The sequence below is a fragment of the Lissotriton helveticus genome, chromosome 8, assembly GCF_964261635.1.
Source record: "Lissotriton helveticus chromosome 8, aLisHel1.1, whole genome shotgun sequence".
Lineage (NCBI taxonomy): Eukaryota > Metazoa > Chordata > Amphibia > Caudata > Salamandridae > Lissotriton > Lissotriton helveticus.
In genome coordinates this window covers 831,117,521-832,270,953 of record NC_136069.1, presented here as the reverse complement: position 1 = coordinate 832,270,953, position 1,153,433 = coordinate 831,117,521, and the positions used below count along the sequence as shown (strand labels likewise).

The 1,153,433-nt window shown below is 44.0% G+C and overlaps 1 protein-coding gene across 1 annotated transcript; it reads left to right on the top strand.

Moving 5' to 3' along the window:
• Nucleotides 1–259,829: 259,829 nt before the first annotated feature.
• GLRA2 (glycine receptor alpha 2) lies at nucleotides 259,830–1,079,656 on the top strand. Its single transcript, XM_078657642.1, has 9 exons — nucleotides 259,830–260,260; nucleotides 264,554–264,687; nucleotides 351,508–351,575; nucleotides 389,629–389,852; nucleotides 662,031–662,113; nucleotides 676,653–676,790; nucleotides 734,634–734,848; nucleotides 928,655–928,804; nucleotides 1,074,283–1,079,656. The coding sequence occupies exons 1-9, from the start codon at nucleotides 260,193–260,195 to the stop codon at nucleotides 1,074,562–1,074,564; spliced, it is 1,362 nt and encodes a 453-aa protein (XP_078513768.1). The 5' UTR covers nucleotides 259,830–260,192; the 3' UTR covers nucleotides 1,074,565–1,079,656.
• The last annotated feature ends 73,777 nt before the right edge of the window (nucleotides 1,079,657–1,153,433 follow it).

Below are 1,153,433 nucleotides of genomic sequence, written 5' to 3'. Positions count from 1 at the left end.
TGAAATTTTCAGGAAAATGGCACATTTTGTTTCTGAGCAGCCCTTGAAAATTTGGGGGGGGTTCGTCCAGTGGGGGCCGAGAAAAAAGGGGGGTCCCAAAACGTGTTTTTAACATTGAGTTTTCCATAGGGCGGTTGGCCTCACTTTTAGCCCGAACGGCTGAATGGATTTGCACGAAACTTGGCAAAATTGTAGGGACTGGTAGCCCGATGTGCCTTTTGTAGGTCTCAATATATGTGCTCCAGTGGATTTTGAGAAATTAACGTTTAAAAAAAGATATATATCTGTAACAGCGGACCGGGCAGCGTCCCAGGACGCGTACTTTTCGCGCAACGGAGCTTTGTGAAGCGAAGCTGATTGGTTCTCCGGCGTCTGTCAACATTCCAAACAGTCCGTAGCGGCCGCCATCTTGTCTCTCGGTAGGATCGAGAGACAAGAGGAGGTCAAAACAAAGGGGGAAATAACTATAAGGGGGCATAGTAGATCCTCGCTGACCCCCTAGGTTTGATGTGGAGGTTTTAAAAGGGCCCCGCGGGGCAAAAAAAAATAATAATAATAATAATCGAACGGCTGAATGGATTTGCACGAAACTTGGCAAAATTGTAGGGACTGGTAGCCCGATGTGCCTTTGCTAGGTCTCAATATATGTGCTTCAGTGGATTTTGAGAAATTAACGTTCAAAAAAAGATATATATCTGTAACAGCGCACCGCTTCGCGTACTTTTCGCGTTACGGAGCTTTGCGAAGCGAAGCTGATTGGCTCTCCGGTGTCTGTAAACATTCCAAACAGTACGTAGCGGCCGCCATCTTGTCTCTCGGTAGGATCGAGAGACAAGAGGAGGCCAAAGCGAAGGGGCAAATGACCATAAGGGGGCATAGTAGATCCTCGCTGACCCCCTAGGTTTGATGTGGAGGTTTTAAAAGGGCCCCGCGGGGCAAAAAAAATAATAATAATAATAATCGAACGGCTGATGACCATAAGGGGGCATAGTAGATCCTCGCTGACCCCCTAGGTTTGATGTGGAGGTTTTAAAAGGGCCCCGCGGGGCAAAAAAAAATAATAATAATAATAATCGAACGGCTGAATGGATTTGCACGAAACTTGGTAAAATATTAGGGACTGGTAGCCCGATGTGCCTTTGCTATGTCTCAATATATGTGCTTCAGTGCATTTTGAGAAATTAACGTTCAAAAACAAGATATATATCTGTAACAGCGCTCCGCTTCGCGGAGATAAAATTATATGTGTATTACCTAGCTGTTGCTAACACCAGTTAGCGACGGCTAGTAGGAGATAGCGACCATCTTGGGTCCCACTTTGCATGTGAGTGATATTTATCACTAATGACATGCAAAGTGGGCATGCCAAGATGTTAGCGACTGGAAACAGTCGCTAACATCGCTATCTCCTATTATCAACTTTTGGAAATATTCGAGATAAGCGCGAATATCTCCAAAAAGTAACAGCTGCCCTGAGCAGTTCTTAGCCATGTTATCCAATGGGAGGTGGATAACATGGCTAAGAGCATTAGCTCGGTAATGCATGAATATCGCGGAGTTTTCAGCGACATTAATGCATTGCGCTCGTTTTTTATCGTATTTGCGATAAACCTTGATAATAGCAAGGTTTATCTGCGATAATTTCTGACGGTAAAAAAATCGTTGCTAAGCATCGTTAGGGATAAATATCGCTTAACCTTGGTAATATGCCCCAACGTCTGTTAACGTTCGATTCGAAGGAAATCAGGAATTGTTGAAAAACATTGTGTGCGCCATCTTGTCTTTTTTCAAATGCCACACTTTTGTCGTGCACGGCAGCCATTTTAGATGCCTTGACCAGATCCACTCTGTGAACGCTGTCGATCCTTAGCATGGCTCCCCACCCTCGCAAGCATCTCCCCCAGGCAGTGGTCACCCCCGCTCTCTGTTTTATGCATGGGTAATAAACCTCCCCCCATCTGCGCTGTTCTTCCCTGAGAATCACACCCTGTGCCCGCCCGACACCTCCCTTTCGCCCTATTCACTACCGCACCCTCTGACACTCCTTTTCCTCTGTGTCCGATTGTCCAGGCCGGTCCTAGGCTATCAGCTAGCCCTGCAGATGTAGTTTATGGCCACAGCTGTAAAGAATCACCCGTCTTCAAAGGAGTTATAGTAGATCAAGGCCCACACTCGATGAGATCCGTCACAGCAGAAGCGTTGCTATTATCTGAAAACCATTCTGTATTGTGATTGGGGAGGGGACCGAGCGTGAAGCGGAAGATTCCAGGGATGACTCTTTGTACATCAAAGTTTTTACAATTATGTGTCACATTAAAAATATATAGCACTCCGACAAAGTAGTAAGATTATAAAACTTTAATAATTTATAAATATATACAAGAAAACAAAAATAGTAATAACATATAAACATTTTTAGAGAAAAACAACGAAGTAGCGGTCGGCTGTGCGAATAGTCCCAACGCAGCACAACGTCCAGATTTCCGGCGTGGGGCGTCGCGGGGGGTGGGTGATCAGTAGCAAACTGTTGTGCGAATAGTTCCAAGGCAGCAGAACGCGCCGAAATCTAGATGACACAAAAGTGATGTCTAGTAAGTTGCCACCCAGCAAATAACGGCGTGGGGCGTCGCGGGGGGTGGGTCATCAGTAGCAAACTGTTGTGCGAATAGTTCCAAGGCAGCAGAACGATGGCACCAAGGTGATGTCCAGTAAGTTGCCGCACTGGTTTTGGTATCCTACAATGCTGCTCCGAATAACGGCGTGGGGCGCCCCGGGGGAGGCGGCGTGAACGGGCCTCTCCAGGTGGAGTCTCGTCTGTTGTAGTGGGGCGCCCCTTTACCGTTTCAGTTGCCATTCCGTCCGCTTTTGGTCCACTGTGTCAAAATCCGCCATTCAGCTGAGTTGCGCCCACTCTTGCGGTGCAGCGATAGGCGGCTGTCACAGGACTCTCAAAATGGCGGCAGGCTGTTTCCTTTTTGGGCCTGGTCCACTGAAATGGCCCTGGGACACCTTGGAAATCGGACGCTTGTCTGCTAGGTCTTGGACCCCATTCTCGAAAGCGTCCCCTCCGCCTTGAGAATTCATCAAAAGTTTTGCGGGCTCCGACTCCTGCAGGCTTCTGGTGGGGAGCGGCTGCCATGATTGCTCGCGGAATGACCACGACGGAGCTACGAGATGGTGGTGCTCTCATGGTGACGCCAGCTTCAGTCTGAAACATCCAGAAACAAGGTGGGGCTTTCATCGTTTGGGGGAAAAAAAAAGTTTTCATCCAATGAAAAGTGTTGTTTTTAGGTCATATGATCAAGCCTTCCATCATTAGGAAACCAAAAGTAAAATGAACCAATGAAAAGTTTTATAAACAAGTCACATGACCTGTTATGCGGCATAGGGTATAAAATGCGGAGAAAATACGTTGGCACGTGAGGCGGCGTCAGTAGCGGACCGATGTGCGAATAGGCCGAAGGCAATACAACGCGCCAAGATCCGGATGGCATCGAGGTGGTGTCATAGTTGAGAGTTCTGAGCAGCGGTTGTAACACTGTCTGAAGCTTATTTGCAGCTGCTGCAGCTTCACTACGCGCCAAGATCCGGATGGCACCGAGGTGGTGTGTAGGAAGTTGCCGCACTGGTGTGGCCATCCTACAATGCTGAAAGTCGGCGTGGGGCGCCCCGTTGGCCTGTGAGTTTGCGTCAGTAGCGGACCGATGTGCGAATAGGCCGAAGAGCACAACGCGCCAAGATCCGGATGGCACCGAGGTGGTGTCTAGTAAGTTGTCGCACTTCTGTGGCCATCCTACAATGTTGAAAGTCGGCGTGGGGCGCCCCGTTGGCCTGTGAGATGGTGTCAGTAGCGGACTGATGTGTGAATGGGGCCAAAGGCAGCGCAACAATATTTTCTACTATATTTCCGGTGTAGAAGAGACCACAAGGCGCTGAGATGCCAAGATCCGGATGGCACCGAGGTGGTGTCTTGCAAGTTGTGGTACTGGTGTGGCCATCCTACAATGCTGAAAGTCGGCGTGGGGCGCCCCGTTGGCCTGTGAGATGGCGTCAGTAGCGGACCGATGTGCGAATAGGCCGAAGGCAGCACAACAATATTTTCTGACTGACACCACAAGGCGCTGAGATGCCAAGATCCGGATGGCACCGAGGTGATGTCTAAGTTGCGGACTGATGTGCGAATGGGGCCAAAGGCAGCGTAACAATATTTTTTGTATGGAAGATACCACTAGGCGTTGAGATGCCAAGATTCGGATGGCACTGAGGTGATGTCTAGCAAGTTGGTGTGGTCATCCTACAATGCTGAAACTCGGCGTGGGTCACCCCATTAGCCTGTGAGATGGCGTCAGTAGCGGACCGATGTGCGAATAGGCCGAAGGCAGCACAACGCGCCAAGATCCGGATGTCACCGTGGTGGTTTCATAGTTGAGAGGCACTTCATCTGCAGTGGGGCGCCGAGATCCGGATGGCACCGAGGTGATGTCTAGCAAGTTGCTGTACTGGTGTGGTCATCCTACAATGCTGAAACTCGGCGTGGGTCGCCCCATTAGCCTGTGAGATGGCGTCAGTAGCGGACCGATGTGCGAATAGGCCGAAGGCAGCACAACGCGCCAAGATCCGGATGTCACCGTGGTGGTTTCATAGTTGAGAGGCACTTCATCTGCAGTGGGGCGCCGAGATCCGGATGGCACCGAGGTGATGTCTAGCAAGTTGCTGTACTTGTGTGGTCATCCTACAATGCTGAAACTCGGCGTGGGTCGCCCCATTAGCCTGTGAGATAGCAGTTCTTTGGATTTGGGCCTGGCTCGTCTGCTGTAGTGGGGCGCCCCTTTACCGTTTCAGTTGCCATTCAGCTGAGTTTCGGCTGCTCTTGATGCTACAGCGACAGGCGGCTGCAACAGGACTCTCAAAATGGCGGCCTGTTCTTTGGATTTGGGCCTGGTCCACTAAAATGGCCCTGGGACACCTTAGAACTCGGACGCTCGATTTTTTTTTCCTTTCCTGTACATGCAAAAAAAGGTAAATGCCCGGTACGTTACACGCTTCATCTGCCACGATGAACTCTCTAGAGGAACCGAAAAAAAATATAGTTGTGGTAACTATACCATGCATTGTCATATGGAGAGGTGGCACCAATTAATTATAGTGCTGCATAAAAGAGATTTGGAGGAGAACCCCTGACCTGCTAGTACATTCATCAAAGAAGTGGCACTGAGAGCTTCAGAGGCAAGGGAAACGGTCCCAAATATTTAGAAGAACTTTGGAAAGATTAAAATGACATGTTTAGATTGTGGCAAATTTATTTCATGTGGACATCTGAGTGTTACTCTAATAAATACAGTATATGAACATCATCATAGTCGATGGTTGGTAGAGACATTTTGACTATATCCTGGACCTGCCCGTCCTCGCCCAAAATGGCGCCAGAATAAATGGGACTCGTAACTCCTTGTTGTGTACTGGTTGCAGAACCTTGAAATCACGAGATACGTATGCAGTTTTGAAGCACATGGCGGGCGGGGACGAGAATTGATTGAATATTTCGACATCCCTATTGATATTAAGTTCTGATGTGTTATTGATTACTGTACTGTTGAAAGTTCGAATTAACGTCACCCATGGTACTTGCCCGCAAATGTATATCTAGATAATTTTATTGTAACTGGCCCTGTCGTATTTTAATTATAAAATGTACGTCCACCGATTCCGTAACTGTTAGACACCTTAGTTCTTGCAACCTAATGGCCCGCCCGTTACGTTCCTCTACAGTGTAAATGTCTATTTATCATATACGATTACAGTTTGCTCCGTGGCCGGCCCACGTGGTTATAGGCTCGTATTTGTATAATGAAATTTTCACAATAAAGGTTTTTAAAAGAAAACATGGTAGTAGTATATACATTGGTAAAGTTTTTAATAATAGTCACTGTTTTAGAATCATTAAAAGGCAAGTGAAATAAAGCAGACCAATTACATGAAGGGTAAAAGGTATAATACGAAGGAACGCAGTAAAGATAAATGGTCAAGGGCTGTTGTGTTTTCTATTCCTGCAACATAAAGTGATCGATAAGAATCTCATATTCAGGCGTATCGGCGACTAAGACAGCAGGTCGACCCTCTTTTGCTCAACGGCTCCGTCATGGGACGAAGAAACGCTCTTTTTCTCGAAAAAAGAATATATTTTACTTGCAGGACAGTTGTAAAATTTCCGGGAAAGTACATTAGCCTGGAACATTATAACATATATTTAAGAAAAAATAATGTTCGGAAGTAATGAAAAGCGTAATTTTTAGGTCATATGACCAAGCCTTTCATCATTACAATAAGAAAAGTAAAATGAACCAATGAAAAGTTTTATTAACAAGTCACATGACTTGTTATGCTTACGTTACGCGCTGCGCGCCCCGGATGACTTCCGGATGCGCTAACGCGGCGCGTCATATGACGCATTACGCGACAACGCAGGTACAGAATATAGTCAAAATGTCTCCACCAACCAGCGGTCGGAACACAACCCCTTTCAGCAGGCTAAATAGTTCTGTTAAATGACAACAGAAGGGACAGGCAACAAGAACCATCAGTCAAAGAGGGGAGGGCTAGTTCTTCTCTACCGGGTTACATTGGGGCGCTACCGGAACTGATCGAATTGGTAGTCTACAGTGTTTCTGGATGTTTCAGACTGAAGCTGGGGTTAGCATGAGAGCAGCACCATTTCGTAGCTCCGTCGTGGTCATTCCGCAACCAATCATGGCAGCCGTTCTTTATCGTTATTTTGGGCGGGGTGGGTGGCGGAGCAGAGCTGTTTTGCAGCCATCATTGTGTGGAGTTCAGTTCATCTCACTAGTTTTGTATTTGTCATGAGGGGTTGTTCCTAATGTTTCTATTTTAGCGAGGTCAAAAAGAGATCCCATTAGTGGCCTACTGATTTTGCTCGATTCCTTTTCTTTTTTTTTACACGATTTTTCGTTATCTGCAAAGACTAAACAGAGTATTGCGACTCTGTGTTTGTTTGTAAATAGAGAATGAACCAAAGAGAACTAATTCTAAAACAGTAAATACTTGGATAACAATGAATCAAATGGAGAGAGAAGCAGGCACGACGGATTACAATGGGGGCAAAGACCTGCGTTAACTACCTTTCACTATCTGCAAAGAGAGAGTACTCCTAATAGAAATGAGGGGGGGGGGCACCATTCAAAGCAGATCAGTGTGCATAAACACGAAAATGTTTTCACTTACCACGTACTTGACATTCGACAGCTTATGATATTTGCTATTAAAAAACCATTGAAATTCACTGAAAAAACCATAGGTTATAGACCATATATAGTTAGGAATTAGCATTTACAAAACCTTGAAAATTCACTGAAAAAACCATAGGTTATAGACCATATATAGTTAGGAATTAGCATTTAAAAAACCTTATTTTACTCACACAAAACCATTGAAATTCCATATATAGTTAGTTGCACTAACTATATATCGCGCACCTGCAATCCACTGCTGATGATGTCACATATTACATCATTCATGACATGGTCAGTGACATCACTGATGACATCACTGATGACATCTCAAATGACATCACTGATGACATCACTGATGACAACATCCAGTGACTGTATGTTTCTGTAAAGTTAAAATGTGTCTTACATATTGAAGAATGAGTGGAAGTATAAGTGTCTGGACAAAGGATTTAGTAGGTGCATGACTGAATGCATGAGTGAGTGATTAAATGTGTCTCACTGAGTGCATGGGTTAGTGACTAAAGTGTCTTAATTTGTGCATCATTATGTCTGTTGTTCTGTAAACTGCTGCATGTTTTGATCAGTAGCTATATGATTAACTATATGGGTTACTGATTGATTGTCCAAGTATTTGTATGGGAGACTGAGTGTGTGTGTGGCTGGCTGGGAGGTGTGTGACTCTGTGCAGATCAATGTGTACTTGTATCAATGATTGTATAACAAGGTAAGTATGTGTTAGTATATGTTTGAAAATGTAAGGTGCTCTATGTTTAACTGTATAGACAAGAAAATGGAAGTGTCATTGATTCTTTACAGGACTGACTAGGTGTGTGAGTAACTCCATGGATGAGTGGCAGACTGTGAGTGTCTGTATAGGTGTATGAGTGCATATGATAGTGTTGTAAAGATGAGTGATTGTATGTATGAATGATAGTATGGGTGAATGAGTGAAGGTGTGTGTAGACGTAGGAATCAGTGAGTGCGTATGTAGTAACTAGTATTGGTGTGTCAATGGTTTCAAAAATTATATTCTGTATTTAACACTGGGTGAAACAGAGGTTATATTAAAATGTGAGGAGATGCATTGTATTGTCACATGAATGATATCATCAGTGATGTGGTCATTGATGTCAAATGAGATGTCATCAGTGATGTCATCAGTGATGTCATTTGAGATGTCATCAGTGATGTCATCAGTGATGTCACTGACCATGTCATGAATGATGTAATATGTGACATCATCAGCAGTGGATTGCAGGTGCGCGATATATAGTTAGTGCAACTAACTATATATGGAATTTCAATGGTTTTGTGTGAGTAAAATAAGGTTTTTTAAATGCTAATTCCTAACTATATATGGTCTATAACCTATGGTTTTTTCAGTGAATATATATATATATATATATATATATATATATATATATATATAACATTTCTATGGCAAAATGAAACCCCTCATTTTGTTCCTTTTCAAATTAAATGTATTAAGTGTTACCACTTTATTCCAATCAAGATGACTTCAGGTGTGCCATACTTTTGTCATAAGTAAGACTGTTAGCGTTCTAGTTGTTCTTTAGAACACTCTGGGACATTCTGTCATTGGGCTATAGTTGGGCTACATCTGGCTGATATTTGGGCTACATTTGGGCTCTTTTGTCTCTGGTGGCCATCTTGGGAGACTGCATATCAGAATTTTTTTAATGAAATATAAGAGGATTTGAGAAGTCACTCAAAATGTGCCCTAATTTTTCTTTCTTCAGCACTAATCATAATTTATATGGCAAAATGAACCCCCTCATTTTGTTCCTTTGCAAATTAAATGTTTTAAGTGTTAACACTTTATTCCAATCAAGATGACTTCAGGTGTGCCATACTTTTGTCATAAGTAAGACTGTTAGCGCTCTAGTTGTTCTTTAGAACACTCTGGGACATTCTGTCACTGGGCTATAGTTGGGCTACATCTGGCTGATATTTGGGCTACATTTGTTTTTTTTTGTCTCTGGTGGCCATCTTTGGGCTACATTGGGCTACATTGGGCTACATTGAGCTACATTTGGGCTCTAACATATATATAGCCCAATGGAGCCCAATATATATTTTTCAAAGTTAATTTTCGTAAAAACCACTGGAGCATATATCTTGAGACATAGCAAAGGCACATCGGGATACCAGTCCCTACAATTTTGCCAAGTTTTGTGGAAATCCATTCAGCCGTTCGAGCTAAAAGTGAGTCCAACCGCCCTATGGAAAACTCAATGTAAAAAACACGTTTTGGGACCCCCCTTTTTTCTCGGCCCCCGCTTGACGAACCCCCCCAAACTTTCAGGGGACGCTCAGAAACAAAATGTGCCATTTTCCTGAAAATTTCAGCCAATTCCGTCCATCAACGCCAAAGTTATTCAACATAGAATTTTCAGAAATCCCTATTCAAAAAAATCCTACGTTTTACAGAAACATACAGTCACTGGATGTTGTCATCAGTGATGTCATCAGTGATGTCATTTGAGATGTCATCAGTGATGTCACTGACCATGTCATGAATGATGTAATATGTGACATGATCAGCAGTGGATTGCGGGTGCGCGATATATAGTTAGTGCAACTAACTATATATGCGAATTTCAATGGTTTTGTGTGAGTAAAATAAGGTTTTGTAAATGCTAATTCCTAACTATATATGGTCTATAACCTATGGTTTTTTTAGTGAATTTTCAAGGTTTTGTAAATGCTAATTCCTAACTATATATGGTCTATAACCTATGGTTTTTTCAGTGAATATATATATATATATATACACACACGTTTGTGTGTGAACCCAATCTGTTAGCGTTAAGGAAATTAGCAGTCCTCAAGGAGTACCTGGACATGAGGCATGAGATCTAGTACTTTAATAAGGCCACAGAATTACAAAGTGAGTTGTAATAATCTTTTTATGTAGCGTGGAGGACACTTAATTCTTTATGTTATACATAGCATGCCCAACCAGTACAATAAGTTTCACCTGCATGCATGAAGAAATGGTATATCCAAAAATTGCTGTCAGAAGTAGTACCTGTAATTTCCTGAATTCCATTGGAGCGGACAGCTAGAGCTTCGTCGAAGATATTTACCCAACTCCCAAACACCCCTAGCCCCGGAGGACTCAGAGCCCAGGAATGAGGGGGAAAGGGGAAGTGGATAACAAGAGAGACTGCCACACAGGTGTCTTCTTCTTCTCTTCGCTTTTTCTAGTTGGAAGTATGCACCTGAAACAGTAAGCACAGGATTACTAAGTTCTCTAAATTACTGACTTGGTCTAAAGTACTTTTTCTCTGCCTACTACCACTATACCTGCACATGTGTGGAATGTGCCTCTCTCTGATGATGAAAGCTGACCAAAGATTGAAGCAAACTGTCTTTAGTCAAAAACTGGAAGCAGTTCAAAGGAGACTTCTATGCTGGCTTGTTGAACAGTTGTGGTGGTAAATACAAGTATACTATATATGCATACATAAGGATACTCCTATATACTTGAAGGTTGAAGTCCTTCTCTGCACCCAGAATTGTGCTGAATTAGAAAGTTCTACCCTGGATTTCTGACTCTCAGACAAACTATTCTGAATGTCCTTGCTGGAATTTGCCAGTGATAGTCTTACTGAAGATTACTTTTACTCAGCCTTTTACTTTAATGTCCATTCAAAAATGCGTCATGTAAAAGGAAAGAAATGGCTTACCCACATTCCCAGTACTGCCTCAGAAAAGCAGGACACAGGAAATACAGCCCAAGAGGATAGGGCCGTCGTAGACGTGCTCTCTTATCCCAGCTCCTCTGTACTCCTCAGGAATGAGAGCTAAAGGCAACAGCACCGCTGCGGGGAAATACCTGACGAGCGAAAAACTAACTGGATACTCAAGGTCAGGCACAGGTTGAAAAGGGGACTAGACTAAACTGTAACCCCAAAACGAAACTAGGACTTTGGAATGCAGGTTTTAGCCGAGCACTCTGGAACACGTCTAACCGCCGAAAATATTCAGTTGAAGTGCGCCGCGTATTGACCGCGAGCGCACGAAATGGCGGACAGAGCAAAAGACTAGAGCGCTTACCAGCTTCAAAGTTCAGGCACACAGGAGGAACAATTCACGATCTCCTGCTTGAGCAAAAAACGTGTCAGTCTCCGTCTCCAACTCCAAATCGAGGACTGCTGATTAGATGCTTGACGGACCTTGAAAAAGGGGGCTGAGGTTGAAATCGGACCAGCACCAGAGAGGGTCCTGACAGTACCCCCCACCAAAACCCCCTCTCTCGGCTTCTGTGGATATGTCTTGTGAAATTCTGATACCAATCTTGGTGCATGAACATGGCTGCTAGGCTCCCAAGACCGTTCCTCTCGACCGAAACCCTTCCAGTCCACAAGATAAAACAATTTTCTTTTTTTCCATTTTGAATCTAAAATTCTTTTGACCTCAAATTCCTCAGTGGATTGGACTTGAATTGGAGCTGGTGGAAGTTCCTGTCTAAGATTAGGTGGGTTCCGTTTAATCAGAGAGACATGAAAGGTGGGATGGATCTTTAAGGACCTAGGAAGGGCTACCCTGACACTGACAGGATTTACCATCCGAATCACTGGATATGGACCCACAAATCTTGGCTGAAATTTTCAATTCCCACTCATTGTCATGTGGCGCGTGGAAATCCAAACTTGGTCCCCAGGCTCAAAAATCGGACTCACTCTACGTTTCTTGTCAGCCTGCCTTTTATAAGCCAACTTGGCCTTGGAGAGATTTGAAGAAGCTAACTGATATGTCTTTTGCAGATTTCTAATCACCTCTTCTGCCGCTGGAACGTCCATCTCCTCTTTTCCTACTAGCATATTGGGGTGACGACCAGAATTTAAAAAGAATGGTGAGAAACCTGTAGCTGGATGGACTGAATTGTTATAAGCAAACTCCGCAGTACTCAATAAAGAAGGCCACTCACCTTCTTGATCCATCAAATACATGCGGAGATATTGCTCCAGGTCCTGATTCACTCTTTCAGTCTGTCCATTCGGGATGGTAACTGGTGGACAAACGAGAGTCTACACCTAGTCCCTTTAAAAATGGTTTCCAAAATCGAGACACAAACTGTGGACCTCGATCTGAAATGATCACTTTAGGTATTCCATGCAATTTTACAATGTGTTGGATAAACAATGTGGCCAATTGGGAAGCATTGGGTAAAGACTTTAATGGAATGAAATGCCTCATCTTAGTAAACTGATCTAAAACCACCCAAATCACTGAATAACCCTGACTAGATGGTAGGTCTACTATGAAATCCATGGAAAGGGTGAGCCATGGGAAGGGGCCACTGGCAGGGGCATAAGGAGACCTTGCGGGGACTGTCTTGCACTTTTGCCCTTAACACACTGTTCACAAGTGGCGACATGCTGCCTCACCTGAGCGTCCATGCCTGGCCAAAAAAAAGTTCTTTTTACCAGATCCAAAGTCTAAATGGCTCCATTGTGCCCTACCAATTGGTGATCATGAAACTGATGGATGAGCTCAATCCGAAGATCTTCGCTCGGAACAAACATCTTCCCTTGAAGGAATGGTTTCCCATCTATCACTTCTCGATCTGGGCCCTCCATTTTCCAATTAGTGAATTCTTCTTTCGCAAATTCTTCTCTGATTCTGTTTCCCAAATCATCCTCCACTACGGTGGCAACAATCTTCTCTTGCGAAATGATATGACCTTCCACCTTAGCTTCAGATTCTGCGCCCAAACCTAAACGAGAAAGCGCATCAGCCTTTCCATTTGCGGATCCTGGTTTATAAGTCAGTACAAAATCGTAGTCTGCAAAAAAGAGTGACCACCTCAGTTGCCATGGAGTAAGTGTTCTGGCAGATTTAAAAAATTGCCAATTACGATGATCCGTGAAGACTGTGATCACATGTCTCACTCCAAACAAATAGTGTCTCCAAACTTTGAAAGCCTCTTTCACCGCCAAAAGCTCCTTGTCGGCATTGGAATAATTCACCTCAGCAGGTGACAATTTCCGAGAATGATAGGCCACTGGATGTAACTGACCTGTATTTTTCTGACATTGGGAAAGGATTCCCCCAATGGCCAAATTGGACGCATCAGCTTTAATGAAAAAGGGTTCTCTCAAATCGGGATGCTGCAAAACTGGAGCTGAAATGAAGGCGTCCTTTAACAACTGAAAGGCCTCTTTGGTTTCTTTTCCCCAGGCAAACCGCACATCTTTCTTTAGTAAGCGAGTGATCGGACTCACCTTTTCAGAATAATTCTGGATAAATCGCCTATAAAAATCGGCAAATCCCAAAAAACTTTGTATCTCTTTCACTGATCTTGGGGCTGGCCAAGACTTCATTGCCTGCAACTTGGAATTATCCATGGAGACTCCTTCCGGGGAGAGTATGAAGCCCAGAAATTCCACCCTCGAGGAGTGGAAAACACATTTCTCCAATTTCACAAATAATTGGTGCTCCAACAATCGCTCCAAGATGGCTCGTACATGGTGCACATGTTCCTCAAGGCCGTTGGAATAGATGAGAATATCGTCGATGTACACGACTGCGAATGGATCTATGAACTCCCGTAGAACGTCATTTACAAAATGCTGAAAGGCAGCTGGGGCGTTGCACAATCCAAAAGGCATTACTTGATATTCAAACAACGCCAGCCGCGTTCGAAAAGCAGTTTTCCATTCCTCCCCTTGAGCCATGCGAACCAAATGGTATGTCCCTCTTAAATCCAATTTGGTATAGATGCAAGCATCCTTGACCTGATCTAAGAGTTCTGATATGAGGGGTAACGGGTAGCGATTCTTCTTGGTGACCTGATTTATCGCTCGATAATCAATGCATGGCCTCAAAGATCCATCCTTCTTAGGTATAAAAAATAGAGGGGAGGACACTGGAGATTGGGAAGGCCGAATGAACCCGCTGGCAAGATTTTGATCAATATACTTCTTCAAGTGTAGATTCTCGGGTTCGGATTAAGCATAAATGCGACTACAAGGCAGGGAGGCTCCTGGCTCTAACTCAATCCTGCAGTCGTACTCCCGATGAGGAGGTAGTCTTTGTGCTTCCTTTTCATTGAAAATTTCCTTCAAATCTTGATACTCATCTGGAATCTCTGGAACTTCCACTGTACAGATCATCTGAGTTTGATTTGCCAAACTTGATGACATGGTTGACCTCAGAGCTACTGGCAAAGATTGAAAGCAATGTTCTTGACAGAAAGTTGAACTCATTTCCACAGTCTGTTTTGCCCAATCTATTCGTGGGTTGTGCTCTGTGAGCCAGGGCAAACCTAAAATCAACTGAAACTGCGGAGCATCAATTAGATTAAAATTTATGTAAATCCGATGTTCTCCTGGACCCAGCACCATAATGACTTAAGTATCGTATACTATGGGTCCAGAGGATAAATTGGTGCCATCCACAGCACGAACCGGTTCCGGTCTCAATTACTTTTCAAACTGAATTCCCAATTATTTGGCAAACTGGAAGTCACAAAAGTTCCCTGTTGCCCCAGAGTCTACCATGACCGAGACTTCTTCAAATCTAGTCTCTCCGAAGGAAATTTTACAAGATAGAATCAAATGCGGAGCAGCAGATTGTAGGGTATTGGCCAAAAGTTGAGGTTTGGGAGTTGTCTCTTCACTCGCTCCCACCAGAGCAACTCCGTCTACTGGTGGAGCTTGCCTTTTACCCATGGATTTGTCTTCGGTTTCTTCAGACATTCCTTCACAAAATGACCTGGGAGACCGCAATACATACAAAGCTTGCCCAAACGCCTTTTTTCTCTCTCTTCCTGGGTGAGAGGACCTCGAACCGTACCAATCTGCATTGGGTCTTCACTGGAATTCCCTTCTTGGTTCTTAACTGGTTCAGACCTAACTCGATCAAATCGAGGCGGATAGATCTTAATATCCTTCCGTCGCTCACTACGTCTTTCAGATTGCCGCTGGTCAATTTGAAGTACAAGATCTATGAACTCAGAAACATCCGTTGGCCTTTTCGGAATTTGAGCTAGACCATCCTTTAGCTCATCTTTCAATCCTCTGTAGAAAATTGCTGCCCTCTTCGCCTCTGGCCAGCTGGTCTCAACAATCAATTTATTAAATTGCGCCAAATAGGCCACCAGTTCCTTATTACCCAGTTTCAAATCCAATAACTCATTATCTGTCGTCTGAGAGACCGTTCTTCGATCAAAGATGCGCAAAAATTCTGCCTTGAAGTCTTCAAACGTATACAATACTGGATCATTTGAAGCGACCAGGGGCAACGACCACACCGCAGCATCGCCACTCAGGTAGGACAGCACAAACGCCACTTTAGACTGATCCTCCTTGAACAAGATGGGTTTACAAAGAAAATGCAAAGAGCACTGTGTGAGAAAGATTTGTGCTTTATGGGGATCACCCTGGAATATTTCGGGGGGGGCCAAAGGAATTGTAGGGGACATAGCATGCACGACTTGAGTAGTCAATGCAGAAGAGGAAGAAGGTGAAGGGGCAAAGGTTGGAGACTTAATTCCCCCACAATTGGGACTGGGACTCACTGTCAGCTCATCTAATCTCTGACGCAAATTATTTGCTTCTTGGTTGGACTTCCTAACCTCCTCCCTAGTTTCACTTAACTGCTTCTGTAGCCCCTCTAAAATGGACGCTAAAGCCTTTACGTCAAAACCCTTGGCCATCTCGCCCAGACGGAAGGTAATTGGAGGCACTTCAATCTGTCAGAAGTAGTACCTGTAATTTCCTGAATTCCGTGGGAGCGGACAGCAAGAGCTTCGTCGAAGATATTTACCCAACTCCCAAACACCCCTAGCCCCGGAGGACTCCGAGCCCAGGAATGAGGGGGAAAGGGGAAGTGGATAACAAGAGAGACTGCCACACAGGTGTCTTCTTCTTCTCTTCGCTTTTTCTAGTTGGAAGTATGCACCTGAAACAGTAAGCACAGGATTACTAAGCTCTCTAAATTACCGACTTGGTCTAAGGTACTTTTTCTCTGCCTACTACCACTATACCTGCACATGTGTGGAATGCGCCTCTCTCTGATGATGAAAGCTGACCAAAGATTGAAGCAAACTGTCTTTAGTCAAAAACTGGAAGGAGTTCAAAGGAGACTTCTATGCTGGCTTGTTGAACAGTTGTGGTGGTAAATACAAGTATACTATATATGCATACATAAGGATACTCCTATATACTTGAAGGTTGAAGTCCTTCTCTGCACCCAGAATTGCGCTGAATTAGAAAGTTCTATCCTGGATTTCTGACTCTCAGGCAAACTATTCTGAATGTCCTTGCTGGAATTTGCCAGTGATAGTCTTACTGAAGATTACTTTTACTCAGCCTTTTACTTTAATGTCCATTCAAAAATGCGTCATGTAAAAGGAAAGAAACGGCTTACCCGCACTCTCAGTACTGCCTCAGAAAAGTGGGACACAGGAAATACAGCCCAAGAGGATAGGGCCGTCGTATACGTGCTCTCTTACCCCAGCTCCTCTGTACTCCTCAGGAATGAGAGCTAAAGGCAACAGCACCTCTGCGGGAAAATACCTGACGAGCGAAAAACTAACTGGATACTCAAGGTCAGGCACAGGTTGAAAAGGGGACTAGACTAAACTGTAACCCCAAAACGAAACTAGGACTTTGGATTGCAGGTTTCAGCCGAGCGCTCTGGAGCACGTCTAACCGCCAAAAATATTCAGTTGAAGTGCGCCGCATATTGACCACGAGCGCACGAAATGGCGGACAGAGCAAAAGACTAGAGCACTAACCAGCTTCAAAGTTCAGGCACACAGGAGGAACGATTCACGATCTCCTGCTTGAGCAAAAAATGTGCTAGTCTCCGTCTCCAACTCCAAATGGAGGACTGCTGATTAGATGCTTGACGGACCTTGAAAAAGGGGCCTGAGGTTGAAATCGGACCAGCACCAGAGAGGGTCCTGACAATGGCACTACATTTTGTGGAATTTTAATATCCTTAAATAGGCTTAAATCTTCTACAGTACCTTTCTATGGATGCCTTTAAACACAGACAACCTCAATAGGTATATACCCATTTGAACTGTAGTGGCTTAGGTTTAATATTGTGGCATTAGAGAAGCGTGTCGGCAATTGGCTTCAAATTGGTATGTTGAAAGTGCACCCTTTGAAAAGGTTTGTTCGTGCTCACTAAAAGTGATTTTTTCTATAAAAACAGTTATGTTACATAAAGCAATGAATTAGCACATACTTTGTTCAAACTTTGCCTGCTTTTCTCTTTTTTGTAGTGACTACAAAATTAGTTTGTACTACATATTACAGGTCATGGAAGGCTTTGGACATCTGGCCAGTTAAGACCCTTTACTTGTGCATATCCTTAGCCATCATGTTTGAAGTAGGCTTGGATGGAACTCATGTCATTTTACTTTGTAGAATTCTGCGAGTTTCAGCCGAATTCTGAGAATGGGCAGAAATAGACATGCCATGCTGCTCATGCTGTGATTTAGCATCAGGGGCTCATTCTGGGCTGAAAAATCAGCATGAACGAAACCACACAGGACGCCAGAGCGCCAGCTTCTCGCATAAATTTGTAAAAATCTCAACGGATGGCCTTTTAGCGACCGAAAATCATGCTGGTTGATGCAAAATCTCTCTCGCACTCCCCAACATACTATTTTTGAGCGGCACAAGAGAAAAACATGGCTGTTGGTTGATTTTCAACGTAACTCTGCATTACAAGCGTAACGGGGAGTGGCCGAAATTCTGTCAATTCTGCCAGCAGAGCAGAATTTATCGCCCATTCCTAATTTAGAGGAGTAATTGACTCAGTGCATGACTTATGTTGTTATTGCTATGTGGTCCTGAGCTCTAAATTATAACTCTAAATGCACCAAAGAAGCCAGGCAATGGCTTCCCTAATTTTATTTCAAGCTAGATTCCCCATTTAAGCATGGGCATTGATTCACCAAAATACCAGAGTTAGTGTAAGTAATACCCCGTCCCCTTTTACACAGGTGATAATACAGGAATTGACATCATGTGTCTGTAGGACTTAATGATGTCTCACAGTGATGTCATGTATCCTGGTGGCAGTCCAGGAAGAAGCAAAAAACAACAATACATGATAATGAAAATATTAAAACATATTAAAAAAGTGCCTTCACATATTAACCAGGCTGTTGTATTGAGATAGCATTTGTACAACAACAAGAAGAAAGGAGTGCAAAATCATAGGCGGGGTACTGCCATCATATTCTCAAACTCTAGGCTTGATTAAGTATATGGTGGTCCTTACTCTTGTCATCAAGGTGGCCAGAGGACATTATGTCAACCACTGTGATGGACAGATTACCGCCATATTTAAAGGTCATCACTAGCTCAGCAGTGATCTTTGTGTGTTCAGAGGAGCAGCCATGACCGCAGCTGCTGTGAAGGGACTGAAAGCTTGGTGCACAGTGTTCAACTTGGACTTTTCTGCAGGGTCATGACCAAAGTTTTTGCCTTCACACTCCTGTTTTCTGAACCCAGTTTGTTGGCTTCTTGGACTCTGTGCACTCTACCACTGCTAACCAGTGCTAATGTGTTTGTGTACTTTCCTTAAAACATGGCAGAATTGGCTTATACCCAATTGGCATATTAAAATTCACTTGTAAGTCCCTAGTAAAGTGGCACCACCAGTGCCCAGGGCCTGTAAAGTAAACACTTCTAGTGGGACTGCAGCACTGATTTTGCTATCCAATTAAGTAGCACTTTAAGCATGCCTGAGGTCTGCCATTGCAACCTGTATGTGCCGTTTTAAGCTGCCATTTCGACCTGGCAAAATCAAACATTTGTCAGGCCCAAATCTTCCTTTTTAATACACATAAAACACCCCTAGGGTAGGCCCTGGACAGCCCAGAGGGCAGGGTGACATTTGTTTAAAAAGCAGGACATGTACTTTTAAGTTTTGCATGTCCTGGTAGTGAACAACTCTTACATTTGTTTTCAAGGCCTACCTCTCCTATAGCATAATATTAGAGTTACATTTTTACATTTAATAAGCTGTAATTTCTCAATGGGAATGGGTAGCTTATTCATGTTTGGTGTATTTGGAATTATAATGAAAACTCCTAACATTGTGAAAATTACACTTTTAGAGAGTTGGAATTGTCATACTTTAACTATTTGTTGTCTGCAGCGTGCCTCTGGGTCACATGAATAGGTGTAATTGACAGTTGGGCTTTGTGTATTCCTCCTAGACAGCCAAACATAATAGGGGGCTTAGGTAAGCCTGGATGGGCTATGATTAGCAGGAGCTGGGCATAGCCCCACTTTCCCTTGAATAGGCTGTCTCCTGTCCCCACACTAAGGGCTGTATGCCCCCTGTAGTTAGTCTGAAGCCAGGGTCAGGAAGGCAGGGCACCTGTCACTTTAAAGGCCTGCCTCTAAAAGCTTCTCCCCATTCAAAGGCACAACTGGGCATTAATATTGGACCTCAGATACTCATTCTTCAGTGCACTTTTGGACCTGCGAATACACTCCTTGTGTTTGGTTTTTTCACCCTAGGTTGGCAGGGTATGCCCAGACGTAGGTCCCTTGCTTACTTTGCCACTGAATTCAAGCTAGCCTGGCTGATGAAGGGTGTTACCCTGAAACTGGTCCCGGGATACTTGTTTCCAGTCTTGGGAAGTACCGGCTTGGCAGTTCGAGCTGGACTGTTCCTATGCGGAACAGGGTCAAGACTGATTTGTATTTGGCTGGGTCTGAACTGGGATGGCGAAGTGAGCTAAAGAACGATGATGAGTTCAACCCAGATCTAATAGTGACCGGGGTGTCTGAAACATTTCAGCGATCTGTCCTTCATCTCCTTGCATTTGAACTGTGCATACTCTGCCAGTAAGAAGGACTGATGTGCTGCTGAAAGGACTGCCACTCTGCTAGACTGCTGCCCTGCTGTGCTGTGCTGATTTCTGCCTACTACTCTCTTGTCTGGGTGGAAATGACTGGCCCTGCATCTCTTGAACCCAGAACGCCAGAGTGACTCCAATGGCTAGTTAGCGGGCTCCTGATTTGAAGCTTCAGGGACATAACAGGAATCCAACAACCCTGTACCTGCCCTCTACTATCCGTGAGTCTAGTGTGCAAAGTGGTGTCACTCCAGTACTGGACTCTTGGAGCATCTCCTCTGCTGCAAGCCACAACCCTGAGCTTCCCAGCTGCTGCATGGATTGGACCCATTGCAAAGACCTGCATCATCGCCACAGCTTACAACTTGTTCAGAACCGCTGCTGAATGAAGCATCCTCAGCACATGCTACATCCCTCAATGACGCAAACCTCAACAATGATGCCAGACTCCGCATCGGAGCTCTGTGGCTCCTCGGAACTGAAGCATTGCCTTGACTTTGTGGTGCATCCGTGCAGCCGGACTTCGCATCGCAAGGTCCCATCAATGGGATCCTCGAGGATGATCTAGGACCTTGCATCGCTGCCTTGCCGCACCTCGGAACCGACGCATCATTCCAGCTGTGCAGTGCATCTTTGTTACAGATCCGCAAACCAGGATTTAAGTTACTTTGTTCAGCAGGCCTCACTGGGTCCCTGTAGCTGGTCCATGCTTCCTCGCGGTCAGCCTGAATTTGTGACTTTGTCCCAGTCCTGCGTAACCAGGTGTCCACAGTTGGTGCTTTATGCTTTTGGGCACCATTTTCACACAAAAATGTAATTGCATATCTCTGGTTTTACTGATTACATTTTTGTCATTTTCATCTTGTTTAATTTATTGAACAGTACTCTATTTTCTAACTTGGTATGGGATCCCTTTTCTGTGATGTTTGTCACTTTATTACTGTTTGAAGTGTTGCACAAATGCATATTGCCTTTAAGAAAAGCCTGACTGCTCTGTGCCAAGCAACCAGAGGGTTGAGCAAAGGGTCATTTAGGTGTGTGCCTCACCCTGACAAAGATTGTGGTGGGTGCTGAAACAGGGCTCACACCCTAGTAAACCAACAACCTAATTTCTTACACACAGCCACCATCTTTCAGGCAGCTGCACACCAAACCTTTTTTAATTTTTCAGAAACAAACTACCAAAGCAGAAGTTTGTTTCTGAAAAACAAGGCACTATAACCCCCACACCATGGAAGTTTTCTTCAAGGGTTTGGGGTCATTGAGTCTTTTATTTCTGTCTCAATAGAAAAAATAAATAAACTGTCTGTTTTAAATAGGACATTTGGTTCAAATGCCCTTACTCCAGTGGCCCCTACTTGGACAGGCCGCTGGAGTATGTTTTCATATGGTGTACCCACAGCAGGTAATGCCAGTGGAAAACTGACAACCTGCCCGACTGACAATTGAGTGTGCTGACTGACTGTTTGGCAATCAGGATATGGATTTTATCAAAAGCGGACCTCCAATTGAGAACCCCGTTCTGTGGGAATAATTGCTGGGCTTCCATTACATGTTCAGAACCTACTTCTTGGGCCTATACTCTAAATATGGCCATCAAATTATTCACTGCAAATTACTCCCATAGTGTGCATCTAGGGAAACCAAGACAGGTTCCCTACCTAAGTAAGTACCTTAATTTTCCTCATACTGGTTGGTGTAGTACACAGGGTGATTCCCATTGTGGATTTTCATTACAGTTGTAACTATGGCCACTTAATAAGGATGTCTCCATATCAATTGGTCCTGATGAGACCCTTCATCTAATACAGGGTCAAAACATCATTGACATCACGTAAAAAAACAAACCTAGAAAGGCCTATCTTAGGAATGGGCTCAGGCTTATTATACCTAGAGAGTTGAGCATTTAATGTTGTTGTATGTTGTCAGGGGAACACACTTGTTTTGTTTTGTATTGTTGAAGATTTGTTTCTCTTTTAGTGTGGTTCATTTTTACATAGGACACATTGCACTTGTCTTCCTGTTTTTAGTCTGTATATTGCATCCATTGGATAATACTATTACATTTGCAATTGGAGTGTTGGTAACATCATTTGTTCAGTACATTAAGTGTCTACAGCCATTGTTGCTGTCTAAATTGATATTTCAATGAAAAATGATGCCAGCGAGAACCGCTATTTTCTGAAGCTGTTGGAGAACTGACGTCCTGTCTGACTGATAAATGAGTGTGCAGAACCAGGGTTTGGCAGACAGGATACTCAGTCACATTTGTAATGGTGTACTCTGTCCACCAAACTCTAAATCAAACCTTTATTATCATAGGTTGAGGCACCCCCCAAATCCCAAGCACTACCATTGTTTTCTAACCACAGTCATCTTTGCCTAGTCACAGCTATAACATGCCTAGCCATAGCCTCAAACACCCAAACAACCTCACATGTCCACGTTTAATTTTTACATGCCAAGCAAAATCAATTCCTTCTTCAGGCATTACCTTATGTTCTTATTACTGTTTCTTAATAGCATAATCAATAATTGGACACTGAGTATGGGTGGTAAAATTGTATGGGTTCTCCTTATCACAGTAAATACGCACACAGACTGTACATACCCTCCCCTCAGAATCAGCGTGTCCACTTCAAAACACAGACAGTAGGTTCACCCAATTTCAAATCCTTTATGCTTGCACCATCACAAATTACTTCATGGACACAAAACTCGAGGAGTGCTTTAGTTAAATTATTGACTATTGCAGCATATACTTACCTACAATTGTTCAAAATTATACTTGCACAGTCTTCTCAACACCAGAGTCCTTTCACATGGGGCAAGCCTCATGTGAAAGGGCCTGCGTCAGTCTTACACCTGCCATGAGGCAGGCCTAAGATATTGACGCATTTGCGTCCTAGAAGTGGTGCAGTGAAATCTCATAGATTTCACTGCGTCACTTCCAGGACCCTTTCTTGGGTCAATACGCCCCCCTTGCATACATTATACCCGGCGTAGGTGTAATGTTGCGCAGGGGTTTACAAAGTGAAGCATCTACCTAGATGCATCACTTTGTAAATATGGTGCAACAAGGCACATTTTTTACGTCACTGGTGCGTCACAAAAAGTGACGCACCGGCGGCGTAAAAGTGACGCACAGCCTCATAAATGAGGCCCTAAGTTTGTTAGCCATGAATGCAGCACACGTCACAAACTGAATTGTCTTTTGGTACTTTATTAGGAGGTGGTACCCAACAGACCCCGTTAGCCAACTTCTGATGAATGAAAGGCTGATTCACAACTGCAAATAATTATGAACTGTGACCACCATGCTACATTCATATCTCGGATTCATGCAATGAACAGATCCCAACTTTCTCAAAGTTCTTTATGTCTTTTGGTTTATGAACATTTAAAAGCAAAGTGACATTTTATCAAGACTTTGCGTGGCTACAAATGTGGCACAAAGACTTGATAAAACATTTACTTTATAGCAGAAACCTTTTCTGTACAGGAGAGTTGCCATTAACGTAGCGCAAATACCGTTTTGTGCTACTTTGCATGAAGTGGGTATTCATTTTAGGCGTTCCAACCCTACCACCCACATTTTTGATGCAAAGCCAGAGCTGCAAAGATTGTCACATCTGGATTTGTTGAAAAAAAAAACACCTCATTGAGGCAGGCGGAAAGTCAGAGAAATTATTTAATTTTCCTAACAATTCACTCATTCACTGTTTGCTGTACTGCACAGCACACATTCAAAGTATGACCTTTTAAGAAAAATTGTTAAAACATAGGCTTTGGTTCTGGAAAGTATTCTTCAGTACAAAATATGTGCTGGACAACATGTGGTCCCATTTACATCATAGTGCAAATGTGTTTTCATCGTGCTATGCAGACATTTTGTGCACCAGTACAGGGAAAGAGACAAACAGGAGGCCATATTTAGTAATTGAGTGTCATATTTATGACCTTAGTGATGCAGGACAGCACAGCAAGTCACCTTGCTGCGCTGCCCTGCGTCACATGGAAAGGGTAGGAAAGAGCTGTATTTATCCAATTTGGCGCATTCCAGTCCTTTTCCCTTGCTGGTTCCGTTTTGGCAGCCTACCGCCACTATGGTGTAAGGATGCCTGTGTTGTAGGCAGGATTGGTTTTGTGCAGGAAGGAGCACCTATCTGCACAAAAACAATCCTCAGATGCTTTTTCCTCTAGGAAGAAACGAGAAGTAATAAACATATTTCTCTCCGCAATGCCCCCCCACCCCCCCCCCCACTGGGGAGGTGTTTCTTTTTTGTGCATTACACGATTTTTATGGTCTTGTAAATCTGGCAATGTCCATGGAACACCTACCCAGGGCGGAGTAATGCAACATAGCGATTTGTGCTGCGTTGCGTTACTCCCTATTTTTGGAGGGACTTAAAGTCCCGCAAAGTGGCTTTGCGTGGCTTCAACGAAATTACTTAAGGTTTGCGTCACTCTTGCACCACATTGCGTGATGCAAGAGTGACACGACCGGGTCATAAATATGGCCGTATGTCTCTGCACTTCTCTCTTTCCTTAGAAAATGCTACGCACCAACTTGGGATTCTGCACTGCGTTGCACTATTATTTAAATAAATCTGCCCCATGAACAAAGAGTGCTTATTTTATAGGGTTACAAAAATGCCCCCGTAAGAATGGAACCTGACATCGGGTTCAGGTTATACGCAGGTTTCCATTTGCATTTATTACCAGTATCATTATAAAATATACCTTGACATTGTGCTCTGGCCTGTATCTTTTCTGCATGACGTGTTGCGCATGCAATACCATGTAAAGGAAATTCTCATTGGCTATTATGATGCTATTAGTAAGCAGGAATGAACATATGCTGCTAATTGAGGATATCTCTGAAAATCTGTACTGACAAAGAACCAGCATATGATGCTGGGTTTTACATTGTTTCAGCAACTTCTAAAACCTGAAAAGAGCCATTAAGATCCTTGAATTTGTCAAGACTTCTTAAGTTAGCCCAAGTCAGGTCCAGTAGTTCACCTGGTTCTTAATTAATTTTTTCTTAGTATTTTGGCACTTGCAGTCTTGGCTGTATTATGACAAAAGGAAACCACAAGCAGTATATAATAATGTATAAAAAGTCCATGGTAGCGGTAGAGTAGATTATATAGGATGGTTTATTAAGATTTAGTACAAGTCAAGGTGATAAGTTTCAGGTAAGTAACTAAGTATATGGAAGATAGGAGGTTTTGCAGACTAGCTCCACCAGGAGCAGCCTCACTGCTTCTCACCCTGCACACTCCAACTGACACTCAGTACATCGCCCATTCTATGACATCACCTGGAATTCAGCATTCCACTCATCACCAAGCACTCCAGCACTCACCCTGGTTGAGCAGTAGGGAAAGTGAGCTAAAGAAAAGGTATGGCAACACCAAAGTCACAACACAGTAGAATGATATGGAAGTGAAGAAGAAAGTAATAATGAACAAAGTATTTGTGTCAGGGAAAGGACAACTTTACTTTACAGAATTGGTAACTACATTTTTAAAGCACTCTTAAATGGCAGTCATCAGTCGATAGATGTTATTATCAATTGAAAAATGAACAGGAGATATCTTCTCTGATGTCATATTTTGAAGCAGCGTATGATGTACTGAATAAAATGTGTCCACATTTTGTTCAAACCATTTTTCACTTCAAACACAATTGTAATAATAATGAAGGATGCCTTCTACATTCAGTCGTTCCTTGTTCGGCAGCTTTCTTACCAACCTGCTTTGACATAATCAAATAAATATGAGGCTGTTGAAGTTAAGTATGCAAACCGACCCAGTTCTGTGTTTGTACTGAATGACCATAATCACTGAAGAAAATCAAACTGCAGTTTTTCTTGGTTTGTGGGAGGGCTGATTCCAGAGTAGGGAAGAAGGCACAGTTATTCTGTTGGGCCTATTTATATTTGCTGTTTCGATAATGACTCAGTTACTTACCGGTAATCTTTATTACTCCTTGTCATGGTCTTCCTTGTCATAGTCACCATTGAGCACCATGTGTCTGGACACAGCATTCACTCACAGAACAAAAATCCTAGCCCAACATGGTGGTTTGTCAGGAAGTACCTGGCACCTGGCCTATAAGGGTGGAGCAAAACCATACAACTTATTCTAATACCCAAGATAGCAGAAAGACCAAAAAACAAACCAATCAAACAAGAAAAACACAAAAGAGACCAATCAACCCTCCTAGAAACTGGTAAGGATATCCATGTTAGCAAGTTTGGTCGTCACCAAACATCCCACAGCTGGAGTGAGGGATACTGGACTGTGAAGAGGAAGACTATGACTCAGAGTAATGAATATTACCTGTAAGTAACCAAGTCATTACCTTCCTCCTCCATCTTCATTGTCGAAGTCACTATTGAGCGTATAGGAAAGCGGGGACAAATCAAAAAAGAAACATACACATATAAAGATGCCAAGAAGTAAAACGGCTTTGGAACAGGAAACAAGGAACCATTGGACGAACAGCAAAACCAAAATGTGCTGGACAACATGTGCCAACAAAACCTCCCCTCAGCCTCAAACCACAATGGGAGAGGAGGGTACGAGGGGGAAGACCATAGCACCACCACACAAACATGCTGCAATGAGGCACCCAAAAGAAGTCAAGGAAGAAGCAACACCCCAGGCAGAATGTCCCTGAAGCACAGGAGACTGAGAAACCCCAAAGGCAGATACACCTTGGAAACAGTAGACCAAACCTAATGATAGAGAGTCGCATTTGCAGGGCGAGGACCTAGGAAGCACACCTGAAGAGTCAGAAACACCAGAAGAACTGAAGGGAGCGACCCAAACTGGGCCTGCAGCAAAGCAGGAAGGAACAGAGGGTTATCCCATGGGGGGACAGGAGAGGAAACCACCAGACTACCAAGAACGAAGCTCCAAAGAAGGTGAAAGCCAAGGACACAAAGTGGAAAGATGCACCCCTGACAGCCATGATGGCTCACTGGCTACGGAGAGGAGAAACAGATGGGCTCATCAAAAGCCCATCCTGAAGGAACCCCAGTACAGAATCACCCTCACAAGAGTGGGTGACAATCACCCACGAGGAACATCAGCACAGAAAAAGCCACCAGTGCCACATATAAACCCGAAGGGCAACTGACCTTCCTAGAATGCAGAAAGGAAAGAGCTCGGAGGAGCAAATCAAGGGACTACCACTCCCATGCAATCAACAAACCTCCATGCCAGCTGCCTGAGAGAAAGTGGGACAGATGAAGAAAGACTGAGCAGAGAAGGGGACAACAGAACCCCCCATAGAGGAGCAATGGCCGACCAGTGAACAGAGACAGCCACAAAATGGGACAACCAGCAGCACCACCACCCATTCCCTCCAGATCTTTCCCAATACCCTTCTGTAAAGGAGAAGGGAGAAATGTAAAGAGAAGACTCCTAGGGCACGGGAAACTCAGTGCATCCCAAAGCCACCCACAGGGAAAGAGGGTGCAAAACCTCAGCAGAAAAGCATCCTCCAGGGAAGCAAAATATCCAACCAAAACCCCGCACCACCCCAAGATTTCAAGGGAACCCAGAGGGGACCGGACCAAAGACACCAAGGAAGGGAGTAGGCAATTCATTTGAATAGCATGCCCAATCATCCTCCCCGGAAGACAAAAATTGCAGCCAGACCCATCAGGCGGGACTCTGCCCAAGCACCAAACAGACATGCCAGTAGAGTCAAAAGAAGAGAATGAGTTCCCCCCAATAAATAGCGGCCCAGGCCACTTGATAATTATGCCTAACCTGAGCCAACGTGATGGAGAATAGAGCTGCAAAGTGCAGAACAGCTCTGAAAACTGCAGCCAGAGCTGTCCATTTCGAAATCATCCAGCACCCTGTGGCCTAAATAAATCCCAGAGAAGAAAAAGGCCCAAGGGGAGTTCAACTCCAAGGGCTCCCAGCTGCATGAAGGGAACAGGGCACCAGAGTGTCCAGGAGCACTGCACCATCAGAATATCTGGCTGCAACCACCATTCCAACTGCTGAGAAAGCGTGGCTGACACTGGCACCAAGGAGTCAGAAACCTGGGAAATTAAGAGCCAGTTTGCTAGCAAGCGGTACATGAGATGGGACAGACACCTATTAACGCAAGGAACCAGAACCGGGAGGCCAACACGCACCCCTGAATCCACAACCAGACCCGTAGCGAAGCAGACTTAGCAGAAAGGAGATGCTTCAAGGGAGACCTAAGTAATTGGTGACGAGCCAGTGCAAGAAACACTATCCACAAAAGCGTATCGAAGAGTGCCCCCATGAACATGAGCTCCTGAGATGGGACCAGCAGATATTCACAAGGAACCCATGGTCCATTGATTGCTGGAGGAAGGGAAGAGCCACAGGCTCCTCCCAATGGAACAGAGAGACCAAACTCGTTCTTCAGAGTAACCGCAATAGGAAAGGCCAAAAGTCCTTCCAGTGGGACAAAAGCCTCTACAAAGCTCCCCACTGTCCCTTAATCGACGAGCAGGGACAGGGACAGGAGGAGTGGCATTAGGGATCTTAGTCACAGGGCTTACTCGTGTGCCACAAAAGCAGCATCCGGAGTCAAACGGTACATGGCATGAAGAACACCAAGAAACACGGCAACAGGTAGATGCAAAGAAGCTAACTCTGACAATCCACCAGAGAAAGAAGAATCATGCCTGCGCTACCAGACCATTAACGAACCATACCTGCAAACATACGGCAAGCGCCAACATATAAAAAAGAGTAACACCTCAAAAACTGCATTGTGGCACTGTCACCAGGCAATTGGCATGGACTCCATGATGTGATGCACTATTGTTGTTTTTGCATTTGTCACCCCGAGTGGGATGGGTATGCTCAGACGTGAGTCCCATGCTCTCCACACCACTGGAGTTAAGCTATCCAGGCTGATGATGGCTGATAGCCAGAAACCGGTCCTTGGATGCTTGATTCTGGTCCAGGAAAGACATGGCTTGGCAGTTCGGGCTGGACTGTTCCCATGAGGCACAGGGTCAAGGCTGATTTGCATATGGCCATGTCTGACCTGGGGTGGTGTGGAGTGTAAACAAACGATGGATTTAGGCCCAGATCTCTGTACTGGGGTGAATGTATGACATTGTTCTGCATTCTGTCCATCATTTGTTTTTTTTGCGTGATGCACTGCCAGACAACAGACTGAGTCCAGAGCACCACATGTGGTACATAAACAGAAGGGTCCCCGCAAGGACAGCGTATTGTACACTACATACACTGAAGACTAAACACAATACAAAAAGATACTGTAAAAATATATATAAGTATTGGCATTTATTTGTCAACACCACGTAATTGCCAAATAGCAATCAAAATTTACAATCAATTGATGGCCCCATAGAAAGGCAAAGGGACAGAGGGAGAGGAAGGTAGGTGCTCGTGAAGCGAGTGAGGAAAAAGTGAACACAGTTCAAAGACAAATTCAATTGCAACTTTATCGATCAATCACAATACATAAAGTACACAAGCCCTAAATCAGGGCGGTCAGTGAGACTAAATAAACAAATGACAATCAACGGTCACATACAAATTTTGAAAACAGTCTGGGGCATGTGCCGGAAGTCCAAGGAAAAACAGTCGACGTTTCGACCCCTGTCTATAGGCTATCTTGAGTCCTTTTACGGGGTCTTCATCAGGACATAGAACCGGGAATTGGGGAGGGAAGATTGGGGCGATGGTCTCATGGAGTAAAGGCCCGCAAAGGCTCCGAACATGGAAACGAAGATGATGCCACGCAATATGTCGTGATCAATCTCATCAATAAGAATCCGCAAACATGACTCAAAAGATATTGCCGTGATGGACGGTGAATGAGTCAATTTTGATTTCTAAGCCTACCCGGCCCGCAAAAGCACCAGCGTTGCTTTAGCGTTCAACCACACATGTGTCTTGTGGAAGTTTAAAGGATTTTCAAACTGTGGCAGATATTACTCTCAAAAAAAGGAAGAAACAGCGAGGTGCTTTGAACGTAGTTATTGTCAAGATTGACGGACCATTTGCTCATGGGTGAATTCACTCGTGGGTGAAAATCGAAATTAACACTCTGAGTTTAGACGGGCTGTCTAAAAGCTACCTCGAATAACGGCACCAATGGCGCGATGTGGGGAAAACAGGGTTGGGCGGCAATCTGTCCAAACGCCTTAACAGAGTCAATCATGTATCCGGAGGGATACTGCCTGGTGAGACACTCGCGCGAAAGTCAGCCGGACCGGCTCATGGGTGAATTCACTCGTGGGTGAAAATCGAAATTAACACTCTGAGTTTAGACGGGCTGTCTATAAGCTACCTCGAATAACGGCACCAATGGCGCGATGTGGGGAAAACAGGGTTGGGCGGCAATCTGTCCAAACGCCTTAACAGAGTCAATCATGTATCCGGAGGGATACTGCCTGGTGAGACACTCGCGCGAAAGTCAGCCGGACCGGCTGACTTTCGCGCGAGTGTCTCACCAGGCAGTATCCCTCCGGATACATGATTGACTCTGTTAAGGCGTTTGGACAGATTGCCGCCCAACCCTGTTTTCCCCACATCGCGCCATTGGTGCCGTTATTCGAGGTAGCTTTTAGACAGCCCGTCTAAACTCAGAGTGTTAATTTCGATTTTCACCCACGAGTGAATTCACCCATGAGCAAATGGTCCGTCAATCTTGACAATAACTACGTTCAAAGCACCTCGCTGTTTCTTCCTTTTTTTGAGAGTAATATCTGCCACAGTTTGAAAATCCTTTAAACTTCCACAAGACACATGTGTGGTTGAACGCTTAGGCAACGCTGGTGCTTTTGCGGGCCGGGTAGGCTTAGAAATCAAAATTGACTCATTCACCGTCCATCATGGCAATATCTTTTGAGTCATGTTTGCAGATTCTTATTGATGAGATTGATCACGACATATTGCGTGGCATCATCTTCGTTTCCATGTTCGGAGCCTTTGCGGGCCTTTACTCCATGAGACCATCGCCCCAATCTTCCCTCCCCAATTCCCGGTTCTATGTCCTGATGAAGACCCCGTAAAAGGACTCAAGATAGCCTATAGACAGGGGTCGAAACGTCGACTGTTTTTCCTTGGACTTCCGGCACATGCCCCAGACTGTTTTCAAAATTTGTATGTGACCGTTGATTGTCATTTGTTTATTTAGTCTCACTGACCGCCCTGATTTAGGGCTTGTGTACTTTATGTATTGTGATTGATCGATAAAGTTGCAATTGAATTTGTCTTTGAACTGTGTTCACTTTTTCCTCACTCGCTTCACGAGCACCTACCTTCCTCTCCCTCTGTCCCTTTGCCTTTCTATGGGGCCATCAATGGATTGTAAATTTTGATTGCTATTTGGCAATTACGTGGTGTTGACAAATAAATGCCAATACTTATATATATTTTTACAGTATCTTTTTGTATTGTGTTTAGTCTTCAGTGTATGTAGTGTACAATACGCTGTCCTTGCGGGGACCCTTCTGTTTATGTACCACATAGCGCCCAGGTCCCCGCGACTGCATGGGTTCAACCCCCCTTTTTGTAACGCAGAGCACCACATGAACAGCCCAGTGCAGCAGCAGAGGGATGCTCACTCCCCAAGATCACACCGGTATCAGCCACAGCAGCATGCCCGGGGCAGAAGGGGCAGCGGAATGCAAAACATGTGAGATATGTACAAGACGCCACTGCTCCACAGCACTCAGTGCCAGAGCAGCAGCATCCATCACAACAATAGGGCAACGGCTGCCCCGGACCCCTATACCACAGGAGCGGTGCCAATATCATTAGCGGGAATTAGGGAGACAAAGAACATTGCCACCCGTAATTGCTTAACGCAGGAGCAGTGGTGATTTACCAAAAATGTCAAAAGAAAACTGCGCTCCCAATCGCCCAGCGCAGTAGCAGTGGCACACAGGAAACAAAGGTGCGGACCCTATAGCAGTACCGACCACAGCAAAAATAAACAAAAACATGCTCAATGCTGCTTCTAAGTGCATTGCGCTGGCAGTGCGCATTCCATGGGTGTTCCTTGCTGGAACACAGAGAAAAAAACAATATGGCCAGGTACTACTGAACATCCCCCTCCCCGCCTTGTGTTTAACCAACATTTATTAAAGATGGACATGAGAGGGATTTCTTTGGAGGCGGGGGTCGTACACCCCCAGCCGTATTTATTAAAACATAAAATCAAATAAAAATTGAAATAAACAATAGTTACAAATTTTTTACGCAGAAAACGTAGCATGACATTTGATTACAATTAATATACACAAATATCAGATGGCTAACCTTAACATACTTCTAGTACAAGGTATTTCCTATCCAAATCTAACATCTGAATCATAATCATACATTAATTACTTTGCCTGCGTATCCTATTGGGGCCTATGGCAAGGTCTCTAACTGATCCTTATCAATTAGCCACGCCTTCCGGTAGGAGTGGGCATGCGCAGAGGGCCAGTTTACCATGAGGGTACTTCCCCCCCCCTGGTTACCCCTGTATGCCCTATTAACTCCATTAAAGGGGGCCCTTGCACTGTTTAGTGACTTCATTGTGCCCGCACGGGGTGGCCGACCAGCCTAAAGAAATTGTGACTCCCCCATACAGCCAACCGGCTGTACCGCCCCTGGAGTTCTAGGAGAGACCACTTGTCTCTCCCCTTGGGTGACCCCATTCAAGAATGGCGCCGCCTTCTAAGGACCTTAAATTTACTGCTCACCAATCATGACCTTACCGCCACAGGCCAGCGTAGTTGACCGACTATCTGCCCCCCCACCCTCCTACACTGAAAGGTCATGCCTTGCCCTTAAAACTAACTAGCCACGCCATTATATTTTCCAACATGATTTCGTTACCTAACCTAGGCAGGTGGACCCCGTCTTTTAAGAAGCACAGTTCCCCCCTGACACACCCATGTGCTATGTTTTGGAGCTGAGTAGACCTGAACAATTTCCCTATTTTATTGTTGATCCTCCTTACCGAGTGATTCAACGCTTTCACAGAGTCTCCCCCCCCTCCATTTAAATCTGGGTACCATCGGTGACCAAACTATGGTGCAGCCCCGGCATGTCTTAGCTAACCAGCCGACTTCAGAGATTATGTCCTCCATCTGGCCCCTTCTACCCAGATTCACCAGATCGTTCCTACCCAAATGCAGGATAACTATCGTGGGTGGAGGACTGTGTCTACTCAACAGCTCTGTCACGAAAACCCTAAACTGACTAAGGCAGAGACCCCCTTTACCATGAAAAGAAACCTTGAAACCATCCTACTCAGCTCTTTGTCTGTAATTACCTGAAAGTAAAACAGATTTCATACGCCGTACTTAGGAATGACCAATGACCCAAACAACATGTGCTCCCTTGTCCTGTGGATGTGCCTGTCATTGTGAAGTATCTTGCTGGTGTTGCGCTGACGGCAGTTTCCCCCCTGCATGACAGGTTTGAGAAACTGAAATGTAAGCATATAAATAGGACAGGCATCAGGACAAAATGCATTGCCACCCTCACAACATGTGTAACCAGACATAGCGTTTGTAACAATTGGAGGATAATCTCCCAATTCTCTTCACACTGTTGCTGTCCAACCCTCTAGCTGTTGCTTCTGTGGCAGCCCCTATTCTGAATAAATGAGTCCCAAAGTCCTTTGGATCCAAACCTGTCCTGTCTATTGTCATGGCCAGTATCCTTTTAAATTGGAACCTGGTAGGAGGGGTACTGTCAGCATGCATTAATAATGCCCCCCTATTGCACTATTCCTCTGTCGGAGGAAGGCTTCTAGGTGCATCACTGGGCAGCATGGATTATCCAGTGCCCGTTGGAGCACTATCCCTTCGTCACGGGCTTCCTGATCAGTTTTGGATTTTTTAAACGTTATTAGCAAAGTGTCGCCCTGTAGCCTTGTAAGCTCCAGCTGGAGCCCACCTTGCACATCCTGTTTATTGCGCGCCACTGGTTCCCCAACCCTACATGCTCCATAAAAGGCCAGTGAAAAGGGGAAACGTCGTTTACAACGCGGTCGTTACATCGAGATGCCATTACATCGCGGTTTTTAGAACGCAAGCCGTTACAACGACTTGCGCTGGATGGCGCTCTAGGACAAGGAATAGTATAATTTGCTATCCAACACCTTCCCTACTGTATGTAGACTGGAGTTGGAATAGTAAATTATACTACTCCAAAGTCCAGCGTCCTCCAACGCAAGTCGTTGTAACGACTTGCGTTGTAAAAACCGCGATGTAATGGCATGCGATGTATTAGCATGCGTTGTAATGTCATACAACCGTGAAAAGGCGGCTCTGAATAGCAATGCCTCGCCTGTTGAAATGCAGATGCCACCCAGGGCTGCTAGCAGTGATGACAGCCGCTCCAAGCCAATCAGGCGTCTCGTGCCTGGAGTAGCCCCCTGGAGACGCCGCCACCCCTTCAGTGCCTTCCTCACAATGAAACTATTTGTGGGGTCCCTGGTGTCCTTGATTTGCACGAAGAAAGACACAGCTGCCACATGTCGCCTGGTTGTTGCCGCAGAGCGCCCTTCCTTATTTAAAGTGTCTAAATAACGGAGGAATGCCCCTGACTCCTGCCAGCTATCCTCCCAATCCTGCCCCAGAAAAGCGCAGTAAGACCAAAACGCTCCTTCATAAGCCTGCCTGGTCCTGGGTGCTAGGCTAGCAGCCACGAGGTTCTGTAGCTGGGGGCACCAATCTGCCAGAGTACTTCCAGGAAGAGTGTTGGTGTCGCCTCTGCAGAGGGTAGGTGTTCCCTGAAAACCTGCATCTTGAAACGAAAGAGTGCATCAGCAGCATTATTCAGCACCCCCGGCACATGTTTAGCCTTAAACTGTATGTTCAGCTTCATACACAACAGCACTATCTCTTTCAACAGGCGGAGGATCATTTTGCACAGTGCCGCCTGCTGATTAATGCATTCAACCACTGTCATGTTGTCTGACCAGAAAATCACAGATTGGTTACGCAAATGATGAGGCCAAACAGTCAGTGCAACCCAGATGGGAAAGAGTTTCAGAAAACCTATATTGGCTGTCACACCTCTCTCCACCCACCAACCCGACCAATGTTGTGCCACCCATTTGTTCCCAAGTATGGCACCAAAACCCACAATGCCCGCAGCATCAGTCCATAAACCTAACTCCGCGGAAGTAGTGGGGGGACCGAGCCACACTACCCTGCCGTTGGAACCCTCCAGAAATGCGATCCAAATCTGCATGTCCTGGCGAACCTCAGACGACAGTCTGGTGTGATGGTATTTTTCCTGGAGGCCTGTCATGGCCTGAGTGATGGAGCGGGAGAGCGGCCGAGCCATAGGTATTACCCTAAGCGCAAAGTTCAACTGACCAACTGTCTGTTTTATCTGATGTAAGGTTACCTTATCTTTTGCCAAACATTGTTGAAGTGCTGCTCTAAATTTCAAAAAAAATTCTTTAGGTAACCGGAAACACCCCAGTACAGAGTCCAATTCAATGCCTAAAACTTCTATTGTGGTTGTTGGACCCACCGTCTTCCCCGGCGCCAGAGGAACCCCGAAAGCACGCAAAATTCTGCAATGCCCAAGCGCATTCCCGGGAGCCCGCCGACCCCAGAAAGAGAAAGTCATCCAGATAATGCATGACATATTGGTGCCAAGTTGCCTGTCTCAAAACCCATTCCAGAAATGAAATGAATTTTTCAAAGTAAGCGCAGGAAACAGAACAACCCATGGGCATGCACATATCCATGTAGAATTTGTCCTGGAATGAAAAGCCTAGAAGGTAGTGATCTAGAGGATGTACAGGCAGCAGCTGGAAGGCGGACTCAATATCTGATTTGGCTAGCAAGGCCCCGGGTCCCAGAACCCTTAGCATATCTACTGCCTGGACAAAAGAGGCATATTTCATGCTACAGATTTCTTCGTTGATGGTGTCATTTAATGAATTGCCTCTAGGGGCAGACAGATTATGAATCAACCTGAACTCCCCTTCCTCTTTCTTCGGGACCACCCCCAGGGGCGAGCAGACAAAGTTGTGCACAACTTTATTTCCTGTTTTTTTTAGGCATTTTGATTCTGGGTGAGAAGGGTGATTACATAGGGAGCATGCATGCCTGAATTTACAAGTGCCTTGGGCCCTGGTGCATGCCCGTCTATTAAAATCCCAGCATGCCCCTTTCCGTCCCCCACCGCTCCCTGGATTAGGGGCCGTGCCCGCTGTTTGTGGTGGCCGAAAGGGCTGAGGCGCCTCGGAAGTGTGACCCTTGTACCGGTTTTGAACTGCATTGCCCGGCTGTCAAACCACGAGATTGAGTCAACCCGGTCCCGGGCAAGTGATGGCTGAAATTCCTTAGCCTTCCTGAAATTCATGTCATATTCCTTCCACCCTATGCCCCCATATTTATCATGAGTCATAGTAACCCTGCTCTGGTGACAAGCCATTTTTGATTGCAGATTAAGCGAACGTTCAGCTATTATAGCCATAAATACAGAGAAAGCCCTAATCCAGTTGCTCAAAGTCTCCTCCACCCTGAATCTCAACTTTTCAACACGCCATTCACTAGGAAGCATCCAATCCTTCTGCTTCTTGGCATGTTTCTGTGTTAATCAGCACTGTCATTCTGTGACACTCAGCTGATGTAAAATGATAGTCCTTTTCTATTTTGACTAAATATCCCGATTTGTGGTTTTCAAAATCTGGCCACCCTTCCTTTTAGTGCAGAAAGGTCTGCTTGCTGCCACCTGCCATTCAATTTTCCCATGTCGGACATCCATAGGAAAAGAAAACAGTATGTGAACGTGAGCTGAACGGGCATTTAGGGAACAGTTCGGTGACTGCCTGACTGCAGCACAGGAAATGATGCACAGAACTGGAAGAGCACCCACCCTTCATTCCCAGCACTAGTAAATTGTCACACCTTATATATAGGTGATGAGTGACTTCATATCATTTGAAAGGGATGGAGCAATGTACAACCGTCTCCCTTGCATAGGATAAAGAAAGAGAAACAATCTGTTCAGGTGTTCCTCGGCTACATATCTAAACTAATAGCAGCCATTTTTTATCTGTGCAGACACAAGCCACACCAGCCCGGGTAAGCTGTAAAGAGGAATCCGAGTGCCCGCGCTGCTCAGTGGTGCTGAAACAATTTTCAGAATGGGGATGCTGCCATGAAATTTACATTACTCGAGTAATAGGGATTACCTCCTCATCTCGTCTCGTCCTATTGCTTACTTGATGAGGGAATGTGCCCATTCCCTAACTCTGCTCACCAATTCCTTAGGCTGTTTTCTATTTCTATCCCAAATATATGGATCTCCCCATAACTCCCTTTCTTCCTCCTCGTACTGCCGTCTCTTTTTTTGTTCCCTCCTCGCTTCCTGAGGGCTGTTGGGAGTTTGCATTCGCACTGACATGAAATTTCACTAATGCATAGAATGCACAGGTGAAACTGTGTTTCAGCAAATATTTATCATTTTTCCTTGACCAAGAAAAATATCTTGATTTGTTTTGATTTAGTTAAAATCTTTGTTTCCATCATACTTCAAAATTAGAAAAAATGTGCTTCATTTATGCTTTCCTAACTACTGATATAATTTCAAATATTTTACAGTTGATTTAGAGGTATTTCAATTATATTGAGTGTTATAAAAAACAGACACCATACCAACTTTCCTTTCAGACGCCCAATCCCCAGCAAGATTGTCAAATTGTTCACTTTACAAAATTCTTTCAATTTGCAGTCAGATAAAGAAAAGTAAACATCAATCTCACTGTTAAAATAATAACCAGCAATTTTCAAAAGATACAGCCTCACATTTGACAGTTCTCGGAACCTCAGCAAGTGAAAAGATAAACACAAAATGTAAAGGCATCTTTATTACTCATTCACTTTCTGAACTACACCATGCCTATTTTGGGGTTTCTGCAGAAACCACAACTCCCCTACTCAAGTGACCTATGGTGCTGCTCCATTCAGTTACATCCCAGAGATCACCAACCAAACTCCAGGGGGTACATCTGGCCACCTCTAATGAAATTCATGTGTTTAAATAAGATAACAAATTCTTTGTAGGGCAAATTTTCTTATTGAATTATATTATTGGCTTGCAACCAAGGATCTCTGGAACCTGTCCATGCTTTCTAACTGTACTGTCGTTTAAAAAGTATATTTAAAATGAGAGGAGGAGCTTGGCCATTTTGTGAGGTAGATGACGCAGCTAAAGGGCCCCATAGCTTTACATTCTATTGCCACTGATAATCCATGATAGTGAATGAATGAAATAGCATTTATAAAGCGCACTGTTACTCGGGAGAGTATACGGGTGCTCTGCACTTCTGAAATCACTGTACCGTGGACCAAAGCAAACTTAAACTAGTTTAAAAATCCAGGTATTAAGTTTCTTTCTCAACACAGAGGTATGGGAGATAGTTTGAAGTTCAGGAGACTGACTCTAGAAAGGAGAAGGATCTGCCTCTGGCCCTAGAGTTGCAAAAAACACAGTTGATGGACAGAATGTAGAACAATGTCATACATTCACCCCAGTACAAGGACCTGGGCCTAAATCCATCGTTTTTTTTTGCACTCCACACACCCTGGGTTAGACACTGGCTATATGCAAATCAGCTCTGACCCTGTGCCTCATGGGAACAGTCCAGTCTGAACTACCAAGCCATGTCTTTCCCAGACCGGAATCAAGCATCCAAGGACCGGTTTCTGGCTATCAGCCTTCATCAGCCTGGATAGCTTGACTCCAGTGGTGTGGAGAGCCTGGGACTCACGTCTGAGCATACCCAGCCCACTTGGGGTGAAAATTGCAAAAAACACAGTTGATGGACAGAATGTAGAACAATGTCATACACTCACCCCAGTACAAGGATCTGGGCCTAAATCCATCGGTTTTTTTGCACTCCACACACCCTGGGTTAGACACTGGCTATATGCAAATCAGCTCTGACCCTGTGCCTCCTGGGAACAGTCCAGTCCGAACTACCAAGCCATGTCTTTCCCAGACCGGAATCAAGCATCCAAGGACTGGTTTCTGGCTATCAGCCTTCATCAGCCTGGATAGCTTGACTCCAGTGGTGTGGAGAGCCTGGGACTCACGTCTGAGCATACCCAGCCCACTTGGGGTGAAAATTGCAAAAAACACAGTTGATGGACAGAATGTAGAACAATGTCATACATTCACCCCAGTACAAGGATCTGGGCCTAAATCCATCGTTTTTTTTGCACTCCACACACCCTGGGTTAGACACTGGCTATATGCAAATCAGCTCTGACCCTGTGCCTCCTGGGAACAGTCCAGTCCAAACTACCAAGCCATGTCTTTCCCAGACCGGAATCAAGCATCCAAGGACTGGTTTCTGGCTATCAGCCTTCATCAGCCTGGATAGCTTGACTCCAGTGGTGTGGAGAGCCTGGGACTCACGTCTGAGCATACCCAGCCCACTTGGGGTGAAAATTGCAAAAACACAGTTGATGGACAGAATGTAGAACAATGTCATACATTCACCTAGAGTGACAGATCCTGGGAATTTTGGCCAGAAAAGCATTGGCAGAGCAAAGGTATCTGGCGGGAACATAGAAACTAGTTTTTGACCTGAGATATCCAACACCAGTCTGGTTAAGGGTCTTAAACAGAAGTCTCTTTTTTATGGGAAGCAAGTGCAGAACCCGCAAATGAGCGGACACAGAGGATCTCAAAGACAATCCCAAGAGAGTGCAAGCAGCTGCATTCTGGACCACCTGAAGGTGGTTTATGAGATAATCCAGAAGCGTGTACCACCTGTTTCCTGGCAGTAAAGAATAGGAAGTGCAAAAACTTTCTTAGAATGCGCTGGAACCCAAAACAAGTACCTACAACAGCATTGATCTGAGGTAAAAAAGGAGAGATGATCATCAAATTTGATACCTAAATTCTTTACAGAATTCGCATGGTACTCTGGGGGAGGAGCGTCTGCTGACCAAAAAGACTGCCAAGTTTCTAGGGCTTTCATTATGAAAAAACAGAAGGTCCTTTTTTCCTGCATTGCATTTAAGCCCAGGAGAACAACATCTGGGTGTTATCATGATAAGAGATTATTTTTGCTCCTAACCTCAGCGAGTAGGGCAAGAAGAGTAACCTAGATATTACATTAATTGCGGCTTGATGCAGAGCCCTGAGGCACTCCCACTTGCAATTCTGTGACCCAGATGAGAAAGGAGGAATGCAGACCTTCTTGACCTCTATCCTCAAGAAAAGAGGCAAGTCAATCAAAAGCTTTACTGCAATTCTGATAGATTGAAGACAGGCTAGAAGAGCGACATGGGTACCGTATCGAAGGCACCTGAAAGATCTGACATTATCATCAGTGCCTTCCCAACCGGCATCTAATGTACTTCTGATGTAATTAGCCACTTCCAAAAGTGCCTTCTCCATGCTAAAACAATGGTGGAAGTCTGACTGGCTCAGATAAAGAAGATTATTGCTGTAGGAAAGTAGGATCTGCTTCTTATGGTTACCCCACTTTTTGCTTCATGTGATACTGTTTTTGACTACTCTGATTGGGAACCTGCTAATCAGGACCACAGTCTATCTGATTTCTCCCTAAACTGTTATGCCAGGTATACTCTAGATTGGATACTGGGGCACCCTCTTCAGTCCTTAGTATATGGTAACCATGTACACCAGGGGCCTCCCATGGGCTGAAGCATGTATTATGCCACCCATGAGAGGTCATGCAAAATGGAACTACAGGCCTGCCAGTGTACCCTGTGTAAGATGGTGCATGCACCTCTTACTTTAGATATAGATTTCCTATACCTATGGGTCACTGCACTTAAAAACTATGAGTCATCCCTATAGCAGGCCTTATCAATCCTGAAGGCAGAGTGATTGGTTCTAAGTGAGAAGGTGCCCCTGCATGAGCAGGTTACCCCTGCAGCCTACAGAGCTCATTCGCCCGGGTTGTCAGTGTATCAGTCATTTACGACATATAGAGTGGAAATATGCAACCATGTACTTACCAACTCTAAAACGGCTGAAAGTAACCCTTTCATGTTTGGTATCAAACATTGTGGAATCATACCCCCACACCACTAACCGGTGTGGGAGGTATGATTCCACCCCTCAGAAACAAGCTTTGTGAGGTCCCCGGTGTTCCCGGTACCAGCCTTCGAGTCCTGGGCAGCCCAAAAGGGTTGCTGCCGACCAGAGACACATTTCTGCCTCCCTGCTGCTGAGCCAATCTTGAGCAGAGGAAGGCAGAGCAATAGACATCCTGTCACAGGGAGTTGTGACCACCTCACAGACAGGATTTAGTGTATTAGGCCTGGGTGGGCCTGGGTGGGTGTGCTTGCCAGTGACCGAAAGTCTGCATGCGGCACACATTAGGTGTCCCTGTGCATAGTCTAGTTCAAACCAGTCCTTGGAGCCGTTGGCTCCTGCTCTTGCGCGGAACTGGACTAAGGACATGGGAGTAACCTCCTCACTGTCCAGACCCTCCCCTGGGAGGGTCCCCTGAATCTGTCCAACCCTCACCCGTGGGTACAAAAGGGCTTGCCTGGCTGTAGGACCCTTGATTCAACGTGGAAAAGATTCTGAACCAGAAACCACTGAACTTCGACTGTCTGGACACTCTGGACCTCGCTGGACTTCGTTTGGGCCCAACTTTGTCTCCCTCTCAGTGTGAAGCATTCTCTGTGCCTGTGCACCATACAGGCTCTGTGCAGGACCTGTGCAGTTTCAAAGACAACTGAATATATCTCCCTTAGAGTGAAGGAGTCACTCCCCTGCAACCGCAGGCACCACATTGCAATTGAACGGTCTGCTGCTCCTGAGCTCTTACAGACTCTGAAGGCTCCAGCAACACAGGAGGTAGGTTTTCAAGTCCCTCAAGGTCTGAACTGCCCTCTCACCAAGTTTTGAGGTCATAATCCCTCGTGGGTGCTACAATACCTGTACCTCTGTGCACCACATACTTTTGCAAGTGCATATGTTTGTTGGTGTTTCCAGAACAAGTGAACTGGGCTTCAAGTAGCCCTGACCTCTGGCACCATTTCCACCAAAGAACTCCGCCCTCCTTGCATTAAGTGCTTCGTGGGTTGCTGCTTTGTGAAACTGCTCGATGTCCTCCTGTGTCTCCGGCCTGTGGGTCCTCTTGTGGGTCAACACACTTTTCTTGGGCTCCCCTGGTTTCTCTAGGCTTGCCCTGACTCCACTGTGTTTGGTGAGTCTCCTGGCCTTTGCTGGTATGAACCGTAACCTTTCTTGATCTTTTTCGTGGGGTGCCGCTGCCAAGGCTTGTTGGTACTCCAGCCGGACACTGACCCCTCAGCACTTGACATCTTTCATGGGACAGCTCATATCCGGCTCCTGGTTGTCCTCAACATCTCCTGGTCCCTGTGGCTGCAGAATCAGGAATCCCCTCTTCGCACCTGAAGCATCTGACATCGGTGGGCATTCGTCTACTGAACTCCTGAGTGACCCAGACTCTGTCTGCTTTCAGTAGGTCCTACCCCATGCCATAGCTCAACCTTTTAACATGTCTCATATTGGACTTCCCATGCTTCCCCTCTGTCACCCTACAGGTCGGTTGGTGTCCCGAGTGGTGTCCTATAACTAGCAGTGCATCAAACCTGCTTGATACTGAAGTGCCCCATCATTGGGCCATTGTTCAAGGTCTATTTACTTTCAGACCTTGACCTTTCACCTAATCAGGTAGTGTAACATCCCAATAATAAGACCATTTTTGGTATCTTACCATAGTGGCTTTTGTGAAATTTATATATTTGAATCTCTGCTTTCCAATAGATCTTACAAATGGAAATTGTGATCCAAACCCGTATTAACTGAAGTCGCCATCTACCATTGGCCTCCTCAATGAATTGTTCATTTGTAGGTAAATAGACCAATCACGACTTACCATCTGCTTTTGCACCTAGGTGCATTACTCGCTACTACTTTAACAAAGCATCCCTTATATATTTCCTCTCCAGTTTCGAGTCCTATCCACACCTAAGAATAACCTCCCTTGCGTTATTTTGCGCCCAATTTTAACTGTTCCTTAGGTAAGGACTCATAGTCATCTTTCTTCACCTTTAAACATGTTCACTGAAGGTTCTTGTCACATTGGGATGCCTAAGTGGATCTATATCTTATGCTGCTTCATCCTTCCATCTTTCCCTCTTTCTTTTTCTCTGCACAAATTTATTCCTTGCATGGCATTTTCGCCTGGTGGTTTGATTATGTATTTCACCTTTAATAAATATATTTTCATCTCTTGAACTTAAGCCAGCTTTTTTCATTTAATGCCTCCACCTACAAGTAGTTTTTTCCATCAGTTACAGTGTAGTGGAGTGTGCAATATGTTTTGTGTAATTGAAATGTTTAATTGTTCTTTTTTAGAATCTTCAAGTGGTTCTCCAGAAGAAGGCGCGTGTTACGCCAAAACACGCATAGAGATTACCATTTAACCCACTGTTTTGTTCATTTAATTAAATTTTGCATTGATTGTCTATTGTATATGTATTGTATTCACATTATCATATGCCCTATATTATTTGGCATAACTGTTATTTACTGTATTATTGCCACCTCACGTGGTTTTTATCTTTAATGTGTATTCTTGTTTTTTTAAATAAATGAATAATATACTTTTTAATTTTATTTGCTATTATTTGTTCAGTACACTGTAGCATTTGTTATACATGTGTTGATGTACATGATAACCTTCAGGACCCTCAAGTTGCCTAGGATTCGTTTTATTTGAAATATGCTTTCAGATACTCTCCATCAAGAATCCACCTTTGGATTCCAACTGACATTTTCCCTCTTGCCTGCAGTGGCTCTTCTTCGAAGTCCTCCATTGAGTTTGACTGCGGTTTCCGACACCACTCCAACCCTATGCACCCGGCTTCCCTGGGATAGGTAACTCTGGTACTATGGTATCCACGTGTGAGGTGGCTCTCCAACCTCCTAAGTTCCGTGGGGTTTCTTCAAAGCCCACTCAGAAGGGTCCTTAAACTTTAAAACTGCAACCGCGACTCTCCGATAGAACTGTACAGAACACGCGGTCATGTTCCCACACTGCGTCCGTCCTCCGTGGGGTCCAAATTACTTACCTTGAGTAGCTCCTTGAGGTCCCAGTAATTCTACATCCTCTAGACACTGTCTTGACTCGAGTCGTGGTTCTTATACCACTATTTTAGTATATGATTTGGTCTCCCCCTGGAGCCCACTGTGTATTAGTGCTACTTACAATTATTTCTGTGCTATAGTATTGTGTGATTTCTGTTTATCTGTGTGTAGCAGATACTGTGAAGTATTTATAGTGTGTTATAATAATAAATTAATATTTTCATAACTACTGTGTGGTTCTCCTTTCATTTAACCAATACAATAAGGTTGCATTCTGGTAAAACCAGCTGCTTAACATTCCTTGAAGACTAAGTCTTAAGGCTGCTCTCCACAGCTACCACTTTGATAGCTTTCTAAGGTTATCTTTCACCATAAGGGTTGTTTGGACTGATACAAGGTGTCCACTTTAATTAGTAGACAGCATATACAAGGCCAACTTCTCACAATTGCTTTTCAGGTGATGAGAGAGTTGCAAATTAGCATGTTTCTCCAGTACTTTAGAGAATGTTGGAAGCAAAGAAATAGGTCTTTAGTTAGCAGGTTCTCCTGGGCTAGCTTGGGCTTTTTCCACAAGGGTCAACAGTTGCTGATGTGAGTAACTCATTCAGGAGTTGGTTGGCTAGGGGATAAATGACACTTGCCCCAAGTGCCAGCACATTAGTGGGGTAAGGATCCACCAGTGAGCCGGGCTGGAGGCCACAGGTAGCAGTTAAGGAGTCGTTCAGGGAGATGGAGTTAAATCTGGTAAGGGCCGCTGGGGAATTCTGCTCAAGGCCAGAAGACATTCTAACCTCTTCAACCTTCTCGGACTGGGTGTTAAAAGCAAGGCTTGCCTGAATATTCAGGATCCTATCGTGAAAATAGAATGCCAGCTGTTCACACCACTCAGTCAAGGGTACTTGGCATCTGGAGATAGCCATGAGGGGCACAAAGTTTTGCACAATTTTGAAAATTTCTCTCGATTTATTACGAGCCATTTCAATTCTGCTCTCCGGGTAGGCTTTTCTTCACTAATTTATCCTCCCTGTAATATTCTTTTAGGGCTAACCTATACTGATCTTTGGAGTTAGGATTGTAAAATGGCCTCCACTGCCTTTTGAGGAACTTACACGGTCTCTTGCCCTGGCCCTCTTTAAGAGCAACTGTATACCAGGGGCACGATTGCTTGACTCTGTTGGATTGCAGGCACCAGCTTCAGGGCAGTGCCACCAAACCACTTATCAAGGAGACCTGTGTCAATGTTTACATCACTCAAGAAAGAAGGAATTCTCGCCTCAAGTGCTCTCAGTAGGACTTTTGGCTGAATTTTATGAAAGGCTGTACAAATGCAAGAGGCTGCTAAGGCACTGGTTGAGCTTTTCCTTCCATCGTCCAGTAAAATTTGATCAGGAAGTGATCAGACCAGACTTTCGGGATGGGTGTATCCACTTTCAGAACTTTTTTAGAGAAAATCTGGTTTAGAACAGGTCCTGCTTGATGCGTGGGGCTGGACACAAATTGACATAGGTCCATAGACAAGGTATTATCATTTAAGGAGACCACCTCATTGTTCTCAGTTTTATCCATGTGGAGGTTAAAGTCTCCTAATAATATAAAATGGGCATAGCGCAAGGCCAGGTGTGTCGCAGTGCTGAATAAAGAGTTGTGAAATAGACCGGCATGGCCCTGGGATCTGTACATTAAGACTCCAGCTATAGATTGATGAGAGGATAGTGAGCGGCAGATACCAAGTGCCTTAGATCATTCTAAGTCTGTTGTGGGGATAGAGACACAGTCAAACAGGACTCTATATATCAGTGCAACACTCCCTCCTCTACCTTCTCTACAATCCTTACTAAGCATTTATAGCCTCCAGGTATCTGATAAGTGTGGCTCAAATCCACCCGACTGACTTACCGCACTCACCTATAATCGCCAAATAATAAGTCAGCCGGACAGTGGAGAAGAATAAGCAAAGTAATTTATTAGGCCAGAAACTCCCATATAAGAGGGCCCTGTCCGACCTCAGCCCTAAGAGTGCGCCGAGAGGACTGACTCATCTAATCACAGCAATACATTATAACATGGTACTGTGGAGTAAAACACGCCCATACTGGAAAAGTACTGGACCCCGGAGAGGGTGAACAATGGCCTCACACAAGAGGCATCTGCACCTGCAATAGCAACATTTTGTTATCTTTGTCCAAGGCCGCGGAGCCGGGCCTCAGCATCTCCAGCGCATGATAACAGTACTGATTAGAAGTTTTGCTATTAGTTTCGATCACAGTTAGCCAAGAAACGAAAACTGCTGCGTTCAGGGTTTTTCCTATTCTTACGGGAGGGGGTGAGCAAGTGCGACTCACACGCAGGGAGAAGCACTCCAAAATGATGGCACACAAGCTAAGCTAAGAGAACTGAATAATATCACACGCATAAATGAATAACGAAGTGGAGAATATAAACGTAAATGCATAAATTAATATATCATTAGTTAGACACATTATGCTAACTCATAAGCGTAAGTGTAAGTGGGCGGGGCATCGGAAAATGAAACCTATCAGACCCTCCTTTTAGTATTATGTGGCTAACATGGGCGCAGCCTTTATTAGCCAAAAGGTAGGGTCTTTACACAGCAGACTAAGGGCGGGGCAACATATCAATCAAAAATATTATCATCAATGAGCATTAACCAGTGAACATCATGGAGCTTGTTGTATTCTCCTGCTTCTCCTGCCTCTCACCATGGAATGTGGAATCTGGAATCATGCATTGCATGCAGTGGATTCCAGATTCCCTTCATTCCGACCTGGCGGTTGCTGAGGCAGGAGGCTCTGTACTTAACTCCTACTCTGAATAAACCCTGCCTTCTTCACCTACCTGATCTCCGGTGTGTCATTCATCTACGACAATTTGGCGACGATCCTGCGAGACCCACGGCTTCCTGCTGCCTGCTGACTGCTGACGGCCTGCCATCAGTCACCGCGTCTTGTGCTGACTTTAGACGCTGCCGGAGCACCTTCTACAATTTGATGCACATCCTGGAGCTTCTCCCCTCTTCCCGAGGTTGCCGTGAGTTGTGCTTTTCTGCCATTTCGCTTCGAAAGAAACCATTAATTGCCATTCAACGGCCTTCCCCGAACACACGTTGAGCTCTACATCCTTAGAAACAGGATACTGGCCTGTTGGTCTTTTAGGAGCTCGCAAATTACTGGCACACATGGAGCAACAAGGGGGGAGTCAATAAACACATAGGCAACAGTTCAGTAATATACCAACAACTCCTACAACATCCATCAAAATCTTCCAGCCCCAAGAGGAGAAGACACCCCACAACCATGTCTGTAGTGACCAAGTACCAGTGTCCTGATGAAGTTCAGTCACCAATCTATGGAGTTTCTGTACCGCTAATTTAACAGTCGGGCCGAGTCGGGAATATACACACAACAAGACGTCCCGATGACGCAACAAGCTCCACCCCTATCAGCAAGGATGACGTCAAGCACCATCCTATTCTGGATCGTAAATAATCTCATAGCCTGCATCTCAACAGACATATTAGCTGCAATGTCTGCCTCACTAATCACCACTTTCTCCATCACCCTTGACAGTCTCCTAATAGCCCTACTATTAAATATGGGACCCCAGAACGGCAGTAAACCCTTAGAAAAATCCGTCCATTGCTGCAAAGAAGTATCAGTCTGATCTACATCCTCAACTTGGAGTGCCCTCCTTTCACGCTGTCCAGGCATTATAGCACACCGACGATGGGTCTTATGATAGTCTGAGGGTGCTACATATACAGGAGGAAGCAAATAAGCCAGATAGCAGACCCCACCCCAACCCTCGGGCAACCACAGGTATCCATTGTCTCCACAAACAAAGTAAATATTCGGGGGAGTGAATAAAGAAGGACTAAGGAATAGACGAATCGAAGCAGTCACATTGAAGGAGCTGTTCCCAACCTTTATAGGACCCCTACCTAGGATACAGAAAAATGGTGAGGGCCCAACAACTGCCAGGGGTACCAAAGAATGACCACTACTATTTGTCGAAGGAGGGTGTCTATAAGCTAGAGAAGAGTTCAACTGTAGAAAACTCTCCCTCACTTTGTCAGTGTCGTTAGGGGTCACAAATCGTCCTACTTTCCTCGAGCATGTTTCCAAAAATGTTTGATCAAAACGTCCGTCAGTAAACAACCGTCCAAGGGAAGAGGTGGGCATAGGGCGTACTCGCATCGTCGAAGTCGATCCTTTGCTAGGCAATCGAGTGTCCAGAAAATCAGGTTGTTGAAAGAATTTCAGCATGCCAATTAGGGTGTACCAACCCACACAACTATTCACAGGTGTTAAAGGAAGTGCCAGCAATCTATCCTTTTTATATGCAGCAGAAGTGAGCAACCCACAAACCTAATCTGTCACATTATACACGGCATGGGCATGATGTAGAGTCTTGATAAAAACATTATAACGGTAGCCTTTTCGCAAACATTGTTCGCCATAATCAACAGTAACCATATTATGCTCGGGAAGGGCAGAAGGGGTAGGGATAAACTTATGAACAGGATAGGCTTTATCTAGGAAAAACAGTATTCCAAGAATTATAAGAAATACAACGATGAATATCACAATGACCACAATTTTTCCTTTTCGTGACAGAGCGAGCCATGGAGAATCGGGTTCTGGTCTACGAGGAGCTGAAAAAGGCTGCTCCTCCTCAGGAATGGGACGGCCAAAGGGGTACATATTTCCTAACTAAAAGTCCAAAACTAAACTAAAAAGGTATGCAAACAGTCACAGTCACTCCGAAGCCGGCCAGAGGGGTTCTTCACCCTCAAAAGGGATCTTCTCCCTGTGTCCGTTAAAGCCTCACAGGCAGGCTTCTATTGTTCGTTCCCTAATCCCACGACGGGGTCGCACAGCTTTTGCAACTCAGGAGCACTGAATCCGGGCCCAGGCGCAATCCTAGTGACCCATTTGACAAAGTCTCGACAGTGCACCAGGGCTCTTACCAGCAGTCCATCCCTAACACTTAACTATTCTTCAGCACTGTTCTCATCTAATCCCTATCTCAGCTCTTCTTCCAGTGCTCAGTTCTCCTTCTTCTCCTTTCTGGGCCGCAGATTATAACGAGTGCTCCCTCACACCTCTGGATCTGTGAACAGAATGGGGGGCTCAATGGCAGGGGACTTATCCGCTGATGCTTGCTCACTGTGATCAGGAGAGGCCTCACCACTTGCAATCGGAGCTGGCCTCTTTGATCCGGCTCCTCACCCCTCAACGAAGCATCCGAGAAGGGTATATACCGAGGAACCACTTCACATTCGTGATCAGCGACGCCGTTTCTCACCCATTTGTCATATGGCAGTGGCAGTGGGATGCGCTTCACGTGGGATGCATGCGTCCATGCTTTGCGGCCCTGGATCCGAGGTGCAGTGCGGGTGGTGAGGAGCACTTGCCTCGGCTCCGACCACCTGGGTTCCAAGCAGGACTTCCGTTGGTACTTCTTCACGACAACCCAATCCCCGGGTTGTATGGTGTGGCCTGGCCCCTCCGGCAGCGGCTTCAGGGTGTCTGCTACCTGCTGATGAACAGAACGGAGATCTTTAGTCAAAGCATACAGGTAATCTATCAACAAAGGATATTCTATTTCCGAGAAACATTTAGGTCTAGGGACACCCCACACGTTGGCCGGACGGCCGAAAATGACCTCGTGGGGTGAGAGACCTGTCTTGGAATTGACTGTCACTCTAGTGGAAAGCAAAGCCAGGGGGAGTGCATCTGGCCAATGTAACCCTGTACTCTCTTGTATCTTGGCCATTTTTAGCTTTAAGGTCCCGTTGAACCTCTCTACCAAACCCGCAGCCTGGGGGTGTTGTGCTGCATGAAACTTTTGTGATATCTGCAGTCCCTTCCATATCTGTTTCATTAATTCAGAATTAAAAGATGTGCCGTTATCACTCCCGATCACCCGGGGCAAGCCATAATGGGAAAAATACTCCTTTATCAACATCTTAGCTGTTGAGATAGCCGTACAATCCTTAGTTGGGAAAGCCTCCACCCACATACTAAAGGAGCATACCACCACCAGGACATACTTAAGGTTGTTGACCCTCTCCATTTCAATATAATCCATTTGGATCACTTCAAAAGGGAAAGAAGGAGGAGCAAAATTGCCAACCGGAACAGGTGTTCCCTTTCCAGGATTATGTCTTAAACAAACCATGCACTGCTGCACTAAATGGGTTGCCACGTTGGAAATGTTCTTGTTACTCCACACTGGGTCTAGTAATTTACATATTCCCTTCGCACTAATATGAGCTGGCCCATGAGCCATTGTCACCACTGGGAGGACATATGCATCCGGGAGTAACCACCGTCTTTTGTCTGACACATTCGTCCAACACTCATCCGAGTCCAACCGTCCCCCACCATCCTTCCATGTCCTCAACTCATCCTCAGTTGGTTTTTCTTGTATGTTCCGCACCCTTTGTACAGTATTCGCGAACATGTTAACATCCGGTACCCACCTAGCTGGTCCTGCAACAAACATTCGTGGGAGTTTTGTCCTAGCCGTCTCCTTAGCTGTCTGATCTGCAAATGCATTTCCCCGTCCTACATCATCCACCACCGCTTTGTGTGCACTACATTTGATCACAGTCAGTCATCTGGGGGGCGTCAATGCTGTCAATAGTCATAATATCAATGGACCATTCTGAATCCTTTGTCCGTGTGATGTCAAAATAACCCTTTCTGCCCACAGTCGCCCATAGCTATGAGCCACGCCGAAGGCGTATTGGCTGTCAGTGTAAATATTCACGTCCAGTCCTTCACTCAATTCACACGCTCGCATCAATGCTATTATTTCTGCAGCTTGGGCAGAGTGGTACGGGACCCCAGAAGTCTCCACCACTGTTTACAATGTTGTGACTGCATATGCTGCAGTTGAGGTACCATCCGCAAGTTTAAAACAGGAACCATCAACTTACAGCTCCCCGTCGGGATCATCGAGGGGGGTGTCCGTTAAATCTATCCTTCCCTTCGTCTCCTCCTCTGTCTGAAACAAACAATCATGGACTTCATCGTCCTTTTCATCTGAAGGGATGGGTAGCAACGTGGCCGGGTTCAGAGTGGCACATCTTTTAATCGTAACATGAGGTGCGAATAATGTCATCTCATAACCAGTAAGACGAGCACTAGTTAAATGCTGCGTCTGCGTCCTGTTCAGTAAAATATCCATAGCATGCGGTACCATTACTGTGAGATCCGAACCCAGCATGAGCCCCGCCGATTGTCTAATTGAGACTGCAGCAGCCGCTGTAGCCCTTAGACAGCTCGGCAACGCTCTCGCCACATTGTCAAGCATAGCAGAAAAATAAGCACAAGGTCTCTGTTTCCCTCCAAAACATTGAGTGAGAACAGACAACGTGCAACTTTCCGCCTCATGTACATAAAGCACAAAAGGCTTCTGGTAATCAGGAGTTCCCAAAACAGGTGCAGAACACAAAGCAGTTTTTAGTGACTCAAAAGCTTCTTGACATGCTAGAGTCCAGGGTAGGGGTTCGTGCACCTCCTTAGTAGTCAGATACAGAAGGGGTTTAGTTAGTAAGGCATAATTAGGTATCCACTGGCGACAATACGATGTTATGCCCAGAAATGCGTGCACCTCTCGCTGCGTGTTAGGTACAGCCATGTTAGTTATCGCCTTGATGCGCTCCGGTGTCAACCTCCTTCGATAGGCGATGACCTAAGTAGGTAACCTCCTGTCGACAGTATTGGAATTTAGGAAGGGACACTTTGTGTCCCTTGCGAGCCAAATGGTGCAACAATTTGACTGTGGAATCTCGACACCCCTCTTCGGTGTCAGATGCTATGAGAATGTCATCTACATATTGCAATAAAACATTGCCCTTGGGGAGTTCCAAATCATCCAATTGAACCTTCAGAGCCTGACTATAAATGCTGGGGCTCTCGGTATAGCCTTGAGGAATTCTACAAAATCTGAAGCTTCGGCCAGCCAATGAGAATCCGAAAAGGTAACGGCTATCAGGGTGTACAGGGATACTAAAGAAAGCATTTTTTAAATCTAGAACAGAGAAATATTTGGCTGTGGGAGGGATCATTGTCAAAATCGTGGTAATGTCAGAGACCACCGGATATTGGGGCTCAACCACCTTATTAATGTGGCGCAAATCAATCACAAATCGATAGACATCAGGTGCACCATCACTTGCAGAGGGTCTTTTAAGGATCGGGAGAATGGGGCTATTACAAATGTTAGAGTCTGTCTCTTCCACTACACCTGACCGTATCAAATCCTGTATTATTTGTAGCAAAGCCTTCTCACCATCCCTAGATATCTTGTAATGCGGTATTCGTGGCAATCGGGCTCCCACCTTAACCTTGATGGACACGGAGGCAATATCCATCTTTCCCACATCAGTATTACTACTGGCCCACAAAGTCTCTGGGATCCCCACAAACTCAGCCAGAAGAGGCTTGTCCTTCGAGAAACACTATTGCGCATGTGCGACAGTAGGACCCAAAGTGACGTACACACCGTCCGGGGAACAGTAAATGGTAGCATTCAATCTCTTCAACAAATCCAAACCCAGCAAATTTTCCCCACATTGCGAAGTCAAAAGGAAAGGAGAGTCAACAGTGAAAGGACCAATCGTAAGCGTAAGAGGCTTAGAAATGGGGCTAATTACCGGAGTACCTGAGAACCCTACGGAAACATTATTCTTGCCAGACAGAGCCGCCCCTGGGACCTGAGAACGGGCTACAGAGCTTTTCATAGCACCCGTGTCCACCAAAAATTTCTGAGGAGACTCCAACAAATCTGCAGTCACATAGGGTCCTCGTTGATCAACATCCACAGAAACCGGTCCCATGCTCTGTCCTACGCTGTCCTAGTTATGGGAGAAAATTATTTACAACAAAGGGTGGTGAGGGACAGAGTCTCTGAATTAAGCAGAATACTCTCACCCAGTCAAGAGATCAGGGCTAGATCCAACACCGTTTTTTAGCTCATTGCACCATCCCAGTTTCAGAACCTGGCTATATGCAAATTAGTCTGTTCCTGTCCCAGTGCATGATGGGAACAGGGCAAACCAAACTACAAAAGCCAATTCTTACACTGGGAAGGAAACAAGCTTCCGGGGACCGGTTTCTGGCATTACAGCCGTCTTCGGCCCGGCTTGCTTGAATCCTGATGGTGCAATGAGCAAGGGACTCATGTCTGAGTATACCCTTCCACGCTTAGGGTGGACAAAATTATTTACAACAAGGGGTGGTGAGGGACAGAGTCTCTGAATTAAGCAGAATACTCTCACCCAGTCAAGAGAACAGGGCTAGATCCAACACCGTTTTTTAGCTCATTGCACCATCCCAGTTTCAGAACCTGGCTGTATGCAAATTAGTCTGTTCCTGTCCCAGTGCATGATGGGAACAGGGCAAACCAAACTACAAAAGCCAATTCTTACACTGGGAAGGAAACAAGCTTCCGGGGACCGGTTTCTGGCATTACAGCCGTCTTCGGCCCGGCTTGCTTGAATCCTGATGGTGCAATGAGCAAGGGACTCATGTCTGAGTATACCCTTCCACGCTTAGGGTGGACAAAATTATTTACAACAAGGGGTGGTGAGGGACAGAGTCTCTGAATTAAGCAGAATACTCTCACCCAATCAAGAGATCAGGGCTAGATCCAACACCGTTTTTTAGCTCATTGCACCATCCCAGTTTCAGAACCTGGCTGTATGCAAATTAGTCTGTTCCTGTCCCAGTGCATGATGGGAACAGGGCAAACCAAACTACAAAAGCCAATTCTTACACTGGGAAGGAAACAAGCTTCCAGGGACCGGTTTCTGGCATTACAGCCGTCTTCGGCCCGGCTTGCTTGAATCCTGATGGTGCAATGAGCAAGGGACTCATGTCTGAGTATACCCTTCCACGCTTAGGGTGGACAAAATTATTTACAACAAGGGGTGGTGAGGGACAGAGTCTCTGAATTAAGCAGAATACTCTCACCCAGTCAAGAGATCAGGGCTAGATCCAACACCGTTTTTTAGCTAATTGCACCATCCCAGTTTCAGAACCTGGCTGTATGCAAATTAGTCTGTTCCTGTCCCAGTGCATGATGGGAACAGGGCAAACCAAACTACAAAAGCCAATTCTTACACTGGGAAGGAAACAAGCTTCCGGGGACCGGTTTCTGGCATTACAGCCGTCTTCGGCCCGGCTTGCTTGAATCCTGATGGTGCAATGAGCAAGGGACTCATGTCTGAGTATACCCTTCCACGCTTAGGGTGGACAAAATTATTTACAACAAGGGGTGGTGAGGGACAGAGTCTCTGAATTAAGCAGAATACTCTCACCCAGTCAAGAGATCAGGGCTAGATCCAACACCGTTCTAGCCCTGATCTCTTGACTGGGTGAGAGTACTCTGCTTAATTCAGAGACTCTGTCCATCACCACCCCTTGTTGTAAATAATTTTGTCCACCCTAAGCGTGGAAGGGTATACTCAGATGTGAGTCCCTTGCTCATTGCACCATCAGGATTCAAGCAAGCCGGGCCGAAGACGGCTGTAATGCCAGAAACCGGTCCCCGGAAGCTTGTTTCCTTCCCAGTGTAAGAATTGGCTTTTGTAGTCTGGTCTGCCCTGTTCCCATGATGCACTGGGCCAGGGACAGACTAATTTGCATACAGCCAGGTTCTGAAACTGGGATGGTGCAATGAGCTAAAAAACGGTGTTGGATCTAGCCCTGATCTCTTGACTGGGTGAGAGTACTCTGCTTAATTCAGAGACTCTGTCCATCACCACCCCTTGTTGTAAATACTAGTTATGGGAGAAGCCAGTGAAGTCGTCCAAAGCGTATGCATCGTTGTAGTACTGTCTGTCTCTCCCATGGTCACCCTCAGTTTGAAAATATTGTCGGTCCCTCTCTCCATCAAAGTAATTTCTTCCCGGTCGCCTTCCTTCATCAAACTGTCTGTCATCCCTACGAAATTCACCACGACCTCTACCTCTGCCTGGTCCAGCATTGGACCGAAGCTCCGGACAATCTTTCCACCAGTGCCCCTCCTTTCTGTAGTTCGCGCACTGATTTGGCCCCAGACGCTCTCTCTTCTCTCCCCTTCCGTAACTACTTCCACCTCAACCCGCTATCATAGGTGGGGCTCCACGTCCCCAACCCTTCGACACCTGTTGCAGCAGCACCCTTGTCTTCAAATCTTTGGCTTTCTTTTCCTGTCTGTCTTTGTTCTCGTTCTCTCTATGTTCATAATAGGGGGTCCTTGTTACCTCACCATAATACTGAGCCATACTCAGAATACCAGAGGGGGTGGATGTCGTCCACGTACTCTCCGATGCCTGCAATCTAGCCGATATCTCTGGTAACAAATTTGTAACGAACCTATTAACGAAAAGTCGTAAGCCCCCATCCTGAGAGAGATCCTGACCACTAAAATCCATAAAGGCTTCCTCGAAACGAGTGAAGAAATCTGAAACCGCTTCATCCTTTTTCTGCCTACATGCAGTCAACTTATCCCAATCCACCTTCTTTGGAGGAATAAGGGAGTGCATATATTTTATTATTCGCCCTGGTAATGCTAAAATCTCAGCTTTCGGCTTCTCCCCTGGCTCCCGCTCCTTGTCCCAATCCTTAATTTCCTCCTAAGTACCACCCAATTCCTCCGCATGATCTATACCCTTTACCTGTCTCCACACATCCACCAGAACCAGTAATCCAAAGAACAATTCTATGTCAGCTAAAGTCATGACTGTCGAGGAAGCTGCTTCGTCAATTCTTTGTAATAAGCAGTCGGATTTTTTCTAGAATCAGGCAACTGCGCCTTCAGCGCAATACCTCGCTCTGCTTCCAAGGCGTGTATACCCACTGTTCCTGGAATTGAGCCGCTACACGAGCTCTAGTCACATTATGGGTTACTGGGTCTACCACTTCAGGTACTTCAGGATGGAAATTAGGATGGACTTCACGCATTGGATGCACTCCAGGAAAATGGGGCCCTCCTGCTGGCGGCAACTCATTTCTATATTCCAACAAAGTCCGCAAATCCTGTAACACATCCCTCATCCAAGTATTAGCCCTATAGGCACTATCCTTAATGTCATAAAGAACCTGGGGTGCCGTTCCGCCATAGCCCTGCTCCCACAACGCTATTAGTGTCGTTGACATATGCCATAAAGCATGCTGCTGCATCAGGGGTTCATAATCCTTCATTGTGGACCAGATGTCTTCCAGTGCATAAATATTACACCTAGCCCACTGACAATCCTGATTAGCCACTATCGTTTTTTCGTCCAGCCCAACAGCAGAACGTGTAAGCAATTTTCGTACCTGGGTAAATAGCCCACTTCCCGCACCTCGAGTCGGGGTCGGCAACTCACCTTGGGGAGTAGCGCTAGCAGAAACAGTGGGAAGTGCAGAAGAGATCTCAGAGGAGGCAGGAGGGCTCGTCGCAAAGAAAGAAAGCAAGGACGCGGTCAAAGAAGAGGTGACAGAAGATAGCGTTTGTTCAACATCTCTCAACAAAGTAGGGGCTGAAACAGAGGAAGTGAGGGTGCCGATCAAGGGAGGAGTAACCGTTTGTGGAACTGAAACCACCGTAGGGGAAGCAGAACCAGTCAACATGGGGTACAATGATTGCGGAGCATACGGGGGAGGGGGCCGGACATTCAAAATGTCCTCCATCTCATCTTGCTCTTCCTCTCTTACTACATAGCTTTTATCCGTCTGTAACCTATGAAGTCTATCTGCGTGCTCAATCTGTTTCTCATGCTCTTTCTTAGTATGTTCTCTCGCTTTTTGTGCCATCGTCTGCGCTGCTCTCTTCTGAGCCACCTTCTCTTCTCTTATCTGTCGTTCCCATACTTCTTTCTGCCACATCCTCAAGGAATCGAACATACTCTAGCGACTGTGCCTAGCAAATAATCTGTCCTGTAAATAATCTAGTTTTGCCACATCGAAAGAACCAGTCAAGGGCCACTGTAAATCTACGTTTCCCTTGGTATATCTATGCCACAAGGTATTAAACAAAATTGGAGTCAATCCATGTTTAACATACATCTCAAAATTAGGTGAGCCCTCCACTGGGGCGGGTTGGCTCTCAGCTAATCTAGTGTCTGAGGCGCCGCAGCAGCACCCGAGGCACCGTAGCTTACCGAAACACGGCATCTTCACTCACTCAATCACGCATCAACACAAAATTTACACTCACCCTCTCACCAACTCCCAGACCGCACAATCACTACTAAGTACACACACATATATTCACGCTTCCTATGCGTCAAATCCCTGCCAAACACGTGTTACCAAAATGGGACAAGGCCTGTCGACCAAGTCCTGGGGAAACTGGATTCCTACCGCAGACCGAACAGTACACACACTGTTCCGAGATTGGGGAACACATCCGCCTCCCGGGCGGCACTAAAAACCACTGCGCGCTTTACCACGTGAGACCCGGAACCTGTTCCCAGCGAACCACACACACTAGGGGTTCAGGTGAGTCCCAGAATCCGCCCGCAATGAGCCACGCCTCGACCGCAGTACCACCCGGTCGGATGACCACAAACAAACGTCCACCCAATCCCCACCAAGTCTGTCAGAGCACCACTCGCACACTAGCCCCAGGAGCACACCGGCTCGTCCAACCACTAGAGACGCACCGGTCTCGGAGACACACCAGTCTCTTGGAACATCCCAGCTCCCTCAATCAACAGTCGGACCACTCACCTTCTATACGTGGTACCGACCTCTACCGTTCTCCACCGCCGGCTGCTGGGACCAACACGGTCAGCTCCAAAGTTCCGCCTTCCGTACCCCGGTGCAGGATCATGAACCGGGACCTCTCCCGATCAGCAGGGTGGGGCAGCACTGCGAGAACCAAGTTCGGCATCAAATGGGTACCCACACCCACCGTGCCGACCAAAGAGTCCCCGGCCTTCTGCTACCCACTTACGGGTGAGAAAGATCCTTATCGTGGGGTCCCTATTTGGGCGCCATCTGATAAGCGGGCTCAAATCCACCCGAGTGACTTACCGCACTCACCTATAATCACCAAATAATAAGTCAGCCGGCCAGTGGAGAAGAATAAGCAAAGTGATTTATTAGGCCAGAAACTCCCATATGAGAAGGCCCTGTCCGACCTCACCCCTAAGAGTGCGCCGAGAGGACTGACTCATCTCATCACAGCAATAGATTATAACATGGTACAGTGGAGTAAAACACGCCCATACTGGAAAAGTACTGGACCCCGGAGAGGGTGAACAATGGCCTCACACAAGAGGCATCTGCACCTGCAATAGCAACATCTTGTTATCTTTGTCGAAGGCCGCGGAGCCGGGCCTCAGCATCTCCAGCGCATGAGAACAGTACTGATTAGAAGTTTTGCTATTAGTTTCGATCACAGTTAGCCAAGAAACGAAAACTGCTGCATTCAGGGTTTTTCCTATTCCTATGGGAGGGGGTGAGCAAGTGCGACTCGCACGCAGAGAGAAGCACTCCAAAATGGTGGCACACAAGCTAAGCTAAGAGAACTGAATAATATCACACGCATAAATGAATAACGAAGTGGAGAATATAAACGTAAATGCATAAATGAATATATCATTAGTTAGACACATTATGCTAACTCATAAGCGTAAGTGTAAGTGGGCGGGGCATCGGAAAATGAAACCTATCATATAGCCAAAGTAATAGCAGGGTTAGAGTGTTCGGATAGCCAAGTTTCGATCAGAAAGAGAGCATCCATATTCTCTCGCATAAGAGATCAAAGATATTGTTAGCGTGTTTAGGCAAAGATGCACTTTAATTAATGCTGCAGAAAATCTAAAACTAGGTTCAAGCCTATGTGGGAGAGTAATTACATAAGGCTGCAGAAAATCTAGAATTAGTACCTGGCTCAAGCTTACGTGGTAGAGTAATTGTGGGAGCAAGGATTGACATAAAACCACACTGCATACATGAAAGGTCCTTTAGATTAGTAGGAACAAGGGACTTTGTAGTGCATTTGTGAGTAGGAGCAAAGCTAATCAGTTGTTCAGAGCTATAGCATATATGAGTGGTACCTTTCAAGGTTCTCCGAACATAATAGCAGGCGCTGGCCACTTACGGGTTGTTGAAAGGAGAACAGAGGCTTGCCTTTGGCATGCCAATATCTTACCTGTTGTGGCATCCACTGTGCTTTTGTGCTGTGTGCAGGCTTAAATACCAAATTCTAGTAGGAAGCTAGAGCACGCACTGCTCAAGCTGTCCCAGTTAAAAAATGAGGAAGTGAATTCTAGCTGCTCTCTCTTCACCAGCCACCAAGGTCATTGCTTCTTCTTGACAATGGTCATTGGTCTTCCTAGAACAGGCAGGTTAATCGCTGCCTGATGTGTTGTCAGACTGTACTGTTTAACCCGTTGCGTGCTCATGACAAGCTCAGCTCAGCTCGTCATGAGGCAAGGTTGAGCTGCACTCATGACGAGCTGAGCTCATCATGACCGTTGGAACGTTCACATGCGGGGATAATTTCCCAGCTGTGCTGAATGTTCCAAAATGGGTGTGGTTGTGACGAGCTCAGCTCCACTGTGCCTCATGAGCTCGTCACAAGCCCTGCAGCGCCGTGCGCGGCCCCCCTTCCCCCCCGCACAGCAGGTGAAAACGCCCCGCAGCCAATGGGTTAAGCAATACATACCATACATACCCTGCAGCACTCATTGATGTATTCATCCTCACCACCATGCAATAACCTAGATTGCCATGGATGCTGCTTCTCTTGGGTCAGATGTATGTGCGATCACACGGTGCAGTGATATGCCCCCCACGCCCTATAGCGGAGGGCCAGAGGTGTACGGGGCCCTGCTATGGGCCACACCGTCACTTTTCGACAGCCTTTCCATGTCAGAAAGTCCGACATCGTAATCCTGATGGCGGAGCCGAGGCTTGCTTTTCTGCCATTCAAGGGATTACAATTCCGCTCCTCTTCCATGATCTCTGTGAGCCCATCAGAAGATGAGCGGAATACCTCCTCAAGTTTACCTCTGACTGCCATTATCATAAACCCTCCCTTCTTACGCCACTGTAAAGGACCTCTAGAGTTCTTGGTCAGCATCTCTATCTTCTGGCTCTTCTGAGAGAGGTGGTTTAGTTTTGCTACCTGATGTCATTCCCCAAATCCTTTTCGCAGTTTAAGGTAGAGCTGTGTGTTCTCCACACACATGTGGTAGTCACAGTAGGGTGCTTCGATAATGCTGTTTAATGGTGCCATATAGGTACTAAAGAGTGTCAGCAATGTGACTGAAATCTTGCTCCTATTTCAAAAAACAGGGGTCCCTAGTAGTTCAGGGATCTTAGCAAAAAATGATAGACATACGCTCAGTAGTAGGTATGACCTTTGTCCAGCCGGACAGGATTTTTAATTAAAGTGATTTGCAAGGATAGAGAGGATTTTTTACACAGTGGGTACAGCCAGTAACCCACAGGGGACAAGACAAAACAAGGGGGTAGGGTTAAAGCGAACAAGGCGGTCTGTATACTAGTAGTTCAGTGGACAGACGAGAATACATTTGAAAGCATCATTGTATACAATTTATACTTTTCATTATACATATGACGCTAATATGTCGACGACGTTTCGATGCCTATTTTAAAATAATTGGCACAGGACAGAGAATTAGTATGCTTGTCTTGAAAATCTTTTGGCAATTTATGGCCAGATTTGGGTCCAAACATTGTATAATTCCAGGGGGCGGTGCCCAGTATCAAGGGGCGTAGAGAGGGGTTCTCAATTATCTGAGCATATTGCTCGATTATTTTCCAAGCCAGGGCAAGAAAGCCTCTTCATAGGAGACCGGACCGATCGTGTCTCATTCCTGGTTGGGTTGCTCGATGGCAATTCAGGGTTCAGATGGGCGGGGATCGCATGTCAAATCTTGCTCCTGGCATATACTCCAACTTGGTTCAAAATGTGCACTTTTTAAGGGACAATGTCAACCATGTAAAAGCAATTTCACCCTTCCCCACCGAGGTCAAGAGAGGTGGATGGTGTCACTGTATCGAATACAATATATCCCATGGCAAAAATATCACATCCACTATATCGACCATTGCTTTATCACCAGGGTAATTTGAAACTGGTTTGAGCATAATAAATCCAGTTACCTATATGTACTTAGCTTGATGATATGCTGGTAGGCAATGCCGTGAATTTCATCTTTTAGGTCGCTCTTGCTGACCTCGATACTGTGACATCTAACCTAGTTATCAAGGTTTGTCCAACAGACGCATAATTACTACCCGTTCTAAACATTGATCCGTTTAAGGTCATGGCTAAAAGCAAATTAACACCTTCATTGTTTCAAAAAGGCGTCAGCGCTTGATCAATCCTTGCAAAGTCCCTTGGGCGCCATTTGCTTCCGCATCTAGACGCGAGAAGGTTTGGCATTTCACTGCTGGGACGACGTGACATGCGCGTGCGCGACCGTAATGGATTCTGAACCGATTGTGTAATGAAACATTTCTAGAATGTTAAAAGTACAGTAGAGCCCTGAGACAAATGTGTTTTTGCTGCTTTTCTTGGTCCCAAACAGAAGGTTAAAATACCCTTGGGTGTAGGTGCTGGAATTTACTGTTGGCAGGAATGACAGTAGTGCTCAGTGTCAGGAAATGGATGCCACTGCATTCAAGACGATCTTTACGACTGGATGACTTTCAAAAAAATGCGCAATTTCACCAGCATTGCTTCTCCTTCCATAGGGCAGACAAATCTGTACACCGAGCGGGGAAAATTCATGTAATCCATTTATAAACAAATTAAGCTTTGCTAGCCTATCCTGTCTGGAAATACGATTATGCAGCTCTGGGTTCCCTGGATGTATTAGACACAAGAATAGACACTTGCATAGCAAAATAAAATAGAAAGAAAGTAATTATTTCATCTAAGCCAATTGCAAACGATAAGAGCTCACCTTGAGTTAATACTGCTGTGAGTGTTCCAATATACTGTACCAGTGACAGAGATTAGTAGCTCCCGAGCTGAATAACAATGTCCAAAAACTCTCTCACTTTATTTGCACACAATGTAATAGTGTTGACTATGACATTGTCTTGACTGCGTTATATTTAGCAAGTGTCATTTTCAATATAGGCCCTGCAAATACATTGCAAAGTTCGTAATTACCTTCTGATTTTGTTTAATTTGATTTGAAACGATTAAAAAAGTTCTTAGTGCTCAAAGCTTAGTAACGCTGTACCAAAAATGATAATGAAGCCACCAACCCAAAGGTAAATCTATGAGATGGAATACCAAATTTCACAGATTTCATAAATTAAAAGAAAGCACATTTGAGTACCATTGAGTGTTCGTAATTGTAGCACCAATTGTTAAGTCTCAGTTACAGACATCTTTAGACGTTTCGAGGTAGGCCTAGGGTTTTTAACACATAAAATATACTGAATAAGCCCCTTGCTCATGATTGGATGACTTTGTGGTTTATCTCAGATGCCTACTTTTGTTTTGTGTACTTTTCTCCCTATTCTTATGTTTGTCTCAAACAGTAGCATTTCCCCTCTCACAGTGTTCTGATTGAATTAAGTTAGATAATTCCACTGCATTATCGAGAGGGCTATTTAGGTCGAGCATATCGGCAGTGGGCATGCGCTGCTCGCTCTGCGAGACTGCAGTAGTAGAGAATGGGAGAGAAGCCTTGCCCACTCTCCTCCCATATTTTTCATTGGCTTGTGTCATTGTCTTTCTTAAATGCTGCTTTTGACTTAGTTAATAGGCTTGTTAATCCCTCCTTCATTTGTACCTTCCCGTGGCGACTGGCCCTATTACATCAGTTGTTACACAGGACCTATTATTTAGTCTGTAAACACTATTTACTTTGTTGAGTTTCTCTTACTGCAGGCTGGACATGCGCTGCTTCAGCCGAAACCGCTTGTGCTTTTTTTAAGCTGCACTGCCGCCCCCGTAACCCAGGCTCCTGCTTTCAATCACTTTTACCCTGGCATTATCTTGTGTCTGTTTCAACACCCCAAGTAAAATGAATTTAGAAATGATTAGAGAATTAAGTCATGTGAATTCCAGGTAGCACATAATCCTGTGCAAATGGGCTGAAGATGACAACAGCACATGTGTTACATGTCATCTGTCTTAAAGCCACCGGACAGCTTGTTTTCAAAAGCCTGTTTTATTTACACCACCACCACCAATACCATCACCACCAATACCACCACCACCAATACCACCACCTCCACCAATGCCACCAATACCAATACCACCATTACCACCACCAATATTACCACCACCGCCAATACCACCACCAATGCATCCAATACCACCACCGCCAATATCAGCACCACCAATACCACTACCACCACCACCACCAATACCACTACCACTGTTGTAGGGCGTTTTAGGAACCGAGTGAAACTTTCATGATTCATGCCCTTATATCGGTACAATTCACATTGCCCTTATATAGGCATAGAATTCATAATCATATTTAGACAAAGCCCATGCAGTCCAAATACAGGCATGGCTACTTCCACCCGTTCCAAAAAGCCACAACGATATCTTGGAAAATCGGCTTAAGCAGTCAGGGTATTTCCCCTTGCTTGAATATTGATTTGCCCAAGATCTCATGGAGTTTACAAAGAACTACCAATCCCTTGGGGTTCTTTATTGATGTTATTATGCCCAACTTACCTTGCATCTTACCTGTTCTATGATGCCTGTTATGTGGAGAAGAATGCGTGTTGCACATCTGTCTAACACTCCCATCAGCACTGCCAACGGATGTTGATACTTTGCTTGGTTGGGTAATGGCTCATGCATTGTGTTGTCCCCAGCGGCTACCAATCCTGATGACGGCATTCATTGAGGTCTCACAGACGCAACATGCTGACGGTGAGATACGTGGATCGACAGGCACACAGGTACCATTTCCATCTCCTACGAACATTGCTCATGCGGCTAACACTGACGGCGATGCTTCACATTTTTGTGCTTTCAATTTACTTAACGAAGTGGTCCAATTTTCACCTACTGTGGTAGACGAATTTTTTACCAGCTTAGAAGATCTGATGTTTTCTCCAAACAATGAGACTGATTTTTTAAATTAGCACACAGTGTTCTATGGACCCTGTATTCGACCTTCATTTTTCAAAACAAGACTTCTAACTTTAGAACTCTATTTTTCTATGATTTGCCTTTTTCCAAAATTAAACTTTTTTTGGCACAAAGTAATCTGTTTAAAGTAGAACTATTCATAGAGAACAAGAATTCTTTGAATACTCTCAAGAGACAATATTTGACCTTGTCCACTACCTAAAAATGTTTCATTCTGCCATGGAATGGTCTCAACTTTTTCTTCTGTATTTAAGAGCCATTTCATAAATGTATTTTAGTAATTCATTTGGATAGCATTACCAATGTCATACTATATGCATTGAATGTTAACATTACTTTTAAAATGCGTACAGCACAAATGCTCATTTTCGTGTACAAACTAATTCAAATGCATTTTTATGTATTTTGGTTGGGGTTTTAACACACCATGCAACTGCCCATATGAAACTCAGAATGATCAGGAAAATACTACCTTACCTACCTGACACTGCTGGGAGAACTCTGGTCAGCGCATTAGTCTTGTCCGCACTGGACTATTGTAATGCTCTATTCCTAAATGCACAATCCCGGGTGACTAATAAGATGCAGTCAATTCAAAATGCTGCCGCCCGGATGCTGGCGGGACTTCCCAAGTTTGCATCGGTTTCAAACACTATCAGGGAACTCCACTGGCTGCCGATACGCAGCCGCATCAAATTTAAATCATTGTGCATTCTTTACAAAGCTCTCAATAACCAAGGCCCCCACTTTCTTAAACACAATCTTTGTCACTATATCCCAACCCGTTCCCTTCGTTCCGCTCATCACAATCACCTAGTTGTGCCTCGTACTAGAACAGTCACTTGGGGTGACAGGCGATTTCTGGTTGCCGCCCCCAAACTCTGGAACACCCTTCCTCTTCACATTAGGACTAGCCCTTCCCTCTTTATATTTCGCAAACAACTTAAGACTTGGTTATTTGACCAATAGTTCTACTCCTGTAAGGTTTTTTAAATACTGATCCATCCCCTAAGTCAGCGCCGAGACGCCTACGGGTATTCGCCGCGCTCAACAAATGTCAATAAATAAATAAATAAAATAAATAAGATGTTTTAGGTGCTTAGAACTTAGTAATGTCTTACATAATAAAGTGGAGTGGGTGTTGTATGGCGTTTTAGGATCCGAGTGAAACGTTCCCGATTCATGCCCTTTTATAGGTACAATCCACATTGTCCTTATATAGGCATAGAATTCATAACCATATTTAGACATAGTCCATACACTCAAAATGCAGGCATGGCTACTTCCACCTGTTCCAAAAAGCCACAACGATTTCTTGGAAAATCGGCTTAAGCAGTCAGGGAAATTCCCCTTGCTTGAATATTGATTTGTCCAAGAACTCATGGAGTTTACAAAGAACTACCATTCCCTTGGGGTTCTTTACTGATGTTATTATGCCCAACTTTACGTCAAACCAGGCACCTTCAAGGTGTAAATATGCCTTCACTTGCCCTAACAAACACACAGTGGTTTAGAGCAGCTCGACTATCTACTTGCCCGACGCAGCTCGCTACAGCAAGTGCCGAAAGAATCCGACCCTCCAGCTGACGCACTGACCAAGAGGCTGCGTTTCTCTCACTGAGAATCCAGCTCCAGTATTTCCAAGCTCCCCTTGCGGGGTGTTGGGAAATCGAGCCACGAGACAGAGATACCAGACCTCCTTCATTCTAAAACTAATGTATGGAGCTGATTAGACCCTAAGAGAAATCTTGGATAGATTCTTGGCAAAGAAAACTAAACCTATGCTACACCACACTTAATTCTTCCTGCGTACTATACTTAGGCTAGGTACATTGGGGTAGGCGTATTTTAGAAGCACCAGTTGACTAGCCATTGTTATTTAGTATGTATTTTCATGACTTAGAAACCACACAATGCTTTTACAGTATTATTTCATAATACTATTCTCGCTGTACGCATTATAATTTGAAACCTGCATTACGATTGTAGCAGTTCACTTTATTTGCATGAGAAAGAAACTATACAATAAATCCTTTTATTGAAAACGCCCGTCTCTCTATTTCTCTGCAACTCTGCTGAAATGAAGCATGCACGATTGACTGAGTAAAATATCTATCTATTGTTTCCGCGACTCTGAAGATACGTTTATTCTTGGGGAAACAAAGTTGTCATGTTTATGCGGTTGTCAGAAACAAATCCCTTCTTGTTCATTTGAGAAAGTCTCTAGTGACCTCTGAGCTAGCTGGCACTCACAATTAAGTTTAGTATATTCGATAGAGACCTAGTAGACTAAGTCCTACGTCAAATCTAAAGGATATATTATTCCAATGTGCAAAGCCTATTGGGAATATAGGAACTGCACTACACCACCAATACCACCATCTCCACCAATGCCACCACCACCAATATCACCAATACCACCACCATCAATACCACCACCAATATGTACAATACCACCACCAATACCATCACCACCAATGTCAACACCACCAACATCACCAATATCACTACTACACCCACCACCAACAACAATATCACCACCACCAATACCACCACCACCACTACCAATTCCACCACCACAAACACCAATACCACCACCACCACCAACACCACCAATACAACCACTAATACCAACACCACCAATACCACCACCAATACCACCACCAATACCACCACCAATACCACTAATACTACCCCCAACAAAACCACCAGCAATACCACCACAACCAATACCACCACCAATACTACCACCAATACCACCACCACCAATACCACCACCATCAATACCACCACCTCCACCACCACCAATGCCAACATCACCAATGCCACCACCAGCAATACCACCACCACCACCACCAATACCACCATGAACAAATGCCACCACAAACAATGCCAATACCACCACCACCATAAATACCACCACCTCCACCACCAACAATACCACCACCATGAATACCACCACCACCACCACAATACCACCACCACCAATATCACCATCGCCACCAATACCACCATCACCACCAAAACCACCACCACCAACACCACCACCATCAATACCACCACCATCAATACCACCAACAATACCACCACCACCAATACCACCAATACTACCCCCAACAATACCACCAGCAATACCACCAATACCACCATCAATACCTCCACCAATACTACTACCAATAACACCACCACCAATACCACCACCATCAATACCCCCACCTCCACCACCACCAATACCACCACCACCAATGCCAACATCACCAATGCCACCACCAGCAATACCACCACCACCACCACCAATACCACCATGAACAAATGCCACCACCAACAATGCCAATACCACCACCACCATAAATATCACCACCTCCACCACCAACAATACCACCACCATGAATACCACCACCACCACCACAATACCACCACCATCAATATCACCATCGCCACCAATACCACCATCACCACCAAAACCACCACCACCAACACCACCACCATCAATACCACCACCATCAATACCACCAACAATACCACCACCACCAATACCACCAATACTACCCCCAACAATACCACCAGCAATACCACCAATACCACCATCAATACCTCCACCAATACTACTACCAACAACACCACCACCAATACCACCACCATCAATACCCCCACCTCCACCACCACCAATACCACCACCCCCACCTCCACCACCACCAATACCACCACCACCAATGCCAACATCACCAATGCCACCACCAGCAATACCACCACCACCACCACCAATACCACCATGAACAAATGCCACCACCAACAATGCCAATACCACCACCACCATAAATACCACCACCTCCACCACCAACAATACCACCACCATGAATACCACCACCACCACCACAATACCACCACCACCAATATCACCATCGCCACCAATACCACCATCACCACCAAAACCACCACCACCAACACCACCACCATCAATACCACCACCATCAATACCACCAACAATACCACCACCACCAATACCACCAATACTACCCCCAACAATACCACCAGCAATACCACCAATACCACCATCAATACCTCCACCAATACTACTACCAATAACACCACCACCAATACCACCACCATCAATACCCCCACCTCCACCACCACCAATACCACCACCACCAATGCCAACACCACCAATGCCACCACCACCAATACCACTAACCTACAATACCACCATGAACAAATGCCACCACCAATGCCACCACCACCACCACCAATACCACCACCATCACCATCAATACCACCACCTCCACCACCACCAATGCCACCACCACGAATACCACCACCACAATACCACCAGCAATACCACCATCACCACCCATACCACCAATACCACCCACACCAATACCACCACCACCCATACCAATACCCCCACCACCACCAATACCACCATCACCACCAATACCACCACCACCATCACCAATACCACCACCACCAATATCACCACCACCACTAATACCACCACCACAAACACCACCAATGCCACCACTAATACCAAATCCACCGCCAATACAACCCACTGATTCCACCACCACAACCAATATCACCACCACCAATATCACCACCACCACTGCCAATACCACCAATACCAATACCACCATCAATACTACCACCAACAATACCAGTACCAGTACCACCACTACCAATGCCAATACCACCACCAATACCAATACCACCACCTCCAATACCAATACCATCACCAACAATACCACCACCACCACCAAAACTAGTATCACCACCACCAATACCAATACCACCACAAATGCCAATACCACTACCACCAATACCACCACCACCACCACCACCAATACCAGTATCACCACCACCAATGCCAATACTCAGTGCCTCTTGCTCACTAGTAATAGCAGGGACACTGTATGAGGCCGGAGTTGCAGTCAAGACCATCCTGTCATTAAGCACAGCCCGCCCTGCATCAAGAGGTGCAGCCAGGGCTCTACAACAGCTGGAGTGTTTTTTATTGGGCCAAAGAAAGCAATGACATTATGCAATGCTACAGTGCACATTCAAATCACGGAGAGGGCAGGTACTAGCCACCCTCCCGCGCTTCCTCCTGAGCCACGACAGAGTAATCACAGAGCGAAAGCTGTTGGAGCGTTTTGTTAGTGTTTATAGCTCGAATCATATGTAACTTTCACTTCACACTTTGTGTTTGTGTAATTTATAACACTTACACATCTTCTTCACTGCACTATTTATCTCTACTTTGAAGACGTCGCAGGCCGGTCTCGCTCTCTGATATTTACAATCTAACAAGCGGTCGAGAAGGCCCTTTATTGCAATGCAATAGGTCTCCCATCAGCGAGAGTTTAAGCTATTAGTAATGTAAATGACAATGCCTTTTATTTATGTTTTAAAACCCAAAACATAAATATAAAGCATTGTTATTTACAATGCCAATAGCTCAAACATGTGTGAATGCGAGAACTATTGCATAGCAAATGCTTGTTTTTTGTAGCATACACCTTCAGTGGGTAGCCTTTCGTGCAAATAAGTGGATCGGAATCTGGTTACTTACTGGAGTAATGTCCCAACAGTGATGAACCAAAGTGGTTTATCACTGTTGGGACATTACTCCAGGAAGCGTTGGCTACCTAGAAATTACACCAGGAACCCAACGCTTCCTCAGGTGACACCACTTGAGGAAGTGTTGGCAGTGGCGGCTGCTGCCAATCTGATGTGGGGGGGGCATCAGGGGAACAAACAAAAAAAATCAAAATATAGACTTAGCTTTCTGGTTGGCTATTGCAATCTTCTTCTCTAGCGCTGTGCTGCTCCTCTGCTCCTGTCCAGGCACTGCAATTCTCATAAGCACAGGTTTCCAGACCCCATGCTACTACAGTGCTTCTATAATGCTATTACTCCCAACCTGAGTGAAGCGCTGGGATTGGGCAGAGTGGGTTAGTTTGGAGCTCCAGCAGGGACTGGGAGCCTGTGCCCTGAGCACTGCAGATATCTCCAAAGAACAGCATGGAGTTATCCAAGTGAGCCAACCTGACATGCACACTTTCACTGTCTGCAGCACTTCCTCCTCCTGCTGATGACGCTATGAACATTGCCCCACCTTAGACTTGGACGCTGGAAGAGAAAAATAAACTGACAATAAAATAGTTTTATTGTCAGTTTATTTTTCTTCTGTCTGCTGCATTTCAGCAGTGGGCCATAGAGGAGGAGCCGCCCTTGAGTGTTGGCTTACCCTTTTGTTCCACCACCTCACTTGTGGTTCTGCTGGCATCATAGACAACTGGAGCACTCATAATCTGTTTGCTTTGTTGCACAGAACCCCTTGACAAATAATATCCCTGTAATTTGTACTTATCCATCTATAATTCTACACAGCATTGAGCACTCAAATTTGAGTACCTGTGTTTAACTTGCTCTATCCCTACTTTTTTCTTGATCCTCCACATGCTCTCTTTCACTCCCCTGCTCCCAGCCCCTCTTTCATTCTGCTTTCAATTATTTATTTATTTATTTATGTTTTTTAGTACCTAGAAGCTGCATACTGCTGCTTGACCGAATGCTTCCTTTTTTGTGCTTCGCCTGCACTTCTGTTGACCTTTTCTTTAAAAAAATGTAATTACCATTCTAATATCTCAGTCAACCATGTTAGAATGATAAATTAGAAATGATGACCATGCATCACGATGCATGACCCAAGCACACATTACAACAATCGTTAAAATAGCAAACAATGGGTTTAAAGTGCTTGCGCGTCAGGGAAAGCTGGGCTAGCGGTAGCTTTCCGAGTTAAACAGCCATCCTTGTACATTCTATTAAAGTGCATGTTTTTGCGCATACGACCATCATTGGGTTTAAAGTGCATGTGCGATTGTAAGGTGCTGTTATTAGGTTTTTTGAGTCTGGCTTGAAGGGGTGCCCGGTTCAGCTGTATTTGTTTGACCAATGTCCACTTGCGGAGCGTGTTTGGGTTTCCTAGTTACTGAGTCGAAAAAAGTTTCTGTGCCTGCAGTTTAGCTGTACCTCGGCTGGATTGAAGCACAGCTTTACTGCCTACCTACAGGTCCTGGTGCTGTGCTGCTTGAATAATGGTTGTATTAAAGTGCTTCTTATGTCCTTTAAGTCGGGCTGATACAGATGGCGTGGACAAGATCGTTATTGCCTCTTCCGCATAGGCGACAGGACTGCGAACCTTCTCTTCTATCCCATGGTGGAAGATGTGGGATGATCAGAATGACACCTAGCCTTAACTTTAGGAATGTTTTCTTTGTCCGTGTTTTTTACTCCCATTTTCAAATAAAATTGTGTGTTGTTTCCTTGTCTTCTAAGTGAGATACCATTTGTGTTGCCTTTGTCACAATCTTTTTGAAGGATAGATGATATCTTGGAGTTCCTCAAAGGTCCGTTAATCCCAGTAGCTTAAGGGAGTCAATCAAATATTGCCTGGCTAGTGATTTTCCGTGCCGAAACAACTCGATCCAAAGATGGGAGTTTAGGGATCCTGCCTTGGCGCTTCAGATCTTCTGCCAACTTTTTATGTACGTGCCTCTTCTTTCCACCGATTGTTTTTGGAGCCCAAATTCTAACCGTATTTGGGCCAGTGAAACATAATTTGGTAGGCGGCTCTGTAGGAATTAGCTATTACTATGTCCAGAGCTGCAGCATCTTTCCCTTTGAGAGATTCCCTCCCGTATGTTAATGTCGGCTGCAGTTTTGCACGCAGTACCTGTAGCAAAGGATTGAGTGTTAGATCGGGCAACATTTTCTTCAGGGGCTTAATTGCTAGATAGGCATGATTTCCTTTCTCTACAGGGACTCCAGCTGGGGTTTGAATGAGCTTTTGTGATCCAGCAGTATTCCGAGATGTTTGTAGCTGGTTGTCTGGTCCAGGCATTGGCTGTCTAAGTACCAGTTGATTGTTTTCTTTTTACAATAATTTACTGCTGTGATTTTAGTTTTCTTAACATTTACTTTTAGGGCATTCCGTTGTGAGAAGCCGTTTGTCGAGTTCTAGAGATGTTGAAGACCCATGGGGGTCCAACTTATCAACACTGTGTTAGTTGTTTATAACAGATTTGACAAAGAGATTTTTCCCAGTTTCAGAGCATGTGATGTGCTCTTGCCCAGTTCCCCTGGGAGATCAGCTAGGAAAAGGTTGAAGAGTAGAAGCGCTAGGACGCACCCTTGCTTTAGCCCTTTGGAGGTGGGGATTCGCTTTGAGAGTTGTGTCCCTGCACCAAGTTTGATCCTGATCCAAGTGACAGTTTAAGGCGGTCTAAGAGGGGTTTTGGTATCCCCCAGTTTTCCAGTTTTTGCCATAGTTTGGATCAGTCAATGTGGTAGAAGGCTGCAGTGTGGTCTATAAAGCAAAGAAAATGGAAATGTTTTGCCTCTTTAGCTGCATCCATCAACAGGGCTAATGCCATGATGTTGGTTGTGGTTCCTTGTCCCCGGCAAAACCCAGTTTTGTTTATTGGGATTATAGAGTTTTCTGATGCCCAAAATGTTAATTTGTCCAAAATTGTTCCTGCGTAGTACTTTGCCTTTATGTCTATGAGAGAGATTAGATGGTAGTTGTTTGGAGCTTTCCCACCATCCTTTTTAAAAATTGGGCTGATGAATTATCCTTCCCAGGACTCTGGGATTGTTGTTGCACAATTTATGTCTTCGAAAACCGGAGCTAGTGCTTTACTCCAGTATTCCACGTCATGTTTGTACAGCATTGGGGGATACCATTGGGGCCTGGGGTGTCTGCGAGTCTGCCCCTGGCTATTTGTGTCTTTATCTGCATCGCAGTTAGACCGCAGCGCTCCTCTTTGGTGAACGATGAAAGGTCTGAGCCTGCTGCTGGTTCAATCCCTGATGTTGTTGCATTTTCCTCTGGGAGTCATTGTGTTTTGCTTGAGTAAAGTTGTGCGTCATTTCTTCCCTATTAGTGTCACCTCTGTCCTTTCTTGCAGTCCCCAGTTCTTTGTTTGCTTCGTCTTCCTTTTGCACTTTGCTATTACAATGGTTGAAGAGGTAATCTACCTAGACAGCCTCTGTTATGTTAGAGTTTATTCAGGGTGATTTGGTCACTGGATTCAGAACTTGGCGCTGATCTTTTGTTTGGCATCATGAAGTAACTTGGCCCATAGTTCATCGTTCTTTGATCTTTTTTTATCCAATTTCTTTCTTTTTATTAGTGCCTTCAGTTTCTGGAGGTCACGTTGCAGGTCCTGATTTTGCGGAGTTTTGCGAAGCCGCCTTAGTGTTCAATTTATGGTACGTTTGATATTTTTTTATTCTGGGCTGGCTGCCGTCCTTGTTGGGGTGGTCGCCATTTGTCTCAATTTTGTCCTTGTCCCCGATGCGAGTTTCCCTCCAAGAGTCGTAATGAAGCTTTCCCATGCATTCACTGGTTGGGTTGGTTTATCTTTCCCTTGGTTGTCTATTGTTTTGGCAGTGGTTGATATGGCCTTGATGTTACTGGGTTTACACCTTATTCATTTTAGATTTGAGGTCCCTTCTGTGCAGATGGTTTTGTGTGCCTCTAGTGTAAGGGCTGTGTTTGCTTTTAGTATCACTTCCTGGGGTAGGTGATCGCTGAGTTTGTTGTCGCCTATTCTAAAGGAGGCGATTTTATTGAGCATGGATAGGGTTGTGAAGGTAAAATCTAGGTAAGAGGAGGTTTTTGGTGAATGGAATGTGGTCACCGGTGTATTATCCTCCTCAAATCTGCCATTCAGTGCACCATGACTAGTGGTACTGCTTATGGCTATCCCTGAACCTCAGGTGCTATTTCTCAGGGATCAGTTAAACTTTGTGATAAGAGATTATCTCATGGGGTCATTTCTCATTTGGCCAGCTGCCCAAGGTCAACAATATATCTCTCGAGAGAAGAAAGAATGACCATGTGTTTCCTCAGACTGCTCACCAGTCCTCCTCTGGGACTCTATACATATGCAGGGTCACCTTATACACTGTAAGCCGCTTATCAATGTCATCCCCAACCAGATAGCTAGGCACAAGGTCTTTGGGAATGTAGACCGTTTTACCTCCCCTAGGCACTTTACTGTCACAGCTCCCATCATCACCGGACTGAGAGGAAGAGCCCCTCTTGTCCTTCAGGTCCAGTTGTCTCTGGTCCCTTTTCCTGTGCATCACAGTCTTCTTTTCCATTAAGGCCAATGCTATTCTCCTCTCCTTCAGTACCATGTTCTTTTCCTCCATGGCAAAGTTAACTAGCTGTAATTTGAGGTTGCTTCCTGCTTGTCTAGGGATTTTCATCACTCCGGACCCGAAACTATTCTATGAACATAACCTAAAAGCTCCACTACAAAGACTACATGATGACATCTCCCATTGGAGATCATTGCCACTGTCCCTCCCTGGTAGGGCCGCCCTGTTCAAAATGTTAGCCCTCCCGCGCTTTTTATATGCTTTCCAGAACTGCCCCTTTCCCATCATGGAATCATTTTTTATCGCGCTGGAGGGAGACATGCGCCTGCTATTGTGGGACGGAAAGGCTTCTCGCATTGCTCTCCGTAAACTCACCAAGGGATGGTATGACGGTGGCATTGCCCTACCCGATATGCGCTTGTATTATTGGGCATCACAGCTAGTGGCTGTCAATTCTTGGATTCATGGACCACCCACAAACCCAGCTTTTCATCTGGAGAGATATCAGACGGGACGTAAAGGCTACTTGGGGGCCCTGTACAGTAAATCCGTTCGTAACCGTTATGTCGGTCCGATGCGTCAGACGACGGCCTTATGGCACCGGGCCACAAAAAGTCGGGAATGGTCAGATAGGTTTACCAAAGCCACTCCCCTCTGGTCCTCTCAGGCCCTAGGCTCCCTGTGCTTCCACCTGGGTTTTGATAAGTGGGACACCATAGACAAATCCACCCTAGGGGACATGTTACACAAAGGGATGCTCCTCTCCTTTCCTGAGCTTCAGAAGAAACATGCACTTACACAAGGGGAGGCCTTTCGGTATCTTCAGATTAAACACGTCATTCTCACGACCATACCCAGCCTCCCTTCCCTTCCTGAGGCCTCACCCCTCGAGGATAGGTTACTCTCTGAACCCCTCCTGGCGAAGGCTATCTCCTGCACTTACCGTAAGCTCTGTAATAACTTACCTGGCTCTTTCCAGGCCCTGCGTGACAAATGGGAGGGGGATGTGGAACGTCTAGAGGAGGAAGACTGGCGAGCGGTGCTGATATCCCTGCGGGAGTCAGCCATTAGTCACGGTTTCCGCCTGATACAACTTAAAATCCTTCATAGGGCATACATGTCCGGTCTCCTACTGGCGAAACTCGGCAGGTGCCCAAACAACTTATGTCTGCGAGGATGCGGCTTAACCAGTACTTTATATCACACCCTGTGGGACTGCCCCTTGGTTCAGCTCCTGTGGACTAGGGCAATCAAGAAAATGGCAGAGGCACTGGGGAAGCCGATCCCACTGACACCTAAGGGAGGGCTCCTTAATGTCTGGGAGGCGACGGATCTGACAGGGATGGAACATCAGTGGTCGGCCCTCGGTTGTCTCCTTATCAAACGGTCCATAGCAATGAAGTGGGGTTCTCCTGATTGTCCTCTGGTGGTGGGTTGGACCGCAGAAATGGATAGGGCTATGATCGCTGAAAAAACAGTCTACAAACTCAGAGGGTGCCCCAAGAAGTGGGATAAAAAGTGGGGTAAATGGAATGCATACAGGGGAGAAATCTGTAGTTCTCCCACAGCGGATATGGCCATGGACAGGTCGAGAATTGTGCATGACGACCCAAATTGATCAGTATTGATTGCCGTATTAGTGTATGTATTGTTTTATGTTATCCTTTACAGTTTTGTATGGCTGCAAGTGGACTGTCTTCAATCGCTTCCGTGATTATTCTGCATTGTTTTGATTTGTCATATTATGATTATTTTTCATTAATTGTGCTTGTATTGCTGAATGTGCTTTGCTTTTGTGTTTTAATAAAAATGTAATTTAAAAAATGTTAACTTAAATCATTGAGTGGTGCTGCAATTCACAAGTCCTGAACACCAATGAAAGAAAGTTGTGAGTACCCACATCAAGTGAAAACCACAACTTGTGTCAGTGTGAACCGCTTAAGTCACTAAATAAACTTGAGATCACCCCCTGGCAACTATGGTACAAAGCAGTCAGGCTTTACTTAGAGGCACTGTGTAAAGTACTTGGGCATCACTAAAACAGTATCAAAGTCAGAACATAACATAAGAAAAATCCAAACCAATTTAGAGTAAATGTAGGTAAATCAAAATACATCAAAACAACAAACCTTCAATAAGGGAAACCAGAGTTACAGATTTTTAAAGTTTAATTTTAAAATAACCCCAAAAAGCATTATGTGCCAAAAGCTTTCATCTGGTTGGACTTGACTGACACCTAAGCATAGGTTAAGGCCCATGCGAGTGAGGTCAGTTGTGTATAGAAACCAACCTCCATCCTGTCAGTAGTTTCACTTTTTTACTTAGTATCTGAAATGGAAGGCAAAATTCTTCATCAGGGCAAGGCAGGAGGCTATAGCTGAAGAGGGCTCGCTGATGTTGGCTAGCCGCTGGACGAGGTCCGGGTGTGCAGTCGACTTTTTGTGTGAAAGCTCAGAATGGGTGCCTTTGCCCAGTGAAGATTCCTACCTTTGACTTAACCACTTTTTTGGAGCCTGGATTCTTCCAGTGGAGCAAAGCTGCAGGCATACATTTCTCTGTGGGATCTGTTAAATCAGATTTGCTGCTATGGAAAAACTCCAAGGGGGAGCAACCTGAATCCTTGGCCCAGGAGCGACACACCTTGATCTGAACAGCTTAACATGTCGATCCTGGTCCTCTGCAGGTTCTTGAAACCAAAACGTTTCTATGTTCCAGGTTTCAAGAGACAATAAGAGGACTATGCAGTCGGGTCAGTTATCTCCACACTGTAAAGGAAAAATAAAAATGTTTATTTAATATTTAAGTATCAGTCAGTCAGTCATTATCACTTTATTTCGCCAATAGAAAGACAACGGCATAAAAAGTATACTAAATACCTACAAGTTAAATATACCTATCATAAAATTACTTAAAAATATAAGTTGTATATAAAATAGTGCAAGTAAGAATTTCATAATAAGATACATATATATTTTAAATCAGATAGTAAAACATAGAAGATTTTATTAATTTTGATACACAATGCAAATTCTTTTTCCGTCTTCATGAAGCTCGCTGAAAAAAAGAGGCCAGGCAATAACAGGTGAAAGGATTAGATAGCAGTTTTAAAAGGATGTATGACGTTACAACGCATACCATTACAACGCCTACCTTTACAACGCGGTTTTTACCACGCATACCATTACAACGCATAGCGTTTTGGGGTGCTGGATAGTGAATAGTTTAATTTACTATTCCAACTCCAGTCCCCGTGGATAGTAGGGAAGGTTATTGGATAGTAAATTAACCTATTCCCTATCCTAGAGCGCCCCCCAGAGCAATGCGTTGTAATAGTTTGCGTTGTAAAAGTTGCGTTGTAATGGTAGGTCGTTGTAAAAGTTTCGTTGTAAAGGTTGTATACCGTTTTAAAAAGTATAGGGGTGGGCCACATTGTCTGAATTGAAGACTACGCAATAGTGGAGAAATATACATCTTCCTTTCCTCTCTGTACAAAGTGCAAAAGAATTGGAGGTGTAGATCACATTGGGAGAAGCAGGAATTGCATGGACAAACAGTGAGGGCCTCCATAAAATTTGTATTACAATTTGTATTAGATGGATAACCCAGCATAAGGGGAATATAATTCAGCCGAAACCTGCTCAATAAGTATCTGTGTTTAAGATTTGTCACAAAGGTCAGATACAAATTGTCAATTGAGTTCAAGCTCAGTGCTAATAGATATAATTTAACCCTGGAATTTGAACAATTTGACTCCCATCTTACCCTCCTCTCCCTCCCCAGCAATAATTACTTCAATTCAGATCTTGAAATGGATCTACACGAGGACGGATCATCAAGTAGATTAGCATGACCGATGGTGTAAAAACTATTCTTGACAAATTGGGAACCACTTTGCTTTAGATACACGCTCGACATTTAGAGAGTATCATTATGTTATATTAATGTAAATTCATTTTATGTATTTGCATTAAATGTAGCACAAAGTAAAAAAAAATGCTAGATCACTTTGAAATCAATTTGCACTATCATTATTAGAAATATATTACATTTAAATTCTTCTTCTGAAGTTAAAACTTCTAACTAAAGAAAAAAATATTGGGCCTAATTCACAAAGGTAAAAGGAAAAAAAGTCTATCTTTACGACTTTCGGTATTCACAAAGGGCATTTACTACTCTTAAATGCCCTTTGTGAATACTAAAAGTCGTAAAGTTCAGCGTTTGATATTCACAAAGGGCATGTACGAGTAGTAAATGCCCTTTGTGAATACCAAAAGTCATAAAGTTTGACTTTCGTCTCAGTTTACCTTTGTGAATTGGGCCCATTGTTCAATGTGCATTAATAAAGATTAAAATAATGTCATTATTCTTTTCATGCACTCTATTGTTACATTACTTTTTATATTCAAATGTTTATTAAAATATTTTGTAATTAAATAACAAATATGTAGTATTTATATGTATTTTTTTAACATGAATTTATATTTATTTATATTTGTAACTATTTAAAATAAGTTAATTTAGCATGTTTTCTATGGGTTTCTTCTGAAGTCTCTACTTTCATTATTTTCTATACCATGGTGTTGCAGTACCAATATTTTGCACTGTTTTAGTGCTGAATTTAGAGCTGTAAAAAAAAATTACACTCAGAGTTTGTTTATACTGAAAAGTAGTAAACTTACTCAAAAGAGCAAACTTACTTAAAATGTAAGTTACCTTTGTGAATCAGGCCCATAGTGTTTGATTAATTACTGGCTAATTCCTATGGTCTTATTCTTGGAGTAGGTTCCGTTCTCACTTATCTGTGAATGTTTTTTTTTAATGATAACTTTTTATTGAGGACAAGATTATACATACTAGACATCGTACAATCATGTACATTTGGAGTTTTATACTGGCAAAAGCTAAAAAGCAAATCTGAGATCACATGCTAGATACACACTGTTTGCATTAGATACACTTATGGCAGGCTATCTAGATCAGTATCTCATCTGAATTGTGGGGGATCACAGAGTCCTTCTACATAGTCATTCCATTTTCCCCAGATATGCGTCCATTTAGTGGGACATCCCCTGCATTCGTATTTTGTCCTCTCTGTCACCATGCACCAGTCCATGTCTTTCCCCTACTCATCCAGTGTCTGCCTCCATTTTCTTGCAATATTTCTTTTAGCCACCATCCTTCCATGCTTCACCCATATTTTTCCTTTAGTAGTCAAATCTGTTCGGCCCCAGATATTCAGGAGACATAGTTTGACGTTACAATAGATTTTGTTGCCCAATACTTGTTGCATACACAACGGTACCGCAGACCAGTATCTCTGAATAACAGTACACTCCCAGAGTATGTGCATAAAAGTGCCCTCTGTCCCCATCTCCTAAGGCATCTGGCCTCAGTGCCATACCCCATCCATACCATCTTTGGTCCAGCTAGATGTACTCTAATGGAGTATCTTCACTTGCAGAAGCCTGAGTCTAGCGGATATGACAGCCTCCCTGGGAGAGGCCAAAACCTCGTCCTCCAACCCAGCAACGTCGTATTCCCATTTTGCTTGAAGTCAAAGTAGGGGGTCCATCATATTAGCAGGGAAGATTCTGGGAGTGTCTCTCTCTTTTTTATCACCGAAAGTAAAGCGGGCCGGATCTGCAGGTGCCTGAAATATTCAGTGGGAGCCAGTTCATATTCCATGCAATTGGGTGAAGGGGATCACTCCACCCACCTTCCATAAATCTCCCACTTTAGAGATGCCTATTAAATATTAAAGGTCAAATCCACGGGTATGTCTTAAATTGTCAAGGAAGTCGGGTTCCCAAATTGGGGTGGCTAATGTGATCTTACCCTCCCAACCCAGGCTTCTCGTGCCTACCCGCCACACTTGGACCGCGTGCCCCGTGGGTCCTGACAGTTTCAGCTTAACTGGATTAGTGTATGGTGCCCCTACGAAAGCTCCCCCGGGAGGAGTCATCTATCCATGTGAAATCCAGGGTATCCCTGTGACCTGTATGTACAGTGATTTATCGTGGTGAGTTGTGGCATCCAGTAATATTTCTTAATGTTGGGGAGACCGATTCCTCCATCATACCACCCAATTGTAAGCTTCTGAGTGGCAATCCTGGGTGGTTTCCCGACCCACAAAAGCTCTCTCAGTGCACCGTTTATGGCTTTGAAGTAGTGCAATCCTACCGGATGCTGCGTGTTCTGTAAGACATAAAAAAAACGTGGGAGGGACATCATTTTGTATAAGGCTGCATGTCCCAATAGGGATAGTGGGAGCGTCTTCCAATGGAGGACATCATTCCTCAGTCGCTCTAAGGGGGGGCAGAAGATTGTGTTCATAAAAGTGAGCTGGATCTTTAGAGACCCGAATTCCCAAGTATTTAAAACCCATATCCGCTTCTGTGATAATGAAACCTTTAGGCAATAAAGGCATTCCCCTACTAAAGAGATAGATGACTGTCTTAGACCAATTAATCGTGTATCTGGAAAATCTGCAAAATACTATGAAAATGTGCAATATCCTATTCAGGCAGGCCTCCGGAGAAGCCAAGTATAATAGAATATCAATGGCATACAATGAAATATGGTCTTCCCAGTCTTCAGCCCACCTAATCCCCCTGATAACTGGATCTTTCCGTATCCACATTGCCAGTGATTCGAGTGTCAAAACAAAAAGCAGTGGGTAAGGGGGCAGCCTTGTCTGGTACCCCTACTGAGTTTGATGGGTGAGAATTTTTATTGTTGACTACTATTTGGACAAGCGGTTCCATATAAAGGAGGCAGACCCACCACATGAAGCCAGGGCCAAATCCCAGTTTCTTTAACACTGAGAACATAGAGGGCCATTCGATCGTATTGAACGCCATGGCTGCATCTAGGGACACGGTCATGGCATCCTCGCTAATCGTATTGGCTCGGTCTAGCACTCCTTGCAATCTCCGCAATTAGGGGAGGTATTTCTGGCAGGCATGAAGCCCGATTGATCCAGGTGTACTAATTTAGTGATTACACGTATTAAGTGAGTAGCTAGTATTTTCGCCAATATCTTGGCTTCTGCATTAGGCAGTGATATTGGCCTATACGAGGGACATTTGTTCTTGGGTTTCCCCGTCTTATGAATGACTAGTACTACTATCATTGCCAACCTCTGATCGGATCACTGACATAATATCGAGAGTCAAAATATCGACTTACCAAAATATCGAGGTAAAAATATAGAATGCCAAAATATCGACTTCCTATCTACAAACAGGTAAGTACAAAAATATAGACTCCAAAATATCGATAGGAAAAAATATAGACAGTCAAAATATCGATTTATTTAAATATCTTAAAAGTAATTTTAAAGTACTATAATAATAATTATAATTAATTTAAACATACTTAAAATACTTAAATAAACTTAACATTAATAAATAATTTTTGTAACTTCAAAAAATATATTTTTTTTTAAATATATATATATATATATATATATATATATATATATATATACATATTATTAACAAAACATATACAATATTTTTTCCGTAGGATAGCGATACGTTTAAATTTACTATTCCCACTCCATTGAGTGCAACAGTAGGGAAAGCGTTGGATAGCGTAGGGGTTAAAAATAACTATTCCTACTCCAGAGAGTGCAACAGTAGGGAAAGCTTTGGATAGCGTAGGGGTAAAAATTCCTATTCCCACTCCACAGAGTGCAACAGTAGGGAAAGCGTTGGATAGCGTAGGGGTAAAAATTACTATTTCCACTCCAAAGAGTGCAACAGTAGGGAAAGCGTTGGATAGCGTAGGGGTAAAAATTACTATTCCCACTCCAAAGAGTGCAACAGTAGGGAAAGCGTTGGATAGCGTAGGGGTAAAAATTACTATTCCAACTCCAGCGAGTGCAACAGTAGGGAAAGCGTTGGATAGCGCAGGGGTAAAAATTACTATTCCCACTCCAGTGAGTGCAACAGTAGGGAAAGCGCTGGATCCCGTAGGGGTAAAAATTCCTATTCCAACTCCAGCAAGTGCAACAGTAGGGAAAGCGTTGGATAGCGTAAGGGTAAAAATTACTATTCCCACTCCAGGAAGTGCAACACTAGGGAAAGTGTTGGATACCGTAGGGGTACAAATTACTATTCCCACTCCAGCGAGTGCAACAGTAGGGAAAGCGTTGGATAGCGTAGGGGTAAAAATTACTATTCCATCTCCAGCGAGTGCAACAGTAGGGAAAACGTTGGACAGTGTAGGGGTAAAAATTACCATTCCCACTCCAAAGAGTGCAACAGTAGGGAAAGCGTTGGATAGCGTAGGGGTAAAAATTACTATTCCAACTCCAGCGAGTGCAATAGTAGGGAAAGCATTGGATAGCGTAGGGGTACAATTTACTATTCCCACTCCAGAGAGTGCAACAGTAGGGAAAGCGTTGGATGGCGTAGGGGTAAAAATTACTATTCCAACTCCAGCGAGTGCAACAGTAGGGAAAGGGTTGGATAGCGTATGGATAAAAATTACTATTCCCACTCCAGCGAGTGCATCAGTAGGGAAAGCGTTGGATAGCGTAGGGGTAAAAATTACTATTCCCACTCCAGAGAGTGCAACAGTAGGGAAGGCGTTGGATAGCATAGGGGTAAAAATTACTATTCCCACTCCAGTAAGTGCAACAGTAGGGAAAGCGTTGGATAGCGTAGGGATAAAAATTACTATTATCACTCCAGAGAGTGCAACAGTAGGGAAAGCGTTGGATAGCGTAGGGGTAAAAAATTACTATTCCCACTCCAGCAAGTGCAACAGTAGGGAAAGCGTTGGATAGCATAGGGTTAAAAATTACTATTCCCACTCCAGCGAATGCAACAGTAGGGAAACCGTTGGATAGCGTAAGGGTAAATTTTAATATCCCCACTCTAGTGAAAGTAAATTAATATAAATCACATAATTATAAATTAATCAATTAATACATTTTAATTACCAATTAAGAATTAATTAATTACCAATAAAAAATTATTTAACAATTTATTTTAAATAAATACCAATTAATGAATTATCATGTTTAATTAATTATATTAAATTACTTCCCACCCTATTAACCTAAATATAAAATAATATCATTCACATAATTATCAATTAATCAATTAATACAAATTAAATATGAATTAACAAATAATTAATTACCAATTAAAAATTAATTGTCAATTTATTCAAAATAAATACCAATCACTTAATTAATTAACATATTTAATTAATTATAATTAAATTACTTCCCACCCTATTCCCCTATAAACCCACAGCCCACTACAGAAAAAAAATATTATTCACATAATTGTCAATTAAACAATTAATTAAAATTAATTATCAACTAACAATTAATTAATTATCAATAAAAAATTAATTTGCAATTAATTAAAAATAATTACCAATTAATTTACATATTTAATTAATTATAATTAAATTACTTCCCACCCTATTCCCTTATAAATCCACAACCCGCTACAGAATTATATTACTCAAAAAATAGAAATTAATATTAACTTACCTAAAAATCGATATTTTTGTTGTCTATATTATGTCTAGTCGATATTATGTCCATTCTATATTTTTGATTCGATATTATGTCTATTCTATTCGATAATAACATTTTCGAGTCGATATTTTGGTAGTCTATATTATGTCTAGTCGATATTATGTCTATTCTATATTTTTGACTCGATATTATGTCTAGTCGAAATTAAAAACTCGATATTTTGACTGGTTACCCTCTGATCGATGGGGCGCAAGCCCACTTCCTTACTCTCCTGAAACATTTTGATTAGATAAGGTGTGACCTTACTCGGGGCAAGTTTATATAGTTCAATAAGCAAGCCATTTGGACCCGTTGCTTTACCCATGCGCAAGTCTTGTATGACCTTTTCTGCCTCAGCGCTGGTCAGTTCCAGTCCCAGGTCCGACTGCTCTCCGTCCGTAAGCGTAGGCAGTGTAATGTCTTTCAAAAAGGAGTGTGCTTCCGCTTCTGTGTGTGGGGTCTGGGATGCTTAGATATCTTGATAATATTGACCAAATGCATCTTCAATTGCCAGCGGTTCAGTGAGTCTCTTACCGACTCTACCACAAGTTCCACAAGAACTCTATTTGGCTGTGGCTGTTCCCTACAGTCTAGCCAGGCCAGTAGTTTCCCAGCCTTGTCTCCGACTTAATAAATTCTGCTGAGTGTTGCCCAGTATTGTGTCTTGGCCGCATCAGTGGCCAAGTCGGTGTACTATTAATTTTTAACTTTAAAACATTTCTCGCCTTGTCTGAATTCTCGTCTCTAAGATTTTCTTCCAACTGCAATATATCTTTTTCTAGACACACTAAATCTGCCTGCTTTTCTTTTTTGGTCCACACGATTTGAGATATAGCAGTACCGCGAATGACGGCCTTATACACCCCCCACAATTTGAGGGCTGAGTCCACCTACCCTTTGTTTTCTTGAAAATAGAGTTCTGTGTCATGTATAATTCTCTCTTTTATCTGTGGGATCTTAAGATACCATGGATTGACAGAGGCTGTCCTACTGATTTTGGGTTCCCCCACCTTCATCCTGCACCAGACAGGGAAGAGATCTGATATACCTCTGGCAAGGTGGTTGACCTCTCTAATGCTTTCCATCTGATCCACCGGCGTTACAATGCTGTCTATCCTAGACAGGCTTCGATGAGCACCCGAGAAGAATGTATACTGTTGCTCCAATGGATGGAGTATCCTCCACGTGTCGACTAGACCCATTGCTGCCAGAAAGCTATGAATTTGTGTACGGGCAGGCGGTATATCCCTGGGGGGCCACCGATCGAAAGAATCAGAGACAAGTGAGTTAAAATCACCCCCAATCACTGTCCTACCCTCCAGTAGGGCAAGAAAAAAGTTGCCAAAATCTCTAAATGCCGGGGGCCTGAAGACCTGGTGGTATGTATGCTGTAACTAAATTTTGCGTTTGTCCCTCCCACATCCCCGAGGTTGCCAAAAATCTGCCCAGGTTATCTGTCCATGTGTGGTTGGTCATCATCTGAAAAGTCATTATACACACACCCCGTGATCCGGAGCCAAATGCTGAGTGTGCCACTAGTTTAAACCTCCACCTCGTCAGTGTGTTATATGCATTTCCTTGTAATTAGGGCTCCCAGTTTTATGGTATTTTTTTTTGTGCTATTTCCGTCTGTATTTATCCATATTTATTTTTTGGGCATTTTTTCTGTATTTATCCACATTTATTTTTGCCACAAGCAAAATACGACGCTACAGCTAGTATTTTTCCACATTTATTTTAATTGACAATGCACACATGCTCTCAGTTGTTATTGGTCAACACAATACATTCATCTGAAAACGTTGCCATTGTAGTACAAGCACATGTGCATTTCAAGAGACTTTGAGGACATTGAGGCTCTTTCTGGTTTGTGAATGAAATGAAGACCATTGAAAACCCGTTCAATATTTGCAGGAGGTTTAAGTCTGGGGGGAAGGGCAAGGAGTGTGAGGGATGCCAGGTCAAGCAAGGGAGAGTCAGATACCTATAACCACAACCCAACACGCAGAGGCTGATACACACAGACAAAGTACAGACAGGCATGAACTCAGTCTCACCCTATGCAAAAACAATCAGACAGTGCACACTCAGGCACGTAGAGAGGAACAGGGAGATACACCGACAGAAAGGACGATGTATGAATGCAGGTTTCATGTCCACCTAATATTTAATCATTTGAAGATGAACTTGGGCGGGCACAGAAGATCCTGGGCAGAGAGGGGGGAAGTGGCGATGCTGACAGGCACACACACAGTTTTTGAGCTGCCAGCTGCACCCGAGTACTTCACAGGTCTTTAAAAGGCCATTCACTTGTTAATTAGGCTGGGGGGGGGGGGTCACTGCACCGCTGGGGCTTAATTGGGAGTTGTATATAGTGCTGGCTAGAACCTAGGGTATCATTGCACTTTACAAGACATAGCATTGCTAGAAGAATTCAACAAAGTATAACAGGAAGTAATAACAACAATGCAACAACGTAAATAAATCTCAATGAGAAACAGACAATTCAACATTATCCATCATTTCCCCTCAACTTTCCAGAGGAGTGTACAGTGGTAACCCTCCATTATTGTCCAATCTTTTTTATAGCGCCAGCTAAAACTGAATGCTTCTGTGATCTTCACATGAAATGTATAATTGGAGTAACTGGAAGAAAACGATCAAGCAGTTGGGGCATTCTGTACACCCGAGGGCAGGCACCGAGCACACAAGCACGGATAAGCTTCATGCACGTGGGGAGGGTGGGACAGTCTATCCTGGATCCTGTCAGGCAGCCAGGACAGCCTCAAGGGCCATAGCATACTTTGGAGAAAACTCCTCTTCTCTTTAACAAGGGATGATTACATGAAATACGACATTAGAAAGTAATAAAGAGAAGGGTTTGATGAATATTTACTCCCCAAATCCACCTTTGAGAGTGTTGACCAGAAGTGATTTCTGAGTGAGATGGGGCAGGTCCCAGGGCAATATGAAATGTTTAACTGAGGAGATGGAATGTGGCAATGACACGAGTCTACACTTCGAGGGTGCATGGGCAGGTTTGTTCCATGGTGCCAACTCCCAGACTAATATTCAGGGCACACTGCAAAAACACATGCTGGCGAATGTCAAATTACATCGTGGACTCTACAACTCCCACATTAAGCATCTTAACACTACAGAAAAATAACAAAAAAAAGAAACCTATGAGACATCACAACACAAGCACCTTCCACCTTCCAGGGGTCATCAGTGGCCTCTGCCAACCCCAGCGCCTGGTGACCCGGACAGCCACACTCTCTAAACAAACCTCTGTCACACCAACGACGGGAACTGAATGTGGAGGGAGCTTCACAGTCAGGCAGGCCCATTGGAATCAAAGGGCTTCAGCCCCCATGCCCCCTCCTCGTGTGTGGAAGCCCGGGATGAGACAGCATCCTGGGCACACACCCCGCTGCACCCGAGCACTTCACAGGTTTACAGGTCTTTAAAAGACCATTTTCATGTTAATAAGGCTTTGTTATTGTTTCAACCCCTCTAAGAGCCCCTGCAGCGCCACTCTACCTATTGCCTAAACTTTCAGCCCACCCCCCCTGACACCCCAAAATTTGCCTCTAGTTGCGCCTCTGCAGTCAGGCATAAGAATTTCCTAACTTCAGAGTTAGTGGGGCCGAGGATGGGGGCCTTCGCAGAGGAAAACTGTATTATTCAAAAAGATGCCAGGAACTGGTGTGTAAATGAGCCTTGATGTTTTGGCCCCAGATTACGGGTTTTGCAACAACACGAAAAGCCACAACCCCGCAGTGAATAGGAAGTCTAAATGAACACACACACGTTCAATGAATATGCATACGATGTGGGGCTTCTGTGACAAGCTGAGGCAGGCGCACTAAGTGGTCGAGTTCCTGGAAATTTTCCCTCTGCCTCTTTCTGCCACTCGGAGCCTGTTAACCCTTTGAGTCCCTCTTACCCCTGGGTTGTTCAATCAGCCTGGGTTCACCTTCGCTGCTCTCTGCTTGTGCTCAGCCTCTGGGGGCTAATGTTACACCATTGCAGTGGGGAGGACAAGTGGTTTGAACAGGATGAGTGAGGTGACTCACGCATGTGTAGTGAGTCGGACAACTGGGACGAAAGTGGTGCAGGTGAGAGAGTTTACTGCTGATTAGATGGTTAAGCGGCTGCGAGAGGGATAAACAGTTAGTGGCAAGGAAACTGAACTGGAGCTCGGCAGCGCGGCAAAATGTGTTAGTATTTTGCCGTTTCTACATATAAATACAGACAAAGGAAATATAGTTTTCCGTCTGTATTTATATGTAAAAACCCGTAAAAACGGAAAACCAGGAGTCCTACTTGTAATTGCATCTCTTGTAGCAAAATCACGTCGGGGGAATGCCGTTTTATGAATTGGAGGCTGCCGCTAGTTTAAGCAGACTAAGACCAAACTATCTAATAAGATGGTCAACATTGTTTATTAATTCATGATTGTTCATCATTCTTCATATTTTCATGTGTATTTAAAAATGACAGAAAGCAAAACACTTCAAAAAATGATATAACATTAAAGAAAATTTAAAGCAACAATCAATTTGCAAACAGTTATGCTGATTATACCAGTCAGTAGAAAACAAGCAATAATGTGAGTAGCAAAAGGGGCTGAATTTTAGTTTAAAAATGTGCTTACAATAGGAAAAATAATGTACTAAAAATGTATATCCTCTGTTGTTTGGAATGTTCATTCTCCTTCGGTCAGTAATCCGCAGTTGCTATTCTGAAATTTTTAGGACGGATTACCTTTCACATTATTGCTTGTTTGCTACTGACTGGTATAATCAGCATAACTGTTTGTAAATTGATTGTTGCTTTAAATTTGCTTTGATGTTATATCATTTTTTTTAAGTGTTTTGCTTTCTGTCATTTTTAAATACACATGAAAATATGAAGAATAATGAACAATCATGAATTGATAAACAATGTTGACAATCTTATTACTGAGTGTAGTATCGCCAGTTTTTCGTCTGTTGTCAATCCTGTCCAAACTGTTCTTAAATTGAACAAAATTTCTCCTATCCCCTTCCTGTCACCAGAGAGTATTATCTGTTCTTCAGTGCTTTTGTTATTGAGAATGTCTTAGATTCTCAGTGACTGGAGTCCAACCCCCGATGTTGCAGTCAACTTCAACACCCTCCCTGCCTCCCTGCATGGCGGTATCAGAACCTCCCGCCACCCCAAACTTGCAGAGTGCCTATCGCCCACTCTTTTAACTTGTGGTGCATGTGCCAACCCCACACCTGTTCAACAGCTACTTTAGAGAAATACTGGAAATACTGGATCAACGTCCAATGTTCCCCTCATCATTAAATGGCATTAGTCAGTCTCGCATCTATAATAAAGTTTTGTACTTCACACATCACACTCACTTGTTTCTTATCAGGAGGGTCGAGCCCGCACCAGGCCCATGGAAAGAGTTTCTCTGGGACATTTGCAATTACAGCGATGCATACAGACCAGTCCTCATTTGCCACCTTCAACTGCTGTGTTCTCGCTCGATGGGGATCTCGCCCCGTGTTCCCCTCGAAGTTTCCCTTAACTGTCACGTTGGCTTTGGTGAATCTTCTTCCCGGCCAGTCACCAGCCATCGAGCCAATCCCAGGTCTTTTCAGGGGTAACAAAGAACCAAACCTTCCCCTATGATTCCACTCTCAACTTGGCCGGGAAGAGCATTGCATATTTAATGTCCTTCTCCCGCAGTGCTCTTTTGATTTTGAGGAAGCTGCACCACTGACGCTGTAGCCTAAGTGTAAAGTTGGGAAAGAAAGTTATTTTACTGTTTTCAAATTCAATTGGAGGTCTTGTACGAGCAATTTGCAATATGATAGCTCTGTCTCTATAATTGAAAACTTTCGCCACTATAGGCCTTGGGGGGGCACTAGGCTTTGAATAGCCTCTGGGCATTCTATGTGCCCTCTTGACCATAATGAATTTCGAGAGTCTTGAGGGCTTTAGGTTGGTCATGGCCAGTTCCTCCACAAAAAAGTCCGTTGCCTCCCCCTCCACGTGTTCTGGAACCCCAAGTATTCGCACGTTGTTGCTCCTTGAGTGCCCTTCGCATTCATATAGCTGGGCCTCCATCCTTTCACTGCGGGCCTGAAGGTCGTCTACCCTCTGTTGGAGGGCGATGTGTCTTTGACCAGGGAACCTGCGGTCGACTCAATGTCCTTGAGTCTAGTATTCATTGAACGCTTATCTGCTCTTATTAAGGAAACTTCTGAGGACACAGAGTCAATCCTGGACTCCAGTGACGTTCTCACCATTGTGATGGCCATCAATATGTCTTGAAGACTCAGCTCTGGTACAACAGAAACTTCCTGTTGTTTCTCCGGCAGGTCTTCTGTATCCCCATCTTTGGGGACCGCGCCCTTACCCCAAACATCCTTATCCAATTTGGCCTGCATACAGGACTTAGTATTTCGACCTCTGGCCATGTTGGATCGGTGCAGACCTCAGGTCAAGGAAGCAAGACTTGCCGGATAGTTCCTTTATTACACTGAATCAGTGTTTTTCGAGATTTAGTCCTCCCATTGGGGCGACTCAGGTGGTTCCTCTAGCCCCCACCCACTTTCTGCGTTAGGCAATTTGAACGAGTCAACTAACACTCTGTGTGTCATTTCCCTTAATGTTGTAAAGGCTCTTCTGTGGACGGCAGGCCTTTGGATTAGCTCAGAGTCTCTCACAACCACCTGGTTCCCTCCTCAGAGCAGCAAGTCGCCTCCCAGGCCCACCAGCCGCCATTGCAGCCTGAAGACAAGAGAGCCCTCAGATCAACACCACCACTTTGCTCCCTTCTAATGTGGGAGTAAGATTAGTTTTTCATCCAAGCTGCTGAGCAATCCCAAATATGCATGACGCCGGAAGGACAGAGCAAATGAAGCCAGTTAACAAGAAACATCCACACCGGTGTCTTCAATCAAAGTTCCACTTGACTGCGTGTTAGAAAGCGTCTTCGCCCAGGCTACCAAGACCGGGCATCAAAAAGGCCTCTCTTCCCACTACGCCCTCCGGCAGCAATTTATTTTTACTACTTCTTCATCGACATATAGCGCTTGCCAGGGCACCCTTGCTACAATCGGGGGAGCTGAACTTTTGTCTCCTCTGTGAGTATATAAAATGGAATTCAATTAGTGTGCTTCCAGATCAGCTGATTGGTTTGCAGCTACTCCCTCAGAGTTCTAGGGTATATACAAACATTCTTATGGCCCCTGTCACTCCCCCTTCTCCTCTAAGACGCTAGCGGTAGGGGTAACAGAGCGTTAGCCTCAATCTGGCAGTTCGTGCCACAGTCAAACCCCCTCAGAGCCGCTCACCCTATCGGCACCACGCTCACCGGTTTCAAGGTGCCTTCAGGTGCCGACGGGACTCAGGCACCTGCTTTTGCTGACCACATTATAGGGCACTCTGGGTTCATACGTGTATCCGATCTTTCAGCTCGTAATGACGCTGGAGGCCGATGATCACCATGTGCGCCGGGGCCAGAGCGCCCCTCCACCACAGTCTATACTGCGTCTCTGGGCCAGCCATGTCTTTGAGCCGATCTCAGCCATCTCTGACTCAATCTGCCCAGTTCTCAGCTCTAATTACTCCTGCTGGGTTCCATTGCTTGAAGCCACTACTTCGTCATCAGTATTCTCGGATATCTGGATGGAATTTTTCCCAAACGGGTGTGCCCAGACGGAGCCGCCTCAAGATGCGGCCATTTTACTCGGCGGTTGGCCAGATTCCCCACTTACCTGTGAATGTTAATGAGGTAGATCACAAATTGTGGCTTACTCTGATTGAATGCCACCACAGGGATGGTATTTAAAAAAGGGGGGATTACCTGGCCTCCAAATCACAATACTGCTTTTTCATTCAGCAGGTATGTACCCGTAGAGATAACGAAAATATTAATTTCCCCGTAGTTAGTCTGCTTTCCTTAAAAAACACAAAGTCCAAATAACTTTGGTACATGCAGGCTGATTGTTAATAATATTGACTGGTGTAACCATTTGAAAGTGTATATGAGTTGTAATATATTGACATGTTTTAATTATTTGTTATATTTAGCACAAATTTGTTTCACATTATTGATGAATTATTTTTCGAAAAATTAAATATGTATTTTTTTTGCATCAAAGAAAAATAATGTTGCTTGAAGATGATTTAAAATGATTACAATTAATAAAGTAAAGTACAACAACTGAATGCGTTGCATCTGAAACCTGCTGAATGAAAAAGCAGTATTGTGACTTGGAGGCCAGGTAATCTCCCCCTTTTTTAAATTCAATTTCATCCTACCAGGCCCCCATAATGGATGTGACCCCTATTTTTTGAAACCACAGGGATGGTGGCATGCTGGGGTCAGTAGACCACTATTTCTGTAATCACATTTAAATAAAATAAACAGTTTTTTAAATGCACCCAATTTTCATCAAAAGACAGGTCTGCATTTAAGGAAACAAGTTTGCTTTCTACAAAAAGGTTGTTTGAGAGTTGGGGGTGGTCCCCTCAACCACTTCCTGCTCACCAAAAACATTGTTTCATCGTTCACAGATTGGGTAACAACCTCCTTTGAGGAGTTTTAACTTTTCACTAATTTGCAGCTGCCATTTTTGGTTGTGAATCAGTGATACATTGCTTTGCAAATCACAATTTGGAAGGGGCGCCCTAAATCCGACACTTCAAAATTATGATTAACTAGCTGTACCCTGCTACGCGTTGCTGTGGCTCAGTCTGGTTAAATGGAAGAGAAACAAAAGAGGAAGCGCACATTTCTAATATGTTTAATTTCACAATGCTTGTGGGCACACAATATGTTTTTGTGACTATTGTGTATATATAAACACGCGCTAATGTTGCAAAGTGAACCAACTCCTCCCTCCTCCCTCCACCCACTTCCCGGTCTGCGATCCTGACATCAACTGTCCATCCTAATATATGTAGACTATTGTCTCTATGCGTCCTTTCTTAATGTTGCACAGTAACCCAACTCCTCCCCCCTCCCTCCACCCACTTTCCATCCTAATATATGTAGACTATTGTCTCTATACGTCCCTTGTAGTTTTTGCGCAGCAACCAAATCAATAAGGTCTGTTCGGCCTTTCGAATAAAAACACCCGAGTATTGGACACACGCGTATTCGAATCCAACGTTGTGTATATAAAACACCCCCCTATTCGAATCCAACGTTGTGTCAAAATTTCAAAGCAATCAGTGAAGAACTTTTGGAGATTTGCAATTTTGAACAAACGAACATTTACATTTTTATTTATATATAGATAGATTATGCATTTCTAGACCCATTTCACAATTTGGTAACCATTTACAAACTCACAAAAAGAGTTTAGTACATACTAAAAAGCTGTATAGTGGTTGCAACCTGTTGGACATGACACTCTCTGCAAGGTCTCCCCCAAAAGCTTTGCCTTCCCAACTCCTCTGAATTTTGTTTTTCGTGGCATTAGGACTCTGTGAACTTTGCCACTGCAAACCAGTTCTACAGGACATGTGCTCTCTCCTTAAAACATGCTCACATTGGCACATAACTGATTTGCACATTTAATTTACTTGAAAAACCCTAGTAAATGATTCTACATGCACACAGGGCTTGTAAATTAAATGCTACTAGTGGGCCTGCAGTCTTCATTGTGCCACCCACTAAAATAGCATTTTAAAACATGTTTCAAGTCTGTCGCTGCAGCTTGTGTGTATCGTTTTTAAACTGCCATTTACAAATACAAACTTTTTGCAAGGCCTACATTTTCCTTTTTAATTCATAAGTCACCCCTAAGGAAAGCTATAAAGGCCGAAAGACCAGGGTGTATTGTATTTAAAAAGTAGGACATGTGGGTTTAAGATAATCATGTCCTGGTTGTGAAAAACTTCTAAAGTTGTTTTTCACTATTACAAGGCCAATCTCCCACATTGGGTTACCTTATTACACTTAATAAGTAATAAATTATGTTTAGGATCAGATCATAAACTGATGATTACACTCAAATTAATTGTAATTTAAAACCATCTTTAATGCTAAAGTTGGATTTTAAGTCACAATTCTGAAAATGCCACTTTGAGAGTATTGGTATTTTCCTGTCCTAAACATTTACGCCTTTTGCCAGTATTGTAGGTCACATGGCTGGGAATATTTTCGCTGTTGGCCTTTGTTTATTCCTTCCAGGCAGTAAGACAAACTGGAACAAGTTGTTGGCAGGATGTCCCATCATGCCAGGATGGGTGGTCAGAGCAGTTCCAACTGCAGGATACGGACGTGAGCCACGGGATCACTCTTCGTTCTAGTACTCCAAATTGCAAATTTCATGACACACACCCGTGTCTTTCCCGTGGTTTCCGCTGTTCAAACTACTCAGGTTTTATGGAATAGAGCCATGGGACTCAGTATGAGTGCATATTAATCATCGTTTTCTCCTTCCACACTCCTGTGTACCTTCCCGTGGCTTCTCATTGTACACATGAACAATTTACAAGATTTGTTTGTACTCGGTTACATTTCACTCTACTTGCGTTCCAGACCAGCCGGGTTGGAATTATCACCAGCTTGTCAAATATATTGATCCGTTCACCACAAAGTCAGAACATTTTCACTGTATATACTTCGTCGGATTCACAACTTTACTTTCTAGCCGGGTTGGAATTATCACCGGTGCTGGGATTTACAGATTTCCTGTACTTTTCACATAGCCCTGTAGAAGTAATGGCAGTATCCTCCTAGAAAAAACACGTATCGGCTGGTTGCTTTTGCTGGTTATTTTTCTTACGTGATACAAATTAAAAAGAGACAGGAAACAACTCTTCTGCGAACTTGAATGATATTTAATCTTGAATGGGCTTATGCTAATTTTATCATATGTATACACTAATGCAAGTGTGCCCAGGATTTGGATGTACTATTTGGAGGTAGGACGTTTTTCCTACAAGCATTTAGGGGTTTCAAGGGTCTCCCCTACCTGGTTAGCACCGTATTTATTTGAGTTTTTCTTTGCACTTTTGCAAATTTTAGCTGAGCGCCACTACTTCCTACTTACTTAAATCCCTCCCTTTTGATTGTACCAAGTGGAGCTGTTTCCTGCCCTAGCGTCATGTGTTAGGCCCAATATTAATTAGTATAATTCTAGCATATACACAAGTCCTTTTTCCTAAAGTTGCCTTCTCTTTGCCACATTAAAGTTTGACACATATATTGCGTTCTTGGTGCTTGGACTGGTTTCCCAGAAACATGACCTTGCTGACACAGAATACTTTATGAGAATACTACTCACACTGCCTTGGCATTAGTGCATGGCCTCTCAAGTGCGTAATAAAAATTTGTTTATTATTACATCCATATGGTGACACAGCTATCTGTAAAACACAAACAATGGTTACCCGATCACGATCTTGGCCCAAGGTAAGGATGCCATTTTCCATATATAAAGCAAACAGAAGGAGAAGATGTATGGAGCTCTGAAACTTTTCAGACACTCACCCCGTCACATATCTGGGTTGAACCCATTATTGTTCTTTAGCTCACTTTGTCACCCCAGTTCAGACCTAGCCATATGCAAATCAGTCTTGACCCTGTTCCTCATAAGAACAGTCCAGCCTGAACTGCCACGCCTTTGTGTATTCTTTGTATATTTCTCTGAGCTAAAGAAAGCACGAGGGACTGAGCTAAAGTTTGAAGCCTGTCAACATAGTTCCTGAGAGAACAGAGTTGTCATGGTTAGTGGTTGCCAGTTTTAGGTTTAGGGGGGAAACGGTTGCACTGAGAGCTAGCTGGTTCGAGGGACAACATATCGTAGGAGGGTGCATGGAATCTGTCTGATATCAGCCTAAGTGTATGTCATTTGCAAATGCGCAGTTCCTACTGAATGGTGGAAACTACATGACATGGTGCAGCAAACGTTGGCTGGTTTCTTATTTTGTATAGATCAACTGATTAGCTCAATTGTGGTTCCCCAGAGATCCCCACACACCTTTTTATACAGGATACATCATTGGTGGTAGGGAACATCCTCCTCAGCTCAGTAGGTATATCCTATGTGTTGGCTGTTGGTAAATTCAAGCTTGAAATAATGTTGTGCCTACTGGGCTTGTCAAATTCTGTAAAGTTATTTTTATACAACATGCTCAAAACTATTCTGAGAACTGCAGACATGCTGTCACTCAAAAATGACTTCAACATATCCTGACACTAGAAAATGGGACTGTTACCTGGGCCCACTCAGCAATGAGGGGGCGACATAGCCAGTCCTAGCCAGATACAAACCGCATCCCAATGTGGATTTCCTGACCGCAGGCCAGATACAGGGATGATATAATAATCTAATAACGCTATTCAGAAGTCTTACACAATTAATAATGCAAATGTTATTGCTTGCTCCTGTGTGGACTGTTCGAGCTGTAGCACCACAGTTAGCTACACCAGGCATTAGCCCTCAGAACACTGAGTGCGGTAATGGGAAAAATACCCACCAAAAGGGAAGAAATTCAGTTTTGGATTGCACAAATAACAAATCAACTTGAAGCAGTATTTCCCCATACAGGAAGCAGAAAAGGCATAGAATAGTAACAATTGGCTCCTGTGGTAGAAGATTGTGCCACTTGGGATACAGTCTTTGCTGCAGTTTATACTAGAACACATGGTACACCTTCAGTGTCGGTCTTAGCTGAAGTTTTAAAACAGGTACAGAACGAGCACGGGACAGCACTGGCCCTGGATTTAGGAATGAAACTAATGGGCAATTCTACTGCACTATCTGCCATAATGTTGAGCAGCATAAAAGTGGAAGCAGCCAAGTTAGCTGTACGGCAACACCTGAGGGATTTGGCTCCTGCACAACAGGAGCGCAAATTTCCTAAAATTAACAAAGAGACCTATGCTGCACTGGGTAGAGATAATTTGGGAACCAGACCAGGAAAACCACAGGTGAAGAGTAATTCTGAAAAAGATAACTCTCAGGGGCATAATGTCAAGAACGGCGATAAAAATTATCGCCGGTTTAGCAGCAGAAAACTGCTGCTAAAATGGTGATAATGTGCTTGATAATATACCCTGGAGAATTCCAATAGAAGTTCATGTTCTGGTGTGAACATGGGCTTCTATTGTAATTCTCCAGGGCATATTATCAAGCCCATTATCGCCGCTGCAGCTGTAGTTTTCTGCCGCTAAACCGGCGATAATTTCAACGCCATTCTTGATAATACGCCCCTAAGTAAGTCCCCAACCCATCCACAAAGTGGGATAACCAGAAAATGTAAGAAAAAACTAAATCACAAGATGGGTCACCTACACAGGAATCTATAGAAAAACATTACCACTGACATAGTCGTGATAATGTGAAACCACCTGACAGGTATCAGGACACTGCTACATGTTCCTCGCGTCCCTTTCAGGATACATCCTACAGAAGCTCAGAGAGAGGAGGATGGTCAGAAAGAAGACCAGAAGAGCATGTGAAACACAGAAAGGACTCACAATTATCATCTGAATGCATAATTAAATAGGAAGATAAACCCAAAATATAAAAACCTCAATTTAAAAAGAAGAAGGTAGCAGGACTAAAAGTCAGGCATGCCCTGGATTTTGAGGACACTACATCTGAACAGGGAGTGAGAATTGACAATGCTGGACAGCGTGGCAGAAGTCACAAATGGTTTGCTAGTACCTGACGTACTGTCGGGTGGGATTAGCACTGATTGAGTAAATCATGGAAACATGGTTGGAAAAGTATGTACCATGATTTATAAATGTTCTCTTTTAGGGTTAATTCATTCAAGCTTATGGCATTTCTTTATAGAGTTTTAAATAGCGCAAACTTGACCAGAATCGGGTATCAGAGCGCTTTACATAGCACCAGTTGCATTACATGAGAACACATTCATTTTTTTGTTAGGCACGGGGAGATTAAGTGATTTGCCCAGAATCACATGATGTTCAGCGTTGTTGCCAAGACTCGCACCCAGTTCCCTAGATTCGAGGTCGACTTCCCTAGCCGTTAGGCCAACTTCTCTCCCCATCTCCCCATTTTGCTGACCAAAAGAAGATTGGCCACCTGATTTACTAATGGATTGCCCAAAAGAGGAAATGGTGATTGTTAGAACTGGGGGGGTCTCTAATTGGCAGAGGTAAGTGCCTTTGACCAAGTAGGGACCCTTACTTCTAGTCAGGGTGAAGGGATACACACTGTAGATAACCTCTGCTCACCCCCTAGGTAGCTTGGCACGAGCAGACAGGCTTATCCCCAAGACAATGTGTATAATATTTGCACTTAACACACACAGTGACTCTAAAACACACCACAAACTGAGACCACACAGGTAGGTATATAAAAAATATATATCTTTATCTAGTTTAGCAGTTTAACCGTTGGCAGTGTAGTTACACGATGTATTTACTCTCTCTTAATTGTTTGCACGCTATTCTAGGAATGTAAGTTCAGTCTCAGTCTCAAGAAAATATCACAGGAATGAAGGTTACAGGCTGCACGATCTCAAAATCAGCCCCTCGCTGTACCTCGCGCTGTGAGCAGAAGCGCTTCCAGCGTGTTTCACCAGCGCATCAACGGACCCCCCACTCAGCCCCTGTCGGTCCCGCTAGCTCTCCGCCCGCTCTTGACAATCCAACGAGCGGCGGGGAGTTACAATACCTTCTGGCGTGAGGAAGGCAGGCTGGGGATCGTTTGCGCAGCTCTCTTGATGCTTCACTTTCTCATACGCGGGGACCGGTGTCTTACTCTTCTACGGGTGCCCGGCAGCTGCACAGACGAACCCTCGCAGTCACGGGCAAGCAGCCAATCGATGCGCAGCTTTGGAGACGAGCCCCTGGAGATGATGAGGTTGCAGCCACTCACAGTGCGGCTCCCTTGGTGACGCGGCAGCCCTGGGACCAATCCCAGCGCGGCGTTGCTGAGGGGGCTCGTCCTTCTCAACCAATGAGAAGGCAGCTTTTCCGATCTTGTTCTCCGCTGTCCCGGTGAGGTTCTCAGGCAATTTCAGGCCCCGGGCAGCGGCGGTGATCAGCGACACAGCAGTTTTGAGGTCGTAGGAGGCGGCAGGGCGCTCGGGGTGTCACAAGGACCTTTTGGACATTACCTCACGAAGAGGAGCACCACGAGCCTCCGGTCTGCAGCCAGAGTGTGCCGATGAGCACACCGATCTCCTACACGGCCACCAGTCAGTAATCACGCACCAAGCAGCGGTGGAGCACGGTCTTTACAGTGTTTCTTGGTAGTTTCAAGGGAACCATTTGACCCTGGGTTCCAGGACAGGAGGCCAGCTCTACTCAGGCCCTTGGAGATTCTTTGGCGGACACAACACACAGCAAAGTCTTGAGGTCAAGCAGGCAGGGTTCACAGCACACAGCAAAGTCCCCTTCTTCTCTCCTTTAGATGAACAGCAAAAACAGGTCAGCCCCCAGAGCACACAGAAAGGGCAGTCTTCCTCAGTTTCTTCAGCGGCCCTTCTTCCGGCAGTGGTTCCTCTTGATTGTAGAATCTGAAAATCTGTTGTCAGGGGTCCTTCTCTTATACCCCTAAAAGTCTTTGAAGTCTTTGTGCAAGTGGGCCATGAGCCCGGTCTAAACCAGTTCTGGGTGTTGCTGGAGTACTTTGGTTTCCTGGCTTCTTCCTTCCTTTCAGAGTGAGGGGCAGGGTCGTCCGCCGCCCAGCAGGAGGTGGAGCCAGCATTGTGGCAGGCAGGCACAGCCCTATTCACTCCGAGGTGCTATCTCCTCCCACCACTCTAGTTGCAGATGCAGTCATTCAACCAAGGGCTGACTCAGACAACCTCCTGTGGGCTCCCCAGCCCCTGTCACCCTCAAACCACACAGTTGATCCACAAGCAGGCCCAGGCACACAGAAAGGTTAGACAAGAGAACAGCCACTTTCTAAAAGTACTGTTCTCAAACACAGAATTTAAAAACAACCTTTCCTAAAAGATGTGTTATTAAATTCTGAGTTCAGGGATATCAATCACTTATGTCCTATCTTGTTCCTGTGGGAAGATAGGCTGGTATCCATTGAGACCAGCCTCCCCCATGTTAGTCTATGGAGCAAGATAACCTTGCAGCAGTGATCATACAAAATGGCTGCTGTTCACTACCAGAGCATGTTACCTGCACTAGTACATGCTCTACCTTTCATATACACTGCACCCTGCCCAAGGGGGTACCTTGAGCCTTCCGTAGGGGCGACCAATGTGCATAGAAAGGGAAGGGTTAGGCCTAGCCAGTGGGGACACTGACCAGGAGGACATGGCAGTTCACAGACTGCACACAGGCACTGCGGTGGCAGGCCTGAGACACCATTTTAGGGCTACTCATGTGAGTGGCACAATCAGCGCTGCAGGCCCACTAGTAGCATCTGTCATCACCAGCCCTGGCACACCCAGTGCACTTTACTAGGGACTTCTTGGTGATACACATATGCCAATCATGTATATCCAATCAATATCACAATTCCCATAGGGAGCACTTACACTCTGGCACTGATCAGCAGTGGCAGAGTGTCCAAAGCATCTAAACCAGCAAAAACGAAATCCAGCACAGCATCAAAACTACAGGAGGCAGAGCAAAAAGATAGGGGAAAACCACGCCAAGGGTGTCAGGTCTAACAGTGATTTTACCAACCTTTTCTGACCTACCTCCAGAATCAATTAACACTCATACGCCAGGGAGCGGGCTTTAGCACTAGCACCTGCATTAGACTGCAGCCAGTACAATCATACTGTCTAGTATTATATTATAGACATTTGAACACAGTTACTCTCACATTTGCAGTCCAAAATGCATATAGTGCTTCACTAATGAAAAACGTTGTACAGAAAAAATGCAAAACAACACTTGATATATGAATTGATTCTTATGCCAAAATATAGCACCTGGAAACAGATATTTGAAAGCACAGGGCTAGGCTCTCAGATACAATTCTATTGTTTACCACAGGTGTATAAGAATAGCCCTGGGCTGTTCTCAGCCAGAGTCACAGAATTACTTAAGAATTTTGATGATCAGACGTGATCATATGTCAATGAGATATATTAAACAGATGGTGACCTGATGTAGCACTTGGCCAGGATGTACCGTATAATCTTGGGGTTTGCTCACATGGGCTACAGATTGAATAAAAAAAATATATAAAATCAAAAATTGCTCTCTTCAGTGTCTGTGTCTCGGATACGAGTTGTCTAGTGATGGCAAGAGCTCTGCGATGCATTTTTTTTACAAAAATGTGCATTGCTCCAACCACTAATTACTCTGAAAAGACCACAATACATATTAGGATTTCTACATTTTGGCAGAACATACATTCTGATTACTTAGAATGGTTAAAACCATTCTATGACCTCATATGTCCAGAGATTTTGAGTACATATTGGACACAACACATGTAAATGTTACGTTCCCTAAAGGCTAATATTATAGTTTCCAAGCACTTAAACACATGTGAATACTATAAAACTGGTGATCCACGTAATCATGGGTACATCAGGAGATGTGACGTTCAATGAAGGTGAAACAGTACTGATTGCATATAAATCACATCTCTATACAAATGCTCGAATGTATTTTGCCCGACTAAACATATTCTGACTGCAGTTCAGACTGCTGTAGAGAGAGAGCGTGCCCTGGCTCAAGGGAAACAAATTATTGCCTTGACCCCAGTACCGACCTTAGAAGCAGTTACCAGAGCTAGTGTTGCAAATGCAAAAGCTCTACATCCAAGATGGATACAATGGGCAAACTCTCTCACTGCAACAGAAGTAAACTATAGATTTGACTCTACATTACAAACATAAGCATTTCTCCAGTATGAGCAAGAATATCCCCAATTAATTAAATAGTGCCTCTAGAACGCTATGACTACATCATTTACACAGATGGTTCTGCACAACCTGCCGTAGAGACAATAATCCCACTGTGGCACTCACTCCCTAAATACAAAATGGAGAGACCCTTTTCCCCTTGTGCAGAACCTTTGCACCCACCCAGAGATGTGACCATGGCAGTGAGCAACCCCTCCTTTGTGGTCATTTTAAACCAGTTATGGGGGCATCTCACTTCAGACTGGAACTGGAGCCTGTCGGACAGGAGGCATCAAAGAATGGTGCATATCTAGTTGGTATCTGACATCTGCACTGCCCTAATGAACATCCTTGCTGAGGAACAGAAGCACCACCCCGCCCCTAGCCTATTGTCTGTGCTCTAAGAGCAGTTTTAACACCTCATTCAGGGCAAATGGTTCAGCTACTGGGGGCAAATTAGCCTCCAGAGGCTTCAGGAAAGGAAGAAGCAACCTTCTAAACATTCCTTTTTCTGAATATATATTAAATATTCAACTTCACAACTGATTTGAGCTTTTAATAATTATTACAAATAGTCTGAAAATTGAATTTTTTAGGTATTTCCTAGGCAAATATAACCTTATTAAATGTAGTAGTACATCCCTGTATTTTCAATGCCTTGCTTCAGTGAGAAAGGCTTTTAGGTGCTAGTCACTGTAGGGACATGTCCAACATTGGAGTTCTACATAAACTACTTTTAAATACTATGTACCCTGCTTTATGGATTACAAGGCCTTCATGGCAGTGACTTTGTGTTAAAAGAAGGGCTTGGGCCTGTTGGGGGATAAGGGTAATTTTGACAGGTTGAAATACAGCTTTCAAACTGCCACACTTAGGTTACAATTGTAGGCCTGAATCTATTTATGTTGTCACTGGAGATGGTGGTGCATTCCACTAGCGACATTTAGCATATCGACCATGGGTACAATCTGTACCATATATTAGGGACTCTGAGGTCAAATAAATATGGTAACTTAGGAGGATAAAGAATTCTGTCATGTTTTAGAAGACAGAGCACATGGACTGGGGCCTGGTTAGCAGTATCCTAGCACCCAGAGTCGCAAAACAGAAGCGTCAGTCTGCAAAAAATGGGAAGGATCACGCAAAAAAAATACATTTCCTACCATCTTGTAGATAAGATTACATATCACATTGCCCATGCCACTTTGAAAGAGGGGATTTAGCTGCTTGCAGAGGGTATAACACAGAGCATGGTCAATAATCTTGCAGTGCAGGGACCTCACATTTTTCTACTAACATATAACACCCAAAAGCAATGTATACTTAAATAAGACATACAAAAACCAATTAATGATGCTACATTACTAAACGTCTCTGTAAAAATGGTAAGGCAAATGTGATAAGTGACCTTATCTGTACAATGGGTTAAAGCATTTGTAATTGACACTGTTTCATTAAGGATGTGGTCATGAGCATTACATTTGCTGTGTAAGTTATGGTTTGCATGGTTGTGAATTATTGATTGTTAGAAATAGGGCTTCTGGTTGGCAGAGGTATGCACCCTGTCCAAGTAGAAACCACAATCCTAGTCTGGGTAAGTCACAAACACACCCTAAATTAACCTGTGCTCACGCCCTTGAAGCTTGGCACAGAGCAGACAGCCTTAACTTAAGAGGCAATGCATAAAGTATTTGTTCAACATTCCTAACAGTAAAACAGTGAAAACACCCAACAAAAAGAAATGACACTTTTTAGAATAGTTTAATGAAGAAAACAAGACCAAAATAACAAAAATCTATTAAGTCGAACTGGAGTTATGAATGTTTAAAGAATGAACTGAAATGTACTGCTTTAGCATGACGCATCAACCAGCGTTATCAGGTCGCGCTAGACCGAGTCAAATCCAAATGTTCAGGCCAACTACGATGGAGCACAGGTCGGATACAGGGATTAGCCTTGGCCCACTGAAAAGTTCCTCGGTTACGTTGAAGATGAGATGCGAGGTGCAGGTGAGGCGATGCGTCGTCCATCCACCAAGGAAGGTCATGCATCAATCCTGAGCCGCACAATGGCGAGGATGAGTGGGGAATGGAGTCGAAGCACAGTGCAGTTGGTGACTCATCGGAGTCGATCCTCACAACTGTGGTGATACGCCCACTGTGGTGGAGATGCGCCGGTTCCGAGTCCTTTGCATCGACGTTGATGCATGGATTTTGCTGGAGTTGTACTTTCAACCCACTTCCAAGGGCCCAGGACTGGATTGCCACCATTTTTTCAGGGCAGACCTACAGATGGCAGAGTCCCAGTGCTGAGGTAGTCGAGTTGGAAGTCTTTTATGTCTGTGAGACTTCAATCAGGAGACAAGCCACCAAGTGCGTGGAGTCACCCTGGCTCTGTGTTTTAGTGATGTGGATCCAGTCCTTCTCACCCAGGCAAGGAAGAAAACAGGCAGCAGGTGAGCAAAGCAAGAAAGCAGTTCTTCTAGTGCATCAGTCCAGCACAGTGGCAGTCCTTCAGCAGCACAGCAGTCCTTCCTGGCAGAGTATTCACAGGTTCAGACGTGTACTGAAGAGGTTGGGCTAGAATCCCAGTTCGTATATCCAATGGTGCCTTTGAAGTGGGGGAGACTTCAAAGCAGAGCTTCAAAGTACACAATGGTCCTCTCTTCCTGCCCTGACCCCAGACTTACTATAGGGGTTTAAGCACTCTTTTGTGTGGGGACAGGACAAAGCCTATTCAGTGGTAAGTGTGAGTGTGTGTCCAGGTCCTCCATCCCATCCTGCCCAGGATGGCCCATCCTGCCCAGGATGGCCCATCAGGATGGGGATGGTCCATCAAGTCACACCTAAGCACCCTTTTTGTGTGGCTGCCTGGGGGAATGCACAAGGCCCAGCTGTCAATCGCCCCAGATGTGTATTGGAGACAAGCTGCAGGCACACAGGGCTAAGAACAGAACAATATCATCTTTTTAATAGTGACATTTGTAAAATTGTAATGACAAATTAGGCTTTACCATTAAAGAGGATTTATCATTGCAATTCCATAGTTACTAAACATGGAGCTCTACCTCCTTCCAATTGGGAATCTCAACTTATTAAATGTAACAAGAAATTCCCAATGTTAACCTATAGGAGAGGGAGGCCTTGCAGTAGTGAAAAACGAATTTTGGAGTTTTTCACTACTAGGAAATATAAAACTTAAAAGTAAATGTCCTACCTTTTACTTACATAGCACCCTGCTCTATGGCCTACGTTGGGCCTACCTTAGGGGTGACTTGAATGTAATAAAAGAGGAGTTTAAGGCTTGGCATGAGATTTTAAATGCCAAGTCGACATTGCAGTATAGACTGCACACACAGGCGCTGCAGTGGCAAGCCTAAGACATGTTTTAATAAGCTACTTGAGTAAGTGGCACAATCATTGCTGTGGACCCACAAACAGTAAGGCAGCCATCAAACATAGAAGAACTTGGGAGCTTCCCAACCAGGATCAAGTTCGAGAGCCAAAAATGGGAATGGATGCTTAATGGAGCTAGGGCCATTAAATATCCAAAACAAGGACTCCCCTGCGGACCCCAGACTGAACTGTCTTCTCACTTTCTAGTTATGCAGTTATTGAAACAAATGAGTTCCAGTTATTGAAACAAATGAGTCCGGTGAAGTCAATAATAGAGCTCCACAGGAATTATTCTGCACATTGAATATCCCTTTAAGTGCCTACAAAATCCTAATGTGGAACCCTCTGGATGTTTCTGCATGTGTCCCACACATGTATACAACCTGCCCTGAGGAAGAACTTTGTTAACATTTTCTCAGGCCCATCGCAAAGGTTCAAACAAGTCGGCATTAAAAATTGAGCAGAAGACACCAGTTCTCAAAGACAAGTAAAGACACAGGAAGGTCCAGGGGAGGATTGATACCTCCACATTACCAAATGATTTCACTCCGACCACAAGGGCCATATGAGTATGACCTGAATGCGGAGGGCAACTAGAGGTCTCTAGAACTTCAAACTGATTAGCATTTGGTGATTACTGTTGGACACTACTTTACAAAGGCTACTTCATGTGAATATATGTTGGAAATCTGAAGAAGTAAAAAATACTTCAGTGTGCTTTATTATGTAGTATTGCTACAATTTTTTTTTGTATTGCCTCACATTGTTCTAGTGATTTGTGGTGGGTTCTGAAGTAAAGATACCCTAAGAAAGTTACATGAGTAACTATCACTTTTGTGTGTTTGGGGTACATGCAAGGCTTTTCCTTTGCACATGTAGGGTGAATAACTATTGTTTTCTGTTACAGATTTTTTTTGTTATAGGTATGTGAGGGTTAGTAGGTAAAAGTATACTAAATAACAAGCAGAGGAATGAGACACTAAGTAATAATGTGATCTCTGTATCTTAAAAGAAGATGAATGTATGGTGTAGGGGTTACAAGCGTTTCTAAGACAGTGGCCCCACTATTAGCAATCAATTCACAGGTCCTGCGCACAGGTAGTGCAATTTGCTAGGTACTTATAGGTAAATTAAATATGCCAATTGTGGATAAGTCAATCAGACCATGTTTAGGGATGTGATCAAAAGCACTAGTTAGCAGTAGTATAGCGCATAGCGGCCCAAGACCAACAAAAAACATGATCAACAAAATTGTAGGCAAGCAGCCAAAACATTTTGGGGAAGACCACCCTAAGGCTGGCAGGTCTAACATGTGTCCCTCCTAGCTGAAAGTGGGGAGAACTACCCAACCTCTTGAGAATTTTTATCACTAGTTAAAAAGAAACTAGAGAGACCATCAGCATTGGCATGGTCTGACTGACCATGACGGTGACTTGGCCTGGAGGGGCTGCACATTATCACCACCCACCAGGTGTCCCAAGTACACCACAGATCCTTGCCCTATCTGGCACTTACTGGCCTTGATAGTCAGGCCTGCATTTCACAGGGTCTGCAGCACTTCATTCAGTTGAAATAGGTGGTCCTTCCAGCTGCTACTGAAAACAGCTATGTTATCCAGGTAAATGGCACTGAAGGCCCACCTCCATACAAGTCAATACCAGGTTCACCAGGCTCTGGAAGGTAGCAGGGACATTCTTTAGTCCAAAAGGTTTCACTTTAAACTGGTAGTGAGTGGCCCTACAGAGTGAAGAAGGCTAAAATCAACGTTGCTGCTTTAGTTAGAGCAATCTGACACTACCCTGAATTAAGGTCAAAAGTACTAAGGAACTGGGAAGCCCCTAACTCGTCAATCAGCACATTAACACAGGGGATAAGACGAGCATCAGACTTGCTGACTGAATTGAGCTCGTTGTAATGTTATGTTATGCCATGTTATGCTATGTTAGGTTATAAGGTACTTGTAAAGTGTGGTTTTCACTCCGAGGAGCATCATGGTGCTGTGCTGATCCCTAAAGGACACAACAACTAGAACTGAGAGAGTTAGATAAGTGATCTGCATAAAGCGTCAGGGACCACAAAGATCCACGTTTTCAGAGCTTTTGTAAAGAGGGTTTCTGTTTGAATGAAACGTAGGTTGTTAGGGAACTGGTTCCAGGCTTTTGTCCCAAGTACTGCAATAGATTACTCCCCTTTGTGACACATCTGAAATCAGGAGGCTTCACAGAACCTGTATTCAGGTGTGGGGCCTGGTGGGACAGCGTTTTGTACCAGCACCACAGGGATGGACCAAGGGCTACAGGAGGGTTCAATCACCCCTAACTTTAACATATTGGATGCTTCATCCTTCATGCTGTCTTTCACTTTGTCAGAAACACTGTAGATTTTATTCTTGACAGGAGATTGTCTCCTGTGTCAATGTCATGGGTACACAAATATGTAGCCCCAGGACTGAGGGAAAATAGAGGAGAACTGCCCCAGCAGTCAGTCTACCCAACTGGACTGGCTAAGGTCTCTAAAATCAACACACATCCTGAACTCGGTTCCATTGTCCCCTAGAGACACTCTGAGACTTCAATCTCCTCAATCACACCCATACAATATGATTTAGCCAACTCACCTTGTAGCGGTTTCAAAAATAAGATTAGCCCCTCTTCTCACTTTATACACTACAAGTTTGGCATGTACTTTTAATACAACACTGTTCTTGAATGCTTTCAAGAAATCCAAATCCACTTTAAACACTTCCTGAAACTCCTCAACAACATCTGTATCCTCACTGACATGCAACACCAAAAGGACTTGATATGGGGAACTGGGAATTAAAGTAATACCAAGATCCCTTTAGTGGCACCACCCCAAAAGATTGTTCCTGCGTTTAGCCACATAGACTTTACCAAATGTCTTTCTTCTTTTGAAACTGATTATCTTAACCTTATAGACAATAATAACAGTCTTTTTCTGTCCTCCCATAACCTACACTCGGCCACTGAGTGTGACCTTTGGCTTCTAGCGTGTTGCATGGACCATGGACATATGGTTACATGGTCACGTGGTTACCGGCTGTACACTCCACAAAAATGATGGAGCACTCGCTCTAAGGGTTATCGCATGTAAAGATTCCAAGCACCAATGTAAACGTTTTTTCATTTACCACCAGTAATTGCTTATTGTAGAGCTTCCAAAATGGCAGTTTAAAACTGCACTACAAGTGGTAGAGGCATGCCTTAAGCATGTTTTAAAAGGCCTCCTTAGGGGGTGGCCCTAGGAGTACTGCAGGCCTACTTGTAGCATTTAATTTACAGCCCTGGGTGTAGGTAGTACAATTTACTATGCTCCGACAAGTAAATTAAATGTGCCAATAAGGTGTAGGCCATATTTTGGGAGAGAGTACAAGCCCTTTTAAGGCTGTTTTGCAGTTATAAGGTGCCCAGAGTCCTAAAGCCAACTAAAAAAAATCCTGCAAACAGGAGGAGTGAAGGCAACAGAATTTGGGGAATACCATGCTAAGGCAGTCAGGTCTAACACATGGTCCCCAGAGGTGGAAATGTTTTGTAAATCCTTCTTGCCATGCTCAGCATCTCCCCTGCAGTGGTCTATGTACATATCTCAAGAAATTGAAAACAACAATCATATTGTTAATTTAGCTACACAATTTTGAAAAATAAAACAGTTTGAACCAAAAAAAACACATGTAGATTGTTTTTTACTTATCCCAGGAAATAAAGGATGTAACTAAAAATATACTTCAGCAATGTAAAAAAACATATGAAACATTTCTTAGGTCACTGGAGTACATAATGACACACTCTATTAGTATGTAAGATAACAATCTATTCAGTCATGGTATAAGTTAGGAACACATTTTCTTGTTCTTGAGAGAAGGTGTATTGCAGAAACCTCACACTTCTTCTAGTCCCTGGGCATGGCTATGACTAGGGGTTCTCTTATTACCAACCATCTATGCCATAGGTGATCACATAATGTTATAGCTAAACTATTCCTGAAGTTGGTGTACTATCAATAAGACAGACAGAGTACAGCATGCAGAGCTGAAGGAAGCTGGGGATATTAAGTTTGCAGTTTAGTGGTTATTTTATCACAGGCTTACTGAATAATCACAAGCATGTAAGAGTTCAGGTTCAGGAAGACAGGCCAGTGTTTAGCTATTATCGTTTGTGGGTGATATTGCATCTCCACTGCTGAAGGTCAAAGTTTTGCTTAGAAGCCCACGGCTGGCACTTTTGATGGTCAGGGTGCCGAAAACCAATGAGGATCAGTTGTAACTCTGCCTCACACCTCTAAATCCACTTATTGACCTTCCCTGCCTCATTATATCACTCTTGCAGGTTCTTTCTCATCCCTGGTTTCTCCCTTTGTCACAGTTTGTCTTATTTTCTCTTTTCTCTTTCTATTCCTCCTTGAATGTTTGTTTCTCTCTCACTCTGAATCAAAGTTTATTGAGGAAAGATGAGTGTCTGTGGACCCAACCAACAACCATCAGCTTAAACACTGCTGTCTTGCCTGATCTTAACAACAGTTTGGAAAAATGTGATACATTTTGACAAGGCTGGGCCTAAATCTTTAAACCGACAGACAACATGTGTTACCCATAATAAAAATCTCCAACAATGTCGACAGTACAAATAGACAAATTAATTAATTTGCACAAACAAAAGATACAAAAGAAATCATAAGCAAAAATTAATCAGTGTTTTCTCCACTGCTGTCTCAGCAGATCTTACTAACAATCGCTTTTTAGGGGAGGAGCCAAGATGGCGATCGGAACAGTCGCATAAACGCCTCGCTCCGAGATCCCTTCCTCCCCGCCGCATATCCTGTCTTTAATCCTGATCGGGGTGTTCCGAATTTGGTTACCTGGGAAGAGCCTTCACTTACCGTCTTTTTCCGGGGCTCTGGCGTGCAGTGGTTTCTGCGTTCTGCCCTTGTAACCTTGCTGGCCTTCCCGGCCCTGACGCCGGGGCCTCGAGTGCTGTGTCTGCCCGGAGGTGTTCGGAGTGCCGGCGGCCCGGAACCGCTGAAGAGACCCGATGGTGGGAGCCTGAGAGCCGCGAGCCGGAAGCGCCGGAGCGGACCCACCCCCGATGGTGGGCCACCCCGCATGCCTGATTGTCTGCCGGCCCGAAGAAGAGAAGCCGCGTTGTCCGGCATCCCTCGGGTGAGAAGCCCACTCCTGTTGATTGTCCCGCCTGGGATCCGGTGCAGGGCTCCCCCGAGTGTTGTGGGGAGCACGCCCGTTCTTCTGGTGACTCTCCTTTCTCCGCCGAGCGCCATCCGCCGTGGATCGGCTGTGTATCCTGGGGCCTCCGGCACTCCTGGTGGGCTTGGCGGCGGATGCGACAATGGCGGCGGGCGATATGCACAAGATGGCTGATGGCCCCTCGGAGTGTCTTCCTCCTGGAGACAGAGACGTTGCTGCATTTGCTCTCCCCGGACCTCGTTTGATTCGGGCGGCCCCTACGCGGAGTACTGTCTTGTTCGCCCTGGGTGCTCTGCGGATCGACCTGTCCTTGCACTGCCGGGACTTGGAGTTGCGGATCGCCGCCATGTTTGTTCAGCCATTTTGTGACGCGGTGTCGTCTCCCCGAGTTGGTCTTGTTGAGACTTCTCCAGCTGCTGTACTGGGTTATCCGGCTGGGTGTTCGATTCCATGGGGTCAAGTGGACCCGGTGCCGATGCAGCAGTGTTTCCTACATCCTGATTTCTTTGCTTTGTGCTGGACAGCCCGGACTTTGTGCTTGGCCACGTGGATCTTTGGGTTACTTTTGCATTCTAACTGCTGCCGAGTTTTCCTGGCTGCTTTTTGTTCGCCGAGCCGGTGTTCCGTGAAGATCCCACTTGCTTTCCCTGACTGGTATGGACCCACTGTATCATGCGGTTTCCTGGCCGTGGCGGGATCTGGCAGCTCTGCTTTTCATAGAAGTGGACAGGGGTGATCGTGCCTGGGTGCCTGCGGGACTTTTGTTTTGTTAATTGCCATCTCCGTGCCTCATCATTTGGACAGTTCCTGTCTTCATCCTTTATGTAGGCTTTTCTCAGTATCCCTTTTTTGACCTCGACTAGTGATTCGTTATTGCGGGTGGGGTGGTGTTCTGTATTTCGATCGCTGGCTCCCCTCCTCTCTTCTCTCCTCTCCTTCTCTTCCCTCTTTTCCTCTCCTTTTATCCCTTTCTCTTTTTTCCCTTCGTTATTATTCCCTTTCTCTTTCTTCTATATTTCAGGTGACTCTGGGCGACAGGCACGCTGTTTAGTGGGATAGGCCATAGCCATTTCAGTGATGTAGGGTGGGGGGGTGTTTGTTATTTTAGTTTGTTTTCTTCTATGGTCCCTTTTTTGCTTTCTTTCTAGGGGGTGGGCTATGTCCCTTTGTTCTCTCTCCTTCGTTTCGTAAGTGTCTGCACTTTCTCCTTTTTCGGGGCGGGAGGGCGGTCTATGCGGTGACCCATTTACTTGTTTGATACGATTTGTCCTTTATTTTTGAACCCTTGATGGGCATTGGATGTATCTGGGCTTTGCTCTACTGTGGTTATTTGATTGCGTAGGGGGCTGCATCCCTCTCGTCCCCCCCCTCTTTTTCTGAGTATGTTGCATGACACATGGGTAGATATGGCTTCTGCCTCCTCTATATATCATAAAATGAAACCTTTCTTATCCTGGCGCTTACTATGTAACGATTTCATTACTCGTCTATCCTGTATTCATCCTACCGTACACATTGATGTTGTTCTCTTTTGACTCTCCTGATTTTGCGGCCGGCCCTTGTGGTTGTAGGCCTGCGCTTGTACTTATACCTGTTTCTCAATAAAGGTTTTTAAAAAAAAAAAAAAAAAAAAATCGCTTTTTAGGAACAGTTTAACACTTGTTGACAGGTTTGGCCCTAAAATGTTCAGATTGACAGGTAACATGAGTAAACAATTTAAGCAGTACTAACAGACACATTCATTAGTTTGCACGAACAAAATATATTAGAAAAGAAATTAGAAGCAAAAACAGATCTGTATTTTCTCCACAGTTGACTAGTGATAAATATCAAAAGTTATTGTAAAATGGAAGACAGCACAAATAATCTAGAACAGGGTTCTCCAAAGTCAGTCCTGAAGGGCCGGATCCATGCCAGATTATTAGCATATTAGCATATCCCCATTTAGATAAATGTAGTCATCTTAAAAATTACATGGATCCGGCCCTCCAGGAGCGACTTTGGGGAACCCAGACCTGTAAAATGAAAAAGAAACATTTCACCTGGGGCCGGTTTGCACACACTGCTCAGGAGAAACTAATTTGTACCAATATATTTGCTTAACATTATATTGAATATTGCAGATCAATGCAGTTTTGTGGCTTCACAAATCAAAGTTTACATTTTGACTCCATGTACAAAACATGAACATTGATTTTTGCTACCTGAAAGCAGTAGGTAAGGTCTTCCTTCTCTTACTGCGTTGCCCTTAAGTTTGTGTTTTCTGGTGTAGCCATTTCCCTGGGTCAAATATATGTTGTCCATCCAGCTCAGAGGGTTGGCCTGGCCTGTTCAAATTGGGAGCAGGGTCAAGACTGATTTGCATTTGTCTGGGTCCAAACTTGGTTGCATGGTGAGCAAAATATCGAAGGATTTAACCCATTCTGTGACCCGGGATGAATGTTTTGACAATGTTTTTGTGTTGCTCTAGTTGCCTTAAGTGGGAATAGTATGCCCAGGCGTGGGTCCTTTGCTCTCCATGCCACTGGATTCAGGCAGGCCTGGCTGATGAGGGGTGATATCCCGAAACTGGTCCCAGGATGCTTGTTGTCTGGTCCAGGGAGGACCTGGCCTGACAGTTCAGACTGGAATGTTCCCATGAGGAGCAGGGTGAAGACTGATTTGCGTATGGCTGGATCCAAACTGGGGTGGCACAATAAACAAAAGAATGATGGATTTAACCCAGATCTATGACTGGGGCGAATGTTTGACAATGTTCAGCATTCCATTCATCATCATTTTGTATTGATATAGCAATAATGAAGTGCCAAAGTGTAACAATAGTCAGTAAGAAAACCACACTCTTATTCTATTTCACCTCTTTCACCACTTCACCCCATACATTTCAACTGCTTTTGCCTTCCATGCAACCCTCCCGGCATCAGAAGGTAATGTGGATGCTGGGAACTATTCTATTCTACTTCCAGTCCTAGAATATTCGGGCAAAGTGCATATTTTCCCAAAACAGTCCAGAAGGCTCATTTAGAATTACAACTCCAGTCCTGAGTCCTTGAAAGCCTTTGTTGCTAAACTCATCTGGGCTTGTTAATTCCTGTTGCGCTGTTAACAGTCAGTTGCCTGCTCGCTCTGTTTGAATCTGATGTTTATTCTAATTGTTTCCAATGTGTAATAAAGCGTTCTGACACCTTTCAGGTATGATGACACCATATCAAGATATTCTACAAATAAAAATACGAAAAAATAAATGCATAAATAAATAAAGAGACTGACAGCCTGGATAACAAACGGCAGGAAGGGAGTTACTTAAACAATAGTGTTTAACAACAGTCCCTTAGCGAGCCTAAAATCCTCTGAATTTCCAGGCTAACAACCAGATGATGAATATTCATTTGCCTGTCCTAAACATTTGACCTGCGCGTGACCCTGATTGATCATAAGTACACCACGCCGTAAAGCAACACAAGCGGTATTGTCTAACATGAGCTTTTAATTATGCTTATGGTGTTTGGAAAATCCCCCAGGCTGTGAAAGGAGAAAGCAGGGAACCTTCATTTAGTATTCCAATCAATGAATGCGGCCGTGATAGATGGCTCTCGTGACTGTTGAGCGACATAATCCTCCAACGAACACGCAAGGCGGTCATTCTCTAAGGAGTCATTTCACAAGTAGCCATGTGCGTCCTGATTCTCTTATCAACGTTCTGTCGGAAATGGTATGTGTAGAGGTGACCCATGCTAATAATCCCCTGGCTGTGGAGGCTCAACAGTATTTTCAACGCCGCGGCTGTATCAACGACACCTAAACATCGAACGCGTCTTTGTTTGCAACGCAGGGTAGGTGTAGGTTTTTGGGTGGAAAGGGAATGTTTGGGGCAGGAGGGTGACCAACTACCATGGGTGAAAATTCAGGACGGTGAGTATAATAATGCAATACATAGGGTCCAAATTCAGGACAAAGATTCAGGGCTGAAGGTCAAAATTCAGGAGAAAAATCCGGGACAAAAGTTAAGGTGAACTGAAACATTAGAGGAGGTTGCGCAATATTACATAAGTAAACTGACAACAAACACAAGTTCAAATACAAGTCAAAATAAGTTTATATTAGGCTGAGACAATCGTGCACTTCATGGTTTTTTGGTATGCATGCAGCTTTGAACAACTGTGCAGGGCTTTTTGAGCAATTTCATATAATCATAATCCATTTATATGGTTACTGTTCTGGGTTTTCCAGTCTGATATTTTGTTTACAGTTCATCGTCCTGCGGAGGCATGTTTGGTAAGAGAAGTGGTCTGGAAGATATGCTGGGATGAACTTTATTAGCATCTCATATCTGAGTGACATTGTGAGATGTAAAGCAGAATGCATCGCAGCACCATTTCGGTGAGCGCTCTAGTCTTTAGGCGGGCTGAACGCGGCCCTATTTAAACCTGCCATAGTTGACGCGCAGCGGTTACGCGCAGCGGGCACGCCGGACTCACGCCGGAGTCCAGCCAAAGTCCTGCCCGTCTGCGCTCGTCCGCGCTTGAACGGGCTCAGGGGCCATGACTCTAACATCTAGTTTCAGTATTAGCCCCCTTCCATCAGCAGCCTACTCATATACTGGTGAGGTTTTAAAATCCTTACGGCCTAATCCACATCTTGACTGTGATCCTTGTTCTCTACCAATTCATAATTTTAAATGTAATCGATGTAATTTCCATACTGGCAAAATGTCTAATTGTAAGGCAATGCGTCAGGTCCGCACACGAGGTAGGCGGGCGAGAACCACTACAAAATCTCCTAACTGCTCCAAACTTCAGTTTTGGAGTATTAATTGTAGATCCCTTTCAAAGCACAAACAAAATATCTATGATTTTCTTGTTGACGAGCAGCCAGACGCCTTGTTTCTTACCGAGACCTGGCTTCATGAAAGCTCCGGTCCTGACATTGCCACTGCAATTCCTGCAAATTATGTCATAGCGAGGTTGGACAGATCTTCCGGAAAAGGGGGAGGTATTGCGATAATCTTTAAGTCTACTTATACTTGTAGGCTCGAACCCTTTCTCCTGCCCGGAAGTGAAACTGCTTTTTTCAAATTAATAATTAATCCCCAGTTCACCTTATCGGGCCTCTTGGTCTATCGCCCCCCTGGTAATTCTCTCACTTGGATATCTTCATTTGCTGAGATCATAGCTCCCCTGCTTCTTAGGGCAGCAAATGTCACCATTCTTGGTGATCCCAATTTGCATCTAGAAGATCCCTTGTGTACTACCAGCAAGCGTTTTCTATCGGATCTGGAGACTCTCAACCTTTCGTTGTGTAATTCTGGACCCACTCACTCTGCTGGACATCAACTGGATCCCATTTTTTCCAACCTTCCGTTTGATTGTGCACAGAGTGCCCGCCCGCTGGAATGGTCCGACCATTTTGCTGTCCACTTCTCCTTATTCCACACTAAGAATTTGGTCACGAGTGGCTGTGGTAAGGGCGAATTAATCCACCGGTGGGGTAAACTTGATATTACAAAGTTGAACCAGCACCTTTTGAATACCAGTCCCGAAGACAGTGATGCTTCTGTCACAGAATTTAATATGGTTGTGTCTCATTGGCTTACCAATGCTGTAACCACCCTCCTCCCTTTAACCCCGAAACATTCTAGGTCACATCGTTTACCGGCTCCTTGGTTTTCTCCTGACTTGAAGATCTTACGAATTGAATGTAAGGCCCTAGAAAGGAAATGGAGGCACTCTTACTCGGATACACAGAAGACTATCTATAAAGAGGCCCTAAAGCGATATCACTCACAATGCAGAAATGCGAAAGCTGCCTACACTGTGAACTCGGTGACGCAAGCTCAGAATTGCCCTCGCACTCTCTTTTCCGTTGTTAAAAAACTGACAGGAGTGGATACTGTTCCGACACCCCCAGCTTTGGACGTAGTTCAATGCAATTCTATTGCGGAATTTTTTATTGCCAAGGTCGAGCGCATATACGATTCTATGAGCACTCCCTTGACTGTTAACGAACATCAGTCGGTACCGGCAGAAGGGATGGAACAAGCACTCCCAAAGTCGAAGGTTACTAATTCGCAATTGTTTGACGATATTTCGTTCCTCTCTTGTCTGAACAGTATAAGATCGGGTTCTCCTCGTGATCCTGTACCTGCTAAAATCTTAAAGTTACTGGATCCTGAACCCCGTCGGGTTCTTATGAGACTTTTAAATGCATCCCTAACAGAGTCCCTTATGCCTCAGGACTGGAAGCACGCAATGGTCGTCCCTCTTCAAAAAAAGTCCAGAGCCGATACGTCCTACCTTGCAAACTTTCGACCCATATCTTTGCTGCCTGTTCTCTCAAAAGTGCTGGAAAGACACATTATTACTCAGCTAAACCATCTTGTGGAAAGTTCAGGATTCTTACATTCCTCCCAGTCTGGCTTTCGTGCGCACTATTCTACCGAGACGGCCCTACTGGGGGTGACGGAGAGTTTGCAGCACGGTATCGACCGCGGGGAAACATCAGCACTCATCCTTTTGGATCTGAGCGCGGCGTTCGATACCGTGTCCCATTCTATTCTTTTGAACTCTCTCCGGTCCCTGGGAGTGGATGGTCCTGCGCTAGCCTGGATTGCCTCCTTTTTAAGTGAGCGCACTTTCCAGGTCTTTTCTACAAAAGCCATATCTGACATCTGTCTATCGGCGTATGGTGTCCCGCAGGGGTCCATACTCAGCCCTCTATTGTTCAACATCTATGTTAGACCCCTGGCAACCATCGCGGAGGATGCTGGGCTGACTATTTTTTCATACGCCGATGACACCCAAGTGGTTTTCTCCCTTTCCAGCAGTGAGAGAAACAGTGTATCGACCCTGAAGTCCGGATTGTCTCGTATGGCTGAGTGGATGCAGAGGCATTTGCTTAAGCTAAACGGTGACAAAACCGAGGTCGTTATCCTGGGGAAGCATAAAGATCTTTGGGGCCCACAACACTGGCCCAGTGATATGGGACCCCTTCCCCAGCCAACATCTGTGGTTCGAAACCTCGGATTTCTCATAGATGATAAACTCTCCATGAGGCAGCAGGCCACTAAAGTGGCCGCCATCTGCTTTGCAACCTTGCGTTGGCTCCAGAAAATTCTATGGATGCTGCCCCATGCCACCAGGAGAACCGTGGTCCAGGCGTTAGTAACCTCTCGCCTGGACTATGGAAATGTCCTCTATCTCGGTGCAGACGTAGCAACCATTAATAAGCTTCAGGTTGTGCAAAACTCGTCGACCCGACTTCTTCTTAACATCCCGAGGAAAACATCTGCCTTTCAGGCTCTCCGAGATTTACACTGGCTTAGGGTCTCTAGCTGTATAAAATTTAAAGCCCTGTGCTATCTTTTTAAAATCAAACAGGGCACGGCCCCAAAATACTTACAGAGTCTTGTTCAACCCTACCAGCCTAGTCGCACATTAAGATCTTCCGCAATTTGCGACTTTGTTGTTCCAAGATTCAAACTTGCAAGGATGGGGGGTCGAGCCTTTTCCCATCTAGGTCCTAAATATTGGAACGCGCTTCCAATTGCCCTGAAATCTGAAACCAACCTATTTTGTTTTCGGAAAAAATTGAAAACTATGCTTTTTCAATAAATATATAAGCTGCTGCATTTGTCCTATGGTACTGCTGCGTTGTCCTTTTCTTCTTCAGTCTTTCCCTTGCGCCGGGGAACCCACTGAGGGTAGCTGTTGCGCATTATAAATTGAAATAAATAATAGAAAATAGCTAATTGGGGCCTGCAGTGCTGGAATACAGTGCAGTTCTACAAGAGGAAACTGTAGCTGTAGGAAACTGGGTTTCTGTGGCAGTACCCTCACATTTTGCCCGGCTTTTGATACAGGTGCACTGGGTCCCTGCTGTCCAGGTTCCCAGTACCTGTGTTCTTTCCCTAAAACAATACCACAATGGCACCACTTTAGCTTACATATAAGTCCTTGGTGAATGGCACCCCTGGTACCAAGGGCCTTGTGGCTAAAGAGGGTCCCTAAGGGCTACAGCACAAATAGTGCCTCCTAAGGGACCCCTCACCAAGCACATGCACACTGCCACTGCAGCCTACGTGGCTTGGTGCAGACAAAACCGAAGAGTCAACATGGTACACATTCCTCGGTGCCATGCCCACAGACGCTGCATGGGATATGTGTAAGTCACCCCTATAGCAGGCCTTGTAGCCATAAGGCAGGGTGCACTGTATCTCCTGTGAGGGCATATCTGCATGAGTATATATGCTCCTGCAATATCTTTGTTGATTCCTGTTTGTTGCAAGTGACCAGGGAAGCCATAGTAAGTACATGGGCCAGACACTTGTCATTAGAGGTCCCCAGCTCCATGACAGCTTCACTGAAGTATGGGACATTTGGTCCCAAACATTTCAGCATCATAAACCTGCAATGATTCCAGTGTCAGATTTATCACAAATTGCACAAAGAGAACCCATACAAGGGTTCCCTCAACCAGCCCTTAGTGTGGTCACTGACTGGCCCAAGTCTGCCTGCTAACACCACACAGTGTTCTGACCTAAGACGGAGAGTGCCTGCATGCTCTGAGGTCTAGAACAATGCCTTTGCTGGGAGGAGGTGTTCACACCTCTCCCTGGTCAGGAAGAGCCATCTGTGGCAGGGATCTTCAAAGGCCTTTCTGCCTTCGTAATGCAAACCCAGCCTTTTCTGTTAGAAGGAGCAAGCCCCCCTTCCTGCACTCACCCCCTTATTGGAGGGAGTACAGGCGGCAAACCTTAAAGAGAATAGGAGGTGTCCCCCCCCTTTGCCAACTGCACCCCTCAGGTGCTGGAGGCAAGGTGAAGAACACTTTTCAGTCCCCACCATCTCAAAGATTGTGGGCCTTATTCAATCAGGGCTAGGGATGTGTCCTCCTCCCACAGGAGGTGGGCCTGATAGAGGGTTTAGGCACCTCAAGTAAGGGAACCACAGGCCACTACCTGTCACTCCATTGTAATGCTTCTAAATCTAGTATTTAGGTGGCATCTCCAGACCCTGAACTTCAGTTACTGTCAACCTATGAAGAGCCAGATACCACAGACTTGCACCATCTGAGAAGACTGCAGAAACGTACTGACTTGGCCCCAGTTCTGCCTGCCTGTCTGTCGCCCTTGATGGTCCTGTACCAAAAGCTGACTCGTCCTGCAGCCCAGCAACCTCAAAGACCTTGGGAGGACTGCCAACTTTTGACAAAGATCAAGATGTCCCGAGAACAGAGGACCTATTCACAAAGAATCCATCTTCAAATAAAAGACTTTGTGATCTGAAGAACTGCAAAGCCTGTCCCCAGTTCCATCTCTTCACCTGATGCCTCCGGCCCGAGTCCAAGTGGCCCACCTGTTCCAGCAAGGCTCCCTAGTGCTCCAGAGCTCGAGTCCACCATGAGCTGACCTCTCCCTGACTTCTCAATGTCACCTGCAGCCTCTGGATGAAGCCAAAAGACACCCCTGCACCTGTCAGCCCTGGACCTTGGTGAATAATACCAAAGGTGTCTCTACATTCCTGAGCATCACAACTTACCCCTGCAGCTGTTAGTTCCCTTTGACCGGCCTCCTGGCCTAAGCCTGCAGCCTGTTACCGATTTTGGCTGTCTCCATTTGGCTGTTTTACATTGGGCACCCGGTGCTAGGATGGCACCCTGCACCCAGTTGCCCCTCTGCCACTGGTAGTGTAGTGTAGGTGCTGCTTTGGGCCCCATCCAGTTTTTGCTTCAACCCCTGGAGACTGCCCCCCCCCAAGTTGCTGCTACTTACCTGTACGAAGCCTCTGTCCAATTGCCCCAATCCCTATTGATTTGTATTGGGTGCCTGGTATTGAACTTGCACTCTGCTCCCGGCCGCCCCTGTGCCGCTGGTGGTGCTGAGCTGAACGTTGCCCAATACTGACATTAAGTTCAGAAGACTGGTCTTTTAAGTCGATCACATCCCTATGTATGTGGAATGTTTTCTTACTCCCATAGTTTAACTTCGCAAAGACTCAAAATTGGACTGTATCCATTTTTAAAAATGATACGTTTTTTTATTGAAAAACGAATTTACCTATGCAGAAGTTCTGTGGTTCTGCAAAATAAATATAGCCAAGTATAATTTTTATAAATTGGTCTTGGATTTATTCATTCAATCAATCAAACATTTGTAAAGTGCAGGCTACTCAACCGGAATGGGTCTCAAGGTGCTGAGGGAGAGGGGGGGTTGAGGGTGGTTCCTCCGGGCTGGCAGGTTCACTGCGCACTATCGAAGAGCCAGGTCTTCAGGTCCTTTAGGAACTTGGGGAGAGGTGTAGTCTGTCGGAGGTGGAGAGGGAGAGAGTTCCATGGCTTGGCAATGAGGAGGGAGAAAGAGCGCCTCCTCTGTTCTGCTTTTCTTGATAGGAGGTACAGTTGCGGAGGGAGCACTCGGTGCATGGAACACGAGGCGGTTGTTCAGGTTGGCGGGTCCGGCGTTGTGTAGGGCCTTGCATGCGTGGGTAAGGAGTTTGATGGTGATTCTCTTCTGTACAGGGAGCCAGTGCAGGGTTTGTAGGTGGTGGCTGATGTGGCAGTGGAGTGGTAGGTTGGGGACTAGTCTGGCGGTGGTATTCTGTACGTTCTGGAGTTTACAGATGATGTTCTTCTTGATCCTGGTGTGGAGTGTGTTGCCTTAGTCCAGTCTGCTGCAGATGAGGGCATGCATGACCATTTTTCTGTTTTCAGGGGGTCCACTTAAAGGTCTTGCGGAGTAGGCGGAGGGTGTGGTAGCAGGAGGAGGTGATGGCGTTGACCTGGCGGTCAATTTTGAGTTCGGAGCCCAGGATGAACCTGAGGTTGCGTGCATGGTCAGTGGGGGCGGGGGGTCTCCGAGGGCAGGGGACCACCAGGTGTCATTCATTGTGTGTGTGTCTCATTTATTGCCACTGTGTGTACAACAAATGCTTAACAGTGCCATCTTATAAGTCTAACTGCATGATCACACTACCACAAAAGAGAGCATTAATATTATCTACTTTAGCGTCTGGGGATCCACAAGATTCTCTGCACACTATACCTCTTTTTGGTACGGTATATTGAGAGCCATTTTCCTATACCAGCTCTATGTGTCCTATCACTTCAGGTATTCCATGTCTGTTCAGTTGGTGATGACTGGTTGTGGCGTAATGGCCTGAGCTGCCAACTTTTGATCCGGTGAGACCCAGGTATAAGTTTTGTCATCAGCTTCAGCATCCTGTGGTCCTTGGCAAATCACTTAATCTCCCCCGCCTACTACTCAGCGCCTTGAGACCCTCGCAGGTGATTTGCTGTGCTTTACAAATCCTGGATATAGGAGCTGGTACAGTATTGAGTGATGGATAAAATCCATAGTGTACACGTCTTGTGTGAGGGTAAAAGCCTTAAGCAGGAATGGGGAGTTATTAACCAGCCTGCATGAGTTATAAATGACTGCAAACTGCTGAGTGTTATGCTATTATTGTGGGCCAGATGGTTAGATAGGAGGTGACATTACTATATAATTCCCTGGCTAGCCATATATCATCCCACCTTATTTGACCTGTATATGGGAAATAGTTTACTGATTGGGCTGTTTCATTTCTGTGAGCTGTAAACTGCAGATTCTCATTGATGCACAGACGTGTGCTACAATCTAGAAATTGTATACATTGTTGTCCAGACTTACATTTTGTCTTGGACCTTGTACAGTGCCTTATGGCTCGGGACCCGCCAGAGAAAAGACATATGCATCTACACAGACAGATAGAAAATCACTATTTGGTAAGAAAATCCTATTTTTCAGAGAATGGGGGAGAAATCCTCCAAGGTTCCAGCCCGGAGGTGTTGCCTGGCAGTTCACAGTGTGGCACTAGAAGATTCTGGAAGAAGAGCAAATCGCATTTCCACTTGTGCTCTTTGTTTTCCATTAAATGGAAATGTTGAAATACTAATTTTTATAGAAACACTGATTACAACAAAATGAAATCTCTCCGTTCATAGACTGTACCTTCCTACCATCCGTCACGCAATCAACTGCAGAAGTGTTTTTGCCACAGGGCCTCGGGCACTGCACAGGCTGCAGGAGTTATAGCTATGCCCCAGGCAAGGCTGAATTTAGTGCTGGTGCCAGATGGTGTGAGAATATTTGTTTTGCCCCATCCCCCCAAAGACCTCCTTCTCCAAGGATTCAATCAGTACCACCCTCAAATGGTGCCTTTATCTCTACATAGACGAACTCTGATGCTTGTTAATTTTTTTTACACTGCTACTCATTACAATTATGTAGGGAAGAGTAAGGTGTTGGAGTGTGTTATATCACACACATATTATACAGACACAATGGTTAGTATAAGTGTGTAAGCCAATGTATAGGACATTTTACTTGAGACCAGGGTCACTGGAACTATTCAATTGTTCAGTTGCAATTTTTGCATGATTAGATTTGCTGCACTTGCCACATAATCCATCATCTGCTGCATAGTCTGCTTATTTTAGCTCAAATGATTCAAAAGTTTCTAAAAACTAACCAACACATTTCAATGCATTGGAAGGCCCTTTACAAAGAGTGACTAGTTGCCTTTCTGTGGCTTATTGTTATATTCAAGTGTTGAACTGCTACTAATGAGGTGCAATGCAAGCTATACCCAGACACTGTTAGCAAGTTGAAAAATGTGAAAATGATTAAGTAATACTATTACAAAATGTGCTGTATTTAGCCACATAATTTGTCTTTTCTTGCTGCATAGTTTACTCAACCCTGCCACAGTATTATTATCCGAAGACACCCTATTTATCAACCTTAGAATAATGGAAAATTTGAGAAAAACAGTAAGGTTTTATATTGGTGCCTTGCAGTTTCCATGATACTATTTTATATTTGTTCATAGCTCACAGTGCTATATAAGGATTGTATTTTATGAACCACAATTAACAAAGGAGTCCCTGTGACAAAAATAGTAACCCACTGAGCTGTCTACATAAAAAAAACAATTATTTGATCTGCATGTAACACATTGTGCTTCGCTCAAGGCACACTAGCCCTCTGCACTACTTCCAAACAAAGGTGGCATGATGTGCAAAATATCAATGAACTGGGATGCAGCCTGAGTAATTACCAGTGACTGAGATTAATTCAAGCACTCCATTCATCACTTTACTATACAATTCAGCATTGTGATAGTAGAACACCTTGGAAACTAGGAAGTATAAATGATTCAAAAACCTTTATCAGGTAATTTCATATCCTTCAAACAGTTAGAGATTTACCTTTGTCAAGTTTTGGAATAAATCTATTTTAAGAGCAGGAAAAGTGTGGGGCCTCCCAAAAATAGGTGAGGGTTAATGGGGATAGGTTTCTCCACAGGGAAATATGTTTTCCCTCGAGAGAAAAACTGTTAGCAAGTGCCGATGCACTTCTGCATTATATTTGACCTTTCTAATCAAAATATACTCAAGCTGCATTTCTGAACATATAAATGTTTGCAGAGGGGAGACCTCCTTTGATGCTGAGACTGCCGCAGCTTTCTAAGAGTTCTCTTGAAATTATTTCCTGATCAGTCACAAATGTGTAACAATTATAGGACTGACCCTACACGTCCAAATTTTCAATTGTGTGAGTGAATCGCCTTGTAAATCTCGATTTATATACAGAAGGCAAGAGGGGATTTTGCTCAAAAATAGTGTACTCTAATATCAAATAGCTTGTGAGGTCCTCTAGTACATCCTCTAAGGGCGAGATACAACTCTTGCCAGCAGTTGTAACCACAGACACTCAACGTATGTCTGTTTAAACAAATATAGAAATTATCCACCTGAGCAATTCTAGGTAAATATCGTGAGGATCAATCAACAAAAGAATACTTTTCAATCAAATAACAATAAATATCAATAGAGGTATTTAAAAAAAAAAAAAATCTTTATTTCTTCATGTTCTTTCAGTCACTCAGTACTAATCTTCCAATCTTTTTATAATATATCGTTAATTACCAATGCCAACACGTGTGTCGTCCGGATTTACAGCCTAAGGACTCGTCAGGGCAATCTCTCTTTATACGATCTGTAGATTGGTAAAACGAAAAGGTGTTTAAAATATTATGACCTTAAATCATCAAGAGTTCTGAAGTTCCAATATTAATGTGCTTCTGTATACTAGTGCCTTCGTATGGTAATTAAACGCGTCCTCCGCTTTGATTATAGTTCGCCGGAGCGGACGCTTCCACGCGTAAGACTGGGGATATTACCTCTGCGTATATCCGAAAAGTAGTAAAGAGTTTGACATCAGAAAGTCTTCTTATCTCGGCGTTTAGAGCACCGACAGAAACAATATGTTGCACTTTTCTAGTTTCCATGAACCCAGCCTGAAAAAACATCTTCCTTTCTCGCAGATGATGAGAGTGAAAAGAATAACTTCAGAAAAAAATCAAATGGAATTAAGAATTGAAGAGATGGCCACAAAGTTCAGAAAAAGAGGTTATCCTGACCATATCATTGATGAAGCTAGGAAAAAAGTTAACTCTATTGAAAGAAGTGAATTATTAAAAACCACGACTAAGAAGGAACAAACCAGAATGGTAGTAGTTTCCAAATTTTCTACATCGAGTGTAAAGTTTAGGAAAACCATCACAAAACACTGGGCGATACTGAATTTGGAACCAGACTTCAATAAATCATTTGAAAATTTACCTATGTTCGCTTATTCAAGAGCTAGAAATACAGGAGAGATACTGAAACACAAACCACCCAAGACGGAAACATTTAAAGGTACCAGAGCTTGCCTTAACTGTGGCAATTGTAACAGCATAATCAAAGGAAACACAATCAACCATCCAATAAAAGGACATGAAATTAAATTAAGAGTGAATGCCACTTGTGATACAGCCAATGTAATATACGCATTGAAATGTCCCTGCGGAAAACTCTACATTGGTAAAACTGAAAGACGCATTAAAATCAGACTCACAGAACACAAATCAAACATACTTATGAATAATATGAAATCAGCGATTGCCGTTCACTTCATGGAAGAGAAACATAATATATCGCAGCTCAAATTCACAATATTGGAGACTGTCAAAAAAGTGGAAGGGAGGGATAACACTAAACACCTCCTACAGAGGGAGAACTTTTGGATTAAAAAATTATCATCACAGAAACCCCATGGTCTCAATGACCGAATTGAACTATCATGTTATCTTTGAGAATTATGAATGTTCCTTGGCCAATAATTGTAGAGTCTGAGATATGGTACCTCTCTTTATTGTAACGTTTTAATCACTGATAATGTTGTGAAGTTTCATTTAATATTCTTTGTTGTACATTTCACCACACCCATCTAGTAGTTTCATGGACTAAGACAGATGAATACCACAGTTTCCCTTATGACACGGGTTCTAGTCCAACCTATTGCTTCACGTCTGAATATATATTTTTTTAATTATCCTGGATTCGCCGACACTTCTCCTGTTATTATATTTTCGGATATGCTAACATAAGCATATTTTACTTAAATTGCCATAAGAGAGTTCCCTCACTATATGGTTTTTGTTCTGAGTTAATATGGTCATAGTAATGGACTAACACGAATGGATACATAATCTTTTTTCTAACTTCATTGAACCACGTGATCGGAACTCTTTTGGAGTTAAACGGCGGGTATTAGGAAATGGTGGATACGCGTTGAAGGCGTCCTGAGAGGCGGATTTGTGCCGAGGTTGTAAAGAGGATTTACCCACACAACTAATAAGGTTGGTTTGGAGAGAGTAATATTGATGAGTGTAGAACCGCGGTTTATCTTGGGTTTTCAAATAATCTTGATAGTAACGTTTGGTTGTTCACATTTTTACTTATAGCTCATCGTATCGACAAATAGACTACGATCTGGTAGAACAGGCATGTAAGTGAAACGCAAATAGCAACACGCTTTTACCGTCACTGGGTATAAGGTTAAAGAGGTGTCCCCATCTAGTAGCTTCATGGACTAAGACAGATGAATACCACAGTTTCCCTTATGACACGGGCTCTAGTCCAACCCATTGATTCACATCTGAATATATTTTTTTTTAATTATGCTGGATTCGCCGACACTTCTCCTGTTATTATATTTTCGGATATGCTAACATAAGCATATTTTACTTAAATTGCCATAAGAGAGTTCCCTCACTATATGGTTATTGTTTCGAGTTAATATGGTCATAGTAACGGACTAACACGAATGGATACATAGTCTTTTTTCTAACTTCATTGAACCACATGATCGGAACTCTTTTGGAGTTAAACGGCGGGTATTAGGAAATGGTGGATACGCGTTGAAGGCGTCCTGAGAGGCTGATTTGTGCCGAGGTCGTAAAGAGGATTTACCCACACAACTAATAAGGTTGGTTTGGAGAGAGAAATATTGATGAGTGTAGAACCACGGTTTATCTTGGGTTTTCAAATAATCTTGATAGTAACGTTTGGTTGTTCACATTTTTACTTATAGCTCATCGTATCGACAAATAGACTACGATCTGGTAGAACAGGCATGTAAGTGAAACGCAATTAGCAACACGCTTTTACCGTCACTGGGTATAAGGTTAAAGAGGTGTCCCCTAACATCTCAAGTTGTCACTCTCGACATCACCTTTGCGCAAATATGGAGCGCATGTCATCTCTGTTACTGTAACAATAAGAGGAAGGGTCACCACAAGCACTTAACACCCTGTAGGCAGGAAACTCAAACAATCTATAAAAAAATGTATATATTTATTTTCACATAAATTGTTTATATTGTTTTCTCTATCATTGGTCTAGTGTTATTCCCTGATGAAGGGCTGAGATAAATGCCCGAAATGCATTGGATCTGACTTTAATAATGCCTCATGTACAAAAATGACGTAAAAAAGAACAGATGACCTTGCAATGAATGATAATTGCTAAAACCGTATGAAATAAAAACCAAAAGAATTGGAACAAGAAAACTGTGTTGAAGCCCTCATTTCGCGCCGAGGGGAAACAGAGTGCCCAGAGGGATGGGTCTAGTGGTTCACGAGGAACACATATATTCTTGAATTTTTGACGTCCGGGGACGCTGGACGTCACCTGTGGAGCACCTATAATTTTCTAAACATAATAAAGAGGAAACCATTACAAATGAGCTGTGCACTTGACTCTGCATACTAGTTTCACTGTCCTTTCGTCCCACGAGACAAGTAGCACGCAAACACTACGAAAATGAGTAACTATGAGGAAATTTCCAAAAGCACAGAGGCCAGAGCAGACACTTTTGCATTTCAGACAGATGAAGCGGATCGAATATACGCTTTAATCAGGGAAGAACTGTCTCAAGAATCTACAAAACGCACCAAGGAGCAAAACATAAGACAATTGATATATCTCACAAAAAGACAAATCAACCAGAGACTCCATGCCAGTACTTTAATCAGATATCACCAAAATCGACGTATACCACGTGGCCTCAGGATTGCCCTAAAACCCTCTCTCTGCAAAAACTCCAAAAGTTTTCAGGATAAATGGTTCGCGATACTAAATAAGTGCTCGCTTGATCTCATTCTTTTAATTATAAAGGAATTGTCAGGAATACTTGAGGAACTGACCAAAGAGATCTCAGAAGTATCCACAGAACTAGAAAACATGATGACAGAAGATGAACTTAATAAAACCTTGGATGAAATAAAAGAACAAATGGAGAAGCACACACGAGACATCAATGAGCGCAAGGTACGAAATTTTAAAAGGGACACCCTCGATTACAAACTTGGGGAAGTATACACAAGGGCCGAAGTGTATGCTCAAAAGAGAAGAAACCGACCATATACATCAAACACGGAAACTTCATCATCTGGCAGTGATACTTCACACAAAACACAAAGAACACAACAAAATGTCAGAATACCGGACACCTCACAACTTGAGCAACCAACTACAAGCGTCTTAATTGAACCAAGTCCTTTTTTAGATCAGGGCCAGGCCCAAAAAGGAGACCCAGGAGAGGACAAAACAAAGGAAAAGGAAAAAGAACATCCCAACACGAGAAGCACGGCAGTGCCAATCAAAGAAAAGAAAGGGAAGAAGACGCACGTGCAGAACAACTAGTCATAAACATTAGTGACTATGAATTGAACTCACATGAGATCGATTTACTACAGAGAGGAACATCATTCGTACCAACGACGGAGACTAATACTTTAGAGCTAGAAGTTAGCTTTTTCAAACTGATGCGAAAGTTGCGGTTACGCCATTTTTTTGATAATGTACTCCCGAAACAAGACACGGACAAGATAGATCAACTACAAGGACTAAGATCACCTAGCTCCTTTCAGGCACCAGTCGGCCATAAAACATTAGATTTATTCGAGAAGTTGGTGAAACAGGACCTACTGCAAATCAAACATAACACTCGGAGTAAAAAGAACATCACCCAAAAGGATTTAGACACTTTAAGAAAACTGGCCGCTCAAACGGATATTATTTGTACACAAGCCGACAAGGGTGGAGCATTAGTCATTATGAATTATTCCATGTATAAAGAAAAAGTTATGGAACACATAATGGATACCAAAACATATATGAAACTGGAAGGCAATCCCACCATGGAATATATGAAACTCTTGAGATGTATCGTTGAGAGAGCTTATGAGATGGGAACCATGAATGAAAAAAACAAAAACTTCTTAATCAAAACCAACCCAAAGAGTCCGGTATTACACATGATACCAAAAATCCATAAAAATCTCAGGAATCCTCCTCTACGGCCCATTGTTTCAACATCTGGCAGTCTACATGAACCAATCGGCCAGTTATTGGATAAATATCTCCAACCAACAGTTAGGAATATGAGAACCTATGTGAAGGACACTACTGACTTTTTACTCAAATTAGATGCAATAACCACAGATCCAGAAGAAAACCTAATCTTATGCACGGCTGATGTCCGTTCATTATACACATCAATACCGCACTCTCTAGGCATAGAAGCAGTGGAAAAAGCGCTACTCAACACTGATCTGGAACTTCCTTTTCAGATGTTCTTAATGGAATTTATGTTGTTCACATTATATCAGAGTTATTTTCGATACAATGACACTTGGTATCAACAGCTAGTGGGAACAGCTATGGGCAATTCGGCGGCGCCGGTATACGCCAATATCTTTATGCTATGAAGAGACCAATATCTTTGGGAAACCGGAATGGCAAGACATTCTAAAACTACTAATAAGGTACATAGATGACATATTTATCATCTGGAAAAATTCCAAGGACAGTTTACACGCAATGCTCACCAGTTTCAACAATATAGATGACCGTATACAACTGACTTGGGACATTTCAGAAATATCAGTTACCTTTTTGGATGTTAAAGTATCAATCACAGACAAAGGATTCGAAACAGATCTACACACAAAAAGCACCGACAGAAGCAATATGTTGCACTTTTCTAGTTTCCATGAAATCAGCCTGAAAAAACATCTTCCTTTCTTGCAGATGATGAGAGTGAAAAGAATAACTTCAGAAAAAAATCAAATGGAATTAAGAATTGAAGAGATGGCCACAAGGTTCAGAAAAAGAGGTTATCCTGACCATATCATTGATGAAGCTAGGAAAAAAGTTAACTCTATTGAAAGAAGTGAATTATTAAAAACCACGACTAAGAAGGAACAAACCAGAATGGTAGTAGTTTTCAAATTTTCTACATCGAGTGTAAAGTTTAGGAAAATCATTACAAAACACTGGGCGATACTGAATTTGGAACCAGACTTGTATAAATCATTTGAAAATTTACCTTTGTTCGCTTATTCAAGAGCTTGCAATATAGGAGAGATACTGAAACACAAACCACCCAAGACGGAAACATTTAAAGGTACCAGAGCTTGCCTTAACTGTGGCAATTGTAACAGCATAATCAAAGGAAACACAATCAACCATCCAATGAAAGGACATGAAATTAAATTAAGAGTGAATGCCACTTGTGATACAGCCAATGTAATATACGCATTGAAATGTCCCTGCGCAAAACTCTACATTGGTAAAACTGAAAGACGCATTAAAATCAGAATCACAGAACACAAATCAAATATACGTCTGAATAATATGAAATCAGCGATTGCCGTTCACTTCATGGAAGAGAAACATAATATATCGCAGCTCAAATTCACAATATTGGAGACTGTCAATAAAGTGGAAGGGAGGGATAACACTAAACACCTCCTACAGAGGGAGAACTTTTGGATTAAAAAATTATCATCACAGAAACCCCATGGTCTCAATGACCGAATTGAACTATCATGTTATCTTTGAGAATTATGAATGTTCCTTGGCCAATAATTGTAGAGTCTGAGATATGGTACCTCTCTTTATTGTAACGTTTTAATCACTGATAATGTTTTGAAGTTTCATTTAATATTCTTTGTTGTACATTTCACCACACCCATCTAGTAGCTTCATGGACTAAGACAGATGAATACCACAGTTTCCCTTATGACACGGGTTCTAGTCCAACCCATTGCTTCACGTCTGAATATTTTTTTTTTAATTATCCTGGATTCGCCGACACTTCTCTTGTTATTATATTTTCGGATATGCTAACATAAGCATATTTTACTTAAATTGCCATAAGAGAGTTCCCTCACTATATGGTTATTGTTTCTAGTTAATATGGTCATAGTAACGGACTAACATGAATGGATACATAGTTTTTTTCTAACTTCATTGAACCACGTGATTGGAACTCTTTTGGAGTTAAACGGCGGGTATTAGGAAATGGTGGATACGCGTTGAAGGCGTCCTGAGAGGCGGATTTGTGCCGAGGTCGTAAAGAGGATTTACCCACACAACTAATAAGGTTGGTTTGGAGAGAGGAATATTGATGAGTGTAGAACCGCGGTTTATCTTTGGGTTTTCAAATAATCTTGATAGTAACGTTTGGTTGTTCACATTTTTACTTATAGCTCATCGTATCGACAAATAGACTACGATCTGGTAGAACAGGCATGTAAGTGAAACGCAAATAGCAACACGCTTTTACCGTCACTGGGTATAAGGTTAAAGAGGTGTCCCAATCTAGTAGCTTCATGGACTAAGACAGATGAATACCAAAGTTTCCCTTATGACACGGGCTCTAGTCCAACCCACTGATTCACGTCTGAATATATATTTTTTTAATTATGCTGGATTCGCCGACACTTCTCCTGTTATTATATTTTCGGATATGCTAACATAAGCATATTTTACTTAAATTGCCATAAGAGAGTTCCCTCACTATATGGTTATTGTTTCGAGTTAATATGGTCATAGTAACGGACTAACACGAATGGATACATAGTCTTTTTTCTAACTTCATTGAATCACATGATCGGAACTCTTTTGGAGTTAAACGGGGGGTATTAGGAAATGGTGGATACGCGTTGAAGGTGTCCTGAGAGGCGGATTTGTGCCGAGGTCGTAAAGAGGATTTACCCACACAACTAATAAGGTTGGTTTGGAGAGAGGAATATTGATGAGTGTAGAACCACGGTTTATCTTGGGTTTTCAAATAATCTTGATAGTAACGTTTGGTTGTTCACATTTTTACTTATAGCTCATCGTATCGACAAATAGACTACGATCTGGTAGAACAGGCATGTAAGTGAAACGCAAATAGCAACACGCTTTTACCGTCACTGGGTATAAGGTTAAAGAGGTGTCCCCTAACATCTCAAGTTGTCACTCTCGACATCACCTTTGCGCAAATATGGAGCGCATGTCATCTCTGTTACTGTAACAATAAGAGGAAGGGTCACCACAAGCACTTAACACCCTGTAGGCAGGAAACGCAAACAATCTATAAAAATGTATATATTTTTTTTCACATAAATTGTTTATATTGTTTTCTCTATCATTGTTCTAGTGTTATTCCCTGATGAAGGGCTGAGATAAATGCCCGAAATGCATTGGATCTGACTTTAATAATGCCTCATGTACAAAAATGATGTAAAAAAGAACAGATGACCTTGCAATGAATGATAATTGCTAAAACCGTATGAAATAAAAACCAAAAGAATTGGAACAAGAAAACTGTGTTGAAACCCTCATTTCGCGCCGAGGGGAAACAGAGTGCCCAGAGGGATGGGTCTAGTGGTTCACGAGGAACACATATATTCTTGAATTTTTGACGTCCGGGGACGCTGGACGTCACCTGTGGAGCACCTATAATTTTCTAAACATAATAAAGAGGAAACCATTACAAATGAGCTGTGCACTTGACTCTGCATACTAGTTTCACTGTCCTTTCGTCCCACGAGACAAGTAGCACGCAAACACTACGAAAATGAGTAACTATGAGGAAATTTCCAAAAGCACAGAGGCCAGAGCAGACACTTTTGCGTTTAAGACAGATGAAGCGGATCGAATATACGCTTTAATCAGGGATGAACTGTCTCAAGAATCTACAAAACGCACCAAGGAGCAAAACATAAGACAATTGATATATCTCACAAAAAGACAAATCAACCAGAGACTCCATGCCAGTACTTTAATCAGATATCACCAAAATCGACGTATACCACGTGGCCTCAGGATTGCCCTAAAACCCTCTCTCTGCAAAAACTCCAAAAGTTTTCAGGATAAATGGTTCGCGATACTAAATAAGTGCTCGCTTGATCTCATTCTTTTAATTATAGAGGAATTGTCAGGAATACTTGAGGAACTGACCAAAGAGATCTCAGAAGTATCCACAGAACTAGAAAACATGATGACAGAAGATGAACTTAATAAAACCTTGGATGAAATAAAAGAACAAATGGAGAAGCACACACGAGACATCAATGAGCGCAAGGTACGAAATTTTAAAAGGGACACCCTCGATTACAAACTTGGGGAAGTATACACAAGGGCCGAAGTGTATGCTCAAAAGAGAAGAAACCGACCATATACATCAAACACGGAAACTTCATCATCTGGCAGTGATACTTCACACAAAACACAAAGAACACAACAAAATGTCAGAATACCGGACACCTCACAACTTGAGCAACCAACTACAAGCGTCTTAATTGAACCAAGTCCTTTTTTAGATCAGGGCCAGGCCCAAAAAGGAGACCCAGGAGAGGACAAAACAAAGGAAAAGGAAAAAGAACATCCCAACACGAGAAGCACGGCAGTGCCAATCAAAGAAAAGAAAGGGAAGAAGACGCAAGTGCAGAACAACTAGTCATAAACATTAGTGACTATGAATTGAACTCACATGAGATCGATTTACTACAGAGAGGAACATCATTCGTACCAACGACGGAGACTAATACTTTAGAGCTAGAAGTTAGCTTTTTCAAACTGATGCGAAAGTTGCGGTTACGCCATTTTTTTGATAATGTACTCCCGAAACAAGACACGGACAAGATAGATCAACTACAAGGACTAAGATCACCTAGCTCCTTTCAGGCACCAGTCAGCAATAAAACATTAGATTTATTCGAGAGGTTGGTGAAACAGGACCTACTGCAAATCAAACATAACACTCGGAGTAAAAAGAACATCACCCAAAAGGATTTAGACACTTTAAGAAAACTGGCCGCTCAAACGGATATTATTTGTACACAAGCCGACAAGGGTGGAGCATTAGTCATTATGAATTATTCCATGTATAAAGAAAAAGTTATGGAACACATAATGGATACCAAAACATATATGAAACTGGAAGGCAATCCCACCATGGAATATATGAAACTCTTGAGATGTATCGTTGAGAGAGCTTATGAGATGGGAACCATCAATGAAAAAAACTAAAACTTCTTAATCAAATCCAACCCAAAGAGTCCGGTATTACACATGATACCAAAAATCCATAGAAATCTCAGGAATCCTCCTCTACGGCCCATTGTTTCAACATCTGGCAGTCTACATGAACCAATCGGCCAGTTATTGGATAAATATCTCCAACCAACAGTTAGGAATATGAGAACCTATGTGAAGGACACTACTGACTTTTTACTCAAATTAGATGCAATAACCACAGATCCAGAAGAAAACCTAATCTTATGCACGGCTGATGTCCGTTCATTATACACATCAATACCGCACTCTCTAGGCATAGAAGCAGTGGAAAAAGCGCTACTCAACACTGATCTGGAACTTCCTTTTCAGATGTTCTTAATGGAATTTATGTTGTTCACATTATATCAGAGTTATTTTCGATACAATGACACTTGGTATCAACAGCTAGTGGGAACAGCTATGGGCAATTCAGCGGCGCCGGTATACGCCAATATCTTTATGCTATGAAGAGACCAATATCTTTGGGAAACCGGAATGGCAAGACAATCTAAAACTACTAATAAGGTACATAGATGACATATTTATCATCTGGAAAAATTCCAAGGACAGTTTACAAGCAATGCTCACCAGTTTCAACAATATAGATGACCGTATACAACTGACATGGGACATTTCAGAAATATCAGTTACCTTTTTGGATGTTAAAGTATCAATCACAGACAAAGGATTCGAAACAGATCTACACACAAAAAGCACCGACAGAAGCAATATGTTGCACTTTTCTAGTTTCCATGAAATCAGCCTGAAAAAACATCTTCCTTTCTTGCAGATGATGAGAGTGAAAAGAATAACTTCAGAAAAAAATCAAATGGAATTAAGAATTGAAGAGATGGCCACAAGGTTCAGAAAAAGAGGTTATCCTGACCATATCATTGATGAAGCTAGGAAAAAAGTTAACTCTATTGAAAGAAGTGAATTACTAAAAACCACGACTAAGAAGGAACAAACCAGAATGGTAGTAGTTTCCAAATTTTCTACATCGAGTGTAAAGTTTAGGAAAATCATCACAAAACACTGGGCGATACTGAATTTGGAACCAGACTTCAATAAATCATTTGAAAATTTACCTTTGTTCGCTTATTCAAGAGCTTGCAATATAGGAGAGATACTGAAACACAAACCACCCAAGACGGAAACATTTAAAGGTACCAGAGCTTGCCTTAACTGTGGCAATTGTAACAGCATAATCAAAGGAAACACAATCAACCATCCAATGAAAGGACATGAAATTAAATTAAGAGTGAATGCCACTTGTGATACAGCCAATGTAATATACGCATTGAAATGTCCCTGCGGAAAACTCTACATTGGTAAAACTGAAAGACGCATTAAAATCAGACTCACAGAACACAAATCAAACATACGTCTGAATAATATGAAATCAGCGATTGCCGTTCACTTCATGGAAGAGCAACATAATATATCGCAGCTCAAATTCACAATATTGGAGACTGTCAATAAAGTGGAAGGGATGGATAACACTAAACACCTCCTACAGAGGGTGAACTTTTGGATTAAAAAATTATCATCACAGAAACCCCATGGTCTCAATGACCGAATTGAACTATCATGTTATCTTTGAGAATTATGAATGTTCCTTGGCCAATAATTGTAGAGTCTGAGATATGGTACCTCTCTTTATTGTAACGTTTTAATCACTGATAATGTTTTGAAGTTTCATTTAATATTCTTTGTTGTACATTTCACCACACCCATGTAGTAGCTTCATGGACTAAGACAGATGAATACCACAGTTTCCCTTATGACACGGGTTCTAGTCCAACCCATTGCTTCACGTCTGAATATATATTTTTTAATTATCCTGGATTCGCCGACACTTCTCCTGTTATTATATTTTGGATATGCTAACATAAGCATATTTTACTTAAATTGCCATAAGAGAGTTCCCTCACTATATGGTTATTGTTTCGAGTTAATATGGTCATAGTAACGGACTAACATGAATGGATACATTGTTTTTTTCTAACTTCATTGAACCACGTGATCGGAACTCTTTTGGAGTTAAACGGCGGGTATTAGGAAATGGTGGATACGCGTTGAAGGTGTCCTGAGAGCCGGATTTGTGCCAAGGTCGTAAATAGGATTTACCCACACAACTAATAAGGTTGGTTTGGAGAGAGGAATATTGATGAGTGTAGAACCGCGGTTTATCTTTGGGTTTTCAAATAATCTTGATAGTAACGTTTGGTTGTTCACATTTTTACTTATAGCTCATCGCATCGACAAATAGACTACGATCTGGTAGAACAGGCATGAAAGTGAAACGCAAATAGCAACACGCTTTTACCATCACTGGGTATAAGGTTAAAGAAGTGTCCCCTAACAGCTCACGTTGTCACTCTCAACATCACCTTTGCGCAAATATGGAGCGCATGTCATCTCTGTTACTGTAACCATAAGAGGAAGGGTCACCACAAGCACTTAACACCCTGTAGGCAGAAAACTCAAACAATCTATAAAAATGTATATATTTTTTTCACATAAATTGTTTATATGGTTTTCTCTATCATTGTTCTAGTGTTATTCCCTGATGAAGGGCTGAGATAAATGCCCGAAATGCATTGGATTTGACTTTAATAATGCCTCATGTACAAAAATTATGGAAAAGAACAGATGACCTTGCAATGAATGATAATTGCTAAAACCGTATGAAATAAAAACCAAAAGAATTGGAACAAGAAAACTGTGTTGAAACCCTCATTTCGCGCCGAGGGGAAACAGAGTGCCCACAGGGATGGGTCTAGTGGTTCACTAGGAACACATATATTCTTCACCTTAGTTATGCCGCACGTCAATCCACCAAGTCAATGAGCTGGACCACTACTTTATCAGGGGCCCTCCTCACTAGAAATGGTTCAGAGCTAATGTTCTGAATGTTTCTGGGCCAATTGGGAGGCGTAGCTCAGCCACACAAGAAGTGTTCAATATACAAAAGCCAAAACTATCTGCTTTGGCAAATGCTCTGAAGTGGTATATATGTTAGGAAAGCTGCAGATGCGGCATGCGATGTACATTATTCTGTGTGGGAGGGAAACTTGTACTACTGGTTACTGTGCTTTATCAAATGTGCTTACATATCAGCAAAGCATGTACTGGCTCTGCACATGCTGAGCTGTTCACAGTGCTAAGGAAACCTGCATGACTGATGCCTTTGGAGCTCGAGTGAACCTTGCATTGCATCTGTTATGTGTGCCAGTGAACCTTAAATACCTGCGTTTGCATATTCAAAAATAAAAAATGAATAAAAAGGTCAAAGCTGACGGCTTCTCAGATCTTACATGCCCCTCCCCCCATTAAAAAAAAACACCTGATCCGATCAATCATCCCAAGGGGATGTGATGTGTAAAAGCTAAGTGGGGTTGGGGCCAGGTCAAACATGAATATAATAACAGCACAAATGAAGAAATGTTGTACTATTGGAGAAAAAGAAATAAATAATAAAGGACAATTGTGTTGGTACCATTGTTGCTGCTTTTGTAACAGTATAAGAGGCAAACAGTTGTTACAGGGACGTTATAGTTATGGTCAGATTTCATACGTAAAAAAACTGCGAAATCCATGTCTGCTAACTGTAGCTCATACCCCCGCAATGTACTGCTTATTACCTCACATATTACTTCACTCATTACATTGTCAGTGACATCACTGATGACATCTCAAATTACATCACTGATGACATCATCCAGTGACTGAATGTTTTAAAAAGGTTTATGAGTGTTAAAGATATATACCAAGGTGTATTGGTAAATCAGTTGGTGTATGAGTGCCAGTATGGATGATTCAATGGGTGTGTGACTAACTGTATAAGTGAGTGACTCGGTGTCTGAGTGAATGTATGGGTGAGTGACTATGTTGTGTGAATGTCTGTATCGGTGTCAGTTGGTGTCTAAGTGGCTGTATGGGTTGTTGATTTGGTACATGAGTGGCTGTATGTCTGATTGATTGGTATGAGTGTCTGTATAGGTGTATGACTGTCTGTGTGGGTGCGTGAGGGGGTGTGTGACTGCCTGCATGGATGCATGAGTGGGTGAGTTAGTGGTTGTATGGGTTAGTGAGTGTGTGTGTGTGTGTGTGTGTGTGTGTGAGGGGCTGTATGGGTGAGTGAGTATGTGTATGGCTCTGTCAGTGAGTTAGTGCATGTGTCATTGGTATACGGGTGAGTAACGGAATATGTGAAAGGCAGTATAGGTGATTGATGGGGTATGTGAATGATTGTATGGTTGAGTGAGTGAATGGGAGAGTGGATGTATGGGTAAGTGGGTGCTTGTGTCTGTGACTGCCTAAGTGAGTGAGTACATGTTAGTATCTGTATGAGTAAGTGAGTGACTGTGAGTGTAAATGTATGGGTGAGTAACTGGCTATGTGATTGGCTGTTTGGGTGAGTGAGAAGGTTTGTGAGTAGCTCTATGGGTGACTGAGTGGATATATTAGTGGCTGTATTTATGAGTGAGTTGGTGTATGCGTAGCTGTATCAGTGAGGGAATGGGTGTGAGTGTTGATCTATAAATCAATGAGTAGCTGTGTAAGTACTGGTATGTGTGTGTGAATGGATTTCAGAATGGTAGTGTGGAAGTTAGAGTGGGTGTATGAAAAGTTATATGGGGTGTGAGTGGGTGCATCAGCTATTCTATGGATAATGTAATCAGGGATGTCATCAGTGATATCATTGAGATGTCATCAGAGATGTTACTGACCATGTCATGAGTGATGTAATATATGAAGTCATAAGGAGTGCATTGCTGGGTTGTGAGTTATAGCTAGCGGCTGCATTTCACTGGTTTTATATGAGTGTAATCTGACCCTAACTGTAACGTCCCTGGGGATGTAGGGAGTGCAAGGCTCCCCCTGCATTATTATAAAATCCCCCAACATGGACGAGAAATCGAATACAAATCAACATTGTCGACTTGGAAGAAAAGATAAGTATGCTCCTGCCCATCTCCCCAGACGGTCTCCCCACAACGGAACTCAAGTTTCACTACAACACAACTATGGCATCCATCCTAGACCAACTAGCCCCCCTGAAACTAAAAAAAACAGGAATATTACTTCCAGATGTTGGTTCAACATGGACATTAACTCTGAAACGAGACCACTTGGAGCTACAGAACAACTATGGAGGAACAACCCCTCTACAAGCCTTCGCGAGCAACTTAAAGCAGCCCGAAGGAATTACATAAACACATCAACAATGAAAAAAACTCCTTTGGCATCAAATTTCCAAGACCTTGGCAACCCAGTCCAGGCCTCCAAAGACCTGTGTGACAACTTCACCAACTTCTTCAACAACATAATTATCAAGGTTGAGCTATCACTAGACATCAACCTCAATCCCTCCTGCAAAAGCCCAACCCCATCAATCGAAACCAACACATGCAAGCTCCTCACGAAAGCCTGGAAATCCTTCAACCCCATCACTGAAGCTGAGATTCTTAAACTGATCTCCTCCTCCAAGCCAACATCCCACGACCTAGATCCTTTACCCACCCAATTGACCAAAACGCTGAAACTCTCCCTTGCCCCACTCTGGTGCGAAATCATAAACAGCTCCCTGAAAACTGGCATCATGCCAGACTGCCTCAAAGTCGGCCAAGTCATGCCACTATTGAAAAAAACAGGTCTAGACACCAACAATCTGAACAACTTCAGACCTGTTTCCAATCTCCCCTTCCTATCAAAAATCGTTGAAAAGTGTGTTCTCCTACAACTAACTCAGCACATGGACAACATCAACCTGCTAGATCCCCACCAATCCGGCTTCAGAAAGGGCTGTGGCACCAAAACCGTGATCCTTAACATCGTGGATGGCATCCACAAGTCACTAGATACTGACCAATGCTGCCTACTCATCCTCCTGGACCTATCGACAGTCTTTGACACAGTTGATCACAATCTACTCATCAAGGCTCTCTACGATAGAGTAGGTGTAGATGAGGTGGTCCTACAATGATTTTACTCCTTCTTACACAGGCGCTCCCAAAGGATAAAAATCAAAACCTTTATGTCCGACCTACACCCCGTCAGCAGAGATGTCCCTCAAGGCTCAGTGCTCTCCCCTCAACTGTTCAACATATACATGAAACCCCTCACCACCTTACTCAAAAACACCAACATCCCCTTCCACCTATATGCAGATGACATTCAGATCTACATGGAAGCCTCCTCCATTAATGAGATTCAAAGACTCAACAACACTCTTGGACACTGGCTGTCAACAAACCACCTTAAACTTAACCAAGACAAAACTGAAATCCTCCTCATCTCCAACAAAGAAGAAAACCCTCAAATTGTAGAATGGCTAAAAGCAATTGATGCTCTCATTGGTAATCTCAGCCTGGCTAGCTTGGTAAAATCACTAGGAATCACCCTAGACCCAAAACTGAACATGACCAAACACATTAAGATCTCTGCGAATAGTGCCTTCCTCAATCTGAAGCTTTTTAACAAAATTAAGCCCTTCATCCCGCCCAAGGACCTCAAACAAGCCACACAATCACTGGTTGTTCAATAGTCACGAGAGTCACTTCTGACGTTTCCCTTTGAAGCCGCAAACTCCCAACTCCCTCAAGGATCAACCAACACAATCAGGATAGAAACTCTGACTATGTCAACTTCTCCCTAAGGGAAAGGGGAAGTGGAGAGAGAAACAAACAACACCAAAACAAACACTGGTTCCAGTTGTTGTCTCTCTGAGAAGTGTTCCAGGCCTTTGTTTTCCTATTACGCAACTCTGGACTCACGTAATCCTGTAGTACAGAGCATTGAGCTTCTTAAAACATTTTAGCCTCCAGAATATTTTTTAACACTTCAATATACCTGACCATTAGAGTTAACAGCCTTTGTTCACACTTTTCTGGGTCTGGAGTCAAGCGCTGCCAATTACTTAATAGGCACCTTAAAATAAAGTTTGGTTATTCAATTCGACATTTTAAATTAAACTTGAGAATTAGTAAGTTAATTTGATTAGACTAAATTAACTTGAGATTTCATGCACATGCTCATACCTGAAAAATCCCAGTTAAACCTCTGTTCAAAAGGAGGGTCTGTAATTAAGAAAGGAAAGGGTAAAACAAACAGCTACCTTCTCCTTTGGTTACATGCTTAAAGAACATCAAACTTAACCCCAGAGTTAAATCACATTTGATTCTAACATTTGACCTTGTGTCAATTAAACTCTTCCAATAAATTACACAGAATTTAACAAGAGTTATTCAGTTGTCTTTACCAAGACTTGTTTTTTAGTTCTAGGCTATCTTGAGTCAATTGACTTCTGTGAAGACACTGCGAGTTGATTTACTCGATCAAATTATTAGTTCAAGCTAAATTGTTAACTATTTTCAAAAGTTCATCAGTTCTCGTATTTATTAAAAGTCTTACTGTCCTTTTCACATTTCAGTTTCAGTTCCGCTGAGAAGACGGGACTCGAACTGACTTTCACTGAAGGGAAAATGTCGTCGTCTCCTCTCGTAGCTCTGAAGAGAAGTCCTCGAGTCTTCTTCCGACGAACGAGAGACGGATTGTCGACAGTCAGGAAGTATTGACAGATTAAATGGCTGGATTAGGTGAGAGACTAAGTGGGTCAAAGTCTCGCTCTTTACGAAGGAAGGAAGGGATTTCAAAAAACGGAATTTAACTCGATCAGCACTGAAAGACTGAAGCGCTCGTCATGACCTCAACTAGAGACGAAGCGCTGACCCGTTGGCGAGGGTTCCTTAAATAGATTCCCCTCACGTGAACCTGCGCATGAAACACTCATTACATGCTCACGCGCTGAAACAAGATCGCTGATACCAGATTGCTTTCAGGCAACTTATCCAACAAGCATTGACAAAAACAAATAAGTATTACTGTAAACTAAATTGGCTTTGATTAACATTCATTCCAGTAACGATTTAAATTCATCAAATAAACGATTAATTGATCTTAGAGACCTACTGGAAACTTGAACAAAGCCAATGTACCACAGGACTACGTGGGAAGACCAGTTGCGTTGGGAACACCCCTAACAGTTCTCCCCCCCAAAGGTCGTCTCACAGGTCTGGGTTTATCTGGATGTAATGCATGAAAAGACCTAATAAGTCTAGGAGCATGAACATTATTTTCAGGTTCCCAAGATCGCTCTGATTGGTCATATCCTTTCCAGTCAATCAAATAGAACAAAGTACCCCGAACCCCTTTTGAGTCTAAAATAGTCTTAACCTCATATTCAAGATGATCACCAATTATCACTGGAGGTGGTGGGTTATCAGGTCGGGTTGTAGGTTCATAGGTTTTCAAAAGGGACACATGAAATACAGGGTGAATGGCATATTCATCAGGCAGAATTACTTTTAGAGACACAGGATTCAGAATTTTCTCAATTTGGAAAGGCCCAATAAATCTTGGTTTCAACTTCCTGGGACCTTCTAACTAAATATTCCTTGTGGAAAGCCAAACTAACTGACCTTTCTTATATAATGGTGAAGGATTTCGATGAGAATCAGCAGTTCTCTTCATTGTTGTCTTACTTTTAATCCACTGTCTTCTAGCCTTTTCCTGAATGTCTAACAATGATGTTAACCCATCAGTAACTGCAGGCATGGTTGGTTGTTCTTCAGGTAAAATAATTGGGAGTGATCTAGGATGTTGCCCTGTAAGAAAATAAAAGGGAGAACAACCTAAGGCTGAATGTGTGGTATTATTATAAGAAAATTCTGCCCAAGGCAAAACTTCATCCCAATGACTTGATAAAGTAGCTAACAGACATCGTAAACCCTGTTCTACATGCTGGTTAACCTTTTCTGTTTGCCCATCTGTCTGCGGGTGGAAAGAAGAAGACAAGGCCAACTCAATTCCAAGCTGTTTACTAAGCTGTGACCAAAACTTTGATATAAATTGAGGGCCTCTATCTGAAATTATCTTAGAAGGGAGACCATGAAGTTTTACAATAGTTGATAAAAACACCGTACTAAATTCTGCTGCTGTTGGAATATTTTGTAACGGAATAAAATGTCCCATCTTAGATAACAAATCCACCACTACCAAGACAGTTGTATAACCATTGGATTTAGGAAGGTCAGTAATAAAACATAGACTGATAGTGTGCCAAGGCTGGGGAGGAATTGTCATAGGATGAAGTAAACCCATTGGAGCTGTGTGTAAGGACTTCTGTCGAGAACAAACAGGACAAGCTTTTACGAATTGCTGAATAGCTGGAATCATTTTATTCCACCAAAAATGGCGCTGGCATAACTTCAAAGTCTTATTAATTCCAGGATGTGCAGCAATTGCCAGATCATGATTCCATTGCATTATCTTGTTTTGTAAATCTCTAGTAGGAATGAACAATTTGTTATTATGAAAGAAAAGACCCTCTCTGATTGAATTATCTTTCTTAGATAACCACTCTTGAATATTGCAAGTCTTTAATTCTTCCTTAATTGAATCTAGGAAACTTTCTGAATGAATTTCAGCAGCTATTCTCTCCTTTGGAAGAATACTTGGCGGTACTTTAACCAGATTGAAATGCTTTTCACATACTAGTCGTGAAAGTGTATCTGACAACAACTGCTTGTTCCCTGGACGGTATGTGATTAAGAAATCAAATTCACTAAAGAATTGCAACCACCTCATCTGTCTGGGAGTGAAAGATTTTACAGTGGAGTAAAATTGCAGATTTTTATGATCAGAGTATACTGTGATGGTATGTTTAGCCCCCAAGAGATGATGCCTCCATTCCTGAAACACATCTTTAATAGCTAAAAGTTCTCGTTCTGCAATTGTGTAATTCTGTTCAGCTAACAATAATTTCCTTGAAAAAAAGGCTATCGGATGTTAATGACCAGTATCAAGATCCTTTTGAAGTAACACTCCACCAATCGCTGTCTGTGAAGCATCTGCCTCTACAAAAAATGGCCTATCAGGATGAACTAAAATTGGAGCGGTGGTAAAAGCCTTTTTCAACAAAGAAAAGGCTTGATCCGCTTCTTCAGTCCAGGAAAAGGTTTTCCCTTTCTTTAACAACTGAGTAATCGGTGTGACGATTTCAGAAAATTTGGATATGAAGCGTCTATAGAAATTGGCAAAACCAAGAATCCTTTGAGTATCCTTAATTGAGGTTGGAATTGGCCAAGTTAAAATTGCTTCTTTTTTCTTGGGATCCATATGAATTCCCTCAGGTGACAAACAATAGCCCAAAAATTCCACCTTGGTGACGTTGAATACACATTTTTCCAATTTAGCAAACAAAGAGTGATCCCTCAACCTCTGTAAAACTGATTGAACATGCTGCACATGTTCTTCTGTATTCTTAGAATAAATCAAAATGTCATCAATATAAACTATGCAACAGACATCCAGCAGATCGTGCAACACTTCGTTGATAAAATATTGAAAACCTGCTGGAGCATTGAAAAGGCCAAACGCCATGACTGTATATTCAAAAAGAACGAATTTCGTGCGAAAAGCGGTCTTCCACTCGTCGTCTTTCTTAACTCGAATCAAATGATACGCTCCCCTTAGATCCAGTTTGGTGTAAATACTGGAGCCTTTAATTTGATTAAGTAGTTCTGGAATTAAAGGTAAAGGATACCTATTTTTAATGGTCGCTTTGTTAACTGCACGATAATCGATACACGCTCTCAAATCCCCCGTTTTCCTAGCAACGAAGAAAAGTGGTGACGAGACCGGTGAAGTTGAGTGTCGAATGAACCCAAGATCTAAGAGTTCATCCAAGTCGTAGTGTAGTTCCTATATTCCCAATAGGCTCTGCGCATTGGAATAATATATTCAGCAGTGTAGACGTAGGACTGAGGTCGACTAGGTCTCTACTGACTATATTAGACTTAAGTTTTTGCCAGCTAGCTCAGAGGTCACTAGAAACTTTCTCGAATAAGCGAGGAGGAGTTTAACCTCCCTGGATAGACAAGAAGGGATTAGCTTCTGACAACCATATAACATGACAACTTTGCTCCCTCAGAATAAGAGTGTATCTCTAGAGTCGAGTGAAAACAATAGACAGCTATTTCACTCAGTCAAGTGTGCATACTTAGTTTCACCAGAGTGCAGAGAAAAGAGAGACGGGCGTTTTCAATAAAAGGTTGTTATTTATTGAGCAGTCTTCTTTCTCATACAAGAGAAATGAATTGCCACAATTGCAATACTCATAGTAAAGTAAAGTGCGTACAGTAAAAAGGAGGATTAAGAAATAATACTGTAAAAGCATTGATATGGTTTCTTAGCCATATGATACTTTAAAATAGATAAAATATATACATACTTGTATACATTGACTAACGTACTCAACTGGTGCTTCTAAATACGCCTACCCCGGTGTACCTGACCTAAGCCTAATACGTGGGAAGGAGTAAGTAAGTAGCAGTTTAAGTTAAGTTGGTTTTTACCAAGAATCTGAGTCAAGAATTCTCTCTAAGGTTTTAGTCAGCTCCTTACCTGGGTTAATAGAAAGCAGGAGGTCTTGTATCTCTCTCTCAGGACTCGATATCCCAGTAACCCGCGAAGGTATCTGGAAACACCGGAGCTGGATTTCTCGGCAGGAGAAAAGACAGCGTCTCTCTCAGTGCGTCAAAGAGGAGGGGCAGCGTCCGTGGGCTCTCGCATCAGCTGGGCTCTCGGGCAAGTAGATAGCTGCTCTGCTCCAAAACCACCACCGTGTGTTTGCTTAAGGCAACGTTGGTATATTTATACCTGAAAGGTGCCGGGTTTGACGTAAGGTTGGACATAAGACGTCAATAAAGATGTCACTAAGAACTGGCCGTTCTTACAGTGCTTCACAGGAGTTCTAGGATGAAATCAAAACAAAAGCAATGGGGATTTCCCAGGTTGCTGGAGGTTTGGTTTGTTTACAGAACTCGTTGTGCTTTCTAGGAGTCCGGGGAAGTAGCCTTGCTTAATGTGACTGCATGGGCTCCGACTAAATATGGATATGATTCTTATGCCTTTATAGGGATATTATTTATTATAACCGTACAAGTGCATAAAATAGGAATATCGATTTAGGTTCCTAGATAAAAACACAATACCCACTCCACGATCTAATGTCCATCATTACTAAAACTAAGCAATAGTAAACATATAAAGGTGCATGTGTATTCCAACCCACCCCAAAATACATTCATTGCATTTGAAATGGTGTATACGAAATACTCGAAAATGAATATTGGTACTGTACGCTATTCAAGTAGTGTAATCATTCAGTAAAAAAAAAAGATGCATATATATATCAGCTGAATGATTTGCGAAATTTACACATGAAATGGCTCTTAATACAGAAAAGAAGGTCGAGACCATTCCATCACATAATAATACAAATGCTTGTACATGTGCTAGAGGCTGAGGTAATATATTGTCTCTAGAGTTCCTAAAAATAGATGCTCTGTTCTCTAAGAATAGTTCTACTTTAAGCAGAGTACATGTGCCAAAAAAGGGTAAATATTTTGGAAGGGGAAAAAATATAATTTTGCTTCAGGGGAAAAAATAGTTGCAAATATTTTCAGTAGCTTTTGTTTATCAAAGCTCAAGGCCAAATTCAGAGTTCACGGAACTCTGTGTGCTTGTTGCTTAAAAAGTTATTCTTTCTGTTCAGTGGAGAACATCATTTCAGACAGACTCTCAAAAAATTGGTCTACGGCTTCAGGTGAAAGTTCGACCAAGTTTGAAAATGCTGCAACAGTGCAGTGGGGAAAATGATTGCTATCATCAATGTCAGGATCAGCAATGCTCACAGAAGGTCGTACCTGGGTGATGCTGCTCTCATCTTGTACTTCACTACCACCTAATCGTAGTGGCAAAGTTTCAATGAATGCCGTCATCAGAATGGGTAGCCGCTGGGGACAACACGATGCATGAGCCGTTACAGAACTTAGCAAAGTATCTGTATCCATTGGTACTGCTGATGGTAGTATAAGACAGACGTCCAACACGCATTCTTCTCCGCAAAGCATACATCGAAGCACAGGTAAGATGCAATTCTGCCAGATGGGTCTGAATGAAAGAAACCAGGTCATATTCAGATCTCTTAGCCGGGCTAATCCAAAGACTTTAGTTATGCGGTCCCGATAGCGTTAAGCTAGGATCGTTTCTTCCATTGTTGCTGGAGTCTTGTCTGCGACTTGGCTTGCCATATCGGAGCAGAAGGATCAAAAATAAAATGCCTGCTACGAGTCCCAACAGAAGTGGTAGGCCGCCAAAGACAGAATGGACAAAATTAGGAAAAATGCCCAGAACTGTTTCGAAGGGTGTTAACAGTCCTGAAAAAATTGTCTTAAATATATGTGGGATACCACTGGTATCTGACATATTTAGAATTTGGCTTAGCATTTCTACGAAATGCACGGGGCAATTTGTTGTTAAAAGGCTTTGTATCTCTGCCGTTTTCCTTGCAACTTGCTGATCATACATTTCTTTTGATGACGTTAAGGGCACAGTTGTCTGTAAAAGTACAGACTTTATTCTACTTAAAGTATCAATTCGAATAGAAGAGATATTCAAAGAAGGCCAAATTGTTGCCTCCGTGTCTGGAGTGCTGTTTGGATACAATACTTGCATACAGCAAGTGACCATGGAACTCACGCTTACGAGATATGCTTTCCCTGGCACCATGCCACAACAGCTGTGGTCCACTTTTAGAATGTAACTCCCGTTAGAAAGCCGTCTAAAGAATGGTTCTATTTGTGTTGCAGGTGTGCCGTGCTGGTGGCATGAAAGGTTATTTGAAGTCCCCTCACAGGCCCCATGCAGGTTAATACCTTGACACAGAAGTATACCGCTTAGTGATTGTTTACAATTTTCTCCACTAAGAAATACATTCTGTTTCTTTTCACTGTAACATGTGTGTGTATAAGGTAATTTCCATGATGACTTAATGTACCCTTTACACAACCTTTCATACTGGCCCGCTGGTATATACTCTTGGCAGTATTTAAATTGGAAAATTGTTATCGGAATTGTGATTATTCCATGTATTATCCATTCAATGACAGGTCTTTCTGACATTGTCAATGGTAATCTCTCAAGTTTTTCAATGCTTAGAATCGTATAGTCTGCTCCTTTTTGTGACAAACTGATTTGTGTATCAGTAAGGTTAAAGATAGAGAATAATGACGTTGTGTTGATTAAACCCCAGGGCACGTAGCCTGAACGCAGATTTTGCAACGTCCAGCCAAGCTGTACAATAGAACGTAATTGGGACTGACCGTGTTGTAACATTAGTAAGTCCTGCTCTATTATATCAATAGCAGAGGATACAATACTGTCCAGTGAATATATTCTGGAGGACAGAGTCATTAACCCATTGTCCACAACAGAAAAGGATTTTTCCAAATGAATACGATCAATTTCTCGTATTTTTTCTGCTGTTTTAATTTGCATCACTTTCCAAGCTTCGTTGTAAGTAGTGTATATACCGGCCGCTATGAAACGTTTTTGACGCTGTTTGCGTGGTCCCATTATGAAACCACGCAAGTCAGCACCGTCTTTAAGTAAAGTCAAGTGTTGCTTAATTTCAACCAGTGTGGATTTCTGTAGCCATTCGAGGCAGAGTTTCCCTACACTGTATGTTGTGACTATCCCTGGATGTTGTCTCTGGGAGTATCTTGGGTCTGGCCTGGTCATTTTTAACCCCTGTGTTTTGTTCAGGAATCTATCTTGACAGTTATTTGTGTCTGTGGGCCAGATCAACCATTTTTTCCAATCAGGATGTGTTCTGTTTTAGTTTAAAATATGGGATACGTCTATCTCAACATCTGTAGTGCTATTACTGTCAGGTGTTGGCTTTGGAATAGACGGTTTGTTTAATTCTTTTATCTTGGCTAGGCCAAGACAAGTAGTCTGTTGAATGGTATCATTCAAGAATATTATTTGTTCTGGGATCATGCAGGCTCTAAATAATGCTTCTAGACCTTGGACCTGCCAATCTTTGGTACCCCAGATGGTTTTTGTTTCAATGTTGTTTTTCCAGAAATCAAAACCAAATGTAATAATTTTTTCATAAAATGTTTCCGAATAGATTAATTTAGTATTTGTCAGCATTGTTTTCACCCCTGTCTTATTTAACAGTTTGAAATAAAAAGTTTCTGCATCACTTGTGTTAAATCCTGAAAAATATGGGAATTTCCCGTAAAATGTTTTTGAACTACCTTTTGCTGGAGTTGCACAATGTTCCCATTGATTATATTTAAAAACATTTCTAGGCTAAGCAGATTTATGCAAATAGTGATGTGCAAAGTGATTATAACAATACATTTCTTCATAATTTGATGAACCCTGTAAGTAATCATGTTCTGTAAATTTTGCTGACATTACTAAATCTGACATCATATCATTAGTACTTTCAAAGTCCCAATCATCAGAGAATGTACTCGGTTTTACAAAGTCACTTAATGAAACCTTGAACTGGTGTGGATATTTCAAGAGCTCGACCGGGCCATAGATTTCGTAATCCGTTTTGTCCCATGCTACCCCACCGGGTATTGGATTGGCTGTGACATTCACTGATGATAGTTCTCTTTTGTATGTATGTATGTATGTATTTTCTGCTTGTTAAGCGCAACTGCCACCCAAAGGGTATCCTGGCGCTGAGACCATTTTCTCGATGTGAGATGACTTGTGAGGCTTTAGGACCAAGTTGATGTTCTGACTTGCTGTGTCCATTGTACTGTATTTTCCTTCAATGAATTTTCCCAAACAAAGAACCATGATGAGCCAAAGCAGGAGGAAAAGTACACCTAACACAATCCAAAATTCAATACATGGAGAAATCAGATAGGTTGCTTTGAGTTGATGTAGAAGTTCAGTTACTTTGTCTTTAAAAGTTTTTGTTGCTGGCGTTTCTTCAGGCTCGCTTGGATCCTCAGAAAAGTCATCGAAATTGATGAAGTAGCCAGATGCAGTTCTGTCAATTGTTGGAATTGCTTTCGGATTTTCAGTTGCTTTTGCATTTTTTGTTTCATTAGCATAGTCTGAGGCTACATCGTTGTAGACAGGTGTTTCTTGACGAACTGTTGCAATTTGGGTTTCAAGAGGCACAAGTTCCATGGCATTGTTGCATAGTCCTTTTTTATTCACTGCAGGTTTATCAAATGTGATTAGTCTCTCAGTTTGAACCTCTTATATTGTAGCAAGTTTTGGTACTCTGCTACTTCTTGGGAGTCCACTGGGCCTATTACTTATTATTGGCCACATGATTGTGGTTTTACCAGGTCGATGGATACAACTCGGTTCTCCTTTTTACCAGTAAGGGGCGGTAGTACAACTGATCTTGTTCCACTGACTGCTAAGACAGGTACTGCTTTTCTGTAAGAAGGCCCAAATTCCTTCTTCACCGCGACCTTCTCTCTGACCAGATCCCCAATCTTTGGAATCCAGACAGGCCTTGCTGGAACAGGTGGTTTATCTTCAGTGTCTGTTGGCTGCTGTTTTAACTTTACGTTGCTCAGGTCTTTTCTTGTTTCATTTAAGTCCTGTAAAATATCCAAACGATCTTTGATATCAAAGCATTTTTCTTCTACCACTGAAGTCTGACTATCGAGGTCCTGAATATGCATTCTAGTCCCGAACAATAGTTCGTACGGACTGAAACCTTTCGGAGAATTTCTTGGCTGATTATTAAGACTACGTTGGACACTTGTTAAATGTTGGACCCACCCATCACCCGAACCTAATACCCTCGCTGTTATAGATTGCTTTATGTCCCGGTTTTTTCTTTCCACAATCCCATTTCCCTCAGGATGGAAGGGACAAGAGTACCGCAATGCCCATGCTGGTCATGGCCTCCTTATAAGCTCGAGAGCTAAAAGCAGGACCCAGGTCAGAATGTAGCATGCCAATTGCGTATGTGCCGATATGGATTCGCAAATCTTTTATAACAGTTCTGGCGTCAGCCGAGCGCTGGTGTCTACATTTTAAGTGAATATAGTCTTGAATGTTATTGGGACGCATTTCTCCTATCGGATTTCTGAATATAGATAACCTTATGCTTTCTAAAAGAAGGGTCCTGGCATTACTTCAGCCAGTTCGCCACTGCGATCTCTGTTGCAGTTTTGACAGCCCATTGCAAATTTGTAATGTTGCAGGCTCATCCCCGGCCACCAGTATTCTGATTGTAATTCTTTCAGAGATTTCTTGATCTCCCGGTGCCCTAGACCTTCACCCATGTGTGCGTCTGCTATTAACAAGACTCTCCTGTTCGTGTTTGGAATTACTCTATCCCCCACTCCAGGGATTCGAGCAAAATGAACGGAGTTTGCATCTATTACGTATGTATAATTGAGTGGATAGTTCACGGGTAGTGCTGCACAGTCGCCTTTTGAAGACGTTTTTACCGCCAGCATGGTTTCCCCGTCTATGTATTTTTCTGAACGCTTTTTTGTGGCTACGGAAGCCGGTTGAGTTGCTTCCGCTGTGGCTGTGTTAGCCAATGAATTCCCTGCAGCGTGAACGCCATCACGCTGATGACTCAGTGTATATATCACGTGAGTCTTTTGTAGTTCCTTCTGCAAAATAACTACTTGTTCCCAAAGCTTTTTATGCTTTATTGTGGCACCTGTGTCATCTTTGTAAGTGTTTTGAACCCAGTTCTGCAAGTCATTATTGTAAGATTGGACGCAGTGATGCGAATCGCACACTATAGTGTCGGGAATTCGCGATCGGCAATATCGAGCGCCATTTTTAAAGCTAGAGGTTCAGTTCGTTGAGCTGAACTGTCTTTTACAGATTGAGACATAGTTACCAATGGTCTCAATTTACCTCCATGCCACCGGTATTTAACAACCGCGCACGCAGCACTGTAAGCTTGCTTACCCCAAACTGTGGGTTGTGCTGATCCGTCTGTATATATTACACAGGCGTAAAGTTGTAGGGGCAGAATTTCGATTGGCAGAGGATTTTCTTTTTCATATGTTAGATGTTTCCGTTTTTTCATGTTCGGGTCAAAATAGTATTTCACGTCTTCTGCAGCAAGAGAATTTTCCCATTTGATCCATTTTGGATCTAATGCCACATTAGTCAAATTGCGTGGGCTTGTTAATGCCTCAAAGGCTGATTCTGCTGTTAAAACAGTTATCCTTTTGCCTTGTGCGTGGGCTCTTTCTTTTGCTACAGCAGTTTGAACTGCATTTACAATGTTTTCCGTAAGACTGAATGTTTTTTCAGCTTGTGTGTACAAGTGTGATTTGTAAGATATTGGTACCTTTTCTCCCTCATTAGAGGCCAGGTACGTGAATCCGCATCTTCCTGGGATGACTCGGATTACAAGGTTGCGTATGTTTTCACGTGTTTGTAATTTTGTTTTAGCTAACATGTCTGTTTGCAATGATCTCAACATTTCTGTGTGTTTTTGAGTCCAATGGATTGGTTTGAAATCAGGTTTTATTAATTCATAGAGAGGTTTAACCCTCTCTGCATAATTTAGAATGTAAGTTCTTCCGAATTTCAGGAAACCTAGTATTGATTGTAAGTTCTTCAGCGTTTTTGGTGCTTGGAGGACAGCGCATTTCTCTAAGAAATTGTCCGCTAGGCTTTTGCCTTCACTTGATAATTCATATCCTAAAAACAGGACTGTTAGATGGGCAATTCGTGACTTTTTAAAGTTGAATTTGTAACCCTCTGCTGCGAACCCAATTATTATGGTGTTCACTCTTTTCAAGTGAGTGTCCAAGTCATCATCTGTGAGATAGATGTCATTGACATAAGATAATGCCTCATCATCATATATTTGTAGTAACTCTGTTACTCTTGCTGAGAATAATCCTGGGCTATTCTTGAATCCCTGTGGGAGTCTACAGAAATTTTTACTGTGACCCCATTATTGAGAAAGCGGTCAAATACCTGCTTTCAGGTGCAATGTTTTGACAAAAGAATCCATTAGAGATATCTAATGTCGTTTTGTATTTTTTGCGCACGATGTTATTCATTAGTGCTGCATTGTGTGAGTTTTGTACTGCAAATGTTTTGCAACATGAGTTAAGATGTCTGTAGTCCAAAACTAGATGATATGAATCGTCTGGCTTGGAGACAGGAAACAAAGGATTGTTCATTTGAGAGGTGCATGTTTCAATCACCCCTTGGTATTCAAATTGATCTAAGATCTCCCTGACTTGCTTTTTAGCTTCTTGTTTAATTGGGTACTGCCTTTGTGCAGTTGGTTGACATTTTAACTGGATTTTGTGAGGAGGAGAGTCCTCATCCCATCCTACATGATTTTTATATAATGCAGGAGCTTGAGCTACTGCCCATTTTCTTGCATATGTATATTTTCTATGCATTGGAATATGATTTGAGAAGGCAGGCATAATCATTTCTTCGCCATGAGGGCACTCCCTGACAAACTCTGGTGGCCAGTCTTTCTCAGCTAAAAGGATATCATAGCCTTTCGAAAGATTATCCCAAAATAGACCCCTTACTTTCCTAGTCTTATCTCCCTCTATACGTAATGTTATTTCGTATATTTTATGAGGTTTGCTAACTCTGGTATCTGCAGTTTCCACCTGAATGTATTCATTCATGTCCACTGTCTCCAGAATATTCATTAGGATCTTGCGAGCTATGGTCACTTCTGCTGCGCTGTCTAGCATTGTCTGGGCCCACTCTCCGTTTTTCAGTTGTGTCCTCAGTATCCTCGGCATGTTTAATTATTTTAATACTGGCTACCTTCTTTCTTGGAAATTGTAATTTTTTACTTTGATGAGCAGATTCCTTGTCTTTGGACTTGACGTGCTCTTCCCTGTGTTCTGACCGTCCACTTCTTTCCGATTTCTGCGAGGAAGTCTGAAAAGATCGAGAGGGACGTGTATCAATATCTTGATATCTATCAGGTTTTTTCAGATTATCCCTATTTCTAAGGTTGTATCTTTTCTCAGAGGGCTCCCTCTGGGGAGACTTGTGTCCTGGGTCCGGAGATCTTTCTCTCCGCCGAGGAGACCTTCCTCTGGACTGGAATCTTTTTTCTTTGGGAGTGGATTGTTTATTTCCATCCCAGTTCTTTTTATGGAGTGTTCAGATTATTTTTAATAAATATCTTTCAGGATTTTCAGTTAGTTGGGGTTTTACTGGTTTCCCACCCAAACTATCTCTTCCTAGTTCTTCATACGATTTTTCTATGATTCTGGCAAGTTCAAATTGTTGTTCTGCTATATCTGTCTCTCTCAATTTCTGGCGGATCGCTACAGATGCTGCTTCTCCTTTTATGTTGGCTAATAATATAGCCGAGACCTGCTTGAAGTCTTTCAGTAATTTCATACACAGAGTTAAAGCAGGTTCTGGACCGTATTCATTTTGAATCTGTCTTAGCACATCTGGTATTACCGCCATGGACGAAACACCATGTGTTTTTGTGTAAATGGAAGCAAAGACTGTGCCCCAAGTGTCACAGTCCTCCACATGTGGTGCGATCCCCATTGGAAGACAGATAGTCAGAATTCTGTGTTTCTCAGTAGGGGTAGTATCTGGAAACACTGCCTCTATTTGAGTGATTTTTTGTGCTAACCAGAATGGAATTTGTTGCCGTTTTGCGGGTGTTTTACCAAGACAGGATAGTATATTCTGTGGTGTTATTTTGTTTGTGTTCCCCTGATGAGGGGTCAGCTGTGGAATGTTAATTGCTGGTTGGACTGTTGTGGTCCGCATTACATATTGGACTAATTGTCAATGTATTTTAATCAGTTGTTTTAGCTGGGCTAAAAGTTCTGGTACTGATATTTTTTCGATGTCTGAATGTGGTGTTTAGCTGGCTAGAACCGGCCACGTTGCTCCTGGTCTACCTAGTGGACCGAGCCTGGTGATGTGATTGTTATGTTTTAGGGCGCCATTAAACCAGAGCAGGTGCTCTTGGTAATTTAGTGGGATTTCCACCTCCTCGAAAGGGGTGTACTCTGCCGGAGGTTCCTCTATTTTGTAATAGTGGAACTTGTGTGTGACAGCATTTGCTGCTGGAAAGTTTATCCATGAATAGAATACCTCTGTCTGCCGATGTTCATGGGCCTCTATCACGAATATGACTATTCCACCTCGTGATGTCAGTCCGTTTTCTATAAGTTTAAGAGTTATAGTTTTTCTTATGTTGACCGGAATGAGTATAACATTCGGGTCATTGTCTCGGAGACTTGTGTCATCCACTAGGAGTTGAGCTGCTATTCTAGCTGCCTCCCTTTCGTCTTCACTTTCTGACATTTTTACTGACAGAAAGGTTTTCGTTGCAGATCATGTTTCAAGGAAACAATGATTAGGTGCACAATATTTTGGATCACTGTATCCTTCAACGTTGACTAAACCAAAAACTATACATAGGAATCTCTTCCTACTAAGTTCCGGCGGATTTTAACCTTTTACCCACTCCAGACGTCTTTTGGAGTATTTACGGGAAAAGGGTCTGTGTGAAAAAGCACGACTGAGTTACTCTAACGTCTTGCGTTAGATTTATCGCCTTACCAAACGTTGGGCGCCATGTAGTGTAGTTCCTATATTCCCAATAGGCTCTGCGCATTGGAATAATATATTCTGCAGTGTAGACATAGGACTGAGGTCGACTAGGTCTCTACTGACTATATTAGACTTAAGTTTTTGCCAGCTAGCTCAGAGGTCACTAGAAACTTTCTCAAATAAGCGAGGAGGAGTTTAACCTCCCTGGATAGACAAGAAGGGATTAGCTTCTGACAACCATATAACATGACAACTTTGCTCCCTCAGAATAAGAGTGTATCTCTAGAGTCGTGTGAAAACAATAGACAGCTATTTCACTCAGTCAAGTGTGCATACTTAGTTTCACCAGAGTGCAGAGAAAAGAGATACGGGCGTTTTCAATAAAAGGTTGTTAGTTATTGAGCAGTCTTCTTTCTCATACAAGAGAAATGAATTGCCACAATTGCAATACTCATAGTAAAGTAAAGTGCGTACAGTAAAAAGGAGGATTAAGAAATAATACTGTAAAAGCATTGATATGGTTTCTTAGCCATATGATACTTTAAAATAGAAAAAATATATACACACTTATATACATTGACTAACGTACTCAACTGGTCCTTCTAAATACGCCTACCCCGGTGTACCTGACCTAAGCCTAATACGTGGGAAGGAGTAAGTAAGTAGCAGTTTAAGTTAAGTTGTTTTTTGCCAAGAATCTGAGTCAAGAATTCTCTCTAAGGTTTTAGTCAGCTCTGTACCTGGGTTAATAGAAAGCAGGAGGTCTTGTATCTCTCTCTCAGGACTCGATATCCCAGTAACCGCGAAGGTATCTGGAAACACCGGAGCTGGATTTCTCGGTAGGAGAAAAGACAGCGTCTCTCTCAGTGCATCAAAGAGGAGGGGCAGCGTCCGTGGGCTCTCGCATCAGCTGGGCTCTCGGGCAGGTAGATAGCTGCTCTGCTCCAAAACCACCACTGTGTGTTTGCTTAAGGCAACGTTGGTATATTTATACCTGAAAGGTGCCGGGTTTGACGTAAGGTTGGACATAAGACGTCAATAAAGATGTCACTAAGAACTGGCCGTTCTTACAGTGCTTCACAGGAGTTCTAGGATGAAATCAAAACAAAAGCAATGGGGATTTCCCAGGTTGCTGGAGGTTTGGTTTGTTTATAGAACTCGTTGTGCTTTCTAGGAGTGCGGGGAAGTAGCCTTGCTTAATGTGACTGCATGGGCTACGACTAAATATGGATATGATTCTTATGCCTTTATAGGGATATTATTTATTATAACCGTACAAGGGCATAAAATAGGAATATCGATTTAGGTTCCTAGATAAAAACACAATAAAGTACTTCCTCAAATATTCATTCTCAGGTTCCGTCAGAGCGTAAACTCTACTGCAAGGTAGAACTGCTCCGGGAACTAAGTCTATCCGGCAATCATAGACTCTATGAGGTGGAAGTTTGGTAGCTTCAACAGGATCAAAAACTTTTGAAAAATTCTGATACTCTACAGGAAAACTATTAGTTTCAGTACTCGAGGTTGCACAAAAAAGAGGCATTACTGGGTCCTTGGTTTCTTGATAGCAATGTAATTTACAATAAGAGGACTCTAAAGTAACAGTTCTTTCAATCCAATCAATCTTTGGGTTATGTAACTCCAGCCAAGGAATTTCCAAAATGACGCCAAAGGTTGGAGCATCAATTAAATCGAAGACCGTATTCTCAGTATGTCCATTGTCAGTTACTATGGTCAATGGCTCAGTGTTAAATCGAATTAAACCAGAAGATACGACTGAACCATCGACGGCTCTCACTGGCTCTGGTTCCTTCTTGGGAATAAATTTCAAATTTAATTTACGAGCTAATTCTAAATCAAAAAAATCCCAGTAGCTCCTGAATCTAAAAGCACAGGAATACTATGTCTTTGTAAAGAAGTTAAGAAAAAAACATCCGAATGGTAAAGTGTTTGGGAATGAGTGAAGTTACATTAGTGGCATACTGAGAGATCTTTGAGTTTGAAGTACTCGAAGAAACGATCTCAACTTTCTTCGAGAATTCTATTTTTCCGACTGAGCTTGAGAAATTGTCTCTATCACTAAAGCCTTCTTTTTAACTGTTTTGATTGTACAATCCTGAGCGAAGTGCCCAGGCTTACCACAATATAAACACAAGTTACCCTCACGTCTACGTTCTTTTTCTTCTGGAGTTAAGGGTCCCCTAATTCCACCTTTTTGAATTGATTCTACTAAAGAATTTTTATCATCTGACTCTTTCTTATCAACTCGATGTTGTTGAGTTCTAAAATCACTCTTCGGTTTCTCATTTCTACGTTCTCCTAATCTGTGATCTAGCTTAACCACGAGATCCTGAAATTCTTTAAAGTCATCAGGCAAATTAACAATATGTGCGAGTGAATCCTTCAGATCGTCTTTAAGATCTCTATAAAACAAAGATATTCTTTTTTCCTCAGGCCAAAGTGTCTCGGTCAGAAGTCTATTGAAAGTAGTTATGTAAGAAATGAGATCCTTGGTACCTTGACGTAGACTCAGCAACTCATTATCTGACGCCAGAATAAATGTATGTTTTGCAAATAATTTGGACATGGCTATTTTGAATTCTTGCAAATTGTGAAGCAATGGATCATTTTTATCTACCAAAGGCATTGCCCAGTTTGAAGCCACCCCCCCCCCCCAGGTATGAAATTATAAAAGCTACCTTTGCTGTATCAGAGGTAAAAATCTGAGGTTTACACATAAAATGCAATTGGCATTGACTAATGAAAGTAGCATACCTACTACTATCTCCAGTAAATCTTTCAGGGTTTGCCAACGGGGCAGGTGCTGGGGTAACTACAGTGACTTGGACTGGTTGACTACCTGACTGATCTCCAAGGGAATGTGACTGATGGGCACTATTAACAAACTTTGTAGAAGTTAAGATAGGCTTCTTATCTTTTCTATCTTCAGTAGGATCTCTCCAAACCAAAAACCCCGCCCTAATTTCATCTAACTCCTGACAAAGCGATCGATTCTCCAATTGCAACCTCTCCATCTCCACATTCAATTTCTGCACTAACTGAGTCAACTGAGGAATATCCATGAGGGTGAATTTACGAACTCAAAAGGAAACGATTTTTTAATATGGCTTTGTCTTCTGTTGAATAGTCACGAGAGTCACTTCTGACGTTTCCCTTTGAAGCCACAAACTCCCAACTCCCTCAAGGATCAACCAACACAATCAGGATAGAAACTCTGACTATGTCAACTTCTCCCTAAGGAAAAGGGGAAGTGGAGAGAGAAACAAACAACACCAAAACAAACACTGGTTCCAGTTGTTGTCTCTCTGAGAAGTGTTCCAGGCCTTTGTTTTCCTATTACGCAACTCTGGACTCACGTAATCCTGTAGTGCAGAGCATTCGAACAATTATTCAGCTTCTTAAAACATTTTAGCCTCCAGAATATTTTTTAACACTTCAATATAACTGACCATTAGAGTTAACAGCCTTTGTTCACACTTTTCTGGGTCTGGAGTCAAGCGCTGCCAATTACTTAATAGGCACCTTAAAATAAAGTTTGGTTATTCAATTCGACATTTTAAATTAAACTTGAGAATTAGTATGTTAATTTGATTAGACTAAATTAACTTGAGATTTCATGCACATGCTCATACCTGAAAAATCCCAGTTAAACCTCTGTTCAAAAGGAGGGTCTGTAATTAAGAAAGGAAAGGGAAAAACAAACAGCTACCTACTACTTTGGTTACAAGCTTAAAGAACATCAAACTTAACCCTAGAGTTAAATCACATTTGATTCTAACATTTGACCTTGTGTCAATTAAACTCTTCCAATAAATTACACAGAATTTAACAAGAGTTATTCAGTTGTCTTTACCAAGACTTGTTTTTTAGTTCTAGGCTATCTTGAGTCAATTGACTTCTGTGAAGACACTGCGAGTTGATTTACTCGATCAAATTATTAGTTCAAGCTAAATTGTTAACTATTTACAAAAGTTCATCAGTTCTCGTATTTATTAAAAGTCTTACTGTCCTTTTCACATTTCAGTTTCAGTTCCGCTGAGAAGACGGGACTCGAACTGACTTTCACTGAAGGGAAAATGTCGTCGTCTCCTCTCGTAGCTCTGAAGAGAAGTCCTCGAGTCTTCTTCCGACGAACGAGAGACGGATTGTCAACAGTCAGGAAGTATTGACAGATTAAATGGCTGGATTAGGTGAGAGACTAAGTGAATAGGTCCAAGATGGCGGATTGACACCGTCAGAGTGGAGGAGTGCTGAACGGATCCGGGCTTAGGAGTATGTTTTTGCCGTGCATACTGAGAATTGAACGACTCTTCATCAGATTTATTACTGCGGGATGCTGGCTCTAGCGGCGTGTGTTTGCGTGCTATTAAAATCTTAAAGTACTGAAAACCGGTGGTCCTGGAAATATTACTGGTATACTACAAACATTCTACGAACGGACTAAACGCTGCGGACTAGAGCTTACCTGGATGCTGCAACTTCGGCTGATTGGGAGCCGTGTGCGGAGCTTGCTCCGTTCCGCTCGATTTCCGCGTCTGACCCCTGAGTCCACGAGGGGCTGGTCGGCGATCAGCTGGTTTGGTCTTCGAGTCTATCGGCGGCTCTCCTTTTCGCCGACAACGGCGATTAGTTACCCTGGGATGGCGATGAAACCTCCAGCGCGGAACACCCGGACCACGACAATAACCGGGAAGCAGACGCCGGTGCCAGTACCAGCGATAGCCACCACGTCCCGCAACCTGGAGAAACTTGCTAATACCACACCGAATAAACAATCTTCCGGTAGGCAAGAAAAGCAGGGGGGAAAAAATGTGGATGACCCTAAAGCTAATGACGGCGATATTATATTATCGAATGATGGAGCCCAGTTAATACTGCTTGAATCAACGTGTAACAATGTTATTGTAGGAAATCAGGACAATACTACAATTTCAGTGGCTGTAGGGGGTAAGGTGATTAATGATCAAATTAATGCTGAGCTTACGTTTAACAATGGTCCTCTGTCAGAAGTAAATGAAGTTGACCTCAATACTGGCTCAGTTCCCAGCTCCCTTGCCCCGATTGTAAACTCAGTAATTAACTCAGTAACTAACATCGGTATAACTCCCACGCAGGCTGAAATTCTTTCTTTGGAAAAACCCTCATCCAATCAAGGGCTATCTACTATCTTAATCACTAATTCTGCTGAGATCGATGTGTTAAGGTCTGAAGGAGGTGATAATATCGATGGAATTGAGACAGATGAGGAGTATGTCGACCTTAATGAGCTGGGAACTAACATACCTTCTGGCTTGACTAAAGATAAAACAAATAATATCAAAAAGCTTAGAGGTCAAACTAAGAATAAAACCAAAAAGACTATAAGCAAATCTAACCCAAACACTATGAAAGCAATTGTAGAAAATAGCCCTATCAAACAATGGGTGCAAGCAAAGGGCGGCGTTAAATCAATGGCTATGAGACTCTCAGGTAATAGTCCCAGTGATCTCAGTACTGTAACCAATGATGCAATTGCCTCAAATTCTATGATAGACGCATCTGGAGCAATGAGGGTTAACAAACAACAATCAATCTCAATACCTACTGCTGTTCTGAATGTAGAAAATTTGATGGCTGTGACGGAAATGGAAAGACAGGAAAGGCAGGAAGTAACTGGCTTTGGTAAAGAAACTTTAGAAGGGTCCAGTGCTTCTTCTTTGTTGACAATTCTGCAACCACCTTCTCTGATTTCAACAACATCTATGGGCGATACCCCTACGCCCTTACTAAATAACAGTACTTTAACACAAGACACAGCTTGTACTGTCAGAATAACTAAGGATGGCATTGAATCGGCTTCAATAACAGAACCTACTAAAGAGATTACTCCCGGAGGATCGGATCACCCTTCTATCTCATCAGCAGATGGGACCCTTCAGGGGGAGGCGTCGGCATCTTTTCAGACGATATTACAGCTACTCAATGAGCAGAAACAAGAAGCCAAGATCCACTACCAACAAATGAGGGAAGACAATAATAAGACTCAAATCTCTCTGCAAGAGATGTCTTCTAAATTGGGCACTGTCTCCCAAGATGTGGAGGAATTACAGCAAAGAGTGGTTCTTACGGAGGAAAAGTCACATCGCTCTGAAATTGCTGTGAATAAACATACCTCTCAATTACTCCAGATGCAAGCAAAGCTGGAGGATTTAGAAAATAGACAACGGAGACAGAACCTACGTGTTTTTGGTATTGTGGAAGGAGCAGAAGGCGCTGATCCTAGGACTTTTATTACCCAATTATTTCAGAAGGCCTTTCCTGACCTTTCAGATTGGGATTGGGACTCCCAGATTCAACGTGCCCATAGGCTACCCTTAGTTCAAAGGAATAAGAGTGTTAATTTTCCTCGCCCAATTTTGATTTGTATAGGTAACTATCTGCTTCGCCAAGCCATTTCAATAAAAGCACGGCCAAATACTCCAGTTACTATTGATTCAGTTATTATTTTTGTTAGATCTGACTTAAGCAAACTTTCCCTGGAACGACGTTGGAAAATTGAAACAGTTTATTGATCCAATAAAGGAGTTGGGATGCCAAGTTTTTCTTCAAGAGCCAGCAAAACTGAAAGTAATTAAAAATGGCCGGTCTTATTTTTTTTGGAAGAGCACGAGATTGAATCTGCCATGGCTACTTGGAGATTGGAAAAATGAACTGGATATCGACTCATGATTAATGCTATGTTTGCTTGACTCTATCCCCCCCTCCTTTTTTTTTTTTTTCTGGTCATACATTCTTACTTACCTATAGATTGGTCTGACCAGTTATGCTGGGTAGTAATAGCTTTCAATAGATGTTTACGACTGTTAAAGCACGGCTATTTTGATTGTTTTTTGAACGCTCGGATCCTAAAAGCGGCTAAAATCCGCTTGCTGGCTGCCAATATAGCGGCAGCCGGATTAAGGGGGGGACCTGCAGGTAACTTTTGGGTGGGGGGAGGGGGGGACAGAGTGCGGGGGGGGAAGGGGAAGATTTAAATTGGGATAAAAAATGCATCAAAGGACACAAAAACTATAAAAACAAGAGGAAATATAATGCTGTTGTTTTGATTTGCTGTTTGGTTTCCTATAGAGGTCATATAGATAGCGATACATATAATTTGAAATGTATCAAATAAAATGTTTAGTTTGGAACGTGTCGGGTTTGAACAATAGAATAAAGCGGAGTCTTGTATATGAGGAGCTTAAGATGTATAACCCTCAAATTGCAGTCATCACTGAAACTCATATAGCTTATAAAGATAAACATTTGCTTAAGCAACTAGGATATGATATTATAGTTTGCACTGAATTTAATGCTTCAATCCGGGGGGTAGCGATTCTAAAACATAAAGGCTTTAAATCTGAGATACTGAAGACGCTAACTGATAAAGCTGGTAGATGGGCCATAGTACAAATTAAAGTGGAAAGTCGAAAATATACAATTTGTGGGGTGTATGCGTCCAATCAAGATGATCCAAAAATTGTTGATCAGATTAATATGGAATTACTTGGATGGGATGGGGAATATATTGTGTTGGGTGATTTTAATTGTATTATGAATTATAATTTGGATACTACTCTGACAAATTCTTTTCATAGAATGAGGAAAACTAGAGCTGCAATTCTGGATTTAGCTGCTATTCATCTCTTAAAGGATGCTTGGAGATGCTTAAATCCTAAATTAGCCGGCTATACATACTATTCTGCCGCTCATAAGTTATATTCGCGTTTAGATATGATTTGGGTCTCAGACTTTATCCTCGGTAACTGTTCTATGTCCATATATCCAAGGGTGACCTCGGATCATAATCCGATTTCCTTAACCTTTGAGTCTGCAAGTGTAGAGTTTTCTCCTCGCCTTTTCTCATTTCCAAGATATTTGTTTACTGATTCTGTGTTTATAAATCAACTTAAAGAGCACATAAAAGAATTCATTGACATAAATATACATTCTAGCTTACCGTTGATAGTTTGGGTTGCTTGTAAAGCAAGCATACGTGGATTTACTCAGCAATATATTTGGCGACAAAATAAAGAACGTCGAAAGCTAAATGAGGAAAGGCTTGGGGAAATACGTGATATTGAACTTCAATTGGCAGAAGCTCTTTCTAATGGGGAATTGAACGTAGATGCACTTAACCTTAAACTAATCGAACTTAAAATTGCTTTAAAAGGTCTTCTTAGGGCCAAGAGCATTGGCAAATTAAAAAAATATCAGCTTGATCAATATGAAAGCGGTGAGAAAATTGGCAAACTTCTGGCCTACAAAGTTGCTGAAGACCGTTCTCAGAATATGGTTAAGGAAATCAAAGGGGATAATCAATTAGTCTGTGATCCTAAATCAATATTACAACAATTTGCTTCTTTTTATCACGCTTTATATACACCAGAAAATGCAATTTTGGATGATAGTATTAAGAATTATTTAGAGTTGAATATGGTTAAAGTCTTAATGCCGGAACAATCTATGCAATTAGCGGTAGATATTACAGCTACAGAAATTAAGGATGCTATTAAGTACCTAGCAACTGGTAAAGCTGTAGGGGAGGATTTTATTCCTTTGGAACTATATAAATGCTGCACTGAGGAACTGATACCATTACTGACTGATGTGATCCGCGCTATAGGCAATGGGCAACAAGCTCCCAAAACATGGAATTTAACTCAAATTATCTTTTTTTTTAAAAAGGGTAAAACACCACAAGAGAGAGGATCATACAGACCAATCTCGCTTATTAACAGTGATGCTAAAATCTTTGCCAAAATATTGGCTAGGAGGCTTGCGCCAGTAATGTCCCAGCTTGTCTCTTTTCAACAACATGGATTTATTCCAAAAAGAGACACTACAGCGCATATTAATACGGCCATCTCTGCTTTTGATGCTGCACGGACTCAATCCGCCCCACTCGGGATGATCCTATTGGATGCAGAAAAAGCATTTGACCGAGTGGGGTGGGATTTTTTGTAGGCGGTCTTACAAGCATTTGGCATCAAAGGCCAACTTTTGAGATGGATACAATCGCTTTATGATACTCCCATGGGCAAGGTATCTTATATGGGCAAATGCTCTCCTATGTTTCAAATTAAGAGGGGGACCAGACAGGGGTGTCCTTTATCACCCCTGCTCTTTGCTTTGGTATAGAACCCTTTTTAATCGCACAGCAACGCCAGGCTTTAATTTGCCCTTTCTTCAACGGCTTAAATAAACTTGATATCACTGTGTATGCGGATGATGTTGCAGTTTTTTCTTCGGATGTTCATCAGTTCTCGTATTTATTAAAAGTCTTACTGTCCTTTTCACATTCCAATTTCAGTTCCACAGAGAAGACGGGACTCGAACTGACTTTCACTGAAGGGAAAATGTTGTTGTCTGCCCTCGTAGCTCCGAAGAGAAGTCCTCGAGTCTTATTCCGACGAACGAGAGACGGATTGTCAACAGTCAGGAAGTATTGACATATTAAATGGCTGGATTAGGTGAGAGACTAAGTGGGTCAAAGTCTCGCTCTTTACGAAGGAAGGAAGGGATTTCAAAAAACGGAATTTAACTCGATCAGCACTGAAAGACTGAAGCGCTCATCATGACCTCAACTAGAGACGAAGCGCTGAGCCGTTGGCGAGGGTTCCTTAAATAGATTCCCCTCACGTGAACCTGCTCGTGATACACTCATTACATGCTCACGCGCTGAAACAAATCGCTGATACCAGATTGCTTTCAGGCAACTTATCCAACAAGCATTGACAAAAACAAATAAGTATTACTGCGAACTAAATTGGCTTTGATTAACATTCATTCCAGTAACGATTTAAATTCAGCAAATAAATGATTAATTGATCTTAGAGTCCTACTGGAAACTTGAACAAAGCCAATGTACCACAGGACTACGTGGGAAGACCAGTTGCGATGGGAACACCCCTAACACTGGTGCTATCCAGACTCGACTATGGGAACGCAGTCCTCACCAGTACAGCACGATCCCACCCAGCTCCCCTCAAAACAACTCTCAATGCAGCTGCCAGAATGGTCACCGGAGTCAAGAAATAGGACCACTTATCACCCGAACTCAGAGAACTAAATTGGCTCCCAGTCAAAATGCGTACCAGTTTTAGAACTGCCTGCCTCACGCACAAAGTCCTGCATACAGGGAATCCGGAATACCTGGCCTCCAAACTCAAGAAAGCCGGCCAGACAAGAACCTCAGGAGCTCCCACACCCTGCTACTCATACCTATGAAAACACGCAAACAAAAAACAGCTGCACGATCCTTCGCTGGAAATGCGCCCAAAATATGGAACTCCATCCCAGTTGATATCAGGACTATCCCTTCCTTTATAGAATTCAAAAGACTCCTAAAAGACCTCTACCTCAACCGTGCCTTCCCAAACCGAGAACCACAGCCGAAACGCACAAACCTGCACTCTGCAGCCCCCTGACAATGTTACACCACAACCTACCTCTTCCTGTACTCTACAGCCCCTTGACAATGTTCGACCACAATCTACCTCTTCCCCGCTCCTTGACCCCCTCCTCGTACCCCCTCTCGGAATGAGGTTTAGCCCAAGATATTGTGCACTCGTTGAGGCTATCTCAGGACTTCCCTTCCTCAATGTTGCATAGCACACTGGGTCTTCCGAACAATTATGTTTACCTATACCTTTTTGTGTGATTTCTGCTTTTAAATTTGTTGTAAAGAGCTCCGATATCCTCGGGTCTGGCCAGCGCAATATAAAACGTCTTAATAAATAAAAATAGTAAATATTTGGCATCTCTTTTTAAAAAATGTTTTTTTTTGGCCCTGGGAGGTCACAGTGGTTTTCCCCCCAAGAGGTCTAGGGGTTCAGGTGGTTTTTACCCTGCTCTCTTTTCTTTTTTTAAATCTTTTTTCTTGAGACTCGGTTCAACCGCATCCCGAGATATACAACTGGGAATTTCTTTACATTACTCAGCATCTACTACAAATTTGGTGTAATTCCATTCAGCAGTTCGGGCTGCAGCTGTGTTTAAACTTTCCTATGGAAATGAACTTGGAGAAAAAGTGTTTTGGATCCCCCTCTTTTACTCAGCCCCAGCTTGAGGGATCACCCCGAAATTTTTAAGACAGCAGCTGAAGACAATGGCGTATTTGTTTTAAAGATTTTGCGAGGATTCGTCAAGCGGCCCCAAAAGTTATTGGCAAAACATGCTTTTACGATTGAAACTAGCTCCTAACTATAACTACCTACCGCCGACAGCCAGTAGGTAATATATATGCAAATTCAATAAATTCTTCAAGCATCCATCGAGGTCTGTGCCTGAATGCGTATTTAAGGAATTGACATTGGTGAAAAGATATATATGCTTGCGGGGACATTGGTAATCCTTTTAATACTTTTTTGCATGTGAATGGCGACGGCGACCCACTTGGGTTCTACTAAACCACCAGTCCCAGAAAGCATTGCTTCAGGTGCTACACCTGCGTATAATTACTGTGGGTATTTACTGGTGCTTGCCGCTTGCCGTCATGTCACATGGTCTGCCACTGAAGAGGGCGTTGGCCCAAAACGCGTCTGGCAGGAAAAGGCCTTTGTTCGCTGCTCGCGCCCTTGCGTTGGCATTAATTCCTACCTGTAAGTGCATCCCACCTAGGGGCAACTCTTTCTTATATATATATATATATATATATATATATATATATATATATATATATTACCTACTGGCGGTCGCCAGTAGGTATATATAGTTAGGATTTTTTCCCTATGGGATTTTTGAAAATTCTATGTCTATTAACTTTGGCGTTTGTGGACGGAATTGGCTGAAATTTTCAGGAAAATGGCACATTTTGTTTCTGAGCAGCCCTTAAAAATTTGGGGGGGGTTCGTCAAGGGGGGGCCGAGAAAAAAGGGGGGTCCCAAAACGTGTTTTTAACATTGAGTTTTCCATAGGGCGTTTGGCCTCACTTTTAGCCCGAAGGGCTGAATGGATTTGCACGAAACTTGGCAAAATTGTAGGGACTGGTAGCCCGATGTGCCTTTTGTAGGTCTCAATATATGTGCTTCAGTGGATTTTGAGAAATTAACGTTAAAAAAAAGATATATATCTGTAACAGCGGACCGGGCAGCGCTCCAGTTCGCGTACTTTTCGCGCAACGGAGCTTTGTGAAGCGAAGCTGATTGGTTCTCCGGCGTCTGTAAACATTCCAAACAGTCCGTAGCGGCCGCCATCTTGTCTCTCGGTAGGATCGAGAGACAAGAGGAGGCCAAAGCGAAGGGGCAAATGACCATAAGGGGGCATAGTAGATCATCCCTGACCCACTAGGTTTGATGTGGAGGCTTTAAAAGGGTCTCGCAGGGCAAAAAAAAAATATATCGTTTTTTTAGTTTTTTTGCGTGGAGTGCGCCCGGTTCGCGAACCGGGAAGCGTTCTGGGGAGCGTACTTTCTTGAAAATTAGTGAAAAAAGTTAGAGTAAAATAATAATTGTGAGTGATCAGATGTAGGGTAGCTCTGAGAAGAGCTTTTGGGTTTATGGTACATTTAGGTACTTATAAGTAGGTACCAATGCACAGTCTTAAATTCAAAATGAAAACTCTGTTGCCCTCATCTGAGAAGTGAACTCCATCTCCTCTGTAGATATCTTGCATGTAGTAACGCAAGTTATTGTTGTACAGGGAGCCCATTCCATGGTCTCTCATGTAAGCTGAAACAGATTTGTTTACATGCTTCCTCGACTTCTCAATTTGTGGACAAAATTGGTTTGACCACCTCCATTTCTGTCTTTGGCATATATTTGAATATACCAAGGCAGTCTGAGGAAAAAGTGCCATCAATTGCTCAAAGGTGTCCTTTAAAAGCATTTCCAGACCTACCCCAGTCAAAGTGCCCAAATCATTACCTCCACAGTGCACAATTAACAGGTCAGGTTTTGGCAAATGCATAAAGGTTTTCACCAATGGTATCAATTGGTGACATTTTAATCCTCTGTGGCCAAACCACTTAATTTCCACATCTTGTAAATTGAGGTTAGGTAAATTCCTGTTCTCAGCATACCTCTGAGCCCAATAGATGTAACTATGTCCAACAATCCAGACAGAAAACATGGTGAGAGAAGGTTCTCCTGCAGTCAGATGAAGTGTGGCAATGAAATGGCAGTTGAAAAAAATAAGAGTTTAAAATGAAAAAAACTGTGGAGTTTCTGTGTTAATGAAGCAGTAACAGTGATTGGTGGATTTTGATTGCTGAAAACAGAAAGTTAGGGTGCATGGATGAGTTGTTTGAAAGATGTATTTTGAGTGGTCAAGAAAAAATCATTAAATGAAAGAATGCACTGGATATGAGGTGCACTGAGAGTTCAGAGTTCAATTGCAACATTGTTGTGTGAACTTGCAAACACCAGAGGTCTTCCAAGACGTGGTTGCCATGCAGAAAAGGCATGAAATGGCAGAGGGGGGAAGGGTTTTCATTTGAAAAAAAGTGAGGGAAGAGTTTTGATTGGGTGACATGAGAGATATGTGTGAAGAATTACAGCATTTCTGTGCTTTTGATAGCTGCAGACTCTGGAGTGCATACCTTTTGCTCTGCTGAAGACAAATTGGTGTGTTTCTGAGACTGTTTTGAAACTCAAAGTATTTGCTAAGGTGAGAAAAGATTTCTTTAATTTAGATAGAAAATAGTGTGCTTTAAGGAGAAAATTATGAAGAAAGTTGTGTTTTTCAAATGTTGCTTTGTCTCAAGTGTTTTACAAATAGATTTTGTTTCTTTGAGAAATTGTAATTGGAGAAAATGTGAAGTATTAGTACTGACAGGGTTTTTATGTGCATAGGAGCTGTGGAGTGTTTTCAAATTATGACTTGTAAATCGTTTTTGAGAAAAAGCAATGGTTTTAATATTGATGACAAGGACATAATGGTGTCTGCTTCTTTATAAGGTAATTGAGAGTCTCTGATGTTATTTTTCCCATTTCAATGTAAGAAGTTTGTCTGTGGAGCAAATTGCTTGTAAATATGCTCCCACCTGTGCATGGCAAATTTAGATTTTGAATGTTTGTGTTACATAGGCATGTTAAAGGTGACTGAAACATGCTGCAAAGGCAATCAAAAAATGCTTTTATGTGTCTTAAGGACATTTTAAGTCATTTCCCCATGTGCAGTGTTTTCAAATTATGAGTTGAAAATCGTTTTTGAGGTAAAGGAATGTTTTCAAAATTTATGTGCGCCATATGCCCCCAAATTTCTTTTTCAGGGGTGCAGCAGGGTGTTCTTGAGACACCCCTGCACCCTCGGAAAAATTCGTAATTTGCGATGAGGTAATTGCTAATCGCAAATTGCACCTTCATTCCTATGGGCCTCCTGCTGCATGGAAATGAATGGGTAATTTGTAATTAGCAAATAGCTCATCGCAAACTAGGAATGGTAAAGAAACGCTATTTATTCCTTAAAGTTCGCTATTTAGGAAATGCAAAAAACTTTGATGATACATATGGCGGTTCATATCTAACAAGATAAGAAGCATAGGGATAGATTTATGATGACTGGCGCATCACCAGGGATGTGTTAGTCATTCTGTGCCGCTGTTCCGTCACCTATGGTGTGCTGCATTTACAATGCGGCGCATCATGGGGCAAAAACAGCACAGATGCGTGACGTATCTGTGCCGTAAAGGTGGCGCATTGCTGGAGTTGTATCGCAAGTGTGATGAAGCTCCAGCAAGGCTCAGGGGTGTCCCTGTCGCAGGGTTTCTGTTCTCACACAGAACTGTGGACAGAGGATTGGAACCTCGGCGAATTAGGGTGCCCCAAAACTCACCTTAGTAATCAAAAACCCCTTAGCAAGCTAGGTACAGTGTCACATTGGATATAACAAACTCTCAATGTTTAGACAATCCAGAATATGAACTTATAGTACCTCAGGATACGTGGAACTCATGAACAGTCGGTCGTTATATATTTCTTAGAAACCAGAACATGGAGTTAAGAAGAACACATGTGTATTTGAAATGTTTATTTACTAATGCCGTCTTCTCAGGCGTAGTATCTTAGATAATAGAAGTACACATATTATCAGTAGCAAAATTACCAGCATAGTTACTAGTACATAAAAAGCGAATGGTGACAGTATGTTAACATGCTGTAAATGAATAAGAGTTAGCAACACTTATAAGCAGCCGCGGGCCGTGGAGGGAGTTACAGTGGGGCAGGGAGGCGGGGAGGGGGAGGGGCAGGGTGGAGAGGGCTCCACCCTGCCCCTCCCCCTCCCCACCTCCCTGCCTCACCGTAACTCCCTCCACGGCCCGCGGCTGCTTATATCTGACCCTCCCTAATACACATATTATATTATTTGCTAAGAAGGTCTCTTTGTGTTGGTTTAGGGCGTGCCCATACTTTAGTGTCTTAGATTTGAAGGAATCACATCAGCATACACCAGCTCTCTCTTCATGTGAACCGCATCAAGTGTTGTGTATGTGTGTTCGGCAAAGCAATATAAAACCCGCCTCATGCCCAGAATTGGCAGAAGCTGCACTTATGTTATGAGTATGAAGTCGTGGAGATCAGACCTCATAACAATTCTGTATCGTGTTGTTCTTGAAACTTCAGCAGTCGCTGTACAGATATAGTTTAACAAGCAAAGCAGATAGTAGAGCAATAACATATTATTCTCATGTAAACCACGATGAACTACTAGGTTGAAAGCTAAAGCAACAACTAAGTGTCGTGTGCAGAAGTTGCAAAAAAGGAAAAATGGCGTTTAAACCGGTAATGAGCCCATGCTAACTTAACACGGTGTAAAGATATCCAGGATCTAGATGACACCTCCCCATGATCCGGAAACGAACTGAATAAGATAATAGAAGTGGCATCTCATGAGAGCAGATTGCAACTTTATATGTGGACGGTCCGCAAGGTAAAACATTAAAAACTAGGAAAATTTAATGCTAAAGAAAAATAAAACAGCCAACTACTTTATCGAGGCTTAAGCCAATAGGCAAGCTAAATAATAAAAACTTGACAAATAAGTCAATGAATTGTCAATGAAATGCTAGTACTCAGCATATCAAACATGAAAAAGGTCTATGGCATAACTGTGTATGCAAAATAAGCTGCAACAGCCTCCAATAGGAAGTCACCGTCTTCATCCGAAAAGAGTTCAGCCATCCAATTTAAAAGCAGAAAAGAACATACGTGCTCTCCCAGCACCGGATCCTCTATCACCATCAGAGGACAGCTCGGTGGGTTTTCAAGAAAGCTCTGTTCCAAGAAAGACTGTGTTGCCGCCAGTAAATTCCAGGGACCAATTAGTCCATGCATCAATGCCACAGCCATAATCCTTTCGCCAGGACAAACCAACTCGTGAGTAATGATAGGAGTCATCAGCTGATTAAAGTCGACGTCAGGAGAAACCGGTCCGCAGAGACACAAATCAATGGCCCAATCGAAATCACAGGTCAGGCAGTGAAATACAGGCTGGACACAGGTGAAGTAGGAGAATCGAAAAGATAATCCATATGCCGTGCTTAATATCGCCAACGGCATTGTGCCATAATATTCAAGCATGCGATTGCGGAACAGCGTCAGCAGCTGCAGGGCGGGAGCTTGCACAGGAGGGACATCTATATTTAAAAATGTAAAAAAGCACAAGAGCGTCCGCTGGTAATGCAAGTAAAAATGGGAATCCACCAAGCACAGTGGAAAAAATAGAATGAAAGAAAGCAGGGATGACTCCAAAGATTTTCTCAAATGAAGTCACGAGACCACTGGTAACAACTTTAAAAAAGTGCGCCAGGCCCTTTGTGGAGGACGCGTTAAAGATAGTCCGAACCATCTTGCTGAAATGGAAAGGCAAATCTGTATTTAAAAGGGTCTGCACCTCTGTACGGGTGTTCGCTATGTGAAGCACGAAAGTTTCACGGGCCGAACTCAAGGCCACCTCTCTCTGAGACAAAAGAGCTCTTATTCTTGCCATGCCGTTGAAATCTGTTCCCAAGGTTGGTATTTGTGGCAAGATTGAAAACTCCCTATGTTCATGTGTGGGAGGAAATAGAACATTTCTGCAGCAAATAACCCGTTCACTTACTGTTACGATAAAAGGAATACTTTTAATTAACCCAGAACAATCTTCATTATTGAGCATCAAATAACTACCATTTTCCAACAACTTGAACGTGGGGATGATAGCAGGAACTGGCGTGCCTTGCAACACGCAAGCCATATTTGGTCGGTGTTTGTTGCATGAACCGTGTAACTGTATGTGCCTACACATTAGTGAATGATGTGGCGTCTCAGTGCATTCCTCTCCATTCAGATAAACTTCTTGATCATCTTTGAAACATCTGTATGTGTATGGAAGCGACCAGACATCATGAAGAAAACCACTACCTAAAGGTGCATAACGACCTATTGGTATATATTTCATACAATTTGAAAACTTATATAAAGCAAAAGGCAGCGTTATTAAACCGTGGATAAGGCACGTTGCCAAAGCAGCCAACCTTTTGGATTTATACTGGAAATGTTAAAGGAAGAATTATGGAGTAGGGCCTGTAAATCTTTAATGGACAACCGAGTAAAATTACTCCAACCATCATATTCCTCTAACTCCGGGATAGTAGGGGTGTTTAATTTTTTAGAAGTAGCCAATCCAAAGCATTTGGTCTGGGAAATTGTTTCATTCACAAACAACATATGATTTGGGATGAGATATGCACGGTGCAAAGCCTCAGTGCCTTTTACCTGCCAGGTTCGTGAACCCCAAACTGATGTAGATCCTGGATATCTTTACACTGTGTTAAGTTAGCATGGGCTCATTATTGGTTTAAACGCCATTTTTCCTTTTTTGCAACTTCTGCACACGACACTTAGTTGTTGCTTTAGCTTTCAGCCTACCTGCGTCAAGATCTATGCCTGCTTCAAGCAGGCGCAGGGTTTTGATGCAGCTTTGTCCTATCTGATTGTAAATGCGGCAGACTGTGGGTGGTAGAGCAGTGGTGCACGTTAACTGGTGCATCTCTGGGGATGTGCTAGTTAATATAAATCTGCCCCTTTCCATACATACTGAGCATGTCATGAATGATGTAATATGTGACATCATCAGCAGTGGATTACGGGTAATAGTATCTCTAGTTTACTCCCCTATAGCTGTCTTTCTTTTAACATAACTGTCTGTTTCCTTCCCTTATACTTACTGTTTTTTTGGTTCGCTTCCGGTTCGCGTACCGGCGAGCGAACTGGGAAGCGAACTAAGAGAAATAGAGGTTGGCACAGTTCCAAATATTGTACCAATTTTTTAATACCGGGGAGGTAGTTCTGAAAAGAACTTTTTTTTTATTGTTTTTGTTGTTTTATATTTTTTATATTATTTTTCTGAACATTTTTTTACTTTTTTTGAATTTTTCTGAACAGTTTTATATTTTTTTTGTTTTTTTTTTGGAGGGGGCAACGAAAACGATTCATTGTAAAGGGCTCAACAGGAGCAACAAAAAAAAAAGAATTTATTGTTTGGGGCGTTTCGGACAAACATGAGCATGATTGTCAATAGCTCTGTTGATCAGAGTGATGCTACTTTCTCCGTAGCAAATGAATCCACTGCAATGTACGCAGACTTGTTTTACTTCACGAAATCTCGTTTGTATATTTGGCACCATCTCCCTGCCCTCTGGTCCCGTTACTTCCGGTACAACAGATCTTCTGGCCATAATAGGGAGATTATCTAGGTCATTACGAAACTGTGCAGCACTGTAGTTGTTAGGATGCCACCTAGTCATATGGCGATGCATTGTGTAGTTTCCGAAACTGTATTTTTTGTCGGTCCCTCTGGACAGTTTATCTTGACATATAAGGCAAGTTACGTATCTTGCATTTACATTTTTCTGACCTTTGGGAATTTTTAAAAATTGCCAAATGAAGTTTTCTTTCCGGTGAGACGTCCTGGGCTCCTCAGGCAAAAAGTGCCTCTCTTCGTGCTCTTCGTCCTGTTCCTCTTCTTCCTCTTCTTGCTGAATTATAACTTCAGCAGGTGGTCCACTCTTCCTTGGATGTGGTGGAGGTGGTGGGGAAGCACCAGCTGAAGCTACTAAAGAAGCCATTGCTCACTGGTAACAAAGGGTCTTTCTCTCACAATGATGAAAGTCAGAGTGAGGAAAGAAGGAGGGATTTTCATCATTTGGGAAAAACAATAGTTCTCAACCAATGAAAAGTGTTCATTTTAGATTATATGACCTAGTCTTACATCATTAGGAAACCAAAAGTGAAATGAACCAATGAAAAGTGTTATTACCAAGTCACATGACCTGCTGTGTTTACGTTACGCGCTTTGCAGGGCCTCCCGGTTTGCTTCCAGAAACCTGCGCTTTGCGCCTCGCTTCGCGTACCAGTTCGCTAACGTAGCACGTCATATGACGTATCACGCGACAACGCGAAACGTCATGTGGACGGGAGGCGTCACGATGTTGTTTTCTAACGCGGCAGTTGCGGTAAAGAAACGTTTACCGGCTCGCGGTCTATTTCGCGGCATCAAGGTCAGCTAACGGGAAGTTTCCCGATTCGCGAAGCGGGAACGAAGAAAAAAAAATATTAAAAAAAAAATTATTAATAAACATATAAAATATATTTTGGGATTTAAAGAAGAATACATTTTACAGCTACAGATATTAGCTGTTAAAAAACCAATGAAATTCACTGAAAAAACCATAGGTTATAGACCATATATAGTTAGGAATTAGCATTTAGAAAACCTTATTTTACTCACACAAAACCATTGAAATTCCATATATAGTTAGTTGCACTAACTATATATCGCGCACCCGCAATCCACTGCTGATGATGTCACATATTACATCATTCATGACATGGTCAGTGACATCACTGATGACATCACTGATGACATCTCAAATGACATCACTGATGATATCTCATTTGACATCAATGGTCACATCAATGATGATATCATTAATGTGACAATACAATGCATCTCCTCACACTTTAATATAACCTCTGTTACACCCAGTGTTAAATACAGAGTATAATTTTTGAAACCATTGACACACCAATACTAGTTACTACATACGCACTCACTGATTCCTACGTCTACACACACATTCACTCATTCACCCATACAATCATTCATACATACAATCACTCATCTTTACAACACTATCATATGCACTCATACACCTATACAGACACTCACACTCTGCCACTCATCCATGGAGTTACTCACACACCTAGTCAGTCCTGTAAAGAATCAATCACACTTCCATTTTCTAATCTACACAGTTAAACATAGAGTACCTTACATTTTCAAACATATACTAACACATACTTACTCTCTTATAGAATCACTGATACAAGTACACATTGATCTGCACAGAGTCACACACCTCCCAGCCAGCCATACACACACTCAGTCTCCCATACAAATAGTTGTGCAACCAATCAATAACCCATATAGCTACTTATATAGCTACTGATCAACACATGCAGCAGCTTGCACAACAACAGACATACTGATGCACACTTTCAGACAGTTTAGTCACTAACCCGTGCATTTAGTAAGACGCATTTAATCACTCACTCATACAGTCAATCACGCACCTACTAAAACCTTCATTCAGACACTTATACATCCACTCATTCTTCAATATGTAAAACATATTTAAACTTTACAGAAACACATAATCACTGGATGTTGTCATCAGTGATGTCATTTGAGATGTCATCAGTGATGTCATCAGTGATGTCACTGACCATGTCATGAATGATGTAATATGTGACATCATCAGCAGTGGATTGCGGGTGCGCGATATATAGTTAGTGCAACTAACTATATATGGAATTTCAATGGTTTTGTGTGAGTAAAATAAGGTTTTCTAAATGCTAATTCCTAACTATATATGGTCTATAACCTATGGTTTTTTCAGTGAATATATATATATATATATATATATATATATATATATATATATATATATATATATATATATCCAAACGAAAATGCTCAAAGCATGAAGACCCCCCACACAACGTGTAAGTATGCCACTTTATTCTTTGGCAGGCAGCAGCTAAATCACAATTGTCTTCACAGCATATCTTTTGCCGTTTAACGCCATACGCGTTTCAGGAGTCATACCCTTGTTCACTGGCTTCGGCAATGACAAAGCCTGAGCCGCGGAGGTCAGCCCTGGGGCTGTTTCAGCCCCCCACGGAGACGCCTAACAACGCCACTGATTTGGGAGCAAGGAGCGTTTGTTGGGGATAATGGACAGCTGCGGAGTTGTGATGTGACTCTGCATACCCCACTGTGGTCTCACCTCTTCATCAACAGTGTGCTCCAAGGCAGACCACTCACTGAAGGAGGACAGAACATTACACTACAGGTACCATGAAGCCCTGCGACCGGCAATGCCCACCTGGGCGGGTACTTGTGCCGTGGTTTTGCCTACATAATGCCTGCCTTGAAGCTCGAGTCAGTGCCTCTGAAGAAGTAGCAATATGAAACGCGTCAGGCTGACTTTTCATTGAATTTGCTGTGTTTGCATCCATTTCGCAAGCTGCGCTCCTGACAAAGAATTAAAAGCTGAAACCTTTACCTTGCTCGTGGGCCCCTCTTTCTTCCAGGCAAACTTAGTTTTGGATATTTCAGCGGTGTGCCTGAGCCGCGGAGGTCAGCCCTGGGGCTGTTTCAGCCCCCATGGAGACGCCTAACAACGCCACTGATTTGGGAGCAAGGAGCGTTCGTTGGGGATAATAGACAGCTGCGGAGTTGTGATGTGACTCTGCATACCCCACTGTGGTCTCACCTCTTCATCAACAGTATGCTCCAAGGCAGACCACTCACTGAAGGAGGACAGGACATTACACTACAGGTACCATGAAACCCTGCGACCGGCAACGCCCACCTGGGCGAGTACTTTTGCAGTGGTTTTGCCTACATAATGCCTTCCTTGAAACTCGAGTCAGTGCCTCTGAAGAAGTAGCAATACGAAACGCGTCAGGCTGACTTTTCATTGAATTTGCTGTTTTTGCATCCATTTCGCAAGCTGCGCTCCTGACAAAGAATTAAAAGCTGAAACCTTTACCTTGCTCGTGGGCCCCTCTTTCTTCTAGGCAAACTTAGTTTTGGATATTTCAGCGGCGTGCCTGAGCCGCGGAGGTCAGCCCTGGGGCTGTTTCAGCCTCCCACAGAGACGCCTAACAACGCCACCGATTTGGGAGCAAGGAGCGTTTGTTGGGGATAATGGACAGCTGCGGAGTTGTGATGTGACTCTGCTTACCCCACTGTGGTCTCACCTCTTCATCAACAGGGTGCTCCAAGGCAGACCACTCACTGAAGGAGGATAGGACATTACACTACAGGTACCATGAATCCCTGTGACCGGCAACTCCCACCTGGGCAGGTACTTGTGCCGTGGTTTTGCCTACATAATGCCTGCCTTGAAGCTCGAGTCAGTGCCTCTGAAGAAGTAGCAATATGAAACGCGTCAGGCTGACTTTTCATTGAGTTTTCTGTTTTTGCATCCATTTCGCAAGCTGCACTCCTGACAAAGAATTAAAAGCTTAAACCTTTACCTTGCTCGTGGGCCCCTCTTTCTTCCAGGCAAACTTAGTTTTGGATATTTCAGCGGCGTGCCTGAGCCGCGGAGGTCCGCCCTGGGGCTGTTTCAGCCCCCCACGGAGACGCCTAACAACGCCACCGATTTGGGAGCAAGGAGCGTTTGTTGGGGATAATGGACAGCTGCGGAGTTGTGATGTGACTCTGCATACCCCACTGTGGTTTCACCTCTTCATCAACAGTGTGCTCCAAGGCAGACCACTCACTGAAGGAGGACAGGACATTACACCCCAGGTACCAAGAAGCCCTGCGACCGGCAACGCCCACCTGGGTGGGTACTTGTGCCGTGGTTTTGCCTACATAATACCTGCCTTGAAGCTCGAGTCAGTGCCTCTAAAGAAGTAGCAATAAGAAACGCGTCAGGCTGACTTTTCATTGAATTTGCTGTTTTTGTATCCATTTCGCAAGCTGCGCTCCTGACAAAGAATTAAAAGCTGAAACCTTTACCTTGCTCGTGGGCCCCTCTTTCTTCCAGGCAAACTTGGTTTTTGGTTTTGGATATATATATATTCACTCAAAAAACTATAAGTTTTAATGGTGTTATAGTTAGCTGGACATTTTACTCATACAAAACCAATGAAATTGCTCCTATATAGTTAGTTGTTCTAACTATATTTCGCGCACCCGCAATCCACTGCTGATGATGTCACATATTAGATCATTCATGACATGGTCAGTGACATCACTGATTACATCTCAAATGACATCACTGATAACATCACTGATGACATCATCCAGTGAATGTGGTTTGCTTCGTTATTTAAATATGCATTATATATATAGAAATTTACATTGAAGAATGAGTGGATATATATAAATAAATATTTGGATGGAGGATTTAGTAGCAGTGTAATTGACTGTTTACTTGACCAATTTATAATGTCTCACTAAGGGCCCGATGTAGGTCGGTCGGTAACGGCCGAAAATCGGTATTTTCGGCCGTTACCGATCGGTATCGAGCCATCGGGATGTAGCAGTCCAAAAACCGCCCAAATCGGTGATAATACCGAATCGGAAAAGTTACCGAATCGTTAGAATACCGAATCTGAAAATACACAGAATCGGTAAATATACCGAATCGTTAACAAACCGAATCGGTAAAAATAGGGATTCGGAAAAATCACCGAATCGGTAGAATACCGAATCGGAAAAAACACAAATTCGGAAAAAAATACCGATTCGTTAACAAACCGAATCATTAAAAATACCGAATCGGTAAAGTCAGCGATTCGGTAAAATTACCGAATCGGTGTAAATCCGATTCTGTGTGAAAAAATGAAGATTGAGATGTAGGAAAGCTCTGAAATACCGAATTAGCTTTAAATTCGGTATTTAAGAGTCTGTAGTTACCATAGATTGGAATCAGGTGGTAACCAGGTGCAACCTATAAAAATGGACCCAAAATGCAATTCTTCTTGCTCCATGGCGGCATTTTATGTCATTGCAAGACGGCTACGGCTACAGCAGGAAGGAGAGAGGGAATGGCTGAGACAGGAGCAGGTGTATAGACAGCGGATCACCCTGTTCATGCTGACAGATGCAGAGATCCTACAGAGGTATAGGCTGGACCCAGAGACCATCTTAGAGCTCATTAGGGACCTCCAACCCCTGTTGCAGCACACCACCCCAAGGGCACACGCAATCCCAGTGCACGTGCAGGTGCTATGCAGCCTATACCTGCTTGCGTCTGGCAGCTATCAAAGTGCAGTAGCTGTGGTAGGAGGGGTGACCCAGAGCTGCCTGTCAAGGTTCTTCCACAAGTTCCTTGACGCCATGATACAAAGGATGGACCAATACATTTCCTTCCCTGCAACCCATGCAGAAATGGTACAGACAAAAGCAGACTTCTACCAGATGGCAAGATTCCCCCACATCATTGGCTGCATAGATGGCATACACATTCCGATTTGCCCCCCTGCTGACACGGAATACGTATACCGCAATCGGAAGTCACGGCACACCATAAATGTGCAGGTGATTTGTAATGCTAAGTGCGTCATCACAGACCTGGTTGCAAAATTCCCAGGGAGTACCCACGACTCCTACGTCTTCCAAAGCAGCGGCATCCATGCACGGCTGACGGCAGGGGAATTTGGTGAAGGGTACCTCCTAGGTGAGACACATTGTCAGACCCCCATAACAAAAATAGCAGTGTGAAGTACATGTATGCATGTGAGTAATGTTACCCCTTTTCCTTCTTGGCGACAGTGCATATGCCCTCCGCTCATTCATTCTCACCCCCTACCTCAACCCCTCAACACCCAGCCAAAGGAGGTATAACCGTGCGCACAAAAGCACAAGGAATGTAGTAGAACGGACCTTCGGCATCTGGAAAAGCAGGTTCAGATGCTTGCACAAGAGCGGAGGTGCAAAGCAATATACCCCCATCACCTGCTGCAAGATGATTGCTGTCTGTGCAATGTTGCACAACCTTGCGGTCAAGAAGGGCACAGAGGTAGAGTTGTCTGACTACGAGGACCCTGACGATGACATTGCTGTGCCACAAACACAACCTGCTGGAGTGTCTACACCAAGTGATGGCAGGTTCAGACGTGAGGAGATAACAGACTATTTCTGAGTGAGTACAGATGCACAGACACGTAATGGATGTAAAGAAATGAAAATTTTAAAATGTTGGTACAACATTACAGCACTGATGTGCAACAAATGAAATGATTAACTACAATGTGGGGACAGGAAATGGGCCGAGTTGCCTCACCCACATTGGCAGTGTCATTTCCTGCTGCGCTTTGCAGACCCACTGGGATGCGGCTCCCCCCTTCTGCATGTCCGGCTGCCTCTGCGGAGCGCCTGGAGCTCCGGCGCGGCTCGGACACTGCGCTGGCCGGACTGCTGCGGCTGCTGCTGTCCCCAGCCTCGGCCACGTCAAGGGCAGGATTCACCACTGCGTTGGATATGATGAGTGTCTCCATGGCACTGGTGATGCGGGCCATGCCCCTGGTCACCTCCGCAGTGTTTTGAGTGAGGCACTGTTCCATATTTGCCCCTCGACGGCATAGCAGGGCAGTTGCTGCGGCAAGCCGGTTAATTGCCCGGTTTTGTACACGGGCATCCCTGCGCCTTGTGTGCTCATTCTGTTCCATCTTGGCACCCAGCTGTGTTATGGCAGTTGTAATGCGACCCATTCCTATTGCAATTTCCCGGTTACTTGCCACAAACTCAGCAAATCCCTTTGTCATTTCCACCATCTGCAGGTTATGTTCACGCAATTGCCGGTGGCAAGCAAGGATGGACTTGTGGAGAAGTGTGGCTCAGGGGTTAGAGGCAGCAGACCCGGAAGCTGAGATCGGTCCTGGACCAGGGTTCAATTCCCCGCCTCGGCGGGTCTTGGGCTAAAAATTCCACGGACTCGATAATTCTCGCCCCGGTGCCTCCTCGACTCACGGGTTCACACTCTGCGACTCTGGGCAATAGCTTGCTTAATCTCCACAATGGCCCCTCGCGGCGGGATGCCTGACTTTCACCTTGTGGATACCCTGCTATCTCACAGGGGAATACCAGGAAGGGTTCCCTAAGCAAGCGCCGGGACACCCACTGCGGGTAGCTGTGCGCTATATAAGCTCAACTACACTTGGCCTGCATCCGCTGGATTCGCACCATGCTCCCCTCAAGCCCTTGGAAGACGGTGCCCTCCCGTGATGGAATTGCACTGCTGGAAGTGCGTGGGCGGTGGCGATTGGTGCTGGTCTGCTGGGTGGCCTGCTGTGCCACAGGTGTCACAGGTGTGGGTGCTGGTGCCTGACCCGCAGCTCCCTCCATGATGGTCAATGGGGCCACAATACTCCTCCTGGCTGGAGCTGTGGCAGGTGCTGGCTGGGACCGTGTGGGTGAGTTCTCTGGTGAGAACTGCAATGGTGGGGATTGTGACAATTGGGGGGAGTGGGGAATTAAGAGGGCATGTCCTGAGTCATCCTCATTGGCCATGGCACTGCTGTCCTCCACCTCCTGCGAGGCATCCATGCTGCTTGGCCCTGCCACCGCACTGTCCGCTGTTGCTGGAGCTGACACTTCTGCAGCTGCTGCTCCACTACCTGATGGCGCCCCTAGGAATAAAGTTGCATTTGTCAACTGAGCGGAAATGTCTTACTGTCACTACAATAAATGCATTGCACATGTCATTTTCATTACTCTTATTCTTTCTTAAAGTGCATTGCAGTTTAATGTGCACTGTAAATTGTTCCTACATTAGCTGTCTACATTCCCCATCATGCATTACTCATGTATTTTGCTAGCAGTACTGGACTGGGGTTTGGCTGTACATTGGGGCCAATGGGGAGGTGTCTGGTAGGGTGTGTCATGCTGTGCATGCTTCTTACCTTTTGCTTTAGCTCTGGCTGAGCTGTCCATGTCCCCAACTCCAACCACACTCTCCGTCTCAATCGTTGTGGACACCAGTTCCTCCAGTTCAGTGAGGGGGGCGCGGGGTTCCTGCCTCCACCGGTCAGTCCTGCCTGCTTGTGGAGCTCCGCCAATTTCCTCTTGGTGAGGCTCCGGATATCATAAAACCTCTTCTTGAGGTCATCCATGCTCCTGGGGGTCACACCAACAGCATTGACCCTCTCACTGATGGCACTCCACAGTTTCCTCTTTGTAGACTCAGGGACTGTGAGGGACAGCCTCCCATACAGCTGCCTGTGGACCCTCACCACCTCCTCCACCAATACTTGCAGCTCCATGCTGCTGAACTTCACCTTGCGCTTTCTCTCAGCCTTCTGGCTCTCAGAGCTGCTTGCCATTTCCACTGTGTTCACAGATCTCCAACCACTCTCTCTGCTGCTCACTCTCACTGCTCAGCTCTGGCTTCCTCTCCAGAAAGTTCTGATGAGTTGCACCTGCCTGGGTTGCCACTCCCTGCTAGGGTGGGGGAGGGTGCTTCCACCTCATTGGCTGCTTTCATTAGTTTCACTTTTACTTGCTTGCCGATTCCGTGTTTACCGAATCGGTATTTACCGAATCGGTATTTATACCGATTCGGGAAATACCGATTCGGTAAAAACCGATTCGGTTTTGCCAATGCATTCCTATGGGCCTTTTGGGCCATACGGTTGTATTGCCATTACCGAATCGGTATCTACAGTAAATATGTAAGTATGATCCATTGTTTGCATAAGTGACTAGGATGACTTCATATGTGAATAGGATGCGTGCTGTTGTTTAATGTCGATATAGATGTATAAGTATTTTTGATAGTGTTCTATTGTTCATTGACAGCATGTATGAGTGAATCCATAGGTAAGTGATTAGATGTGTGTATACATCTATGAATCACTGAGTGGATTTTTAAAAACTTGTATTGTTGTGACAATGGATTTAAATATGATACTCTGTATTTTACAAACAGTGATGAAAAATTGTAATAGTGTATGAAAAGGTGTATGTGATTGTCACGTGGATGATGTGATCAGTGATGTCATCAGTGATGTCATTTGAGATGTCATCAGTGATGCCACTGACCATGTCATGAATGATCTAATATGTGACATCATCAGCAGTGGATTCCGGGTGCACGAAATATAGTTAGTACAACTAACTATATAGGAGCAATTTCATTGGTTTTGTATGAGTAAAATGTCCAGCTAACTATAACACCATTAAAACTTATAGTTTTTTGAGTGAATTTCAAAGGTTTTTTAAAAACTAATTCCTAACTATATAACTCCTGAAACCTATGTTTTTTTCAGTGAATTTCAAAGGTTTTTTAAATGCTAATTCCTAATTATATAAGGCCTGAAACCTATGGTTTTTTCAGTGAATTTCAAAGGTTTTTTAAATGCTGATTCCTAACTATATAAGGCCTGAAACCTATGTTTTTTTCAGTGAATTTCAAAGGTTTTTTAAATGCTAATTCCTAACTATAACTGGTGTGTAACCTATGATTTTTTCAGTGAATATATATATATATATAAAATTTCTATGGCAAAATGAAACCCCTCATTTTGTTCCTTTTCAAATTAAATGTATTAAGTGTTACCACTTTTTTCCAATCAAGATGACTTCAGGTGTGCCATACTTTTGTCATAAGTAAGACTGTTCGCGTTCTAGTTGTTCTTTAGAACACTCTGGGACATTCTGTCATTGGGCTATAGTTGGGCTACATCTGGCTGATATTTGGGCTACATTTGGGCTCTTTTGTCTCTGGTGGCCATCTTGGGAGACTGCATATCAGAATTTTTTTAATGAAATATAAGAGGATTTGAGAAGTCACTCAAAATGTGCCCTAATTTTTCTTTCTTCAGCACTAATCATAATTTCTATGGCAAAATGAACCCCCTCATTTTGTTCCTTTGCAAATTAAATGTTTTAAGTGTTAACACTTTATTCCAATCAAGATGACTTCAGGTGTGCCATACTTTTGTCATAAGTAAGACTGTTAGCGCTCTAGTTGTTCTTTAGAACACTCTGGGACATTCTGTCATTGGGCTATAGTTGGGCTACATCTGGCTGATATTTGGGCTACATTTGTTTTTTTTGTCTCTGGTGGCCATCTTTGGGCTACATTGGGCTACATTGGGCTACATTGGGCTACATTTGGGCTCTAACATATATATAGCCCAATGTAGCCCAATATATATTTTTTCAAAGTTAATTTTCGTAAAAACCACTGGAGCACATATCTTGAGACATAACAAAGGCACATCGGGCTACCAGTCCCTACAATTTTGCCAAGTTTGGTGGAAAACCATTCAGCCATTCGGGCTAAAAGTGAGTCCAACCGCCCTATGAAAATTAACATGGGGAAAACACGTTTTGGGACCCCCCTTTTATCTCGGCCCCCGCTTGACGAATCCCCCCCAAACTTTCAGGGAAGGAGTTGAGCGCCGTGAGGCAAAGTTAAGGAAAATTTCAGGAAGATTCCTCAACCGGCGCCAAAGTAATTGCCAATAGAATGTTGCGATTTCACTATGGAAAACAATCCTAACTATATATACCTACTGGCTATCGCCAGTAGGTAATAAAATTTCTATGGCAAAATGAAACCCCTCATTTTGTTCCTTTTCAAATTAAATGTATTAAATGTTACCACTTTATTCCAATCAAGATGACTTCAGGTGTGCCATACTTTTGTCATAAGTAAGACTGTTAGCGTTCTAGTTGTTCTTTAGAACACTCTGGGACATTCTGTCATTGGGCTATAGTTGGGCTACATCTGGCTGATATTTGGGCTACATTTGGGCTCTTTTGTCTCTGGTGGCCATCTTGGGAGACTGCATATCAGAATTATTTTTCTGAAATATAAGAGGATTTGAGAAGACACTCAAAATGTGCACTAATTTTTGTTTCTTCAGCACTAATCATAATTTCTATGGCAAAATGAACCCCCTCATTTTGTTCCTTTGCAAATTAAATGTTTTAAGTGTTAACACTTTATTCCAATCAAGATGACTTCAGGTGTGCCATACTTTTGTCATAAGTAAGACTGTTAGCGCTCTAGTTGTTCTTTAGAACACTCTGGGACATTCTGTCATTGGGCTATAGTTGGGCTACATCTGGCTGATATTTGGGCTACATTTGTTTTTTTTTGTCTCTGGTGGCCATCTTTGGGCTACATTGGGCTACATTGGGCTACATTGGGCTACATTTGGGCTCTAACATATATATAGCCCAATGTAGCCCAATATATATTTTTTCAAAGTTAATTTTCGTAAAAACCACTGGAGCACATATCTTGAGACATAGCAAAGGCACATCGGGCTACCAGTCCCTAAAATTTTGCCAAGTTTGGTGTGAAACCATTCAGCCGTTCGGGCTATAAGTGAGTCCAACCGCCCTATGGAAATTAACATGGGGAAAACACGTTTTGGGACCCCCTTTTATCTCGGCCCCCTCTTGACGAATCCCCCCAAAACTTTCAGGGAAGGAGCGGAGCGCCGCAAGGCAAAGTTAAGGAACATTTCAGGAAGATTCCTCAACCGGCGCCAAAGTTATTGCCAATAGAATGTTGCGATTTCCCTATGGAAAACAATCCTAACTATATATACCTACTGGCTATCGCCAGTAGGTAATAACATTTCTATGGCAAAATGAAACCCCTCATTTTGTTCCTTTTCAAATTAAATGTATTAAGTGTTACCACTTAATTCCAATCAAGATGACTTCAGGTGTGCCATACTTTTGTCATAAGTAAGACTGTTAGCGTTCTAGTTGTTCTTTAGAACACTCTGGGACATTCTGTCATTGGGCTATAGTTGGGCTACATCTGGCTGATATTTGGGCTACATTTGGGCTCTTTTGTCTCTGCTGGCCATCTTGGGAGACTGCATATCAGAATTTTTTTAATGAAATATAAGAGGATTTGAGAAGTCACTCAAAATGTGCCCTAATTTTTCTTTCTTCAGCACTAATCATAATTTCTATGGCAAAATGAACCCCCTCATTTTGTTCCTTTGCAAATTAAATGTTTTAAGTGTTAACACTTTATTCCAATCAAGATGACTTCAGGTTTGCCATACTTTTGTCATAAGTAAGACTGTTAGCGCTCTAGTTGTTCTTTAGAACACTCTGGGACATTCTGTCATTGGGCTATAGTTGGGCTACATCTGGCTGATATTTGGGCTACATTTGTTTTTTTTTGTCTCTGGTGGCCATCTTTGGGCTACATTGGGCTACATTGGGCTACATTGGGCTACATTTGGGCTCTAACATATATATAGCCCAATGTAGCCCAATATATATTTTTTCAAAGTTAATTTTCGTAAAAACCACTGGAGCACATATCTTGAGACATAGCAAAGGCACATCGGGCTACCAGTCCCTACAATGTTGCCAAGTTTGGTGGAAAACCATTCAGCCGTTCGGGCTAAAAGTGAGTCCAACCGCCCTATGGAAATTAACATGGGGAAAACACGTTTTGGGACCCCCTTTTATCTCAGCCCCCGCTTGACGAATCCCCCCCAAACTTTCAGGGAAGGAGCGGAGCGCCGCGAGGCAAAGTTAAGGAAAATTTCAGGAAGATTCCTCAACCGGTGCCAAAGTTATTGCCAATAGAATGTTGCGATTTCCCTATGGAAAACAATCCTAACTATATATACCTACTGGCTATTGCCAGTAGGTAATAAAATTTCTATGGCAAAATGAAACCCCTCATTTTGTTCCTTTTCAAATTAAATGTATTAAGTGTTACCACTTTATTCCAATCAAGATGACTTCAGGTGTGCCATACTTTTGTCATAAGTAAGACTGTTAGCGTTCTAGTTGTTCTTTAGAACACTCTGGGACATTCTGTCATTGGGCTATAGTTGGGCTATATCTGGCTGATATTTGGGCTACATTTGGGCTCTTTTGTCACTGGTGGCCATCTTGGGAGACTGCATATCAGAATTTTTTTAATGAAATATAAGAGGATTTGAGAAGTCACTCAAAATGTGCCCTAATTTTTCTTTCTTCAGCACTAATCATAATTTCTATGGCAAAATGAACCCCCTCATTTTGTTTCTTTGCAAATTAAATGTTTTAAGTGTTAACACTTTATTCCAATCAAGATGACTTCAGGTGTGCCATACTTTTGTCATAAGTAAGACTGTTAGCGCTCTAGTTGTTCTTTAGAACACTCTGGGACATTCTGTCATTGGGCTATAGTTGGGCTAAATCTGGCTGATATTTGGGCTACATTTGTTTTTTTTTGTCTCTGGTGGCCATCTTTGGGCTACATTGGGCTACATTGGGCTACATTTGGGCTCTAACATATATATAGCCCAATGTAGCCCAATATATATTTTTTCAAAGTTAATTTTTGTAAAAACCACTGGAGCACATATCTTGAGACATAGCAAAGGCACATCGGGCTACCAGTCCCTACAATTTTGCCAAGTTTGATGGAAAACCATTCAGCCATTCGGGCTAAAAGTGAGTCCAACTGCCCTATGAAAATCAACATGGGGAAAACACGTTTTGGGACACCCCCTTTTATCTCGGCCCCCGCTTGACGAATCCCCCCCAAACTTTCAGGGAAGGAGCGAAGCGCTGCGAGGCAAAGTTAAGGAAATTTCAGGAAGATTCCTCAACCGGCGCCAAAGTTATTGCCAATAGAATGTTGCGATTTCACTATGGAAAACAATCCTAACTATATATACCTACTGGCTATCGCCAGTAGGTAATAAAATTTCTATGGCAAAATGAAATCCCTCATTTTGTTCCTTTTCAAATTAAATGTATTAAGTGTTACCACTTTATTCCAATCAAGATGACTTCAGGTGTGCCATACTTTTGTCATAAGTAAGACTGTCAGCGTTCTAGTTGTTCTTTAGAACACTCTGGGACATTCTGTCATTGGGCTATAGTTGGGCTACATCTGGCTGATATTTGGGCTACATTTGGGCTCTTTTGTCTCTGGTGGCCATCTTGGGAGACTGCATATCAGAATTTTTTTTATGAAATATAAGAGGATTTGAGAAGTCACTCAAAATGTGCCCTAATTTTTGTTTCTTCAGCACTAATCATAATTTCGATGGCAAAATGAACCCCCTCATTTTGTTCCTTTGCAAATTAAATGTTTTAAGTGTTAACACTTTATTCCAATCAAGATGACTTCAGGTGTGCCATACTTTTGTCATAAGTAAGACTGTTAGCGCTCTAGTTGTTCTTTAGAACACTCTGGGACATTCTGTCATTGGGCTATAGTTGGGCTACATCTGGCTGCTATTTGGGCTACATTTGTTTTTTTTTGTCTCTGGTGGCCATCTTTGGGCTACATTGGGCTACATTGGGCTACATTTGGGCTCTAACATATATATAGCCCAATGTAGCCCAATATATATTTTTTCAAAGTTAATTTTCGTAAAAACCACTGGAGCACATATCTTGAGACATAGCAAAGGCACATCGGGCTACCAGTCCCTACAATTTTGCCAAGTTTGGTGGAAAACCATTCAGCCGTTCGGGCTAAAAGTGAGTCCAACCGCCCTATGGGAATTAACATGGGGAAAACATGTTTTGGGACCCCCTTTTATCTCGGCCCCCGCTTGACGAATCCCCCCAAAAAGCAAAGTTAAGGACAATTTCAGGAAGATTCCTCAACCGGCGCCAAAGTTATTGCCAATAGAATGTTGCGATTTCCCTATGGAAAACAATCCTAACTATATATACCTACTGGCTATCGCCAGTAGGTAATATATATATATATATATATATATATATTACCTACTGGCGGTCGCCAGTAGGTATATATAGTTAGGATTTTTTCTCTATGGGATTTTTGAAAATTCTATGTCTAATAACTTTGGCGTTTGTTGACGGAATTGGCTGAAATTTTCAGGAAAATGGCACATTTTGTTTCTGAGCAGCCCCTGAAAATTGGGGGGGGTTTCGTCCAGGGGGGGTCGAGAAAAAAGGGGGGTCCCAAAACGTGTTTTTAACATTGAGTTTTCCATAGGGCGGTTGGCCTCACTTTTAGCCCGAACGGCTGAATGGATTTGCACGAAACTTGGCAAAATTGTAGGGACTGGTAGCCCGATGTGCCTTTTGTAGGTCTCAATATATGTGCTCCAGTGGATTTTGAGAAATTAACGTTTAAAAAAAGATATATATCTGTAACAGCGGACCGGGCAGCGTCCCAGGACGCGTACTTTTCGCGCAACGGAGCTTTGTGAAGCGAAGCTGATTGGTTCTCCGGCGTCTGTCAACATTCCAAACAGTCCGTAGCGGCCGCCATCTTGTCTCTCGGTAGGATCGAGAGACAAGAGGAGGCGAAAGCGAAGGGGCAAATGACCATAAGGGGGAATAGTAGATCCTCGCTGACCCCCTAGGTTTGATGTGGAGGTTTTAAAAGGGCCCCGCGGGGCAAAAAAAAATAATAATAATAATAATCGAACGGCTGAATGGATTTGCACGAAACTTGGTAAAATATTAGGGACTGGTAGCCCGATGTGCCTTTGCTAGGTCTCAATATATGTGCTCCAGTGGATTTTGAGAAATTAACGTTCAAAAAAAGATATATATCTGTAACAGCGCTCCGCTTCGCGTACTTTTCGCGTTACGGAGCTTTGCGAAGCTGATTGGTTCTCCGGCGTCTGTCAACATTCCAAACAGTCCGTAGCGGCCGCCATCTTGTCTCTCGGTAGGATTGAGAGACAAGAGGAGGCCAAAGCGAAGGGGGAAATGACCATAAGGGGGCATAGTAGATCCTTCCTGACCTCTTAGGTTTGATGTACCATTTTGCCAAGTTTGGTGTAATTCCGTTCAGCCATTCAGGCTGTAGACGTATGTAAATGTCCTATGGAAAATTGCATGGGGAAAACACATTTGAAAGTGTTGAAATTTAGAACCAATTAAAATGTTACTTTGGTTTTGTATTTGTGTGTGATGAAAGTTAATTGGTTATGTATATATGTCAAATGAGAGGAAACCACAGCCATTTTGTGATACTACTGTCTGAGGTACATTTGTGAGGAATTTTTGGTGGTGAATTTCTGGTGTTTGATTTACACAGTACTAACACTTCTGCTACTTTTAAAAAGGTGAGTTGTTAATTTGTAATGGGAACTATGTTGTACACTTGAAGATAATTTGAAAAATGTTTTCTGTTATTTATTTGCAGTCCTTCTGTTATACTAAATACTTGATAAAGTTAGTTTTATATTATGTATTACTAAAAACGATAAATGAAAGTGATTATTTTTTTCTGCAATTTACAGCAAGCAATTTCAAAATAAAATGGCTCACAATGAAGAGACCGTGGCAATTTCTTTTGAATTGTCCAACACATTGATTGAAATTGAGAGCACCAATAATGAAATATTGTCACAAGGAGGACATGACTTGTATGATTCCATTAGATTGATTGAAATGGACAGCACCAAGAATGAAATATTGTCACAAGGAGATGACTTGAATGATTCCACTACATTGATTGAAATTGAGAGCACCAATAATGAAATATTGTCACAAGGAGGAGATGGCTTGTATGATTCCATTAGATTGATTGAAATGGACAGCACCAATAATGAAATATTGTCACAAGGAGGAGATGACTTGAATGATTCCACTACATTGATTGAAATTGAGAGCACCAATAATGAAATATTGTCACGAGGAGATGACTTGAATGATTCCACTACATTGATTGAAATTGACAGCACCAATAATGAAATATTGTCACAAGGAGGAGATGACTTGAATGATTTTTTTGATCAATCTCTTGATGGCGAATTTATCGAGTGTTTGGAGACCATAGAGTTACAAGAATCATCATTGGAGACTTTTAATGAGGACATTGCTGATGAGGACATGTTACTAGTTCTTTCAAATTTAGAAAATTCTGAAGAATAAATTTATATTTAGAAATCAAAAATTGTTTGAGACATTATTCATTTTTATTTTTAATTTATGAGGTTGTAGCGAAGTGATTGTAGTATAAAATGAGACTTATAGTATAGAGTGCAACATTTTTATGTTACATGGTAAGTTTACTCATATTTACTTCCCTTCTGCCACTATATTATCTCCAATGTGTATTTGACATGTCTTCTTCATCTCCGGCCTCCTTTCTCTCACTGTGTGTCTCCGATGCATCTTATCGCTGGTATTTTGTGTAATTACAGAAGAGAGTAAAATAAAATAGTTCGGAACGTGAAAAGGGGGCAAAGTAGAGTACTCCTCACCCCCTAGGCCTTTTTAGGCGGTCCCAAAAGGATCAGTTTCTGCTTTCCTGAGAGATTATGGTATGAGTTCCATATACCACAATAACTTGCATTACAACATGCAAGATATCTATCTCCTATTACCAACTTTTGGAGATATTCGCGCTAAGCGCGAATATCTCCAAAAAGTAACACCTGCCCTGAGCAGTTCTTAGCCATGTTATCCAATGCGAGGTGGATAACATGGCTAAGAGCATTAGCTCGGTAATGCATGAATATCGCTGAGTTTTTAGCGATATTCATGCATTGCGGCCGTTTATTATCGCATTTGTGATAAACCTTGATAATAGCAAGGTTTATCTTCGATAATTTCTGACGATGCTTAGCGGTAAAAAATTCGTTGGTAAGCATCGTTAGCGATAAATATCGCTTAACTTTGGTAATATGCCCCAACGTCTGTTAACGTTCGATTCGAAGGAAATGAGGAAGTGTTGAAAAACATTGTCTGCGCCATCTTGCCTTTTTTGAAATGCCACACTTTTGTCGTGCACGGCAGCCATTTTAGATGTCTTGACCAGACCCACTCTCTGCACGCTGTCGATTCGTAGCATGGCTCCTCACCCTCGCAAGCATCTTCCCCAGGCACTGGTCACCCCCGCTCTCTGTCTTATGCATGGGCAATAAACCTCCCCCCATCTGCGCTGCTCTTCCCTGAGAATCACACTGTGCCCGCCCGACACCTCCCTTTCGCCCTATTCACTACCGCACCCTCTGACACTCCTCTTCCTCTGTGTCCGATTGTCCAGGCTATCAGCTAGCCCTGCAGATGTAGTTTATGGCCCCAGCTGTAAAGAATCACCCCTCTTCAAAGGAGTTATAGTAGATCAAGGCCCACACCCGATGAGATCCGTCACACCACACGTGTTCCTACTATCTGAAAACTATCCTGTATTGTGATTGGGGAGGGGACCGAGCCTGAAGCGGAAGATTCCAGGAATGACTCTTTGTACATCAAAGTTTTTACAATTATGTGTCACATAAAAAATATATAGCACTCCAACAAAGTAGTAGGAATATAAAACTTTAATAACATATAAATATATACAACAAAACAAAAACAGTAAAAACATTTAAACAACGAAGAGACCGTGGCAATTTCTTTTGAATTATCCAATAGATTTATTGAAATTGACAGCACCAATAATGAAATATTCTTGTCAGTAGCGGTCTGTTGTGCGAATAGTTCCAAGGCAGCAGAACGCGCTGAAATCTAGATGGCACGAAAGTGATGTCTAGCAAGTTGCCGCCCAGCAAATAACGGCGTGGGGCGCCGCGGGGGTGAGTGAGTCCAGTAGGCACCACAGCTATTCTTACCGGCATTGCAGAATTACTGCTGGGGACAATGCCTGTGCTGGAGCAGGGTCACAGCAGAAACAAAAAGGATTCTGTTGAAGATGTTGTTGGTTTTCAATTTGAAAACAGTTCTGGTGTCAACTGCTATGCTAATGTAGTGGTTAATGTTTTGTTTTCTCTAGAAAATGTAAAAGAGGGGGAGGCAGTCCAAAGTTCCGTTAAAAGGGCAAAGGAAAGGATCGGTGGTTTGAACTATCAGTCAAAAAGGGGAGGGGGTGCAACAATTTTTCCTACCGGGTCACCCTGTGCTTTCACCGGAAGTGAGGTCTGCAGGATTCTAGTAATTCAAAGTGAGGCTGGCGCCGACGTCCCACGGATACAGTTTCGTCACTCCACGGGTGATCATGGCAGTCATTCCCCATCGGGGGTCGGAGACTCCCGCGGCTCCTCTAGAATCTTCAAGGTCGTGGAGGACTACGGTGGTGGAGTCAACCAGTGACCGGGCCATTTCTTTATGCTGGGCCCGCTCTTGCCAGGTCGACCGCCATTTTGAGAGTTCGGTAGCTACTGGCGATCGCGGGGTCAAATGAGCGGACGGGCTCCACCCTGCCGGGCGAGACGTTGCAGCATGGCCACAGTGGAAGAACTCTTTTCCGGGCGCCTGGAGCGCTGAGGGTGCAGCTGGGAAGCCTCCACTGGGGAGGCGGGAGAGGCCTGTTCGCACCGTCTCTCCCTCCCAGTGCACCCCACGGCGTCTCGCTTGAGATTTGTTATGGCCGGACCAGGCGATGAGGACGAGGGGGGGGGGTCGGAGGCATGTGCAAGACATCCCCCCCCAGGGTTGTTGCAGCAATTATACAAGAAAGAAGAAGTGTCCCGTCCGTCTTCGGGCCGGGCTTCCGGTAGATGTCGGCCGGACGCCCCTGGCTCTGGCCCCATGAACGGGTTTCTTGGTTTATCGGCTGCAGCCGGATTCCGTCGGCCTCGGCCCCCCGACCGTTGGTGGCCGGACCGGAAGAGCATGTGGCGGGACTACCTGCAACTCTCAAGGGCCACCGCGGCCGGACTGGGAGAGAGAGGGGAGGGTCGAGGAGACATTCCCCCCCCCTGCAACTGTTCAGCGTTGTAAAGGCAATCCCCTGGCCGGGTCCCGTTGGTCTCGGCCTCTCCTCCGGCTACACCCTACGTTAGGATCTCCTGGCCGAGGCGTGGCAGCAGGACCTGCCTTATATGGGCTGCTCCCGGCTGGGCGTAGCCGGAACCCTGCCCCACCTTGGAAGTTTCCAGAGTGGGGGCGGATGTTCTACTGACTTGCATTTTCCCTAGTCTATCGATTTTTTTGGCGTGGCAGGCGGTGGGACAGCGAGGGGTGATTTGGTTTCTCTTACTGTTTTTCTGGTCTCTCACCACTGGCATATTTTAACGTTTTCTTGTTTCTAGGACATTAATAGGTTTTATCATTACGTTATGTTATCGTTTCTTTGTTCGTTGTTTAATAAAAGTTCATGTTCATCAGTGGCCTACTGATTTTCGTTTTCCTATTCTTTTCTTTCCAGGTTGTTTCATGCTAAAGTTTCTGTTAACAGGATACAGTGATCACTTCGTTATTATTGCATATGTCCTTTTCACTAGGGGTGCTCTCTGGTCGGGCCAGATGACGTATGTCTAGTAAATGGTCCGGGTGAAACAGGTGCATCAATCAGTGGGGAGTAGATAGGCATGACAGATTACAACGGGGGAGAAAGGTCCGCATTACGTACCCTTTCACTACTTGCAAAGATTTTCCTACGTTTATTTGCAAACAGGGAATACCTCCAAAAAGAACTAATTCCCAAACAGTCAATGTTCGGACAATCAATCAATCAATGAGGAATGAAATAGGTACGACGTGTTAAAGGCTTGCGTTACCTACCCTTCACTATCTGCAAAGGGAGAGAGAATATTCCTATTCTTCCTCGTTTGCAGGCAGAGAAGATCCTTAAGAGAACCAACTTCGAACAATTCAATGCTCGATTCAAACAATCAACAAGGGGTACTGTGAACACAAATGAACGCCGCTTATGTACATACGCATTGCTATTTTCAACAGGTTGTTCCTAATGTTTCTATTTTAGCGAGGTCAAAAAGAGATCCCATTAGTGGCCTACTGATTTTGCTCGATTCCTTTTGTTTTTTTACACGGTTTTTCGCTATCTGCAAAGACTAAACAGAGTATTTTGACTCTGTGCTTGTTTGTAAATAGAGAATGAACCAAAGAGAACAATCAATCAAATGGAGAGAGAAGCAGGCACGACGGATTACAAAGGGGGCAAAGGGCTGCGTTAACTACCCTTCACTATCTGCAAAGAGAGAGTACTCCTAATAGAAATGAGGGGTGGGGGGCAGCATTCAAAGCAGATCAGTGTGCATAAACACGAAAATGTTTTTACTTACCACGTACTTGACATTCGACAGCTTATGATATTTGCTATTAAAAAACCATTGAAATTCACTGAAAAAACCATAGGTTATAGACCATATATAGTTAGGAATTAGCATTTACAAAACCTTGAAAATTCACTGAAAAAACCATAGGTTATAGACCATATATAGTTAGGAATTAGCATTTAAAAAACCTTATTTTACTCACACAAAACCATTGAAATTCCATATATAGTTAGTTGCACTAACTATATATCGCGCACCCGCAATCCACTGCTGATGATGTCACATATTACATCATTCATGACATGGTCAGTGACATCACTGATGACATCACTGATGACATCTCAAATGACATCACTGATGACATCACTGATGACATCTCATTTGACATCAATGACCACATCACTGATGATATCATTCATGTGACAATACAATGCATCTCCTCACATTTTAATATAACCTCTGTTTCACCCAGTGTTAAAAAGAGTATAATTTTTGAAACCATTGACACACCAATACTAGTTACTACATACGCACTCACTGATTGCTACGTCTACACACACCTTCACTCATTCACCCATATAATCATTCATACATACAATCACTCATCTTTCCAACACTATCATATGCACTCATACACCTATACAGACACTCACAGTCTGCCACTCATCCATGGAGTTACTTACACACCTAGTCAGTCCTGTAAAGAATCAATGAGACTTCCATTTTCTTGTCTATACAGTTAAACATAGAGCACCTTACATTTTCAAACATGTACTAACACATACTTACTTTCTTATACAATCATTGATACAAGTACAGATTGATCTGCACAGAGTCACACACCTCCCAGCTAGCCACACACACACTCAGTCTCCCATACAAATACTTGGGCAATCAATCAATAACCCATATAGTTACTCATATAGCTACTGATCAACACATGCAGCAGTTTACAGAACAACAGACATAATGATGCACAAATTAAGACAGTTTAGTCACTAACCCATGCACTCAGTGAGACACATTTAATCACTCACTCATACATTCAGTCATGCACCTACTAAATCCTTCGTCCAGACACTTATACATCCACTCATTCTTCAATATGTAAGACATATTTTAACTTTACAGAATTATACAGTCTCTGGATGTAGTCATCAGTGATGTCATTTGAGATGTCATCAGTGATGTCATCAGTGATGTCATTTGAGATGTCATCAGTGATGTCATCAGTGATGTCACTGACCATGTCATGAATGATGTAATATGTGACATCATCAGCAGTGGATTGCGGGTGCGCGATATATAGTTAGTGCAACTAACTATATATGGAATTTCAATGGTTTTGTGTGAGTAAAATAAGGTTTTTTAAATGCTAATTCCTAACTATATATGGTCTATAACCTATGGTTTTTTCAGTGAATATATATATATATATATATATCTGATTCTCACTCCTGCTCCACTTCCCTTTCTGATAACAATTCCAGCAAAGAAAGACAGGTACAGACCACTCCATAGCGCATAGATTGTATATTGAGGTGGTTTATTGACCCCTTGTCGCCAGCATGACGCGTTTCGGCTACGTCACAGTAGCCTTGATCACATGACTCGAGGAACCAATACTGGTGTTTAAATACTGTGCACACTTTACATTGGGGGATGTTACCAATCCATAGACATAGAAAAACCACTGAGGAAAATATATATATACAATTAACCCTGAAGAAAATACTAACAGGATGAATCCATAGGGTAATGTTTTCAGTGTTACAAAAAACTATCAAACTTCATTATATACAGTTACTCATGACAAAATTAACCAGCATGTGAATTCAATATTATCATCATATGTCATGAATACTAGGTAATTCATAATTGCGAATAAATCTGTTTGAAACAGTATATGCAACTAGAATGGTAACAAAACGACCAACAGAAAAAAAGTGTAGTGCCCAAATCTTCATAAAGAAAAGTGCTTAAAGTGCAAAGTGCAAAGTGCAAAGACAACCGGGATTCATAAGAGGAAGAGTAACTGACTACCTCCTATAGTTAATGATTACCAGTTGCCAATATCATTGGGGAAGCGACACATGAATGCATGTTAACCCTAATTAAGAAAGATTACATGTATTACACTAAAATTTGAACCATAGAATTAACAGCACACATAATTAATTTAGGAATGACAATAACTCATAATAGTGACAGTTTATAATTGGATACTATTCACAAAAGGAACTTATGGCATAGTGCCCATTACCCTTGTATCCATACGATTTATTGCTAAAGCTCTACTATGATTTGATCAATGCTTTAACATAATGAAAAAGCATACGACACAGTGCGAAATTACATTAACAGGACAAGTTTGTGTTTTAAAAGGGTATCGATCTAGATATAACAGAGATATAGATCACTGTAGGCTTACATTGCTGACCAAAATACCAAACTTACAGAAAACCAAGGTTTCAACTGGACTCCATCGGAAAACAAAGCATGAGGGGAACAAAACTCAGTGCTAGAAGTCTGCCACCCTTCTAAACACCCATAATTATAAAAAAACAATGCAAGTCCTCCCCTGTGTTCAATCCGTTAGGAATCCTAGGGTCTAAAAGCAGAATATATTTGCTATCAAGTTGCCTTAAAATCTTCTCTCTGTTACCTCCCCTGATGTTTTAGGGCACTGCATCAATAATGAAGTATTTGAGATCATTGAGGTTTTTATTATGGACCAAGCCAAAGTGACGGGCAACTGGATAATTATCATCCGAGTTGGCGATCGCCCTTAGATGTTGAAGGATCCGATTGAAAGCCTGTAGTTTGGTGCTCCCAATGTATTTGAGCCCACATGTACACTGAAGCACATAAACCACAATATCAGTGCGGCAAGTGAAATGATCTTTGATCTGAATGGGTAAGGGATCAAATGCAGAGTAGTATTCCTTGGTATTCATACCAAATTTGCACGCTCTGCATGAGATACACTTAAAAAATCCAGATTTGTCAGACAACCAATTTTTCTTCACTATAACTTCAGGGCTAGATTTAACCAATGCATCCCTCATTGAGGGTGCTCTTCTGAAGACTAAAGATGGTTCGTCCGATAACAGAGGTGCCACACTGATATCAGTCTTCAATAGGGGCCAATGCTTTTTCAATATCCCCCTCACCTTCCTTTCTTCCCTATTGAAGGTAGTGATTAAACTAACCTTATCAAGGGCTTCCCCTGTCAACTCTTGCACATCTTGCCTCCTGCTGGTGCTAATGGAAGTGAGATATTCTTCACGATTCAAATTATTCGCCCTATTCATAGCCTCCTCTAACAAGGGTACCTGATAACCTCTCGCACAAAATCTTAGAAAGGCCTCTCTCTGGCATTTTTCCAAATCTGATTTGGAACTGCAGATTCTACGTATCCGCAGAAATTCCCCATAAGGGATGCTTCTAACCAGATGACCTGGATGCGAACTATCGACATGTAAAATGGAATTGCCTGCCGTAGGCTTTCTGTGGAGTCGGGTTTGTAATTTACCATCCAGAATAAAGACTTCAACATCCAAAAATTGAATCATGGTAGTACTAATTTGGGATGTGAATTTTAAATTAAGATGGTTGTCATTAATTTTTTCGACAAACTCAGTGGCCGAAGCCACCGAACCCCTCCAAATCATACAGATGTCATCAATGAAGCGCCAGAAATACGCTATGGTATTGGGGAACAAATTTGCAAGTGGACCCATGAGGACATGCTCCTCCCACCACCCTACATGCAAACATGCATAGGTAGGGGAGAAGCATGCCCCCATCGCCACTCCTCTCAACTGCTGGTAAATTTCCCTATCAAACAGAAAATAATTATTGTTGAGGCATAAATCCAACATTTTCAATAACATTTTACTGTGTTGATTGAACGCAATATTACGTTTCCCCAAATAGAACTTAATAGCATTCAGTCCATCCTCATGGGCTATACTTGTGTATAATGAATCTATGTCTAGGGCTATCAACACAAATTCACTTTCCCAGGCAATGTCATTGATTTTAGAAAGAAAATGACCAGTATCTTTGATGAACGATGGCAAGGCTTCCACATATTCATGAAGAAAATGATCCACATAGCGTGAGATGGATTCCAATAAGCTGCCCTGAGCTGAAATTATAGGACGGCCAGGGACCGGTGTAGTTTGTTTGTGGATTTTGGGGATCAGATAAAAAAAAGGTGTCATTGGAAAATCATTTTTCAGAAATATTGTTTGCTGATTAATCCCTCACGCTTCCATTGATTCAGTTCTTTATGGACTGTGTCCTTCAAACGCGAAATGTCGCTAAAATTGCCTTTTCTATAACAAGCTTCATCACTCAAATGTCTTTCTGCTTTATTCATATATGATGAGCGTGGCCAGATCACAGTGTTGCCTCTTTTGTCGGCCTTGTTTATAATTAGATTGGAGTTGCTCCGTAGTTTTTTCATTAGGGTACTGTATTGTTTCTCCACATATCTAATGCGTTTGACTCTCTGTGAGATAGTATATTGCAATTTCTTCAAATCCTCCACCACTATGTCGCCAAATGCATCTATGTTGTCTTTAGGCATTATGGGAATAAAACGTAGACTGAGGTTTGAATTTGGTGGCACATCGTTGATTGGTTGTGATACCCATGTCTAAGAGATTTTGTTGGGTAGTGCCTGTTACAATGTCTTCTTCGAGAGCCAACTCCTGAGCAACTTGCAAAGCTCTGGTGTCCGATACTTGAAACACACTGGATGGTTGAGTCTTTGCCACTATCTTTGAAGCCTTCTCGTGAGCATTACATAGTTTAAAATGTTTTTTGAGTTTTAGCTTGCGTATGAATTTGAACACGTCAACACGTGTTTGGACGTAATTGAAAGAATTCTCTATATTTATATACAATCCAGTAGGCTGCTCCCAAGCCACTTGTACGGCGGGCACATGGCAGGGGTAGCCACCCCCAAAAATCCCCACTGTAAACCAATATAAATGCTCCTTTCTGAAGAAAACACTGGAGCCCCGGCCACGGATTTCAAGCGTGATTTATTAGCACCACTAGGTCTGATGCGTTTCGGAGTTTCCTCACTCCTTTGTCAGTTTTCGTGCATCATCAGTTTCATTTAAAGCAAAACATGCATAGATTCGTTCAATAGACATAGAAACAAATCTAATTGTTATTTGTCCCAGTCAGTAAAGTTTCAATACATGGATTTCAATGTGAGGAGTTCTGACTGCATACTGTCAGGTCGGCACTCTGCAGGATCCGCTTGCAGTAATAAAGCTCCACCTCCGGACCTCCCAAACACCCTGAATATAAACACAGGGTGTTCAAGCGATACGGTGAGGGAAAAAAAACCAAAAGGGGAAAACCCGGCAAGGGAAAGGAAAGGGACAGCAGGGAAGGGAAGTTGTAAGACAAAATACACCGGAGGTTAGTACACTTCCTTAATCCTACTCTCATTAAATTCTCGCTACAGGATGGGGTGTCACCTGTGCTGTCTACGGTTCTTAGCATCCATGCAATGGTATTCTCTTCTCGCCTTCCTCCCCCCAGAAGTGTTAAGAAACAGATATAATATAATCCTTTAAAGTCAATCGAATCTTGACTAGTATCCAGCTCCCATAATAGATAAACAATAAGGTAATGCAAAGAAAGAGAGAAATCCTGAGGTAGTTCCTATGCAACCGATACAGATTCCATCATCTACACCGATTAAAACAAAGAACACTTTTCCAAGTTCATAGTTAACCAAACACGGTAGGGCGTAGTTCCTATACCACCACCGTCCGCTTTGGTATTTGTATTCTACCAAATAGTAAATCAAAACGTCATGTCTTCATGACGGCAATGCGGAGGACTTGAATCACTTGAAGGCACTCCGCCACTTGAATCACAAATTCGACCCCCCAAAACAAAACGAACCACCAAGTTCACCCTCTCGAATAATGAGAGATTCAACAGATATAGCGATAAACAAGCGAGAACAAAATGCTCGCAAATGTCTTTAGAGCTACCCCCTCTTCTTAAAGCACAGACGAGCCAAAGGAAATGCGCGATAACGAATACCGTTCAGGACGCTTTGTTCCAGCAGACGCCTGAATCTCTTCTGTTACCGCCACCAGGAAACCACCGGAATGAGAGCTAGCCGCTCCCGCCAGAAGCCAAACAAAATCACGTACACTCACCTCCCGGCCAGACCGTGCTATATCCAGCAGCAAGCAGAGGCTCATGGGAGATGTAGTCAAAGGCCTAATGCTCATGGGAATTGTAGTTCAGGTAGGCGCGCAGTCTAAACCCTGACACATACATTGTTCTCATAATTAATGCCTGTCACAATTAAATACTTGTAACATTATTAGTGCACATATGACATATTTCAGCAATGTCCTCGTATTTTACCTCATTGTTTAAGTTCATATTTGAACACATTGTTTTAAACACGCAATACCTCACGTATTATGGCTGTAAGCTCAACCTAATTACAGAAGTAATCATGATTCAAAGTTCTAATGTTAGAGGTTGTTGCCCCAGTGGGCAACAGTTCTCTCGCACCATAAGCGGTAATCAGATAGCGATTGATCGGTTTCCTCACGTGTATATGGCTATTAGCCCAACTTGATTACTGAAGTGATCATGATTCAAAGTCACAATGTTAGAGGTTGCTGCCGCAGTGGGCAAAATTCCCCTCGCACTATAAGCGGTAAATAAATAGTGATAAATCATTCCATAGTGATCAAGTTAATATCAAAATGCAGCCCAGGTGGGCAAAATAAACTATGCCTCATGGCCATCAGTGCACAAAATGGAGGATAAAAATAGTGTAGTGTCCTGCTCAAGTGAGCAACAGTGTATATTGTCGATAAGGGTCAGCACCAGCCAATTAAAGTATAACAATTTTCAGAAACATACTCCTCAGTGCTCTCACTTGATATATGTAAAAGACGAGACAGAATAATCATATTAAAAGTTCATAAAAGGTGCACAAAAGTACAAATCAAACTAAACAGAAAAACTTTAAAAGACAGATCAGGAGAACGTGTAAAAATATATAGCTCAATGACAGTATTACAAATGTACGGACATCTCTTCATCAAGGTTCAACCCTGCAAGAGCTAAAGTGTTGTATTTCACGATCATTCTGGATTCCAAACTCCTGAGTTCAATGGTTCTGTTACCTCCCCTTGGTCTCAGATGTACACAGTCCAGGAAATAAAATCTAAGAAGATTGGCATGCTGGTTATGATATTCACTAAAATGGCAAGCAACAGGATACTGCTTTTCATTTTTCTTAATCGCCTCAGATGTTCAAGCACTCTCTTTTTTCCTTTGTGAATGGTGCTTCCTATATAAAATCTATCGCAAGGGCACCTCAATGCATACACCACGTATTCACTGTTACAGTTGACATGTTTTCTGATGGTAAACGGGGCCTTATCTTTAAAGAGCTTCACAGCTTTACAACTACTGCTAAACTTGAACGATGTACATTGGTTGCATGTAAAAAAAAACTTAATATTGGTGTGTTTCGTTATGCTAGGCAATAGATTTCTGCTTAACACGTCACGTAATGATAGGGTTTCCTAAGCGTGAGTGAAGGATATTCTCCCACCTATGCTCTTGGGTCATCGTCATTTCTCAAGACCTCCCAAAACTTTCGAAAACTTTTTGTGATCTCCCAGGATTGCTCATTGTATTTCGTAATCAACCTAATGGGCTCCTTTTTCTCTGTGCTCTCACTTACTTTGGGAAAATGTATCTCATCCCTTTCAAGTTTGTCAACTTTGGTAGTGGCTTCCTTGACGAGTGTTCGATTGTACCCATGTGTCAGAAACCTATCAGTCATAGTCAACTTTTCTTTTGTAAACTCTCTTCGGTGCTGCAATTCCTTTTGTCTCGTAACAATTCACCAAAAGGAATGCTTTGAATTAGGTTTTTGGGGTGGCAACTGTTTGCGTGAAGCAGACAGTTACCAGCTGTAGTCTTTCTAAACAGCCTACTAGAGATTTTGTTTTCCCTGATCTCAAGTTTGAGATCAAGAAACTCTATAGTGTTCTTGCTGGTTTCACTGGTAAAGTGCAGGTGCAGGTCATTCTAATTAAGTGTATCTACAAACTCATGTACCTGGACATCAGTCCCTCTCCAGACACAAAAAATATCAACAATGTACCTTAACCAGAGGACGACGTGGTCAGCAAATTGTCGGGTGTTATTGACAACCTGCTTCTCCCACCAGCCAAGGTACAGACCTGCAAAGCTGGGGGCAAAGCAGGTTCCCATCGCCGTTCCCTGGATTTGTTTATTCAGCTTATTGTCAAATAAGAAGAAATTATAGGAGCCTTTGTATTTAAAGTTTGCATAAGACAGCTACATATAAGACTGTATGCAGAGTGTCAGGTTGCCTTGAAACATCCTGTTCCCTTCATCTGTAAAGTGTACCCCATTACCTCTATATATTCCATGCTTGTCAAAACCCAGATTCTTGTTGTAGCTATAGCCCATGTTATAGTATCTGAGGAAAGCTGAAACTGTTTTATTAACATGCTTCCTAACTTTGTCAATCTGTGGTCCCGCTTCGCCGTGGGAGCTCCCTGCCACCTGAATTGTTGCTACGGACGGAGAGGCATTACCCCCAGAGGACATTCTGCCTAATTGCTGCTAAGGGGGTCTGACTGAGGAAAAACCACACGCCGCACGGGACTCCAGAGACGAGAAGCCCGTGTGTGTAGTCACCTGTGAGGAGCCCCGCCTCCCTGCACACCGAGGCTTGAAACTGACTCGCCGGACCCGCTGGCGCGGGTTCCGCTTTGCCGAGTGAGCTCCCTGCCACCTGAATTGTTGCTGCGGACGGAGAGGCATTACCCCCAGAGGACATTCTGCCTAATTGCTGCTAAGGGGGTCTGACTGAGGAAAAACCACACGCCGCACGGGACTCCAGCATGAGTATTTGTAAAGCACACGTTCACCACTACGGGCATCTTGGCGCTGAAATAACAGATGTTTGTTGTTACCCAACTCAATGGTACTCATTTTATCGACCCAAATGGATGAAAGGCTGAGTGGACCCGCCGGGATTTGAACCTGTGACCATGAGGTCGAACACAGGCCCCCGCAGTAGACGCATTAGTCCACTGAGCCAGGAGAGACCAGGAGCCCGTGCGTGTAGTCACCTGTGAGGAGCCCCGCCTCCCTACACACCGGCATATATATCCATAACTGATTCACGCAGCGCGGAACGCGCCCGGGACCAAGCCGGACGAAGCCCGGACAAAGGGCGGACAGTCTGTGACAGTCCGAGACAGGCAGGGGCTGGGCTGGCCCACCCCTTTAAGCCATTGTGGACCAGCAGAGGTTAAGTGAGGAAATGTACTGTTATAAGCGGAAAGATCACCGGTTGTTGTAGAGCGGGTCGATAAATTATTCTAGTAAGCTTGGTGTGGTACTAAGGGTGATGGGGAAGAGGAAGTCAACTGAAGGGGGTGCGGATCAGCAGGCTAATGGGAAAAAAGGGAAAAAGGCAAAAAAATCCCTAAATGCTGCATCCAATTGTGTACTGAGTAGTATTGAACTATTGGTTGAAGAATCGAATGTACCAAGTGAGAGCCCAATTGCCCCTCCGCAAGTTAATGTAGTTCAGAAGCGGGGTAAAGTAGTAATCCCGGCAATCTTTCAAAAAAAAGCTCAAAATGTGGTTGACATCCATGTATCTCCAAAAATATCGCAGGTGCCTAAGTTTATAGAATCCGCAGGTGGGGAAATATGACCAAGGAGGGAGATGGCATGGTTCAAACAATAGAGGCTGATGACGGGGATGGGCAGTAGGCGGGAGATGGAGTTGGAATAATTTGTTCTAATAGATATGCTGCATTGGAAGGTGAATCAAGGGAGATAGGTGATGTTTTGGCACAGGGCCTAAGAAAGGATGACCAAAGATTAGAGAGCATACGAAGTTGTCAAAATTGCCAGAACTTTAAAGATATTTTTTGGGAGAAAATAGGCGGTCTGGAGGAGGAAATGATTCAGATAAGGAAACTACTGAAGGACCTAATTAAGCAGAGGGGAAAACATGATCCAGGTAACTCCCATAGTGGTGCCGTCCTTAGTGACAAATGGTCTCAGTAATCATGCAGCTCCAATAGGAGGCACCAAAACGATATTCCAAACAGGTCGAGGCTCCCCAAAGGCCCCGCAAAGGGGTACGGCTCCTAATACAGTAAGTTCTTTCAATATAGGGGCCAAACAACTTAGTGATGTGAATGCAGCAGAGGGGAGGGTAGATAAAACATTAAACCCAATACAGAGTGATGGAAGGTTAGGGGAACGGGTCAGTGGTTGCCCTAGCTCTTATGCAGGCGCAGTAAAACAGACGGGACCTCTGGCAAACTCAGAGCGGGGGAAAGAAAAGCTGCCCCGTGTCCCATTGGTGCTAAATAAAGTCCAAAATGTGAGGGCAAATGTGTGGCCAAATAGGTCCTTTGGCCAACCAATATCTTATAGACCTGCTAACACCATTGTCTACTTGACGGGGGTTCCTAAGTTGAATCGCAATGTGTATGAGAGCAGGGATTCTACCTGTAATAAAGCGATTCACTGGTTACGCCATGAAAGATGATGTAGGTCGATTATTAGGGAAGACCTGATGAAAGTGCAAAGACTAGCTTTGGTTAACTCAATTACTGGCTGTATTGAAATACATCTCAGGGATAAGACATTAGCAGAGAACTTGGTCACCCTGGAGTATAGATCAACCCCGCCTACACACTCGAACATACAAATTAGACAATCGCCTTGTGGTCAAAAGATAATGGTCAAAATGAGTCAGTTCTAAATATGGTGGATTGACTACGGAAAGATAACAAAATCCTTGAGCCGCTTGATACTATCCCAGCCCAAGGGTCAAAGAATAAGAGTCCGCATATTGTAAGTCCCGCCCAGAGGGAGGGGGTAACCAACAAGGGTAATATGCATCCCTGGAGGTTCACAGTACCAACTAGCAACATGCATAACATCAAAAATAGTGTAGATAGGGGACTACTCCCTAACTCCAGTGCTAAAGGTTTAGCCCCAACTCACAATAATATTAATCTCCTCTCATGGAACATAGCAGGGCTACAAAAAAAGTTGGCCATCCCTGAATGGAACGACGTTATAGACAAATTTAATATCTGTATGTTCCAAGAGACGTGGAGCGTGACCCCAATTTATAAAAATGGGTATGCTACATACTTCATTCCAGCAATTACGGAGGGGAGAGGACGCCCTTCGGGTGGCCTACATGTATGAATCAGCGTGTCACTAAATTGGGCTGTAACTGTCCATAACCTACCCTCAGAGGATATATTATATTTATCTCTTAAAGGTTTGAGTGGAGGTAAAACATTAGAATTATTTTGCGTATACGCAAGGGGTATCCAGGGTGGCAAATCTTCACCGACAATAGAGCTATTGGATTTAACATTAGCTGATATTTCGCCTAGGTCACAAGTGATAGTTGGGGGCGATTTTAACTGTACATATGAACCCCTAGCCGATGACGAGGTATTAGGTCTTAGCGCAGATGATTGGAACCAGGCTATTCCTACCTTAACCCTGGAACCTATTAAGAAATGGACGGCTAGAGCAATTCAAATGAACGCTCTAACGTTGGAACGTAATTTAAGGGCACTGAATGGGAGGACTGTTTCTGACCCTAATGGGGCTATGACATTCAATAGAATAGGTAGACAATCCCGAATTGATTACATGATATTGAACACCCAATCATGGAATAACTTAGTGGATATGGAGGTCGTACAATCACAGGATAATGATCATAACCCACTTTGTATGGAAATTAATTGGGGGCCCGAGAAGGGAATTAGGAGCGGACCACTGATGATCACTAAGGAAGTGACCCCTACAAATTGTAACCGGAAGCTGAAATGGAGTAGGGTAAAATGTGAAGAGGGTAAATTAAATAACGTTAAGGAGCTTGTCGTAGCAGGAACTACAGCCCTTTCACTCTGTGAGCTAGTCCAGCCTAATGCTTTAGATCTTACATTGACTGATTCGTATAAGACCATGATGGATAAAATTAGTATGCTTTTCATCATAGGTGATAGTAGGGGACAGATTAGATCTAAACAAAAACCCCCGAATGGAAATCCTTGGTATACGGTTGAGTGTAGGGAAAAAAGGAAATTAATTACAAAATCTATAAAAAGTAAAGACACTGCTGCAGTAAGATTAGCCAGAAAAGAGTATGGCAGGGCTATTAAAGTAGCTAAGAGGGAATGGGAGGAGGAACATTGGCAGCAACTTAAGTTAGCTGCCAATGGAAAAGACTCAACTCTATTCTGGAATCTGATCAAGGAATTAGACAGGAGATGGACAGAGCCAATAACTAATCACATCACTGAATCACAGTGGCACTCCCATTTTATAAAATTGTATTGTGGAGAAGAGGATCTAGGACCATCAAAGAGGTTAGATAATGAATTGAATTTGGATGCTATAAAACAGATGGAAGTCTTCACCCCTTGGGAAGTGCAGGATGCAATCGCAAATATAACACCAGGCAAGGCTGCCTTATAAGTCTGATCGATACAATCCAGAAGGTAGTTGGCAGGGTCATCGTGACTAGAATAGGGACATGGATCAATGACAATAATATCTTGACACACTTTCAGGCGGGATTTAGGCAGAATGTGGGCACGATGGACCAGGTTTTCAGGTTCTGTGCGTTGCACTGGAAGACTGTGTTCATCGCGAAGGGCAGCCTATACTTAGCCTTTATAGATCTCAAAACCGCATTCGATGTCATTCCCCGTGACAAGCTTTGGAAGGTTATGTCGGATATGGGGCTTCCTTATCACCTCTTGCAGATGGTTGTTAGACTCCACGAGGGCAACTATGCCAGAATCCGTTGGGGTAGTCAGGGCCAGTTAACAGAGAGGGTGCCAGTTAGCAGAGGGGTTCGCCAGGGCTGTGTGATGGCCCCGACATTGTTCTCACTCTCTTTATCAATGGGGTGGTAGACCATTTGAGGGAGGACCCTGCCGATGCCCCAGTCCTGGCCGGGGAAAAAACACCTACCCTACTCTTTGCGGACGACACCCTCCTGAAGTCCAAAACCCCATCCGGTCTGCAGAAACCTCTTGACTGCTTTAGTTCATTTTGCAATGAACAAGGGGTAACTGTAAATACTGCAAAAACAAAACTGATGGTTTTATCTTCTAAAAAAAAGCTAGGAAGATTAACCTTACCCTAAACGGGTCAGTTCTAGAGATGGTGGAAGAGTTTGACTACCTGGGAGTCAGGTTGAGTAATAGTATGAAATGGGACTCCCACGTAGCAAAAATGCTTTTAAACCTAAAAAGGGTCTCAGGAATTATCCTGAGGAACCAACGGATGTCCATCAGTAGGCCAATAGCTGCAACCCTTGCGGTCTACGAAGGAAAGGCACTGGCCTCTGCAGTCTATGGCTCAGAACTGTGGAGGTGTGAGAATGTAAGGGATTTGATAATAGCCGAGAATAAGTTTGTGAGAGATTTGGTCTCACTTCCTTTATCAACCCCATTGAAACCCCTGTTTATTGACATGGGCAAGCGATCAATTGTAGACAAAGTACGCCTCCGCCCTTTACTGTTTTGGGTGCGACTGAGAAGGACACCTGAATTATCAAAATATGCCTTGCTATTGGATGAGCTGATTGCCCTGAATGTCTCAAATAAGATAAAATGGCTAAACAATCTGAGACAGTTGGTTGTGAGCTTAGGAATGGTTGAATTCTGGAACTCCCAGTCCCCGCCCAATAAACAAATTGTTAAGAAAATATATTGGGAGTGGGTTGACTCAGAGGAATTAAAAAGCACAAAGTGGGGGCAGTTGATGAACCAATTCCTTGAGCATAAGCCAATGAGGAGGTTAGAGCCCTTTTTGGACTACATACAAATTCCAAGAGACAGATCCCTCTTCTTGAAGATGAGATATGGTATACTCCCCCTTAAAAAGTTCATAGAGGGGTGGAAAGGAGTGAGGGACTACGATCTGAGAAGGACACCTGAATTATCAAAATATGCCTTGGTATTGGATGAGCTGATTGCCCTGAATGTCTCAAATAAGATAAAATGACTAAACAATCTGAGACAGTTGGTTGTGAGCTTAGGAATGGTTGAATTCTGGAACTCCCAGTCCCCGCCCAATAAACAAATTGTTAAGAAAATATATTGGGAGTGGGTTGACTCAGAGGAATTAAAAAGCACAAAGAGGGGGCAGTTGACGAACCAATTCCTTGAGCATAAGCCAATGAGGAGGTTAGAGCCCTTTTTGGACTACATACAAATTCCAAGAGACAGATCCCTCTTCTTGAAGATGAGATATGGTATACTCCCCCTTAAAAAGTTCATAGAGGGGTGGAAAGGAGTGAGGGACTACGATCTCACTTGCCCTTGCTGCCCATGTAAGAAAGAATCCCTGCCAAATTTCCTGTTTGCTTGTAAGGCTTACAATCTTCCTAGAGCAAGATGGTTGAAACCTGTGTGCAGGGAAATGGGCGTCAGAGATTTTAGGGTTGTGCTGCGTATTTTTTTATCTGATACTACATCACTGTATATTGTTTGTGGGATTGCAAAGTACTTGGCCAGTGCTTGGTTCATTCGGTCAAAATTGTTATGTAATATTCAAAACTAAATGCCTACCCTTTGAGATGATTGAAATTTATAGGAATGCACCTTCTCTGTAATCATTTTTTTAATTGTAAATAGTTTTTTAAAGTTTTTTAAGAGATGACGAATGTAATACTTGTAAATTGGTTTTATGTATATCTATGTTCGTACTTTTATGATATGAAATATATTGAATAAAGTATTACAACAACAACAACAACAACAATCTGTGGACAGAATTGATTTGACCTCTTCCATTTCTGACTTTGGCATATATTAGAGTACACCAAGACAGTGTGAGGAAAATCAACACTAGGGGGCAGATTTATGAAGGCCTTGCGCCGCCGGTGCGTCATTTTTAACATGGGAAAAAGTGACGCACCGGCGGCGCAAGGCCTTCATAAATCTGCCCCTAGGCCTGCAAATGTATCCTTTATTAGGATTTCCAGCCCTACCCCAGTCAATGTACGTAGGTCATTGCCACCACAGTGCACAATCATCAGGTGAGGATATTACCTATTCACAATGGTTTTAACCAAAGGCAGCAACTGATGAAACGTTAAGCCTCTTTGACCATACCAAGTAATCTCCACATTTGGTAAACCCAAGTTCCTGCCAATACCTTTTTTTTTGCAGCCTCTTTAGCCCAATAGCCATAGCGGTGACCAAGAATGCATACTCTAAGCATTTTGAAGTGAAGGAGCAATAGCAGTCAGGAGAAGGTTGAAGCTGAATGAGGTAATTTACAAATTAAAAGCCGTTAAAATTGAGTGTTTTAAAAATAAAAAAGAGATATTTCATTGGATGATGTCAGTACGTAATTCAATCAAATTAAGAAGTTTGCTGGACCTTATTAGGAAGAAGTCCTATTATTCGCTGTTGTTTAAAAAAAGAACTGTAATACAGATATGGATATGTTTTTGAAACAGTTGAATAAACCACACCTGCTGTATCTAATTTGGAAGTAGTGTGTTCCTTCTAGAATGTGCTGTGAACGTGTGACCTACTGGTTCCACTGGGTTGCTATAGACACTGAGCTAAGAGTGTTTTGGGCGGGAATTGTGTTAAAGAGACAGAACATTTTTTATAATGTTGAGGAGTTATGACACAATTTAAGTAATGGTAAACTTTAAATTTCAATTGGAGACTATATGATAAACTGTTGTGCAATATGTAAATTAAAAAAAACTGAAGCTAGATATCGGTTTGAGCTCCCATTTTCTTTTCGCAATTACTCTGCTATGATTGCAAAAACATTCTAAACACCCGGAGACAGGAACCTCATTTTGAAAAAGAAGGAAAGGATTAACAGATGCTAACCATTCACAAGTGGAGCTAGAGTAGTCTAACATGAAAGAGATGATTTACTGTACTGCCTTCCTCATGATCATAAAGTGTAAAGTTGAAGAGATTGCCATTTTATAGTTGCTTTGTATAAGAGTACTTAGGTTTTACAAATCTTTACAGTGTCAAAACTATCAAGAAAGAGGTAAAACAACAATATAATATATGAAATGAATTCACTGGTATGCATATAAATTTTAATTATGTATAGGGGAGTTTGACAAAAAACAGTATCACAGTGATTTGAAAAAAAAATCAGATTAACTGTATCTGGCAGAGGGTGTGTGTTTAAGATGTTAGTACTGTTGAAAGTTACCATGAGCAATGCCTTTAAAAATGACAATGATTTAAATGTAAGCATTGTGTCCAGAATGGAAACATCAATGTCATTTGCATTATGGGAATTGTAGTATTTTTAGTCACATTATTAAATAGGAGTTGTGTTGTCATGAATAAAAGATAAGAAAATGTGCTGTGCCTGTATATGAGTTATACATTAGTAACACTTGCTAGGTGTGTATTAAGAAGTGTTTGTCAATGTAGTTTTTAACTTATATGACTGGCTTACATATATTCAAATGTTGAGATATTGTTTTTCCAATTGCAGATAGTTATATGTACAATGAGACTCGAGTTTTCTTAAAAATGTACAGAAGTACATATTTTTAAAAGATGTCCTGAAGGTGTATATCTATTATGGAATCACATATATGTTTACATGGTGATCTATCTTCTGTAAAGCTGTATTTTGTGAGGGTGGTGCATTTCTTAAAACATGCTGTGTTTAAATTTAGGGAGGGTTAATAAATAGTGCAGAATGTCTCTTGGGAGCCAGTCCTGGGCAACCAGTGGTTAAGGGTAATTCTGAAAAGGATAACTCTAAGCAAGCACCCAATTCTTCTAAAAAGAATGGGATATTAAGCAAAAAAATAAACAACAATCACGGAGTGCGTCTTCTCGATATTACAAAGCCTGATAGATATCAGGATTCTGATACACATTCCTCTAATTCCTTTCAGGATCAAGATCGTAGAGAAGCAGACGATCAGATCATAGATCAGAAGAGCAAGTCAAGCTGAAAGGAAAGACACATCGCACTTCAGACTACATCATCAAACCAGAAGACGAACAAAAATCTACAAAACATCAATTCAAAAATAAAAAGGTAGCAGGGATTAAGATGAGAATTGCCCAGGCTGCTGAGGACATTGCTTCTAAACGGGGAATGGGAAGTGACAATGCTGGACAGTGAGGCAGAACTCACAATAACTCACCAGAACCTGATGGATTTTTCTGGTAGTAGTAGCACTGAGTTAGTATATCACGGTAAAAACACCTGATAGAAGAGTAGGGGTCTCACATCCTTTACACAAAATAATGCTCCAAATAGAGGGGAAAATACAAAGACAGGTGAAGGGTCTTTTGGGGAGGATCTGACATACGGTTACGACATTCTTTTGGCTGAAAAGGATTGGCCACCTGAGTTCGTAATAGATTTTCCAATGGGGGAAGAAGTAATTTTACCTGCTTTCTCCAACCTCATATCAGAATCAGTTAAAAATGTATACACGCAGGAGTGGGCACCAACTTTAGCGTCTGCTCTATACTGCAATCATGTTGGGTGGGACAATGAATCCCATCATCACGAGAATATGTTAAAAATGATCCCTCAACCGCAGAGACAGTACCCAAATAAACATGAAGCAAAGAAACAAATCAGGGAGATCTTAGATCAACTTGAGTTCCAGGGTGTAATACAGAATTGCACCTCATCTATGAATAATCCTTTATTTCCCATAATGATACCCAACAATTCATATTGTCTAGTATTAGATTACAAACATTTAACTGCTTCTACATGCACATTTGCAGTACAGCAAGCACATAGCGCTGCACTGATGAATAGCATTGTAAGGAAGAAATACAAAACAACACTAGGCATCTCAAATGTTTTTTTCTGCTAGAATATAATGCCTGGAAGTAGATATTTGACCACATTCTCTGCGCTAGGGTCTCAGCAGCAATGTTGCCATTTACCATAAGGTTATAAGAATAGCCCTGGGCTATTTTTCAGCCAGAGTAATGTAACAGAGTTGCTTTAAAGTTTTGATGAAAAGGCATTGTCCTTTGTAGATGTCATTTATCTGATGGGCAATGAATTAATGGAACATTTGACTAGACTAAACAACATAATAGTGGGGTTTGCTTACCTGGGTTGCAAATTTAATTTCAAGAGATCAAAGATAGCCCACCTCAGTGTCCTGCTTCTGGGATGCGAGTTATCAAGTGAAGAAAAAAGCCAGGCAACACATTTTTTAGAGAAATGTGCATTGCTCCAACCATTCTGAAAAGATTTCAATCCATTTTAGGATTTTGAATTTTGGCAGAACTTACATTTTGGATTACGCAGAAAATGTAAAACCATTCTATGACTTAATTAGACCTGATTTCTCAGTGCAACACGGGACCCAGCTGAGATGCTAGCTTCCAGGAATTTATGCACACGTGTCAACACAACTAACCTGGAGTTGTATCTAGTCGCTGTACCCACCTGGTAAACCTATATCACTTTCAATGAAGATGATAAGGTACCTATAGTATACAAATCACATTTCTGCATGAACGCTGAAATGCGTTTTGCACCCACTGAGAAAGTTCTCACAGCTGTACAGACTACTATAATAAGAGAGTGAGAGCACTGGCTCAGGGAAAACACATAATTGTTGTTACCCCAGTATCGATCCTAGAGGCCATCACAAAAGTAAACATTCCAAATGCTAAGGCTCTACTTTCAAGATGGAATCAATGGGCTAACTCTGTCACTGAAATAGATGTAGACTACAGATTTGACGCTTCATGACAAACACAAGCATTCCTGCAGTACGAACAAGAATATCATCTGCAGCATAAAATTATGCCTCTGGATCAATATGAATGTATCATTTATACCAATGAATCTGCTCAACCTGTCGTAGGATCAAAACAGCAATATTCCGTGGCATGCTCAACAGTAAAGGGGCGCAAGCGAGATGGAAAGTTTCTTCCTGGAAAAAAACACACACTCACTAGGGACAGTACAGTACAGCTGGCAGAACTAAAAGCCTTCATACTGGCACTATAAAATATGGATAGTGAATTCCCCACACTCATCGTATGTGATTCATCTTACTGTGTCCAGTCGTACAATGAATATCTTCACTATTGGAGCCAAAATGGGTTTCAAGATTCAAAGGGTTGTGCAATCAAGCATAATATGCTTTAGGAAGATGTGGCAAAGCAGAAAGAAGGCCTGCCATGGGCTCATGTTATTCATACATTGAGTCATCAGCATGTTGGCGTTCGCGTTAAAGGGTTTTTGATGGCGGATGAAGCCGCCAAGGTAACAGTTCGTACTGCTGCCTTTGCTGAAATCACTTTTTCTAGTACGAGGATAGAGAAACAACCATGACAGCAGTGAATGCCTTGCGCAACAGCTCAGCACCGCCAAAAGGCTTTCCACTCAATACTCCTACAAGTTAGATACACAAAACATTCTGTAGGCTCAGATTCCAGGAGTGGGGGATAGAGTAATACCAAACATTGATCGCAGTTTGGGATTGATACTAGCTGCACATGTTGGTCTGGGTTCAGCTCATCCAGGGATTACAGGTACAGTTTCACTACTTAAGCAGTTGGCACACTACATTCCGACCTGCGCCTGGCGTTTAGCTCTCGGGCTTACAAAGAAGCCATGAGAAGTTTAAGTGTGACCTTGCGGTAGTCCTCACCCTACCATCCTAAGGGAAATTCGGTCCGTGAGAGTAAGAACCAGGACTTAAAGTAATCCTTAACAGCTATGGTACTAAACTTGAGTGGCAGTTGGGTCAATCACCTATACAGGGTCCACAGGGCACTTAAGAACATGCCAAGAACATCCCTGGGGGTCGTACACCCTATGAACTCCTGTTTGGGGTAAGAATGTGGGTACCAGACCTCGATAGTGTTAGCACAGTGGTGGCTGAAACTCCATTTGACATCAATGATCATTTGGATATTTTACAGGACCTGCAGGAATACTGAGATTCACAAAGCAACGTCCAAGTGAAAAGCACTGCACTGGGGAAGTGAACACAGTATCGGCAAGACCTGCCTGGGTCTCGAAGATTGGGGACCTGGTCATTGAAAGAATAGTGGACAGGAAAGCATTTGGGTCATCTTACAGAGCACCTGCACATGTCCTGGCTGTTGAAAGTACCAGAACTGTACTTCATCCGCCTCTTGCCGGTCGCCAAGACAAAAGGTTTGTCTCCATTGATCAGTTCAAACCACACTATGTGGCTGATTTTCACCAGGAGGCCGCATGGGCTCCAGGGTAGCCGCCGATCTCCTCTTGCTATCGTATAGGAAGTTCAGGTGAAAGCTTTAATATCAAATGAAGACTCCATTTTCCAATGAGAAGCTGTATATAACAATGAAATTATACTTCTCCCTATTGAGACAACTACAACTGTACAATCAATTAGCACAGAAATTTCAAATCAACTACATCTATGTGAATACAACACAAATCAAGTCATCTCCTGGTTCTACCAAACCTTCTGAGCTGCCAATAATAGACAGGATGGCGTCTGGCTACTTAGTGCATTATGGCGACTTTTCATCGGATCCAAGTGAACCTGAATTGCCAACACCCCACTCCCTTTCAAGCTACGAGTTTATTCTCTCTATCTGTGGCTAAAAAAGACATGCCATGTTGCTCCCTGGATACATATCTGGGTTACTTTTCCTGGTACTGTAGATTGGTTTGGACACTGTCTTTTGTCTACTTTGGAACGGATATTATCTTTTATCTCCAAGAATACTCTGCAGTCCAACATGTGAACTTGGCACCAAAACCACATGCATCGTCGCACCGTGCCCCAGGTGCACATTACAGCAGTTCCAGTTACTGATGAAATAATTTGGGAGAGGGTATCATATGATGTGTATGGTCCAACTGAACTTTTGCAAATTCTATATTTGTTTAAAATTTCTTTAAATTATATCATCACCCCTAGTACTTTCTCTGATGTTTGGGAGATTGAAACTGTACATAATTTGCTTTCAGATCTAGAGAAATCAGGTGCATTTTCTAATCAAGAATTCTATGATGGTATATTTAATTTTGGCGACATGTTCTGTTATCAACATTATGGCCACCATTTTTTACACAAAACTAGTATCCCATGTGCAGTCTATAATTACACCCAATGAGAACACTGCCCAACACCATCCAAAGGTAGTGCCAAAACATTTGCACACAAATCTGCCTATCTTTCTGGTTTTGACACATGAGTCCCAGCCTCTTATTACCATAGGCTCACAGCTACGACTGCAAAGAATAATGTGCTCACGAACACCAAGCTGATTTACTCTGCTTCCTTTATTTCCCAACTCTCTATACAGGGTTTCAACTTTTGGAAAGACACGATAGACACTAAAACTGTCTAGGAACAAGAGATTGGCAGGTTCAGGCACACAAGGCCTTATTCAGAGCATGCCTCATACCGAATCAAATGATTTTCCCGAATACAACAGTGTAACAGACTTCCTGTCTTGGTTTAGCTAAGGCAAAAGATTTGAACATACCTTGCATTTCCACACTTGCACATTTTCAACATTGGCAACAATACACAAAGTATAGTGAGGATAAGTTAGATGCCATGCTCCACAATGGATCCTGCAATACATCAGCAGGGTTGATTGGTTTGGCCCCTAGACACAAATAAATGGCAGTCTAGATTCCTGGGTAACTCATGAGGTTTTATGATTAACAGGTCTGACCTACCATATGTACAAACAGAAAACACAGGGGTAGTGACATCATATAGTGTCGGAAAGTTATACCTAGATTGGCTAAAGACCTCACCTCAACACTTCCCCAGGTGAAACAAGACCTGTCCCTTCTTTCTAATGGCCTGCATCTCAGGGATTCTTCCTGGGTCCCAGAAGCCCACTTCAAAAGTGCTTTTTGTATGGAATATACAATGAGCTATGGAACATTTCTCTGCAGGAAGCTACAGAGAGATTGCGAGAGATCAACGGGGTTAATATGGAAAAGGCTTTGGCTGTGGTTGATAACGGTATGACCACATTATCATCCAGAATGTATTCACTGGGAAACATGGTGTCTTCAGCAATTGACATAATTTAGCAGGACATGTCTATTTTCGAACATGGACAGAACACAATTATGATCAATCATAATACTGAGCTAAATGTTACAAACACTATGTTCTGGCCACGTGCCATGGCGTTACATCAACATTACCAGCCTGTGTTCTGAATATGATCTGATGGAAAGGCGCATAACTGTAGCATGCAGAGATGTGAAATATACAGTAGGAAAGTAGGATCTGACTGCATGGTTACCCCCACTTTTTGCCTGATGTTTTGCTAGATTTTGACTAGTCTAACTGGGATCCTGCTAATCAGGACCCACGTCTATCTGCTTTCTCCCTAAAACATTATGCATGTACTAGGTAAAATCCAGATTGGATACTGGGTTACCCTTGTCAGTCCCTAGTATATGGTACCCATATACCCAGGGTATAGGCACCCCAGAGGCCTTCCCTGGGCTTAAACATGTATTATGACACCCATGAGAGGCCATGCAAAATGGAACTACAGGTCTGCCATTGCAGCCTGGCTTACTTTAGATATAGGTTTACTATATCTAGATGTCACTACAATTAAAACTTATAAGTCACCCCTATAGCAGGCCATAACAATCCTGAAAGCAGGGTGCTGGGTTTTACGTGAGAAGGTGCCCCTGCAGGAGCAGAGCCCCTCTGCGGCATTGGGAGACAATTCTCCCGGGTTGTCTGTGACTCAGCCAGACATATAGGTAGAGGTGCATTATAACCATGCAGTAAATGCTATCTCGAAAATGGCTGAAACAAAGTATGTTGTGTTTGGTATCAAACACCTTGGAATCATACCTCCACACCAGTAACCGGTGTGGGAGGAATGAGTCCACCCTTCAGAAGTAATGGTCTTTCCGGTGCCAGCCTTGTCGACCCGAGCAACACAAAATGGTCGCTGCCGACCAGAGACACCCTTCTGCTGCTGAGCCAAGCTCGAGCAGGGGAAGGCAGGACAATAAGCACCCTGTCACAGGGACACCACCCAGACAGGATTTAGTGTATTGGAGCTGGGTGGGTGCACTCACAAAGTACCTGAAAGTCTGCACGAGGGGCACACTTGGTGTCCCTGTGGATAGTCCAGATTAAACCAGTTATGAGAGCCGTTGGCTCCTCCTCTAGCGTGAAACTGGACAAAGGACATGGGAGTATCTTCCCCACTGTCGAGACCCTCCCCTAGGAGGTACTCCTGAATCTGTCCAACCCTCTCCCGTGGGTACTTAAGGGTTTACCTGACTACAGGACCTTAGATTTGATGTCGACGATATTCTGCAACCACTGACCTTCGACAATCTGGAAACTATGGACTTTGCTGGACTTCGACTGGGCCCTACTTTGTCTCCCTCTCCGTCCAAAGCCTCATCTGTGCGTGTGCACCATACAAGCTCCATGCAGGACCTGTGGAGCATCAAGGACAACTGAAGAATCTACCTTTGGGTGAAGGAGTCCCTCCCCTGCATTCACAGGCATGGTAATGCAACTAACTGGTCTGCTAATCCTGAGCTCCTGTGGACTCTGAAGGCTCCAGCAACACAAGAGGTGGGTTCTGATGTCCCTTGAGGTTGATCTGCCCTCTCACCGAGTTTGAGGCCAGTATCCCTCATGGGGGCCGCATAACCTGAACCCCTGTGCACTGTGTACTTTTGCAAGTTCATATGCTTGTTGGCAATTGCTGAGCTTGTGCATTGGACTCCATGTGGTCCTGACCCTGAGTAGTACTTGCACCAAAGAACTCCAGCCTCCTCACACTGAGTGCTCTATGGGCAGGTAATTTGTGATCTTGCTTGAGGTCCCCTTGCAACTCCTGCTCTTTCGGCCTGTGGGTCCTCCTGAGGGTCATCTTGAATTATTTTGGGCTTCCCTGTTTGCTCCAGATGTGCCCTGACTCCCCATTGCTTGGTGAGTCCCCTGGACCTTGTTGGTCCACACCGTATCCTGCTTGATCTTCTTGCGTGGTTTGCGGTTGCCAAGGCTTGTTGGTATTCCAGCTAGACACTGACACCTCAGCACTCAACATCCTTCTTGGGACAATTCATGTCTGGCTCCTGGTCATCCTGAACGTCTCCTGGTTCTCGTGGCTGCAGAGTCAAGCATCCCCTCTTCGCACCTGAAACACCCGACATCGTTTGGTATTCATCTACTGAGCCCCTGGTCACCCTGAAGTGACCCAGGCTCTGTTCCCTCTGCTTTCAGTAACCCTGGTGAAAGCACTATGCCACGCTTGCGTAGTTTTTGAAGTTTGCACTACTTTGCACTACGCGAATTGCACGTAACACAGTGCAAACACGCGGAGCGGAGCGTAGTGCAGCAGTCAGTTTTTGCTTGCTCGCGGTCCTCAACGTCAAGTTGGCGACAGCGAGCAAGCAAAATGGCATCCCGGCAAGACTTTTCCTCGTTCGCGATCAGCAACATCAAGTTGTTGATCGCGAGCATGGAAAATAAACCTCCCGGCGAGATTCTCAACGCGGGGAGGTCAGGTTTCTCATTGCGAGTGGTCGCGTATGCTTGCGACCACTTGCGATGAGAAACTACCAGTCCGCGTTGAGAAAGCTGCCGCTCGACTAAAAATCTACTCGAGCGGCAGTAAAAGACAGCTCGCACTGTGCAAGATGCCGTTTTCAATGATTGCACAGTGCAGACAAACATCCGGCACTGTGCAATCATTGCGAACAGCGCACTACGCAGTTCGCATAGTGCTACGCGTAGCTCATGTAGTGCGAAGTGCACTTCGTGTAGCAACACTTAGCGCTACTTCCCGAACTACACCCAGGCTTAGCTTTCAGGTTCCTTTCATTATGAACCCACCCTTGGATTCCTACGGTCACTTTCTTCCTTCCCAGCAGCTTGAAACCCTCCATTGAAAACAATGGTGGTTTCCGACTCCACTTCAGACCTATGCACCTGGCTCTCCTGGGATAGGTAACTCGGGTGTTCCGCTATCCACAGATTAAGTAGCTCTCCAACCTCCTAAGTTCCAAAGGGTTTCCTCAAAGTCCACCTAAAAGGGTCCTTAAAAGTTAAAACTCCAACTACGACTTTTCCATAGAGTTGTACAGAGCACAAGGTTGTGTTTCCGCACTGCACCTGTCCTCCGTGGGGTTCCCGTGTACTCACCTTGGGGTCCAAGCGATTCTACGGGCTCTAGGCACTGTCTCCATCCAAGTGGTTGTTCTTATACCACTATTTTAGTATATGGTTTGGTCTCACCCTGGAGCCCACTGTGTATAGTGCTACTTACGATTGTTTCTTTGATAAAGTATTGTGTGCTTTGTGTTGTATCCTCGTGTGGAGGATACTAGAGTGTTGTATAAATAAATACATATTTTTATAACTACTGTGTGGTAACTGTGCAGTGAACTCCGCTCCACCGGCGGAGTTCACGAAGTTTCCCCTACTCCGTGTTCCGCTTTGATGCAGAGTTCAGAAAAAACTCTGCTATTTCCACGGCGTAGTGGAGTTTACCGGTGCTGCCACTCACCCTTTCAAATCATAAGCAACAAGACTTAACTGCCTAGAGCGCTTCAACCAATACGAGCACCTCAGTCATCAAATCAGACTGGAGAGACTAGAGAATAGTGTTTCGCTCCTGCGCATGACTGTGTGTCTTAACTTAAAGAAGATGCGAGAGTGGAGCTCCAGCGTCAATTGGATTCAGCCCCATGCGAACCGCAAATGTGACCAACTAGTGCACCCCATTTATGTACCGTAAGGCAGGAAAGGAACTCTGCATATCACCAATGCAGCCTGATATAAATAACTGTGTCAGAATTGGGGCCAGGTTCCCGACAGTGCAAGCCTATATAGGTTCCCCGGTGCCTCCCTCCCTGCAGTCAAACAGCAACCGCCGGTCCAACAGAAGAACTTCAGTGAAGTCTTTATTTATGGACTGTAGAGTTAGAGTATAGACTGGCCTCTGTGCCCTCCTGCTATACCGGTGCAGCTGCTTTGCTCACTCAAGCTCTGTGCCTAGCTTGATTGATGGCTTTGAGGGTTTGGGTGGCTTGAATTCACTACTGCAGTGCAACCTATCTGGCCACCATGATGAGAGACGTACCTTGGACACATACCTGCTGCATGTCCACCTTCTATTCATCTAAGGATCGCTGGCTCATAGGTAGCGGGTGACTCTGCACGGCTCTCTCAGGTACTGTGACCGTCAAGGTCTGATTTGCTTAAATTTTGGTGGCAGGGTTTTCTTCATGAGGGGTGTAAGAATGTCTTCAGTTCAACCGTGTAGTATCAGGTATCTTCAAGCATCGTCCCAAAATGATAACATGACCATAATTGCACTTTATCTCCCTTTATATTTTGTGGAGAATGCTGGGGTAACTAATTTTACAGCAGTGCAGATGGAATTTTATAATATTAATTAAACCTATAGTCTGTAAATTGAACGTTTGCACCGACCTACTGGCACAAATTGCACACAATAGAAATGTGACATATATGTTGTTTTTACTTTTTGGAAAATTTATGTAATCCAGGGTCTGCAGGGCTTTGTGGCGAGCGGAGGGCATGTTATTGTTAATAAAGTTAATGTTATTATTTTGTGGTGGCCGTATGGGTGACAGAGTGAAATGAAGAATTAAATTGGTGCCAAAATGTCTTTCTGTAATTTTTTCTTGAAGCGTCACCACTCCTATGTAATGAGAAAGAGAGAGTGCACTCATTATTTTATTTCTCATACATGAACGAGCAGGTGCTGTTTTTGTACACAACGGAATAGTGAGGCCAGTTGGAGCCCAAATTGCTTTCACACCTCATTTTTAGAAGACGCAGTGCTGTACTTCTGGGTCACGGGCTCCTATCCCAGCTGGCAGAAAGAAAGCTCGCCCTCACGAACAGCTAGTGCTTTGGACACAGCGTGTTCCTGTAAAAGCAGCTCTGGTTTACGATGGTGTTCCCTGAGAGACAGGCAATAGCGCAGTTTAGATTCCCTCAGTTAGTAAATTTGTCAGATACACACCACTGATCGGGGCTCCAGAGTGCATAATATATGATTTGTCAATTTGTGTACTTGCTCCGCTTGCTCAGAACATTCTTTGTTTCAGCTGAACAGCGAGTATTTGTCACAAGTAAACTTAGACCTAGCCGAAGTAGAGTCATAAGAGATTACTCAGCCCGAGTGCAGAACTCTATGTAATCTCGGGGAGTGGTTTGGTAACTCTTCGGAATTACGCGAAGTGAAACTCCTCAAGCTCAGTTCTCCTTTCATTTCTTTAATACTAAAGGTGATATTCTGGTAAAACAAGCTGCTTTACATTCCTTCAAGATTAAGTCTGAAGGCTGCTCTCCACAGCTACCACTAAGATAGCTTTCTAAAGGTTATCTTTGACCTCATACATCATGAAGGTCGTTTGGACTGGTGCAAGGTGCCCAATTTAATTAGTGGGCAGCATATACCAGGCCAACTTCTCACATACACCATATTGCACATTCAAAAATTAGACCAATTAGCTTTTATCTTGACAGAGACACAATCCACAGACTGGATAATCCATGGTTCTATCGCCCTACCGGTCAGGACTTTCCAATTCCAATATTGTCTCAAATATCAACAGGTAGACAAATACGAAGTGCTAGTGGAAGGTTATACGCATGAGTATCAGGAATTTCCTTTCAGGTTTAAATGCAGGAAAGGGAACACTGAAGTTTTTCTTAGTGGTTCCCACTGTGGAGATGCCTTAAGTGGGACCTTAGTTTTCAAAATGCTCTTGAATGGGAGCTACTTGATGCTGAATGATCAAGGTTGCTGTGGAATGGAACCGAGCATTACTTATCTGGTGATGGTTAATCCCGGCACTACACTTGCACTTGTCCATTTACCTAGGCACTGCACTTGCACCCATTCAATTATCAAGGCACTGCACTTGTACTCATGTAATTCCTTGACATTACTCAGGTACTTATCCAGTAACCCAGGCGGTAGCCATGAAGTCATCCAAAAACTCAGACACTACCCATGTAGTCATGCAATCGCTGGAGCACCTCACTTGTAATTCAGGCATTGTAGCACACCAGAGGGACACTCGGTCCCTCTGGTGGGAACCCAATCATGAAGCATGTCACCAACTAGGTTGGTGAGTGAGGGTTCTTTTAAATAAAGAGGTTTCTCCTCGTGCTGCCCCGGGAATTTCCCTCTTTTCTCACTCTTTTGTTGTTATTAAGCATCTCACTTGTACTCATTCATTCACCAGGCACTGCACTTGCACTCATGCATTCACCCATGCACTACATTTGGACTCATCCATTCACCCAGGCACTACACTTGCACTTATCCATTCACCCAGGCACTGCACTTTTAGTGAAGCTATCACAAGCCACTGCTCTTGCACTCATACAATCACTCAAGCACTACTCATGCACTCATTAAATCACAGTTTCACCACATGCACTCATCGTATCATGCATGCACTACCCATGTAGTCATTCAATCACCATCGCACTACTTATGCACTCATCCAATCACATATACACTACCCATGCACTAATCAATCACCCAGGCAATACATATGCACTGATCCAATCACATAGGCACTACACATGCACTCATCTAATTGACCAAGCACTCAACATGTACTTACTCAAACATGATGCAATCATTCAATCATGCATGCAGCACTTATGCACTTATTCAGTGTTCCATGTACTGCTCATGCACTCATTCAATCAAACATGCACCATGTAAAGTTAAAAACAATTCTTGCTGGAAAGAAAAATGACAATTGGGAATGCAAAAACTTCAACACACACTCAAAAATGTAGAAAAACTATGAAAGGTCATTAAAAAAAAAAAGCAGTTTTTGAGATTTTTGCAGCATTGTGAATGGCTGTTATGGGCTGCTCTCCAACACTCACTACAACTCCACAATCCATGCAGTTTGATGCCATGCAGGAACATTCTGGAGCCAAATCTTGAAGTTCAGATTGAACCTCTGAAGGGACTCTCTGTCTCAGTATTGTTGGGCTGCAATTGAAGTTGAGAGTCCTTCAGCCTCGCATTGCCTTCTAGACGATTGCCATGGTATGTTTTTAGATGGTAAAGCAAGGACGTAGTCCCTGAAGAATAGTTCTTGTTCGTACCCCTTGACAATGTTGTATTTGATTCTCCCGACAGAATTCTGAAGGTATCCCAGGCAATGCTTGATTTCTTCTGTGGAGGCCCCTCATCTCTAGATTCACCAGAATCCATCCCTTTGACTTCCTGTTACACCTGCTGTTCCACCTAATCTGCCTGTTCTATCTGAGTTGCCGTTTTTACAAAAATATGGAAAAGAAACACTCCAACAAATGCTAGTGAGCTGCTCACAATGAACTCCTCTTAAAGAATGTTCAAGATAGATAAAGTGATGCGTTCTTCCTATTCTTATAGTGGAAAATTGTATCATCCATTCCTATTTCCAGGTCACATGATCTTCGTGATGATCGGTATCCTCGTAAAGACTGGAAATTGAACAGAATAATATTTTATTTGAAAATAACTACTCAAACATAACTGTTATTATTTTATTCATATTAAACCCCAAATGTGCATCATACAATGTAATATGTATAAATATATGTTATGCACTTAACTAAAAAGGAGCGTTCATCACGGATATCGGCGTCATTGCGGCTTCCGCCATTGCCGCTGCCACGCAAAACACTGAGTAAAAGGGGCTTTTAATTGAAAAATTCTTACAAAAGTTAGGTTTAGAGAGTATATCAATAAACAATGTGTGTCAAATATAAATTAAAATAGGTGTAAGTATGTTTTCCCAAGTTTACAAAAAAATACGACTACCAATGATGCAGCGGTCGACAGAGTCACAGCGCATATATAAATATCAACATTGAAGAAGCTTTCTCACTAACCAATCCCACAAACTCAAATATAAAGTCTAGGGGGCATATTATCAAGAAAAGGTGTTACATTATCGCCGCTTTTATCGGCAGGAAACTGCCGATAAAGCGACGATAATGGGCTTGATAATATGCTCTAAGGAATTCCAATCGAAGCCCATGTTAGATGTCTTCACATCTTCACCACCTCCCCGGGCTGAACTTAAAATTATTGCTGGAGGTCAGAAACGAATAGCAACAGGCAGAATGATGGTCAGAAATTAGCTGAAAGAGGCAGAATAAGGTCAGCAACTAGCGGAAACAGGCTAATTAGAGGTCAGAAATGAGTAGCATGAGGTAGAATGAAGGTCAGCAACAAGCAGAAATAAACAAAATAGAGATCAGCTATGAGCAGAAAGATGCAAAATAAAGGTCAGAAACTAACAGAAAGAGGCAAAATAGAGATCAGCAATGAGCAGAAAGAGGCAAAATAAAGGTCAGAAACAAGCAGAAAGAGGCAAAATAGAGATCAGCAATGAGCTGAAAGAGGCAAAATAGAGATCACAAATAAGTAGAAAGAGGCAGAATAAAGCCAAGCAGCAAGAGGCAAAATAGCGATCAGGAAAGAGCAGAAGGAGTCAAAAGACAGGTCAGAAATGAGCAGAAAGAGGCAAATAAAGGTAAGAAACGAGCAGAAAGAGGCAGTATAGAGGTCAGAAACAAGCAGAAAGAGGCACAATAAAGGTCAGCAAAGAGCAGAAAGAGGCAGCAAAGGTGAAAAACAAGCAGAAAGAGGCATGGTAAAGGTGAGAAATGACCAGAAGAGGACAAATAAAGATGCAAAATGAAGGTAAGAAACTAGCAGAAAGTTTCAAAATAAAGGTCAGAAAGAGGCAGACTAAAGGTCAAAAACAAGCAAAAACGGCAAAATAAAGGTCAGAAACAAGCTTGCTGTGCCTTTATTTGAGGCCCCAGACCCTTTCTCAACCACTCTGCACAGGGGCCTCCTGACGCACCAGTGGTTGGGGGATGAAGTCCCCTTGGCTGCTGGGGGTTATTGGAGGCCTAGAATCCCTGTTGCTGCCACAAGTCCCCCACAGCTGGATTGCTGGGATGTCTTCAGAGTCCCCGGCCCCTTCTTCATAACTCTGCACAGACGTCTCCTGGCATATTACTTACTGGTTGGGGGATGAAGTCCCCTTGGCTGCTGAGGGTTGTTGGGGGCCAAGAAACCCTATTGTTGCGACAAGTAAGTCCCCCACAGCGGCGTTGTTGAGACGTGGTCAGAGACTCCGCCCCCTTTCTTAACCACTCTGCACAGGGGCCTCCTGGTACACTACTGGTTGGGGGATGAAGTCCCATTGGTTACTGGGGGTCATTGGGGTTCCAAGATCCCCTATTGTTGCAACAAGGAAGTCTCTCACAGCCAGATTGCTGAGACGTGGTCCAAGGCTCTGCCCCTTTTCTCAAACACTCTGCACAGGGGCCTCCTGTAGCATTACTGGTTGGGGGATGAAGTCTCCTTGGATGCTGAGAGTCGTTGGGGGCCAGGAATCCCTATTGTTGGCAAAAGTAAGTCCCCCACATACAGCTTGATGAGATGCCATCGGATGTCCCCTCCTGTCAGACCTCTTAAATCTCCTGTGGGTTCAGGTAGGAGAATCTGCACTCTGAACCTTTCAGGGACCAAGGTAAACAAGAAGATTGTCGCAGTGAAACAGAGCTGTTGTTCCCTGCTTCACACATGGAATTCCAAGATGGCCGCCAATGTCATTGGCTCGCTAGGAGAGGCGGCGGTCTAGTGTCCGTGATGAAACATTCAGGTGAAGCGCTCGCGATAATGGCAATGCGCACTTCACCAAGATTTCCAGTCAGAGAAGACGTTGTTCCTAGAGTTCCGGTGAAGAGTTCTGAGAGATTACAGATAAGACTTCTGTTAATAATTTAGCACGTTACAGTCAAGAGAACTATTGTTGTGTGACAGGAAAGACAGAGCGTGATAAACTGTCAAAGTATATTTTCGAGAGCGTATCTAAGTATATCTAGGAAATAATAGAATTACCAACTGAGAATGACCCAAAGAGAAATTGCGAGTTCTTTTCTAAACCCTTATCCCTCCTTCCTTTCCCTCTCTCCTTAACCCGTTCATAAAAAAGAGCTTGTGTACAGAAGACTTACCGAGCAGGAAGTTTTCCAGATTCCAGAAGACTCGCCCAGAGTAGTGCGACCTAGAAGAAAGAAAGAAAGATTAACTATTACCTGAGGCCACTTGTTGTACAATCTTGAGAGGTCTTTGCGATACGAAAGACACAGACGTTGTATTGGAAATTGGTGTACGAGTACACAGTGATTAAAGTACTTACCTCGAACCAGGATTAAGACATTTACCTGTGATAAAAGACAACTAATTTTATAATAAGAAGAGGAAGAAGATTAGAAGACTAGAGTTAATTCTAGAGGGTAAGAAGGAAAGGATACATGTAATGAGTATAGAATAAGGAAACAAGCTAGAAAGAATACTAATCAGGAATTGTATTTGCAGGTAAGAAAAAGACACACTAGTGTAGACCAGAAGACAGACAGAATCAGAAAGAAGAGGAGCTAAATCTCTGGACAAGAAGGGTAGGTAGTCAAGGAAAAGAGACAGTTAGTGACACAAAGAGTAGGGAGGTTAATGCGTATTTTCTTAATGTATTATGTGCATTAGATGATCAACCAAGACAAGTAAAGACAAGAAAGAAAGAGAAAAAGACAAGTGAAAGCTGAAGAACAGATCCAGCGCAGTCTCTTCTCATTTATTATTTTATCCAAAATACCCCTTCCCCCCCTAGGGGTGCATAGATTCAGAATTCAGAACTGACCTGTGTAGCCTTGGGGTGGAGTTGGGAACCAGCATCATCTGTTCCTGTGCAAGTCGTGGTAAGAGTTTACTTGTATGTCACTGACAGAATCAAGTGCCCACGTTAAAAAAAACGCACCCGAGCAGAATGGCGGAAGGCTTAGATATACAATCCTTGGGAGTCGTTTTGGATGCCATACAAAAGAATTAATCGCTGTCAAAGAAGAAAATCAGAATTTAAAACAGGAAGTAGTGAGATCTAGCAAAGAGACAGCAGAATTAGCTCTACGAATGGGACACACAAGTAGTGGGAGTAAAGTGAGTACTGAATCCCATGGTGAGACTTCGAGTCGAGTTACCACACAAGTAATTCATTCCTTGTCACCCGTTATTCCGTTGGCCCCCCCAGAACACTTTAGTGGGGATCCACAAAAGGCACAGGTTTTTATCACCCAATGCTCCTTGCAATATATGTGTCGCCCTTCTATATTCCCTGATGCGCAATCAAAGGTAGCATTTGCCTTGTCTTATTTGAGTGGAGATGCAGCGGCATGGTCGATGCCCTTGGTCTCCAGGAACGATCCAATTTTGCACAATTTCGACGAATTTTAAAAAAGAGTTCCTCAGGATTTTTGACCATAGAAGAATATCACAGGCAGTGGATAAGGAATTACTGGAGTTACGTCAAGGGAATCGAGACCTAGTTGCGTATTTGGTGCAGTTTAACAAATTAGTCGTGGAGACGGAGTGGCCAGAAAGCAAGAGAGCGGCAGTTTTTTATCGGGGTTTGCGTGATGAGTTAAAAGATACCTTGGCCCAAATACCTAATAGACCCACTGAAGTATCCGCATTGATAGATCTAGTCCTGGAAATTGACTTCAGACAAGGCGAAAGAAAGGGCGAAAGGAGAAAAGATTTCAAGACACCAATACCTAGGTTTGATAGAGCTCGATCTGAAAACACTAGAATTTCAGAGGGATCAACTTCTTCGGAACCGATGCAGATTGGAACCATTAGAGGACCTTTGACAAAAGAAGAGAAAGAAAAGAGAAGGTCAGGAAACTTGTGTATGTATTGTGGTTCCAATGGGCATTTCGTAAGAAACTGTCCAAAGAAGCCCAAAATTCCCTTCAAGCCGAAGGAAAACTTGCAGCCCCACCAGTGAGAGGAGTTGAACTGGAGGGTGCGAATGTTGAAATAACTCCAAAGAACACCAACTGGCCAACATGCTTCAGTCCTCCTGGGCGCACTTGATATGTATTGTAGAGATCCAGTTCCGACATATCACCTTACCAGGGGTATCAGTAATGGTGGACTTAGGCACAACTGGGAATTTTTGCGACTTGAAATTTGCGACAAAAATCAGATTAGAAGCAATAATGAAGAATCAAAGTGAACCAGTGAGAGCCGTGGATGGAATAAACTTGTCCTCAGGACCAATAGTCAGTCATACAGAACCCATTCGAATGATTTCACAAGATGGGCATGAAGACACAATTCAATTCAACTTAATAGATGCTCCTCAATTCCAATTTATTCTCGCAATACCATGGTTGACCGAGCATAATCCCACCATAGATTGGAGAGCCAGAACGATCACAATGAACTCAGATTATTGTAAGGAGTTTTACAGGGGAACTACGAGTAAGGAATTTCATGACAATCCTGCACGTTCCCTTTGTGAAGTTGGCTTGTCAGTGTGCGTCATTACCTCGCAAGAGATTCCACGAGAATATTATGACTTTGCAGATGTTTTCGATGAAAAAGAGGCTGAACAATTACCACCTCACCGAACCTATGATTGCTCAATTGAATTGGAACCCGGTGCCAACCTTCCATGTAGTCGAGTGTACGCCTTAACCGAGAAAGAAAATCAACACTTGAAGGATTATTTAGAAAAGTACCTAGCTAATGGATTAATTCGACTTTCTAAATCCCCTGTATCATCTCCTTTGTTCTTAGTACCGAAGAAAGAAGGGGACTTGAGAACTTGTATTGATTTTCGCGCCATCAATAAGATAACGAAGAAAAACCGTTACCCACTCCCTCTTATCTCTGTTCTTTTGGACCAGGTTAAGAGAGCGAAAATCTATACTAAATTGGACCTAAGAGGGGCATATCATTTGATCAGAATGAAGGCTGGAGATGAATGGAAAACTGCTTTCCGAACTAGATTCGGATTGTATGAATACCAGGTGATGCCTTATGGCTTGTCCAACGCACCAGCAGCCTTTCAATACTTTATCAATGATGTATTAAGTGAGTTCATTGACCAATGCGTCAAAGTCTATATTGATGATATCTTGATTTATTCAGAGGATACCAGCAGCCATTATGAACAAGTGAGAGGAGTACTACAGAAGCTTAGGGAGAACCGGTTATTTGTTAAATTGGACAAATGTGCTTTTAATGTTTCTGAAGTGGAATTTCTTGGATTCATTCTATCACCCACTGGAGTGAACATGGATCGGTGCAAAATTCAAGCGGTGTTGGAGTGGAAATCTCCTACAAGTGTAAAAGAAGTGCAAAGTTTTATTGGCTTTGCAAATTTTTACCAGAGATTTATTAGTGAGTTCTCCAAAAAACTCCTACCTCTCACTAAATTGTTGAGGAAAGGAATCCGTTTTGAATGGACAGCAGAAGAGGAAGAGGCCTTTAAGGTTCTGAAAGAAAGTTTCACATCAGCGCCTGTGCTTCTGCATCCGGATCCAGCAATTCCTTTTTACGTAGAAACAGATGCATCGGATCAGGCAATTGGAGGAGTGCTCTCGCAGCGACATAAAGAAACTGATTAACTCCATCCTGTGGCGTATAGATCCAGAAAACTGACTCCGGCTGAACAGAATTACACCATTATGGAAAAAGAGTTACTTGCCATTAAAGATGCCTTTAAGGAATGGCGACATTACTTGATGGGAGCCAGGCATCAAGTCACGGTCTTTACCGACCATAGAAATGTGAAATTTTTGAAATCAGCTCAAATCTGACACCAAGGCAGCTTAGATGGTCTCTCTACTTCGCAGACTATGATTTCGTAATCACCTATAGACCAGGCACCCAAAATGGAAAGGCTGATGCTCTATTGAGATTGGACACAGAAGAAAAGAAGAATCCAGAAGAAAGACAGCCCATCATACCAACTACAAAAATTGTGTGTACCACTGAACATGTCACCTTTGGGGAACAGATAGCTCAGGTCATGAGTTCAGAAGAAATGCAGAAATGGGCAAAAGAGGGAGAAGACCGAGAGATCAAAGATCAATTGCCCTACTACAAGGGGTTGCTGTTTATTCCCACTCGAGAACTACAGGAGCAAGTACTCGTTGAGTGTCACGACAACTTATTGGCTGGACATAAAGGAGAAAAGAAAACTGAGGAATTGGTTAAGAGACATTACTGGTGGCCACACATGTCTGCGGACATCCAAAATTATGTAAAATCTTGTGAAGTTTGCACACAGGGAAAATCAGAACGGCAGGCACCTAAAGGGCTTTTACAACCTTTACCGACACCCCCGGGTCCTTGGCATACTGTCACTATGGACCTGATTGTAGTCTTACCTCCTAGCCAGGGTTATAATACAATATGGGTTGTAGTGGACGCCTTCACTAAAATGGCTCATTTTGTAGCTCTAAAAGGAGTTCCCACTTCTAAGCAACTTGCTCACTATTTTAGTACACACGTAGTAAAGACTCATGGGATTCCCAAGATAGTTGTCTCAGATCGTGATTCCCAATTTTTGTCACATTTTTGGAAGGCTTTTCTGGGAGGTTTGGGAATTGAGCCCAGATACTCAACCAGTTTCCACACGCAAACAGATGGCCAGACGGAGAGAGTTAACCAGGAGTTGGAACAGTACCTAAGATTGTTTTTACTAAAGCAAGGTGGGGACTGGTCAGACTATCTATGGGCGGCCGAATTGCTAGGAACGTTTCAACAGGATATTCTCCGTTGTATCTAAATTAAGGTAGACATCCAAATGCCACCATAAAACATACAGAAATTTCTGTGCCAGCAGTTCAGGAAGTGATTACACATTTGGGGCAAGTCCAGCAGAGAGCTTCTCAGAATCTAGTGTTAGCCAAGCAGAGATACAAGAATCAGGCAGATAAAAAGAGGAGAGTAGGACCAGTACTCAAAATAGGTGACAAGGTTTGGCTGAGCACAAAAAATCTGCGATTAAAGGGAAATAGAAAGTTCTTACCAAAGTTCATTGGTCCTTGCCCCATTGAAGGACAGATAAATCCAGTGACCTATCGTTTGAACTTACCAAACAAAATAAAAATTCATCCAGTTTTTCATATTTCTCTACTGAAGAAGGCTTCCACGGAATTACGCAAGACTGCTCCACCGAAACCAATCCAGTTCGAGACCGGAGAAGAATTTGAAGTAAAGGAAATCTTAGATTCCAAGATCAAGGACAGAACTTTATACTATCTGGTGGATTGGAAGGGATATGGCCCTGAGGAACGATCTTGGGAGAAGGCCTCAGATGTTCATGCTCTCAGATTGGTGAGAGTCTTTCATGGACGGTATCGTTCGAAACCAAAGGAGAAGGAATCTACCTTGTTGGGGGGTACTGTCAGACCTCTTAAATCTCCTGTGGGTTCAGGTAGGAGAATCTGCGCTCTGAACCTTTCAGGGACTAAGGTAAACAAGAAGATTGTCGCAGTGAAACAGAGCTGGTTTTCCCTGCTTCACACATGGAATTCCAAGATGGCCGCCAATGTCATCGGCTCGCTAGGAAAGGCGGCGGTCTAGTGTTCGTGATGAAACATTCAGGTGAAGCGCTCGCGCTAATGGCAATGCGCACTTCACCAAGATTTCCAGTCAGAGAAGACGTTCCTAGAGTTCCGGTGAAGAGTTCTGAGAGATTACAGATAAGACTTCTGTTAATAATTTAGCACGTTACAGTGGAGAGAACTATTGTTGTGTGACAGGAAAGACCGAGCGTGATAAACTGTCAAAGAATATTTTCAAGAGCGTATCTAAGTATATCTTGGAAATATTAGAATTGCCAACTGAGAACGACCCAAAGAGAAATTGCGAGTTCTTTTCTAAACCCTTATCCCTCCTTCCTTTCCCTCTCTCCTTAACCCGTACATAAAAAAGAGCTCGTGTACAGAAGACTTACCGAGCAGGAAGTTTTCCAGATTCCAGAAGACTCGCCCAGATTAGTGCGACCTAGAAGAAAGAAAGAAAGATTAACTATTACCTGAGACCACTTGTTGTACAATCTTGAGACGTCTTCGCGATACGAAAGACACAGACGTTGTATTGGAAATTGGTGTACGAGTACACAGTGATTAAAGTACTTACCTCGAACCAGGATTAACACATTTACCTGTGATAAAAGACAACTAGTATTATAATAAGAAGAGGAAGAAGATTAGAAGACTAGAGTTAATTCTAGAGGGTAAGAAGGAAAGGATACATGTAATTAGTATGGAATAAGGAAACAAGCTAGAAAGAATACTAATCCGGAATTGTATTTGCAGATAAGAAAAAGACACACTAGTGTAGACCAGAAGAAAGACAGAATCAGAAAGAAGAGGAGCTAAATCTCTGGACTAGAAGGTTAGGTAGTCAAGGAAAAGAGACAGTTAGTGACACTAAGAGTAGGGAGGTTAATGCGTATTTTCTTAATGTATTGTGTGCATTAGATGATCAACCAAGACAAGTAAAGGCAAGAAAGAAAGAGAAAAAGACAAGTGAAAGCTGAAGAACAGATCCAGAGCAGTCTCTTCTCATTTATTATTTTATCCAAAATCCCCCTTCCCCCCCTAGGGGTGCATAGATTCAGAATTCAGAACTGATCTGTGTAGCCTTGGGGTGGAGTTGGGAACCAGCATCATCTGTTCCTGTGCAAGTCATGGTAAGAGTTCACTTGTATGTCACTGACACCTTCCCCTTTCTCAACCACTCTGCACAAGGGCCTGGGCCTCCTGACACAGTACAGGTTGCAGCCGCGGCCGCTAGCGCTCGATCATGTGACAGACAGTGATACAGGCACTTAAACATTCACTCACACACATACAGCTCTTATATGTCCAGCAGTAATAGAGCCAGTTGAAAACACAGTTAAATACGCCAATACTGCAGCCTACATGCCTTCCATGCAGCTCCTTATATACGGATTGAGAGTCCTATAGAGTAACTAAGAGACCCAGAAATATATCAACATACTTATTTATACTTACTTATATCCTTATAGGCACTGAGATACTCCTTTAGGTATATATTGAATATCTGACAGTAGCAAGTCATTCATGCAGGAAAGTAGGCCTTTAAACATGTCTCGGACCTGCTACAGTAGAGTGTGTATATGCAGTTTTCCTGCTAGGCCAAATCCACATTTAAAACATGTTGCCAAGCCTTAAACTCATCTTCTACTACATATAAGTCACACCTGAGATAAGCTGTAGGTAGGCCATTGGGCACAGAGCTATGAGGTTAAAAGTTAAGACATATTGTTTCAAGTTTGATTGAGCTATATGCGCACTTGCAGACCCATATGTTGAGTTATATATCCAGTCTTCTACCCATACTGGAACTCACATACCTATGTGTAAAAGGATACAGCTACTAATACACCAAATCAAACAGTGACAGAGGTACTTAAACATTCACTCACACACACATACAACTCCCATGTAGCTAGTAGTAATGGAGGGAGTTGTACGCACCCGAAAACTCACTAACACAGTCTGTGAGAAAACCATGCAGCCCCTTAAATACATATTTTGAGAACCATAGAGTTACTCAGAGAGCCAGTCATATAGCAACATACTTCCTTAAATATTGACTTACACACTCAAATAGAGACTGAGGAACTCATTCACATAGGCACTGAGGAACTGACACTAATAACTCACCTATGCAGACAAGAAAGCCTTTAAACATGTTTCCGGGCCTGCTACTGTGCAGTGTGTATAGGTAGTTTTACTGCTAGGCAAAATAGAAATTCAAAACACGTTTACAAGCCCTAAACTCCTCTTATTCTACATATAAGTTACCCCTAAGATGGGCTGTACGTAGGCCGTCGGGAGTGAGCTATGTGCTTAAAAGGTAACTCAGGTACGTTTGAGTTAGTAGCCTGCATAGTTAGAAACCCATATGACCAGTTAAATATCCATTTTTCCACCTATACTGTGACTCAATTACCTATTTACAAAAGCATAGAGCTACTTAAAAACAGTCAGTGACAGAGAAACTTATATATTCACTCACACCCTCACATCACTTTTGTATTCAGCAGTAACAGAGCCAGTTGCACACACAGTTACATACCCCAGTACTCATAACGCAGCCAGTCAGCAATCAGTAGATTCACTCACATACACATTTAGAGACCCATAGAGTTACGAAGAGAGCCATTCATAAAGCAGCCTAGTTACTTAAACATCCAGTGACACATACACAGCGGGAGTGATATACTCACTCAGATATTTACTCAAGGGCTTATGCTCTGAGTCACCGATATAGACAATATACCCTTTCAACATGTGTCAGGCTTGCTGCTTCAGAGACTGCGTGTGCAGTTTTACTGCCCGGTTGACTTAGCATTTAAAATGCTTTACCAAACCTTAAATGTATTTCAGCACTAACAGAGCAAGTTACACACACAGTTACATACCCCAGTACTCACTAACACAGCCAGTAAGCCATCCATAGATCCACTCACATACACATTTAGAGACCCATATAGTTACAAAGAGAGCCATTCATAAAGCAGCATAGTTACTTAAATATCCAGTGACACATACACAGAGGGAGTAATATACTCACTCAGATATTTACTCAAGTGCTTATGCGCTGAGTCACCGATATAGACAATATGCCCTTTAAACATGTGTCAGGCTTGCTGCTTCAGAGACTGTGTGTCTAGTTTTCCTGCCAGGTTGATTTGGCATTTAAAACGCTTTACCAAACCTTAAACTGAACTGCTTCTACTACACATAAGTCACTCCTTAGGAAGCTCATAGGTAAAGATATATTGATGCATACACTCACACATGGAGACACATTCTAATGCATAGAGCAGCAAACCTAGCCAGACACTGATGCATACGTTAACACAGTGAAGCTGACACTCATGCATCGTGTAAGACACAAAGGCACACACTGATGCATATACTGACACACCCACAGACACACTCATGCATACATTAATACACCCCGGCATACACTTATGCATATACTCACACACCCAGACACACACTGGCACCTACACTGACACACCCAAGCATACGTTTATGCAAAACTCACTAACACAGTCTGTGAGAAAACCATGCAGCCCCTTAAATACATATTTTGAGAACCATAGAGTTACTCAGAGAGCCAGTCATATAGCAACATACTTCCTTAAATATTGACTTACACACTCAAATAGAGACTGAGGAACTCATTCACATAGGCACTGAGGAACTGACACTAATAACTCACCTATGCAGACAAGAAAGCCTTTAAACATGTTTCCGGGCCTGCTACTGTGCAGTGTGTATAGGTAGTTTTACTGCTAGGCAAAATAGAAATTCAAAACACGTTTACAAGCCCTAAACTCCTCTTATTCTACATATAAGTTACCCCTAAGATGGGCTGTACGTAGGCCGTCGGGAGTGAGCTATGTGCTTAAAAGGTAACTCAGGTACGTTTGAGTTAGTAGCCTGCATAGTTAGAAACCCATATGACCAGTTAAATATCCATTTTTCCACCTATACTGTGACTCAATTACCTATTTACAAAAGCATAGAGCTACTTAAAAACAGTCAGTGACAGAGAAACTTATATATTCACTCACACCCTCACATCACTTTTGTATTCAGCAGTAACAGAGCCAGTTGCACACACAGTTACATACCCCAGTACTCAATAACGCAGCCAGTCAGCAATCAGTAGATTCACTCACATACACATTTAGAGACCCATAGAGTTACGAAGAGAGCCATTCATAAAGCAGCCTAGTTACTTAAACATCCAGTGACACATACACAGCAGGAGTGATATACTCACTCAGATATTTACTCAAGGGCTTATGCTCTGAGTCACCGATATAGACAATATACCCTTTCAACATGTGTCAGGCTTGCTGCTTCAGAGACTGCGTGTGCAGTTTTACTGCCCGGTTGACTTAGCATTTAAAATGCTTTACCAAACCTTAAATGTATTTCAGCACTAACAGAGCAAGTTACACACACAGTTACATACCCCAGTACTCACTAACACAGCCAGTAAGCCATCCATAGATCCACTCACATACACATTTAGAGACCCATATAGTTACAAAGAGAGCCATTCATAAAGCAGCATAGTTACTTAAATATCCAGTGACACATACACAGAGGGAGTAATATACTCACTCAGATATTTACTCAAGTGCTTATGCGCTGAGTCACCGATATAGACAATATGCCCTTTAAACATGTGTCAGGCTTGCTGCTTCAGAGACTGTGTGTATAGTTTTCCTGCCAGGTTGATTTGGCATTTAAAACGCTTTACCAAACCTTAAACTGAACTGCTTCTACTACACATAAGTCACTCCTTAGGAAGCTCATAGGTAAAGATACATTGATGCATACACTCACACATGGAGACACATTCTAATGCATAGAGCAGCAAACCTAGCCAGACACTGATGCATACGTTAACACAGTGAAGCTGACACTCATGCATCGTGTAAGACACAAAGGCACACACTGATGCATATACTGACACACCCACAGACACACTCATGCATACATTAATACACCCCGGCATACACTTATGCATATACTCACACACCCAGACACACACTGGCACCTACACTGACACACCCAAGCATACGTTTATGCAAACAGTAATCTACCCAGGTACACTCTGATGCAGATAGTGGCACAGCTACAGATACACCAGTGCGTACACTGACACACCCAGGCACACACCAACACACACCCTAACATACCCAGTCACACACTAGCCCACACAATAAGTAATCCAGGCACACTGTGATACATACACTGACATGACCAGATGCACACTTGTGTATAAACTAATACACTCAGATTGTGGACACTTATGCAGACTGTGACACACCCAAAACACAGTGTTGTATATACTGATGCATCCAGGCACACACACAAGCATATGCTAAGACACCCAGGTACATTTTGATGCATGTAGTGACACAACTACAGATACACTAATGCATACATACACCGCGATACTTTTAGACACAATGATGCATAGACCAACAGAACCAGTCAGCCACTAACCTATTTAATTACACATCCAGGATAGTGCTGATACATACACCGACACACCCAGGCAGAAATTGAAACATATCCTGACACACCCATGTACATACTGATGGCTAGAGTAGTACATCCACATATACACAGATATATACATATGCACAACAAGGAAGACACTGAAGAAGATACTGACATGTGCTGGTACACACTTCTCATACAGTATCACACCCAGAGTCATTTGTGTATACTGTGAGACTCTCTAACACATACTGATACATATGCTTAGACACTCAGGATTTCAGTGATGCATACAGTAGTATACCCACGCACATACTGATGGATACATTAAGACAGGCAGACTTATACAGATGTAAATATGAACAAAATAGAGATAAAGTGGCTGGACTATTGAAATATAACTATTTAGATTGTTAGTGAAATGCTTCAAAAACATATTTAATAGTATGTAAAGATCAGCTGCAGTCCATGTATGTAAGTGCGGTGGTGCGCTGGAGCAGGGTTGGGGGGATTTTGACAGCCGACGACGAGGGGAAAATAATTATTTATTTCATTTTCCCTCGTTTTCGTCTGTCGAATCTTCCCCCCAACCAGGCCCACCGCCCCACCACTCTTACATGCACAGGCCGCGACTAGTAAAGATAACATAAGTATGCTCATGCTAGAGAACACATTAGCGCATACAGTTGAAACAACTGGATGATGTTATGAGATGAAGGATGGGACTCCCATTGCAAAAGAGGAGGTGGTACCTAGGAATGTTAAAGAAGTGATAACAGAAGAAGTACAGGGAAGGCATTGACAGACCCCTGTGTACAAAAGGAACTGTAGCAGTATTTGTAGTGTTTCGCAAGAATCAATTGAGATATTGAGAACTTTCTTTTCATATGTTTACATAAAAAAGTCTGAAAAAGAAAATAGGAATATTGCAAGGATTAGATTCATACAAAATAAGGAAGCATGCAAATTTACAGGGGCATTCACTAGCATGTCTCTCGAAGAAAGTGTGGGAAAGGCCATTTCATAATTTTAGAATGTTAGCTGTTCATTACTATATAATGAGAAAGTTAGTTAGGAGGCTTTACTATGTCAATAGTCCTGCTCTATGGTTAGGAGAAATTAATAGAGCTCTTTTGCATGGCACAGTAGCAGAGGTAGAAAATGTTTGTGAAAATGTTCAGTTTTGTTTCGTTGGTCCTGGAGAGGAGTTTGGAGAAAATGAGGAATTGGTATATAGAGGTGTAGAGGAACATGGCATAAGTATTAGTGTTGATGACTTCAAAGAAGAGATTAGGAAGTTTCATTCAGTTTTTTCTGAGAAACCAAACTGTGTCTGTATATGTTGTCAATGCACTCACTACAAAAGCCAAACTTGCAATGTACTTGTATTCTCAAAAACTGAAAAGGGGAAAAGAGATAGGTAGGCAGAATATGCTGTTTATTTATTTTTAGAGGAACAACTTGACTTTTTTACATGGTAAGCAATATGTAAATATTGTTACGATAAGTTAGAAAATAACAAAAGGCCAGATAGAGCAGTATATAACAAGTTTTAATTAGTATATTTCACTAGAACTAGGATATTTAAATGTTTATGAATCTATTCTCATACAAAGTGTTCATCCGTTTCAGGTTATAGTTCATATAAAGCCTAAGACAGGGAAACAGCCAACAACTGACCTTCAGAAAGTTCTTAAAGGAAGAGTTGTCTACTTACCTTTGGAGTTTGAAGAGAATATTGAAACTGTTTGTGTACACAGAGATCATGAACTAGTTGTTATTCTGGTAAATGTTGTTCCCACCAAGAATACAAAAATCTGGCAAGAGTTAATGGATATTAGTAAAGTAAAAAAAGTGACATTATACCTGGTACAAAATAATGCTTATTAAAAAGATGTTGACGTTGTTCAAGATGTAACATGTGCAGAGGATGAAACATTACCATCAAGTGGAGAGATTTAAAAATTGAATTGCTCCAGATCATCAGAGATTTACAAACACTACAGCAATGAACAGCATCCATCCTCTGCATTCTAAAGAAGTAATTGATGATGCTATTGATCTCCTTTAAATGAAGCAAGCAAAAGAAGCTCCAAGGAGTGTCTGGGAGAAAGGTTTAGAAGCTCACTGTTTTCCACAACTGTTTCCAACTGGAGAAGGTGACCACTTAGATGACCGCCTTGTAAAGATACCAGCAGCTGAATACCTCTCAACCAGATTATACTCGATGGATCGAATATTTTGGCAGTGTATACCCTATATATTTCATCTCCGGATTGGGAGTGACTTTCATATGCTGTTAGCCACATCTTAAAGACAGGAGTTAATATTCAAAACCTCTTTGCAAAGGAATTCATTGACAAAGTTCATGGAAAGAATGAAAACGTAGAATACAGCCTAATTAATTTGATAGTGTGGCCATGTGGCACCAAGGAGTATTGGTATCGCTGTATGGCGAGAAATCTAGGTACACCTACTTGGTTTATGACACTCAGCTGTGCTGAGTAAGCCTGGAATGACCTGCTTTATTTGTGGGAGAAGCGAACTCTAACATTAAAGACATCACAGTAAAGTCAGCCGGTGAAATTTTCTCCTTGGATCCTGCTAATGTCTGCTGATATTTTAATCAAGCTATGATGTCTTTCATCTGCAACAAATCCTTCTCTTGGCGAAGTAGCTGATTTCTTTTAGTGAATAGAGTATCAATCAAAAGGTGCTCCTCATATTCAGATGATATGGATAAAGGATGCACGGGAATTTGGAAGAGACTATGGCCCCCATTAGGATGACGGGCGGACTTTGTCCGCCCGCCATCCCATCGGAAAAAGGGACCACCCGCCATAGGGGCGGGGGTACCGATGGTGGCATTAGGATGCGCCCACCACAGTGGCAGGCGCATCCTGTATTTTTACCATTGCAGCGGGTTGTGCTGAAAGCACCGCCCGCCGCAATGGTAAAAATGCACGTTGTGCATTTCAAAGCACAACATGACAGGCACCGCGCGGTGCCTGCCATGTTGCACTTTGAAATGCGGGGGGGTACCATAGGTACCCACATGTGCACCCCCGGAGTCCCTGGGGGCCCGCAATGGGCCCCCACAGGGATTCTCCGCATGCCTTTCCGTGGCGGCATTCAAATTGGCCCATCATAATATGGCTGGCGGTGTCTCATAGACACCGCCACCATATTATACCTTTTCCGCCCCCGTCGCCTTGCGACCAGGGCGGAAAAGCGGCGGACGGTCTTACCGTCCGTCGCGGTCCCCCCCCCCCCCGCCATCCTAATATGGCGGGGGGTTTTCAGAGCAAGGATGGCGGGCGGATCGCCTTTCAAAGTGTTATGAAATGTTATGTTATTTGCACTTCTATCACGCACAGATACTCTGAGGAGTGTCCCAGCGCGAGCCTGGAGAGAGGGAATGTGAGCATGGAATGCATGAAGCTACGTTTAAGTAAAGAGATAAGCCTTGAATTTTTTTGAAATAGACAAAAGTCTTGAATACTTCAGAGAGCCTGAGGGAGTGTGTTACAGGCTGTAGTAGCTCTAACAGCAAGTTAGCTACCCCCGCACTCTAGTGAGCCAGAAGGGGGGAGTATGGGCCAGGTACTGAAAAGATGAACGAAGATATCTGGCAGGGGCAAAGACCTGGAACCTCATCTGTAAGTAGGAGGGGCTGCAGTCATGCAAAGCACGATTTTCAAAACACTTTGTAAATTAAAGATGTCTTCCACATTTCAATTGAGTTTAGTCCTATTTGGTGATGGTCAATTAGTTAGTCTGGTGGTAGGCCACATATGTTTTGCTAAATGTGTGTGTAAGGCATGTATATTAGTAGAACCATCTGTGTACAAAAGTATCAAATTGAAAGCACAGCTAAACACCTATCTCTGTAACGTCAATAGTTGAAATCCAGAAAATTTCATGAAACATACAACATGGAAATGTAGATTGTTTACATTTTATCTGAGAAAATGCAGAAATAAAATGATCATTAACTGTCCATAAGAAAGAAGGAACGGAAATGATATAGGACCGTAAGTCAGATTGGGCAAGGGGACCTGGTTGGGGTTGGACAACATAAATAAAACACGTCAGGAAGCGTCAGGGGAACCACTCTATCTACAATGGGTGAGGAAACAAGCCTCAGGTCAAGACAATGTTTAGTCACTGGGCATCCCTCATCTTCCATGACTACAATGTCCAAGTACTCTGCAGCTGTGGACTCCTCTTCACTGGCCAGTGCAGGACTGGACACTCCACGGGAATGGGCAAAATGAGGGGTATGAGGGGTAGCAGGTGAAACAGAAAGGGTAGATGCACCGGGAGACATAACTACAGAAGGGGGAACGGGTGCAACACAGACAATAGAGCTGCCTCAAGGAAGTGATTGAGGAACTGAGGTGAGCTATATCTTGGGATTGTGCCTCTCGGAGCATACAGACTTCATCTCGGATCTACTGTAAGCTCCGAGTAGATTGTGCCTCTCAGAGCATAGGGAGTTCATCTTGGATTTCTTGTAAAATCCAAGAAGACACATTCCCCCTCAACCTCAGATACTATCACCCGTTCCTTTGATGCAACCGTAGGAATGACAGTACATCGAGGGTTCTGCATTGAACAACAAGGATGTGGGGTGTCGGGGGAAGTACCTTCCTCAGCTCTTTTGGGCAGGAACATAGAGGGGGAATACTGGCAGAGGGTGAAGCTGGAGGCCCCCATGGAATGGGGGCCTCAGGAGTTAGGTAAGAGTTGGTGGCAGGTACAGTTGGTGAATGTGCCTGCCCTGGGGACATCCCATCCAATTGCAGGTCTTCTGGGCTTGAGGAGACCCAATATCTCCCCCCTCCACCTGGGGGAGTCTCTCTCACTGTCCTCCCCTTCTATGTCCACAGCCTCCACCCGGCCTGATGGTGTTGTTGTTCCAGCTTAGGTCCAGGTGGGTGCACTTCCCCTGCCTTGATCTTCATCTACCTCTTCTCCTTGCTGGTGGTATCAAGAGATATTACCCACCTACAAGCTAAGGTTATAACCCCCTGCCCCTGGTCCTGGGTATGTCCCTTGGTCAGTGGAGTCCACTGAAATAAAAGGCAAACAATGATATAGTTTGTGTACTAATCATTAAGAAACTCACCACAAAATGAAGCAAGTGCTGACATTGACATTTTTGATCTCACTAGGCAATGTGAGAATTCAGGTACCTAAAAGTATGAGTATTGTCAGTGTTATGTCCTGATATTACACAGACACTGACAGCTGTATCAAGTCTACTCTGTATCCTCTTCAGTATTTATTGACCCTCGCCTTCTGCATTAGTGTGATGTGAGGTTCTTGAAATTGAAATATGGCTATCTGCCAAAGTAGAAATTTCCATTTGGAGATAGGGCACAGTCAGATGAATATATAATCACACATACAATTGGATCCAGGAATGTCCTGTAATGTGTAGTCTAAACAGACATACACTTACTATCAAAGGACATATGTTATGTAGCATACAGAAGCACTACATACTTGCAAACTAGAGTGTACAGATACAAACAAGGCATATGATATGACCTTGTCAAAGATGTTGCCCTAGAACATGCTTCGCTCTGTCACTGCAGTATTAATATTAAAATATCCCTACAGACCATTAGACAATGTACATGGCAAGAGCAACATTTAGCAGGTGAAGACAGTTTTGGCTATGCTGTGTACTGGTGACCACATGTACATAGTAAGGACTTTGACCTAGTAATTAATAATGACACACATGCCGCTGCATTGAAGATGTGGCTATGTCCTCTTAGATATGTTGGTATCAATTTGAGAAATACAAGTATCACAAAGTCAGCCTTTACCTCATTATCTCAACAGATGGTACTCAGTGTATAAACAAATATGCACCAAGAGCATGAATGAGACAGCATCCAATACCCAAACACCTCACATACCAACACTAGACATTGTGAAATGCCTTCCTTCCACATTGGATTCAACATTTATGAGGTCCATTTGTAGAGTAGTCATGGTTTTGTAAGTGCCTTTCTTGATTAAATTGCAACTGTAAGGGGAAATTAGCAAATTTCGGTTTACTACACTACAAGTCTCAGAAGGCCCACATAAATCAGCCTTAAATTTGCTCAAAGGAGACATGGACTTCATAAATACAGTAACCAATTTGCACACTGGGTGAATTTGACACAAGAAGATGAAGTGATATTTCTTTTACAACTTGCATCATACTACCAGACACATAAAGCAGTTCATGCTCTCACCAGATCTCTGTTGCTCATGCTAGTCCAGATGAGCATGGAGGGTCAGCCAGGCTGTTTTCAGAACCCTCTGGTATAGTGTACTTGGTGGGGCCTATGTACATGTGGCTGGGAGGGCAGGCCCAATAGCTCTTAGGCCTTAATCCAGGTCCAGCATTGCATGTCGTACCAGCGCTTCTCACACATCTTGCCTCAATGGTGGTAAACACCCATTGCACTGCAGCATGCTGCAATGTCTTGCCGTATTCGTTGTGCTGCATTGCTCAGCTGTTTTTCTTCATCCCCATAAGGCTGAGGGTACTTATCAAGCACCCCTCAATTAAGATGGTTAATTCAGAATTGTTGAAAGGGGATGCCTTGTCATCTAGTCCCTCAGCCATGTTGGTGACAGATGTGGTGCACAGAGCAGCAGGATGACTGAGAATCTTGTTATAGATGAGGATGGCTCTGAATGACTGTAAAATGGCTGCCATCCACTTCCTGTTATGGACTTCCTGCTGTTTATTTCCTGATTGTCATATGCTGTATGATGTTGTTGGGTTCTGGGCTGACTTTGGAGTCTCTGCTCCGTATGCGAAATCTCTGCTCCGTTTACGGGGTGAACAAATTCCTGGAAGAGACGCCACAAACAGCCAGAACCAAAGGGCTATAAGCAGAAAGTTCAATGAAGTTGTTTTAAAAAGTCAAACACTTCATTTTGGAAAGGGAAGTGGTTTTGGAGACACAGTACATTGTATTGTATTGTATTGTATTGTATGAACATTTATAAAGTGCATTGTAACCATACGGGTATCCTGGCGCTGTGACACGTAAGTTACTGACTAAGGCTGCTATAGATCATACCTAGGAGATTATACTCTGGGAAAAAGCCAGGTCCTCATTTTTTTACGAAACAGCATCAGGTCCTGTATCTGTCCCCATTCAAGGGGGAGGCTGTTCCAGAGGTGGGCAGCTGCCACTCCAAACGCTCTACCCCCCCAGGGTTACTCTCTTGGTTTTGGGTATGATCACAAGATTGACTGATGAGGAGCAGAGGCTATGTATAGGGGCATACCATCCAAACCTCTTCTGTATAGGTTTGGGTCCAAGTCCATGTAGAGCCTTGAACACGATGCAAAGGGACTTAAACTGTACCCTTTGAGCCACTGGGAGCCTGTGCAACTCTGCCAAAGCATGAGATGAACATGGCCAGTGTGGTCTCATAAGTGCAAGTTTTGTTACTGCCGCATGAATTCTCTGGAGTCTCTCAAGCAGATATTTTGGGGACCTCAGTAGCAAGGCATTGCAATAGTCCAGGCAGCTCATGATGACACTCCTGACCACTGAGGCTCTGGCCTGAGTTGGTAGTACTGGCAGCACCTTCTGCAGTTCTCTGATAAGAGTATAGCAGTTCCCCACCAGCTTGTTGACATGAGATTCTAGGTTCAGCTTATCGTTAAAGCTGACCCCAGGTTTCGCACATTCCCCATGGGTACCAGAGGCACCTCCGTGGGAATAGGCCAGAAGTTGGTAGGAAGAGCTGGCGGCACTCTACCCTCTCCACAGTGCAGGATCTCAGTTTTATCATTATTAAATTGCAGGGAGTTGTCTCTCAACGAGTTTACCATTTCTCGCATACAGGAATGGAAATTTTCTAGAGCCCCATCATGGTCCCCTTCCAAAGACAAAATCAGCTGGGTGTCATCAGCGTAATACACCAACCTAGTGTTAAATGACTTGATGATGCCTATCAGCGGCCGCGGTACATAACATTTAAGCTCAGTCTGCCCCTTTGCATCATGGTACATGCAGTTCACAAAATGCATTTCCATCTAAGTTGACTGTAGTGTTTCACCAAATTTGGGCCTGGAAGTGCTGATTATCCCTAGACACATAGGGCCTGAATCACAAAGGGCCTCCGCATTTGTGATGGAGGCCCTCAGTGGTGGGGATAGTCTTTGTACTTAGGGCAGAATCACCAATATGAGTAGTCCGAATGTAGGGGTCTTTTGTAAATCAGGCCCGTAGAGAACAGCACTCCCATCCCCCTTCAATACAGAGAAGTGCAGGTAGCAATTTTATGTTCATTCAGAGTTGTCCTCACCTCCTAGACCCTCTGCCATCCTGCTACATTGTTGCACCCACGTCCCCCAACATGGCTGATGTGCAGGAGGAGAAGGCACCCACACATTGTGTGATGCTGATATGAACATACTAACTGAGGGGGAGCATGATAGGTACCCTCTGCATTATGTGGGACCAGTGGAACTGATGAGTGGGGCAGCACACCAGGGTGTTGATTCCGATCCGGTAAAATGCGCTCCGAATCGTCGTACGGGGCATTTTTTCCCCGTACGAATCGTATCCGTAGACGTCCCGTACGTACGATGAAGTACGATCCGTACTAGGTGCCGAACTCCGTACGAGTCGTACAGGACTCCGTACGACTCAAATCTCCGTACGAATCTCACTCGGAACCCACTGTACGCGACATCGCGGCTAGTTTTTACGACCCAGCAAGTACGATTCGTATCGGGTACGCACCGTACGACCCTTTTCCTACGGGAGCTGAAAACAGTCGTAAACGCACCGTTCGCGCCGAAACAGGTATGGAACGCCCCCCCCGGGTACGGGACGTACCCCCCATGATCGCAGGGGTATGCGCCGTACCCCTGCGATCATGCGGGGTACGTGCCGTACACCCAGCGTACATGGGGTATGCGCCGTACCCCATGTACGGTGGGTGTACGGCACGTACCCCATGTACGCTGGGTGTACGGCACGTACCCCGCATGATCACAGGGGTACGGCGCATACCCCTGCGATCATGGGGGGTACGCGCCGTACAGTGTGTAGGTGATCATGCGCTTTTCCATACGAATCGACGTGTACCGTACGAATCGCGTCCAGGTCGGCCGATCGGGATCGGAATCGTCCGGTCGTACGGCGTCCGTACGAGTCGTACGGAAACGGCTCCGGATACGAATCGTACGGACGGGGATTTTACCGGATCGGAATCGACCCCCAGATGTGGAGTTAATTTGCCGCATGCTGAGGGTAGTGTGTCTTTTTCCCTGCGATGGGACTAGATGTACCATAAGAGGTGTGGCGCAGGGGCCAGGGTGCTTGACTCCGGACTACGGGATTCAAGGTTCAATCTCCGGTGCCGGCGGCGGGTTAGCCCAGCACCATGTGACTCTGGGCAATAGCTTGCTTAATCATCCCGAGGGCCCCCTGCGCTGGGACACCACTTCGGAGGAAGCTGTGTGCTTTACAAATAATGGTATTTCATTTTCATTTCAAGAGCAGGGTGTGTGTGTTTATACAACATTACCAGCTCACCCTGTGGCATCTACTCCGTGTCATGTATCTTGCAAGGGACATGTTAAGTTAACATTAGTTTGTGACATCTCATAAATGGGGTACATTAGCAGAGCATGTGTGATACATTCTGCTTTACGCACAATACAAAATGCCAAACCATTTTTGAATGGAGGCAATAGGTGTTAGTCGAATTCATGAGGGAGACAGTCACTAAACACATAGCCCTGCATGATTTCCCCGATCCATCCATGATGTGCAGATCCAGGTCAGATGCTCACATTGAATTTTGGGACATTTAGGGCCTCATTTAAAATATTTTGCCATAGGGCAGCCTTCCTGCTGAGCCTCATTATATTTTTCATTCCATAGTGAAACAAGTACACAAGTCCCAGTTTTCCCATATTTTACCTACAGACCTGGAGTGGCACTTCACACATGAAGCAGCCAAACATGGCAGCTATGAGCATGGACTATCCATGTCATCACACAGGTCCACTTGAACCATGGTGCACACATGGCAGATATATGGCCACACTTCCAAATGAGTTGCAGCACACTCAAATACAAGGGGCCTGATTGATAAAGGGCCTCTGTCCTCATGGAGGAGGCCCCCAGTTGTAGTGTATTATTTGCACTCATGGTGGGATCTCTGCAATAAGATGGCACATTATAGCAATTAAACCCTGAGTACGGCCACCCCCTACTACTGTTGAAGCTCTGCACCGAGAGCAGAGTCCCATTGTGAGTTAGGTCCCCATTGTTATACTATCCATGGATTTCTCCCACATGCTCAGACATTTAATACCCTGAAACAATGGAGTCCTTAGTGATGTTGTCTTGACTAGTCGCTGAAATGTGCCCTTAACGTATTACATGGTCAATATTTTGACTCTTGTCAACAGCTGTTATTTACAAACATTATGTATGGCTTACAAAGTAGTCTCATGATGGAACTTATGGACAGAGTATTAAATGTCCAATTATCTTCATTGACAATGGACTTCAAACCACATGTAGGTCATAACCCAACAAGTTGCTCAGGAGAAAAAAGTGTCAAGCAGCTGGTCACGGACCTGCATACCCTGCCTTCTATTCTGTGCAATAGACCGTTTGCCTAAATTCAGACCTAGCTGAGGGTCCAGAGGTATGTGTAAGTCTTGACTTTAAACTATGCTGTGCAAGACACAACAGGGTACTATGATCTTGCACACAACTTCTAGGGAGTAAAGGAGCATTCCCCCTGTACGGTCAAGACATCTGAATCGCGACTTCAGGAGACAAAATGTGTGCTTTATGATAGCTCTAGTATGTATGTGTGCCCTAGTGTACCTCTGCTGAGGTACTGTGGCTGCAGGTCTGTATGATGTGAGGAGATGAGGGGAGAGTGCACAGCCAGCATCACCTGAGAAAAGAGAGAAATATTTGTACATGTCCCTCTTGTATCTGTACAGTACATAATGCATGAGATGGTACATACAGTGTCTGTTGGGGCCATGCATGTGGCATGAGGTTTATTGTTGTAATATGGTTGAGTATGTTACAAAACATTTATACATAGCAGACTTGTGTGGTGCCTGGTACACACCCAGTACGCCACATGTTGCCTAAATCTCCTGTTGCCATCTGCCGGGCAAGAGGTGACCTGCAGAATGCATAGTTGTCATGGGTACTGCCTGGGAACAGTGCATGCACATCAATGAAGCTACTACTATCATCATAGATACCCTGCACATTGATGGGGTGCCAGCTGTGTCTCTTGCAGAAGATGTGTACAACATGGTGAGATGGCTGAAGAGCCACATGGGTGCAATCAATTGCACCAAGCACATGGGGGAAGTGGGAAATGATATAGAAATCCCTAGTTACCCTTAGCATCCTGTCCAGTGTTTGGGGCATTCATATGTGGAGATGAATTCTCCTATTGATGAAGCTCAGTACCTGGTGCAAGCACTGAGATTGGATTGCCTGAGAGATACCGACAAGGTCACCAGAGAGCCTCTTGAAAGACCCTATAACAAAAAACTGGAGAGCTGCTTGGATCTTGACATAGGCTGGGATTGCATGGCACTGGTAGGTCACTGAGTCAAGATCCCACTCCCACTCATAAACCATCTCCAAGATGGCATCTGGGAAAAATGGTATCTGGCCCTGACATCTTGACTGGATATCCAAAATGCGTTTATCCTTTGTCTAAAGATCCTCTCTACTCTCCTCCTCCTTCTCCTCAAATCATTCTGTTGTATGGAAAGGGGCAAACTAACAAACATATTCAGCAACATGTTGAAAGGTCTGAAAGGGTTTGTTTGTGTCAGCTCTGCTTTTATGTTTGCAGCAGGGCTGGGATTGGCTGTTGTACTGAGGAGTTTCAGCTGGAGTGGGGGAAGATGGCAGGCTGAAAGGTCTGAAAGGGTTTTCTTGTGTCAGCTCTGCTTTTATGTTTGCAGCATGGCTGGGATTGGCTGCTGGACTGAGGAGTTTCAGCTGGAGCAGGGGCAGTTGGTAGGCACTGACACAGGTGTGTCAGGATAAAAGCAGACTTCTTACACCCTGAGTATGGAGATTCCACCACAAGTGTGGAAATTTCCCCATAAATGTGGAGAATGTGCTCCTAGTGTGGAGACTCCACCACGAGTGTGGAGATTCTGCCCTGCGTTCAACATAAAGATACTATTTGTAAATGCCTTTGTAAATGCTGAAAGTGGTAAACTTAGGCTTAAGTGTAAGTTTACCTTTGTGAATCGAACCCACTGTGAGTTGATGGGTTTGCCAACTTCTACTGCCAGTTTATGGAAACTTTGCTACAACTAGCAACATTACCCGTATACTGAAAATCAAGAAACGTACCCAAGGTTTCCATTGGGACTCGCACTGAAGAAGCCTTTATAAAGACCTAAAAAGAACTTTCAACCAAGATCCAATTTATGGCACCCAGATCCTAGTAATATGTTAATTGTTGAAACTGATGCCTTAGACACGGCAACCGGAGCCGTTCTCAAATAGGTTGATGCATTGGAACATCTCATTTTTATCTTTCCCACAATCTTATGGATTCAAAAAGGAACTAACCTATCTTTGAGAGAGAGCTTCAAGTGATGAAATTGGCTTGCTATGGACGGAGAATTTGTTTTGGCGCCTGAGAGTCTTTCTAAATATAAACAGACCATCACAACCTGCAATGTCTCAGGAATATGTGATGTTGAAATAGTTGACAGGCCCATTGGGCATGTATATTTAATAATATGATTTTGTCATCACTCATATTACTTGCTCCAAGAATATTTTGGCCACTGCCCTTTCTCAAAGATATTCTGAGGTGTCACTAACCTTTGGTCAGAACATCTTATCCCCTCAAATAATAATTGTAGTAGTACAGTCTTTTCTTGAAAAGATACGGGTAGGATATTCCAAGGTTACCAAGTAGGAATGTGAGAAATTACAAGGGACTGTACATAAACAGAAAAAAACTATTTTGTAAAGGGAAGGCACTATTCATTCCTTCCAAGGAATTGAGAATTAAGGGTTTTAAGATGTGGCATGACGATCACCCCATTGCAAGTCATAGTTGGGTTAAGTCAGCCCTGGAATTCATCCTTCATTCATTTTGGTGCCATCTGTCTAAGAAGACACTGAACTTTATCTCAACCTTTGTCCCGTTTGTGTTCAAGGGAAACTTCCCACTCCCAAATGGCTGGGGTTATTTAACCCTTTCCCATTCCAACTGAGCCTAGGCACACCATTTCCATTGATTTCATTGTAGCTTTACCACTGTCTGAAGGTAACCGGGTTATCATGGTAACCCTGTATTCTTTTTCCAAAATTTCTATTTTCACAGCATTGAAACAGGTGCTTTCTGCTAAATCTTTCAATTTCTTTTTTACGTGAAATATTTTGATTACATGGCTTGCCTACAAACGTAATATCTGACAGAGATCCATTATATATTTCCCATTTTTGGAAAGCCTTTTACAAGTCTCTGGAGATTGAGGTCAAATTATCTTCCAGGTATCACCCACAGATCAATGGTCAAACTGTACGGCTCAACCAAGAACTGAATCAATACCATTGATGGTTTTGAAATTCTACTTAAAGTGATTGGTCTTCATAGTTGCCGTTAGCTGAATTTTCCTAAAAGTCCATCCACAGTTCTACTCAAGCTTCTCCATTTTCCTTTCTTGAACTTTCCCTCTTAGATTATAATGTTCTCACATCTCAGTTGAAACCTTATATTATTGGGCAATTCCGATGTCCTTTTACTCTTCCTCCAGAGGTATTGGTAAATAATATTGAAGTATTTGAAGTTCAATAGATTTGTAATTATTAGATTCTTAGAGAGAAGCTGCAGTTCTCGATCCACTGGAAGGGTTACCTTTTGAGTGTACATTCTTGGGAAGATGCCACCTCTGACAATACCCCAGCTATGACATGTCAGTTTTTATACAATTTCCAGATAAGCCCAGGGCCTCAGGAGGGAGCATACTGTCATGCCACTGTGCTCATTTTGCCCACTGGGCTCCTCTGAGCTCAGAAGAGGTGAGCAGAATGCCCTGATATCAACACATGGGGGCAGCAGAAAAACTCAATGCAGCAAAATCTGGTTGCTCAAGAGAAGAATACAACTTCCTTGGTGGTGGCTGACCCGCTGGTGCTGGTGGAGCACACTAGATTCCTCTCCGTAGGAGGGCCCTCTTATGACACGCTTCAAGCACTTCATGCAGGCTTGGGTTTCTTCTTCCCAGTTTTCCTCTGCAGTGACTCTGGGAGGAAGTTATTAAGCCCAATCCAAAATAGCCTCCTGACAACAGTTTCTTCCCTCAAGTTCCTGATCCAAAAAAGTGGGTAGAAATCATTGCAAAAACAACCTGTTTCTCCTCCTACTTAAGGGGGAGATTCTCAGTTGTTCCTTGTGTCACAACGCCCTGAGTTCTACACTCTTTATCATTTTTAGGGTTGTTTCCTCCTGACCTTATGCCAATTGTTCCAGACTTTTTATTCCTGCCTTTCTGTGCTGTCCCATGTTCACCTAACAATCGACTCCATACCCTCATCAACTTGTCTTTTTAATTGGCTACTCCTGGTGTCAAGCCCCCATCATCTCTGGAGATCCAGCTGTCTTCTGGAGGTATTTTGGCCATGGGCTTTCTCCTCCTTGGGGCTCCTTCTGGAAGGCACTAACTGCTGAGTGCTGCTTGTGTCAACTGTAGGGTCGCTCCCCAAAGAGGCAGACTTTATCTCTCATACACTATGGGGCCGATCATGATGGCGGACGGACCTGAGTCCGTCCGCCACCATAGAGAAGGAGGGACCGTCCGCAGGGGCAGTGGCGGTCCCTCCGTGCAAATTAGGATGTGACCGCCACCCTGGCGGTCACATCCTGTATTTTTATCATTGTGGCGGGTGCTGCTTGAAGCAGCACCCGCCGCAATGATAAAAGAGTAAGTTGTGCATTTGCATGCACAAAGCGGCAGGCACCTCGCGGTGCCTGCCGCTTTGTGCAGGCAAATGCAGGGGGGTACCTATGTGCACCCCCCACCCCCCCCTTCACCCCTGGGGGTCCGCAACGGGCCCCCAAACACAAATCCGTATGCCTTTACACGGCGGAAATGCCGCCGTGTAAAGGCATCTTTCCGCAGTCATCCTAATATGGCTGGCGGTGTCTGATAGACACCGCCAGCCATTCTAATGCTTTTCCGCCGCGGGCGGAATCCGCCCGCGGCGGAAAAGCGGCGGACAGATAGTAATACCCACCAGCCATCCTAATATGGCGGTGGGTCTTGCAAGGCTTCCCGGCGGATTTCCTGCATCCTCCGGGCCGGCGGTGGCTTCCGCCGGCCCGGTGGATGCGGGTAATCCGCTATCGTAATCGGCCCCCAAGTCTGGGAAAATAGGTAATCCAGGTTAAGAAGCAGCAACGGAGATGCACCCAAGTGTTGTGCTACTGACAACTACCTCCTGTTTTCTTTGTTTTTGTCTTCTTCCCCTTTTTCTTTGCTGCATCATTACCTGGTCCCTAACCTCTCTTACATTTCTTCTTGCTATTCCTTTCTCCTTTCTAATCATTGTTTTCCTGATCCTTTCCTAGTTTTTCCTCCATTTTGGTCAATTTTTGACTGTTTGATTATTACCATGTTGAAGTACTCCTTTCAGAGCAATTCTTTAACACTCAATAAATTCAGATTTGTTAGGATACTTTTTTTGCTTGAGCAAATACTGAAGTTAGTAGTGCCATTACTAAATAGGTCTCTTGTTGTTTTGAGCCTCCTGAAGCAGAAACTGGAGATTAGGACAAGGGGGGCCATGAAGAGGAGAAATACCATCAGGAAGAGGAGGAGGAGCAGTGGCTGCTGAGATGAGCAATAAGTCAAGGTCCCACTCTCTTCTCAACAACAACTAAAGAACTTGTAGAGCTGAAACAAGGTGGCAGTGTCTGCCTTTCTATAGAGAAGACAGTGACTGTGGTAGGGATGGCGGTGGTTGCAGCAGGTTTTTGGTTTCTTGAAGCAATGGGAGAAGGTGGTGTTGGTGGTACTACGCCAATCAGAGCAGGTTGAATAGAGGTATTCTGCACTTTATCTGTGCCACTTGCCACATGAACAATCACTGCTTTATCATCTTCCTCACTTTTGATGCATATTGGAATGTTCCTTTTCCCTTGTGCCTCGTGGCAGGTCTTGGTTGTGTCAAATCCATGTCAGGAAGAGGTGTGGTGCAGCGGCCAGGGTGACTGATGCTGGACGCTGGGGTTCATGGTTCGCAGGGGTCTGCCCAGCACCATGTGACTCTGGGCAATAGCTCGCTTAATCTTCCAGACAGCCCCCAGCGCCTTGACACCTTCGGTTAATTGTTTGCGCTTTACAAATACTGGACATTTACATTTACATATACAAGATCATCAGAAGGGGGACTCGGAGAAGATGAGAGCGTTCTTTTTCTTTACTATGCAGGAGATTCTGAAGATGATGAGTCCAGTGGAAGAGCAGTCACAACAACATCTTGTTCAGCAGCAAGTTCGACTCCCTGCTCTTCTCCCACCTCCGGTAGATTAGGTGTAGCAGGCTGTGGTTGTTGTCACGTTTTCTTGTGAAGACTTGCTTTGCTGCTGAGGCAATTGGATTTCAGATTTACTGCTCCCAGCTATGACTGTAATCCCTGTAAGCTTTGAGAGAGACCTACTTCTGGTTTGGTGGGGGTGATGGTGCCATTGTTGATCCAGGGATGATTTTCCTCCCAGTTACTTCCTACTAAGAGGAGGGTGCAGCTGCAGCTGGTATGCCACGTTGTCAGAAAACGGTTGAGGGCTGGCAGCTCTGGTGACAGACTTTGTCTCCTCAATGGCCACTTTCTTGGCAGGAACCTCATACTTTGGGGCCATTTTCGTTACTTATTGAGTGGGACAACAGCACAAGCAGAGGCACTTAGCATAAATTCCTCTGGACTCTGATATCAGCTAAGTCACAAATGTCTCTCCATTTCAGTCAGTATCTTCTCTTGCACCTGCAGGCAATAAACAAATAAGAAGGAAGAGAGTGAGACTTGATAATACTTGTTAATGCAATATATGTAATAAATAATTAGTCATCATCATAACAATAATATAAAAATAGATTTGATTAAAAGAAATGCCTGGTGTTGCTCCAGGGCCAATGGGACTCCAACTGGTGATAGGTAAAATTGAATAACTTAATATAGTACGAGTAGGTGTCCCTACAAGGCTCATGGGGCTCTTATGAAAGGCAGAGGGGCTGACAAAAATTGACCAAAAATAAATAAACAACTATTTACCACAGACTGCTGCCATCAGCCACAAGCAAAAATAAATAATTTGAAAAAAATATATATTAGAAAAAAACATGAACAAAAATGACATAAGCTTCTATTAATGATCCCATATAATGGCTTTAAAAGTTAAATTAAGTGATTTCTAATAATCAAAAACACACTAGCTCCATAAAATATTGATCCCTCAAAACATGGCCAGCAAAGAAGGGAGTATGGAGCACAAAGACAAAATAACCACCACATATCATCATATTGGTGAAAAAACATACATTGACCACACACACCATCACCACATGACCAGCAAAGAAGGAGACATGGAGAACGAAGACAAAATGGCCACTACACACACACACACACACACACACACACACACACACAGACACACACACCTTATCACATGGTCAGCAAAGAACTTGGGGGCATATTATCAAGGGGGTTTATCTCTGCTTTTTTGGCTTTAAAAGCCAAGAAAGCGGAGATAAAATTATCTCCCTATTACCTAGCTGTCGCTAACACCAGTTAGCGACAGCTAGTAGGAGATAGCGACAATCTTGAGCCCCACTTTGCATGTCAGTGATATTTATCACTAATGACATGCAAAGTGGGCGTGCCAAGATGTTAGCGACTGGAAACAGTCGCTAACATCGCTATCTCCTATTACCAACTTTTGGAGATATTCGCGCTAAGCGTGAATATCTCCAAAAGCTAACACCTGCCCTGAGCAGTTCTTAGCCATGTTATCCAATGGGAGGTGGATAACATGGCTAAGAGCATTTGCTCGGTAATGCATGAATATCACTGACTTTTCAGCGATATTCATGCATTGCGGCCGATTTTTATCGCATTTGTGATAAACCTTGGTAATACCAAGGTTTATCTGCGATAAAAATCGCCGCAGCTCACCGGTAAATTTTTGTCTCTAACCAAGCAATAGCGATAATTATTGCTATTACTTAGTAATATGCCCCTTGGAGTCATGGAAAATAAAGACAAAATGACTGTTTAGCACAAACAAAATGGTCCACAAAATAGTTGTTGCCGTGTGGTCAGCAAACAAGGAGGCATGGTACGCAAAGAGATAAGAGAACATTCCTACCCTACACTGGCTGTGGCCCTTCTTTCCCACTTCTCCAATAAAAAACCTGCAGGATTGCAGGGAAGGAATGCACAAATATACATCCAAAATGTAAGTGGGTGTATATGTGGGCCTTATTGCACCACAAGCAAAGCATCAAAAATAATGTAAAAGGAAATCCAACAAAGATAAAAAATAAAATAGCACAGCAAAATAGAAACAGTGAGAAAAGATTAAAATAGACTTTAAAATGTCCCAAACACAAACAGCACAAGACACCAACTACCCCTGCAAAATACTAATAAAAGTTGAAGAAATACAATTGATCAACCAGCTCACAAATACACACACATGCATGCAAGCACACACACACACACACAAAGACCAGCAAGCACGTTGGGGAGGACAGAGCAAAATGCCTAGCTACATGGGCCTGGACTCCTTGCGCAACGCCAACTCTAGCCAGCATGCAGACAAACATAGACTACATATGGCATGAATACAAGGCCATCCACAAGCCCCTTAAGTAATAAAAAATATTTCTAGCAAAAAATCAGAAAGAATGTACAAAATATGTTAAAATATTCATCCATGCCCTATAGCAAACTAGGCCCCACAAGCTAAAACACGCCACAGTATGAAGACAAATCTTGGCAAAAATCACAAAACACAAGGAAAGTAAAGAAATTAGCTTAACCCCATACAAATACACCTATTGTACCTTAACCTCACGTATCTTCCTTTACTCTTTACTCTTGCTTTGTTTTCAGAAAACACTGCAGAAAACCATGCAGACACTGCGGAGTGCCATGAATGAGGTACACATATGATTGAAAATGCATCAAGTTCTGGTTAATTCCAGTTAATACTTGAACATCTCTCAGAGTAGTATTAGCAAGTGATGGAATCTGTCAACCATATATGATGATATAAAGGTCACACGTTTTAATTTCAAAATTCTATTTAAAACAATTCTATTCTAACCATAGCAGCCCAGCGCAGGGCCAATGGCCTAGATTTCTTACAGTTTATGATAACTTTACATGACAGCTCCTAGTCCTAAGGGATGGACACAGCTCTAAAATAGCATTGGCCATTGTAAACCTGCAATTGACAGTGCTTCTAAGGTGCAAGCTTATGGCCGTAGGGACCTTATAAATTCAATGGCAGTGTAATAGTGCCCGTACTTCTTTTGGCAACCAAAATACACAGTGGTAGGGCAGGTGCCGGATACACTTAAAGTGCACAACATACTCCAACTATCACGTTTTGTCTTAAACACAGATCGCGATTTGCAATTTGGAAATACTTGAACTAAAAGGAAAACTTTTAGGGAAGGGCGGTAAAGACAATCCAAATGCAACAGTGTTTCACAGTCCGTAGACTCCCCAAATGGGGGGTAACTATTCTCCTAGACAGGTTGTTATGTTAGGTTGTCTTGTAAAGCGCATGGCTACCTAGGCAATGGGGCGTCCCAGCGCTGTAGACCACTGGGGAACCCTGCCTGGCTTTCCCTGTGAGATGATCCCTGCTGGGTATCTCCAAGGTGAGACCAGGCATCCCCGGTGTATGTGGGGGGCCGTTGTGGAGATGAGACAAGCTAATGCCCAGAGTTGCCGAGTGTGATCCCTGGTTAGAGTAGGCACCGAAGCGAGAATTATCGAGTCCGCTGACCCTGGTCCATGACCCTGCCGCGTCAGGAATTGAACCCTGGTCCCGGTCTGTCCTCTGCTTCCGGGTCTGCCGCCTCTAACCAGTGAGCCACACCACAGGTGTCTCAGCCATGGATGCATGATTAAAGTGAGCCCACCTTATAATTCTTTGGTTCCACCATTTTACATCTTGTCTCCAGTCTCAGCCTAAGCAACAATCTCCCAGCAGAAAACTAGAACAACACCAACAATAGAGTTGATGAAGAAAGTAGCTAGTTGGTGCTGCAGACAACACATGCCTTCAGATTGAGTGAGTTTATTTTCAATCAGAAATTAGCTGCCTTTCCCAAAAATCGAATTTTACAAATCATGCATTCTGAAGCAACTCCATCACAGTGTAGAGACGGGTTAATATTGGATAGTAGTTACTGTGCCAGTCCAATGCCTCAATGTGGAAGAATGGTTCGCTCGTTTTTATCATCCGCCCTCCTTTTCCGTCACACTTCCTGTTGTTGTTGTTAGCCACCTCTCTCTCTCACCCCACATACCCTTGCTTACTTTACCTTCCTCGCCCTCTCCGCAGTTTCTACTTCTTTTCCTTGAGTTTCTCCCCGTTGCACTTCATTCTCTGAGATTTCCCTGTTTCTTGTTCGCAGGAATCCCATACCATCACCCCTCCTCCCCGTTTATCGCCTTCTTCTTGGCTTGATAAATAATGCATCATTTGAATTGCATCTGGAGGATCCCGGGCTCTCCCCGCGCCTTCGCCCGCTGCGAGCTGTAGCGGGCTGGCACTGTGCTGTCCCTGGCTCTCCCGGCCCCCACTGCTCCGACGCGCATGCGCAGAGCGGAGCGCGGAGCTGTCCAAGTGCTGAAATCCAGCGGCTGGGAAACACCTCTCCGCGCGCCTCCATTCCGGCACTGTTAGGAGCCAGCAGCGAGGGAGCCCGCTGTGCACAAAGCACGCTCGCCAACACAATCTTTAAATATCGCCGGCGGACAGGTTTTTTTTTTCACTCAGAGCAATAGAACAAGCAGGTGCATTTTTGGATTTCATGTGCTTTCTCTCCATCATGCTGTTCTTTTAGCCTACGCATCCGATCGCTTTACCCGGAGCTGCACGCCCGTTTCCCGGCCCTGCACCCGTCGGGCGATGAGAAGCCTGGCTCTGACCTGACCATGCGTCGGAGGAGCGGCACTTTTGCCTTCTTGCTCCCGGCCCGCCGCTTTCTCCCAGTGCGTGCGGAGGGAAGCAGCCACCGATGCTGGAGCCCTGCGAAGGAGCCCTCGCTGTGCTTGTGAGAGAGCCCCCCGCCCCGGCTTACTCACCTCGGAGCCGCTTCTGGAACATTTCGCCAACCACCACCGAAAACAGGAGGAATGAACCGGCAGCTGGTCAGCATTTTGACAGCCTTGTGTGCCTTTTTTCTGGAGACCTTTCATTTCAGGTAAGAGCCTGCTTTGGCTAGAGGCGCTTAACTTAACGTTTGTCCATGTTCTAGTCTGCTTACGCAGCCTTTCCAATGTGCGTCTTCTTCAGTGGAAACGGAGATACATCTGTTTCTTGGCAACGGATGTGAGAATCGACAAGTTTCTGAAACTGGCTTGCTCCCCCATCCAGAGGCAGGGTTTTTATCTGGACATCTCCCGTGCACACCGAGGCGCACTTCTACCACACTCGTTGCATTTGCTTCTGTTTGTTTGCCTAAAATTGGGAACCACGTTTGCACGCTAGAGCGTGACCCAGTCATATTTTGGGAAACAAAAGGGAGCATTCTGTTGTCCACCAGGGGTCGCTTTGTAGTTCTGGGCCACAAAGGGGCAATGCCTAACTATACTATGCCCACCCACGATCAAAAGGCTCGGGGTGCACAGAGTGCTTTGGGGGGGCGGGGTTGGATTGCCGGTTCTTTTATCTGGGTTGACACGGGAGAAGGCTGTACCTGCGGGTGCTCCGGCGTGGGCACAGTAACACCTATACCTCCTCCCCCACGATCTCCCACACACTCAGTTCCCTTCTAGATATATCCCAGTCGGGTGTTTGTTATCACAATAAACGTGGACGTTTAAACACACTAACGCAACAGTTCCTACAGCAGCCAAGCCTCCCGTAGTCGCACGCGGTCAATCTGTTGTTGAATACACGGGAGTGGCTTGAGAGAAAGAGTGAGGGGATGCACAGGTGGCGGGGACAGCCAGAGGCTTACAGATGTGTGGAGAGCGAAGCACGCGCATGGGGATGGGGGGCGGGGGGGGGGGGGGGGCACAAAGACACTGAAACGGGAAAAGGTATGTGAGTGAGAGACGGAAATAGCTGAGAATCGGAAAAGAAAAGAAACGAGTCACGGACAGAGAGAGAGAGAACAGTCTCTTTGGAAATGATGAGGGGGCAGGGGGAGAGCGAAATAGCAAGGGGTGAAAGAGAGAGGCATGCACCTCGAAGCGAGGGGTGCGAGGAGTAAATTTGGGAGTAAGATAGCGGGGGAGTTTGGCAGCGCAAGAGACTATCAGCGCGAAACGGAGTGACGAAGAGGGCGAGAGCGATATATAATGTGTAAGACATATATTATAAAAAAGCGTTCATAAATATATTCTTAAGAGGCAATGGCGAGAAAGAAAAAAGAAGAGCTATAATATAAAAGGGAGAAACAGGAACATGAAATAGACACGCAGAAAGGGGAAATGAGCAAGTGAGAGACAGTTGGAGAGAGAGAGTTACAGAGAGAGAGAGAGAGAGAGAGAAATGAGAGCAAAAGAGGGAACCGATGAGAAAGTGAGAGAAAGCGAGAGGGGGACACAAAGAGAAAGTGGGAGACCAAGATAGATGGCAAGAGAGAGAGTTCAATATACTGTGAAAAGAAGGCCTGAATATGACACAGTGACTGCGAGAAAAAGAGAGACAGCGAGAGAGGCAACGGAAGAAAGAAAGAACACTAGAAGAGGGTGTGTTTGGAAAAAAGGGCATGAAAGATAGCAAAAGAAACAGGAAGAGAAACACAGAACAAAAGAAGGAGAGTGTGAATCACAATAGGAAGCAATCAGAAAGGACTAGGAATAGAGGGGTAGCGATTGAGTTAGGGTAACAGAAAGAGGGGGAGAGAGAACTAGAGCTAAGCAGGAGGAGAGCCACTAAATACTGAAAATAAATATGAAAGAGTAGGCGGGAAGAGGAAGGTACAGAGAGGGAGCTATAGAGTGAGAGAGGCAGACACGTCGGAGAGAGTAATGCAGACAGCGGGACAGAAGCAGAAAGAATAAGAAGAGAGAGCACAGGGGCGAACGTGAGGCAGAGAGAGGGAATGAGGGAGACGGGGTGTTCTTGTGTGTGCGTATGAGATTGTGAGAGAAGCAGAAAGTGGAGAACTGAGGCAGAGCAAAATAGAGATAAATAAAGGTAGAGAAAAAAGGAGGCCTATTGATGGGAAAGGCAGAGTGAAAACACAACTATGGGGCATATTTACAATAAGTGGCGCATCCCTGCATATCAGCAGGGATGCGCCACTTATTGTGCGCCATGCCTCCGCCACCATGGATGCGCCGCATTTATAATGCGGCGCACCATGGGGCAAAAAAGTCTCAGATGCGTCTCGCATCTGTGCCGTAAAAGTGGTGCATTGCTGGAGTTCCATTAATGCTCTGGGGGGCCCTATCTTGTTAATGCTGCGTCAATCCTTACGCCTGCACCAGGCAGGCACAGGGTTTTGACGCAGCATGATCCTCAAAGTGACTGAGTGAAATCTTGTAGATTTCACTCAGCCACTTCTAGGAGGCGTTCCTGCGCTGGAACACCGCCCCCCCTGCGCAGGAATGCCTCCTTCTGACGCAGGGCTTTACAACGTGATGCATCTCCCAGATGCGTCACGTTATAAATACCCCGCACCATGGCGCATCTTTTGCTCCGCCGCTACGTCACAAAGTGACGCAATGGTAGCGTAAAAGTTGCGCATGGGGCTTGTAAATCTGCCCCCAAGTGTTCTTGAGAGGAGGCCCAAACCAAAAAACAGGAGCGAGAAACGCAACATTTGCTGATTTCACAGCGGTTTCGTGCCATAGAAAGAGCGTTAGGCAGCAGTAGGGGATAAGTAGAGGAAAGGATGGAGAAGCGGGAGAGAAGGCAGCGAGAGAGGGAGGTGGAGAGAGGTACTCTTCAACTTCCCTCTTCCACCTCGTTGCCCCAACCTACCCCACGATACCGAAACGTGACAGGAAAATGGAGTCCGCTTCACACAGGCAGGCATCAGGCGACCAAGGCCCTCAAACGGGGCCTTTCAATCCCACAGCCAGGGAAGAGGTGCTGGGAGGAAAGGGTCACTTCAGGTCTCAAGGCCTGGCAAAGCACAGAAACCTAACACTTTAGCCCCTAAACTCTTTGCTGTTCTCATTAATCTACAACATCCTCCTTTTCTCCCATTGGTTGACACTTTGAGCAGGCAGTTAATTTAAGGCGAAACAACATTAACGTAGGGCTAGTGAAAGAAATTACAAATTAACTGAAATACTCTGGCTACAGTCTAACATTATTTTTTTTAGAAAGAACTGTCCTCGCTAATGTTCTCTCATCACAAACACACAGACACGACCCGCCCCCACCACACACCCACACACCCAGAGTCCATCTCAGTGACGCTCCTCAACTAAGGCAATCAGTGTGAAAGGGAAAATGAAAACAACTGTTATTATTGTTTTGTTTTCCTTCCTGCTTGGGTGCGAGGCAGGTGGGCCGGACTGGCCGGGGCAGGGACGAGTGTAAAGCATGCTCTAAAGTGCGCATGACGGTTTGACTGGCGCAAATGGGCCGGTCAAACCATCATGCACACTTTGCATCGTCCCCACCAGGCTGCATTCCACAGCCTGGTGAGGAACATGCAAATCCCCCAAGCCTCTCTCTGACGGTCATGGCGGTCAGACCAATCACAACCATTCTTAGGGCAGCATGTGATTGGACAGGGGCTTCTGGGAGGCTGAGAGCTTCCTGTTGAGGCGAGGAGACAGAGCAGAAGCAGCAGCACCCAGCGGCATTAAGGCAAGCCAGCTTAATTTTCATTTTTTTCATTCACCCCTCCGCTCCCTCCACCTGCACCCTCTACCCATGCTTAGTAGCGGCCGCTACTGATCTTACTTACATTGTGTACTTCAACATGGTACTATTTATACACATTGGCACGTGCCCATGTGTTCATACATACATTCCCTTCACTTCATAGTTTTCTGCAAAGAGGGCAATTGCCCAAGGCCCCCCGCTTCCAAGCCCTTTCCCCCCTGCAAGGTAACCTTCTCTCTATTTGACTTCTGTCTATTCTACTTCTCTACCCGAATTTCTCTCTACCCCTAACTCTCACTCTGACTCTCCACCCAATATAATTTTAAGGATTTTGGGGTCCCCAGCAAAATATATTTTCGCTGTTTTTTCTTGATCCTGTTAAAATTTAACATATACAGTGTTGTTGGCATCATGGAGGATTGAATTAGCAGGAAATGTCTGATAAAACTAAAAGCTATTCTATACAGAGACCCCCAAAATATGTTTGACCAAGGGCCCCCCAAATCCTCAAAATTACACTGGTGTTCTGCACACAAAACATACCTGTTAGCAAAGTCCTTGAATAGTTTTTGAAAACAGCAACCTCACTGCCTGAAGTGCATTTTAATTACCGTTCCCTCTCCCCTGAAACAGAGACAATAATTTGCAACCCATGTTCTGCATTTATTTCAAAGCTAACCATGGCTCCTGGTTTCTCTAGGGTGGCCTTCTGTAAAGAACATGATTCCAGGCATGGAAAATCTCCCCCACAGACCATGTCTCCTTCTGACTTTTTGGATAAATTGATGGGGCGAACATCAGGATATGATGCACGAATCAGGCCAAATTTTAAAGGTAAGCTGTGTTCATGTACAATTCTAATAAGGAAGCAGAAGGGGGTTGCCTAAGAACTGTAGGAGGCTTGAAGGAAGGTACCAGACGACTTTCGCTCTAGCCCATCTTTTCTGTCAGCTTACTGCAAAATTAGTACTAACAAATTGAAGAGCCTTTTCGGCTTATTTACAAGCCCGTTGTGCCACACGTATATCACTTTTTCCCATATTAAAAGTAATGCACTGGTGGCTAAGCATTTTGCAAATAAGCTCCTTTGTGTTTACAACATGTTTATAGGAAATCTCAAGCCAGGCATGAAAATGCAGCAGCTGCGAGTTACAGAGTCAATTACCTCCAGGGCATTGACTTTGTTGTAGTCGGCTCCATCATTGTGACAGGTAGGCTCAGGTGTGAGTCCCGTATTCACTGTGCTATGCGACTCAAGCTGCATTCTACTGAGGAGGTCCAAAGAGATCAAAATCTGTCTAGAGTTGCATGTGTTTCCTTCAGGAGGGGCCCTTCCCTGCAGTTCAGGATGGACTGTCCCGACAAGGATTAGGGCCGGTACTGATTTGCAATTGGGAGGCCTCTGTCAAGAGTGGTATGGTGGGTAAAACACAATGGACTGGAATGTGGACATACAGTGATTGCCAGTGGCTGAGATTAATTCAAGCATTCCATCCACTACCTTGTTGTTTGTGGCAGGTTTGTGGGCACAGTACTTGACCTCTTTAGACTTAATCAGTGGTAGAGGCCAAATGAGATTAGAGCCCAAGTTGATTTGCTAGTGGTCTGTTCTTCACTTCAAAGACACCTTGCCTGTTGACTGCCATTGGCAAACTCAGAAAAATAGCCAAGGAGTTGATTCACTAAGGTTTAGTAAAAGGCATATTAATTATGTGTAGTGTACATTACGTTTGCACAGGTTTATTGTTTAGGATTATTTGCAAATTAATATATCTGTATATTAAACTCAGGCAAAAAAATGCATATTTTCTTCATATATAACGTTATTCCAAATTCTTAACTCTACCCCTGATTATTATATGCAATGCATAAAACATACCTTGCTCTTCACTATAGTTAGAAATATTAATCAGTTTGAAAAATTATCAGCCTTTACTGATAATGATTATTTTTCATAAGCATGCAGCCCAGCCTATATTCAACTCGGAAATATTTGCTAGATTGATCCTCTTTACTGCACTTTCTGTACAATCTATATATTTATATTCAGGCTTGATAAAATGTTTTCCTAAATACGTGTGAACATCACAAATGTTAATAATATCTCGGTGTTGGGTACATTTTCTTGCATGTTGATATCCACTGCCCCATCAACGCACCAAACAAGACCACTTTTTAATCCTAGATTGAATTTTCATGCTTATAATTTATTATGGCATACATGTATATTTCATTAACGTGCACACAGTGCACATCTAACTAGGTTTGTAAGTTATTCACAATGGTCAATAAAAATAATATAAAATCATAAATTCGGTAAAAGCTGTTAAAATGAGTCATATTTTCCTGGTCATCTTTCTTAGACAAGAGGTATGTCCATAACTCTTGCAGACTCTGTTGGTCTGTGTGTCTGCCTTCTTTTAATACCATCTCTGCTTACAGTTTAAATGCCCCTCCCTCCACCTGACACGTAATTGCCCAGAAAGCACCCAGCATCCACTAGTTACTAGTCAAGCGGAATAGATTAAATTTTGAAAATTCACCACATCTTTGTGGGTGAACAGGCAGGTAGTAAGGAAGGTGACATGGAACAGTCAGTCTGGTGCAATTAGGTATTACCGCATTCTTGCTCTTCCGTGTACTTTCCTTACACATACCTAAGCCGTGCTCCATTATGGATTTGCAGCAGTGACTTCAAGAATGCAAGCCTAAAAATATTTTTTTAAATACACACTCAGATGTGAGTGTAGATGACAGTGGGATGTGAGTGTTGATGACAGTGGGATGTGAGAGTTGATGACAGTGGGATGTGAGTGTAGACGACAGTGGGATGTGAGTGTAGACGACAGTGCGATGTGAGTGTAGACGACAGTGGGATGTGAGTAGTAGATGACATTGCGATGTGAGTCTAGACGACAGTGGGATGTGAGTGTTGATGACAGTGGGATGTGAGTGTTGATGACAGTGGGATGTGAGTGTTGATGACAGTGGGATGTGAGTGTAGACACAGTGGGATGTGAGTATAGACGACAGTGGGATGTGAGTGTAGACGACAGTGGGATGTGAGTGTAGATGACAGTGCGATGTGAGTGTAGATGGCAGTGCGATGTAAGTGTAGATGACAGTGGGATGTGAGTAGTAGATGACAGTGCAATGTGATTGTAGACGACAGTGCGATGTGAGTGTAGATGACAGTGCGATGTGAGTGTAGACGACAGTGGGATGTGAGTAGTAGATGACAGTGCGATGTGAGTGTAGACGACAGTGGGATGTGAGTAGTAGATGACATTGGGATGTGAGTAGTAGATGACAGTGCGATGTAAAAGTGCATGGAGATGAACAAGCCTCATCTGTGCAGATATAGACCTTAGGCGGAAGACGCAGCTTCACCTTTGGTTGATGAAACCTGCATAAAGAAACATCAGTCAATTACATAACTTTACAATTATTATTATTATCATTCTACTCAATGTGGAGATTGTAGGTGACAATCCTCTTCCTGCCATTCCAAAAATCATGAAAAGGCTTTCACATCTTCAAAAAAACTGTTTATTTAGTATTGGATGATTGCCATGCATCCAATTCCCTTGATTCTTCAGGGTTGGATTTAGAGGCATCTACCCCAACTACATTGACAGCGGCATGCTTTGATCATGATAAAAACCAGAGCACATTTTCAAAGAAATTCTTGACCAGGCTTGAGGGCAAGTGCATGAAGCCAGTCCTGTAACTGAGGGATGTTGCAGTAGAGTCTTTGATGATGTCCAACATTTCTCATTGAGTAACTACAACTAATAAGGGAAATGTGTGAAATATGTAAGGAAAATGAATCAAATGACTCAAACAACCGAGTATTAGCCGAACACCAGTGGCACCAGAATGACCTTTCCTGACTAACAGAGTAAAGGATAAGATTTGCAAAGCTGTATCCCTAGCGGCTCAATTTCTGTCATCATAGCCTCAATGTGAATCAAAGTAGCCTATCTAACCACATGAGAGATATATTCAAGTATTTCATTAGCAAAGAGACAGTCTTAATATCCTGTATGTTGCTGAGAAAAGACCTTCAGAAATAGAATCTAGATCCTCTAGGGTAACAGTGGTACCCTTTAGCACCCATCCTTACCTGGGAATGCATTCTAAGACTTCAAGATTCTCCCCTAGTGCCCTATGTCTCTTGCTCCCTCTCTCCTACTGTGATTTTCCCCCTTCCTTGCTCCTTCTTGGTTCTCCGGCTCTACCTTCCCTTATGAGGACTTTTCTTCTTCTCGTTGTTTCTTTCTGGTATTCTTTACTGCAAATCAAACCTTATTCCACTTACTTCACTGCCTTCCTTAGGCTCTGGTTCTTTGCATTTCTTCTTTCTCTCCTTTCCCTCTCGAATCTCAAAACAACCACCCACCCACCACGCCCACTGTTCAGCACTTTGAAGCAGTTCAGTGGCACTTAATAGTTAACCCTCTCTTAAATAAATGAATGGCACCATCAATACCATTTCACACCTACTCTCCTGAGTTTGGCAATCACCTCGGGAATGAGAGGGACAGAGGCAAACATAAAGGTAACTCCTCTCTAAACCTTCCGCAACGGGCATTACCACTACGGTGGCTATTGCTGTAAATAGGTCAGTTACTAGTCTTCCAATGTGTATGTATTTTGTCTTGAATATCATCCTAAGCGAAAGACATCTGGAAATAGGAGAATGCATATCTTACGTGTTTTGACAGCTGATTTTGAGCTACCTTTTTGTGTACCAGCCACAATGAGATCAGGTTGAACTTTTTCCAATTAATCATTTTGGTAGAAACTTGGCTATAAGATGGTAATTCAAAGCTCATGATTGTATTCTCATCCTCACAGTTATGGTAGATACAGTCAACTTGTCTTGAAATTCTAGTAGGTTTGCCTGAATTTTCCTCAGTTCTTTCTTGTTCAGGATATCTCTAGTGGCTATGTTCTGTGCTCAATCCTAGTGTTGCTTCAGACACTCTCCACTGGCCTTTGCAATCATCATCTTGGGGATGGTACATACATTTGGTATCCCTTCTGCAGTCTGCGTTTCTGTTGATCCCACCTGATTTGACGTGCCTAGACGGGAAACAACCTTTACAACGCAACTTTTACAACGCACTACCATTACAACGAAACTTTTACAACGCAAAAACTTTTACAACGCATACCATTACAACGCATGTTTTTACAACGCAAGTACTTTTACAACGCATACCATTACAACGTAAGTATTGGTAAGTATATAATTATATTTGAAATTTTATATGTTTGGGTTTTTTTAAGGGGTATTTTTAGGGTTCAGGGTCAGTTTTTAGTTTTTGGGTAAAGGGGTATTTTTAGGGTACAGGGTCAGTTTTCAGTTTTTGGGTAAAGGGGTATTTTTAGGGTTCAGGGTCAGTTTTCAGTTTTTGGGTAAAGGGGTATTTTTAGGGTTCAGGGTCAGTTTTCAGTTTTTGGGTAAAGGGGTATTTTTAGGGTTCAGGGTCAGTTTTCAGTTTTTGGGTAAAGGGGTATTTTTAGGGTTCAGGGCCAGTTTTCAGTTTTTGGGTAAAGGGGTATTTTTAGGGCCCAGGGTCAGTTTTGGGTTTTTGGGGTACAGGGGTATTTTTAGGGTTCAGGGACAGTTTGGGGTTTTTGGGGTACAGGGGTATTTTTAGGGTTCAGGGACAGTTTTGGGTTTTTGGGGTACAGGGGTATTTTTAGGGTTCAGGGACAGTTTTGGGTTTTTGGGGTACAGGGGTATTTTTAGGGTTCAGGTTATTTTGGGGGTTTTTGGGGTACAGGGGTACAGGGAAAAAAATTAAATTAATTTAATTAAATTAAATTAAATTATATTAATTACAATTAATTTAAAATAAAAAAAATTATATACTTACCAATACTTACGTTGTAATGGTATGCGTTGTAAAGGTACTTGCGTTGTAAAAACATGCGTTGTAATGGTATGCGTTGTAAAAGTTTTTGCGTTGTAAAAAATTCGTTGTAACGGTATGCGTTGTAAAAGTATGCGTTGTAACGTCATACATCCGCCTAGACCCCCCAGGGTATTAGTGCACTTTAGAAAACTATTTTCATTTCATGCAAAACTGATAGTAGATGGTGTTGGAACTGGCACTTTCTGGTTGGCTGAGGTGGGGCCCTAGCCCAACAGAACCTACCACTCTCCTCAGGGGTAGTTGATTACACTCACTGTATAACCTGCACCCTTGGGTAGCTTGGCACTGAGCAGTCAGGGTTATCACAGAGGAAATGTGTAAAGCATTGACACAGCACTCACAATAAATACACTGAGGATACTTCAAACGTGATGTATGTAAGTAATGTTTGTATTCCACACACACAGTAATCAACACAACATGAACATCATTAATTTCTGGGCATAAATCTCACTTGGAAATATTAAGAGCTGTACTAGGCTCAACTGTGTTGAAAGGACACTTGTAGTATGCACACTTGGGACAGATCCTATTCGGACCTCTCCTCCAGAACACTTATGCGCTGCAACACATTGTCAACCCTAGGCCCACCCTAGCAATTCTTCTAATTCAATACCACACAGTTACAGGTGCACCACAGGTCACAACAATATCAGAAATATGTACATGCAGAGAATTATAACACTTTTTAGTATCACTGCTGGCCAAGGCCTCACAGGTAAAATCAATGCTAAACATGGGTTCTTCTGGCAAGATTCCAATGTGTAAGGCAACACCACCGGCCAGTGTTGTGAATCACAGGAGGTCAGCAGACTGTCACTCCCACACACACATCCTCACTCAGTGCTGATACGTGGTGCAACAGATATCAGGCTGGTCAGTATGGAAAGTGCTCACACACATTTACACCCAGCACCGTAATGCGGTGCAACTGATACCCAGCAGATCAATTGATAGCACACTGCAGACCCCATGGCCCAAGCCTCCCTCCACCCTCCAACTCACCTCGACTACCCTACATCCTCAGATTGGAGATAACCAGCCCTCCCTCCGATTCTAGACCACACGCGGCCAAAGTACCTCTTAATCAGGGTCCCAGAGAAGTAGGTGGGGATTAGGTAGCCGGCCTAATTAGGAGGAAGTCGTCACATGCGGGTGTGGCTGTCACTCAGGAAGTTCACACGCAGGATGTGGAGCAGAAGCAGGCTGGGGGCAATAGTCGCTTGATTCTATGGGGATTAACTGTGGAAGCGTTATTTACCCAGGACATTGCTGCGTGTGTCCTTTTCAGCAAAAAGCTGCTGTACACATCTCCGCAATTACTGGGAGGTGAAATGGTAATGGCACACCTCATGCCACATAACCGCATCCACACCTGATTAGACTATACATTTTGATGGTGCTGAGCAAACAAAAATGGTCATTTTTTCCCCTTCCCAACATTGTCACTCTGTTGTTAAGGAGTGCCAAAGTTTGCGGTCTTCTGCCCATATGGGAATAATCAGTGCACATTTTTGTGTGGAATATCTTGTAAAAATAGAAGATAGTTTTACCACAGCCTCAAGTTTATGAAGTAAAAAGGGAATTTTAATTGTACTTAGTCTCCTCTTATGGAAAGATGAAGTTAACTCAGCTAATCATACGGCTTAAAATGTCGACACTAACACACTCATTACCTGCATTCTTAGCTTTCCTAAACTGAGGTAACATGTGCAATGATATCAAGATTTTGACACATGTCTGAGTGTAAAGGTATGTTAGGAACCTGCCCCGGGTGTTTATAACCATCATCCATCTTCTGAAGGCATTAACTGAGTTGATGTGCTCTTCTCATTTCATTATACAACCCGGCATTGAGCTAACGACATAATAGCAAGAAAGGAAATTAACAGCCATTAACTCCCTAAGCAGAAAACAGTAACATTAAAGTTACATTGAAATCACTCATGGATAAACCAGAATATAACAAAATAAAGATAACCACGTAGCATTTATTTTAATGGAAAATAATTGCAAAGTAAGTTATAGAGCAGATTTCTCTACTTACACGTTGTACCATCACAATCCTCCACAGATTAAAAGAGCGGGTCGGTGAGAGAAATGAAAATAGCCTCACTCGTTTGTTCCATCAAATGAAGAAGCCAGTTTCACATAATTATCATCTCCTTGGAAGCTGGAATGTTGAAATCTTTCCGGGTATAGTAGCTGGAATCTTAAGGTTTTCCTTCTCGAACAGGAAAAGCCTGTATTCTTTCTGCTGGTGGGTGCGGATGATGGCCATCAGCACTCTTTTTGGGGACTGGAACTCATTTTATTTTTCATCATCAGATTTTGAGCAAGAGAGTGAAAGGAAGCAGTGGGAGAAAGTAGGAGTAAAAGAAAAATTGGCGAGGAAAGAAAAAGCAGGGCTATAAAATAACCTGCAAGAGTGAAATAAAGTGACCGGAAGTGCAGGTTGGTATAAGAAAGGGACATGAGGTAGAATCAAGACTGGTCAGACTTGGAGCTCAGTAAACCCGTCCTTCAGCTGTGCCTGTGGCAGGATCCTATGGAATATTTTGAGCCCACATACTTATTTCCTTCCAAATTAAGCATGGGGGGGAGGTAGAAACTGTGGTGACTGCAGCCCTCCTGGAGCAACATTAAACAGAGCCAGCTGTCTCAAAAAATGAATATATACAGTAGCTATCAAGAACCAAACCTATGACCACAAAACTAAGGTCTCTGTAAGCATACTTGGAAGTTGTTGCCTTATTGCCCACCTTTGTTTTCATTGATCCACTGGATTCCCCCTCTATATTCCCACCCACCCAAACAATGGTTTCTCTTTCTTGAAGAAGTTGCCTTCTCGACGTGCAACTCTATTCTGTTGACAACCAGGGGCCACATTCTGAAAACTGATGGCAACTTTGACTCATCTATGGAAGCTTTGCCTTGGCAGCGTGATAATTCCTATAGAAAGCATGTCAGTTGTGCATAATAAACCAACCAACTAATCAACAACACAGTTAAAGAAATATACAACTTAAATGTAAAAATGTTTGAATTGGAAAAGTCTCAACATAATAACATACCACATACAACAAGAAAAATAAACAAGCATTTGCAATGCAATTGGTCTCGCCTTTGGGACCTTATATGTATTTAGCTATGCAGCACATTAGCCTGGGTGCTGAAACATCTACTGTTCTTCAACATGGAGGGAAAGTAAGCACCAAACTGCATTACATGCCAGGCATGGGAACACATGGAGAGAAATATTGCCTTTCCGCGGGAAATGGTACAGTCTAAAGCTCTGTTTTTAAGATAAAAATCAGGGCCTTCGGTTGTCATATCACTGAAAATACAAGATTAAAAAAAATATTATTGTCTATGGGTGCTTGTGGAAGACAATTTCTATGGACTGGAATGTAGAGAATGTTAAAGTGATTCTGGTATTTTACTGACCTCTGCTGGTTGTTTTCTATCAAGAAAGTTGAATAGAGATAGTTGCCAGAAAAATAAAAATAGAAAGTCCCTCAGCAGAAAGCAATTCTGGTCTTTTACTGACCTCTGCTGGTCCTTTTCTATCAAGACAGTTAAATAGAAGCAGTTGAACAGAAAAAAGTCCCTAAGCAGAAGCAGACAAGTCCTAAGGCTGATCTCCAGAGCCCACAAAGTATATACACAAATAAGTATATACTAAAGTATATAAAACATATAAGTATATACTAAAGTATATACAAGAGGTCTTGAATGCTTGACCTAAAAATTGAATAATGGAAACTGGGAAAACACAGCCCTCAGTAGGACAATATAAGTGTCCAAGAGCAAGGCTGCAATGTGTCTGCTATCAAAAGTGGTGCTTTCAGAAGGCATCCGTACATCTAAAATATCACCTTAGGTTTTCAGTCAAAGAATGTTTACTGAGGCTGGTATGAGTGGGAGAATGTCAGTTACCTGCATGTTGCCTGTCTTTGGTCCCATTGCTGTCTTTCAGGCGGTCCCTCTAGCAGAGTAGTTTCCAAATCTTAATGACAAGATCCAATGCAATCAACTTCAGGGTAGATGTAAAGAGGGTCTCTTCTCGGCCGTGTTACAGGACTAGTCCCAATGATCTCAGACTTCTTGGAAGGAATTTTAGGGGTCACTCAACAAGCACACGTTTAAAAAGTCTCACAAGAAGTACATACGTTTGCTACATTTTCTGACTGGTTTGTAGCTTTTGCTAGCTCAAGCCCATCTCACCTACGGGGTTTATATTGAGAGAGGTATAGGGTGAAACATAGGGTAAGAGTAAAGTAATAAATACATAGACATATAATAGCATGGAAGGTATACATGTATACGTAAGGTAATATATCAATATTTAAGTTGTTTTGAATAAACTCAGACTTTCAACTGTTGCTGTACTTTAAGCTAGTTTATTTGTGTTTTTTTCAATAATACAATAGCAAAGCAGTTGTAGATAAATAGTTATGATAACATTTACTAATTGTGATAGACAAATATCTGGTGACTCATTTGCATCTAATCAAATAACTTCCATGGAAACTATAAAGTGACCTATATACATGTTAAGCACAGAATATTATAACCATAAGTAATATGTACATTTGTTGTGCAGACCTACAGAATGTCTATATATTTATAAACATAATTTTATACATATTTATACAAAGAAATACACATATCTACATACACACAAATAACCACATGAAATGCTTATATATACATAGATGTGCTGTATATTTGTTTTTGAGCATTGTGATTGTGTAGGGGAGAGTCAACTCTTGAGTAGTCTTTTGAAGGTAAGTTAGTTATCTGTGGATCTTATGTTTAGAGGTAATGAGTTCCATAGCATGAGTAGAGAAGGATAGGCCAACTATGTATTTTTTGCTTGTATGATGGTATTTTGAGGCACAGTGCCAATCTGGAGAGGAGTTTCCTTTGTTGAATGTATTTGATGAAATTATTCCTGGTGAAAAGCAGACATGTTCCATGTATTGATTTGTTGATGATACAAAGCAGCAGCTTGAATGTGGATCTTCTGGCAAGCAGTTACCAAAGAGTTATGAATCGGCTGTAGTCTTTTCATAGTTGATAAAAAATTATCCGTGATAGAGGTCATTGGCGTAATCAAGGTAGACAATACAAGAGAGATAGAGTTTTGCAGGACCCCTGCTTTTGTGAACTACTGGTTGGATGAGAAAGGTGGAGAATAGATGACATTTGTTCTGATTTGAAGGTAGGATATGATCCAGTTGAGTGCAGTCCCCTCTATGCTGGCTTCATAGAGTATTTGTATTAGAGTGCCATGGGCAACTGTGTCAAAGGCAGTTGAGAGCTCAAAGAGAAGTAGTGCAGTAACCCTGTTCTGGTCTACTGTATTTTAAGGTCATCCCATATATATGTTGAGGGCAAATTGTGTGTCTTTTCCTGGGTAAAATCCTGTTTGGAAGTCAAAATGTATGTAATTATCTTCAGTGATTTGTGACATTTGTACAAATGCTGCCCTTTCTATTTGTTTGCTCAGGAAAGGTCCATTTGTAATTGGTCTGTAGTTGTTGGGGTCGTGTCCAGGTTAGTTTTCTTTAATAATGCCTTTTTTAGGTCTTCAGGAAAGATTCCTGTGGTTAAGGAATTATTGATGATTCTTCTTACTGGTGCTGCAGCAGAGGAATTTAGAAAGATTGTTCTTGAATATATGAAGTGGACAAGGCAAGAAGGGCTGCCAGTAGGCCTGCTTACTTTTACCAGATCCATAAAATTACTTTGTGATATTTGTTTGAAGGAATTAAAAGGGTGGGTTATCCTACTCTTGGATGGGATTTTTGGAAATGGGATGGCGCTTGTTGTTTTCTTTTGTTTTAAAAGGAGTCCAGTGTATCTGCCTTGGTTGTGAAATGATTTGCCAGTTTGTCTGTGAATTCTTGATTAATGTGATGAGTTCCTTCTATACCTTTAAGTTTACAAAATTCAGTGATAAATGTATAATTTTTCTGCACATTTAGCATTTTATAATTCTGTCTGAATACTATGTTATTTTAGTTGTTTTGAATGCTGATTTATATAATCTGTAACGTTTCAGTAGGCGAAATTATGCATGGCACAGGCAGGGGTCTCTACATCTGCAATCCATGAATACTTAGATGATATAGCACTGGCATGGCTATCAGATACACATAGGGAGTATTTCTGCCACCATATCACGAAAGATGAAATCATCGATGCCATAATCTCCCTCCCAAATAACAAAGCGCCGGGACTAGACGAACTCCCAGGGGAGTTTTACAAAGAAATCCGGGATATACTGATACCTCATTTAGCTGAAATGTATGAGGAAGCATACGAGGAGGGCATACTTCTGGAGTCCTTGTGCGAAGCACTTTTGATAGCACTCCAAAGCCAGGAAAGGACTTAACTTAATGGGACTCCTATAGGCCATTATCCCTTATTAATATAGACGCCAAAATATTAGCCAAAATTATAGCGACTAGAATACAACCATTACTGTGTAGTCTGGTGTTGCTGGATCAGGCAGGCTTCATGCCAACATGGTCTACAACACATAACATATGCACCTTATTCGCGCTATACCATTAATTAGATCCGAATACACTGGCAACTGCGGCCCTGTTGGACGCGGCGAAGGCTTTTGATTTGGTGGAGTGGCCATTCATGTTCACAGTTTTAAGACGGATGGGATTTCCGGAGCAATTTCTAAAATGCATATCACTGTTATACATTGCAACTCAAGCAAGGGTCAGAATAAATGGGAACACTTCAGACACAATCAAGGTCACCAGCGGAACCAGACAGGGTTGCCCATTGTCACCAATGCCATTTACACTCACACTAGAACCCCTAGCTTGCAAAATCAGGCAAAAACACTACGAGTCGGCCTTGCAATTTAACCTTCGTCCCATAGGCATATCTTTATATGCGGACGACATGGACCTATACACAAACCACCCTGACACTAACTTAAACCCTCTAATAAGAGAGTATATCGGGTTTGAGCGTCACTCGGGCCTTCGTATAAACTGAGACAAATCAGTGGCAATCTCTCTCACAGTGGAGACCTCAGAACCGACTTTGGAGTACCCTTTGAAATGGCAAACAGACCCGGTGAAATATCTGGGGATCTGGATTCACCGCAATCCAGAAATAGTCATTAGGGAGAACTATGGAAGAGCACTGACAAAACTTAAGGAGCAGGTAGAATAATGGATTAAAATGCCCCTCTCCCTGGCAGATAGGATAGCATTACAGAAAATGATAATACTGCCTAGATTTCTATATCTGTTCTGGAATATACCAATATGCCTAACACAGGCATTTTTCAACAGACTAAGATCAGCCTTACAATGCTTAACGTGGGCTGGTAGACAAGCCAGAACTAACTGGAAAACTCTGACACAGCCATACCATTTGGGGGTTTTTGAGGCGCCGGATCTTCAATTATACTTCTACTGTGCGCAAGCACAACATGACCACTATTGGATGACACCTCATACCACACATCGCAGTGGAACAAGACAGCGTACAACCTCTGCCACTGACGGCTTTTGTAACTGACCCGCTGAGGTATACATCACGGAATAAGATACAAACAGTCCACTGCACCTTCCGAGCGTGGCATACATTGGCATACAGAGCACAAAAACTACTGATATATGCTAAAACGCTGCCAATGGCTAAGCATCCCAAACTCTCAGTTGAACAGGAAAAAAAATGTTCACTCTGCTGGCAGAGATGGGACTAACAACCATGGGTAGCTTGTACCTACCCAACAAATGTATTTCACTGGCGGACCCCTTGCTTAGTGCCCATAAATCCCCTCTGAAGAAGTTTGCATATCTATGGTTGCGAATGGCAATTAGGAACTTATACACTTCATTCCCAGACAAACCCACACAGCTGAATACGTTACATATATGATTAACAGCACCTACATGCCAGAAACTGGTGTCGATACTGTATGCCGCGGCGCAGGAGGAATAGATGGGAATATCTCGCACTGCGGCTAATAGATGGGAAACTACACTAGGCGTATCTATAGATGAACAAGACTGGCAATATAGTTGCACACAACTCACCCTTCCCACGTCCAATTGCAACCTATGTATTATTAATTTCAAGTTATTGCATCAAATTTATTACACACCGGCTAAATTACGCAAATTTGGGTTCCGAGAGACAGATAATTGTCAAAGATGTAATGCACCCAACGCAGATTTTCTACATATGTCATGGGCATGCCCTCAACTCCAGATATATTGGGTAGACATAATGAATACCATCACTGTAATGCTAGCAGAGCAGATAGCGAACACACCATTGGTGTGCATTCTGGGGGTATGGAGACTTGCTTGTCAGACGCAGGAAATTTCTGGCGGTAGCACTACTGCTTGCTAAGAGACGCATAGCTATACGCTGGGGGAGTAAGAGACCCCCAAGACTTAAGGACTGGATTAAGGATATGTCATATTGCAGGGAAACACAAGAGACTTATGTTGAGGAATTACCGCAGGCTTCAAGACCTAGAGACTTTTGGGAACCACTGGTCCAGTACTTGCGGTCGACGCAAGAGACGGACACAACGTGAGGACATAATGGACCTCATAACCCGTAACACAGACACGATGGGAAGTAATTAGATATGGGAAAATGTGGGAACTATACATGTTGGTAGCCCGTGTAATGATGACCATTAATATCCTGCCGTGCTGTGAACTCTTAACTATGTAATGCTGTTACATGATGTATGCTATAAGTATTATCTCTGTAGACAGTACCATACCTACTGTACCAAGATTATGCACAAGGATTCTATGCATATATGTGGTAATGGTGTTGGTTGGATGAAAAAATAAAATAAAAAAGTTTCAGTAGGCGAAGTTTGTCTTGAATGCTGTTTACTTTGAGTTAGGTGCGTTGCTGCTTTCTAGTTGGCTGTTTTATCTCTTTTAGCTCTGCATTTTTTGAAGGTGCCTGTTTTCTTTTGCCTCGTTTTATTGTTCTGAGTAGTATTAGGATATCAAACGTTTTTGAGTGGTATTTATTGTATCTAGATCTGTGGTGGAAGTTTTTTGTATTTCTAAGTATTCAAAATTGAGTTTGTTCCCTGGACAATAGGTGGATGCACCTAAGGTGCTTTTAGGTATGCTGCTTTGTGATGTTTTATGTTGAAAAGCTCACAAATGGTGGTCTGACCATGTGACTGGAGTAATCATTTGAAAGGTTACTTGTTCTGGATTTGTATCAATTACATCTAGGATTTGCCCAGCGATGTTTGTGGGTTTGTGGATGATCTGATGTAGGTTCAGTGTGTTAAGGCCAGTGATGATGGTTTTTGGATGGGGCATATTGGGAAACCAAATGTTTAGGTCACCATGTACGCATAGGTTGGAGTGTAGTGTTATCAAGTTTGAAACTGCATCTAGAAATGCACCTGTGAATGTTGCATTGCTAGGTGGAGGTCTGTAAAGGAGAAGGACGTTTCAGGAGGAAGTTGGTGTAGGGTTGCATCTGGTGAAAATGGCCTCACAACCGTGTATGTAAAGGCTGTCAGCTTTAGTAAGATTTAAAGTTTGCTGGAATATAACAGCTAGTCCACCTCCTCTTTTGCCATCTCCCAACCATGATTCAGTTCTGACGAAAAGTCAGGTTGTATGTCTGTGAGTAGGAGTAGGTCATAGATGCGATGCTTGTTTTTAGAAAGTGATTAGTAGGTAGTTTCGAAATTGTGTTTTGTTGATGGTGTGACTTTGTTTCTAGAAGAGTGAGCAGTATTTTTTTAGCTTGTAGCAGGTGTGTCATTAGTGTTGGTATTAGCTGCGTGAGAGTAGAAATAGTGTTTCTTTTCTACATTGTATTCATCTTCCAGCAAGCTTAAAAGGCATTTTGATGGGTCTGTGTGTGTAGGTGGCGGAGATGGTGGTTGAGAGTCAGTTGGTGAGCTGTGTTGTTTTTGTAGAGTAGTTTTGGAGTGTAATAGACATGGAGATGCAAAGTTGTGAAGATTTGCATCTTGTTTATCTTGTTTGTGTCTGTATAGGGATGGTGGTGCAGCATGTGGGTCATGTTGTAAGGCTCTGAACTGTGCAATGGATGAGTGGCATTTGAATGAGAGTTGTTGTGTTGGGAGTATTTGTATTAGAAGTGAGGGAAGAGAGGAAGCTTGGCAAAAAATATGGATTAGGATGTGTATAATTTGTGTAGTCAGGAGCGTGGGAGTGGGTGTATGTTCCTTGTTTGTATTGGAATGTATTATGCAATAGTGTGTATCTGAGATTTTGTTGTGCTGGTGTGTGTTATCTTTAGTTTTTTGGAGTAGTGTGAAGAGATAATGTGGATTTTTTAGATGGATTTGTATGTAAAGTATTGTCAGTGAGTGGACAGTTAATGGTGAAGGGAGTAGGGATGTGTTTTTGAATTTGAGTGCATGATGTGTGTGAGAGGGGAGACGAGTGTTTGTGTTAGATTTGATAGCTGGAAGAGGTAATGTCTGTGGTGGAGTGGAGTGAAAAAGATTGTTTCAACGTGTTTTGGGTAAAAAGAGGAGTAGGATGCTGGTGGGTAAAATGATGTAGGACAAAGTATAGGTTTGAAGATGACAGCAACTGGTCTGTTAGGCGTTAGTAGAGGGTAGAGCTGGCGCTGGTTATGAACAGGGAGTGGGTGCCTGGATGTATTAAAGATATGTATACTATGGCTTTGTGTTGTGTTGGTGATGTGTGGATTTGTTGGTGATATAGGACAGAGGGATGTTTTGTGTGAAAGTGATTTTGCCAATTTGTGGTAGTTGGGGTAGAAGGGTGTATAGGTGGGGTTTGTGGGGTTTTGTAGGAGTTGCACAGACAATGAAATCTGTTTAGGGGTTGTTTGCAGTAAATGAGCAGAGTGCATTGGCTATGAATGTGTTAATGTTTGTGGATGTGGATAGGTTAAGGTAGGTGCTGGTGAATGAAAACAAGGGCCCGACCAACTGCCCTTGCCCTTACCCTTAGTCTCAATACCCAGGCAGAGATGTCCTGAGCCCTAATCTTAAATATCCCTAGTGATCAGGTAACACCTTTGGTCAATGGGAACCCTAGCCCTAACCCTAACCAATCAAAACACTAGCCCTAAGCCCTAGGACCAATAGGAGATCAGGCCCTTACAGCCATACACAATCCTACTCTTAGCAGCCAATCATACCCCTAAGTCCAATAGAAACCATAGCCCCAGGAACCAATCAGAACCCCAGACCTATTAGCCAACCAGGACTCAACCCTAAGCCCTAAGTCCAATACAAACCCTTGTCCCAGGAACCAACCAGAATCCCAGACCAGAACCCTAACTCTACGTCTAGCCCAATAGGAACCCTAGATATAGGAACCAATCAGAACACAGATGTAATGACCATTTGGTAATTTATATAGGGGGCATGTGACCTTAAGCACAGGCTGATGGCCAAGGGGCAGAGAGCTACTCCTGAAGACCAAAATCTCCTTGGATACAGACAGGTTCAATCCACACTTTGCAGGTCCTGCTTTCACCCTGCAGGTGAGGCCCAAATCTAAGCCACTTTAAATACTGCTTTTCGTGTACTTAAACAAATTATTTTTTCTTGCTAAAACCGAGTGCTATGTACACTTTTCAAACTCTGTTTAAACCATAACGCAGATTAAGCAGTCTCTTCAACACACTCTGAGGCTGTAGTTTGCCTTTTGTAACTTTACAAGGGGGTGAGGGCTGGAGGGTTGCTCCTGCAAACCTAAGCACAGAACAGGGGATATTCAAACAGTCACAGGTAGAAAAACAGCTGTTTTAATAGTACAAACTGCGCAAAACCAAGAGTTCAATGTTAACAGTCACAAGTAGAAAACCAGCATTTTGAAAGTTTCAAAAATACACAGAATAAGTCTGTGCTCTTACACCCTTCTTTATCATTTGTTCAGTGGGCTGTTTAGGGCACAGAGAGGCTGGGGCTACAACATGGTGGTAGTTAATTCCTTGCCCTTCTAGAGTTGAAGGTTTCCTTATTTCTGTATGTTTGTCAAGGTCCCATATCAAATCTTGAAGTGGCAAACACAGGGAGATGATGGACGAAGCGCTGAAACTTTTCAGTCACAGATCTGGGTTGAATCCATCATCGTTCTTTAGCTCACTTTGCCAGCCCAGTTCAGACCCAGCCATATGCAAAGCAGTCCTGATCTTGTCCTTCATGGGAGCAGTCTAGGCCGGATTGCCAAGCCAGGTCTTCCCTGGGCCAGAAACATGCATCCTGGGACCGGTTTCGGGGTAGCACCCCTCATCAGCCAGGCTAGCTTGAATCCAGTGGCAAAGTGAGCAGGGGACCCATGTCTGGGTATACCCCGCCAACTTAGGGCGAACAAAGCAAACACAGGGAGATGATAGATGGAGCACTGAAACCTGTTAGACACTCTCTCCCAGTCACTATTAGATCAGGGTTAAATCCATCATCGTTCTTTATCTTGAATTGGACCAAACATGTTTCATCACTCTTTTAGATCAATGGCGTCCTTTTATGGTTCATGATGTTATCTATTTTAATACATATCTTTCCAAATTATGGACATTTATGGAAATGCTTGCAGTGTGTTTTTTTAGTTACCAGTTCACACATCCTCCCATTGAAACTCACGTAGACATGAATTGAACACTCTAAGAAAAATGTATTTCCTGTATGAATTTTTCTATCAACTTCTAAACTGGCCATTTGCATCCTTGAGATGCATGAGTTCTTCCATAAAATGTTATGCACTACAATCATTGTGTAATGGAATCTGTTAAAAGTGTTTCACTCAATAAGACTTTTGAAAGTAATTCATTTTTCGTTTGCCACAATCATATTGCTTCCTGACATCAAATCTTTTTTAGTAGCAATGAAATAACTTCCAAATTGAACGATGATCACTTCAAAATTCAAGCAACCAATAGTTTCTGCCAAATAATTATTTCTGACATGTGAAAGCACTTTTAATAGTTTTAAAACAATACACTTTTAAATGTCAGTTCAAATTAGTTTGGAACATTTCTGGCCATTGTGCACCTTAAGAAAAATGCACTTCCGGTCTATTCATAGGGCCAGTCCACATTTATGTAGCACATGTCCTATTTATGGTAGTCAAGCACATTTAACTATCAATTCCCACAGGTTCTTTAGCCTGATATATTACTGGGTTCTTGTGGCCCCTGGGGATTTAAACCTCTGCCACAGGGTCACCTTTTTCACACTGTAGAAATCAAATGATTAAAAAGTAGGAAGACAATAACAGGAGAGTACACAAGTACCAGCTAATGTCACAAACACTGATCTTTTCTAACAATGCCCAAGTTTCCTGTAACCACACCCTGGACCCAAAGTCCACTATCTACCTTATTAACATCTTTAATCTTAAAGAGATGTGAGTATCGATTAAACCCTCAGCGTTTCAATCTTAACCTTGTTTTTAAGACATTTACAGTCCAGTAATCCTGATGACAGTTGCCATCATTGGTGAACATTACCCACATTTTGTATAACCTGGGATCTACCTATATATTCTTGCCCCCGCTGTCACTATTCAAAAGTTGTTCATACCTAAAGTACTTCAGTTGCTATACGCAGGGGCGGCTCCTCCATGAGGGCAGAGGAGCATCACCCCACTGCTTTGTCATAGTACGAGAAGCAGAAGCATAAAATGGTAAAACTACCATTTTATGTTTCTGCTTCTCACAATGCGAGAAAGCAGAAGTGTTTGGTTGGGGGTGGGCGGGTCGGGGAGGTGTGGTTGGCCCAGTGTTGCGGGCCCTGACTGGTCGGCCCTCTGGTACCGACCAAACCAGTCATGCGCACTCTCCCTTTTCTCCATGTAGGCTGCATGCAGCCTACATGTAGAAAATGGCCTCCCCATAGAGGCTTGTGTGGTCGGCGTCCCCACCAATCACAATGATGCCATTGCAGCATTGTGATTGGCTTAGGGGAGGGGAGAGATGCTGCCTGCTTCCTGTTCAGTAGAAGAGCAGGAACACAGGAACCCAGCCAGAAGCTGCGATGGCACGGGACATGGGAAGGTAAGTTTCTTTTTTTAATTTTATATACCCACCCCCCCACGCGAATCCCCAAATCGCCCCCACCCACGAATCTTGCCTCTCACAACTGGCTATACGTTGATGTGAAGCACACGTACAAAGTATGCTGTGTGAAGGGCTTTAAGTAGGTCATTTCATCTGGGTCTCAAACCTGGAAGTTATTAAAAACTGACATTAAAACGAGTTCCTATGGGGCCCTATTTTCATGTTGTGTAATGGCAAAACATAGATCAATTTCTAAACATTGAATGTAAAAAATGCAAAAATATTCCATGTCAGAGTGCAGATCCCATTTATATTTCACATGTTTAACATAATCTTGCATTTCCTAAGAGTGTTAACTATATCAAGGGTTGTGTTCTTTTTTATTTGTATTGTGTAGCATATTACTCTTGTATAGTGATTTATGTTAAATAGCTAACAATTATTGATGGAGCCAATTGTCCTGGCTGGTTTTAGGTGTATGTCAGTCGTGCAATATATCTGATACAATAACAGAAAGCTCATAGAGGCATCAAAATACATGGTAAGTGGCACACTATAGGAATCACAATAATTTAGTTTATGTATTTAAGCCACACCCTCAATTATATATACCACACCCCTTTGAGAGACCCTCCACTATTTTCATCCTTCTTAAAGCCCTGCTAGGGTAGTCAGCCCCATGAAAATTATACACAAGATTATGCTTAATACATAATGCCTAATGATCAGGATTTAAGCAAAATTTATTTCACCTAAAACAAAAAAATTACATCACTCTAATATTATCATGTTTATTGTGTATTATTTACAGCACTAATATCTTAGGCATATCTGTCTCATATTTCTTCACAGTATATATAACATAATACTGCACACTGAACCATATCAGTGCTGAGTTAAATAAAATGACCATGGTGTGTGTGCCTCAAGGAGAGTTAGAGTGTTATTCCATTGTAATTAATGATGACATTATCATGGAGGTGCAAGGAGGCTTACAATATTATTGCATTATAACTCTAATAGATATTGTCATCGAAGCACAAGGAGGCCTCCAATGTTATTCCAAAGTAACTCTTGTTGCCATGGAAGCAATCGTGGAAAAAAGTCCAAGGTCTCAAAGTCTGCAGAACTGCAAGTGGCTACAGTCAGAGGTGTGATGCATTTGCCAGTTCTTCTTTCTGTGCAAACCCTTATTCCGAAAAGAGAGACTCTCCCTGCTCGCGAGCAATCAAAAATATACCCAACTTCTGGACGGTAGTCACTAATGGGAAGACGTTTAGGTTGTCCAGCATGTATTATGAATATTAAATTCCTTTTCAGGAAGTAGAACTTTAGTGACTTACCATGCTACATAAATTCAGAGTGATACAAAGCAGACTAACACTCAGGAGAGTTTGCTTGTCCCAGATTTTAATGTATTCATGACATTCATCCTAAATGAAATGGGTGCAAATAGCAAAAGCAATAGATGTGCATGCCTTCCACAGTGTTGGGTGAATGTTTCAGGCACATTAACTTATCTTCCACCAAAATGTACAGTAATGACTGCATGCAATGGCTGGATTCAGTTATAATTCCCCAACCCACTATTCAGACCCAAGATATGACAAATATTCAGAACATAGACCAAAATGATGTTGTTAAGTTCCAGCCTTCATTATCATGTGGCCTTTTTATAATATCAAACTTAAAAGATGACTCTTGTGAATGATATCGCCAGTCACAAATGAAAATCCAATTATGAATAGGATGAAGCCATTGCAGTGGTGACTCATAATTCAAACAATTTCTCAAAGGGAATTTAATTAATATAATGTATTAATGTCATGGATAAATTAAGTGACTACCAGTTAGTGTCTATTTGAATGTCTTTTTCCCTTCATGAAGAAAATTGTGGTCGATGCCACTTATGGCTTTAGTAGAAAGGAAAAAAGTTCCTCTAGTGTGGAGCAAAAGTGGTACACTGAGCTTATAGCCATAATAAGCGGTAAGTTTTTTTGAGTTTTATATAGCGCGAACTAGTTCCAAAGTTATCAGAGCGCTTTACATGAGCACCAGTTGCGTTACAGACGGACACATTCATTTTGTTAGGCATGGAAATATTAAGGGATTTGCCCAGAATCACAGGATGTTGAGTGTCTCTGCCGAGACTTGAACCCAGTTCCGCAGCTTCAAGGTCGACCACTCTAGCCATTAGGCCACATCTTTCAGTGTATGATCTAGATCCAGACACCTCTAATGTCTGGATCCAGACACATCTGTTGACATTACCATGTTTTAAAAAAATCATCTGCCTAAAACCTTGTCTCCTAGGTTCATGATCACGGGAAGTCTTGAGAACTGTAAACTTCCATGGAGTTTATAAATAATGGATTATATTTTTTTACAGTAGAAAGGTGTATAGCATTAATAGAGGCAATAATGTATGTGTAATAAGATGATCCATGCCAACATTTCTAACTGACCAAGATGCAAGTCAGAGGCGTCTCTGCATTAGTTTAAGTCAAACCCACACCAACACCAACACTGAACCTCTTCTTACTGAGTTAATTTTGTTGACTATTCCTGGTTTCCTCAGCATATTCATCCAGTTGTAGTTTATTGAGCAGTTTTGCGCTTGTCAAAGTTTATAAAATCTTACCATGCAAGCATTACCCACCTTGGACATGTTTCTGCCACCACCACTATTGTAAGGAGGGTGTGTCCTTCAGCAACTTTATGCACTGGTATTGCTCATGAATATTGAGCCCAGCATATCCTGAGGCACTAATATCATGAGCTAAATATCAAAAGGTAACTATGATTAGATTTTGTAAAGTTATTTCCATATACACGTACCTTGGCAATATATATATATATATATGTATATATATCTTCAAGGTAAGATTGTGTTACAAAATATATACCCGCAGAATATGGAGGTATAGGAATATCGAGGACAGAATATTGAGGGACAAAATATCAAAAGATAAGTGCATACAGGGAAGTCTAAATTTTCTGCTCCTAACTCCACATCTACATACTCTGGAGATTTATGTACCACACAGGTACATGTATGTGCAGTGCAGTGGCTACTTGACCCTTACCTCATCTGACCCTGGCCCAAAATACTAGACAATTAAACTCAAATTTCGGTTATTAGATGCTAAGCATTAGCAATTCCAAATGTCTTGTATCTCCTCTGCTTGTATCCCAACAAGAGGTGTTTTACTATACTAAAACGTCTCAGTCATACATTAAAGTGCTGTAATGCTTAACTTAGGACATCATGGTAGGCTACAACCAGAGACTCAGTAGCTAAAGCAGCCACAGACTCAGTTGAGGAGGCATGTTATTATCTCAGAGAGAGGCCCTTTTCCGAGAAAGAGTGCAAAAGAGAAAATAAGTTGAGATTTCCAAGAAGAAAAGGGACAGGCACCATATTAAAAAATATATTTGGCTGCACAGAGTCCTACAGAGACTACTTAACAGATAAATGCTTAGTTCCATATACAGGCATTATTATTATATTTGGGTTTGTAAAGCGCACAGATACCCTAGGGTTTCCCGGCGCTGGCAGAGAAAAAGAAGCAGAGAAGACAAAAGAGGGGGGGGAAGGATTAGGCGGAGAACAACCAAGTTTTCACACCTTTCCTGAATTTCAGATGACATGTTTCAAAACGCAAAGGGATGGGAAGGGTGTTCCAGAGTGATGGCGCCAGGTAAGAGAAAGAACGGCCACCAACTCTAGTGCGTTTGAACCGGGGAACTGAAAAGGTACCTAGGGAGGAAGATCTAATAGTGCGTGATGGGCAGTATGGCTGAACCAAGGTGGAAAGGTAGGGGGGGGAATTGCCAATTTTAATCTTATGCATATAACATAAGGCTTTGAATTTAGCCCTAAATTCTATACGCAACCAATGTAGGCTGCGCAGAGAGGCGGTGGCCGAGGCAGTTCTGGGCAAGTTGCATAGTAAACGGGCAGCCATATTTTGCACCACTTGCAGTTTACGTGTCACCTCCTTAAAGGCACCTAGGAGGAGTACGTTGCCGTAATCCAGTCTGGATGTCACTAGGCATGTTGAGTTTATTTATAGGCAGTAGTTGACCACTATCCCTGAGGGCATGTCAGCAGTCCTACATTGTAGGCATGCCAAATCAAGACAGTTAAACCTAAAACTATTTGTGAATTTCTTTTCCCATCTGAGAAAGGCCTGGGTTAGTGCTGACACAGTGTAAAGGATCAAAATCTGGATTTCAAAACAAAAGATACTGTCATCTGTAATAGATTGTTTTTAAATGGGACTCACTTAATGTCAATATTGGCAAGCAGTTGTACATTGTGCCACTATGATGTATTTCAGATTGCCTGAATTGATGGTCCAGTTTGCTATCCCATAGACCAGTGTTCTTCAATCTGTGGGGCGCGCCCCCCTGGGGGGGACGACACCTTCCCAGGGGGGCGCGCACTCCATTTAAATCTAACCTTTGTTCCCTGCGTCCGTCAGTCTGTCCCTGCAAGACTTCCTGTATGTGAAAGGGGGAGGGAGGGGAGATCGATGGGGCAGGAGGTGCCCGTTCTTTTGTCCTGTTAACTCTCCCAGGAGGGTGTTAATTCACAGAGCTGACAGCTCCAGCTGCAGTGGGAGGCAAGGAGTCTCCTCCGCTAAAACCAAAACCAAACAAACAGACACGCTTTCGGTTTTAGCAGAGGAGACCCCTCGCCTCCCACTGCAGCTGAAGCATGTCAGCTCTATTTATTTATTTTTATTTTGAAGGTCTTATATAGCGCGAACAAGGATATCAGAGCACTTTACATTAGGTCAAGATAATTATACAAAAAGACTTCCTACAAAAACCACAAGTGAAATGTCTCTCAAATACACTGTACACGTCCATGGATATCTCCACGTTAACTTTTTAAACATAAACCAAATAAGGGCTTAGCAGCCCAACCTAAATCGTCTTTTTAACCTTGTAATAGGAGACACCAAAGAATAAAATTAATATGCCTTCTTTCATTACACAATGTTAACGGACCAGACACTGTGGATCATTCCCACACTTCACTGTAGCTCCAAAGTGTATACAGGAGGTTTCCTAGGAGCAAGAGTCCTAAGGTAAAATGGACTCAATGAAGAAGCATGCCATATAAATGTGGGCGAGAGTCCAGGGACCTAATGACAAGGGGGCATATTTACAAGTTCTGGCGCATCTCTGCAAATCAGCTGGGATGCGCCAGAACTGATGCGTCACGCAATTCCCTCCTTGCACCACCACAGATGCGCCGCATTTACAATGCGGCGCACTATTGTGCAAGGAAGGGCAGATGCGTGACGCATCTTGTGGCGTACGGGCGGCGCATCCTAGTAAAAACAATTTGCACACATTTTATCTTGGAAAGTGGTGTTTTGAGCTGTGTAATAAGCCTCTGTCATTTCACCACACCCACCCACTCACAAACCTGCAGTTTACTAAACACTCTTATTGTATTGAATGTTATTCACTGAATATGCCCGGAATGTGCGCGTGGCGGTCAAGTCCAGAAATTTCTGTCAGGTGGTGGGGGGGCCCAACATCTAAAAAAATTCAGCTGGGGGGGCTCAACCTACAAAAGTTTGAAGACCTCTGCCATAGATCAAGTACATTGGGGAGAGGATGTGGCCTACCGGCTAGAGCAGTCGGCCTCAAATCTGGAGAACCAGGTTTAAGTCTCAGCAACGATGCTCAACATCCTGTAATTCTGGGCAAATCACTTAATCTCACCTTGCCTAACAAAAATTAATGTGTTCGTCTGTAACAAAACTGGTGCTCATGTAAAGTGCTCTGATACCATTGGGTCAAGTTTATGCTACATAAAACTCCAGAAAAAAATCTATATTGTGTTTAGTTATACTGAACAAACAACACAGGAAAATGTAAATATTGGTATTTCATTGAATCTAACACCTAGACCTGAGACACAGGGCAGGATTCCTGTTATATCAAGTTGGCCTTTATAGATCAATGATTAGGTTGCCTGAAAAATATCATGTGAATATTGATAGTGGTAGATGAAGTTTTAATTCTGACAGGTAAAAATTCATGAAATCCAAGTTTTGTGTTTTCTTACTATAAGAAATTGGGCTACTTTTTGAAGGGGGTGAAAACCTTCTCAAGCAGCAACTACAATTCTTCTCAGGGTGAAGTCACAATCAAACCCTAAATTAACCTGTACTCAACCCTCAGGTAGCTCGGCACAGAGCAGTCAGGCTTAACTCAAAGGCAATGGGTAAAGTATTTGAGCAACACTTCAAACAGTAACACAGTGAAAACATACCAAAAAAGGATCTCACACTGGTTTAGAAAATTAGAACATTTTTAATAAATAAAACAAGACCAAAGCTTCAAAAACACAAGCAGTAAAACCAGAGAGATGCAGGTTTAAACATTTTAGTAAAAATAGCCCCAAAAGGCACACAGAGCCCAACTGTGGGTATCTGGTCATGCCAGACCGGGACAAAGTCACACGGTTAGGCAGACTGCATTGGAGCCAATTAGGTGTAAGCCAATGTTCCCCTGTTTTAAGGAGTGAAAACATGCACTTTAGCACTGGTTAGCAGTGAGAGAGTGTGCACAGTCCTAAGGCAAGTAAAAACGAAATCAGAAAAAAAATGGAGAAGGAAGCTAAAAAGCTTGGGGGAAGACCACCCTAAAGCTGACAGGTCTAAAAAGTACAGTTGTTAAAATTTCGCATTACATGAATTACCATAGTTTTCACTTGTGGGATAGTAACCTATTTTACCTGAGCTATGCCCCATGTAAACAATATCCGGCAAGACACCTAGCAACCCACGTTTCAGGCTAAAATCATATTTTTGAATAATTGTGTCAAATTTTCATGCACATTTACATAAATGTCTGACAAAATATGCAACTTCATGCTCCTATTTCCTAGGTTCAGTTCAGCAGTGTAGGTCCACAGTTATTTATATCTAAGGGAAGGTAATTTTCTGTCCTCTTTGCAGAAGGACACGTTTTATGATTAATCATATCCTTCTCTTCTTATTAACACAAATGATTTATGCAAATGAATTTAAACTTAATATTGATGCCTGGAATTGTTCTCTCTGTGCAAACCGCCTGGCTGCCATGTGTTTTTAACAGCGGCAACAGGGCAGAAAACAAATACCTGGAAGGCACAATAACGTCAAATCAAAAGAACATTTCTTGGTGCAATTGAAGTAGAAAAGTGTTTGGGTGTACGCTAATGATTAAAGGTTCTCGTGACCTTTTTGATCTACAGATAGACAAAGGCATTTGCAACGCAAATCTTTGCTTTTATCATGAAAGACATTTCATAAAAAGCAGGCCTTCGGGTTGCACATATCCACTTTATCTTTGACATTAGGCGTGCACTGTAGTTTAGAGGAGCCCTTAGTTGATTACTTGCATAGCTTTCTTTGAGGTTTTGTGCCCTTCAGCTGTATTTTTCAATAAAATGATCACCTCCCTTGGCCACTCATATTCAAGCTCTCCTAAAACATCTGCTCACCAATAAAAACCTTATCTAGACATGGCTGTATATTCGGTGTAAATATTTTATTTTCAAATTAACCACAGGAGAATAATTTTTAGTCTTCTCAATAGGCCACCCTGGGCACGAATGTATGACGGTACTACAACATACATTACCACGCAGTAGGTTAAAACGCGGACGTTACATCGTCCGCTTTGTTACCATGCATGGCTTTACATCGCAAGTCATTTCTACGACTTGCACTAGATGGCTCGCTGGACTTAGGAATAGTATAAATTACTATTCCTAATCCAGTTAGCACAACAGTAGGGAATGTGTTGGATTTAAAATACAACACATTCCTAAGTGTTGCGCGCCATCTAGCGCAAGTCGTAGAAATTACTTGTGATGTAATGCCAGGCGTGGTAGCAACATGGACGATGTAACGTCCGCGTTGTTACCTACCCGCGTGGTATTGACAGTGTTATAAACGCTGTTTCCCCCTGGGCACAGTATACCATTGTAGTGGTCGAAAAACCTTTGGAAATTGCGCACCACATCTTTGGTACCAATAACTTATTTTGCGAACTGACTAACAGGTCGGTTTGCAAAATAAGGAATCGGAATGTGTCGCAGAAAGACCTAATTAATATTCATAGGAGGAGTCGCAAATTGCACCTTACTCTATTTGGCTAGCTTAACACGAATTCCAGTCATAAACCAGTGATGCAATTTGGAAGGAGCACCTCAAACTCGCCCCTTCCAATTTGTGCATCGGTAATCATTTCTAAACTCCATTGCAATTTGGAAACCTTTTCAGAATCTTTTAATGGGTCTAGTACATTAGAAAAAGATTTCTACTGACCCTATAACTTAGCAAATGAAAGAGTATGTGGCTGGCAAAAAATGTTTGTACATATTGCCCTCTGTTCCTATTTATGTAGAAATGCCTTCCCTCGAGTTGCCAATAATTAACATCCTTAAGCATTCGAAATCTCAGTTTTTGAAAACTCAGTTGCTATGAATAAGGACCAATGGTGCTCTATATCGTGCCATCTTATTGTTTACAAACTGCTCTCAAATGTCTATGAAAATGTTAAACTTTCTCAATGGTACAAAATGAGCATACAACAAGCTTGGTATATACTGCATATTCCATCGGTCCATTTACTATATTTATATGGCTATATAATGAGAGCTGTCTAGAGATGTATTATGGTATGTGATCAATTCCAAGATCACACACCATAATATGTGAATCTACTGATTGGAATATGTCCAATACAGTATAAAAGTTGGTAACCAATACTTCTGGTGCCTTCCTTCCCAAAATGCATGGAATATTGTCTGATGTGATATTTTAAAGAAGTGGATGAGTCATTTCTGCCAAGCAGCTTAAATTGCTCAAAATTAAGCACGTTTTCATGAAATTTTGCAGAATATAAAGAAACATTTGTGAAATTATGCTTTCAAAGCAAAGAAAAGCATTGCCAGATAGACTGGTTCGAGCAGAAACCATATCTCTCATTGAGGTGTATTCTTTCCAAACTATGATCGGAAATTACTTTTCCACAATTTTACATTATATCTCTTACATTACACAAAATTCGTGAATTCCCAAAACTTTGGGGGCATCTTTACCATACTGACCAGGCCAACTTGCAGCTAAACAATACATTTTGGAATAAAAGAATTACGCCATAATGGAACAATATGATTTTAGCACTATGCTGTGCCTCAATGTTCCACCTGTGAAGAAATTTAGAAATAATATGAATTGAACCGTAAGTGCCGTTTAAGTTCAATTCTGAATTGTCTGTTACCTCTTTTGGGAAATGACTAAATCATTTTTGAGTCAATACATAAGGAAGAATTAGGTGCAAACATGCATCTAGAAATATTTAAATCCAGTTCTAGCTAATTTTCCACAGTGTCAGAAAAAAAGGTGATTGGAAAAGTTCATCAAACACTCCTCTTGTGTTGTCGCAGCTGAATCCATGGTTTGAACAGACAGTCTAAGTAGGCAGCATGTAACCCATTTGCATATTATTATTGTAGAGTTCTTCTTTCAAGGAAATTTGCACAATTTCTAACATGGTTCTGGATTCCTGCATCAACCGTCATTTATTTTACTCACTGGCTGAAATGACAACGCATATGGCCTTTCTTCTCCAAATATAAATGAAGACATACAATAGTTTGTATTCAGACTCTGACTGATGTGCCTTAAATTTAATGTCTATTGCCTCCTCTATCAAAAATCTAGGACGCAATTTCTAAATTTAATTTTCTTGTTCAACAGAATATCTATTTTGTTGACCTCACTAAGACACTGAGGCATTTGATAAGTCCAATTTCATGGTTAAATGAAACTAGAAACCTGAAAAAGAAAGGGTTACCAAACTTTCTTTTTAAAAACCATAATTTTAGATTTATTAGACTACATTGGTATGTAAGGTAAGAAGTGGGCCATAATTGATATAGTGCAACTAATAACTGTGCTTATCAAATAAACTTCTAATTTCTCATGCCTGAAGGAGTTGATCATTGATGAACAGTAGTTTGGAGTAGAGATTAAAACCTAGAACGTTCCTTTCAACTAAACCGCAGAACGCTCATTTTTTCTATTCATACCAATGTGGAAATTGTTTACGTCAAATTAGTCGCCCAAAGTATTCCTTTTTACATTCCGATTTCATTGCTACCATTGGTGCCTTGTAATTTAAGTAACATAACACTGACAGGGGCACTTTATCCTGTGAGATATTTTGTGAGCCAATGGCTGACAGTGTATGTGCATACTTCACTGAAGTTGCCTAGTTTCAGTGACAAACATTATTGAGCTTCCTTACCAGACTGAGCCAATTAAACCCAAATGCATGATTCTCTGCCACCATCTAAAATAGCAAGTCGGCTTGAATTGTAGCCACATTATCCCGCTGCCCACTTAAAAGTATATAGAAACACTTCTGATGAACTCCGCTTCTTCACTACCTTCCCTCCAACTACAACGCTTTCTCCTTTCTATATCTATTAAAGTTTGTCTTATCCAACAAATTATAAACTTTATTTTAACTTTTTTATTTTAATTTTTATTGCTTGATTTACACCACAGTGAAACACCAATGATTTTTCAATCAGTCCCTCTTCTTGATGGTGCGATTTCTTTTGCCCTACACTTCCAGTATAATATTTTGTATACATACGGAGTAGGAAATTAGAGTGTTAAGCTGTAGGAGAAAACGAGTCAATGTCTTCATGTGAGCTGTGATTGAGTCCTACAAGACCCAAACACAAGCAGCACGGAGGTCTTCTTCAGAAAAACGCTTGTGGTATTTGGGCAACAATTTCCCAAACATCAATGCAGTTATCATAGAAAGAACTTAAAAGGTACAAGCCATGATTGTTAAAAAGACATATTTTGCTGATACAAAGTGTCACTAAAATCAAGAAAATCAGATACAGGTTTCTAAAATCATAAAAAAGAAAAACATTCCAAAAGAAAGCATTAGTAAAAAGTAATTGAAAGTTATCCAAATGCAACAAAAGTGTAACTCATCCTTTATTTTACTGACCATCTATAAAGAAAAAGGGGGGCCAACCAGCCAGTGAATATGGTCAACCTGAAATTGGTGACTGGTCTCATTGAGAACAGGTCTCACTGAGAATATGTTCCTTCAGATTGAGCAATTTTCCTGAAGGCTGAAGAACTTCAAAAGGGCTAGTCTTCAAGCTGTAGTCAGAGTCAGAAACATCTCCATGGAGTAACTCAGGAAACTGTTCACCTCCAAAATCAAAAAATGTTTTATCTGACAGAATATTGATGTAAAAAATATTGTGTGGGCAGAACATCATATTAAAAATATCGAGGACCACAATATCGAGAAGGATGTGCAAATAAGTAAGTATAGATTTACTATTCTTCACTCTACGTACCTTAGAGATATATGTATCATCAAGGTACATATGTGTAGTTAAGTACAGTGAATCCTTGCTTTCCCACAGAAACTTACCTTCATGATATATTTGTCCTTGATATTATTCGCACAATATTTTGTCCAAATTATATTTTTTCTTCAGTATTTTCCCCAGGCATCTAAAACTCCCTCCAAGCATCTAAAAGTGGAAGAAAATGCCTCAATTAACCCACCAACTATGTCTTTTTCCAGTAGGCTTGACAGGCTGTTCCAGTCCTCCTGGAATTAAATTGTTTCAAAGACCTAACTTTGTGCACAAATTCTTTTAACACTGTTAACCTGAATATAAGTCTTCTCGTCCTCTGGACTGGCTTCCCAAATTCAGTTCCGCTCTTTCAAGTTGTACAAGTGTTCCCAACACTGCTTCTAAAGCCGACATTCTCTTTCTCAGAACCTTCTGTATTCTTCAGCCAAAGGGGTAGGCAAACTTCTTTAGCATAACCTTAAACCTTACTGCTCTTGTAAGTCAGCAGGAGGCTAGTGTCCCTGTTCTAAAGCCAAATGACAGAATAGCATTTCAGACAATATTGGCTGCAACTCATTCCACTTTTAAGGCATACAGTCAGGAGTTCTTCAGTGCCCTCATCTACGTACTAGTTGTATTACATTATTGGAGTTGGTCAAGCAAGATATTTTAAAGAGAAAAACAGTGGTTCATTGTTGATGAGGCATAGCTAATCCTAAATTAAATTCCCAGGTTTCCCATGCTTGTTTGGATGCACAGTGATGCAGTTCCAATCTTGATAGTGTTTTTTTGTGGTATGAAAAATATCCTAATCTGTAGACACCTACAATGCAAAACAGAGAATCCCTGGCTCAGCTGTGTGGACTTCTCGTGTGACTTTAAATTTCTTACTTGGTGCCCCTATCATAGCCGACTACACTTAGGGGCCGATTAAGTTGGCAGTCGGAAAGGCTCCGAATGGCATTCGGTTCATCCAAATCCAATCCGGAACCAATCTTTGTGACCGATTTGGAAAGCTTTCTGTCCAACCAATTACGATAGTTGAAAACCGTTCATTCTTCTGACTCGGTTTTGAATGGCATTCGGAGTAACCAAGTCGTTCGGAGCTGAGTCTTACGGGTGTACGGAGCGCGTTTCCGACCGAAGTGTTAAGATGCCGGATTCAGACAGGCTTTCTGAATCGGTTGAACAGACACGGATCAGCTGTTGGAATCCAACTTTAGGGGCTCTCCAAATGGGGCCCGTGGAGGTACCCATGGGACCCCTTTTCCAACCTTACACAATGTGGCAGGCACCAAGGGGTGCCTGTCACAGGGTGATTGATTGTCCCCACCCCCTCCTTTTTTGAATGGGAGCCTGGGTAGTTGGTCAGAACCCATGCTCCCATTGAAGTCAATTTGAGTCCGACCTAACGATGTTCGGAAGCAACATAATCAGTCGGTCGGACCTGCAGAACCCGATTCAGTCAGAAACCATTCGGAAACCAATTCAGTCAGAAGAGTTTCCGATAGACATCGTAATCGGCCCCTTAATTGGAAAGCTCTCCTGAGTTGCAGTTTGTCTTGGTGTCCTGTGAAGTATAGCGCTATTGATTCTAACAGTTCATTGTTTCCTTATCTTAATGAGAAATGTGCTAAATATTCAGCAGTCACTGGCTTCTTTTTTCCCTTCGATTTTTGGTGGAAATTCTTTGAAGTAACAACTGGCTGGTAGTGGCCCACAAAATCCTGAATGGGTGTTGATCGCAAAAATAAATGTGAATGCCTTTGGCCTGCACTTCAGCTGAACTGAAGCTGAATATATTTCATAAACTAAAACAGCTTCAAATGTAATGGGGAAAAGAAATGTAATTTCACCACTGATCTTGTAATCCTAAATCACCATTTTGCTGCACTTTTTATTTTGACAGAGCTTTCCTATTAAACTGTACCGATATATATGTGTATTGTGTTTTATGAACACTAAATATGTCCTGCAGCTAGGACTGCAAGAAAACAACATTTAGGATAAAGTCACAGGCAACATTTTAAAAGCAGGTGACACTATTTGTAATTTGCTCCTACCTCAATATCTATGCTCTGTGCTACTCCTCCAGCTCTGCAGAGGTCGGTCACACAGTCAGCTTCCTTAATATAGCTACAGTTATCGCAATTTAACAACACAAATGACTATCCTTTACTAAATGTTACTGAACCCTTTCAGTAGGCCATAGCCATCAGAAAGGTCAAAATACTTCCTACTGAGAGCAAACAGACAGGTTTCCTTACAATCGAAACTGCCTCTCAATAGCACTTTTTGTTTTCTTCTCTTCTGTTGTATAAATTAAATTTGTCAATTTGTCATTAGGCATTTGGCATGTCCACCTCAATCCATCTCATTCAATTTGTATTTGCTAGGAATTAATGCTTCTGGCAGTTCTGTCAATCTCCCCAGCTGAATGCTTCTCAGGCTGTTTGTTCTGCTGAAGGCTATTCTACATATTTCTTGGTGAATGATGCTATTTTTAGTCTGTTATACATTATTTCTCAAAAACATTGATCAGTATTTTGTGGATGATATTTCACACCAACATTTTAGAATCTTTATTTTCACCGAGCAAGTCCAAGAATCACAATGCAGAGCCGACATTCAGTATTTTAATACTCCTATTTGTTTTTCTTTTTAATTTTCTTCATCCGCAAAGTATAATTTGCATATGTATGGAGATGTTTTATAAAGCTATAATTTAATATTTTCTACCTTAATAAAAAAAAATCCAAATTTGGAATCCATTATTGTGCTTGGTCAGGAACCTATATGTTCTTTCATTTCAGTAATGCAAGCTCCACCAAAAAAATCAACTTAGCAAGCAGTGGCAATAGATTAACATAGATATTTGTTTGGGGTACTCACATATGTAGGAGTGTTGGAACCGGCATAGTCTGGTTGGCTGAAAGGATGCCCCAGTCAGGCAATACTACCACTCCTGTCAAGGGCAGGTGAGTATACTCACTGTATAACCTGTGCTCACCCTTGGGTAGCTTGGCAATGAGCAGTTCGACTCCCTATAGAAGCAATGAGTAAAGCAAAAGCAAAGCAGCCTCTCACTATGAATACAATGAGCGCCAGAAAAAAGACTTCACACAGGATATATGTAAAAAAAAATTATTCAACACTCATATTCAATCATTTTAACATGACCATCATATACTTTATACTTTTGGGCATAACACACATTTGGAACTATTACTGGCAGTACTTGGCCCACTTGTATTATTATGACATCAATAGTATGCACACCGTGGACAGACCCTAATCTACCTCCTCCCAATTGAGAAAGAGCACCCTTATGCAGTGCACGAAATCAAAATGATGTACAAACACATAGAACACTGTTTAGCAGCACTACGGGTTGAAGCCACACGGGACAACCCAATGTCAAAAGTTATTGTGCTTTTGCCGACAATCAATGTATATGGCGGCCCCACCTGCCAGTGTTGTGAATCACAGGCGGTCTGCACACGATCACTCCTGCTGACACACACTCACTCTGCACCACTGCACGGTGTAACAGGTATCAGCCAGTCTGTACGGCATGCTCTTAAGCACACATACATACATAGCACCATAATGCAGTGTCATTGGTGCCTAGAAGGTCAATGGGTCACCCTCTGCAGACTCCGTGGCCAAGCCACCCTCCACCCTCTGGTTCACCCCAATTGCCCTATACTCCCAGATGGAAGATAACCAGCCCTGCTCATGGACACTGGGCTGCACATGGCTGAAGTCTCACTTAGTCTGTGTCCTTGGTAAGCAGGTGGGAATATATAGCAGTTTTAATTATAAGGAAGACGTAAACAAGGGATAGGAAAGCAGTAGCTTGGGATGTTCACACACAGGTTCAAAACACAAAAGAGTCACACAGTCTCTTGACCCAATTCTGAACTGTCTCAGAAGCATTTCTTCAACCCAATCCGTCTCGCTACTACCTGGCACCATGATGTCTTATGGAGGGGCCAGGTGTGGAGAGGGCATTTGGTCCTCCGCCATGAGGGTCAACAAGGGAGAAACCAATGAATGGAGGGTAATACAGGGAAGCCTCTCAATAGGATGAGGGGCCCTGATCAGTAAGCAATGCACTTCGGATTTCAAACACGATGAGTTGAAAATTCCGCACCTCCCTGGAAATGAGGCACAATGACCGATGCACGGTGAGCTGGGTTTGCGCAAAGCAATGCTGGTCACAGACACTGAAGAATTTTAATTCCCTGGAAATGAGGCACAATAACTGATGCACGATGATATAGGTTTCACCAGACCGGTCCAGTCACACACAAACAGGCGCATGTTTAGGAGAGCCACATGAGGTAGAATGAGGCACTACTTGGATATAGCCCAACTTCCGAGGGTCGCACCCTGTGAATTGAACACTGCACGCAATGAGCATGCAGTTGGTGTATCGCACAAGAGAAATGCAGCAGTAACTACGAAACAGGCCACTGGGGTCCCACAACTGGTGAACCTGCTCACCACCACTAGACGCTTATGAGTGTCGATGTTCTCACATTACGGGAACCACACACCTTAGATGCAGGCATGATTTCTGGAGCTCAACACTAGGCAATCCAGTCTCCAGACACAAGTCTTAGGTCCAGTCTCACACCATGGTACCTGTTTGGATTTAGTAGCCAAGGTGGGCACTTGAGAGGGCACCGATCACCATATGTCACAGGTAGATTATATAGGTCCCTCGGGGAAGGTCTTTGATGTCCCTAAGATCTCCAAGAGAATAGGAGGCCCGCGGTCAGGCCTTGGAGAGCACACTTCAGGGTGCAAGACTTCAGCAGGTCCTTGGCGCATTCAGCCACCAATTGACAGCGGTCTGCCGTTCCAGAGAGATGCCCATGGTTTAATTCTGTTGATTGAGGAATGCACAGATGTGCTCATCCCTATCCCTGATATCCACTGGAGCCAGAAACTACAGTCTCCGAGACTCTTGGAGCATAGAAATGTCTATATCCTATAAGTGGCATTTCTAAGACAGTTATGCCAAAAACCCCTTTACCAATGGAAAGAGCTTAGCAAGGCAAATCCATTGATTTGAAACATCATGAGGCTGCTCCACAGCAATCCACTATTGCAGTCTGAAGTAATGTGAATCACTACCCCATGTTAACCTATTGGAAGAGCAGGCCTCATAGGTAGTGGAAACACACAAAGGTATGCCTCACTACCTGGGTGCATGTGTGCTATTGTGCACACCAACCTGCAATGGCAGAAGGGACACAGAATTCCCAGCACCAGCGTTGCCAGAGCGCCCGCCGAGTCTGCACAGCTCTGGACACAGGTTTAACCAACAGGTGTGTCTATGCGCACACACTAGTCTGCATTGACAGGTGGCACACGCAATCACCCGCACCATAGTTTCAGGTGCGCACTCACAGCAGCCTACAATGACAAGATGGTCATGAGTTCACTCACGATCTATCCCTGTGCAAACCCACCTGTCTGCAGTTACAGATCAGCCCATGATTCAGAACAGTGAATCACTGCCACTTCGCAACACGGATAGGAAGGTTGTGCGCACTTTCACACTGTATTTACAATGGGAAAGTGCCCAAACCCCACAGGCCAGATAAGAGCATCAGCAAAACCCAGGTGGAAAAAGAAAAAAGTTCAGGGAAATGCTACCTGACAAGTATCAGGCCCAACAAGGAGGCAGTGATTTTCAGATTTCAGGTCCTTCTCTGACACAGACCTTTTTAGAGGAACTGCAATTCACAATTGCAGAATTTTCATGTGAACAAATCCTGAAATCCTGTGTATGAGGGTACAATCCCACTATTCCCAATTCTGTAAGTCAGTTGTGGAAACGTAACCTCATACATTTCTGTATTTGCACAAGTTATTTGTCACTTCTCCTAGCATATACCTACAATCAGGATAATTAAATGCTATGATTTAGGGTTCAGGACATGTCAGAAGGAAGTTGGCTTCCACTAGAGTCTTTCTTGCCCACTCCGTATAATACTCCATTGCATGGGCCTTCACTTATGGTATTTATGAGCTAACTTTGGATGCAATTGACCTGGATGAGGGTGCATTTGCATATTGCTAAATTATGCCCAAAACTTCACTTGGTTTGACCCTACAAGGCAATCAACCAGTTTCTGGACTCAAAAGTATGCCTATTCTAATTAGCAGCCCACAGAACTATATCAGTGAATCAAATCTGCCACCAACCCACAGGTAAATTTATGATCAGAAAAATATATATTTTTACAAATCAACTCTGCAATAGTTGGCGGACCCACCCACTTTTAAGAGATAATATAATTGAAAGGTGCAGAGTTATGATCATTTATAATCTTATTCCTAACTCACAAAATTAGGATTAATAGGAATTTGTCATCAAAGGTAAAAATTACTCGCATAGAAATTTTGCCAGTATGGACGTAATTTCACTAGAGCAAATAAGCTAATAGGGGCAGGTTTGTGTGTCCTCCTGTCAAATTTGATAAACATTCACAAACATAAATTTGTGTTACCAATCTTTTTCAGGGTGTCACTCACCCTGGATGAAGTGGTAGACTTACTACTACAGTTTCAAGGAAATAAGGGGACAGGAAACACTCCCACAATTTAAGAGGATTTTATTATAATGGAATTTCATATTAGTTTTCCCTATAGGCTTAGCATGACATTGCTGCATACTGAAATATATACCTGTACATATGCATGGGCATACATACATGGGCATGTGAGATCTCCTGGGAATCTGCGGCAGCCAGTGCTTCTCAATGAAATTCCTGAAATGTTTTGAAAGATTTTGAAAAATACATGAGCCTACTGGGGTACATTTTTTGCTTTTAATGGGGCAACGTTTGTTCCTGGTCCTGACTGCTACAACGTGACCATTCATGCAAGATATGACTGCTTATTTCATAGATAACTGCATCTTCAACAGGGGCCTTAACAGATTGGGTAAACTTGAACCAAAGATATTGATGCAAATTGCTTACTAAATACATGCCAGATGTATCACCCAACCCAAACTTCTTATAAAGTGTGCACCTTTTGACTAAAACATTATTTTTAAAAGGATACATACAATAGTGCTAGAATTAATATTTTAGGGAAATATGTTACCTAAATTGTGAACTTAATTATCAATTGGAATCTTAGACAGATATTGGCCTGCTTTTTAGTGATGTTTCGATCAGACGAAGTAGCATTAATAAACAGGACAGTTCTTCCATTCCAAATGGCATATTACTAGCTGACAATATATCCGTGCAGAGATTTTACCTGATATACGCTTGGCCATTCATATTTTAATCCACAGCTGGCGCATTTATATAATTCATTAGCATGTGTATGAACATTGAGCAATTAGCAATTCACTGCATAAAATTATGCAGTGATCAGCTAATCACTCAAGATGTTTCAATTTGGCCCTCATATACAGAACATAAATCCAAAATGACATTTTAATCGAACGCGCCGTTACAGGCAGGTCAGCCAATGGCAGCAAAAAAAGATTTAAATGATACTAAAAAAAATCATAACATCACAGCAGTTTTGTGAACCTGAGTTAGAACTGTGGTGTTCCTCAGATAAAAGTTGCAGTGTACAAACAGAAAGAATGAATATATATTAAAAACTGCAAAGTCTCTCCGAATTCCACCCCACTCATCCACTGGCCTATGGACACTTGAGGGGGCCCCCCTGCAGGGTACGTGAAGGACCCCGCCCGGACTCATTAAGGCGATCTCCGGGCAGAGTAGTGTACTGAGGGGGCCCCCTGGAACTTGTGGGCCCACCCGCACCGCGGGGGCTGTGGGGGCCTGTGTTACAGCACCGCACTCAGCACAGTCTATAGGTCGGCGTATTGTTGTTGGAATGGAGTGGATACGGAAGGAGTCTGTACTGTTCCCACCACAAAAGAAGCTCATCTCAAAATGGCGCCCACAATATCCCCAATGCACTGGCATTCTGGTGACACGTGGGTCATATATCAGGCCTCGTCATATAGTATACCACGCGACAATGAGGGCCTTTATGAGAGAGGGGTTACATGACACAAATCCACCCTCCATTCCCAAGAGGCGCAATGTTCAATTGAATTGTCTTTGTAAGGGTTTGCAGGATGGGCAGTACTTGCTTGTCAAGTTTTAACACAAACATATATCTGGAGGGTTTCAATTGTCGGTGAGGTCAAAGACTTGGAGTGGAAAAGTGACAAATCTCAAGAACAAATTTAAAGCTAAAATATTATGGGGCTGTGTGTCTATTAAAAAAAACGTAATAGGCTCTAATCCTCTCATACAAAGTCATTGAAGACTTTCTCTTTTTCGCATTACATGTAATCTATTCCTCCTTCTCTCTTGTCTGTTTATTTCGAAACTTCCTATATTTCCCTGCACTGTGAAGTGACCTTGATGGTATGTTAGTGCAGTTCAAATCCACTAACTAAACAAAAACAATTAAATATTTAATAAATACATAGTATGCAAAATATATATTTTTTTTAAATGTGAATATGATCGGCTCCGAACTAATTCTATGTGATTGATAACACAAGAATAAGCTTTCATCATGATTGCAGAATCACAGTAATAAAGTAAAAGAAAAACTAAAAACACATTCCTCTATAGAGATGCCATCCAGGAGCAACTACCAACAGAAGTAGTACGGAACGTCGGTCCCAACACAAATATAAAAACATATACATGAAGTGTGATTTAATATAAACACCTCCTCTTCTTTATCATCTACGAGATAAATATTCAATGTAAGAATATTTTGGTTGGAAAAAAATTGAATACCATCAGCATAGAGGAAATCACAGTAAATAAAAGCAGGGTTAAACTATGTAATACAGTGTGCATGCATTCAGTGGGCGTAAATTCACAAGGCAAAGTACAACGAGCAGAAGTTCAAGATTGTAAAATTAGATTTCCAGTCAAGAATATATTTTGAAAGTTTTTTACAAATAAAGAAATCATACTTCATATCCTCCATATGTTCTTTCCGAATCATTTTTCCCTTTGTAAAGACATCTTACCGACTATATTTTTTATGTCAAAAAAACTACTTTGTGGCAATATGGGAACCTACAAAGCTTCCTGGGTGCCCAGTTAAAGAAAGCCAAGTCAAGCATTTTGGGCCACATGTATCAAGCTTTTTCCGGTCGCAAACGGGCCGATTCACGAAATTGGCCTGTTTACGACTGCAAAAAAGCATTTGGTGTGTATCTAACCTTCAAGACCGTTTCTCATTTCTGAATGTTAAAAATAAAGTTTGTTTATGAGATTGCAGTGGCCCACTGGACCACTGATTCTTCTTAAACAAACAGAATTAAAAAAAAATGTTACTTTTTAAAAGCATCCCGTTTTCCTTTAAGTAAAACAGGTTGTATTTAAAAAATATGCTTCTTTATTGAAAAGCAACCAAAGACTAGGTGGTCTGCTGATCTCAGCAGGCCACCATCCATGTGATGGCTTTGATTCCGAATATGTCGCAAATTGTGACCTACTTTATCAATATTCATGAGGCAGGTCAATTTGCGATCCACTAGGAATCGCTAAATCAACCTCTCTGAGTTTCAAACATTAGGAATAGCGATTACCTAAGTGCGATTGATATGAAATCACAATTAGGTAATTCACTATTTCTAATATTGATACATCTGGCCGTTTATCACTAAGATCACCTCCATATGAACATTGGCACAGGTGTTTCTTGTTTTATTATTATTTCCCACATACTTTACAGGGAATACAGCGTTTAAAATTTCATGATGTTGAATGCACTATTGTAGATCTGTGCCTAGTTTTGGGTCTGCGTCAGGACATAACAGTGATGCTGCTCATGCAATTTCAGTTTAATTGGTGAGTCCACAAATATGTTTGGAAATGGCCCATTGAGAATATACAAGAGCACTTCTAAGTTCAACACAACAAGTTTACCACTCACTGCCACCTCTTATTGTTGCGCTACACCTCAGTGTTGTTTAATGAGTTGGTGCATTCTGTGCAGCCAGCTTTGCTTTGTGTTATACTACTATGCAAAGTTTAAAATCACTATCCTGCCTCAAATAATGAGGGGAATGTTCACACTTTTGCCATTAACTCCACAAAGAGAGATATTCTTCATTAAACCTGGAGTGAGTTGTTGAGTAGTCAAAGATGATCCCACCTGCTATTTGAACTTTTCCAACCTCCTTGACATTGAATTCCACCAAGGTGACAATGCCATCTTTGATAAAATATGTGGCAAGCAGGTGTGCATATGCAGTTCATTACGCACCCGTTCAGTCCACTAGCAGACGGATCACCACCAGGCTGAATTTATATGCAAAACTGCATCAATGCCGCACCCCAATGAGCGTTCAATGAGTATTGAAGCTTCAGCCATTATCATCAATCACAAATTAAAGTTAGTTTGCAAACATTTTTTATTAGTTGCGCCATTCGCCATATGATTCTTTTTACTTTTATTGAAGATTAAAGTTAAGACAGCCTGGAGGGATGCAAAAGGCCACTTAGTGAGGTGAAGCAGTCAGGGAATTTATAAAGTTTCCATTTGACTCCCACCTGTTGATTATCTTCGAGATCCTTGTTTATCAAGAGAAGTGGTTGGTGATATTGCTGTCTGCTGTGACGATGAGTTATTATACAGTTCCATTGTAGTACAAATCAATGCTAAATGGATCAGAATTACACACACATTTAAAACATCTACTTAAGACCCAAATCTTTGACACTAAGGAAGCCCGCCGATTATGTTAACACTTGAATTTCCTGACTGAGCTATTACACCTGTTTAAGTACCTGGTAATCAAAAACTGGTTTGACACACACATAGTCTTCACGTTGTCTATAGCAATTTTGTGTAGTTAACCTTTTTATATAATTTTAATAACTAGCTCAGAATTTACTCTAGAAGACAGTTGCACACTATGAGACTACAGATGGCGATTCTACAGTCACTGATCGACTGTTTCAGGAGCCTTTCTCTAGTAGTTCATTATTTTCCAATTTCATAAATTGGACTGTAATTTATTCTGCCAAAATGCGAAGGAAGGGATTGATGTGCTTCATAATAACACTTCAGTCAAATTGCCCAAAATATGAACTATTTGTAGGCCAATAATACCACTTCCTTGCTTGGGTTTATCAATGTCGCTGCTGAGATAGTGCCCTACAGGCAGCTCACAGCGAGATCTAATGTGTGGAGAGGATCAATAGGGAGCCAATGGTAGATTTTTCAATCTTGACTCATTAATAGCTCATTCATTTCTTACTCTTCCTGTCCTTAAATTCAGCTATGGAGATACTGCTTTGGACATAAACATACTCTAGGGATAAAACTTCTAGCACCAGCATCTGTCATATATAGCTTCAGGTTGCTTCTTGAAAGGTAATAAGCCAGTGGAGAGAGTGGCAGAGCTCAAACCCACCAGAACGTGTAACCTGTCACATGCAGAACAATATATTCTTGGGGCCAGACAGCTTTGCTTCATTCCTTTACAACTGCCCTGCATAAGGAAAGGCTAGTACCTGGGACTTCCTGTCCTCTCGACACCTTTACAAGCATTCAGAGGGCACATGGAATTCTGTGAGTCAAAAAGATATTCAGTTTTAGCTTCAGGCTCCAGGGAGGTGGGTTTGTCAAGTCATTCTCTGTGGGCCTGCAGAGGCATACTACTAGCTACACTGTACATAAGATGGCGAATTTACTGGTGCAGTAATTATGTACATAAAAGTTTGTTTTTCTTTGATTACATTCTTTACCACCAAATATACTAAGAACTTTGGTTTTAAGATTATAAACGGTGGGTTGAGAATATCATCCAACTCTGTAGAATGTTAATATATGCAAAACAAATTCAAATGTTTAAATACTCATTCAATACTAAAAAGTATTAATTACTAAAAAAAAAAAAAGCCCAGTAAACCATTGAGTTTGGGATACATGGTGCATTAGAAAAATTCAACCAAAGTACAGAAACTAGAGGCCAGTTTCACTCCTCTCCAATCCCTAATTTGATTGTTTTGTGAGTGTTCAGTTTGATAAATCAATCAGTTACTCCATTTTGGATGGCTGTCAAGGCAACTGATGTGATATCCATAAATTTCACCGGAGCACCAACCATCCTTAGGTTATTCCCTTATAATTCAAAATGTTTACCCGTTTATATTTTGTTGCAAGAAATGGGAACTCGACAATCGCTCTGTTTTTTTAAATATACCACCACAAACACATACAAGTTGTATCCCGTAACAATTTCCATTTGCTGTTCTTATCAGCTGATATGTTCGAGTCCACCCATCCAAAATTGAATATAGCTCATTGTAAGGCTGTTTGCTTTGTAGTACAACCAGCTGGGGTAGGAATGGCTCTTTTCTTCCCTTTGAAATTTTTCATGTGAGCCAAATTGACCGCTTAATTGACTCAGGAGCCAGTAACCCCCCGGTTGGGTACAATAACTGACTCTCTCATTCAGCTACAAGAAATACCAGTACAATAAATCTCATGTGTACAGATTGTGGCACAGTAATTAGGATACTGTATTTTACTAGATAGTTAATACTGCTGCCAAAGTCTCTTTCCAATGAATTCTTCTGCAATAGATTTTAAACAGACTAATTTTAATGCCAATTTTTCTCACAGTAGTTCTAATGGGAGGCCGTATATACTCATCAGTTCTGCATGTTCTTGATAAGCATAGCAGAGCATAACGTCCATATGCATATTTTGTGATAGCCATTTCCTCCCAGCAGAGTAGCTGGAGATGCACTATTCCCCTGGATACATCATACTTGTTTTTCTGGCACATTGTTTCAGAAGCTCTCAATTCAATTTTTTCTTGATAGATTCTGCTGCTCATCCTATGTTTTAAGGGGTATTTTTCTTGAAGTCCATATGTGGCTGCCCAATTGTGGCTTAAATATAAATATGATCTGGTTTGTATACTGTCTTAGTTCCAGAAATTGTTTTGGGAGTACTCTTGGAAGTACCGAGGACTGTATAAAACGTGCCCATTAGAAATGTTAATAAAGTTTATTTTTTTAGGTTGAACCTAACAGACAGCACAAGCTGCCTGGTTGCGAAGGACGTATTGTGGGCTTACCAAGAACATACAGAGACATCCATGGTTGGCCTCCCTGTTACTTCCATTTGGTTACTTAGTTGTGTTTTTTGTCAATCTGGTGTTTGTCCCCCTCATGGAGCATAGCCTCTTTACTCATTGCCCATCTGGATTCTAAGCTTCTTCTGTTCGCTTTTAGGGAAATACTTTTTCCTTTTTGTTTAACCCCTCCTGTGCTCATGACGAGCTCAGCTCGTCATTAGCCATGGCGCTCCGGTGCTCATGACTAGCTGAGCTCATCATGACCGCACCCGTTTAATGGAACGCTCACACGCTGGGCTGATTCCCCTGCTGTGCTGAGCGTTCCATTACAACGGGCACGGTCACCGGCGCTGTAGCTCATGACGAGCTGAGCTTGTCATGAGCAACGGGGCACTATGCGCGCCCCCGCCCCCCAGCGCAGCGGGGGGAAAGACCCCCGCAGTGAAGGGTTTAAGCACACCACAAGAGTATATGTGTTTTCCAGCTGTCTCCCTCTTGTATTTTTCTGCCGCCCTTTTCTCTCTCTGTCCACGTACTTTTCTTCCTCCACCGGCACTCATATTTCTCTCTCTAGTCCTTGTGCTTCCACCACTCCACGCCCCACATTACTCTCTTTCGTGCATGTTCTCTCCTCCTTGTTGCTTCTCTCCCATCCACCATGTTGCTTCATCCCTGCCCATTCTGTGGCTTCACCTCTCTTCCCAACCTGCTCCCATAACCTGTGTATCCATTATTTTTTTATTCATTATTAATTTCACATTGTTTTAAAACAGTTCTTTCACAATTTTTTTATTTATTTACTGATCAACTTTGAATCAGTAAATAACAAATAAAAAAACCCTGTATCCTTTTGTAAGCATGCACTTGCGTGCTGAAGGCATGCATGCACCTCAAAAGTGATGCAGCATCTGCTTCATTTCGTCTTTATGTTTTTTAGCCATGCTGCACAGTATCGTGATGCTGTACAGCATGACTAAATACATGCTTGTGTCAAACAAAAACCTTGGGGTTTACTTCCGAAGTTCTTTTAGTTTTACCTCTGACATCTTGATGATTTGTAACGTCTATTCAAGCCACGTGTTCTATTACATCATCAAATTACGTAATTGTAATAACATTTGGATGAGATCCCACAGTCCCACATATTTCTGGCTTGTTTGAAAAAGATAACTAGGCAAAGTGTGATTCTTAAAGTGCAGGATTGATCTACTTTAATCAACATTATTTTAACTATAGTTCACAGTCTGCCACTTGCATAAACCTGGAGAATATATTTATAATAAACGTTTTTGTAGAATGCACTGGACGGTACAGATTCTGCGATTTCCTACTCAGTGTTGCTGTAGGTATCTGTACCCATTTTAATGGTACTCAATTTCCAGACGAATTGCAAGCTGAGATGGCCTTGCTGGGATTTGTAGTCAAAGCCTGCAGGATAGTGCACTTCACAAATTCAAATTGAAATATACATTTTATTTGCTTGAATAATTAAAATGTTTGCAAAACAGAATAATTAGAAAACAAAATCAATGATTAAAACTTTCTCCAAAAGCTTATGCTGTCATGGACCCACTGTGAATCACAAAAGTTCATATCATAAAACACTCCAATACATTTTGTGCCGTTGAAAAGTGTGGTAAAGAGCACTCTGTCCAATATAGCAGTTTTCAGGGGTAAAGTGCGTTATCATTTTTTTTAATTCAATTGAGATCGAAGTTTTGCATGAAATTTTGACAGAAATGTTACCAGCGTAATATTCAAAGTGGTATTGTCCGGGCTCAATGTCTCAGTGATGGCCTTCCTGCATGTCCACAACTTAAAGGTTATTGAAAAATATATGCAGAAGCACAGTTCCGGATTACCCAATAGGCAAAGTAGGCGGCGGCCTATGGGCCCCACACTTTTTAGGGGGCCCGCGACAACAGACCAAAATAATATCATTTAATCTTGAAAGAAAATTACTATCAAGCTTTCTTAAATATTGTTTCCAAAAGATAGGAAAAAAATGTATCAGCTCAAAGAAGTGAAAACTTTACGTTAAAGACTCTATAGAGAAAACACTGCATTGATGTAATATTTAAGTACATAAACTAAAATGTTAAATGTACATAAACTAGAGACATCAGATTCACATAACAGTTTGTCTCTTAAAAGCTCATCGTCTGGCAACTGTCAGTTTGTATAACAAATCTGGTGTAATTGGTATTAGGAGCCTATTTACGAGGGGGGGCCTGAAATTTCCACTCCCTAGGATTTAATCCAGCACTAGAAGCAGACTGCGTCCCCTAAGGAGCATGGGACAGGAGCATATGACAGGTATGAAAGTTTCTTTTTAGGTGTTGCGAAGTCTGCTAGTAATGTCTGTAGGCAGCCTGTGCCACTTTGGCAAGAAATCCAGGGTTGGTAGGTCCCCCAATTGGTACATCATGAACTTGTATTTGGCATACTTCAAGTCATTTGTACCCATGTACGCCTGATGACCTTTTGTTTCATATGTATTTATCACCATCTCGGCATGGCGTCACTGCGCTAGCACATTTTTATCCTGTAATCTGCTTAGATTGTGAGCACTGATGGAAATAGACTTTTGGAACACTGCATGAGCGACCTGATTGTTACACAGCTCCCTTGCCTGGAATGTGTCTAAAGTGTTATCCAGGAGGCGATTGTGTGATGAATTACTGGGGCTACTTGCAATTTCTTGCCAATTGAGATTATCCAGGGTACCAGGCATTGAGACTTAGCTTATGTCACAAGATATGGAATGCTTGCTGTCTGGCTATTACTTGATTCAACAGGCCAAACTCTAGGTACACTTGTGCAGGTGATGCTGTTCTTGGTAGGCGAAAGATAGGCGTGTCTATTTTAACCACCAGACCATTCAAGAGTCTTGCAGCCTCTCCCAGCAAGGTTTCACTCCAATAGGTTATTGATGGCATTAACTTCGCCTTCATAACCTGGAGGATTGAATCTACGCTGAAGCCCCAAACATATTTCGTAGTGGTTGTGAATCTGCATTGCAGGGCCTAAACTTTATTTCTGATTGATTTGTTTTGCCGTGCCAGGTTTCCTCTTGTGTCAATCCTAGATACGTATACCCTGTTACTTTGTTGAAGCTTTCATTTCTCAACTTCTAGGCCCCTCTCTTATTTATTTCTTTGCAGTAGATAACTGCTTTTGTTTTTCCCAAATTCCCTTCAAGCTTGTTGGACCTGTTATATTCATCTAGCTTATTAATCAATCACTGAGGCCCACTTTTATTTTGCTTATTATCATCACATCATCAACATATAGTAAGTTCGACAATGATCTTCCTCCCAGTTCCGTTGGGTGCGAGTTGACAAGATCAAGTGCTAGTGTAAGATCCTATATACAAAGCCAAGATGCAACCTTGTTTTAACCATACTGTGTTGTGGATTTCCGTGGATAAATATATTTCCATCACCTCATTTTATCCTTGTCCAAGTGTCTGAGTATATAAGTTATATTGCCCTTTACAGTTTCACAGGGATGGACCATGATTGCAATTTTTCCCACAACAGAATTCTAGGGACCCAGTCAATGCCTGCCATGAAATTGACAAACAAATGTATAATAGTGTGTGAAACAGAGATTGCCAACAAGCATGAGATACAGCCTTGATTTTGTGGGATCCCTTTTGGTTCATAGATATTAACCACTTTTTTTTACCCAGAATTTGATGTCTTCCAACAATAGCCTTGCAAAATATTTTGCTTCCACATCTAAGAGTGATATTAGGCTGCATTTATTTGGTTGGTTCCTCCTCCCTCCCTTGAAAATGGGGTGTATTATTGAAACTCTCCAGGAATCTGGGACTTTTTCTTTGTAAGGGACTTTGCTGTAGATGGGGGATAATTTATCTGCACAAAACATGGGTGTCTTTTTAAAAACTGGTTGTGGAATCCCATTTGGCCCTGGTTCATAGTTAGTGCGCGATTGTGCAATAATTTTCTGTAACTGACTGCTAATCGCTTCTGCCGCTGGCTAGGGGCCAACTTCTTGCTCATCTTCATCATCTTGATTTACCTTTTGCAAAGGAGTATCACTTCCCTGTTTTTCCCTAAGGTTGGCATAGCTATTGAATAGCCTATCTGCATCCTCCTTCTTTTACCTCTATCCGCTGTCTGTTCGTAGTTCGTCCCGCTCATCTGCCAAGTGGCCTGTTAGGTACTTGAACCATTCTAGCTCACAGACCTTTAAGTTATTTTCCCTGTGAAGTCTGCATTCCTTCTGGTTTACCAACTTTGCAGGATTCTTGCACTTGCTAGAATGGACTAACTTTACCCAATATTCTTCAAAGCTGGACTTATTGTATTGCCAGAGCTCACTTTTTAGTTTTTTCCTGCCTGGTTTTACTGCTAGCTTTAGTTCATTATTGTGTGGGCTGACTCGCAATAAATGAAGATGCCTGTTTAACAGCACTTTAGTGTGCTTCATTTCTAAGGGAAGCCTTTTTTGTTTTTTTTCTTCCTGGGGATAGCCAGTGGCACTTCACTTCCATGGGAATTTTGATATTATATACCCAATAAATGTCCCCCACGTGGCAATCTGGTCCCCTCCTTCTGTATTCAATTAAACAAATTCTGTGCTTTGCTTAGTGATTGCTGGAAGACTATTTTCGTACCACTGTAGCATTTGTAGATGTGTTGTTTGTGCCTCTACTGAAAATACCTTAGCTACCTGAGGGAACGGAATTCTTACTATATAGGGTGATAAACTGTGGATGATGATCACTCTCTGCGGTTGTTCAAAACTATATTGCAGAATATGATCAAATCCTGCTGTAGTGCAGAAGGTAAGGAAACTTCTCCCCAGTGTATCCAGTCGTAACTTATTTGGGAGGACCTGGATTGGTACTTGCCAATTATAGCTTGCCTCATATAAGCTGTATTCGTCATCTTGGCTGCAGAATAAATTGGTATTAAATCCCCTCTCATCATAATTTCTGAGTTCCCATGCCCAACTTTAATGTCCATTATTGCCTCTCAAAATCCAATTACCGACCGGTAATTGGATTTTGAGATGTAGGGCATGCATTTACAGAATCGGTATTTTACCGATTCTATGTTTACCGATTCGGTAAAATTACCGAATCGGTAAATACAGACTCGGTAAAATACCGATTCTGTAAATGCAGATGTAGCTGGCACATGTCAGAGTGCCACAGGGCTTTAAGAATCGGTATTTTACCACCCAATCCAATTGGGTGGTAAAATACCGAATCCAGGTCTGCATGCACATCTGTGCATGCACACCTGTGCCATGTGACACACAGACATGCCTTAGGGCATGTCTGTGTGCCACATGGCGCACATGCCTATTTTTGGGGTGCCAGAGGGTGTCAAAGTGACACCCCCTGCACCCTTGCTAAAATCGGTATTTACCGATTCTGTAATTACAGAATCGGTATTGCCCATTGATTCCTATGGGCTGCAAGGCCCATAGAAATCAATGGGCAATACCGAATCGGTATTTACAGAATCAGTAAATACCGAATCTTAACGATTCGGTATTTACCGAATCTGAAATACCTACATCTCCCCCCCTCTATTTTACCACCTCTTAAATACCGATTCGGTATGAATCGGTATTTAAGAGGTGGTAAATTAAAATTACCTACATCTGGCCCTTGGTCTTTCCATTATTACCTTTTTCCTCCTATTGGGGTTGATGTAAATGTTAATGTGTTTCAGTTGGATCACTGGGTCTACAGTCCACTCTTTGATACTTACTGCCAGGATCCTTGGCTCAATTTTCAAAACCGGGGGGAGGGGCAAAGATTTAGTCCACAGCTGATGTATGCTGAAAGTTCTCCTCTTGCGGCTTTTGTTGCCGGGCTTGCAAATCCTGTTAAAGGCACAGTAGCCCATGTCTCCTGCAGCATGATTATGTGAAATGTTTGTCAATAACGTTGTTTATCTTTTGATACAGGCCACCCAGATTCCTTGAGCATATTTTAACAGCATTTCCATTATGTCTTATATTTTCTAAATTTCAGTCAACTGGATCCTTGTTGGAAAGTGATACCAGAAGCCAAATCCAGCCTATTAGGGGCTGATGGGGTTGCATTGTATATCTTTATTTATCCTTGGGTCTGTGTTGATGTTTAGTCTACTTGAGCTGTACGAAATTACTTAGGGTCCTAATGCACCCCTTTGCACTGATAATGATTTGGGCGTCATTCGCAAGAGCTTGTAAGTAAGAGTTAGTGGTGGCGGATAGACATTTACAATATTATATGCCATTTTTATGCCCCAATCTCTTAGCATTGCTTTGTTTGGATAGACAAGATCGGCATATTCTTGTGAGGCAAAGGTTACCAGTGTGGGTCAGGTAATTGTGCTCCATGCCAAGGGAGAAACTCAATGGAGATGATATATTCTGATTGTATCATGCCTAGACCTGGTAGTTCCACAATGATTCTGAGAATGTTACCACTGCTCAAAACATCTTGCCTCCCCTTGGATTGATATTTTTGATGCCTCCGGAGTTTGTTTGAAATGAGACTACTACTCATTTTTGTTTCATCTTTAGGAGGGCTGTTTAACCTTTCCTCACTTCTATGGATATCGGTTGTCTGATATTAGTCACTTGTCGTAGGGCTCCTATTTGTTTCCTTGCGGTATCAGACACCGCCTGTGATCTCTAACCCACCTGTATCATCTTTCCCTCCTTCTGGTTATTGGTCAGGTCTTGGAGCACCCTCTAAACCTTCAGTTGTATTGTCTTTGATGTTGACTGCTGTATGTGACTTTCCTTGGTTGGTTTAGTGTCGGTCCATGCAGTTTTATGCTTTTTCGTCCTGAATAGGTGCAGTTGGGAGTTTCTTTGTTGGGCTGCTTTGTGACTTTTTTGCAATTGTATGATCCCCCACTCCGTTTGTATTGCAAAAGTGGCCATATCTTTTCTGGGGTGTTCATCCTAACCGCTTGTGGTTTGTTGATTTGATAATGCTCCTTGACAATGGTCCTGTGGTTCTTGGTAATTACCAATCTAGGGTTGCTGTTCTTTTGCTTGATCCTCCATAATGTCTTTTTCAGTTTGAGCTATGCTTATTTTACTTGCTCCCCTTCTTTTACTGTTTCCAAGCATCGCTTGCTAAGCCTATATACTAGGCAGATTGCTTTTCTCCTGGCCACTACTTGCTAATAACAAATGGGTCACACCGGATACATCCTTTTGTTGATTATTGATCGCCTCTTTACTGCTTTTAATACTGTTAAAGATTGGATAGAACTTTTTATTATGGTCTGCAATTACTTTAGGTACGCCTTTGTTTTTACCTTTGCGTTGCCTCTTCTTTTCATGTTTTCTGAGACAGGGCTGCTCCTATTTAAGGGCCCGTCTGTTTTTTAAAAGGGAACCCTTTCTTCTTCATTTTGATTATTGATTCTCCGAGACTGATGTATCTCTGCTATCACTACAACCTCCTTCACTCGTGTTTTGGGAGGCCAAGGGAACCCTCCCCAGCAGAAGGTTGGATCTGGGTGATTTTAGTAGTATGTTTTACTTGCTTGCCGGCCTTTTGAGTCAAGGATATTGACTTTACTTCTGTCAGTATGCACTTATAAGTTCAAGTATTTTGCCTAATATCGGTGAATAAGCCCACGGGCAAGTTCCCTAGCACTGTCACATTGCACCCGAAGATTATTCAGTAGATCCACCTGTATATCCAGTTTATCCTCATGATAATCAAGTGCATTGAATTGTATTTGTATTGAATTCAAAAGTGGAGGCCAGCCCAGACCTGCGTGCAGTGGACTGAGCGGCCTGAACTCCAATTCACCCTCTTAGAAAGATGATAAGTTAGGAGGGCCAACAGGGTGTTTCCCAGTGCATCCCATGCATCTGGAATAGTTCTGCTTAAATCCAGTTGTTAAAATCGACTGCGTTATGGTTGACCCAGCCAGTCATTTCAGCATCAACTGCCCGCGTACTGGGCATGCTGTCCTTTGGTATAAAGACAGGGGTCCCTAGACCATGGAAATCAAGCTTTTGAATCAACATACACTAAATAGTCAGTATGTTCTTTGTCCAGCCGGACAGAGTTTTATTTTGACAGGTATAAATAATAACACAAAATTGAGAGGTAATCTCAAGGGGGCACAGCCTGTGACCCAAACAGAACAAGACAAAACAGCAATTTAAGGCAAAAACGGGCAAAGCGGTCTGTTTCCTAGTATTCAGTAGACAGACTTAATTCAATCAAGGTACCATTGTGCAATACATTCTAAATTTTTAAGAGACATATGGTACATAGGGGCCGACGTTTCGATGCCGAAACTTAGATGTGTGGCATCATCGTCAGGACAGTAATATATAGCATGACTGTCTTGAATTCATACAATTTCCTTGCAGTCACACATAACAATGAACATAAAATTATTTACAGAAGGAATTTTTGAAGTGGAGAAAATTGGGAAAAAAAGAAAATGTTATGTTAATATTTATACCTGTCAAAATAAAACTCTGTCTGGTTGGACAAAGATCATACTGACTATTTAGCATATGTTGATTCAAGAGCTTAATTTTCTTGTACTAGGGACCCCTGTCTTTAGTAACAATCAAACGCCCAAGGTCCCTAGTGTATTGCCTTTGGGTTCCCTTGTTTCTTTCAATAGTCCTTTGGTATAAGGCTCAAGGTTAAACTGTACCAAGATGACATCCATCTCAAACTATGATGCGTTTTTACAGTTATTACCGTCCGTTTGCTCTCTCGGGTAGACAACCGGGTCTGATTGCTGAATGCCCCCTCAATTTTTTGTCGAGACATTAGGGCTTACAACTGGCTTTTGACCAAAACTGTAACCTCAGCTCTCACACCATCGTGATCTGTTTTTGGTGGGGTCATGGCCTGGGACACTTTAACTAGTGCTGACAGGGTTGCTGCCGTTGGTGAGACCCTACAGACTTCTGACTTCTCAATTTTACATTTCTGAGGTGAAAGTGTTTTGAAACAAATAAAAAGCTTGGGCATGGATTGGGTTGGTTTTTTGCTCTTTTCTATTAAATATTTTTGAATATTATTAAGTTAATATATATAATAAAAAATACAAATGCATGTTATTTTTATTTTTACATTACATTTATAATTTATACATTTTACGTTTTTTTATTATTTTTAAGTATGTTTTTCTTGATTATATTTCTTATTTAATTAATTTTATATTACTTTTAAGACATTTAAAAACGTTTATATTTTAGCAAACTATATTATTGATAACGATATTTAGGATTCAATATTTTTGTACTTACCTGTTTGAAGTTAGGAATTTGATATGGCGGAAGGAGACATTTTCCCATCAATATTCCGGTAGCTAGATATTCTGCTCCTCGATATTCTGTCTGTGATCCGCTAGGGCCATCTTGTATTTGTAGCAGCCAGTTTTTTTCCACGGGGATTAGGGAATTGGATCCAAAGGTTTCTGGCAGGAGCACCAAGTAGATGGCAAAGAGGAGTGGAAACAGTGGGCAGCCCTGCCTTATCCCCCACCAATATCAAATGGAGATGATGTTATTCCATTAACTCAAACGCTAGCAGTAGGATAAGAGCAGCCACACAGCACCCATTTTTTAAATTTTGAGCTGACACCAAATTGATTGAAGAACCCCCTGAGGAAGGGCCACTGGACAGGATCAAACACCTTCTTAGTGTCAGTGGACAGCAGAAGAGCTGTTTTGTTGATGCTTAAGTGTAAGAAATTGGATTATTATTTGGGATGGACACCTGCCCACTTCAAGGAATAATCAAAGTCCTTGTCACGGGTGAACCCTCCAAGTCAATATATTAACCTGAGCTCGGGACCCCTAGTAGCAATAGCACAGAGCAGACGGGCTTAACTTAGGTCAATATGTAAAGCATTTTTACTGTACCAAAATAGTAATAAACTCAAAACACCAAGCAATAAAAATCCCAAACCCAACTAGAACAAGCATTGGTGATGCGAATAGATCTGGCTTTAAAGGAATGTTGTATGGTAATGTGAAACGTTACATGGAAATAGATTTGTATTTGTGTGGAAGCAAAGAACTGTAAAATAATTTAGAAAAATACTGCTATAGGTTACACTGTCAAGCCAAACCATGTAGGTTAACATCTGCCCTCCTCCAATCTGTGCCGCTGCCAGAGAAAAACAACATGAATTATCTAGCTATCCAAGACACTATAATAGCATTCCAATGGCATGTGTATGCCCCTGAAAGTTCAAGCTTTGGCAGTTGGATAACATAACCAAACTGTTGAGGGCAGTTGTGTTGAGGGCAATCACTCTTGTAAAAGCACACAGCAATTGCCCAATGAAAACAAGTACTCCTGGCTTCCAACATGTGAGCAAAGCCAAAGTCCTACTCTACTGGTGCTCACATAATTGTCTGGTGACAGCTGGGCTGGAAAGCCAAAGACATGACTTTTTAAAGTTTTAAGAAGAAATAGCACCAAGAAAAAAGTAAAGTACCAATGTCAGACAATGGCCATGGTAGACGAGGACCAAGGTTCTATTTCAGGCCAACTACGATGGAGAGTGGGTCACATTCAATAAGTGGATTGGTTCTGGTGAAAGTCTGGATGTCAGAAAGCTCAAAAAAGTTTTCAAATTCCACTGGTCTCGAGGAAGAGTTTTCAAAAGTTTATAAACTCTCTACGGGTGCCCAAACAACCATAGGAATACAATTCTAAAGCTCTCAGGACCTCATGGGAGGCACTTAGAGACTCACAGAGGGTGTCAGGCACAGGCCAAGTCCACGTGCCACAGGTCACCTGGGTACTTCCAGGAAAAAAGTGCCTTTCAGCATGTTATCTCTCTGTAACCACACAGAACATCAGCCCACTGACCTAGTGGTCCACTTTTCAGGTCGAGCATTCAAGATCTCTTGTATATACTTTAATGTATACTTATATACTTTAGTATATACTTATCTGTGTATGTACTTTGTGGGCTCTGGAGATCAGCCCTAGGACTTGTCTGCTTCCGCTTAAGGACTTTTTCTGTTCAACTGCCTCTATTTAACTGTTTGATAGAAAATGGCCAGCAAATTTCAGTAAAATAGCAGAATTGCTTTCTGCTGAGGGACTTTCTTTTTTAATTTTTCTGGCAACTGCCTCTATTTAACTTTCTTGATGGAAAAAGATCAGCAGAGGTCAGTAAAATACCAGCATTCTCTAGACCCCAGTCCATAGAAATGGTCTTCCACAAGCACCCGTAGACTATAATATTTTTTTCAAATCTTGTATTTTCAGTGATATGACCACCGAAGGCCCCAATTTTATATTAAAAACAGAGCTTTGGACTATACCATTTCCTGCTGAAAGGCAATATTTCTCTCCATGTGTTCCCATACCTGGTGTGTCACGCAGTTTGGTGCTTACTTTCCCTCCATGTTAAAGAACAGTTGATGTTTCAGCACCCAGGCTAATGTGCTGCATAGATAAATACATATAAGGTCCCAAAGGTGAGACCGATTGCATTGCAAATGCTTGTTCTAGTTTGTGTGGAAATGTTGTAGGGAAATTACCACGGTCTTCCCACATATAAAACTAAAATCCAGTTTGAAGCAGGCACTGTACTCACAACAAAGTCGAGTAGGACAAAAGAAGGGTCCTACAGCAACCAGACTGGAGATACACAGGGATTGTCTTGCTATCCTGTTCTCTGCCTTTCAGGTGTGCCCCAAGAGTTATGTGTGGGTGAACAGACCTGTCAAGCAGGATGTGACAGTGTGGTATTACAGGATGCCCACAGCTCTCACTCTGAATACTCTGTGTAGCTAAGAGGAGTTATCACTTCCCATTCAAGTCAGTCTATTGTTTGCTCATGGGAGGCATTTCACGTTAGGCTGGAGAGCTAATGCAAATTAACCCCCAGGAATGTTAGGCAGAGGAAATGTGACTTTTTTTAAAGTTACTTTTTCTTAATATGTATTAAACATCTGGCTTCACAGCTGAATTGAATTGAACATAGTTGTTTCATTATTTTTTTCTAGCTGGTCCCATTCCTGAGGAACAGTATTAATATTTTAATCTGTACTTTTATTTTATACCTAGGACAACTAGGCCTGCTACAGTGAAAATAGCTTATTGGGTCTTGTCACTGTAGGCACATGATAACATTAGTTTTCTACATGCTGCCCTTTTAAATACCATCACTCTTCCTTGAGGGCTACAAGGCTTAAATTGGGATGGAATATGCATAACTGAAAAGGAAGTTTTCTCCAGTGAAAAAGGGTTATTTTACCAGGTTGCACTGCAGGTTTAACCCTTCAGCAGTCAGGCTACACAGGGTGGACCTATAGTCATTTTTGCACTGCCACTGTAGTGTAGGTCAAAATAGGTTTTGCAGTCCACACGTGGCTTTTAACTTTCGAGCTTGGCTGCACTTTTTACACAACATACTAGGAACTTACAGGCGAGTTAAATGTGCTGAATAGGAATAATCCAATCTAACCATGTCGAGAGGGGCAGCACAGGCACTCTACTCCCGGTTAGCATGGGTAAAGGGCAGAGAATTAAGCCCATGAAGTAGATAGGGCAAAAATCTGAGGTGACCACTATGAAAAATACATATTTCCAACAAAGTCACATTAAGAATGAATAGCATTTGCTTGGCATTGTCGCTACACAATTTTTCTGGGATGAAACCAGTTTGATCCGGGTCCACCAGCCCCTGCGTGTATGGGTTAAGCCAACAAGCCAGTATGCCTCTAAATATCTTGGCATCTATATTTAGAAGGGATGTGGGTCTTTAGGACATGTGTTGTGTTGGGTTTGTGCCTGGCTTGGGGATCTTGGTAATGGCTGCTCCTTTCATTGTATCAGTGAAGTAATCCATAGATGGGAAAGTGTTTCAGAATCTAGTTAAAATTGGTCCAATGAAAGTACAGAAAGTCTTGAAAGAGAGGGGAGCGTAACCGTCTCTGGGCCAGGGGTTTATTGATTTGCAATTTAGCTCTTCCCGTAATCACTTTTTCTATCAGGATGTCTGTCTTTAGTATTTTAGCCTGTTGCTGTGTTACCACAGGAGTTAGGGTGGGAGCGAAGTTTGACTTTATATTCTCCTCCAGTAGTGAATAAGCATTGTTGAGGTTAGGGTAAAAGTTGCAAATGGTTTGTGCTATGTCTTCATCTGTGTTCAGTAGCTTGCCCCTGGCATTGGTGATTTGTTCAATATTACCATTACAGGTTTTGGCTTGTAGTTTACAGGTAAACAACTTCCCAGCTTTATTTCCTCCCTTATACTACCGCTGAGGCAGAGGTAGCGGTGATTGGTCAGCTTTGTACATATGTAGAGCCTTGAGTTGTTGTGTTGTCAGAAACAGTTGCCGCCATATTTTACATGCCCTAGATTTTTGTCTGTAACTTCCAATGGGTCCCTATATGTGCCATTTTTTTTTGGGTCTGTCAATTGCTTGTCCCTAAGGCCCAGATGCCAAGTTAGATGAGGTGCACCACCCCCTACCCATTTTATGTATAATAAATCAACCACAGTCTGTAATTCAGCTGGGTAGTGGTCACAGTCTCTCAGGATTCTGGCTGCCCTGAGGGTCCTCTGCCCACCCAGGCGGCAGACTTTGCTCTCTCCCTCTGCATTCTCTGTCTATAGTTTATCTGTGACCGTTTTCCTTTCTTTTTCTTTCTGAGAGGGTAGAGAGATGACTTTTTAGGGGGATTGGGATCCACCTTCCTTGTTGGCTGCCAAGAGCGTCACTATCGGACCATAGAGTTGAGGTTAGGAAAGCGAACCCCCCGGGTAGCTCTGGCAGGCCTAGTAGTGGTAAAGCTTCAGAGGGGTGCAAATAGCATGAGTCTCATTTTTGCAAAAGAAAATTAGATGGTAAAAGTGCCCCATGTAAATGTAATTCCTCCCTCCCTCAGGAATGTAGTTGTTTTCTGGAGGAGCTCGTGATTTTGCAAGGTAAAGGGGGTAATACTTGATAGAGCCAAACATTCACTCCTTCAAAGGAGATCAGGCCTGTGGAGCAACTGCCGTCATAAAGACTGGCTTCTGCCTGAAGTGTCGGACGCGGGTGATGATGGCTTGGGGTTTGTCCAGCCTTGGATGTGCATCCCGCGCAATAAGTCCTGTCCAACTGGATATCCGCTTTAGCGAGGTCCTATTGTACCTGGAAGAGTAGTCTCTTGACATAGCCTTCAATGCCCCCTTTGCTTCATGCCCCCCCCTTAATCTGATGTTTGAACATCTAGATCTATTTTCAAGACTTTCATGGTGCCATTGGAGGTCGATATATTACTCCTGGATGTCCAACACTCCTCTTCTGAAGGTTTCTAGCATGTCTTCGCTGCCGTCTGTGGCATCTTATAGCACAAGAATATGTTGTCCAAGCTCCCCCTTTTTATTTTTCATCTCTTTCAGGTCTTTTGAGCTGTGCTCCCGCAGAGTTGTGAAGTAATTCCCGAGTTTGGCAAACAGGTTTTCCATAGAAGAGAGAGTGAGTGGTGCCTCAAAGGTTCCTTGAAAGAGTCTCTGGGGAGCCTCATGTCTGCCCCTCTATGATTTTCCTGGTGTTTGTGTGGCCTGTGTTTCTTAGCGACAGATTTAGTGCAAATGTCCTTCAAGTTGCTTTCCTTTTGTTTTTGTGTGTGCCACTTTGTTGACGAGTAAAGGCCATAGGGGACTTTGAAGCAGTTAGACCCCAACAGTCAGCTGGCACCCTTCTGCTCCCTGGAAAACAGATCCTTGCTAGCTTATCAGTATTTAGAGAACCTATCGACCCGGCCCCATTGTCCCAACAGCTGCTTCTTGGGTTAAGGGGCCTGGTGGGTGCTATTTTCATGAAGGAGGTGGCCAGGATGCAGTGCTAGTTTTTGTAGCATAAATTTGTGGGATCCAAGTATGGCAAGGCAAGTGCTCCACTGCCCCCTCAAAAACTTGGTCGCCCTGCACAAACAGGCTGAGGGGGCATATATCTCAGGTCAATGAGGCACCCTACTTTGCCCCCACTCCACTATGTATGTCACCCTAAGAGGATGTACAAGGTGCTGAGATCTGACACACCATCCGGGTCCCATTAGAGGCCCATGACAAGTTAACAAGAGACCTCCAGCTGAATTAGGCTGATATGGATGAAGGGGGGCCGTCTGACTTGGTAATCGTTACTTCTGGGGGTATCTCGCTTCTGTGGTCTAGTAGGTCACTCTGGCCCTCTGGCACCGACCCCAAGAACCACACACAGGGGCCCTTGCTGCCTATCACTGTCACCACTATATAATCTGTGGTGTGCTCATTCTGTCTTTGGGAAATATTATCGGTTGTGGTTGAAAATTGCTCAATGTTCAGCGAGCGGATGATTCTCGCTTGTTGGGGCTAGCGGGTACATGGGTGCTGCCTGCGAAGCCATGAGGCCTCCTGACTTCTTTGTACGTTGCTACCGGGTGACCTCTCTCCTCCAGTGGTGGAGCTTCTTCCTGGTCTTGCTTCCACTCTGTCCTGCACACCAGGGGTCGTCAGCTCTACGCCAGCCAACTCCTGCATTACCGCTCATAGGGCTCCTCACCTCCTTACTGTTTTAGTCCATGTGTGAACTGGAAAGCGCTTTTCTTGCCATGACGATGATCCTCGCCACGGGCTATAAGATATTCGTCAGTCTGCTAGGGGGTGGTTCTCACTTGCGTGACTCACCATAACTCGTCAGGATTATGTGGGTTGTCCACACAGGGCTTCAGCTACCGCAGCCGCAGATTCCTTGTCCCCAGGGCAACCGCTCTCTGCCCAAGTTGTTTCCTCTGCTGGCTCCGCGCAGCTGTTGGTGGGTGCAGGTGCATGGACCTGTTGCATTGGTGAGTCTCCATGGTGGGACTGACAGGTGGGCAGGGTCATCAACTTTCCAGGCTGGGGGCGAATTGTCAGAGGAGCTCTACTCCATCACCATCTTGGACACACCCAAGAAGAAATCTTTCATTAAAAAATGATGAAGATTTCTACAAATAATGAATATCTCGACATTTCATGTTGGCTACTTAGTTTACAGTAATAGAGCTGCTATTTGCAGGGAGGCAGCACCAATTTGCTTAAAGGAGGATCAGTGTGCTATGATGGCACCAATATGCAGTGAAGCATTATGCACTGAAATTGAAGCACTACTGGGGGGCATGACCTGTGGCGCATAACAATTTCCTTCTTTAAGTTCAAAGTCTGTCACGCCAATGCAACCGTTTTAGAATTTATTTATTTTAAGAGTTTTATATAGCGCTGGCTAGACCCGGAGATATCAGAGCGCTTTACATTAGGTTCCACAAAGTTACAAGATTACATCACTTTCAATTTACATCAGTAGCTAGACAAACAATTACAGGAGCATAGAGAACGAGATAAGTGAAGTGTAGAGGGGAAGGGGGTAAGGGTAAAGGGGAATTCCATAAAGTTTCCATCACTGAGAAGACTATTCAGAATCATTCTTAATATGATCTGCTTTTTATTACAAAATTATAAATAAAATGATTCTGTTCTCTATTACTATCCCACGTAAAGCAAAGGTCAGTTAAGCCAGTCAATCCAAAAAATAAGGTGGCAAGTGGTCTTCAAATGGTTGGAAGAAAGAAATCTCATTAAAATGTGTAAATTCAATCAGTTTGAATTTAGTGTTTGTTTACTAATTTCTCTGCTGACTTTGGCAGTGTGCTTTCCTAGCATGGCGCTCTATAATAAACTGCCTAAAGAAGTCCAATATTACCATATTATCTCTGAATACACCGTCTGCCACGTCACTGCTTTGCAAACATGTGTCTCTGAATCATCATTCACTTTCAAAACGCCTTCCCATGACGCATGCGCCAGTTATATATTCAAGCCATCACAAACGATGGGAAAAGAATGTGCAGTCTCTTCAACGGTTTTATGCAAATTCTCCTCAACCAGGAGCATTAGTGATGCTTATGTTCACGCCCTCAACATGTTAATTTGCCAAGCCTCATTTGAAGCCTAAAATAGCTATTATTTTTAACAAGTGATGCCGCTTCTTCGAAGCAAAAAAATTTAAATTAGTTGATTCCGTGTGCAGCACACCACGGTCTTTAGATGTGATTTGCCTCCAGTATTTCGCCTTAAGTAAATGGTGCGTCATTTCCACCACCGCTGATGGCGACGACCTACGAACCAATATTGCGAAGCGCGGTGAATAGGAGCGAGCGGTGTTTGTGTGGACACCTTCCGAGTCGGCTGCTGTTTCCATGGAACAGGCTTCGGATAAAAACATGAACATACATGGCGATGAAGAAATACCTCTGTTTTATGGGATAACAATAATTAGAATGTCAAAACCTTGGCAATCTATGTTTTTCAGAGTAAACATCACAACAAGCATTAGTCGGAAACGCTTCTATGTGTAAAGCAAGTATGCAGTTTCGTTTGCAAAGCTCAATTAATTTACACACTTCGTCGGTGAGAGAGAGAGCTGAATTAAGAGAAAAGGCATCATGACTCGCACAATGCCCCGAGTAAATCTGTTGGAATGCAGTATTGTGATAAAATGTTAGTCAAATGTATGCACATTAAGCTGCGTCACTGGGCCTCCGTCTGTGGAGCACAGTGCTTCTTGATATTACCGCCTTTTTTTTTCTCTTTCACCTAAGGTCTCATTGTGAATGTCTCCGAACAGGCCCTCTAGCCTCTCCACTCACCTGCAGCATCTCGACGAAGTGGGCATCTTTAACACAGAGTCGGTTGGATTGCCAGGGATTTGGTAACCCTGAACGTGGATTACAAGTGGAACCCTTGGGGTCACTTTAATAATGACTGGTTACTTACTGGTAATATTAATTACTCCGAATCCTAGACCTCCCTGTCACAGTCAATACCGCAAGAGCAACAGCTCCTCTCCCAGAACTTCCAAGCAAAACTCACTTAGCGCATCCCTACCTTCCAGGCCACTCCCACATACTGTGCCTCATAATCTCAGACCCACGTCAGCACATCCTGTACCCCCAAGCACAAGAAGCCAAACAGGGAGGGAGGGATGGGAACCAGGACTGCGACAGGGAGGTCTACGACTCAGAGTAATGAATATTATTAGTAAGTAACCAGTCATTACCTCCTCGTCAGACCTCCCCATCACAGTCAATGCCGCACGAGCAGATACCAAAGCAAGAATTGGCTTCACCATAGAGTAGAAAACAGACTTTTTTAGCACAAGCAGAAAGTCACACCACCTGAACAGAATGCAGCACAGCATTCCCAAGCCCAGCCGACTCTGTCCTACCCACCACCAAACGATAATGGGACATAAAGGTGTGAGGTCCACTCCAAGTAGTAGCCTTGAAGATCTCAGCCACAGACGCCCACTGAAAACAAGCCCAGGGAGCAGCCATACCCCGAATTGATTGCCCTTGCACCGACCCAGGCACCAGCACCCCACTAGCCTCACACACCACCCCCACAGCCCACCTCAGCCCACCTCAGCCACCGGCTGAGTGTAGCACCAGAAGGCTTCAGACCCTGACCCACGAGGCCAAAGGTCACAAAAAGGGAATCCACCTTACAAAAAGGCCAAGTACACACTAAGTACACTTCAAAAGCCCATTTCACATCCTTACAGTGCAGCCGCATGTCATCCTCTGAGGACAGAACACAGGCAGAACCAGATCCTCCGAGCAGTGGAACGAGGAAGGGACCTTGCGAACAAAGGAAGAATCAGGCCGAAGAACGATCCGATCCGGAAAAAAACGCAAAAAGGGCTCAGAACACAGCAACACTCCCCAATCCTTCGGGCCAAGGTAATTGCGACAAGAAAAACCACTGTGATTGTTAGAAAACAAACATAGAGACACCTCCTCCAGAGGTTCAAAGGGAGCAGACTGCAAAGCTCTTAGTACCAACGGAAGATCCCAACCAGGAGTAAAGGACTTTACCATGGGCTTTATGAGGAAAAAACTCCTCAACAACCGGGACACCAAAGGACAACAGAAGCACAGGCCGGACCCCGGAAGGCCCTCACCGCCACCCACTGAGCGGGCAAGGAGAACACAGTCAGACCCAAGTCAAAGTCATCCTTCAGGAAATCCAAGAGACCCACAGGATCCACTTCCATAGCCGACCAGCCCCGATCCAAACACCAACCCTGAAAAGATACCCAATGCCGAGCATTGGATTTAAGAGTCGAAGGGCACTGGGATTGTTGAACAAACAGAGCCAAGTCAGGAGAACACCCCATAGCCACAAGGTTAATCCTCTCAATAGCCAACCTGCCTGATGGAAGTGGACAAGACAATTCTTGGACGGGGAGGATACAACTGGGGACAAGGAACCACTGGCAATGGGCTGCAAGGGTCCACTGCTAACCGCAACAACAGAGGGAACCAAGGACTCCAGCTCCAAGCAGGTGCCACCAGGATCACAGACGCCTGATCCAACTTGACCTTCAGCAGGACCCTCGGAATCAAGGCAATCGGAGGAAAGGTATACATCAAGCCCCTATCCCACCAAAAGGATAACGCATCCACTTTCCAAACCAAGTCCGACCGAACCAGAGAGCAAAATTGCTCCTTCAAGGCTTTGTCCGGGGCAGCAAACAGGTCCACCCCTGAACCCCAAATCTCATCATCAGCTCCCCAAACACCTCCGGCGTCAAGCACATCTCTGACAGGGAGGAAAACAACCTGCTCAAGCAATCTGCCTCCAAGTTCCAAACCCCCAGCAGATGCAAAGCTTTCAGAGACAACAAGTTCAGCTCTGCCCACCGGCAAATCTGTTGAACTAACAAGTTGAGGGAAGCCACTTTGGCACCCCCCTGGTGGTTGACATAACACACCATCACTGTGTTGTCTATCCTCACCAGCACATCCCGCTGTAGGACCCAAGGAAGAGAATTAGTCAATGACAACTGCACCGTCTTCAACTCCCTCCAATTTGAATACATCCCTGCCTCCTTTTCAGACCAGATCCTTGAACCGATTCCTGGGCCAACACTGCCCCCCAACCCAGCTCCCTGGCATCCATAGTTAGCACCAATCGCTCCTGGGACACAAAGGGAAAGCCCTGAAAAAGGATCTGATCCTCCAGCCACCAGGACAATTCCTGGGAAATTTCCACCCCCCCCCGGAATCAACTGTTCGCAATTCTGCGACCCCGGACTCCAATGTCCCAGAACATGATTCACCACAGGGTACAAGTGCAACCGAGCCCAAGGAACAATCAGTACGGTTGCAGACATCAACCCTTGAACCTGAAATCACTGCCGAGCCATGGAAGTTGGGGAGACCAACACCTTCCTCAGCTCGCGCACCAGAGTCAGTCGGCAAGACTCCGACAAAAAAACTTTCCCCAGCTTGAAGACACCCTCCCCCCCCCCCATGAACTGCAGGTCCCGAGTGGGCCACCGATGGGACATCTCCAAGTTCAGAATCCACCCAAACAGCTGCAGGAGCCGGCAGACCTACCTGGTATGTGATTGAGCCTTAATGAAAGAAGAGGAAGAGATCAACCAGTCATACCAGTACGGAAATACCTGGATCCCTTGAGCATGCAACAACCCCACCAAGGGCACTAACACCTTAGTAAACACCCCTAGAGGAGGCAGAGAGACCAAAGGGCAATACCTGGAACTGGTAATGGTTGACACCCACACAGATCCGCAGAAACCTCTGGGAAGCCACACTCACCGGCACATGAAAGTAGGCTTCCCCGAGATCTAGAGAAGCCAGGAAATCACCTACGAACAGGAAGGGCAGAATCATCTGTAGAGACACCATTTTGAAGGATCGATGAAGGATGCACAATTTCACCGCCTTCAGATCCAGAACAGGACGGAAGTCCCCATTGGGTTTTTGTATCGGAAACAGGATGAGCAAACCCCCGACCTTGCTGACTCACAGGCACCCTCACCACAGCCCCTTTGGAAACCAGGTCCTGAGCCCCCTTCAAAAGAGCCTGACATCTAACCGGAGATCTGGGAATACGGGTGTCCTGGAAAACATCCCCTGGCGGAACCCCAAAGGCTATCTGATATCCCAGTATGACGACACGCAGGACCCATTGATCTCAGACGAATTCTTCCCAGACCGGAAAAAAAAAGCCAGAGGCAATCCCCAACCGGAGCCCCTTCCGAACCCCACACATAGTCATGATTTGGAAGGACCCGCAGAACTGGAGGCACCTGACTGACCTCAGGACTTGTGGAAGGAAGGGACACCCTGGCCACGTCCCTGTTTTGCTTGCATTCTATTATCGCTGGAGGCGTATGCACAGTGTGCCCGACGTTTATTCACACAGAGCGCTGGTGGTACTGCATTTTAACACACGTTGGGATTATTGTGTTTCTCAAAACGTGGAAGGGATTTGGACCACGCGCTTCTGATATTCTTGCCGCATTATTAGATTGTACTTGAACTCCAAGGCTGTCAGTGTAAACAACACTGAGTGACCTCTTATAAAGACTTTTTACAGGACCAGCAAGGTCGATAGAGATATTAACAGACTGCCTATAATAAAAGGTTTAGCACTGGAGGTCTCTTCAGCCCCAGGATTTAAGATCATAATATGTTAAAGTGGGAATTAAATATGTTTTCCTGAAGAAGGTGTTGGCTGTAAATCAATTGCCCACCGAAACGCGTTGATGCCCATACGAGTGGATTTAACTTTAAGTCTGTGGAGACAATCATTCTGAATTAAACTCAACATTTAAATCAGAATTCTCTGTTTTGACTACTGTATTCTCCCTCTTCTAATAGGAATACTTTTTCCTTAATGTTTTTCCCATTTTTCATAATTTTATATTGTTTTTGTATATGTTTTTTAATGAAATGTTTCTGTTTTCTCTAATTAATTAGAAATGTATTGATGATGGGGTTAGATTATGTTTTAAATGGTGCTTGACATGTTTTTAATTATTTCTTGAATAAATTGTATATTTTTAATATTTTATTTTTACATTTCCTCTTTGTTCATCCTATTGGTGTGGCACAAGTGTTTTTGACAAAATCTATGTTGGTTGTGTGATATTACCCAAAGGGTATTTCTTTAGAGACACGTCTCCTACCACAAAAGGGCTGAGCAGCCATCTTTGATTGAAATGCTTGTCCAAAAGCCCTCTAATAACCAGCAAACTTTCCTTTCTGTGAAGGGCAGACCGGAGCCAACAACTTTTTGTCCTCTACCGTCTTTTTAATCAAAGTCTTCAGTGATTCCTCAAATAGTTCGGAGCCCGTGAACGGAATTTTCATGAGAGCAGCCTTCTGCGGCGCCTCCGCTTTCCAAAGTTTACGTCATAAACTGCCTCCTAGCAGACACAGAGGCCCCAGCCGCTGCAGCACTAAGGGAATCAAAGGACAAGTCAGCCAGGAAATGCAATGGCTGTTCCAACATTGACAAAGACTCAGAGGGATCCTTGTCCTGTAACATCTGGTTTGAAATACCCTGACAGTCCTTCAGAAGAGACTGCACCAGATAGCTTGTGTAAGCAGCAGTAAAACCGCAAGGTTGGAGGCCACAAAGGACCGTTTTAAAGCCCCTTCAACCCTCTTGTCCCCTGGATCAGAGGGAACGGCATCCTCGGAAACCACCAGGCTCTAAGATGCCAGTCCCGCCAGCAGGGAATACACCTTCACCACGGATGGAACCTCCTCCGAGAAACCCTGCAAAGGATACATTTTAGCCAGAAACCGCGGAAAGGTACGTTTGTCAATATCCATCCATTCCCCTTCCACCACATTACTCTCTGATTTATGATTAGGAAGGCACTCAGACTCCCTTTTCTGATAATTGGCGAAAAAGACCTCCGACTCTTCACCTTACATGGGTTCAGGGAACCTCTTACATTGTCAAGTACATGTCGCAGAATACTGTGAAGGTCTGCCCCTTGGACAAAGCAGCCCTTCACCTCCTCATCTGACTCGTCATCAGGAACAGGGACTGCAGAGGCATCCAACTTCTGCCTTTTAGGCCCCTTGGGCTCCCTGGTCAGAAAAGCCGCAGCCACAGTGGCTTCAATAATTTATTTGCACATCAGACAAGGAAGGAGCAGCAGAAGGCCCAACAAACACCACCTCCTCTTCTCCCTGGAGCCCATTCATCTCTGACCGTCTACCATCCATGATGAACTATGGTCAGAGAAGTACACACCCCTTATATATACACCCAATCAATAAATGGCCCTGTAAAGGCCAATCCGAGGAAGCCCTTTGAGAACCCAGCCAATCTACAACAGGCCAGGAGGCCGACCCAGAACGCAGCCAAGCAGAGTCTGTCAAACCCTATCAAAACCAATGACCAAAACAGGCCCAGGTCCGAAGGGCCTGTGGCAGAGCCCCCGATGAATACCAGCAGGCCAACCAGCAACGCTGGGAAAACATCAAGTAAGTATTTATAAAGAAAGTAAGATAGCCTTTATATTTGACTAAGAACACACAACCTGTGAAACTCCAGGATTTGAACCCATAACCTTTAGGGGGAGAGTGTATAACCTTATCCAGCAGGCCACAGTGACTCTTAGCCACCCGGAGTGTGTAAGAAACCCGACTCCAGCAGAAAAACATGTAACAGGAGCCCTAAAAAGCACCATCCTAGCACAGTTCCAGGCTAGCGGGAAAATTGGCAAGGAGCCTTCCCTCACTCATTCACTTTTTTTGTAGAGACCAGCAGCATACCGAATCAAAAAAAGACTCACCGGTGTTCGCTGTCTCGACGGAGCAGGTGCCAAGCTAACCCTTTATGAGACACCAAGCCCCCAAATAAAAAAGCGTGATCCCGCACCTGACGGGACCCACTCCCTCACCCGTAACGGTTACTGCCCTGCCAAGCGTCCCTCCTCCCCAGAGGAGGAGCCGTCCTACCTCGCCCCAGGCGTGCCGAGAAAGCCACCGCCATAAGCAGCATCGGATTGGTAACGCGGGGCCGGTGTCTTCGTTTCAGCTCTGGGCTGGTTTTTTTGCAGACTGGGGGGCCGATTTGGGTGGCCCAGTGGGTGCCTGAGTGGCTTTTTTGGAAGTATATAGTCATCCATTACCTCCCATTTAGGAACGGGCAGAGGTGTCACTCTCTTTCTCTCCTGGGCCGGTTCATTGGTATTTGCAGATTGGGCGGGGGCATGGGGCCTGAGCAGAAGTGGCCTCACTTGTTTTCAGGTGTGTTTCACCAGTGTAAACTAATCTGTGCTTTTTTTATAACTCCCCTTTTTTTTTTTATAAAACTTCTCTGAAGCAGGGTTTTGTGGACAGACAATATGCAAATGTGGGCCACTTTTTTAGCGCACCCAGGCCGATTTTTATTCCCAATCCAACCCTGGCCATAAGCCTAAAACACACAACCCCCTGAGGTGATCAAGCTACAGCAAGGACCGAACTTGGAAGGGTGGAACTCCCCAAGGAAGCCCCAGTAGGTAATGAGGGTAAAGAGGCAGCACGGCAAAGATCACACATTCCCGCTATAGCAGGGATCCAAAGTTAAACACCCACACAACGGTCGCTCGCGCAGACCGCCACACACTCCCCTGAAAAGGAACAGGAGGCTTCAGGTACCCCATAGAGAGTCTTGCCCAGACTAGTCTGTAGAAAAAAACAACAAGATGTGCAGACGTGGGTCTGAGGTTATGAGCCACAGGATGTGGGAGTGGCCTGGAGGGTAGGGATGGGCTAAGGGAGTTTTGCTTGGAAGTTCTGGGGAGGAGCTATTGCTCTTTCGGTATTGACTGTGACAGGGAGGTCTGACGAGGAGGTAATGCAGAATCTGTGGTCCCAGTCCCTATTTCCCTGGTTACTACTCATTGCTCATTGCTCACTAGTATTTAACCATAATATATCGCCTGCATTCAGGAACTGAACATTTTAGGCTGAAAGGCATGAAATCAACCTATTTATTTTGAATCTCATAATCCTGATAGCACTGATGACCTCTGTTACTGGCCCCATCACGAAAACCTTGGGCCTCATTTATGAGGCCATGCGTGCCTTTTACGCCGCCGGTGCGTCACTTTTTGTGACGCACCAGTGGCGTAAACAATGCGCCTTGTTGCGCCATATTTACAAAGTGACGCATCTACGTAGATGCGTCACTTTCTAAACCCCTGCGCTACATTATACCTGCGTCAGGTATAATGTATGCAGAGGGGGCGTTCACACGCAAAAAGCCTCGTAATAGTGACGCAGTAAAATCTATGAGATTTCACTGCGTCACTTTTAGGACGCTGTTGCGTCAAAATCTTGCGCCTGCCTCACAGCAGGCGTAAGACTGACGCAAGCCCTTTCACATGGGGCTTTCCCCATGTGAAAGGACGCTTTGCTGGAGTTGCGTCACTTTTGTGACACACCCCAGCAATGCGTGACTTTTGCGCTTACAGATACGTCAGAAATACTGACGTATCTGTAACTCCTTGCGACATGATGCGTCATATTATAAATATGACGCATCAATCATGTCGCAGGGAGAGCGCAGTGAAAAGTGACGCATCGCTGTTTTCACGCAGCGATGCGTCACTTTTCATAAATAAGGCCCCTTGTCTCTTGTCATCAGAAAACTCACTAGAAAAACATAGAGGGATGTAAGAGCCTTTTTAATCACAGACATGCTTGTAGAGTGCAGTTTTGGCTAATTTTCGAGAATCTAAAGCAATTCTGAAAGTAGGATTTCCAAGCATAAACATATTTTTGCTCTACTCTGATTCAGGAGTTGCTAAAATAGCGCCGGGTGGACATTTGCCCCACTTCATAACACATTCAAACACATGCAGCACGTTTCGTTTTTTAAAGCCTACACCCAGGCCCCTCAAACGTCTCTATGCAAGGCATAAAACGTAATCTCAAACCAGGCTGCCATTAAAGTATATGATTAAAAAATGCCATGCTGTGGGTAGAAAATAAGTTAAAACACCTTTTATGTGCATTATTGAAATAAGATCAAAAAGCTGTCAGCAGGGGTGACGACTTATGCCTTATAAACAAAAAATCATGTTTTTTTTCTTGTTAGAGGGGAGCCTCTAGGAGAAAGGATTTATGTTTTCATGGCCTTGGCCCCCATCACTCAGATTTACATCCAACTGCGTGTTTCGAGTTCAACAAATTATCCGGTAAGCTATAAATTAGACAACAGAAGTCAAAAGACATTAAGCATAATAATGACTCATGCAACAGCGCCTGAAAGGAAAATGCTGTTTTGTCGAATTACCACAGCTCGCTGCCTCGCGCCGTACCTCACCATTTAAGGCTAAGCAGCCTTGTCCACTTAACCTGACAACCTGGGAAGAAAGCCCGCCTTTAAAGAAGACGCTTGTTTATCAATGTCTGAATCTCCTGTCAGACTCTTAATTCTGCTAGCACCTGCCGTAGGGCATTTCATCTGTCGGGAGGGATTCTGTATCCAGGCTGATCACAGAGATTTTGCAAACCAGACTCCAGGGGCCTTATCACTTAAAGCGAGCACTAGAAGTGTGTACTAAAAGCACTGACTCTGCAACACAACAGTTATGGGAAGAATTGTTTCTTAAATACCTGAAGATCTAGAGAAGTAAGCGGTGTTTTGCGACCTTAGACAGTGGTAAATGTTTGTCATTGGAACTTTAAAGCAATGTAGTGCTTTTGGCTGGAAATATAGCAGCATATGTTGACATCTCTAAAGTAAACAACAAAACCTAAGACAATAACATACACAGAGCAACATAACAACACAAGGCATAACGGAAAAATATTCAGTACAATAACACAACAGCGCAAAAAAACACAACATATCACCACCACAGCAAAATAACACACCACAAACGCATGTGTATGTATCACACATACAGAAATCTGCTTTCAGGATATTGTTGTAAAAGGTGTCTGCGCTAACTACTATCTTACTTATCACCAAGGATATGAAACAGCGTAAGTCAAAAATATTCTGTTGTCTGACATCTCTTTTATTTCATTGCTGCTTCGCTTTAAATAAATATCCCACACACTTGGAATTCAGTGATTAGGTGGGGCAGGTTTTGCCACGATGCTGCAATAGCTACCCCTAGTAACAAAGTCAGCAGTGGTGGGGGCCAGTTGTATTAAGCAGCAGTGCTGCTATGATTACTTTAGGTAACCCCCATTACTCTTAGTCCTACTCGTCCTCGACCCAGTCATCACTCATGAGGTATTCCACAAGACAGGAAACAAAACAGGAAACGCTTTTTAGACTCCACCCACCCTCCAGCCAGGTGCTATAATATACCTCACCACTAGAAGCACAACCTGACATACCAAGCAACAAAGTCCTGGAAAAGGGAGGGTGGACGGGAAGCATGACTGGGTCGAGGACGAGTAGGACTAAGAATAATGGGGATTACCTAAAGTAATCATAGCATTACCTCTACGTCCCTCGTCCTCGACCCAGTCATCACTCATGAGGCATACCAAAGCAACCCCCCATGAAGGCCTTTGTCACACAACACACTGAAACAGACCAGACACCAAGGAGTGCAGCAAGTGAAATGTTTAATAACATACAGACTCAGACAGAGGGGGGAACCCCCACAGCTTGCAACACACCAGAACCAAAATTGGTCCGACCAGACAGAGCGCAATTCAAGCGATAATGCTTCACAAAGGTGGACTCGGATGCCCAAGTCCCCGCCCAACAAATCTCCTCAAGGGGACCCCCATGGAAAGCAGCCCACGAAGCAGACACACCCCTAGTGGACCTCACCTGAATCCCAGAGGGGCATGGCAAAGCAGAGCCCTGATAAGCCAGCGAGATCACAGCCTTAATCCAGCAACCCAAAGTGAGACGGGAGGCAGCCTTACCTCTACCAGCCAAAGCAAACGTCACAAAGAGGGAGTCAGAAGACCGAAACTCAGCAGATCGAGCAACATAAACAGACAAGGCCTGCCTCATGTCCATAGAATGGAGCAAGAGGTTAGAAGGCGAGGAAGGAGAAGGACAGAGAAAAGGAAGAACCAACTCTTGAGAAGAATGGAAGCGAGAACGAATCTTAGGCAGAAACCCGGGATCCAAAGAGAGGACCACCGCGTCGTCCAGAAAATGCAAAAAGGGGGGGAAGCAATGCAAGGCCGTAAGCTCGCCCAACCTCCGCGCAGAAGTAACAGCAACCAAAAACACCACCTTGAAAGACAGGAACTTGAGGTCCACGGACTCCAAAGGCTCAAAAAGAGGGGACTACACAGCACCCAAAACCAAAGAAAGAACCCAAGGAGGAACCGGAGAGCGGACAGAAGGAGCAGAGAGAGAGAAACTCCGAAACAGGCGGGAAACCAACAACCCATCCGAAGGCAGAAGAGAAGCCGGATCCCGAAAAGCCCGAACAGCAGCACACTGACACTTCAAAGTGGACAGAGCATAGTGTTTCTGAAAGCCATCCCAAAAAAATTGCAGAACAGAAGAAATAGCACAAGAGGCAGGAGACAGGCCCAGGGCAGCACACCAAGAAGAAAAAGAAGCCCAGTGCTTGGAATAAGAGGCCAAAGTGGACTTCCGACGAGATGCCTGCATCACAGTGATGAGGTGGTCGGGCAAACCCCGGACCCGAAGAGACAGCCGTTCAACCTCCAGACCGCCAAGGTGAGAGGAACCAGCAGGGACGGAGACGGGAACCCCAGGGGAGATGGGAAGCGGGGCAGAATCCACAGAGGACCCACCGCCAGACCCAGCAGCAGAGGAAACCAGGACCGCTTCGGCCAATAAGGGAGAACAGCCACCATCTGAGCCCCCACCCACTGAACCTTCAGCAAGAAAGCAGGAATCAGAGGAAAAGGAGGGAAGGCATGAAGGAACCAAGGGGGCCATAGGACCGACAAGGCATCTACCTCCCAAGCCCCCCTCTCCGGAGACCGGGAGCATAACAGGGGAAGCAGGGCATTGGGCTGGGAGGCAAACAGGTCCAGCACTGGAGTCCCGAACCTCAGGCAGAGCAACCGGAAAATCCGAGGGGCGAGACACAGGGAGAGAGAGGAGGGGAACCGCCCAACTCGCAATAGCACAGGCCACCAGGTTCAGGGAAAGACAGCGGGTACTGCCCTGGTGGTTGATATAGGCCACTGTCACAGTGTTGTCTGATCTCACCAAGACGTTGCACCCCTGAAGACGATCCAGGAAGAAGCGAAGCGCCATCTCCACGGTGGACAGTTCCTTCCAATTGGACGACCGGTGTGACTTCGACGGAAGCCAACGAGCCTGCACAGCCCAAGGACCCAAAGTCGCACTCCAGACCGACGCGCTGGCATCCGTGGTCACCACCAAAGGGGGCAGGGGACGGATCCACATTCCCTTCGACATATTCGAAGAATCCAACCACCACTGTAGAGCAGCCACCAACTCCAGAGACACAGGCACAGGAACCGTGAAGTCCCGGACAGGAAAGCGGACCCAACATTGAACATGCCACATCAGTGGCCGAATTGAACCCTGGTCCAGGGCACCATGAAGACAGTGGCAGCCATGTGACCTTGAACCACCAGCCACTGCAGGAGAGGAGCCATATCCTGGGAAAACAACCTCCTCAGCAACGACTGAAAATGCAGAATCCTGGACTCCGGGAGAAACACCTTGCCCAGAACGGAGTCGAAAATGGCCCCAATGAAGGCCCTCCGAGTAGCAGGCACCAGATGACACTTTGGCAAATTGATGAGAAATCCATGATCCTCGAGCGTACGCATGGTCAAGGAAAGATGGAGAGACATGGCCTCCGGAGATGGAGCCTGGAGCAGCCAGTCGTCCAGATATGGAAACACAGATACCCCCAGGAGATTGTCGCAACCTGCGCTCTCTATTCCCTCCACGTCATGGCAATGGAATCGCATCTATTACATAATATTTCAGGCAATTTAAGTTGTTGCTATGTACTGCTTTAAAGTGGCGAGCCACTGGGTACGTGGCATCATTGTGTACTATTGCCCTTAAATGTTGCAAGATGCGTACATGTGTTTGCAATTTGGTACTTCCAATGTACCTGATATTGCATGTGCATGTTAGCACATAAATTGCATATTCTGTGCGACAATAAAAGGTGTTTTATGATGGGTTTTGTTCTCACCAAACTTGCAGGCTCTGAACGTAGCACATATATAGAAACCATGTTTTGGTTGGAGCCAAGTTGTATTGGATATAATTTTGGGGCTACTCTTGACCAACTGGTCCCTCATAGATACTGCTCTTCTGAAAGTAAGTGTTGCTTTGGAGGGTAGACTGGGTGCCAACACTGCATCAGTTAATATTATAGTCCAATTCTTATTAAGAATTGCTTTTAGTTGTCTCTGTTGTCTATTGTAAGTTGTGATGAGACAAGGTGTATCACCCGTTTCTTTTTTCACATTTTTGTCTGATGCAAGAACTTGATATTCATTTTCCCTGGCAGTGCCTGGTTCTAATAGAGCTTCCCTAGTTTTTGACTCCGATTTTTTTGTCTTTTTTTTGCTTCTTTCAGGATTCTCTCCTTATACCCTCTTGCTTTGAATCTTGATATGGATTCTTGTGTGCATTTGAGCAGTTCGTCCTTAGTGCTACATATCGTTTTTAATCTGATTAATTCCCCGTAAGAAATGATCCTAATTGAGTTTTTAGGATGTGAGCTTCTGGCGTGCAAAGTGGCACAGCTGTGGGTTTTCTATGCAGGGTAGTTTCTAGTCTGTTACCAGCTACATATACAGTGGTGTCTAAAAAGTCTACTTCCTGCTGGCTAATCTGTGACGTGTATCTTAAATTCATGTTGTTAGAATTGATTTCTTTAATGAAGGTCACTGCACTTAAGCGATCCCCCTTCCATATTATAACCGCATGCGTGCGGCGGCTTTTCCCGCTGTATGCGGCATTTTAAAAATTACCGCGTTACATGACGAGCTCAGCTCGTCATCAGCACACGGCAGGTAACGCTGATGACGAGCTGAGCTCGTCATCAGCATGGAAGGGGTTAAAAACATTGTCAATAAAATGTAGCCAATGCTGTACATGGGTGGTAAACAATCTGGCATAGTTTCCCCTTAGAACCTGCTCCTCCCACCAGCCTACGTGCAGACACTCATAGCTGGGGGAGAAGCAGGCTCCCATTGCTACACCAAGGGGCATATTTATGAGTTCTGGCGCATCTCTGCAAATCAGCAGGTATGCCCCAGAACAAATGCGTCACGCAAAACTACCCTTGCGTCACGGCGGATGCGCCGCATTTACAATGCGGCGCACCGTGGCGCAAGGGTAGGCAGATGCGTGATGCATCTCGTGACGTAAGGGCGGCGCAACGCTGGAATCGTGTCGCAAGCGCAACGCGACTCCAGCAATACTCGGGTGTGCCCTATACTTAACGTGCTGCGTCAGTCCTTACGCCTGCTTCAAGCAGGTGTAAGGAATTGACGTAGCAGCGTCGCACAAGTGCCTGCGTGAAATCTTGTAGATTTCACGCAGGCACTTTTGCGAGGCGCACCTGCCCCGGAACACCCACCCTGCGCCGGAACGCCCACATGTGGCGCAGGGCTTTACAACGTGACGTATCTGCCTAGATGCGTCACGTTGTAAATGGGTCTCAGGGATGCGCCACATTTACGCCGCCGTTGCGTGACGCAACGGCGGCGTAAACGTGGCGCAAGTGCCTTGTAAATCTGCCTCCTAGTTTTTATCTATACATTTCCTTTCCAAACATAAAATAGTTGTTAAAAAGGCACCATTTGATGAGCTCAAGCAACATGATATTGTGGCTGTGAAAATTCAGAGATCTGGTATCCAAATAATATTTTACAGCTGTTAAACTTGTATGATGGTCAATGCTCATATAGAGCGATTCTATGTCGAAAGTTAATAATAGCAAGTCAGCTGACCATTGTATACATTTGATTTTATTTAAGAAATCACTAGTTTTCATTACATACGTAGGGAGTGTTAGGACATGATTCTGGAGAAAATAATCAACATATTTGCTTATGTTCTCCCTTATTCCACCCAAAGCAGATATGATCGGTCTACCTGGTGTTGGTGTCACCCTTTTATGTATTTTCGGTATAAGATACATAGTTGGTATTACAGGGAATTCATTATACAGATATTTGTATTCATGGTTGAATATGAGGCCTTGCCTCTTCCAAGATAGTAAGTCCTTTTTTAATGATTCTTTAGACTTTTGATATTCTGCCATGGTAGCTTTCTCATAGCAGTCCATATTATTCAGCTGCCTTCCTGCCTCTTGGGTGTATTCCTTACGTGGCCAGATGACAATATTACCACCCTTATCGGATTTGTTTATTACAATGACCTGATTGTTTTTCAAATTCTTAATCAAATTGTCATATTGTTTGTCATGATACTTCATTCTCCTATTGTCTCGATTCACTTTGCGATATAAATGTTTCAAATCCTCAGTCACACTATCGTGGAAAATATCGATGGCGTCTTTTGGCATCATAGGATAAAATGTGGTATTGGCCTTGAAGGGGCTGGTTCCAGCGCTAGCTTGAGCTATGTTTATGGTTTCCAATCTGGCTTGTGTCGACCCTTGTTCCAGTTGTTCAGATCGATTTGAATTGCTTGCACCATTCAACTCATGTAGGGTAATTAATAGTTGCGCATCTGAGGCTTGGAGATGACCATGCCTGGTATAATTGTCGATCTGTTGTCTTGTGCTGCTATTGTGGTCTTTGTTTCCTTCTTTGATTGTAAAGAACTTTTTGAATTTTAATTTCCTGTTGTAACTAAATATGTCAATTCGGGTGCGTCCATTATTGAAATTGCTGTCCGAGCAGTAAGAATGCCCAAGAGCTAACAACTGAGGTCCTCATTTATGAAAAGTGACGCATCGCTGCGTTCAAACAGCGATGCATCACTTTTCATTGCATCCTCCTTGCGACACCAATGATGCATCATATTTACAGTATGACGCACCATTGCGCAAAGAGTAACAGATACGTCAGTATTTCTGACGTTTCTGTATGGCGCAAAAATGACGCATTGCTGGAGTGGTTCACAAAAGTGACGCAGCTCCAGCAATGTGTCCTTTCATATGGTGCAAGCCCCATGTGAAAGGGCCTGCGCCAGTCTTACGCCTGCTGTGAGGCAGTCGTAAGAAATTTACTCATTTGCGTCCTTGAAGTGGCGCAGTGAAATCTTATAGATTTCACTGCGTCACTTCTATGACCTTTTCTTGCGTCAGAATGCCCCCCTGCATACATTATACCTGGTGCAGGTATAATGTAGCGCAGGGGTTTACAAAGTGACACATCTACCCAGATGAGTCACTTTGTAAATATGGTGCAACAAGGCACATTTTTTACGCTGCTGGTGCGTCACAAAAAGTGACACACCGGCGGCGTAAAAGTGACGCACGAGTTTCTTCCGTTGATAGTACCTCTGATGGCAGATTCACTACAGTGTTATCATCTAGTTTCATAGCTTTCGCCACTGAGTTTATCTTGGTTTTCCCCTGCCTTAGCTTGCGCCTTGCTCTGTGCCTCCTGATTCTTCATTGTTTTGAGGTTTTTCTGGTTCCGTGGGCGCAACGTTTGTCGGCGGTCTACTAATAAAAAATTCAGCTCTTCTGCAGGACTTAGCTTATTTCTTTCATCAATCTCATTGTATGCATTTGGTCGACCATCTTCTGATTCATTCTCACTAGTTAAGGAACTTACGGCCAGATTCATCAAGCTTTATTGCGCTTGCAAAGGGCCAGATTCTGAGAATCTGGCCCTTTGCGAGTGCAATTTTTGCATTTGGGATTCATCATCCCAAATGCAAAATTCGCTAATAAAGAATTCGCACATTTGCGAGGAATTGCATTTAAGGAATCTTTATTTGAGATTCCTTAAATGCAATTCATGAACCATTTTAAAATAGCGAAATCGCAATTTTGGGTCGCTATTTACCGCGAGGTCAAACCTCGTGGTAAATAGCGAAAACTTAGAAAAATTTATTTAAATGCATTTTTCTAAGTTGCATGTTGCACACACACATGTCCTTTGGACATGTGTGTGTGCAACACCAATGTAGATTACATTTCAGGGGTGCTACAGGGTGTCCTTTGGACAACCCTGGCACCCTTGAAATCGCATCCTTATTTGAGAGTAGCAAATTGCTAATCGCAAATAAGGAATAACTCCCCATTCATTCCCATGGGCCTTTAGGCCCATATTAAGGAATAACTCCCCATTCATTCCTATGGGCCTTTAGGCCCGTAGGAATGAATGGGGAGTTATTCCTTATTTGCGATTAGCAATTTGCTACTCGCAAATAAGGAATGTGTAGGAATCACAATTTATTTAGCGATTCCTACATGAATCCCGTTTTGCAAGTCCTTAATAGCGATTCCTTAATAATCGCTATTAAGGACTCGCAAATCGGGACATTGATGAATCTGGGGGTTAAATCCAAGCCGGACACTTCCACAATGGCTGTGCTTGGGCTCGCTCCCTCATTTACATTCGTGGAGGCTTTAGCAGTGTGGCCAAAACACATTTTCTTGGCTTGATCATACTTTGCAGAGAATGTAAATACCTGCCCCAGTTCATAATCAGCCTTTTCTCTGGCGAATTTGTAGGCTTTTCGTATCTTAATTTTTTCTTCTTGTTTTTTCAATCTGTCCGCTATTTCTTTTCTAGTTCTTGTTATGTAATCAGTTTGTTCTAATTTTCCCAGCTGTTCCTTTATTTTCTCTGTTTCTTCTAAAAGTTTTTCTCGATCGCTCTGCGCATAGTTAATCAATATTTTACCAGATTCCTTGATGCAGCCAAATCAAAGCAATGCAAGAGAATGTGAATTTTGTTTTTGCTGAGTAGAAGAGAAAGATGAGGAGCTATTTGGATGAGAACATTCATCTTTGTAGGATTCTACCTCAAATAAATGATTTTGTTAGGATCAGCTTTACCAAGTATTAATAGAAAACTTATTCCAAGGGGTTGAGGTTCATAATAGTCAGCAGGGTACTCAAAGGGGCCCATGAAGTTGAGGGAAAGATTGTGTAGAAAATCAATAGGGTCTTAGTGCATTGTGAGTAAGAGGGATTTGGAAGTATGCCACCTGAAATGGATGTTGCATCACCCAGGCAATTGGTGGAAGATGGTGCTTTGGGCATTGAGTGTCACAGTGGCTCTGATGAGGTTGGGGTTTTGCGCCAAGACAGAAGTGGTCTGAAGGAGGTTGCTACCAGACACAGCAGTTGAAATAGGAATATTCCTGTCAAGTTCAAAGGTTGTGATATGTCTTAAAGCTGAATGTGTTTCTTTGCAACACATTCAAGCGGACGCTTGAATTGGTAAATGCTGCTGACACTTTAATGTTTTTTGAACTGTTGCCCTGATCTTAAATAAATTGCCGCTCATTTCCAGATTGATTTTACCTTTTGCTTAGCCTCACTGTTTTAGCCTGTGATTATTATTTTTTTTTAAAACACTCGTACCTCTCTAGCTGCACCCTCCGGTACGCCGCGGTTTTCTGTTTGTGCGAGAGGGTGTCAGTAATCCAGATTGCTCGGGGACTCGCGCTGGGATGGCCGCAATCTTGGTGGTGGTTGGCGGTCCAGTGGGGAAACTCCCTCACTTCTGGGGGGGGGGAGCATAAAGCCCAGAGTGCGAGCGTGCAGCGGATGCGCACAGCGGACGTGCGCAGCGGGTGTGCCACTGGCGAGCCAAAGGCAAGCCCGTCTGCGCCCCGTCCACGGCCGGCCGGGGCCAGTGGCCCCAGACTATGCCCATTTTTTTCGCTATTCATCTGCTGTCTTAAAATCTCTTCAGGGAGACTGGGACCTGTACCCTCACACCCAGATTATGTTGAATAATTTGGGGATTCTTGGCTTGAAGGGTGCTCACTGTAAACACTTTATTAAACCTCTCACTCAGGAGCCCCTTAGTAAGCATAGTGAACCCTTAAAGTCTCCAACTGGCCTTGCTTGTAAGGGACACGAGAAACTGTCAATTTGCTATCTAAATACCCGATCGTTGGTGAAACACCAACTTGAGATTTTTTACCTCCTTGACACCGACAAACCAGATATACAACTGCTATCTGAAACTTGCTTGACGGCTGAGTCTAGTCCTGATATTCTAGCAGCAATCCCAGATAATTATTATATCATCCAGTCCAGTAGGCCAGACAACAGAGTTGGAGGAGGGGTGGCAGCGGTAATATCCCAAAGGCACACCTTCACTTCCCTTGTGACAATACAAATCCCACTAGTTGACTACCTCTTGCTCAAGCTCGATTCCAATGACTTTTCTTTTGTCTGTGCCGTATTCTACAGGCCCCCTGTCCCTATGCCAACATTTCCGCAGGTGCTGAGTGGGCCGTTGCTGAATTGGCCATTAATCACGACAAATTGTTGATTGTTGGCGACTTCAACTACTGGACTAACAGCGCACGCGTAAGCCCTCACTCAGCCGAATTCACTGACCTGCTGACAGGTATGAACTACACCCAGCATATCAAAGTAGCCACTCACATTAAGGGACATACCCTAGATCAGGTCTGGTCCGTCAACCTAGTGATAGCTGACCTACGAATATCTCCATGCTCATGGTCGGACCATCATCTTATTACCTTCACCATCCAGAGTATTCCTATCTCCAAAGCTCTGCCCTCAGTCACTACTATGGCCAGGAATTGGAGTCGGGTTGATACCAAAGAATTCGGCACCTTACTAGCTGCATCTAAACCCTCTGGTTTGACTGTATCTCCTCAAACCCAGGCGGATAATATTAATACCTGGTTGGAATCTGTCAGAGACAGTCTCGCTCCATTGAAGACAATAAAAAATAGGAGGCCTCACGCCGCACAGCGCTGGTTCTCTGACGATTTGAAGGTAATTAAATTAGCTTTGCGACAAACTGATCGGAAGTGGGGACAGGAGTACTGCCCTCACAAAAAGACCATTTTTATGGCAGCTCTAACAGATTACAATAGCGCCATGCTCAGGACTAAATCTGAATACTTTTCTTCTAAAATCCTGGAATCCACTAATAAGGCCAGAGACATTTTTACGATAGTAGATGAACTTGTCCAGTCAAGTCAAGTCAAGTTACTTTATTCGTATTTCATTTTGAAAAACATAAAAGCACAGATAAAATTACAATCCCTGGAAAATAAATGAGGCAATACAGTTACTTTACAACCTAATTGTCTTTCTTAATCGAGTCACACATTTTAAATTTGTCAAACCTGATAGCATTACAGCTAAATCCATTACTTCATAATCCCTATGTGACTCTCTCAATACTAATTATTTTTTTTTTAATTGCCAACATCAAATCCAGCATTCCTCAGTCCTCGACACTATTAGATCTCCGAGGCTCACACACTAATCCTTATCATCTGGATCAATTCCCTCTCATCACCCAAGAGGTTTTCGTCTCTTTACTTAAGAAGGTTTGCTCTGGCTCCCCCACGGACAGCTGCCCTCCTCATATCCTTCGGGACGTTTTCCTCCATTGTCCTGAGCCCCCCATGTCACTTCTTAATAATTCCCTTACTAAGGGCATTGTCCCCAACCTCTTCAAGAGTGTGGAAGTTGTACCTATTTTAAAAAAAAAAACAGGCTCTGATCCCTCTATCCCCAGCAACGTTTGTCCTATATCACTGCTGCCCTTCTTGGGAAAAATCTTGGAAGCCCACGTGGCCAACTGTCTCAGCACCTTTGTTGAGCAGTCGCACTATCTTGATCCACACCAAGCCGGTTTTAGCCCCGAACATTCTACTGAGTCTGTTATTTTAGCAGTTCTCGATGAATTACATAGGGGGGCCGACCAGAGTTTCACGCAAACCCTGGTACTCCTGGATCTCTCAGTGGCTTTCGATACGGTCGACCACTGTTTGCTGGTCGACCGGTTCGAGAGCACGGGGATCCGGGGTCTCTCACTGGTATGGATATCTTCCTTTCTCAGTGACCGCTTTCAAGCAGACCTTCTCGCTAGCTTTCTTGCTGAGAAAAGGAGACTGATGTGTAGGGTCCTACAGGGCTCACCGTTTTCCCCCCACCATTTTAACTTGTATATTTTTCCCTTAATTGTGGCCCTTCAAAAGAGAGAGGTGGTTATATTCAACTAAGCAGACGATCTCCAGTTAGTGTTTAATATTGACTCTTCCCCTTCATCCATGGAAAACTTCCAATCTACTATGACATTCATTAGCAACTGGAAGAATAATAACAATCTCAAGTTAAATCCCGAAAAAGCCAAGCTGATCCTCACTGGGGGCCCAGCAAATCCCTGGAACTCCAATTTTTGGCCATATTCACTGGGATGCCCTCCACCTCCTGTCAGCTCGGTTAAAAGTCTGGGAATTGTGATTAGCAACGACCTCACAATCAAGGCACAGATAAATGCTGCGGTCTCTGCTTGTTTCTTTCACCTCCGGAAAATTTGCAAAACAAACAGATATTTAACAATCGAGGCCCGGATTCAAGTTATACTGGCCCTGGTTATGTCACGTATCGATTACGCTAACTCCCTGTATACCGGCATACCAGCCTACCAATTACGTCGGCTCCAACTTGTGCAGAATCAAGCCGCTAGGCTTGTTTATGGTCAACCTAAATCTCACCATGTGAAGCCTCTGCTAAAAAATGTACACTGGCTTCCCGTGACCCAATGCTGTCTCTTTAAATTAGGCTGCATAATCTACAAAGCCCTTTCAGATCGTCGTCCGGCCTTCATCACGTCTAAAGTGCGGCACTATGTCCCTTCCCTCATCTTAAGTTCTGTAAACATGAATTTATTAACCTCTTGTTCATTCAAACATAAAAAACACCAGGGTCTAAGATTCTCGTCTCTGTCACCACATTTGGGGAATTCTCTTCCCCCCCCGAATTGCGTCTGTCCACTTCCTATACTCAGTTTAGGAAGTCAATCAAAAATTGGTTATTTGTTCAGGCATACAACTGAAAGTAAAACATTTTTGTCCCAGCAACTGATTGATCCCGCTTAGCGCCAAGAAACCGCCGGTGAACGTGCGCTTTATAAATTGTTTATAACATAACATTGGAAAAATGTAAATGTAAATGTAGTATACTTGTAAAGCGCACAGCTGCCCCAGCAACGGGGCGTCCCGGCGCTGTATAACTCTGGGGAACCCGTCCTGGCTTTCCCTGTGGGATGGTCCCTTGCTGGGAGTCCCCAAGGTGGAGCCAGGCATCCCCGGAATTGGTGGGGCCGTTGTGGAGATTAGGCAAGCTAATGCCCAGAGTTGCCGAGTGGAAACCCTGATTAGAGTAACCACCGAAGCGAGAATTATCGAGTCCGCTGACCAAGGTCCACGACCCTGCCGCATCGGGAATTGAACCCTGGTCCCGGGCTGACTTCTGCTCTCAGGCCTGCCGCCTCTAACCAGTGAGCCACACTACTCCAGGGAAACGTTTGTTGGAGGAATCGGTAGAGAATGTGATTTGAATGTTCAAGTGTGGTGGATGAGTGCATGTGTGAGCCTTGATGTGATTCTAGAAGAAGAAGGTGGCTCCTCTTACCGTTTCCCTCATAAATACATATATTTTTATAATATATAACTTGTGTGGTGTCCTTTCATTTGATATTACAGGATTGCATATGGTAATACAGCTGGCTTCACATGCCCTCTTGAGTTAAGCCTAAGACTGCTTAGTCCATGCTACCATTAGGATAGCTTGTCTATAAGGTTGACTTATAACCACCACCATAAAAGATTGTTTGGACTGATACAAGGTGCTCACTAGAATAGTGAACATCATACATCAGGTCAACAGAAACAGAAAGGGACATAATCAAACCCTACTTTGTAGCGTGGCAGGCCTACACATCACCATGTTATTTGACAGTATAAATTGCAAAGCAAGATGACATGAGAGCATGTCAAAGGCAATAGTCAGCACTCCCGTTAAGCAAGACAGAGTTAGAAACATGCCTCAACATCTCTATATTAGAGCTAAATATACTGAGATGGTAGTGGGCAAGGGTCAAAATCGGGCCCTTTAACCATAAAAATGGCTCAATCACTACAGGATAATATTTGTAAAGTGCACTATACCCGGAGGTGTCAAGGCGCTGGGCAGACAAAGGCAAGGAGAAAAAGTGCAACAGCAGATTAAGAGGTGAAAAGCCATGTTTTCACGAGTTTCTTGAAAGCAGAGAGAGAGAGCTTGCGTTGGTAATGGCAAAGGGGAGAGAGTTCCAGAGTTTGGCGACTGCATACAGAGAAGGAGCGGCCGCCCCATCTGGATCTGTGAGATCTGGGTGAGACCAGTTTTTTTTGTGTGGATGATCTCAAGGTCCTTCCTGGAATATACCATTTAAACAAAGATTTGAGTTGGGATGAGCCTTTGCTATGCATGGCCTTGTATACTGTGCTTAGGACCTTGAATGAGATGCGCTCCTTGATGGGGAGCCAGTGTAAGGTACGGATCCCTTCTCTAGCAGACTGATGTTTGGGAATTTTAAGAATCAGTCTTGCTGCTGCATTCTGTACCATCTGGAGCTTATTTAGTGATGCAGTGGTAATATTGAGGTAGAGGGCGTTACAGTAATCTAGACGAGAGGTAATCAGTGCAAAGATAGTTCGCCGATGTAGTTCAGAGTTGAAGCGCCTTTCTGAGAGTTCTTAAAATATAGAAACATGTACCAACTGTACGGTTGCCTTGTGCGTCAAAAGTCAGCCCCTCATCAAAAATTACCCCCAGATTTTTAGCTGTTTTCACTGGGGTTGGAAGGGGCCCGCATTCAGTAGGCCACCATGTATTCGACCAGATGGAGTTCTGAGTTCCAAAAACTAATACCTCGGTCTTGTCTGTGTTAATCTTAAGAGAATTGCCCTTCGTCCACCGAATGCTGTTGGACATGCATGTATTGAACTTCTCTGCAACTGAATGTAGGTCGTTGGTGATGGAAACGATAATTTGGGTGCCGTCCGGTAGGAGAGTACCTGAAATCTGTAGGATCTCACCAGTTCAGCCAAAGAGGTCACATATAAATTAAAAAGAGTAGGGCTGAGCGTAGAGCCCTGAGGGACCCCGCATGGGAGAGAAAAAGCTTTAGTTCTGAAGCCTCTATACGTAACTGTGTGCAATCTATCTGTTACAAAAATGAAGAAGCTGCAGGGCTTTTCCCGTTACACTCACTTCCCGCAGACTTTGGACCATGCGCACTGGGGAGGCAGTATCAAATGCTGCTGATAAATCAAGCAGAATCAACACCGCCGAACCCCCTTGGTCTACCTGCAACCGAATGCAGTCAGTGGCTGCAGTAAGGGCAGATTCGGTGCTGTGACCGGCGCGGAATCCATTCGGTGATTGGTCTAAAATTACCTGTTAGTCAATAAACTTCATTAGTTCAGTATTAATGAATTTCACCAGGATTTTTGCCGGGCTGGGAGGAGGGAAATAGAGCGGAAATTCTTTTGCTCCAAGGGATTGGCATTAGTGAGAAATCTGGTTACATCTGTGGCACCGGGAAGAGTGGCTGTGAGATAGGCAGTGGCATAGCTAGACGTTGTGCCACCGATGGCCGTCACTGCGTTTGGCACCCTGCATCCGCATGTTAAAGGGTTGGGGGATGTGCTAGCCCCAAAACTCCTGCCGCCCAGAGTGCATCGCCCCCCGCTGCCCCCAACCCCCGCTTTTCCTACACCACTGGAGGAAGGGCTGAGATTTGAAATGCTGTGATAGGAACATGCACATAGGTCTTGCTTTTGGGATATTCTCACATATTTGCCATGCCTTTGCCACGTGTATGTACTTTGTAGCTTACACCTCACCTGGTTAAGCAGGAGGAAAAAAATCCACGAATAGCTCACATTTTCACATGGGCACGAGGTATAGAGACTCTTCTTAAAATATAAATTTCCATGAAATGTAAAAAGTAAAAAAGGCAGTGTCTATTTTCCTTATCTAATTATGTAAACACTGCCTAGACTTAGATTTAGGGAAATAAAGCTTTTATCAGACATTTCCAAAACGTAATGGCTTCAATTGTGTATGTGTCTCAATTACGTTGTTGTTTATTGCATTAAATAAATAACAATACACATGATTTCTTATTTATCAGATGTGATGAATAATGGAAATTAGGAGGTGTTACTGTTTGCCCTAAAAATAGAGCATGACATAACTAAGCACCAACTCCGCCTGCACATTTATTGAATGGCCCTTCTTTACCCCGGAAGTGTAATCAGTTTCTACATGCCCAATTGTATCTAATGAAAAATGTGTCTGTCTGAAAATCCAACACTTATAATTTCGAGATCCCAGGGCAAGACTGAGAACCAAAACCGGCCCTGGCAAAGTGCTCGGCCGGCCTCCTGTGGGTGCGACCGAGCTCTTTGATCCACTCAAACAGTGCCATAGCGGAATGCTACAAGACACACATAATTAAGATCTATGTTGAGGCGGATGCATAACATCCCGAAATGTATGACTGTATGTGAATCCGGCCATTCATCTGCAGGAAGAGCCAGAGTGGTCATTATTGTAGTATACAATTGTGTTACTATTTAGAGCTGAATTCTGGTTGGTCTTTATATCTATAAATGCGTGTCTGCTTCCCAACAAATTAGTTTACAGAGTACCTCTTCATATGACAGTTAATGGCAGTAATTATCAAAGCACTTTATTTTAACTCTTTCAACGGCAAATGTGGTTGATAAATAAGCCACTTAAAGCGCTTCTTAAGGATATAAAGCAGTTGTGCACTGATCTTGGGTATATTACCTTTTGAGTGAAGGGGTAAATATCTCACGATATTCGTATTAATGTAAACAGCTTATCATACTGGGGAAAACTAAAATATCTCATATATTAAAATATCTTTGAACTTCTTTTTCCCCATGTATGATGCATACATTTTTTGATGATAAACTATCTACAATCAAGTCTTTGAGCCAGTTTCATGTTTTTGTCAAATTGATGTATGACAATGTTTATTAGTGTTTTTATTGTCAATTTAAGAAAAATAATAATACTGTCAAATAGGTTGTATGGTACACTCAGTCTCCACTTAGTTATCTTTCTACTTGTGCCACGTTGCACAGATGCAGGCAGAGCAGCATACTTCTTTTGATGTGTGGTACATCGCAGTGTTCTTGTTGCATTCCACAGCTCCTCCTGTATATGTTACTTGCAATATTTTTATCAACAGTTTTGGATTAGTCACCGAAACTACATTGGTAAGTGCGGCAGCAGCTAATCCCTTTTGCAGAAAAGTGATGTGATGTATGTCATGGACGCTACCTGTCATTCTTTTTTTCTATTTATTGTTCAACTTGCAGGTCCACCTGTAAATGTTACCTGCAACATATTTATCAACAGCTTTGGTTCAATTGCAGAAACTACAATGGTGAGTGGAACCATTGAAGCCATCTTGTGAAGTAGTGTAATATGCTTGAGGCATTTCACAACCACCTGACAAATTCAATTTCATATTGTGTAATGTTTTGTATATTTGACCTGATTAATCATCCAAGGGCAAAAAATGTGACCAAGAGCAGAATGTGCTTCCCTCCAGAATGTGTTCAAAAGTAGAATAGTACAGAAAGAGTTAGAAAAAATATAAAACATCAAATTTGTTACATATAATATTAAACTTGATTAAGATGATTTTTTAAAAAGATGTTTAAGATATATTTAAACCTGGCATAGATGCAATCAAGGATACAACATACAGTTTGGGATTAGACATTCGTTCATAGGTTTCATGTTTTAAAATAGCAGTTCAACAGCAGGTCTATTTTCTCACTAATTACAAAAGCCTTGTATCAATTTAAAGTATAAATCCAGGTGGGAATTTCAGTCTCTATGTATGGTTTCAACTGAGGTAGTATGCTAATATCCAGCACAAAAATATCAAGCCAAAATATAAATAACCAAATATTGTGAAAGTAAGTATAGATCATAAGTATTGATTTACTATTCTTAACGCCAAATCAACACACCTTGTAGGTAAATATATTGTCACGGTACATATGTGTAGAGTTAAGTATAGTGCATTTATACTTCCCTAGATGTGCTTGCCTTCATGATATTTTAATAGTTAATACTCTGACTACAATATTTTTGTTGACCAATATTTCAAACTAGTTATTCTGGTAGTATACTTTGAACTGGATATGGATGCACTTTATGGGTTTTCTGAACATCTAATGAACTTTTTTGAAGAAACTCGCACTTGATTCCTACTGTATCACAGAACTGGTTATTGGTTTCTAGTTAACTCAAACCAACCTCAGTTCTTTCAGTAAATGACTCAATATGCACCTTTTCAATTTCCACCTAGACAAATTTGGCCCTTAAGATCTGCTTGACCTCCCATTCAACTCCTACTTTTAGTCTGCTGGCTTCTCACTACCATAAAAGTATTGTAACTGTTTTCTTGTTGTTTGTTAAGTGCACTAATACCTCTTAGTTGCAGGAGTGAAATAGAAACGTGATAAATAAATACATATGCTGTATTATTCTCATATGATATTTTACTTTAAACACTAGACTAGTTATATCTGCTCTGCATTTATATTTCAGTGTCCAAAAACCCATATGAAACAACTGCATGTAGTAGAAAGAAATTGAACTTTGTTAATTGGAATTACCACCAGTTTGTTGACATTTGAAAATCATTAAGTTAGAAGTGCTGATTGTCAGCTCTAGGTTTGAGTGGGAATCACAGTAGAATCGGAATAGTTAAAAATCGTTTTCAAATGGCGAAACGTGTCACTTTGACTGACTGTGCATGAGTGGCTGCTGTTTTAACTTCTCCCATGAAGACTGGCAAAGTTGGCAACTATGCACTTCGCAAAATTTACAAAATTTACCAAGTTCTTCAACCACATCCAGCTTCTCTTACAGAAGAAGATTCCTGCAAAAAAATGTGCTGGAGACGTTTCTGTCATCAATTTTGCTGTGAGAGAATCCTTTGGTAAAATTGTTTTATTCAACGTTTTTCTCCCTCAAAACTAGAGGTAACAGAGGTTTCCTTTTGCTATTCCTAAAGCTTTGACACTTCAAGATGTTTATAAAAATTGTGAAGTTTCGAAGAAAACGTAACCACTTCCACGCTAGCGGTTTTCCCGCTGTGCGCTGGATTTTCAAAATAAACATGTTGAGCGACGAGTTCACCTTGTCATCTGCACAGGGTAGGTAATGCTGATGACGAGCTGAGCTCATCATCAGCATGAAAGGGGTTAATGATGGTTACAGCAAAAAATATTTGCGCATCTGAGCATGTATGCATTTGTGTTTGTATATGTGTATGTGTGTGTTATTAATGAAGATCTTTGAACATCTCCCAGAGTTTCTATTTTGTCAGGTGGTTTTCAGACATAGGTGCCAAAAAAGCTAAACATTGCATATAATGCTAACTTTTCAAGATGGCTTTCAATGAAATGTTTACACATGCTCTGCTGTGACATTAATTTCATTTCTTCACACTTCAATGAAGTCCACTCATTCCATGTTACTGTTTCCCTTTTACGTAAGTGTTCACATGTGCAACATCCACCAGTTCATCCATCAGGGGAAGATGGCCAATGGGACTCTGAAGTGCAGAACTGCACTCATTAATAGTTTGAAGGGTTCTTTGTTTTACTTTCATTTTACTGTAGTTGTAAGAACTCTGACTGATGGTGTCAGCATAATGGAGATGTTCTCCAGGTCACATTTCCTCCTTGTCACTTCTTCTTTTAATGATTAACTGTGAAATTAATTGTCAGAAGAGATTAACAGTGCTCATATATTTCATTGATTACGTTGTATCCAATGGGATGTTTATTTGTTGTTTGCATGTGTTTTATACATTATTAGGTTGGTTAATATAAGCATTTCTAAGTGTGAATTCCCTGGCATATATCTCTGTATACTTTTTAAAAAAATGTTAAATGTTGTAAGTGTCACTAATGCTGACATCAGTTACGTTCACTCTAGGATGCCCTGCACTAATTTGACACAATCTCCTGCTCACCATGATGCAACAGTTACAGGCCTCATTAATGTTGCAGAACAATTTAACATAGAGTCTGCATATTCTTATAATTCTTTAATGAGTTGTAGAGGAAGCATTGGTGCATACATCAATCAAAGACAACATTTTTGGCAAAGACAAAGCAAACGTACAACATTAACAAGGTGCATAGTCATATGCTGTGAGTTGGTTGTGTCATTGCATCTCAATTGGCAGTGCTTGCTAATGTGTCAAATGTCTGTTCACAAAAGTTGTTTTGAAGCTGATCTATAAAAACACGGAATTTTCAAGTTTTGTAAATGTACCTAGCTAAATGTGTGAGCTCCACTGTCAGCTAGATGTGCACGGGTGCTATGCTTGATTCTCATTGTACCTGTTTACTTTAGCATTGCACAAGATACATGTCTATGCAACAGTTATAAAGTCTTAATTTCCTAAATCATTAATAAGTCAGAATGACTATCACTATTACCTGGCTGTCCTGTGCCAAACAACCCATTTGGGCAAGGGTGTCCTCTAGCAGAACCTGCGTAGGCTCTGTGAGTGGCTACTCTGAGGATCAACCACCTCTGATTGAGGCGGTAGAACTGCAATATGGGCAGCATGGGTAAATCACCAATTCATTGCATTTCTTCCACTCTGCCAAATTCTAAACAAAGGCCAAGGACCCTTATTTTGAAATGGGATGGGGTATCAGGAATATCCCTGTTTCAGAGCTTTATGAGCCATGAAGCCACATTCTGAATTTCTCCAGAAGCAGTAAATTTAACCGGAGACAAATTGCAAAGCAATGTAGTAAAACATGCAACAAATGTCCTGATCATCCAGGGGACAAGGAAGCATTTGAAGCTCTAGTTGCTCACATAGGGGCATATTATCAACAAACGGCGTTAAAATTATCGCCTCTTTAGCGGCAGGAAACTGCCTCTAAAGCGGGGATAATGGGCTTGGTAATATGCCCTTGTGAATTCCCATAGAAGCCCATGTGCTGGTGTGAACATGGGCTTCTATTGGAATTCTCTACAGCATATTATCAAGCCCATTATCGCTGCTTTAGAGCGGCAATAATCTTAACTCAGTTCATGATAATATGCCCCATAGAAGGTTATTACCATCATTTCAGAGTTTACGATTTACAACATGCATTGTCATAAAGTGCTTCAAGGTCGACCGCTCTAGCCCTAAGGCTACATCCTACTCTCTTCCTTTTTCACAATTTCTTGAGATACTTCTCAGGGCCCTTCCTGGTTCAGGTGCTATAACAAATCGGATGATACTTGACATTTTCAATATCCGATGTGAAAACATGCTCTTGGTGTTGGTTCTCAAGTTGCCTGCACATTCCCTGAGTGTTGATCCTTACATTAGTTAGGCACAGGGTGCTATTGTTTCTCCCCACCTCTATTTTTAATCTCCTATGTACCTCTCCTTGCATGCATTTTTCTACTGTAATACTCTGTTGTTCCCTATATGGTCACTTTGGAAGTTTACCCTGCCATTTAAAGTTTGAAATTCTCTTTATGACTTGCTATTAGTGCTCTCTGACGTGTGTCACTACTTTAGATTAAATTGGAATAGTGCGCGCAACCACCTTTTGTTTCAATGAGAAGTTAATTTGTTTTTTGTGGTTTCCGTGTGCTTCAGGGGCAATGTTCCCCGGTCAAGGACGTTCGACGTGATATGTATGGTTGCACATCACCATGGTGATGTGAAAACATACATACTACATAGATTACACATAGACAGTGCTCCCTGGCTTGACCTCCCTGCTGTATACCAGGATTGATCAACTTACATCCTGCTACGAATCCGTCACTGGCTGTGGCTCTTTGTGCACCCTTTTCACCCACTACCTTCTCTCCCTGATTGACATTGCTCCTCCTACACCTAACTTTTTGAAAGTCCCCCAGACCTATCGTACTTATTTTATGTTCTATGTGGTACAGCACCAGCCCCATTTGCATGATCGTGTTAAATGTCAACAGTGTATCAAACTACGCTTAGAGCAAAGTAGGTTTGCACTACTTTAATGCTAAAGGGGCTGACATAGCAATCTGCAGGAAACTTGATTACCAGCTATGGAGGTGGACAGGCTTAAGTGGGTTTTGGCAGACAGCGTGATCAATGGGTATCGAATATGTCCTGACTGTGCTGGTCTGGTGGTGAGCCCTAATCCCTCTAGGAAATGTGAAGCATCAATAATTATTCATAAGACTCTCCTTCATACAATTCTCAACACCTGGCCGGACCCCAAGAGCAGGTATGCTTTTGTGAAAATGAGTACAGCGGGCTAGACACTGGTCATCGGTTCTGTCTATTTTTCCAGTACCAATAAGGTGACATTCTCTGCTAGTCTCAAACCGTACTTGGGGTGATTAGAATTTGACCATAGTCCCATATTGTACAGAACTGGGGCTCTGGAAAAATGTAAAATGGTAGGAGATTACTGTGAATCATCTTGTCTGAACACAATGTAATAGATATATGGTGAATTACCCACCACTCGTACAAGGAGTATGCATTTCACCAGCTCACAATACCTTGTCCCATATTAAGTATTTTCTGAAACAGGGCCTCTTGCTCCTTCTGATACTTTCTGTTGTGATCTTGCCTGGAGGTCGATCTGATCATTCCTCAATCCAGTTAGCCCTTGCTCTGGTCCAGGTGGCCTTTCCCATGGAGTACTGGTTAATGTAGATAGATAAGTACAGGTTGACAGAAGAGAAACGTTTCCGAAGTCCCATATTTGCTTTTACAAGGAAGAGTATGAAAATATGTATCTTCGGCTAAGATAGCATGGCAGCAGGCAAGGTGACATGGGGAGATCAACTAATGCGCAAACCTGTTGTAGCTTAGAGAAAATCCTCCAAAGAACATCTCAGACTAGAGAGCATTATTGCTTCCACCGACCTCTTAATGTGGATCCACTCCCACCCCATCCTTCCCTGCAAGAGGAGAAAGCTGCCCTTGACACTCTTCATACCACTTATGGCTGAAATGCATTGTTGAGAATTAAGCAGAGACATTATGAATGGAGCAAAACGATTGACAGGAAATGTCTTACCTGCTATGGTATTAGAAGACTCAATTGACTGTACTCGTGATTCTCAAGGTTGTCTGCTAACACACCTGTAGGACATCTTGGAGGATTTTGCTTCCTTTTATGAGACCATATGTGACTCCACTAATGGATTCCAAGGACTCGGAAAAGGAGGAGGGGTTCACCTTCAACCTCAAAGCTGGGTATTTAGTTGATCGATTCGAGCAAGAGAACTTAGGACAGGTTCTACCTATGCCAAGGCTTTACCTCAAAAGTCTGATAAGTGCACCCATTCCCCAGGACCCAAATAAACTGTGTTGCCTTACTATCCCTCCTCATATGGATAACATTTAGCATGAGAATGGGTCAGCTCCATCTCCTTTTAGTATTTCTTGCTTCAGAACCATAAGGGTCCATCGGCCTTCTTTAAAGGTGATACTTCCTGCTCAGCCCACATTAAATCTTGCTTTCCTTCTGATGATCTCCCTATGACAGTCGCAGAGACTGGCATCATTGCATCGTATATTTTACTTAATTGGGGAAAATGTGAGAAGTTACAAATATTCCACTCTGCTACCATCACCAGTGTCGTTGGTCTAGCTCTGAAACGAGTCTGAAAAGTTCTACAATACTTTGGTATCCTTTTGAGTAGAGAACAAGAAGGAATGGTAGAGGATAATATACTTACATTGATAGCTAAGACTAAGTCTGATTTCTGGAGTCTAAACTCCAACTCTCCCTTTGGGGCATGGTTCTGGAAATTAAGATGACTTTGCCCTGAGGTATGATTAAGTATTTGGGATGCTATCAATCACAATACATAAACCAAACCTTACATACATCAGTTCAGACAATAATTATTTATTTGAGGAGGTGGAAGACTGAAACTTGAGCCTGGCAAACTGCATGCTCATACTAAATCGGGTGGCTGCACTTGCCACACATGGGCCCCTAATGTCTTGCCTATCATCTTTTCCAGTAGACTTATTTCAAATCAACGACCCCTGATCCGCACTCCTGGACCACCATGGAGTGGGGCATAATAGAATGTGAACACAGCCTTGACGTTCTTCACAACTATAACTCAAAACTGCAAAAAATAGACAATCCAGCAGTATTGAGCATGCTGCTGAATTGGAAGCTTGTGCATAATCACTTTGAGGTAGACTTGTGGTTCCATGCCTTGGTATCTGTTTGGGGCAATGCAGATCTAAGCATAGGAGGAATGTTTGGCACTAGTTCAGTGTCGCACGAGTAGACCTGCATATTGACGGTGATATGCTGAATCCCTTTCATGTTCTACAAACTGAATTTGGCTTAAGTACCAAACAGTGGTGGTGATACAGCCAGATACTCCATTGGGCCAATGGACAAATGTATAGAGAGCCATGTTTGTTCTAACATCTCGTGTGAACATCAATCATAAACAAACTAGAGAGATGCAGGAGATTGGTATCAGGTCTGTATGTGATTCTGATTTATACTCCACCTATATACAAGCTTCTTCTTGGGATTTTTGGCAGATTGCACTACACCTTGATTACCCACTTGAAGACTAGTCTACTTTAAGTACACCCCAGATTAATCTTTTGTGAGAAGCCAGACTAAAATCCTCCATTTTCAAGATTCTTCACAATTAGTACTGGTCCCCCCTCCAATTGCACAACACTTGGCTCCTGGGCAATTATGAATGCTGGGTATGCAGACAGCTTGCCTGAGATGTTGTAAATATCTTCTATAGTTACACTGATATTAAGCGATACCAGCAGAAGGTATGATCTACTCTGTCCTCTGTGGGTGACATCCTCCTAGTTCCTTTTGACTACTTAGATATATGGTGTGACTTGTCCAACAGTGTGGTCCCCTGCACTAATAGGCATAGCTGGTTAGCTGGTTTGTTTTCCCGTTATCTGCCAACACGTTCCTTGAGGTCAGCCACCCTTGGCTTGGTCAAACTCCCTAAGATAAAAAGAGCAAGGTGGGGAGGAAAACGTTTTTCCTTCCTGGCATCTAAGCTTTGGAATTCAATCCCTGGACATCTGAGAATGATACCAAATTGATTGGTTTTCAGAAAGGAAAACAAAACTTGTATTTTTCCCTCAGCTTTAAATCAGTCAGCGTTATGCTCAATTATTTTACTCAGCGCCAAGACGCCTCGGCAGTAGTGCGCTCTACAAATATCCTCAATCAGTCAGTCAGTCAGCAACGACGCTTGCTGTTGCAAAACCTTGCGTCCTGAAAATGCACAACTTCATAAAAGTGGATCCTGCACCACTGAAGAAAATTCACAGCTCCGTTTTCATAATAAATGCTTGGTTGAGTTAGCAAGAGAGGATGCCTCTGCATATATCATTTATAGGGCTACTGACCAGTTATCTTTCTTTGATCAGATCTGCAAACCATTCCTTAGGTCCCCAATCAAAAAATATTATGCACTACCCACACTTCCAGATATTTCTTCCCCAGTCTGTCAAGAGCTGTCTGCTCTGATTTCACTACTTGTAAGGAGTGGGATGATTCTAGGCCTGGGATACCTATATCTGAGTGTTAACTCAAAATGTTCACTGCCTTTTAAATATTGAGTGAGGATGGAAGAACCTTATGGTTCTATGTCTGAAAGTGGGGATCAATGGTTAGATAGATCTGTTCAGTTTGGCTTTGTACCTCACAATATTTTTATGTAAGTGTAACCTTTTACAAAAGTGATTCCACTGTTTATACTGCACCATGGTCTTTGGAGATGTAGGTACCTAATTGTTCTACTTGGAGTTCTTCTTGGAGATTGATATTTTGGAAATGATTCCTTTAAGACTAAGATTCTACTAATATTTTGCTCTCTAAAAAATGCTAATGATTCTTTTAATACCCTGCTCCCTTGAAAGAATGCAAATAAAGAATCATTGCAAAACAAATTGTGTTTCAATGATTCTCTAATGAGGCCCTACTCTACCTATTAGTTTCTAATGTCAGGCTTCAAGTTTTTTTCTGCCTGATGTTTTTGAGGATACAGAAGAGACTTCCAAAGTCCTTGTGCTTCAAGTGATATTTGTTATTTGCATTCCTGCCTGCCTCTGTTGATTGGCTTGATAATAGAGGCGCAGTGACAACATTATAGTTTTACCAGCAGGTACCCGGGAGTAGAATCATGAGGGTATCATGAAGACACTCCAGTCAAACACTTAAGTAATACCACCCCAAAGGAGTGATGTGGTAATGTGGTAATATGCCCCCACCTTCTTGTTTAGTCATTCCCCAATAATCCTTGTGGAGGTGGGACGGAAGCATGCACAGGCACCCACCTGCTTCTTCTACATTCAGCAGAAGGTAAAACTCAAAGAAGCACAAGCATCACTGCTACTTAAAAGAATCAGCTTATAACCCTAGATTTTTCTGTGAAGAAGTCCAGCATCTAAGATACATTTCCATGGTAGACACATTCAAAATTTTGTAAGCTTTCAACTACAGGACCACATCTCAATAATCTCCTGTACCGTTATCTATCTGTATGTAGAATCAAATTTAGTCCAGGAGTCCAAAATAATGCCATCCAGATTCTTCACTACGGTTACATAGTTCTCCTAGCCCTACTTGCCATCTTGGAAGCTGTCAACACAGTCTCCCAAGGGACTCTTTTTTTTCATATCATGACTAGCCACATGGTAAATGGGAAACCTATAAGTAGCTGTTTATTTTTTTCTGAGAAGGAAGAAACCAATGTGTGCAGCTGGAAACAATCCACTCTGCCACATGGAATGTGGAGTACCTCAAGGCTCTACATTATCACCAAGTAGTTGTCAGTCAGTTTGCTGATGCCACTCAATTGTGTCTCAACTGTTCATCCCCAAAAAGACATTTGAAGAGTAAAAACTTCTTCTCTAAGCTTGTAAATTTCAATCCCCACTGTACTGTGAAACTATACCCCAGTAAAACAGAACTAATTTCTAGAATTTAAAAATATTGTCATGTACCCTGGGAAGGTGTACATTTTTGGAGCTGCCTCAGACTTACGATTTCCCAGAAATCTGAGGCAGTTTTAAAACAGTCATGGCTGTTGCTGGGAAGGCCCCCAGCAACACCCATGGAACGTCCCTTTCATGCAGTCTTCTGTGTGAAAGGGACACAGATTTATAATGCCTTGCGCCACCGGAATGTCAAAAAAGTGATGTTCTGGCAGCAGAAAAGTCCCTATAGGGCCTCATCCATGAGGAGCATTTTGAGTTTTTTGTAATGGAGTGAGTAAAAACAACATGGTTTATCTCTCACCTAGGATTACTTGTTGGAGTAAAAAAACAACTATGCATGACAATGCAGAAGCATTGGGAACACTATAGGCAAATCAGTCTTGCTACAGCCACAAATGGCTAGAAACACAAGCAAACACAATTGTGTTTCACTAATGTGAACCTCATAAGTAAGAACCTGTTTAAAGTACTTGTGGCTAGATAACTAACTGATTTGTATTTGAGTGGTTCTTGACTCTAGGAAAAGAGCAAACATTTATGGTATGAAATGCAACTGGAAATGTGGCTCAGATTATTCACACATTTGCATTTGACAACTCTTTGCTGCTTTGGTTGTACAGGGCAGCAGGGAAATGCTTACACATTGGTGATGAGCCTATCCCAGAGGAACTCAAGCTGCACCCACAGACGAGGCACAATGAGACTGAAATGTATGTAAGATTGACTATGCTTCCCTTTAGAGGACTGCGGCCCAACAGCTTAGGCTGGACAGATCCATTTCGAACGTGGGAAAGATTGATTTCCATATGTTTCGTTCCTGTCTACAATGGCACAGATGATTTCCAAAACGATGCACTGGACTGCATCATTAGTAGTTCGCATTGATTTGTGTTTTGATTGACTAGTGATGATGTCAATGGTTATTGACAGAAGTTGTGGAAGGGTTGCATAAATTTTGTGCAAATGAAGCATGTATATTTTGGCATTTATGTTTTAACTTCTTACATATTTACAACTGCAGTTGAGACATATTAAGTTCAACTGTATTTTGGGGTAAACAACCCTGACCACAAAACCGCGACCCCGCATGTTGTTACAACGCGGTTGTTCCAATGACTGCATTGTAACAATGCATACCATTATCCCGCAAGTCGTTTGCGGAGGGGGGAGAATGTGTTGGATTTGAAATCCAACACCTTCCCTACTCCCCGCACGAGGGGAGTTGGAATAGTAAATTATACTATTCCAACATCCAGCGACCCCTCCCCAAGTCTTTGTTAAGACTTGGGGGGTAATGGTATGCGTTGTTACAACGCGGTCATTAGAACAACATGCGGGGTGACAGGCAGCGGGAAAGAGAGGCATTTTTGTATTTTGGTAATGCATTGGAGAGTAAGTGCTTTGCATCTCTTGAAGAAGTTGTATGTGTGATGAATATTTTGTATTTTATTTGGTCCCTGGGCAAAGCTGAGTGCTCCTAAACATAGAGGTGCCCTTGCAAAACAGATAAAGGAGTGGCAGTAGCAGAGGAAAGAAATTTGAACACAACCACATCTGTCAGCCCCACATCATAACATTGGTATAACTCTTAGTACTTAATATGATAATATACTCTTGAGCCAAGACATTCACAGTGAACTGATTTATTACAGAATTCAATTTTTCTATAAAGGGCACTAGGCACCCACTGGGAGATTCATACAGCAAGGACGTATCCAAGATTTCACTGGATATTCGATGTCCTCTAAGGGTGGAATACATTCCAGTTGTATCATTTAAAGCCTAGTGCTCCCCTCGCCCCAAATTAATAGCTGGGGCTCCTTATTGAATTGAGCAATATTGCTGTTGTGAACTGGCATATCTAATAGTAATGCTCTCCAACTATTTTCTGTTCCCTTTTGGCATTCCCAAAATTATGAGAACAGTTTTTTTAACAGGAGAAGAACCTTTTCGAGAGAGATCAGCATCCCCCTGTGATTGCCAGCAAATGTTACAGAGTGATGATATTGGAACAGCTTATGTACAATGCTAACTGCCCAGTTTTCTTACACATAGGTAGCATACCTTCTTCCATGATTTATGTTGAAAGTTCACTAAAATGTGTGTCAGACTTGGCTTCTGTAGTTACATGTGAAAAATAGCACCATTCAAACAGGGCAACAGCATTCTGTCATTTGTGATCAACTCCCAATATGAAAGTCTGCATTCCAAAATCTGTTATTTTGCCTCTTTGCCTAATTTAGTGATTAGCTTCCAATTGTTAAAATGTCCTGTCCCCTGATGCCACTCTAGAAATGATGTGAGGCAAAGGCTGATTGAAGTTTAGTCTAGAAACAGCAGGCAATGGTAAGCACTGGTCAATAGGACTAACTGTGCCAACATTCACCTAGATTGGGTTTAAAAATGTAATTAATATTTTTCTTCATTCTCAAATTGAGCAGTTCATTGGGAACCACCAATTTTTTAAGGTGACACCAAAGGATTATGTTCTACGAGCCTCATGACTTGTCAGAAAGTACAATTCTTACTGATTATGTAATTCAATACCTCTCCTGAGCAGATCTAGTGATACCCACCGCAGGTAGAGTTCTCCAATTTCCGGAACAATCAAACAGAACAAATTCTACACCTTGTCTCTGAATCCCTAAAAAAATCTTTTCCACAATTCTTCACCCATAGCGGTGCAGTGGATAAAAATTTCAGATATTGGTCGGCAATGAAGTGGCCAGCTGCTGTGGTTCCTATTGTTGGGCATCTTCCTGGTAGCATTTAATGAAGTGCAGTAAATAAAGTGTTGCCTGGTAGATGGACAGCCCGAGAATCATTCTGGATATCAATAACAATATTTTTGCATGATTGAGCTTTTGTAAATAATATTAAAGACATAATATTTGTGTCAGATGATATTTCTGTATATTATATAAGAGATAAATTACCCCCTGCCGTCCATGATAAAGATATTACAAGTCCCAGAAGCGTTCCATAACCTTGTAGAGGAACGAAGCCAAAGTCCAAGTTCCTTTATAAGATTATGGAACTTGGAGGTGACTTGCCATATCCATAACATGTATGCCAGGGGGTAATTTATCCTATAAATACATGATACACCATCACCTTTCTCACAAACCACATTAAGCCTTGCTGCATAGCGCTTTCATGGGAAAGAGCAAGCATGTTTGCAAACATGAAACATAAAAATAAGACCTCTAGTGCAAAATTAAAAACTTCAAAAAACTATTTGCGATTTGTTATAAACAGATATTATAAATAGTTCAACAGAAGTTAGTTTTGTTTAAAAAAGATCTGCTCTCACTAGGAATGTGTAGAAACATGTAGTAAGATTCTAGCTTTTCTTTCACTATCTACTGAGAGCAAAAAATAAACATGTTCTCACTGCTTGTCACTGTAAGCTAAATAATAGACCAGAAGAAAGAAAAGCAATGTTTGTTTCTTTAAACAGTTGTTTCAATTAGTCTCCGTGACATGACCTGACCTGCCTTTCACTTTGGCTGCTGGCAGCAGATTTTGTGACATCAGAACTTGACTGTAATAACTTATAACACTCCAGTTCTGCCATCCTTTTTTTTGGGTGCATCACAAGTCACAGAATATAACGAAATTAGAGACCGCCGTTTATACAGGTATTACAGAATACCGTGCATTAAATTTTGATACTCAACGAGGAGTAAGAATCATAAAAGAACAAAAATCAACGTTATCCAGAGCATAAATGTGATGGGCCAGAGAAAAAAGTGGTCAATAGTATAACACCCTAGAGCAGAAGGCCTTCAATAAAACACTCTCAGGTTTCTGATTGATATGCTACTCATAAGACCGGGACCATTTAGCTCCAGTTATGGTCTAGAATTTGACCTGTGAACACTTTCATTATTGGGAAAATTACTGACTTTCTGGACAATAAAATCTGAAAAACACAGATCAATAAGATTCCTAAATTATCAAGAATAATCGAACAACGAACCATAGGACTGAGAACCAACACCACAGGAGCTTCGTAGCTAGATGGTTTAGATTCCAAGTGCTACGCGCAGCTGTAGCTAAGAATGCATACCCTAAGACAGAAAAACAAGTAACTCAGGACCACATGGACAGGTAGCACAACTCATATTGTAGTAGGCCGGTGTAATATCACATAAAACTAGCAACATCTTGTGCTACTAGATGTGTCAGATAAGACAGATCAGTCAGGTTTAGGCCAGTGAGAGACGAAATTTGGTCTGCCCTCCCAAATAGAGCAGCCCAGCTACATCTTTGCTCCACCACACTCACTAACATTTCAGTTGAGTTATCCGGCTTTAAGTGTTACAAACCTGCCCCTCTTCAGTTATTCACGTCTGAATTGGTGCCACTGGTGCCATCTTTTGAGGTAGTGGTGTCTTGTTATTATGTTTCACTAGGTGGTATAGGAGGAGCAGGGCCGGCTTTAGGGCAGTGTGCGGCTGGTGCGGACTCACTGGGCGCTGACCTGTGGAGGGGGGCGCTGACCTCAGGGGGGAGCACTGTGCTCTGCAGTAATTTATGACTGGAGAGATGAGGGGTACTCTTGCCTTGTGGTAGTGAGAGAATCCAAGGAGATGGTCATGGGGGTGGGGCGCCAAAAATTATTGTCGGACAAGGCTTCCCAGCGCTAAAGCGGACCCTGAGTCAGAGGCAGTGTGTTACTGGTTTCTGAGGAGATCCTGAGTGTCCTGCTCCAGGCTGTGTGTGGATGTTCTTGGCTGTGCAAGTCAAGTTCAATGTTCGACTATTACTCTAGGGAATGGCACATCTTCTCAGCATATTTTATGGACTGGTCTATATGCGTGTTGCACTCTATCAATGATATTATGAGCTTCAATGCTCAACCACCTGCAACAGGATCCCTGCTGTTAAACAAAATCTAATCTTACGTTCCCAGCTGCTTTGTGAATTTGCTTACCTCTCACTTTACAATAATCGAAGTACATAAATATAGGAAGGAACATTCGCCCCTTTGTAGTAACTTTCACGAGTCGGCTAGTATTGCACACTGGGCTTCACTTTTGATTAAACATGCTATTTTAAGAGCATATCAGGCAAATTAGGAACAATCTCAAAGGTACACCTTTAATGTTTATGTTTATGTTTATGTTTATGTTTATGTCGGTTTGTATAGCGCCAAATCACCGGCAGGTCTCAGGGCGCTTTTGACCACGACAATGACAATGACAATTTAATAAAATGCTTCATCGTGCAGCCATTGGGTACAAAGTCGTATGACTAATTAAATTAAGCCTTTTGGTTCTTTGCCTTTGATCTTGGCTTTAAATAGTACTGTAGTGTACTTATATTGTTGAAAGAGCAGAAAATCTGTTCCATTTTCTACATTTACTTTGCCTGGAATGCAGTTCACTCTCTTTTCAGCTTTTGTGGAGTTCACATACTGTCTTCCGGAAGTACAACATACATTTAAAGATTGGACGAGCCCCAGAATTAAAAAGTAAGAAGCTTTGATCAGCTAAGATGTGCTCTGACGCACAATGGCAATTCTTGAATCTGATGGGACAAAGCCCTGCTAAATTTAGACTCTTGTTGTTATTTACATCTCGTGCAAGTACCACTCATGAAGCCCTCACGTTCATATCACAGATGACTAATTCATGTGAAGCTGGGCATGACTCCCAGAGATGGCAGTTGCTGCTTTGTATCTAAAGAGCAGCTTCTTTGCTCTGCTTACATCAGGACGCTGCGTTTTCTAAGCCAAGGCAAGGGTTTCTCATTCAATGACTGACAAAGTAATTACTACAACGTTCAGAAACTACTCGGGATAGAAAACACAAAAACGACGCACAGCACTTAACAAACATTTTCCAGTCATGTTTCACTTTAATGCATCACGTGGCAACAGTAGTGCTCCTAAATTGGGCAAAACACCCTTATCTGAAAACTACAGAGATGAAACTGAAGTAATTATTACATGGAATAGAACGCACGAATGCAAATTAACAACCAGAAGGCTGGGGGTTATTGATAACTTTGCTGAAACGTGGGTGGCAACAGCTGGCTCAGGAATACCATTACAGGCAGCCACTACTGCACTATTTAAAAAATGTCTGTTCGTTTTGTAGAGTGTCAAGATGGAGGTAAGATGTTGATCACAGGTGTAGGAAATTGGGTTCCTGGTTTGGGGGCGGGGGGTGAAACCCTACTAAAGCAGCAACCACAATTCTTGTCAGGGTGAAACACAAGCAAACTCCAAATTAACCTGTGCTCAACACTCTGGTAGCTTGGCACAAACGCAATCAGGCTCCACTTAGAGGCAATGAGTAAAGTATTCATTTATGCAGCACTTCAAACACTAATAAAATGAAAACACAGCAAAAGAAAAATCCCTTACCACTTTAGACAAATGGAGCAACATATAACAAATTATTTGACACCAAAATAACAAAAATCCAATTGGCAGAACCCCAGATCTACAATTTTAAAGTTTTTGTAAATGATTGAATATCTTTATTTGATTATAAGTATATAATCCTAAAAGAGCAAACAAACAGTTTGAAAATACATAAAATGCTTGCATCAGGAATTTCATATAAAATGCTTTGAAAGGCAAGATAAAAGCTAACTCAAACTATCAAAATCATGCTACGCATCAGTTCCCCATACAAAACACTCCCACATGAACACTCATTATCACCGTATAGTCAATGACAGACAAATAGCATCTAAGAAGGTACATTCAGAGGGGAATAAATAAACATATGGGGCCTTATTTATGAAGGACTTGCGCCGCCGGTGCGTCACTTTTAACATGGGAAAAAGTGACGCACCGGTGGCGCAAGTCCTTCATAAATAAGGCCCATGCATTGTATCTAAAAGGCAGTGGAGTTACGTCAATAAAGTGCATTTTTCAAGAAAGCTCCCCCAAGTAACACGCATCGTGATTAGGCTGCATTCGAAGATAAGATAGGGCAGGCCTGTATTGAAGAAACTACAGATTCTTAAGAATTGGTAATAAAGAAGGTGCTTTATAAAATTTTAAAATTAAAATATAAAATGATCCAAAGTCTGGGGAGAAGATTCATCATAGGGACAGAGCAGAATGCATTAAGGGGCAAATTGGCCAACAGGGAGACTTAAGTAGCACCTTATGGTTTCTAGGTGAAATTTAATCAACAGTGCTCATTCTCTTATGTAATCAGCATACAAGAGATATGGCTCGCCACCTTTGACTGTTTGCAGACAAATCGATTCTCTTGTATTGGTTTTCATGACCTCTATACCTTCCCCTTAGGACACTGCCATGCTCAAGAATAAATCTTTATTATTGCTTATGTCCCCATTCGAGCTATCATGTGGTTTGGAAAATAGCTCTGGCCATCTCATGGCTACCACTGTTTTCCATATGAAATTCAGCCATGGGATTCTCAAGTGATAATCACAGGACAGACAGGCCTCAATGATTTCACGATTAAAAGAGACCTGATGGTCACTCCAAATGGAGGCTCTGAGAAAAAGTGGGGCTTGCCACACCAAATCAGTCACATAGGCCAGTCCCAATTCTTCATGTGTAAAATACTGTGAGCTGCCTGGACCGAGCCCAAGCAGCTGTCTGCAAAGGCAATTTTGTTCCTTCTGGAGGCTACTGCAATCTCTAAACCCCATTATGCCAGCACCGTAGGTAAGAACTGGTAAGCATTTTAATTTGTACATTTCCAGCAACAGTGTTATGGGTTTGCTGTCCACATTGGTGGATACATTGTCCAAAGCCCCGCCCGCATGGTTGAAACGTTAGCCACGATCAGAAAGGCTTGGCAGAAAACTATTGCTGGCATCAAAGATCAGTCCCAAATAGGAGAATTTTCTGACCTTTGTGATGTTACTTCCCTTGATAGATATGGGTCTAACTTTTCTTCTCTGTGTCCTGCACTCCATATAGTGTGACTCACCAATATTAGTATCTAAGTCCGGGTTATCCGTAAAAGATACAATGTTATCGTCCAGGGCCTGTAGCACATCAGGTGTGTGGTAAAGCAGGACCGCATCATCGGCGTATAGTAAGGCTGGCACCGAGTTACAGTTTATCCTGGGTGGATCATTACAGTTGCTGGTAAGCAAAATATGTCAATCATTGATGTACAAAAAGAAAGAAGATCAATGCCAGGCACACCTTTGGTGAACACCTTACATCCAGGGGAAAAGAGAGCCACATTACTTATATATACAAAACCTTGCAGTAGAGTGCACATGGAAAGTCCGCCAGATTCTCTGGTAATTTTTGTGAAAATCAAGTGCTAAGAAGCATTAACCGTGTTTATCTGGTCACGGTAGACCAGGTCCAAGTCACAGGTTCAGTCCGACTGTGATGGAGTGCGGATAGATATTGAACTGAGTTCAGTCCACTGAGAAAGCACCTTGTGGGCCTGGGTGTTGAGATGCAAAGTCCTTGCATCCAGATGCGTTGGCAGCTGCCAAGGACCTGTTGACAAGGAGCTGCCATGTGAGGTCCTATGTTGAGATGCGACGCGCAGTGGCAGAATCAATGACTGTCAATGAGAAGCTGCGATTCCAGGTCTTTTGTCAAGGTAGACAGTGGGGCTTTCAGAGAATTGAGCTGTGATGAGTCGGTGCAGGGGACGAGAAGCGTCGCACTCAGGTGGTGTCGGAGTCAGACTGTGTCTGCATCAAAGAAGCCACTGGTGCTTGAGAGACTTGTGATGAGATACATCGGCATAGAGGACGAGCTGTGTGGTGATGGGCTGGAGTTGATGGCGGGCTACGTCGTTCTGCATCGAGATACATGGAGATGAGTCAAAGAAGCCTGCTATGTCCTTGTGGCTTTGAACAGTAGGCCAGCCTCTGACCCTTGGAGGTTTATAGGAGTTCTGGGTCCACAAAGAAATGCTGGATTCAGCAGGGCAGCTCACAGCAACAGAAGAATCCTGGTGCAACAACAGAGGGACTTCGCAGCAAAGCAGTCCTTGTTCAGCAATCAGGTCAGCAGGGCAGCCTTCACAGTTGGGCAGTCCTTCTTACTGGCAGAGTCCATAGGTCCAGAAGTGATCTGAAGAGTTGGGTCTAAGGGTCAACTATTTATACCTGGTGCCCACTTTGAAGTGATGAAACATCTGGAGTCTTCATCCTACAGAGGTATCTGGAATGACCTGCCTTCTCGGCCCTGGCCCCAGATTGGCTGGGGGCACAAACGACTAGTGTGAGATCCTTTGTGAGTGTGCTGAGGCTGAGCCTTTGTGATGTGCAAGTCTGGTAGGTAAAAGCTCCACCCCTCTATCAAGTCAGAAATGGCCCATCCTACTAACACCTATTCCCTCACTGACTCACTGTCTGGGTGCAATATACAAAGACCAACTACCAGCTATACCTAGGAGTGTGACCCAGGATAGAGGATGAAGGCACCAAATAGATGGGATAAGAAAATGTCAACTTTTGCCATATTCAGAATTGTGACTTGAAATCCAACTTCACCGTTAAAGAGTGTTTTAAATTGCAATTTTATAAAGACCAAACTCAAAATTCATGCCTGCTCCCAATTGACAGTTATCAATTATCAAATGCAGTAAAGTAACCAAATGTTATCCTATGGGAAAGTTAGGCCTTGCAGTAGTGAAAAACGAATTTTGGAGTTTTTCAATACCAGGACATTTAAAAGTTACAAGTAATTGTCCCACTTTTGAGTTACACTGCACATTGCCCTATGGGCTGTTTAGGGTCTGCCTTCGGGGTGTCTTATATGTATTAAAAAAGGATGGTGTAGCATGACAAAAGGTTTATGTTGACAGGTCGAATCTGCACAAACAGGCTGCAATGGCAGACCTGAGACATGTTTTAAAAAAAGGGCTACTTAAGTGGGTGCACAATTAGAGCTGCAAACCCACAAGAACCATTCAACTTGCAGGCCCTAGGTACAGGTAGTACCACTTTACTAGAGACTTACACTTAAATTAAATGTGCCAATTGGGTGGAACCCAATGTTGCCATGTTTTAGGGAAAGCGCACAACCATTTTAGCCCTGGTTAGCAGTAGTAAAGTGTTCCGACTCCTAAGGCCAGAAAAAACAAAGTCAGCCAAAACAGGAGAACTGAAGGCAAAAGGTTGGGTTAAAACCATGCCTAGGATATTAGGTCCAACAACAGGCAATTGATTGGAGGCAATATGTCTTTTTTCTGGTCGTTTGCATGCATGAGACATGCATGTATTGGTGTCTTTGGCTCATTCATCATGCTGTCTCCACACAATTTCCTTTGATCTGCCCTTTGTTTCCTGCTTCTGTCTCTTTTCCTCTATCAGTCCTTGTCCTCTGATTGGACTTTTCCATAAATGGACACATGTGACTTCCTAATTACCACCACTACATGACAGAAAATAAGTAGCAGTAATATTGTTACTGATATTCATTACCATGACCTCACTCTTGCTGTAATTAGGTGCCAAAAACATGTGCAGACAGGAGAGTCACCACCTAGGCTTTATGTGATAGCAGGGACATCTGACAGCGGATAAATTATTTGAATGGCAGAGTTAGTAGATCATCCATATTAAAAGTAAAGTGCGTTGATTTGTTTGTCAATTGCATTGAGTGGTGTGGCTGCACATTACTCTGAGCGCCTTAAAATATTGAACAGTGGCTCTGGAAACATCCAGGGATACTTATAGTCAGTGGCAGCTGCCATGTACCGAGGGTGGTAGGGCAGGGCGGATGCAAAAAAAACCACACACTTACCTTGAGACGCAATGTCCTCTTCCACCGGTCGTCTCTCTTCCAGGCAGGCTCCAACCCGGGACCCAGCCAGCTCCCCTAACCAATCCTGGTGCTGCTCTCAACAGCATAAAAGCAGCGCCAGGATTGGAGGGAGAGGCCTCACTTCGTGCTCTCATGAGCACTGGAGGCCTGCGCTTTTTCTAACCCAGCTGTCTAAGACAGGTAGGTTAGAGAAGTTTAAAATGTGCATGTCTGGCTGGCCGTCGCAAGATGGCACTCCAAAGAGACAAGCACATTTTAAAGCACACTGCTCCCTGCTGCCACTCAGCAGCACTGGCCCCACCCCATCCTGTCACTCTTTTCAGGACAGGTCAGTTGCTGAGAAATAAAATGGTAATAAATGAACTTTATTACCATTTTATTTTTCAGTTCTGGCCTGGGGCTTTTCTTTGTGGGGGCGACACTCCTCTCAAACGGAGGAGCTGCCCCTAGTTATAGATTTGAAGATACCTTTGCATGAAGTGGCCCATAAAACGTGACCAATGCTCACATTTAATAAACTTTTAATCTCCAAGGGACAGCCAAAAAAGTGCACTCCATTGAGAAGTTGTTTAACAGCCGAAAGAGCTAGTTTATAATCCAACTCAAGGTCAAACAATGACCTCGCCCCATGTGAAATCAGGACCATGAAAGTAAATTAACTGAACACAATGTAAACATATATTCATATCATCAAACTTGATTGCAATTTTGTGCGGTTATGTATGTAGCACAGAGTTTGTAACCTTTGCTCAATCAGCATTGTTTGGCTTGTGCCATTATAACCTAGCAACATGTTCTCTGGATATGGCCTTGGTTCTACTTTAGGGTAGTGTTTGCATCATTTTGCTTTGCCCTATCAGCACTGTCTTCCTACTAAATGCAGTCAGTATTCTTGTAAACATAGAGCTTTATTTAAAGTTTGTTGGATATGGTCACAAATATGAGCAAAGTCCCCGCGACCCCCATATTACAAGGGGCCATTGACTATAATGCCCTAGTAATATGGCGGGTAGAACATTCTTATCTGGCGCAATATCTCATTTGCCAATTTCTGACAATGGCCCTTAGTTTGGTGCTTCATAACCAGGTCACGAGTGGAATCCTGGTATGTAAGTTTAGGCCCACATCAACACAAGAATATGCTCTTACTCTCCCTTTGCTGTTGTTGGCCCCCAAACACAAAGTTTGAATTGGATACAGTGAAAACTGACCTCCATGTTTTCCCGACATATATGGATATGGTGAAAATTTAAATTTACGCACGACCAACAATTAAATATTGAAGAAAAAAGTTAAGCACAGACTTTTCTAGTCACATTTCTCATCACTCAGGTTTTCTTATCGAAGTTTACAGTGTCATAAGAAGTTTCTTGATGAAATTGCAGCTTTTCGATGCTAAATTCGGAAACAGAAATTACACTAAAGAGCATGTGCAAGAGAATTGCAAATGTAATAAATCCAACCATCGTGGCTTTAACTTGTCCATATCAGCCTTGGTTTTTTCAGTTGCATTTATTGGCATTTGATTCTTTCACAAGGTCCCTAAAATACCTACCTGACACTGTGAAAACAGTATCGTCTAAAACAACGGTAACATTTATTGGAAAACATTTAATCTGTTTTGGGTAGTTTGGTAGGATAATGTTGCTCATTGGAAATACAAAAATAAATAAATACCTTTAAAAAAAACATAGTTAAATGTTTGGGGAGAAGACAGTTGAAGAAAGGCAGACTTCTGAACATTCTAGAAAATCGGCGTTCGACATAGGAGAAAGAAGGCAGGATCCATGCGAGGATTTGAGGACCTTCACATATGAAAGATGTGCATAAAATTCATTTAAATTGACTCTCACAGGTTAGGTTTATCGTGGAATCTGGCAAGGCCCGCCGGCCCTATTCGAGGTACATTGGGCGCACTAATGGTATTTTGATTTATTACCTCGCGACGTTGTCTGTCACGTAGGCAGCAAACTTTAAAGTCGCGTTAATCTTCCACGAGGCACCAGCGACAAAAGTTTATGAAAGCAGTAATATGAATATGGCCGTGAGCCAATCTGAAGCTTGGTGCAGCAATGCTTCGAAAGCAGCAATTAAGAACCAGAGAACTGCTGACAGAACCTGGATTTCCCAACGTAATGGAAAGACAACTAGCACGTCGACTACCGTCAGGGGCTTAACGAGGGCCCCTGCAACCCCTGAGGGGGAGGGGGGATGGGTAACCCTCCAGCGGAAACCCACCTCTTCACCGGGGTCCCATCCAGGCCAAGGTAACTGATATCTATGAGATATGGGAGACTGAGGGCCTCCTCATCACATTCTGCAGGGGGGTGTCAGTCGCCATTTTGCGTTACGTCACTGACCATTGTATGCCACTCTTCCTTCCGTAGGGATGGTCTCTTCCTTGTAACCGAGGTATTTGAAGCTACACACTTCAATTCACTGCTGATGGTTCCAGCAGGAGAGTGCGCATCGATTCGTGCAATATTGGATTTAGACTTGAAGTCCCCGAGACGACACCGCTGATTTGGAGCGCACAATGCGAAGTCATCTGCACGCATAACGCAGTTCACTGGAGCCAAAGAAAGCGAGCTTGTTAGTGTCACAGATTTCACAGCACTGCTCTGCCAATTCGGGGATAACAGACTTTGTTTGCAGTACAATGCACAAGGCGAGAACTTTTCTTCGGAAGACAAACTGAATTATTTAAAAAATATATATATATATTTAGTGATAGGACAACATTAAGTTGTATAATCAATTTTAGCAAGAGCATTCAACAGCTACGCAGGTACAAATGGATATTGTAAAAGATTAAGCCTCTTTCAGAGAACATTGTGAACACCAGAAAGACAAAAGAAAAAAAACAGAAGGGACAATGCTCTTCAGGTCTATTTCATAACTCGATGAAAAGTAGTTGTGACAGCTTAAGACTAAAGTTATGCATCATAGGTTTGCTTAATCATAAGCCATCTGGGACTCCATGCTAGGGATAACAACGTGGAGGGCTGCAAATATTTATTTGGATTTATCTTGTGTCTTGGAATGTATTATTCATTTTGATTAAAGCCCTTGCCGATGCAGGTCATGATATCTAAGTTGACCTACATTTTGCGGATCGCAATTGCTCACATGATGCGCTTCAGTGGTCCGCCGCGCAGATAGCAACTCGCGACTCCTCCAAGTCAAAAGCTTATTGCTTCCACTTTCCGACAATCCAGTTGGGAGATTAATATGGGAGGGTTTTGTGCGCTAGTTAGACTTATATCGCTTCAGCGCACCATTCATAACCATTTCTTATCCCTGATGAAACTAGCATTAAGGCCATTAAATCTGCCCAGGACAAATGTAATCAAGACTACACGTCCAGTGAAGGCAGTTTTGATGGGGATAATAAACAGTTGTGCTCTTGTGTGCAGGCCGGGGGAGGGTGGCTGAGTGGTAAATTGAAGAAACAGAAAAGACACAGCCTGGAAGCGTTCATTAAAGTTGCAGTAGCTATTTTTCTTGGCTCGCTTTTTAAAAAAAATAGTTTTTTTTAATGGGTAATTTAAGAGCGGTCTCTGCCACAGTTTTGGGCTGACTGGTGTCTTAAACAGTTAAGGAACTTGAGTGACAAAGGTGAATGGGTGCTTTTCAGAGGAACATGCTCATTTTGGCTGAAAATATAGCAGCCTTTGTTGACATATCTAAGGTAGACAACAGAACATAACACAATAACATGCACAAAACAAAATAGCACAATTAAAACATAACAGGCACAACAGAATAGTCAAAACAGAATGCAAAACATCAACCAAAGCACAACTAAACAGCATCAAATTACAATAATTCTGCACAATTCACAGCAGTACAGAAACAAATAAATCACCACCACTACAAAATGCCACACAACAAATATGCACCAACAGTCTTCCATCATTGCCACCTCCAGAAAGTTGCTTACATAATATGGTGGTAAAAAGTGTTTGCACTAAGAACTACCTTAAGCAGACCCCCAGGATATAGTGATTCAGAAAGGGGGTGGCGATGAACCGAGTGCCTGAATTAAGCAGACCACTCTTACCCAGTCCAAAGATCAGGGCTTGATCCATCACCGTTTTTTAGCTCACTGCACCATCCCAGCTCAGAACTCGGCTATATGCAAATTAGTCTGTTCCTGTCCCAGTGCATGATGGGAGCAGGGCAAACCAAATTACCAAGCCAATTCTTATACTGGGAAGGAAACAAGCTTCCGGGGACCGGTTTCTGCCATTTCAGGCGTCGTCGGCCCGGCTTGCTTGAATCCTGATGGTGCAATGAGCAAGGGACTCACATCTGAGTATACCCTTCCACGCTTATGGTGGACAAAATGATTCAGAAAAGGGGGTGGCGATGAACCGAGTGCCTGAATTAAGCAGACCACTCTTACCCAGTCCAAAGATCAGGGCTTGATCCATCACCGTTTTTTAGCTCACTGCACCATCCCAGCTCAGAACTTGGCTATATGCAAATTAGTCTGTTCCTGTCCCAGTGCATGATGGGAACAGGGCAAACCAAACTACCAAGCCAATTCTTATACTGGGAAGGAAACAAGCTTCCGGGGACCGGTTTCTGCCATTTCAGGCGTCGTCGGCCCGGCTTGCTTGAATCCTGATGGTGCAATGAGCAAGGGACTCACATCTGAGTATACCCTTCCACGCTTATGGTGGACAAAATGATTCAGAAAAGGGGGTGGCGATGAACCGAGTGCCTGAATTAAGCAGACCACTCTTACCCAGTCCAAAGATCAGGGCTTGATCCATCACCGTTTTTTAGCTCACTGCACCATCCCAGCTCAGAACTTGGCTATATGCAAATTAGTCTGTTCCTGTCCCAGTGCATGATGGGAACAGGGCAAACCAAACTACCAAGCCAATTCTTATACTGGGAAGGAAACAAGCTTCCGGGGACCGGTTTCTGCCATTTCAGGCGTCGTCGGCCCGGCTTGCTTGAATCCTGATGGTGCAATGAGCAAGGGACTCACATCTGAGTATACCCTTCCACGCTTATGGTGGACAAAATGATTCAGAAAAGGGGGTGGCGATGAACCGAGTGCCTGAATTAAGCAGACCACTCTTACCCAGTCCAAAGATCAGGGCTTGATCCATCACCGTTTTTTAGCTCACTGCACCATCCCAGCTCAGAACTTGGCTATATGCAAATTAGTCTGTTCCTGTCCCAGTGCATGATGGGAACAGGGCAAACCAAACTACCAAGCCAATTCTTATACTGGGAAGGAAACAAGCTTCCGGGGACCGGTTTCTGCCATTTCAGGCGTCGTCGGCCCGGCTTGCTTGAATCCTGATGGTGCAATGAGCAAGGGACTCACATCTGAGTATACCCTTCCACGCTTATGGTGGACAAAATGATTCAGAAAAGGGGGTGGCGATGAACCGAGTGCCTGAATTAAGCAGACCACTCTTACCCAGTCCAAAGATCAGGGCTTGATCCATCACCGTTTTTTAGCTCACTGCACCATCCCAGCTCAGAACTTGGCTATATGCAAATTAGTCTGTTCCTGTCCCAGTGCATGATGGGAACAGGGCAAACCAAACTACCAAGCCAATTCTTATACTGGGAAGGAAACAAGCTTCCGGGGACCGGTTTCTGCCATTTCAGGCGTCGTCGGCCCGGCTTGCTTGAATCCTGATGGTGCAATGAGCAAGGGACTCACATCTGAGTATACCCTTCCACGCTTATGGTGGACAAAATGATTCAGAAAAGGGGGTGGCGATGAACCGAGTGCCTGAATTAAGCAGACCACTCTTACCCAGTCCAAAGATCAGGGCTTGATCCATCACCGTTTTTTAGCTCACTGCACCATCCCAGCTCAGAACTTGGCTATATGCAAATTAGTCTGTTCCTGTCCCAGTGCATGATGGGAACAGGGCAAACCAAACTACCAAGCCAATTCTTATACTGGGAAGGAAACAAGCTTCCGGGGACCGGTTTCTGCCATTTCAGGCGTCGTCGGCCCGGCTTGCTTGAATCCTGATGGTGCAATGAGCAAGGGACTCACATCTGAGTATACCCTTCCACGCTTATGGTGGACAAAATGATTCAGAAAAGGGGGTGGCGATGAACCGAGTGCATGAATTAAGCAGACCACTCTTACCCAGTCCAAAGATCAGGGCTTGATCCATCACCGTTTTTTAGCTCACTGCACCATCCCAGCTCAGAACTTGGCTATATGCAAATTAGTCTGTTCCTGTCCCAGTGCATGATGGGAACAGGGCAAACCAAACTACCAAGCCAATTCTTATACTGGGAAAGAAACAAGCTTCCGGGGACCGGTTTCTGCCATTTCAGGCGTCGTCGGCCCTGCTTGCTTGAATCCTGATGGTGCAATGAGCAAGGGACTCACATCTGAGTATACCCTTCCACGCTTATGGTGGACAAAATGATTCAGAAAAGGGGGTGGCGATGAACCGAGTGCCTGAATTAAGCAGACCACTCTTACCCAGTCCAAAGATCAGGGCTTGATCCATCACCGTTTTTTAGCTCACTGCACCATCCCAGCTCAGAACTTGGCTATATGCAAATTAGTCTGTTCCTGTCCCAGTGCATGATGGGAACAGGGCAAACCAAACTACCAAGCCAATTCTTATACTGGGAAGGAAACAAGCTTCCGGGGACCGGTTTCTGCCATTTCAGGCGTCGTCGGCCCGGCTTGCTTGAATCCTGATGGTGCAATGAGCAAGGGACTCACATCTGAGTATACCCTTCCATGCTTATGGTGGACAAAATGATTCAGAAAAGGGGGTGGCGATGAACCGAGTGCCTGAATTAAGCAGACCACTCTTACCCAGTCCAAAGATCAGGGCTTGATCCATCACCGTTTTTTAGCTCACTGCACCATCCCAGCTCAGAACTTGGCTATATGCAAATTAGTCTGTTCCTGTCCCAGTGCATGATGGGAACAGGGCAAACCTTTGCTCACTGCTCCATCAGGATTCAAGCAAGCCGGGCCGACGAGGCTGAAATGCCAGAAACCGGTCCCCGGTAGCTTGTATCCTTTCTGGTGAAGAATTGGCTTGGTAGTTTGGTCTGCCCTGTTCCCATGATGCACTGGGCCAGGGACAGACTAATTTGCATATAGCCAGGTTCTGAGCTGGGATGGGGCAGTGAGCTAAATAACGGTGATGGATCAAGCCCTGATCTTTGGACTGGGTAAGAGTGGTCTGCTTAATTCAGACACTCTGTTCATCACCACCCCCTTTTCTGAATCGTTTTTGGCCACTATAGGTGTGGCAGGGTATACTCAGACATGAGTCCCTTGCTCACTGCTCCATCAGGATTCAAGCAAGCCGGGCCGACGAGGCTGAAATGCCAGAAACCGGTCCCTGGTAGCTTGTATCCTTTCTGGTGAAGAATTGGCTTGGTAGTTTGGTCTGCCCTGTTCCCATGATGCACTGGTCCAGGGACAGACTAATTTGCATATAGCCAGGTTCTGAGCTGGGATGGGGCAGTGAGCTAAATAACGGTGATGGATCTAGCCCTGATCTTTGGACTGGGTAAGAGTGGTCTGCTTAATTCAGACACTCTGTTCATCACCACCCCCTTTTCTGAATCGTTTTTGGCCACTATAGGTGTTGCAGGGTATACTCAGACATGAGTCCCTTGCTCACTGCTCCATCAGGATTCAAGCAAGTCGGGCCGACGAGGCTGAAATGCCAGAAACCGGTCCCCGGTAGCTTGTATCCTTTCTGGTGAAGAATTGGCTTGGTAGTTTGGTCTGCCCTGTTCCCATGATGCACTGGGCCAGGGACAGACTAATTTGCATATAGCCAGGTTCTGAGCTGGGATGGGGCAGTGAGCTAAATAACGGTGATGGATCAAGCCCTGATCTTTGGACTGGGTAAGAGAGGTCTGCTTAATTCAGACACTCTGTTCATCACCACCCCCTTTTCTGAATCGTTTTTGGCCACTATAGGTATGGCAGGGTATACTCAGAGGTGAGTCCCTTGCTCACTGCTCCATCAGGATTCAAGCAAGCCGGGCCGACGAGGCTGAAATGCCAGAAACCGGTCCCCGGTAGCTTGTATCCTTTCTGGTGAAGAATTGGCTTGGTAGTTTGGTCTGCCCTGTTCCCATGATGCACTGGGCCAGGGACAGACTAATTTGCATATAGCCAGGTTCTGAGCTGCAATGGGGCAGTGAGCTAAATAACGGTGATGGATCAAGCCCTGATCTTTGGACTGGGTAAGAGTGGTCTGCTTAATTCAGACACTCTGTTCATCACCACCCCCTTTTCTGAATCGTTTTTGGCCACTATAGGTGTGGCAGGGTATATTCAGACATGAGTCCCTTGCTCACTGCTCCATCAGGATTCAAGCAAGCCGGGCCGACGAGGCTGAAATGCCAGAAACCGGTCCCCGGTAGCTTTTATCCTTTCTGGTGAAGAATTGGCTTGGTAGTTTGGTCTGCCCTGTTCCCATGATGCACTGGGCCAGGGACAGACTAATTTGCATATAGCCAGGTTCTGAGCTGGGATGGGGCAGTGAGCTAAATAACGGTGATGGATCAAGCCCTGATCTTTGGACTGGGTAAGAGTGGTCTGCTTAATTCAGACACTCTGTTCATCACCACCCCCTTTTCTGAATCGTTTTTGGCCACTATAGGTGTGGCAGGGTATACTCAGACATGAGTCCCTTGCTCACTGCTCTATCAGGATTCAAGCAAGCCGGGCGGACGAGGCTGAAATGCCAGAAACCGGTCCCCGGTAGCTTGTATCCTTTCTGGTGAAGAATTGGCTTGGTAGTTTGGTCTGCCCTGTTCCCATGATGCACTGGGCCAGGGACAGACTAATTTGCATATAGCCAGGTTCTGAGCTGCAATGGGGCAGTGAGCTAAATAACGGTGATGGATCAAGCCCTGATCTTTGGACTGGGTAAGAGTGGTCTGCTTAATTCAGACACTCTGTTCATCACCACCCCCTTTTCTGAATCGTTTTTGGCCACTATAGGTGTGGCAGGGTATACTCAGACATGAGTCCCTTGCTCACTGCTCCATCAGGATTCAAGCAAGCCGGGCCGACGAGGCTGAAATGCCAGAAACCGGTCCCCGGTAGCTTGTATCCTTTCTGGTGAAGAATTGGCTTGGTAGTTTGGTCTGCCCTGTTCCCATGATGCACTGGGCCAGGGACAGACTAATTTGCATATAGCCAGGTTCTGAGCTGGGATGGGGCAGTGAGCTAAATAACGGTGATGGATCAAGCCCTGATCTTTGGACTGGGTAAGAGTGGTCTGCTTAATTCAGACACTCTGTTCATCACCACCCCCTTTTCTGAATCGTTTTTGGCCACTATAGGTGTGGCAGGGTATACTCAGACATGAGTCCCTTGCTCACTGCTCCATCAGGATTCAAGCAAGCCGGGCCGACGAGGCTGAAATGCCAGAAACCGGTCCCCGGTAGCTTGTATCCTTTCTGGTGAAGAATTGGCTTGGTAGTTTGGTCTGCCCTGTTCCCATGATGCACTGGGCCAGGGACAGACTAATTTGCATATAGCGAGGTTCTGAGCTGGGATGGGGCAGTGAGCTAAATAACGGTGATGGATCGAGCCCTGATCTTTGGACTGGGTAAGAGTGGTCTGCTTAATTCAGACACTCTGTTCATCACCACCCCCTTTTCTGAATCCCCAGGATATAGTGGCATGGATTCGCAAATTTAGCGGCACAAATATGAAAATTTAATGGCACAAATATGGAAAATCAGCAGCATTTTTGCGGCACTTTATATTACTCATAATCATTCATTTTCAGCCTTAAATCAACGGAAACTGTTTTAGCAGATTATTCCACTTTGAATAGGCAACCTGGAATATGGAACAGAGGAAGCAGCCCACAGGTGAAGGCTGTTATCCCTTGGAAATGCAATTCTCCATTTGCTTTAGTATAGGTTGGTAGCAGTTATCACACCTTTTGACACATTGCGGGACCGGTGTTTGACACATCCTTCACGCTTTTCTCGCCTGAGAGTCTGAGGGCGGCTGGACACCACTTTCGTGGACAGGCCATGGCCCATTGAATAGGTCCGAGAAGGCCCACTGTGAGAAAAATAACTGACTTTGTTAGTATGCAAACCTTTTGAAATCCTACCTCTGCCCATTTATTTTAAAGCTCGAAATTATTCTGGTTTCTTCTTTCCGCATCCTAAAGCTAACTTCCTGATTTTCAGAAGGAAAGAATATTTGTAAAAAATCCTCTCACGTTTGCCTCAATTTGTAACAAGCTAATATACAGAATTTAGCACACAATCCCTGGTAACCCCTAGTTTTACGGCAGAATAATTAAATACAAAGGTTATCTCTGCCCAGGAACGATATTTCTATTAAGCAGAGGTGACCCAAAGGGTGTGTACACATACATGCCCCCCATTCTTGGCCAAGGTAGGATCCCATTTTTTGCATTTCTCGGAAATTAGTGATAGCCCACCGAGTCACTGCTTTACATCCTGTGGCATGGAGTCCTGTTTATTCAATGATAAAATCAGGACTACAGGTACCAGCGTCCAGAGCACACCCTGGACTGGATGAGCTCCCCTGACTTTTTTTACACGGAAAACACCAGAGCTCTGCAACAGCCATGCAAGGCCTGCATGTGTGGCTTTTATAATTAAATGTGTTGAGGGAGGTTGCCAGAAACAAAGTAGGGTGAGAGAGGAAGGCTGGTGGGTGTGTGAGGAGGGTGGGAAGCGCAAGGCAAATTAAAGATAGTAGCAGAGTGGAGGACTAACACCGGAGTGAGTGGGGTAGAGGGGACATAGACGAAAAAAAGGCAGAGGTGAAACTGTGTGGTGTGCAGAGGAGAAAGAGAGCAAAGACTAGATCTATCTTGAGCTGTTCTGAAGGGTTGTGACGAGAACAGCAAAAACAGATCTAAAAAGAAAACAATCTGGATAACAAGTCAGCAATGCACAAATACATAAATAAAAAAATATTGGGAATCTTAGAGGGCTGCTGATTAACAGTGCGGGTATCTGGTGGTGTTCCGAGAAGGATGGGGGAGTAAGGTGATTTGTATACACAGGATATTGAGCCGACGCCGAGACTTGAACCTGGAACCTCAGTTTCAAGGTCGACAACTCTGGTCGTTACGCCACATCCGCTCCCTTTCGAGGAGGTAAAATGACTGCAGACCAAAACAAAATTGAACACAACTACTTAAACCTAAGGACGTCTACTAAGACAAGAGGGCAGACACTGTGTAAAGAACAAGTAAACCAACCCGACCTAATGTAATGCATGAACAAACTTGGCCAACCCTTTGGACAGCAAGGAGGAGGAAACCTGATATAACTGAAAACACACAGACAAGCCTAACCATAAATAACTCTGAGCAAACCCAGCTGGCCTGGAGTAAAACACCTAAATTAACCCGGCCGTGGATAAGCAAATCAGCAGGACTCTGCAAAATACCCCCAAAAAGTCACAAACGTGTTTGAACGCACAAACACATTCATTCCACTCATTAGAACTCAGAAATGAACCACTCTGACCCGGTGAAACAGAAGGTCAGCCCACCTTATAGAACACAAAGTACTAGATGGGAGTCCCACAGTAACCATTAACAAATCAAGTAATTAAAATTGAAAAGGCAGCTTCACCATATGATCAGATGATGTTTGGCAAACCAATGAACCACAATAATGCTCACTTACAATCAGTTAAGCTAGCACTGGCGAGCATTGGTGTCAAGCAGCTATGAGTTGATTTCGCAGGCACTTTTGTAAAAATGGTGGCATTTTTACAAAAGTGCCGATTTCGCAGCAAACCGCGAAATCGCGAAATCCTGGAGGGTCTGCTTAAGGGTCCCCATCAAGGGCAAGAAATAAAGCCAGTTAAAAATGTTATGCAGTCGGATCATTAGTCACATAGTGCACACGTTAATAGAAAAGAAAAAGGGATTTAAAAAGGGTGACTTTTTGATATTCATAGAATGTGCCAAGAGAAGGTTTAGTGCTAAAGTAACAAATTGAGAGTTCCAAGCCAAGGTCACCGCAGAAGAGAAGGAGTGTTTCTGTGTGAGAGGTTTTGAAGCAAAGAGCGCCGATCAATAGAGAGTTTTGACTTCTGATCCTTTATATTGCCATAGAAGGTGAGAACTTTGGTTAAAAAAGCATGTTCTACGGGGCGTGGCTAAGCCGCCTAAGATGGCGGACCGGTCTTCCTAAGGCTCCGGCTGCCGGCCCACTTCAAATGCCATCTATGAGACCCTCCGTGGTGCAACAGCAGCTTCGAGGGCAGATCTAGCCAGCGGAACCTCCAATGACGGCCCGGAGGTGCCCACGACCTATGTGAGAGACTCAGAACAAGCCCACGGCGACGCGATGTGTTCCCCGGGAGCGTCCGGGCAAGATGGCGACCGCGGAGTGGGGCCGCGGTGCTAGAGCATCACACACTCCGACAACAGAGCGGCTGGGGAACCCTGGCGAAGCACCAGCTAGTCAGCGACTGGTAACGAGGTGAAGCAGCAGAGACGAGGTACGGGTGCCACTGACGTCCAAATCCAGTGTCGGAAGCGAGGCATACAGAACCCGAGCAGACCGCTCTTTCAAAGGGAGGCCCATCCCTTGCCGAGCGGGCCCTTCGACCCTGCGACCCCGCCTGCCAGAAACGCTGCTAAAAGAGAGGCGCGGGCTGCCCGTTCCGGCGGTGACCCATGTAGCCCCCGGACACGCCACAGAGACTCCAGGGGCTGTACTAACAGGCGGCCCTCCCAACGCCATCAGTGGGCGCTCACGGCCCGGGAGATAGACGCGGGACGTGCCCGTGGCGCCCCACGGTGGTTTTCCCTATGCGGCCAGGCGAGGGGGAGCCTGCCGGGTGAAACAACGGCGCTTGTGTGCAGCAACTCCCTGGGAAAGTGACAGCGGGGGACCCCTTACGGAGCACCCACGAACGTGCAGCAGGTGAGGAGGCGGAGCGGCTCGGGGGCGAGTGGGCACCACATGCCCATATAGACAGAGAGACCTGCGAGGCCTAGACAGTCTGCGCTGCCGGAGGTGACCCATCCCCCACCGAGAAAGCCCCTCATCCCCTACGACCTTGACTGCCGGGGAGGCTGACGGGACGAGGCGCGTGCCACCCCGGAACCAGCGTGAATCCCGCTTACTGCTTTGGAGAGGCGGAGACCGTGGTCCCCCCTCCCTGTGAATACCCCACCTGGGACACGGCCCCCATCGCGACGTTTGCCAGACAGTTGGGCCGACACTGGGGAGTGCCCAGCAGAAGACTGCAAGACACAGGGGGAGCGAGGGGCTAGTGAGCATCAACCACCCCTACTGAGACTCTGGGGCTACCCCATCACTGTCGCCACTGGCCCGCCAGCCGCAACGCCAGGTCATCACCAAACCCTGGCAGCACAAGGCACAGCACGCCCCCAACGCCGGGTGCCCCCATCCGCCGCCTGCAGCGTCCACGTGATCAGAAATCGAGAGCAGCGACAAATATCTGAGGGGATCGCCTGGGCCTAAGCGCCGAAACGATCGGGACACGCAAACTGCTGCCGCCCCTGGGACGCCCTGCGGAGGCCCCCTTCCCCTTCATGATGGACCGCTGAACAGCGGGAGCCATGTCAGGCGCGGACCCACATAAACTCCATGTCCAGAAAACTGGACCAAGTGCTCGCAGCAATAGAACACTCCAGAGTGGTGATGGAACACAAATTTGATTCTTTAGCTACGGACCTCAATTTTCTCCAAGATGACCATAGAAAATTGTCGGATAAAGTATCCCAAGGTGAACAGGAGCTGCGGACATTAAACCAGCAAGTGCAACAACACCACCGCGATATCGCTGACCTCCAATCTAGACTCAAAACCTTGGAGTACAAAACGGACGACTTGGTAGGGCGCTCCCGTAGGAGCAACATCCGCGTCATGAATTTACCAGAGGGGGCTGACCCCATACAATTCATCACGGACTGGATCACAACCTTCACGCTTTCCACAGACCTGACCCCCTTCTTCTCAGTGGAATGAGCACACCGAGTCCCAGCACGCAGGCCAAAACCGGGCCTGCCCCCGAGACCGTTCCTGCTGAAACTCCTCCACTTTAAAGACAGGGACGCGATTCTCCGAGCGGCCAGAACACACGGGCGAATCCAAGTGGAGGACAAGCAAGTCATGCTCTTCCCCGACTACTCCCGGGCCGTGCAACAACAGAGAGCCACCTTCCAGGCGGTGAAGCGAACACTTCGGCAAAAGAATATTCAATATGCCCTCTTATTCCCGGCCAAACTCAAGATAATCCACGAAGGCACCACGCACTTCTTTACTGACCCAAAAGAAGTGGACACCTGGGTGGAGCAGCATACTCAGCGCCACCCGACACCGACGGGCTCACAGAACAATACACCTGAGCGACGACCGCGGGGACAGAGCCGTAGAGTCACCCTGACACAACTCAGCACCTGTTCCATCCCAACGGGGAACGGCTCCCCAGACCTCACCCAGATCATCGCGGAACGCAGGAGAGCGCTCAGGGCCGTGGCCGCACTCGGCCCACCTGAAGAAGCATCGGACATAGACAACGGACCACACTTGTTTAGCTCTGAGGAAGAAACCAGTGACGCTCAGGCCTCCCGTGAGGGGTCCCAAATGCCCCCAAGGGTGACACCCCAGACCTCAGACTTGCTGATGTGAAAATACATGAATATGCGGAGGTCACCTGCCACAGTGGCTCAGCCCACGCTGCTCCGCCCTTCTGGCCTGAGCGGCCCAGGAAAATGTAGGAGAGGTCGGGTCTGTCGGCAGGACCCCGGGCGCGGCTGGAGCGACACCGCACTACTCCGGGCATACCCGGCAGCGCTCGAGACACCAGAGGAACCACTTTCATAGCCACTCAATCTTGATAGTGGAGCCGGCGGCACCTGAGAGGAAACCTGGCCACCACCCCTCAGCAACTGACTAACGAACTTACATGTTCTACTGTTTGGACGTATTGCCCTGTGCGATAGGTCCCCCTAGTTGGGAATGTTTCCCGAAGTTAAGACTTATTCCCCCTGTACGTTATTATTTTCCTAGTCAAAATGCAGCGAGTTGACATGTGAGCGTGGAACCAGAACATGGGTCATTGGGTCGTCGGGAGGCGGGGGACCGGGGGAGGGCTGGGGGGCGGGGACGGGAGCGGGTGGTACACGAGACCCTCATATGACACAGCCGAATTATGACACCCACAAGACCACACTCGGATCTTAAAGTTATAACATTAAATGTCAGAGGGATGCACACAGCCGCAATGATTTTCCATCTACGCCTACATTAAACGACAACAGGCGCAAGTGGCCTTCCTACAGGAGACCCCCCTGACAGACCAAGAGGTAGGCCAACTTCACCGAAAATGGCGGGGAATTATATGTGCCACAAAATACTCCACCTTCGCAAGAGTCGCGTTGGTGTGGATCAAACCTGGATTGCCATTCAGAGAACAAACCCGGCTTGTAGACAGTGGCGGGCGGTATGCCTTTATCAGTGGCCTAATAGAAGGCCAGCCAATACTAATCGGTAGCATCTATGCTCCGAATACAGAGCAGGACCGATGTTGGGATGAGCCGACTTGAGTCCTGGCCCGCTATACTGTGATTCCTTGGCTATTAGGAGGGGACTACAACTGTGTAGATCACACCCCCTCCACGGAGTTCCCTGGCGCACAAAAACAAACGGAGAGTTTCCGTAATTGGGTGGGACGCTGGGCACTGACAGACGCCTGGAGAGCGCGTCACCCGACGACCAGATTATACTCCTTCCACTCCATCCCACACGACCTTAGGGTGCGCCTAGACAGATTCCTATGCTCCTCAATAATCCTACCAACAATACAACACACTGACTATCTCGGACGCACAGTGTCAGACCATGACGCACATATAGGGACCCTGAGCTGGCGGCCGCCCCACCCCCCGGTCCCCACGTGGCGGCTCCCCCAGGAGTGCCTCACCGATCAGGCCTTTTGCCACACACACGGGGACTTCATCAGTGCACACTTTCAGCGCAACGCGGCCTCTGCTTCCACTAGAGGCTTAGAATGGGACGCTTACAAGGTTACTGCACGCGGACACTGTATCCAGCAGGTAGTGGGGGTGCGGAGAACGCTAGAAAGGGCATTAAGTGAAGCGGAGTTGGCACTGGCACTGGATCTTTACCAATGAATACAGATGGAAATTGTTCTGTTCCTTTGTCGGTATTTATCTTAAAAAGTGTAAACAAATGATGCATTAAATTGTTTCATATCATAAAACAGTGCATGGACGGTATACTATCAATCTATATTTATATGGAGCAGTCACAGGTTGACAGCAAGATGATACCTATGGGCAGAGGGCTCAATAAGACAGGGCAAATTTTGGTGAAGCAACATGGGGGCATATGTACAAGCCCCTATTGCCACAGGAACATCACTTAGTGTGACGTTCCCGTGGCGATATGGGCCTTGCCTTATGTACGAGGCAGCGTTAAGCCACTTAACGTGGCTTAACGCTGACATTGTACATAAGGCGCCCTTTCACTCTATGTTTAGCGTGAAAGGAGCGTGTAGTGGGTGTTGTCGTGGACGTTCCACTGCAACACCCATTGTAATTGACGCTGCCACATATGTACAAGGGTGGCCAAAATTAAGACCAAGGAAATCCTAGTCTTAAATTGGCCAAACAAGGAGAAATGCATTATTTCTCCTCGTTTTTGCTTTTTCCATGTGTGCTGCCTTGTGCCGCACACATGGAAAAAGCAAAATGCAATGGTTTGTTCATGTACAGGAAACGGTCCATTCCTGTACATGAACAACCCTTTTGAAAAAAAAACATTTTGTAACTTTTGTGTGTGCTGCATGGAGTAGCACACATGGAAGTTACAAAAGGGCTTTTTAGGATTGGTTATGTGCAGGAAGGGACACCTTCCTACACATAACCAATCCTCCCCTGCACAGAGACACCCTTGCACTCTGATGCAAGTGTGCCTGCGTTGGCGCTAAGTTGTTAAGCGTAATGCTATTGCAGGGGGAAACGAAAGGCTGTACCACATTCTTGTAAATGTGGTGCGGCCTTACGTTTCCGAAGTTGCGGAGCGTGTCGTGAAGCCCAGGAGGCTAACGACACGCTCGCCACTTCATTGTACATATCCCCCATAGTTCCTTAGAATACACAAATGGCTATGTATGTACTTATTGAACTATGTACTTAAGTGCACACTTTTGTATCCATACTGTTCTAATGTTATTATGTGCTACCAATGAAAAGATATGCTTGGATCAGCGTGGCAAGGTCTTAAAATACAAACTATTTGGTCACCTAATAAGGTTTTCAAATTACTATCTTGTTCAGTACCATGAAAGATACAATGGTGATGGCCATGATTGTGCCACAATGACACATTGCTGAGGAAGTTGTCTGGGTGGGTAGGCAAGAGGGCCTTCATTATCATTTCTGTGTACCATACATCACATTCCTTCAATGTGTTCATCAGTCATCTGTTTCTTTGTTTTCCTTTGAAAACTCTGTGTTTGCTCAGGAAATACAAAGATCTCATGATTTCCTTTGGGTCTGATGATGGCCAAGATTCACTGTCTGTGAATATGTATACTGTTAACTAAACCATCCTTTCAATTTTATTAACTAAAAAATTTAAATAAAGCCTTGCCATTTCTTATATGTTAAGTAATCTTTTTGCCTGGTGTTTCCATAGGACTACAGAGTCAACATTTTTTTAAGACAGACGTGGAACGATCCTCGACTAGCATACAGCGAATACCCCGATGACTCTTTGGACCTGGATCCTTCTATGTTGGACTCAATCTGGAAGCCTGATTTGTTCTTTGCTAATGAAAAAGGTGCAAATTTTCATGATGTTACAACAGACAACAAATTGCTAAGGATTTTTAAGAATGGGAACGTGCTCTACAGCATCAGGTGAGATTGTTTAATTGTTTGAATATTTTTACAGCTGTTTTTCTTCACAATCTTCCTGTAGAATGGCAATGTGGATTGTTTATCTCTTTGAGAATTCTACTGCAATTTTTATAAGGAACTGGACTTAGGGTTGTGCAAGATAATTGCTTAGCACACAAAACAGAGGCATCAGGTTTGGTGTATTTTGTATTGATTTTGCAAGAATTGAAGTTCAAGTCTTCATTTATGATTCTTCATCTGAAATGGTCCCTCAAAGCCTACCTAGTTAAGCCTATATTCTAGAATCCTTAACATGAGGGGTGTAAGAATGTCTCTGCTGTTTGCTTTTGCAACTGCAAGCTTTGCCTATTTACAATTTGTTTATACTGTAGTCCTGGTTGTTGGATACTCATTTGATTGTCTTTCTGAGTGGTCTTGGGCTTCCTGAAAGGCTTTATTAGATGTATGCATCACCAACTTATATAGAATGTTATCCTGACTTCCTGAAATGGTAGGCTTTATCGGATGCATGGGTCACCCGCATGTAAAGAATGTTATCTTGTAGTCAAGGTAGTTGATATCATCTGATTGCCTTTTCAAGTGGTTTTGAACTACTTGAAAGGATAAAATGTATCTGATTCATGCGTCTTCTACTTGTAAAGGATGTTATCATGTAGTCTTTTCAAGTGTTTTGAATGCCTTTCTGAAAGGATATGCTTTAAAAGGACATGCTTTCCGACTTCTCTTCAGTAATGTTTGAAAAGTAGGATTATACGATTATCAATTGCAGAGCTATATCATATGATACGATATAGCATCAGTGCTGCTAAAACCAAGTGTAACCTTTTTTGCTCCACTCTATGTCGGCAATGCTGTTATAAGGCACAGTAGAAAATAAGATGTAATCACCATCAAGAAGGTAGTTGCCATTGATGTTATATTAGCCTGCCTGACTATAACTCTAGAAGATATACAGCAAGTAGTTAATGAGCTAAAGAAAGGTTAGACCCCAAAGTATTTTTTTCTTCACAAGTAAAGAAATCAAGTGTAATCCAGAAATGTGGGTGCCATTCTATTCAAGGATCTTTAATCGTATAATTCTGAACTGAAAGATTCCAAAATCATGGAAATTAAATTAAATAGTCCCAGTCTCTATAACAGGATGTAGAGAAAGTCCTGTCTCTTACTAATCTATTTCTCTGTTGAGTGTGCTGACCAAACTATGCGGAACTGTGGCTTTCAAAGGCTGCTAATGTAAAAATAGACATAATTTTGTTTCCAGTCAGCAATTTGAGTTTGAGGCACAAAAAATGTGACAGATCAGATCTTGGACCCTTCACTTCACTTCTATTTAACCACTGTTCCTCTTGATGTCGAGGTTGCTACTTGTTTATGGTCAAAGATTTACTAGGCTTTCATTGATATGCAAATAGTCATTGATGCCACAAATAATCTAATATTTGGGTTACATGTAATTTTTTGGGAATGGAGAAGGGGCTACTCACTTGTTTAATCTTAATGTATATCAACAATAGGGTATATAATAATGGCGAGAAGACTGAGTTGTTTGATATATGCAGGGGAATGACAAAGGTGTAATTTGGGTCCTCTACATTTTATTTTTATTTTTATCTCATTATGTTCAACAGAGACAGATGTTCCTTGGTGTGTGCCTGTAGAATGCCACTATTATTATTTGCTGATATGTGGTCTTGATTGCAGAGTGAATATCCTACTGTTGTATATTTTCAAAGAAAATGCCTATAGTAAAAAACTAATACTTAATGTCTTTAAATCTGAAGTTATGTCCATCTGTAGAAAGCAATATCTCTTAGCTGTGCCCCATGGCAAAAAGTTTCCATTTACAATTATTTATGGGTTAAATTTTCAAAATGCCATGTCTTGAAGGACCATATAGAAAAATGCAGCACCCTGCTAATCCCAATCAAAGGTCTGATCTTGAAATTTACCTGTAAACTGCCTCTTAAAACTCCAATAAGACACCATATTGCCATATAAATTGCTAATGTAACGTATGTAGCTGAAGTATGTTGTCACACTGCATCCAGTTCTCTTCAAGTAGTTAAAAATTGAATTACTGAAAGAATAAATGGATTACCACATTAAGTTGACGATAGTACATTGAGAACAGGATTTGGATTTTCTCTCTGCTGCTTCAGCACTCAATCCTGTGATGTATCATGTTGAAATGTGGTCTATTTCAATGATATGTAACTATATGTATGTAAGAACTCCACTGCTTGTGTTCCATGCCTTCATAATTGCTGTAAAGAAGATTGTCATGTTTTTATAATCAATGTAACATTGCACTCCCACCATGTTAGGTTTCATATATGTGAATATCTGAGCTAAACATGACCCCACTTAAAAGCTCAAATAAAGTTGTTATTGAAGAAATTTGGTCAAACAGGAGACCATATCTGACTTTTCCCTCATTAAATAATTTTTATTTGAAGTAGCGTTGTGGAACCTTGCAAACAAATGATTGATGTAAAGACACTTGGATACTTCTACATGGTGCTGTTACACTTCGTAAGGATATCTTTACCAAATGTAAATGAGATTAAAAAAAGGACCCAATGAAGGGGTCTATTAGGATGGCAGTGCTGAGACCGGCCGCCTGTGGTGCGGCGGTCCCGCACCGCCAATTAGGATGCCACCGTCACGGTGGCATCCTGTATATAGTACATTGTGGTGGGCGGTGCTGTAAGCAGCACCCGCCACAATGCAATTTATGCATGTTGTGCATGCACCGCACAACATGACAGGCACAGTGCGGTGCTGCCACCTTGTGCCTGGTAATGTTGGGGGGTACCATGGGTACCCCCAAGTGCTGCCCCCCACCTCCCTGGGGGGCAGCAACAGGCCCTCAAAGAAAACTCCACATGCCATTCCATGGTGGAATCTCCGCCATGGAAAGGCATTGAAAGTGGTACATCATAATATAGATAGCCACCGTGTATATATATAGTATAATATAGATTTTCCGCCCTGTAGGCAATCAGGACGATTGCCTACCGGCGGAAAAGCGGCGGACAGTCTTTCCATCCGCCGTGGTACCCCCCGCAATGCTAATGTGGCGGGGGTAAAGGGCGGTCCAGCGGGGTGATTTGGCGGGCGGATCGCCACCGCCATCCTAATAGACCCCTAGGTGTTTGATAAATCTTCAGTAGAGAATTATGTCCCATCTTCCTCTCTGGTGATATGGAACCAAATCTTCAATTCTTTCCAAATGCATGTGCTACGAATTTAATCACTAGACTGAGATTAAACTAGTAACCCATGTAAATTGCAGATCAGGCTATGTTTAAGGTTATCTCCATTTTCTCCCATATTGTAAGTGAGACAAGAAGTTAGGAAATGAATTGAATAATTAAGATGAATGATCTTAGACATTGTAAAAATGCTTTGTTGTTATTTGTAACATCTAAGAAGTTGGAAGCTACATACAATGTTGGGAGTTATATGAGATGTGCATGCTAGATTAGAAAAAATAAGATGAACATCACTTGATCCTGAGCAGGAGGATCTATTTTCATTTATAATATAATGATAGAAAGGGCTTCTTCCTTTCGTCATATTATTGTAAAGGATAGACAAAAACGATGTCAATAACTTAGTATAGATGTAAGCCAGAGATATACCACTCTGTGGTCCCTGAAAAGGTGGTAATTTTATGATTTGTTTTACAAACTGAATTGGGTGTACTTTGTTGTTGAACTACCCATCAGTGAAATGTTTTTCTATTATATCTGCGACTAAGCATTGTCTGTATTTACTGTACTGTGATGAATTGTTTTTATTGTGTAGCATCTAATGGTTTTCATTGTAGAAACTGAGGAAACGCTATTGATTGAGTGTTACAATTTGTTGTTGATGTTAAATAATGAGGAAAATGGATACACGTTGGTGATACCAGAATTCATTAACAGTACAAGATGCCAACAGTACTTAGTTTGCTGTTTTTAAATTGTTTAGTTCTTGATATTAGCACTGTCTTACCTCATATACTATATTTTCATTGCTGCCAACTGTCTTTCAATAAATAGCATTTTGCACACAAACTTTAATTCTGACAACAGTTCCTAACTCCAACATATTCTGGTACTGCGGATGCAAATCAGTTTATGTGATCCAGCCGTAGCAGCTGACATATTAAAATGTTGTGAACAAATTAGTTTACACCAAACTATCAGTTCTTTCTGTTGGTGCTGTTTTGCCTCTGTAAAAACGATTGTTTGCAATTTCCTATTCAGATAACATATGCACTTTAATTTTGGGTGTCTCAAGTTGGGTATCCAGAAAAAATGGAAGCTGAGAAACCGAGGCGCTATATGCAGCATTTACATTTTGCAACCCTTTACTAATTTGTTTAATCTCTCTCATGACAGCACTCAGTCAGGTTATATATAAATGACCTAGATTTATAGATTGCCTAAATAGAAATACTGTTGGAATAGCACGTGCAGGATATAAGTATGCACGTTATTTGAATAAATCAATGGGTATTATAGACTTTAATGATACTTGTTATGAATATAATATAACTAAAGTCCTCATTTACAATCCTACCACAAATCAGCAGCACTCCTGCCCCCCCCCAATCCAGTCATTCTCCTGCACCATTTAGAGTTAAAGGAACCACAAATTATACTAGTGGGGAAACCTTTGACCCAGTTCCATATCGCTATAAAGCACAGGTCGGCTACATGGACCCAGTTAGGTCTGCTGAACAAAAATACCTTAAATCCTGAATGAGTAGCGTCGTGAGGTCCAGTGTTGAGGATGTATTGCTTAGATCAGTCGATGCATTGGTTCTGAGGAGTTTTGAAGCTGCAATGCAAAGTCCTTCTCTGTTGTTGAGGATCCCGTCGATGAGGGCTCTATAAAACTTTCAAATAAATAAGAATGCGTCTCGCAGTTGAGGCAATGTGCTCGTTCCAAGGAGCTACAGGGCTTCAATGCAAGAACCTGCATTCTCAGCAAGGCTTCTATAGAAGAGAGATTTGCGAGGCAAGGGCCTGTGTCAGGAAAGCTTCGGACAGTGGCATTTCCGATGCAGGCTGCAAGGTTGATGCTGAGCCCTTCCACTGGAAGAAACCTTGCAGCAGAGGCAATGCATCAGGTCTGCTCAGTATTGTGCCACACAGCAGAAGGGATAGGCCTGCAAAGCACCTTCAGGCTCACCCCCAAGTGTGGTTCTGTCGGGTTTACCAATTATTTCTTATGAGTACCTTTAGTGTCGATATACTATTCTTCATACTTCAAACATTTGTATCTCAGCTATCTTGACATATGGAACACATTGCAAAAAGTAACACACGTGACACAAATTGCTGTCTACTCTCTTGTTTAATATAAATTGAATAATTCATATATATATTTACACATATTTTAAACAAGGCTGACAATACGAGGTGAGGTTCTAAGTGATATGTGATCAAGTGACAATTGTCGTCATTTGTGCTCAGTGCTAGTGTTTAGTGCACAATATGCACAGTGTGGTTAAAATATGTACATGAGAAAAATAGACAAGAATATTAGGGAAAAACACAATGACTCTGCTGCCTTGAATATTAATTAATCTCTTGCACGCAGAGCCTCGGTAAATCTGGACCGTGAGAGGTCGTTGACGTTTCAACCCAAACTATGCTCCATTAAGTAGTCAAGGTGGGTCTTCATCAGGACCAAAACGGGGGTTGAGGGTGACACCCCACATAGAACCAGAGTGATTCCTGGTTAATCATTCATCTTGTGGTGCCTGGTGGTTAGATCATGAATAATCTTGGCCCAGGCGCTGTGGATCAAGTCAAAAGATCATCAGAGTGGTGAGTCTAAATGTCTTGGATGTGGCTGACAGACTGCTGCGATCATACAGGAAACATGCCTGTTTCCGCATTGCACCTCTGAATCCTCCTTTGCTGCCACATCCAAGACAGGATGAATACACAAAGCCCAACTGTCAGCTGCACCCAGTTATGTGACCCAGAAGCAGGCTACAGGCACTAAATTGCTAAGGCAGGAAAACGCCAACTTTCTAAAACTGGCATTTTCAAAATAGTAATTTAAAATCCAACTTTATTATAAAAGAAGATTTTTCATTACAATTCTAAACACACTAAACATGAACTCATACCCGTTCCCATTTGGAAGTTGCAGTCTATAAGAAGTAATGAAACTCCAATGGTGTCCTATGGGAGAAGTATGCAATGCAGTAGTGAAAAAGGAATTTAGGAGTTTTCACTACCAGGACATTTGAAAATTAAAGGTACATGTCCAATCCACTGGAACCCTATGGGCATCCTGCAAACCTACCCTTAGAGGCCTAATTAAAGGATGTATCCGGGGATAGGAGACTCGCCAACTAGCGCAGGTGTCTGACCTGGCATCCCAGATCCTTACATTGGATTGGGAGGCTCATCGTACACCCTCAACAGATCTTGATTGCCAACCGGCATTGGTGAGCTATAAGCTGAACCAGATTTCCTTAGAGGAGGCCAGAAAATGTTGGAGGGCATCGACCCAATGAGCATACGAACATTGAGACAGATCTGGTAAACTCATTTACTGGTTGGCAACCCAGAACCTAATGCCCAGGATCGTACTGTCCATCCGTGATGCTGAGGATAACCTCCATGAGCACAGAACGGAGCTGGTCCAGGTCTTTGCGAACTATTACCAATCACTATATGCGGCAGCACCCATGTCCACATGAGATTTTGACCTCCTAATCCTAGCGGAGATCCCACTGCCCTCTATCCCCCTGTCTTTGGCCCGTGGCCTTGATCAACCAATCATGGCTGAGGAGATCAGCAAGGCCCTGTCAGAGTTGGCCTCAGGTAAGATGTCGGGTTCAGATGGATTCCCAGTCAAATATTTTAAGCACTTACAATAACATTTGGTCCCTGACATTCTACACAGAGGCGGTGGATCGCGGATCATTTCCTCCGGCGTTGGACATTGTAATGATCTACAAGGCTGGTCAACCTCCTGACCGGTGCTCCGCGTATAGACCTATTTCCCTCATAAACGCTGATATTAAGGTGTTTGCAAAGGTGTTGGCAGCTTGGCTGAGCCTGGCCATCCCCAATTAGATCCACTAATATCAATGTGGATTTATGCCAAATAGAAGTACCTACCATTGTATATGCAGTCTTCCTGGCCTTATCACATGGACATCTCCTTAACAGCCCTACAGCATTGCTCCTCATTGACTTTGAAAAGGCATTCATGCTGTCACTTAGACTTCTTTGGAGGCAGTGCTGCAGATGCCTTTCTTCTGCAAATTAGTGGGCCTCATCTACAGTAAACCCAACGCTAAGGTCCAGGTTAACAGAGTCCTCTCTGCACCCTTTCCAATTTGCAAGGGCACCCGCAAGAGCTGTCACCTTTCTTCCCTTCTATTTACCCTGGCAATCAAGACTCTGGCATGCCCCATCAGATGGGACGCTCAAATGCAGGGATGGTCCTGGGGAGGAGGGGGTGCCCTGAGGAGGTTATAGCTCTATAGGCAGGTGATATCCTGCTGTTTATGGAAGACCATTGATGCATGGAGATCCTCTGTCTCTATGAGGGGCCTCTGGCTAACGAGGTTAAGTCTTTGCTCGTGCAGGTTAATGGCAACGCAAATATGCACTCATGGTGTTCCAAGATCCCAGTATGCCGTCTCTCCTTCAAGTATCTGGGAGTCTACATCAACTGCCTAAGAGAGCTGGCGTGGAGCCTCAAATTCCAGCCCCTTATGATCGAACTGACCAGGAACCTGCAGCAATGGGGTTGGTTCCCCTGAATCCCTTAGGATGAGTGGCCCTGTTGACAATGATGTGTCGTCCATGTTTCTAATATGTCCTTGCAAACTTTCCTCACCCAATTCCTAGGGGGTGGTTCCAAACACTGATATCAACAACCACTGCCTTCTTCTTGGCGGGGGGCTGCCAGAGAGTGGCCTTTGTTAACTGCAGACACTCCTTATGATGGAGGGCTGGGAGTTGTAGAGCTCTATGAATCCTACTTAGCTACTCAGATTGCAACAATAAACAACTGGCTTAATTGTGTATGGGATGCTCCCACCTTTCGGGCAGAGCTATACCTCCTAGGCCTGGATGGACTCATAGGCCTCATTAATCGGAAGCCAGTCCCCTAATCACTCCTCAATTGTACCCGAGTAGCATTGCTTTGCTGGAGGGCAGCACTCCAATTTATCAAACAAGACAGCAAACTCACTGGCATGACCCTTATATGGCAGGGAACATTGTTAAAACATGTTGCTGGTTTACAGGGCCTTACAGATTGGGATAAGAGAGTTTAGTTATCTGGGAGATGATTGGTGGGATGATTCCCTGATGTGGTTCCAGGACATGAAGGAACAATACCGACTCTCCAATACATAATTTTACCACTATCTGCAACTATGCCATGCCCTGTCGGAGCACATCACTACAAGCACTTACATCCCAGACTTCAATCCCCTCAAAATTAAGATCCTACTGGGGAGGCTGGGCAAAGAATCCATATCTACGATCTATCGAGCTATAGTTGTCAATGCCCCAAGCGGCTTTCTTGACCTGCACCAGAGATGGGAGGAGTGGGTGGAAGATCTGGACAATGATGATTTGCGTGAGGCTCATCTGGGCCCCAGAGAATTGGCTATCACTGCACGCCTCTGTATGACCCAAATGAATTACTTACATATTGCTTACCTGACTCCCCAATGCTAAAGTCATGATGGCAGGGCCCCCAAGCATATTGTGTACAATGCGCCCTGCCTAGAGCTGATTTCTTCCACTTAGTCTGGATCTGCGCGGCATTGACCCCCTTTAGGGAAGAGGTAGGAAATGAGCTGTCTATAATCCTTGGCTGTCCAATTGCCCATACCCCCATTATTGCACTATTGGTGTTGCTGAATGAACTTAGGGAGTGCAGGTTAGAAAGGACCTTCATTGGGGTGACCACTTTGACCTGCAATTGGAGGCATCAAAAGCCCCCCTCACTAGTGGAGTGGAGGAGGGATGTGGACTGGTGTGCCTGCTAAGATTGACTCAATTATAAAGATCAAGGTTGGCATTATAAACATGATAAGACCTGGGTCAAGTGGTGGGAGTACCATTGGTATGATATCGATTCTTAATATATGCATACCACTTTTGTTCTTGCAGCATGGAAATGAGTAACCAATTAACTGTGTGTTATTACCTCTAAAAATCAATAAAAGGTGGTTATCAAAAAAGAGTACATGTCCAACCTTTTAAATACACTGCGCCCTGCCCCCTGGGCAGTCCAGGACTTACCCTAGGGGTGACCATTATGTATTGAAAAGGAAGGTTTGGACCTGGAAAAAGGTTTCTGTTGACAGGTCAAAATGGCAGTCAAAACTGCACACACAGGCTGCAATGGCAGACCTGAGACATATTTAAAGGACTACCTACGTGGGTGGCACAATCAGTGCTGCAGGCTCACTAGTTACATTTAATTTACAGGTCCCCTAAGTTCGGGCAATCTGCCAGTACTTTGAAGTCAAGTCAGGAAGTTGGCAGCCCTCAACCGATCAATGAGCTCATCAGCACGGTGATTGGGTGAGCATCAGTCTTTGTGACTGAATTGAGCCCCCGGTAGTCCACACAGAGCCAGAGATCTGGTGTGGTGCAAGGTGAGGCAGCCTTTGGAACCAGCATCACTAGTCTGGACAAGGAACTACAGGAGTGCTCAATCACTCCCAACTCTATCATGTTAGAGCCTCTTCCTTGATGCTGGCCCTCATGTTGTCTGACAGTCTGCAGTTCTCGTTTTTGAAACCAGTGTCAATATCGTGGGCATACAAGTGTGTAAGCCCAGGGGTGAGGGAGAACATTGATGAGAACTGTCTCAATAGCTTCTGACAGTCTCTCTGCTGCTCCAGGGTCAGAAGTGGGGAAAGGGTGACACCCTTCACTAGCCCATCTTTCTCCTTGGATGACAAGAGATCAGAGAGAAGGTCATTCTCCTCCTGTACTCCAGCATCCATCAGCAACAATATGGTGATCTCAGACCCCTCATAGTGGGGCTTCAGGAGATTGAGTTGGAGATCTAGCAGATGGTTTCTGGGGGTCTTGAAGTCCACCAGGTAGGTGGCCTCCCCTTTCCTCTCAAGCATCTCTTATTGCCCTGTCCGGTGATCTTGTAGAGCCCTATGCTCACCCTGAACCATCGCCCACACCTTCGTGCCAGGATTAAACTTGGCCAGAGTTTCTTTTTGGTCATAACAATGCTTCTTCACCTCTTGGCTAGCTTCTAAGTTCTCAGAAGCTTTCTACCAGTACTTCTGAATTTGGTTGCAGACGGCTAGCATGTAGCTAACCACACCCTGAAGGGGTTTCTTGAGAGCCTGATCCCAACTGTTCTTCTCCAAACTGAGAGGGCCCCTTACAGGGTGACCATTGAGGCGTTCAGAATAGCTGAACCCTACTCCTTTCTGTGGTACTTCGTTTTATACAAAGAGTAGACTGGGTAAGAAGATGTCTCACTTCCACCTCATGTGCTCTTGTAGGCCCATAATGATACCCTTAATTGTTTTGTTGAACCTCTTTACACACCCATTAGTTTGGGTATGGTAAGGTGTGGAGAACTTGTGGGTTATCACATATTCCTGTCACACGAACTTCATGTACTCAGACATGTGATTGGTGCCTAAGGCTTGCAGGTCTAACATTCAGTACTGCTGGTTTTTAACTATCATAAAATTAGGGCTATGGGCACAGGGCACTCAAAGAGGATAGACTGCCAAATGCAGAAAACACCAGCAAACTTGCTACTTTGTTAGTATTACCAAGTCTTTAGCAGGTAGAGTCTGACCCTTAAGTACATACACATGTCTTCCTCTACGAGGCTGTAATAAGTGCCTTTACTGCCTGGGAAGGGGAAGGGAAAGGGAAAATCCTATTGTTTCCATGTGCACCAATATCAGTTTTGCATTTCTACTTGATTTACTCTTCAATATTTTCCTCGGAGTGGAAAACAGGCTTGGGTACATTTTGCAAAGTATTAGTATTCCTCGAAGCCGTAAACCTAATGTCCAGGAGGTTTTGAAAAAAACTTTTTGGTTCACATAGAGGCATAAATATATTCTAAACATAAGGGAAATCCTAGGGCAGAAGATGTCTGCATTAATGAAGTCTACCTTTGTGAATTGAATGTCCTTATTTCTAAATTGATGTCACATCTACAACATAGGAGAATAAATAATGAATTATGGTTTACATGAGCCCTCAACATGAGGGTGCTCTGAATACCAATTAGCCTGGTAAAGGAAGTCACCAGGCCCATTGCAATTCTGAGATCCACAAAACACTGCCTATCTGTTTAGTTTCACCCAGCGATTTCAACTGCACACAGCAGCTTAAATCGTGAATGAATGTCTCATAGAAAATAACGAATCACCAACAGACTCAGGTCCAAAATTACAGAAACCCTGTGTTGGTTCCACATTTCTCAGGGAGAGCTCTGTGTTCCACATGTATGTTTGTATGTTTGTATGTATTTGGTATTTATTAGGCGTGTGTATCACCCGGAGGTCTCGCAGCACCAGTCCAAGTTAATCCAAGTTAACACCCCTCCACTCTCCATAGTTTTTGGTACCACTATTATTGGTAACATCCATGTGGTGAACTTTACAAAGCATACACCGGTCCATTCATGGTGTTGGGCCTAGAGCTTTTGCACTCCTTTTTATGAACATAAACATTAGCAAAGTGAAGGCAGCACCAAGCCTGTCTTTGAGTAAGGTAGTGTGGTAATTGTTTGTGAGATGAGAATATTTTTTTTCTTTCACATTTTCAAATTGGAGTATGACCTGAAGAAGAATATGTCTGTTAGAAATGGGGTTTCTTGTTGGCGGAGGTATTCATCCTGTCCAAGAAGGAACCACAATCCTAGTCTGGGTAAGTCAGATACACACCCTAAAGTAAACTGTGCTCACCCTCCACTAGCTTGACACAGAACAGTCAGGTTTAACTTAAGATGTAATGTGTACAGTATAGGTGCAACACTTTAAACAGTAAAACAATGAAAAAAACATACAAAGTAATACCACACCTGGTTAGAGAAACAGAGCTTAATTTAATGAACAAAATATGATAAAAGAAATGAAAAATCCAATAAGTAGAACTGGAGTTATGCATTTTTTAAGAATAAACTGAAATGTAGTGCTTAAAAGCATAAAGCACCAACTAGCGCTATCTGGTCACAGTAGATCAGGTCCAGTCCAAAAGTTCAGGTTGACTGTGATGAAGCACTGGTCGGATACAGGGACTAACCTTGTCCCGCTGGAAAACAGTACCCTGGTTCGGGCTTACGTCGACATCGAGGACGAGATGCGTGGAGCAAAGGGGTCAATGCATTGATTTTGGAGATGTAGGTGGTGCATTGGTTCCGAGCCCAGCAAATCGGAGATGCGTCGTTATTGAACTCCTCTGATGTAGGAGCAATATACACTACTGTGTAAGGGAGCCCCCCGGGGAAATAGGGTCTGGGAAGTCGCCAACGCTCTCTTCATAAGGATTACTGTGCATAAAAGAAAAGCGAGAGGTATGAGAGTATGTACAGAAAAGACCAGACACACATAGGTGACCTTTGAATACTTTCAAACACTCAAGTTTAAATGGCAGCAATAAGCACATAGCCAGCAGAGAGCACTATTCTGGGGAAGAGAGAGTCTGACACCATAAGGCTCTCACAACTAACCAGGACTTGTTGTGCTCCACGGAATAACAATCCAAATGAAAGAGAACTAGGTGAATCCCAAATGCACTCAAAGGAAAGTAACGAATAGCGTATCCCTGGCGCTGTTACAATATGCCACAGCGGGGAAAAACAATAGTACTGAAGAAATGTTGGTGCACCCTGCCGCTGTTCAGATACACTGGATGAGGGGGCGCATTACCTGGTACATGGGTTCATGAATAAAGCACTCTAATCGCTGTTCTGTCCACAGCAAGAATGCCTGCACAAAGGTAGTGCTGAAATCACCAGCACGGGGGAGAATAAATCAAGTCTCGGGTGAGGGAGGCGCTATCCTGCGTCTCTCTCTTCTGATCGCTACGAACGATACCTGGAACTTCCAGCACTGGGAGTTGGGGGAGGTGCGAGACAGCAATGCGGCTGGAAGGAGCACGCCGTGCTCCGGTCCTCAGTCTGGCAGCCTTTCGGGACACTGGAGTGGCGTTGAGGTCATCCGGTGAACGGAAACAAAAATCAGCAAATCCGGAGGGGAATACCATCCACCCACAAGGAAAAATGGAAACTGGCAAGATTGTCAAGCACCTCCTCCTGGTAGGGGAGGTTCGTTATAGGGGCGGAGCACAGGGAAATGCCGGTTCTGGTTTCTCCTGCGGTGACCCTGGGGCTTTTGGGTTATGTAGTGCACTGGGCACCTGCTACCTCCAATTTGGGCATCATACACACAGAGAATGGAAGCCTGATGAGTAAGTGCATGTTTGTGCTGTGTAATCTTGACAGAAATCCCTCTTGAAGACCGCCAATTCGGCGGTCATCCTGGTCTACCTGAATGTGTCGCATGAAAGCGTTCTAACAATGTAGGGCAGTGGAGGTTCTGTACTGGCTCCCAGGTCCTGTCCTCCACCCCAAAGCCTTCCCAATCCACTAGATACTGCACCCGCCCCCTCATCAGTCAGGAGTCCAGGAGCTCCCGTACCTCGTACTCTTCTTGACCGTCTACCTCCAGAGGGAGTGGTCGGTCCTGTAACCTCATGCTAGCGGGACAGGGCTGGAGCAGGGGTACATAGAAGACATGGTGTATGTGCCATGAACGGGGCAAAGACAACCTCACGGCCACAGGATATATCACTTCCTCGACACTATAGGGACCTATGTTTCGGGATTTCAGTTTGGCCACCCCTTTGAGATGAAGTTTCTTAGTGGCAAGCCACACCTTGCCCCCCACCTGATAAACAGGTTCAGTGGCTCTTTTTCTATCTGCGAAGTGTTTCTGTGCTGTTTGAGCCGTGGCTAGATGTTGTCGGGCATTGAGCAATACCGCTTTGAGATGTGCATGATGTTCGTGGATGCTCGGAAGCCTGGAAACTATTGGCCATTCAAAGGGGAGCATGTTCGGATGGTGTCCGTAGAGGCAAAAGAAAAGGGAACAGCCTAAGGTAGTATGGTCTGCATTGTTGTAGGCGAATTCTGACATCCAGATCAGCGTGTACCAGTTTGTGCTATTTTGCAGGGTGAAACAACGTAAATACTGCTCCAGAGTTTGATTCAGGCGTTCTGGTTTACCATCCATCTCCGGGTGGTAACTTGTGGAAAGCCTGGCATCCACATTTATGGTTTCACACAATGCCCTCCAAAAACGTGAGGTGAACTGAGTACCCCTATCAGTGATGAGAATGCTGGGTATTCCGTGGGATCTTACCACGTACTGAAGAAAAACAAGGGCCAGCTCGGAAGAGGTGGGTAGCCTTTTCTAAGGGATGAAATGTCCCATCATCGTCAGGTGATCTACTATCACCAGAATGGTGGTGTATCCCTGACAGGGGGACATCTCCAAGATAAAATCCATCGACACAGTGTGCCAAGGCCGAGGAAGAATGGGTACCGGTCGCAGCAATCCTGCGGGTTTAGAGTGGCTGGACTTCCCCTGCGCACACACGGAGCAATTTCTTATGTACTCCTTGGTGTTGTTTCGTAACGTAGGACACCAAAAGGAAAGTTCAATGCAGGATACTGTCTTGAATACCCCCATATGTCCTCCTAACACTGAATCATGAGCCCTAGCCAGCACTAGCAGTTGCAAAGGAGTGTTCGGTACGTACAAAGCATGATAGCGGTACAACTCCTCTCTCTCTGTTCGGTGTTCAGGGTCCTCATGGATCCACGCCCGGACATCCATGTCTGCTGGAGACCCTCTTATGTCCTCTAGGAAGTCTTGCAATGTGATTAGTGCCACGGACTTGTACCGGAAGGCTGAGTCAGAGAGTATTGAAGGTGGTTCTGTGACTTTCTGAGACATGCTCTCCCCTGGATCATCAAGGCGGGACAAGGAATCCGCCTATCTATTCTGTGGTCCGGGACGGTAGTTGATAACAAAATCAAAATCAGAAAAAAAGAGGGTCCATCACAATTGATGTGGCGTAAGTGCTTTGGCGGTGTTCAGAAACAACAAGTTTCAGTGGTCTGTGTATATTTCGATGGTGTGATGCGCTCCCAAGAGATAATGCCTCCACTCCTCACAAGCCCTTTTGATGGCCAGCAATTCTTTGTCTGTGATGGAATAGTTTCTGTCGTGATGTGTCAGCAGCGCAAGATAAGAAAGATGCCACTAACCTCGAGTATCGGCCAGCGGGGATGATGGCTGATGAGGAGACATCCGCCTCCCCTGAGCACAGCCTCCCACAGAGTAATATACACTACTGTGTACGGGAGTACCCCGGGGAAAAGAGAAGTGGATAAAACAAATAACACTGCTGCAAGGACAGCTCCTCATCTCCCTATGTCTGGTCTAGGGTCTGGGAAGTCACCAACACTCACTTCATAAGGATTACTGTGCATAAAAGAAAAGAGAGAGGTATGAGAGTATGTACAGAAAATACCAGACACACACAGGTAACCTTTCAAAACTTTCAAACACCTACAGTTTAAATCGCAGCAATAAGCACATAGCTAGCAGAGAGCACTACTCCGGGGAAGAGAGAGTCTGAAACCATGAGGCTCTCACAACTAACCAGGACTTGTTGTGCTCCACGGAATAACAATTCAAACGAAGGAGAACCAGGTGAATCCCAAATGCGCTCAAAGGAAAGTAATGAATAGCGTATCCCCGGCGCTGTTAAAATATCCCACAGTGGGGAAAAACAATAGTACTGAAGAAATGTTGGTGCACCATGCCACTACCGCTGTTCAGAGACACAGCGTGAGGAGGCGCATTACCAGGTATATGGGCTCGTGAATAAAGCACTCCGATCGCTGTTCTGTCTCCAGCAAGAATGCCTGCACAAAGGTAGTGCTGGAATCACCAGCACAGTGGAGAACAAACCAAGTCTCGAGTGAGGGAGGCGCTATTCGGCATCTCTCTCTCCCAATCTCTACGAACGATACCTGGAACTTCCAGCGCCGGGAGGTGGGGCAGGTTTGAGACAGCAATGTGGCTGGAAGGAGCACGCCATGCTCTGGTCCTCAGTCTAGCAGCGCAGCCTGTCGTGACACCGGAGTGGCGTTGAGGTTATCCGGAGTACGGAAACAAAAATCAGCAAATCCGACGGGGAATACCATCCGCCCAAAAGGAAAAACGGAAACTGGCGAGATTGTCAAGCACCTCCTTATGGAAGAGGAGGTGCTTTATAGGGGCGGAGCACAGGGAAATGCTGGATCCAGTTTCTCCTGCGGCGACCCAGGGGCTTCTGGGTTATGTAGTGCACTGGGCGCCTGCTACCTCCAATTTGAGCATCATGCACACAGAGAATAGAAGCCCGGTGAATGAGTGCATGTTCATGATGTGTAATCGCGACATGCGTCAACATCAAAGGAGATGCACCAGTACAGAGTGATGCATGGGTTTTTGTAGTTGCAGCACTTTAAATCCACTTCCAAGGGCTCAAGACTTGATTGGCACATCTAAGCTTCCTTTGTGTGTGGCTGTATGTAGGCAATGCATAAAACCCAGCTGTCATCCACCCCAGACTATATTCAGAGACAGGCAGAGGGCATCAAGCGGCTAATGGAAGAAAGTGCCAACTTTCTAAAAGTTGTGTTAAAGCAGAACGCACTCCTTCCCTTAAATTGATTCATATTGTAACTCAATAGTTGCATGCAAACTGATCCCATGATCAATCCCAAAGGTCACAGATCTCTGATAAGTAATCCAAAAAGGCACATGTCTAACGTGCCAATCAGTCATGCTGTGACGTGTAGGACACGATCGTCACAGTGAACAAGTTAGCTGGTCTTATTCCAAGTTAAATCCAAATGGTAAACCAATGTTTTATCCAAAACTCATCCAAACATGAATCCAATAAATCATAATCACAACGAGGACAGCGTGATGCCACTTTAGTTCTTTACTTCATATATTGTTTCAACTGCCTTCTGCACGCCCATCCGGGCTTCAACATTGACATGTAGAAGTGAACCATTGATTCTGGATGCCCACATGTAGTTTCACCGAACGCATTTCGGGTGAGTGAACAGGCATGTGCGCGCATAATGTTAGAATCAACTTACTTTTGAATAGACGGTTTAGATGTCTCTGTTATTATCATTTCAGTTACCCCTGACGAAGGGCTAAAATGGCCCAAAATGCATTAAAGGCATCATTATGATGGCGGTCCGCACCGTAGCAGAAGATGGTTTGGCGGTCCCCCTGCCCTAATTACAATGCGACTGCCTTCATGGCGGTCGTAAAGTGTGCATTTTCTATTGTGGCTTGTGCTGTGGGTTGCAGCACAAGTCGCAATAGAAAATATACACTTTAAATACATACCTGCACCTTGTGGCAGGCACCATAGATGCACCCCATGCCCCATAGGTGCCCCCATGCCCCATAGTGGTGGGTCAGAGGGGAAGGGGGGCCCGCTAGGGGCCCCCAAAGTCACTTTCCGCCTGCCTTTTCATGCCGTGCAAGCCACCATGAAAGGACAGGCGTAAAGGGGCATTGTAATCCTACGGCACTGCCTGAAAAGGCACTGCTCCTATTGTAGGGATAACTGCCCCTCAGATGGTCCCTGTCAGAAAGCTTCGGACTGTCCCTCCGCCTGCTGCCTCCAACCGCATGCATTGTAATGCGTCGATTGGACCGCAACAGCAGATGGCGGTTGGACCGCAGCAGCAGATGGTGGCCGGACACACATTTTTTATGCCTTATATCTTTAAAACTACTGAACCAATTTAGATATACTACAAAAAGGACCCTTTCCATTACATATTCTATAGTTCTGCTAAATTCAAAAGTCATTTCCCCGCTACACCTGTTTACATGACACTCTACAACGCAACGTGCTACGCCGCTCCACTCCACTATAAACCATGCCTCTCCACTCTATAATATGTCAATTCACTCTATGACATGCCACTCCATCTACAATAGAGCACTCCACTCTATGACACGCCACTCCACTTGATGACACACCACTCCACTCCATGATACTGCATGCCATTCCACTCTACAACACTTCAAACCACTCTGTGACATGTCACTTCACTCTACCACAACCCACTCCACTATATGACATGCATCTCAACTGTACGGCATCCCAGTTTACTGTACGCCACTCCACTCTACGCCCTCTACTCTAAGACACTGTACTACAGGCCACTATATGACACACCACTACGCTCTATGCCACTCCACTCTACAACAGGCCACTGCACTCTGGCAGTCCGCTCCACTCCAAAATACTCCATGCCACTCTACTCTACGACATTCCACTCCACTCTATGGCATGCCACTCCAATCTACAACACCCCACTTCACTGTACACCACCCCACTTTACTCCACAACACAACACTGTACTCTACCACATGCCACTTCCCTCAATGGCTTGCCACTCCACTCTATGACAAACCAAGCCACTGCACTCTGCCACTCCACTCCACTCTATGACACACCACTCTACTACTTGCAACTTCACTTTATGGCATGGCACTCCACTTTATGCCACTCCACAGCACAACATACCAGTTCACTCAACGACACTCCACTATACACCCCTCCACTCTAAGACATAGTACAACATACCACTCTTTGACAAGCGACTGTACGGCACACCAATATATTTTACGCTACTCCACAACACTCTTCTCCACTCTATGCCACTGTACTTCCTTCAATGCCACTCCACTTTACTCCACTCCACTATATGCCATTCACCTCTAGGCTATTTCACTCTACGTCACTCCACTGTATGCCACTGCCCTCTATGACACTTCACTCTACACCACCCCTCTTAACACCACTCCAAGGTACTCTACAACATGCCACTCCATTGTACTCTACTCCACTCTATGTCACTACACTGCTACACTATAACACTTTATGCCACAACAGTCTATGCCATGACAGTCTGTGCCATGACAGAGAAAGCCACAATACTCTAAGATATGAAACTTCATGACATGACACTGTATGACACTCCACTCCACTCCACTCCACTCCACTCTATGCTGCTCAACTCTTCTCCACTGAACAAAACTCTACTCCACTCTACAACACTCTACGTACCTCCACTCTAACACACTCTATTGCACACCACTGTACAACTCTACTCCAGTATATGTCACTGTATAACACTCTACTCAAGTCTAAACCAATTTATGATATTCCTCTCCACTTTACAACACTCCACACAAGTCCCTGTATGTTGCTTCACCCCACTTTACTCCACTGTGCTCTATGACACATTACTCCACTCTACTCCACTATTCACCACTGCACTCTATGCCACTTGACTCTACAACACTCTATGCCATGGCACTCTACCACAGTCTTCCACTCTCTACTCTATGCCACTCCACTCTACAATACACTACTCCACTATATGCCACTCCACTCTATGACACTTTCTGAAACCTTACAATATGCCACTCCACTATATGACACTTTACTTCACTTTATGCTTCGTCAGTCTACTCTACTCCACTGTACGCAATGCAACTCCTGTCTATGAAAGTTTACTCCACTCTACCCTATGCTACTCAACTCAATTCCACTCCACTCTATTCTACTGCACAACATTTTATCCCACACTGTGCCACTGTATGATACTACAATCTAGGCCGCTCCACTCTATGGAATTCTGCTCCACTCTAAGCAGCTCAATTGTACAACACTCTGCTACTTTCTATTCCACTGTACAAAACTGTACTGCACTCTATGACCCTACACTCCAGTCTACAAGACTCTACTCTACTCTATGCCACTGTACAGCACACTACTCCACTCGACAACACTTTCCTCTATGCAACTCCCTCTATGCTACTCCAACCCACTTTGTTCCCCTCTAATCTATGATACACTACTCCACTCCTCTACCCCTCTCTATGTCACTCCACCCTTCACCACTCTTTGCCACTTGAATCTACGACACTCTATGCCAATCCACTCTACTACAATCTATGACACTTTAGTTTATGCCACTCCACTATACAACACTCTTCTCCACTCTATGACACTCCACCACTCTACAAAATGACAGTTTGCCACAGTCCATTGTATGCCCCTCCACTCTGTGCCCCTCCACTCTATTCCACTCTACTCCTCTCTATGCCCCTCCACTCTACCACACTGTAGTCCAGTGTTTGACACTCAACTGTACAACATTGTACTCCGGATTGTGCTGCTGTATGACCCTCTGCTCTACTGTATGTTACTCTACGACACTCTACCCCACTCTATGGTACTCCTCACAATGCCTTGTATGCCACCCCACCCCACTTTATGCCACTCTACTCTATGACACGCTACATCACTTTGCCCTATTGGCTCCACTACTTCACTCTTCACCACTCCACTCTCCGCCACTTGATACCACTCAACTCTATGACACCCTATGTTACTCCACTCTACTGTACTCTACACCACTCCACTCTGCAACACCCTACTCCACTCCATGCCATTCCACTCCAATCCACTCCACTCTGTGACACTTTATTACATTGTATGACACAACATGATACTCCACTTTACTGTACAACACATCACTCCACAATATGACACTTTATGCAACTCAATTCTATGCCACTCCACTGCATTCCACTCAATGCCAGTCTACTATACGACACACAACTCCACTGAATGACACTTTACTCCATTGTATGTTACGCAACTCCACTCTACGCCACTAAATGACACTTTACCCACTCTATGCCATTGTATGACACTCCACTCTACACACTCCAATCTATGACATTCTACTTCTCGCAATGCGACTCCACTTTACAGCACTCTAATCCACGCAATGTTACTATGCAACACTCTACAACATTATACTCCACTGTATTCCACTTTATGAAAATATACTGCACTCTACAACACTCCACTCCACTGTATAACACTATACGCAACTACCTGTATTCTACTCCACCCCACTTTACTCCACTCTACTCCATGACACACTACTCAATTCTACTCCACTATTCCACTGTAAGCCACTCTGTGCCATGCAACTCTACAACACTCTATGCCACTCCATTCTACCACACTCTAGTGTACGCCACTCCACTCTACAACACTCTACTCAACTCTATGCCACTCCACTCTGCAACACTTTCTGACTCTCTACGGTACACCACTCTACTCCACTGTCCAACACGCCACTCCAATTTATGACTCATTACTCAACTCTATGATATGCCACTCCACCCTACTCCATGCCACTCTACTCTAAGACATGCCACAACACACTCTGACATTCTACTCCACACGATACAACTCCACTCTACAATACTCTACTAAACTCTATGCCACTGTACAACACCCTATGCCACTGTATGCCCTTTCAGTCTATGCCACTCACTACATTGTATGACACTCTGACACACCACTTCACTCCTCTCTATGGCATGCCACTCCACTTTATGAAGCAGCACTTCCCTCTATGACACTCTCATCCACTTCCCTCTATGACACTCCACTTTGTGAAACACTACTCTAACTTTACTCGACTCTACAACACTCAACTCTACTGTATGGCACTCCACTGTTCTCTAGGACAGTCCACTCTATGGCACTCCACTCTTGAACATTCTACTCCACTGCTCCTCCAATCTGTGCCATTCTTCTCCACTATACTCTACTCTATGACACTCCACTAAGTGACAATCTCCTCTACGAAACCTCACAGTATGACACTACACTGTACAACACTCTCCTCCACTTTACGTTATGACACTCCACTCAACGACACTCCACTGCATACAACTCTTCTCCATTCTTCTCCACTCTTTTCCACTTCTCCTTACAACCCTATTCGCCACTTTAAGCCACTCTATGACACTCTACCCGACGAGACACCACTTAACAACACTCCGCGTAATGTCACTCCACTTGATGATACTCCATTCAATAGCATTTCACTCTATGATTTGAAACACATTTTTATAAATATTTTAAAAAATAGAAACCCAAATGAAAAAATAAAAGTTTAAGCTTACCTATAATTAAGAAAACATTTGTTTTTCTTTCCATACAAAACCAACTTAAACAAAATAATCTTTAGAAATTCTAAATTTATAGCTCTACCTCAGTTATAACAACTTGCTGATAGTTCCCAGGGTCAAACGGACGCGTATGGGTGGCCGACGTTTTTCATTTCACGCAGGCAAATTGTGGAATCAGCTCCCAGACTGTATCCGGCTGGAATCCAACCATCTTGCCTTCAGGAAGCGGTTGAAGACCTTTCTTTTTCAGTGAGCGGTGATTCGTGTCTGGTCTAAAGCGCTGGGATGCCCTCGGGTAGCCATGCGCTATACAAGCATGTAATCATTCATTCATTCATAACTTATGCCCTGTACGAAACTTCCTATGCATTGTACCACTTCGGACACAGTATTGTGAACTTGCTAGCCACACTACATTAACAATAATTTGCGCCTTCTCCATGCACTGCTCATACCTTTTCATCCTACATCACTTATAGCATGTTAAATGACAGCTTTCCTAACAAGACTCATGGCATGTCTAATGAAATCATTTATGGCGACACTGTGTATGGTATAGTGCAGAGTTATAGTTAATGTAGTGTGGCTAGTGAATTCACAACACTGTGTACGGAGGTCTAGTGGTTCCATTAATAACACATTAGCTTACAGAGTAAAACATATAATTTTACGCTCTGGTAGTAGCTTCTCCCTTTAACATATTGTTCCTTTACTCTTTCACCAAATGTTCTATTCATTCAGCCACACATGTCTATTATTGAGTATCCAGATCCGGTGCCTCAGTGGACTCTTGAATTCACTAGAATGGTCCGTTTGAACACATGTTCAAATGCTCACATTAAGGTGGTTCACTCAATCATTTTTCCTCCGAGGTCAATAACATGAGTACAATTGATTTGGAGAACAAAAAACATTGGTTATTGGTCAACAAGACCGAATGACATGCAGAGATGAATGTTTGCTTTGCAAGTACGTTGTATTATGTGCTGCAGAGCATAGTGACTGTACCTCTGTTGAGAACTATTAGGACCAATATTAGTGCCCATATACAACCTGTAATATGGCTTCAGTGGGCCATGAGCAACTGAAGGGTCTCGGCTGCTGAATGATGGGGCTTTGTTCCTGCTAACTTTGGGAAGTTTTAAGAGCTTTGGCGTGCACTGTCCCATTGCGAGAGGCTGGTTATCCATTCTTAGTGGCCTGGAGGGGAGGACTGCCTTAATCAGAGTGTCTCAAGACCAGACCTCTTTGTGCTTTTTCTGCAACCCTGTCTGAGCTGTTATTCTCCACCCATCTGACTATATGTGATTGAACAGTTGATTTCCATGGATTTACTTGGATATTTAGGTGTGCCACTGAGTGTATTGTCTATGTGCAGTGAGAGAAATTAGAGCACAAACAATTTAGTTATAATCTGCTTGGCTGTTCTTGGTGTTACCAGAATGTTGAGATTGCCCATGATTATGTGAATTGAAGTTGATCTAGAAACAAAGTTGGTCTTTTGGCCTTTTAGACTCAAAAATAGTTTTTTCACTGAGTGTGTGTTGGTTGGAAGCTGGGTATGGAGTGAGTCTATTTGTTATTACCAGTATTGCTTATTGTGCAAATTAATGTTCATATCATGGTATGTATCATCACAATGAATCGCTATACGTACTACTATAGTTAAGCCTTGGAACAAGTTTTGGCACCTACTTGTTAAGAAATGCAGCTGCAGTCTTTTTACCCAACTGCTGTACTCTTACCAAAGGCCATTATGACTTACTTCACCAGATGTATGATATTGTTCCTCCATTTATTGTGCATGAAAAGCGGCAGTGGAGCTTGTATTGTACCATTATGATAAAAAACTGCTGTATCTCATAGCCAACTTCTGTACTTTATTATTCTTGGCTTACATATCTATGTTGATGTACCTTAGGATACTCATCCTGCCACTACAGAAACTATTTAGGTAGGGTCTATAGAAATTGCATTAATATAAATGCTTTATTCTTTACAATATTTAGGGCTTGATTTATATCTTGGCGGACTGGATATTCCATCACAAAGGAGGCAGAGTATCTTTACAGCCAAGATAAAGGTTGCCTACCCGATTTAAATGCGGGTGAATCATAAGTGTAACCACAGTGGAGACTACTCTGTCTCTCCAAAGGCTGCACCCCTCCGACAGACCGACGGAGAAAGGGCCTTCCGAAGTTTGAATATATCTCTGCCCATCTAATTTATATGCACAGACATAGAGGTCAATTTTCACTGTCTGTCACCATCAGGAAAACCATGGTTTTAAGGGTCAGTGAAAACTGCTCAATTGTCCCCTTGCCATGGGAAAAAACTCCCATGGCGAAGGGAGCAGTTTTTTTTTAAACATTTTTCAGCGGAAAATCTCGAAGCAAGATTGTCTTTTTGATAATAAGAAAAAGGTAAGTTTGACAGACAGTTGCATCAAATAGATGGAGCTGTGCATGAAACCAGGCAGTCATTTCTAAATTTGGCGGGCATAGTACCCTCACTCTGCCAGACTTTAAGTCTTCCGCCAAGCAAAAGAGAATAGTCCCTCCGTCTAAAATGAAACCGGGCCTAGGTTTCTTAATTTTGCACTGAACATGGAAAGTATTTATCAACATCCTTTATCAGTGATGCAAAAGGTGCTTATGTGATGCCACGTTTTTGATGTCATTGGATGGGCGGGGACAAACCTATGATGCCACTTTTTCAACTCCTGGCCTTTTGTTGAATTGAGTTGACGTCTTTGCAGTGACCAAGGAGTCTCATGCCCTGATTATATCCCACTGACTGTATTATCAATACTATTGACCAACCATTTATTTAGGGAACGAATGTGCAGTGCATGAGATGCCATCGCAATTTCATCCTCGATGCTAAATTCAAGCTGGAAGGACCAGATGCGGTCCCAATGGACAAGTATAAGGATAATTTCACATTTTTGGGCCCCCATATTAACAGGCCCGGCTCCAGGAATCTTTATTTGGGTGGGCCAATGGTGTATTTGGGTGGGCCACTGAGTTAGTTGCATCCGGCATGACTCGCGGGGGGAGGGAGAGGGGTCACGCGGGGGGGGGGGGGGCAATTTAATAATATATTTTTTTTAAATGTAGCTTACCAGGTGCCACGGCTTCTCAGCTCCTGCCCAGGATGCAAGCAGCCATGCTCCCTCCCCAATGGTGCATAATTCCAGTGGCCCTGGTTATATCAATACACCCCAGCAGGCAGCAGTTAATGACTGTGCTGTCTGAACAAATAACTATGGCGTAAACATGTTCAGTTTCGCTGGTTTTGATTGAAAGGGCTTTATTTTTTTTTCCAAGGAAGGAGTACATGATCAAACATTTGGTCTCTCAGAAAAACCATAACACTTTCTGTGGTGACCCTCCTTTGACTGAGGTAACTTAAAAGTTACACTGTGGTGGCCCTAGGGCCCAGGAAACTCGCTGCCAAGGGCATCTGATGACAAAGCCTATACATTAAATGCCACATCTCAAAGAGATAGATATGGTGGGGGTTGGTTTCTGGTTAAATCCTGAGTTTGAGATGGGAGGTTGGTAGAGCAGTGAGGATGCCTTGCCTGGCCAGAATGAGTTGGAGTCGGGCCAGCCATCCACTGCGAGGAGGGAGGGAGCAAAACCCTGTTTATTGCCCTCATCACTTCCTGTTCCAAGGGGAGTGAAAACTCTGGCCCGTCGTAGCAGCATCTCCCGTGGTGGGGCCTCACTGTCATACCCTAAGGCAGTGGTCTTCAAACTTTTTTGCATGGGGCCCCCCAAAGCAAAATGTTTTGAAGTTGGGGACCCCTGAAAAACTTTATTCCAAGGATCGTAAAACAGGAGAGGCAGGGCTGAGAGCAAAGGCAGAGCTTTTGAGATCATATCATGGACACTTTTTTGTAGCTTATAATCCACAGTAAATGTGAAACATATGATAGGGAAAATCATCAAGCAATAACAGAAATTGACAAAAAACCTGTTCTCTCAATAAATTGGTTCTTGTGAGCCCCTCGCACTCATGGGCCCCAATGGAATTTTATTTTCTGCACTAATTATAGCTGAGACCCTAATTAGCCCCCTACCTCCTCTGCCTCTTTCACAACTTACCGACCATGGCTATCACTCCAATCTTGAATCAGGTTATCCATCACTTTTTTGGTTTTACGTAAGGAAGACCCGGCCCAAGGGCATTGGGAAACTTTAAATAAGCACCATTTACATTACACAAATACAAGTTCATAAAATTTATTATATATATTTTTTTATTTTAGGCACTGGACTATTAAGTGATTTGAGTTGAGCTGACAGGAGGACCTGAACTAGGTTCCAAAGTAGGAAGCTCTTGCCATTAGGACACAACTCCTCCCTTTTAGAAATAATGAGCTCCAATGTGCTGTCCCCATCTTTTCGCAGTGAAGGTGCTCTCATCTCTCTGTGAAACGCCCTACGCAAAGCTTGACTGGTCACCTTTCTTTTGCTTTTTGCTATATTTGGGTATTAAACCAGCATTAATGAGGTAAAATCAATGCCCAAATAGTTTTTACCAAATGTAAAAATGACAAAGTAGATGCATGACAAAATGTTCTGCATAACCCCACATAATTTTCCTTTTCTTGCCACATAATTTAGTCAACCCTGCCAAATGATTTGGTCCTCCCTGCCGCATGATTCCAGTGACCCTGGCTTTAATCGGCCTCTCATGACACTGGACCCTATGCAACTGATTAAGCAACACACATAAAAGCAGCCGAGGAGCTAATATATTCTTTATGTGATACCATAGTGCTTTTTACCACAGGCATGGAACGTGTAGCTCTATAAATACACTAGTTACTATTTCCCACTGTGAAAACCAGGATTCAAATCGGCGACTCTCTGGTCAGACACAGAAATCTGGGGAAGCACCCCTTACATCGGATACATCGCATCGCGATGACTTTGCATCGCGGCCATTACATTGTTCCCGTCATCACATCGCATGTCATCAGGGCACATGCAAGTACATCGCATTAGCTAATACATCGTAAACGATGACATCGAATTAGGTTCAAATGGGAAGCGCTGAAGCAGCGCATATGACAGTGACAATATGAAGCGCGGGTGAAGAATGTTTATTTAGCGCATATGAACAATGTTTATTTAATGTTTATTTCCGTAATAATATGAATATATGCATATGAAGCGTTTATTTAAGCAACAACTCACATTTGACAAATATGAAGTGCAGATGAACAATGTTTATTTAGCGCATATGAAGCGCATATGTGAACAATGTTTATTTAATGTTTATTTCCGTCACAGTGACACTGCAACTACAGGTGGACTAACGGAAACATAGACAGACTTTGGTGCTGACAGACACGGTTCGCGACGGCAATGATTTTTGTAATGTTTATTTAAGTATTTTATTTTACTTATGACACTGCAACAACAGATTTTATAATGGTGGTGACAATGTTTATTTAGGTTATATTACGAAGAATGCTTCTTTTTTTACAAAACTTTGATGGCAAGTGTATTTAGCACGTACATTTAAGGGGATGGGTGGGTGGGATGGGTGGATGGATGGATGGATGGATGGATGCATGGCTGGATGGTTGGGTGGATGGGTGGGATGGGTCGGTGGGTGGGATGGATGGATGGATGGATGGATGGATGGCTGGGTGAGTGGATGGATGGATGGATGGGTGGGTGGGATGTGTGGATGGATGGATGGATGCATGGCTGGATGGATGGATGGATGGATGGGTGGTATGGGTGGGTGGGATGGGTGGATGGATGGATGGCTGGGTGAGTGGATGGATGGATGGCTGGGTGGGATGGGTGGGTGGATGGATGGATGGATGGATGGGTGGGATGGATGGATGGCTGGGTGAGTGGATGGATGGATGGATGGCTGGGTGAGTGGATGGATGGATGGATGGGTGGGTGGGATGGGTGGATGGATGGATGGATGCATGGCTGGATGGATTGATTGGTTGGGATGGGTGGGTGGGGACGGGTGGATTGATGGGTGCGTGGTGGGATGGGTGGATGGGTGGGTGGGTGGATGGGTGGATGGATGGGTGTGTGAGTGGATGGATGGATGGGTGGGTGAGTGGGATGGGTGGATTGATGGGTGTGTGGTGGGATGGGTGGATGGGTGGGTGGGTGGATGGGTGGGTGAGTGGATGGATGGATGGATGGATGGCTGGGTGAGTGGATGGATGGATGGGTGGGTGGGTGGGATGGGTGGATTGATGGGTGCATGGTGGGATGGTGGATGGATGGATGGATGGATGGATGGATGGATGGGTGGGTGGTTGGATGGGTGGGTGGATGGATGGATGGGTGGATGGATGGATGGGTGGGTGGGTGGTTGGACGGGTGGGTGGATGGATGGGTGGATGGGTGGTTGGATGGGTAGGTGGATGGGTGGGTGGATGGATGGATGGATGGGTGGGATGGGTGGATGGATGGATGGCTGGGTGAATGGATGGATGGATGGATGGCTGGGTGAGTGGATGGATGGATGGGTGGGTGGGATGGCTGGGTGAGTGGATGGATGGGTGGGTGGGATGGGTGGATTGATGGGTGCGTGGTGGGATGGGTGGATGGATGGATGGATGGGTGGGTGGGTGGTTGGATGGGTGGGTGGATGGATGGATGGGTGGGTGGATGGGTGGGTGGGTGGTTGGACGGGTGGGTGGATGGGTGGGTGGAAGGATGGATGGGTGGATGGGTGGTTGGATGGGTAGGTGGATGGGTGGGTGGATGGATGGATGGATGGGTGGGATGGGTGGATGGATGGATGGATGGCTGGGTGAGTGGATGGATGGATGGATGGATGGCTGGGTGAGTGGATGGATGGATGGATGGGTGGGTGGGTGGGATGGATGGATGGGTGGGTGGGTGGGATGGATGGATGGATGGATGGATGGATGGGTGGGTGGGATGGGTGGATGGATGGATGGATGGATGGCTGGGTGAGTGGATGGATGGATGGATGGATGGGTGGGTGGGTGGGATGGGTGGATGGATGGATGGATGCATGGCTGGATGGATGGGTGGGGTGGGTGGGATGGGTGGAACACCCCTTCCCCCGGTGTTTCCGCCGCCCCCTCCCCTTCCCTCTCCCCAGCAGGCCACGGGGGAGTGAACCAGCTAAGAAATGCATCAAACAGAAAAAAATTACAATGTATTTGTATATCTGATATTTTGGGAGGGGGGCTATCTGATTGCCTTGCATTTTAGTACAGCTGTGATTTGAATTGCAAAGTTCTTTCAAGACAATTGGTGATTAAGAAAAATGAAGAACGCATTCTTGAAATTCGTGAAGCCAGACACCCCACACACTTTGTTCTGCCTCCTGGAATTTCCAAAGACTGCTGAATAACCATTTCATATTTTAGTTGATGGAGGGGGCAGTGGGAAGTGTTTTCATATATTGTCCGAAATCACATTGTCACCCCCCCCCCCTTTAGTCCCAGCTAAATAAAAAAAAAGGAACAGAGTAACGATCCCATGCATTTTCCTGTTCTTAAAATATTAAAAACAACCTGCTCATATTAAAGCGTTGCACTAAAAACGTCGAAAAGCATTGTTGTGAGACCCTTTTGTGCCTCGAAACGTTGTATGATAGGCGCTGGGGCTCCTCTGTAGGATAGAAGAGAGAATGTGTGTGTCTAGGGTCCTCATTTAAATGTAACATTTAACCCCTGAAGTGCTTTTGAGAAGCTTTACCGCGTGTTATGTCATAGGTCACGTGTGTAGCGCCTGCGCCGCCTCAATGCGCTGCTGTACAAAAAAAGCACTTCAAAGAGAGGGGCAGGCATGCTTCCCAATGAGGGTGCCAGCTTACCCTGGATGCTATAAACAAAGAGGGCGTTCGATTAAAACACTGCTCCAGCACGATTAATCTAAATTTTTTCAGCGCCATTAAATCTGATTTTCCAGCACTAATCAGGAAACCCCTGATACAGTGGAGGCGGTTTTAATAAAAAAACAAGTAAAAAAAAAAATCAGGAAACCACATTAGAGGATTAAGAAGTTCCCCACAAAATATATATTTAAATGTATGGGGCTGGAGAAAAATGTACATATTAAAAGGAGTATGATCTTTTGCGTCAAATTATGCAAGCAGAAATGCTACAGGGCAGTTTTCTCTGCTTCTGGCCCCCTTTCCTAGTGCCTGCTTTAATCGCTCACACTCATTTGGCGCTGCATAGACATTTGAATTTGGTGGAACCCGCTTTTACCAAAATTAATCTGCATTTGCTTTTTAAATACATACGATAAGTAAGGGTCGTATGCATTCGCCTGTCCTTGAATTATTAATAATGACCTGGCGATAATAAAGTGTCACAATAAAAGTGGTGAAAAGCAATATTGTGAAACCCTTTGTGCCTCGAAGAGTTCTATTATAGGCGCTTGAATGCCTATGATTACTTCGCAAAACAAAAACAAAACAAAGAGTTGGAAAAAAGGCTTATATTTAAAAACACGTTATCAATTGTGTTCTGATATAATACAGAGAGCGATCTAATAAAGCACTGTGTGGCTTGGTGTGATAAATAGAATATCAATTTTAGATGTCATTTCACAACTGGAACACACGTATATTATTGAAATGATCCCAGTCGCAATGCACGTGTCATACGTCTATGTACTGAAATATTTTCCATGTACTAATTCCAGAGCTTATTTTATTGCATGAGCTGAAAATAGTACAGAGTGCATTGCACACGTGTTACTTTAATGGCACGGTCAAACAAAATGTGTACAGGCTATAAAGCTTTCTATGACACCCCTCACCTTCACCCCTTCCATTCAACTGTAAAAAGTCTCTTCCACGTTTTCCACAGGAAATGCCACACCTCCCTATCTTCAAATGTTCCCTATAAACAATTGTCACTCTCTCCTACTAAATCACTCCCATTTGTATGCAAGTTAAATATTTATTATATAAGAAAACTCATTTTCTATGGTTTTTTATAAAAGTAAAGCGCACTTAACACCCATTAGAGGTGAAGCACTAGATACAATAAATAAATCATAATCATGAGGATTGTGCCTTTTTGAGAATGTGGTGTTTCAGGGGTGCGCAGTGGCCACCAAATATGAATTGTTGACTTGCATTACTCTGTGGGGAGTATGTTTTGGTGCCTGGAGGGTTTTTCTTTAGATGAGCTATAAAATTGATTCTAAGACAATTTAGTTTTTTTTTGTCCAGTTGAACAGTGCCCCTATTCTGTGTTCTAACAACTAATCGACGTAAAAAAATAAGATTTCCAAATGCCAGGGGCTCCACAAATGAATCCACGCAAGAGCTCTTCATTAATCATTCATTCATTTCTCCTATTTGGCCTGACAGGTACTACGAGACGGGCAAGGACACGTAAAACAGGGGGGGCAGAGGGCACGAGAAACGAGGGAAAGGCACAACGATTGAAACTCAGGGCAAAAGGCCACAAAAAACGAGGCAGACCGAGGACACCAAAAACGAGGGGAACAGAGAGCAGAAGGACACGAAAAAGAGGGGGAAGAGAGGACAGAAGGGCACGAGAAACGAGTCAAAGGCCCAATAAACATGGGGGGAACGATTTAAACAGAGGGCAGAAGACTTACTTATTCCAAAGTATGTCACAGGGTCACAGGCACAAATAGCTGCAGACGCGGTGGGCAATACTATATATACCCCCACCCCCCCACAAACCCATTGGCCGAATTTTTTTTTTAACTGTAGGCTAACACATCGCGTTGTCATGTCGTGCGATGTTAAATCGCCGATGTGACACGCGATCCAATGAAATTGCCGCATTTGCAGCGCAAATGCTTGCGACGAAATAATGGCCGGTGTAACGGCCGATGCTTTGTAGTGGCCGCGATCTAAAGTGCCGCGATGCCATTGCGCGCGATGGTTCATCATACAACCGAAATCTGCAGTGATTGCTTTAGATAACTGAGGTTTATAACGTAAGAGTATATTTTTGCAAAATTCGTTCCATTTGCTTTGTTTTTTCATTTACTGTGTGTGCGCTTTTTTTTTAAATATGCAATTATATGAAGATGAAAAAATTACATAGTTATTAGCATGTTGTGTTTACCCTCGAGCCCCGTCTCCCTACTCACTGACAGCGCCCCAGGAAACACTCAGGATTACAGGTGCAAACTTTTTATGCTGTTTAACTTCTGCAAATAAAAGAAGACAGCCTGTGAACTCAACAGATACACGTCGACGCTTGCAGGCGATCTTCATTCACAATTCCTTCCTTGCAGACGCAGTTGTGCCCCCCTGGGAATGCAATCACGGACCCCCAGGGGGGTGTGCACCACCGTTTGAAGACCTGTGCCCTAACGCCAGGGCCGGAGCTCCCATCACATGCTGTGCCTGCTGGCTTTGGCCCATTGTCATTCTATATGTGACAATGGGCCGCGATAATCTGTGCTGGGCTGCGCAGAGGCTGCAGCAGCCTCTTGACTTTGAATCAGGAGAGCCAGCCCGAACACTTGATGGGGGAGGAACGGCTCACATCAGGCCTCAGGCCAAGGCTCCTGTTTGGGTGGGCCAGGCTCATGTTTGGGTGGGCCCGGCCCACCCGGCCTACCCTCTAGAACCGGGCCTGCATATTAACTAATGTCTTGCACGCAGCTGCCTACTCTGGAATCTACATATTTTTCAGAAATAAAGCAAGGAGGAACCAATATCTCTTTTTACTTGGTCATAGGGGACATCAAATTACCCTATCGAAGTCCTATTACAATGTATGAGGAACTCATTCAACCGTTACACATACCACGGAGACAGTCTTTGAAAAAATCTATCATTATTTTTGTTTTTCAACATGAAAACATACAGATACATATATATAAGCATTTACATCACGAACATTTATCAAACAAAACACAAATTTTAGTTACCAGTACCCACTTATTTGCATGATAATCAGTGTTCACACACTTAATCTGGGTAATACACTGCAAGGTAGTCCTCAATGCACACGAGGTGACAGCACCTCCATAAACATTTAACAAATGTGCTTAAAAAATACAATAATAATTCTTGTATTCAGAACGGACTCCTCCTGTCAAAATTGTTGATGCAGACTCGTTTCGGCCCTCAATTTCTTCTGGACCTCCTCAGGACAAGGATAAGGAAAGCAACCTAAATTAAGCCATGAATACACATTTGTACACAAACTGACAACTATCCTCTCAATTACACTGGGCATGCTGGGTCTAAATCATACAAGAATCTAGGGGATGATTAAAAAAGTGTGGGGAAAAGCGTGTTAGGAACTACTAAACTTCACTTGATGAGGTGGTACCCCGCCGTGATGGTTGAACATCACATCCTGGCTAGAATGCAGTATACTTTGTGTACCAATAACCAACTCATGTGTACCCCTAAAAAGATCAATAATAATACAGTGCCAGGAAGAATAACGTGTAGGAGCAACAAAAAGAAATATGTGTATGACTGCATGTCATGCGCAATGCACTCACCTGACTTAAGCCCAAAAATAGCTTTTGTCGTACTCAGAGCAGCAGTGCCCCTCATTATGAAGAGTAAAGAGAACCATACACCACGGTTCATTCACCTGTAAAACGACCATTTGTGATGTCAAAGCTTATACAAACAAGATTACGCTTAGTGTCATCATTCTTCATAATCAAGATAAAACAACCCGGTGTTTAACCCCTACATACCTTTCAAAACTGCAATAAACTCTCTATTCGATGTAACAATCCTGCATGCTTCTCTTCATATGGGTGAATCCTTGCTGCAGAGCGAAATAACAGCCTCTATAACTTAACTAGTCTGTTATGTAACTGTCAAGCTACCTTACATATCTCCATGCATACTGTCAGTCTTACCTATAATGCCCGCCACCGTTCGTAAGGCCAAAAACTGCTTGCAACTCAGTGGGTCCACAAATACGGATGTTCCAATGTGCTACTCGCGCGAGGTCTTGGGGTATTTAAACCAGCTAGGGAGTGATTTGTGTCCATGGACACATCTTGCCACGTTATTAAGGACAGAGAGGAAAGACTACGGTAAAAGTTTATACCGGTTGTCATGGGGCCCTCAGCCCACACCAGATACAGGTGCTCCTGCTTGTGCGAGTTCTCGAGATATTTAAACCAACCAGGCCGCAGGATATTTAAACCAACCAGGCTGTAAGTTTCCTCCGTAAACACGTCTAAGCCCCGTTATTAAGAACAGGGAAGAAAGGAAGAACTACCGGAAAGGTTGATACCGGTTGTCATGGGGACCTCAGTCCACACCAATAACGGGAAACAAAAGAAAGACACTTTCGAAGATGGTACTAAATTCAATGCCTCTCAAACCTTCATACCAGATCTAAATCTCCAGAGAGTTTGCAGTATTCACAATAATAAAAGAGAAATCCGCGGTCCAAACCAATATTAATAGGATCACATCCAAAACCATGTTGGAAGGCCCCTACTTACAAATAAATCATAAAACGTATCCCCAGCATGCCCGGTGTAATCTGGATTTACAATCTATTTATTGCTAGGGTGCACAAATGCCACACATAACTAAAGAATAATAATACTAATAATGCACATAAATACAAGAAAATAAATATACAAAATATACACAAAACCAATGTGTGTCACAATTTACAAACGTCACATACCTATGTACAGTTCACCCAATTCCTCCCTTAGGTGGGTCTTTAAACATGCCTTCATAGACTATAGTAAGGCAACCACATGTTTCTGAGAATGCTCTTCAATTAGATCAATGCCCAGATCTCATCACGGTCACTGAGACCATCTGTCGCTGTCTGATATTTTTCAATAATTCAGGCCTCGATTCCATTCAGATTTCTTTGTAAGCTTGCTTTGTTATGAACCTTCACTACCAAGAGCATTGACCAACTTATGTCATTTTCATTGTGGTCACATTGTACAAAATGGTGTACTAGTGGTGTCCCTTGTGTCCTGCAGCGTTTTCTGGATTTATGTTGTAGTACCTGCATTTTTACTGCCTATGTGGTCTGCCCAATGTAGGACTTACCACATGGACATGTGATAGAATACACAACATTTTTGGTGTTGCAATTTGAAAAGCAATGTTGAATATGCTTTTTATTGTTTAACATAATAAATTCAGAATCATTAGTCTGGGGCATGCAGGGCAATTATTGCATCTGAAATACCCCACCAGAGATGGGAGGCCCAACATACTTCTCAGACCCGTCTTAGGTTGTTGTGTATGTAAAGGATTCAATAGATATTGCCTTAAGTTTTTTCCTTTACGGAACGAAAAGAGGGGCTTTAGGATGTTTAAATGCTGTACCAACCTCCAATTACGTAAGATAATTTGCTTAACTTTGTTAGCCTTTGGGTTAAATGTTAGCACACGCATTGGATTAGAGTCATGTTTGGTCCACGGAATCAAAAGGTCTTGTCGTGGCGTAAACCAGGCATGTTTAAGTGCTGCCCGGACCAATTTCGTTAGATAGCCTCTCTCACATAATTTTTGCTGCAAAATGTCTGAATTCTTGAAATAATCTGTTTTATTGGAACAATTCCGCCTAATTCTTAAAAACTGCCCGTAGGGCAAATTGTCTTTCAGGCTTCTGGGGTGTCCACTAGTGTACTGCAGCAACGTATTGCGATCTGGGGGCTTGGTGTAGAGACTCATATTTACAACAAGGGGTGGTGAGGGACAGAGTCTCTGAATTAAGCAGAATACTCTCACCCAGTCAAGAGATCAGGGCTAGATCCAACACCGTTTTTTAGCTCATTGCACCATCCCAGTTTCAGAACCTGGCTGTATGCAAATTAGTCTGTCCCTGGCCCAGTGCATCATGGGAACAGGGCAGACCAGACTACAAAAGCCAATTCTTACACTGGGAAGGAAACAAGCTTCCGGGGACCGGTTTCTGGCATTACAGCTGTCTTCGGCCCGGCTTGCTTGAATCCTGATGGTGCAATGAGCAAGGGACTCATGTCTGAGTATACCCTTCCACGCTTAAGGTGGACAAAAATATTTACAACAAGGGGTGGTGAGGGACAGAGTCTCTGAATTAAGCAGAATACTCTCACCCAGTCAAGAGATCAGGGCTAGATCCAACACCGTTTTTTAGCTCATTGCACCATCCCAGTTTCAGAACCTGGCTGTATGCAAATTAGTCTGTCCCTGGCCCAGTGCATCATGGGAACAGGGCAGACCAGACTACAAAAGCCAATTCTTACACTGGGAAGGAAACAAGCTTCCGGGGACCGGTTTCTGGCATTACAGCCGTCTTCGGCCCGGCTTGCTTGAATCCTGATGGTGCAATGAGCAAGGGACTCATGTCTGAGTATACCCTTCCACGCTTAGGGTGGACAAAAATATTTACAACAAGGGGTGGTGAGGGACAGAGTCTCTGAATTAAGCAGAATACTCTCACCCAGTCAAGAGATCAGGGCTAGATCCAACACCGTTTTTCAGCTCATTGCACCATCCCAGTTTTAGAACCTGGCTGTATGCAAATTAGTCTGTCCCTGGCCCAGTGCATCATGGGAACAGGGCAGACCAGACTACAAAAGCCAATTCTTACACTGGGAAGGAAACAAGCTTCCGGGGACCGGTTTCTGGCATTACAGCCGTCTTCGGCCCGGCTTGCTTGAATCCTGATGGTGCAATGAGCAAGGGACTCATGTCTGAGTATACCCTTCCACGCTTAGGGTGGACAAAAATATTTACAACAAGGGGTGGTGAGGGACAGAGTCTCTGAATTAAGCAGAATACTCTCACCCAGTCAAGAGATCAGGGCTAGATCCAACACCGTTTTTTAGCTCATTGCACCATCCCAGTTTCAGAACCTGGCTGTATGCAAATTAGTCTGTCCCTGGCCCAGTGCATCATGGGAACAGGGCAGACCAGACTACAAAAGCCAATTCTTACACTGGGAAGGAAACAAGCTTCCGGGGACCGGTTTCTGGCATTACAGCCGTCTTTGGCCCGGCTTGCTTGAATCCTGATGGTGCAATGAGCAAGGGACTCATGTCTGAGTATACCCTTCCACGCTTAGGGTGGACAAAAATATTTACAACAAGGGGTGGTGAGGGACAGAGTCTCTGAATTAAGCAGAATACTCTCACCCAGTCAAGAGATCAGGGCTAGATCCAACACCGTTTTTTAATTTTTGCTGCAAAATGTCTGAATTCTTGAAATAATCTGTTTTATTGGAACAATTCCGCCTAATTCTTAAAAACTGCCCGTAGGGCAAATTGTCTTTCAGGCTTCTGGGGTGTCCACTAGTGTACTGCAGCAACGTATTGCGATCTGGGGGCTTGGTGTAGAGACTCACCACTAGTTTCCCATCATTATGGGCTCTCCACACATCTAAAAAATTGAGTTTTTGCTTTGCTAGCTGATTTGGTAAACCGTAGGGCCTGCGTACGTGAGTTTAACCAGAAGTGGCATTAGTCTAAGGACTCCTGATCTCCAGTCCATACCATAAAAATATCATCAATAAATTGCACCCATTGTGCAATGTGCGATTTAAAGGGGGTGGAGTCATGAAAAATGTATTGTGTCTCAAAATAGTCCTTAACCAGACTGACCATTTCTGGGATGAAGAAACAACCCATCGCCACGCCTTTAACTTGTAAGTATAGCTCTTCATTAAAGACAAAAAAATTGTTCTTAAGGCATATCTTGGCTAATGATGTTGTAAATTCCGTAGGTACCTGGTGTGGTCTAGTTCTTCTATCTAAGACCTTACTAAGGACAGCGAGTGCTTCCTCTTGAGGGATGTTTGTGTATAAACTTTCAATGTCGAACGTGACCAACAATTGTTGGTCACCATTAAACAGTGAATTCTCAATTTTAGAGATCAAGTCCATTGTATCCCTGATGTATGCCTTGGTCTGAACAACAAAAGGTTTTAGAAAAAAATCAATATATTTAGCCAAGAGTTCAAAGAGTGAACCACACGCTGAAATAATCGGTCTACCTGGAGGGTGTTGTACATTTTTGTGTACTTTGGGAAGCACATATATATTTGGTGTTTTTGTGTAGTGATATTAAGCTATTAATTTTCTTTTTTAAAGATATAACCCATATCTAACACTTCTGTTGTGAGATGTAAAATTTGAGCTTTTAAGCGAGGGGTGGGATTGTCTGTGATTGGACGGTAATGTTCTTGGTTGTTCAGTTGGTTCTTTATTTCTTTGTCATACTTGTCACTGTCCCGTAAGACAATCCCCCCACCCTTATCAGCAGGTTTGATTACTGTTAGGCTGGCAGGCTGGCTGGCAGACTGCAATCATCGTTCCAATTTACATGAAATGGAGTAGAAAGGACCTCCATTTCTCTGAGCCAATTTCACTGTTGGACTCATGGTCAATGTGGCAGGGCAAATTATCGTCTATAGAATCAAGGAATGGGACATGAACAAAAGTGTGATCAGCCTAGTTCAATATGGTTTCAGGAAGGAACTGGGAACACAACAGTGTTTGAATTTGCAACTTGATATTGATAAGCACGCAGTTGCTAAAAAAATGTCTATTTATCTTTCATTCATGGATCTCAGTAGCTTGTTTGATTAGCTAAATAGATCAAAGATCAAAGCTATGTGGGATTTTGCTCCAGATAGGTGTGCCTGAAACCTTGGTTGATTTTTTTACGTGCCTTACAGTGAGAAACTTAAGCTGTGGTTAGATACTCTTCAGCAGGGGCATGAACTATATCATTTGGATTAGCTCCATCAAGGTTATGTACTTGCCTCGATCTTACTTCTTTTCTATGTTAACAGCTTGAATTCATTTTTGATTGCAAATAGTAATGACTTGCCGAAGGTGAGAACAACACCTGTGCCAGCACTGTAACATGCTGAGGACGCCATTTTGATCTCCCAAACCTCTAATGATCTAAGAGGCCTCATAGGTCATTTCATACAGTTCATGGATGATTTAAACCTCAAGACAATATTGCCAAAAGTCATTTGTGATATGTGGGTGACAACAGTGTAAAGTCAGAACAATTTCCATAAAGGGGAAGATTGTTACAAGTCTTAATTATTTCTCATATTTGGGGATGGACTTTGACTCACCAAGCACCTGGCTACCATGCATCTCTAACAGATGTCTTAGATTTACTCATTTAGTTGGGGCTGTATTTTATCTTGTAGCAAGCCGCCTGTGTGCTCGCTTCTTGAAATTACTAAGCGTAAAAGTCTGTCAGTTATTTTGCTGACAATATTCCACCTAAGCACATTTAAAAGCCAATTATGTTTCCCTTTGGGTCAGTATGATTCTGCTTCTATTTTAATCTGACCCAGTGATGAGATATCAACCTAGTCACTGACCTATTTTATCTTTTTCTGTAAATATTATGAACCTTTTGAACGTAAATATTTATTGTCTATTTTAATACTATGAGTCTTATCAGCACAAACCACAACTTTATTTTTTGAATCTGTTGACTAGCTCTGGAGTCTGCTTTTCAGTGGGGCGTTTCTTAAAAATTGCCATTCACTTGATTAATTCAATGACATTTTAGTTGGTTTATTAGTAATGAATGTACTGACTGGTGTTTATATTTTGCCTTAGAATATATGTTTCTCTTTTTGATCTGTTTTTAATGATTGCTTGAAAGGTCGTTATATTGTGTCCTATCACTAGGGTGGGCGGACATCTCTGTTCCGCCCACGGAATGTGCAGAGATTTGTCCTTGCGCAAAGAAGGCGGAGATTTGAGGCAAATCTCCGCACATTCGGGGCAGAACGGAAGTTGCCCGCCTGCCGGCCGTCCGTGGCCCACCTCCTGCCCGCCTCCTGCCTGCTGTATTAAATCATACTTAAAACAAAAGCCTAAAATGAAACTTAAATAAAACTTACCTTATTACGGCCGCATCCTTCCCCATCGCTGCTTCATCTGGAAACTGCACATGCGCGGGAGCTTGCGCATGCGCAGTCCTGGCGAGGAATGCGCATGTGCAGACTCCTGCGCATGCGCAGTTTCCAGATGAAGCCGCGATGGGGAAGGATGCGACCGCAATAAGGTAAGTTTTATTTGGGTTTCATTTTAGGCTTTTAAATATAATTTATTAAGGCGGGCGGGAGGCGGGCGTCGCGTAACGGAAATATGTAAATGTAAATTGATACTTGTATAGCGCACTACTCACCCGCTAGGGTCTCAAGGCGCTTGTACGAATACTGCTGTGGAACCCATCCTGGCTTTCCCTGTGAGGTGTCCACTCCTGGGCACCCCCAGGGTGGAGGCCAGGCATCCTTAGCGTTGTGGAGATTAAGCAAGCTATTGCCCAGAGTTGCAGAGTGGGACTCCATGATTGGAATAGGCACCGAGGCGAGAATTATCAGGTCCATGGAATTTTGAGCCCAAGACCCGCCGAGGCGGGGAATTGAACCCTGGTCCCGGGTTAGACATCTGCATCAGGGTCTGCTGCTCTAACCATTGAGCCACACTTCTCCACAATATGCGGAGAGGCAGGGAGATTGGTTTAATCTCCGTGCCTCTCTGCGCAAGTCCCTTACGCGACTTCCGCCCACCCCTACCTATAACATATTTTTATGTATGCTTTTATGGTTGCTTGAAAGTAATGGAATAAAGTTTTACATTCATTCATACCGCATGCTAAAACAGCATCCAAAATCTAATTGCAGTTTAGTGCTTTAATATATAAATTGTGAGACATTTGCACGCACCATTTAACCATTAATATATGTGCACTAATATATAATTGAAGTGATATGGGATGAAGAAAAGAAGTCTACTGATCTCCTGACCTGCCCCTTGTTTCTCATGATCAGGTCAAAATTCATCAGACCTTTAAGTCGTGATCAGTTGTGGTGGCACCATACTGTGAGTATCAGTCAAACTGGATATTGAAAGAACATCTCTGGTGTTAGTTCTTTTTTAGGCATTTCTATGGCTGTGCTAACAGATGTATGTGTAATCTGCAATGCACACATGTTTTAATGTCAAAAAAAAAACAAAGAAGGCAGTCATAGGAGCTCTGTTTTAGGAGACTATCAGACCTCCAGAAACGGATGTAGGGCTTAGCTCCCCTAGCGCTATCTTAAACAAACAGGGCACGATTCTCAAAGGGTAATTTAGACATGAAATGTGAGTTAGATCTGAATTTTAAGTTTAGACCTGAAGTTTAAGTTAGACCCGGAATCTAAGGGCCCAATTAACAAAGATAAACTTAAACCTGAAGTCTAAGTTAGACCCAAAGTCTAAGTTAGACCCAAAATCTAAGGGCGCAATTCACAAAGGTAAACTTAAACCTGAAGTCTCAGACCTCAAGTCTAACTTAGACTTCAGGCCTAAATTATACTTCAGGTACAAGTTTAGCGTTGCGAATCAAGCCCACAGTAGTGATCTGTATTTTGACAGGATTTTGATGATCTTATTAGGGTGTATCTAAAGCAGAAAATGTTGACAGTTGTATGTATTTGTTTCGTTTGTTTGATGCTACAGAGTTGGAGTTTTCTGGGATACATGTGCAAAATACATGAGTAAAGAAAAAATTGGAAAGTTACTCATATATGAAAAAGAATGTACAAGTGTCATAAGTGATTGCATTACCATACCCTTTGTTACATGAAACCTTGTTGAAAAGCAATGTGAGATTTCAGATAATACCATATCAGATGTCAATGATCAAAAGCTAAAGAAATGTTGATAGAATCAGTCTTTGGGAAAATGGGCCACTCAGATACAATGATAGAAACATCTTCTAGTGAGAGACAATAGAATGCATTTACTTCTACAACATTTAAAAGTGAAGAACGAAAAAAAAGGTTCATTTAAAAGAAACAAAAGAAACTGGTTTAAGTGCTGGGATGATGTAAATTTGATAGAATCAGAGCTGAGTGTCATTGAGTATTGAGGGCTTGCAAGATAAAGGTTAAAAATAAATTCAATTTAACATGAATTTAGTGTGTATCAAGATATCCTACACCATTGATCCTACAATCCACATGCCATTTATCCTACAATCATTTAGCAGGCATAATTGTATGCCTCTTGTTTCCATCTTTGGAAGCAAATCCATTAATGACGTGTCCGTCAGACTGTGTTGTTAATGACATCACAGACAGCAGTCAGTGTCAGTAATACCTTAGAACATGTATCATAGATGCAAAAAGATTCATGCTTTGAATGTGAACCATTACCCAAAACACGCGAACAACAGAGCAACTAAGAAATCATGAATAATAGTAAAAAGGAAACAAATGCCAAGGATACCTCTGTAATGTAAAACTGCATTACATAAAATCTCTGAGACCATTTTCTTCAAGCAGAATTGCAGAAATTTGGATCCCTGGTTTTCTTATCTAAAATGTAATCTTTGAGCAAGAATATTTCTCTGAGATAATAAAATGTGCCTTCCTTCAGTTGATTGACACCCCAATTGTTAATCATTAAAACTAGACATGTGTGGGATATACGTTGGACATGTATAATCTTAACTCAACCCCTTCTATTTTTAATGTTTGTGCTTGGAGATACTTGTTTTGAGATTGGTCTCATCAATGCACACTAAGCATGAAGGGCATGCACATTTGTAAATTCAGTGTCCTGCATCTACATTTTCAAGGATATAGCATTTTGTTGCACTGTTGTGGCTATAGAAAATGGTCACAACAAATGCAGTTTACAAATGGCTATGTTATATTTGTAGCAGGCTGTTGTAAGTGCTCCTCTGTTTGTCTTTTTTGGTGTACTTTACAGGGTCATCACCTCTAGCAATTATATCCCTGAAGGTGTTTCCTATTTTGTATGCCAAAGTAAGATGGCACTGATTATAGGTGTTATACTAGAGTAACTTGAAACTGTTGACTATGTTTTGTGTATGGTATGCCTGGTAATGTTAGAAAGACAGTCATATTCATTGACACAAGGATTATCATCTATAGTTCTTTGCCATCATTGTATTGTGATTAAGGTTACTATACAAAATATCTATTAGATTGGTATATGTGAGTCCTACATTTGATCCCATAGCAGTGACCTGAACAATACAATGCAGTAAAGTGTTTCAGCTTTGTTGGATCTTGACTGAGTTGCCCCAGCCCCTCGTTTTTCTAACCTTGGAGCCTGCAGTCTAGGGTGGTGTACGTGACTATGTGGTCTCATCGCACATATCTGGTTTGTCAAATCCATCTATAATTTAAATTGTAAGAAATGGGTTTCATGAGCCTTTTGAAGGTCTCTATCACTTTGGGGTTTTTCATTAAATAATCAAATATTGGGAGTAATTACTTAGTAGAGATTTCCATCTTCTGGGCCCGCCAACAAGCATATCTTATTGGTCTACAATTAGAAGATTATTCTAGAGACATGATTATATATCAGTAACATTTTATAATATATTCTAAAAAAAATGTAAATACATAACAAAAAATAACACCACCGTGAGTGTCCTTGTCTTGAAGTTTTGAATCGTGCTATTTTATTAAAACAGTTCCATATAAAAAAAGAAATTTTCTTAATACACTGTGGCTAGAAAAGATAATTACATATACAGAAATGGCACTGACCAGAAATTGCATTTTTCCAGTGCCCATTTAAAAGGTACACGTTGTGCATCAGCAAGTGGCTCTCATATACCAAATGTGTTACACAGGCCAACTTTATGGAAAAAAGTCAATAATGTACGCTGCATTAGAAATGACCTGCAGTAGCCCTTACATGCATTAGTGTGCTGTGTCAACAGGCAAGGTTTTATCATCTAAGCAGAAGCACCCGAGGGCCGAGCCTATTATATAGGCACATAACTCAATGCAGTTCAAAATTCAAGGTTAAAAAAAGCAAAATGTTCTGGAATTACTTCAAAATTGTAATATTCCTACATTACCTAATGCATTTTTCTTTTTTTCTCATCATGGTTTGGACCTCATATTCTTTATTCCTTACTGAATTGTTTGTTTAAGCTGGGGAAACTTGCAAGAAATTCTGCCCAAAAACCTTGTTCAAAATAAGGTTTGCGCCAAGCCCATGCTACCTAGGAGACACAACAACACGTTTTAGCTTGTTAAGTCCTACCTTAAGAGGATGATTTGCAAGCTTTCCCATAGATCTTATAATACATTTGGGCACCTTTGCCCTTATTTTTCATTAATATTTCTTGACAATAGTGGTGATAAATGTTTCTCAACCTAAGTAATGACGTGATAGGTTTATCTGGACCATAGTGTGGTTTAATCTTGTTTAGGCTTCATTGCATGAGATAGTGCTTGTTCTCAGGAAACTGTTCTCATGTCATCATCCAGGTATGGTGTTGAGACGAGATGGGGCACATGGCAGATGCAGACAAAGAGACAGCCAAAATAAAGGTATTGAATGCAAAAGAGAGACAGCTATGGTGGAAATCAGTCACTTGGAAGGCCAGTAGTGCAGAGAAAGAGTCTGTCACATTTTAGCCCACCTCTGTCCAGGCATTGTCAACCATTCAGAGGTACTTGATGGCAACAGTGATTTTAGAGGAGGCTGTAACAGGAAGGTGGATGAAAGGGGAAGCAAAATGTAATAGTGGGGACTGGAAATAGACTGCAGGCATGCTAGAGATGAACCTTTAGAGCATTAACTAGCAGTGCAGGTGGACAGTGTCAGGAGTAGTGGACTATGGCAGGCCAAGTGGACATTTACAGGAGATGTGGGTAGTGATGGAGGAAGTAGGTAAAAATGGAGGGATGGGGGCTGATGGGAAATGTGGACACTAATGGAAGAGGTGGACCCTAAATTGAAAAGTGTTTATTGTCCAGAAAGTTAGTCAGTTACAGCAGAGAGGGACAATAACATGAGGTGTAGACAGTGGCAAGAGAGTGTGATATTTGTGTGAAGTAGGATCAGTGATGGGAGAGAAAGAGGGGTTGTGAAGGGAGAGAGGATCAGTGACAGGACAGAGATGCCACTGACTTGAAAATCAAACAGTGATAGGAAAAGGGCCAGAGGTAGGAGATGTGAACAGTCACAGAAAACGTGGATACTGACATACAAGGTGGATGTTTATGGGAGAAGTTAACAATGATGGCAGGGAGCCAGCTGGGACCGCAGGGACCTTGAGGCTCCCCCATGGTCCCCATTCTGCACACTGGGTGCCCTGGTTAGGACCATTGCACACTGGGACACATGGCTGGGCCCCGGGGGATGGGGTTCCTGGAGCCGAAATCAGCCCGAGAAGGGGGGCCGCCTGGCCACCTCCCCCATTAGTGTGCATGCCGGGCATACCCATCACACTTAGGGTGAAAAATGCTTTACAAACAATTGATGGACGGAATACTGAACAAATCAAACATTCACCCCAATCAAGAGACCTGGGTTAAATCCATGGTTCTTTTGATCACCATGCCCTCCCAGTTTGGACCTAGCCATATAGAAATCAGTCTTGACCCTGCTCCTCATTGGAACAGCACTTTGACAGCTCCCGCCCGTTTGAACCAGAGTGTTTGCTTTTGCTTGGCGTGAGCAGACAGCTCCTGTCAATCAAAAGGAAACAGCTTTCTCTCAGGGTAGGCACTCAGGACGTAGCCGTAGCTGGCCCTAGGGGGTGGTGGTATCCAGGGCCAATAATGGCTTCAGGAGGTGGCCTTTTCAGGACTGGCCCTGGGAAGGTGGTAGTCCCTGGAACTGTATGTGGCACAGAAGGGGGGCCACGCAGCCCCTTTCCCATTGTTTAGAAAATATTTGCCACTGGGAAGGGGGTGGTCTTCGGGGTCCGGGGTCCCCAGGGCTCCCCATTTGCTGGTATTTAGCCCCGGGAGGTGTTGGTCCTTGGGGCTCGGCAGGTCCACACATCCCCCTCATTAGCCCTGGGGAGGTGGTGGTCCCCGGGGCTTATAGGAAGCCAAGGAGGAGGTCCACAACGCCCCCCTCCATTTTAAAATATAAAGCCCCGGGGAGCCTGTGGCCCCCTGTGCTCCAAGAGCCTAAGCAGGGGGGCCCCATGTACCTCCTCCTTTTTTTATAAATAAAGCCCCAGGGAGGTGGTGCTCCCTGGGCTCCAAGAGCCTCGGGATGGGAGTCCTGTGTGTCCCCCTCCTATTTTTAAACAATATTCCCGGGACCTGGCCCACCAAGCGGCTTTTTTCAAAACATGTGTGGAAGCCTGCTTTAAAACATTTTTTATTTTCACTCGAGTCTTGGATCCGCTGCAATTTTCGGCAACATTTAAAAAAAAAAATATTTTATGGCCTGGCGGGGTCCCTCAGATTATTCCTACACTTCCCCCCTTTTTAAAAAACTTTTTTTCCGGGACAGCTAAAGCTGAGTCCCAAGATGGCTGCCAACACTTCCTGGTTGAAGTGTTGGCAGCCAATCAGATCTCAGCACAAGATCGGGTCAGTTCGTGGAGCCTTTGCATCCCTATATATCCAAATTTGTTTTTTCCTTAATATCTCCCAAACTACTGAACAAATTTACACCAACTTACAAAATGTCGCTTTCTGGACCTACAGCTGCCTTTCTCCCAAATGTGGTGTCATTCCGTTCAGCAGTTCGGGCTGTAGTCATGTCTAAAATTCTTATGGGAATTAACATGGAAAACACACTTTTTTGACCCCCCTATTTTCAGCCTCCCCTCCCCCCCACCCCAGATGGAGCACTCGAAAACTTTACATGCCCGACTAGAATTCTTGGCACACTTTTTTTTAGACAAAATTGTGAAGATTCATCAAACAGCGCCAAAGATATTGGCAAGTATGGAAACATCGTCCTAACTATAACTACTTACTGGCGTTCGTCGTTAGTTAATACTTAATACAATGGATAGGTACAGTTAATAACACATTACCTTTAAAATTAACGTAAATAAGAAACAAAAATAATAATTAATAAATTACGAATTACAAAGCATTTCAAGTGCGCAATATAACTAACGTACCATTAAAACCGAACATAAAAAACTAATATTGTTCCAAAATGATATAATTAAAAAAACACAAAGATAACATTAAAATAAATATGAACTTTAACATTCATTTTCCAAAAATATATTTAAAAATACTGAAAGCAGTACAAATGAATAAACAAGATTTAAATTAAAAAGCTACAAAATATACGCAAAAGACTACAACAAATAAAATCCTAGAAACATTAACAAAAATTGATGAAACATAAAAATTATGGAAATATATATATCCAAATTTAACTCCAGTCTGAACATATTAAAACATATATGTACAAAAGAAACAGGCCATGTTATTCCATTCACACAAAAATTATAAAAACACACATACGTTGAAAATGAAATGTAATATTCCCACTCCTACCTGAGTAACAGAGGAGAAAATGTGAGACTTTAGAGTGGTACAGATATACTATTACCACTCCAACATGAGCAACTGTAAAAAGGGTGTTGGACTTTGGTTGTTTTATATTTATTATGCCAAATCTAATCTGAGCAACAGTAGGGAAAGTAATGATCATTGGAGGAGTTAAATTTACTATTTCCATTCCAAACAGAGCAACAAATGGGAAACTATCGTACTCTGAAGGGGTAAGATTTACTATTCTCACTCCATCCTGAGCAACTGTAGAGAAAGGGTTGGATTTTGGAGGAGTAGTATTTAATATTCCCACTACACACTGAGCAATAATAAGGAAACTTGTTGGACTTTGAAGGGGTGACATTTTCTATTACAACTCCAACCTAAGCAACAGTGTTGGATATTGGAGGCAAGTGTAATATTTACTATTCCAACTCTTAAGTGAGCAACAGTAGGGAAGAGTTGGACTTTGGAGGGGCCTGGTTTACACTTCAAACTCCAGCCTAAGCAATAGCAGAGAGAGTGTTGGACTTTGGAGGGATCATGTTTACTTCAAATCAAATCTGACCAGTAAAGGACAAGTATATGACTTACAAAATTAAATTTAAATTGTTCTATCCTAGGTAATACCCACAATTTTTTTATAGAATTGAAGTACCTGAATATAGAAAAAATATTAATTAAAATGTGTTACCACAAATCACATCAAACACAATTAAAAAATAGAAATAAACATATAGTAATTAATATTATTAAATATATTGATTAATAGTGTTAGTCATATGAAAATGTGTATTATTAGTAATGAAATAGAATTTCAATTTAGAACATAAACAGTATTTGAAAAATAAATATCAAGAAAAAAATAAAACAGAAATAATGAAAAAATATAACACAATACTACAAAAATTAACAATACAATTACTACTTAATTTAAAAAATATATAAATTACAAATTGTAAGCAAAGAAGCAAAATTGATAAACTCTACATGAATTATTTGTAACACATGCAAGTCAAAATTAATACATCATTTACCAATTAATAATTAATAAGTAAATGTTAAAATTATTAAACATTTATTTATAAACACTTCCTATTTCTATACAAATACAACAATGCACTTCAAAAATTGTTTGTAAAAATAATTATTAAAATGTATCCAATATAATAAATACAAACACAATATAAGTAAACACAGATAATACAAATATATGTAAAGAAATCAAAGTAACCAAATATTAACAAACAAATTATTGAAATCAATTCCCACCCTAATTCACTGCTAACCAAACAAGCTACAAAAACCACATATTTTGAAAAATGTATTAGTTTATCATATATAGCATACATACAAGTAGTACACGGAAAAACCTACCCAATAAAATCATAAAATTAATTTAACAAGTAAATATACACAATCATTTATAATGTAATTTATTAGAGGTGGGGGTTGTTTGCGAAGCTTCACACTGTAAAATTACAGAAAAACTCAGCACAGTTCCACGGAGTTCCTGAGAAGACATTTTTTACCACATTAATTTGCATATTGTTATGCCCTGGGCATGTTTTTTGCTGACATCGAACCTCCGCGAAAGGGAACATGGGCAGTACACATCATTCAAAATATATAAATGTTGTTGCAAGTGCAACCGTCGCTTGGCGCGGTCGCTGGCGCTTACACAGTCAACACCGTACCGTGTGCAGGACGAGAGGGGTTATGGCTGTTCCTTTCACTGTTGTGTCTGAGGGCGGTAACATAACAGCAACATTCGAGAGTCCCATTCCAAAAACTAGAGAGTCTTGAAACCAAAGCAGCAGCATTATACCTAAGTATGTAAACTAATTCAAATACAGTAAGGGACATCACCTGTTTTTCATCACAATTTCAAATTATTTGGACTCCTTTCGCTTGGACACTTTGCCATGACTACATCTCCATTCCTCGCTGAATGACACTGCCAGTAGTCACCTGACCTGCACCGGTAGCTATAACTGAGAGCTGCAACAAGAACCAAAAGCAGCAGCTATGCGCAGGCAATCAAGGAAGGGAAGCTGGCTGAGCGGAGTAAACAATGCATTTTAGCCTAACTGGCTCCCTTACTACGCCATTGTGCTTGATCAGATTACCGGATGCTGGGGGACAATGCAACCAGAACCCAGGCGCTTCTTCAAATATTTTAAAAGCCTCCGCTTTCCGATATTGTTAAATTCATCCTAATGAACTCTGGATCAGAGACAGGTATGACAGAAAAGTCCATCCAGATAGTTTATAGCCTGCCTGCCATTGGCTGGTTCTCTGTCTGGTCTCCAGGTTTACCCTTCATTATTGCTTCCTAGAGTTTGTACCAGTCCCTGGGTGACCCGAGGAAAAGCATGGATGGAATCTCCACTCTGCTCTTTACAACGTGGTACAAAAGGGGGTGGTGATGGACGGAGCATCTGAACCAATCAAACACTCACACCCAGTCAAGAGATCTGGGTTTAATCCATCACCGTTCTTTAGCCCACTCTGCCACCCCAGTTCAGACATGGCCATATGCAAATCAGTCTGACCCTGTGCCTCATGGGAACAGTCCAGCCCGAATTGCCAAGCCGTGCCTTCCCTGGACCGAAAACAAGCTTCCTAGGACTGGTTTCTGGCATTACAGCCGTCTTCAGCCAGGTTGGCTTAAATCCAGTGGCAAAGTGAGCAAGGGACTCACGTCTGAGCATACCCTGCCAACTCATGGCGAACAAAGCGGTACAAAAGGGGGTGGTGATGGACGGATCATCTGAACCAATCAAACACTCACACCCAGTCAAGAGATCTGGGTTTAATCCATCACCGTTCTTTAGCCCACTCTGCCACCCCAGTTCAGACATGGCCATATGCAAATCAGTCTGACCCTGTGCCTCATGGGAACAGTCCAGCCCGAACTGCCAAGCTCTTTACAGCGGCAGGGTCCATAGCGTCTTACACTTCACACTCTAGGGGCCCGATTCACAGAACTAGCTTAAGACAAAATCCTAAACTTACTACCATTTTGGTATTCACAGAAGGCACTTACTCATTTTGATATTCACAGAAGGCACTTACTCATTTTGGTATTCACAGAAGGCACTTACTCATCAATTGGTAAGTGCCTTCTTTGAGTACCAAAATGAGTAAGTTACTTCCTGCAAAATAAAGTTATAAAAAAGAATTTTAAAAAAGTTACTCCTTTTGTTATTCACAGAAGGCACTTACTCATCAATGAGTTAGCGCCTTTTGTGAATACCAAAATGAGTAAATGGTAGTAAGTTTAGGATTTTGTGTTAAGGTAGTTCTGTGAATCGGGCCCTAGGTGTTTCATTGCAAGAAGTAAAGGCACTTTTCAGCAGGCCTCTAGGTGTCTGTGGCGCAATGGTACTACTAGCCTGCCTGCCATTGGCTGGTTCTCTGTCTGGTCTCCAGGTTTACCCTTCATTATTGCTTCCTAGAGTTTGTACCAGTCCCTGGGTGACCCGAGGAAAAGCATGGATGGAATCTCCACTCTGCTCTTTACAACGTGGTACAAAGGAGGGTGGTGATGGACGGAGCATCTGAACCAATCAAACACTCACAGCCAGTCAAGAGATCTGGATTTAATCCATCACCGTTCTTTAGCCCACTCTGCCACCCCAGTTCAGACATGGCCATATGCAATTCAGTCTGACCCTGTGCCTCATGGGAACAGGCCAGCCCGAACTGCCAAGCCATGCCTTCCCTGGACCGGAAACAAGCTTCTTAGGACTGGTTTCTGGCATTACAGCCGTCTTCAGCCAGGCTTGCTTGAATCCAGTGGCAAAGTGAGCAAGGGACTCACGTCTGAGCATACCCTGCCAACTCATGGCGAACAAAGCGGTACAAAAGGGGGTGGTGATGGACGGAGCATCTGAACCAATCAAACACTCACACCCAGTCAAGAGATCTGGGTTTAATCCATCACCGTTCTTTAGCCCACTCTGCCACCCCAGTTCAGACATGGCCATATGCAAATCAGTCTGACCCTGTGCCTCATGGGAACAGTCCAGCCCGAACTGCCAAGCTCTTTACAGCGGCAGGGTCCATAGCGTCTTACACTTCACACTCTAGGGGCCCGATTCACAGAACTAGCTTAAGACAAAATCCTAAACTTACTACCATTTTGGTATTCACAGAAGGCACTTACTCATTTTGATATTCACAGAAGGCACTTACTCATTTTGGTATTCACAGAAGGCACTTACTCATCAATTGGTAAGTGCCTTCTTTGAGTACCAAAATGAGTAAGTTACTTCCTGCAAAATAAAGTTATAAAAAAGAATTTTAAAAAAGTTACTCCTTTTGTTATTCACAGAAGGCACTTACTCATCAATGAGTTAGCGCCTTTTGTGAATACCAAAATGAGTAAATGGTAGTAAGTTTAGGATTTTGTGTTAAGGTAGTTCTGTGAATCGGGCCCTAGGTGTTTCATTGCAAGAAGTAAAGGCACTTTTCAGCAGGCCTCTAGGTGTCTGTGGCGCAATGGTACTACTCACAACGTTTTCTTCCTGCAATCACTGAAGATGGCATGTAGTCGTGTGAGTGAAACAGAACAGAGAGAGACGACATACAGTGGTTCAAAGGTATGAGTTTGAGATAATAATAATTTTTAACGGTATTGTGACCACTAGGTGGTTATCTCTAGCAATTCAAACACATTCACCAAAGATTTTGGGAACTACTCTGGCTTGTGCCAGAGTGATGTGATAAATCCAACTATAAAGTGGAGCAGCGTGGCTTTTGGGTGTGTGGATTACTATAGGGAAGGTATCTTTTCTACCACTGAAACAGTACTTTACAGAGGGGCTTCCTGTCATCTGCATTCCTTTTTCATTCCTACACCGACCGCATTTGCCAACTGGCCCCAACCAAGATGTCAGCGTTACCCCATCCCCAACTGCACAGGCACCCCAAGCCAACAGCACCATGCAATACAAAGTTCTGTATTCCCCATAAGAGAGTCCAGTGCGTGAATGGAGTTCGAGTATATTAGGGTGAGCAGCAGTGTGCGGTAAACTCCGCTCTGCCGGTGGTTGGTGGAGTTTTTTTCCGAACTTCGCGCTCCAAGCAGAGAGCGGAGTAGCAAAACTCAGTGAACTCCGCATGCGGAGCGGAGGCCACTGCCCACCCTATAATTAGTTTACAGAAATGAAACCAAATTAACCTATTAAATTAAAAACATTAATTAATGATTGATTACATATTAAAAAATATATTTATTAAAACACTTTTCCCCTATTAACCCAACAACCCGAAACAATGTAAATATACTTCCATAAATATATCACCAAACCAAAAAAGCCCTATTAAAATATAATCTAAAATATTTATTACTTATAACACTCAAATTAATAAAACATTACAACCCATCCCCAATAAGATATTACTTAAAATAATATGAAATACAACTGGGTTAAATCCTTCAGTTTTTTAAGAAATAAAACGATATTCTTACCTGCGGTGTTATGCCATATGATATTCTGGACATCACAATATTTTTGCATCAGAAAAAAAGACCAACAATGTTTTTGAAACAGCATTAAGGTAAAACACCCTTGGGGGGCTATGGAGAGAAATTTCCAGAACTTTAAATAGCCGACCTTGTTTCAGCTGGATTGCAGCAATTTGTTGCACAGCTGCTACCCAGTGGCGTAACAAAGGTCTCCGCAGACTCCGCGGTGCGGGGGGGCCCCCTCAGCACAGTACTCTGGCCGGAGATCTCCTGGTGCCCCTCCACATGCCTTGCAGGGGGGCCGCCTCCAGTTTCGTTACGCCAGTGAAGCTGCAAAGATTCGCCCCCTTATCTGAGCTTTTCAAAACTGATAGTTCAGTTTTTGACTTTTTCATACTTCCAACATCAAATGTAACATTCTGTGCGCTGTACAATGCAAACAGAATTTCAAATTTTACAGAGACCTTTATATTCTTTTTAGCAAATGGAAAATGAAATAACTGCTCGTTTTATACTCAAAATGTACGTGAAGGCAGCATGTCAAGCCCATGTCAATCATATTCTAAGAGGGCCGACCAGCAGCAGGCCATGATGTGAACCAGGTCAGTTTCATTATCACTTCATGTCTTCCTTCCTTCCATCCAGCTCTCTGAGCAGTAAGTGTGAGGTCAGTCGGGGCGGATGCTGAAGCGTCTGTCAAATGTGTGCTGCAATAGGGTTAATAACATTGATGGATTACATCTGACCTTTCCTTCTCAAAGAAGCAGGTCTGAAATAGAGCAGTAAAGAAATCGAAATCAATGCCAATGATAGTGAGCTGTAAGGAGAGGCTGTAACTATCAATTTGTTTAACAAGGGCGCTTCTTTTTTGATATCATCATATAAAGCATTTGGTGGGAACATTTTTTATTATTATTGTTTTAATTATATAAGATCATTTGTAAACTATGTTCATGTAGCAGCACTAAAATCTAGATAGAACGTTTGTATTGGAGCAGAAGGAAGTTAAACAAAAGGGGCCTCATTTATGAAAAGTGACGCATAGCTGCGTGAAAACAGCGATGCGTTACTTTTCACTGCGCCCTCCTTGCACCACCAATGATGCGTCATATTTACAGTATGACGCATCATTGCGCAAGGAGTTACAGATACGTCAGTATTTTTGACGTATCTGTATGGCGCAAAAGTGGCGCATTGCTGGAGTGTGTCACAAAAGTGACGCAACTCCAGCAATGTATCCTTTCACATGGGGCAAGCCCCATGTGAAATGGCCTGCGTCAGTCTTACGCCTGCTGTCAGGCGTAAGAAATTGACGCATTTGTGTCCTAGAAGTGGCGCAGTGAAATCACATAGATTTCACTGCGTCACTTCTACGACCCTTTCTTGCGTCAATACGCCCCCTTGCATACATTATACCTGGCGCAGTTATAATGTGGCGCAGGGGTTTACAAAGTGACGCATCTACCTAGTAAATATGGCACAACAAGGCGCATTTTTTACGCCACTGGTGCGTCACAAAAAGTGACGCACCAGCGGCGTAAAATTAACGCACGGCCTCATAAATGAGGCCCGAGGAGCTTAGTCTAGAAAAGTGTGGTGTGTGTGAGAGAGTCTGGGTGAGTCCGGAATACAGAAACCAATGATCATATCACGAACAATGTGCGTTTGTGTAAAACGTGGTTTGCACAACTATACACCTCTTTTTACTAACGGGGAACCACATGTCTGTGATTTATAAGCTTCAATCTAAATTTTTCTACGTACAATTTGCTGTCTCTAACAAAGACGACCCATTACAATTTCCATCTGTTTACTGCACATTTAAAGAAGGTGTTATGAGAAGGGCGAAAAACATGGCTTGCATTAACAAAAGCAGTGAGTTTCAATCAGCAAAATAATGAATGACTTTATTTGGGCCAATTTCTAGTATGCAAAACGTGGTGGGTAGGAAGGGGCTGGGAAAATGTAGTAGTGACGTCTTTTCTGATCAGTTTAGTTTTTGAATATTACGTTACGCAAACATTCATTTCGCTCACAGGGCAATGATGTAATTTGCCCAGGATTAGACATTTTGGGGGAGATTTATCCAAAAGTCACACAACGCAGTGCAGTCTCGTACGAGGCTGCGCTGCGTTGTGCGACAGGGAGGGAGCAGGAGAACGCTGTAGCTTCAGAGATATGGCTCTCTCCTTCCCTTTCCCATACACCAGCGCTCATTTCAGATGCTGTGCGCCACGCACACACCTTAGCGCCATAGTGCTAGGGTGTGTGGATTAGTTTAGCATAGGTTTTTTTACAGGAAGGATTCCCTTTCTGCCTAAATACGATGCCTAGACACGATGCAAAGCTTTTCCCACTTTGTATACGTGCTGCACAGTGCAACACACATGCAAAGTCAGAAAAGGAAGGAAAAATGAAAGCATTTCCCCTTCCTTGGGCCTATATGAAAAGGGTGTAATTTGTTCACGCTAAACCCAATTTACTTTATTTAGTAAATTTGGTTTCATGTGAGAAACCTTGGGTGGTTGCATGGGAACTCCCATACTTTCCCTTTGGTACGCCCCCATGGCGCAAAGTATTCATTACTTTTACGTTATTTCCAGCGCTAAACCAGTTTAGCACTGAAAAGTAAATTAGGAAAAAAATATTTTGCACCTATTTGCATCACAAACACAGCGCAAAATCTTAGTAAATCTCCCCCTACGTTGGTCATGTGCCGAAGCCGGGATCTGTCAAGTTCAGCTGTACAGCTACTAGAGTACATCTTCTCTTAATAGAACTAGGGAGCATATTAGCAAGGGCAATATTGCCGCTTTAGCAGGACTTTTTCCCGCTAAAGCGGCAATATTTTTATATACCTATCAGCAAGCTGTCGCTAACAGCAGTTAGCGACACCTTTTAGGTGATAGCGACCGGTTTGGGGCCCGCTTTGCATGTCAGCGATATTTATCGCTAATGACATGCAAAATGGGTGTACCTAAACTGTTAGCGACTGAAAGCACTCGCCAACATAGCTATTGCCTGTTAGCAACGCAGGCTTAGCGATAAAAAAAGTCACGCTAAGCGCGAATATCGCTAAAATCTAACGCCTGATAATAGGATGACTTACCTGTGTATTCAATGGGAGGTGGATTGTCAGGTTAAGCCCCCATTAGGGTTAATGCGTGAATATTGCTGGATTTCCAGCGATATTTACGCATTTCGCCGCTATCGCTGGATATTTTAGCACAATGGAGAAAAACGTTGCTAATAGCATGTTTTCTCCTCTAACATATCCAGCGATAGGCAGCGATAAAAAAAAACATGCTAAGCGCGTGTACCGATAAATATCGCAATTCTTTGCTAATATGTCCCATAGACACTAATTCTGAGCAACATCGACAAGAATGGATAGCAGTTCTCTTGTATCGATGATTTATTGACATTAGTAGAAGGGGCATAGTTTCACTTGGTGCAGCAGGTGCAGTGGCACCAGGCTCAGAGCCCGTGGAATCTTTCTAAACCCTGATTATTGCGGTATTGACAGTAACAGCGGTCAGGGGCCCCTTTTCCTTCCTTGCACAGGGGTCCTTGCCATACTGCCTACGACACTGATCAGTAGTTACATTATGTGGTAAGCACACAGAGCTCTGGGAAACACCCTGTACTCAACACAAATAATAAATATATTTTCTTGTGTATGAAAGGGGAAAGAAAAAATTATACTACTGTATTACTTTCTTTTGTCAACCGTTCACCAGATAAATATGATTTGCGAATTACGAACTGACTCGGCAAGTCTACATTGGATTCCAGGTTCAAATGTAATCATACCAAACGTTTTAAAATGCATCTGTGGCTTGCTGAGGCCGTGGAGCCGAATCTTTCTTGACGAGATCATTTTCAGTCATTTGTTGAAGAAAGTTATTGATCCACTTTTTGTTCTTGCCTTTACTTATTTGCTATTTGTAAAGACAATGTGGCCCAGTAAGATATGCCACTCATTGGGACCCAGAAAAGAGGAGAAGTACAGATCATAAGAAAAAAAAAAAGAATGTTAAACTGCTAACAAAAAGATTATCAGTGTCAATATCACTAGTTAAAAACAAGGTATAGATCTCTGTTACAAAATTATTTGATATGTTATGTAAGACATAAGAAATAAATGCCTTCATGTTATTTCTTCAAGTTGCAGGTTGTTCAATCACCATCAACCAGATAAGGCTTAACTCACCTAAAGCCCGTGAACAAATAGTTCATTCATTTTTGGCTTTTCGTGTTAGTGCAGAATCATTTTTTTGTTCAATATGCTTCCTTGTTTGTAGATTTCGAGGTCTTTCCCACAAAGTAGTTCAGCTGTTGTCCAGAATCAGCTCACTCATTGTCTAAGATGCCCTGTTGTTTGTGCACTAAAGCCTTGTGCTTTCCGGAAGGACATGTCCTGTCATACAGTGTTGCCTTTCGATTTCAGTAAGTCCTCTCATCGTCAAATCATTGTGCTGTGCTGATTGCCGCTGGTATGGCTGCTTGATTGCCAGCTAAGTATTGATATTATTCTGCCTTTCTCAAGTGGCCATTCCCTTTCCTGTTATTGTGACTTGACTAACTACACATTGGGAACTGCCCAATACTGGCTTAGTTCGTTAATGTATAATCAATGTTGTCCTGTAGCCTGAGTGATCGATCACCAATGTTGATTAACTTACAAATATATGTATTCATTTTCCTTGCCTGTCCATTGTGACTTGAATGTCCTGCAAAATGTGTAATGTGGTGAGATAGCCAGTAGTTAATCTGTAAAGAAATAAGTGCTAGGGCCCTTTTCAATAGACCATAGCAGCTTGCACTACCTGTTGCGCTACTAATGGCAATTCAGACTTTTTATACATTAAAAATGACTAATACCTGCCACTCAAGCTATTTTTGTAGCTTCAGGTGGCAGGTATTAGTCCCATTAATGTATAAAGAATAGAACAGCTGTTGTGCTCTTCATAAATGTGGACAAACAGCACCACCATGTGGCTGACTGTCATAAATCCAGGTGTTGTTAAGTGCCGGAGCTGAGCACCGGAAACCACCGGCTTAAATTAAGCAATGAGATAGCACCTTATGTTCTCAATGTACAGTAAAATCACCAGTGTAATTGTATGTTTCTCTGAGTGGCGTGTGTGACAGGCAACCATTTGGATACAAATTGAAACCATTAGACTGCCATTTGTGGTAGAATCGTGTTGAGATTGCACAGTGTGAACTGATTGAGTGTAAGTTCTCTATGAGATGGTGGTCAGCCAGCGACACTCCCTTGCACCCACCACTGCCCTACAGCTCTTACTTAAAGCTTCAGGTATATTCAGCCTGTATCTCCGGTTCAATAACAAAGTTCAGAGATCGATAGCCAGCTCTCAATCATCTATCACCTACCCAGTATGGGTTATAGATTGACTGCACAGAGTGGCTTATTGGTTATCTGTATGATGTGTACAGACTGTCTGCTTGTGATAGCCCACTGCCACATTTGTCTCCAGTGTAACTGTGGCTCCTGAGATTGCTTATTGATGGTTGTGATCCTAATTAACCTGATTCTTAGTAGACTAAACCATCACAATAGGATTTCCTTTTAAAAAAAAAAGTTTTTTAAAATTATTTTTTCCATAAGAGAGGTCAATAATTCATTTCAGCATACACCAGTAATTAGTTACATAAAAAGTGTGAAAGTGCATATATAATTTACCAGAAAATCAAAGTTTTAATACAACAATTCCTCATATCCAATGGGCTCACTCCAAATAATTTATAAATCCATTACTCATATCAAATACAACAAAAGCAATATTATAACGATCTGTACATTCCACCTAATACTATTATACTGCTTTCACTAGCCCTATACTTCTCATATGCCACAGGTTATTATATGGCTAATAATATACAGCAAAACAGTTGTGAAAGCTTGTAATGTTGGGTAATCCTAACAGATAGAGTGCAGCTAGGGTATGCATCTAGAACAAACAGGTCTTCAGCTGTTTCTGTGAAGCAATAACATTTTATTCCAGCTCAACATTGCCCAGAGGTAATCCCATACTACCTGATTGAAGGCCTTCTCTGCATCCAAAAGTGTCAAGGCCATGGCAGTCCTTGTCACACTGGCCCCGTCGAATAAGGTTATAACCTTTCTAATGTGGTTCCTCTGCCAGGTATAAAACGGTTATGTCTGGAGTATACTAATTTACTGATTTTCTGATTAAACCTAGTAGCCATAATTTTTCCATACAGTTTGACATCTCTGTCAATAAGAGAAATAGGGCTGTATGACCCAGGCCCATGAGGACGTTTCACTTTTTTCCCCAAAAAAATCACAATTTTAGTCACTGCCTAAGACAAAATGTCCCGTTGGCCAGTTTACACCTCCTGTAGGATGCAGGTCAAGTCCTCTTCCAATGCAGAAAATAATACTTTACAGAATTTTATCAGTGCTTTCTGCTTTTACAGAAGTTAAAAGTGGGGCATCCAGGGAAGCTTGCTTATTTGAGTGAACTTTATTAACCACAATAGAGTTCAGATATTGGAGAATACACTCTCACCCCCCCCCCTCACCCTTCAGCTTGATATAATTCTCTCCATAGAATTCCCTGAGTACTCCCAAACTTGCCTCCCGGTTGTTAACAAGCTGGTTGTTCTTGTCGCTAATGTCCGATATTTTGCCATAAGCTGTTTTTTTTCTAGTCTGGAGTGCCAGCAGCAGGCCTACTCTTTCACTGTACTCATAGCGCTCTCTTTTGTAAGCCAGGTATTTTTCTGCAACCATACCTGCCATAATATTACTAATAGCTGATTTAATTACTACTGTTTTCTGAAAGGTCTCTTGGAGTTCACCACCTTGGATAGTTGCCTCAATGAGTTGAGCCTCTATGGCAAAGAGGGTCCTTTGCTGATTAAGGCTAAAACTGAGCGTCTCCTCACTTAGGCCAGTCTCTACAGTACTAGCTGATGCACAGCCTCTATTTCTGCCCATAGATTCTGGTATCCATTCTTTCATATGAGAGACATAGTTTTATTTGACAATAACCCCTATCAAACTAACATGTCTGTGAAGCGCGTCTACTGCTGAGTGGGTTATGATCCAACAAACCAGTTGATATTTATTAATTAGTATCCCACTGATCAGGCTCACAGAAGTAAAAACAATGTCCAGTCTAACGTGCTTCCTGTGCCGAGCAAACATAAAAAGGTGCTATTTGGAGCCTTAAGCTTTTGTCAGATCTGCACCCGGCCCTGATTTGGTTTTAGATGTTGAAAAGCTCGATTTTCCCTGAGTTTCATGCCTGAATTATGCCCATCTAATATATCCCCTTGCCCACTTACTATGTTTGTATTCAGATCCGCACATAGCATAATAGGTGTTTGCCACAGTGCCAGCCCTGTATTCATATATTGTAAGACTGTAGGATCATCCAGATTGGATCCATGGATGGAGCATAATGTGGCTACCCCCTCTGCAAACTGGAATTTGTTTATTACCTATCTACCATGTTTGTTGCTGGTGCTGCGACACAATGTGCAAACAGTCCTATGGGCCAATATCGCCACCCCACCATGTACTTGTGCCCTGTGTAGTGTGTACCAGTAAATTGTAGACCAAATTTTCCAATAAGTTTTTCCTACCCCATTTATGGGGGTTTCTTGTAGACATCTAGCATCTTCCCACAATAATTTAAATAATTCTGCTACATTTCTTCTCTTCAATTGATCATTGAGACCACAAGTATTAATTGTGGCTATACGTATATGAGCTACGTGTGACATTTAAACAAAAATGTGGGTGTTTCAATGCCAACAATACCACTGGGTCTGGGCTCCCAACGACACAGCTTGCCACAAGCTTGTAACGAACAAAAATAAGTGCCAATGCCGCTATTTTATGAATATGACAATTATTTAGTCAAAACATACGGATGAAACAGTATGTTTGTTGATTTTAATTACAATTCTTTTTTATTTCTTTTTAGTTTTTTCACTACTTCTATTTGAATGATTACTTTTCAAATTGTTGTACAAATGTTAAAACCTGGTGTACACAACACAGAAAGATGAGTATTATATCAAAAAACATAATTTTCTTATTTACAAAGATTACATATTGTTAGCCATTCAATCCACATTCATTCATCACTCGAACCACTACAAACAACAATAACAAAACATAAATGATTCGAAAAAATGCTGGAATTGCAATATTCACAACAAAAAAGCCAATAATTGTTTTGTAGCAACAATATATATATACAATTATATTTGAATCAATTCCTAAATTATTAATTTTGGCTTTAAACAAAAACAGTCTACGCGTTTCGAACTCCCGTCATTTCGGAGTACTCATCAGGACCAATATCTGTAATGGAAGAACAGAGTTTGTTTTAGGATTAGGGGTGACTAATGCTGAGCTGCCTCTTCCCAAAACTGCAAGTTTCCTCACCTACCTCGCACTCAATAATGAATAGCTGATGAAGTTCTTGAAACCAAAGTCTGCAAAAAATGCAGGAAACCAAGATCAGGGCACAATTTAAACCAGTTTAGAACGCTTTCTCACCACTTCATTCCAACATTCGAAATCCAAAACCACTTACTTGTGGGTTTCACTAGCTTGTTGTATACTGCCTGGCTCGCCGTTTCTAATTGGAGGAGTAATAACGTAATTTGGATTAAATTACTGGTCATGAGGACACTACCTTTGTTTCATGACGCATGATAGTTTGAAAGTCACGCTTACCTGAAAGTGCGAGTCAGGCGCGTTGTATACACTAACTGTCAGGGTGTTTTCAATCTGTAGACAAATAATAATTTACATTAGGGTCCCACTCATCCCGTTGGGATGTCAATGACATTTATGTGCGGGGCGCGCATGAATGAAAAGGGAAGCTTCTTACTTTTTAAGTAGAGGATTGCCGGTTGTCTAAGTTCCACGATGTCCGAATGCTCGTCTGTTTGCATCGGCTTCCTGGTCCGCATAGGATCATGGGAAATGTAGTCCAGGTGCTGGGCGAAACATGAATTTTTAACAACAAAGGACGTTTCATATATGGAAACAACTGTTCCATCCCAATGATAACACCAGAACTAATAAAGTTGGAACAAGAAAGCAAGTCCTTCTGGAACTACAAATACCGCCCAGCACCTGGACTACATTTCCCATGATCCTATGCGGACCAGGAAGCCGATGCAAACAGACGAGCATTCGGACATCGTGGAACTTAGACAACCGGCAATCCTCTACTTAAAAAGTAAGAAGCTTCCCTTTTCATTCATGCGCGCCCCGCACATAAACGTCATTGACATCCCAACGGGATGAGTGGGACCCTAATGTAAATTATTATTTGTCTACAGATTGAAAACACCCTCACAGTTAGTGTATACAACGCGCCTGACTCGCACTTTCAGGTAAGCGTGACTTTCAAACTATCAGGCGTCATGAAACAAAGGTAGTGTCCTCATGACCAGTAATTTAATCCAAATTACGTTATTACTCCTCCAATTAGAAACGGCGAGCCAGGCAGCATACAACAAGCTAGTGAAACCCACAAGTAAGTGGTTTTGGATTTCGAATGTTGGAATGAAGTGGTGAGAAAGCGTTCTAAACTGGTTTAAATTGTGCCCTGATCTTGGTTTCCTGCATTTTTTGCAGACTTTGGTTTCAAGAACTTCATCAGCTATTCATTATTGAGTGCGAGGTAGGTGAGGAAACTTGCAGTTTTGGGAAGAGGCAGCTCAGCATTAGTCACCCCTAATCCTAAAACAAACTCTGTTCTTCCATTACAGATATTGGTCCTGATGAGAACTCCGAAATGACGGGAGTTCGAAACGCGTAGACTGTTTTTGTTTAAAGCCAAAATTAATAATTTAGGAATTGATTCAAATATAATTGTATATATATATTGTTGCTACAAAACAATTATTGGCTTTTTTGTTGTGAATATTGCAATTCCAGCATTTTTTCGAATCATTTATGTTTTGTTATTGTTGTTTGTAGTGGTTCGAGTGATGAATGAATGTGGATTGAATGGCTAACAGTATGTAATCTTTGTAAATAAGAAAATTATGTTTTTTGATATAATACTCATCTTTCTGTGTTGTGTACACCAGGTTTTAACATTTGTACAACAATTTGAAAAGTAATCATTCAAATAGAAGTAGTGAAAAAACTAAAAAGAAATAAAAAGAATTGTAATTAAAATCAACAAACATACTGTTTCATCCGTATGTTTTGACTAAATAATTGTCATATTCATAAAATAGCGGCATTGGTGTTTCAATGCCGGCAAACTTATCCTTAAGCCCTGACCAATCTGCATTCTCTGCAACCTCTGTGGTCCCAGACTGCATTTCTGCCAGCCACAATGCTGACATGTAGAGAAACTCTTACCCTTCTTCACATCTCTTGTGTTTGCAAGCCCCACCCACCCCCTCCCGCCCCCCCACCAACCCATAACAGAGAAATACCATACTGCCCTCCCACCCATCTTATTTCTTCCACTCCTACCAATCAAGGCAAACAGACCAACCAGGTCTGAGTGATGGCTGTTGTGTATGGGACCTCAAAGTTTCCATGTGAATAAACTGGAGTTTGTTAGACAGGTAGGAGGAGAACCATTGATGCACATTGGCAGTCAATCACATTTGAGACTTCGGGGTAAGGATTAAAGTGGGATGGTCAACTGTGTGGAAGGCATCTGAGAGGTCAAGCAATATCAGGAGCCAAGGGCCATCTCAATCTGTGGTCTTGAGGGTTTCAGCTACGATATACAAAGGGTAGTGGTCTCCATGCTGCAGCGTGATTCAAAGCTAGATTAGTAATTGTACAGGGGATGGTTTGCATTGTTGTGATTTTCGTGTACTGGTTTTTGGAGGATCTTGTTGCTGATTGGTAGGTGAGTAATGGGCTGGTAGTTGGCGAGGTCATCATGGTCTAACACAGGTTTATTTAGGAGTGTGAGGGTCTGACCTGTATTGAGAGCTACTTTGAAGATGCCTTGAGAGAGGAATGCATTGCTAATGATGAGCAGAGGATGACGCTTTCCCAGAGAGAGCTTTGGCGAAGTGTGATGATAAGACATTGGCATGGAGTGCAGTAAAGTGGATAGGCGCAGCATAGACTCGAGTAAAGTGTGATCAATTGGAGTGGTGTCTTGTACAGTACCTCAGAGTGATGGGTCGTAGAGTGTCAGAAATTCTCATAAGGTCAAGTATTGTGTAGTGCTGTGGATTGTAGAGGCATACAGTGGAGTACAGGGTGTACAGTGTGCTGTAGGGGCATAGAGTGGCGTTCAGTGTGGGATAGTGGCACAGAGTGTAGTAGAGTCTTGCAGAGTGCATAAAGCGGAGTACCACGTCATAGAGTAGAGTAGTGTAGAGTGAAATTGTACAGTGGCATAGAGTAGGGTACAATGTCTTGCATTGAAGTATAGTGGAGTATATTGGAGTGGCGTAGTATAGAGTAGAGTAGCGTGTTGTAGAGTAGAGTGGCATGGAGTACAATAGAATGGACTGGCATTGCATACAGTGGAGTAAAGTGTTGAAAAGTGGAGTTTTGGTGGAGTAGACTGGTGAGTTGTAAAGTTTTGGTAAGTTTTGGTAAGTGCCGTAGAGTGGAGTGCCAGAGAGTGGATTACAGTGTTGCACACTGGAGTGGCGCTGAGTAGGGTGTGATACAGTATGGGAGATTGGAGTTGCATAGATTCTCATAAAGTGGAGTGACTTAAAGTAAAATACAAAGGAGTGGTGAAGCGTGCAGTAGTGGAGTACAGTGAAGTAGAGTGGATTAGTGGCTCACAGAGTAGTGTAGAGCAGAGTAGAATGGATAGGCATGCAGTGGAGTAGCACAGAGTGGAGTGGCATACAGTGGAGTGATGTGATAAGTGGAGTGGCGTAGAGTCGAATGGTGTGGAGTGGCAGAGTGGAATTGTGTACAGTTAAATGGCGTGTAATGGGAGTGGTGTAGAGTGGAGTGTTGTAGAGTGGAGTAGTGTACAGTCCAGCATTGTACAGTAAAGTAGTGTAGGGTGGAGTAGTGTAGAGTGAAGTGGCATACAGTGCAGTTGCATACACTGTAGAGAAATGGTGTAGAGTGGATTAGTATAGAGTGGAGTGGTGTAGAGTGGAATTGCATACAGTGGAATAGTGTATACTGGAGTGGCTTAGAGAGGAATGGAGTACAGTGGAGTGGCACAGAGTAGAATAGCATAGAGTTGAGTGGCATAGAGTGGAGTAGTGTGTGGAGAGGGTGAACATATGTAGACGCAATGTGGTCAGAATGGGTGTATATGTCAATTTTTGGTAGTAAGTGTACATAGTTTAATTGTGCTACTACCTAGAAAGTACATACATAGTTACAGGGAAAAACATAATACAATACACTGTAGTACACTTTATTAGTGAAATATAGTGTAGTACAGTGTATTTAAAATTTTAAACAAGTGTATTTTTTAAAAACTAAGTAGCACAGTAATTTTAGATTCTACCGCGTTGCTCCGTAGACATTTTTATGTAAAATTGAAATATACTGTAGTGCACTATATTTGTGAAACATAGTGTAGTGCAGTGTATTTTAAATTTTTAATATTTCTTTTTAAATATTTTATTAAGAATTGCAATATTTCCTAGAAAGTACTGTGGGACTTCTAATAATTTAGCCCCTAGTCAAGCCTACAGTAGGGCGGGCTCTAGGGCGGTGCGATCGGTGCCACCGCACAGGGCACTGACTTGGGATGGGGGTGTAATTTTTGCAAGTATATTATCATTTTTAAAGCACCTGCTGCCACGTTCATGGCTTCTAGTAATGTTCAGGTATCAATTAAAATGTCAATCTAACTCCGGTGATTAATCATCTTCCTGCAAAGAGACCAGAGGTTTGTCTAGAGGAAGTTTTAACTCATCCTAAGGTAGTGCAGAGGGTTAAAATGCCTGCTGCTAAGAACATGTACCATGCAGATAACAAAGTGCATATAATGTAAAGAGGTCAGCGGGTTACTGCTTCTGCAAGAGAGCTCTTTTCGTTACTTGTAGTTTATAAGTCAAAATCCTAATATATAACATTGAGTTATTAGCTGCATGCAAACTGCAAGGTATATATGAGAGCTATATGTGTTTTTTGAAGTCTTTCATTAGTGTAATCTTCCCAAATGGGTTCATTTGGGTAGAAAACTATTCTTTTTATTAAAGAGAACCTCTAACACTGGTGTTACGTTTTAAATTCTGAATATGTGCTTTTCTAGAATAATGACTCTTAAACTATATTGCCTACCAGTATCAATGACATGTTACTCCTACATTACACCTTGTAGTCCTGTCTGATGTAACATTTCCTGTACACTGATTTACACACATATGATTGTCTCTGTGCAATGTGTTTGTGATGTAAAGTGCTCTAAAACCGTACAGCCCCCTGCTCTTCAATGGGTAAACAACCATTACGATGCGGTCATAACACCGCAGTACCATTACAACGCGGATTTTAGAACGCAAGTCATTACCACGACTTGCGCTGGAGGGCGCTCTAAACTAAGGAATAGTGTGATTTACTATTCCAACACCTTCCCTACTGTACGTAGGCTGGAGTTGGAATAGTAAATTATACTATTCCTAAGTCCAGCACCCTACAGCGCAAGTCGTGGTAACGACTTGCGTTGTAAAAGCTGCGTTGTGATGGTACTGCGTTGTTATGTACCGCGTTGTTGACCCTTTTAGCGCTTGAACGTGCCTGTAGCATTATTCTATTGTGTGCATTAACTTATTTCATTATTTTTGGCGCGCCTGCCTGCTAGCTCGACTGTGCCTGCATTTGCTCATTTTATCAGTGTGCCTGTGCTGCCTAGCCCGCATTGCTGCATCGTTGGTCTATTAATTGAAATTGACATAATCACTCTCTCCCAACCCGGTCTGCACTCGCGTTTTCAGCCGCCATTATCTGTGTTGTTGTTGTTTTGCCCGGAGCCCGCCCCCTCCACCACGCACCCGCCTCCCTGCTGCTCCTCCCTCCCACTAAGAGACTAGGTTTCTCCCGACCACCTAAGCGCTGTGACCGCCCTGACTTCGTTAGAAGTGGTCGCTCCCTGCTGCCCTTGCTGACTCCTGCCTTATTGTACCTGGTATCGTGTGCATTGCGCTGTGGATCTCATTAACGTGTGCATCGCGCTGCTGACCCTTTTAGCGCTTGAACGTGCCTGTAGCATTATTCTATTGTGTGCATTAACTTATTTCATTATTTTTGGCGCGCCTGCCTGCTAGCTCGACTGTGCCTGCATTTGCTCATTTTATCAGTGTGCCTGTGCTGCCTAGCCCGCATTGCTGCATCGTTGGTCTATTAATTGAAATTGACATAATCACTCTCTCCCAACCCGGTCTGCACTCGCGTTTTCAGCCGCCATTATCTGTGTTGTTGTTGTTTTGCCCGGAGCCCGCCCCCTCCACCACGCACCCGCCTCCCTGCTGCTCCTCCCTCGCCCCTCCCCTCCACTATCCGCATATGATAGATGAATACTAGCGCAGCGGTCTCGCGCAGCGGTCTCGCCGAAGGTGCGCCAAAGGTAAGCCCGTCCGCACCTGGACCGCGCCCAGCGCCCGTCCCCCTGCTCTATGCCGCTCCCAACCCCCCAGAGTAACTTATGATGCCGCTACACCCCTCGCCCTCAACCCCGGACGCACTCCACTTTGCTGTGAAGCCACCCCAGGACGTACCCACGGCCCATTCTCCTGCCTCTCCTGTAAGTTCAACTGCGTCAGAACCCTCACCAAACACACTTCCTCCACACACAGCTCCGAACCCAACGACTTGAAATGCATCCTACTGAACACCCGCTCGGTCCACAGACATGCAACCGAACTCTGGGACCTAATCGACACTGCGTCACCTGACATCGCCTTCCTTACTGAAACATGGATGAATGCATCTTCTGCCCCCGACATCGCCATAGCCATACCGGACACTTACAAGATCATTCGAAAAGACCGCACTAATAAAAAAACTGGAGGAGGCATCGCTATCGTCCATAGAAACACCATCAAAATTACAACCAGTTCTGACGTCAATCTTGCAACCGCCGAACACCTCCACTTTCAGATCCACACCGACCCCAGGACCACACTTAGAGGAACTCTCATTTACAGGCCCCCAGGCACCCGATCTCAATTCAGCGACGACATCACTGACTTCGTCAGCCCGCACGCCCTCGCCTCCGAGAACTACATTCTTCTAGGAGACCTCAACTACCACCTTGACAACATTCTCGACAACAACACCACCACCCTTCTGGACAACCTGTCCAATCTCGGACTCAAACAACTTGTTGACACCCCCACTCACATAGCCGGACACACGCTCGACCCTATCTTCACCTCCAGCAAGCACATCTCCTTCGATCATACTACAGCCCTCCACTGGACGGATCATAGCTGTGTTCACTTCAGCTACAAAACAACCCTGACCCACAACCGTCTACAACCCATTCCCCGAAGAAAATGGAACAAAATCACCACCGAACAACTCCTCACATCACTCAGCCAAAACACTCCCACCTTGGCAACGGACCCAGACCTAGCGGCCACCAACCTCAGGCAATGGATTACCCACAGTGCGGACGAACTAGCACCCCTGAAAAAACACCAGTCGAAATCATCCAGCAAAAAAGCTCCCTGGTTCAATGATGACCTTAAAAAATCCAAGAAGACATGCCGCACCCTGGAGAAGAATTGGAGAAAAGAACCAACTTCAGACAACATGGCCTCCCTCAAGACAGCCACCCGCAAACACCACCAACTGATCCGATCCGCCAAGAAATCAACACTTAAGGACCGTCTCGACAACAATTCTCATAACAGCAAGGAACTCTTCAATATCGTCAAAGAATTCACCAACCCTCCCGCAGCATCCAACGACATCACTAACTCCCAAGACCTCTGCGATGCACTATCCTCCTTCTTCTACAACAAAATTGCCGACATCCACAACAGCTTCAAGAATACTCCCAATGACCAACTCACCCCACCCACTTCAGATCCCACCCCTCCAACTAACTACCTCAACTCCTGGAACCCAATCACCATTGAAGACACCATTCGCCTCATGAACTCAATCCACTCTGGCTCACCTTCTGACCCCTGCCCCCACTTCATCTTCAACAAAGCTGACTCCATCATCGCTCCCCAACTCCGCGATGTCATCAACTGCTCCTTCGACTCCGCCACCTTTCCAGAAATATGGAAACACGCCGAACTCAGCGCCCTTCTGAAAAAACCAACAGCAGACCCCTCAGATCTAAAAAACTACCGACCCATTTCCCTCCTCCCTTTCCCGGCCAAAGTCATCGAGAAAGCCGTCAATAGCCAACTAGCAGCCTTCCTTGAATCCAACAACTCCCTGGATCCCTCACAGAACGGCTTTCGAGCCAAACACAGCACCGAAACCGCCCTCATTGCGGCGACCGACGACATCCGAGCACTCCTGGACAACGGTGAAACAGTGGCCCTCATTCTACTCGACCTCTCCGCCGCCTTCGACACTGTCTGTCACAACACCCTCATACAACGCCTCAACAACATCGGCATACAAGGAAAAGCCTTGGACTGGATCATCTCATTCCTAGCCGGGAGAACACAGAGAGTCCGACTCCCCCCATTCTACTCAGAGCCCACCGAAGTCATCTGCGGCGTACCTCAAGGCTCCTCACTCAGTCCCACCCTCTTCAACGTCTACATGAGTCCCCTCGCCTCCATCGCATGTCAACACAACCTCAACATCATCTCCTACGCCGACGACACCCAGCTAATCCTTTCCCTCACCAAAGACCCCAACACCGCCAAAAACAACCTTCACGAAGGTATGAAAGAAGTAGCCGAATGGATGAAACAGAGCCGCTTAAAACTCAACTCAGACAAGACGGAGGTGCTCATCCTAGGATCCTCCCCCTCAGCTTGGGACGACTCCTGGTGGCCTTCCGCTTTGGGATCTGCGCCCACACCCACAGACCATGCACGTAACCTTGGCTTCATTCTAGACTCCTCCCTCTCAATGTCCAGACAAGTCAACGCCGTATCGTCCTCCTGCTTCAACGTCCTTCGCATTCTCAAAAAGATCTTCCGCTGGATCCCCCTCGAAACAAGAAAGACTGTCACCCATGCACTGGTCACGAGTCGACTGGACTATGGCAACACACTCTACGCCGGAATTACAACAAAATTGCAGAAAAAACTCCAGCGCTTCCAAAACGCATCAGCGAGACTCATATTAGACATCCCACGCCAAGAGCACATCACCGGTCACTTAAAAACCTCCACTGGCTTCCCGTCAACAAAAGAATTACTTTCCGCCTTCTTACCCACGCACACAAGGCCCTTTATAATCTAGGACCCGAATGCCTCAACACCCGACTGTCCTTCTACTATCCCACCCGCCAACTAAGATCATCCAATCAAGCCCTCGCCGCAGTCCCGCGCATCCGAAAAACCACCATGGGTGGCAGATCCTTCTCCTTCCTGGCTGCCAAGACCTGGAACTCACTCCCCACCCACCTCCGCCTTACCCAGAATCACATCTCCTTCAGAAAAGAACTGAAAACATGGCTATTCGATAAAAAGTAAACCCCTCCCTCCAGCGCCTTGAGACCCTCTGGGTGAGTAGTGCGCTTTATAAATACATGAACTTGAACTTGAACTATACATCCCTTCAATGAGACCGCCGCGGATGGCAAACACAAGGACCGCCATGGGCAGCCAAAGTTCTAGCTACGCCACTGATCTCACCCATGGCCTGACATTTAAATTCCCTACAGAGTATAATTATGTTCTCGTTTATGTGTGTCTCCTCAAATACTAATTTCATTGCTGCTGACATGGATTAAAAGTGTGGTGTAGTAGTTATTGCTCCATTTGCAATGGGTTTTGTCCTTCAATAGCACAGGTGTTTTTTTTCACAATTTCTCACAAAACAATCGTCATCCTTTAGGGAAACATTATTAATAAAGGTATTGTGTGCCTGCATTGTTTCTCATTTCCATAATGCAATGAATAATTTTCATCATTTAAAAAGGTCAAATCATTTATTTGCAAAGGTCGATGTTTTCCATAACAAAAAGAGTCCAACCTCTTTCCTTTCAAAAGGTTTATATTATCTAAAACACAAATAGCCATTTCATTTTAAAAGGTCAACACTTGCTGAAGAAATGTGACGTGTGTCATCATGACGTGACATTAGGTAGTGCACAAAAATGTCCTTTGTGTTTAGGGAAATGCACGCGGTGCACAGAATGTTGCTAACAGTGGTACCCATATATCTCATGAAAATAGATTAAACAGCAAAGAAAGTTCAGTAAGAAAGCAGTCAATAGTCACCAAATCTTACACGAGAGAAGAATGACCCACAAAAAGAACCTGTCTCAAATAGTTTCACCTTGTAATATGATGCGTTCCTATGGCTATAGCAAAATCTCTTTAAGATGTACAATTAGATGTTCTTCCAATTCCTCAGTAGTCTGGAAATATATGACCCCCACCCCAACATGGGAAGATGTGTGTGGTGCAGGGGTTAACCTGACGGTCTGTGTTTGAATACCAACCTTGGCAATCTATGATTTCATGTGATTCTAGACAAAACTTAAGACCAGATTTACAAAGATTTTGATGTTACTTACTCTTGCAGTACTACTGAAATTCACAAGTAGTTCAGGTGAAATATTTTGACTCGGATTCTTAATGTTTTTGTGACTAAAACGGTAAATGAAGTTATAGTATTATCTCCCAACACTCGTCACAACGTACAGAACTTCGTTGCTCCTCAGGTACATTTATTTTATATACAAACACCACAAACTTGCAGCTCTCTAAATACTTTAGGGCAGATTTACAAGCCCCTTACGACATATTTGCGCCGCCGTTGTGTCACTTCTGTGACGCAGCGATGGCGTAAACCATGCGCCACGTTGCGACTTATTTACAACGTGACGCATCTAGGCGATACTTTTGTGAAGCAAACCTTGCGCTAAATGTTAGTAAATTTGCTCCATAATTCTCTGGGAAAATACACACAATTCCACGAGCTTTACAGTACATGAAGCTTTTAATGTTTAAAAAAAATTATGAAGTTGTGAGCCAGAAATTAGGCCTTACCAATGGCTTATTCGAACTCCAATTTGAACCATAGAGCAGTATTGCAGTTCCCAGGGCCGGGAGTCAAGGGGACTAGTTTTTGGCCAGGAACCTGTCATAAAAGCTGTAGGTTCCAGATCATCCACCCTTAATCCGCACCCGAATGAAAGGATTCTGTTCTTTTGAGTGACATCAAACAGCATCTTACTTGAGGCAACAATGCAGTTTGATGCCACTCTGAATTCAACTGAATAATTGACTTGACATTTGGCCACGTTTGAAAAGTAACATTTCAGCTTGTCATATCACATTTGAAAAATTCAATAAGACCAAATGAAAGACGTTAAAGTGAATCAGAATTGAAAAAAGTAACACATGGTGTAGGAAAGCTTGTGCTGAATTTATCTAATATTATGTCTAGTAAAATAATAGTGAATTGTTTTATATAGTGCTTTTTCCTGAGCTACTCTTTCTAAGCGCTGTAAATAAAAGGTGTCGCTGTTACCCAAATTGATGGTACTCAGTTTATGGGTCTCAGAAAGAAGGGTGGTTGAGTTAGCCTTGCCAGGGTTAAAATACAATACCTGTAGATCACTTCATATGTCAGGAATGAGTGTTTAACTCATCAAAATTGTAATAATAGGATACATTTAACCAATACCTCAGACCCAAGGTGTAGAAGTATATAGTTGGATGAACCCGTTTATGTGTACTCATAGGAGACACAAGGCAATTGTTACAATTCAAAAAGAACAACATGAGATACATAAACTGCATCTGGTTCCTTTTTTTTGTCTAGCAAGGGACAGCTATGGTTATGTTTAGAAGCACACGTATTCCCCATAAAAGCATTAGGAAACAACATGGGGGAAGGGGGGGCGTGGGGGAAGTGGGGGTGATTTGGCTTCACCTCTTTGTTGATCTTTTTCTTTAAAGATGGGTAATTGAGCAGGAGCAGTGTTAGTTCAAATATGATGTAGTTCCAACTGATTGAGGCTTTATTAACCACAGTCTTTGGCAGGGAGAACCACAAAAGTCACTACATTAATTTGTGCTTAGCCCTCAGGTAGCTTAGAAAAAACGAGTTAAGCTTTACTGTGGGGCAAAGTGCAGCACACAAACAACAATAAAGTGAAAACATCACACAAGATAAATCCAAAGCAAATTTAGACAAGCAGAGTATAAATTATTCAATAATATTAAATACAATTAAACCAGAATGCTAAAAATTCAATTAGTAGAATCTGAACTATTCAGTTTAAAAGTTTTAGGTTGCTTTTGCACCTACTAGCCTACAGTGCCTCTCCCAGTCATATGTTCGTGCTAGATCAGGAGAAATCACAAGTTCAGGTCAACCATGATGGAGTGTGGGCCGGATAGAGGGGCCAGGTTCATCAAGGCGAAAAAGTTACATTCTCAAAGTTTGGCGTGAAAAGTTGCGTTCGCAGTGGAGGAGACCGTGAGGAGCAGGGAGAGCCTTGTGGATCGTGACCACTATAGCCTGAAGAGCAGGCCTGGCATCATGATAGTCATTGCTGTAGTGCGAAGATCTGGTCGGGCATCGTGAATGGTTGCTACTGGAGCTTCACGTTTGCAGTCACCGCAGGCCATTGGGTTCAACAGAGCTTTGCATAGGTAGTCCTCATAGGCATCAGAGTCTCAGCACAAACTGTCCCTTTTGGGCTCAAAAAGAGCTCAAAACTTCAGGATTTCTCCTTTTCTTGAAGAGGAGTGCACTCTAATGCCAGTCAAAGATCCATGACCTGGGAAGACAGTGATTCATTCTAGCAGAGGCCAGCAGTGCTCAAGCAGGATAAAGTTGCAGGTACAGTTGCAGGTCCAGTGCAGCAGGTCAGCTGGGCAATTGAAGACCTCTGGAGCTTGTTGTGTCATCAGAACAGGAGGTAAGCCAACTGACCCTTGGAGTCACTTCGGATAGCCTGGGAGGAGGAGAGCAGGTCCTGTCTTCCTTCTCAGAGAGCAGGGCAGGCCTCAAGCAGCAGGGCAGTTCTCTGGGGGGAAAGGCAGTCCCAATACTGTAATGTCTATAGGTCCCAGAGTATATTTCAGTGATGTCTCTAGAAGTCCAATATTTATACCTGGTACCAGCCTTTGAAGTGGGGGCATCATCTGGTTCTAGAAAGTTCCTCCCTTCCCATGCCAAAAGTCCAAGAAGACTGGGTTTACAAAAGACTGATGCCAGGTTCTTTAGGGTGTGCTGGAGGCAAGCCCTTTGAAGTGTAAGTGAGCAGGGAACAGCTGTGCCCCAATCCATCCTGCCTACAGCCAGTCCCCTTTTATCTCACTGTCTGGCAGGAAAGCACTAATCCCAACAGTAGAGCCAATCACAGTCATGTGACCCAGGACACTGGTTATGGCCATCGAATGGTTAGGGCAAGAAAGTCCCAGCTTTAGAAATGTGGGCATTTTCAGAATTGTGACTTACCATCTGACTTTGACATTGAAGAGGATTTAAATTACAATTAATTTGAGTGCAAACATAATATTTTTACCTGCTCCCAATCAAAGGTTAGCATTTCTTAAATGTAATATGGTAAACCAATCCAATTGGAGATATGGACCTTACAGTAGTGAAAATCAAATGTTGGCATTTTTTACTACCAGGACATGTAAAACCTGAGCACACATGTCCTACTTTGTAAATAAAGGCCTTTAGGGGCTACCTTAAGTGTGGCTTACGTTTAATAAAAAGAAAGGTTTAGGCCTGGCAGATGGTTTATTTTGTTAGGTCGAAATGGTATTTTAAAACTGCACTGCAGGCTGTAATGGCAGGCCTGACACATGTTTTAAATGCACAATGAGTGTTGCAGGCCCACTATAATCATTTTATTTTTAGGCTCTGGGTACAGGCAGTGCCACTTTACTAAGGACTTACAAGTAAATTAAATATGCCAATCAGGTGTAGGTTAAGTGTACCATGTTTTAGGGAGAGAGCATAAGCACTTTACCAGTGGTTAGCAGGAAAAGAGTGCACAGAGCCCTAATGCCAACAAAAAAACAACAGGTTTAGCAGCAGAACACAAACATCTGAGTAGGACCTTGCAAAAAAGGCCAGGTGCAACAAAAACCTATGTCAAATACAGTAGGACAGAGCCTTGCATGGTGTAACCACTGACAAATACAAAAGTGAAGAATTTAATCAATCAATATTTATTTCAAGGAATCGCCATCAAACATACAAATACAATAAAATACAAATTGTGACGAAAGATACAGTGCAATAAGAATATATATAAAGTTCATCTATGAAAAGTTAAAATATTGTAAGCTTATTGACTATTAAGAATTCTGTTCTTAGTTACGAAATTTATTTCTGTGATACCGAGCAGAGTTAAAAAACTTAAGACCAATAACAATAAAACCATTGGAATCCAATATAAAAATCCTCAATGTAGTACAATACTGTCTAATGCTCTAATTGCAATAGATAGGAAGAATCCATTTCCACCTAAGATGGCTGTAAACAGTTTAAAAAACATCAAATAGGCCTTGCATTTTACAGTGACCACAGAAGCAGGACATATATCAGACCTGCGGTTAGCTGAAGGCCACTTACCAAAAAAGCTGTGATTGGGTAAATTTCCTGATAAAAATATCAGGTATACGTTTTTACCTTCCGGAAGCACAGTATCGTCCATAAAACACTGAAACTTTAAAACATTTTTAAAATCAAGGAAATTTCCATCAAGCCTCCACATCCTGGTCTATTACAATAGACAAATATTTTGGGGCCGATTATGCTGTTCGACATCATCAGGAAATTGGGACTGACCGACCTCATGTCAGCGGTCCCGACCACCTAATTATGATGCAGCTGCAATGGTACAGTCGCAAACTCACATTTCCCTATGGGAGCTTGTGCTACAGCCGTATCCAGCTGAAGAACAAGCTCCCAACAGGGAAATGGGAGGTTATGTTGATTCCTGCACCGCGTGGCAAGCACCTTAGGGTGTCTGTCACACGGTGCAAGGATCAACAGGGGGGCACCATAGGTGTCCCCTCGGCCCCCGGCCGAAGGCCGCAAGGAGAAGGGGGCCCTGCTAGGGGCCCCCAAACTCACTTTCCGACAAGCTTTCCATGTCAGAAAGTCCAACATGGAAAGCCTGTCAGAAACCGAGTATCGTAATCCCAAAAGCAGAAACCCCGTCCATTGGGATTACAGGCCGGTCACTGACTGGCCGATGGGCTCCTTGAGACCATCGGAATCCAGTGGGAATTACCATAAGGTTTCAATTCGAACCACCTAGATTGCAATTTGGCAATCAGAATTTAAACCGACGATCTCCGTCGGAAAGCCTCCAACCTCAGGTCGGAGGCTTTCCGACCGAGGTCGTAATAGGCCCCTTAGTTTTTATTAGTTTCAAAATCCCTCTGAATATGGATTCTGGATCATCCCACACATCACACAATCCTAAAAAAATAAAGCAAAGATCTTACATAGCAGAACCAAAGCAGACTGCAAGTCCTATCCATAATTTTGAGCTCAATAAACTAGTTCCTGAAAGGTTTCAATTGATCGTTAATTCTCATGCAAAAGAGAAGTGGTTTCAAATGAACTATCTGTACAATGCATTTAAGGCCTAAGTCCAGGTAGAGGGGGATTATTGGAGCCCTTTGCGGCATGTTCAATGATGATCTTATAAATGTATTCTCCATTCTAACTAGGCTATTGATGTTATATTTGCACCATATTGGTGTGTCAAACAGAGTGACACCAAGACCTTTTGCTCAATATACATGGATGGAAAGTGGTTGATTTTAGCATTTTTAACACTACAGCAGCTATGTGCTGCAAAGATAATTGTCTTTATATGATCCATGAAGAAATTAAGTTTACCACCAGAACTCCCAAGTAGCCGAAATCCTTGACCCTCTTCACAACAGTATCTCACATCTTGAATTTTCCCTAGAAAGATCTATGTGGTTAAATGCCATATGTTTTGTCTTGGTAGAGTTGATTTCCAGGCTCCAGTGGTTGTAAAAAAGTGATAAAATGTGTAAAGCATAGTCTGCAAACCCAGTGGTATTTTAGAAATCACCAAAGTATAACCTGCAAACAACAGTGCATGGATCTTTTGGCCAACAATTTTGGGGGAATCATTGCCACTTTCACAGAGGTATTTAGTCAATTACCTCCTTGATATCAATGATGAACAGGGTGGAGGTGAGTACACAGCCCTTACAACCACCTCTTTTAATTGTAATGCAGTTTGTCAGCTCTCCTTTCCTCCCCCATCTGGCTTGAGCTTAGTTATAAGTATACAAGTGCACTATTAACTTCAAAAAGCTGCCTGTAACTCTCATATCATTTAACACTTCCTACAATTTAGCTCTAGGGACCACATTGAAAGCTGCTGACAGAGCCACAAGTGCCATATAAAGATGTTCATGGTTCAGGGTGACTGTTTTGCAGTGTTATAATACAACATGTAAAAACTGGTCGATTTGATCTGAAGCCAGCATGAAGATGGTATAAGAGCTGCAAATCAGACATCCACTTTTGTACCTTGTCTATTATTTGTCCACTGCCGAATTTCAGCAAATTGTCATTTAAGCTTATAGGTCTCTAATTCCCTGGATTATCCCTGCTTCCCTTCTTGTAAATAAGGATAATTTCTGCCCCTTTCCAGGACTCAGAAATATTAGCAACAGCTTCAATAGAATTCAATAATACATTAACATATGGTCACCATGTTACATGCTATAGATATCCTGGGATTTTATCAAGAGAAGGGACATTCCACATTTTCAGCCTCTCACTAGCTTTAAGTGTATGCTGTGATAAAAATTCAATCAGATGAATAGTCTAAGGGCAACGGTGCTATTTAAATGCTCAATTTCCTCTGGTGGAGAGTTTATCTAGGCCGTCAGAATATCTGTAAAATATTGAGACCAGACATGCAGTTGTATATAATCCTCAACCTTGCTAATTTCCTTCAACCTACTATGAACAGTAAGGAGCCAAAGTGACATATTAATGCTCTTTTTTGGAGCCTCCAGCAAGTCATGCCAGTTTGCTTCTTCCCATTGCTTCTTTTTAGAAACCTGGACAGACTTATACTCATTTCTAGCCTCAATATGGATCTGTGTTAAGACTTTTAAGTACAGCTAATAATTTTGATTTTGCTCATCTACAGTCCATGTCATACTAGGGTATTTGTTTGTTTCTTAGGGGGAACAACTACCTTCTTGTAGAAAAATTCCCTTTATTATTCAAATATGGGATGGATATTACTAACTTGGATTTCTGCCACAGGTAGATGTTTATAAGGCTCTAGGGCTGCAACTACAAATCTATGGGTCTCATTTACGAGGCCCTAGCTGCACTTTTGCACCCCCGGAGCAGCACTTTTTTGACACTCTTGTGGCGCAATGTGCTGCAGCATATTTACAGGGCCACGCAAAGCCACTTTACTTGGCTTTTCATGGTTCTGTAAATATGTGCCCTTTTCTCGCAGAACACTGCATGAAAGGGGCCTTCCATGGGTGTTGCTGTGGGTGTTCACACGCAACACCCATGGAATCTGAAGCATTCCCAGATTTACGAGTAACCGTAAACCTGGGAATGTGTCAGAATCCTAAGCCTTGCCATTGGAGGCGTAAGTGTGGCGCAACAAGAGGAAATACTTTTATTTCTCTTGTTTCTTCCTCTTTCTATGCATGCTACATTCTGCAGCATGCATGGAAGGAAGAAATGCAAACAATGATTGTGTTTGTGCCGGAAGATCTCCCTTCCTGCACAAAAACCAAGCAGACACCTTTGCAACATGACACAAGGGTGTCTGTGTTAGTGCACTACTGCTGTTTGTGCACTGGCGCAGGGGACAAGAATGCGCCATATATCTTGTAGATCCAGCGCATTCCTGCCCTTTTCTTTTGACACATGGCAGCGCAGCAGGAAGACCTGCTGTGTTGCCGTGCATCAAAAGTTTGTAAATTAGTCCCTATTTATGTTGGGAAGTACTGCAAGTCTCGTTAAAATGGCTGACTGTTAGACTTGGCCCTTCTGGCAGGTTCACCCCTGAACTTTTTGCCTTTTGATATTACATAATTATAGTGATTTCTGGTCTTTGCACACTTTGACACTGTGTCCCATTGTAAAGTGCGTGTGCAGTCTGAGTGCGTGTGGTGGGATTGGCCTGCCCTCCCATAGGAATGCATGGGGAATATGTGTGTATATGGTAGTTCCTGGTATGTGGGGAGTGCAGGGTCGAGTTTGGTATGTGCGAACTCGTGAGATTAAATGCTGCGCGATGATGTGCGCGGATTGATTGTGCCTAGTGTGGAAGTTCCACTTTTAGAAGTTGGCATGTCTGTGCAGTAAACGTGAATTGACTGTCTGACTTGTGATTGGCTGGAGCTGGCTGGTGTGCCTGGCTCCAGGAGTCAGGAAGGGTCTGCCCCGGTGGTGAATGAGGAGATCTTCATGTTGATGGGAGAGAGGAGTGCACCTGGAACCTGAATAGGGCTGGGCCTTCCCTCCACAACGCTGGCTCCACCCACTGTGGTTTGTCTGATGTCCCTGACCCATCCTGTGAATAGGCAGAGGGGCTGAGCAAAACAATGTGCTCCAGGACCAGTTGCATCTGGTTCACCCCTTGCCTTTACCTTTGGAGACAAAGGAAATGGTGTATAAAAACAGGCTGTGACCTCATGTAAAATGTTCTTGTTTCCTGACTTGAATCTACCAGGGGCGGGCTGCTGCTGGGGCCCAGGGGAAGGCTTGCCTCCTTGGGCCCTGCCCAGCCCCTGGATGCTGAAGGAATGCCCTTTGCTGGGAGCTGCTGTGCTCCATTCCTTATGCCCAGGACCTCCGGGACCTATTTCCACCTTTGTGGACTGTACCAAGGCTTGTTACAGCCTTCCTGCGCCTTATTCTTGGGCTGGGCGCTTTGATTTACCCTCCCTGGGGAAGGGAGAACCTGAGGGCTGAGCAACGTGACGCTGTAGCGCCTTTTTAGAGGGATTCCCCCTGCCTGGGTATCCCCCCTGATTTTGTGCATTTGCGGGTGCCCAACCCGCTTCTTCCGCCTATTTTTGGCATGCAGGTACCTACCCTGCATTATGCCCGTGTTTTCCGATATTTAAATTATGTTGGGTGCCCACCCTGATGTTTACTTCCGTCCAGAGGGAGCCTACCCCTCGTGTTGGCCCAGAGAGTTCGCCGCCGCATCCCGAGCTGCCTGGCGTAACGTTGCCGGGCCGCTGCCTAGCGTGACCCGGCGTGATAGATGTGGGCGGCACTAGTGCCTGGAGCACGCCCGGAGCCTCGCTGGCTCCCATTGAAAGTCCCGGTCCCCGAGGAGAGAGGACCAGGCGAATCACGGCGCCTCCCCAAGGGCGGGGCTCCCCGAGGTGAGAGAGAGCCCCCGGCAGCGCCACAGGATTTCTGGTGGAAGGGGCGCGAGGCACATTGTCGGTGCCTGCCCCCGCTGCGACTACAGGGAAGGAGCCTTTCCCCCGCCGAGAGCCGGTAAGATGAGACGGCTGGGGAGGGGGAGGGCCACTGGTGTACCCAGGGCCCGCGATTGCGGGCCGCTCCCGGGTGATGGCCATATTTGTTTAAAAGTCCCCGTGAGGGGCTTGGGGGCATTTCTGTTTTTGCTCCCTGAGGGAGCAGATGGAGTTTGGCGGTGCCGGTGCACGGCACTGAGTTAGAGCGGCCCTGTTTGTCAGCGGGCTTCTCCACCGATGGGGGCATGTATTTCAAAAAGGGGGCCAGAGTGGCCCGTGGCAGTTCCAGGCCCCACCATTGCCCCCCCCCAGCCCTGTGAGGCTCCAGCAATAGCCACAGGTGTCTCCCGAGCCTGAGGGCTCCAACGTGCTAGATAGTTATTTTAGGAGCCAGAGTGCACCAATGGGCATAGTTGTTCTTAGAGCCTAGAGGGCTCCCACGTTTTGCGCATTGGTTGTTCTAGAGCCTAGAGGGCTCCAACCTGTGGCGCAGTTTGTTTCTAAGGGCCAGTGAGAGCCCATGCCGCAGCTCTGCTTTCCCAGCTGCCCAACAAGTAGTGGGCAGCTACACCGTTTAGGTTTTTCTTTCTAGGGGACATGTTCTCTTGGACTCAGGAGTGAGTCGCACTACTTCGCCCCTACCTTGGCCTTCCACAGCTGCGCAGCACTTAGTGCTACCTGCAGCGTTTAGGCCTCCCAGTTCTTGTTCTCAGCTGCCAAGCAAGTAGTGGGCAGCTGCAACGTTTAGGCTTGGCGCAGTGGCGCAACCTGGACTTTCGCTGCTTAGGCAGCAGCCCTGACTCTGTCGACATAGGGCATTTGATCCCCTTCCTAGATGTCCAGTTGGCCAGGGGGGAATGTTACATTTATAGGGCACAGGCCCTACTGTGATTTATGTGCTAGATGTGATTTAATTGCTAATACTTCTGGGTGTTAGGTGATATACTGTGTATACTCTGTTTTGCGCACCCTGTGTTTGAAGCCTCTAGAAATGATTTATGCATAGGAGGTTGTTTTACCTGTTTAGGTTTATGGTAGGGAGATTATACTTCCCTGTGTGATTTACGCCCTTAGTGTAAGGTTCACTTAGGTGGTGAGGGTCTAATGTAGTTAGACTGGTGGGATACTGTGCATGATGGATTTCATGGCACAGACTGTTGCAAGTTGTTTGTGGAAAGTAATACACCCAGGCAACACACAAACACTGGCAAAGTTCAAGTGACAAAATAAATAATCAATAATAAAGCACTAAGTTAGCACAGAAAGTATAATTTAATAAATTTGATAAAAGGTGTCATCAAATAAATCATTGACATAATTACTGATGAAAAAACTGTAAAAAATGTGTTTCAGTGAATATACAACAGATGCACGTTATTTGTTTATACAGTTGTACAGTACAGTAGGGAGATGGTTTCCGTCTACGTGTTTCGACACGTTGAAAGTGTCGTCTTCAGGACACTACCATCTTGTTGCATATATTATATTTTCAAATACCGGAAAAAAGATTAATTGATGAGAATCCAGTCAAGATCTGAAAACAAGCCTTCTTTATCTGAGCTATAGCTAGTCCACGTTGTAGTTCCTTATGCTGATAAATCTGCGTCAGTGTATCATGCGGTAGGTTAATGAAATATAAAAGCATCTTCAAGTTCTGAAAGAATCCTGAATCAGAAACAGCTGAAAAAGCCAATTGTCATCGTCGTGCGCATATCCGATAAAGAGGGTCCGAAAATGTACTTCAGCCGGGTTGAAACTCTGCCTGTTGTGCGTATGCTGCAGGTGCGTATTGAACAGCTGTTTCTATTTAGCGGAGCAGAAATGGGTTGAACGTTCAAAGCTCTCCGTACTGGATAGAGAAGAGTTAAATTGCCAGTAATCTTAAAGCGCACGTAAAACCGACTTCTACTTTTCACGGAGCACGGAATGATTAATCAAAGTAAAATCTGTGACTCTACGGTCGCAATAACAGCAAACAGCTGTTTGTCTCCGAGAGGTATTAGATGTTACGCCACGTCACTCTGGTCAGCCACGCGGTTTTTAACACAGACATCCGGTAATCTGACTCCTCTTTATTGCGACCGGAGAGTCACAGATTTTACTTTGATTAATAAATTGATAATTATTGATTATTTATTTTGTCACTTGAACTTTGCCAGTGTTTGTGTGTTGCCTGGGTGTATTACTTTCCACAAATTGCTTGCCCTGACCCAGGAACGTTATCCTCATCAGGGGGTCCTTGTTGTCTACATATTACAGACTGTTGCAAGTGCAGTGATTATCAGTGTTTACTGGCTGTACGTTCTATGACCTATTTTTACTTGTATGTTCATGATTAAGTTCACCTTGACCAAGTTATCTATTTTTACCAAGTGCTGATGCTGACAGTGGTCCATGTGGCCCTGTCAGGTGTACATAATGCCTTGTAACTATTACCTGTGCCAGTTGGCACAATGTATATGGTGTGATTACTATCTGATGTGTTTTGAGAATAGAAATGTTATTTTTGATATAAACTTGTGTGGAGTTCCTTTAGTGGGGGGGGCTAGGATGTTGTTGCTGGTGGGTGCGTGCGCAAATGCTTTACACATTGCCTCCGGGATCAGCCTTACTGCTCGTGTCACGTTGCCAAGGGGGTGAGCAGGGGTTATCTTTGGAGTGTAACTCCCTTGCCCTAACTAGAGTGGTGGTTTCTGCCTGGCTTTGGCGCAAGCCTCAGCGAACCAGAAATCCCATTTCTAACACTGACCATTTGACACACTTAAGGATATTATATATTTGGAGCAGCCTGATCAGTCAATGAACTTTTAAGGACAGAACAATATCATCATGACCACTGTCACTTCTAGCAAGAATTTCCATATAAGGCAAGCCTGACCAGAGGTTCATATCCAATATAATGTAATCTATTTGCCAGTACCATTCACTCTTTTAAATGTATGCAGACCCTGATGATCCTAAAAGGTTTGGCAAATGTAAGAGCGAAGACCTTAAGATAAGGCGAGGAATTCTAAATGTATTGCTGTATCACACAAACTTTTAATCGGCTAGCCCGAAAGAGATGCATACCTCTCTCCTCATCCTCTTGCTCTGTAAGGATACTCATAATGCCCAAGGGTTCGTAAATTACTTTTGAACCTCTGGCTAAAAAGAGAGGTCAGTTGTCAGTACAATGTATTACATATCCCTATAGCAAATGTAAAATAGGTAATTCCCTATTATTGGGGGTACTTCGCTTGTACACGTTCAATAACTTTACAAAGGGACCGATAGAAGACCTGATTAGTAAGCCCAATACGTTGAGTGTTCTTATATCTAACAACTTAATTTGGCAACATGAGAACTTTATCCAAATGGTAAGACCTTCGGATGGTCGGTCAATGCTATAATTCAGGTAACCTGATGTAAAAACAGGGGATGGTGCTCAGGATTCTTGAAAATTGCATATATGAATACTATCTATGAGGGTTCTTCAGATGGGGTCACTTAGCTGTGCTTTTAACCCTGCAACACTCCATGACAATAGATTGAGCTGAGAGGATCCGTATGATTTTTTTTGCTATAATTACTGCAATTATTAGTCTGATTTGCAGTATGGATGCTATGATTACTTCAGTCTTATTTACGGTGCAGATGCTACATGAGCAAGTATCTGGAAATGAAATGACAGAGCAATCCAATATGTCATCTGACACCGTAATATCACAATCAGCATTTTTTGTTACATTAACAGTGACTTGGTCTTCTCAATCCCTAATAGATGTATTCTAGCTATCTGCCAATCTAACTCATTTAGACGAGCCCTGAGAGCTTGTTAGTGGGGCTCGGACTCTTTTGCTAATGCAGTGATCGGACAAGACCCTTAGAGGGGGCAGACTTAAGGAATACATGATATTGAGCTTGAACTGGATTTTTGATCCATTACTCAGTGGAGTTCATAGATCAAGAGCCATGAAGCCCTCTACAAGTCCATATTTGACTAGGAGCAATGAAATAAAGTCATGTGGCTCTAATGAGGAGGTGTGACTTAGGTCAAAACATACCAGTGAATAATAGGTCTTGTTTTCATTTGTAATTTAGGTTTAATATGTAGTTGTGTGTGAAATAAAGTAATTTCTAGGACTGGCTAGCATTGTCTTTAGCTGTCTGCCAGAGCTTATTATTTCACCAAAAGAGCATTAAGAAGCAGTATAGAGAGTTGCTTTGACTCTGCCACATTTGATTTACCAACAGTTGTATTTCTCTGCTTCTTCAATAGTGCCATTGTTGTACATGGACAGTGAGGTGTCCTTGACCATGCTATTGGTAGCCTATTCTTTTTTTAACAGGTCTCAATATTTTGCGTCCCATGATAAAGCCATCCCTAAACCAAATGAGTATGTGACACATTTTGTTTTCTGGACAGCGAACAATCACACCCTCCCACTTGTTTAAATGTCAGCCAACAGAAACTCTTCCCTGACCATAACAATAAATACTTCCTTCCTCCTACAGAGCTCTCCATCAAACATGTTATTTCCATTAAAGTCCTTTATATGTGCCCCATTCTCTTTAATTAGTTATATAAAATAGTTGCACCATATAAACAACCATAGAAACAATAGGATGCCTGTAGCTATCTGTTCCCTAAACCTTCAGCAACACTTCTAGATTAGTGCTGGCCGAGAATCCTTACAACAGATCCTGCAAAAATATTGATAAGTGAACATCAACTACCATTATGTTGTTGTACAAGTGTATATGGATAACTGTCGATTTTCTTTTCTTAACTCCACATCTACATGCCCTGGAGATACAATTAGTGTCAAGGTACATAGATATGGAACTAGGCATAGTGAATCTATATTTGCTTATATTTGCTTACCTTGCTCTTATAGTGGTTGTCAGTATTATGTAGCCTGTATTGTTGCATGAAGATAATAAAAACCTGATATTCTGGTATGACACCTCAATAACACTAGTGATTTAGTTTTGTTATTATCCTTGTAGATGCGCTTGGGTAGTTTCAATCCCCTGCATACATATTGAACCTAAATCATAGTAGTCTTTTGTTCCATCATTTGTGTGCAATTTGCAAATGCACATAGTAGCATTCTTATACATGTTAGGCTCAAACCAAAGGGCCTCATTGCAAAGGTCGTCAGATGAGCCCCCGACCGCCATCATATCGGGCAGGTGTCCGCCCGACTACATGTCGGTGGTTCCACCTGCCCAATTTTAATGCTACCACCGGAAAACTGCTCTTTTGCATTGTGGCTTCTGCTGTGGCCCAAGAACAGGTCCGCAACACAAGCCACAATGCAAAAGAGCAGTTTTCAAACATTCATCCACCCTCTCTGCCTGGCACAGGGTGCTTGGATATTTGGGATACAAAAGGGGATGATGGACGGAGCATTTGAGCACATCAAACACTCACCCCCAGTCAACTGATCTGGGTTTAATCCATCATATTCTTTAGCCCACTCAGCCACCCCATTTCAGACATGGCTATATGCCAATCAGTCTGACCCTGTGCCTCATGGGAACAGTCCAGCCCGAACTGCCAAGCCATGTCTTCCATGGACCGGAAACAAGCATCCTGGGACCGGTTTCGGATTCATAATCCTCATCAGCCAGGCTATCTTGAATCCAGTGGCCAAGTGAGCAAGGGACTCACGTCTGAGCATACCCTGCCACACTTAGGGCGAACAAAGTGATACAAAAGGGGATGATGGACGGAGCATTTGAGCACATCAAACACTCACCCCCAGTCAACTGATCTGGGTTTAATCCATCATATTCTTTAGCCCACTCAGCCATTTGGCCAAGTGAGCAAGGGACTCACGTCTGAGCATACCCTGCCACACTTAGGGCGAACAAAGTTACATGAGCAAGTATCTGGAAATGAAATAACAGACAATCCAATATGTCATCTGACACCGTAATATCACAATCAGCATTTTTTGTTACATTGACAGTGACTTGGTCTTCTCAATCCCTAATAGATGTATTCTAGCTATCTGCCAATCTAACTCATTTAGACGAGCCCTGAGAGCTTGTTAGTGGGGCTCGGACTCTTTTGCTAATGCAGTGATCGGACAAGACCCTTAGAGGGGGCAGATTTAAGGAATACATGATATTGAGCTTGAACTGGATTTTTGATCCATTACTCAGTGGAGTTCATAGATCAAGAGCCATGAAGCCCTCTACAAGTCCATATTTGACTAGGAGCAATGAAATAAAGTCATGTGGCTCTAATGAGGAGGTGTGACTCTTAACAAAAATTAGGTCAAAACATACCAGTGAATAATAGGTCTTGTTTTCATTTGTAATTTATGTTTAATATGTAGTTGTGTGTGAAATAAAGTAATTTCTAGGACTGGCTAGCATTGTCTTTAGCTGTCTGCCAGAGCTTATTATTTCACCAAAAGAGCATTAAGAAGCAGTATAGAGAGTTGCTTTGACTCTGCCACATTTGATTTACCAACAGTTGTATTTCTCTACTTCTTCAATAGTGCCATTGTTGTACATGGACAGTGAGGTGTCCTTGACCATGCTATTGGTAGCCTATTCTTTTTTTAACAGGTCTCGATATTTTGCGTCCCATGATAAAGCCATCCCTAAACCAAATGAGTATGTGACACATTTTGTTTTCTGGACAGCGAACAATCACACCCTCCCACTTGTTTCAATGTCAGCCAACAGAAACTCTTACCTGACCATAACAATAAATACTTCCTTCCTCCTACAAAGCTCTCCATCCAACATGTTAATTCCATTAAAGTCCTTTATATGTGCCCCATTCTCTTTAATTAGTTATATAAAATAGTTGCACCATATAAACAACCATAGAAACAATAGGATGCCTGTAGCTATCTGTTCCCTAAACCTTCAGCAACACTTCCAGATTAGTGCTGGCCGAGAATCCTTACAACAGATCCTGCAAAAATATTGATAAGTGAACATCAACTACCAATATGTTGTTGTACAAGTGTATATGGATAACTGTCGATTTTCTTTTCATAACTCCACATCTACATGCCCTGGAGATACAATTAGTGTCAAGGTACATAGATATGGAACTAGGCATAGTGAATCTATATTTGCTTATATTTGCTTACCTTGCTCTTATAGTGGTTGTCAGTATTATGTAGACTGTATTGTTGCATGAAGATATTAAAAACCTGATATTCTGTTATGACACCTCAATAACACTAGTGATTTAGTTTTGTTATTATCCTTGTAGATGCGCTTGGGTAGTTTCAATCCCCTGCATACATATTGAACCTAAATCATAGTAGTCTTTTGTTCCATCATTTGTGTGCAATTTGCAAATGCACATAGTAGCATTCTTATACATGTTAGGCTCAAACCAAAGGGCCTCATTGCAAAGGTGGTCAGATGAGCCCCCGACCGCCATCATATCGGGCAGGTGTCCGCCCGACTACATGTCGGTGGTTCCACCTGCCCAATTTTAATGCTACCACCGGAAAACTGCTCTTTTGCATTGTGGCTTCTGCTGTGGCCCAAGAACAGGTCCGCAACACAAGCCACAATGCAAAAGAGCAGTTTTCAAACATTCATCCACCCTCTCTGCCTGGCACAGGGTGCTTGGATATTTGGGGGGCACCACATCTGCCCCCCCCGAGCCCATAGCGGAGACCCACGAAGGACGGGGCCCTAAAGTCCCATTCTGGCTGACTTTTCAAGGTGGTAGGCCCCCTATTGTAGGGAATACGATCCGATAGACTGCCTCACGGGCTCCTTGAACCCATTGGTCAGTTCCTCCGACCAATGCAGTCTGACCAACTGCAGCATAATGCGTTGGTCAGACCACTCTGCTGGATGTTGGTCGGACCGATGGCCTGCCCGTGGCGGTCCGACCGAAATCCTGATTAGGCCCAAAGTGTGAAATGCACCTGATTTTCCTCTGCTTTTTTGAGCTAGGACGAAGTATTTATTTTGGTTGCCCATACTCCAGTTGCGCACAAAAGTTGGATAAAATATTTTCCTCAAAAGCCCTAATTAGGGAAATAACAACAGTTCCATATTTCGGGTGTCTAGGTCTCTTGGTCTCTAACGCTGAATTACACAAGTCACGATGTGTATTGCCAAATATAGTGAGGTATTGACCACTATTTGGTACACTTTGTGATGGTCATTTCAATTGATGACCATTTTGAGGCCTTCATTTGACCTAACTCTAGTTGCACTTACTGCACACCTCATGTAGTCAGCTTAATTTGTCCTGGGCTTCCTGTAGCATAATTGGAGGAAAGTCACACAGAAATGTTTTCAGTTTCACGCCATTGTAGGGTCCATACATCCTGCAGTATTTCATGAAAGTATTTTATTAATTGTAATTCTTTTTCTGTGTAATTGCGGAGCCTCTCTCCCCTGGTGTGATTGTACATTCTTTACATGGGAGAAGATAGTGTCTTATTCCTGGGGCCATCAGTTGTAAACTGCCTCATTTGTCCTTTGTTTTTATTTTTGTTTGTCTCACAATGTCTGATTGTGAATTTGGGCTTTCAGTCTCAAATAAATCACCAAACACTACATTTAGCAGATCGTAACAGATCTTACTTTGAAACATATACATCATATTCCATCCATATTGGGATCAATACAATTATAAATTCAAAAAAATATCCTATTGATTGCAGATGGTGAGAGAGTATGTCTAAATGAGTACAAATAAGAGGAAACCCTTGTCTTTTCAGTTGCATATTCATTATTTTTCCCTATATAATCAACACGTTCAGTATCAATGCCAAGGACAGGTTTCTGATGTCATTGCGTAAAAGTGGTTGAATAAAATATAAATAAAACATCAATTAACATGACTTGCACAATTTAGCAGGTTGCCCTTAATAGTAGAAAAAGTACAATCATCAGCCTACCCTATAATAATCTGTTTCTAACTTTTCCTCCCTTAAAACATTTCAAAATGTTTAATACAATAATTCTATAACATGTGTTTTCATGAAGCACTGTTTATCACAGTTAAAGACAAATTCATTACCCTTAGTTGGAGTGTTACAGAGGGTTTGAATCAGCTATGTTAAAGGGAAGCTAATATATCTATTTCAAAATAATTGAAAAATTGGCAACTATTTCTCCTTTCTATGATAAGTCTATTTTTTCAATGTATAGTTAAAGCAATCTAAACACCATCCTACATGTAACTGCATATGAAAGTGGAATATGGTGGTAGGTTACATCTTCGGCTGATGAAGAAGGTAAGTGTGCACAAATGTAACAGTCTTTAGCATTTAAAGCTTGGGTATATTCCTGAACTAATCCAGAATAAATATTGGTTGTGAAATCTCCGTTTGAGGCATCTATAAACAAAACTTTTAAATCCTTCTCATCTATATATTGGCAGGCAATGTTGGTGTAGGTGTAGATCTAAGTGTGCCAGTCTCTGGGGTAAAACCCATACCAACTTAAAGAACTATAAGTGCTAACACTACAAATATTAGTGTGACTGCAATGGCTATTCTACATCTAGCCTTGGTAAGGAAACACATGTTTGTCTGCAGTCAGACCTTTAATAGAATATAGCATCAAGTAGATCCAATATTCTGCGTTGACTTTTACTTGTGGAAAATGAGCAAATGTTTTGATGCAGTTATTTCATTCAGCTTATATACAATTGTGTTCATGAGGCATCGATAGCTGTACTCCATCTTCTTTTGAGTGTGTTATCCCTATTGTTCTACTGCAACCTTGGCCCTAGGGATTCTACTTTATTCTTTTAATTTTTCTTTGTTAGAGGATAATTGTCATGTTTCTTCATCAAAGTCTTTATAATTTGGTTAAACACTAGTCATTATTCATAGAGTCAGATCTCGTTGAATTGAATCAACTAGGTACCAATGATCAGTTTTATTTTATAGTGTTTGTCTCAATAGTTTAAAACCTGTCTTAGTGTAGCATATCACAGAGGTCCAAGTGGTTCTGATCTCAGCTCATTGGGATCTTTATCTGTTGCATTAGGCACGTTCTCTATATAGTAGGTCGACTCGGGTGCAGAATACCTACAAAAAGGTACTCCTGTTCTTTTGGTTCTCTGTGGCGTCTTTTAATCTTCTTCTGTCTCATTTATATCACTAGATCTTTTTTCTTCAATGATAGTTTGTGGTATGCATTCATCTGACACAATATATCTCAATTGTCTTCTACTCTTTAGGCCATTCCAGTCTCCATTGGGGTTTTTACTTCCTCGCGCTTGTTCCCTCATCAGGATCGCTCAATGGTTCTAGTAGCAATCCAACAGCTCCTCTACTTTAAGTTCTCAGGTCTTTCTCTTCAGGGAATATTTCAACACCACTTTGCGAGATTTCAGAAACTTGAATCTTTGAGGAATTCTGCTAAATGTCACCTCCTTCCTTCGAGACATATGGACACAGGAGGGCTCGGACTTGTCTTAAATGTATCAACTTCAGCGAGTGAACACCTCACTCTCTAGGTGTGAGGGGCATGTACCAAATTAGGTATTCCAGCGCACTTCACAGCACTGTTGGCGATTAGAATCACCTAGTAGGGTCCTTCCACCTTCTCTCCAGGCAAGATTATTGAATGTGCTTTTCCAGTAGGACCAGTTGCCAGAGTTAAGGTTGTGACTCTGCTCCTGGCTTGTAATGGCAGTGACAGCTCCAATCTGGTGGGAAACAGTTAACCCCTTGCAATAATTGAGGATCATATCATCTGGTACATTTACAAGTGCATTTGCAGTCACAGTAGGCAGTCCCATTGCACGTCCCTTGAGTACTTTCTGTGGCGATAATCGTGTCCTCCTGTCAGGAGGGCATTGGAGACACATACATACTAATGGCAAAACATCTGTCCATTTCAGTGAAGGCGATGCACAAACTTTGGCCAAACATGGTTTCAGCATTCCATATAGCTGTTCAAATATACCTGAAGCTTCTGGACTATAGTTACAATGTAGCCTCTGTTTTACTTGAAGTGCCACACACAGCATTCTATGGAACTCGTTGTTAAAGTGGGTCACTCGGTCTGACTCCAAACCCTAAATCTGATCCTTAGAATGATTTCACATGACAGCAGTTTGGCTACAGTGAGGCTGCCATTTCTCTGTGTTGGGTAGACTTCCACCCATCTGGATAAAATGGCCAGGATATATATCAGTCCATTACAAAGCAGCATTTCTATCAAATCCAAATGCATTCTATTAAGGGGTCCTCCTGATCTTCCTTCGTTGCTCAGTGTTAGAGTAATCCTCCTCCCTGCATTCATCTTCTGACATGTCATACACCTATGGCATAGCTCTTCAGCTACAACTCAGAATCAGGGATTAAACCAATTTTGCCTGTATGTATTTTGCCATAGAAGGCAGGAGCAGAAGAGCGAAAGGGGGACTTGGAACTTACATATCCAACATTCTAGGAGTGAAGAAGATAGAGTTGCTGAGCGATGAACCTTACTACCAATTTGTCCTTATCCATGTTAAGGCAAAACACACAATTCTATTGATACATTATTATAATATTATCCCCCCAGATAAAGTACACAGCACCCTAACACTATTACTTCACAACCTGCAGGTCATGTTGGATAATACACACAGGGACATGATGGTGATAATGGCAGGGGATTTCAAGTGTAGCCTATGTCAAAGCAAGGATGGAAAGACTTGTGGCGTTTTACCTGAAGAGGGCACTAGCAACACTCATTTCCCCCACTCTGCACTGGGGGACTTGTTCAATAACTTGATTTTTAGCATGACTTTGGGCTTTGTTAACAAATTAACTAATACAATTGTACCTATGCCCTGTACTTACAATGAAAGGGGCTGTAATTTGACAATTGATTATATTCTGGTATCAAACAGTCATGCCCATAGATTAAATTATTTTTATGTGGATGAAATTGCATTGAGTGACCACTTCCCACTCTGCCTCTCAGTACAAATTCTTAGTAGTGGGCTGCACAGGCAAGATGCAATCGAACGGGCCCTATCTGACATTGTTATTGATAAGACTAATGGATATAGACTCCGCTGGTCGATGGTGAACCCTGTAAAGATCACCAAAAAACTGAAAACAAGTGTAGACAGGCATTTGAGACCTGTCTGAGTGAGGTGGTTACCCCTGTTAGTATTATTTCTTCCTTCCAGGCTATTTCAACGGCCGTTAGAGAGTTGCTGTCTGTCAGGGCAAAGAATAAAAGAAAACCTGGCGGCTGTTTTTACTCGAAGTGCACACGGGCATATTCCAAACTAAAACAGGAACTGCACAAACTCCCCAAAAATGCTGCAAAAATAAGAACGGCGAGAGCAGGATATAGGGCGGCCATCAAGGAAAGTAAAACAACGTTAAAAAATGAAGCGTGGGAATCTCTCCATGAAGCCTCCAAAAGGGGTGATAGTCTGGCATTCTGGAGGGTTGTAAAAGCTCCTTTCCTGAATTCCGGAGACGGGCCTTCAATAGAAGCTGCTATATGTGAGAGGCAGTGGACTGACCACTTCTCGGGAGTATACGATATAGCCTCCAACCAAGCTACTCATAGTGGAAACCTTCATATGGTAACCACCTGTTTCCCTACGACTGAGTATATCTACCTCCGGTTTACACTGGAAGAGGTGACACGAGCTCTTGCTCCGAGCGTGGGGAGAAGGCTCCGGGACATGATGGGGTTCCCATCGACCTTTTAAAATCTAACAATGAACTCTGGGGCCAATTGTTACCCAGGTCTTAATGGCCAGCTGCCTTGCCCCCTTCCCCACAACATGGGTTGAATCCACCATCGTTTCGATTTTTAAAAAGGGGGACTGCCAGGATCCGGAATGTTACAGACCCATCTCTTTGCTAGATGCTATGACTAAAGTAGCTGGCCAAATCATATTGGAACGTTTATAAGATTGGGCTGAAGAAAACAATATCCTGTCCGATATACAATACGGCTTCCGTGAAGGGCTGGGGACCGTGGAGCTAAGTGTAAACTTTGCCATTTTAGTTGGGAAGTATACTTGGGTGAAGAGAGGTAGATTGTTTCTAGGGTTTGTAGATCTTACTGCCGCTTTTGACTCTGTGAGGCACAGTGAGCTGGGGGTCATTCTTGTAGGGGTTGACACGCAAATCATTCATTTCCTTAAACGTCTATATTGCAAAGCTAAGGGACGAGTGTGCTTCGGAGTAGCAGGCGACCGCACTGCCCCTTTCCCTATTAGAAGAGGAGTCAGGCAAGGGTGTGTCCTGGCTCCTTTTCTTTTTAACCTCTACATAAATGGCGTGTACGAGTCACTGATAAAGGATAACAAAGACTTCCCACAAATAGCGGCACACTCTAATTCTGCTCTTCTTTATGCTGATGATGCGGTTTTAATTTCTCGCACCCAAGTGGGCTTACAGCGGGTCTTAAATAGTTTTATCAAATATATGGGTCGCTTGGACCTTAAAGTAAATAACACAACAACATACATAATGAGGTGCGGGCAAGGGAGCCACAAATGTAGTGATACATTTCTGGAAGGTCAGAAAATAGAGCATACAAATAGCTTTCCTTACTTGGCCATACTTGTTGACCGGGATGGCACATGGACACGAGCTATTGCAGCAAAGAAACTTGCTTTTGCAAGATCCAAAATGGCCTTGGCTAATTTTGTGAGTAAACGTGGGAGAAGACCTCCATCAGAATTAATACATATTTACAAAGATAAATGCATCTCAGCAGCTATGTATGAGGCAGGTGTATGGGGTTTTACAGACACCCAACCCCTACAAACTGTGGAAAATAGCTTTCTGAGATACATACTTGCAGCCCCTAGCAGCCTATCTGTGTATGTTTGCCACTCTGAGTTGGGTCTCCCTTACATTGACGATTTGATAAAGATGAAGCCTATTCTCCTCTGGCATCAGTTATGGATAAAACCAGAGACTAAGCTAAATCGGGATATTCTAGCAGACATCCTACAATGTGAAAAAGCATTAGTGACCCCATGGCTGAGGTTTATTAGAAATTTGATGTCCTATATCGGACATCTGGAATACTATACTAATCCAAAATTCATGCAATCAATTAGTAGAAAGGAGTTAAAGAAAGAGGGTCTCCTACATCTGGACTCCATAAGACAAGCAGGAGAAAGCCTAAAGCCCACTGTTATACACAATCAATTGTTTTCAACTTCTTTTAGTATTCAGACTTATCTGTTATTTATACCTGGTAGCCATGATAGGTTTTTACTAACGCGTTTTAGATGTAGTATCTTCCACAGGCTTGTGAGTTTCCCTGTTGCTAATGATTGGTCCCGAGAACTAAGCCTGTGCCTATTTGATAATCATTCAGAACAATCTACAATTCATATGACCCTTTTTTGTAAATTTTATAGTAGCATGAAGAAAGTCTGATTGTCCCAATTTTAAAGGCGCTTGGGTTGAGACAATGTCGTCCAGCTTTTCTGGTGTTACAGCTTCTGGATGATATACACACAACTTGGAGAGTAGGGATGTTTTTAAAAATAGTATACAGCCACATGAAAGTTAAAACATATTAATCATGGAATTCAGTAAGATTGCTTGCATTGTGAAATTTTATTGTAAAGAGGCACTGTATATGAAATTTGTATTATATCACATGTCTTGAATTGTCTTTTGAATATATGTACTTTTATGATTGTCTCAAAAAGCAATCGAATAAAATCTAATCGAATTGAATCTTACCATTGCATCCCTTCCAATATGTGCAGAGCCATAAAATACCTTGTCATGGAAAATAATAGGCTGTCTGGCAACACAGGTCTTCCATCAGCTAAATTTTTAACACATCCTCCTTAGACCGATCCTTACTGTTCTGCCTCTGAAACGTCTTCCTGCAACGTTTTGATTTCTTCACGCGTATCAGCTACTGACACCAGCATAGAAAAGGTTGTGTCCTCAACAGATTCATTTGTATAATCTCCAATGGATGCGCATGCCACATTCACACAATAACAAGCAACTTAGTTAGCATATCTTTTTCTAACATCGACGTAGTAAGTTCTGCTTCTTTGAGCTGTGGATTTGACTACTGCAATTTTCTGTGGTTATTGTAATGCTTCCAATAATCTCTTCACATATTCCCCTTTCCGGTTTGGAGATCTAGATGAAGTCATTATTTACCTCTGAAAGCACATACCTAATTGATGTCTCTCAATCGTTAACCTGCCTACCACCATTCAGCCTCTCTGTATCTCACTCCCCGGTTGACTGGTATTTTTCAAGACACATAAAGATCTTTTAAGGATAGATCTTCATAGCTCATTTCACTCCTGTGAGGAAGATTTCATCTCAATGACCGTGAATGCAGAGGATTGATATAGCAACTGCAAGTCAATGAGGCAGCTTCGGAGAGCTCAGTATGAAAATATCAGAACTCGTCAGCAGAGGAAAGACAGCTATAAGGTGCAGTTGAAGACTAAAAATAGTATCCTTTTTGTTAGAGCAAGCCTTGCAAGGCCTTTCTGAGGCAATGCTGCTCAGACTTTATTCATATGGTTCACAAGAGAGTTCAGTCATTAGGCAGATATGTAAATCTGATCTGAATATGTTGACTATTGCCATTTTCTGCTAGTGTGGTAATTTGTCAGTCCCACAATCAACCTTTATTCTCTTTCTTTGTTTCTTTCTTTTTCTGTCTTTCTTATTTTTCTCCAATTTTTCCTTTCTTTCTCTATCTTTCTTGGTTTCACTTTCTGTGTCAATTTCTATCTTCATTTTCCTGTCAGTGCTTTAGCCACGTCAGCGTATATTCTGTGCAGAGAAGTGGAGTTACAGATGACAAAGAGAAGATGCATTACAATCATGGTATTCTGCCTTCTATATACCCTGACATTGGCTGCTGCAGTTTAATGGCTACATAAAGGGATAATGCTGTATGGATATTAAATTGAAGTATACTGTTAAAGACATTATTGAAATGTTTTCAGTATTTTCTAATGGTTGCGATGCATTAGTAGACCCACTGCTGCACATGGGGTAGCATTAGACAACAATACCTCCTATTTTTTTGCATCTAGATGATGAGATTTCTCCAATCTTCTGCACTGAAGGTTTGGAAGTATTGTCCTGAGTTCTGTGGTTGTTGATTACTACTCATCTGTACTGTTTTTGGTGGCTTGTCATTACCTGCATCATTATACATATGTGAATACTGTCCACTGGCTTTCACTAGAGATAAGAGTGTACAGGAGAGAGTTTGGTGTGCCCAAGGCTGTCACTCGTGTTGAGTACATGCTCGAGTAAGGTCCAGATCCAAGATAGCTGCTAGCGATGGGTGTGTGCAGGACAGTGTTGTGGTGCATGATGCTTTCATTGGAGCTGAGCATGCTCAGGATAAAGAGTGAGAATACAGCATGTTCCTTAGGTGAAATTGGGCTTTATGTTATTGCACCTGGTCTCTGCCACCCTGTGCTGGGTGTTCATAGCAGAAGAAGGCATCTAGATTATTTTCTGAGATTTTTGGGGCCATCAGCCTTCGTACAGTCGGGTCTTTTGAACTCTCTAAAAGGATAAACATTTCAGGATAAGGGACTCTTTCGTAGTGGGATTTTTGCATAATACGTATTATTTCACTCAGAAAGAAGTTGGACAGCCCAGTATAATCTTTTACCTTGCTGGAGTAGTCTAGGAAATCTACCCAGGTATGTTTTGTGAAGTTTGTGGCTGCCCCTGAATGTCTGCCTATATCTCCTAGGGGTTAACCCAAATTCCTTGACAAGAATGGCCTTTTTAGGAGTATACTGTATCTGGTTGTCTACCTCTAGTGTTAGGAGTGTGCCCCTCCCCACCGTAGGCATGTACCTCCACAAACAACCCCCCCCCCCCAGTACTCCTCGGGAACCTTGTATACCCTTAGAACCACTTAATATGCTAATAACAACTTTTCAATGTCATCTTCCACCAAATAATTTGCCACCAAATCCATTGGTATGTGGATCCTTCCTTCTCCAGTGGACACTGAAGGTACGCTGCCACATTTGCTACAGTACGCTGTCTGTTTGGCCTTGATGTCAAGCTCCTTGACCTTGAGTTCATGTGCCAACATTTTCTCCTCCATCCTTATTTTGACTAGTTCCAATTTAAGTTTTCCCTCCTCTCTCCTGTCCACCAGATCCTGTGGGGACAGGCGTCTGGCAGACACACTGCATGCTGCTCCATCCTGAACATCAGGGGCATCCATGTCATCAGTTGGGATTGAGTGGGGTTCTCATTGGAGCTCAGAACCCTTATCATCCTCTGAGGTGGCCTGCCATCTCTGCACTTTCTTAATAACCCTCAGGGCTACCTAGAGATCCAGCTTGGTAGTCTTTTTGTCTGCTTTAAATCCAGTTTGCTTGCAGAGTTTCAGCAGCTTAGGCCTGCTGAGGGTGCCAAAGTTGCAGGCATCCACATCCATGCTACAAAAATGAGTTTAGGGCTCTTAAATTTAGAAAAGGGGAAAAACAGCCCATTGAAAAACTAAGGAAGAATTTAAAAAGGGGTCACTATCATGTCCATTTTTTTAACTAGGATTTTTGTGTTACACAAATCACTCTATGGTACTGTACAAACACAAGTCCTGATCCACACCACTGAACACAAATTTGAGATATGGGGTTGCTGGTTGACTGGAGTGTGAAACTTAGTCAAGCAACTACCACAATCCCTTGCAGACCACAATCCCTTGCGGGTGAACCACTAAAAGTCACAAAATTAACCTGTTCTTAACCCTGGGTAGCAAGGCACACACGCAGTCAGGCTCAACTTAGAGGCACATGTAAAATATTTATGCAGCACACAAACAGTAACAAAGTAAATACACAATAAGAAAAATCCCAAATCAGATTAGAGAAATAGATTATATTTTAATAAATTATTTGACACCAAAGTGACAAAAATCCAATGTGTAGAACCAAAATATTGATTTTAGAACAAGCAGGTGAAAATAGAGCCAAAAAGTACTAAGCACCAACAAGGGACATCTGGTCAAGCTGGACCAGGAAAATGTTCAGGCCGACCATGATGGAGCATGGGCTGGCTACAGGGACCAGGTTGGGACCACCGAGCAAAAGTACCTTAGTCGGGCTGCATCGACTTCGAAGATGTGGAGTGCAGAGGGGTGCAGGGTTGATGTCAAACAACAATGTTTGGCAGTGATGCGCTGCTCCTAGTGGGGCAACAGCGACAATGTTTCGGCTCTAATGCAATGCAGGGTTTTATCTTTGCCGTAGATGCTCTTATCGAGGAAGATGAGAGGACTTTACTAAAAGAGCATCTTACAGTGGTGGTTCTGAAGGCAGAGCAGAGGCTTTGAGCCACGCAGATGCAGCGATGTGTCGGTTCTGGTCCACGCGAACAGGGTGATGCGCCAGTTCCAATCCACGAAGTGGTGAAGATGCTTCAGTGCCAGAGGAGGTTCCTTCCTAGGGGGAGAGGGGCATATGGGGCCATATGTATCATCAACCTGATTTGCGATTCTCAAATAGCGATTTTTAAGAAATCGCTATTTGAGAATCGCAAATAGGTATGTATGTACAAAATTGCATTTTTGGGGGGATTTCTTAAAATTCCTTAATTGCGATTAGCAAATTGATGAATGGGAAGTTATTCTCAATTTGCAATTCGCAATTTGCTAATCGCAAATTGAGAATAATTTCAAGGGTGCAGGGGTGTCCAAAGGAAACCCTGTTGCACCCCTGAAATATGCATGGGTGCACATGTGGCACACATACATGCCCTAAGGGCATGTATGTGCATCACATGGCACTTTGAAAAATGCTAAAATGTGCCTTTTTCAAGGAATTTGCAACTTACCACCAACTAGAAGTTGGTGGTAATTTGCAATTCCTTAAGGACATTTTGCAAATTTTTTTTGCTTCATATATTGCATTTAAGGAATCGCAAAATTTGCGAATCCTTAAATGCAATTGCAAAATAAGGAATCGCAAATTTTGCGATTCCTTGTTTTGCACCAGATTTTGCTTTATACATACCATTTAGCAAATTTGCAAATTCGCAAAGGCCGAAATTCTGCAAATTTCGGCCTTTGCAAACGCGAATTTGCTTGATACATATGGCCCTTAGCCCCTACTTTGATCAGTCACCTACCTTGGCAATAAAACAGTTTTTATTTTGAATTTGAAGTGCATACATAACATTAGTGTCCGGCAAACCTTCATACAGCTTTAAAACTGACTGCAATTACTTTGTATTGCTATCATGGAAGGAAGGGGAGTGGCTGATATCCTGGAGATCGTTGGCACTGTGTAATCATAGTGCACATGACAGACTGGCTGGTCTCTGGACTTGGGTAGTCTGACATGCATACTTCGGGACAGTGATTTCGAATCCACTGTGTTGAGGTTGAAGTTGTTGCATCCTGCCAATCCAGACGCGGCTCTCATGGTATTTCATATAATAAACTCCATAGAGCTGTGTCGGCATTGACTCTTTGTTCAAAGCAACTTCCGCAAGTTTGAGCAATGTGGAGCCAGAGAGCACCAGAATGGAAAGAACACGTTTATAGCTGTGGCGTTGAAGTGCACAGGGATCACAAAACCTTATTTATTGTCTACCGGGATCTCTTCCTTCAGCTAGTGTGCCCAAGCTGGGAAGATGTATGCTAGGATGATTGTGCAGACAGCTGAGCTGTGTGTGTCCCTGACCCCTGTGCAGGCTTTGGTTTGCTTGCCTCAGTTTAATGTCATTACAATGACACTACAGACACAGAGGCTGCAGCCGCAGTACTAAGGAGGCACAAAGTGGGTGTTTTAAATAGCTGACTCAGACTACCCTAATTACAGAAAAACAGCATGTAAAACAGACACATTAATAAATCTCTTTTATATTACCTGGTCCATATTTTTTTAAACCAATTATTTCATAAACGTTGAACATACAAGCCAGCGCTGGAAAAAGCCTCTCAAATAATAATATAGTCCAAAACTTAGCAATGATAATGAGCACCATTAAAAACACATGCGTTTAGCCCAAAGAGTCAGAGCATCTTTTTTTTACCTAAGGCATTTAGAGACAGGAACTCTGCAGCAGAGTCAACATAAAGTGCTAATTTCCGAGGTTAGGATAGCCTTTTTACATTACAGTCTAAGGCTGTGTGCATTTTAAACGTAAACAACTAGAGAGAAAGGGTCTCTGAGAGCACTCCCCGACCCCTTATTTAAATTATATTTCAACAACACGAGAGTGCTTAATGGAATACATAAGGTGTACAAGTGACCATATCCCTATTTAACTATGCTCTAATAGAGTGTAATAAACTAAGTACAGTGCAGAAAAGAAAAAGAATAACCAAGAGATAACACCAGAAAAAATAATTTTTTCTAAAACGAACCCTCACTCACCCTAGAGGTGACATGCTTCATCATAGGGTTCTCGCAGGAGGGACCGACTATCCCCTCCTGCGTGCTACGACGCCTGCAGTTGCAGCGGAGCTGGGAAAATTTTTTTGAATTCTATTTACAAAACCAAAAAGTGTTCATGGTGAGTGTGCATGATTAAAAAGTCACGACTATGACCAAAATAAACTTTATTAATGGACAAGCCGATCGTATTAAAAACAGTGGGGACACGTCGTGGGTTTATAATGAAACCACAGTGTCCAAAAACTATAAGGTCGACATGTTTCTGCTGTGTATAGCTATTAGCTCAGCTTTCTTCAGGACCGATGTGAAAAATGTCCCCGGGGGTCCACACTCACTAAGGTGTGTCCACTCCGTGGAGACAAGTGTGAAAAAAAGGACAAAAAACCACGTCTGATTAGTGCCTTTTATAACTCACGGTTTGCCGTAGTCAGTACTCCTGCTTATCGTCTGGAGACATTACATGATTCATGAAACTGATTCTCCTCATGGATCGGCAGTGCGGCAACTTCTTCACGCTGCGCTCTCAATCGGGCTCAGCGACTCGCCGCCATAGACCTAACATTCAGGTCACTGCCGTCCGGATCTTGCATTTTAAATCATAAACATGTCACAACCTTTTGCTAGTTGTAGCTGACAGTAGTCTATGTCTCTTGATACTGCGCAGGCCGGACTACCCAGCTAGGAGGCTAAGCGGCTACCACAAACCTAGCATACTACTGTGAGAGCGACTCGAGTGGGCTTTGGAAAACCTACATTTACGCTGCACCGGCTCTTTTCTGGGCTGCATGACCCCTCATGCTTGACTCTAAGATGGCGCCCTGAGCTTCGAGGGTTCGAGTCGAGAGCATCATGATGAGACGACTGAGGACACAGAGCCTCTGAGGAATGAGTGAGTGGTAGCGGACCCCCCATCCCCCACCCGGCCCCCTCACAAAACGAGATAGAGCAGAGACAGAGCCCTAGTGGCAAGACACCCACCGGCACCACCCTGTAGCGGCCCGACTGATAGAAGGAACTGCGAACGCCATGCAGGGACGGGATTACGCACCGGAGTGAGCTCCAGCTACCCTGGAACAACTGAGGAAGCACGGCTGAGTAGTGAGGTGAGTCGATCAGGGGCACTGAGCTGGAACACGTGGAGGGGTAACAAACCGGTGCAGGCCGCTGCGAGGGGAGGTGACCCGGTCGACAAGCAGAGCGACGAGGGACGTGTAGAAATGAACTGAGCCCCTGAGGCAGGACCCATCTGGACCCGAGAGATGGAGAGAGCCTGAGGATCGAGGAGGAGCCCCGGGGGCGCTGAGTTTGTGCGTGCAAGCCCAGGGGCGGCTGGTGACATTTGAAAGTGGTGAGGCGTAAATACTGCACTGTGGCGAGCGCGCGCAGCGTGCGAGGCCCAACCACCTATGGGGGATTCGGGGGTTCTCCCACGAGAACATTTTGAAAAAAGAGTGGGCAAATGGTGCATTCTTAAGCTCCCTGGACTCACACAGGCACAAGGCTCACCCTGCGCTTACACATACATCACCAACCCTGCACTGTCACAGACATCACTCACCCTGGACTCACACAGGCACACTGCTGACCCTGCGCTCACAGACATCACTCACCCAGGACTCACACAGGCACTATGCTCACACTATACTCACACAGACATCACTCACCCAGGACTCAATTTTGTTCACTCTCCCTTGCTCTTTAAAATGGTGGTGCCTGTGCATACATTAGTGCAGACGCAGTGTGTCAAGTTTGGCCACCCTAACTACGCAGCCTCCTTTCAGCTGCTTGGCGAGCTTGGGAGCGGCCTGACGCAACAGAAGGCCTGTTTACGCCAGCCACCAATGGCCCTCGGCACCGTACAGAGGGAGCGGGGGCTGCGATGCGACATGCGGCACAGAACAGGGGGTGGGCGGAACTCCGCAAATTCTCTCACAGTTTTTATGCAACTTCAAAGAATTCCATGGAGTACAACTCCTCGAGTTCTGCTCATCACCTAATTGTGATATCATTGGGGCCAGATTATGGCAGATTCCTAATTGATGTCACAGTAAGCACGAACAAATATGCAATAGAGTCAGACTATGATATCATTAGAGCCAGACAATGGCAGGTCCCATCGTGATATCACAGCATTGATATCTACTGGATGTACAGTCAGATTGTGATATGATTGTAGGCATATTACGGCAGATTCCAGAGTGATGTAACAGCATTCGCACACACTTGAAATAGAGTCAGACAATGATATCATTAGAGCCTGACAATGGCAGGTCCCACGGTGATATCACAGCATCGATAAATGCTGGATATAGAGTCAGATTGTGATATTATAGCCTGAGTGATATCACAGTATGCCTATTCACTGGCGAGTCAGACTATGATATCACCAAATCCATACAATGCTCATCCTTTAGAGATGTCACAGTCTGCTCAACATCTCGGCATTTTGCTCAAGTTGCCACTCCACATTGTTTGTGAGGCCTGTCTGCATGAAACGCTGGAGCCAGTAGGTTTCCATATTGAAAACATAATGCAACGCCCCATAGAAGCGACAGTAGCAAAACTCTACTAAAGCACTGCCGCATGACAAAATGAACAATGCACACATTCTGAACTGAATACTGGCTAGCCCATCAATATACATACAACTGTGATGAGCAAAAAACACGGAGCATGTATATGTTTCACATTTTAACAATCATTGTTGCTTAGATTTAGGTGACCGTTCTGACCAATAATTGGTAATTGTCTGTCCACGGTTACACAACGTTGTGTTTCATCTATCGCTTAAAGAGAATAATATTCATAATGTGTATAGAACCGTTCACAAAGCGACTCGTCAAATGGATGGTGATGTTTACGTCAGAGTGGATGATGTAGGACTGCTAAGGTTCGAACCTGGGATTGCTGCAGCAAAGGCTTAACCCATGGAACTATCCTACCAGTTGGAAGTAATCTATAATAGACACTCTAGCTCTGTTCTGCTACTGATGATATTTGTTTGACATGCATCAACTTCAGGGTCGGAAACAGAGCAATGATGTTATAGCTATACATTATCTATGTGAAGAGGTCAAGAGATGAACGCATGAACACTTTAACAAACTGACAAATCAATGCAGTACTCACGAGGGGGGGTGGCGGGGGGGTTGCAGGGGGGAGGGGGTCGCGGGGGGGGGGTGCGCCAAGGGAGGTAACATTAAGAAAACTTACCTGACCCCCTCTGCTCCTGAGTTGGCGCCTCATCTCCAAACAGGAACCGGAACAGGAACAGCAGCACCGAGTGGCAACCCCTAAGCCAATCTGCAGCGCCAGGGCACAGTTAATCCTTGCCCACAGCACGCCCATTAGGAGACCTAATGGGTATGCGCTAACAAGTTAAAACACAAGTGCGCATGCGTGGGCACGGTGCGAAAATTCGCACTCCGTCCCCACTCGTGTGCACTTGTATTGTGCTGCTGCCCCCATGTCTGACAATGCATGTCAGTCAACATGACGCGCGGTCTGACGTCATGCTGGCTGGCATGCATTGTCAGTTCTCCCTCGGCGTCGGTCTTTGAACTTAAGTAAACTATTCAGTTTACTTAAGTTCAGAAACGTCGGAGCTGCGGGCGGCTGCGGGCGGGGGGGCTACGCCCCCACGCCCTAATGGACGCACCGCGCCTGTGCAAGCCTGCGACACAGATCATAGGTGAAGAGAATTTTGCCATCATAACACAGTGAGAAGCAGCTGGGAGAGGGATTTCTGAAAAGCTGCGGCTGGCCAGTAGACCCAAAAAGACACTAACTAACATGGAGAGAGCAGTGGAAAGAGGGGAGCATATCCTGGGGAAGGAGTAACCCTTGATCAGGCTATAAACTATTACAAATTTATACCTCTTTCATTGTGCTCTGTTCATGGTAGTCTACCAATCCTTCCCACCTGCTTTGCCTGACCCCGATGCCAGGACCTAAAATGGCGGCTTCCATTACAGTCAGGTGCATGGCCATAACCCTAATATAAAGCGGATGTATGCGGTTGTTTGCAGAATCCACATTGTATGCCAGCGACATTTAAACTATCTCCTTTGGATGTGCACGAATCTGATCTGCCTGGACTGACCTATTCACTGATATCTGAGATGCTGGCTCCACTGTGGAGATGCTCTCGGTAATAACCCTGACATGTGATCCAATCAAGTGTCTTGCCTTCCAAGAGTCCTAAGTAAATGTTACTAGTTCACAATCCAAGAGGGTCGCAGCTGAGGCTGAGGAGCGCCTGACCCTAACATGGCCCCCAGTTGTGACTTTTCCCCCCAGCTGAAATCTTCCTTACATAATCCTGCCAGGACTGTATCTGACCTCTAGATGGCGTCTGGAATTCATTCGGACCATGGTTTCTCCCCCCGTCTCCAATCTCATCCTGACAGCGGAGCCATGCACTATGTCCGACACCTGGTGGAGCTGCTCTGTTCAGCTATTGAGGAGATCGGCCTTGGTTCATCCCCTGACCTTCACCTACCCAGCCTGACTTTTGGCACAGTTTTTCTCCCTGTCTACCCTCCCCCTCATCGTATTTCTGCAACTCAGCTTTTTCCTTGTCTCCTATCTATCTATCTGTTCCCATTTAGCACTCTTTCTTTGTTTGTCTTACTTCCTTTGCTTCTATCCCGTCTCACCTGCATCTTTCCCCTTGCCCGCTACACCGCCTAGCCCCCTGTCCTTTTGTGCCTTTTGACTAAGCACTCCTTCTCCCCTTGTTGGGGAAAGATCCAATATTTATATTCTGGAGTCTCAGCAAACCCGCCGAGAGAGTCCAAAGCGCAAGGGAGTCACTCACAGCTGAGGTATGGTATGGCACCCCTTGCCAAAGCACTCCCTCTCCCCTTTTTGGGGAAGGATCCAGTATGTAGGTCTTGGAGTCTCAGAGACCCCTCTGAGAGAGTCCACTGCGTAAAGGGAGCCTCTCGCAACAGAGATAGGAAAGTGATACCACTTCACCTGGGATCACAGCTTACTGGACTTTGGATGTTGCTTTGACTCGTCTACCGGTTTGTGTCCCCGTCGCCCTTCCCCTTCTCTTTCCATGCGGTGTCTTTCACCCTCCTCTCCTATTTCCCGCCTTCATTATCTGTCTACTTCCCCTGCTCCTACCCCCCTCCCCTGAATCTCTCCCCTTGCCTGCTTTTCCCCCTACGTAATTGTGCTTATTGTTTATCTCAACCTTAAAAGTAACTACGTTGCCATGCTCTAATAACTGTGTAACCTTTGTAACGATGTAACCTGTAACTATGATCTGATACTCATGTAAAGCGCTCTGATACCTCTGGGTCTAGCCAGCGCTATATAAAACCTTTAAAATAAAATAAATAAATAAATGTGTGCTTAAGATTTAAAGCACACTGGTTCTTTTGATAAGTACACTGTTGTTTAGACTATGGATAAGCTGCTCCCACTATTCTTGAAATGGGTATGCAATGAATATGCAAGTGGAAGACACTATACTAAAACTAATCTTCAATTATGGGCACCTCTACTACTTTATGTTTTCAAAGTGGTAATAGTTGGCAATATTCCATCATCATGGAAGGAAGCAGTGGTAGTATCACTTTTAAAAAAAGGAAATAGGAATGACTCCACATGCTTCAGGCCTATTTCCTTAATAGATGCCACTTGTAAAGTCATGGGGAGGGTGATTTTGGCACCATTGGAGTTGTGGGCAAATGCCTCTGGACTGATAGCCAACACCCAATATGGTTTTAGAAGGGGGTGAGTACAAATGAACAGTAGTTTACAAACAAGAGGGAGAAATCTTTTTGGAGAAGGGCAATCACTACTACTAGTGAGTGGTAGGTCCAACCACAGCTGTGCCCTCAGATGAAGAGTAATTACAAAAAGGCTGGGCTGTTCCTAAGCTTAAGGAATGTACGCGTCCCTGTGGTGTACAGGATGTTGTAGGGCCTCGTGGAGTCCTACGATTGGGCATCCATTTTGTTGGATGTAATGCCCTCACACACCCTTCCAGGTGTCATGCTTCATCATCTGGGCTTGCTCCTCGTTGGGTCGGCGGTGCAATACCCAACGGGCGTCACCTCAAAGAGGGGCTTTTTGGCTGAGATATTTTATCCAACTGCCGTTTAGATGAAGTGCGGGTGCGGGGCAAGAAGACGTGTACGTGTGGGTTAAAATAAAGCTAGGAGTACTAGGAATGACTTTATTCTGGGGGTCCCCTGCTCTAATTAACATCGAAACTATCTGGTACTCGCTGGAATATTATGCTTCCAATTCACAAGTCACGGTTTAGTGTGTGCTATAGTCAGTCAACATGTTTCTCGCTCTCGTGCAATGGCTAGCGATTCTTCAGGACCTATAAGTAGAAAGTGTATCTAAGGTATCAACTGTCTACGTCAGTATGGTTAGTGTCTAATAATTAGAATACATTCAAGTGTAATTAGGTCACAGAAAAATTGGTGTTTCCTGCGTGATACCTGTGGTGGGCTGCATCTACCTGGATTGGGAGAAAAGGAGCAAATCACAACAGGTATAGAAATGAAACAATGGGTAATATTGTACATTCCTTGTGACATGCTAGATAAGATGCTGCTAGCATGTGAGTACAACATAAATGAACAAGTGTTCGTGCAAATCCTTAGTGAGCAACATGGTGGGCATGCTCCTGTGGACAACTGTAAAAAATGTATGGTTAAAAACAAATGTAGCATCAACAATTTAAGGTAGTATGGCTTCTAACTCACCTAATTGGTTATGTATACAGACAACAACAGTATCCGGTGGGTTATACAGCGGGTTAAGCCATCAGATATCTAGCAGGTCATGGGAGGAAACCGTGGTTAAAGGCCTGTAACTGATAGTGTATGCCACAGGCAATTGGTGTCATAACAAACAAAAAGTGGTTAAGGGTTGGCGGTGGCTCCATATCCCTATTGAGACCTCTGCAGTTTAAAGTGGATCTGACACAAAAAGGCCCTCCCCTGGTAATAGGTGGGGACCCCCCTAGTGCCGGATAATTCTCGCTTCTGTGTCTCCCTTGTGTTTGGCTGACTAGCACAAGTTAATTAAACAAGGTGTGTAAGAAGTCCCAAGCTGATGGGTAACTTGAGTGGTGTGCCCGTGTTGGGAAATCAAGGTGCTGGTGCACAGGACCTAAGCGGCGCTGTGCTGCTTGCCCCAGGCTTAAGTTATCTGGAAAGCACATGGCCCATTGTCTCTGAAGAGTGCGGTGGGTGTCGCGGAGTTGCCAAGTAGCGTGTTCAAATGATAACGTGTTGGTAGCGGTTAAAGAGCACACACCCCGTGGCAGGCTGCCCGGTGTAGTGCGAGTGTCCTCTCTCACGTGTTTTTCCCCATGGTGGAAGTAGCGCTAACAGTTAACGAGCTTGGTTAGCTGGGCTCGGGGAGGCAGTATCACTCGTGTCCCTGAGACGGCCCGTTATGGAAGGGTGTTGTTCCCCAGGTGCGCTGTCAAAGGGAAAGACAAGCTGTATGCAAAAAAATCAGTTGGCGGTCCCAGTAGGTGAGAACCGTTGAACTCAAGCATTACCTCGTAGTCAGTCCCCCACCCCGTTAGTGAGATAAATGAGAGCGGGAGTTTAGCTGGAGAGTCGCGTGTGCCTTCTCTCTAGGTGCTCGGTAAAGGTGGACTTTTGCACTTACTTGGTCAATCCCGTGTAGCCTACTCTGTCACCTACCCCTCGCCTCCGGATCCGGGTGGTGGTTTGCGGTCCGGCGGCTTCGTTTAAAGTTAAGGTTCCTGCGGTCACGTGGTAGCGTGACTGGGCGGAAGGTGTGTCTCCTGTGTGACGTGGGGATCATGGCGGCCATCTTGGAATGGGGTGGTGTCCCTAAGATCGTGTAGTGTCAGCCTCTATCGAGTAGGTGCCTCGGTCCTTGCAGCTGGGGTATGGATTGTCATACATTTTAGATTGATATTCAAGGACAATAAGGACCGCTAGTGTCGAATGTAAGAGAGTCCCCTATGATTCGTGTATCAATGTTTGTGTAAGTTGTTCAGTGGAGTAGCATTATTACTCTTGAGTTCTCTATCGCGTCCAGTGTGGAAAACGTATGCCAACATTCGAAAGCATAGATGAAGAAGTTAGGGTTAGAGTCAGAGTGAGTGACCTTCCAGTATGAAAGGTCACATGACTTGGAGCGTAAGGCAGGCGGCCATGACACAGTGGAGCTCTCTAGCTGGAAAAATGGGGTCGGGCCCCAGGAGGAACTCCCCAGAAGGGGGGGACAGGTGTTACACAAGAGTTGCACATGAGGTATAAATCAGAGGTGTACGTTAGTTGTCTTTGTCACATAGTTGCATGACATAGTTGCATGTCATATGTCGCATGTGGAGACCAAGGGTATTAGCTCTGAAGAGTTCATTGTAGGGTCATGTGGAGCAGACAGCTTACAGGGCACTCCATGGTATTTCCTCGTTAAGGTCTCTACTGTCAGAAGATAGTCTATGTATCCAATGTTGTTCTTTAAAGTACAAGCTCTGTTTCGATGTTCTGGGATTGGCGTCCAGGACCAACCATTGTAGTGAGTCAGGTGTGTGGTTCATCTGTGTCAGGTGTGTGGAGTGGTGTGGCTCACTGGTTAGAGGCGGCAGACCCGGGAGCAGAAGTCGGCCCGGGACCAGGGTTCAATTCCCGATGCGGCAGGGTTGTGGACTTGGGTCAGCGGTCTCGATAATTCTCGCTTTGGTGCTTACTCTAATCAGGGGTTCCACTCGGCAACTCTGGGCATTAGCTTGACTAATCTCCACAACGGCCCCATCAACTCTGGGGATGCCTGGCTCCACCTTGGGGACTCCCAGCAGGGACCATCCCACAGGGAAAGCCAGGACGGGTTCCCCAGAGTTATACAGCGCCAGGAAACCTACGGACGGGTAGCAGTGCGCTTTACAAGCTCAAATACATTTACATCTCCAGGTAGTGTCTGCACATCTTCGTATTACTCTTTTTACATCGGAAGTTGCTCCGGTGTTCGGAAATGCGTGTCTTAATTGGGCAGGTCATCATCCCAATGTAGTACAGGTCACTTGGCATATCAAGAGGTAAATGCAATTGACGCTGTTGCAATTAGTGTGACCCCTCATCTCCCATGTGAAGGCATTGGACAGAGTGATAGTCTTGTGTGTTTTAGTAAACGGGCAAGCACTACTGCTGCTGCATGGGTAAAGTCTCTTGACTGAGGGTAAATGCCACAAGGTGGTTTGTACTCTTGTTGTCTTTTGCTTCTTAGGTCTCGTGTGTACCAGTATGTCTTTGATATTCTTCGACCTTTTGAATGCAAACCTGGGTGGTTCTAGTTCAGAGTACCTGTATTAAGGATCTGCCAATGTCGTTTCACAATTTTCCTCACTTCGTTGGAGGTTGGTGTGTAAGTTGTGACGCATGTCATGGGTTGGTTTTGTAAGGGCTCCCTTATTCTGTGTTCAAGCAGACTCTCCCTGGGGTTATTTAGTGCCCTTTTCCTAGCTCTGGTGATTTGCCTAGAGGGGTAACCCCTATCCGTTAAGTTCCTGGATAGAAGCGTGGATTCTGTTTTGTAGTTCTCAAGGCTACTGCAGTTGCGTCGGACCCTTAAGAACTACCCAAAAGGTAGATTGACTCTGAGAGCCCTGGGATGATGGCTTGTGAAGTGCAGAAGGCTGTTGCGGTCAGTACTCTTCCTGAACATGTTGGTGCTCAGTCTTCCTCCTACCCCCTTCTGGATGGTGAGGTCTAGAAAAGCAATCTGTGAAGCAGATGCCGTCATGGTAAGCTTCAGGTATGGATTCAGTGTATTCAGCCAACTGAAGAACTCAGTGTAGGATTCTCTGCTACCTGCCCAGAAGACCAGAATGATACAAAAGGGGATGATGGACGGAGCGTTTAAACAAATCAAACACTCACCCCCAGTCAACTGATCTGGGTTTAATCCATCACCATTCTTTAGTTCACTCAGCCCGAACTGCAAAGCCATGTCTTCCCTGGACCGGAAACAAGCATCCTGGGACCGGTTTCGGATTCATAATCCTCATCAGCCAGGCTATCTTGAATCCAGTGGCCAAGTGAAGACATGGCTTGGCAGTTCGGGCTGTACTATTCCCATGAGGCACAGGGTCAGACTGATTTGCATATAGCCATGTCTGAACTGGGGTGGCAGAGTGGGCTAAAGAACGGTGATGGATTAAACCCAGATCTTTTGACTGGGTGTGAGTGTTTGATTGATTCAGATGTTCCGTCCATCACCACCCCCTTTTGTACCGCAGAAGACCAGAATGTCATCAATAAAGCATTTCCATAGTTTTATATTGGTCTGGAAAGGATTTGACTGTGGGGAGATGTGCTTGCCCTCAAAGTCTGCCACATATAGACAGGCCACACTCGGGGCAAAGGTGCTACCCATCGAGGTACCCTGTGTCTGATGGTAGTACTGCCCTTGAACTCAAAATAGTTCTCAGTTAAGGCTTTTTCCGCACATTCCATGAGGAATGTTGTGGGTGTGGGTGACTCCCATGGACCTGTATTAAGTACTTCCTCAATTACGTTGAGGGTGGCCCTCTGGGGGATGTTGGTGTAGAGGGCCTCCACATCGAGCATAATGAGGAAGTCGATTTGAGTACAGTCCTCGAAATTGTGCAGTAGGCGCAATATGTCCGTAGTATCCTGGATGTAGGAAGGGATATGTTTTACCAGCCGTTGGAGGAAGTGGTCCCAAAATTGCGACAGGGGTTCCAGTACTGAGTCAATCCCGGAGACTATCGGGCGACCTGGGACTGGAGTAGTCTCCTTATGGATTTTCGGGAGAATGTAGAAATAAGGCACCTTAGGGTCTTTCTTTTTTTTTTTTTTTTTAAACCTTTATTGTATAAGAAAAGGAACACAGTCACTGACTTACAACCACAAAAGGTAAACGGTTATATGCAATACCAGTAGTACGATAATACACAGCTCATCAGCCGACAACCCGAGGGCCCGGCAGCGTTAAGGCACGATGACATCTGGAGCTTGTGGTTATAAGAGGATAAGTAAAAGGTTTCACATTTACATTTTATAAAAAACAAAAAAATTATATATTTAAACACAAAAAGAAGTCGAGGTGGTATCAGACAATGTAATGACTGTCTCATACGGCAGGGGGAGACGAATGAATAACAAAAATGGAGAAATCATGGGAGAGGGGGGGACCGAGAGCAAGCAATGACTACGGGAAATTAGGAAACCGAAACGTACAGTCAAGGAAAATGAGGAATATCGGGAGGTTCAGCAAGGGGAGGAGTGCAGATCTCTCCTCGGTATGAATTCCATTGACCCCATATCCTTCCCCATTTCTTGGGCCTACCACGGGAGACATACATGATTTTTTCTCTAAACATGCACCAGTCCATGTTTTCTTCCCAGGTTGTGACTGATGGTGCCCTTTGAGATCCCCACAATTGAGCAATGTCTCTTTTCGCAATCATGTTGCCCAGTGTGACCCACTGAGTCTGAGCAACAGTGCAGTCATTCGGCTCCCAAATATTAAACAAACAGCGTCTGGCCTCAGGCAATAACTCAACACCCGTCACTTCACCCATCACCGCATGTACTCGATTCCAAAAAACCACTATCTCCGGACATTCCCATATAATGTGGAGGAAGGTAGCAATCGAACCACAACCGCGCCTACACAGCCCATCCGCAGAATAACCCATATGTATCAACCGTGGACCCGTGACATAGACACGGTGCAGAATCTTCAGCTGCACCAGTCGGAGACGCGCCGGAATCGCGACCTCTTTAGGGGAGGATATCGCAGCCTGCCAGTCTTCATCGTCCAATTCCAGACCATCGCCAGTCCAAGCGCCCCTAAGCTGTATAAGGAGGTCCGAGCGGTCATTAATAAGTTTTTTATAGATGAGAGAGATGGTGCTGTCAGGGACGTGTCCGTCGAGCACTCTATCCTCCAGGGGAGAAGACTCTGGGATCTTACAGCCTGATTCATCAAGGGGCCGTTTTGCGAGCCCCTAATAGCGAATCATAGCGAATCGCTATTAAGGACTCGCAAAACGGTATTCATGTAGGAATTGCTAAATAAATAGCAATTCCTACACATTCCTTATTTGCGAGTAGCAAATTGCTAATCGCAAATAAGGAAAAACTCCCCATTCATTCCTATGGGCCAAAAGGCCCATAGGAATGAATGAGGAGTATTCCTTATTTGCGATTAGCAATTTGCTACTCGCAAATAAGATAGCGATTTGAAGGGTGCCAGGGGTGTCCAAAGGACACCCTGTAGCACCCCTTAAATGCACATTTGAACAGGTGTTGCGCACACACATGTCCAAAGGACATGTGTGTGTGTAACATGCAAAAGAAAAAAATGCACTTAAGTGCTTTTTACACTATTTTCGCAATTTACCACCAAGTCAGACTTGGTGGTAAATTGCGACCAAATATTGCAATTTCGCAATTTTTAATTGGTTGATGAATTGCATTTAAGGAATCTCTATTAGAGATTCCTTAAATCCAATTCCTCGTAAATATGCGATTTCGGTAATAGCGATTTTTGCATTTGGGATGATGAATCCCAAATGCAAAATTCGCACTCGCAAAGGGCCAGATTCTCAGAATCTGGCCCTTTGCGAGCGCAAATCAGCTTGATGAATCAGGCTGTAAGTTCCAGCCGGGAAAACCGATTCAAGTGCGTGACGGACTTGGAGATATCGGAAATATTCTCTATCACTCAATTTATACTCCTGTTTCAGTTCATCAAAAGTCTTAACTCTGTTCTTAGCCCAGAAATCGCCCACTTTATTGATGCCAATAAGGTCCCATCTATCGAATCCCTTCGACGTCCACAAACCACCCAGTCTCTCCGCAGCATATAAGGGGGTCGCTCTAGTCAGCTTATCCGCCCACCCCATAGCCGCAGTTGCACTACCCCATACCCGTACCGCCACCCCGGTGGGGCCCGTCAGGTTCTTCCTGGCGTCTCTAGAATAGAGCGCTCTATTGTAGTCGCCCCCGGGCAACTGCCACCTATCCATCTCAAATGCGGGATTCGGAATAGGACCATACATAGCATGATTAACAGCGCTCAGTTGAGATGCCCAGTAGTATCGTTTAACATCAGGCAACGCTATACCACCGTCGTAGCAAGGCAGAGTCAATTTTGCCAATGCTATGCGAGATCGCCCGACCCACACCAGCATCCTCTGGAGGCCCTCAATTTCACGGAAATAGCTAGCCGGCACCAGATCAAGTGTGTTTTGGATGGCGTACAAGAATCGAGGGAGAGACATCATCTTGAACAGGGCCGCTCTTCCCAAAGGGGACAAAGGCAAGCCACACCACGCCGCAACATCCGACCGAAGCCGGGCAAGCGGGGGTAATAAATTTCGCTCATAGCGTACTGTGGGGTCCAACGAAATGTAGATACCCAAGTACTCAAATCCGGCTCTAGAAACGGGTATCGGGCAAATGCGGGGCCAAGAGGGTAATTCTTCTGTGAGTGGGTAGATACAGGACTTGGCCCAATTAATAACTAAACCGGAGTTCTTCCCAAAGGAACTCAAGACGTCAAATAGGACTCCCAGTGACTTACAGGGAGAAGTAAGGTACAACAATATGTCGTCGGCATATAACGATATACGGTCCTCGAAGTCAGGGGACCATCGAATGCCCCTGAGCGAGGGCTCCCAGCGAGCCACGCAGCAAGGGGTTCAAGGGCAAGCGCAAAAAGGAGTGGCGACAAAGGGCACCCCTGCCTCATGCCACTTCCGAGCACAAAGGGCTCCAAGCCTCTGCCGTTGACTACTACCTGAGCCAGCGGTTGCTCATAGAGAAGTCTGATCCACCGATAAACTTAGGGCCGAAGCCAAACTTAGCAAGGGCTGCCCACAGATATGGCCATTCCACCGTGTCGAAGGCCATCGAGGCATCAAGTGAAACCAAGATGGCCGGCTCATCAAGAGACCCCGCCCTTGCTAAAACGCCATGAAGATGGCGGAGATTGAGTGCAGTATTTCGATGGGGGATGAAGCCAGACTGGTCTGGTTGTACCAAGTCACTGATCACCGTAATCAGCCGGTTTGCCAAAAGCTTCGCCAGGATCTTGGGCTCCACATTCATAAGCGAGATCGGGCGATACGACGAACAGTGTTCACGGGGCTTGCCATCTTTATGAATGACCACAATGGACGCCAGTCTCTGGTCCCGGGGAAGGGACCCGAGATCTCGCGATGCCAAAAACATCTGACAAAGATACGGCGCCATTTTTTCAGGGCACAACTTGTATAATTCGACTGGTATACCGTTCGGACCTGAGGCCTTCCCCGAGCGAAGTGACCGGATAGCGAGCGCTACTTCATCGGTGGAAAATTCCGCCTCCATAAGCTCCTTGTCAGAGTCCGATAGGCTAGGCAATGCGATATCACGGAGCAACAAGTGCGAGTCTTCCTCCGGTCTATCCGAGACCGGCGCGTAAACCTTCTGAAAATGCAGGGCAAAGACCCCCACTATCTCGACCGGGTCCACCACTCGCGTACCATCCACTCTTTCAACAACAGGCACCACCCGATTCAACCTATCCCGTTTGTCTAGCCAAGCAATCAACTTTACCGCTTTGTCACCCAAATCATACAAACGCCCCTGTTGCTCACGATTCATTGCCCTGGCCGCATCAGTCACCAGGGCTCTATACTCAGACTGTTTAAGAGCCAAAGAATGTAATCCCTCAGGTGTAGCTCCAGATTCCATCTGTTCCTCCAACCCAGTGATTTCATTTTCCAAGCCCACCACCTCCATATTTTTGTGCCTCCTTTCGTCAGCAATCAAAGATAGGGTCTGCCCACGGATCACCGTCTTATAAGCCTCCCACAAGGAGACAGGGGAGGACACCGACCCCTCATTCTCAGCGAAGTAGAAATCTATACACTTGACCACCTCCGTTCTGATTTTGGGGTTACGAAGATGCCATGGATTGATCGGGGCAATCCGACCCCCGGCCCCCAGTTGTACGTCAATAGTGAGCCAGAGTGGGGAGTGGTCCGAAATCCCCCTAGCTAAATGCCTGATTTCCCTTACAGAGACCATCTGCACCGCTGGTACAAGGATGTAATCGAGTCTCGACCGACTCCCATGAGCTCCCGAGTAGAAGGTATATTGGAGCTGTCCAGGGTGCAGCTGCCTCCAACAATCCGCTAGACCCAACATATCCCAAAAAATTCCCAGCCATAGTTGCGATGCGGGGAGGAGTCTGGGGGGACTACGATCTTCCTCTCCACTGACAACTGAATAAAAATTGCCACCCACCACTAACAAGCCGTCAGGGAACCCCAGAACCACCCTACCTAAATCAGTAAATGTGGTGGACTGTAGACCAGGCGGAACATACACAGACAACATAGAGATCATCTTCCCCTCCCATCGACCTGTAATAGCCGCGTAGCGGCCTCTATCATCCAGCACTGTGTCATCCATCTCCAGGGGGAGGGAGTTCCTAACCAAGACGCCCGCCCCCCTCGATCCGGTGGTAAATCCAGAGTGGGCCACCAAACGGTAGCCACGTCTATTCAATGCATGGCACGTATTTCCTACTAAATGTGTCTCCTGGGGTAAAACTATATCCGGGGAACATCGCTTCAAATATTGCAAAACTATCCCCCGTTTTATCCTATCACCAAGACCGTTGACGTTCCAGCTCAGCACCCTCATCCCCCTATCCCCCATCCCAAAAATGAACACCCTGCCCCCCCCGCCACGAAACAGGCACATAGGAAAAATTATGGAACAAAGCACAGCCTCGACACAAACGAACAAGAAAAGACCCCTCCACCACCCCCGAAAGAACCCTCAAAACACACCCCCCTACCCTGCACCCCTGCGGTAGACCAAAAAGCCCCCCCAACTGGCAGTGTGCCTGTCGCCCCATTAAACTAACCTACAAGAAGAGAGAAAAAAATCCCCAGAGGAGGAAGAGTCCCGAATCCCCCCACCCCCGGGTATCCACACTGTATAGATAAAACAGTCACAGAGTCACTGCCATATGTCCTTAAAGTTGGCTCGCCGGCGCAGACTCACTACGCCTGTTCTTCCAAGCCGCCTTCGGCGCCCCTCGAACTCTCTGGGCTGGTACGGTGCATCGGCAAAGTGTCTAACCAGTCGCTGACCACCTCGGGGCGGTCAAAAAAGAACGTACGTTCTCCATGTTCAATCCTCAGGCGGGCCGGAAAAAGCATGGCGTACTTTAGTCCCATGTCTCTGAGACGCCTTTTCACCCCCGTAAAGCCCATACGTTGTTTCTGCACCGCCTGCGTGAAGTCCGGGTAAAAACTGATCGACGCATTCTCAAATTTAGTGGGACCATTGGTGCATGAAGCTTGCAGGATAGCATCTCTGTCTCGGAAATTAAAAATCCTGGCTATGATAGGTCGCGGAGTGGCCCCCAGCTTGGGCTTCCCACCGGGGACTCTATGAGCACGCTCCACCATAAAAAGATTACTGAGGCCCTTTGGTGCCAAGTGGTTCAAAACAAGGTCTTCTACCAGAAGGGCTGTAGACAAGTCTGCGGAGTTCTCCGGAACACCTACGATGCGGACGTTGTTGCGTCTGGCCCGGCTCTCAAAATCATCCAGCCGACGAGCAAACAAGCCATTGGACGTGCGAAGATTGCACACTTCGGTCTGGAGATCCGAGACATCCGTGGTCAGACTAACGATCTTGACATCCAGGGACTTGACCCGCTCATTGGTCTTCCCCAAGTCCGTCCTGATAAGATTGACTTCAATCGCCACTGTGTCTATCTTGGCAGCCAGGGTTTCATACTGCTGGCCCATAGTAGTCCGAACACTTGCAATGGCGCCCATAACATCCTGCAAAGTCGGTTCCTCAGTTGCCGGAGGACCATCACCAGTCTCCTCAAGGACCTTGCTCGCTCCGCCTAGAGATCCTTTCGGGCGAGTAAAGAGATCTATGGTCTGGGATTGGGCAACCCCTCCTCGGTATGGGCCTCTGGTGGTACGCTTCTCGGCATCCGCCCTGCCCGCCATGACGGGCGACGAGCTCTGACGGAACCTTTGGGATCTGGTCAGAATGGTTCCCTTCGTGGCAAACCTGTAGAGGTGAGAGGGCGAAGATCAAAAGCCGGCGTAGGACTGGCAGCGGGAGCGGGGCAGCCGTGCCGATCGGCAGCGAGTCGCCGTCAACAATGACCAAAAGCGAAACTGAAAGTACCACAGGGGCAGCGGACGTGTTGCACCAGCCGTTGTTGTGCAATTGCCACTTGGGTACCTCGGGGACTCAAGCCCCCGGATGGCCTTCGGCATAGGCCGCAAATTTCAAAGCGCTGCAAGTCCGGTTCGCGGCGGCCAAATCAATTTTCAGAAAAAGTTTTTGTAACAGCAGGGCATCAGCAAAAAGTACCCGTCGTCCAAATCAGGATTCTTTACAGGATAGGTGCGGGAGGTGGAGAAGGTCTTGGGAGCCCTGTGCTCATGCGTCCATCTTGGATACGCGCGAAGCTCCTTCTCCCCTTAGGGTCTTTCTTGACCAGAAATTCTGCCTCCTTTTTGCTGATCCACCCTTGGCATTCCGCTGACTCCACCATCCCTGAGATGGTGTTTTTGAGGTGTTCGGTGGGGTTCTGGGGAATGGGTGTGTAGTAGCGTACGTTGCTCAGTTGTCTATGACATTCAGCGTCATAGTCTGTTGTGTTCATTATCTGCCTGTTTGATCGTGATTTAAGAGTCATTGGCCAGAGATTCCAGTATCTTAAGTTCTTTTTTAGAAATGTTGGTGTGGTTACTACGTCCAGTGAGGGTTCTGATATCTTTCAATACCGCCTGTTCATAGGTCAGTATCTTGTTAGGGACCATCCCACTGTGTGGTGTGAAAGTTGAGGCATTTCGGAGGCCCGAATCTTCACTGATTTCCTTCGGTTTCCCCTCAAAAAAGGCTTTAAGCCTGATTTTGCGAAAGAACTGCTGTATTTCAACTGTTTGTTGGAAGCTGTCTACTCTGGGGGTCGGGATAAATCCAAGACCCTTCTGTAGGACCCTTTCTTCATCTGGGGTGAGTTGGCGTGTAGAGAGGTTTACTAACAAACTCAGGGGCATATTATCAAGGGGCTTTATCTCCGCTTTTTTGGCTTTAAAAGCCAAGGAAGCGGAGATAAAATTATCTCCCTATTACCAAGCTGTCGCTAACACCAGTTAGCAACAGCTAATAGGAGATAGTGACCATCTTGGGCCCCGCTTTGCATGTCAGTGATATTTATCACTAATGACATGCAAAGTGGGCGTGCCAAGATGTTAGCGACTGAAAACAGTCGCTAACGTCGCTATCTCCTATTACCAACTTTTGGAGATATTCGCGCTAAGCGCGAATATCTCCAAAAGCTAACACTTGCCCAGGAGCAGTTCTTAGCCATGTTATCCAATGGGTGGTGGATAACATGGCTAAGAGCATTTGCTCGCTAATGCATGAATATCGCTGACTTTTCAGCGATATTCATGCATTGCGGCCATTTTGCGATAAACCTTGCTAATAGCAAGGTTTATCTGCGATAAAAATCGCCGATTTGCGGCGATAATTTTTGTCTCTAAATAAGTTAGAGACAAAAATTATCTCTATTGGTTGGTAATATGCCCCTCACTTCCTGTTGATTTTGCTCCTGGTGTCCATTCACTGTGTTGTGCAAAAAACAAAATCCCTTGTTAAAAAATTCCCTAGGACTCCCGTCCTATATCTTCTGCCGAAGATACATAAAAATCTAAAAATTCCCCAGGCCGCCCGATAGTTTCGGGATGTGACTCTTGTCTCGAACCTATTGCGAAATATGTTGATTTTTTTCTAAGGCCATTTCTCAGTGAGGTAAAATCATACCTTAGAGACACTACTGACTTCCTGTTGAAAGTGGAAGGTACTCACTTTGACCCCGAGCTACAGATTATGGCAACGATGGATGTTACATCCCTCCATACGCAAATCCCACAGGAAGAAGCGTTAGAGGTAATGGAACTCTATTTGGTCAAAAGAGAAAGACCCCACAGGGTGCCCACTTGCTTTATTTTGAAGCTTGCTGAAATCGCACTGAGAAAAATTATTTCACCTTCAATGGTGAGTTTTTCATGCAAGTGAAGGGGACTGCCATGGGTTGTCCTTATGTACCTGAGATGGCAGTCCTCTTCATGACACATTATGAAGACAAATTTGTAGAAAGTAACAATCCGTACAAACAAAACATCGTACTGTGGTACCGCTATATAGATGATGTCTGGCTCCTGTGGCAGGGGAGCCAGGCAGACCTATTGGCATTCCATGATTGGTTAAATGCTCGCCATAGAGACATACAATTTTCCATAGATTTCAGCACTACTAAAATGACATTTCTGGATGTGGAATTGACATGTTTCCAGGGACAATTACAGACATCTCTATACAAAAAGTCAACAGATAGGAACACCATCTTGCACCATAGAAGTGCACACCCTAGAAATCTCAAAGCAAATTTCCTTATGGCCAACTGTTGCGAATAAGGAGGAATTGCTCAGATTTGTGCCAGTTTGATGTCCATGCCCAACATTTTTGTACGGACATGAAACACCGCGGTTACCCAAAAAAATTGCTCAAAGATTCTTTCAAAAGAGCACGTTTTACGCCCTGTGAATGCCTCCTCCAAGTAAAAAAGCGAGCAGCACTTGACAAATTAGTGTGTGTAACAACTTTTTGTCCAGATACACACAAAATGAGACAGGCTGTATTGAAGAATTGGCACTTGTTGGAAGGTCTAGATTGTCCCTTTCCGAAACCAATATTTGCTTACAAGAAAAACCAGAGCATAGGGCAACAACTATTCAGGGCTGATATCACAGTGCCAAAACCCAAAAATGACTTGCTAACTCAGTGGAACATGAAACCCATCGAGGGCCATCATAAATGTGGTAATTGTGTGGCCTGTCCCAATACCATCGAAGGGAAAGAATTTTGCCATTCAGGAATAAATGGAAACATCTGGATTTCTCAAAATGCAGAACTAAACATGTAATCTATGTGAGACAGTGCCCTTGCATGATGATTTACATTGGCAAAACAAGCCAACAGGTAAATATGCGAATCAGCCAACATCGCTCACGCATTAAGAAGAAAGTGATGACCGCACCCATGGTAGAGCACTTTGTCGAGAAAGGCCACGATGAACATGATTTCAAATGGTCTATTCTGTTCACGGCCAAGCAAACCAATCGCTGTCTTGATGTGGAAAGAGTCCTTTTACAAAGGGAAGCGTACCTTATTCTTAAATTCAATAGCACTCAGACAGGGTTGAACAACTTATCTGAAGTTGCAAGACTATGAATTTTCGCCTTCATTTGGACCGAGTTGGTAGTTAGTGACCACTGATCTTAATTAACTTTTGGGTTTGAGGCCTCTTCCTTAATGAATAATGATGACCATGGGGCTGCACGGATTAAGGCAATAGCCACCACACACAGGACTCCCTCCATTTCCCACACTGCAATTTAAGTGGCAGTCCTACACAGAAGGCGTAAACACAACATGTCCTTGGGCTTTATTAATAACTACACGACTAACCTGCGACATTTCTCCAGCCACACACACATTTAATCCACTTTCCACACTTTTTTCGGTGATTTTCTTTGAAAAAGATAGATTTCACTACAAGTACCACAATCCTCAGGTCTGATCATGACATAAAGGACGCCCAAAAAACGAGCGGCCATCTTTGTTGAGATCGACCTGGACGTGTGTTACATCCAGAGTTACTCGAGAAACAGGTAAGCGCCTTGCTAGAATTTTGGCAGAACCAGCTTGACTAGCGCGCTACCCAAAGGGGTTACAATGTTCCCCTTTTGTTTCTTTCAGTACTCGACCGTGTGTGGCAGAAAAACGCTGTTTAAATCACTCTAGATGATCAAGTAAGGGCCAGATTGCTCCGTTTGAGCCCTCCAACAAGCTAGTATTGTTTGAGAGACAGGAGAAGCATTGAAACGTTTTCAAATGTTTTGCAGCTCTGTAGTTTTATGACATGGAGTGTCTGAAAGTTTTTATGTGTTGAGTAAACTCCACATTTAACGCGAAGAATCAGAAGGGAATCTGCCAACAACGAATACAAAGGTAGGCCACATAACGGCTTCTACATGAGGCTAGACAGGCTCTATGTTTGAATAATTAACACTGCCCATTTTTTAACAGACCCCCGCTCCTTACACTGCTAAAACGTTGGGGTTCAAAGAAAGAAAAATTTCCGAGTTCTACAAGACAATCTTTCACAGTCCACCGCCAAAACCTGGTAGGTAGTCTGAAGTCAGAGATATTGCATTGGCTATTTGTGTAACTGGAATGGAGATGAACAATGAGATTTTTAAACACAAAACTTTATTGTTTTGTTGTTCACATCATACAGACAAAAGAAAAAAGGCCCTGATGAGATTCCAGGAACTGGTTTCCTGTAATCGAAACGCGTCGGCATACTTGGAGGCACAGGCATACTTGGAGGCACATTTGAAGGAATATTTCATTTACAAGAACTATTTGTTAGCTTTAACACCATGAAAGAGTATCATTAATTTGACTCCAATCCTTACGCTCTCCTTCCTTCCTGCCTTTCTTTTCCTCCTTTTGATTTTGTCTCTCATTTATTGAGATCAAGTACACATCAATTTAATGTGTTTTTTGTTGAGATTATGTTTTTTTGAGTTTGTGTAGATATATTGTGACAATTTTTGTTTATGAATTGGTTTGTATAGTATTGTAAATATATGTACAGTTTGTCCTATTTTTGCTAATGAGAATATATATGTAAAAAAAACTTTGAAAGTAAAAAAAGAAGTCAAAGGTATAAAATATAACTACCAGGTCGGAATTCAATAAAGAGTATTCTGAACCTTCAGTAATTGTTTTTGTTCTTTTAAAAAAAAGAGTGGTCTAGGCATTTGTGTGTTTTTTGCAATTATAAATGGTCCAGTCTTTTCCACACCCAAAAAGGACCTAACTCCTTTGGGTTACAACATTCACTGTGTCGTGGCATCCTCCCATTGAACTCTCTTGTCTGGCCCGTTGCCTCTCCGGCACTAGTGGGGTCCCCACCTATTACTAGGGAAGGGCCTTTTTGTGTCAGATCCACTTTAAACTGCAGAGGTCTCAATAGGGACATGGAGCCACCGCCAACCCTTAACCACTTTTTGTTTGTTATGACACCAATTGCCTGTGACATACACTATCAGTTACAGGCCTTTAACCACGGTTTCCTCCCATGACCTGCCAGATATCTGATGGCTTAACCCGCTGTATAACCCGCCGGAAACTGTTGTCTGTATATATAACCAATTAGGTGAGTTAGAAGCCATGCTACCTTAAATTGTTGATGCTACATTTGTTTTTAACCATAAGTTTTTTACAGTTGTCCACAGGAGGATGCCCACCATGGTGCTCACTAAGGATTTGCACTAACACTTGTTCATTTATGTTGTACTCACATGCTAGCAGCACCTGATCTAGCATGTCACAAGGAATGTACATTATTACCCATTGTTTCATTTCTATACCTGTTGTGATTTGCTCCTTTCCTCCAAATCCAGGTAGATGCAGCCCAACACAGGTATCACGCAGGAAACACCAATTTTTCTGTGAGCTAATTACACTTGAATGTATTCTAAATATTAGACACTAACCATACTGACGTAGACAGTCGATACCTTAGACACACTTTCTACTTATAGGCCCTGAAGAATCGCTAGCCATTGCACGAGAGCGAGAAACATGTCGACCGACTATAGCACACACTAAACCATGACTCATGAATTAGAAGCATAATATTCCAGCGAGTACCGGATAGTTTTGATTTTAATTAGAGCAGGGAACCCCCAGAATAAAGTCATTCCTGGTACTCCTAGCTTCATTTTAACCCACAGTTACACGTCTATGCACTTCTGGCCCGCACCCACACTTCATCTAAATGGCAGTTGGATAAAAGATCTCCGCCAAAGAGCCCCTCTTTGAGGTGACGCCTGTTGGGTATTGCACCGCCGACCCAATGAAGAGCAAGCCCAGATGATGAAGCATGACACCTGAAAGGGTGTGTGAGGGCATAACATCCAAAAAAATGGATGCCCAATCGGAGGACTCCACGAGGCCCTACAACATCCTGTACACCACAGGGACGCGTACATTCCTTAAGCTTAGGAACAGCCCAGCCTTTTTGTAATTACACTACAAATGAACAGTGTCTTAACATGTCACTGATTATGGGGAAGTACATGAGGGCCAGGGGGTTTCGATTCACCTGGCCTTCATGGACCAGTCCAGTGCTTTTGACACTGTTAGTAGGGGGAAGCTATGGACGTTGATGGGGGAAATGGGCTTTGAAGAACCCCTCATCACCCTCCTTCCTAGCGTTGTATCCTGGCCCCCTTTCTATTCCTTATGTATACAAATGGTCTAGAGGCATTCCTGATTAAACGGCAACTTGATTTTCCAAAAATAAATGGTAAACTGGTCCCCTTGCTATCATATGCCGACGATACAGACTTAATGACTTTGACAGCCACTAGCCTACAAAAAGTCTTGACCGCCTTCACCGACTTTATGTTAGTCCTGGACCTCAAAGTAAATTTTAGCAATTCATTTGTTATGGTCTGTGGCCCAAAGAAAACAAAAACCGGGAAATTCATGGTGAAGGTAAAAATTATCGAGAAGGGGCCCAGTTTTACTTACTTAGGTAATGTTTTTAACAATAAATTAAACTGGGATGGCCTCGTTATGGTAAGGGCCCAACAGACTAGTAGAATAATAAAGGGGCTTTTCCGTTTTGCCTGCAAATTGGGACACAAGCCGGTAGCAGAGATGATAACTTTATATAAATCAAAATGTTTATCTGTAGCTACCTTTTAGGCCGGGGTATGGGGTTATCATAAGAGCTACCAGATTCGGATTTTAGAAAATACATTTTTAAAAAGATTATTAATGATTCCTGGTAGCTAACCAACATTATTTTGCCATTCTGAGGTGGGCCTGGAATATGTGAAAGACAGGATAAATATTGGCCCACTCATCCTATCGGGAAAAATCTGGTCTTCAGAAGACCTAATATTTTCTAGGAGTATACTTAGGGATTGCATGAACTTGGACAATGCAATGTCACTCCCTTGGCTATCATATGTTAAGAACACCTGCTGTAAGATTGGACTAGAAGAATATTATAATAACCCAGAAATTATGCAGAACAACTGGAAAAGGTTATTAAAAGTGCATACCATATTGAAACAAGTATGTCTAACCAGGATCAGGGAATGGTGGATGGTGGGAAGCTAAATCATCAGCAATTTTACCTGTCTTTTACTTTGTATGTACAATCGCGTTTGCTGATGACTAGAGTAAGACTTGGCACATTGCATTTTTTAGTGGCCTATCCTAAACAGGTTGGTTGGTGGGAGAGACTAAACCCCTGTCCTTGCAATAATTTGTCCAAACAAAGCACAATGCACTTTATGTTGTTTTGTTCATTGTATGCAGTCCCGAGAGCACGCTTTATAAAGCTCTTATTGAAAGCCATCCGGCCTTGTTCTTATATGGAGGGCTTTGATCATCTGAGATCATTATCTACAGATACAATGTGCAGTGCAGTGCTCAGTTTTATTTGAATAGCACTTTCAATCCGAAAACGCTATGGACTGTAAAAGGAATAGAGATTTTATATTTATTGTAGGTCTTTTTATGAATTAATTAAATGTATAAATTGTGCTGTCGAAGGTTGGGATAATTATAGAACTGATTGTGTTTTGCTGGTATATTAATAGTGATTGAAGAGAATATGCTCATCCTTAGAAATGTTTTTAAATGTATTTTTATATTTTATATATATGCAAACTTTTACGATTCACAAGAATCGAATAAAGTCATTTAAACTGAACTGACACTACACTAGACAGGTAGTAATTGGGTAAATTATGATAAAGGTGTAAATGTTATCCATCATTTACTTAAGATATTCAATATTGCTCTTCCCAAAATGTCTGAGATATGTTGTGGGGTTGTGGTGTGTTCAGACCATCACCCTACATTTGCCTGCATGATTGGATGTGGAAACATTGACTTTCCACATCAAACCTCATTGGGTCCATTGGGCTTCTTGCTGTGCTCACTCTGTGAAATTCAAAGATAACTTTTAAGCCCTAACTCTTTCAAAAGTCACCAGCCGCCACTGGTCAGTGCTGACCACGCAGTAGCGGCGGTGTGCCGGTTCTTTTCCTGCAGCAGCAGTAAAGTGTTGAGCAAGCACCTTTGCCACACTTCCAAGACTACTGGACAGGGCTGGCACTACTTGGCAGAGTAGACTTACAGATGGCAGAGTCCAAGGGCAGAAGCAGGATAGCTGGAAGTTGGTTATGGCCCTGAGACTTTAGATCATGAAACTAGTCAACTAGCTCTTTAAGTCACTCTGGGGTCTGCGGGATGGGGGGGCAAGTGATGCAGGTCCAGACCTTCTCCTCCAGACCAGAAGTACAGCAGGTCAGCACAGCAAGAAAGCAGTTCTTCCAGAACAACAGTCCAGCAGAATTGCTGTCCTTCAACAGTACAGCATTCCTTCTTTCTGGCAGAGTATCCACATGTCCAGACATATACTGAAATGGCAGGGGCTGAAGTCCAGTTCTTATACCCAGTGGTGCCTTTGAGGTGGGGGGACTTCTAAAAAGGGCTTTGAAGTACACAAATATACTTCCTTCCTTCCCTGACTCCAGGCTCACTACAGAGGGTATGCAGCCCTTTGTGTGGGGACAGGACACAGACTTTTTAGGTGTAAGTGTGAGGCAGTGCCCAGCTCCTCTCTCCCATCCTCCCAGGATGGCCTATCAAGTCATACCTAAGCTCCCTTTGTATGTGGTTGTCTAGAAGGTATACACAAAGTCCAGGTGTCACCCTCCCCAGACGTGTATCAGAGACAGGTTGCAGGCACACAGGGCTAAAAGCAGATACATGCCATCTTTCTTAAAGTGGAATTTTTAAAATTGCAATGAAAAATTTGACTTTGCCATTAAAGATAAATTATCATTACAATTCCAAAGGTACTAAATATGACAGATCTACCTCTTTCCAATTGTGAATTAAGAAATATTAGATGTAACATGTAATCCCCAATGTTAACCTATGGGAGGGGTAGACCTCACAGCAGTGAAAAACACATTTGGGATTTTTTCACTACCAGGACTTGTAATACTTAAACATACATGTCCTACCTTTTAATTACACAGCACCCTGCCCCATGGGTTACCTAGGGCCTACCTTAGGGGGTGACATATATGTAATAAAATGGGAGTGTAAGACTTGGCCTGCGGTTTTAAATGGCAAGTCGACATGGTATTGTAAACTGCACACACAGGCTCTGCAGTGGCAGGTCTGACACAGGTTTAAAGGGCTACTTAAGTGGGTGGCAGAATCAGTGCTGCTGGCCCACCCGTAGCATTTAATTTACAGATCCTGGCACATTTAGTGCACTTTACTAGAGACATATAGGTAAATTAAATATCCCAATGGGTATATATATATATATATATATATATATATATATATATATATATTCACTGAAAAAACCATAGGTTAGAGACCATATATAGTTAGGAATTAGCATTTAAAAAACCTTGAAAATTCACTGAAAAAACCATAGGTTATGGACCATATATAGTTAGGAATTAGCATTTAAAAAACCTTATTTTACTCACACAAAACCATTGAAATTCCATATATAGTTAGTTGCACTAACTATATATCGCGCACCCGCAATCCACTGCTGATGATGTCACATATTACATCATTCATGACATGGTCAGTGACATCACTGATGACATCACTGATGACATCTCAAATGACATCACTGATGACAACATCCAGTGACTGTATGTTTCTGTAAAGTTAAAATATGTCTTACATATTGAAGAATGAGTGGATGTATAAGTGTCTGGATGAAGGATTTAGTAGGTGCATGACTGACTGTATAAGTGAGTGATTAAATGTGTCTCACTGAGTGCATGGGTTAGTGACTAAACTGTTTTAAATTGTGCATCATTGTGTCTGTTGTTCTGTAATCTGATGCATGTGTTGATCATTAGCTATATGACTAACTCTATGGGTTATTGATTGGTTGCCCAAGTATTTGTATGGGAGACTGAGTGTGTGTGTGGGTGTCTGGGAGGTGTATGACTCTGTGCATAGATGTGTGAGCAGTTGATTCACTAGATGTATGGGTTCAAAAGTGCATGTGGAAACAGCTGTATGGGCGGTTGACTGTGTGCATGAGTGTATTGGTGAGTGAATGGATATCTCAGTGCTACATGTCAAAGTAAGTACATATGTAAAACACAGTACATGTGAGAGTTGACATATATAAATAACTGTGCATAAGAGCCAGTGAATGTGTGAGTGGCTGTATGGATCATTGTGAACTTGTATCAGGGATTGTATAACAGAGTAAATATGTGTTAGTATATGTTTTAATAAGTAAGGTGTGTATAACTATATAGTTGAGGAAATGGAGGTGTGATTGATTCTTTGCAAGACTGACTAGGTGTGTGAGTAACTCCATGGATGAGTGACAGTCTGTGAATGTCTGTTTACACTGAGTGTATCTAAGGTTATATTAGAGTCTGAAGAGGTTCATCGTATCATCACATGAATGATGTCATCAGTGATGTGATCAGTAATGTCAAATGAGATGTCATCAGTGATGTCATCAGTGATGTCATTTGAGATGTCATCAGTGATGTCATCAGTGATGTCACTGACCATGTCATGAATGATGTAATATGTGACATCATCAGCAGTGGATTGCGGGTGCGCGATATATAGTTAGTGCAACTAACTATATATGGAATTCCAATGGTTTTGTGTGAGTAAAATAAGGTTTTTTTAAATGCTAATTCCTAACTATATATGGTCTATAACCTATGGTTTTTTCAGTGAATTTTCAAGGTTTTTTAAATGCTAATTCCTAACTATATATGGTCTCTAACCTATGGTTTTTTCAGTGAATTTCAATGGTTTTTTAATAGCAAATATCATAAGCTGTCGAATGTCAAGTACGTGGTAAGTAAAAACATTTTCGTGTTTATGCAGACTGATCTGCTTTGAATGCTGCCCCCCCCTCATTTCTATTAGGAGTACTCTCTCTTTGCAGATAGTGAAGGGTAGTTAACGCAGGCCTTTGCCCCGTTGTAATCCGTCGTGCCTGCTTCTCTCTCCATTTGATTGATTGTTATCCAAGCATTTACTGTTTTAGAATTGGTTCTCTTTGGTTCATTCTCTATTTACAAACAAGCACAGAGTCGCAATACTCTGTTTAGTCTTTGCAGATAGTGAAAAATCGTGTAAAAAAACAAAAGGGATCGAGCAAAATCAGTAGGCCACTAATGGGATCTCTTTTTGACCTCGCTAAAATAGAAACATTAGGAACAACCCCTCATGAGATATACGAAACTAGTGAGATGAACTGAACTCCACACCATGATGGCTGCAAGACAGCTCGGCTCCGCCACCCACCCCGCCCAAAATAACGATAAACTCTATGCAAATATTACAAATATATACAACACACCAGCAAAGTAACAGGGTAAAACATTTTATTAAATAACTATTTACATAACTATTTTATACTTTTTGTTGCCCGATCCGGCTAGCTCAATCGATCGAGCATGAAACTCATGCACTCTGATAGTTCAAAGTTTTGAGGAGTGCTTGTTAGACTGTCTGAAGCTTATTTGCACCTGCTACAGCTTCACTATTCTCAATGTAAGTGGGGGCTGTTTGAGGACGTGACTGCATTTGAAAACAATGTGATGCGGTGCCTCCCTGAAACGCTTGACGGAGGCCTCGGAGGGGGCGCTTGGCTCCGGCCCCCTCCCCAAGTCGTGTTGCCCTGGTGTGGCCTGAGATCGCCCCCGACATAGGTGGCCGGCTCCCGGGGTTAAGCGGAACTTTTTGCCTTTTGGTGACTCTTCCATTCTGGACCTTGTCCCACAATCCGTTTGACCTGAAGACACGCTGTAGTGGGGCGCCCCTTTACCGTTTCAGTTGCCATTCCGCCCGCTTTTGCTACACTGTTCCTCTTCCGCTATTCAGCTGTTTACCGCCCGCTCTTGCGACTACAGCGTTTCGCTCACCATGTAGTTGAGTTGCTCCCGCTCTTGCGGTGCAGCGATAGGCGGCTAGGACTCTCAAAATGGCGGCCGGCTCTTCAGATTTGGGCGTGGTCCACTAAAATGGCCCTGCGACACCTTGGAACTCGGACGCTTGTCTGCTAGGGCTTGGGCTCCATTCTCGAAAGCGTCCCCTCAGCCTTGAAGATTCTACAAAAGTCTTGGGGGCCCCCGACTCCCGCAGGCTTCTGGTGGGGAGCGGCTGCCATGATTGCTCGTGGAATGGCCACGACGGAGCTACGAGATGGTGGTGCTCTCATGCTGACGCCAGCTTCAGTCTGAAACATCCAGAAACACTGTAGACTACCAATTCGATCAGTTCCGGTAGCGCCCCAACGTGACCCGGTAGAGAAGAACTTGCCCTCCCCTCTTTGACTGATGGTTCTTGTTGCCTGTCCCTTCTGTTGTCATTTAACAGAACTATTTAGCCTGCTGAAAGGGGTTGTGTTCCGACCGCTGGTTGGTGGAGACATTTTGACTATATTCTGGACCTGCGTTGTCGCGTAATGCGTCATATGACGCGCCGCGTTAGCGCATCCGGAAGTGCTCCGATGCACGAAGCGCAGCTTCCCGGAAGCGATCCGGGGCGTGGCGCGCAGCGCGTAACGTAAGCATAACAGGTCATGTGACTTGTTAATACAACTTTTCATTGGTTCATTTTACTTTTCTTATTCTCATGATGAAAGGCTTGGTCATATGACCTAAAAATTACACTTTTTATTACTTTCGAACATTATTTTTTCTTAAACATATATGTTATAATGTTCCAGGCTAATGTACTTTCCCGGAAAATTTACAACTGTCCTGCAAGTAAAATATATTCATTTTTCGAGAAAAAGGGCGTTTCTTCGTCCCATGACGGAGCCGTTGAGCAAAAGAGGCTCGGCCTGCTGTCTTAGTCGCCGATACGCCTGAATATCAGATTCTTATCGATCACTTTATGTTGCAGGAGTAGAAAACACAACAGCCCTTGACCATTTATCTTTACTGCGTACCTGCGTATTATACCTTTTACCCTTCATGTAATTGGACTGCTTTATTTCACTTGCCTTTTACTGATTCGAAAACAGTGACTATTATTAAAAACTTTACCAATGTAAATACTACTACCATGTTTTCTTTTAAAAACCTTTATTGTGAAAATGTCAGTATACAAATACGGGCCTATAACCACGTGGGCCGGCCACGGAGCAAACTGTAATCGTATATGATGAGGAGACATTTACACTGTAGAGGAACGTAACCGGCGGGCCATTAGGTTGCAAGAACTAAGGTGTCTAACAGTTGCGGAATCGGTGGACGTACATTTTATAATTAAAAAACGACAGGGCCAGTTACAATAAAATTATCTAGATATACATTTGCGGGCAAGTACCATGGGTGACGTTAATTCGAACTTTCAATAGTACAGTAATCAATAACACATCAGAACTTAATATCAATAGGGATGTCGAAATATTCAATCAATTCTCGTCCCCGCCCGCCATGTGCTTCAAAACTGCATACGTATCTCGTGATATCAAGGTTGTGCAACCAGTACACAACAAGGAGTTACAAGTCCCATTTATTCCGGCGCCATTTTGGGCGAGGACGGGCAGGTCCAGGATATAGTCAAAATGTCTCCACCAACCATGGACTATGATGATGTTCATATGCTGTATTTATTAGAGTAACACTCATCTGTCCACATGAAATTTATTTGCCACAATTACCATAACTATATTTTTTTCCGGTTCCTCTGGAGAGTACATCGTGGCAGATGAGGCAGGTAACGTACCGGGCATTTACCTTTTTTGCATGTAGAGGAAAGGAAAAAAAATTCGAGCGTCCGAGTTCTAAGGTGTCCCAGGGCCATTTTAGTGGACCAGGCCCAAATCCAAAGAACAGGCCGCCATTTTGAGAGTCCTGTTGCAGCCGCCTGTCGCTGTAGCAGCAAGAGCGGGCTAAACTCAGCTAGACGGCGCTCCATTGAAGTAACATAGACTTGCTGAGGATCTTTCATATTTTCAACACACACCAGTGCGGCAACTTGCTAGACACCACCTCGGTGCCATCCTGATCTCGGCGCCCCACTGCAGATGAAGTGCCTCCACATGGAGGGAGAGACTCGTTTGCGCCGCCTCCCCCCCGCTTCTCAGAACTCTGAACTATGACACCACCTCGGTGCCATCCGGATCTTGGCGCCTTGTGCTAGTTCCGGCCTATTCACACATCCGTCTGCTACTGACGTCACCTCACAGGCCAACGGGGTGCCCCACGCCGACTTTCGGCACAGCATTGTAGGATGGCCACACCAGTGCGGCAACTTGCTGGACACCACCTCGGTGCCATCCGGATCTTGGCGCGTTGTGCTGCCTTCGGCCTATTCGCACATCGGTCCGCTACTGACGCCGCCTCATCTTGGGGGCGACGCACAGCATCACATTGCTTTCCAATGCAGTCAGATCCTCAAACAGCCCCCACTGACTGACGCGAACTCACAGGCCAACGGGGCGCCCCACGCTGACTTTCGGCGCAGCATTGTAGGATGGCCACACCAGTGCGGCAACTTGCTGGACACCACCTCGGTGCCATCCGGAACTTGGCGCGTTGTGCTGCCTTCGGCCTATTCGCACATCGGTCCGCTACTGACGCCGCCTTATCTTGGGGGCGACGCACAGCATCACATTGCTTTCCAATGCAGTCAGATCCTCAAACAGCCCCCACTGACTGACGCGAACTCACAGGCCAACGGGGCGCCCCACGCTGACTTTCGGCGCAGCATTGTAGGATGGCCACACCAGTGCGGCAACTTGCTGGACACCACCTCGGTGCCATCCGGATCTTGGCGCGTTGTGCTGCCTTCGGCCTATTCGCACATCGGTCCGCTACTGACACCGCCTCACGTGCCAACGGATTTTCTACGCTTTTTATAGCCCTATGCCGCATAACAGGTCATGTGACTTGTTTATAAAACTTTTCATTGGTTCATTTTACTTTTGGTTTCCTAATGATGGAAGGCTTGATCATATGACCTAAAAATACACTTTTCATTGGATTAAAACATTTTTTTTTTCCCAAACGATGAAAGCCCCACCTTGTTTCTGGATGTTTCAGACTGAAGCTGGCGTCAGCATGAAAGCACCACCATCTCGTGGCTCCGTCGTGGTCATTCCGCGAGCAATCATGGCAGCCGCTCCCCACCGGAAGCCTGCAGGAGTCGGTGGCCCCCATGACTTTTGTAGAATCTTCAAGGCTGAGGGGACGCTTTCGAGAATGGGGTCCAAGACCTAGTAGACAAGCGTCCGAGTTCCAAAGTGTCCCAGGGCCATTTCAGTGGACCAGGCCCAAAAAGGAAAGAGCCTGCCGCCATTTTGAGTGTCCTGTGGCAGCCGCCTATCGCTGCACCGCAAGAGTGGGCGCAACTCAGCTGAATGGCGGATTTTGGCACAGTGTACCAAAAGCGGGCGGAATGGCAACTGAAACGGTAAATGGGCGCCCCACTACAGCAGACGAGCCTCCACCTGGGGAGGCCCGTTCACGCCGCCTCACCCCCCCCCCGGGGCACCCCACGCCGTTATTCGGAGCAGCATTGTAGGATACCAAAACCAGTGCGGCAACTTACTGGACATCACCTGGGTGCCATCCACATCTCAGCGCGTTCTGCTGCCTTGGGACTATTCGCACAACAGACCGCTACTGACGAGGCCTCCCCCCGCACCCCCCGGGACGCCCCACAGAATGGCAACTGAAACGGTAAAGGGGCGCCCCACTACAGCAGACGAGCCTCCACCTGGGGAGGCCCGTTCACGCCGCCTCACCCCCCCCCAGGGGCGCCCCACGCCGTTATTCGGAGCAGCATTGTAGGATACCAAAACCAGTGCGGCAACTTACTGGACATCACCTGGGTGCCATCCACATCTCAGCGCGTTCTGCTGCCTTGGGACTATTCGCACAACAGACCGCTACTGACGAGGCCTCCCCCCGCACCCCCCGGGGCGCCCCGCGCTGTTTTTCGGAGGATACCAAAAACCAGTGCGGCACCCAGGTAACATCACCTGGGTGCCGTCCAGAACTCAGCACGTTGTGCTGCCTTGGGACTATTCGCACAAAACACAGCTACTGACCATTGTTGCTTCTTTTTTTAAAAAAATGTTTAAATGTATTTACTGTTTTTGTTGCGTTGTATATATTTATAAGTTATTAAAGTTTTATAATCCTACTACTTTGTTGGAGTGCTATATATTTTTAATGTGACACATAATTGTAAAAACTTTGATGTACAAAGAGGCATCCCTGGAATCTTCCGCTTCAGGCTCGGTCCCCTCCCCAATCACAATACAGGATGGTTTTCAGATAGTAGGAACGCGTGTGGTGTGACGGATCTCATCGGGTGGGGGCCTTGATCTACTGTAACTCCTTTGAAGAGGGGTGATTCTTTACAGCTGGGGCCATAAACTACATCTGCATGGCTAGGTGATAGCCTGGGACCGGCCTGGACAATCGGACACAGAGGAAGAGGAGTGTCAGAGGGTGCGGTAGTGAATAGGGCGAAAGGGAGGTGTCGGGCAGGCACAGGGTGTGATTCTCAAGGAAGAGCAGCGCAGATGGGGGGAGGTTTATTGCCCATGCATAAGACAGAGAGCGGGGGTGACCAGTGCCTGGGGGAGATGCTTGCGAGGGTGGGGACCCATGCTAAGGATCGACAGCGTGCAGAGAGTGGGTCTGGTCAAGGCATCTAAAATGGCTGCCGGGCACGACAAAAGTGTGGCATTTGAAAAAAGGCAAGATGGCGCAGACAATGTTTATCAACACTTCCTGATTTCCTTCGAATTGAACGTTAACAGACGTTATCTCTCCCACACTACCGGTCCCCCTGGGCTTAAACGCCGAGATGGTAGGGACTGCATCCCGTGGAGATAGGCCGAGACGTCACTCAGCAAAAAAAAAAAAAAAAAGTCTATAAACATACAATAAGTTAAAAGTCAATCATTCTTGTTTCCTTGTAGTACGCTCCCCAGTCCGCTTTCCGTTACGCGTACCGGGCGCACCTCACAATAAAAAACGATTTTTTTTTTTATTTTTATTTTTTTGCCCCGCGGGGCCCTTTTAAAGCCTCCACATCAAACCTAGGGGGTCAGGGAGGATCTACTATGCCCCCTTATGGTCATTTGCCCCTTCGCTTTGGCCTCCCCTTGTCTCTCGATCCTACCGAGAGACAAGATGGCGGCCGCTACGGACTGTTTGGAATGTTTACAGACACCGGAGAGCCAATCAGCTTCGTTTCGAAAAGCTCCATAACGCGAAAAGTACGCGAACCGGATCGCTGCCCGGAGCGCTGTTACAGATATATATCTTTTTTTGAACGTTAGTTTCTCAAAATCCACTGGAGCACATATATTGAGACCTAGCAAAGGCACATCGGGCTAACAGTCCCTACAATTTTGCCAAGTTTCGTGCAAATCCATTCAGCCGTTCGGGCTAAAAGTGAGGCCAACCGCCCTATGGAAATTAACATGGGAAAAACGTGTTTTGGGACCCCCCTTTTTTCTCGGCCCCCCCTTGACGAACCCCCTCCAAATTTTAAGGGGCTGCTCAGAAACAAAATGTTCCATTTTCCTGAAAATTTCAGCCAATTCCGTCCACAAACGCCACAGTTATTAGACATAGAATTTTCAAAAATCCCATAGAGAAAAAATCCTAACTATATATACCTACTGGCGACCGCCAGTAGGTAATATATATATATATATATATATATATATATATATATATATATATATATATATATATATATATATATATATATATATATATATATATATTACCTTCTGGCGGTCGCCAGTAGGTATATATAGTTAGGATTTTTTCTCTATGGGTTTTTTGAAAATTCTATGTCTAATAACTTTGGCGTTTGTGGACGGAATCGGCTGAAATTTTCAGGAAAATGGCACATTTTGTTTCTGAGCAGCCCTTGAAAATTTGGGGGGGGTTCGTCCAGTGGGGGCCGAGAAAAAAGGGGGGTCCCAAAACGTGTTTTTAACATTGAGTTTTCCATAGGGCGGTTGGCCTCACTTTTAGCCCGAACGGCTGAATGGATTTGCACGAAACTTGGCAAAATTGTAGGGACTGGTAGCCCGATGTGCCTTTTGTAGGTCTCAATATATGTGCTCCAGTGGATTTTGAGAAATTAACGTTTAAAAAAAGATATATATCTGTAACAGCGGACCGGTTAGCGCTCTGGTTCGCGGACTTTTCGCGCAACGGAGCTTTGTGAAGCGAAGCTGATTGGTTCTCCGGCGTCTGTCAACATTCCAAACAGTCCGTAGCGGCCGCCATCTTGTCTCTCGGTAGGATCGAGAGACAAGAGGAGGTCAAAACAAAGGGGGAAATAACTATAAGGGGGCATAGTAGATCCTCGCTGACCCCCTAGGTTTGATGTGGAGGTTTTAAAAGGGCCCCGCGGGGCAAAAAAAAATAATAAAAATAATAATTGAACGGCTGAATGGATTTGCACGAAACTTGGCAAAATATTAGGGACTGGTAGCCCGATGTGCCTTTGCTAGGTCTCAATATATGTGCTCCAGTGGATTTTGAGAAATTAACGTTCAAAAAAAGATATATATCTGTAACAGCGCTCTGCTTCGCGTAACGGAGGTTTGCGAAGCTGATTGGTCATTCTGTCACTGGGCTATAGTTGGGCTACATCTGGCTGATATTTGGGCTACATTTGTTTTTTTGTGTGTCTGGCGGCCATCTTTGGGCTACATTGGGCTACATTGGGCTTCATTGGGCTACATTCGGCTAATTAGCAAATAGCTCATCGCAAACTAGGAATGGTAAAGAATCGCTATTTATTCCTTAAAGTTCGCTATTTAGGAAATGCAAATAACTTTGATGATACATATGGCGGTTCATCTCTAACAAGATAAGAAGCATAGGGATAGATTTATGATGACTGGCGCATCACCAGGGATGTGTTAGTCATTCTGTGCCGCTGTTCCGTCACCTATGGTGTGCTGCATTTACAATGCGGCGCATCACGGGGCAAAAACAGCACAGATGCGTGATGTATCTGTGCCGTAAAGGTGGCGCATTGCTGGAGTTGTATCGCAAGTGTGATGAAGCTCCAGCAAGGGTCGGGGGTGCCCCTGTCGCAGGGTTTCTGTTCTCACACAGAACTGTGGACAGAGGATTGGAACCTCGGCGAATTAGGGTGTCCCAAAACTCACGTTAGTAATCAAAAACTATTTAGCAAGCTAGGTACAGTGTCACATTGGATATAACAAACTCTCAATGTTTAGACAATCCAGAATATGAACTTATAGTACCTCAGGATACGTGGAACTCATGAACAGTCGGTCGTTATATATTTCTTAGAAACCAGAACATGGAGTTAAGAAGAACACATGTGTATTTGAAATGTTTATTTACTAATGCCGTCTTCTCAGGCGTAGTACCTTAGATAATAAAAGTACACATATTATCAGTAGCAAAATTACCAGCATAGTTACTAGTACATAAAAAGTGAATGGTGATAGTATGTTAACATGCTGTAAATGAATAAGAGTTAGCAACACTTATAAGCAGCCGCGGGCCGTGGAGGGAGTTACGGTGAGGCAGGGAGGCGGGGAGGGGGAGAAGCAGGGTGGAGAATACAAGTACACATATTATCAGTAGCAAAATTACCAGCATAGTTACTAGTACATAAAAAGCGAATGGTGACAGTATGTTAACATGCTGTAAATGAATAAGAGTTAGCAACACTTATAAGCAGCCGCGGGCCGTGGAGGGAGTTACGGTGGGGCAGGGAGGCGGGGAGGGGGAGGGGCAAGGTAGAGAGGGCTCCACCCTGCTTCTCCCCCTCCCCGCCTCCCTGCCTCACCGTAACTCCCTCCACGGCCCGCGGCTGCTTATATCTCACCCTCCCTAATACACATATTATATTATTTGCTAAGAAGGTCTCTTTGTGTTGGTTTAGGGCGTGCCCATACTTTAGTGTCTTAGATTTGAAGGAATCACATCAGCATACACCAGCTCTCTCTTCATGTGAACCGCATCAACTGTTGTGTATGTGTGTTCGGCAAAGCAATATAAAACCCGCCTCATGCCCAGAATTGGCAGAAGTTGCACTTATGTTATGAGTATGAAGTCGTGGAGATCAGACCTCATAACAATTCTGTATCGTGTTGTTCTTGAAACTTTAGCACTCGCTGTACAGATATAGTTTAACAAGTAAAGCAGATAGTAGACCAATAACATATTATTCTCATGTAAACCACGATGAACTACTAGGTGGAAAGCTAAAGCAACAACTAAATGTCGTGTGCAGAAGTTGCAAAAAAGGAAAAATGGCGTTTAAACCGGTAATGAGCCCATGCTAACTTAACACGGTGTAAAGATATCCAGGACCTAGATGACACCTCCCCATGATCCGGAAACGAACTGAATAAGATAATAGAAGTGCCATCTCATGAGAGCAGATTGCAAGTTTATATGTGGACGGTCCGCAAGGTAAAGCATTAAAAACTAGGAAAATTCAATGCTAAAGAAAAATAAAACAGCCAAGTACTTTATCGAGTCTTAAGCCAATAGGCAAGGTAAATAATAAAAACTTGACAATTAAGTCAATGAATTGTCAATGAAATGCTAGTACTCAGCATATGAAACATGAAAAAGGTCTATGACATAACTGTGTATGCAAAATAAGCTGCAACAGCCTCCAACAGGAAGTCACCGTCTTCATCCGAAAACAGTTCAGCCATCCAATTTAAAAGCGGAAAAGAACATACGTGCTCTCCCAGCACCGGATCCTCTATCACCATCAGAGGACAGCTCGGTGGGTTTTCAAGAAAGCTGTGTTCCAAGAAAGACTGTGCTGCCGCCAGTAAATTCCAGGGACCAAGTAGTCCATGCATCAATGCCACAGCCATAATCCTTTCGCCAGGACAAACCAACTCGTGAGTAATGATAGGAGTCATCAGCTGATTAAAGTCGACGTCAGGAGAAACCGGTCCGCAGAGACACAAATCAATGGCCCAATCGAAATCACAGGTCAGGCAGTGAAATACAGGCTGGACACAGGTGAAGTAGGAGAACCGAAAAGATAATCCATATGCCGTGCTTAATATCGCCAACGGCATTGTGCCATAATATTCTAGCATGCGATTGCGGAACAGTGTCAGCAGCTGCAGGGTCGGAGGTTGCATAGGAGGGACATCCATATTTAAAAATGTAAAAAAGCACAAGAGCGTCCGCTGGTAATGCAAGTAAAAATGCAATCCACGAACCAGAGTGGAGAAAATGGAATGAAAGGGAGCAGGGATGACTCCAAAGATTTTCTCAAATGAAGTCACGAGACCACTGGTAACAACTTTAAAAAAGTGTGCCAGGGATTTTGTGGAGGATGCGTTAAAGATAGTCGGAAACATGTTGCTGAAATTGAAAGGCAAACCTGTGTACGGGTGTTCGCTATGTGAAGTACGAAAGTTTCACGGGCCGAACTCAAGGCCACCTCTCTCTGAGACAAAAGAGCTCTTATTCTTGTCATGCCGTTGAAACGTGTCCCAAGGTTGGTATTTGTGGCCAGATTGAAAACTCCCTATGTTCATGTGTGGGAGGAAATAGAACATTTCTGCAGCAAATAACCCGTTCACTTACTGTTACGATAAAAGGAATACTTTTAATTAACTCAGAACAATCTTCATTATTGAGCATCAAATAACTACCATTTTCCAACAACTTGAACGTGGGGATGATAGCAGGAACTGGCGTGCCTTGCAACACGCAAGCCATATTTGGTCGGTGTTTGTTGCATGAATCGTGTAACTGTATGTGCCTACACATTAGTGAATGATCTGGCGTCTCAGTGCATTCCTCTCCATTCAGATAAACTTCTTGATCATCTTTGAAACATCTGTATGTGTATGGAAGCGACCAGACCTCATGAACAAAAGCACTACCTAAAGGTTCATAAAGACCTATTGGTATATATTTCATACAATTTGAAAACTTATATAAAGCAAAAGGCAGCGTTATTAAACCGTGGATAAGGCATGTTGCCAAAAAACCCGCAATCCTCTGCTGATGATGTCACTGAGCATGTCATGAATGATGTAATATGTGACATCATCAGTAGTGGATTATGGGTAATAGTATCTCTAGTTTACTCCCCTATAGCTGTCTTTCTTTTAACATAAGTGTGTGTTTCCTTCCCTTATACTTACTGTTTTTGGTTCGCTTCCAGTTCGCGTACCAGCGAGCGAACTAGGAAGCGAACTAAGAGAAATAGAGGTTGGCACAGTTCCAAATATTGTACCAATTTTTTAATAACGGGGAGGTAGTTCTGAAAAGAACTTTTTTTTTTATTTTTCTGAACATTTTTTTAATGTTTTTGAATTTTTCGGAACAGTTTTATATTTTTTTGGGTTTTTCTTGGAGGGGGCAATGAAAACGATTCATTGTAAAGGGCTCAACAGGAGCAACAAAACAAAAAAAAGAAGTATTTATTATTTTGGGCGTTTCGGACAAACTTGCATATGATAGTCAATAGCTCTGTTGATCAGAGTGATGCTTCTTTCTCCGTAGGAAATGAATCCATCGCAAAATACGCAGGTGTGTTTTACTTCACCAAATCTCATTTGTATATTTGGCACCATCTCCCTGCCCTCTGGTCCCGTTACTTCCGGTACAACAGATCTTCTGGCCATAATAGGGAGATTATCTAGGTCGTTCCGAAACTGTGCAGCACTGTTGTTGTTAGGATGCCACCTAGTCATATGGCGATGCATTGTGTAGTTTCCGAAACTGTATTTTTTGTCGGTCCCTCTGGACAGTCTATCTTGACATATAAGGCAAGTTACGTATCTTGCATTTACTTTTTTCTGACCTTTGGGAATTTTAAAAAATTGCCAAATGAAGTTTTCTTTCCGGTGAGACGTCTTGGGCTGCTCAGGCAAAAACTGCCTCTCTTCGTGCTCGTCCTCCTGTTCCTCTTCTTCTTCTTCTTGTTGAATTACAACTTGAGCAGGTGGTCCTCTCTTCCTTGGAGGTGGTGGAGGTGGTGGGGAAGCACCAGCTGAAGCTACTAAAGAAGCCATTGCTCAGTGATCACAAAGGGTCTTTCTCTCACAATGATGAAAGTCAGAGTGAGGAAAGAAGGAGGGATTTTCATCATTTGGGAAAAACAAGAGTTCTCAACCAATCAAAAGTGTTCATTTTAGATTATATGACCTAGTCTTACATCATTAGGAAACCAAAAGTGAAATGAACCAATGAAAAGTGTTATTACCAAGTCACATGACTTGCTGTGTTTACGTTAAGCGCTTTGCAGGGCCTCCCGGTTTGCTTCCAGAAACCTGCGCTTTGGCACTCGCTTCGCGTACCAGTTCGCTAACGTAGCACGTCATATGACGTATCACGCGACAACGTGGAACGTCATGCGGACGGGAGGCGTCACGATGTTGTTTTCTAACGCGGCACTTGCGGTAAAGAAACGTTTACCGGCTCGCGGTCTATTTCGCGGCATCAAGGTCAGCTAACGGGAAGCTTCCCGATTCGCGAAGCGGGAACGAAGAAAAAAAAATATTTAAAAAAAAAATTATTCATAAACATATAAAATATATTTTTGGATTTAAAGAAGAATACATTTTACAGCTACAGATATTAGCTGTTAAAAAACCAATGAAATTCACAGAAAAAACCATAGGTTATAGACCATATATAGTTAGGAATTAGCATTTACAAAACCTTGAAAATTCACTGAAAAAACCATAGGTTATAGACCATATATAGTTAGGAATTAGCATTTAGAAAACCTTATTTTACTCACACAAAACCATTGAAATTCCATATATAGTTAGTTGCACTAACTATATATCGCGCACCCGCAATCCACTGCTGATGATGTCACATATTACATCATTCATGACATGGTCAGTGACATCACTGATGACATCACTGATGACATCTCAAATGACATCACTGATGACAACATCCAGTGACTGTATGTTTCTGTAAAGTTAAAATATGTCTTAGATATTGAAGAATGAGTGGATGTATAAGTGTCTGGATGAAGGATTTAGTAGGTGCGTGACTGACTGTATGAGTGAGTGATTAAATGTGTCTCACTGAATGCATGGGTTAGTGACTAAACTGTCTTAATTTGTGCATCATTATGTCTGTTGTGATGTAAACTGCTGCATGTGTTGATCATTAGCTATACGAGAGGCTATATGTGTTATTAATTGGTTGCCCAAGTATTTCTATGGGAGATTGAGTTTGTGTGGGGGTGGCTGGGAGGTGTGTGACTCTGTGCATAGATGTGTGAGCAGTTGATTCACTAGGTGTATGAGTTCAAGAGTGCATGTGGAAAAAGCTACATGGGCGGTTGACTGTGTGCATGAGTGTATTGATGAGTGAATGGATATCTCAATGCTACATGTCATAGTAAGTACATATGTAAAACACAGTACATGTGAGAGTTGGCATATATAAATAACTGTGCATGAGAGCCACTGAATGTGTGAGTGGCTGTATGGATCATTGTGAACTTGTATCAGGGATTGTATAAGAGAGTAAATATGTGTTAGTATATGTTTGAATAAGTAAGGTGTGTATAACTGTATAGTTGAGGAAATGGAGGTGAGATTGTTTCTTTGCATGACTGACTAGGTGTGTGAGTAACTCCATGGATGAGTGACAGTGTGTGAGTGTCTGTATACACTGAGTGTATCTAAGGTTATATTAGAGTCTGAAGAGGTTTATTGTATTAGCACAAGAATGATGTCAAATGAGATGTCATCAGTGATGTCATCAGTGATGTCATTTGAGATGTCATCAGTGATGTCATCAGTGATGTCACTGACCATGTCATGAATGATGTAATATGTGACATCATCAGCAGTGGATTGCGGGTGCGCGATATATAGTTAGTGCAACTAACTATATATGGAATTTCAATGGTTTTGTGTGAGTAAAATAAGGTTTTCTAAATGCTAATTCCTAACTATATATGGTCTATAACCTATGGTTTTTTCAGTGAATATATATATCAATCAAAACATGTTCAGGGGAGTGAGCACTAGCACTTTAGCATTGCTCAGTAGTGGTGATGTGTGCAGAATTCTAAGGCCAGGAAAAGCAAAATCAGCTAATTTTGGAGGCAAGACGGCAAAAAGTCTGGGATAAGACCACCCTAAGGTTGACAGGTCTAACACAGGCTGCAGGCACCACATGGTGAGGACAAGAAAATGGCAAATTTCTAAAAGTAATACACATAAGAGTGGGGAACCCTATATTAGACCCTTGGAGGCTTGGGTAATGTAGTATATTATCAGGTAAGGGTGCTTACAAGGGATTCTTTCTCATAGTAGTGTTCATATGTTCTGAAGTCAATTTAGATAAGTTCTGAACTGTACCTTATGTTGAATTATCTTTCAAAATGATTCCTTATTTTAATGTAACTCAATCTTAACATAACTTTTACCTAAAAAAGAACAATACAAGACGGGTGTATTCTTATTGAAACACAAATTTACGTGAGAAAATGAAAAGGTATTGAAGGGTACACAAAATACAATACATATAAACACAAAGTGACTGAGATTTAGCAGTTTCTTACAGCAGTTCTCATCTCATGGACACTTTTGTAATCACCCATTCCATATGTTATATACATAAAGAAATTTGCAGCTAATTATATAGAAAACAATTCCTATAATGAAAGCAATCACAAAGAAAATGGGTGCAGTTGACGACGTTTCGGTCTTTGTTGTGAAGACATCTGTAAGACCAACTTCAGGACAGTATTTTCATATGTAAAATGACCCTGGGAAGACTAAGCAGGTGATTGTCTAGTAAATCAGGGGCCTATATGATGTAATCTGATCCGTTGAGGGTGTTTTAAAAAGTAGTATGGAAAGAAAACTTGGAGGCAATCACTCATCTGACAGTCCACCTTTTAGGCAATACTCGTCTAAATTGATTATAGTGTGGTCAGCCACTTCATTAGATATTCGAAGGTGGGTCTGTATCCAGCTGATAAACTGCTGCTTGTGCAGTCAGCAAAATATCGTTTTACCATTAAAGAGGGCTTTAAATTACAATTCTTTAGCCACCAAACCCGACATTCCTACCTGCACCCAATTGAAAGTTATCACTTGTACTAAGTTTACCCTTAGTTATTTTATGGGAGAGGCAGGCCTTGTAATACGGAAAAATTAATTTAAACGTTTTTGACCACCAGGACATGTAAAATGTCCGATGTCTTAAATACACTGCAATCTGCCCTATGGCTTTCCAAAAGCCGTATGTATTTAAAAGGAAGGTTTATGCCTGGTGAAGGTTTATTTTTGCCTGATTGAAAAGGCAGTTGAAAACTGAACATACAGGCTGTAATTGCAGGCCTGAGATATGTTTAAAGGATACATAAGTGTGTGGCGCAATCAGTGCTGCAAGCCCACTAGCAGCATTTAATTTTCAAGCCCTGGGGACATGTAGTACCATTTACTAGGGACTTACATGTAAATTAAATGTGGATGTCACCATCTTTAAAGGACAGATCACATGCATTTTAGCACAGGTTAGCAGTGATCAAGTGCACAGAGTTCTAAGGCCAACAAAACAGGATCAGCAAAAATAAAAGAGTAAGGCAATAGGTCTAGAGGAAGACTGCTTAATGTCTGACAGGTCTGAAAAATATTTACCATAAAAATATTTTTACCAGTGGTGGAGACCTCCCTATGTATGATAAAGTATGGGTAAAAATTTAACAGTCTAGCAAACTTGAAAATAATTGTAAATATATTTTTAGGTAAAATAGTAATGTAAATTATTCTTTATATTTGTTTGAAATGTATAACAAAAGAAAAAATGCCACAGCAGTATTCATTTTGAATTAAATATGCAATTGATTAAAAATATTTTACATTACGTTAACATTATGTTTATGAAGTTTAATTTAAAAATCTAAATCCCACCTGAAGTAAAAATAATATATTTCTATTATGTATTAATAGTTATTGAAATTGATGTATATAATTAAGTAAAGGTAGTTTAGTCGTATTTTATTCCATTAATATTGCATCATGTTTCAAAACCAAAAAGGGTTATTAATATATGTCAAACTAAAATTAAAAAAGGTGTTATTGTTAGTTGTTGTTAATATCAAATTACAACCATTTATATGTTTTACTATTTTATATGAATGAATATCATTTTAAATTACTTTGGATTTTATTTTAAGTCCCTACTTCCATTATATTCTATAGGGCATTGTTGCAGTATCAGTGGTTGGCCATTTGTGGTGCTGGACGTACTTCAGCTGTGAGATGGAGTATATGTACTGCTGTTTGAGTCCTTTTCGTTGTAGTAACTTTAGAGGTACCGTTCGTGAAAATAAATAGGCTTACTCTTCTGTGGTGGGTACTTGTCCATTCCTAAACCCCTTACTAGCCCTCTCTCATCCCCTTCCTACTCCTGCCTTACACCCTCCTCGTTAATAGTAAGTATTACCCAATTTCCATTCACTTCCCTCCGTCCCTTTCATATTTACTACTAACAATTATACTTATGTGTGTGGAAACTCCACAGTAGGGGCAGAGCTCTCTGAATAAAAAAAGATAGGAGAGGTGGAAGTATAGATTCCTCACAAGGGTTTGTGAATAGCATTTTGTAGTATGTTAGTAGTACTATTGTAGTACTACTAAACTTACTACAAATTGTACTTTGCGAATGGTCTCTAAGTGTAGCATTGCTTATAGTAGGGGTAATTCCTGCTGGTTGTTAAAGACATTGGAGACACCACTACATTTTGTAAACTTGTTTTACTCTGGAAAAAAGTTTTAAAGACATTCTTATTAGATTATTAAGATATTCTCAGCCAGGGGGACCCATCTCAGTCCTTTATGCATGTTGTATGAAAGAGTCATGTGATTCTTTTTTTTTTAAATAGCCAATGTACAATTACTCAATTATTTAGTAAAAACTGGAACTCGTCTTTAAGGTTTTCAATGGAACTTATTTGTTTCTTTCAGCTATTTCAGACCATGATGAAGCAATCTCTTTCATGTCTGTTTCTGCAGTTGCAGAGCCATTGCTGAGCTGACAGGCTCCCAGCTGTGGTACAGAGCTTAGCCGTGTTGCCAGGGCAACAGTAAGCAACATCTTCGCCAATATGCACTGTGTTGTCCCACTGTATGCATCATTCTCCAAGCCTGTCTGCATTCACAGCGGGCTCCTTTCAAAAGAGAAGACCTATTTGATAGATTAAAAATAGGAAATCTGAATCCAGACACTAATATTGGCCCTTCACTTAACAGCAATTAATATGGCTGCCCTCACCGTGCAATCAGAAGAGCAGGAGTGGAGGCAAACTACATTTTCTGGTAACTTTGATCATCTCAGGCGGTTGCCTCGCATACATGAACCGGTTGTGTTGTCAAGTGACAGTTTTTCAGATTGTTTCTGCCAACAACAATTGTAGAACAACAGCACAGCGAGCAAACAATCACCAGGGCATTTGGAGAATGCCCACTTACAAAAATCATCACACAATGTGATAAATGATACATTAGTTGGAATAACGCTATTCAAAAAGTAGTACTTTCAATTCAATCAATAAGCACTAGCCCACTTCTAAGTATTCAGCATTTGAACAAGTGAAAGGTGCAGAGGAGGGTTAACCTCACATCCCCGGAGTAAATGATACCAAGTGCTCTGGCTACTCTTAGGTTGCTCAATTAACAAGGATTGAGGGTTGAACCCTTGTAATCCTTAGAGTAAAGAAAAATTACCTTGAAATCAGTTATTCCAAATCCCACTTTAATTCCTCTATTTTCCCCTCAGTTTCCCTTGAAGAGTTAGGCTCATTGTGGGGTTTCTAACAGTGAGGCTCTTTAGGGTGAGACAAATGAATTAGTTTGCATTTCCGGTGATGCAGCGCTACTCCAAAAATAATTTCTGAAACCATATCACTTATCCCTGAAACAGCAGAACATACATTCACTCACCAGTGGGGCCCATGTCACTGTGAGCTACATACACACAATCTTCTACCTTACTCTAGGGATCAGTGAATTTCAATGGAGAGCTGCTGTATCATAGCGAAATGTCTAAATTAAACTAAAGTTTATACTATTTACATCTGCAGTTTTAGAGAATTTACCATGGTTTTATCATCAGAAAATATACATTTAGACATATCGCCATACGGGTTGATGGGTCTGCTAGTAAAAAATTAGTCGTAGGAAAACTCAAGACCAGCTTAATTCTCCATTTATCTAATTTTTATTTAAAGCAAATTTAACATGTCTAAAAGTTTCTTCTCTTTATTTCTTTATTTAATCTTCAAATGACATTTAAACGAAAGCTTAGTTCAAAACAGTAAATTTCATTTTATTTTAGAAAATTTCAGAAATAAGGGTAACAATTTAGGTTCAGAACGCAAGTATTAGCAAAAGACAGATAGTTCCCAAATTCCATTCTCCTAACTCCCTAACTAAAATCCCTCTCTAAAGTACCATTCCTGCAAAGGAAAAATTATAAGTCAGAAAGAATCTTACATCACAGTAACATCAGCAATCCAGCAGCATCTCTAGTAGAAATCAAGAAGAAGTTTTTTACTCGGTAAAATCAGCACTTTTTATACCTTTTTCACTAGCTCTGTCTATCTAAAAGAGTAACTTTTAGAGAAAAGTCGGGTCCTCATTGGTCAGTTCGGGGTGGATGAGCATAACCTCATCATCACATTATACATTTTCTTCCTGTCAGGGTTGTTTTAATGTCCCCATTGTCTTTCATAATCCGGCCTAGTCGGGTTCCCTTAATTTGCAACTTCAAGTAAAGTTCTCACGTTCAGAACCATTGCTCTCATCACTTGGCAGCCATCTAAACTTCCAGGCCACAGCGGCCTTGAACTGCCTTCCATACAGGCCCAAGCAGCTTGCATTCATTCTCATCTCTTCTGCTGCGCACGCGCTCTGCCTTTTGCTGTCACAGTAAACAAGTGAATACATTTTGTCACAGGCCTCTCGAGTCAGAATGGGAACTATCATAGAAACAAACACAAATAAACGTTAATTTAAAAAAACCTCCCCCCTTACTAAGGTTTTCCCTATTAGTAATTACCTAGCAAATAAGCAACACTTATGCGCAAACTACTCACTTAGGTCCAATTTTCTGGCCACAAATATATAGAAAAAAGCACATTTATGCTTCATTCCATTATATCAATCCAACATATTAGTACAGGACACGACAAAATTACATAATTAGTTATAATTGCAACATAAGCAGAGATTAATTCCCACGTGTATGTGTATGTCCAATTTTTTATTCTAGGTTGATTAGTCTCATGCACCACTCCATTAGTTCAGATTACTTGTTATCGAAGTGTGATTTCACAAGGGGTACACAACATTTTGCTTCTCCACCTTGCTCCATCAACTCCCCCCTTTGGTGATTTATCACCAAATATCTCGAAAAAATTTGCACATTTTTATCAAAACATGTTCCAGGTTCTTCAGATTACTAAGCCTTTTCTTTAGTTTCTTTAAAAATCTTTTCTCCGAATTCCTCCAGTTCTATATCACCTTTTTCTCTCTCCCTTTCTCGTTTTTCTTGAATTATCTTCTTTAATGACTTTCTAACATTCCTTCTTTTTCTGTATATGCAACATAATCTTATCACTAAAATAACTAATACTTTAACTGTTACTGGAATTAGTATTTTGCCTATAATTGATCTATCTATTTCTTGAAACCAATGTTTAACTGCTGTAAAACCTTTACCAAGACGTTCAAGAATACCATCAACCTCCGGTGGTTCAATTTCTCCATGCAACTTTGTAATGTTTGTTATGTACTTTTCAATATTCTGACTTTTATCTGGAATATAGGAGCAGCAATGCTGTACCTTCAGAATTCTACAAACTCCTCCCTCTTTTGCCAATACAATATCAAGAGCAAGACGGTTTTGCATTATCATAGTTCTCATAGCAATTATGTCTGTGTTTACGATTAGGAATCCACCTGCTGTGTCTGTTGACAAGCGATCTACTATCGTTGACAATCTTCAAATTCGATTTGCATTGAAAGATATTCACACTGCTGGTATCAGTGCTCCAAAAACATCACCTATTATTTCTATAACACTCTCTCTTTTTCTACGACTTAGTGGTTTACCTATCTCATGTATGCCATTTGTTCCCCTATCTACATGAAGGATTTTTGGAAAGACCAAACCCACATAGCATGTCCCATACCAGTGGTCAGGTAACCTATAATAAGCTTTGTTCCCACAAATGAAATAGACACCAGGAAAAACTGGATCATTTCCTCCTTTAAATACCCAACCCCCTAGTATTCTATAGGTATCTTTACATTGACTTGCTCTCACAAAGTAATTATCATACACAGTATTATCTCTCCTAATACAGAATTTTCCCATCATTGGAGTATCAATATTTATAGCTACATTCATATTTCTTTCATCAATATTCTCATCACTGAATGTCCAATATTTTGATTTCTCGTGTTTCACCCTTTCTTTGCGCTTATAAGCTATTCTCCTTTCTTCAACCATGTCTAAAAATACCTTTTCTTCCACTCTCATTTTACATGTCAGATTATTCTTAAAAGCTTAGTCATGATTTAATTCATCCATTTCTAGAAAGTATTCCCTCATAACTGTAGCAGGCTTTCTTTTATTCAGTTTCTTATCAATTTTTAAATTTGCAAATACTTCATCTGAGTTGGAATAATGATATTCCAATTTACCTGTCTGGTAAAGCAGGCTTGCAATCACACTACATGTAACCCATATGTAAGTGGAAGGTAATGGTATGTCACCCCCTCAGAAACAGATGCAGGCAATTTCACACACACATAGCAATCACATGCATCCATTGTCCTGACATACTCTGATAACAATTTTGAAAAAGTATTTTTCGAAAAATCACTTATTGAGCTATCCTGATGTACTTCTGGCCTATATACATGCTGTTTGTTAGACTTTGACTCTGTCTCTTGTTCACTTGAACTTACATTCTTTTTCAATTTTCCTAAACTATCCTGGAAAGGAATTACGATAGCCAAAATTATCCCTATCATTGTTAATAATACAGTGAAAACCATACATAACCTACATCATTTTCTAAATATAGAACATTTTGTCTTATGCTCGTTATTCACCATTTTTTTTTACAAAGCAATTTTTCTAACAATTTTTCTTCGACCTTGTGTCACCTACAGAGTTAGTTTTGTTACCTCCAACAAATTTTCTTCGACCTTATGTCAATTACACAATTATTTTCTTTTCTCTAACAAGTTTTCTTCGACCTTTTGTCACTTACAAGTTGCCACTTCCCTCTATAATACCTTCTTCTTTATCAGGATTTTCAGAATCTATACTTTTTATCTTATACTTTGAGCAACCGTTGTCCTTCTCAATAATTCTTCTCTTTACTCACTTTTCCCATTTGTCTTTGGGCAACTCAAATCTTCTTGGCTACTGTTTACTTCTTCAATTGACGGTAAAACAATATATGTCAAATCAGGTGATTTGTACTTCTGATTTGGTCTTCTCACTCTTTTTGGTTGGTGTACCACTTCAATCTTTCTTCCCAAGGACTCTCTTTGACTGGTTATTTCATGCACTTGTTCTTCCTGCTTTCTTTCTCTGTTAACCAGTTTAATTTTCAACTAGTCATTTTTCTTAGGCCATGTATCTCCTTTACAGAATCTTTTTGTCTTGGGCTCTGTGGTGTTGTGTTCCACTCTCCAGGCCCTTTTTCTTGGACTCTTTCTCACAGAAGTCTCATCTGCACTGTCGTCAGTTTCGCTTTCAGTGTCTTTGTCAGTTTCATTTCTAATAAACTTCACAACGTCTTTGTCTTTTCCAGAGTCAATTTTCTCTTCTGACAGTTCTTTCACTCCATAAGGAACACTTCCATAACTGGTACTTGGAATCTCATCCTTGTCGTGAGTTATTTCCGCTTTTCCAGTATCAGGATTTTCGTTTCTGTCTTCCGAGTTTTCAGACTGTTATTCAGAGTTTTTCTGATCACCAGTTTTCTCTCTGTTCTGCTCAATGTCCTCACTGGTGTTTTTTTTCTACCAATCCTTGATCTTCAGATCGATCTTCAGAATTTGGTATTTGAACAATTTCCTCTTCTCCTTCAGACGCAGAACTAGCCTCTGAAACCTCCAGACAAATGATCTACGTTCTTGTGGAGCTTCAGAATCTGGACCTTCCTCAGGTTCACCTTCAGAATCTGAATCAGTGGTACTTTCACCTTCGTCTGCACTTTCAGGTTCAGGCACACGGATTGTATGGCTCGCATGAACCTACCTCTTCACTCCAGCACATTTAACTGCAGCTGTGCTAACCAGGATAACATGTCGTGGTTTCTGGCAACGAGGCACCAAGCAATTTCTCCCGCGGTGCACTTTGATTCGGACCCAGTCTCCAGACACTAGGTCATGAGCTGGCTTTTTCTCTTTCGTGTCTGAATCAGTTCCCACCTGATGGAATACAGAAGTCACTACATCAGACAGGTTTTTGCAGTAATCCAGTATGATGTCATCATTAATAGTTAACAACTTATCAACTGGTACATATGCCTGTCTCGTTACTCTACCCATCAGAATTTCATGTGGACTCAGTCCAGTCTTCCTGTCTGTAATGCTTCTCAAAATCATCAGAACAAGTGGCAAGGCGTCTGGTCACTTCAATCCTGTTGCCAAACACATTTTTGCAATCCTGTTTTTAATGGTGCCATTTACCTGCTCAACCACTCCTGAAGCCTCAAGTCTGTAAGCACAGTGCAGTCTTTGGCGTATATCCAGTGCTTCACATACCATTTGTATGAGCTCATTTTGGAAATCTAGGTATAATCTTTCATAGAAGTAACTTTGCAACAGTTATTCCATCATTCCTTCTTGTGGGGAAAGCCTCCACCCACCTTGAGAACAAACAGATGACCACCAGAACATACCTGAGTGGATTACACGGTGGTAATTCAATAAAGTCCAACTGCATTCGTGTAAATGGACCTCCCTCCCGTCCTATGGTTCCTAGACTTACAATTGTTTTACTGTTTGGATTGAACTGCTGACAAACCAAACACCTCTGGCACAGACTCTCTGCAATCATCCTAAATTTGGGATTGTACCACGTCTGTCTAAACAGACGCAATGTGAGCTTGACCATGGTATGCTCGGGCCATATTTGAGATCATGCTAACAGGCATTACTGGTCTTTCGTCTTTATAAACCCAGATTTCATCTTCCTCTCTTTGTCTGCACCCTGCTTTTAACCAAGTATTTTTCTCTTCCTCATCTGCCTCTTCCTGCATTTGCCTCACCTCCTGCCAAGTTTCGACTACTGTTGTTAGCATTAAAGGACTTGGAACATGTTCTTTCTCTCTGTCTGTCTGTTAATTGAAGCCAAATTCTTTGCACAGTATTTTGCAATCGAGTCAACATAACGATTACCTCGGGTGATGTAGTCATTCCCCTTTTTGTGTGCTGCACACTTGACCACAGCAATTTTGTCTGGTAACTGAATTGCATCAATTAACATTCTCACAAACTCAGCATTTCATATGGGAGAACCTGCAGAAGTCAAATAACCTCTTTGGGACCACAGTTGCCCATAATCATGGACAACTCCAAAGCCATACTGACTGTCAGTCACTATGGTGACCTTGATCTCTTTTCCCAATTCACGTGCTCAAATCAGAGCAATAAATTCTGCTAATTGAGCAGAACGGATCCCTTTCAGACAGGATGCTTCCAACACTTTCGCCACAGTGCACACGGCATAAGCTGCACTCAAAGCACCTTCATCCGTTCTCAGACATGATCCATCCACAAACATCACATAATCAGACTCAGGTAATGGCTCATCTCTGATATCTGGTCTTGGTTTGGTACAGTATTCAAGAACATCCAAACATTTGTGATCAACCTCACCTCTTACCCCAACTTCCTGGACATCAGGCAATAGTGTAGAAGGATTTACATTTACACATCTAGAATTTGTCACATTATCTGCTCCAAGAATTGTCTTTTCGTACTTGGTGATCATGCTGTTGGTCAGGTATTGGGTCTTTGTCCTAGTGAGGAGAATCTCCACTGAGTGAGGTACCTACACCCTCACAGGAAATCCCATCACTATCCCTTAGCTTTGTTCTATACTGACACTTGTAGCTGCCACTGCTTTCAGACAACCTGGCAATGCCTTTGCAACAGGGTCTAAAACAGCTGAGAAATATGCAATTGGCTTTCTCAGTTTTCCATGTTTCTGAATCAGCACTGACTATGCACATCCTTCCTGTTCACTGCAATACAGTTCAAATTATTTTTCGTAATTTGGCATCCCTAAAGCTGGTGCTTCGCAGAGACTCGTTTTTAACTGCTCAAATGCTTCCATTTCCGTTTTAGTCAGAACAATAGGGTCTCGGATATCTGCTCTGGTTAACCACTGCAATGGCTTTGCAATCAGTGAGAATCCACTAATCCACTGTCTACACTTTGTGGTGTGTGATAGTAGTCCCGTGAATCTGTTAGGACGAGATATCTTGTGTAAAATGAACTGTGCCATATATTGTTCACCAGATGGCATAGAATTGCAAATCCCAGATGAAGATAGCCTGTATAAAATTACTATGCTTATGGTTGAGGCTGAGCAGAATAAATTGTTCCCTGTGTTTGACCGAGAAAAGATACCGGATGCATTGAAAGAGACAGTGAAAGAGAAAGTGTGGGATTTCACAGGAGTAGATATTGGATCGGTGAAAGATGTAGACCCTGTAAAAGTTTCAGTAAAATAATGTGCAAATTATCCAAATATTCCCCAGTATAAAATGACTGCAGAAATAATCGAAGGAATAACCCCAGTGATTGACAAGATGATTGAGCAGGAAATACTGAGAGAAATAGAGAGTAGTCCTTGTAATTCACCAATAATGGGGTTGAAAAAGCCAAATGGAACCTTTGGAATTGTGCAAGATTTGAGAAAGGTTAATAAGATAGTTGTCCCATGTTGTCCGATTGTACCAAATCCAGCAGTGATTTTGTATCAAATTCCCTATGATGCAGAATGGTACACAGTCATAGATCTGTGTAATGCGTTCTTCACAGTTCCATTACATCCAGAAAGCCAGCCAATATTTGCGTTCCGGTTCGGAGATCGTATTTTGGCATGGTGCCTAATTCCTCAAGGGTATACTGAAAGTCCATCAATCTTTAATCAATTGCTAAAGAAATCATTAGAGAGTTTGAGTATGCCTGGAGAGTCTGTATTGGTTCAATACATTGATGACCTTCTGGTGGCATCAAAGACAAGAGAGGCATGCATAACTGATACTGTTGCATTGCTGAATCATTTGGCAGATGAAGGACATAAAGTGTCTCCATCAACATTACAATTTTGTCAGAGAGAAGTCCAATACTTAGGTCATAAGATTGCCAAGGGAGTCAGACAAGTTACTGCAGAAAGAATTAAAATGATACAAGGAATAAAGCCACCAAAAACTCAAAGGCAAGTAGTGAGAATGTTTCTGGGAATGGTAGGTTACTGTAGAGTCTACAGTAACCTACCATTCCCAGAAACATTCTCACTTGCCTTTGAGTTTATGGTGGCTTCATTCCTTGTATCATCCTGGTACGTTTTCAATGTATCCGTTCCGATTGTTCCAATAATGAATTCTTTCATGTCTACTTTTAACCTGGCTACATCCAGTACTTTAGAATCAAGCTCTTTTAATTTTAAAGTTGTAATCTATTCACTTAGTTCCTGGTCTGATGGTCCTACCGGGGTTTGCGTTAAATCTATTTTCCCTACGCTCCTTTCTGGTGTAGCAGATTCATATTCTGCTCCAGTTGCATATTTACAAGCTAAACTCTGTTTAAAAGTTAAATCAGGCGGATTTACATTGTTTACTCGTTTAACTGCTGACAAGTCTGGATAAATGTTTCTGTTCAGCTTTTGTAAGCCCTGCTGTAACGGGATTGTTAAACTTGGTTCTTTTACGCTCTGGTTTTCAAACACTGGAATCACAGGTCCTATCGTTACTGGAACTGTCACTGCTTCTATATTTTTCGTAAGCTCTTGTATCTTTTCTGTTAATTCATTTGTAGTTCGTATATACTCTGCAGTACTGGCTTGTTCCTCAACTTGTTTTTCTGCCCTTTTTACATTCTCTTGTTCATGACTCTGTTTAGGGGTACCGAAAAGTCTTGATTGTACTATTGAGGTATTTGGGTTGTATCTCACTTCCACTGTTTCTGGTACATCTTTAAAATTCGAAAATTGCTTTGAGGTTTCATTATTTCTCTCATCCGACGATGGATCATTGGGTGTAATCCATAAAGAACCTGGTTGATATGGTGGCAGTCTCCTATTTAATATTTCCTCAAATACAGGATCCTCTGATTCACTATCACCATAACCTTGTTTCCCTGTCTCTTAGTTTTTTCTCTTTTCTGTGCATTTTCACCCTTCATAATCATCCACTAATATGACTGGAAACATGCCATCACACATGTCAGCATTTCTCCATCTACGCATTCTACTCTCATGTGTCTCTCCCCATAAATTTCGAAATCTACCTCTTGGTCTGACATTTTCCTTTCAATCTTTCGCGTTCTAATTCATGCATCTCATCCTCCCATTCAACTAAAGCTTCAAACTGAGTTGGTCTGGGTCTTGGGTCAAGATTCATCATTTATTCTCTCAAATTTCTCAAAACTGCCAGATCAAAAGATCCTCCTTCCGGGAAAGCTAACACACCATCATTTCTGGTATATCTCACCAAATTCTCTAACCAAACACACGTTTGGTAACCATATTTTGACAACATAAAGGAAGCAGGCGGAGGGAGCAATTTTCCCTCTCTTGTGACGATCGCCTTATCCTTCACAAACACATTTTTCAATTTCTTAAACCATGAAGGTTTTTCTTTTCCTCTCCCTAATAGTAATCCATTTTTCTGTAAATTCCCTGTCTTTCAAAAGATTGCGTACTTCCCTGTTGCTGTTTCGTAACACCAACCTATCACAGCACTGTTTACACTAGCGTACCAATTAGAACAAGATATGTCTATGTAGTGCTTAACCAATAGCTTTCGCTGCTTTCTGTGATGCACCAATCAGCCTTTTCCCTGTATCGGTCACGTGGACCAATCCCAGCGTGACACTTTTGACGTCACCAGCGCTCCGGCTTCTGCAGCGCCGACTGACCCCTCCTTTACAGGATTTTTTCAAGAAGCCGAATTTACAAGATATTTTCGACGGAATCCGTTAGTAACTCACAAAAAACAACTCCATTCGTCTGTTTCGCTAAATAAAGTGATAGAATTTTCTCAATCACACAAGTATTCTGTATTTCCAGTAGACAGCGCTTACCTCTTCTCTACCAAAGAATTTTTACACTTGCCAATAAAGTAGCACCACTTCCTCTACTTTACCCTTCTCTCAAGCTCGGGTTAAGCTCTATTACTCTCCCAGCAGTAAGTTTTAAACCAGGATACGCAATGATCCCTATACGTGAAGGCTAAGATTTTATAGACTGTCCTCACTATACATTTATCCTTTTACAGGGAAAGTCCCTAAACCAGTCATGTGCGACAACACCACTTGTTATATACGACGATACCACCGCAGTATATGACGATACTACTTTTTGAAACAGACTATGCGATGTGCAACTTCATTGCCACACTTCCTCTGCCTGCAGACAGAGTGAACAGCTTCATGCAATACTCGGTAGCCTTTTCAGGACTACATATAACGTAATACAAATTCAACAGATGTTAGTCATAATTCTGTACACCAAAACCCTTATATAGCACTTTATACATAATCCTAGCTAATTTCTTTAGCAACCACTACTCTGCTACCAAGCTTATAACTGATGCAGCGCTACTCCAAAAATAATTTCTGAAACCATATCACTTACCCCTGAAACACCAGAACATACATTCACTCACCAGTGGGGCCCATATCACTGTGGGCTACATACACACAATCTTCTACCTTACTCTAGGGATCAGTGAATTTCAATGGAGAGCTGCTCTATCGTAGCAAAATGTCTAAATTAAACTAAAGTTTATACTATTTACATCTGCAGTTTTAGAGAATTTACCATGGTTTTATCATCAGAAAATATACATTTAGACATATCGCCATATGGGTCGATGGGTCTGCTAGTAAAAAATTAGGTGTAGGAAAACTCAAGACCAGCTTAATTCTCCATTTATCTCATTTTTATTTAAAGCAAATTTAACATGTCTAAAAGTTTCTTCTCTTTATTTATTTATTTAATCTTCAAATGACATTTAAAGGAAAGCTTAGTTCAAAACAGTAAATTTCATTTTATTTTAGAAAATTTCAGAAATAACGTTAACAATTTAGGTTCAGAACGCAAGTATTAGCAAAAGACAGATAGTTCCCAATTTCCATTCTCCTAACTCCCTAACTAAAATCCCTCTCTAAAGTACCATTCCTGCAAAGGAAAAATTATAAGTCAGAAAGAGTCTTACATCACAGGAACATCAGCAATCCAGCAGCATCTCTAGTAGAAATCAAGAAGAAGTTTTTTACTCGGTAAAATCAGCACTTTTTATACCTTTTTCACTAGCTCTATCTATCTAAAAGAGTAACTTTTAGAGAAAAGTCGGGTCCTCGTTGGTCAGTTCGGGGTGGATGAGCATAACCTCATCATCACATTATACATTTTCTTCCTGTCAGGGTTTTTTTAATGCCCCCATTGTCTTTCATAGTCCGGCCTAGTTGAGTTTCCTTAATTTGCAACTTCAAGTAAATGTAAATGTAAATGTCAAGGTACTTATAGAGCGCGCTGTCACCAGACGGTCACCTTGCGGTGTCGCCTATGCGGCTTCCTGGCACTGATACTCATACTGCTGTGGAACCCCTCCTGGCTTTCCCTGTGAAGTGTCCACTCCTGGGCACCCCAGGGTGAAGCCAGGCATCCTTAGCGCTGTTGGGGCCGGTGTGGAGGTTAAGCAAGCTATTGCCCAGAGTTGCAGCGTGGGGCCCGTGATTAGAATAGGCACCGAGGCGAGAATTAAAAGGTCCGAGGAAATTGAGCCCGAGACCCCGCCGAGGCGGGAATCAAACCCTGGTCCCTGGCCAGAACTCTGCATCAGGGTCTGCCACTCTAACCATTGAGCCACACTCCTCCACTTCAAGTAAAGTTCTCACGTTCAGAACCATTGCTCTCTTCACTTGGCAGCCATCTAAACTTCCAGGCCACAGCGGCCTTGAACTGCCTTCCGTACAGGCCCAAGCAGCTCGCATTCATTCTCATCTCTTCTGCTGCTCACGCGCTCTGCCTTTTGCCTTCACAGTAAACCAGTGACTCCATTTTGTCACAGGCCTCTCGAGTCAGAATGGGAACTATCACAGAAACAAACACAAATAAACATTAATTTAAGAAAAATAGCCTTTCTGTTTACCTCCCCCTTACTAAGGTTTTCCCTATTAGTAATTACCTAGCAAATAAACGACACTTATGAGTAATATACTCACTTAGGTCCAATTTTCTGGCCTCAAATACATAGACAGAAGCACATTTATGCTTCATTCCATTATATCAATGCAGCATATTAGTACAGGACACGACAAAATTACATAGTTAGTTATATTTGCAACATAAGCAGAGATTAATTCCCATGTGTATGTGTATGTCCAACTTTTTATTCTAGGTTGATTAGTCTCATGCACCACTCCATTAGTTCAGATTACATGTTATCGAAGTGTGATTTCACAAGGGGTACACAAAAGTTTGTTTCACCACCTTGCTCCATCACCGGCACCTATTAGGATGCAGACACACATTCTGAAATGCCGATGACCAATTAGCTAGATGGTCAGTACAACTGGCACAACTGTTGAAAATTGCATTTACAAGCACACTACACATTTCTCCATATTCTATGAATACAATGGAAAGTTTTGTTTAATTCTAACTGCCCTTAGAACTGACATGTGGCCCAAAGAGATCAAAGTCTTTAAAAGAAACATCAACTTGGCCGAGCCCAATAATGGTAGAGTATAAAGAGGAAGAGACAGTTCAGGATCTTCAATGATACATGTGCTGAACTGGATGTCTGTGGGACTTAGAACCAATAAGAAATAAATGCATATACACAAAAATGTATCGAGCACAGGAGGATACAGCATTTACCAGGATAAATACTTTTTACCTGACTCGTCTACACCTGTTGGGCGTACTTGAGAGGTCGAAAATGGATTGAAGTACGAAGGTGTATTTTATTGAGCCATTGCAAAATTGCCAATAAAAGTGGGTGAAAAAAATCTACCAATGAAACTATGTACAGATCACTTTGGATTTTTATGATGGAATGATGATGTTAAGTATAAATACAGCCAGGTGCAACACTGTATAGAAGCTGCGTACTTCCAAGATTTTTGAATTAGAAGGCAAAAAATGGCAAATAACGCGTTCACAGGGCCGTACTGGGACCCAAAACCAGCCCTGGAAATTTTCTCGGACAAGGTCCTGCCTGGCACAGGGAGGCTAGAAACGCTTGCTTGCTGCTTTGGTACTGGGGCCGATATTCCAGCACTGCTCCAACACCAGCCGCCAATAACAAAACCTGCCCCCACCCTTCTCGCTCCCGCGGAAATGCCCGCTGCACAGTACGGCCACGTCGGACCTGTGCGTGGACACAGTAAATTAGACTTTTATTGCACACTGTATTCCTCCAAACTCTGTTGATTGCCTGGGTCAGTACCACCACCTGGCACCTAGAAGCATTTATCCAAGCAAGTAAATGAGTAAGCACAATTTTGCTCAGCATCTGATTGGAACTATTACTAACCCTGCCTCAGATTGGGAGTGCACCTTTGAGCACTTGTGCTTGGGTCTAAATGAGTTGCCAGACCATTTACATTTTCAAGCGCACCTTCAAGAAGGCTTAGCATGAGTGTTCCCATTAATAAAACAGATCAACATGAAGTTTAATAACTACTTAATAAACACAATGTCTGTGGGTTCATAGAGCCAACTGATGTAGACGCAGTGAGTGTTCAGGCCTTCCCTCTTTAAAGAAACCCACAGTCCCTGTGAACCGTGAGTCAAAGTTCCCAAACATAGTATTCTCTTCCAAACCACAACCCCAATAATACTTTATTGATATTGACCTCAACTCAGGTCAACAATATTGTAAAACAAACAATCCAATCCACTTTTGATAAACCAATTATATTATTATCTTCCCAACAATTAGTACATACTGTTTTATTTCAACTACATTGAAATAAATCACGTTCCAAAACAATACACTCTTGAACTACAGCCCCATCCCCTATTACCCTCAAACCTGTACTATGCCCACCACTTGCCCAAGATCTTGGTAATCCAATTCAGTTTAAATCACCATGACAAACTCTAATATTAGTAACTATTTTTAAAACGTTGTAAACATTTAAAAATACATTAACGACATGGTCCTTTTGGGAGGATCTTATAAAAGCTAAGATATGCTTTTTGGGGTAACCTTGCTCGCGCTAAAAAGAGGTAATACAAATCTTTGAAATTGTAAAGTCAAGGAGGGAAAAACAAACAGTAAATGGATTATAATCTGTAACCCATCCTTACATGAAATGCAGATTCGTTGTTCAGTGGGAATATTCTTCCACGTCCCTAGTATAGGTAGTCTAGTTGAAAGTGATTGGAATATAAATCTTCTGATGCTATGTTGAAGTGAAAAAGTTAAATATGGCTGCATCCTATTTAGAATTGCAGAGTTAGCAATCACATTGTATCCTTTTCAGGAATTACTGCGTGTGCAATCTGTTTTAGAACTTGTCACGGGTTTCGTTGTTTTAAGGGCTAATCTTAATTGGCTATATGTATGTCCAGTCCTGTAAACGTATTTCCTATAATATATAATCTTAAATGACATTTGTTAAAAAGTATTATTATATATATATGTACCCTGGTGATTGCGTAGCCTGTTACTGACTTTAAGAGGGAACTAATGTGTGTATATAATGCAAAAACATAAAGCATGACACACCTAGACTATAGGGATAGTGTAGACAGAGTTAATTCTGATTTAAAGGTTTGTGCCTGAGGAAATTGTTGAGTCCTCTCACCAAACTCAGTTTAGAACAGTTCTTAATTTGTGTCTGTAGTTGCAAAATGTGGGCACTATCTCTCATTTTTGTGAGCCAAACCTATTTTTCATTAGGGAACTTTAAGCAAGAGAGAAAAAGACAGAAACGTATGAAGAAGGAAGAAAAAGATAGGAAAACAGTGAGAAATGGAGAAAGCAGTAATGAAAAAGATCTGGCACGGACTGAGATAAATAGTCACAAAGTGTAGAGTGGTGGAAGAAAGAGCTAAGAGTTGGAATGAAGAACAGGCAATGTTAGAAATTGGTTTCCTGATCTTTGGGGTGTGGTCCCGGTAGGGCAGAAACCACAATCCTAGTCAGAGTGAGGCACAGGCAAACCCCAAATAAACCTATACTCATGCCCGGTAGCTTGGCACAGAGCAGTCAGTCTTAACTTAGAAGCAATGTGCAAAGGATACGTGCAATACTTCAAACAGTAAAAGAGTAAAAACACCACACAAAAGATCGCCCACCCGGTTACAAAAATGGAGCTTAATTTAAAAGCTAAAACAAGACCAAAGAAAAAAGAAATCCATTCAGTAGAATAAGAGTTATGATTTTTTAAAGAATAACGTAAAAAATTGCGCCTAAAAGCATAAAGCGCTAAACAGGGATATATGGTCGTACTGGACCAGGTCAGAGTCAAACGTTTAGGTCAACCATGATGGAGCATGGGTCGGATACAGTCCCAGATTAGTCTAGCTGAAGTTTTATCTTCTCAACTTTTTGTACAAAGAATCATTGTTCACGTTGGAGAGGGTCAAGGAGAGCAAGGAGATCGTCACCGGCCGGCGTGACACGAATAGTAGGCTGGGCATCGCGGACAGGTGGGCTGGAGCTTTGCGCTAGTGGTCCTCCATGGGCTGTGGATGCTGCTATGTGAAAAGACAAGTTGGTGGCCGCTCATGCTGAATTCTGGAGCAAATGGCGCAGTTCCGGTGTGAACGAACCCATTTGCAGTCACAAAGAGCCAAAAGGCTTGATTTAAAGAACCTGTGAGCCACACCAAGGGTTCAGGACCTAAGAGGCACCAGTTGGGGGTCAGGAATGCACTGAAGACTGGTCCAGGAGCTGTTGGGGGAGCCTTTTATGTCCCTTAGTCTCAGAATAACAGGCAGGCATACTAGCCCTTTGAGTCACTCTGGGATCCTGGGTTCAAGATGAAATGGCAGGTTTAGTTCTACTTCCCCAGGCAAGAGAGCAAAAGGTCAGCACAGCAAGGCAGCCGTTCCCTTAGAGCAGCAGTCCATCAGAGTGGCAGTCCTTGTAGCAGCACAGCAATCCTACTTCCTGGCAGACTACCCACAGGTCCAGAATGGTACTGATGAGCTGGTGTCTGAGGTCCTTCTTTTGTACACAGTTGTGCCTTTGAAGTGGGGAGAAACTTCTAGGGGCATGGATTTGAGGTGCACAGATGCCCTGCCTTCCCTGCCCTGACTCCAAATTAGCTACAGGGGGCATTCACCCCTTTGTGTGGAGACAAAACACTGCATATTCAAGTGTAAGTCAGGTTGGGCCCAGCTCCTCCCTCACATCCTGCCAGTGATGGCCCATCCAGTCACACCTAGCCTCCCATTGTGTGTGGCTTTGTAGGAGAAATACACAAAGTCCAACTGTTAGCTACACCCAGCCATGTGACCAGAGACAAGCTACAGGCACCAAATGGCTAAGGCAAGAAAATGCCAACTTTCTAAAAATTGCACTTTCAGAATTGCAATTTAAAATCTGACTTCATCACAAGTTAGAATTTTTAATTGTGATTCCAGAGACACCAAACATGAATTGACAATCCCTTCCCATTTGAAAGTTACACCTAAAAATGTAATAAGGCAACTCCAATGTTATCCTAAGGGAGAAATAGGCCTTGCAGTAGTGAAAAACGAATTTAAGACTTTTTCACCTCCAGTACATGTAAAACTTAAAAGTGTGGCTAATTAATCATTTAGATTGTTAATATACAAGAGCTGCAAAATGTTTTAAAGCTGCACTTCCTTAAAGGATGGCCTCAGAAATGTATGTTGACTTATTCCATTTATAGGCTGAGCGGGTCCACATTTATTGTGGCATGCAGCCTGCATCTAGAGCCCTCAGTAAAATGTGCCCAGTACCGGATGAGATCAGTTTTGCATCAGATTAGAACTGGCACCAAGGTGTTAGGTATTTATCAGGTATGGTAATTATTGTCTATTAAGAGTTTTAGGTACATTATTTGGATTTTTTTGTGCTTACTTTCCTGCAATCAGTAGGTTCCTATACAAACCAGGTATTTACCACCCAAAAATATACTATCAAAGAACTCATAATTGAAATGTTTGCTATAACTGGAGTTATCAAACTTAATAATTTACTGTACAGCTCGTAATGAGGGGCTAAGTGGACTTGTGAAGCTTATGAAACAAGGCCATAATGTCAGTTTGCGAGACAGATAACATAAAAAAACACATTGTGACCCCTAGAAAACCTCTCTATAAAAGTATCTACTGATGTGTATGTATAGGCATTTATATAGCGCACTACTTACCCGTAGGGTCCCAAGGCGCTTCGACCGCTGCGAAACCCTTCCTGGCTTCCCTGAGAGATGGTCCCTTAATGGGTATCTCCAGGGTGAGACCAGGCATCCCCGGCGGTCTGGTGGGGCCGTTAGTGAAGATGAGGCAAGCTAAATGCCCAGAGTTGCCGAGTGTGAACGCTGATCAGAGTGGGCACCGAGGCGAGAGAATTATCGAGTCCGCTGACCCTGGTCAAGAAACCTGCCGCGCCGGGAATCGAACCCTGGTCCCGGGCCGTCCTCTGCTCTCGGGTCTGCCGCCTCTAACCAGTGAGCCACACTACTTCACCATCATGTGTAGTAACTACTTAGTAACCATCCTTCTACTTAATACATATGGGCACAGTAGCTAGTGTCTGTTAATCTGAAGATGTATAATAAGTGTGAGGCATAATTCAGCATGAGCCAGCATGGCTCTAGATAGTAATAGGATATTGTTTCCAACAAAAACATATTAAATATAAGCATGTGATAAATATATGTTATGGATCTCCTTGGGAGACATTCTAATGGCCACTCTACTATTCAACTACAAACAAAGAGAGGACACCAGCCCCAAATTACTATTACAGGTCTGGGTTGTAATAATAAAATGTATGGCCTAAATATAGTTCGACGACTCCATTCACCAAAGCAAATCAGGATACTAAATTCAGTGGAACTTAATCAATGTTACATAATTGGGTATAGATCAGGGAGTGCTAAACATTTTTGGACTGACGTCCTATAGGGGTAGCCCGTGCCACATGTTACTGACCCTGTGGTATCCCTAGCACAGTCCTTGCTATCCCTAGTCTCGGGGGTCAGAGGACAGAACCAGGAACAGAAATTGATTATAGATCTGTGAGGGTTACTTACTTTCTTTAGTTTCTATTTCTCTCTTTCCATAGCTGCATTAGCAAAAAGTGTTTGATGAAGAAATAAAGGTAGGGCAGTGGGTCAACACTGTGATGTCACTGAGGGTCCAAGGATGTGTGATGTAACTTTCAGTACTCCTGCCATTTTGGTGACAAGAGTACATGTTGGCAGGCTTGGATATTGAACGTTTTGTCATTAAATCTCTGAATGTAAATGGCGAGCGGTAGGCTGAGGAGACAGGCACTCGGACCTGGTTGGAGGCCGGGGTAGAGACTTTTGGGGCACTTTTCGGTGACGGGTCACTCATGGATCATGATACCTTTACTCACGCCACGGGAGCACCTACCACGCTATATGTCACACACGCAGCTGTGCTACACTATGTTAAAAGACAGTGGTCTCCACAGCGAGAGGAACCCAGAGAGAACAAGTTTGTGAAAGCTCTTTATTATATGGGTCAAGGTAGCAATCTCATAAAATGGTTACCCCCCCTAGACACCATTCGGATGCAGTGGGCAGAGGACATTGGACGGGAATTAACGGACAAGGAATGGTTAGATATATTGGAATACCTGTGGAGGATACCACTGAATGCCAAGTTTAAGTTTATACAATGTATGATTATACATAGAGCTTACCTGACCCCGCATAGGCTACAGAGAATGTACCCAGCTACTGCCCATCAATGCCCCAGATGTAAGATGCCTGAGGCAGGTCTCTTTCATATGATATGGGCCTGCCCAGGTCTAGGTGGGTTTTGGGAAGGGGTTAAATTGATTGTAGATACCACTCACCTCTCATTGGAGGGTGCAGCACTGGAGTGTTTACTGGGGATCCGGAGACATAAGAAGGCCCTAAAGGTTCAGTTACGCTTCTTGGATTTGGCGCTTATAGTTGCAAAAAGGGCCATTACCATGCGCTGGAAGTCAGCTAGAGCTTCTACATTACGCATATGGCATAGCAAACTGGTAAGGTGGGCGGGGGCTGAAAGCGCTGAGCTGCGTAGGGAGGAGGCACGCGGTCTACAGAAGAATGCAATCTCTTATATTGGGACACAATGGTAGAAGTGTGTAAAAACAGCATGCCCGATGACGCCTCTGATGTTCCATATACTCAATGATAGAGGGAAAAGGGTGATTGCTAAGAGTCGCTAAACATCACTGGTTTTGGACGTAGCAGCGAGACAACTGATTGTAATCAAAGAAGCTTGATTGGAGAGAGACAAATATGATCAAGACATTGCAACATACAGCCAGAGCCTGGTAGGCGGTCGGACCCCAGAGAGGTGGGGGGTAGAGTTAAATGGGTATTGGTTAAATGATGACGTCTAGGGATGGTTTGTAATCTGACGTGTTGAAGACATGCTGTGTACGAATTTCCTTCCCCCTTTTTGTTTTCTCTTGCACGTATCTTTACGCTTTTCCAGGAATCACTGAAAGTTCTGATGTTCATAATATTGGCGCACTCTGGATAGTTAATATGTAATCTTGTATGACAAAGCATGCTGAATGATTTATTACTTGAGAAAAAGAAGAATTAAGAACAACAACAAAAACCAAATAAAGTTTGTTTAAAAAAAAGTCTCTGAATGTAAATTCAGTGAGAGATGAGTGAAAAAATTAGGTAGAAATCAGTTATTGATCAAGTCAGAAGAATCAATGCACAACTTGACTTCAAAAATGTATAGAATCGTGCAACCCGTGGTTCAAATATAACATAAACTACGTAGCAGCCTAGCAAAAATAGACAACACAATTGAGCCTGAAACATCTGGGTAATATCTGGGAAATGTAAAAGTGTTTTTTCATATTGAAACCGCCCGATTTAAGAAAACAAAAAAACTGTTATTATGGTACTCTGCAAATCAGAAGTGTTACAGCGGACACTGGACCCTTTTCCTCTTATCTGATCTATTTATTGTGACTCACTTGATCCTCTGATGGATCTTGTTTTGTGGCACTGAGGGGGTTGGATATAAGGGACCCAATATCCAAATATCCAATGAGTATCAGTAACTGGATATCCAATTCAAAGGCTGATAATTAAGTTCATGTATATGACTCTCAAAACCAGACTATACAAGTAAGGGTTACCACTGCAAGTCTGAACTTTCTGAAGATGTTTAGCCAAACCAAAATCATTCAAACCAATATTCTGCTAGGGCTATGCAAAACTATAACATTAGCGCTTGATTTTAGGAGATTTCTCTAAGCTGATCTCTCCTTGACTTCAATAAACAAATTCAGAAAGCCTAATCAAATTTAAAAGGAAAGTCAAGATAAACCATAGACTCAGTATTCAAGTTAAAATTTAGTTTATCAAAGATTTCAAAATTAAGGGCATCACATTATTTACAAAGAGTTATTTTCCAAAGAGTACAGAATAGTCTAGTTAGTTGGGATTGCCATAAGGTGACAAAAGGATTAGGCGAATTCAGCAAGGACATGAACCATGATTAGCTCATGTGCAGTGTCCTATCGGAAAGGAGTCCATGAATGGCGCGTACAGAATATGCTCCAGTCCTAAAGGAGGGATGGAGCAGGGTCCATAAGGGATGAGCATGAATGGAAAGAGCTGCAGGAAAGTCAAAATCAGTCTGTCCTGAATCCATCCGACCGACCAACAGAACTAAACTGAACAGTATCATATCCCATACAACCATTCATTCATAAGATCAATGTATAATATAGTCTTTTAGTTCTGGGGTGAGACCTCCTTGGTCACCTCATCTTGTCAGACCACTCGGTCCATTGGTCAGTTGATCATCAGATGATTGTCATACGGCTTAAAGGAAGGAACATAGAAAGAGGTGGTAATGATCACGTAATTTGTAGATCATCCGGTACTCATAAACCTCAAAACAATGATCCTTTAGCAGCACGCATGAGCGTGATTTCAAGAGGACAGTTTTCCATAGCAAATGTTCCCAAAGTATCACATTATGTTGCACAAAGTTCTAAGTGAGTAAGAACTCCTTTTAGGAAGCAACAGTTTCGCTTCACAACGTACGTTTGAGAAAGCTTCTCACGAGTATAAGACAGTACAGAATACGAAAATGCAGGCCTAGAATATAGTCAATTTAAGAATAGACAGGATATAATTTGGTGAAATATACATTTCATAGAGGTAAAGCAATATTCTATTAGCCTATTTCATTTTATACACATTCAGAGATGTTAAAATTCTGTTACAATGATTTCATGTAACTATGCCATTTTACTGCAATTTCTTTTTTGCAGTTTTTTTTTCAACGTAGCAATGCGTACAATTATTTCAAATTATAAAATAGGAATCTCATTTCACCTGTTCTATATTGGGACATACATGAAGAATATTGTCTTAGGGTTTCAGAAAATTTACACTCAATATGATTGTGTAGCACCACTTTTTGCTTTCCTCATTTGGTGCACAATTTTATCATGTGCTGAAGATGGAATTCATAAAGGAAAATCCCCAATAACACACCCAAAAGTTAACTAAATTACATTTCATTTCATAAATTCTTTGCACAATTTTACTATGTCCATAGGATGGTTAAGAACATTATAAGACATGAGTATATCACTTCACCATTCTATCACACATTGAAATAATTATACTAAGGCTGAATATTGAAATATAAAGCTATATTATTTACATGACTATGATTTAATCTATCCTACAATCATCTGCATGCTTCTACGATGCCGTAACTACATTTCTCACGTTTATTTCTCATGTCTCTTTAACTTATAGATGGTGCACATTTATTCATGTATTACTTGAAACGTCTCAAAATCAGTTTGTGTGCCACATAGAGATAGAAGCAGCTGTGATGTCCTGCGGGACACGTTCTAATGTTCCACAGGAAGCTGGACTTCCAGCCACTCCCTTGAGGGCTGGACACACTGCACCCACACACCCATCCATCACGGGTGTCACGAGTGACGTGACCCCGCTAATAAAAGGGCCCGGGTACACAAGCTCATGGCTGTTACTCACCTATACAAGCGAGTGTCTGTGTCCATCATTCGCTCCCATGTGAGCCTAAGGCCCAACATTACACTGGGGGTCAATAGCCCGCCCCGCGTGCTTCCTGCTCAGCACTTTGTTGTCCCTCGTGGGGGAGGATACGTGCCTGAGTGGCGACACCCCAACAGCGCTGCCCGCGGCCACCAGTGACTGCCGCGATGGCCGGGCGAGACACCGCTCTCTATAGTTCACGGAGTATCAACCAGAATCAGACCGTGCCTTAATCCCCACTGATGCGAGAGTGAAGTAAGGAAGGACAGACTGGCAACCCCAGTGAGTGTGGGAACTCTGCTCACCAGCGTGCCTGCAGGGCTCAGCGACCCGCGAGTGAATCCCTGTCTCACCTCCTCTCGCCGGTGCAGCTGTCACTCACTCAGCGCCGCCACGCTGCATGTGCGATGAGGGGACATGCTAATGCCGCCACAAGGAAGAAGACATGGCATGCGAGGGCGCAGCTTCCCTGCGCAATATAGCTAGCCCGCCCCAGTGGTGAAAGGTGCCCACACCGCCAGCCTCAACCGCGTCCTGCCAGTTGGTTCACCCATTGAGGAAAGGAACAACCACTTACTACAATCCTCTCGGTGTAGCGCTTGAATCAAAAATTAGCTAGCATTCGCGCCAAGAATTTTCAATTCTATTAAGGACACGGAGGCGAGGATTATGCTTCTCTTTCTTATATTTGCTACTCACAGCAGCCAATGAAAAACATTTTGTATGCAAATAAAACTACATTTCCCATGATGCTTGTACATACATCACATCCTGTATAGCCCCATAAGAGCTGCTGTACCCTGTGTCTCCTCCTCTTTCTTTGCTCGAACATATACAGTCCACACATTAATAAATCCAGTCCATTCCACGGAATATGAGTCTCAATAAACATCCTTCAACATGGAGAACCATCGTCAAACTGGAAAGATTACGTCTTCTAAGCCAGAAGAACACCTGCTCCTTCTTCTTTACTCGAAGCTGAAAGGAATGAGACAGGAAAAACCCGTAACTTCTGCTGATACAGAATATCAAGTACATGCGGGTGGGTAATTAGTACCAATACTGTAATAAACCGGGTGGGATAATCCTCGCCTCCGTGTCCTTAATAGAATTGAAAATTCTTGGCGCGAATGCTAGCTAATTTTTGATTCTATTACAGGACCGGAGGCTTCGGATTATGCTAGTTTAACGTTTATCAACACAACTACAGTCTTAAATCTCCCACCGGTACATAATACACTGTTTAAATAGAGTCTGAGAAACTCGATCAGAAGAATTAAAACTTGCACAACAATGGGAATTATCAAAACAAGAATGATAAGTATTGTACTTGAGCGAACTGCGTCTCACAATTGGTTCTAACACCCATTCCGGCAAAAGGCCGTCAACCATCGGCTGTAATAGCCTCGTACTCACATATAAAATGTCAATAATCATCAACAATCATATGAACATATACTTGAAAACCTCAGATAGTAAATCCGAGAATCATCGTTGTAAGCCGTGAGGCATGTGAAGAAACACCCATAAAGTGCATTATCTCGAATTCGTGTGACCAGGTCCTGACCACATGCAGTTCAGACCTCGCTGACAGAGCAACTTCCTAGAGTATATACTGTACCTGTAAAACGCGGGCTTGCCTCGCCAAAGGAACACCTGAAGGTGGAATGCTTCATAACACAGCCTGACAATATTTAATGTCCAGTCGACATACTATTATATGTCTAGTAATAAAAAGGAAATCACGAGAAATAGTCCGGTTTGGAATATTTACGCCACCAAAAAGAATTCGAAAGAAAAACCCGACGCAAGTTCAGCAACCTGCCCTGAACCGAGAAAGAGCCGCAGAAAAACGGCCAAAATGGATGCTATAAGGTGAACGTTACTGAAGTCCCCGTACGATATTTGGTAAATAATTCACAAGTAGAGAAATCAGTCCTCACAAAGCCGCCAAAAGGCGTACATATCAACAAAGCGACCCTCTATCGCCGAAACGTATGTCGGGAATGGAAGGACCCAGAAATACGAAATGAACGCCCTCAGCGCGTTCGAAAACCAGGAAAGTATTGTAGATACCAGAAACTTGATCGTAAATAAAGCAAAGTCGGAATACCTACCACCTAGGGAAAACTGTACTTACCACATCGCCATGTGTCAAACCCAGACCCGTGCTTACTAAACGGCAACTATGAATCTGCGGGCCGTAGCTCCCTGGTGAACCATAAAGGCATCTGCCTTGATCTACATGAGTGCTACTTCATGAGAAAAGGGAAAATTTTAAGGTAAGGCGGGAAACCGGCCCGGCCTCCGCCGACCCAAGGGGCATTGGAATTTCAAAAATGGAGTCCACCCTGCACGAAAGTTGCAACCCAGTCACCGGAAATACAAGGAAACCGGATGGAACAATCCTTTACTGTCATGTAGGCTAAGGAGGTATACCGCAACAACCTAAATATGAAAGTTTCGGCAGAATGGCCTGAGTCCTGGAACAAGTCCACTAAGAAGATGACCTATATGCCCATATCCGCTGATCGTTCTCGCAGTCGAGATATTGCGCATGTTGAACAGTAAGCCTCCAGAGGCGTGCACGATAAAGAGCCCGAATAACTGAAGGATCGGAAAAAACTGTTTGAATGACGGTGCCCAACACACCGCTACCGTGGCACTCACATGAAGGGAAAACGCTTGCACTGATACCATCGGAAAGTCATCCTCGCACTGTAGATTGGGTCGTACAACCACTGAGTCACGTAGGATTGAGATAAACCTGGAAACCTAAACTAAGAGCCACAAATGTATGAAGGTTATAACCGGGCTATTCCAGCACATCAATCCGATGTCTGGAAATGTGAGTCCAAGGCCTGTTAAGATAGACCTATCCATACATATATGTATCCAGTTAACTTGAAAGGTAAAATAACTTGGTACTCGGAGGGTACTAGAGAGCTGAGAGCTTGGGATAACCTATACCTCGCATCAACCATTAGAACCGCCACCGGAACAACTGCCATCGTAGGGAAGGAGGAGATAACCAGACTCTCTCCTGAACGCTATATGCTAGAAGCTGCGGAAAAACGATGGAAAAAGAACCGACCAACTAGTATGAATGTGACCACAAGCAAAAAACGTCTACCCTTTATACACTCAACGATAATAAATCTGTCCCATAGGGGCCTGTCGCAAAAGGCCTACCTGGATCTGGTGTCCTGGTGTCCAACCTTATGAAAGGCTTTGCGCCTCTCGGACGATCTGGCGCAAATGGCGTCATACCGATGCCTATAGCCGATCGTGGCTGACTACGACATTGATTTGCAGCCTGTCAAATCTGGGAATCCCTTTCTGAGACGACTAGAAAAAAAGAAGCCTGGCGACGCCGTCGGGCAATTCCTCAGCTATACCCAAAAAGGGGGGTCGCAACGCCCTAGGCTAAATCCCGTCACACGCGCGCGGCTGCCTTACGTGTTGGCGAAAAGGTAATACGAAATAAAAATAATAAATAAAAATAAATGAAAAATCATGCTCGAGGATTTGTGGTAGCAGAACGAAAATGGGCGTCAATCAAGCCCTGTGACCCTGAGTTAGGTAACCTCATACTCGAAGCCCTGTTGACCACACAAGAACGGGAAGAACCTGGGTGTCAACATAATTAGTTCAGGAGGCTCTTGCGCTCCTATCGGTAGTTGTCATCCTCCAATATGTAAATATATATATATATATATATATCCCACCATCACCCTCAAGGGATATCCGTATTCAATATATATAGTAGTGCAAATCACAGCACAATGGAGGAGTAGAGGGGGAGCCAACCCTGTGCACACTAAAACAGAGAAATGAATAATGTATCGGCTCCTCAGCAAAGCTGTAGTCATTATACCAGCCCAAAGGGCGTCGGAGTCATTGTAAAATACAAGGAGCATGTGCGCACTCCGAGGGCCAGCCTATTGTTAAAGCCTGGAGGCTACCAGGAAATCTGCTCAGGTAAAGCAGGAGGCACTAAGACCTCGAAACAAAACAAACAGGGGACGTATGCGACGTGCGTAGGCCAAAGTGCCCAAAATTAAGCCCAAAATTGTGCCCAAGTGGGTTACGCACACCGGAGCGTTATGACTCCATAACCGCACTCGGCTACTAGGGAAAGCCTTTGGCGGAGAAAGCGCGAGACCGCGCAATAATTCAAACAACCCTACGGAAGTGACAGGAAAATCTTTTGCAATGTGGAAACAGCATCGTTGGAACCTAATCTAGGAGCAAAAATTCTAGACACAAACCATAGTTACCCATTTCATCATGGCGCAACGCTAGCGCCGCATTTCAGCTCCAGAGGGAGCGTTTGATTCAGTTTGCGGCCGAGTCCAGGCCTCCCATGAGGCTTAATGTCGCCGGCAAGAGCAGAGCGACCTCACCACTCCTGCAGGAGCGATCTGAAAATTGTATCGGTGGGTGAAACAAAAAACGCTACCAAGCGCACTACCGCCTTCCAGTATAAATAATGAAAACATGCACCAGGAGAATATTAAACTTAAATTGTAATACAAATACCAAAATAGAAATTATAAACATTTAACATCATTTGATAATCTCGGGGCACCTGGGATCGAACCCTGCACCATGGAGATAAGAGGCAACAGCCTTGCCCCGAGGCCACGTGTAAACCAATTATGGTGAAGCTGATGAGGCCTGAAGACCCCGGCAGGGAAGCGTGGCATTCGAGAACCAGCGGGAGTACAGAACGCCTGATAAGGCCACCCGCGTAGCGGCTACACCGCCGTACCCACAGTCCCAGGATGTGACAACGAGGCGACGCGCGCCTGCCTTTTATTAAAGAGAGCCATGAAGCTGTGATGTTCAGCGGCCAACAGGGACAGAAGCCACGCCCGAACGGGCCAACAGAGGAATCCACAGACTCGCTGCGGGAGGAGGCTCAACACCCATACGCCGCTCCCCTCGATAAACTCTGCCATGCCCGCAGGCCATCGGGGGACGGAAAACTCGTCCGGAGAGGCCGAACCGTCAATTAAGCAAAAGCGTCCACGGAGTACGCCGCTCCCAGCGGGAGCCGCTCCGCCTTAACCATAAAACAACCAATGGCGCCCGCGAGCGTTGGTTCAAGACAAAAGTATGGCAATTCTGTTTTAAGTCGCCAAAAACATACGTTTAGTATCAAAAACACCTTTGTGCCACAAGCAGTAAATACAGCGCGATAAAATCCCAGAGCATTTTTTACATAGCGCGATATAAGCGCAAAGCATTCAATATAGCGCGATATGAGCGCAAACATACAGGTTATAACATCAAAGGTAATCCAACAGTCAACTAAGACATTAATCATGGCATAATGTTGTGAGCACTTAACTGTCTGCGTGAGCAGCAAAGAAAGAGGAGGAGACACAGGGTACAGCAGCTCTTATGGGGCTATACAGGATGTGATGTATGTACAAGCATCATGGGAAATGTAGTTTTATTTGCATACAAAACGTTTTTCATTGGCTGCTGTGAGTAGCAAATATAAGAAAGAGAAGCATAATCCGAAGCCTCGGGTCCTGTAATAGAATCCAGCGACTACGCCGACCTCTGCAGTGACATAGAAGTGCGCCGCACGGCCTTAGGCGGCTGCCCGGTGCCATGCTGCCTCCCACAGAGCATAGAGCACCGCCCCTATTGGCGCCACCCGAGGAAAGGGGAATCCTGCTTTGGCTGCTGCACCTGCATGGCCCGGAAAACCGTGAGTAAGGCGCCACCTGCTGGTCACTTTCCGCGCCAGCGTCACCACCGACACTCGCGGTTTGTAGTTGGAGGACAAACTGCCGCAGCTTGCGAGGTCACCCAGCACCACGGCGCACAGTAAGCAACACCCCGCAGGCCGCCCCGCAGGCCGCCCCGAAGCCCAACACACAATGAAGGCATGGAGGGACCCTGAAGCGAGTTGTGCCCCCAACAGCCACGTCCCTGCCACAACAATCACACACAGACAACCGATAGCTGATTGCCTGCCTAAGCACAAGAGCACCCGCCTCACCATTTGAGCCCTTGCCCATGCGTAACTGGGCTCCAGCACGAGGCCGCTGTATTGCCAGGACACGGCACCACCTAGCTCCTCCATTTTCGTTGGGAGAGATCCGCACTTCCAGGACAGACTGCCGGATCCTGTGAGTTTGAAGCACGACACTGCCATCTTGTGGACACCACGCTCACTGCACTCAAACCAAAGAAGCACACCACCAGGGAATGCACGCAATGGTGCACAGTATGCAGTGGTCCCTCAACCTCCAGTGCTACGCCACCTACTAGAGAGACAGGTGGGAAGGCACAGTACCCAGAAGAACTGCCAGAAAAGACTGGGGACGTGCTAGTACCACTAACCCACCTTGCGGTTGCATCATCACTCGAGTGTGGTGTCCACTTTGAAAAACACTGCCACACACCAGCAAATACCCTCATCTTGCCCACAGCCTGCAGCAAGGAAATCGAAAGTCGCCCTCACCCAGCTGTACAGGCACCAACTCTGGCAAACAGTCACTCAAACACGGGGAACTCCAGAGAGACACTGTCCAATCAGGCTGCCACCAAGTACTCCCAGCAATCTCCCCAGAAACTTTTGTGTGCACCACATGCCCCGACAGGCTGCCTCCACAGGGTGCCCCTAGTCGCTCAAGGCACGACAAGTCATGCCCTCAGATGGTAAGGCGAAAGAAAGTGAACCTCTGCACCCCGCAAGTGAGAGCAGCACACACCCATTTACAGGCAAGGCATGCTGAAGAGCCTGAGCACTGCTCCCAGTGCCACTGCAGAGATCAGCAGAAAGATGCCCCGAACAGTTCAAAGAAGAGGAGTGCCAAACCCACACCTAGCAAAGAGAAACCAGGAGTCCAAGATCACCCCAGCACAGGAAGGTGCCAAGAAGTAAAGGACAGCAAAGCTAAGCAAGACGGCAAGCCCCAAGAGAAACACACGAAGTCGCCACCCCAATAGGCCACTCTGACTCTCTAAGGGAAAAGACAGTTCCTTAGCAGTGAATGCTCCCAGAATGCCTGAAAATTCTCCAGCCCAAGCCACACCAACCGAACTCGAGCACTATCTCCAAGGGTGATGCAACACAAGCCCCCACCATTACAAAGGAAAGTCCAGCACTAGAAGCAACGCCTCCTGGGAACTATCCCCATCGACAGCGCAAGAAAAGACGGGTGCAGGGTACGCACAACACGTGACTGTCCAACGCCACTGCCGGTGAAGGTCATATCACCTGCTCCCACAGGTGAACAGGCCCGACCGCAAGCCACACCACCGGCACACCAGGTGCCCAAAGAAAGCACCCGAGAAGAAGACGGTGCGCACTAAGGGGCCGATTATGATGGCGGACGGTCCTGAGTCCGTCCGCCACCATAGAGTAGGAGGGACCATCCGCAGGGGCTGCAGCGGTCCCTCCGTGCAGATTAGGATGTGACCGGCAGGGTGGCGGTCACATCCTCAATCTTTAACATTGCGGTGGGTGCAGCTTCAAGCTGCACCCGCCGCAATGTTAAAAATGCATGCATGGCATTTGCGTGCACAAAGCAGCAGGCACCGCACGGTGCCTGCCGCTTTGTCCAGGCAAATGCAGGGGGGTACCATAGGTACCCCCCATGTGCACCCCCTACCCCCCCCTTCACCAAGGGGGCCCGCAACAGGCCCCCAAAGTCAATGTCCGTATGCTTTTCCACGTCGGAAAAGCCGCCGTGGAAAAGCATATGATTTCCGCCATCCTAATATGGCTGGCGGTGTCTGATAGACACCGCCAGCCATGTTAGAGCTTTTCCGCCGCGGTCGGAAGGCGACCGCGGCGGAAAAGCTGCGGGTGGATTTTGAGACCCACCGCCATTCTAATTTGGCGGTGGGTCTTTTGTGCCTCCGCAGCGGTTTTCCCACATCCTCCGGGCCGGCGGTGGCTTCCGCCGGCCCAGAGGATGCGGGAAAACCGCCATCCTAATCCAGCCCTAAGTCGGAAGTGTCGCAGAAGACCACACCCGCGAATCTGACAGCACGGGCAGGCGCCCGGGAGATAGAGATATCTCCACTAAGAAGCAAGGCTGAACGCAGCACAGAAAACGACCATGTCTCCACTGCCCCAGCAAAGCCCCGCAGTGGGCCGAAGACCACACACAGTGTCCTCCCTAACACTGCCTCAAGACAGAGTGAGCCACGACCCAAGAAAGGCAAGAGAGGAGTTGCACACCCCACATGGCGAGCCGCCACAGCTATATGCGCTCCAACAACCAGCGACACGCAATTGGACGTCACGTTGCCCAGCAAGCAAGGAGTGCGCCAGAGTGAAGGCAGAAGCAGGCGCCATGACAGCGCCACTTAGAGGTCCAAGTACAATGCCCTCGAAGAAAGAAAAGTGACAGCCCTATCACCCAGGAAATCGGAGAAACACAGGTGGGCTGAACAGACCAACAAAGGGAGAAGACCGCGGACTCACAGCAAGCCAAGAGCACACCCTGACACACCAGACAGCCACCAAGGCGGACCGACGTCCCTGGATATAGCCTCATGGTTGAACCAAACGTAAGCCGCAGCAAGTGCCAACGGCGTATCATCCTAACGTTTCCCCAGGCGAACGTCCATCCCCAAGCATCGGCAGTCTAAGTCAAGCGGCATCCCTGCCCCTGTCCGCAGATGCCACGGGTCAAGATCATCACATGGTGTCCGTCCTCACACCGCAGTAAGAAGGAGTCGTCAGTGGCCCCAAGCCAGGCAAGAGCGGATCCCCACACTCTACGTGTCAAGCCGCCACAGACACTCCAGCTCAGCCAGGCAGAGGCACATGGCTGCCAAGTCCCTCCGGACATCCAACACTCCCAGCAAGTCACCACCACCTGTCATCCCGAGTCACCACATGGCTGGTAATCGCCAGCACGCCAGCCATCAGCATCTGCATCAAACAACACCACTCCCAGAAGATCAGCGGACTGGAGTCCTACACCGTTGCCACACCAGCCGACAAAAGAAACCAGAGGCCACCTGTGAACCTGGCCAACACCGGAACCGCTGCAGTGAGTGCAAGTCTTGGCCAAGTCTCATTCACCCGTGAGAGTTGTGCGTGCGACCAAGTAACGGCTCCTCAGTGACCCTGCAGCTGCCCCAGACGGCACACAAGCGGCCCCCAGCGCAGCTCTCCTACAGTCCCGCAGCAACCCCAACAATGGGCCTTTCCAGACGGGAGAGCAAGAAGAGACATTGCCCCACCAACAGGTTTCTGGTCACAGCCAAGCAGTTCAACAGGTACAGTCGGTCCAGCAACACCTCTGTGAATTCTCACTTGGGACTCCATCCATGTTCACGACGCAACCCACTACAAGGAACTGTTAGAACCCACCACAGACCATCACCGACATCAGAAAAGTGGAAGCCAGGCAAGACAGCACGGCATGTCATCGTCAGCGAACTGATGGTAAGCCAGCAGTTGTGTCCTGGCCCCTCAGGTTAAACTACGGGTGCCCGCTGAGAAGGTTCTGCTGCAAGCAAAGTCACCTGCCCAGTTCTGGCGTCGCCCTGCCACCTGACTCGAGAGACTGATGGTCCCTGTGATATTTGGTTAACTGTTTGTTTTATCCCCACAGGTTGGACTAACACGTTGTTTGTTCCTCGATAAAGTTGGGGAGGAATGTAATGTCCTGCGTGATACGTTCTAGTGTTCCACAGGAAGCTGAACTTCCAGCCACTCCCTTGAGGGCTGAACACACTACACCCACACACCCATCCATCACGGGTGTCACGAGTGACGTGACCCCGCTAATAAAAGGGCCTGGGTACACGTGCTCGTGGCCAGTTACTCTCCTATACAAGCCGGTGTCTGTGTCCATCATTCGCTCCCATGTAGGCCTAAGGCCCAACACTACAGCAGCGTCCGTACCTAAGCTTTAATAACCCTTCCTCTATTCTTTTGCCTCCATTGCGTTTGTAGAATTCTAGTTGTATAAAATTTATAGTCCAACTCTTACATCAGAGCTTTGGCTTCAATAGCTCAAATTAGCATATACCGATATTTTATGTTCAGTGTAGTAGTACAAACTGTCTTTGACAGGATATTGAAGCATTACGCTAAGTCGCTATTTAATGGGTTGAAAACAGGCACTGCTATACTCATCTGATAGCTCCCAAGCAGAGCGCAGAGCATACTTGGGCCCAGATGTAGGTAATAGCAAATTACCGAATGGTAAATACCGAATTTTACCGATTCGGTATTTACTATTCGGTAATTGCTATGTAGGTAAAATTTTCTGTAAAAATACCGAGCGGTAAGATTCGGTATTTACCGATTCGGTAAATACCGAATCGGTATTTGCTATTGAATACTATGGGCCTTGAAGCCCATAGGATTCAATAGCAAATACTGATTCGGTATTTACCGAATCGGTAAAAATATCGAATTGCGAAGGGGGACAGGGTGTCACTTTGAAACCCTGTTGCACCCCTGTAACTGGCTTGTGCGCCATGTGGCACACAGACATGCCCTTAGGGCATGTCTGTGTGCCACATGGCACAGGTGTACATGCACAGATGTGCATGTACACAAGAATTCGTTATTTACCATGCAATTGTATTGCATGGTAAATACCGAATCCTGAAAGCCCTGTAGCAGTGTTAAAAGTGCTACCTACATAGGAAAATACAGATTCGGTAATTTTACCGATCGGTATATTTACCGAATCGGTAAAATTTACAGATTCTGTAATTTTACAGAATCGGTAATTTTACCGATTTGGTAAAATTACCGATTCGGTAAAATTACCGAATCTTTATGTTTTCAGAGCCCCTACATACCAATGTCAAAATACCGGTCGGAAACAGCCGAAAATCGGTATTTTCGGCCGATTCCGACCGGTATTTTGACACCTACATCTGGCCCTAGGAGGGAACTGAAGCAAAATATGACGACATAGAAGCCATATTGAAATTGGCATGAAAATTTAAGCTATGATATCTGCAATGGTAGGTAATAGATATTTATTCCCTGTCCCTTACACAAATACAATGTCATTTTTATTTTTCTGATGGATTTAACCAGTTGGTTAAAATAAAAAAGGAAAACCATGCATATGAACAAATAGAGAGTGATATATCTTCAATGCTTTAAGTGAATTAAAGAAGCAATCCTAGGGCTACAAAATCCATTTTAATAAAACAACGGTCAGGTGTTTGTAATGCCCAGCACAAGTCAGCATTCTAGTGCTGAGCCTGTAACTACACTGAACACCCACCCACCACTGATGTCACAGGTCATGTGACACAGTACCAATAAAAGAGGCCGAGCGCACGTGCTCTGGGCCAGTTGCACCTAGCAAGCAGTGTGTCCTGCGTCCCAGTCATTTCCAGTATGAGGGCCTAAGGCCCGACCCTACAATGGCGACGAGGGTAGCTGTGTCCACGCGTGCCACAGCTCAAAAACATCATCGAGGAAAAGGGGAAGAGAATGTTGCTCGCCTGAGAGCACCCCCTGCGAAGAAACGTGCCGGCCGCCGAGAGGCCCGTGGGGCGTGTGTCGAGCCCCGGGCGTAGAGCAGAAGGAAAGAGGTGACCGGAGCCCACCCGCACCTCTCCAGCCTGCCGTGGTCCGCCCTGCCGTGGCGGTGCCCCGAAAAGACAAGCGGAGCCATCGCGGTGCCCACCCGCGGATGAACAGGCCCGTCGGCCGAAGGTGAGCCCAGACTGTTGAGCACCAAAAGCGGAGCCCACCCGCGAAGATCATAGCCGCGATAGCGCCGCCCAGAACTTTACAAAGCGGAGCTCACCCGCTAAAAACACTGACTGTGCCCCCTAAGGTGTGAGCGGCGCTGACTACTGGCCCCCGCAATCAAGACAAGGCTCACGGAGCCCACCCGCGGCCTGCCTGCAGCGTCCCCCGCCGCGCGTGTGAAGTGCAGCGGCGAGGTGAATGAACTTCAAAAGACCGCCGCGCAGCGTGTGACCGAAGCTGCTGCGGCGGTGAGGAGAGTGAGCCCCAGCGTGAGGAGAGCTGCCGAGCTCTGAAAATGAAGCGGAGCCCACCCGCTGTATAGCGCCAACACACACACAGCTCCCCACCCCGCACAGCGTATGACATGTGAGGCTGCGGGGTGGAAGAGCGAGAGGCCGTGTCCGATTTGTGGCTGAGAGGAGTGAGACCAGCACCCCCCCGCGCATCCCGTACTAGGAAAATGCCGACGGGAAGGCGCTACAAATGAAAGCAACTTAGTGCGTCAAAGCGGAGTCCTCCCGTCAAGCCTAACTGCCTGCCTGTGCCCCGGGAAGCTGCTGTGACTGGCTGAGAAAGAGTTTCCCAAAGTGCAGGAGCTGAGAGCACGCCAGCCTGCTGTGTGGTCCCGAACGGCCCGAGGGAACTGAGAGAATGTTAAGGAGCCCGTGGCCGATCAGGTCGGCATCCACACCCCTCCCCGTGCAACCCATGGAGGAAAGGAGCCTGCTGCGTGAAACAGGAAAGAACTGCGGGCGGCTGAGAGCAGGAGCCGCCTACTGAGGATGAGAAGAGGTCCCCCCTGCCAGAGCTCTGAACGTGCATTGGGCCCCAGCATGGCCCGGAGCATAAATAAAATAAAATAACCTACCATGCCAAAGACGTGATGTCCGGAACCAAGCAAAGTAAACCTGGGCCATGCCTTCGTGTACACGAAGACCGCAGCATGAAGAAAGCTGCCGGTTGCTGAAACCGAAGTGAAGTAACACTGCCACCTAGTGGCCAAAATCCAAAATTGCACCTGCACAATAAAAGACACTGACAGCAAAGTTGATCTGAGACAATAGACTGCGAGGCAAATGAGTGCCCAAAAGAAATGCCACAGCAGCAATAAAACAAAAGGCTACAAAGGGCAGCAACCAGCCTGCGGCCACGACAAAGGAAGACTGTAACTGGTCGCAAGGACCAAGGGCAAGAACACTGTCACACCGGAACGCCACCAAGCCCATCACACAGCCTGAGAAGGAAAACGCGACGGCGCGGGAGTGCACCACAGCGGAAAGAACACCTCAGGAACAGGAGTGCAAGAACTCCTCTGAACTCTCCCACAAGTACGCCGCAAGTACGCCAGGAGTAATTCCAAAGAATCGCAACCGACCAAACAGAAGAAGCACGACCAGAAGAAGATCCATGGAGTGGTGACGTAACCCTCCAGAAGCGAACACCCAAGAAGCATCTACGCCACGCCAGAAGAGAAGACAGCGATGCCTGGTGGCCACAGGCCATCGCTGCAACAGAATGGCGAAAGTAAGAACACCCCCACACGAACCGACGATGGTTCTGGAACCCAGCAACAAGAAGTGCGAAAGCGCATGACGCTAATGCGCAGCAGTGCGGACAGCACTAGCCCAAAGCAGCAAGTCACAAGAGAAGACATGACGAGCGCACCCAGATGCGCACCAAAGCAACTCAACTGCGATGAAAAGAAAATGGTTGCGCTGACAACCTGCAGCATTGAGGATTCAACACAGAAGCAACCTGACCACTCAGCTTGGTCACAAAGCACGAAGTCGACCAGCCAGATGGTCGCACCAAGAAGCCTACCTGCCGGACCTCGGCAGAAGGGACCAGCACGAGGTCCAAGAAGCTCAGCACTACAAATCCTACCTGCCAGACCTCGGCAGAAGGGACCAGCACGAGGTCCAAGAAGCTCAGCACCACAAATCCTACCTGCCAGACCTCGGCAGAAGGGACCAGCACGAGGTCCAAGAAGCTCAGCACCACAAATCCTACCTGCCAGACCTCGGCAGAAGGGACCAGCACGACGTCCAAGAAGTTCAGACAATGCACGGTCCGACGACCTAGACCCACGAACTTCAACCACACAAATTAACGAAAGCAACAGGAAGAAGATGTGAAGGTCGCGACGCTAACCCTGGGAAGCGAGTAATGAGAAGATAGTGTCCTAGGACTAGGACAAGACCAGGAAGACACGTGCAGAGTGCGCGCGCTGCATGGGGAAGCCTGGCCAGAGAAGATGAAGAAAAGGGGAACAGGGTACGTTGCGAAAAGAGGAGAAGAGAAGAAGAAAGATCGGAGCGGCACACTGCCACCGAAGAAAGGAAGGAAAGAGAAGTCAGAGTGACACCCAGTCACTGCAAGGAGAATGAAGAAAGAACAGAGTGGCCACTGCCACTAAGAAGAAAAGAAGGAAGACGCAATCAGAGTGGCACGACTGTCAAGCTAAGAAGAATGAAGAAAGAACAGAGTGGCCACCGCCACTAAGAAAAGAAGAAAGGTGACAGGCACTGGAACACCGGAGTGCAATGGAGAACAAGCCTGGTAAGAGCACCGGCGGAGCAGACCAAAGACAACCACCTACGAGTCATCCATCCACATGGCGAACGCAGAAGGGAGCAAGATAGACTGTTGAAGACATCTACCTCTGGGGTTGGCGGAAGATCGAATGGCGAGAGTGCTCACACATCCAGCTGATGAACTGACCACTCCACACCGACCCGTGGCAACCCAAGAAGAGGCCTCAAGGAACTCTGGTGGCAGCAAGTCCCAAACGGGAGACAGATCTACAGAAGCACGTCTGCAGGACTCAAGAGGATGAAAGCCTCGAGAGCAATGAAGTGAGTCGACAACTCAACCTTCAGGTGGAACTAGGACACAACGGTGAGGCTCGTGGAGCGCCCTGCTCACGGCCCGAAGGCTATGGTAGAGCAACGCGACCAAAAACACCAGTCCAGTGGAAACCTGGCAAAGAGGTCCTCCCGGACATCTTGTGGCAGAAGAAAACCGGCGAGAGGGGCATCCTAGTGAGAGGGATGTTCGCACCTACTATCTTCACCTGCTAAGAAACACACTGAAGCCTGCCTGGAAACAACACGCAACCAGCTTGGAGAAAAGTAGCCGGAAGGCAAACAACAACCACGTCATCCATCTCTCTTGAACCATTCGTCACCAAGAGAGCAAAGCAAAAGGCAGGGCTGAGAACAGCCGACAGAGAAAGAATGAACCCGCCGAACAACTAAGAACCGTGCCACCAAGAACTGCTAAGTCAAAACGCAAGAACTATACTGCCTGCGGCTTGCAAGCAGCCAAAGAGACTCTTTTTGAAAGCACTAGTCCAATGTTATTTTCTGTGTTTTCTTTCCCCCACAGGTGTTTGGACTTTTCATGTTTGGTTTAATTTTTAACCAATTTGGGGAGGGATGTAATGCCCAGCACAAGTCAGCATTCTAGTGCTGAGCCTGTAACTACACTGAACACCCACCCACCACTGATGTCACAGGTCATGTGACACAGTACCAATAAAAGAGGCCGAGCGCACGTGCTCTGGGCCAGTTGCACCTAGCAAGCAGTGTGTCCTGCGTCCCAGTCATTTCCAGTATGAGGGCCTAAGGCCCGACCCTACAGTGTTCACTGGTCCATGGACTATATTTACATCAAGTGCAACTTGCAGATGCCTGAAATATAGAATGTATAATTTTTATGAGCGTCTAAATCGATGCAACACTGACCCATCTCATTATCTTCAAACTCATATCAACCTTTTATTACGTATAGGGGGGGAAGCACTTGGTCAATGCTTCAAACTGTTCACCAGTCTACATTGAGTTGGAAATTGCCATCTTACTTTGGGCTCTGTCATATGTTTATTTAAAAAATTAAGCACAGTTCAATCATGTAGGACATGTTTAATAAAGCGACAGAAATAGGTCACCGATATTATGAATTTAGACATGAATAAGCTCTTAACGGCACACGAGAGAATTATGTTTGCAGTTTCTTTCGCTGAATGAAGAAAAGATTTAGACAGAAAAGCAAATACTCGGAGATTAAGCCATGCAAAGTTCCCCTGGTGTCTCCACGGAGTCCTGCAGCTGCTCCACGCTGCCGTCGCGTGGAGACGCACGCGCGCGCAGCGCCAACCTGCAGCTTGAAACAGTAAGACATATACAGCAAGGACGACATGTTCCCAGTGGCAGGGAAGCCCTGTCACGGCAGACCCTGGTGTAGCACTTTGCTACGAGAGCTCCTGGGCAGATTTTCTGCCAGGCAGTGGTTTGCAGCAGCTGCGAGGACGTCAGCAAGCGTTAGGCGGAAGTAAGAATAATCTCTGGAGACACGCAGCACAGCATCCTTCCAGTAAAGCCATTCCTGCGGGGTATGAGCAGATAAGCGCGTGGGTATGGACTTGAAACTACAGGCTATGGGAAGGAATTGTACTGTCAGAGCAGCAGTTTTATCCTTTCCAAACAGCAACATTTTACAATTTCTGCAGATCATGTGTATATAAGTATAGCAGGCTATCTTTGATTTTCTGCGTGAAAATTGATTGATCATTGCGCACAAGATATACTTGTCTAGTTTATTTTTCAGTTTTTCACCAAGTAACTTGCAAGGAGCCAGTATTTCTGTTTAGCTCCCCGACAGTTTCAAATACAGGTGTACACTGTCAAATAAAGATCAACTATCCTAAAAAATGATAAAATACAGTTAGAAGATGAAATTCCTTGGCTTAAGTTGAGACAGGTTGATCTGTTTTTTTATCAAGGCCTTTGGAAAATTACTTAAGAGAATGGTTTAACTGCCTATGTAGGATAGGGAATAAAACTAAGCTCCGATGGCGTCCTGCTCTTCACGTAAGCAACTATCATCCACATCGCCTGCCCAAGCGAAGCTCCACTGGTGACCTGCTCTTCACCCTATGCCAATCTCCTCACTGCATCCTTCCATGCAAAGTTTCGTCTGAGGCTCCTTGCCTAGAACTAGACTGCGTGAGAAGGTACATTTTCCACTGCAACATACCTGGTCCCTGTATCCAACCCACGCGATCGCAGTCGGCCAGAGCTTATGGCTTTAACCCATTCCAGAGTTACCAGATAACCGCGATTATTGCTTTGTGCTTTTTGGTGCTATTTTTACCTGAAAATTTAAAAATGTATTACTCCGGACTCAAGTATTGGATTTTTGTCATCTCAGTCTCGTTTAGTTCATTAAAATGTTCTCAATTTTTCTAAATTGGTTTGGAATTTGTCTTGTGTTGTGTTCTCACTGTATAACTGGTAAATACTTTACACAATGCCTCTGAGCTAAATCAGAATTGTGTTGTGCCGAGCTACCTGAGGGTTAAGCATGGTTTATTTAGTGACTTTTGTGGTTTGCCATGGCAATCACTGCGTTTATCACTTGAGTGAGGCTTTCACCCCTCTCAACTAGTAACCCAACTTCTTACAATGTGATTAACTGTTTGGGGGGTTTAGAAAATTTAAATCTGAAGCCAATCCAAATGAATCATTCATTGTAGTTGCAATGCATGGCAGTTTTTTATTTTTGTCAGGTATTGCAAATTATTTTATTAATCCATTTAGATTTAACTGATTGACAGCAGGCAATCTACCCAAAACCTATCACTTCAGTCAGTTCCTAGACCAACCCCAACTCTGTACTCCATCCCCACACGTTTCTGTCAGCTTGCTGCAAGACTTCAGAGACATAGTACAATTTATTTATTTATTTTCAGGTTTTATATAGAGCAAACCATACACTGCAGGATATCATGGCACGTTGCATGATTTAATTAACAGTATACATCTGATCTCGTATCTGGCACTCATTTATGCTGCCCTCGTGGAAATCATCGTCTTCCTTATAGGACTGAAAAATGGGACTAGCCGTGTAGTTCCAATATCTTGAACGGTAACACTTTTACCTTCCTTGCAGAACCGCCATATGCAATGTTACTCCAAGATCAACTTAGCCTAAGTCAGTCTATGTGGCGGAAACAACCTGAATGAATAATTCCCAATGCTTGTCAGAAACCGCAAGATCCTAAATCTAATGCAAATCAGTCTTGACCCTGCTCCAACAGGAACTGTGCATCCAGAACTGCCACGCCAGGTTCTCCCTGAACAGGTACGCAAGCAACCCAGAACCGGTTTCTCCCTAGGTACGAGCTCATTAGCCAGGTACATCTTGGTTTCAGTAAAATAGTGTGCCAGGGACCACGTCTGGGCATACTTCTCCCACTTTGGGCAACACACTAAGTATACAAACAGTAATTTATGGAATGCTTGCATTAATTTCAGCCACTGATGATCACTCAGGCTGCATCCCAATCCATTGTTATTTTGCACAACATGCCACCTCATTTTGGACGCAACTATATGCAAATCAGTCTTGACGCTGCTTAAATAGGAACAATGCATCCCGAACCGCCATGCCAGGTCCTCCCTGAACCTCAACACAAGCAACCCAGGAGCGGTTTCACCCTACTTATGAACTCATCCGTAGGTTACAGCTTGGTTCCAGTTTAGAAAGTTGGCTTTTTCTTGTCCTACCCATTTGGTGCTTGCAGCCTCTTCCTGGGTCACATGACTAGGTGTGGTTTGCAGCTGGCCTTTGTGTATTCCTCCCAGACAGTATCACCAAATATAAGGTCACGGTTTCGGCCGGATGGGCCATCTCAGGAAGGATAGGGAGGCGGAGCTGTCACCTACCACACTTGCACTTCAGAGACACTGGCTCAGCTCATACACAAATGACTCCATACTAGACTATTGTGTCTCTAGATAGGCTGGGGCCAGAGCAGGGAGGCAGGGAATTCCAGGCACCTCTTTAGGGAAAACTCTAGATGCTTCCCCCCCTTACTGAACAAAAACAACCCTGCTTACGAAGCAAGCACCTTTTCACTGTGGTGCAAGGGTGCTTGCATTGGTGCTAGACATCACATTGTGCACTAGCACAGGGAAATGACAAGAATGTGGGGTATATTTGTTAAGTACGCTCATTCCTTCACTTTTCCTATCACACAGCGCAGCAAGGTGACTTGATGCGCTGCATGATTATTTGGTAAATACAGCGTGGTAGCTCACTGCAAGTCATGCATTTAGTGTTGTATTCTGAACAAAAACTCACTTTATATGTACAAATCAAAAGTAAAATCAATTTCCAAGATGCAGTAAGATCAGAGCAGGCCTACTTATTACAATGGAAGCAGGATATTCAGGGAAAAAAAGTGACATAAACAAGGGCAGAAGGGAGTGAGGGAATAACCAAGAAGGGAGAAAATGATGGAAAATGGAACCATACTTACTTCATTTATTCAAAACTCCAAGCACATCTCTTTTGTCATCTGCCCGGGGTTACATCTCCTGTGTATTGTGTCTCCTAGTGTGCACCACTAATACATTTGTGGCTGAATCTGGAAGACCAATAAGAGACCATTTTTTTAATTTCAGGAATCTTCCGCTATAATCCTTGTAGCCTCCTTCGACAACCCTGCGTGCAGAATGCTAATCATCAAAACCATGTCCAGTAACATGGCTTTGGAGCGGGATCGAGGGAACTTTGTCAGTTATTCCGTACTTGCTTCTGTGTTAGCGAAAGGAGACAAAGTATGAGGAATTTAATGGCCAGTATGACTCGCTATGGCCAGGGCCAGACTGGCCGTAGCAGGCATCAGGCATTTCCCTGGTGGGCCGGAGGAGTGGGGGCTGGTTTTGTGCTAGTGGGGGCCAGATTTGGCCCTGGAGGCCGGTTTTTCAGCAGTGCTGCCATATCGGCCCCATGTAACAAATGCAGGAGTGGTGCTTCTTGCTAGCACACTCCCCTCCCTCCCAACCCCCTTCCCGGCTCCTAGTGCCGGTCGAGCAGCAATCTGCCAGGAATGGTTGCTGTTCCCTGTCTAACCCTTGATATGGCGGGCTTTGTAAAAAATGCCCTTAGAATTTTTTTTGCAGCATGTGTTATTTCTAACATTAATGTATTTTAAGTTAGTTTTCAACAATAATTTATTGACTATATAGTGCATCTCCCGTTTGAAAGAATTTCGAAAGATGTGCAATACTGTTTCTTAAAGAAAGGGTTACCTTTTTCCATATCAGCTATGATGCTTCTACCTTGCAATACATATAGACATTTTAAATGGTGGAAACATCCTGTCACTAAGAGATACCTGTCACAGCTAGAGTTGACATATCTGTTTTGAAAAGAAACGCGCATTCAAAGGGGCACTTGTCGCATGAAATAAGAAAGTGTAATCTTAGTTGACATAGGGTTAATATGTATGCAGAGGTAATATGCTATGTGTGTCTGCTGAGCGGCAAACAATTGACAAGTGTATATTTTCAGCACGCGGTGTGCTTGCTAATGAGTTAGCTTGCAAAGTGCTGTTCTGGGAGTTTCCTGTCAGTTTATCAACTGACAGGAATATATACGTGATCTGTAGACAGATCTGTTTTGATGAGGCATGTGGGCTATTTCTATACCCTATTATTCCATTCTTTGCAACTGTGTTGTAACACTTTACATTTTTGCATGTCTGTCATCCTTTCTGTATGGCTCAGTCTAATAACAAACAGCCAAGCTTCAGATCGAAGTTATAAAAGAAATTACTTCGAAAGAGACAATGAATTATTATGTTACAACTTTTGATTGAACACCACAACAGGTATCATTCACACAGTCTTTTAGTATTTTTGGAAATCTCAGTCTGCAGACTGTTGCCTGCTTTTTCCAATAGGGGGAAGCTGATTTGTGGGGGTGAAAGATCAGGTGTTGGGACTTTCTACCAATACGTAGTGCCTTTAATCAATTAGAAGAGAATACAGCATGGGTCCAGGAGGGGAAAATCCATGCCCGATTTTTGAACAACCTCAGACTATGTAAGCAATTTTTTTTAGATTAAATGAAAATGCATGTCTTTTATGCTAAATCACTTGCCTAAATGGGTGGCATGCTACATTGTGTAGGGTTTGTGGTTGGAAGTGTGTTTCCCATGTTTTGTTCTGATGTGGGAAGTATGTTTATATCCTGTATGGTGACCACCCACTTGCGGTTCGTGTTATGGGATCCAGCGCTTAGCAGTATGATGGCTGAAGAAGTGTGGGATATAGGCGGATAGTTTATGGCCTTTAGTAAGCTGGCAACATTAAACAGCTCTGAAGATCTCTTTGGTATATTTGTCATGATCATAGTCCACTAACTGGTTACCTCACTGGATTGTCCAATCTGAGATGTTTAGTTTGAAGTTTATGGTCATGAGCAGGCACATAGGTAGGAGGAAGAGATGGTGGGGACACCTGCTTTGATGGACTTTGCTACTATCACCCTGTATATGATTATCATTGTGAGATGTCAAGAAGCGTTGATAGTATCTAGCTAGATGGTAGACTGAATGCAAAAAGAAATTGAGAAAGAGATGACAGAGATATTGCAAGTTTAGTGTAGGGAATGGATGATTAAAGTATCCCTTACTGTGGCCCAATAGCAATAAGTTAGTTGTTGCTTGTTGATATGAGCCTTAATCTCATTCCCGATGTAGCAAAGGGAAGGAGCATGAGAATGGTGGACTGGAATGGAGGTTCCCATCCTTGGAACATAGGGGAAGGTTTGGGGAAGACATGGTGTATTTTCTTTTCTTCATTTCCTAATTACATTCTGCCAAAGCTGCTACTGTGCATCCTGGGCTTTTCACCAGAGATCATGACTGTGGCTTCCGATTAGTGTATCAACTAGCGTATCTCTGTCACAGGCACTTTTTAAGTATCTCCATAACCGAGGTGAGTGTGACAATAATGTCCTATCCTGGCCTCACTAAACTTAACAAGTGTGATAGGAATGCAAGGGACTTGAGTACCCTCAGTCAAATTAATGATCTAATTGTGGAGTTTGAGACAATACTGAACCCTTTCCCTTCGCACTTAACTCAGGCCTCCCCGAAGAGATGAAAAAATACAATACCTGATATCTTTAGGAACAAGCCTAATAGAGTCTGGATCAGTAAAAGCCATCCCCCAGTAAGGCTGGATCCGAGCTCAGAAAATCTAGCAACGGATAGCAATCTGCCTAGTGCCTCCCGGTGTACTCCCCGTCCCTTTACCTGAGATGGTCTGCCCTCATAGGTTTACTCCACTACTGCAGACTGTAGATGAAGAATTGGCATTACCTGTCTGCAGGGAAGAAGAGGCTAGTATTACCACCCACTCCCTTGATGTGACTACCCATTTGTATGAAGCTGTCTTGACGCCACGCAATGAAGTTGCTGGCCTAAAAGGAGTGGTTGAATCCCTAAAATCGAAACAGAATACTGTTGTTGAATTACTAACACAAGCCTTCCAGTAACAGGGTAGTAGGGCCAGTCTTTTCCTCTCGCTGTCCCCCACCCTGCAATTCCTGGTGTCCCTCGCTGGAGTAGACCCAGGAAAACCTTGGATACTTGTGGTTCACTACAGGATTGTCAAGCTCCTCCCTGTCAAACTTTTAGCGACCAGGGTAGACATAAAGGGGGAGCAGACGTAGGGGGAGAGTCCTTGGAAGTTACTCCAACACTTTTGTCCCTAATTGTCCATTGTGCCCCAGTAGAATTACAGTTCCCAGACTTTGTGGCCGGTTTCCTTGAAGTGGTGTACAAGCTATCTTATTGTCAAGTGACGTTTGCATTACTACTTTTGGACAAAGCCATATCCAGGTTAGTCCAAGCGCAGTGTGTAGCGTCTTGCCAGCCTAGGTACTCATCAATAACCACGCCAAACACCAAGAGTATTTTTACACATCTATATTCCACTGCGTGTAAGTCAGAACTCAATATTCTAAGCCTGCCTTTAACTCATCTCTCTAACGCTTAGGTCACAGGCCTACAGTGTACTTTGGGAACCAACAGAGATCCAGAATGCTTTTATTTACAAGACACTACATCTCCCTCTTTGTTACATAAAAAGTTACAACTTTTTCAAAATAAATACACAAAGGCAATACTTATTCTTCATTTAAGCGTTGTGGCACCTTAATCACAAGTCCTGATCGAGTCATTGTAAACCGGAATCTGGCAGTCGAAATGTCAGTGAACTGCACAGGTGAGGTGGAATCATCAGCAGACACAGAGTCATCAACAGTCTGGCTGGACCCAGTCTCTACTTTGACATCAATGTTTTGGCGAGTGAGGGGCCACATGTTGAAAATGAGTGGAATATCCCACAGGGGACTTTCCAGGTTGCTGGGCAGTCACCGTGTGTCCTTTGGTGTTAGTGATGTTAAAGGGCTCAGCCTCAAAAGGGACATGGGACTTTCTCTTTCTGTGTTGTCTGACATGCACTCGATCTCCTGTTGTTAAGGTGACATTTTGTACATGACATTGTCCCTCAGCATATATTTTCATCTTCCGTTTGGGACCAAATTCCATAGTATGAATGTCTTCCTCATTCTTGGATCTGAGGTTGGTCCATTTGGGCAGCTTGGTCGTCATGGCTCCACCAAACATGAGAGTTGCAGGGCTTTCCCCTGAGCGATCGAACGGTAAGCTCAAAGAGTAGTGTTCAAAACAACTTTGAGGTCAAGCTTCTCCAAAGCAGCATGCTGAACAGCTTTCCTTAGAGTACTAATAAACCGTTCTACCAGACCATTGGCCAGGGGCCAAAGAGGAGTGCCTTTTTGATGCTTTGTATTGAGATGATTTAGAAAAGTCTTTGAATTCTCAACTATTAAAAGGTGGACTGTTGTCAGATTCAAAGATTGTAGGTTCTCTCCATGTTTCACAGATGCCATCTAATGTTTGAATAACATATTCATGCGTACTAAATGAAAGGTCTTCTACCAATGGAAAACAGGAGTATTCATCAAAAGTGACTAGAGGACAATGTCCATTCTCAAGAGGACCAAAGAAATCAATAGCAAGTCTCTCGCAAGCATTATGTGGAAAGTGTGTTGAATAATTTGAGATGAAACAGAGTTGCACATATGACAAGTCTTTAATTCTTTTTTTAATCTTTCATTGAGGTAAGGAAACCAGACTCAGTCACAGAGAGCTCACTTGGTGGAAACTATTCCTTGATGTCCCTCTTGGGCGATGTTGATCACTTGTTGTCGTAGACTCTCAGGATTCTGCCACCTACGCAGTGAATGTGCTGCCCTCCCCATTTTACCGCCTCTCTGGGGGCCTTTTGATATGGGACAGAATCTCCCTTAATTGATCTTTTGAGGAGCTGGCCTTTGAGTCACCTGATATCCTGGGATTGTCCAGAATGGATTTATAATTAGCATCTATAATATCTATAATCATGGTGTGCCTTAAAATAGTCCTTCCCCCAATCTGAACCTCTTAGACAACCACTTAGCATCTCTTTCCTGCAAACCCAAGCTTATCCTTGCAGATACTACTTATGAGCCGTTGGATTTTATTACAACAGTCACCCAATCCGAAGATGGAGCTCTGGCTATCCTGGAACTGATTGCTCCCCCTTTGAGATCCTGCCCTGCCCTGCCGTGGCCATGCAAGTAGCTCTGCCCTACTACTGCTCACAGGGTGCGGGCATGCAATGGTAGGGACGCTTCTGATATGGGTAGGCCTATACAGTTTGAAGAGGCACATTGAAAAGGTGAATACATTATATAATGTGTCTGTCAATCCTTGGGATTGGCTGGAGGACTTTTGTATAACTGTTTGAGCTGAGAGTGATGATGGTCCTTTGCATCTAATGCTTAAAACAGGGTTGTTTGCTTCTACCACTCAGCGGAGCATACAAGAACGCTACTGTTGGGAACTCAAGGAGGAGCCTTAAGGGGTCTAGGGTGAGTGCTTGCCCTATGAGGTGTGCTCTAATATACAATCAATTTGCCTCAGCTCTCTCACCTTACAAGGATGTTGATCCCCGCATGCAATTCCTATTGCTACTGTCCATGGCCAAAAGCAATATTTTTGAGGCTGAGGGGGGTACTGGCAACTCTAAGAAAGTACCCGGTACGGGCGAAGAGGGTAGGTGATCCACTGGGTCCCCCCACTGGAGACAACACCATACTCAGAGGTGTCCGAATTACTCACCGTACCGGCAGAAGCAAATGTCCCGCAATAGGGAGGTCTTCAAATAGCACTACAGAAGCCACTGGATGTAGTGCTTTCTTGTGGTAGTTAGCAATTATCTGCACCATTTAGTGTAGATATTTTTAACTTTCCCGAAATAGGTCCTGAAGAATTGCCACGGTATTAAGCAACCAACAGGCAAGAAACATGTTGACCCCAAGAGATGAGCAGATCTTCAACTGAACCCTCACATCAGGGAAGCTGCCACTCTAAACGTTTTTAATGAGGTGGATTACCAACCTGAATAAAAAGATTATTTGGAATATCCAACCTTTTTTAACGCACTCACTGCACTTCACTGTATTTACACCTTCACGGACCACACCTCCCCACTTCATCATACGGCTAAGGAACTAAAGATCTCCGCTAAAGAGCCCCTTCGCGGGTGCCCGTTGGGAATTGCAGCGTCGACCCAATGAGTAGCAGGTCCAGATGATGAAACATGACACCTAGCTTGCAGGGTGTATGAGGACCCTAGTTCCGCAAAAGCAGGATCCCCATATCCCTCCTCCTCCTAGTATATTTCCATACCACCACCTCTCACTTGCTGGTAAGTTAACTAGGCACCATTATCTGCACTCACTTTTGCTTGAAGAAAATTCTAAAAGAGTTGCCACTGAGTAATTCCCTTGGTTTTCTAAGGCTTGTAGAAAGGCCAAAGCTCATTTGTTAAAAGCTATTAAATCTTAAACCCTGCATCGATCCGCGAGGCTGAATGCCATTATAAGGGAGTAATAATGGCTTGCAAAAAGAGCTGAGAGGATCAAAACTGGCAGTACCTGTTAGAAGCTTCCAATAGGAAAGGCTCCTCCTCCTTCTGGCACATAATAGCCCAGGGCAGCCTGAATGTCCGTTGCCCGACTGTACATCACATCCAACAACAGGCACAGGTCTAACATTTTGCTAAATTATACTCTTCCTCTACTCTAGACCAGACCCCTAGTAGTTCTGGATCGTGAACACAGGATAATAGTAAACAAACAATGTTTTAGTGTAGACCCTAGCAAAACACCAAAATGGCAATTTTGTCCCTTGAAGCCTGGGAAGGTCCCCGGCCTTAATTTTATTCCAGGCGATCTGTATGGTTCATAGTTAGAGATTTGGGCACTGCACATGAACATTCGATTTAATGCCATCATGGCAGGAGCCCCTGTCCCTGATTCTCAAAGGGGAGCTATGATTATACCAATCTTTAAGAAGGGTGCCAGATCTGACCCTCGCAACTATAAGTCTATCATTTTAATTCACATCCTTAACCAGAAACACAAATTTACTTCTTTGGTTTCTTTAGGCATCCCTCTAGTTGATAGCCTTTTATTAAAATGTGAGTCTCACGACCTCCAATTCATCTGTGTTATACTTTACAGAACCCCATCCCACATGCCTACATTCCCTCAGCTGGTGGCAGACAGGATAGCCGTGTTGGTGGTCAGCAACTCCCGAGTCTTAAATGTCGGGTACATCAACTACTGGCCCAATGATGAACATGAAAGCCCCTGCTCTCTGGAATTCACAGAACTCTTAATGGGAATGAATTGCACTCAACACATAAAGGTCATCACCCATGTTAAAGGGCATACTTTAGACCAGATATGGACTACCAACCTGGATATTTCCCACCTACAAGTGGCCCCGTGTACATGGTCAGATCACCATCTGGTAACCATTCTCACCCCCTCTGTCCATCGTGACTTCACTCCTCCATCAGGTAACTTTCTAGCTAGAAACTGGAGTAGAGTGGATATGGAGGACTTTTGTTCCTCACTAACTGCCTTGGCCCCTAGTGCCTTGGAGGTGTCCCTTTATACTCAAGTGGTAAACCTTAATACTTGGCTGGATGTTGCCAGAGATAGTGTAGCGCCTCTAAAGAAAGTTAAAATAAAGAGGCCTCATGACGAACAATGCTAGTTCTCAACAGAACTGAAGGCAAAGAAACAAGCTCTGAGGCAGAACGCAACTGGCGACGCAATTATTGCCCCACTCTTAAGGTCATCTTTGAGTCTTTATTTAAAGATTATAAAACTTCGATTCTTCAGACCAAGGCTGGATACTTTTCATCTAAAATACTAAACTCAGCTCATAAAGCCAAGGAATTTTTTTCAATAGTGGACAAACTTTCTAAACTAGACTGAGTTACAGTAAAACCCACTGCCTCTCAATTCCTGTGTGATTCACTTAATCATTTTTTTATTGAGAAAATAGTTACCATCAAGGCTAGCATTCCTAAACCCATAGATCCCTTGCGTCTTTTGAGTTGTGGCACATACACTACTTCTTTGGATCAATTCCCCCCTGTTACTAAAGAAGCCTTCTTTGGTCTACTTAAGAAAGTTGGCTCTGGCTCCCCTATGGACAGCTGTCCCACCCATATTCTTCAGGAGGTCTTTCTACCCTGTCCGGATTCTCCTCTATCGCTCATTAACAACTCCCTTGCTCAAGGGACTGTCCCAGATTCATTTAAGATGGCTGAAGTTGTCCCTATTCTCAAAAAACCCAACCTAGATCCGCAGGTTCCTGGCAATTATCGCCCTATTTCTTTGCTACCTTACTTGAGCAAAGTTCTAGAAGCTCATGTTGCCAACAGCCACAGCTCCTTTGTCGTACGGACTCACTACCTGGACCCTCACCAAGCAGGTTTTAGACCAGAACATTCTACTGGGACTGTTGTCCTGGCAGTCCTGGATGACCTAAGAAGGGGGGCAGACCAGGGCACTACCCAGGTCATCTTGCTCCTTGACCTGTCGGCTGCTTTTGACACAGTCGATCATCAGTTTTTAGTCGACCGTGTCGCAGCGCCGGTCTCCGGGATCTGCCACTGAAATGGATCACCTCCTTTCATACAAATCGTTCCCAATCTGTTTGCCTGGCTAGTTTCAGGGCAGAACAAAAAAAATTGACTTGCGAGGTCCCACAGGGCTCCTCCCTTTCTCCTCTACTTTTTAACTTGTACATTTTACCCCTGATTTTGGCCTTGCGTAAAAGAAAGGTTGACGTGTTAAACTATGCTGACGACCTCCAGCTGATTTTTAACATCGATTCATCAGCTTCAGCCATAACATGCTTTCAATCCATAATGAGCTTTATCGGTGATTGGATGAATGACAATCAACTCAAACTAAACTCAGATAAAACTGATTGATTCTCACTGGTGGCTTGGTCAACCCGCTGAATTCTTGCTTTTGGCCTCCATCTTTGGGGAGCCCTCCACACCCGGCCTCTTCAGTAAAGAGTCTGGGAATTGTGATCAGCAATGATCTCACCATGAAGGCCCAGGTCAGCTCAGTGGTCTCAGCATGCTTTTTTCATCTTCGAAGAATTCGTAAAATTAGCAGATTCCTCTCCTCCGAAGCCCTGACTCAAGTGGTTCTTGCCCTTGTTATTTCACGTATTGACTACGCTAACTCCCTGTACGTTGGTATACCTGCGTACCAATTACATCGTCTGCAACGGGTCCAGAACCAAGCAGCCAGACTCATTCTTGGGCAGCCAAAGCACTCTCATGTGAAACCACTGCTGAAAAGCCTTCATTGGCTTCCCATACCTCAACGCTGTCTGTTTAAACTGGGCTGTACCATCCACAAAGCCCTGTCAGAAGGTGGTCCTGCTTTCATTGCTTTAAACATTCGGTTGTATCATTCCCCCCCCCCCCCCCCCCACCCCGGTGGTCTACGCTCCTCTAAGAAGAACCTTCTGGTTTCTCACTCCTTTAAACAAAAGAAACATGGTGGCCTCGGATACATGACCCTGGCCCCCCAATTTTGGAACACCCTCCCTCTCTATTTGCACATGGCGGATTCCTATACGCAATTTAGGAAATTACTTAAAACCTGGCTTTTCTCCCATGCTTACAATTGATTTTCATTCTCTGTTAGATTTGTTGCCGCTCTGCTCACAGCGCCAAAAAAACCGTTTGGTGAACCTGCGCTTTATAAGTTAACTTTAACATAACATATCATAACATAACATCCTTCAAAAGGTGTTTTCCTGCCAGGTCTTAGTCAAACTTCAGCAGTGGATTTTCAATGAACATGTTCTTTCCCCCTTCCAGGCTGGGATCAGATCCACGGTAGGAACAGTGGACCACGTTTTTAGATTCATGTTGATTCTATATATTAGGATCATGAAGAATCATCTCTATACCGCATTCATTGCCTTGAGGGCAGCCTTTGATTTGTTCTGTGGAACCTGTCTCTGGGATTCTGTCAGTTCAATGAGGGTGCCTTCTGCCATGGTAGGCATTTTGGAGCTACTCCATAAGAACAACTACACTCAAGTCAGGTGGGACAAGGATGAGGAGCCAACTGTGAGGATTTAGTGTCATGGGAGGCATCCGACAGGGATGTGTCCTTGCTCCGACACTTTTCCCCCATATGTAAATGATGTATTCAACTATCTAAATGATTGCATCCATGATGTCCCCAAACTTGGTGATACTTCCACTCCAGGTTTGTTGTTCTCCAAGGTCATCCTGCTTATTTCAAGAACTCTTGTGGGAATTCAAAATGTATTAAATGCCTTTCAACATTTCTGTACTCTTATGGGGTAGAGATTAATGTTCAAAAATCCAAATTTATGACCCTATATGGCATAGATCATTCCGCAGGAATCTGACGCTTGGGGTGTTGTTGGAAGGCCATCATCTTGCACAAAGCTGCTGCCATTTTTAGGATTGATAGGGTCACTACTCAGAGAGCTGTCTCCCCAGCTGTAGAAGTGTACAGGGCTGCTGTTCAGTTGGCAGTATTGTATGGGGTGAAGGTTTAGGATATGGTAGCTTTAGACTCCCTTGCTCTCAGAGAAAATGACTTTATAAGATCATTACTCTTCTTATCGCTGTCCACTCCACTCATCCCTGTATAGTTTGACCAAGCTGTAAATCGTATTGGGGATCTGGAAGCGCTGAGACACTTGCTCTGTTGGGTTAGAATTTGGTCTACTCTGGAATTGGAAACCTATAGGCAAGGCCTCCGGGAAATTGTGTTGCTGGACAGGAACTTGGGAACTCTATGGTTGACCCAAGTCAGAAAATGGTTATATACCCTGGACACTTTTGGAACTAACGTAATAGTATAACCTGTTTTGCACCATCTGGCCACAAATCTACCTCCAAGCTTGGGTTTGGAGATTAGAGATGCACGTTTGCCTTTTAAACTTGTTTAAATTGTCTCTCGAGCTGTGCGGTATTGTGATTTTATCTGGTGTCTTTCCACCCTTTCTGCTTTCGATTCGACATATGACCATGGGTTTAAAACATGTGGATATTGGATGCTACACTTTGCCAATCGAAGGGTTTTTAAATTTTCTCACTGTTTTTATCATGGGTTTATTTTGTAGCACTTGCTCTTTATCCATTTCGGTGGGCTAGTGCAACTAAAGTGATTATGTCATGTATACTGTGTTAGGGTAATAGAGTTAGTTATGCCTGGTGCATGCCGCTCTAGGGGTGGGTTATGTTTACACTTTTAATTTTTATTTCTCGCATATTTTATTCTGTAATTTTAAAGGGTAAGTAATATGATATTTTGTATGATGCATTTTGTTGCTGTACATAACTTTTATGGTCTTGTGACCAAAATTAAGTATTACCGACTGACTAGTGTTTGTGTTCATGTCACCTAACCTCAGATAGACCCTGGTAGATTTTCTAAATGCACACAAACCTTCAGTCTTGCATACATTTGATGGTTTCAGGGTCCACATTGTGTAGCGTATGCTGCAGGCAAATTTTGTGACTATCAACATATGTTGAATCTCAAAGTGCGATTCTCCTGTGACATGGTCCAGAGTTTGAAATTGATCCCAAGGCTCGCTGGAATCCAGTGATATTTCTTGAGGACTGAGGGTGTGTGGTATAATAGGAGTTGTAAATATGATTCTGAATACATAGTTCCTTAGGAATTGTAATGGTTCCTAAAGCAGACGGCATGTAAAAAAGAAAAATAATGTTTTACAGGCTAGAAGTGCAATATCTTAGTTAAGTTTTGCTACTACATTATTTCTATCAATGTCTTATATGTTTGATTCCGAAAGAACAGTGTTCATTGTCTGGATTATTTTTATATTGAAATGTCTCTATGTATGTATATGGTATTTCTGTAGCACAGACCTGCCCAAAAAGCACACAGTGCTGTACATGTTCAAAGACAAGCATACATTCGAGGAGTAAAAGGAGAATAAGCAGGGTTGTGGAGGTTAATCCATTGTGATGCAGTGTCCCTTAAAGAGGAGAATCTTCAACTCTTCCCTAAATTTGAATAGCAGTGGGACGGTCCTGATGCATATGGGCATGTTGTTCCAAATCTTGGGTGCAGGGATGTTAAAGGCCTGCTGTCCTGTTTTTTTTCTTTCTCACAATGCTAGCAGACTTCCCAGTAAATGTTTGTCGCATGAAACATTGTAATTGAACAGTTGTAATCTGTGGAATTATCAGGAGAAAACAAATGTTGGCTATTGGACCATGTTTGGTAATTGAAAGGGATCTGCAAAAGGATGTTCTTTAAAACAAATGGTAATCCATACCTTCCTACTTATGTTTTTTGTGAAGGAGGATTAATAGGACCCATTGAGAAATTATTTACTATGTAACCTGCAAATGGCTACATTCTGAAGATGGCAGATTTCACAGTCATTAGAAACTCATCAATTCCCGCTTTACTCATAGACTGCTGAAAAATGTTGCAGCACTCCGTGGATTCTTGTTGTTGATGATTTAGGTATGTTAGTAAGCTGGAGGAATCTGATTAAAGTAGTTTGCCAAACACAATTATTGCTTTAATTATACCAAATTCATACTCCTTTCTTATCATCTGTAGTTGAGATATTTTGATTAGTGGCAGCCGTTTCGCATCAAGATTGAATTGTCTTAAACGGGAGGCAAGATGGCCGCTCGAGGGTTGTGCTAGGCAGTCGCACTTTTTCCCTCTCCTGCCAAGCCTGAGTTGTTGGCATGATGTGCTTCCCTAATGGCGATTGAGCTAATTCTACGAAGTGACATTATTGGATACTCGCTGACTTGGAATCAGAGGTTGTGCGAGGTAAAACGGACCTGGGGCCGAGTGAAGTGCTTTTTGGACAGGTTCAGGAGAGAGCTGGGGCACACAGCAGTCCTTTATTTCTACAAAATGCCCCCCCCCGTCCGCAGCGTCAGGATAAGAAGAAAGAGGTAGCTGAGCCAGAAGCGAAAATAGCTACAGTTAAAACGTCTGCACCGGTGACTGAGATTGGCACAAACACAAATGTAAAACATCCAGGTGCGATCGGAAAGTGCTAGCCCTTAATACAAAGAAAAAGTCGGCGTCTAGAGGGATGTTGACTGTTCCAGTGAAATCTATGCCTGAGAACCGCTCGGCCAGAGGCTTGAATGTGGCAGCTAAAGTTCAAGACTCAATCTCACAGAAAGATGAGGGAAAGGAAGTAATGCTCCGGCAACCCACCTTAACGGAGGTATTTCACATCAAAGGCACGGCTCCGCTGGATGTTGTGCAGAGAATGATGGATTCCGGCAAAAACGTCCTCGAGGACGCCACAGGAGAGCCGCACGCAGGGAAGGGTATGGTCGCTAGGCAACAGCAGGCCGATCACGGGCCGGTCGGAGGAGGAGCTGCGGCGCTCACAACGGTGGAATCGAACGCGGCAGCGAAGGCAGCGGAGGGAGCGGAGTCACCGGCGGAGGCAGCAGAGGAAGTGGAGGCAATGGGACTAAGAATCTGTGCTGATACCCTGCTGGTAGGTGAGTGCAGCAAGCGGGGACACGGTAATTTACCCGAGAATGCAAAAACCCCAATCCAATTGACAGATGGCAGTTTAGATGCTGTTAGAGGGAAAGCTGATATGGCTACAGGGGGTGAGGATATGCTGGGAGTCCTGCTGCTTATGGAGGCTCAGATGGCGGCAGAAAGGGAGCAAACCCAGAAGGCTTCTACACAGGGTAGCAAAGAAAGCTTTGAAAACTTGGTAGCCACTGGAAGAAAGCAAAGAAGCATAGCTAAAAATGCTACCCTGACTGCTATGGAGGGAAAGGACGGGAAAGATGGTGGCTCAGTGGAAGGAGATCGCTTTTTCTCCTTTAAAGAAGACTCAGAATCAGTAATCTCCTCAAAAGATAGTACGGAGGAAGAAGGAGATGGGGATGACGAGGTTGATGAAAAGGAGGAGGACACAGGTACAGACTCAGGGTCGAGTACTTATGAGAAAGAATCTACACAGCGAAAAAAACCTGCAAGGGTAAGGAGACGCACGGGCGGATCGCCGTCACAGGGTAGCAAACGACTATTATGGGACTACTCAGCCACTTCGCAGGTCTACCGAGAGAGCGGCCTGGATGAGGGCTCTGACTCGGGGTCTGCACCACGGCGAGACTCTTTTGAGATACTTTTTAGTACCTTGAAGCAAATGCAGGCAGAAGCCAGAGCAGAAAGCCGTAGAGCAAGGCAGGCCTCAAAGAAAATTCAGGGTACACTTAGGAAAGTCACCAAGCTCCAGAAGGAAGTGGAAATTCGGGTAACAGAGGTAGAGGAACGCACAGGCAAGCTGGAGGACGATGTCGGAACCTGGCAGACATTCAAGACAGAGCATGAAAAAATCGCGGAGGACATGAGCTGGAAGATGGAGGACTTTGAAAACCGCCAGCGGCGGAACAATGTCAGAATTTTGGGTGTGGCAGAAGGGGCAGAGGGGGAGGACATAAGGAAATTTGTTTTAGATTTGCTAAAAGGGGCCTTTCCAGAATCTCAATGGGATTGGGATAGAGAGGTGCAGAGGGCACATCGGTTTCCCTTCACTGTGAAAAAAGGTCGAGGTCAGAACGCGCTCCCCCCGGCAATTGTGGTCAACATTGGTAACTTTCTTCTAAGGGAGGGGATCATAGGCAAGGCAAAGCCAGATAGCAGGCGGGCGTTTGGGGGTACATCATTCTTTGCCAGGCCCGACTTCTGCCATGTCACCGTAGAGCGCAGATGGAAACTAAGGCAGATGATTGCACCCTTTCAAGCTGGGGGTTGTGAAGCCTACCTCTTATTTCCGGCGAGACTTAAGGTGATTGTGAAAGGAAGGGTGTGGATGTTCACATCAGAAATAAAAGCCCAGCAATTTTTGGATGAGTTAAAGAGCAAGAAGGGGGGTTAAGGGCTGGGCAATGTTGATGTGTGGCTGACCTTTTATAGCAAAAACATTAGGCAGTAGGGGAACACTCTGAGTATTAGTAGATAATATGTGGGGAGCTAAGGGAGGCACATAGATTGGAATAATGGGGGGCAGGAGAGAGAAGCGATGGGCACAATTTAAAAGCGACCACACATAGGTCGCAAGACCTATTTGCCTGTAAGGGGGAAGGAGGGGGTGGTGGGTGGGGGTGCGGAGCAGGGGGGGGAGGGGGAGGGGGAGACTCAGGGGGGGAAAAAGAAAAAGGAATCTACACTTAGGATTTGGTTGTGGACACAGCACACGTGGGTTGGAAAAGCAAGATACGCAATGCATTATGTTAAGAAGAAGAGAAGGGGAGGCGGAGGTGAACCTTTTAGAAATTAACAGGTACAATCATGAAGAAAGGAATGAAATGGGATGGCATGTAGGATAGCCTCGATAAATATTTGTGGGCTGAACGAGATTAATAAAAGACTTAAAGTGGCTGCGCTGCTTAAATCACTACATCTCGATTTATTTTGTCTGCAGGAAACGCACATTGAAGGCACTAAGGCATATCTGTTGGAACAGCTTGGTTTTAATGTACTAGCAAAGACTAATCAAGGCACTAAGACAAGAGGGGTTGCGGTACTAGGCAGTAGGCGGGACATGGTGGTTAGGAGGAAAAAAGAGGATCAATGGGGAAGGGGGGTTATAGTAGAACTAGGGATTAAGGAAGAGATTATTACCATTGTTTCAGTCTATGGTTCCACAGAGGATGACCCGGATGTGTTTCAATTTTTAGACGCAGAATTGGCGCAATGGCCAGAACCAATTATTTGATGCGGTGATTTTAACCTGCATGACAGCGACAGTAGTTTTTTAGACCCTGGTAGAAAATACTTGGGAAGGAAGAAGAGGACATATAGAGCTCTTGCAGACATGGCAATTCACAACTCTCTAGAAGACCCCTGGGTTAAGTGCCATCCAAATTTAGACGGGAGTACTTTCTTTTCAGCCCCCCATCAGGTATTGGTCAGGCTTGATTATTTTCTAATTTCAAGGGGGTTGATGGATAGGGCAAGAATAGAAAGAGAACCACGAATTATGTTGGATCATAGCCCATTAATTTTGTCACTAAGAGTTGGGCAAGGACGAAGAGAGATCAGACAATGGACATTTGAAAGAGCATTGTTACAGGATCAGGAATATCGAGAAACTATGATGAACTGGATCAAAGATTTTTGGGAGATAAATAGAGGTACAGCAGCGTCAGGGGTAGTATGGGATGCTTTTAAAGCTGGAGTAAGAGGAGAGACCTTGAGCTTTGTAATTAAGGGTCAAAGGAAAGAGAAGGTAAAAGCTGAAGAGTCTAAGAGGTTCCTTAAGAAAACAGAGAAAGAACTTGCAATAGCTATTCAACTACGATCTTCGCTCGACCAGTTACTATTGAAAATTATTACTCTTAAAGCAGAAGCTATGGATGGGATGGCTAAAAAAACAGTAGAGAGGTATCTAGTAAACAAGGAAAAAGCGTATGAACTTAGTGAGAGAGTTGGCCATATATTGGCTATACGTACTAGGCAAAGGAAAGGGACGGCTGACATCAAGGAGATCAAAAACTCCCAGGGTATTATGGTAACGGAAGCCGAACAGGTGAGAGAGGTATTTAAACAATTTTACACAGAGTTGTATACAGCGGATGGCCCCGGGAGGGAGGAGGACATGAGTAGGTATTTAGGAGAGATAGTGCCCCCAGAAATCTCGGAGGAGGATAGGGGGGATTGGAAGAGGTTTTCCAGTTAGAAGAATTGGTCTTGGCTCTGAGGGATTTACCATCCGGGAAGGCAGCTGGTCCAGATCAAATTCCTGTCGAATTTTATAAAGTTTTTCAACCAGTACTTTTAAAAGAAATGTTCAATGTTATGCTATTGGCGCAAAAGGGAGAGTTCGTCCCAGAGTCATGGGGTGGGGTGGATATCATTGTAATACCCAAGAAAGGAAAACCTCCAACTGTCCCGGGTTCCTATCGTCCCATCACTTTGATGAACGCGGATGTCAAGGTATTTTCAAAAATACTGGCTAAAAGGCTATCAAGAGTGGTGAATCACTGGTAAGCCCGTCTCAACATGGGTTCATTCCGGGTAAAGGAACGACTCAACATACTAGACAGGTAATTACGGCATTTGATGCAGCAAGTATTCTGGGAGACCCTATGGCAGCTTTGTTTCTAGATGCCTAAAAGCATTTGATAGGGTCTCCTGGGGGTACCTATGGGCAGTTTTGAGGTGGAGCGGCATTGGGGTGGGATTTATTAAGGCCCTGCAGACACTGTATATAGACCCGGTGGCTAAGATAAGGGTTAATAGAGGGCAGTCAACCACAGTTAATATCAATAGAGGAACGAGGCAGGGGTGTCCCTCTTCTCCCCTGCTTTTTGCGCTGTACCTCGATCCATATTTACGCAAGTTGGAATGTAATGATCAGATTCGACCACTAGTATTGAATGGATGCCGGATTAAAACGTTGGCATATGCGGACGATGTGGCCATCTTGACTCCGAATCCTGCAGATGCTATTAGGGCAATCGAAGGTGAGGCTAATCGGTTTGGGCAATTTTCGGGGTACAGCCTGAATAATACTAAAACCCAGATAGTTAAAAACAGCTTTGTAGTATGTAATGATGATAGAGTTGTGGGGGCGGCAACCTATCTAGGTGTGCAGATTACATCAGAAGTAGATAAGATAGTAAAAGACAATATGTCACCCTTAATAGCCCAAGTAAAAACGGATCTAGAGAGGATGAACAACCTACACCTGTCGCTGGTAGAGTGTACCAACATCATCAAGATGATGGTTCTTCCTAAATTTTTGTATCTCTTTAGGGCCATTCCTCTCCTGTTTGAAGCCAGCTGGTTTAATGGTCTAGAGGCCATATGCAATAGGTTTATCTGGGCACACGGTAAGACCCGGAGGGCCTATGGGTTTATGACACTTCCTAGGGACAAGGGGGGTTGGGGTGCACCAGATTTCCGTTTATATTATATGGCATCTGTTTTGCAATATATGCAGGGATTAATTGGAGGGAATAATGACGATGAAAGGGTGAATAACTTTTCCACTGGGGTTTATGCTGTTGTGCTTGGGGCAAATGTTGATAATTGTTTTTTAAATTGTATTGATTTTGGTTATTTTAAGAGAACCCGGTTCAAGACAGTTTTGGCTGCAGTAAGTGTGTGGAATGCCTTTCTAAAGAAAGCCAAGATGGGGAGGTACAATAGATATGTGTCTCTGATTAACAATAGATCATTCCCCACTGAAATATTCGCTGATCATATAATGGCAGAGTGGGCAGCAAGGGGGATCACGCAAATAGGTGACCTGTTTTGCCATGACGGATTTGCACAGTTTTTAGACCTACGAGATGCATATGGGCTGGACAATAGAGGGTTTTTTAAGTATCTACAGATCAGGAGCTTTTTCAAAAACAAGGTGGGAGGTCTCGCAGGCTTTGATAAAAATGAAATAATGGAGAAAATTAAGCTGATGGGGGATCGCACAATTAGGTCATTTTATGCAATTTTGATAAAGGGAAGGGTGGATGATCTGGAGAAATTTAGCACGAAATGGGCGGAGAAATTGGGAGATGAAAACACCCTATTTCTCGAGTCTCTGAATTTAGGGCGTACAATTTTGTGTGCAGCCCCTCTGCAGTCTCAGCACTACAAAACATTATATTTTCTTTATTATACTCCGGCGAGGATAGCAAAATGGGGTGGTAATACAGGAACTACCTGTCCCCGATGTAATTCATTGGAGGCAGATAGCATACATATCTTTGCACTTGCCCTCAACTAAACTCATTGATTAAAGGGATAGAGGGGTTTCTAACAAGATCTTTGGATATACAAATTACTCTTACACCATCTTGGATTCTGCTAGGGGTGGGTAAGGGTGAGCAGGAACAGCATGCTGAATTCCTATTTGTTGCTATGGCTGTTTATAGACTGGTAATAGCTAGGGCTTGGCTTGATAAAAATCCCCCAGCATTTCAAATTTGGCTGGCAAATCTGTTATATTCATATAATATTGAGAAAAATATCTATGCACGGAAGGGGGGGAGAGGAAGGTGCTTAGGTATAAGGATTTGGGAGCCCTTAAGTAAATGGAAGGAGATGCAAAGTAGTGACCAATAGGAAAATGTCCCCGTTTTGGTGTTTTCTTTTTTTCCTCTTTTTTCTCTTTGCTTTGTTTTCTTGATTGATTGAAATGTTAAAATTTTTTGATTATTTTTATTTAAATAGGTAAAGGAATGACAACATGACGAATGATGTATTGCATATGTATCTGAGATCTGATTTGTGAAATATGGATTAATGAAATTGGCAGTTGTTAAAGATTAACGTGTACAGGATAAAGTGTGCTTAACTTGAATAATAAAAATATATTAAAATAAAAAAAAATAAAAAAAGATTGAATTGTCTACATGTTTCTAAGGTAAATCAGGTATTTGTGTTCGGGTAGCATATGTGGATGTCATGTTATGGTGCCAAATATTCATAGCTTGATTCAATAAAAAATCTAAATCTACACTAATAGGTTTACTATCTGGCAGAAGTGCAACTTTCCAACTTTTAGGAATTCACAAAAATTGTGACAGTTGCAGATTTCCATGAGTGCTCCAGGAAACGATTTGTGAATTACAAACTATGTGCATGCAAGGAACTCTCTACTTACATAAATATACATTGTATTCAAATCTGCATGCAAAAATGATTCTGTGTTTAGGAAAGTAAATAGTTTTCTCCCACGGGGAAATATCATGCACTGAGGAGAAACCCTTCCCTTAAACGTCCACAAGTTCTATCTCCACCCAAGAAAGGAATAGCTTATGCTCTTGACAGGTTTAAGTCGCTGACAATTTCCTCGGCGAGTGTGGGTTGCATCAAAATAAAAAAAAACTGACAATGAGTTTATGGCTTAGGGGTGTTCCCATCCCTTTCAGGGCATCCCCACCTTGGAACCCCGGAACACTTAACAATCTATCAGTAGCCTTCGACCGTCCTAGGTTTGCCATGCCGCTCCCCTGGTGCCATGCTTCATAGCCTAGAGTCACTGCTAAGGTCCCTGAGTTCACCTGGAAGCGCGGTTCCGTTGCCGGTGTCCTGAAGTATGGGTATTAATTTTTCTGTGTTTTGTGCCCGCGTTCCAAGTGAGTGTTTGCCCTGTATTGCTTCATTTCTGCGCTTTTGTATCTTTCCCCCTCACTGCTGTTCATTATAGTGTACATTTTTCAGTTTTTGTTTCCAGCCCCGTTTCCCACCCCCTGCCCTTCCCCTTCCTGGCTGCCCCTCTCACCTCCGACTACTTATGGAGGTTGTATGTTCCTACACACACCTGGACAATGCCCAGCGCCAGGGACCCTGGCTCCCCAGACCCAGACAAATACTACACAGCAGGCATCCATGCCCTCGACCCTGGACGCAACAACAACTGCTGCCATACATCGCCTCGCTCCAAAGTGGGACCTTTCACATGCATCCACTGCTGGTTTACCTCCACCCCAGGACCGACCATCATTGCTACAACCAGTGCTACACCAGTCCCATCAGCTGTGACCTCCCTGTAACAACTCAACTGCCTAATGATCAATGCCAGATCACTCTTCAAACACACCGCCTAAGTCTGGGACACCATCTCCACCCTTTCCCCTGAGGTGACCTTCATTACAGATACCTGGCTCACCCCGTATCGGCCCCTGACATTGCTACTGCAACACCCATCGGCTACAAGATAAAACACTGCAACTGTGCCAACAGACATGGAGGTGGCATTGCCATCGTACACAAAGAATTGACCACCTGCACCACCACAGATGGCATAAACACGCTGATCATTAAACACATAAATTTCCAGCTCCACACCAACGAAAAAACCACGATCTGCGGTATCCTTGTTTACAGACCCCCAGGTTTTTGACCAGCCTCAGCAAAGTCATTGCTGAGTTTATCACCCTGCTTGCCACTGAATCCAAACACTACTTCTTCCTCAACTTCCACCAAAGCAACCCCACTGAAACCTACTTCAGCAACCTTCTTTAAAGAGTGTACAAAATCGACTTCAAGCAGCTGGTCACAGATCCCACACACAAAGCTGGACCCCATCTTAACGTCCAGCAACAAAATCAGATACAGCCAAACCACGGAATTCACTTGGTCGGACCACTCCATCTTGTACTTCACTCTCGATGGACCTCCCCGCACCCCCCAACCCCCACAGCACCCCCTTCCGCAACTGGACCAAAGTCGCTCAGCATCAATGGCCTGAGGCCATCAGCATCACACAGCCCAATCTCTCCCCCAAACTGAAGCAGGCATTAGAGAATTTTAACTCCTGGATCACCAGCACTGCTGACCAAGTTGCTCTCACCAAACCAGTTAAAACGCACAGATCCACCAAACGAGCCAACTCGTACACCCCTGAACTCAGCATGTCATATCACAAATGCAAACAATGTGAAAGAAGATGGTGCACCAGCAGGAAGAACACTGACCAAGCCACCTTTAAGTTGGTCATCAACAACTACCAAGGCCAGCTCAAAGCCGCGAAAAAGGAAGCACTGACACACCGCATCAAGACCCGCACCAACCAAACCAAGGAACTGCTCACCATTGTCAGAGAGTTAACTTGCCCGTCAGCCACCAAAAAAGCTATCCACTCCTCACAGGAACTATGTGACACCCTCTCCAAACACTTTCAAAACAAGATAACAACCATTTACAAAAACTTCAATCCCCAACCCACCAGCCTCCACAACAACCAATCGACCACTAACACTGACTTCCCACTCAATCCATGGGAACAACTCAGCACACTGAACACAATCACGTTAATGAACTTCATCTACTCTGGAGCACCCAGTGACCCGTGTCCCTACTGACTTTTTTAGCCTTGGAAGACAAGATCAGCTATCAGCTCACCACCATCCTCAATACTTTCAACACCACAGCCCCATCTCCTGATGCCTGGAAACATGCAGAGCTGAGACACCTCCTCAAGAAACCATCTGCAGACCCCAGCAATCTCCAGATCTACCGTCCCATCTCACTGTTCCTGTTACCCGCCAATGTCCTGGAAAGGCCATCAATCTCCAACTCACCGAACACCTGGAGAGTAACAACCAGCTGTAGTCTTCCCAATCAGGCTTCAGAGCCAATCACAGCACAAAACAGCCCTGATAGCTGCTACAAACAATATCCACTCCCTACTGCACAGAGTAGAATCATCCGCCCTGTTCCTGCTTGACTTCTCCGCAGCCTTCAACACTCTTACACCATGCACTTATCGATCGTCTGTGCCAAATCGGAAATACAGAAGACGTGCTCAGATGGATGGCATACTTTCTCACGGGGTGCAACCAGAGAATCTGTCTCCCTCCCTTCACTTCACAGCCCAAGTGCACTATCTGTGACATTCCACAAGCAAGCCTCATTTCCTTAGTACAACCCTCATCAACATCTACACGACACCACTCACAGACATTGTCAGAACCCACAAAATCAACATCATCTCCTACCCCGACAAAACCCAGCTTGTCCTCTCACTTTCAGCGGATCCCACCTCAACGAAGGTCAACTTCCACAGCTATATGAAGAATGTCTCAGCCTGAATGGACTACTACCTGAAGTGCAACATGGAGAAAACTGATGTTCTGGTCTTCAGCAGACACACCTCCCTCTGGAATAACTCCTGGTGGCATTCGGAACTCAGACCCTCCCCCTCTCCAAAAGACCACGCCTGCAACCTTGGCATTATCATGGACGGTGAACTCTTCTTGAAACGTCTGGTCAACGCTGTCTCCTCAGCTTGCTTCCACATTTTCCACATGCTCCACAAAGTCTTCAAGTGGCTCCCCATCAGCACCCAGAAACCGGTGACGCAGTCCCTCACCACCAGCCGACTGGACTATGACAACGCACTCTATGCAGGCACCACCACCACCAAACTCTAAAAAAGGCTCCAGACGATACAGAACACAGCAGCTAGACTGATCCTCAATCTGCCAAAGAGGACCCACATCACCCAGCACCTGAAAGACCTCCATGGCTCCCCATTCAGAAAAGGTGGCGTTTCAAACTCCTCACCCACGCCTACAAAGCCCTGCATGACTAAGGACTCACCTACATGAACCATTGCCTGAATCTCCACCTATCTCCCAGGAACCTCTGCTCCATTCACCTCACCGTTTTACAGATCCTACGCATACGCACACCGGAGGACGGTCCTTCTCCCACCTCGCCGCCAAGTCCTGGAACAGCCTCCCTCTCCGTACTTCACCTTCATTGACTTATTTCAGGAAGGGACTCAAGACCTGGCTGTTTGACTGATACCCGCAGCACCCTACCTGGATACCCTCTCGGCTGCACTATATACATACCACTTGACACAAAAACTTTCCAAATTAGCAATAGAATTTCAGTTTAGTCAAAATTTCAAAAATCAAAAGTTTTGTTCTGTCAATTCACTGATTTTTAAAGATCTTGACTTAATTTATTGTATGGTGTAATTTATACACAAGTACATATGCTCACTGCTGAACACCAAATGTTGGAAGGTGGATTATTAGTAGGGGGTAAATATACACCTAGCACTAGCAATAAGGTCATCAACACAATATAAATCCCAGTTAAGTTCTCAATAAATTATTTCCTTGCTCATCTCTGAGTAGCTTGCTGAGAACAGGCTGGCGTAACTAAGGAGGTGTGTAAACAGTTTAAGAACACCAATACATTAACTAAGTAAGACACAACACGATAAAATACACAACTAATTTTGAACAATAGGAATTATTTTTATGATTAAAATGACACCAAAACGAATACAATCCATTGTAGGGAACCAGAGGTATGAATTTGTAAAGAATAAACACTTTCTAGTACTTACAAACATAAAGCACAAACTTGGAACATCTGTTTGCACTTTACCGGGACATAGTCAAAGTTTGCGGCTGACCACGGTAGAGCCCTGGTTGGATACACTAAGCGGGAGGCCTCAGTCAGAATTTCACCTTCACTCTTAGAAACTTTTCTGGAGGATTTTCTCTCGTCGTTGAGCCTGGCTCCTCTTCAGGCTGGGAGTCGAATCGACGACGGTGGCTTTGCTCAGCGTGAGGCCTTGGTGAAATCCTGGAAGTCTTGAGCTCCAGAGCTTTCAGTTGGATGAACCCAAAATCCAGGCCGGGTTGCGGTTTGATGGCTGAGGCTTGTCTCTCACATTATGGAGTCAGTCAGTCACATTATGGAGCTTTTTTACAAAAGTTGCTCCAAACGTCTCCAGACTTCTAGAACTTCTTCCAGAAGTTTCTCTTCAGGGTTCAAAGTGCCCAAAACACAAATCCAAGGGTCTAGAAGCTCTGAGATTTTCCTTGGAAGTTTGGGACTACAATCCCACAATGCACCTGGCTAAATCCCTAGTAGTCCACTGGATGCACTCCAGGCTGGGACTTCTTGGCGGAGATTGTGCAGGTGAGCTCTGTTAACCTGTTGCTTTCAGGGATTCCATTCCTCAACCCTTTCTGAAGCAAGGCAAAGTCCTCAGGGCTGTAGTTCCAAGTGTGGAGCTGGTGCAGTACTTCAGAGTGCAGTCCTATGGGATGCAAACCAGGGTTCTATCAGGGTAGTCCTTTTTCTCCTTGTAATTTTCAGGCAGCAGATCTGAGTTGCTATGCAGCTCTCACATATTTAGCCAGTGGTCAGGGGTGACAAGCAGGGGGGCACCCCTAACCAATGGGGTACAGGGTGTCACCCAAAAGCATGGCAGCTTCCTCCAAAGTGGGACATATTCTTCTACCATAAAGCACTGAAGTTTAAAATAGCAAGCTGGAGAAAATTCCTCCTTGGGGTTAAGATCAGACTAAGCCAACCTACTGCTGTGGCTCATTTCCCTTAACACCTCCCTTCCAGACCTCCTGCAAATTCCATTCCTGGGGCTCCCATCTGGCTGTGGGGTACAGGAAGAGGGGGTAGGCCTGGCTTGCCTCATTACTGTCCTGCTCTCTTTTAATACCAGTTTGTTTACCCATGAACCTTCCTGGTCTGTTCTCTGCAACTGCAGAGCTCCCCCACCAGATAACCTTTGTCTCAAATGCAGGCTACTTATTACCGCATCAAAGCAGTTTGTCTAAGCCTGTTAGGGGGGGGAAGCCAATCAGGAGAGGCTGCTGGAAGGCTAGATTTTGGCTCACAGAAAAGAAAGTTCTATATCTTCTTTCTGTATTAGTTATGATAAATTCAACAGTGGCAAGTTGTTGGATTTATCATTACCAAACTTTTAAGTCCTTGAAATATTATTTTAGCTCACGCCTGTCGATAGTTATACTTTATTAGTATAGTATTCACAGGTTAGTCTATGGAGCTAAAATGTTATATGGAGAAAAACAAAATTGGTACGTTTTCACTCACCGGGACAAATAAAACATCTTTTAAAATGCCCATGCTTATTTTTTCATGGCACCCTACACTGGGAGCACTTAGTGTAGACCTTATGGGTGACGTTTGTGTAAAAATAAGGTAGTATAATTCTTTGGAAGTATCTTTACATCCAAAATTGAATTTGTATATAATTTCAATTTAAAGGGAGCATGCAAAGCAGGGCTGACTTTTAAAGTGGGAACAGGCAATACAGCAGTGCATTAAATCTGCTGGGCCTCTAAACCTACCTACCCTAAAATATACTATAGACCTTTGGGTAGGTTGTCAGTACCAATTGTAATCACACCTAATTACCATATACCTTTTAAACAGAGCACCGAACCTGGGCCTGTTTAGCAGATCCCATGGATCAGTCAGAGTCAGGTACCACTAGTATCAGTCAAAAAATGAGAGTGATCAGGGCAAGAAGGATGACTTTCTCACACAAAGGCACTACATTTGAAGTGGATTTGGCATGTAGTAACCCATGATACCATAAGTCAGTTAACACATTGCTTATGGCTTGTGATACCAAAATAAAAAATTGTTAGTTTTTCGCTCACCAGGACAAATAAAACATCTTTTAAAATGCCCATGCTTATTTTTTTCATGGCACCCTACACTGGGAGCACTTAAGGTAGACCTTATGGGTGACTTTTGTGTAAAAATAAGGTAGTCTAATTCTTTGGAAGTATCTTTACATCCAAAATTGAATTTGTATATAATTTCAATTTAAAGGGAACATGCAAAGCAGGGCTGACTTTTAAAGTGGGAGCAGGCAATACAGCAGTGCATTAAATCTGCTGGACCTCTAAACCTACCTACCCTACAATATACTATAGACCTTTGGGTAGGTTGTCAGTACCAATTGTAATCACACCTAATTACTATATACCTTTTAAACAGAGCACCGAACCTGGGCTTGTTTAGCAGATCCCATGGATCAGTCAGAGTCAGCTATCACTAGTATTGGTCAAAAAATGAAAGTGATCAGGGCAAGAAGGATCACTTTCTCGCACAAAGGCATTACATTTAAAGTGGATTTGGCATGTGGTAACCCATGATACCATAAGTCAGTTAACACATTGCTTATGGCTTGTGATACCAAAATAATAAATTGATAATTGCTGCAGTTATCTTGATCTAAATATTTTTTGAAACTACACCTAAGCTGTGTTACTATCCTTGACTCGGGAATTAGGCTACAATTGTGTCTACACTAAATATCTTTGTCTGTCAATTACAGTAGAATTCAATGTATTCTAATGCCTACAATAAGATCTACTTTTTGTCAAATCCATACATTTTTCCTGCTTTGTAGAACTACTTTCAATTCAAAAGGAAAGTTTTTAAAACTTTACAGACTCTTTGAACTATAGCTAACAAATTAACAGCAAACATATTGCTGTGCTCTAGCTCTAAGTTAATTCTGATACTGACTATTGTGTGCAAAACCAATTCCTGGATGTAACATTTTAACAAAAAGCTTCAGGCTAAAAGCTAAGACAGATAAAGGTCAAAAATGGAGTATACAGACTCAAAATTTTGATTGGCTGCACAAAGAGTGCATGCTGCAAAGAACATTAATCAGCACACAAGGCATTATGAAGAAAGACACATTTATTTCCTGACTAGCCAGGGATCCTTGTAGTTAAAGTGTAAAGTGATCATGCACAACAAACAGAAATCAGGGACACAAGCTCAGAAATGGGACATGCAGTTTAAACAATATGAGGCGTTGATGAGTGTGTGCAAATAAAACCCCTAGATATATGAGCAACCTTAGTCAGCATGTCCTTATAACTTGTTGTTAATGTTTACCATCGGGGTACAGCAATTCAGACTGCACAGAAGAAGTGACAAAGGCAGAAGACCATAGGAAACATTACATTAACAAATTAGAAAGTGAAAAAGATGCAATACATCATGCAGTGACAGTCAGTATGATGCAGCAAATCAAAAAGAGTGTTGTGTAGTTTAGAATAACGTTTCAACATTACTACTGTCTATGAGTTAAAGATTTATGACTTTTCACAAACTGGAAGTCATGCCTAGTATGTTTTCCATAGCGTATTGTCTCCCTCTTCAGCAATCGGTACCTGTAGTGTCTTGTGAGTTAGTGATGACAGGACAATTTTGGTTCCTGATGCACTCCGTAGAACTATGACGTAAATGTTTGCGTGTGGTGAATACAGTTCATGGTAAACGTTGAGTTCACAGTTACATGCACAAGAATAAAGACGTGTAATACTAAGCTCCGTATGTGGCTTATTCATTTATGAGTATCCAGGCTTGGGAGGGTGCTACAACTGGTGACAAGATAGGGCATATGTAACCTGAAGATCAAAAGTGCTCTCCCAGAGAGTTTGCCATAGTCCAGCAAACAGCTTGTGAGTTCTTCATCTGCCTCAGTTGAAGTGAAGATCAATGTCTGGCATATGTGGAGTCAAAGCGCCACTCCAGCCATTGTGAATCATTTGATGATAAAGAAATCCTCCCTGAGAAGTACAATCATCGTTGGCCAGAGACCTTCAAGTAAAACTGTGAAAATGGTACTTCACCACTACGCAGCACTGAGCTATGACTCCTATGGAACGATAATGCTAAAGGCGAAAATAACCAGGTACAGAGAAGCGCTATCAGTGAAAATAGCTAAATTCCAAAAAATGGTAAAGGTGGTGAGAACCAGGTTAAAACATAATTGTGGTACTTATCAAAAGCTGAGTAAAGAGAGTTATCATACCACTGCTGTGGGCACTGTGACCCAAGTAGAATACCTAGGGTTGTGAATACGGAGCTGTTGGTCCCTGAAGCGGACTCTATCGAAAGTGCCTGGTGCGTTCCACACAACTCGAAAGACATTCAAGAGTGGAAAAGCTCCAGTAGTCACAAGACAAGAAGCACTACCCATTCTGATTGGACACATCAACCCTGAAGCAAGCACATCTCAAGGACTTGCCAATGATACGAATTGCGCAAGTCCAGGTAAACAGCATTGACTCTCAACCTAAATAAGTTCCGGAAATGGTTATACAGTTGCCGCCTTCCTGAAAAACCATCCTCTATCGATACTGCTAAAAAGCACAATATTGGTGAAAGATGGACAGCCTGTATAGAAATGTTTGATGATTTTATTAATGCACTGGAAGAAACAAACCCCAAGAAGATTTTCAAATTCCTCAGAAATCTTGCCGGTGAAAGAGGAAACAAGGTAATAAGGAAACTGCAGCAAACTGACTAAGTCATGTACAATCCAATCAGAGAAGCATTGAATCTCAAGTTCAAATCCACGCTGAATGTCAATTATGAGAGATATGTTTACAGTCAGAAATAACAAAAAGCTGGTGAGACAATAGAAGAATTGTGTTAAGAGGCTTGATACTCTCATCAAACACTGCAAGTTCAAGGAATTCAATGATGAAGAAGCTATACGTCACAGAGTTATTGATGGATATCGTTCAGATTCAATCAGAGGACAAATGCTGAGAGAAACCCTTAATCTGGACAAAGTTCTCATGGCTGCCAGAGCTGAGGAACATGCTGATCGACAAGCTGCCGACATGGAGGCTGCAGGTGCCTAGAATTAGGCAGTCATAAACATGAAAAGCAAGCAGAAACTTAAAGCTGAAGGACACAAAATGATGTCACCAAAGAAAATGAGACTGTGCGGACACAAAATGATATCACCAAAGAAAATGAGACTGTGCTTTAGATGTGGATTTTCGTTTCCACACAAAGAGAAATGTCCGGTAATAGAACAAATATGCAAAGGCTATGGGAAAGAGAACCATTTTGTAACGGTTTGAAATGCAAAGAAAGAGCTAAGTGTGTCAAGATGAGTAAACAAAATAGATGACCAAATGTTCATGAGGCGATATTCTTTTTCCACCCACAACTTCAAGCACCAACATCAGCTGAGGAAAATCGACATTACACTAAGTCGATCGTCATCTAAATCTTTGTCCAAGAGTTCTTCTGTTTCATTGTCAAGTGACAGTGAGGAAGATGGATGTGCGATGTCAATGGTCATCTCAGAAAACCGTGCACATGTTGAACTGGTTGCATGCAGAGTAGAATGCAAGTCAAAGAAAATTCGACGAGAAAATTCACAAATGTTTTTCAGAAATTGTCCTAAAATTATACTAAAAGCAAATGGTTGCTCAATACCTTTTATTATTGACAGTGGTGCATCAATAAACATTATACACGAGGAGGAATACAATGAACTGTCTCCATTGCCCTGTCTCACACCATGAAAGACTAAAGTGCATATGTGGACTGCATCAACGCCATTAAAGAGTCAAGGTTCATTCATAGCAACCATGAAACACAAAAGCACCCATTCATGCGCTTCAATGCACTACGTCAAGTGCCTTGTTTACTGAGTTTCAATACTGCTGCAGATATGGTACTGATAACTGTGAATTACAACATGAATGCTCATCACTATATAGTAAATCAGTTTTCATCATTGTTTCATGGATTGGGAAAACTTAAGACCATGAACGTGTAACTGCATCTCAATGAGGAAATTCATCCTGTTACTCAAAGACATAGAAGAATTGCATTTCATCTACAAGAAGCTGCTGAGTAAGAGCTTGATATGGTACTGAAGCATGATATCATTGAGCCATGTACTGGTCCAACTCTGTGTTTTGCCATTAGTGGTAGTGCCTACAAAGGACAGCGAAGGAGCTGTATGTATCTGTGTTGATATGCGTCAAGCTAGCAAGGTAATTGAAAGAGAATGGCATCCTTGTACAAATATTGCTGACATAATCACACAGCTAAATGGTGCCAAAGTCTTCTCTTGTCTTGATATGAACAACAGATATCACCAATTGGAACTCGAAGAAAAATGCAGGAAACCTTTTCTATCCATATTGGTTTGTTCAGATATAAGAGCTTACGTTTTGGTGTATCATCAGCTGCAGAACTTTTTCAAGAAGTCATTTGGTGTATCATACAACCTGTCAAGAATGCTTTCAATTACAGTGATGACATATATATTGGTTTTCGCAACTACACAAAAGCAACATGATAAAGCTCATACCCAAGTGTCTCGTTTACTTGCTGATGCAGGTTTAACTTTGAATGCTGAGAAATGTGAGTTCCATAAAGCAAACTGTAAATTCTTTGGCCATATCCTTTCTGATGGGGCCATGGCACGGATCCAGATAAAGTACAAGCTTTGTCAGTCACCAATCCCCCACAAGATGTTACCATGTTCCGTTCATTCCTTTGCATGGCCAGTTACTGTTCCTGTTACATACGTGACATTTCCACAGTAAGTGCTCATTTAAGGGACATAACAAAAAGCAGTGCTTCATTCTACTGGTCACACAAACCTGAACAAAGTTAAAAAAAAAATCAAACATGCAATTGAGAATGTAACTTGAATGGCCCACTTTGATCTGAAGCTCCATAAATAGGTTGCTGTTCATGCAAGCCCATTCGGGTTGGACACGATCCGTGCCCAACACAGTGGACATTCAAATGCTTGAAGGTATTTTGTGACATTTGCAGGAGACATTTGTCACAAACGGAACATGCCTATTTGTAACCTGAGAAAGAAAGTTTAGCAGTGGTGTGGGCTTTAGAGCATTTTCACGTATTCCTATATGGAAACCTTTCACTCTTGTAATGGCTCATCAAGCATTGCTTACCAGCTTTGGCAACCCAAAAGTCAAGATGCCTCCTAGAATTGAACATTGGAGTTTGCGACTACAGGAATATGAATACACTATCGTGCAACGACCACGGAAAGATCAAAATCCTGCTGACTACTTTTCATGAGGGCCCGTACAGTGTCCTGGTACCCTTTCCAAAGAGGCCAAGGCCTACATTTCATTGTAGGGTCAAATACCCTGCCGCTATTTCATTAGAACAGATCATTGCTGCAATGAGCAAAGATATTGACAAGTTGATACTAAAAGACATTATTGCACACCAATCCTGGAAAGAGCATACTCGACCTCTCACACGTGACAACGAATATCAAAACTAAAAAAATGTGAAACATAAACTGTCTGTTACTCAAGAAGGTACTGTCTTACGAGGTTCAAGAATTGTCAAACTGGAGAGTCTGCGATAACAAGCTATTGAAGTGGTTCATGAAGGACATTGTGGAATTGTTGCCACTAAATGAGCTCTCAGAGATCGAGTTTGGTTTCTTATCTTGACGAGAGAGTTGAAAAAGAGTTGAAGGCCTGTCATTTGTGCAATTGCGTATCTTCCAAACCCACTCAACATGCCTTGAATATGTCTGATGTATCAAAACGTGTGGGAGAGAATCGCTGTTGATTTATTTGATCCACTTGACAATGAACATAACCTGAAGGTTATAGAGATATACTCCCGTTTTCCATTGGTAGAAGGTCTCTCATCGACTACTCAAGACAGAGTCATCAAGAGGTTGGATGGCATTTTTCCAACATGTGTTGTTCCGGTACACAGTCAAAATATTGAGTTGTAAATATCGCCGTACACAAATATCGAGTTAGGAATATCGAAGGTAAAGAATATCGATGTCAAGAATATCGTTGGACAGAATATCGACACTAAGGTAAGTAATATCGATTTTTTTTTATATCGATGTAAGTAATATCGAAGTCAGTAATATCGATATCAAATATATCGATGTTAGCAATTTCAATGTTACTAATATCGATATTTGTACTATTGTTATGTATTTTAGTATGTATTTAATATGTATGTGTTATATGTTTTTTGTTAAGTATTTTACTTGTTTTAAGTTGTATGTGAACTATTTTCATATATTTATAATGTTATTTTTAAGTCAATTTTATGTTTTAGTACCGGAGCGGGTTGTGGGTTTATAGGGGAATAGGGTGGGAAGTAATTTAATTATATTAAATTAATTATTACTTTTTAGGAATTATAAATTAATTTTAATTATTTTTGCGTTTAAGTTTTGTAACAGGTAGTGGGTTTATAGGGGAATTGGGTGGGAAGTATTTTAATTGTAATTAAGTAATGAATTATTTTTATTTATTGGTATTGATAATTTATGCATTTTTAATTAATTATTGTAATGGCAATTAATAATTTTAATTGGTAATTAATTGTTTTAATTGGTAATTAATATTTGTAATTGGTAATATTTTATTTAATTGGTAATTAATGTTTGTAATTGGTAATTAATGTATTTAATGTGTAATTCATTTTTGTAATTGGTAATTAATTCATTTAATTGGTAATTAAAAAAAATATTGGAAATTATTTGTAAATAATTGGTAATTAATGTGTTATAAAAAGTCTTTTTTGGTATACAAATAATTTTATTGTTTAATGTTTTTTAATTGGTAATCAATTATTAATAATATTTTTTTGTTTTTACAGTATTTTATTGCTTAATATTTATTATTTGGTAACTATTATTTATTAATTGATATTTATTGTTAATTTATTGTTAATTATTTATTCAAATCTGTATATTTTTTAATATTAATGGGTATTTTTAAATGATGTTTAGTTATTTAAAAATTAAAACATTAATAAATTTAAATATAAAAATTATTTCTAAGTATGTTTTATTTAATTTTTATGGTATCCAACGCTTTCCCTACTGTTGCACTCTCTGGAGTTGGAATAGTAATTTTTACCCCTACGCTATCCAACGCTTTCCCTACTGTTGCACTCATTGGAGTGGGAATAGTCATTTTTACCCCTACGCTATCCAGCGCTTTCCCTACTGTTTCACTCTCTGGAGTTGTAATAGTAATTTTTACCCCTAAGCTATTCAATGCTTTCACTACTCTTGCACTCTCTGGCATGGGAATAGTAATTTTTACCCCTACGCTATCCAACGCTTTCCCTACTGTTGCACTCTCTGGAGTGGGAATAGTAATTTTTACCCACCCGCTATCCAACGCTTTGCCTACTGTTGCACTCTCTGGAGTTGGAATAGTAATTTTTACCCCTACGCTATCCAGCGCTTTCCCTACTGTTTCACTCTCTGGAGATGGAATACTAATTTTTACCCACCCGCTATCCAACGCTTTCCCTACTGTTGCACTCTCTGGAGTGGGAATAGTAATTTTCACCCCTACGCTATCCAACGCTTTCCCTACAGTTGCACTCTCTGGAGTTGGAATAGTAATTTTTACCCCTACGCTATCCAACGCTTTCCCTACTGTTTCACTCTCTGGAGTTGGAATAGTAATTTTTACCCCTATGCTATCCAGCGCTTTTCCTACTGTTTCACTCTCTGGAGTTGGAATAGTAATTTTTACCCCTACACTATCCAACGCTTTCCCTACTGTTGCACTCTCTGGAGTGGGAATAGTAATTTTTACCCCTACGCTATCCAACGCTTTCCCTACAATTGCACTCTCTGGAGTTGGAATAGTAATTTTTACCCCTACGCTATCCAACGCTTTCTCTACTGTTGCACTCTCTGGAGTGGGAATAGTCATTTTTACCCACCCGCTATCCAACGCTTTCCCTACTGTTGCACTCTCTGGAGTTGGAATAGTAATTTTTACCCCTACGCTATCCAGCACTTTCCCTACTGTTTCACTCTCTGGAGTTGGAATAGTAATTTTTACCCCTACGCTATCCAACGCTTTCCCTACTGTTGCACTCTCTGGAGTGGGAATAGTATTTTTTACCCCTACGCTATCCAACGCTTTCCCTACAGTTGCACTCTCTGGAGTTGGAATAGTAATTTCTACCCCTACGCTATCCAACGCTTTCCCTACTGTTTCACTTTCTGGAGTTTGAATAGTAATTTTTACCCCTACGCTATCCAACGCTTTCCCTACTGTTTCACTCTCTGGAGTTGGAATAGTAATTTTTACCCCTACGGTATTCAGCGCTTTCCCTACTGTTTCACTCTCTGGAGTTGGAATAGTAATTTTTACCCCTACGCTATCCAATGCCTTCCCTACTGTTGCACTCACTGGAATTAGAATAGTAATTTTTACCCCTACGCTATCCAGCACTTTCCCTACTGTTGCACTCTCTGGAGTTGGAATAGTAATTTTTACCCCTACGCTATCCAACGCTTTCCCTACTGTTGCACTCTCTGGAGTGGGAATAGTATTTTTTACCCCTACGCTATCCAACGCTTTCCCTACAGTTGCACTCTCTGGAGTTGGAATAGTCAATTTTACCCCTACGCTATCCAACGCTTTTCCTACTGTTTCACTCTCTGGAGTTTGAATAGTAATTTTTACCCCTACGCTATCCAACGCCTTCCCTACTATTTCACTCTCTGGAGTTGGAATAGTAATTTTTACCCCTACGGTATCCAGCGCATTCCCTACTGTTTCACTCTCTGGAGTTGGAATAGTAATTTTTACCCCTACGGTATCCAATGCCTTCCCTACTGTTGCACTCACTGGAGCTGGAATAGTAATTTTTACCCCTACGCTATCCAACACTTTCCCTACTGTTGCACTCTCTGGAGTGGGATTAGTAATTTTTACTCCTACGCTATCCAGCGCTTTCCCTACTGTTTCACTCTCTGGAGTTTGAATAGTAATTTTTACCCCTACACTATCCAACGCTTACTCTACTGTTTCACTCTCTGGAGTTGGAATAGTAATTTTTACCCCTACGCTATCCAGCGCTTTCCCTACTGTTTCACTCTCTGGAGTTGGAATAGTAATTTTTACCCCTACGCTATCCAACGCTTTCCCTACTGTTGCACTCTCTGGAGTGGGAATAGTAATTTTTACTTCTACCCTATCCAGCGCTTTACCTACTGTTGCACTCACTGGAGTTGGAATAGTAATTTTTACCCCTACGTGATCCAGCGCTTTCCCTACTGTTTCACTCTCTGGAGTTGGAATAGTAATGTTTATCCCTACGCTATCCAGCGCTTTCCCTACTGTTTCACTCTCTTGAGTTGGAATAGTAATTTTTACTCCTACGCTATCCAATGTTTTCTTTACTGTTTCACTCTCTGGAGTGGTAATAGTAATTTTTATCTCTATGCTATACAATTTTTTCCCTAATTTAGCATTTTCTGGAGTGGGAATAGTAATTTTACGTTTTACGCTATCCAATGTTTTTAATACTGTAGTTTTTTTTGGACTTTAAATAGTAGTTTTATTTATTATTTAGAATTAATTTAGATAATGTATTATGTTATTAATTTTAAAAATATTAAAAGTATATTTACATTTTTTAATTTATTAAACATAATTATTTACTTATTTATGTAATTATTTTATGTGTGGAGATCTATTTGTAATTTATAGTATTTTTAAATAATGTATAAGTAATTAAAGTAATTATTAAAATGTATTATTAAGTAAATATATAATATATATTTTACATATGTGTTTAATTAATGTTATATTATTATATATTTATTATTTATTAATTTTAAACATTACTAAATATTTTTAACAATGTTTATTTTATTTATAAGTATTATTTACTTTATTTTACACATTATATTTTTACAGATATAAAACAATATTTTTAATTCCGATATTTTTAACATCAATATTTTTGTTTCGATATTTTTGTACTTACCATGTTGTAGATAGGATGTCGATATACTTGCCTTCAATATTCCAGCGTCGATGTTTCTGTAGGTCGATATTTTGTCTATCGATATTCTGTCATAGATCCGTTGTTCCTTATATTCAACAGTCAAGATTTTAGAAACGTTCTTGATCATCTCTATGTGAACCATCAGAAAAGCACATCTCTTTGGTCACAAGCAAATGGCAAAGCCAAACGCTTTATGAGCATACTTAAAGAGACCGTCCGGCATGCTACATTGGAGAACCTTGATCTGAAGTTTGCTTTAAATGTTCCTCTTTGAGCTTACCAGGCGAATCCTCATTTAACAACAGATGAAAGTCCTGCCATCTTGATGTCTGGGAGAGCCATGATGACCAAGTTACCACAGTGGAACAACAGAAGATCTACAACAGATGGTGAACTTCAACAAACAAACTTGTGCCATAAAAAAAGATGAAGATCAAGATATATCCTGACTGTTAGACCTGCCATCCTTAGGGTGGTCTTCCCACATCTTTTTGCCTGCTTTAACTCCAGTTTTTGCTATATATTTTTCTTGGCCTTAGGACTCTGAGGACTTTACCGCTGCTAACTAGTGCTAAAGTGCATATTAGTCTCCCCTAAACACGGTGACATTGGCATATACATGATTGGCAAATTTAGTTTACTTATAGGTCCCTTGTAAAGTGTTAGACCATATACCCAGGGCCTGTAATCAAAATGCTACTAGTGGGCCTACAGCACTTATTGTGCCACCCACACAAGTAGCCTTTCTAGCCTGTCGCATACCTGCCATTGCAAGGCCTGTGTGTGCAGTCAGTTTAGTGCCTCTTCTACTTGACATTTAAAACCCGGCAATACTTCAACTCCCCTTTTATTTATAGCCCACCCCTAAGGTAGGCCCTAGGTAGCCCTAATGGCAGGGTGCTGTGAAGATAAAAGGCAGGTCATGTATTTTTAAGTTGTATATATATCCTGATAGAGATAAACAGCTACATTGGTGGTTCACTACTGTGAGGCCTACTCCTCTCATAAACTACCATTGTGAATTCCTTAAAGCACTCTTAATCTGTAATTCCTAATTAGAAAGGTGTAGCTAAATCATGTTTCATATCTTTAGAATGGTAATAATAATCCTCTTTAGTAGTAAAGTTGGATTTGACATTACTATTTTAGAAATTCCACTTTTAAAAAGTGGACACTTCTCTGCTCTTAATTTAGGTCAGTGTCCCTGCGGCCGGTCTCTAACATATGCCTGGGATGGGTGACAGCTCCAGTTTGTTCAGTCCCTCTAGACAGCCCCAGCACGAAAAGGATGGGTGTGACCGATGGCTGATTTGTATTCATCTGCATTCTGATAACCGTTTTGGGCAGGAAGGGGTAGAGGGAGCTCAGACTTACATCCGAATAGGTTGTGCCCTGTCCCCACACAAAAGACTGATTACCCACCGGCTGAGATGAAAGCGGACCTGTGTACTTTAATGAGCTGCTTTGAAGTCACCCCTCACATCAAAGGCTCATTTGGGTGCAAGTGCTGGGGCTCCGACACTACGAAATCACTTTCACTTTTCGATCTTTATTTCGATCACATGGACCATAAAAGATATACACCAAAGGTAAAAACAGACAGAGTAATACATGTTCATAAAACAGTGCATCTAAAAATCACTACAGTTATCATATTGAATGGGCCAATTAGAATCCCTCCAAGTGATACCAGTCTCTAGTACAAATTCAAAGTGCTTAAGCGCAGTACGAAACAAAGCTCTAATTATATTTAAAAATCACATTTATCATATTGATTAAAACCTGATAGAGTCCCCTCTCTTTTATACTGATCTGTACTGTGATTTTTAAAGTGCATGTGCCAAGTACGTTTCAGGATTCTGGATGTGGCGACTACGCTTATGCCACATCGCTGTTAAGAATTTAGCCACAGCAAATACAGTGGGAGGTGATAAATCCGTCTTAAGTGTTCTATAAGCTGGAATGCAATGCCAGAAACCTACATTTTTTAAAAGGGGAACAAGCCAGTGCTTTCTGGATTTTTGGTAGGAAGGGCAAAAGAATAGAAAGTGTAATTCGTTTTCCAGCTCACGTGGACAGGCGGGACATTGCTTGGTAGGGGGGGGGAGGCACCAGGTACTAGTGAATGCTCTAATCGGGAGAGTGCCATACCTCCACTGAAAGAATAGCTTCCTGGTTAATACAGGACAAATTCCATCAAGAACCTGTTCCAATTGATAGGAATCTTTAAATTGCATAAAAGTATTAGTTAAATTCCCCAGCCGCGAATTCGCCAGTGAGCTGTTCAGTTTTAAATCATAATATTCCTTTGCTAAACTTTTACGTGAGATCTTACTACAGACATTTTCCGTGTCTGACCACAATTCTGGCCTTCCCAGGCTTTCGCATTCATTTTTTATGTATTTCAGACAGGGAATGTTTGCCGAATTTGGTAAGCTCAAGATCTCTTTCAGTTCCTTCCTATGAATCAGGAGCTCCGGAGTACTCCAGAGTTGCCGCCAAAATGTTAAAGGTTTTAGGCCTAGTTCCTCAACAATAGGTCTTAGACCCAGATCGAATCTAAGAGGGAGGAGAGGAGTGCTTGAAGGTAGTGCTGTCAATTGTCTGATGAACTTGTTTTCTGTGATGGTCAGGTCCCGACTGGATGTGTGCCCCCATAATTACCCACCATAAGTGACTGCCCCCCTCGCCTGCATTTTGTAGATTTCGAGCAATGGACCGAGAGGTTTAAGGGTCGATCTACTTATTATCCTGGAGATGCCGCCCGTTAGCTACACCAACTTGAGGTTAGATTTTATTTGGTGCGCGTCCCAGGTCATATTTTCGTTAATGGTCACCCCCAGGTACTCTAATGTGTGCACCCTCTCTAGCCTCGTTGTACCTATAGTTGGGTTGGGACGAGTTGTGGGCGGGGGGCTGAAGATCATAAACTTTGTCTTTTGGGCATTTATCTCCAGCCCTCTTTCGCCACAAAATGACACAAATCCATTCAGGACACGTTGTATCCCCATCGGGGACTTCGAGAGCAGCAGGGTGTCATCCGCGAACATAATCACGGGCACCCTGCTGCCGTCGAGTCTTGGGGCGTCTATATCTGTAATCCCAGTCAGGTGGGCGATTACCCCGTTGACAAAGAGGCAAAACAGGGTGGGCACCAGCACACACCCCTGTCTCACCCCCCTGTCAACGGGGAATCTCGCTGAAAGTAGTCCATTCTTGCCACACCTGACCTGTGCAAAATTATCTTGGTGAAGCCTCATCAATTTGTTCAGAAGATCAGATGGAATACCCAACTCTGCTAGCACGGACCACAGTTTGGTTCTCGGCACCAGATAAAAGGCGGCACGCAGGTCCACAAAGACCGTATATAAGCTGCCGCCCTTGATTGTGACAGTTTTCCAAAATAACAAGTTAGGACGGAAAATCTGGTCCGTCGTTGAAGTTTTCTTTCTAAATCCTGCCTGATAAGGGCTCAGGATAGAAAACTCTTCAACCCAATCCTGGAGTCGATCTAGTATCAGTCTCCCGAATAGGTTTTGTGATACGTCGATGAGGCTGATGGGCCTGTAGTTGGCTGGGAGCAGAGGTGAGCCCTTTTTAAATATGGGGACAATCTCTGCCCCCAGCCAAGTACAGGGCACCTCCATGCCCCTCAGGACAGCGTTAAAGATCGCCAACAAATACGGAGCCCAAACACCCGGTTCCTGTTTGAAAAGATCGCCCGAGAGCCCATCCAGGCCCGGAGCTTTGCCAGATGCAACCCTGAATATAGCAACCCGCACCTCCTCCTCTGTAAAAAGATCCCCATCTGGCTGTAGACCCTTAGTTGGCATTAAGCCAGCTGAGTCTCCCTCTGGGTTCAAGTGGGGGCCCGTATAAAGAGCTTGAAAGTGTTCCTCCCAGGCCTTCGCCGAGATATTAGGTTCAACGGCCGAGAGCGGCTCATCAGTCCCCGTATTTACAATTAACCAAAATTTGCGGGAGTCCTTAGTTGCCAGTGTCGTGGTAAGATTCTCCCATTTCTCCTGCTCCCATTCTGCCCTAGCATGGCGGCTCAAATGCTTGTAATCCCTTCTCTTCGTCTGTATTACAGATTTATTGTTGCTTTGCTTAAGGGAAAGTAATAAATCTGATTTGGCTTTTCTACAGGCAACATTATACCACGAGGGGCGGTGACTCCTGGTACCCCTGGTTTTCCCTTGGGAAAAAAGGACCTCTGCCATGATCTTAGTAGGTCCTCATGAGCGGACCAAAGTTTTTTATGAGTATCATGGAAATGAGGTTGCATCACTAGTGCACCAACCTTTTCGAGTGTGGGAATAGCACAACCATACAACTTTGTGACCTTTTCCGGGTTGGCGACAAGCTTGTCCCACCTCACTCTACGTCTGTTGTTCGCTAGGGTCAGTCCTGGGACAGGTTCGACTGGGCCAGCCCTGTTCTCGTTGTCTATGCCAGGGAGAGAAAATTCCAGGTCTAGCGCGTTGTGGTCGCTGTCATCCCTAATGGTCACCCTAAAATCCTTAATTTTGGACCAAGAGGACAACTGGACCAGTATATAGTCCAACCGTCTCACTCTATTGTATGTACATTTGGGAGGAATGTCTGATTTCGTACACCCGTTGCAAGCCCTAATTGCATGTCTAAGAGTTAGAGCAGTAATCTGGACTGCTAGGGGTGTCCAGGCTTTAGGGGGAGGGGCCAGTGTGGGTGGAACTAACCACAACACGTCCTCATCTGTTGATGTTCCATCTAGGAGACCTTTTAGTGGCTCCCAGTGGCAATTCAGGTCCCCCCCAACCACGAAGGTTATGCCCTTTGGGATATCATTGAGGAGAATGGAAAGTTCCTCGATGGTGTTGGATTCCCGGGTTATGTTTACCTGTCTGGAGTAAACATTTACCAGTGCCAATTCAGGAGAGTTAGGCCACTCCAGGATCACACATTGAACGTCCTCCGATGGTGTAGGATGGGACTTGGCTGTGCAGCCGAGATGGGTTGCCACCCAGATGGCAAGGCCACCAGAGGGATGGCCCTTGCCCCCCCATCGGGCAGGGATATAAAATGCAGCAAAGCCTGGTCGAGTGTGCTCCTCTCTCGCCCAGGTTTCTTGAAACATACAAACGTCTTTGGGGTCTATGAACGTGCCCCAATCTGGGCAGTCAAGCTTGTTACATAGACCTGCCAAATTCCAGGACAGTATCTTCAGTGAGCCTGACCTGGGGTTGGAAGTGATAATTGGGGTTCCCCCCTGACCAATTGGGGTTTCTGAAAATATTACTTTTTGATCTAGGTCCCCTTGTTTGACTATCTGTTGCATGATTCTAGGTGATGCCCCGGCGATGGGCCGCTGGCAGTCTTTAACAGGGTGTTGTTCTATAGGGGACTTAGCCCCTGGGACGCCAGCGGTACTTTGACCGGAGAGAGTGAGTTTTTCCGCCTGCTCGTCCCCGGGCAATAAGTGTTCTGCCACCCTCCTCAGTGGATAATGTCAATCGTTCATATCCAGACAGCTAAACCGATTGTATGTTGTTAGATAAGGAGGCTGCTGTACTAAAGGCCGGGGAAAATCCCATCTCTCCCTACATCCCCATCCTGCCCCTCTCGCGGCCACTCTTTCCCAGCCCGTGTCTTCCTGCCCGTTGCACCAGGGTGGATAAAAGAAGGATAGGGGTAGAGGCTGGATGGATGTCTCTAGGTCGCGATGCGGCCACTCACAGATATGAGAGACGATCCTTTGGTCCCTAAAATTGACCAGGACGCAATCGCCGCGAATGGATTTCCTGGTATTGCCCACCCAGGGAATTCTTCTTACCACCAATACCTCACTCGCTATTCATGGGGGGAGGGGTCTGTTTATCGTAAGCCAACTAACCACCTTGTTTTTGAGTTAGGCAGAGGATTCTTTGGCCGTGGGTTTTAGCTCTGGGACTCCCGTTAAGATGACTACAAAGGGGCTCGCCTCAGGGGGTAAGTCCATGGACGGGATCTTATTTGTCTTGTCACCCACCCCCTGGTTGGAATTTGTACTTGGCTCAAAATCATCAGTTGGAATTGTGCCTTGAATTGATTGAGAAATTACAGGGTGGAGATAGACGCCTGTTGTGGTGGGATGTTTGAAACTAATCCGGCGTCATTCGTGGTTGGTATTGTTATACCCCTCTTGCTCTTAGGCGGAGCCCCCCTATTGTCTTTTTTATCTGCTCTGAATCCATCAGCCATTAACGCCGATTTTTTTTCTATGTTAAGCAGTCTGGCTTCAATCGTAGCTAGTCGGGATTCTAGGGGGCTAAGGAGTGACCTCAAGAGGACGCCAATATTGGCGATTGTTATAGCATCTCCTTTAGTTAATGTGGGGCTGGAGTTCGCCTGTTCTATTACAGGCACAGGCAAAGTAACTGCAGGTATTAAAACAGAATCATCAATGGGTAGGAGTAAGGTTTTGCTATTTCCCAGGATGTTAGCGTCAGCCTGGGTGTGGTGCTTTGCAATTTTGGCCTTATGCCCCCCTGGGTTTTGAGCCCCTCTTTTCCTTTTGGGTACTGCTCCTTCCCTGTTTCCCTGCTTTTGACGGCTATCTCGGCCGCTAAAGGACTCATTGTTTAGGGTGTTAATTGTTGTGGATGGGGAACTAAGCTGTGCTCGGTCGGGGGGTGAAATCAATTGTCGTGCAGCTTCAATGCCTACGATTTCAGTGTCCCCTGGTTGTAGGGAGACAGTAGACACAGTAGGCAAACCCATATCTCCAGTGTCCAGTGTTTCATACTCCGTGAAATCCAATCTTTTCTCGGGAGTTTTGGCATGCGCTATGTTGCCCATGGAGGACCTTTTTACCCATACAATTTCCTGGGAAATACGCCTCTCCATTAAAGTAATTTCATCAATTAAAAGGGAACTAGCTCTGACAAAGTAATTGTCCAAACTACCTGTTGAGGGGCCTCCGGCCAGTGGGGTTTTGCTCCTCTTTTCTCTACCCGCCATTGTCCTGGGCGTGTGAAAAACCCAAGGGAGGTGGCCATGGTCCGGTCTCGCCCATGCTCGAACGGGCTCAAACGGGCCCGCCCTTGGCCCGGGCTTCGCCCGCGCGCGTCCCGCGAAACGCGGATGGAGGTGGAGCTAAGTAGTACGAGGTGAGGCGGGAAGAGGCTCCAGCTGCGGCGAGTGGCAAGCCGCTAAGGGTGCTGGACCTCGCAGTCCCGCGACCGTCCAAGGAAACCAAAGATGCTGGGAGAAAGTTCTTGCGGCGTCCCAGGGCTGTTTTAGACACTCAGTAAGTGGCCTTCTTTCGTTGCGGCTAGCGAGCCGCGAAGTACTGCTGGGAGGCGGGGCGGGAAGAGGCTCCAGCTGCGGCGAGTGGCAAGCCCCAAAGGGGTGCTGGACCTCGCAGTCCCGCGCCCGTCCAAGGAAACCAAAGATGCTGGGAGAAAGTTCTTGCGGCGTCCCAGGGCTGTTTTAGACACTCAGTAAGTGGCCCTCTTTCGTTGCGGCTAGCGAGCGGCTCCCGCGGAGCGGGGGCCGCGAGCCGTGAAGTACTGCTGGGAGGCGGGGTGGGAGGATGCTCCAGCTGTGGCGAGTGGCAAGCCGCTAAGGGTGCTGGACCTCGCAGTCCAGCGCCCGTCCAAGGAAACCAAAGATGCTGGGAGAAAGTTCTTGCGGCGTCCCAGGGCTGTTTTAGACACTCAGTAAGTGGCCCTCTTTCGTTGCGGCTAGCAAGCGGCTCCCGCAGAGCGGGAGCCGCGAGCCGTGAAGTACTGCTGGGAGGCGGGGCGGGAAGAGGCTCCAGCTGCGGCAAGTGGCAAGCCGCTAAGGGTGCTGGACCTCGCAGTCCCGCGCCGGTCCAAGGAAACCAAAGATGCTGGGAGAAAGTTCTTGCGGCGTCTCAGGGCTGTTTTAGACACTCAGTAAGTGGCCCTCATTCGTTGTGGCTAGCGAGCGGCACCCCTCACATCAAAGGCTCATTTGGGTGCAAGTGCTGGGGCTCCGACACTACCAAATCAGTATACCACTGGACCTCGGAAGAACTCTGTCTGAGTAAAGGCTGCTGTAAGGATTGCAACTTTGCCTTGACTGACTGTTCTGAGGAACTGCTTCTCTGTTTTGCTGAGCTGACCTGCTGATCTCTGCCCTGCTAAGGAAAAGGACTGGACCCGTCACACTTAAACCCTGATTGACTCCAATGGCTTGCTGGCTTGCCTCCTGTCTCAGGGAAACTAAAGACTTCCTTTAATCCTGCTGGTGGAACTAGACTTTTGCCATCTGTGAATCCCACCCTTGCCTGTGGTGCCCCTCCAGTGTGGGGCATCAGAAGTGTGTTCTACAGCTCTATTTTGCCACAAAACAGATGCATCATCACCTTTGCACCAATCAGAACCGATGCATCGCCCTTCGACACTGACACAAAGGATGTGCAACAACAGCAGACGTTCTGTGCGGGTCAATGATAATGTATTGCCTACATCTCAATGGAGCTTGACAACGATGCAGCAACTTGACTGCATGAAAAAGATCAACACATCGTACCCTTAGCATCGAAACCTTTGCTCCATCCAAGGTACTTTTTCAGGGGGTCCTAATTGAGTCTCGTAGCCGGCCTGCCATCCGTCGTGGTCTGCCTAAATTTTTAATTTACCCTAGTTCTGCATGACCTTAAGTAAGCTTTTAGCCCGTTTGACTTCAAAGCACTGTTTTTGCCCTTATTCTGTCTAAATTCATATCTCGACTTCTACTGATTGGAGTTTTGTTGTTTTCGTCTTGTTTTACACAGATAAATATTCTCAATTTTTCTAAACCCGTGTGGAGTCTTACTGTGGTGCTTTCATTGTGTTACTGTGTGGTTGTGTTGGACAAATACTTTGCCAAGCTACCAGAGGGTGAGCACGGGTTAATTTGAAATGATATATCTAGCTTTCCCTCACTAGGATTGTGCAGAAACATGCATCAAAAGAAAAGCCGCTTACAAACGGGCAGATTCTCAGAATCTGCCTCTTTGCGACCGGTATTTTTTCCTTAAATGCAATGCATTCAAGTAAATAAAATTGCAATTTCGCTAATAGGTTTCGCAATTTGCCATCAATTTGTACTTGATGGTAATTTGCAAAAACTTTAAAAAATGTACTAAAGTGCATTTTTCAAAGTTCCATTTTACACACACATGCCCTTGGTGCATGTTTATGGGCAAGATGTACTCATATGCAGATTCCAGGGGTGCAAAACAGTATTCTTTTGACACCCTCGCACCCTTGAAATTGCATGCGCAATTTGCGAGTACCTGTTGGGTACTCGCAAATTGTGAATGCAATTCCCATTCATTCCTATGGGAATGAATGGGAAGACATTCCTTAATTGCGACTCGCACTTTGCGAGTCGCAATTAAGGAATGTTTAGAAATCACAATCTTTTTAGTGATTTCTACATACATAGAGATGACTAGTTAGATTGATACTTCATCTGTTCCTAAATCACCAGTGTCAGTCATAGATGTTTCTCTTCTCTCTTCCCAGCCCAAGAGAACACGATCTGGGCGTTTGAGCAGAACTCCATTCCCCTTATCGAGGAGCTGTAATGTGTACATATATATCTGTAAAAAATATTTTTCAGTCAACAAAGGGGGAGATTTGGTGTCTTGTGAGTTAGCAATGATGGGACCCTTGTGGTTCCTCATAGACTATGATGTAAGTGTTCAAGCCTTGAGAATAGAGTTCATATTTAGGACGTTGAGTTTGCAGTTACATGGACAAGAATAAAGACGTGTAATACTAATCTCCATGGGTGGCGTATTAATTTGCAAGTACCTAGGCTGGGGAGGATGCTACAGTACCTGGGTCTCATTTTTTGACTAAATGATGCTTTGATTTGTCCAAATATGTTCTTGAATTTGCTATTTCAGCTCTTGTGTCCTATTGTTTTATTAAAAGAATAAATTCAATATGTATGCTTATCTGGTATGCAAACAATCATACAGCAGAGCAACATTAGCCTTTATTCTCTTGTTCTTGGAACACATAATCATTTTATCTCTGTATGGAAAAAAGACAAAGTACATTGCCAAGATAATGTAATACACATAAAGGGTTCAAGAAGACATCTGACTTGAGATATAGAAATTGATTAATATAATTGAACATTGATCCTCATGTGATCACGTAAAAGCTCTCATGTCAGCGTCAAGTACGAGATTTGTTACTCAATGAACCAGTCTGTTTATCAATGCACAAGCTTGACCACAATTAGCCATTGCACACAAAAAATACTAAGCACACGATTCGGAAAGCTGTTGACACGTCTAAGCAATACATGCTCTATTAATACTTCTGAGTGCAAATGCAATATTATATTTGAAAAAAACATTTTTGTCTCTAAATAAATGTTTATGGTGAAAATGGCTCCCTTTATGTCTGGCAGTTATCCACAGAAGGATATCTTGCAGATATAAATGTATTTACTGTTCTGTTATTGTGCACCACAACTGTGTATAACTATGCAGAAGTAAACCCCGAGAAAGTTGTGCGAAGTTTGCAGATCAAGGCATGATTTGCCTTGAAAGAATGTAAGTGTCCACAAAGTTGGTGAGTAAATCATCCTCCATGGTTGAAGGGGTGGGGGATTAAAACACCATTTATTTTCCTGTGACTCTTGTCCCCAATTTGTAAATTTACATGTGATGGATAGGATCTGGTTGTGGATGTCTGTGGATGTTACATGGTGGGGACAAATCTTCAAATGTGGGTGAACCTTCACAAACTCTCAAGAATTTTGGTATTTACGAAACTGTTACAATGTAGTTTCCCAAAGTGAAAATGGTCGGCGATGTACTTCTGCTAACAATAGGAGTACATTTGTTTTCAGCATGGTCAGCGACTGGCTGCCGCCTCCCCCCCAATCCGGCACCCAACACCCAGTAACGTGGACACGAGACATGTTCTACTTTTTGGAAGGCGGGCGCTAGTCGCCCGGCCGTATTTATTAAAGTATGAAATTAAAAAGGTTTTAATTGCATAATCAACAATGAATACAAAAATCAGCAGGACATTAGTTATACAATTTTTATCAACAAGTTTGAGAGCCTGACCTTAACAAAACTCTAATACATGTTGTTACCTAGCTTAAACTAAACATCCTAACTTGATTTTTGTACATTTCTGGCCATTTGGCAGGGTCACTACCGGTGTCAGGTCCTACAAGCTGCGCCTCCCCCCTCGAAGTGCGCATGCGCAGTGTTACCCCGGGAGTTGCCCGGTCTACGCCCTAAACTCCATTTACCCACTAAAGGAGGGCCCTTACTCTGCGCCGGTGGCGTCATGAGTCCACGCGCGCGGGGTGGCTACCAGCCTAAGGAAAGCGTGAACTACTCCTCCCCGTGCTCCTTTGCATATTACCTTGCCCCTGGAGTTCTGGGAGTGGCCCGCAGGCCCCTCCCCCCGGGCGGGAACCTCCATAGGATGATGCCCGCCCCCTCAGACCTCAAATATGTGCTCACCGATAATGACCTTACCGCATGCCCCATACCTAATAAATACGACGACCTATGGGAAAAATTCTAAAGGACAGCTACACTGGCTAATAAATACAGTATCAACGTATAGCTCCACAGGAAAAAAGGCCTAACGACACATTATATTAACATATAATTCACTTCACACCTGTTTCGCCAAATAACAATATCACGTATAGCTACAAAAGGGAAAAAAGGCCTAAAGACACATACTTTCAAATACAATTCACTTCACACATATTTTCTAAAAAAGGGGGAAGAATTCCTAAACAAACGCAAAATATACCAACAGACCCTTCTCTCCAGTGGTCCGTACCTTCGAAACTTACCATTAAACCAGACATGACACTGCTCCAAGCTTTGTTACAAGGGATGGTGGGTGGGAAAACAAAGAAGCCCCGAACGCGGGGCACAACGTTCAGCGAGGGAGCGCCCAGGGACAAGGGGGTCTCCTGGGCGCTCCCTACCTCTTATTCCCGAGGGGCCGGTCGGCCCCTCCCATCGCCCGCCCCCCCCGACCCGGAACCACTAGACTGAATCCGGGTCAGGAGGGCCGCCGGCCAATCGGCGGTGGGCCGCACCCCCGGGGCACGCCCCCACCGCCGAATGACCCCAGGAGAGAGGAGGGGGGACGGTCGCCGCGCCGCCATGCGTGCGGGGGGGCCGAGGGCCCCCCCTTTTCACATGGTCAGCGACTGGCTGCCGCCTCCCCCCCAATCCGGCACCCAACACCCAGTAACGTGGACACGAGACATGTTCTACTTTTTGGAAGGCGGGCGCTAGTCGCCCGGCCGTATTTATTAAAGTATGAAATTAAAAAGGTTTTAATTGCATAATCAACAATGAATACAAAAATCAGCAGGACATTAGTTATACAATTTTTATCAACAAGTTTGAGAGCCTGACCGTAACAAAACTCTAATACATGTTGTTACCTAGCTTAAACTAAACATCCTAACTTGATTTTTGTACATTTCTGGCCATTTGGCAGGGTCACTACCGGTGTCAGGTCCTACAAGCTGCGCCTCCCCCCTCGAAGTGCGCATGCGCAGTGTTACCCCGGGAGTTGCCCGGTCTACGCCCTAAACTCCATTTACCCACTAAAGGAGGGCCCTTACTCTGCGCCGGTGGCGTCATGAGTCCACGCGCGCGGGGTGGCTACCAGCCTAAGGAAAGCGTGAACTACTCCTCCCCGTGCTCCTTTGCATATTACCTTGCCCCTGGAGTTCTGGGAGTGGCCCGCAGGCCCCTCCCCCCGGGCGGGAACCTCCATAGGATGATGCCCGCCCCCTCAGACCTCAAATATGTGCTCACCGATAATGACCTTACCGCCACAGGCCAGCATTGTTAACCGACGATCTGGCCTCCCCCTCTAGCCCCTGCCTAAGGACACCCTCCTCCTCTCAAAGCCCTCTAGCCAAGCCCAGATATTGTCAGACCAAAGGACATTACCCTCCTCTGTCAAATGAACCCCGTCCTTCAAGTAATACTTGTGACCCCAGATGCACCCATGAGGTATTGACTGTAACAAGGGGGTTCGAAACAACCTATCCAACCGTGTGTTGATCCTCTTTACCGAGTGATTCAACGCCCTGACCGAATGACCCCCCCGCCACTGTAATCGAGGTATGAGCTGTGACCATACTAGTGTGCACCCGGGGCAGGTCTTAGCTACCCAACCCGCCGTTGAGATAATCTCCTCAATCACGATGCGCCTGCCCAGTGTTGCCAAATCATTCTCCCCAAGGTGAAGTATCACCACTGACGGCGGAGACTGCTGGCGTGCTAAAAGCCCCTGGAAGAATCCCCTAAACTCGCGAAGACATAACCCCCCTCTGCCAAAGAACGTGATGTCCAACCCTAATTGTGCCGCCCTTTTCCTCTTGTCACCTGACAGGAAGACACATTCTGCTCGCTTCACATATGAATGACCAACAATCCAGACAGTATTCTTCAACCTTTCTTGGTCGCCGCTCCGTGCTGATGAATATTGGCGGTGCCCGACGACAAATTCCTCCCCTGCGTAACAGGTCTGAGAAACTGTAAGAGAGCGGAAAGAGACCAGGCGTGAGTGACAAGTAATCATAGCATGTCAATCCGAACATAACGTTTATAGCATTCTGAAGACCATCTCCCAATTGTCTTCACTCTTTCCACCGGGAGGCCCCCCGCCACCGCCTCGGTTGCTGCCCCAATCCTGAAGGAATGGGAGCCAAAATCTTTAGGGTCAAGACCTGCTTTCCTCACCCCCATCTCCAACACTCTCCTGAATTGATACCTGGTCAAAGGGCTCCCATCGGCGTGACAGAGCAATGCCCTGCCCGCTGACCCTACCAATAGTCCGTGGAATGATTCTACGTGCCTCACCGGGCAGCACGGGTTAGCGGGGGCACGTTGCAGAACTATGGTGTGACCCCTGGCTTCTTGGTCGGTTTTTGATTTCTGGATATTCACCCACAAGGTGTCCCCCTTTATCGTCACCCCAGCCCTTTGCAAGCCGCCTAATAGGTCTGATTTGGAACCTGTCACCAGCTCGCTGATTCTCAGCGCCCCATAGAATGCCAGGGAGAATGCCGCCTTAAAAAGAAGCACCTCCCACTCCGAGTTACAAACAGTCTCCAGCGTGCCCAGTAAGGCTGTTAGCCGGGCCAATCCAATGGGCTTCCTCCTATCCTTCTGGTGTCCCTGAATCCGGCGCCATCCCCTTAAAGCCTTACGTATCATAAAGGTATTAGTGGGATCCCGGAAGCCCCTAGCTTGAGCGAAGAATGACACTGCTGCCCTATGTCTGGTCGCCGCTGCCACCGAGCGCCCCTCCTTATGCATCCATTCTAAATAGGCTGCAAACCCATCCTCCTTCGCCCAAAGCACTTCCCACTGTGGCCCCAAGAAAGAACAATAAGACATAAACGCCCCTTCGTAAGCCGTCTTGGTCCTGGGGGCTAGGCTAGCGACCACGAGGTCCTGTAATCTGGGGCACCAATCTGCCAAAGTACTGCTGGGAAGTGTGCTGGCGAGGGGTCTGCTGTGGGAAGATGTTCCCTGAAAACCTGCATTTTGAGGCGAGAAAGGGAGTCAGCCGCATTGTTTAAAATACCAGGGACATGTTTGGCTCTAAAATTAGCATTCAACTTAAGGCACCGCAGAACAATTTCTTTGATCAAACGAAGTATGAAAGGACACCGCGCCCCCTGCTGGTTGATACATTCCACCACTGTCATGTTATCAGACCAAAACACCACTGATTGGTTACATAGGTGTTCGGGCCATACCATCAGTGCCACCCATATTGGGAAGAGTTCAAGGAAGCCAATGTTGCTGATCAGACCCCATGTCTTCCATTCTTCTGGCCACTGTTGAGCGACCCACCTGTTCCCTAGGATGGCGCCAAAGCCCACACTACCGGCCGCATCAGTCCATAATCCCAACTCCGCCGATGTTGTGAGCGGGCCGGGCCAGACCACCCTACCGTTAAAATCCTCCAGGAATGCCATCCAAATAAGCATATCCTGGCGAATTTCAGACGATAGGCGCGTGCGGTGGTGTTTTTCCCTCAGCCCCCTCATCGCGTGGGCGATGGAGCGAGAGAAGGGGCGAGCCATGGGGATTATTCTCAGTGCGAAATTCAATTGCCCTACCACCTCCTGTAATTGCTGCAAAGTGACCTTCCCCTTCCGGAGGCATAACTGTAGCGATGTCTTGAATTTGCACACCTTGTCCTTAGGTAATCTAAAACATCCCTCAATTGAGTCAATCTCGATGCCAAGGAATTCTAAGCAGGTGGTCGGGCCCACCGTCTTTCCGGGCGCAAGAGGGACCCCAAAAGCCCGCATGAGCACGCAAAATTCCTGCAATGCCAGTGCGCACTCCTGAGATCCCGCTGTACCGAGGAAGAGGAAATCATCTAAGTAATGCATGACCCCTTGATGGCCCGTCACTTGTCTCATGGCCCATTCAAGAAAGGAACTAAACATCTCAAAGTAGGCGCAAGAAATAGAACAACCCATAGGCATGCATTTGTCCATGTAGAACCTATCCCCAAAGGTGAAACCTAAAAGATGCTGGTCCGCCGGGTGGACTGGGAGGAGGCGGAAGGCTGATTCTATGTCTGATTTCGCCATCAGCGCCCCGGGTCCCGCGGTCTGCAATAAGTTAACAGCCTGATCAAAAGAGGCGTACTTAACACTACAAATACCTTCATCAATGGCATCATTCAGTGACGCCCCCCTCGGTGCTGACAGGTTATGAATCAATCTGAATTGCCCCTTCTCCTTCTTGGGGACAACTCCCAGTGGGGAACACACAAAATTGGGTACTGGCACTTCAGAAAAAGGGCCAGCTATCCTGCCCAATGAAAGCTCCTTGTCAATTTTTGCGGCCACAACAGCCGGATTGTGTTTGACTGATAATTGATTTCTACAGTGCGCACTGCCTGTGTATCCCCCGGCCGGGATCCTAAAACCCTTAGAAAAACCTTCTTGAAGTAGTGTGGCCGATGTGTGGTCTGGGTATCTGTTCAACCATGGAATCATTGCCGCCACATCCACTGGTGTGGGGGGGCCTGACCTGTTTGAATTATACTGGCCTTCCCCTACCCCTCTGACCTGTGTTACCTTGCTTGGACCTACAGGTAGTTTCTGGATGGGAGGGGTGCCCACAGGAGGAACATGCATGTCTAAACTTACACGCGGCCCTTGTGCAGGTGCGCCTATTAAAATCCCAGCACACCCCTTTTTTCTCTGGCCCACCTGCTCTAAACTTCCCAGGTACCTCACTCGTTTGGGGGGGCCGAAAGGGCTGCTGCGGTCTAGTGAACATCTTGCCCGCACCGAACTGAGGGGGAGGTGCAGTGTCGGAGAACTGTTTGTGCCACGCCATGGAATCTACCGTGTCCCATGGCAATGATCTGTTGAATTCCAATGCCTTCCTGAAATTGACATCATAACCCTTCCATGCCTCCCCAGAATACTGTTGACTCCACCCCACAATCCTGCTCGAGTAGCATGCCAATGCTGCCTGTAAATCTGGAGGACGCTCTGCTTTAACTGCAGTGAATACAGCCCATGCTTGCATCCAGTTGTTGAGATTTTCTTCAACCCTAAATCTAGTACACTGCGCCCTCCATTCACTTGGGAGCATCCACTCCTTCAGTGCCTTTGCCTGCTCCATTTCCCTATTATCTAACAACAAAGAATAAATGTATACGTATTTGTCCGCCCAAATCATCTCTTTCACAGCTAATGACACATGCTGAGCCAGATTCTCGCTCCTGGAAGGTACAACACCGTCCCCCAAGAGTGGCAATGCCACTTCCTTACCAAGTGCGGGCACCGGGGGCGGCTGCCCATTCAATCCGTTCAGCTGGGAACCACTTGGACCTGCAAGGGGAGAAGATACTGGCAAAACAACACTGTTGGCGACCGCCGCCAATCTGATTTTTTCCACAAACTTTGCCGCCTCTGCTGCATGGTCTGCAGAATTCGGAAAAGCTCCCCCTTTTTGGAGCCATGGCATCAAGGCCGTTATCTGGGATACCAATTCAGGGGGCGTTGACTCGAAATTACCCACAGGGACAACAGGTACCACTGGGGTTATGCCCTGTGGTACCGACACAGCTGGCAGGGCGGGTGCCGGGTGTGGCACACCTGTACCCGGGATCGTGGGCACCGGTGGGGAAGCAGGCCCAGCGTCTACTGGTTGACCTACAGGCACCGGCACCACGGGGGCAAGGGGTGTAGGCATAGGTATATGCGGGGGTGGCACGACCGCCGACGGCACGGAAGGTACCGGCTCTACTGGCCCTGGGGTGGGGGTGTCATCCCTGGGTCTCTTGGACCTAGCCTTCGTAGGTGAGGTGATAAAATCCCCCCTTGGCACTGGTGCAACCCTCTTGCGAATAGGCCTACCCGATGGACCTGGGGCGTCACCATGCTTCTCATTAAACCGTGCTTCCAGCTCATTTACTTTCCCTAGCTGCTGTTTCATTTCTTTCATGTCACGCATCATGGCCCGCATCATAGCCTCCATGTTGGACCCCTTCTTTCCACCCCGTGGACCTGGCATGATGCTACCCCCCAACAACAGCAGCCTACTCTCTCAATATCACAACAGGCCAACTCTGAGTACCTTTTGATGGAGGGTCACCAGGGGGCTTTCAGCACCATGCAACGGCGACCGCAACACTAGCGGCTTGTCCGCTTATGTAAGGGGTGAGTAAACCTAATGTAGACCCACCCGGCGGCCACCAGGAGCGATGAATGCCAGCCCCCCGTACCCCTCGTACCGATCAGTCCTGCGTCCTCGCCGGCGATAATGATCGGCGGTCCCGGTCCACACCACGTTGCGTGCTGAATGCCCTTCGGTCCTGTCCGCGAGTGAATTGCGCCCAAAATGTCGTTAATTGCCTGGAATTGAGAAATGTATTATCACCGTGTAATAAAACAGGGGCAGATTTAGGAAAACCCAGCTTGAATACAGGGGACAATTGAACCCCCCTGTTAACCTCACTGTTGCTGTGTGCCACTAAAAACACCTTATATCAGCAAAATTCAAAAAGTAACCAGTAACTGCACTTATTCCCCTGCACTGTACACTTTGTGTAATGACATGAACAACAAATCACTCAGTAATTAAAGCACAACCATTGAAGAAATGTCACCTCGTTTTTCCATACAATTGTACACTTTGTTTCTAGTCATGAACCTCAATTACTTTATTAATAAATGCAGTCGTGAAATCGTTTTTTCCTTACAATTGTATAATCTTACATGGGGTCTCCCCTCCAGGTGCTGCCCTGGTCGACCCTGCTTTACTTCCTGTTGGCGCGAGCGAGAATGCGCGAGAATGCGCGCCAAACAATTGCCTATTCCCAATTCAAACACCGCGCGCCCCCACCGGCTGTTTTTAAAATTTGTAACACGTGAGCAACAGAAAGCGAGAATGCGCGTGTATGCGCGCCAAACAATAGAGAGCGCCAAACAGTTGATTACCGCTGTTTCTTTGTAACACGTAGGGCAACAAAATCACTTGAGCAACAGAACGCGTGCCCCACAATTGCCCGCTCCAGATCCCTTTACACTTACCCGGTTAGTGAAATCAGAGCCTTGTTACCCCAGGCAACCTTCCCGGTTACCGGCTAGCCCCGCCCCCCACACGATACCTTACAGGCCTCTACCACGGGCCGATACACGCTTCCTCAGCCGAGCACCCGCGGCGTGGATTCGTCAGTGGGTGCTCACCCGCTTCCGCAACCGCGAAGCGATGTTCCTCGTCTCGCGACGCGACTGACCAGGAACCAGGACCCCCGCTCCACAACGCCAACTAAGCTGCGGCTCCGGAGACCTGAAAAGAGAAAGCAGAAAATTAAAAAACAAAGAAGCCCCGAACGCGGGGCACAACGTTCAGCGAGGGAGCGCCCAGGGACAAGGGGGTCTCCTGGGCGCTCCCTACCTCTTATTCCCGAGGGGCCGGTCGGCCCCTCCCATCGCCCGCCCCCCCCGACCCGGAACCACTAGACTGAATCCGGGTCAGGAGGGCCGCCGGCCAATCGGCGGTGGGCCGCACCCCCGGGGCACGCCCCCACCGCCGAATGACCCCAGGAGAGAGGAGGGGGGACGGTCGCCGCGCCGCCATGCGTGCGGGGGGGCCGAGGGCCCCCCCTTTTCAGATATGATGGGCAAGGGAATGATTGATGGGAGTGCAGAGAAAGGAGTTTCCACTTAGAGAACACATGTTTTTCCATGGAGAAAAAATTGAAATGTTAGCAAAATAACTTGTGCATTACTTTTTCCCATTTAGAAATGTACACTTATAATATTTCTGAATGGTTACATATTTACTCGTGGAAAAACGCCTGAAAACTGGAAGTCTTTGAGGATTCCAAGAAAGTTAAACTTTGCTACAAACGTTTGTGTATCTTTGTGCATCGGGCAGAATGATTTTTCACTGGGTTGAGGCGTCTTATTAACTGATCACATTATTTGGGTTCTTATTGAGTGGTATTTTGTGTTTTTTCTATGTGAGAATATACACTGTGACAAATTATTTGTCAAGAGCGTAGATTGAATACCGCATGGGATTTAGGAACGTGACCTATTCCGCAGAAGAGAAATATGTATAAATGCTGAATACTGAATAGTGACACAATGTATGCAGCTACTCAGGCAGAGAAACACACGGGAGCGGAAATCAAAGAGAATTTTTTTAGAAGCGCAGTTGTCAACTTGAGACATATTGTGTGAAAAACTGCTTCATAACAAACACATTTTCCTCAGTCATAACAGATATATCAGCCTTCTGCTTTACCGAAATCCACATATGTCCTGCTTTCTGGAAAGTAAATACTTGAGTGTGTTTTAATTACAAATATTACTAGAGAAGCATTTGGAAGGCTATAGGAAAATATTGAGGGGCAGATTTATGATGGGAATGCGCCACGTTTGCGTCACGCAACTGCGGCGTAAACGTGACGCATCCCTACGACCCATTTACAACGTGACGCATCTAGGCAGATGCGTCACGTTGTAAAGCCCTGCGCCACTTGTGGGCGTTCCGGCGCAGAGTGGGCGTTCCGGGGCAGGTGCGCCTCGCAAAAGTGGCTGAGTGAAATCTATAAGATTTCACTCAGTCTCTTTCAGGCCAATGCTGCGTCAAAACCCTGCGCCTGCTTGAAGCAGGCGTAGGTCTTTGCGCAGCATTGTATAGATGGGGCACCCCCGAGTCTTGCTGGAGCAGCGTCGCGCTTGCGACGCAACTCCAGCAATGCACCACCTTTACGGCACAGATGCGTCACGCATCTGTGCCGTTTTTGCCCCATGGTGCGCCGCATTGTAAATGCAGCGCACCATGGGTGGCGGAGCAGCGGCGCAAAATAACTGGCGCTATCATAAATCTGCCCCCGAATGCCTGATTTGTGAAGGTTCGGCACACATATGTCCCATGTAGGCGTGGGACGTACGTGAGAACGTTTTCCAGTTGCATTCACTGAATCAGGATTGGTGGAATATTACTATCATAAATCGGAGTTACGAAAACAGGAAATGGTATTGTATGGTGGATCTACATTAAAGAATGCATGGTTGTTTGGTGTTTCTTATGGAGGACGTTGACATGCAAATTGGAGGGATCACTTATAAACATGGCAGCGTGTGTGTGACCACAAACTGCATGCAGGTAGTTTCTCCTCCATGGAAACGTACTGAGTACTGCTCCATCAGTGGCAGGGTATGTTATTGTTTGCATCATTTTCCCAGGTACAATTTCCCACCAATTGTAAATACTCAATTACTAAGTTTTGGATTTGGAGTATTCCTGTAAATCTTCAACTGTTGTACTGTTGGGAAATCTTGGGAAATCCCAGAAAAGCTTAAACATATCCGCTCCCAGAAGAGTAACCTTACAGGAATGGATTTCAGACCCCTATAAATGGACTTCATCAATCTTGTCCTGATAGAGAAGGGGCTAAACAGTTTGGTGACTATGATCACGGCTGGCTTTAGAGCCAATGGTAGCAGTGCAAGAATAATTTTTGGTGCGCCTTCCACTATGACCTCCTTCATGGATTCCCGCACAACCAGACTCCAACAGTTCCCCTTGTCTCTCCAAAGCGCCTCTTACATGCATTTATTTTATTCGTTTTCTATCACTCCTCATGCCAGTGTAGGGTGTCTAAGCACTTTACATCACGCACACATTATGTTATGTTATGTTATGTTATGTTATGTTAATTGGTGTTTATATAGCGCCAAATCACCGTCAGATCTCTTGGGGTGGGGAGGGCGTGGCTGCAAGACGACAGTCGTGGCAGGTGAGAAATAAGTGTTATGCTGTGCTTAGGGCTTCCCTAAACAGAATAGTTTTAAGCTGTTTTCTGAACTGGGAAAGGTTAGGTTCCTTTCAAAGCTGCTCAGGTAGCTGATTCCAGAGCTGGGGGATATGGACGGAAAAGGCTCTGCCCCCTTTTGAAGTGAGTTTGTGACTTGGGCAAGACAGGAGACAGGTCTTAGAGGATCGCAGTGAGCGTAACAGGATATAGACCTCTAGACGTTCTTTAATGTAGGTAGGGGCTCGACCATAGACCGCTTTGTGGGCGATGCAGAGGCCCTTGAATTTCGCTCTTTGACCTATAGGGAGCCAATGCAGTTTGTGTAATATCGGCGTGGCATGAGACCTTCTAGGGAGTCTAAGGATCAGCCTGGCTGCATCATTAAGGACCACCCGCAGTCTGTTTGCCAGTTTCTGAGGGAGGCCAATGTAAAGGGCGTTACAGTAATCTAATCTCGAGACGATAGTGGCCGAGACGATCCTCTGGAGTGTGGAGGTGGAGAGAAGAGGAACCAGTCTCCGTAATTGCCTATGCAGGTACCAACCACAGAGGAGATTTGGTTGGTCATTCAGAGCTCGGCATCAAGTTTTATGCCGAGGATCTTTACAACTGTCATGGGTCGGGGGTGGGACCTAGTTCATGGGGCCAGAAATAGTCCCCCCAAGGGGAGTCTATTGTGAGGATGACCAGGATCTCTGTTTTGTCAGGGTTGATTTTTAGTAAGTTAGCTGTCATCCAGCTTGCGGTGAATCTGAGGATGTTTTGTGCCTGGGCCTGAGCGAGGGGGGTGTTGTCAATGCTGAGGAGCAGTTGGGTGTCATGGGCATAGTGGTAAATTTTACAGCCCATGTTGGCCAAGGCTGCGATCAGCAGTTGCAGGTAAACATTGAACAGGAGAGGGGATAGGGCTGAGCCCTGGGGGACTCCGCAGCTGAGCATGCCTATATCAGATACCAGCTCTCTCAGTTGGATCCTTTGGGATCTGCCAGATAGGAATGATTCAAGCCACAGGAGTGCCTGGCTCCTGATACCCAAGGAGGCGAGTCTATCCAGTAGCTGAGCATGGCTGACAGTATCGAATGCCGCTGATAGGTCTAATAAAATCAGGGCACAGGGTCTTTTACTGTCAGCCATGGTTCTAAGCTCATCAAGCACTGCTAGCATGACCAGCTCAGTGCTATGATGTGTTCTAAACCCTGCTTGGCGTTCCTGGAGGAGATGGTGGTCCTCCAGAAAGGGTGAGAGTGTTTTCAGGACATGTTGTTCTAGGACCTTGGATAGGTAATCAGTAAGGAGAGAAAGGGTATTCGCCTATAAAGGCAGGAGAGGGACTCCCTGTCCCCTTAGATATATCAATAAACAACAAAGAGGGAGTTACACCTGGGAAGGTATACTCAGCCTCAGTAGAGGCGAGTCTGTGTGTTAGCCACAATCCAAAATGAGGACATCCTTTGTCCTTAAGAAGACCCCTCACTCACCAACCTAGTTGGTGACATGCTTCATCATCGGGGTCTCACCCGGACAGCCGAATGCCATCCAGGTGTGCTGCGACACCTGATTACAGTGGAGCGGGTTTGGTTTTTTTATATGTGAAAGGGAAGAGCTAAGTGTTATTAAAAATATCCGGAACTGCCCACTTACGTGATTTATTCTGGGGTGTTGCGGATATAATAAAAAGAAAGAGAGCACCTGTTGCCAAATTAGGAGAGCTGGCGGTGAAAAAATAATGGTCGTGTGGGATAAAAGATATGGTCTACATGTTTCTACCTATGTGTCATATTTAACAGGTATTCGTCAGGACCTTGATGCGCTTACGGGACGGTATGCGCACGCTAAGGCGCACCCTATCATCGTAAGTGTCAGTGGGAGAAACAAAATGAATCTCCTGATAAAAAGTTTCTTCTTTAGTTTGTGGAAAAAACCTGTGGGAAAAAAAGGGGGAAGAGGGTTGTGGATAACGAACAATAACATATAAAAATTGCCACATACATAACACATAATAGTTCAATGGTGATGTGCAGCATACATCATACCTTTGATGTGAATGACGAGTGAGATGAGTCCCTATAATGCCATATACCACGTGGAGGCACACCCAATGTATCAAAAGATACTCAAATCACTGAGTGTCAGTGCCATAAATGAAGGAGGCACTAGACACAAAACGGCGAAGTGCTGGGTGTTTGTGTCTCAAAAGCTGAGAAGTAGCGCAGTCGTCGTGCAAGTGAAGACGACTGCGTAGGACTAAGATGACCACTACGTGAATAAGGGACTAAATAAAAACTGTATCTGGACCTAACACACCGACCACACATAAAGCGACATTGTCCAGTAGTGGTAAGCATGCACGGTTATGGTGAATGAAGAATCGGAATGACCGTCTTACTAGGAGCTTTTGTATTCAATGCTCCATGAGCCACTCCGTGATCGGTTTGTAATCCCGTTACGATCTAGGTAAAGAATACAGGGAGTTGGAAAAATAATACTATCGTTTTTGACAAGTGGGTACGAGTGTACGCTTAACCGGAACAATCTTACTTGTACCAGGAGGATGAGGCGCCGTTCACACCTAAACCGTCACCGCGAGTGCTCCGATGATTACTGGGCTGCCGGATCGGCGTGGTAAAACAGTGTGCCGGTTCCGGGATGGGCGTGGTTTGGTGAGTAGGGCGTGATCGGCGTAGGGCATGTGGGCGGCTGAGTAACCAATAGCAAGTGTTGCTATACAGCCGGGCTCAACTGCGCGTCATGCCGTGTCGGTGACTGAAGTAGCGTTAAAGGGATATCCTTTATTTTTCGCAAGTAGTGACTATTTGGACGTGAAAGGTTAAAAACCATGCAGGCAATCCGGGGATGTGATAAATCCCCTGCTAGACGGATTTGCAATTATGGGAGACCTCTCAACATTTTCAGACACCAACATCTCACAGAGCATCTCGCAAACCACTGAGTGGGAGAAACTTTCTGAGCTTAAGAAAAACAGGATAAGGACTATCCTGCATGGTACTATCCTTAATGTATATTTTTTGGCAGAATTACACAAAGATTTAAAAGCTGCAATTAGAATGGACCAAGAAGGTAATCGTACCGCTTGGTTCAAATCCAGCAGGGGCGTGCGGCAGGGCTGCATTCTTGCGCCTATGCTGTTCACTTTGTATATAAATTCACTCGAGGAAACTCTTTTAACTGCTACTTTGGATACTCCGCGTGCAGGGGAAACTCGTATTCCGGTTCTCCTGTACGCGGATGACGCAGCTTTAATAGCTCGGACCCCTATAGGTCTGCAAAAACTTTTAAATGCTTTTAATGATTTTATGCTATCATTAGACTTAGTGATAAACAACTCCAAATCACACGTCATGGCTTTTGGGGCTGGAAAAAACAACTCCAAACAGTTTTACTGTAATGGTGACGTTATCACTAATGTTAAAATTTTCACGTACCTGGGTGTAATCTTTGACACCAAGGGGAGTTGGGCTCCGCAAATTGTAGCTAAAACTAAAGCGGTCAGAAGCTCGGCCGCTGCCATTCTAAGTTTTGCCAGGAGATTGGGCGGGAAGCCAACAGGTGCCTTACTTAACTTGTACAGGGCAAAATCAGTGGCAATAGCCAGGTACGGCTCGGGTTTGTGGGGCTATGTAAATAGTGAACCAGTTCAAAGGGAAGAAAATAAGTTCCTGCGTTCCACCTTAGGGCTTCCCCAATCTACAGCCACGTACTCGGTTCACCAGGAAGTTGGGCTTGGGTATATATCTGACACCCTTCTTATGGCCCCTATCTTGTTATGGATAAGGCTTTGGACTAATAAAAACTTGGGTCTAAACCATAAAATACTGGTGGACTGTCTGAAATTAGATAACTATAAAAACATTACTTGGCTTTCATATATACAAAAATGCTCTCTGGACCTGGGACGTCCTGATATTTTTCAGGCCCCTCAGGGTCTAAAGAAATCTGATTTAGATTGGGTGAAGGCCAATTTTATATTATTGAAAAATGTGGAGAGGGAGGAACGCCAACTAGTCAAGCCAACGGTTAGAGCCCACTACCTGACCATTACCCGTCTTACCATACAACCGTACCTTACTATCGTCAATATCCCCTTTCATAGGTGGCTTCTGGTTAAACTCCGGTTTAACCAGATTTACACAGTTTTGTGTGATAGTCAGGGTTGGTTTAAGGAGGAGGATGCTCCTGTCTGCAATTGTGATAGTTTTTCTACACAAAATAATATGCATTTTATGTTATTTTGTAATTTTTTTACGGAGCCCAGACAGAAATACTTGGTACCACTTTTGAAGGATAAAGCTTTTTACCAGGCAAAACCTGCTCTCCTGTATCTTCAATTATTGGATTCTGCGCTGGTCATGTTTAGCGTGGCCAATTACCTCGTTGCTGCGGTTAGGATCAGGAGGAAAAGACTTAAAAATGCAAATATTAGTGTTTTGTGAAGAAGATTGAAATGGATGTCGTTTACATTTAAATGTCTATTTTATCGAGTACTTACTCTTTTTATGATATATTTTTATAATGTATATTAATTAATTATTGTCGATGTTTCCTCATATCATGCTTTTCTATGTATATGTAAATACTACTGATTGATGATTCTTGTATTTGCTATGAATTTGTATTGCCCTTCTTGTGATGTGATTGTAGAATGCTTTTATGATTTTTAACTAAATCGAATAAAGTGGTTTTGACTTGACTTGACCTACTATCCTTAAGGAATATGTGATCAACAAAATGGCTCCCAAAGGCTTATTAGTGACCAACGCCCCACGTATCTTTCTGGAAGATGCTACTTTCCGGAAAGATTGGGCCTTAATAGCCTGGCACTGCACGCATGATTGGATCATGTTAATCCTAAAAACTGCGGTACGTCTATCTGAAAAAATCTTGGTAGAAATTCAAGTCACTGAAGGAGTAATAAAGGCATCTATCACTGGCTATAAAAAGAAATTAGAGGAACTCAATAAAGAGATTAATGAATATAAGGACAATCTCACCCAACAAAAAGTAACAAAGTTTCAGAAGGACTTGAAGAAATTCTCCTTCGTAAAAACTTATCCCTACTCTGACCCCGAATATATAGCACCGAACAAACCGGATACAACACCAGCTTCACCGAGTAACAGTTCGGCGAGCAGTAATTCAAGTGCCTCCAGTACAGGAAGCTACAAACAACGAGGCAAAGGGAGAGGGAGAACTGCGCAACAAAACAACTGGCCACAGTTTAATCCTATGATGCAAGGATACCAACCACCATTCCATCCCCCGCCATACCCAATGTACGGATGGCAACCACCCTTTCAACCCCAACCACCCCCACCTAACAACTACCGGCCTTTTTTATGGAGGGGCGGAAGAGGCAGGGGAAGAAACAGAGGAGGAGGACCACAGGTACACTGGGCACCAGAGGATCCAATCACGAACCATACCAGGAGCAAGAACCAACAGGCGGGACAGAGCAACACTTAGAACTAGTGACCAATCTGGCATCCAGACCTCTTTCAACTACTGAAACACTAGTCCTGAATAAAGGACTAGGCTTCGTCCCTACACAAAGGTTCGACAAATTCAACCTCCAGTGCGAATTGGCTGGTTTTTTTCAGGAAATTAAAACTAAAAGCCTTCTTTGAAAAAAAGGGAGACAAAACTGACAGCAATGAAAATCAAGATCGCAGTGATACTGGATTACGACTGAAGTCGACATTTATGCCTCCTCCCCACATGACACCGGTGGAAATTTCGGCCTTTGAGCAAGCCGTATTCAATGATATCGAAACTGTAGTGCCTAAAGAACCCTTCACCAACCTGACGAAATTGGAAAGACTCGCCTTGGATGAGTTGAAACGCTGTGATACCATCACGATTAAACCAGCGGACAAAGGGGGAGGTGTTGTTGTACTAGACACCTCTATGTATAGAACTGAATGTCTTCGCTTGCTGGGCGATGTACAGAACTATCGACAACTCACCTATGACCCCACTCAGGAATTGAAGAATGAAATCAAGTCATTAACTGATCATGGTGAGGAAAGAGGCTTTATCACCAAACAAGAGGCTGACTTTCTGTGCAACAATGAAGGAAAAATTCCTTATTTCTACATCTTACCTAAGATGCATAAGAACAAGCACCCCCCACCTGGCAGACCCATTGTTTCAGGGATAGGATCCGTCCTGGAACCCCTATCAAAATTTTGTGATGTCTTTCTAAGGCCTCTAGTCCAAAAAACTCCTACATACTTGAAGGATACCAAGAATGTCCTCCAGTTGTTGGATCAACTGACAATTGATGACAACACCATACTCGTCAGTCTCGACATAGAGAGCCTTTACACTAGCATACCTCAGGATGACACTCTGAAGGTATTAGAAGGAGTATTGGAAAAAGAAACTTGGACCTACAAAACTCCTAGGAACTTCATACTTGAATGTGCCAGATTGGCACTAAAAAAGAACTATTTCGAGTTTGAGGGTACCCTGTACCTCCAAATAGGAGGGACCTCGATGGGAAGCACATTTGCTCCCAGTGTGGCAGGCCTCTATGTGTACCATTTTGAGAAACAATTTATCCTCAACAATCAGAATCCCTTTCTTTCACACATCCTTCTCTGGAGGCGCTACATAGACGATGTCCTGACGATATGGCAAGGGCCAGAAGAAACGCTGCTGGATTTCTTTCAGTGGATCAATACCCTGGACAACAACCTGAGATTCACACACACACAAGATCCCAAGACCCTGACCTTTCTTGATCTAACAATCACAAAGGAAGGAAGACGTTTGGAAACAAAGACCCATTTTAAACCCACGGCTAAGAACAATCTTCTAAGATTCGAGAGCTTCCACCCTAGACCATTGAGGGAGAACCTGCCCTATGGTCAATATTTAAGGATCAGGAGGAATTGCAGTAATATCAATGACTACCGTGAACAATCAGGAGACCTAACCCACAAACTCCGAGCAAGGGACTATCCAGACAGAATCCTGAATAAGTGCCAAAAACGTGCGAGGAATCAGCCAAGAGAGATCCTCTTGGAAGACACTCCTAGAGAGAAAACAGACACACCTCTGACATGTGTAACTACGTTTTGCTCCGCATCTAACCTAATGTCAAAATCCATCAATAAACATTGGAAGATCATCAACAGTGGCAATCTGAAATGGGAGAAACCTTTATTTGCCTATAAAAGGGCAAGGAGTATACGTGACAGTCTGGTGAACACTAGACCCAGGAGATTAGCCGAAGAGGAACCCACAGTGCTCAATATCTGGGGCCTACCTAAGGTTCTGGGTCACTACAAATGCGGGAACTGCAGTGTCTGCCCCCTAACAGAAAACACCAAGACATTACAGCTGGAGGAAGGCAAGACCTGGACCATCAGATCCCACACCAATTGCAACAGCACGCTGGTGGTGTACCTCATCACTTGCCCTTGTAATCTTAGATATGTGGGCATGACCTGTAGGAAGGTCAAACAACGCATATGTGAACACCGCAGCACCATTCGCTGCAAAAAGACCATGACAAAGCTTACAGAACATTTTCTTTCTATGAAACATGGCCCTAATGACTTCAAATGGACCATCATTGAGCAAGTTGAGAAGGAGGCCAACCTTTTCGAAAAGGAACAGCGTTGGATCTACCGTTTGGCCACTCACAAACGGGGCCTGAACGATAATATTCCCTGGAACTCAGTAAAAAATTAATTCCTGTGTACCTGCAACATGCTCGGAGAACCCACTCTTCTGCACTCCTTGCGCTATTTTTTCCTTCGAACCAGTTTTTACCTTTCACTTCCCCACACTCGTCAAATAGGGGATTACTCACATTTACGGTATGCCTGTACTGTTCATGTCCAAATAGTCACTGGTTACCAAACAAATCCGTCTAGCAGGGGATTTATCACATCCCCGGATTGCCTGCATGGTTTTTAACCTTTCACGTCCAAATAGTCACTACTTGCGAAAAATAAAGGATATCCCTTTAACGCTACTTCAGTCACCGACACGGCATGACGCGCAGTTGAGCCCGGCTGTATAGCAACACTTGCTATTGGTTACTCAGCCGCCCACATGCCCTACGCCGATCACGCCCTACTCACCAAACCACGCCCATCCCGGAACCGGCACACTGTTTTACCACGCCGATCCGGCAGCCCAGTAATCATCGGAGCACTCGCGGTGACGGTTTAGGTGTGAACGGCGCCTCATCCTCCTGGTACAAGTAAGATTGTTCCGGTTAAGCGTACACTCGTACCCACTTGTCAAAAACGATAGTATTATTTTTCCAACTCCCTGTATTCTTTACCTAGATCGTAACGGGATTACAAACCGATCACGGAGTGGCTCATGGAGCATTGAATACAAAAGCTCCTAGTAAGACGGTCATTCCGATTCTTCATTCACCATAACCGTGCATGCTTACCACTACTGGACAATGTCGCTTTATGTGTGGTCGGTGTGTTAGGTCCAGATACAGTTTTTATTTAGTCCCTTATTCACGTAGTGGTCATCTTAGTCCTACGCAGTCGTCTTCACTTGCACGACGAATGCGCTACTTCTCAGCTTTTGAGACACAAACACCCAGCACTTCGCCGTTTTGTGTCTAGTGCCTCCTTCATTTATGGCACTGACACTCAGTGATTTGAGTATCTTTTGATACATTGGGTGTGCCTCCACGTGGTATATGGCATTATAGGGACTCATCTCACTCGTCATTCACATCAAAGGTATGATGTATGCTGCACATCACCATTGAACTATTATGTGTTATGTATGTGGCAATTTTTATATGTTATTGTTCGTTATCCACAACCCTCTTCCCCCTTTTTTTCCCACAGGTTTTTTCCACAAACTAAAGAAGAAACTTTTTATCAGGAGATTCATTTTGTTTCTCCCACTGACACTTACGAGGATAGGGTGCGCCTTAGCGTGCGCATACCGTCCCGTAAGCGCATCAAGGTCCTGACGAATACCTGTTAAATATGACACATAGGTAGAAACATGTAGACCATATCTTTTATCCCACACGACCATTATTTTTTCACCGACAGCTCTCCTAATTGGGCAACAGGTGCTCGCTTTCTTTTTATTATATCCGCAACACCCCAGAATAAATCACGTAAGTGGGCAGTTCCGGATATTTTTAATAACACTTAGCTCTTCCCTTTCACTTATAAAAAAACCAAACCCGCTCCACAGTAATCAGGTGTCGCAGCACACCTGGATGGCATTCGGCTGTCCGGGTGGGACCCCGATGATGAAGCATGTCACCAACTAGGTTGGTGAGTGAGGGGTCTTCTTAAGGACAAAGGATGTCCTCATTTTGGATTGTGGCTAACACACAGACTCGCCTCTACTGAGGCTGAGTATACCTTCCCAGGTGTAACTCCCTCTTTGTTGTTTATAGTTCTAGAACCTTGGCCAGGAATGGTAGCTGAGAGATAGGCCTATAGTTCTTTGGGTTGGCCACGTCGGCACCTGGCTTCTTCAGGAGGGGTGTGACTCTCGCTTCCTTTAGGTACGAAGGCAGGTACCCGGTCTCTAGTGAGTTGTTTAGCATAATAATAATTTGATTTTCTAAGCCAGGAAGGGCCATTTAAAAAATTCTAGGGGGCAGGGGTCTGCGGGGGAGCCTGATTTAGTCTGGTTCATAAGAAGCGTCAAAGAGGCAGTATCCAATTTGGGGAAGCAGGTGAGTACCTTTTCAGGAGGTGGAGTATGCGAAAAGGGTGGCAAGCTAAGATTGATAGGGGTATTGTCTATGTCCTAGAGAATGTCCCTCACTTTCTGCAAGAAGAAAGTTTGAAACGTATTGCAGTCAATTGACTTGGCAGCAGGTTTCTGTTCAGGTTTTTGGCTGAGTTCCTTCAGAATTCTGAAGGTCTCTTTCTGTCTGTTTGTAGCTGTACTGATTCTGATCTCATAGTATTCAGCTTTGGTGGTCATAATGCCTTTTTTGTGGGAATTGAGTAGTGACTTATAAATCGCTCGATCAGCTGGGTCATTAGTTTTGCGCCAACGTCTTTCCGCGTTGCGAAGCTTTCTCTTAGTTTCTCTTAGTGAGTGGTTAAACCAGGGAGCTCCCTTACCCTTTACTTTGACCAATTGCCTTCTCTCGGGTGCTATGTGGTCGATCGCTATGCGTAGGTTTTTTGTGAGTGCTTCACATTCCTGATCTAGGTTTCCCTTTTCAAAGGTGGGGCGGGAGGAGGAAAGGAGGGTCCCAACTAGGGTAGCGTGCTCGATTTGTTTCCAATTTTTCATTGTTTTCCAAATTTGAGGGGGTTTGGTTAAGTGGTTGGCTATTGGGACCCAGCATCTAATTACGGAGTGGTCAGACCACACACATGGAGAGAGGTCTGTCAAATTAGTTCGTGGTTGGGAGGACCAGACAAGGTCCAGGGTGTGGCCTTTAGTGTGTGTGGGGCCATCAACAAGTTGTTGGAGGTCAATTGTATTCATAAGGGTTTCAAGATGGAGGGCCACTGGATCTTTAGGAGTTTTGTCCCAGTGGTAATTGAAATCTCCAACCACTAGGAGTCTTTGGTACTGTGTACAGAGGTCTGAGATTATTTCTGAGAAGATTATACAGAGCTAACAAATCATACTTGGGCAAATCAGTCCGTAGGAAATGTTACATATGATAATGAGGATTACAAGGTGTAAGAATCACATGTCACCCATACTAGTTGGCAGTATACTTTAGGAGACCGATTTCGAGCTTGGCAGTGCGGTGCGTGGTCTGACCCACCACTGCACTGCCAAACCCGTGGTGAGGCCGCCCACCAGATTAGGAGTTTCCAGCTGTGTGGCGGGATTTTTTTGGTGTTCCCACGGCATTGTATCTCAAGAAAGAGAGAGTGGCCTTATTACACCAAAGGAGTGGGGCGCCAAGTAGACCAAAGTCGCAAAAATAATCCCCTTTCAGTAGTTACGATCACTTCACATTCATAGTCCAAAGAATTTTTTTTTATCACAAAAACATAAACAACATGAATCCCACAAATCCCTAAAACTTAATATTGAGCTTGATTCCCCAATAGAGTCCCCTTCAGAAAGCATTATTAAACAGGCGATTACGGACATGCGTACTTCAGGAGCCATGGGGCCTGATGAACTCCAGATATCTGTCTTGAAACAGGAACCAGCATTATGGAGCAAAATACTGTTTCCTGTTTTCAGATTTTGCTTCATTAAGAAAATTGTCTCCTCCTCTTGGAAAGGGAGCATACTGGTGCCACTGTTCAAAAAGGGCGATAGGGATATACCGAAGAACTATCGTCAAATAGCCCTCCTTGACGCAATTGGAAAAGTTTTCACCAAATGTTTGTTATCCTTAATTAATGTTTGGGTGGATGCGAACCACATTTTACCCCTAGAACAGACTGGCTTCCGCAAAGGGCACGGCACCCTAGATAACCTTACTGCACTTCAGATCATCTCTGATAAATATGTAAGGGTTCGTGGGGGATATGTGTATACGGCATTTATAGACTTCTCCACAGCATTCGATAAAGTGGATCGCCCCCTGCTGTGGAGAAAGCTATCTGCCATGGGCATACCTCCTCACTTGCTAGATCTGGTGCAGGTTTTACATACTGATACATGGTCTCGTGTCCTGCAAGGTGGAGAAAGGGGGTTATCACGTGTCATTCCATCAATTAATGGATTAAAACAGGGTTGTCTTCTTGCCCCACTGCTCTTTTCACTGTATATTGCGGATCTTCCTGCATCTATCTCCTCAAGTGATGGTATAGCCCCGGTTGTAGGGGGAACCCCTATCTCCTGCTTGTTATATGCAGATGATATTATAATACTGGATCTAACACCTAAAGGGTTGGCCAATCGTCTTCGTGCATTACATCATTTTGCCGAAGCCCATTACTTGAGGATAAATGCAACAAAAAGCAAAATTATGTGTATCGCAGGGAGAAAAAAGTTAAAGTATAAGAACTTTGTTTGGACAGTTGGTGGCCATAAATTGGAGGTGGTAAAGACTTATATCTTTTTAGGAAAAATAATTTCCAATAATTTGAGTGACAAGCCCCACACTGATAACAATTCCCGCAAAGCTTTGTCTCAGGGAAAAGGCTTGAGTGCATTATACTCAGCCACGGGGAGAAGACATTTCGATTGCCTACTGGAAGTCTTTAGGGCAAAAATCCCTTCTTCCCTTTTGTATGGAATGGAATTGGTTGATTTAAGGCAATGGGATTTTTTACATTCTGTAGAAGGGAAGTTGTTAAGATCTATATCCTCTCTTAACACCGCTTGTTCAGCGGCTGCCTGCAGACTTGAATATGGCCTTCGCAGCAGTTGGGTGCAGGGCCTAGCAGCTTTAGTACGGTGGGTTGCCAGTCTGGCTAGAGGAGAAATGGGTTCATTAAGAAATCTTATGAAGGTTGAACTGTTGGGCAGCTTAAAGGAGTACTCGCAAATTGTTAAGAATTTCAGAAAGGCGGCCGCCCTCCTCCAATTGGAAGAGAGCACACTTTTTATTGTTTCCGCTGCACAGTTAAAATCACTTTTAAAAGAGGCATCTTGGGACCTTAGCTTTAAAATGGACAAGGAGGCTATTTATTTTAAGAAGGGAGCTAACCATCTTACTGACTCGTATGTTAGGAAAGCTATGCAACCTTATATCGCCTGGAATCTACCACATGGCATTCGGCGATTTTGGTTTCTTCTAAGACAGGATTTGTTGCCATTAAACAATCTATTGGCAAAGTGGTATGGTGCTCCTGCAATTTGTAATTTTTGCAATTTGTCCACCCAGGATCGCTTGCACGTTCTCTTCACATGCCCTGTATTGCGCCCATTTCGGCGTAAGTGGTTAAGATCTGTATGTTTGCAATTGGGTATTTTAAATGCTAACTCTTGCTTACTTGCATTGTATAATCCCCCAGATGAAATCTTCTGTTTTAACATTTTTAACTTTTTAAAATGTTTTTTAGCTATTTATTGATGGCTTTTGTAGTAAGTGAATCTGATTACTCTATATTTTTGTAAACATTGTAGATGTCTTTCTTGCATTGAATGGGTCTTGTATCGTGTATGGTTTTTATGTGGATCTCCTCGGAGTTCCAAAAACATAATAAAGAATTGAATTGAATTGAATAATATGGTTCAATTAAACATTGCATATTTATTTTCCATTCATTAAAAACACATATATGTTATGCAGCAGAATTGATTCTACGATAAAAAAATAAAAAAAACAAAGGCAATAAGAAAATCATACAAATGTCAATACATTGTCTAAATTAAACAAACCACAAAAGTTCATAAAAACAGTTATTAAGCAGAAACCTAATAGTACACTACGGGAGAACAAGCAAGAACATTATTTCACGTCATAAAAGCACCACACCACTCTGACACAAATCACTTATTACACAGAGAGATTGCTTTTTTCTCTTATCATTAGTTTAGTGTAACAGTTGTCCCCAGGGATCTAAGGTGGGCTTTATCATCAAAGCATCGACTCGGATTTGAATTTGGGGAGATATCGTTTTCTCCTGAAGAAGATGGTGGTTGAATAATAGTACCCACCAAAATGTGTCGATGCTTTGATGATAAAGCCCAACCCAGATCCCTGAGGACTGCTGGACACACAAGTTACACTGCAGCAGGTGTTTTTAAAGATAGAAGTCATTTCTAAACACAGTACCCCAGCTCAGAGCTCTATTTAGACAGGGGCTGGTCAGGTAGGTAGACTGGCCTCTTTTTGAGCGTGGCATTAGTAAGTCATCACTGTTCATAAGCCCAGTGGCACATATTATCGTTTTTTATAGCAGATAAAATCAGATAAACGTTGAATATTGAGTCCACTTATGCAGCCGAGGAGGGTGTGTGTGCATGTACACATAGCACCCGAGTCACAAAACCATTTACGACTGGGAACCTGCGTTTATGGTGGAACATGGCTCCATTTATGCCTGACTGCTGCCAGCAAATGCATACCTAGCAGGTGTAAATGGTTTTACTACTTTATATTATATGCAATGGTTGCATACATTAGTCAGTAGAAAGCCCCAAGCATATCATGAGGAGTGGGGGACTAAGTCATACTTTGGCATGAGACAAAAAGGTAAGAGATTTAGGGCCAGATGTACGATGCATTTTACTGGTCACAAATGGCTCATCAGGCCGATTGCTAACCGTAGAATGATTTTTGAAATGTACTAACCCTATTTTGCGAGCCAGTAGCCTATTACCGACTCACAAAAGAGGGTTTGCAAGTTGCAAATATGAAGCGGCGTGCAAGGGCATCCCTTAGTAATAGTGTGTCGCACTGGTATGTAGCAATGTTACGCGACTATGAATGCGATCGCAAAACATTTGCTGTTTACCACCAATTTCAGATTAGTGGTAAGCCAGTTGCAAATGGAAGGGATCCCTCAATGACCCCTTCTCTTTTTTGAATGGGGGCCCAATATTTTTTCAGAGCAAGCAGTGGTCCCACAGACTACTGCCCACTCTCAAAAAAATAAAAAATAAAACTTTTTCTTTTTGAAAAACACCCCGTTTTGCTTTAAGTAAAACGGGCTGCATTTTGAATAATAAACTTTTTTATGTAAAAAGCAGTCACAGACATGCTGGTCTGCTGACCCCAGCAAGCCACCATCCCCGTGAGTGCTGTCCATTCCCGATGGGTCACAAATTGCAACCTGTCTCATGAATATTAATGAGGTAGGTCCCTTGCAACCCATTTGGGAATCGCAAATAGTGTCTCAAACACTGTTGTACTCGCAATTTGCGAGTCACATCCGGATGGTTGTACATCTGGCCCTTAATCCATAAAGAGATGGAAGGGTAAAGGAAGACCACAAAACTTTGTTTCGGTGGTGGAGTGGGGTTTTGAAACACTTGTAGAAAAGAAAGAATGTATTTGAACAGTGGCCTTCCTTTCGCCTGGGTGGAGTATCACCGGCGTAGGTACACAGTCTTTTTTTATTCAGGCCCATAGTCATCAGGGCCAAAATCATTACAAAATAGATTTTTGCACATGTTCCCTCAGGCTGACAACACTGTCTCAAATAAGCTTTCAAGGAGCTTGTTTCACTTGTTACACTAGCCCTGGCTTTAGTTATTTGTAGGTTTCTGAAAGGATTGCCTTGGGAGGGCCTGATACTTGCCACTTGATAGAATGAGTGATCTTACATACGTATATTCTGTGCAGGTGGAGAACAGGAGAGTCAGGTGTGGATGCTAACTTGAAGCATACAGAATACCTTTGCCTCAGCTCTCATGCGTCCCAATGACTAGTAACCATAACCAACTCCTCAAAATGTTTTAGTATTTCACACATTTTCAACCAAGTGACAAGAATAGCCCCAAGGCCCAATCATTTTCAGTGAGTTGGATGGTGTTGAGGGGCAAGGGACCGGGTCTCTTCCTAAGTAAACATTAGTAAAAATGGAACCAAACGAATGCCAGAATGTTGTAGTACACATTTTCAAATACATAGAATAAGGTGTCATTGTCTTAATAGAGGCGCTTCCGAAAAACGAATCAAATATTCCAAAATGTATGCCTTCCTTTGTACCCAGGAGAAATATTTCCCTGCAGAATAAAATCGTATGAACCCATAAGAAAACAAAATTGGAAGTAGAGAAGGCTCATTTTTGTCACTGAAGAAGCAGTGCTTGTCAAACATGGTATACTGAAGAAATGCCCATCAAAAATGTTACCAGAAAGAAATCACATCAGTTTTCAGCACTGTGCCAGGACATAATGCCCTTCATTATTCATGTGCCAGGTATTAGTCCATCAGCTCTTCTGTGCCAAAACCTGCTATCAGGGATGAAAGTATATGCCAAGTTGCTGCCACCCTCTGTCGTAGAACTTCAAGTACACATCTGAGTGCTGCTGAAAGATGTCATGGTCTGGCCGATTGCATTAGAGTGCTGCAGAAGTGTTTCATGATGCTGGTAATCATAAGGTGCCCAATGCCAGTCTGCCATCTCTGCTGCTTTTGATGCGATCCCTTCCAGTATGAACTGCAATTAGCCTAACCGCTGCATTTTGAAGCCAATGTTTTGTGATTTCCAGGTATGGGCAGTAAGCATACTCCAGGCTGCAGGCAACTTCCAATCAAATCCCTATATGTGACAATTTGGCCTGATCAAGTGAATGTTCTGTCGTGACCTTGGAAGATGACAGGAGATGTTCTGAGTTATGTAGGTGACCTATGCCTCCACAGATAATTGTAGTGCCAGAAAAATAGACATGGCCTTATTATCAAAGCCATTTATAGGTTACAAGCAATCAATCCAAAAATCAATATATTATTTATTCAATTTTTAAAATAAAATCATAAAAGGCAAACACAGTATAAAACAGAGCACAAAATCAGCATCAACATAGATTAAAAATTACACTAGCCTTAAAACCCCAGAATGATAGCGTGAGAGAAAAGAGCACACCATGAGCGTGTTTAAAAACTGTAAATGCAATCCGGAGGTCTAACTTGGGTAAAGGCTTCTATGTGCCATATAGTGCTAAATCTTTAAAAATTCATATCTCGGGTTCCCTACCTAGGCTTGTTTTCGTTTTAGTGTCATTTTAAAGATACAAATATTTCCTATTTTATAAATTGCTGTTGGAATTTTATTGTGTGTCGTGTCTTAATTATTTACTGAATTGTTATTTTTAAATGCTTTACATACCTGTCTTTGAAGTTAAGCCTGCCTGCTCGCAGCCAAGCTAAAGGGTTTAGCATGGAAATCATTTTCTAAAACCTATACTGAGCCTTATATTGTGTTAATGGTCTTATCACCAGTGATAGACATATATTTAACACTCCTAATAACCCACTTTCCAACAACAACACCTCCAATAACAATTTTCTTAAGTAATTTCTTAACCACTCGTTATATAGATATGTTTCTTACTATTTGAATCATTAGGGTTTGTGTTAGATATTTTCAACAACATAGTTGTGCTGTCCATTATTAAAGGGGGGGGGGCGGAGAGGGCATTTTCTTGACTAAGGTAAGTTGGTTAGGATGCATGGTACAAATTTGCCTGGTCCCATTCTTGTGTGACATCAAAAGAGCAACCTGTATGCACAAGTTTGGTAACCTCTTCAACAGGTAATCTTGATTATGGTAAGAGGTGATTAGGTAGGTAAATGTGACACTGGTTGGGTAAAGCGGACATATTCATCTTTCCACTCAGCGTACTTTTGCTTCTTTTTGAATTAATGTTGTTGTTGAACAAATCAACAATTTTGTTACTTATGAGTTGAGTGGGGCTGATTGAGAAATCTTTGAATTTGAGAGTGAGTGCACTTTGCAAACCTGAAACAATTCACTGGAGGTGTTTTGACAATACACCAATATGTGATAACAGTGCTGAAAAAGGTTTTGTGGTATATGGGATGATGCATGTAAACAGCCTCCAATTGCTCTGTATTTTTTTCCTCAATTTCACTTTCAATTGGTTGGATTTTTGATTATATGTTTGAAATTTGGTAATGTGTCATCAAGTGGTGTGTAATAAAGTCTTTACCTGGTTTTAGATTTTACTATCTCTCCAGGAATGGGATGAATTGTATGAGCAGGAGTAGTAAAGTCTCTTTATTCCGTTAAATAAATAACCATAAAAGATATAAAATTAATACAATCTCATGAAACACACAAGTCCATTCACAGGTAGATAAAATACATTAAGCACAATCCACAAAACGTAAGTGATAAAACAAGTACAGTTACTGCATATATCAGTAAAAAGAAAATAGATTCAATATTTGGAGCTGATGGACGGCAATAAAATACAATCAATTAGTGTAGCCAATTAAGGCCCAGCCCCTCCAACCTTAACAATACTGCTTAAAAAATGACCCATGTTTACACAGGTGCGCATCTCTCCCAACGTAGAGAGGAACACCATTGCTGGCTTACTGGTTGAAACTGAGCCTTTATCAGAATGGGAACTAAAAACCTTTTCCAATGCAAGATTGTATGGGCTGCAGTACATTACAACTTGTATCATGGACTGAGCTGAAGTTTTATCACACTCACAACGGCCTAAAGAGCCTTCTGCAGCCCAACCTTTAGCAAAACTAACCCGTGGAAGAAAGAAATTCAACCTAGCTGATGATGGTAGATGTTGTTAACCCAGGTCAGGTATGGTTCGATGGAATCAACTGTTTTTATCGAACAGTGTGCCGGGACAGCTGGTTTGCGCAATTCCTGGTCCTTTCTGAGAACAGAGAGCTGTGATAGAAACTTCTGTTTGACCCACAGGTAGTCAGCCTTAAAAATAGCCTCAGACTACGTGAAAAGGCTTGGGCAGACTGGATGTAACCCAATCATGGAATTGCTTTAGAGATGAATGAAGAAAGACAATCCTGCATAATCAGCTTATTAAGAGTTTGCTCACTCGTATACCATATCGAGAGCCAACATAGTATGGGCATGAGTTTGACAATATCCAAGATATGTTTGAGGCCAAGTTCCTCATGTACCGCAAATGTTGGTGATTTTTGGGGCACCCCAGCAACCACCAAAGAAACTTGTTTTCCTCTAACTGAAGGGGACCTCAATCAGGATACCCCCAGATATCATTGCCATAGAAGGTAGCTGAAACACACTTAGCCTTGTAATAATGAATCAGTGCTTTTACAGTTTTCTTTCCCATGCTTAGAATGAAATCCAGGACACAGTCTGGCTAAAGTGAGCCTTTTCGATTGAGAGGAGGGGCCACAATAGGACTTATTGTCTAACAAGATGCCCATATAGTTGAAAGAACAGGCTTGAGTGACCTTAGCTTTAGGGCAATAATGATTCTTGGTTTAAGTGAGCTTAGCGCCCTCAACCATCACAAAAGATTTTGAGGTGTTCATGGAGAGATCCAAGCCCTCCATACACCTAACATAAGAATTTAAATCTTCAATTGCTCTGTGTTATTTCCTCAATTTCACTTTCAATTGGTTGGATTTTTGATTATACATTTTAAATTTGGAAGTGTGTCATCAGGTGGTCTGTAATGAACTCTTTACCTGGTTTTAGATTTTACTATCTGTGTAGGAGTAGAATGAATTGTATTAAACATTTTCATTCTATGGGAGACAGTAGGATTGTAAGACAGATAGCTGAGATGTCTAACTGGTGTTTATAGGAAGGAGAAATTGATAATCTGCTTTACTGAAGGGTTCATTAGCATCATAGACATAATGTACTTTAAAGTCTAAGGCTAAGATCCTGTCTAATGGGCGAACCTCAGAAAGAATTACGGGCATATTATCAAGAAACGGCGTTAAAATTATTGCCGCTTTAGCAGCAGGAAACTGCCAGTTTCCTGCAGCTAAAGCTGCGATAATTTTAAGGCTGTTCTTGATAATATGCCCCTTAGTTCTCAAGAAAGGCACTTGCAAAACTGTTCATTCTCCCTCATACTTTTTGTTCCTACCTTAGAGTATTAGCATCTGGTTGTCTCATTTCAGTTGAAATTTCAAATGCAAACTAAGTTTAATGAATAACAGGCTTTACTCAATAAAATGTGTGGCTCTGTACACACAGACCTCAGTTTTGTTTTTGCTCCCCCACCTTATTATTATTTTTATTGGAGATTGCCTCATGCAAACCAGGCACGCCTAATGCCAGGCCAGTGGATTGTGATGAAGATTGAGAATAACAAAGCCACAGCCTGAGGAGGGATATTTAGAAGTGGCCATCGAGGGTTTCGAGGTCCCTGTGGAGCAGAACCCATGTTTGTCTGAAAGCTCAAACTCTATCAGGGTTGAGTGTGGGGCTTCTCTGCACACCCTGAAAGAACAGCACTTAAGACCATTGCTCTGTTTGGGTGAGCAGATCCAACAGTAGTTGTGGTGCATAGCAACACAATATGCAACTGCACAGCTGCTGAATCTAAGTGTGCTCTGATACAGTGTTCCCTACAGGTATGCGGTGGGCACATGGGCCAAAACACCTGACTCCACTGCATGACATATTTTGTTAAATACATCCCAAAAATGTACTAGATAAAATACACTTAGACGTGTTCTGACCTTTTTCGATTATCTAAAGGACAGAGATTTTCTTGGTTCACAAACAGATCAAATGAATGACGTAAAATCCGAACTATCTATCTCCTTTTTATATAAATGGCTACATATAGTCAAAACTATAGACAGTGCCTATAGACAGTGCAAAGGCTGCAAGGATATTGTAGTCAACCAGTAACCCAATGTTAATCAGATAATGTTAGCAAGGCCTCAAATTACAATATCCAGTGTTAGAACTCTGGTTTGCACTACACAGAATTAAAAAACAATCGCTATATACCTAAGTGAATACAGGTGTTAGAATAAGAGGGGTATATTACCAACAACTAGCGATAATTTTTGTCTCTAACTTGTTTAGAGACAAAAATTATCGCCGCACATCGGCGATTTTTATCGCAGATAAACCTTGCTATTAGCAAGGTTTATCGCAAATGCGATAAAAAACGGCCGCAATGCATGAATATCGCTGAAAAGTCAGCGATATTCATGCATTATCGAGCAAATGCTCTTAGCCATGTTATCCACCTCCCATTGGATAACATGGTGAAGAACTGCTCAGGGCAGGTGTTAGCTTTTGGAGATATTCGCGCTTAGCGCGAATATCTCCAAAAGTTGGTAATAGGAGATAGCGATGTTAGCGACTGTTTCCAGTCGCTAACATCTTGGCACGCCCACTTTGCATGTCATTAGTGATAAATATCACTGACATGCAAAGCGGGGCCCAAGATGGTCGCTATCTCCTATTAGCTGTCACTAACTGGTGTTAGCGACAGCTTGGTAATAGGGAGATAATTTTATCTCCGCTTTCTTGGCTTTTAAAGCCATAAAAGCGGAGATAAACCCCTTGATAATATACCCCAGAGTTCGTAGCTCTCTTCATAGTGCAGGCACTCTTCTGAAACTTTAAAGTGTGAGAATCTTTTGATTTGTTAGGTTGTGTTCATTTTTTCATTCCGATTCTTATTTACAAATCTACATATTTATTAGTTTTAATTTAAATGCCTGTTCTTCCATCATTGGTCAAATGCTAAAAGTGTGGCTTTATGCATGCCTTACATTTTAATCCTTAGTTTGTTCATGGTATCCAAGGCTGTTCACTGCACTTTGTTATAGTTAGAGAAAAAAGGCTGCAAAATAGTGTTTTAAAAGCACTTATTAAACAAAAGTAGTTCACTACTTGTTTCCTACTAGACTTGGTCAAAACATAGTAAGAACTCAAAAGCTAATCTGCACATGTGCTCACACACATACTCTACAAACAGATGGATACAAAATACACACAAAACGTACAATATCTATTCAGCCGCTATATCAAGTAATCATGTGAGGAGAGTTGTTTACAAACATATTCTTCATCTGTCATTTTTCGGAGTTAAGATGGATAACTGTCTCACTCTTAAATCTAAGATTATGGGCCTGGTTGGGCAATTCTTTGGGATACTAAAAATGCTCAGGAAATTTCTCCCTTTCCTATCCATTGCCCACAGGAAAAGCATGGTGCAAGCCTTGGTGGGATCAAGGCTGGATTATGCCAATGTGCTCTACCTCGGCCTTCCTGAGTACCTTCTATCCCGCCTGCAGGTGGTACAGAATTCGGACGCTCGTGCAATCTTTGGCCTTGGCCGGAGATCCCATGCGGCGGGATTGTTGAAATCTCTCCACTGGCTGCCGATTCGGCAACGTATCGAGTTCAAGGCGCTGACCATCGCGTTCAAGGCACTCCACGGCACAGGTGCTCGGTACCTGAGGAAGAGGATTGTTTTTTACGATCCGTCCAGAGCCTTACGCTCTGCGTCATTGTCTCTGCCCACTATCCCAGCAATTAGGCGTGCTAGGATGGGGGGTCGCTCTTTCAAATATCTTGCGCCCCGTGCCTGGAACGCACTGCCATTGTCATTGAGAAAGAGCGGGAATCTGTTGTCTTTCAGGAAAGAGCTTAAAACATGGCTGTTCTGTCAATAATCTTCTTGCTTTGGTTGTGTTGCTGCTGGGTCTGACAGCGCCGGGACACTCTGTTTGAGTAGATGAGCGCTTAACAAAACTCCATTTAACATAACATATTGTATAGAATCGTCTCATTAAATTCTTCTACGGTCTCATGAACAGTATCACATCAGTCACATCTTTTGTTTTAGATTAGATTATGCCTAGCTTCTCCAAGCAGCAGTGCAGGCAGCCAGAGATGGAACACGTCCAGCCACATGCTCAAAGTAGGCTGGTCACAGCTCATTAAGCAAGGACTGGTCTCTCCATTGAGGATCTAGGGTTCCTCAAAGCCCTGCCACCGCAAAGGATAATTTTTCAAAAAGCTATAATCGGCACCAATTAAAAATTTTTGCAAAAAGGCACAATCAGCCCTGATTAACAACATCTGTTTGAATTGGTTTGCAACTCACTGGAAAAAAATTGCAAAATGATAGGATTGAGGCCTGCTTGCCACAGCAGACCACCATCTCATCACTCACGTTAGGATGTATTGCAAACCCTGTACCTGTTCAACTGCAACTTTTTGCAATGAGTCTCAAACTGATTCCCACATACTGGTATTTCTAAAGTCAGCAAACTGCGTATTTTTTGTGAATAGTCCCAGTACGCTGTAATGGATTTGAGAATGCCTCACGGCACAAGATGGATGCTGCAAAATGCCTAAAAGAGGGCCTTCGTTAACACTTCTCACATTGTATGAACATAAGTTGGCATGGAGCAAAGTTTTCTCTTGTGGCACTTTTCACTAACTTTGCATTCTTTGTACATTTCAGTAGCTGACTGCTACATGGTTTTGTGGCAGCTCTTGACTTTTCACTTTGTGCACGAGGATCCACTACACAAACATCCCCTAATGTTGGACTTTGTCTACTTTTCCAACTTTGTATGTGGTGAAATGCAATTTTGCATTCACAAACTGGTTTGCACTGATTTGGTGAATGTAAAATCTTTTATACACAAGGCCATATATTAATTAACTTTTTGAGAGCCCAGCCACTGGTCATATCGAGAGAAAGTGCCGGCACTGCAGCCAATCGCGGTGTTTGGAGGGCGGGGCAGAGACGGGACACACGGAGAGTCGAGCGGTTAGCGCTCTAGACCTCCAGCATTTCAGGGCTATTTAGCCCCTCGTCGGCTCCAGCGCGCAGCGTTGGCGCGCAGGGTGGCGCCTACTCCTGCGCCTAAGACGAGCCAAAGACCAGCCCGTCTGCGCCCGTCCGCGACAGGACGGGGCAAGGGGCAGGAGGATATGGTGACCCTCCCTGGCGGCGTGGTCGAGGCCCCTAGACATAAGCGGATCACATATAGTTTTCAGACGCTATCAGCTGTACGTAAGCGTCTACCGACTGTTTGTGCCGGTAAGATAGAGCATTACCTAGAAGGACCTTTTTCTTGTTTTACGTGTAGAATGCAGTTCTGCCACAATACTGAGGGAACTGCTCAACAGCAAAACATCGACGCTAGGCCCACCACAGCGTCTAACACTGTTGATGGACCTCATAGTAAGCACAATTCCCCTGCGGGGAGGAAAAATCTACTATGTAATGCACGATCATTAGTAAAACATAGCACACAAATCTGGGACTTGATAGACACGGAGCTACCAGATATCTGTTTTATAACAGAGACCTGGCTTAAGCCCCACTTAGTCCCCGCTATTGCGCTGAGCATCCCATTAGGATACAAAATAGTCAGAATGGATCGCCTCAACAAAGTAGGAGGGGGGTTGCAATAGTGCATAAGGAGGAACTTAAAATTACCATTCTGGACGAAATTAGTACCCCGCAGATGGAATTATTAGTTTTTAAACTTAGTTCCACATCCAGGGAACAGAGAAAGGGTGCCCTGGTTTATCGCCCCCCGGGCCCGAGTGGCAACTTTTCTATCTCCCTCATGGAAGCCCTAGTACCTTTTGTAGAGGAAAATCAAAACTTCCTGTTAACAGGAGACTTTAATTTGCATGGAGAGTTGGAAGACTTCTTGGAAGTTAGAACCCTTCTAACGGATCTTGAGACCTTAGGTCTAAAAAAAATTAACCATGGGCCCACACATGAGGCAGGCCATACTTTGGACCTAGTGTTTTCCAACTCACCTCGAACAACATGTGCGGCACCCACCCAGGAAGAATGGACAGACCATTTTATTCTGAAATTCTACACTGATGCCATGAATACACCAGGCATACAGACTGCCCTTGCCACCAAAAGAAGACCTTGGCATAAACTAACTGTGGAGGCCTTCGGAGAGGTGTATAAAGCTCACCTGTCCACCGACCACTCAGCGAAAATAATCACTGAGCTCCAGCGGTTCGAGCAGGCTGTTAGTGTAGCCATAAACTCTACCATTCCACTGAAAACATATAAAGCTCGCAAGGCAAACAGACAAGAAATTTGGTTTTCCGAAAACCTGAGACTGCTCAAACAAAAAACCAGGAAGCTAGAAAAAGCATGGAGACGGTCTCGAAGGTTGGAGGATAAGGAACTGCATAAAATTTCCCTAAGGACATATCACAAGGCTATTAGGATAGCCCGGAAAAATTATATAGGAACTCAACTAGCAGAGGCTGGGAAAGACTCCGGGTTGTTGTATAAAATCTTACTAACATTCACCAAACCGGCTCTCTGTGATGAGATTGCACTATTTTTTACGAAGAAAATTGATGCCATCTATGAAAAGATAGTAGCTTCTAAGTTAAGTGAGACAGCTGTCATAAATCTCCCTCACAATAATGTATTTTTGAACTCAACCCCAGTCAGTCTCAAAAGCTTTCCCCCTATTTCACTAGAAGAGGTCACTGTACTAATCACTCAGATCAAGAGTGGAAGCCCCCTCGATATCATTCCAGCTCGCATTATGCCCATGCTGTCTGAAGTCCTGGGCCCAGAAATTCAAAAATTAATAAATCTATCTCTGAGCACTGGAGAAGTGCCGAGAGACTGGAAACGGGCCTTAGTGAGACCTCTGAGGAAAAACTCCGCCATTCCCTGGACGGACTTAGCCAACCTACGACCGATTTCTCTTCTTCCCTTTATGGGAAAGATTGTGGAGAAACACGTCAACCGACATTTGTCTAAATTCATAGAAGAGACAAAGGGGTTGGACCCCTCCCAGTCGGGTTTCAGGCCAGGACACAGCACCGAGACCACCTTGTTGTCAGTCGCAGACGATCTACACAGGTTCCAGGATAAGCGTCACTCTGTTATCCTGGTCCTGTTGGATTTGTCTGCGGTGTTTGATACTGTGTCACATGACACCATGACCGCCAGGCTTGTTAACATCGCCTGGAAAATAAGGCTCTGGCATGGTTGAGGAGTTTCTTGACGGATCGCACCCAAACAGTCACCTTGGGTGCCTATCGGTCAGAGGAGTTGGGAATCTCAAAGGGGGTGCCACAGGGCTCCTGTCTGAGCCCTACTTTGTTTAATATCTATGTGGCCCCCCTTGCTAACATCATGAGATCCCATGGGTTCATCCCTGTGTCATACGCGGATGATACCCAACTCCTCTTCCCCTTTAAATCCCTTACGGATGAGATCAAGAACTCCTTTTCCCAGGGGATGAAGGCAGTGGCCCACTGGATGGCATCTAACCTCCTGCAATGCAATGTTGCTAAAACGGAGGTGATGCTGTTCGGGGAAGCCAAAATCCTTTGGTCCCCGGACTGGTGGCCGCAGGATCTTGGCCCAGTCCCCGAGCCTAAACAGGTGGTCAAGGATCTCGGTGTTCGTCTAGATCAGGACCTCTCCTTTAAAATCCATACTGCCCAAGTGGTAGGGTCCTGTTTCCACATTATTGGGATGTTGCGGAAGGTATTTCCACTGCTTCCAGACTCAACCAGGAAGACCCTGGTACAGGCCCTCGTATTGAGTCGGTTGGACTACTGCAACGGGTTGCTTCTCTCAGCAAATGAGGGGGTAACTTCTAGATTGCAGGTAGTCCAAAATACGGCTGCCCGCCTTGTTCTTAACCAGCCCCCTCGAACACCTTCTAAACCCCTTTTGACCGCGTTGCATTGGCTCTCCGTGAAACAGAGGGTGAAGTTTAAGGTGTGCTGCATCATGCACAAGTGTCTCCTGAGAAAAGGCCCTTTATATTTGCTTAACAAATTTTCTCCTTATGTGCCTCCACGGTCCTTGAGATCTAGCGAACAGGCCTTGCTGCAGATACCTAGAGCAAAAAAGGTGAGACAAGGGGACAGAGCTCTTTCCATTGCGGGCCCTACGCTGTGGAACACCCTCCCACTCTCCCTGAGACTCTGCAAGGAGCATCTCTCCTTTAGGAGACAGCTTAAAACCTTCTTATTTTAAATCATGGAGACACAGTGACAGGTTGTTTATTTGCTTTAAGGATGCCAAAGGCGCGGAGATACTCCTTCGGGAGGTGATCCTAGCGCGTTACAAACTCGCAAATAAATAAATAAATAAAATGTGTCTGCCAGTGATAATAAATGGCTACCTGAACTCAGTGCTTTGACCTAATTGGAGAGATGGGTTCACTGCAGAATGTTGAACTACCACACATCTGAAAGCATATGGAGCAGATAGAATGAGCTGCTTGCTTCTCCTAAGGAAAACTAGAGAAGCAGTTGCATTATAGCATTGTACACTTGTTTGAAATGCATTTACGTGCAACTTTAGTCAGATATTAATTAAGCCTTACACCCATTTTATAAGCCATATGTGTGGATTCCAGTTAAACAAGTTGCATTAAATGTTTATATGGATTTAACAAATAGCCTTGGGATGCCACAGCTTTTCCCAGTGCTTTATTTTAACCAGTTGCTTCCTGTGCTTAGCACCAGCACTTAATTGTCTCCACCGGCACTTATGACGGTTTGCCACATGGTGGCGTTGTCAGTCTAATTTTGAAGTTAACCTACCAACAGTTGTTTTTATGATTCAATAGACAATAAAAATTACTAATGCCTGTTACGCAAGCCATTCTTTTAGCTCTGGGTGATCTGGAATAGTCTTAATTGTCAACACTTGTAGGAGTACAAAGTTTGGTAGGTGTGTTGGTACTGCCCATGCCAGAGCTGGCAGGAGCAATAGGTGGTGGAAGCTGCAGTGGGCTCCTGCCAGGGGGCCGGGGACTTATTATTATTATTTATTTATTTTTACAAATTAAGCACTGGCGTTTCTTAAGCGTTGAGAATCTGAAAACTCCTTTAGTCGTTGGCGTGTTCACGGCTATTATTATAATAAGATCTTCGCAACGCTACCTCCCTTCATGTTTTGTTTTTGCAGGACAGTGCCTTTTAAGTCAAGTGTCACTTAATGTTTTCAATATCACCCTAATATTGAAGCAAGCTCTTGTTGTATGCCGTATCTGTGTGGTTACAAGCATGTTTGAACCATTGATTCCACTATTCAGGCCACTGTTTACTCTTGTTATTTACCGAAATTTTACATTTCTCCTCTAGGCTGACGTTAATTTTATCCTGTCCAATGGACTTGAAGAACTTTCCCATGGATGTTCAGACATGTGCAATGCAACTGGAGAGCTGTAAGTACCTTTTCTCTAAGGCTTTTTTGTTTTCATCTTTGCCTAACAACTTTCAGATGTTCTTTGTTATCTACATCGTACTGCAAAAGGACGTATCGTACAATAGTTGATGTAAAGAAGATTAGTGAAAATATTAAATGAACCTAGTACATTCCCAAATCGTGCTTTTATTTGTTACTGTGAAAAATACAGGGCCTGATTTAGAGTTTTAGGACTCCAGAAACTATGTCAGAGAGTACTTTCTTTTCCCATAAACATGTGCTGTGTGTTGGTTTTACCTAATTGGCTTGTTTAACTTTTCAGTAGGACCATGGTTATTGAAGGAGAAAATGCGCAAGAGGCGTGGAAGTTAAATATCATAGTGGGCTGCAATGTGTGCATTTAAAAATCTCACATATGTATGGCTCCATTAAGAATCATTAACCTCTGGCTGGGATGCAGTTTAAAAGTAGTCCAGAGACATTAGACACATGCTACGTGCCTAACATACATGACAGTTGGGCATGCTGGATATTGGAAAAATGTGCCTCCATAGTGAACAGTTACAGAAAGCTGTTTGGCTCTGTGTAGGTAAAGTTATATTTTCCATGAACATGCCTTCTTATGAATGGCCTGATTACTTACCCTTAATCTTCATTATTCCTAATCTGAGTCTTCTTTGTGACAGTCATAACAACTTAGTACTTAAAACATCTGTTTTACTAAGCTCCTTAGTTTCTTCTATATTTAGACTTTCCTCTTTGTTAAGAAAAACTTTTTATTAGTCCTTCCTTTATTTTATTTACACCAGATAACTCTCCAGTCTCCTACCCATAACACTGATGTTCCCATTACGTAACTTTCTGAAGAACCAATACATTTAATATGCCTTAATAATTGGTATGGTGTGGCGGAATATTTAGTTTGTGATGTAGAAGAATAAGACTACAAATAATAAAGAGTACTGGTAAGTAATTGGGCCATTACCTCGGCATCTCGTCTTCCTCATCACAGTCATAACCTCTCCAGGATTTATCAAGCAATCTCTAAGTCTTCTTAGGACCTGATTCTGATGCGGGTTGGAAAGCTTCCCGACCAAAGTGGTTTGGAAATGGTTTCCAAACCACTCGGATCGGGAGAGTCCAACCGACGTAGTACGATGCATCCGGATGCTTCCAGATACAATTTGGTTGGACTCCCATTGACTTCAATGGGAGTACATGTTGCTAACCGCATCATAATTGGGCCCTGGGTCGGGAAGACACGTTCCCGATACGATTTGGAAGGAGCAAATGCCATTAGGAGGCCTTCCTAACCACATCAGAATCAGGCCCTAGGTGGGACTACTTTCCTAACCGCATCAGAATCAGGCCCTATGTATTTGAAGGAACAAAACTGGTTGTGTTTTCATTAATGAACATTAAATTATTTAAATGTCCATATTTTTAAATTATTAAAATATGTCTAAATTACATGTCCATATTATTAAAACCTTACATTATTTACATGTCCAACTTTTTATCTTTACTTTTTTCAGATTTTAACAGGTCAGCACACCCTCTGATAGACTTTATTCATTCTGTTATGTTACCTATAAACAGTTGAGATTTATAGAGCGATTAGATGATGCCAATATTGCGGCCCTACATATTTCTTCTATTGAAATACCTTTTGCCTCATGCCACAAGAGGTTGCAACAACTCTAGTAGAGGAAGCATGAATACCAAAAAGAAGCTGTTGATTCATTGTCTCATAAGTAGGCTTTCCTGTTTTAAGTTTCTATTTTTGGTATATTCTGTTGTTTTTTTTTCAGTGTTTTCAAGTGATTTTAATACCTTAAAAAACAGTGGTTACACATTTTCGCACCATTAAAATCAATAGAAACAGTGTTTTTCCAGTGTTTATGGAATGTTTTGTTTCATCATTGCTTGCTTTCTACACTGATAGTGCATGGTATATAGACAGTGTACATACAGTGTATATGCGGTCCAAATAAATTTTTACAAACCAAACTTATTGTAGTACACCATACAATACTTCTTCAGTGAGTCTTTGGTCATGTGCGCTCGCTCTTTCCTTCCCATGTAAACTTTTTTCTGTGAAAAGGTCCTCTCAACATTGACACTTGAGACTGGCAACGGCAAAACTGCCAGTACACAATGTGCTAACTCTGACCACTGATAGCTTTCCATGCCAATACTGGTGCGCCTGAAGATTGTGATTCTCTGGAACAGGTTCTGCAACAAATGCGTTGAACTGGGTGCATATGCCCTCAGAGTTTTTGAAGTGGTTAAAAATGAAGCAGCACTTTAGAAAGCCCATAGAAAATTCTCCTTTCCGGAATGCATCTAAAACTTGTGCAGAGTGCCACAGTGAGGCTTCATTGACTTCAAATGCCATGGTTGGTGAAGGGATATCCTTATCCATCATTGCAAACCATTTCTTATACATTGTAAAATTAAATTTCCTGAATTCCTCCTCAACATTTCTTTGCTTTCCATGTGGCAAGCACTCGAACATGGAACATGTTGCAGTGCCTAAGTCACTAAAGTGTCACCCAGCCTACTCTCAGAGAGATATTTCACACATACACCAATTATGCTGACCACTTGGTAGACAAGGGTGTTTTCAGACTCTAGTTATTATTATGTCCACTACAGCAGTCACGTTTTCCTGTAAAAATCGAAGAATACAGTAGGATGTGCTTTTTTTCACACTATCAAAATGCGACCGAAGATCCTCACATTTCTTGCCTTTCGCATCATCACTCAACAAAAATTCTGTAAATGGTTGCCACATGGATAATATAGCATTCACGGCTTCTAGGACTGACAACCACCAGCTAAATGACACAGTTGGGATGACTTTTTCTTTGATGCCACACAAAGCCCAAAATTAGAAATATTTGCGTTTTGGTTCCTGCACATATCAAAACTGCACCAGAATAGACTAAAAGGTCAATAGCATTCTTCATTAACTCTGAAGATTGTAAAGTGGCAAGGATCTCTTACAGGGAAGCTGTTAGAACTGGGATTTCTGGTTGGCTAAGACTTGCGCCAAAGCCAGGCAGAAACCACCACTCTAGTCAGGGCAAGGGCGTTACACGCCAAAGATAACCCCTGCTCACCCCCTTGGTAGCTTGGCACGAGCAGTCAGGCTTATCCCGGAGGCAATGTGTAAAGCGTTTGCGCAACACACACACACAGTAGCAACACACTAGGTACACCACAAAAAGGAACTCCACACAAGGTTATATATAAAAATAGCCTTTGTATTTCCAATAAACACATTAGATCATAATCACACAGATACACTGTGCCAACTGGCACTGGGCAGTATTTACGGGGGATTATTTACACATGACAGGGCCACGTGGGCCACTTTCAGAATTAGCACTTAGTAGAAATAGTAGATTTCGCACATGTAATAACTGAAGCACAAAATAACAATTGTAGAACACAACCAGTAACCACTGGTAAAAGGTAGGTACACACTACGCAATCCTAATCACCTTAGGCATAGATCACGCAGGAACACAACTTCACTAGTATAAACTATACTAGGCAAAACAACCTCCTAAGCATAAAAACACAGTTAGAGGTATCACAGGCATAAAGGCATTGCACATTTTGCATAAATCATATTAGGCATCAACAGTGTACCTCAAGCAAGAGCACCTCACATGAAAAACTGTCCCCAGGGCCAACTGGCCTCTCCCAGGGCCAACGCTCTATGTCCAAATAGTCAGGGCTGGCTGCGCACACAGCCAAAAGAAAAGTGCGCAAAAGAACAGGCCTAAACGTGGCAGCTGCCCACTACTTGCTGGGCAGCTGTAAAGTAGAGATGTGGCATGGGTCCTCACCGGCCCTGAGAACAACAAAAAAATACACCAACTGTTGGAGCCCCTTTGGGCTGTGGAGATCATGTCCCCCTGGAGCACACTGGCTCCTGTAATACTTGGGCGAAGCTGGGGTAGCATGGCCCCCTGAGGACCCAACTGGGCCCTTTTAGGAAATATGGCCAAAGGTTGGAGCCATCTTGGCTCGGGAAAATACTGAGGCAACGTTGGAGCGGCCCGCTGTCAACCGGGGCAGCCCTGGGAAATGGCACCGCTCTGGTGCTTGGCCAAGTAGGGGGACACGGACCCTTTAAATCACCAGCACAGGCACCACTGTGCCTTTGGAGCCCCACTCCGGGGCTCCTAACTGCCCACAGGAAGATGCGGCAAATATTCTCCCCAGGAGCTGGTGCTGCCCACTGTCCAGCGGGGCAGCGGAAAGGAGGACTGAGCACCGGGTCACGGGGGCGGACACCGAAAGTGTGCCTCGACACCCCCTCAAACCGCCTCACACAGTGCCCCACTCACCACGCTGTGCGAGACTCCTCTTGCTGTTCTCTGGCCGGGCCGTCTCCTCTGGAACCTGCAGCACTTCTCGGGTGTCCTGGGGCTCCTCTGCCTTGTGGGATCTGTATCTGCTTGTCTTGCAGCGGGGCAGCGGGAGTCTCCTACTTTTGGTTGCGCTAAGGCAACCCGTGAGACTCCCTCTGCACTACGGGGGTCCCGCTTGGAAGATCTGGTGGTCACGCAACACACGGGGTAGGCAGTATGCGGGGCTCTCTTTACCACCTGGGAGTCCCGCTTCGCTTCTCGCTTGGTGCCGCCTGCCTCCCCCTGCCCGGTCCGCCTTCCTGGGACCGGGACTGCGCAGGGACGCCTGCAAGATGCGACACCGCTTCCTCCCACCCGGGGGAAGCGGAAATGGAGCCCACGAGACTTCTCTCCTGTCTCGGCCAGCCCTGCCCACCGTCAGGCGTGGGCGCCGGCTTGAACTCGGCTCCTGCTCCTTCTTCGGATGCGACAAGAAGGGGTGGGCACCCGCGTAGGACGCCACTACGGGATAGGCTCCCGTCTTTCTTTCAAAAACAAGGCACCAAGTCACTGGCGGGGTGGGCACCCGCTAGGGATAGTTAAAAAGGCGGTAAATATGCGGCAGGCAAGGCTGGGTGGGCACCTGTGCCGCAAACGGGCACGATCGTGGGGGAAACTCCATGCCAGGGGGCCCCCCACCAGAAGTGATCACAGCCTCGTGCTGCCACGCAAATCCGAGCGCTGCTCCTCTGGGAACACAACAAAACGCCTCTTCCAGCAATGTGAAGCCAGGCACTCCTCAGGGCAAATACCACAAAGCCCAAAGTCTGAAGTCCAGGGAAAGTCTTAGAAGGAATGCAAGGGGGCAAAGGCTGGGCCCAGGGGCCAGATCACAGGACCCTCCAGCAGGGAGGCAGTCCCCAGTGGCGGTTCCTCCTGGCGCCCAGCAGCAGCAGGCCCCCCTTTAAGTCAGGATCAGAGTGAACAACTTTACAAGGGGTCACAGCCCTTTTTATACACATTTTTCCTTTGTCTTAGGCTGCAGGGCAGGGGGAGAACCAGTTACAACTGGTTCTTGAGCACTTTGTTGTGCTCAGCCCCTCTCCCCATTCACATGACAGGCTAGGGACATCAGACGCACCACAGGGGGTGGAGCCAGCATTGTGGAGGGAAGGCCCAGCCCTATTCAGGTTCCAGGTGTACTCCTTCCTCCCATCAACATGCAGATCTCTCCATTCACCACCAGGGCAGACCCATCCTGACTCCTGGAGCCAGGTACATCAGCCAGCTCCAGCCAATCACAAGCCAGACAGTCAATTCACATTCACTACACAGACATGCCAACTTCTAGAAGTGGCACTTCCACACCAGACACATTAAATCTGCGCACACCGTCGCGCAGCATTTAATCTCACGAGTTTGCACATACCAAACTCGCCCCTGCACTCCCCACACATCAGAAACTACCATGGACACACACATTCCCCATGCATTCCTATGGGAGGGCAGGCCAATCTCACAACATGCACTCAGAGTGCGCACACACTTTACACTGGCACACAGTGTTAAAGTGCCCAGAAGCCAAAAACAAATAACACCAGGTCACATTTCAAAACAAAAAGTTTAGGGATGAACCTTCCAAAAGGGCCAAGTCCACCAGAAGCAGTTCAGCTCAGGTATTGATTTTGAGAGATCACCACACAACATTTTCATATACATAGCTGAATCTCTGCAAATACAAACAATATCACTCCAATCTTTATTGAACTTGGTAAGAACATTTTGCTGCAGCATTCCAAGTGGCATTGAATTTCATGTTTTCCAAAAGTCTGGTGTCATGTTTTCACCACTATCCCATATGCTTGGTGACAGCACTCATTTCTCAAATACCTGTCACAACAACTTGCATTGAATGTTTAAAGCCTGGGGTGTTTGGCAATTCGCCTACTATCAATACTGACTCGCTAGAAATGGAGGCTAATGTATCAAGGGGTTTTACCCATTCTCTGTGGATAAATATTGGAAAATATTTTTATGAAACCAGCCATTTTACCTATCAGTGAAAGAATCAAACGTAGCCAAAATATCAAATATGTGTTTTGATATTTCCTATTTCTCTACAGCTTATAAAATAATTAAACAAGACCTAAAACATGCTTCTGAACCCTGCATCTTTAGACCAAAGAACACAAAACCAAAAAAAGCAAAAGGAAGAAGAAACTATATTTTAGTGACATCCCTAAACAGCAAAACTCAAGCAGAATAATGTTAGCCCAATCTTTCTTGCTTCTACCTTGTATAACAATTTTACATTGTATTGGCCCCCTTCAGGAAGAATTTAAAATGACTCTTTCACTCTCTCTTTTTCCTTTCTACGAATGGCATTTAGTTTTTGGTTGTGCAGGTGTTTTTTCAGTGTTTATATGTTTACACTGGTGAGGGCTATTTCTCTCTCGGTGGGGTTTTATCAGTTATTATAAGTTTAAACCTAAAACAGGATAGCCTTCTCATAAGTTTTCACAATAGTAAACTTTACCCACCTACCTAGGGTAGCAGTAGTGGATTTTTTTTCCTTTATCATTTTTACCTAAGCAACTAAAAGAGTATCATTTAAACAAAAAAAATAAGTTCTTTGTAAATAAATGAAAATGTAGGCTTGCATATTTTTTTCTTCCAGAGAAGAATGATTTGACATTAAAATTGGAAGGGTTATCTCTTATTGTAAATGAAATCTAGAGTTATTTTTTGGAATGAATAGAGTCCCAGATCTTAAAAATGTTAGCAAAAATATCCGGTATGAGGGTCTCAAACTGAGGTATCCATCTATCCTAGCTGATGTTTACTTGAAAGAAACACCACTTTAGCCATTAAGAATGCTAAATCTACCATTTGTAAAGGTTAAAAAGATGCTACTTGTAAATCCTTTAACATCATAGCCAAATCCCAAACTGGAGCGGGGAAGTGAATAATAAGTCTTTTGTTGGAAAAGCTTTTAAAGTATTCCTGCCAGAAACTCTATTGTAGAGACAAGATTTTTACAGTCTATCAATTGTCTTTATAGAAACCCATTGGACCTTTAAGTTATAGCTAGAGAAATATCTTTCTGAAATCAATTGCTCAAAAATTCCAAGATTTTAGAAGGATTTCATGAGACAAAATCTGTCTTATACCATTTTCTTTTTCTAATGTCTGCTTTAAGATTTCCTAATAGAGTTATCTACGGCTTCCCAGTATATCCAAAGCAGTCTGTTGTGAACACCCCAAAGGATGTAGAGCTACCCTTCCAATCTCCAATTCATTAGGCGAAAGCGTACCAGAGACTGAAGAGGATGCTGAGGCCAAAGAAGTAATTGTAAGTTGGGTCTGAGGCAAATAGTTCAAGAAACCAAACCACAGTCTCTCCAACCAGAAAGATGTGATAAGCATTACTTCATCCTTCTCCCTCTGAATGTTCTTCAGCACCGTGGGTAAAAGAGCAATAAGGGAAATGCATACAGGAGACTGGTAGGCTTGCGAAAAAAATAGTGCATCTGTCCCCCAGGCCTCCTTGCATCTATTCTGGGAGCAAAACAGGGGAAGAGGAGAATCTTTTTCTGGGGCAAACAAGCCCACCCCTGGATTTTCTAGCCTGTTTGTAATGGTTAAAAATATGTCTGTATGAAGACAAAGAGATATTATTGAGGTGAAATTTCTGCTCAGATTGTCTGCTACCTTGCTTAGTACCCTTCAATATGAGTCGGAGTTAGGGTCAATATAGTTTCCTCTGCCCTAGAACATATGGAATGGGCCAGATCCACCGGATTGGGGGATTTTGTTCATCCCTGTCTTAATATATCAGTTTGAATTGATTATCTGCAAGTTATCAAATAGCTTTTTTGTGGATTTCTTCAGAAAAGCGATTATGGCTAGAAAAATTGCATGAAGCCCCCTGCAATTTGAGGATTGTTTTGCCTCTGTAAGTGATCAATTTCACTGAATCTTTAGTTGGTCTAGAGTTCCCTCTGACCAGTTATACTGGGATTTTAGTGGTCACCAATGGAATATGAGGGTCTGAGGGGGTCAGGACATTCTTTTCCAAACATCCACCATTCCATGACATGTTTGAGTTGAAATGGCACCTCAATCTGTATACCCAGGCTCATTGTATGGGAGCAGTACAGAAAGACCAATTGTCAGCTATACCTAATTATATGACCCAGGATCAGGCTGCTAACACCAAGTTGTTAGGATAAGAAATCAGTTTCTTTCTGAAGGTAGGATTTTCTTAATTGTGAGTAAAAATCGACCTTTACCATTAAAGAGGGCTTTTAATTACAATTCGGTACACCCCAAACTCGACCTGTCTATTTGCTCCCAATTGGACGTTACAGCTTATTAAATGTAATGAGACAACTTCAATGTTGTCCTATGAGAGAGGTAGACCTTGCAGTAGTGAAAGACACATTTAGGAATGTTTCACTGCCAGGACATGTAAACTTTGAAAATACATTTTTAAATATACTGCACCCTGCCCTCTGGGCTGTTCAGGGCCTACACTACTTATATGTATTAAAAAGGAAGTTCTCGGGCTGGCAAAAGGTCTATTTTGCCTGGTCGACATGGCAGTTTGAACCTGCACATACTAGCACAATGGTAGGCCGTAGACATGTTTAAAGGCCTCTTTAAGTGGTGGCACAATCAGTCTTGCATGCCCACTAGTAGCATTTAATATACAGGCCCTAGACACACGTAGTACCACTTTACTAGGGACTTACATGTAAATTGAATAGGCCAATTGGGTGTAAGTCACTTCTACCACATTTTCAGGAGAGAACACAAGCACTATAGCATTGGTTGGCAGTGGTAACATGTGCAGAGTCTTAAAGCCTGCTGAACTGAGAAAGCAAAACTCGGAGGATTGAAGGCCAAGAGGGCAGGGCAGAATCACACCAAGGATGCAAATTCTAACAATATACCTTTGTGAACACTCTTAGAACACTGCTTTTGCAAAAAGGGGGGGCTTTGAACTGACAATGGTTCTGTTCTAGAGGAAATCATAAGAACCTCTTTAAACTGATGTGAATTGCTACTTGAAAATATATGTCTCGGAGACCTGTTGTAGTTAAAAACTCGGCCTGCAAAATCCAAGAGATAATTTACCTTGCACACAAGGCACATCACTTCTGACAGAAATGTTTTGAAAAAGTTACGTAAGTGAATGTCAATATAATTGATAGGGAAAGGGAGGGGTATACGGTGTAAATAAAATAAAGGAAGATCTAATCAAAGTTTTGTCATAACAAAAGTAAAAGTATGAATACAGAAAAAACTAAAGAGCTTTCTAGAATGGCCTACTCACATATGAGAATGATCATGTTTTATGACTGTGATAAGGAAGAAGATTTTTGTGGAGAGGTAACTTTAGGAAAATGTATTTTGGACTGCCTGAGACTGAAGTGATTTAGAACTGGTTTGCCTCCCTTGTGGGCTGTTAACCTTCCTTCTCCTGGAAGACATTGGCTTGGCCTCTGAAAGCAGAAGGCAGGTTTAGTGTTAACAGTGGTATTAAGCTGATATTAACAATCTGGGAAGGGAACTGGAACAGTTGGCGACACAAAGAGCAGTTTTCGCAGCTCTTCCTTTGAAGTGTAGATCCCAAATAGACCAGCCAGGAACAGCAACCATTGATTGCCAGAGCCACCTGTGTCTGTGTCCCAGCAGGAGGGAATACCAGTTCTAACCCTGCAAGAATGAAGGATACCTGATCTCCATCTGAGAAGACATAAAAGGATCCTTCTTCTGAGGGAAGAAGGCTAGTGTCATCTTCGTTGAGAGATGCTTTGAATTCTGTGAGAAAGTAGCCAAGATCATGTCAGGAATTCTCCAATCATTAACAATTCCATTGGATAAGACTAATACCTCATCATCACCTCCTCAGAACATTCCTGGACCTGAATTGAAACATCTTGAAACAGAACACTCTGTCTGGCTTCTAGAAGGAGAAAGCCCAAGCACTCTCCCAGGCACCCAGGGACTGCATTTCCTAAACAATAGTCATGTGTTTGTTCTCCTTTTGCTACTACTGGAACACAAATGGCAGTAGCACCCCTGATTCAAAAAAGCCTAGTTGATCAGTGGATTCTGCAGGAGAATGGTCTGGTGCTTAAAGCCAATCTGAAATTTGCTGGAGTGGCCAGGAAAACATGTCCAGGCAGCTGACATTTTTTTGAGATTCAGTAGTGTTTTCCTCCTCTGGAAGATTAAGACAAGGGGCTTAGGATTCCCTAGTTAGAGTGCCCCTTTGGTGGGTTAGAGATCCAGGTTTGCCTTGCTCTGACCGTTTTGCCACAAAAAAAAGGCTTCTGATGAATTTTAAATAAAAGGTGTCTGACATCCTTAAGCCAGGCCAGATACACCTTCCAACCTAGCCCCAGGGGAACAGTTCAACAACAAAAAATGACTCTGTCCTAAAGTAAAACCTTGGACTCAGGAGAAGAAGAAAATCTAGTAGAGAGGCAACCAACCTTGGTGGAATCCTTCATTGTCCCATTAAGAATTTCTAGCATCAAAATTGAAAGACTTTGAAAGGAGATGGATGATGACTTATCTGACTATTAGTGAACCTAATCAGCCTTTACTATTTTTAGGTCTCGTCCTTTACCATTCCGAAGGAATGGGAAATGGGGAGAATTCAAGTGCTCGAACTGATTGTCAAACCACCGCTTTTTTTCGTGGCGTTTTCTTCGAGTGCACGTACAGGCACGCGCTTTTGGCCCATACACTTTCATGGCCATCTGTTCCCGTTCCTCAATGTCCCTCCCACCCTTCGTTTGATCTTGCCGCGAGTTCAGGCTAATGGCCCTCCCCCAGCACAGAGCGCGCATCGCGGCCGCACAGCACATCAAAGGGCTTCTCCCAGCGTGTGCTGTGTGGCTTCTCCTCCCCTAATTATGTGGCCGGCCGTACTTGTGTTTCCTGGCCGCTACCCGGCCGCTCTTGTATTTAATTAGCAGCAGCAGCATTTCTCCTGCGCCAGGCCACATCAAAGGCTCTGTGCCACTTTCACCCACACAGCAACACTTACAGACACGCAACGCCACTCACACCCACGCAAGCCCACTATCATCCACGCAACACCACACTCACCCACGCAACGCCACTCACCCAAGCAACACCACTCACACACGCAACCCCACTCATCCACGCAACCCCACTCATCCACGCACCACCACTCATCCACGCAACCCCACTCATCCACGCAACGCCACTCATCCACGCAACGCCACTCACACATGCAACACCACTCACCCACGCAACCCCACTCATCCACGCAATGCCACTCATCCACGCAACGCCACTCAATCACGCAACGCCACTCACACATGCAACGCCACTCACCCACGCAACACCACTCACCCACGCAACACCACTCACCCACGCAACACCACTCACACACGCAACGCCACTCACCCATGCAACGCCACTCACTCACGCAACGCCACTCACCCACGCAACGCCACTCACACACGCAACGCCACTCACACACGCAACGCCACTCACACACGCAACGCCACTCACACACGCAACGCCACTCACATGCGCAACGCCACTCACATGCGCAACGCCACTCACGCACGCAACGCCACTCACACACGCATCGCCTCTCACGCGCCCAACGCCACTCACACGCGCAACGCCACTCACACGCGCAACGCCACTCACACGCGCAACGCCACTCACACACGCAACGCCACTCACACGCGCAATGCCACTCACACACGCAACGCCACTCACGCACGCAACGCCACTCACGCACACAACGCCACTCACACACGCAACGCCACTCACACACGCAACGCAACTCACACGCGCAACGCCACTCACACGCGCAACGCCACTCACACATGCAACGCCACTCACACGCGCAACGCCACTCACACGCGCAACGCCACTGACACGTGCAACGCCACTCACACGTGCAACTCCACTCACACGCGCAACTCCACTCACACGTGCAACGCCACTCACACACGCAACGCCACTCACACACGCAACGCCACTCACACACGCAACGCCACTCACACGCACAACGCCACTCACATGCGCAACGCCACTCACACGTGCAACGCCACTCACACGCGCAACGCCACTCACACGCGCAACGCCACTCACACGCGCAACGCCACTCACACACGCAACGCCACTCACACGTGCAACGCCACTCACACGCACAACGCCACTCACACGCGCAACTCCACTCACACACGCAACGTCACTCACACGCGCAACGCCACTCGCACACGCAACGCCACTCGCACACGCAACGCCACTCGCACACGCAACGCCACTGACACACGCAACGCCACTGGCACACGCAACGCCACTGACACAGGCAACGCCACTCACACAGGCAACGCCACTCACACAGGCAACGCCACTCACACACGCAACGCCACTCACACACGCAACGCCACTCACACATTGTGGGTGCAGATTGTGGGTGCAGATTGTGGGTGCAGATTCAGAGAAAACTCAGCAGCACCACCACCATTGCAATGCAATAGGTCTCGTTTTAACGCAAATTTAAGCTATAGGCCTTGTAAATGGCAAAGCCTTTTATTTATGTTCCAAAAACCAGAACGCAAAAATAAAGGGCATAATCATTTACAATGCTAATAGTTCAGACTCGCGTTATTGCGAGACCTATTGCATTTTCAATGCTTGTTCTTGCTGTGATGGAGGGCTTGGCGCTCTCCAAAGGTAACTAAGTCTGAAGGTAAAAAAGTGTATGTGACCTCCGTGACCTACTTGGCTTCTATTTCATTGGAGTCAGCTTAGAGTGCCAGTGAACCGTGAGCTATGACTTTTCCTAATCAGGTTGTGGTTTCTTGATGTTTTAAGTCTCATACCCTAAAAAAAAGTTCTTTGGTTACAAGAATTTTATTTTGATTGTTTTGCTATGTTTTTTCTTTTGAAATTGGTCTTGAGTTTTAGAAACAGTTATGGGAATTGTATTGTGTTGTATTCCTGACTTTGGAATTGTTTGGTACCGCTTGAACTTTAGCAGCATTTCTATGGTGAATTTTCTGCCGCGTGTGCCATTAATGCCAGAGGTTGAACAGAGGTTCTCTTAAAACTGTTTTGAGAACTAGCCAGATTGTGTTCATTATTTTGAGAGATTTCCCCACTCCGAAATTAGAACTCCAATTTCTGACAATAATTAGACCAGCATTACCTTGTAATTGTAATTATGTTATCACATCTTCCCTCTGCATAGGAGTTACACTGTAATCTTATGTACAACACTTTGTATACTGACACAATAATCAATAACAGTACTAATAATCACACCATTCGTAATAACAATCTTTCAGGGCAGTGGAGAGTTTGTGAAAACACTACACTAATAGATAATCCCACTCTGTGATTGAATTCAAGGTCTTCTTTTCCCTTGGGTAGAAAATGTCCTGTGCTAAAATTTTGTTTACTGTAATCCTAACTCTGTTTTCACTAGTAAAGTACATCACCATTTGAAATATACTCACTCTCATTTAGATTAGTGTCAAATTAAGAGGTGTATTATCCCAGACTTCATATCTTGATGGAATAATGTAACCGACTGGGAAATAATTCTCAAAATGTACTGATTTTGATGCCAGTTGTTCTTACTTTTCACTCAGTTGAATTTATTCTTTATAAACGAGTTGTGTCAAGTTGTCTTTGAAGCGACAGGCAGCTGTATAACTTCTCATTATTATGAGCCATAACTCATGACAGAAATGTAAACATGAGAGACAGCAGAGTGAGGTGATGGATTTAACAAGAGTTTGGGAGTGTGTGATCAGATACGTTCCTCTTGCCTTTGACGCCTAATTAGGCACTTGCCAATGAGAAATCATCTTTCAAAAGGTATTTAGATTGTTTAAATGTAGAACTTGTTAGATTTTATTTAGGAGGACTATGCTACAGGCAAATATTAGTCTTTATCTTTCTCCTTATGATTGCACATATCGGTGCAGGATTAGAAATATGGCAATCCATTTTGTAATATTCTGAAATGGATTGTTGCTCTCGTTTTGTACTATCTACCCGTGGAAACCATCATCACTCACATGAAATGTTATTTGCTAATGCTTTTTTGTGACATTTTGGAACATTTGATTCCACAACTGTGATTTGGCTGATTTATACTGTTGTTTTTGTTTCGTCTAGTTGGCTATACCATGCATGACCTCATATTCGAGTGGTTGGACGTCGGGCCTGTCCAAGTAGCAGATGGGTTAACACTGCCACAATTCATCCTGAAAAAAGAAAATGAGCTCGGTGATTGCACGAAACATTACAACACTGGTGAGTGTTCACATATTATGTGTATGACGTACACTCCTTATGATTCACTACAGCAACTATATCCAAGTAAAATCCATCACTACAGTGCTTACAGGCTGAAGGTCAAGTTGGCAGTTAGTACATGGCTTCTCCTTTCAATTCAAACTTTACACTGTATTCGCAAATGTATACATTATTTTTACCATTATTTAGGAGTTTTGCAGCATACAAGTGCCAAGTGCACATCACCATGGCCAGTGGAGGCAGGGGGCCTCATCCCCAAACTGGGGTAGCTTCTACTTCGGACTTTTTTTTTCCAAAACTGCGTCAGAACCTTTCTTGCATTAAAATCGGGTCCCACAGTACTGAACTAGCCTAGTACTCTACTGCCATTAACAATGCGAGGTTTAAAAGGGTGACTTGAATACTGATGCAGAGTTACACTGCGTGTGGAAGGGATCTCAGAGACAGGCCCTCGTCACAGTCTGCACTGCACCACCATTAGTTTGCATTAGGTGAAAAGTAAACCACTGCATACCACATTTCTGCAGTCTCAAAATACTGTATGTAATCCATGTCATCTTCTTCTGCAAATGTTATTCTTTACTTAGGAAAAGTTGGATATTGCCTATTTTAAAGCATCAGGGCCTGAGACAATGTCGACCCGCTTTTATCAAATTACAATTGCTTGATGAGCCTAGGTTTTATATTCATATAGCCAAATTCGTGAAGGGAGTGATTCGCTCTAGGAAAACCATGCAAGCCTATGACATTTTTTAAATTGTAAATAACTTCATGATAGAAATATATCTCTCATTTTATATTCATTTGATGTCATTTTTTATGTCTGTTTTATAATGTGTTTTTATTGCTGGCTAATTCCATATATATGCTCTGTAATTTAGTGCAATTTCCCTGTAACTTTTTAATCATTTGTGCTTTTATGATGTAATCTTTCTCAAATCGAATAAAGCGTTATTTGACTTTGACTTTGAGACTAGATCGAAGAGGATTTTAAGTAGATGGTTTATGCACCCTTCAGTCTTGAAGAATTAGGTCAATTTTAAGTCCATGTGATCTACATGCCTCCTTAGATGTAAGAGGTTGATGGAAAATACCTTAAATATCAAAATGTGAAAACCTATACCATCAAGTCGCAGCCCATTTGCAAGCTAAAGGCATTGCCTGCATCACAGAGAGGTGCCTTAGCTCTCTGAATCATGTGGATAGCCTATGGGTTCACAGAGCAGGGAAACAGACAAGGCACCGTGCTTAATTTGTAAAAAAAAAAAACATATGTGCCAGAGCTCTCGTCAAGAGTCCCCTGCAGCTTGCACCACACATCGCCCCTGCCATGCTGCCAATGGTAGTAGCAAAACAGCTACTAACCCTTACAAGTGTGACAATGCGGGCCACTTCAGGCCCCCAAAGCTATAAGAATGGCTTGGGCAGCAGGTATCAGTCATTTTTGATATGTTTTGAATTAATAATTAACTGATGTTGTGGTCATCTCTAAATTAGCCAGACAGCGCCTCCTTGTGGCATACATTCACAAGCACAGGTGTTGACAATTAAGTGCCGGTGCAGCACTGGAAACCATCGGCTCAAATTAAGCTTTGTCACTGACCATCCCATGGCCTATGGCACTATAGAGATGAATCCATACCTGGCAGACACTCGAGCAGGATGATTTGTTTAGGTTGGGCCCCCTTGGCCCTAAGGAGCCACAGAATACAACAGTGGTGTATAAACATATATTTATTATACAGTAAGAGAATAAGAAGTGAATAGTACGTCGTATAGACGGGCCAACTAGACGACCACATTGAATTTGCTGTCAATCTTTACAAACCTACTAAATCCCTGCACATCACTCCTCTAGCATATGCAAAATGAGTGCAGACCTCGTGTTAGTGTGTTTTCAAGTCCATGGCATATTGCTCAGCTGTCCATCAGAATGTTTCTTGGCGTAGAACAGTCGCTTGTAGACAAAACAAAGGCTTTTTTACAGTCGTCCACTGAATGCAAAGCAAGTGACCAGTCTAGCCTTGCTTCCTAGGGGGTGCAGGATTGCATCATGAGAAATGTACAAAAGTAAGTCGATGAGAACTCAGCACATTAATTACATATGTCATGTGTAAGGTACAATGTACATTTATACACATTGTCACTAAATAATAAAATAAGTAATCACTAGCCCAAACCCCCCGCTCACACGTGTGGATCAAGTCTAAAAAATGTGATTACATTTTCAAATGCTCTTGTAATGTATTGGTTACCAGACTGCCTGCGCCAAACCGGTATATATCTCCTTTATGCAAACAAATAACATCAAACATCATCATGAAGTGACAAAGCACTCGCGCCATATAGAAAAACTGAAATAAAATCCATGTTATGTTACCCTATCAGTGGACACGGCTCATAGATCATGGTTTACAAGCCATCGATCGAAGGGACAATCAGCGTCAGGCTAGGAAGTAGACTGTCAGAGTAGGCGAGAGGTCCTGCTACATTCAGGTGCAAAGAAACCACCAATGGATTTATTTTTGCTTAACTTCCTTGTGGCAGGCCATACAGAACAGTGCATCTTAAGGGTTGCCCTGTATATAGACTCTTTTATTTCATATAAAAATATTTATTAGCTATTTATACATGGCCACAAGCTTTTCAGCAAATGCTTCCACATCTGTTCTAAAGATTTCTTAGAGTGATTCTATTAAGCATTTTTTACACTATACAATTAGACAAGCAAATAACATTGTAAAGACTTCTAACACACTTATTTATTTTATTAGATAAAAAGTGTTTTTATCTAATTGCCGCTCGTAATATAATGTTCCTTGCTAATTTTTCCCATTAATATAAACCATAATATTCTGTTTACAGGCCTCTAGAGGTTCGTTCTATTACCAGGGCTTACTGGACGGGGCACGTTTAGTGTATATCACTTAGCTCAACAAATGCCACTGTTGGAAGATAACGTATCTTGTCACTTTAAGCCACTCCAAGAACCCATTTTGTTGCAAAATAGCAACTCTGATGCCTCAGTGAGTTAGCACACTTTGCAGATCTTGTCATGGCTTGCAGGCTATGTTTGAATTCTGGCATGGCTAAGTCAGCCTTTCATCTTTCAAAGGTTGATTAAATGAGTAACTCCAAATGGTAGCAGCGTCTATTTAACAGGGGATAGGGGCTGTGGGGGATTAAAAAGAAATCACTTACTTGCAGGCTGGCCGCCGCCTTTCCTCCTTTTTCTGTTCTTGTGTTGAACGCAGGGAAGCAGGAAGCACTCAGGCTCCTAGACTCCCCTAGCCAATCACGACGCTGCTTGGCTAGGGGAGTCAAGCATGACAGCAGTGTTGTGATTGGTCTGAGCACCATGGTTCAGTGCTCAGACAATGACTGGAAGCCTGTGCATGTTCTCCACCCGGGCTATGCAATACAGCCAGGAGGAGTACATGCTAAGTGCGCATGACTTTTTGGCCAGCCCAAAACAACTGGCCAAACCGTTAGTGGCAAAAAAAATCACGTTAGTCAGCCCATCGTGACTTTCGTTGCCTCCAGAGGCAGAAATTGCCTATAAGTACACTTCCAATGAAAAATAGAAAAGAAAACTAATGGAATGCAGAATGGAGCAGCCAGGGTCAAGTACAGCACAGATCAACAACCCCCATAAACCCCCAACATCCAGGATGACCAGCCAGAGCCACAGGGAAAGAGGAAATGCAGATTCAGGGCTACAGTCATGAAACGAGGCGCATCGCTGGGAAAACCAGTGATGCGTCACTTTTTATGGCGCCCTCCTTGCAACATCATGGCAGCCAAAACCTTGAAAGCTGGGACAGTACCCGGTGCCTGGAGGCGTCGCTGGGCCTGCGTCCGTTTACCGGAGTGGGAGACAGAGGTGCTGTGGAGTTGCTGGGCCGTAGTGGTAGACATTGAGGTGTCGGTGATTGCCCTTACCTGGTGGTGAAGCCTGGCAGGCCGCTTAGAGACGCATTGCTGACCTGTGTGAGAAGACCACCTGGCGCACCTTGGAGCTGTGAACAGTAGAGGCGCTCCTGCTCACCAACGTAAGGAGGTCTGCATCGCATACCAGGCCTCACCTCTCTGCATCACAGGTCAGAGGATGTTGCACTGGCCAGATGCTGTGGCGGGTGAGGCCCCTGATCTGCGCCAAACTTGTGTGGTGGTAGCGCTGCAACTTCATGCCTAAGGGGGCCCTGTTGCATCACCTGCATCAGGAGGTTCCCTAGCGGACCTGGTGGCGACTGCTGTACCCAGGCTTGTGAAATCCCTGCTGGGAGAGTCACAGAGTTGGAGATAGTGCAGTGCATTGAGCCCTGGTCTCAATGTCCAGGTGAGGAGAAGGTGATAACCCGTAGCAGAGGAGGCCAGGAGGCGAGTCGGGCCCAGGCCTAGTGCCTGTGGGTGACGCACACTGTGCCCTGAGCAATCCCTGTGGTGTGGCTGACTTACATCACAGAGGGCACTGCACAAGACTGGTGGGGGACTCCACTAACTGGCTCAAGTAACTGAGATCGGCCATTTGTGGCAGTGGGTGCCAGGGGCATGGAGGCTGGTTCTGGCCCAAGCCCTTGGGAATGCAGCTTGTTCCCCATTAATCGCTGGGCAACTGGGGAACATGGAATCTGGTCTCCACTGATAGATCAGAAGAGGCAACGAAGTGGTGAAGCCTTTCCATGCCCCCTGTTAGTTTGCTTTTGGGTGCACAGGGGACTAGCCCTTAGTGGACTACCTCTTCCCACAGCGCTGCACCATCTAGTTGATGCTGCTGCTGTCCTCATCTGGTGCTGTTGGTTCCTTTGACCCGGAGGTCAGGTGTTCGAATCCTCCTCCACCCACAGGCTCCTGCCTGCGCCTCATCCCTGGTGGTCCAGTGGTCTGTAGCTTGACGCCCCTCATGTCCCTCTTTTCTACCATTCCTGTTCATCTTCCGGCTCTTCTCTGCTGCTTTTCTACCTTTGTCTTTTTTTTATCTTTGCTTTGTTTGGCTTTGTTTTTCTTGTGCTTTTTGCAGTTCCTTTTTCCATATCCTCTCCCTCGTTGCTGCTGCGATCCCCCTCATCCCCACTCCCTCCAGTGTCCTTTCCCGCGTTTCCCATCTCCCAGCTGTCCAGCCTCCCTGTAGCACAACCTAATGGTGGATGCTGTGGGCCCATGCACAGCGGGCGTGCCACTGGTGCACCGAAGGTAAGCCAAAGGCAAGCCAGTTTGCCTCTGTCCGCCCCTTTACCGCACCCAGCACGAGTGACCCTGCCATCAGACACTCCACTGCTACAACGCCAGCACCCTCCACGCCCTCAACCCTGGATGCCATGCTGCCTGCCATCTAGCATCACCGAAGAATACCCTTGCACAATGCGCCTGCCGAAACTGCAAATGCACCTCCTGCCACATCAGTACACCAGCGCCTCTTGCCGCCCAGCCGACTAACAGCGCACCTGACCGGCTCAACTGCATCATCCTCAATGTGTGGTCCCTCAACAAATATGCCACAGAAATCTGGGACCTCCTCAAAACCACCTATTCAGACATCGCCTTCTTCACATTAACCTGGACCAACCTCTGCTGCTGACAAGACATTGTCATTGCCATCCCTGACGGCCACAAAATTACCCACAAGGACCACCCCGACTATCCAGGAGGAGGCATTGCAGTCATCTACAGAAGCACACTGCGACTGACCACGCATCTAATGACCCAACAGCGACCAAGGAACACCTCCACTTCCAGATCCGGACCAACCCCAACACCACCCTCCGCGACACCCTCGTCTACAGGCCCCCTGGGCCATGAACCCCCATTCACGGATGCCATTGTAGACCTCAGGCTTTCCCATCCACCGACTACATCCTACTCGGAGACCTCAAGTTCACCTGGACAACCCCAGTGACCAGAACAATACACTCCTCCTGGGCCCATCTTCTCTTCCAGCGGGAACTTCAACTGCAGCTACACCACAGAACTCTCCTGGACCGAACATCATTATATACATCATGTCTTCACCACGCCCACCGTACACCACCGACATCATCTCCCCCTGTCGCAGCTGGATCAATGCCACTAAAGAACTTCTTGTCAACTCCCTCAGCACCACCACTCCGCCAACGCTTATAGACCCCAGCACTGCAGCATGCAACCTCCACCAATGGATCTCCAACTGTGCTGACACCCTGGCACCCCTCAAGAAAAAAACACTCCAAGAAGGCCAACTTTTTCACTCCCGCCCTCCACTGGTCCAGACGCACCTGCAGACGTCTTGAGTAGAGATGAAGCAAGAACATCAATCAACTCTGTAACACATAAACCCTTTCACCGTGGCACAAGGGTGCCTGCATTTTACACATGACAGCCATTGTGCGCATTGTAGGGGAAAAAGATTGGGGGGGCTTACTCCTGAGCCCCTTCCGGCAGATTAATGCCGCTGGTGTTACATTTTCTTGACATACTTTGCAGCGTGAATATTGCATCACATTGCGCCGTATTTACAAAGTAACACATCTAGGCATATGCGTGACCTAGTGAAGCACTGTGCCACATTATACCTGCGTCTGGTATGATGTATGCAGTATGCAGTGTGGGTGTTCCTATGCAACAAAGCCTTGTAGGATTGGTGCAGTGAAGTCTAGCAGATTTCACTGCGACAATTTTAGGACACCACTGCTTCAAAACCTTACGCCTGCCTCACAGCAGGCATAAGGGTAACGCAGTGCCATAGGTATAGGCTGGCCCCATGTATTGGTGGAGTTGCGTCTTACTTGCTACACAACTGTAGCAATGGGTGACTTTAAGAGCTGCCAGATACGTCAGGATTCCAGATGCATCTGTCATTGATTGCGACATATGAACTGAATAAATCAGTAAGAAATCAATAACTAAGCAAATTTAGGAGCATGTACAGTTGATCAGCTCTATCCATAAATGTATATATTCATACAACAATATGACGATATGGGCAAACAACAAGCAACAGTATTAACACAGAGCAATATTTTTAATCCATTGTCTCTTGGTCAAATAGATACCACAATTTTTAGAACTGCAACACGTTACAGATCATCATGGCTGCCCCAACTGGAGCGTGCAACATAGCAAAGGGGTGCAGGAAGAATGTGTAAAGTGACTAGAAAAGAAGAAATTCAAAAAGTAGTGACATAAAATATTCGAATTGATTAACAACACAGTGACGGAACCACATTCAACCGTCCTATGAAACCTGGCCAATGGGTTATTTGAGTGAAATTTCTCATCTGTTTCAAGAATAGATATATCATAAATGTTTGCACAACAATAAAACAAAAACAGGGTCCAGGTTTTTATATACAGCGTCGACGTTTCGACTCGTCTTAGGGCCATGCGGTCATTTATGCCTGGGCCATGCGAGTCTTCATCAGGACAATAAAAAAGAGAGAAGGGGCAACCAAGGGATTATCGATGACCCTTGTAATCTCCAGTTAGAGTCTGGGCATCAGTGTCCATTTCTTAATAAATGCATTTCTGTTAGTTAATCCAATCATTTTCAAAACATGTCCTCCTCTTCTGTTTATTACGGGACCCGTTTCTGGGGGGTGTTAAGTAAGCCAAATTCCAAAGGTACTCAAGCAGCGAATGCGTCCGCTTGATACAACGCAATCCCAGTACAGTACAGAAACAGGTCCCGTAATAAACAGAAGAGGAGGACATGTTTTGAAAATGGTTGGATTAACTAACAGAAATGCATTTATTAAGAAATGGACACTGATGCCCAGACTCTAACTGGAGATTACAAGGGTCATTGATAATCCCTTGGTTGCCCCTTCTCTCTTTTTTATTGTCCTGATGAAGACTGGTATGGCCCAGGCATAAATGACCGCATGGCCCTAAGACGAGTCGAAACGTCGACGCTGTATATAAAAACCTGGACCCTGTTGTTTGTTTTATTGTTGTGCAAACATTTATGATATATCTATTCTTGAAACAGATGAGAAATTTCACTAAAATAACCCATTGGCCAGGTTTCATAGGACGGTTGAATGTGGTTCCGTCACTGTGTTGTTAATCAATTCGAATATTTTATGTCACTACTTTTTGAATTTCTTCTTGTCTAATCACTTTACACATTCTTCCTGCACCCCTTTGCTATGTTGCACGCTCCAGTTGGGGCAGCCATGATGATCTGTAACGTGTTACAGTTCTAAAAATTGTGGTATTTATTTGACCAAGAGACAATGGATTAAAAATATTGCTCTGTGTTAATACTGTTGCTTGTTGTTTGCCCATATCGTCATATTGTTGTATGAATATATACATTTATGGATAGAACCGATCAAATGTACATGCTCCTAAATTTGCTTAGTTATTGATTTCTTACTGATTTATTCAGTTCATAAAGTATAGAGGTCTTGGACCATTGTTTTTTCAATAACGCATGAGACCCAGGTCCAGTACCTTTTGGGTTACCCCATTACTTTAATGATTGATTGCGACATGGCGTACCGTACATTGAATACGTTACATCCATGGTGTCGCAAGATGGCGCAGTGAAAGGTGTTTCAATGCTGTTTTGTTGCAGCGATGCAACACTTTTCATGAATGAGGCCCAGGAATGCTCCCTATCTTAGTTTATAGATAGGGCGAATCCCTGTCCTTTTGTTTTGGCACAGGGCAGCAATGTTCCTTGCAGCGCTGTCCAGCACCAAAACATCTGAAATGAGGCCCCAAGTGTTTGCAACAATTTTAAGACCAGCTAGTTTCTGGTCTTAAACTGCCTCTAACTGGACTTAGCGGCAGTTTTGGTGGGTTATCGCCGTATGGAAATTTCATTGTAAATATCGCAAAGTGGGTTAGCAGCAGTTTTTGCACGGGAACGCCTACCTTGCATCTCATTTTCGTTAAGTCTTGCAACAGAAATTGATGCTACGGCGGCCTTAAGTTCTTGTACATATGCCCCATTGTTTCAAAAGGCTTTCCATTTCAATTTAATTCTTTTTTAAATATTTATTGTAATAGTTCCCGATTGTTTTATTCTTTTTAAATTACAATGTATTTTATTCTCGGCCTTGTGAATGTATTTCTTAATGTATGTACTGCTTTTAAGATATTTACGTATCGAAATAAAGCATATATCACTCACTCATTAGGCAGGTAGGAGTGTGCAAAATTTTATTCCACAAACAGTATTTCTCAGAGTAGGGCGTGTGTATGATGACATGCAGCCTTGCTGTTAGAGATGCTACTTCGGATGTGCACTGGCCACAGGGAACACAAGTGAGGTGTGAATCCTGTCAGCTAGGGTCACCAATGAGGCATCACATTCATGCAGTGCTTGATTTTTAAAATAATAATTGCCAGGGCTCTGACCAGGAGGCTGCTGCAACTTTGACCTCCCATCGCTCCTGTCATGGCTGCCAAAACAACTCCTAACCATCTCTCTTGCCAGCAAGTGCAACAGTTAAGATTATTCCAGGTCCCAAAAGGGAAAGGAATGACTGGGGAGGAAGGTACTAGCAATTTTTAATGTAAATCGTATTCATAAACAACTGCTATTCTGCTCATCTCAAAAATAGATGATCAGCGCCACCATGACGCAAACTGCCCTAAGCTGGGTTTTGACAATTAAGTGCCAGTGCCGAGCTCTAGAAACCAATTAAGTGCTGGTGCTGAGCACTGGAAACCAAAGGCTCAAATTAAGCACTGTTTTTAAGCCACCTAAATAGTAAAGTAACTGGATCGAAAAAATGGGAAGGGTATATGACTACTAGAGATTTTTTTAGAGGGGAGAGATACGAGTATGCAATCCTGGGTACTCTGGCAGTCACTTAACACACAGGCGATAGAAAGAGATGTGAGACAGAGAGTGATTCCAATAGGATGAGAAGGAGGTAGGAAAAAGGACGCTTAACGTGAGATACCAGACTAGAAAATTGTAATTGTTTGACAAAATAAAATGAGAATGCAATAAGTGAGTCCACTGCTTAATTTGCAATGGAATAAGTGCCTGTGCCCAAAGCTCTGCTCTGAAACCCCCTGCCGGTTCAATTAAACGCCAGTGAACCAACTACCAAGGCTGCATAGACTTGAATTCACCTCAGGCCTCCTTAATCCACCACCAGACATTCCCTGTCTGTTGATCTCACTCAGGGCACAAGTCCTAAGAAAAGAAGATGGGGGACTAACCTAGTAAGGCAGTAGCAAGTGACATAACGGTGCATGACATCGCATATGGAATCACCGGAAATGAATCCACAGGAAGTGGCATCACAAGAACTGACATCAGATCTTAAGGCCTCACATATATGTTGAACAGGTCTATCACGCGTACATTTGAGCGCATTTCGAGTATACAGCAAACCGTCTTGATTTAAGCAGAAGATTCACACTCACTGCACATAAGACAATGTTGCCTTTTGTCAGCATAAAGCTTCCTTTACCCAAGGAGTGAACAAACTAACACTACTGCCAGCCTACTCAACCAGGCATAACATTTCATTTGCATCACATTTCCATATAGATGCAAATGCTTTAGCTGCCTGCGCTCTCCAGAGGTGAGACCACTCTCCTATGCGAAGGATTCTTACTCAAGCTTACCCACCTGCACTTATTTTAGGAGATTGAGCCTAATTTTTCACCAACAGGCCATGACCCAAAGCAAGAGAGAAACACAGAAAGGGAAGAAAGGAGAGGGATAAGAAAGCAATGATGAAGGCAGAAAAGGGGATGAAAAAAAACCTGCAAGCAATTTCAGGGTAGTGAAAGAAAGAAAATGATTATGGAAACCTTGGAATTCAGCAAAAGGACCCTAAGACAAAGTTTGGAGCTCTGCATTTGTTTTTACCAATTACACACTGCCCTCCAAAATGTCACCTCCTCATTTAGCAGCAGACATCTCTCATGTTCTTATTGGTGGCATAACTTTATCTAAACCCCCCTCACATTTACCAATGCAACCTGACAGCTCACCCTGAACTTAGTACCACCAGAATGCCCACACAAAGAATGAACCATACATTTCAAAGTAAGAGGTATCAGCTCCACATCTAAATAAGTGTAAGCTGCACAGTATCCAAGAATGAAATGGAATGTGACAAAGGTAACTCACAAGAAAAATGCACATGCAATTCCAGTCCCAACTGCCACTTTCAAGAAAATATTGGCCTTCCGAAGAAAATATGACTAGTTTGCATAGATAAACCACCCAAGTGGAGAGATGTACGAACAGCGAGAGACACCACAAACTATCACCAGTAATCAGAATGTACACTAGACTATACTTGTTAATAACACCTATGCGTATTCTAGGCATGTTACACTGCCAACATGGTGCACCAGAGACAGCTTACTTGACCTACTTTTTTAAAGTAACTTATCTGTGTGCTCACCTATTTACTGCAACCTCACCCTGAAGGAGCCAGCCCTAGGTAAGCACACACAATCTTTCATGAGCAACATAACAACAGAGCTAAAATGTGTTACTGTCTTTTAATACACTACATTGCAAGCTTTGCAACATTGCTGCAGAGGGTAGGTGTGAGAAGGGCAAAAAAAGAAAAAACATCCAAACCTCTGCAGGCTAACAACTTGGCAAAATTTAACACAGCCATATCCAGGTCTCTCAAATTTCCATTATTACAAAAAATGCAACTTGTCTTTCTTTCAAGGAAAACATCTCTTCAAAATTTAGAGATCAGTAACTGGTAAATAAAGCACACAATTTCAAATGTTTGGAAATCATTTTTTATTGTGGTGCGACGGATTTAGCTACTTCTGCACAGAACTGAAATATTTGGGTCATGGAGGAGCAAGCCAGATTATGCAAGTCAGTCCTTATTTGAAGTGAAAAGTGAACAGTGCGGCATGTGCCCGCCACCCACGCTGCAACCTCATCTGCCAAGAATTAAAGATAAAGCATTAACTTTTGATGTAAAACAGGAGAAATAGGGGAAATAAAGATATGTCCATCTAATTGCTGAAACGAACAATGTGAAAGCAGAAAGCCTGGGATCAATCCCGGGTTCCCAGTTTGACCACATTTTGTGATCCTAGGCAAATCTCTCTTGTGTTTGATTTAACAGGCTGGAATTTTCTACCATATATAATAAGAATCTAGGATGCGGGGAAAGGAGGAACCAAATAGGTTAACGGGCAGGATGAGATGTTTGATGAATGTTTGACTACAAGGTCCACCTGCCTCCTTACCCTCATGGAGCTCTAACTAGGACTCTACTAAAGAAATACTAACAAAGCGACCAAATGGGTTGGTATGTATGGCATGCATGAATATAGTGAAGGGAAGTTTCACAACTGAATGCAAACAAATAGGATACTAGCGGGGTCCTTGTGAGGTCCTAATGAAAGCCAACTAGCCCTGTGATTCATTGGTGCGATGGCTGAAACAGGCTGACCCAGGGTTACAGAGGATACTAGTTTCCTCAGTGCATCCCAACATATATTTTAATCTGGCAGGGTGCCCTTTGACAATGAAATTAATCCTCAGGACACCCCAGAGTATTTTAAATCTATGATCCCACCCAGTAACCAGAGTTTCCTTTGCAACCAAGATTGAGCCCACCCAGATACATTAGGTATTTGGACGAGGACTCTATGATGAAGCATGCCACATTCCAGTGTGTGGAAGCCCTTTTAATTCCATAGGATGATCTTCTTGGGCGGGTGTGGAGAGATAGGCTAAGCACAGTAGGGGTTCGCTCCTGTTATTTTTCTTCCATGGTTAGGTGTTTGGCAGTGCTTAATTTGTAAAACTGTAAGTGCCGGTGGTCATGGCCAGCATTATCTAAAATCTAGGTGTCCAAAACTAAAGCTGCATAGTAGTGATTTCATTTAACCGCATGCCTCTTTAATGTACCACCAGACACTACCTGCTCCTTTCTCTCAACCCTGCATGTTCCATTTCATCACTGCTTTCTCCCTTTGTTACTGATTTTCAGTCTTTCTGTTCCCTTTTCTTTCCCTTTTGTCTTTTTCTCTCTCTTGCTCTAGATCAAATACCATTGAGGAAAAATAAGTGCTGATCCCCCAAAATAAGTGCCGGTGGGCCCCACCTTCAGCACCTGCTTAAATTAAGCACTAATCAACTGCAAGACATTAGTCCCTTTCTCTCAGGAGAAAGGCCGGGCACGGGGCACCTGACCATGTGCAAGTTGCCCGGCCTTCGGCCAGGGCAGGAGAAGGTTGGAGGGAGGAGAGCAAGGGCTGGTGCAGGGCTGCTTTAACTTAACCCTGGACTTCATGTGGAGCCGAGCAGGAGTCGGAGCTACCACGCTGGTGACCGTCATGTCACGCCACCCACGAGTACACGACCCACCAAAAAAACAGCATTGGTAATGGTTTGTTATGGCTGTTACTTACGGTTACTGGGGGGCAGCTGGGCAACGGCCACTGGCCTGACTGCCTTTCTTCAATAGGCAGCCTAGGCCTGCTGCTACTGACTGCACTATGACATAGTCGGTCCAGGCCAACTACCTCAACTACTAATGACTCGTGACGGGTGCGTGCAAGTGTGCCGGTGTAGTGTAGTTCCTATATTCCCAATAGGCTCTGCACATTGGAATAATATATCCTATAGATTTGACGTACAACTTAGGTCAGTAGGTCTCTATTGAATATACTAAACTTAATTGTGTGTGTGCCAGCTAACTCATAGGTCACTAGAAACTTTCTCGAATACACAAGAAGGGATTCGTTTCTGACAACCGCATAAACATGACAACTTTGTTTCCCAAGAATAATAATATATCTCTCAGAGTCGAGGAAACAATAGATAACTAGTTCACTCAGTCAATCGTGCATGCTTCGTTTCTACAGAGTTGCAGAGAAATAGTGAGACAGGCGTTTTAAATAAAAGGGTTTATTGAACAATCTTCTTTCTCATGCAAGAGTAGTGAACTGCTACAATCATTAGGCAGACTGCAAAGTATAATGCGTACAGCGTGAACAGTAATATGAAATAATACTGTAAGAGCATTGTATGGTTTCTAAGCCATATAAAAATACATACATAAATAACATAGACAAAAATACTCAACTAGTGCTTCTAAAATACGCCTACCCCAATGTACCTAACTTAAGTCTAGTACGAGGGTAGAGTAAGTATTGTTTAGCATAGGTTTAGTTTTTGCCAAGAATCTACCAAAGTTTTCTCTAGGTTCTAATCGGCTCCATACCTTAGAATGAAGGAGGTCTGATATCTCTGTCTCGGGAACTCGATTTCCCAACACCCTGCAAGGGGAGCCGGAAACACTGGAGCTGGATTCTCAGCAGGAGAAAAGCAGATTCCTGATCAGTGCGTCAGCTGGAGAGTCGGCTTCCTTCGGCACTTGCTGTAGCGAGCTGCTTGGGGCAAGTAGTTCTTAGAACTGCTCCGAACCACCGTATCTTGCTATAGCAAGTGAAGGTATATTTATACCTTGAAGGTCTTTAGGAATGCCATAGTTTGACGTAAAGTCGGGCATATGAACATCATAAATGAACCCCTGGGAAATAATTGTTCATTGTAAAGTAACTGAGTTCTTGTAGAAATCAATATTCAAGCAAGGGGAAGTTCCCTAACGGCTTAAGCTGGTTTTCCAAGAAATCGTAATGACGTTTGGTGAATGGATGGAAGTAGCCATGCTTATATTTGGGTAGCATGGGCTATGCCTATATAAGGGCTCGATTTCCATGCCTATATTAGGGCAACGTGAATTGTACCTATATAAGGGCATGAATCGAGAAAATTCAATCGGAACCTAAAATGCCACACAACATTTTGAAATAAATCTTGCACGCTGCCTGCCGTACAGCTCTACCCCCACAGAACATGCGCAGAACCAATCCAGCTCCCTGCCCAATCAGTGTCCCGCCCACCAAGGACAGCCATTGCTCCCCCTAACTAAAGCAAATTCAAAATGCGCAATCTGAGCATCCATTTTGGATTAATTCATGGAATAAATAAATTGTGAGTTGTTACGCCAAGGCAGTGGGGTATTTTAATTTGATATATTTTCTGGTCTACGGCTATACGTACGCCACATTCACATTGCCATATGAAGTGCAGAGTAGCAGGCACGTGGTGTAATGCAGTAGACCCGGCCCAGACAAATAAGTGCCAATGCTAAGCACCGGAAAGCACCAGCACAAATTAAGCACTGATGTTTGGGAAGGTGAGCAAACCCTGAGTCACTTCTCACTCACTCCTTCTTGGAATATACTAATAGGAATCTGAGCCACATATATAATGACAAGTGACTTTCATGTGGCTTCTACCTGCTAGCCACCCTCTAACCTCATGCACCAAGAATTAAAGACAAAACATTGACCTTTGATGTGAAATAGGAGAAATAAAGAGATGTCTATTTAATGGGTGAATTGCACAAAGTGAATGCAGAAAACCTGTGTGCTGCCTATGACCTCCGCATGCCCGGTAGGGCCTACAGTAGTGATTGAGGGCTGTCGTGCTGGTGCATTGCTCTATTGAGAATCCGGTCATCACAATGTGCTATGCTGTGACCTGAAGGGGATGTTTTCCTGTGTGTGCTGTCACAAACCCTGTATGTCAGGAGGCGGGTCATGGTGAAGTGAGAGGCCTGTTACTCTGGTGCAGCATGCCACTTTGAAGGAGAAGCAAGACATTACTCGCGGAGGAAGATCAATGATTCCAATACCTAACGGTGCAGGAGGACCCAAGCCCTGCCGCCAGATTCAGCGAGGATTACCAAATAGGCAACATAGCATCCAGTCTTCTGCTCAACACCGGGCCACAGACCCGTGACTGGGCACTCCGACCCTTCGCTCCCAAGAAAGCTTGTATGACCCTCCGCTCCCTCGAAAGCATGTAAATACTGAATACTGGACCACCAATACTGGGCTTGCTCTGACTGACACACTACAGCACGGAGGTACTTTAACTTTCTCAAAGCCATCATGGAACTTTGAAGACTTGAACTCACTAGCGGGGCCTAGCTGGAATGCTACTTCACTTTAATAGGAAAAACCTCAATCCTTTTACAGGGAATTAGAACTTCAGAGCTGATCAAAGGAAAGCTAGTGTGCCTGCCTTTTGAAGACTGTATAACATTTGCACACAAAATACGTGGGTGGATGCACGGGAACGTCCTAGCACCACCCATGTAATGCCTACCTGACGCATGGTAATGCAAGGAAGCGCCATGGGCTGCCTTGCACATTTTTATTTCCCCAAAGCCAAAATGAGGAGATATGGATATGTTTCTCCTTGTTACGCCAGCCTCAGGTAGACTCACCATTTTGGTCCAAACCTATGTTTATAAGTCTTTGTAAATAAGGGTTTGCATCAAAATACATCAATGGATGCACGGGAATGCCTTAGCCCCTTCCCATGGCATGCCTAACTGATGTAAGGTAACGCAAGCAAGGCAATGTGCTGCCTTGCGTTAGTTTTTTTTTTTTTCAACAAACCCACACAAACGGGATTTGAGTGGCACTGTAAATCCCGAAATAGATTTTATGGCAGGGTTATGCCAGAAAGGCAACTCAACCCTGATGTAAAATCTGGGCCTCAACTTGCATTTTTTATTACTCTGCCACAAAGAAAGTGGCAACAAGGAGAAAACTGAAAGTAAATTTGTTCTGCTTAGTTAGTTGCAAAGACTGTATTTTAAAATATCTTGTGGGGTTAATGCTCCTTTTGCAGATATCTGTGTGTTCCCAGTAAATCTGAGTGAATAATAATGGTAAGATAACTCTGGAGGTTAATGCACTTGCTGGATAGATCGCTGTTTTGACTAGCCTCAGTTTTGTCTGAAAGTAGCATAGAGGATTAATGTGCCTCCTGCAAACCACATCATGTAACATGCAAATGACAGATGTTATTTTTTGTAGATAGGTAAGTGGGTTACTCCTTTGAACAGAGAGATCCTTATGTAACTTGTAGTTGATTTGTCATCCTTCTAATATAGCACAGTGAGCTATGAAAGATATGCGACTTATACACCTTGTAACCTCCCACTGTTTTATGTAACACATCCTGTACATTGATTTACAAACATGTATGATTTATTGTGTATACAAGATGTACGTTTTATGGAAAGTGCTCTGACACCCTGCATTGCGATAAGTAGCATTATAAAAAAATTGTTGTATTTAAATTATTTCAACACTTCCACATGGGAAGTCAGCGCTATATAAATGCAATTTATTTTGTGTAAATACTGGGAAAGACCAACACATCTAACATTCTTACAGTGCATGCATATCTAGTAAACAAGGACTAAAAAAAGTGAAACGGTGGCTTCCTCTCTTAAGTATGTGTGAAGTGCTAAGAAGGTGTGAACCTTTGTTTCCCCTCCTCAGCTTTTGAGTCTAGCAGTGAGGCTCCTGATTGATCCCAGCCAGGAGACTCGAACAAAAAAAGGCCTGATTACCCCTTAACCCCTTCCACGCTCATGACGAGCTGGGCTCGTCATGAAGTAGCCTCCTCGCACGCTCATGACGAGCCCAGCTGTTGAATGTGCGCTGTTGAATGTGTCTCAGTGTTTGAAAATTACACCGGGACGAGTTCAGCAGATTTTTAGTTGGGCCCAACTTCTTGGCAGGGTGGACGGCGTCCACCCTGTGAAAATAGGACTTGTGCCCTGATCTCATTCTTACAGGCTCCTGCTTTATACCTCTATGACAGTTTTCCATCTTTCTCTACCTCCGCCTTTCCAATTTGTATGGTTTTTAGTCTCTTGCTCTCTGCTGCAGAAAAATAAGTGCAGGTCCCCAGAAAAAAAGTTCCAGTGCCGCCACCAGCTCAAAGTAAGCACTGAGGTGGTCACATGTAGAGATTCAAAGAGCTCAGACAAACAGAACTCGACAACATTGTGAAAGAGTAAGTTTTAAGAAGATGCAAAATCATAGAGGTATCACTGTGAGAGATGGGCCTGGACGGTGGCGTGAGAAAGTTTACTCTAACTGGTCACCATAGAGCTCATAGTACAACTTTAATTTTGAATTCAGATGTATTAGATTGCATCATTAATTTTGACCTTAAAGCAAGAAAATGGTTACTATATGATTAAAATTCATGAGAATGCTTACACACCACTTTCTGCTAGGTCTCTACTACTATGGTGAATTCTTCATCAAAACTAGGAAAGGTGATGTTCCAGCACATCTACTGTTCCTTGTGCAATTGAAAAGCTTACTTATGTTGAAGTTAGGGATGCGCACATTTTCAAATTTGGCCGTCTTGCAACATCACATACATTTTTTTAATTGTTTGCTTTGCAAATTGAAAGCTTGCATATTAAAACATATGGGTGCAGCTTGCAAGTGCTCTTTTAACAAATTTTAAGTGACAGCAAGGATGTAAAATGCACTTTTTGACCAAAGGGTTTCAAACTTTTCACTGGGATAGATCTTCCGCCAAACATCCTTGAGGAAAGCATGCTTGCTAAAAACAGTCCAACTTTGGTCATGGTGTTCCGACCTACACTCACCTGAAAACCAGGTACTGTAGGAACGTAGAATGTCCTAACACTCACCCTGTGCCTCCACCCTTCAAGCTGAAAAATTAACAGACATGAGCGGAATACGCACCAGAGGAAGGTAGATAAACAAGGGAACAAGGGAAGATAAATGTTTGGATCTCAATAACCCACTTCCTCAGGTGTAAGGGTATGCCCAAGATTATCTTGCGAGATAGGGGATTCCACAAATGCCTTTAGAAGAAAGAAAAGAAGAAAAAAATACAGATTAGCACACAGAAAAGTATAGCCCAAAATAACTACAGATGCCTCGAAATATATATATTTAGATATCACATCAGTATGAGCATGGCTCACCCTCGAATAACAGGAGAAGAGTCCCACTGGAGGTCCAAAGTGTAATTCACAACTATCCAGGGAAAAGACAAATCCACTCCTAGTTGGGTTTAGGTGTTAAGGGAGGAATCCTTCCTTAGGACAAAACATGGACACAAAGGAAAACAAAAGGAAATAGTGGAAAAAACCTGCATAAGAAATATATAATTACTGAATAGGGAATACTTCCCAAATGTGTTGAGAACTAAGGGGAAACAGTGCACTGACCCACTACTACAACACACACAAACAACAAAAAAGAAAAAGGAATTTCTTGTTTTCTGGTTTACTCCGAGTCTCCCTTACATGTCCATTGGCATAGAGTCCAGGGGAGAAGTTGCCAAATGAACACGATGGGAACAGACCTCAAGAAATAGTTTTGCCCACAAAAGAGTCACAGGAATCCAAGGCAGTGCTGGCAAGAGAATGAGGAAATTCAGCTGAATGGCTGCAGGCGAGAGTCCTACCAGGGTAAGAACCAGAAACTAAACCAAGCACAAAGGATCATGCGGTCGAATCCTAAGTACTCTCTGAACTCGCAACACAAGTGTCTCTGTGGCTGCGCAGAGAACGATTCCGTACAGCTGAATTTGGAATCAGAAGGCGCCAGCCACAGAAGGAAATAGAAAAAGGGAAAAAGGGAAAAATCTGAAACAAGGGATAGATGCAAAAAGGTAACATTATGTGTTTTTAGTCCGGAAAGGTATATGCTGAATAAGGACTAAAGCGGGAATGAGCCACAGGATGTAACAGTGGCTGGCAGGAAATAGATGTACCAGACGAGAAGCATGTACATGGCTGGTATGCTCCCATGTGCGGTCATCGGGGGAATAACCCTTCCAAACTACCACATAAAACAGCCTACCGTGGCATCGTCTAGAACCAATGATGGACTTAACCTCATATTCTTCTTGTCCCTATATCAGCAGCGGAGGGACAGGAAATAGGGTCTGTATGGTAACATTGTATGGTTTAAGCAAAGAAGTATGAAATACTGGATGGATCCGGTATTTGTCTGATAAGTCCTATTGCATGGCTACTGGATTTATCACATGATGAATTTTGAACTACCTAATATACCGAGGCTGTAACTTCCTGGGTCTCGCCAATTGTAGCTTTTTAGATGCCAACCAAACGATAGCGCCTGGTGTGTAGGAGGGTGCAGTATGTCTGTTTGTCTGCCTTGTCTTTCATACTCTCCTTGACTGCTAGCAACTGCTCTTGTGCTCTTTTCCATATATATGTTGGGGTGGAACATAAAGAGTCTACTGCCGGTACTTTGTCAGTGGGTTGTATAGGTATGGCACTAGGATGAAAACCCATAGAACAAAAAAAGGGGGACATACCCTAAGCTGAATGAAGTCTGTTGTTATAAGCGAACTCTGAAATCAGTAAAGCCTTCACCCAACTACCAATTAGAGACAACCGATATACTGTTCCATGGTCTGATTCGTCAGTTCTATTTGTCAGTCAGTTTGTGTGTGGTAAGCAGTGGATAACCTGAGTTCCATATGTAAGGAAGAACATAGCTCTTTCCAAAAACGGGATACAAATTGCGCCCCGGGTCTGATACAATAACCTTTGGAATATCGTGTAATCTAATCACTTGTTGTATAAATGTGTCTGCTAATTCTCTTACAGTAGGTATCTTTGGCAAAGGAACAACATGGGCTGATTTGGTAAACAGATCAACAACCACAATAATGGTAGTAAACCCTGCTTTTTTAGGGAGATCCGTGACAAAATCCATACTGATAGTATGCCATGGAGAATGAGGAACTGGAAGAGGATGGAATAAACCTGCTGGGGGGGCTAGGGAGGCTTTATTGATGGCACACACAGGACAGGAAGACACAAACACATGTAGGTAATATCCTAATGTATCCCACCAGAACCATCAAAGGCATATCTTCCTTGTCTTAGTTATACCAAGATGACCTGCTAGTGCTGAAGAATAACACCACGTTAGGACCTTATCCCTGAGTTCTGGTGGTATAAACAATTGAGTGCCTAGATACAGTACATCCAGTACTTGATATAAAGGGTTTGACAACCAAGGAGCCAGATCTATTAATGCCAATTGTTCCTTAACCTCAACAAGAAAATTGTCAGACGAGCAGCATCCTATGATCCGAACCTTGGATTGGACTGAATTGGATTGGATTGGAGCGGGTCTGTAGAAAGAAAGAGCGTATATTAGTTTGAGATCCTTAGCCTGTTAGAACTGGTCCCTGGTGCAATCTGTAAAGATCTTGATAGGATGTCTGGCTCCCAATAAGTAATATCTCCATTCCAGTAACGCTTAAAACAAGGAATTCACTAAGTACCTCATTTATGAAAAACTGACACAGAATGTAAACAAACCGAAATTAGTCTGAAAAGCGGTCTTCCACTCATCTCCTTCTTGCACTTGGATGAGATAATATGTCCCACGCAAATCCAGTTTGGTGACACTATGGCATGCCACAATTGATCCAATAAAACAGGAATTAAAGGCAAAGGGTATTTATTCTTGATAGTAACCTTATCTATGGCTCTATAATCGATGCAAGGACAAAGAGATCCCTCCTTTTCAGGCACAAAAAAGAGGGGCAAGTACACTAAACAAGAAGAGTGTCTGATGAATCCAGAAAACAGCATCTCATCCAAGTAGGCCCTTAAATGTTGCGTTTCTGGTTCAGAAAGAGCATATCTCTGGCTACAGGGCAAGGTGGCACCAGGGACCAGATCTATTCGGTAATCAAAGTTTTGATGGGGTGGTAACTTAGTAGCCTTAGTTTTATTAAAAAAATCTGAAAACTGGGCATACAGAGGGGGAACACAGGGAAAATCAGGGAAAATCGGGAGTTATGCCCGAAGCAAAGACCAGAGGAAAAGCCCAATGTATGGCCTCTTGATAACAATATTCTGGATAGTATTTGGAATCTAGAGTAACAGTACGTCCGGCCCAATCAATCCTGAGGTTGTGTAACTGTAGCCATGGTATCCCAAGGATGGCTCCAAATGTAGGAGCATCAATCAGGTTAAAACTAACGATTTTAGAATGCCCGATATCACAAATCAATGTGAATGGTTAGGTTTGCATGGTTATTAACCCTGATGATAAGTCAGTGGCATCTATTGCCCTGACCGGTTCAGGTTCTTTCTTATGGATGCAAGAAATGTCATGTCTTTTAGCTAATTGAATGTCCATAAAGTTTCTTGCGGCTCCAGAATCCAGCAATATGGAAAGGGTGTTTCGATTACTATTGGTAATCACCATAGTTACTGTTAAAGTGAAATGACGTGGTACTCGTGAAACAGAACTTGCTATTTCATAGGGATTTATTGTTAAACAGGATTCCGTTTTGTAACAATAATCTCCCATGCTCAGTAAAAGCGACTGTCTTCCTCACTGAAGGAGTCAAAGGTTTAACTGGGCATTTATGAGCATAATGTCCGCTTTTCCCACAATATAAGCAGAGATTCTGTAACTGTCTCTTCTCCTTCTCTTCCTCAAAGGCCCCCGCCTGCCACCAATTTGCATAGGTTCCAGTGGAGGCTTGGATCCTACTTCCTCCTTCTGGTCTCCACGAAACATGTAAAACCTAGGAGTATGGATTCTGCTTTTCTCACCCTTACACTTGGATAGTCGATGATTCAACTTCACTACTAGGTCGATAAACTCAGTACACTCCTCCGTAGGGTTAACTTCTTGTGACAGGGCATCTTTCAGTTAACCAAAAATGCCTTGATGAAGCAATGAAGTCCTTTTTTCCGGTGGCCAATGGATTTCAGAGACTAATCAATTGAAGGTTGGGGATATATACCAATAGGTCTTGTTTCCCTTTTTAGCGAACAAGCGTCTTATCTATTCCTTAAAAGTCAAAAAGTTGTATAGAATGGGGTCATCATTGTCCACCCATGGAACAAATCAAATCACTGCCTTACCTGCTAAAAATTATATCATGAATGCCACCTTAGTGTCATCATCAGGAAAAGCTGTGGGTCTATTCAGAAAATGAAGATGGCATTGGTTCATGAAAGCACTGAATTTACAGCTGTCACCAGAAAACCGCTCTGTAGCAGCTAAAGGTACAGGTATTAGTGTCATTATTCCTAGATTAATAAGTGAAGCGCTACCAGCATTAGAGGCTTTCTCATATTGAAAGGTCGCTGGTTGTATAAGAGAGGCACATGAGTCTTAGGAATGGCACCAGGAACCCGCCCTCATGGATTATCTCTAGATTTATATGTGTTGAGTTCATTTTTAAACCTGATTTTTCTGCCTTAATTATTGTACTTCTGTTTAAATGGTAGATAATGCTAAGGCAAGGTTTTGCAGTGTCGACCCTCCCCCACACCCCCTGTAGCTGAAGATAAGGCGGGAGGTCCATCTTGATCTATCTCCGTTCAGGCAGTATAAATATTGTGGGCTTGGTTTTCTGTTCCAACCCCCACTCACCTGAAAACCAGAACTGAGATTGTTCTATCACTGACCCTGTGCCTCCATCCTTCGTACTGAAAAATTAGCAGACATGAGTGAAAAACGCACTGGGGGAAGGTAGGTAAACAAGAGAAAAAGGAAAGATAAATGTCTGGCTCTCAATAGCCCACTTCTTTCAGATGCGAGGGAATGCCCAGGAGTATCTTGGGAGACAGGGGATTCCACAAGTGTCTTTGGAAGAAAGAAAAGAAGACACAAATACAGATTAGCACACAGAAAAATATAGCCCCAAGTTAACTATAGATGCCTATAAATATATATATATATATATATATATATATATATATATATATATATATATATATATATATATATATATATATATATATATATATATATATATGAGCATGGTTCACCCTCGAATAACTAGAGAAGAGTCCCACCAGAGCTCCAAAGTGTAATTCACAAATTTCCAGGGAAAAGACAAATCCACTCCTAGTTGAGTTTAGGTGTTATGGTAGGAGTCCTTCCATAGGACAATACATGGACACAAAGGAAAACAAAAGGAAATATGTGAAAAACCACAATAGTGAAAAGAAACAGCATAAGTGATATACAATTACTGAAAAGGGAATACTTCCCAGTTGTATTGAGAGCTAAGGGGGAAACAGTGCACTACAACACACAAACAAAAAAAACCAAAAATGAAATAGGAAGTTCTTGTTTTCTGGTGTATCCAACACTCGCTTACGTGTCCGTTACCGTAGAGTCTAGGGGAGAAGCTCCTAAATGAACATGATGGGTTTTGTCCAAAAAAGAGTAACGGGAATCCAAGGCAGTGCTGGCAAAAGAATGAGGAAATTCAGCGGAAAGTCTGAAGGCGAGAGTCCTTCCAGCGTAAGAACCAGAAATGAAACTAAACACACAGGGGTTGGGCGGGCGGATCCTAAGTACTCTCTGCCCTCACAACACAAACGTCGCTGCAGCTGCGCAGAGAACAATTCCGTACAGCTGAATCAGGGACCAGAAGGCACCAGTCACTGAAGGAAATAGAAAAAGGAAAAAAGGTAAAAAGGTAAAAATCTGAAACAAGGGATAGACACAAAAAGGTAACATTATGTGTTTTTAGTCCGGAAAGGTATATGCTGAATAAGTACTAAAGCGGGGGTGAGCCACGGGATGTAACATATAGTCCATGAAGGCAGCGTGCGGCAGCACTGTATGAAGTGGGTAGCAGCCCCCTACAACATGCCACTTATATTTATTTATTTATATATTACAAATTAGGTACTACTGGAACCGCTTTGTGTATGGCCCTAGCTACGTAATGAGTGAAACCTCTCCTCCAGTATCAAGGAAATAAGGTCTGGCATTGATGAGTGCAGTCATACGTGCCACAGGGATGGTGCGTTTAGCCTCCTACCTTTCTATTTCATTATATTTTATTCACTGTTAACTTGGATTTTCTAGTCTTTTACAATGGAATGGACTCCAATGGAGGTGTGCTGAATAAAAGAGGATAGACGTGGGAGAAAACTGGGATTTTGTATATGCTTTTAAAAGGATGTGCACTTAGCTTTTGCAATGCACTTGAGTTCATACTCAACTGATAGAGTGCCAAATGCTTTGGCTACTCACAAACCTACCTAGTGATAATATGCAGTCCAATTGCAGGCACTCTAGGTATGGTGCAAACAGAGTAGTTGATGTTTAGGTTATATACCTACCTATCCTCTCTTAATATTTGGCTTTGCCTCAGACAATGTAAGATTAGAACGACCCACCTCTCATATTTTCTCAGAGTAGATCTGAAATAAAGATATGTTCTTTTCCTAGGCTCTACAGAGGTAAGAAATGTAATTATATATTACATTATTATATTTTTCACACTTTTGTGGGTGCTTGCAGGAGGGGGGGGCGCTCCTCTGCCCTGCTTCTTGGACGTGTGTTTTGGGGGACATGGGAATCATAGCTGCTGAAGCTAAACTTTACCCATCTTCCAATACCACTGATACTAATCTATTTACATGACTCAGCCTTTTGTCTGCTTCTCCCTGCTTTTCTCTCTCTGCCTCTCTGCCTTTTGATGTCTATGTTTCTATCAAATTATTTCTCAAATATTTCCACCATCAGACCATAAAAGACTACATCGATATATCTATGATTTGTCTATTTGCACGTCTTTCTCCTTTTCTGTCTGATCTGTCTTGCTGCCTTAAAGTTTTGCATTGCTGATATTGCTGATATGTGTTATTTGTCTTAGAATATCATTATGAGTGAGCCATTCATTTCAATGGGCGCATTGGAATTATACATTGTGTGTGTTTCACACAGAGATTTTGGTTGCTTTGGTTGTCTTGCCCTCATTCTTCCCAGTATGAGCAGGAACGAGGGTGCGGGTCAGGGTCAGACTTGTCTATAGGGCAAGAAGCCGTGTCAGAAAGGAGAGGTTGACAGATCACTGTTGGGCTGTTTTTGGGCTGTTTGTGGACCTCTTTTATGGTTTATATGGCCTATGTTTACAGTTGATTTCCCTGATATTACCAGAAACATTGCCCGCAACAAGTTCAAACCCATGCAGTGTCCCATACCTTGCAAACACCAATACAGCGTGTTTTTTTACAAGTACACTACTGCCCTGATTTGTAAATGTGGGCCACTTTTTTCGCAGTCAAATTCCCTAATGTAAGCTGTTTTTATTTTGGTGCCTATTTTCTGTCCCATTCCAACCTTGATACTGTTGGATATATGTGTGCTAGGTCAACCCTAGCAGCGCCTGCCTTAGGGTATTTCGGGCCCTGAGCAGAGTATACTGTACTGGCCCCCTCAAGACACAAGTCAAATTGTTTTTCATTGCTAATGATTATATTTTAGTAGATTGTTAAGAAGTACAACAAGTAAAATGTAGCTATACAAGTGCAACTGTGATACAATAATATATTATGCTACTTCTTCACAAAAAAGGGGAATGTCCTTGCTTTCTGTCCTGCAAATTCTTGTTTTCACTGACTGTAGTTGGTTGCGAGTTTGTCCAACTTCATGTTCAACTGATGTTAGTGCCAAGCCGGTCCTGGGCCATTGAAGAGCGCAAATACATCTTAATAATTTCCAGTTTTGAGAAGGGTTGTTTTCCAGATGCTACTGTGACAGGACCTGTCAAAAACATTCTAAGAATGATGTTTAAATTGGGATAAACTTCATGCAAGCGGTTGTCGTACATGTATTTCAGAACAGAGAGAGCAGACAGACTGGATGTATGACATTACAACGCATGTTTTTACATCGCATGCCTTTACAACGTGGTTTTTACATCGCAAACCTTTACAACGCATAGCGCTTTGGGGTGCTGGATAGTGAAAAGTTTAATTTACTATTCCAACTCCAGTCCCCGTGGACACTAGGGAAGGTGTTTGATAGTAAATTAAACGTATTCCCTATCCTAGAGCGCCCCCCAGCGCAATGCGTTGTAATGGTTTGCGTTGTAAAAGTTGCGTCGTAAAGGCACTGCGTGGTAAAAGTTGCGTTGTAAAGGATGTTTCCTGACAGACTACATGCTGCATCTGTATCAGATGGCTTTTCTTGTACAGACCCTAGAAGCTTTTAATTTCGGTGATGAGTTCATCCACTGCAATGTCTTTTTAAAAATATGTAGCTGCATATTTGCACTTTTTCTCGCGCTCTCTTGTTTCCAAGGATTTACCTGCCATGACTTGGTGCACAAATCCTTATCTGTCCTTAAATGTTATCATTTGTTCAGAACGTACTTCGAGTTTGCTGATTGCTTGATCAACAATGACATTGGCGTATTCAATTTAGAATTTTTCTTCTGCGCCAAGAATTGGATTATCTTCTCCTTCATAATCAAAATGTTATTTCTTACTTCTTATCCTCTTCTCAACCTCAAAGCTGGTCTCCACTTGATCATCAAACCATGAGGCTATTTTAGAGGCAATTTCAATAGCTTTATCAAATCCTCTGTCACGATACTCCCTCATGTAACCCAAGTGCTTTTCAGCCGAGCTATGGCATCATCTAACTGCATGTCAATACTTTGCATTCTTTTGCTAACTTTATTAATTTAATTTCAAAAAGGGGGTGGTGATGGACAGAGTATCTGAGTTAATCAGAACACACATAATTTGTCCACCCTAAGCGTGGAAGGGTATACTCAGATGTGAGTCCCTTGCTCATTGCACCATCAGGATTCAAGCAAGCCGGGCCGACGACGGCTGAAATGCCAGAAACCGGTCCCCGGAAGCTTGTTTCCTTCCCAGTGTAAGAATTGGCTTGGTAGTTTGGTTTGCCCTGTTCCCATCATGCACTGGGACAGGAACAGACTAATTTGCATATAGCCAGGTTCTGAACTGGGATGGTGCAGTGAGCTAAAAAACGGTGTTGGATCTAGCCCTGATCTCTTGACTGGGTGAGAGTATTCTGCTTAATTCAGAAACTATGTCCATCACCACCCCTTGTTGTTAAATATTTTGTCCACCCTAAGCGTGGAAGGGTATACTCAGATGTGAGTCCCTTGCTCATTGCACCATCAGGATTCAAGAAAGCCGGGCCGACGACGGCTGAAATGCCAGAAACCGGTCCGCGGAAGCTTGTTTCCTTCCCAGTGTAAGAATTGGCTTGGTAGTTTGGTTTGCCCTGTTCCCATCATGCACTGGGACAGGAACAGACTAATTTGCATATAGCCAGGTTCTGAACTGGGATGGTGCAGTGAGCTAAAAAACGGTGTTGGATCTAGCCCTGATCTCTTGACTGGGTGAGAGTATTCTGCTTAATTCAGAAACTCTGTCCATCACCACCCCTTGTTGTTAAATATTTTGTCCACCCTAAGCGTGGAAGGGTATACTCAGATGTGAGTCCCTTGCTCATTGCACCATCAGGATTCAAGCAAGCCGGGCCGACGACGGCTGAAATGCCAGAAACCGGTCCCCGGAAGCTTGTTTCCTTCCCAGTGTAAGAATTGGCTTGGTAGTTTGGTTTGCCCTGTTCCCATCATGCACTGGGACAGGAACAGACTAATTTGCATATAGCCAGGTTCTGAACTGGGATGGTGCAGTGAGCTAAAAAACGGTGTTGGATCTAGCCCTGATCTCTTGACTGGTTGAGAGTATTCTGCTTAATTCAGAAACTCTGTCCATCACCACCCCTTGTTGTTAAATATTTTGTCCACCCTAAGCGTGGAAGGGTATACTCAGATGTGAGTCCCTTGCTCATTGCACCATCAGGATTCAAGCAAGCCGGGCCGACGACGGCTGAAATGCCAGAAACCGGTTCCCGGAAGCTTGTTTCCTTCCCAGTGTAAGAATTGGCTTGGTAGTTTGGTTTGCCCTGTTCCCATCATGCACTGGGACAGGAACAGACTAATTTGCATATAGCCAGGTTCTGAACTGGGATGGTGCAGTGAGCTAAAAAACGGTGTTGGATCTAGCCCTGATCTCTTGACTGGGTGACAGTATTCTGCTTAATTCAGAAACTCTGTCCATCACCACCCCTTGTTGTTAAATATTTTGTCCACCCTAAGCGTGGAAGGGTATACTCAGATGTGAGTCCCTTGCTCATTGCACCATCAGGATTCAAGCAAGCCGGGCCGACGACGGCTGAAATGCCAGAAACCGGTCCCCGGAAGCTTGTTTCCTTCCCAGTGTAAGAATTGGCTTGGTAGTTTGGTTTGCCCTGTTCCCATCATGCACTGGGACAGGAACAGACTAATTTGCATATAGCCAGGTTCTGAACTGGGATGGTGCAGTGAGCTAAAAAACGGTGTTGGATCTAGCCCTGATCTCTTGACTGTGTGAGAGTATTCTGCTTAATTCAGAAACTCTGTCCATCACCACCCCTTGTTGTTAAATATTTTGTCCACCCTAAGCGTGGAAGGGTATACTCAGATGTGAGTCCCTTGCTCATTGCACCATCAGGATTCAAGCAAGCCGGTCCGACGACGGCTGAAATGCCAGAAACCGGTCCCCGGAAGCTTGTTTCCTTCCCAGTGTAAGAATTGGCTTGGTAGTTTGGTTTACCCTGTTCCCATCATGCACTGGGACAGGAACAGACTAATTTGCATATAGCCAGGTTCTGAACTGGGATGGTGCAGTGAGCTAAAAAACGGTGTTGGATCTAGCCCTGATCTCTTGACTGGGTGAGAGTATTCTGCTCAATTCAGAAACTCTGTCCATCACCACCCCTTGTTGTTAAACTTTATTAATTTGGCATAAAATGTCATATCAGATAACAATGCTGACAAGAAATGTAAATGAGCAAACCTTATTCTGTAAACACTGAGTCTCAGAGTATGTCTGTCCATCAAGAATAGGCACATCCAGAACATTTATCAATGCTCTGTGAACATCAGGGTCATAGTTGAACAGAACTTTCACTCTCACAATTCTACTTTCCCATTGTGTGTCTGATGCATCTTTACAGCTGCAGGTTTCACACAAGAGGTAAGTATGGTCCATCTTTTTGTTGCTGCTGCAAAGATATGATCTATTCTCTGTAAATACCCAAAGAAAGTCAGTGCTGTAGTTGAGGTCTTTGCTGTGTCACACAAGACTAGATTACGAGAATAATAAGCATAAGCAATGAAAATTGCTTTTCTTTTCTGCACACCAGAATGTCTTCCCTTCATATTAGCCCCGTTGTCATAACCTTGACCAAGGCAGTGTTTAAGAGGTATTCCAAAATCTTTCAGTTTGTCAAGTAGTACTTCACTAATGGCTTCACCGCTTGTGTCACCTACAGGTATGAACACCATGAAGGATTCCTCTACTGATGGCATAGTTAAGGATATATTAACTACACAAATCATCAGTCATTTGCTCTTGATGACTTATGTCCAGTATGAATGAATAATACTTGGAAGACCCGATAATATCTAGCAATCGTTTCTCTATGTTTTGTGACATAAGTTGAACGATTTCTTTCTGAAGTGTTTTCCCTTGGTAATGGTCTGTTATTTCCTGCGTCTCAACTCTTCTAATGTGTTCTGCCATGAGATAATCATATTTAGCAAGCATTTCTATCTGACCCAGAAACTTGCACTTTTGAACGTTTTCAAGTTTCTCCTAGGTTCCCCTCAATGCCAAGTTTCGTTCTGCTAAAAACTGTACTATTGACACAAGACGGTACAAAATAAAAGTCCAATATTGCACAGTTGGTTTGGTCAATTCCACACACAGACGCGACTCCTCCAGTTGGTTTAGACAGTCTGATTTTAGTGCTTTCTTCGAAATATTTGACAAGGATTCAGGTTGATCGTAAACTTCCGTACGGCCAATGTCTAACATAAAGTTCCTAATAAACTTTAACGAAGGAATCTTTAAGGCCAGATCTGAATCACACAGTCCTTAACTATGGCACGATTCAAGTCCATATAATCCGAGGTCCATATTTTGTGCCAAAGCAGGACTGGCTGAATCTTGAGCAAGTCTATTAAATAATTTGCTCCCAGTCCAGAGTGACATACATTAGTTGAACAACTGGAAGGAAGTGATAAAACATTTAAAAAAGAGGCATTTTCCACCGCCTGTAATGGGTCAGCATTCACGTGTCCCCAAATTTCCAAACGGTACAGTGCAATAGATCTACATTTTGCATAGTTACTGGTTAACATTTCTTTCGGTTGGATATTCCCCAATTTCCTAGCGAAATTGCGAAGGGCCATGATCGATCTTACAAATTGCTATCTTCTAGAATTAATAGCACTTTTCCAACTCCCTTCACAATCAAATAAAATTCCCAAGTACGAAAAAGTCAGGGTTTGTGGTCAAATATATTTTCTTATGTAAATGTTACGACACTTAGCTGCATTGCGACCCACTTTCATAACAAATGTCTTGCTTATGTTAATACATAGCCCCAGATCATCCATAAATAGGACAAAGCTGTCAAGAAGACGCTGCAAGGCCAAAGGAGTGTGCGCACCCTAAGTGCGCGTTGTCCGCGTAAAGCAAAATGGGTATTGGCTGATTCTTAACTTGTGGCAAGTCCATGCACGTACTAGCCAATGTGTGACACACCTTAATAATGTACAAATTAAATAAAAAAGTGGCGAGTGCACTCGCCTTTTATACCAAAATGTACCCTTGCGTAACTGTTTGAGTATAGGTGTCTCGGGATATTAATAATAGTACAGTCAATACCCATTGAGTTCATCACTGACCACAGCTTATCGTGAATCACACAATCAAAAGCTGATGATAATCCAACAAATACTGTATAAAGGTTGCCACTTCTGATATGGGCGTATTTACCCAGTTGCAAATTCAGGTCAATAGCTTGTTCCATGGTACCATTTCCCTGACGGAATCCCTATTATAGATCAGAGATCTTATTGTTGCAGTTCGCCCACCTCTGTAATCTAACTAGAAAGATACGGCCAACCATCTTGACCATCGAATCTAGAAGGGAAATTGGTCTTTAGTGCGAGGGGCAATTTCAATCATCTTTTTTAAACATAGGTACAATCTGAGACTCTGCCCAAGTCAAAGGGAATCCCGTACTCTGGTAGGATCTAAACACATGGTAAGGAGGGGTCCCAGAGGTCGATATTTGCTTTAAACAAATCAATTGGGACTCCATCTGGCCCTGGTGCTTTATTTCCTTTACTTGAGCTGATAACAGGGTACCTCTTCCAGAGTAAAGTTTAGGACAGACCAATCAGGTGCGGGGTAGGTGCTGGGGCAGACACCGCAGGAGTTACAATAGGGCAATAAATAGCATAATTTATGGTATCCAAATATAGGGTAGCAAAATGTGATGCCCATACCTCTTCTGTCACTGCGGCCTCTATTTTTGGTTTATCAACTTCATTGAGAAAAGGGAAGTTGATAACAAGCCAAATTGCAGTGGTGTCATTGCTACCGCTAGCCTCTTTTAGTGCCTTTTTATGTTTTTTTAAGGTAAGTCTATATTCCCGCCTCCAGTGCTGAACCTCCTCATTATTTCTGGGATTGTTTTCAGAGCACCTATAAGTTTTTTATGGGTCTCACTGCAGGCGTGATCACACCAACCCTTCCTCTTTGCTGTTCTTGCCAATGTCTTATTTTCTATATCTAGACTTTTTTCATGTATCATTCAATTGCTCCTCTTTGCCTTTCTGCTGCAGCCTCCCTAGCATTCTTAGCTTTCCTTTTTGCTGCACTGGGCAGATAATTGAATGGAGGCCATGATGGGTCAGTGATCAGACAATCATAGATCCTACACTACATTCGCCAGCTTGAGCTCCTAATCTAAGGTGGAAAACAGCTGACCACTTCCAGCCTGCACTTAAAAATGAGCGACACCCCGGCTATATGTTAAACGAACAAGATCAGCTGCATCATCCCTGACACACATTAAAAAAAGTTGCTTGAACTTCTCACATTGCAGATAATGGACAAATGCTACTGGATATGAGTACACAATGTGCCGCACACACAACTGTACACACACAAATAGCACACAGGTCAATGTAGGGGAGTCTGTCACCCTTCCTGCGGTACTGCAGAATACGACAATGACATTACATGCAGCGCAAGTTCCACAGTAATCCACGGAGGCACTGTGCCCGTACCTGCTACTGATCTGCAATCTCAGACCTAGCAGTGGCATAGCTAGTGTTTACAGAAACCATGAAAAGCCTCCCGCTTTCTGTGGGATGTTTCAGTTTACAGGGCTTCTGTGGCACACACACTCCATTTCCGCCTCCTCGTCCCATTGTTCTATAACTGACTGCTCCCACTTCAGCTGAGAACGCTGGTCGACAAGAGCACCAGCGCTGAGGGGCAGGCACTCTGATGTTGATGGTAAATTTCTGTGAAACTTTCTGAGACATATTTGGGGCCCCCTTAAGTTGTGGGCCCTGTGTGAATGCATGGTTCGCACACCCCTAAGGCTGGCACTGACCACAGCCTCGGTATTTGGTTGCTGTGGATCACATTTTGTAGTCTCAAAAGATTTGGCCAACCAGTCTTCGAAGAAGGATTATGTCTGTGCAGAAACCACTCTGCTAACTGCTCCTGGAATTTGCAACATTCCCAAACTAGCACTTTTCATCAGCTCCCACATTTCCTTCCATCAGCAGGAAAGGCTTTTAGCTGTGTCAATTCAGAGCCATGATCTGATGAACATTTGCATCCATATATGACTGTCTAACATCTGTCACCGTGACAACACCCACGCACTCATAACCAGCAGACTAGACTACGGAAACGCCCACTATGCCGGTATCAACAGGGCCCTTCTACACAAGCTCCAAACCATCCAGAATGCTGCAGCCAGACTTGTCCTCGGTACCCCACGACACAAACACATGATGAAAAAGCTTTGAGACATACACTGGATTCCCGTCGAGAAGAGAATAACCTACAAGCTTCTCACCCACACCTACAAATCCCTCCACAACATCGGGCCCAAATACCTCAACGTTAGAGTTGATTTCCACGCACCCAAAAGAACTCTCCAATCCACCGACCTCACCCTAATGGAGCCCACCGCATCCAAAGAAGCAGAGCAGGAGAAAGGGCCTTTTCCTACATCGCAGCCAAAACCTGAGCTCCCAGTCAGCATCAGACGCTCCCCCAACCTGCACATCTTCAGGAAGGACCTCAAGACCTCGCTCTTCGACTGAGCCAGAGCTGCCTACCCCACCCCCTTGCGCCTTGAGACCCTCACAGGTGAGTAGCGCGCTTTATAAACCCCTTGATTGATTTATTGAACACTGCTGGTTTCGAAAAGTGGCAAGGTTTATAGACAAATCTAAAATTAGTCCTATATTAATTGTAAATTTATATTGCGCTAGCACGAATACTTTTTTAAAAAATGGAGGAGCTGTATATAGCAAAATATATATTGGGCAGGGGATCAAAAGCATGACTAGCATTTCTAAAAAAAGAAACGAAAAATTCATTAGAATGTTGTAGCGCCATTTACAAATACGTTGATACATTGCCGCGTGCAGAACATGCTCTTGTGCTGTTTCAATATTGACTGGCACATTAGGCTTTGTGCCACATGCTTCAGGCCTTTCTGGCAGTGAGTATAAAATACCCTATTGTAATGTGCCAATTATCAAATTGTTCACAGAGCGGAAGTCATTTTGCTCCTTTATGAAACAGAAAATCACAGTACTATGCATTACAAGGAAATTTGCTGGGGTTGGAAAACCTTTGAATATGTCGCCTGGCTTCTAATCAAGCATGCCTATGCTTTCAATGACTCTTTCTCTTAATATGTATGATTCCTAGAACTAGGTCCGCATAGACATACTCAGCGACAACACTTATCATTCATCAGTAAAATGGAAGAGATTACAGTGAAGCAGAAGGTGCCTCAATATGGAAAATTTGATGACTGTCCAGAGCAGGCTGTTGTGGAACCTGGACCCTGCATCTGTCCCACTACCAACAGCAGGCAGCAGTGTGCCTGTACACACACTTCGGATCGTATTACAAGTGATTTGTTTAAATCTGATCAGACCAGGGCCGGACTGGGAACAGCAACCAGCCGTGCCCGATTGCTGCTCGACAGGCCCTGGGAGGGGTGGGGTGAGGGTGAGGAGTGCTAGTAAGAAGCATCACTCCCGCTTTTGTTACAGGGGGATGATATTGCAACACTGCTGCAAAACTGGCCCCAGTGACAAAACCAGCCCCATGGCCACAAAACGGGCCAACCGGGAAAACCCCAGTGCCTTCTACGGCCAGCCTGGCCCTGAATCAGGCCTAGGTCAGACCTAGGTCTGAAGTTGTCTGTCCTCTCCATGCAAATGCAACATGGAGTGTGGAGGTAGGCTGACTGCTTGTGGTCTATGCAAGGGGTCTGCAATCTGGGAGTTCACGAGGCAGAGTAGGTGTCATAGGAATGGTGGTATCATCCGTTGGAGTCTACCATCCCTCTGTTTGTAGCCCAAAAAAGTGAAGGGATGTTACAAACTGCACCCTGCAAAATTCATATTGATTAGGCAGGTGGTTTGGCGACCCCTTGCAAATAGTAATTTTGTAGCACGAGCTATTAGCACAAAGGTCACTTTGTAAGGAGCACTCTTTTACGCACTCTTACATACTTATGTGAATCAGATCTGAAAAATCCAACTCCTTTATACAAAGAGGGCGCATTCCTATTTGTACTACCTGTAAATGAATATGTCCAGAATATTCCCATGTTGGATATTAATAATGGCAATGCACAAAGAAAGGTGAAAGTATGTCAGCGCGTACTACTGGACTACTACTTGATGTACTTCAAAATATCTTGAATACCCCCCTCATGTATTTGATCATCTTCCAGCTCACTAATCTATGCTCAAGATATGCAAAATGTTATGTGTTGGATTGTTCCACCATGTTTGGAACGCAGACACATCAGAGAAAACTTAGAGGTCTCAGGTAACTGGTTAGTTATAGAGCATACCAGCAGAGAAATGTGGGGTTTCAGAGAAGGAAGCTTAGCTATCTATTCGAGGTGCTACAGTTTCATTTGTGAATAAAACAGTGAACAAAGGGCCAGATGTAGGTAAATATCATTTACCGATTCTAAAATACCGAATTTTACCGATTCGGTATTTTAGAATCGGTAAATGATATGTAGCTAATGATTCGATAAATATTACCGAATCGGTACAATTCGGTAAATACCGATTCGGTATTCCCCATTCATTCCTATGGGCCTGGAGGCCCATAGGAATGAGTTAGAATTACCGATTCGGTAAATACTGAATCGGTAATGGGTAGGCTTACAAGGGTGGCAGGGTGTCACATTGACACCCTGTTGCACCCCTGTATAGTGCATGGGTGCACATGTGGCACACATACATGCCCTAAGGGCATGTATGTCTGCCACATGGCACAGTTGAAAAAAGTACAAAATAACTTTTTTTAAGGTTTTCGATATTTACCACCAACTTGTAGTTGGTGGTAAATAACGAATGCTTACAAGTGAAAGGCACTCACTTGAGTGCTTCCTACATTAAGGATTCGGTAATTTACCGAATCGGCATTTAAGAATTCGGTAATTTACTGATTCCTTAAATTACAGATTCTGTAAATTACCGACTGGCAGATGCATCAACGTAGCCTTTTGCTATTCCTAGATAGCGATTTTTAAGGAATCGCTATTTATGAATAGCAAAAGCCTATGCATGTAGGAATCGCTATTAAAATAGCGATCCCTAAACATTCCTTAATTGCTACTCGCAAATTGCTAGTCGCAATTAGGAATGCTGTCCCATCCATTCCTATGGGCTTACAGGCCCATAGGAATGAATTGGAGATTGCATAAGCAATTTGCGAGTACCAGTAGGTACTCACAAATTGCTCATGCAATTTCAAGGGTGCAAGGGTGTCAAAATGACACCCTGTTGCACCCCTGAAATTGATCTCTGCACATATGTTGCACACACACATGCCCTAAGGGCATGTGTGTGCGCAACATGAAACTTTGAAAAATGCACAAAGGTGCTTTTTTCAAAATTTTTGCAAATTACCATGAAGTTCAACTTCATGGTAATTTGCTACTCCTATTAGCGAATTCGCTATTTTTTTTACTTTCATGCTTTGCATTTAAGGAATCTCAATTTGGGATTCCTTAAATGCAATCGCAATTTAACGAATCTCAATTTAGAGATTCCTTAAATTGCGATTTTTGCATTTGGGATGATGCATCCCAAATGCAAAAATACCGGGAGCAAAGGGGCAGATTCTGATAATCGCCCATTTGCGACCAGTATTTACTTTCATGCATACGTCTGATAATCCTTAAATTAGGCCCCCTACATCTCAAATGCCTAATACCGGTCGGTAACGGCCGAAATTCGGTAATTTCGGCCGTTACCGACCGGTATTAGGCTTCCTACATCTGGCCCAAAGTCTTCTTTTTACAGGTCTGTAAAACAAGGGATCTCATCACATTAGTGCCTCTCAGTCCCATTACTGGTAAAAAGGTGATGAAAACTTATCAAAAGAGCTCTGTCACAAGGTTTGTGAAATGATATTTCAGAAAAAGGAAACTCCTGTACGCTTCTTCATCATTGTGATTAGGAAAATCACACTTGTGATGCAAATCACTGATGCCCTTGTGATAAAGGCTTCTATTTTGGAAAATTCTGCAGTACCATAACTGACAATAGGAATTCATTTCCAGTAACATGACTATTAAATATTTTCTCTCTGTTGTTTCCACCAATCCACAAATTCCATTGTTTGTTTAAGATGATTGATAAATTTATGTAGTGCATTCAGATTGTATTGTGACGCGCTGACCTATGGAGGATGTCACTTTGCAGCGCTGTTGAGGTCTGAAAGGCAGTTTTTGAGTAACCCTGTTTCCTCCACGCAGTGGCTGACCATTGGGTGTGGAGAGTCACAGTTCACCTGATGGTTACAAGTGACTGTGAAGGATCATGTGACCAAAACACAGTGCGTTCTAAAAATGAGCACTCAACACCCAGACTGGTCTCCCTGTTTCATTGTATCTGGCTTGGACAATTATATACACCTTTTTAGGTCTCGTCCTTTACCATTCCGAAGGAATGGGAAATGGGGAGAATTCAAGTGCTCGAACTGATTGTCAAACCACCGCTTTTTTTCGTGGCGTTTTCTTCGAGTGCACGTACAGGCACGCGCTTTTGGCCCATACACTTTCATGGCCATCTGTTCCTGTTCCTCAATGTCCCTCCCACCCTTCGTTTGATCTTGCCGCGAGTTCAGGCTAATGGCCCTCCCCCAGCACAGAGCGCGCATCGCGGCCGCACAGCACATCAAAGGGCTTCTCCCAGCGTGTGCTGTGCGGCTTCTCCTCCCCTAATTATGTGGCCGGCCGTACTTGTGTTTCCTGGCCGCTTCCCGGCCGCTCTTGTATTTAATTAGCAGCAGCAGCATTTCTCCTGCGCCAGGCCACATCAAAGGCTCTGTGCCACTTTCACCCACACAGCAACACTTACAGACACGCAACGCCACTCACACCCACGCAAGCCCACTATCATCCACGCAACACCACACTCACCCATGCAACGCCACTCACCCAAGCAACACCACTCACACACGCAACCCCACTCATCCATGCAACCCCACTCATCCACGCAACACCACTCATCCACGCAACCCCACTCATCCACGCAACCCCACTCATCCACGCAACCCCACTCATCCACGCAACACCACTCATCCACGCAACGCCACTCATCCACGCAACACCACTCACACATGCAACACCACTCACCCACGCAACCCCACTCATCCACGCAACGCCACTCATCCACGCAACGCCACTCATCCACGCAACGCCACTCACACATGCAACACCACTCACCCACGCAACACCACTCACCCACGCAACACCACTCACCCACGCAACGCCACTCACTCACGCAACGCCACTCACCCACGCAACGCCACTCACCCACGCAACGCCACTCACCCACGCAACGCCACTCACACACGCAACGCCACTCATCCACGCACCCCCACTCATCCATGCAACGCCACTCATCCACGCAACCCCACTCATCCACGCAACGCCACTCACACATGCAACACCACTCACCCACGCAACCCCACTCATCCACGCAACGCCACTCATCCACGCAACGCCACTCATGCACGCAACGCCACTCACACATGCAACGCCACTCACCCACGCAACACCACTCACCCACGCAACACCACTCACCCACGCAACGCCACTCACTCACGCAACGCCACTCACCCACGCAACGCCACTCACACATGCAACGCCACTCACACACGCAACGCCACTTACGCCACTCACACACGCAACGCCACTCACACACGCAACGCCACTCACACACGCAACGCCACTCACACGTGCAACGCCACTCACACGTGCAACGCCACTCACACGCGCAACGCCACTCACACGCGCAACGCCACTCACGCACGCAACGCCACTCACACACGCAACGCCTCTCACACGCCCAACGCGACTCACACGCCCAACGCCACTCACACGCGCAACGCCACTCACATGTGCAATGCCACTCACACGCGCAACGCCACTCACACGCGCAACGCCACTCACACACGCAACGCCACTCACACGCGCAACGCCACTCACACGCGCAACGCCACTCACGCACGCAACGCCACTCACGCACGCAACGCCACTCACACACGCAACGCCACTCACACACGCAACGCAACTCACACACGCAACGCAACTCACACGCGCAACGCGACTCACACGCGCAACGCCACTCACACGGCAACGCCACTCACACGCGCAACGCCACTCACACGCGCAACGCCACTGACACGCGCAACGCCACTCACACGTGCAACTCCACTCACACGCGCAACTCCACTCACACACGCAACGCCACTCACACACGCAACACCACTCACACGCGCAACGCCACTCACACGCGCAACGCCACTCACACGCGCAACGCCACTCACATGCGCAACGCCACTCACACGCGCAATGCCACTCACACGCGCAACGCCACTCACACGCGCAACGCCACTCACACGCGCAACGCCACTCACACGCATAACGCCACTCACACATGCAACGCCACTCACACGCGCAACGCCACTCACACGCGCAACGCCACTCACACGCGCAACGCCACTCGCATGCGCAACGCCACTCGCACGCGCAACGCCACTCGCACGCGCAACGCCACTCGCACGCGCAACGCCACTCACACGCGCAACGCCACTCACACAGGCAACGCCACTCACACACACAACGCCACTCACACAGGCAACGCCACTCACACACGCAACGCCACTCACACACGCAACGCCACTCACACACGCAACGCCACTCACACATTGTGGGTGCAGATTGTGGGTGCAGATTCAGAGAAAACTCAGCAGCACCACCACCATTGCAATGCAATAGGTCTCGTTTTAACGCAAATTTAAGCTATAGGCCTTGTAAATGGCAAAGCCTTTTATTTATGTTCCAAAATCCAGAACGCAAAAATAAAGGGCATAATCATTTACAATGCTAATAGTTCAGACTCGCGTTATTGCGAGACCTATTGCATTTTCAATGCTTGTTTGTATTAGCTATGTGGGCTTCTCCATTGAGTTTTACCTTCAGCTAAGTGTGTAATAGATCAGTTGTCTCCCCCACTATCTATAGACTATATGCTGCTGGTCTTTGTCACTACACCATTATATTTTGCCCTTCTAGCTACCTGTTCTGCATCCATTTAAAATAAGCCATACAAAAACATACTTATGAGTGAATGTTGCTGTCATCTTGCTTATCCACATGTTCGCTCTTGCTTCCCTGAGGTTACTGTCTTTGAAGACCTACTTTCACATATCTATCCCACTGACAACTGAGCCCAGATTCAGTGACACAACGTAAGTATCTCAAAAATATGAGCCCTAACATTCGAACACATTTTCTTCAAATTATTTAACATATCCATAAAAGTAAGAACACTGTATGCTGGCTGCAAAGCTACTCATATAGGTTGTTTTTAGATTTTGTCTGCCCAGCCCTTGAGTTGTTCTTCTAAAATGTCTTGAAAAGAGAAAAGAAATCTTGAACAGAGCTAAGAGCCCGTCCATAACTTACCTTTACTTACAATTGGTTGGCTCCCACGTTAGTCTTGTTTCCTTGCTTCCTATTGGTCAGCACATCCTCCTCACCTCCGGCTTTCTCTTGGACTTTAGTCATTGCTCCTGCTGTGCTGCATGGCACAAGTACTGCTTCCTGTGGCCGGGTACTATTATTTTTACTTTTCGCCACTTTTCCCCCATTCCCTTTTACAAAACTCACTCTGCTGCCTTTGTTTCCCACCCTCTTCCCTTTTGTTTAATTTTTTCTTGCTGGTTTATAGTGCGCAAACTCGACTCAAAGGTATTGGAACACTTTATATGAGCACTAGTTATATTGCACAAAGTTACATTCATATTTTTTTTAGGCACCAAGAGTTTCAGTGATTTGCGCAGAATCACAGGCTGTTATGCAAAAGGCAAGACTCGAACGTGGTTCACTGCTGGCAACTCTGAATGTTACACCACATCCTCGCCCCAGAGTAGAGGGTTGTTTGCCAAATCCTTGCCTCGAAGCTGGTATTCACACCTGACTTGTTACAATTGCAAGTACGCGTGTTACACCTGTCATTCTTAGGGTGGTCTTCCCCCAAACTTTTTGCCTGTTTACCTCCTCTTTTTGCTGTAACTTATTGTAAGCCTTAGGACTCGGAGCCCTTCACCACTTTTAACCAGTGCTAAAGTACATGTGCTTCTCCCCTAACCATGCTGACATTGGTCTATACATGATTGGCATATTTAGTTGACTTATAATTCCCTTGTAAAGTGGTATACTATATACACAGGGTCTGCGATGTAAATGCTACAAGTGGGTCTGCAGCACTGGTTGTTAGATCCACACAAGTAGCCTTTCAAACCTGTCTCAGACCTGCCATTGCAAAGCCTCTGTGTGCAGTTTACAGCCACTTCAACTTGCATTTAAAACCACTTGCCAAGCTCCTCTTTTAGTACACATAAGTCACTCCTAAAGCAGTCATAAGGGCAGGGTGTAGTGTAACTAAAAGGAAGGGCATGTACTTTTAAGTTTTACATGTCCTAGTAGTGACAAACTGCCAATTTCATTTTTCACTACTGTGAGGCCTAGTCTTCTTGTAGGCTAGAATTGGGAGTTCCTTAAAACACTTTAAGCTGTAATTACTGATTAGAAAGGAGTAGCTGCATCATATGTCATATCTGTGGCATGGTAATGATAAATCCCCTTTACTAGTAAAATCTGATTTAACTTTACTGCTTTAGAAAGGTCACTTTTAGAAAGTGGACATTACTCTGCTCTTACTGCTCTGTGTGCCTTGTAGCCTGTCTCCAATATATGTCTGGAATGGATGACAGTTACACTTTGTGCATTCACTCTAGACAGCCACAAACACAGGCTGGTTGTGTGTGAGAGAGAACTCATCTACATACTTCTAAATTCAATCAGATCGTCCTGCTCAGGAAGAGGAAGGAGGGGCTGATACTTACACATCAAAAGGCAGTGTCCTGTGTCACACACAAAGGGCTGATTAACCCTTCATGATAGCCTGGCAGCCAGGGCTGGGATGAAAGGACATCTGTGCACTTCAAGGGCCTGTTTTGAAGTAACCCCCACTTCAAAGGCAGGTTTGGTTATAAGTACTGGGGCTCTAACCCTACCAAGACAGTAGACTACTGGGCCTGTGAAGAACACTGCCAGGAGTAAAGACTACTGGGCCATGAGGATTGCCACTTTGCCTAACTACTGTCCTGAGGAACTGCTTTCTTCTTTGCTGAGCTGCCCTGCTGCCTGCTGATCTCTATCCTGGTGAGGATAAGGACTGGACCTATCTCGTTTGAACCCCGAGTGATTCCAAGGGCTTGCTTACTTGGTCCCTGTTCTGAAGTCTCAGGGCCATCAAAGTCTTCCTGCAACTCTGCAACAGCAACTGGACTTTGCCATCTGTGAGTCCTCCCCTGGCAAGTGGTGCCAATGCATTCCTTGGTCCTTGAAAAGTGATTTCTGCTGTCCAGAAGCATCAAAATGAAGCATTGATGACATTACGCTTACCAGAACTGATGCATTGCCCATTGATGCCAATGCAGGGAACCAATCTATGACATTGCCTTGATGGACTGCACGGCTCAACAACAATGACAACAACAGACAGCGTAGCTCGACTGCAAAACAATGTCTGCACCTAAATTGGTTCTTCATCGCTTGAGTGGATCAGCACCAACGCAACGAGACTTCAACGTCAATGCTTTGCTCCATCCAAGTACTTTCTCGGCGGGACCTGTGTGAGTCCTGTAGCTGGCCTGCCCTCCATCACGGTCAGCCCAAACTTTGGTTCGCCCAGTCCAGCACTCCCTTAAGTAACCTCTATTGACTTTTAAGTATTCATTTTTTATGTATTCTTTAGAAATTCATTACTCCTGTTCTACATATTGGATTTGTGTTGTTTTGGTCTTAGAACGGTGATGGATTAAACCAAGATCAGTTGACTTGGGGTGAGTGTTTGTATTGTCAACGCTCCGTCCATCACCACCTTTGGTTTTTCTTTGTTCGCCCTAATTTGGCAGGGTTTGCTCAGACGTGAGTCCCTTGCTCACTTTGCCACTGGAGTCAAGCAAGCCCGGCTGAAGACGGCTGTAATGCCAGAAACCGGTCCTGGGGGGCTTGGTTCCGGTCCAGGGAAGGCATGGCTTGGCAGTTCGGGCTGGACTGTTCCCATGAGGCACAGGGTCAGACTGATTTGCCTATGGCCATGTCTGAACTGGGGTGGGGGAGTGAGCTAAAGAACGGTGATGGATTAAACTTAGATCAGTTGACTGGGGGTGAGTGTTTGTATTGTCAACGCTCCGTCCATCACCACCTTTGGTTTTTCTTCACCTTTGGTTTTTCTTTGGTCTTATCTTAGTCATACAGTTATTCTCTATTTTTCTAAACCTGTGTGGAGTGTTTTTGGTGTGTTTTCATTGTGTTACTGTGTGTGTGTTGCACAAATACCTTACACATTGCTCCTTTAGATATGCCTTGCTGTTCTGTGCCTGGCTTCTAAAGGGTGAGTACAGGCTATCTTTTAGTGTGTATCTAGCTTACCCTGACTAGAATTGTGGTCCCCATGTGGCCAGGGTGCATTCTTGTGCCAACTAGAGTTCCAATTTCTAACATTGGTGGCATAAATTAGATAGACTGGTGTTTGTGCAATACCATACAGTGACTTATTGTTTACTAAACTCTATACTTAAGACACATTCAAGCCTTTTTCAATTATCCCTATTTGGGTTTTAGATTATTCTGCTAAAACAATGTCTCACTCTGGAGAAGCAGCACCTACACCAGCAGTGATTGATTGTGAGCTGACCAGATTAGAGTCTTACACTATTCAACAGCTGAAGTATTTCTGTAAAGACTTTCAAGTGTCAACAAGGGATTTCACCAGGAAGGTGGAGCTGCAAAAGACTGTGAGAGCCTGGGCAGTGACTCAGGTAGCAAGGGATGGAAATCCAGAGGTGGAGCAGCAAATTCCTGAGCAGGATGGTGACCTGATCCTTGAATCCAATGTGGATTTGGAATTGCCTGTGGAAGGGGCCTACAACTTGCTAGGAGAAATAGTGGTTCCCAGAGCAGGGAGCAGCGTCTCCTCCAGGAACCTGTCTCCAGGGGAGCTGGCAGACAGGAGGGATGTAAGAAGAATTAAAGCTAGAGCTTGCTGAGTTGGAGCAGGCTCATGAAGAAAGGAGGCTGGCCATGGAGGAGAGGAAACTGACTCATGAGCTCAACCTCAAGGAGCTGGATATTAGAATCCTTCAAGTGGGGTCCATATCTGCAGTATCCACTAGTGAGTCCAGAGTTAGGATCCCAAAGTATATGGTGCCCAGCTTTGTTGTGGGAGATGACTTAGACAAATGGTTTGCAGCCTATGAAGTGTTTCGAAGAGTGCACAAGGTCCCAGAGGAGTTCAGGGGTGGTAATTTATGGAGAAATGTTTCTCCCGGTGGTGGAGAGATACATTCCTCATACTAGAGGTAGAGGACCAGACTCTGCTATGAAGGCCATCCTAGTCTGTAGGTTTAGACTGACCCCCTGAGAGGTATAGGCTCAGATTCAGGGGCAGTCACAAGATTTCATCAGAAACATGGTTGGATTTCCTGGACTATTCTAGCAAGGCACTGAAGGTCTAGGTGAGAGGCAGCAAGGTTGATGATTATTCAGGGCCGTTCAACTTAATTTTGAAGGATCACATGCTTGATATTTGTTCTCCAGAGCTGCGCCAACACCGAGTTGAAAGCAATTTTACTGACACCAGGAAACTTGCTGAGGAGGTGGACATCTGGGTCAGAACCATTGTGTCCATGAAAGCATCTGGAAGCGACTTCCAAAAGGGTGGTCAGGGTTCCCACCAGAAAAGGGAAGAGGAGATAAAAAGACAGACTTCCCTAAAGCCCCCCAAAACAACTCACAGGGGAAAGGGGTTGGTTCTCATTTCCAATCTGGCCACCAGAAGAAAAACTACAGTGACAAAAGTCAACAGCCCAAGCCCATCCAGTGCTATGAGTGCTACGAGTATGGACACTACAAGGGGATCCCAAGTATACAACATAAGCATCACCTTCCTCTGGAGGAATGAATACAGGGGTGGCTAGTGTAGTGCTGGGGGATGTGTATGTCCATGTTAATGGGGGCAGTTTAGTAGGGTTACCCTAATACCCCTGGGTGACAGTGAGATGGTTCCTAAGATCCTTGTGCCCTCAAATACTACTACTAAATATAGGCAATGGATAACCATCAATGGGCAAGGTGTTGGAAGTTCTGAGGGACATAGGTGTCAGCATGCCTATAGTAAGGAGTCTGCTGGTGTCCCAGGATCAGGTGATTTCAAATGCATTCCACCAAGTTTTGGTGGCTGACAAAAGAGAGGGCCATTATTGTGTGGCCCTTGTTCCATTTGAGTGGGGAGGGGTTTCAGGTCTTTTGAAAGTTGCCGTGAGCCTTACCATGCCTGTGGACTGTTTGTTGGGTAATGACCTTGAGCACACCATCTGGAAGGATGTGGAGCTCAAGGCTCTTGTGGAGATTCTGGGGTTACCTGATTGGATCTGTGCAACAAAAAGGTCCATGGCTGGCCAGGATTGGAGTCAAAAAGGGCTAGAGCTTGGAAGAATGGACCAGCCAGCTGATAAAAAGGGAAAAGCCAGAGGGTGTGTGAGACCAGCCCCTGAGTGCCTTCCCAGTGAGGTGGGTGGGGCACCTGCAGTGACTGCACCAGAGTCCACTGACGTGGGCACTGCTCCCCTTGGTGGCCTTGCTAAATTGCATGTAGAAGGCGTGTTCAACTCTTGAGGGCATGAGGAAGAAGGGTGAAGCTTAAGCAGCAGGTGATGTCTCTGGGAGTTATTATATTTACTCAGAGGACAACCTTCTTTCCAGTGAGACAACAAGGGCCCTGTTGGTCCACCAATGCTATAGGGCCTTCCTACTGGAGCTGGTTTACACGATTCCCCTGGCAGGACACCTGGGCCAAAACAAGACCCTTGCAAAGTTTGTCCCACACTTTTATTGTCCCAGGATCATGAATTCCTTAGACACATTCTGCAGGACTTGTGCAACCTGCCAGACCAGTGGGAAGACAGGGCAGAGGCTGAAAGCCCTTCTTTAATCCCTTGCCTGTCATTGGCATACCCTGTGATTGGGTGGGCATCAAAATTGTTCGGCCTATGGTTCCCCAGACTGCATTAGACAACAGGTTTATCCTGAGTCTGGTGGACTATGCGTCTGAGGTCCATGACAGCACCTGCAGTGGCAAAGGCCCTGATGGGGAGTTTTTACCAGAGTGGCTTTCCCCAAGGAAGTTTTGTCTGACAGGGGCACAAACTTCATGTCTGCATACATGCAGTCAATGTGGAAGGAGTATGGGGTAACCTACAAGTTCTCCATTCCTACCATCCACAAACAAAAGAGCTTGTTGAGAGATTCAACAAGACCTTAAAGGCATGATTAGCAGCTTACCAAAGGCCTTGAGGAATAAGTGCGACATCCTCCTGCCATGTCGGTTGTCTACAGGAAGGTACCACAAATAGGGGGGTGGGCTTTAGCCCCTTTGAGCTACTGAATGGGCACCGTGTTAGAGGACCTCTGGGTTTGGTCAAGGAACGGTGGGAGGAAGCTTCCGGGAAGATTCCCTAGGATGTAGTGAGCTACATGTTGGCCTTCAGAAGCCAAATAGCTAAGTTGAGGAAGAAAGCTTCTGACAACTTTGAAGCCAGTCAAGCTGAGGTGAAAGAGTGGTATGACCAATAGTCTACCATGGTGGAACTCCAGCCTGTGCAGAAAGTGTGTGTGATAGTCCTCCAGGACCATGGGACCGAGCACTATGAGATGATTGAGAAGGATAAGGCCACTCACCTGAAGGATCTTAAGATCCTCAGTAACCCACAGGTTGCTTTATATCAACATCGTCAAACCCCACATTGAGAGGTCTGAGATCACCTTGCTTTTGATGACAAATGTAGAAGAGGAGGAGGAGAGTGAAGCTCTCTCTGACCTCTTAGACTCCATGGAGAAATATGGGTCTGCAGAAGAAGTAATCTGTTTCCCCAGCCTGACTCCTGAGCAGCGGAGAGACTGCCCCAAGTGTTAGGATATTGCTCCTCTTTTTTTCTCCCCTACTCCTTGGACTACCCACCTGTGTACCCATGGTGTGGACACAGGGGACAACCTCCCTGTCAAGAATAAATCATACAGATTGTCGGATAGGGTGAGGGCCAGCATTAAGAGTGACATCTCTAAGGTGCTGGAATTGAGGGTGATAGAGCCCTCAAGTAGCCCCTGGTCTAATACCTTTTTTAAAAAAAGAGATCATACTCATCTGCTCCTAAGCAGCTATGATATAGAAGGTCCACAAAAATATATCATGGAATCATTTTCTCCCTATTATAAAACTAAGTATCTGCAACTCCGGATGGGCTCTTTTTCGTCATTAGACGTATCTCATCCATGGGCAGCGAAATCAGAGTCCAAAATATGCCGACTATGCAGATTATTCCAGGAATCATTAACCCACTTGCTTTGCACATGCCCCACACTACTTGAACACCGCTGAAAACTGCTTCGGCATCTGTGGACTAAGGAAGGTTACAGACTTTACCATCTGCTGTCAGCTACCTTCAGAATAGTGTGCAGCCACAAGTGTTCATTAAACTTGTAAAATTCCAGGAGAATACAGGCAAGCGAGTAAGAAATATTCCAGAAGTACAAAAGAAGAAGGGGTTGCACCCCGAATCCCTACCGCTCCAATGATAACCTCCACATAGAAATACATTATCACAACTTAAAGCATTGGTTTTTACCCAAACAGTCCGGACAGAAACTGCAAGCTTATATATGGGTCAATGTTGAAGATGTTTACACTTTGTATTTTTGATATATCACAGCATAATTTTAACCATTTTATTTAGTTACAAGCTGCTTATCGAAATGTATTTTAAATTATTAACAGTACCACCATTGATGGAGTCCACTTGAAGATGTGCGGTCATTCTGTCTAATCGTTTACATTACTGTAAAAAATGAGGTACAGATTATTATTTTAATGCTATCTGGCACTTTCGCACTTTGATAGAATTGGCTGTCTAAATAATGTATTTTGAATTTCGTACCAAAAGCTGCCCCACCAGGCACCACACCTGAGTTAAGTTTCTGTGTGGATTATGGTGGGCTACATGAAAGTGACAAAGGCAGATGCTTATTCCATCCCCTGGGCTGATGAGCTTATTGACATGTTAGGGATTGGCAGGTCACTCTAACTGAAGGTGCCAAGGAGAGGTCAACCTTCTCGGCTACAGAGGGCCACAACTAATTTTTGATGATGCCCTATGGACTCAAAAATGCCCCGCCACCTTCCAGAAGTTGGTGAAGCAGATACTTGCGGGTATGGAGGCCTTCTCAGCTACCTATCTAGATGACATAGCTGTCTTCAGTAGCAGCTGGAAAGACTATCTTTTTCACTTCCAGGACATGCTTCAGGCTCTGCAACAGGCAGGCCTGACTATCAAGACCAGTAAGTGGCAGATAGGGCAGAGGTCTGTGTTATACTTGGGACATCTGGTGGGCAGGGGTAAAGTGCAGCCCCTCCAGGCCAAGATAGACATTATCATGGCCTGTGAGCCCCCCCCCAAACAAAGACTGGGGTCAGAGCTTTCTTAGCCCTCACTATGTACTACAGGAGGTTTGTCAACCCCGATTGTTGCGCCATTGACAGAGCCTACTTCAAGAAGCAGCCCAGAAATATGATTTGGACAGAGGCATCCCAAACTGCGTTTGACTCCCTGAAGTAAGCCGTGTGCACATCCCCTATGCTCAGGGCCCCTGACTTCTCCAGTGAGATTATTGTGCAAATAGATGCCTCAGAACATGGCATGGGAGCAGTTTTATCACAGCTAATGAAGAGGTCCTGGACCAACCTGTAGCCTTCATCACAGGACGTTACTCCCCAGGCAACAGAGGTGGGATGCTATGGACAGAGAAACTTTTGCTGTGGTCTGTACACTGAAGAAGTTGAGGTCATACCTGTTTAGTTAATAAATAAACTCCCTAGCACACGTTTGGTAGTTCAAATGATATACATGTATTTCACCACACATCATGGCTGTGACGTCTCCTGAAATAAAAACAACACCAAAGAACACCTTGACTAATAAGGATCTATTTATTTAAATTGCATCTTGTTGTATGGTGAAATACATGTATATCATTTGAACTACCAAACGTGTGCTAAGGAGTTTATTAGTTATGTGTGGCCCTAGCCAACTTTAGAAGCGTGAGAGTGGTTCTCTTCTCCTTATAGCACCGTCCCAAGAATTATCTATTTAGAACAACATAGGTGAACTTTCCTGTGTGGCGCCAGTACCTAGAACTAATACCACCAATTGCGATCAAACTATCATACCTGTGTAGTACTTACTTCTTGATTCAAACTGACCACAGGCCCTACAGGTGGCTCATGCAAATGAGGGGTGAGAATCCAAAATTGTTGAGGTGGTCCATTTCCCTACAGGGTATGGATTTCAGGGTGGAACGCAGGCCTGGGCAGACCACGCCAATGCTGATAGTCTATCTAGGTTCTTCCGCCTTTAGTGATGAGAACTCCCTAGAGGTTGAGTAGCTCTCCCCACTTTCAGCTGGCAGGGGCACATGTTCAACCTGTCATCCTTAGGGTGGTCTTCCCCCAAACCTTTTGCTGTATTTGGTTATTGGCCTTAGAATTCTGCGCACTTTACCACTGCTAACCGGTGATAAATTTGATGTTCTCTCCTAAATATGGTGACATTGGTGTATACATGAATTACATATGTAGTTGACTTATAAGTCCTTAGTAAAGTGGTATACCATTTACCCAGGGCCTGTAATCTAAATGCTTCTAGTGCACCTGCAGCACTGATTGTGCCATACACACTCTTAGCCTTTCAAACCTATCACAGGCATGCCATTGCAAGGCCATTGTTTGTGATTTACTGCCACTTTGACTTGGAATTTAAAATCACTTGCCAAGCTTTAAACTCCCTTTGAATTACACATAATTCACCCCCAAGATCAGGGTGCTGTGTAACTAAAAGGCAGGATATGTATTTTTAAGTTTTGCCTCTCCTGGTAATGACAAACCGCTAAATTTGTTTTCACTACTGCAAGGCCTACTCCTCTCATAGGCTAACATTGGGAATTCCTTAAAACACTTTTAAGTTGTAATTCCTGATTAGAAAGGAGTAGTTTCATCATGTATCATATCTTTGAAAGGGTAATGATAAATCATCCTTACTGGTAAAGTTGGATTTAACTTTACTCTTTTAGAAATGCCACTTTTAAAAAGTGACAGAAAAAACTACAGGAGGTAACATGTACACCCAGTGAAGACCTGGGCAATTTTGATGTATCAAACAACAATGCCTCAACAAACAATATTTCCAGGCAATTAGATAGAATGCAAAACCGATTGCGACAGAACAGAAGTAAGGAGACAGTTTTTTATAAGAAAAGCGGTCTGTATTAGGAAATACAGATACACATTGCATTAGTTATATCATAACATTGTATGTAGGTGTGATCCAAGAATTAGTGTGCAAAAAGGTGCTTGTGTGGAAGTGAACAGTGCAAGTGAACACATGATGAAGTGCAAGGAACAGCAAAAAGGTGTAACAATATTTTTAAAATGGTTACAAAACATGGGCAATGAGGACACAATTAATGAAAGACTTATGAAACAACAACGCCAAAGAGTACGCTGAGTGGTCGACGGTGTTTCAACCTGTTTGGATTACAGGTCATCATCAGGGTCAGATTACATATAGTTCTGTTGGTGCTGTGGTTAAACAAGATAAACTCCAACATGATTGGAAGTGACAGTGCGTCAATTAGTGCACCTGCTGCAGTGGCACAGCAGGGCAATCTCGGGGAGTTCTAGTTAGTAAGGTAAGCGATGGCAATGTAGACGTTCAATTGAAAAAAGCTACTAGGTAAAATGATTGGAAGTATAAGTCCAGTTAATGGAAGCAGGTTAGTCGAGTGAGCTGCAGCAGTATAAATGAGCAACCCGGTCAGAAGGGAGGAGTCAATGGGAAATAGGATCCAAAGTAATAGTCTAACAGTTAAAGGCTCTGTCCTAAGGGTCCAGGGTGAACCTGGGCCATGCAAGCTCTTCCAAGTAGGAATATGCTCGGCTGAGCGAGTCCGTTGTCAGTAGGAGTGTAATTGATCATTAGTTTAAGTCATGTTGCACAGCAGCACGAGTTGTTGTACAACAACTTTAAAAAACCCTGACAATGCCAATAGCCTTCCCATAGGCGAAACATATTTGTTTTGCCATTGCTTGTTTTCTCTGTTCCGATCCTGACAATGTTTGTCATACCCTTCTCTGTCCTTCAACATTAGTTTTTCTGCTTAGACACCCTGCAAAGCACAGGGGTCACATGGGTTCATTCTAAAAACCATCTGTTTATCAAACAGCTTAGCTCTCTGCTTTGGCATTCTTGAATTCAAGCAGATGTCCACTGCTTAATGAGCCTTTTTATGCTGATTATGAGTAAAACTACATCAAGATCTCTGCCAAGAAAAAACATTTGCCAACTTTTGTTGTATGACATTGGACAAACAACTCCAACATACTGGCACCAAAACACAGTCAAATGCACATGTTGTGCTAGGAGCCAAATAAGCACAAATGCCCAGACTTCCTCTATTGCACATGGGCTCTAGTTTTGCTGCCAAGTTTACATAAAAATATAGTAGGTAAAATTGTAGTAGTTAAACATACATAAGCATATCAAAGCTAAATGGTTTATCATGATTTTATCTGAAATGTTACTGTGCTTGTCCAAACATTATGATTACTCAGCAATGTGAGCACCCTTACAAGTGTCTTCATTGTATTAGGATGCACATAACAACAAAATGCAGGAGCTAGGCCCATCTCAAATTCCTGATATGTGTTAACCATTACCATCAATATCACCTTAATAATCATTATACTCTCTTTCAGAGGACCTAATGATCCCATTCAATTATGTAATTATATTATAACAAGTGTGCATATGTTGCCCAAAATTGTAGGAATGTATTTGAAACCAACAATGACATTCCTTAACCCCTTAAGTGCTCCCGTCGGCCACGTCTGTTGGCCGACTCGGCCCCGCCCACTCATTAAAACCGCCGCTGCGAAATTCGCGCCGTGGTTAAACTCTTAAATGGAACCCTTACCACTGCCATTGATATAAGGTGATTCACTGTCGGTCCACCTGAATTACCAGACCCCTGGGAAATGAGAATTGTCTTGTAGAAACTCTTCCCATTCATACCCATGCTTGAACAGTAAATACACTGTTAGAGATCTTCTTGAACCCAAGGTGCATTGCAGGGAAACCTTATGTGCCAGGGCCATCAGAATCTCCCTGTGACCTTCAGGCATCACCATATTTGTGGTAGTCCCCGGTTTTGAACTAAATGGTTTACTGTAAAGTTACCCATGCTCCCAATCCAACTCTGGATCCAACTATTTGGGGTCTGGGTATTTTATTATTCTTGCAATGTGTAACTGATTCTTAGATTGAGGTCTTGGAGTGAGAAAGAACTTGCAAACCGTGCACGTTATGTCTCATTGAGAACTCCTCAATCAGTATATGTGCAATATTGACCACACTTATTTGCACTAGGTAAAAACATGATGGAAGTGGGCCTAACAAAGCCCCAGAAATGCAGGCATTGAGCTCAGGCTGTTAGCCAGATTTGGTGCACATGAGAGTTTGCAACAAATCGGATTTAGCATCTGACATGGAATCAGGGCATTTGATGTTGTCTATCTTGTCACTGAGGCATTTTTCCATGCAACACTAAATCTGCACAAATGATTAAAGGAGAAGACCTTGAGCTTCGGCTTCTTACCAGTCTTTACATGTGGGTCAAAAATTATCTAAATGCTCAAAATGTATTGTTTTTACATGGATTCAGTATTTTTACGCTACTTTTTTGTTCTCCTTTGTGAATGATCTCCACATTTTTAGTACTTGGATTAGGACTACGTTTTGGATCTTCATTATCCAGATACATAGTCTTCCCAACCACAGTCCTAACAAAGTGAGTTGCCCCGCCCAGGGTCAGACTAGGACAAAAAACAGCCCAAGTTCCAAACTAATGGGACCCCATTAGTAAAGCAATAGCTAAAAAAGTGGTAAAATCAGGGAAATCAACATGAAAAAGTAACTCACCTGGCATTAAACAAGTCCACAACTGCTAAAAAAAACGGCCCACACACTGATCTATCAGACCAGCCCATCGGGCACTGCCTGATTGCCCTATAGACCAGTCTGACTTGGCCCCACCCCTCAAGACAGCCTGATTATCAATTAGTTCCTGTAAAACTGGAAGTATGTCATGGCATAAAAACTCTCCTCCCGCTCCACACTTCCTGTGCCACAGCATCTAGTACCTCAAAAAATAGCAATGCGAGAGAGAGAGGTATATAGGACTGTGACGGGGAGCACTATGGATTAGGATAATGAAGATTACCGGTAAGTAATAAATGATTACCCCTTCACCCATCCTTCTTGTCCCAGGCCTAACAAAGTAAGAATTTCCCCAACTACCCCATTTTCTGCGGGCTCAGAGATTTGACAACTTCATAGTGAGAATAGCAATTTATTGATAAAGTAACACATGTTGTTTTGAGAATCTCCGAAACAAACATGCCTAAGTCTTAGCAGTAATGTTTAATAAAGATATTAACATGCACCCGAATCACTGCTCTACAAATGTAGATCAGAGAGACTCCATTTGCCTCAGCCCAAGATGTTGTCATACCTCATGGATCCCAAAGACATGTAGGCTTGAGATATGGCCTATTTCACCCATCTACTAATAGTTAATGTAAATGGCTTCCTTTCCTTATTATGAGGACCATAAGAAAAAAAGAAGGCATCTGAGTCCCTAACGCCCTTTGTCTAGAGTAAATAGATTACAAGAGCTCTCTTGATGACCAAAGTCAATGAACCGCCAGGTGCTAGATCTGAGTGAAACACAGGGAGAACAACTTCTTGATTTGTTTGGCATTGTTAGTTAACTTAAAAACTAAAATCTGGACTAGCTTCAAAATGACCTTATCCTTAAATAATTTTTTACAGTGATAGTACAACATTACACACCAATTTACCCTATTCTTTTTTCATAGGATGCTACCAAAAACACAGCTTTTGCTGTAACCTACTGAATGGATGCTGAGTCAAGAGGCCCAAAGGATTATAAAAGCAAACCTCTAGAACTGTTGAAAGATCCAGAGGAAAAGAACATGGGAAGGGATAGCGTTTTTTTGTCTAAAGCCCATCAGCAGACTTTTCACATATGGAGGGTAAACATCGTTTACCACAAATCCTTTTCCCCGTAGGCAATTACAAAGCGGTTGTTACAACAACTGAGTTGTAACAACGCATACCATTACTCTGCAAGTCGGAACAACATCTTGCGGAGGGGTCCCTACTGTTGCACAAACTGAAGCTGGAATAGTAAATTACACTATTTCAACATCCAGCCCCCCCTCCAGAGCAAGTCGTTGTTGGGTCTTGCGGAGTAAGTGCCTGTGGGGAAACTGAATGCATAGTAAGGTGGCATATTCCATATGGAGGAACTGTTGAAAACGTACCCTAGAATCACGTTCCCGGGCCTACCCACCAGTCAACACGGTGCTTGAATACATCCATACAGCTGTATCGCCGTGCAAACTCATAACCAGACTCTACTCAATAACACTAGCAGCATTCCCGCTGGACACTGAATAGGCCCGCCGCGCCTGGGAGGTGGACATGATCACAACCCCATAGATGGAACAGTGGCAATACTGTTGTAACCAAACTGTGGGACTCTCCCCAACTACAGATTAAGGTTGATACAATTCAAATACCAAGATTACAAGATTGACACATACTATTCAAGAGTCAGTATATGCCTAAGGAAAATGGGGAATTAAGTGATCTTCGTGAGAATGCACATGTGGTTTACAAAATATGCACATTTCTAGAATGTATGGCATAAAGTACCCCAAGTACTAGAAGGATACTGCAAGTCACTGAGGAGTACCTGGACCATATAGAGTGGGGATCCAAAGACCCAATCCCTTTAGAAAGTCACGGAACTCTATGGTTACTTGTATGGCCGAGGGTATTTTATTCCTTATAATAAGTGGGGCATGATGAACAAAAATGGAACCTTTAGTGCAAAATTAAAAACACCAAAGAGCAGTTTGTAATTTGATGTAAAGTTCATGTTAGAAGCAATTTAATTTAAACCTTATGAAAAATGGCATTTGCTCAGAATGAGTAGTAATATGCAGATATATTTTTTTTCCTGTAATGAATCAAGCGCAAAAAATAAACACGTTTCCATCAATCTCTCCTTCCTGATGATTAGCCTTTCTTTTAGAAAAGCATATCACAAGAAGGAAAAGCTGATTCTCGTTTTCGTTGTTTAAACTTCAATGATGCTCCGACGCATGCCTTTTACCTAGGCTGCTGGTACTGCCAAAAGGTTTCATAATGTCACACTTTAACTGCAACTAGTTAAGACTGTTGCGTAGCTGTGTCACTTTCAGTCACAAAGTGACAATCTTGTTATAGTTAATTTCCTACATGAGGGTCTTGAACTCTGCTTAAACAGGTTTAAGGGTAATTGTTCTCTCTTATGGATGGGAGACTTCAATTTATGGCACGGTCAATTGTCCACTACTGGGTTTTGTGGATTGCCAGGCTCAGAAGGAGATCCTATAACTCATTTCTTTTATAGTCCATTTGGAGAACAACTGTTTGTGACACTTTTTGTGACATTCCGTGGTGCAGAAGCCTGCGTGATATTTTTCAGGCAGCACTAAGCCACTTTTTTACACAGTCTCTCTAAGAACTCAGCATTATTACCTTATTACTTTATTTTCCCTTCCCCTGGTATTGAATCATATCTTGTTTGGGTCAGAAACAAGAACCACAGATTTGTGCTCACTAGGTTAAGGATGAATATTGCACCTTTCTTAGTGACTTTCCCAATACTGGGTACCAATTTTAAGAATTTGCCTGTTTCTCCACGTGACTCCTCTACACAAAATACGATGCATTTTATGTCATTTTTAAATTCTATTCTGCATTGTTCTATATAATACCATTCTTAGGCCATGCCAATTTCGGACAACGTTGGCCGTCTGTGGTATCTTTACAATCTCTTTCCTCATCTAGTTTTTTTTTCAGCAGCATGTTTTATGTAAAATTATACATGACGGAGGACAATGTTAAAACATTGAATCAGTTTGGTATGAAATACTTTCAGCCTTGGAATGTTTTAACTTTTTTCTTGTATTCTTTGAATTGAATGCTTTTATCATGGTTGAATATGTTTTGTAATATTTGATGAAAAGTGATATTGTATACTTTATGGTCATTTGTTTGGATCGAATAAAGAAACTTGACTGACTGTAATAGATACATTAGAGACAGCTTTTTATACTGGGATTGCAGGCTTCACTCTCTAAAAAGAAAATTGGAAACAGGCTTTTATACAGGCATTACAGGCTTTCTTGTATTATAAACAAATAACACAGATTGTATGCAACTCATTTAAAACAATTTGGAGGCAGCACCAGTCAGATAGTAAACAGCTGAAGCATCTGTTTGTATCAGAAGTTTCTTTTATTTTTCTTCTTTTCAAAAGTGCACAAGACAGCCAACGTGTTTCGCTCCCCACCCAGAGAGCTTCGTCAGGGCCAAGAAAATAATTAATGGAATGAAGTATCCAGAAGACTGCGAAAATGTACGACGTCTGGGTCCTGTTGCACGGGGGACACCACCGGCTTAATTCAGCCTGCAGAACGAAGCTCCCTGGCAGCTTATTAAGGCCTGCCTTCAAACATTGGGGCACCATCATAGAACCACGGACAGGAAACACTGTCTTTACAGGTTGGTGCCTTGAACCCAACAACATCGATATATAAGGGGTCTTACAGTACTCACCCCAAGCCACACACTACATCGGCCATTTTATCATTCCTTCGTTGATACATCGATAAACCTGAAGCTCAACTTGACGTCGTACATTTTCGCAGTCTTCTGGATACTTCATTCCATTTATTGTTTTCTTGGCCCTGACGAAGCTCTCTGGGTGGGGAGCGAAACGCGTTGGCTGTCTTGTGCACTTTTGAAAAGAAGAAAAATAAAAGAAACTTCAGATACAAACAGATGCTTCAGCTGTTTACTATCTGACTGGTGCTGCCTCCACATTGTTTGAAGTTGTTATCTGGAAATCCAGTGGGACCTAAACACAGCAGGCCCTGGAGGTTTAACAGCACAGAACTCTAAATACTTTTGGGATTTTTGAAGTTTGAGGTGCTTATTTTATAGCTCGCTGTGTTGGTCAGTGTTTGGATGCAACACATTTATTCTACATGCCAGAGAGGGACTTATGTAGCCCACCAATATAGTATAAATTGACATGTGTAACTTCACTTATTCTCTTCCAGGCTATGATTTAGAACATGGAAACAGAGAGAATTAATGATTGGCTATTAAATATTTTAGTTATTGGATCAGAACACCAGTGATATCTAAAATAATTTTCTAATTTTAGGAAAGTTTACTTGCATTGAAGTGAAGTTTCACTTGGAGCGTCAAATGGGATACTACTTGATACAGATGTACATTCCGAGTCTCCTGATCGTCATTCTCTCCTGGGTTTCCTTCTGGATCAACATGGATGCTGCCCCAGCCCGGGTGGCACTGGGCATCACCACAGTACTGACTATGACCACTCAGAGTTCTGGATCCAGAGCTTCACTTCCAAAGGTAAAGAGACACACAAACCTCTTCACCCTGTCTTTTGTTTTTTTTCTACTGTAAGGAAAAGCAAAGTTATTTCAAACCATTAAAAATAAAGAATGTTGGTTTTAGTAAATGTATATACAGTGGACAAAAATGTGCATGGTGAAAATAGTTTTTGTACTCAAAATCAGAAGATTTTAATGACAAAATCCAAAGTATTTTTCTTTTGATTCGATTGTTTCCAAAATGCTTGTTTTACATGGTTTTTGTTTTATTTTAACCTTTTGATGCCTTGACGACAACATTGGAACTAGTTGAGATTGAGGTGAAAATTACAATTTGCACACACTGGAACGAGCGCAGCTGTAACAGGGTGCTTAAACCTGAGCACGTTCCTTAATCTGCAGATCTGAATATCACTCTTATCACAAATTCTTCATCAGGTTTTACCTGTCGAATGCCTGTGGGAAAATTGACTATAATAAGTTTACAATTGAGCGAATAGCATATGCGCAATTAACCCACAGGCAACAGCACCCAACTGAGGAGTTGCTGCTTGAACGTAATTAGCACCAAGCATGGAATCAGGGTTCTAGTTTATTTTGAAGAAGCACAAAGTGTCTTAGATTAATGCTAGGCGTTTAGAACCCATGGTAGACTTTCAGAGCGCAAATGGCGTCAATACCCTACCTCAGCCCACTTAATCCAACTGAGACAATCCAGGAAAGCTTATAACAAAAGTATCCTTAAATCTAAAAAATACTTTTTTAGGAAAGAACTGGACAATGCAATAAATAGACAAAGGAAATTATTCGATATACTTAAAGAACAATCGAATAAATCTGCCAAATCAGCACCAGTCATCAGCAAAACAAGCTTAAATAATGAGGATTTCTCTGTCTTCTTTACTGACAAAGCTAACACTTTGGAGAGGGAACTCAACAAAACTGCTGAAGACATTGAAAGGGAGAAGGGTTCCGCAGATGAACCTCAGGCTCAACAAGAATTGGACAAACCAAAAAACAATGCTCGATAGTCAAAAATCACTTTATTCGGTTTTGCAAAGAAGACCATAAAAGTTCATAAAAATACATTTCATACATTGCTCGATAGTCAGGATTTAAACCAGTCAGTGAATTAGACATCTCAAAGATCATGTCGTCCACTAAACCTAACAACCACTATAACGACCTCCTAACAGCAAAGTGCTGGTCTTCTCTAAACCACCTGCTAATCCCGCCTTGGACTAAGATCATAAATGCCTCGTTATCACAAGGCTAAATACCGGACTTCCTAAAAACAGGGCATGTCATTCCTCTCTTAACAAAAACCACCAGAGAACCCTTCTGATCCAAACAACTTCAGACCTGTACCTAACATTCCCATGCTAGCCAAAGTTCTGGAAAAATGTGTCCAAAAACAATTGAGACTTCACATCTCAGATTTCAATCTGTTAAATGATTGACAATCTGGGTTCAGACCGAACCACAGTACAGAAACTGCAATCCTGCATATAGTAGATGCCGCTTTACTGGCTCTCGACCACAACAACACATGTTTCCTAATACTGTTGGACCTGTGGTCTGCTTTCGACACAGTAAACCATGCCAAAATTCTTGATAGGCTGAAAAAAAGAATGGGGCTAGATGGTACAGTCCTAAAGTGGTTCAGCTCCTTCCTAGAGAATAGATCGCAAAAATTATTTGTCAACCAAACCCTGTCAGACCCAACCAGAAATACATTTGGAGTTCTACAAGGTTCAACGTTATCCCCGGCGCTTTTCAATCTATATGTAGAACCATTAACAGCTATACTAAAAAAAGCAAAGATTTCCTTCCATATGTACGCGGATGACACGCAGCTGTATATGAACCAAGCCCTAACGAGAACCCTCCAATGGCTAACCAAGAACCACCTGAAGCTAAATCCGCAGAAAACCGAATTCTTACTGATTACACCACACAAAAGCAAATTTAAGATAACAGAATGGTACAACCTTATCACTGCTATAAAATGTACCCCGAAGATTGTCGACTCCACTAAATCTTTGGGAATTACTCTTACAAAAATCTGAAGATGGTAGCACATATCAACACAATGGCAAAGAACGCCCGCTTCCATCTAAGCTACCTGCGGTTACTAAAACCATTCCTAAATAAAACAGATCTTAAAACAGCAGTCCACGCACTGGTCATATCCAGGATCGAATATGGTTGCACTACATTGGCTGGGCTTCCCAAGGTCACAACAGCCCCATTGAAAGCATGTCTTAATGCAGCCACAAGACTGATATCGGGATCCCGAAAAATGCGACCATATCTCCCCTCACTTGAAAGTGCTCAACTGGCTACCCTTCGAAGCAAGAATTCACTTCAAGTTAGCATGCATCACTCATAAAGCATTGCACCATAAAACGCCAGTTTACCTTGCACAGAAACTCACACTTTCAGGAGGATACCGAGTCTCCAGGAGCAAAGCTGATCTACTTCTGAAACCAGTTTTTGTAAGAAAAGAACTTATGACCGAGCATTTTCCGGGGCAGCACCTAGAATTTGGAACGCCCCCCCCCCAAGCATTAGAAGAATTCCATCCATCGCAGCATTCAAAAAAGAAGCAAAATCGTTTTATATGAGGAAATTTCTACCATACAGCAGAACCTATGGCTACAAACTTTCCATGTCTGCTTCCTTGCATCCGCTAGCCTTTCACTACCCACACATGAACTTGTATATATGTAGTACATGTGGTTGTGTGTTTTTATGTGCTTTGATCTTAACTCAATTGTTGACTGTTATATATGTTTATACACTTTCCTGAAATTCATTGTTGTAACGATTTAGTGATTTGCAATCTATAAGGTTCTAATGTTGAAATACTTCTGTAAAGCGCTCTGATACCCTATGCAGGGTCATGTCCGCGCTATAGAAAACACTAAATAAATAAATGAATAAATAAATAAATGTTGTACATATCCTAACAGTTGTAGTTCTCCATACACTCGGATCAGGCAAACATTAGCACAAGTAATAATAATTCAATGTGTACAGTTGGTGGACTACATTGGACACCGATGGTGCCAGTTGGACTATCAGCCTTTTATATAACCCTTGCATTTATATGTGCTTGGGATGGAGCAGATTGGCTTATATTAGAAGACTTTGCCAATAAGAACCTTCTTAAAACGTTCTCTAAACTTCAGGAAAACAACTTTAGCTCTCGGTTTGCATTGCCCACACAAGGATCTTTTGATTTTATTTACCATCCATATGAAAACATTGGAGCCTGTTGCTTACAATTTTCTGTGCAGTGCTGAATCTCCACGTACATTTAGGAGTCTAGCAAGTGAACAGATTGTTTGTCAGTGGTACTGAAAAGTTGGGATTTTCTGGTGTGTTATTTCTTCGTCAAATCAGAGCCAATGATGCATATGAATGACTGACTTTGCATAATAAAATGTCCTAATTCAGTACTGGGTGTAGCTTCTATGTTTGTTTATATGTAAATTGTTTATATGGGTGCTCTTGGTAAATTGCCAATGTTGGGCTAGAAGTTCATTTGAAAATCACATGCTACTCTGTGAGTTCTATCTGGCAATATTATTGTAGCATCTACTCTGACTACCGGTGTTTCTCAATCTATCAGAGTAATAGTTTGTTTGTGAAATGATGTGATAAATTAGGCAACGTGTTTAATTTCTTCCTGCTGTGGAGAAAATATGATACAATCATTTATTTAAGTGCTGTTTTACTTCTGAATGAGAGACAGGCATTGTTAAAGTTGCCAGATCTCTGTGTATCTACACCTTCTCACATTAATATTGTTCACATTAGTGTCAAGTAAAGGAATTTATGAACCTAGGTTATCAACAGTAGTCTAAGTGCTTTATTATGAGTTTTGTGGTCCTACTGCGGATCATGCAATGACCTGTTTGCTGTAGAACCCCAAAGCTGTGGTGCTGCCTCCCACTAAATTAGGAGTTAAATCCTGGTCTGGTGGGTGGTGCTGCAGCGGTTTAAGGCAGCAGTCTGTCATGCTTATTGACGAGCCTGACATGGAGACCGCTGTTCTCAGAGAGTCAACTGCACCTTCCTTGATGGTGTGACACACATGCCACATAATGCAGGAACTGGGGTGCAAAACCAGGTCCTGCATGCACCCCCAGTGCCCCGCGCATGCACCTCCCTTTGTTGCCTCCTCGCCACTCTTTTTTATGTTGGGCTCACAGCCATGTAAAAGGGTGGGGGACAGGCAACTCCTACTGTGCTTGGCAGTGCCGCAGCGGCACTGCCAGCATATAAGTGCTCCTGACCTCTGCGCGACCGATGCAGGATCCTTGATCTCCGGCGGTTGCAGCGGTCCTGTGGCAGTCCAACCACCACACACATAATTCTGCAGGCAGGCCCACAGTGCGGCAGTGGTAAGACCGCTACCATGGGTCAGCGGTCCTATGGACAGTCAAACTCTTAATATGTACCCTTTGCACATTCTGACAAAGGATTGTAACCAACTAGGGGCAGAGCATAGAAGTGTCTTGAACCCTCATGTCACATCATATTCTACCGGACCAATAATAAAAAAAGTATTTATTTCCCAATCCATGACCAAAGCATCTCTTAAACTCGCTGTACAATTGAGATACACTATGATGCTTCACTTCAGTTGTGTATTGACTTTAGGCCTTATTACGAGTTCGGCGGTCCATAGGACCGCCAAATCCATGGTGGCGGTTCAACTTCCACCACACTGCGAGCCTGTCCGTAGTATTATGATTGTGGCAATGAAACCACCACAGGACCATTGCGACCACCAAGGATCAAGGATCCAGTGGCAGTCGCGCAGCGGTACGGCATAGTTATATGTTGACAGTGCTGCTGCGGCACCACAAAGCATATTAGGAGTTGCCAAACCACTACCCTTTCCATGACAGTGAGCCCGCCATGAAAAGGGTGGATGTGTGGCAACGAAGGGGATCTTAACGGGTAGTGCCACCCTAATTTTCTGCTTAATGTGGCATCTATGCCACACCATGAAGGAAGGTGCAGTTGGCTCTTTGACAGTAGCAGTCTGCATGTTAGGCTCTTCTATGAGCCTAACAGACCACTGCTGTCAGATCGCCGCAGGCCCGATCAGCAGACCAGGATTGAAGACCTAATCTGGCAGGCAGCAACACCACAGGTTTGGCTGTCCTACAGCAGATCTGCATTGCACCGTCCACTGTATGACCACCAAAGTCGTAATGAGACCCTGTGTGTGTTAGTGATTTAAGTGGTTTTATGTCAGAATGTCGATAACAAAAATATCTTCTTTCTTTTCTATAATGGACTAAATATATTTTACAAACATCTTGTTCCATTGGGTGGAGACTTTTTACTATTAACTCCAATGAGGCAATATTTTTATAAATGATATTTAGGACACCATGGGCCTGATTTAGATCTCAGCATACAGGCTACTCCATCACAATGGTGACGGATATCCTGTCCGCCGAAATATAAATCCCATTATATCCTATAGGATCTATATTTTGGTGGATGTGACAGAGTAACCCATAGATCTAAATCAGGCCATAAATCTTTTGTCAGTCTATATTTACACCAAGATATTTTAGTGAAATACCGATTTAGTGCCATACCGATTTTAGCATATGGCATACATTGTCCTCATTCTCCTTATCTCCCTTACACCCTTCATATCCATTAAGGTCATTAAATATACATGCGCATTTTATGAAGTGTGTTTTACTGAGATTGACATTGTTTGCATTAAATATACATAACGGTAGAATATTCCTTGTGCTTCCTTGGTATTTTTCCAATTGTAAGTTACACAAGTAAGAATAAAATACTTCAATGTCCGGTACAATTTCCTGGAAACATTAGATACAAAACATGTTTTGAATATCAACATATTTATTGGATTTAAATCTCAGTTTTTTTACGGGGTATTTACAAGTAATTTGTGGTTTTAATAATAAGCTAATTAATTAAATGCCAATTCTGACAACCAATTGTTCCTAAACTCTTTAATCAAAAGGGTCAAAATGAATGGCAGTTGTCACCTGTCAAAAAATGCCTTTATTTTTTGAAAATAGATTCTCTCTGTTGTTTTTTCTAGAAGGACTGCATAGATGCTTCTTTCCTACATCCACTCTGAGCTTTCCTCCCCATGTGTGACATTTCACTTTTTTAAACTGAGGTTTCTGGTGTTTACTCGCCAAAATCACTTTCCTAATTCCACTGTTTTTTTTGCTCTTATTTTCTTCCTCAGTCTCTCACTTCTTCTGCTCCTGACTCCCTTCCCTGCTGTGTTTTTCACAAATTTGTGAAACTAGTTTATTTGACTGCTCCCCATAATCTTCCTTTTTTACAGTTTTAGAATGGAAGTCCCATTCTGCGCATTCATTTCTCTTCCTAACCCTTTCCTTACCCTGCCTGCTTCTAACTTTGCCTCTTTTCCCTCATTTTTCTGTTTATATTTTTAAAACATTAGGGTCTATTCACAAAGGTAAGCTTACACTAGCTTGCACTTCACAGAGGAATTCCAGGCAGAATTAAGTCTATTTACGAATGTGGAAATCTCTGCCAAGTTCTCCGCACCAATACATGCCAATCAAGGGGTGAAAAAGTGGGTGTCCCTAAGGTGAAGTTTGCATTGGAACTTTGTAAATGTCCACAAACATGGACATTTGCAAACATTTTCAAACTCCTCTCCTTCCCCTATCCGCCCTGGAAAGGGTCATATTTTTCCTCCATCCAGTAAGTAGCTGGTGTATATTTATTTCCAGAGTGGGAACGGATTGGCTCACCCCCCAATTTCATTGGGACATATAAATAGGACTTCCTCCATTGGAACAAAATATGCATTTGCACAGGGGATGGGGATCCCGATGGCTTTCTCAGAAGTATGACTGGAAACCTGCACCTGTACAATGTTCCAGACATGCTCCTAGAAATGATTGTGAGTGGCGAAAAGTAGGGAAAGTACGTCAGACAGAGATTTTCCAAACTGAACCAATGTTCTGTAACCAGGTTTGAAAAGGGGTTCTCAGTGTGTTTACTTTTGAAATTTGGATTTTTATTTATTTGTTTTTCAGTTAGAAAATATAATTAGCTTACATATATTTTTGTCTTTTCTTTTTTAGCAAATTGTATTTCTGTTCATTTGTTTTTCCTCTACCAGGGTTTTCAATTGTGTGCGTCTAAGGAAGAGGTTTCTACTATATTGAGTTTCTATGAATCTTTTATGCATTAATGTTACCACACATGAATGTTATATGTGTAGGCTGTTTATTCTAGTCTATTCACATTTCCTCCTCTACCTTTTATGACGGCCCAAAAAATGTGTTTTAGTCTGTTATTTTACCATACTCAATATTTTTGTCAGCATTTCTGTTGAACCTCGTTCTAATTTTCAGGGACCAGAGGCAAAATAAAGAAGGAAAAATAGACATGAAGAAAGAGAGAGCGCTTCATAAAGAGGTAGAAAGACAGAGAGGTGGGGGAGAGAGAGAGAGAGAAAGAGAGGAAAGTAGAGGGAGTTGGTTGGATTTTATCATCCAGTGATGTGTCATTACAAAGACCAGGGGAGTACGTCTTTCCTAGGAAAATAAGTCAGAAAGCTCCTTTGTGATTCTTCCTGCTCTCTCGATTTTCAATTGTGAAATTGGTGAGTACATTTCTCATCAACATTGCTGCTGTTGTGCAATATATGTCTTTATTTAGTTAGTACCATGTAAATGTTGTACGGTTAAAAGGAATTAGGACATTTTGGGAAAGAATTCAGCAAATGTCTACTTCTGTCCATTCCATAACTGGTTGAATGCATTCATCGATGCTCAATGTAGTCAACCATATGGCAGGACATATTTTTGGCTTAGGTTCTACAAATATTTATTTAGTCAAAGGTTAGTACTCGGACAACACCAAAATATGTTTAGTAGAAGGTTTATCCCTGGACAATACCAAACTTTTTCTCAGAGTATCTAGCCCATCTGACACTGTAACCTTGAAATCCTGCTTCCAAAATCTAATGTTTGTTTGTATGTATCTATGGATATGGTAATTCTACGGGGCAAACCAAGCCACAAGCCAGCGAACTACTGAACAGGGTCAAAGACGAGTTTAAAATCAATGTGTAATAATAGCCTTAGCATGGGTCAGTTCTTTTCTTCTGGAACGTTCACAGAGGGTTCTTCTCAGACCCTTCAAATCTGGATGCAAACCACTCGAACGCGGAGTCCCACAAGGCTCAGCGCTAAGCCCTCTGTTTTTTAATGTCTACCTAGCCCCACTGGCCAGAGTGGTGGAGGCATGTGGAGTCAGAGTGATCTCATATGCTGATGATACTCAGCTGATATTCTCATTTAGAGATCACTCTGACTCCAGCCTCTCCAGCTTCCGCCATTGTCTGGGCGAAATCTGTGCGTGGATGTCCTCAAATCACCTACGGCTTAATACTGACAAGACTGAGGTCCTGTTTTTTAATCAAAAAATGACCATCCCACCCCCACTCTGGTGGCCTACGGTACTTAACCCCCCTCCAGTCCCGGTCCACTCTGCCCGCAATCTGGGGTTCACATTTGATGACACCCTTTCCTGTAGCCCTCAAATCAATAAGGTTACTGCGACCTGCTTTGGCAAACTAAAAATGATGAGAAAGATCTTTCCTTTTCTGCCAATGGAGGCTCGCAGAACCGTCACTCAGGCTCTAATCATTGCCCATCTGGATTACGCCAACAGTCTATATGCTGGGGCCCCTCTGTATCAAATTGAACGCCTGCAGGTGATACAGAATGCTGCGGCAAGACTGATTGGTAACATCCCATATAGACACTCTATCTCTGTGTTTCGTAAAGAACTCCACTGGCTTCCTATAGCCAGCCGTATCAAATTTAAAACGCTTGTTCTGGCCTATCGTGCTCTGAACGGCTCCGGCCCAGAATACTTAAGAAAAAGATTGAGACTGTCTTACTCAGTCAGAGACCTTCGCTCTAACAATCTGCGTCTCATGCTTGTGCCTAGATTTCGGCGCTCAAGAATGGGTGGCAGAGCCTTCGCTGTCTTAGCTGCCAAACACTGGAACAGCTTACCTATCGACCTGAGATTCGCTCCATCTGAAGCTCTGTTCCGTAGAGGCCTGAAAACTTGGCTATTCGCTTCTATTTAGATTGCTCTTCTCTTTTAGCAGATAATTTTAGCGCCGGGACACCCCCGTGGGGGGTAGCCGTGCGCTCTATAAAATCCATAAATAAATAAATAAATAAATAAATAAATAAATAGCGGAAGCTAATTTGTGTATGGTTATATCATTATGAAGTAGTCTTCTTTAAAGAGGTGGATCTTCAACTCTTTCCTAGATTGGAACAGTATTGCGGTGTCTGTCATTCACAGGTACAGATAACCCATGTTGTGCATTAAAGTATTACTTAGGTGCATATGAAGTCTCCTAAAAGTTAAGTGCTCAGTTGGTAACTCCACGGCCGCAGAACCACATCTTTCCCACAGGATAACCACATGATCGAACTGGCCTAAAAGGGAAATCAGACAGAGTCCGAAGGTCGGTTTTTACATTCCAGTGTGTGGGCTGTTCTTTGCCTGTTTGTAGGCCCTTTTTTTTGGTCTGCTGGGCCAATTTTCACTGTTGGTTTCCCTGAACTTCAACCAAACATTGCCTGCAGCAAACTCAAATCTATGCAGTCTTCCATACCTTGTAAAAAACTGACACAGTGTGTACTTACAAGTTCAATACTGCTCCAATTTGTAAACATGTGTTACTTCTCTAGCTATCTAATTCGCTAATGGGGGTTACTTTTATTTTGGTGCCTGAACCTATTATCTGTCTCTCCTTGGATAACCGTCCTGCCAGTAACAAGAGTCTGAGCCAGCTTTACCGGGATTTCAAACTTTGAACAACAGATCTCTGGGTAGGTCCTCGGGCATATTAAGAAAGTCTGATGCATAAAGATCTTCAGTCTTTTATTTATGCATGATTAGGTGTACTCTCACAAGGCAGAGGTGACAAGCATGATACGTATTGTATCAACCTCTGAAAAACCGGTCTCAGAATGCATGTCAACTACCAACTAGCAAAGTTCTCTCACAGCATTTTAAAGCAGCACATGAGGTAGCACATGTATGGACACAGGAGGAAGGAGAAGGAGGGGAAGGGACAGAACAACAAGGATTGTACACAACCCAAATATTTTATGGAATAAAGAACCCTTGTCGTACATTATAAGGATATTGCAAGTCACCTAAGAGTTGCACCGCCATATACAGGAACGAGGCAGAAGGCTGAGTCTCTTAATAAGGTTATGGAATTCCAAGGTGACTTGAAATATCCTGATGATGTGCGGCAGGGGGTACCTATAATACATGTTATGCCATCAACTTTCCAACAAGCCTCTTAAATCCTAGGTAACAGCTCTTTCATGTAAAAGAGAGTATGTTTGCAAACTGAAAAAGTGAAAATTGAATTGTTAGTGCAAGACTAAATACATCAAATAAAGCTGTAAAATATTTGCTGTACGTAGATATTAAGATCAGTTTAATACAAGTCTTTTTTTTAAAAAAAAAGAGGTGCAGTTGCTCAAAATGTGTAGGAACATGGAGAAAGATTCTAACTTATGTATAATTACCTAAGGAGTGTAAAATAAACATGTTGCCATACATATCTCCTTTCTGGTTGTCACTGCACAGCTCGAAAAACTGATCAGAAGGAAGAAAAGTAAAATTTTGTTTTCGTTCTATAAACAACTGCTTTGATTATGCTCTGTGACCTGGCATGCCTTTCTCCTTTGCTGCTGGCTCTGGCAGCAGGCATAGTGATGTCAGAACTCAAATGTAATAAAAATGGATTTCAAAATTTTCCCTGAGCAGGGGGCTTGTATATATTAGACTGTTTTGCTGGGGAAATGGATAATGGAGAAAAACTGATCACACATTTGATGTGAACAAAAGGAACTCATCATTCATCATTGCATCTCAGAGAAGTTAAAATAGAATACTACATACAAACACAAACCCTTGGTTAAATCACCAAAACATTTGTTCAATATTTACTACATTTCTTGCAGTGGAATAGCAAGAATGTGCAAGTCTGGCATTGATGTGGGAATCATGTTGACAGAACCTCTAGTTTCCCTCCAAAGCACCTTCATTTCAAGCCCAAGGGGAAAAAGCAATGTGAACAAATCAAAACCTATAAACACTCTGTAAGCCACTGCAGGCAAGTGGGTCGGCATTCCAAAGCTGTTTCACCTGCTTTATCAAAAAAAGGACGTGCTACACCATCCATTCATGCCTCTGGCTGTAGCATTGTATTTTCCTTTGTAAGCTTGGAGCATGTCATGTTTCTGAAAAAAATTGTTTCAATTTCTGTTTAAAAACAGCATAACACGATAACTGTACCTTCCTTCATATTTCTAGCCAGGAGCTCACATTTTGGTGCGTATCCATGGTTCTAGGGGTGGTGTCCTTAGTGTATTATCGCACCACAGACACTGAATTGGCCCTCAATCAGGTTTGTGATCTGTTTAACAAATTGAGCCTGAGGAACAATGTGTAAATTGTGAAAAGCTTGAATACTGATTTTAGCCAGCAGTCAATGTCTCCGGCTGCTCTATTTGAACTACTAGTAACCAACCTTCAACATCCCTCCATGCTTTTTAGGCCAGGGGATTAGCCCCACACAGGAGACAACAAGGGGGCAGGAGGGGATGGTACTGCAACCAGTGCACACTGGGACGGCGACAAACTCACAACCAGATCTACGAGTGGTACATTCCTAACATAAGCAACCTATCTTTAATATATCCTCTTACACCTTAAGAAATACAAGGAAAATCCAGTTCTAACATCAGGCTTACCCTTTGTCCTAACATACAGAAATTACCCTTATCAGACCCATCTGGAACTTTATAGATGCTTTGGAACAGTCCGTCTTAAGTATGGACCTGTATGAGTAAACTAGGGCCTTACTATGACTTTGGCAGTCTCGGAGCAGGGTCGCCACACTGCCACCCCACTCTGAGACGGCCAAAGCCATTAAAGACGACTTGCCAGAGTATAACTTATTTTTATTCGGGCGGGTGATTCTCTGGCAGTGTCACTGCAGTGCCTTTGAAAAAGGCCCCACAATGGGAGCCGAAAAGGGAAGGACAAGGGAACCCTACTCACAACGGAACCAGGGTAGTTAGTTTATAACAGGGAAACAATGGTTCCTGCGGCATAGTATACAAATATGTATAATTGTATTTGTGCGCAATCACGATTCAAAAGATTATGTTGATGTCATGGAAAGAGGGACCAGACACACTACTGCTTTTGTTTATACACATATGTTTGTATTATTTACACAATATATAGAGCAATTTAAAGAAAAAAAGAAGTAAAACAAGGTTTTGAATAAGTGTCCCAAGTGAAGGATAGTGGATCACTGGCGGCAGCAGCTGACCTGTGACAGTCCAACTATTGGTGTAATGTTATCGATGGCTTCCCTCAAACAGCTTATGCAATGTTAGAGAAGCGCAGACAGTGACATACTATCACACACATCTGTAAGGTACTACAACTCCAGATTATCAGCCAGCCCTTTATCCTCTGATCACTGAATACAAATCCAGCTACTTTCTTTCCTCTGCAGGACTTTTTCAACATCTTTGTGATTGTAATCTATCTGTCTTAAAACAGTGCAAGTAAATTCTAGGTTGCCCTGTTTGCTTTCTAATTGAGTTACCAACCTGGTTGATACCTTCAAATGTTTAAAAGTGCTAACAATGTTCTTGCTTTCTGATTTTAATTTTCTTTATGGTCATCCCAGAATTTAACTTTCTACATGGTCATTCTTATTTGGGATAGCTAACAAAGACAATGAAGGTTGTAGATGACTTGAGGAGAGATGTTATTAGTTTGATGCCTTTGTGTCCACATCTTGGTGTGAGTTACTTCTGAATATCCAGGCCCAATTCAGAAAACATGGATGTGGCTTACTCATACATTTTTATAAATTTACAGAGTATGATACATTTACTCATGTTTCCTGTGACTAAGCGCATCCTACTCCTGGAAATCCCTCATTAAGTCACATGAACCTTGGAGTAAGATAAAAATATTTATTGCAAATACTTTGTGAAGAGACTTGGAACAACTCACATATAAAACAGGAGGCGTATGATGCATAGGAAAAGCTTTGTGAATTTGGCCGATCAGCCAAATAGAAAACATTTGTTTTGCAGTATTTACTGCTTTGAAGCTAAGACATAAGTGTTGTTTTCCAAAAGCTTCTTCACAATTGCTGAAGTGTCAAAACAACTGTTTGAAGAAGGGCTCAAAATGAAAAGTGCTGTGATGGAGATTATTACTCAGATGCTTTTACTAAGGTTGATTGCTCATCGTCATTCAAAATGTAATGCCATGTCTCCTTGTGCTTTTGATACAAAGATTGATCAATCATTTCTTGTCTTTGAAAAAAGTTAATGGTGAAAGTATCTTTTCAATAATAGTACTAGAAAGACATTTTTGTAAATTTATAGAAGGAGAAGAATTTACAATCTTTCATTGCAATAAAATAATGTATCTCTGGCCCATCCTTTCCTTCCTACATTCCCAGAAATATGCAGATTTCATTGGAATTTCCCCCCTCATATTTCATGAAGATCTTGTTCTTCAAGGTTCAGTACCTTTGGAATTCAAATGTATATCATGATTTGAGGAAAAATATTGAAAAAAGTGGGCCACAAGTATGATCTAGGCCTTTATTACAAATTGAGTGGAATAAGGTGTGGAGTTTATCGCATGTGCAAAGTGCAAAATTTTTAATAGGAAAATGAGGCATGTTATTAAGAATTGTTTTTTAATCATTTTTGTCTTCTGTAGTTCTTTTCCCTCAAATAGGGGCACATTACAATGGCGGACAGAATTCAGTCTTTCCGCCATCGTTTCGGGGATGGGGACCGCCCGCCTATGAGGCGGCGCTCCCACACATGGAATTAAGATGTGACCGCCACCACGGCGGTCACATCTGCAATATTTAATATTGCGATGGGAGCTGCTAGCTGCAGCACCGGCCGCAATGTTAAAAATGCACCTTGTACATTTCCCTGCACTACATGGCAGGCACCATGCGTTGCTGCCACATGGTTCAGGGAAATGTAGGGGGGTACTATGGCCAACTGCCCCTGCTTAAGGGAGGCCTGCAATGGGCCCCCAAAGGCCATCCCCACCAGCCTCTCCATGGCGGTTGAAGTGCCATGGAAAGGCTGGTGGGGATCCAGCATCCTGATCTGGTGGACGGTGCCTGCTAGGCACTGCCACCATTCTGTGGATGCGGCCCGGTCTGACAGGCAATTGTAACGATTGCCTCTGTCAGACCCGTGGCAGACGGGCTTTCCACCCGCCAGGCACACCGACTGCCATCCTATCTGGCAGACGGTAATTGGCCTTACGGCGGCAGTAAACTCGCCACCGGCAGGCTGCCGGTGGCGGGTTCACCACCATCATAATCAGGCCCTAAAATTCGGCAGGTTTGACCTGCTGGAATCTGTGTGGGGAAAACTGGGAAGGTGTGCTAATTATAACACAACTCATAATTCTGATCTCTGTGCAAACTCTTGTTAATAATGATGTACCTGGCAGCTCTTATCAGTTCTCTGCTTTTACAGTGAGGCGCTTGCTTGAATTTGCCATTCCACATCCCTTTTTGTTCCTCCAGTGAAGTCGTAATAACTGACCTGTTTCATTGCAGCACCTTATACTGCACCGTTGCTGCTTCAATGTGCAACAGATAACAAGCTGCTCTATTACGCAATTTAATGGTATTCAATTCAGCAGCCTCAGAATGATGGAAGGTTGAGTTGGCCCTTTCAGGTTCAGACTTCAGATGTTAGTGTGATATACTACCATGATATAGAGTTTTAGATATTGTGCTACCAAAATATCATAGCCGGAATTTCGAGTAACAAAATATTGTGAAAGTAAATATACATAGGTGTATCTAGATTTGCTATACTTAACTACACATATATGTATCTTGAAGATCCATATAAGTGGAGTTTAGTATAGTAAATCTAACCTCACTGTTATATAGTAACCGCTCGATATTTTGAAATTTGATAATCTGGATAAAAAAATTTGGTAGCAATGTTATTGTGCTTGATATTGTGACATAGAACCATCACCATTACTATTACTCAATTTAAAGATACTCACCGTTTTGGAAACATGGATGGTTGATTTGGCCCTTCGAGGATTTGAGCGTCAGATGTCATCAAAAACCATTTAACTCACTGAGCAATAAATCTTACCATCAGTGGTGAGCAATTGTAATTTTTTTACCAGATAAACAGTCATGCAGCCTAAGGTCTTATTTGTCCCTGTCATTTTGGAGCGCTTCACATGCACTTCATCTGTATTACTTTGCCTACTGCCTTAGAAGAAGGCAGGCTGACAGCGAGAAAGCAGAACCAGTGTTGTGCCCCAATGAAACAAACTAGGACAGGCACTGTGAAGGAGATTGGCAGACTTCATGCTCCCCTATATTACTAGGTAAGGGGAAAAGTCATGGAGGGCAATCAGGCAGGCATGATAGGAAAGGATTTCTTATTGCCTGCATGGTCAAAACGGCTAGGAGCCCACCCTTGCTGGTTCTTCCAAGTGGGAGAAAATGAACAAGGCCTGACTAGGTTTGGAACACCACCACTGTGAATTCCTTAGCAAGGTGGGTAATTCGTTACAGACTTCATGGCAGAAGAACAGGCCGGCAGCACTGAAAAAACTGTATAAGAAACACATTTGTAATCAAATTATAAGATGTATTTAGAGGGTGAAACGAGGGACTGCAGTCCTATTTTTAATGTATGTTACACTGAACCAGATATCCCACTATGATGTCAACCTGTTTTTCCCTCGACTGGATGTGCGTGACAGCTGTCAATCAGCTTGTTTATATAAACATCCAAAAATGTACAATAAAGGGAGATTGTGCATGTTACCTGAATGTCCAGTGAAACATCTTCTCTGGAATCAACTCTTTCTATTGAAACAATTCCTTCTGTTTAGCCATATTTCAAGTGGGTTGGAAAGGGGTGAGGTATTTTAGCATGTATCAGAATTTACTAAGTTTTCAACGAGCAGATTTCATCCTGTTTTACTTGCCAAAATTCACCAAAGGACAATCTGAGGAGGTTGGGGTAGTGGTGGTTGTTACTCCTACAAATCTTGATATTCCGATCTGTGCATAACAAGGGAAAGAATTTACCAGCCCACTGGGAATCTGGCCTTTTGTAGTGGGTTTTATGCATTTTGAAAGATTGTATTAAACCTGCCAACGTTTAAAGAAATATTTACCATGTGAAAAGGCAGAGGGGCCATGGTGGTCTTTTTTCCATGAAGTGATTAGAAGCACTTTGACCCTCCTTTTCCACCCCCACTAAAAAAACAAAAATACAAAGGCCTCTGGGGTGAGCCTGCTGCCAATGACATGGGGAGATTTAAACACCCAAAATGGACATTGGCTGTACATCCACTCCAAAAACCAGCTGTAATGCCACTCGGTTTAAAGGTTTCTGGCGCACCCTATTATAGATAGGGCACACTTTTCCTATTTGCGCCATGGCGCACCTTTAAGCTGGTGTGCCAGGTGCAAATAGGTAAAGTATGCCCTATCAAGTAGAATGCACTGCTCTGAGGGCAGCCGAAAACTCATGCTGCCACCAGGGCAGCGCATTGAAGAGAAATACGGAGCAGCTGTTAAAAGCTCTGGGCCCAATTCACAGAACTAACTTAAGACAAAATCCTATATTAACACTTTTGGTATTCACAGAATGCACTTACTACTTTTGGTATTCACAGAATGGATTTACGACTACTAACTTTACATCCGCACTCGGGCCGGAAATTCCGGCCCGGAGGCGGAGCTTCCGGCCCGGAAGCAGAACTTCCGGCTTGGAGGCGGAGCTTGCGGCCCTGAGGCAGAGCTTCCGGCTTGGAGGTGGAGCTTCCGGCCCAGAGGTGGAGATTTCAGCCATGGCTAAATCCCCACCTCCGAGCCGGAAGCTCCGCCTCTGGGCCGGAAGCTCCGCCTCCGGCCTGGAATTTCCGGCCCGAGTGCGGATGTAAAGTTAGTAGTCGTAAATCCATTCTGTGAATACCAAAAGTAGTAAGTGCATTCTGTGAATACCAAAAGTAGTAAGTTTAGGATTTTGTCCTAAGTTAATTCTGTGAATCGGGCCCTCTGTGTTTCTCTTTCAAGGAGGCAACCCACCTGCACTTCAAAGATGGATCTGAGATCCCCTTGCAGGTGGGTGCAGTGAGTGACTTCATCCACATGCAAGGAGATGTATGGGGAGTCCATAGGACCCCTTTCCTCCTTCAAGAGGCCTGCTTTGAGGGAGCGCACTGACATTGCACCACCTTCTAGGTGGCACACTTTCAGTGCACCTCCTAGCAGCTTATTTCCCTCTACGCCTGCCTCTATAATGTGGCACGGGTGCTAAGGCAAAGGGATTCCCTCATTTGCATGGGGCCAAGGCCTGCTTGAGAAAGTGCTGGTGTTACGTGTGCGCCAGCACTTTTAGTATTACAGAAGGGGCCACATAAGTGTCTGCGGCCCTTCTATAATACCAAAGTGCCTCCGGAGTGTGCAAAGGGGGTGCACATGCCCATTGCACTCCTGGGGCACGTTCTGTGATACGGATCCAGGTGTTCTCACCTTGCCATATCGAATCTTCAAGATGTGACCATGCGAAGGCAGCCAATATCGTTTGGCACATGGCGGCACCGTGTGTGTTTGGCAGGCCAGTTTATATATAAAGGATAAACACATTTACTGACATATAGGCATCCTGAAGAAGGGAAAGCAAACTGTTATTCTGGGTTATACTATGCATTTTTAAAAATGTCATTAACTTTAAAGCGTCATACATGTTTCATAGCATCCATTTCCACAAGTCTGTGGTAAAAGCATCGAGTAAATAGAAAGTAGTTCAAAGGTTATTCCTTATAGAAAGGGAGGAAGGTGTCGCATGCTACCCAATCAAGAAAAAGAACTTCACCCCATGATACGCTAAGTGTTCTGAGTGGAATCTTGCGCTATGTGATGTGGCATGCCCAATGCTTCAAGATCTAGACCGCAAAGTGGATTAGCGGGTAAGTGGGGTCGATCGGGGGTCTTCAGCAGTTAGGCGGCAGGAATTTTAAATATCAGGACTAGTGACAGTTCCAATCATAACTGTACACCGTACAAGCATCCTTAAAAAAATGTCATTCGGAACAAAATATGCACCATTATTTGACACATTTCATGAAAGTATCAATTCATTATTTTGTCATGTTCACCCATGTTAATGTTATCAAAGGTTTCCCCACCTTAGCACCTCTTTTACACTCAAATACAGGAATAATCTACTTAAATGTGACCAGTCAACCTTTGGGAAGGGCTTTCCACTGTGTTTATCGAACTATGAGACAGCACATGTTGCTACTTTTTTTTAGTAACTTTTGATCTGTTTCAATTAGAAGCAATGTTTCCTTGTTCAAATCTGCAGATTTTGTAGCACAGGGGGATTGTGTAGCAAATTTGGCCAATCCATAATTGTTTAAATAAGTTCTACTGCCATATTATTGTATAATTCCAGGGGCCCTACACTGAGGTTTTCCAGGCGGTGCTCTCTGAAGGCATAGGCTTTATATATAAGAGCAGAATTGTTTTTGGTATGAGTGGCAAATCTTTGATCGCTTCGATAAAAAGTTAGAAAGGTTTGAGCCATGAAGAAAGATGTTGTACTCATAGCAGACTCTGTAGTATTGTGTAGTATGTTTGCTCAGCTACTGCTTGGTTGACCCACTATAACTGTGTAGCGCACTAATGCTGCTGTGCAACGCTAGTCACTCATGACCTTGTAAGTCCAACATTATGAAAAGGTCCACCTTGAGCAAGTGATTTTGAAATCAATGAAGAATAAAATAACATGAAAATGATTGGATTATTGTTAGTTTTACAATATTGGTAAGCAGCACACTGCTTATAAATTATACTCACAATAAATAAAAACGTTCTCAAGAAATGATAGACTCTGATTTTGAAGCATTTAGTAAAAATCCCCTTCCTTTCATTCTGATTTGCAACTTCATCCTGGTTTTCTAGTTTGTTTACTTAGGACTACCCCCACATCTCACCACTGAACATGGCAAACAAAATGTGTTTGAGGTCTTCATAGTGAAACTGCATAACGTCCACAAACAGTCCACACTTTGGGGCAGATTTACAATTCCCTTATGACACTTTAACGCCGCTGTTGCGTCACTTTTGTGACTCAGTGGCGGCCTAAACCATGCGCCACGTTGTGACTTAATTACTACGTGACGCATCTAGGCAGATGCATCACATTGTAAAGCACTGCGTCACATGAAACCTGTGTCAGGTTTCATGTGGGCGTCCTGTCGCAGTGTGGGCGTTCCGTCAGAGGAAAGCCTCGGAAAAGTGATGCAGTGAAATCTACAAGATTTCACTCAGTCACTTTTCCGACACCGCTGCGATGAAACCTTGCGCCTACTTGAAGCAGGCGTAAGGCGTGACGCAGCATCTTGGAGATAGGCCAGGTTGACACAGTGCTGGAGTTGCGTTGTGCCCACGACACGACTCTCGCACTGCGCCAACCTTACGTCGGCAGATACGTCACACATCTGCCTATCCATGCGTCACGGCACGCCGCCCCTGGGGGCTCACGGGTAGTTTTGCGTGACGCATCTTTCTTGGAGCATCCCTGCTTTATGTTTGTAGAGCATTTCCCTGAGGAAGGGCTACGCATTAGCCCGAAATGCATTGGGATTGGGAGTGTTAATGTTGGATGATACCTTTCATGGATTGTGTACTCTGAATCTGCGTTTCAAGCTATCTTTAACTGCTCATAAAACTAATGAGTATGGATTAATAAACTGGAGCAACCTTTCCAATTTGTGGATTTAACTTTTGCGTGAACTGGTTTAAACCTTTAGACTTCATTGTCATTTGTATGCTGAGCACCGGAGAGTCTCTCTCCAAGTGGAGGGAGCTGTGTATTAGTATTTGCAGGGATGCACCAGAAGTTATAAATCTGCCCCTATGTGTGTTCATCTCTGTCTAATCATTGGGTCCTTTACTGTGAGCATATAGCTTTGCATCAGACGCCATGAGCCAAATATCACAAAATTGGCAGTGTGGTGTTATAATGTATATATCTTACGTACATAAGACATAGGTAACACTTTCTGCCTTAAACACCCCTTCTGGAGCGCTTTTCTCAGAACCTGTCTGGAAAAAGCTGACAAGAGACTGTCCTTCTTTCTTACTCATAAACCATGTTTTAAGAAGGCATGCCTGTGATTTATAGGTACACACACCAATCTGGGGCTGTATTATGGAATACGGTGCACTCGTTCTAAAACCTCGTTCTAATTCTCAGGGACCAGAGGCAAAATAAAGAAGGAGAAATAGACATGAAGAAAGAGAGAGTACTTCATAAAGAATAAAGAGGTAGAGAGAAAGAGAGGTGGGGGAGAGAGAAAAAGAAAGAGAGAAAAGTAGAAGGAGTTGGTTGGATTTTTTCATCCAGTGATGTGTCATTACAAAGAACAGGGAAGTACCACTTTCCTAGAAAAATAAGTCAGAACGCTCCTTTGTGATTCTTCCTGTTCTCTCGATTTTCAATTGTGAAACTGGTTTGTACATTTCTACATCAACATTGCTGCTGTTGTGCAAAATATGTCTTAATTTAGTTAATACCATGTTCATGTTGTACAGTTAAAAAGGAATTAGGACATTTTAGTGAAAGATATCAGCAAATGTCTACTTCTGCCCATTCCATCAGTGATTGAATGCATTAATCGATGCTCAATGTAGTCAACCATATGGCTGGACATATTCTTGGCTTAGGTTCTACAAATATTTATTTAGTCAAAGGTTAGTACTCTGACAACACCGAAAATATGTTTAGTCAAAGGTTTATGCCTGGACAATACCAAACTTTTTCTCAGAGTATCTAACCCATCTGACACTGTAATCTTGCAATCCTGCCTCAAAAAGCTAATGTCTGTTTGTATGTATGTATGGATATGGTAATTCTCCTGGGCAAATCAAGCCACAAGGCAGCAAACTACTCAACAGGGTCAAAGAAAAGTTTAAAATCAATGATTAATAATAGAGGGAGCTCATTTGTGTATGGTTATATCATTATGAAGTAGTCTTCTTTAAAGAGGTGGATCTTCAACTCTTTCCTAATTGAAACAGTATTGGGGTGTCAGTCATTCCCAGGCACAGATAACCCATGTTGTGCATTAAAGTGTTACTTAGGTGCTCATGAAGTTTCCTAAAAGTTAAGTGCTCATTTGGAAACTCCCCAGTAGCAGACCCACATCTTTCGCACAATGATCAAACTGGCCTAAAAGGGCAATCAGGCAGTGCCTGAAGGTCTGTTCTTACATTCCAGTGTGTGGGCTGTTTTTTTGCCTGTTTGTAGGCCTGTTTTATGGTCTGGTGTGCCAGTTTTCACTGTTGATTTCCCTGATCTTCAACCAAACATTGCCTGCAGAAAACTCAAATCTATGCAGTCTTCCATACCTTGTAAGAAACTGACACAGTGTGTACTTACAAGTTTATTACTGCTCCAATTTGCAAACATCGGCTACTTTTCTAGCTATCTAATTTGCTAATGGGGGCTATTTTTATTTTGGTGCCTGAACCTATTTTCTGTCTCGGTAGGCAGACAAAATATCGAAATTAAAATATCGATATACAATAATATCGATGTTTTAATATCGATGGTATAGTATATCGATGTGCCATAATATCGACAGACAGAATATCGAGATTAAGGTATGTATGTTAGTAATATCGAAATTTTGTTGTTTAGTGTTATGTATTTTATTTTGTTGTTTATATGTTTGCTAAATATGTTTAGAAATGTATGTTTGAAAATTAGTAATTTTGTTAACATTTTGCGTTTTAGTATTAGAGCGGGTTGTGGGTTTATAGGGGAATAGGGTGGGAAGTAATTTAATAATAATTAATTAATTAATATATGTTTGTAAATATTTTTAATTAATAATTAATTGGTAATTAATTAATATTAATTAGTTAATTAATTAATATATGTTTGTAAATATTTTTAAATAATAATTAATTGGTAATTAATTAATATTAATTAGTTAATTAATTAATATAATTTTGTACATATTTTTAATTAATAATTAATTGGTAATTAATTAATATTAATTAGTTAATTAATTAATCTAATTTTGTACATATTTTTAATTAATAATTAATTGGTAATTAATTAATATTAATTAGTTAGTTACATTAATTAGAGTAATTTTTTAATATATATATTTTTTTTATTGTTAATTAATTATTTGGGAAAAATTAATATTAATTAGTAAATTAAATTAATTATAGCTAATGTGCTAATATATTTACTTTATTGTTATTGTTAATTAATAATTAATTGGTAATTAAATAATGTTAATTAATTTTGGGTAAAGGAGTATTTTTAGGGTTCAGGGTCAGTTTTCAGTTCTTGGGTAAAGGGGTATTTTTTGGGTTCAGGGTCAGTTTTCAGTTTTTGGGTAAAGGGGTATTTTTAGGGTTCAGGGTCAGTTTTCAGTTTTTGGGTAAAGGGGTATTTTTAGGGTTCAGGGTCAGTTTTCAGTTTTTGGGTAAAGGGGTATTTTTAGGGTTCAGGGTCAGTTTTCAGTTTTTGGGTAAAGGGGTATTTTTAGGGTTCAGGGTCAGTTTTCAGTTTTTGGGTAAAGGGGTATTTTTAGGGTTCAGAGTCAGTTTTCAGTTCTTAGGTAAAGGGGTATTTTTAGGGTTCAGGGTCAGTTTTCAGTTTTTGGGTAAAGGGGTATTTTTAGGGTTCAGGGTCAGTTTTGGGTTTTTGGGGTCAGGGGTATTTTTAGGGTTCAGGGTCAGTTTTGGGTTTTTGGGGTACAGGGGTATTTTTAGGGTTCAGGGTCAGTTTTGGGTTTTTGGGGTACAGGCGTACAGGGTAAAAATAAAATAAATTTAAATTTAATTTAAATCAATTAAATGAAATTAAAAAAAATAAAATTACATTAAATTATTAAGTTTTTAATTTATTTTAAATGTATATGTATTACTTTTAATTTTTTAATTATGTTTTAATGTTTTTATTTAATATTTGTTAAATTATATGTATTTTAAAATTATTTTTACATTATTATTAATACATTTAAAAAAACGATATTTTTAATTTCGATATTTTTGTACTACGATATTATTTTTTCGATATTTTTGTACTTACCATTATGTAGATATAATTTTGATATTTTTGATTTCGATATTTTTGTGTCGATATTTTTGTATGTAGATATTCTGTCTGTCGATATTATGTCAGACATTCTTCTGTCTCACCTTGGATAACCGTCCTACCTGTAGCAAGAGTCTGAGCCAGCTTTACCAGGATTTCAAACTGCGAAAAACAGATCTCTGGGTAGGTCCTAGGGCAAATTAAGAAATCTAATGCATGAGGGTCTTCATTCTCTTATTTCCGTATGGATACGTGTACTCTCACAAGGCAGAGGTGACAAGCATGATACTTATTGTACTAACATCTGAAAAAACGGTCTCAGAATGCATGTCCCCCCCACCACTCGCCAACTACCAAACTTGCAAAGTTCTCTCACAACATTTTAAAGCAGCACGTGAGGTAGCACATGTATGGACACAGGAGGAAGGAGAAGGAGGGTAAGGGACAGTACAACAAGGATTGTACACAACCCAAATATTTTATGGGATAAAGAACCCTCTGTCGTACATTATAAGGATATTGCAAGTCACCTAAGAGTTGCACCGTCATATACAGGAATGAGGCGGAAGGCTGAGTCTCTTTATAAAGTTATGGAATTCCAAGGTGACTTGAAATATCCTTATCATGTACAGCAGGGGGTAACTATAATACATCTTATGCCATCAACTTTCCAACAAGCCACTTAAATCCTTGGTAACAGCTCTTTCATGTAAAAGAGAGCATGTTTGCCAACTTGAAAAATGAAAATAGAATTGTTAGTGCAAGACTAAATACATCAAATATAGCTGTGAAATATTTTCTGTACGAAGATATTAAGATCAGTTTAATACAAGTATTTTTTTTTCAAAAAGAGGTGCAGTTGCTCAAAATGTGTAGAAACATGGAGAAAGATTCTAACTTATGTATAATTACCTAAGGAGTGTAAAGTAAACATGTTGCCATACATATCTCCTTTCTGGTTGTCACTGTACAGCTCGAAAAACTGATCACAAGGAAGAAAAGTTACATTTTGTTTTCGTTCTATAAACCACTGCTTTAATTATGCTCTGTGACCTGACATGCCTTTCTTCTTTGCTGCTAGCTCTGGCAGCAGGCATAATGACATCAGAACTCAAATGTAATAAAATAGATTTCAAAATGTTCCCTGAGCAGAGGGCTTGTAGTATATTGGACTGTTTTGCTGGGGAACTGGATAATGGAGAAAAACTGATCAGACATTCGGTGTGAACCAAAGGAACATATTCATCATTGCATCTCAGAGAAGTTAAAATAGAATTCTACATACAAAAACAAACCTTTGGTTAAATCACCAAAACATGTGTTCAATATTTACTACATTTCTTACAGTGGAATAGCAAGTAAGTGCAAGTCTGGCATTGATGTGGGAATCATGTTGACAGGAACTCTAGTTTCCATCCTAAGCACCTTCATTTCAAACCCAAGGGGATCAAAGCAATGCAAACAAATCAAAACCTATAAACACTCTGCAAACCATTGCAGGCAATTGGGTCGGCATTCCAAAGCTGTTTCACCTGCTTTATTTCAAAAAAGGGCGTGCTACACCATCCATTCATGCCTCTGTCCTTTGTAAGCTTGAAGCATGTCATGTTTTTAAAAAAAATGTTTTCAATTTCTGTTTAAAAACAGCATAACATGAGAACTGTACCTTCCTTCATATTTCTAGCCAAGAGCGCACATTTCTGTGCATATCCATGGTTGTAGGGGTGGGGTCCTTAGTGTTCTATCGCACCGCAGACACTGAACTGTCTCTCAATCAGGTTTGTGATCTGTTTGACAAATTGCGTATAAGAGAACAATGTGTAAATTGTGAATAGCTAGAATACTGATTTTAGCCAGCAGTCGATGTCTCTGGCTGCTCTATTTGAACTACTAGTAACCAACCATCAACATCTCACCAAGCTTTTTTAGGCCATCATAACAGGGGATTTGCCCCACACAGGAGAGAGCAAGGAGGCAGGAGGGGATGCTACTGAAACCAGTGCACACTGGGGCGGTGACAAACTCGCAACCAGTACTACAAGTGGTAAAATCCCAACATATGCAACCTTCACTAAGGCAGAAAAATCTGGACAGACCATCAGCGTTGGCGTGTTCTGTACCAGGGCGGTGTTCCACCGTAAAGTCCATACCCTGTAGGGAAATAGACCATCTCAACAGCTTTGGATTCTCACCCCTCATTTGCATCAACCATCTGAGGGGCCTTCTGTTTGAACAATAAACTCTTTTGAGAAGTTGGGTGCCAGGGGCACAGGCAGCTTTCAGAGCCTCAAAAGCTTTCTGACAGGTGTCAGTCCAAATCACTTTCTTGGGTTGCTTCCTGGAAGTCAGCTCTGTCAAGGGTGCAACAATGCTGCCATACCCCTTAACAAACCTCATGTAATACCCTGTGAGACCTAAAAAGGCCCTCACCTCTGTCTGGGTTTTGGGTGGCTCCCAAGCCAGGATGGTTTCAATCTTGGGTTGTAGGGGCACCACCTGGCCGCTACCAACTTAGTGTCCCAAGTACACCACGGAACCCTGCCCGATCTGGCACTTTCTCGCCTTGATCGTGAGGCCTGCCTTCTGCAGCGCCAACAACACTTCCCGGAGGTGGCACAGATGTTCCTCCCAACTGGCACTGAACACTGCGATGTCATCCAGGTAGGCGGCACTGAACTCATCCAGTCCAACCAACACCTGGTTGACCAACCTCTGAAAGGTGGCAGGGGCATTCTTCATCCCAAAGGGCATAACACAGAACTGGAAATGCCCTTCTGGTGTGGATAATGCTGACCTCTCCTTTGCCCCATCAGTCAAGGCGATCTGCCAGTACCCAGACGTTAAGTCAAACGTGCTGAGGTACCGTGCATCCCCTAGCCGATCTATGAGCTCATCAGCTCTGGGGATGGGGTGCGCGTCAATCTTCGTGACTGAATTGAGCCCTCTGAAGTCCACACAGAACTGCAGTTTGGGTGTGGCACCCGGCACTGCTGCCTTTGGGGCCAAGACCACTGGGCTGGCCCAAGGACTTTTGGTGGACTCAATAACCCCTAGCGCAAGGATCTTTGAGACTTCCTCTTTGATGCAAGCCCTCACATTGTCAGTTACCCTGTAAGTTTTATGCTTCACAGGTAAGCTGTCTCCTGTGTCCACATCATGGACACAACAATCTGTGACACCAGGAACCAGGGAGAACAGATCAGAAAACTGTCCCAGCAACTGGTGGCAGTCATTCTGTTGCTCATGGGCCAGGGTGGAAGAGAGGTTAAAACCATCCACTGACCCATCTTGCTCTGAGGCTGACAGGAGGTCAGGAAGAGGCTCAGTCTCCTTCTCCATCCCAGAATCTGTTTCCAAGAGCATGCCCACTTCAGACCTCTCTAAGTGGGGCTTAAGGCGGTTGACATGTAGGACCCTGAAGGGGTTCCTAGGAGACCCCAAGTCCACCAAGTAGGTAACTGGACTCTAGCGCTCCACAACCTCAAATGGTCTGGTCAACTGGGGCCATGACCCACACTTTCTGGCCAGGTTGAAGCTCTACAGGAGTGGCATTCTGGCCATACCATCGCTTCATCTCCTGCTGGCTGGCTTCCAGATTTGCTTCAGCGAGTTGCCTGAAATGCCTAGTCCGGTTCTTGAAGGCCAGCATGTAACTATATACATCCTGGAGAGGTTTCCTGGGAGATTGCTCCGAGCCTTCTTTGACCATACTCAGAGGTCCTCTGAACGGGTGTCCATAGAGAAGCTCAAGAGACTGAACCCTAGAGATTTCCGTGGCACCTCCCGGTATGCAAAGAGTAGGCACGGTAAGAGGACGTCCCACTTACACCTCATGGGTTCCTCAAGACCCATTATCATGCCCTTTAGGGTCCGGTTGAACCTTTCAACCAACCCGGTCCCTTGGGGGTGGTAAGGAGTGGTGACCTTGTAAGTTACACCGCACTCTTGCCACAGGGACTTCATATACTTAGAAATGAAGTTGGTCTCCCTGGTCAGACACTACCTCTCGATGGACTCCCACTCTGGAGAAATTTCCCATCACTGCTCGTCCCACCACGGGGCCATCACTGTCCTCAGAGGTATGGCTTCCGGGTACCGGGTGCATGGTCCACCAAGACCAGGATGAACCTGTTGCCCATGGCTGTCTTTGGGTCCAGCGGCCCGACAATGTCAATCCCCACACGCTCAAAGGGGATACTGACCACAGGGAATGGCTGGAGAGGAGCCTTGTGCTTCCTCCCACTCTTTCCACTTGCCAGGCAAGTCTGACAAGTTCTGCAATGAGTATCTGAACTCTTGCACATTTGTGGACAATGAAAGGGGGTGACAAGCCTTTCAACGGTCTTGTTCTGCCCCAAATGTCCTGCTAAGGGCACATTATGAGCCAGCCCCAGTAGGAAGGCTCTGAACTTCTGTGGTACCACCAGCACACGGGCTGACCCAGGTTCAGCAACCTTAGGCTCACTATACAGGAGCCCATTCTCCAAGTAAATCCAATGTGATCCTGACTGATCACCTGTCACCTGGCTTGTAGCCTGTTGCCGCAAGCCCCCAAGAGAAGGGCAATCTCTCTGCTCCTGGAGGGGCCTCCTTCTTGCTGCCAATGGGTCAGCTCAGGCAAGTCCCCCAGTTCAGCTACTTGCTCCCCAGTGGGCTCCAGGGAATTTCCCATGCCCCTGCCACTTCTCTCTAAGGTAGGTTCCTGGGCCTCCCTCCCAGGCTCCAGGTCCTCTTGAGAAGCTACAAATGGGGGTGGGGTCGCACACTACTCACACACCGGCGGTGTCGCCCCTAAGGATTCTGGTCAATGTAGTAAAGTGTTCGCGATGCATCATCTTTCGATCTTCTGCTATCTTCGCTGTCTTCGCCATCCCTGGACATGTGTTTCGGGGTATTACCCCTCATCAGCAGGGATAGGCCGTGTACTGGGGTTGCCGATGGCTGCCAATATCTGGCAGGTATAGTACCACTCAGGCGCGTAGGTGCGGGATCCCAGGCTCGTCAGCCCGCTGCTCAAGGGAGCTTTAAAGTTACAAATGGGGGTGGGGTCGCACACTACTCACACACCGGCGGTGTCGCCCCTAAGGATTCTGGTCAATGTAGTAAAGTGTTCGCGATGCATCATCTTTCGATCTTCTGCTATCTTCACTGTCTTCGCCATCCCTGGACACGTGTTTCGGGGTATTACCCCTCATCAGCAGGGATAGGCCGTGTACTGGGGTTGCCGATGGCTGCCAATATCTGCCAGGTATAGTACCACTCAGGCGTGTAGGTGCGGGATCCCAGGCTCGTCAGCCCGCTGCTCAAGGGAGCTTTAAAGTTACAAATGGGGGTGGGGTCGCACACTACTCACACACCAGCGGTGTCGCCCCTAAGGATTCTGGTCAATGTAGTAAAGTGTTCGTGATGCATACTGATTTGATCCTCTTGAGAAGCCTTGCTGGCTGACATTGACCGGGTGGTCAGGCACGCCCAGTCAGGCAGTCCAACCATCTTCAAGTGAGTTGTTTTCTCTACCTTTTCCCAGGGGGAGCTCTCCAAATCGTTCCCCAACAAACAGTCAACAGGCATGGCGGGCCTCACAGCTACCTGAAGAGTACCAGAGACCCCCCTCTCACACAAAGGGAACCTGAGCCATTGGACAAAGGCTCTCTGTGTTGTCGGCGACAACAACTCAGCAAAATGCATGCTGGACAATCTGCTCTTGAGACACCAGGTGACACCTGACAGCTGTTACACTGGTTCCTGTATCTCTAAGAGCCTCCGCCCTTTGGCCATTGATGGTCACCCACTGCCCATCTTTCTTAATGTTCTTGGGTAGCTGAGCTTCTGAGACCATCTCACAGTCTCCTAAAGGGACAAGGGTCATCTGTACGGGACCCCACCCATCTTGGACATCAATCTCCCCCAAGGCTACACTAGCCATCTGCCGGGGTGGAGCACCAGTGGGTGCTGGTTTACCAAACAGGCGACAGCTGGTGTCATTCACCTTATGACCCAGGGTGCCACACTTGTAACACTTCAGGGGTCCCTGGGGAACAGGACTACCTGTCGGGCCCCTTGCTTCTTCTCAGGGGGAGGCTGGGAACCTTTCCCTTGGTTCCCTTGGGGACTACTTTGGGGCCCTTAGCGGAACTCCTTCTGTTTACCCTTGTCCCCCCCACTCTTCTGCTGGGGACCTTGCCCACCTTTGGCTGAGTCTCCCACGTGTCCCTTGTGAACCTTGGTGCTCACCCAGCGGTCCGCTTCCTTAGCAAGTTTCCTAGGGTTAGACAGCTTGCTATCTATCAGATGCTGGTGCAGCTCTGGAAAACAATTATCAGACAAGTGCTCCCATGCAATCAAATCAAAGAGACCTTGAAAATCATTAACCTTGCTGCCCTTTACCCAACCATCCAATGCTCTGCAAAAGAAAGTGTCGTATTCAACCCAAGTACTGTTTTCTAACTTTTTGCATTCCCTGAACCTCTGCCTATAGAGTTCAGGTGTCAAACCATATCTAGACAGCAATGCATCCTTTATGTGGCTGTATGAATTGTGGACTTCAGAAGGCAAGTCTAACAGTATGTCCCCCCCTCACTAAGGAACCTTCCCACAACTCCGCTCCCCAATCTCTCTCAGGGACCCGGTGGGAAGACATGGCTACCTCATAGGCTCTGAACCACTGACCAATATCATCATCATCATTTTTGTAAAACTCTTTCACCACATCCTTGGGAATATACACTCTACATGTACTGACGGTACGCTGCCACCAGAGGGAGTAAACTCCAAACTTTTGTTTTTAAACTCCAACTCCCTCCAAACTTTTTCATGCTCAAACTGCATTTTCTTTTCTCTATGTCTAATCTTCTAATTTCTAATTCCAGTTTCCTATTCACCTTGAACTTGGTCATCTTCATTTCATGCCTTCTTGATCTCTCTCTGGCCTCCAACTCCTCTGGAGACAGACTTTTGCCAGAACCAATGCTACCTGCGGGGGAAGGTACCTTCCCTCCTCCTGAGCCCAATGACCTTTCCTGTTGCACAACTGCCAGTTCATCCTCCTCAGTATCAGGAGTTTTCCTTGCTTCTACCCAGGCCCTCAGCGCCTTGTAGAACTCTTCCTTCACTCTGAACCCAGAGGTGGAAACATTGAACTTTTTGCAGAAGTACTTCAGCTGTTTTACTTTGTAGCTCTCTAGCTTCTCTTCTTTCTATTCACAATCAATAGAGGCTATGGATTCTGTATCTCCCATGATAACTGAATCAGGCATCTTTCAAAAATAGAAAACAAAAATCCATAAAGGAATCTACCAAAATGTATGTGGTTGCGTTATGGTCTGCACTCACTAAGTAGTGTTCACCAATCACTGTACATGAGTCACAAATGCAAGTCCAGAATCCCACCGCTGCCACCAATGTTAGATTTGGGGGTCTCTAGTTGGCACAGGTAGGTACTTGAGACAAATAGGGACCCTTGCCTCTAGTCAGGATAAGGGGATTACACTCCTAAAATAACCCCTGCTCACCCGCTTGGTAACTTGGCACGAGCAGACAGGCTTATCTCAGAGGCAGTGTGTAAAGCATTTGTGACCACATACAGTATCCCAGTGACAACACTACAGATGGACACCACACAAGGTTTTTATATAAAAAATAAGTATACTTTTTATAGAGTTACCACAAGACCATAAACGACAAAAATACACAATACTGTTACTTTAAGATGATAGATTTAGCTTAGTTTAGTTCAGTTCTTAAGATGCGACACTTTGCGTCAATGTACCTTAGGTTGCGTTGCACTTCCATGACAAGCAATGTCGCAGCGAGGGAAATGCGGCAAAGTTCAAGTACAAAGAAATAAAGACGTGAATATCTTTCAGATGTGGCACGCTTCTCCAGGGATGCGAGAAGTTCTCGCTTCGATGCGTGGACTGCAGCGACGACACCCTTGTTCCGCGATGAGACGGCAGCAGACCCACTTGCGACACTCTTCTCCCACGATGCGTGAAGCTTCCGCACAATACAACAACTACAGCGGCGATTTCCACGATGCGGCGGCAGCAGCTCCGATGGCGGCACGCTTCTTGGGGAGTGCGACAGTTCCAGTGGCTACACCCTCCTTCGGAGTTGCGAAGGAAGGCACATCGACGGTGACACGCTTCTTCTCGATGAGTCGTACTTTCAGCTCCTTGCGACACGCAGTTCCTGAGAAGGCCCAAAACAGCAGCAGGCACTTCCAAAAGAACTCTGGGGAGCTGGGGGGTGAAGTCTGTTGTCCCTGAGACTTCAGCAGGAGGCAGCTCTTTTCCAAGCCCTTGGAGATCCTTCACAAGTTGAAAGTAAAGTACACAAAGTTCCTTCCTCCTTCCTTTGGCAGTAAGGCAACCACTGCAGGGCAATCCCCCAAGCAGCACGTCAGCTTGGGAATAGTCTCTCCTCAGTTTCTTCAGGTTCCTCTCCTCAGTAAAGGTTTCTTCTTGTAGTCCAAAAGTGATCTAGTTTCTTCGGATCAGGGTCCCAATATTTATATCCCAAAATCCTTTGTTCTCTGAGGGGAGAGGGGCCTTTGCCCAGTCCAAACCAGTTCTGAAGCACTCTCTTTACCAGACTTCTTTTTTCCTTTCACACTGCAGGCAGGCACATCAGACGCCCCACCAGAGGTGGAACCAGCATTGTGTAAGGCAAGTACAGTCCTGGAGCACTTTGTTTAAAGGACTCCTTCTCTTCTTTCAGTGTGCAGGGCAGAGACATCAGCCTCTCCCCATGAGGTGGAGCCAGCATTGTAAAAGGCAGGCACAGCCCTATTCAAGGTTCAGGTGCAACTCCTCCATCCCATCTAGATGCAGATCTCTATCACCACTGGGCTGACTCATCCTGTCTCTTGGAATCCTCCAGCCCTGTTACTCACAAAACCAGACAAAGGTATACACAACCTAGCAGAGGCAGGCTTGAAAGGTTAGGCAAGCAAATACCTACTTTCTAAAAGTGGTATTTGCAAACACAGAATGTTAAAACCAACTTCACTAAAAGATGTATTTTATCATTATGAGTTCGGGCATACTAAACTCGAATTTCTACCATGTTCTCTGAGACAGTCAGGATTATAAACATGTAATAATCTAACAGCCAATCTGGCCTATGGAGAACAGGTAGCCTTGCAATAGTGAAAAACGAAAATGGCTGTAATTCACTATTAGGCTTGTCCTGCCTTATACTTACAATGCACCCTGCCCTTGGGCCTACCATAGGGGTGACTGATATGAAGAAAAGGGAAGGTTTAGGGACTGGCAAGTGGGTGCACTTGCCCAGTCAGTGTGACAGTACCAGACCACACACAGGCTCTGCAATGGCAGACCTTAGTCACATTTTACAATGCTGCTTCTGTGGGTGGTACAACCAGTCTGCAGGCCCACCAGCAGCATTTGGACTTACACGCCCTGAGCACACTCAGTGCACTAGACTAGGGTCTGATAAGTAAACCAAATAGCCAAACATGGAACCACTGATTAACACATCAATTTATAATAGGGAGCACTTGCACTGTGGCACTGAATAGCAGTGGCACAGTGCCCAAAGCATCTAATACCAGCAAAAACATATGAGGCAACAGCAAAAAATGGAAGGAGACCCACGCCAATGGTGCCAGGTCTGACACAACCTATCTTTAATGTTTCCTCTTACACCTTAAGACATACATGGAAAGTCCAGTTCCAACATCAGGCTTACCCTTTGTCCAAACATATAGAAATGACCCTTATCAGACCTGTCCAGAACTGCATAGATTCTTTAGAACAATCCGTCTTAAATAAGTATGGACCTGTATGAGTAAACTAGGGGCCTTTTTATGACTTTGGCAGTCTCGGAGTAGGGCTGCCACACTGCCATCCCACTCAGAGACTGCCAGAGCTATTAAAGACCACCTTCCAGAGTATAACTTATTTTTACTCTGGCGGGTGGTTCTTTGGTGGCCCCACTGCAGTGCCTTTGAAAGAGGCCCCATAATGGGAGCATCAAAGGCAGTTCCTGCAGGGCATGGACTGTCAAGTCCATGTCCTGCAGGAACTGGGTTGCATGCACATGAGGGGCACACCATTTGCCCCCCTGCATGCAACCCAGGGCGCAGAGGCGACAGGGGACCATGTATGGCTCCATTTGTTTTCTCACAGTCACACATTTCATGGTGGTTGCACCGGCATGAAAAGTGTGGCGGTGGGGACACTCCTAATATGCTTGGCAGTGCTGCAACGGCACCGCCAGCATATTACGGGCCTCGGGCCACCGTACCACTATCAGGGTTAGGGGATCCCTGGCGGCAGCAGCGGACGTGTGGCGGTCCAACTATTGGTGTAATGTTATCGATGGCTTTCCTTAAACAGCTTATGTGATGTTAGAGAAGCACAGACAGTGGTATACTATCACATACAACTGTAAAGTACTAAACTCCAGATTATCAGCCAGCCCTTTATCCATTGATCACCAAATGAAAATTCATAAACTTTCTTTCCTCAGCAGGATTTTTTTCAACATCTTTGTGCTTCTAATCTAACGGTCTTAAAACAGTCGAATTAAATTCTAGGTTTCCCTGTTTGTTTTCTAATTGAGTTACCAACCTGATTGATTCCTTCAAATATTTAAAAGTGCTAAAAAATGTCTTGCTTTCTGATTTTAATTTTCTGTTTGGTCATCCCAGAATTTAACTTTCTACATGGTCATTCTTATATAGGATAGCTAACAAAGACAATGAAGGTGGGAGATGACTTGAGAAGAGATTCTATTAGTATGATGCCTTTGTGTCCACATGTTGGTGTGAGTTTCTTCTGAATATCCAGGCCCGATTCAGAAAACATAGATGTGGCTTACTCATAAATTTTCATAAATTTACAGAGTATAATACATTTACTCATGTTTCCTGTGAGTAAGTGTATCCTACTCCTGGAAATTCCTGAGTAAGTCACATGAAACTTGGTGTAAGATACAAATATTAATTGGAAATGTGCTGTGAAGAGACTTGGATAGTCAGGAATAACTCACATTTAAAACAGGAGGAGTATGATAGAGCTATTCATAGGAAAAACTTTGTGAATTTGGCTCATAAGCCAAATAGAAAACATTTGTGTTGCAGTATTTACTGCTTTGAAGCTAAGACATAAGTGTTGTATTCCAAAAGCTCTTTCAAAATTGCTGAAGTGTCAAAACAACTGTTTGAATGAGGGCTCAAAATGAAAAGTGCTGCGATGGAGATTATTATTAATATGCTTTTACTAAGGTTGATTGCTCATCATCATTCAAAATATAATGCCATGTCTCTTTGTGCTTTTGATACAAAGATTGATAAATCGTTTCCTGTCTTTGAAAAAAAAGTTAATGTTGAAAGTATCTTTTCAATAACAGTACTAGCAAGACATTTTTGTACATTTATAGAAGGAGAAGAATTTACAGTCTTTCATTGCAATAAAATAGTGTATCTCTGGCCCAACCTTTCCTTCATACATTCCCAAAAATATGCAGATTCCATTGTCATTTTCCCCCTCATAATAGTTCTTCAAGGTTCAGTACCTTTGGTTTTCAAATTTATATCATGATTTGAGGAATAATATTAATGAGAGCTGTGAAAGTGGACAATAAGTATGACATAGGCCCTTATTACAAATTGAGTGGAATAAGGTGTGGTGTTTATCGCATGTGCAAAGTGCACGTTTTCAATAGGAAAATGAGGCATAACATTAAGAATCGTTTTTTAACAGTTTTTGTCTTTCTCTAGTTCTTTTCCCTCAATTAGGGGCACATTACAATGGCCAACGGAATTCAGTCCATCTGCCATCGTGCCGGGGATGGGGCCCTCCTGCCTATGAGGCGATGGCCCCACACATGAAATTAAGACACGACCGCCATCACGCCGGTCGCATCTGCAATATTTAACATTGCGGTGGGTGCTGCTAGCTGCCACATGGTGCAGGTAAATATAGGGGGGCAACAAGTGGTGGGTTCACCGCCATCATAATCAGGCCCTAAATTTTGTCAGGTTTGACCTGCTGGAATCTGTGTGCAGAAAACTGGGAAGGTGTGCTACTTAATTCTGATCCCTGTGCAAACTCTTGCCATAGATAATGATTTACCTGGCAGCTCTAATCTGTTATCTGCTTTTTCAGAGTGAGGCACTTGGTTGAAGTTGCCATCCCACATACTTTTTTTCCATCCAGTTAAGTCGTAATACCTGACCTGTTTCATTACAGCACTTCAAACTGCACCTTTGCTGCTTCTATGTGCAACAGATAACAAGCTACTCTATTGTGCAATGTAATGGTACTCAATTCAGCAGCCTCAGAATGATGGAAGATTGAGTTGGACCTTTCAGGTTCAGACTTCAGATGTCAGTGTGATATACTACCATAATATGGGGTTTAACATATTGTGCTATCAAAATATCGTAGCCAGAATTTCGAGTAGCAAAATATAAATATTGTGAAAGTAAATATACATAGGTGTGCTAGATTTGCTATACTTAACTACACATATATGTATCTTGAAGATACATATGAGTGGAGTTTATATATTTGAAATTCGATAGTCTAGACACATTCTTTTCCTAACAATGGTATTGTGCTTGATATTGTGACATTTAACCATCACTGTTACTATTACTCAATTTAAAGATACTCAAGTGAACCGTTATGGAAGCATGGATGGTTGATTTGGCCCTTCGAGGATTTGAGCGTCAGATGTCACCAACAACCATTTAATTCACTGAGCAATAAATCTTACCATCAGTGGCGAGCAATTGTCATACCAGGTAGTACAAAAGGGGGTGGTGATGGACAGAGCCTCTGAACCAATCAAACACTCACACCCAGTCAACCGATCTGGGTCTAATCCATCACCGTTCTTTAGCCCACTCTGCCACCCCAGTTCAGACATGGCCATATGCAAATCAGTCTGACCCTGTGCCTCATGGGAACAGTCCAGCCCGAACTGCCAAGCCATGCCTTCCCTGGACCGGAAACAAGCTTCCTAGGACCGGTTTCTGGCATTTTACCAGGTAAACAGTCATGCAGCCTAAGGTCTTATTTGTCCCTGCCATTTTGGAGTGCTTCACATGCACTTCATCTGTATTCCTTTGCCTGCTGTCTTAGGAGATGGCAGGCTTACAGCGAGAAAGCAGAACCTGTGTTGTGCCCCAATGAAATAAAACAAAGTAGGACAGGCACTGTAAAGGAGAATGGCAGACTTCATGCTCCCCTATATTACTAGTTAAGGGGCAAAGTCCATGGAGGGCAATCAGGCAGGCATGACAGAAAATGATTTCCTATTGCCTGCAAAGTCAAAACGGTTAGGAGCCCACCCTCGCTGGTTCTTCGAGTGGGGGGAAATCAGCAAGGCCTGACCAGGTTTGGAACAACACCACTGAGAATTCCTTAGTAAGGTGGGTAAATCGTTACAGACTTTGTGTCAGAAGAACAGGCCAGCAGCATTGAAAAACTGTCTAAGAAACACATTTGTCATCAAATTAAAAGATGTATTTAGAGGGTGAAACGAGAGACAGCAGTTCTATTTTAATGTATGTTACACTGAACCAGATATCCCCCTATAATGTCAACCTGCTTGTCCCAGCGACTGGATGCGCGTGACAGCTGTCAATCAGCTTGTTTATCTAAACAGTCACAAATTTACAATAAAGGGAGATTGTGCATGTTACCTGAACGTCCAGTGAAACATCTTTTCTGTAATCAACTCTTTCTATTGAAATAATTCCTTCTTTTTACCTATATTTCAAGTGGGTTGGAAAGGGGTGAGGTATTTTAGCATCTATCAGAATTTACTAACTTTTCAACAAGCAGATTTAATCGTGTTTTACTTGCCAAATTTCACCAAAGGACAATCTGAGGAGGTTGGGGTAGTGGTGGTTGTTACTCCTGCAAATCTCGGGATTCCAATCCGTGCATAACAAGGGTAAGGATTTATCAGCCCACTTGGTATCTGGCCTTACAAGTTGGTTTTGTGCATTTTTAACGATTGTAGTAAACCTGTCAACGTTTAAAAAAAAAATTACAATGTGAAAAGGCAGTGGGGCCATGGTGGGCTTTTTTCCATGAAGTGATTAGAAGCACGTAGACCCTCTTTTTCCACACCCAATTAAAAACAAAACTACAAAAGCCTCTGAGGTGAGCCTGATGCCAATGACATGGGGAGGTTTAAACGCCCAAAATGGACATTGGCTGTACTTCCACTCCAAAAACCACCTGGAATGCCACTCTGTTTAAGGGTTTCAGGCTCACCTGGAGCCCTATTATAGATAGGGCGCACTTTTCCTATTTGCGCTATGGCGCACCTTTAGGCAAGTATGCCAGGTGCAAATCGGGAAAGTACGCCTATGAAGTAGAATGCACTGCTCTCAGGGCAGCCCCAAACTCATGCTGCCACTAGGGCAGCGCATTGAAGAGAAATGCGGAGCAGCTGTTAAAAGCTCTGTGTTTCTCTTTCAAGAAGGCATCCCACCTGCACTTCAAAGAGGGATTTGAGATCCCCTTGCTTGCGGGTGCAGTGAGTGACTTCACCCACTTGCAAGGAGATGTCTTGGGGGTCCATAGGACCCCTTTGCTCATTCAAGAGGTCTACTATCGGGGGGCACCACCTACTAGGTGGCACACTTTCAGTACGCCTCCTGGCAGCTTATTTGCCTTTACGCCTGCCTCTATAATATGGCACGAGTGCTAAGGCAAAGGAATTCCCTCATTTGCATGGGGCCTAGACCTCCTTGAGAAAGCGATGGTGCTATGTGTGCGCAGCACTTTCAGTGGTAAACGACCAAACTATAGAATCCGAAATATAGAATGGACAGAATATCGACTCCAAAATATAGATAGGACAGAACATTGAATTACTAAAATATAGTTAGTCAGGATATCGAATTTGGGGTAGGAAAAATCGATTTCCATAATATCGAATTTAAAATATCGATTTCCACAATATCGATTTTTTTTTGTGTTATGTATAGTAGTATATGTGTTAAAATTATGCATTAATTTTGTAATGTATGTTTAATTTGTATAAAGTAATGAATGTTATGTAATTTAATTTCTGCGTAAGTTAATTCCGTAGCGGGTTGTGGGTTTATAGGGGAATAGGGTGGGAAGTAATTTAATTATAGTGAATTACATTTTATTTTTTATTTATATATATTAATAATTAATTTCTTCATAATTAAATCATGCGCTCTCACCTTGCCAAAGCGGAAAAGCCGCCGTGGAAAAGCATATGATATCCTCCATCCTAATATGGATGGCGGTGTCTGATAGACACCGCCAACCATGTTAGAGCTTTTACGCCGCGGTCGGAAGGCGACCGCGGCGGAAAAGCTGCGGAGGGATTTCAAGACCCACCGCCATCCTAATATGGCGGCGGGTCTTTTGAGGCTCCGCAGCGGTTTTCCCGCATCCTCCGGGCCGGCGGTGGCTTCCGCCAGCCCGGAGGATGCGGGAAAACCGCGATCCTAATCGGCCCCTATGTGTGTTCTTCTCAGTCTAATCATTGGTTCCTTTACTTCGAGCATATAGCTTTGCATCAGTCGCCATGAGCCAAATTTTCCAAAATTGGCAGTGTAGTGTTATAATGTATATATCTTACGTACATAAGACATAGGCAACACTTTCTGCCATAAACACTGCCTTCTGTTTGGAGCGCTTTTCTCAAAATCTGTCAGGAAAAAGCTGACAAGAGACTGTCCCTCTTTCTTACTCATAAACCATGTATTAAGAAGGCATGCTTGTGATTTATAGGTACATACACCAATCTGGGGCTGTATTATAGAATACGGTGTACTCTCCTTGTTAGCGCCAAGAGAACATTTTAAAGCGTGCACTCAGCACTAACAAGGGGAGTGCGCAGTATTATGTTGAATGCGCTGCTGCCAGGGCAGCTGTGAAGTCGTGCTGCCCTCGGGGCAGCGCATTCAAGTGAAATACGGAGTGGCTTTGAAGCAGCCGCTCCGTGATTCGTTTTTCAGGCAGCAACCTGCCTGTACTTTTAAGGGGGATTAGAGATGCCTCTGCAGGTGCGCCTCCTGACTGATTCTTTTTCTCTGGGCCCGCGTCTCTAATACAGTGCGGGCGCAGAGGCAAAGTAATACAAAAAGGACCACACAAGCGTCTGCGGCCCTTTCTGTAATACCAGAGTGCCCGTAGGGCTCTCAAAGTGGACGCACATGCCCGGTGCGTACCAGCGCACTTTGTATAATACGGCACCAGGTGTTGAGTCATCTATCCAACAGCTGTTCGGGGGACAGAGTCACATCCAGCAAACCTGTCAGACAGTATACAGGGACACAGGTCTTCTGAAGTACTATGTTAAAGTGCTCTGTCCCAATACCAACAGGTTTTACTGGACCATTTCTGTGGCAATATATTCAATCTGTCTCCCAGAGAAAACTGGGAAACTACTGTAGCGGATGCACACATGCATTCTCTCCAAATGCTTTTAGAAAATAAAATTACAACTAGTCTGATAACTAGCTGTTTATTAGCTGTAAGCATTGTGTGGCTAAATAATACTGACGTCTAGAAAGTCAAAGCTGTCTCCTAATACCAGTGTACTGTTCAGTGTAGCAGATTCCCAGATACCAAAGGGTTGTTCATAGATTCTTTATTATTATTTGTAAAATTTAAAACAATCTTTACGCAATAAAACAATACTCTTATGAAGGAAAGAAAACATATGTTAATATATCGCTTTAAAAACAAATCAGATCAGCCTTAGGTATTCACATAAGATTTAACATGCATTGATAAAGCCAATAGACCTCGCCTTTAGAAGGCAAGTGCAGACCTTTTGGCTGTGACATTGCTTGTTTCCATTGGCACTCCGTCTGTATTTATATCTTATTAGTTTATCATTCCAGGAACTCGTGATTTAAAAAAATAATAATAATAATTATGTGGTGGAGGCAAACGCGGATGCACTGTGAAAGTGGACGAGTGGCCTAGAAAGGAGAGGGCGTTAAAAAATACAGAAATTGTACGGGCCCCCCCTGAATAAATATAAAATGAAAAAATCATCTGGACTACTTTTTTAAGTAGCACACGTCTGGGAAACTCCATAGGGTGATTCCATTCCTGATGGACGGTCCTGTCAGCCGCAGCCTAAAGGCAGATAAACCATTATCACCAGCGCCTGAAAGGGTCTTTCCAAAAGCTCCTTTCTACATCTGTATGTATGCGTATGTGTATGTTATGTGTTCTGTGATGACATTAACCTTTTCCAAATTGCTAAAGCTACCTGTATGAAGCTCTAGTAAGCATTTGCCACAATCTGGGCAGTATATATTAACTCATGTAAAATGACGTGGCCCTAGCTACAAATCACTTTATGGTAAGGTAATGTACTTTTTTATGTTCAAAAGTGATTTTATTGAGGTAAAGGAATACATTAACGCGAAAGGTATGATAACAATAAAAAGAAAGAATAACATACAATATATCAATTTAGAATTAATAAAGAGGAAAGGTTTGAATGAAATACAGTCAGACATATCAGGTATAAGTAAAAGACCAATATTACATGAAACATCGGTATGAAAAGGAAACGTATGATATACAAAAATTTGCAATACAAAATATAGTATAGGTTAAACTATATAATATCAACATGAAGGAAGTCTTGTAGGTTTAGTTACTTGTTGTTGGATCGGAAGGGTGGAAGGCGGACGCTCTGAGTTCTGCCGGAGAGGAAGGACGTGGTCCAGTCAAGAGCCTTCTCTTGGATTCCGGCTACTAGGAGGCGTGTCTTTAGAGTGCGATGGCAGACCGTGTCGTAGGCGGCTGACAGGTCTAGGAGGATGAGGGCTGATGTTTCGCCGTTGTCTAGTTGGCGCCTGATGTCGTCTGTGACTGCGATGAGGGCTGTCTCAATGCTGTGGTTTCGTCTGAATCCGGACTGGGACAGTTCCAAGATGTTGTTGTCTTCCAGGTGGCGGGCCAGTTGCATGTTGATTTTCTCGATGGCCTTTGCCGGGAACGGGAGCAGGGAGATGGGCCGGAAGTTCTTGAGGTCCTTGGGGTTCTCTCTGGGCTTCTTGAGGAGGGCGTTGATTTTGGCGTGCTTCCAGCTTTCCGGGAATGTCGCTGTTTCGAAGGAGATGTTGATGACCTTCCTTAGTTGGGGTGCGATGGCTGCGTCTGCTTTGTTGAATACGTGGTGTGGCCACGGGTCCAGTCTGTCATTGTAGCAGACAGCATACCCCATGCTTGGTAAGATAATTTAGTGAAGTCTTTCCAATTTTTGGTTACTTGTTGAAAGGCCACTGGTAATAGCAAATCTATTATCTTGACATTAGAGTCGCAACTTTCCCAAATAGGGGACAAGCTGCCTAAAAAGATATGTGAGGGAGAAAAAAGGTGACTGGAATTAAAGATGGAATTAATTTGAGACCACACCTTTTCCCATACATTTTGAACAAGTTTGCATGTGAAAAGCAAATGATAAAGGTCAGCGTGTGGTGATGAGCAGGACCAACAGGTATCCGGAAGATGAGAGTGTTGTGCATTAAGAGTGAATGGAGAGAGTAAAAGCCTTTTGTATATAAAGAAGAGTGTCTGTGTGGTATTTGCAGCCCTAGAGGATTTCCTAATTTTAAGCCAGATTCTATCCCAAAATTCTACAGACCAGGAAGTTCCTAAATCTCTTTCCCACAATGTTTCTACCTTGGTTTTTTCTCTCAAACTAGATGATTTATGCAAAAGTTTATATATGGTGGATGCCTTAGATTCGTTAATAATAAGGGCCCTTAGTTTATCTGTATGACAAAGTCATGGGGAATTGGTTGGTGGAGAGGATATATATTGTGTGCGAGCAGTTTGAACAGCTTTCAGCAAAAGAGAGAATTTAGAACTAAGAGTAGAATGTAAGGCAAACAAAGTGCGGGCTTGTGCAAAAGACAAAGGCTGGTCGTTATCATATAATTGATGTACCAAAATCAGACCCCGTTGTCTCCGGGACTTCCAAAATAAAGGTTTATTATTAATCAAAATATATTTGTTATGCCATACAGGAAGACTAAGAAAGGGAGTTAGGGAAGCAAGCGATATTATTTTGGAAGTATACTTGATTACAGGGGTGGATACAGACTGCGTTTTGGGCATGAAGGAGAGATACTCCTGAAATGAGAATGGTGAAAGAAAGGATTGACCAAGCGTAGTCCAAAGAGGACGGCTAATGGAGGGTTCAGAAAGCCATGCTGACGCCTGATGTAGTAAGAAGGTTTTGTGATAAGTAGGAATGCCAGAAAAGTTTGTCCCACCTTCTGACTTTGGATGAATTAATTTTGATATTTACATACGTTATTTCTTGTTACCCCATAAAAAAGAAGATAAAATGGAATGAAGCTTTTAAAAATATTTTAAAGGAATAGACAATGAAATGTTAGAAATTGTATATAAAACTATGGGGGAGAGCATCATTTTTATGGTGTGTAAACAACCCCACCAAGACAAATATAAGGGATGCCATTTCGTTGTTAAAGATGGCAATCTTTGTATGCAATTCTCCAAACAACGAGATATCGTTCCTGATATAGAGGGAGTAAAATGTTAACCTAAGTACTTGATATATTGGGGACTCCAAGTAAAACCAGAATTAGCAAAGTCAGCATTGAAAGTATACTTGGTTAGGGGTACAATCTCACATTTATCCTTATTTAATTTGTATCTAGAAACAAATGCAAAGGAATCAACTTCTTCTAAAAAAGCGGGAAGGGAAGCTTGAGGTTGTGAGAGGAATAAAAGGACATCATCAGCATAAGCCTCCATTTTAACAGTGGTCTCCTTAAAAGTAAAACCATGAATATTGCCATTTTGACGAATCCTTAACAAAAAAGGCTCTATGGCAAGATTAAAAAGAAAAGGGGAGAGAGGGCAGCCCTGGTGAAAGTAGGAAAAAGCGGCACCATTTGCTGATATAGCTGCTCTTGGATTAGAATACAAAATAGATATTAAAGCAGTAATTTTTGGGCCAAAGCCAAACCATTGAAGTGTGTGAAAAAGGTAAGGCCATTTAACTCTGTTGAATGCTTTTTCTGAATCCAAGGCTATGGCTGCCAGAGGATGGAGAGTATGCGAGACTTTAGAAAGAATATAAAAAAATAAGGGAGTATTGTCTGTGATGAGTCGCCCCTTAACAAAACCAGATTGCTAGGCTCCTAACAAATCAGGCATTTGAGATTCCAAACGCAGAGCTAGAGCTTTTGAAAACATTTTATAATCAATGTTAACCAAAGAAATGGGACATATTTTTTACAGTATTGTGGGTCCTTGCCCTCTTTAGGTATAAGGCAAATAAGTGCATCTGATAAAAAGCCCTGAGATTCACCAGACTGCAAATAGGCAAGTATGAGAGCATGCAATTTAGGAATAAGTAAGTACGCAAAGTGAGTAAAGAATTCCACAGTAAAACCATCTGGGCCTGGGGCTTTGTCTTGTTTGAGTGTTTTTAAGGCGGTAAGGAGTTCCTTCTGTGTCAGATTCTAAGAGCTAATGGTATGAGTGCGTATTGGGATTACACTGTATCTTGGGAAGAAATTGCGATATGGATTGATCAGAGGAAAGAATTTCAGATGTATAAAGTGACTTATAGAAGTGGAGAAATTCATTTAGAATGTCTTCGTCTTTGAATTTCAGTTGATGATTCTGGCCAAAAATAGATTCTATATTGATTTTATTTTGTTTAACCTATAAATAGTTAGCTAATAATTTCCCGGTTTTGTTCTGACCACCATAATACTTTGCACTAGACTTTAACAAGTAATCTGAAGCATTGTTAGTTGTATCCTGGTTAAATTGAAATTTAGCCTTTATAAAGTCAGATAAGCAATCTTTTGATTTGGAGGAATAATAGTAATGTTCCAATGTTGTAGTTTTGGTTAACAAGGTGTTAGTGGCTTGTTGTGCCTTTTTACGTTTTTTTTAGACAAATCTAATAATGAAATCTCTGGCTGAGGCCTTAAAGGCGTCCCAAACCACATGAAAAGATGTGTTATCCCCTTGATTAAAAAGAAAATATTCATTAAAGAAAGAGGTAAAGGATGACGTGAATATTGGATCTAAAAGCAAAGTATTATTAAAACTCCATTTACGCGATGCTTTGGGTTTGTGCAAAACATCAAGGTGAATAGTGATGGGAGCATGGTCCGATATTAAGATGGAGCCAATATCTGCCGCCACTAGTGATTGAGAGAGATTGTGAGATATAAAAAAAAAATCTAATTGTGACTGAGTGTGATGTACTGGTGAGTTAAAGGAATATTCTCTCAATGTGGGATTGCAAAGTCTCCAGGCATCTTTAAGCTTGTGTTGTCTAATGGTTTGTGTGAATGATTTGTGAGATTTATGAGGGACGAAAGGAGTAGAGGAATTCCAATCAATGAAGGGGTCAAAGGTTTCATTGCAATCACCTGAAAGGATTAAGTTATCATCATAGTTCTGTGTGATTTGTTGGGCCAGGGAAGTCCAGAAACAATTATCGCCTACCGTGGGTGCGTAAACAGTCAATAAAGAGAGTGGAACATTGTCCAATACAAATGTAACAAATATCCATCTGCCTGCTTGATCTGCACATTGTGATATTACCCTAATCAAAAGGGATTTGCGAAAAAGAATAAGGGCACCAATACGTTTGCCATCACCTGGGGAAAAAAGGACCTCACCCACCCAGCCTCCCCTCAACTTTGCATATTCTTCAGCTGACAAATGAGATTCCTGTGTGCACGCAATATCTGTTCCTAGTTTAGCTAAATTAGTCAAAACTCTCTGTCGCTTAATAGGTGAGTGTAAACCTCTGACATTCCAAGATACAATTTTTAAAGGCATAGAGTAAAACTGTAACAATATAATAAATACTGAATGAAACAAACTCTTGAGCAGATTAAACCATATCTAACAACAAACCAACTGTATGTAAAGTGAAGCAACTGAGAAGGGAAAGAGAAGAAGGAAAAGAAAAAAGTGTGATTGTTAAACAACATTTGAAGATCAAAAAAGTAATGAGAAATAGAGAAAATGTTTGAAGTAAGTAGAATTGAAAGTAGAGTATTTAGAACGAGAGAAGGATAGAAAAGAAGAGAAAAAGTACAAAAGGAGAAGAGAGTAGTTAAAACAATAGACTTACATACAATCCATGACATACGAAGGGTGAAGGGGTGAAAGGCCACACGGAACAATGACGTGTCCAAAACTCATGTGGGAGGGCGGGGGGAAGAACAGAACCAACTGACTTCAGAACATGGGGAGAGAAAAACACGCTGGAACAACCTGTGCGAAGAAGAAATATGTTAAAGACATGCTTAAAGTTAAAGAAAAAAGGTTTACTGTGTCTACATATTAATAGGCTATAATTAAACCAGATTCAAAGTCAAGGTTTATAAAAAAGAGTAAAGAACATAAAAGAATCCAAAATGTCTATTTGAAGTTTGATGAAGAGGTGGTATCCATTGAGTCGGCCTGATAAGAGTAAAGAGAGCTCTTTAGTTTTATTGGATCCTCATAAGTGTTAGTCTTATTATTGATAGTCACTTTAAATAGGCAGGGGTGAAAAAGACCATATCGTGCACCTATTGAGCGAAGTTGAGGCCTCAGTGTTAGGAACTCCTTACTATGATCTGACGTTGATTTAGCATAATATTGAGCAAAAAATCAGGAGTTTCCTGACAAGGTAATTTTATTCATAGCCCTAGCCGCAGACAAAGTCTTTAACAAGTCAGTGTATTCAAGAAAGAATAGAATCACTCCCCTTGGTTTTCTGGCTGAAGAAGAAGATGTTGTATGTGTTGGTGGACCTAGCCGATGAGCTCTCTAGATATTCAGGACAGTACTCTCCGGTAGCTTGAGAATTTTGGGAATAAAAGACTTGAAGAAAGTAATTGAATCTAAACCTTCTGGTCCTTCAGGCAGACCATAAATACGAAGATTATTCCTCCTATTTCTGTTTTCCAAATTCTCTATTTGCTTGTGCCACACCGCCCCCTTGGAACATAAAGAGTCTACCTTGGAGGTAGAAGATGTTAGTGAATCAACATTCTCTTCCAGGGTGATGATACGTTCTTCCATTTTTGACCACTTGTCAGTAAGCACCTGAAGCTTGGAATTCGTCTCCTCTACAAATGGGTGTAAAGCTCTAATTTCTTCTAGCAGTAAATCCATTGTAACAGAAGTGGATTGCTTAGGAGGAGAAGGGGGGTCCTTCCTCAATCTTTTAGATAACACCTTGGTAATACTAGACACCATAGTAGTCGCTGGTGTTGACGCACTTTTGGGTGAAGTATTGGTTGAGTCATCCATAGCTAAACACTGGTATCGTGAGCTGGTTGGAAGTTTGAATCTACAAGATAAAGATTTAGGCTGAGGTAAACCGTTAAGTTGTCCTCCCATAAATGAAGAGGAATGAGTTCCCAGATGGAGTCACGATAATAGCAAAGACTCAACTTACTAAATCTAAACAAAATGATTTTTGTAGTATAATAAGAATAAATAAACATGCAAATAGGTACACAGGGCCTATATAACCAAGTAAATTGCTGTAATGCTATATGTACATCAATGGTAATGGTTCAAGAATATGATGAAAGAAGGAATCATAGTATACAATCATCAAACAAGTACTAAAAGAGGGCTATATAAGGATTGTGCTGTATGAATAATAGGCGCTCACAAAACACGCGCTAATTAGTCCATGTAATTGCTGTAGAATGATGTACATGAAGAGTGAGACACACAATGTTTGAATAAAGTGTCTACATGTGAAGCATCAAAAAATAGTTACTCGTTAGGCAATAACATTATTTAGCTGCATAGCTTAAGCGAGACAGAGATCACACAGAAATTCAATCAGCGGGATTTATCTAGTTCATGTGTAGAGTGCCACAAAATGACAGTCACTGAGTTCAGTATCCGTTATATATTTTTGATGGTATTTTGTGAACTAAGGTTGTGCTAAATTAGTCCAGTGTTCATTATGCAACCAAAAATGATACAAAGGTGCCGCATTGGAAGAGTGCTCCGAAAGCGGCAAGAGAAAGACAAAATGGCGGTCAAATGCACTACGAGACTGTGACGCGTCTGACTTGTGAAAAATGAATTTGTTGCAGACCATAAAAATGCTTTAAAGAGGCATATCCTCAATATTCCATAAAGTCGCACAAGTTATCTTTAGAAATGCCAGCGAGTAAAGCGATAAAAGCACTGCATTGGATTCAGTTCTGTTGGCGTTGAATATAAAATGGCGGACGCAAGCTCAGGAGAGCCGCGGCGCGAGTTGCTCAGGGAGTAAAAGTAGTTGCAGGCCTGAAAGAGGCTAACAGAGGAATTCCTTGGACTCTCGAGTGTTTTGCACACCTCATCCTCCATGTTTGGGTCGGTGCTTGTGCAGAAAATGTTGCGTTAGCCCGTCTCCTGTCGTCCCAGGAGAGCTACGGAACTGCCACCATCTTCGTCGGGCACAAGCCACACCCCCCAAGATAATTTACCTTTGTTCTAGTTTCATTTCTATAATTCACATATATTTCAGTCCCTCTCTGATAAGCCTGTTTGAATTCCTGCTTCATTCTAAGGGGTCTAAATTACTACCATTTTCCTTTCTAAAAAAAATTGCATTGATTGAATACTCAGAACATTGCCTATAGTCCCATTAAGCGAGCAACAACAAGAAAGTTTGTCTTAGGGTATTGCAGAGCCCCAAGCTCAAACCAAGGCTGCGGGTACCAAAACATCCTAAATATAAAATGGAGCATAGAAATTGGATCTTTGCTTTGGCAGATACATTTCAGTCCAGGTAAGATTGTCTGTGGGGCACATAGTTGTCTAATATAAATCTTTCATTGTGATTTGTACTCATCAACTAAGTCAGTAAAATTGGAATATTCCCTTTTTCCCTATTAATATTAATATACCTAACTCAGCCTGAGACAGAGAAAACAAGACATTCCAGGCCAACATACCATAATAGGTGACCGGATTTCCAATATAGCCATCCTTTAATTATTCAGCCTAGAATTCCTCATCAAGCCCAATTCTGAATATATATTTAATTATATATATATATATATTCACTGAAAAAACCATAGGTTATAGACCATATATAGTTAGGAATTAGCATTTACAAAACCTTGAAAATTCACTGAAAAAACCATAGGTTATAGACCATATATAGTTAGGAATTAGCATTTAAAAAACCTTATTTTACTCACACAAAACCATTGAAATTCCATATATAGTTAGTTGCACTAACTATATATTGCGCACCCGCAATCCACTGCTGATGATGTCACATATTACATCATTCATGACATGGTCAGTGACATCACTGATGACATCACTGATGACATCTCAAATGACATCACTGATGACATCACTGATGACAACATCCAGTGACTATGTTTCTGTAAAGTTAAAATATGTCTTACATATTGAAGAATGAGTGGATGTATAAGTGTCTGGACGAAGGATTTAGTAGGTGCATGACTGAATGTATGAGTGAGTGATTAAATGTGTCTCACTGAGTGCATGGGTTAGTGACTAAACTGTCTTAATTTGTGCATCATTATGTCTGTTGTTCTGTAAACTGCTGCATGTGTTGATCAGTAGCTATATGAGTAACTATATGGGTTATTGATTGATTGCCCAAGTATTTGCATGGGAGACTGAGTGTGTGTGTGGCTGGATGGGAGGTGTGTGACTCTGTACAGATCAATGTGTACTTGTATCAATGATTGTATAAGAGAGTAAGTATGTGTTAGTATATGGTTGAAAACGTAAGGTGCTCTATGTTTAACTGTATAGAGTAGAAAATGGAAGTGTGATTGATTCTTTACAGGACTGACTAGGTGTGTGAGTAACTCCATCGATGAGTGGCAGAGTGTGAGTGTCTGTATAGGTGTATGAGTGCATATGATTGTGTTGTAAACATGAGTGATTGTATGTATGAATGATTGTATGGGTGAATGAGTGAATGTGTGTGTAGACGTAGGAATCAGTGAGTACGTATGTAGTAACTAGTATTGGTGTGTCAATGGTTTCAAAAATTATACTCTGTTTTTAACACTGGGTGAAACAGAGGTTATATTAAAATGTGAGGAGATGCATTGTATTGTCACATGAATGATATCATCAGTGATGTGGTCATTGATGTCAAATGAGATGTCATCAGTGATGTCATTTGAGATGTCATCAGTGATGTCATCAGTGATGTCACTGACCATGTCATGAATGATGTAATATGTGACATCATCAGCAGTGGATTGCGGGTGCGCAATATATAGTTAGTGCAACTAACTATATATGGAATTTCAATGGTTTTGTGTGAGTAAAATAAGGTTTTTTAAATGCTAATTCCTAACTATATATGGTCTATAACCTATGGTTTTTTCAGTGAATTTTCAAGGTTTTGTAAATGCTAATTCCTAACTATATATGGTCTATAACCTATGGTTTTTTCAGTGAATTTCAATGGTTTTTTAATAGCAAATATCATAAGCTGTCGAATGTCAAGTACGTGGTAAGAATTTTTTTTTTCGTGTTTATGCACACTGATCTGCTTTGATTGCTGCCCCCCACCCCTCATTTCTATTAGGAGTACTCTCTCTTTGCAGATAGTGAAGGGTAGTTAACGCAGCCCTTTCCCCCTTTGTAATCCGTCGTGCCTGCTTCTCTCTCCATTTGATTGATTGTTCTCTTTGGTTCATTCTCTATTTACAAACAAGCACAGAGTCGCAATACTCTGTTTAGTCTTTGCAGATAGCGAAAAATCGTGTAAAAAAACAAAAGGAATCGAGCAAAATCAGTAGGCCACTAATGGGATCTCTTTTTGACCTCGCTAAAATAGAAACATTAGGAACAACCTGTTGAAAATAGCAATGCGTATGTACATAAGCGGCGTTCATTTGTGTTCACAGTACCCCTTGTTGATTGTTTCAATCGAGCATTGAATTGTTCGATGTTAATTCTCTTAAGGATCTTCTCTACCTGCAAACGAGGAAGAATAGGAATATTCTCTCTCCCTTTGCAGATAGTGAAGGGTAGGTAACGCAAGCCTTTAACACGTCGTACCTATTTCATTCCTCATTGATTGATTGATTGTCCGAACATTGACTGTTTGGGAATTAGTTCTTTTTGGAGGTATTCCCTGTTTGCAAATAAACGTAGGAAAATCTTTGCAAGTAGTGAAAGGGTACGTAATGCGGACCTTTCTCCCCCGTTGTAATCTGTCATGCCTATCTACTCCCCACTGATTGATGCACCTGTTTCACCCGGACCATTTACTAGACATACGTCATCTGGCCCGACCAGAGAGCACCCCTAGTGAAAAGGACATATGCAATAATAACGAAGTGATCACTGTATCCTGTTAACAGAAACTTTAGCATGAAACAACCTGGAAAGAAAAGAATAGGAAAACGAAAATCAGTAGGCCACTGATGAACATGAACTTTTATTAAACAACGAACAAAGAAACGATAACATAACGTAATGATAAAACCTATTAATGTCCTAGAAACAAGAAAACGTTAAAATATGCCAGTGGTGAGAGACCAGAAAAACAGTAAGAGAAACCAAATCACCCCTCGCTGTCCCACCGCCTGCCACGCCAAAAAAATCGATAGACTAGGGAAAATGCAAGTCAGTAGAACATCCGCCCCCACTCTGGAAACTTCCAAGGTGGGGCAGGGTTCCGGCTACGCCCAGCCGGGAGCAGCCCATATAAGGCAGGTCCTGCTGCCACGCCTCGGCCAGGAGATCCTAACGTAGGGTGTAGCCGGAGGAGAGGCCGAGACCAACGGGACCCGGCCAGGGGATTGCCTTTACAACGCTGAACAGTTGCAGGGGGGGGGAATGTCTCCTCGACCCTCCCCTCTCTCTCCCAGTCCGGCCGCGGTGGCCCTTGAGAGTTGCAGGTAGTCCCGCCACATGCTCTTCCGGTCCGGCCACCAACGGTCGGGGGGCCGAGGCCGACGGAATCCGGCTGCAGCCGATAAACCAAGAAACCCGTTCATGGGGCCAGAGCCAGGGGCGTCCGGCCGACATCCACCGGAAGCCCGGCCCGAAGACGGACGGGACACTTCTTTCTTTTATAATGGCTGCGACAACACTGGGGGGGGATGTCTTGCACATGCCTCCGACCCCCCCCTCGTCCTCATCGCCTGGTCCGGCCATAACAAATCTCAAGCGAGACGCCGTGGGGTGCACTGGGAGGGAGAGACGGTGCGAACAGGCCTCTCCCGCCTCCCCAGTGGAGGCTTCCCAGCTGCACCCTCAGCGGTCCAGGCGCCCGGAAAAGAGTTCTTCCACTGTGGCCATGCTGCAACGTCTCGCCCGGCAGGGTGGAGCCCGTCCGCTCATTTGACCCCGCGATCGCCAGTAGCTACCGAACTCTCAAAATGGCGGTCGACCTGGCAAGAGCGGGCCCAGCATAAAGAAATGGCCCGGTCACTGGTTGACTCCACCACCGTAGTCCTCCACGACCTTGAAGATTCTAGAGGAGCCGCGGGAGTCTCCCACCCCCGATGGGGAATGACTGCCATGATCACCCGTGGAGTGACGAAACTGTATCCGCGGGACGTCGGCGCCAGCCTCACTTTGAATTACTAGAATCCTGCAGACCTCACTTCCGGTGAAAGCACAGTGTGACCCGGTAGGAAAAATTGTTGCACCCCCTCCCCTTTTTGACTGATAGTTCAAACCACCGATCCTTTCCTTTGCCCTTTTAACGGAACTTTGGACTGCCTCCCCCTCTTTTACATTTTCTAGAGAAAACAAAACATTAACCACTACATTAGCATAGCAGTTGACACCAGAACTGTTTTCAAATTGAAAACCAACAACATCTTCAACAGAATCCTTTTTGTTTCTGCTGTGACCCTGCTCCAGCACAGGCATTGTCCCCAGCAGTAATTCTGCAATGCCGGTAAGAATAGCTGTGGTGCCTACTGGACTCACTCACCCCCGCGGCGCCCCACGCCGTTATTTGCTGGGCGGCAACTTGCTAGACATCACCTTCGTGACATCCAGATTTCAGCGCGTTCTGCTGCCTTGGAACTATTCGCACAACAGACCGCTACTGACAAGAATATTTCATTATTGGTGCTGTCAATTTCAATAAATCTATTGGATAATTCAAAAGAAATTGCCACGGTCTCTTCGTTGTTTAAATGTTTTTACTGTTTTTGTTTTGTTGTATATATTTATATGTTATTAAAGTTTTATATTCCTACTACTTTGTTGGAGTGCTATATATTTTTTATGTGACACATAATTGTAAAAACTTTGATGTACAAAGAGTCATTCCTGGAATCTTCCGCTTCAGGCTCGGTCCCCTCCCCAATCACAATACAGGATAGTTTTCAGATAGTAGGAACACGTGTGGTGTGACGGATCTCATCGGGTGTGGGCCTTGATCTACTATAACTCCTTTGAAGAGGGGTGATTCTTTACAGCTGGGGCCATAAACTACATCTGCAGGGCTAGCTGATAGCCTGGACAATCGGACACAGAGGAAGAGGAGTGTCACAGGGTGCGGTAGTGAATAGGGCGAAAGGGAGGTGTCGGGCGGGCACAGTGTGATTCTCAGGGAAGAGCAGCGCAGATGGGGGGAGGTTTATTGCCCATGCATAAGACAGAGAGCGGGGGTGACCAGTGCCTGGGGAAGATGCTTGCGAGGGTGAGGAGCCATGCTACGAATCGACAGCGTGCAGAGAGTGGGTCTGGTCAAGACATCTAAAATGGCTGCCGTGCACGACAAAAGTGTGGCATTTCAAAAAAGGCAAGATGGCGCAGACAATGTTTTTCAACACTTCCTCATTTCCTTCGAATCGAACGTTAACAGACGTTGGGGCATATTACCAAAGTTAAGCGATATTTATCGCTAACGATGCTTACCAACCAATTTTTTACCACTAAGCATCGTCAGAAATTATCGAAGATAAACCTTACTATTATCAAGGTTTATCGCAAATGCGATAATAAACGGCCGCAATGCATGAATATCGCTAAAAACTCAGCGATATTCATGCATTACCGAGCTAATACTCTTAGCCATGTTATCCACCTCCCATTGGATAACATGGCTAAGAACTGCTCAGGGCAGGTGTTACTTTTTGGAGATATTCGCGCTTAGCGCGAATATCTCCAAAAGTTGGTAATAGGAGATAGATATCTTGCATGTTGTAATGCAAGTTATTGTGGTATATGGAACTCATACCATAATCTCTCAGGAAAGCAGAAACTGATCCTTTTGGGACCGCCTAAAAAGGCCTAGGGGATGAGGAGTACTCTACTTTGCCCCCTTTTCACGTTCCGAACTATTTTATTTTACTCTCTTCTGTAATTACACAAAATACCAGCGATAAGATGCATCGGAGACACACAGTGAGAGAAAGGAGGCCGGAGATGAAGAAGACATGTCAAATACACATTGGAGATAATATAGTGGCAGAAGGGAAGTAAATATGAGTAAACTTACCATGTAACATAAAAATGTTGCACTCTATACTATAAGTCTCATTTTATACTACAATCACTTCGCTACAACCTCATAAATTAAAAATAAAAATAAATAATGTCTCAAACAATTTTTGATTTCTAAATATAAATTTATTCTTCAGAATTTTCTAAATTTGAAACAACTAGTAACATGTCCTCATCAGTAATTTCCTCTTCAATCATCTCATCTGGAATCTCCTCATTAAAAGTCTGCAATGATGATTCTTGTAACTCTATGGTCTCCAAACACTCGATAAATTCGCCATCAAGAGATTGATCAAAAAAATCATTCAAGTCATCTCCTCCTTCTGACAATATTTCATTATTGGTGCTGTCCATTTCAATCAATGTAGTGGAATCATTCAAGTCATCTCCTCGTGACAATATTTCATTATTGGTGCTCTCAATTTCAATCAATGTAGTGGAATCATTCAAGTCATCTCCTCCTTGTGACAATATTTCATTATTGGTCCTGTCCATTTCAATCAATCTAATGGAATCATACAAGCCATCTCCTCCTTGTGACAATATTTCATTATTGGTGCTCTCAATTTCAATCAATGTAGTGGAATCATTCAAGTCATCTCCTTGTGACAATATTTCATTCTTGGTGCTGTCCATTTCAATCAATCTAATGGAATCATACAAGTCATGTCCTCTTTGTGACAATATTTCATTATTGGTGCTCTCAATTTCAATCAATGTAGTGGACAATTCAAAAGAAATTGCCACGGTCTCTTCATTGTGAGCCATTTTATTTTGAAATTGCTTGCTGTAAATTGCAGAAAAAAATAATCACTTTCATTTATCGTTTTTAGTAATACATAATATAAAACTAACTTCATCAAGTATTTAGTATAACAGAAGGACTGCAAATAAATAACAGAAAACATTTTTCAAATTATCTTCAAGTGTACAACATAGTTCCCCTTACAAATTAACAACTCACCTTTTTAAAAGTAGCAGAAGTGTTAGTACTGTGTAAATCAAACACCAGAAATTCACCACCAAAAATTCCTCACAAATGTACCTCAGACAGTAGTATCACAAAATGGCTGTGGTTTCCTCTCATTTGACATATATACATAACCAATTAACTTTCATCACACACAAATACAAAACCAAAGTAACATTTTAATTGGTTCTAAATTTCAACACTTTCAAATGTGTTTTCCCCATGCAATTTTCCATAGGACATTTACATACGTCTACAGCCTGAATGGCTGAACGGAATTACACCAAACTTGGCAAAATGGTACATCAAACCTAAGAGGTCAGGAAGGATCTACTATGCCCCCTTATGGTCATTTCCCCCTTCGCTTTGGCCTCCTCTTGTCTCTCAATCCTACCGAGAGACAAGATGGCGGCCGCTACGGACTGTTTGGAATGTTGACAGACGCCGGAGAACCAATCAGCTTCGCAAAGCTCCGTAACGCGAAAAGTACGCGAAGCGGAGCGCTGTTACAGATATATATCTTTTTTTGAACGTTAATTTCTCAAAATCCACTGGAGCACATATATTGAGACCTAGCAAAGGCACATCGGGCTACCAGTCCCTAATATTTTACCAAGTTTCGTGCAAATCCATTCAGCCGTTCGATTATTATTATTATTATTTTTTTTTGCCCCGCGGGGCCCTTTTAAAACCTCCACATCAAACCTAGGGGGTCAGCGAGGATCTACTATTCCCCCTTATGGTCATTTGCCCCTTCGCTTTCGCCTCCTCTTGTCTCTCGATCCTACCGAGAGACAAGATGGCGGCCGCTACGGACTGTTTGGAATGTTGACAGACGCCGGAGAACCAATCAGCTTCGCTTCACAAAGCTCCGTTGCGCGAAAAGTACGCGTCCTGGGACGCTGCCCGGTCCGCTGTTACAGATATATATCTTTTTTTAAACGTTAATTTCTCAAAATCCACTGGAGCACATATATTGAGACCTACAAAAGGCACATCGGGCTACCAGTCCCTACAATTTTGCCAAGTTTCGTGCAAATCCATTCAGCCGTTCGGGCTAAAAGTGAGGCCAACCGCCCTATGGAAAACTCAATGTTAAAAACACGTTTTGGGACCCCCCTTTTTTCTCGGCCCCCCCTTGACGAACCCCCCCCAAATTTTCAAGGGCTGCTCAGAAACAAAATGTGCCATTTTCCTGAAAATTTCAGCCAATTCCGTCCACAAACGCCAAAGTTATTAGACATAGAATTTTCAAAAAACCCATAGAGAAAAAATCCTAACTATATATACCTACTGGCGACCGCCAGTAGGTAATATATATATATATATATATATATATATATATATATATATATATATATATATATATATATATATATATATATTACCTACTGGCGGTCGCCAGTAGGTATATATAGTTAGGATTTTTTTCCTATGGGATTTTTGAAAATACTATGTCAAATAACTTTGGCGTTTGAGGACGGAATTGACTGAAAATTTCAGGAAAATGGAACATTTTGTTTCTGAGCAGCCCCTGAAAATTTGGGGGGGTTTCGTCAAGCGGGGGCAGAGAAAAAAGGGGGGTCCCAAAACGTGTTTTTAACATTGAGTTTTCCATAGGGCGGTTGGACTCACTTTTAGCTCGAACGGCTGAATGGAATTCCTCGAAACTTGGCAAAATTGTAGGGACTGGTAGCCCGATGTGCCTTTGCTATGTCTCAAGATATACGCTCCAGTGCTTTTTACGAAAATTAACTTTGAAAAATATATATTGGGCTACATTGGGCTATATATATGTTAGAGCCCAAATGTAGCCCAATGTAGCCCAATGAAGCCCAATGAAGCCCAATGTAGCCCAAAGATGGCCACCAGAGACAAAAAAAAAACAAATGTAGCCCAAATATCAGCCAGATGTAGCCCAACTATAGCCCAGTGACAAAATGGCCCAGAGTGTTCTGAAGAACAACTAGAGCGCTAACAGTCTTACTTATGACAAAAGTATGGCACACCTGAAGTCATCTTGATTGGAATAAAGTGTTAACACTTAAAACATTGAATTTGCAAAGGAACAACATGAGGGGGTTCATATTGCCATAGAAATTATGATTAGTGCTGAAGAAAGAAAAATTAGGGCACATTTTGAGTGACTTCTCAAATCCTCTTATATTTCATTAAAAAAATTCTGATATGCAGTCTCCCAAGATGGCCACCAGAGACAAAAGAGCCCAAATGTAGCCCAAATATCAGCCAGATGTAGCCCAACTATAGCCCAATGCCAGAATGTCCCAGAGTGTTCTAAAGAACAACTAGAACGCTAACAGTCTTACTTATGACAAAAGTATGGCACACCTGAAGTCATCTTGATTGGAATAAAGTGGTAACACTTAATACATTTAATTTGAAAAGGAACAAAATAAGGGGTTTCATTTTGCCATAGAAATGTTATATATATATATATATATATATATATATATATATATATATATATATATATATATATATATATATATATATATATATATATATATATATACATATATATATATTCACTGAAAAAACCATAGGTTATAGACCAAATATAGTTAGGAATTAGCATTTACAAAACCTTGAAAATTCACTGAAAAAACCATAGGTTATAGACCATATATAGTTAGGAATAAGCATTTACAAAACCTTATTTTACTCACACAAAACCATTGAAATTCGCATATATAGTTAGTTGCACTAACTATATATCGCGCACCCGCAATCCACTGCTGATCATGTCACATATTACATCATTCATGACATGGTCAGTGACATCACTGATGACATCTCAAATGACATCACTGATGACATCACTGATGACATCTCAAATGACATCACTGATAACATCACTGATGACATCTCAAATTACATCACTGATGACATCACTGATGACATCTCAGATGACATCACTGATGACATCACTGATGATATCTCATTTGACATTACTGATCACATCACTGATGACATCATTCATGTGATAATACGATGAACCTCTTCAGACTCTAATATAACCTTAGATACACTCAGTGTAAACAGACACTCACAGACTGTCACTCATCCATGGAGTTACTCACACACCTAGTCAGTCATGCAAAGAATCAATCACACCTCCATTTCCTCAACTATACAGTTATACACACCTTACTTATTCAAACATATACTAACACATATTTACTCTCTTATACAATCCCTGATACAAGTTCACAATGATCCATACAGCCACTCACACATTCACTGGCTCTTATGCACAGTTATTTATATATGTCAACTCTCAGATGTACTGTGTTTTACATATGTACTTACTTTGACATGTAGCACTGAGATATCCATTCACTCACCAATACACTCATGCACACAGTCAACCGCCCATACAGCTGTTTCCACATGCACTTTTGAACCCATACATCTAGTGAATCAACTGCTCACACATCTATGCACAGAGTCATACACCTCCCAGCCACCCACACACACACTCAGTCTCCCATACAAATACTTGGGCAACCAATCAATAACCCATATACTTACTCATATAGCTACTGATCAACACATGCAGCAGTTTACAGAACAACAGACATAATGATGCACAAATTAAGACAGTTTAGTCACTAAACCATGCACTCAGTGAGACACATTTAATCACTCACTCATACAGTCAGTCATGCACCTACTAAATCCTTCATCCAGACACTTATACATCCACTCATTCTTCAATATGTAAGACATATTTTAACTTTACAGAAACATACAGTCACTGGATGTTTTCATCAGTGATGTCATCAGTGATGTCATTTGAGATGTCATCAGTGATGTCATCAGTGATGTCACTGACCATGTCATGAATGATGTAATATGTGACATGATCAGCAGTGGATTGCGGGTGCGCGATATATAGTTAGTGCAACTAACTATATATGCGAATTTCAATGGTTTTGTGTGAGTAAAATAAGGTTTTGTAAATGCTTATTCCTAACTATATATGGTCTATAACCTATGGTTTTTTCAGTGAATATATATATATATATATATATATATATATATATATATATATACATATATATAAATATACATATATATAAATAATCCTTATTTTCTGAAGATGTCAGACTTTGTACAAGTTCTGTCATACTTTGAGTCAGTCAGGTGGCAGGACAGTGCATCCTTCACTTTGAAGTCAAGAGCACCAGTGCACACATCTATATTCAAATACTCCAGCTTTAGAATGTCGATTTATACTAATTTACATAACAATACAAATGTGTGATCAATTGCTTTTGTGCCTGAGCTGATAATATATCATGCAATTGAAGTCCATATAATAAGGACTCATCCAATAAGACAAACGTCAATTGTACCTTGATTTATTTACAGCATACTGCAGAAAGAAAACTACTGTCCAGCCTTGTGAGTGATGGGTGAAGTCACCACCCAAATGTGACTGTGGTAGCTGTTGGGTAGTCATGATGAGGACTATAAATATTGACTGCTTCCATACAGCATACAGTCTTGTATGTCGTTTTTTATTCCGAATGAATTTTCCCGATGCATGCCCTTATATAGGTACAATTCACGTTGCCCTTATATAGGCATAGAAATCCAGCCCTTATTTAGGCATAGCCCATGCTACCCAAATACAGGCATGTCTACTTCCGTCCGTTCATCTACGTCACAAAGATTTCTTGGAAAACCAGACTCTTAACCTGTAAGGGACTTTCCCTAGCCTGGATATTGATTTCTCCAAGAAACTCATTATTATGTATGAACAACTATTCCTTAGGGGTTCATCCATGACGTTCATAAGCCCGACTTTACGTCAACGCTACCATTCCTGAACACCTTCAAGGTATAAATATACCTTCACTTGCTATGGCAAAGCATGGTGTGGTTCGGTGCAGTTTGACTACCTACTTGCCCGACGCAGCTCGCTACAGCAAGTGCCGAAGGAAGCCGATTCTCCAGCTGACGCACTGACAAAGAAGCCGACATCCTCCTGCTGAGAATCCATCTCCAGTGTTTCTGACTCCCCTTGCGGGGTGTTGGGAAATCAAGTCCAGAGACAGAGATACCAACCTCTCTCATTCTAAGGTGTGGAGCTGATTAGAACCTAGAGAAACCTTTGTCAATTCTTGGCAAAACTAAACTTATCTAAAAGACAGCACCTACCCTGGTACTAGACCTAGGTTAGGTACATTGGGGTAGGAGTATTTTAGAAGCACCAGTTGAGTATTTTAGCCTGTGTTATTTATGTAGGTATTTTTATATATGTCATAGCAACAGACAATGCTATTACAGTATTATTTTATATTACTGTTCACGCTGTATGCATTATACTTTGCATTCTGTCTAACGATTGTAGCAGTTCATATCTCTTGCAGGAGAAATAAGACTGTTTAATAAACCCCTTTTATTGAATCGTCTGTGTCTCTATTTTCTATGCAACTCTGTAGAAACAAAGCATGCACGATGGACTGGGTGAAATAGTTATCTATTGTTTCCACGACTCTGAAGATATTGTTCTGGTTCTAGGGGAAACAAAGTCGTCATGTTTATGCGGTTTTCAGAGACTAATCCCTTCTTGTTTATTCGAGAAAGTTTCTAGTGACCTCTGAGTTAGCTGGCATACACACAATTAAGTTTAATATACTTGATAGAGAAATACTGACCTCAGTCCTATGTCAAATCTATAGTGTATATTATTCCAATGCGCAGAGCCTATTCGGAATATAGGAACTACACTACAACAGAGCACAAACATATTTGTCTCCTGACTCACTCACCGCAACATAGCCTGTTATTGTATTGATTGTCAACAGTTTAAAGACTTATTATTAGATTTTCATGTCCAGAAGAAGATAGACGCACAAAAGAGATAAATTCTTGGATATCCTCAAAACACAGATACATCATATAGGGAAATTAAAAAGTGTTCTACGCATAAAAAATATAATGGTGGAGCCAAAAGTGTGCGTGGCCTATAGTGCTAAAATACCTTGAGACGGCACTGCTCCCCATAAAACCTAGAATACGCAGTCTGCCTTTGAGGCGAAGGATAAATCTCTTTGATATTACTGATAACACACAGTTTAGGAGTTGCCATAAATGTTGATTCCGTATTTTGTAGGAGGCATCTGTCCATTGTTTATATGAAACAAAAAAAATATAAAGACTCCCTGAACGACCATTGGGAAAATGTGCTGTGTAATCTCCAATTTGTACAAGTGATGAAGACTGAACAATCCACTCTATTCAATTCACGTCTGTATTCGTTAAGATTTTCTGTGCCGGGAAAGTGATCTGGAATAATGATTGGTATTTCATCTAGACCCACAACTCTTTAGTTCAATATTTCTTGATTTCCTTGCAGTAAAGCTTGTGTTTTTGAGTGCCCAAAGGAAAAGCTACACTCAATGTTGTAGGCCCAGGCAGACATTCTGGACACTTTCCAATATGCTTCACTAAGTATCTGTTTGATCCAACCATCTAAAATTAATTCTAGTAAATGACAATGGAATTGTTGAATCTTCTGTCCCACTGTGACGCAGTAGCTCGCAGACATTAACCCATCAAAGCAAGGTCTCCTTTTGTGAAGCTGACATTGTATTTGTTTTGAAGCACCAACAGCCAATTTCTGTAAAATGAAGTGTATGGATGCTCCAAACTCTGTGCAACACATTTTCTCTCTCAAATACCTCAGACCTCTATATAGCCTAACACTATTATAGTTTATCCTATTTAATGGCCTACTAAGCAGACATTACCCTGATGATAGTTGCCCATCCATTAATCTAGGTTCAGTTCACATACGTCATCTCTCAATACTACAAAACATTATTTCAGAGGCTCAATATTGCATCCAGCTGTCATAGACGGTTACCAGTGAAAAGCAGACATTATTGCTGCATTCTTGATCCTTTTGCCTGTAAAAACAACTCTTGTTAAATATTACGTCACCCTGGAGGTAGAAACACCATCTGCTTAATATATAGTATTGCAGCCCATTAGTTCCACATCTGAAAATCATTTTGCATATACTTGTCCTGCATGTCACACAACTTCTGCAGCTGTGAGGCACATTGACCCTCATATTCCATTTATATATCAATACCAAAAATAATACAATTTCTCACTAATATTATGCTAGCTGAAATAGCATGACATATTGTTTGACTTTCAATATGTCCTATCCTTGGGAAGCACTGTGATGACTGTGAATGATAACGTGATAGGTATCTCACATGATCATTTGAATCAGTCAAACAATGTGTTATTCATTGCTCAGGTCAAAATAATTTCCACATTTTCGAAATACTTTTTCACATGTTCAAATGTGGATGTTAGTTTTTACCTAATGTCATATCATGCAATGTGAATCATCACAGTAACATGTCTACGTCTCCTTGATTTCATGGAAAACCAGACTTACCACTTAAGGTACATTTATGGGCTTGTTTAATTGGTGTGTAGATAAAGAGTATCCTAGGCCTTGATCATGGATTGCTTTGTTCACCAATGGATTATTATTTGTTAGCTACCAAAGTAGGATTTGAATGACTGTGAATACAAGGTTGTACTTTCCCAACTTCATCAAAAGGTGGAACACTGAATTCTCCTTATTTGCTTAATAGGAAGGTCAGTAGTTAAGCCATGATCATACAAAGACATTTACAACTGCATTGTTGAGATGTCATGTGGTGACATTTGAACCAGAAAACTTGCTAAATCAGAGATCAAGACCAGCTACTGGCGAATTCGCAATTTATACTATCCCAACAAGAAAATGGAAAAGAAGGTCACAATGCAATTCCCACCACCACCTGGAAGTAAATCTCATGTTGATGGCTGCAATCTAGGTTCAGGTTGGCTTGAGACGGTAAAAGCACCCTAGCTAGCAGAGATGATCTACACACATCCTTAGATAAATAAAGAAACTTAGGGCCAAATCGGGCAGATTACCCTGTATCCCATTCTGACAGTCTGCCCACTCTCTTTAGAATTGGTCTGACCTTCACGTTACTGACAGAAGTATTCCCACTGGCTCAGCCATTAGAAACCCTACACTGAAAACCCAACGGACTTGCAGCCCTCATTGTAGGTACATCAGATGGTACCCCTTATTTTAAGTTGACGGTTATTGCAAATGGATTCTGTCCATGTAGTATGCCAGGATTTCCTTGCTTTTTGGTCCCCCAGTTTTTGGACCACTACCTGAGTCTCACTCACTGAGTCTCACTCACTGTAATTACATGGTAATTGGACTGCCAATGTTTGATTCCAATGTCCGTCTTTTAAGATAAGGCTGGTGTGATGCGGCTAGAGTAAAGGGCACTGGGCTGATTACACATGAACACGTGTGCACGTGGATTTATGCATGCATGTGAGATTTGCATGATAAACTACAGTTGGGCACAGGTAATCTGCTTGTGGCAGTTTTAAACTTCAAATTTGACCTGTCAAAGTTACCTCTTTAGATAGGGCTTAACCGTCCTTTTGAATAATAATGTCACCTGTAAGTAGGCCTAATTACCCTTAAAGGCAAGGTACATGATATTTGAAAGAAGATCATGTGGAAATTAATGCTGAACGTGTCTTTACAGTGAAATATCCCGAAAAAAACAATTTTCATTGCAAAAGGGTGGCTGCTGCCACAGGGATTCCGTGGGCTATATTGTTACATTTAATAAGTGCAAAATTCAGACTGGTAGCTGCTAGAGAAATATTTCAAGGACACATTTTAATCCTAATTTAAAATCTGATTTAATAGTAAAATCTAATTTGGCTCACTATTGAGAAAATGCACTTTTAAAATGTTACTATTGTGTGCCTTAAGCTTTTAGGCATCAACTATTACCTGGCAGACAGATAGCTCCCATGTGATGAGATGTTTATTGCTCCAAGACGGCGGACAAAGGGCTTGGGTGTGGGCAGGTGCCGTCCCTTGACAGGATGGCCTGGGGGCTTTGCTCCAGAACTGGTCACACTTCAAACAAACCTCCACTGTCACTAATTGAGGAAAATGACAGTGCCTCTAGCCAACTTGGCTCTCTACCCCGTGTTGCAGGAGCTGCCCCAGAACTGTTTTGGAGTGACAATTTGAAACAGTTTGCAATTATCATTTCCACACCTTTAGGTGTGCACAGGACGTCTAGTAAGTGAACGAAGAGTACAGCCATATTGGACTGTCCCAGAATGCTGTGCAGGAAGGGTGGGACAGGGGTTGAGAGAAATGATGTGGTATCTTACGATTGCCCAGGGTTGCCAGGCATCTGGAACGTTCCACCCACACTCAAATCCCTGCACAGGGGACAGACAGAGAGTAAGACCCTGGGCCAGGGCAAGGACTACACTAGAGTCATGGCCTGCTGGACAGACAAGCCACCTGATGTCCCTGATGGACTTCGAACTTTGCCTGTAGCTGACCCCCAGGACTGGATGGGTATCTCCAGGGCTAGTGGTACTGTCCCTCTTATGACCCCTGACGGGGAGTCAGTTGGGGAAGACTTGAACTCCATTTCCCCCCAGATGCCCTGCAAGATGGCCAGGAGGCCATAAGTTCTGTGGAGGGCAAAGAAGAGGAGAAGAATGGCGAGAGAAGCCAGTTTAACCAGGTCCCCGGATGGTGAAGCATTTGGAGGCCAGGAGGCCTGCTGGCAGTGTTCCTGGTGAGTAGAACTGCCCATCTGTAGTCCATGAGCCCAAGACTATTGGAATTTGCCCAAAAGTGCCTAATCAGTGAACGATTTGACCTTTCACCCCATTTTAAACTAGGAAACAGGGTGCAAGGTGCTCTGCTCATATTTCATGAAATACCCCCTGGGTGGGCCAGTACACCAGGCTCAGAGCATGGAAAACATTTGCTTATTTGAGGGAGAGGGGTGAGCATGGGGCCTACTCCCAAAACACTCATATGGCCCCAGGCTCACCGAAAGAAGATACAGTCCTGTGGACCCCATCCCCAGGACAGAAGAAAGGAGGGCATTCGCCTACCTTGCTCGCTCTTCTCGAAGGCAGGGAACGAAGATTACTCTAGCTGTGGGTACAAGCCACAAATGAAGGCTGCTCCCATCTAGAGAAATGGACTCACTGTGCTGCTTGGAGTTTGTTTGTTTCTGAAATACACATTTTTTGACTCTGACATCCTAAGAGTCTTCACCAGGAGTGTGGAGGTCATTTGTCTATTAAGACAAACACTGGGGCATATTTACAAGCCCCTTGCGCCTCTTTTACGCCGCCGTTGCGTCACTTTTGTGATGCAGCGGCAGCAGAAAGCCAGCGCCATGCTGCGGGGTATTTGCAACGTGACGCATCTGGGAGATGCGTCACGTTGTAAAGCCCTGCGCCACATGTAGGCGTTCCAGCGCAGGGGTGGGCTTTCCGTCGCAGGAACGCCTCCTAAAAGTGGCTGAGTGAAATCTACAAGATTTCACTCAGTCACTTTTAAGGCCATGCTGCGTCAAAACCCTGCGCCTGCTTGAAGCAGGCATAAGGATTGATAGGACACCCCCGAGCCTTGCTGGAGCTGCGTCGCGCTTGCGACACAACCCCAGCAATGGGCCGCCTTTCCAACGGGATATTCCACACGCATCTGCCCATCCGTGCGCCACGGTGCGCCGCATTGTACATGTGGCGCTTCAGTGGTGGCGCACGGGTGGGCAGATACATCGCAACTCTTCTGACCCATCCCTGCTGAATAGCAGAGATGCGCCAGAAGTTTAAGAGTTTGTTTCTGGAAAGCAAAAAAGATTGATTAATGGCCACATAACACATTGTGGTCATTCTCTAAACCTCCAGTCCACAGAGATATCTGTAGGGCTGGTGAGACCTCTTAGTATGGTGAGCGATAGTCCAACCAGTTTGGAAGAGGAAAAAAGTCTTCCATCCTTATGAATCATTTGCCACCCACCAAAGTATAAATCAGGCTCCTAGTTCTCTTGACTCCTTGACCTTTCATCTGCCTCCTACATCACAGGTAAGCAGAACCTGCTGAGAAGATTTAGAGACAAATAGTAGTTGTTGTATCCTCCCTGAAGTTAAGGTGATAATTACTGTCATACCACACTCAACTAGTCTATTCTGGGTGAGCAGAATCTGCATCATATACCATAGCATATGGCGTAATGCAAGGGACGTCCTAATCATGGTTGCTCACTCACTATTTAGTACCTATGTATGCTTCTAAAACAAATCCTGGAACAACATATAAGTAAACATCCCTAAATGTCTTGATCTCATTTTCTACTGAATCAAACTTTTGTAGTGTGATGAAGTTCATCCAATTCCAGGTTTTTGGGTAATAACATGCAGATTTTGGTGCTTACTATGCCAATTTTCACTTGTTCTGGTAAATACCAGATATTACCCCCATATCAGCATCTTTGACTTGCCGTGGTTTAACACAAACCTCCTAATTGTGATATGTGCGGAAAGAGAAGTTACAGTACACATTTTAACTAACCAGTCCTTTAATGAAGAAGGCTATTGTGTCTTCATGTAACTCAAAAGCAACCGACGCATGCTTCTAAATGAAAATTAATGGTGGGAGCAAAACACAGAGGACGAAGCTTGTGGCATATAATGAGCCAGGCACCCCATTGCTGGTTGGGGGGCTGGGCCAGGTTGAGGTATGGGGCAGGATTCTCTCAATGAAAAAAAAAGAATGAGCAAGGGACAAGGAAATGTCCTCTACTTACCAGCTTTGGTAAATACGGTCAATAAAGTGTAACAAGAAATATGAAGAAAACATTATGTTGCCTATTGCCTGTAGTCTGTGATTGAGTTGACCTAGTACATCTTAAAAAGGTATTATTTGGACGAAAAAAGCACACCACTTGTGTTCATAAAATGTTATCTGCCTGGGCCCAGCTGTCAGAGACACTATATAATAAAGCCTTGTGTATGACTGTGAAAACTGAAGAACACTTACTGTTCCCTGCAGCTTAACTATAGGAGGTAAAATGAGAGAATTTCAAACTATTATTTCTGACATGGCATCAGGTCTGGTATAATCAAGGCAGGCAGCAGGGTTTTCAAAAATACACTTCAAGTTGCATGTTTTTAAAGTAAAAAGTCACCTACTGGTTCCAAACAGGATAATTTCCTGAATTTAAACTGCCATCCTAGAAAGAGGTTGAATAAAGGTTAGCCTTTAAAAATGAAAATATGGAAGAGGCAATCATAAATGTATCCGCATAGATGAGTTCAGTGGCAGCTGGCGAACTGTAAAACAGGGAAGCCATAAGAATTAGACTGAAATTGCAAAAGCCAAGCAACAAAGTGAGCCTCCCTGACTTTCTTTACCTCTAAAAAAGGTTTAGAGGGCCCTAACGCTGGAAATAATTTTGAAAAAAATGTAATTGTTGCACATTTCTTGTAATATTTGTACAGGAACCCCAGTCTCGCAGTTGAAAACAATACAATCATTACAAATTAACCAAATAGTTATTTGCATCATTATTTATAATAAAACATATCTAAAGAACATTTATAAACTTCTATTCTGTGACAACAAAGTGGGTGTGTAGTGAGACATGCTCAGTGTTCTCATCAACGTAATACACACATTGGAACAATTTCATTGATCAAGGTTGTTTATCTTAAAAGCAAGAACAGCACAGCCCATTCATATATAAAATATAATCTATGTAGGATCCATAGTATTAGTCAACAATGTTTTCCCCTCAAGATCATGGGAGCTCATCATCAGGACTAATAGGATAAACAGGAGCCCGAAACATTGTCTTTTTCAGCCATACTTTAGTGGGACAGGCGTCACAGTTACAATAGTGCTATCTGTTCATTTGACCTACCAGGTTTCAGGTAGAGCTTGTTGTACCCATTCTGAAATTTGTATTTTTATTGGCTAGCCTACCAGCTGTATCTTGAACTCTGACCTCTTATTTTAGGGACAACCACCTTACTTCCCCATAGAAGCTTTCAATCTTTGCTCTGGGAGTGTACACTCTATATTAAAGGCTTATACCTCACACCATAAAACTATCCTTTCTTAACTATGCTTATTTTTCTTTCTTTCATCCTTGTTTTGGGCTCCTTTTTGTCTTATGAGTCCTGCTAAAGGTCCCCTAATCATCTTGAGGGATCAAAACATTGTCAACTACCTCTACGGACCCTAAAGAGATTATACTATATGTAAATAGGCCTTGTTTTTGTTTTTAAGATATACAACTTTGATCACTGAATTTATTCAGATGTGCATCATTTTGGTGAGATCATAAAGCGCATTTCTCACTACACATCCACTGCACCATCACAAAGTAAAACTTTCATTATAAAAGTTCTTTATATGTGATTTATTATAACTAATGATTAAAATAACAATTTGGTTCATTTGTTTTGATTGTACTGCTTTCATCTGATGACCAGTCATTCTTGTACATGTACTTATCCAAGGTCCCCGGGAATCCTCTGGGTTTCCTTGTTGACAACAACTCATTTTCTATCAGTCTTAAAAAATTTCAAATCCCTTCCTTCATCTTCCTTTGTCTTTGTGGAATTTACCGTCCTACTGTTCTACATACATTAAAGACAATATAATGTGAATGAGAAAAAAGTACTTTCTAAGAAAATACTTTTGTGGAAAATGTATTAGTGCATGTTTACTGCGAAAGAAGACCATTTCTTCCTTTCACAATTATCTTGTGAGGCCGGATTGGAGATTCCAAATATAAAGTGGGAGGAGAGAATGATTTCAGTACAAGATACATTAGTAAAGTTAAATATTAACAAATAATTGAAGATATAATGTGATAGCACACATTGCATTCATATGGCGTAATGGGTCCTGTGATCTGCACAAAAGCTGGCAACCCTCTGCACTCTATACTTCAAGATCATTCTTCAATTGATTTAAAATTAGCAAAACTGCTGCAAGATAAATGATCATGTGACCTTGTCAAAACAGAACAATATTTTGTTATTCTTCCTCATCATCTCATACCATAGTAATTAAACTAACATGTATGAGGGGATCTTTAGACTAACAAAAATACACAGTGGCTGTAGCTAAATTGCTGTAATGGATGCCAAGCCTGCCTTAAATTACAAAACACTTCCCCTGATCTCTGAAACATGGAACAGAGAGCGAGAAAGAGAGAAAAAAAGTTTACGTGGTGTATTATTCATCAGAGGTTCAACAGTATCCTGTCTATGCTGCCCTTACATTATGTATTATTGATGTATCAGTATGTACAAACCAATATAGATTCCAGAAATGTTTTGATGTCACACAATAATTACATTTATAATACCGTTTGCATGAGGAGAAACAAGCTGACTGTGTCTCTTTATTCAAAATCAATTAATAATCCTAATCAGCTCTTAATCAATTCTAAATTAACGATAGTATTAGTTTATGGCAAATGCATTAACCTGTGTCCTTATTTCATATTTAATTACGCTAAAATTGGGGAATCTTAGTTTAGCTGTAATGATTAACTAACGGTTTTCTAGACGTTTTGCACCTGTAAGGTGTCCTACTTATATGTGACACCACAGATTCATGACTATGGATGGTAAAAATATTGCCCACTTGATTGAGTTGTTTACAACTTCCTCTGCTTTAGTTCCTGATAGCTTAAATTCTAGTGATTTATTGCTCTCACAGAGAGCCTCTATCCTTTATTTTACTTTCTACATGACATAACTCACCGCTATGACATAGCAACAGTTGATAACAAAACTGGTTACCCACTATAGTGAAAACAGAGCAAATGTTATGCATGGCTACCCCATTACTCCTCTGCTACTGTATGGCAGTTTAAAGCATGGGTAAATAATTTGGGGCCATACATAACCTAATATTATAGATGGGTTGAAAGTGAATTATGGGTATATTTTTAACTTCTGGGTTCTGAGTGGCATCATAGACAACTCGAGCTTCACTCTTGTTATCTATTTGATGTCACTCAGAAGCCCTTGGTGAACAACATCCCCGTCGTTTACTGATACCCATCTATAATTCTGTATGGTACTGAAAAGAGATTATGTGTAGTTCTTGCGTCTGAGCAGTACAACATGACTCTGAAGAAGTGACTGTATTCTTGCATTACAGTTTAGGATTAGACGTTAAGATTGTGAGACCAAATGAGGCAAATTCAGAAGTAACATTAGAAAAAACTATTCTCTGAACTGGTGATAAATAAATAAGAAAGGAGGTGCAGGAGAAAGTGACTGCAAATGGAGGAAAACAAAAATGGAGAAGACACAAAAGGGAAACGATCATACTAAAAATCTAGGGTAATGCTGGAGACCATTTGCCAATACAAACGTGTATATAATATAATGATGTATATTGACAAACGTTGCACAGTGGTTTCCAGTACTTTATGTCAGGTGCAAGCTGCAATTACTTGTGGAAATATGCGATTTAGAAATAGGATATGGGATGGGGACAGGATGTAGCCTTACGGTTAGAGCCGTCGACTTTGAAGCTGGGGAACCAGGTTCAAGTCTCGGCAAAGACACTCAACATCCTGTGATTCTGGGCAAATCACTTAATCTCCCTGTGCCTAATAAAAATGAATGTGTCCATCTGTGAAGAAACTGCAGCTCATGTACAGCGCTCTGATACCCGATGTCTTGGGTCTAGTTTGCTCTATATAAAACTCTAAAAGGGAAGAAACAAATAAGATATGGCACCAGCGAAGATGACTGCATCCTAAGCGAGCTTCACTAAATTGATCCCTAATATCCATTCAAATCGCCGATCCTATCTGCTGGTCAGTGGCCATCGCAGTGAGGAGTGGCGGTCAGCTGCCTGGGGGCGTCTGCAGCCTGCCTGGATCCAAAACACCAGAGTACAGCTGGGTGAAGATGGCCCAGGATCCGCCTTGTGTCAGAGGTTGTGACCCACGGGACCTGTGCCAGCAAGAGGAGGACTGCCGCTCCCCGAGGACACAAGAACGCCAGAAGTGAGGGCGCTGCCATGAGCCCAGCTCAGTCTGCTTTAAATCCCCAACCCCTGGTTGGAGTTCCGACTTTCTCCCTTCCCTGGGTGAGAATCAGTGAGGTGACAGAGATCAAGGAAGGAAGCAGCATACCCTGCATCATCGCAGGCCACTGAGAAGCCCTGGCCACTTGATCAGTGGGAGCTAAAGGCCTGAGTGGAAGAGCGGGATCTGGCCTGTGTTGAGGGGCCGCCTGGAGGCATAGAGATAGTGTGGAGATGAGGACCAGGCCAAGATGCCAGAGGAGACGGCCCCCACAACAGCACTGGACTCTTTCACGGAGGTACAGCAGGGCAGCGTAATAGCAGATTGAGGCAAAGGTGTCTGAGGACGATCTGCGGGGCTGTTCTTTGTCCTCCCTCCTCATTACCACAAGAACAAGGGATGGACCTGGAGGCTTGCAAGCTGAAAAGAGTAAAGGTCCTGAGAGATTTATTTGCTACAATGAAGAGAGTCGGGGGCCCTCTTTTACTACCCTTCCCTAATTCCGGGGTGGATGTGGGCTTGTATGGTATGTGGCTTGCGGCGTGGGACCAGGAGGTGATAGATGAGCGCTCAGTGGAGTGGAGCCTGATGGCACAGTAAGAAGGAGCGATCTGGTACTGAGCAGCTCCTGGCCTGGTGAGGGAGAGATGTTGTAGCCCTTGTCTGTGAGATCCTGCGCAACCACTCTTGTCCCATGGTGGGTGACATTGGAGACAGCCGACTGACCGCTACAGGTGGAACTACATGAAGTTGCCACTCGAGATGCTACTCTGGGGGGCCTGTGGACAGTGACGAGCTGCTGGGTTGCAGGCATCCAAAGGGTGACTGACTGGTGGAGGCACAGCGGCCCTGGACTGGGGCGGCATCATACACGCCCACCTGGGCTGTGGGCCCCCGTGGGCTGCCACAGGATGAGCGGTTCCCCCTGGGCCCAGAGAATGCAGCAACTTGCCAAGCTTGATCAGTGCCCCCCTGTTCATATTCCCCTGAGGCTATGGTGAAAATCAAGGGGGCAATGCTCATGCAAACCAACACAATGGATAAATATGCAGTAGCCAGGCCACACCCTGGTGTGACAGGGCCTGAGCTTGAGCACTCGGAGACAGCTGAGCCCTCCATGGGTGACATCATGGCTGCAATATGTGACCTTAAGATTATAATTGAACTGAAAATAGACCTTCTACAATTAATTTTTAAAAAACTGGTAGTTCAATATCTCATGAAGCAGCACACAGTCATGGCAGCCAAACTAGGAGACCAGGCAGGTACAGCACTTAGGAATAATATCAGACTGGTGGGACTCCCTGGGTGGGCCGAGGGGCCCAGCATAACCTCTTCCTTGAGGATCTTATTGTCAATACCCTCCACCCTAAGGGGTCCATTACGATGTCGGGCGGTTTGCCTCCCCCAGGCTGGCGGTGGCATCGCTAGCCCAAATCCCCCCTGCCATATTAGGATGGCGGAGGGGAAGGCGGCGGTGAAAAACACCGCCCGCCTGTTTTCCGCCCCGGTCGCCTTGCGGCCGGGCCGCAAAACGAGTAACATGGAGGCGGTGTCTGTTAGACACCGCCCGCCATATTACTATGGGCTTTTCTCAATGGCTTTCCGTGGCGGCATTGCCGCCACGGAAAGGCATGCGGTGTTCACTCTGGGGGGCCCCTGTGGGCCCCCAGAGTGAAGGCCAAAGGGGGGGTGGCACACGGGGGGTACCTGTGGTACCCCCCTGCCTCTGCATAATCGAAGAGGCAGGCACCGCGCGGTGCCTGCCTCTTCGATTGTGCAAAGGCGTGCTTTTGTTTGTTAACATTGTGGCGGGCGGTGCAGTGAGCCCTCCCGCCACAATGTTAAATTGAGGAATGCGCCCGCCACTGTGGCGGGGGCATCCTAATGGCAATGTCGGGACCCCCGCCCTTTAGGCGGGTGGTCCCGATTACCGCTAGGGTGGCGGGCAGGCATAGCCCGCCCGCCATCCTAATGTGCCCGTAAGTGTTTATTGAACTTCTTTTCCATTGAACATGCCCGTAGGGTGCCAGTCCGCCTGCTGAAGCCAGGTGATCCTCAGTGGACAATCATCTCCAGGGTATTCAATTAATTTGATAGGGATGGAATTTTACTGTCGGCTCAATCCCATGGGGACCTGACGTATGAAAACACAGTGATACGCTTCTTTTCAGACTTCACGCTGCAGGTGCAGCACCAATGCCGCAATTTCGATGAAGTAAAAAAAGCACTATGAGTAAAAGAACTCAAATACATGATGCTCTATCAAGCGAGGTTGTGGGTGGTGGTGGAGGGTAAACCCTGGCACTTCGTCATGCTGGAGGAGGCCTGGGATAGCGTGGAGGGCTGGCACACTCCTGGTCATCTCTCCCGCAGAGAGGCATGGAAGGAGCACCCAGCTGGCCAGTTGGGGGACAAACAGCCTGCACACACCGAGGAGCAGACAGCAGATGGGGCTCGAAAGACACTTGAGTAATCACCCTTATGGCCATGCAGCTGTAGCCTACCATCCCTCGGAGTGGTAGCATGATGAAGAAGACAAAACATGTTGAACAATGGTAGTGGTGCTTAAGACTCAGGTGTTCAGATCAAGGTAAACTCACCTGGGAGGGAGCTGTGGGTTGATACTTGAGGGGGGGGTAGAGGGGTTATAGAAGATGACCCACAAAACACATGTGAGGAAACACTATGATACATGCTATATGTTTGACTCTGCCTAGCCCATTGCAGCGATGCCAGCCAACCCTGGACAGTTTATATGGTATCGTTCAGGCGGCAGGTGCTCTGCAAGTTGGGGAGGTGGGCCCTTTTGAGCCTACTGGGCAGTGTAGCAGGGTGGGGTAGTTTCACAGGATATGGCAGCTTTACTGTATTGCAGTTTTTTTTGTATATTATAACTTGTATTAGCTCAGTGGAACAAGCAATAAGGGGCAGGGACAAGGGACGCTTGGGGTTGAGGGGATGTGGTCAGTCCCTCAGAACACATAGGGATGGACCTACATGCACATCGACACACAATGGAGATCCGCTAACCTGACGTGGAATGTCAATGGACTAGGCAGTAAAATCAAGCTCCACCATAGTGCTGCAATATCTCCAAAGGCATGCCTCGGACCTAGTTCTCCTACAGGACACCCACCTAAAAGGTAACTATTACAAGGTACTGGACCACTTTGGGTACATCCTACTGGTGCATGCAGGCTTTGCCGCCAGTTCAAGGGAGACAGGCATTCTCATTAAAACCTCAGTGCCCTACATTCCACGCCATACAAGGCACGACCCACTTGGCAGGTTTACATTGCAAACGTGTTATTGGGAGGGGTGCGTGCTTAACATCTGGTTGTTATATGTGCCATCATGGCTCCATGCGGAGACTATCCTGGTGCTTAGTACCCTCCAGTTGAAGGTGCCGCATGGTATCATCATTTTAAGGGGAGACATGAATGGTATAATGGACCTGGCGATGGACAGGAAATCTAAATCTCCCAGTTGTGGCAAGCTCAGCCCGCTAAGTCCCTCTAGATGACGTGGGGATGATCAACCTCTGGCATGAACATAACCCCATCACACGACAATTTACCTACCTCTCTGCTGTACATGGTAGTCACTCCCAATTAAACCACATACTCACTCATCATCTGCATGCTGGCCAATTCTGCAATGCCTCCAATAAAGTGCTTGGCATCTCAGATCACTCCCCAGTGGCGCTGTTCCTGAGCAGCCCTGACAGAGACACAGTGCTGCCCCCCAAAAATAGACCCTTGGCATGTAAAGGATAGAGCCCTCAAAGACAAAATACAGCAATTGACCTTCCAATATTTTCAAGAAAACAAGGGGACAATGGATTCTGCCTGTGTCCAGTGGAAAGCTTTAAAAGTGGTAATCCGCAGCCATGTGGAGGCATTGATTGGGGGTAACAGAAAGAACAAAGGATAAAGTGTGAGGCACTTGAACAAGAGATTACTAACTAGAAAGTTAGGTGCTGGAGGAAGGGCCGGCCGGCCCTCATCTCCGCCACCAGGTTCGACTTACGAAGCATAAGCAGAGAGAACAAGTGGAGAATAAAGCTTGCCTTTGTGCGCAGGGGACAAAGGGTGTGCTGTATGACATTGGTGATAAAGCCAGCAAATTGATAGCGTGGCTTGATAAGAGAGATAGGGAAAGGAACTGGGTCTTCTAAATTTGAGCTGCATAGGTGGAGCTACAAACAACTGGGGCAGCCATAGCTGCTGTTTACACACATATGAGTCCATGACAACCAGGACAGGGTACAACTGTGCTGACTTTCTGAAGGATCTTCCCGTTCCTATCAAATGATGACAGAGACCGGCTAGAACAAGACCTGCAGGTTGATGAGATGGAAAGGCAATTAGAGACCTGCAATCAGGGTAGTCAGCTGGGCCTAATGGCTTGCCAGTGGAACTCTATAAAGCTATAGCTGACAAAGTGGTGAGGCACATGCTGGACATGTTTCTGTTGGCCAGAGAGGAGGGGCGCTTACCGGAGGACTGCAGAATAGCCCCAATTGCGGTCATCCCCAAGAAGGGGAAACTGCCAACAGACTGCAGTATCTATAGACCAATATCACTGCTGAATCTAGAGGCCATGGTACTGGTGAAGGCCCTGGCTACCAGGCTGATGGCAATAATAGTCTCGGTGGTTCACCCTGATCAATCCGGCTTTATGCTGCGTAGGGTGCCCAGATTAATCCTGCAGGGTCTCTTTGGGGAACTTCATATGACCGCAACTCCTCAGGCTGAAAGAGTTGTACTCCTCTCATTGGATGTTACAATGGCATTTGATTGCATAGAATGGAGCTATCTCTTTACCGCCCTCACCAAGCTGGGATTCGGTCCACCGTTCTGTGGCTCAATCAAACTCCTCTACCAAGATCTGCTGGCAAGAGTGCGAGTCAACAGTGCACTGTACAGACCCTTCACACTGCATAAGAGCATGAGGCAGGGTTGTCCCTTGTTCCCAATGATATTCACATTTGAGTTAGATCCCTTAGCGGTTTGAGTGTGCCAAGATCCACTTATACAAGGTATCTGTGGAGGTGGTGACTGTGAAGAAAGCATCTCCCTCTATGCTGATGATTGATTGCTTTATACCACGCAGCCCCACCTCACAGTAGACAGAATACTCATTTTTTCAGCTTTTTGGAGATTATTCAGGTTACCGGATCAACTGGGATAAGTCCCTAAATTTCCCCTTGCAGGAGACATCAATACTCTATTGTCGAGGAGTGGAGCCTCAATATCCATGATGGTTTCAATTACTAGGCATCTATATTGCGCAGGATACAGGGGAGTTCCTGAAGAGAAACTTGCTCCTGCAACTAGATCCCCTCCAGAGCGATATTGCCCACTGGCTGATGCTTCTGGTGTCCTTGATCGGCAGGGTGCCTGCTTTATGTTCTACAGAACACCCCATACAAAATATCTCCAGATTTTTTCAAGAAAGTCGATTGTGAACTGCAGCAAGTACTCTGGGGTGGAAGTAGTTCTAGAATTGCACTCTGTAAGCTCCAAAGAGGGGTATATGAAGGGGAGCTTGTATTCCGGACATGCACAAGTACTACTGGGCTGCCCAGATGATGGCCCTTAATGACTGGGTGTTTGTGGATAGCACTGAACCGGCCATGAGCAGCCAAGAAGATGGGAGGGAGAACTGCCGACCCATACTCAGGCGGTTGTGAGGGCATAGCGAGAAGCCACTTGATTTCTGGGATGGGAAACCAAACTGATGGACAGGACTCCACTGTGGGACAGTGAACTCCTGTGGGTGGTTGGGGCCTGGAAGAGGTTTCCATATGGGAGCTTCTGGGCATTGAACACCCGGGAGCTGTATGGATAGGTCAGGCTCTGATCACATTTGAGGCACAGCAGAAAGAATAGAAGATGGTAGAGTCCGAACATTTTAGGTATCTACAATTGGGGAATGCACTGAGGTGGCACCTACTGGAGGGTGAACAATTGCCAGAATCAGCGCCACTGGTGGATCACCTACGTTTGGATCCTATGTCAGACAAAACCACCTCTCTAACCTATAGGAAATTAATGAACATGTCCCCTGACCCTTTTCAGGTGCTACAGGAATTATGGGAGGGATACATTGGACTGATTGAAGATTACGACTGGGTGGAGGCAATGCAGAGCCTTAGAGAAGTTGCTATTCGGGCCCGATTCTGTTTAATCCAGCTGAGGATACTTCACAGATTGTACTACTCCAGATCTCTCCTACACCGGCTGAGGAGGAGCGATAAAGCCCTGTGCACCAGGGAATGTGGAATGATGGGTTCTTTTTTCCACATACTGTGGGACTTTCCTGAAATCCAACAGTACTGGAGGGGAGTAGTGCAAGGTATGGCCTGGGTCATGGAACATTGCAGGCTCAGGGACTTCTACTGAGTATAACGGGTGAGGAAGTGTGGCCCAAATATCACAAGATATGGCTATCGCTGGCCGCTGAGTCACAAAGCTGAATATAGAGTGGGTTTTGGGAGCGGGTGTCCCCTCCACAGGTGCAGATTGGGAAACCAACATAGACTGGTGTCAAAGGGTGAAACACGTGGCATACCGGAGTCGTGGGTGACAAAGGAAATGGGAGAAAGTTTGGAATAATTGTCGCAGCTATAGAGGAGAATGGGTGGTTGCCACGCAAAACGAGAGACTGTCTGAGGTTTATCAGGTTTCTTACCTTTAACTCAACAAGGAAAGGTAGGTTCTTTCCTCTATATTCACAAATAGAATAAACATAGGGATCCTAAAAGCCCTGATGAATGCCCGGGACCTTTACTTAGGCTAAGTTATGGGCAGAAACATGTCAGCACCAGAGAGGTAAGCGAGAGCCATGATACCCAACAGCGTCCTCCGAACATACTCTCATAGTATTTTTTACTCATAGTAAGAGTATCACCTAATAAAGTAATGCTTGGGTTTATCCCAAGGTATTTTTAGTTAGGAAAACTGGATCCCAGATAAATGTCCAGAAAAAAATATTTCTAAGAACTCCCTCAAGACAGTCTCCTAAAGGTTGAGTCCACCTGGTAGTACAATCTACCCAGGGTGAGATGAGGTGGACTATGATGCAGCATGTCACATTACGTGAGTGAGCCTACCTCACCCAATTCTTGCAATTGACCAGATTTAGAATAGGTATATTACATAGATAGACACGGAAGTTCTCAGAGTAGTTACTAGCAAAGTGGAAGTGTACCTATTTTTCAGACTACTACGTCTCTGTGTGTTTTGATATGTTACAAGAGACTAGAGGCAGGTGAGGGATCCACTCTATCTTCTCTCTCTCTCCAATTGTTAATGGCCATGTGTAACACTTTCTATCAGTCATAGATTTGTAATCAACAGATCTTTCTGTTGTGGAACTTGTAGTTTCACTTTTACCATGATCTGTACGGTACTAAATATATTGTATTGTATTGTAATAGGCATTTCTAAAGTGTGACTATCACTCCAAAGGAGTATCTTGGTGCTGCTCAGACATAGATGAAAGAAGGTCCAGGGTAGTTTTACTTGCCTTTCGGAGATAGAAAAGAGTTGAATGAGAGAGAAGCATAGAGAGTAAGGGGCTCCGGAGATCTCAAGGGCATATTATCAAGGACTGGTGTTCAAATTATCGCCGTTTTATCGGCAGGAAACTGCAGATTAAACGGCGATAATGGGCTTGATAATACACCCTTGTTAATTCCCATAGAAGCCCATGTTAACATCAGAACATCCTTGATAATATGCCCCTCAGTTTTTAAGGATTTCCTGAAAGAAGCTTCAGATTGGATGAGACAAAGTTGGCTGGGGAGTGAATTCCATGCTTTTGCCCCTAGGTTGGTTACTCATCTACCTCCTCTAGTTTTAAGTTTGAAATGGGCAGGTTTTAAGAGATTAGCTGAGGTAGATCTAAGAGTATGTGTGGTGATGTAGGGCGAGAATCTAGATCTTAGGTACACAGGTCCAGTGGCCCTGAAAGCTCTAAAAGTGATGACCAGTATCTTAAATAAACACTGACTGAAATGTCTTCGGTAATGGACTTTGTACTAGCATCAATAGCACATTTTGCAACAGATTAGATTGAGTTTGAATTAGACTCTAAAAAAAACAGTAAAACATTTTAAATAGGGAGTTTACCATAAAATATTTAAGGTACATTAGTGTAATTTACAAACCATATTTGCATTAATATTTCTTGTATTTACACTATTTTGTCCTATTACAATTACATTTAAAACAAAATGTTGCAGTTGTATGCTATGGTGTTCGATATTTAACTTACCTTGGCATACAGAAAGACAAAGCAAAGGATTTGAGGGGAGGGAAACAAAATAAATACCTCTTCAAATACTTGCTGGGGTAAAACTAGTGTGGGTGTTGTCTGGGGACGAGAGTGCAACAACCTCACCACAGTTAAACCAAAGTAGATGAGGATTAGGGAAATCCTGGCGAGACCTCACCCACAGCAGCAATGAATCAGGAATTCTACAACGGGGACACTTGGAAAAAGACTGAAACAGATACTCGTGTACAGAATCCACATTTGAGAACTCTAGCCTACTTCATTAAAGTGATACTCCTTGTTTGACGGGAAATGACAAGAGAGTTTATATGCATGCACATGTTTTACTCCAAATATGTATTTGTTGGACCTGGTCCTCTCTGCAGGATCACCCCAGATGTTTGCCTTCCTTTGCTGAACCAATTTGTGTTGGCTTTTATGACTCGAGACACTTTTTCCCGTCTAACTAGTGGTAAAATGCTTATGCGCTCTCCCTTGTACATAATAAAATTGGCCTACACCTGATTAATTTACGTGTAGGTCCCAAGTGTATGGTACTCTTATGTACATAGAGCCTGTAAATTAAACACTACTTGTCGGTTGCTGCACTCATTGTGCCCACCCACTAAAGTAGCCTTTTAAAACATGTCTCAATCCTGCCACTGCAACCAATAGTGCAGTTTTAAATGGCTATTGCTGACTCGCAAAATAAGCTTTTTGCCAGGCCTACACCTTCCTTTTTAATACTTATAAGTTACTCCTAAAGTAGGCCCTAAAGGCTCATAAGGCAGGGCACATGGTATTAAAGAAGTAGTGCATGTGTGTTTAGGTTTTACATATCCTGTCAGAGAGAGACTCCTAAAGTATTTTTTCACTGTTGTAAAGCTATCTCTTCCATAGACTAACAATGGTTCGCCTTGGGACCAGCTAGAGATATGCTGTTTACACTCAAATGATTTCAAATAAAAAATTCTCTTTAATGTTGAAGTCGAATTTTTAGTTAGAATTTTCAAAATGCCACTTTAGAAACAAACCCTGGAGAAGGGGAAGAACTGACCCGAACCAATTTTGGAGGTAGGACATATAATTCTCCCAGAGAAAGGCTGGCACCAGGTATAAAAATGGGACCTTAAGAACTTCTCATCAAAACACTCCTGGACCTGTGGAAGATTCTGGAAAATGACTGTCCTGCTGTCTGAAGAGGGAAGCTTGGACCTGCTCCCCTTGAACCCAGGCTCTCGAGAGTGACTCTAAGGGTAAGTTGCCTGACCTCTTGTTTGAACTACAGGGACACAACAAGTTTCCAGAGGACTCCCTGCAACTATCCCGCTGACCAGCACCAACTTGATTTATCTGAGTCCTGCTGCTGGCCTCTGCTGGAGTGAGTCCTGGTCCCCAAGAGGTGCCCCCCCCCCCCCCAGGTCGCGGCCATTTGACTGGCACCTCTGTGCACTCCTACTGCAGAAAACATGAAGTTAGAGATGTTTAGGGCCCCTCATGATCACAAAGTGACCTATTTGTGCTGAGAATTGACCATCATCGATGACCACCAACACAAAGCTCCAAGGAGACCTTCTCTTTGCGCCGACAGCAACATTCCAATTGGAGCACCAACCAAATTTCCAGCAATGGGCGGCTGTTCCTGCTACAGCAGCGACTGTCCGAGACGCCTGACCTGCTCCTTGCGCCAACAATAACATATTTGCAGCCCAGGCTAGCATGAATTGACTCTTTGCGAGAACTTGAGAAGGTAACTCTTCAGCGGGCCTAACTTGATTGCTGAATCCGACCCACACTCTATTGCAGTTGGCCGAAACGTGTGACTTTCATCTGGTCCAGCACGTCCAGTTAATTGCAAGTGACACTTTCTGCTTCTTAGAGCTATTTTCACCTATCAATCAATCAGTATTACTTCAGCCCGTCGGATGCGGGGATCGTGTGCGCGGGAGATGGATCTGAGATGTCTGGATGGTTGTTGGGCGGTCAGGCGGTGGTTGCTGTAGGAGGGGCTGGCTTAGTGGAGGGCCTTGTGGGCGAGGGCCAGCAGCTTGAGGTGGCATCTTTTGGAGACAAGGAGTCAGCTGAGGTTTCATAGGTAGGAGGTGATGTTGGTCCATTTGGGGAGGTCGAGGTCCCTGGGGGACTCTGCAGATGATGTTCTTGTGTTTGGAGGTCAATGGAGGAAGTTGGATTCTTTGTATGCGTCTTATGAGGAAGGAGAAGATCCACTTGAGGATGTTTCGTCTGATCCCGATGTGGTAGAGTCTGGCAATGAGGGTGTGGTGGGATACAGTGTTGAAGGCTGCTGAGAGATCGAGTGGGATCAGGGCAGCTGACTCAGCGCAGTCTCGGATGGCTCTGACGTTGTCGCTTGCAGCTATCAAGGTGGTCTTGGTGCTGTTGTTGGAGCAGAAGTCTGACTGGGAGGGGTCAAGTAGGTTGTTTCCTTTCAGGTGATCTGTCAGCTGAAGGTTGATGGCTTTCCCCAGGGCCTTGGCCGGGAATGGGAGCAGCGATACAGGGAGGTAGTTCTTGAGCTTGCTGGGGTTGACAGAGGCCTTCTTTAGGTGGAGTTTCACCTCTGTGTATTTCCAGGCTTTGGAGAACGTGGCAGTGGTGATGGAGGAGTTGAGGATGGTGGTGAGTGCCCTGCTGATTTCCTTCTATCCAAGGTTGAAGATGTGGTGGGGGCATGGCTCTGTCACTGCTCCAGCGTGAATGGAAATCATGATCACTGAGGTGATGGACGCGGTGCTTAGGGTCCATTTGGTGATGTGGCTGTGGGAGTTGCCAGTGTGTGTCAGGAGGTGGTTGAGGACGGAGGGCTGCTAGTCCAAGTTGCTGTAGATGTCTGTATCTTGTTGTGGAAGTAGTCCACCAGGGAGTCGCAGAAGGCTTGGGGGAGACCTACATTTATAAAAACTCATATCGCTGGTTCTACTCGTTAGATTTTTGTCATTTTGGTGTCATTTTATTTGTTACATTTATCTCTATGTTTCCACATTGGTTTGGGATTTTTTGTGTGTCGTGTTTACACTTTCTTGTGTAAGTGTTGCATACAATGTTTACATATTACCTCTAAGTTAAGCGTGTCTGCATTTGTGCCAAGCTACCAGAGGATTAAGCACAGGTTTATTTAGTGACTTTTGTGGTTCACCTAAACAAGGATTGTGTGTATGATTTGAATGGGGCTTCCACTCCTCTCAACTAATAATCCATTTCTAACATCATCTTTGAATACCATAACTGGCTTCTGACACATTAATTAAAAAGCTAAAATTGAAGAAATCTTACCCTGTCAGGCATTATGAATTTCAAATTATGTCTAACCAAATGCCCCTATTGTTTGATATTTCAAAGCTACCGAGAAGGCATCCACTTGAGAGATGGAGGGAACCACCACTCAAAAATTCCATCATGCTTCTGACACAGGGAATACATGCAGCAGAGTGTGTGATCTGAGGGGCTTGCATCAAACAGACATATAGGGGCTTATTTATGAGCCCTTGCGTTACTTTTACGCCACTGGTGCGTCACTTTTTGTGACGCACCAGTAGAGTAAAAAATGTGCCTTGTTGCACAATATTTACAAAGTGACGCATCTAGGTAGATGTGTCGCTTTGTAAACCCCTGCGCCACATTATACCTGCACCAGGTATAATGTATGCAAGGGGGGCGTTTTGACACAAGAAAGAGTCATAGAAGTGACGCAGTGAAATCTATAAGATTTCACTGTGCCATTTCTTGGACGCTAATGCGTCAGAATCTTACGCCTGCCTCATGGCAGGCGTAAGACTGACGCAGGCACTAACAACATGGGACCTGCCCATGTGAAAGTACACATTGCTGGATTTGCGTCACTTTTGTGACACACTCCAGCTATGCATCACTTTTGCGCCTACAGATACGTCAGAAATACTGCCGTATCTGTGACTCCTTGCGACATGATGCGTCATACTGTAAATATGACGCATCGTTAGTATCGCAGGGAGAGCGTAATGAAAAGTGACGCATCGCTGTTTTCACGCAGCGATGCGTCACTTTTCATAAATGAGGCCCATAGTTCTTAAGTGATTCTTAATTTAAAAAAAAAAAAAACAATTGTGTGCACCTGAAGTGTATCTTATGAGATGGAAACTAACACTGCTACATTCCAGGGTTGCAATATTAAGACTGCCTAGTTTTGATACACCTCATTCATTTTTCTTCTACTACATTACGTACCTGCCAACTTACAAAATGATTTCACTATGTGAGGAGGGGCCAGGACCTTGGAGAGGTGAGCCTGGTGCCAAGAGCTATCTAAGAGGCACTGCCCCTTACCAAGCCAACCACCCCCACCCCCAAGAAAGAAGCAAAGATTCATCAAGGGTATCGCAGAGGTCCTGTGGTATTTTCACACCTTTAAATATACATCGGCTTATTAGAGCTTTCGAAAACGACCTGGAAATCCACTGTTCACAGTGTTTTTCAACTTGTTTTCCCTGTTACTCTGTGATTTCGGCTCCTCACCGGGTGACCATGTGAAGGGAGCCGAAATCTTTTGACACACAGTGGCACTGTGTGAGTTGGCAGGTATGACACTATGTTTGCTGTCCCATTACCTCATTCTTGCAGGTTCTTTTTCATTCTCTCTTTTTGGCACTACTTTGCGACCTTTTTTTCTCCCTCCTTCCTTCTCCCTTTTCTTCTTTTCTATCCTTGATTTGGTTGTAAGGCTGATGACAAAAAAATGGTCTTAGTCTCCTCTCCAAAAATGAGCTTTGGTGCCCTCCATCTACAGCTCCTGAAAACAAATTAAACACTGTTTACCATAATTATTTAACATAAATAAAATAATAACCAGAATCAAATATTAAACATGTTTTAATAATTGCTGCAAATTAAGTCTGTCCTCGCAGTGATTATGTAAGCAATTACTTTTAAATTTGATATCCCAGTATAATAGTGCAAAGTATTAAATTAGACTTTTATTAGGAGTTCCTCAGACATGTTGCGATATTTATCACATCTGGTCAAATTGGATAGCCAGGGGTTTGGAACTTAAATGTGTGTATACTTGTAAAGCACACTATCGCCTGAAAGGTATCTTGGCGCTGTATACCGCTATGGAACCCTTCCTGGCTTTCCCTGTGAGATGCCCCCTTACTGGGCATCTCCAAGGTGAGGCCAGGCATCCTAGCGCTTTCAAGGCCATTGTGGAGATCAAGCAAGCTATTGCCCAGAGTTGCAGAGTGGGACCCATGATTAGAGTAAGCACCTGGGTGAGAATTATCGAGTCCGTAGACATTGAGCCCAAGACCCTGCCACGTCAGGAATTGAACCCTGGTCCCGGGCCAGACCTCTGCCTAAGGGTCTCCCGCTCTAATCGGTGAGCCACACTTCTCCCTAAATGGTGTGACACAGTGCACATACTCCTAGCTCTACCTCAAAAAAGGGGAATAACGTTCTGATTTTGCTGCTTATTACACCAAAATCCACACCATGGTGTATACTGGACTTTATCGCCCAGTAAATTTTGGCATGTTTGACTAGCTGAAACCTATTCGGTGGAATGGAATTTATCGCATTCAGTAATTACCGAGTGCAGTAAATCCTGCACCACCTGGAATTGGATTCCCCGTGCAAACAGGTATTTGCTTTGGGGGTCATTAAACACTGAGGCACTAATCCTATCCTTAGTAAATTAGCATTTTTCAGTTGAAAAAAACCATATCTGTCTGGAAAATGCTAAACATGATTTAAACATGTTTTACATTTCACTAAGAATTATTATTTAATATCCTCCCTACTCGAATACCTGCAGGAATAGAAGTCATTTTAAAATGGCATTTTCTTCAAAGCTCTGTTCGCTCAAGAGGATAGCATCCCTTACTCATGGTCTTATATTCCCATCCTTCAATATAACTTGCATCGGGACTGCACTCAAATAGCGAGTTTTTTATTACTAGTACCTCCTCCTGTTTTCTTTCAAGAATAAATAAGAGAAAAGGCTCTCCACAAGCAGATCGTCATTAATAGTCATGATCTCTGTGTTGTCCAGACCACATGCTGAATCCCAGAGCACTTAAAATATATATTTTATAAATATAACTATTTAGGAAACGCTTTTCAACAAAAAAGCCAGTTTTAAAGCAAAATATGTGTACTTTTGACATCCTATTGGCAGGCCATACTGGTGCAATCTCATTTATTCTCTTCGAAAAAAGAAGGCAAGTATTGATTAAAAACGATCACTAACCTAGAATAACAGCCTTTTTAGGTCTCGCCTGTCGATGCGCATGCGCATCGAGCAAGCGAGACTATAGGGGCTCATCCAGACTTTATCTAACTTTCAAGGAATCGTGGCGATTCCTTGCAGTGCCCGTGACTTTTAAGCTCAATGCGCATGTGCATTGAGCTTAAAAGCGCGTGCACAGCCGCCCGCATTCCTCCGACACCTTTGAAGTGAAACTTAGCTTCACTTCAAAGGCCCGGCTTGTTCACACCCACATGCCGCTCTGCCCCGCTCCGCCCCCTCCCCTGAGTCATCCTGCCTGCCCCTTCCCGCCGTGTCGCATTTCTCCTCCCCCCTCCCCTCTCCCCTCTCCCCTCTCTTCCCTCCGTCTTGTTTTCTTTGATGCTGGTATTGCTGGCAGCGGCATTGCGCTTGGAGGGACAGCAACAACATAAAACTGACCATGAAGTTAATCACAGGACCCTGCAGCCGAAGGCTTCGTGCACTGAGCCCTCCCGGCATACACATAATTTTATCGCTCTCTTTCTCTCGCGCTCTCCCTACATCTATAGCTCCCCCTCCCTCTCTCCTGTCTTCCTCTGTCTCACTCTAACTGTGTTCCTCCCTCTGTCTCACTCCCCCTCTCTTTTTCCTCCTCTCTCCCTCCCTCTCCGTCTCGCAGCTTAGATTCACGTTTCTGCCTGTTTCACTCTCTCTTCCAACTCTCACCCCCCTCTCCATTTACTTACACAAATCTCGCAGATACCCCAAGCAGCTGTGCACGCAGTACCAATCCTTCTGTTATGCCACATCTCGCAGCTTAGATTCTTTCGCTCTTTCTTTTAACTCTCCACGTTTCTGCCTGTTTCACTCTCTCTTTTAACTCTCACCCCCCTCTCCATTTACTTACACAAATCTCGCAGATACCCCAAGCAGCGGTGCACGCAGTACCAATCCTTCTGTTATGCCACATCTCGCAGCTTAGATTCATTCGCTCTTTCTTTTAACTCTCCACGTTTCTTCCTGTTTCACTCTCTCTTTTAACTCTCACCCCCCTCTCCATTTACTTACACATATCTCGCAGATACCCCAAGCAGCGGTGCACGCAGTACCAATCCTTCTGTTATGCCACATCTCGCAGCTTAGATTCATTCCCTCTTTCTTTTAACTCCCCACGTTTCTGCCTGTTTCACTCTCTCTTCCAACTCTCACCCCCCTCTCCATTTACTTACACAAATCTCGCAGATACCCCAAGCAGCGGTGCACGCAGTACCAATCCTTCTGTTATGCCACATCTCGCAGCTTAGATTCATTTGCTTTTTTTTTAACTCTCCACGTTTCTGCCTGTTTCACTCTCTCTTTTAACTCTCACCCCCCTCTCCATTTACGTTTCTGCCTGTTTCACTCAGCCACGCAACGCCACTCAGGCACGCAACGCCACTCACGCACGCAACGCCACTCAGCCACGCAACGCCACTCAGCCACGCAACGCCACTCACCCACGCAACGCCACTCAGCCACGCAACGCCACTCACCCACGCAACGCCACTCACCCACGCAACGCCACTCATGCACGCCACTCACACACGCAACGCCACGCACACATGCAACGCCACTCAGCCACTCACTGCCACTCTGCCACGCAACGCCACTCAGCCACGCAACGCCACTCAGCCACGCAACGCCACTCAGCCACGCAACGCCACTCACCCACGCAACGCCACTCAGCCACGCAACGCCACTCACCCACGCAACGCCACTCACCCACGCAACGCCACTCACCCACGCAACGCCACTCACCCACGCAACGCCACTCACCCACGCAACGCCACTCAGCCACGCAACGCCACTCAGCCACGCAACGCCACTCAGCCACGCAACGCCACTCACCCATGCAACGCCACTCACCCACGCAACGCCACTCACCCACGCAACGCCACTCACCCACGCAACGCCACTCACCCACGCAACGCCACTCACCCACGCAACGCCACTCACCCACGCAACGCCACTCTGGCACGCAACGCCACTCTGGCACGCAACGCCACTCTGGCACGCAACGCCACTCTGGCACGCAACGCCACTCACCCACGCAACGCCACTCACCCACGCAACGCCACTCAGCCACGCAACGCCACTCAGCCACGCAACGCCACTCAGCCACGCAACGCCACTCACCCACGCAACGCCACTCACCCACGCAACGCCACTCACCCACGCAACGCCACTCACCCACGCAACGCCACTCTGGCACGCAACGCCACTCTGGCACGCAACGCCACTCTGGCACGCAACGCCACTCTGGCACGCAACGCCACTCTGGCACGCAACGCCACTCACCCACGCAACGCCACTCACCCACGCAACGCCACTCCCCCACGCAACGCCACTCCCCCACGCAACGCCACTCACCCACGCAACGCCACTCAGCCACGCAACGCCACTCAGCCACGCAACGCCACTCAGCCATGCAACGCCACTCAGCCACGCAACGCCACTCACCCACGCAACGCCACTCACCCACTCAACGCCACTCACCCACGCAACGCCACTCTGGCACGCAACGCCACTCTGGCACGCAACGCCACTCACCCACGCAACGCCACTCACCCACGCAACGCCACTCACCCACGCAACGCCACTCACCCACGCAACGCCACTCACCCACGCAACGCCACTCACCCACGCAACGCCACTCAGCCACGCAACGCCACTCACCCACGCAACGCCACTCACCCACGCAACGCCACTCACCCACGCAACGCCACTCACTCACGCAACGCCACTCACCCACGCAACGCCACTCACCCACGCAACGCCACTCAGCCACGCAACGCCACTCACACACGCCACTCACACACGCAACGCCACGCACACATGCAACGCCACTCAGCCACGCACTGCCACTCTGCCACGCAACGCCACTCAGCCACGCAACGCCACTCAGCCACGCAACGCCACTCACACACGCAACGCCACTCACACGCAACGCCACTCACACACGCAACGCCACTCACCCACGCAACGCCACTCACCCACGCAACGCCACTCACCCACGCAATGCCACTCTGGCACGCAACGCCACTCTGGCACGCAACGCCACTCACCCACGCAACGCCACTCACCCACGCAACACCACTCACCCACACAACGCCACTCACCCACGCAACGCCACTCACCCACGCAACGCCACTCAGCCACGCAACGCCACTCAGCCACGCAACGCCACTCAGCCACGCAACGCCACTCACCCACGCAACGCCACTCACACACGCAACGCCACTCACACGCAACGCCACTCACCCACGCAACGCCACTCAGCCACGCAACGCCACTCAGCCACGCAACGCCACTCACCCACGCAACGCCACTCACCCACGCAACGCCACTCACCCACGCAACGCCACTCACCCACGCAACGCCACTCACCCACGCAACGCCACTCACCCACGCAACGCCACTCACCCACGCAACGCCACTCAGCCACGCAACGCCACTCAGCCACGCAACGCCACTCAGCCACGCAACGCCACTCACCCACGCAACGCCACTCACCCACGCAACGCCACTCACCCACGCAATGCCACTCACCCACGCAACGCCACTCAGCCACGCAACGCCACTCACACACGCCACTCACACACGCAACGACGCAGCAACAAACACGGAGGAATAACACACCTTTACCGCACGAACATTCACATCAATTTGGAAAAAGCCCCGTTGACGCATGTCAAATGCAACGCTACGTCACACAACGTAGAGCTGCGATTGGCTAAAAATTACGTAACGCTCATAATTACATCACCATCAATTAAAAAATAGAACGCTAACATCCCTTACGTAACAAACGTAAAGGGAATACATTGCGTAATACCCTTTACTAGAACAGAAAAAAAAAAACTTTTAATTACATACACTAAATAATTTTAGAAACGTATACACAAGCCAAGTGCGACCAAAAAACACGTACGGCAAAACGGAACACAATCCATGGCAACAAATACACCGAAATAGCAGCCATTGATAAAATAAAAATCAAATGCAAGAAGCCAGGCAGAAAGTACATGCGAGCAGAGAGACCTAATAAAATAATTACATTAGCTTTACAATAAGCAAATCAATAAACAAAAGTATAAAAGTCACAAAGACACGCTTCAATATTATGCAAATTAATTTGTCATTACCTGTCCATCGTAGCAGCTCATTCCCTGAAATAAAGAAAATATAAAAAAGAAAACACACAAAGAGAACATACACAGTGCATACATAAAACTTTTCACTACAACAATAAACAAACAAAAAAAAAACTGTGCACGCACTACCAATCCTTCCGTTATGCCAGATCTCACAATCTTCCATCACACACGGAGCTGCTCCAGCACAGGCAACGGCAATGCAAGCTTCACTCAAACACGGAGCAGGTACAGCACAGGCAACAGCATTCCCTTACACATGGAACAGGTACAGCACCGAGAGCTGCAGTGCAATCTTCCCTCACACATACATCAGGTACAGCACAGCCGGCAGCAGTGCAAGCTTCCCTCACACACAGAGCAGGTACAGCACAGGCAGCAGCAGTGCAAGCTTCCCTCACACATAGATCAGGTACAGCACAGGCGGCAGCAGTGCAAGCTTCTCTTACACATGCAACAGGTACAGCACCGACAGCAGCAGTGCAAGCTTCCATCACACACGGAGCAGGTATAGCACAGGCAACGGCAATGCAAGCTTCACTCAAACACGGAGCAGGTACAGCACAGCCAACAGCAGTGCAAGCTTCCCTTACACATGGAACAGGTACAGCACCGACAGCAGCAGTGCAAGCTTCCCTCACACATACATCAGGTACAGCACAGGCAGCTGCAGTGCAAGCTTCCATCACACACGGAGCAGGTATAGCACAGGCAACGGCAATGCAAGCTTCACTCAAACACGGAGCAGGTACAGCACAGGCAACAGCAGTGCAAGCTTCCCTTACACATGGAACAGGTACAGCACCGACAGCAGCAGTGCAAGCTTCCCTCACACATACATCAGGTACAGCACAGGCAGCTGCAGTGCAAGCTTCCATCACACACGGAGCAGGTACTGCACAGGCAACGGCAATGCAAGCTTCACTCAAACACGGAGCAGGTACAGCACAGCCAACAGCAGTGCAAGCTTCCCTTACACATGGAACAGGTACAGCACCGACAGCAGCAGTGCAAGCTTTCATCACACATACATCAGGTACAGCACAGGCGGCAACAGTGCAAGCTTCCCTCACACACGGAGCAGGTACAGCACAGCATACCCTCAGACCCTCACCCTCAACACCTCACCCTCACTAACTTCACCCTTATCACCTCACCCACAATTCCACACCCTCACTCACCCTCACCATCACTCACCCTCACTCACACTCAACACATCACCCTCATCTACACTCAACATCACCATCACTCACCCTCAACATCTCATCCTTAACACCTCACTCTTAACACCTCACTCACCCTCACTCATCCTCAACAAGTCACACTCACTCACCCTTAACACCTCACCCTCACCCTCAATACCATTCAACACCTCACCCTCACCTTCACTCAACATCACCCTCACTCACCCTCAACGACTCACCCTCAGTTACACACACTAACACTCAAAAACGCAACAGCACTCTGCCTCTCCATCATTCACACTCTATCCATCATTCACACACTATCCATCTTTCAGAAACTCTGCATCATTCACCCACTCACCATCATTCACCCAATCTCCATCATTCACCCAATCTCCATCATTCACCCAATCTACAGCATTCACCCAATCTACAGCATTCACCCAATAGACAGCATTCACCCAATAGACAGCATTCACCCACTCTGCAGCATTCACCCACTCTGCAGCATACACCCACTCTGCAGCATTCACCCACTCTGCAGCATTCACCCAATCTGCAGCATTCACCCACTCTGCAGCATTCACCCACTCTGCAATTTGAGGAATGTTAGGCCATTTTCTTACACATAAAGAAATTTCAGGATGGAAAACAAGGGGGTCGACGGAGTATAGCATCAGATACGTTAGACACAAAAAAAACTTAACATCATTGACCTAAAAGGATGCAAGGATGTTAATCAGTCTTCGGGCCAAAAAGTAAATTTAATTCGTACGATATTACAACAATATTACACAAAGGAAACAAATACAAATATGTGGCAGGAAGCGAGGACGAGGAGATACAAAGACACAAGTGAAACAGGCAACTTTTTCGCTGGGCAATAAACAAGCACTATTCATCCGGAGAATGGGACGGTTTAAAGACAGTAGTCAACAGTTACACAAAAAACCGGACGCATACAACAATAGCAATTCCGTCTAATATAAAGCAAATATGACGAAATAAACAAAAATTCAGAAACAATCAAATTTTTCAGAGGGAAATAAACAAGAACGATTCATCCGGAAAATGGGACGCATTGAATACAATAGTCGAGATTTACACAAAAAAAGAAACGCTTAACACAATAGCATTTATCCAGACGGAATTAGTTCAAATACAATAAAACATATTACGAACATAGAAAGAGTCAGTCACAAAAATCTAACGAAAAATACATTAGTTCACTGTACATGTCGTTCATACATTGCTAAAAATACTACAGTCAGCAAAGACACAAAGTTTCATTTCATACTTCAAGTACGTCAATAACAAATTATCCGACTACTTCAGCATCACACAAAAAAATAATAAAAAAACAACTTACATCAATATATTACAACACATTTACCACTTCGAAATGAAACAAACCCCTTTTGTATGTCAAATTACCAAAAAAAGGACATTAATACATTACATTACAGTTTAACAAAACATATGCATTACACATCGCCAATAAAAAACACTACTTTATGTTACATTACAAACATTTACAAATATTACGAGTGAATTAAATAAATTTAGCAAGTATTTAAATTTTACATAGTATATATACTACATTACATTACATTAAAATAAACTTAGGAATACATTCTTACCTGTCAAACGACGCAGCAACACCACCGGGACAAGAACACGCCTTCCGCGCACCAACATTCTCGATCAATGGGGAATTCAACGGTTGACGTATGCAAATCGGAACGCTACGTCAAAAACGTCGCGCTCCGATTGGCTAGAAAAATACGTAAACAAAAAACACACACAACTCAAAAATAAACTAGACCGCTAAACATAGCAGACGTCGACGTGACGCTATACGTCGGCCATTTTAAAAAAAAAATAAAAACGAGACTACACAAACATGTTACAAAACATACACATAGTTAGTACAATACATACACATTTAAAATTACATACTAATATACACATAAGACTGAAGTAATACAAAGGGGACACCTTTAGTTACAAACAACACATTACTTAATTATTATTAACATATACACACACTCTTAACATCACCCTCACACAACAAAACTATCACACTCTTTCACACACGCTCAGTAACGCTAAAACAACATCTCCCTCATACACCATCACACACCTTCAGCCTCACACACACTTACTCACCCTCACACTAACACACTCACACACTCTCTTACGCAAATAACTTCACTCATCCTCCCCCCCTCACACCCCCTAACACTCTACGCGATTGCAGCCTGGAATCCCTGATAAATTTTCTTGTATCCGTGGCTGGCATTCAGTCATCCCAACGTAAACTGGTGCATTTGTCTTTTCTTTGCTGGAAATTATTTTCTATACTTCTATTGCATGATTGATTGAAATACTTTATCGGACAATCGTTCACATTCTAGATAGGCAACTTGTACATCACACCCCTCGATGCATTTCGGGTTCGCGCCTTGTCCTTCCTCAAATGGTAAATACTTTTAGGGATGAAAAGGCGCCGGGTCCTGCTGCGTTGTTTTCATTTATATTTCAGACTCGTGCTGTCAATGTCTCAACTACGCTTAAACACACAGGACAAAAAATGACAGTTTATTAAATGTATAATTCTGTTTTTATCAGCTCTGAAGTAGCCTCCCTACCGAGCGAGTGCTATTTTATAACAATAAATACAACACATAAGCTCACAATTTTTTTTGTAAAATGTACCTATCGCATTTCATTCTTTTTCACATATAAGAAGATAATTGGGCTTTTCACGGGCAATCAGTAAGACGCTACCTCACCCTCACTGACACTCACTCACACTCAATCACTCTCACCCTCACTCACCAGCAACACCTCACCCTCAACGCCTCACCCTCAAATCCTCACTCACCCTCACTCTCACTCATCCTCAATCACCCTCAACATCACACACTCACTCACCCTCACTCACCCTCAACACCTCACCCTCACTCACCCTCAACTCCTCACTCACCCTCATTCTCACTCATCCTCACTCAACCACCCTCAACTTCAATGACCCTCAACGCCTCACCCAACACCTCACCTTCACTCACCATCAACATCTCACCCTCACTCACCCACAAAACATCAGCCTCAACACCTCACCCTCAATCACTCACCCTCAACAATTCACCCACACTCACCCTCCCTCACCCTCAATTCCTCACCCACACCCTCAACACTTCACCCTAAACACGTCACTCATCCTCAACGCCTCCCCCTCCCCCTCACTCACCCTCACCCTCACTCACCCTCAACACCTCACCATCACTAACACTCAACACCTCACCCTCACTAACTCACACTCAATCACCCTCAACACCTCACCCTCAACACCTCACCCTCAACACCTCACCCTCAACACCTCACCTTCAAAACCTCAACCTCAACAACTCACCCTCAACACCTCACCCTCACTCACTCTCACTCACCCTCACTCACCCTCACTCACACTCACTCACACTCAGTCACCCTCACTCACCCTCACTCACCCTCACTCACCCTCACTCACCCTCAACTCCTCACTCACCCTCACTCATCCTCACTCACCCTCAACACCTCACCCTCACCATCACCCACCCTCAACCCCTCATCCTAACTCGCAATAACCCTCCCTCACCCTCACCCTCACTCACTCTCACTCTCACTCACCCTCAACACCTCACTCACCCTCAACACCTCACTCACACTCAACTCCTCACTCATCCCCACCCTCACTCACCCTCAACACCTCACCCTCACACAGTGCAATAGGTCTCGTAGGATTTTTAGTTACAGCTTTTACAATTGTTTATTGCTTTTTTGATTTGTAATTCTTTAGCATTGGCAAAAAAAAATAAAAATGCAAAAGATTTACAACAAAAAACCCATAAACAATTCTAAATGCACTAACTCTAATGCTGCGAGACCTATTGCATTTCCAATGCTTGTTTTGAAAGCAAGAGCAATGCAGTCAGAAGGGCTACAAACCTCAAAGGCTCGAAATCGGACACTGCCTCTTTAACGAAGCAAACTACACAGGTATTGCATTTTGTTCTGTCAGTGGCACTTTATTTTCATGGTATTCAACATATCCTGAATATCAAGCTACAAAACCCTTGTTCATTTATTTGTGAGGGAGGAAGGCTGTTTATGCATGTTCTCAGATGAACAATTACTATTACTTGTACAAATTAATGTAATGATTAATATTAAGTTAGTAAGAACTCCTTAGTAGATTTAGCAAATATCGGCCTTGGGTAACCCTGGGCGTAGGACTACGCTACGCTCGCGTAGTTTGAGCAATTACGTGCTACACAAATTGCACGTAGCACAGCGCAAAAACGTGTAGCGGGCATTTTTTGCTTGCTCGCGGTCCTCAACGTCAAATTGGGGACCGCGAGCGAGCAAAATGACATCCCGGCGAGATTTTTTCCTCGTTCACGATCAGCAACATCAAGTTGCCGATCGTGAGCGTGGAAAATAAACCTCCCGGCCAGATTGTGAACACGGGGGGGTCAGGTTTCTCATTGCGAGTGGTCCCGTATTCTCGCGACTGCTCACGATGAGAAACTACCAGTCCGCGTTGAGAAAACTGCTGCTCGAATACAAATCTACTCGAGCAGCAGGAAACGACTGCTTGCACTGTGCAAGATGCCGTTTGCAATGGTTGCACAGTGCGGACAAACATCCGGCACTGTGCAATCAGTGTGAACAGCATTTTCCCTACCGCACTACGCAGTTCCCGTAGCTTGCATAGTGCGAATGGTGCCTTTTATGTCATCAACGCTTGGTGTGGCTCAAACAAATTCTGGGCTCTTTGCGACTGCAAAAAGGGCCATTTGTATTGGAACTGTGCCACTCGCACCCAAAACCCATCTCTTCGCACACCAGCATCAACAGCCTGCTTATAAAACCGTTTGAGGCAATATCGAGCATTTGTGATAACTCATTGTGTCCAAATGTGCATGTCCCGATTTTTGTGCAAGGTTGCTTAAAGTCAATAAAAAGTGAAGAAAAGAACAAATGAGTATGTAGTCTAGCCAAAGAGGTATCCAAAGAGGTTTCTCAAAGAAGCCTTACCCACTTGGACACCAAACTTGAATTTGATTCAAGACAATATTGTCTTGGAATATGTGGCAGGCTTCTAAACCGAAAGACTATACAATAACATTGAGTATTTCTCAAGGGACTGCACGTTCACCAATCATTTTGAACATCAATTGACAACCCCTGGGGAAACAGGTTTGGTTTCCTGGTGCTGTCCTAAGCAATCAACACCAGATTCCTATTAAGTTGGACCAGAGGGACACCAACTCTGTGATGCCCCTAAAGAACTGCCTGGCAACTGTCTCAAGCTGGATGGCGGCAAGCATTCTTAAGCTTAATAGAGGCAACATGAAGATTTTGATTTCCAGGCGCAACCCCAGATGTGACCTGCTGTCTTTTGGCTATCCTTTTTAGGTAACACTTCCTACCCAGCCAAATCCATGAAAACTCTTTTTGTTTGATTGGACCAAGGCCCATCATTAGACATTCAAATAGATAAACATTTTTTTTTTATAAACATTGTACTACATTCCTTGTCTTGCTGAGTATCATGAACAATATCTTTCCATCTCTTCCGCAAGACAACTGAGGATCTTCCCCACCTTCACTATAATAACACCATTTGCCTTGGTATGCTGGAATGTCCTGTAACAAAATTGTAGCACGTTCAAAATATGAAAGTTTGGCTCTGGACTCCGTAAATTTAATCAGGCGTCTGAGGGTCGCCATTCCTTCCATTGGCTTTTGGTGAAAAAGAGGATGCTTTCAAATGATGATGCACTGAGCTTACTATAACACTGGCCCACACAACATATTTACTAGGAACTGGATTGTTGAAGCTTTTTTCAGATGCCTGGGAAGTAGAGCAATTTGAATTTTGGGTCCTTCTGTTTTGGAAAACTTGCCTCAGAGACTATGCAACCCAAATTATTATTCTATGTTTTGTAAGCAGCTGAGGCTTTGTTATATTTTTAGTTTGCCAGTTGTCTCACTTCTTCATTTCTTGGTTTGATGTGTCCCTAATTGCCCTTGTGCCCTGATGACCCTGGCTGTAAAGGCACTTTGGAAATAAACATATAAGAGTGGATCGGAGGTCAAACAGCATCTCTCACTTGACATTCGTAGTCTTGAGAGAAGGCAAGATGGCGGTCTGTCCGTAGACCGTGCTGCAGGCGTCTCACCCGAGCTCCATACCGATACCAGAGGGATGCTACCACTCACCCATATTAAACCGCCCCGAATGGTGATTTCTCATGGGATATTGACTCTGCGATGCAATCCGGAGTGATAAGAGTGGGGTGAATTGAAATTCTACGGAATATTTTTGAGTCTGTACCGCTAGAAGCCCAGCCGCTTACCTCTCTATACATGCTGATCGGTTGGGCGGTGTTTAAGATACTCACCGCTCCGCCATGCGCGCTCCACCGCTCGCCACACCCGCTGATTCAGAGTGGGGCGGTAGCAGCTGTGCATCACAAGTCAACCGGAGCCAGAACTTCGTTTTTGTCTCTCCTGAAGGTTCCCCTGAAGCTATAGTCATGCCACCAAAGACAACTTCGTCAGCTTCGGCTGCCGCTGCTCGAGACAGGGCAGCCAAGGCAGCGAGAACCCTCTGTGATGAAGCAGAGCGGCAGCTTAGAGAGGAGACCCGTAATGTGGGCAGGCCAGGTAACGTGTTAGCCTCCGTGGTGAAGGCGAAAGGAAAGAAGCAGGTTGTATTGCCCGCGGACTGCTCTCCGAGGCAAGAGGTGTTGGCCTCAAGGCGAAAACTAAATAAAGATGGCTCGTCTCTTCTGGCCACCCCTGGCAACTCAGTAATAGATCTGCTATTAAAAAGTCAGGGAGCCTCAAGTAAAGCACAACTTACTGCGTCTTCCTCACAGATTAAAAGTGCAGAAAGTATGGCAAACACAGCGGATACGGCAAACACTGCAGCGGCGGCTAAACCAATCAATGGGTTAAATCCGCTAGACCAGCAAATGACCAGCCCCCATTCAGTCGAGGTTGCCCTTTCTACTGGAACTGTAAGTACCTTTGTTGTTGAAGAGACTGATGAGACTTTTGAGGGGGTTGAGGCTATTGAGAACACGGAGCAGCGTATTGGGCGTATGCTACTTTAACTACTCCCGATTTTGGAGCTGGTGTTGGAGACGGAGCTGGCGATGGTATAGCGGGGGTAGAAGTGGACCAAGTGGTCGATGTAAGCATCTCTAACTTTGCTAATCTATCCCTGAACGAGGGGTCAAATCAATCAACGCTTGGGATTCAGGGGATTACACCAGCTTCCTGGTCATCCACCTCCCCAATGAGTATCCCCCCGGGTGTAGTAGGGCCCGATAAGGTTGGAGTCCCTGTGGTGATTAACATTTCCTCTCAGGATCAAAGACCTGTGACCACAGCTAATGATCCCATCCATGAGGGGGATAAGGAAATAAGCGATTTCTACTCTTTTTCGGACGAAACAGGGGCAGATGTAGAGTGGTCAGATGAGACGGAGTCTGGCGAAGAGTCTCTGATTGTGCTTCTGATATGAGTAGTGTGGATGATGGTACTAAAATAACACTGTTAGATCTAAACTAACTTCATCAACCAGATACAAACAACGTGGGGAAGTGGACACAACTGGGGAATACTCTATTTCTAATCAGCTAGCCCATTCTTTTCATGGTGCTGATAATACAACAGGCTCTGAGCTCCCCCCAACAGTGGTTGAGACAATCTTACAGGCCATTGCTGCTCATAGGGAGGAAACTGCCCACTATATTAAGAGATCCCAAGCTGCTCTTCACAAAGTACAGGGGGTGGTCAGAAAACTCTCTAAGACCTGTAGTTCATTTGGAGAAAGAGTGACGGAAATTGAGACAAGAGTCCTTACGAACGAAAATGAGGTGGCGGCGAACTCTGAAAAGATTAAGCTACAGGAGGCAGAACTAGCTGATGTTCCCTGGAAGCTCGAAGATTTCGAGAATCACCATCGAAGGAACAATCTACGCATACTGGGAATCCCTGAGAAAGTAGAAGGGGAAAATGCGCGCGCTTTTGTTGTGAGACTTTTTCAGGAGTCATTGCCAGAGCTGACTAACTGGAACTGGGACACTGAAATACAGCGAGCTCATCGGATACCTTTTAATTTACCATCTAAACCTGGAGCTTATCCGCGTGCTATATTGGTGTACTTTGGGAATTTTCTTTTAAGACAGACTATTGCGGAAAAAGCCAGACCGGATCATAAACTCTTGTTTAAGGAATTCTCCTACTTTACTCGACCAGACTTCTGCCATGCAACAGTCGAAAGACGATGGCGACTTCGCTCACTTATTAAGCCATTTCAAGATAAAAGAGCCCAGGCCTATCTGAACAATCCTGCAAGACTGAAAGTCATAGTAGGTGGTCAGACGAAATTTTTTCTTTCAGAGATCAAAGCAAAAGCTTTTTTGGATGAGCTAAAATAAGGGAAGGAAAAACATTGGGAGTAATGTAGCTCACCTCATTCCGGTTGCTTTGGATTTATTAATTATGTGTTATTTAATAACAAGTTTGAAGGTTGAAGGTGGAAATTGGGGGGGCGGATGAGTGGGGGGTGGAGGGTGTAAATCAAGATAGTATGTTTTATTGGTCTATTGGACCATCATATTGATTGTGATATCCTATACTGACGTGTACTGGATATTGTTTAAGGATTGGTATCTCTCTGGAGGCTCGTTTTTTTTCTCTTTGTATATTTCATTACATTTTTTAAGGTGGTAGCTCGGGTGTCGCACTGCATCCCATCACCCAGACTCTCATGGAGTCTGTTTGCCTTGTTTTTTTTTTGGGGGGGGGGGTAGCGGACGGGGGCAGGGGATGGGAAGGGGAGTGGGGGGGGAGAGAAGATAAAAAAAGAACCAGTTCTATGTGCAGGAGCCATGTTGTTGACTATTCTTAGCCTATTTCATGATTTTAGCTTAGTTAAAATATGCCCACAGAGATCTAAGATGTGGCATAAGATTAAACAATATGTTAAAGAGATTACTGGGTTAACACTCATCATAAAGCAATGGGAAGGTTGAATATACAAACTTGGAATGTTGGGGGCCTATTGACTCCTGATAAGCGGCATCGGCTGGGCGAACTGATCAGCCTTAAGCTGTAGATGTTTTATGTCTCCAGGAGACACACTTACCCTGGGCTAAGAGATCTCTACTAAAACTGAAGGGATACAATCTCCTAGCAACCTTGTCACAAACATCTAATATTAGGGGGGTGGCTATCTTAGCCAAGACTTCTCTCGGAGAAGCATCTCGCACACTAGTCGACCCCCATGGGAGATGGGCGATTGTCAAATTTGCCCTTGGTATTATTGTCTGTACAACCTACGGATCTAACCAGGATGATTGCGCTATTTTTGAACAGTTAGAACTCGAATTGGCCATGTGGCAGGGTCCGTTGATCATGTGCGGTGACCTGAATATATATATATTTGTCGTAAGCCAAGAGTTTATAAGGCTGTTAGGAGACTTGTAGATAGTTTCGGCCTAGTCGACATATGGGACCATCTTAATCACCAAGATCCTGGATACACCTATTTTTCTTATCCACATAAGAAACATGTTCGGATAGATTATATACTTGTTTCCAAGGACCTAGTCCCAAGATCCTGAATTTTTAAATGCCCAAAAATCATTTCTGATCATAATGCACTTATTCTACAATAAGTGTCTCAACGTCATTTAAACAGCATTGGCCATGGACGTTTGACCGTAAACTTCTGGCTAATGAGGAATATATTATTTTTGTTAAAAACTGGGCTGAAGAATTTTTTAATATCAATAGGTATAGTGCCCCAAGGAATGTGGTATGGGACTACTTCAAATCTGCTCCCAGGGGAGAAACAATGAGCTTCCAAAGTAGGGCTAGGAAGTTTTTAAATATTGAATACAATAAAAAAATACAGGCCCTTGCTAAAGCTGAAGAAGACCACACCACGCAAATATCACAAGGAAAAGACGTCAAGAGAGCCATCTATCAAATTGCAGTAATAAAATCAGAACTTAACTCGAGTCTTAGTCAGAAAGCTGCTGAAACATATAGGGCGCACCGGAAGGATTTATATGAGAACGGAGAAAGAGTTGGCAAACATCTGGCATTACGCACGTGTCAGAAGAATGCATTTAACAGTATTAGTACTATACAGGATAGAGGGCAGACTTATACACAAACTCCTGATATTATAAAATCCTTTCACCAATACTATCAGAACTTATATGCAGATGATCTAACTATAAGTGAAGAGGAGTCGGCAGTTTATCTTAGCAATTTTCTTAACCATTCAGAGTCTTGTAAGATACTAGATGAAGCCTCTCGAGAGAATCTTGATAAAGAAATCACATTAGCAGAAGTGCTTGCAACCTTATCATCACTCTCTTCTGGGAAAGCAGCTGGCCCGGATAAAATTCCCCTGGATCTATATAAACTATTGAGTCATCAGCTGGGTCCCGTCATTTTTTATCTTTTTTTAGGTATACAATGGAATGGGGTTCCTCCTGATTCATGGAATGAGACTAATATATTTGTCTTTCCAAAAAAAGGAAAAACACCTGATCAATTAACCTCTTATCGCCCCATTTCTCTTATTAATTCGGACTCCAAATTATATGCGAAAGTGATGGCCGTTCGGCTCAGCGGGGTCATCGAGCACCTGGTCTCCCCGTGGCAGCATGGGTTTGTCCCTGGAAAGGGCACCACCGATCACACACGCAGGGCTATCACCTTATTTGATGCCATGTCTGTTACGGGGGGCGGATGTCGATGATTCTGCTGGATACCGAAAAGGCTTTCGATCGTGTTTCATGGAACTTCCTTTGGTTGGTCATGGCACGAAATAATTTAGGCCTCAAATGTATTAAATCTATTAAAGCTATGTATTTATGCCCCAAAGCTAAGCTACAGATTATGGGTCTGGAATCCAATTACATCAATATTTCCAGGGGTACCAGACAAGGGTGCCCCTGTTCACCGTTATTATTTGCATTATATATAAATCCTTTAATTTTGAAACTCCTGGAGAATCAGGCAATTAAACCCGTTTCTAGTGGCCAATACGAGACAAAAGTTATGGCCTATGCTGATGACATCGCGATTATTACACCTGATCCGATGGAAGCAATGAAGGAAATAGAGAATATAGCACTGGAGTATGGTAGCTATTCTGGATATTCTTTGAATAAAGGAAAGACAATTATATTATGTACAAACAACACTATCTGTTCAGATCAAAGGAGAGCTAAGAAGGCTACATATTTGGGCATCACCATCAGCCCGGAGATTAATCTCATTCCCAAACTAAATTATGACCCACTTATCGACCACATTAAAAAAGATCTGGAGCGCGTTAATAGCCTCCATCTATCAATCATAGGTAGGGGTAAATTTTTGAAAATGAACGTGTTACCCAGATTGCTTTATCTGTTTCGAGCAATTCCTCTGGTCATCGATGATAAAACACTGAATATAATTAATTCACTTATGTCTAAATTTGTATGGCAGCAAGGTAAGATCAGGAGATCCCATAAATTTCTTTCGTTGCCGCAGCATAGGGGCGGCCTAGCTATTCCTAACACTCTACTATACTACTGGGCTACATGCCTCCAACATATGGCACCACTGATCTGCCCCAAAGCCAATCTAACTGACATAGACACTTGTTTAATCCCATCAATTTACGAGCTTGTACTCGGGCACACAGCAAATGGCCTCTTTCTGAGGCAAACAGAGTCAAACCATTACAAAAGAAGTAATACATTTGGAATTGTAACTAGTGCCTGGAAAATCTGGTCCAAAGTTACCAAACACATGAACATTGGTAAAATTAATAGGTATACACCGCTTTGGCATTCAAAAGATACAACGGGCCTTGATTTTGATGTTATATCTAGGAAGTGGGAACTGTTTGGTATAAAAACAGTGAACGATTTCCTGCTGAGGGAGTTTGCAACCACTTTTGATGATCTAAAATCGAAATATCAACTGTGTAATGGAGACTATCTCAAATTTGTACAGGTATTTGCTGTGCTCAAAGCAAAAGAATCTGCTATTTATTTGTTAAGAATAGATAATATTGAGGCAATGAAAAATAAAACTACCAGAATTGGCACTCTATATGATTTGTTAATGACCAGAGTGCAAGATGACTTGGAAAAAACTGAAACGTATTGGGCAAGTAAATTAGAGAATCCAGATGTTGACATTGATAGAGGTTTAGAGATGACTCATCGCCTTCTAATGTCATCTAATCTTAAGGCTCAGCTTTTTAAAACCGTATTCAATCTCTATTACACTCCCGCCAAATTGTATGCATGGGGAAAAGGGAGAATGACCTATGTCCCAGATGTTTACAGGGACCTGCTACATTAATCCACATGTTCAGCAATTGCAATGAGCTTGGGGTAATCAAAATTATGATTTCCGACTTTTGGGAGAATGTGTTTGGGCATAGAATACCAGATTCTCATACACTATATGTACTTGGTCATGATAGTTCATTAAACCTATCCAAAAGTGAGGAAAGAATTGTATTTATAGGTACAGCAGTATTAAGAATTATTCTGTCATCACGATGGAAGGACTCTGATCCCCCAAGTTTCCAGATGTGGTAGGCAAGGTTCCTTGTGGTATATAGTTTTGAAATGGCGATATATGGCACAAGAGGTCAGAAAACAAGGAAAGCAGGGGAGGCGATTTGGCTTCCAATAACCTCTTGGAAAACGGGGATTAGATCGAGCACCAGTAACAGCAATTGTAGATAAATTTATACTGTGCCGCCACAGCCAAAGCTCTAGGTATGCTCTAGGTATTGATCAATGTATTGTGTAATGAATAATAGTTGTCTGCCTGATGCCTCAAGTGTTATTTGTAATATTTGTAATATGTGTTTTTTTTTTCCTTTTCTCTCTATTTGAGAATTTGTAATTCTCCATAGTTATACTGACTCCTGCGTGAACTGGTTTATAAATAAAAAAAAATTAATAAAAAGGAAATAAACATATAAGAAGAGTAATTATTCTTTTCGTGATAAATCTCTAGCCTCAACTGTGGTTTCAATTTATCAGGTCTCTTGAATATGCTAAATTGTAGATCATCAATATTATCGTTTGTACCAGAAGATAATTTCAAAAGGAGACATTGGAAATTTAAGTTATTGTTTATTTTACCTTCTGCATTACATTATGTGATTACTCTGGCAACTTTCTCATTCTTAATTTTTTTTCTGTTTATCTCAGTTCAAAACAACTCTCATGTCTTGACATGCTGTCTTTACCGCAGTGTCCACGATTTCTTTGTAGTGGGCCATTTTACAGACACCATTTGCATATATTTGTTTTTTTTATAGGTATCTCCTTTAGTACATATTCTTCTTGTTCCTAAAAAGTCACCAAAGGGAGCGTTGTTAGTTTTTTTAAGGATGTTGGGTTTAGTGTGTAAGATGCTACTTACTGTGGCTTCTTTCCTATTTAATTTACTTTGTGTATAATTCATGGGCCAGAATTTATGGGGTATATTATCAACAACTAGCGATAATTTTTGTCTCTAACTTGTTTAGAGACAAAAAGTATCGCCGCACATCGGCGATTTTTATCGCAGATAAACCTTGCTATTAGCAAGGTTTATCGCAAATGCGATAAAAAACGCCCGCAATGCATGAATATCGCTGAAAAGTCAGCGATATTCATGCATTATCGAGCAAATGCTCTTAGCCATGTTATCCACCTCCCATTGGATAACATGGCTAAGAACTGCTCAGGGCAGGTGTTAGCTTTTGGAGATATTCGCCCTTAGCGCAAATATCTCCAAAAGTTGGTAATAGGAGATAGCGATGTTAGCGACTGTTTCCAGTCGCTAACATCTTGGCACGCCCACTTTGCATATCATTAGTGATAAATATCACTGACATGCAAAGTGGGGCCCATGATGGTCGCTATCTCCTATTAGCTGTCGCTAACTGGTGTTAGCGACAGCTTGGTAATAGGGAGATAATTTTATCTCCGCTTTCTTGGCTTTTAAAGCCAAAAAAGCGGAGATAAAACCCCTTGATAATATACCCCTATATTTCCTCTACTCTGAGTTACAAGGTAAGGACCAAATGTGTAAGATTTTGTATTAATATGCCATCATAAGGACATAATTCCCCAGATGTTCTGTTCCATCTCAAAACACATCACTGATAAAATGTCCACAAAATATAGGGGTATATTACCAACAACTAGCGATAATTTTTGTCTCTAACTTGTTTAGAGACAAAAATTATCGCCGCACATCGGCGATTTTTATCGCAGATAAACCTTGCTATTAGCAAGGTTTATCGCAAATGCGATAAAAAACGGCCGCAATGCATGAATATCGCTGAAAAGTCAGCGATATTCATGCATTATCGAGCAAATGCTCTTAGCCATGTTATCCACCTCCCATTGGATAACATGGTGAAGAACTGCTCAGGGCAGGTGTTAGCTTTTGGAGATATTCGCGCTTAGCGCGAATATCTCCAAAAGTTGGTAATAGGAGATAGCGATGTTAGCGACTGTTTCCAGTCGCTAACATCTTGGCACGCCCACTTTGCATGTCATTAGTGATAAATATCACTGACATGCAAAGCGGGGCCCAAGATTGTCGCTATCTCCTATTAGCTCTCACTAACTGGTGTTAGCGACAGCTTGGTAATAGGGAGATAATTTTATCTCCGCTTTCTTGGCTTTTAAAGCCAAAAAAGCGGAGATAAACCCCTTGATAATATACCCCATAATCCTTTCTTGAACATCAATAAAGATTTGCTCAGAGCGTGCTTTCTCTTATAGTGTGCGTTAATGAGGGCAGGATAGGATACAGCAAACCTCAAACCGATAGCAGTACTGTGCTTTCGGTCTTTGGTTTGAGCAGATGCATTTTCTATAATACTGTTTCAAGCAACACATTTGTAATTTTTAAATAACTTGCTAATCTCCTGCCAAAAAATGAATAAAGGCAATGTCAAATACCCTATTGAATAAGCCTTTTTTGTCCGTGAGGTAAGAAGGTTACTGAGTTACTATATCTGAGAAAAATAAGTTTACATATTTGGACACTGTTGGAAACGACAATTTTTTCTGTTGCATTCCCCCATGTTTTTTTACTTACTCTGCTTTTGTAGGCCATAGGACTCTGCAAACCCTACTCCTGCTAACCAGTGGTAAAATGCTTGTGCTCCCCCTTTTCAACATGGTAACATTGGCAAATACCTAATTGGCACATTTATGTACTTATAAGTAACCCCGGGTGGGTAACTCCGCTCCGCAAGTGGAGTTTACGGAGTTTTGCCTACTCCACGCTTTGTTGCAAACGTGGAGTTCAGGCAAAACTCCTACTCCGTGGCAGAGTAGAGTTAGGCCGCCACTCCACCCTCCCTAATTAATTATAATTTTTTTTAAAGGCACTTACCAAAATGTCAAATCTTAGACACCCAAACTTTGGGGCAGATTCACAAAATTATCGATGAGTAGGCAAGTAGTTCTACAGGAGTTCTCTTTTATGTACTTCTCGACCCCACAACGTCCAACTCTCTAAAAGAACAAGAAGTCCAAGTTCATTGAATATGAATACTCCTATTTTATTTCCATTCTATTTAAATTTTAGTTGTTTTGGGGGGCAATTTCCAAACGCATGTAAGTGTATGTACTCCTGTTTAAGCCCATTATTTGCAGGTATAACAGAGCTGAATTCATTGGATGCACCCACTTGTATTCTTATCCAATCACTTGTATTGAGTTCCGTCAGTTTATGTAATGAAATCAAATTAACACTCCATGTTTCCAGTTTAGACCATAGTAAAGTGTGATCAACTTCATCAAAGCCAGAAGAAAAATTGATAAGCTTGAAAAAAGAAGCTGTGTATTATGAATTGGACATCTCTCACTTAACAACCTATGAGATCTAAAATTATTAACCATCAAACAGTTTTCCCTTAAGCCACTCTACTCAAATGTAAGCAGGTTTGTCCGTAGTGACCATGCTTACCTACTGTATCCAACAGCACTATAGGTTGAAGAGGGAATTACAAGATTTTCTTTTATTTATAGGCAACATCAAATCATTCTTCACAACTTATTAATTTTGTATTTCTATATGCCTGCATTAAATATGAGAAACAGGACTTTGGCTCATAGTGACCATAACAGGAACCACAACAATCCTTAAGCCCCCAAAGCTTATGCAGAATGACTAAGTTTAACCATTTAATCAACTGTGCAAACTAGGCTGGTATCAAAACTCCGATTTCTGTTTGTGGTAGTCTCAAAATAGAAACTACTGGGTTAACACCTTATAATGTATTAAAGAACATTTTCTGGGGTTGATCACTGATTGAGTCAATTCACTTAGGAATGCTTTTACCAATTGATTCTGAGACAAAATGCTAAAAATATCTAAAGTTTACCCTAATAGGAGAAGTGGTAATCTGAATTAATCATGAGTGGGTGAATTTATTAACCTCATCTTACTAAAAAGCATTATAACATTGTCATTTAAATATAGGGTTCTATACTCTTAATAGTTCAGGTCCTGACCTTCATCCCGAACATTCAGATACTGGTCACAAACCAAGAAAGTATTCTGCAAGAAGCTGTGCCACTGACTCTCTGTTTGCTCCTGAACAACATTTTAAATTACATTCTGTAGGACAGAGAGCAACAGCATACAAAGGGTCGAAGTGCCACAAATCACTCTCCCGGAAGCTAGGCAAGTGCTAGATTAAAAACAAGGCTTGTCTGGCACCATCTAACAATAAGCATCCTATGCAGGTAGTCATGCAGCATGTTTCCTTTTTAAATTAATCTTAATTGTTTATTTAGATAACTCTTCACTTGCGATTTCCAACGACGACAACAGAAATGATTCCCTTGACTGCAAAGTGCTTCAAATCCCCAGTTTACTCATGTGGCCTAGCTGTCGGACATACTTAGGCGCGCTGTACACACCGCAGTCGCTAAGGGCGCAGCTTAACGATGCTATCTGAAATACCTCCGAAAATATGTATTTGTCTATTACCTTCGTACGGAACATTTGGGGTATTTTGTGGCAGTGGACTTTACAGGACTAGACACCCAGAAGAAATTAATGAATTGGGAAATCATTTTCCAACTCAGGAAAATAAATGCATGTTTTTAAGGCAAAAGGTTATGTAGGGATGAAATAATAGGTCACTGAAGGCAGAGCCTGCGAAAATGCAGTGAAGAGGCCTGATTGAAACCACTGAGTATGGATAGGAGACTAGTGTGTGTTCTGATACATGCATTAATCTATTGTGCTGATTGGGGTAACTATGGTGGAATATTGAGAATAGGCAAATGTGTAGCACAGTGCTATGTAATAAGTTGTGGTGGAGTGTGATGAGTGATGAAGTGTGAGATACAGCCAGGCATACAATAGTTTCGTGATATTTTGGTTGCACCATGATTTGCATAGTTATGGCTTTTCGCAACCTCATGTCTGTTGCAGTTTTAATTCAATACATTTCGTGCTAGCTTAAATGGATCAAACTTTGCTCAAATACTGTACATTGAGTCCAACGTGCCAGGCACTTTTCACTAATGAGCGGTTATACTGTATTATTAAAGACGTGGTTAATTTGGCCAAATTGTTTTCCTATTCCCACTCGATGGAAAGGGGGGCAGCTTTTGACTGCACTTGGAGATAAAAGGTATACGCATTTAAATATTATTAAATATAAACGCAGGAAAGAATGTTATCTACTTGGTTGCGAACACTTTCATTCAAAAGAATCTGTGCCTTACAGACATTATGTTCAAGCGACAGTTATTTCAGGAGGACACCAATGGCATATGTAAAAGAACTGGTGAAAACTACAGCTAATGCTAGTTAGCGGCAGTTTTCTTACGACTATGTACCGCTGAAAACTATTGCCTTGTTAGCGACGTAAGTACAAGACATCCCTACATGGCGATAGCTTCAGGGATCTGCGGTGAAAACTGCAGCTAACATTAGCGTGATAGCAATAGGAATTCCAGCGTTAGGGGGCGAAAACCAACCATTAGCAGCACAAAAACGCACGTTAGTCAGCCCAAAGTGAATTATTTTGTCCTCTATTGGAAAAAATAGCCTATCAGTCGACCTTCAATACAAAATAGGTAAACAAAAGACAGTGAAATGCAGGATGGAGCAGCCAGGGCTAAGTGCAGCACACATCAACAACCCCCTCATGCCACCCAATATCCAGGATGACCAGGATGCGAGTCTGGATGCCTCGCTGGACCTGCACCTGGAGCCTGGATTCGCCGCTGGAGCTGGAGACTGGATGACCTGCTTGACCTGTGTCTGGAGCCTAGATGCGTCACTGGACCTGCTTCTGGCGCCTGGATGCATCGCTGTACCTGCGTCTGGAGCCTGAATGCCTTACTGGACCTGCATCTGGAGCCTGGATGGGTTGTTGGACCTGCGTCTGGAGCCTGGATGATTTGCTGGACCTGCCTCTGGAGCCTGAATGCCTCACTGGACATGCATCTGGAGCCTGGATGCGTCATTGGACCTCCATCCGGAGCCTGGATGCATCACTGGACCAGAGTCTGGAGCTTGGATGCCGCGCTGGACCTGTGTCTGGAGACTGGAGTGGGATGCGGAGGAGCTGTTGAGTCGATGAGCCATGGCGGTAGACATTGAGGCGCAGCAGTCACCCATACCTGGTGGTGGAGTCTTGCCGGTCGCATGGAGAGACGTTGCTGACCTGTGTGAGAGGACCGCCTTGCGTCCTTTGGAGCAGTGAATGGTAGAGGCGCTCCTGCGCACCAATGTAGCATCAACGTCTGCATCGCATACTACGATCCACCACTGCACCGACGTGCACAGAGAGGATTACCAATGGTGGGTGGCACCTCTGTGCATCACAGGCCGGATGAGGATGCTCTGGCAGGACACTGTGGAGGGTGAGGCCCCTGAGCTGCACCAAATTTGCATTGTGTGAGCTCTGCAAGTTCACGCCTAAGGGGGCCCTGCTGCATCAACTGCATCGAAAGTTCACCAGTAGACTTGGCAGTGACTGCTGTACCCACGCTTGTGAAATCCCACCTGGCTGAGTCTCCTGCTGGATGAGTCACAGATTTGGAGAGAGTTCAGCAGATTGCGCCACGGTATCAATATCCAGGTAAGGAGAAGGTGGGACACGTAGGGGAGAAGGCCCGGGGTTCGAGTCACCCAGGCGAGTCACCCAGGCCTAGCACCAGTAGATGACGCACCCCCAGTGTCGGCTCATCGGCTATGGCAGAAGAGCGTCGCCCCACTGCTTCCGAGCAGTGCAAGAAAAGGAACAATCATCACATGATGATAACTTCCTGAGGTTATTGTGCCATGTTTCCTTTGCGGGCGGGAGGGTGGATAGGGCTGCTCCACTCACAGAGCAGAGTAGGGGTGGAGTGGAATCCCCAACCAAGTGCGCAGTGACTGTTTGGTCGGCCCGCTCAGGCCGCAAAAAGCAGTCATGCACAGTGTCCTTCTTCGCAATGCAGGCTGCATGGAGAACATGCCCACACCTCCAGCCATTGGCTGAATGCCTCGTCAAGGCGCCAATGACCAATCCCAATGTCGCATTGCAACAGTGTGATTGGCTTAGGAGAGGGAGCCTAGCTGCCTACTTCCTGTTCCTGGAACCAGACTCAGAAGACAGGGGACCCGGCCTCGAGGTAAGATTTCTCTCATTTAAATATTTACAGCACCCGCTCACACACACCCCGCGTCCACGCCCCATCCAGTGTTCTTTCCTGCGTTTCCCCCCTCCCAGCTGTTCAGTCCCCCGCAACTGTGCTGCCATGCGCAGCGGGCGTACCACTGGTGTGCCAAAGGTATATATGGAGTTACGACGCATACCATTATATTGCATTCCATTACAATGCATGCCAATACTAAGCATATTGCAACAGTCGGTAAGGTGTTGGATTGCGGAGATGTCAACATTACTATTCCCACATCAGTGAGTGCAACCCTAAAACTAACCCTTGCACCCTAAAGCAAACTCTGAACCCTAAAATACATCTTTGAGCCCCCAAAACACACCCTAAAAATCATATTTGACCCAAATGCACATCCCAATTTTCATATTTGACCCAAATGCATACCCCAATTTTCATGATTGACCCCAAAATACACCCCAAATTTCAAACTTCACCCCATAATACACCCCACATTTCATCTACAACACCCAAAACCCATTCCCACCCTAAAAAATGTAAATACCCCATTACTGACCTCACAATGCGTTGTAGTGGAATGCGATGTAAAGGCACCTGTGATGTTGGATTTGCTTTCTAAAGGCATTAAGATGTAATGCCTGCATTGTAATGGATGTCTCCCGTGCCAAAGGTAAGACCGGCTGCGTTTGTCTGCCCCTGGACCGTGGTCGGCACCAAGGACCCTTCCTCTTGGACACTTCACCCCTACCCTGCCAGCACCAACCTAGCCATCAATCCTGGATGCCACATCGCCTGCCAGGACCAACATCTGCTCCGGACCGGATATTGCCATCACCATCATTGACGGCTACTAAATCACCCGCAAGGACCACCCAGACCGTCCAAGAGGAGGCATTGCCCTTACCTACAGAAGCACACTCCAACTGACCATGCACTCTAATGACCCAACGGTGACCATGGAACACCTCAACTTCCATATCCGGGCCAACCCCAACCCCATCCTCTGTGGCACCCTCATCTGCAGGCCCACCAGGCCAGGGACACCCATTCTCCGATACCATTGTAGACCTCATTGCACACCAGGCTCTCCCATCCACCGACGACATCCTACTCAGGGAACTCAAGTTCCACCTGGACAACCCCAGTGACCATAACACCACCCCCTTCTGGGGTAGCTCGCCAACATCAGACTCAAGCAGCAAGCCACATAGCAGGACACACGGTCAAGCACGTCTCCTCCGCCATCGGGACCTTCAACTACAGCCACACCACGGACTCTCCTGGACCGACCATCATTGTATACATCACAGTTTCACCATGCCCACCGTACACAACCGCCATCATCACCCCCCTCGCAGCGGAGTCAAGGCCACCGAAGTATGTCTCGTCAACTCCCTCAGCACCATCACTCCACCAACGCTTACAGACGATGACACTGCAGCATGCAACCGCCACCGATGGATCTCCAACTGCGCCGACACCAGGGCACACCTCAAGAATGCCACTGCATCAGTGCCTTACGCGTGCATGATGGCAGGCGTAAGGATGACACAGAGCAACAGGGATAGGCTGGCACATGCATTGCTGGAGTTGTGACGTGACTGCAGCAATGGGTGACTTTAGCGCAGACAGATACGTCAGGATCCAGACGTATCCGTCATTACTTGAGTCATGGAGCACTGTCCAGTAAATACAGTGCATCCGTGGTGCGCAAGAAGGGGTTAGTGAAAAGTGTTGCAACGCTGTCTTGTCACAGCGCTGCAACACTTTTCATGAGTGAGGCCCAGGGATGGGCACTATCTAATTGATGGTGCTCAGTCCTGCCCTGTAGTTTTGTTGCAGGGCAGCGAAGCAACACTGCTTGCAGCGCAGTCCAGCAACAAAAACTGCCGAAATGAGGCCCCAAAGGTTATCTCCATTTTTAAGAGCAGCTGTTTTCTGGTCTGAAAAAACTGCCTCTAACTTTAGTTAGAGTCAGTTTTTTTGGTCCTCCAAACTTAAGGAATCCCCTTGTAAACATCGCTAAGTGGGGTTAGCGCCGTGTTTGCCAGGAACGCCTCCCTTGCATGTCATTATCGCTAACAGACGTAGCGATCTTTATAATGGACGTTTTCGCTGGAAAACTGCCACTAACAGAGGTTAGTGGCAGCTTGTACATAAGGCAATAAAAATCTTGCCGCAATATCGTCGGAAAAGTGCCGCTACTGCGGCGTTAACTCCTTGCACACATGTCCCCAAGAGTTTAGAAGAAAGTGTTGGTATTCCTTTTTAAGGTCTGATGTCTTGCGACTGAAAATACCACCTAGAGAGACATGTAGGTAATAAATATGTGCACTGCTATTCTACAAGGCAGCTTCTTCGAGGAGGTTATTTCACAGCCCTATAGAGTAAACAAAACATAAACCCTAAAATGAAAGCACATTTTAAAATATAACTGGGATGCACAGGTTGGTAACTGAGCTGCAATTTTAGTGCGAAAAGTATACATGTTGGCTTGCTTCTGTTGAGTGCAACATTCTATACGTTTTATATATGCTACCTAACTATAGGGCTAGAAAGGACAGTACTGAAAAAATGGTAGTCATGCTTCTATGACAGTTGGTGAAGAGCATTTTTTAATAGGATATATTGAACATTTATTCTTTTTTTCTCCTATCTTCTCTTCTTTTCATTTCTATTTCCTTTCCTTTCGTCTTAAGATGACGGATATATTTGCTATAGCTCTGGGTGAATTGTGTGGCAATGTGTGTTAATGTGTTAAGCTAGGTAGATTTTAATTCAACTGACTATGTCAATGAGGACAACCAAACGTGGAGCGTGGATGGTAGTAGACTGCAGATTGCTGTTAGATGTGGAGGATCAAGTGTGAGTGGTGTGTGGCAGACTCCGGATTTTGTTGAAATTAATGTATTGTGTTTTGCACCGCAGCACATTGCAAAATAGTTGAAATGTGTGGCATGATTTTGTGGAGTAGATTGGGTTAGAAAATGGTGAGAAGCGCTAAGGTGTGGTAGAGAATGGCCTTCAGTCAACTGTGGAGTGTGGTGGAGTTTGGAGGAAAGAAACTTGTGGTGGTTTGTAGGACATCTTTAAGCTTAGTTAGTTATACCCTTAGTTTGAGAAGCAGGATACTAGTATGGGTAGGAGTTTCTGAGTATCAGTGTTACTACAGAGAGGTTTTAGTTGTTCTATTTGTCATTGTGAGTAGTGGAAAGTACAGTACATGGTTCTGAAAATGTTGAGTATGGGAGAGTTCTGTCTAATGAAAATTCTAGTGGAGTCCACATGACACTGCCCATGCCACCACACAACACCATTCTATCAAAAAACCAACTCACTCTCCATCCTGTTGTAGACTGCTTTTTATATTACTTGATTTAACTTCAACTAAACACATATATCATCTCACTGCACTCCACATTAACCCTCAGTGCACACAATCGGTGGGAGAGTCCAGTGAAATGTGGTGAAATATGTACATTGAGGTTTAATGTGTAATCACAATCCATAATTAGGGATGGGGGAAACTTTAAGGTGCATTTACATCCCGCTTGCCCAATCATAAAATCGACTTCATGAGAGGCAGAGAATGAAGCCTGCTTCCTGGGTTGTTCTTCACTTTACTAGTACCATATTTCAGCCAAGTGCATATTCTTTGACAGGAATGTGCTGGCTCAGTTGCAGCTGATTTGCAGCTGATGGCCCACCAATACAAAGCAGGGAACAGCTCCATTTGAAGGCACAGGTTGTTCAAAAGTGCCCATGCTTTTGGTATAAAAGAAAGAGCCTTGTTGAGCACTCTATAGTGCCAAAGTACAGCACCTTACAATAAAATGGTGAGAACACTCACATTTATTATAATATGACCCGTGGCTCCCACACCAGCCTCTATATAACTCGTTCAAGATTGCATTTCCTTTATGGTAGCTCTCCTATCACATCTCTCAATTTCACACATAACTCCTTCCTATCTTTCAAGAAGCACATCAAAATAGTAATAACATCTGCATAGTTATAACTCCAACAGGTAAGCAGTAGCAAAGCAGTTCAGCCAAGCTCTAGATTGTTAAATCACTGGCCAAACCCTAAATACCATACCTCACCTTATTTTCAACCAAATATTATTTTCCCATTCCCATCCTCATCACACACCGAATACTGCACCTCAAAGTCCGAATACTTTTTGAAATAAATAGCATTACTCTTCCGCTTAGAACAATGCCGATAATCTATAGGAGAAGAAATGCAATTAGAATATGGATTTGTAGCTACGGCACCCTCAACATTCAGTAGCGCCTGTAGTGTGTGTGTGGTGAGACACACAAATGTCGCCATCATGTCCACGCATGAAGACATCCTGGCACCAAGTACGGTATCAGAGTCTTAATAAAGAGACAGAAGAGGTCGTGCTCGGACAGCTATCGTTAAGCTCCTCCCACGTGTGTGTCCTGGTCTTTTTATCTGAGGCCTTCAGCACCCCCGGAGTGGCCTTGCACATTGGCAAAGAGGGTTGGCAATCCTAGTCCACCTCCCTCAACAGTCGGCAACTCCCGCTTGTCAGACTGTGCGACCGTGCCTCACTGATGTCCGCTTCATCGGAGCATGGATTTCCATTCACCACCTGCAAAGGCTATGCAGCAGGCCCGGCTCCAGGAATTTTTAATTGGGTGGGCCAAGGACTCATTTGGGTGGGCCGCGGCGGGCTCGATTTGTCGCATATATGTCTAGGCAGGCCTGCTTCAGGGCCCTCCTTTACCTCTTCTTAGTCTTACAAGGCCCAGTAAAACTCACTCTTTTCCAAATCTCTTTTTAATGTTATCACTCACAAAAAGTGTTTTTTCTATGTAATGTTCCTTTGATGGGAAGAGGAGGTTTCTGAGGTGGGAGTATCAGGCAAGTGACACTTCTCGGGCTCCCTCTGTGTGAGCCTTCAGGGAGAATCCCTCTTCAATACTACCTCCACCTGACCACGGACTCTTCAACGCACTCCCTTACAAGCTTGATTAGCCACTATTCCTCTGCAGTGCACCGTATCTCAAAGATGACCTTGGGCCCCGCTCCATGTCAGGCACCATCTCCCGGTAAAAACATTAGTAAAATCACCTTCATACTTAAAACATTGAATAGAGCAATAAATATAATTAGCACGCACTTTAAAGTATGTTCCACAGTGGCCCATATGGCCCGACTGCTAATTAAATAAACAAAAACAGAAAGGCCATGACAGGGCCGGCTTCAGCGCTGATGCAAAAGTCTTTTTGGGTGCTGCACCAAAAACCTCTTTCTTCATAAATACCTTTACTACCACCTTCCAACAGTGTACCTCATCCGTCCATGCCCCCCTATTGACCTCTTCCTCGGATTCCCTCACTGCCACACGCCACAAGTGCCCCTCATCTCCCCATAGCCCCTCCCCTTTATGACCTCCTCCTCGGATTCCCTCACTGCCACCCTCCCCCAGTGCCCCTCGTCTCTCTGTAGCCCCTCCCCCTCATGACCTCCTCATCAGACTCCCTCAATACCACTATCCACCGGTGCCCCTCATCTCTCCCTAGCTCCCCCTCCACCCCATGACCTCCTCTTCGGATTCCCTCACTGCCACCCTCCACCAGCGCCCCTCATCTCTCTGTAGCCCATCCCCCTCATGACCTCCTCCTTAGACTCCCTCACTACCACCCTCTACCAGTGCCCCTCATCTCTCCCTAGCTTCCCCCTCCACCCCATGACCTCTTCCTCGGATTCCCTCACTGTCATCCTCCAACAGTGCCCCTCATCGCTCCATAGCCCCTCCCACTACCTCCTCCTCGGATTCCCTCACTGGCACCCCCCACCAGCGCCCCTCATGTTTACGTATCCCCTCTCTCATATGCATTTAATTTGTTGTATAACGCTGCTCATATCAATGTAGTGTGTGTCAGTACTTTACACCACGCACACACTTACAGAGACAATGAATCATGCAGGTATGTAAATCAGTCTACAGGGAATGTCACATAAGCCAATGAGGATTACAAGGTGTAGGAATCATAGGTCATCCATTCTGGTGTAGTATATTTTAAGAGGGTTTGGTCTGGGGAAACACAACCTTAGGATTTAAAGAGTATTCCATGGGGGTCAGCTTCACTGATAAAAATGTATATCTGCCCAAACATACTCATTTTAGCAACATTAGAATAATGAAAAGACTAGGGAAGTTCTAACTATATCACAAAACAAAAAAAGCGAAGTTCTAATTATACCATTCATGTTTGTTTGCAGCTCTTTGGTGGCAGTTCATTGTTCACTGCCTTTTGTTAGGATTGTAACTTCTGAAGTAACACAAGGATCTCTGTGACAAAGGCAGTAACCCACTGAGCTATCCACGTAAAATACAGTGCGTCTGCATTAAAAAAATACTAACAGACAAACGATTGCTCTAAAGCAGGATCATTAATCACCAACTTTATCTGGACATTGCCATTTTGTATTGTTTTATTGTTGACCAGCATCGGCTATGATGAAATGATAAAAACTGTTTAAATGAAGCACATACGAAGTATGCGTCCTGCTGGGCCTGTGCAGATTTTAAAAAGATTTTTTTTGTAACACATTCTCTTACCTACTCCATTAGTTATATTTTGTGTCACAGCCTTATGTGATAAGCAGCTGCAGGGGTCAGGGGGTGACTAGGAATAAACAGACCACTTTTCCACTGCGCTGCATAGAGGATTTGTCCCCTTTCACCATGCAGAGATGAAGGGGTGAAAAAAGTAAACAAAGCCTAATTAACATGTTAATGGTCTTTTAAAGACCTGTTAAGTACTTTGGTGCGGCTGCGATAATCTTAAACTGTCTGTGTGTGTGTGCGCCCGGGAAGATGTCTCCCCGGGCTGACACACATGACCTGCGCGTTGCGCCTGCCTTCAAGCCCTCACTGCGAGGGCCAAGGCTCCTGTTTGGGTGGGCCAGGCTCATCTTTGGGTGGGCCGGGCCCACCCGGCCCACCCGCTAGAACCGGGCCTGCTATGCAGACTACCTGCCACAAATCACAAGGTTGGTGCACCAGCCCACCCCTTTATGAACAGTTGGCTTCGTATTTGCCGATACTTACACTTAGTCGCACCCAGCATACCACACTTCATGCGCATTGGGTCCAACGACAGTGCTCCTCCACCAGAGGGCAGTAAGCATCAACCCGCATGTTGCTGATCAAGATAGCAAGCTCTGGGTGCCACTCCCTCCGCGTGCTGGCTGGCCACATGTCCCATGATCAGAAGAACAACATATTCTACTTTAAAAGACTACCACTATAAGCAATAAGACTGTAAGATGAAAAAAATGGCCCTTTGAACCTACCTTGTTTGGTACACTACTCACTCCTCACAGGATGAGCCTACCCCTAGCCACAGCCCTCATAGAGGCAATTCCCTCCATGTACTATTATCACGTGTGAACAGCCGCTTTTGATGCAAAAGACAGCACCAATAACACTTTAATTTATGACAATGAACAAAGACTAGGAGAGTGATGCTTCCCAGGCACCACAAATGTATATCACAGGAGCACAACCACCCAGGTGCTCCTCCATGGAATCAGTCACAACATCACATCAGTGGGACAGCCGCCCCCCTGCTGCCTTTCAGTGAGCCTACCGACCTGGCAAAGGTGGCGCCTCACTTGCGCTAGTTGGTCACTTGACTAAACAAATACTTTAAAGCTACCAAAGAGTCTGGCAGAGAAACTAAGACATTTCTATTGCTGTATTATGCAGGGGAAGAAATCATTTCACCAATTTACCCAACACTGGTGCGGATGCTGATTATGATAGTTCAATCAAAGCACACAACATCTATTTCAGCCCCCAATTGAATCCTGATTTAGAACATTTCAGACTTTATTAGGCACATCAACGAGAAAGGGAATCCAATGACGTGCTCTACGCTAGATTACGTGACTCAGCAAGTACTTGTATTGACAGTGACCCCCCAAAAAAGGTAAACAAGGTAGAGTACAACTAAGACAAGGGTCCAGGTCAGCTGCCCTCAAAAGCCACATCTTCTGGAAAGCTGGCTTATCTTTAAATGAAATCCTTATGCCGGACCAGTCAACGAACTTTCCAACGACCAAGCTGAACAAATGGAACTTCAGCAATGACTTTGGGAGTTTTCCTGATGACTGGCTTTGGCTCTGATACTGGACAGTCATTCCAAGTATCTGGTGGTAGAGCTTGTACAGTCCACCACCTTCTCAAAGGTGAAGGCAGTCCTGCAAAGATTCTCCCCCTTTCTAGGGCCCCCGAAAGTAGAAAGACCGACAATCCTTATTCCAATGGCAGGATTTCCAGGAGTATCTATCATCTCTCAACATCAAGCACTGAAAGGTAACTCCACAATGGCCTCAAGTTTAAGGGGAAGTGGAGCATTGTATGCGCACGTTGAACCAAGCACTTCACATAGGAGTGGAACAGTGAAGATGCTAAGTTCTGCCTCCACCGATTTCTGTGGGCATATCGGCAGATCCCACATAGCCCCACAAACTGTGCTCCCATGGATCTGCTGCTACAGAGGCCTACCAGAGATAGCATTCCAGCAGGTCCCACCTGGCAGCCAGGGATCCTTGAAGTGCAATTGGCCCGGGAAAACTGGAGGGACACCAATAACCGTGCCAGCCAGGTTCACCACTGCCCCTATGTTCTCCATGGACGATCAGGTTGTCATGCAGGACTACCACTTTGGGTGGAAATTCCGTACCCCTTCTGAAAAGGAAATCTGGAATATCATGGACATTCAGGGAACTATGGTCACTGTCCACCGAGGCCACACCACAGTAGTTAGTAACTGTGACATCTGGCCCCGTGATGTTGGTGCTCAAGGCTGCCTGTGCAACTACTAGGTCATCTCATTGGCTGGCAGACCTGTTCTCACCAGTGATCATCAGCACCCAGGCACCACCCCCAGGCCAGCCACATTGGTCGCCCCACTGGCTGGCACAAGAGAAGATAGAGGACGGTGCCAGAAGTATGGTCTTGGCCCTAAGCCAGCACCAAGCCAGCTGCTCCGAGAATATGTGTGCATTGTGTAAATAAAGTTTGGCACTCATTTAATAAAAGTTGGAAGGGATTGTACAGTGCCACCTGGCATCTGCGATACATTGTCACGGATCACACCCCGAAGCTCGGGCGTGACCCGAGAGGATAAATAAACGCTGGATCGGCCACTTGAGGCACTACCCCTACCCAGACTCAGTGTCCCATTATTTGGAGCTCTCACTACCTGCTGTCTTCCAGCATGGTGACAGTCTAATGTCGCTGACGTTGGACATTCTGTTTGAAAGTTATAGTTCTCAGCAACACAAATTTGGGGAGGAATGTATTATGCCAATCATGTTTTTGCATGCAGACACCCAGACATGGGGTGTGGCGTCAGGGACTTAATAAAGAGACAAATTAGGTTGTGCTGGGACAGCTCCTGTTAAGCTTGTCTCTTCTTGTGTGTACTGGTCTTCCTTTGTGAGGCCTTCGGCATCCCTGAAGACTTCCCACTACAGCTCCGGCCACAGACTTCTGAGCAAACCTTTGGGCCCTGGCACTTATTTCAAAGATTGAGCATTGGCAAGCTGTTTACTCAGAGGAATTCAAACACATCAGAAACATTGAAACATAGCCTTTGCTGTCTATCTATTGGCCCTCTTATGTTTCGTACTCCTGGTACTCATCAGAGGAGAGCAGTCTCCCCAACCTAGCGCCTTGAGACCTTCACGGGTGAGTAGTTCGCTCTATAAACCCCCTATTAGATTTGGGGGTCTCTAGTTGGCACAGGTAGGTACTTGTGACAAATAGGGACCCTTGCCTCTAGTCAGGGTAAGGGGGTACACTCCTAATATAAACCCTGCTCACCCCCTTGGTAGCTTGGCACGAGCAGACAGGCTTATCTCAGAGGCAGTGTGTAAAGCATTTGTGAACAAATACAGTAATCAAGTGACAACACTACAGATGGACACCACACAAGTTGTATATTAAAAATAAGTATTCTTTATATAGACCGATCACAAGACCACAAACTCCAAAAATCCACAATACTGTACTTAAAATTGTAGTTTTAGCTTAGTTCTCTTTAGTTCTTAAAATGCAACACTTTGAGTCAATATACCTTAATATGCGACACACAGGGCAACGACAGTGTTGTAAAGATGGAAATGCGGCAAGATCCAGTGCAAAGAAATAAAGACGTCAAGTTCTTCCTGATGCGGCATGCTTCTCCGATGTTGCGAGAAGTCTCGGCTCGATGCGTCGGCTGTAGTGGCGACACCCTTGTTCAGTGACGCGACGACAGCGGCTTTGGAGGCGACACTCTTCTCCGACGATGCGAGACGCTTCCGCTCGATGCGACAACTGCAGTGGCGACACCCTTGTTCAGTGATGCGACGGCAGCAGCTCCAACGCCTGCACACTTCTCCATGGATGCGAGGCGCTTCTTGTGATGCGGTGCAATGCGACAGCTACAGCGGCGACATCCTTACTCAGTGATGCGACAGCAGCGGCTGTGACACGCTTCTTCCTCGTTGCGAGACGGTTCTCTCGATGCGGTGCAATGCTATCAGCTACAGCGGCGACATCCACGGTGCGACGGCAGCAGCTGCAACACACTTCTTCGGGGTTGCAGAACGTTTCTTGCGATGCGGTACCATGCGTCAGCTACAGCGGGAACACCCTTGTTCAGTGGTGCGACGGCAGCGGCTGCGACGGCGATCCGCTTCTTCATCTTTAGTCGCGCTTCAGCTCCTTGCGACACGCAGTCCCTCAGAAGGCCCAAAACAGCAGCTGGCCTTTCCAAAGAACTCTGGGGAGCTGGGGGTTGAAGTCTGTTGTCCCTGAGACTTCAGCAGGAGGCAAGCTCTTCTCTCATGCCCTTGGAGATCCTTCACAAGTTGAATAAAGTGCACACAAAGTCCTTTCTCCTTTCTTTGGCAGTCAGGCAACCACTGCAGGCCAATCTCCCAAACAGCCCTTCAGCTTAGGGATAGTCTCTCCTCAGTTTCTTCAGGTTCCTCTCCTCAGCAAAGGTTTCTTCTTGTTGTCCAAAAGTGATCTAATGTTTTGGGATCAGGGTCCAAACACTTATACCCCAAAATCCTTTGTCCTCTGGGAGCAGAGGGGCCTTTGCCCAGTCCAAACCAGTTCTGGAGCACTCTGTTTACATTACTCCTTCCTTCCTTTCACAGTGCAAGGCAGAAACATTAGACGCACCAAGGGAGGTGGAGCCAGCATTGTGGAGGGAAGGTGCAACTCCTCCCTCCCATCTAGATGCAGATCTCTCTATTCACCACTGGGTGGACTCACCCTGTCTCCTGGAATCCCCCAGCCCTGTCACTGAAACTCCAGACAATGAATACACAACCTAGCAGAGGCAAGCTTGGATAGTTAGCCAAGAAAATACCTACTTTCTAAAAGTGGTATTTTCAAACACAGAATATTAAAATCAACTTCACTAAAAGATGTATTTTATCATTCTGGGTTCAGGCATACTAAACTCGAATTTCTACCATGTTCCCTGAGTCAGTTAGGATTATAAAACGTAATAATCTAATTGCCCATTCTGGCCTTTGGAGAACAGGTAGCCTTGCAATAGTGAAAAACGAAAATGGCTGTAATTCACTATTAGGATATGACACACACATCAGGACATGTCCTACCTTATACTTTCAATGCACCCTGCCCTTGGGCCTACCATAGGGGTGTCTGATATGAAGAAAAGGGAAGGTTTAGGGACTGGCAAGTGGGTGCACTTGCCCAGTCAGCATGGCAGTACCAGACTGCACACAGGCTCTGCAATGGCAGGCCTTAGACATACTTGTACAGGCTGCTTCTGTGGGTGCAACAACCAGTGCAGCAAGCCCACTAGCAGCATTTGGCTTACAAGCCCTTGGCACACTCAGTGCATTGTACTAGAGTCTTACAAGTAAGCCAAATCAGCCAATCATGGAGTCACTAATCCATACATCAATTTACCATAGGGAGAGCATATGCACTTTAGCACTGATCAGCAGTTGTAAAGTGCCCAGAGTCATAAAACCAACAAAAACAGGTCAGACAAAATACAGGAGGAAGGCAAAAAGTTCAGAGAAGACCCGGCAAAAAGGGCCAAGTCCAACACTCCCTGATTGAATGATTGCTTTTGAGTGGGGAGGGCGAACATGAGTTGGTGCTTTAGTTCTAACTTTAAGTGTCTACCAGTGCCCAGGTGCAGACAACCATCATTAGTTCCTTAGCGATCGGGAGCTGCATAACCTTTCAGCTGGGTGTGTTTGCAGGTTGACTTACAAGCCTGTCCTAGTCCATACCAACTCGTCTTCGCAAATGAAGTGAAACGTAGTTTGTTTACTCACATTATTCATGGTGTACGTTGAAAAGTTCCAACACTGAGAATGATGTGACAGCAAAGAATGAAATTTGGCTTTCTGCCTTGTGTAAGAAATTACCTTTTCATGTTGCAAGGTTTGGATGAGTATTGCTTTTGCAAATGTTGCACTGCCCGCTGCATGCTCTGAGCAGACAGTACTTAGCATAATGTTGAAGTGATGCGTTTCCACATTTCTGTGTTGCTGGTGGGCTGTGGTCACTCAGTGATATTTTGATACAGCCAATACCAGTAAAACACCTTAATGCCCAGTGACACACAACGACACTGTGCCCAGTGTTTTCTTTAAAAGCAGAAGGTGTTTGTCATTGTATGTCCTGTGCATTCTCCCTTTCAAAAGATGCTTTATGACATAATCAGGCCACCAGCCGACGGCAATCCCTTTCATGAGGCATTAAAGGTCAGCTCATTAATATATATGAGCTAGAGTGTGGTGCAGACCTGAAGGTCAATTGAAATGAAAGCCAATGTTAGAATATATCTCCCAGCACAATATCATTTATCTGACCATGCCACCATTCTGTTTTTATGAAGGCGAGATCTTTTTTAATGGTATCCCAGTGCATGAGAACAATGAGTATAGGACCCTGGTTGTAGTTGCATATTGCAACATGACATTCTGCCTTTTACTCTGCTCCACCAGTGTCACTGCAATGCCCCCTTTATGTGGTAGATGTCACATATATATAGTATTATAGTTAAATGTCAGTCATAAACACAAGATCATCTAAAATAAGACAACTGTAGGGGTTCTCAGGGCAAGTCCAGTAAGGCTGGGTCCAATCAACATTTTTCTGGTAACCCCTAACTGCATAAGTGCTTTACTTTTAGATTAATTATATGTGAATTTAGCTTGTGTAGCTATTCCAGGAATTGTGCATGGCTCAGCCCCATGTGGACCAGTGGTGGACACCAGTTTATCAGAAGTTTGTGTCTGAAGAGCACATATTTGTTGCACTGTGATTTTTGTGACCAACACTGGGCTGCCAATACTATACATAGATGTATTGAACTATGGCAAATATGGAACAGGGTTCATGCATTTAAATTAGATTGAATGTTGTCGGATTCATTTTGCAGTCACAAAAATTATATTTCGTGGTTTCACTAAAATAATCTTTCTTAAACAAAAGTTATAGTTGACTACTTAGAACCTAAAAAAATGTAATGTAAGCGTTCCCCTATGGTTGAAAGAATGTTGTGCTTATGATTCGAAACCTCAAAATCCATGAAATTCACCAGCCTTGGATAGCTGCATACTCACAACACTGTATAATCCACAGCTCACGACATCACACTATGATTTCACAAATGGCATACACAGTTACATCACATCACCACCGAAATCAGTGACAAAAGACTGATTTTTGCACTCTGCTGGTCTTGCTTATTTGTTATTGTGGGGACATCTGTATTTTGCAGAATGCACTGTAGCAATCCAGATACAATGAATATGTATGATGATATGTATTGCTTACATGATTGCCTGCAAAATGTAATCCTTGTTCTTTTCAAGAGAGTCGCTGGTTTGGCATAATTAGGTTCTCGTTACAGATGCAGTTGTTTTTATATCTAGATACTTTAGATAGGGACAAACAGCCTGATTCATTAAGCTTAATTGCGCTCGCAAAGGGCCAGATTCTGAGAATCTGGCCCTTTGCGAGTGCAATTTTTGCATTTGGGATTCATCATCCCAAATGCAAAATTCGCTATTAAAGAATTCGCACATTTGCGAAGATTTGCATTTAAGGAATCTCTATTTGAGATTCCTTAAATGCAATTCATGAATCATTTTAAAATTGCGAAATTTGAATTTTGGGCCGCTATTTACCGAGAGGTCAGACCTCGTGGTAAATAGCAAAAACTTAGAAAAATGCATTTAAATGCATTTTTCTAAGTTGCATGTTACACACACACATGTCCTTTGGACATGTGTGTGCGCAACACCAATGTAGATTACATTTCAGGGGTGCTACAGGGTGTCCTTTGGACACCCCTGCACCCTTGAAATCGCATCCTTATTTGCGATTAGCTAATTGCTAATCGCAAATAAGGAATAACTCCCCATGCATTCCTATGGGCCTACAGGCCCATAGGAATGCATGGGGAGTTATTCCTTATTTGCGATTAGCAATTTGCTAATCGCAAATAAGGAACATGTAGGAATCGCAATATTTTTTGCTATTCCTACATGAATCCCGTTTTGCAAGTCCTTAATAGCGATTCCTTATGAATCGCTATTAGGGGCTCGCAAAACGGGAGATTGATGAATCAGGCAGTAAATGTGAAAAAGTAGGAACATGTATCATTGTACCAAATCAACGGCAGGTGGCTGGTAAAGGCGTATTTTCCTATAAAATATTTGTCATTTTGATTTTCTTTTAAGCTACTCAGTGCTGCTTTTAAGAATATCAAAATTTACCTGGTTCGCTGTAATAGCCTTTCTGTTATGAAATCTTTTTTCTCTAGTGCTGCGTGTGAATCCAGGTTAAGTGTTCATATCTTTGCCATTTTTCTGTAATCTCAATGTACTCCTTTACACTGAAAGTGTTGTACGAATGAAATTCTGTTCAAATTTTGAAAAGGCACAAAACTGTAACTTAGAAAGTATTATATAGACAACTTGCTACATTTTTAATGAAACTGAACTATTGTCCTGACTTCCCTTCAGACGGAATTCCCACCCAAAGGAATCTGCACTCTTGCAGTCATGTAACACCTGTGTTAAGGAGTGTGTTGTATCTTGTGTGATGTGGAATGCACACATGTCATTGACTGTCAGGAGATTCCAAGGAGGTTGGTGGAATATGGCAGTGCGATGCTGATTGCTCCAGATGTGTAGCCAATAAACTTATTTACATCTTACCTGTATTGGCGCTTCATTTTGCGAGAAGGGAACCCCACATTTGGCGATAAGGAGCGTACTGCAAACCTGGGCATACCTTGCTCCACAAAAACATTCCTTAAAGCCATTTTCCTCTTTTATGTGAGCTGCAGAAAGAGTAAGTTACGAGGAGAAAAAAAATATATATAGCACGCAAGTCCTGGTGAAGAGAGACATACATTCTAGTGACCAGGCCAACATTTTGCTGAAAGAGGCTTGATGGGTTTATGCATCTGACTAGACAACTGTATATAATGGTGATCAGATGTGTGTTTGTGTACCAAGAAGATTATTGTCATCGCAAATAATGGTGTGCCACCCACAGTAGCGGCCGCTACTAAGCAAGGGTAGTAGGGTGGGGGGTGCAGGGGAGAGCGGAGGCGGGGATAAAACAAATAAAAATACTGACTTGGGTGCCGCTGGGTGCTGTCGCCTCTGCTCCATCTCCTCTGCGCCGCAACAGGAAGCTCCCAGCCTCCCAGAATCCCCTGTCCAATCACAACACTGCCTTAAGCAGCTGTGGATCGGCGCTCAGACAGGGGCGTGGAGGCTTTGCATGTTCCCCACCAGGCTGTGTAATGCAGCCTGATGGGAAAGATGCAAAGTGTGCCTGACAGTTAAACCGTCATGCACACTTTAAAGTGTGCTTTACACTCATCCCCCTGCACGGGCCAGCCCGGAGCCAAGCAGGAAGGAAAACTAAAACGATAATTACGTTAGTTATTAACGTTTTAGTTTTCCTTTTTACTCTGCTCGCAGAGCAGTGGGACGACGCTCCTCTGCCTTAGCGGAGGAGCCGCCCCTCCGCCTTAGCGGAGGAGCCGCCCCTGGCCACCCACTCATAAGCACATTTGGAGAGGAGGTCTCCAATGTTCATGAAGGGAGTTTCAAAGTAAGTGCCATGTATATAAAAGGATCTGCATCCGAATGTTTAAATCCAGCTGCATTGGCGGTGTAAGGACAAAGATCCTGGACACTCTGTGCAGCAGATCATGGCCGCCACTTTTCTTCAGTTCTTTCAGTTCTATATTTTTCCCTTTTTGGAAGAGTTTGAGAGGCTCTTGTTCATAAGGGTCCTTCAATGACGCATAGGCTATTCTCCTTTAGGGTACACTACGTTTACTCTACAATTAAGACAACAGCCATTGGTTTCCCCATACAGTAGAAATTAAGGGACAGTTACTTTCAACCCCTTTATCCAGGTTCCAGCTGGTGACTTATTTTTATAGTTTAGAATTTGGTAACAGCACACTGTAGTGATGCCTACTGACCTCCCCATATAAATTAAGACCAGGAGTAAATGAGACACTTTTTTGTTTAACATTTAATGAGTGTTGAGTAGTGTGAGAATCTAATAACGATTGTGATGAAGGATTGATCACAACCACCATTAGTGCGCCTGCCCTTGGGTTTACTCTTTGAGAAATCCAAACCTAGGGGGCCATTTGGATGATGGGCGGACTTTGTCCGCCCGCAATCCTGTCGTGGGAAGGGACCGTCCGCCATAAGGGCGGGGGTCCCGTGCGTGGAATTAGGATGCACCCGCCACAGTGGCGGGTGCATCCTGCAGAGTGCATCCCGCATTTTTAACATTCACCGCCCGCCGCAATGCTAAAAATGCATGTTGTGCGTTTCAAAGCACAACATGACAGCGCGGTGCCTGCCATGTTGTACTTTGAAACGCGTACCCCCCATGTGCACCCCCTGCCCCACTTCACCCTGGGGGCCCGCAACGGGCCCCCAAAGCAAAGACCGTATGCCTTTCCACGGCGGCATAGGACCGCAGGCATTGTAATAGGGTTGGCGGTGTCTCGCAGACACCGCCACCATAGGAAAGCACTTTTTCCGCCGATCGACTTTGTGACCGGCAGAAATGCGGCGGACGGACTTTCCGTCCGACTTGGACCCCCCAGCCATCCTAATGTGGCGGGGGTCATTTTGTTGAGGATAGCGGGCGGATTGCCCCCGTCGGGCTGGCGGTAGCTACCGCCGACCCGGTGGGGGCAATCCGCCCGCCATCCTAATGGGCCCATAATTTTTAGTACCAAATGGTGAGTACAAAATGTAGGATGCATGTGGCCTGTGGGGGCACAGCATGACAACCCCATTGCCAACATGTTTCTTTCAGCTTTCTTGCCTTCCCTTGAAGTTTGGGGGGAATATTTAAGGTTTCAATGAACCCAAACAGGGTTTACTAAGTACCTGTTGGTCTCTTAGTCTTGTCTAGTACAAACGGATATATTTGAGGGTCTGTCGTGGACAAAATGTATACATGCATGCTCACTGCTCTTAACATGCTGAAGCACGAAGTTTTATTAATATTTGACTAACTTAGATTCATTGAGGACATACATGTTCTAAGGCCCTGTTGGACGTTTGGATAAAAAAATATACATACTATCCACCCTTTGGTTGAAAATCAATCATTTATTTGCTTATTTTAAATTTCAATATCCCCAAAAATTTCTGCGAAGTAGTGTGGTTTTATGCAATAAAAATGATGTGTACGATGACAGGCATAACTTTTGGTGTATTCAGAAGTATTTCTAAATGCATTTCTCACGTGTATCTACATATCATATTTACACATGGATGATCCCACTGCAAAATAAAATTTTCATGGACAAAGAAAATAAATTAAACCAACCAAGAGATAACATTTGACAGATATAGTAACCTTCAGCATGTGGAAACTATGTGATGTGAAGCTTTGCACATGCATGATTAACCGGGCATAGGTCAGAAAAATGTTTGTCAATGTAATGTCCTTTGACACATAAGGTTGTGCATGCGTGAGTTGCTCACAGTTGCGTCAGAAGGTTGTCAATCAGCCATTCAGTTGTAAGTCACAAACACGCACGGTCACAGGCCACGCATGGGTGAATGTCCGAGTGTTTTTGTGAATGCGGGCCCTAACAGGGTCTTAATCCACAGTGATGTACCCTAAAAAGAAAAAATATATACTATTTAATGAATTGGCAGATACGAAGTTATTTAATGTGATCAGCTTTGCTGAATCTAAATTTACGGATTTGGCCTGTCAGTCTGCATATTTCTGCGCGGTTCATGAAGCTTATGTTGCTTCAGCATCATGTAGGATAGAAAAAACTCTCAATTCATGCCTGTTGAACATGGCTTGGATTCGATAGAGGTCAATATAAAGAGGGCAAACTGCAAACACGCTTCCACTGAGTTCCAAATATCAACACAATTTTACTGAATGGTTATAGATTTGTTTTCTCTGCGTTCTGAAAAAAAGGTGCAATTAGTTTAGACAATGGGAATGTTGCTGTTTCTGTCTTTCTGCAGTAGTCACTGCTTAATTTGTACCGGTGGATGCAGGTGGTGGGCATTTTGTGGTATTTGAACTTCTTTTTCATCAAAACCAGTGGTCGAAGTGGGGAAAAAAAAGTAAGGGAACTGTGGGCGGAGAATCAGAGGGCGGGAATAACCTGAGCGGAGTTAGAGGTGTGGCCAGGATGCGCAAAACATCCCAATCTTTACTATTTTTGTGGCATTTCACTGACCAGTTACAGCTTATTATGTTATGTAATTTAACCAATGGATACACATGATTATTTAACGATTAATATGAGCTATTGACATTAGAAACATATTGCACTTTGTGAATTTATTTTAATCACAGAATGTCCCAAAAATGCTTCAAAGGGGAAGCACAAGCCATTTGTTTCCGAGCCATGGAGTTTCTGTCGTCAGCAATATACACAGAGACAATCAATTTTACGTGTGTAAATGACTGTATGGGAAATATTACATAAGACAAAGGACTACAAAGTGTAGGAGTCCCATGATAACCATACTAGTAGACAGTATAGTTTAATAGTGATTGGCCTGGAGAAACACAAACTCAAGAATTTAAAACGTAATACCCTGATTGGGGATTCTCTTTAAAAATCATTATTGGTTTGTATCAACGATAACACTTTTTGCAACATTAGGATAATCAAAGGCTTATGGAAAAAACCATAACGCTCTAGTTTATACCTTGCAGTTTGTATGCAGCTCTTAGATGAAAGTTAATAGCTCACTGTTCTTTGTTAGGATTTTAACTTATAAACTGCAAGTAGCAAAAGGATCTCAAAAAAAGCAGAACCCACTGACCTATTTACAATATGTGCACTTTGTGATGGGCCTGGTACATTTTCTTTGCAGCAGGCACATTAACTTTCTGCGCTATCTTTCCATGAGTCAAAACTTCCACTAGACAAATCTCTGATCTCGCTCTAGGAAGAAGTTTATTAATCAGAGTTATCATGACATTTTTAATATTGCCGAAAATAGCTGGCGGCCAGGAAGGACGCAGCAAGTGCTTTTAAAACCATACTATACGACGCCCCCACTCAAAGTCAGCGCCCGTTGCGGTCACACCAGTCGCACCGCCCTAGAGCCAGCTCTTCTCAGGGGTCCTATGACCTCAGTGACAGAGTCACTGTTGCTCTAGGGTCTGCTACTTCGTAGGCCTGCCCGCAAGACTGGAGGTGAACTTCAGTATGGATTGTGGTGGGCAAGCCTTCGAGGTGAATCCACACTTGCCACTGCTAGGGTCCACCTGCTGTTGCTAACACACCAGGGCTTTTCTGGTGCCTTCTAAGGTCTGGCATGGGAATGTGCTCCCTCAGGAGAGTGGTCTGGGGGACTGTTCATGAAGGCTGAACCTGGTTCCCCAGTTCTAAATTTAGCAGCTCTGCCCCCAGTGCTACATCTGCTCTCTCACTGAACACCATACTGCCCCACTGAGAGAAACTCATACTGCCTTCAGCTACAATCCAATTTGACCTGCTATAAATAACTGGATGCAACTCAATTCAAATTACACACTAGGCAAGAGCAATATGCTGCCTAAAAGAAAAGGTAACAACATCCTGGAAAAAGCAAACACTCATAAGGAATGAAAGATTTAATAAAGCATGCAAAATGTAAGCAGGTACATGGTGAACTTAACGCTTTTACAGTCATTATACAGAAATCAACAAGTATTTTTGCCTGAAAAATTAAGGACATAACTACAGGGCCCAGAAAGGACCCATTTCAATGCCCACTGCTTATATGCTTACAAAACGTAAGCATTATGGTTTCAAAAGACCACATTTGTGAACACAAAGCCGCCGTACACATTTCGTTTTCCAATCCACCCATCAACCAGGTATTGCAGTACCTCCAGGATCCTAGGATCCTAGGATTTTCGGGGCCCTGGGCAAAAGGGAATGTGGGAGGCCCCTGAAACCTACATAAGTGACACCTTCTGATCTCAGGGAAGCTGCTTTGTGCAGATTCCACTTGGGCCGCAGCTCCTCTTCTCAGCCACCCCAAGCAACTCTTGCACAGCCCATTTCGAACTGAAGGTGTGAGAATTGCTTGGGGGCTGAGTTAAACCTGTGTGGGCTAAAGTGCTGACAATGGGTGCCCTGCCGAGTCTCTGAACTGGCTGCCTGAGAGGTGTACCCTCCCCTAGGCCTTCCCACACCATCCCTTAGAGGCCCCAGGAGGGGGGCCCCCTCCCATGAGCCCGTTTGTGAAGCATTTCTTTCACTCTGATCGGCAGACATACACGAGGACTAGTGGGGTGTTAATTACCATTGTGGGGGGCCCCATCCTGGCAGGCAGAGTGCCAGGCCGTGGGCAGCTGCCCACACTGCCCAAGCCTAGCACCTGCCCTGCCTCCAGGTAGGAGGTACTGGAGGAAAACAATGCTGTTCAAAGAAAGACAAGAAAACAAAAGTAGTGCTTTACTGGCAAACTCTGTAAAGTGGCGCTAATGTGTTGGGGGTTGAAAAAAATTATCTGGCCACTTTAAGAACACTCCATCTTGCTTTATTTAATTATTTTTCAGAGTTTGAACATTTTATTTCAGAGGCTGCACTTTTTAATAGAAAAATGTCAAAACGGCATTTCCAGCAAAAGTGTTTTTCTTTTTTGCATCCATTTCACAGGGGTACAAATGGATGACCGGAAAAGACGGTGAGAACCATTTCTTGATTCATGATTTTCGGTAAGTGAGAAAGAGTTAGGCAGAACGAGAGGGAATAGGAGTAAGAAAGAGGGGGCAGCTGCCAGCGGCAGAGCAGAAGCGGACACCTTCCTTGTCTTGTCTGGGCAGGAAGTAAGAGACAGAGACCTTTTGCTTCTCTGCTCCCCGCCCGTCCACGAACAGAATATTTCTGACGTCCAGGGACGCATGTTCATAATGAAAAAGTAGGGGAACGGAATCTACAGAATTAAAGAAGTAAGGGCATGCTGTGCCCTGCCGTTCCCGTCCACTTCGACCACTGATCAAAACAGACATTAACTCAAAGAATGAGAGAAAAAGAGACAAAGAAGGAGAAAGAGAAGAAAACGGAGACAAAGGTAGAAAAACATGGATGAAAAAGAACCTGCAGGAGTGAGTTAAACAGATTGTGGAAAAAAAAGAGACATGTGGTGGAATCTAGCAGTGGCGGCTCGTCAAAGGAGTGCTGCGGGCGGTGTGGCGGGGGAGGGGCAGGGTGGGGGGGGCTAGTGGAGTCTGGCATACGACGGACAGGAGTAAGGTAAGTAATTGAATGAATAAAACTATTTATCGCGCGCGCACGGTAAATAGTTTTATTTATTTATTTACTTACCTTATTCCTGTCCGTCGTATGCCGGACTCCACTCCCCCCCCCCAGTCTCCTCCCCCGCCACACTTCCCGCAGCACTCCCTCGGCGAGCTGCCACAGGAATCTAGACTAGGCAGCCATGGTATTCCTCACTCCTGATATCCGCAGTGGCAGGTTCCTAAGAAAAACGTTGGGCCCCTGCATTTCTGCTCATGTTTTATTTTATGTTTTTATAGTTTAGCAACTTAAGTACCATCAATGCACGAGATATTTTTCGTTTTTTATTTTAACATTTTCCGTATACCTACCCTATTTCCATCTACTATTAACTCTTCTCAGTGTAGATGACACTGAGTAGAGTAAGGCGCAGCCTTTTCTTTCACTCTCTAACTGTCTCTGCCTTTTAAACTCACTGTATTTGTTTACTGACTGTGAGACTAGCGCTTGGCTCGTCGTGCTCTGTCTTGTTTGCCACCCAAGTCTATTATTTGAAGCTCTTTTTTCCCGTCATTGATTTCATATTGACTTCTGGTGGCCGAGCCAGTCAGTTTCGTTCCCAAGGCAGTTTGTAGTAAGTTCCCCGTGATTTTCTGCCACTGACCTTACGCAATGCTCGGTGCTCAGCTGAATAGGTCTCCTACCAGCTTCAAGAAAAGTCTGCGTAATGCAGGAGAAATCCTAACACCATTGTAAACTCTACAGGTGAAGTCTTTCCACATTTCTCCGTGTGTTTTATATGTTGAGCTACTAAAATCTCTCCTTTAGTGCCACTTCATCTGGCCTCCCTAATTTTTTAACGTTTAAATCAGTGTCATGAACTACTTCCTGGCCATGACCACCACTATTGCCTAGAGGGCTGATAATGCCAATCAAGGCTAGCTACCCAACCATGTACCAACCGGAATCTTGAGTTGCTGAGGTCTAAGCGAAGACCAATATTTTGTCGATGAACAACAAGTTATAATGGACAGGTAGGGCCATATTTATCAAGAGTTGCATTGCTTTTGCTCCACGTTGTGTGGTGCAAAAGCAACGCAACCCTTGAAATGCGATTTATCAAACCCGCAAGGACACTTTGCGTGGCCCTGAATAGCTTAATAAATCCAGAGTAACGCAACGCAAATCACTGCATTCAGGGCATAATTTGTAAGAAAATAAGTACCAGGGCCCTTGTCACCACAGCTTGCACCATCCATTGCCCCTTTCAGCACTGCCCTCACAGTGCTTACACTATTACTAATCATCACACTGCTACAAGTGTGGCAGTTCAGACTGTCTGAGGCCCCCAAAGCTACAAGAATGGCTTGGGCGGCATGCATTACTTGTTTTTAATGCTTGTTGAATTAATAAAACAACTGTTGTTTTGCTTATCTCTAAATCATTCAAACAGCGCCACCATGTGGCAGCTGTCATAAGTGCCAGTGTTGGCAATTAAGTGCCGGTGCAGAGCACAGGAAACCACAGCCTCAAATTAAGCACTGACTGCGTTACATTACTCTGCCCCAGGGAGGCATTCAATTGTTGGTGCTTGGATGTTCCCAAGCAAAACCCATGGTTTTTGAGGCATTCCCAAATTTAACAGAACTGGTAGACCCGGGAATGCGCCAAAATAGCAATGTCTTCCCAGGGGAGGTGTATCGAGAAGAAATATCTGTATTTCTCCTCATTTGTTCCTCTTTCTATCTGTGCTGCATTCTCAACACACATAGAAAGAAGAAAATGCCTTAGAGGATTCATTTTCTGCACAAAGGTTCCCCCTCCTGCACAAAACCAATCCTCCTTAGAATGCAGGCACTCTTGCACCATTGTGCAAGAGTGCCTGCATTAGTACTAGACAACACATTGTGCACCAGCGCTGGGAAAAGGCAGGAATGTGCCATATCATGATAAATAAGACGCATTCCTGCCCTTTTCCTTTAACTCAGCGCAGCAGGGTGACTTGCTATGCTTCATTACAGTTTGATAAATATGGCTCTTAATGTTCCAATAGTTCAGTCTATTTTGGCTTTAGGAAGGGACATATGGGCTATTCCTTGTTCAAAAGATGCCCTCAAAATGTCACTTTTATTGGCAAGGTGAGGATGTCAAAGGTCAGGCCCTTGACCAATTTACAATATCGCCATCTGTCGAGGCCTTTTTAGTTTCTATGAATATAAAACGTAGTTTGAGTATTTGACTATGTTTTCAGTTTGTAGAAATAGTTTACAAATATTAATCTTAAGCGAAGCAGGGGATGGGCGTGCGCCAAGTAATGAAGCTCCAGAGAGTGAATATTATGTTTCAAACTAAGTCTTTATTTTCAATCGGATAATTCTCACGAAATTGGAGCTTTTTAGTCAGCCAATGCGTTTAGTTCTCACAAGGAGAACTTCTATTCAAAGAGGTCTAAGTTACGTCAGGTCCGAGTTGGTGACTTGACACCGTCTACTGCAAGATTTGCTTTCAGGCCCAATCTGGCCTTGGGATATCCCGAATGCTTCCAGTGTAACTGCCTGGAACACCTACCTTGCTTATCCTTTGCAATGCCTTCTATTAACTTGGACCTCTTTGAATAGGCCAGACCTGGCTGCTCGTACAACCTATACTGCGCCCACTAGACTGCTGTGGAGCGCAACCCCGTGTAGCGACCAAACTTCATTGTGAGGACACTCTCCTATTGAACCCTGATGAAGTTCTCCTTGTGGGAAGGAAACGCGTTGGCTGACTATAAAGTTCAAATTTCGTGAGAATTAAACGATTGAAAATAAATACATATTTTGAAACATAATATTGACTCTCTGGACTTCATTACTTGGTGCACGCCCAACCCCTGCTTCGCTTGGGATCTTTTCCACAGAGGCATCACTTGACGGCTGGTGCCAGGGCTTGCTGCACAAGGACCCCTACTATAATTTAAATGAATTGAAACTAGCGTGAGGTGCAGAAGCAACAGTCCGCCGTTCAAACATCTCAGTTTTTTATATTACAAATATCAATCTCTTACAATGTACACAGATTGGGTGCTTTCCTAATATGCATTATGGTATTTTGTTCTGTCACTTGTTGACTTTTAAATCCCTAGTTAGCACGCCATACTGTGGTGTATGCATTTGAAGATGGATATGCCACAGAATTCCAAAATATTTATATTTTCCATGTATGTATAATTATACATTACAAATGGGAAGATATGAGAGAATCGCGCACAAAAAGAGGGATTACAGTATATTTTCTCATTGCTGGGAACAGGGAGATGAAGATCACTGTACACCACCCACCTTACTTACTCTTACCTTCTTCACACATTACTCGACGAGCAATCCTTACCCTCCTCCATCTCACAAGATTCTATGTCTCACTCACATGCCACTGTTTGTGCCTGCTATTTTATCTCTCCTGTATTATTACTGTGTCTACAGTGACTATGTATAATGTGAGCCCAATTTTGGACTAAGTGCCTTCTCCATGGCTTCACTGATGTTATTTATCGGAAATAATAAAAACAGTTTAAATAAAGTGATTTACAACATCGCAGAATGTTGAATCAAGCACCAACATCAGAATTTCAACTCTATTCACAAGGGCACATCACCTCCCTATCATTGGCGTTTATGAAGGAATTGATACCTGCAGACTGTTGCCATATTGTGACCCATATATGTTCCTCTTATGTGTGTCATATCCATTCGCAGTGTGGACCGGTTGTCTTCTTTGTCCCTGACGCAGCTTTTTTTTGCGTTGTGCGGTTTTTGCGTTGTGTATATACACGTCTGTACATCGCCTCTTTGCCACAGTTTTAGATATTTCATTGTGGCTGTTTCCAAAAATAATTGCTTGCTCTGTGCATCTGTTTCCACGTCTGCAGGTTGTTACTGGATTCAAAATCTGCAGCATGGACATTTCCATCTCAACACCTGCAGTGTTTAATTTGTGGTGGTCATTGCAGGTGGTGGGACCGGAAAATAATTTTGGGGACAAAGACTTCATCATTAGAAATTGACCAATAGCAACAGAGAGAAAGGCAGGCAAAGAAGAAGAAAGCTAAAAGAGAAAGATGGCAAAAGTCTTAATGGAGAGTGAGAATTAGTTAGTAAATGCAGAGTTGTGAAAGAGGCACGAGCTGGAATCAAGAATCACCAGCCTTAACTCTTAGCGACCTCAGCATGTGGTAGCACCGCTGGAGAACTTCTAAATACGTTTGGCCCCTGAATTGATTTTTTTTGTTATTTCTCAAATGAAACACTGATCACAAGTATACATCTATGGCATGACTAACTAGCAGGGACACGAGATCGCCTACAAAAGCCCCATTTGCCCCATTCAGTGCAGGTGCAAAAAGCTACCAGCAAATATTCTTGCAACCGCCCTAGTCCATATCATATCCATCATACCCAGCTGTAAACTTGCTTGAAAATTTTTTGTTTGTTGATAAGATTTTTGCCACTAAGCACGTAAGCAAATATTTGTTTCACAATCTTAGTGATGGGTTGCTTTTTGCTCCTGGTAATCCACAGCGAGGGAGAGTGAAATGAACGTGCTTAGACAGAGGCCAAATCTCATCAGACTCATGCACATTTTCTGTTATTCTAACAAATGGTCTGAGAAGCTCAAAATAAACGCTTGCTCTGGGGTCTCAGAAATGCTCCTTTACCTTGCCGAGAGGCATTTCCTGCGTAACGCTTTGCGTCATTCCGCTGCGCGTGGCAGAGCGGCTCCGTTTAGAGTTGCCCGTTTGAGCTCTCTTGGCATTTTATTGTACGAAAGAACAGATGGATTATACACGTTTGACCTCATTTAATATTCCATAAAAAAGAAAATGTGTAGACGGGTACTTGAATAACCCCAGCAACTCCACGTGTGTCTGTTCTCAGCAACACGTTCTTCATTTAGCCTGTGACGGTTTTGCTGACGTGCGCTTCACCAGTGTTGCTCATTATTAGTCACATTTAACAAGTAGGTGGCATGGACTCTTTCAGTGTCTATGGTTTTCTCAAGTGCGCCACCTCACAATTCACAGAACATTTTACAAAGGTAAGTCAAAAGTGCCTAAATAATAAAATGGCCATTTGCTGGACCTGGTGGCTTGTTGGCTAATGCATCCACTTTTCAGGAACCTGTTTTTGATCTTATGACCACAGGTTCAAAGCCCTGCAGGCCCAGGCAGCCTTTCATCTTCAAAGGTCAAGAACATTTTATTGAGCAAATAGACACCAAAACGGCAAAATTGGATAAAGAGAAAATCCTCATCATCGAAGCCATTGGAGGGTCAAAGTGCCAGCTGGATCCGCAGAGGAGCTCATCAACATCGGCTGACTGAAGCATAGGACATTGCTGGGAGCAGCAGCTCCAGGAGGAAGCCCGAGGCTCTCCATTGTCGAAGGTGGGAACCCTGCAAGCAGGTGAAGTCCGACATCACAGCCCAGTATGTCACAATCTGGGTACCTCTTTGCATTGGTCCCAGTTAAGTCCTCCATGTTTGTACTTAGAAACTTTTTAGGAAGTCAGGATCCTTTAAGGGGAGAAAACCAGTAAGTTGTGTCTGGTGTAGCACAAAATTGGCTATACTCTTACCCGTCACAATTACGTAACATGAACATGCACTTAGCACATGTTTGCTGTGCACTCTAACAGCATTAAAATCAGGGTTGCACTTGACATTTATTACTAGAGTGCATTCACTGTAGGATTAAGAAATGTACTTATATTGTGTGCCCTAACTGTATTAAATGATATCCTTTAAAAACTTGATGGCTAAACCATCCTTACTTAGTAGACATATACTCATTATAAAACGAGATCAATTTACATAATGTTACTGTTTAGGTGTTCAAGTAGAAACCATCCTCACACTATGGAATGTATGTAATGTACATACTACTGCTTGATATATTACCTTAAAATGTAGTTTTTAAATATACTTACATGCATACATTTAGGATTTTAATGTGTGCCACATGTAATGTGAATCTAATGTACTGACATTTTACATTTACACGCATATTAAATGTGCACTCTTGCTTTAACATACTAAGAGGGCATTATAGGCCTACTTTTCCAGGCTGCGTAAAATACTGTTTTCCATTTTCTGCTACCATGACTTTCTCGCAGATATTCACATGCACCGTTAGTCTGAGAATAGATACATTACTGTACTAGTTATAGAAGGAGAGAGTCTGAGAGGACCTTGAAAAAAAGAACATGGAGAGCCAGTGCATTAACTGAAAGACCTGTTCAGCATCTTCTGTAACATGGCTTGGTTGCACGAAAACAATGTCGTTCCCATGTCCAGTGAGAGATCTTTTACTAATGTTGCAGTCTACAATATGAGACTGGAAAATGACAATGGAACCCCTGATGACGTGTGCAGAGGGGTGTTAAAACCTAGTTGTTAGACCTGGCATCTTTTGGCTTGATTTCCTCTGTATTTTTTCTTCTGAGCCGTTTTTGACTGTGTGCTGCATTTTGTGCTTGCTAGTTTTAAGACTCTGGGCACTTTATCTTCGCTGACCACTGCTAAAGTGCAAGTGCTCCCTGTGTAAAATGTATTGGTGATTGGTTTATCCATGATTGGCATATTTGATTTTCTAGCAAGTCCTTACTAAAGTGTACCAGGTGTGCACAGGGCCTGTAAATCAAATGCTACTAGTTGCCTGCAGCACTGATTGTGCCCTGCAAACATGTCTCAGACCTGTCTGTGTGTGCAGTTTAAAACATCAATTTGACCTGGCAAGTGCACCCACTTGCCAGGACCAAACCTTCTCTTTTACAACATATAAATCACCCCTATGGTAGGCCCGAGCAGCCCCATGATCAGGGGTCAATATATTTAAAAGGTAGGATATGTACTGGTGTTTTTTTACATGTCCTAATAGTGAAATACTGCAAATTTGGTTTTTCACTTTGCAAGGACTATATCTTCCCTAGGATGACATGGGGTTTGCCTTGAAATATCTTTTAAGCATAATTTCCCATTGGTAGCAGATAATGATTTGGAGTTTGGGATCTCTGAACTCACAATTAAAAAAACATATTTTGGTGAAGTTGGTTTTTAAATTGCATGTTTGAGTAGCCACTTTTCAAAAGTGCACATTTTCTTGCTTAACCATTCTGGGCCTCTGCCTGTCTGTACAATACACATCTGGGTTGGCTGACAGTTGGGCTCTTGTGCATTCACTCGAGACAGTCACATAAAGAGCTGAGGTGTGCCTTGCATATCCTGATGGCCCATCACCCGGCTGATAGGCCTTCCTGAGCTAGAGTGGTAGGGGGAGTTGCCACTGACACCTGAATAGAGCTGCGTCAGTCCTCACACAAAGCGGTCTCAATCCCCCTGTAGTATGTCTAGAACCAGGTCCTGCTCTTGTGCACTAAAAAGACTTTCCTTTGAAGTTTGCCTAATTCAAAGGCAGAAAGGGTTATAAGTATTGGATCTCTGACATCCCAAAATCAGAACACTTCTGGACTGAAGGCATTTTGCCAGGAAGAAGATCTGTATGCTGTAGAAGGAACTGCCACTCTGCCTGTTGCTTTTTTGTGCTCACCTGCTGCTTCTGTACTGTTAATGAAGGAGAAAATCCACACATAATCTCCAGTCTGTTTTCTTGATGCACCACTGCAAAAGATCAGCACATCGTCCCAAGCACTTTGTCACTGATGTCCGTGGCACCCACTCCAACGCAGCACATGCTTCCCGGCTGTAGAATTGATGCAATGCCTGCTTCGCGGCTGTGAAATCGACACAGCACCTGCATAATCGCCGTTGCATCAATGCAGTGCATCTGGATTTTCTATGCATAATCCCTGGGTGCCAATTCTTCATTTAAACTGCACTGCAGTTAGGAACCAACACTGCTTGCTAAAAACCAACACATCACCTCCCCTGCCAGTAAGGAACTAATGCATCACCTCTCCTGCCTAGCACTAAAGAACTGACACATCAACTCTCCTGCCAGTAAGGAACCAATGCATATCCTCCCCTGTGTAGTAAGGAACCAACGAATTGCTTTGCTTTGACGGTGCCTCACCTTCCCTGCATATTGCACCAGCTTTGATTTTTTCTTTTTTTTTTCTTTTTTTTTTAATTTCATCATCATTTCATAATTTCATTATTACGCGAAAAGGATACAGTAAATATATTTTCCACTTTAGGATCAAAACCATACAAGTTACAAAACATACGGATTTAATTATTGAACATATAAAAAAAAATAGCTTAATCGCTGCAACAGATATAATCCCCTCTAATTTCTCTCCATCCTTTGTTTCCACTCTAAGACTGGGCCCCATATCAGTTTCCCCATTTGTTTTACCTTCCATCCTTTCTTTTCATATAATGCCTTCTCTAGGTTATAAGTGGCTAACAGTCATGTCATCCATTTGTTGAAACATCGGAGGGTTTGGATCTTTCCATAGGGAAGCAATGCATAACCTACTTATAGTTACTGCCAAAAATATAAATTCCGGATGGAGTGCTGGGACCCCTTCTCTAGTAACTCCCAATACAATCACTTCATTAGTTAAGCTTATGGGGATCCCCAATGATCTATCCAAAAAATTTTCTATTGAACTTTTAAATGGATCTAAGCTAGGGCATGAAGCAAACATGTGGATTGTATCCGCTTCCATACTTTGGCATCGCGGGCAACTTATACCGTTTATTCCCCCCCCAGGTTGCTATTCTATGTGGTGTATAGTATAGCTCAAAGGTGGTCTTGTCATATTGAGCCTGGAGGTTCGCACCAGCTTTGATTTTTGAAGCATCTAGGTGCTTTGTCCTAAAACGAACACATCCATTGATTTCTATGGACAAAACTTGTAAATCTTTTAAAAGTGATATTTTGACTTGTGTATGTTGGATATTTTGTTGAGTTGGTCTTGTTTTATTCAGATAAATATTGTCTATGTTCTAAACTGGTGTGGACTCATTTTTCAGTGTGTTACTGTGTGTGTACAAATACTTTACACATTTCCCCTGAGAAAAGCCTACCTGCTCTTGCCAAGCTACCAAGGGGGCAAGCAGGGGTTATCTTAGCTGTATGACTCTCTTACACTGACTAGAGTGAGGGTCCCTACTTTGACAGGAGGAAACCACTGCCAATTCGGCAATGCTTACACCTCCTCATACTTCATTTACTTTCTATACTCCATTTTTCTCACTTCCCGTATGTCTTTAGAGTTTCCTATTTTTCGGCATTTTCTTGATTTTTAGATACTTTAGGTTACTGAACCATCCTCTTAGCTTGGACTCTAATTTAGGTGATTCTAGATTTGCCTATATATAGACAAGAACATCTAAGACTCTTTTCTGATCATCAAATATTATTGTTAATCTTTTGTATTTGTTGTGACTGAACTTCTTGTTTGTTTAATCCTGGCACACCTAAACTTCTTTAGAAGGCTGGGCTTCCCAGTTGGTATTCTGTATCTTTATAGCATGGTGCTGAACGTCGTGTACCTTAACTTGACTGTTAACTCTTAATAACCCTTCTAACTATAGTTACTGATTCCTAGTCCTTATTGTGTAGCCAAACGGGCTACACTGTTAATTGAAATTTGATTGATGTAATGTTAACTCTCATCACCTCTCAGTCGGTAAGAAAGGTCCATTGAAGGACCAACGGTAGGAGGATTTGCCCAGAACGCTGCTTGATGTCCGACCAGAAGTTCGAAGTCGGTAGCTGCAGCTCTGCAGTGTTCTGGTGGTAGCCTCGGCTCTTTTTGCAGAAAGGTTTAGAAAAAGTTTCTATGGTTCCAATCTTGCAGTTGAGGTGGGAAAAGTACACTCTAACAGCAGCCAAAGGTCTATCACCTTTTGAACACCACCAAGGATTAGGACTCAATCAAGAAGCCACCAGCAGGGTTCAGGGTAAAACCAACTGGAACTGGTTAGCGGTGCATAGCAGAGTCTTTGGCTTCTTGCAGCTTTTGTGTTCCTGGAGCTTAACAGAAGGCTAGTCAACTAGCATTCAGATTCCACTCCTTAGAACTGGGTAAAAGTCGGGTTCAGCTTCAGCTTTTAGGGTTTCTCTCCACAGTTTCAGCAGCAGGTGCAGGATCGGTTTTAACTTTCACAGGTCCAGAGGTGTGCTGAAAAGGGTACCCAGGGGTGCCACTTTTATACTTGACATTAGCTTGGGGGTGGGGTAAACTCCCTGGCCAACAGAGTAAAAGTTCCCTGGGACTACCTACCCACATGGTATCATTTCCTGGGGTTTGGCCCTGAACAATCCCACAACGCCTACAGTACCAAAATCCAACATGGCAGGAAATTTGTTCTGCTGCCAGAGCTATAAGCACACCTATAGGTATATCTATGGAAACAAGGAACTCCCTTGAAAACACGTTCTGGAACAGTTTTGTCCCCAGTGAGATTGGTGAGACTCTGGCTTCCTGGACAATGGCAGGGACAGTCCAAATTGTTATTTACATATGCCTGTGACAGGAGCTTGTACAGTTGGTGGGCACATCCCAAGGCCCTCCTGTCAGGAGGAGGTCACACCCCCTCCCACCCAGAGCCCTTTTGTTCCCTTTCTTGGGAGCCATTCACACTTCCTTCCAGGAGGCCAGCAGGCTGCCCGGTAAAAGTTATGAATTAACTCTGGAAAGACTACTAAAAGCTTTAGGAAGTAAAGTGCCAATTTTCTAAAAGTGGCTTTTTTGATACAGTATTTTAAATCTTACCATCTGATTGGATTTTAAATTATTACTATTTTGTGTCCTTAAACCGTGGTTCTAAATATCCCCAACCTGAAGTTATGCATTATAAGATGTTATAATGTAACCCAATGCTTTTGGTTACATTATAACATCTTGGAGATTTTTCACTGCTAAGATATCTAAAACTTAAGGACAGATACCCTATTTTTTATGGGCATTTGGGACACACTTTAGGGGTGACCTATATGTATTAAAAAGGAAGGTTTTGCCTGGCAAATTAGTTATTTTGCCAGGTAGAACTTGCAGTTTTAGAAATGCCCACTTAGGCTAAAGGGGCAGGCCTGAAAACATGCTTTGTATTGTCACGTTAGTGGTCGCACAATATGCACTGCAATCCACTAGCAACATTTAACTTACTGGCCTAGGTACACTGGGTAATATATACTAGGGACATATAGGCAGTTCTTAATTTGCAAAAAATAAATATGTGCCAGGGCCTTCATCAGGAAGCCACTGCAGCTTGCATCACCCATTGCCCCTGCCAGCACTGCCAATGACAGTACCAATACAACCACTAACATCACACTCTTGTAAGTGACAATTCAGACTATTGCAAGCCACCAAAAGCTATAGGAATTGATTTGGCAGCAGGTCTTAGTTATTTTTAACCACATCGGTGCTCGATGAGGTCCGCTCCTGCGCTGAGTTTTTTAAAAACCCATTATTCATGACGAGCTGGGCTCGTCATGAGCGTGCTGGGAGGCTACTGCATGACGAGCCCAGCTCGTCATGAGCGTCGAAGGGGTTAATGTATAAGAAATTATTAAAGAACTGTTGTTGTGCACATTTAAAAATTAGAAAAACAGTTTCATCAATTGGTGGTCTGTTATAAGTGCCGGTGTTCACGATTATGTGCTGGTGCCGAGCACCAGAAACCACCAGCTCAAATAAAGTACTGCTTATGGGTAAGTTAAATGTACCAATTAGGATTTCCAAGCAATTCAATATGTTTTAGGGGTCAGGGTGCATGCACTGGGGCCTGGTTAGCATGGACACAGTATACAGAGTCCAAAGACCAACAGCTTCAGTCCAAAAACAAAATGGGGGCAATCATGCAAAAAAAGGCATTTTCTTACAGGGTCCGTATTCAGATGAACGATGAGGAGAAACTAACCATTCCCTTGGTAGTTCGTATCATCTAAGTGGAATAAACTGTAAAGGCCATTTGCATTAGCCTGGTTAGTCACAGGTCTGTGTTCCACTGTAAAATCAACTCACTGTAGGGAGATGGACCACTTCTACAGTTTGAGGGTTTTCCCTCTCATCAGCATCAGTCACCTGAGAGGCCTGTAGTTAGTTTGAAAAAAACACAGTTGATGGACAGAATGTAGAACAATGTCATACATTCACCCCAGTACAAGGATCTGGGCCTGAATCCATCGTTTTTTTGCACTCCACACCACCCTGGGTTAGACACTGGCTATATGCAAATCAGCTCTGACCCTGTGCCTCATGGGAACAGTCCAGTCCGAACTACCAAGCCATGTCTTTCCCAGACCGGAATCAAGCATCCAAGGACCGGTTTCTGGCTATCAGCCTTCATCAGCCTGGATAGCTTGACTCCAGTGGTGTGGAGAGCCTGGGACTCACGTCTGAGCATACCCAGCCCAGTTAGTTTGAAACTTGAAACAGGAGAGGATCTCATCGTCTTCAGGGACCAAAACACAGCATCTGCTTCCCTCTCAATGGCATTCCTATTCTGCTGTCTGTGGAGGGGTCACCACTAATGAAGGCAACTCATTGATCCTGATCGTTTAACTGTGACAACACTGCCCCAATCCCATGTTCTAAAGCGTCTTTCTGGACCATAAACTTTCAGTGAAAGAACAGGTGCTATGCACAGGGCTTCTTTCAGGTTATCAAAGGCCTTCGGACACTCTTCGTTCCAAATGAACTTCGTTGGTTGTTTTTTGGAGGTGAGTTCTATCAGGGAGGCAAGAATGGTAGCATACCCCTTCGCAAAACTTGTGTGGTACCCAGTTACTCACAGAAAGGTTTTGACTCTGTGTTTTGGGAGACTCCCAAGCTATTATGGTGTGGCTCTTGGTTTCGAGTGTCTGAACATGGTTCTCCTAACCAGTTGGCCCAGGTGCACCACAGATTCTTTCTCTATCTGGCACCTTCCGGGCTTGACAGTTGGGACTGCCGGTTCCAAGGCCTCAATAACTTCTTTAAGGTGGGTCAGGTTGTCCTGACAGGTGAAGCTAAAGATAGCTATATCATCAGGAAAGGCTACACTAAAGGTCTCCAACTCAGACAGTAACCTGTTCACAGTCCCTGGAATGTGGCAAGGGTATTCTTCAGATCAAAGGGCATTACTTTACATTGAAAGTGATCAGTCTTCCTCTCCACTTTTTGGAGTGGTTTCTTCTTCATTCTTATTTCTTGGAGTTTCCTCTGTCCTAGAGGTGATTTGAGCTAGGGAGTCGTCCTCCCATATCCTCTGTGGGCCTTTTCATAATTTCCTTTCTTAGCATTGAGGCTCTATTACAAATCCATCTCTGCACAGAGCTCTTAGATCTGCTACTTTGAGGGTGGGCAGGCTAGCCAGATCCAACTCCATGATCCCTTTAAAATTGTAAAAGGTGCAAAAGCTGGAATCGGGTAATTTAGAAAAATCAAAAATGACCAAATTAAGTCTTAATGGCAATTATAACTCAAAAAACTTTTTTTGCATTCAGTGAATTTAGGGATTTTAAATTTTTCAGCTTAGTAGCCGAGTGGTACTGCTCAATACAAGATTTGGATCCCACCACTGAACACCAATGTAAGAAAGTGGATTAATATTTAATTGTGATATTTAGGATTTCCACCCAAATCGACAACATTTTAGGGATGAGAGTGCACATGCACTAAGGCCTTGTTATCACGGTCCCAGAGTACACAGTTCAAAAACCAACAGCATCTGTCCTAAGAAGGGTGGATGATAATGAAAAAAGAAACATTTTCCTACAAGCATCCTCTGGGGTTGTTGTATTAGGCAAAGGATTTTGTTTGTTTCTCACATAGTGCCAGACTTGGGAAAGTCCCAATGTGTCTTTGTAACTCAACAAGATACCTGTGGTCAGCACACCAGAAACTAGCCAAAGAGCCTAAACATAAAAAACAAGATGAGAGAGTACAGCCTATTCAGTGCAAGTGGGCAACAATAATACAGGCTGAAGAGTATTTACCATTCAAGAAAAGGCTTGCAGAATAACTGAGAAATATGAAAAACATCTTACAATGTCATGCTGTTATAGTTAAACATAAAACCAAAAAAGCGATAAGTGTAATGCTTGAATTAATATCAGCCACTGATAATTACTTGGAGCTGTATGTAACTTCATCAGTGTTTTTTGCTTTGACACTACAGACAGAGGCTGAACTGCCAGGCCATTTCCACACTAGACATGAACGGATTTCCGCCTAGTTGTTACTCCTGAATGAGGTGCACCGCAAGTCTTCTGGCACAATAGGCATGGCACTCAAGTATGAACATGCCAACAAGTCTTCTGATACAATAGGCATGGCACTCAAGTATGAACATGCCAACAAGTCTTCTGATACAATAGGCATGGCACTCAAGTATGAACATGCCTTCAAGTCTTCTGATACAATAGACATGGCACTCACGTATGAGCATGCCATCATACATAGAACATCTCACCCCAAAAAACTAAAATGTGACGGGTAGAATACACGCAGCATTGTCAGCGCCTTGTAATTAGTTGGGGTCACATTATAGTCCATTGTTTTGTGCACACTATCCCACTCTCTTGAGAGTCCGGCAATATGCAATTCAGACTTGATCCTTCTCCTATAGGAGCAATGCAGCCAGAACTGCCAGGCCAAGTCCCTACTAAATGGGAACAGCTCAAAGAAACCTCTCAGTGGGCTTGAGTGAGTTGTGTAAGAAAGTATATATTAACATAGCTCACTTCATTAAATTGTGCACCACCTATTGTATATGACATTTAAAGTATCTTTTCAAAATAATGTGCATTTTTCAAATTAACACATAAACAAGTATAGGATGCATTATTCGAAGAGACCTAAGCTGATCTACCCTAGGAGTGAAGATTTCGTCCTCTTCAAAGCCCATTCCAAGCTTGGCCTTGCACGAAGAATGTAATTAGCTAGTACTTTACAAAAAGCTGCCAATTTATTTGCATAAGTTACTTTTGGAACAGAACCTGCGTAGGAGTTCATCTATAGCTGCAAATGTAAATATTTCAACCTAGATGTGTTAGAAAGTGAGGTTCCCCATCTTAATTTCCTTAACATTGACTTGCTTTCATTATGTCGACTTTAAAGAACACAACCTAGCAATGTTATGAACTATTAAGGCTCACTAATTTAATTAATTAACCATGATTTTCCTGCAGTTATTGAGCGTTTGCATTGTGAACTACAACCAACAGATGCCCTGGACTTGTCACCTTGAAGCAGTAGGTAATAACAGATTCCCATGGACCAGGAACTCTAGAATAGCCTAACACATTGTTTGTAAGTTCACAGCCTGATAGGTGACGTTGTTATGAACTCAGATCCAATCGTTTTATTCAGTGAGGTCCATCTCCTTATGTCTACCCCTTTAAGTCATGCACATGGCTGACTTTTCTTAAGAAATGTCCTATGTGCCAGGCAACATAGGCCTGCTGGCACATCCTTGCAGAAGGCATAGGATTTATAGAGGAAGCGTATCCTAGATTCATATTAGATCAGTCCGAAAAATGTTATTTGTGGCCAGTATGAGACACCAAGTTTACCTATAATTTAGATTTTTAGGGTTGTTAAGGGCTTGGTTCAATGGCTCCTCTGCATACTTTCGATGGCGTGCTACGACCTACCAGCAAGGCCTTCATTCAATGTTGTGGTCATTAAAAAAGACGGGAGGATACCCTATTCTAACAAGGTTAAGGCTTCGTTGTGTAGGTATTTCATTTTTAGGTCTCGTCTGGCGTTGCAGCGCGAAGCGCTGTCGCCAGCGAGACTTATTGTTGTTGTGTTGCCTCCCAAGTGGTACAGACCGGGGCACGCGCAGGGCTTTCAGTGAGGCTTTCAGCGATTGGGGTCTGTGGACGCGCTTGTGAAGACGCTCGCATGCTGCTAAAGCTGGTTGGCGGCGTAGCGTGGCGCGTTAATTAGGCTTTCTCGAGGTTATTTTCACTTTCTTTTTTTTTAATGCGCAGGCGCGCTGCAAGCGCTGCACGTTCCGTCGTGTTTCCTTCAGCCGGGGCACTCAGCGGGTAAAGTCTGCGCTATATAATAACGCATAAATTAAATAAGTAAATACTTCTCACGACCTGTCCCCTGGAAGTTCGTGAAACCAGGAATGCTTTCGCGTACATTTCCTCAGCGGCAGCGTTGTTGCCACTGTATATCCTCTGGAGAGCCCAGGCGGCACCACCCCGGGAGCTGGCCTGGCTGCAGTCTGCCCGGGCAAGGTCATGTGAGGTCTGGTGCACCTGTACACGGTGTCCAACCCAGCCAGGGCAGTGCGCCATGGAGTGCTCTCTGCGGGCCGCCGCGCTCTTTGCCTCCCTCCCCACCCCACAAACTTCTAACCAGCATTGCCCACTCCAATTCGTTGGTTTCTAACAGCAGAGCACACACCTCAGAGTCACGGGCTTCGCCATTGAAGCAACAATTGGAAATGGGGTGGGAATGAATACTCACAGCGGAGGACTTCAGCTCCATCCTGCAGCAAAGCCGGAACAGAGGCAGAGGGAGGGAGGGAGTGCATGTGAGGTCGCCTTCACGCCCCCTGCTGCCACACTGCAAAATGCACGCCCTATCGAGGCACGTTGAAAGCCCTTGGTGGCACGTTTAACCCCCGCGCCACCTCTTTGTTTAGCCAGCAACAATTCACATGAGCTTCATGTTCATTCGTTGTGATATCACCAAAGGGCAAAATGGTGAAAGTTGGGCATTTCCTGCATGTTTCCTGGGGGTTTAAGCACCCCACACGAGGTCACAATGCAGTTGCATGTAAACTGGGTACAATGTTTTCATTAAGAAAAAGAAGCGGCAGTGGCTCGCAGAAAGGAGTCTTTAAAAGTGCAATTAAATAGACCTTCGAGCCCCCTGTGGCTAAAGGGAGCGGAGCCGCCCTCCTTAAATTATGGGGGATGATGGTTTGCATCAATGAGCACTCCTAATGAAGGAATGCTTTCTTAGCGCTTGGTGTCTCTAATGGGGTTGTTAGCAGCATTAGGTTCTTTGATAAGATAGGTTGCTTTCCCATGGGCTCTCTAATGAAATGTGGTCATGCGTCTTGGATCCAACAAATAAGACCGTGGTGCCCCTTAAACATAAGGATTTAACAAAATGGCTGTTTGCTTCAGTACAAGGCAGTTAGTTGTCAAGTGCAAATGAGCAGTCTTACTTCTACTTTAAATTGTGGCTATAAGGATATCAAATGCTCAGCCAGTTAGAAATTAAATAAGTGATGACTCACAATCATTGCTTACATTCCTTATGGGTGAGTGGTCACACATTTTATGAATGCACAGTGTGTTGGTTGGGTTGCAGGTCTGTTAAACTCTTACCAGTAGTTCAGTTTGGTCGTGTGGTATCTCTAGGGATTACTTTATGCAAATAGGAGGTGCACCGAGCTATCTCCTGAGGCCTATATATACTTCTGGCCTGGAGTCACTGAAGCCTATGCCGCAGAACTCATTTCTTTGACCACATTACGGTGAGCGACTTTCACATTAACCTGGATAGAACTGTGAAGCAGATGTCTTGTACAAAAAAATCGTTTTTCAGTGCTATGGTTTGGGAGTCTGCTGCTAGCACTTCAGATTTCTCATGTTCTGTAATTCACAGCTTCGTGTTGCTGCTGTAGACTATTCCCTCTACAAGGGCACAAGTCCTAAGAAAAATAGTGTGTATGTGCAGGGGTATTAATTACATAAATCCCAATTAAATTACAGGAAGTGACACCACAATAAGTAATGTCATGTCCTTATAATGTTCCTTGCTTATAACGTGGAACAGTTGTGTTTTAGAAAGGCAACACGTTAAGATAATTATGCAAAAATGTGACAAGAACATGTTTTGGGATGTTTTACTTTTTATAAATAAAACACGTTTTCCACTCTTCAATGGGTAATTGAGGGAATTGGCTGACAGGGACACTATTTATAAACAAACGTGGAACTCTGGATTACCTTTTAAACAGTTTTAGAGAATTTAACGAGGTACATTTGTATTTCTGTTTTATGTTGTGTATTTTTCTTTGTCTAGCTTCAAAACACTGCACATTTGCTGTCCTTTAGGCGATAGAAGGATTAATGGTATGAAGTTCATGTTATTTCACAAGACATTCTAAGACATTGGTACTCGTAAACATTTTGCCCAGGGGCCGCAAAGTATGGTCGTTGGTGTGACCGAGGGCTGCACTGAGCAGCAGGGGGTCCTGGGTGGGTCAGGAATTGTCTAAGGAGATCTAAAAAATGTTTAGTAAACAGGCAAGCATTTATTTTCAGGGTTACCAAAGTTAAGTGATGCAGGACACCGCAGTAGTTCATTTATTTAACCTGCAAATAAATGCTTACCTGTTTGTTTAACATGATTTATGATTATTAGTGCTCAGCAAGTAAACAGCAGATTATGCCACTGTTCACCAGGGGGGGCATATGTAAAGTCAAGAAGGGGCTGTACTTTAAGTATCACTGTTCTAAGATAACACCCCCCGTGGCTCTCACAAATAAAAGGACTGCTACAGAGGTGTATAAACACCAGGAGGCCAGGTTATCCAGGGTTGCCACCTTTGCATCACATTTTATGATCCTGCATCATTAAGGCAGCTGCAGAACACGTTTTAAAGTTTTTTCTTTACATTTACTGTTTAAAGCATGCACTGATAAGATGGAAACAAGCATTTGCAATGCAATAGGTCTCGCATTAACGCAAGTTTGAGCTATTGGCAATGTAAATGACAATGCATTTTATTTATGTTTTGCGTTTTAAAACATAAATAGAAGGCATTGTCATTTTTAATACTAATAGCTCAAAGTCACGTAAATGCGAGACCTATTGCATTGCAAATGCTTGTTAATCTTTTGAGCATGCTTCAGAGAAATGTCCTTTGTCTGATAGCATTTCCTTTAATAAAGAAATGCGGTGTTGTGCCCCTGGTCTTAATACGCAATCCTTATAGAGCTATATTGCATCTTAGATCATCCGGCATTCATTTCCAAAAAATCTCAACAGAAACCTAGCTGGGTACCAGAGGAGTACTGTACATTCATCCCAGTGTCAGTAGTTCAAACAATATTGTGTACATCAGATGGGGGCATACACATTTGAGTTACAGATTTACAATACCAGTCTAGTGACAAAGTCCTGGCCCTTGCCTGGTATAAAGGCAACAGCACTACGACTACTGGCTATGTGGAAAAAGATGCAGGTTTAGATTAGGTCTTATACAATAAATTCTCAGGGCCAGTACCTCAAGCACTAACATATAATTTTCTTTCAATATATTTTGTATTTTCTAGGTTCGATTTATACCTTTCTTAAATGATCTTCCATTTCTATTGTGATTCTACAGTGATTGATTTCCTGATGGTTCACTTCGATGTAATAAATTCCAGCGATCATTCCTGGTGCTCCTGAGAATGCACAATTTGTATCTCGTAATTAGTGTAAGATGTGTTTACAAATTTGCAATTACCGGTTGTCCTGGTTTTAGCAAAGCACACGTGGCGGTATCTTCATGTTATTCTGAGATTTCAAGTGCAAATGTTCCACATACATTGTTATGCGTGCCCCTGCTAATGCTATTCCCCTTTTTATAGGCCTCACTCAAAAACATGTTTTTGAAACAAGAGGTAAAACCTTACATAGCAACTTGGCTAGTTATACAAATAAGCATTTTTGGATTCAACTACACAATTTAACGCGGAGTCACGACGTTATAGGTTGCTCGAGATAAGTCAAGAGTATACTTTTAAAGTAAAGAGAGATACATAGATCAAAGTATGGTTTTTTGAAAACCTAAAGACGTAATTTTCAAAAGTTCCGAATAAGTACAGTGACAGTACTTGGAATTCAGTAAAGTAGAATTCATGTTATTGAATTCATACTATGTGTAACAAACAGTAAATCTTAATATAAATCACGTGTAAGTATGACTAAGAACTACAATTTAAATTTAGTACGTATAACATCAGTTCACACGTTACATAAATCGTATCGTTTCAATTAAGATCACATTTTACATATGTGAGGATAGTTTTATTCACAGTTTCAAATCATTAAATGTTATAAGAAATTTCTATTGATTGCTTAGCCAAATACTAGAAGGGTGTGATTAGAACCAGAAAATCAATGTTATCTCCCTTGTTTTAATCGTTACATGATTCTGTTTTAATTCCAGTGTATGTATGGTTTTTTTAGTATATTTGATCTAATGAATTATTCATTTATTAGGTTGAGCATTCGAGACCTCTTGTATTTAGTATACACTTTAGTATTTATACTTTGGTATATACTTATATGTGTATGTACTTTGTGGGCTCTGGAGATCAGCCCTAGGACTTGTCTGCTTCCGCTTACGGACTTTTTTTTGTTTCAACTGCCTCTAGTTAACTGTCTTGATAGTAAACTACCAGCAGAGGTCACTAAAATACCAGAATTGCTTTCTGCTGAAGGACTTTCTTTAAAAAAACAAATTCTGGCAACTGCCTCTATTTAACTTTCTTGATAGAAAACAAACAGCAGAGGTCAGTAAAATACCAGAATCACTTTAGCATTCTCTAGATTTCAGTCCATGGAAATTGTTGTCCACGAGCCCCCGTAGACAATAATATTTTTTTCAAATCTTGTATTTTCAGGGATATGACTACCGAAGGCCCTGCTTTTATATTAAAAACAGAGCTTTGGACTATACCATTTCCCGCTGAAAAGCAATATTTCTCTCCATGTGTTCCCATACCTGGCATGTTAGCAGTCTGGTGCTTACTTTCCCTCCATGTTAAAGAACAGTAGATGTTTCAGCACCCAGGCTAATGTGCTGCATAGCTAAATACATATAAGGTCCCAAAGGCAAGACCATTGCATTGCAAATGCTTGTTAATATGTTTGATACTTTCAAATTCTGAACGCAAATGGACATTCAAAATATGCATTTTATCTCTTTTATGTACTGTGCTTTTATGATTCAAGTGTTTAAATCGAATAAAGCTTGTTGATTCTGAAATGTTATTTACGTGAAGTGGCACACACATTGAAAAAGTCACATTTCAATTCTATAGCGAGTACAATATCTACTAAATGGAGACAGTTTTTATTTATCACACTTAGTTATGGTAAAATACTTTTATGTGAGTAAGTTCTCAAATGCTACAGTGAAGGCACTCTATAATATTCAAGTGCATTAAACCATACATGAATGATATGCTAAGTGCACTTTCAAACCGCGTGTTTCTTAAGTGTCTGTGTCGTATAAAGGGTGGGCAAACATTGGCCCGCATCAGAGGGATACATTCTGTGTCTACCCCTGTATCCTGTGTTCAGTTCAGACAGAAGAGCTGCAGCCCCAACAATAGCCTCTGATAATAGGCTAGAACAAAAAAAACTGCTATATAAAGTGAGATCAACTGTGAGTCGCCATCATCAATCACAATTTGTAAAGTGCAGCTAATCACCCATGAGGGAATCCAGGCACTGAGAGTACTGCTGCAGACAGCTCAGTTGAGCATCCAGGTCTCGAGTCCTTTTCTGAAAAGCAGCAGAGATGATGAGGTCTGTAGGTTCCAGGGTTTCGTGGCGAGGTAGGAGAAGAAGCGTCCTCCACTGTTGTTGCCGCAGACGCGGTAGGTGTGGGCAAAGCAGAGGGAGGCAGAGCGTAGATGTCTAGAGGAAAGGTGAAAGTTCAGTCAATGGTTGATGTAAGCTGCTCCCTGCTTTTGGAGGGCTTTGAAAGTGTGAAGCAGCATCCTGAACTGGCAACTATTCTGAATGGGGAGCTAGTAGAGCTTCTTGAGGTGGGGGGGTGATGTTGGTCCTTTTAGGGAGGTCTAGGATGAGTCTGGTTGCTGAGGTCTGTATTGTGTGCAGTCTCTTAAGGAGGTGTGAGGTGATTCCTATGTAGAATGTGTTGCTGTAGTTCAGTCAGCTGGAGACCATGACTTGCATGACGGTGTCTCTGGTGTCAATGGGGAGCCACTGAAAAATCTTGCAGAGCATGCGAAGGGTGAGGAAGCAGGGAGATGAGACTGCGTTTATCTGGTTTTTCATTCTGAGCTTGCTGTCTAGAAAGATGGCAATGTTGCAAACATGGCCGGTTGAAGTGGGTGAGGGTCCTAATTCCATGGAGAGGGGTTATTCCCAAAGGTCAGCACTTCCATCTTGTTGGTGTTGAGTTGTTGGCAGTTGTCTTTCATCTAGTCGGCGACATTCGTCATGCACCTGTGAAATTTGTTCAGCATGGTGGAGGGGTTTTCTGATAGTGAGAGGATGAGCTAAGTGTCGTTGGCATAGGATATGAGGTTTAGTCCATGTGGTCTGATGACGTTGGCCAAGGGAGTCATGTGGGTGTTGAACAGGGTAGGGCTGAGGGGCAACCCTTTAGGGATACCACAGATGGTATTCTTATGTTCCGAGGTGAAGGGTAGAAGGCAAATTCTCTGTTTTCTGCCGGTGAGGAAGGAGACAATCAACTTGAGGGTGTCTCCTTGGATTCCAATGTAGTGAAACCTTTTGATCAGGTTGCGATACTGTGTTGAACGCTGCTGGGAGGTCGAGGAGGATAAGCGCTGCCATTTTTCTTTGGTTGAGGAGGAATCTGATGTCATCTGTGGCTGCAATCAGGGCGGTTTTTGATGGTATGCTTGCTGTGCAATCTTGATTAGGAGATGTCCAGAAGATTGTTGCTCTCCAGGTGTTCTATGAGTTGGCAGTTGATGACCTTTTTGAGAACTTTGGAGGGAAAGGTGAGCAGAGAGATGTGATGGTAGTTCTTGAGTTGTTGTGGTCAGCTGAAGGTTTCTTGAGTAGGAACGTGACTTCTGTGTGCTCCCATTCTTCAGGAAATGAGCCATAGTGATGGATTGGTTGAGGATGATGGTGAGCTTGCTGCTTATTGTCTTGCTCCCAAGGTTGAAGATGTGGCTGGGGTCTCTGGATGCTCCAGAGTGAATGGAAGTCATGATGGCTGAGGTTTTTTGCATGGTGAGCTGGTCCCAAATTGTGTGCAGTTGGTCGTGTTCCTCCTTCATTCCTCCTTCGCGGGGCCAAGGTGGCTGGAGGTCAGTGGGTTGGGGTTCAAAATGTTGTCATGTAAGAAGTCCACCAGAGTCGCAAAGTTCCTGTGAAGGGGTAATGATGTTTCGGTGGCTGTGGGGCTGGAAAACTCTCTGAAGCTGTTGAAGAGTTCCTAGCTGCTGTTGGAGAGTGCTTAGATTCAGTCGGACAGAGTTAGTGGTATTGGTTGAGGGCAGACAAGTTCCACAGTTTTTAGTTCTGTTGCATACCAACTTGCTTGCTTGGAGGACCTTTTGAGCTTGCGGGGTTTGCTGGGGGCGATTCTGTCTGTGCAGTCTGTGATCCAGGCATAGATGTTTTGACCGCCTGTTCCAGGCTGGTTGAGGTGTGAGGGCAGGAGGTGCTGAGGACGTTGGTCCATTGGCTGCTGTCTGAGATCCTGTTCCAGCTGCAGTGTGACGTGCAGAGTGGCTTGGGGGCGGTGCCAGGAGTCCCAAGATGGGACAAACAATTAAAACCTCAAGCCTACCTCATAGCGCACTTCCGGCTATCTTTAAAGACAAAATTTTTGGCCCTTAGAATGGGAGACCACTGCTCCAAAGACTTGATTCCATCATGGAGAGTCACGCACCAGGGACAAAGATGCAGGCTATGTAACTACCACAGTGAGACCTTGTGTCATCTCCTGTGCACATGTGAATCCTCCACAGAAAAAAGGAAGAATTTATTGAAACCTATTTTTAATATGCTACAGATCCGCACCTGCAGGCAAGCTGTGACCAGCTGGTTGGGAGCAGGTTCAAACATTCTAATATGCCGCGGGGTAAAATTCATGAACTCTGTAGAGAATTTGCTCTTAAAAAAAGAAACAGACAACAGATATAGCCTGGGAGGAAGTATTTTTTTAACTACATGAGTTTTAAACTTGTTGTTATTTTAACAGAATTTTTATACATGTATGCTTTACGGTTATGATAAACCAAATAAAGTAAATGTTTGACTGACTGACTGACTGAGTCCCAAGATGGTGAGGTGGACGATGGCGTGGTCAGTCCAGGCGGGCTCGGTGACATGAATATACTTGATTCTGTACGCTGGCTGTAAAGATCGGGTTGGTATTGTTGGGGTCAGTTTGGTGAAAATTGAGGTTGCTGAGGAAGATGTTGTTTTCAGAGCCGATTGCGAGGGGACAGCTAAAATTAGGAATGGCATTGCGGAAGCTGGGGCACGGTCCTGGAGGTCTGTATGCAAGGGTACCTGAGCAAGTGGTTTTGCTATCTCTTCGGAGTTGGAAGTTGAGGTGTGCCATGATTGGGGTACCATTGTCTACAGTGGTAGAGCAGTGTATGGTTTCCATGTGAATGATGGCAATTCCACCACTGTGCTTGTTGATGCGGTCTTGATGTTCTATTGTGAGTGGGTGAGGCGATGTCCGGCAGGGATACGCAGTTGAGCTTGATCAGGAAGGGAGGTGATGGTGCCCCAGATCTCAGTGGCCTGCTTGTAGAGGGATCCCACGTTGAACAGGAGGCAATGGAGATGGTCAGTGGTGGTCATGGTGGTGTTCATTTTGCATGCTGTAGTCTCAGTGTTAAAGGAGAAGAGGCAGTACTGGCAAGAGAAAGGTCCTACCCTGGATTGGGGGAGGTGTGGCAGCAGTTGTTGTTACGAAGTCCTGGGTCCAGGGCTTGGCGCTCAGCAGTGGTGTATCTTTGGGTGACAGTAGGCCTAGGGTTCCTGGTGCTGAGCACGGTCCAGGGGCGCACCCTCTGTGCGCATCTGCTGTGAGTCCGCACTGCGGCTTCCAGGAGTAGTCCTGGATGGTGGGAGGGGCAAGCAGGAGAAAACAGCAGGAGCACATAAAAAACTGAAAGAACAGCAAAATACAACAACTAAATACAAATACAATAACAGAGAGTTACAGTCAAATGTGGACTATAGCAGTCTTAAGTTCGACAATGAGCACTCTGCAGCAGCGGGGGAGCAGTAGGCTGACCAGGAGTTCAAGGGGCTGCTCATGCAGGGCAAGAAGGACAGGAGTTTTTCTTGACAAAAGAAGACATATTTGGTGTGCACTTCTTTATCCTGAGGATTTTAGTACTCTATTGGGAACTACATTCAATATCCTAGTGGGACTTAAGACACCGGTCTCCTAGGAGAGAAAATATGCCAGGTCAGTCAGAATAATGAAATCAGGAAGAGGGTTTCTAGGGGCTTTTTCACCCTGCAGGGACGAAACACCTGATAATATTCTACAGTGGGCACAATGCCCGCACCATAAATACAGGGGCAGATTTATGTTAACTGGCGCATCCCCAGGGATGCGCCAGTTAATGTGCGCTACAGTTCCACAGCTCCGCCACCCATGGTGCGCCGCATTTATAATGCGGCGCACCATGGGGCAAAAACGGCACAGATGCGTGACGCATCTGTGCCGTAAAGGTGGCGCATTGCTGGAGTTGCGTCGCAAGCGCGACGCAGCTCCAGCAAGGCTCAGGGGTGCCCCATCTTAACAATGCTGCGTCAAGACCTACGCCTGCTTCAAGCAGGCGCAGGCTTTTGACGCAGCATTGGCCTGAAAGTGACTGAGTGAAATCTTATAGATTTCACTCAGCCACTTTTGCGAGGTGCACCTGCCCCAGAACGCCCACCCTGCGCCGGAACGCCCACAAGCGGCGCAGGGCTTTACAACGTGACGCATCTGCCTAGATGCGTCACGTTGTAAATCGATCGTAGGGATGCGCCACGTTTACGCTGCCTTGCGTGACGCAACAGCGGCGTAAACGTGGCGCAAGTGCCTCATAAATCTGCCCCACAGTTCTTTCTTCTGAAGTATGACACACAGGGTCAGCCTGCTTCATCCACTGACTCACCGCACTGTGACTGACAGCATTGTGCTCATGCACAATGTCCAGATATAGAAAAAGTGGCCCCATTTAGTGCCAAAACTTATTAACCTAATATGTGTTTCATCATGTAGCACAAAATCACTTTGGCATTTACTTTTTGTTTATATATTAGTTTTTTTACATTTTTGGCAATGGTCTGGCAGCTCCCCTAAACCTGCTACAGGGCACTTTGTGTATCTTTGTATGTGTGCATTGCATGAATAATTATTTATTTTCCTGAAAACAAAACAATAGGCATTGGCAGAGCCATTAGGCCTGGCCTTGTCAAACTGGTGTGATGGTTAGATATTGATTTCTTTTTTATTCCAACAATATACCGCACCCAAGGGCGTCATAATTGAATGGTTTTTAGTGTGTAGAAAAAGAAATTAAAGGCAGCAGCCTATGCAGGATCATATGCGTGCATACATAGCCAGTCATCTTTGAATGACTTTTGTAATAACCTTTTACAAAATAGTTTTCTTATAGAAAAATGGTTGGGAAACGGTCGACAGCAAATGTCAGAACGTTTGGCTTTGTCAATGCTTGTTTAGCTCTATAACTCAAATGCACAGGCATGCGGATGGGCAGAAACACAGCCTGGACACTGGTTGAAGGATACTTGAAACAGGTGTTCAGTTTCAAATATTTATATATTCAAGGATTCCCACTGACTTATGTTGTAGCAAATAGTGCTGAAGTTGCGATTGCCAACGTCTTTGTTCTGGAACTCACAGGAGAAAATGACATTTTGTAAGAGACAGGGTTTTATGTTCCCTTGTTTAGCAGAATAACAACCCAAGGAGGCAGCTGCTCCTGTACAGGCAGTAGGTAATATAATCTTAAAGTGAATTATCTGCAGAGCAGACATCTCAGCACTGCGAAAGCGAAACGAGTCTTCACATGTGGGATATGGAATGCTAACAAACCAGACCTATCATGTGGTAATGAAATCAGAAATGGCTGTTACCATGCAAAGTATTTTTGTCATTCGCTCAGGACAGGTTCAGCACCCCCTACTGGAAGTATGGGAACAGGGGCCTCAAAGGCTCTAGAACAGGGGTCTCTGTGTAAAGTAACGCACCCAGGCAAGCAATATAAAGACTGGCAATTCAAATAGCAAACAGAACGAGATTAATGATGGAACACTGAATTAGCATAAAAAGTACATTTTAATAGATTTCATAAAAAGTGTCATGAATTAAATCATTGACATATTGATAAAACATGATAAAAACAGATCCATTAACAGATATGCATTATTTATACAGTAAGTGATATAGTGGAGGGATGGTTTCCTGTCCTGTCCTGAAATCTATTAAAATGTACTTTTTATGCTAATTCAGTGTTCCATCATTAATCTCGTTCTGTTTGCTATTTGAATTGTGCCAGTCTTTATATTGCTTGCCTGGGTGCGTTACTTTACACATATTATTTGCCCTGACCCAGGAACTTTATCCAAATCAGGGGGTCCTTGTTTTTCCACATACTTCTAGAACAGGGGTCTCCACACTACAGCCCGCTACAAGATTTTGCTGCATGAGTTTTTACCCTCTTAGTAAGGAACATCGGCAGGGTAATCGTTTTAAACTATGAAGCTGGTTGCAAAATAGCAAAGTTACTGCTTGAGAAGACTCCATACAACTGAGCTGCAAGGAGCTTTGCCTCGGGTTCCACCAGGCAGCCTACCCCGTGTCACAATGGCAGCACCCACCAGTGAAATTGACACTACTTAGGCAATGGCAGAAAGTGGAACTGCTTTGTCCTTCATATTCAATAGCCTAGAGTGTGTTTCACGTTTATGGTTAAGCTGGTTTACAATGCATTGCTATGATCTCAGAGTCCGCACCGTCAGCACAAGAGGAAGGTTGACAGCCTGAATCGAGCACTTACCACTGACCATTGGAACGCCTATTAAGTGTCAGCCCTGACCGGTTCAATTTGGGCCATCAGAGCTCTGGTCTGTCCCCATAAGGTATACCACATACCTGTGCAGTGTGTACAATGAATGGCTTTTATACACTCTAAATGTGCATCCTTGTGTGAGTAGATAAGGGTTCGCTGGTCCAGACAAAATGCCATGATCCCTTTGGACCCTAACAGGCATGAAACATGTTGACCCTTGACTCACACTAACGGTAGCCAGAGAAGACCATCATATCTACCTCTTGCTCAACCTACTTTTTTAACCATGACAAAGGGACCCAGCGATTAAAATAGCCTTTGGATGCCTCTAGTCATTTTTAACACACATTCCCTTCCTATTCTATTCCCACCTAGTCATCCACCCTCTCTCTTCACACTGACAAAAAGGAAAGATCCCCGGCTAACTGCCCCATCGAGGGGCTTGTTGGCCATTGCAATGATGAAGCATGACACCCTTTGGGGTGTGTGAGGGACCTTGCTCCTAAAAATAGCACTCCCTTTCACTTATCCAACTAGGAGACCTAGAATACCCTACATAAGAACTGCACACTCCTTATGATTATATGTGATCTCAGAGGCCCACTATTATCTATTTCTACGGGGCCTCGTCATTAATGGGATACCTATGGTGTTGGTGCATGGGGGCTGTTGCCTGAAGTTGGTGTTGGCCTTAAAGGCCAAAGGGCTGCTGGCTCTGAAGCGCATGGTATCTGCTGGCTCTTATGCAGCTACCCAGCACCCATCGTGATGAGGCTGTGTTTTGTGATCACAGCGCTGAAAGGTAAGTAGGAAGTGGCTGAAAAGTACTTGAGGAGCAGTAATATACAGGAAAAGTGGGGAAAGAGAGAGTGGTGGATGGGAATGGTATTGGTAGATGCAATGAGGGGAGTGATACATGTGATGGGAGAGCTGTTGGTGTAAGAGTGGAGAAAGACTGACACAGAGAGTAGTAAAGGTGGTAGGAGGTTGATAGAATGGACAGGTAAGTAGGGTTGATGGGAAAGATGCAGTGGTAAGGGCAGACTGTCAGAGGTAAACTGAAGAAGAGCAAAGGTAGAGTTGAGAAGACAGCTAAATGAAAGAGTAGGGGCAGTGGATAGGGATCCTTGTTAGTTGTGATGGATAAATGTTAGATGGAGGTTAGTGGAGATTAAATATGAGGGAAGAATTTTAGCGGTCATGAGAAAAATTGTGAGGGGTAATGGCACTCAGGTCTGGGTAGTGAGAGAGGCGAGAGACAAATGGTACTGATTTTGAGGTGAAGTCACTCTGATTTTCTTCGGCTCACGAATATTTGTAAAATATAAGATGTGGCTCCCGTACTGAAAAGTTTGGAGACCCTGCTCTAAACATTAGAGTGTTTGGTAATCTAGTGATGTACAAGGTTGCAGCTAGGGTGCCATGGCCCTCATGCAAGCAAGGGAATTGAGCCCTCCCCCAGTCACAATCTAGTAGTGAAATGCAGCCATAATGTGGGTCCAGATGACCCCTCGCACTCCAGGGATGTGGTGCCACTGCACCTATTGCACTATTGAAAGCTGTGCCCACCCATTTACCGAATGCCAACAAGATGATTACTAAGAATCAGGGATTGACTAGGCATAGCTTTATTTGGTTTTTGAATGTGCCCATATTAATGATGCATGGCCATTTCAATTCACCCTGACTCACAATACAGGCTGAGGCACAAACCAGGCTTTTCGCGCCAGACCCAAAGCAGAATGACATGCTCTGTGTGTGGGCAGAGATTAATGCTGTACATTTAGCAAAGTTCTCATTTCCTAAGGATTCCCACTGATGTCCCAGAATTTCTGAGAATGCGGGGAATTAAAATCTAAATTGGTCATTGTTTCTTCCTGAAAAGCTATATATATATATGTATAGAAACTTAAAAGATCGTTTAGTGCATAGTCACTACAGAGGGACAAAGAACACTCAATGGCTTAACGCAAAAGGGTTCGTCAGATGTCACAACTGTAAGGTTTGTCAAATCGCCAAACCCACAACAGAAATAAAGGTAGCAAACAACAAAAGGTGAAAATTCTAAGAATTCATTTCTTGTAAAATCCAATTCACAGTATATGCTATAGAATGTCCGTGCCAACTCAAATATGTAGGCAGCACAATTTGCAAACTCAAAAAGCGAATATTAGAACATGTTCGGGCAACATCTAACAGGGACAAAACAAATGCAGTGGCAAGACACATGGAGCAATCGCACATGAGCAACAGGAAACTCTTGAAATTCTGTGGCATAGAAACAGTACTACTGAATGAGAGGGGTGGCAATAGAGAAAGAAGTCTATGCCAGAAGGAATCACGCCACATCATAAACCTAAGAACACTGACACCCAACGGGTTTAATCAAAGTGAGAAACTGTATGGTCACCTCTGAAGGAAAAAAGGAAATGAGAAAACAAGAAAGAAATAACCAAGTAGAGACTTAGCGTCATTCCTAGAGGCTTCGTATAAGAAATGCTATAAAAATAGAAAATCCCTATGCACTCAGAGTATAGAATCTCAAACTAACAGTCAGAGATAACCATGCCATACTATATCTGAAACCACTGTGAAGTCACACCAGATTAAAGAAACAACTTATGTATTTGTTAATACCAGGGTATATTATTTGCATTTTATTAAGTGCAGTACATATTAAAAAAATAATTGTTGAACAATAAAAACAAATTAAAATCAGGACATGAGCAGCAAAAACATTTTAAAAAAAACATTACATAATACAAATTACATTAGGCATAGACAGTAATAGATCAGGTCGCAGTATTCATACAGGGTAATTGATCACCAAATCACAATGTTCATACAGAGAAGTTTGTCGACGCAGCGTTTCGGTATATTAACAATTCTTACACCTTCTTCAGGACAGTTTCTCAATGAATAAATTTATGGAAATTTCCTTATAGTAGGCAAGTTTGATGATATGCTCTTCGTTTGATGTTTGCTAGGATCAGCTACTCACATCTAGAAATTCTGGTCATACTGGAATACAGAGTTATACCACTATTATAATTCTATGTAATCAGGGTACGCAGTGCTCAATAGCTGAATAATAAAAAACGAAACTACCTCAGATTACAATTATGATTGTTATGTTCTTCCAGGGGAGCCACTGTTTCTTGATTGGTAGACTCTGGATAAAATCAATTAAAAAAACAACAACAACAAGATCCTGCACCGTTATAGCCTTGATTATGATGCTACTTGTTTTCAACTACGAAAAATGTGCCAGTGGGAGCAGGGAGGCCGTCAACTCGTACTACGATTGGCCGAATTTAAACACATTCCTAGTGTACAATTAAGAAGTACCAAACGCCGTTGAAAACAAGTAGCACTAGACATGTTGCCACCTTGCTGCTTCGTTGCCGCCCGCGGTCCAGGGAGCTGAACTCATGCACGTTGCCACCCGCGATCGTTGCCACCCGCGGTCAACGGTTGCTGGTTCCCGCGGCTCCCGCAGAATCTTGCCGTTTGTGCTGGGACGGCCTGACCCGACCCAGGACGCGGACCGACGTGGACCGAGACAGGGACCCCGGAGCGGTGGTGCCGCCGCCTGCCGCGCTGCACCGCCCCGCCACTATGAGCCGAGAGCCGCGGCGGGTGAATAGAGGGTGAAAACTCGCAGCTGGAGTCCTGCAGCTGCAGCGGGACGCGGGGGAGATGCGGGGGATAACCGCTGAGAGCCGGGGCGGGAGCCACGCCCGAGACTCATGGACCAAGACCCGCGGCTGTGGCGGGACGCGGGGGAGAGCCCCCGAGAGTGAACAGTAACAGCAACAGCTGAGGCAGGACGTGGGGGAGAGCAGTGAGCAGCGCGGGGCGAGCCTGGTGAGCAAAACAAAATTTAAAAAGGCAAACTCATCGCATTACAAGGAATCCAAGTGAAGGGAAGGAAGGGGGAAAAAAAGGGAAAAAATAAATAAATAAAAGAGAAAGAACAATAGAGAGAGTCAAAGACCAAGAGTAGTCACTTCCACTCTTCTTGGTTAAATCATAATGCGGTCTGGAAGGCTGAAAAAGAGACTGCAAAAAACGCAAGAAGCTGAATAAGGAATCCATAGAACCACACGAGGAACTGGAGATAGCGCAACCCCATCCCCCGGCGCCATCATTGCCACTAATTCATCTGCAGAATCATGAACACGGACCCGGCATCATAGGCTGTATTATTAAGACTGAAACAACCCAATCGCCACCAATTCAACAGCATATCCTGCCGGACGAAATAATCAACGATGTAAAAAAGAGGACCCTTAGAGACTTCTTTAAGAAACAAGGAACCAAAGTTCAAGCTTCAACCAACTCCATTGAAATATTGTCCCAAACCACCCAGCTGCCCCACACTCTCCCCAATATTGATCCAGTTCAGATTAAAGTTCAGGCCTTGATCCACGAACAGCTTCAAAACCAGGCCATCACCACATCCTCACACTGTCATTTAACAAGGGACGCACCATCTATACCTGAAAAAAATAGGTCAAGACCAGATACCCGGTCAAGAAATACATCTCCCCCTCACAATAAGTGCAACAATTTAATAAGGAGCAGAGTTCATCACCAATAACCATCTTAAGCGACGATTCTCCTTTTTACCTCAGATCACCCATACAGCAGGAAATCAACCCTCATAACCTGGGCTCCTTTGTAAACAAAATAGAATTTAAATCCAAGCAGCACAATGGACCAGAACCATTCCAGGTAACATCAAGCCGTTAACGCCAACGACGCCACCTGTCTTTGCCCATCACGAATCTCCTGAAACAAAGTCAGGTGAGCCCAACGACCACTCCCTTCAGGATTTATCTTTTTTTAAGACAGATCTTAATAAAAACAAAAGACGCAATTGAAGGCCATGACCCAGCAGCGTTTGAATCTACCATCATCTGGCCCCAGCTTCTACAAACTCTACAATCCACAGTGTCCGCACTAAATTATCGCTCAGATAAACTTGATTTACAAGTCACCCTTTTAAACACACTAGCAGTATACACGGCAGGGATCAACAACAAATTAGAAGGATTGAATACCCTAATAACCAAAGCACAATCTAAAGTCAACCTGACCCAAGCGATATGCTGTTGCTCGCCAATAATCGATAGTCTGTCTACGCTTCCTCAGTTCCTTGCCTTGGTCCTGACAGAAATAAAGAAACTACCATCAGGTTTGCAAGTTCAACCACATCCCCCAGGCTCACACTCAGCTAATGCAACCACCCCGAAAGTCAACGACCAAAGCACAAACCACAATACTGTTGGCATAAACCACAAGGCCTCTTCAGCAAAAACCGACAGTCGACCAACAGATGCCTCAGTAGTAACTCCGTCCCCAGACAATCGAGATAAACGAGTGGCACCCAAGGAGTACAGTATCTTTCAACCAACTAAATCAAATAACAAAAACAACATTACGTTGAAAATAGATAAACCATTCACATCAGAGATAGTGCAAAGTGCCGACGCCAGAGATGCTGGCCCAGGAACGGGATCAATGAATAAATCCCCTCAAAAACAACACCTGAGCAAAGGAGAAAGGAAGAGATTACGGAAAAAAACGCAACAAACGTAGCGCAGCAATTCAAAATACGACCAGTGAGCCATTATACATTGAAAAAGGTAACACGCAACCTAGCTCAATCAGTACCGTAAGCTCCGATAGTATTCTTACATCGCCACAAAAACCACCAACACAATTATTTACAGACTTACCCGGCAATGTGCTAATAGCACCCGCCAACAGCAAAAAACACAAGGAACTACCTGGGGCCAGGGGAGATGTTCCAGCAAAGCCTTTACAGCCTTCGACATCAAATGAGCCGGGAAAGGTCACGAAGTCAGAAATATTATCTTACATCGTCAAGAACGGACTAGATGACCCGATAGTTCCAACAGATATGGTAAGCACACCAAAGGTAAACCAAAACAAGGAAACCATAGAACTGCAGGCCGATGAGTGTAGGTCAAGAGACAAAGAGAACATTCAGATAACATTATTCAAGAATCCGGACATACCACAAACGGGTAAGGTTTTACCCAATAAAGTAGACCATGAACCTCGAGGCGAACATATGGGACATAAGCAACAATCGCCCTACATTCAAAAGAGAATTGACCTATCTCAAATCACGGTCGAAGCCAATCATAAGACCTCTGGCGAACATGTAGGACATAAGCAACAACCGCCCTACATTCAAAGGAGAATTGACCTAACTCAAATCACGGTCGAAGATAATCATAAGACCTCTGGCCAGGACCCCCTAACAAACAATTTAGAAAACAAATTGCTATTTATTCCTGAATATCACACTCAAGGACCGCATGCCATTCTGAACAGAGGGAACATTCTAAAACTTTTTAAATGTATCCCTGAACTGTGCCATATTGAATCCAAATAAATAATCTCAATAGAGTTTAAACCTATCGGAAGCAATCAATCCACAGAACCAACGTTAATTACTTTTTCAACTGCAGCACTCACGGAGGAAGTAATATCAAGATCAGACCTATTTAACAAATGGGGCATCAAAATAGTCCCCCAAACTGAACCACGGTATCCTTCGGTCCTCGTAAAACCTCCGGCCATACCAGACAAACAGGGTCCACAATCCTTCTCAATCTTAAAATCAGCCAAAGGCCAATCCCAAGTAAGGGCGACTCACCCTTAAATAAAGGAGGCCAAACCCACAGCGATTGACTGGGCCTGGCTGCCAGCGGCCCTGGACAGGGGAAATCACAATTGAACTCAACCGGGTCTCTCAGTGTGCTCATAGAACATCAACAGCCTTCCTCCAAAATTTCAATCCCCAGATGTGATAAAGTTTTTTAATAACCACAAGGTTATACTATTGCAGGAAACATGGTCCTGGTCAGCCTCCCAATAGAAGGATACTTGGAATACAGAACAGCTGCTCAGAGGCTGCATAAGTCCGGCCCACCCAGTGGCGGTCTCTCAATTTACATTTCAGCCAAGTTGAATGTTAATATAACACAATTGACATTTGAAGAAGATTGGATTTCCGGCGTAATGATTAACAATTCCACACAGACCGAACAACTGATCCTGATCAATATCTAAATCTCACCAACCGTCAGGGAGAAAAAAAAAAACGAGTTTAACCATCTAATCCAGGTTTTGTGCAACATACAAAATAACTATAAAAGGCCAGCCTGCCTAGTATCCGGTGACTACAACACAAACCTTTTTCAAGAACTCCCGGAAGAGTATGACGCACCGTGGACAGACATTCTGGAACACATAAAACCCACTGGCAATAAATACAGCAAACTAGGTGAATACATGGTGCTACAACTCAGTGCTCTGGGTTATACAATCTTAAATGGTCGCTTCCCTAAGGATAATCCTCCAAACTGGACAAGATCAAATGGTCAAATCCACTCTTTTCTAGATTATACCATTTGTAACAAGGAAATCCTTCCTTTATCGAGAACTACACCATAGCTGTTCGAGGAGACAGTGACCATCGCCCCCAAGTGACCACCTTGTCTTTTTACTTAGCACATCATGCGATGACAAGCCTGACCTCAGAAGGAATCTATACTGAAAATCTCAAAAGGTTGAAATGGACTGATCCAACTATACCAGCAATAATGAGCCAATGTAGAGGTCAGCAAGGTTCAATGAGTATTGCTACATCCCTGCCTACTACTACATCATGGGAACTCTTCTCCCGGGAACTGCTTAAAAAAAAATCCACGTACTATACGAAAATCCAAAAAAGGAAATCAGGCAACCATAACAGCCGACTCAGGAATTAAAATCAGCACGTAATAGTGCCCTAAAACAAGCACGCAGGTTCCCAGGGGAAGAATATAAACAAAACAATTATAAGCAAGCCCAAGAGGCACTCCGACACGCAATATCCATAGAGAAAAAGAAACGTTCCGAGCAGTTCTGGCTAAAATTGATATACGCAAGTAAAAAAACATAATCCAAAATCCTTCTGGTCACTTGTTAATTCCAAAACACACAAACAAGGAGGACAAAGCAGCGCTAACATCTCTGAAGCTGAATGGGTATCCTACCTAACAACTCATTTCGAGGATCCAGAAAAAGATGTCCCATTGGCCAGAACACTAGCCACGGCTCTACAACTCAACTCATGCCAATCACTAGGCATAATGGACGTAAAGACACTAGGAAACCACGCTGAATTACACACAAGGATTCAATCGACAACTGATATGAAATTTCTGCTGCAGCCCACAGAACTGTCACAAAGTGTTCCGACAACCCTGGGAATCATTACGGAAAAAACCGCTTGAATTATAACCGAAGGCCGCTCAGACGGAGCGCCAGGGCCAAATGGTCTACCCCAGTCTCTGTTTAACCACTTGGATGCTAAGGCCCGTGGACCCTCTTCAATGTAATTTCCATTGAAGTGAATGGGCACTCCATGACGAGCTGAGCTCGTCATGAGCGTCCAAGGGGTTAAACAGGATACAGAATTTTGGCCCCACTTTTTTCCTATTGCCCGATTAATTCGCTTTTACCGGAATCGCGGCAAGGAGCTATTATACAGCCAATTTATAAAGGTGGTAGGAGATCAGACCCGAAAAACTACAGGATGATCACTCAACTGGACGTGGAATCGAAATACTATGCTAAGCTGCTCCTTCAAGACCTGGCATCCTGGGCCGCAAAAAATCATCTAATACCTTTCAACCAGACAGGATTTGTCCAAAAATCAGGCACCATAACAAACTTGCTTGCAATCTCTGTCCTGCTGGATAAAGTGGCAACCTCAGGAATGCTAATACATGGTTGTTTTGTTGACTTTAAGGCTGCTTTGGACCGCGTTCCCAGAAGCCGATTATGGCTCAAACTGTGGAAATGGGGGATCCCACCAGTGTTACTACAAACCATAATCACGCTACATTCTAACACATGGATCCGTATAAAACTTGGGGATGGATCATACATCTCAAGGAAAATACAAACAACCCGCAGAGTAAAACAAGGGTGTGTGCTGGCACCTCTTCTCTTCAACCTCTTTATTTCCGATTTGTCAGAGCTACTTGACAAAGTTAATTCTCATCCTTCAAAACTCGTCGGGACGAGAGTTAGTAGTTTACTGTATGCAGACGATCTGGTCCTGCTTAGTCACACCAGAGTTAGCTTGCAGAGACTACTCGATCAGTGGTCCCTATATACCACCTAAAACGATCTGGAACTGAATTTAACAAAGACAAGGGCAATTACCTTTGGGCAAAGGAAATATCAAGGTGGAGGATGGCAATAAAATGGTAAAAACTTTGACAGAGCCCTTTCTTACAAGTATCTGGGGGTTCACTGGACAGAAGGGGAACATTCTCTAAACATAGAGACAAGGTAGAAGCTAAAGCCCCGACAATCAGGGTGGCTTTTAACCCCATAAGTGCTGCCGTCGGCCGTTGGACGTTGTGAGCACTACCTTCGTAGTGCTGCGCACGTCCAACGGCCGACGCAGCCCCGCCCGTTTTGCGGAAGTTCTGCACTACCGCGAAATCGCGGTAGCAACAAACGGGTTAAGACTCTTGCAAAGAAACTGTCAGGTCCTAGTCTAACCCCACTTATAACCGTCATGAAGGCAAAAATCATCAAGTTCCTCACCTACAGCCAGGAGATCATGCAAGGGAAAGACAACAGCTACGTGAACAAAATAATAACAAGAACATTCAAACACGTACTGGGCTTACCTAAATCTTCATCCCCCGCTTAAATAAGTCTTGAGTTGGTCTTCAAGACCATCAAGCAGTAGGGTGTGGAGCTTACATCAGGTTGTGCAACACGTTACGTACCTCCAGAGAAGGAAGCCTGGAGGCCCTTTTGTGGCTGGAAATCTCAGCTGGTCAAACTTGCAGTTCATACCGGCGCTATTTGCAAGATACTTTAAAACTCCTTGACACTGAAGAAATCTGGACTTCTAATCCATCGCAGCAGGTACTTAAAATTCCTATGAAAAGAAACGTCCGCCTCTGGTCCTTTCTTCCGAATAGAGCTCAACTGGTGCAACGTAAACACGCCTGGACAATTGTATCAGGATTTAAACCAGGGATTATGGCACTCCATCTGTCATGTACCTACTCAGTGCTGTGGAAAAAAAGATTTCTGGCCCTCAGAATGGGTGAATGGCCATTCCTGTTCCACCTGCCAAGATGGCGCCGTGCAAATTCCAACGTAACGTGCAGGGGCTGCGGGAGTAGTACAGAAACAATCGAGCACGTGGTCTGCCTTTGCCCTGCAGTTCGCGACGATTGGAAGATCCTGCTAAAGAGCGAATGGAACAGACTCGGCATTCGTACGTGCCGGCAAGCTATCCTTGCATCAATGAACCCAGACAATCCACAGCTTAATATACGATTCACCAAGTTCATCACAGGAACAGCAAAAAAATGTATAAACAGTGAGAGCGTGCAAGTCATCAATGGTTAATTATTAAAGGACGGATCACGCCTTATGTGTTTCTACTGATTTGCACACTCCTCTGCACCACACAAGAGTAGCAGGCAATGGCCCTAGCGTATGGACAATCTTGTTTTCCTGTGTATCCCTGGAACTTTCAAATTATTGTACACAGGGTCTTTATTTATAAATTGAATTGCAATTCTAGGAACTTCACCAGAAATACGGAATTACATTACCAGCGTTATTAATTATTGTTTTTAATAACGAACGTCTGTCTGTGGCCCTAGCAGATGAAAAATTAGAATGGATAATTATGGTTTATAACTGCTTTTTTAATTCTTTAAAAATAAAAGGGGGTCGTACTATCCAGACGAGTTATTACATCTTATTTTTAAAAAAAATAGGTTTCTAGGATTTTCAATTTTTTTCTGAAGAACTTAATCTTTTTACTCATCGTGATGGCACAAATGTAAATATCTTAATAACCATTCTTGATATATGTTTTATTATGGACGCATGTTCACCATTGTAATGATTTTTGTTAATCAAACAATAAAGTATTTCACCATGAACAAAACAGGATCTCGTTGGGATAGAATCGTAATTTGAGATATGAGGGGATGAATTAATTAATTGAGATCAACCCACTGGAGGGGATAATCTCTGTTTATTCTATATATTCTATATTTTCTTACCTCTTGGAGGTGGTGTTAAATAAGAAAAAAATTACTTTGAACACATCTCGTGTTCTAATGGAAATTATTGCATATCATCACAAAAATATGGGCTTTAAATAATATTGATTTGTTTTCATTTTATCACTTTGTTCACTTGTATATAGTTGATTTTATGCACAATTTGGGCACTTAAATGTAATGATTAAGTTTGTTACTCCAAAGGGACGACAAATCCCACAATGCTTAGAGGCGCTCAACAGGATTGACAGGAAATGGCGTGTCAAATTCAAAATAGTACTTTAACAGCTGTTGGTTAAACGCAAACTAGGATCGTGAGCAAGGTCTTATGATAAGACCGAAACATGTTGGTCTGTAGCTTTCACTTGAAATAATGAGCTGAATACTTCATGAATAAAAGAAGAACTGATTTGCATTTACGGAGTGCAACCCTGTACCTTCTGTTTGGGAGGAGTTGTGATATATATATATTATATATATATATATATATATATATATATATATATATATATATATATATATATATATATATATATATATATATGTTTAAGCAATGCCCTCGAGCTTTTCAGAGGGAACACTGTGCACCATCAGCCTTCCGGTTCTGTCCGCCTGTGTCTGCTCGCAGCCTCTTCTTTATTCATTTAATTTCCGACGCGTTTCAAGGCAATACACGCCCCGTAATCATGGAGGTTGCTGTAAAGGGGATTGGAGGGGAAAACGCAGCATGACCCTGCCAGCCTTTCATTGCTGTAGAGATACCCACGTGATAGTGGTGCATGCTGTTGCATGCTGGTGATGGTAGTCCTTTGCTGCTGCGCAACCAATATTAACACCCTGAGTGGGCTCGGCTCCCCTTTATTTTGATTCAGCATATTAAAACCTTAAGTAGGTACGAGTTCAAGTCCTGCGAGCTGCTTCGACTTTCAGACAGTGCACGCTTTTCAAACTGGAAACCGTTTCCATTTCTAAGCTCTGCTTTCCCGGCTGCTTTTCGTCCTCAAGGAAAGGAGTGGTTCTCCTCTGCACGACCAAGGAAGCCGTGTAAGAAAATGTTTAAGCAATGCCCTCGAGCTTTTCAGAGGGAACACTGTGCACCATCAGCCTTCCGGTTCTGTCCGCCTGTGTCTGCTCGCATCCTCGAGCCTCTTCTTTATTCATTTAATTTCCGACGCGTTTCAAGGCAATACACGCCCCGTAATCATGGAGGTTGCTGTAAAGGGGATTGGAGGGGAAAACGCAGCATGACCCTGCCAGCCTTTCATTGCTGTAGAGATACCCACGTGATAGTGGTGCATGCTGTTGCATGCTGGTGATGGTAGTCCTTTGCTGCTGCGCAACCAATATTAACACCCTGAGTGGGCTCGGCTCCCCTTTATTTTGATTCAGCATATTAAAACCTTAAGTAGGTACGAGTTCAAGTCCTGCGAGCTGCTTCGACTTTCAGACAGTGCACGCTTTTCAAACTGGAAACCGTTTCCATTTCTAAGCTCTGCTTTCCCGGCTGCTTTTCGTCCTCAAGGAAAGGAGTGGTTCTCCTCTGCACGACCAAGGAAGCCGTGTAAGAAAATGTTTAAGCAATGCCCTCGAGCTTTTCAGAGGGAACACTGTGCACCATCAGCCTTCCGGTTCTGTCCGCCTGTGTCTGCTCGCATCCTCGAGCCTCTTCTTTATTCATTTAATTTCCGACGCGTTTCAAGGCAATACACGCCCCGTAATCATGGAGGTTGCTGTAAAGGGGATTGGAGGGGAAAACGCAGCATGACCCTGCCAGCCTTTCATTGCTGTAGAGATACCCACGTGATAGTGGTGCATGCTGTTGCATGCTGGTGATGGTAGTCCTTTGCTGCTGCGCAACCAATATTAACACCCTGAGTGGGCTCGGCTCCCCTTTATTTTGATTCAGCATATTAAAACCTTAAGTAGGTACGAGTTCAAGTCCTGCGAGCTGCTTCGACTTTCAGACAGTGCACGCTTTTCAAACTGGAAACCGTTTCCATTTCTAAGCTCTGCTTTCCCGGCTGCTTTTCGTCCTCAAGGAAAGGAGTGGTTCTCCTCTGCACGACCAAGGAAGCCGTGTAAGAAAATGTTTAAGCAAGGCCCTCGAGCTTTTCAGAGGGAACACTGTGCACCATCAGCCTTCCGGTTCTGTCCGCCTGTGTCTGCTCGCATCCTCGAGCCTCTTCTTTATTTAACTCGTACCTACTTAAGGTTTTAATATGCTGAATCAAAATAAAGGGGAGCCGAGCCCACTCAGGGTGTTAATATTGGTTGCGCAGCAGCAAAGGACTACCATCACCAGCATGCAACAGCATGCACCACTATCACGTGGGTATCTCTACAGCAATGAAAGGCTGGCAGGGTCATGCTGCGTTTTCCCCTCCAATCCCCTTTACAGCAACCTCCATGATTACGGGGCGTGTATTGCCTTGAAACGCGTCGGAAATTAAATGAATAAAGAAGAGGCTCGAGGATGCGAGCAGACACAGGCGGACAGAACCGGAAGGCTGATGGTGCACAGTGTTCCCTCTGAAAAGCTCGAGGGCATTGCTTAAACATATATATATATATATATATATATATATATATATATATATATATATTGCGATATTCCACGTGTCGATGCCAGCAACAAGCCTTTTTGCCCAGCCGCAAAGATACCTCGGACACGGACCAATTCTGTGCAACTCTTTTTATTGAAGCAGAGTGTGCCGCATAATGTTTCGGCTCCTCCTTTTTTTCTTGTAATCAAGTGAAGAGCAGCGACACTGGTAGCTGTCTTCTATGTTCATTGGTCACGTGAGACACACAAGTTTTTAAAGCGCATTTAATTTAATGTACGTTATGTTGAAAAACTCCTGAACCGCGGCCGAAACGTGTTCATAATGGACAACCATGTCTGAATAAATTGCGCAAAGGGATTCCGTGCTGTGTCGGTTCTGTTTATTATTTGAAGCAGGATTGTTGATATATATAGTTGTAGAGCTTCAAGGCATGCAGACGTTCATTTTAAATGCAAGATGAGTCTTAGCATCCTGTTTAACAGCCACTTGAAAATCATGCATTTCTTCGTACCCGATTTCAGTAGCGTGGTTGCACCCCTGTAGTGTTAATGTTTTACATCTACTGTGAAGCTTAGCGCTCCTGCTACTTACAACAAAAGAACTTTGTTTGGTTTAATTATCTGGAAACAACTGCATTTGTTTGTGCTTAAAGAAACAGAAATAACTCCTAGGTTACCCGAGCAATAAATAGATGCAGCAGGTTGATAGATTGCGATTTTGTCGTTCCACCTTGTATGCCTCGAACAAGGTATGTGCTTCCTTTCGGGGTGTCCTATAGCTATGTCGAGGTTGTGTAGCATGTCAGCGGTGCAGGACATGAAGGCAAGATATTCGGTCATCTGCGATTGTCAAGGTATGCTTGCATATTGTATTGGCCTAATTAAGGCTGTTCGAAATGACAACACCCCTGCACCCTCTTGTTTGTGAGAATTGTAGGTACCTCCTGGTAGATTGAACCTAGCAGAGTGATTTGCAGCAGACTTGCATGGTTCAAGCAAAGACAGTTCTGTCAAGTGTCACGCATCAGGTGTGACGTTCACGCATTTCAGTGCGGTGTTCCGCATCACCGCACTGAAATGCATTGTCACGCATTTTGGGCACCTGCAGCTCATGTCACCAGCGGCGCCTGTGCAGTCTAGAAGACAATGAGACTCCTACAGGTCTCCGTGTTTTAAAGCTACCTATTTGGGTGTCAAGAGTAGAATTATAAATTGCTAGACAAAAATCAGGAGGGTGGTACAGTCTGCCAACATCGTTGCACGCTCCGGGCAGTATGCTCTGCTAACATTGTTGCTAGCATCCACTGAGGAGTGGAGAAGTTGTAAACATTAAACTACATATTATGACGTGCCTTAACCTTGGAGGCATAGCATTCCCATCCAAGGAGGGGATATGTAGCTCCAGATGTTGTTTAAAGGGATGGTACCTAGTGTTAGAACAGATGGTACGTTATTGCATTTCTGTACAAGGCACGTCTTCCCATTTCTTCTGTATTCTGACTGAATTGAGGAAAGTTCAAAAGATACTTGCCAGGTCAGCTACTAGGACCCAGTTTTTGTATTTTTTTGCAAAGTCTTAACAATATCAGAGGAGGTATGCAGTAACCCTGTCCACCCAACCCAAACACGTAGAACGATTGCGTCTCTTCTGTTCAAGATTAACTAAAAATCATGCCTTTTCAATTTTGGCAATATCTTTTTCCTTTATGTTTCTCACATTGATCCCAGAGTATCTTTCTCTATGTGTATAGACTGTAACACTAAGGCAAGGAAACACTGTTAGGTAATAATTGAGCTAAACAAATATTAACTCAAACTCTTATAGACATTGAGTAGCACTTGTACTATTCGGAAAGAAAATAGCTTACATGATGTACTGTTTTCTGCTATGATCAGCAGATTTGCAGATGATACGTTCCACATTAGGACCCATCCTTCATTCCCAGAGATCTTTGGCCTCTGTTACAATGAAACATCTATAGCACTGCAATTCATTACCTACTTTTTTTGTTGTTGATATATGACACAAAGTATGGCAGATTTAGGTATGCTAAACATACTTAGGTTTACCACAGAATCTGCACCAGAAATTGTGGATCCAGACCTGAAGCATCATCCTCTATTAGGGTCAATATGTTTCGGCTGATTTTATACACTCACGGGGTCAAGGGCCTTCCTTAGGACTTGCAGATCGCTTTTTGGTCGGACAAAATAGCGTCAAACCCTATGAAGAATCAATCAATCAATCAAACTTTTATAAAGCAGGACAAATCACCATTAGGGTCTCGAGGCGCTGAAGATGAATGTGTGACTACAGGGCACTGCTACGTTCCTACCCCAAGTTAAGGTGATTGGGCAAAATGACCCATCAAACCAAAAATAAACGAAAAATGGTCTTTTGATATCTAGTGTAACAAACACTTTTGAAATGACACCACCACGAGTGACTGCAGAAAAGCACAGACAAATATGGATCTGCCAGCCCTGAAGAAGGTCGCCGAGTCTGCAGGTGTATAAAATGTCAGCCAAAACATGTGGACCCGAGTCAAGGGATGAGAGAGTGATAAGTGCCATAAGGCCTTCCAAATACATCTATATTTTTAATCCTGTCAGAGAAACCCGCTAATAAAAATCGAATTGATTTGGGATTCCTCTGGGCCGTTCTAACTACCTAAGATCAGGATCCCTTCTTTTCCTGCAGAACTGTTGGTATGACCAAGCTTCATCATTTGTACATAACGGTACAAGGGTGCAGAAGCATGCACTCTAATGCATTCTAAAGAAGCATGCCACAATACGTAGGTGAGGGTATTGCTTTCAAAACGTTGGGATCACACGGGAATGCAGATAATCTTGAGGTTCATCTATTTCTGTGCATTATTAAAAGAAGATGAAGTCAGTGGAGGGACTCGATTAGAAGTGGAGATAAAGAATAGTTCCTCAGCATCAGTGACTATAGCTCCATATACTAGGCAGATATGTCTGATTGGTAGTAAAGCATAAAAGCAGGATATTAGAAAAATATTCAAGCATTGTCAGAGCAGATGTGACATGAAAAGCTAAATGAAGAGATGATGTAATTGACAGAGGTGGTGTATAGTGGAGAGAGCCACGAACTGAGCCATGTAGGCTTGCCATTGGGCATTTGGTGGGGGCAGACCTCTTTGATGTCTAAAAGGCTGTTTAAGAGCAGCTGGAAAGGTAGGAAGAGAACCTGTTCACAGTAAGGTACTTCTCTTGTTTGCAAAAAGACAGTTTCATGCCTTTAAATTAAATACATTGGGGAATATTTAACAAACTTTAACTCAGTGCAGCAAGCCACCTTGCAGCGCCGCGCTGTGCTGCACTGAGTGAAAGGCAAAGGGCAAGAATGTGCCATATTTAACATTATATGGCTCATTCCTGTCCTTTCCTTCTGCTGGTGCCCTTTTGGCTGCCTAGTGCCAATGCAGGCACCCTTGCACGGTGGGGCAAGGGTATCTGTGTTGACGGCAGAATTGTTTTTGTGCGGGCAGGGGCACCTTCCTGCACAAAAACAATCCTCTGAGGCCCTTTACTGTTCCTATGTGTGCTGCATAACTCAGCCACCTTTGAAAGAGGCAACAGCAAGGAGAAATAAAGATATTTCTTCTCGTTGCGCCTCCCATGCGGAGGCGCATCATTTTGAACCATTCCCTGGTTTACCTGTGCTAGTAAATCTGGAAGGGCACCAAAATCCATGGGTGAATGCATGGGAACACCCACGCTCCACTCATGGAGCTCCTCTTTGTGCTGCATTGCGTTACTTGAGATTCGTCAAGCCATGTAGGGCCATGCAAGGTGGCCTTTGCGTGACTTGATAAATCTTACTTTAGTATTGCGTCGCCCTTGCACCCCCCTTGCATGGCACAAGGTCGACGCAATACATTGACAAATACGTCCCTGTGTTTTCTACTAACTCAGTGGAACTGATCAGACATTTTTAATAGCAGTGGAATAATAATACATTTCTAAAGCATTCTAATGGAGAAGTGTGGCTCAATGGTTAGAGCGGCAGACCCTGATGCAGAGGTCTAGCCTGGGACCAGGGTTCAAATCCCCACCTCGGTGGGTCTTGAGCTCAAAAATTCCATGGACCTCATAATTCTCGCCTCGGTGCCTATTCCAATCATGGAGTCCCACTCTGCAACTCTGGGCAATAGCTTGCTTAATCTCCACAATGGTCCCCACAATGCTAAGGCTGCCTGGCTTCACCTTGGGGGGTGCCCAGGAGTGTACACCACACAGGGAAAGCCAGGATGGGTTCCACAGTGGTATTCGTACAAGCGCCTTGAGACCCTTGCGGGTGAGTAGTGTGCTATACAAGTATCAATTTACATTCTACATCACCTTTGAGAAGTAGTCATTTAATTAACATTTTCCAACAAATTGCAGGAGTAGCTAAACCGGCCCTTTCTTGGCAACGCTGTCCACCCCAGGAGAGGAGGTAATGCTTAGTAGATGTCTCAAGCTGTGAATATTTTTTTTAGCAAAATGCAAAAGTTTTGGACAGAAAATGTGCTCACCACCCGAAAATGGGCTCAGACGGTCTGTGCATTACCACCTGCCTACACGCTGTGGAATAATAGAACATTTAGCTTCGAGGAGAGATGTTTGAGCACAACTGACCGAAACTAATTAGCAGATTCATTAAATGCCCCACATTTACCAATGGCATATTTTTCGTTTGACCTTTAAGGACTCCATCAATCCTCGTGCATTCATAAAGGTTATCATTGGATTGCCAGTGGTACAGTATGTCTGGGTTAAATGCGAAGCTGAACTTTCAAGCGATGATGGATGCCATTAAATTATGCAGTGGCACTGAAAGGCTCTTGCTTGTAAAGTCCAGGAAAAGGCGGGTGATCATTTATACAAAATGCCAGCACCCATGGCCAGGCCACGAGTTAAATCTGGTGAACTACACTCAGGAAAGACTGCCCAACTGGACAAACCTGGTTTATGCACAAAAGCACAGGAAAACAACAGGCACGCTGCCCGCTGTGCTTTGCAAAACCCCTTGAAAGAAAGTACATAAAAACATAAATATTTTCTCCAATGGATGAATGTGATTCTGCCCCGCCCACCACCATCTGAAAAGACCTGATGCTCAATCAAGGCTGTAAATTTGTAAGTTTTATGTCTGCCAGGAGCAACCATTGAGAAGTTGATTGCATTTAACGATTAAGGTGTAATACACACCAGTTGCTGCGGCCTACAAACTAGCTTTTGAAGGATAAGTGAAGCATTACGGTAGTCTTGTTTAGAAGTTTTCCAGCAGCAGCTCCTCCACTATGGCAGAAGAGCGTCACCCCCTTCCCCCGGCCCACCAGCAGCGTAAAAATAAATACAAATAAAACTATAATAAACCCGGGTTTATTATGGCTTTATTTTGTTTCCTGGTTGAGTCTTGGGGGCGGGGCCAGGGGGATGAGGCACTGACGGGGAGTGATTTTCACTGAAGCTGTCTCCAAAACGAGCTGTGCTGCCGAGGTGGAGACAGCAAGCACAGGCTCCCAGTCTCCCTGGGGAGCGCAATTTGAGGCTGCTTAGGCCAATCCTGAAGCTGCTTTAATGCATGAGAGCAGCTTCAGGATTGGCTGCAGAGTAATCTGGGAACCTGTGTCTGCAGTGGAGTCACGAAAGGGAGCAGAAGACCGGCGCTGCAGCGGGCTGCAGGTACGTTTTTTCCCCTTCTTTTTTTTGTTGTTGTCATTAGCTCCTTCCTCCCCTCCCCCCCACCCTGCCACTCTCCTCTGACACCGGCCGCTCCTGAAGTTTACACGCCATAAGCCTCTAAATCCAGGATCATTTTAATATAACCTTGCTGAAAATACTCTTTGTGACAAGCCATCATGAATATAAGCATAATAATGTTGCCCATTTCCTAATGTAAGGCAATAGGCTAACTTTCTTTGCTTGAGAATAATTACATTTCCTTCCTTTATTTCTAGATTGGAAGTACATCATTCATGTAACTATCCCTCCAATGCTTAACTCAGAGCAGAGGGATTTAGTTGGTCCAACAAGACTTGTAAAATAGTGAGATGCTTTAAAATACCTGATCATTTTTTGGTTGCAGAAGATATAAATAAGCACATTGCCTAATAATTAAAATCATCTATCTACACTACAGGGCTGTATGTTCAAATGCAGTTACTCACTAGCAACTCAATAGGTGAGATAAAAGTATGGTTTTCATGTTAAATCCCATTTCTTTCTTTGACTGTATGTAAGATATTGGGTTACTGGTTGAGGGGAGTGAAACCCTGCTCAAGCAGCAACCACAATCCTTTTCAGAGTGATGTCACAAACTAGGCACAGAGCAGTAAAGCTTAACTTAGAGGCAATGTGTAAAGTATTTATGTATCACTTTAAACAGTAATAAAGTGAAACAACACAAAATAAATCCCAAACTGTTAGAACTGGGGGTCTCTAGTTGGCAGAGGTAGGCACCTTTGTCCAAATAGGGACCCTTGCTTCTAGTCAGGGTTAGGGGGATTCACACTTTAGATAACTCCTGCTCACCCCCTTGGTAGCTTGGCACGAGCAGACAGGCTTATCCTAAAGGCAATGTGTAAAGTATTTGTACCAACACTCACAGTAACATAGTGAAAACACCACAAATGGACACGACACCAGTTTAGAAAAATAAAATATCTTCATCTAAACTAAACAAGACCAAAACGACAAAAATCCAACATACAGTAGAATGTCTTTAAAAAGGGTTGTTGCAAAAATAAACTTGTAGATGGTAAATGCAACACTTTTCTCTCAAAGTACCTTAGATGCGTAACGCAGAACAAACAAAATGGCTGCAGAGAAGGTGATGCGGCGATTCTTCCTGCGCTCCGATTGTGATGCGACAAAATGCCGCCTCGATGCTTTGCAACGATCCGGTGCGATGCGATAAAATGGCGCCTTTGGTGCGATGCTTCAACGTAGATACGATGCGTGCATGCCCGACAGCCGTGCGGCGACACACTTCTTTGGCGATGTGATGGCGGCTGCTGCTGCAGCGTCACGCTTCTCCCTCATTGCACTGCGCTTCCAGCTCCCAGCAGCAAGGGTCTCACACACAGTTACAGGCACCTCAGGGCAGGTCATGACTTCAAGCAAGGAAGTCAGGGAAGCTGGGGGTGAAGTCCTTTTGTACCTAGGACTTCAGAAACCAGAGGCCAGCTATTCTTAGACCCTTGGAGACTTTTTTCAGATAGACACAACACACAGCAAAGTCCTTCTTCAAGCAGGGGATACTGCATACAGTAAAGTCCCTTTATCCTCTCCTCAGCAGAAACTGCAAACTGCAGGCCAGCCCCAGACACACAGCAAGGGCAGTACTTCTCCTCAGTCTCTTCAGCTGTCCTCTTTGGCAACAGGTTCCTCTTGATCACAAAGTAGTCTAAAATTCAGGGGTTTCAGCTCTCATATTTATACCCCAAAAGTCTTTGTTCTCTATGTGTGAGGGGTCCTAGACCCAGTCCAAACCAGTTCTGGGTGCACTCTGGTGAAAAGGGTTGTCACCCTAAAAATATTTTTCAGAAGCTGGTTGTAATGTGCTTCGTATGGAAATCTGTAAAAGTTGTAAACATTGTTACCTCTTTACTTATACTTTCTAGGATCGATTACTGCAATGCCTCATATCTCAACATGCAGCAACAACATATATACAAGCTGCAGGTTTTGCAAAATCCTGCTGCCAGAATGATAACAGGGACTCCCAAATGTCAATCAGTGGCTCAGGCCATCAAAGTTTGCATTGGTTGCCTGTTAGGCAATAGGTCAAATTCGAGGCTCTTTGCCTTGCCCATAAAGCCTTGCATGGGGTTGGCCTGGAATCCCTCAGGCATGCTTTTCAATGCTTTGTTCCGGGTAGATGCCTACGATCCCATGGATCTCAAAATCTTGTGATAAATTGATTCTGGAAAACCAACTGAGGAGGCTGGAGTTTTGTCATGATCTCAATGGCCAAGGAATGGAATGCTCTTCCCCTTTTCATTAGAACATTCTCAGATATTCTTCAGTTTAGTAAGAATCTCAAAACGTTGCTGTTTCCTTAACTTAAGAAATAATTTTACCAAAATGCACTCCTCTTTCAAGAGTTTTCTTTTTCTCATTCGTTTTAAAGGTGACGATTCAGCTTGTGTGCGCCTTGTCTGAAAAACGCATAGACTTAAACTAAATGAATGAATGCTCGCTGTGGAAAACCACTCCCTAGCTGCTGGTCACAGTTAACATTAAAACAATCAAGAAATGTAAAAGAAATTTAGACAAAAAGCCAAAGAACAGATCCAACCCGGTACACAGACAAAATATCGAAAATAAAATATCGGAAAGACAAAATATCGAAGTTTAAATATCGAGATACAAAAATATCGAAGGTAAGTAATATCGACAGTCTAAATATCGATATTGGCATGATATCAGTAATATCGAAGTTGTAAATATCGATGTTAATAATATCGAAATTAATAACTTTGATGTTACTAATATCAAGTTTTAAATAAATTTAGTGTATATTATATTGTATTTATTATGTTTTATTATTTATTTTTAATGTTATTTTATTAAATATTGTCTTTTACTACTGTAGCGGGTTGTGGGTTTATAGGGGAATAGGGTGGGAAGTAATTTAATTATGTTAAATTAATTATTAATTAGTAGGAATTATTAATTAATTAATTGAGAATTAATTTTTAATTATTTTTAATTAATTTATTAATAGATAAATATGTTCTGTAGCGGGTTATGGGTTTATAGGGGAATAGGGTGGGAAGTAATTTAATAATAATTAATTAATTGATATATGTTTGTACATATTTTAATTAATAATTAATTGGTCATTAATTTCTATTAATTAGTTAATTAATTATTATAATTTTTACATATTTATAATTATTAATTAGTTGGTAATTAATTATTATTAATTATTTAATTACATTAATTATAGTAATTTTTTTATATATAATTTATTGTTATTCTTAATTAATTAATTGTGCAAAATAATATTAATTATTAAATTAAATTAATTACAGCAAATGTGCTTATATATTTACTTTATTGTTATTGGTAATTAATAATTAATTGGTAATTAAATAATATTAATTAATTTTGGGTACAGGGGTATTTTTAGGGTTCAGGGTCAGTTTTCAGTTCATGGGTACAGGGGTATTTTTAGGGTTCAGGGTCAGTTTTCAGTTCATGGGTAAAGGGGTATTTTTAGGGTTCAGGGTCAGTTTTCAGTTCATGGGTAAAGGGGTATTTTTAGGGTTCAGGGTCAGTTTTCAGTTTTTGGGTAAAGGGGTATTTTTAGGGTTCAGGGTCAGTTTTCAGTTTTTGGGTAAAGGGGTATTTTTAGGGTTCTGGGTCAGTTTTCAGTTCATGGGTAAAGGGGTATTTTTAGGGTTCAGGGTCAGTTTTCAGTTTTTGGGTAAAGGTGTATTTTTAGGGTTTAGGGTCAGTTTTCAGTTTTTGGGTAAAGGGGTATTTTTAGGGTTCAGGGTCAGTTTTTAGTTCATGGGTAAAGGGGTATTTTTAGGGTTCAGGGTCAGTTTTCAGTTTTTGGGTAAAGGTGTATTTTTAGGGTTTAGGGTCAGTTTTCAGTTTTTGGGTAAAGGGGTATTTTTAGGGTTCAGGGTCAGTTTTCAGTTTTTGGGTAAAGGGGTATTTTTAGGGTTATGGGTCAGTTTTCAGTTCATGGGTAAAGGGGTATTTTTAGGGTTCAGGGTCAGTTTTCAGTTTTTGGGTAAAGGGGTATTTTTAGGGTTCTGGGTCAGTTTTCAGTTCATGGGTAAAGGGGTATTTTTAGGGTTCAGGGTCAGTTTTCAGTTCATGGGTGAAGGGGTATTTTTAGGGTTCAGGGTCAGTTTTGGGTTTTTGGGTAAAGGGGTATTTTTAGGGTTCAGGGTCAGTTTTGGGTTTTTGGGGTACAGTCGTACAGGGTAAAAATAAAATTAATTTAAATTAAATCAATTAAATGAAATTAAAAAATATAAAATTACATTACATTATTAAGTTTTTAATTTATTTTAAATGTATATGTATTAGTTTTAAATTTTTAATTATGTTTTAATATTTTTATTTAATATTTGTAACATTATATGTATTTTATAATTATTTTTACATTATTATTAATACATTTAAAAAAACGATATTTTTAAATACGATATTTTTGTACTACGATATTATTTTTTCGATATTTTTGTACTTACCTTGTTAGGGATAGGATTCCTATATTTTTGACTTCGATATTTTTGTCCCGATATTTTTGTATTTCGATATTTTTGATTTCGATATTTTGTCAGACATTCATCAAACCCAATAGAAAGGCATGCAGAAATGCGCAAACTGTGTGTACTGTAACAATGGCATTATTGGCAATAATTTCCCACACCCTATGAAATGCACTACTATTCCATTACTAAATTCAAGTACTTGTGACACATCGAATGTGATTTACATGTTAAAATGTCCATGTGGAAAATTGATGTGGGGAAGACTGAGCGTAAAATTAAGATCCGAATCACTGAACATAAAAGCAACATAAGAAAACAAAATGCAAATTATACTGTGGCAATACATTGGGCATAAGCAGGTCATAACATTGCACAACTGCACTTCACCATTCTACAAGCTGTAAAACCTCAACCTGGGTTAGACCCACATAAACAGTTGGCGAAATCAGGAGTTTTCTGGATCAAAAAATTGAATACGATGCATTCACTAGGGATAATGATAGATTTGGATTTTCTTGCCTTGTATGAGTTACATCACTTGTTCTTGTTTTGTATGAGCCATATTACTGGTTGTTTCTTAAACTGTTTAGTCAGATTATTTTGCTTATTCACTCAGAAAGACTCACCATCTAAATGTTCCTGTTATTGATGAGCCAGCAGGAGTAGTTTGATTTGCTTGGTGGGGTTAGTGTTTCACTGGAGTACGTAGGCTATGTTTGTCTATATTAGAGTTGACGAGTAGTTTCACTTTTTGAATGTGCGTCTCTACACAAATTACGTTAACACGTAATAAACTTGCCAGGGTACACGGCCTGATACGTTCACGTACCTACATACGGAAGATGCAGAAACTAACACATAACTCACCAGGTAAGCGGGGTGTTCGCCATGCTTTTTTACACCGGGCATGAGGTGTTACAACTAATGCTCTTGCACGTATGTTTTATGAGAGAGTCTGCTGCACTTCAGTCACTTTATGGTCAAGGGAAGCATGATCACTTTAGACACCATCTTCCAGCTTTCAGAGGCATGTTAACTCACAAGCTCGAAAGACTAAACAAGTAATCTAGCAGACATTATGGTTCTTCTAAGTTCGGAATGGACTCTGGTTTACAATCGATTATTTGGCTAAATACATTTTTTTTATATCTTTTTATGTTTGAGCATAATATCGCATGTGTTTAGACACAATGTTGAAACCACTGTCAACACAAATGCACACGTTGAACCGGGAAGGTATTATTTTCTTTATTTGGATGATCATTTGGCTGAGGACTGGATTTATTGGCCTTCTGTTTTTAGATTATATTGTAGAGATTATAATTGGAAGACCCCTGATGAAGAGTCCATTCTGACCCAAAAGGCATTGGGTAGCATCTTCACTGTGATTACAGAATCAATTGTGGAAAAAAACACATTACCATGGATAAGGACGATGAATGAATATCATAATCAATTAAATATGATGATTAATCATTGAATAAGAAAAAGCATTGGAGATTATGAAAAACTATTGGGGAAAACTAGAAGAAAAACCATTGTGTTTTGATGTTAAGGGCGACCAGTAGCTTGGGAGAGGATTTCCACATTGAGCATTAATTCCTTTAGTGTTTCCTTAACTTATCATGTCTCAATCCCTCCCTTTGGACTTTAGCGCCTTGACACCTTCAGGTAATTGTGCTGAATAAATCCCTTTAACATAAAATAACAATGCAATACGTCTCTTTTCAACGATCATTGCCAGTAGCCAGATAAACACTGTCAAATCAAAAACATGTTTGCTAAACTCGTATGGGGTTCAATATGCTTAAAATGTGTCACTCTTTTTGAATCTAAGGAAAGCTCTGCCCCTATACTTGAAGTGTTAGCTATCCGCCCCCCTGAAGTTTGAATCCATTTGCACCCCTTGAAAATCTGGCTTAAACTTGCCCTTACCTCGGCCAAGACTGGACATCCATTTTACATTGGCTCTTTCATGAATTCAACATGTCCACTTGTTTCCATGTTTATGGTCCATATCTATGGAGGACCGGGGAAGGAACATGCCATAGAGACAAGACAGAGCAGACTTCAAGAGTGAGAGATGTTTTTTCACACAGATGCAGAAGGAGGGGAAAAAAACAAACAACAGCCTGTCAGAATAAATGTGGTGCAGAAGGAGCGGGGACCTGTTTACCTGCACTTATGACTGCAATTAGAGATGTTTTTAGATGCACTAAGAAGAGGAAAAGTACAGGGAAAAATACAGTAACAGCTGTTTTAGGCACTGGGAAAGGTTCCTATTTCCACACTGGAGGACCAGATATAACAACCTGCATGTTTATAAAGCACTTATAAAGGAGAATCTGGGAATGAGGAGGCGAGCGAGGAGCCAGCAGCTATCGGTATATCATGAGGACCCAGGGCATCTCTCTTATAAAAAGACTAGATCATGACTAGAAAAAACAGGTAAGGGGCTCGAAAGTACCCCGGGTGTACTGCGGTGGCATGATAGGAAACCAGGACGAGCCTAAAAAAAGGCTGAAAGATGGATGTCGCTCTGGCGGCCCCACCGCATTCAAAACCCAAGGGCGGGGCTCAGGGCTGAAAGCAAGGCTTGGAAAATGATGTGTTCCAAGCCTTGTGTAAGAAATTAAAGTTACAGCGTAGAGGTAAACAGAAAGAAGAGAAAACAAATGAAAGACATCGGATGGACGGCAAAGGAACACTTTTCACTAACCAATTAAACCTCCTAACAGAAATGCCAGCACTTGAAAAACAAGCACAGCACAAATGCTGTGCAAGCAAAACCTATTGAAAAAGCAGATGAAAACAATACCTGGGCCATGGAACACTGATTAGAGAAACATAAGAGGAACAACAGGAAATAGTCTGCTACAGCCAATAGAAATGGAGGAAAAGTAAGTGGCATTCACACCAATCAATGAAAAGTGAGGGCAGGATATAAGCCCCTTTTACGATTTATTTCAAACACAATAGATTTCACAAGCACAGCGCAAGTGCTGTGCAGGTGAAACCTAGAAATAGAGCATATTTTTATTAATTTTTAGAGTCCTTGATCATCAAAATTAACTGGACAGTAGCAGAAATACAGATTTTAGAAGAAATAAATACTTTTAAATCCAATTTCAAACAAGCATTTGTCAACAAAAACTTTGCAAACTTCTGAATAGTTTGAAACAGTTAGTTCATTGACTCTGACCCGGGTTGGGAAACCAAATTGGACAACTACCTGGCCACTAGAGCCCTTTCCAGTCAAGTTCCAGCCTTAAGGAAATGACCGCCATAGACAATAATGGAGTGGTCCTTTTGCTGAAGATGCAGGCAGAAAAGATGCTCAATGATGCTCCTGGTACTGTGCGGTTGTCGGGGTGAAGTGTGGTCAATCCCTTGGTTCACAGGTGGGTTGCAGCAACTTTGACCCCAACACTTGGGGTTCCACGACGTCCTCTTTGCAACAGTAGAAGGCCAGCTGCAGCTGGACTTCCAATTTCACGACACAGTTGTCACAGTGAATATCCTTGGTGGGGGCTAGTGTCCCTCTTAGGCGACAAAACCATTCTCTGATAAGACTCCCATGTCTGACAGACACGGGTGCAAATTTTGGCTGTCTCCACTTTGTCTCTTTGCCTGCCCACTGAAGACTTGTGGTGATCCCTCAGAAGTGGCTACTGCTTTGTCGGTTTGGGCTTCCAGAGGTTGCTTTGATCTGGGGCTGGGAATCGAGTTTCCCTGAGCCAGGAGCCACAGGCGCAGTCCAATCTCACTAGCACAAAGTGCACCAGGTGGAGTCCTTCTGATGGTGAAACCTCTCTACATGAAGCTTCAAAGGCAGCAGAACACTCCTCTCTTGGTCTTCTATCCAAATTCATGGTGTACTGAAGTTCAGGGTGCCGGAGGTCCCCATTATATCCCTGGAAAGTGTCACAAGGAGACAATGCAGTCACTAGCCAATGGGGTTAGTAGGCACCCACCTCTTTGGTGTCAAAAATCCAGTGATGTGTGGCATTTGGCAATCCCAGAGTGCAATATTCTGGCCACTTTCAAGATGCCTGAACTTTTCCTTGACTGTTAGGAGCTTGGTAGCCCACCCGTCAGGTGTGGCCACCTAAGGGCTACACACCCACAGGAAAACGAGTTTGGGGATGGGTTTTCCCTCTCTGGCACTGTCTCCAACTTGTCTACAGGAACAAAAGGCAGACTGCTCGGGTGTGTTGTCACAGGTAGCCTTTCAAAGGCGACTTCCCCTTTGAAGCTCGCCTTTCAGGCTAACACCCCTTGTAGCCTTCCTGGGAGAGGAGGTCACACCTCTCTCTGTGGAACTGCCTTTGTTCCGGAGCTTGGGAGTCATCCGCACATCACCCCAGGTGGTCAGAAAGTTATCTGTGTGCCAGAGCTTTTGTGAGGCCACTGGACTAGCCAGGGAACAGATATGGAAACTTTCTAAAAGTTGCTAAACTTTGAAAGTGACATAAATCGCGCCTTGAGCATCAAGTCAGATTTAATGCCATGATTAATTTGATACCTTACAGTACACAGTTAAGTAGTCCCATTCAGAAGTTAGCCAGGCTTGCATGCCAGCCGGTAACGCCATGTTAGCCTATGGGGCTACTAAATTTCCTCAGCAAAGCAATAACTTTTAGGGTTTCACTGTGAAGATATATTTTAACCTATATGTCTATCATAACAATAGATATCTCCCTGCAATAGGGCTCTATAGGCCTTCCCTAGGGGAGAATGATATTTACTGTCAAGGGAAAGGTGACGCTGCCATTGATTTTGATGGTAAAGTCGTTCTAGCAGTAAATATCCTACTCTTCCAGTCTGCAGTGGCAGGCTGGTTGCCATTTTGTCATTTTTTACACTCACAGGGGCACAAACAGTGCTGGAGCCCTGGGTGGTCACTCAACCTTACATTACCTTGGTACCCTGGGTAGCATATACTAGGGACTTATAAGTAAGTCAACGCTTTCCAATTGGGTATAGACAATTCCATATTACTTTTGCAATGTGTTAGAACACCGCCGCTGAGGTCTGGTTAGCAGGCCTCAGTGCACTCTTAGAGTCCCACAACCATAATATAAGAAATATTTATACAAAATATAGATACATAGTTAGGCCCTGATTACATGTGAGTTAGTGTTTTCTGACCACTGCGTAGAACCTTGTTTGTTCAAGGTTTGGCATTACAATTTCGGTGGTATAACCATAAATTACCATAAATTACCCGGTGCTTTAAATATCCCACCCTTTGTCCCGTTTGGCATGTAAAAGCTATTGGAATTTAACAGGGGACAGTCTATAATATTTACAGTACTATGCAGTAAGCACCGATACCAGCATTTTATTCCCCAGGAACTCGTCATAGATGCTATCTACAGGTACCCAATAGATAAAGTACCCGAGGGTATCATTATTTATCCGGTGTGATAGAAAGTACCTGCATTCTGAAAATGCCAGAATCAGGTCCTTAATAGACATGTGTGTTCACACATTATATGGTTGCTATGGAATAAAGATACAGATCAATGTCACATTGCATATGTTTGTATTGACAGGATTGTGGCTATTTGCTTTATAAAGGGGTCCTGGCATTATGGTCCCAATAGTGACATGCTATGGGCATTCTTTGCATGATTGTGACTAATACTAGCAAGGTAGCATGTAAATCCCTGTCATAAAATGGATATGTTTGATATTTAGTGATGATAAAAGGACATGAAATACAAAATCTGTCCAAATATGACAGTATTACATTAGGACCCTAGTTGAAAATAGCAAATTGATGTTTGAGACAAAACTTCCATTTAAAAAAATGGAAAATTGATATTTGGTACAGCAGTGTTGTTTTGTTCATGAACATGACAAGCTTTTGTTAAGCCAAATTAGGCTAATTTATTCAAAATGAAAAGTCTATATTTGAGAGGAAAATATGTACTTTTCAGAAATTGTCTAGCAAATGTTTGGAGAAAAATTATTACATTCATGAATTATATTTATACCTTATATTTGAGTGAAAAATCATGCTGATTTCAGGAGCTTATTGACCATCTTGGTTCTTTCAGAAGCCTGTAACTGTTATGCCATTTGTTTTTTTACTTGTTTTCTCATCATTTACACTCAGAAAACCTTTTTTGATAAACCACAATATCGATCTGAGGCCTGAGTAGCAGCGGTGGCTCCTCCGCAATGCAGTCACGCTGCTAACAAGATGCAATGGTGGGATGGCAGGGCATCCGCATCAGCGGCCGAGGAGGGGGGGAGGGTTGAATTAAAAATATTAAATTATTTTTTTTTTTACCTGATTCTACGGCCGGCTTGTGGTTCCGTGTTCCTCTGTTCTTCTGCTTCTCCTGGCAGTCCCTGGGACAGATTCCTCATACAACCAGATGCTGCTCTCATACTTTGATAGCATTGCCCGGATTGGCCTGTGTGGGCTGGTTTGACTCTCTGCTCAGGCACACGGAGTCTGTGCAGTTTCTCCACCTGGCTGTAGAATACAGCTGAGTGGAGAAACCTAAACGCCAATGTCTGTTTGGCCGGCCTGAGACGACCGGCAAAACAGACATGCTCACTAAGAAGTGCACATAGCACTTAATTCCTCCTCCCTTTCATGGATCGACTCAGCCCGTTCCACACCACCACCACCCCCCCACACAAGATGGCGCAGCCAGCAGATAAAAAAATAAGACGAAAATAAAATATTGTTTTCTTTTTCAGCTGCTGACTCTGTTCCAGTGGGGCAATGCTCCTCCACCGTTGTGAGTGGGTAGATTAGTGTACACTTTCTGATCTGTAAGGGATCTTTAAATTGAGAAGTAGCACTGTTGCATGAGCTTGTAAGATTTGTCTAGCTCTTCTATCTGTGGCTGATGATTGTGATATTTGCATAATGTTCGATTTTTCCGCCCCTTCCTTCGAGATTCTCGGTCAAACATATGCCTGAAAATCTGCTTGAAATAGGGAAGGTGGAAAAATGAAAGGAAGTCAAATGGTGAAGTGAAAAGGGATGTTAATATTATTTTAAACTGTGATAGGCAATGTCAGGTTGCATGTCCGGATTTGTTTAACAAACTATAAATGGCTATTGCTGTGAAACCAGACCCGGACTGGCCGTTGCGGGTACCGGGCAATCCCCCGGTGGGCCGCACAGGTGGGGGCCGGTTTGGAGCCCCTGGGGGCCGTTTTTGTTACAGGGCCGTTTTTGCAGCATAAAAACGGTCCTGTAACAAAATCGGCCGAAAACTGGCCCTGGCAAAGAGCGCGGCCGGCCCGCCCTCCCCTCGGGGGAGGGGAGGGGGGCCGGCCGAGCACTTTGCCAGGGCCGGTTTTGGTTCCCAGTCCGGCCCTGTGTGAAACCAGTTTTTGGAAAATTATGCCGAAAAAGGCAAAACTGATTCATTTTCTTGTGATGCATGAACCTCTAACATCATTTGGATGGGTAAGGCTTGGCAGCTGCTCAATGAAAGCATTAGAACCTCTTCCGAAACTTTGGACAGTTGCGCCTATTTATGTGGTCAATATGCTGTAAAATCCACCATTTGCTCCTGTCTTGCTTTGCCTTTAAGATTATACTGAATCTCCCACACGGTGGCTCAAAACCCACGGTGAAGCAGGAGACATAAAACACAACAACACCTAGAAAAGGGTTTTATTTTACAAAATGCAAAGACTCTCCCTTTAGAATAAGGCTTGCAGTTTTTATTTCTGCAATGCTCTCTGACAGAAAGGCTTTACCAGATGCCAAAATAACAACATTCAAATATCCATTGAGATATATATATATATTTATATGCATGCAATAATAACACACTTGGTAAATACACCAGTTAAATGCATGAATAATACTAATGAATAAACAAGCAGCAAATATTATGAGATAACACTCAAGCAAATATAATGGGACGTCCTGCAAGAGATCAGAAAGATATATATACACTAGATACATCAAATTATTACTTTGGATGTGCACCTCACTCATAAACACATCACAAAGAAAACACCTCAAATGATTAAAACCACTTGCCACACATCACAATGGCAATAATCAAAACTCAAACACCTCAAATGACCACAGCCACTGGAACCACACATCACAATGGCACTAGTCAGAAACAAGTCACCTCACCCGATAGTTCACTCGACATCCTTGCCAATTCTTGCTGGGGGGCCAATCACAGCTGGCTTGAACTCTTGACCGGGACTCAAGTTCTGTTTGTCTTACAGCAGTACGTCTACTCTGTAAGTGAGCTCCCAACTCAGCTGTCAACAAACCTCAGCTCTATATATTCTCACAATACACACTAGAAGGTTTGAGAGTCTTCCCCCTGCGCCACAGCAATCCTACTAGGACTGGCCACCTTCCAAGCAAGCATTCCAGGGCAGAAAGGAGTTCCCACGTCCCCTCTACATTTGTGCATGTTCCAGCCATTATCTTGACGAAGCTCACGAAAGCCTTCCAGGGTACGTTAAGAAATCTCTCACAAAAGCAATCCTTGAACATGATTAACCCAAACAACATGCAAGCCTGGCTGTGTGCACAGAGAAGCTGAAGCCAGGCAGAGTCAAAATTCAGGATGACATGAGGCCATGTCAAAGCCAATAGTTAGAACTTAATAATACTACCAATGTACAATACAGTGCACATTTGTGCACCACTGCCTATAGCATCAAACACTTCATCTCTCAATGTACAACACAGTGCACAATTGTGCACCACTGCTCATAACACTGCACCTCAAGACCAAAAAGTACATTCCACACCTCTCTTTCTCTCATGCTTTCAAATGCACATCCCACATGTTCTGTTCTTGGCAAGGCTGTCCTACTCCGTGACAGCTCCCACTGAAAGACTGCAAGATTACAAGAAAGAAACCTTTAAGAGAAACAAGGCATATGCAGGACGTCGTTCATTCAGGCTAGGGTAAATTAACACACTGAAGTCAATTAAAATAATGGTAGTCAAAGGTCATCACAGGGTGTCAGACCACATGAGTGCCTTTAGCACTGCAGCCCCTGAATTGCTTGGCCTGTTTTAAACCGAACAGGAGAAATATGGGTTTGCTAACTTTGTTTTATCATTTGTGCTAATTCAGAGAAGGTATTTTTCACACCAGATATAATTCACACTCCTCCATTGTAACTGGCATGCTGCACTACCTGTGGCATGAGCAGTAAGCCTTCTGTGTACTGTGCCTTTGTGTATCTCTACTGATAATGTCATTCATTCAAGTCACAATTAATAGCTACATTGTCAGAGACAGAATGCAAAACTCAGCTTTTTCACATTGTGAGTATAGTGAGATTGTTTGGTTTCACATTGCTGTGAGGGTTTCATCCTCCTTTGGTTTTTGATGGGTGGTGCCCTTGCGACTGCTAATAACCAGCTGTGACTGTCTGGTTGGGTCAAATTATAAAGTCACAAGTTGGGTAGGTTGGAAATTGTAGCTCTGAACTTTCATAACGCTCATCTGGCTCCATATTTTTTATTAACATCAGACACATTTCTTTTGTGTGATTAAATTTAGAATGATTCAGTATATGTTTTGCTTGAGGATAGCTTACTTATCAAAAACAAGCATGTTATACTGTAACACATGGAAATAATATAAAATAATGCTTCCATTATACATTTATTTTACCAAGTTGTTATTGTCCCTTGGAATACCAGTTGAGGTTCCATATCCCACATGGCTCTGTCCCTCTATTGATTTTTTTTGTTGAGAACTTTGTCATCTGTATTTATTTATATTGAGAAAATATTAAAATGCCATAAATATAAAAAACACAAAATGACAACAAGAGAGCCTAGTAATGTGGTGTACAGAAGCAGAATAAGTAAATGAACCTGTCTAGAGGGAAACAGAAATCTGTGCTTCATTGCTGTAATTTGAACTGTGTTGTTCATGCCACACTGCACAGCAATCAGGAGGCTCCACTCACCAGGACCTGTGATTGTGCTGTCATTTCAGGTATCCTACGTGAAAGCTATTGACATCTGGATGGCAGTGTGCCTTCTGTTCGTGTTTGCTGCCTTGCTGGAATATGCGGCCGTGAACTTTGTTTCCCGGCAACACAAAGAGTTCCTGAGACTGCGAAGAAGACAAAAACGGCAAAATAAGGTAGGGTAGTATATAGATGTATAAATCCAATCTCATAATATAAAAAGGGCAACAATGGTATAACTGTCTCGCATCTCTGTCTTTGAAGAAGTAATTGAACAATGGTGTTCAAGACACTAACACAACAGTTACCAGGATGTGTATGTCTGGATCAATGAAAATATTTGCCCAGAATCACATAGAAAAAGAAGACAACGGAGCACTCCTATAGTATATCTTGTGTGTCAGCGTTTTGGTTCAGGTACAATGAATAAAATGTTTGAGGTGCACTCACTCCTTTCCGCCTCCTCATCCTATTGTTCTTTTCTTGCCTCCAAAGCTTTCTTCACCCACTTCAGCTGAGAGCACTAGCTGACAAGAGCACCAGCGCTGAGGGGCAGGCCCTCTGAAGTCAATGGCACATTTCTGTGAAATTTTCGCCCCCCCCCCCTAAGTTGCATGCCCTGTGAGACCGCACAGTCCACACACCCCTAAGGCAGGCACTGTTGGGGGTCAGATTTATAACATTTGGCGGTTCAGAAGTAGATTCATCTTGGAGCATGGTTGAAAGAAACCTTGAATGACACAAATCTAGAATGTTGTGGTCAAATTTTGAGATCTTTTGAACCAGAGGTATATGGTTGCACATCCTAAATATAAAATAGAGTTTCAACACATTTGAGTCCAAATGAATATTTTGAGATGAATATTTGGATTGGTTCTGGTTAAAAATGTACTTTTCATGGCCACATTTACAATATTTTGTTGGGAATTTTACAGTACTTGGAGACACATCTATCTATTAATTTTGGATCGATGGGCACACGTTTTGAAAAGATTGTGGTCTAAAGTTGTATTTTGGATTCAGAGTGGTAACTTATTTGGAGCATTGGGACCCTATGTAGATTATTTACTAGTGAAACTTTCTTCAATTTGGATGCAGGTTAATATATTTTCAAGGTAAAATGGGAGAATGTATATAATTGTGAGAACCAGAAATTTTATTTTTATGGACTTGTTGAGGGATTAAAGTTAATATACATCACAGTTGAATCACACAGACATTTCTCAATGTTTAAGACAATGAGAGAACACCTTTTTACATCACTTTATGAAATCTATCAGCGTCCCTCTGGACTGCAGAAGACTAGGAGGTGAGGGACTGGTCAGGGTAGGATAAAGGAAGTAGACCATGTGTGTGAAAAATATTAAGAATGTACATGCTATCTTCCTGGTCCCAAATCACCCCTAAATAGAGGTGCAACATCATGCCTGGTGATCAGGGAGCATGTGACATAGTGTCAATTATGAGTCTTGCATGATTAGGTATGATTTGTCTCAACAACTGCTTCCTGTCTCAAATATGGAATGGCCTCTAACATGTTTACCTGTGTGAACAGGTGTCTTTTCGGATGCTACAGAGAAGCATTTATCTTTGATTAAATCAGCTCCTTTGGATGAAAATACTGTTGTATTCACTGGGTAGAATTGCCATAGTTGTAAAAGTATTATATCAACATTCAGGGACAAGTTTGTTGGTTCTCATCCACACATAGAATCAACTCTCTCTTTCTAATCTAGTGCCACGCTCAGCAATTCAATCCCATTCTGTTCTGCATCCCTCTTCGTAACCCTCTTTGAAAGTCAATATGTTTTCTGAACTATAACCTGGGAAGGCGAGTCCACAGGAAGATTCTTTGAGCCTCCATATTCTGCTGCTACCTCAATAACCCTTAATGCAAGTGGTCAAGGGTCTGATACAAGGATGTGCCAATGGATCCCAAAATACAATCCAGGAGTGATAATTACTTTCCTGGTCAGCCCTAACGTCTGTGATGTAAGTTCAGGTTATAGGCACATATGTCTATGTTTACTGGTGTAAAAGGTATTTTGAAATTTACTAAAGCTTATTTAACAGCAAAAAAATGTATCCAGGGTGGGAAGGAGGCAGAATGGGGTTTCCATGTCTGAAATGTCGTGAAAGATTGTGCACTCTCAAACCTAACTTGTCTGTGGGCATTCACAAAGTTCTGCTTGACCGATTCCTACCTTGCCCGGGTCAGAGGCAGGGTTGGATTGGTAAGCGGGCACTCCAGCGCCGGGGCAATGGCAGAGGGGCCGGTGTCCAGGTTATTTATTTATTTATTTATTTTGAAGCTTGTAAAGCGCGCGGCTACCCCCGACGGGGGTGTCCCGGCGCTGCAGACAGCAGGCTAAAGAGGGAAGATAGCAACTAGAGACTGGAGAACAGCCAGGTTTTTAATTTACTCCGGAACAGTGATTCTGATGGAGAGAGCCTAAGCTCTAATGGAAGGCTGTTCCAGAGTTTAGCGGTCCCTACAGCAAACGCTCTGCCCCCCATTCTGGACCGGCGAAAGCGCGGGGTGACAAGGAGGCAGAGATTGTTGGATCTGAGAGCTCTGGTTGAATTAACAGGTTTACGCCTTTTTCTTAGATAGGCTTGACCAAGGCCCTTAAGGGCCCTAAAAGCAAGAACCAGTGCTTTAAATGGAATACACCTGGTCACTGGCAGCCAGTGTAGCTTCCTCATGTATGGAGTGATCGCATGGCGGTAAGGGATGTTGCCAAAGAGCCTAGCAGCCGCGTTCTGCACGATGTGCAACCGATTGATCAGGTAGGCAGGGGCACCGACATACAAGCTATTTGAGTAGTCAAGATGAGAGGTAATTAAGGCATGTATGACGGTCCTGCGGGAGTCAAGAGGAAGATAACGAAAGATTTTCCTAATCATACGAAGTTTGCCAAAGCAGGCTGCGGTAACTTTGTTAATATGGGTTTTACACAATAAAGTATTGTCAAATTGAAAACCCAAGTTGCGAGCAGCTTGGACTGGGACCGGAGGAGGATTTAACTCCGAAGGCCACCACAGCGTGGTGGAAAGTGGGGACTTCTGATTGAAGAACAAGACTTCCGCCTTGTCCTTATTGAGTTTGAGATTATTAGAAGTCATCCAAGAGGAGATGTTGATAAGCCAGTGATGAAAATTGGTCAAACTGCCGTCAGAGTGATCTCTGTAGGAAAAGACAAGCTGAGTATCATCAGCGTAAGAGATCACTCTGACCCCCCAGGATTCAACCACCTTTGCCAGCGGAGTGAGGTAGATATTGAAAAACAAAGGGCTGAGTGCGGAGCCCTGCGGGACACCGCAGAACAAAGGTTTATCTTCAGATATAAAAGGTCTAAGAAAGACCTGCTGCGATCTACCAGTGAGAAAGGATTTGACCCAGGCCAGTGCCGTTCCTCCAATTCCAATGTTACGCAGGCGGGCCAATAGTATGTCATGCGATACAGTATCGAAAGAACCAACATGGCCTCCTCCCCCGCATCCACGTACTCTCGGGTGGACTCAGACACCTCAAATAGAGCTGTCTCAGTACTGACGCCTGGTCTAAAACCTGACTGAGAATCGTGCAGCAATTGTTTAGACTCTAAATAATCGGTCGGTTGCTCCTGTACCACTTTCTCGACAACTTTTGCTGGCTTGGGGAGAAGGGAAATAGGACGATAATTGCTGAACAATGATGGGTCAGTATCAGTCTTCTTAATGATAGGGATCAGCATAGCCTGCTTCCATAGAGAGGGGAATTGGCCTGTGAGAAGAGAAGTGTTCCAGATAGCAAGAAGAGGGCTAATCACCAGAGAGGCAAGGCTACTTAGAACCTGCGCTGGGGCCGGGTCCAGAGGAGATCCAGATTTACACCGGTCTAATAAGGTCAAGGCAGACTCCATGGCAAGCTGTTTAAACGCGACAAAGGTCTCCTCCTGCGTGACTTTAGATTCCGGCAGGGACGCTGCCCCGTCATGCCTAAAGGTGGATGAAATGTTAATGTTCTTATCATGAAAAAAGTCAGACAGACCATCGCAAAGAGTTTGACTTGAAGCAATTGAGGTGGCCAAGGCAGGAGGGTTAGAAGATTCCTTAATGATGTTAAATAAGGTTTTAGCTGAATTTTCGGCAGTCTTAAATTTTCCTACAAAGAATTCCCTCATGGTGGCCCATTTTAGTTTGTGGCATCATACGTCAATCGCCAATTACGTTCTAGCTTTTTACATCGGCGCCTTTCATCACGTAATGGCTGAGAAAACCAAGGCGCAGATGGTCTCGACCTTAAGGAAGCTAATGGTAACATTGGGGCAAAAAGATCAATAGCAGATGAAAGGGATTTGTTAAACTTCGCTACGTCTGCATTCAAATCATCGGAGGGCTGCCCTAATAATTTAGGGAAAATGGGTTCTAAGGCCGCACAAGTGACCTTATACCATTTTCTCCCGTGATCCCTACTTTGAGCTGAAAAGAGCGATGGAAGTGGCAAAGTCATCTCAAGCGGAATCAAATAATGATCCGACCAGGTGAGAGGTAGAGAAGGGAGAGTGAGTAAGCTAGGATGATTAGAGAAAACAAGGTCAAGGGTGTGGCCAGCTAAATGTGTAGCGCCCTGAACCAGCTGAATCAGGTTCAATCCAAGCATGGAGTCTCGGAAGCTATTAGCCCGAGTGCATGTAGCGTCATCTATATGGAGATTAAAGTCTCTCAGAACCGTAAAATACGGGTGCTTAAGTGAAAGATATGCAATCATATCAATGAGTGAGGAGAGCGAAGTGGGTAGGGCGTTAGGAGGATTATACACCAAAACGCCCACAAGGATAATGGTGGAGGAATCCGCAATAGTAAAATACATGGCTTCAATGAGGCCTAGCTTAGTGATTTTCCGAATAGTTATTTGTAAATGTGAGTGCAGAATAACAGCAATCCCCCCTCCCGCCTTTGTGCCCTATTGTCTATTGGGTAGCATTTCTTAAGCGCATAGTTACCCGGAGGCATCCCAGCGCTGGGCAACCTAAAAAACACCAAGGAATTAAAAGAGATAAGATTTAAGAAGCTTACGAAATTTAAGGGAATCGGGCTGGGAGCGTAGGTGTTGAGGAACACTATTCCACAGTCTAGGAGCATTATAAGAAAATAGACGTCCTCCTGTTCTTGCCCGTTTGATTCTCGGTATAAACATTAGGCCCTTACCACAGGATCTAAGTGTCCTATTGGGCACATACGGTTGATTCCAAGACCTCATAAGGGGGGGACCATTTCCTGATATTGATTTGTGAACAATACAGAGGGCCTTGAATTGCACTCTCTTCAGAACCGGCAACCAATGCAACCTCGTCAGAGCATCTTTAGCCGATGACCGCCTGGGGACTTTCAGCAACATCCGAGCCGCACAATTCTGTACTGTCTTCAGTTTTCTCATAGTACCTATGGGAGCGCCGAGATACATGCCATTAGCATAATCAAGCCTTGATAGGACCAATGCCTGTATCAAAACGCGTTTTGCTAAGAAATGAAGCAGGGCCAGCATCTTCCTAAATTTCCGGAGTAATCCAAAGCAAATGCCTGCCACTTTACAAAATTGAGCTTTGAAATCCAGGTTGGTGTCTATGCATACTCCTAAACTTTTTACCTGCTTCTTCGAAACAGGAGGAGGACCAAGGCAGTTGGGCCTTGATGAATCAATATCAGTAGGGGCCGATGTCCCAAAAAACATAAGCTCCATCTTAGAGCCATTAAGCTTCAGGAACGAACTGCTCATCCAGAAAAAGACCTCCTGAAGACAGGAGCGCAGATCTGAATCAGGAAGACTGCCTTGATTAAGAGACACCACCAACCGGGTGTTGTCAGCATACGACACGACCTGGACACCGAACTGAATAAGTTTCGGGGCTAGGGAGCTCATATATATGTTGAACATTGTGGGGCTCAGTGGAGATCCTTGAGGCACTCCACAGTTCAACATAATCGGTTCAGACACCGACTCTCCCTCAATCACCCTATATGACCGATCCTGAAGGAAGGGCTGAAACCACTTGAGGGCAGAGCCTCTTATACCGAGCTCCCTCATTCTTTGGATCATAAGCTGGTGGTTCACCGTATCGAAGGCTGCGCTGAGATCTAACAAAATTAGAACAGCGCAGCCTCCAGTGTCCACAGCTCTTTTAATGTCTTCCAGGGCGGCAAGTAATGCTGTCTCTGTACTTTGTTTAGGTCTGAAACCAGTTTGGGAGTCATGTAACAGATTATTCTCTTCCAGGTGTGCCGATAAAACAGAGTTCACATATTTTTCCGCCACTTTACTAACCCCTGATAAAAGAGAAATTGGGCGATAATTACTCCAATCATCTGGATCAAGGTTCGGTTTTTTGAGCAGTGCCCTAACTCTTGCCTGTTTTCATTGATGAGGGACAATGCCTGACTCCAGGGACGAATTTATACAGTTAAGCAAGACTGGAGCCACTGCATCAAAGAGGGTACCCAGAATTTTTGGCGGTGCAATATCTACGGGGGAGCCTTATTTCAAACCTTTAACAAGAGTTTCTAGTACAGTACGTTCCAAAGTGGGAAAAGACTCCAGTAAGTAAGCGGAACCAAATGAGTCAAGCCCATTTATTTCAACTTCTTGGGGGGGCAGCGTATAGATCGGGAGTGATTTATAAATAGCTTGGATTTTATTTTCAAGATAGCGTGCCACCGCCTCACATCTAACCTCCGGGGGGCTAGAGCTTACTCGAGGGGCCACCACAGTAAGTAATTTATTAGCAATTTTAAAGACTTCTCCTGAAGATTTCGCAGCAAGAATTTTTTCTTGAAAATAAGAGCTCTGCGCAGTCTTAATTTCTTTTTTATAATGTCTTATGGCTGCACGATATGCAAATCTATGTTCTAAAGTGAAATCCTTCCTCCACAATCTTTCGTGTCTTTTACACAGTTGTTTTAATTGACGGAGCTTGACTGAGAACCACGGGTTTTTCTCTGTTTTGGTCCTTTCTGATATTTTAATTTTAGGAAGAGCCACATTAAGAGCTTGCTCCATCCAGCTGTTAAAACTGTCACAGGCCTGCGTTGGATTGGAGTGGGGCGCAGGAGTTGTACTTATTAAGACTTTAGAAATGGACTCAATAGGAAGTTTTGCCCATTGTCGTATCATTTTAGAAGTCCTAATGGTTTGGTTATGTGTCCCCAGTACCATGATAGAAAAAGACAAAAGTGAATGGTCTGACCACGGAACCGGGACCACTTCTTCTACTTTCCTAAATCCATTATGTTTGAGAAGATTGGATCCAATAAATGGCCTTTGACATGAGTAGCTCCTTTGACTTTAATATGTAGATGAGAGCTGGCCAAATCATCCACAAACTCTTTAGTGCCAGTGGATGAATTCTCTTCTAGATGCATATTAAGGTCACCCAGAAAAGTGAAATTAGGTGTAGAGGTAACAAAAGTAGTTACATGCTCCAAAAGATCGTCTTTAAAAAGGCCCAGAGGGCCTGGGGGCGATATATCAGTAATCCAGAAAAAGTGTAAATCGAAAGACTTTCACATTGGGAGATTACCTTAGTTTCCGTTCTGCAAATCAGCTCCTTTTTATATATTATCGCAATCCCCCCCTCTACCCACCAATCTATCACATCTAGCGATGGAATAGGAAGGAGGTAGAGCCTGCACAATGTCAAAATCAAAATCACTATTTAACCATGTTTCCGTTAAAAACAGAACTTCTGGCTGGCGCTCCTCCAAAAGTAAATTAATTACTAGTGCATTTTTACATAGGGAGCGACAGTTAAGTAGGAGCATTTTCACTACTTTACCTGTCTCAAACCCTTGTAAGGGTTCACCAGAGTTAGACTCAAAGGGTACGAGCAGTTCCCACAATGTTTGTTGCCACCCGGCGGCATTGAGTGAGCGCACTTCACTCCTACCTCTTTCTGTAGCGAGAGCAGATAACTCCTATCAAAGGTGATCCTTTCGTGGGTAGAACCAGCATGACTTCCCGCTCCTGTCCCCGTACGTCCACGGACGGGCGCAGACGGGCTTGCCTTAGGCGCGCCCGCTGCGCACGACCGCTGCGCGGATGCGACAGGGGCGGCTAAATACACGGGAATACGCCAATCAGGGGGGAAAGTTAAGCGTCAAAAGACTAAACCGCTAACTCCCCCTGAAACACCTGAGAGCCCCCCGAGAATTTCCCACAGCGTTGGACACACAGTGTTAATTCGATATCATTTCACTCCCAAATTAATTTTGTTTTTAAATTCGATTTTCAACAACACATAAAAATTCATAAAAGCTAAAAAACGGTGTCAGGGCAGCAGTTAATTAAAATTCGAGCAGAGTCAGTGCAAACGAGCTAGCAGAAAGAAGAAGCAGAAAAGAGTGAAAATTAGGCGCCCGTTGCGCGGACGCGACATGGGGGGCTAAATACACGGGATGACGTCTATCAGGAAGGAAAGTTAAGCGTCAAAAGACTAAACCGCTAACTCCCCCTGAAACGCCTGAGAGCCCACCGAGAATTTCCCACCCGGTTTAATCCCACAAAGCGATAACCTGGAGGGGTTGCAAGGCTAATATCAGAATTAAATACAAGATGTCCCAGGCGTGGGTAGAGAGTGATAACCAGATGTCACTAGAGTGACGGGGGAGAGAGCGACAGTTAACCAACCCAGCCTTGAGGGTCACAGGACGCCTGGATAGGCTGGAATTTCTGGCTTGTAAAGAAGCAGGGGTTCTAGCGCGAGCGAGCAATGTGCACAACTAAAATGCTGCTTTTCAAGCTCAGAAGGATTGCACCGCGCTGAAGGGGTACAAGCGCCATGTCTCAGAAGCTGAGATCTAGACCAGCAGATCCGGGTAGTCAGGGGCCGACTAGCAGTATGGCTGGCGCTGGTCGCGGCCCCGGCGCAGACGGGCTTGCCTTTTGCGCGCCTTCGGCGCGCCCGCTGCGCGTCGTGAACTTCATGGGACTAAATAGTCTAGCCTGCTAACCCCTGACTCCCCCTCGTGACCGGAAGTGAAGCGCGGTCACCCTCCCTACCCTCCACAACAATCGGGCGGAGCCCGTGGTGGACCGGGGTAGGCGGGAAGGAAATGCCAGTTGCGAGGTAAGTGAGCCCAACAGTAATGCAAACAATAATACAATCTTAAAAACGTCTGGAGCAATTATTTAAAACAGCTGATGAACTTGCAGCTTACGCGACTAACCACATCAGTAGCGCGCGTCCGCCGCTTCCAGCTGTGGGATGCTTTTTTAGCAGCCTGGGGGACGATGTGGGCGGTTTCTATGTTAGGATGCCACCAGCTGCCCAGGGTGCCCGAGTGCCCTTTCTGGAGGCAGATGGGAGTCCATCACCTCTCTTTTATCAACGGGCAGAGGTGTCGCTCCCTTTCTCTCCTGGGCAAGCCCATTAATGTATGCATATCGAGCGGGGGCAGGGGGCCTGAGCAGATGTGGCCTCACTTGTTTTCAGGTGCGTTTCATCAGTGTGAACTAATCCATGCATTTTTTTTACCCCCCCTCCCCCTCTCTTTTTTTAAATAACATTTCGCCAAAGCATTGTTTTGCCAAAAGGCAATATGTAAATGTGGCCCACTTTCTTTTAGCGTGCCCAGGCGGATTTTTAATCCTTATCCAACCCCCTGCTCCTACCAATTGCAGGAACAGTCAAGATTGGTGAGGTTTCAGGGGAAGAGATTACTCTTTAGGGACAAATATTTTTCCTTTGGATAAAAAATGCCTCTGCATTGTTGCAAAAGCAATTTCACAAATGGTTTGCAGGAGAGTGGCAAGAAACATTGCACACACTTTGATATTCAGCAATACAATGGCCATTTCATATACGTTTCACAAGAGACCCTGATCACACTTTGTGAACCCCTTCACAACGAGCCATTCCCTTTCATTGCAACTTGATGACTATTCACATAGGTGGGACCACAATTTCCTAATAAAAAAAGAGTTCTGATGAATAAGAAAAACATCCCACCCATCCAATTCTGCATACAGTGTCATGGTCGGAAGGGAAAAGGAAAGGCATTTTCTCTGAAATATTAGTGAAAAATAAAATGGTGTTTATTTACCCCACACCTAGCGCTAGGACAGAAGATGGTTCTCAAAAACACACCCATCTACTGTTACCCTGACAATTTCGGCAGCTGCAAACCTGATACACAAAGCTGCATTCTTTATTCTACATCTGAAAGAAAATAGACTCTTAATGGAAATGTTGCCTCAACAAATATGTTTCCATGGAAACAAACAACACCGCACTAATAGTTTTAATCATGAAGCCTCCGTGCCTTATTGGTGCAAAGGACATACACACATGGACTGGATCCATTAAAGGAAGGCTCAATCAATACAATAATTGCTTCTGCATCTCAGAAATCACAACATGAAAGTAGCAGATGTGTAGGTCCAAAGAATAGGTGCTTTTCTAAATGCAAATGTTTGCAGGCAGCCTGCAGCAATTTCAATTAAATGAAGGAAATTGCTAAACTGAAAAGAGCACCTAACCTGGTTACATTGTGAGTCTCTGTTACACGCATTCTTTCTCTCTTTGCCGACCTGTGACTGTCAAATAACAAGCAACTCTCTTTCACTCTCTATCACATGTTTTTAATCACACATCTCTCTCCCAAACACTTATACTATCTCTCACACAGACAATATTCACACTCTCTCTGTGTCTCTGACAGAAACACTTTTTCACTCTCTGATTCTCTTTGTCCTCCTCAGTTCAGCTCAGAGATTCAGTGTGCAGTAAACGCCAAGAAGGGGATCCTACAACTACTTGTTATACACACTATTCACTGTACAAAGTGATGCCTGTAGGGCAGTGTACCACCGCGCTAACAAAGCCAGTTCATTAATAAGCAGCCACAGGGCGCCAGGGGCAAGGATCCGAATGCCGTGTACTTTTCAAAATATTTCTAGCCCCGCTGGTGAGGTTCATTGGTGTTTGCGGTTCTTTTCTCCTGCAGTGGCACCCCAACCACCAGCTTTCACAATTCTGAGTGACAATTCATAATGCCTTTCTACAGAATCTGGTGCTATCTCCTCCTTAGCAGCAACCTATTTGTAAATTCTACCTGTCCAACCCTGGTTGCCTCATGGGCAGCTACATGCCAACGACTTCCACAGCAGACCACTTTCTCTTATTGTACTCCTCAAACATCCAGCCCTTATGCCACTAGTAGTCTGTCTGTATGTTCAGGTAGAACCTGTAGTACCTGCTGCCAGCTACCTAGCCAAGGCTCAACCCACAGACCTGCACAAACAAAAGGAAGGGAATTAAAGCATAAGATGCCAGCACTAGTCTAAAAGGTCCCTATTAGTTATGGTGAACTGAAAGGTGCAAACAAAGGGCTGGGAGCACAATTCCCTATACTCCCTCAATTTAAAGGCTGATTCAACGAACCTAACCTTCAAACAATTTGACAAAACATAGTAGCCCAGCACACTTTAAACACAATCTATTACAATCAATAAGTCAAAGAAAGTTTGATTTCACGAAGAAGGCGATGTTTTTCAGTTTCAAATGTTCTTTATTGTTCAATCTTTAAAAGCTTTTGACAGCATCACTTTTGGAACCGCCAACGCGTTTCGTCCCAACCAGGGACTTCTTCAGGGCTTGAACAGTCAATATAGTCAATTCTGGTTGTCAATTTCTTAACAGTTCTTTGTTGACAGTTTCTTATGAATTTTTAATGGTGATAAGGTATTTCAGAAAAAGAGGTATTCTATTTGGTGACCCTTTGTCGATCGTGGTGATTCCTGTTGGAGCAGAGATGATCGAGGACCCTCCTTACGGACCCGAACTACCATATCCGGGTTACTATTTTGTATAATTGACCTTCCGACTATCAAATATGTCTTAACCAGATGAAGAAACGACAAAGGGTCACCAAATAGAATACCTCTTTTTCTGAAATACCTTATCACCATTAAAAATTCATAAGAAACTGTCAACAAAGAACTGTTAAGAATTTGACAACCAGAATTGACTATATTGACTGTTCAAGCCCTGAAGAAGTCCCTGGTTGGGAGGAAACGCGTTGGCGGTTCCAAAAGTGATGCTGTCAAAAGCTTTTAAAGATTGAACAATAAAGAACATTTGAAACTGAAAAACATCGGCTTGTTCGTGAAATCAAACTTTCTTTGACTTATTGATTGTAATAGATTGTGTTTAAAGTGTGCTGGGCTACTATGTTTTGTCAATCCACAAACCTCCAGGGGACCTCCCTGCCTCAACAAGTCCACCCTCTACTGGGCTAGAAAGGGAGTCTGAAAGCTAGTGCCATCCGCCCCGGAGACATAGTTCACAAGCATTCACGAGAACACGACCAGAGTCTACTTTCCAAGAGAGGGTCCATCAGCAATGATGCTCCCTGTTCTTCCTCCTCCTCTTCTTTTCCATTGTCCTTCCCTTTTTAGGAGTCAACAAAATTGAAGTGGGGAGTTCTAGTAGATAGGTGATGCCCATCTAGTCCAGTTTCACTTTCAGAGATCAGCCCACTGGCTGCCCACCCTTTGTACAGTATTTTGCTAACATCTAAACTTGCAGCTGTCTCCAAATTTGTAGCAAACCTTCAAGGTTTATTACATGTTCTCTAAAGTGTTATTGGATGGAATACAAAAAGGTGACAATCAGTTCCATTATTCAGTTTCATTTTTATGGATTAATTGGCTCTGAAATACACAAATATTACCTTCAATGGCCCAATCAGTTCCTTCTTGTCACTGTACCTCGACACTGATATGACTAGAAATACGCAGGAGGTGAGGCACAGTCAGTGGTAAGGGGACCTTGGAAAGCAATAAGGAGCGTTTCACAGATACTCCAGGGTGTGGCCATGCAGTAGGTGAAGTTATACATTTCGCCACTGTGGGTGAGTAGTTCAAGCCTGTGGCAACCTTTACAACAAGGTTGGGTTGCAAAGACAATGACAGGGGAACATCCATTACGACACCGTGTTTACACCGCACTACCATTACAACGCTGGTTTTACAACGCACGTCGTTACCACGACGTGCGCTGGGGGTCGCTCTAGGCTAAGGAATAGTAGAGTTACTATTCCAACACCTTCCCTACTGTACGTAGGCTGGTGTTGGAATAGTAAATCTTACTATTCCTAAGTCCAGCACCCTACAGCGCAAGTCGTGGTAACGACTTGCGTGGTAAAACCAGCCTTGTAATGGTAGTGCGGTGTAAACACTGCGTTGTATTGACATACAACCCAATGACATTGCCCCATCAGCATTCATGCTAGTGTTTCTTCATCACACCCTGACCCTGGACTCTGAAGTGTCACCTGAAAGTTCCCGACAGTAAGGGTCAGTCAATGCACCCATAATTGTATGCTCCATTCACAATCCCCCTTTCAAGGATTAACCGGTCTTCTTCAGGCAACCTTTGAGCGGCATCTTGACCCACCACTGTGTCGCTAAATACTCATGCTAGCACATCCACTAACTCAATGTAAGCCACTGCTCTGGAGGCACTGCAAACCAAGAACACAACCTGGGTCTGCTGCAGGCACTGGCACCTAGAGTACCTACAGTGGCATGAACCAGGCTTAATATGGACACAGATTTGGTATAGTCTTCCCCTAAATACCGGGGAACATCTTCAAACAGAATAGGCACTTTTGCCACAGCTAAATTAGACAAACTAGAGCTTTTGTACTTGGGTTTTTTTACTTTTTATTTTCTGACTCCTGGTGGTGTTAAATAACTCACAAATGTACAGATCACTAATTATAGATTCAGAATTTAGCACTGCAGCACTTTTTAAAGGTACTGAGCTTGGTACATTTTGGCGATTATTGACTTTTTACCATAGACTTTTAAAATTGTATTTTAGTTTCTAAGCATCAGGGGTTGTATTATGTAAAGTATCCCGAGGATGCAACAGACATTGTGCCCATTTTCTGCAACTCTGGGTGTTAGTGGTTTGCTAATTGATAAGAGCTCTTTGAAGTAGATGCGGGGGAAAGGGTCAGATGGGCCCCCCTAGTGGATGGTGTTCATGGTAGCAGCAATTTCAAAGGTGGTGATAAAAGGCTACAAGGTCAGTGTTCGTTCTGCCGCCGTGATGGGAACTTGAGTTGACAAGGTCCAGTTAAGGGGGAAGGTGCTGTATATGGAGGAGATTGTGTTACAGAAGAATTCTGAGAGCTTGTTGCAAAGGTCTTGTGAGGTTGTGATGTTGGAGGTGGCAGGAGGCATGGTGCAATCTTTGATTTTGGCGAAGATTTGCTTGCTACTGTTAGTGTCGACATCTGCTAAAGCTGTTGTGTACTTGGTGTTTTGTATCTGCTGCTGGTATCATCTTAGGGGTGAGTTGACAATGTCTTTATCTGTGATGTCTTTTCGTTGTTCTCCATTTGCGCACTAGTTGCTTGCAGTGATCTTTTGCCAGCTGGTGCACCTTTGTGTACCAACAGTCACTCACTGCACCCTTCTGCAGGGGATCCCTTCAAAGTGCAGGGAAGTTACCTCCTGCACTGTGAAAGGCAGACCGTCTACTTCAATCAGCCGGTCAATATTTTACTAATGCGCTGCCCCCAGCGCAGCTCAAATTTGCGACTGCCAATGGGCTGTGCATTTTATGTAATTGGGTGCTCTGTCCCTGCTTGCTTCCAGCACACCTAGTTAAAGACGCTCCGTGGCACAAACAAGGACTATATACGCGTTACATAATGCGGTACCGATGTTCATGTTGTATTTTTGTTGTGTCTTGCATTGCAAAGTCTTCATGTAAACAGCAAGAATAATCAACGCAGTGAATGGAATGTTAGATATTTATTCCAAGCATACTTTTAAGTATATATTTTCCTCTTGGTCACCTGAGGTCTTGAACTTTAAAATAAGAGGGGGAACAAGAATAAGTAAAAAATATGTCAGTTTTCAGTAAATTCGCTGCATCTGATCATATTTTGAGGACCTTCTTCCTGTCTTTTTTCGGGGGGGGGGATGGGCACATTTTAGACAACATTCATTGGCAAAACTGCATTTATTAAAAACAGTTGCATTACAAGTCATGAAAAGGTCAATGAAAATCCCGAGGGAGGCATATTATTCCACATCAGCGACCTCATAAATGTGATCACTGAACTGTGGCATCCCGAGCCAGGAGCGGAGATCAGCAATGCTAATCAATACAAAGGAGATACAATTGTGATGTAAATATAAACACAAAACAGCACAAGATCAAACAGAAGAACGCATCTAAATGGAAGGAAGATCAACTATGCATGGGCATCCATTTTATGCCACAGCTGCCTTACGTCCTAGGAGTCTGTTCTCCTCCACTCTGATGGCCAATGATTGAAACTGTAACCAGAAAATGTGTATCCTCCGTTCCTGTCCAAGGAGACCTGTTTTCACCATTGTACCCTCGTGACAAAATAGGTGTCTTTCTATCTGTGTTACCTGTTTCTCTTTGCCTGTAAAGGCGGAGAGCCCTGGGTCAAGGCAAAACCCTAACTTAGCTTAGAGATACTTGCAAAATCTTCTAGTCCACTGCTATTGCCTGTTTCGCCCAAATGACTTGTTATTTTTCCTCGAACTAATGAGAGAAAGTGGCTTGAAGAAAACCACCTATTTTGTCATGGAAACGTTAAACTTCAAGCTATTCGATAAACAGCAGCTGGACAGGGAAAATCCAATTTCCACCCTTCAGCAATTACAAAGTCGACCTGGCTCAAAGTAAAGTTTACAAGCAATGGTTTGATTTCCCATTGGATCTCTTTTTTTCGACAAGTCAGTGTCATCATATATTCTGCTGTTGTCACCAATAGCGATACAGAAAAGGGGGTGGTGATGAACAGAGTGTCTGAATTAAGCAGACCACTCTTACCCAGTCCAAAGATCAGGGCTTGATCCATCACCGTTATTTATCTCACTGCCCCATCCCAGCTCAGAACCTGGCTATATGCAAATTAGTCTGTCCCTGGCCCAGTGCATCATGGGAACAGGGCAGACCAAACTACCAAGCCAATTCTTCACCAGAAAGGAGACAAGCTACCGGGGACCGGTTTCTGGCATTTCAGCCTCTTCGGCCCGGCTTGCTTGAATCCTGATGGAGCAGTGAGAAAGGGACTCATGTCTGAGTATACCCTGCCACACCTATAGTGGCCAAAAACGATACAGAAAAGGGGGTGGTGATGAACAGAGTGTCTGAATTAAGCAGACCACTCTTACCCAGTCCAAAGATCAGGGCTTGATCCATCACCGTTATTTATCTCACTGCCCCATCCCAGCTCAGAACCTGGCTATATGCAAATTAGTCTGTCCCTGGCCCAGTGCATCATGGGAACAGGGCAGACCAAACTACCAAGCCAATTCTTCACCAGAAAGGAGACAAGCTACCGGGGACCGGTTTCTGGCATTTCAGCCTCTTCGGCCCGGCTTGCTTGAATCCTGATGGAGCAGTGAGAAAGGGACTCATGTCTGAGTATACCCTGCCACACCTATAGTGGCCAAAAACGATACAGAAAAGGGGGTGGTGATGAACAGAGTGTCTGAATTAAGCAGACCACTCTTACCCAGTCCAAAGATCAGGGCTTGATCCATCACCGTTATTTATCTCACTGCCCCATCCCAGCTCAGAACCTGGCTATATGCAAATTAGTCTGTCCCTGGCCCAGTGCATCATGGGAACAGGGCAGACCAAACTACCAAGCCAATTCTTCACCAGAAAGGAGACAAGCTACCGGGGACCGGTTTCTGGCATTTCAGCCTCTTCGGCCCGGCTTGCTTGAATCCTGATGGAGCAGTGAGAAAGGGACTCATGTCTGAGTATACCCTGCCACACCTATAGTGGCCAAAAACGATACAGAAAAGGGGGTGGTGATGAACAGAGTGTCTGAATTAAGCAGACCACTCTTACCCAGTCCAAAGATCAGGGCTTGATCCATCACCGTTATTTATCTCACTGCCCCATCCCAGCTCAGAACCTGGCTATATGCAAATTAGTCTGTCCCTGGCCCAGTGCATCATGGGAACAGGGCAGACCAAACTACCAAGCCAATTCTTCACCAGAAAGGAGACAAGCTACCGGGGACCGGTTTCTGGCATTTCAGCCTCTTCGGCCCGGCTTGCTTGAATCCTGATGGAGCAGTGAGAAAGGGACTCATGTCTGAGTATACCCTGCCACACCTATAGTGGCCAAAAACGATACAGAAAAGGGGGTGGTGATGAACAGAGTGTCTGAATTAAGCAGACCACTCTTACCCAGTCCAAAGATCAGGGCTTGATCCATCACCGTTATTTATCTCACTGCCCCATCCCAGCTCAGAACCTGGCTATATGCAAATTAGTCTGTCCCTGGCCCAGTGCATCATGGGAACAGGGCAGACCAAACTACCAAGCCAATTCTTCACCAGAAAGGAGACAAGCTACCGGGGACCGGTTTCTGGCATTTCAGCCTCTTCGGCCCGGCTTGCTTGAATCCTGATGGAGCAGTGAGAAAGGGACTCATGTCTGAGTATACCCTGCCACACCTATAGTGGCCAAAAACGATACAGAAAAGGGGGTGGTGATGAACAGAGTGTCTGAATTAAGCAGATCACTCTTACCCAGTCCAAAGATCAGGGCTTGATCCATCACCGTTATTTATCTCACTGCCCCATCCCAGCTCAGAACCTGGCTATATGCAAATTAGTCTGTCCCTGGCCCAGTGCATCATGGGAACAGGGCAGACCAAACTACCAAGCCAATTCTTCACCAGAAAGGAGACAAGCTACCGGGGACCGGTTTCTGGCATTTCAGCCTCTTCGGCCCGGCTTGCTTGAATCCTGATGGAGCAGTGAGAAAGGGACTCATGTCTGAGTATACCCTGCCACACCTATAGTGGCCAAAAACGATACAGAAAAGGGGGTGGTGATGAACAGAGTGTCTGAATTAAGCAGACCACTCTTACCCAGTCCAAAGATCAGGGCTTGATCCATCACCGTTATTTATCTCACTGCCCCATCCCAGCTCAGAACCTGGCTATATGCAAATTAGTCTGTCCCTGGCCCAGTGCATCATGGGAACAGGGCAGACCAAACTACCAAGCCAATTCTTCACCAGAAAGGAGACAAGCTACCGGGGACCGGTTTCTGGCATTTCAGCCTCTTCGGCCCGGCTTGCTTGAATCCTGATGGAGCAGTGAGAAAGGGACTCATGTCTGAGTATACCCTGCCACACCTATAGTGGCCAAAAACGATACAGAAAAGGGGGTGGTGATGAACAGAGTGTCTGAATTAAGCAGACCACTCTTACCCAGTCCAAAGATCAGGGCTTGATCCATCACCGTTATTTATCTCACTGCCCCATCCCAGCTCAGAACCTGGCTATATGCAAATTAGTCTGTCCCTGGCCCAGTGCATCACCACCCCCCTTTTCTGAATCATTTTGTCCACCATAAGAGTGGAAGGGTATACTCAGATGTGAGTCCCTTGCTCATTGCACCATCAGGATTCAAGCAAGCCGGGCCGAAGACGCCTGAAATGGCAGAAACCGGTCCCCGGAAGCTTGTTTCCTTCCCAGTACAAGAATTGGCTTGGTAGTTTGGTTTGCCCTGTTCCCATCATGCACTGGGACAGGAACAGACTAATTTGCATATAGCCAAGTTCTGAGCTGGGATGGTGCAGTGAGCTAAAAAACGGTGATGGATCAAGCCCTGATCTTTGGACTGGGTAAGAGTGGTCTGCTTAATTCAGGCACTCTGTTCATCACCACCCCCTTTTCTGAATCATTTTGTCCACCATAAGCGTGGAAGGGTATACTCAGATGTGAGTCCCTTGCTCATTGCACCATCAGGATTCAAGCAAGCCGGGCCGAAGACGCCTGAAATGGCAGAAACCGGTCCCCGGAAGCTTGTTTCCTTCCCAGTACAAGAATTGGCTTGGTAGTTTGGTTTGCCCTGTTCCCATCATGCACTGGGACAGGAACAGACTAATTTGCATATAGCCAAGTTCTGAGCTGGGATGGTGCAGTGAGCTAAAAAACGGTGATGGATCAAGCCCTGATCTTTGGACTGGGTAAGAGTGGTCTGCTTAATTCAGGCACTCTGTTCATCACCACCCCCTTTTCTGAATCATTTTGTCCACCATAAGCGTGGAAGGGTATACTCAGATGTGAGTCCCTTGCTCATTGCACCATCAGGATTCAAGCAAGCCGGGCCGAAGACGCCTGAAATGGCAGAAACCGGTCCCCGGAAGCTTGTTTCCTTCCCAGTACAAGAATTGGCTTGGTAGTTTGGTTTGCCCTGTTCCCATCATGCACTGGGACAGGAACAGACTAATTTGCATATAGCCAAGTTCTGAGCTGGGATGGTGCAGTGAGCTAAAAAACGGTGATGGATCAAGCCCTGATCTTTGGACTGGGTAAGAGTGGTCTGCTTAATTCAGGCACTCTGTTCATCACCACCCCCTTTTCTGAATCATTTTGTCCACCATAAGCGTGGAAGGGTATACTCAGATGTGAGTCCCTTGCTCATTGCACCATCAGGATTCAAGCAAGCCGGGCCGAAGACGCCTGAAATGGCAGAAACCGGTCCCCGGAAGCTTGTTTCCTTCCCAGTACAAGAATTGGCTTGGTAGTTTGGTTTGCCCTGTTCCCATCATGCACTGGGACAGGAACAGACTAATTTGCATATAGCCAAGTTCTGAGCTGGGATGGTGCAGTGAGCTAAAAAACGGTGATGGATCAAGCCCTGATCTTTGGACTGGGTAAGAGTGGTCTGCTTAATTCAGGCACTCTGTTCATCACCACCCCCTTTTCTGAATCATTTTGTCCACCATAAGCGTGGAAGGGTATACTCAGATGTGAGTCCCTTGCTCATTGCACCATCAGGATTCAAGCAAGCCGGGCCGAAGACGCCTGAAATGGCAGAAACCGGTCCCCGGAAGCTTGTTTCCTTCCCAGTACAAGAATTGGCTTGGTAGTTTGGTTTGCCCTGTTCCCATCATGCACTGGGACAGGAACAGACTAATTTGCATATAGCCAAGTTCTGAGCTGGGATGGTGCAGTGAGCTAAAAAACGGTGATGGATCAAGCCCTGATCTTTGGACTGGGTAAGAGTGGTCTGCTTAATTCAGGCACTCTGTTCATCACCACCCCCTTTTCTGAATCATTTTGTACACCATAAGCGTGGAAGGGTATACTCAGATGTGAGTCCCTTGCTCATTGCACCATCAGGATTCAAGCAAGCCGGGCCGAAGACGCCTGAAATGGCAGAAACCGGTCCCCGGAAGCTTGTTTCCTTCCCAGTACAAGAATTGGCTTGGTAGTTTGGTTTGCCCTGTTCCCATCATGCACTGGGACAGGAACAGACTAATTTGCATATAGCCAAGTTCTGAGCTGGGATGGTGCAGTGAGCTAAAAAACGGTGATGGATCAAGCCCTGATCTTTGGACTGGGTAAGAGTGGTCTGCTTAATTCAGGCACTCTGTTCATCACCACCCCCTTTTCTGAATCATTTTGTCCACCATAAGCGTGGAAGGGTATACTCAGATGTGAGTCCCTTGCTCATTGCACCATCAGGATTCAAGCAAGCCGGGCCGAAGACGCCTGAAATGGCAGAAACCGGTCCCCGGAAGCTTGTTTCCTTCCCAGTACAAGAATTGGCTTGGTAGTTTGGTTTGCCCTGTTCCCATCATGCACTGGGACAGGAACAGACTAATTTGCATATAGCCAAGTTCTGAGCTGGGATGGTGCAGTGAGCTAAAAAACGGTGATGGATCAAGCCCTGATCTTTGGACTGGGTAAGAGTGGTCTGCTTAATTCAGGCACTCTGTTCATCACCACCCTCTTTTCTGAATCATTTTGTCCACCATAAGCGTGGAAGGGTATACTCAGATGTGAGTCCCTTGCTCATTGCACCATCAGGATTCAAGCAAGCCGGGCCGAAGACGCCTGAAATGGCAGAAACCGGTCCCCGGAAGCTTGTTTCCTTCCCAGTACAAGAATTGGCTTGGTAGTTTGGTTTGCCCTGTTCCCATCATGCACTGGGACAGGAACAGACTAATTTGCATATAGCCAAGTTCTGAGCTGGGATGGTGCAGTGAGCTAAAAAACGGTGATGGATCAAGCCCTGAACTTTGGACTGGGTAAGAGTGGTCTGCTTAATTCAGGCACTCTGTTCATCACCACCCCCTTTTCTGAATCATTTTGTCCACCATAAGCGTGGAAGGGTATACTCAGATGTGAGTCCCTTGCTCATTGCACCATCAGGATTCAAGCAAGCCGGGCCGAAGATGCCTGAAATGGCAGAAACCGGTCCCCGGAAGCTTGTTTCCTTCCCAGTACAAGAATTGGCTTGGTAGTTTGGTTTGCCCTGTTCCCATCATGCACTGGGACAGGAACAGACTAATTTGCATATAGCCAAGTTCTGAGCTGGGATGGTGCAGTGAGCTAAAAAACGGTGATGGATCAAGCCCTGATCTTTGGACTGGGTAAGAGTGGTCTGCTTAATTCAGGCACTCTGTTCATCACCACCCCCTTTTCTGAATCATTTTGTCCACCATAAGCGTGGAAGGGTATACTCAGATGTGAGTCCCTTGCTCATTGCACCATCAGGATTCAAGCAAGCCGGGCCGAAGACGCCTGAAATGGCAGAAACCGGTCCCCGGAAGCTTGTTTCCTTCCCAGTACAAGAATTGGCTTGGTAGTTTGGTTTGCCCTGTTCCCATCATGCACTGGGACAGGAACAGACTAATTTGCATATAGCCAAGTTCTGAGCTGGGATGGTGCAGTGAGCTAAAAAACGGTGATGGATCAAGCCCTGATCTTTGGACTGGGTAAGAGTGGTCTGCTTAATTCAGGCACTCTGTTCATCACCACCCCCTTTTCTGAATCGTTGTCACCAATAGGGCATAAACACAAGAAGATCCCTTGCATGCACGTCAACGACATCTGGGCTGCAGTGGGGCATTTTAAAACTTTCACACTATGTTTTAGGCTGTCCTGATACTATTGGATTTATCGGCGGCCTTCAACACGGTCTCACACACAATCCTGGTCGACCGTCTATTTAACTCAGGTATAGGAGGAGTAGTGCTGACATGGTTCAAAAACTTTCGCGGCCAAAGACGTCAAGTTACGGTATTGGGTGAATTCAGCTCTGAAGAAAACCTCATCAGCACAGGGGTCCCTCAGGGCTCTAGTTTGAGCCCTGTACTTTTCAATCTATATATGGTCCCCCTGATAGAGCCTATTTCCTCCTACCAGATTAGTACAATATCATACGCTGATGATACGCAGCTCATCCTGTACTTGACAGGGAGCGGCCTGGAGCAGAAGAAAACCTTAAAAACTGCCTCACTGCCACATTTGAGTGGATGAAGAGCAACCACCTCAAATGTAACTCGGGGAAAACCGAAATCTTGCCGTTTGGTGCTCGAAATTTGTTTTCACCCAGACAGTGGTGGCCTGAAGATGCCGAAGCCCGTCCTAATACCATCTCCTCTGCCCGTAATTTGGGCATTAAGTTTGATGACTTATTGTCATTTAAGCAACAAGAAGTGGTCGTGGCTGGCACTTGCTTCCACATCATCAGAACCCTCAGGAAATTCTTTGACCTCCTCCCATTGCCAGCAAGGAAAACGGTAGCGGTTGCGCTCATAACATCAAGACTGGACTACTGCAACAGCCTGTATGCGGGAGCAAATAAATCTGTGCTCCACAGGCTGCAGATGGTCCAGCACGCAACCGCTCGCCTGGTTCTTGGCTGGCCCAGGAAGTTATCTGCCTCGGCCGCACTCAACGCTCTCCACTGGTTACCAATACACAAGCGTATTCTTTTCAAAATCCTGGTCATCACCTTCAGAGCCTTTCATTCACAAGGGCCCAGGTATCTTTCAAATGATTTCAGTCGTTATCGGCCTGCCCGGAGCCTGAGGTCCTCAAATCAAAACCTACAAGTAACCCCAAAATCCAGGCTTGCCACTAAGGGTGGGAAATCCCTTGCTGTCCTGGGTTCCAGGGCATGGAACAAACTGCCACTACAGCTTCGGCAAATTTCAACAGAAAGCCACTTCAGGAAAGTCCTGAAGACCTGGGTGTTCTCTCTCACTGACGCCGCGTGCAAAGCCTTAGTATAAAGTGGGTAGTGTCCATCGAGCTGCTATCAGTTACCCGACCTGTTCCACCTGGGTTGGTACCAAGCGCCAAGATGCTCCTTGGAGTGGTAGTAGCGCTATACAAATGTACTTTACATTACATTACATCATATTTGTTTCTTCGAAAATGACAAATGCGCTTCAATTGGTGCAGCACATGCCTAACAGTTGTCGTCAATGAAGTCCACAGTCTCTCATCTGACCTAAACTCTGATATGTCCAATGCTCTGGCCCACTTAGCGGTTAGCGCACTAAAACATGGCCCTAATTTTACATAGTGATGGCTGCTTTATGCAGAACCAGCAAAATAATCACCCTCCCGCAGGTACAAGTTTTTAGACCCAAAATATTTCATGCGCCTGTGCCTGGTGTAGTTGCACTGGGAGTTTTTGAAGAAAAGACTAAAACCTAAGCATCTTTATTTCTAAAATAAATGTGTCCAACTCCCCACAGGCAAACACAAAGAGATTATGGACAGTGCACTGAAACTTTTCAGACACTCACCCCTAGTAACATATCTGAGTTGAATCCATCATCATTCTTTAGCTCACTTTGCCACCTTAATTCAGACCCAGCTATATGCAAATCAGTCTTGACCCTGTGCCTCATGCGAACAGTCCAGCTTGAATTGCCAAGCCAGGTCTCCCCTGTCCCGGAAACAAGCATTCTGGGACCGGTTCTTGGGTAACACCTTTCATCAGCAAGGCTAGCTTGAATCCAGTGGCAAAGTGAGCAAGGGACCCACGTGTGGGCATACCCTGCCAACTTAGGGCAAACAAAGCAAACACAAAGAGATGATGGACGGAGCGCTGACACTTTTCAGACACTCAACCCCAGTCACAGATCTGGGTTGAATCCATCAACATTCTTTAGCTCACTTTGCCACCTCAGTTTAGACTCAGCTATAAGCAAATCAATCTTGACCCTGTGCCTCATGGGAATAGCCCAGCCCCAACTGCCAAACCAGGTCTTCCCTGAACTGGAAACACGCATCCTGGGACCGGTTTCATCAGCCAGGCTAGCTTGAATCCAGTGGCGATATTTGTTAATGTTTCAGCTGCCCTTTAAATCAGCACCCACATTTTTACACTTTGTTTCATACCTCATTATGTGCAGCAGTAAGGAGGAAAAGGAAAGGACTCAGAAACTAAAACAATATCACTGCCTCTTGGGTGTTTTTAACCCTGCCACCATCCTTTATCCTGCTGTTTTTATCTGAAGAGTTTGTAACTTGTCTCAGTTAATAATTGAGCAACATGTGTCACTAAAGTTCTAAATTATATAAACCAATGAGCTGCCAGCAGGCCAAAGCAGGATTTTGTAGTCTCTCTAGAATCCGTCAACACTGAGGTAGATTTGCTGCCTCACTCCAGCCCAAATATTAAACTTTGGATCCAGTCATATTCTTGATTCACAAAAACCTTATGTAGGGCAAGTGTGGCAGCCCGTGGTCTGGCAGGGTTCTGTAAGGCCATATACATTCAATGCGAGGAACAATTTAAGCCTTTTTCTTCTAACCATCAAAAAAGTTCAGAGTGTGATAACCCTGAATGTCTTGTTCCTTAGTATGCACCATTCCGGGAAAAGATTCAGCACAGTGTTGCTTTCCTACAGAGGTGGAGAAATGTGTCTATGTCCTGAAGATGTCGTACTGCTAGCAAATGTCCCACTAGTCGTTCCTGCAGTCCTCTGGTCCTGAGGGCAGGCACTAGGCACCAAGTTTCTCTCCAGCCAGTGCTCTCTCAATGTTCAATCCCAACTGGTAAGAATGGTCTTTTTTTTTTAAATCAGGGAGGCCTTCTGTCTTTTATTTCAATGTAGTACCAACAGAAAGCTACAGTTGACCTTTGATGAGCATCTTCTAACAATTATGCAAACGTTTCTTTCTTTAGGTGTTTATTCCCATATTCAGGAATATTTTGAGATGGTGGTGGTGCGGTGCCACTCTTATTTTGTGACGGCTTTCTTGTCAAACATAACCCCTTTTTCAGCACTCCCTTTGTCGATTATTCCTCCCCTCCCCATATCCATCATCCAAAATAGCCCTAGTCTTGCTCCAGTTGCAGACATTGTATCCCTCTTCTTAGCCACTGTCATATGAAGATGAGGATTCCTCTCTTCTGACACTGCTGCAAATGGTTTTCCTACTCCTAGGAGAACATACACAAAGTCTAGTGTGGTTCTGGCTATAAATCTTTTCATTCTTGTGATCCTTATTTGAAGATATCCATATCACAACGAAGAGTTCTGTGTTCCTAACTGTTCTTGTCCCCCTCACAAATGGCTAACCCTGCTAAGTGTCCACTGGTGACACAAATTCTCCTGCTGCTAGAGGAAAAGCCAGTGTCCTCCATGAAGAGAGTCATTATGAATCAGCCTTTAAAGTGTATCCACTCCCAGGAATACGGCTACTCAGCAAACCAGTTAAAATCAGTTTGCTCTTGGGCAGCACAAAGTACACTTTAACAAAGTTCCTTTTCCACTAAACCTATCAAAAATTTACTTTCACCATTGAATTCGAATTTTTATAAGAAGTATACCATAACTTTGATAAAAAAACGTTCTAGTATTTTTCTAGGTGAATTTACAAATATGTGCCTCTTCTTGGAAAGTATAGCTTCGATTGACATTGTCTCAAGGGACATATTTGTCTTCACTACTTAGCATGTCACACTTTTCAAAAATCTCCATCTTAGCCCTATGGCCCACTTTAGGGGTGACTTAGACAATATATAAATCTAGCTTTCCGTATATGGAAAAACCCTTTTACTTGCCATGTGACACTCCATTGCTTTTAAACTGTAGTCTAACCAAAGCAAACTATGGGAGAGGATGTGACCTAATGGACGGTCTAGCTCAAACCTGGGGAACCGTGTTCGAGTCTCGGCAACGACGCTCAACATCCTGTGATTCTGGGCAAATCACATAATATCCGTGCCTAACAAAAATTAATGTGCCCAAATGTAATGCAACTGGTGCTCAAGTAAAGCACTCTGACACCTGATACCTTCGGGTCAAGTTGGCACTATATAAAACTCCGGGGAGGGTGGGGAAGTAGGGTCCATAATAGATCTAGATCTTAGAGCAGACGACAAGGGAAATGGAGAGTTTGCTACAATCTTCGATTATTAACTATTCACTGCAATAGTTAATAGTTCAAACTTGATCAAATAATTTTCTTTATATGGTGTTTGGGGGCTCTATGTTTGTGTATAATCAGTATACAAGACCCAGACCTCTTAGATTTTCATTAGGCCAATCAAGAAATATACCATACAGTGCTGAATTACTTGTTGATTCTGTTCAGAATTTCAGTTGCCTTCACTAAGTAGATTAAAATTATGCCTTAAACTACTACATGTCCTTGACTGTAGGTCTCACCCCATCTGCTAATGGTGTAACAGATCTGATGTGCTGTGAATTTTGACATAAGCGACAGAATCTTGTGGGCTTTTCAGAGACCTCCGGAGATTCTTCCGACAGTTCAGACCCTGGGGAAGGTGGAAGCAACTCAAGACGAGGTGGTGGGGCACAATCACATTTTTTATCCCGAGGCCAATCGAACACCCCCCGAGGAGGGAGGGTGAAGAAAACACAGCGTTGGTTCAACGCGCACGGCGAGCGGAAGACCCGCAACAATTTCTACCAATGGTAGTTGGTGCGCCTAGTATTGAACCACCTACTGAGGTAATCCCAATTTTCAACTTGTCTCAACACAATTTATGTGGCCCAGAATTAGAACTCCTTAAAAAGGGTCTCTCATTCGTACCAACTGTTCGTCCAAACTTTATGGACCTACAGGCGGAATTACTGAAATTTTTCAGGCTTATCCGCCTTAAAGCCTTTTTTCAGTTACACCCCTCTCCTGTGAATAGCTCTAATACCCCCTTTCACCCCCCCTCCACTTTTTTACCTACTGCCAGCATGATCCCCGCAGAAATTATGACCTTCGAAAAACTTGTCATAAATGATCTGGTCGAACTAGAGAAAAAGAAACTCTACATACCATATAATATCTCCAAATCAGAGAAAGAAGCAATTGATACATTAAAACTAAACCCCGCACTAGTAATCAAGAGTGCGGATAAGGGAGGCGGGATTGTCCTCCAAGACATTGATGCATATAAAACAGAGGTCCTCAGACAACTTGGCAACACTGACCACTACCAACGCCTCCCTGGTAACCCTACCAAGGAGATCCAAGCCACCATTATGGAAATTACCACCATGGCCAGAAATGAGGGGATCATCAGCAAAAAGGAATACAGTTTCCTGAATGTAAAAAGTCCACGCATACCTGTAATCTACACCCTACCCAAAGTTCACAAGAACATTGACCACCCACCAGGTAGACCCATTGTGTCAGCGTGTGGGTCGATCTTGGAACCGCTAGGGGCGTACGTGGATTTCTTCATCAAAGAATTTGTTCCCAGCACTGCTTGCTACGTTAGGGACAGCATGGCAATGATCAATCTGATAGAGCATCATCCCTTCAATCCTGCCATTAATACGTTGTGCACCCTAGATGTAGAGTCTCTTTACACCAATATCCCGCAAACAGCTGCCCTATTGGTGATTCAAAAAATCCTAGACACACAACCCCGTCCACACAGGGTCCCAAGCCTGTTTATTCTTCAACTCCTTGAAGTATGTCTCTCAAAGAACTTTTTTTCTTTTGAAGGCTCATACTATCAGCAGATCAAGGGGACATCCATGGGGGCTATTTTTGCCCCCAACCTAGCCATTCTATTCATGGATGCCCTAGAGACTGGTGTCATATTACACAACAGCAACCCATTCTTTGCGGGAATCTCAATCTGGCGTCGTTACATAGACGACATTTTTCTAATCTGGAACCATGACATTGATGCACTGAGCCTGTTTCTTCACTGGTTAAATAACAATTGTGCGGATTTAACTTTCACCATGACCCATGACAAATCACAAATAGCGTTTCTTGATCTGTCAATATACCATCATGAAGGCGAACTACTCACGCGCCTTTTTAGGAAACCAACTGAGCGTAACACTCTGCTCAGTTACAAGAGCTGTCACCCGAGAGCATTAAAAGACTCATTACCCTATTCACAGTTCCTCCGAATAAGGCGTAATTGCTCCAACAAAACTGACTACTTCAGGGAGGCCAAAATCCTATCAAACAAATTAAAAATGCGTGGCTATCCGAGAAGAATAGTTAAAACAGCCTCAAAAAGGGCGTGGTACTGTCCAAGGGATGCCCTATTGACACCAAAGCTAAAAGAAAACAAAGACAGAATTGCATGTGTGACCACATTTTGTCCAGTGTCTAACAAAATTAGAAAATCAATCTTGAAGCACTGGCCCACCATAAATGCTGGAGTCCTCACCCTGGAGAGACCCCTTTTCGCATTTAGAAAAAGTAAGAATCTGAAAGACCATCTGGTGAGGGCGGCCCTACCAACCCCCACTCCCCGTACCACTCTTGATTCAACTTGGGGGATGCCACCATTGAGGGGTCATGTCAAATGTGGACACTGTATTGTTTGCGATTTCACAATTGAGACCAGGAATATCAGTCACAATGGTGTAAATTTCGATATGAAATCGTTCACAAACTGTAATACATGCAATGTTGTATACGCGATTTTCTGCCCATGCAACAAAATGTATATAGGTCAGACAGTTCAAAAGGCCAAGACACGAATCAGTCAACATCGAAGTAGGATAAGATGCAACACGCCGAATGCTCCCATGGTGGACCACTTTGCAGAGATGAACCACACAGCTGATGACATCAAGTGGACCATCTTGAAATCCATCAAACTCCCACAAAGAGGGGGTAATTTGCCTCAAATTTTGAACAGAGAGGAACTTAAGTCCATCATCCAATTCAACACTATCAGGACTGGTTTGAATAGGAGTGAGGACTGGACAAATCTGCTCTGATTGTATCTCAAAAACTGGTAGTGCAAATAATCGCCAGGCTTTTGCTAAAAACATGCATGGATTTACATACCCATTCTGTTTATAATACTGTGCCCGTGTAGGTTTATGTTGCTGAAACTGCATGCTCGCTTGCTCACCTGCCAGGCACGTACCCAAAGCACATAAATTCACTCCCCCACCACTCTAACATGGCCACCACATTCTACTGGTTGTTACAGGACCCCTGTCCGGACATTTTTTGAAATTGCCAAGCGCTTTTAAAACGTTCGTACCCCTTCAATAATTATTACACTGTGATAAGCGGATGTTATTGCTATAAATCTGTACAAATGCATGTTCACTCCCTGGTTAACACGCACTGAGAGCGCTAAAACACCATTCCAATATGGCGGCCACAATTCATCACTAACGTCACGTGATCTCGTGTTAACATTGCGCAATAATTCTTTCACAGATCATCCCCCCATAAATTGCCTCCGATTGAGCACTCCAGACTGGGCAGCCATCCCAGGACATTGAGAACTTACTGGTAAGAGCCAGCAATTGAGTTCTGGCTAGAAACAAGTATGGTTCTGGGCTTGATCGATTCATCTTTAACTACCCTTCTTTCTTACAGCCTCATGAAGCACATTGCAAATGCTCCCAGTATAACCCCGCATTGATTTCAGTAACTACTGAAAGTGCCTCCTCAAACCCGGCCCTGGGTACGTCGAAGAGGCAATTTACTCTAGCCATTCCCACGCTTATTAAATATAAGACTTGCACTCCCCCACCACTGTCTCACACCCTATTTACTCTGACGGAATAACTGTTAAAAACACAAATGGTCATTTTTTCACTCTCACAGAAATGACTACCTTTCACGAAATAGGCACATCCTTGCCACAATCTCCAAAATAAAAATTGATCACCTTCAGTATTGAAAACACCGTCACCGCACTGCGATTCCGAATTGCATGGTATTTAGAGTGTGACTAAGTTGACTTCTTATACACTGAAACACAGAGTAGCTTTCTAAAAAAAATTTTTTGCTTCTCTGTTTTCTCCTGTTTCTCCTTACAGGCCTGATTGTTTTATGTTATTCCAGGCATATATTAAGTCCTGATGATGATCCTTTTATTGTAGAGCATAGGATCGAAACGCCGTCGACACTGCTATGTAGACATACATTTTTACTACTGTGAATCATTATTGTGTGTTCTACTAAAGGGAATACTGCAAATCTAAATTCGAAAGCAGTACCATTGTTTTGCTCAACTCTTCCTTTGCCTGATGTAAACTATTTTCTCTCCTGCACCCTTTTTCACAACTTCTCTCTATCTTAATGAGTACGGCACAGGCTTGTGCCTTACTTCAAACACTAGTATGTTTGATATGATATTGTAGTATTTGAATTGACTCCCTGTCAAACATTCTTAAAATAAATTCTTTGCCCGGCTGGGTAGAAGAAGAATTGTACATATCGTCCGATTGTGGTCTTTATGTTATCTTGTTCTCTTTGAAATTGTTCTAAGCTGAGGACCCTTGTTCTTTTGAAATAGTGAATTTTGACATAGCTACCATCAAACTTTACAAATTATTTACAAATCAAAATGGAAACTAGACCAAAATTTAACATAGAGACGGGTGATAGTAAATTTAGTAATTTAAGCAGGGTATGCCAATTCCCTTTGTAAATTTATATGGCAGGTATGGTAACCCCAGTGTGGCAGATTTAGTTTGTACTATAACAAAAACAAATCTGGATCTTGGTACAATAGTACATAGTAAGCATGAGCGCAAAATCCGCTCCGATCGCGGATTTTGCGGATTTTCGGTAAATCCGCGGTCCGCGAACTCTCGCGAATTCACCGAAAATCCGCAATCCGCGATCGGAGCGGATTTTGCGGTCAAAAGTTCAAGCCTAATGCCTAATTTACGATGGCGCCGGCAAGCTGCCAGCGCCATCCTCAAATGGTTACTTAATTAGCTTCAACAGGAAGCTCTAACAGATAAGATAAAGCAGGGGCTCGAGCGCCTGCTTTATTTTATCAGTTGGAGCTTCCTGTTGAAGCTAATTAAGTAACTTTTGCAGGATGGCGCTGGCAGCTTGCCGGCGCCATCGTAAATTATTTACATGGGGAAAAACGGTGGTGTCTTCTTGAATAAATATGAAGGGCAGGGTTCATTCTGTCACGACGGTCCTGGCACAAAAAATAAACCTCAACAGGAAACACTTGCAGATATCAATAACGCATGTGCCCTAGTTGAAGCTTAAATTCAGTGACTCATTCATCAGCCCAAAAATAATCGTGAGCGTTGTGGGGGCTGGGCAGGTGTGCCTTCTTCCCAAATATACCATCGAAAATCCGCTGTGATGCTGGCCAGAGGCATTTGCATCTTTGACTTTCACGAGCGCAATCCCCGTGCTGTTCCTGTGACCAGGGGCTTCTGTCTCTTAATCTGCTGCTCTGATCGGTCTCTGACCTTTTATACACACAAGCGGCATGTGCGCTCGCATGGAAGCCCCGTCCGTTTGGCCCCGCCCGAGCTTCTGTCTCTTAATCTGCTGCTCTGATCGGTCTCTGACCTGTTATACACACAAGCGGCATGTGCGCTCGCATGGAAGCCCCGTCCGTTTGGCCCCGCCCACACACTCGAGGAAGCCCCGCCCCCAAATCCGCCGATCCGCTAAATCCGCGGATTTTGCGGATCCACGATCCGTGAATCCGCAAATTCGTGAATCGTGGATCCGCAAAATCCGCCCTGAGACATTTTAGAAAGCACCAGGGGCCACAGACCTACCAGAGTGCTTTGTAGTTCACCTTAGAACTAGGAAAACAAGTATGGGTGGTGAACTACAAGAGAGGGTGGTGATTTATCTAAGGCAATTTGTAAGATGTAAAGGCCATGTACCTCAGGTAGACCTTGCCCATCTCACCTTCCCAAAAGGATTTGAAGGTGTTTCTAGGCTAACGGCAATGGTTTTTAGTGGGTTTTTACAGGCTCAGGGTGCCTCATTGACTGATTTGCTATGTTATGGTATAACATGATCTCGTCCATACACCTTTTTAGGGCCCACTTGAAAGTGCAGTCTGTCAATGGTTTTGCAAATCAAAAATGCTACCCTTATTTTACTACGAAGTTATTCTCTGGTTTGAGGAGCCGTGTCGGTAACAACCACTAGAATAGAAGTGGTTGGTATAAGATTCTTAAACCGCAAATAGTTGTTAAAATAAATTGTAAATTACATTTTATTCTGACAACTCAAACTATCAGAAAAGATCAGACTGGTCTGTGACATAATCCTCAAGATACTGATGTAATGGCACTAACCTTCAACTAAACAGCAATGACATATTATGGGCAAGGCAGTGCTCTACAAATTTCAACATTGCAATTGCATAGAACTGTAGGACAACACCTTGTAGCCACCCATACAAATTCATGCACCACTAAGGTTGCTCCTGGTGCATCATGACTCTGTCCATCATTTCGAAAAAGACGGCGGAGTCTGACAGAGTTTAAATGTTCAACAATGTTGCACTTAAATTCCAGACAAGAGAAAGGATTTGAAAAAATGAATACAGAACATTACTGACTTAAAGAAAGATTTGAAAGGGTTAACAGCGAATGGTGCTTGTGAAGCAATAGGGAATGGATTTTCTGCTATAGGCAGATGGTTTGGAAACCTAGGTATTGGAATTATTGGAAGCATTTTGAAACCTTAGTGATGCTTGCTCTTTGTGGATTTGTCTTGTTTGTAATCTATAATCGATACAAAGGTGCACAAGTGAAGAAAGGAGTGAAGAGAGAAAGAGCAGAAGTAGAACTGGAAGATAGAGCAACTATGATGATGACATGACATTTCTGGAGGATTCCAGGAGAAAGATGATGAAAACAACAAAACTGTGATTTATCCACCTGATAAAACATTGATGTGATGGCTAGATTCACCGTTATAGGATGAATTGGTGCAGCACAATTTTCCCCATCTTTTATACGTCACAAACACATCAGAACTCCACATCAGATACATGACATGAATGTGTATTTAGCACACAATCCTTCTATGATCTAACTATATTAAAATAAGTGTTGCACTTGACATTCTAACTAAATTGTAATGCCCTTAGCACTAGTGAATGGACTGAAAATGAGTGTTTAAGTGTATTAAACCAGACATGTATAAACCGTCCCTTACTTACTGGACATGTACTCATTATAAAGATAACATTTGACTTTCATAATGTGTGTCTTAATACATTGACTAAAATTTACTGTTTAGATAACTGAATAGAAACCATACTCATATATGGAGAATGTGATTACTCTAGAAACAACAAAGGTGTATGTAATGTGTGCACTAATGTTTCATACATTACATTAAATATAGTTCTTAGCCATACTTATATATGATTATCCAAAGGATTTACTGTATGCCCTATGTAAACTGAATCTAATGTACTAGTATTCATATTCGTTTGTGTTTCAATGGGCGCACACATATTAAATGTGGACTATTGCAAATACTTTCAGTTGACATTTTAGGCCTATAATTCTTCATGCTGCATAAATGCTGGTTTTCTTTTTCTGTTAACATGACATTTTTTGCAGGCATTCACAGGCATTGCTAGTTAAATAACAGATACATTACTGTACTAGTGATAGAGAGAAAGGGCGTGAGAAGAAGACCTTGACAAAAGAACATGGAGAGCCAAAGCTTTAACTGAAAGGCCTATTCAGCAGTGTTAATACCTGGCCTCCATGTGAGAAAACAATGCCGTTCCCATGTCCCATGTGGGATACTTTGCACTTGTTGCAGTCTGCAATGTGAGAAGTGGAGAAAGGAAACCCTGATGGTGCTTCAAAAGGGGTGTTGCCCAAGAAGAATCTTGTGTCTTACAACTTAGTGTTCACACCGTTGGAGATCAGATCACTTCAATGTCCCTTCAGAATAATTCCAGATTCCTTGCAGATCCGTTCAACTTCACTTAACCTCACTTTTCCCGGAACATTGACAGGTTCAGACTTCTATGCTTCACTTGATTCTCTGCTGAGTGTGACTTAGGCTAACACTTACTTCCCTTACCCAAGAAGACTCTTGACCGAGCTTCTGAAATGCTGACACCTTCCTACTTATTTTTTCCTTGCCTATTCTAATTTCCGGCATGAAAATCCCTGATTTTTTAGATCCATAGATTTCTAGAACAATCCTTTTAGCTGGGACTTTACTTTAGGTGCTTTAGATTTACAGATGTATAGACAGCAAAACGTGAGGACCTTTTCTGAGTATCAAATTATTCTATTAATCTTTTGTATTGATGTGACTGAACTTCTTGATTGACTACTATTGGTCCCCCTCAATTTATGGAGGTTGGGTCTTCCAGTTGTTATTCTGTACCTTTATAGCATGGTGTTAAGACTCGTGTATCTTAACTTGATTCTAAATTTGTAATAAACCTTCTTAACCCTAGCTACTGATTCCTGGCCCACAATGTGTAGCCAAATGGGTTACACTGTTAATTGAAATTGTTTGGTGTAAATGTTTATTCACATTACCTCTGAGGTGGAAAATAAAAGGTACATCGGAGGACCAGTGGTAAGTGAGTAGGCCCAGAAAATGCTGTTTCAAATCTGGGTAATGATTTTTAACTCAGGAGTGCTCTTAGACTCTGGAGCATTTGCATGGGCCTGTGCCTGTTGGGAATAAGGGACTACTGTGTTTGGCATGACAGCATTCTTATGTGCACCATTGTCAGTGAATTTTATATCAAAGTAGTCTTTGCAGTTTCATTAGGTTGCAAAGAGTACTTTAATGCTTATGACCTTTCTGTGAAGTTGTTCTTATTGTGGAAGCTTCTGCATAGAGATTCACTTCCTAGAAGTAGCTGCCTTTCTACCATCGGGTAGTCACTACTCCGAGATCCCGGTGTGCCATGACGAATATGATACATGATCTGGGCTTAATTGATTCTTGGAGAGCCAAGAATGTCCTGGAGTCAGGTTTTACATACTTCAGTAAAAAGCATGGGCACGCATCAAGACTGGACTACATTTTGATGGACAGAGTCTGTCTAGAGGCCTTGCAAGACATTAAAATCTTACCCAGTATTCTATCCGATCATGCCCCTATTTTCTTTTCAATTAATACGGGGAAAGCTAGGATTCCAACTAGCCGCAGATGGACCCTAAAAAGGACAGCTCTGAATGATGAGGATATAGTCACAGCGATTGGCGTCTCCTCTAATAATTATTTTTTGGATAACACAGGGTCTGCCCCGTTTGAATTTGTTTGGGACGCCTATAAGGCTTATATTTGAGGTCAGTTTCTCAGTCTAACTAGCCTTAGTAATAAAAAAGAGGCGGCCAAATTTAGGACAATAGAAGAGAAAATCTCATCTTTGGAGGTGCAGAGACTAGATGTCCAAGATGATGCCTTGGCACAAGTCTTGGCTGAAATAGAATGCCTACGCCCAGAATATCGAGGTTTATTAGACCAAAAAGTTAAGGCTCAGTGGGCTGCATATTCAATGGAAAATTATGAGTTTGGAGAGAATGCTGGTGCAGTATTGGCGGGGAAGATAAGAGCAGACCGGGTGAGAAACAATGTCAATAAGCTTATAATCGATGGCCAGGGAACTATATCTTATAATCAGGAAGATATGGAAAAATGTTTTTTCTCCCTTTTTTCGAATTTATACCAAGAAGAGGCCTCCCCAGATTCCTCCACGACCCGACAGTGGTTGGAAAGCAAGGCTCTATCGGGCCTAACAGAGGAAGGCCGCAATATGCTTAATAGCCGCTTTACCGAAGAAGAAATAAAACTATGTATAAAAAAAATAAAAAATAATAAGGCAGCAGGGCCCGATGCACTTCCCGGCGAAGTTTATAAAACGCTTCAGGATATGTTGGTACCAAAACTTTGTGAACTATTCAATTACATATATAGCCCTCAGGGTAGAATTCCGCCATCTTGGAAAGAGTCTACCATTGTTTTAATTTTAAAACCAGGGAAGGATCCCCTTAGGGCGGACTCTTATAGACCAATCTCCCTGCTGAACGCAGATTATAAGATCTTTACTAGTGTTTTGGCAGGGAGATTGGCCAAACTGGTCCTGTGTTTGATCAATCCGGACCAGAAGGGTTTCATTCCGGGGAGATACATCCATGAGTTGACCTTACAGTTGATCGGTAATATTGATCTTGCCATGGCGAGGTCGGAGCCTTTAGCGGTGGCAGCTTATGACGCGGCAAAGGCTTTCGACCGTGTCAACTGGGGTTTTCTCTGGGATGTCCTTACTATCATGGGGTTCGGAGAGACCTTTATTCAAACTATAAGAGGATGCTATGAGGGTGCTTCGGCTGCAATTTTACTAAATGGCTCTTTATCACCACGTTTTGATATCAGGAGGGGTACAAGGCAGGGGTGCCCCATCTCACCCCTCTTGTTCGACCTCTATATCGAACCTTTGGCTCAAGCATTGAGGCTAGACGACCAAATTACTCCTTTTAGAATAAAGGAATACTGCTGCCAGCTGGCATTATATGCAGACGATCTACTGGTTTATACTAGCAACCCAGTAGAGGTTTTTCCCAGAGTCGAGGAGATAATGGCAGACTATGGTCGATACTCCGGTTATTTAATCAACAATACAAAAACAGAAATAATGTGCTGGGGTGTAGACCAGTGGGAGGAAGCAACAAGCAGCCAGTTCAGGTATTTAAGCATATTAATTACATCTGATCTTAAAAATATAGTGAAAATAAATCTAAAAAAGGTGACTAAAGATATTGTCATTTTGCCCAAAATAACCTATCTATTTAACGCGATCCGCTTAACATTCCAGGATAAAATCTTAAGGAAGATCCAGGGGAAGATAGGTAGTTTTATCTGGGCAAATAAGAACGCCCGGATGTCCTGGAAAAAACTGAAAAGAAGACTGATAAAGGGGGGGTTGGAACTCCCGGACATTGCGTGGTATGCTCTTACTTTCCAGCTAAAAAACGTCCGCACACTTTTAAGTAGTCCAGACAACTCTCATTGGGGGCAGATTTTGAATACAATGTTGGATCAGGAAGGGGGTGGCCCTGGTTTTTTATATAAGTTTGGTGCGCCAAGATTTTACAAGAAGGTTCGCCTAAAGGTATTGAAATCGGCCTTGATTCTTTGGAACAGAGTTAAGGGGTATTGGGGTATAAAATATTATTCAGATCTTGCCCCTATATGGGACTTCCCGGGTACTCCGCAATGTCTCCAGGATAGCCTCTCCCTATCAGTCAGGAGTGCGGGAATAACAATCTGGTCAGACCTAATATCATCAGAGGGGGTACATCCTTGGGAGGTGTTGCGGTCTAGGATTGGGGACTCCTTTTCAAAATTGAAATATATTCAACTCTGTTCGTGGTATTCCTCTGAGAAAAATAACACTGGTGGAAACTGGGACATTGAGTTTGCACTTTCGGCCCCAACTCAGAGGAAGAAAGAAGTGAGTTTTTTGTATAGGAAGCTTATTGAGGCAGAGGAAATTCGAGCTCCACCATTACATCGAGTTTGGAGACTTTCTGTCTTAGAGGCATCCTCAGCTGACCTATATAATTTCTCCCTTCAATATTTATATAGATTTGTTAAATCCGCTTCCCTTAAAAAGAATCACTATTATGTTATAAATAGGCTTTACTACACCCCTAAAAAAATCGCAAAATTTGTCAACCCACCCTCTGTATGCCCCAGATGTGACACGCCAGAGGCCGATTATATCCATGTTTTTTATGAGTGTCCTAGGATTGGCTCTTTTTGGGCCACCATTGAGAAGACACTGGAGAATGTCTTCAAGATGAAACTTAGTTTCAACGTTGCAAGGGTCTTCTTTGGTCTGGACATTGATCTCTTAAATGGGCTAAGGGAGACACAGGTGGCTTTATTTTTCACGCTTATTCTAATTGCACGTAGGGAAATCTGTAAAGTCTGGAAGGATGTCACCCCCCCCCCCCCTACACGAAAAATGGCTTCAATCTGTACTAAGAGTAGCACGTTTAGAAACCAGCACAGCACACAATAGGAATAGCGCAGTATGGCAACCTTTGATGGAATGGGCCAAGGAAATGAGGCTGGTAAGAAACCCTGAAATTGTCCAATGATTACACCTGGCCCCGCAATAAAGGGGTAGCCGGGTCGGCTCTGGGTACAGCAAGAACTACAACCCGGGGCGCCCAGGATGGATAGCGGGTTGCGAGTGTCCATTTGTACGTGCCAAGGTGAGATGAGGACAAAAAAAAACCATGACATTTCTTGCAGGCATTCACAGACATTGCTAGTTAAATAAAAGATACAATACTGTACTAGTGATAGAGAGAAAGGGCTTGAGAAGAAGACCTTGACAAAAGAACATGGAGAGCCAAAGCTTTAACTGAAAGGCCTATTCAGCAGTGTTAATACCTGGCCTCCATGTGAGAAAACAATGCTGTTCCCATGTCCCATGTGGGATACTTTGCACTTGTTGCAGTCTGCAATGTGAGAAGTGGAGAAAGGAAACCCTGATGGTGCTTCCAAAGGGGTGTTGCCCAAGAAGAATCTTGTGTCTTACAACTTAGTGTTCACACCGTTGGAGATCAGATCACTTCAATGTCCCTTCAGAATAATTCCAGATTCCTTGCAGATCCTTTCAACTTCACTTAACCTCACTTTTCCCGGAACATTGACAGGTTCAGACTTCTATGCTTCACTTGATTCTCTGCTGAGTGTGACTTAGGCTAACACTTACTTCCCTTACTCAAGAAGACTCTTTTTTTTTTTTTTTTTAAATATATTTTTATTGCAGAAACAGAAATAAACCCGTTCAATAGGCCAACCTATACACTGACGGCCCCCAGCACGCAGCATAACAGCAAATCAATACACAGCCGATTAGCCCACATCCCGGAGGCTGGGCGGCGCTGCAATTAACCAGTTCGCTGTAGGTACCTCAGTGTCTGCCCCGTCCGGGCCATAGGTCAATAATAACACATCACATCTGCTTTTACCCCACAACAACCAACCCAACCATTCCCATCTAGCCCTAGGCCACTCCACTGTCACTTCTCACCCATCGCCATGACAACCTCCCAGGGCCACCCAGTTCCGGGAGGCTGCTGCCAGGTGGCAGCCACCCCCTCCCTCGGTGTCTTCCCTTAACCCCCCCCCCCCCCACCAACTGCTGCTAATGCGGGTTCCAATAGTCCCTTCCTGCTCTAAGGATGGACATCTACCAGGAGAAACAGACAAACAAGTAGTCCCCATGGAATCCCATCCTATACCTGGTCAGGCTCCTCGCCTTCAGTTATGTAATCCCTTAACGCCTGCACTACCAGCTCCCAGGACCGCGCCAGTTCTAAACTTTTCTCGTTGCCAGTTCTGGTCGCTTGACGCATCCTAAGCACACTCTCACAGCCCGACCACTTCAACAATTCATTCCTCCATCTCCGCACAGACGGCCCCTCTTTAGATTTCCAATGCCAAGTGATTTCGCGCTGCGCCAGAATTAAGCCCAACCCAATAAATTTGCTCGTCACTTTGGTCTTCTTAGTGTGCGGGAACCAAAGAAGCAGACAGGCAGCCATGTCAAAGTCCACCTCCCTATCCGTGACAGCGTTCAGGAGTTCCCCCACCTCCGGCCAGTAGTCCCCTAATTTCGGGCACCCCCACAGCATGTGGTCCAGATCTACCTCAGGTTCTAGACATCTCGGGCACATGGCGTCAAGCACCTGGAAGTGTCGACGTAATCTCTCCGGGGTCAAATACGCCCTATGGAGAACGAAAAAATGCACCTGCTGAAACCTCGCATTCCTCGTCCCCTTCCAGGTCCTATGTAACACCTGGCTCCACACGGTATCCGGGATTTGTTTGCCTATACTGGCCTCCCATCGAGACTTCAACTCAACCAAAGGCACCAGTCCTTCATGTAACATTCTGCTGTGGAGGCACGTTACCGCCTTGACGGTGCCCGCGGCCATCACCACATATTGGCACATCATCGTCACCTCCGGTTCCACCAGTCCACCCCCCCAATGCCGCTGCATCGCCGTTACGACCGCCGCATGCAACAGGAAGGTGCCACCCGGCAGGCCGAATTGTTCCTGTAAAGTCTGGAATGGGGCCAGCGTCCCGTCCACATAGAGGTCTCCCACCATCTGCAAGCCCAGTTCTTCCCACGTCAATAAAGGGGACCAATCCCCCCGTGCGGCAAGGCGGTCAGCATTCCCAGCGGAATCTCTGGCGCATACGGCCGGCGCTTCCCAGCCTTCTTCAGGTTCCTATTCCAACATAATCTCAGTGTCCGTTCCTCCATCGTGAGATCCCTTCCCGCCAGTCTCTGTTGCATCACGATAGACGACAGGACATGTCTCCGAACTCCGACCCCTCGGGTGGTATCGGGCCCCCTAAATTCTCTGGCCACGTTCTGTGTCAGGACCTGTAGCTGCGCCGCCAGATAGTATAATTCAAAGTCGGGGACTGCCATCCCCCCCTCACACTTGGGTCTTGTCAAGGTGGTCAAAGCCACCCTCCGGCGACCCTGGCCCCAGATAAAGCCAGTCACCAATGTCCTCAGCTCCCTAAAGATCCCCTGCGGGATCCATATCGGCAACGTTCTAAAATAATAAAGTAGCCGCGGGAGTGCCACCATTTTCAACAGTGCCACTCGACCTAGCACGGACAGTGGGAGAGAGGCCCAGAAGTCCGTACTGCCCCTCAGCGCTCGGATGCAGCGCCCCACGTTCCCCTAAAGGAGGTCCGCAGCGTCGTGGTAGATGCGCACACCCAGATAAACAAAACAAGAGGGTTCCCACACTACCGGTCTTGTGAGTTGCGGGCAGAGTGTAGACTTTCGCAACGGAAACACACATGTCTTAGCCCAGTTCACCCTGAGGCCTGACAGCCTGACAGCCTGCCGAACCTGCCCAACATGTCCACCGCGCCCTCCAATGCCCTCCCAGAATCCGCTAAGTACAACAACAGGTCGTCGGCATACAACGATATATAGTGCGAGTCGGGTCCCTGTGCAATCCCGTCGTAGACGATGCCCGACCTTGCCTGCGCCGCTAGCGGCTCCATCGCTAAGGCAAATAGCAGAGGGGACAGTGAACAGCCCTGCCTCGTGCCCCTGCAAACCGGATAGGCCGGAGAGATCATGGTCCCCAGCCGCACCCGTGCCGTAGCCGAGGAATAAAGCACTTTCGTCCAACCTCGGAACTCTTTCCCAACTCCGAATTTCAGCAGCACGCCGTCTAGATAACTCCACTCTAAGCTGTCAAATGCCTTTTTGATATCGACCGTCAACACTACTGGGCCCTGGTCCGCCGCAGCAGCATCATCAATGACCCCGATCAACCGACGGATATTCATCGATGTGCTCCTAGAGGGGATGAATCCCGCCTGATCCCCATGCACCAGGGAGGTCATCATAGGCAGGAGCCTGGTAGCTAGAATACGACTCAAGATCTTGTAGTCTACGGTTAGCATAGACCATGGGCGGTAAGAAGAGACATCCAACACATCCCTGCCCGGCTTCAGCAGCGGCACTACCAGCGCTTCCCTCATAGAGTCAGGCAACCGCCCCACCCGGCTCGCTTCCGCGTAGACAATCTGCAGCCTGGGCGCTAACTCTTCCGTAAATTTAGCGTAGAACTCTATCGGTAGTCCATCTACCCCTGGGGTCTTATTCCGTGCCATATGACTAATTGCCCCTTTTATTTCTGTCAGGGTGATGGGGCCTCCCAGGTCCCGAGCATCCTCCACATCCAGTAACGGCAAGGGGATCTGATTCAAGTAATCCTCTATCTCCGTAGCAGCTGCTTCGAGGTGGCTAGCATACAGTCCCGTATAGTAGGACTGAAAGCGCCCCAGGACCGCTGACTGCGAATAGATCACTTCCCCGTCCTCCCGCCGCACACTCATAATCGGGCACCCTCTAGGGTTCGGATCAGCCAGCTTTGCAAGGAGCGTCCCCACTTTGTCCCGCTCCTCATGCACTCTGACAGCATACAATTTATAATCAAAACACCTCAATCTCTCCGTCACAGTCGCCACTCCCTCCTTAGCTTGCAACAATCGTTCCTGCAACTCCGGCCTTTCGGGTCTCTGTCGTTCCACCCCTCTCAGCACTTCCTCCGCCTTCTCAAGATCATTCAGCACTGTTCCTCTCACGGTCAGAAACCGCCCCATACACACCCCTCTCACCACCACTTTCATTGCATCCCATTCAATCGCTCTGGACGCCGTCGACCCAGAATTTTCCGTAAAATAGCTGTCTATTCCTTGGCGGACCGCGTCGCAGAACACCGGATCTTCCAGCGTCTCCGGACGAAGTCGCCACGTTGGGACCGCAGATCTCGCCAGCTGCCACTGCATAGAGAGCAACAGGGGGTTATGGTCAGAGATGGTCCTGGACAAATACTCTGAGTGGGACACCGCACTCGCCAGTGAGGCGCTGCACAGCACTGAGTCCAGTCTAACATGCAGATCGTGCAACGCGGAGAAGTATGAGTAATCTCTAGCTTCGGGGTGTTGCGCCCTCCACACATCCACCAGGCCCCACTTTTCCTGCCAATCCCGCCTATGGGTCGCAAGTCGGCGCACCGGGGAGTCCACTAGGGGCGGGTGCGACCTGTCTAACAGCACATCAGTAATGGAGTTAAAATCCCCCGCCAGCAATACAGGGCCTGCCAAATAGTGCGCCAGTGAGCGCGATAAACCCTCGAAGAAATGCGCTTGATCAGCGTTGGGGGCATAGATGTTACACAGCACCACCTCCCTACCATATAGCCGCCCCTCCACTACTACATATCGACCCTCTGAATCGATTCTCTGACTCGTGACTTGAAATGGCGTGCCCGCCCTAATCCATATCAGCACCCCTCTGGCGAATGCCGAGTATGTCGTACCAAACACCTGACCCCGCCACCTCTTCTGCAGGGCTCTGCACTCCTGCTGCGTCAGGTGAGTTTCTTGAAGCATCGCTATCTGAACGCCCCGCCTCACTAAGTAGGCATGTACCCTGTGGCGCTTTACCATAGTTCGAATGCCTCGGACATTCCATGTGACACATTTCAGGTTAGGTAACGTCCCCATAAAGCATCAATTCCAACAGTGGCGCACGCCAACAAATGTGACCCGCATTGCAGCAATTGTGTAACCCCCTCAAAACATCCCCCTGAACTCCCACCAACCCCCTCCCCAGGACAGGGCCTAATAACCCAGCTTCAGCCCCGTTCCAAACCTTAAAAACCCAACACATCAAGCTAACCTGTGGTCGTCACCACAGAAGACCTTAAGGGTCTGAAGAGGGCTATGGAGCCCCAAACCAGGACGACAGAGCTGCCACCCCGCGCCCGTGGCCCCACACTGCTAATGCAGCCCCATACCTGGCAGTCCAATAGAAGTTAGTAGTGTCCGCACCTCCAGGTCTCCCAAAAATGTTCAGTTGCCATTGGCCTCATCCATTAAATATACCATCTGAAGTCTGTGGGGTGACCTCTGGCCCCTGCGCTCCCCCCACCTCCGAGTCATCATCACCGGTCTTCTCCCCTTCCTCGTCCGAAGCCGAGCCTCTGGAAGCGTCCTCACGCTGCGATCCTGTGATGCTCGCCGTGGCCTCCAACGCGCTCTGTCTGTCGGCCAGCATTTGTGCCTCTCGTTCGGCCCGTTGGCGCCTATTCCGGGAGCGGATGCGCTGTAATTTCCTGATCTTGACCGGCGGTTGCCGATCCCCGGTGGGCCTATGTGCACGATCCGTCCCCGCACGGTACAGTTCCAGCCAGGACCAAGCTTCATCGGGCGTTTGGAAGAATTGAGTTCTGTCATCAACGATGACCCGCAGCTTGGCCGGGAAAAGCAAGGAGTATTGGATCCCCTCCTCTCGCAGCTCTTTCTTCACCGACAGAAAGGAAGCTCTACTCCGCTGCACCTCCTGCGTGTAGTCCGGAAAAATTGTCACCTTACTGTTATCCACCTGGAAGGGCCCTTTCCGCCCTTTGGATCAGCAGATCCCGATCCTTATAGTGCAGCAGTTTGACCACCATCGGTCGGGGCGGTCGGCCCTCCAGGGGCGGCCTGGTGGGCACCCGGTGCGCTCTTTCCAGAGAGAAGAAGGGGGACAGGCCCTCCGGCGCCACCACTGTTCTGAACCAGTCCTCCATGTAGGCCACCGCGTCACCCTTCTCGATCTTCTCCGGAAGCCCCACCACCCGCACGTTGTTCCGCCGGTTGCGGCCCTCCGCGTCCTCTGCTCGCCGCTCCAGTATCGCCAGTCGGTGAATAACGTCTTCAAGCTTACGTTCCGCAGTGACCACCGCCGGTTTCAGCTCCTGGAGCAGTTGTTCGTTGGATTTCACTTTGTCAGAGAGCTTGGCGTGGTCAGCTCTCAGCAGGCCAAGCCCCGTCGCCACCTGCGCAATGTCCTGGTGCAGCTCATCCTTCGTAGCAGTGATCGCGGCCAAGATTGCATCAAGGCGGAGGTTTAGCCTCGGTTCTTGTGTGGAGGGCCCCGTTGGGAAACCGCCATCCACGTCCTCTGGCTTCCGGCCTCCTCGCTCAGGCGGCGCGGCGTCGCCATTCCCCTGCGCGGCCATCTTGAATGTAGGAAATCCGCCACTCGAGCAGCCCCCCTGACGAAGGTCAGGCCCACCAGGATTCGCCCAGCGGGATATCTCAAAGAGCGCGGCTCTCCAATCCCCAGGTCAAGCGGGAACACGCGGTGTCAGCCGTTCCCCCACCACGGTCAGCCGTCAACCTCCAGTCCGGAAGTGCACTCCGTGCTGCCCCACTGTCACTCTCAGAGCGCCTGCGAAGCCCGCCAGGGCCAGGGGGAGCAAACTCTACTGAAAAGGCGGGCAGTGAAGCGTTCGAGTCCCTGGGCAAGCTGAGCCCACTGCCCCCGGCAACACTGGCCCTCGTGAAGCACCGTGCACATTGGGGTCTAGCACTGTGTTGGCAGCCCGGCGTATCCCTGCCCTCCACCGGGTGGGCCCACCTCCAGGACCGGTCTGCCGGCCGCCGCCTCGTCTGCCCGTGTTCCGGGGTGCTCAAGCGCCGTGGGCGATCGCCCCCCCAGTGCCTCGCCAACTCGCCGCACTCCCCCGTGTCTGATCGGCCCCTGCTGCGAGACAGCCAGTGGTTGGGCGGCCTCACAGTCCAGCAGCGCCGCCACCGGCGCAGCGCAAGTCCAGGCCCAGCTCTCCAGCCGTCCGAGGGATCAGGTGGGGGAGGGGCGCCGCTCTCACCGGTAATCCCCCGCCGACCTCCTCCGCTGCTCAGGGCCTGCTCCCACGGTCCACCTCTCTGCTCACCGCCTCACGAGGGCCCTCCGGGTGCCCGCAGCAGGTCCGGCACCCCTCACCGCTCCGTTCCCGGAGCTCTCACACAGTCGGCGCCGCCATCTTTCCTTTGTTTGCTCGCCAGGTCGAGCCGGTCGCCAGGTCCTCCCGCACTCGTCACCCAGGGTTCCGACCGGGATCAGATGCTCCCCAGTAGGTCAGCGGCTCCTCCGGACCACGGTTTCAGCCGCCAGGTGACACGGGGTGAAGTTTAACAGGAGGAAAGACGGGACTCGGCGCGGAGCAACTCACTCACGCAGCCATCCCGGTCGGCGCTGAAACCACGCCCCTACTCAAGAAGACTCTTGACCGAGCTTCTGAAATGCTGACACCTTCCTACTTATTTTTTCCTTGCCTATTCTAATTTCCGGCATGAAAATCCCTGATTTTTTAGATCCATAGATTTCTAGAACAATCCTTTTAGCTGGGACTTTACTTTAGGTGCTTTAGATTTACAGATGTACAGACAGCAAAACGTGAGGACATTTTCTGAGTATCAAATTATTCTATTAATCTTTTGTATTGATGTGACTGAACTTCTTGATTGCCTACTATTGGTCCCCCTCAATTTATGGAGGTTGGGTCTTCCAGTTGTTATTCTGTACCTTTATAGCATGGTGTTAAGACTCGTGTATCTTAACTTGATTCTAAATTTGTAATAAACCTTCTTAACCCTAGCTACTGATTCCTGGCCCACAATGTGTAGCCAAATGGGTTACACTGTTAATTGAAATTGTTTGGTGTAAATGTTTATTCACATTACCTCTGAGGTGGAAAATAAAAGGTACATCGGAGGACCAGTGGTAAGTGAGTGGGCCCAGAAAATTCTGTTTCAAATCTGGGTAATGATTTTTAACTCAGGAGTGCTCTTAGACTCTGGAGCATTTGCATGGGCCTGTGCCTGTTGGGAATAAGGGACTACTGTGTTTGGCATGACAGCATTCTTATGTGCACCATTGTCAGTGAATTTTATATCAAAGTAGTCTTCGCAGTTTCATTAGGTTGCAAAGAGTACTTTAATGCTTATGACCTTTCTGTGAAGTTGTTCTTATTGTGGAAGCTACTGCATAGAGATTCACTTCCTAGAAGTAGCTGCCTTTCTTTGCTTCCCCTTACAATCAGAGCTTGCAGCATAGAAATGTACTTGAATAAAGGAAGACAGGGTAATATCCAGTTCTATCTGCATTCTTTGAATATTTGGAGAAGGTTATTTTAATTTCACTTGCTATAATCTCCACAAGCAGGGAGAGAGGAAATCAGGCATGTTCTCTATAGGAGAGGTACTCAGACATCAAAACACCTCTGGCTTCAACAGATGAGGCACTGGCCATGGCAATGCCCACATTATTTCAGTAGTAGTCTCCCTTTGATGTGTACTATGTATGAGACTCAGTGATAGGGCCACATGGACTATCTCACCAGCCCAGAACATTTGATGTTCCCACAGCGGTGCCTATTAAAAAGGCACTGCAATGGGAACGCCACAGCCTGTTCCTGCATGGAATGGACTACAAAGTCCATGCTGTGCAGGAAATAGGGGTGACTGCACATAGGGGGGCATAAGATCCCCCCCTTGCAGGAACACCATGGCCCTAAGGCAACAGGGGCCTACTGTTTTGTCACCGCCACAGTTTTCATGGCGGCCTCACCGCCATGAACACTGGCAGTGTGGAAGCTGCTAATATGCTCTGCGGTGCCACAACGCCACCCCCAGCATATTAAACCCTTTCAATGCCTCGCCACAACTGTGGGATCCATGATCCCCTGTGTGGGCCGCTGGGCCTGTGGTGGTCCCACCACCGTATTCGTAAAACGGCGGGTGAACCGCCACCACGTGTTCGGCGGTCCAATGAACCACCAAACTTGTAATTAGGCCCTACATGACCTGTGCTTTTAGAACTTGCCGCTGTCAGAAAGCCAGCGGACCAACTCCTGTCGCAAAATCAGTCCTGGGTTTATTTATTCCATCTATCACTAAAAGCCTCATGGCTTAATTAGTATGGGAGAAAGAACAAGGCACATCTTTGAAAGCTAACGATCTACACTGCAAGCTCTGATCAATTCACAGCGTGAGTGCAGGCCCGCATCAAAGGGACAGCAGGCCTTGATTCGCGAATGACACTGTTGAGAAACCCTTTGCTGATAAATGGAAAGTTCAGTACTTCAGCTTTGAACTTCATTTGGCTAACTTTTCCGTCATCCTTTGCATATTTATGGATGGGCAAGTCAGGTTACATCACATCTGTATTCTGTCTCTCTCTGGCAACACGTCTCAGTCCAGGTGGGTGTGAAAGCCCAATCCGTTTTGAGGATCACTTTGGAGGGGGTAGAATGGTGTGAAGCAGCTGTGCTAGGCCTCTCTGAGCGCCAAGAGAATTGCCTTCTATTCCCAGCTCCATCACAATCTGAACACCTCACTGCACATCTAATTAACAGCTTATCGGTTTCCCGCTAGATTGTTTCTCAGACCAGAGGCAGAATAAATCCCGCCAAAAAGTGCAAACTGCGTTAGGAGATACTGTGGATTATTCACGGCGAAGGAGCTCTCACAGTGGCTGATGGTGACCTTTCTCCAAGCACATCTCTAAAAAAGTATTGTGGCAGCGCTGAATGAGCCGGTTGTCATAAATGTGCAACATTCTCATGCACAAGCATTCAATCATCCAGCAAGCGTTTTGGGCAGTAGAAAATAGTGTATTTCTCTGGTTAAATGTCTTGCTCATATTTTTGTTTAGAGTGTCCCCGCTCTTTGGGGCATATTATCAAGGGGGTTTATCTCCGCTTTTTTGGCTTTAAAAGCCAAGAATGCGGAGATAAAAATATCTCCCTATTACCTAGCTGTTGCTAACACCAGTTAGCGACAGCTAGTAGGAGATAGCGACCATCTTGGGCCCCACTTTGCATGTCAGTGATATTTATCACGAATGACATGCAAAGTGAGCGTGCCAAGATGTTAGCGACTGGAAACAGTCGCTAACATCGCTATCTCCTATTACCAACTTTTGGAGATATTCGCGCTAAGCGCGAATATCTCCAAAAGCTAACACCTTCCCTGAGCAGTTCTTAGCCATGTTATCCAATGGGAGGTGGATAACATGGCTAAGAGCATTAGCTCGGTAATGCATGAATCGCTGACTTTTCAGCGATATTCATGCATTGCGGCCGTTTTTTATCGCATTTGCGATAAACCATGGTAATACCAAGGTTTATCTGCGATAAAAATCGCCGCAGCTCAGCGGTAATATTTTGTCTCTAACCAAGCAATAGCGATAATTTTCGCTATTGCTTGGTAATATGCCCCTTTGTCTCTTCAACTCCTAGTCTATACGCCCATTGTCATGTTTGTGTTCAGTATTTAAAGGAGACAGAGGGATTCAGGCCCACATGTGCAAAGCATTTTTGCTGTCTCGACTGCAAAAACACTTTTAAATATGTACAAAACACATACTGTGATTTGGTAGCACGTTACCGAATGGCAATTTGTGTTAGCGATTCAGTATTTGGAAGGGGTGTGTTGTGGCCATCCGTTCCAAATACCAAATCTGAATGGGATTTATGAATGTTTTGTGATGAATTATGTCGAAAAACATTCATATTTTACCAACTACTTGAAGGAGGAGGTAGCCCATTCTTAAATGGGAATGGGATCCTTTATCATTTGAGAATGGAAAATAAATATTTTTGAAGAGCAGGCAGTAGGCCCATGGACCACTGCCTACTCATCAAAAATGAAAATGCAAAGATTCATATTTTCTTTTTAAACACACCTTGTTTTCCTTTAAAGAAAACGGGCTGTATTGTTTTTTTTTTTAAAAAAAGATTGCTTTAATAAAAAGTAATCACAGACATAGTGGTCTGCTTATCTGAGCAGGTCACCATCCCTGTGATAATTATAGAAATACAGATCCTGCGTGCACTCTTTTGTGTCAGGCGTTATTTATCCTTATATTTTGTCTGGGCTCATCCATCCTAAAGGGGATCTACTAATTAGAGCCTGGCTTTTTAGCTCGAAGATATGCATATTCAGTCCTGATGCTCACACTGGCTTAAATCACATTTTCATGTTGACAGAATTTTGAGTCACTAAAGATTCATGAAATTGAACTTATGCACCCTGATGAAGGAATTTTTAATGGTTTTGGTACTTTCCGAAACGCGCGTCGGCGCTTTTCTTCTGTTTATGATTAGATTGTCCTTTTTGTTTGATGTTATGTGCTATGTTGTTTTTCATATTTTTGAATTGAGTGAGTGTTTTATGTGAGTGGGTTTATGGTTGTTGGAAAGAGAAAGTGTGAATTGTTATTTACATTGAATTGTATATTTTGTTTGCTGGACTGTTTCTTTTCTAATGTCTTATGGAATTTTACATGTTATGAATTTATCAAAATGAATTGTTTTGTATATTTTTTCTTTTGCCTATTTAATAAAAAAGAAAATGACAAAAATGAAAAATAAATAATGAACACTTATTAGCTGTTCTGTGGGCATTTGTCTTTATATATTGGAACTTTTGCCCTATTTTCATTGTGGGGATACCGTAACTTTTTCATGTTATGCAGTTCACCATCCCTGTGATGCCTGCGATTCCTAATGGGTTGCAAATTGCGACCTACCCCATTAACCCCTTTTGCGCATCTGGAATTTTGCGGCAGTGCGGCAAAATTCTACGCGTGCGCAGATCGGATGGCTCCCGGTCGTCCGATGCACACGCCCATCGTGGCGTCGGACGTCGGGGGCCTTCCGACGCATGCAAGGGGTTAATATGTTTGAGTTAGGTCTATTTGAGACCCACTAGAAGTCACCAATGAAACTCAAAAGAGTTTCATACATTAGCAATAGCAGTTTCCAAATTGCAATTTAGAGGGAATCGCAATTAGGAAATCGGTATTGGTAATGTTAGTACATCTGCCCCTCAGTTCAATTGTTAGACCAGATAATATTCTTCCCATCACTGTGCCTCATCAAGAGTTCGCTTTCAAGAGCAATGACACCGGTAACATAATTATTAATTTTTAATAAGAACCTCACGGTCTTGTTTGCAATCCCCCAGTTAACTTTTCTGCACCCAATGTTACCAGTAGTCTCGTTATAAGTAACTCTGAAGAGGGGGCTGAATTACCAGCAGATTTACCGGGCCACTCAAAATGAGAGCCGCTGTATTCACATTGTGAACAGGAGCAGCCTGAATGCAAGGTCCGCAGCAAGGAATGTGAGTGTACATAGATCATGTGAAAAATTAGCATTTCTTTGTGAAACTATCAGGACTGAAGATTTAATAATGATCAGCAGGCTCACTGGGATTATGTGGCAGTGGGCGACAAAATTACATGAAGGGCGGACAGAATTATGCAGCAATAATGCCAAATTATGCAGTGTTATGCAGCACATTGGAGGCGTTATCATCTCATAATTTTTAGAGAGATTGATACAAGTGGAATTCCAACTCTACAGAAATCTAAAGTATTTTTAAAGAGAAAAAATTATGTACTTTCAACAAATTGTCGTCTAAATGTTATTCAACCAAAAAGATATCATTTTGTTTTATATGTAAACGAAAAGAATGTCACTTTATTAACAGGATCTATTCTCGTTCCCACCGTAACGCAGCCTGTGTAAAACATATAGGGCATGATGTTACAAAGGTAAACTTACACTTTTGTGTAAGTTTGCAATTATTGGCTATTCACAAAGATATTTTTTAATAGTATCTTTACAACTGTGGAGTCTAAGCACATAAAAAGATAGGCCTGTCCAGTCTTTTTATTTGCGGAGACTTTACAGTTGTAAAGATACGACTATCAAAATACCTTTGTGAACAGCAAACAATCATAAACTTACACAAAAGAGTAAGTTTACCTTTGTGAATCTGGCCCTAGTGTTGCACTAAGCAGAAAACAGGCCCATATGAACACACTCCTTGTAATAAAAGGTGTGCCTCTTGTATTCGTGAAAGTTAGAGCCCAAGGTGCTGGGTTCTGAGACCTAATAAAAACCAAAGGTGATGATGGACGGAGCGTTGACAATACAAACACTCACCCCCAGTCAACTGATCTGGGTTTAATCCATCACCGTTCTTTAGCTCACTCCGCCACCCCAGTTCAGACATGGCCATCTGCAAATCAGTCTGACCCTGTGCCTCATGGGAACAGTCCAGCCCGAACTGCCAAGCCATGCCTTCCATGGACCGGAAACAAGCATCCTAGGACCGGTTTCTGGCATTACAGCCATCTTCAGCCGGTCTTGCTTGACTCCAGTGGCAAAGTGAGCAAGTGACTCACGTCTGAGCATACCCTGCCAACCCGGTGAGTGAGGGGACTCAAGAAAGACATTTTTCTTCCTTTTTGGCTCTACCTGACCACACCGGCCAGTAGCCACAACACAAGCTAGGTCTCAGAACCCAGCACCTTGGGCTCTAACTTTCATGTTATGTCTTAGGAGGGCGACCTAGTCTTATATTCCTCCTTCTCCCCCTTTTGTTTGTACTGCCTCTTGTATTCTACATATATTATTTATTTTTTAACTAAGCCTGGACTGAATTTCATTTAGTCCGTAATAATCATAATATTTTGGCACTTCCGTTAGAGCACATTTAGCGAGTGGGAGCTCCTGCTTGCACACGCTATTTGTGATCTGCTGCCTTTATCACTATTACTTAGTGTAAGAATGCATGATTGCATCGTGTTCTATTTTGTAGCTCAAAATGCCTCTTTGCATTTATTTTGTATGATAAAGGGTATTTTTGCACTAGGGTATAGAGCTGAACAGAGAAATTGCCTACTTGTGTAATTCTGCATATCCTTGCAGAATTCTGAGGAAATGCTGAATGATTATGGTTCACGCTAATACGTGAGTTACGCCGAATCCTAGTTTCCACACCAGTCTCACAAAGATAAATTTTGAGATCAAAAACATTAGACCTTAAAAAGAGTTCTAAAATGTTTGGGAGTCTTTTAAGCTCTGAGTGGCCTCTTGAAATAACTTCTTTGAGAACAGGGACAGTGGTTAGCATGAATGTGCATGAAAAATGAAAAACAAAATGTCAACAAAGAAAGGAAAGTGTTGAAGACGAAAGCCTTATGTTCTGTTAAAGATTCTTGCCTTGCTGCTGGCCATGTGATGTGTGGGGCCCATCGGGAGAGGGGGGGGAGACAGACCAACTGCAGACACATTATAAGATGTGACAAAGGCCGCTTTATTGAAAGCAGGTGCACCTCACAAATACAAAACCCTTGGCCTGTGCCGTACAAAACTAGGCCTAACTAAATATGAGCTACCTAACCACCCCCCACCACCATCCCTAAAATGGTTGCCCCGAAGAACAACATAAACATAAATGCCAACTGCACAATGCCTGACAAACTGATTAAATAACTTGTCGTATGTACACTCCCCCCCCTCTGTCCAGAAACGCCCCAGTCCTCCTACCATGACCCCCTAGACTAGGAAAAGCGCCCCTGAATCAACCATCACACCAGCACCTGTTCCAGCGACACAAGAACCCCTACAACACAACCCCCCGATGCACAGGCTCCCAAGAAAACTCCTAAAAAAAAACTCCCCCAGGAAACAAACCTCCCTGACTGCACCAGGAAAAAACTCAGAAACAACATAGGACCCCTCCACTGATCTATTGGGAGGGAGGGAGGCAGGGACAAAAACGCTCCTGCCTAAAACCTCCGGCTGCCGTGTCACTGTCCCCAAAATGGTGGACAGTGACACAACATGGCCGCTTATATTTCCCCCCGCCCAAGCAAGCCCAAGACCAGCCCAAGGGGAGCCCAAGACAAGCCCAACCGCCCCACAGCCCAAAACAGCCTGCGAACTGCGCTGGCTTGGCCGCTACCCCCCCCTCCCGGGGCCCCAAAACATCCCGGGGGCAGCAGGCCTCCCTCCGGTCGGCCGCTCCCCCATAAAGCCCATTGGGGCCCATCGGGAGAGGTGGGGGAGACAGACCAACCGCAGACACAGTATAAGGTGTGACAAAGGCTGCTTTATTGGAAGCAGGTGCACCTCACAAATACAAAACCCTTGGCCTGTGCCGTACAAAACTAGGCCTAACTAAATATGAACTACCTAACAAACCCCAACCCCCACCCCTAAAATGGTTCCCCCGAAGAACAACATAAACATAAATGCCAACTGCACAATGCCTGACTAACTGATTAAATAACTTGTCGTATGTACACTCCCCCCTCTGTCCAGAAATGCCCCAGTTCTCCTACCATGACCTCCCTAGACTAGGAAAAGCGCCACTCGAAAGCCCCACTAACAGCTTTTGACTCCCCCCCCAGGACACCTGCACTCTCGGGTACCTACACACCCCAATAGCCCGGTCCAGTGCCTCCTTCAGCTGAACAATATACAGCTCCATCCCATACGCGACAAGTGCACGCCATCCTCCCTAAAGAAGTACACAGCGCCATACCTTAACTCCGGGTGCTCCATCCTACCCAAACCCTCCTTCTCACAAAACCCTCGCATCTCCCTGTTAATCTTCCTCCTTGTCCTATCAATGGCTGCTGGCCTCTCTGCCCCCCTCCAGCAACGTCTAGGCACAAACTCCGACCAAATCACATGACACCCCGCCCATTTACTCTGTATTTCCAACAAGTCCCTTTTCATTTGCCTTACCAGCGCTAAGCCCTTACACTGCACTAAATCATTTTCCCCTAAGTGAATGACTACAACATCCGGGCAGACTCCCCCCGTACTACATTGTTCAATGCCAGCACCAACTCGTGTCAGCGCATACCCCCTTTTCCCCGCCAATGACAACGAAACAACCGCTCATCGAGTTCCAAATTAAGGTGCCTGTGCTTGTCCCATTCCGCCCTTTCCGCTCTCTTAACAAAAGAATGGCCCACTATGTAAATGTCCAACGCCGCCGCAACTGGCCCCGCCACAGCACCTGCAAAGACACACATGTAAGAAGAGGGCAACACAGTTTCGTCCTTACTCCCCGCCTACCCCCTGCATCCTGACATAAGTCCTGTAGCAGTCTGACTTCCAGCGTCCCAACCGCTTGATCTCCTCCTTACCCCAACCCTGCCGTGCCGCCTCCGTTGCCGCCCCGCTGCATAACGAATGCGTCCCGAACTCCTTCGGGTCCTCACCCATAGACCGTAGGGCGTGCCGCAGGACCCACAACACCTGAGCCGCAGTCACCCTGCTGCCCCCCGCCCAAAAACCTCCCCAGTCCCCTGCGACCTCCTCTCCGCCAAGCGCCTCCCCCACGCCACCGGGCACACTGCCGCCGATCCCCCAGGCCCCAACACCACCCACGTACCTTCCCCACGCTGATCAGTCTTCGAGCGCCGCAAGCGCACCACAACTTCCTGGTCCCAGACGTCCACGTCCTCCCAGAGCACCCCCGGCCCCCCTTTCAGCCCCACCAACTCCGAAACCCTGAACGCTCCGAAAAACATCCACGACATCAGCGTGGAGAACAACGCCGTTTCATCCCAATCCCGGCAAATCGACGGCAATGTCCGCACCAAAGCTTCCAGCATCCCCTCCATAATCGGCCGCCGCTGACGTACCCGCACCCCCTTCTCCCTCGCCCAGCCTTCCAGGAGACGCGCCCCCAACTCCCCTGCCGATGGCGAATAGCCCCACCACAGCTTCCCCATGAAAGCCACCGCCGACAACTTCCCCGCAATCGTCACCTTCGACAGTCCCCTGTCCATCAAACCGAGCATGAACTGCACCACCTGTTCCTCCCACCGCCACCTGTCCCCTTGCCTTACCGCTCCAAATCGCTGAAATTCCTGCCAGGCCTGCACGTACGCCTTCCAAGTGGACGCCGCCACCAACGCCTTCACCAGTTGAATGACCCACCGTCTCCCACCGACCAAAGAGCCACCGGCACCGTGGTCCTGACCTCGTCCACCTCCGTGGCTAGCCCATGGAACCTCTGCCCCTGTGAACGAGACAAAGCATCCGCAATGTCATTGTCCACCCCCGGCACATGCCGGGCTTGAAATAAAATGTCATGTTCCAAGCATCGCAGCACGAAAACGCGCATCAACTTCAACACCTGCGGGTCGCTGGCGGGCTGCCTGTTGACCACCTGCACCACCGACATATTGTCCACATGAAACACAACCCGCTTATGCGCCAAGTCCCGCGCCCAAACCGTAACGGCCACCACCAAAGGGAACAATTCCAGGAAGACAATACTCCGCGCACCATCTCCCAGCCCAGTAAAGACCAAAGCTGCCGACTCCCGCCGCATCCGATGCCATCGTGACGTCCCATTCCCAATCCTCCGGAGGCGCCATGGGCACCCCATTGAAGCGCCGCAAAAAAGCCAGCCACATGCGCAAGTCTTCCTTCGACCCCGCCGACAGACGCAAGTGATGGTGCGGCAGCGTCAAACCGGACAACGCCAGACCCAACCGCCGGCAAAACGTACGCCCCGCTCGCACCACATGGCATGCAAAATTCAAGTGCCCCAACAAAACCTGCACGTCATGTACTGTCACCTTCCGCTATGCCAGCATGGATCCCAACAATGCCACCATTGCCGCCCGTTTGTCCTCTGGTAGGCGCACTTCCATGGCCGCTGAGTCGAGCTCTATACCGAGAAAGGACAGCACCGTGCTGGGGCCGTGCGTCTTCTCTGGCACCGGGGGAAACCCCAGATAGCCCATAAGATCCATAAAACCTTCCAGCCATCACTGGCAGTCCGTCGAACCGGGCCCTCCCACCAGGAAGAAGTCATCCAGGTAATGAGTCACTGTCTCTGAGCCTGTGCGCCAGGAAAAAGTCCACTGCAGGAAGGAACTGAACCTCTCAAACAAGGCACTGGAGATCGAGCACCTCATGGGAAGCTATTTGTCCACAAAGATTTGTCCGTCGAACTGGATCCCCAACAACTGGTGATCCGCCGGATGTACCGGCAGCAACCGTAACGCCGACTTGATGTCACATTTCGCCATGAGGGCGCCCTGTCCCACCACCGTCACAATCCTCCGCGCCATATCCACGGACGAGTACGACGCCAACGACAGCTCCGCCGAGATATAGTCATTCACCGACGCGCCCTCCGGCTAAGACAAATGCTGAATCAACCGAAACTGTCCCGGTTCCTTCTTGGGCACCACCCTGACCGGGGAAATGATCAAATCGGGCAGGGGCGACTCCGTAAAGGGCCCCACCATCCGGCCCTCCTTGACCTCCTTGAACAGCTTCTCCCGTACGACCCGTTTGTGCGCATTCACGGACTTCAGGTTGTCAGTCCACCGAGCGATCCGCGGACCCTCGTAACCCAACCAAAAACCCTCCCTGAAACCCCGGCACAACATGGCTGCATCCTCCACCCGTGGATAGGCCGCCAACAGAGGCTCGATCCGATCCAGCCTAACCGGTGTATGAGCCTTTGCCCATGTGTCCTGTCCCCCCTCTGCCACCCCCCTCCCCCCAGCGGGAGCCGCTGCCTGCTGCTGCCCCTGTGGGGATCCCCCCCTGACCGCCCAGCAGCGCACCACTGGGTGTCTCCTTCCACACTTGGAGCATTTGTGCCTGAAACGGCACACCAGCCTGCTAAACGCGCCCTTGTTAAAGTCCCAGCAGGCCCGACAGTGTTCTGTGCAGCGGTATTCCCCGACCCCACCCTCCCACAGGTGGGACGGGCCGAAAAGGGGGTCGGCGCAAGCGGAATCCCGCTGACCGTATAGGTGGTGCGTCCAAACTTTGCTCCACCCATCGTCTGCTGGTACAGGTACACGTCCAGCTCCCCCCACTTTGCCTCCGGATCCGACGCCATCCGAGCCCGGAACTCCTCATCATAATGAGACCAGGCATACCCCCCGCGCCCGCCGCACAACGTTCATATATTTGAAAAAGGCGACTGACCGGTCCGGATACTTCTCACAATATACGCTGGCGTATATCAGGAAAGCCACCGACCAGTTCTCAATGGTCAGGGGCACCTTGGGCCGCCTGGCCAGCTCCTGCTCCTCCTCCTTCGATCCCTCCATGTGGAGCAGCTTCAGGAGCTCCACATACTCCCCCTTCCAAAATCTTCTCCCTGGTCGCCAACGACAAATGGGCCCCCAGCGGCTTCGTCACCCCCATGTACGGGAGCTTCCGCACCGGCACATCGCAACTCTCTTTCGCCCCCGCGCTACCAGCCGCAACCCCCCCAGGCTTTGCCTTGTCCGCCGCTGCACCCCCGACATCCGCCGCCGCGGCGCTCACCGACACCGCGTCAACCATCGCCCCCTCCTTGTCCGTGCCTACCCCGGCGTCCGTCACATACCTACCCTTTACCAGCCTCACCAAGTCCTCCCCCATGCGTTCGTACCCACCGACACCTGCCCTCCATGAGGCGTGCCCAAGCCACTCCCCACTCTGCCACCATCCTTACCTGGCATCAAGGCTGGCGTCCGCACTGGATCCCGCCGCCTAACCAGTTGCACCGGGGGGCCGTCACTTTCGGCGCTGTCTGCCGGGGGCGTACCTGTAAGACACTTCCAACATCATTACTCCTCTCCCCCTCCACCATTTCCCCCTCCTCCGGGTCCCCGACCCCCAGACCAGCCCCCCACTGTCTGTCCTGGCCAACCCCCTTGGGTGTCATCCTGCTCAGCCCAGCCTTCTCCCTACACGCCCTCATCAGCACCCCCAGATCCACACTCTCTCTCCGCCCGCCCCCATCTTGCGACTCGACTTGCTCCGCTGCATCAACACTCCATCCCAACCCCCGGTGGCCGTCTCGACCCTTCGGGTTGGGGCCCGCGGGGACCTACCGCCCCGCCATCCGACGTGCTCCCGTGATGGTTCCCTCGATGGAGCGCGACCGCCCGTACAAGGCTGAGCCGGCCCATCCCCTCGGTGGATCCGAGCCGCATTCTGCTCACCCGAGCACCTAGCCAACTGCTCCTGCCAAGAGAAAAGGGGAAAGTCCAACATGCCGGTGAAAATTCGCCCCACCCACCCCCTCTGCGCGTCCCTCCCCCATGCCGGGGAATGCCCCCCTCCTTGCAGGCCGCTCTCCCCACCCTCCCCCATCCTCCCTGCCCCTCCCTACCCCCCACAGCACCTCCCCACCCTCCCCCGAGACGCCCCCCTCCACACGCACCACACCAGCCCCCGAAAGGCCTCCTACTCTGACCAGCCGCCCCCAACCCACTCCCCGCCCCCCACACCCCCCGTTGCCCCCAAACCCCCCGCGGTGACAGTGGTCTGCTCGGCCCCACCATGCCCCCCTCCCCCTGACGATGACTCCCAGTCCAACTCGCTCTGCCCCCCACCAAATCTGATTCCTCAACCAAAAAGGGTGACCCCGCCCCACCATCTGCCCCCTGCCCTCGCCCCCTCCCGCCCCCTCCTGTTCCAACGCCTGAGCCCCCTCCTAACCCCCTCCACTCCCCCAGCCCATCAGCCCTGCCCCTCGTGCTCACAGGCCCCCCTGCCCCTCCACCATCCCCGCATCGTCAACCAGCGGCGCCACCTGTGCCCGCCCCCCAACCCACCCTGCAGCTCCTACACATTTGTCTCCCCTTCCCCCCCACCCCCTCAACAACTGCCGCGACGCCCGCCGCACGTGCCTCTACCCCCCTTCCCCCGCCCCTCCCACAAACTCCAGCGCAGGCCTCCTCTTGTTACCGCGCTTTCTCCCTGCCTTCACCTTTCCCCCGGCACCACGGCCGCTCGTTCCCGCTGTCCGCTGCCTCCTGCCTTACCGCCCCTCCTCTTCGCACCCGCCTCCTTCCTTGCACGTGAGCGCGGCAGCTCACAACACGCCAACACTGCCGCCGCGCGCCACTGGCAGCTCGCCACAGCGGCCTTACCTGGACATCCTGCCACAACAGGTCCATGCGGCCCGCCTCCCCTAGAAGGCGCAAGGCTTCCCGCACCCTGTTATCCAGCGCCGCTACTCCCGCCATGCTACTGCTCCTCAGTCGCTCCTTGCCTGACCGGCCTCGTGAAGGTAGGCTCGCCGCACTCGGTCTCCGCCCGCCGCCTCGTAAACCTAAGCTCGCCCACGCCTCCTGATCCCAGCATTACCGCACTTGCCCAGCACCAAACACTCCCGCGAATCCCGCAAACGCTCTGCAAAACGCTCCTGCTGCAAAACAAAAACGCTCCTGCCTAAAACCTCCGGGTGACGTGTCACTGTCCCCAAAATGGTGGACAGTGACAGAACATGGCCGCTTATATTTCCCCCCGCCCAAGCAAGCCCAAGACCAGCCCAAGGGGAGCCCAAGACTAGCCCAACCGCCCCACCAGCCCAAAGCAGCCCGCAAACTGCGCTGGCTCTGCCGCTACCCCCCCTCCCGGGGCCCCAAAGCACCCTGGGGGCAGCAGGCCTCTCTCCGGTCGGTCGCTCCCCCGCAAAGCCCCAGTGTGAAGGAAGCTTGCCACCTGCTGCAATTAATTTGTAAAGAGATCTGTCTGTGGATGCTGTTTGTGCAGGTAACTTGTTCTATTCCTGCTCATTGTTTGTGTGGAGGAAGCCTATTGGTAACTTTGAAGTGTGTGGAGAATATTTGTCAGGCTGCTTTGCTGCTTGTAATATGCAAAAAATGTTTGACTGCTTCATATGTTTTGGAAAAGAAGCCTGTCCTGTTGTTGCTCAATTTATGCACAAAGGAATTATTAGTTGATGCTACTCACGCTCTGTGTTGTTACATCTTCTGCTACTTCTGCCCATAGTTGCCCTGTAGCCAGTGGTTAATTAGTAAAAATAAAAAAGTGCCGGGGCTCTCCTCAGGAGGCAGTGCTAACAAGAGAATTGTGCTGGTGCAAACTGCCTCCTGACTAGGGCCCCGGCACCTATTATTCTGAAGTGGATTTGGCCTAATGGCCAGAGCTGCCAATTTTGGAGCTGGGGAACCGGGTTCCAGTCTTGGCGTGACTTAACATTCTGTGATCCTGGAGCAAATCGCATGCCTTGCAAATTAGTGTGTCCTTAACTGGTGCTATAAGCACCGGTGCTGAGGATCAGGTGCCGGTGCTGAGCACCAGAAAGCATCGGCACAAATAAAGCACTGCCTGTAGCTTACAGTGTTATGCAGCCGCGGCCCCTGCAGGTAAGAGCGGTGGGGCCGGGTAGGGGGGTTTTTGACAGACGACCAGAAGGGAAAATTAATTATTTATTTAATTCTCCCTTTTGGTCATCTGTTGAATTCCCCCCACACCCCCCTCCCCAAACCCGGCCCCACCAATCTTACCTACACGGGCTGCAGCTGGTGTTACGAGTGAACGAGTCCGACCCTGCAGTTTCCTAGTTGTTTGTGGATGAAGAATGTTTGTTGATCATGTTACATGCAGAGGACGCTGCCCTTTTGCAGCACCCTTATTGTGCAACAAAGAAATTGAAGGTTTGATATGCACCAAACCTACAACTGCTCTCAGTGTGAACAACTCTAAGAGCTAAATATGCTCGGTTAGTCTCAATACAGGTTAACATCTGAGGTCCACTGTTCAATGGCCAATGAGGCAGCGCGTGACATCATGCTGCCTTGTATTCTCTAACTCGCCAAGGGGGGTGTACCCTGAACGATATCCTCACAAGGGGCTGTGGTACACTATCAAAACCAACAAGTGTGCCCCTTGTGTATCAAATAAATCTATTAAATATATTTTTCATTTCATAGCATACAATTAAAAACAGAGGAAACACATATTTCAATTATTCAATAATTTAATGTAAAATAAAGTTTTAGTATACAAGTAATCTATTCATGCCCCTTTATAGTGGGACGATTGAACCCCATCACCACCTCCTTCTAAAAAACAGAAATACAAAAATACAACTCATATGGAAAAAGTTAAAATATATATATATGGATAAAGGAAGCAAGCCAAGGTCTAAAGTACGGAATATCCTGGAGGGCCAGCCCTAAGGATTTTACAAAATAGAGCTTGAATCTCCTCCTTCATCCATATTCAGTACCGTCCTTGTGTCAACGTAATTCATAGAGATCATCCTTACGACTGGATTGGGGGGGGGTCCATCAATTCACGGGTAATCAGAAGATTACAGCAAAGCTAAAATCACCTAGCTCTGCACTGCCATCTGCTGTTCATTTTCATCACCAGACTTACAAACTGCCAGCCACGGTGACTCTCTGATTGAGGACGGAAGAACACACTGTGGCTGGCAGTCGTGAGTAAGAATTCGACCGGAGAAAAGTGGTTTATATAAACACTCTGTATTAAGAGAACAAATGCAAAAATACGTTGGGCTTTCATCACTCGTGAAATTGAGAGTTTAATTAGCACTTCGTAAGTATTTGGCAGTTTTCCAGGGTCCCTAGCAAGGACGTTTGTGAAAATGAATGTCAAATAACACATTATTAAAACAATGGAGGGAACTAACATCAATCAAAATTAGAATTAAAGATTCCAAGTGAAAATGAAAAATATTACATTCAAATCTACAGCTTCAGTTCTACAACCTGTAAAATGTGCAGATTTGTTGTACTTTGAAAGTTTTAAAGCTCTGCCTGGAAAGTTGCACCAGTGTCAGGTTTCCAGAGGCCACTTGCGCACACGTGTTGTTTCTTGGCTTTGGCATATGCTGTAAAAGTAATTTGGGAGGCACCTCAATTTGTGCAGAGTATGCATACAACTAGAAGAATAGGCCTGCTTTTTATCAGCCTTTCATTTCTATCAGCCCATTTGCCTGCAGAGGGCTTGGTGGTGCCTCATATGATGCACCAGAATTCTATTCCAATGTTACTTTTGAAAGAGAGTCTACAAGGCACAATACATTGGGAAGGATTATTTGCTTCTGGAAGCCTGGCCGATAGGTTTTTCAATGATACCTGTCCTATGGCCAGCTATTTTCATGCCTACTTGTAAATGCATCATTGTCTTTATCCAGTTAGCCGAAGCACCAATGTGGTCCTTTCACGTGGTTTTTGAAGAATGGCATGGATTCTCGTAAGTAGGATGTGCCAAGTGGTTTTGACCCTGTAATTGCGAGGGGCTCTAGCATTGCCTTAAGGAACAACGCTTGGATGGGACTGACAGGCTTCTCAGGGAACTAATCAAACTCACATGTGCATTGATGTGTTAGCTCCGATGAGCTACGATGTGGAGGTTCGTCAAAGAGGCAGCCGTTGATGGTAAATGCGAGGATTTTGTGTTGGGAAGAGCGTTGCACAGTGGTGGTACTGAAGGCAATGTGTTGGGTCCGATCCACGCAGCAGCTGCAATGCGTCAGTATCATTCCATGCAGCAGAAGTGATGTGTCAGTTCTGATCCCCACAGCAGGAGCGATGTGTCAATTCAACAGCAGATGCATCGGTTGCGCTCGAACAAGCACCTGAAGCCCACTTTCAAGGGTCTATACTGGTTAGCACCACTTGGAAGGGCAGGCTTACAGATGGCGGAGTCCAGGTGCAGAAACAGGATGGCTGAAAGTCTTTAATGTCCCTGAGACTTCAGATAAGAAGGGCAGCCAGCTAGCCCTTGGAGTCACTCTGAGCTCATGTGATGCAGGTCTAGTCCTTCTCACCCAGGCAGGGGAATAGCAGGCAATAGGGCAGCACAGCAAGGCAGGAATTCAGCAGAGCAGCAGTCCAGCAGATTGGTAGTCCTTTAGTAGCACAGCATTTCTTCCTGGCAGAGTCTTCACAGGTCCAGAAGTGTACTGAAGTGGTAATGTCAGAGGTTTAGTACCTATACACACCTGTGCCTTTGAAGTGGGGGAGACTTAAAATACATGCCTCTCTTCCTGCCCTAACTCCAGACTCGCTGGACAGCCCTTTGTGTGGGGACAGGGGACAGCCTATTCATGTGCAAGTGAGACTGGGTCCAGCTCCTCCCTCCTATCCTGCCAGGATGGCCCATCAAGTCACACCTAAGCTCCCACTTTATGTGGCTATCTGAGGGAATACACAAAACCCAACTGTCAACCACCCTAGACTTTTCAGTTTTCAGTTTTTATAGTCTTTATTTCGAAGTTTTCCTTCATAAAAGACATAACATACACAAAAATTTATCAGAAACAAAAAAAGAAAATGATATTATTCAAAATTTAAAAAGGATAAACCTTAATATAAACAAATAACCACTTAATACATTTTTTCTTAGCAGTTATCAACAAAAGCTATACCAACAATATCTGGAACAGTTTTCATTTTACACAATGTTAAAACCAACGAATATAACAGACATTATGTCCTAGATCATAATCACTCAATTTCAAAATAATCTAGTTAAATTAATAGTGGACGCTACTTGCTAGCTTCTTTGATATACCTTGCTCGGATTACCCAAGCCCATCCAAGATATTTTGCCAAACCAATGGACACCCACTCAGCTGTATTTGTTCTTAGAATGTGTATTGCTTCTTTACACACCCGTATTTTAGTTCGTCGACAAACTGGTTTGAGCCACTTCAGACGGGGTGCGCGATAGGCATGACATTCAAATAAGAAATGGCTCTCAGTTTCATTAACTCCTAAACAAAAGGGACAATACATTTTCAGACTATTCTGCCATTTGTTAGTAAATTCCCTAATTGGTAAGGTGCCTACTCTAAATTGATGATAGAGTTTTCTATCTAGGCCTTTGGTGATGTTATCCCAATACGTCTCAAGTTGGGGAATTACTTTATAAAGCAAGAAGGAACTGGTAAGTGAAGAACCAGCTGAAAGTGAAACCATATCATTTTTAACAACTGACCAGAACAACTGTTTAAACTCATTCTTCGAGGGAAAGGTTTGATTACCTGGATCTGACCAATGTAAAGGTAGACCCATCTTAAGGAGGGTTGCTTTAATACTTTTGAACCAGGGTATATACCCTGAGCCAAAGGACAGTTGAACCTCCCGAAGCTCATTAGCAAACATTATCAGTTCTGGGGTAGACCAAATTCTTCTCCATAAAGCAACCATTCTAAATAGAGCTTGATTTTTAAGAGATTGGCAGCCCATATCGAGCAATAGTGGGATTGCGGGGGTTGAGGGCGGTAAACCTACCAAGCTTCGAAAAAATTTGTTCTGAATTTTATCCAGTGGTACAAGATCAACATGACCCCATAGGTCAGAGCCATAGAGAATGGCTGAACTAATTTTAGCCTTATAGATTTTCGTGGCGGGAAGTACTCTTTTCGTGAGGGAGCAGCGCTGTTCCTTCACGAGACACCCTGATAACCTAGCTAGTTTGAGGCACATGATACATATAAAGGGGAGTGTCCCCGTGAAGAGAGTGTGTGCCGCAAGACCACACTAAAACACAAAAACTCAATATTTAAGCAATAAACAATGACATTTCAAATGGTAATAAAGTTTTATTACCAAAAAAGCAAAACACAAATTCAATAATAATACAAAATTCAATATTGTCAAAGCCCCAAAGGGGGGGGAAAAGAAGGGGAGGGAAAGAAGGAAATACTAGGGAGGAAGGTAGTAAAGATAATAGACACAGTAAAAATGACCTGATTATTACAAGGTTACGTGACACAATACAAAAAATAAACAATATAAAGGCCTAGCTATGACCAATTACAACCAATTAACAAATAATCCAAAATATATCCGGTATGTCTGATAAATCAGATTGATAAGGACAAAGTCCGGTATATCAAAATAGAACAGTCGACGTTTCGACCCCTATTAGCAGGCTGAATGTAGTCCTTTCACGGGGTCTTCATCAGGACGTCACACGGGGAGGGGGGGGGTGGGGCGGGCCAACTGTGGGAAAAGACATTACGACTTTAGTACATGGTCAAGACAGGAAATAATCCAAGGGTCTAAACCTATTAATTAATTGACCGCGACTCCGTAGCGTGGCGCAAATCCAGAGTACAGAGCCCTCCCTGGCCGTACCCCATGGTAATTTTGTATATATGTTTATAATTAATTAATAGGTTTAGACCCTTGGATTATTTCCTGTCTTGACCATGTACTAAAGTCGTAATGTCTTTTCCCACAGTTGGCCCGCCCCACCCCCCCCTCCCCGTGTGACGTCCTGATGAAGACCCCGTGAAAGGACTACATTCAGCCTGCTAATAGGGGTCGAAACGTCGACTGTTCTATTTTGATATACCGGACATTGTCCTTATCAATCTGATTTATCAGACATACCGGATATATTTTGGATTATTTGTTAATTGGTTGTAATTGGTCATAGCTAGGCCTTTATATTGTTTATTTTTTGTATTGTGTCACGTAACCTTGTAATAATCAGGTCATTTTTACTGTGTCTATTATCTTTACTACCTTCCTCCCTAGTATTTCCTTCTTTCCCTCCCCTTCTTTTCCCCCCCCTTTGGGGCTTTGACAATATTGAATTTTGTATTATTATTGAATTTGTGTTTTGCTTTTTTGGTAATAAAACTTTATTACCATTTGAAATGTCATTGTTTATTGCTTAAATATTGAGTTTTTGTGTTTTAGTGTGGTCTTGCGGCACACACTCTCTTCACGGGGACACTCCCCTTTATATGTATCATATTGCACCCAGGTCCCCGTGACTATATGGGTTTAACCCCCTTTTGTGTAACAGTTTGAGGCACATAGCCTCAATCTGTTCTCTCCACCGCAGTCTATAATCAATAGACACGCCTAGGTAGGTCATTACCCATACTTGCTCTAATGATACTTCGTTCATGGTAACATAACCCTTGCGAGGTTTACATTTTGAAAATACCATAAACTTGGTTTTCGAGACATTAATCTCCAGATCATTTAGTTTACAAAACTCAGTGAATTTATTAATGGCAGTTTGCAACCCCACCTGGGTTTTAGCCAGAATCAGGGTATCGTCGGCGAATATTAAAAGTGGGAATTTAGTCCCTCCCAATACGGGGGCATCAGATGAAACAGACGAAAGGAACTGCACTACCTGATTAATAAAAAGAAGAAAGAGGGATGGTGCCAAGACGCACCCTTGTCTAACTCCCCGCGTAACAGGGAATGACTCCGTTACTTGGCTTTGGGATCCCCATCTCACTCTCGCAAAATTATGATTGTGTAACCTAATCGTTAAATCTAATAAGTCAGGAGGCATTCCCATTTTACTTAGTGCCAACCACATCTTGTCTCTAGGGACCAGGTCGAACGCAGATTTTAAATCTACGAACGCAGCGTATAATGTACCTCCTCCTAGATGAACCGTCTTCCAGTAAATCATGGTGAATCTGACTACCTGGTCGATAGTGCTTGTGTTGGCTCTAAAGCCTGCCTGTAGTGGGGACAAGATATTTTCTTCCCTCGCCCATAACTGTATTCTGCCTAACAGCAATCTGGCCATTACTTTTTGTAGTGCGTCGATAAGGCTAATGGGGCGATAATTCGCCGCACTAGACTTATCTCCTTTTTTATGTACTGGAAGAATCTCTGCCCCTCTCCAAGATACCGGGATTTCTGCGCCCAAAGCAATGGCATTAGCCAGGGCAGTGATATACGGAACCCAATTTTCCATATCATATTTAAAAAGGTCTGCTGGGACACAGTCCATCCCGGGTGCTTTGCCATTTTTACTTAATTGTAACGCTATCTCCGTCTCACGTTCACTAAAAACCACATGTCCGCAGTTCACCAACTGTGGAAGAATCAACGTTCCCTCCTCGCTGGGATTACCATTTGTTTGCTTGCCACAAAACTGGGCTGAAAAAAACTCAACCCACGTATCCGCCGAGACATGGTTAGTGGGGGTTTGCAGGTCACCACATCCTCCCCATTTAACTACCTGCCAAAATTTCAATTGGTTACCTGATAGGCTGGCCTCATAAAGGTCCTGCCAACGATTATCATCCCATACAGTTTTGGCAAGTTTCAGGGTTTTTCTGTACTCCGCCCTCACAACTTTAATTGCCTGAGTATCCCTAGTTTTAATTACAGATATAAGGCGATTATGTGCCTTCCTACAGCTTGCATCATACCATTTTGCCCCCAAATTACCTTTTTTTTTATGTTTAAGACCACCTTTTAACGTAAAATGGGTTTTTATTGTGGTAAATAATGATTCATGAATTGGGCCTACTTGATCAAGAATGCCCCTATTTGCCAATATTAGCTCCAGCTTTTCTGTAGCCAATGTGACATCCTTGGAGATCTGAGACAAAACACTAGGGTCTTCCACAATCTTATCCCAACGAAGCCTACGACAATCGTTAGTAAGGACTGCATTCGCTGTTGTATAGGTATCAACATTTTGTTTTCTATCTATGCCCATTTCCATTTTTAGCGTGATTGACAAAGGGTTATGGTCACTTTCGGGTCGTGCAATTACTTCCATATCTGCCAAAAGATTCCAGTACTCCATTTTAAATAAACAGTAGTCAATACGGCTGTTGCTATAGCCATTATCGAAAGTGGGATTGTCAACCACCCTAGACTTTTGATCAAAGATAGGCAGAAGGCGCCAAATGGCTAAAGTAAAAAAATACCAACTTTCTAAAAGTGGCATTTTCAGAATTGTAATTTAAAATCTGACTTCATCATAAGTTAGGATCTAAAATTCGGATTTCAGAGACACCAAACTTGGAAAGTCTATCTCTTTACAAGTGAGAATTACACTTAGACAATAGAATAAAGTAATCCCAATGTTATACTATGGGAGAGATAGGCCTTGCCGCAGTGAAACACGAGTTTTAGAGTTTTTCACTACCAGGACATGTAAAACTTAAAAGTACATGTCCTGCATTTTAAGTACATTGCACTCTGCCCTCTGAGTTGTCCAGGGCCTACCTTCAGGATGACGTATGCATAAAAAGGGAAGGTGTTGGCCTGGCAAGAGGTTTATCTTGCCAGGTCCAATTGGCTGTGTAAACTGCGCTCATAGGCTCTGCAGTAGCTGGCCTGATCCATGGTAAGAGGGCTACTTAACTGGGTGGCAAAATAAGTTCTGCGGCTCACTATTATCATTTCATTTACAGGCCCTGGGCACTGGTTGTGCAGTTTGCTAGGGACTTATACATAATTAAATATGCCAATTGGGGATGAACCAATATTACCGTATTTTAGGGGGAGAATGTATGCACTTTAGTACTAATTAGCAGTGTTAGAGGGCTCAGAGTACTAATGCCATCAAAAACGAAGTGAGAAAAAGTTGAGGATAGAGGCACAAAACTGGGGGGGAGATCACTCTAAGGCTCTCAGTTCTAACACTCACATTAGTGTGTTTGCCACAATTGCGCAGAGGATGGGACTGATTGTGCCAGAAATGTCCAAAATCAGCTACGAATTGTCACCATTATACCCTTGGGAAGAGGGACGCTACACCAGTCACAAATACACACACTCTGGCAAATGCTCACATATATGCAACCACACACATGAAAAAACACACAATATTCCTCCTCACTCCCTTGCAGTAAATATACTAACACGCCCATGATACCCCATCTTCTGTCCTTCTGCTCCTCCTAAATATTCAGACCCTCCAGGATATCGCGATTTCGCGGTTTGCCGCGAAATCCGCACTTTTGTAAAAATGCTGCGATTTTTACATAAGTGCCCGCGAAATCGGCACTTTTGTAGAAATCGCGCAGCATTTTTACAAAAGCCGCCTATATCCTGGGGGGTCTGGTTAAACCTTTGTCCTCCTCATCAAACGTACGGCAGTAAACTGACGTCCGAAAGATGACGTAAGAACATACCTGCCTTATCTTTAAGCAGATATTCATCAGGCGTTCTAAAGCGTCCGGAATCGACTGACTCGTGACTCTCGTCGCCTGCACAAAACTGACCCGAGTCTGTCCAGAGTGGATTTTTAGTCAGACCTACGCGGGAGAGGTGACGTCATTCAGGGCATGTTTTCTAAACAATTCCTCGAGCAGGACAGCATCTAATACGGTTTTTCAAATTCAAGAGTTGAAACATAAAATGAACTTCTTTAAAAGGAGTGTGTACTATATATTTTCAGTTCTTTGGTCATTTGAACTCCTGTTTGGAGGCATACAATGCAACATGCACATACACTTTACTCCACAAAGGGTCAGGGGCCCTTTGATAAATGCAAGCTGGCAATTCACAAACTGATGGGGCTTATATGGCTCCTTTAAGGCTCTGTACCAGCAGTAGGCCCCCAGTCTCCTTTTCGAATGCTCCAGATCTACAAGCATTTCGGCAAGCAAGCATCATATACCACTAAAAAAGTCGATGTTTTTCTGGCCGAAGACCTCTTTTTCTGAAGACCTCTTTTTCCCTTGGTTGCTGCAATTGGCAAGACTTATTCAAACTCAAACTAATTCAGTACATATTCCCTTGATCCTGCCTTTCCTTTTCATAGTCGATTCCAGTCCATAACTGCAGTGGCCTCACAAACCATGCTTATGAGCAGAATGCCATGCCATTTATTTGGCAGTAAAATAGCTCAGCAAGTTAAGTGCCTGCTGCTGAGGTGTGTGCAATGGCAGTGACTTTGACCAATTAGACTTAAGAAACGCAGCAACTATGAAGACACCATCATTAATAATAAAAATGACATTTTCTAAATTATATACGTTGTCATCCTCTCGACTGCGGATGATTAGCGACAGAAAATATATATCACGCAAAGGTCTGAAAACACCTCAGCAGTATAAGAGTAGTACTCCCTGGGCTCATCAAGACAAACATGTTCCACATATCCTCATCCAAACACAGCTTGAAAAAGAAACCCTTCAGAATCCATTGACAAGATTAGGAAACATTGAAATGTATTTAGGAACACTTGCACAGAGACAAGTAACCTCACTCTGTAGGAGAGGGTGCATGCAAGAATATATCTTTGTTTTCCTCAATCAAGAAGCTTATTGAGTAGACCACGTTTGCAATAAGGTGGTTTACACATCCTGTGTTTCTTCATTCAGTTGCTCCTCTTAAGATGTAAGAGGTGGAATTTCAGGGCAGTAGAAAATAGGGAGACTATAAATTACCACAGGTCAAGGGAGTGAGTTCCAGTTGTGGAAGACCACGCGGCTGGAGGACTGGTGTCTTTATGCATTTGAGTCAGAAAAGGGGGTGGTGATGAACAGAGTGCCTGAATTAAGCAGACCACTCTTACCCAGTCCAAAGATCAGGGCTTGGTCCATCACCGTTTTTTAGCTCACTGCACCATCCCAGCTCAGAACTTGGCTATATGCAAATTAGTCTGTTCCTGTCCCAGTGCATGATGGGAACAGGGCAAACCAAACTACCAAGCCAATTCTTATACTGGGAAGGAAACAAGCTTCCGGGGACCGGTTTCTGCCATTTCAGGCGTCGTCGGCCCGGCTTGCTTGAATCCTGATGGTGCAATGAGCAAGGGACTCACATCTGAGTATACCCTTCCACGCTTATGGTGGACAAAATGATTCAGAAAAGGGGGTGGTGATGAACAGAGTGCCTGAATTAAGCAGACCACTCTTACCCAGTCCAAAGATCAGGGCTTGATCCATCACCGTTTTTTAGCTCACTGCACCATCCCAGCTCAGAACTTGGCTATATGCAAATTAGTCTGTTCCTGTCCCAGTGCATGATGGAAACAGGGCAAACCAAACTACCAAGCCAATTCTTATACTGGGAAGGAAACAAGCTTCCGGGGACCGGTTTCTGCCATTTCAGGCGTCGTCGGCCCGGCTTGCTTGAATCCTGATGGTGCAATGAGCAAGGGACTCACATCTGAGTATACCCTTCCACGCTTATGGTGGACAAAATGATTCAGAAAAGGGGGTGGTGATGAACAGAGTGCCTGAATTAAGCAGACCACTCTTACCCAGTCCAAAGATCAGGGCTTGATCCATCACCGTTTTTTAGCTCACTGCACCATCCCAGCTCAGAACTTGGCTATATGCAAATTAGTCTGTTCCTGTCCCAGTGCATGATGGGAACAGGGCAAACCAAACTACCAAGCCAATTCTTATACTGGGAAGGAAACAAGCTTCCGGGGACCGGTTTCTGCCATTTCAGGCGTCGTCGGCCCGGCTTGCTTGAATCCTGATGGTGCAATGAGCAAGGGACTCACATCTGAGTATACCCTTCCACGCTTATGGTGGACAAAATGATTCAGAAAAGGGGGTGGTGATGAACAGAGTGCCTGAATTAAGCAGACCACTCTTACCCAGTCCAAAGATCAGGGCTTGATCCATCACCGTTTTTTAGCTCACTGCACCATCCCAGCTCAGAACTTGACTATATGCAAATTAGTCTGTTCCTGTCCCAGTGCATGATGGAAACAGGGCAAACCAAACTACCAAGCCAATTCTTATACTGGGAAGGAAACAAGCTTCCGGGGACCAGTTTCTGCCATTTCAGGCGTCGTCGGCCCGGCTTGCTTGAATCCTGATGGTGCAATGAGCAAGGGACTCACATCTGAGTATACCCTTCCACGCTTATGGTGGACAAAATGATTCAGAAAAGGGGGTGGTGATGAACAGAGTGCCTGAATTAAGCAGACCACTCTTACCCAGTCCAAAGATCAGGGCTTGATCCATCACCGTTTTTTAGCTCACTGCACCATCCCAGCCCAGAACTTGGCTATATGCAAATTAGTCTGTTCCTGTCCCAGTGCATGATGGGAACAGGGCAAACCAAACTACCAAGCCAATTCTTATACTGGGAAGGAAACAAGCTTCCGGGAACCGGTTTCTGCCATTTCAGGCGTCGTCGGCCCGGCTTGCTTGAATCCTGATGGTGCAATGAGCAAGGGACTCACATCTGAGTATACCCTTCCACGCTTATGGTGGACAAAATGATTCAGAAAAGGGGGTGGTGATGAACAGAGTGCCTGAATTAAGCAGACCACTCTTACCCAGTCCAAAGATCAGGGCTTGATCCATCACCGTTTTTTAGCTCACTGCACCATCCCAGCTCAGAACTTGGCTATATGCAAATTAGTCTGTTCCTGTCCCAGTGCATGATGGGAACAGGGCAAACCAAACTACCAAGCCAATTCTTATACTGGGAAGGAAACAAGCTTCCGGGGACCGGTTTCTGCCATTTCAGGCGTCGTCGGCCCGGCTTGCTTGAATCCTGATGGTGCAATGAGCAAGGGACTCACATCTGAGTATACCCTTCCACGCTTATGGTGGACAAAATGATTCAGAAAAGGGGGTGGTGATGAACAGAGTGCCTGAATTAAGCAGACCACTGTTACCCAGTCCAAGCATCAGGGCTTGATCCATCACGTTTTTTAGCTCACTGCACCATCCCAGCTCAGAACTTGGCTATATGCAAATTAGTCTGTTCCTGTCCCAGTGCATGATGGGAACAGGGCAAACCAAACTACCAAGCCAATTCTTGTACTGGGAAGGAAACAAGCTTCCGGGGACCGGTTTCTGCCATTTCAGGCGTCGTCGGCCCGGCTTGCTTGAATCCTGATGGTGCAATGAGCAAGGGACTCACATCTGAGTATACCCTTCCACGCTTATGGTGGACAAAATGATTCAGAAAAGGGGGTGGTGATGAACAGAGTGCCTGAATTAAGCAGACCACTCTTACCCAGTCCAAAGATCAGGGCTTGATCCATCACCGTTTTTTAGCTCACTGCACCATCCCAGCTCAGAACTTGGCTATATGCAAATTAGTCTGTTCCTGTCCCAGTGCATGATGGGAACAGGGCAAACCAAACTACCACGCCAATTCTTGTACTGGGAAGGAAACAAGCTTCCGGGGACCGGTTTCTGCCATTTCAGGCGTCGTCGGCCCGGCTTGCTTGAATCCTGATGGTGCAATGAGCAAGGGACTCACATCTGAGTATACCCTTCCACGCTTATGGTGGACAAAATGATTAAGAAAAGGGGGTGGTGATGAACAGAGTGCCTGAATTAAGCAGACCACTCTTACCCAGTCCAAAGATCAGGGCTTGATCCATCACCGTTTTTTAGCTCACTGCACCATCCCAGCTCAGAACTTGGCTATATGCAAATTAGTCTGTTCCTGTCCCAGTGCATGATGGGAACAGGGCAAACCAAACTACCAAGCCAATTCTTGTACTGGGAAGGAAACAAGCTTCCGGGGACCGGTTTCTGCCATTTCAGGCGTCGTCGGCCCGGCTTGCTTGAATCCTGATGGTGCAATGAGCAACGGACTCACATCTGAGTATACCCTTCCACGCTTATGGTGGACAAAATGATTCAGAAAAGGGGGTGGTGATGAACAGAGTGCCTGAATTAAGCAGACCACTCTTACCCAGTCCAAAGATCAGGGCTTGATCCATCACCGTTTTTTAGCTCACTGCACCATCCCAGCTCAGAACTTGCCTATATGCAAATTAGTCTGTTCCTGTCCCAGTGCATGATGGGAACAGGGCAAACCAAACTACCAAGCCAATTCTTGTACTGGGAAGGAAACAAGCTTCCGGGGACCGGTTTCTGCCATTTCAGGCGTCGTCGGCCCGGCTTGCTTGAATCCTAATGGTGCAATGAGCAAGGGACTCACATCTGAGTATACCCTTCCACGCTTATGGTGGACAAAATGATTCAGAAAAGGGGGTGGTGATGAACAGAGTGCCTGAATTAAGCAGATCACTCTTACCCAGTCCAAAGATCAGGGCTTGATCCATCACCGTTTTTTAGCTCACTGCACCATCCCAGCTCAGAACTTGGCTATATGAAAATTAGTCTGTTCCTGTCCCAGTGCATGATGGGAACAGGGCAAACCAAACTACCAAGCCAATTCTTGTACTGGGAAGGAAACAAGCTTCCGGGGACCGGTTTCTGCCATTTCAGGCGTCGTCGGCCCGGCTTGCTTGAATCCTGATGGTGCAATGAGCAAGGGACTCACATCTGAGTATACCCTTCCACGCTTATGGTGGACAAAATGATTCAGAAAAGGGGGTGGTGATGAACAGAGTGCCTGAATTAAGCAGACCACTATTACCCAGTCCAAACATCAGGGCTTGATCCATCACGTTTTTTAGCTCACTGCACCATCCCAGCTCAGAACTTGGCTATATGCAAATTAGTCTGTTCCTGTCCCAGTGCATGATGGGAACAGGGCAAACCAAACTACCAAGCCAATTCTTGTACTGGGAAGGAAACAAGCTTCCGGGGACCGGTTTCTGCCATTTCAGGCGTCGTCGGCCCGGCTTGCTTGAATCCTGATGGTGCAATGAGCAAGGGACTCACATCTGAGTATACCCTTCCACGCTTATGGTGGACAAAATGATTCAGAAAAGGGGGTGGTGATGAACAGAGTGCCTGAATTAAGCAGACCACTCTTACCCAGTCCAAAGATCAGGGCTTGATCCATCACCGTTTTTTAGCTCACTGCACCATCCCAGCTCAGAACTTGGCTATATGCAAATTAGTCTGTTCCTGTCCCAGTGCATGATGGGAACAGGGCAAACCAAACTACCTCGCCAATTCTTGTACTGGGAAGGAAACAAGCTTCCGGGGACCGGTTTCTGCCATTTCAGGCGTCGTCGGCCCGGCTTGCTTGAATCCTGATGGTGCAATGAGCAAAGGACTCACATCTGAGTATACCCTTCCACGCTTATGGTGGACAAAATGATTCAGAAAAGGGGGTGGTGATGAACAGAGTGCCTGAATTAAGCAGACCACTCTTACCCAGTCCAAAGATCAGGGCTTGATCCATCACCGTTTTTTAGCTCACTGCACCATCCCAGCTCAGAACTTGGCTATATGCAAATTAGTCTGTTCCTGTCCCAGTGCATGATGGGAACAGGGCAAACCAAACTACCAAGCCAATTCTTGTACTGGGAAGGAAACAAGCTTCCGGGGACCGGTTTCTGCCATTTCAGGCGTCGTCGGCCCGGCTTGCTTGAATCCTGATGGTGCAATGAGCAACGGACTCACATCTGAGTATACCCTTCCACGCTTATGGTGGACAAAATGATTCAGAAAAGGGGGTGGTGATGAACAGAGTGCCTGAATTAAGCAGACCACTCTTACCCAGTCCAAAGATCAGGGCTTGATCCATCACCGTTTTTTAGCTCACTGCACCATCCCAGCTCAGAACTTGGCTATATGCAAATTAGTCTGTTCCTGTCCCAGTGCATGATGGGAACAGGGCAAACCAAACTACCACGCCAATTCTTGTACTGGGAAGGAAACAAGCTTCCGGGGACCGGTTTCTGCCATTTCAGGCGTCGTCGGCCCGGCTTGCTTGAATCCTGATGGTGCAATGAGCAAAGGACTCACATCTGAGTATACCCTTCCACGCTTATGGTGGACAAAATGATTCAGAAAAGGGGGTGGTGATGAACAGAGTGCCTGAATTAAGCAGACCACTCTTACCCAGTCCAAAGATCAGGGCTTGATCCATCACCGTTTTTTAGCTCACTGCACCATCCCAGCTCAGAACTTGGCTATATGCAAATTAGTCTGTTCCTGTCCCAGTGCATGATGGGAACAGGGCAAACCAAACTACCAAGCCAATTCTTGTACTGGGAAGGAAACAAGCTTCCGGGGACCGGTTTCTGCCATTTCAGGCGTCGTCGGCCCGGCTTGCTTGAATCCTGATGGTGCAATGAGCAACGGACTCACATCTGAGTATACCCTTCCACGCTTATGGTGGACAAAATGATTCAGAAAAGGGGGTGGTGATGAACAGAGTGCCTGAATTAAGCAGACCACTCTTACCCAGTCCAAAGATCAGGGCTTGATCCATCACCGTTTTTTAGCTCACTGCACCATCCCAGCTCAGAACTTGGCTATATGCAAATTAGTCTGTTCCTGTCCCAGTGCATGATGGGAACAGGGCAAACCAAACTACCAAGCCAATTCTTGTACTGGGAAGGAAACAAGCTTCCGGGGACCGGTTTCTGCCATTTCAGGCGTCGTCGGCCCGGCTTGCTTGAATCCTGATGGTGCAATGAGCAAGGGACTCACATCTGAGTATACCCTTCCACGCTTATGGTGGACAAAATGATTCAGAAAAGGGGGTGGTGATGAACAGAGTGCCTGAATTAAGCAGATCACTCTTACCCAGTCCAAAGATCAGGGCTTGATCCATCACCGTTTTTTAGCTCACTGCACCATCCCAGCTCAGAACTTGGCTATATGCAAATTAGTCTGTTCCTGTCCCAGTGCATGATGGGAACAGGGCAAACCAAACTACCAAGCCAATTCTTTTACTGGGAAGGAAACAAGCTTCCGGGGACCGGTTTCTGCCATTTCAGGCGTCGTCGGCCCGGCTTGCTTAAATCCTGATGGTGCAATGAGCAAGGGACTCACATCTGAGTATACCCTTCCACGCTTATGGTGGACAAAATGATTCAGAAAAGGGGGTGGTGATGAACAGAGTGCCTGAATTAAGCAGACCACTCTTACCCAGTCCAAAGATCAGGGCTTGATCCATCACCGTTTTTTAGCTCACTGCACCATCCCAGCTCAGAACTTGGCTATATGCAAATTAGTCTGTTCCTGTCCCAGTGCATGATGGGAACAGGGCAAACCAAACTACCAAGCCAATTCTTGTACTGGGAAGGAAACAAGCTTCCGGGGACCGGTTTCTGCCATTTCAGGCGTCGTCGGCCCGGCTTGCTTGAATCCTGATGGTGCAATGAGCAAGGGACTCACATCTGAGTATACCCTTCCACGCTTAAGGTGGACAAAATGATTCAGAAAAGGGGGTTTGTGATGAACAGAGTGCCTAAATTAAGCAGACCACTCTTACCCAGTCCAAAGATCAGGACTTGATCCATCACCGTTTTTTAGCTCACTGCACCATCCCAGTTCAGAACTTGGCTATATGCAAATTAGTCTGTTCCTGTCCCAGTGCATGATGGGAACAGGGCAAACCAAACTACCAAGCCAATTCTTGTACTGGGAAGGAAACAAGCTTCCGGAGACCCCGGAAGCTTGTCTCCTTTCTGGTGAAGAATTGGCTTGGTAGTTTGGTCTGCCCTGTTCCCATGATGCACTGGGCCAGGGACAGACTAATTTGCATATAGCCAGGTTCTGAGCTGGGATGGGGCAGTGAGCTAAATAACGGTGATGGATCAAGCCCTGATCTTTGGACTGGGTAAGAGTGGTCTGCTTAATTCAGACACTCTGTTCATCACCACCCCCTTTTCTGAATCATTTTGTCCACCATAAGCGTGGAAGGGTATACTCAGACATGAGTCCCTTGCTCACTGCTCCATCAGGATTCAAGCAAGCCGGGCCAACGACGCCTGAAATGGCAGAAACCGGTCCCCGGAAGCTTGTCTCCTTTCTGGTGAAGAATTGGCATGGTAGTTTGGTCTGCCCTGTTCCCATGATGCACTGGGCCAGGGACAGACTAATTTGCATATAGCCAGGTTCTGAGCTGGGATGGGGCAGTGAGCTAAATAACGGTGATGGGTCAAGCCCTGATCTTTGGACTGGGTAAGAGTGGTCTGCTTAATTCAGACACTCTGTTCATCACCACCCCCTTTTCTGAATCATTTTGTCCACCATAAGCGTGGAAGGGTATACTCAGACATGAGTCCCTTGCTCACTGCTCCATCAGGATTCAAGCAAGCCGGGCCGACGACGCCTGAAATGGCAGAAACCGGTCCCCGGAAGCTTGTCTCCTTTCTGGTGAAGAATTGGCTTGGTAGTTTGGTCTGCCCTGTTCCCATGATGCACTGGGCCAGGGACAGACTAATTTGCATATAGCCAGGTTCTGAGCTGGGATGGGGCAGTGAGCTAAATAACGGTGATGGATCAAGCCCTGATCTTTGGACTGGGTAAGAGTGGTCTGCTTAATTCAGACACTCTGTTCATCACCACCCCCTTATCTGAATCATTTTGTCCACCATAAGCGTGGAAGGGTATACTCAGACATGAGTCCCTTGCTCACTGCTCCATCAAGATTCAAGCAAGCCGGGCTGACGACGCCTGAAATGGCAGAAACCGGTCCCCGGAAGCTTGTCTCCTTTCTGGTGAAGAATTGGCTTGGTAGTTTGGTCTGCCCTGTTCCCATGATGCACTGGGCCAGGGACAGACTAATTTGCATATAGCTAGGTTCTGAGCTGGGATGGGGCAGTGAGCTAAATAACAGTGATGGATCAAGCCCTGATCTTTGGACTGGGTAAGAGTGGCCTGCTTAATTCAGACACTCTGTTCATCACCACCCCCTTTTCTGAATCATTTTGTCCACCATAAGCGTGGAAGGGTATACTCAGACATGAGTCCCTTGCTCACTGCTCCATCAGGATTCAAGCAAGCCGGGCCGACGACGCCTGAAATGGCAGAAACCGGTCCCCGGAAGCTTGTCTCCTTTCTGGTGAAGAATTGGCTTGGTAGTTTGGTCTGCCCTGTTCCCATGATGCACTGGGCCAGGGACAGACTAATTTGCATATAGCCAGGTTCTGAGCTGGGATGGGGCAGTGAGCTAAATAACGGTGATGGATCAAGCCCTGATCTTTGGACTGGGTAAGAGTGGTCTGCTTAATTCAGACACTCTGTTCATCACCACCCACTTTTCTGAATCATTTTGTCCACCATAAGCGTGGAAGGGTATACTCAGACATGAGTCCCTTGCTCACTGCTCCATCAGGATTCAAGCAAGCCGGGCCGACGACGCCTGAAATGGCAGAAACCGGTCCCCGGAAGCTTGTCTCCTTTCTGGTGAAGAATTGGCTTGGTAGTTTGGTCTGCCCTGTTCCCATGATGCACTGGGCCAGGGACAGACTAATTTGCATATAGCCAGGTTCTGAGCTGGGATGGGGCAGTGAGCTAAATAACGGTGATGGGTCAAGCCCTGATCTTTGGACTGGGTAAGAGTGGTCTGCTTAATTCAGACACTCTGTTCATCACCACTCCCTTTTCTGAATCATTTTGTCCACCATAAGCGTGGAAGGGTATACTCAGACATGAGTCCCTTGCTCACTGCTCTATCAGGATTCAAGCAAGCCGGGCCGACGACGCCTGAAATGGCAGAAACCGGTCCCCGGAAGCTTGTCTCCTTTCTGGTGAAGAATTGGCTTGGTAGTTTGGTCTGCCCTGTTCCCATGATGCACTGGGCCAGGGACAGACTAATTTGCATATAGCCAGGTTCTGAGCTGGGATGGGGCAGTGAGCTAAATAACGGTGATGGATCAAGCCCTGATCTTTGGACTGGGTAAGAGTGGTCTGCTTAATTCAGACACTCTGTTCATCACCACCCCCTTTTCTGAATCATTTTGTCCACCATAAGCGTGGAAGGGTATACTCAGACATGAGTCCCTTGCTCACTGCTCCATCAGGATTCAAGCAAGCCGGGCCGACAACGCCTGAATTGGCAGAAACCGGTCCCCGGAAGCTTGTCTCATTTCTGGTGAAGAATTGGCTTGGTAGTTTGGTCTGCCCTGTTCCCATGATGCACTGGGCCAGGGACAGACTAATTTGCATATAGCCAGGTTCTGAGCTGGGATGGGGCAGTGAGCTAAATAACGGTGATGGATCAAGCCCTGATCTTTGGACTGGGTAAGAGTGGTCTGCTTAATTCAGACACTCTGTTCATCACCACCCACTTTTCTGAATCATTTTGTCCACCATAAGCGTGGAAGGGTATACTCAGACATGAGTCCCTTGCTCACTGCTCCATCAGGATTCAAGCAAGCCGGGCCGACGACGCCTGAAATGGCAGAAACCGGTCCCCGGAAGCTTGTCTCCTTTCTGGTGAAGAATTGGCTTGGTAGTTTGGTCTGCCCTGTTCCCATGATGCACTGGGCCAGGGACAGACTAATTTGCATATAGCCAGGTTCTGAGCTGGGATAGGGCAGTGAGCTAAATAACGGTGATGGGTCAAGCCCTGATCTTTGGACTGGGTAAGAGTGGTCTGCTTAATTCAGACACTCTGTTCATCACCACCCCCTTTTCTGAATCATTTTGTCCACCATAAGCATGGAAGGGTATACTCAGACATGAGTCCCTTGCTCACTGCTCTATCAGGATTCAAGCAAGCCGGGCCGACGACGCCTGAAATGGCAGAAACCGGTCCCCGGAAGCTTGTCTCCTTTCTGGTGAAGAATTGGCTTGGTAGTTTGGTCTGCCCTGTTCCCATGATGCACTGGGCCAGGGACAGACTAATTTGCATATAGCCAGGTTCTGAGCTGGGATGGGGCAGTGAGCTAAATAACGGTGATGGATCAAGCCCTGATCTTTGGACTGGGTAAGAGTGGTCTGCTTAATTCAGACACTCTGTTCATCACCACCCCCTTTTCTGAATCATTTTGTCCACCATAAGCGTGGAAGGGTATACTCAGACATGAGTCCCTTGCTCACTGCTCCATCAGGATTCAAGCAAGCCGGGCCAACGACGCCTGAAATGGCAGAAACCGGTCCCCGGAAGCTTGTCTCCTTTCTGGTGAAGAATTGGCTTGGTAGTTTGGTCTGCCCTGTTCCCATGATGCACTGGGCCAGGGACAGACTAATTTGCATATAGCCAGGTTCTGAGCTGGGATGGGGCAGTGAGCTAAATAATGGTGATGGGTCAAGCCCTGATCTTTGGACTGGGTAAGAGTGGTCTGCTTAATTCAGACACTCTGTTCATCACCACCCCCTTTTCTGAATCATTTTGTCCACCATAAGCGTGGAAGGGTATACTCAGACATGAGTCCCTTGCTCACTGCTCCATCAGGATTCAAGCAAGCCGGGCCGACAACGCCTGAATTGGCAGAAACCGGTCCCCGGAAGCTTGTCTCATTTCTGGTGAAGAATTGGCTTGGTAGTTTGGTCTGCCCTGTTCCCATGATGCACTGGGCCAGGGACAGACTAATTTGCATATAGCCAGGTTCTGAGCTGGGATGGGGCAGTGAGCTAAATAACGGTGATGGATCAAGCCCTGATCTTTGGACTGGGTAAGAGTGGTCTGCTTAATTCAGACACTCTGTTCATCACCACACCCTTTTCTGAATCATTTTGTCCACCATAAGCGTGGAAGGGTATACTCAGACATGAGTCTCTTGCTCACTGCTCCATCAGGATTCAAGCAAGCCGGGCCGACGATGCCTGAAATGGCAGAAACCGGTCCCCGGAAGCTTGTCTCCTTTCTGGTGAAGAATTGGCTTGGTAGGTTGGTCTGCCCTGTTCCCATGATGCACTGGGCCAGGGACAGACTAATTTGCATGTAGCCAGGTTCTGAGCTGGGATGGGGCAGTGAGCTAAATAAAGGTGATGGTTTAAGCCCTGATCTTTGGACTTGGTAAGAGTGGTCTGCTTAATTCAGACACTCTGTTCATCACCACCCCCTTATCTGAATCATTTTGTCCACCATAAGCGTGGAAGGGTATACTCAGACATGAGTCCCTTGCTCACTGCTCCTTCAGGATTCAAGCAAGCCGGGCCGACGACGCCTGAAATGGCAGAAACCGGTCCCCGGAAGCTTGTCTCCTTTCTGGTGAAGAATTGGCTTGGTAGTTTGGTCTGCCCTGTTCCCATGATGCACTGGGCCAGGGACAGACTAATTTGCATATAGCCAGGTTCTGAGCTGGGATGGGGCAGTGAGCTAAATAACGGTGATGGATCAAGCCCTGATCTTTAGACTGGGTAAGAGTGGTCTGCTTAATTCAGACACTCTGTTCATCACCACCCCCTTATCTGAATCATTTTGTCCACCATAAGCGTGGAAGGGTATACTCAGACATGAGTCCCTTGCTCACTGCTCCTTCAAGATTCAAGCAAGCCGGGCCGACGACGCCTGTAATGGCAGAAACCGGTCCCCGGAAGCTTGTCTCCTTTCTGGTGAAGAATTGGCTTGGTAGTTTGGTCTGCCCTGTTCCCATGATGCACTGGGCCAGGGACAGACTAATTTGCATATAGCCAGGTTCTGAGCTGGGATGGGGCAGTGAGCTAAATAACAGTGATGGATCAAGCCCTGATCTTTGGACTGGGTAAGAGTGGTCTGCTTAATTCAGACACTCTGTTCATCACCACCCCCTTTTCTGAATAATTTTGTCCACCATAAGCGTGGAAGGGTATACTCAGACATGAGTCCCTTGCTCACTGCTCCATCAGGATTCAAGCAAGCCGGGCCGACGACACCTGAAATGGCAGAAACCGGTCCCCGGAAGCTTGTCTCCTTTCTGGTGAAGAATTGGCTTGGTAGTTTGGTCTGCCCTGTTCCCATGATGCACTGGGCCAGGGACAGACTAATTTGCATATAGCCAGGTTCTGAGCTGGGATGGGGCAGTGAGCTAAATAACGGTGATGGATCAAGCCCTGATCTTTGGACTGGGTAAGAGTGGTCTGCTTAATTCAGACACTCTGTTCATCACCACCCCCTTTTCTGAATCATTTTGTCCACCATAAGCGTGGAAGGGTATACTCAGACATGAGTCCCTTGCTCACTGCTCCATCAGGATTCAAGCAAGCCGGGCCGACGACGCCTGAAATGGCAGAAACCGGTCCCCGGAAGCTTGTCTCCTTTCTGGTGAAGAATTGGCTTGGTAGTTTGGTCTGCCCTGTTCCCATGATGCACTGGGCCAGGGACAGACTAATTTGCATATAGCCAGGTTCTGAGCTGGGATGGGGCAGTGAGCTAAATAACGGTGATTGATCAAGCCCTGATCTTTGGACTGGGTAAGAGTGGTCTGCTTAATTCAGACACTCTGTTCATCACCACCCCCTTTTCTGAATCATTTTGTCCACCATAAGCGTGGAAGGGTATACTCAGACATGAGTCCCTTGCTCACTGCTCCATCAGGATTCAAGCAAGCCGGGCCGACGACGCCTGAAATGGCAGAAACCGGTCCCCGGAAGCTTGTCTCCTTTCTGGTGAAGAATTGGCTTGGTAGTTTGGTCTGCCCTGTTCCCATGATGCACTGGGCCAGGGACAGACTAATTTGCATATAGCCAGGTTCTGAGCTGGGATGGGGCAGTGAGCTAAATAATGGTGATGGATCAAGCCCTGATCTTTGGACTGGGTAAGAGTGGTCTGCTTAATTCAGACACTCTGTTCATCACCACACCCTTTTCTGAATCATTTTGTCCACCATAAGCGTGGAAGGGTATACTCAGACATGAGTCTCTTGCTCACTGCTCCATCAGGATTCAAGCAAGCCGGGCCGACGACGCCTGAAATGGCAGAAACCGGTCCCCGGAAGCTTGTCTCCTTTCTGGTGAAGAATTGGCTTGGTAGGTTGGTCTGCCCTGTTCCCATGATGCACTGGGCCAGGGACAGACTAATTTGCATATAGCCAGGTTCTGAGCTGGGATGGGGCAGTGAGCTAAATAACGGTGATGGATCAAGCCCTGATCTTTGGACTGGGTAAGAGTGGTCTGCTTAATTCAGACACTCTGTTCATCACCACCCCCTTTTCTGAATCATTTTGTCCACCATAAGCGTGGAAGGGTATACTCAGACATGAGTCCCTTGCTCACTGCTCCATCAGGATTCAAGCAAGCCGGGCCGACGACGCCTGAAATGGCAGAAACCGGTCCCCGGAAGCTTGTCTCCTTTCTGGTGAAGAATTGGCTTGGTAGTTTGGTCTGCCCTGTTCCCATGATGCACTGGGCCAGGGACACACTAATTTGCATATAGCCAGGTTCTGAGCTGGGATGGGGCAGTGAGCTAAATAACGGTGATGGATCAAGCCCTGATCTTTAGACTGGGTAAGAGTGGTCTGCTTAATTCAGACACTCTGTTCATCACCACCCCCTTTTCTGAACCACCACTAACTTGGGCACAACTGCTGTATTGGGAAGGCGCTGACACCGCGATATAAAGCACCGCCTTGCCGCACGCAACACACCTGTAATGCTGTTTTGCTGCCCTGGGCTGCTGACGGGCAGTCTTTTGCTTTTCGAGGGAAACAAAGTGTCTACATTGTAAATAAACCAAATATACATAGCTTCATGTTGTTAAATAACTAAAAAAACTAAGATATCTGTGTTTGTTGTAGGAAAAATGGCCAAATAAAATGCCACAAAATTGCCGCTAAATTTCCATATTTGTGCCGCTAAATTTCCATTTTTGTGCCGCTAAATTTGCTAATCCATGCCGCTATATCCTGGGGGGTCTGAATATTACATGGTCACCGTAGCAGTCACTTTATGTATATGATCATGGGCTCTACAAGAGCTGTATGATTTGCCGGGCCGAGTGTAAAGAATGCTCTGTGAGGGAGCTGAGAGCCACAGTGCCATCTTCAGCTCTCAGACCAAAGTGATTGATCTCACTACCATGCCAAGTCAAACACTGCCTTTTACTCACAGCGTACAGGAGGGAGTAAGAACTATTCATTCCCTGTGAAGGACAGCTGGAGTTTGTAGTAAGGTCCCACCCCACATCCTTAAGGATTAGCTACTACTCAGAACTCTTGCTATATCACATCCCCAGAGAGCTGGGACAGAGTCACCCCATCATAAACAAAGGATCGCTGAGGCCAGAGGTCATAACATTTGCAAAGCTATAACATTTCTAAAGAATCTGCAGACGTTACATCACAGTAACTCCAATAGGACACAATTCTAAGGCATAACAACAGTGACTGCATGATCCATGCTGCTTAACTTCTTTTCCAGTTACCAGAGCCAATATTCTGACTCTAATATTCCACTGCTACTCTACACTCTTCACTTAAAAACAAGGGGGCATATTATCAAGAACGGTGTTAAAAATTATCGCTGGTTTAGCGGCAGAAAACTGCAGCTAAAACGGCGATAATGGACTTGATAATATGCCCTTGTGACTTCCCATAGAAGCCCATGTTCTGGTGTGAACATGGGCTTCTATTGGAATTCTCCAGGGCATATTATCAAGCCCATTATCGCCGTTTTAGCGGCAGTTTTCTGCCGCTAAACCGGCGATAATTTTAACGCCGTTCTTGATAATATGCCCCAAGATCTTATCCGATTTTTCAACAAACATTCTCAAATATTTTACATACTGAAATTTGACGATTTTGTTGTTTTTCAAATGTGTTTATACTTTTTCGAATATTAGAAACTGACTCTGTAGTTTGAACAAATTATTCTGGCGCAGTTTCAAACTGAGAAAAGGGCGCTAATATCTAGGTTAATAATTGAAGGAGATTTCCTCTGCGCTTTAATAAGTGCGAGATATATTTTGCCACTCAGCATTTCAATTATAAACTAAAGGTGCTTATCTGGCTGGCAAGGAGAGCTTGATTGTAATTGCACTTCAAAGCAAATATTGATTCAGGAAATTTAGTCGAGCCCTAATGAAGTCGTATTGTGTCTCCAGCTCACATATTTTCACTAACTTTAAAGGGAGTGTGTAGGTTTTCATGCCTGTGCATTTTAAACGAATTAACCAATAGTTTCCCAATATTTACTCGGACCTTCAGCAGCCTGCTCTGCATTTATATTAAGATCAAAATGTCATTTGTCCACGAGGAAAAAGTCTAATAATAGATACTGAAAGTCTATGAAATATGCAGCTCTTGCAGCATATCTTACCCTACAGGGCCAGTGCATTGCTTCTGATAAAGGACCATTATGATATGTGTCAGCACTCGATAGGGTTCTCTTCCATCTAGGGATGTCTTGGGTAAATGGGCAGTCCTTTTGAGAAATATTGCCTGTTGCTCCAGGAACCCCAGGAATCAGACCTTGAAGGGTTACAGTGAATAGTGACTCTAAATGATCGTTGCATACTATAAGGGTGGTATGACGTACAATGTCAGATGCAAATATCAGAGTCTGACTGCACTCAGGTGTTCTCACCGGTGCAGCATGTTTTGGCAGCTCGCTGTCAGATTGTAAGTCTGAGCTGAATAGCACATGTTCTCAGCACAATATGAAATCTGACTGTTCTTAGTCCCATAGGATGTTGCCTATTTCTTGTGGGAGAGAGCCACCGGATCAGTCCTTCCTTCTGTGCTAGTGCACAGATAATCTTTGAAGTCAATTGTGAACTTGCTAGTTTTTACCCTGAAACACAGGTAAGGACAGGCTAATGTTGTTTTTTTCTTCTTTTCTCATCCTTCTTTCTTCTTTTTCTTTTCTCCCCCTTTTTCTCTTTCTTTCTTTTCTTTCTTCACGAAAATGTTTCTAAAAATGCATTTTCTCTTAGTACTGCTATATTTCATTAGGATTTTGACTAATACTGTTTTTCGTCCATGATCCACGTTCTTATGCTTCCTGCCTTTTCTAGATTTTGTAATTATGTTTTACATTGTTTTATATTCTCAATAAAGCATTTTAAACAAAACAAAAAAAAATGACAGGCTAATGTCACACATATGTCACATGTCACGAATATGTCCCATCATAAAACAGAATATAAAGATATCACAAGATTTAAACAACCCATATTTGAACAAACTTCTTATATTGTCCCCTTCTTTTTTAAAAGAAAATCCCTACCCCTTTATATTTCAATTAACTAAATCAGGAAGAGAAGTTGGGTAGCTCAGCTGGGTGTCACTTTTGATCCATAAATACCCAAAGAAAATAATATTTACACAACTCTGATTATAATTGGCAATATAATTAACAGCAGACCGTAGATACCTTAGAGGGACAAGGCATTAGTCGGTAACTATCTGGACCACACAGAATTTACTTATCTCATGGAATATACTTCTCCTGTATTCTTCTAGCTCGGGTCATGATCATAGTGTATGTCTCCATTGTATGTAAAACACTTGGACATCAATCAGTATATCTTTCAGAAAATATTTGCCTGCGTACAGGAGTATAATAAAGCAACAAACGGAGTAGTAGTATTGTATGCTTAAATTTAAGCTAACAACTGTTGGATGAATAGTTTGATTGATTGCAACCAGTCTAAAAGGAGAAATGACTGATTTTTTTCTGCCCGATGAAGAGAATACACTTGTCCAAATATGTCAGAGATATCACCTTTGCCAAGGGACCTACGAAATCCACACCGATATATAGCACATGCTAAAACTTTAGTGACTTTAGCCAAATGACACTGCAATTGATGATATTAGTTAAAATTACTTCTAAAGTTCAAATTCAATTCAACCCACTGATGCGGGCAGGGAAACAGAACATGTGTTGCTCTCGCCCGGAGGGAGCAGCTATTTAGGCTCCCCCCAGGGGAGCCATGCTGGCTCCTTCAGCATGCATGCATCTGGCTGGAGCTGAAGGGGACCTAAAGCTCCCCCTTGGCCCCCAACATTATGCTTGGTGGTTGCCCGAGTGGGCACAGGGACACCCATATGTACATACTGGAGGCCCCAGGGGATGGGGTCACCGGAGCCAAATGAGGCTCAGGGAGCGGGCCACGTGGACCCTTACTCTTTAAAAAAAAAACAGACTGCCCCAAGGGATGGGGTCCACAGCGCCAAAATATGCTCCAGGAGGTGGCCTGTGCCCCCCCCCCATCCCCCCAGTTCGGGCCTTAAGGTTGCATGAACAGTGGGGTTGCACAACACCCTCAACTTAGGGGGGCCCGAAAATGTCTCCGAAAATTTCCCAGAAATTTACCATGGACGTCAGAGTGCTTGCCCCTCAGCGCCGGTGCTCTTGTCGGCCAGTGCTCTCAGCTGAAGTGGGCCCAGTTATCAATGGAGGCAACAAAAGAACAATGGGGCGAGGCAGAAAAGAATGTAAACTGACCCGTCCTACAAAAAGTGGGAGGCGTTTCATGGTTTCTGTAAACACCGGCTATGTCACTGCTATCCCCAAGAACGCAGAACAGTAGCAGGTAAGGGCTGAGTGTCTCCGTTCATTGCTGTTGGCATGTGCGCTGCGTGTAAAGTCAGTGTCATAATCTGCTGCACCACAGCAGGAAGGACAGAAGCCTCCCCTACATTGGCCTCTGAGTTTTCAAACGCACACAGGAGGGAAAAAAAGCAGTCATGTGCATGGTACATTGTGTATGGCGCCCTCCCAAGGGGCAGAGCGATTATGAACGCATTTATCAATTCATTCATATCCAGTAACAATCCGGTGCAGCAAAAAGGAAAGCCAAGAACGCTAACGAGGCTGCAGCAGAAAGGCAGATATGAGCAATAGAAAGATACTTGAAAAAAAGTCTAGATATAGAAAATAAGGCATTGGACTCTGGCAGTGTAATGGAAACTGAAAGTCAGGAGGAAACTGGTACTTGCTCTATGGAAGAAGATGTTCAGGAACAGATTAGTTCCAATTCTGAGGCAGAGGATGAAAGTGAGAAGGCAAGAATTATTTTGATTTCTGATAAATCTGTACAGCTGGATCAGCATACATGGCCAAAATAATTGAGTCAGCATAATATGGACAATCTGATTTTAGCCGGGCCATTCAGAGACACAGATAGAGAGACAAGAGAACATATTCCAAAACTTATGACAGACGCTTCCTACCTGTGCATTTCTATAAAACCCTTACAATACTTATATTGTTTCTGCTGCAAATTGTTTGGTAAAGGGTCAGGCAAACTCTCTATAACAGGCTTCAATGACCGAGTAAATGTTGGAGAATACCTGCATTCACATGAAAAGTCTGCTGATCATTTGCGGCACATGCATTCATGGTATGGAGCACAAAGGATACTTTTCACTTGTATAGCGATTCATTAGGCAGAGCAGACCTTACTTCAGTCTGAAATCCGATATTAGAGTTCTACTTGGCACCGTCTTGTCAATAGTACAGTTTTCAGCAGAATTAAACTTTGCTTTGATGGCAACAAATGACAAACTTGGAAACATAAAAAATGGCAATGTTCTGGGTCACGTAGAACGGCTTGCTAAATGTAATGATCTGATGGCAGAACACATTAGAAAGTTTGAGAAAAAGGAAATAGCAGTCCATTACCTAGGTGTAATCTGGTGGTGGTTCTAGCTTCTTTTATTAAGGAGGATAGACCATGGGCAAAATCAGACCGCAGCTGAAGTCTTGTCATTTCTAATGACGTCACTACGTCTCCCTCAGGATGGGACAAATGGCAGGCTGAGGCAGTGTTACGAGAAGGAGAAGCGTCATAACCTGTTGGACGGAAGGAGGAAGCGGGCGAGGAAGTGGAGAGAGAGGAGCGCCAAACCAAGGAAGATGCCGAGAACCCAAAAGCAGTGGAGATCCCGGAAGACAGAGTGGGTCCTTCAAGAAAAGCCAACGAGATAACGCTGGACACCGTTGAAAAGCCCAGCCCACCAGAAAAGCAGGTTAACGTGGTGACTCCCTCTGCTGGGACCCAGGAGGGTCGCAGCCACAGGAAAGTTTCATGGGTTGGGAGATCCATAATACGGAGGTAGTGGGAAGGATTTTAAAGACCTCCGATGTGAGGAGGCTTGGGGATGGGGAGACGGGTTAAAGGGGACAAGAAGCGGGCATGACTTGGGAGCACTTTGCACGGGACTATACAGGGGAGCGCCTGGGAGAGTGTAAAAGAACAGAGGTTAGAAAAAGCACACGCGACCACTTTTAAGGGTGAGATGTGAGAGGTATAAGGGTACTGGGTCACACAACGGTCTGGCAGATATTTGTATTTTGTCTTTGAGGGTCACCTGAAGCCTGTGGACCTGTGAGGCTGGAATTTAGGGACCAGAGAAGGGAGGAGGTCAGTTCTGTGAGCCAAGAGCATGTAGGGTGACTGGAGGGGAAGACACAACCGGACAGACTTCGATTTTCTTTTCCCTTCCTGCCAAGTCCCTCAATGAAAGGTCTTGAGCTTATTAACAGTCTTGAGCCTGTCTGTCCTTCATCTGTGCCAGTTTACAATATGGGAAAACAATTCCGAATGGCATCATTCAACTTATATCACAAAACATCCAGAAAACATTGCTAGATATTATCAGGGCCTCTCAGTATTATTCATTCATACTGGACTGCCACCGAACATATGGTCACAGAACATCTGGCCACCCTGTTTAGGCCTGCCCCCAGACCCAAAACCCGAGGTGAAGAGCTTGGGCGTCTGGCTCGAAAAAGACCTATCGTTCGCTACACAGGCAAAAAAAGTAGCCGGGACATGTTTTGGGCTTCTTAAATCAATCTGAAAGATCCTGCCCCTACTCCCTCCTACCGCACAAAAACTATTGATTCAAGGCCTAATACTCTCCAGGATCGACTACAGCAATTCCATCTACCTGGGCGCTCCTGAGGCCACCCTGAACCGGCTACAGAGGATCCAAAATGCGGCTGCCCGGATTGTCACCAACACTCCCGCCAGAGCCTCAGCCAAACCAGCCCTGAGGCTCCTCCACTGGCTCCCGGTCAGGGAACGAGTCCAGTTCAAAGCCCTATGCCTGGCCCACAAATCGCTGCAAAACAAAGGACCTCCGATCCTAGCTAAATTCATTACACCTTACAAAGCCTCAAGATCTCTCCGTTCCGATCAGGAACACTTCATTACCATCCCCAGAGTCAAGAAGGCCCGCACGGGAGGAAGACGCTTCTCGGTGCATACAGCACGTCTCTGGAACGCTCTTCCCCGCGAGATAAGAACAGAACCCAACTATTTACGTTTCAGAAAGAGGCTGAAAACCCTCTTATTTCCATAAATCCCCTTTACTCCTCACTCCCTGCCCTTCACTACCCTCTGGTTAACGGTTCTTAGCGCTGGGATACTCACGGGTGACTACGCGCTCTATAAAAATGTATTAATAATAATAATAACTGCACTCAAGACATAAGTCACCAAGAGCAAAGGACTCTAAGTATTCATGTAGTTAATATATCCTCACCTATCCCATCAGTAGAGGAACACTTCATGTGGTTCATATCTGTGCATGGCAAAAGTGGTGAAGCCATTACTGAAGTACCACTTGACAAACTCAAAGATTTAGGAATACCTCTTGAACCCAGCTTTGGTCAAGGTGATGACAACAAGGCTAATATAAAGGGAAGTCATTCCGGTGTACAGAACAGGATAGAATACTAGACAAGAACCCCAAAGCAATTTTCATTACTTGTGCTTATTCTTCTCTTAATCTGGTCTGTGTGACAGAGCGAAGTAATCAACTACAGCACTGTATATCTTTGGGTATTTAAAAAGAATATATCTCATGTTTGCAGCATCAACAAAAAGATGGGCCATACTTACCTCTTCTGTGAGTCCTGCACACGATGGAAGAGCAGAATTGAGAGTGTGAAGGTTCTGTTCAACTAAGCCCCTGATGTTCACAGAGCATTGATAAAAGTTATGGATGTACCTAATCTTGATGGACAGACATTCTCTAAGACCCAGAGTTTACAGAATGAGGTTCACTCCTCCTTTTCAGAATTGTTATCTTGTTTGAAAGTTTAGGTCAAATGAATAAAGTTACCAGATTAATGCAATGTAATGCCATGCAGTTAGATGTTGCCATAGCTGTGCTGAAAAGTACTGGGGAGTACATGAGAGAATATTGGGACACACAATGTGATAAAGCTATTGAAGTTGCCTCTGAGACAGCCTCAAGGCTTGATGATCCAGTGGAGACCAGCTTTGAGATTGAGAAGAGAACAAGAAGGAAGAAACGACATTTTGATTATGAAGGAGAAGATGATCCAGTAATTGGAGCAGAAGAAAAATTCAAAATTGAATACTTCAGTGTCATTGTTGATCAGGCAATCAGCAAACTCGAAGAACGTTTTGAATACATGATAACATTTAATGGCAGATATGGGTTTGTGCATCAAGTCATATCGGGTAAACCCTTGGAAACAGGAGAGCACGAGAAAACATGCAAAGATGCAGCTACATGTTGTAAAGAAGACATTGCAAGGGATTAACTCATCACAGAAATTAATAGCTTCCAGGGTCTGTATAAAAAAATAATCCTGATACAGATGCAGCATGTACTGCATCTGCTTTCTTTGTTCTCAAATACATGTATGAAATTTAAACATCCTTCTTAGTAGCCTCTGGGGAACAATCCTTCTCAAAGTTGAAAAATATTAAGAATTACAGGTGCTCCTCAATGGCCCAGGACTGGATGACTGGCTTGGTACGGATATCGGTTTAACATGAAGTTGGACAATCTTTCCATTAAAGTGAATTAATAAAATTATTTTTTTTTAAATGCATGACTGAAAGCAAGGAAGCTTCCCTTTTTGCAAAGAAATAGAATTATATATTACGTTATTACGGGTGAACTTGTATAGTTAAATTTTACTTGTTGTACTTGTTAACAATCTACTAAAATAAAAAGATTAGCCATGAAAAACAATTAGAATTGTGTGATGGAGAGCCAGTACAGTATTCTCTTTTAAATAAGGTACGGTCCAGGGGTATTGAGTCCCTAGGCTAGGGGAGGGGAGCAGGAGGCCCTTTCCCTTTTTTAATAAAATGCAGCCCTAGGGATAAGGCCTCCAAGGCCTAATAAGGCTCAGGGAGAGGGGCCATGCGCCCTCCCTCCCCTTTATTATTTAATGCTGCCCCAGGGGATGGAGTCCCAGCAGCCCAAGAACGCTTGGGGAGGGGGGGGCAAGTGGCACCTCCCCTTTTTTATTGTATTTGACCAAGGAAGATGGGGACCCCGGGGCCCAGGAAGGGTCAGGGAGAGGGACCACATTCTCCCCCTCTGTTTAATTGTATTTGGGCCCACAGGTGGGGTCCCCGGGCCTTTTATGACAGATAACCCTCTCCCCTTTTTATTGGAACTGTCCCTGGGGGATGGGTCCCCGATAACCAATGAAGTCTTAGGGGGGGTGCTGCATGCCGTGTGTGGCAGGGGATTCACTTTATATATGGTAATAAAACATTACTTTGCGTTAAAAAAACTCAAAATTCACTAAAAAAAAGCAAATCTAGAAGTAACTTTATAGTTAAGTGTAATAAAAAGATCTGATTTTGTTTTTGAAAAAACTTTAGAAATTCACTGAAAAAAACAAAGGTTACAGTGACGTTATAGTCGGATAAATATGTCAGTGGCAACATTAATGTTTTGAACTAAATAAAACACAGCAATTTATCAGTTATATCAGAACTATAACTTGCACCCTTGATATGCACTCCTGATGACCTCACATATTACTCACTACTCATAACATGACATGATTTATGACCGCTGATGGCATCTCAAATGACATCATTGATGACATCATCCCAGCTTCTTTTGTACACATTGTGAGAAGTTGGCCTGGCATATGCTGTCCACTATTCTTGTGTGCACCTTGCATCAGTCCAAACAACCCTTATTGATGGTAAGTTTAAAGACAACCATTATTTTTTGTAAAAACGTTATTTCGGCCATTTAGGCCATAAAAGTACTTGGAGGACAAAACCCACAATCTGACATAAAAATTTGCAATATTTACACTTCCATTCTATATACACTGTTTAAAAGTACAAACTTACAAGTTCAGTTTGTTAAAAAGATGTAAAACAATCATTGCACTCTGCTCTAAAAAGCACATCGTTTTTTGTCAAATAAATCCTCACCTAATTTTGCTTTAAAAGTCTTCTCCTAGTAATCCACATGGCATTTAAAAACCGAGATACTGCAAATACAATTGAAGGATCAGTATCATAATTTAAAACTCTAAAATCCTCTGTACAACGTGTAAACCCTAGATTGTTACATATTTGGATTATCCAACGTTTGCGGGATGGCGCATAGGCCGGGTAAAACAACAATACATGCAGATCAGTTTCAGCCGTTGTTTTACAACTGGGACACATACTTGAGTTCTCGGGAGCCCATGAACTGGTGTACGCACCCAAAGGTAAATTCCCCATTCTAAATTGCAAATACAATTTCCTAGCCATAGGTGGCTGGATTGCATCTAGAAAGGGTTCCTTCATGTACACCTCTTTCATTTGTAAAAACTCCATTGTCAGCCTGCCCTCTTTGGCGCTCTCCTGTAGAGACAGCAGATTGAATTGCCTGAAATGTTCAACAAGATCCGCCCTAGATGTTGTGGGGCAGGATGACTCAGGAGACAACCATAGCTCTGGCCTCCCAAGCCTGTTCAGAAGACTCCTAATATGGGCCAGCCATGGTATTCTGCTGTGATTAAGTCTAGGGAGGAGATCCTTCAGCTCCTATTTGTACGGGTTCAGCTCGGGGGTTGTCCATAGCCTCCAAAATGTCAAGGGCCTGAGGGCAATCTCTTGGTCGATTGGCCTCATGCCCAAGTCCATGCGGAGGGGAACTAGAGGGGTACTTCGTGGTAGGCCTATGAGCTGTCTCATGAAGTTGTTTTCTAGCTTCACAAGGTCCATAGAGGAACTATGCCCCCAGACTTCCGCCCCATATAATGTTGCCCCTCTTGCTTGGGCTTTATACATCTCCACTACAGGGGCTGCTGGCTTGAAAACGGATGTTCTCAACATTTTATAGAAAGCTATCCTAGTGGTAGCTGTCAGGAGCAGCCTTCAGGCTAAGTCTTGAAGGAATGTAAAGCGGCTTGTTTTACCAGTCTATAATCTCATGAATGACCAAATGAAAGGAGAACCACACCAGGTATATATAAAATATATATGTATTTATTCTAAACACATCCCTCTAGTCTCTTTATGAGGCTAGAGGCAAAAGTACACAAAGTAAACTTATTTAGCACACAGTAAATTAGCACAGTATACGTTTTGCCCTAGGGGCCTCACAAACCATATACTAAGAAAGTGATATAAGTACAGCTGTGAATTTAGAGACAGGGCCTAGGGCCTGTAGAACCACTGGGGCAACAAGGAATCACCCAAGGTAGGGACACAGGAGACCCACGGGGGACGCGTGCATTGTCTAAACACAGCCGCGAATCACCATTGACTTTTATGGAGAAAGTTGCGATTAGATTTTTAAAGATTAAGGACACTTAGGAGTGGACTAGGAACAAACCCCTTCAGTACTGGACAGTTCGAGAGTCAAGACCCACTGGAGCACCGAAGTACTCGTGTTACTCACCCAGGGAAGCCGTGTGCATAGGTGTCTTTTCGTGTCGGGTTTCGTCGTCGTTTCCTATGGAGAACTGCAAAGAAGTGCTACAGGCAACCAGATGAAAAGTGTCCGAATGGATCCAAGGGTGGATCAAAGATCTGAAGAACCTGAAAGCAGAGGGGACCGAGTCTGGGTCACTTGCCAGTGACCAGGGAGGCAGTAAGAAGATGCCCACCGATGTCGGGTGATTTCAGGTGCAAGAGGTGAAGCTTGACTCTTCAGCCACGAAGACCAGGAGGCGTCGATGACAACCGGGAGCTGGATTCGAGCTGCCCATGTCGGATGTCGAGTGCTGCAGCGTCGGTATCCGGATTGGACCCAACAAACCTTGGCAACAGCAACCCACGCAGAATGCAAAGATTGGCTTCAGAGCAGACGAGCAAGATCTGAGGGACTCACCCTTTGGAGGGGAGTCAGGGCACAGCTGGAGCAACCAGGGAAGCCCAAGAAACAAAAGAGTTTCCTTTGTGGGGACCCACCAGTCGACGGACCAGGGATCGCAAAGGGGCCTCGAGCAGAAATGCTAAAAGCAGGCCCACGGAACACTCGTGGAGTGTAGACCCACAATCTTCAGTGCAGATGGTGCTCAAGGCTTGGAGTACAAGTAGCCCAATACACAACTTCGGGAGAGCTCGGGAAGTAGATGTACTAGCAAATGTGCACGGTGTCCAGGAGTTCCGGTCCCATGTCTCTCGTGATGGCTACAGGTCTCAGCTTTGCTGAGATCTCGGGTCGGCCTAGGAGATGTATGGAAATCCATGTCCTGTTTCGCAGATTCTTCGGGATCCGGCGGGAGCCTTGAAAATGCAGACCGGCAAGATGCTTCTTTGGTGCCTGTTTGAACAGGGGAGTCACTCCTTGACCCCAAGGGAGATCCTTCCATCTTCTAGTCGAAATAGAATGTCGAAGTTCCAGGATATATGTTGCAGAGTTTCGTCCAGGGTAATCTGAAGTCCTAGGGACTGTGTTCCTATACTTATACTAAGTTTAGGGGATGAACGAACTCTAAGGTCCCACCTATGGGAGGACCTGGGGAGGGGGTGGTTACACCCCTGCCCCTTTGTCCAGTTTCGCGCCAGAGCTGGGGCTGAGTGCCCCAGCAACCGGTTTGAACTGGGGTATGCACAGGGACACTTTGTGTGCCCCAGGCACTGTCTGAAAAGCATTCACTGAATGCACCCACCCTGCACCAATACACTAAAGCCTGTCTGGGGGGGTGGTTACACCTCCCTGTGACAGGAAACCTATTGTCCCTGCCGGAGTGTCGTCCAGCAGCAGGAGGTCAGAATCGTGTCTGTGGCAGCAGCACCCATTTTGTGATGCTGGGGGCTCTTTTAAACTATTACCAGTTAAGTAAAGGTGTACATCTCTTCTCCCTCTAGAAGGATGAAATTCTACCCCCGCCGGGGGTAGGATTCCAAAGTACTTGACACCAAACACGACATGTTGTGATGCAGCTAATCCAAAGTTAGCATTTACCTTGAGGTTATAATGCACTTAAGAGTATATAGTATGGCTGTATCACAGAACAGCTATAAGAAAGTGATTCCGAAAGCTGCAGAGGGGCTCAGCTCATGCTTTGGCACCCTCTCACACAAAACCAAGCACTCTGCCTTCAGGATTGTCAGGGCCTGCCACAGGAGTGACTTTTAAGTTTTAAATGTGTCTGTATATAAAGGTAGATATTGGTAGCCTATATCTTAGTACGGGGTGCAAGCACCACCTTACCCAGGCTGCAGTAGCAGACCTATGGTGCCATTTTGGAAGGCTTCCCAGGGGTGGCATAATACATGCTTCAGCCCCTGGTAGGACTCTGGGGTACCTTTGCCCTTGGTACCTAATGTACCATATACTAGGGACTCACAAAGGTAACTCAGTAACCAATCTGGAGTGTACCTAATGTACATGCAATCAATTTAGAGAGGAAACAGCTAGGTTGGGGTCCTGGTTAGCAGGGCCCTAGCCAGACTAAAGTCGATAAATCAGTGAAACACAGCAAAAAGTGGGGGCAACCATAGTAAGCAGATCCTACTCTCCTACACACATTACTCTATAAACGAGTATGGCATTAGAGGTCTGAAAGTAAGTACAAAATAGCTCAGAATAGTATAACGCATCATTAATGCCGTCACACATACAACCCACTTAGGTGAACCAAGCTTGTTCAATATGTATACAGCTGTTCAGAGAAAACCAATTTCCTCCAGATACTATACTTCTGTTATGTTACTAATGCCCTACTACACATAGCCTTTACCTGAATCAAACCCTTCACAGTCACCGAACCTAGTGAGAAATGAAGTGGATATGAGTAGAAAAGTGGGTACTGTAAATAGTGTTTGCTCTATGGAGAGAGTTTACTCTGTACTATACTGTTTACAAACAGTGACACTCTCATGAGAAATACACCACAGAGTATTAAAATGTATCTTCCAAGAACAGTCTTCCCTCTTTGCAAAACTTCTAAAGGTCATATTACCCGCAGTCTTCTTACTGCGGTCAAATCCTTACGGATAGCTCATCTCATGAAGGTAAACAAGCACATGTACATAGGTTAGTACCTGGTGCGCACAGTCTTCTATGCTATGTAGAAATTGTCATGCTGAGAGGATTCTGTCTAAAAACTCAAGGCTATGATAACACTTGGGATTTAGTGCGCAAAATCTTTGTCCTGTTAGAAACTTTTTCTGCAGAACCCACAAACTTGTCTGGATATACTGGACACAAGTCGCCAACTGTCACCCGCACACATAGTTACTCTTGAATACAAAGATTTATAACATGCTCGATACCTCTACACACCTATGATGCATTTGATTTGGTTAGTGGAGCACCCATAGAAAGCAGACTGCCAACGAGCAATGCCAGGAGTGACACATGCTCTAAAGGTTCTCCTGGTGCCTCTGCGGCTCCCAGCAAGAATCTCAAAAAGTGTACATGCTTCTGCATTGTCAGCTCAGTTGGGCTGCAACTGCCTTGATGTTCACATCTTCCCTGTTGAGGCTGCACCTGCTGCAGTGTTTGCATTGGCCTAGTAAAGGCTGCAACTCCTGTGGTGTTCGCCTCGTCCTAGTAAAGTCTGCAAGTCCTATGGTGTTTGCATCAGCCCATTCGAGTCTGCAACAGCCTCAATGACCTCACCTGCTGGGACGGGTCCACAGCTGCTGACCCAGTGCGTCTATAGTGGTGCCTGGACTGCCAATCCACACTGGAGGAATTTGGGTGGCCACTTACAGACAGATGCAGGCTGCACGTAGACTCTTCAATGGCCTACAGGTGACTACACCCATTTACCATGGGAGTTACCTGTGGTGTTCAAGCCACGGAGTTCATGCTAATAGAGTGCTGGGACTGAGTGACTGAATTCCTACCCGCTACACCACTTTGACCAATCAAGTGAAATTATTGCACATTTGAATTGTGAAGCACTACAATTTGCAGCTAAGCCTTATCCATGCTTCTACCATACATTGCTTTGGGAAAGTTTATTCTAGGGTCACACTTGTGGAAGACAGCATGGAAAGAGAAAAGGGGAAGTGCGCCACAAGAGAGTTATGATGTAATATTGAGACCTGCTGTGAGATTAAAATATAATTTCTTTCCTAAAAGGACCAGTACTAGGCTGGGCTTTGAAATGACTGTGTCTGTTGGTTAACTCTTGAGTTCTGAGCTCATTTCCCCTGCATTATCTCCACAAAGATCCTGTGACTGGTCACATTCTCTAACCTGAGAGTCAAGTGTGGAAACGGTGGAACTCATCAGAGTTTGCGAAGTCAAAGTAGCATGGATCCCAGGACACCCCTGGCAAACAAACTCAACCACCATGGCTGTGGCTCTGTAGACCCCGCTTGTCCTGTGTCCACCCAAATGGAGTCTGACAAAGCCCATATTTTCACTATACAGTCAACGCACAACACGACTCTAACACTTCTGCACCAAATACAAAGTTGTCTATTTATATTAGGTAATTAATTAATTAATTGCAGGTTTCTAATGCGCTAGAATTGACTCCCGAAGGAGTATCTCTGCGCTATAGACCGCTGGGGAACCCGTCCTGGCTTTCCCTGTGAGATGGTCCCTACTGGGTATCTCCAAGGTGAAACCAGGCATCCCCGGCGGTTGTGGGGGGCGTTGTGGAGATGAGGCAGGCTAATACCCAGAGTTGCCGAGTGCGATCCCTGGTTAGAGTAGGCACCGAGGCGAGAATTATCGAGTCCGCTGACCCTGGTCCACGACCCTGTCACGTCGGGAATTGAACTCTGGTCCCGGGCCAGCCTCTGCTTCTGGGTCTGCCGCCTCTAACCAGTGAGCCACACAACTCCACGCAAGCATGACAGACGCACATATGAACAGTACCTACATGCCACATCCAGGAGGACACTCATTAACTTGTTGCCAGAGCACTACAGCTAGCATTTCCAGACAAAAACTCTGTTGGCATCTATAAATAACTGCCTTTTTTACATGTATTATCTTTGGGAGGACACCTGTCAATTATTAGTGGGAAAGCTGTCTTTCAGAGACATGTAATAACTTTGGTAACAATTATATTAATATGTTTTACCATCATTGTTGTCATTGCCGATCTCATGAGTGATGTCATCTGCAGTAGATTGAAGGCATTGTGGTTGCATCATTATAACATGATATCCCCATAATGATATATTGGCTAAAGTTTGTGATGGGAGCCAAAGGCCTGTAACAGATGACAGGGAATCTGCAAAGAGTTAGCTATGGTATGATATGAACAAACCAGAATGTCAATAACTGAATAGAAGTTATATTCTGTATCCTGAAGTTGTTTTTTCATGACGTGCTCCTGTATGTGTAAACATTCAAAAAGCCAATAAACAGAATTAAAGAAAAAATATATCCCCATAATGTTTTCAGTTAACATGTAAGTCACTATATATAAAAATATAGGACATGAAACATGTCAACTCCTAGCCATGTACATCTTTCTTGAGTACAAGCTCAGCCAGCTTTTTAAATATCACATTGAGTTTTGCCTCCGTTTATTTTTGAATAAGAATGTTGTTTTATATCAATGAGACCTTAGAACGAAAACAAGGAACGTCAACAAGTTCCAGGTGTGTACCCTATGCTAATCTTTTTATGGATTCCTTCGGGAGCCAACACGTAACAGAATATCAATAGAAAACCGATCAGCATATAAACATGCTGTCACTGAAAGAAAACAGTTATAAGCTTTTCGATGTTTACTTATGCATTCCGTGTTATGTCATTTTAGAATCTCGTCAGCAGGATGTCATTAATTATAAAAATGCAACAATTCAGTAAATAGGTTTTTAAAATGCATGTCTCTAGATATAATTTATAGTAAGATAAGTACATTTAATTTGTTGTTCTGTTAATACTTATCACTTAAAATGAATGTTCTAAGTTGTAGTTAATATTTGCCAATGCCTTTTCTATATTTCTCTCCAGCCTTTACTTGACATTATATAAGATAAGGATCTTGGGGCATATTATCAAGGGGGTTATCTCCGCTTTTTTGGCTTTAAAAGCCAAGAAAGCGGAGATAAAATGATCTCCCTATTACCAAGCTGTCGCTAACACCAGTTAGCGACAGCTAATAGGAGATAGCGACCATCTTGGGCCCCGCTTTGCATGTCAGTGATATTTATCACTAATGACATGCAAAGTGGGCGTGCCAAGATGTTAGCGACTGGAAACCGTCGCTAACATCGCTATCTCCTATTACCAACTTTTGGAGATATTCGCGCTAAGCGCGAATATCTCCAAAAGCTAACACCTGCCCAGGAGCAGTTCTTAGCCATGTTATCCAATGGGAGGTGGATAACATGGCTAAGAGCATTTGCTTGATAATGCATGAATATCGCTGACTTTTCAGCGATATTCATGCATTGCGGCCGTTTTTTATCGCATTTGCGATAAACCTTGCTAATAGCAAGGTTTATCTGCGATAAAAATCGCCGATTTGCGGCGATAATTTTAGTCTCTAAACAAGTTAGAGACAAAAATTATCGCTAGTTGTTGGTAATATGCCCCCTTGTTTTTACACCTTCCCTGACAACATGCACCTTGTCATAGAGTTAAACAAATGCGACAGTCAGTTTGTGAAACGTGTAGATTGTTTATGAGAAATCAAAATGAGGAGCATTGCCACTAGTTATGGTGGGGTGGGGGTGTGAGGGTGGGTGAGTGGAGGTCATTCAGCTTGGCATGAAAAATCATCTAGCTAAATCACCAAACTAATATATCTCAAAAGACAGCATATGCAGCATGTTATTTATGTTAAAATTCAAGTATCAAATTACACAACACAGTTACATACAATACATTCTGACAATTGCAAATAATATATATTTCCAATTTCACATGATGCAGGCTTCAAAATTCGATGTTAGCAGCCAACACGTTTTGCAGGAAACCCCACTTCTTCAGGGCTGAAAGTCTAGAGAAGGCTCCTTAACTGCATTTCTCAAAAGTAACGGTGAAATGAAAGTTCTCCCTCTTATGTTTGATTTACCAGGTTTAATAACGAATGTAATATCCATTGATTTCATCCATCAAAGTAGTAGAAGACTCAATCATTGTTTTTTCTTCTACATAACTGTCTAACTCTATCACAATGTACATAATAGACGCACTGGAAAGCACGCCCTTTCTTATGTTAGAGGCGGGCTCCCATGGTACTGCTCATATCTGACAGTAATGAAGAATTGCATATTCAATATGCTTACCCTGTCAGCTACTTGGGACGAAGGTTGACGGTTACTCCACTCATAAATTCAAGGGGATGCGGAATCAGATAATATATAGACTTGCTATTTTGGTCAATGTTCCTGTGGTTGAACATGTCACCACACACAAGGTGTACCCAGCTTTTCTAAAACACTTGCAGAGTGGCACAACACAAACGTATGGGCCTCCTTGCAGAATGTCTCATAGATATTCAAAGGCTGTAGGCTGAATGTGGGACCCTCTGAAGGGCAGGGTCCCCTCTTCACTGCATTGGCTGTGGGGGGGGGGGGGGGTGCATGTCATGAACTGTTAGTTTAGGGCCAGTGGAGAAGCCACACATTTTGAAAAACTATCAGGGGCAGATTCTGCTTCAAGGCTCTGGGGCTGTGCCCTTCTGAAATTCCTACATCTTCTCTGCAAATATATTAAACACGTCAATTTATTCAGAAGTACGATCTCACATCTCAGTGAGATTTGGCTCCTTGTACTCTGTAATGGTTAAGTACAAATGCCAAACTTGTATTAGGTATATTGGGCTGAGACACCTAGTCTGACCAACCCCACTGTGACACACCAGACTGTGGCTGTAGATTGCTGGCCCCTTTAGAAGTGGAGATGCTGTATTTGTTTCCCAGCGAAGGTGATCCAAAAGTCGTCCAGGCCTCTTGCTCCCTGGTGAAGTTGATCCATATATCCTCAGGTTTTTGAGAGAGTCAAGGGCAAAGGGAAAAAAATGTCCCAATTAGTGAAATACCAGAAAATGTCAAAAACCTTTAAATGCTATGACTATGCATACCTGAAATATGGCTTCAACACTTGGTAGTTATTAAGGTCCTGATTTATTTAGATTGATCGGCGCAATAGTACTAGAATGTCTTATCCCCACTCTGAACATATTTTGATTTTAAAGAAAGATAGACGCTGTAGCATACTAGATGTTCATGACTGCGTAAGGGTGGGGACCTGGTTCTGTCATATGGCATTAAAACAGATATTGAAATGGATCCTTATTGTGCCCAATATTCATGCCCTTAAAATTAATTCCAAAACCACTGAGTGATTTCCAAACAATGAATATTAAAAACATAAACATTAAGAAATGCAATATTGACAAGACGAAAGTAAAAGAAAATAAAGTGCTTACATGTGAGTGAGTTCAGTTTATGTTTGGGAGCAGTGAAGTGAAGGAGATGTGAGGAAGTGTGTTCAGGAGAGAGAAAAGAGGGTGCTGAAGAGGAAAGAGATGAGGTTTGACATATGCTGATGGGCAAGATGTGGAAAGAAAAAGGGCATGAATGTCTAACATAAAGTGCACATAAGTGAACGCCAATACTCTTTCCACAGTCCTCAATATATCATTTACATTCCCAAAATGTCAGAATTGAAACACTTTCAATATTAATTATCTACACAAAATCATTGTTGTACTATATATCTAGATGTAATTACAAAAAGATCAGAGAAACCAAAAATATCGGTTGAATTGCATACTATGGAATCACTGAAATTTAGTTTACATGTTTAAGCCCTGTCTCTTTTAAAGATCCCCACTTTTTTAATCCCACTTAAAGCCCTGTCTGCACATATTTCTATATGATGATTGCTGCTTGCAGCTGTGGACGATTCCCCAAGCTTTGTAAGTTGATGCCACATGAGGTGCAAGCCACTGGGCAAGCACACACTTTAAAGCCTGAAGTTGTTGCACTGTACAATTTGAACTCTCCAGTAATTGTAGAACATATGAATGCAGTAAGATATGGGACAGTTTTTGATGTGTTTAAATATTACAAGATTACACGTTTACAATTGCTTTGTAAATCTTCTTGCTTTCCCCAAAAATTCTTTATTAAAATGTGCTTTAAAATACACCATATTCCAATCTATTTTCAAATTTATCTTGGGGTGTCCGATCCCCACAGAACCCCATGTTTTTCCATCAAGCTTGCTCACTTCACTCACTACATAAAAGTCATACACGCTTTTATGCCTCACTAACTATCACATGTCACCAGCAGCCACTGAAAACTATACCTATTCATCTGACCACTTATTGTGTAAAGATGACTGTCAACTGTTTCATGAGTCACAAAAAACACAAAATTCTAATTTGTGGAGGATTTCAATATCTACGCATGGAGGAAGACTGGGGAATGCCTAGGATTTCAACATTGAGAAGACCTGTCACTGGAAAGGTACCCTGATACACACAATCTGGAATGCCCGAAAAGTCAAGAATACTGGGATAAAGTGGGTTGTAGAATCTCAGCAGTGCTAGACTGTCAGGTGCCGCTTACCCCACAAGTGATGTACTTAGACATCTGGTAGAACAATCCATTGACCATTACTCTCTTCTTTATTATAGTGAAGCCCTGATGGTAGCACAAAGGGATTGTATTAAATATTAGGGGAGAGAATTGCTGCCATCATTACAAGAGTGGGACGACAACATGGATTAGTGCATGAAATCTGAAAAGCTAATATACAGGGCAAGGGGATGCCCCCACAAATTCGAAAAGATATGGGGCCTGTGGGAATACGTAGAAGACATGGCCTAATGCTGAGTGGTGGGAATCAGAAAAATATGACGGGGCAATTTATGGTCTTGTGGTGGATAGAATGATAGACCTATATGTACTATGTTTACTTCTGTGGGGACACACTGTTCAGTTCTGACCCTTTTAAATGTGAACTGGATAGAACATAAAGATAGCTCGACATGCTTTTAAAAAGTGGAAACAATGCAGTGCAAGATTAGAAAGAGAGTTTATTCGATTTCAAAAACTATGTGATAATGACCCCTGGCCACACCGCTCCAACCGATCTCACATCTCTTTTTGAATCTCACCTACCTCATCATGGAATTTCTAGTGATAGCGCGAAAGAGTCCATATTTTTTTATTTCCAGTACCAGTTCAACCTGTGACTTACAAAAGTGGGCTCCAACTCCATGCTAAAGTATTCTCCTAGGCGAAAGATCTTTACCACCATTTTGAAGGGAAGCTAAATCAAATCGCGCAGCGTGCTGTAAGGTTAGCGCTGCTGCAGCTGGCTCTAGCGCTTTTAATGCTTTTATCCACAATTGTACTGCAATTGGGCTGCTATACTTTTTAGATTTATTTTATACATTTTACTGTGTATTGTGCTGCTAGTCATGTTTTTTTAAAACTACCTTCACATTTGCTTCTTACCTGACCTTTCCACGCTTCTCTCCCCGGTCCACCGCAGCTCAATAGAGGCTGTTTGAGTGGAGGGAGGGTGAGGGAAATCAAAAATCCCATCTCAGGGGTTTGCACTAACACCTGATCCTTTAAAGCAGCATGAAAAAGTTGGCACAGAATCTGTAATCAAGAGAAACATATTTATTAAATTACAACAAGTGAGGCCATGTCACACAGAAGCCGCAGCACTCTGTATGAGGTGGTCTGAGGACTGAAGGCCACAGTATCTCTTATATACCCTCACAGGGGCTAAAAAGAGGCAGTAGAAGTGCACAGAAGAAGAGTTACACACATAGATGGTCATACAGAAAATGCACAGTCGACAAGTAGGAGGAGCTAACAGTGTTGCCAATGCTAGCAAGCACATCCTGACAGTTACAGAATATTAACAGCTGCAAGCACAACTGAGCATGTGCAAAGTAGAAGGAAGAGGCTAAATATACCGAGCAGAGAACAGCAAGATAGGACTGAGTACATGGTGAGCACATGGCCATCTAAAATGGCTGCCAAATACAAGATGGATTCCATAAAAAGACAAGATAGTCTCTAAATACAGGATGTCTTCTGCTAATGCTTAATCTAATCGCTGCTAAATTACGACAGACGACCCTTTCAGCATTAGCTGAAGACATTCCCATGATCCAGTAAGAACATAGAAAATATTTGTACACTCATTTTCACAATTTATCAATATCCTAATTCATTGCTAGAGGAGCATTTTCCAGTCTAAACATTTCACTAAGGGTATCAGCAAGAATCCAAGAAAAACGGGCATTGGATCATAATAAACATACAGACAGTAGGAGAAAGCAATGGCCACTATTATAAACAGAATTATCATTTTTCTTGGCCTAAGCTAAAGCAAATCCTAAAATTATCTAGTAGACATTTTCAGGGCTCCTATGCATTTCAGTGACTATTCATTTTAAATTTCAGAATAGCTAATAGCTCATATCTAATAAAAACATTTTCCAATTGACTGTTACATTTTCCTTTTATGAGGGCTAGAACATCAAGCATATCTGGGACCAGGAGGACCACACAGGGCCATAGGAATTAGGACCAAGAGCTGCAAAGGGCTGCTCTTCAAAAATGGGACAACTAAAGGGATACATTATTAACAAAAAGAGGAAGTCCTTGGGGAAATTGAATCTGCTGTACAACCAACCAGAGGGGGAGTCTTCTCCCTGTGTTCGTTTGAGCCTCACAGGCAAGCTCTTGTTGTTTCCACGGTAGAGCTGCACAACTCGCAACTCAAGAATCACAGTCCAGTTTCAAGGAAAAAAACGTCTCTTCTTTCAGGATAGGGCAGTCACCCAACAGGCAAATGCTCTTAGCGATCCTGTCCAGTGTCTCAAACAGTGCACCACTTCTCTTCACTTCAATCTAACAGGCACCAGAGACACAGCACTTGAACCCTAATCTCAAGTCCTTCCCTAACTCCTGTATTGCTCTGCTGGCGCACTGCTCATTCGTTGGGGCTACACATTTGCATCCAGTGTACCCAGGTATCTCTTGACCAACAAACAAAGGTGCAAACTTGTATTCACTTTAGGACCAGAAATCAGAGGCCTGATTCTAGGATCTCTGAAGCAACCCTTGTTTCAGAAGGGGTCACCTCAAGCAAAACCTCCTTGCCATTCTGGTCGGTCTGTGACTCTCAGCTAGGCATGATCCACGATTTCTCCTTTCTGATTTGTGACCCCGTCTTTCGCTCAAAACAGTGGCAGGGGTACACACTTAATCACAGGGCTTCCGCCTTCACTGAGGTCCTAGTTGCCAGCAATGCCTGTGCTGGTTACCTTCACTTTGGTTTCAAGCTGCACTGGTGCTGACGCTGACTCCCCAGGCTGAATCTGATGTCCGGGCCCCTCTGGTAGTGGTTTGTACAGCAGCAAATATCTATTGGTGGACAGAACAAATTGTCTTTAGACAAGGAACAGAAACAGTCTATCAACAGAGTGTTAGAAAATACTTCCTAGTCTTGGGATGCCCCATATATTAGCAAGGCACCCAAGAACCACTTCCATCTATCTATGTGAGAGTAAAGAAAAACACAGGCTGGACCTATTGGCAAGTATACAAAAAACAATTCATTGCAGGGGATTTGCAAGCAGGTGGCCTGCAATATTCAAAGGAGTGGCCATACACCATGGGACTATAGTGATCGAAAACAAAATACTGTCATTGTCATAGAGTACAAAGACAAAAGGTAGTAGGTAAAACAGCACCTCTAGCCTCTTCAATTGGGTTTCCATGTGAGAGCATACCCTCTACCATCTAAAGGTAGACAACTACATACAAATTCTGTTTGAGTGGATGTTTTCACACATAGTGACATTGTCTAAGGGGGTAAACAAACTTTCCTCAATGATCAAGTCTAGGTGTTCCTAAATTCCTTATCTAGAACACCTCAAAAAGAGAAATCACATAATACAGATTATCAGGGACATGTAGACTAATTGTGCGTCAGGTGGACTATACAATACAAAAGCTAATAGCAATGTAGAAACAACAGACAAGAACTAGAGTCCTGGTATTTCCATGATTAGGACACATCTGATCCCACCAAAAATTAAAGCAGCAGGGAAAAAGAACTAAAACTAAATTAGAATAGGCATTTGAATTTGTCATACTAAATACTCGTGAAAGTATCTCCTATTGAGGTGGACAACTGATCTTACTATAATCTATCACTACCCTAACAGTCAGACTAGAAAACATCAGAGTAGGCCTAAAGACATTTTTGAAAACCAGTTTGGTCATACAAAAGGGAATTACACATATTATAGAGGAACCTGATACATCACTGTAGTCTGGAAATGTAAACCTCTAAATGGTGAAAGAAAAACGAAAAAGAAAATAGGACTAGAACACAGCTAAAATCCCCAAAAACTAGGCACAATGTGACATCAATCAGGGGAGAAGCAGCAAAAGAAAAATCTATTGGAAGGACAAAAAATGACTTGGGTGACAATCAAGTTTGTGACATAATGCCAAGAGCATGGGTGATACAAAAAAGTCAAAAATAGTACACATATTATAACTCTACCGCTGGCCACTACACCATCTACGGTAATCTCAGCTAGTGATCCCATTCCTTCCTTTCTCGGGGAAAATGAAACCTGGTTTCCGTTTAAGACAGAACATCATTTAACTAATACTATATAGAAATTAGGTCACCTTGCATAAGAGTCACAGATCTATAATTGCTTCCTTAGGTCCAATCAAGGAAATATAAATGTGAGGCTGCCTTTTCCTTAAGGGAAAAGAGCAGTAACGTGAGTAAAGGTGACACACTTTGCTGTATATATTATAACCACATAGGCATGCACTTGGTGAAGTGCTGTCTGTTCTTGCTCACAATATAACAATATCATATATCATAATTTAGTATCAGCAAGTTTTACCACTTAACAAGTTTTAACCACTGTTGCTCAAAGGATATACATCGTCATGTCATCCCTTCACAACACAGCAAAACTTACAAAAGCACCAACATGGATCACAAACATACATAATATAGGACATGTCATGCCAAGCCATCAGATATACTTTGCTGTATACCTAAGCACAGAAAAACACAATAGCATGCAACACCATTTCATGCACTTTCTGCACAATAAACACTCCAATAACATAAAAAAAAACATTCGGGCCCATTTTAATTTTGTCAGACTTATACCTAAATAACACCTTCTTTTAATCCATCCTCACCCTTTTGACAGCAGATCAAGCAGTCAGTGAAGATCAGCTGTCAAATATAACTTACTGTGTCGCGTCAGACACACAGGAAAAGCAGGGAAAATTCATAGAAGAAATGCAAAAAACATGAAAATGCACAGATAATTCATTTCAAAGAAGTCATAAAAACACATCTTTGTTTCATCATACAGCCAATACTTCACATAACACGCAAAATCTCAAGTGGAACCACCCAGCTTTCGTAAATGTACGAAATATCTTAAGCAAAAACTCTTTCACAGCCTCTGCGTGTCCCTTACACCAACCCCCCAGTTTAGGCCCTGCTGTTTATAAAAAGCCGTGTCAGGAATGCACTCTTCAAATGTCGACGTGAATGGCTCCTTTGCGTGACGCTTTTCCAAGCAATCATTTCACCATTTGTTGTCACATACTCCTAAGCCCCCACCACACTGACGTAAAGGTCAAAATCTGGCTGGAGCACCAAGCTTTCTTGTAACCTCACTGTGAAACTGACAAAGACAATAAGTCTCTGCAAGTCTGTGCAATAATCAACCCTATTTAAAAAAAGACATTTTAAATATATATCTTCTTTTAGAGAACTACAATTTATTTATTCTCAGAGCCTGTGAATAATTTATGGAACATAACAACACACCATACCAGCTTCATAATAAATGTGTGTCACTATCCCATGCAATATTGTATCAACCTTAAATAAATAAATGGCTCAGTAGGCCCCGCTGAAGTCAAAACTTTCAACCCTGATATTAAACATAAGCCTCTGCACTGGGCACATTAACTCACTAAGCTATGAAAAAGCAAACGTGCACATTTGTATTATACTTGAATGTATGCATTCACTGAAGCCTAAGGCACTATAAAGCTAGTTTAAATGGCAAGAAAGCCTTTTAAAATGGTCTATTTAAATCAATATCGTTTTTGCAATTTGAGGTACTTAAAAATAAATAACCTATACTTGTGTTACATATTAATCATCCTCAGATTGTTCTTTACAGATTGCAGAAATCGGACTTAGACATATCTCATGTAAATCTTAAAAAAAATTCGTTCTTACGCCTGCACCAAGTGAAGGTCCCATACATAAATGTCCTCATTATGCAGTACTGCACAACTTAAATTAAATTATAATGCTAGGAGGTCACAGTATGAGTATTAAGCTTTATGAATATCAAAAAACGATTTTAAAAAGCACTTATTTATTTTTTTTTCAAAATATTTTTTTATGTCATAATTCAAAATTACTCTCTATATTTCGTTTTTGTAATAATCCTATATTTAAAACCAAGCTGCATCCCTATTCTAAATCTGCCCCTTGCTTATGTTTTTAGAGCAACTATTCACAAGCCTAAGTACATAAGCTCGTCAACTTCGTGCTACTTTTGTTTGAAAAGGACAATGATTTTAGCAACAGAGCCATAAATGTGCTGACAAGAAAATGCTAAAAGAGAAGGGAAACCACAATTGAAATGTATGTCTGTGATTCAAATAGTTAACCTTATTTTTGTAAACCTTGCTTTCAAAATAACACTCTGAGATGCAAAGTTGCACGTTTAACTAAGGAAGAAGTCCTGGCTAAATAAACTAGGCCTGCGAAAATAACAGCTGTGTCCTTGACGGCAGGCCCTACCCAGTGTTAAATTTCCCGAAGGCAGCCTTACTAAAAACAGACATTCCCAGCTTTGAAATGCGTGTGCAAGAATACACATTTCGAGTTCAGAAAAATTCACTCCAGCTAAACTGTTTTGTCCGTTAACATCTAATGCGATGTATAGGAGCAAACATGTTATGAGAGTGTCGTCTACAAAAACACACCATTTCATTTTTCTGCTGTAGGCCTTTAATATTCCTAGTGAATAAGAATTTTAAGTTTATCCCTTAAACATTTAACAGTTGTACATGTGCGCTATTCCTTACCCTATAACTTTAAGGAGAAACATATAGTTATGTTAGCACATCACATAGGTCATTCCTGAATTTCTATCGAATTTTTCACTAATATTAACTAATCTAACATTATGTTTAACAGACTGAAAACATCAAAAATACCCACCAAAATACATTTGAGCTCAGTACAGACATAAACAGAAAAGGGGTAAAACACAAAAGACACACAATACAGCGCGCTTTAGCCATGTTTCGTAAATAGCGACGACGCAATGTACAAGCAAAAGTTACATGAATGGAAAAAACCCACAAACCAGCTAGACATTTAAACACACCTTTTAAACCATGGGTCAACACTAAAGCCAGAAACAAAAGACAGCCCGCAGACTGCATCCAAACCACCTATGTAAATTCCAGTTGTAAGTCATATTTACAAGGAGAAACCCTATTCTCAACAGTATTCTAAAAACTGAAGTAGAAATACTCTCAATTCACTAATTCAGGCTGGCAGAACACCAAAAACCGCTCTGCATATCTTCATACATAAAATTGCACAGAACAAAGGATCCTCATGTGTATTATGGGCATATTTAAATTCCCTGGGGAAAAATTTCACCAAGGAAGAAATATGTTTTCATACCTAAAACCTATTTTAAGTTTTCCCTCTAGGGGAAGCCGGCTAATTCAATTCATATCTCACTATGGTACCTCTCATAAAACTACACATTTTACATGTGAGTTTGGAACAGGCATGCAAACAAACATAATGCAAAATATGCATTATCATAATCTAAAATGGCACTTAATCATTGCGCCGCTCATAACCATAAATGGAGAAACATCTCCACATTACCTGCCTACATGTGTTGCAACGCATATATCACATAATCCATATCATAAATATGATCGATCATCCATACATATCCATATCCATATCCATATCCATAAGCCACAGCAAGCGTATCCTAAAACTGCCTTGCGAGTCACTGGCTACCATAAGCTCACAGTAATTACCATAAAATGGTTCTTACCAAGCACGAGCGTCCAGGTTCTATCTGCCAAGTTTTGAATGACCTAACAGTCTTTTCTTTTAAAATATTCACGCCAGAAATGTTCTCAGTCAGGGGTGCCATCATGTGGAGGATCAAAAACCAGTAAGATCAGAAGTAGACTGGGCTACAGAGACTAAGAACCCCCAGAATTGGTACCTCCTTTAGTAGAATCCTGCCTTGTCTTCCTCAGTAAATGTCTGTCTCCTGACCAAAAATCGCTCCTGCAGATAGTCACCGCTCTGATGAGCCCCAAGTTGGCGCGCCAAATGAGGGAAATCAAAAATCCCATCTCAGGGGTTTGCACTAACACCTGATCCTTTAAAGCAGCATGAAAAAGTTGGCACAGAATCTGTAATCAAGAGAAACATATTTATTAAATTACAACAAGTGAGGCCATGTCACACAGAAGCCGCAGCACTCTGTATGAGGTGGTCTGAGGACTGAAGGCCACAGTATCTCTTATATACCCTCACAGGGGCTAAAAAGAGGCAGTACAAGTGCACAGAAGAAGAGTTACACACATAGATGGTCATACAGAAAATGCACAGTCGACAAGTAGGAGGAGCTAACAGTGTTGCCAATGCTAGCAAGCACATCCTGACAGTTACAGAATATTAACAGCTGCAAGCACAACTGAGCATGTGCAAAGTAGAAGGAAGAGGCTAAATATACCGAGCAGAGAACAGCAAGATAGGACTGAGTACATGGTGAGCACATGGCCATCTAAAATGGCTGCCAAATACAAGATGGATTCCATAAAAAGACAAGATAGTCTCTAAATACAGGATGTCTTCTGCTAATGCTTAATCTAATCGCTGCTAAATTACGACAGGGAAGGCTGAAGTTACTCCCTGCTCGCGCTCTCCACTTCCTGGACCGATCCAAGGGAGGTTGGCACTCTAGTTGTTACTCCACCGGGATCGGCCGTGCTCATCTGTCTCCTCCAACATAAGAAAGCACTATGGCGCCGTCGCGCAGAGAGTGTGCCGCCGGAGCGCCAAAGGCAAGGCCGTCTGCGCTCATCAGTGCCTGGACCGCACCTAGGGCCCGGATCCCTGGTCCTGATCAGTTAGAAGCAGTTAGAAGCACAGAGAGGGATAATGTCCCATACTAGCAAGCAACTAAGGGTCATTAACAATACTAGCAATCAATCTATTCAGGTTTGTGCTCGTTTAAATCCAGATACAATGCTTGTTAGAACGGGCTATTTCTGGTAGGCTAAGGCTGATGCCAAAGCCAGGCAGAAACTACCATTCTAGTCAGGGCAAGGGAGTCACACGCCAAGATAACCCCTGCTCACCCCCTTGGTAGCTTGGCACGAGCAGTAAGGCTAACTCGGAGGCAATGTGTAAAGCATTTGTGCCAGCGCACAACAGCAACAACATCCTAGGCACACCACAAAAGGAACTCCACACAAGGTTATATGAAAATAACTTTTGTATTGTCAAAACACATCAGATAGAAATCACACATGTACATTGTGCCAACTGGCACGGGCAATATTCATAAGGGATTATTTACAAGACAGGGCCACATGGGCCACTGTCAGAATCAACAATTTTAGAAATAGCACTTCTAGAACTTAAAATAAGTATAGCACAAAATAACAGTTATAAATCACAACCAGTAACTACTGGTAAAGGTAGGTACACACTACGCAATACTAATAACTATAGGCCTAGATCACGCATGGAAACATAACCTCTCTAGTATAAACTATACTAGGCAAAACACAACCACCTAAGAATAAAATACATTTAGGGGTAGAAGCAAGAACACATTACACATGATGCATCAAAAACACATTCAGCGGTGTAGGGAAAAAGGTAAACACATGATGCATAAAACATTCAGATGTGTAAGGAAAGAAAACACATGATGCATAAAACATTCAGAGGTGTAAGGAAGGAAGACACATAATGCATAAAAACATTCAGAGGTGCCAGAACAAGGAAGACACATGATGCATAAAAACATTCAGAGGTGCCAGAACACAACTCAATAGCGCAAAAACACATGATGCCTAAAAACATTCAGAGGTGCAAGGAAAAACCACACAATTGCGCAAAACCTTACATAAGCCACCACCTGTGGCAGTCCCTAGGCCCACTGGCTTTGTTGGGGCTAGGACGCCCTGTAGTCCAAAAGTCAGGGGCCTAAACGGTGCAGCTGCCTACTAATTGCTGGGCAGCTGGGATAACAATAAACCTATGGCATGGGCTCTCACCAGCCCTTGAGCAGAACTGCGCCAAAATGTAGGAGCCACACAGGCTCTTGCACACATATGCCCCCATGAGCCTCTCGGGGCTCGTCTGTACCTGTATTATCAGGAAGTTCCTTAATAAGAATAGTCTCAAGTCTCTTGAATCTGTATTATTAATAATAATACGGACTTATGCCCAAAACATCTCTTAAATTGTCTGTCAAGGTAATTCCAGCGTGTAATCTATTTCCAAATCAGTAAAACAAAAGAACCAAAGCAGCAGACCAGGTCAAGCACTACGATTCATATAGTTCCCAATTAGTGGTGGTGCAAACTCTTCAGACACCCGCTGCCATAGGGTGCGCAATTGATCAGGATATCAGGACAGAATAGAAGGTGCACTCCAATAAAGTCAATATTGCTGGTAATTTTTTATATAAATTCTCCTTTATTTAGAAAGTCTTTCAAGTTGCATAGGCACAGCCAACGCGTTTCGTTCCTTTCTTTGCCTTTAGGAACTTCGTCAGGGCAATTGATTGTAAGCTTGAAGGTCTGAAGTGAAAGGTCAAAACGGAAATGCGGCTCAGTGTGATAAATTGTGCCGGTCGGAAATGCGTTCAGTTTAAAGTTATGGAACCGCATATGGTCATAATCCCACGCCGGAGTTTCCCTACGATAAAGTAACAGCCCAAGTGCTCTGATTCAGTGTGGGGTCAAGGTATTGCGAGTCGCCGAACCTGTGATATGGAAACGGCTCCTGGGCCCTCGGCGTGCACGGCGTTCAGCGAGGCTGAACGCATTTCTGACCGGCACAATTTATCACGCTGAGCCGCATTTCCGTTTTGACCTTTCACTTCAGACCTTCAAGCTTACAATCAATTGCCCTGACGAAGTTCCTAAAGGCAAAGAAAGGAACGAAACGCGTTGGCTGTGCTATGCAACTTGAAAGACTTTCTAAATAAAGGAGAATTTATATAAAAAATTACCAGCAATATTGACTTTATTGGAGTGCACCTTCTATTTCCAAATCAGCCCTTCACTCTATTGTGCCCAAACAAGGCGAGCGCGCCTCACCAGGGGCTTCGGGCGCACCGCGCCGATCAGAACAGACTTGCTTCCAGCCCCGGCCGGTCCCTTCCGCTCTCCGCCCGCTCTCAGCACTTCCAAGGAGCGGCGGGGAGCTAGCACAGCTCTTCGGGACTCAGGCCAGGGGCCGCCAGCATTCGCGTTGCTCCCGCGGCAAGGACGGGTCTCGAGGACTAGTCCCTTTCTCGCTGCTGGCGCGGCTCCTCTCCGCCACAGGCTTCCCCGGACCAGCCAATGATGTCGCGGCACTTTCGACGAGCCTCCGTGTGCACCCGATGTCAGCCAATGGCAGTGCGGCTCTCGGTACCAGCCTCTGATGACGCTGAGCCGTCAACCAACCACAGCACGGCCTCGTCGATGACGCTACGGCACACGGGCCAATCCCGTCGCGGCGTTGGTGAGGGGGCTCGGCTCTCTCTTCCAATCAGGGAGCAGTGGGCTCGATCTTCACGGCGTTGGTACCGGCAAGGTACGGGGCAATTCGCAGGGTGATTCCTGACCCCAGGCCGCGGTGGTGAAGCTGCACACAAGTTGATTTAGTACGCCCTGCACGGGGAAGGCCCACAAACCTTCGGTCTTCGCACAACACGTGTCAATGAACACGGCGATCCTTGCAACACGGCAGGCACGGTCAGTGTGTCACTCTCACTCGGGTTAGAGAGCAGCCAGCGCGTTACACGGGGCAAACAGCAGTTCTCACGATCTCTTCAGCCCACAGCAGCTTCAGGGGACACAACAGAGTTTTGTAGTCCTTGGGCAACCTTTATGTCCCTGGGTTGCAGAACAGGGGGCCAGCTCTTCTCAGGCCCTTGGAGATTCAAGTTGAAGACACAGCACACAGCAAAGTCCCCTTAGTTCAAGTAAGCAGGGACACAGCACACAGCAAAGTCCCTCTTCTCCTCAGCTTCAGTTGGTCAGCAGAACAGGTCAGCCCTTAGAGCACACAGCAAGGCAATCTTCCTTCAGTCCTTCAGCAGGCCTTCTTCCAGCGGAGGTTCCTCTTGATTGTAGAATCCACTTTTTTGTTGTCAGGGGTCCTTCTCTTATACCCCTAAAAGTCTTTGAAGTTCTTTGAAGTCTTTGTGTAAGTGGGCCCTGGGCCCGGTCTAAACCAGTTCTGGGTGTTGCTGGATCACTGGGGCTTTCCTGGCTTCCTTCTTCCTTTCAGTATCCGGGACAGAGGTGACAGTCGCCCAGCGGGAGGTGGAGCCTGCATTGTGGTCAGGCAGGCACAGCCCTAGTCACTCCCAGGTGCTATCTCCTCCCACTTCCTTGGCAGCAGATGCAGCCTTTCATCCACGGGCAGACTCAAACAACCTCCTGGGGGCTCTGCAGCCCCTGTCACCCTCAAACCAGACAGTCAATCCACAAGCAGGCCCAGGCACTCTGGGCCAGACTCACCAGCCAATCACACGCCAGTCACAAATTACACAAATATGCCAACTTCTAAAAGTGGCACTTCTCCACTAGACACAATTATGCCGCATATACCATTGCGCAGCATTCAATCTCACGAGCTTGCACATACCAAACTCGACCCTGCACTCCCCACACATCAGGAACTATCATGGGCATACATATTCCCCATTCATTCCTATGGGAGGGCAGGTCACTCACCACACTTACACAGAGAGCTCACGCACTTTACACTGTACCACAGTGAAAAAGTGCGCAGAGGCCTAAAATCACCACCACCAGGTTCCAGAAACAGGCTAGGAAAAAGCAAAAAGTCTCGGGGTGAACCTGACAAAAGGGCCAGGTCCAACAATGCTTAATATAGTTTTATGTACGACCTGTGGCGTTAGACTCTAGGCCTCTCACAGGGAACAGAACCACCAGGCAGAAACTGCACCCAATAACATACATCAAACAGAACCTATGAAAAGGGACAGGGTTTATTCTGCCCTGATTAATGCACATTCCCTCCCATAGCACAAATATGACATAGCAGAGCTCTTAGACAAGCATCAACTAGATATTCTATTCATTACAGAAACTTGGGCTGACCCTTCTGCGGACTGGACTTATGTATCGCGACTCCGGAGGGCTTTTCCGCATGTAGATGCAACAGGGTACAGAAGAAGGGGGAGGCCTGGCTCTCATTCACAGAAATTACTTCTCAGTCAAAATAGAGTTGATTCCCTCTTTGGTATGTGAGGCTTTTCAAGGGAATCCTCCTGAATCGCCCTCGGGCCCCATGGGAGATTTTCTAGCAACAATCAGAACCCTACTAGAACATGTGGCTGGTAAAGCTAACTTCACCATTCTGGGCGACTTCAATTTTCATCTGGAAGCCCCCAAAGATAAGGATTCTATTACCCTTATATCGGAGCTAGAAGCTCTAGGACTCTCACTAAGAGTTATGAGTCCTACTCACTCAGCAGGGCACCTATTGGATGGGCTGTTTACGACAATGAGCATATTTCCATAAACAAAATCTTCCCCTTGACATGGTCGGATCATTTTGCGGTATTATTTGATATTAGGATGCTGCATCCTATACCTGTACACTCTAGCCTATCTCCCCCCAAGCAGTTTAAGGCTTGGAAAGGCATAGATCAGGCTTGTCTCAACAGCACCTAATTAACACTCAACCTGAAGATTATCCTGACCCAGAGCTGGCCCCTTCAAACTATACAGAATGGCTCCAGAAAGCTTGTAATAGTCTAGTACTTTATAAAATAGCCTCCAAAAACAGGAAGATCCCCTCCGCCCCTTGGTTCTTGGAGGCACTGAGACTTGAGAAACAATGCTGTAGGAAACTGGAAAGGCAATGGCGCCAAGAATATAACATTTAGGAGAAAAATCGCTATAAGGTGGCATTGACAAAATATAAACATCTCATAACAACAGAAAAAAGCAACTACTACACTAAGAAAATATAAACAGCACAAGATTCCTCTAAACAGCTGTTTCAGGTAGTTTCCAAACTGGAAGCGCCAGCGGATAATTCCTCTAAGTGGGCATCACAATCACTCTGCAATTCGCTAGGCAGCTATTTTCAGGACAAGGTGGGGCAAATCTACTCCAACTTCACTGCCCCCGCGGAGAGTGAAAATCAGTTGGTGGGTAATGGCAAGAGTGGAGACAGCCCCAATTTTATGGAATTCAGGCCAGTTTCAGTGGAACTGATCTCAAATTCGGCTATAGCGGTCAAATCAGACTCTCCATCTGATCCTTGCCCCCCTTCAGTCCTGAATTTGATCACAGACTTAATAGGCTCCAACCTAGCGAGTATCTGTAACTCTATGTTTTGTAAAGGCACCTATCCCTCACTATGGAAAAAGGCCAGTATTTTGCAACTATTAAAAAAAAAACAATCTTTACCCAGGAGAGACCAAAAATTATCGCCCTATAGCGCGGCTCCCTTTTCCAGCTAAACTTTTTGAAAAGGTTATGAATAATCAGCAGTTTGGCTTTAGGAAAGGCCATAGCACGGAAACCGCTCTCATTAAAGCACCAGATGAAATTAGGTTTGTGCTTGATAGAGGAGGTGCTGCAGCACTGGTGCCACTGGATCTATCGCCAGCATTTGACATGGTTGATCACGCCACGGCGATCAGCTGTATCTCTGCCATTGGCATCGGGCACAAGGCTAAAGCCCTTCTATCTTCTTTTTTATCTAATCGCACCCAGGCAATTAAGCTGGGTGACTTCAATTCACAAGTTTTTTCACTCCCATCTGGAGTTCCACAGGGATCTTCGCTAAGTCCAACTTTATTCAACATATACGTAACGGTCTTAGCACAAGTAATCAAATCTTTTGGGATGGGTCTTACATTATATGCGGACGACACTCAACTGGTGCTTGCCGTACATAAGGATGGTTACACAGTCTCCGCTAGCTTTCATGATGGTATGTTAGCCATTAGTACCTGGATGTCTAACCGCTACCATAAATTGAATTCAGCTAAGATAGAGGTAATGGTTTTTGGAAACCTTGCTCCTAGATAATCTCCTACCTGGTGGCCAAGAGAGCTAGGATTACCACCTACCCCAGTCAAGAAGGCTGGAAATGTGGATGTCATTTTTGATGATAGACTATCCTTCTTTCATCATGTTAATGCAGTAGTTTCCTCATCCTTTTATGTGCTAAGGATGATAAAGAAATTGTTACCCTTCATCCCAGTTGCAACTTCAACTCTGGCAGCTTGCCGGCGCCATTCTAAAATGGTTACAAAGTTAGCTTCAACTCGGGTACCTGCCTTAACTCTGTAAGTGCTTCCTGTGGGCCAAAAATTAAACCTCAACAGGATGCACTTACAGAAATAAATAAAGCAGGTGCCCGAGTTGAAGCTCAAATTCAGTAACGTTTTAATCAGCCCAAAACATTAGTGAGCACAGTCGAGGCTGGGCAAGTGTGCTTTAACCCCATATCTGCTGTCGAAAATTAGCTGTAATACTCGAGGGAGGTCTTTGCATCCATGAGTTTCTCTAGCGCAATCCCTGTGTAGTTCCTGTGACTAGGAGGCTGCTTTCTCCTCACCTGCTGCCCTGCTCGCTCTCTGACCCTTTATTCACAAGAGGCATGTTGACACGCATAGAAGCCCCACACCACACACTAGCGGTATCAAATGTCTTCCCGCCCTTTCCCAACTATGATGGACAGCTCACTCAAGGGACCTCGGCGCCTTTTGGCGCGGTGGCAAAGTTACAGGCACACTTGGTCACTGGAGGCAAATCTTCTGGCCCTTTACGCAGCTGCAGTGTAGGAAAAGCACTATACATTTACCCAACGAGGTAGCAGTTACTGATTAGCCAGTAGAGTACTCCAGTTGAGTAGAGTACAAATCGCAAAAAAATCCACTAGTTCACGGGAAAATCCGTGAATTCGCAGACTTGTTTGCGATTTCGCGCACATTTTGCAGACCGCAGATCCGCAAAATTCGCCCATACTTACAAACAATATTATTGAGCCTTATCATGTAATTTCACAACAATGTACAAAGATGAATAATGAAAAAATAAGGATTATTGAGAATCAGTAAAAACAAGATAATAACATCAGAGCAACCATGAGTATCTGCCAAATTGCAGTATTTATACCTTTAATGGGACACATAATCCCTCATCCAACTAGGTTTATTTCTCACTCTGAACCAATCAAAAAGCATTCCTTTACTTTCTTCCGCACCATGGACCTTTTCAAGCTTAACCGATACGTTGGACAACCACCCATCTCATTCCACAGCACTGCATGCTGTAACCATTCACCTGTTCCAGCGCTTTCCATCAGCCAAACACTACATGTTACAGTTGACCGTGTACACTTCTTTGGGACGTGACAACCTGGAATTGCCTTTTCACCCATACCCAATCTCCTTCCTTTATCACCCCATTGCATCTGATTACTTTATTGTTGTGTCTTGATGTACACCGTCCTTGGTACTCAACTCTTCTGCTCAACTCAGACTCAACCACCTGGGAGCATGCCCCTTTTTCCATCCTTGCTGGAACAACCATGCTGAAAGCTATACTTCTTTTCAATTAGAAAAATGGGGTCTCACCAGTTACAGAGTTGGGTGTGGCACAATAACTCCATAGCATATTTTTCACATCATTCTTCCAATTCAAACTGCTCTTTACAGCCAATTGAATGCCTTCACCCAACACATGATTGAATCGTTCCTGCAAACCATTCAAGAATGATATATTGCTGTTTTGTAATTTCTTATTCCTTCTTTCATGAACATTTTTTCAAATTTATGTTATACAAACTGCGGACCATTGTGTGTGAGAATCACACTCGGATATCCTTCCTGCCTGAACACTTTCTCAGAAAAACCAGTAACATGGATAGTCTTAACTTTCCTTTAAAATTCTACTTCAGGCCACTTAGAATAGTAGTTCATCATGACAATGTCAAACCTACCATCATTACCCAAACACTCAAAAGGACCAAACATGTCAATCGCTAACTTTTCCCAGCTTTTTTGGGGTATTTCTACTGGTACAATTGGTGTTTCAGAAGATGTGTAAGACGTGTTACTACATTCACAAGCCACAAGCCACAAAATTCCTGACATATCTTTCTGTGTCCTTCTCCATACCAGCTCACCAGAAATCAATATGCCTTCCTCTTTTTAGCCAACACGCCACCATGGTTCATATTCAGTAAGTTGAGTTAGGGTTCATGCAAAAAACACAGGTACTACCAATCTACCTTCCCTTTGTACAGTGCCATTCGCTGCTGATAATTCTTCCCACACATTTTGAATTCTGTGAAGATCTCACCTTCTCCTCATTTTCTGTCCCTTTTTGATGACAAAGCACTTATCAGTGAATGCAAGGATTGCTCATCCAAAACACCGGCCCTCCATTCATCTTATGGTATGGCTCCATTACATGAGACATCTACACTGGCAACCAACCAATCATCGTCCTTATCACAATTTTTATTATCTAGTGGAAAACATGAAAGACAGTCAGCATTGACATTCTTGATTGCTGACACATACCTGGAAGAAAATGTAAAATCCTGTAATCGGTACAACCACTTGGCAATCCAAGGTCTTGCCCTAATGACCTCCTTCAAGGTTAAACAGATTAATGAGTGGTTTATGATCTGTGCGAAGTTCAAATTGCATTACTCACACAAAGTCCTAAAATGTCTCTTTTTTGATAGTGGAGTATGTACATTTAGCACCTTTTAGCATGCATGAAGCAAATGTTAGCACTCCTTTGTGACTCCCTTCGACAGCATCAATGCTGCACCCAAGCCATAATCAGTGGCATTAGTGACAATTATAATGTTGTCCTTTGAGTCAAACGGTGTCTGTGCAACAGCATTACTAATGGATTTTTTCAATTCCTCGAATGCTTGTTGGCAAGCGCAGTCCAACAATACTCCACCACTTTTTTCATCAATGCACATAACACATGTACCTTTGCAGCAAAACTATCCACGAAGTAATACTCTATGAGTACTAGGAAAGATTGTAATTGATCTTTATTCACAGGAGAAGGTGCCTTTTCTATGGCCTCCACTAATTTCAATTTAGGTATAACACCCTCAAATGATAATGAATGCCATAAATACTCCACTTCCTGCATCTCAAATGTTCACTTATGTACACTTATCCAATTAAATGGCAAGGCCAGCCTCTTCAAATGAGTCTAACACCTTTCCAACACAACATCATGTTCAACCTTGTTGACTCCCGTACGTCATCTTATAAAAAACAGCACATTTGACAACCTGCTTAAAACACCCTGCATGACTCTCTGGCAAACAGCTGACACCAAGGCTAAACCAAATGCCATGCAGATGAACTGAAAAGCCCCCTTTGGCATCACAAAAGATGTCAAATGCTTGGATTCAAGGTGTAAACGAACTTGGGGATACACATTGAACAAATCCAAAGTAGTAAGGCACCTGGCACCACTGACACTCATCAACATTTCATTAATGAGGAAAAGAGGGTTCCTATCTACCCATATGCTGCCATTGAGATCTCTGAAATCCACACACATGTGCAAATTGCTATTGGGCTTTCAGGTCAACACTAAGGGATTAAGCCACTCTGAAGCTTCGATAGGTTCAATTACCTTTAGTTCACACAGTCACTAAATGTCCTGCCTCAATTAATCACGTAGCACCATGAGCACATTACGTTGCTTGTGAATCTTGGATATAGCACTCTTTCTTAACACAATTCGATGTTCAAATTTTCACAGACAACACAAACCAAACGAAAATACCTAGGGACATTTCTCTCTTTATTTATCAATGACACTGTCAGACATAAGTTGCACTTGATCAGGATGGTTGGGATCAAGAATTATCCTCAAAGGGTTCTGTTTTTTCTATCCCAGCCAAATTCGTCCTTTCTCAACTACATAAAACTTACCAATAACTTTTCTATTGTGATAGTCCAATTCTGCAGTAAAATATCCTTTAACAAGCTTTTCATCACCACAATTGCCCTCAGGTTCCAAGTCAGTTGGAATCAAAATACCACCATCCAACTGTTCCCAAGTCGCACAAACAATTAGAGAAAAGGGTGAACAAGAGTCAGCCCACATGCTCAATACTCTACTATTTATTGTTAACACACATTTGGGTGTAGCATAACCATCACACCCACATTCATCCCCCTCACACACCACTAATACCTCTAAATCATTCTCATCACTTTCTATGTCAGATTGTTCAGGTGTATGTTGTGATCTTCTACCACACATACACTCCGCTTACTCCTCAACAAATTCATAATTTCTTGACACATATGAAAAATGAATTATTGTTTTACATTTAAAACACTTGGCTTAAAGAATGGGATATGCATTAAAGGCTGCCATATGCCTTATGCTCCCACACCTGTAACAATGTATTTTCTTCGATTGAACTCGTGATTCCTATGTCGCATTTTTCTTGTATACCTTCAATTTGGTTTTCACTACACCTGTTTCATTGTGTTCCCCTTTCATTCCCTCTTTACACGTACTCAGTTCTTTAACATAGCATGTAGTATCCTTCAAGCATCGTGCAATACAAATAGATTTTTCTAGCGAAGGATCTTTTAACCGAAGCAATTTTTCCTGCATTTTCACGTTAGAGGTTTGATTGATCGTTTGATCCCTAATGATTTCCTCCTGCAGTTCTTCAAAGCTGCAAGTGGTAGCCAACGTACTTAACACTGCTACATATTGTTCTATAGTCTCACCATGCAATTGAATATGATAAAATAACTTATGTCTTTCCACCACTACACTTAACTTTTCTCCAAAATTCTCTTCCCTAAGGCTTTCATGACATTCATATACTCATCAGGCGTACCCTTATCTGCATCCGACCCTGTCTCACCCTAATCATCATACATGGGAACAGGCAAAGCTTTCCAAACTTTCCTACCTTCTACCCCTAAATAATGCTTTAGTAAAGCTAGCTTATGCTTTTCAACAAATACATCCCCTCCATTGCTTTGAAATAGATCTTGAAAGCCTCTCTCCAATCCTCCCATATCATGTTGGAGAACCCGGGATCCTGAAAAAATGTTGGGGGAGCTGTTATATTTTGACTACAAATGTTTTTTGATTACACACCATGGGATAAATAGCGCAAATAATAACAGATCAGTCACACAAGAAAATAATACGCTTATTTAGTAAAAGTGGTCACTGCTAATTCACAGAACAGGTAAATGCCTCATAGTAAAATAACAAGCTTAAATACTAAAAGTGGCCACCATTGTCGGCACTTGCTTTTTTCTCCAACTTGGTACAATGCTTTTCTTTGCCTCTTATTAGGTCCAGTAAGCCATATGCAGTGAAACATTGAAATGAAACTTCTCCAAACCACACTTCCACACTATTAAATTCCACCCTCCATTTCCAAACTCCTCACAAATACAGCTAGTTCTATCTTTATTTCAATAGCAGTGCCTGAGGATTTGCACCAACACAGAGTTCATGATGTTCCAATAATAACACAACCTTTGTGTGGGAATGCAATACGTCAAAATAGTTTAAATGAATTGAAAAAACACTTGGAACGTGGTTCTCAACAACCTTCCACTGAAAGTTTAAAATGTTTGTGTGGGAGAGAGGGTGATTCTGCCCACCTCATACCTGGCATAGATTCACCGCCAATGGCCCGAAAAGCATACCGAACATGGAGAGGGGACGAAAGTTAAACCCTTCTCAACCTCTTCCATGCAGGAAGAAGGAGGGGTTCAACCAGGGGAGCACCAATCAGCGAGCCCACAAGGAGGAGACGAAGACCTCACCCTGGACCAGGTCGTGTCAGGGCTGGATGTCGAGAAACGGGACCAAGGAGCACCGGAGGATGCAGAGGAAAAAGGCCCTTGTGGGACGCCGACAAACAGAGGAGCTGAAAACAGCCACGTAACAAAACCAAAGCCCCCATCCTAGCGGCCCACTGGCGAAATGCCCGGTGCCCACTATGGCCAGTCCAGCCCTGGGAAGGAGATCCTGAGACTGAAGACGAGACGATTGAGGAGTGGAGTGAGGACTGGTGGGTCTCACCCAGGATGAGCGCGACAGCCACTGCAACTCCAGTGAGTTTCAGCTTGGGCGGTGAGTGACCAGGAACACTTAAAAAAAATACAAACCAGGAAGGAAAGGAGCAGGGTGGTGGATACACCTGCGGGCACTTGGGTAAACACAGTTGAGGGAAGGGGTAGCAGGGTAAGGAAGGAAGACTACGGGAGGGGAGGGGGGAGAAGAGTGCAACACACGTCTGACCACACACAGGCTGGCTTACCCGTCTGAGCACAAATGGGAATGTTATTTAGGCAACAGCACCACGGGCATAGTAAATAAATACCTGACATAAGCTGCCTCTCTTGTTGGGCTCAGTCAGAATCACATACCCTTGAATCCCAGAAACAGAGGGCAGGGTCCTAAAGAGCCTGGCAGATACATTAAGAAGGAGTTTTGTTTTTTTGTTTGTTCACTTATATTTTGTGTTCTATGACCTTGTCTGGCACTGTGAAGGAGAGCTGCTTACCGCTATCTTTGCTTTCTACAATGCCACTGTTCAAGTGAGAAGGAGAAGACTATCCCCTGACAAGATCAACCCCCCCCATAAACACTACCCACTAATCACCCGTCCTTCCAAAGTGTGTTAAGTCCACTCGTGACACCTTTTTGGGTGTGGTGAAGGGGTGCTATCATAGACCTAAATAAATCAGTTAAGGTACTCCCCGTCCTTCAGTCTTCTTCTTCCAAGTATCCTGGGGTTCCCCCACCTGGAAGAAGGAACCAAGAACAAAAGGAGGGAACAAGCCCAAAAATTCCTGAGTACAGAGAGTGAGGGAACCGTTATACAGATCCTTTATTAACTCTGATCAGTGAATAAAAGGCAAAATTGCGGAATACATAAAGCCTCCTAGTTTCTATTTCCGCCAATCTCTCCAACAGTTTGGGGCATATTAGCAAGAACCTCGTTAAAATTATTGCTGTTTTCGCAGCAGGAAACTGCAGCTAAAACGGCGATAATGGGCTTGCTAATATGCGTTATAGAATAGAAGCCCAGGTTAGATATGCAGGACACCAACTGTCCATCTAATATATGTAGACTATTGTCTCTATGCGTCCTTTCTTAATGTTGCAAAGTGAACCAACTCCTCCCCCCTCCCTCCACCCACTTCCCGGTCTGCCATCCTGAGACCAACTGTCCATCCGAATATATGTAGACTATTGTCTCTATGCGTCCCTTGTAGTTGTTGCGCAACAACCAAGTCGATGGTGTCTGTTCGGCCTTTTGACTAAAAACACAATCGCGTATTGAACACTCGCGTACTCGAATCCACTGTTGTGTATATATAAACATGCGCTTAATCGAATCCAACGTTGTGTCAAAATTTCAAAGCAATCTGTGAACAACTTGCGGAGATTTAAGATTTTGAACAAACGAACATTGACATTTTTATGTGTCTGTTCGGGCTTTCAATTAAAAACACACGCGTATTTGACACGCGCGTATTGGAATCCAATGTTGTGTATATAAAAACATGCGCGTATTCGAATCCAACGTTTTGTCAAAATTTCAAAGCAATCGGTGAAGTACTTTCGGAGATTTGCGATTTTGAACAAACAAACATTTACATTTTTATTTATATAGATAGATTTATGGACAGTTCATCGAAAAAACAGTCCTTCATTACCCGTATTTTTAGCCCATTGCCTGCTAGCAGGTCCATGGAGGAAAGTATACCACCCCTGTTAAGGTGGAAAACATACAAAGAGCTTAACCCTGTACAAAAACGCTCCACTAACAACAGGGTCAAGATGTCCCTGCAGTGGCCCTGAAATATTGCTCTATCACATGTTTACTCGCATTGCCAAAGTTGCAAAAATAAACATTTCAAAATTTAGTTTTCTCTAAAAGTGAAAATTCTAACAAAATCTTAAATCTGTAAAAATATTGAAACATGCACAGAACATTCCCATATGTAATGCAATAAATTGGTCCCAAGAACCTTGTTGCTTGCAAAACACATAACTCTCACCTTTAACATCATGTCATATCAAACATCAACTGCTTGTCCTCAGTTTTAATCCCTGACAAATGAAAATCAGAAATATTCCCTGCATTGTTTCGTTTCAAGGTATGTTAGACCACTGCACTACTGTTAGCACAATGCAAGACATTAGGAAGCAATAGGTCTTACATTTCAAGACTTGAAAAACTTGACTTTGATTTACCTTATAATCAAGAATATACAATATAAACCACATTCATCTAAAAAACATAAAACAAAAAACAAGTAAAACAGATATTTAGGTTTCAAAAATATTAAACATAAATAAACTAGGGGTGGATGGAGCTCTGGAGTTTTACTCTAGATTTTCACACAGTTAAATAAAAACTCAGTGAAATTCTGCAGAGTTACACGTGTGGCAGAATGCCGCCTGATCCTAGTTCTAAGAGCTTTGTAACTCCCTTGTAGTACCGCTTAAAAGGGCAAGGCGCACATAATTACCCACACAGTGGTTGATGGTACACACTCCTAATTTAGGGCTTGCATCAGACGCTCTCATCTAGTTCTTGGAATTAAGTGACTGCAGTTGTCAGTTAGTTTAACAAAGGAGACCAAATGGATGTATGACAGTACATCGCCAACAGTTACAATGTGCGCTTTTAGCACGCAGTGTAGTGTAGTTCCTATATTCCCAATAGGCTCTGCGCATTGGAATAATATAAACAGCAGTGTAGACGTAGGACTGAGGTCGACTAGGTCTCTACTGACTATATTAGACTTAATTAGTTTTGCCAGCTAGCTCAGAGGTCAGTAGAAACTTTCTCGAATAAACAAGGAGGAGTTTAACTTCCCTGGATAGACAAGAAGGGATTAGCTTCTGACAACCATATACATGACAACTTTGCTCCCTCAGAATAAGAGTGTATCGCTAGAGTTGTGTGAAAACAATAGACAGCTATTTTACTCAGTCAATCGGGCATACTTAGTTTCACCAGAGTGCCGAGAAATAGAGAGACGGGTGTTTTCAATAAAAGGTGTTATTTATTGAGCAGTCTTCTTTCTCATGCAAGAGAAATGAATTGCCACAATTGCAATACTTATCATAAAGTAAAGTGCGTACAGTAAAAGGAGTATTATGAAATAATACTGTAAAAGCATTGATATGGTTTCTTAGCCATATGATACTTTAAAATGGATAAAATATATACATACATAAATACATTGACTAACGTACTCAACTGGTGCTTCTAAATACGCCTACCCCGGTATACCTGACCTAAGCCTAATACGTGGGAAGGAGTAAGTAAGTAGCAGTTTAAGTTAAGTTGGTTTTGCCAAGAATCTGAATCAAGAATTCTCTTTAAGGGTTTAGTCAGCTCCGTACCTGGGTAATAGAAAGCAGGAGGTCTGGTATCTCTTTCTCAGGATTCGATATCCCAGCAACCCGCAAGGGCGGCTGGAAACACCGGAGCTGGATTTCTAGGCTGGAGAAAAGACAGCGTCTCTCTCAGTGCGTCAAAAGGGAGGGGCGGCGTCTGTGGGCTCTCGCATCAGCTGGGCTCTTGGGCAAGTAGAGAGCCGCTCTGCTCCAAACCACCGTGTGTTTGCTTAAGGCAACGTTGGTATATTTATACCTGAAAGGTGCCGGGTTTGACGTAAGGTTGGACATAGGACGTCAATAAAGATGTCACTAAGAACTGGCCGTTCTTTCAGTGTTCGCAGGAGTTCTAGGACAAATCAAAACAGAAGCATGGGGATTTCCCAGGTTGCTGGAGGTTTGTTTTGTTTAAAGAACTCGTTGTACTCTCTAGGAGTCTGGGGAAGTAGCCTTGCTTAATTTGGATTGCATGGGCTACGACTAAATATGGATATGATTCTTATGCCTTTATAAGGATATTATTTATTATAACCACATAAGGGCATAAATCAGGAATATCGAATTAGGGTCCTAGATAGAAATACAACACCCACTCCATGATCTAATGTCCCTCATTACTAAAACTAAGCAATAGTAAACATATAATGGTGCATGTGTTTTCCAACCCACCCCAAAATACATAATTCTTCATTTGAAATGGTGTATGGTAAATACACGAAAATGAGTATTGGTACTGTACGCTTTTCAAGCAGTGGTATAATTCAGTTTAAAAAATGCATATATATATCAGCTGAATGAATTGCAAAAATTACACATGAAATGGCTCTGAATACAGAAGAGAAGGTCAAGACCATTCCATCACATATTAAAACAAATGCTGTACATGTGCTAGAGGCTGAGGTAAAATATTGTCTCTAGAGTTCCTAAAATAGAAGCTCTGTTCTCTAAGAATAGTTCTACTTTAAGCAGAGTACATGTGCCGGAAAAAGGTAAATATTTTGGAAGTGGAAAAAAAATAATTTCGCTTTCAGGGGAAAAATAGTTCCAAATGTTTTCAGTAGCTTTTGTTTATCAAAGCTGAAGGCCGAATTCAGAGTTTAGGGAACGCTGTGTGCTCGTTGCTTTAAAAGTTATTCTTTCTGTTCAGGGGAGAACATCATTTCAGACAGACTCGCAAAAAATTGGTCTACAGCATCAGGTGAAAGTTCGACCAAGTTTGAAAATGCTGTAACAGTGCAGTCGTGAGAACGATTGCTATCATCGATGTCAGGATCAGCAATGCTCACAGAAGGTTGTACCTGTGTGATGCTGCTCTCATCTTGTACTCCACTGCCACATACTCGTAGTGGTGAAGTCTCAACGAATGCCGTCATCAGAATGGGTAGCCGCTGGGGACAACACAATGGCTGAGTCAGTACCGGACCTAGCAAGGTATCTGTATCCATTGGTACTGCTGATAGTAGTGTAAGACAGACGTCCAACACGCATTCTTCTCCGCATAGCATACATCGAAGCACAGGTAATATGCAATTTTGCCAGATAGGTCTGAATGAAAGAAACCAGGTCATATTCAGATCTCTTAGCCGGGCTATTCCGAGGACTTTAGTTATGTGGTCCCGATAGCATATAGCTAGGATCGTTTCTTCCATCGTTGCTGGAGTCTTGTCTGCGGCTTGGCTTGCCATATCGGAGCAGAAGGATCAAAAATAAAATTCCTGCCACGAGTCCCAAACGTAGAGGTAGGCCGCCAAAGACAGAATGGACAAAATTGGGAAAGATGCCCAGAACTGTTTCAAATGGTGTTAACAGTCCCGAAAAAATTGTCTTAAATATATGTGCGATGCCACTGGTATCGGACATGTTTAGAATTTGGCTCAACATTTCTACGAAATGCACGGGGCAATTTGTTGATAAAAGGGTATGTATCTCTGCTGTTGTCCTTGCAACTTGCAGATCAAACGTTTCTTTAGACAAGGTCAAAGGCACAGTTGTCTGTAAAAGAATAGACTTCATTCTGCTTAAAGTATCAATTCGAATAGAAGAGATATTCAAACGAGGCCATATTGCTGCCTCCATATCTGGATTGTTGTTTGGATACAATACTTGCATACAGCAAGTGACCATGGAACTAACGCTTACGAGATAGGCTTTTCCTGGCACCATGCCACAACAGCTGTGGTCATTTATTAGAATATAGCTCCCGTTAGAAAGTGGTCTAAAGAATGGCTCTATCTGTGTTGCAGGAGTGCCGTGCAGGTGACATGAAAGGTTATTCGAAGAACCTTCGCAGGCTCCATGCAAGTTAATACCTTGACACAGCAGTGTACCGCTTAGTGATCTTTTACAATTTTTACCACTAAGAAATACATTCTTTTTCTTTTCACTGTAACATGTGTGTGTATAAAGTAATTTCCATGTTGACTTGATGTACCCTTTACCCAACCTTTCATACTGGCCCGCTGGTATATATTCTTGGCAATATTTAAACTGGAAAGTTGTTATCGGAATTGTGATTATTCCGTGTATTATCCATTCAATGACAGGTCTTTCTGACATTGTCAATGGTAATCTCTCAAGTTTTTCAATGCTCAGAATCGTATAGTCTGCTCCTTTTTGTGCCAAACTGATTTGTTTATCAGTAAGGTTAAAGATAGAGAATAATGACATGGTGTTGATTAAACACCATGGCACGTAGCCTGAACGCAGATTTTGCAACGTCCAGCCAAGCTGTACAATAGAACGTAATTGGGACTGACCATGTTGTAACATTAGTAAGTCTTGCTATATTATATCAATAGCAGATGATACAATACTGTCCAGTGAATATATTCTGGAGGACAGAGTCGTTAACCCATTGTCCACAACAGAAAGTGATTTTTCCAAATGAATACGATCAATTTCTCGTATTTTTTCTGCTGTTTCAATTTGCATTACTTTCCAAGCTTCGTTGTATGCAGCGTATATACCGGTCGCTATGAAACGTTCTTGACGCTGTTTGCGTGGTCCCAATATGAAATCACGCAAGTCAGCACCGTCTTTAAGTAAAGTCAAGTGTTGCTTAATTTCAGCCAGTGTGGATTTCTGTAGCCATTCGAGGCATAGTTTCCCTACACTGTATGTTGTAACTATCCCTGGATGTTGTCTCTGGGAGTATCTTGGATCTGGCCTGGTCATTTTGAACCCCTGTATTTTGTCCAGGAATCTATCTTGACAGTTATTTGTGTTTGTGGGCCAGATGAACCATTTTTTCCAATCAGGAGGTGTTCTGCTTTGGTATAAAATATGGGATACGTCTATCTCCACATCAGTAGTGCTATTACTATCAGGTATGGGCTTTGGAATAGACGGTTTGTTTAAGTCTTTAATCTTGGCTAGGCCAAGACAGGTAGTCTGTTGAATGGTGTCATTCAAGAATATTAACCCCTTCCATGCTCATGATGGAACGGTTCCGTCATCAGCGTCGGTGCTCCGGTGCTGATGACGGAACATTTCCGTCATGAGCCAATACGATTTTAAACCCTTCAGCACTGCAGCGAAATTCGCGCAGCACTGAAGAGGTTAATTGTTCTGGGATCATGCAGGCTCTAAATAATGCTTCTAAACCTTGGACCTGCCATTCTTTTGTACCACACATGGTTTTTGTTTCAATGTTGTTTTTCCAGAATTCAAAACCAAATGTAATCATTTTTTCATAAAATGTTTCAGAATAGATCAATTTAGTATTTGTCAGCATTGTTTTCATTCCTGTCTTATTTAACATTTTAAAATAAAACGTTTCTGCATCACTTATGTTAAACCCTGAGAAGTATGGGAATTTCTCATAAAATGTTTTTGAGCTGCTTTTAGGTTGCACAATGTTCCCATTGATTATAATTCAAAACATTTCTAGGTTGAGCAGATTTATGCAAATAGTGATGACCAAAGTGATTATAACAGTACATTTACTCATAATTTAATGAGCCCTGTAAGTAATCATGTTCTGTAAATTTTGCTGACATTACTAAATCTGACATCATATTATTAATATTTTCCAAGTCCCAATCATCAGAAAAAGTACTTGGTTTTACTAAGTCACTTAATGAAACCTTGAACTGATGTGGATATTTCAAGAGCTCAATCGGGCCAAAAATGTCAAATTCAGTTCTGTCCCATGCTACCCCACCGGGTATTGGATTGGCTGTGACGTTCACTGATGATAGTTCTCTTTTCTCAATGTGAGATGACTTGTCAGGTTTTAGGACCAAGTTGATGTTCTGACTTGCTGTGTCCATTGTACTGTATTTTCCTTCAATGAATTTTCCCAAACAAAGAACCATGATGAGCCAAAGCAGGAGGAAATGTACACCTAACACAATCCAAAATTCAATCCATGGAGAAATCAGATAGGTTTCTTTGAGTTGATGAAAGAGTTCTGTTACTTTTTCTTTGAAAGTTTTTGTGGCTGGCTTTTCTTCAGGCTCGCTTGGATCTTCAGAAAAGTCATCGAAATTGATGAAGTAGCCAGATGCAGTTCTGTCAATTGTTGGAATTGCTTCCGGATTTTCATTTGCTTTTGGATTTTTCTTTGTTTCATTAGCATAGTCTGAGGCTACATCGTTGTAGACTGGTGTTTCTTGACGAACTGTTGCAATTTGGGTTTCAAGAGGCATAAGTTCCATGACTTTGTTGCATAGTCCTTTTTTATTCACTGCAGCTTTATCGAATGTGATTAGTCTCTCAGTTTGAACCTCTTGTATTGTAGAAAACTTTGGTACTCTGCTATTTCTTGGGAGTCCACTGGGCCTACTACTTATTATTGGCCACATGATTGTGGTTTTACCAGGTCGATTGATACAACTCGGTTCTCCTTTTTACCAGCAAGGGGCGGTAGTACAACTGATCTTGTTCGGCTGACAGGTAAGACAGGTACTGCTTTTCTGTAAGAAGGCCCAAATTCCTTCTTCACCGCGATCTTCTCTCTGACCAGATCCCCAATCTTTGGAATCCAGACAGGTCTTGCTGGGACAGGTGGTTTTTCTTCAGTGGCTGTTGGCTGCTGCTTTAACTTTATGTTGCTCAGGTTTCATCTTGTTTCCTTTAATTCCTGTAAAACAGCCAAACGGTCTTTGATATCAAAGCATTTTTTTTCTACCACTGAAGTGTGACTATCAAGGTCCTGAATGTGCATTCTAGTACCGAACAATAGTTCGTACGGACTGAGACCTTTTAGAGAATTTCTTGGCAGATTATTAAGACTACGTTGAACACTTGTTAAATGTTGGACCCACCCATCACCCGAACCTAATACCCTCGCCGTTATAGATTGCTTTATGTCCCGGTTTTTTCTTTCCACTACCGCATTTCCCTCAAGATGGAAGGGACAAGAGTACCGCAATGCAATGCCCATGCTGATCATGGCCTACTTATAAGCCCTAGAGCTAAACGCAGGACCCTGGTCAGAATGTAGCATGCCAATTGCGTATGTGCCGATAAAGACTCGCAAATCTTTTATAACAGTTCTGGCGTCAGCCGAGCACTGGTGTCTACATTTTAAGTGAATCTAGTCTTAAACATAAATGGGACGCATTTCTCCGGCTGGATTTTTGCGTATAGATAGCCTTATGCTTTCTAAAAGAAGGGTCCTGGCATTACTCCGGTCGGTTCGCGACTGCGATCTCTGTTGCAGTTTGGACAGCCCATTGCAAATTTGTAAAATTGCAGGCTCATCCCCGGCCACCAGTATTCTGATTGTAATTCTTTCAGAGATTCCTTGATCTCTCGGTGCCTAAGACCCAATCCCATGTGTGCGTCTGCTATTAAAAAGACTCTCCTGTTCGTGTTTGGAATTACTCTATCCCCCACTCCAGGGATTCGAGCAAAAGGAACGGAGTTTGCATCAATTATGTATGTATAATTGAGTGGATAGTTCACAGGTAATGCTACACAGTCGCCTTTTAAAGACGCTTTTACCGCGAGCATAGTTTCCCCGTCTATGTATTTTTCTGAACGCTTTTTTGTGGCTACGGAAGCCGGTTGAGCTGCTTCCGCTGTGGCTCTGTGAGCCAATGAATTCCCTGCAACGTGAACGCCATCACGTTGATGACTCAGTGTATGTATCACGTGAGTCTTTTGTAGTTCTTTCTGCAAAAGAACTACCTGTTCCCAAAGCCTCTTATGCTTTATCGTGGCACCTGTGTCATCTTTGTAATCGTTTTGAACCCAGTTCTGCAAGTCATTATTGTAACACCTGACGCAGTAATGTGAATCGCACACTATTAGTGTGGGGAATTCGCGATCGGCATTTTCAAGCGCCATCTTTAAAGATCTTATTTCAGCTTGCTGAGTTGAACCGTTTCTGAGTGATTCAGTTTTGGTAATTAATGGTCTGAATTTACCCAAGCGCCAGCGACCTTTAACAATCGCGCACGCAGCGTTGAAAGATTTTTTCTCTACATCGTAAATCGTACATCGTGCAAATCTGTCCATGTAGATTACACATGTGTATTGCTCGAGAGGCAGAATTTCGATTGGCAGAGGATATTCTTCTTCATATTTTAGATCTTTTAGTTTTTTCTGTTCGGGTCAAAATAGTACTTCACGTTTTCTGCAGCAAGAGAATTTTCCCATTGTATCCATTTTGGATCTAATGCCACAGCAGTCAAATTGCGTGGACTCGTTAATGCCTCAAGAGCTGATTCTGCTGTTAAAACAGTTATCCTTCTGCCTTGGGCTTGGGCTCTTTCTTTTGCTACAGCAGTTTGAACCGCTATTAGCATTTTTTCAGTAGAACTCAATTTCATTTCAGCTTGTGTGTACAACTGTGATTTGTAAGCTATTGGTACCGTTTCTCCCCCATTAGAGGTCAGGTACGTGAATCCGCATCTTCCTGAGATGACTCGGATTACAAGGTTGCGTATGTTTTACGCGTGTTTGCAATTTAGTTTTAGCTAACATGTCTGTTTGCAATGATCTTAAAATTTCTGTGTGTTTCTGAGTCCAATTGATTGGTTTGAAATCAGGTTTTATTAATTCATAGAGAGGTTTAACCCTCTCTGCATAATTTAGAATGTATGTTCTTCCGAAATTCAGGAAACCTAGTATTGATTGTAAGTTCTTCAGCGTTTTTGGTGCTTGGAGTACAGTGCACTTCTCTAAGAAGTTGTCTGCTAGGCTTTTGCCTTCACTTGATAATTCATATCCTAAAAGCAGGACAGTTAGATGGGCAATTCGTGACTTTTTAAAGTTGAATTTGTAACCCTCAGCTGTGAACCCAAGTATTATGGCGTTCACTTCGTATGCTCAAGAAAATCTTTCGTTGGATCCCACCGAAACAAGAAAGACTGTCACTCACGCACTGGTCACTAGCCGACTGGACTATGGAAACACCCTCTACGCCGGAAACACAGCCAAATTACAGAAAAAACTCCAACGCATCCAAAACGCATCAGCCAGACTCATATTGGACATCCCACGCCAAGCTCACATTACCGGTCACCTGAAAGACCTCCACTGGCTTCCCGTCAACAAGAGAATAACGTTCCGTCTCCTCACCCACGCACACAAGGCCCTTTACAAACTAGGACCCGAATGCCTCAACACACGACTATCCTTCTACACACCCACCCGCCAACTAAGATCCACCAATCAAGCCCTCGCCGCAGTTCCGCGCATCCACAGATCCACCATGGGAGGAAGATCCTTCTCCTACTTGGCGGCCAAAACCTGGAATTCTCTCCCCACTCACCTCCGCCTCACGCAGAACCACATTTCCTTCAGAAAGGAACTTAAAACCTGGCTTTTCGATAAATAATGCACCCCCTCCCCCAAGCGCCTTGAGACCCTCTGGGTGAGTAGTGCGCTATACAAATCCCCTGAACTTGAACTTGAACTCTTTTCAATTGAGTATCCAGGTCATCATCTGTTAGATAGATGTCATCGACATACGATAATGCTTCATCATCATATATTTGTAGTAACTCTGTTACCCTTGCTGAGAATAATCCTGGGCTATTTTTGAATCCCTGTGGGAGTCGACAGAAGTTTTTTTGTGACCCCATTATTGAGAAAGCGGTCAAATACCTGCTTTCAGGTGCAATGTTTTGACAAAAGAATCCATTAGAGATGTCTAATGTCGTTTTGTATTTTTTGCGCACAATGTTATTCATTAGTGCTGCACTGTGTGAGTTTTGTACTGCAAATGTTTTGCAACAGGAGTTTAAGTGTCTGTAGTCCAAAACTAGATGATATGAATCGTCTGGCTTGGAGACAGGAAACAAAGGATTGTTCATTTGTGAGGTGCATGTTTCAATCACCCTTCTGATATTCAAGTTGATCTAAGATCTCCCTGACTTGTTTTTTAGCTTCTTGTTTAACTGGGTACTGCCTTTGTGCAGTGGGTTGACATTTCAACTGGATTTTGTGAGGAGGAGAGTCCTCATCCCATCCTACATGATTTTTATATAATGCAGGAGCTTGGGCTACTGCCCATTTTCTCGCATATATGGATTTTTTATGAATTGAAATAAGATTTGAGAAGGCAGGCATAATCATTTCTTCGCCATGAGGGCACTTCCTGACAAACTCTGGTGGCCAGTCTTTCTCAGCTAACAGGATGTCATAGCCTTTCGAAAGGTTATCCCAAAAGAGACCCCTTACTTTCCTAGTCTTGTCTCCCTCTATACGCAGTGTTATTTCGTATATTTTATGAGGTTTGCTAACTCTGGTATCTGCAGTTTTCCACTTGAATGTATTCATTTGTGTCCACTGTCTCCAGAAGATTCATCAGGATCTTGCGAGCTATTGTCACTTCTGCTGCGCTGTCTAGCATTGTCTGGGCCCACTCTCCGTTTTTCAGTTGTGTCCTCAGTATCCTCGGCATGTTTAATTATTTTAATATTGGCTACCTTCTTTCTTGGAAATTGTAATTTTTTACTTTGATGAGCAGGTTCCTTGTCTTTGGACTTGACGTGCTCTTCCTTGTGTTCTGACCGTCCTCTTCTTTCCGATTTCTGTGAGGAAGTCTGAAAAGATCGAGAGGGACGTGTATCAATATCTTGATATCTATCAGGTTTTTTCAAATTATCCCTATTTCTAAGGTTGTATCTTTTCTCAGAGAGCTCCCTATGGGGAGACTTGTTTCCTCTGTCAGGAGATCTTTCTCTTTGTTGAGGAGACCTTCCTCTGGACTAGAATCTTTTTTCTTTGGGAGTGGATTGTTTATTACCATCCCAACTCTTTTTTGGAGTATTTAGATTATTTTTAATAAAGGTTTTTTCAGGTCTTTCAGTTAGTTGGGGTTTTACTGGTTTCCCACCCAAACTATCTCTACCTAGCTCTTCATAGGATTTTTCTATGATTCTGGCAAGTTCAAAAGGTTGTTCTGCTATATCTGTTTCTTTCAATCTCTGGCGGATCGCCACCGATGCTGCTTCTCCTTTTATGTTGGCTAATAATATAGCCGAGACCTGCTTGAAGTCTTTCAGTAATTTCATACCCAGAGTTAAAGCAGGTTCTGGACCGTATTCATTTTGAATCTGTCCTAGTACTTCTGGTATAACCGCCATGGACGGAACACCATGTGTCTTTGTGTAAATTGAAGCAAAGACTGTGCCCCAAGTGTCACAGTCCTCGACATGTGGTGCGATCCCCATTGGAAGACAGATAGTCAGAATTCTGTGTTTCTCAGTAGGTGTAGTATCAGGAAATACTGCCTCTATTTGAGTAATTTTCTGTGCTAACCAGAATGGAATTTGTTCCCGTTTTGTAGGTACTTTGCCAATGGCTGATTGTATATTTTGTGGTGTGATTTTATTTGTGTTCCCCTGGTGAGGGGTGGTCTCTGGAATTTTTATTGCCGGTTGGACTGTTGAAGTCCTCATGACATATTGGACCAATTGTCTGCGTATTTTATTTAACAGTTTTAGTTGAGCTAAGAGCTCTCGGTCTGACATTTTATCAATGTCTGGATGTGGTGTGTAGCTGGCTAGAACCGGCCACGTCGCTCCTGGTCTACCTAGGGGACCGAGCCTGGTGATGTGATTTTGATGTTTTAGGGCGCCTTTAAACCAGAGCAGGTGCTCTTGGTAATTTAATGGGATTTCAACGTCCTCGAAAGGAGTGTATTCATCCAGAGGTTCCTCTATTTTATAATAGTGGAATTCTTTTGTTACAGTGTTTGCGGCTGGAAAGTGTATCCATGAATAGAATACCTCTGTCTGCCGATATTCATGGGCCTCTACCACGAATATGACTGTACCACCTCGTGATGTCAGTCCATTTTCAATAAGTTTAATAGTTATAGTTCTTCTTATATTTGCCGGAATGAGTATAACATTCAGGTCATTTTCTTGGAGACTTGTGTCATCCGCTAGGAGTTGAGCTGCTATTCTAGATGTCTCCCTTTCGTCTTCACTTTCCGTCATTTTTACTAACAGAAAGCTTTTTGTTGCAGATCAAGTTTCAAGGAAACAAAGATTAGGTGCACAATATTTTGGAACACTGTATCCTTCAACATTGACTAAACCAAAAACTATACATAGGATTCTCATCCTACTAAGTTCCGGCGGATTTTAACCTTTTACCCACTCCAGACGTCTTTTGTAGTATTTACGGGAAAAAGGGTCTGTGTGAAAAAGCACGACTGAGTTACTCTAGTGTCTTGCGTTAGATTATTGCCTTACCAAACGTTGGGCGCCATGTAGTGTAGTTCCTATATTCCCAATAGGCTCTGCTCATTGGAATAATATAAACAGCAGTGTAGACGTAGGACTGAGGTCGACTAGGTCTCTACTGACTATATTAGACTTAATTAGTTTTGCCAGCTAGCTCTGAGGTCACTAGAAACTTTCTCGAATAAACAAGGAGGAGTTTAACTTCCCTGGATAGACAAGAAGGGATTAGCTTCTGACAACCATAAACATGACAACTTTGCTCCCTCAGAATAAGAGTGTATCTCTAGAGTCGTGTGAAAACAATAGACAGCTATTTTACTCAGTCAATCGTGCATACTTAGTTTCACCAGAGTGCAGAGAAATAGAGAGACGGGCGTTTTCAATAAAAGGTGTTATTTATTGAGCAATCTTCTTTCTCATGCAAGAGAAATGAATTGCCACAATTGCAATACTTATCATAAAGTAAAGTGCGTACAGTAAAAGGAGTATTATGAAATAATACTGTAAAAGCATTGATATGGTTTCTTAGCCATATGATACTTTAAAATGGATAAAATATATACATACGTAAATACATTGACTAACGTACTCAATTGGTGCTTCTAAATACGCCTACCCCGGTGTACCTGACCTAAGCCTAATACGTGGGAAGGAGTAAGTAAGTAGCAGTTTAAGTTAAGTTGGTTTTGCCAAGAATCTGAATCAAGAATTCTCTTTAAGGGTTTAGTCAGCTCCGTACCTGGGTAATAGAAAGCAGGAGGTCTGGTATCTCTTTCTCAGGACTCGATATCCCAGCAACCCGCAAGGGCGGCTGGAAACACCGGAGCTGGATTTCTCGGCTGGAGAAAAGACAGCGTCTCTCTCAGTGCATCAAAAGGGAGGGGCGGCGTCCGTGGGCTCTCGCATCAGCTGGGCTCTCGGGCAAGTAGATAGCCGCTCTGCTCCAAACCACCGTGTGTTTGCTTAAGGCAACATTGGTATATTTATACCTGAAAGGTGCCGGGTTTGACTTAAGGTTGGACATAAGACGTCAATAAAGATGTCACTAAGAACTGGCCGTTCTTTCAGTGTTCGCAGGAGTTCTAGGGCAAATCAAAACAGAAGCATGGGGATTTCCAAGGTTGCTGGAGGTTTGTTTTGTTTAAAGAACTCGTTTGTACTCTCTAGGAGTCTGGGGAAGTAGCCTTGCTTAATTTGGATTGCATGGGCTACGACTAAATATGGATATGATTCTTATGCCTTTATAAGGATATTATTTATTATAACCACATAAGGGCATAAATCAGGAATATCGAATTATGGTCCTAGATAGAAATACAACAGCAGCCTCCACATCCCAATGACTATTATGCTGCACATTTGTCCACCACGTGTCGTTTCAACTCCAATGTTGTTTACCCTATGGCAAAATCCATTAGGACGCATACCGAAAGATTGCACACCTTTACAACTCGTAATGGTTTCTCGTTTTGGCTCGTAAACTCCCTGTAATGAGTTTGATCCCACGCCATTGCTTGGAGGACATGTTTAAAGGTTGAGACCGGGAGGAGGGCATCTGTTTTGGGGGTGGGGAGGTTGAAAGAGATGTAGAAGAAGCTGTAAATATGAAAGAGGAACATGGAGCCCCGCGGAGGCTGTCTGACTTGACCCTCTTCGATCCTTGGTGACAGGCGCTCTGCCGCCCACTGCCCCCCAGGCGAAGCTGACAGGACCCCGGTCACAGGTAACACGTCCTTTTACTGACACTTCCGGCTGCGTGCGGGTCACAGGGACCTTCAGTTTATGCCGATTCCTGTCCGCGTCGGTGTGAGACGGTAGGTGGCCCAGTGTTATGAAAACTCTGGGACACTTGTCACTGGAGTCTCAAGGGCAGCTGCATGAAAGGCAAGGTGGTGATCATTCAGCAGCGAAAGAGACACAGTGGCTCACATACTGAAGACCAAGGACTGATGCAGAAACAATGAGGTACCTCAGGAGAGCTGTGTCTGTGCCAGTACTAGAGGAGAAAGAGCTGCTGCTGAGCAGGTTGTGGCCCCTCAGCTGAGACACATCCATTTGTGTCCCATCATGGAAAAGGTTGGGCTGCTACAGGACAGGATTGCAGTACATAAGCACAGCTGGGTGGGAGGCAGTACTGGTATTGTACTGACCACCGCATTGGGAAGCATAGAAACAAATGGGTGGGTGCTAGTACTGGAATCAAAAGAGCTGCTGTGGGAAAGGATAGCGGGTGCATTAGCAGAGATGTGTGGAAACAGCAGCTGCGAACAAGACTGGTGCCCATATGCAGAACTGGCTGGATGCCAGTACTGGAATACTAACGGTTGCTGCAAGACAGGCTGAAGGTATATTTACTGAGGCAGAGCAATGTGCCTCAGTACTGGAATAGCAATGGTTGCTGCGTGAAAGAATGTAGGTGCACCGAGCTCTGTAATTGGAATAGAAAGGGCTGCGAACATGGGAATATTGAGGAGCACCGATGGAGCTGTGCGGCTGCCAGGACTCTAATAGAAAGGGCTGCGTACATGGGAATATTGAGGTGCACCTTGCAGCACTAACCCGATGTGACACAATGCCCGATGCAAAAGCTTGCATTGTAAAGGTTCCCACGATGTAAAATGTGCGTTGTAATGCACCCACGATGTTCTCTCATCGTTGTAATGGGTGTTTGCCAGACAGTCAGTGTCATATGGGGGCATGCCTAGGCCTGGCCCGACCTCCAGACTCTCAGAATGGGTGACATCCCACTGTGAGGATGAAGGGCAGGAGTAGACACCCGCGGGGCACCAGAGTCTATTCAGGTGTGTGTCAGTCCGTCATCTTGCCTAGGCCTAGCACACGTTGATGCAGCCTGGACTGGTAGGCCCCTATGGGTTGCGATTAACTGGGTTCCTGTGTCAGTGCCGCTGTTTGGTCCAGCAGGCAGCAACAGGAGAGGGGTGGTGGAGTGAGCCGTAGGTCAAGAAGAGCCACAGATTGGTAGCCCCCACGAGCTTCCCCGCAGCATGGCTTGGCTCGATCTGACCTCTGGACTGGTTCAGGGAGAGTGATGCCAGATGAGGGGGTAGCCCGTTATATTTAACGATGCAAGCCTGCAGAACGGGGCTAACCCCTGTTGTGCAGCTCACCTCGTCATGCTGGGAATGCCGGTACATCCATGGATGTCCAGGGCTACACGCCAGTCTGACAGTCAGCAGGGCAGCAGGGGCCGGGTTACATGCATTTACCACAATCGCACAGCCAGGAACAGTAGCAGGGAGTCCTCCGGCATCCGGTGGTTGGTGCAAAAAGCGTTGTACACAAGTGGGTCCAGGGCCATACTATACTCCCCCGGATGGTTGCATCTCCTGATGGGGAGAACGGGGGAGAAGAGGTGCCCCAGAGCCCCAAGGTCCGGCCCACTCCTCAACAGCAGCCCACTGGCTCAGCAGCCAGCTCTCTCCGCAAGGCCCACCTCCACGCTCTGGTTACCTCAGCTCATAAAAGCCGTGACACTACCTAATCCAGTGGCACAGTCACCTCCAGTGGCTCTGTCGATTTGGGTGACTATGCAATAGGATGACAGAGGGAAGGGAGTGTACTGTGATTTAGCAGCAGGGCAGCCCTAGGTGGTTCAGTGTCATCGCAGCCTCCTGCTATTCCCATCACTAAGGTGGCTCACTGGTCATGGCACCATTAACAAGCCAGCTATTAGATGCAGGCCCGGTCCCCTTGCTTCAGGCTCCATGCAGAGTTCCGGGGAGTATAGCCCACGTGGAAGAGGAGGTGGGTAGAAAATGGTATCCCCTATATTATTTGGCTAATCTGAAAGGTGGGTGGCTATATTGGTACAGGACTCATGCCGGATAAAGGGGTAAGTATGCGGAGCCTCAGTAAAGTGTGTCCGCCATCTTGGCACGCTCCCCCCCAGCACAGAGCTGCTTCTTGTACTATCATTCATGGTCGGCTGTCAAATTCTGCTTCGACTGTATATGTTTGCAAGTTTTTCATCTTTCAATACGTTTAACTATATGTGAATGTTTGCTCAAAGCTCCAATGTGTAATACAACTAAAGAACATAAACCTATTTTGCATTGTACTTATGTCAACTGTCTATTTTTTAATCGTGCAACCACCTCAGATGTATCAGTAAAAATAACCTTTTGTTCTGAATTTTGATCCTTTGTCCTGAATCTTTGTCCTGAAATTTGACCCTTTGTCTTGAATTTTTACTGTCATTCTCCAGAATTCACCTTCTTGATAAGTGGTTACCCTAGGCTTGTCCTCTGTTGTTGGAGCAACAGTGTTGTGTAGGAGAGCGAGCAGGGTCTTATTCCCAACTCCTCGCAGTTCTCTGTTGTACCTGAGGTACCCTTGATACTGCAGGTACCCTTGATACTGCAGCGTATCAAGGGTAGCCGACGGTCGTCCCTCATAGAGTGCCCTCGACTGCTCCCTTAGGGATTAGGCAGTACATGAGAGTCCATTGGGTGTTCTTAGTTTTCCTCACTCTGTTTTACTAGACCATCTTGGATCTTCACTAGTCGACAGGGCAGGTGGAGCTTCAGAATCATCCCACCATCTTGACCCCATCATAGCACTCATATAAACAGAGTTGTTGCCCTTTCATTATTCAATGTCTATGTTTTTCAAATGCATGTTGTTTAAAAAATGTAAACTAAAATATACAGTTCCTGGTAAAGAGAATTTTAAGAGGCCATTTCATTTTCTGTTCACCACTGGTTTTGTTTAAATGGTCATGACATGCTACAGATAAGAATGTTATCTGGATTCATTACATAAGATTGCAACTGATTTACATTTTCAGTAAACAACGTTAATGGTACAGTCTTTCTCATATAGACCATACATGACTACACAATAACACATGCAAGATACAAGACGGATTGCAGTTTAAGACTACAAAGATGACTCAATACCTATTTTATTTTGCTTGTCCTCTGAGCTGTGACCAAAATGGACTTTGTTCTAAAGTGACAACATCAAATTTTGACATGTGTCATTGTTTGATAAATGAGAAAGATATGCTTGATGTCTACATGAAGTATGATAATATAATTAACTTCAGAATACTAAAAAGGACTTAAGGAGAAGCCTGGTAGGTTCTGATCAAAGGATGATTTGTACAATGCAGCCTAATCGATGATTTAAAACATCAGTTTGTTAAGTTGGGGTAACAACGAATCCCATAAGCCATTAAATGACAAGCCAGTGTTCTTAGATCTTCCAGAATTTGGTTGATCAAGAAACAAGACCATTTATCATATACTTTTTAAAATAGACAGAGCTGTCATGCAACAGTACGAAATGTACAAAAGTAGAGCCTAAACTCAGGGTGAGGTTTCCTTATAGAAGTCAACGTTTTTAACTCTAATGCGCTCCACCTTATTAGGAGCTTCATTAAAATTGCAACTAGACTTCATGAACCATGGTGCAACTCTGTCCATAACTGTTATAGCAATATTTGCCGAATATGCAAGCTTTAAAGATGTCACAGTCAATTATTCATTATCATCAGTACTTTTTTGCACAGCGAATAATGCAGGAAGTGCGCCATGTCAAGACGTGTGGCAACACGCCATCCCTGATAGTTTGGATCTTGTATTATTGGTCAAAAGTTAAGGGGAAATTTCATAAGCACCACCTAGGGACAGAGTAGTCTTCTATTTTGCAAGCTAATGCAAAACTAAAACTGTGAATATAAGCCTGTTTGGAATTTGGGAAGAATATGGTTATCTTCCCTCCATTCAAAGAGGTTTTCAAGCAATATGCTTGAAAAAAGTTCCCTGATGATTCGATCTTAGGGCCTTTCTTATCGCTCAGTATCAGAAAACCACCCTCCCCATTAACTGCGACTCCCAACAGTGTCACTCTTCAGCTATATGTAAGATATTTGTATGTGAAGTACCCCATTTTTACTGGATGGGATCCTCTCTGAACGTATTTATGATTTGGTTGAATGCATTATGTTCTCGCAATCTTATCTTGAGTAAGATACTGAAGAGCCAAAAGCTAACTGGAATCCTTTATGTTTTATCATTTACATTTTTTAAATTCTGAATGATGTACCATGTGTATGCACTGAAAATGACGTAGATTCAGGTTTTGTGGCAGTGAAGCAAGAAAGCATTCACATTGAAGTCAGGTGACGTGTAATCATACTGTGAGGTGCAATCTCATGTACCTCAGAACTACTAATGTGGAAAAATCACAATAAGCAACTATAAAGAACACCTGAATATTATGAAGGCTTTACGCAATAAGTTCCATTATTCTGAAGAGCAGTCATCCATCCATACTAAGCAATTACAATAAAATAAAACAAAATTACAATTAAGTTTCGGAACTGATGGAATTAGTCTGATAAAGATATTCTGCAGTAACAGTGTAAGAACTTGCAATATTATGCAGTTACAATGAAATAATTGCTGATACTGGCAAATGTTGCTCCGTGCAAAGTAGATCTCATCAAATAGCATATATTCAAGATAATCAAGACGCTGAGGTCACTTGTTTTAAAATAGCTACTGTATGTAAATGCTACTGTGGAAATTCCACCCTTATTATTTTTCTGTAATGGTGTGCATGCTTATAGTGGTTGTAAGATACAGTGCTTGAGTTTAATTGAACAAATTGCTGTTAGACAGGCAACTAGCTCGCATCTACCAGGGGTTTTATATACGTACAGTTACTCTTTCTTTTTCTCAAATATGGTATCGTGCCACATTTTGCACAGTGTTGCTTCTTAATGCTGCAACGTAGGCAATGCATTTGATAGTCTAAGTGTACCAGCGTGAATAGAGGCTGTGTGCATTCCATTGTATTTGTGCTGATCCACTTTCACTTCTCTCATTTCAGGAAGAAGACCTTGTCCGCGAAGGCCGCTTCAACTTCAGCGGCTACGGAATGGGCCATTGCCTCCAGGTAAAGGATGGAACGGCGGTAAAGCCCCCACCACCACCGCCGCCACCTCCAGTTCCGCCCAAGGATTCTGAGTCAATCCGAAAGAAGTTTGTTGATCGAGCCAAACGGATTGACACAATATCCCGCGCAGCATTCCCTTTGGCCTTCCTCATTTTTAACATCTTTTACTGGATTACGTACAAAATCATAAGGCACGAGGATATCGACATGAAGTAGGCAACGTAGCCTTCTGAGGAGGACCAACTACCGAAAGTGTGCTTGTAAATACACATTGAACTATCTTTCTGTCATTCTCGACTTTTCTTGTTGTTGTTCCACCCCACCAAGGTCAACTATGAAAGAACCTGGAGAAGAACAACTATTGCACAAACAAACAAGCAGGAGAGTTGAAACTATTCAGGACTACAATGCGATTCTCTGTGTCGTGCATTGTTCTTCCAGTGTCTGCACTGATTAATCGTATTAAATGGGGGCCAAATGTATTAATCACTGCCAATTAAATACTGCCTAATCATTTGTACAAGAAAACTAAATTTTACTGCCATATGACCGTAGCTGGAGTTTTTAACAGGTCACTCTTTTGATAATAATGGTGACAGTACAGAGTGTTAAGTGGACCAAACTTTTCTTTGGGAAAAGCTGCCTTTCTATTTGAAACAAGTCTGTGGAGGAACAGTACATTCCAGTTACATGTCAGTAGGTAGTGATTTACAAAGGAGTCCCTTTGTGGGGTTGTACACTATTTCTACTTGCAGGAAAAAAAAAGAAAAAAATATTTCTACTTTAATATATTTGTGGATGTGCATTTTAATACTTACTCGCTTTGTTTGGAAATGTAATTTTTGGGATACAACTTGTGTACTGTGTGGTTTATTTGATAGCCTACATCCTTAACAACCAGTGAAACTGCCAATACAGCTGTGTTTTCTTTTATGTTTGGAAACGCTTGTTGATTTTCTGCTGTTCTTTCATACAGCTCGAGGTGCCAAACTGTAACTTTCCCAATGTGCGCCTTCCCCGCAAAACACATATTTATTGAGAGCCTCTTTATTTAATGGCGTAGTTCTGTTTAGCGCCAGCCTTCGCATAGCTGCAATCGACGTAGCTTCCACCAATAGCTCTGTAGATAGGGTGTCAAAAACTTGTTTACAAACCTCTGATTTACAGCTTGCTCGAAGCGGCTGCCATTTTGAATTTCATGAATTAACCTAAGAACTTTAAAACTGTACTGTGATTTTCATAACCTGTTATTGAACCTATTGGTGCCAGAGCTATATGCTTCTGAATCATTACTACAAGTTTAAGTACAAGGAAAACTGTATTTTTGCTTAGACACAAAAAGAAGACATGTAAGATATTCAAAACAAAAAGGCACTTCCTGTGAAGACAGGGTCGCGTCTTTGTTCGGTTTCAATAAAGCTGAGTGTGCTTAATTACTGTGCCTTGGTATGGTTTGCTTTAGAGTCGGACTCCATTTTATCAGAATTTCTCATCTTCATTCTCTTCTAAGATAACATTGTAGATAGAGACTACTAACAAATATTTAAACACTCAAATTAAACTCAACACTTTATAAAGAGTGAATAATGAAAACTACACCTGTTCAGAAGCTACATTTGAGTGTGTATATATATATATATATATATATATATATATATATATAGCAGTGTATCAATCAGGAAGAGAGATTCCACTTCCAAATTCAGGTATAAGCTTAATGTTGACACATAGACAAATAAGGTGCAAGCACAGCTAAGTCCACTGCTTTCCCTATTTCAACTCTCTCTTCCCTGAAGTTGCCCATCCACCTGCCCTTGAAATCCCCTGTCTACATGATTCCTCGAATACCATGATTTCGGGAGATTCTTTTGATAACACAAAGAGCCATCTAACAAATAAACACATGCACACAACAGAAGGTAAAATATGACACTCTTCCTCCTTCCCATACAAACACAAAATAAAGCAGAACAGAGTACACACAAAGCCCTCACTAACATACACTGTAAGACACCAGCCACTGAAAACACTCCCATACACTTGAGAAAATAAACACACTACTTAACAGTTACACAGTGAGAAATACATGAAACCTGCCAGAATTCCCTTCGGAATCTTCAGCCTCTGTTTCACACTTTCTGCCACTTCTCCTTTCATCCCACTCTAAACCTTATTATCTTATCTTCTTTGCTATTCTATGCTCCTCCAACATCACCACCCTAGAGACTGGCACTGATGGATCGACTCTACAATCAGCTTCTCTTTCTTACCTTTTATTCCCACCTTAATTTGTATAGCTACAGTTTTGAGCTCAGGAGAGCAATCCAACCCATGTATGCCTTTTTCCTAACTGTCATAAATCTGTTCTTATTGTTTACTTCACCCCCACAGAGAGGAGCTGAATGACAAGGGTGTTTATGAGTATGTGAAGTAGCACTTCTGTAGAACTCTTTTACATACCCTTGCATGCCTTTATGAATTTGCCACAGAACATCTAGTGGAATACATATAGGAAATGTTCATATACAGTTAGTACAAATAGAAAGGACTGTGTTCTCTTCGCTCTTTTACTTATGGGGAGTTTCAGGTGTGATTCACAAAGGCACAATGGCATGCAAGAGTACTTTAAAGAGTACTCTTGCATTATCACTTCCTGTACTCATAAATGTTTTTGTGAATTGCCCCAAAGGTCCCTAAAATGTTACAAGGCCAAATAACTGCCAATAACCCATGTTTTTTATTGAATACTTTACTTCCATGAGAATCGAAATTATAGATGCATTTGGCATTGTGATATAATGGCTTTAAATGAGGTGCCATCGCAATATCTTATTTCACATTATCAAATTCTCTCAGCTATCTTTCACCTTTCTATAACAACCTTCTCAGAGACTCGAACTTATGACTAAATATTCTATATATTTGGCATAACATTTGCCCAATCAAGCACATTCGATTAATAGCTCTACACTATAGGATTGGGCTTTAACTGGAGCCAGAATCAAAAAACATTGCAGCTTGATGCCAGCCTTATATATTAAATGCTGTAAATAATGCACCTGTATTGTGTAAAGTTTAGACCTTTCTTCTTATGTCAACTCAAAAGGCTTCTTCTTTAAATTAATCAATCATTCTTACTTCATAAATGCTGTGAGGGTCCCTGTTTGATAGTATATCTCTGTTCGGTGTGTAGGTCTAATTTAAAAAGTAATTACACTCGTCTATATGCTGGTTGATTTGTTGAAATTTAGGAAAAGACTGGATGTCAGAAACATATTTAGTGTTACTTTCCTTAAATCTCTACAAATTCCCAAATTCCCATTCCTTTTCTTGGTCATAACCACTGATGAAACTCATTCAAATGGTTCCAATTCCTTTATCCCATAGCTAGGTTAACATATTTATAACTCCCTCTTGTTTATCAGAAATCCTGTGCATTTTACACTTTACTGGATATGCATAATTCTTCAAACAAATACCCTGAGCAATCTTCTTCATTTTCTCTAACATAGTCTAATTTTATTAGCAATTTTCTCAGTCTGTTCTTCCCACCCCAGCTGAGCCACACCTGTATGTTTCACACATGTTCACTTCTACATTCCTCTCCGTACACTAAACCAGTTTCTTAAAATATCCAGACTTGATGTACTTTGCCAAATAAAGGCGCCCAAGTTTTGATCTTATGGAAGTAGGAATATCACTATTCCACTTAGAGTGAAACCAGGTGTCTCTAAATATAGTGAAAGGTGGCCCTGAATCAACCATGAGTTCAAGGTACTCCAAATACTAACACAAGGCCTAGACCTCTCCTTTTCATATAAACAATCTGTCTTTTACCACAAACATTTTCAAGCTGTATTCCTTGTCACTGACTTTCTGAGACTCATTTTCTTAACCCTTGCTTATTTCATTCCTGTATACATTAGAGCATATAATCGATACCCCCTGCACTTTGAACAAAGCTTGCTTAAAACAGGGCATCTTTTGAACCTACAATATGGATAGGACTCCCAAACCTGTAACTTCATTACCCGTCTCCAATCATCCTTAGTCTCCTGCTCTTACTTGACTGAATTCCCTTGACACACACACTTTAGTCTATGTTTTGACTCACAGTCGCACATTTATCTGCCTTCTCCAGAGCACAGGCATTGCAAGTATAGCATTTAAAGTGGCATCACTTGTAGAAAAATATCTTTCTTGGATCATGTGATTGTATAAATGCACCATAATCTGTTTTCATAAAATGTCATCCAGAACATCTTTAAAATCAAATTGTTAGAAATCCATCTATGAACTAATTTTAACACCACACTTTTCTTTGTTGTCATATAGTGTCATATAGTGTCAGCATTTCTACAACCCGTACCTACCATTTGTTCAGACTTCCGCCCAAGACAAATTTCTATTATTTTTATAAGCCCTCCTCATATGCATCCATCTCATCACGGCATCATTTTTTATACACTTGGTAAATACAAAAGCCCCTCCTGTCCTCCGAATCTCAGCACTGCAATGCAAACTTTCTTCACCAGGCATTGTTTTATCAGTATTAATAGAAATTAACTGAGAAGGAAATTCTGTCCTCCCCCCACACATCAGCCATTGCACATAGGAAGCACCTTTGTAATGTATGAACTTATCTGTAAGTTTCATATGTTTCTTTTTCACCTTTGTTATATAATTTGCTATGGCACAGGCATGATGAAATAAGAGAGTGATGTAGTACCGGCCTCTAAATCTGAACTCCATTAGATTTTTAATTAGTAGCCTCTAAAGCTGGAGAGAGGAAATGTAGGATACAGCACAGCATCACTGCACCCCATTGCAGTGTCACATTACATTTTTCACCATAACTGTGTCTCCAGGTGGAGTCACCCCAAAAACTGGTACTATGGATAATTTTTAAATCATTTGTAGTCACAATATGTTGCAGACTCTCTCAAACATTGAAGTCCATACCATACAGCTATTCAACTGGAGAAAACTACCGCACAAAGTCAAACTGATCTCATCCACAACAGGAAATCTCAGCTGGACGCCGCTGATGATTTGCATTTACATTCAAGTGAAAGATATGTTATCAGGTGGGGATATATTCAATTAATTGCATTATCTGTCAAGACGTTTACATGTCTCATGCCATGAACCCTCATTGGTCTTTGTTCTTCTATTTTAACCTTCAAGAAGTGTGTGCCCAACCATGTGTCTGTAAAATTATGGCATCACAAACATTCTTTGTGGCCACAACGTTTATTCTGCATTCATTTGCAAACAGTGAAAATAAAAATAAATCTCCATTACATACCTAAGGAGTCCTTTTCTTTCATTTAGAAGCATAACACTTTAATTCTACTGTTTTAGCTTAATCAAAATCAATATTTAATCCAAGAAAATAAATTATTTTCCTTGCCCTTTACGTTTTTGCTATCAATCACTAATAGTCTCTATTTCAACAAAACAAGCCTCATGATGTCGATACATTTCAGCCATAAACACATTGAGCAGCATCCTCAGGACAACATAATAGCAAATACGTGTCTATGACTCAGCAACAAAGTGGGCAATGTTGAACTTCCAAAGGAGGTGGTGGGGTGAATGGGGGGGTGTTGTGTCTGTGTGTGTGTGTGTCACATATAGCTATACTCTTATCGGCTATTGGTATTAGTCTTCTCATTGAATTTTTCATGAGTCTTATTCTGGTGAAGAACCATCCAAAGGCCTATATATGTGGAATATAGTTGCTCAGGTTCTTCTTAACCACAACAGGACACACGAGCCAGACGCAGCTAATGCATTGTTCTTATATTTATGTACACTTGTACACTGGTATGAATACAGAGGCTGCAAATCAAAACCCAGGTTTGGTATGCAGATCTAGAATATATGTCAATTTTAAAACGTGAGGCCGTACCTCAGGTACAAAAATGCTGCATCATGGTTAAAAAGGTATCATGTTGATTTGACATCCATGCCTGTGTACCACTGAAACATAGAAAGGTATGTGCAACACGTGTCCAGTAACACACTCAAACCTCAATGTTCAACACCAAAGCAGCAGAAGTAAATGTACCTTGGTTTATCCGAAATTCTAGTTGTCCACACAATATATTATCTTGCACCAATGGCACCACTATTCAAAGCTACCTGCTCTATGTCGTGATTAAAGTTTTCACCCCTTCTTTAAGGAACCATAAGTGAGAAAACCCCCAGACTCACTTTCTCCAGATGAATCTTCACCACTTTCTTTACATCAACATTCTTGAGCAAGTAAGTCCTTCCTCGAAACACAAATCAATTCTGTCACAAATTCACATGCGGGCATATATGTAACATAACGTATAAAGAAAAAGAATTATAAGTTGATCTCTGCATGCGGGTAGAGGACAGAGTGTCCGTGTAGTGTTTCAGTGTGTATCACATATGTGTATAGTCGCTCGCGGTAGACCACCCATTGTGGGTGCGCCAGTGGAGAGGGCAACAGGGGGGAGTGGCAGGAGGAAAGGGGGTAGAAGGAGGAGAAAGGGGAAAAGGGATACCGTCTACGAAGGGGAGCCCACCTCGGCCAGCTTGATTTCAATTAGTGACAGGTAGTCCCTCCATTGAGTGAGGAGCTGTCACGGGGGCGCTAGCGCCCACGATGTCTGTGCTAGCTGGTTCGTGCGTTCCGATACCAATGCCTTCTGGAGATCTAGCAGCCACCAGTGCATACTGGGACCCGTCTGGGCTTTCCTTGTAATGGCTATTTTGCATTTGGCTAGGCCTAGGGCTAGGTCTAGAAACGTGTTCAGAGCTTTACGCGATACGGAGCGCTTCGTGACACCCAGCAGTAAATGGGTGGGCAACACTGTCACCTGGGTTTCAGCTGCTTCTGTAAGTACTGTGGCTATAGCGCTCCAGTATCTTTGAATGCTTGTGCATGTCCATACCATATGTGTGAATGTGGCCCCCAGGTCACGGCATCTAGGGCATCTGTCAGCAGATATTGGGTACATGCGCACTAGCCTGTGGGGCGTGAGGGACGTGTAGTGTAGGTAGTTAAATTGGGTGTATTTCAACCTAGCGTTGATTGAAACCGTGTTTGGGTGGCCAAGACATTGTGCCCAGTGTTTATCTGATATAGTGGTTGTCAACTCAGTTTCCCAGTACACCCGTAAGGCTGCAAACGCGGGTGCATCATCCAGCCAGAAAGAAGTGTATATGGCTGTTACTGCGTGTCCACCCCTTCCATATGTCAGTAATGTCTGCAAGAGATGCGATGTGTGGGGTTCTGCTCGATCATTGCCCCATGTTCGTAGGAAGTGGCAGGTAAGTTGGGCATGTAGGAGAAAGGAACCCCGTGGTACTTCATATATGTCCACTAACTCTTCAAACGTTTGTAATTGTGAGTCTGCATACATGTCTCCCCATGTATCCAGCCCCTCTCTCTCCAGGAGCCGAGCTCAAAGCGTCGGTGACGAGTAGAGTAGTTCCCAGACCGCCTTCCGATAATGGTAGATACAATTTATATAAAGCCACCCTGGCCCTGGAATGTCCCCAAATGAGGGAGACCAAAAGAGATTCCAGGGGCCTCATTTATGAGAAATGACGCATCGCTGCGTGAAAGCAGCGATGCGTCACTTCTCAGTGCACACTCCTTGCGTCATGATTGATGCTTCATATTTATAATATGATGCATCATGGCGCAAGGAGTTACAGATACGTCAGTATTTCTGACGTATCTATAGGCGCAAAAGTGACGCATTGCTGGAGTGTGTCACAAAAGTGACACAACTCCAGCAATGTGTACTTTCACATGGGCAAGTCCCATGTTGTTAGTGCCTGCGTCAGTCTTACGCCTGCCATGAAGCAGGCATAAGATTTTGACGCATTAGCGGCCAAGAAATGGCGCAGTGAAATCTTATAGATTTCACTGCGTCACTCCCATGACCCTTTCTTGCATCAAAACGCCCCCCTTGCATACATTATACCTGGCGCAGGTATAATGTGGCGCAGGGGTTTACAAAGTGACGCATCTACCTAGATGCGTCACTTTGTAAATATGGCTCAACAAGACGCACGGCCATCGTAAAAGTGACGCACAGCCTCATAAATGAGGCCCCAGGTCTTTAAAGAATTTCTGCGGCAGGCAATAGGGGAGTGTGTAAAAGAAGTATAGGAGAACCGGAAGGACCAGGATCTTGGAGATCACCACCCGTCCCATGGGAGATAAGGGAAGGCTTAACCAGAACGGAGGAGTTGATTGGGCTTTAGTGATAGCACGCCCCAAGTTACCATCTATGGTGTCCACCCCAAGTGGTAGACCTGTATCCCCAAATATTTAAAAGTATGAAACGCCCATTCCAGTGACGTTTGTAGTGCCTTCTGCCTCTGGGCTAATGACATAGGTGCCATCGGGACCACCACCGATTTTGTCCAATTAACTCGCCGTCCTGAGACCAGTGCGTGCTCATTCAAGAAGTCCATTATCTGTTGAATTACCTCGGTTCGGCCACATAGGTAAATTAAGGCATCATCCACATACAGCGGCAGTACGTGCCATTGGCGATCTGCATGTAGGCCCCACTCCACTACCCGCTGTGGTAATCCACACGCCAGTGGCTCCATAGCCAGGGCAAAAAGTATTGGCGACAGAGGGCAACCTTGATGCGTGCCTCGCACTATCGTAAAAAGTGAGGAACAACCTCGATCTGCCTTTACCCTGGCTTGCGGTACAACAATCGTATCCATCTTAAGAAGTTATGGCCAATGCCAAACTCCGACAACACCGTCAACAAGTAGTCCCAACTCAATGTATCGATTTCCTTTTCGATATCTAGGGATGCTACCCAGGGCATTTCTGCCTCCCCTCTTTCCCACTCCAGCTGTGTAAATACACGTTGCAGGTTCAACCCAATATTTCTTTCTGGTAGAAAACTGTTCTGGTCTTCATGGACCAGCAATGGGACCGCCGCAATTGACCTATTCGCTAGTAGCTTCTAGAGAATCTTATAATCTACGTTCAGCATTGATAGAGGATGATGTGAGGCCATTAACAGAGGGTCTCGGCCTGGTTTTGATAGGACCACCAGTGTCACCTCTCTCAGAGTGGGCGAGAGTTCACCTGTCTCAAAGGCTTCGGCGTATATGCTGGCCGACTGTGGCGTTACCTGCTTAGAATATGACGGCCAACCATCTGTTCCCGGCGTCTTTCCAGTTGCTAATTGCCCGATTGCCTCCGCTATCTCACCTACCATGATAGGGTCTTTCAGGGTGTCGTAATGTGCTGGTATACATTGTGGGAGTTAAATCCAGCAAGAAAGTCTTGTGTGGTGGCAGAGTCCTAGAGGACGGGAGTCGCATACAGTGTTTTGTAGTATTCTAGGAAGGACTGATTAATCATCTCTTGTGTATTCACAAGGGTCCTGGTGGATGTGTGGATGGCAGTAATGGGGGGTTGAGAGGTGTCAGATTTCCGTAGCCACCCTAGCAGCTTGCCCGCTTTGTCTCCCCCCTTATGCCTACGCACTAGGTATGCTTTGTAGTCCAGTGCACAGAGGTCATCCATTGTACCCTTGTATGCCAGGCGGGCTTGGGCCAGAGAAGGGCTGATCTGAGGGTCATTGGGGATGAGTTGCTCACAGCTCCGTATTTCCATTTCAGGACTCTGAAGTGAGTCCGCCAGTGATTTACGAGCACCATACGTGGTTTTAATGGCATGTCCTCGAAAGACCACCTTAAAAGCATCCCATTGTATTCCCACGGACAAGGCGGTACCGGCGTTCGTCAAATAATATGAATCGATGTAGTTTGAAAGAGTAGCCCGGTAGGATGAGTCAGCTAGTGTGGCGCATGGCAATCGTTAGGTTGATATGTCAGGTCTTTTTGCACCACAGGACAGGCATATTGTTAACGGGTTATATTCAGATAGTATTCGTGGCAAGTAGTCCGCCCGCAGTATGTTGCGTAGTGCATTATTCGAACAATATATAATGTCTATCCATGTGTACAAAACATGTAGCCCCGAGTAATGCGAGTATGTGCGTGTCAGAGGATGTTTGCTACACCATGCATCATGGACTTGCATGTTAAAGACCCACTCCTCATGTGTTGCACCAGTTTTATGGATTGTGCCCTCAGGAGGCGGGGCAGGAGAGGTCCAGGTCGAGATCATACACCCCATTAAAATCCCCACCCCAATACACAGGGACCGTAGGATCCACGAGTAGGAACAGCGTGAGAGTTTGTAGGAATAAGGATTGCCCTGAGTTTGGGGCGTATAAAGATACCAGTGCCAGTGGAGATCGGTTCAATTGGCCCTCCATGACAACATAGCAGCCCTGTGTGTCCACTCGGGAGCATGTAACCTGAAGCGGGGTCCCCGGAGCCACCCGTATTAGCGCACCCCTAGCATTCTCCAAGTACGTGGTACCCAAGACCGTGCCCCTCCAGCGCTTACAAAGTGACGCAAGTGTTTGTGTGGTGAGGTGTGTTTTCTGTAACAGTGCGTACGTGATCTTATGACTTGGCAGGTATTGGTACGCTTTGTGTTGCTTAGTGCAGCTCGCCAGGTCCCACACGTTCCAGGTCAATAATTTATAGTCCGCCATCATCATTAATCAACAGTGAGGGAAATGTCTGGCACACTCTAATCCCTCACCATCATGCCCCCCCAAATCCCCCACCCCCCCACACAACACAAAAATACAGTACCAGCCCACGTTTTCTGGAATATATAGACAATGGGAGAGATCGACTGTTAGAAATAGGATTTCTGGTTGGCTAGGGCATGCGCCTAAGTCAGACAGACACCACCACTCTAGTCAGGGCATGGGAGTTACACACCGAAGGTAACCCCTGTTCACCCCCTGGGTAGCTTGGCACAAGCAGTCAGGCTTATCCCAGAGGCAATGTGTAAAGTGTTTGCGCAACACACTCACACAGCAGCGACACACTAGGCACACCACAAAAGAAACTCCACACAAGGTTATATAAAAACATCCTTTGTATTATACATAAAACACATTAGTATGCAATCACATATATACACTGTGCCACCTGGCACTAGGTATGACTTTACAGGGGATATCGTTGCCGGTTTCCAGCTGCCCTGCATTTAGAAGGAGCCCCGGCTGGGAAGCGGATCGCAGAGCCGCCAGAAGTCAGGCACCGCCAGCCTGACTGTGGGCGGGCCTCCCCACATGAGCAGAAGCCAGGCAGGAACCGAGCCTGGTAGTGGGCGGGACCGAGAGAGAACGCACACCTGAGAGAGGAAGAAGAGCCTCGAGGGCTCCCATCCATGGTGGGCTGCTTGAGGGCAGCCAAAGGAGTAGAGACGTCGCTCTGTGGGTTTACGGCCCGACCAGAGCCTTCAGCTTGCACCAGTGTGGAGAGCCGGCCCCGACAGGAGTAGGGTGTCCTCCTCAGGAAGCCCGTACCACTGCAATTGCTATTGGCAGTCACCCTGCCCGCCTGCGGTACTGCCGGGGTCCATTTCTTTGAAAAGGGGACCTAGTGAGTTTGCCTCGCCCTCGGAGACACCATCGGGGGAGACTATGGTCTTGATGCACTGGAAGGTTCAGTGATGTGTAGCATGGCGAACAATTTTGAAGGGCTGTTCAATCTGATTGTCAGAGAGCACATGTTCAGGTATTGTTTTCCAGGGGTGAGTTCTCTGATCCCAGGCAGCTTGCACGGGAGGCAGACCTCTGGGTGAGTGCCAGAGGGTCTGAGGAGGCATTGGGGAGTGACCCTAAGAGGAGTGGCTCAGGTATTTCCCAGCCCAGGGTGGAGAGAAAGGTTCTTAGTAGCCCAGCTAGGTCCCAGTGTGGTGGGAGGGTTGTAGGGACTCACGTCCTGTCTCTGCAGAGAAGGAGTGAGAATGGGATGCGCCCCAAGGTGCCCAAAACCCATTCTCAGGGACTGTAGGGTTCCTTCGGGGAACACCAGGTGGGGAGTCTAAGCTGTAATAGTAGGCGTCTGTTGAGGGGGATCTCCTAGTTACAGAAGAACTTGGAGTGTCTGTAGGCAGAGCTCCATCAGGTCTGGTGTCTGGCGGTGCCATACCTAAGTGGAGGATGCAGAAGTCCAGATAGAGGGGTGAGAGGGGGAGAGAGTCTCCAGTGGTAGGACCAGTGGGCCAGGAGCCAGCCATAATGGGTGAGCCTCCTAGGAGTGACCAGGGTGAAACCACTTCTGTTTTGAGGGGTCTTCGCGCACTGTCAGGTGGACAGGGGCCGGGAGAACAGCCCCAGGCAGCCTGTCATGCAACACATGAGGTATGTGTTATACTCGGGGGGCATGTGTGCCCCCCAGGAAGACCTTGTGTGCCAGGCTGGTGCTCAGCGGCTGATTTTAGTCCCTGGTTGGGAGGCTAGGTTTTGGTTCTGCCTGACTAGGAGGGAAGGACATCTGTAAGCAGTGTCCTGACCAGTTTGTCTTCTTGGGGTACCACTCCAGGTGGGAGGGTGCAGAGGAAGGGAGTCCCCACCCCTGATCCCGGTTCAACCACAGGTTTTAGTCCCTGGGTTGGGAGGCCAGGTTCAGGTTCCACCTGACCTGGAGAGAAGGACATCTGTAACCAGTGTCCCTACCGTTTTGTCTTCTGGGGGTACCACTCCAGGTGGGAGGATGCAGAACTTTGAAAGGGGGAACAGAGGGAGGGAGTCCTTGCCTCCGACCCAGGTTCACCCTGAGGGTTTAGATCCTAGGTTGGTAGACCAATTGCAGTTCCTGAACTGGTGGGAGAACTGTGTGGAAGGACTGATTCCAGCGTCTTGACAGTTTTTGGTTCTGGGGTTGCTTCTCCTGGGAGGAGAGTGCGGGATCCCAGAAGGAGAGGTTGGGGGAGGAAATCCTCAACCCTGACCTCTGGTCCGCCTAAGGGTGCAGACCCTGGGTAGGAGGATCAGTGGCAGTTTAGAACTGACCTGATGAGATGGAGAGTGGAGAATGGATACTATGTACCTGGGGCTACCGCCCCACTCTGTGAGATGGCAAGAACCAGAAACAACTAGATGGCCTAGGGCCTGGTCCTGGCCGTGGACAGCTAGGGAAGCCCAGTGGGGTAGCTTAGTTGGTCCTGGGAACTTTGACAGAGGGAACCACATGGGTTCAGATTGGCGTAGAACTGGAGTGTGCCCCTGCAGTTGCAGGCCCGCATCCGTGTTACAACGCCCCAAGCAGGGAAGCTCATCAAGGTAATAATTGACTACCCTGGCTTTTGGCTGGAAGGGGGTTGTGTTGGACTTAGCCCTTTTTGTCATCCCTGAACTTTTTGCCTTTCTCTTAGTATTGTGGTTTTAGGACTCTGGGAACTTTATCACTGCTGTCCAGTGTAAAGTACATGTGCTCTCTATGGATAAATGTGGTAAGATTGGTTTGCATCTGTTTGGCGTATTTAATATACCTATCAGGTCCCAGTAAAGTAGTATCTCAGATACCCGGGGCCAGTAAATGAAGTGCTACTAGTGGGCTTGCAGCACTGATTGCGCCACCCACCAAAGTAGCCTTTCAAACCTGTCTCCGGCCATTGCAGGGCCTGCATGCGCAGTTTACTGCCGCAGTGACATGGCACATAAAGTGGGTGCCACGTCTGTGACTCCCCTTTTACTACATATCAGTCACCCCTAAGATGGGCCCGAGCTAGCCCTTTTGAGCAGGGTGCAGTGTACGTAAAAGGTAGGGCATGTGCCTTAACTGTGTGGCATGTCTTGGTAGTGACAAACAGCCATTTTGGTTTCTCACTACTGTGAGGCTGCCCTCTCATAGGAATGCATTGGGGACTACCTGATAAGTGTTTCAGTGGTAATTCCTGATATGAGAGGAGAAGCGTAGTAAAGTTTGGTATGTTTGAAATAGTAATATTAAATTATGCGTAATGGTGTACGCAGATTTATTATCACTATTTTAGAAATGCCACTTTTAGAAGTTGGCCTTTCTGTGTGCTATGTGTCTTTGTGCCTGCCTGATGTGTATTGCATGTCTAGCTCTGGAGTGACAGGGGCTGCGGAGGTGCCTTGGCTCCGGAGGGGCTGGGTGAGTCAGCGTAAGGCTGATTAGGCTGATCTGCATTTGGAGTAGTGGGAGGAGTAGCACCTGGGCCTCAATTGGACTGTGCCTGCACTACACAAAGCTGGCTCCGCCCCCCGGTGGTGTGTCTGGGGCCAGAGCCTTCACTGACAATGAGGGTGTTTGTGCCCTGTAAACAAATGTTTGAGTGCCCCCAGAACTAGTTTGGACTGAGCTTAGGCCTGTGACAGGGGTGTAGAACAAAGGACACATATAGTATAAATATTGGGGCTGTGACCCCATGTGTTGTGGGTGCTTGGAGCTGACCACACTGCGTGGACGGCAGTGTGCCAGGAGGAACCGCCTTTTGGGACCAAGCCACTGTTGGCTGGGGGGGCTGAAGGAGCTGTCCCCACCCTTGCTAAGGGGCACTGTGTGCAGTGGCGTAACAAAATCTAAGGGGGCCTCACTACAAAATGCATGCGGGGGGCCCCAGGCTCCGGACCCAGTCCGGAGCTCTCAGGCCAGGGACCTGCCAATGCTGAAGGGGCCCCCTGGAGCTCAGGGTCCCCTGCACCGCAGGGGATGCGGGGGCTTCTGTTACGCCACTGGGTTCACTTGGTTCTACGCATACCCCTTTGTTAGGAATCTTAGAATTATCACTTCATAAGACTTACTCTTCCCATTCCTCAGATTTGAAGGGTGCTAATCTCCAAGGACTGATTTCTAAAATCTTTAACTAGAAATCTGAAAGATTTTTGCACCAAGCCTCCAGGGGAGGGAAAAGACAGAACTGTAGCATAGCATAGGCTTGTATGGCACCTGTGGTAGACAGGTAAGATGATGTTTGTTTTGTTTTATTATTCAGTTCAGTGAGGTTTGGAGGACTTATTCAAAGAGAATGAATTAAAAAGGAGGGTGCTCTGCTTCCATCTTCTTTATGAGTAAGGCATAAGTCTTGTTAGGTGAGCAGCCAATGGATTTCTGCATACCACTTCTCCTCTTTGCCATGGGATGATGCCATGAAACTGTTTATGTACTCCACAATGCACAGCAAGCAGCATGGTGGGGAGGGTTTAAAAAAAAGTAGAGGGTTGTAACTGATGCTTCTGTGCCAGTTTTGTGCTGTATCCCAGTAGTGTTTGCACACACTTTCCATAGGAGCTTTCTTTATTTAAGAAGCTCAGTTGTACATGGTTAATAGTTTCACTAATCATATTTTGTGCTAAAAGTATCTCTTTGTGCGCTATGAACTCCCTCTCCCTTCTATTAGAAAGTGTTTCTCAAAACAGAAACATGCGAATCAAGAAAGAAAGCCTGTCTCACTCACACAGATGACACAGGCATAACAGGAGAGAGCAATAGCACTGGTCTGTTTTCTCTACATCTCCTGCTACTCTAGTCTTGTTAACAAATACTTTGAGGCTGATGATTGAAAAGACAGAATGCTGTCATTGAGCCGCATTTCCAAACTCAGTTGCATCTGCATGGTCCTGGTCTTATACCACATGAACGGCCTTCTCAACCTGGTTATCATCTGGGTGGGAATGATGAAGATTTTGTCTCTTTACTAAATCATGATGAAATCCTTACAGTGGAGCAAAATGGTGTTATAGTTTTAAAAAAGTGTTTTCTTTCAAAGACCTAAGATATGATTTTTTGGGTTCTTCCCTGAGATCTTCCATTAGTTGCAAAGGCTTTCCAGGTGGCCCGTTTGAGCCCTTAAAAGAGCCCCATTTAATATCCTTTCTGCTAAGGTAGTTTTTCTGGAGGCAATTTGCTTTGGCGAGGAGAATAGAGCACGTTGGTGCCCTACATGTTTTTCTTCTTTTATTTCCTGTGGCCCTTGTCCTAAATCTTTCTCCTGCTTTCATTCCAAAAGAAATTATTCGCCCTGATCTATATCCTTCCACCTCTTTACCTGGGGAGATTCCTCTGCATTCTCTAGATGTGGACAGAGCTGTATGTATTTACCTTCAGAGAACTTCTGAACTTCGTTCATCAGATCGCTGATGTACAACTTTTTGAGACACACTCTCCTCTGCACCTTTCTGGTTAGCTCTGTGGGAGGAATGAGGAAGCGAGCGGCGTGCTGCGTGCTGCACTCGAAACATGCAGGGAAACAGGAGGTACAGTGTGAGGAACAGAACTTAGGAGAGACAGGCACAGAGCAGAGACAGACAGGCACAGAAGAGAGACAGGCACAGAGTAGCGTCTGCACGAAGAGAGGGGAAACAGAGGGATAGGAGAGACAGCAGGAGAGAGGAGACACAGGGGCCAAGGATAGACAGACAGAAGTGACAGATACAGTGGGGGAGAGGTGGGGCAGAGCGAGAAGCATACATGAGAAAGAGGCACCGAGAAGAACAGATAAGGGGGGTGAGCCACAGAAGACAGCAGCAGAGAGGCAGCCGAAGCCGAGAGTAACATAGAGAAGAGACGGACACAGAAAACAAATAGATAAAAAGACAGTCCGAGAGTAGAGATAAATAAAAGAAAAGACGGAGGGCGTGAAGGCCTGCTGTCACATCGGGGTGGAGAGAGACAGACAAGAGAGCGGCATAGAGGCACCAGAGTGGAGAGAGACATACATCGTGACAGTGGAGAACAGCCATGACAACGCGGGGATTACCCCGCACTGCCATTACAACGCGGGGATTACAACAAAAGTCATTACAACGACTTTCATTGGAGGGCGCTGTTGGATAGGGAATAGTTTAATTTTCTATCCAACACCTTCCCTACTGTCAACGTGGGCTGGAGTTGGAATAGAAAATTAAACTATTCCACTATCCAGCGCCCTCCAGCGAAAGTTGTTGTAATCCCCGCGTTGTAATGGCATGCGGGGTAAAAGCCCGCGTTGTAATGACATACAACCTGACAGAGAGGTCACCGTGAGTACAACCACTGGCGGAAGACACCTCGAGGGGAAAGGGACAAAGAGACAAGGACATAGTAACATACAAAGTCTGAACGAGACACTCAAGACATGCACTCCGAGATACGTGGGGCAGCAAAGCCTTGAGCAGTAACTAGTATAGAGCAAGAGAGAACACAGTGCGACACCCTCAGGAGACACCGTAGGAGAGACATCAGCACACAGGCAGCCCCAGGAGAGCAGCATGTGTGGCATGAGGAAGAGAGAGACCACAGCCTCAGCAGCGCTCTTTTATCAATCGAGAAACACCTGAATCTAGGAACCCTTGTGGCCCTGCAAGATGTGGGTCCCCAAGACAAGGTAGGTTATGCACCTTTGCTCAGATAAAGATATACACTTCTCAAGGTCCGGGTCAGAGAGAAGTTTGCTTTGTTGAGGTCACTGGTGGCCGTGGCCCTCAACATGTTAAACATGTGCAGCGCCGATCATGGGACTGCATAGTGCCTAGCGCAAAGCCTTTTTGAAGAGGTGCACGTCTGTGTGCCTGGAGATCCCACATTACGTTTTATGGCCTGCCCCATGAAGCATGTGATGTTCAGTATGCTGCTCAGCCCAGAGGTCACCCCACCCTCTGAGACTCACCTGAGGCCTGTCTTGCAGCTTCAGTGAAAGGCGCGAGCGGGTGCCAGAAGACCGGGCAAAGCTAGCCAGGGGCTAGCAATAATTAAATTATGGCCGCAGCTGCCACACCCTCTCACCCATCTCGGATTGATGGCATGCCTTCCTCGTCCTTGTGCGCACTTTTTAATGCGAATGCGCATGACAATGACCAGCTCACACGAGGTGCAAGGTGCAACGACGGTGAGGCAAGCATAATGTAAGTTAAGTAACCTAACCAACATATAATCACATCCCAGGCACAGTGATGTGTGCAGTGCTTTATTGTTTTGAGTAAGGGGCCCCTGGAGCATGGGGGCCCCCCCCGCAATGCGGGGGCTGCGGAGGCCTGTGTTACGCCCCTGCCCTGCTGGCCTGCCTGTGCCTTGTTTCTTGCCCATGGATCTACTTGTTGTGGACCTGGGGCAGCACAGCTAGTTACCCTGCTGCCCTCAAGTGTCAAGATAGGGGTGCTTTCCCTTGCCCTACAATCCGGGCTGTGCCGCACTCTCGTGGACAGGACGAAGTCCTCCGTGGAAAGAAGACAGCAAGGGGTGAGCACTCTACAATGGATAGAGCAGTACTGTGCTGTGTGCCTCTGAACCCCCCTGGTAGAAATGCCGCCGATCTCCGGGGTGGGAGCCTATTCCACACTCGGTCTCCAGAAGGAGTAGTGCTTGTTGCCAGGGCCGCCGGAAGTCAGGCGTGACGGCACCTGGTTGTAGGCGGAGAGCCCAAGAGAAAGAGGAAGCCTAGAAGCTAGCGCATTTAGTGCTGCTTGTGCTTGGTGTGTGCCCGGGAAGAGAGGGGGGCGCTGAGGCAAGAAGTGCTCCCCCCTCTCTGTTGTCTTCCTGAGATATCATTGTCGATTTCCAGCCGCCCTGCATTTTGAAGGAGCCCTGGGTGGGAAGCGGGACACAGAGCCGCCAGAAGTCGGGCACCACCAGCCTGACTGTGTTTGGGGCCTCCCCACATGAGTGAAAGGCAGGCAGGAGCCGAGCCTGGTCGTGGGCAGGCCGAGAGGGACCACACACCCGAGAGAGGAAGAAGAGCCTCGCAGGCTCCCATCCATGATGGGCCGCTTGAGGCCAGCCAAAGGAGCAGAGACATCGCTCTGAGGGTTGCCGATCCAACCAGAGTCTTCTGCTTGCATCAGTGTGGAGAGCCGGCCCCGACTGGAGGAGGGTATCCTCCTCAGTAAGCCCGTACCACCACAATTGCTGTTGGCAGTCACTTTGCCCACCTGTGGGATTGCCGTAGGCCATTTCTTTGAAAAAGTGACCTAGTGAGGTCGCCTCGCCCTCGGGGACCCCATCGAAGGAGACTGTGGTCACGGGCAGCCACAGCATTTGGGACCCAGTGGCTGCGCCACAGGTTGTGGGCAGCTCCATTTCACTTTTGGAGTCCTCAAGCTGATGGGGTCAAGTGGACCTCGGCAATTCCTATGGGGGAATACCTGCACAACCAGGAGAGTTCCTGATAGATGGTGACAACTTCAGTTTATGACCTAATGTGAGTTTGTATGTTGGGCTACATTGCCATGGTTTACTCCACTGATAAAGTGATCAGTCTTATGCCTAATGCCTAATGCTTGCATGTAAGGTGGTTACATGGGCCACGTTTTTACGCTATATGGTGATTTTTTAGAGTGTGCACACTGCTAGTAATTACTGTGATGCAGTACTAATGATGTGTAGGTGTAATATGCTTTTGCTAAATGTACCTTTACCAGTAGTTATTGGTTGTGCTTACTAATTGTGATGGTTATGCCCAAGGGGGACCTGATGTAATTATGATGTTCATGCTCATGATTTATGTGTAATGTGTTTATGCTACTTACAGTGCCCTATTGCCAGTAGTTACTGGTTGTTCTCACTAATAACGTCCGAAGATGGCCGCCGAATAAGAGCTCTGTGAGAGAGCTCCTGGGGTAGGGATCACCGTAACCGGTTTAAATCCCTAAATACCCAGAAGAAGACGAACAAAACGCCCTGCCAAATCTAAGGGTTGAGGAGCTGAAGTGCGGAGCGGCTTCAATCTGCGGAACAAGCAGCGCAGCGGCAAGCGCACCAGAAGGCAACAACACTGAAGACCGGCCAGCAAATGGCAGACACACACTGACCTGGAGGACTGTGAGCCGCCGGAGAAGAACTGCCCATCCGTGATGCCCGGTGAAAGCAGGACCAATAGTGCCTGGAATAATAAGCGGCATAAGGCGGACAGCTGACGGGTTGAGAGTACACCCGACACTGATGTACAACCACCACTGATTCGAAGGAGCCTGGAAGCTGCCGATGTGAAGTGACGACCCCCGGGTAGGCGTTGAGGCGGGGGTCTCCAACGAGGACCATCTCATGCAGGGATGAACATCGCGTAGCAAGCCAGCCCCAGTTGGAGCTCGACAGCGCGGGCGGAGACGAGCGGCCTGACGGAGCCATCAGCTAGAACGTCGGAAATAGCGAGCAGAGGACAGGAGCATGACGGCAATCCAAAGCGGGGGCCCGCGGAGATCCTTGAGCACAGCGGTGAGTGAGGAGGAAAGCGGGACCGTATTTCAATAAAATCACGAAGAGTGAAGCAGTCGGGAGCCTAAACTGTGCCATGCCTGACTTTAAAATGGCGCCCAAAAGCGGACGTGACCAACAATAACACGGCGACCTAAGTACTCGAATACTCGAAGCCGAGCTGAGCCGACAATTAAATAACTAAAGTAAGGTCACCTCCTGAATGGGGGGAAAACTAGCACCTCTGTGAAACAACCAACAAGGAATAAAAACAGCTGACCAGGGAAGAAGGACCAAACTGAAGTAGTGGAAAGAGAGAAAGTCTTCTCTGCTCCTACAAGACCAAACTGAAGTAGTGGAAAGAGAGAAAGTCTTCTCTGCTCCTACAAGAACCAGCACGACAGCAGCCATCTTACACTATCTGGGTGCTATATTACACAACCCAATGTCAATTCAACTAAGAAGATATCAAGAGAGCTAAGAGATCTCTAACTGTGACCATCTGGAATTATAATTGACAAAAAGGATACCTAGGGTAAACTGAGCTGAAATTTTCACACTGCAAACTTCTATATAAAATAAGACTAGATTCAGGAAATAAGCACAGAAGGGGAACAAAGCATCAGCAGCAGCATTTTTACCCGGAAACAAGCGGAGGAAAGAGTTACCTGAAGACTTGCTACCTTTATACCCCGAAGCAAGCATAGGAAAGAGTCACTTGAAGACGTGCTACATAGAGCTAGTATGAGCGGGCGTTACCAAGTGACGGTAGGCTCGAAAGCTCAGACTATAAAATACCCACCTAATCTATCCAAGAATGCAGCTAAAAAGTGTAAACACGACACCCTAAGAAAAAACCAAGACATACTATTTACGGACCTATATTTCAATATAACTAATGGCGCCTCAATGAATGACCTCATATTCTACACGAACAAAACAACAAAATGGCGCGACACCTTCTCAAGGATGCTTGCCATAAAAACGACTACTAACATCCCTCATGGCATAAAAATGATGACTTCACCATCATACAGATGCAGAGCAGAACTAAGTATCACTATCTACAAATCGGGTATAGTGCTAATACAAGCAGCAAACAGAGAACTGGAGAAATTTGCCAAGATATTCCAAATAATGAAAGCCTCATTAGAAGACCCAAGACAACAACTACACCAGATCCCACCAGGAGACACTCCTGTCGCTAATGATAACAACAATGGAGTCATTAGATATAGGGGACACCTTGCTCAAAGCTCGATACGAGAAGATAGACCTGAGATAGCAAGGTCCAAGTCTGAGAACACGACAGAAAGAACGGAGAGATTTATCATTCAGACAAACAATGAACAGAACCGGCCCCAAAGAGAAGAGTCATCCTCGCTCAGGAACGAAGAAGCCTCCCTGGTAGAGCATACATTGATCTCGAGAGTAATGCCCCCTGACAACCTGGAAGTGGACGAGGGAGAAGATATCAGCCCCCCTACACCTCCCTTGAGTATTACACCAACACCATGCAGACTCTCACCCACAAACGCACCCATGACAACACAGAACGGAGCGAGCAATGACGACACCCCCAATAGTAACGGAAGGAACAATCAAACATGGGTTACAAATGAAAGGGATACTGAACATAGAACAGATCCAATAAGGAGAAGAACAAAATACAAACTCCGGAACAATAGATCTGCCTACCCTAAAAAATCACATCAGAACAGGAAAGATATTAATATGCTCCAGAAACTTGTAAACAAGATGGCACAAATCTCTATAAATACCTTACAGGCAATGGATAGAATCGAGGAGATGATGACGAGCATTCACGACAAGGTCACGCACATCCAAAACGTGATACACCTCTCACAAAGAAAGAGTAACGAAACGTTCTGGCAGTCGAAACATGATGACAACAGACCGAACAGGGCAAAACCTTTATCAAAGGAGGAAACACTGGCCTTAACCCGTTCGTATTAAATACCGGAACACGAGAGAGAGGAAAGAATCGAAACAGTACCACTCGACTCAAACAGAACATTGAGAAAGAATGATAGAACATCTAACCCTCACAATCTACAACAGATACAACTAACAGCCATAGAGAATAAGAATGGTAACCTCAGCAACAAAGAAAAACCGCTGGCATGTCTACTACTCAACTGTCGGTCGGCATCGAACCATGCTTCGGATATAGCTGACCTCATCATCAACAAGGACATTGATGTAGCAGTCCTTACTGAAACGTGGCTTACGGAATCCTCATCCCCTATCATGGATCTCCTAGTACCACCCCAATACAACATTTTGAGACTCGATAGACCCATAAAGTTAGGAGGAGGCATAGCCTGCATTCACAGATCCGATATTGAGGTCAAACAAATCCAAGCCGACCAACTAGAATCAAGCGAATACCTTGGTCTTAATCTCAGAACAGCTACCAAACAAAGATTCAACCTCCATTCTTTTTACCATCCACCAGGAGACAGCGAAAAGTTTACAGAAGAGCTAATGGAGATCATAACGACCAACTCTAATGACGGCGTCAATAATATATTTCTTGGCGACTTCAACTTACACTGGGAGGACCACAACGACAAACTGGTCAAATCGCTGAAAGATTTCCTTGCTGAACTGAACCTTACTCAACTATGCACACAACCCACACACTTGAAAGGAGCGACGTTAGACTGGATTATTGCGCGAAACAAAGATATAGCAATCCTCTCTATAACACCATGCGACTGGTCTGATCATCATGCCATAACATTCACGATACCTATAATGGAAAAAGGCACAACCAGACAACCCCACAAGACCAAAAAATGGGTTAGAGACACAAGAGATGCAAACTTAGAGCTACTAGTGCAAAGCTGTGAAAGAGACCTAAAACCTCATAACAATCTGCAGAACGTAAACGAACTGACCGAACACTATATAACAAAGGTCGAAACTATTGTCAATAACACCATGCCATTAAAACTGAAAAATATCTCGGAGAAGACAAAAAATCCATGGTTTAATGAATCGCTAAATGAAGAAAGGCGTAAATTGAGAATGGCCGAAAGAAAATGGAGACAACACCCTTCATCCCCAGAGCTGAAAGCACTCAGAGAAATTAGAGGCCAATATAATAAAAGGATCATCAAATCAAAACAGGAATTCATACGGTCAGAACTGGATAGCGCCAAAAATAGACCACGAAAACTCTTTGAAATTCTAAAGCAACAATCAAACAAATTAGCCAAATCTGCCCTTGAGAACTCAAAAACACCCCTAAATTGTGAAGAACTTTCTACATTTTTCACAGAGAAGGCGAAATCACTAGAAACAGAGCTCAAAGACGCCGTGGCAATCATTCCCACAGAACAAATGCCTACGACAGATACCGCCGGTACAACGGAGAGTACCATAACAAAAAATGAGGCAAGTTGGGATACGTTCGAACTATATGACCAGCATAGTATCGCCAAAACGCTTTCCAAAATTAAACCAAACAATCACTATCAAGATCCCCTTCCCGCAAAATGTGTAAAAGAAATCAATCACGTTTTGATTCCAATATGGACCGAAATTATAAATGCCTCACTATCACAAGGGATCCTCCCTGACTGCCTAAAAACAGGTCAAGTTACCCCCATAATCAAAAAACCTACAGCAGATAGATCAGACCCAAACAACTTTCGCCCAGTGACCAACATCCCGCTACTGGCCAAACTAATCGAAAAATGCGTACAGAACCAACTAAGCCAACACATCACCAAGTTCTCATTGCTCGATGAATGCCAATCAGGATTTAGAGCAGGGCACAGTACTGAAACAGCGATCCTCCATATTGTTGACGATGCGCTACAGGCACTTGACCAAAACAAAGCATGCCTACTGATTCTCCTCGATCTGTCGTCGGCCTTCGACACCGTAAATCACGAAGCATTACTGTCCAGGTTACGGGACAGGATGGGTCTATCAGGAACTGTGCTGAAATGGTTCATCTCTTTTCTACAGAACAGAACACAACGATTCCTGGTCAACCACTCAATTTCACCTCCATGCCCTATTTCAATTGGAGTCCCTCAAGGATCAACGTTATCCCCAGATCTGTTTAACCTTTACGTTGAGCCGCTTACAGAAATTCTCCAAAAAGCAGAGATATCATATCACATGTATGCAGATGACACGCAAATATATCTAAAGATCTCTTCCCTAAAAGACTTGGAACGAGTGAACAAGGCTTTAAGAATGGCTCTACAATGGTTAACTACCAACCAACTGAAGCTTAACGCCAACAAAACGGAGTTCCTACTAATCTCACCAGCAAGGAGCCGTACGGAAATAAAGGAGTGGACGAAAGTGGTGACTGCGCTAAACTGCACCCCAACATTAATCAAGTCTGCGAAATCTCTAGGAATCACTCTGGACGAGAATTTAGACATGAAAGCCCACATCAACTCAATGGCCAAGAATGCTCGATTCCACCTGAACTACTTAAGAAAACTGAAACTTTTCATCTCAGAGGCGGATCTCAAATTGGCTATCCAATCCTTAGTTATCTCTAGGATCGAATATGGCTGCACCACCTTAGCGGGCTTACCAAAAATGTCCACAGCACCATTAAAAGCATGCCTAAACGCTGCGGCAAGAATTATCACCGGATCCAGGAAATACGACCATATATCGCCACACTTGAAAGCTTTAAGTTGGCTACCCTATGAAGCAAGAATCCAAATGAAGATAGCTTGTATCACCCATAAAGCGCTACACCACAACACCCCAGGATATCTAGCGAAGAAAATCCAGCTATCGGGAGGGAATCGACCAGCGAGGAGTACTGAAGAATTCCTACTACGGCCAGCCTTTTTCCACAAGAAAAAAACTTATGACAGAGCGTTCTCAGGAGCTGCCCCCAGAATATCGAACTCAATTCCTCTATCATCAGGAAGATCCAAAATGTGGCATCATTTAAGCGAGAATTAAAGAGATTTCTGATGAAGAAATACACTACCTAGAACAGATCAGTCACGAACTGACAATGAACTAAATATCATACTTGTTTTCACACTCTACCTATGATAGAAATATATCCACCTCTGACTTTATTTATCATCTACCTCCTATCATCTACCTCATATTTGTTGTCATTATAACTGTTGGATATATATGTCTACCTAGAATAGATTAGCCACGAAATGTCAATGACCCAACTATTCATACTTGCGTACACATTTTACTTATGATTGAAGTATATCCACTATTGACTATATTTATTACCTACCTCTTATCATCTACCTCATATTTGTTGTCTGTATAACTGTTTGATATATATGTCTTTCTCCCACGCCTCATATGTTATTCGTCCGATGCCCGTATATTCTGTTTGATATATATGTCTTTCGCATACGCCTGTATGTTAAGCGCTCTGATACCCACGGGTCTTGTTCGCGCTATACAAAACTTTCTAATAAATAAATAAATAAATAAATAATGGCGATATGTTGGGGGCGTGGCTGAGCACGCAATGGCGGAGGTCGCAACAGGGTAGAGCTCCGCACTGAGCTCCCCTTCCCTGGGCCGATTCTCCGCCATAATTGCTTGCAGCCGGCCGAAATTGTAAGCGGACCTTCCAGGCGCAGTGTTCGGCATTCTCGCCGACTTTGACTCCGAAGCCCCGAAGCGGCGAGCACCGGCCTCCCCTAAGGCCCACCTGCAGGCTCTAGCGCTTCCTGCGCGGCAGGCGCATTCACGCGAGGCCGCGGATCGAGCCCAGCTGGCAGGCCGCATCCAGATTGCGCGCCCGAACGGACACAGCCAACCGGCCGGCCGGCGGCAGCCTACGAGGGGCCTCTAGCGGTCCTGTGCCCCTCTCCTCCATGATACCAACCACCAACGGAGAGCCCGACGCTAGAAGACACGCTGCTGTTGCCCGGGCGGGGGACGCGGCTGTCTGGCCCTCCGACACAGCGACCAAGGACGGAGCAGCTCCTGGGCCGACGACACACCGGCGGAACGGTAGGGCCGGATGGTGGACCCCCCCCCCTCTGAACATTGCCTGGGGATTGGACCTGACTGGTGGCACCCCCTTCCTGAGAATTCGAGCTGCTGCGGCGAGTGCTCCTGGAGACATGTTGCTAGCACGAGCATATGGCGCGGAGTGCTCGCTCGCCACCCGCTGGCAGTGTTGACCCATCTCTTGCCTCCCACCCAGCCTGAGGCGGCGCTGCTCGGACAGAAGTACTGACTGGCCCCCGGGCACAAGTGGCAAATTGGCCGCTCCTCGCGCTGAAGATCTGCGGAGTCCCTCTCTGCACCAGACCCTCCTGGGCGCCATCCACGGCCCTGACTGCCACCTGCCCGACGACGCACGGCGGACATGGCCGCGGGTCGGACCTGATGCCTGGGACCTCGGCTGAGACCCACTGACGACGTTGCCCTGCCTTCTTGCCTCCCTACATTTTCACACGCGGGCCCAGAGAGACTGCATGCTGTTTTGACCCGAGTGCCCTGCCACAGCCCAAGCAACGCGAAGGCCCTGCGCTGAAGAGAGACGGGGTCCTACCGGGCGGCCATCACTAGCCGCGCTGACGGTGGGTACTACTGCTCCGCCACACCTACAGACCGGGAACGCGCAGCGCAGGTGGCGCGAGTTGGCAGTTGGCGTTGGACCTGGAGATACCGAGGGCGGACCTATTGATTGAAGCCATAGCCTGCATAGCCAGTTGGTTGCTACGTTCCCCAACAACTGCGTGGATTATACTGTCCATTGGGCGACCCCGCACATGTCCGGAGGGGTACGAACTCGTACTGGGACTGGCGGAGCCCCACCGAAGGGTAAATCAGAAAAATCGAAGGGCAAGATGGCGGCCGATCAAGTAGCCGCGAGATTGGACAGTGTACTGGCAGCCATGGAACGCATGGACCAATCTCTCCAGCTAACAAGAACATCGTTGGAGTCCAAAATAGACAGCGTCGCCATCGATCTCACTCATCTACGAGACGACCACAAGAAGCTGGCTGATCGAACTAAGTCGTTGGAGGGGGCAGTCAAAGACCTTGAACCCGCAGTCACCCAGACGGATAAACAGGTACAAGACCTCCTGAGCAGAGTTGAATTCCTGGAGGACCGAGCTGAAGATGCGGAAGGGAGGGCGAGACGCAACAACATCAGACTCGTGGGAGTTCCGGAAAAATGGGAAGGGAATCATCCTGCCCAACATGTGGAGGAATGGCTCAGAACCTTACTGCCTGAAGGCACGCTTTCGCCGTACTTTGTGGTGGAGAGGGTACACCGAGTTCCCACGAGACCCCGCGCCACAGGCGCCAACCCACGGCCACTCCTTTTCCGGATATTGAACTACAGAGACAGGGACACGGTGTTGCGGGAAACTAGACGGCTTGGAGAAATCCGCATAGACAATGCTACCATAATGTTCTTTCCGGACTACACCGCTCAAGTGCAACGTCAAAGACACGACTTCTTGGAGGTGAAACGACGTCTCCGCACCGCTGGCCTGAAATATTCGCTTCTCTTTCCTGCGAAATTGAGAGTGGTGGCACGGGACAAAACCTATTTCTTCGACACCCCCGAGGAAGTCAGCGAGTGGCTTGACAGCGGCACGGACACGACGCCCAGGCAGGCGCAAGGGAGCGAGACGCAGCCGCGCACAAGAGGGCCGCGCCGCCGCCGCAGACACAGAGGCCAACAAACTCGCCGCCCGGAGGACGTGTCAAGACACTCCCCACCAGCGGATCAAATACTCCAAGAACAGCGGGACGCACTCCGGAGGGTCACGCAGCTGAGCAATTCACCCTCGTCCGACGCTATACTAGAAGACGGTCCACAGACGATCCCCAGCGATGATGACGCCATCTATGGCCTGCCAGACTCCCAGGCATTGGTGGAACTGCCTGACGTCACACCACAAACGGCGGACATGCTGCATTGAAGACATTTCAACATCGAGACCGGACCCTGCCGAACTGCAGGGGATGGAACTGAAGACGCGATGACTGTTGGACACTGTGGCTGCTGGCTGCCGCACTAGAAGACACACCCTGCTCTGGTACTAGATGGAGAGACCTACCTATAGTGAGTATACCTCCTGGACTAGTAGACACAGAACAGGTAAGGAGGAGGTGCAGATATGCTCTATCATATTTTCCCTCCCCGTCCCACTTCCGTGATTCCTGCCCTTCCCGTCTCAGGACTGGTCCCTGCTGGCCGGGTGGGGACGGGGGAATGCTTGCACTCCTCCTACATTGTTGGCCCAGCGGAGGTCCGAGCGCTACGGAGACACCAATGGCTCTCCAGACACTGAATCTACGCACGGGACAAACTTGACATAGGGCCCAGGGAAGGGCCACCATCCCTCATTCTATACTTTTGTTCATTACACCGCAGATACTGTGATCAGCACATGACACCACCTACACTTGATTGTTGAACTTTTACCCTCTTGGTGTGTTTGGACGGCGACATGTTCCGTGGCCGACCTTATGGTATTTGTTGTAGTTTTACATTGTTTGAATATTCTGTATTTTTCCCCACCCTTGCCCTCGGAAGCTTACCCCCCCTGTTCCTTAATGAATGGGTGCCAGTGTTTGGAGTGAGTGAGGGGGGAGGGCTGGGAGATCCAGGGGGTTGCGCGCCTGAGGGGTGGAGGGCGGCTGGGGCGGACGCCTCCTGTCTACACTGCGATTATGGCTGAAATCAAGATCTGCACCTGGAACGTTAGGGGCATGCACACGCCGTCAAGGCGCTACGAAATTTATTCCTACTTGAGACGTCACAAGTTTCAGGTGGCGTTACTACAAGAAACCCATTTAAACACACCAGAAATACTTGCACTGCGCCGCAGATGGCGTGGACATCTTTACGCTACTGGGTATTCCTCCTTTGCTAGAGAGATGCTCATATGGGTTCGGCCAGGCACCCCGTGGGCGGTTATGGACACACAGATTGACACAGAGGGCAGATACGTGATAGTTAGGGGCAGACTAGACGGGCGCCCAATTGTAATCGCCTCTATATACTCCCCAAACATTGAACAGGGTAAATTCTTGGATAGCCTCTCCCTGAAACTGGCGCCTTGGCATGGGGTCCCGTGGATACTTGTGGGTGACTACAACAACGTCCTAGATGTTAATCTGGACAGATCCACCGCGCCCACGGCCACAGCACTGACACATACCACCACGAAAGCACTCCTCACCTGGGCCATGCAATGGGACCTCCGCGACGTTTGGAGAGCTCGCAACCCCACTACACGGACGTACTCCTACTGGTCTGGGGCCCACGCGCTACATGTCAGGTTAGACAAGTACATGATCTCTACTGAACTTCTCCCACTGGTCACAGATACCCAGTATATGGGCCGAACACACTCGGACCACAACCCACATACACTAGCGATAGCCTGGGAGAACCCACGCCCACCTGTCCCCACATGGCGCCTGCAACCAGACCTCTTACTAGACTCGCCCTTTCGCGAATCCCTACTCGCACAAATAGCCCAATACTTTGACTTTAATGCTGACACAGCGTCCTCCCCCCAGATTGAGTGGGACGCCTTCAAGGTAGTGACCTGAGGAAACTGCTTGGGTACGCAGGGACACATTAAGAGACAACTGGAAGCCGAACTGACGCGTATGGAGACGGAATTGCTAGCCCTTGAGAAAGCAACAGGGGGGGAAGCAGACGCCAGACTGACAGAGGTCAGGACGGACCATGATCGACACCTGGAACGATTGCGCACCATTAACTTTGCGGCACATTCTGCCCGAATGCATCGCCAGGGTGACAGGCCTGGTAAATTGCTGACCTGGCTGATCGCGCAGGAGGCCCGCTCGTCTCCCATCTCGGCAATACGGGCGGAAGGAGGCGACTTACTCTACACCCAACGTCACATACATGAGGCGTTCACCAGTCATTACTCGGGACTGTATCGTTCCCGACTGCGCGCCTCGATGACTGACATAATTGAATATCTCCTACCGATACCTCTGCCCGCGTTAACAGCAACGCAGCGAGATGACCTAGGGAGGTCCTTAGACCCAGAGGAACTCCGAGACGCCATATATCACCTTTCGAATGGCAAGTCTCCGGGGCCAGATGGCTTGCCGGCCGAATTTTACAAGGCTGCTTTGAACATACTTATTCCCCAGCTGGTGAAGATGTACACAGCAGCGACGGACGATTTCCGCCTGCCCCCGACTCTAAACAAGGCCACTCTGGTGTCCCTGCCTAAGCCTGGCAAGGACGGTGAGCTGATGGGATCCTACCGCCCCCTAGCCCTCCTGAACACGGACTATAAAATAATCGCCTCCTCGCTCGCTCGCAGACTGGCCCCTTTCGTGCCCACGCTGGTACATCGAGACCAGAACGGGTTTGTACCGACACGACATACCTCCCACAATATCCGTCGGTTTTTCCGACTTCAGGAATATGCTCCACGACAATGGCCACGCGCTGGTTGTCTAGTGCTAGATTTGGAAAAGGCGTTTGATTCTGTGGAATGGCCCTACCTCTGAGCGGTCATGGATAAATTCGAACTAGGCGACGACTTTCTGACCGTGGTGGGCCTCTTGTACCGAGAGCCCACTGTTAGAGTCCGCACTGGTGCTCTCCTTTCTGACCCGATCCCTGTGCGGAGAGGCACCAGGCAGGGCTGCCCACTGTCGCCCCTGTTATTCTCATTAGCGGTGGAACCCCTGGCCGAAATTCTTAGATCCCATGGGGAGAGATGGGGAATTCCGATGGCAGATGGCCTTCATGTGGTGTCGCTATATGCCGACGACCTTCTCCTTTATGTAAAAGACCTTAGTGATGTTCCAGAGTCCCTTACTGGCATCTTTGACACCTTTGAGGCGATGTCGGGCTTGAGAGTTAACTGGGCTAAATCAGGAGCCTACTCCTTTGATCCAAACACACCGGAGAATGAGATAACCATCAGCGGTGTGACCCTACAGTGGTATCCCACGACGTTCCGGTACCTGGGGATACGTATCTACCGGGAACCCGCAGATATCCTAGACGGGAATCTGCTGCGGGCGGTCGCATCCATCCGCTCGCAGATTGGATTCTGGAAAACGCTGCCGCTGAATGTTCCCAGTCGTGTAGCCCTGATGAAAATGATCGTGCTGCCGCGCCTTCTGTACTACTTTGCAAATATTCCCACATACGTCCCTAACCGGGTATTTCGGGACCTTGAGGCATTATTGCGGGACCTACTTTGGAACAAGGGCCGCCCACGCATCGCACTGGCAAAACTATACATGCCAACTGAAGCGGGAGGCCTGGCTGTCCCCCATCTGGAGCTGTACTACCTGGCAGCGCAAATGCAGTGGGTGTCGGGATGGCTGGGAGGGAGGGACCTGGGAGACACGGCCACGGATGTTATGATCTGGACTCAGTTGCAGGTCCAGGTACTCTTCCACCCTCTGACCAAAACACCACGTCCGTCGCAGCTGCATCTCGCGACGGCGCGCAGGTGCTTCCTCCGCTGTTTGCGCCTAATGCTGGCGACCACACCATATGCTCCGGTGCTCCCCTTACTGGGCACCCTGACTGCGACGGGGGCACTCACAGCCGCACAGCTTGATAGCTGGACCGCAGCAGGAGTGGAAACACTGGGGGACCTTTACTCCGATGGCGCTCTCCTCCCCTTCGCCACCCTTGCCGACGACACATCTTTACCGGCTGGACAGTTCCTATTACACGCGACCCTCACATACACGCTGACCACGGCCTGGGGTGACGTCGCTGATGAATTACCCACCCATAACTTCCTACAATACCTACACGTCATGAGTAATGGCACACACATAATTCACTGGCTAGCACAAGCTCTCCTCCTCCATACGCATCCAGCCACGGCGCAATTGAGGGAAAAATGGGCAACTGACAGAGGACGGGACTGGACAGATAAGGAGTGGGCAATGATTTTAGCTGGTCCGATTAATGTCCCCCGCAACCCCCGCTTTAAAATTATACAACTATACATACTACACCGTGCCTACCTCACCCCGGACAAGATTAACAGGTACTTCTCAGTCGGAGACGCGGCCTGCAACCGATGTTCCCACATTGGAGCGGACCTTTTACACATGCTCTGGCATTGTCCTACCCTTCAACAGTATTGGGACGGGGTGACCGCGATGCTGACGCATTGCACAGACGAACGAATACCGAAAACGTGGGAGGCCTGCTTGCTGGGGTTGTACAAGCGCACACGCCTTAATAAAGTTCAGGCCTGGTACTGGGACCATGGACTCATCACGGCAAAACGGCTACTCACCAAGCGGTGGAAAGCCGATGCGCCTCCGCACATCCGGCACTGGAGCCTTTCACTGGCGAACTGGGCCCGGGCGGAGAGCGCAGCGTTGAACAACACGAGCTGTGCTCACTTCTAGGGAGCCTTTTCCGTGTGCCTATTCCCTTCCTCCCAGGTCCTGCTGTGATACTGAGATATGACTACTGCTACAACGCTCACCACTCCCCTAGGGATCCTAGGTCATACTTACTACACGCTATGCGCGCGACTGCCCTGTATTGCCGAGCACGCAGTCTTTTCCACACCAGAGCCCACACACACGCTACCGCAGATGGTGGTCTTCCTGCCACATGCGAGCGGAAGGATAGTACCCGGAAGTGGCTGCCCTCACAGATCTGACGCGCAAACGAGCCCCCTCCTTCTACCCACCCCACTACTTTGCTACATACATACAGAAGATACCTCCCCCCTCACCACATAGCTATCCTTATCACGCTCCCCCTCATCCTTACATATGCGCTTCCCTTGTTACCGTTACAACTGTTTTCTTGACCTTTTGGAACCCCCAACCCCCAGACCACAATCTTCCAAGCTGCCTATCACACGCATCACGCCTAGGGGTCTTAAAGGCCGCATGTCAGGGCTACAGCTTGACTATTCAGCTTCGACAATGAGTACCTAGCACCACCGACAGGCTGACCGTATTATCTACCCTCCACTCACCGCCACGCTTGCGACACTGTGCTACAACATCTCTCCCTCATGCAATCTCGCGCCCTTCTAGGGAGCGAGATGTCTCACTACCCTCCATGTGCCTCGCAAGTGCTTTGGCGATCCATGGCTTACATACGGTCGCTGATGTGTACTCCTGATACACTGAGTTCTTCCATACATCGGATATGAACATAAACAAGAAAATGAAGGCTTGCAGAGTTTCAGTCGTTCTCTCTCGCACTGTATCCTTTCCTTGCTGAATGTATGCGGGATTATGAATTACAAAATCACACATTACAACGCCGCCGGGCCTTCGGGTTGTCGGACATATGGCTGTGTTATTTCTTTTCTCTTCATGCAAGTACTGCTACTTTGAAGATGTGCGGCTGGCCCGGATGGGTTGTCAGCGGAACGCTGTGTACTGTATATTTCCAATAATAAAGGTCTTTTTAAAAAAAAAAGCGATATGTTGGTTATGACAGTGGCCGGATTGGCCCTGTAGTGTATATAATCCCTGTAAAGTAATACCTAGTGCCAGGTGGCACAGTGTACATATGTGATTGTGTTCTAATGTGTTTTATGAGTAATACAAAGGCTATTTTTTTATATAACCTTGTGTGGAGATTCTTTTGTGGTGTGCCTAGTGTGACGCTGCTGTGTGTGTGTGTGTGCGTGTGTTGAGCAAAAGCTTTACACATTGCCTCTGGGATAAGCATGACAGCTTGTGCCAAGCTACCAAGGGGGTGAGCAGGGGTTAACTTCAGCGTGTAACTCCGTTGCCCTGACTAGATTGGTGGTTTCTGCCTGTCTTAGTCGCATGCCCTTGTCAACCAGAAATCCCATTTCTAACATTGACATAATAAACATATAGAAAAAAGATTTCAACCAACATCCCACCCTAGGCCGGCTTGCCAATTGGCCATTCACACTAGAATGCAATTTAAATGTGCAGAAAAATAACACGTAAGAATTAAAAACAAAATTGGTGCTGTATCAGCAAGTATAGCTTGCTGAAGGGGGGTGCAGTATCGTTGTGCCGCCTCTCGTGACTCAGCCTGGTAGCTTGCGTAGGTGCTTATGGCGTAAAGTCCAAGCAGAGAGAGCCTCAATATGGCCCAGATTGTTCATCCCAGGGCATCCGCAGACTGTGGGTGGGGTGCGCCTGAGTCCGAGTCTAATCTCTGGGAGGATGTGGGTCTGCCTATATGTTCCACCATCTTGATGGCTTGAGCATTCTATTGCGCCAGCTGGGCATTTGTTGGTCAATGAATCAGTCTTGTACTGGGTCCTCTTCAGGGTTCAACCAATTTCCTGGCCTGATTGGAGTCCGTCGGCAGTCAGGGTGGCCTGTGCGCTAGGTCCTGCTGTTCTATCCATCTTCACACCTCCTCAGGTGTGTTGCAGAACACCGTGCCCTCCTTATGACGGATGCAAAGGCGAGTCAGGTATTGAAGTGAATACTGGATGTCCTTGTCTCTCAGGCACTTCTTAACCTCCAAGTAGGAGGAGTGACAGCGTTGCACCAGCAGAGTATAGTCCAGATAGATATGGACCGTAGAGTTGTCAACTTGCCATGGGCCTGAACCCGAGGGACCTGCAATATGTGGTCCCTATCTCGATAGTTAAACAGTCTCACCAATACCAGTCTGGGGAAAGCGACGGGGCGCGGGGCCCCCCCGGTACCCTGTGCGTGCGCTCTATGGAGAAGAACTTTGAGATCTTGCCCTGCTGGATATCTTGTGAGAGCCATTCTTCCAGGTAGAATTCCATGTTGGGGCACTCTACTCGTTCAGGGAGACTCACAATGTGTATGTTATTCCTGCGAGAGAGCCCCTTCTGATCTTCCACGTGCTCTCTCAGGTAATCCACCTCCTGCTGAAGGGACTGCAGCTGGGTGCTTGTCACGGTCACTGTAGCGTGCAGTGTCGCTAGCGTAGATTCAGACTCCTCCACCCTGCCCTTCAATTTCTTATGGTCTTCCAAAAGATGACCCATGTCGATACTCAGGGAGTCAATTTTCGTACCAAGGGTGGTTTTTAAGTCAAGGATCACCACAAGTAGCTTGTCAAATCTATGCAAGTGATCGTGATGGTCTGCCGAGGTGGAGGGCCTCAATTTCTCTGCAGTCTTCTCACATGGAGGTACCAGTTCCACCTCCGGGGGCTGCGCCTGGGACTTCTCCGTTCTGGGTTTGCCCATTGTGTTGCTGGCAGGAGGCAGGAGCCCAGGTGCGAAGGGCCAACAGTGGCCGAGGCAGCTGTGTAGGGGTCCGGACCATGCTTTTGAGCCTCCAACTGTGTGTCTGATGACGCCGGGTTTTTATGAAAGCCAGCAGAGAAAGAGCGCGCCCCTGTCTTCTTCTATGAGGGAGAAAAGAGTGTGAGTGCGAAATGCCACACAAGGCCAGATTATAGGTACTCCTCTGGCATGACGAGCCTGTCAGGGGAACACACTCCCAGGAAGCGTTGGTGATGGGCCCAGAGCTACACAGCCCTTTGAGGTGGTGAACGGACAGTCCAGTGCCGGTCTCCATCACCAGGGGTGAGACCGGGGGCCAAATGAGGGTCTCGCCAGTGCTGTTGGCAGTTCCGTGGACTTGCACACCAAGGAGTCAGGGTTGGCAATATGTGTTGGCCAAGGGCAGCGTATGTGTGCATCCACTGTGTGCCGGAGGCTAGGCCAGGTCAGACTGCGCAGTCAGGTGAGAGATAGGGCCGAGGAGACGGAGCCGAGTTCTCCACGCTTCCTCCACCGCCACCTCGGGGGGGGTCCCAGCTCCTTACCACTCGCGCGGTGACCCCGTTCCTTAACTGTCTCTGGGCTGTTAATCCGTTTTGGTCCCGGGGCAATAAGGTGCGTTGGAACAGGAGATGCCGGGGCACTGCGCTCCCACGGTAGCAGGATCCCAAGCGGCAATGTCCGAGCTCCCAGGGGGTGAAGGGTAGAGCCGGGTTCTGTCAGTTTAGCAAGGCGACGACCCAGGGCGCAGTGATGATGCAAGTGCTTTAAACGTTGGCCGACACGGGGCCTCACGCTATGTAGGCCGCGTGCTGGCTCACACTGTGCGCTGATCTCCCGCTGCCTCACAAAACACTCGTCGGCACCGGAAAATGCAGGGAAGTGTACAGGGGCACTTCGGCTGCCAAAACTATGAGATTTATTCAGCCAGGACAGGGGATATCAGGATACTTCCGGCAGGTTCGGTGCGGTGCTTAGTACAGCACGTCCGCTCTAGGCACCATCTTGGCCACGCCCCCCCTGCAGTGCTGACCTGAACTCCATGAGCTTGGCTCCCACAATCGAGTGGACTGCTCGTCAGTAGTCACTCACCAAAGGCCCCCTTAACCCCATTGGCTAACATTGGGTTCCTACACTCTGCATCCGGCCGCCCCAGTGCTGTTGGTGAACCAACTTCAGTGCCTATTTAGACCTCGGGGAACCTTGGTCCTAAACCCCAAAGCTCACCCTTGTGAGTTGAGTACTTACATCCGAAACCGATAACCATGTTTTCCCATAGGAATCCATGTGATTAGATTTTGGACCTAAAATTGTTATATTCATGGAACTCTTAATGTATGGAGAAAAGTGTACTCAATTGCAAATTATATATAGCGGTACTTACCTTGTATGTAGCGATCTAAGGGTATGGTATCTAGACATACCATCCCAGTACTCAAAGTAATCAAAAGTAACCCAGAAGTAATCTGAAAGTACTTAATATATCATACAAACTGCATTTAAAAGTGCTACAAACCTATAACAATTCTAATTTCAAGCACTACCTTGAACAGTCTTGCATTTTGAAAGTATATATTACTCACCTGTGCCACATTCTGCTTGGTTCCAAAATAAAACATAAATATATCTTCTTTTACTTACCTAATTGGTCTGGATTCTGTCTCTGAGTGTGTGTATCAGTCTTTGATTGAGTGAATACAATAAATGCTTAACACATTCTCTGGATAAGCCTAACTGCTCTCCCACACTACCACAAAGAGAGCTATTGGTACATACCTAATTTAGCCTCCGCTATACCTCAGGGGACTCCCTGGACTCTGTGCACACTATACGTGATGTTGGTATAGTAAATACGGAGCAAGCTTCCTACAAATGGCTTCTAGCTTCCCAAAAATCCTTTCAAATGTAATCACCACATAGAACAGGGCATAAAAAAAAAGAATAAATCTCATAACGCAGCCCTTCAAAAACTTGAAACGATAAAGACTCCAAAGCACTTACAGCACATGAAAATCTAAAGGATGAGCAATAGACCACACTGATAGTTGAATTAATTTTAAATTCTTCAAGAGAAAAGAGGAATGGCAATGCATTAGTTCAAAGTTTCCCGAATGCCTTAGAATACCAAATGTACACCAACGTAGGAGTAGCAATAGACAGACCTAGATGACTCCTCTCCTGTGAAGAGTGTTGACCTGGTGAGGATCACATTCCAATAAGTGAAACGCCCAACCACGTCTATAAAACTAGTGTTAGAATTGGGGATCTCTGGTTGGCGCAAGTATGCACTTGTGACAAGCTGGGACCCTCTCCTCTAAGTCAGGGCGAAGGATGACCCCTTAGAAGTACCCTTGCTCACCCTCTAGGTGCGTGGCATGAGCAGCCAAGGCTATTCTTCAGGCGTTATTCAGTTAAGCATTTGTAATCACACACACAGTAAAATGTACCAATCCCCCCACAAATGGACACCAGGCTGTGAATATATAAAAATACGATTCTTTAAGGTAAAAATATATATATATGAGCAGTTCAGACTTATTACAAGACTTTAACGTTTTGGTATGCCAACAGATTGTAAATAGGCAAGCTTCTCTTTAGTTCCAAGTTCAAATGTGTATTTCTTTGTTAAATAACTCCTTTTATAGTTCTCTTTGTTACAGTTATTTCCAAAGCACCTCCTTGCACCAGTTCGGGGGACCTTAGACTCGCGCTGGGCCTCCGGTGCGCTTCGCAGCACCTCCCTTGCTCTCCTGGAGGAAACTGACCCGGACCCTACCGCGGCTCACGCATCGGGCGTGAGGACGCCTACGTCACGTACGGCTCTTCCAGCGGCTCGGGGACAGAACTAGACGCGAGCCGGGCTCGGCTTGCAGTGCGGTCAGGTAGGGAGGCGGGGAACTGGGAGGCCGGGTGTGCTAGGCTGCACACTCACTCGTACTCACGGTTCCACAGAGGCAGGTGCGGCCGGAGCGATGAAGGGGAAATAACAACGTTGCGGGCCCCTAGCCCGAGGATGCCTTCAGGAGCGTGTCTTTCTGTTCGTTGGGGGCCGAGTCGGCACGGGCAGCGCGACTCGGTCCAGGCAGTGCAGGGGGATCTCTTCTAACAGCGGAGGATCTCCGGGAGGTGACACACAGCACAGGGGCCCTCAGTACCGACGGTACAGCGAGGGGGCTCCCTTCTTAGTGCGGCGCGGCCTCTCCTGGGGGGCAGAGCAAAGCGGGGCGGGCGGGTGCAAAGGAAATGCATGGACGGCCGCGATTCCGGCGGGAGGGGCTGAAATCGCGCTCAGGTGCTCCTTGAAGCAGGCGGGGCTCAGGCTGGCTCCCGGGTACCACGGCCCTAGGAGGGGGCGAGAGGGGGCAACTTCACCTCCGGCGGGAGGAAATACTCGGCCTCAGATAGCAGACGGGCCCAAGCACAGGAGAACCCATAGGTCCTGGGGTTCAGTTCAGGGGGCAAGCTCAATCAAGCCCTTGGAGAAAAGTTTCAAGCACAAGTCAGCAAAGTCTTTTAGAAAGTCTTCTCCTCTCCTTTCTCAGCAAGGCAAGCAGCAGGCCAGTCCTTCCAGCGACTTCTTCTCCTTCTAGTCGGGCAGAGGTTCTTTGTGGGAAACAGGATTCAGATTTACAAGGAGCAGGGCTCCTACTTTTATACTGTATTTCCTTTGTTCTCACAGGCCAGGGGGGCCTTTGCATAACTGCTTTCAGTCTCTGAGCACTCGTTGGGTGTACTTCTGGCTTCTGCTTTCAGTGTGAGGGCAGGCACATCAGACGCTCCACAAGGGAGGTGGAGCCAGCATTGTGTGGACAGGGGCAGCCAGGAGTACCTTGATGACAGTGCTTCACCCGTCCTGGGCCAGGTGCAGGTGCAGGCTGATTCATCAGTCGCTCCCCAGGGGGGCGGAGCCAGCATTGTGGTGGCAGAGCACAGCCTGATTAAGAGTCCAGGGGCACTCCTACCTCACACTAAGGTGTAATCTTTGCATTCACCACCTGTCATCCCCCAGCCCTGTCACTCACACAACCCAGACAGTCAGATACACATACTGCAGAGGCGGGCTGAAATGGTTAGGCAAGCAAAGGCTAACTTTCTAAAAGTAGCCTTTGCAAACACAGGATATTAAAATAAACTTTACTAAAAGAAGTATTTTATTATTCTGAGTTCAGGCATACTAAACATTAATTTCTACCATGTTCCCTGAGCCTGCTGGGATTATAGTGTGTAATAATTCCAGCAGCCCATCTGGCCTAAAGGGAACAGGTAGCCTTACAATAGTGAAAAACGAATTTGGCAGTAATTCACTATTAGGACATGCCACACTCATCAGAGCATGTCCTACCTTACACTTACAATGCACCCTGCCCTTGGGCCTACCATAGGGGTGACTAATATGAAGTTAAGGGAAGGTTTAGGGGCTGGCAAGTGTGTGCACTTGCCCAGCCAGCATGACAGTACCAGACTGCACGCAGGTTCTGCAATGACGGACCCTAGAAACATTTTAAGGCTGCTTCTGTGTGTGGCGCAACCAGCGCTGCAGGCCCACTAGCAGTATAGGTATTCACAAGCCCTGGCACTCTTGGTGCACTTTACTGGGGACTGACAGTAAATCCAATGAACCAATCAGGTATACCAATCACAGTTACACTTTTCATAGGGAGCACTTGCACTGCGGCCCGGGTTGGCCGTCGTGCAGTGCCCTGAGCAGCGGACACCATCAAAAACATCTGAGGCACATCAGCAAAAAGTGGAAGGGAAACTCACGCCAAGGTGCCAGGTCTAACAACTAGCAACCACATTTACATTGTGCAGTTTAAATTGTTTTTCACCACACTCACTTCACTGTTGCACATGATTCCATCTGGCCAGTTTAGTTAAGCTAGTGCCACCACATTAATTGTGCTGGCCAAAAATTGACATTTTTTAAACTTGCGAGTGAAGAAAATGACGACATTGCTCTGGGTGTCCAATTCTTTTTAATTGAAGAAACATACTGGTTCCACCGTCCAAAAACATTCATTTGTTGTAAAACAACTGAGGCTTTTACCATCCTGACTCATACTTGTTTTGCAGATTCAAGAGGGTACAAGTCTCAACAACAGACATCTACAAAGATGGGATGTTGACATCAATAAAGAGCTGAGAGTATTTACTGCAAACAAAGATCATCTCTTATGAGTCAGTATTATGGGAGATTAATCATCACTAGCACAAGATGAAATGTGGTACTCAAGACTATCAATGCACAGTCTATCAGGTTTGCTTAAACCAGAAGTCTGTTGTGCATCACAACCTGCTGTTACTATAGACCATATCATGCCTCCCTTGGAAAGGAATCTAGCTTAGCCCCTGCACCTCGGGTGGCAAGAGATGAGAGTTTTCCTGGATGAACAGAGTGCCCTGAGGTGGGAGGGTCCAATCCTCCAGTCAGGTGTGCCCTGTTGCTTTCCGCATGTCTGCCCCCGGTCCTTCACATATTGATTTTGGCAGTTTTTGGTAGTCAAAATCCTTGTGTGAAAAAAGAAAAACTTGCATTTGTGATGGACCCAGTAACTCTGATTACTGGGTCCATCAGAATTTATGGGCCCTTAACTGCTTGCTGCCAAAGCCATGCCCAATGGACTCTCCGAAGCACAACTGGTATTCTGTGTGCCATGCCATGAATATGCACAGAGAATATTTCTCTTTGAATTATCCTATCAGGCCTGTAAAAAGCTGTTTTTTGTCAAGCCTCCATCGTTATTTCAGTGGCATCTAGAAAGGCATTGTAGGAACTGAAGCAATGAAAATCCTCACAGTGAGCCGAGATTAATTAAACCCATTTATTGTTCTAAATTTTCTGTCTCATCCTGTGTTTTTTAACAGACTGGACATCTTTGTGTGCTTATTATTGTTTTTGTTTCAGCCGTCAGTCTTACAATATTGAAACTGTAATTAAAAACAACTGGGAAATACAAGGGCTTACTTCTTAAAAAAACATGTTCAATACAGTTAACTGGGTGGCAGAGTGACTTGGTGCATTGAGCACTGTGCTTAATTCCAAATAAAACAATCAACTAATTCATCCGTGCAGAACAAAAATATGTTAAAGTGCACGTACAGCGGAACATTAGGAGAGTATACAATTCAGACAACAATTTTTAACTCAATGCATAATGAGATATACATACAATCACATAAAGATGACAGAAAGAGCTCCGCATGGATTATCTGATTGGGTTGATACCTAACGCGGTGGACAGGTTACTCAGGTGATACCACGCAGCCAATAAAAATGACTCTACGGAGTTAAGGACATACAGATCATTTTGCCTAGCTCAAAGCAGCAGTGCTGATTTAACACATTTAGGAGCATATTATCAAGGACCGGTGTTAAAATTATCGCCGTTTTATCGGCAGGAAACTGCAGATAAAACGGCGATAATGGGCGTGATAATACGCCCTTGTTAATTCCCATTGAAGCCCATGTTAACATCAGAACATGAGCTTCTATGGGAATTAACAAGGGCGTATTATCAAGCCCATTATCGTCGCCATTTTATCGGCAGTTTCCTGCCGATAAAACGGCGATAATTTTAACACCGGTCCTTGATAATATGCCCCTTAAACTCGTGAAATTTAAAAAGAGGAAGGACCCACCGCCGCCACGCGGAGTCACTTTTTTTTGCAAAACAGAATATAATGAGTTTGGCTGTCTGTCCCTCCAAAGCTACAGTCACAGCGGTCATACCCAACTAGCGAGCCAATTTATACGGATTAAATATTCCCTGGTCAGCAGAATACCCAGTCTGTATTTTACATACAGAGTTTGTTTAAGCTCAGGGTATATCAAATCTAGATAACCAATACGGAAAGAAGCATAAGGGTTAAAGTAATTACATGAGATAGATCCTGGCATCAACGCGAGACACTTCCTCGTCTGCATTCATTCATAGTATCGGTCTTAGATCAGATCTGCAGTATCCTGTTTTACTCTACAGGGATCAACCCACATGGGCTCCATCTGCAGCTCATTTAGAACATTCTGTACATGGGACGACCATGTGCTCTCCCTGCAGCTACAGCTGGAGGTAGCTTCTTCCAGGGTTCTCAAGTATATCACTGCCCTTGGGTTTCTAACTAACCTGACCCATTAGAGCACTGGCCTAAGGGCTGCTCTTTCCGATATTGGAGTAAAACTACGCTCCGCACAGAGTGCCAATAAGGGAGTACCCGGCCCCAACCTCAGCAAGGCTTTCGAGTAGTTATTCTCGGACACTATCAGTGGACATACATTGGCATACGCCCAAAGCTCCCCCCCATAGAGCGCTGCCACCACTGCCTTTTGTTTATATATTTGCAGGAAAACACTAATACTACTGGCACCTGTCTTATGCCTAAACTCCAGAACCGCCCTGGCCATTTGTCTCAGGACTGAAGTCGCCTTCTCTATGTGGCTACCCCAGTGCAAGTTCTCTGCAAACTGGATCCCCAGATAATCAAACTGCCTAATGGTTTCTATGGGCACACCATCAATCAAAGGCTTCCACTTAAAGCTGGAAAAGAGCCGCAATACCATACTCTTCGTTTTACTACCATGGTCAGTGATTTCTTGTTAAAGTAATCCTCAAAATGCTTTAATAGCCTGTGGGATGCAATTTCCGTTTGTGCCATCAATACTGCGTCATCCACAAATAGTACTATCGGAACCCTCCTTCCGCCTATAGAGGGGACATCCTGGGGTTCTTCAACTAAAAATTCAGCTACATCATATACAAAAAGCCTGAAAAGTAAGGGCGTCAGCACGCAACCTTGCCAGATGCCCTTTTTCTACCGGAAAAGGTTCCGTTTACTCGCCTCCCGGGCCATACCTGATTTTAGCAGTATTGCCAGAGGGAAGAACCTTCATAGCCGTTACCAGGGTAATATTGACCCCTAAATCTACCAGTGATCTCCACAGCTTCTCCCGGTCAACTAGATTGAAGGCTGCTTTCAGTTCTACAAATATTAGGTACAGTGAAGATTTTCTGACGACTGTAAATTTATATGAAATCATATACAGTCGAACAGCCTGTTTGATGAGACCTATTCATGATCAAAAGCCAGCTTGCACTCCTGTCATGGTAATATGGACTTACAAGCAGCCCTAGAGACGGCTGAGCAGGACTTCCCAAGAGCTTTGCCTGTCCCATCCAGAAGGGAGATCAGGCGGGCGATAGTTGGAAGGACTGCCACGATTGTCCTTTTTGTGGATCAGTACAATGATGGCTGAGCAACAGGAGGATGGTATGGAGTTGTCAGCAAGTGTTGTGTTGAACACTTTACTAGGAACACTGGCCCGCAAATTGGGCTCCTCACAGTAAATATCAGTAGACACAAGATCAGGGCCTGGTGTCTTCTGCTTCTTTATCGCACTCAATTCTCTTTCCACCTTAGGTACTAGGATGTCAATGCCCAAGGACCCTTGCAGAAATCCACGTACACCGACAGGAAGCCAGGTGGGCCTGTGGGGTTGACACTGTATAAGGCACTGAAATGTGAAACACATGCAAATGGGCCAATATAAGTTTCTAGTGTATTCACTGCCCCCTTCTCCACCCACGTTACAAGTTCCCTGAATCTTCTGGTCTTAATGTCATGTGAGTCCTCCCTCAGTCCCACCATAATGCCATTTGAAGCAGTGATTTTTTAGCTTTTAGAAGGCGTTTGTACTCGTCCATATATTTTTTAAAGACCGCTTCATTCTGGGTGCTGCAGTGTCCGCATTAGGGCATGCGAGACAACTCCCTTCATTCTAAAACATTTTTCATCATACCAACAAACCCCTGCTTTTGGTCTCCCTCCAGTGGAACCAACATTTTTGGACCCGATGGGCTTGGACCACAAAACCTCCAGCTCATTTACAATTTCATCATAGGCTGTTAAAATGTTTCCTCTATCATCGCTCAAGGTGCTCATAATAATGGCTCCAAAACTGGCCACTATTAGATCGAGCAGTGGGAGTTTGAGTAGGTACTTGTCATAACTCCATCTTATTCTCCTCCTACTGTTGGTTGGGGGGATAATATGCACATAACTCCCCTCACCCAGGTTGTTTGTGCTAGCACGCCACTTGGGACACAACTTCAAATAGAGTACCACAGGATCATGGTCACTCTCCACTCTTCTGATAATGGTCCTATCATGCACACATTCCCAACCCTCCATAGTGACTATAATGTAGTCAATTAATGATAAACTTCTCTCTTTGTTAAAAGTTACCATAGCAGTGCTATCTGAAAAAATACAACCATTATTAAAACACAGTCGATAATTTATCAGAAGATCAGAGAAAGCACCGCCCTTCTTGTTTGATCTAAAACAGCTCATATCTGTCTCAGGGATATCTTGGCAATGGTCTTTCATTAGGACCTCACTGTTGTTGATAGCATCAAATGGGTGTGTATTAAAATATCCATAAATCAATAGCAAATACGTCGCCTTTTTGCCCTCCTCAATCAACTTACAATTGTCCACAACCTCCCTAATGCTTCCAATGTAAGAAACAAAATTCCCCTAAATCACCTGGACTTCTGGGGACCACCCAACTGTAATGTATATGTTCAGTATATCGACCACACCACCCTCAAGGCCATTTAACCAGACCTTCACATGTTGTACATCAGACAACAACTGAGCTTCCCCCAATTGCTCTATCTTGCATTCCAGTTTACAAGACACCCACACTGCAAGCCCTCCTGAAGGTGCCCCTTTCTCAGGCGGGCAGCCAGAGTGTTAATATCTAGGAACTTGTTTGCATTGATTCCAGAGAGGGCCCGCATTTCCTTGAAGCAGAATGCAGCATATTGATTGATGAACATCAGCCAGTCCTCGTCCTCCATTTTTCTAGCCAAGCCCGCATTGTTCCCGGATAAAGCATACAAGGATTCGTTGCCTGTGCTTCCCATTACATTGGCCTTAAGTAATCTGTTTGCGAGCATGGCAGCAGACAGGGCGAACAGGCTCTTCCATACTCAATGGGACCCCCCTCTAGAAGGAACTCTGGAGCAGGTAGCCAGTGCTGCTGCTATCCAGGGTCAGTGTACAGTCAATCTTGGCCTCCTCAGGACCACGGTTTGGGAGTTTAATTGTCCTTGTGTTATTACTTGTGACAATGCACATATTCTCGTAAGCTACTCCATTAGTACTTGGTAAGTCCCTCTTTGCCACCCCCACAGATGGTCTATGGCTAGAAAGGTACTCAGGTCCTGGGGGCACTGCATGTGGCCAGTGCTTCCCCAGTGAAACTGCTTCTTTTCGGCCGAAACTCAGACAGGGCAAGACATCAACCCCAATAATATGAAAGCCATCTATATGACTGAGCACAATTCTGGTAATGACGGGCAATGTCAACTCAACTTTAGAAGAATAGGTGTTGCTCCCCCAAAAGCCTGGCCCCAGTTGCTGATTGATCAATTTCCCTATATTCATCTCATCTGACAAGAACCGCTCTGAGCTCAGGGAATGCATAGAAAAGAGCTTAAAATCTTGATGAATAAATTCCAGACAGCAATCAGCTGTTTTTCCACCAGCTATGCTAGTAGTATCTGACAAGGAGCTTTTATTTGTAATTTGACCGCCCATGTCACCTTCTGATCTTACAATATTGGGGCAGAAGGAGTAAGGCTGGATGCTGACCCAGATTTCTCTATGGACATCTTAAAACCCATTGAAAGCGCTCTGCATGTTTTGCGGGTCTACTGGGCAGAGCACTAGGTTCTGCTGCATGTGTTACACTCAATGTGTATGTAGACTGACAGATAGTGGTGGTTGATTTTATTGTTTAGATCCAGAGGACTTTTTACCAGTATCCATGTGAGAAGATATAAAAACACATTCTTAAAAATGTGTTTGCTTCACCCTCATTTCGTGTCGTGTGCTTCTGCCTATATGAAGATCATATGATGGATGAAAGGTGTCTTCTGAAAGATCAGATTGTATGGGTTAGTCATGTTGCTAATTCTGTGCCCTGCTGCACCTTCATTCCAATTACCATGTGGAAAAGGTCACTCTGGTATATGCCCACTCTCTTGCTGTCAATGTTCCAAGAAGCATTGGCAACCCTGGAACCACTGGATAGTAATTACCCCTAGTACATTGTAAACAGAGAAGATTGTTCCAAATAATCAGTGAACCGACCAAATTCTGACTCATATAGCATATCAGTTCACAAATTGGTCACACAGTCTGGATTTTTCAATTTGTAGCAGTTTCATTCTAGGACTGGATGCTTAGTGGTCAACTGATCTGTTGTTTGTGCACATGTCTACCGTGAAGGTTTCTTGGGTGAAAAAAGGCTGTTGTCGTGTTGGAAGTACAGACGGAAGTTTCCTATCCACATTAAGGATGGCGTTGTCAAGTAATGTGATTTCAAATTATCGCGGGTAATGGACATATTCGTTTGTTATTGTAAAAAAACGCAATCTATCCAAGGATCATGGTTTGCTAAACTCTTGATTTGATTCACAGTGGTTCTAACTCTCTTCTTCAAAGACTGATATCTGATAGAGTTCCCAGCCTCTGGCGGTGGCTCTCTGACACTGATGAGTTCACATTCAGCCATCCAGCACTGGCCAACTTCCTGTATCCCGCAGAAGGCACCAGGATCAGACTGGGAACGAAACGCAGCCCTGGCAAAAGTGTTCAGCCCAGTCCCACTCCCTCTTCTTTCGTCATCAACCTCTTCTCTCTTCTTTCTGCTTCCTCTCTCTGTCTTAAACCACAAGCCTTGCCTGTTGTGATTAACCTAGGTGAGCCGGATAAGGTTGCAGAGGCCCAGGCAATGGGCCTCCATCTTGGAAAAAGGTTTCAGCCCACCGGGGGAAATGCACAGCCATGTGAAGCACCTGCACACTGCTCTGAGGTGAGAGTGAAGTACAAAGTGCACATGGACATCCTACATCATCTAAGGTACTGTTGTTATTATATGCAGAGAGCTACGACAAAACTCAATGAAAATATTTTGGTCTTGACAATGCGGGGAGGAATTGTGGACTTGGGATGTGTGACTATATTCTTAGAAGTCCGTAAAACCATTTAGTGTTAGAATTTTTATTATGGTTCGCAAGTACTGTTTGATATTCCTGAGTTCTGGCATAATGTCTTCGGAACAATAGCTAGTTCATAGTTTAAAGTAGTTAAGAATCACTTCAAAGATAACCTAAAGGTATGCTGCCAAACATGTTTACCCACAAGTCTTTTTTTTAGTTTATGATTAAATATCAAGCAAAAGCAGTCTCTCCCGGTTTGACTCGTGGGTGGGGCGTTCACAGTGGGTGGTCAAGCAGGGGGAGGTCAATGGTGTTAAATCACATTAAAAAAAATAAACATACCTTCCCAGGTCATGCGATGTTGTGGCTTCTGGCCGGGTCTTTTTTTCCTACTCTCCTGCTGAACAGGAAGCAGGCATCCTCCCTCCCCTCCCCTCCCCTAAGCCAATCACAATGCTGCAATGGCTGCGTTGTAATTGGTGAGGACGGCGCCCAACCGGGCTCCTATGGGGAGACCATTTTCTCCATGTAGGCGGCATGCATCCTACATGGAGTAAAGGGGGAGTGCGCTTGAATGGTTTGGCCGGCCCCAGAGGGCTGTCCAACCAGTCAGGGCCCACAATATTGGTCAAGTCACTCCTCCCCGACCAGCCCACCTGCCCGCCCCCAACCAGGCATATCCTTCTGCTTTCTTGCAGTGGGAGAAGCAGGCAGATAAAATGGTAGTTTTACCATTTTATGTTTCTGCTTCTCGCACTGCGAGAAAGCAGTGGGGCGACGCTCCTCTGCCCTAATGGAGAAGCCGCCCCTGAGCAAAAGATTATGCAAATTGCTATATACGATAGCGGTACCTCTTTTGAATTGCTGACATTTCATTCTGGATCTCATCCATGCTACAAAGATCCCTTCCTATGCAGTCTACCATGACACATCCTGCTAAGGACCAGCCATTTACTCAACGTGTTCACCCAACACATTTTACAAGGTTGTGAATGAGAGGCCACTGTTGCTGTCAGGGCTGGCTTTAGCATTGGTGGTGCCCAATGCGACAATGTTTGTTGCCACCCCCACCCCATGACCACCTCCACCACAAACTCCTTCGTTACCACCCTTCAACACTGCCCCTCAAGTCCCCATAACCACTCTCTCTCAGATGCATTTAATTAGTTTTACAGCACCATTCATACCAATGTAGGGTGTCAAAGCACTTTACATCATACACATATTACACAGAGACAATCAATTGTGAGCGTGTAAATCAGTGTATAGGAAATGTTACATAACACAGAGGACTACAAGTTGTGGAAGTTACATGTCGTTCATACTGGTAGGCAGTATAGTTTAAGAGGGCTTGGTCTGTAGAAGCGCAAACTGAAAATCTAAAATGTAACACTATGTTTAGGAGTTCTCTTTCACAATGAGAATTGATTTTTACACAAATGAACCAATTGTGCAACATTAGGATAATGAAAGACTATGGAAAAAATCATAATGCTCTAACCTATACCTTGCAGTTTTTATGCAGCTCTTTGATGACAGGTAATTGTTCACTGTTTCACATTAGGATTTTAATTCACAAGCAAGTGACAATAGGATCTCTATGACAAAAGCAGTAACCTGCAAGCCTATTTTCATTAAATGCACTGTGATCTGCATGGTACACTCACTCTACTGTGTTGCTTGCAGTACTCAGGAACGGAGCAGAACTCCGGGTAATCCCACAACCTGACTCTGTGCATCCCGCCTCCCCACAACGAGGACTCGCTGGTGTGAGCGAGCCCTGTAATCGACAGGGCGTGCACAACGCTCCCAGCTTGAGTCCCCTGGGTAGAGGCCTGGGCAAGAATCACCAGCGAGCCGGGGGACTGCGAGGACCAGCAATCCCCACGCTGTTCAGCTGGTTCCTCTTCCCCCGGCGGACACGCCCATGGACACGCCCCCCCGCCCTCCGGAGCATAACTTTTCGTGACACCCGCTTCGCGGGCGCCACTCACTCTACTGTGTTGCTTGCAGTACTCAGGAACGGAGCAGAACTCTGGGTAATCCCACAACCTGACTCTGTGCATCCCGCCTCCCCACAACGAGGACTCGCTGGTGTGAGCGAGCCCTGTAATCAACAGGGCGTGCACACCGCTCCCAGCTTGAGTCCCCTGGGTAGAGGCCTGGGCAAGAATCACCAGCGAGCCGGGGGACTGCGAGGACCAGCAATCCCCACGCTGTTCAGCTGGTTCCTCTTCCCCCGGCGGACACGCCCACGGACACGCCCCCGCCCTCCGGAGCATAACTTTTCGTGACACCCGCTTCGCGGGCGCCACTCACTCTACTGTGTTGCTTGCAGTACTCAGGAACGGAGCAGAACTCCGGGTAATCCCACAACCTGACTCTGTGCATCCCGCCTCCCCACAACGAGGACTCGCTGGTGTGAGCGAGCCCTGTAATCGACAGGGCGTGCACACCGCTCCCAGCTTGAGTCCCCTGGGTAGAGGCCTGGGCAAGAATCACCAGCGAGCCGGGGGACTGCGAGGACCAGCAATCCCCACGCTGTTCAGCTGGTTCCTCTTCCCCCGGCGGACACGCCCACGGACACGCCCCCGCCCATCAGTATTTAACGAATACCAATCCTCCCGCGTCGCGGGACGCGCGCGGGGCGGAGCACGGGGCGAAGACCGGGCTAAGAGCGGGCCGTTTTAGGCCGTTCGAGGCCGGAGAGAGCCGGGCCGGGCTACCCCCCTAACATCTAGCCCAATAAATTCTCCAACCATTCTTCTACCCGAATAAATATGTCTCCAAGGGGAAGTAGAAGTAAGACTGCAGCAAAAAAAAAAGGAAAATTAACTGGCCCCTTAGACAGTTTTATAACAAAGGCTAACTCCTTTATAGACCAGAGCATTTCACTCATGGAGCGGAGAGTATCCCAAGACCTTTTGGAGGCTCGACGATCCTCATTGGGACATCTAGCAACCGCCAGAACACCTGTTTCAACCAAAGATCAAAGACATAGCGAGGGTGGGATTAACAACAGGCAGAGCCTCCCAAATATAGTTGATCTATCGGTGTCACAACTTTCAGAATCTCAACTAATAGCTGACTCTGACCTAGAAAAAACTCCTGATCTAAATTTACACCCTACTCCAGAAGAGGTAAGACAGGCAAGAGGGAGGAGGGAGGGAGCCATAAAAAAGAGAACAAACCATGTAGTTACAAATGAAACGCCAATAAGTAAACAAACTACATCCGAAATAGAGGAAACAGGAAACATACCTAGTCCTCCCATGCTGGCAAACCAGAGTAGGCACATCGTTAGCATACATCATGATGCATCATCCACGACAAACTTAGTATTGGAATCTGAGGGCTCATCACTAAATGACACTGATAGTAATTGCAATTTAGACCTACTGGAAAAAATTGGAATTCTACTACATAAATCTCTTTCACCCATCCAAGATACTCTGGCAAAACTAGAAAAAGCCGTAGCCGAACTTACAGCGTCGGTGAAAACTAACACATCAAGTCATGCACAAGATTCACATAAAACTCACAAACCCGGGGCGCCAAAACTGCTTAATATAATCCCCGAGGCTCAAGTAAGTAGCTCGATACCTGTCCCCACCACAGCCCCGAAACCTCCAGCCACAATACCAACAAAGAATAAACCATCAGTCCCTTCGGTCTCAACAATCCCGTCAGGGAAAAACAGTACCCCCCGTAATGCCTCCGCCACAGCCACAAACAATAAACAACTACCAACCAAACAATCCCAGACATATCGACCGAGGGAAAGACAACAACAGGGCGAAACACGACCTGTAACACGACCAGTAACACTTCCACCAGAAGCGACTCCTTTCGTCGCTATATTGACAGGCGTTCCGGAGCTCACAGACCAAAAATTCGAACCAAACTGGTCATTAAAAAATAAGATACAACATTGGCTCAGTATAAATCGTCCACCACCACCCCCCTATTGTTCCACTAGAATTCTGATGATCAGAAGAGCCCCCTGGGTCGGTCATGGCAGAAAAACTATACATGGGGACTGCGTCCTAATTACCTTTGAGGACCCCAGAATAGTGGAACACATTTGCTCAGAGGATGACCACACTTCAAACGGGGGGGTAGGAATAAAACGTCTTTCCTTCTTTTATCCACCCACACCTCAAGATGGTCCCCCGCAAACAGATGGACCCTGGTACACAGTAGGCCCTCGTTATCGAGGCAGAGAAAGGGATGAATGGAGAGGGCAAGAACAGTGGAGAAAATATAGAGAACCCCCACGCTGGGACAGCTGGAATGGATTACCATTAACAAACATGTATAGCGGTCAAGAGTGTGTCGACTGACCACCACAGCTGGGAGAACAGGCACCTAAAACTCCGGCTACCCCGCCAGCTCCAGTTAACCTTTTAATCCCTGCAGATCCACCTATTCCCAATAACTCAAAAACAGCCACTGCTCCCAATAATAATCATCCAGCTTTGAGCGTGATCTCCTGGAACATCGCGGGATTACGACCAAAGCTGGAGGATGGAACCATTATGCACCATGTACACAGACATCAAATAGTCTGTCTGCAGGAGACATGGTCACAATCAGAACTTCACCTGCAGGGATATAAGACATACTTTTCCCCTGCATCAAAGGGACAAAAGGGTAGACCAAAGGGAGGACTAAATATACACATAGCCAACACTGTCCAAAACACAAAAATAAAAATCATTGAACTGGAGCCTAACTTCCAGATTATTGGTCTCTCTTTACCTAAAAACGACTTTGCAGTCCTCATCAACTTTTATAATAATCTTGAGGAAATACAGCTCCAGAGAGTTTTGGGCCACCTCCACGAGAAATTAACTTCCCTCAGACAGAAACAAGGAGCAAGGGGTGCACTGTCTACAATATGGGCAGGAGACTTTAACCTTCATCAATGCACCCAGCCAGACCAAAAATGCCCTGGTATGGTGACAGAAGAAGGAGGTTTCCTTACTCATTTTTCCCACAACAAAATGGGTGGAATAATGAATGACCTCCTATCAGACTTGGACCTACAAATTGCAAATATCCCGGACCACAGAACTAGCTTATTAGAATCGACCTTTATAGGAAGAGGTTTCAGTACTACGGTTGATTATTTCATAATATCATCCAGTCTACAATCAAGAGTAAATAGTTTTGAAGTCATTCCAAACACCCAAAGTGATCACGCTATTCTTAAACTGGAATTGTCCACAAATCATCAGCAATCTTTCCCTATGACGATAGCTAGCGCACTGACCCAGGATAACATAAACTTGGGACAATTGAATGGGTACTCAATAAAATGGGGGAAGATCAATCCAGAGGAAATCACCAAAGCCTTGATAAAATCAGCATACCCCCAAATTAAGAAGTGCTTAGATACATCGATAGAAGATGAGCAACTTCTTAATAACTTTGCCCAAATTATGGAAAAAGCAAAGTCCCTACTTACAGCTAAACATAAAACTGCATCATGCCGACCAAAAGGATGGTTTAACCAAGAATGTACTCAGGCTCACTCAAAACTGAAAGTGGCACTAAACAAAGATGAAAGGGACCCTCATACGATATCCGCCCTAAGAAAGGAATATCTTTCAGCCAGGAAAAAAAGAAAAGCGGAATTAAAGCAAGCCTTATGGGATGAACTCCACGCTAGTGCACAGGAAAAGAATAGTCAGTCTTTTTGGAGAGTAATAAGAACCCCTTTTTTGGCTGATGACACAAACCCAAAAATTGAAGTCGCGATAGATGAGTCAGAATGGGTATCACATTTTTCTAAAATCTTTCAAAAACCATCCTCTGAGGAAGAAAGTGATGAGGAGAATCTAAAAGTTCCGCTCTATCCTATTCAAATAGAATTTGAAATTTCCGAGATCCTTCTGGCCTTGAATTCAAGCAAAAATGGGAAAGCCCCAGGCCCGGATGGAGTCCCGGCGGACCTCTTTAAGTACAACACAGACCTTTGGGCCCCGATCATCACCAGAGTGTGCACGGCAGCAGCAAAGAAAGGAATTTTGGAATCAAGGACAAGGTCTGTCATGGTACCGATATTCAAGAAGGGCAACCGCCAGGACCCCGCTTGCTACCGCCCAATATCTTTGTTGGACTCATTGGGAAAGATGGCAGGTAGAGTGAGCCTTGAGCGACTTCAGGACTGGGTGGGAGAGAGAGGCATACTGTCTGATCTACAATTTGGCTTTAGAGAGGGCTTTGGAACTGTGGAGCAAGCCCTAAACCTCTCTGTGATCATAGGTAAATACATACACGCCAAAGAAGATAAACTTTACATGGTATACGTGGATTTATCCGCGGCGTTTGACTGTGTTTCCCACACCAAATTGTGGTCCCTCCTAGCCCAAATGGGGGTAGAGCCGCCACTCCTGAATTTTTTAAGGGAAATGTATTCCAAGCCCTCTGCCAGAGTCCGTTTTGGCACAAAGGGAGAGCTGACAACGTCCTTTAGAGTGGAGCGTGGAGTCAGACAAGGATGTGTCCTGGCGCCCTTTCTTTTCTCCCTCTATACTAACAACCTGGAGGTTGAGCTTTTGAAGGGCGCCCGGGACCTCCCACAGGCAAAACAACGCCAGATTCCCGCTCTGCTCTACGCGGACGACGCTGTTCTCCTGGCACGGACCCCTTGTGAACTCCAAAAGATTCTTGACAGGTATTCTCAGTATATGGGTACCCTAGACCTTCACGTAAACGTGAAAAAGACTTTAGTGATGACGTCAGGTGCTGGGAGAAAACATCTGAAAAATATTACCCTTAACAACCAAAAAATAGACTCTGCAACCGAATACTGCTATCTGGGAATCACAATAGACAACAAACTGTCCTGGAAAAAGGCAGTGGAAGCGAGGAAACACTGCTTTAAAAGAGCGATATCGGCATTGGTGACGTTTTCACAAAAACTGGGAAAGCGACCGCCCGTGGAACTCCTAACGATATACAGGGCCAAATGCATACCAACAGCCCTGTATGGAGCAAGTTTATGGGGTCACACGGACGTCAATTCTTTGCAAATAGCAGAAAACAACTTTTTAAGGTTTCTTCTGATGGCCCCAAAGCGATCCTCAACCTTTGCCTGCCACGCTGAATTAGGTGTTCCACACATTGAGGATCTTGCAAAAATCCAGCCGCTACTTTTATGGCGCCGGATCTGGTCTTCGGAAAAAAACGACCTCACTAAAACGATTGTGGCAGATGCGATGACATTAGACCATGCCTTGAAAATCAAATGGTTTACCTACATCAGGAACTTCTGCATTGACCTTGGGGCAGAGCAATACTATACAAATCCTGAAAAAATCAGAGAACTTACAAAGAAACAACTAAAAGCATTAGCCCTGGGCCATTTGGAAAACCTAAGAGTACAATCCGAAGTGGGTAAACCGTCTGTTCAACACGCGATAATGGTCCAATCAACTTTTTTAATCCAGCCTTATCTAAAACTTAACATTGGTATCTTTGATCGCTTCTTATTGACAAGATTCAGATTAAACATGTTCCACAGACTGGTAGCCTTTCCAATAGCAAATGTTTGGGACCCGAATCCACCCTTATGTCCCTGTGACGAAAAATCAACACAAACTACTCTCCACACTGTTTTGCTTTGTAAATTCTATCAGGAACATCGCAAGATTTGGCTACTGACTCTATTAAAATCCTGGGGTCTCAGACAATGCCGTCCTGTCATGCTGTGCTTACAGCTTTTGGACACTGAAGCTACTTGCTACCACGTTCTTAATTTCTTGAAGTGAATATATAGACACAGAAAAAATCTCTAAAAGCAATCGCCTCAAATAATGTATCGTCATCTTTAGATGTGAAACTTATTGTCACATGTAATCACTTTGCACTTTTTTTATGAATTGTCTTACTATGTATTAACATGCTTTTATGGATTTCTAATTTTGAAAATCCGAATAAAGATTATTATTATTATTATTATTATCTTTGCAGCAGGCATATTAACCCTCTGTGCTACCTTAGGGTGAGTAAAAACTTCCACTCAACAAAACTCCGATCTCTCTCTCCAAGAAGAATATTAATCACCAGAGTTGTCCTGACATTTGTATTGTTGCCTGAAAATTGCTGGAGGCAAAGACACAGCGCAGGTTCTTTTAAAACCATAATATATGGCGCCCCACCCAAAGTCAGCACCAGGTGTGGTGGCACCGGTCATACCGCCCTAAAGCCAGCCCTGGTAGCTGTGTACCAGTGCTCAAGTCATGACAAATAAATAAACAATTGAAATCCACTGGTCAGGTTCTACAGGGGGCTTGACGTGGTTGTGTAGTTCCATATTGGTAGAAACACTTCATTGTGCAGGAAAGATTCTCCATCTGATTCACCCAGGTATAGTGCCAGCTTGTGCATGTTTGCAGCTGCAGCAGTCCTAAAGTGAGCAGTCTAAGATGCTGGGTTAGGAGGTCATAGGAAAGAAGACAGTCATACAGATGATCGGAGTTTCCGAATAGGTGAAAGGCAAGATGCTGTGAATTCACTCTTTCTTCTTGTTTCTGCCTTATAAGGACAATGCCATTTTCCTGCAATGATGGGTTTTGTTAGGGTTACATTAATGACTAACAAAAATGATCGTCTTTTCAGTCTCTGCTGCCAGACCTTACCTGGGTAAAATGGCATGTGACTATATTTGTGTAAAGTAATTTTCTGTTCTACGTTTATACAAAGGAGCTTGAATCGGATATGGATGTGTTGCAATGACTCAAATTCCCCTACTTCTCATTGCATTTAGCGCCCACGTAGTTACTTTTTGTCCTTGACTTTTTGCTCCTTTTTTCTGAATCTGTTTTTCCCTGTTGGATTCTTCAGCCTGGGAGGTTATGCTAGATTCTTTCTCTGCTCTGTCTATGAGTAGATTTGGTGTCTTTCTTTTCAACTCTTGTAAAGATCTTTAATTAAAAGGTATGCCTATTGACAAGGAGATTTATTCTGTCCTTTAAGGCTTTACACTCCTAACTGGGACTTTGTTAAGGGAACACGTGACACTTTAGATGTGATGTTAAGTGTAAGTGGGGGGAGTTGCATTCAGGCAATTATGAGGGAAGCAAGAGAGTTTGCTATGCCCAGTCCTTGACAGGTGCAGAGCACAGCACAGACTACAACAGTACAACACAGACTCAGGAGCAAAGACAGACTGCAGGGGCAGAACACAGACTGATGGAAAGAGCAAAGAGAGCATGAGCACAGCAAGGACTGCTGGAGTACAGCACAGTCTGCAACAGAACAATAGAGCCTACAGGAGTGCAGCACAGACCACAGCATTGCAGCACTGACTAGAAACAGTAAAAGACAGACTGCTGGTGAATAACAGAGTCTGCATAAACATACCACAGATTTTAGGTGCACAGACTGCAGTTGTACATTGCTGCAGGAGAGACTGCTGCAGCACAGCAGAGGCAGCAGTGCCCTACATTACAGCTGCGCACCAGAAACGAGGAGCATAGCCAAGACTGTAGAGGCACTGTGCAGCCTGCTGAGCACATCACACACTGCTTGAGCACAACCGAGACATACTGCTGGAGCACAGGCTGCAAGAGTAAAGAACAGAAAGCCGAACACAGTAGAGACTGAAGGAACGCTGGAGAAACTGCATAGCACAGCAAAGTCCATAGGAGTAAAAGAGGTAAAGCAGAAGCACAGCATGGATGGTATTTGATGTTCAACTAGAAGGAGCACAATATAAATTGTAGGCACACAGGAGAGACTACAAGGACATAGCACTTGGTTCAGGAATATGCAGCAGTTTGCAGGAGCGTAGCAAATACTACATGAGCACAGCACTCATTTCAGGAGCACAGCAACAGGAGAGACTTCAGGACGAGTTCTGTCCAAGGAAGACTTCAGATTCTGATCCAGGAGCGTAGTAGAGAGTGACATGCTGATGAGAGAGAAGAAAACATGAAATCAGCAGTATCTCTTTGTGAGAACAGCAGCAGTATCTTTCCTTATTCCCATCATTTCCTTTCCACTCTTTTAATCCCCATTTGTCCCATGTAATCCCCTCCACAAAGTCTCACTTGTCTACCCCTCTGCTCCTTTGCCGTGGTTTTTAAGTCTGGCTATAGACCGCTTTATCTGTTTACTAGACCTCAAGCAACAACAAATAATAAAAAACATTCACCAAGCCATTAGTCCTATCTTTAAAGGGCTAATGCATGTTTGGTCATGCCTGTGTTTGCATGCATGACCAAATTAAAGTTAGACCTATTTTTTTTGAAGATGCATTTTTAAAGGTAGGGGGCCTCATTTATGAAAAGTGATGCATCGCTGCGTGAAAACAGCGATGCACCACTTTTCACTGCGCCCTCCTTGCGACACCAATGATGCGTCATATTTACAGTATGACGCATCATGGCGCAAGGAGTTACAGACACGTCAGTATTTCTGACGTATCTGTATGGCGCAAAAGTGACGCAGTGCTGAGTTTGTCACAAAAGTGACGCAACTCCAGCAATGTGTCCTTTCACATGGGACAAGCCCCATGTGAAAGGGCCTGCGTCAGTCTTGCGCCTGCTGTGAGGCAGGCGTAAGAAATTGACGCATTTGTGTCCTAGAACTGGCGCAGTGAAAGCTTATAGATTTCACTGCGTCACTTCTATGACCCTTTCTTGCGTCACAACGCCCCCCCTGCATACATTATACCTGGCGTAGGTATAATGTGGCGCAGGGGTTTACAAAGTGACGCATCTACCTAGATGCGTCACTTTGTAATTATGGTGCAACAAGGCACATTTTTTACGCTGCAGGTGCGTCACAAAAAGTGACACACCAGCGGCGTAAAAGTGACGCACGGCCTCATAAATGAGACCCAGGGTGTTAAAAATCGAGAAGCGTGGAATGCAACGGCCTGGCCTCCAGTAGAATGTTTTTTTTATTTTTTTTATTTGGGAAGACAGTATACAGTGGGAATCTGATTGCAACATTAAAGAAGGTTTGTGATATTTAGTTTGACTGACAACAATCGAGTGGTTTGTATTATAGAGCATGATTTACAGCAAACGAAGTGAACATCGTTTTCTCTCTAGTGGGTTACAAATGGAGGACAATGATGTGGATACTGACATACTCTGAAGAAGACCCGGCTGATAAACTCTGCAATCTCTTCAGTATTTGGAGAAGGCAGGAGGGGAGTCAGAAATATAAACTACAGACACCTACGTCCTATTTGAGAGTGTTTCATCTTAAACCTCAGAAGCAGGTATGGAAAATGTTTCCAATGCAGCCACATTTTCTCCCTTCCTGGTTATCAAGAGTATTCACGCTAAGATAGATGACGAAAATAAGATTTTGTTAAAAAAGAATGAAATTTAGATCAGAACACACATGAAGAATGTAACAAACTGGGCACCCTTAGTAGAGGTCACTGATATGTACTTCTATGGACAGCATGTTCAACTTCCGGATAAGGACTGTGCTTTAAATTGGCCGGCACTGTCCGGTACGGAGTATCTGCACTTTTTTATTTTGAGAGGGAGAGTATCAATTCAATTCAAGAAACTTTATTCGGTTTTAAATTACAAACCATAAAAGTTACACAGACAGATACATCAGATGAAATTTCATTGTGGAAAATAATATCAGCAACAAAAAACAATCACTAATTAGTTTGGAACACTAAATAAAAGATTATTACAATACATTGAGACGGCAATAAAAAGTGACAGTGCATTCTTAAAGTGACCTCCATAGCAGCATACAGTTAATAAATAATGAATTAAAAGTTTTTTAAAAGAATTCATTACAAGTCCATAGACTTCCTGGACTTAACAACTGATTTTAAGAATTCTAGTATAAAAAGTATGCAATCTCCATTCAATAATTGTAGGTACATCATAGCTGGCCGAACCTGACAAAAGTTGAGTTTTCTTAAAAGAGGGACCAGATAGTGTTTACGTGGGAATTCATACAATTTGCATAAAAACATAAAATGCAGCATGTCCTGCGGAGGCTTTCCGTCGCAGCCGCAGGGAGCTGCCACTTTATTAAAAACAAGACATTTTGGCCTTACAAGCATATGATGAAACAAGTTCATACGAAATCTGGTCAGTAATAATTTCTCGTGCGTGGACAAGATACCCAAAAGATAAGGCTCAATATTTGGTGTTGTTTTTAACATAATATATGTCCGCATGCTAGGTTTCTGTACCTCTTTAGCTTCCCTTGTCAGTTTCCTTTCTAGGGGAGAGTACCTGCACTTCTCAAGAGTGACATAATACATTTAATTGGAGAGTACGGCACTTCTCAAAAGTGACGTAAAACGTTTAATTGGCGAGTATCTGCACTTCTCAGAAACAAGCAGGTACTCTGGTACAGGGTACCTGCACTTCTATTTTTCCATTCCAAGCACTGGATAAGGAAGACAGATGACTCCTTGTAAGATGAGCATTAATGGCGAGCTGGTAAAAATATGACGCAGCAATAGGAGATAACGTGGAGATGAGGCACACTTTGTAGATTGTTTATTTTGTAAGAGATGCGAGGAAGAACACATTGAAGTCACTGGGCGTTGAAGAGCCATAAAGCTCCTAACTGGAATTAAACCAGAGTGGATGCAATTTAAAAGCGATCAATGTGACGGAATTAAACCCTTCAGAGGTTTGAGGAAAGCAATGATTCAGGACGTTCTGCGCATCCTTATCCTGACTATAATCATGTTAATCCTACAGCAATATTCTTTGTACTGCTGTCATAAATTCGCTCCTTGAAAATACTCCTTTCTACTTGGAGGCAAGACTTGAAGCGGTTGCTAAGCAATGCTAAAAGGCTTTAGATCAACTGGGATTTGTTGGAAATGATATAATACCACACATCGCCAAGTACTTTCAAGTAATTAGTATATTTCCCAAAACATTTATTTTGAATTATTGTTACAGTTGTTTGCATTTTACTTTGTGCTGAGTTTAATTGGGCATGATAAGCGTTGGAGCAATAAACTCTAATCGCTAGTCAATCTCACAAAATGCAGAAATAGAACACCCCTCCACAGTGAAGATATTGGACATGACCACACGGTTCATGAAGCACAGATTTACAGAATGTGCAAATACCCAAGGGAGACATTCTTTCGCTTTGCGTCCTTATGAAAAAAGGACCCTATTTGACATCAGTCTGTTTGCAGTAAAATTATGTGCACTGCACTGCAAGCAGCTTCGCCTCTGCACAGCACAGTATTCCCTAATACTTCGCTGTGCAAAGGGACAGTGCACGGTAAGGTGCAAACTGTCAAACTCATTCAAATCAATGAGGTAGAAGATAGCTGGGCACCTGATTATTCACTACAGCAAATGAGTAGATGAAGGCCTTCAGGGAATCTTGGTCTCTCCATTCAAATTAACAATGTGCCAGCATTGCTGCCCTTAAAGGAATAGGGTGGTCATAATGTCTGAAAAAGTGACATATTGTGAATTATACATCAAAGAGAGCATGCGCCAATCGATACAGTCTATGTCTGTAACACTACGCCACCCCAGTTTGGACTCTGCCATATGCAATTCAGTCTTGACCCTGCTCTCTGTTGGAACAATCCAGACAGAACTGCCAAGCCAGGTCCTCCCTGGACTGGAAACAAGCATCATGGGACTGGTTATCGGGGCATCACCCCTCATCAGCTAGGCTAGCTGGAATCCAGTGGTGCAGTGAGCATGGGACACACGCCTGGGCATACCCTTCCCAGCTAGGCGACAAAAGCATCCATCGTTCTTTTGCACACCACGCTCAGGGGCATATTAGCAACAAAGTGGCGAAGAGAGGTGTTAGCCGCCTTGGCTTAACGCCTCTCTTAGCCACTTCGGAAACACTAGGCTGCACCATATTACCAAGGATATGGTGCAGTCTAGCGTTTCCCCTGCGATGGCGATAAGTTTTACAACTTAACACCAGCGCAGGCAGGGAAGGTTTGTTGATGTACAGGAAGGAGTTCCTTCCTGCACATAAACAAAGCATAAATGCCATTTTGTAGCTTACATGTGTGCTGCTTTATGCAGCACACATGTAAGTTACAAATTGGCATTTTTAAAAAGAGGTTTGTTTATGTACAGGAAGCGAGACCTTCCTGTACATAAACAAACCTTGGCATTTTGCTTTTTCCATGAGTGCTGCACAAGGCAGCACACATGGCAAAAGGAAAAACTAGGAGAAATTAAGCATTTCTCCTCGTTTTGCCACCTTAAGAACAGGTCTGGCCTGTTCTTAAATTCGGCACTGCCACCTATTATCGCCAAGCTTGATAATAGGTGCAGCGTCGAAGTGAATGGGTGTTGCGGTGGAACGCCCACCGCAACACCCACTGCATGCCCCCTTTCACAACGAGTTTATCGTGAAAGGGGCTCTATTACCAAGGCAGCGTTTAATTGACTTAACGCTGCCTTGATAATAGGGCGATGCAGATATCACGGCGTTATCGGCAGAAAAGTGCCGATAACGCGGCGATAAGTGGCTTGTTAACATGCCCCTCAGTCCTTTGTGACTGGGGGTGAATGTTTGCGTTGTTAAAAATTCAGTCCATCATTTGTTCCTTTTGTCGCACTAAGTGGGAAGAGCATGCCCAGACGTGGGTCCCATGCTCACTGCACCATTGGGTTCAAGCTAGCCTGGCTGATGAGGGGTGATGCCCCGAAACCAGTCCCAAGATGCTTGTTTCCGGTCCAGGGAGGACCTGGCTTGGCAGTTCAGGCTGGACTGTTCCCATGAGGAACAGGGTCAAGAAGGATTTGTGTATGGTTGGTTCCAAACTGAGGTGGCGTGGAGAGCAAAAGAACAATGGTTTAAACCCAGATCTTTGTGACTGGGAGAGAATGTTTGCATTGTTCAGCATTCCGTCCATCATTTGTTCCTTTTGCTTTTGTAGCCCTAAGTGGGAAGGGTATGCCCAGATGTGGGTCCCGTGCTCACTGCACTACGGGGTTTAAGCTAGCTTGGCTGTTATGGGGTGACGCCCCGAAACCAGTCCCAGGATGCTTGTTTCCGGTCCAGGGAGGACCTGGCTTTTCAGTTCAGGCTGGACTGTTCTCATGAGGACTAGGGTCAAGAATGATTTGTGTATGGTTGGTTCCAAACTGGGGTGGCGTGGTGAGCAAAAGAACAATGGTCTAATCCCAGATCTTTGTGACTGGGGTGAATGTTTGCATTGTTCAGCATTCCGTCCATCATTTGTTCCTTTTGCTTTTGTAACCCTAAGTGGGAAGGGTATGCCCAGATCTGTGTCTCTTGCTCACTGCACAACAGGGTTCAAGCTAGCTTGACTGATGAGGGGTGATGCCCGAAACCAGTCCCAGGATGCTTGTTTCTGGTCCAGGGGGGACCTGGCTTGGCAGTTCAGGCTGGACTGTTCCCATGAGGAGCAGGGTCAAGACTGATTTGCATATGGTTGGGTCCAAAGTGGGGTGGCATGGTGAGCAAAAAAACGATTGATTAAACCCAGATGTTTGTGACTGGGGGTGAATGTTTGCATTGTTCAGCATTCTGACCATCATTTGTTTCTTTTGCTTTTATTGCCCTAAGTAAGAAAGTTATGCCCAGACGTGGGTTTCGTGCCTACTGCGCCACTGGATTCAAGTTAGCCTGCCTGATGCAAGGTGATGTCCCGAAACCGGTCTCAGGAAGCTTGTTTCCGGTCCAGGGAGGACCTGGCTTGGCAGTTCAGGCTAAACTGTTCCCATGAGGAGCAGGGTCAAGACTGATTTACATATAGCTTGGTCCAAACTGGAGAGGCGTGTTGAGCAAAAGAATGATGGATTAAACCCAGATCTTTGTGACTGCGGTGAATGTTTGCATTGTTCAGCATTCCGTCCAACATTTGTTTCTTTTGCTTGGATTGCCAGAGTGGGCATGCGTAACCACCTGGTTCATGGCAGCCAGCAAGTGTGATTAGAAGGACCTGGAGCCTGAAACAGTGGCCCAGGTGCCTGCCAAGTCAAAAGGACAAAGGGGGCGGGCAACCCACTACTGAAGGTCCCACAGACCGAGTGGAGGCTGACCTCAAGGAGGACGCCCTGGAACCTACATGTAAACAAGTGGCTGAACTGGGTGACTTATCTGAGATGACTCATTGGCAGCAAGAAGGGGGTCCCACCAGGGAAGAGTTCTGCAGGAAGCAGTGAGTGTGCCCTGCTCTGGAGGGTTTACAGCAACAGGCTGCAAACCAGGAAGCTGGCGATCAGTCTGGATCACGCTGGATCTACTGGGAGAATGGACTCCTATACAGCAAGCCTAAGGTCACTGAGCCTGGGTCAGCCCTTGTGCTGGTGGTACCCCAGCGCTTCAAGGCCTTCCTTTTGGGTCTGGCTCATGGCATGCCTTTGGAAAAGGACAAAACCTTTGACAGGATTGTCAACTACTTCTTTTGGGCCCAGATATGATGGCACTGGGATGCACATTGTAGGTCTTGCCATACTTACCAGGCAAGCAGTAAGAGTGGTAGGAAGTGCAAGGCTCTTTTCCAACCTTCTCCGGCTGCAGGCACCCCTTTCAAGAGGGTGGGGATGGACATTGTGGGACTTCTGGACCTCAAAACAGCCTTGGGCAACATGTACATCCTGGTCTGGGTAGACCATGCCACCCGGTACCTGGAGGCGATCCCTCTCAGGGCAACGGCAGCGCCTGTGGTGGGCAAGACGTTAATGGGGATCCTTTCCTACGTGGGGTTCCCCAGAGAGGTGGTATCTGACCGGGCAACTAATTTCATATCTAGGTATATGACATCCCTGTGTCAAGTGGGTGGTGTATCCTACCGGTTCACCACTCCTTACTACCCCCAAGTTAATGGTTTGGTGGAGAGATTCAACCAAACCCTGAAGCACATGATCATGGATCTGACTGAACCCATGAGGCGTTAGTGGAACGTTCTTTTACCATGTCCTACTCTTTGCTTACAGGAAGGTACAGCAGAAGCCATTAGGGTTCAGTCCCTTTGAGTTATTATATGGGCACCCTGTGAGAGGACCTCTCAGTCTGCTGAAAGAAGGCTGGGAGACAGCTCCCCGAAAAACTCCCCAGGATGTATTAAGCTGAATGATGGCCTGTAGAAATCAGACTGTGCGCTTTAGGAGACTCACTAAGGTGAACCTAGAAGCCACCCAGGAAGAGATGAAACATTGGTACGACCGGAATGTCACTCTGGGAGACGTCAACATAGCCAGAAAGTGTAGGTCATGGCCCTATTAGAGCCTTGCGCTCTCCAGGACAATTGGACTGGGCCTTATGAGGTGGTGGAGAGCAAGAGTGACGTCATGTCCCTGGTGAACTTGCAGACTCTCAGGAACCCCTTGAGGGTCCTACGTGTGAACCGCCTCTGAACCTTATTTTGAGAGGTCTGAAGTAAGCATGCTCTTGGCAACAGGCGATGGGGTGGAAGAGGAGAGTGAACCTCTCCCTGACCTCCTGTCTGCCAAGTAGCATGATGGGTCAGTAAAAGGTGTGCACCTCTGCCCTACACTGTCTGCAGAAAAGCAGAGTTGCTGTCGCCAACTGTTGGAACAGTTTGCCACACTGTTCGCCCTGACCCCAGGTTTCACCCACTGGTGTATCTATGATGTGGACACTCGGGATAGTCACCCTGTGAAGCACAAAAATTACAGGCTGACTGACAGGGTCAGTGCAAGCAGCAAGGAAGAGGTTTCCAAGATGCTGGTGTTAGGGGTGATAGACCCCTCCAACAGGCCTTGAGCCATTGCTGTTGTTTTGGCACCAAAGGCTGATGCACCTGGTTCCACTCCTGAACTTCGGTTCTGCGTGGACTACAGTGGGCTCAATGCCGTCACCAGGAATGATGTGCCCCCCATCACCAGAGTTGATGAGCGCATAGATTGGCTGGGAGCTGCCAAGTTCCTCAGTACATTTGATTTAACGTCTGGGTACTGGCAGATTGCCTTGACCGATGGGGCCAAGGAGAGGTCTGCATTCTCAACACAAGAGGAGCACTACCATTTCAAGGTGATGCCCTTTGGGTTGAAGAATGCCCTGCCACCTTTCAGAGGTTGGTCAACCAGAGTGTTCGCTGGACTGGAGGATTTCAGTGCTGCCTACTTGGATGACACCACCGTGTTCAGTTACAGCTGGGACGATCACTTGCATCACCTCTGGGAAGTGTTGAAGGATCTGCAGAAGGAAGGCCTCATGATCAAGGCCAGTAAGTGCCAGATCGGGCATTGGTCCGTGGTATACTTAGGGCACCAGGTGGAAATCGGCCAGGTGGAGCCCCTATAACCTAAGATTGACACCATTCTGGCTTGGGAGCCCCCAAGGCCCAGACAATGGTAAGGGCCTTTTTTAGGTCTCACCAGTTATTATAGGGGATTTGTCAAGGACAATTGTTGCCTCCTTGACTGAGCTGACTTCCAGGAAGCAGCCAAGGAAAGTGATCTGGACTGATGCCTGCCAGACCCCTTTTGAAGCGCTGAAGGCATCCATGTGCACAGCACCCGGGCTCAAGGCACCCACCTTCTCCATAGAATTTGTTGTGCAGACAGATGCTCCACAGCATGGGGTGGGAGTGGTGCTCTCACAACTGAACAACGAGGACCTAGACCAGCCTGTGGTCTTCCTTAGCAGGAGACAGAGGTGGAGTGCCATGGAGCGAGAAGCTTTTGCTGAGGTCTGGGCGCTGAAGAAGCTAAGACCCTACTTGTTTGGGAATCATTTCCGAGTTCAGACAGACCACAGGCCCCTCAGATGGTAAATGCAGATGAGGGGTGAAAAACGTAACCTGTTGAGGTGGTCCATCTCCCTACAGGGAATGAACATTATGGTAGAACACCGCCTTAGCACAGAAAACGCTAATGCTGATGGTCTGTCCAGGTTCTGCCATCTTAGTGAAGAGAACTACCAGGTGGGTGGGTAGTTCTCCCTACTTTCAGCTGGAGGGGACATGGATTAGACCTGGCATCTGTTAGCGTGTTTCCCCTATCTTTTTGCTTTCTGACCTCCTGTTTTTGATGATATGCTGGACTTCGTTTTTGCTGGTTTCATGTCTCTGTGCACTTTTTCACTGCTATTCAGTGCTAAAGTGCAAGTGTTCCTACTGTAAATTATGTTATGATTGGTTTTCCATGAATATCATATTTGATTTACTAGTAACTCCCTAGTACAGTGCATTGTGTATGCCCAAGGCCTGTAAATCAAATGCTATTAGTGAACCTGCAGCACTGGTTGTGTCACCCACACACGTAGCCTTTCAAAGGTGTCTCAGACCTGCCACTGCAGTGTCTGTGTGCAGTTTTTATTTCCATGTTGACCTAGCAAATGCACCCACTCGCCAGGCCCTAACCTTCCCTTGTCCTACATGTAAGTCACCCCTAAGGTAGGTCCGCGGTAACCCCATGGGCAGGGTGCAGTGTATGTTAAAGGTAGGACATGTAGTAGTGTATTTTACATGTCTTGATAGTAAAATACTGTGCATTTCATTCTTTACTATTGAAAGGCTGTTTGTCCCATATGTTAACATTGAAGCTACACTGTAACAGTTTACATGTGTAATTTTCAATTAGGACAAGATGGAGAAATGGAGTTTAGGCTCTTGGAACTCAGAATTTGATAACACATCTTTTAGTAAAGATGCTTTTTAAATTGTGTGTTTGAAAATGCCACTGTTTGAAAGGGGGCATTTTCTTACTTAACCATTCGGTATTCCTCTGCCTATTTTCATATTCAGGATCTGGTTTTGGAGTGACAGGAGCTAGGATGTGCATTCACATTAGACATTGAGGTGTGTCTTGCCCTTCCTGGGTGACTCATAGCCAAGCTGCATTTACAGTGGTGGGAGGAGTGTTCACTAGCACCTGAATAGGCGGTTTCTGCTCAGCACAATGCTGTCTCCACCTTCTGTAGTGAAGCTGAACCAGGAACAGAACTCATTTATACTGAACTCAAAGGCTTTCTGCCTAAAGCTTCAAAGGGAAAAGTAGTATAAATATTTGGGCCCTGACCCCAGAACTTTAGAACTCTTTTGGACTACGGAACCTGGCAATTAGAAGAGCTGCTGAAGCAGTTAGGAGGAACGACCACTTTGCTGTGTTGGCCTGCAGTGTCTGATTCTGTCTTGGGCAGTGAAACCAATGGACTGGACTTTCTGCAACTTATTTTCTTGAATTTCTCCAAGGGATTGAGGTAGAGCTTGCCCCCTGTTCAAGACATCTTAGGAGAAGCAAAGACCATCTGCTACCAGCACTTGGAACTGTGTATTTTGGGCTGCAACAGAAGAAAAAGCAACCTGATGATGTCAACAATGGTGCTGTTGGCTCTGTGACATGTTGGCACCACAGAGAGCACCGCCCAACTTCGCACCGTAACCCCGCTGCTTGCACCCTGGCCTAAGGGCACCGCACTCCACACCGCCTCGCTTCACATCACCACCCTGGTATCCCAGATAACGACGCTCCACGCTGACATCAAAGCACTGCCTGCACTGTGGTCCGGGGGCACTGCTCATAAGTTACTCGACTCACAGCCCAGTCCCACACAGCAGCATTGGCTCACCGATGCCAGCGCCATCGACTCAAGATTGTCTAACGCTGCGTGTACAGTGACCTGTTAGCACCGTGACGAGCACCGCTCCACTTCACACTGCAGACCTGGTCTCACCAACGCCGCTGGATGCCGTCACTGAGCCACTGCCTGCACCGCACTCCACACCACTGCATTTCGCACTGCAGCCCCAATGCCTGCCAACACCGGTGCTCCTGACTTCAACCTCACGAAGTTTGATCTGCAACACATGTGATTTCAAGGGCCCGATGACTCCTGCACCAATCTCTCAAGCCGACATCTGCCGACCCTGCATCTTCAGATCTCATCGCAGGCGTGGGGGCAAGCCAACTCCACATCAAGGTGCAGAACCCCCGGGGCGTGCGGAGATCTGCTTTTCCTGACGCAAAAAGGAAGTCGGGTCCCCCTGTGCCAAGATTTGCTGGGGCCGGTCTGGGCAATCGCTGGGAGTCGGATACTGTGCGGCTCCCCTCGGCTGGGCCTAAAACTCGCATCCGGGGTCGTGTGGGCCCAGCTGCACGGACACTACGGATCATCGGTGAGCACTGCTGGGGTGATGTGGCGTTCACAGATACCACCCGCTGCCTGCCGCAGAAGACAGAGAAGCTGACCGAGGAGGCTGGCGAGATACCGACATCCAAGGTACGATGGGGAAGATCTGAGACAGAACGGGGGACGCCATCTTAGAAGCCTCTGCGCACCTGACCGCAGGGGTCCCGGCTGGAGGTTGGGAGGCAACGGCAGTGCGAAAACCTCGCCCTGAGCTCATTAAGTACATAATGCACAACGCCTTGTCCGAACCTGCCCCCGAGCTGCTTGGAAGACGCGCAATGGGCCCGAATGGCGAAGCTGAGCCTTCTCACTAAATGGGACTCTGCGATATGGCCCAATGGTTGAACACATTTGTGGGGCAGAGATGCAGGTAAATGCTACAGTGCCACGTGTAATTGTCAGAGTTTCCCGGCCATAGCAGCATTCATAAAAAGCCACAAGTGGGGTCAATCGCCATTTTTCCTTGAGCAGCTGCTACACATATAAGGCACCTCCTGGAAGCGGATACTGCAGGCTTTAATTCCTAAAGCAAAGTGGGCTGCTAAGAGAGCGGGAGGACTAGGACCGCAGGATCTGTGGGGCTAGCAGTACAAATTTTAACCTCACACGCTGAAGATGGGCCGTGGCGTGCATTGAATTTTGCTCCTGTGGTGGTCGGCTGGACGCGACAGCACACGTATAATCAGATGCTGGGATGTGTCGGAGCTGCTGCCCTGTGCCTCAATATTGCCAAAAATTATTAGCGTCAATGGTTCAATTTCAGCCATCTACTACGAAACTCAGCATTGGTGCAGTTTGGCCTGACTGACACAAGAGTGCTCAATTGGTAAGCGGTGCCTGCACGAAATAGCCTGTAAAGAAATCTCTCCCTGCCTGGGGTCCACACCAATGTTCCCTCTAATTTTTTTCCTCTGTGTGCGGCAGTGTAAGGTCTATGTGCGCTGCAACCAAGGCTATGTGCGCCAGTAACCAGGCGCGCGTGTGGGTGCAGCCCCAAATATCACTCCAAACTTTTGCTTAAAGTGAAAAGACGTGCATTTCCTCAAATCCAGATCCACATGAACGGTGTTAAGGCAGGTTTAAAACAGTCCCACAAAGCAATTTGAAACCTTAGCAGATATGTTGCTGTATTTCTTTTCTTAATAGAGCTGGGCTGTGGGTGATTGTGTGCATTTGCTCAAGTTTTCATGTTAATTTCAGCTCATGATGGGCGCTGCGATTGACATGAACATTTTAACAAATGTTCTCTTTGAGCAGGAAAAATAAAATGATAATAACATTATTAAAATTTTACTTTTCGCAGTTTCAGGGCTCGGTTAAGGTACGGCTGCAACAGGCTTTCGACTAACACATTTTAATGCTAGTGTCGGCATTAAAATGCATTAGCCGCGTATTCTAGCGCCCCTCTGACAGTTCTGCAATTGAGGCACACTGCCAATGAGGCAGCACCAGCATGCTAAAATTGTCTAACATGTGAGAGCATGCACTGTGCCTTTAAATTGAAAATGCTATGCGTCAGAGATATAATACTCATGAACAGCGCTGAGCAGGCAGGCCAGAATTTAACAGATCAATTAGCCGTGTCCCAACCAGCCTTCCTAGAGTCTACTCTGGGGGTACCAGCCATCACGAGGGTGATCCATGGAGCGGGTCTTGCCTGCTGTTTTCCCACAATCACACTACCCTTTTGGTGACCAGAAGCACACACATGCTTCGATGATTGGACACACCGATAGGTGGTCCCTCCGTTGGCCTTATTTCAACAGTAGTAGCTGTAACTCAACAGGGGTCAGCAATGCAGGATTTGCAAGCACACCAAACTAAGGGGATCATTAGGATGGCGGACGGACTTGCATCCGTCCGCCACCCTAGAGGAGGAGGGACCGTCTGCAGGGGCAGCAGCGGTCCCTCCAGTGCAATTAGGATGTGACTGCCAGCCTGGCGGTCACATCCTCAATATCTAACATTGCGGCGGGTGCAGCTGGAAGCAGCACCCGCCGCAAGGTTAAATATGCATGCTTAGCATTTGCATGCACAAAGCGGCAGGCACCGCGCGGTGCCTGCCGTTTCGTGCACGCAAATGCAGGGGGGTACCATAGGTACCCCCCATGTGCACCCCCACCCCCCCAATCACCCTGGGTGCCCGCAACGGGCCCCCAAAGAAATCACCGTATGCCTTTCCACGGCGGGGAATCCGCAGCGGAAAGGCATCTGTTTTCCGCCATCCTAATATGGCTGGCGGTGTCTGATAGACACCGCCAGCCATGTTAGAGCTTTTCCGCCGCGGTCGGAAGGCGACCGCGGCGGAAAAGCTGCGGACCGATTTTGAGACCCACCACCATCCTAATTTGGCGGTGGGTCTTTTGTGCCTCCCCGGCGGTTTTCCCGCATCCTCCGGGCCGGCGGAAGCCCGGAGGATGCGGGAAAACCGCTATCGTAATGTGCCCCTAAGTTCACAAACTTCAGTCACTGCTTCATGCACAAGCACTTTTAACATGTGCTTGCTTTGGAGGCACTGAAATTATTACGCATTGGAGGAAAGAATTATACCTCAGTTTTGACTAAATTATGCAGCAAAAAGAAGGCTGCAGCGTAATGCAGTACATTTTATGATACTTTATTATTTTTACAGATGGTAACAGTCTCTGGAAAAATGTTGCCTTATTAGTACCAGTGTAACATGCAAATCCAGCAGTGACAAAGGTGATCAGACAACCTTTGAAAAGGGCCGTCCACTTCGCAGAAACACTAGTCACATTTTTAAGTAACATTTGATCTGTTTGCGCTTCAATTTTTTCGTTAAAATCATAAAATTATGCAGCATATGATGCATTATGCGGTAAATATTGCAGAACCAGGATTATATAGAAAATATTTGCAAACTTGGATATTTTGCCATTCATGCTTGAACTGCTCTTGTTGAAAAAGGGAGGAGAAGTGCTGATGACAGAAGCTGCATGGCTCGGAGACAAATGATTTGTGCTTCCACTTTTAAGCTTATGACACCTGGACAGAGACATTTTAGGGCATGGGCAAAGTGGGATCAATCCCTCTGATAGAGTCACCTCTGTTCTGTAAGGTTTGCCCTGACGACATCGACAGATTGTTTTAAATACTGTTGCTCTTTAATTTAGTTGCGATGTGAGTGGTGCGTGAAAGTCGTTGTTGTTTCACACAACACCCATAAATAAAGTTTCATTTAGATCAAAACAGGACTTCATATATGAGAAGTGGGCGGGTGTCACAGAGATTATTTGCAGTAATGTAAGTGAGCTGCTGAATGGGTGCCAGCATGAGAATTTACGAATTATATAATGTATTCTGCTTCCAAACAATGTAGGTTGCAACACCATTGTTCTAGCAATGCTGTACACTGGAGGGAGGGAAAGGGACATAATCTGCTAGGAATCCTGCACTCTCACTGGCTGAAGAGGTATTACTGTGGTAACTTGACGTGTGGTTGGTATTTGGCTGATTCGCCTGCCACCTTTTCACCCCAGCGTCCACGTTTGTTGCACCTGAGGCTGTGCTTCCATAAAACCCACACTGCCCGATCCACAGAATTCTATCAGGAATTATATTCACAAGGACGTTTCATTAGAGAGCATTAACATTCATTTTGACTACATCACAGCAATTTCATGGATTGAAAATCTTTATTTATGCATTTATGCTGGCGATGTATACAGTGTTCTACTCACAGTACTGGAGCTGCATCACGAGGTAAAGTGCACAACTAATCTCGCAAAGTTAGCGGGTGCACCTTAAAAAATCCTGAAATTGGGTAAAATTCATCTACCGCCCCAGAACGGGCTCCGGGGCAAAGGCTGCAGTAGAAGCGGCTGTTTTATGTTAGCCTTGGCTGCCTTTGATGGGGCTTGTCAAGGGAGGTGGTCCGTGGTGTGCACTTGCTGTTGCCATACAAGGCAGGCCCACTCTCCTGTTCGAGACCTGCTTACATATGCGGTATCCACTTTACTTTTTCAATCCATTAAACTCTGACTTAAGAGCCAGTCGGAATCCTCAGTGATATGCAGGGCTGCCTTACATATGGCAGACTGCCATGCGCCATGCCATGCCTGTTTTCTTAATCAGTAAATATTTGAGGCACATCCGTTCCCAATATCACCATACTTTGCTGGTAAGTGCTCCACCCAGATTTCACCAGGGACCATATGAAGTAGCAACATTGCCTAAAACAATAAGGCAAAGTAATTAAATAAACTAATGTGATAAGCAGAGGCACAAATGGCGCTTTCTGTTTTTCTGCTGCATTGTCGATTGGAAATAGTGATTTCTATTTTGCAATATCTCCTTCATTCCATCCACCCACATCCAATGTGTCAAATCTGATGTGTAGTCAGGATCGGCCTTTGTCATAGTAAGATGATCAGAAGGCGTACCCACTGTGAGGGAGGGAAACTGCTACAGGAACGGCACAAAGTATAAGAGGTGCGCCTCTCTTTTTATTCCAAAAACCCCAAACAGTAAGAAATAAAATATGATTTGTAGTTATTTATTTATTTATTTAGTGCATTTTTATAAAGCGTGTAAATTACCCGAGAGTGTCCGAGCATTGTACAATAGAACCAGTTACGTTACAAGAGAGAAATGTTACTAAATAGAACGTACCTAAATAGCAGGGCACAGTATCAAACACAGCAAGCAAGATGAGCACAACATCAAACACAGCAAGCAAAGAAAGTACAAAAATAAATAAATATTACAAATTTACAATGACTAACGGACTCCCTGGCGGGGTCTAAGAATGAAGGAATTATTGGATGATTATTGGATGAGCTTGTGACCCGCAGGTCAGGTAGTTTCAACACAGGAGAGCTAACTCAACGTTTCATCTCATTTTAATAACACATTTCATCGGGTTGGCTGATAAACATATTTTAGCTGAGCACCGGGTGAAGCGTCAGTTTGTGTTCTGTTCTGCTTGAGTGATCCGTGTATATTGTGGTTTTCCACTCACCTTGCAGCTTCTGTTTTTCGCTGCTCAGGTTGATAACTTTCTGCTGAAGACCGAGGATTTCGTGCAGCTGCTTTGCGAGGGCCCCCTGGATGTCCGTCTGGTTGCTGAAGGCGCCCAGCTCCTGGTGATCTTCAAACGATTCTTATTGTCTGGCATCCTGAAGTAATACTAGACACATTCAGCACGTATTAAGTTCTACAGTGCTGGTGGCGTCTAGTGCAAAAGTCTATCTTGACACATTCCCCCATGACCTTCAAAAAGCACACGCTGTGTTTGGTGCTGCATTTCTTTTGTTTTCCAAAGCGTGGCTGCGGGCAGATTTGTGCTTTTGTTTAAAACATTAGTGTTAATCGCAACTCGTGAGAGGCTCTGCAATTAACACTAATATTTCAACAAAAGCACTCAATGAACTCCACAGCCGCACTCTAGAAAACAAAAGGCATTTAGCAAGAGGGAGCACTTGCTAAATGTAGCGGCGGCGTGAATGTTCTCGGGGATGTGTGCGCGCCACAGACACGGCCCTGCGCGCTCCGGGGCACAGAGGTGCGCGGGCGCCCAGGCGCGCGGCTTCGTGGGTACACTGGTCCACACCGACATCATGGGCAAAAATGACACAAGGCAGGCCAAAATAAACGTTGAAAACAAACAGGTTGTCAAACCCGCCGGGCCTGACCCAGAGGCCCAGGGGCTGCAGGTGGAGATGACATGCCTGAAAGCCAAGAAGGAGTTCTACGCTCACTGATGTTGGAAATACGCTCCAGTTTGCGCAACATCGATGCAAAACTAGATAACCTGACCTCGCAGCTAGACTCGGTTAAATCTCAAGTGACCACACACGAAACCAGGTTGGACAGCTTAGAGAATAGACAAACTGAATCACATGAATTTCAACAGGAAACGAAGGAGCAGCTCCTCCACATGGACAAGCTATTGACTGTCATCAGGGCAAAGAATGACGACTTGGAGGCGTGCTCGAGACGGAACAACCTCCGAGTCACTGGAATTCCGGAAACAACGGCTATATCCAAGATGGATACTTATATAACAGAACTTCTGCATGAGCTGTTTGATCCCCACCTTTCCCCGGTGTTCGTGGTTGAGCGGGCACATAGGGCACTAGGCCCAAAGCCACCGGTGGGCAGCACACCAAGGCCAATCCTGGCAAAATAGCTGAACTATCAAGACAGAGACATCATCCTAAGGTTGGCGAGAGAAAAGGGACAAATCACTCATAAAGGGAACTCCATCTCTTTCTATCCCGACTTCACACCAGCGGTACAGGCCGCACCCAGAGAGTTTCTCCCAGCAAAACGATTGCTACTACAGGCGCAGATTCCGTACTCGCTTTTATACCCCGCAAAGCTCAAAGTGTCTCATGATGGGTCAGCCCATTTCTTTACTGATGCCAAAACGGCTCTCAAATTTGCCAAGCATGTTTGCGGTCCGAAATCGAAAGCAGGGAATATAGAGCGTGATCAGTGAACTGACCGCTTGAGTGACAACGATTGAACTGACATCTTACCTGGTTTGATTTTACATTGAGGTAGTTGCCAGTGAAGTATGCTTACCCTGTTGAATATTCTAGATGTATTCATAGTCCAGGCAGACTATACGATTGTACTGTGGTTAATCCTGTTTATGATGCTATATAGGGGTATCACTTTTCTTTGCACCTAAGCCTAATCAGTCAATATAATTAGTAAGGTTTGCCTATGCCGTCGCAGCTTTTGTTTCCATTCCCCTTAGTCACCCTGTGAAAACAGGGGAGTATGCTTGTGCTTCCTCGCCCTCCTGGGGTGTTTCCCTGAGTTCTGTTTTCTCCACATCTTATCTGAATATGGGGGGGTTCGACACAACCTGATGGGTGGGTTGGAGTGGGAGGGGGGTGGAAATGGGTAGTTGGGTGTTTTCCAGTATACCGGTCTCCGAGCTCTGAGTCGATTGTTGGGTTGCATTGTTGGACTACATGCGTATGGGTGGTGGGTATACACACATTCTTGGCAAGACTCCCATGGGGATGAACGCAGGAGCTATTAAAATCCTAACACGGAATGTAAGGGGACTAAATGACAGTCGGAAGGCACGTCTGATTCATGCATACTTAGCGAGGCACAACATTGACATCTGTTTCCTACAGGAAACGCACCTTAATTCGCAACCATCACCAAAGCTGAAACACGGGAGGTGGGAGGGAATTCATTCAGCGATCTACTCGAACTATGCAAGAGGGGTAGCAGTACTTGCTCGCAGGGGATTAGACTGGACTGCAAATAAGGTATATCTTGATCCAGAAGGGCGATACATAGTACTTCATGGACGTCTAGACGGCAGACTGGTTGTGCTGGCGGCCGTCTACGGGCCGAATGTAGACTCGTCAGAGTTCTTCAGAGAAGTCTGGGCACGTATATCCTCCATGAACTGCACTACAATCATCTGGGGCGGGGACTTTAACGTGGTGTTGAATGATAATCTAGACAGAAAAGGTGCATCACGTCAGTTACACCCACATACCCGTACTGCCTTACATGATATCATACTGGAGGGCCATTTGCTTGACATCTGGAGAGTTAGACACCCCTGTGCCCGGAAGGGTACTTGCATATCGAGCCAACATGCGGCCTGGTCCAGGTTGGACTTTTGGCTGATATCCTCTGATGTTGCCACCTGGGCAACGGAGGTATGTCACCCAGCGCGCTCACTGTCTGACCATGCCCCATGTGTCCTCACATTGTCACTTCCAGACGCACCTACCCGAGCCTTCAGCTGGAAACTCCCGACACATGCACTGCTGGATGACGCCTTCAAGGAGGAGATTAGGACTGACATCACTGATTACTTTGATTTGAACTCAGGATCAGTGACAGCTGTGGCGACCCTATGGGACGCCTTCAAAGTGGTGATAAGGGGGAAATGTATAGCCAGGCAAGCTGGGGTCCTAAAGGCCATCAGGGGTACATTAAAGACGCTTGAAAAGCAGATTAAGGAACTTGAATGCCGATTCTGCCTTCATCCACAACCTGAGGTGGCGGCGGAGCTAAAAGGGAAACTACTGGACTTTGCAGAGGAGGCCCAAAGAGAACTCACATTTTTAGGCAAATATGCTGAGGCAAGGAGATATGGGGAAGGGAACAGACCAGGCCGCACACTAGCGGGAATGATTCGCAAATCCAACTCCACCAATTTCATACACACGATTACTGACCCTGAGGGTCACACCGTCACAGGACAAGTTGAGGTCTTGCGTGAGTTTAAAACCTTTTACTCTAACTTATACACTGCCACACAGCTGACAGTCTCAGAGCACTTGCAAGAATTCCTAGATTCCATTGCATTGGCATGGTTCAATGGCACACATCGCCGGTACATGGACCTCCCTATAACGATATCTGATATTACACAAGTGATAAGCGGGTTACCTCTGAATAAGGCACCAGGACCTGACGGCCTAACGACAGCGTTTTACAAAACTTAATCGGAAGAACTGGCCCCGCGACTCCATGCGGTATATGCGGAGGCACTGGAGACAGGAATCCTACCAGCATCAATGCGGGAGGCATTGATAATGACATTATTAAAACCAGACAAGGTGGACACGGTATTGGATTCGTATAGACCGTTATCCCTAATAAATGTAGACGTCAAAATATATGCCAAGCTCCTGGCGAACCGCCTCCAGCCTCTTCTTCCAATGGTAGCCATGCCTGATCAATCGGGGTTTATTCCTGGTCGATCCAAGTCACATAACCTTTGCACGTTGTTCTTGGTACTACACTACCTCCATCCTACGGTGCACGCTGCTGCCGTTTTCTTAGACGCCACTAAGGCGTTCGATTCCCTTGAGTGGCCATATTTATTTCAGATACTAGCACGCATGGGTTTCAGCCCTTTATTTATGGCCCAAATAAAGCTGCTCTACACTGCGCCACTGGCAAGGGTAAGGGTAAATGGAATGATTTCAGAAGCGTTCTGCGTAACTCGTGGCACCAGACAAGGTTGCCCATTATCGCCTTTGCTCTTCGCTATTGCCATGGAGCCCCTTGCTGCCAGAATACGACAGCACCACACGGCCAGAGGTATAGGCTTCAGCACTCGGAGCATATTAATATCTCTCTATGCAGATGATGTGACTCTATATGTGCTGAATCCATCAGATAACATGGACCCCCCACTCTGGGAATTCATTAAATTTGGCGGCCTATCAGGGGTATCCATAAACTGGGAGAAATCTGTGATTTTCCCACTGACGGACAGCACTCCCAAGGTCAGGTCGGAATTCCCTTACGCTGGGAAGCAGATGAGATTAAATACCTAGGAATCTGGCTTAGCCGTAATATGCAGGACATTTGGAGCTTAAATTTTGGGCAAGCAGTAGACTGGTTGGAAGGTAAAGTAGCAATCTGGTCCAAATTACCACTCTCCATCGCAGGTAAGGTGGCACTGTCAAAAATGGTGGTGTTACCCAAATTCCTGTATTTATTTACAAATGTACCAATCCCGCTGACGAAGCACTTCTTCAACCGTCTTCGCTCCCAGGTGCTATCTCTCGTCTGGGCAGGGAGCCAGGCTAGAATCTCGTGGGCCCTCCTGACTTTGCCACTGCGACAAGGAGGCCTGGGAGCCCCAGATATGCACCTGTATGCACTATGTGCACAGGGCCAATTCCTTCATTTTTGGATTCATCCAACACCATATCAGCCTCATGTAGCGGTGGAACTAGACTCGGTGGCGCCGACGTCACTGGCTGTGGCAGTCTATAAAGAATCCCCTAGACCTACACTAGATGAAGACACGGCTGACACCTTGAGGTGGGCATGGAGAGAACTGCAAAGACGTGCCCGCCTTCCACTGCTTTATGCGCCTGCTGTCGCCTTGCGAAATAATCCGTTGTTAGCATGTCTGGAGGAGAGTGGCGGCGAGGTGAGGTTGGGAGGTACTCAACTGCATACGTTTGCGGATCTATACCCAGATGGCCTATTCAGACCCCCACCGGTAGAGGAGGAGGGACTGGAGATCTCCTTCCGAGAAAAATTTGACTACCACAAATTCAAGACTGCATGTTGTTCCCTATGGGAAGGGTTTACGGAGGCTCCCCCAACGTTACACGCCTTACAGAATATACTTGCGAGAGCCTCACCGCAAAAGTTAGTGACTCGTCTCTATACCACGATGCAAGATCAAGCCCCAGTCATAGTGCCAACTTCCATGCAGGTCTGGAATAGAGAGCTAGATCCCCAATTGACGGACGAGCAATGGTCATTCTGCTGCAAGCAGTTGCTGGAACTGTCCCTGAATTATAGGCTAAGACTCATACAGTTTAAATTTCTCCACAGGTTTTACAGAACTCCTGTCAGCCTTTACGGCATGCACTTGAGGGAGGATGAGAAATGCTGGAGATGCGGGTTTGAACCTGCCACATTCTTACACATGGCCTGGGACTGTCCTAAGCTGACTGATTTTTGGAGGGAGATATTTAACGCCATCAATCAGATATTGGACTGAATGATCCCCCGTCCCCACACTTGGGTCTACTGGGTCTTGTTTGCGACACTGTGCCCCAAAGTAGGAAACTGCATGCCCTTCTACTACTATATGCAAGGAGACAAATAGCTATCCGATGGGGTAGACCAAAGTTGCCTAAATTTGATGCCTGGCTATCAGATGTCACATATGGGCACACACAATTGGATGTCTACTGGGAACTCATGCCCCCAGCTTCAAGACCTCGTGACATCTGGGAGCCATTTCTGCAATGGGCAAGAGCCAGAGCATATTCCCCCA

Excerpts from the sequence above, each read along its gene's own strand:
- GLRA2 (XM_078657642.1), top strand. The coding sequence starts at position 260,193 with ATGAACCGGCAGCTGGTCAGCATTTTGACAGCCTTGTGTGCCTTTTTT. Across the intron at positions 662,114-676,652 it reads TGCAATGCAACTGGAGAGCT|TTGGCTATACCATGCATGAC; the intron begins GTAAGTACCTTT and ends TGTTTCGTCTAG. Across the intron at positions 928,805-1,074,282 it reads GACAAAAACGGCAAAATAAG|GAAGAAGACCTTGTCCGCGA; the intron begins GTAGGGTAGTAT and ends CTCTCATTTCAG.